This window comes from Diabrotica virgifera, chromosome 10, assembly GCF_917563875.1.
Source record: "Diabrotica virgifera virgifera chromosome 10, PGI_DIABVI_V3a".
Taxonomy (NCBI): Eukaryota; Metazoa; Arthropoda; class Insecta; order Coleoptera; family Chrysomelidae; genus Diabrotica; species Diabrotica virgifera.
Window position 1 is genome coordinate 124,204,280 of NC_065452.1, and position 1,153,433 is coordinate 125,357,712.

The 1,153,433-nt window shown below is 33.3% G+C and overlaps 1 protein-coding gene and 1 long non-coding RNA gene across 2 annotated transcripts; both read left to right on the forward strand.

Annotated features, from left to right (window-relative positions):
- Positions 1-253,784: 253,784 nt before the first annotated feature.
- On the forward strand, positions 253,785-254,336 carry LOC126893147 (uncharacterized). Its single transcript, XM_050663099.1, has one exon. It carries the CDS (start codon positions 253,785-253,787, stop codon positions 254,334-254,336), a length of 552 nt encoding a protein of 183 aa, XP_050519056.1.
- A 136,696-nt stretch (positions 254,337-391,032) lies between these two features.
- On the forward strand, positions 391,033-392,837 carry LOC126878613 (uncharacterized). Its single transcript, XR_007695711.1, has 2 exons — positions 391,033-391,423; positions 391,915-392,837. It is a non-coding gene; the product is annotated as an uncharacterized LOC126878613 (long non-coding RNA).
- The last annotated feature ends 760,596 nt before the right edge of the window (positions 392,838-1,153,433 follow it).

The window sequence follows — 1,153,433 nt, forward strand, 5'->3', positions numbered from 1 at the left end:
TGAGGATAGATACTTTTTTACTTTTCGCGCCCTACGCTTTTCTTTAACGAATGTGTTAGATTTTTTAAATTTTTTAACGAATGTGTGAGATTTTTGTATATTTAATCTGTCTAACAGTTTTTTTGGAATAATCTTTCGAGTTCAAATTTTTATTATTTTTTGCTTTTTAGTTGATTTTTTTATAATATTTTTAATTGTAGTCACTCGTAACTAAAGAAAAGCGTTTCTTAATTTTTTTTTTATATTTTTTTATTATTTATGTTTTCTATGTAGTTTGGATTTACTTTATGTATTTTGGTTGGTCTTCAACAACTTTTATGTATTTAGGTTGTTCACCACTGCTAAAAGATTTAAAGGCTATAGCGGGATAAGATAGTCAAAAATGCCCCCGCACCGATCAGCCCCGCTACTTATGTTTTCGATAAAGGATATAAAATTATGCTCCCATGCAAATTTTTAGCTTCCCAGAGGTCCTAGAACGTCTTAAATCGAGCAAAAAAGAATTTTTAGGTTTTATTTTTTTTGAGCGCCATTTTACTTTAAATAAATCTGAAAAAATTGAAAAGATTATATCTTTTGAATACAAAACAACCTGATTTTTTTCAGATTTTTGTATTAAAATATGAGCCCAGGAAAAATTTTTGAAATTTTCAAAAAATTTTTAGGTTATGATAATATGATATGGCCAACTCTTAAATAGTATTTTTTTGTGTACTTTTTGCCGTTCTTTTGAATGGCAGAGGCAGAAATTTTAATATCTGAGCGGAAAGAACGAAAAAATCGAAAAAACCGTTTTTGGCTGTCTCGAGATTCATCTCGGGACAGCCAATTTTAGGATTTAGGATCCTGAATACAACAACTGAAAAAAAACTAAAAGTGTGAATTTTGTCATAAAATTTGGTATGTGGGGTTATAACAATATTTGGAACGACTTGGCGAAGCGAAGCAAATCGAATCGCACATCGAAAATTCACCCTGTATGTATGTGGATTCGCAGTAGGTCGCGTTTAAAATTTTAGTTCGGTTAATTTTTTTTTAAATTGTGTACTATCAGCCTGTATGACTGTGCAAAATTTCAAATATGTATATATTTTGATAGCCGAAACATAGGGGTGTCTTTATCTTAAATGAAACACACTGTATCCAGAGCCTATTTTACTTCAAATTAGGCCCGCGGCACTACACAATTTTCGGGCCGCTAAATTTATAATAATAATAATAATAACTTTTTTTAATGAATTAGTTATAATAGAAGTATAGTTGCATCAGAAATTTAAATTTTTTTTACAATAAATAAAATTTAATTTAAACAATTAAACATTGTTTAAATAATCTGCGTCGTATTTAAGATGGAGACAGCTCTATATTTCGGCTATCAAAATAAATACAGATTTGAAGTTTTGCACAGTCATAATACAGGTTAAAGGTGCACATTTTTTAAGATACTTAACTGAAATTTAAATTTTAATCGCGGCTTACTGCAAATCCACAAGGTATAACACGGTAAATTTTCTATATCTTGCTTCGCGTTAGAGATATCGGAAAAAGTTATTTGAAAAAGTACTTCCAAATCTTAATTACATACCAAATTGCATGACAAAATTCGCATTTTGAGTTTTTTGACTACAAATAATAAAAAAACTAAAAGTTCGAATTTTGTTATGAAATTTGGTATGTGGGGTTAGAATAATATTTGGAACAACTTTTTCAAATAACTTTTCCAGGTATCTCTAACGCGAAGCAAAATATCGAAAATTTACCCTTTTTGTAGAGTCGCAGTAGGCTGCGTTTAAAATTTAAATTTTAGCTGAGTAGGTATCTTAAATATGTGAACATTCAACCTGTGTGACTGTGCAAAACTTTAAATCTGTATTTATTTTGATATCCAAAATATAGGGCTGTCTTCATCTTAAAGACGACCCACTGTATACCTATAGATCATTTCCTTTTATAAATAATTTTGTTGTTGAACCGTAAAAAGATAGACCGTTTTTGGACCAAAACTTAATGGTTGCTATTATTCGTTGAAGAACGTTTCTCCAAAGTTCCTTTTCCTCTTAATAACCTTTTTCCATTAATGTTAGGTACAATTTGTCCTGTTGTACTACTTATCTTGACTAACGTACATGAAATATATGTACACTAACCACGCGCGAAGAATTTTTCCCCATTATCTTTCATTTGATAAAAACGTTGATTGATACATAATATAATTTCCACCACTACCCCTATAAAATTTGTCAATCAACGGTAAAAAATCGCACTTTGCAAATGTCTGTTTTTATTATTATCCAGTTGTGTAACACATTTACTAACTTTATCAATATATTGATTCGGTCGATTATTTATAAAATATTGTTGAAATTCCAGATTAACATGTTTTGGCCAATTCCTGTTCTATTATTCCTGTTCATAAAATATAAGAATTTTTAAAATTTATTTTGTTATTGCCATAAAAATTGTTTGGTGATCTTTTCGGGCCCCATTAAAACACGGGCCCGAGGCAAGTGCCTCACGGGCCTAGTGGTAAAATAGGCCCTGACTGTATCTTATCAATGCGATAATTTATTGCAACTAATACATATAGTCGTATTTTTTATAGATTCAAAATACACAATCAAAATACTGACTAATTCACTAATTTTATCATAAAAAGTTCAAATTGATTGCATTGAAGTATTGAACCAATTTATGCGTATTAATATAATATTATTATAATAATTATAATATAATAGAGTTTTATGTATAGAAGCCCTCAAGTATCTCGGAAACGGATTGCACGAGTTTTATAGGTTTTGGTGGGTAGGGGTTTTCTAATGCAGCCGATATTACAGTGATAATTACATTGTTTTCAGATTTTCCGTTTTTCTGAAAATCTAATGAACTTTCTTATTTCAAATGGAACACCCTGTACATTTTTTGCTACATTTATAAAAAAAAAAAAAATTAAACAAATTATAATGTTTTCGGCCCGTGTAGACATTATTTTACGTTCTTTGGATCATTGGGAACAAAAAAGGTGTTTTGTAATTTTTCTCTAAAGTTAATCGTTTTCGAGTTATAAACAATTTAAAACTGAAAAGAAATCGAATAATGACGATTTTCAAGGTTCAAAAACACAAATAAAAAATATTATTTTTTAAACTGCGGAGTACCCAAATTCAAGCTAAAGCCTTCTTCCAGGGGCTCGCTATAAAATTTTTTGGCACGTTTTATTCTGAAACATTGCTTTTTAATAAATGTTAATAAAGCGCATAAATATGAGAGGACGGGCGCTGGGGCTGCATTAACAACTAAAAAACAATATTCTAGAATGAAACAAGCTCAAATTACTTATTGTTAACTGATAAAATAAGGCTTTACCTTGAATTTCTGTACTTCGCAGTTTCAAAAATAATATTTTTGATTTGTGTTTTTTAACCTTGAAAATCGTCATTATTCGATTTCTTTTCAGTTTTAAATTATTTATAACTCGAAAACGATTAACTTTAGAGAAAAATTATAAGAGAACTTCTTTGTTCCGAATGGTTCAAAGAACGTAAAATAATGTCTACCCGGGCCGAAAAAATTGATTTTTATAATTTGTTTAAAATTTTTTTTAAATAAATGTAGCACTAACTCCGAAATAATGGCCTTTTTGTATAGGGATTATAACATGTAAAATAATCAGTATTTCTTAAGGACTTCAGAACGCAAAAAATTTACAGGGTGTTCCATTTGAATAAGAAAGTTAATTAGATTTTCAGAAAAACGGAAGATCTGACAACAATATAAGTATTACTATAATATCGGCCACATTAGAAAACCCCTACACACCACAATCTATAAAAATCGTGCACGCCGTTTCCGAGATAATTGAGGGTCCATACATAAAACTCACTCTGTATAATATTATATTATTTACACATTAATTGGTTCAATACTTCAATGCAATCAATTTGAACTTTTTATGACAAAATTAGTAAATTAGTCAGTATTTTGATTGTATATTTTGAATTTATAAAAAATACGACTATATTAGTTGCAATAAATTATCAAATTAATAAGATACAGTGTGTAGCATTAAGGATGAAGACACCCCTATGTTTCGGGTATCAAAATATATACAGATTTGAAATTTTGCACAGTCATACAGGGTGATGGTTCAAAATTTTTAAAATAGTCAACTGAACTTTAAATTTTAAAAGCGGCCTACTGCGAATCCACAAACAGGGTGAATCTTCGATATGCGATTCGATTTGCTTCGCGTTAGAGATATCGAAAAAAGTTATTTGGAAAAGTTGTTTCAAATTTTATTATAACCCCACATACCAAATTTTATGACAAAATTCACACTTTTAGTATTTTTTCAGTTGTAGTCAGGATCCTAAATACTAAAATTGGCTGTCCCGAGATGCATCTCGACACAGCCAAAAACGGTTTCTTCGATTTTTTCGTTTTTTCCGCTCATATATTAACAATTGTGCCTCTGTCATTCAACCTCTTGAATTTTTTCAGATTTTTTAATGTAAAATTGCGGTCACAAAAAACAAAACCTAAAAATTCTTCTTTTCTCGATTTAAGACGTTCTAGGACCTCTGGGAAGCTAAAAATTTGCATGAGGGCATACTTTTATATGCTTTATCGAAAACATAAGTAGCGGGGCTGATCGGCGCGGGGGCATTTTTGACCATCTTATCCCGCTATAGCCTTTAAGCTAAATTTATTACAAGTTATCAAGGGAAAAGGATTTAAACAAAGGCTACAATTAATCAAAAAACGACGGTTTAACATATTTTATTGAAAAGTTACTATTTTTATTGTTTCTAAGACAAAAAATCCCTAAGACCACCGGAAATATATAGAGAGGAAGAGAGAAATTAGGGCTATTACATCGGAAGCAAAAAATGGACAATGGAAAAGGCCATGTAGAAGTATAAAGCAGAATATGGGACGAAGAAGTTCGAAAGCCTGAAAAATTGTGAAATCATTACGAACTAATAGGAAAGAGAAAACTTTTATGCAATACATACACGACGACGAGTTAGAAAACCTTTATAAAAACCAACTGATAGAACAAACACCAGAATTCAACATTGATGGGGACCAACAAAAAACAATGATCATAGAGGAGAAAAAATAGACATAACAGACAAAAGAGAAGAAACAAGCAATAAATTCCATGAATAAGAGTAAAGCTGGAGAATCAGGAGGAATTGTGGCGGAACTAATCAAATATGGAACACAGAAATTGAGAAGATTCATTGAAAAGACTGCGAAAACTACAGGGGAATAAGCGTCGTGGCTACAAAGGGAACACTGCATGGCAGGATCCTTAGGAATAAAATAGAGAAAATATAGAAGCTAAAACCGGTAAAGAGCAAGCCGGATTCACAGCTGGGAAATAATGTCTAAATCATATCTATAAAAGTTATTGTATAGAGTTATTGTAAAACAAAAGTTATTGTAAAATTATTAGTCAATTTTAATTCTGTTAGATCCATTCCAATCCACCACTGTGATGGCGTATACATTAAAAATGCTGAAAACAACAATTACTATTTTTAACATTGGAAACTTTTGTCATGTCTTTAAAAAGTGAATTATGATATTATACAGTGTGTTTGCTACCGAATGAGTTATAGCTTAACGTTAGATTCCTGAGCTTAAAATAGGTCGATTTAAGCTAACTTACCTTAGTACGAAAGTTGATAATAACCGAAATACAGGGTGTCAAAGTTAAACTTTTATTTTATTTATTTTTGAATATTTCCTGACAGGCACGGGATAACAACACGAATTTTGCTAAGCGGGGGTTTTTGGGGACGAAAAATCTAAATTCGGCACCAAAAATTATGTATTATCTAGAGAGAACCACATATGTTTTCAGCGCTCATTTAATAGGTTCAATTTTTTTTATCCCCTATTTTACACACTTTTTCGATCAAAAATTGTATTCCCTTAATATTTTTACTTAAAAATATATACTATGTACCGGGTGTCCCAATAAGAATGGCGCTCGGCCATATCTCAGGAACCGTTTATAGTACAGCTTTGGGAAAAAACAATTATAGCAAAAGTTACCTCGAGAAACACCTGGAAATTATTTTCATAATTGTAAGTCCACCGCTAGCGGGCGTAATTGAATATCAAAAATTAAAAAATCGAAATTTTACAAAATTTGCCTAATGAAATGGCACTGGAAATCCGATTATCGTATTCTTCATAAAATTCTGCGCATATTTTATTTCACAAGTTTAAGTCTACCTGTGCAAATAAGAGGTGGGTGTGAGTGGGAACCGTGTTATGAAAAAATCGCTGTACGTCCGGTTCTACTTAATCGATTTTTGCAAACTTGGTCTTTTTGAAAACAGCTCTTTTTCGTCAATGTAATAGTTATAATTTGGAAACAGCCTATTACGTAATATGCGGCTAGGAGGCGCTATTTATTTTCTTTTTAGAAATCTAGTTTTCTTTGGAAAATATTAAATACAAGTATGTATTTTTTTCCTGTATTACAAAATAAGACCAAATTAGCAACAGAATACCGAAAACCGCATGTCTATACCTTTTTTATATCTCGAGATATCTTAAGGAACGTGTAAATTTTAAACAATTGTTGCTGTCATATAAGTGGGAATATATAGAAGCAAGTAGTGTGCTATGGAAAAAAACAAAGAAACATTTTCCAAATGTCACCGTATATAATAAATCAAAACAAAATATGAAAAACTCTACTACTGGTGTGACGTCTTTGGGGATATTTCATTGCATATATTCTAGCCGCAACAGTTGCATTTCTCATGCATTCAAAGAATGTGGCTATCATGTCAAATGCTTCTTAGTTTGTAAGAATCATCTTGAATTCCACTCTGTATAAATTTTATATAAAATTTAATAGAACCAAAACCGCAAAAAACCATCAATGAACAAATTTTTATGTTTTACTGATTTGACACATAATTTAACACATGATGACTTTTTGAAGTTAATACTTCTAATAGTTCTATTTTTTTTCATAGCACACTACTTGTTTCCACTTTGACTTCCTTAACTTAGTTTACCGGTGACAATAACAGTTATGTATTTATCTTAGTTGGGAATAGGATAATTGATATTAAAATGTAATGAAATAAAAATTAAAAATTTGTGTAGAAAATCTGACGTTGTTACATTTTCTACGATTCATCGAGAGAAAAGCAAATGCGCGGAGGCAACAATTCATAAAAATTTACATATTAACGCTATTTTTTTGGTATTATTTTGAAGTATTAAAATTAGTTTAATATTTAAATAAAAATAAAAATTAAACTGTTTAAAATATATTTATTTCGTTAAAATCATAATAATAGAAATATAACTTCTTACTCGCGTACAAAGTACACACACTCTTTTTTTGTTATACCGGGTGTCCACTTATATTTCCCCCATTTCAACTGCCTATAACTTCTAAACGGCTCAAGATAGAAATATGCGGTTTTCACTTAAATGTTTTATTTTTGTAAAAGTTTTGTCTGAATGGATTGAATTTTTTATATCGCTTTCAAATACGAAAAAAAATGGCGGATTTTTGATAAAAACGTTGTTGACTTTTTTTTAATGGAACACCCAGTATATTTTTTCGTAAATTGAAAGAAAAGACATTCACCTCTCCAGCGATATAAAGTTTTTCAAAATTGGTTGTCAAATCACTGAGTAATTAATTTTTAAAATGAGGGGTGCAACGTGGATATCACATACCTAAATAACATAACTGAGCAAAATGATATATGTTATGTGATTTCCACATTGCATCTCTCATTTTAAAAATTAATTGCACAGTCATTTGGCAACCGATTTTAAAACATTTTATATCGCTGGATAGGTAGATCGTTTTTTCAAGATACAAGAAAATATACTGGGTGTTTCATTAAAAAAAAGTCAACAACGTTTTTTTTTAAAAATCCGCCATATTTTATTTCGTATTTGAAAGCGATATAAAAAATTCAATCCATTCAGACAAAACTTTTACTAAAATAAAACATTTCAGTGAAAACCGCGTATTTGTATCTTAAGCCGTTTAGAAGTTATAGGCAGTTAAAATGGGGGAAAATATAAGTGGACACCCGGAATTTTATAGTGTTATTTGTCTTATTGTTGTTTTGATTCATTATATACGGTTAAATCTAGACAACGTTCCTTGTTTTTTTTCATAGCACACTACGTGCTTCTATATATTTCCACTTATATGACAGCAACAGTTATGTTTAAAATTTACACGTATCTTAAGATATCTCGAGATAGAAAAAAGGTATCGACATGCGGTTTTCGGTATTCTGTTGCTAATTTGGTCTTATTTTGTAATAGAGGAAAAAAATACATACTTGTATTTAATATTTTCCAAAGAAAACCAGATATCTAAAAAAAATAGCGCCTTCTAGCCGGCATATTACGTAATAGGCTGTTTCCAAATTATAACTATTACATTGACGAAAAAGAGCTGTTTTCAATAAGACCAAGTTTGCGAAAATCGATTAAGCAGAACCGGACTTACAGTGATTTTTTCATAACAAGGTTCCCACTCACCCCCACCTCTTATTTGCACAGGTAGACTTAAACTTGTGAAATAAAATATGCACAGAATTGCATGAAGAATACGATGATTGGATTTCCAGTGCCTTTTCATTAGGCAAATTTTGTAAAATTTCGATTTTTTAATTTTTGATATTCAATTACGCCCTCTAGCGGTGGACTAACAATTATGAAAATAATTTCCAGGCTTTTCTCGGGGCAACTTTTGTTATAAATTTTTTTTTCCCAAAGCTGTAGTATAAACGGTTCCTGAGATATGGCCGAGAGCCATTCTTATTGGGACACCCGGTACATTCTTCTAGCTAAACATAACCAGTTTCGAAATAAAAGCGTTTTAGGTCTGCGATGCAACATAATTTTTTGCATAAAATCATTGTAGTTACACCCGAAAAATAAACTTGAAACCACAATAATTTTGAAAATTCTCATATTTATGTTATTACATCGCAAATTCCATTTAAACGAATTCGCAATACATTTTTGAAAATTATTATGGTTTTAAGTTTATTTTTCGGGTTTAACTACAATGATATGCAAATAGTTATTTATGTACCAAGTCAGTAAAGTGAATCTTTATCTAACGAGTCTGATATTACGAGAACAGCGACTGTAGCGAGCGTGGCGAGTAACAGACGAGTTCGATGAGGAGTCTTTACTGACGTGGTGCGTACAAAATTTTATCGCCAACATATATTTTTTAAATTTAATGTCGTCCTAACCACTGAGGTTATAAACGACAACAATGGAAAATACATATTAAAAATGAAAAGAGATTATAATATTAAGTAGATACATATCTACTAACAAAAAGTATACCTGAAAAATTTGTGATACAATTAAATGTCTTTTATTGCTATTTCCGTTAAAAACTGTATGATATTGTTGATATTTGTATTGTCTCTAATAAGCTCAGATATGTCCCTGGGAAGGTTGAGTTTACTTCTCGTTTGCTGGTATATTTGACAATCGGTTAAAATATGTTTTATTGATATAAAATAATATTTGCCAACATAATTTAATATTGGTTTAAACACTTACTTGCAACTTACAATTTAAGAACTTTTTAAATTTTAGACGTCATAATAATTTCATGGCAGTGATGACAGATAACTTGCAAGATGGCCGCTTTCGATTTTCAATCGATAGTTATCAATATTGAATAATTACTAAATCGGTAAAATCTTAGTTTATTTTATATGAATATAATTACAAAATACTACAGAATTTCATAAATTTAATTTATTGACATAAATTGACATTCTTGACATAAATTTAAATGATAATATCGCAAATTGCTTACAATATTTTTAATAATTAAAGTAAATAAATTTTAAGTCCACTCAAATACTCGCCATTCGATTACTGTTATCGACCACTTACATTCAATCTCGGTTAATTTGATTAATCGCGGCAGGTAAAGTGAAATTCTTCTTTCAGTACAATAAAGTGTTACTTTACTGCCGCAAATGAGGGCAAATGAGTAAAATAATGAATGATTTTAGTGACTGTTGGCGATAAAAGTTATTTTGCATCCCTGATTTAAAATGAACTTGTATACTTTCTAAGTAAAAATCTTCTTCTTTTTTATAAAGGGGAATAAAAGTTTTGACTCAAAAACTGAATGTAGAGTGGGTAATAAAAAAAAATAACTTATTAAATGAGCGCGTGAAAGACGTATGTGGCGCCCTCTGGGTAATACATAATTTTTGGTGGCGAATCTAGATTTTAATTCTCTTTAATTCCTAATTTACTCGTCCCAAAAAACCCCGCTTACCAAAGGACCCCGCAGAAACCTTATGGGAAATGGCTCTCTGTCAAATGATCTGAAATTTTGGGTTTTGGTAGTCCTTGATGTGTAGAACAAAAGACTCAATGGGCGCGTAGCTCCAAAAAATTATGTTTTTAAAATATAAGTCTCTGAAGTTATAGGTACAGTGAGAACGTTTGAGTTGGAATAAATTCATTTCCTCGAGAATGGACGACTCTGGAGATAAATTACAAATCAGGTCTATTTTTATTTTTAAATTATAATTTTTTGGTATATATATAATACTAGTGACGTCATCCATCTGGGCGTGATGACGCAATCGATGATTTTTTAAATAAGAATAGGGGTCGTGTGATAGTCCATTTGAAAGGTTATTAAATTCTTTATTCAATAATATAAACATTAACAATATTATTTATAAAGAGTGCCCAAAATTTTTTTTTTAATTAAATTAATTGGGACAGAAAGAAGAATGTATATAATTTATTTAATTCGAAATACATTTTACTGTTGTTCGAAACCAGGAAAAAATGTTTCATTAATAAATAAATATTGTTCTTCGCTTAAATTCAATATTAAAACTGCCACACACCTGCCTCTTAGCAGTTTGATTATTTAATTTAAGCGAAAGGGGTCGTGTGATAGCTCATTTGAAAGGTTATTTAATTCTCTATTTACTAATATAAACATTAACACAATTATTTATACAGGGTGCCCAAAATTTTTTTTGAATTAAATTAATTGAGACAAAAAGAAGAATGTATATAATTTATTTAATTCGAAATCCATTTTACTGCTAGCAGAAAACAGAAAAAATGTTAATTTCAAAAATAAACATTGCTTTTCGCTTAATTTAAATGTTCAAACTGCAATGAGGCAGGTGGGTGGCAGCTTTAATATTGAATTTAAGCGAAAAACAATATTTATTTATGAAATAAACATTTTTCCCTGTTTTCGGACAACAGTAAAATGTATTTCGAATTAAATAAATATACATTCTTCTTTTTGTCTCAATTAATTTAATGAAAAAAATTTTTTTGGGCACCCTGTATAAATAATTATGTTAATGTTTATATTATTGAATATAGAATTGAACAACCTTTCAAATGAGCTATCACACGACCCCTATTCTTATTTAAAAAAAATCATCGATTGAGCCATCAGGCCCAGTTGGGTGACGTGATATGATATACAGGGTGTCTGCGTAACTTGGAACCATATGGGAAACTTTTTTAATATCAATTTTACGAAAAAAAGTCATTCTTTATAAAGTGCTCTGCATAGTCTAAAACCTAAGATGCAATCATGAGATATCAAATTTTGTCAACAGTATACGAGGTATGTCAAAAAATATGAATTTCGCTCAAATGCAAACTACCTTTATATTTCAAAATATCAAAAAATTTTATTATGAAAAGTTATTTGTAATTAAAAACCATATTCAAATATGCAATAACAGCCTTCTACTTGAATAAAAAAATTTCTGAAATTTTCCTAAATTACCGATTCCGAACATCATTTTTATTTATTAGACATATATCTTTTATTAATAATTTTAGGAAAAAAACTTATTCTTCATAAAAATCTGTGCATGGTCTAAACCTCAAGATGCAACCATCAGTTATCCAAGTTTGTTAATTTTATACGAGGTGTGTCAAATAATATGAATTTAGAAAGCATTTAGAAATTCTTTCTAAATTCATATTATTTGACACACCTCGTATAAAATTAACAAACTTGGATAACTGATGGTTGCATCTTAAGGTTTAGACCATGCACAGATATTTATGAAGAATAAGTTTTTTCCCTAAAATTATTAATAAAAGAGATATTACATGTCAAATAAATAAAAATGATGTTCGGAATCGGTAATTTAGGAAAATTTCAGAATTTTTTTTCAAGTAGAAGGCTGTTATTGCATATTTGAATATGGTTTTTAATTTCAAATAACTTTTCATAATAAAAATTTTTGATATTTTGAAATATAAAGGTAGTTTGCTCTTGAGCGAAATTCATATTTTTTGACATACCTCGTATACTGTTGACAAAATTTGATATCTGATGATTGCACCTTAGGTTTTAGACTATGCAGAGCACTTTATAAAGAATGACTTTTTTTCGTAAAATTGATATTAAAAAAGTTTCCCATATGGTTCCAAGTTACGCAGACACCCTGTATATATGATATATATGCAAAAAAATTATAATTTTAAAATAAAACTCGACCTGATTTGTAATTTATCTCCAGAGTCGCCCATTATCGAGGAAATGAATTTATTCCAACTCAAACGTCCTCACTGTACCTATAACTTCAGAGGCTTATATCTTAAAAGCATGATTTTTGGAGCTATGCGCCAATTGAGTCTTTTGTTCTACACATCACGGACTACTAGAACCCAACGTTTCAGGGCATTTGACAGAGAGCCATTTCCCATAAGGTTTCTGCGGGATCCTTTCGTGTTATCCCATGCTGTCAGGAAATATTCAACAATAAAAAAAATAAAAGTTTAACTTTGACACCCTGTATTTCATTATCATCGTCATGTAGCGCTACAACCCTGGGTGGGCCCTGGCTGACTGTAAAACTTTTTTCCAATTTGTTCGGAGTTCCATCAACCTATGGTCAATAATCGAGTGTTCATTTTTCCGAGATCGGCTTGGATGTTATCTCTCCAACGCATTCTGGGACGTCCGAGTGGTCTTTTGCCTGCAGGGATCTCCTCCAATACCAGTCTTACAGGTCTCTCGTTATGAAGTCTGTGCACATGGCCTGCCCATCTTAGTCGCTGTGATTTAATTTCTTGGAAAATATCGGTGTCATTGTAGAGTGCTTTTAATTCGATGCTGGTTCTGATCCTATACTGGTTTGTGATAATGTCGTGGTGAGGTGCGAAAATGTTTCAAAGTATTTTTCGTTCAAAACGTCTGAATTTTTTTTCGTTTGGTTTGGTCATGGTCCACGTTTCGCATCCATATGTTAGTATAGGTCTGATGATGGATTTACAGATCTTGATATTGGAACTTCTTGTAACATTGTTTGGTTTTATAAACTTATCCAGTGCGAATATACTGCGATTTTCCGATTAAATTCTGTCTTTTATTTCTTCAGTAACATCGTTGTCAGCTGTGAATACTGCTCCCAGATACTTAAAACGTTTTACTCTTTCGAAATTGAAGGTGTTGACCGTCACATTTGATCCTATCCTGTCTTTTCGTGTCATTCTATTTATACACATATATTTCGTCTTCTCTTCATAAATCCTCAGCCCTTCGCTTGTTGCTCCTTCCACTGTTGAAAATGTCTTTTATGGATAGGATGGAGTCTCGAATGAGATCAATGTCATCTGCGTATGCTAGTAGTAGCTTGGGCCCTTGAACCGATAGCAGTTCTGTTTTTATTTTGGCCGACCTCATGACTTTGTCTAATACAAGGTTAAAAACTAGTGGAGATAACGCATCACCTTGTTTAAGTCCACTGCTGATTTCAAAGCTGTCAGACAGTATATTATTTACTCCTACTTTAGATATTCCACCCTCCATACAGACTTTGGTCATCCGAAAGAGTTTCTTTGGTATTAAGAACTCCCGTCATGACATTCCATACTTGGCTTCTTTCTACGCCATCATAAATGTCTATCGTAAGTATATGAAAAGATTGTGTATGGATCTGTTAATACTCACATCCCTTTTCTAGAAGCTGTCTCGGGGTGAATTTCGCCTTGTATTTCGGTTATTGTCAACTTTCTTACTAAAGTAAGTTAGCTTAAATCGACCTATTTTAAGCTAAGGAATATATGGTTAAGCTATGGCCCATTCGTTAGCAAGCACCCTGTATACGCTTTTCTAGTCTATATCATTCTAATTGTTGTTTTGTATATCCTAAGGCATAACAAAAATACGTTAATTTTTTTATATTCTAAGGGCAATTCTAAGATCTACCCAAATTGCGGTCCCATATGATTTTTCGCTGTGCTTTCTCTGTCATACGTTTTATACCGCCGCACTAAAGTAGAATTTTTATATTTTAGACCTAAATTATTTAAAATTCACGAAGATCGTATGACCTCGTTTAGGGGAATACGGGACTTGTCGTAAAATTTATTCCGCCATGAAAAATTAACTTTATTGTTTCCTCCACATTTGCCTTATTTTGACTGGAATTTCTCTGGATAAACAACTGACCTTTTTTTATTTAGACTTTATATGTCGTTGAAGTGGCGGCATAGGAAAATCTATAGCTACGTGAGAGGAACCTACACTATAAAAGCTACAGGGAATTTTAACCTAGCGTATGCTGTTGGAAATTATAGACTAGGAGCCGGTATAGGTGAAAAATTTGCTAATCATTTAAGGCGTGATAAGAGCCTATAACTTAAATAGTAGAACCTAAAACACTGTGCCGTCAATTTTTAGTGGGACATGCGTCGACAGTGGCGCATCTAACTTTCCACTTATGAACGGGATAAATAAATTAAAAGCTACCCTCTCTCACCCTTAAAATTTAATTTTTTTCATTTTTTAAAGTACTATGTGATTAAAAAATAAGACGTAGCATAATTTTAATCCACCAGCCCCTTCCGCCTGCACCCAGCATCAAAAACGTAATTTTTCGTTTTTGTTTTTTTTAGGTGGGATGCAATCAATTTTAAAAATTCAAAAAGTTCACAGGCGTAGTTGAGTGTAGGTTGATCCGTAGGTTGAGTGTACGTACATATCTCAAAAAAAAAAAATTTATTTTGAAAAAACCGTATAACTTTTCGTCAGCTGTGGCTGCAGGTTCAATTTTTTTTATTATTTTTGTGTATTTTGTCAAACACTATATTTTTAAATTTTTCCAGATTTTTCCGTAACGTTCGCCACCTTCAAAAATCCCAAAAAATGTTTTTTAAGCGGTGTTTGGAGGTGTGAAGGTGTTTATCCCATTTTTAAATATTTTAAAGGACTCATTTACTTCAGTTTACATATTACCTATAATAGACATTGATTTGATCAATTTTGAAACATATAAACTAGGGAAAATTTCAAAAAAAAAAACCCTAAAAAACAGTTTTTTGGAAATTTGAAGGCGGCGAACGTTACGGAAAATTCTGAAAAAAATTAAAAATATAGTGTTTGGTAAAATACATAAATAGAAAAAAAATTAGACATGTAGCCTTCTCCAAAAAGAAAGATGTACAGGGTTATTCACTATATTTTGACCCCCCTGTAAACTGCTTTATTTACAGAATTAGAAAAAAATGTAAAATACAAAAGTTAGTCGATTTTTAAATTATGATTTTTTGATATATATATCGTACTAGTGACGTCATCCATCTGGGCGTAATGACGTAATCGGCTATTTTTTTTAAATGAAAATAGGGGGCTTTTCATTCGAAAAGTTATTCAAATCCCTATTCAGTAATATAACCATGATTATTTATACAGGGTGTCCAAAATTTTTTTTTAATTCAAATAATTGACACAAAAAGAAGAATGTACCTATGTAATTTATTTAATTCAGAATAACTTTTACTGCTGTTAGAAAACAGAAATAAAATTTTATTGCACAGATAAACATCGATTTTTGCTTAAATTCAATGTTAAAACTGCCAAGAGGCAGATGGGTGGCAGCTTGAACATTGAATTTAAGCGAGAAGTAATGTTTATTTGTTCAATGAACATTTATTTCTGTTTTCTGACAGCAGTAGAATGTATTTTGAATTAAATAAATTACATACATTCTTCTTTTTGTGTCAATTATTTGAATTAAAAAAATGTTTGGACACCCAGTATAAATAATCATGTTAATGTTTATATTACTGAATAGGGAATTGAAAAACCTTTCAAATGAGCTAGCACACGACCACTATTCTCATTTAAAAAAATAGCCGATTACGTCATCACGAACGGTTGGATGACGTCACTAGCACGATATACATGTCACAAAATCATAATTTAAAAATCGAATAACTTTTGTATTTTACATTTTTTTCTAATTCTGCAAATAAAGCAGTTTACAGGGGGATAAAAATATAGTGAATAACCCTGTACCTACGCTTTTTTCAAAAAAAAATTGTTTGAGGTTAGACATATAGAGAATAGACAGAGGAATAGACATGTTTTGTAAAAGCCTCAGCTATGTCTGTGAATTTTTTGAAATTTTAAATTTGATTGCATCCCACCTAAAAAAAAACAAAAACGAAAAATGAAGTTCTTGATGGCGGGGGAACGGGGAAGGTGGTGGTGGATTAAAATTACGCTAAGTCTTATTTTTAATCACATAGAACTTATGAGAAAAATTGATTTCTGGTAGCGAGGGAGGGTAGCTTTTAATTTATTTATCCCGTCCGTAAGTAGAAAGTTTGATGCGCCACTGTCGACGTATGTCCCACTAAAAAGTGACGGCACAGTGTTCATACGTTTTCTTTTAGGTTCTACTATTTAAGTTATAGGCTCTTATCGTGCCTAAAATGATTAGCAAATTTCACCTATACCGGCTCCTAGTCTATTATCGATATAATATCACTATTTGCCGCAAAGAAATTTTGCAATAAAAAGAATAAAAAACTTTAATATCCAAGTAAAAAATTCTGTTGTAATTATTTGTAGAGTAGTATAGTATTTAATTAAATATTAAACTAAAAATAAAACTTGATTGCAATAGTGGTTGCATCTTCAGCGGAGTTTGGAGTATTTACACACAACCCAAAAGTCTAAGGGTATTTTAATAATTTGACAATACCAATGACAGAAATTTCATGACCATATAAATTTGCTTGTACTATAATTGTTGATACAGACACTCACTTCTTATCAAAAAAAAATTGTAAAACTGATAGCAGTACGTGTTTTAGAATGTTTTTTATAAGGGACAAAAAATCGACATTTTTATGTTTTGTTTATTTTTAATTTTAGTCACTTTATACCATTCTTGCTTAATAGGCGAGTTAAAGATATTGTCTTTTTACCACGCCACGACAACATTTAACGTTGGACGAAGTGAATAGAGCCGTGGGCCTCCTTCAAGCTGGTATGCGACAAACTCAACTTGCTCCTCAGCTGGATGTCTCCCAAAGCGTCGTAAGTCGTTTGTGGCGTCGGTTTAGAGACACTGGGACTCCAGCCGAGCAACATCCAGGACGTGGTCGCTCTATAACCGTCGGTCAAGACCGATATTTAATTTTAAATGCCAGAGGGCAGCCAACAATCACAGCACCCGAGCTGGTTAATGAATTACAGCTTGCACATAATGTAACAATTAGCCACAGTACTGTGAGGAATCGTCTCTATGAAGCCAATCTTCGTAGTCGGCGACCACTGAGATGTCCACCTCTATCTAGAGGCAATCGCGCTGCAAGATTAACCTGGTGTCAAGAGTTTCAGAATTGGACTGACAATGACTGGGCCACAGTTTTGTTTAGTGACGAGTCTAGATATGGATTTCATCCAGATTCTCGTCGGACAAGAGTTTGGAGACAACCCAGAAATGGAGAACGATTACATCTTCAAGAAATGTATGCATACAGAGGTGTTACATTAATGGTATGGGGCGGAATCATGATTGACGGAAGAACTGACCTCATTTTCCCACGTGGCTTTCTCAGAAGTCAGCAATATTTGGACACTATTCTTGAACCTGTTGTGCGCCCGTTTGCTGCTGCTGTTGGAGAAAATTTGCGTTGTGTGTATATATAAATAGGGTTGTCTACAGCTAGGGACGTTTCCCTTCCGTCAGCCAGAACTACCATTTTTCACAATCTTCCCAGTCTCCGTCTTCCAATCCTTTCTACGACATGGCTTCGTCGACTTCATTTTTCCATAATCTTCTCGGTCATCCTCTCCTGCTTGTTCCTCTTGTGCTCCATATTCTGCAACCTTGTTTATCCATGTATTTTCTCCCAGTCTTCTTTTATCTATCCTGCAGTGTATCTGTTTTCAGTCTCATTTTTCTCATTATCACTTTCTTTGATATCCTGTCTCTTCTGGTCAGGCCACAGCCTCTTCTCCAGTATTCCATTTCGGTCGCCAGAATAGTCCTTTGTTTTTTGTTTATGATCCAAATTTCTGCTGCATATGTCATGATACTTCGTACCATTGTTTGGTATACTACTTTTTGTTGTTTTTTATTTGATGTTTTTATTCCAGATTACACTATGAAGTTGTCTTAGACAAGCTTATTTGTCCCAATCTATTTTTTTATCTCTTCTTCTGCTGTTGTGTTTTTCGATATTATAAAACCCAAATTTATAAATTTATTCGTTCCTTTCATTTTTACGTGTTCTTCTATTTCCAAATTTCTGACGTCCTCTTCTGATATTGCTAAGTATTCCGTTTCTGTACTCATATTTTAGCTTTCTTACCATGGTCGTCTGCTAAACATAAAGTGTAGAGATAATCGTCCCTTATCGGTATTCCCAAACCCTACATTTTGACTTCCAAGATGTTAGTGCGTGTTCTAAGAATATTTTAAATAGTCTTAGTGACGGGCATTCCTGTAGTAGTTCTTTTGTTGTTTTGAAGTTGGTAACTATCTTGTTTCCGATTTTTAAACATTTCCCCAGTATATGTTTTTTGTTACTTGTGTTAGGTTAGCTGGTATCCCTATTTTTGTCATTGATTTGTATAGTTCTTTCCTTGGCACGGTGTCTTAGGTCTTCTGAAGGTCTACAAATGCCATGTGTACATTTCTGTTCTTAGCTCTTTTCTTCTCTATTGTTTGTTTTATTGAATAGAGATGATCTAAATATGATTTCCTGGCTGTGAATCCTGCTTGCTCTTCAGCGATTTTGCCTTGTATACTTTTCTCTACTTTGATCCTGAGGATCCTGCAATGCAGTGTTCCCTTTGTAGCCACGACGCTTATTCCCCTGTAGTTTTCGCATTCTTTTCTATTTCTTTTCTTATATATCGATGTTATATAGGCTTTCTTTCATTATTTAGGAATGTCCGCTTTTTTCATGATTTGGCGTATTATTCTTCTTAATTTCTTTGTTCCATATTTGATTAGCTCCGCCACAGTTCCTTCTGGTCCTCCAGCTTTATTGTTCTTCATGGAATTTATTGTTTGTTTCATCTCTTTGTCTGTTATGCCTATTTTTTCTCCTCTATGATCATTGTTTTTTAGTTAGTATAATAGTTTAACATATTATCATATGATATGGTAATATCGTATCATATTATAAAGATATGATAGAGTTAAAATGGATCAAGCAATGGAACATTTGATTATACCAAAAAAATTTATCAGACTAGTAAATATGACACCAAATAACTCTATGTTGGCAGGGTCACATTTCAAATCAATTTACTGTTGAAAAGGGGAAAGATAAAACGATCCTTTATCCACTACATTATTCAAATTAGTGTTAGAAATTGTAATCAGAAAATGCAGCATGAAGGTGAAAGAAACAATTATAAATAATGAACACTAGTTTTTGTCATTTACTGACGATCCACCGATTTTAGCAAAAACCTCGAACGAATTACGAAGAGTGGCAAAGATAATTGCTGAAGAAGCACAGAAATTCGGCTTAGAGCTAAATGAAGACAAAACCAAATATGATCATGGAAGGGACAGAAGAAAAAAAAAAGATTTTAGTGTGAGGTCTGTAAGCGGTAAAAGTTATAGTTTTAAAATTTTGAATACCTTGCAAACTCCGATAAGGTAAACTCAGAATAATATACAGGATGTTAGTAAAAAGGTATGAAAAACTTTAAGGGGAAATTCAACATGAAAAAATAATGACAGTTTGCTCTATAAACGTATGTTCGCAAATGCTTCGTTTCCGAGATACGGGGTGTTGAAATTTTTATTTCAAACTGAGAATGTTTTTATTTCTCTAAGACCGTTTGAGCTCTGGAAATTAAATTTGGTGGGTTTCAAGAGCACATTTTTTGATATACAAAAAACAATTTTGTATTCATCATTGGCGCGCCTACGGGTAATGGTATGAATTTTTTTAAAGAAAAAAAAAGTACGCCACTGAGATATTTCAAATTAAAAATTATTTTTGCATTCCACGTTTAATTTACGATAAAGAACTTTTCTTGTCATTTTTCATATGGTGCACCATTTTTATGCAAAAAAAAAATAAAATCTTTCATTTCTTAATACCTTATCAAGAACACTTCAATATAATAATACCAAACTAGAACAATAACAGAAAATATTTCTAAAAAGATTTCAACTATGTGCAAGGCTACAACAATTGTTCAAAATTACCTACTTTAAAGGTGACAGAGTAATTTTATATCCACCATTGACGCGCGTGCGGGTAATGGTCTGAATTTTTTAAAGAAAAGAATAGTACGCCACTGAGATATGTCAAATTAAAAATCATTTTTGACAATTCCTCTTTCAATTTACGACAAAAAATCTTTCTTGTCTTTTTTTCATATGATGCGCCTTTTTTATGCAAAATAAAATAAAACATCTTAACGTTTACAAAGTATTTGAAATACAAATTCACAAGGAAAAAGTTTTCCTGTGGTTGGCTGTATACCATGTAATACAAAAAAACAGTAAAATCATGTATAAAAGGTATATTTAAAACCCTCAAGAGGGCCACATCAAAATCGCAGCATAACTAGTTTTCGACTGGTTTACCAGTCATCATCAGTGCTTACCTAAAATGAATATAACCTGATAAAATAATACAAAGATATTGAAATTTTGACTACGGTTAAAAAAATTATCAGTTATACTCACGTGCAATGTACATGCTAACCACCAAGATAGTATTTAACAAAAATATGGGGGTCAAAGCCCAGTAAAAGAAGTCCGTCAAGGAAACATTGGTTTAAAAAGCTACATTAAATATGGATGTTTAAAATATTTAGCTAATCTGCTCTAAGTAACATCTGAGCTGTGGATTTGACTTGTTTACATGTTGAAAATCTGACAGCAAGTGACATTTTTATGCAAAAAAAAATAAAATATCTTTGATTTCTTAATACCTTATCAAGAACACTCCAATATATTAATACCAAACTAGAACAATAACAGAAAATAATTCTAAAAAGATTTTAACCATGTGCAAGGCTACAACAATTGTTCAAAATTACCTACTTTAAAGGCGACAGAGTAATTTTATATCCAGCATTGACGCGCGTGCGGAATATTTGAAATAAGTTTCTATGCACATGGAATCTACCTCGAAGAATTTGTAAGCGTTAAGATGTTTTATTTTTTATTAAATAAAAACGGCGCCGCATATGAAAAAAAGCAAGAATGATTTTTTGTCGTAAATTGAACGAGAAATTCAAATATGATTTTTAATTTTACGTATCTCGGTGTCGTACTATTTTTTTCTTTAAAAAAATTCAGAACAATACCTGTACGGGCGCCAATGGTGAATATAAAATTATTCTTTCACCTTTAAAGGAGGTAATTTTGAACATTTGTTGTAGCTTTGCACCTAGTTAAAATCTTTTTAGTTATATTTTCTGTTATTGTTCTACTTTGGTATTATTATATTGGAGAGTTCTTGAAAATGTATTAAGAAATGAAAATACGAGCGAAGATGTTTTATTTTTTAGCATAAAAACGGAGCACCATATGAAAAAAAGACAAGAAAGTTTCTTTTTCCTAAATTAAATGCGAAATACAAAAATAATTTTCAATTTGAAAAATCTCAGTGGCGTACCATTTTTTTCTTTAAAAAAATTCGGACCAGTACCCGTAGACGCGCCAATGATTAATACAAAATTGTTATTTGTTTGTCAAAAAATGCGCAATAACTACCTTTTAAAACCCACCAAATTTAATTTTCATAGCTCAACCGGTCTTAGGGCAATAAAAAAATTGGCAGTTTGAAATAAAAATTTTAACACCGCGTATCTCGGAAACGAAGCATTTGAGGACATACATTTATGAAGCAAACGGCCATTATTTTTTCATGTAAAATTACCCCTTAAAGTTTGTCATATTGATTTATCAACACCCTGTATAAAACATTAATTAGATCCACAGTAACATATGCCTGCGAAGAACGGACATTCAGTAAGAAAGAAAGGATACTCTGAAAAGATGGAACAGGAAAATATTGAGACGCGTAGTCGGAAGAAGGAAGGCAGAAGACGGGAGGGAGAGAAGAACCAAAAACGACTAGACGAATTTGTACAAAGAATCTACCATTGACAGATTCATCAAGTCACAAAGAATCAGATGGTTGAGACATGTAGAAGAATAGTAGTTAACATAATGCCTAAACTAATTATGACCAGAAAACTAATCGCTCCCAAAAGAAGAGGTAGACACAGAACGACATGGATTAATAAAGTGGAGGAAGACCTTAAATATGTGACGGTGAGGAACTGGAAAAGAAAAGCACAAAACAGAAGTAAATACAGAAATATTGTTTATCGCCAACCGTCACTAAACTCATTCATTATTGTACTCATTTGCCCTCATTTGCGGCAGTAAAGTAACACTTTATTGTACTGAAAGAAGAGTTTTACTTTACCTGCCGCGATTAATCGAGATTAAATATAAGTGGTCGATGGCAGTAATCGATTATTCATTTGAGTTAACTTACAATTTATGTACAGCTGGTTCCTAAAAAAACTGATAAGACTCTTAGTAAGATTTGAACATTTTGAGCAGTGTATTTGATTGATCTGACAGTATATTATATTTATTATGACAAATAATAAAATAAACAAACAAACAATTATTTAAAATTCCTGCATTTTATAAAGAGTATATTATAAATGATATTTTTTACATAAAATGGGTTGTTGTTGTTATTTTTATTATCATTAAGGAATAAAATAAGTCGTATTGGTTTATTGGTCTTCCAGAACCTTGCTTTCTTTCGAGAGTTTTTTGTTCTCTCCATCTTTTATTAATATTAAAAACTGTTGTTCTGCTTACGTTAAAATGGTTCGCTACGGCAGATGGTGACCAACCATCTTCTAATTTCGTGACAATTATTGTTTTTAGTTCTTTGCTAGCATGTGGAGCCATTTTTTGAGGTTGAACAGAAGTTATCTGACAAATTTTAAGATTTGGCGGTGGCAGTGACAGTATGTAAATAATAAATATTTATCCTTCAAAATACACTGCTCAATTTTCTACAAAATACGCTTTAAGAGTCGTATCAGTTTTTTTAGGAACCAGCTGTACTTTAATTATTAAAAATATTGTACAAAATTTACGCCATTGTTAATTAAATTTATGCCAAAAAGTGAAATTCTGTAGTATTTTGTAATTATATTCATATAACATAAATTAAAACTTGACCGATTTAGTAATTATTCAATATTGATAACTATCGATTAAAATTCGAAAGCGGCCATCATGCAAAAGTCATCAGTCATCACTGTCATAAAATTTTTATTACGTCTAAAATTTAAAAAATTCTTAAATTTTAAATTCTAAGTAAGTGTTAACCAATATCAAATTGTTGGCGATAAAATTTTGTATGCACCACGTCAGTAAATACTCTTTATCGGACTCGTCTGTTATTCGCCTCGCTCGCTAGGCTCGCTCTGCTCATAATATCAGACTCGTTCGATAAAGAGTAACTTTACTGACTTGTACATAAATAACTATTATCGCCAACCGTCACTAAAATCATTCTTTATTGTACTCATTTGCTGCCATTTGCCTCAGTAAAGTAACACTTTATTGTACTGAAAGAAGAATTTTACTTTACCTGCCGCAATAAATCAAATTAACTGAGATTGAAATGTAAGTGGTCGATGGCAGTAATCGATTATTTATTTGAGTGAACTTAAAATTTATTTACTTTAATTATTAAAAACATTGTACAAAATTTACGTTATTATTAATTAAATTTATGTCAGAAATTGAAATTCTGTAGTATTTTGCAATTATATTCATAAAACATAAATCAAAACTTTACAGATTTAGTAATTAGGTACTTATTCAATATTGATAACAACTATCGATTAAACATCGAAATCGGCCATCATGCAAAAGCTTTCTGTCATCGTCATTACTGTCACATGAAATTTTTATTTCGTCTAAAATTAATAAAATTCTTAAATATTTTAAGTTTTATATTAATGCAAATACAAATTTATGAATGATTTATGAAATGGTGTTTTTGTTAATTGAGTTATATGTATATAGGACGGTGACAGATATTAATGATAAGCTGTTAGCAAATATATTTATTTAGATTTTCTACTATTCGTCAAGGGAAAAGCAACTGCGCTACGGTAGGCTACACTTCATAAACATAACGTAACTATTAACGGTATTTTTAATTTTTGGTATTTTATTTTAAGTGTTAAAATTGGTTTATTATTTAAATAAAAATACGATTAAACTGTTTAAAATATATTTATTTCGTTGAAATCACAATAATAGAAATATAACGTATTACGTGCGTACCAAGTACACACACTCTTTTTTCAGTAGGATGTAATTAAGTAAGTGTTAATGTTTTTTATGATTGGCGATAATAGCTATTCGTATAACAAGGGAGGAAAGTGCTACTTTTCCTCCCGAGAATGAAGTTTACTGCCCGACGCGTAGCGGAGGGCAGTAATCATTCAAGGGAGGAAAAGGCACTTTACTCCCATGTTATACATATGGTTTTTCCACCTTTCTCAAATAACAAGTCATTTTTTCATTTTTACTTAATTTATTTATGTAACTAACCAACAAAATTTATTAGAACTAAAACTAACAAGAACAAGTCATAGAGGTATATATTAACATAGAGGGAGCCTACCTTCCGCGCTTCCTGACGACAAGATCTCATGGACTGGTTTGCTGCATCTCTTTCTAACACATTATATCGAAAATCTATGATGACATTCAGTGTGAATATAGGCACGGAAGAGGAGGACAACCGTAGCAGCTTTACTATGCGTAAGAGTGAAACAGTACTAATCCAAATAAAAAAGATGGTGTCGTCACTTCGCTCTGAATGACACTCTCTCTATGCTAATATATAACTCTATGGAACAAGTAGGTACAATATAACTGTCAACTGTCAAATATAAGTCAAATTATTAATGTAAACATTGTTAAATCAGAATAACAATTTACTGTTTTTTACCATTCTTTAAAATACAGAGTGTTTTTAAATATAAACGGTAAAATGCATAGATACTTACGTAATAGAAAATAGATATTGTACAGGGCGTCAATAAGTAATATTTCATGAATGAAATACCATGACGTCACTTTTACTTTTCCTCCCTAGGGAGGAAAAATATTTTCCTCCCTAGGGAGGAAAAGCACAACTTTGCTCCCTACAATCAGGTCCGGAAAAGTGTACTTTCGGTAGAGGTAGGTGGAAAAATTTTTTTATGCACCCGTCAGTAAAGAGTCTTTATCGAACTCGTCTGTTACTCGCCTCGCTCGCTACGCTCGCTCTTCTCGTAATAACAGACTCGTTCGATAAAGAGTCACTTTACTGACTTGGTACATAAATAACTATTATCAGGAACTTGAGAGTAGTTAAGAATTTTTTATATACTTAACTTTGAGTTTTGTTCAAAATAATTGTAATTGTTTAATTTTGTGATTGTTTTTTATAAAAAAGGTTTTTATTCCTGGGGTCTTAACGGCCTGTTTTACGTATCAATAAAATATAAATCGAACCATGAAAATAAATAATCTTTCATAGTAATCATCGAAAGCTTTTTCTCTCCTCTTTTCCAGTCCTGTTCATAAATTTAATTAATGTAATTGAAAATAATATAACAGTTCATTATAAGAACTTTACGACACTTAATGTATATATGTACTTAAAAATTTGACAATATATTTCTCACAATAGAAAATTTTATATTTCATTGTCGTTTTCCAGCTTTTTCAGAATGAAATTATTTTAGTCACGGGTTTTTATAAGCAACAAGAAGCTGAAATAATAAACCATAAAGTATAAAAGTTTTTTAACTTGAATGCCATTATCTTTATTTATTTTTCATCAAAATTTAAGTTCGTTTGTTAATTTTACTTTATTTGATATACATTATAATTTAGTACACTGCCTGTTTTTGGTTATGAAGTATACTGAATATTACTGAGTAGCTCAAACCCAAGGTCAGATAAAGATGAGGGACAGAGATAAACACCTTTAAAATATCAGGATTAATTTGACATATCTCAAAAAATACTGATACAAATATATAAAAAAAATTTAAGAAACGCTTTTCTTTAGTTACGAGTGACTAAAATTAAAAATATTATAAAAAAATCAACTAAAAAGCAAACAATAAAAAAAGTCAACCTCGAAGGATTGCTCGAAAAAAAAAACAAATTGCTAGACAGATTACGTAATATACAAAAATCTCACACATTCGTTAAAAAATTGAAACAATCTAACACATTCGTTAAATAAAAGCGTGGGGCGCGAAAAGTAAAAAGTATCTATCCTTAAACCGTTTATTCAATAAATATGCGCCCCACGCTTTTCTTTAACGAATGTGTTAGATTTTTTCAATTTTTTAAAGAATGTGTGAGATTTTTGTATATAGTCGAACCTGCTTATTGGAATAGCCCTCGTACGAAGCGAAAGTTTTTTTATAATATTTTTAATTTTAGTCACTCGTAACTAAAGAAAAGCGTTTCTTAAATTTTTTTTTCATATTTTCATATTTTTTACTTTTTAGTCTTGCACTTTTCAAACATTAAAATATATCGTCAGGTTTAAAAAAAGGATGTATGTGATAGACACATTTTTTTGCATTTATTTCAACATTTGATACAAACATTGCACATTTTGTGTAATTCCTTTATACATTTCTTAAATCAAAATCATTATTTACACCTATTACAGTTTTCGCAGTCTTTCCATCTCTTCTAATGCTTTACTATTGCACGGTGTAGACTCTGTTAATTTCTACTTCATCCATTAAGGGTTCATAACAAACTTTAAATTAATACGCCAAAACCAATTCTAATGTTAATTGTAGCACGAAACATCTCTACCGGTGGTTTTTCTAAGACTACGGTAAAAACACGAATTTTTTGAATTCGAGTTTTGGTTAAGTTTTGTTTCGTATCGTATTAAAGTTTGACACGAATAAGCGCCGATGTTTATATAAACAAAGATACAAACATGAAAAGTAGTCGGAATCGGCAAAAAATTTGAAACTTTATTGTTTATTCATGAATTATAACGTAAACAGTTAACGTAAAAAGTAAAATTATGTATAGTTCATATAATTAGCTACAATCTATAAAAGTTTCAAACTACATTGTAAAAACAAGAGAATTTAAGCAATTTCCTTTAAAATCATTTTTTTTATTTAAACAATTAATAAACAAAAAAAAATATTGACTATTTTTAATTGACTATTCGTGTACTGTTCCCGCGAATGCATATGTCTGCAAATTTTCATTCATTTGCATTGAAGAAAAAAGGCAGTCAAATTAACGTCTAAAGATTTGACCCAAACGATGGAACTAAAGAAAAGCGTTTAATAAAAGAAAACATTGTAAATGACGAATGAAAATAGAGAAGAATGGTTTATTAAAAACGTTTACGTATTATTTGATTGTTAATTAATTGATCAAAGACCATTTATATAGTGAGGCATGCGTCAAATTCCACTAGATCCTATCATGAAGATTTTTCGAAGAGTATTTCGAAGAATTATTAAACGATAAAGGCCAAACAGAAACAGAAAAGCAACAACAAAGACAAGAAATAGAACAACAACAAATACAAGAAACAGAACCACTACAAATACAAAACCCGACAGAAATTGAGATAATAGCAATAATAAAAGATCTAAAAAATAATAAAACTACCGAAGAAAGCGGAGTTCCAGCAGAAATATTAAAGGTAGGAGGAAATATGCTGCAGCAAAAGATAGCTCGACTAATAAAGAAAATATGGGAACACGAAAAAATGCCAGATCAATGGAACACAGTAATTATCTGCCCAATTCACAAGAAAGGTGATAAAACCATCTGTGAAAATTACAGAGGAATCGCACTGTTAGAAGTGGTATACAAGGTATTGGCAAAAATCATAAGAACCAGAATAAAAACCTATGAATCAGAAATAATAGCAGAATACCAGGCTGGTTTCAGACAGGGAAGAGCAACAACCGATCAAATTTTTATGCTAAAATTGCTACAAAACAATAGTTATGAACAAAATCTAGGCTTGCATATGCTCTTTATTGATTTTAAACAGGCTTACGATTCCATCTCACGAAACGGACTATATGAAGCAATGAGGTAACTAGGAATACCAGAGAAACTGATACGATTAGTTAAAATGACGCTAACCAATACAGTCAACAAAGTCATGATCGAAGGTAATCTTTCAAATCAGTTTAACGTCAATAGAGGATTAAAACAAGGAGATCCCCTGTCCACAGATTTATACAACCTAGTACTGGAAAAGGTAATTAGAGGAGCCAATATCCAGACAAGCGGTATGATTCTCAACAAAAGACAACAATGCATAGGTTTTGCAGATGACTTGGTGTTTCTGACACGTTCAAGAATAGAACTTCGAAAAATGTTCAAACAATTTGAAGAAGAAGCTAGAAAATATGGCCTGAATATTAACCAAGAAAAAACCAAGTATATGGAAATGAGAGGGAAAAATACAGAAGAAAATAAATGGATCACTCTAACGACAAATGACAGAGAATATAAATTTGAGAAGGTAACTGAATTTGAGTAACTTGGAGTAACCGTAACAAATAGAGGAGACGAAGAGAGAGAGAGAGATTTATAAACGGTTGTTGAAAGCTAGCAAAGCAGTAGGATAATTAAACGCACTGTTGAAGGCCAAAAACGTGTCCAGGGCAGCCAAAATTCGAACTTATGAGACAATAGTGAGACCAACGGTGATGACCATGTGAAACTTGGACTATGAATCAGAAACAAGAAAAAAAGCTAGAGATTTGGGAGAGGAAAATCTTGAGAAAAGTTTTTGGTGATATCAAGGAAGCTAACGGGGAATGGCGCAGAAGAACAAACCAGGAGCTAATGCAGATATATAAGAGACCCAAAATAACACAGAAAATCAGGGCGCAGAGAGTTAAATGGTTGGGACATGTTTCACGAATGCCACAAGAAAGAAACGTCCTAAGAGTTTTGTTAGCAGGAGAACAAGGGAAGAAAAGAAGAGAGAGACCACGAAGGAAGTGGTTGGATGCGGTCCGGACTGACATAGAAGAAACGGGTACAAGAGACTGGAGAGAACAAGTGAAGGACCGGAAAAAGTGGAAGAATATAGTCAAGACTATCGAAGCCAAGGGCCTCTAAGGCATGTAGCGCTGTTATATATATATATATATATATATATATATATATATATATATATATATATATATATATATATATATATAAAAACAAGAGAATTTAAACATTTTACAATAAAATCTTTTTTTTATTTAAACAATTAATAAACATAAAAAAAATTATTGACTATTTTTTATTGACTATTCGTGTATTGTTCCCGCGAATGCATATGTCTGCAAATTTTCGTTCATTTGCATTGAAGAAAAGAAAACATTGTAAATGACGAATGAAAATAGAGAAGAATGGTTTATTAAAAACGTTTACGTATTATTTGATTGTTAATTAATTGATCAAAGACCATTTATATAGTGAGGCATGCGTCAAATTCCACTAGATCCTATCATGAAGTTTTGTCACGCTTCCCACATTCACCAGCAACGCATGTAGGTCTGAAAAGAGATCGTATGTACTCCAGGAAAGACGTTTTTCGGTGTAAGTGACGGCGGGCGTCTTCTGACTTTAGTTGCAAAATTATTCCGTGAGATCAGCGGTGGTCTTTAAACTTTTCAGTGCGTATCATTTAGTAGTTCCAATGGGAAAATCATGGAAATCGATATCGGGCGAAAATTTAAATTTTTGCAGAAACGGATTCAAATTTTATTTCTTACTTGATATGTCTATGTGTTTTATGCTTTTCATTCTTTGATTTAATTTATTCGTGTCCTTTGCCATTGCGCTAGGGAAATAAGGCAAAAATATACCATGTTCGGGACACTTGAGCAGCCAGGTTGCAAATGGGTTTTTTGGGTACTATATGCCTACTATATTATAAATACAAAAATGCCCGTCACAGTTCGGACGAGAATTTTAGTTATTAACAAATAAGAGTAAAAAATGGCAGTTTTTTCGTTTAAATTGCTGCAGGTAAAAACGGGGTAAAATTAAATACCTTATTTATAGTATCGTACTTTTGGTAGATGAGCAAATGTTTAAAATGGCAGTTTTTGAATTTCGGTCCGAACATTTGTTGATTCGGAAATTGCAAAATAAAACTAAAATTTCGAAAATAAAAAATTTGCTATAACTTTTGCCAAAATGGCCGTAAGACTTTCATATTGCACGAAAGGCTGAGTCAAACAGTCCATACAATTTACAGAAAATTTTAAGACGTATCGTCAATTAGTTTAAATTTTATTCAATTTGTTTATCCCAAAGAGCTTTTTTTTCAATGTCATTGTTCAGAAAATAATAACGATATAGCAATTCTGTGGAAACTACATGAAAGAAGAATAGTTACATTTTCAAAGTATTTAAAAAAGTCATCAAAAAGTCATTTTTATCATTCCGAAAACATTTTACTAAAGTAGAATCATTTTTAGCTCATAAACAACTTGAATAACTTTGTTAATATTGACTGTAGACTAAATCTAGTTTGGGATTTGAAAAGTTGGTATTTTTAGACGAATTGTAAAAAGAAAACTTTTTGTCTAGGTTAATTACGGTCAAGGTTAGCCACTTTTTTTATTTAATTGGCAGCTACTTTGTTTATAAAAATTAAGCAACCTAGCTTGCTATTTTGTATTTCAAGATATATAGTATATATGTAAAAGTTTGAGTAAACTTTGAACTTCAACAGAGTGGTTAATAAAGCTTTAAAAATGACGTCTTAACGAAATCGATTCGTGGTTGGTGGAGGGGAAATATTAAAATCCGTGCACTCAAAAAATGAAATTGATTCTTCAAACATATGCTACGATTAAAATCTCCGAAGATTGTTGATGGATTTTGATCATAATTTTTTTAATTTGCCTGTACTCGTAGTCTTGTAGAGTACGTTATGTATACATATCCCCACCAAACATTACAAAATGTTACGGGGAACCTCCCTTAGCACTAAGGGATATAAAAAATAGATTACGACCCATTCGAAGACCTACCGAATATACATATATAATTTCATAAAAATCGGCCAAGCGGTCTCGGAGGAGTATGGCAACTAACAATGTAACAGGAGAATTTTATAGATGTAAATATATAGATGGCTATTAAAAAATAGTGGTTGGGGATAGAAGAGTGAAAATTAAGGGTTGTATGTATTTTCTAATGCTACATAAAATAAAATTAAGATAGAAAATTTTGTCAAAAAAAATAAAAAAAATGTCAGGGGGCAACCCCCCTTACAACTTATGGATCTCTATCTATTCTCAGTCCTACAGGATCTATGTGTAAAATTTCATAAAAATCAGTCAAGCCGTTTCGGAGGAGTATGCTAAGTAGCACTGTTACAGGAGAATTTTATGTATACAGAAGTAACTGTGAATTAAATAATAAAAGTGGCTAACTTTGACCGTAATTAACCAAGGCAAAAGTTTTTTTTTGAAAATTTGTGTAAAAATAGTAGATTTTGAAATCCTAAAGTAGTTTTATTTTACAGTCAATATTAACAAAGCTATTCAAATTGTTTAGAAGTCAAAAATGACTCTACTTTAGTAAAATGTTTTCGGAATGATAAAAATAACTTTTTATTGATTTTTTTTAAACATTTTAAATAAATAAGTATTCTTCTTTCATGTGGTTTCCACAGAATTGCTGTATCATTGTTATTTATTGAACAATAACATTGCAAAACAGCTCTTTGGGATAAACAAATTGAATAAAATTTAAACTAATCGTCGAATAATCTTGAAATTTTCTGGGCATTATACTTACTGATTGACTCAATTTTTCGTGAAATATCAAAGTCTTAAGTTCATTTTCGCAAAAGTTATAGCAAATTTTTTATTTTCGAAATTTTAGTCTTTCTTTGCAATTAGCGAAGCAACAAATGATTTCAATTCAAAACAAATGATTTCAATTCAACAATTGAAAAACTGCCATTTTATACCTTTGCTCCTCTACTAAAAGATGAATACTCTAAATGAGATATTTAGTAACCCTATTTTCACCTGTAGCGATTTAAACGAAAAAAACTGCCATTTTTGACCCTTGTTTGTTTATATCTAAATTTCTCGTTCGAACTGTGACGGGCATTTTTGTATTTATAATGTATTAGGTATATAGTACCCAAAAAACCCATTTGCAACCTGGCTGCTCAAGTGTCCTGACAAAAACCTTATTTCTCTGGACTACATAGCCAGGGTTTTGTTTTACCTTTTCCATATTATGTACTTATTTTTTTTCTACAAATTGTCTTCGTTTTTCCGACTTTATTTCTTTTTCTGCTATTCCTCGTTTTTTGCATCCCTATACTATTTAAAATGATTTGATTTTGTCATCTGTATTCCTCTCCGTCTACTATGATCTTTTAAAACCTACTTTTACCGTTTTACCATTCTCCTTGATTTCTTTACATTTTTCAGGTCTTTTCTCACTTCTCTTTCTTTGCCTGGTTTATTTACTTCGTTTGCGGTTATTAGTGTAAGTACTTAAAAGTTCATAACCAACAGAAAAAAGACTGTAGATATATTTACTTCAGGATAACTCTCGTTTTGATGAGAATATGAACAGTACATACGAACATAGAAGACAAAACATGGTGCAGATAGGTCTAGAAGCGCAAGGAAAAATAGAAAATACAAGAGATAAAAATTACAAATTGGAATTTCATGAAGACACCATAGAGAAAATAAAAGAAAAACTCTAATTGTCCCATAAATACCCAAGCACGAAAGATCCACAAGACCTCCGGATATACAGGGTGATCTATTAGTAGGGTAAAGCTCAATAGCTCCGCTATAGTAATAGATAGCAATAAAAGTTAATAACAAAAATTTTAGCCACCTTTGAGCTTCACATTACAAAATTAGAATGTTACAGGGTGTTCGATAAAACAGTGGCAGACCAAACTTATGTTTTTTTAAATGGAACACCCCATATTTTATTTTATATTCGAAATCCTGTTAACTTCTCCATCACAAAAATATAAAGGTTCGTAATGTTATACAGGGTATTTACAAAGTTATAACCAATTTTGTATGAAAATCGTAACAAGTTCAACTCCCTGTATAAATAAAAATAAGCACAACAGCAATGGTTTATTAATGCCATATTTTTATTGATTGTCAAAATTTTTAAGAATTATTGATATTGCTAATTTTCTTTATATCAAATACAGGGTGAGTCAAAACGCAAGTACATTATTTTCTCAGTAATGTTAAATGGAACACCCTGTATTTTATATCACTATTGAAAAGTAACATTAACGTACTTTAATTTTTATATAACATTCCCTATGCCCAAATTTATTAGTTTTCGAGATATTTTCATTTTTCAGAGCAAATTATTTTAGGTGCTTAAATTTATCTAAATTTTAAGTAATCCATGACTGAATTGACAATTAAAGATTACCGATTATCAATCCGGTAATCAGTGTAACACTGTAGCAAATAAAGAAATAAAAATAATGTATTAGTAATACATTTTACAAACAAAAACACAACCACTATATGCAACATTTTTGACACAATTAAAAACTATCTTTTTATGTAAATGTAAAAAATAAACAAAGAAAATTAGTAATAAATTTTACAAAAAAGCACACAAACACAAAATACAATATTTTGTGAAGACAATTAAACTCTACTTTTGTATGTAAATGTAACAATGTAACAAATAAAAAACGAAACATAATTTATCAGTAATACAGTTTGCAAAAAAACATGGTTGAAAAAATTAGAAGCTACTTTTAATAAAATATTTTTAATATTTAATTATACAAGGTGTTCAAAATTATCTCCTTACACATTTATGTACGCCTAAAAACGATCATTGAATGAGCTACTTACTCTACGGATCATTTGTAAATTAACACATCGAAATACACCTTGTATTCTATTTTTCATCTCATCCCTTGTTGTTGGAGGTATTTTTTTATAAACTTCATTATTAACGTAACCCCAAAAAAATCTGTCCAGTTTATTAAATTCTGGTGATTTGGGTGGCCACGCTACTGGTCCATTGAAAAATGAAAATATCTCGAAAACTAATAAATTTAGACATAGGGAATGTTATCTAAAAATTAAAGTACGGTAATGGTACTTTTCAATAGTGATATAAAATACAGGGTGTTCCATTTAAAATTACTCAGAAAATAATGTACTTGCGTTTTGACTCACCCTGTATTTGATATAAAGAAAATTAGCAATATCGACCATTCTTGAAAATTTTGACAATACGTTAAAAATATGGCATTAATAAACCATTGTTGTTTTGCTTATTTTTATTTATACAGGGAGTTGAACTTGTTACGATTTTCATATAAAATTGTAACAAACCTCTATATTTTTGTGATGGAGAAGTTAACAAGATTTCGAATTTAAAATAAAATATAGGGTGTTCCATTTAAAAAAACAAAAGTTTGGTCTGCCACTGTGTTATCGAACACCCTGTAACATTCTAACTAATTTTGTAATATGAAGCTCAAACGTGGCTAAAATTTTTGTTATTAACTTTTATTGCTATCTATTACTATAGCGGAGCTATTGAGCTTTACCCTACTAATCAATCACCCTGTATAGAGAGAAGAACAGAGAAATTAGGGCCATTAAAACGCAAGCAAAAAATAAACAATTAAAAAGGTCATGTAGAAATATAGAGTAGAATATGGCAGGAACAAGAAGCTCAGAAGCCTGGGAAATTGTGAAATCATTAAAAACAAATAGGAGAGAGAAAACTTTCAAACGATACATACAGGTCGATGAGTGAGAGACCAACTATAAAATCTACTGATAGAACAGAGACCAGAATTCAGCATTGATGGAGACGAATACTAAACCCAGGTATTCAAAATTTTAAAACTATAACTTTTACCGCTTACAGACCTCACACTAAAATCTTCTTTTTTCTTCTGTCCCTTCCATGATCATATTTGGTTCTGTCTTCTTGCTAAGATCGTTGGATCATCAGCAAATATCATGCACTAGTGTTCATTATTCATAATTGTTTCTTTCATCTTCATGCTGCATTTTCTGATTACAATTTCTAATACTAAGTTAAATAATGTAGTGGATAAAGGATCGTTCTGTCTTTCCCCTTTTCGACAGTAAATTGATTTGAAATGTGACCCTGCCAACGTAGAGTTATTTAGTGTCATATTTACTAGCCTGATCAATTTTTTAGTACACTCAAATGTTCCATGGCTTGATCCATTTTTACTCTATCCTATCATGATAATATGATCAATATGATCATATGATAAACTATTATACTAACTAAAAAACAATGATCATAGAGGTGCAAAAAATAGTCCTAACAGACAAAGAGATGAAACAAGCAAAAGTAAATTCCATGAAGAACAATAAAGCTGGAGGACCAGAAGGAATTGTGGCAGAGCTAATCAAATACGGAACAAAGAAATTAAGAAGAATGATGCGCCGAATCATGAAAAGAGCGGACATTCCTAAATAATGAAAGAAATCCTATATAACATCGTTATATAAGGAATGAAATAGAAAAGAATGCGAAAACTACAGGGAAATAAGCATCGTGGCTACAAAGGGAACACTGCATGGCAGGATCCTCAGGATCAAAATAGAGAAAACTATAGAAGGCAAAATCTGTGAAGAGCAAGCAGGATTCACAACCAGGAAATCATGTCTAGATCATATCTATTTAATACAACAAACAATAGAGAAGAAAAGAGCTAAGAACAGAAATGTACACATGGCATTTGTAGACCTTGGGAAAGCATACGACACCGTGTTAAGGAAAGAACTATAAAAAGCAATTGCAAAAATAGGGATAACAGCTAAAAACAGAGATATCAGCTAAATGATTTAAAAATCGGAAACAAAATAGTTAGGTACCAACTTCAATACAACAAAACGTCTACTACAGGGATGCACAACGCCACTAAGTCTATATTTAAAATATTCTTAGAAAACGCACTAACATCTTGGAAGCCAAAATGTAGGAGTATGGGGAATACCGATAAGCGACGATTATCTCTACACTTTATGTTTCGCAGACGACCATGGCACAGTATAAAGAGGGACAGTAGAACCACTCTCCGAAAAATTGGAAGTAAAATCTGTAGCCGCGCATGGCGACCGCGCAATGTTTGCAGTCGCTTTTTCCTCACTCTCGCATTGCTATTCGCATAGAAACGTACGGCTTTTAACAGGGAAAACCCGCATCCACCACTGGTGAATTACCAATTGCGTACTGTCGGTATTACTTCCTGAGATCAAAGCGCTGACAGAAGAGTGATTTTACTGTGGAACCTCTATATACTGTGACCATGGTAAGAAAGCTAAAAGATGAGTACAGAAAGGTGGGCCTGGAAATAAATATGAAGAAAATGGAATACTTAGCAATATCGGAAGAAAACGAAGAAAACGTCTAAAATTTGGAAAAGGAAGAACACGTAGAAATGAAAGGAACGAAGAAATATAAATATTTGGGTTTTATAATATCGAAAAACACAACAACACGAGAAGAGATAAAAATAAATTGGGACAATCCAGCTTGTCTAAGACAACTTCATAGTGTAATCTGGAATAAAAACATCAAAGAAAAAATAAAAAAAAAATGATATATCGAACAATAGTAAGAAGCATCATGACATATGCCGCAGAAATTTGGGTCATAAACAAAAAAAAAGGAGCATTCTGGCGACCGAAATGGAATACTGGAGAAGAGGCTGTGGCCTGACCAGAAGAGATATCAAATGAAGAGATAAGGAGAAAAATGAAGCTGGAAAAAGATACCCTGCATTATAGATAAAAGAAGACTGAAAGAAAATACATGGATAAACAAGTTTGCAGAATGGAGACATAATTTATTTTCCCGTTTATCGAACATCCTAGGTATTTAAAATGGTTAACTTTTGTAACAGGCTCATTGTTGACAATTTAAGACTCGGTTTCCTCGAAAGCGGCACCGACAAACTGCGAGCGTAACACTGCGATTAATGACGTCATAAAAAACTGTACCGCGCAAAATGATAGCGGTGGTTTCCAAGGATGCGTTGGAAGCCACCGCTTGCTGAGTTTGCACATTCCATTGCAGTGAAGACCCTTGAATTTTTCACCGTAATCTGACGTCATTCATCGCAGTGTTACGGTCGCAGTTTGTCGGTGCCGCTTTCGAGGAAACCCAGGCTTTAGTTGCATAGGGCCAACGTCTTGTTTACTAACCACAAGTAACTTTGTCTTCTATGTATTTATGCCAAATCCGTTATTGGATCATTCTCTAGTGATTCGAGCTATAAGGAATTGAAGAGCCATGATCGCTGTGTCTTCTACATATCTGATGTTGTTAATAGTTTCTCCCCCAATTCGAACTCCACATTGCCCTTCCAAGGTTTCGTTAAATATTGTTTCTACGAATGCGTTAAACAAAGTTGGGGATAAAACACAACCTTGTCTGATGCTTCTTTGAATGAAAATTTTGTCTGTTTCTTTGCCATCTACCTCTTAAGGTTGTATGAGAAATTTTTAAAATAAATTAATTTTCAAACATTAAATAAAATGAAAGTGATACATTTTAAAGCAGATTAATTTCCAAGGTAATAAACTTACATGCATAGAAATCTGCCCACTTAAAAATTTGGTCATTTTTGATTTCTCATATTTCCTAAACCTGTTGGCCGATTTAAGTGATTTTTTAAACATATTATAGCCTGATTCTTTAGCAATACTACTGTAAAAATATTGTTGCTAAACAGGTAAATTTTCATTGTACATGTACAGGGTGTACCAATCAAACTGTGTTTTTTTCTCAAAGTTCGCATCACCCTGTGGAATATTCTAGCATTTATAAAATATGTACTGAAATTAAAACGTAACTATAGCCTCAGGTTTTCGTAACATTCTGTTTTTAGATTTATTCGTTTGTGTTGGATAATAAAAAAGTTAGGTACTTTAACAACTAGATATGTTCTTCATCAATACACGGTGTTTTTAAATAAGTGCGACAAACTTTAAGGGGTCACTCTGCATGAAAAAATAATGACAGTTGGCTTTATAAACGTATGTCCGCAAATGTTTCGTTTCCGAGGTACGGGATGTTGAATCTTTTCTTACAAACTTGCAGCTTATTTTATTCCTTTAAATCCGATTGAGATATGCCAATGAAATTTGGTGGGTTTTAAGAAGTAGTTATTGCACATTTTTTGATATACAATTAAGAATTTAATATTCACCATGAGCGCGCATTTGCGGGCATACGTTTATAAAGCCAACAGCCATTATTTTTTCATGCAGAATTACTCCTTAAAGTTTGTCACACTTATTTAAAAACACCGTGTATTGATGAAGAATATGTCTAGATGTTAAAGTACCTAACTTTTATATTATCCAACATAAACGAATGAATAAAAACGCAGAATGTTAAGAAAATCTGAGGCTATTGTTGGGTTTTAATTGCAGTATTTTATATATGCTAGAATATTCCACAGGGTGATGCGAACTTAAACAAAAAACACAGTTTTATTGGTACACCCGATATACAATGAAAATTTACCTGTTTAGCAACAATATTATTACAGTGGTATTGCTAAAGAATCATGTTATAACATGTTCAAAAAATCACTTAAATCGGCCAAGAGGTTTAGGAAATATGAGACATCAAAAATGACCAAATTTTTAAGTGGGCCGATTTCTATGCACGTAAGTTTAAGTTTTAATTTTCCAAATGATTAAAGAACGCTTAGATCTTTCTTAAAATAGCTGATATTGAGTTGACAGCGACGTCGAACGGAAGTTGACGCAGTATTGATGAAAGTCAAAAGTAACAAGACAAATTCAGTGTCATAAACAAATAGGTCAATATAGATAATTAACGAGGATGATGGCGTTAAAGTTTGTGGTGTAGCATGAAAAAACATGTGGCATAATATAAACGGCAAAGCATTGAGCCCAACACGCAAGCTCCAAAAATGTGCGACAGGATCCCTAGACCAGGTAATGGCCTATAAATACCTCGGTTAGGAGATTCCCATAGGAAAAGATAACCAAACCGTTGAGCTTTTCCATCGTATAAGATTGACTTAAGCAGCCTTCGGCAAGTCGACCCTAGATGGTCAAATCTGCCGACTTAAGTCTATGTCTTAAAACAAAAAAACCTTTAATCAGTGTGTTTTGCCAATGTTGACTTATGGAGCTGAAACGTTGACCAAGATAATAAAGTGTAGGAAAGTGTAACCAAAAGAGTGTAAAATACCTATGTGGCTAAAAGGGCGATGGAGTGTTCTATGTTAAGAGTTTCAATGCGAGAGAAGACTCCAAACCGCTAGCTATGAAGAAGATCAGGAGTGGCTGATGCTTTATGTAGAGAAAATAGCAAGACTGAAGTCAATATGGACAGGTCACGTGGCTCGAATGGCAGAAAGAATGGTTTCAAATACCAGAATCTGCGAACATAATACATGCAGCACAAAACAGAGAATCCTATCGTTTGATGGTCGCCAACCTTCGGTAGAAGACGGCAGATAAGGAAGAAGAAGGACAAGTGATGATTGAACGATGATATAATTACAACAGGAGTCAACGTTTTTAACACTTTTTTCTATTTTCCCAAAGGTTATTATAAATGTAGCTGCTGTATTTTGGAGCAAGATCCTCAGTTTAAGTTGTATTAGAAGTTATTAAAATAAATTCATTCTCAAAATACTAAATAAAATGAAAGTGATAAATTTTAAAAAAAGATTAATAGCCAAGCTAATAAGTTCAAATTGTCCAAATCATTAAAGAAAGCTTAGAGCTTTCTTAAAATACGTGAGTGTGAAATGCAAGCGACGTCGAAAGGAAGTTGACACAGCATTGATGAAAGTCGTTAAAAAATAAAGTTAAAAGTAACAGGACAAATTCAGTGTTATAAACAAAAAAGTCAAGATAGATGATTAACGAGGATGATGGCGTTAAAGTTTGTGGTGTAGCATGAAAAAACATGTGACATGATATAAACGGTAAAGCATCGAGCCCAACGCAAGCTAGCTCCAAAAGTGTACGACAGGATCCGTTGACCAGGTAATGGCCTATAACTACCTTGGTCACGAGATTCCCATAGGAAGATATAACCAAACCGTTGAGCTTCTCCGTTGTATAAGACTGCCTTGAACAGCCTTCGGAAAGTCGAACTCACATTGTCAAATCGTCCGACATACCAACATGCCTTAAAAGAAAAACTTTTAGTCAGTGTGTTTTGCCAAGGTTGACTTATGGAGCGTTCTATGTTGGGCGTTTCAATGCGACAGAAGACTCCAAACCGCTAGCTACGAAGAAGATTAGAAGTGGCTGATGCTTTAGAGAAAATAGCAAGACTGAAGTCAACATGGGCAGATCACGTGGCTTGAATGGCAAACAACAGATAGACAAAGCGGATACTGAAATGGAGACCTAGAGAGGATACCTACCGAAACAGAGGTCGCTCACCAACAGGTTGGACTGACGAGCTAAAACGTTGCTATAGGAATTTGATGCACGAGGCACAAGATCGAAATAGATGGAAAATTATGAGGGGGATCTATTTCTAGCAGTGGACAAGCGATGATTGAACGATGATATAATTACAACACGAGTCAATGTTTTTAACACTTTGTTCTATTTTCCCAAAGGTTACTATAAATGTAGCTGACCTATTTTGGAGCAAGATCCTCAGTTTAGGTTGTATTAGAAGTTTTTAAAGTAAATTCATTCTCAAAATACTAAATAAAATGAAAGTGATAAATTTTAAAAGAAGATTAATAGCCAAGCTAATAAGTTGAAATTGTCCAAATCATTAAAGAAAGCTTAGAGCTTTCTTAAAATACGTGACAGTGAAATGCAAGCGACGTCGAACGGAAGTTGACACAGTATTGATGAAAGTCGTTAAAAAATAAAGTTAAAAGTAACAGGACAAATTCAGTGTCATAAACAAATAAGTCAAGATAGATGATTAACGAGGATGATGGCGTTAAAGTTTGTGGTGTAGCATGAAAAAACATGTGGCATGATATAAGCGGCAAAGCATCGAGCGCAAGGCAAGCTCCAAAAGTGTCTCGCGTTCAGTTTCATATTAGAGTTAGCGTACAGTTGCAGATTGACCCTTCTGTTGTAAAGTTGCCGTCAGGGGCTGATCGCTTCGCAAAAGCTCGAAAGCTCGTACGAACCGGAAAAGCTGAGCACGTGCTCCGTTCCTCAACGCGGTCGAGCACGATTTTGGGATTAGTGATACGTTAAGTGACTAGTGGAAGTTTTAAGTGTTAAAATGGTTAAAAGGAAACAACATAATCGCTGTCTCACTATCGGGGTTATTTATATAGCCACGATTATTAGTCAAGGTAACTGTTTCTTTGTTCACTTTGCCCTGTATATACTATGCAGACAGACAGAGAACGGGGCTCTAATTTATAATTTAATTCAGCTTTTCGAAGCCAACTTCGAATATAATAGAGTTAATTCGGGAAGCAGATTTAATCGTAACTATTCAGTTGAACAACTTGTGTCTTACTTTCGGAAAAACAGAAAATTTCAATACAATTTACGTAGGTAAAAATACAAAACTCTTACCTTAAAAAAACTCAGCTTAAACTGGAAAAGTGTATGCATTAAATTAAAATCAAAATGTATGAAGAAACAAAATATAATTGCACAAAACAATAATATTTAGATTAAAAAAGTTATATTAAATTTTGGACTTGAATAATTAAATAAAAAATTTGAATTGAACTGAAAAATTGAAATAAATTAAAGTATACTAAAAACTTGTACTAGGTTTGTTTGTTACACAATAAATATTATATACACTTTTTTATAATAATTATCAGTTAAAAAACAATATAAAATTTGATAAAATTCCTTATTTGAACATCGTGAATAATTAAAACAAATAAGTATACAACTATATCATTATTATTTAATATTTTTTATACGTTTAGGTTTTGTTACCTTATTAATTTATATTTAAATAAATAATTAATCAAAATAATAAAAAAAAAATATTAAGAAATTGCTAATTTTTCAGAATTTTCAATCTGGTTTTCATTTACTTTTTAAGTAAGTGATTGTAAGTAATTGTAAGTAATTAAAAACATAATTATAAAAAATTTAAAAATTAATTTTTTTTATAAACATCAAAAAAATAAGCGATAAGTTTTATATATCATAATTTTCTTTATTTCAGCTTTATTAACACCTTGAACAACTAGGTACCAGCATAATGTGGAAGTACATAAAAATTAGTAATTAATTCGTTAAATAAATAAAAAATATGAGAATAGTTGATTATTTTGAAACTATGTTAATTGATGCAATTATGTTATTTTATGTTGCCAAGTTTTAAAAATATTTGGTAATATTTTTACACTGTAAAAATTTTACAATTATAAAATATAACAAAAATGACCAATTTTTTGGGTTCATTGCTTTCATCCTGCAATTTGTGAAGTTAAGTCTTTTTAGATCATCTTCTACATCCATGTTCCACCTTGTTCAGGGTCTGCCTCGTCTCTGACGTCCTCCTATTGTACTTGACAGCAGTAGTATTTTCAGTAGTCTATCCTCTGGCATCCTTTGTTAGTGTCCTAGCCATCTTAGTCGTGGTTTTTATTACTCCTAGTATGCTAGAAAGAGCCAGAAGTGCATTCATGAAATACAGAAACGTCTTTACGAACTCTGACTTTGACCTAAACCTAAGACTAAGATTCACAAAATGCTACATATGGTCGGTGCTCCTATATGGCATGGAAGGATGGACTTTAAAAATAAACACAATAATAAGCTAGAGGCATTTGAGATGTGGATCTATCGACGAATCCTTAAAGTTCCCTGGACCGCAAGAATAACAAATGAAGAAATCCTGAGAAGAATTGGCACAGAACAACAACTGATGTGCACAATTAAACAGAGAGAAAAACGGCATACCTGGGGCACCTACTTCGAAATGAAAGATACCAGTTTCTGCAAACCTTAATTGAAGGAAAGATCGAAGGAAGAAGCGGAGTGGGCAGGAAGAAAATGTCATGGCTCCGTAATGTCAAACAATGGACAGGACTAAAAAACATACGAGACCTAATACATACTGCAAGGGATAGAGAAAAATGGTCAAACGTGATCGCGAACATCCATTAGTGGATTGCATAAGAAGAAGAAGAAGAAGAAGTATGCTGGGTCCCCATATAACCTTTTCAGATCTTAATTTTGTCCTTCTGATCCATACGCCCTTGTCCATTTTTCTTCCAAATATTTTCTTTAGTACTTCTCGTTCCCATATCTGCACAACCTGTTGTTTTTTTATGTGTCCATATAGTAGATGCATAAATTACTATAGGCCCAATAACCATTCTGTACATTCTTAGTTTGGCATCTCTCAATGTGCATTTACTTCTTAGTAACCAATTCAATGCATAAACACACTTGTTCGATTCTACTAGACTCTTTGGATTTCATCTTGTATATTTGGTTTTAATGTTATGATTGTTCCTAGATATTCAAACATTTTGACTTCATCAAATCTATATGTATTATTGCATCAAATCTATATGTATTATTGTTTGTTTGTATTGTTAAATACTTCCTCTTACAAATTCTTAGTCTGTGCATTACATGTATGTTGTTCTTATATCAATAATCCATTTTTATAGCTTTTCTTTTAATTCTTTAGTAATCCGTATCAGTTCTGTTTGCTTCTCGCTACTATTGCTATATCATCAGCTAACACCAGCTATTGATGCTTTTTATGATCTATAATTCGTTTTCTATTTATATTGGCTTCCCGCAGTACGTTTTCCAGGAGGAGACTTAAGAGAGTAGATAGTAATTCGTTCTGCCTTACTCCTTCATTCACTAAGAAATTGGCTGATATTTCATTATTTATTTTTACTTGGTTTTCTGTTCTTCGTATGATTAGTTGTATCATTATAATATTGTTTCTGCTTATTTCTAGTTCTTCAAGTGAATTAGATAGTTCCTTCCTTTTTACTTTATCAAATGCTTGTTTAAAGTCTATAAATAATATCATGGTCGGTTTTTGGTATTGACAGCTTTCCTCTAGTATCTCTTTAAACAAGAAAATCTGTTCTATTATGCTTCCTCCTTGTCTAAAACCCACTTGGTGTTCACCAATTATATCTATCATTCTTTTTTTTAGTATATTCTTCTTTGTCAATATTTTGTATGCGAAGTTTAGTAATGCTATGCCACTATACTTTTTGCACCCGATCTTATCTTATTTTTGAAGTTATACTTCTTTAAGCGCGTTGGGAGTAAATTTATATGTGCGCAAATTCATCAAAAGTCTTGGTCCTGGGCGCAGCTCAAACGTTATACGTGCTCTGATTGGGTAATTACAATCAGGCACGGTCCCAGGGGTGGGCGAACTGGGCGGCTGCCCAGGGCGGCAAAGTTAGAGGCGGCAAATTTTAGAGGACAGCCAATTTTTAAATTGAAGAAATAATAATCATAGATTAACAGATAACAGATCATAACAGATAACAGATCATAACAGATAACAGATCATAACAGATAACAGATCATAACAGATAACAGATCATAACAGATAACATATTATAGATTTACAACTAACTACTACAGTTATTAAATGTGCAATGGTGAAAATGTTTAGAGAAAGTCGTTAATTTATTCTGACAAACAATTCTGTGTATTGTTTTTTCTGTAAAATATTTTCTAATGTCAAAATTAAATTTACTGAAAATGGATATTTATTTTAAAACCTATGACTGAAGCTTTGTCCAGCCACGCTAAGTCTCCAGCTCATCTGCAGTCACAGCGACAGTGGGTAGAACAAACAATTAGACTAGAATCGGGCAAAACCATAGACGAAGAAACACAAAAAGTTCTAAATTCAGACACTCGTCATTGGAAAAATGTAATAAAACGACTTATATCAATAATACAGTTCTTAGCACAACAATGTCTTCCATTGAGGGGCGATTCTGATAAACTGTTTCATCAAAACAATGGTAAATTTTTAAAGCTTGTTGAGCTCTTTGGAAAAACTGATTATGTTTTACAAGAGCACGTTAGGAGAGCAACGAATGGTAGTAACAAGCAGCATTACTACTTGGGAAAACGTATTCAAAACGAATTTATTCAGCTCCTTCATAACCAAATCAAAAATAAAATTTTAAACTTTTTGAAATCAGAACAGTATTATAGCATAATTTTAGATTGTACACCTGATATTTCTGGGGTGGAACAGATGACTATTGTTGTACGTTTTATTAATTTAGGTTCCTGTTCACAAAGTGTTAAAATTGCAGAACATTTTCTTGCATTTGTGCCTGCACTGGAAACCACTGGCTTCGGATTACAGAAGTTATTTTGCAAAAACTGAATGAACTGGGAATGCGTTTGGAGGATATGAGAAAACAAGGGTATGATAATGGGGCAAACATGAAAGGGAAGAACTTAGGAGTTCAAAACAGAATTTTGAAAATGAATCCTAGAGCCTCCTTTATCCCATGTTCTAGCCATTCACTCAACTTAGTCGTGAACGATGCTGCTGAATCCTCACAGTTTGCAGTTTCTTTCTTTTCCTTAGTGACAAAAATTGACAACTTTTTGCAGCATCTATTCATCGTTGAAATCATATTTCTAGCCTTACATTGAAACCTTTGTGGTTTCAATGAAACTGCAAACTACGAAACTAGATGGAAAAGTAGAATTGATGCAATTACCCCCATCAGATACCAAATTGAAGAAATCTACGATGCTCTTGTAGAAATTACCGTCAATAAAAACAACGATAAAACAGTTGCTCATAAGGCAAGCTGTTTGGCAAATCAAATCCGCAATTTTATTTTTCTTTGCTCTGTGGTAATATGGCATCACATGAGTCTACCAAGGGAGGGGGGCGGTATTTGCCGTCTTACCCAGGGCGGCAAAATCCCTAGGGCCGGTCCTGATTACAATGACCTGTCAACAATTGTTCAATATGTCGGTTATGGGTAAACAAATGTTGTGTACATTAGTTTTTATTGGTGTAAGGACAGAGAAAAAAGCAAGTTTATAATTGTAGTGACTTTTAAATAGTTTTTAAAAGTAACAGGTACGTACATAATTGTAAATGTTTCAAAATTGTAATAAAAAATTACATAGGTACTTACCTATTACGAAAATGTACGTACCTACCTATCTAGTAGGTAATGCTTTGGTTTACATAATTTGATTACCAACAAAATTTCTACCAATTTTCATCTAATTATATTGTTTTCTTACTCTATGTTTTGTTGTATTTAAAAATTTTAAATCCACAAAAATCAAACTAACTTGATTAAATTCAGAACTGTCAAACAGTAAAACGTTCAGTTGGCCTATCTTCACATGACAGGTACGTGTAAGTGGTTAAATGAGTAGAGGCCTCGCATTCAAATCTTAAGCACGTTAATAAACGCGGCTTTTCGAATCCCAATGCAAGTTTTGATTTTTTTTTTTATTTTTTTTATACATTTTATGATTGTAAGTATATTTATTATATAATTTTTTTTCAGAAAATGCGTATTAAGTTAAAATGTTTGCCAACAGTGACATTTTTCAATGTTTGTGTGTGTTTTATTCTTTTATTTTTTTAATTTTTGGTATTGTTTTAATAACAATTGTTGGAAAGTAGTAAGTATTAAAATTAGTTTAATATTTAAATAAAATATAAATAAACTGTTTAAAGTAATTTCGTTGGAATCATATAATAGAAGTATAACTACTTACGTGCGTAGAAAGTACACACAAATTCTTTTTTTTATGAATGGGACATATTTCCACCATTCTTTTAGTAATTGATCTTCGTTCCATGTTTTTTGATAAATATCTGCATTTCTTCATACATGCGATTTCCATCACATTTGAACATCCTAGATGTTATTTCGTCGTGTCCTGTACCTACTTTTGTTATTTTTTAGGCTCTTTGCCTCTCTATATTATTTTTAACTTCTTTCGTAGTTGGAGGCATCTCGTCGATATGATTTAGATTTGACTCTGTACTTGGATATTCTCTCTCGTTATCCAAGTTTACTTCCAGATTTTCTTGTCCATTCAGTAAATGTTCCGAAATATCTCTTCCTTTGTTCTTTTCATTCATTAGATTTCTTTCATTTTGGTCTCTTATAAATAGATGTATAACACAATATTTTCTGACTCCCGAATTAGTATCTTTATTTTTGTAATTGTCCTCAATTTCCTACAAAAGTGTCATATTATATCTTCTTTTCTTTCCTTTAAATATTTTTTAGTTCTTTTTGTTGTTAAGGGTACCCATTTTCTGCATCTTTTATTCCTAATTTTAGCTTAATTTACTTTGCTCCTCTAATTCTCTTCTACTTGTCATCGAACCATGTTTTCTGCATTTTAAATTTCTTCTCTACTCTTTTGGCTGATTTTGCCATACCTATTAAATAATAAATAAAAAATAAAACGGAACTCACGACATTTAAAACAAGTAGAAAACAGTAAATATTATTATTAAATACTGTTTATTTTATAGTCTTTTTACTCATCTTTCTATCTATCTCAGTTTTATTCTCCCAATATTTGACATAACCCATTCCTAAATTTATTCTTTCCTCCATATTCTGGCTATATTTATCCACCTCTAGATTACTTTGAGGTTATCTACTTTTCATATTTCTGTTCTAGTTGTTACATCTTTCATTTTCATATCTGATGCCGTGTCCAGAGAATTAACATTTTGCAGTTGTTATTACTTCTTCGGCATCTTTTGTCTTGGGTTTCTTTCTAATCCTCGTATTGTCCTTAGAATTCTTGAGTTTTATGTTTAGTATTTGTCCTATCATAGCTCTTTGTGTTATCTTTATTATGCCAACGTTACCCTACAAAGTGTATTGTTTTAATTTGTTTATATTCATTGATTTTATGCCTGACTGTATTGTTTTATCTCACCCACTATTCATTCTCCTACTTTTATTTTTTATCTTAAGTACTACTAACCGTTAAAACAAATTAACACAATATTAAAACAAAATAAAACAAAAAAATATGTACACTAATCATCAAAATTAACGCACCACCTTAAAATGGAACATTTTTGATGTCTTGTATTTCCTAAACCTCTTATCCGATTCTAGTGATTTTTTAAATATTTTATAGCTTTATTCTTCAGGAATATCGTTGTAATAATATTGTTGCTAAACAGGCAAATGCCATTGTATACCGGGTGTAACAATGATAGTGTGTTTTTTCCTAAAAGTTTGGAACACCCTGTGGAATATCCTAGCGCATATAAAATATTGAAATTAAAATCATCTGTAGCCTTAGGCTTTCTTAACATTATGCTTTTTGATTCATCCGCTTGTGTTGGATAATAAAAAAGTTAGGTACTTTAACAACTAGCAACGTTCTTCATCAATACAGGGTGTTTCTAAATAAGTGCGACAAACTTTCTGGAGTAATTCTGCATAAAAAAATAATGACCGTTTGCATTATAAACATATGTCCGCAAATGCTTCGTTTCCAAAATACGGGATGTTGAAATTTTTCTTACAAACTGACGATTTATTTATTGAAACAAAATCAATGGGAAAGTCCCAGTAGCTGGCTGTATACCATAATTAAAAATCATACAGAACAAGTAAAAACTTCGTTTGTATAATGGTATAAAAAGTTTATTTAAAAACTATTAAAAAGTTATCCAAAAGGATTGGCAAAACGTTTTCAATCTAGATCAGATCATCTTCAGTGCGTTATGCTTAGTACATGAAACTAGCAACCTTGTAGAATAGGTGACATCGAAAAATATGATTTACATTTTTAAAAGATAATGTTAGTAGCGACTCATGTAATGTGTACTGTGGTACAACAAGTCGATGTTAAGCGATAAATTTAAGAGTGCTCAAACGGCAACATGATTCACTGCTCGATGGTAATGTGTGGTACTTGCCAGTTCGATGGACACAGACCAACCACCTGTTGTACCACAGTACACATTACATGAGTCGCTACTAACATTATCTTTTAAAAATGTAAATCATATTTTTCGATGTCACCTATTCTACAAGGTTGCTAGTTTCATGTACTAAGCAGAGCGCACTGAAGATGATCTGATCTAGATTGAAAACGTTTTGCGAATCCTTTTGGATGACTTTTTAACAGTTTTTCAATAAACTTTTTATACCATTATACAAACGAAGTTTTTACTTGTTCTGTATGATTTATTTATTGCTCTAGAACTGGTTGAGATATGCAAATGAAATTTGGTAGGTTTTAAGAGGTAGTTATTGCGCATTTTTTGGCATACAATTAAGAATTTTATATTCACCATTGGCGTGCATACGGGTAATATGACTAGTTGAGTTTTAATTTCAATATTTTATATACGCCAGAATATTCCACAGGGTGTTCCAAGATTTGAGGAAAATACACACTATCGTTGTTACACCCGATATACAATGACACTTATCTGTTTAGCAACAATATTATTACATTGACATTCTTGAAGAATAAAGCTATACTATATTAAAAAAATCACTAAAATCGGACAACAGGTTTAGGAAATACAAGACATCAAAAATGTCCCATTTTTAAGGTGGTGCGTTAATTTTGATGCTTAGTGTAATTTCTATCATATACTATAATGCTTTTTTAATAAGCTTAGGTCTTACCTACGTGTATGTACAATTATTAACTAAATATTTTTATTCTTTTATATTATTTTTCTTATCACAACACTTGTTAATCAAAACCTGTATCAAATAATTGCTAATAAACAGAATGGCAGAATAAGCGTTTTGTTGAATTATAGTTTTTAAACTGAAAAAAAGCTTTTAATGGGCTTTTGTCAATTCGAATATTTTTAGAACTTTATTTCATGATTTTTTTCCTCCCGTTTTGTATTAATCCGTTTGATAAAACTCGGACATTTTTCGGTTTTATTTTTTATTACAAATTTAGAGTTTAAAAAATACACAACTACAGCAAGCTACTAGCTGTTATTGTTATGTGTATTATTCAGCTCTAATGTGTTAACAAAAAAATATATAAAAAATATGTATTATTAATATGGATTTACTTTGACTGTCGTCATATATCTGTCTCCAATTGTTATAATCTGCTGTCATAATCCCTCTTGCAAATTCCTTGCAATTATTACATCTTCAATATTATCACGAAAACTTCTTCACGGTCTCTACTCTCTTTATTTTTAATGAAGAAATACATTCCAACATTTTCCAGAGTCAGCTGACTTTTGTTATTCTCTTTATATGTACTGTATCTGAATTTTTCTATCTCCTGTCTTATAGTTACTCGTATTGCAGACCGTTTTCATTTCCTTTTGTTTTTTTTTTATCTAAAATAGGAAAATATCTTTTTTCTTAGTTATAAAGGACACCGCAACACTCCTAATGGAAAAGTGGTCCCGGTCAAATTTAACGAAAGTTTGGTCAATATGTAGATTAAAAAAGTCCATGGCACCTGGGTCTGAATAACTACTATTCTCGAGCTACAGCCTTCTGAAGTTATTGGATTCGAGTGCTCTGTTTACGTTAAGTGCACCAATTCACGGTCAAGTGAACGAAAATATTTATTATTGGAAGACGGGAGACTCATTTTCTTCATGCATATGTACTTGCGTCTGGTATATGAATTCGTGGCCAAAAATAGATGCATCGTATTTTAGTCTTCAGAAAACCTCCGAAAATCCTCAGAAAACTGAAGAGGTGCGATATAAAATGTGCTACTAGAGCATATAGCTACGATATAAGAATTATCATGTTTTTATAAATTCTTCACAGTTATGCAATACCAGCAAAGCTGCAGTTCTGCCTTATCTTTAGAATACCACTGAACAGTGGCGGATCTAGGGAGGGAATGGGGGAATTCCTCCCGTAACACGGTCCAGAACTAAAGAAAAAGTTGCCGAAACATAAAAAATACAGTCGCTGACATGAAGCTTGTCCCGCATATCAGATATAAGAGAAGTAGAGAACATTGACTTAATCTCAATAAGAAAAAAACAATGTACCTGGTAGTTAGTAAACGCTAAACATTAATTACAATAATTGTCTACGGAAAAATCGGGTTTAAGTCATCTTTGACTATCTGTACGTTAAGATTTTGCTGATTTCGGTTAGATGCATCATATGTCGTGTTCACTAACGACCTATCAGGATAGTTAACATTGGGTTGATGTCTTGCAAAGCCTAAAAACCATAAAACATTGGTTATATGAGCACAAGTACTCACAGTTCATGCACCAGATTGTCAGGTACAGTAGTACCCGCTAATCGGTTCTTGTGCAGGCTCATCTTCATCAACCGTATACGAAATGAATATTTGGTGTTTTGTAGCTTGCCGAAACCTAGAAAATATTCGAACTCTTGTGAATCCTGCTCATCCATATTCTCATCAATTTGAAACTCTTCGTCATTGTCTCTAATTATTTTATCTTGTATGTAAGACGGTGCCAGTTTAATTTGATATATTTCAATCGATAATTTCAATGATAAGGTCTGTTAGGTATTCTAAGTCGAAAACAGGAAAGACAAGTCTTTTCACAAGAAAAACAAGAGAACACAAGTCTTGAAAAAACAAGTCTTCGCCTTGGTTTTCCAATTTCGTACTCTTAACACCCGTAACTCGTCTTCCACCTGGTCCTTAAATCGTACTATGGGCCCACGTATTTTCCTCACACCAGCCGGTCTTTGGTTATAAATGTGTTTTGACGGCTCCATCTCGTTCATTCTCGTTAAATGAAGAACATTCTTTTCTTTAATTCTTGAGCATGTTACGGGTGGAATTATCCCATTCTCCCATATATCCGCCACTGTTCAGTAGTGTTCTAAAAATAAGGCGGAACTGCAGCTTCGCTGGTATTGGATAACTGTGAAGCATTCATGAAAACATGATAATTCTTATATCGCTCTAGTAGCACATTTTATATCGTACTTCCTTAGTTTTCTGAAGACTAAAATACGATGGATCTATTTTTGACGACGAATTCATATACAATACGCAAGTATGCATGCATAAAATGAGTCTTTCTTTTTCCAATAATAAATATTTTCGTTCACTTGACCGTGAATCAGTGCACTTAACGTACCTACACAGAGCACTCGAATCAAATAACTTCAGAAGGCTGTAGCTCGAGAATAGTAGTTATTCAGTATCAGTATCATTGACCAAACTTTCGTTAAATTTGACCGGGACCACTTTTCCATTAGGAGTGTTGCGGGGTCCTTTGATTCTCTAACCATGACTGGTTACTCATTCTTCGAAGCAAAACAACACGCTCAGGAGAGAGATAATTGGAGAGAAATTATCATGATCATGGCATCTACACTCCTAGCGGAGTGATTTCTGCCCTTTTCGTTTTACAAAAAGAATGTAAGATTACTTTGTACGCACGTAAGAAGTTATACTTCTATTATATGATTTCAACGGAATTAATACACTTTAAACAGTTTATTTATATTTTATTTAAATATTAAACTAATTTATACTTACTACGTCCCAAAAATTGTTTAAAACAGTGCCAAAAATTAAAATAATAAAAGAATAAAGCACACACAAACACATTGAAAAATGCCACATATGTTTTCTGAACAATAATTGTGGGAAAATGTTTTAACTAAATACGTATTTTCTGAAAAAAAAATTTATATAATAAATATACTTACAATTATAAAATGTATAAAAAAATAAAAAAACAAATGTTTCTATTGGTGTTCGAACCCAGTAGTATTGAAATTCATTCACATTAAACTTTTACCCACGGAGAACACGCGTCATCATGTGCGAAGATCAACTAACTAAACGGATTAAACTTTTGACAGTTCTGAATTTAATCAAATTATTTTGATTTTGAATTGAAATTTTGAAATCATTTAGAATTATTGAAATATTAAAATACAACAAAACATAGAGTAAGAAAACAATATATTAGGTGAATATTGATAGAAATTTTGATGGTAATCAAATTATGTAAATCAAAGCATTACATACTATTTTTGGAGGTTCTTTTTAAATTTTTCAAATAGGTAGGTACCTATGAAATTTTTATTAGGATACTGAAACATTTACAATTATAAACTTGCTTTTTTCTCTGCCATCACAACAATAAAAATTAATATACACAAATTAATTTGTTTATCAAAAATCTCCATATTGATTATTGACAGATGATTTTAACACCCAATCAGATTCCGTATAACGTTTATACCATACTGTCGGTGTGCCCATGCGCCCAGTAAAATCAAAATTTACCCTCGTGCCTAAAGAAGTATAACTTCAATAAAATTGGTTGTGTGACTTGGCGTCTTCTACAATATTTCTCCATTCATTCCTGTTTTTGCTTAAGGTTTTCCATTCTCTAACTCCTATCTTCTTCGTCCGCAATTCTCTGGTTCTCCCATCTCGTTTTCGGTCTTTCTCGTGGTCTGCCTGATACTGATAACGGCATCTGAATTTCTCCTTTCTATATGTCCCATCCATCTGAGTCTCTGTGTCTTGATTAATCTGACGTTGTCTTTTCCTTTCAAAAGTTATCCTACTTCGCAGTTCAACAGTTTTGTAATTCATTATTATCTAAGTTTAGTGGACCTGCTATTATCAGAATGATTTTTCTGTCTAGGATCCTCAATCTTTCCTTTATCTTTCTGTGTCAAGCACAGGATGTGATTACTGGTCTAATTGCTGCTCTGTAAAATTTCAGTTTAGTATTCTGAGTATGCTTCGTATCTTTGAGGAAGTTGTTGTATTTCCAGTTGGTTTTGTTTCCTGCGATGATTCTTTCATTAATTACTATTACACCAGAGAAATAAGGCAAAAATATACCATGTTCGGGACACTTGAGCAGCCAGGTTGCAAATGAGTTTTTTGGGTACTATATACCTAATACATTATAAATACAAAAATGCCCGTCACAGTTTGGACGATAAATTTAGTTATTAACAAATAAGGGTCAAAAATGAGAGTTTTTTCGTCTAAATCGCTACAGGTAAAAATAGGGTAATTAAATGTCTTATTTATAATATTTTTCTTTTAGTAGATGAGCCAAGGTTTAAAATAGCGTTTTTTGAATTTTGGTCCGATTATATGTTGCTTCGAATATTGCAAAATAAAACTAAAATTTCGAAAATAAATAATTTGCTATAACTTTTGCAAAAATTAATTTAGGACTTTTATATTACACGAAAAGTTGAGTCAAACAGTCCGTAAAATGCACAAAAATTTTTAAGACGATGCGTCAATTAGTTTAAATTTTATTCAATTTGTTCATCCCAAAGAGCTTTTTTTCGCAATGTTACTGTTCAGAAAATAATAATGGTACAGCAATTCTGTGAAAACAATATGAAAGAAGAATAGTCATAATTTTAAAACATTAAAAAAAATCATTAAAAGTCATTTTTATCACTCAGAAAACATTTTACTAAAATAAAGTAATATTTGGCTTAAAAAAAATTTGAATAACTTTGTTAATATTGACTGTAGGCTAAAACTACAATGTAATTTAAAAAACTGGTATTTTTATACGAATTGTCAAAACAAAACTTTTCGTCTAGGAGAGTTACGGTCAAAATTAGTCACTTTTTTATTTAATTGACGGCTACTTTGTTTATAACAACTAAGCAAGCTAACTAGAGCCATTTTGAAGCTGAAGATATATAGGTTATGTGTAAAAGTTTGAGTAAACTTTGAACCTCAACAGAATTGTTAATAAAGTTTTAAAAATGGCGTCCGATCGGAAGTAATTCGTGGTCGATGGAGGGGAATTACTAAAGCACGTGCACTCAAAAAATGAAACTTATTCTGCAAACATATGCTGCGATTAATATCGTTGGAACTTGTTGATGGATTTTGATCATAATTTTTTAATTTGTATGCACTCGTAGTCTTATAGAGTACGTTATGTATACACAACCTCACCTAACATTACAAAATGTTAGGGGGAACTCCCCTTATCACTCAGGGATATGAAAAATAGATTACGACCGATTCTACCTACCGATTAAGACCTACCGAATATACATATATGATTTCATAAAAATCGGTCAAGCGGTCTCGGAGGAGTATGGAAACTAACACTGTGACAGGAGAATTTTATAGATGTAAATATATAGATGGCTATTAACAACTAGGGGTTGGTGATAGAAGAGTGAAAATTCAAGGTTGTATGTATTTTTTAATTCTACATCATATAAAATAAAGGTAGATAATTTTGTCCAAAAAAATAAAAAAAAATGTCAGGTGGGCAAACTCCTTTATAACTTATGGGTATAAAAAATAGATTAGAACCTCTTCAACGTCCTACAGGATAAACGTGTAAAATTTTATAAAAATCGGTCAAGCCGTTTCGGAGTAGTATGGTAACTAACACTGTTACAGGAGAATTTGATGTATATAGAAGTAACTGCGAATTAAATAATAAAAGTGGCTAACTTTGAACCTAATTAACCTAGGCAAAAAGTTTTTTTTCTGAAAATTCGTATAAAAATACCAGCTTTTGAAATCCTAAAGTAGATTTACTCTATAGTCAATATTAACGTATTTATTCAAATTGTTTATAAGCCAAAAATGACTCTATTTTACTAATTTTCGGAGAGATAAAAACGACTTTTTAATGACTTTTTCAATACTTTAAAAATATAACTATTATTCTTGCATGTGGTTTCCACAGAATTGCTATGTCATTATTAAAAGCTCTTTGTGATAAACAAGTTAAATAAAATTTCTTAAAAATCGTCTTAAAATTTTTTGTGCATTATATGGAATGTTTGACTCAACTTTTCATGCAATATGAAAGTCTTAAGGCCATTTTGGCAGAAGTTATAGCACATTTTTTATTTTTGAAATTTTAGTCTTATTTTGCACTTTCCGAAACAAAAAAGGATCGGACCAAAATTCAAAAAGTGCCATTTTAAACCTTGGCTCATCTATAAAAAGAAGAATATTATAAGTAAGATATATAATTGCCCTATTTTCACCCGTAGTGATTTAAACGAAAAAACTGCCATTTTTGACCCTTATTTGTTAATAACTAAGTTTCTCGTCCGAACTGTGACGGGCATTTTTGTATTTATAATATAATAGGTATATAGTACCCAAAAAATCCATTTGTAACCTGGCTGCTCAAGTGTCCCGACAAAAACCTTATTTCTCTGGACTATATGCTTCTATCATTAGTTCCATTAAGATATTTAAAGTGTTCTACCTTTTCAAACTCATATTGGCCAATATTAATTTCATTTTATTTCTTTCTTGACCATATTAGGTATTTTGTTTTATTTTGATTTATGGCAAAACCCCTCTTGAATGTTCTCTTGCACAAATTCAATAGAAATAGTTACACAAATTACATGACGCCACTACATCCTTACGAATGAGAAAAATTAGAGGAGGAGTACAAAAATATATTGATGATATGATTGAAGGTTGTAAAATTTGTGAAATATTCAGTACTTCAATCAAAAAAACAAACACTTATAGTCTAAGATACGATATAAGATTCTACCGTCACCTATCTGTTTATCGGATAAAAATTATATTGGATATTTAATTTAGCATGTTAAAAATTACAAAAAATAAAGGGTGCCCGATCTACTGTTGTTTTAACTATAATTAATTAATAATTAAAAATGACTTTTTTTATAAATTAAAAAAATTTGACCTGCACACATATTATTTCAGATTCTTTGGATCATTATAAACAAAAAAGTTCTTTTGTAAGTTTTCTCGAAAGTTAATTGATTTCGAGTTTAACAATTTAAAACAATTTAAAACAATCGAGATAAACAATTTAAAACTGAAAAAAGAACGAAATATGACATTTTTAAGGCTCAAAAACATCAGTAAAAATATCCTTTTTGAAATTACGAAGTACCTAAATTCAAGTGCAAACCTTATTCTATCAGTTCTTGATAAGTATTTTGGACTTATTTAATTTTGAAACATTGTGTTTTAGTTGTTAATGTCCCTCTCCTCATAAGAAACCTTCCTCAATAACAATTAAAAAAAATATGTTTTAGAATAAACCATGGCTAAAATTTCCACAAGGAAGAATTTCCTGTTGCTGGCTGTATGCCATTAATTACAAGTAAATTTAATGAAAAATTCGTCTTGGTAAAACGTATATTAATTTAAAAAGCCCCTAGAAGGGCTACAAAATATAAAAACAAAACGTTCAGTCATATTTCCCCTCTTTTAATGACCTAATTAATTGTTACCTAACAACCCACTTATCACGTGTGTTGGAGTCATATGTTGTCCTAAGGCCATATCTATAGGATTTATATCCATCCTTTGGATTATACTATGTTTACATTTATATAAGACTTTTAGTCTATTTTTAAAAGGTTTTTTTAACCTTTGTATTTTTGGGTGGCTCACCATGTTCTTATAGCACTGATGATGCTCTTGTTACAGAGCGAAAACGTTTTGTTTTTATATTTGTAGCTCTTCTAGGAGCTTTTTAAAAAATATACCTTTTACCAAGACGAATCTTTCATTAAATTTACTTATGGCTAAAATTCTTATCGGGACCTGATAGAAGAAGTTTTGAACTTACATTTAAGTACTTGATGATTACAAAATGATATGTTTTACTCGTTTTTTTTTGAGCCTTGAAAATCGTCATCTTTCGTTTGTCTCTTCAGTTTTAAATTGTTTATAACTCGAAAACCATCAACTTTAGAGAAAAATTTTAAAAGACCTTTTTTGTTTAGAATGATCCAAAAAATCTAAAATAATATATGCGGGGTGGAAAAACAACTTTTTCCACCTACCTCTACCGAAAGTATACTTTTCCGGACCTGATTGTAGGGAGCAAAGTTGTACTTTTCCTCCCTAGGGAGGAAAAGTATTTCTTCATGAAAATAATTTATTGACGCCCTGTACAATATCTATTTTCTATTATTTAAATATCTATACATTTTAACGTTTATTTAAAAACACTCTGTATTTTGCAGAATGGTAAAAAACAGTAAATTGTTATTTTGATTTAACAATGTTTACATTAATAATTTGACTTACATATATTTGACAGTTGACAGTTATATTGTACCTACTTGTTAGTTTTAGTTCTAATAAATTTTGTTGGTTAGTTACATAAATAAATTAAGTAAAAATGAAAAAATGACTTGTTATTTGAGGAAGGTGGAAAAACGATATGTATAACATGGGAGTAAAGTGCCTTTTCCTCCCTTGAATGATTACTGCCCTCCGCTACGCGTCGGGCAGTAAACTTCATTCTCGGGAGGAAAAGTAGCACTTTCCTTCCTTATTATACAAATATTTTTATTTATAAAAAAGTCATTTTTTAATTATTTATTAATTATTATAGTTAGAACAACATTTGATCGGGCACCCTTTGTTTTTGTAATGGTTAACATGCTAAAATACATATCCAATCAATTTTATCCGATACACAGATAGGTGAAGGTCGACCTTATATCGGATCCTCTACTAACTACTACTACCAGAGTTACCTTTTAAAAGTAGGTAATGCTGTAGAGTGTAGAGTGTAGAGTGTAGAGAGTACTACAACAATACTCTGTAAGCCAAGCCGCACACCAAAGAAACATGAAACGAAAAACATGAAACATGAAACGAAAAACATGTTTCATGACAAGAAAACACTGCTAAACAAATCTCAAAGTCCGCCTACCAATGAAACGAGTGTGATTCATGCTCATGACACATTTTTATTTTCGGAGAGTTTCATAAATGGCCGGACATATATTTGTTTAGCAGTGGTTTATTTCCATGAAACGTAATTTACGTTTCATGTTTCTTTGATGTGATGTTTCTGCCTTAAATGTAGGCATTATATGTTTGCAAAATTTTGGAATGTGTATAGAGTAATTTTAACATTTGTTTTCAATACAGATTTTACTCCTCTACAAATCGTTTCTTACAAATTTTAATGTAAAATAATAAGGGAATTCAATACAGTAGTTCAACAGTTTAGAATCTTCCATTGAGTTTCCTATGGTCCTCCCCTGGTATATCGCAGACTTAAATAAATAGACATCAAAAATCTGTCCCCGGTATATTTGTACTGCCCCCTAATTTTATGTCATCGATTTCCAAGAAATGTATTGTCAATTTTTTATAAAAAGTCATTCGATTTTTTAAACTTGTAAAACACACTTGTCTCAGTTGCCCTTTATTGTGTACATGTTCTCGATTGTAATTCACCCTTTTCTGTCATAAGGATACGATGTCTATAAATTATCCCTTCCGATATGGTGCTTTCTTTAGTTTTTTCATCAATCAACTCTACAGTGTGGACCATACTTAAATAAAATATAGAAATTTAGAATATATTTATTATAAATTTCATAAGAAAAATATTATACTAAAAAAAGTCAATAAAATTTTCTGTCAATATGGAACAGTCACTCAAGCATTTGGGTACCATTTTGTTATCGGATGGAACGGATTATAAGGGGTGGTTTTTAAGGGCTGCAACTTTTTAATTAGTGATAAGTTGTCTAATGAATAATGAAAGATATACAGGGTGAGTCATGAGGAACTGTACATACTCCTACCTCGTATAGAGGCTCCTATGGGGAATAACAAATGACCATTAAAAAGTGTCTGCTTCCATTGTTTAATAATATACAGGGCGAGTTTCGCATTTTGACAGAAATTTGTATTCGTCATAATTTTTGAACGGTCAGATCGATGTGTCTCTTATTTTGGCCAATCGTTACACTATTACCACCTAATCAACTAATTTATTCAAACTAGAAAAAAATCAGGTCCGGCTTTAAAAAAATTAGTTCGTTTGGGTCTTAGAAAAAATTTCACCCTGTATACGCTTTTTGAAAACTCTAATATGAATTTTACAAATTAGACAAATAGGCAATTAGAATGGCATCTTTATTTTTTTCCGCACACGATTACTTAATTTTTTATAAAAAAATCAAATTTCACTATGAATTAAATGTTTGGTAAAGTGAACCATAGATTTAAAAAAATAACTTTTATTACAAAAGTTAATTTTTTTTGCACAAATAAGTAATTTATGTTACCATCCAATCAACTGATTTATTCAAACTAGAGAAAAATCAGGTCCGGATTTAAAAAATTAGTTCGTTCTGGTCTTAGAAAAAATTTCACCCTGTATACCGTGTTGAAAACTCTAATATGATTTTTACAAATTAGACAAATACTCAATTAAAATGGCATATTTATTTTTTTCCCTCCACGATTACTTAATTTTTTATTAAAAAATCACAGTTGATTAAAAAATCAAAATGGAAAAACAAATGAACTCACGGTTTAACTCGCTACAACTCTGTTCCATTTTAATATTTTTTTTCTGAAATTTTTACAGCACATACCTCTTACCATTGTGAAGACTATGAAAATTGTTGTAGACTTTCAGTCTTCTTCTTGTAAAAGTTGCAAACTTGTAAATCGCAAAAATTAGGGGGGAAAATTTAAAATTTATCAATTTGATCACGTCTATGTTAAACTATAGAGTCCAAAAGAAGTGTTATGGGAAGTTTTAGATCTAGACGTGTTATAGAAAAAAAAAAAAAAAAAAAAATTGTAAAACTTTTAATTTTAAGAAAAACGTTGTTTTGTAAAAATAATTTTTGTAAAAAAAGTTAATTTTTTTAAATCTATGCAAAAACTTTGCCAAACTTTTTATGCATTTTGCCAAACTTTTTATGCATAGTCAAAATCGTGTGGGGAAAAATAAATATGCCATTTTAATTGCCTATTTGTCTTATTTGCAAAATTCATATTAGAGTTTTCAAAAAACTTATACAAGGTGAAATTTTTTCTAAGACCCAAACAAACAAATTTTTTAAATACGGGCCTGATTTTTTTCTAGTTTGAATAAATCAGTTGATTGTGTGATAACACAAATTAAATATGTGTTCAAAAAAAATTCATTTTAGTAATAAAAGTAATTTTTTTTAAATCTGTGGTTCACTTTACCATACTTTTAATTATTCGTAGTCAAATTTGATTTTTTTTATAAAAAATTAAGTAATCGTGTGGGGAAAAAAATAAATATGCCATTTTAATTGCCTATTTGTCTAATTTGTAAAAATCATATTAGAGTTTTCAAAAAGCGTATACAGGGTGAAATTTTTTCTAAGACCCAAACGAAGTTATTTTTTAAATCCGGGCCTCATTTTTTTCTTGTTTGAATAAATCAGTTGATTGGTGGTAACATAAATTAAATATTTGTTAAAAAAAATGAATTTTGGTAATAAAAGTTAATTTTGTTAAATCTATGGTTCACTGTACCAAACTTTTAATTCATAATCAAATTTGATTTTTTTATAAAAAATTAAGCAATCGTGTGCGGAAAAAAATAAATATGTTATTTTAGTTGCCTATTTGTCTAATTTGTAAAATTCATATTAGAGTTTTCAAAAAGCTTATACAGGGTGAAATTTTTTCTAAGACCCAAACGAACTAATTTTTTTAAAGCCGGACCTGATTTTTTTCTAGTTTGAATAAATCAGTTGATTAGGTGGCAATAGTGTAACGATTGACCAAAATAAGAGACACATCAATCTGACCTTTCAAAAATTATGACGAATACAAATTTCTGTCAAAATGCGAAACTCGCCCTGTATATTATTAAACAATGGGAGCAGACACTTTTTAATGGTCATTTGTTATTCCCCATAGGGGCCTCTATACGAGGTAGAAGTATGTACAGTTCCTCATGACTCACCCTGTATAAGAGATAGAATACATTGTACGTGGTGGTCTTAAAGTTCTTAGCCTCTCCGCTCGATGGCGCCACTGTCGCAAAAGAAATCTACCATCGTGTAGTACATTCATATTGACCAGGGGTGGGCAAACTTTTTTTAGTAAGGGCCACAAAATATTTTTGGTCTTTTACCGAGGGCCGCAATATTTGTTACCTTAACATGTTCGAATTTTTAACTTTTTACGAATTTTGTTTAAGGAGGGGGGGGGGCATGGTTTGAAATCAACATTTCCAGCATCTTTTCTTGAATTTTGTTTGAAATTATGGTAGAATTATTTTATTTTTAAATTAAATGAACATATTCAGTACAATTCAAAGATTATTCAAAAAAAAATCAAGACGAATGTCAACGGTGGCAAATAAGCCAACGGTGGCAAATTTTTACAGGAAGCTCCAAAAAAATGGATTTTGCAGTATAACTCGTCAATGAATCATATGAAACAAAAAATTCAAAAATATTTTATTAGCTTATGAGTTTCTCGAGGTAACGCTGTTGAGTTTTTTAGTTTTACAGATATTTGAGTTTTGATATCACTCAAAATACAAGTCAAAATAACGAAATTTTTGTAAAATAGGGTAAAAATCAACATAACATTTATTTTTGCTAACCAAAACATATCTCGACAGAGTTACCTCAACGAAATGTCTAAAGAAAATCTATGAAAAATTTCAGGTGGATCTGTCAAGTAGGTAGTTTTTGAGTTACTATGTCCACCGCCTTTGAAAAAAGCAGTTTTGAAAAAAAAAACGCGTTTGGTTTGACAACTTTTATTTCAATTTGTTTTTTGTCTGTCAAATCGTAAAGTGATGCACGCCGGAATATGTTTTTGAATCGCAGACTAATTTACAAAAGAGACGGGAACAGCTGTTGAACGTTTCTCATTACGCTCAAGCTACTGCAAAGCGAGTCGAAGGTAGGGATATTAAACATGCTTTGCTTCCGGTAACTTCACTCCGGTTAAGCTGAAAATTCTAGAGAGTATTCTTGAAGTTTATTTATTTTTGTACTTTCATTTAAAATAATAAAAAAAATCAAAAATTTAAAATTTTTTAAACCGTACCCATCCCCCCTAAACAGCATTCGCACTTAATTTAGCATGGTATTTCTCTCAAATATATGTGTATCTATATTTATTTATTTTTATTTTATCTATGAAACTATTTATTTTTTCCCTAATATTGTTCTGAAGTTATTTCCTTGTGACATCTTATGCAATAATTTACTATTTTATTTGGGAATAAGCCACAATTTAAGTTTGAAATTAAATTTATTTGACGTTTCGATTTCCACTTCGGAAATAGTTATCAAAATACAAAACATTAATAAATTAAGCATTTAATTAATTAGTTACTTAGTTTAATTTATTAATGTTTTGTATTTTGATAACGATTTCCGAAGTGGAAATGGAAACGTCAAATAAATTTAATTTCAAACTTAAACTGTGGCTTGAATAAAATAGTAAATTCTATTTTCACATTGCTATTAGTTATTTAAATATTTGCAGGGAAGTTCCTGCTTAAATAGATGAAAACACGCATCATACGTAATATGCACACGCGTCATTTAAATCAAAATAAACAAAGTTATAAATTTTGAAAAATCTTAGATTCCCTTCACTGTTTTTGTTTTCTTTGAAAGAATTGTGTGTGTGTGTTTTGTGTTTTATTGGCACTAGTTTTCACAACCAACTGGCCAGTCAATTTCATAATGATTTTTTAGACTATAACTAATCACTAACTCAGGGGGGTAATGTGTAGCGTGTGTGTTGAGTAAGTAATAATAATAATAATAATAATAAACCCCGAAGACCCTCCTCGAAAGCATAAAAAAGCTGGGTCTTAATGAACATCTTTATAAGACCATGCAGAAAGCAGTACTACTCGCAACGGCCAGATGTGTACGAAAATTTTTGGGAGATACACCTGCATACCAAGTCACCTAGGGCTCGATAACACGGAAAGAGTCCCACCAGAGCTCAATCCTTTTGATACCGTAGATATCTGGGATGAGTCAATTTTCCCCTTAGAGGGAGTGTGAGCCGTATGGCTAAATCTGGATAATAATAAACTCTTTATTACAGAGACAAAGTGTCTTGTTACTTTGCAAAGTCGACGTCATTGTCTTTGCAAAGAGACGCTAATTGTATCCGAACGTCTGCGGTTCCTCCGGTGATCCCACAAGGACAAAAACTATTTTCATTTATTAATTTATAATAAACGAAAAATTTCTGACCCTGGTGAGATTCGAACTCACGACCATTCAGACCTTTCGATCCAAAGGTAGGAGCTCTTACCACTGAGCCACAGAGGGGCTTTGAAAGAATTAAATAATATAAAAATATGCACGATTGTTTAATCCTATTGAACGAATAATTAACAATATTAGTTATATAATTGAAATGACGTTGGCGTTGACTAATTGCAAAATATTTTTGCACAATACCTGCTCATGGATATTTTTTTATTATTTAACGTCCTAATTTATTTACAATCTGTAAAACAAGTTACAATAAGTAAATGTTGTGACCACTAGTGTAGGTGACTTGGAGAAAATGATTCAATAATCATTTTCTTTACAAATATTTTACATAGATATAAAATTGTTTGTCTCTGGGAATTACGGCACATATAACTAAAATCGCGATGGTAAATCACTAGGTGTATTTCGTCTAAGTCTCCGTCTGACTGGTTGGCTCATCAGGTTTCTGGCTAGTACATTTGGATGTTGTGCCAGTCTGTCTTCGTATTTCTGTGCAAAGTTGGTAATTTCTTCTTTTACTGTTGAAATTTCTAGATCGCGTCTAATAATAATATTTGCAACATACCATGGGGCATTTGTGACTATTCGAAGAACCTTCGACTGGAACCTCTCCAAGATTTCGATATTGGAGTTTGATGCAGTACCCCAAAGTTGGATCCCGTAAGTCCATATTGGCTTCAAAATTGCTTTGTAGACAAGTACTTTATTTTTCATCGAAAGTGATGATTTGTGACCAATCAGCCAGTAAAGATTGTGTAATTTGAGACCAAGTTGTTTACGCTTCATAAAAATGTGTGTTCTCCAGTTTAATATTTGGTCTAGATGCATTCCAAGGTATTTGACTGTTGCTTGCTGTTTTAGTTGGTGGTTGTTGATATATACAGGCGGGCAGTGACCTTTACGGTTTGTGAAGGTAATATGAACCGACTTTGTTTCATTTGTTTGAAAACGCCACCGTTTTAACCAAGTTTGCATTTTGTTGAGGCTGGTTTGCAGAAGTTGAGAAGCTATCCGTGGGTCCTGATGTACTGACATCACTGCTGTGTCGTCTGCATATGTAGCTGTAGTGGTTTGAAAGTTTGTTGGTAAGTCTGCTGTGTACAATAGGTATAACACTGGCCCCAGAACACTGCCCTGTGGAACTCCAGATCCAACTGGAAATAGAGACGTGCACTCATCTCTATGTTGTACAAAAAAGTAACGGTTATGGAGGTAGGATTTTAAAATTAGGAAGTGAGTGAGAGGAAGCATATTTTTTAATTTGTATAGAAGGCCTGTGTGCCAGACTTTATCGAATGCTTGCGAGATGTCTAGAAAAGCGGCAGTGCAGTACATTTTGTCTTCCAATGCTTGATTAACAGTTCTGCATATCCGATGAACCTGTTCTATGGTTGCGTGTTGGGATCTGAATCCAAACTGGTGTGCAGGGATTAGTTCTCGATCTGATAGGAGTGGTTGAATTCTTGAGAGTATCAGTTTTTCTAGGATCTTTGACACTATCGGCAGTAAGCTTATGGGTCGATATGATTTGACATTTTCCAGCGGCTTTCCTGGTTTGGGAATTAGTATAATTTTTGCGACTTTCCAGAGGAGAGGGAAATATGCGGTTCTTAATACTGCATTGAATAATTGAGTGAGGTACACAATTCCTTTCCTGGGTAGTTGTTTAATAATTTTACTGGATATAAGATCGAAGCCTGGGGACTTTTTCGATTTAAGATTTTGTATTATTTTGATCACTTCATTTACCTTAAACTTTTCCGGTGGAAGTTCTAACTGGTATGGAAATTCTAAAAATTGTTGGATGGATGCTTCAAAGTTTTGATTATTCTCAGCAGGGAAAGGTTGAAAGACGTCTGTGAGATATTTTGCAAACACTTCTGATTTTTCTTTATTGCTTTTGGCCCATTCGCCGTTTTCTGCGCGAATAGGAGGGTTGCTTGATTGAGGTCGTTTAAATTTTTTCGTAGCCTTCCATAGAGAATAGTCTGTAATTTCTGTTGCTGATAGGTTGCTAAGATATTCTTTAATCCCATCGTTTTTGTAGTTATTTAGGAGAGTTTTAAGTTGAAGTGTAGCCTGGTTGAGTCTGGTTTTGTCCTGAGGCGCGTGCGTTCTTTGCCATGTTTTTCTTAAATATCGTTTTTCTTTGATTTTTTGTCTGATTATGTTTGGTAGCTCTTGTTTCATGAGCGTCGTGTTTTTTAGGGGTGTTGTTTGCCAGATTGCTTCCTGTATAATTACGTTAAAATTTTGTATGGCTTCATCTATTTCATAGTTTGTTTTTAAAGGTATGTTTAGGTTTAGGTTGTCATGGATTAAGCAGTGAAAAATAATAACTGATGTTCTGAAAATTGTTCAAGGACGTAATCTTTAAGTTTTCTCAACATTACAATATTTCCTCCTCTTAAATTTGGTGCTCCGTCAGTTGTTACACTTACTAGGTGGTTACAGCGTTAATTTTAAATTTTCCAAACAGTTCCAGACTGTTTGGAAAACCAGACTGTTTAAGTTTTTATCGAAACCTAAATAATTGCCCGCGTTATGTTGAAAATTTGCGGAAAAATCACCCGCTGCGAAAGCTTTAATTAATAGCTGCATTATCTATATTTATTTATTAATATTAGCAATAATTAAAAAAATCTTTAAATGAAAATAATTCACTTTTTTTAAGCGGGCCGCAAAAAATGTATAAAGGGTCGAAATTTGCCCACCCCTGATATAGACGGCTCATGGTACAATAAATAAATGAAACTTTATTGTACCATGTAGACGGCCTATGTGAAAATATCAGCCAAATCGGGCAGGTAGTTTTGTTTTGACTGCGTGTGTAAGCGGGCGTGTTTGGGCATTTTAGAAAAATGAAAAAAGAACAATATTAGTCGGTGACTCGACTCTTGTTTTTAGAAGGGAAATCCCGCAGCGAAATAAAAAAGCTCTTGAGTGCTGTAAACGGTGACCCTTCCCCTTCTACAGAAACCCTCAAAAATGGTTAAACGAGTTTCAACGTGGAGACATGTCGGTTTTTGATAAGTCACTCCCAGGTGCCCCGAAAACGGCTACCACTGAGGATAACTTGAAAGAAATCCACGATCTCGTATTGGTAGACCGCCGACTGAAGCTGTGTGAGATGGCTGAGACTGTAGGCATTTTAACAGCTGTGGTTTTTTCATATTCTGCCGGAATTTTTGGGCATAAAAAAGCTGTCGACGCGATGGCTGCCGCATTTTCAAACCTTGAACAAGAAACGCAACCATGAGACCACTTCAGAACAGTGTCTGATGCTGTTCAAGCGTAACTCAAATGAGTTTCTACGTTGTTTCATAACCCTCGACGAAACGTGGTTCCATTGGTATACACCGATGGCCAAGAAACAGTCGATACAGTACACACCCCGTAAATGTCCTCCGAGGAGGGCGATCCACCATTTTCTGGGATTTACAAGGTGTGATGTACATCCACTTCTTGGAAGAGGGCGAAACGATCACAGTGATTTACTATGCCAGTAGCCCGATTCGACGCCGACTTTCAGATAATCAGCCCCAATTGGGGATGAAAAAATACTCTTCCACCATGACAACTCTCCGGCTCAAACCTCCGCCATCAATGCCAAATTGGTATTGGGCTACAAACTGCCGTTCTATCCAACATATTGTCCTGGTTTGGACCTGTATGACTTCGTTTTGTTTCCAAACTTAAAAAAAGTAACTCGCCGGGCAGAAATTTAAGTCGAATAAAGAGTTCATCACCGCCACGGAAGCCTACTTTACAGACCTCGAGAAAAGGTATTTTGCAGACGGGCTAAAAAAGGTGAAGTCATCACTGGGTTAAGTGTATTGAGCTAAAAGGAGACTACGTTCAGAAATAAATCATCACTTTTCCAAAAGTTTCGTTTTTCTTTTGAAGGCTAAGTACTTATCGGACCGCCCTAGTAAATGCAGTTCATTTTAATCTGCTAAAAACTTTTTCTCTATTTTTTTTTTGGACACAAAAGGTATTTATAGGAATTTTAAGAGTAGACGAATTTCACAAATTATATTAAAAATTTAAAAGGAACGTTATCTAATATATTTTACCATTAATTAAATAAAATACGTAAACCTGGTCTTTTTGGAATTTTTGAAGTTATAATACTTTAGGCGCGTTGGGGGTAAATTTATATGTGCGAAAACTCATCAAAAGTTTTAGTTCTGAGCGCAGCTGAAACGTTAAACGTGCTCTGATTGGATAATTACACTGAATTGTCAATAAAATTGTTCAATATGTCGGTTATGAGTAAACAAATGTTGTGTATATTAGTTTTTATTGTTGTGAGGGCAGAGAAAAAGGCAAGATTAAAATTGAAGTGACTTTTTAAATATTTTTTAAAACCAACAGATACGTAATTCTAAATGTTTCAGTATCGTAATAAAAGATTACATAGTTACCTACCTATTTGGAAAATGTAAAATAAACCTACCTAGTATGTAATGCTTTGATTTACAAAATTTGATTACCAACAAAATTTCTACCAATATTCATATAATATTGTTTTCTTACTCTATGTTTTGTTGTATTTTAATATTTAAATTCCACAAAAATCAAACTAATTTGGTTAAATTCAGAACTGCCAAAAGTTTAAAACGTTCAGTTGGTCTATCTTCCAACACAATGCATATATCTCCGTAGCCAAAATCTGAAGATACTTGAATTTCAAAACTAACCGCGCCGATGGTCCGCGGGTTCAATCCCCAAGACAAACATTTATTTTTTTTATTTTTTTTGATACATTTTATGATTGTAAGTATATTATTATATTTTTTTTTCAGAAAATACGTATTTAGTTAAAATTTTCCCAACAATTATTGTTCAGAAATCATTTGTGGCATTTTTCAATGTGTTTGTGTGTGTTTAATTCTTTTATTTTTGTAATTTTTGGTATTGTTTTAATAAAAAATTTTGAAGAGTAGTAAATATTAAAATTAGTTTAATATTTAAGTAAAATATAAATAAACTGTTTAAAGTATATTAATTTCGTTGAAATCATAATAATAGAAGTATAATATCTTACGTGCGTACAAAGTACACACACATTCTTTTTTTTTTTCATACAAGGGTAGTTTTCCGCCAAATATAAAAAAAGCACACATGCGCGCAATATAATTTTTGAAGTGAAGGGTCGGGTGGTTGTACAAATGGATCATTTTCACCTTCAGAGACTATAGAGTAACGGTTGATCGGTCTCGAAATCAAATTTTTTGTGGTGGTTTTTCTGGTTATGTTCCTGTTGGCTTAACCCTTTTTGCAGATAATTTGTAAACTCATTTATATATAATATGAAGCAGTAAACTTAGTCTTTAGGAGGTGACTTCATGGGGTGGTTTATCTGGTTTGGGAATCATTACCTCTTCGGTCACTTTCCTTAGCCCCGTGCTTTAAAAAGAGAGCCGAATTTATTAAAATTAGTAAAATCTAAAGCACGTGCCTAAATATATCTAGGTATACTAAATAGCTTTTCTAGAATACGTAATTTGCTCATTTTTGGAATTTTAGAAAGTGACAAAGGAAATAAATGCACCCATCTTTGGTGTGCCAGTATTTTAGGATAATATTTCCTTGCATTCAGTTTTATTTGAGGTGATCCAAGTATTCTTCCAGTTAAGTTTGTTGTCAAACATAATTCCTAAAAATATAATGCGTTGGCTAAACTCAGTATCTTTCTTTCAAGGGATTTCCACCAGGATTCTCTTTTGGTGTTCTTTTGAGAATATCATGCATTAGGTTTTTCATTAAATTTTTACTTTTTCATTAGGCTTTTCATTAAAATACAAAAGTATCGCATATTTTTTGAAACCGAAAAAAAGTTTAAAAATAATTTTTAATTTTTAGCAGAATGGTATAATGCCCAGGCAACCAAATAACGTTAACAAAACGTTGAAAAGACGTTATAATTATCAGCAAACCACGTCACCTTGTCACATTTTTTCGACGTCGAAAGTTACGTGAATATGTCCCACCATAAATGACGTCATTTTTATCACGTTTTAAATAGATGATATAAAAAAACGTAGTTTTTATGTCGTTTTTTCAGATTATTTTTCATTTTATTGTTTAAAAAATAATCAAAAATAATTATTCGTATGGGTATATTGTTGGTATTGCAATTTTTCATTTAACTGTTTTAATTTTAGCTTATAGGCTAAGGTATACTTATGTGTCAAAACTGAAACAACATATAAACTAATAAATAATTTATTAACAATTTAATTTAATTAAACTCGATATCACATACGTAATTAGTTCATTAACAGAAAATATTCACAAAAACAAAACACATAACCTCAAACCGTTTTCAAGAACTATCACAAGAACTATTGCATTAAACTAACTCACAACTCACTTGAGAAAAACGAATAAAAATCTCTTAATTAACACGTTTCTTCAACTAAATATCTAAATGAAAAGTCCTTTTTTACCACACAAAGCACGTAAACAATAAATGAAAAATTTCTTATGACAATTTAAGCTTATAAACGTCAATAAGTCAATATACAACATTAACATTATAAGCATTAACCCGTTAAGCTACCCCATTTTTGTGACGTCAAAATTGGGCTGTCTGAAATACTCTGAAATGAAAACGTATTTTTAAACGTATTTTAACGTCATTAATCTTACGTATTTAAAGTCACCTACAAAAGACGTTTATACGACGTAATGCTCAAACACGTGTATATATTCAACCAAAAGCTGACGTTTCCTCGACGTTATTGACGTCACTTGGTTGCCTGGGTACTCGTCTATCGTCTTGTTTAGGTGTGTATAAACTCATTATATTTCCAGCTGAAGCGTGTTTTTGCAGAAATAAAGCAGTAAACAAAAGGTTTTTTTTTCTGCAAAAGCTTCAACGCTTCAACTTGAAATATTAGGTCTGTTCCAACTCTATACAAAACCGTTATTGAATTGTTACGCGCATGCGCAATAACGAATAATTATGCTCAGTAACGCATTTTCGTTACTGCGCATACTCGTAACCGTTCAAGAACGGTTATTGTGACGGGTTGGAACAAACCTATAATGGGTTTATAGACATCTAAAGAAGACGTTAGGCGAGTATGTATTATAACATTCTGCTAAAAATTAAAAATTATTTTTAAACTTTTTTTCGGTTTCAAAAATTATGCGATACTTTTTGTGATTAGTGGACTTTAAGTCCTGAATTCAAGACACGTTAAATGCTACTAGCAGCACTCCCAAATCATAATTAACAATGTATATACATATATTGTAAATCCCAAATCATTATTTCCAAAGATTATACATTGTAAATTATGATTCGGAAGTGCTTCTAGTAACATTTAACGTGTCTTGGGTTGTTTATTTCTACTGCATCTTGATTGTAAGTTTAGTATATGTTTTAGGAAGTTCTCTATGAATGCTACTATATTTCCGTTTATGTTCCATTCTATGTTTCAATATTCTTCTGTAACCATATTCAGTTATAAGCTTTTTCGAGATACACAGAAACATAGCTAATGATGTTTTAATTATTTGCAAACGCCTCGTGAATTTCTGATTCTAGATTAATAATGTAGCATTTTGCAGCTTTGTTCTTGCGAAAACCACTTTAAAAATTTGATGTTAGATTAAATTTTTCCAGATGCGATTTTAGTCGAACATTAATAATTTTTTCTAAGATTTTGCATATGGTAGATGTTAGAGATGTTAAGAAATTTGTCAAAAGAATAATCTAATCCACAACTTGTAATAAATTCAACCAAATTAGGACATTGAAATAAAGAATTTTGGACTTTTGTTTTCCTTTTGATAATAATAATAAAATCCAGAAAGTAATCCCAAGCTTATTCCTAATACTTTTCCAAAAGCTTTTCTTGTAAATTTATCCTTACAGTATCTTCAAAAGGGCCCTATTTAAACGTTTAACCCAACACTGGTTCTCTCGCATGCAATGCACAAAATAAATGAATAAAAGAAGCTAAAGGTAACGATAAAGAAAATATAAATAACCAAAACGGCTCTACTTTTTTTAAGGAAATTTATTTATCTAGGCTACTGGATAAGAAAAATGCATACCGGAAACTAACAAATTTTCAGACGTTGCAAATGCATGTAATTTGTTTTCACATTTAAGAGTGGTGCGGCCACTCATACAAACGGCGGGCACTAAAAATTGTTTCTCAGAAATACTCAGCAATTCTTGCAATAATTTACATCATGTACATTGCTCAAAAATGACGGAAATGGTTGTGTTTATACAAAATTGTCTATTAATGGATCAAATGATGTTGTTTTCATTAGATTTCAATGTAGAACGTTTTGGTGAGTTGAAAAACTGAAATTCGAAGCATACCAATAAAAGTAAAAGGCAAAAATATAGAAAAGGCTCTAAACGGCCCCGTTATCATGACAGGCGCTTAACGCGCGATTGGATAATGCGCGATTACAACTACATACATTTTACTTGAGACCGTTCACATGCCAACCAGCGTTTTAATGACCTAAAAGGTCTAAAGAGAACGGGCTCTAAAGATGTAAGTAATGGAGACAAATCAGACTTTTAGACAAAAGGGAAGGTAACCAGATAGAACATGCACTTATTTAAAAAAAACTTGCTTACTCTAACATAAGATGTCTGATCAGACAGGGGAGCAATCGTTGACTCAGATCATATTATTAGTCATAGAAAAGTTAAAAATGAAAATATAAGGACGTAGTCTCAACGAACTAAGAAAATAATCAGGAATCTTCATAAGCTAAAAACAGAATCAGTAAACAATAAAAACGCACAAGATATAACAAAAAAACTACCAATGGTCGAAACCGAAGGTATACAATGACTGAAATATATATCTACTCTGCTATGCTAAAGACAAGGGGAATCAAGACAGAAAACTACATTTTTAAGAGTTCAACAATGTAAATATTTGGAAGTAATTATAAATGGCAAAAATAAGAGAGGTGAACAATTAACGGAGCGAATACTAGCCGACAACAAAACATAATGAATATATCATAGGCTAATGAAGGACAAGAACTTATCCAGAAAAACACAAAACAGAAAATATACAGAGTTGCCATCTGACCAGTAGTTACATACGCAGCTGAGAAAATGTTCCTCACAGATAAAGATGAAGAAAAATTAAGAATGTCCGAAAGGAAAATCCTAAGAAGAAATATAGGTCCTATAACAATGGAAAACAGAGAAATGAGAAAAATAATTAACCATGAACTAAGGGACATAATGAAGAGAGAAGATATAGGTAGATTTATTAAAGCGCAGAGATGGCTAGGACACATAGAGAGAAGGAAAAACGACCTACCGATTAAGAAGATCACTAGATGGAAACCAGAAACTGAAACACCAAGGGGAAGACCAAGAGAAAGATGGGAGGGCCAGGTCATGAGGGACATCAAAATTCTGAAAGTGAGAAACTGGAGGGACCTATGCACATATCGAAATGAGCGGAAGAAAATTGTAATGAAAGCCAAGTTATACAACAAGCTTTGACAATGCACAAGAAGAATTCTGGGGAATTCACCGCAATTAGCAAATCAGAGAGCTCTAAGCAAAGTAAGAGCAGCATTCGATTCAGAATGATGATAATATCAATTTTTGAAGTTATACTTCTTTAGGCACGTTGGGAATAAATGTATATGTGCGCGAACTCATCAAAAGTCTTGGTCCTGGGCGCAGCTGAAACGTTATACATGCTCTGATTGGGTGTTAAAATGACATGCCAATAATTGTTCAATATGGAGGTTATGGGTAAACAAATGTTATGTATATTAGTTTTTATTGTTGTGGGGACAGAGACAAAATCAAGTTTATAATTGTAGTGACTTTTTAAATAGTTTTAAAAGCAACAGGTACGTAATTGTAAATGTTCAGTATTGTAATAAAAAATTACATACTTATTTGGAAAATGTATAATGTACCTACCTACCTAGTAGGTAATGCTTTGATTTACATACATAATTTGATTACCAATAAAATTTCTACCGATCATCTAATATATTGTTTTCTTGCTCTATGTTTTGTTGCATTTTAATATTTTTATTCCACAAAAATCAAACTATTAATTTGATTAAATGAGAATAAGCAACTGTCAAAAAGTTTAACATTTAGTTGGTGTATCTTCCCTTATGGCTCGTAAGTCTAAGTGGGTAAGTTCGAAGGTCCGTTGAATTTTAAAGCAAACAATCCTAATATACGCAGGCCCGATCCCCAATGCAAATTTTTATTTTTTTATTTTTTTTTATACATTTTATGATTCTAAGTATATTTATTATATAATTTTTTTCTCAGAAAATACGTATTTAGTTAAAATTTTTGACAACAATTATTGTTCAGAAATCATTTATTTGTTGCATTTTTCAATATGTTTGTGTGTGTTTTATTATTTTATTTTTTTAATTTTTGGTATTGTTTTAATAAAATTTTTTGGAAAGTAGTAAGTATTAAAATTAGTTTAATACTTATAAAATAAAATATAAATAAACTGCTTACAGTATGTTGATTTCGTTGAAATCATATAATAGAAGTATAACTTCTTACGTGCGTACAAAGTACACATACATTCTTTTCTTTTCCTAGTCGCGTACAGGCATTGGTCAATTTATTAAGTTACTTTATTTTCATCAAATTATCTGGATCATAAAAAAGATTACGCTTAATATAACGTATTATACTAGAAAATACGATTAAAATCTAAATTATGTAATTTATTACCCATAAAAATAGAATTTATACTCTTGTTTAATTAAATAACATAAAATACAACATTAATACTTAAACTAAAATTTATAATTTCCATTTAATTTTTATTGATAGTCTGTGATAGAAGTACTTATCAATTAATGGGTATTTAATATTTGTTTTTAATACATAGACAACCGAATAAAAAACATGCACAAAATAATACAAAGATAATGGTTCAGATTATAATACTATATAAATACTGAAAATAAAATATTGGTAAATGAAAAGAAAAATGGGTTCGATAACATAACCGAATCAAACGAAACTGGAATACAGATGGAAGAACTAGATTAAGCTTTGAGTAAAATTTTACAGCCAAATATATTCATTGATCACATTTCTTAATTTTCCCATCTTCTAAGTCGTGGTCATCTTCAAAATTTTCTCCTCCTATGTGAAGATATTGTGTTTTATGTACATTTACTTCGAGGTCCCATTTTTTGTAGTCTTCCATTAGTTTTCTAGCCATATACTCCAGGCCTTGTCTTGAGAAATAACTACATAGTCATCTGCATACTGCAACGTATATAACGTTTCATCCCCAATAGACAGCCCCATCCCTTTACACTTCTTTATCCAGTGCCTGAGTGCTTCATCGATATTTATGTTGAACAGTATGAGAGATAAACAACAACCTTGCTTCAGTCCTTTTGTTACCTGAAACCCAGTAGAAACCTTATTTCCTGTTTTCACTTTTGATATTGTGTTCTTATACAGATCTTTAATAGCGTCGATTAGTGTAACGCTGTTACTGGTTTTCTCCAATACTTCCCACAATTTCGCAACAGGCACGGTGTCATACGCTTTTGTTAAATCTATTAAAAGTAAATGCACTGCTCGAGATCTCAGTGTCCTTTTCTCGAGTATTTGGGATAAGCAGAAATTACCATCTCTGGTGGATGGCCCTGCTCTGAACCCGCTTTGTTCTTCTGATTAAAAAAGGACGGTATTAGTGATAGTCCAGGGTAATAAGGTTTTTTCCATGACACTTTAACAGCCAGGGTGCTGAAGCGTTTTTTCGATAGGTAATACCTATATGAACAAATTGTAACTATTTCCTGCGTAGGATCTGGCGGCCATTTTTATTTATAAACAATTTAGTGTTAAAAGACGGCTTTTTTCCTTTTATTTTTTCAAATAAATGGAAAACAGTAAAGCGTGATTTTTTCAGTACACACATTTTCGAGAGCATGGATAAAGCTTTAAAATGGCGTATTACAAAGTTTGATATACTCATTTATTGTTAATATAATTGCGAAAAAAGGTCGAAATTTCAATAGATCAGTGTACAGCTTTGAAATATTTGTCAATTCTTTGGTGCTTAATATGTGACAAAAATTTGAAAGCGATTCATTCAATTGTTTAAATTTTATTCAAACTGATTATCCCAGAGCGATTTTTTTTGCAATAACATAAGTGAGAAAAGAATGATGTTAGAACAATTCTACAGGTGTCAAATGAAAGAGCATGAGCCAAATTTTCAAATTGGTTTAAAAAAAGTGAATAAAAAAATGCACTTATTAGTAATAAATAATTATGCAAAAGCGTCGTCAATTGTTCCTTACAAACTTTTTATGTTTTTATACAGTACGTAAATCGTTCAGCTGGACATAGGGAATATACATGGAGAGAATTTTGGCAACTGCGCTAACCTGTGTTAGTTGAAGCTTCTGTTCGAATACGAGTTTTTGGTGCAATAGAGCTGTTAGAACGAATATAATTAGTGACTTTTGAAGCAAGGCTGTCCATAAATAAATCAAAAACAAAGCTTATGATTAATGAGTTAATAATTTTACTTTGATTTTTAAAATATTTTTTGTGTAGAAACTAATTTCAAAACTAAACAGTTTTCTCATTCCCTTAGGCCAAAAATATTCAGCTATTACATTCTCATATTTTGACGTTTATTTGTGTCAGTCGAAATGGGTTGTGAATTTTGAGGTTAATGTCCCTTAATGCTAATAACAAATACTATGGACTCTTAATAGTATTTGCTAATAACCATAATATTGTCATCGAGAGAGAGCTCAGTTACCACAAGTCCCGAACAGGGAGAAGTTGGTTTTTTGCGGTTTTCCAACTTCATTGCACAATTATACCTGTTCGTCCCAAGAAAATAGCCGCAACTATTTTCTCCACTCGAACGCTCACTGTCCACGCTACTCTCAAAAGCCACCTCCTGACCGCCCACGAGGGACGCAGGTTCGCCTGTCGTTGTACAATGGTTTCTAGGGAGACTGGTCGAGAGCAAAGCACGGACAGTACACGTAAATGTCTATGGAACCAACAACAATCCATCAAAACTTTCTTCTCTGTTGACTTTTAGCCTTCTGGACACCACCGTCCGGCATAACCAAGGAAAAACACCAGGATACTACACTTGCCCCAGTGTGTTTTCGGACTGTTTGCTTTTACTGCCACACAATACATTCACGACAAACCCTGAAGAGGACAAAATCCTAAACGGGGACGCACATTGAACGCATTTCTTCTTAGCAATTATCTAGACAAGCAAATCAAACAATGTTGGACTGCCACAAGTATCTCAATATAATACAATGTATGTATTTATGTATCTAAATATACACAATGTATGTTCCCTATGTCCAGCTGAACGATTTACGTACTGTATAATAAATTGTATATATTATTTATTACAATTTTGTATCAGTTATTATATACATAACACTACTAAGTAGTTTTGTACCTAAAACACGGTTAAAAATAGATTTTTTTGAAAAAAATTATTCAAAAAGTTTATAAAGAAAAATTGACGATACTTTTGCATAGTTATTTATTACTAATAAATGCATTTTTTTTACCTTTTTTTAAACCAATTTAAAAAGTTATCTCATATTCTTTCATTTGACACCTGTAGAATGGTTCTAACATCATTTTTTTCTGGCTTATGTTATTGAAAAAAAAAAAGCTCTCTGGGATAAACAATTTGAATAAAATTTAAACAATTGAATGAATCGCTTTGAAATTTTGTCACATATTAAGCACCAAAGAACCCTCATTTGACAAAAATTTCAAGGCTGTACACTAATTGTTACAATAGTTATTGCGAAATAAATTTTTTTGTAATTGCGACGTTTTTTCGCAATTAATATATTAACAATAAATGAGTATATCAAACTTTGCAATACGCCATTTCAAAGATTTTTTCATGCTCTCGAAGAAGTGTGTACTAGAAAAACCATAAGTTTCACAGTTCTCCATTTATTTGAAAACAAAAAGAAAAAAGGACGTTTTTTGACACTAAATTGTTTATAAATAAAAATGGCCGCCAGATCCTACGCAGGAAATAGTTACAATTTGTTCTTATAGGTACTATCTGTCGAAAAAACGCTTCAGTACCCTGGCTGTTGAAGTGTCACGAACAGGGTATATTTTTGCCTTAGTACCCTTAGTCCAGAGAAATAAGATTTTTCTTGTAACACATCCCCCTCTAGGCCGAAACCAAATTTTTTTAGTAGTATGGACATCTATAAAAATAACCTATATGTTTTCTGCAGCCGATGTTGTTGATAAACAAATGAAGATCAAAAAATGGTAAATTTTCGCTTTTTTCGTCTATTATTAAAAAGTTAGGGATTTTAAACAAATTTGAGAGTAAGAAACTCATAAATCACAGTATGAAAAACTTCAATATGGCTTTCGCCGAATATGTATATCCTTATTGGTTGCTTAGAAAATTGCAAAATAAATCATAAATTTTGAGTTTTTATGAATATTCATAACTTATGTAAAAATTAACTTAGAACCTTCTTATTACCCAAAATGGTGAGACTTCTGGTGCTTAAATCATACCCTAAATTTTAAAGCAATTGGTAAAATAGTTTAAAACCTATTTAATTTGTTTATCCCAAATTCATTTTTTTTTGCAACACTATAAGTCAGAAAATTATGAGGTTACAGTAATACTTCGGAGAGTTTATGAAAGAAGAACATTCATACTATTAACTTAATTAAAGAAAAAATGACAAAAAGTAATTTTAAACAGCGTAAAATTATTTTGCAAAAACATGTCGATTCTTTGCTTACTTAAAAACAGTTATAAACTTTTTTTAACCGTTACTCGTAGAAAAATTATTTTTTAATATTTAGAAAGACTGAATTTTTATACACATTTAGAAAGAAAAAGAATTGTCCTAGGACAATTAGGGACGAAGTTAGCCCCCTCCCCCCTTTTTTTAATTCACAGACATGTTCTTGCAAAATAATTTTGCAATATTTAAAAATATTTTTTGTCATTTTTTAATTAAATTAATAGTGTAAATCTTCTTCTTTCATAAACTATCCAAAGTATTACTGTAACTTCATCATTTTCTGACTTATAGTGTTGCAAAAAAATAAATTTGGGATAAACAAATTAAATAACTTTTAAACTATTTTACCAATTGCTTTGAAATTTAGGGTATGGTTTAAGCACCAAAAGTTTCAGCATTCCGTGTAATAAGAAGGTTCTAAGTTAATTTTTACATAAGTTATGAATATTTATAAAAACTCAAAATTTACGATATATTTTGCCATTTTGTAAGCAACCAATAAGGATAAACATATTCAGCGAACGATACATTGAAGTTTTTTTATACGATTTATGAGTTTCTTACTCTCAATTTGTTTAAAGTGCTTAACTTTTTGGTAATAGAGGAAAAAGGCGAGAATTTACCGTTTTTTGATCTTCATTTGTTTATAACTATGTACATCATCAAAATCGGCTGCAGGAAACATATAGGTAATTATTATAGATATCCATACTACTCAAAAAATTTGGTTTCGGCCTGGAGGAGGTTGTGCCATTAACAGGATAATTTTTTTCCTTATTTCTTTGAACTACCTGGCCTATGAAAGCATAAATTATAAGTGTCCCGAAATCGGTCGCCTCTTATCTAATAAAAAAATAATATTGTAAGTATCGCCAAATGCACTTAGCCAGTGGCCTGAAAATGCATTCTGCTTTGGCATAGGCCCCGTCCACTTCAAACGTCCACGGCGCAACCGAGAAAATGCATAAAAGCGCTATTGACGATATGAGTATTGCCCTTTTTTCATAAATCTGTATAAAAGTTTTATTTAAGAGACATCCTGTACATGTAAATAAAGTTAAAACTTGTTAGGTTTTATTTATTTTTTAAAGAAGTAGGTATATTCTGCAAGTTCCAAAGTTGGTGCCAATTTTCAAGTTCGAACTTTAGTCACAGAACGTTGGTTACACATTCTCCGTAATAATCGCGTCTCTTGCCGAATCTGATCTATTTCATTTGAATATTCACTAAACATCGTTCCGTTCCATAGTCCATTCAGCAGATTTTAGATGTTATTAGGTTATTGTTTGCTGGAGTTAAAAATTATCTAATGACTTCTTGCAGACGTTCTAATTGGTTTAACGCAAATACTATGTTTGCGAGTAGTATAAAAACATCGTCTAATTTGATCGAGAAATGACATAATCGAGAATATACCTCATATTATGTAAAAATATTACACTTTATTTGTTTGCAATTGACAGCTCATTACAAATACAGATCTTCTTCTTTATCTTTAAGTGCCGTTTGCTAATCAGACGTGGGATATCATCATCACTATCTTTACTCTATTCACTGCTGTTCTGAAGAGTTTTATGGAACTGCATTTAAACCAGTCCCTTAAATTCTTCAACCATTACCCTCGCCTTCTTCCTATACTTCTTCAGCCTTCCGCCTCTTATCTTTCCCTGTATTATCAGTCTTAGCATTTCATATCGCTGTTCCCTCATTACGTGTCCCAGATATTGTAACTTTCTTATTTTTATTGTGTTTATTATTTCGCATTCTTTGCCCATTTCTCGCAATACCTCCGTGTTCGTTTTCTTCTGTGTCCTTGTGTGCATGTTATTCTAAGCATCCTTCTGTTCTAAACACCACATTTTAAAAGATTGTATACACTGAACCAAAAAAGTACGTAAATATAATGAAAAAAACATCGATTCAAAAACGGGGAGCATTAATTTTCGTCCAAAGATCAGTATCATTAGCCCAATGTAAGTAGATACATTAACTAATGCCCAAAAACATTAATTTTTATGAATTAGTACGTTCATTCAATGAACTTTCTAGTTAAGAATCAATGTATCAGTACATTGAATCAATGTATCGGTACATTGAATCAATGGATCGGTACATTGAATGAATGGATCGGTACATTAATTCTTAACTAGAAAGTACATTGATCCAACGTACTAATTCATAAAAATTAATGTTTTTGAGCATTAGTTAATTACATTGGACCAACGATACTGATCATTGGACGAAAATTAATGCTCCCCGTTTTTGAATCAATGTTTTTTTCATTATATTTACGTACTTTTTTGGTTCAGTGAATGGCATCTTCATGTATATTTGTATATAATATACAAATAGTTAATAAGTAAACAATATGACGACTTAATATCTACATAAATATTTCAAATATAGGTTAAAGCAACGATTTTTTGCCGATTCTCAAACTAATGTTTTAAGTATTATCTATAAGTTTAAAAAAAAAAACATATATTTTTAATTAACACAAAAAACTTTTTATAATTAATGTAATTTGGAAAAAGCTGAATAACTAAATATAACAGAAGTTGATTCTTCTTATAAAATATATAAAAATATATATATTTATATTATATAACAAATGTATACCTGATATCGTGAAAATAAATACATCTACAATAACATCTCCATAAATACAACATCTCTCTGGGATTAATTATCACCTCCCATACAAAAAGCAAATGGTTGAATGGCATTTTTCTTTGATTTCAAAAATCTAATATGATCTTCGACTTCTTGCTGGGTCTTCCCGATGTAAGAATAATTACTGAAAATCTCTGATGGTATATTTTATTAGTTCGTACAAACTATCGATGTAGAACCCAAAGAATAACTGCATGTTAGCCATCTACAATTTATTATAATAATTATTATAAAAAAATAAATCTAAATAGTGAACATAGTTGTACTTATTTTTGGGTGTCACTTTTTTTTATAGAAATATTTTAATTTATCCTGAAAAAAATTGCTAGATTTTGAGATGTTTATTTTTACTTTGATAGATACTACCGACTGCAAGACAGAGTTAATAATATTTTTCAATTATTTACGGTTTAATCACCTAAAGATTTAATTTACTAATCTTTTATAAGATTACACCATTTAGAAATATTTTCAAATGGTTCCTATTTTCTTTTACCTATGTGTCGAATTAGCTTTTGAAAAAATTTACAGAGAACAAAAATTAATTAATACTGGATATGCAGGATTGAATAATGAAATAGGTACTTACATTCCGTAATGTCTTCAAAGGTAATCTTTTCAAATAAAAATTTATTTTTTGTTTTATCCTTGATATGACTTTCACACTGAAGAAAGGAGATAATTCTTTCGAAATTGCTGTCCCATCCATCAATAAGTTCATTTCCATTTCCAAATGCCACTCCAAAGTCCATATCAATCTGCAAAAGTTCAAATGGAAGTACAACTTTTTTTATGGAATCCAACAAAATAATTTATAAATACAGTTAAAAATATATGTAAATACATACCTTAGAAAAATCAACCAAATCACTAGTGCCAAACACCGCTCCTCAGAGTCTGCAGGGCGACTGTCTGCTAGGAGGCTGCAACTGTTGTCACGTGATTTTTTTACACCAATAAACACACTTTAGAGTTTTAAGAAATGTATCAGTTTATGTACAAGATCATTGCTACAATGAATTGATAATTGATTCAGGTATATTACATTAATACAATGATGGCGTTACATCAAAACAATGTATCGAATTATTTAATCAAAGTCGAAAACATTGATTTAATGTTACGAAAACATTGATTCAATAAACGAGTTCGTAATTTAAAGAACACTGTACATTAGTGCAACGTTTTATATTCATTAATTTAACCGCATAATCCTGATGTATAATTTCATATATACAGTGAACAAATTATTAGTATTATGAAAAAAGTCATTGAATGGATAAAAAGATTCATTGGATTAATGATTCTATTCATTATTTTTTAATGAATAGAATTACGTTGTATTAATGAATATGGTCATTACTTAATGACTACGTGTTTATAGTATTAACGAAATTTTCATTGAATCAATGTAAAAATAGTCAATGATTGGCGTTCATTGGTACTATGTACAATATTTTTTTCATGTTTATTTATGTATTCTTTGTATGTATTCTCCATCTTTTAAGTCCATATTGCAGTATCGAGAACACGTAGATCTCAAAGCTCTTACTCTCAGTTCTAATCCTCTTTGTTGCAGAGAATTGTTTTCATTTTTACAAACGCATTTCTTGCTATATCTATCCTGGTCCTTATTTCTGTTGTTTGATCATCTTTTTCTGAAATCCAGGTTCCTAGGTATTTGTATTTATCAAGCCTTTCTATCGGTACATTTCCCAAAAGTATGCTTGTTTGTATGTTTGTTTTCTTAGTTATTATCATGTATTTGGTCTTTTTATGTTCATTTTTAGTCCGTATTCTTCACAGAAACTGTTTGTCTTCTTTAGTAGTAATTGGAGTTGTTCAGCAAAGCTTTCCATAATCACGGTGTCATCTGCATATCTTCTGTTGTTAATAGATCTTCCGTTAATTATTATTCCTTCACGTTGAGTAAATGCTTCTTCAAAAATATCTTCACTATATACGTTAAAGAGTAATGGAGACAAAATACATACCTACCTAACTTCTCTCTCGATTTCAATTTCTGGACTGGGTTCGTTATCTATTAGAATTTGTGCTCTTTGATTTCAGTAAAAGTTTGTTATTATTCGTAAGTCCCTTTTGTCTATGTTTTTTGTCTTTAGAATTTGGACTAATTTTCATGTTCCACTTTGTCAAATGCTTTCTTAAAATCATCGTAACAAATATGCACATCCACAATTATATCCATGCCTCTTTCAGCTAACACATTAAAAGAAGATAACGCCTCTCTGGTTTCTAGTCTGTTTCTGAACCCAAACTGACTATCATCTATTCCTTCTTCCAGTTTTTTATTTATACGACCATGTATTATTTTTAATAGTAATTTGAGAATGTGACTTATTAATGATATTGTTCTGTATTCACTGCAATCATTAGCATTTGTATTTTTAGAGATAGCACAAAAGGTGGAGAGTAACCATTGTTTTGGTATGTTTCCTGTTTTGTACACTGTGTTAAACAAGTCTACGATAATGTCTAAAACAAATCTTCAGTAATCTGCAAACAGTGGATAAAGTGGTCAAACTGAAATCACTCAAAAGAATACCTTCTGTTGTTGAAATGGAGTTTTAGATATTATTTTTTAAAGAGTCTATCTACCCTGTTCACATAAAACTAACAATAAAAGCCATGTATACCTAACAGGTATGAAAATCGTTGAAGAATCAAAAAGGGACAGATTCATAGGTTAAATAAAATTAATGGGAAAGCTGATATAGTCGGCAATGGTGTATATTAAATTCCTAACTGTATATTAAAAAATGTGCAATAACTACCTCTTAAAACCAACCAAATTTCATTTGCGTATCTTAACCGGTTTTAGAGCAATGAATAAATCGTCAGTTTGTAAGAAAAATTTCAATACCATGTTCCTCGAAAACGAAGTATTTAAGGTCAACCATTTATAAAGCAAACTGTCATTATTTTTTCATGCAGAATTACACCGTAACGTTTGCCATACTTATTTAAAAACACCCTGTATTGACGAAAATCAAGGCTAGTTGTTAAAGTACCTTACTTTGTTATTATCCAACATAAGCGAATGAATAAAAAAACAGAATGTTAAGAAAACCTGAGGCAATATTGTTTTAATTTCAGTATTTTATAAATGATAGAATATTCCACAGGGTCACGCGAACTTTGAGAAAAAATCACAGTTTAATTGGTACACCTGGTATACAATGACAATTTACCTGTTTGGCGACAATATTATCACAACTATATTGTTAAAGAATAAGACTATAAGGTATTAAAAAAATCACTTAAATCGGACAACAGGTTTAGGAAATTCGAGACATTCGAGACAGAAAAACAACTTTAACGTTTTAATTTCATTAAACAAATCATTGGAGTCGATATCCTTGTTATCCTGATCCTGATCGTCAGTCGATCTTCAAGAACAGCAGCGGGATTACGAACACAGAAAAATCAAGAAACTACAATATCTGGATGATCCGCAATACCTGGATGATATACTAATAAAATTTTGCTTGTATCTATACCTAATTCTATTTATACCTAATTTTATTTAATTTCTCAACTCTTATTTTAAAATTAATTTATGTTTTTTGTTTTTTTTGAAATTTTTTTAAAATCTTTAGTGAATTTTGAAACGAACTCAAATAAACCATTCTCCGCTACCAATGTGTGTGATTATTAATCGTCGACCCCTTCCCGTGGGAGCATTTAAACCAGTAAAATATCCTTCTAAAAAGGCTTGTAGAGAACTTACCTTTTTTTAAAGAATATGAAAAATAAATTAATGCATAACTTGAAACTTTAAAAAAAATGTAAATACGGCAATGGTTTATGTCCTTGACGGTAACCCTTAACCTCTTAACCTCAGTTGTAAAAAAGACTAACATAAATCGCTGATTTATGTTAGAAATATCATATTGACAACAACCCCTCACAGCACAAACTAATAATTTCCAAAAATAGAATATACAACTTGGTTAAACTTGAATTGAATTTATATACTACGAAATAGAACAACGAAAACATTTCAGCTTCTAATTAAGTAAAATCAATAAGCTGTGTGTTCCTGTTACTTACTTTTGTAATTAAAACTTATCTGTATCTTTTTATATACCGGGTGTCCACTTATATTTTCCACCATTTTAACTGCCTATAACTTCTAAACGGCTTAAGATAGAAATATGCGGTTTCCTCTGAAATGTGTTTTATTTTAATAAAAGTCTTGTCTGAATTGATTGAATTTTTTATATCGCTTTCAAATACGAAAAAAAATGGCGGATTTTTGAAAAAAAAACGTTGTTGACTTTTTTTTAATGGAACACCCAGTATATTTTTTTGTAAATTTAAAGAAAGGTCATTCACCTATCCAGCGATATAAAGTTTTTCAAAATCGGTTGTCAAATCACTGAGTAATTAATTTTTAAAATGAGAGGTGCAACATGGATATCGCATACCTAAATAACATAACTAAGCAAATTGATATTATGTTATGTGATTTCCACATTGCATCTCTCATTTTAAAAATGAATTGCTCAGTCATTTGACAACCGATTTTAAAAAAAATTTATATCGCTGGATAGGTAAATGAACGTTTTTTCAAGTTTTTAGGTAAATTACCATTTTTTATATCGTTTTTAAATACAAAATGGCGGATTTTGAAAAAAAAACGTTGTTGACTTTTTTTATTAAAACACCCAGTATATTTTTTCGTAACTTGAAAAAATGGTCATTTACCTATCCAGCTATATAAAAATTTTTAAAATCGGTTATCAAAAGACTGAGCAATTAATTTTTAAATTGAGAGATGCAATGTGGAAATCACATAACATAATATCAATTTGCTTATAATGTTATTTAGGTATGTGATATCCACGTTGCACCTCTCATTTTAAAAATGAATTACTCAGTGATTTGACAACCGATTTTGAAAAACTTTATATCGCTGGATAGGCTAATGACCTTTCTTTCAATTTACAAAAAATACACTGGGTGTTCCATTAAAAAAAAGTCAACAAAGTTTTTTTCAAAAATCCGCCATTTTTTTTTCGTATTTGAAAGCGATATAAAAAATTCAATCAATTCAGACAAAACTTTTACTAAAATAAAACATTTCAGTGAAAACCTCATATTTCTATCTTGAACCGTTTAGAAGTTATAGGCAGTTAAAATGGGGGAAAGTATAAGTGGACACCCGGTATTGTAAAGGTTGTTGAAACAACTTGTAGTCACTGACATTAGACTTGTAATAATTTTAGTGTTTGACATTTTAGTACAGGCGGTATCTGTCGAAACGCAGGCATTTCCTAGTACCACCACAAAATTTCTAATGAAATAGTATAAACCCATCAATAATAATTAACAAAATATGTTGTTCATATTCTGGTACTATACAGGGTGTCCAGAAACTCTATCGACAAACGAAGATAGGAGATTCCTCAGATAATTTAGCCTAATTCACTTAGTCCGAAAATGCTTCTTACGGGAGCTAGAGCTATTTGAAGATGGCGTCTGGTAATTAGTTTTTCTTAAATATCTCCAGAACGGTTCTACTTAGAAAAACAAACATTGGTGCACATATTTGTCTTCCAGAGGTAAATAGATTCCATTCATTGTGAATTTCTAGTACCGTTCATAGGCGTCCGTTTTGTGTAGGGCTATGGTTATTTTATCGCATAACTTTTTTGTCTTTAGCTTTTAAGCATTTTCGACTCTACATTGTTAAATTCTGAGGTATTCTAGTACTAAAAGGTACTTTTGCTTTAAGTCAGTAGGACACACCGTTTTCTAGAAAAATCGATTTGAAAATTTTTCGTTTTTTAAATTTGAAAAAAATTTAAAAAATTAAAAAAAAAACGGTGTATTTCACTAACTTAAAGCAAGAGTAACTTTTAATACTACAATACCTCATAATTTAATAATTTAGTGTCAAAAATGCTTAAAAATTAAAGACAAAAAATTATGCGATAAAATATCCGTTGACCTACCCAAAAACGGACGCATATGGCCGGTATTAAAATTCGCGATTAAAGAAATCCATTAATCTCTGGAATGTAAATACACGTACCAGTTTTCGTTTTTCTAAATAGTTTTTTTTTTGAATTTTTTTTTTCAAATTCACAAAACAAAAAATTTTCAAATCGATTTTTCTAGAAAACGGTATATCCTATCGACTTAAAGCAAGAGTACCTTTTAGTACTGGAATACCTTACATATTAATAATTCAGACTCTTAAATGCTTAAAAATTATATAAAAAAAGTTATGCTATAAAATATCCTTTGCCCTACTCAAAACGGACGCCTATGACCGGTACTAGAAATTCGCAATGGATGGAATCGATTTATCTCTGGAAGATAAATATGTGTACCAATTTTCGTTTTTCTAAATAGAAGCGTTGTGGAGGTATGTATGAAAAACTAATTATAAGACGCCATCTTCAAATAGCTCTAGCTTCCTTAGTAACTTAGTAACATTTTCCTACTAAGTGAATTGGGTTAATTGTCTTAAAATTGTCTGTCTTCGTTTGTTGGTAGAGTTTCTGGACACCCTGAATAAATTCGTTATTTCATAAACTAGCGACTTTACGGAAAAATCTCGAAAGAAGTCGATTTTTTTTAAAATTATGATATTTTGGCATATATACATCAAACAAATGACGTCATCCATCTGGGCGTGATGACGTAATCGATGATTTTTTTAAATGAGAATAGGGGTTGAGTGCTAGCTCATATGAAAGCTTATTCAATTATCTATTCAGTAATATAAACCTTAACATCGTTATTTATACAGGGTGTCCAAAAACAATTTTTTTTATATTAAATTAATTGACAAAAAAAGAAGAATTTATTTAAACTTCATAAAAATAATAAACTTAAAGACAAAACCCATAACTAAATTAAAATTCATGGTGACGTTTCAATTATTACTTTAATCATCGTCAGAATAATAAGTATCTTGAGCGGATGCTTTAAAATAATTTTAAAGGAACAAACAATAATTAATGAAAACGTAAAAAATGACATTCACAATCATTGGGTTAAGTCAATAATTTCAAACACGCCATGTCTTGTTGCGTGTTTAAGGGTGACTTCAAAAGAAATATGGATAATGCCTCCTTGATGCTGAGTTCCGTTGAAGAACTTGCATGACCCGTGATTGAGAAGTCCTTACGACTAATAGGGTGGTCAGAATCAGTCATATGTTGGAATACCGCTGAATTTGGAACTGTTCTTGATCGTCTTCCTAGGTGAGGAGTGACACCTAAGTGTTCGCAACATCTGACATTAAAGTGACGTCGAGTCTTCCCGACGTACGTAGCTGCACAGCTACTACATTTGAATTGGTATATAATGTTAGATGCGAGATCACTAGGAATCATGTTTTTCACATGGAAACGAGATTCTATCCTTTCCAAAGTCGTGAAAGCAAATCTTAATTCTATAGAGGGAAATGCTTTTTTAATTGTTCTACGGATGTTGCGTCGGATTTGTAAGCTGTGGTAACCAGTATATGGAAGTTTGATATAGATCTTTTCTTTGATTTCTTCTACTTTGCTGTTTGGTTGGAATTTGTTATTGAAAAAACGTCTGATGTATCTTTCTGAGAAGTTCAACGAAAAACCATTTTTACTTAAGATCACCTTTATGTTTTCTAACTCTTCATGTAGGAATTGCCAGGTTGAACAGATAGTGAAAGCGCGGTGAACAAGTATATTGATTAAACTTGTTTTGTATTTGTTGGGAATGAAGCTATCTGCGTTTATATACAGGCCGGTGAAGGTTGGTTTTCTGTATATTGAAGTGGAAAAACCTGAAGGTGATCTGAAGATGTTAATTCCTAAGAAAGGTAGATTTCCATTGACTTCAATTTCACTAGTAAATTTCACATCTTCAAACATACCGATCACATTCAACATTTTTTAGATTATCTCAACCAGAAACACCACAATATGAAATTTACTAGTGAAATTGAAGTCAATGGAAATCTACCCTTCTTAGGAATTAACATCTTCAGATCACCTTCAGGTTTTTCCACTTCAATATACAGAAAACCAACCTTTACCGGCCTGTATATAAACGCAGATAGCTTCATTCCCAACAAATGCAAAACAAGTTTAATCAATATACTTGTTCACCGCGCTTTCACTATCTGTTCAACCTGGCAATTCCTACATGAAGAGTTAGAAAACATAAAGATGATCTTAAGTAAAAATGGTTTTTCGTTGAACTTCTTAGAAAGATACATCAGACATTTTTTCAATAACAAATTCCAACCAAAGAGCAAAGTAGAATAAATCAAAGAAAAGATCTATATCAAACTTCCATATACTGGTTACCACAGCTTACAAATCCGACGCAACATCCGTAGAACAATTAAAAAATCATTTCCCTCTATAGAATTAAGATTTGCTTTCACGACTTTGGAAAGGATAGGATCTCGTTTCCATGTGAAAGACATGATTCCTAGTGATCTCGCATCTAACATTATATACCAATTCAAATGTAGTAGTTGTGCAGCTACGTACGTCGGGAAGACTCGACGTCACTTTAATGTCAGATGTTGCGAACACTTAGGTGTCACTCCTCACTTAGGAAGTCGATCAAGAACAGTTCCAAACTCAGCGGTATTCCAACATATGACTGATTCTGACCACCCTATTAGTCGTAAAGACTTCTCAATCATGGGTCATGCAAGTTCTTCAACGGAACTCAGCATCAAGGAGGCATTATCCATATTTCTTTTGAAGCCACCCTTAAACACGCAAAAAGACATGGCGTGTTTGAAATTATTGACTTAACCCAATGATTGTGAATGTCATTTTTTACGTTTTCATTAATTATTGTTTGTTCCTTTAAAATTATTTTAAAGCATCCGCTTAAGAAACTTATTATTCTGACGATGATTAAAGTAATAATTGAAACGTCACCATGGATTTTAATTTAGTTATGGGTTTTATCTTTAAGTTTATTATTTTTATCAAGTTTAATGGTGTGTCCTTATCTACATGAATTTATTTAATTCAAAATACATTTACTACTCTCAGAAAATAGAAATAAAATGTTTATTCGAAAAACTAACATTGCTTTTCGCTTAAATTAATTGTTCAAACTTCCAAAACGCAGGTGCCTAGCGAAAGCTGGCTTGAACATTGAATTTAAGCGAAAAGCAATGCTTATTTTTGAAGTAAACATTTTTTTCTGTTTTCTGATAACAGTAAAAACTATTTTGTATTAAATAAATTATATACATTCTTCTTTTTTGGCGATTAATTTAATTTAAAAAATTGTTTTTGGACACCCTGTATAAATAATTATGTTAATGTTTACATTACTGAATAGAGAATTGAAAAACCTTTTAAAATGAGCTAGCACGCGACCCCTGTTCTCATTTAAAAAATTATCGATTACGTCATCACGCCCAGATAGATGACGGCATGCGTGTGATATACATATATGCTAAAATATCATAAACTAAAAATAAAAATCGATCTGTTTCGGGATTTTTCCTTAATGTCGCCGGTTTACGAATCAACGAATATATTCCTTTAATTTGCACCATATTGTATAATCACAAAAAGAGAAATGGGATCCGTTATAAAGATCACACTGTATGCAATATTTCAGTGGCGTATTGTGTCAGATAACATGCAAACAAAAATAAATATTTTCTGTCTTACTAAATGACAGCCGACATCAATTTTCCATATATGTTTTTCCGGAATTTATCCACCACCCTTCCGGATTAAGTTTGGCATCCTCCGCCTCTCTTCTGGCGTTCTTCGTTTGGCAACTTTCTAAAGTACCCATACCATCTTTGCTTTATTTCAATATCGATTAACTCTTTTCCATCCGTACTCTTACTCTGCCATACATGAGTCAAGTTTTTTGATGTCTTGCTCTTGTCTTTAGCAAAGCTGTAACCGATTCATCTCCTCGGGTGTTTCCAACTCTTCATACCGCTGTGCGGACGATCTTTCCTTAGCAGGAGCTAGAGCGCGCTTTGCTTCCCTTTTTGCTACCTTGTTTATCTTCTTATCTTCCTCTGTTTTAGGTCTGTCACTTTTATAGCCTCTTTCTCCTATCTAAACTTCTATTGAACTTTATCATTTGACCACTAAGTTTCTTTGTCCCTAGGAGGCCCTTTACCATATGTTGTTCCTACCTCTTCCTCTCTCACTCGTACCACAACTTTCCACCAGTCATTGGCCGTACCATTTTCCTCAAGTCCTTCCATCACTCTCCTCTTAAACACTCTTGCCAAATCCTTCTCCTTTAACTTCCACAATTTTACTTTATGGTTTACTCAAATGATGTCAAAAGGACCTAGTCGTGATTGTGAATTGTCCCAGCTATTTCCCTTTTAGCATTTTCTAGTACCACCACAAAATTTCTAATGAAATAATATAAACCCATCATAGTCTAGAACGCATCTGTTTTGAGATGGACGTTAAGAGGTGACTCATATTTTTTAGCAGAAATTGCTTGGAATTAACTCATAATAATAATTGAGTTATCCTCCCTCTCAGAAAGGTCCGGAACATTGTTTAAATAATCAAAATGTCAAAAAATGAAGGAAAAATTCGATTTTTTTCCTTCATAGTTGCACTAACATAAAAGTTGCGTAATTAAATTTCCTGCAATATAGGATTGGTAAATTCTTTTAAAAATTGTCACCCTTGTTACATAATAGCAGTAATTGCGAAAAACCATAAAAAACAAGTAGTCGCATTTTACGTTTTTCATCCATTTATGCTACACATAGGACCTTCATATTTTACACAAAAAAAAAACTTTATGATATAGTCAAACACTACTGTAAATTTGATTAAGATCGGTTTAAAATATTTTGCAAAATAAATTTTGCAATCCAGCTTTCGCAAAACAAAATTATTTTTCAATATGTAGGACTGAAAATAAATCAGATAGCAAGTTGACATTTTTTACATATAGAAGAATACTGTACCTTTCATTTGCGATTTGCAAAATTAAAATCGATTAACTACCACGGCGCTAGGAATTTTTTTAAATAAACATTAATTTTTGGTGCTACGCGCAGGACAGCGGTGTTCGATTCACACAAGTTGATTTCCACCAAAATTTCTTCGAATCTTTATCTAATATAATATTTTCTTACTCTATATTTTGTTGTATTTTAATATTTTATTTCCACAAAAATCAAACTAATTTGATTATTTTTTTGTGAAATATTTTTTAAACAATTGCATATGTTTAAAAATAATAAACTTTTATTCTATAAGTTAAAATATATGAACAAAGAAAGTTTTTACTAAAAAAGTGTTATTTCAAAGGGCAGAGTATGTGTTTTTATTTTGCAATAAACAAATTTATTTATTTATATCGAAATGTACTAAAAATTAAAATTTATCAGTCATTATCAAAGGTCATTGGAATGCCCAATCAGAGCAAACTATCCGCTGTCCTGCGCGTAGCACCAATAATTAATGTTTATTTAAAAAAATTCCTGACGCCGTGATAGTTAATCGATATTAATTTTGCAAATTGGCAATGAAAGGTACAGTACACTTCTATATGCAAAAATAATTTCAACTTGCTATCTGCTTTATTTTCAGTCCTGCAACATTTTGAAAAAATGAATTTTTTTTGCGAAAGCTGGATTGCAAAATTTATTAAACTGATCTTAATGAAATTCACAGTATTGTTTTATTATATTATAAAGTCTTTCTGGATAAAACATTAAGGTCCTAAGTGTGGCATAACTGGTTGAAAAACGTAAAATGCGTATACTTGTTTTATGTTTTTTTCGCAATTATTGCTATTTTGCAACAAGGGTGACAATTTTTAAAACAATTAGCTAATCCTTTATTGTAGAATATTTAATTACCCAACTTTTATGTCAGTGCAACTTTCCTCGAAAATGGATACTTTTAAAGTTATAATTAAAAACTTTGACTTTTTGATTAGTTAAACAATGTTCCGGACCTTTTTGAATGGGAGGATAACTCGCATATAATATGAGTTACTTTCAAGCAATTTCTGCAAAAAAATATGAGTCACCTCTCAACGTCCAAATGTACTACTTAATATTTTTACAGATGCGCCCTGGTCTATCAATAACTGACAAAATATGGTGTTCATATTCTGGTACTATATAAATAATAACTTTGTCCAATATATAATCACAAAAAGAGAAATGGGATCCGTTAGCCAGATTACACTGTATGCAATATTTTAGTGGCGCGTGTCAGATAACATACAAACAAAAATAAATATTTTCTGTCTTATTAAATGACAGCCGACATCAATTTTCCATATATGGAAGAGTGTCTTTTTTCGGCATTTACCCATCACCCTTCCGGGGTAAATTTGGCATCCTCTGCCTCTCTTCTGGTGTTCTTTGTTTAGCAACTTTCTAAAGCACTTACACCATCTTTGCTTTATTTCAACATCGATTAACTCTCTTCCATCCTTACTCTTACTCTGTCATACGTGAGTCGTCTTTTGATGATTTGCCCTTGTCTTTAGCAATGCTGTAACCCATTCATCTCCTCAGGTGTTTCCAACTCTTCATACCGCTGTGCGGACGATCTTCCCTTAGCAGTAGCTACAGCGCGCTTTGCTTCCCTTTTTGCTTCCTTGTATATCTTCTTATATTCTTTTATTTTAGATCTGTCGCCTTTTATAGCCTTTTTCTTCTCTCTAAACTTCTGTTACACTTTATCATTTGACCACTAAGTTTCTTTGTCCCTAGAAGACGCTTTACCAAATGTTGTTCCTACCACTTCCTTTCTCACTCGTACTACAACTTTGCTGTTAGCTTTCCACCAGTCATTGGCCGTATCATTTTTCTCAAGCTCTTCCATCACTCTCCTCTTAAACAATCTTGTCAAATCCTTTTCCTTTAACTTCCACAATTTTACTTTATGGTGTCCAAATGATGTCAAAAGAACCTGGTCTGGTCGTGATTTTAAATTGGTCCAAGAGTTATTTAGGTCTCACACACTTAAAACGTTTTTAAAGATCATTCATAAACGCATTTACCAAACGATATGGATATTGAAGTAACCCAATTTGGATTCCGTAGAGGCGTAGGTACCCGTGAATTTCTCTTTGCATTCAACGTACTAATCCAGTGAGGCTTTGTGAACCAAGATATGTACGTCTGTTTCATAGATAACAACAAGGCTTTCGATACAGTCAGCCACAAAGAGCTAATGAACGTCGTCAAAGCAAAATAATTACAATGACCTTGGAATTATAACAAATATATATTATAAACAGCAGGAACACATACGCATTCATGAACCAACAGAACAGTTAGAAATTAAAAGAGGAGTCCGACAGGGGTGTGTATATGGAAAAGAATATGGATTATCAATAAACATCAAGAAAACCAAACTTATGAAGATATCTTCTTCTTCTTCTTCTTCTTTCTCGAAACTGCTTATGCCCCTCAGGAGCGTCGGAGGTTTTATTCATCTTCTATCCATATCTTCCATTTCTTGCGGTCCTTTGCTAACTCTTTTATTTGTTGAAGTGTTTTTCCTTTTTCCTGTCCAATTTCTATAATCTGATCGATCCATCTCTTCCTTGGCCTCCCTTTCCTTCTTTTACCATATCTTTTTGATTCCATCACCTGCTTTGGTAGTTTTTCTTGATCCATTCTGTTAATGTATCCATAACATTTTAATTTTCTTTTTGGATCTTGGTTATTATCGATTCCTGTTCCAGTCTTTGTCTAATATCTTCATTTCTTATTCTGTCCAATTTCGTTTTTCCTGCTATTTTTCTCAGCTGCTTCATCTCCGATGCGTTTATTGTACTATCTATTTTTGCATTGTTTACCCATGTCTCACTTGCATATATTAAAGTTGGTACAGATATTGCATTGTATACCTTCAGTTTTATTTATTTATCTATTTCTTGCTTTCCAAATATTGTTTTATTCAGTGCACAGTAGATCTTATTTGCTTTTTTCGCCCTGTATGAGATTTCTTGATCTAGCTTTCCATCCTCTGATATTATTACTCCCAGATATTAAACGCCGAGACTGTTTCTATTATTTTGTTTTTGCACCTAAATATCGTTTGGTTTATTTCTTCTCTTTTCTTTTGGGCTACTATCACGGTCTTCGTTTTCTTTAGATTTACCTCCATTTTCAAATTTTCTATTTCTTTCACCCAGATATCGATTAATTTTTGCATTTTCTCTTTATTGTCTGCTATTATTACTAGGTCATCTGCATATAGTAATCCCTCCATTCTCACTGGTACTAAATTCCCTTATGAGGATATCAAAAACCGAAAATAGTGATGAACGCCTGACAGTTAACGGTAAAACTTTAGAACAAGTTGAAAACTACAATTAGCTTGGCACAGTAATTAATCACACAAACGATTATTCCAAAGAAATCAAAGTTCGAATAGAGAACGCACGAACAAACTTCAATAAAATGAGAAAGGTACTTTGTGCAAGAGAACTGAAATTAGACTTGAGAGTTAGGCTGGCAAGGTGTTATGTTTTGTCGACACTGCTTTACTGGATAGAAGCATGGACACGTCGACCGATAAAAAGTTGGAAGCATTTAAACTGTGGGTGTATAGAAGAATCCTGAAGATATCATGGACCAAGCATGTAACAAGCAACGCAGTCATGAGAAGAGTCAACTAAAGAATGTAAATATTGGAAACCATAAGACACGAAAGCTGCAATACCTGGGGCATGTTATGCGTAATAAGAGATACACCATACCTCAATTAATTATACAAGGGAAAATCCAAGGCAAGAGAAGTGTAGGAAAGAGAAGAATCACATGGTTGCGTAACTTGAGGGAAAGGTACGGATGCACATCAATCGAACTATTCAGAGCAGCAGCATCTAAGCTCAGAATATTCATGATGATTGCCAACCTCCGTCGCGGAGATGGCACGTAAAGAATAAGAAGAGCCATTTCCCTTTCAGTATTTTCTAGTACAACCACAAAACTCCTAATGACATAATATAAACCCATCGGTTGATAAAATATGTTGTTAATATTTTGGCACTATATAAATCATAACTGCGCCAATATAATGTATACATATTCACAAAAAGATAAATGTCGTACGTTAGACAGATCACACTGTATGCAATATTTCAGTGGCGCGTGTCAGATAACATGCAAACAAAAATAAACATTTTCTGTCTTATTAAATGACAGCCGACATCAATTTTCCATATATGGGAAAGTGTCTTTTTCCGGAATTTATCCACCACTCTTCCGGATTATGTTTGGCCGTAAAACTTCAATAATCGTAAATACTTTCTATAAGTGACAGGTAATTTAAATATTTCCGAAGCGACGTGAAATAAAACTGAAGCCCAATTTTTAATTCATGTAAGAAATCTGTATGTAGTGGTACATTATGTCCGAATTTTTTATAAAATTGATTTTTTGGTCCTATGTTTAACGTATGTCCTAAAAGTTTTGGCACAAAATTCATTGGCATTAATTTTAACAAAAACAAAATAATATCAAGTTGCCTTTGGAAACAAAAGCATGTTTACATTGTCTACTGTCAGCTAGAATTTATTTATTTTAAAGTTTTCGCTTTAAGATGTAGTATAAATTAGAAATAAGAAGAGGTATCTACAAGTTGGTTGGGCAATGGGCAGATACTCAAAGCTGAACTCTGTCGAATATTTCAGAATAAAAACAATTCACGCAGAGCCATTTATAGAACAATAACGGAGTGCGAGCAGGGAATACCATGGCTAAATCTACTAAAATGTGGAAAACCATGTGCCTTTACTGTCCAGAAGTCAGAGAGATTGGTGACAAGAGCAAAAAACCAGCTTGGAATGGAAACTAGAAGCTTGGTCAATACAGATCTTTAAGAGTACGATATCGTTGGAATTGAGGAGGAATGGTTTTAAATATCGAAAGAGACTTAAGTGCACCAAATACTCTTTAGTGCAACTCCTTCAGACCTACCATCATACTATTACTCAAGAGACATCCAAAACTGGCTTCTACAACACCAAATACCCTTTGTTCTCAAAAACAATAATCCTTTAAACTTACCGCTAGCTTGACCATTAGAGGATGTTTGGCTTTACTGTCTAGGAAAGTTTATCATGGAGGCTGGAAGCCCAAGATGAAGAACAATTATTAAAACGGCGAAGTTACAATCAACTAAGAGAAATTGATCTGAATTCCGCCCAGGATCTCGTGAAAGACATTCGAAGAAATTTGCGTCTTCCATAGTATATATAGTTTAGTTAACCATTGAGTTGTAATTTATGATTACTAGTTAGTGTTTAAATAAATTTCTTCATTAACAAAAAAATTCGATAAACATTTTGTGCCAAAACTTTTAGGACATACGTTATTACTAAAGTTTAACCATCAATATCACTCTTTTTCCTGTTTTGTGCACTTATTAACAAATAATGTTTATCAAATCTGATATATTTTTAGCTGAGACTCTCTTCTTTTTTCCCAGAACAAGTTTCTTTAGTTTAATATAATAATTCATTAATTCATTTATCAATCTCTAGGAAATCCCTAGCTAACGGCATAGCGTTAAAAATCCTATTCTTGGGTGAAGTGGATTATTCTTCTATGATATTTATAGCTTGCTGTGTGTTTTTGCTGCTATCGGGACTCTTTTTCATTTCATCCTGTCCTTGCACTGAACTTTCCAGTCTTTAATGTAATTGTTCTTACATCTTCTTTTACATCATCCAGCCGTCTTCTTCTAGGCCTTCCTCTATTTCTGGTCCATAGTGGTGTCTAGTTAGTTATCCTTCTCAGCATATCTGGGGCGCTGGATACATCCTATCCATTCTAAGCACAGAGATTTTATATATCTAACTATGTTTAGATAATGTAGGGGAAATGTAAGACGAGGAAAAAGTATAGGAAGAAGGAGAGTGTCATGGTTGAAGAATTTAAGGGGCTGGTGTAAATGCAGTTCTATAGAACTCTTCAGAGCAGTGGTAAATAGAGAAAAGATAGTGATGATGATATCCAACCTCCGCTTGAGGACGGCACGTAAAGAAGAAGACTATATTTTCTTCCTTTAATTCTTCTTTAATTTCTTCATTTGTTTTCAACCTTCATTGTCCCTCTCTTGTAACATTTGGGCCCAATATCATTGTCATTATTTTTCTGTCAAATTTTAGAAGACTATCTTTCTCTTTCTTTTTATTAGTCGTTGTTTCCATCTCATATGTAAGATAACAGGTCTTATTAAGGTTTTATATAGGTTCATCGTTGTTTTCTTACATAGTGTCTTGCTTCTCATCAGATTTCTATTTATTCCATATATTTTTGCCTTTCAGAATTCTTTCCTCTGTTATATCTTTTCTGGTTTTACCTGTTGTTACTTCTAAGTAGCTAAAGGTGGATACAGTTTCATATTTATTTTGCTGTATTATTAGATATTTCGCGGTTGTTGTGTCGTCTCCACTGTACATACTCTTCTTTTGTGATTTCTCATCTTTTTTCTAATCTTACTTCTTGTATCACGGAGATGTCTAATTGTATATTCTTACTTTGCTACGTCTTCAATCTTTCCAGTCCTTAATAATGTATTAATATTCCATATTGCTACTTTTAGTATATATTTTTTGCTTTTTTATTCCCTGATTTTTGGACGCTTTACTATCTGTTATTGGTTTTTCCTTTCTGTCATCATCAAATTTAATCTTGTTCTGATTCTTTGCCAAATTCTTTGCCGTTGTCTGAGTTCTAATTATGTTTTTGCTAGTTTTTTGGAATCATGTTCATCGTCTTCTTTCATTTCCATTTCTAAGTTTATGATCTTTCTGTTTCCACTTCCATACTGTCTTGTCTACTATCAGTTTCCTGTTTTTGATCGTTTACCTGCAGATCTAAAATTCTTTGCTTCTTGTCTAATTTTCATCTGATTTCGCTATCACTCTTATTCAATTCACTGTCGATATATTTATATTTGTTGATCTTTAATTTATTTCATCCTATATTTCTTTTTGAGGGGTTTAAAATTTTCTTCAAAGTTGTCCACTTCTATAATGCTCTTTTGTGAGTATTTGGCATCATATTTTTCTTTATTTTTACCCTCTACTTTCAGTATATATTAGAAGAAATTGGTCATCCCATCTTTTAGTATCTATTTATCTTCCAAATCTAGATCAAAGCCAGTTATTACTAGATTGTTCTTAATTTCTTCGTTCTCTAATTTCGCTACTCTGTTGCTTAAGTCCATATTTCTTCTTTTTTCTTTTCCATTTTGTACGTCGTCTACTCCATTTCGACCATTTTCTGTTTCAGTTTTGTATATCTTCGTTTTGTTCTCTTTGTTCTTTATTATAACTATTTTTTAATGTATATTTATCAAATCGGATACATTTTCAGCTGAGACTTTTTTCTATTTTCCAGAACACGAATCTATACTTTGATATGATAATTAGTTTAAATAATAAATCCACAAGGAAAAGAAAAAAAATTTGATGTAACTGGCTGTATACTCAATCCCACATTTTTTAAATGAAAAATACTTTGTAAATGGTATAATTTTTTTTTTAAAATACTCAAGCTGAAGCTCAGCTTGTGATCAACCAGTTCTTAACACTGATGATGATATTTTTAAATATCGAAAACGTTCTGCGATGTAGCCCGTAAAGGGATTTTAATAAAAAATTTTGTAAATAATAAATATAATTTGTACAACTTTATTTTGGAAATAAAAAGGTTTTTAAGAAGTTTTGAGAACTTGTTTAAAAAATATGTGAAATTCTAAATAGGTTATAAATATTTCTATAAATAATAAGCCCTTATGTCCCGGACGACACTGATTTGCTGCAGAAGGATTTATACATTTCGACTAACAATGAGGGAAAAAATGTTAAGAACCAAAGTTTTAGTCCTAATACATAAACATTGTCGATTTCGAAATTGTTGTCAATATTCCAATGTAAATAAACGGGGGATGGGAAATTTGGCTTAGAAATATATTGGTTTCCTAATTGCTTTGTAAATAAGGCTGTGGAAATCAGATTCTCGGAACAACACACCGGCATTAAACTCTAAGTCAAACGTTAACATTTCCATCCACAAGAAATTATTCTTTGTACCAGACTATACTTATCGACGAAGTGAATTTTGACTTTCGAAAACTTTTGCATACATTGTCTTCGAACTTTAAATTCGGGTCTTTTATCTATGGATTTTTCGAGTACTGAATAAAATTGGTCGTTCAATGGGTAGTTTCAAATATGCTTACGCTTATACGAGGGTAGAATGAAATTCACAATGTAAATATTATGTTTATACCGGATTACGATTTTTAAAGGTAATCCATACGAGAATTTACAAGCTATGTGAAAGTCAAATTTCGCCTAACCAGTTCGGGTTCATAAATGCTGTTGGTACGAGAGAGGCTTTGTTTTCAATACAAGTCTTATTCCAGAGATGCAGAGACGTCAATTGCGACGTATACACATGTCTGGTTGATTACGAGAAGGCGTTTGATCGAGTACAACACGCCAAGATGATGCAAATACTAAAAAAGCAGGAATTAACAACCAAGATCTGAAAATAATTAGAATCCTTTACTGAAATCAGACTGCAAACCTCAGAGTTGACGGTGAACACACCGAATATGTGAAAATCATGCGTGGAGTGAGGCAGGGCTGCATTTTGTCCCCCCTAATTTTTAGTCTTTACTCTGAAAGAATATTTATTATCGAAACTTTGAACGAAACTGAAAAAGGTATTCTACTAAACGGGTACCGGCTAAATAACATCAGGTATGCAGATGACATCATAGTATTTGCGGACCACCTAGAAGACCTACAAATCCTCATGAACAAAATCACGTATTATAGTCAACAATATGGACTCAATATAAACGTAAAGAAAACAAAGCTTATGATGGTCAGCAAGAAAAAGATAACAGAAGGTCAACTCAATATCAACCAAACCCCTGTAGAAAAAGTGAGGCACTACAACTACCTCGGCACCATAATAAATGAAGAATGGACCAACAACCAAGAGATAAGAGCGCGTATCGGAAAAGCTAGATCAATCTTCAACCGTATGGGCGCGTTTTTCCAGAGCCACAGCCTTTCTCTTGGTATAAAAGTAAGAATGTTGAGATGTTACGTCTTCTCTGTCCTTTTTTATGGTGTTGAATCATGGACCTTGAACGAGGATATGTACCGAAACTTGGAAGCATTTGAGATGTGGCTATATCGGAGAATTCTTAAAATCCCATGGACTGATCGGATCACAAATGAGGAGGTCTTTAGAGAATGGGGAAGAACCGAGAGGTACTGACCACCATCAAATCTCGAAAGTTGGAATACTTTTGAAATGAATCTAGATATGGCCTCCTACAAGCCATCCTGCAAGGAAAAATATTTGGAAAGCGAGGTCCAGGAAGAAGAAGAACATCCTGGTTAAAGAACCTCAGAACCTGGTTCAACACAACATCTGTACAGCTTTTCCGCGTTGCTTCAAATAAGGTGAAGATTGCCATGATGATCGCCAACATTCGTCACGGAGAGGCACATCCAGAAGAAGAAACCACGAATATTCCTCATTACGTAGCGCTACAACCCTGGGTGGCTCTTGGCTGACTATACAACTTTCTTCCAATTTGTTCGGTCTCTCATCAACCCAAGGTCAAATGGAATGTTCATTTTCCGGAGATCTGCTTGGATGTGCTACACTATTACGATTATTGGTTGTAATGAAAATTATATTTTGAACTAACTAATGTTTTATAAAAGATATATATTTAAAATCCCTAAAAAGGGCTACATCACAATCACATAACTAGTTTTCGACTGGTTTACCAGTCATCATCAGTGCTTACGTGAAGTTTACATGCTAACCACCAAGATATAGTTTAACAAAAATATGTGGGTCAAAGCCCTTTATAAGTGGTCCATTAAGGAAACATCGGTTAAAAATGCCAACTAAAGCATGGATGTTTAAAATATTTTAATATTATGCCCCAGGTAACATCTGAGCTGTGGCTTGACTTGATTACATGGTGAAAGTGTGGCAGCAAAAAAATTTTTTTTAAATTTATTTTTGCTGCCAGACTTTCACCATGTAATCAAGTCAAACCACAGCTCCTATGTTCCTGGGGCATAATATTAAAATATTTTAAACATCCATGCTTTAGTTGGCATTTTTAACCGATGTTTCCTTAATGGACCACTTATAAAGGGCTTTGACCCACATATTTTTGTTAAACTATATCTTGGTGGTTAGCATTTAAACTTCACGTAAGCACTGATGATGACTGGTAAACCAGTCCAAAACTAGTTATGTGATTGTGATGTAGCCCTTTCTAGGGATTTTAAATATATACCTTTTATAAAGGATTTATTATTTTTTTGTATTACATATTATACAGCCAACTACAGGAAAACTTTTTCCTTACGGATTTTTAACTAATGTTTGGCGTTTCGATTTCCACTAGGGATACAAAGGAACAAAGAAACCGCTGACAACTTCCAGGCAGACATGACAGCAAAACTACTTCAAATCGAAAAGTAAAGTGACATTAAAATTGATTTGGAAATAACAGAAGAAGCTATGAAGGATGCAGCTCAAAAGCAGCTAGGTCAAGTTAAGAAGGGGAGAGCTAAATAAACGCTTGAAGCCGATTGCAAGAAAAACCTTAACAAACGGAATGAATAAAACGTATTGATAAACCAAGTGATGAGAATTGAAATGAATATGGAGCGGAGAGAACAAACGCGAAAAAAGTGTGTAGGAAGAAGAAAAGGGAGCATATGGATAAAATGCTTCAAAAGGCGCATTAATAAAAGCTCATGAATAAAAGTGTAAGAAACTTCTACCAAGAGGCAAAAAGGAGCAGTGGCCAATGTGTAAGAAAACAGAATTACTACAAGAGTAAAGAAGGGCACCTAATAGAGGATAAGCAGGGGAAGCTAGATAGATGGCAGGAGTATTTTAAATTATAGGCCGCTGAATGGAGATGAATAACGAATACTAAATAGAAAGAAGAAAGAACATATTATAGGAATCCAGCTGAAAGTACTAGATAAGTACCTATAACACACAAATGGAAACGCGAAATTTCTACAACAAGGTTAACCAGAACAGAAAGGAATTCAAACATATATTATCAATGGTTTGAAACAGAGCAGGAAAGATCATTGGTGATCAGGATCAGATACTGGAAAGAGGGCCAAAAAGTTTTGAAGAGAGACTTGTAAGAAGTGAGATGAGATTGCAAGAAGCAGAAATGCAGCTCGAAGACATGGAAGACGAAAGAAAGAAAGATAACATTCCAACAGAGAATGAACGAGATGGAGCCATCGAGACACATTTATAACCAAATACCGGTTAAAGTGAGGAAAAGAGGCAGGCCCAGAGCACGATTTAAGGACCAGGTGGAAGACGACTTAAGAGTATTAAAAGTATTAAATTGGAAAACCAAGGCGAAGGATGGGAAGAAATTTGACCTGATCCTAGAACAGGTCAATACCCACTATATATTCTAGAGCCAATGATGATGATAATGATGATAACGATAATATCCATTATTAAAAATACGGCACCTTAGGCATATATTTTGTATTTAAATAAAAAAATATGAAATTTTTTTTAAGAAACGCTTGTCTTTAGTTACGAGTGATTAAAATTAAAAATATTATGCAAAAATCAACTAAAATGCAAAAAATAAAAAGAATTCAAACTCGAAGGATTACTAGTATCTAGAAAAAAAACTGTTAGACAGATTAAATATACAAAAATCTCACACATTCGTTAAAAAATTGAAAAAATTTAACACATTCTTTAAAGAAAAGCGTGGGCGCGTATTCATCGAATAAACGGTTTGAGGATAGATACTTTTTTACTTTTCGTGCCCCACGCTTTTCTTTAACCCGGGAGTAGTCGCGCTCACTTTAAATTTAAATACGAATTTAAGAAAATTCTATTTTATAATATATTTATTTACTTGCTATGTTAAAAATGCCTATTCATAACAATTTTAAATCTAATTCGTTCTCACCAAATACATAAATTACACAAAAAAAAATTTAAAAAAAAATAAAAAAAATTCCACGTATTATTATGATCCTCCTTGAGGCACTTACCAGTGGAAAGCAATGTTGCAAAAATGTTCATCAAGTTATCACGGAAAAGGATAAAATGTGAGATTTTTTCTCACGGCGCGACTGCTCCCGGGTTAACGAATGTGTTGGATTTTTTCAATTTTTTAACGAATGTGTGAGATTTTTGTATATTTAATCTGCCTAACAGTGTTTTTCTAATACTTTGGGTTTGAATTTTTTTTATTTTTTGTTTTTTAATTGATTTGGTTATATTTTTAATTTTAGTCACTCGTAACTAAAACAAGCGTTTCTTAAATTTTTTTTCATATTTTTTTATTTTTTACTTTTAGTCTTACACTTTTCGAACATTTAATATATCGGCATGTTAAAAAAAAGGATGGATATGATAGACACATTTTTTGCATTTATTTCAACATTTGATACATACATTGTACATTTTCTGTAATATCTTTATATATTTCTTAAATCAAAATCATTATTTACACCTATTACAGTTTTCGCAGTCTTTCCATCGCTTCTAATGCTTTACTATTGCACGGTGTAGACCCTGTTAATATCTCGCGAATTAAGAATTCTAATGTTAATTGTAGCACGAAACGTCTCTACCGGTGGTTTTTCTAAGACTACGTTAAAAACACGTATTTTTTGAATTCGAGTTTTGGTTGAAGTTTTGTTTCGTATCGTATTGAAATTTGACACGAATAAGCGCCGATGTTTATATAAACAAAGATATAAGCGTCCAAAATCCTCGCCGCTTAGGATGTTTATAAACATGATCTACAAACATGAAAAGTAGTCGGAATCGGCAAAAAATTTGAAACTTTATTGTTTATTTATGAAGCATACCGTAAACAATTAACGTAAAAAGTGAAATTATGTTTAGTTCATATAATTAGCTACAATCTGTAAAAGTTTTAAGTTTTTAAATTGTAAAACACAAGAGAATTTAAGCATTTTACATTAAAATCGAGTTTTTTTATTTTAACAATAATTAATAAACATAAAACAAATTTTTTTATTGACTATTTGTGTACTGTTCCCGCGAATGCATATGTCTGCAAATTTTCATTCATTTGCATTGAAGAAAGGCAGACAAATTAACGTCTAAAGTTTTGACCCAAACGATAGAACTAAAGAAAAGCGTTTAATATGTATCTTGCTTTCTGTTGGAAGAATTTGTAGTCCCCCTGTAAAAATCAGTTAGAAAGAAACATCATAAATTCAAACGGTTTTAAAACTGGATTTCAAACAAACACATGATGTATAATAATATATAAGATATTCGCTTTGTTTGATTAAAAGTTTTGTAAGACATATTGCGACCAACTAGAATTGTACAATTTGTCGATCTACGTCTACGCCAATTCTCTGAAATTTAAACTTTGAAGAGTTCCTGGCCTCATGAAATATTGATGGTTATAATTTTTCACTAAAGGGAATATATAATAGTTCTCGTGAGGCATCCTAGGTGACTCAAAACATAATATTATTCAACAAACTTGAAGTATTTTCCATAATGAACTGCTTCAATGAAAACTTTTCTCATGAGTAAAATGTATTATTTCACAAAGTTTTTATTGGCGCCAAGTTACAACTTATAACTGAAATACTCTTATATACTAACCTCATTTATAACTTTAAACGACATACAACGAGCTAACAAAACAGATTAGAAGAAAGGATAATATAAACATTTTATGCCGCGTTCGCAGCTTGAATACATTAATTTATCGAAAAATGATATCGTTATGAAGGTATTTTCCTCTTTATTGATTCTATCATAACTTCCGTCATAAACCGAATAAAAAGAAATCATTAAAATTTGAAATAGATTTTAAAAAATGGAGCAGTTTTTTACAAAGCCCGATATTAAAAACGTTTTACAGTACTTATATAACATTCGGAAAAATTAGATTATTCTTCTTCTTAGTTTTCTGTGTTCCTTAGGATATTATTTTTAGTCCCCTATCGTCCATGTTTGGACGTAGGCCTTTGTTCCTGCTATTCATTTTATGTCATCTACCCATTTCATCGGTGGTCTTGCTCTTGGTCGTTTACCTTTACGTAAGGTCTACATTCTACATGGTATTGAGGCGTTCCAATGTTTGTATTTTTGCCTAGCAGTGTGAACTACGAAACTCCATTTGGGTTTGGCAATTTTTTTTTGTTGTGATATCCTTAATGGAGATTAGGATATTAGCAACTAGAACAACTTTGATATTTTCTTCAATTATAACTTCTCTTTCTTTATACAGGGTGATTGATTAGTGTGAGAAAGCTCAGTAGATCTGTTATAGTAAAAATTACAAAAAAAAGTTATTGACAAAAATTTTAGGCAGCTTTAAGTTCCACATTTTGAAATTAGTTACAATCTTACAGGGTGTTCCATAAGATGGTGGCAGACCAAACTTATGCTTTTTCAATGGAACACCCTATATTTTATCTTAAATTTGAAATCTGATTCACTTCCACATCACAACAATGTAGAGTTTTATTATGTTATATCGGGTATTTAAAAAGTTATAACCAATATTACCTGAAAATCGTATCAAGTTTAACTCCCTGTACAATTAAAAAGGAGTATAGAAACATTGATCTATTGCAACCATAGTTTTTTAATAATTATTAAAAATTATAAAACATATTCGCTATCATAATATTCGTTAAATCAAATACAGGGTAAGTCAAAATGCAAGTACATTATTTTCTTGGTAATTTTAAATAGAACACCCTGTATTTTATATCACTATCGAAAAGTACTAATATCTTACTTCAAATTTTATGAAGTACTCCCTATACCTAAAGTTATCACTTTTCTACATATTTTTATTTTTCCATCAAAGTATTAATTTGGTAGATATTTTAAGGTTTACCAATAATTATTGTGAGTTGGCCATGATTGATTTGTCAGAAACTGACAGTTTGACATTATTGTTTATTAATTCAGTATTGGGATACACCGTAAATTAGCAACAATTATTATTTAGTAATTCAGTAATTAATTCAATTTAAATTAGCAATAATGAATTTTACTACTGATGAAATGGTAGATATGATCTCTATTTTGGGGGAATGCAATAAAAATTCATTACTATCAGCTAGAATTTATCAAAGAACGGTTTCCAGATACGCGGCAGCCTAGACAAGATACATTTGAAAAATTGAAAGATCGATTTAACCGCACTGGTTCAGTGAATTATGAAAAACATGAACGAACAAAAACTTAGTGTGACAGAGGAAAACGGAATGAGTGTGTTGATGGCAGTTACAGAAAACCCACACACAAGTATAAGGAGTATTTCCAATGAACAAGAACTTAGTTACTTCTTCTTCTTAACGTGCCCTATCAAGTCCCCTTGACGTTGGCGATTAACATGGCGAAAGAGTGTCTGTCTCGAGCTATTCTAAATAGGTGTTCTGCTTTCTTTATTCCTGCCCACTCCCGGATATTCTTCAACCAAGAGGCCTGCTTTCTACCAATTCCTCTGCGTCCTTCGATTTTACCCATCATAATAAGTTGAAGAATATTATACCGGTCTTCCCTTACTACGTGTCCAAAATAGGCCATCTTTCTATATTTGATATTATCAAGTAGCTCGTGGGTAGCATTTGCTCTCTTAAGGACTGCCACATTTGTTAGCATAGCCGTCCATGGTATTTTTAGTATACGTCTGTGCAACCACATTTCAAAGGCCTCCAAACGGTTAATGGTGGATATTTTTAATGTCCATGCTTCCACACCATACAAGAGGACTGACCAAATGTAGCATTTAATCATGCGCTTTCGAAGTTGAAGTTGCAAGGTATCATTAGAGAAGAATGACCTCATTTTTAAAAATGTCGTGCGGGCTATATCGATTCTACATTTTATCTCTTTATCGGGATCTAGTTGTTCAGTAATATGGCAACCAAGATATTTAAAACTGGGTACTCTTTGAATTATATGACCATAAACATATAACCGTGAATCTTGATGGGCCAAACGGCTAAATACCATGTATTTTGTTTTTGAACAGTTTATATTTAGGCCAAACTCTCTTCCCACTGTATCAATGGCATTTGAAAGGTGTTGTAATCCATTTATATCATCATTTAAAATAACTGTATCGTCTGCATATCTGATTGTATTTATCAGAATGGAACTTTCACACCCCATTCCAAATTATGCAGCGCTTCCTTAAATATTCTATCTGAATATAAATTGAATAACAGTGGGGACAGTATACAACCCTGTCTGACACCTCTTTGTATTTTGCATATTTCTGTTGATTTTCCATTTATGCAAGCTGTCGCTGTTTGACGCCAGTATAATTTTTCTATGATTCGTACATCTTGACTATCAACTCCTTTATCCTTTAATATTTTAATTAATTTGTGATGTTGTACTCGGTCAAAGGCCTTCTCATAGTCAATAAATAGAGCAAAGACGTCTTTCCTTTGATCTCGGCATTTCTGCAATAACACATTTAGTGCAAAGAGTGCGTCCCGGGTTCCCAGTCCATTTCTGAAGCCAAATTGTGTTTCATCCTGGTCCTCTTCACATTTATCTCTGATTCTACTGTGAATGATACGTAGAAAGATTTTCAAAGTGTGGCTCATAAGGCTTACCATTCTATAATCGCCACAGTTTTTTGGACGTTGTTTTTTGGTAGGGTTATTAATTCGGACTTTAACCAATCTTCAGGGATATCAAAAGTCGAATAAACATCATTGAAAAGTTTGACTAGTATTCCAATGTTTTCCTCATTTATGAGCTTTAACATTTCTGTAGGTATGTTGTCGGGACCAACGGCTTTCTTGTTTTTTGCCAATTTTATAGCATGTAGTATTTCTGATTTCAGCATTTCTGGTCCTTCACCTTCATCTAAAGTCTCCAGTTCTTCGGGTCTATCATCGTTATACAGTTCATTTATATAATTATACCAGGTAGTTCGAATTTCGTGTTCGTCTATTATCATTTTTCCCGACGAATCGGCTATAGTATGTGGAGTTTTCTTATGATAAAGACCAGCTACTTCTCTAACTTTTTTAAACATATTAAACGTATCACGTTTTTCATTCAACTTTTCTAATTCCTTGCATTTATCCTCCATCCATTTTTCTTTAGCTACCTTTATCTTTTGTTTAATTAGTTTCTGTTTTTCTTTGTATTCTGTTTTGTTATCTTTCAGTTTTCTTCTCTGCTTCATCAATTCCAGGATTTCATCAGTCATCCATTATTGTTTTTTGTGCCTCTGCATCGTTGTTGTATATTTTTCCATTACTTTCCAGGTAAGACCTTTAAACGTGTTCCATATTTCTGTATTGTTTTCATTTGTTGAATTCTTTAGCTGATTATTCAGGTCATTTTCTATTAGCGTTTTGTTGGATGCTGATATATGTAATTTTGGTGTTTTGGGGCTTTCTTCGACTTTTTTGAGCTTCACTTGGATGTCAGCTATTAGAGGGTTGATCTCTTGACACCATTCTTAAATCTCTTGTTTACTAGAATATCATCTATCTGATTTCTAATTAAATGAAGTGAGTTATCTCCTGGTCCCTTCCATGTATATAATCTTCTTTTGTGTAATTTGAACCATGTATTTGCGATTATCATGTCATGTTCTTGACAGAACTGGTATAATCTATCGCCTCTTTCATTGCTCTCCCCTAGTCCATATTCACCTATCAGGTCAGATCTTCGTCCTTGACCCATTTTCGCGTTAAAATCTCCAATAATATATGTGATTTCGTTCCTTTTTAGATGGTTAAATGTCTGTTTTAATTGACTATAGAATGATTTAACATCATTGTCATATTTCTTTTCTGAAGTAGGGGCATATATCTGGATAATATTGACATTAAATGGTTTACTATTTAATTGGAGTGACGACCGGGAAGGCCCTACAGTCTGGTGCGCACCCTTCCCTGTCGGATCTTGGTTTCCGAGATCCATGATCAGTAATACTATGATTATGTTTGGATTGCGCCATGTTAACTTTACTCGGGAGAAATAATTGGAGTGGTTTCCCGTTGCCTTCCCCAATGATTTTTATGGTGCATTAGGTTTACTCCTGCGGGAGTTAGTTACTTAGTTACTACTCTGTTCAAAACATTCAATCTAAAAACAAGATGCACCCTTATCTTATTCAAAAGCACCAAGAATTAAATAATGATGATTTTCAGAAACGAATAGTATTTTGTTAATGGGCCTTAGAAAAAATTAATGAACAGAGAGATTTTTTTGATTATGTCCTATTTGGTGATGAAGCTACATTCCATCGAAACGGTTCTGTTAATAGGCATAACTTTCACTACTATTCAACAAGTAATCCATACTACATAGTAACACATAGTCAAACAAGATGGTCTCTAAATGTGTGGGGAGGTATCGTCGGTATCCATGTAGTAGGACCATATTTTTTTGAAGATAACTTAAATGGTGAGATTTATTTAGATTTTATCGTAAATCAGTTACCGATATTAGAAGAGGTTCTACTTAATCTACGTGAACAAATGTGGTTTCTACATGATGGTGCTCCTACGCACCACAACGAATTAATACGTGGTGAACTTCATGATCAGTTTGGTGAAAGATGGATCGGAAGGGATGGACCGGCTTCCAAGGTCGCCAGATTTCAATAAAATGGACTCATTTTTTTGGGGTTACGTTAAAAACGAAGTATATAAAATACCTTCAACAACAAGGGATGATATGAAAAATAGAATCCGAATTGCATTTCAAAATATTTCTTTACAAATGCTTAGTAATGTAAGCAACTCTTTCAATGACCGCTTTCAAGTATGCATAGATGTTTTGGGAGGTCATTTTGAACACCTTACTTAAGTAAGATAAGTTAAAATGTTGATTTTTATTTTTCTATGTGTTGTTATTTTTTTTTTAATTTTCCGTCGGTTATTTTTTATAAATTTTATTTGAAATAAATTGTTTTCATTTCTGTGTCGTTATTTCGTTACTGAATTAATAAACAATAATATCAAACTGTCAGTTTCTGACAAATCAATCATGGCCAACTCACAATAATTATATTGGTAAACGTTAAAATATCTACCAAATTAATACTTTGATGGAAAAATAAAAATATCTAGAAAACTGATAACTTTAGGTATAGGGAGTACTTCATACAATTTGAAGTACGATATTAGTATTTTGAGATAGTGATATAAAATACAGGGTGTTCTATTTAAAATTACCAAGAAAATAATGTACTTGTATTTTGACTTACCCTCTATTTGATTTAACGAATATTATGAAAAGGAGTATGTTTTATAATTGTTAACAATTATTAAAAAACTATGGTTGCAATAGATCAATGTTCCTATACTCCTTTTTAATTATACAGGGAGTTAAACTTGATACGATTTTCAGGTAATATTGGTTATAACTTTTTAAATACCCGATATAACATAATATAACTTTACATTGTTGTGATGTGGAAGTGAAGCAGATTTCAAATTTAAAATAAAATACAGGGTGTTCTATTTAAAAAAAACATAAGTTTGGTCTGCCACCATCTTATGGAACACCCTGTAAGATTGTAACTAATTTTAAAATGTGGAGTTTAAAGCTGCCTACAATTTTTGTCAATAATTTTTTTTTGTAATTTTTACTATTACAGATCTGCTAAGCTTCCTCACACTAATCAATCACTCTGTATAAACCTTAGACCTGTTCTTGTGTGATCTTAAAGTTGTAGTCATATATTTGTGATGTTGACTGCCAGCCATATCTATCAGAGGGACATCCTGGTGATGGTGATCTGGTACGTCTTGGTCTTAACGACAGGTATCATGTCCTGGGCTGTGCGAATGACCTAGTAATCTTAGCTTACGGCAAATTGAATACCACATTCAGAGATTGAATGCAGCAGGCATGAAATTGACCAACAGGATAAATTTCGAGGGTTTGGGTGCTCATCCAAGTCTAAATGGTACACACTTAAATCTAGTAGGTGAAATAAAGTATCTATTTAAAGAACACTCTCAATTTCTTTACATGGCTTCTAATAATAGCTGAAAAATACCTAATTTTACCATAATATGTTAATAACAATTAAACGTGTAATATTTGGGCTTCCAGACCACTTCCATTGGATTCAGCGACTCAAAAAACCTATAATACCACCATCAAATCACTGCGAGCTAGAATTTCCCACGGGACCTCTTATGTAGCGACTAGACTAAGAATGGCGTCCGTTTATTTTGATATACGGCAGGAGAGAGAGAGAGAGAGAGAGAGAGAGAAAAAAGAAAACCGAATACTTGTGCATTGGAGGAGAACAAAAAGATCTCATATTAGATGGCATGGCCACGATAAAGCACAGCTAAGACTACAAATATCTAGGTATTATCAATTTTTCGCACGATAAAACATTAGAAAAAGCCATAAGAGAAAGAAATACGTTAGGTAGGAAATCTATCACAATGTTAAACAGTATTTTATGGGACCCATCCATCAGCAAAGAAAATAAAAAGATATGAGACTATTGTGAAAACTGTCACTCTATACAGCTGTGAGGTACGGCCAGTGAAAGAAAGAACAGTGGAAATGCTGAGAGCAACGGTAATTGATTTTTGGAGAAGAGCAGCAGGAAGATCTAGAAGAGAAAGGAATACCAACGAACGCTTTGTATATATCCATTCGGACATATGCAAAAAATGGATGGACAACGAATACCAAAGGAAATACTAAAATGTCAACCAGAAGGAAAGAGAAAACGAGGTAGACCGAGAAAAAGTTGGAGCGAAGGAATAGACAAAGAGCTGAGAGAAGGAAACATAAGAGGACCTATGGAACAAGCGGACGAAGTGGCGATCGGAAATCAGAATATTATAAACCGATATGTAGTAGTAGTAGTGCAGTAAAAAGAGTGTGTGTATTTTGTACGCACGTAAGAAGTTATACTTCTATTTTTATGATTTCAACGAAACAAGTATATTTTAAACATTTTAATTGTATATTTATTTAAATATTAAACTAATTTTAATACTTGATATAATAAAAAAAATTAAAAATAACGTTAATACGTCATTTTTTTTAACTGGAGCGTCCCCGCAATTGCTTTTTTCGTGAGGAATCATATAAACTCTAAAAGACGTCGTTTTCGATAAAAAATTTATACTATAATTTTTTCATAGGCTATTTTCAAGTTTCTGCTGTAATTTTCGTCAAATTTTAAAATGATTAAAAATGGTAAATTCTCGAAAAATAATGTTAATCCGTCATTTTTTGATGAACTGGAGCGTCTTAGCAATTGCTTTTACCTTGAGGAATTGTAGAAAACGTCAGATTTTCTACACAATTTTAATAGAAGTATAACTTCTAACGTGCGTACAAAGTACACACACATTTTTTTTTCTGTATTAGTAAGTCCAAAAATATGTATATATAAAGACTATTTAAAAAGTCAGTACAAATATAAACTCACTTTTGTCTCTGTTCTCACAACTTTTAAATCACAACTAAACAACCATAACCATAATAATAAAAATGACAACAACACATTCTGTAACCACAGCCGCCATATTGGATAATTTTTGATATTTCATTGGAGTACCCAATCAAAGCAAACGTATAACGCGTAGCATCTGCGCGTAGCATCAACAATTTTTGATGAATTAGCACACATTTACGTTCACTCCCAATCGCGCCTAAAGAAGTATAACGTCAAAAATATAATATTATTTTTTTGCATGTGAAAAATTGAACAGCAATTTACCAAGATTTGTACTGCATGGTTTACAAAAGTACCCCGTATAAAATAAGCCTAATGGTTTTGACTGAATTCTCTACAAGCGCTCGAGCTTCATTCTGTATCTCATATCGATCGTCATTGTTGCTTAAAGTATTGTGTAACGAAAATATAGTAGCAAATAATAAGTCTTTGTTCTAATGCAAATAATTATGTTAAACATATTAACGTGTATAATGAATGTTAGTTCAGTGTTAATTTGATTATGATTTTATGACAATAGGTTAATAGTGAAGCAGCTGTCAGAAACAGTAATGCAATAAAGTGAGTTTGGTTTGCTTAACCACACATCCGTGTATGCTTCTATTAAATCTTGTCATTCTCCAATGGTGCTTGTTGAAAATGTTAACCGCAGTGGTGGCCATCTCTTCCTGTACTGGACAAAAATTGAAATTGACACTTTGGTTAACTTTTGCGGGAGAGTTGTGCTGCACTTTTTGAAATTAAATGCCATCAGCCAATAAACTACAAGATTTTCTAGTTCGCTGCACAACAACAAATATCAAACTAAATCGTATACAGGGTCTCAAATATTAGAAAATAATAAAAAGAGAACAATATAAATTTTATAAATATCATACCAAAAAGTCAGAGACAATTAACTTCACAATAGTTGGAATATTTGAAGTTAGAGTTGATTTTCTTTGAAGTTAGGATTCAGTTTTTTTAAAAGCGTTGCGATTTTTTGTCTTTTTCTTCTTTAAAAAACGTACTATGAAGTAAAAACTTCTAAAAAAAATAGGAGCTTAAAAAAATAAAGTTGGAGCTCTTACCACGCTGAGCACATGAGATGTAAATTATATATTGTAAAATTCCCTCATCTTCTTATAGTCTTGGCATCCGTATGGCTTGTACTTTTTAGAAGTCTCGGAGGTTGTTAACAGAGAAGGCTCCCAATGTTTTCAATCTGATGGGATGAACATAAAAGAATGTGTGTGTACTTTGTACGCACGTAAGAAGTTATACTTCTATTATACGATTTCAACGAAATTAATATACTTTAAATAGTTTATTTATATTTTATTTAAATATTAAACTAATTTTATTACTTACTACTTTTCAAATTTTTTTATTAAAACAGTACCAAAAATTAAAAAAATAAAAGAATAAAACACACTACAAACACATTGAAAAATGTCACAAATGATTTCTGAACAATAATTATCCGAAACATTTTTAACTAAATACAGTAGAGCGTTGATAATCCGAACTAATTGGTACAGGGGTAGTTCGGATTATCAAATTGTTCGGATTATCCAACTTATGTTCAAAATACATACAAAGCTCATAAACATAGTACATGTACATACGTTTTAGTTACAAGGAATAAAACACCTGCATAATAAACAAATATATTGTATGTATTTCTGCATAAACAAAACAAAAATCCGCGGTCAGATTTTGCCGATATTGTCATATTAAATTCAAAAATTCGGTCCACGATCATATTTTTTAATTTTATAATTTTTTTGCGTTCGGGTTAGCGATCGTTCGGATTACTAGGGTTCGGATTATCGACGCTCTACTGTACGTATTTTCTGAAAAAAAAATTATGTAATAAATATACTTCCAATCATAAAATGTATGTAAAAAAAACCCGCTTATGTTTGTGCAGTTAGTATTGTAATTCATTCATCTTATACTTCTACCCACGGAGACACCTGCATCATGTGGGAAGATCGACGAACTAAACGGTTTAAACTTTTGACAGTTCTGAATTTAACCAAATTATTTTGATTTTTGCAGAATTTAAATAATAAAATACAACAAAACATAGAATAAGAAAACAATATATAAGGTGAATATTGACATAAATGTTGATGGTAATCAAATTATGTAAATCAAAGCATTATATGCTATTTTGATAGGTTTATTTTAGATTTTCTAAATAGGTAGGTACCTGCGTAATTTTTATTAGGATACTGAAACATTTACAATTATTACGTACCTGTCCCTTTTAAAGACTATTTAAAAATCACTACAATTATAAACTTGCTTTTTTCTTTGCCATCACAACAATAAAAACTAATATACACTTGTTTATCCGTAATCTCCATATTGAAAAATTATTGACAGATGATTTTAACACCCAATACGATCCCGTATAACGATTGAGCGACTAAATATACTGTCATATACTATAACGAGAGTTGACTAATATACTGTCGGTGTGCGCATGAGCCAGGGAATGTAAAAATTCACCCTCGTGCCAAAGGAAGTATAACTTTAATAATATTTTAATATTGTTTTATGTGTTATTAGATTGAAAACTTAGTCTTTTTCTTAGCAGATGTTGCCACGTCATACCAGCCATTTCGTTCGTTGCAATTCGAGACTGCACACGTCGGAGTATCCTAGTCCAGTAAGACAGAAGAGTATATGTGTCTACTGATGAGGGGCAAAAAAGTATCGAAACCGGTATAGACGCTTGCTGCACTTTCTAATTGAACTAGAATATAATGCTGCTGCGTTTTCGGGTTGCAATGAAATTTAAAATGTATATACATTTTTAATATGTACTTTATTTACTCTATTTGGAGTGAGTAGGAAACCTTCTCGTTGGAGCTTTTACCACGCTGAGCAGATGAGATGTGAATTATATGTTGTAAAGGTCCCACATCTTCTTATAATTTTGGCATCCGTATGGCTTGTATTTTTTAGAAGCCTCGGAGGTTGTTACCAGAGAAGGCTCCCAATGTTTTCAATCTGATGGGATGAAGAATAATATTTTAATATTGTTTTATGTATTATTAGATTGAAAACTTAGTCTTTTTCTTAGCAGATGTCGCTATGACATCCGAGTCGTTTCGTTAGTTGCAATCCGAGACTGCACAAGTCGGAGTATTCTGGTTCAGTCAGAGAGAAGAGCATAGTATATGTCTACTGACGAGGGGCAAAATAGTCTCGAAAGCGGTGTAGACGCTTGCTGCACTTTCTGATTGAACTAGAATATAATGCTGCTGCGTTTTGGGGCTGCAATGAAATTGAAAATGTATATACATTTTTAATGTTTATTTTATTTACTCTATTTGGAGTAAGTAGGAAACCTTCTCGTTGGAGCTTTTACCGCGCTGAGCTGATGAGATGTGAATTATATATGGTAAAATTCCCTCATCTTCATATAGTCTTGGCATCCGTATGGCTTGTATTTTTAGAAGTCTCGGAGGTTGTTACCAGAGAAGGCTCCCAATGTTTTATTACATTGAAAACTTAGTATTTTGCTTAGAAGATGTCGCTACGGCATCCTAGCCATTTCGTTTGTTGCAATCCGAGGCTGCACGTGTCTGAGTATCCTGGTTAAGTCGGAGAGTAGAGCATATGTGCCTACTGACGAGGGGCAAAAAGTCTCGAAACCGGTATAGACGCTTGCTGTACTCTCTGATTGCAATGAAATTGAAAATAATTATACATTTTAAATTTTTAAAAACTTCTAATGTAAAATGGTATAAATTTATTAAATTTTTTTAAAATATACCCAAAATGGATTTATAAAGGTTCAAAAACTTTTTAGTCTTATCGGACCATTCTCACTGAATAACGTCTGTACATCTAGTAATAGATACTAGCTACATAATTAAATTTATAACTTTTATAATTATTGTGACACTAGATCGATGTTAAATGATTAGATTTTTAAGGGCAACATACAGATACCCGCTCGAAAACATGGCTGCTCCAACGAGTGGTATCCCAACCAAATCAGTTGGTTGCCAGCTCTAGATCACAGTATATATTTTGCAACTGATGCTCTTCTGGACAGTGCATCAGCTCTTTCATTACCATAATATTATGACCTGGAACCCACACCAGTGTAACACTGTTATGTTCCGCCAGAGTGTCAAATTCGTGTCGGCATCACCACACTAGCCTAGATTCCTCCTTAGGGCTTATGACAGATGTTAATTTCTCTTGCATAGTAGTCCAGAGAAATAAGGTTTTTGTCGGGACACTTGAGCAGCCAGGTTGCAAATGGATTTTTTGGGTACTATATACCTAATACATTATAAATACAAAAATGCCCGTCACAGTTCGGACGAGAAACTTAGTTATTAACAAATAAGGGTCAAAAATGGCAGTTTTTTCGTTTAAATCGCTACAGATAAAAATAGGGTAATTAAATATCTTATTTAGAATATTCTTCTTTTTGTAGATAAGCCAAGGTTTAAAATGGCACTTTTTGAATTTTGGTCCCATCCTTTTTTGTTTCGGAAAGTGCAAAATAAAGCTAAAATTTCAAAAATAAAAATGTGCTATAACTTTTGCCAAAAAGGCCTTAAGACTTTCATGTTGCACGAAAAGTTGAGTAAAACATTCTATATAACGCACAACAAAATTTTCAGATGATTCGTCAATTAGTTTAAATTTATTCAATTTGTTTATCGCAAAGAGCTTTTTTTTCGCAATGTTATTGTCCAGAAAATAAACATGACATAGCAATTCTGTGGAAACCACATGCAAGAATAATAGTTCTATTTTTAAAGTATTGAAAAAAATCATTAAAAAGTCGTTTTTGTCACTCCGAAAAAAGTTTAGTAAAATAGAGTCATTTTTGGCTTATAAACAATTTGAATAACTTTTTTAATATGGACTATAGAGTAAATCTACCTTAGGATTTCAAAAGCTGATATTTAATTACGAATTTTCAGAAAAAAACTTTTTGCCTAGGTTAATTAGGTTTAAAGTTAGCCACTTTTATTATTTAATTCGCAGTTACTTCTATATACATCAAATTCTCCTGTAACAGTGTTAGTTACCATACTACTCCGAAACGGCTTGGCCGATTTTTATAAAATTTTACACGTTTATCCTGTAGGACGTTGAAGAGGTTTTAATCTATTTTTTATACCCATAAGTTATAAGGGGCGTTGCCCCCTTGAATTTTTTTTTATTTTTTTGGACAAAATTATCTACCTTAATTTTATATGATGTAGAATTAAAAAATACATACAACCCTTAATTTTCACTCTTCTATCACTAACCCCTATTTGTTAATAACCATCTATATATTTATATCTATAAAATTCTCCTGTCACAGTGTTAGATTTCATACTCCTCCGAGACCGCTTGACCGATTTTTATGAAATTATATATGTATATTCGGTAGGTCTCAGTATCGGTCGTAATCTATTTTTCATATCCCTGAGTGATAAGGGGAGTTCCCCCTAACATTTTGTAATGTTAGATGGGGTTGTGTGTACATAACGTACTCTATAAGACTACGAGTACATACAAATTAAAAAAATTGTGATCAAAATCCATCAACAAGTTCCAGCGATATTAATCGCAGCATATGTTTGCAGAATCAGTTTCATTTTTTGAGTGCACGTATTTTAGTAATTCCCCTCCACCGACCACGAATTAATTCCGTTCGGACGCCATTTTTAAAGCTTTATTAACCACTCGGTTGAAGTTAAAAGTTTACTCAAACTTTTACATATAACCTATATATCTTCAACTTCAAAATGGCTCTAGTTAGGTTGCTTAATTGTTATAAACAAAGTAGCCGTCAATTAAATAAAAAAAAGTTGCTAACTTTGACCATAATTAACCTAGGCTAAAAGTTTTTTTTTGAAAATTCGTATAAACATACCAGTTTTTCAAATTCTATTTTAGTTATAGTCTACAGTTAATATTAACAAAGTTATTCAAATTGATTTTAAGCCAAAAATGACTCTATTTTAATAAAATGTTTTCTGAGTGATAAAAATGACTTTTTAATGATTTTTTTAAATGCTTTGAAAATATGACTATTCTTCTTTCATGTTGTTTTCACAGAATTGCTGTATCATTATTATTTTCTGAACAATAACACTGCGAAAAAAAGCTCTTTGGGAAAATCAAATTGAATAAAATTTAAACTAATTTACGCATCGTCTTAAAATTTTTTGTGCATTGTATGGACTGCTTGACTCAACTTTTCATGCAATATGAAAGTCCTAAATTCATTTTCGCAAAAGTTATAGCAATTTTTTTAGTTTCGAAATTTTAGTCTTTCTTTGCAATTAGCGAAGCAACAAATGATTTCAATTCAAAACAAATGATTTCAATTCAACAATTCAAAAACTGCCATTTTATACCTTTGCTCCTCTACTAAAAGATGAATACTCTAAATGAGATATTTTTTAGTAACCCTATTTTCACCTGTAGCGATTTAAACGAAAAAACTCTCATTTTTGACCCTTATTTGTTAATAACTAAATTTCTCGTCCAAACTGTGACGGGCATTTTTGTATTTATAATGTATTAGGTATATAGTACCCAAAAACCCATTTGCAACCTGGCTGCTCAAGTGTCCCGAACATGGTATATTTTTGCCTTATTTCCCTGGTCTATAGTGCTAGATTCCAAAAATATCTGTCCGAAATTAGTCTAAGAGCTAGTGAACCCTCCGACTAACGGTCGTCCTGTAAGGCTAAAAATTTTTCTAGTGATAATTCATAGCACACCAAGGCTAAAAACCATGACCTGGCAGGCCTCAGTGGTGCACTTGTATCTACCAGGTGAATCGAAAAGTGCAAATTTAGGGGGTAAAATAAACTTTCTCCTGTAAGGTTTAAATTTAAGTATGTGTTTGAGTAAGTCATTCAGAAGAAATGTGTACAATGACAGGCGATTGTGAAGAGCATAAGACCTTGCCAGGCGAGGGGAAAGATTAGGGGTTTTTCCTAAAATATTCTTTTTGCATCGAACAATTTTTTTTTAGGTTTTTTGAATCATTCCAAACAGAAAACGTCTTTAGTGATTTTTCTCTTAAGTTAATAGTTTTTGTTATATAAGCGATTGAAAATTTTGAAAATTGCGAAATCGGCCATTTTTAACCCTAAATCGGACATTTATCTAAAAATTTCAATGTTGCCAAGATACGTAGATATTCTTTAAACATTGATTGATGAAATCCCGAAGAGTTTTTTGCAATAAAATATCGAAAACCCCTTTGTTTTTTTAATTGCTTATCAAGCAGGTGCGACACTGTAGTATAAGTGAGGACGTTTGAGTTTGCATAAATTCATTATCTTGAGAATGGGCAAACTTCAAGAGAAATCCTCAGACAGGTCGATTTTTATTTTTAAATTAGAACTTTTTGGCATATATATAATACTAGTGACGTCATCCATCTGAGCGTGATGACGTAATCGATGATTTTTTTAAATGAGAGTAGGGGTTGTGTGATAGCTCATTTGAAATGTTATTGAATTTTATATTCAGTAATATAAACCTTAACATAATTTTTTATACAGGGTGTACAAAAAATTCTTTTTTATTAAATTAACTTTGATTAAATTTGACAAATAGAAAAATTTTTTTTTGTACACCCTGTATAAATAATTATGTTATTGTTTATATTACTGAATAGAGAATTAAATAACCTTTCAAATGAGCTATCACACAACCCCTACTCTTATTTAAAAAAATCATCGATTACGTCATCACGCCCAGATGGATGACGTCACTAGTATTATATATATGCCAAAAAGTCCTAATTCAAAAATAAAAATCGACCTGTCTGAGGATTTCTCTTCAAATTTGCCCATCCTCGAGATAATGAATTTATGCAAACTCAAACGTCCTCACTTATACTACAGTGTCGCACACGCTTGATTAGCAATTAAAAAAACAAAGGGGTTTTCGATATTTTATTGCAAAGAACTCTTCGGGATTTCATCAATAAATGTTTAAAGAATATCTACGTACCTTGGCAACATTGAAATTTTTAGATAAATGTCCGATTTAGGGTTCAAAATGGCCGATTTCTCAATTTTCAAAATTCTCAATCGCTCATATACTTAACAAAAACGAGAAAAATCACTAAAGAGGTTTTCTGTTTGAAATGATTCAAAAAACTTAAAAAAAAATTGTTCGATGCAAAAAGAATAATTTTAGGAAAAACCCCTAATCTTTCCCCTCGCATGGCAAGGTCTTATGCTCTTCAGAATCGCCTGTCATTGTACACATTTCTTCTAAATGACTTACTCAAACACATACTTAAATTTAAACCTTACAGGAGAAAGTTTATTTTAGCCCCTAAATTTGCACTTTTCGATTCACCTGGTAGATACACGTGTACCGCTGAGGCCTGCCAGGTCATGGTTTTTAGCCTTGGTGTGCTATAAATTATCACTAGAAAAATTTTTAGCCTTACAGGACGACCGTTAGTCGGAGGGTTCACTAGCTCTTAGACTAAATATAGAGGCATATTCTCCTAGTGGAATGGAGATGTTTAAATTTACAACATTACCCAATATTCCTGCACCTGACCCTTCTAAAGTTTTAAACCCGCCTGTAGATCAGGTATAGTTTTTCAATCTGGAATGAGTCTTTCCGCTGCCTCATCCGTCTCGTGAGAAAATGTCCACTTCGAAGTGTACTTAAGGGTAAGAACAGAACAAGTGGGTCGCGGTGGTGGTGGAGGAGGAGGTCGCGGTCGATGTCGACATCCATGTAAAACAAACACATTGTACTGAATGAAAGAGAACAGAGCAGGTAAATCGCGGTGGAGGTTTAGCGCGATGCCATCCAGGAGGTTTACATCGATGATTTTGAAAATAAAAAGACTTTGTTTTACATGGATGTCTACTGCGCGGCCTACAAGGATGCTTCCTTGTGATTGGTCCGTTCGAACCAACTTGTCATTACCTGCTTTATCTGAGTTGATACTTTTTACATAATCCCTTTTTTGTATTCAGTTTATTTTTGAATTTCTAAAGTAATTAAATTCAGTAAATTTTTGAAATATGAAGGAGGATCTGATTATACACAGCTGACATTTCATCACTATCATCACTTGACTGACACAACATCGCAAAAGCACAGTCCTTTTGTCATTCAAATTTCATTAAACTATGTACTTCACTTGATAGTGGTTCTAGCTCGACTGACAGCGCAGGTGACCTCCTTGCTATGTGCTGTCGACATCGACCGCGACTTAAGTAGTAGCATCCATCGCGATCTACACCTCCACCTCGACCCACTTGTTCTGTTCTTACCTTAAGGGTAAGCACAGAACAAGTAAGTCGCGGTGGAGCTGTAGCTGTCGGTCGCGGTCGATGTCGACATCCATGTAAAACAAACACATTGTACTGAATGAATGAGAACAGAGTAGGTAAGTCGCGGTGGAGGTTTAGCGCGATGCCATCCAGGAGGTTTACATCGATGCTTCGATGCTTTTGAAAATCACTTTGTTTTAGGTACATACATGTCGTTCGAGGCCAAGTTGTCATTACCTGCGCTACCTGAGTTGCTACTTTTTATATAATTCTTTTTTCGTATTCAGTTTATTTTTGAATTTCTAAAGTATATAAATTCAGTAAGTTTTTGAAGTGCTTGAAGGAGATAGTAACTCAACTTGTATTGGAATGACAGGTAATTGATAAAAATGAGAATATAGTACATTCTTTCACGGTTTTTGCGGTAAATTTTAAAGAACCGTTTGGATTGACATTAAATTTGGCATAAGGATAGCTAACATATCAAAGAATAAAAGTGATATGGTGCCGATGTGTGCTTTTGTCCTGGGAATAGGTTTCACCCCATCTCGGGGGTGAAAAAATATATGTCCAAGATAAGTCCCGAAATGGATAAACTGACTAATTTTAGACAACTTTTGTTTTATAGAGTTTTTTCACCAAATCAATACTTTTCGAGTTATTTGCAAGTGAATATGTTCATTTTCCAACAAAATAACCACGTTTTTATACGGTTTTTCGCAAATAACTCAAAACGTAAGCATTTTGTCAAAAAAATATTCTTAGCAAAACTATAGCCTATAAAAAAAGTAAAAAAACGGTGTATACAGGGTGTAACAAAAATACAGGTCATAAATTAAATCACATATTCTGGGAATAAAAATAGTTCGAATGAACCTAACTTACCTTAGTACTAATATGCACATAAAAAAAGTTACAGCCCTTTGAAGTTACAAAATGAAAATCGATTTTTTCAACTATATCCAAAACTATGAGAGATTTTTTAATGAAAATGGACATGTGGCGATTTTATGGCAGGAACATCTTAAAGAAAAATTATAGTGAAGTTTGTGCACCCCATAAAAATTTTATGGGGGTTTTGTTCCCTTAAATCCCCCCAAACTTTTGTGTACGATCCAATTAAATTATTATTGTGGTACCTACCATTAGTTAAATTCAATATTTTTAAAACATTTTTGGCTCTTATTATTTTTTCGATCAGGCAGTTTTTATCGAATTGCGGCTTCTTTTTTAATATGTTTACATAAAAATTTTATGGGGGTGTTGTTCCTTTAAACCCCCCCAAATGTTTGTGTACGTTCCAATTAAACTATTACTGCGATACCATTAGTTAAACACAGTGTTTTTAAAATGTTTTTGCCTCTTTGTATTTTTACGATAAGGCACCTTTTATCGAGATGTGGCATCTTTTCTAATATGGTTCAAAATATACCTAAAAATGTAAATCATAAATAAATTTTCATATTATTACGAAGTCTCCATAATCGTACTTAACCATATACAAATATGTGGTGGATTTGACAAATATTCAAAATATCTCGATAAAAACTCGACTTTTCGAAAAAGTACTAAGAGGCAAAAAAGTTTTTAAAACATTGTGTTTAACTAATAGTACTACAAAAATAATTAAATTGGAACGTATACAAAAGTTTGGGGAGGTTTACAGGAACAAAACCCCCATAAAACTTTTATGGGGTGTCTAAAATTCACTATAATTTTTTCTTAAGATACTACTCCCATAAGAATGCCACATGTCCATTTTCAATATAATATCTCAAATAGTTTTCGATATATTGGAAAAAATCGATTTTTATTTTGTAACTTCAAAGGGCTGTAACTTTTTTTATGTGAACATTTGTACTAAGGTAAGTTAGGTTCGATCGACCTATTTTTGGTCCCAGAATATTTGATGAAATTTATGACCTGTATTTTTGATACACCCTGTATACTAGGTCTCTATACCTAGCAAAAGCAGAGTTGTAGCTAATGAAAAATAGCTTCATATTAGAAAAATTCCAAATAGAATAATTCAATGTGAAATATCCAAATAATGAAGCATTTTTGGGGATAACACATTACAACTTTTTTAAAGTGTTAAAAAAAGCTTTATTTCTGTTTAAAAAAAAATCAAAGTTGTGATGAGATACAGATCCATCCAAATAGGGAGTAGTTGTTTCCAATAAGTACGAGAATGTCTCAGGCGTCATCCTCATATACAAATAAAATCGTTCCGGGTCATTTTTCAGTTCGTGAAAAAGATGATATTCCCCTAAACTGCTTTTTTTCCAAATTATTGGATGCACTGAAAACCGTCTGTTGAATATATTATCTATCATCCACCATTTGGTTACAGCTGACATTTCATCACTATCATCACTAGATTGACACAGCATCGCAAAAGCACAACCTTTTTGTCATTCAAATTTCATTAAACTACTTCACTTGACAGTGGTTCTAGCTCGACTGACAGCGCAGGTGACCTCCTTGCTATGTGCTGTCGACATCGACCGCGACTTAACTAGTAGCATCCACCGCGACCTACACATCCACCGCGACTTACTTGTTCTGTGCTTACCCTAAGGCTTGTATCTGGGGATGCTTTATGGTCAGTATATATTACTGTTGTTCTGAAGCTATTTTCTTGTGGCATTTTTACAATTTTAACTATTTATAATGGGAAATAAGCCACAATATTATTAAAAAATGATTTTTATTAACGTTTCGACGTCCAAATCGGGTGCCGTTGTCAAAATACAAAATACTACTAACATAAACAAAAATGTTGTTGCTTAGTAAAAAAATTCTTCTAATAATTTATTTAATTTGACTCATTTATATCGGCAATTCAGATACATATGATACATTTTAAAGTAGAAGACTTTAAAATGATATTGCCAATATTTATGAGTTGAGTTCCTGGGACGACTTTACTTAATAAAAATCATTTTTTAATAATATTGTGGCTTATTTCCCACTATAAATAGTTAAAAGTATATATTACCTTATTCTCGCTTCCTCTCTTATTATCATCATCAACCCGTACGCGTCAACTGCTGGACATAGGTTTTCCTCAGCTCTTTCTATCTGTCTCTGTCTTATGCGGCTTGCATCCTGTTACTGATAACACGCTTCAGATCGTCGGTCCATCTGGATGGTGGACGTACTCTGCTCCGTAGTGCTTCTTCTCGTGGCCTCCACTCGATAATACGTTTTGTTTATCGGTTGTCTGGTAATTTGGCGACGTGTCCTGCTCAATTCCACTTTAGGAATGCGATTTTTTCTGTTTTTGTTCTACGGCGGCGCATTTCTTCGTTTGTAATTCAGTCTCTCAAGGAGACACCCAACATCTGGCGCTCCATAGCCCTCTGAGTTACGCGAATCTACTACGTTTTTATACTATCCTAAATACACTTCCTTTATTTGTGAGTGTTAATGTTTCCGTTCCAGGCAACACACACTGGTCAAAGATTTTCCTTTTCAGGCATATGGGTAAGTCCAATTTGAATACATAGTTTAGTTTACCAAGCGCTGCCCAGACTAATCCTATGCGACGTAGGAGCTCACATGTCTGGTTATTTCTGCCCAACCAAATTTCTTGTCCCAAGTACTTATAAGATGCAGTCTGCTTAATATCCCCTCCATCAACAACAATATAACAATTTAGCGCCAGATTAGTCATTATTTGCGTTTCTGTCTTTTATAATTATATCTAAAGAAGGAAGATACAGTAAGGCCTTCATAGCTGCTGTTGATGTGCCCCTCATAGTCCCTGTGATTCTGAGCCAGGCAAGTCTTTGCACCTTGCTTAGTTCGAGGATGGTACTTTTTTCCTGTACCTGGCCATCATACCACTGATACATATGTAATTGTGAGTTTTACCACCATGTTATAAATCCAATAAAATATGTCTTGATTTTCTTCTTCTTCTTAGGCTTTTACTGTTATATTGACCCATCCTATGCTATTATCTTTGGTCATTTTCAAAAAAGGGCGAATCGAAAACAACACTAGGCAACCAAATAAGTATGCGAAGGCTATGAAAGATGCCTATGAGGAAATAACAACTAGAATTGGAGAGAGTATAAATTTCACTTGAAAATATAATTTATTAAGGCTTACTTTTATATATTCTATTTAGTGTTTGTCTCATTAAAATCAGATATGGCAAATTCCAAGATGCAATTTTCTAATAGGTAATGCAAGCAGGCGATGTAGTGTTATAAATATTCTTTAGTCTCAGCATCCATTATGGCTTGCATTTTTAGAAGCCTCGGAGGTGTAATCTGAAAATGGTCCCAATAGTTTTGATCTGGTGGTATGTACGTAGTCTTTTTTCTAACAGTTGTCGCTAGGGCATACCTGCTATTTCGTTCGTTGCCATCCGAGACTGGACGCCGCGCCGGGGATTATTCTGGGTCGGTTAAAGAGAGCTGCATATGCACCTCCTGACGAGAGACTAATGAGTCTCGAAACCGGTAGGGTGCTTACAGCACTATCTGATTGAACTAAAATATAATACAGCTGTAATTTCATATTAAAACGAAACTAAAAACGTTTATTCATTTTTAATGTTAGAAATATATTTATAATCTTACTTAAATAACAAATACCCCAATAAATACCAATATATGTGAATTTACTTTAGAAACTAAAAAATAAAAAAAAAATATGAAAAAAAATTATGAAATAAAAATTTTAAGGAACGGTTTTCTTTAGTTACGAGTGACTAAAATTAAATATATAAAAAAATCAACTAAAAAGCAAAAAATAAAAAAAATTGAAAAAATAGTAACACATTCGTCAAAGAAAAGCGTCTTCATCGAATAAACGGTTTTCGCCCCAATCTTTTCTTTAACTAATGTTTTAGATTTTTTCAATTTTTTTTTATTTTTTGCTTTTTAGTTGATTTTTTATAATATTTTTTTTATTATTTACTTTTTAGTCTTACACTTTTCAAATATTATAAAATATATCGTCATGTTTATTAAAATATGTATAAAACATATTATGATGTACTAACATGAAAAGTAGTCGGAATCGCCAAAAAATTTGAAACTTTATTGTTTATTTATGAAGCATAACGTAAACAATTAACGTAAAAAGTGAAATTATTTATAGTTCATATCATTAGCTACACTCCGTAAGAGTTTCAAGTTTTTACATTGTAAAAAACAAGGGATTTTTAGCATTTTCCATTGAAATCGTTTTTTTTTTATTTAAACAATTAATAAACATAAAAATTTTTTTTATTGACTATTCGTGTATTGTTCCCACCAATGCCTATGTCTGTAAATTTTCATTCATTTGCATTGGAGAAAAGGCAGTCAAATTAACGTCCAAAGATTTGACGCAAACTATTGAACTAAATAAAAGCGTTTAATAAAAAAAATACATTCATTCTAGTGATGTACGTATTAAATTGTCGTCTTTAACAGCATCGTATCGAAGCATATAGTCACTTATCAACAAACCAACTACCCACTTTCGGGAATCCGCTTTCAATTTCAATTTCCATCATTTTTCCTTTTCTACGTTCAGTCGTCTGATAATCATTTTCTGAGTTTGTATCTCTAACTTTCGTTAAATTGTTCTAACTTTATAGGGCAAACCAGTTTTGATGCTATTGTCTTAAAACATCTTTCGTATTTACTCCCTTCTCCACATTTCAAATTCATTCAATATGGGGTAAATGGTTCCTAATTAACAATTTTGAGATAATTCTCTTAGAGAAGTACAGCTATGTCTTGTGAAAACATTTGTAAAAAAAAACAAATGTGTGTTTAATTTGAGCGGTTGTATTGGATTTGTTTTTCAATATCGTGATGCCGATGTTTTAAAACATAATCCAATAATTAAAAAAACTACTATAATAATATTTTCATTTTATACAGAACAAGTAAAAACTTCGTTTGTACAATGGTATAAAAAGTTTATTGAAAAACTATTAAAAAGTCATCTAAAACGATTCGCAAAACGTTTTCGATCTAGATCAGATCAACTTCAGTGCCTAGAATTTTCATTTTAGTTATTTGTTCTAGATATTGAGAGAGTTATTCACTTTAAATATCTGGGATGCCATATTAAAGACTAACTAGATCCAAGTAATATGAGTAGTAAAGCTAATAAGACTCATTCAAGCCACAATGGATGAAACTCAGGCATGTGTACGAATACAAAACCACCGGAGAGACTTTTTCAAAATTTCCTAGGAACTAAAGCAGGGAGATGGGCTGGCCCCAATATTGTTTAATTGTTTAACCTGGCACTGAAGTATGCATTTAGACAAATGCAAACTGGACGAGGAGACCTACTGACCAACCGAACGGTTCAACTGGCCGCTTATGCCGATGATATTAATATTATGAGTAGAACATCAACAGGTGCACAGGAAATATACGCACAGTTAAAAACACAAACAAAAATGCTAGGTCTGGAAATTAACACAGAAAAAAACAAAAATAATGACTCAGACGAGAAGAAATATAGTCCCACAAAACATTATACATGAAGATGACATTGAAACGGTTGGAAAGTTTACATACCTGGGAGTAGAAATATATGCCGACGGATCAGATGATGGAAAAATACGGAAGAGAATAACGTAGGCAAACAGAGCTTATTTTGCCCTCTCCCATATATTTCGGTCTAAAAGTGTCCACCGAAATACAAAGATGAGAATCTATAAAACTTTAATTCGACCAATAACATGCTATCGCAGTGAAGCCTGGGCCCTGAAAGAAACATCCAAAAACAAACTCGACACATTCGAGAGGAAAGTAGTGAGGAAAATACTAGCACCTGTGAGGGAAAACGGAATCTTCAGAAGTCGATACAACAACGAACTTTATCAACTTTATAAGGAAGCACCCCTGTCAGACTTCATTAGAATACAAAGATTGCAATGGGCCGGACATGTGATAAGAATGGGAGAGGATAGGCTACCAAAAAGAGCACTGACTGTTAGAATGCAGGGAAAGAGACCGGTTGGAAAGCTAAGAAAGCGCTGGGAAGAGACAGTAAACAGCGACGCACAAGCCCTTTTAGGAATCCGTGTATGAAGAAGAGCAGCCACAGCCAAGCAAGGGTGGAGGCAAAAAATAAAGGAGGCCAAGGCTCAATTTGGGCTCTAGTGCCGTAGAAGAAGAAGATCCAAGTAAAGAGATCAAATGCAGAATTGAAGCAGCTCACACAACGTTTCTAAAAATGAAATCATTCTACTATGACCACAGCTTAATCCTAAAATTACCTTAAAGAATGATCAAATGCTATATTTGGTCAGTATTGTTACATAGCACTGAGACCTGGACTCTGAAAGCTGATAGAATCAGTCGACTAGAGACTTTTGAGAAGGGTTTCGTAGAAAAGATTTTCGAGTGGTTTCGCAGAAGAGTGCCCCGAATACCCTTGACAGCGTTGCAGAAAAATTTCATACCTAAGGCATGTTCTTAGAGAAGACCGATACAAAATCCTTCAGTTCTTCTTTCTCATAATCCTTAGTGCTCTTCAGGGCGTCGGATGTCGGGTTCCGCCTTTTATCCATTTCTTCCAATCGCTTCTATTGGTGGCCAGGTTCTTCATATCCCTCAATCTTATGTGTCTCCTTTCACCTATATCCTGGATCTGGTTCATCCATGTCTTCCTCGGCCTTCCCTTTTCTTTTGTTTTCCGTTTTGGCTTCATGTACCTTCATTGTAAATATTATTTGCTCCATTCGTTGTATGTGTCCAAACCAGCTTAATTGTTTGTTTTCGATCTTCCTCATTATCGGTTCTTGTTCTAGTTCCCTTCTTATATCTTCATTTCTGAATCTATCAAACTTCGTAACTCCGGCTATTCTTCTCATGTATTTCATCTCGGTCGCGTTTATCATTGATTCATGTTTCTTTTGCACAATAAATGTTTCCGCCCCATATGTCATTATTGGATTTACTATGCTGTTATATACATACTCTGAGTTTAGCTTTGTCGTTTATTTCTGACTTTCCAAAAATTGTATTATTTAAAGAGTAATACACGTTAGTTGCCTTCTTCAGTTTATTACTTATTGCCAAGTCCGTTTTCCCATCATCTGTTAATATATTTCCCAAATATTCAAAAGTAGATATCTACGTGTTCTATTACTTGTTCCCTTACTATTATATTAGTATTCCTTTCCCTTTTCTCATCTTCATTTATTATCATAGGTTTTGTTTTGTTGAGATTCACTTTCATTTTTAATTTCTGTATCTCTTTTTGCCAAATATCTATTAGTTTCTGCATTTTCTCTACTGTGTCTGTGATTAAAACTATAGCATCAGCCTATAGAAGGGAGTTGACCTTTATTGCATTTAAGTTTTTATATTCTACTATGTATTGAAGATTTCTTGTTTGATCTTTGGTATTTTTGATTAAAGTATCCATGACTATTATAAACAAGGGGGCGGCTTAGTCCATCTCCTTGTTTAATTCCCTTATCCCATTTAAAAGTGCCTGATCTTTCTCGATTTATTTGTACTTGGCCTTCTACTTCCATATATATATATATATATATATATATATATATATATATATATATATATATATATATATATATATGTATATATATATAGATTTTATGACTTTTATCATATTTTTTGGTATATTATACCTTTCCAATATTTTCCACATTATTTCTCTGTATATCGGATCAAATGCCGCCTTCAGATCATCGAACATGAGAAATAGTTCATCCCCTTTACGGCATTTTCTCTATTATATTCCTTATAATATAGACGTTATCGTTTGTTTGACTGTTTGATATGAATGCAGCTTGTTCCTATTCCAATTCTTTCTCTATCACTGATCTTAAACGCTTCTCTATAATTCTCGGGTATACCTTGAAGGCGACCGATGACAAGCATATTGCTCTATAATTCTCGCATTCATTATGTTGTCCTTTTTTGTATATTGGTAGAACTATGTTTTTCTTCCAGTCATCTGGGATGTTCTCTGTACTCCATGCTCCTTTGCATGTCTGTAATAGCCAGTCCTCTCCTTTTTCACCCATCCATTTTATCATTTCTGGATCTATTTGGTCCTCTCCTGCCGCTTTTCCAAGTTTAATATTGTTTATAGCTTTTTCCAGTTCTTCCTTCCTTATACTTTCTGGTTCCTCTTCCGCTTCCAATTCTGGTCTATTTATTCCTGCTTCATTTCTTTCTACTTCTTTGTGTTTGAATTTATCTTCGTAGTATTGTTTCCATACTTCTAGTATTTCTGTAGTCTCTATTTTCAATTGGTTGTTTTATCTTTGATTCCGTACTGTTCCCTACCTTTTTACCTCTTAAACCCTTTATGCGCTTCAAGAATTTTCTGCTTATTCTTCAGCCTATCATGAAGGCTAATTTCGAGGGCCGCAGAGGAACTGAAAGCAACCAGATGTCATGGCCTAAGAATATTTGCGATTGGAAGGGAATACGCAGTACTGAACAATCCCACTAGCTGAAGACTGTGAACAAATATGGAACCGAAAGAAGAAGAAGTCCCAGATATTTTTATCTATTCAGGTTCTTATCGCTAAGACAATACAAGAGAAATGCTAGCACAAAAATCAAAAACTAAACCAAGCAGCCAAGTCTGGTAGAATGATGAAATAAAAGAACAAAAAATAAGCATTACCAAAAATGGTTAAGTACTGAAACTGACAAAGATAGGATGGAATAAAACAGAATAAAGCAAGCAGCGTGAACCACAGTTCAAAAGACATAGATTATTACCTATTAATATCCCATTATGCTATTAACATAGATTTATGGTAGTACAAATGTAAGGAATTAAACCCATATGTATCTAGGTGGCAGGCAGTACACAGAAGATTGCCGATATATAAATTCCGTGAAAAAATTCAAAAATTCAGTCAACCCACTGACATTAAACTCAATTCCAAATAAAGTCCTCTTCTAAGTTTACTCCTCTTACATTACCAACTCTATATTTTGTATATTCACTTCTACGAATCAATTAAGTTAAAGTTTTAGTGTGGCAAAGTTTATTTGTGGTTTTCTTAACATAGCTGGACAGCTGCTGCTATAATGAAATCGCCAGCAACGCAAAGTTAAAATGTCATTCATCGATTGACAAACGTTTATTACCCTATTCAATCAAAAGTAGCTTGAGGTTAAACCACAGTAGCAAAGGGATTAATTAATATGGTTTATGAAATTTAAAATAAATAGTTTAGGGCATAAATTATACAGGGCAATTCCAATCGAAAAGTAGGATGATCTTATACGAAAAAATAAACATCTAGTGCAGTTGGTGGAAGAGAGAGTCTTAATAAATGGAAAGGCTTCCCAAATAACAAATATGTAACACGATAGTAGGATAGTAAGAAATGTAATAACTACAGGGGTATTGTGTGTTAGCATCTATTGGTAGGCTATATGGGAAAATACTATAAGAAAAACTGGAAAAATCTATCCCAAATAAAATCAGATATGAGCAGGCAGGATTTACTGCAGGAAGCAGCTTATACAGCAGTTATACAGCTTATGCAGCATTTATATATACTCCAACATTGAATCGAGAAGAATAAAATGGACAGGTACACATAGTATTTATCGATCTGAAATAAATACTCGAACGAATTAAGAAGAAAAAAAGCTTACTGCAGGGATGCTCTACATCTCCGATGGTGTTTAACATATTATTGAAACAAATATTAAAGCCATGGAAAAGGAAATATAAAGCTACGTATATACCAATCTGAGACAACTTCTTGTACGCACTAAGTTTTGCAGATTGCCAAGTGGTAACGGATTAAGATGAAGAATATCTGTCATATATGCTCCGAAAATTAGAAAAGGCATACACAAAGAGGGACTGCAAGACATAACTAGAAGATTATCAGAGACAAGAACATGTATGAAACAAATGAACGGAGGAGTACTATAGGATAGACAGATTACCAGAGATACAACAAGAACATAACAATATTCTTTAATGGACGTAAACAGTAACATTAAGAAAGACATAAATAGTAACTTATATGCTTTCCTAACTAGCGTGTTTTTCTTAAAAATTTTCTTGAAACAATTTTTTCTTTAATTTTGGATCTTGTTAGGGGGTAAATTTCCCCATTTTCCTTCCCCGTAGATCCGGCAATGGAAAAGGAAATGTGAATGTATAGGAATACCAATCCGAGACGACTTCTTGTACACGACTTCTTCTAAAAGAGAAATACCTGTACAAAGAACGGACGGGAAATAAACCTAGAAACGACCAAATACTTAACAACAGAATAAGAACCAGTCAAAACCGTGGACATAGACGAAGATAAAGAAATTTACGGCACTGAAAAATTAAAATACTTAGGATTCATAAACTCAAAGAATGAAACCACTGAGCAAGAGTGGTATGGAACAACCAACAGATTAGTATAGACAAGAAGATGTATCAAACAAATGAACGGAGTACTATGGGATGGAAAAATTACAAGAAATACAAAGAAGAGAATTAACATCTTGGTGCGGTACTCAATTTAATGACTTCGGAGCAGAGAATTGGGTAATAAATAAACGAAACTGGTGCAAAATTACAGAAAACGAAATGGAGTTCATGACAAAAAACTTTAGAGTAACAAGACTGGATCGCATAAGGAGATAAAAAGAAGAATGGCAATAGAACAAGATATACCAAGCTACATTGAAGGAAAACGTTTAATTTGGTATGTACATGTGAGAAAAACATATTGGAGAACATATTGGATCCTAATAAGAAAGAGAAAAGAAGAAGCAAATGAAAATAATATATACAGGTATAAAAAGTACTTAGAATTACGCTGCAAGAACTTATAGAAGCAGCGTTGACATAAACGAGTAAAAAATCAACCGGAGCAGATGAAATAAATAGGGAAGTCTTAAACTGTTGAGATCTCTTACTACATTTAGGAATGCTACATCTCACAAATCAATGTTAATGTGTGAATATTCCTCAATATCATTTTAAAGCAAATTTTTTGTTTAAAATGTGTGTGGCCGCATTTACGTGAATATGTTCATCCAATGTCTTTGCATTAAACATGTCATTACCCTAGAAGATAAATATATTCTAAAAACTAAACTGTCCGTAGTTTGCATAAAAACTCACCAACAAAACAAGTTTAAAATTATCAGAACAACAATGAAACATTCCGTTTCCAGCTACGATTTTAATTTAAACTGGCTAAAGTGACCATACACTAAATAATAGAAGATTTCGAAATATCCTAAAAGAGTGACTAAAATTAAACATATTATAAAAAAATCAACTAAATAGCAAAAAATAAGAAAAATTGAAAAAATCGAAAAAATTTGAACAGATTCGTCAAAGAAAAGCGTGACGCGTCTTCATCTAATAAACGGTTTTCGCAAAACGCTTTTCTTTAACGAATGTGTTAGATTTTTTCAATTTTTTTTTTTTGCTTTTTAGTTGATTTTTTTTATATGTTTAATTTTAGTCACTCGTAACTAAAGAAAAGCGTTTCTTAAATTTTTTTTTTTATATTTTTTACTTTTTAGTCTTACACTTTACAAACATTAAAATATAATATCGTCATGTTTATTAAAATATGTACAAAACATATGATGTACAAACATGAAAATAATCGGAATCGGCAAAAAATTTGAAACTTTATTGTTTATTTATGAAGCATAACGTAAACAATCAACGTAAAAAGTGAAATTATGTATAGTTCATATAATTAGCTACAATCTGTAAAAGTTTCAAGTTTCTTCATTGTAAAAAACAAGAAAATTTAAGCATTTTCCAAAAATCGTTTTTTTTTTATTTAAGCAATTAATAAACATAAAAATTTTTTATTGACTATTCGTGTATTGTTCCCTTAAATGCATATGTCTGCAAATTTTTAGTCATTTACATTGAAGAAAAGGCAGTCAAATTAACTTCCAAAGATTTCACCCAAACGATTGAACTAAAGAAAAGCGTTTAATTAATTAATACGACAAAACGAATTCTAATGTTAATTATAGCACAAAGCGTCTCTACTGGTGCGGTGGTTTTCTAAGACTAAGATAAAAACACGAATTTTTTAAATTCGAGTTTTGTTTGAAGTTTTGTTTCGTATCGTATTGAAATTTGACACGAATAAACCCTGATTTGTATATAAACAAATATATGAGCGTTCAAAATTTGAAACTTCATTGTTTATTTATGAAGCATAACGTAAAAAATTAACGTAAAACTGAAATTATGTATAGTTCATATCATTAGCTACAATCCGTAAAAGTTTCAAGTTTCTACATTGTAAAAAACAACCGAATTTAAGCATTTTACATTAAAATCGTTTGTTTTATTTAAACAACTAATAAACATAAAAAAATATGTTATTGACTACTCGTGTATTGTTCCCGCAAATGCATATGTCTGCAAATTTTCATTAATTTGTATTGAAGAAAAGTCAGTCAAATTAACGTCTAAAGATTTGATGCAAACTATTGAAGTAAAGAAAAGCGTTTAATAATAAATACATGATTACTATATTTGCTGTTGTTCCAGCGGATCTTTGCACATTGTGACGATCGTATAATTTTATCGTCTAGGGTAGGTCTATGTATTAAGCAAAACGTGTTTTTATACCGTCTCTGACAGTATAAAAGACGGAACGGAAATCTATTTGATGATTCTCTGTGTGCTGAACAAAGAATAATCAACCAAGTATCCACCAACCGTGAGTTAAATGTATCCCGACTATATTCCGAAACCTTCCAAGCCCCATCGTCTTGGCGAGCTGAGCGAATTCGACGAGTCACAACCCCATCCTAAGCTACGCGAGCTGAGTGAAGCTATCCTTCCATTTTCTTACCTTCTGGCGAGATGAGCGAGATTTCCTCTCCTTATACATCTATTTTGCGTTAATAAATAAATCCGATTCCTAATCCACTCGTTCGTCGTTCAGTATCATTATTCATGTATCAAATATTGTCACATCGACCCGAGATTTACGAAAGTCCGATATGTAGATTGTAAATATATTTTGTTAACGAAATTAAGAAGTAATTAACGCTAATTATCTTATCTTTTGGATGCTTGGTTTTAAAATAAATGTCTTATAAAAACGAATTCTGTCTTCGAATGAGTTTGTTACTCAAGATCATCAGAATATTCATTAAAATTTAATTCGTGAATAATTTAATTATTCACGAATTACTTTTTACGAATTAAAGCTGCTTTTGATTCTATAAATAGAGAAGTAATATGGTCAGTAAGGGAAGACCTGCAAATTCCGCAAAAGATAGTAAGCGTCGTAAAAAGTACATATAGAAGCGTACTTGCTAAAGTACAAATAAACGGAAAAAGATCGCCAATAATAAACCTAAGGAGAGGAATAAAACAAGGGGACAGTCTCAGCCCATTTTTGTTTATATTAGTAATGGATATAGTAATGAAGAGCGCTAAGAGAATGTCAACGCAATTACAGTCAACAATAGGGTACAGGAATTTAGTATCAGTGAGATTGGAGGGATTACTATATGCAGATGACCTAGTAATAATACCAGACAATAAAGAGAAAATGCAAAAATTAATCGATATCTGGGTGGAAGAAATAGAAAATTTGAAAATGGAGCTAAATGTAAAGAAAACGAAGACCGTGATAGTAGCCCAAAAGAAAAGGGAAGAAATAAACCAAACGATATTTAGGTGCAAAAACGAAATAATAGAAACAGTCTCGACGTTTGAATACCTGGGAGTAATAATATAGGAGGATGGAAAGGTAGATCAATAAATCTCATACAGAGCGAAAAAAGCAAATAAGATCTACTATGCACTAAATAAAACAATATTTGGAAAGGAAGAAATAGATAAAGAAATAAAACTGAAGGTATACAATGCAATATATGTACCAACTTTAATATATGCAAGTGAGACATGGGTAAACAATGCAAAAATAGATAGTACAATAAACGCAGCGGAGATGAAGCAGCTGAGAAAAATAGCAGGAAAAACGAAATTGGACAGAATAAGAAATGAAGATATTAGACAAAACTGAAACAGGAATCGATAATAACCAAGGATCAAAAAATAAAATTAAAATGGTATGGACACATTAACAGAATGGACCAAGGAAGACTACCAAAGCAGGTGATGGAATCAAAAAGATATGGTAAAAGTAGGAAAGTGAGGCCAAGGAAGAGATGGATGGATCACATTATAGAAATTGGACAGGAAAAAGGAAAAACACTTCAACAAATAATGAAAGAGTTAGCAAAGGACCGCAAGAAATGGAAGATATGGATAGAGGATGAATAAAACCTCCGACGCCCCTGAGGGACATAAGGAGTTTCGAGAAAGAAGAAGAAGAAGAATTACTTTTTATACTAGGACTATTTTTTTACTCACAGAAACTGTTTTTTTCTTTATAGCATCGCAAAATTAATCAGCTTACCATAGTAAGCTGATCAGTCCATAACTTCAGTTATAACTAATCAGTCCATAGAAACCACAATAAGTTAACCAAGGTTAAGCGATACGGCATATCTTTGATACATTATTTTCTAAGAATTTTGACGTTTATCATTTTCAGTGACATTGGCGATTTTTTTGCGTTTAAAATAAATGATTTTCATATTAATTAAGCTGTTAGTCTTTCTTTGTACATTTCATAGTAATTTTTATTTCCAAACATAATTGTTGGAACGACTAATAATGGTATCTTATTTGATTACTTCGTTATACTATTTGAGTCTGACTATAGTTCCGTGGAACCCAAACGCTTATTTATTTATTTTTGAGATTACTGATTAACTTTTTATTGTTTTTTTAAATTCATTTGTTACCGTTCTATATTTAACTTTATATTAGTAATAGTCCGTATGCTGTTTAATGTTGAATCCATCAATCGCTTTAATAGTGAAAAAAGATCAAACACTTCAATAAAATAACTTTATAAAATACGTCCACCGGGATAATAGTCATCGTTTCACTTAATGTTTTGATTTTACTTGTTTGAAAATCAATCATTACGTTTGTGCAAAGATCCGTTGGAACAACTGTAATGGACTTCGACTAAGTATAAATTGAATTCAGTTGACACAATTTTCCTTCTTCTTCTTAAAGTGCCGTCTCCTCAATGGAGGTTGGTTACTACAATTGCAAACTCTTCTCTGTCTTCAGCTGTTCTTATTAACTGTTCAGAATTTAGCCCTGTCCATTGTCGGATGTTTCTGAGCCACGATAGTCTTTTTCTTTCTAGTCCTTTCTTTCCCTCGACATTTCCTTTCACTATAAGTTGAGCATATTGGTACTTATTATTTCTCAGTATGTATCCTAGGTATGATGTTTTTCTAACTTTCATTGTGTTGAGAAGTTCTCTTGCCTTGCTTATTCTATGCAGCACTTCTTCGTTTGAGATATGTGATGTCCATGAAATTTTGAGGATTCTCCGGTAGATCCACATTTCAAAGGCCTCCAATTTATTTACGGTTGATGTTTTAAGGGTCCATGTCTCAACTGCATAGAGAAGAGTCGACCAGATGTAGCATTTGGATAACCGTAGTCGGATTTAGAGTTTTATTCGAGAATCATAAAGAAGTTTTTTGATTTTTTCGAAAGATTTTCTGGCCTGTTCTATTCTCGATCTTATTTCTAGATCAGGATTTAGGCTGCTATCGATCCAACATCGCAAGTACTTAAATCTATTGACCTGTTCTAAAATATACCCATTTGTTGTGCAAGGTTGAGGTACATTTTCGGATTGACATCACGTGGTTTTTTTAATGTTTGTTTATATACCACATTGCTCACAGGTCGAGTTGGTCTTGTCTATGAGCCGTTGTAGACCCAAGTCGGAATCTGCAATCAATACCGTATCATCGGCGTATCTGATGCTGTTGATATTTACGCCATTCACCTTGACTCCATCCTAGGAATCCTCCAGTGCCCCTTTAAATAGAAACTCGGAGTAAATACTAAACAGCAGAGGCGACAGAACACATCCCTGTCTAACTCCCTTCTAATTTCCTACTTCTGCGGATGTGTAACCTTCGATTCTTATGCTGGCGTTTTGGTTCCAGTACAAGTTTTTGAAGTTATACTTCTTTACGGGCGTAATGACGTTGAATTTTTATATGGGAAAACCTAGCGACCGGGCTCATGCGCATTATAACTTTGTTCTGATTGGATGTTCAAATGACATGACAAAAATTATCCAATATGGCAGCTGTGGCACAGCTGTGTGTGGGACTGTGGTTTGGTTAAAATGTATGGTTGTTGCGTTTTAAAATTTGTAGGAAGAGAAACAACAAACAAAAAGTTAGTTAATGGTTATACTGCCTTTTTAAATAGTTTTCATATTATATTTTTGGACTTATTTACATAGAAGAGATGATTGTTGCATGCCAATGTGAAAGCCCATCAAACTGTGACTAGTATGTAGTGCCGCAGATCTCGCTTATTCAAAGCTAAAGAATCTTACACTGGTAAGTGTTTTATAAATAGTTGATCAAATTTTGTTATGATATTTGAACATAGCCACTTTGCACGATGCAAGTGATTGCGAAATTTATTAGTCGTTATACGGGCTCCGATATCTACCTATTTGAACCTGCCAAAATACATAAGTATGTAGTATGTAATACTTTTATTTACATAATTTGATTACCATCAAAATTTCTATCTAATATATTGTTTTCTTACTCTATGTTTTGTTGTATTTTTTCAATTCTAAATCATTTCAATTCAAAATCAAAATAATTTGATTTACATAAGTTAAAAATGTCAAAAGTTTAATCCGTTTAGTTAGTCGATCTTCGCACATAATGACAAGCTGTCTCTGTGGCGTAGTTTTAATGCGAGTGAACCCCAATACAACGCAAATACCAGCCGCGTGGTAAGTTGGTTCGAATCCCAATAGAAACTTTTATTTTTTTTATACATTTTATGATTGTAAGTATATTTATTATATAATTTTATTTTCAGAAAATACGTATTTAGTTAAAAAATTTTCCGACAATTAATGTTCAGAAATCATTTGTGGCATTTTTCACTTTGACATTAATAAACGTCAAATACGGTTGCATCTAAAATAGCTCCAGAAAAAATTAATTTTTTAGTAGTTTAACTTAAATTAATTTTATAGTGGTTTTAATTATCATTGATAAGAAGTTTCAGTCCTATGGGTTAAACAGCCTAGGCTTCTTTTCACGGTGTTTAACTTTTGTGTGAACAGTTTAAAATTTGGCCATGGTTAAACGTACCTAAATATTGACATTCAGCTCGCAGTTTTTGTGACAATTAAAACATTTAAATTTCATCGTGGGTAAAAACATTTACATATTGTAGAATAGTGATACAAAAGTGAAAATATTCTCCCCAGATGGGGGAGAATATAAAAAAGACGCCAGTGTGCGAACTAAATACTGCTGAAGTTATTAGTGATAGTAATCAAGACATGGATACAGGAACTATCACCACAAATTCTTCTGCTACAAGGGAGGTAAAACTTTTTAATATTAATTGTAATAGTTACGACTTTCAAAATTGTTGTGTTTATGTTGAGAAGACCAATGATCAGAATATTTCCCGTTTGCATCCAATGGTTGTTGCAGATATTTTACATCAAAAATTAAAGATTAATAATATTAAGCAAATTAAAAATATAGGAAGAAACCGTGCTAAAGTAATCCTCAAATCTATTTTGGATGCAAACAATTTAGTCAATAATAGTCACTTAAAGGACGATAATTTAAAAGCGTACATTCCAAATCACCTCTTGGAAATCAAAGGACTGATACGCGATGTTGATACCAAATATAATATTGACTATTTGAAAAAATATATGAGCTCTAGTTCACCAATTATTGATATTAAAAGAATGCACAGGAAAGTAGAAAAGGATGGAAATACAGAATACGTCCCTAGACGTAATGTTATAATTACTTTTGAAGGCAATTGTTTGCCAAACTATGTTGTGATAAATTATGTATTTTTCCAAGTGGAAAAATTGTTGGGTAAAGTGACGCAATGTTATAAATGCCTCAAATATAAACATATTTCTAGACAGTGTAAAGGTACACAGGAATACTGTATACAATGTGGACAAATTAAAAATGACATACATACATGTGATGAAACAAAAAAGTATTGCATACACTGTAAAACTGATAAGCATATATCGATCTCTAAAAACTGTCCTTTTTTCGAACATCAAAAAAAAAATAAAAAATATCATGATTGAACATAAAATCTCATATTTGGAGGCAAAACATTTGAGTGACTCATCATTTTCTGGTCTTATTCCTAATAACAGATTTGAAATATTGTCAAATTCAGACAAAGAATTTCCAAAATTAACTAACTCCTCTGAAGTTAGTACATCTCCTTATTTCAAGCCATTGAGGCCTCACCTACAGAAACCCAAAAGTTTTAGCCAACCAAGCTGTAGTACATCAAGCACTGAGTATAGTGCAAATAAAAAAAGAAAAGTATCATCTCCAACTTCCGAAGATCCTACACCATATCTCATCCCTTTCAGATTTGGACCGTCTCAACCTTTACCTCCCTTAAATAAGGAAAGTTTTCCTAATACCGACAATGATAAAAATAAGTTAGTAGATTCCTTAGTACTTCTTTTCTCAAGTTTTATTCAAAATATTAATTGTTTAGAAGAGGCAAAATCACTTGACATGAATTTGTTAGCCAAAGGTATTAATAATGTTCTAGATAATATTTTAAAAAATAACTCATCTAATGACGAACAAATCTAAACTCAAAATAATACAATGGAATGCTCGATCAGCTGTTGCTAACAAAAACAGCCTTATTAACTTTTTAATAACCGAAGATATTGACATAGCTTTAATAAGTGAAACTTGGTTTAAACGGGATGTTGTATATATTTATAGAGGTTATAATGTGATACGCGAAGATCGCGATGACGGCTATTCTGGAGTTGCTATTTTAATTAAAACTGGTATTCCTTTTGAGCGCATAACAATTAAAAAAAATTATATTCAAGACTTGCTTGCTTGTGGTATTAAAATCAACTATAAACAAAGTTATTTAAGTTTACTCTCTGTATATAGGTGCCCAAAAACTAAAACCAAAACCGAAGATTGGGATAAGTTATTTTCTCAACTAAAACACCCTTGTATCATTGGAGGAGATATGAATGCACATAATTCTTTGTGGGGCTCATATAAAAATGATAATATAGGCCATCAAATTGTGGAGACAATTCAGAATTTAGATTATGTAGTAATGAATAATGGACAACCAACTTGCCAAACGAGTCCAGGAAACTCAGATTCCATGATTGATGTCACGTTTGGCTCACCATCCCTTTTTGATAAAACTTCGTGGTCTGTAGATCTTGATACCTTGGGATCAAATCATTTCGTTATAAAGGTTGTGATCGATGTCTTGGGAACTAATGCTAATACCATTTATCCCAGTACTAAGTGGAACATTAAAAAAGCAAATTGGTCATTATACTCTCAGCTTGTTGATACCTTATTAAACGAAAAACCTCGCACATCCTTAAATATCCAAGAAAAATATAATTTCCTTATTGACTGTATTAATGAAGCTTCTAAACAATCTATTTCTGAATATAAACCATTTAAATGCAAACGGACTCCCCCTCCGTGGTGGGATTCGGAATGTGATCAATCCGTTGCAGAAAGAAAGAAGGCATTAATAAACTATAAAAACAATTCTTCTCCTGAAAATTTTTGTAAATGCAAAGAAGTAAATGCTCGTGTCAAAAAATTCCTGAAATTAAAGGCCAAACAAAGTTGGGTTGCATGGTGTTCAAAATTAAATAAACAAACTCCATCTAGTCTTATTTGGAATCAAGCAAGAAAAATGAATAGGAAAAAAGTTAATTTTTCATTACCTCTAAGTAATTCATGGGTAGACGATTTTTTCGATAAAATAGCTCCACCTTACGTAAATAACCAGTTAGATGTTATTAATTCTAAAACGCTTCCATCTGATCAGAATCATTTTCTCCTTACACCTTTTTCGAGAACTGAATTAGAATTTGCCCTTGATAATCGCGTTAGTACCTCACCAGGATACGATGCAATCAAATATCCTATGATACAACATTTACCAGATAACGCAAAACAATTACTTTTAAATATATTTGACCAGATAATTATTGAAGGCAACAGCATAATAGATTTTAAGCGTATTATAGTCGTTCCTATTCCCAAACCGGGGAAAGACCCTAAATTAGCTGAAGCTTACCGACCGATATCATTATTATCATGTATATTGAAGACTCTCGAACGGATGGTTAAGATTAGGTTGGATTGGTGGCTAAGGGATCAAAATCCTTTACCCGCTAACCAACATGGTTTTAAAAAAGGTTATGGAACTTTAGATTCCTTAACAACTCTTGTTGTAGACATTCAGAACAGTTTTTCCAGGAACAGTTATGTGCCCGCTTTATTTTTAGACATCGAAGGTGCTTATGACTCTGTCTCTCTTTCAATTCTCCAAGAAAAAATGATTACATTTTTTAATATTCCATCACAGTTTGCTTCTAACATTGTAAACCTGTATAAAAATAGAATAATTTATTTAAAAAATAATCATACTCTTATAGGCCCTAGACTTAATAATAAAGGATTACCTCAGGGCTCCGTTTTGAGCCCTATTTTATTTAACATTTACACAGCAGATCTACACAACATCACTATTAACAATATTGCATTTAATATTGTACAATATGCTGACGATTTCTGTTTGTACACAGAACACAAGAAATATCAGCAATCCATTGAAAACTTGAATAGTGTCTATGGTCTCCATAAAAAATGGTTTATTGAAAATGGCTTTGAATTATCATGCAGTAAATCACAAGTTTGTTTATTTACCAGACATAACTTTCCTAATATTAGCACAATCACCTTAGGTGGGCATAAATTTTCTTTTAAAAATAAAATTAAATATCTTGGAATGATACTCGACCAAAAATTGACCTGGAAGTTACATATTGACGACATGTTGAACAGGTGTAATAAGGGAATAAACTTTCATAAATCAATTAATAGAACTTGGTGGGGATCGGATGTTGAAGTAAGTTTATTATTTTATAAAGCTTACATACGATCTATTTTCGATTACGGCAGTGTTTTGTATGGATCAGCAAGTAATGCACTACTAAACAAAATCAACGTTTTACAGAATTCAGCCTTACGAATATGTCTAGGAGCTATGAGATCCACTCCAGTACAAGCTTTATATTTGGAAGCCTTGGAACCTCATTTAAATCTAAGACGAAGTTTTTTGTCCAAAAAATATTTAATGAAAGTATACTTAATTAACCCTCTTCTATACCAAAAAATAGTGACTTTAAGTTGCCATGATCTAACCAATAAATATTGGCAAAAAAAGAAATCTCCCTTACTGTGTGAAGCTTATAATCAAAATATAGTACTCTTAAAAAATATAGATAAAACGAACGACTTATTCAAAAACTACGCGTACTCTTCTTTCTTTTCTCCTACAGATATTATTGTACCAAATTATAGTGAAAACATGTATTTAAATAAAAATATTCTTTTATCCATAACGAATAGTTACAATGAGTCAATAGCTCTATATACAGATGCGTCTAAATCTGCAGATGGAACTGGATGCGCCTTTTTTATACCATCGGGACATATAGAAAAGAAATTCAAACTGAAACCGGAGACTTCGATTTATACAGCAGAGGCTATTGCAATATATGAAGCTTTACTATATGTAGCTGAATTTGATTTCGCCCATATTATAATTTTGTCTGACTCCTTAGCAGTATTGAAATCTCTTGGTAAATATGGACCCCCAAACATCCAAGACTGCCCATACATTTATAAAATTAAACATATTAAACAAAATCTTTTAACCAAAGGAATCAATGTACATTTCATCTGGATTAAAGCACACGCAGGATTTGAGCATAATGAGTATGTCGACTTATTAGCCAAAGAAAGCGTTTCATCCGATACCAGTATTCTACATAAAATAACACTGACTGATAGTATAATCTCTTTCAAGTCAACACTGCATCGGGAGTGGAGCTACCAGTGGAAGGAATACTCTTTTGTGAATCAAAATAGATACTCGTTAATTCAGCCCGATATTCCCAAATTTCCTTGGTACAAGTCTTGTAGAGATTCTAGAAAGTACATAACTTCTATTATTAGAGTACGATTCGGGCACGCATGTTATCCAAAGCATTTATTTAAAATACAGGTTTTGGATAATGATAAATGTGAGCATTGTGAAGAGGAAAGTGATTTAGATCATATATTTTTTGGTTGTTCTAAAAATACAATTTACTCATCTAAATTAATAAATGATTTATTAAAATGTAAAGTAGCAACTCCTTGGAATATACTATATTTATTATCACTTGGTTCTGTAGATGTATACAACTCTTTAATTAACTTTTTAAAAGACAGCAAATTATCATTATAATTCCCTTAAACATTTTTAATTAATACCTTTGGTAGTTAGTAGTTTTAGCTGTTAAGCTTAGTGTTACTTAATACCTTTTAGTTGTTATCTTTGTTTTAAACCTGTTTTGTATAACTTGATAACTTGTATTCCTTATGTGTCTGGCAGTATGACGGTAAGTCTAAGCCAAAATAAAAAAAAAAAAAAAAAAATTGTGGCATTTTTAATGTGTTTGTGTGTGTTTTATTCTTTTCATTTTTGGCACTGTTTTAATAAAAATGTTTGAGAAGTAGTAAGTATAAATTAGTTTAATATTTAAATAAAATATAAATAAAAAGTATATTAATTTCGTTTATAATCATATAATCATATAATAGAAGTATAACTTCTTACGTGCGTACAAAGTACACACACATTCTTTTTTTAGTAATTTGATGTCTTTCCATCTAAACCGACTTCTTGCAAACGTTCAATAGTAGGTCGTGTCTTACTCTTCCATACTCTTCCTTAATTTTCCAAAATCTAATAATATTTGTGTAAATTCACGAGGAAAATAAACTTCCTGTAGCTGGCTGTATACCATAAATCACAAAAATACCAAGTTTCTTGTAAAAGGTATATATTAAAATACCCTAAATAAGGGTCACAATACAAAACGTTTTCGGATTAAGGAATCCATCATCAGTGTTTAAAAGCCCTAAAATTAAGTATAACCTAATTAAATGAGATAAAAGTTAAAATTGACTGAGGTTTTCAAGAACAAGAGGTCATACTTAAAAAATTTGCATGCCTGAGCCACCAAAATGTATCGGGTAAAAACCCTTTAAATGTAAATAATAAGGATGTTTTTTTATATAAATATGTAAAACATCCTTATTATTTACATTTAAAGGGTTTTTACCCGATACATTTTGGTGGCTCAGGCATGCAAATTTTTAAGTATGACCTCTTGTTCTTGAAAACCTCAGTCAATTTTAACTTTTATCTCATTTAATTAGGTTATACTTAATTTTAGGGCTTTTAAACACTGATGATGGATTCCTTAATCCGAAAACGTTTTGTATTGTGACCCTTATTTAGGGTATTTTAATATATACCTTTTACAAGAAACTTGGTATATTTGTGTAAATAATATAGATTTTCCTTTTAAAAATCAGTTTATATGCCGCGGATTCACGTTTGATCAAATTCTCATTTAAATTTGCATATCGATTACATGATTGATAGATGTAACAAGGGACTAAATTTTTGAAGACGGTCACAACAACTTACTGGGCTGCGCATATTCAATCAAGCCTTTTTTGTTTAGAGTTTATTTTCGCTCTATAGTTGATTATGGAAGCATATTTTATGGCTCATCGCGCATTCTTTATGTAGACAAAGCAATATTTTGTGTGCAATGAAAACCTCTCCTATCAACTGATTGCACGGCGAAGCACGGAAACTTCTTAAGGAATTTCGAAGGCAATATTTAACTGAGAAACTCTTCATAAAAGTTTTTTCTTTCTTGTCTCATCCATCCTTCGCATATGTCTAAACCAGAATAATTTTAGTTTTTCTATTTTGTCATTTATTGCCTATTTAACATTAATTAGTCCTCTAATTCATTTATGTTTCACTGTGTTCATTAGTGTTAATCTGCAGCTTCTCCAAAACATAATTTCCATTGCATTTATTTTGTTTTCCTTTATTAAATTTGTCACTTAAGTCTCTGAGCAATACCGTCAGCAGCTTTCCAATATTATCTTAACGAATTGGTATTTATTTTTGCTTGTTATGTCGTCACTCCATAATCGAGTGTAATTGGGTTATTGTCTTTTCTTACTTTATTTTATTTATGATATCCTATTTTATTTGATTCTCTATCCCAGCTGCCAAATTTTTTTTCCAGCTTTTTTATCACGTAGACGATGTCGTCTTTGTCTTCTGCTAAAATTATTTTATCATTGGTAAACCAAAAGTTATCGATATAGCTGTAGCCAATTTTTATTCCCAACTGTCCACATTTCTTGTTCCAGTTTTTTAGTCTTCTATCTACAGCTAGTATGTCTCTGTAAGTTGTATCCATATGGAAAACTTTATTATTATTAATTTTACGAAAAAAAGTTATTCTTTATAAAAAGTTCCGCATGGTCCAAAATCCAAGATTCAACCATCAGATATCAAATTTTAAGAATGTTATACTAAGTATGTCAAAAAGTTTGAATTTCACTCAAGAGTGTAGCTTTATTTTTCACAATATTGAAAATTGCTATTATGAAAAGTTGTTTGGAATTAAAAACTATATTCTAATATGCAATTACATGCTTCTAACTGAAACATTTTTTTTTGAAAAATTATGGATAACTAACCTTATTTTCAGTTATTTCAATTCTGATAAATCTTTTATTATTAATTTTACGAAAAAAAGTGATTCTTAATAAAAAGTTCTGGATGGTCTAAAACCTAAAATATAACCATCTTATATCAAATTTGATCAATTTTATACGAGGTATGTCAAAAAAATAAATTTAGATCAAAAGTGTAAAGTACCTTTATAGTTCAGAATATTTCAATTAGAAGGATGTAATTACATACTGAAACATAGTTTTTAATTTTAAATAACTTTTCTTAATTACAATTTTCGATATTGTGAAAAATAAACGTATTTTACTCTTGAGCGAAATTCATATTTTTTGACATACCTCGTATAAAATTGATAAAATTTGACATAAGATGGTTGTATTTTAGGTTTTAGACCATGCAGAACCTCTTAATAAGAATCACTTTTTTTCGTAAAATTAATAATAAAAGAGTTATCAGAATTGAAATAACTAAAAATAATGTAGTTATCCACAATTTTTCAAATTTTTTTTTTCAATTAGAAGGATGTAATTGCATACTAGAATATAGTTTTTAAATCCAAACAATTTTTCATAATAGCAATTTTCAATATTGTGAAAAATAAAGCTACTTTACTCTTTAGTGAAATTCAAACTTTTTGACATACCTCGTATAATATTAAAAAAAATTGATATTTTATGGTTAAATCTTAGGTTTTGGACCATGCAGAGCTTTTTGTGAAGAATAACTTTTTTCGTAAAATTAATAATAAAAAAGGTTTCCATATGGATACAACTTACAGGGACATAATCTATATAAGTTTAAATAAAGTTAGTAATAGGCAGCACCTTGTCGAAGTCCTTTATCGACTTTAAATGGTTCTGAGTAGTCTTGTCTGACTGATATCCTACATTCATTGTATTTGTGTAAAGTGCTTTTACGGCATTTATGTACGACTGGAACACTACCGTAAGCCTTTCGGAGGCCGAAGAATCCAATGTGAAATTCGACGTTGAATGCTACTGTTTTTTCTATGAGCTGTTTTGTAAGGGACGAAAACCACTATGTTCTTCTTAAGTTCGCAGCTGTGCCTCCATCCTTTCTTTAACCCTAGAAGGACCAAGGAGGGTTAAAAAGTATCCACAACATTGCATTACATCCAATTTTCTAAATACCTTTGTTCCTAAAAATCTCAAATAATTAGTAGTTGTTAGCGTACTACTGTCCTATTAGATGGCATAATAATTAGCATTTCTATAGTTTAATTCATTTCCTCATACTTTTATAAAAACTTGACAGTGGACCATAAATAATCCCCTTGAATACCTTCAACACCATCCCAAAATGGAAAGGGACGATATCATTCATGTGTCAAATTAGCAAAATCTAAAAGAAAAAGGCCAATAAGTGGGCAAAAACAACCATAGTTTTGTTCAAAATGCAAGTATATATGCGGTAAGCATAGCAAGAAGTCAAAACGGTTTCTGTATCCTACGATGATGCCAATTCCACTGAAGCCGAAGAATCCGGGTAAATTATAAATTCGTATCTTTTAACTGTTCCATTAACATCTAGGAATAATATAAAAGTGTTATTTTTAATTAGTTTAAATAAAGAAGCACGTTTTTGATTAATTTATGTGTGGACATTTATTGACCCTCCTTGGTCCTCGCTGTTTCTACTAAAAGGCTGGTCCTGCGAGGGTTAATACTCCGGGAGGCGCGTTATCGGTACTTTATGCCGCCATTTTAGTAATTTCATTTCCTTAAACGTATTATTAGTTACTTTCAATTTTATTTCCGCTTATTCTCAAATGACTATATTAGATAACGTACGATGCACAATGCACATACCACTTCGGTTTATAATTTGTTTACTTGTCAATGGGACGAAGTAATAGGTGTTGAATTGGCAGCATTCCGTACCACAGCGCGCCCTACGATTTGAGGAAAATTAGACTTGAATTTTATTTGGTTTTAAATGTTTTTTTATGCAATTGGTATATAACGGGGTATGTGGCAAAAATACATGTTGTCTCCACTACTTTTTAATGTATGTATATTCAGAACAAGTGCGTCAAATAATCGTAGAAAATAATATTAACGCCATTTGGGAAGAACATAAAGAAGAAAGAAAGAAACAAGATCCAAGATAAATGTTTAATCAGTGGCGGCTTGTCAGGGTCAGCAGGGTCGGCAGTGCCAACCCACACATTTATGGACACATTATAGATTTTTTGAAATATATAAGTTAATCAGAGTTTATTATATTCATTTCTGTGAAATAAAAAAATATCTGTGAGATAATACAGACTAAATTTTATTCATTGTTTTTAAAAGAATTCGATCGATCCGATACGTTAAGTGATCCCTGTGCGCTGTGAGTAAGAGACTTTTCAAATTAATGATCCTAGCCATACACCCGATTGCGATTGTGTGAATTCAAGGCCCGCTTCGGCAAGCCGTCCCCAGATTGACCATTTGCTTATAATAAGAAGCTATGGAATATTAGCCGATAGGCAACCAATTATACATTCCCCATATTTATTTGAATGACAAGTACGGCAGATAAACAATCTGCCGAGCGGTGATCTGCAAACGGCAAAGACACGTACCTATAGACTAGGGCGCATCTGTAAAAATATTAGTAACATTAATTTGGACGTTGAGAGGTGACTTATATTTGTTTGCAGAAATTGCTTGAAAATAACTCATATAATAATATTTCAGTTATCCTCCTACTCAAAAAGGTCCGGAACATTGTTTAAATAAACAAAATGTCAAAAAATTAAGGAAAAATTCGTTTTTTTCTTCATTTGTTGATTATAACTTTAAAACTATTCACTTTCGAAAAAAGTTGCACTAACATAAGCGTTGTGTAATTAAATTTCCTACAATATAGGATTAGTTAAAAATTTTAAAAATTGTCACCCTTGTTACAAAATAGCAATAATTGCGAAAAAATCATAAAAAACAAGTATTCGCATTTTACGTTTTTCAACCGTTTATGCTACACTTAGGACCTTCATAATTTTATCCAGAAAAACTATATCATATAATAAAACAATACTGTGAATTTCATTAAGATCGGTTCAATAGATTTTGCAAGATAAATTTTGCAATCCAGCTTTCGCAAAAAAAATCATTTTTCAAAATGTTGCAGAACTGAAAATAAAGCAGACAGCAAGTTGAATTTATTTTTACGTATAGAATAATACTGTACCTTTCTTCTATATGTAAAAAAAATCAACTTGCTATCGGCTTTATTGTCAGTACTGCAACATTTTGAAAAAATTATTTTTTTTTGCAAAAGCTGGATTTCAAAATTTATTTTGCAAAATGTATTGAATAGATCTTAATAAAATTACAGTATTATTCTATTATATTATAAAGGTATTCTCATTAAAATATGAAGGTCGTAAGTGTAGCATAAATGGTTGAAAAACGTAAAATGCGAATACTTATTTTTTATGTTTAATTAAATTATTGCTGTTTTGCAACAAGGATGACACTTTTTAAAAATTTTAACCAATTCTATATTGTAGGAAATTTAATTACGTAACTTTTGTTACTTAACTATGTCAGTGTAACTTTTCTCAGAAGTGAATACTTTGAAAGGTAAAATCAAAAAACGAAGAAAAAAATCGAAGTTTTTCTTCATTTTTTGACATTTTGATTATTTAAACAATGTTCCGGACCTTTTTGGGTGGAAGGATAACTCAATTATTATTTCCAAAGAATTTTCAAAATATCCATTAGACAAGTTCAATAAAAAATATCCATCATTCTTTAATCAAATAAAATAAGAAAATGGATTAACAGTTTTATATGCTGATCTAAATATTTTCGGAAGGTGGGATAAGTTACAAAATATGTTTAATTTTATATATTGCAATTCATTAACTGTTCCCGAAATTAATAAATTATTGTGCTCAAATGTGGGCAAATTCTGCCTCAAATGAACGGGATTTCTCTTGTCTCAAAAGAGTCAAAACGTATTGTCGAAACACAATGAAACAAGAGAGAATGTCAAACTTGTCTCAAATGTCAATAGAAAAAAACTTAATACCTCTCCAAAACAATAATAAATTTTACGATGACGTTATAACCCATTTTGCTACTTCGAAACAACATAGACTAGAGTTAATTTATAAACAGGTTTAGGTTCTAAAATTATATGAAAAAACAAAAAAACAAAAAAATAAAATAAAAAAAAATAAAAAAAAACAAAAACCAAAAATGAAATTGAAGATTTTTAATTAGATGGCATACCTATCTGAGGAGACAAAACCTTGCCGACCCTGTCCCTAAAGCCACGAGCCGCCACTGTGTTTAATATAAAGAAGAGATCCGGATCACAGAACCTTTATCGGAATTGATATATTATATGCCCTAATAAGAATGTACCAAGATACAGAATAATAATTATCTAACATTGAAGCCAACTTTTTAACGCTTTTTAAACATTGGATGAAATTTTATTTAGTGATCTTCTGTATTCTACTAATTTTAACATACAGTAAGATCGTCACAGATCATCTGTTTGCCGCTAAAATACTTTATAGAGACAATATCTGGATCAATTTTCGAAGAAAGAAAATTTGCGGCATAATAATCGTATTTTTATTGAATACGATTCAGTGAAAGGGGTTTAGATGGAGCTTAAACACAGTCAGTTAAATTTAAAACAGGGGATTATATCTGCTCGTGGAAAGTTAGTTTGTCGTGTTTATTTTGCGTATAATAAACATTTAAATTTTACTGACATAATTTGCGGTGAGTTTCACAAGAAGACTTGTAAATTGTGTCGAAGCATTAACAAAAGTTTCTAGGAGGGTTGGTTTATTCAAGTTGTGGCGAAGATTCTAACGAGGAACTTGTCTTGGATTGTTACTTGCGTTTATAAGAGTAGGTCACAGTCTGTGAAAAATACCGCGGCCGTTTGCACAGAAGGCTGGGATTAAGACACTTGATATTAATTTCCCTTGTGTACAATACATTTTATTAGTTGTTTCTCTTTTCAGGCCTCCATTTTCTTACGCTTCTAATGCAGGTAATTGTTAAATGCATTAATATATCCACTTGCAAAATCAGCTTTATAAAATGAACGCTTATTTATACTTTACACAATACTGAAGTGGAGTTCTTGTAAAATGTTGCAGTTTCTTTACTACGCCATCTTTTCACAGTGTGTGAACAAGGTATACTCTACAGAATCTCTGTCATTATTGCTGAGACATGTAGAGAGAGACAGAGACTAGATTTAGTGCGTGAAACTTTTCTTTTTCTTCATAGTCTAGTCGCAAGATAGGGGGTCCCGTGGAAAATTCTAGCTCGCCGTGATTTGATGGTGGTATTATAGATTTTTTGGATCGCTGAATCCAATGGAAATGGTCCGGAAGCCTAAATATGGTGCGTTTAATTGTTATTAACAAATTATGGTAACATCAGGTATTTCTCAGGAATTATTAAAAGCCCATTGATAGTGTTAATGTCTTTTCTGGTGTACTTTTGGTCGCTGAATCGAATGAAACTAGTCGCGATTACTCAAAATATGTTCTTATTTTGTTAATAACATAATAATTGTTTATTCGACGAAAAGCTTAAAATAATGCGCTATTTAAAGCAAGTTTGTACTCTTTTTCATAGTATTTTTATATGCTAAATCGATTGCCACTAGCCGTGATAGCTTAAACCAGGTTCCGACTTTGTTATTAATAAGTTATTGCAAAAATAACGGTTTATAGTACGTTTACTCACGGTTTCTGCTCTAAATTTTAAAATACCACTTTAATTGATATGCAATTTGACATACACGTAGCTAACATGCCAAACAAAACAAGTGATATTGTGCCGATGTATGCTTTTACCCTGGGGGTGAGTTTCACCCCTTTTCGGGGGTGAAAAAAGAAACCTTTAAAATATGTCCGGAAGTAGATTAACTGATTAATTCTAAGCCACTTTTATTCTATACAGTGTTTTCACTAAGTCAATACTTTTCGAGTTATTTGCGAGTGCATATGTTCATTTTTCAACAAAAAACTCACTTTTTTAAACGGTTTTTTGCAAATAATTCAAAAGGTATGTATTTTTTCTAAAAAAAATTTTTTAGCAAAAATATCGACTATAAAAAAGTGAAAAAAAAATGGTGTATGTGTAAGGTCTGTAGACCCAGTAGAAGCGGAGTTGTAGCTAATGAACAACAGGTTCATATTGGTCAAATTCCAAATCGAATATTTCAACATAAAATAATTAAAAAATTAGGCATTTTTTGAGGTGCTCATTAAACTCATTACGACTTTTTAAAGCTTTAAAAAAATTTATTCCTGTTTTTTGAAAAAGTATCTAGTATCAAAAATAAGCAAGTTACGCTCTTAATAAAGTTGGTCCCTTTTTTTGGTAAAAAAAAAACCGGGAAAATCACCCCCCAATTAGCATCTCAAATGAAATTAATTGTTACCGCTTCACAAGTTACTTTACTTATGTTTTATTTATATGATCTGTAAGTTTCATCAGTTCGAAAGTGCTTATAAAACCACCAAAACCGCGTTTTTTGTTGAAAAATGAACACATTCACTCGCAAATAACTCGAAATGTATTGACTTAGTGAAAAAAAGAATGTGTGTGTACTTTGTACGCACGTAAGAAGATATTCTTCTATTATATAATAGGTAATTTAAACGAAGTAAATATACTTAAAAGGTTATTTGTACTTATTGTATTTAAAAATCAAACTAACTTTCTTATCTACCACTTTCAAAAAAGAAGAATATCTTCAAAAATTATATAATAATATACTTACAATCATAAAATCTATAAAAAAAAAAATAAAAAAATAATAACTTGCTTGGGGCTTGAACCCACTTCACGTCTACCGCGCCGTACGAAAGTTGACGCCATTTCAAACTGCACCAAACTCTCGTATACGTCATGTGGGAATATACACAAACTAAACGTTTACACCATAAATTTATATGAATTTAATAAAATTATTAGTTTGATTTTTGTCGAAATAAAATACAACAAAATATAGAGTAAGAAAACGATATATGAGATGAAGATTTGTAGAAAGTTTGTTCGTAATCAGATAATGTAAATTAAAGCATTGCCTACTAATAGGTAACTACATTATTTTGTTTACATTTTCCAAATAGATAGGTATTGAAACTATTAGGTATTTCCAACTGAAACATTTAGAATTACGTACCTGCGGCTTTTCAAAACTATTTAAAAAGTCACTATAATTATAAATTTGATTTTATTTCTGTCCACACATCAATAAAAACTAATATTATACAATATTTTTGTTTACCGATAACCTCCATATTGAACAATTACTGACAGATCATTTCAAAATTTCAACACCCAATCAGAGCCCGTATAACAACTAATACCATATTGTCGGTGGGCGCATGCGCGCGGATCAATCAAATTTTACCCTCAATCGATTCGCCGCTAAAGAAGAATATCTTCAAAAACTGTATAGAACAAAAGTTGCTTAGAATTAATCAGTTAATCCACCTCTCGACTTGTTTGAAAGGTTTCTTTTTTCACCCCCCAAAAGGGGTGAAACTCACCCCTAGGGTAAAAGCACACATCGGCACTATATGCCTTGTTTTGTTTGACATGTTAGTTACGCGTGTGCAAAATTTCATGTCAATCCAAGTGGTTTTTTAAAATCTAGAGCAAAAACCGTGAGTAAACGTACTATAAACCGTTATTTTTGCAATACTTTATTAATAACAAAGTCGGAACGTGGTTTAAACTATCACGACTAGTAGAAATCGATTTAGCGTATAAAAATACTATGAAAATGACTACAAACTTGCTATAAATAGCGCATTATTCCGAGCTTTTCGGCGAATAAACAATTATTTTGTTATTAACAAAATAAGAACACATTTTGAGTAATCACGACTAGTCTCATTCGATTCAGCGACCAAAAATACACCAGAGAAGACATTAACGCTATCAATTTATTTACAGGGCTTCTAATAATTCCTGAAAAATACCTAGTTTTACCATAATCTGTTAATAACAATTAAACGCACCATATCTGGGCTTCCAGATTCAGCGACCCAAAAAAACTTATAATACCTACCACCATCAAATCACGGCGAGCTAGAATTTCTCACGGGACCCCCTATGTTGCGACTAGACTATCACGTACCATAACAGAAATATCCGACGTAGTCGATCACCATTGCGAAGGCTTGTCGATCTTCAGCAACATGGAATAATTATTGTCCTGCATCTGATATCTGCGTCCTTTTCGAATGTTTTTTAACCAAGAAACTTATTTTTTTCCTACACTTCTGCGACCTTCTATTTTGCCTTTAAGGGTCAGTTGTAGTATTCTGTATCGATTTCCCCTCACTACATGTCCCAGTTAAAACATTTTCCGGTGTTAAACAGTCTTTAGTAGTTCTCTATATTTATTGATCCTCCTTAGTACTTCCTCATTAGCTATTCTACTTCCTCATTAGCAATGAATAGGTACTCGATACAATCTTTAGTTTTATCTACAGCACGCAGCCTGTTGCAATATAAAATACGTGCTAGAACAAGATCGTGTTTGCTCAAATTAGGTTTTAAAACTTCTTTATATTTTACTGCCATAAATCTTCTTCTTCTCCTTCTACGGTATTACAGCCCAAATTAAGCCTTGGCCTCCTTTATTTTTGCCTCCACCCTTGTTTGTCTGTGACTGTTCTTCTCCATTATTGGAGTTGCTGAGAATTATTATGCAAGGAAGGATCCAAGGAAGAAAAAGCATAGGAAGAAGACGCATCTCCTGGCTGAGGAACCTTAGATGTTTAACTGTAGTTCATTACAACTGTTCAGAGCAGCAGCCAACAAAGTGACCATAGCCATTATGATATCCCACCTCCGATAGGAGAGGGAACGGTAAGAAGAAGAAGAAGAAGCTCTTCTCCATACACGGACTCCTAAAAGGGCTTGTGCGTCGCTGTTTACTGTGTGTTCTTAGCGCTTTCTTGGCTTCCAACCAGTCTCTTTCCCTGCATTCTAGCATTCAGTGCTCTTTTTGGTAGCCTATCGTCTTCCATTCTTATCACATGTCCGGCCCATTGCAATCTCTGTATTCTAATGAAGTCTGACGAGAGGTGTTTCCTTATAAAGTTGATAAAGCTCATTGTTGTACCTACTTCTGAAGATTCCGTTTTCCCTCACAGGTCCTAGTATTCTCCTCAGTACTTTCCTTTCGAATGTGTCGAGTTTGTTTTTGGATGTTTCTTTCAGGACCCATGCTTCACTGCCATAGCATGCTATTGGTCGAATTAAGGTTTTATAAATTCTCATTTTTGTATTTCGGTGGACACTTTTAGACCGAAATATATGGGAGAGGGCAAAATAAGCTCTGTTTGCCTGCGTTTTTCTCTTCCGTATTTCTCCATCATCTGATCCGTCGGAATATATTTCTACTCCCATGTATGTAAACTTTCCAACCGTTTCAAGGCCACCTTTATGTATAATGTTTTGTGGGACTATATTTCTTCTCATCTGTATCATTATTTTTGTTTTTCTATGTGAATTTCCAGACATAGCATTTTTGTTTGCATTTTTCACTCTGCGTATGTTTCCGGTGCTCCTGTTGATGTTCTACTGATAATATTAATATCATCGCATAAGCGGCCAGTTGTACCGTTCGATTGGTCAGTAGGTTTCTTCCTCCAGTTTGCATTTGCCTAACCGCATACTCCAGTGCCAGGTTAAATAATGCCAGCCAGGGGCGTAACAGAGGGCCCCGCAGCATGAAGCTTGCGGGGGGCCCCAATCGCTTAAGGGCCCCATCTTGTCATCTGATATTATGTAAAAATCTGTTATTCTTATATTATTTTTACGTTGTCTGTTTAAATTTAAAAACGTAAAAATTTCTAACTAGACGTATTTGCCAAGTGAATCATCTCATAATATCTAGAAACTGAATCCCTTCCGGCCTACCGAAATTTTATGGCAGCGACAATAAACTATATAATGCTTTGTACGTGACTATTGAAAGATATTAGAATTGCAATTTGCCGAATTTAAGAACAATATTTTTAAATCTAAAAATGGGTTTTCTTTCTCTCTGTTCTTTACCTACTTTTAGTATTTCGATACAATATTATCGCCAATAATTTCATATTGGTTGTTTGCATTGAATGCTATTTATGTTGTGTTGTTTTACGGTTATAGTGGCATCAGTTTGGTACGCATTTATTTAACAATTATTGACGACTTTTCTTGTGTAATCATTGGACAATCTCTCAACAGATAAACGGTAAGATAAAGAAATTATAACACTTACGCTTTAGTTAGAGAAGTCAATGTAGAAAAACTTGCATAGTTTCGGAAAAAATCAAACAAGGTTATATTTTTCTAAAACATTTTTTATTAGTTTATATATCTTACCTTAAAGTGAAAAGTTCTACTCACAGATGCCTCTAATTGTTTATTCATTCTTTAAACAATAAAACTGCTTTATATTACTTAAATAATTTTAAAAGATATCGGTGAATTCATCATTTTACTTTGTTCAAAAATGTTTCTATTTGCTTTTTGATTATGATGAATTCGAATATGTCATTAAATCAGGGCCATAAGTAGGTACGATGTTGGGGGCACCGGGGCAAAAGTGATCTGGGACCCCCCTACCGGGGGTCTGGGGTTAATCACCCAGCAGAAGGAGTCCGGGAAAATTGATATTTAACCACTTGAAAACGCATTTTAATGTACTCCATGACTGAAGTTTCCTGTACCTACCTACATATTGCTATTTTAGTTGACCAACACAAAAAAAATTTGAAATCACATTATCTTAGGCTAAATATTTACCATCAATATAAAATTTTTCTGTTTTCATAAAAAATATACTACATATAATGTTACTTACATTTTTCGGCTATAATGTAGGTTTTTAATTGCGTTATATTGCCTATAGGCAATTACAATCGCGGGACCCTTTCGCCGGGGGCCCTGAGGCACTACCCCGGTTGCCCCAATGGTAGTTACGGCCCTGTCAGACATTACATATTGAAAATTCAAAATAAATTTTTTTGAGCACTTATACAGTATGTCTGCGTGGATTCGAACCATATGGGAAACATTTTTATTATCAATTTTACGAAAAAAGTTATTCTTCATGAAATGCTCTGTGGTCTTAAATCTGAGATACAATATAAGCCAGATAAACCATCAGATATCAAAGCTTATCAATTTTATACGAGGTAAGTCAAAGAATAGGAATTTAACTCAAGGATAAAGTACTTTTATATTTAACAATATACGATTTTAATTTTAATATGTAATTACATCCTTGTAAATAAAAAATTAATTTTTCCAAATATTTCTCAAATTACCGATAACCAACATATCATTTTATTACAATTATATTTAATAACTATTTTATTATTAATTTTTTAATTTTACGAAAAAATTCTTTATAAAATTCTTATCAGATTCTTTACAAAAAGCTCTGCATTATCTCAAAACGAAGATTCAATCGTAATATATCACATTTTACCAACTTTATACGAGGTATGTGGAAAAATATGAATTTCTCTCTTTAGTTAAGTTAAGTACCTTTAAAATTCACAATAATATTTCAACTGGAATGATATAATTGCATATATTTAAACAAAGTTTTTAATTGCGAACAACTTTTTATAATAAAATTTTTCAATATTGTAAAATATAAAGGTGGTATATGTACTATTGAGCGAAATTAATATTTTTTGATATACCTCGTATAAAATCAATAAAATTTAATATCTGATTATTGCAACTTAGGTTTTATACCATGCAGAGCATTTTATGAAGAATAACTTTTTTTCGTTATATAGATATGTCATAAAAAACTTTCCCATATTTTCCATGCTACGCAAACACACTGTATAAGAAATCAAGAAAGAATTGTTTTAACATTTACTGTTTTTAAAGCTGGTTATTAAATGTATTGTAGGTAAGTTGTACAGAAAACAAAAAAAGAAGTTGTTTATTTGGAATGGGTCTGTATACCAATAAAGATGAGAAATGTAAGTTGTTATAAACAGTGAATGATAACGCTAACACAAAAAAGTTTTTGTTAAATAAGTCGTATTTAGTAATAGGTCTGGATCCCGCGTATGAAAAAAAAGTTGATTATTAGCAAGCTAAAAATTTGTTGTTTAGGGCAGGGGTCACCAATTAGCGGACCGCGGTCCGCATCCGGACCGTGAGCTAGTTTTGTGCGGACCGTCAATAAATTCAGAATATACCTAGTGTTTGGCAATTTTGAAAATGTTTGGCCATGAAATTGTGTACTATGTTTGGCTCAACTTATGTTTGCGAAGCCGCTTTATCAACAATGAACTTTATTAAAAATCGGTAGAGATCTCACTTAACAGATGAATATCTCAACCCCCTAATGAGACTCAGTTGCACTAAACTCACTCCAAACTTCAGACACTTACAGTTGTACTTAAAAAATGTAATTTTTCTCTCTGATAATTTAATTTTGTAAAGAGTTTCCCCCTTATTTTTATACTTACTAATTATTAATTTTGAAATTAAGTAAGCTGTATTATAAAATTGCCATGTGCATTTTTTTATATTCATTTCCTCTCTACTATATTGTAGGAGTACTTTTCAGATGTACATTTAATTAAAGTAATTTTCAGATTTAATAAGTTTGCAACAAACACCTTGCATTAAAAGTAATGTAGAAAAGGTAACATGTTAATTAGCAGTTTATTTACTTTAAATTCATCATTTTCCTTTCTACAAAACTGAAGGTGTCTAAAAACTTAATTGGCATTCAAAATATAAATTCCTAACTTTTAAAGTATTCCCAGTAACAATATACAATACTGCTGTTTTCAAAATATACTGATAATAACATCAAAACAATACACCATGAATTTATATTTTATTTATTGTACCAGGAAAACTTACAGAAAAGTATACAGTAACCAAAAAACAATCAGATATTATTAGTTTTCCTTTCCATATTAGTCCATGTGTGAAGCCACTTTCGTATGAAAAATGTTTCTGACTCGATTTCTTTGCGGATTCCTGTTCAAAAATGTCCCCTTTAAACAAATCAGAAGGGTGCCGGTTGAAACAATTTTTTAGACAAATTCAAAATTACTTTTTTGCCTTGAAAAATGTATTTTAAGGTTTCTTGGGTAATTATAAACAATAAAGGTCTCTTGTCATATTTCTGAAAAGTTGATCGTTTTCGAGTTATAAGCGATTTAAAATCTGAAAAATGCGAAAATATGCATTTGCGATGCTTGAAAACTCTTAAGATTTAATAAAATGACAGATTTTTTTATTTAAGATGACCCAAAAATGCTAAAAACATATTTTCGCGGGCAAAAAATGGTATGTTTTGAATTTGTTAAAAGATATATTAAACAATTTCTGCCCAAAAATTTCGCCCGGCACCCTTCTAATTTGTTTATAGGGGATATTTTTTAAAAAGAATCCACAAAGAAATCGAATCAGAACAGTCAGACACAGGCCGCATAAATCCGGACCCCGGAAGTGTCATAGGTTTTCGAAACGGACCCTCAGGGAAACTAATTGGTGACCCCTGGTCTAGGGTGTCTAGTCGGACAAACTTTGATATATGGAAACACTGGAACAGGGGAAGTTTTAATTGTGGAACAGTTTAAAAATTTGGAACGGTCAGACCACGAAAACGGCACATGTATTTTGTCCGACAGAACAGACTTAAACTCTCCGAACAGAGATTAAACTCTCATGCAAAAATCAGACTGCTATTTATCACCAAATGGGCGTTTTAATGAGTGGAACATGTAGAATATGTCAAATGACAGGAATTATGACAGGTGATAAATAGCAGTCTGATATTTGCATGAGAGTTTAATCTCTGTTCGGAGAGTTTAAGTCTGTTCTGTCGGGCAAAATAAATGTGCCGTTTTCGTGGTCTGACCGTTCCAAATTTTTAACACAATTAAAACTGCCCCTGTTACAGTGTTCCCATATATCAAAGTTTATCCGACAAGACACGCTTAAGCTATTAACAAATTTTCAGCTTGCTATTAATCAATTTTTTTTCATACGCGGGATCTAGACCTATAATTGTTTAACGCGGGAGCAGTCGCGCTCACTTCTGTCACGTAAGCAGTCGCGCGTAGAACAAAATCTAACAATACGAATTTAAAACAAATTTCAATTTCATAATATTTTTGTTTGCTTGTTATGTTAAAAATATCTATTTCTAACAATTTTAAAACTAATTGGTTCCCACCAAAGCCATAAATTACACAAAAAAATAAAAATGAAATTAAGAAAAATTAAAAAAAATATCCTACGCATTACTACAATCTTCTTCGAGGCACTTACAAGTGGAAAGTTATGTTGCAAAATTTTTCATTAAGTTATCACGGAAAATGATAAAAAGTTGGATTTTTTCTAACGGCGCGACTGCTCCCGGGTTAAAAGGGGCCCCACTTCAAATTCTGCGGGGGGGCCCCGACGGAGTTTGTTACGCCACTGATGCCAGCACATCTCCCTGCTTCAGTCCCTGCGAAATTTTGAAAATATCTGTCCGGTGGTTTTGTATTCGTGCACATGCCTGAGTTTCATCAATTGTGGCTTTAATGAGTCTAATTAGCTTGTGTGGTATTGCCAATTCAACCAATATATGGTATAGTTTGTTCCTTTTGACTGAGTCGTATGCCTGTTTGAAGTCGACAAACACGTTCTGAACATCAATGTCGTGTTGCCATAATTTGCTCAAGATCTTCTTCTTCTTCAAGTCCGTCTCCTATCGGAGGTTGGAAATCATCACAGCTATTCTTATTTTACTGGCGGCTGCCCTAAATAGGTCGATGGAACTGCAGCCGAACCATTCCCTCAGATTTCTTAACCAAGATATTCTGCGCCTACCGATACTTCTCTTACCCCTGATTTTACCCTGAATGATCAGTCTCAGCAGCGAGTATTTGTCACCTCTCATAACATGGCCAAAGTATTCAAGCTTTCTTCTTTTAACAGTAAATACAACTTCACATCCTTTTCCGATCCTACGTAAAATTTCGGCATTCGTCACGTGGTCCACCCAAGATACACGTAGCATTCTACGGTAACACCACATCTCAAAAGCTTCAATGTTTTTAATGCTGCCCATCTTGATGGTCCATGACTCAACTCCGTATAATAAAGTGGAGAAGATATAACACCGCAGCATACGCACTCAAGATCTGCTTGACTGTAAATATTTGATCCAGTGTCGATCTTCCCCGTCGGAAGCCCGTTTGATACTCTCCAATAATATTTTCTGCTAGTGGTTGAAGCCGCTGGTTCATAATATACGTGAGGACTTTACATGCTGTACATAGTAGATCAATTCCACAATAGTTTTTGCACTGGAGTTTATCTCCTTTTTTATAGATCGGGCATACTATACTCTTCTTCCAGTCGTCGGGTATTTCCTCTGCTTGCCATATGTCTTTGATGAGCGCGTGGATGTAACTTGCTAGGTGGTCGCCACCTACCTACAGTGCTGCTGGTATTTCATCAACTTCCGGGGTTTTATTGTATTTCTGGGCCTTAATAGCTTCGAGAACTTCCTCTATCGTTGGAGCTTCTACTTCATTCTCTTCTACGTAGTTCGTGCCCATTTCTATTTTTTTATTGTGTTCCAAGTAAGGGCCTGAAAATAATGCTTCAAGGTTTCTGTGACTTTCTGTTGGTCACTGATTATTTGCCCACTTTCATCTTTTTATAGACTTGTTTGAGGTTTATACCCACTTTTATCTTTTTTAGGTATTCCTAAGCCCCTCTAATTTTGTTGTTTTTGAAATTTTTTTCCATTTTTTCTATCATCTAAACATAACATATTCGATGATCCTCTTATACCGTAAGGTGTCGAGGTGTCTTCTTTACTCGTTATTCTCTGCGAACTTATGCCACTTTTTCGGCCACTAGCTAATTCTTTGGCTTCCTGCCACGATTTTCCTCTATTCTGCAATATTTCCATTACACTGGTATTCTACGTTTTCCTTGGTCGGCCTCTCCTGTTTTTCCCTATCGGCTTCGCTTTCCATGTCATTTTAACCTGTCTGCCGTCGTTCATTCTAAATAAGTGCCCAGTCCATTTTAATTTCTTTTCATGAATTTTTTCCTTTGATGATTTTACTTTTAATTCTCTTCTAATATCTTCGCTACGTCTTTAATCGGTTCTCCTAACTCCCACGACTTTTCATAAATACCTCATTTCCGCGGCTTGCAATCTCTTTTCTTGTTTGTCGTTCAATACCCAATTCTCTGCTCCATATGTAGTGATAGGTACGTAAATTGTTTTAAATATTATCGTTTTGGTTTTCCTTGTTACTTTTGTTTTATTTAAGAAGTTTTTATACAGCGAATGATATGTTCTTGTGGCTGCTTTTATCCTATTTGCAATTTCGTCTTCTTGTGTTCCCTTCTTATTTAAAATTATTCCAAGGTATTTAAATGTATATACCTGTTCTATTTTTTTGCGTTGGATTTCAATATTTAGCTTAACATCTTTCTTGGATATTGCCATTACTTTTGTTTTTTCCATATTAATTATTAGATTGTGATTTTTTAATTCTGCCTCCCAGATTCTTATGTTCTCCTCCAGAGCTCCTTCAGTTCTTGCCACAATAACAATATCATCTGCAAATAAACAGGCTTCGATTTTTATTTGTTTTAGGTTTCTGTATCCTATGGTATATTTTTTTGTTTTTGGCCAGCACTTTTTAATTACTTCGTCTATTACACAGATAAATAGTAGGGGGTTTAATACCCCTCCTTGTCTGACTCCGTCATTATTCGTAAATTTGCTGGAAATAAGATTGCCTGTTCTTATCTGATTTATGGTATTGCAATACAAACTCTGGATTGTGGTTATCAGTTCCATATCCACTTCCTTATTTGTCAAGCTTTGCCATATTCCCTCTCTGCTAACCATGTCAAAAGCTTTTTTCATATCTATGAATCTCAAATATACCGTTTCATATTTTAGTATGGCTTTCTAGATGATCTGCTGTAAAGTGAAGATATGGTCCTGGACGCTATATGCTGGCCTAAACAAACTTTGAATATCTGCTAATGTCTGTTGTATGTCCCAATTCTTCCGCTGTAGTTTCTTGTAGGTTCCTGAGTCTTATCAACTTCGTTTCTGCTTATTTTAATTTTTCCTTCTAATAAATAGTGATCACTACTTATTTCGAAGCTTCTCTTTACTCTAACATCTTTAATTCTAGTTCTTGTTTTCCGCGAAACTATGATATAGTCTATTATTGATTTTTCCTTGCGTTGGGGAACCTTTCTGGTTATTTTATATATTTTTTTATGTTCGAAGAAAGTATTCGTGATGATTAGGTCATTATCAATGTAGAATTCTAATAATCTTCTCCCATTTGTATTTATTGTTGTTTCTCCATGTTTTCTTATAGTTTCTTGCCATTTTTTGTTTTCATTTCCCACTCTGGAATTAAAATCGACCAATATTATAAGTGATCCCTCATAATCCTCAATTGCTTGTTGCAGTTGGTCCCAAAATTTATTTTTATTTTCGACATTATCATTTTCGCTTGGTACGTATACTATAATTAATGTTACCACTTCATTTTTATTGCAGCTCATTGATACCTTCAGCAATCTTTCATTAATAAACTCCCAATTTTTTATCATTTTTATTTTGTTTTTGGGTATCAAACAAGCTACTCCTGCACAAGCCCATTCCGTTTCCTTTACTCCTCCAAAAATTAGCATATTACCATCTCCTATTATTTGAGTACCAGTGCCTTTTTTCTTTGTGTCTGTGATGGCTACTGCGCTGTAATCAGTGTTACAAAGATTTTCTATTAATTCCAATTCTTTACCGCTTATTCCTCTGATATTCCATGTTGCTATTTTCCATATATCTGATTTTTTTCATTACTTTTCTTATTTACGTTTTCTACATTTTTTAAGTTCATTTTCATTTCCTTTTTCGTTGCCAAATTTGTCTCCTTATCAGGTACCTTTTTTATCATTAGTTTTTGAATTTGTATCATTGCTTTCCTTTTTAATCGAACAGGTTACCTTATCCCATTTACATATTTCATCATTTACATTGATCTTTTGATATCTGACTTTTACGAATTTTCCTTGTCATCGTTGTTGTTTTGCAACTTCTCTTAATTGTCTTTGTACGTCCCTTTCTTAGGTTGTGTAGTCATCATCTATAAAAAATTTTGTTTCCTTAATATGTCATAGCAGTTTCTTGTTTTTTATTATTTCTGCCTTATCTTTGGATGAAAATAATTCCACTTTACACATTCTTTTGTTTAGCTTGGTTACTTCCTTTATCTCACATTTTGCGTTTAGCAGTGTTGTGATTTTATCCTCTACTTCTTCTTTCAGGAGTTTTATGTCTTTAGTAGTTTCCAAGCCAGTTATATTTATATTGCTTTGGTGTTCCCTCTTTTCCATGCTAAACATGATAAATTTAAACCAATCAGCAAAGTCTAATTTGTATTATAACTTCCCGATCTTTTTTATAATCTTCAAACAGTGTAGCTGTCGGCCTGTAAAATTCTCCGAGACGAGTTTCCGTTCTGCTCCTGGATATTATTAAACAGCCGTTCCAATGACTGTTCAGTTCAGTTTGTCCAAATCAATCCACAAGAAATGACATTATTTATCGAAACGGTTGTACAGGCCAATAAAGTGTCGAAGCGATGTATTTAATTGTTTCTTGTCGATTGATTTTGACGGATTGTTTAATAATAGAGGCCAAGGGTTACAGAAGGAAAGAAACAAAACGGAAATGGGAAAGCTTTTTATTTTATTGCAGATGGCGAGTTGATAATATCCTAAACAATTATTATAATAAACAGTTATTGGTGTCATCATTAGTGACAAAAAATCTAACAATAAAACACTGAAAAACTTTTGTTTTCAATACTTCCACAAAAGATGTTACAAGTTAATGTCACTACAGCTGTTTCGGCAGCGTGCCTTTCTTAAGTAATGTGTTTTTACAATGCGTCTGCACTTCAAAGTCTATAATTGGACAAGTTGAGGAGTAGGGAGCTGTTTGTCTCAAGTTGGTCATTCAGAAACTGTTCAATAAAAGAATTTTCACAACCTAGATATAATTCTAATATCTGAATCTCACTTAACATCAGAAAGTAGTTTTAGAATATCCAACTATTTAATGTACAATGCTGCCCATCCAGACGCAGCAAGAAGAGCCAGTGCTGGAGCAGCTATAATCATTAGAAAGGGTATAAAACACCATATTTTACAAAAGATTGAACAACCAGATCTACAAGCAGTCTCCATTGAAATAGAAGATTGGATCGGACCAATCTCGATAGCTGCTGTATACTGCTCACCAAATTATAGAGCTAACAAAAATTCTTTAAGTAATCTCTTTAACCAACTTGGTAACCGTTTCCTGGCAGGTGGAGACTATAACGCCAAACATACTAGTTGGGGTTCAAGACTGTGCGCTCCTGGAAGAGGCAGGGTACTACATCAAATCATATCAGAACAACACTTGGACCATTTGTATACGTATCAGCCTACATACTGGCCATCCGACCCGCAGAAAGTTCCCGACTGTTTAGATTTCTTTGTTACAAAAGGGTTCTCAAGGGGATATCTAAGTATCGAATCAAATTTCGATATAGAGTCTGATCATACTCCTGTAGTAGCAACTGTACATTCAGGAATTAAAGAAAAAGAGCCTCTGCCCAAGTTGCACAATTACAAAACCAACTGGCAAGCTTTCAGAGAAAGGGTTGAAGCAAATATTGAACTAAACGTATCACTAAAGTCACCAGAAGAACTAGAAAAAGAAATCCAAAATTACACAACAACGATTCAGGAAGCTGAATGGAAATCAAAACCTCCAACAACAAAAGCAAAAAAAAAAAATTTATTGTCCAATAAATGTCAGAGAAAAATTAATTGAAAAAAGGTATCTGAGTAGAACTTGGAAGCAAACTAGACATCCAGATGACAAGTTAAGGCTCAATAGAGCAGCACGACAATTGAAGGAACTACTAAAACAACTAAAAAATAACAGCGTTCAAGAATACCTAGAAAATTTAACGCCGTCAGATGCCAGCGATTATGTGCTATGGAAGGCTACAAAAAAATTAAAACAGCAACAGCGTCATATCCCACCAATTAGAAAATCCAACGAAACATGGGCCAGAACAAACAATGAAAAGGCAGAAACTTTCGGCAAATACCTAGAAGAAGTTTTCAAACTTATACCAGCTGCTGCAACAAATAACGATCAAGAAATCTACAATTTCCTACAGAACCAAACCCCGACAGGAGAAAACACACTACACGCTTCACCCAAAGAAGTTAAAAAAATAATCAACAATAATCTAATAAAAAAGAAAGCACCTAGCTATGACTTAATCACAGGTGAGGTAATTAAAAATCTACCTACCAAAGCAATCAAAATGCTAACTCAATTGTGTAATTCGGTACTAAGGCTAAAACACTTCCCAATCCAATGGAAAATTGCGGAAATTATCCTTATACAAAAATCAGGAAAACCTCCGAATGAGCCCACTTCATATCGACCAATTAGTTTAATGCCAGTAATGTCTAAGATCATGGAAAAAATAATAGAAAATAGACTTCTACAAATACTAACAGACAGAAATATGATACCCGACCACCAATTTGGCTTTAGGAAAGAGCATGGTACCGTCGAAAAATTTCACAGAGTGGTCAACGTTATAAATAAAACCTTTGAAGAAAAAAGTTACTCTTCAGCAGCATTCCTCGATGTTAGCCAGGCTTTTGATAAAGTTTGGCATCAAGGACTGTTGTATAAACTGAAAAAGAACTTACCAGAGGAACTATATACACTCCTTAAGTCGTATTTATCAGAAAGATACTTTCGAGTGAAGTTTGAGTCAGCCTATACAAAACTATATCCCATCAGATCAGGGGTACCGCAAGGAAGCGTTCTGGGACCACAACTGTATCTGATTTACACAGCCGACTTACCCACAAATCGTGATACAACGACCACCACCTTTGCAGACGATTCTGCAATCCTAGCAGTACACAAAAATCCCGTCGAAGCTGCTGCAAAACTCCAGAGAGTATTAAATCAAATAAATACTTGGGCACAAAATTGGAGAATTAAATTGAATGAACAAAAATCAAACCATATTGTTTCTACAAAATGTCACGGTGAATCACCTACAGTAACAATAAATAATAAGGTAATTCCCTCAGTTACCTCTGTAAAATATCTGGGCATGCACTTGGACAGGGGATTAACCTGGAGAACCCATATATGGAACAAACGGAAACAACTGGGCATAAAATTTAGTAAGCATTATTGGCTTCTAGGGCGTAAGTCTAAGCTCACGACAAGAAATAAACTGCTAGTCTACAACACAATATTCAAATCAGTATGGGCATATGGTCTGCAGCTCTGGGGAACAACATCCAAGTCGAATTTATCCATAATTGAGAGATTCCAGTCCAAGGTGTTACGTTCAATAATTGATGCTCCGTGATTTGTTACTAACAGGGATATTTACAATGATCTGGAAACGAAAACCGTCAGTGAAGTGATAGTGGAGTTAAGTGCAAAATACATCGTACGTCTTGAAAGCCACGCGAATGTGCTTGCAATTAATTTTTTAGACAACAGTCAGGAAACAAAACGGTTAAAGAGACAGAGACCATTAGATTTACCGCACAGACATTAAAATTGTTACAGTAGCTAAGTTAATATATTTATGTAATACAGTAATTTAATATTATCTCTATAGAGATGTGTGGCGCTGGTCACAATCTCTCTTCATGTCATTATTTCTCAAATAAAATGTGCCTATTGTTATATTATGTTATAACAGATTGCCTAATAAACATATAAAAAAAAATAAAATAAAAGAATTATTATGATCTAGAATCTAGAAAGTGAAGTGCGTACGTAGAATCTGTATTTCAATTATTGAGACTCTTTTATATTCTGCTATATGTTTGTTAAAGCATGTGCCAGTTTGACCGATGTAAGTTTTTGGACAGTCATTACTAGAGACTGGAAAATATGCACTAAAAAATGTCTAAAATATGCATGCAATATGCATTTTAAAACAAGCTGAATATGCACAATTAACATGCAAATATGCATTTATATATGCACTTATTTTTATATGAATAATTTTATGGTTTACGTTAAATACATAAATAAATAAAAAATAATAAAAATAAATAAATAGGTTTGAATTTAAACCAAATTGTATTATTATTTCTTAATATATTTTTTTAACTTCAGGTTTTGTGACAAATAAAACGGCAAAATATTTTATTTTGACCACAAGATAAATAAGAGTACAATAAAATAAATGTACATATTTTTATTGTTACAATATTGATTCATATTTTCTAAACTAATATTATAAAAAGAGTACAATAAAACAAATTTACATATTTTTATTGTTACAATAAATAATCATATATTGATTCATATTTTCTAAACTAATATTATGTCTTCTATCTGTTAATATTTGTTTATAGGCAGAAAAAGATCTCTCAACGTCACAAGATGTAATTGGGGCATATTTAAACTTTGCTATTAGAGACGGATCCATATTAATATTTTCATCGAAGTTTCCAAAATTGATTATATTATTTATTGAACGCAATAAAGTGAAACCCTCATTTTTGTTTAAAACGTCATCAAGTTTATCTTTAATTTTTACTCCAATTTCCCCATTCAGATTTGTTATTTTCTGTTTAACCGAATCAACAATAGACATACTATTGTGAAGACATAAATTTTGAGCCTCTAATTTTGTAATTGAACTTTCAATGATATCGAAATTCGATTTTATATACAACAATTGATTTTTAATAGACTTTTCTTTAAAAATATTTTGACAGTTATCAATAGCGGTACAAGTCGGATCAAAACTTGAAATAACGCTTTTGATGTCGTCGTAGTGTTCAGATAAAAATATAGCACTTTTAAGCCAAGTTCCCCATCTGGTTAATACTGGTTCTGGTGGTAAAGGAATATCGGGAAGCATCTCCCTATATACCTGTACACGTAGTGGTGCTTTCAGAAATACTTTTTTTACATTATTTATTAAGGTGTTTACATTGGGAAATTCAATTCTAACTTTCTCTGCAACTCTGTTTAGGCCGTGCGCCAAACATGTACAGTGAATTAAATTAGGGAAAAAGATTTTAAGATTGGATGCAGCTTTCATCATATATGAGGCGGCATCACTAAGCATTAATAATATTTTTTCAAATGGTACTTGATCAGGTAAAAAAAAATTTGTTAGGGATTCGTTAACAAATCTAGCTATTGTAGCATAGTTTGTTTTTTCCAAACATTTTACACTAATTAAGTATGAGTTTTTAAAATCGCCAGAGTCGTTAAGAACTCCAACAATTAGATTCGCAATTTGTCGACCCTTTGTATCCGTTGTTTCGTCGACGGAAATCCAAAGATATTCGGCTTTTAACTGATTTTTAATACTCGTCATCACATCTTTGTAACATGCACTGACATATTTTTTCCGAAGAGTTGAAGAACTTGGTATTTGAGCTGGTTTATCTTTAATCTTGCAATAAGTTTTTAAAAAGTTTTGACACGATTTATGTTCTAACTTGTGCAGAGGGATATTGCAGTTCAAAAAAAAATGGCATAAATCCTTTGCAAAGGTTTCTTGCCCAACTGACGTATTCTGAATCTGCAAACTGTTCTGTAGAATCTGCTGGCGAGGTTTATTATCATTTTTTGATAGCTTAGTTTGGTGAAGTGAAGTTTTTATGTGTTGAACTACTTGGAATTTCTTTTGACATGGAATCTGGAATATAATGATAATGATGTTTTAGATGTTTTCGTAAATAGATACCTACATTAAAATGATCAAACTTTTTAAACCTCCCCCAATTTTTTTTGTATTTCTCAAAGTGAAATTGAAATCGTAAAACAATAAATAAGCCAAACCGTTGCGAACTTTAAAAAACAGTTTTTGAAGAAATGGGACGGTTTGTCATTTTAGAATAGACAGACACATAGATGTGCAAAGAAGTTTGATAAGTTTAAAAATCTATTGAAGTGGAGAACTTACCTTTTTATCACAAATGGTGCAAAACATACTTTCACTGTCGATAACTTTTAGATGATTGTTACTTCCAATCCAACTTCTGAGAAGACTTGATTTTTCCCTTGCTACTTTAGGCATTTTCACAATAATAATAAAATGATTTTTTTACACAGTATAGTCAATAACTTGCAATCACAAAAGTTGAATAATCGGCGATTGATTTAAGACTAACCATTCATAAAATAAAATAATCTATCCTACCCTTAAAATGCTTAAAATTTCGTTTTGGTTGGTTTTCCCAGAATAATTCATAGTTGGCCGACACCAGCAGAAAGTACAGGTAATATTTGTAATGTTATTCAAAATATAATCGGTATTTACTTAGGTAATTTGTAAATTCTGAGAAGTCTATAAATCTTAAATATCCGGATAATGATACCTGCAGCTATAAATAACGCCCATTATGTTTATGGGTACAACAACAAAGGAGCTTAACAGCAAAATATTTACTTTCACATTTTATTTTAATGGATGTTGATGTTACTAATATATACCTTATTTTTAAATGGGGTAGAGTAAATTCCCATCAAAATATGCATTTATATGCTCTTAAATCTCCAAATATGCAAGGCATATGCATTTATGAAAAACATGAGAAATATGCAGCATATATATGCATATGCATTTTGCATATAATCCAGTCTTTAGTCATTACATGTCAGTTTGTATACACCACTCTGTAATTGCTCTTTCTATTGGCTCTTAAGTTGTTATTTGTTTTGAAAACCGGTATTATTCCTTTCTTTTTTGTGTATATATGTGATAGAGCATAAGCTACTGGACTTTTTCTCTGGTGGTGGGAAGACTAAGTTCAGAGCTTTCTTATGCAGTTTATGGTTTAAAATTTGGTTTATTGTTTGTTTGTTCTTCTTCTTCTTCCTCTTTATAAGCAACTCTGCTTGTTCATTGGCGGATTGATACCTCTATGGAATGTTGTCACTCCATCATTTGCGCGGTCGGCCGATACTTCTTCTGCCGATTGGTGATTTAACTCCGCCTAGAGTTTTGTTTGGTGGATCGAGTAGCTCGATAGAACTGTTGTCGGTCCCAAGCCCGGATAAAAGAGGAGGGAGTCTACAGCCAGGTTAGCACCCTACAGATAGATTTTAAAACCATACAGCTCATAGAAACAGGATTATGCCTCGGAACAGGAATGGTGTTTGTTTGTTGTACCTATTATTTACTGCTATTTGCTTAATTATATTCAATTCTCTCTCGAAGTTATTTTTTAATATGGGAATTTCTGTTAGCCTATGTAACATGCTATGGTAGGTTACTAATTTATGTTTTGTAGGGTGGGATGATCAATTTGTTTATAGTTGTGTCAGTATGAACAGGTTTATGAAATACCGAGAACTAATTTTGATTTCCAGTCTGATAATTTTTAAATCTAGAAAATTTATGGATGAATTCTGTTCTCTTTCTCCTGTAAATTCAATATTCCTATGGACTAAATTACTGTATGATTAGAATTGGTCAAGTTGCGTGTTAGTTCCTGAAAAACATACCAGTACCAGTATATCGTCCACGTATCTTCACCAATATAAGAACTGTTTGAATACAGGCTGTTTTGAAATCGTTGTTTCTAGAGGGTATAGGACGTTTCATCGCCGCCGTTTCGATGCCGCCAGTTCGATGCCGATGTCGGCCGATTCATCGCCAGTCAATTAGTGGCTATCTGATATATTTCCGAATTTTCGACAGTTACAATTATTAGTTATTTTTAGTATTAATTAGGAATTCTAGGAAATGCGAGATATGACAGCGATGAAATGGACTGGCGATGAACCGGCGGCATCGAAACGGCCGGCGATGAACCGGCGGCATCGAAACGTCCCATTCCGGTTTCTAGATGATCCATAAAAATATCTAATAGCAATGGGTTTAGAGGATTGCCCATGATAAATCCTGCACTCTTATTTGTATTTATTTGATTAATAAATTGAAAGTATTGAAGTCAAACACAAAATTATTTAGAAATTCTACATAGAATAAAGCATTAAGGAACATAACATAGTTGATGCTTCTTGGTAGAGTAGAAACGTCTGTCAACCTACAGACCTGGAAGTGGAAGAAGTCAATAAAATAATCAAGAAGATGACAGGTCATTATGAACAGCGACTACACATTGTAAAATAAAAAAAAAAACTGATGATTGATCAGTCATGATCAGATCTAAGAAGTATTAAAAACAGAAGAAAAAATTCTTAAAAAAATTTTATTTCGAAAAATACCTGTTTTAATATGTTTTTCCTGTGGGCATTTCCCGATACAATAACACCCGTGGAAAAAGATCTATGATAGATTATGTTGTAACCAATAGAGATACACATCCATCAAAAATAATCGACGTACGATGCCTGAACTCAGCAGATGTGGGTAACGAATATAGCCTAGTTTTATGTAAAATAGGAATCATTATGAAACACTTTACACCCAAGAGGGCAGCACCACCACAAACAAAAATTAGAGTCGAAGGACTAAATACGGAATCCACAGAATATTTATACAGAAAAAGAATATCAGAGAAGATTGTTAACAATGGAATATTAGAAAACGATAACATCAAGGAAAGCTGGCAAAACTCAAAGGTAACATAATCAACGCTGCAACTTGGAGAGAGGAAAGTAACGAATACTAATATATTAAAAAAGAAAACCCCGTGGTTCAGAGAGGAAGTGAAGATAAAATGTGAAGAAAAGAAGAAAGCCATTTTACAATACAGAACAAAACAAACACAACAGGCATATACAACCACTACAAATGGATCAGAAACGAAACGAAGACTTTAGTGAGACAAATAAAAAGGGAACACTGGCAGAGTTTCTCAATACAGATGGAACACGACTTCTACGGAACACAAAAAAGAAGTATGGAGAATGATCAGAGGACAAAGAAAGGAGATGAACGAATTAATAAAAATGAAACACATTCAGAAGGAAACATGGGCAGACTACTTTTGAACTCTGTTTGATAAAGGCGACGATAATGAACCACCAACACCTAAAGTTACGACAAACGAAGAAATAAACAACAAGGACCAAGGGGTTAAGCAAGGACTAAGAAATTTAAAAAAAGAAAATCTCCAGGAGAAAACAGAATATCGAACGAACTTCTAAAGTACGGAGGACAAGATCTAACTAAACAACTATTAGAACTAATACAAAAAATAATAGAACAAAACAGAATACCACAAGAATGGAGATCAAGCATGCTAAGACCTCTATTCAAAAAAGGAGACATATCGGACCCAGAGAATTACAGAGGAATTAACTTATTAAACACAACATTAAAAGTAACAACCAAAGTGATAACAAACAAACTGAATGAAATTATAACATTAGCAGAACAACAACAAGGTTTTAGGTCGGGAAGATCATGCACTGACGCTATATTTATAATGAGACAAGTTCAAGAGAAATCGTTAGACAAGCCGCACACCAACGAAACATGAAACGAAAAACAACGTAAAACAGGTTTCATAAAAATTAAACACGGCTAAACAAATCTTGAAGTCCGCCTACCAATGAAACGAGTGTGATTCATCCTCATAACACATTTTTATTTTCGGAAAGTTTCATAAATGGCCGGACGTCTATTTGTTTAACAGTGTTTTATTTCCATGAAACGTGATTTACGTTTCATGTTTCTTTGATGTGCGGCCTGCCTAAGAATACAGCAAACCGGCATATTTATGTTTCGTAGACCTTAACACAACAAACACACGTTGAAAATGCTGCATTAAATGAAATGTGTCTAAAGTATTCAAAAATTTTTAAGTGCTTTAACTTGTATAAAATGCAATAGTTTTTATCATCCTGGTTGTACAAAATCTTTAAATCATGTGAAATATATAAATAAAAGTGACATTGTTTGCTGTGAACCAGAGGCTATGTCTAACCTTAAATTGGATGTTGATTTCCTAAATGCTATTCAGCAGGTTTCGATTGACAATAAGGTAGATATAAAAATATTTAATTATATTATTAAACAAAAAGACCTTATTATTAATGGTCTGCATCAACAAATAAATGTATTAACAGACCAAATCAACTTTTTGTATCCCGATAAAAAAGGAAATCCCATGTTTATCAATAAAGATAAAAAACCTGAGGATAAACAAGTATTCACCCAAATCACCCAAAGCAACAAATTACAAAATATTCATACAGAAAACCATAATAGCGTTGCCAAAGGTTCTCAAAAATCTCAAATTACTATAAAACAAACTTCCAGTGCTATTTTAGAAGCTGAAATTGCTGCAAAATGTAACAAGTATATTAGTTTAAACCAATATATAATACCTGAGTCGGAAGAAAGTCATTGGCAAACTGTTTCTCGGAAAAAGTCCAGAAGAAAATTCACGATTGGAAATAATGAAGATATAAAAATAAATGGTGTACAATTTAAAGGTGTTCCTAAATATACGGACTTGCATGTTTATAGGCTAGACCCATCAATGTCTAATGAAAATTTATTGAAACTAATACAGAACCATTTTCCCGAGGCTATGAGTAGCCCTCTGAAGTCAAAGTTTCCAGAGCAGTATTCATCCTTTAAAGTGAGTATTTATAACCAACATTTTGAGAAAGCTATGGACTCTAGCATATGGCCCCAAGGTGCATATGTGCGGCGTTTTTTAGTGAAGAAGAAACCTTTACTTCAAATAGGATAAATCAATCTCAAAAGTTGACGGTTTGTCACTTAAATTTTAGAAGTTTGAGGTACAAAATTCAATATTTGGAGGAATTGACGGTGTCTCTAAATTACCCAGAAGTATTGTGTGTTAGTGAAGTGTGGTGTGATAAATATGAAATTTTAAATTTGTTCTTGGACTCTTATGTATTAAGGGATTTCTTCCATCGTTCAGACTCAGGTGGGGCAGGGGTCGCAATATTTGTAAATGTAAGTTGTGCATATACTATTAAAAACTGGTCGCTTTCTAAGATTGATAAAATATTTGAGTATGCCTTGATTGATTTGGAATATTAAAATAACTTTATAACTGTTGGCTGTTTTTACAGATCATCAAAAGATACACAAACTTTCATAAATCAAATGGACGAAATGTTATCAGACATATTAACAAAAATAATATTATTTTCATCTGTGGTGACTTCAATATAAATTTTGATCCAAAGGTGCTCAATATAGATGCATTAAGATTAAAAAATGTTTTTACCTCTTATGGTTTAAATCAATGTATTTTTAAATATACTAGAATACATAATGACTCTAGAACTGTGATTGATAATATTTTCTGCAATGTAAATATTAAGTTTTTATCTTGTTCTGTTGTTTATACCGATGTGAGTGATCATTTTTTACATAAAGTTGAATACAAACTAAATGCTTCTTTTTCGAGGGATAATATTGTTTATAAACGTGATTTTAATAGCACTCTTAATATTAATTATTTTAATCAATTGCTCTCTAGGGAATCTTGGTGCTTTCTAAACTCACATCTATCTTCGTATGACAAGTTTTGCATATTTTATGAAAAAAGTTTGGAACTATTCGATAAAGCATTTCATTTGCAATCGGTGGATACTAGACGATTTTCTAAACAGTCTAAAAATAAGAGCTGGTTGACTTCTAATTTAATAAATGAGGGAGATTTTATTAGAGACATTTTCAGATCTATAAAATATTCAGAAAGTTATGAGCTCAGAATACGGTATAACATTCTAAAAAAAATCATGAATAAAAAATTAAGTTAGCCAAGCAAATTTATTTTAATAATAAAATGATAAATGCGCAGAATAATACGGCTGAGGCTTGGTGCATCATAAATCGAAACACTGTCGGAGGTAAAAATCGAAACTCTTCTAAATACCCAAGTAAATTTAAAAATAATTTAGGAATTTCTGTGGATGACCCTCATGACATAGCAGAATCTTTCAGTCAACATTTTTCGAATTCCGTAAAAAATTGAATTAGTCAAACTTCACCTGACTATAATCCTAAGAATCTTTCTTCGCCTATACACTCCCTTTTCCTTTATCCTGTTAGTGATGAAGAAATAAAAAGTATAATTAAAGATATCTCAAAAAAATCCTCGGCTGGTCTGGATGAGATCCCGTATTCTATGTTAACACATGTATCTCATAACATATATAAACAATTAACATTTCTAATAAACCTTTAATTTCAGGAAGGGATTGTTCCTCAAATTCTAAATACTGCTTTAGTTGAGCCTATACATAAAAAGGTGACAAATCAAAATTTGATAAATACCGAGGCCTATCACTTTTATCTGTGTTTTCAAAAATATATGAGAAGGCATTTCACATTTCACACACGTCTCCTCTCGTATATTAACAAGCACATTATAGAAAAGTCTCAATTTGGTTTCCGTGAAGGTATAAGTGTGCAAAATGCACTACTAGCGCTGTGCAATCATATTTTATCGAACTTTGATAAGGGTAATAAAGTTATCTGTTTGTTTTCTGAGCTTTTGAAACTGTAAATCATCCAATACTGCTGGAAAAACTTTATCATAGTGGTGTTAGAGGAACTGCGTTAAAGTGGATCCACACCTTTTTATCGAAAAGTTTTCAAAAAATTAAGGTAAATGTGAATGGGAATATAATATTTTCTTCAGAAGAAAATGTTCTCTCCGGAATTCCGCAGGGAAGTATCATTGGCCCTCTTTTATTTTTGATTTTCGTCAATGATTTAAATCAACTGATAAACGATAGCTCAACGTGTTTGGTTCGGAATCTATTAGATAATTTTTCTGATGCAATAAGCGTTCGAGTAGAAAACGTGGAACAGCAATCAGGCTGTTATGTCACTCAATTTGCTGACGATACCACACTTGCACTAAATTTCAATAATTTTTTTAATGGAGTACAAAAAGCAAACTGTCTTGTAAAAATTATGACTCATTACTGTTTAAATAATGCCCTAATCTTAAATGGATCAAAGACCAATATGGTAACCTTTTCACCTTCTACTATGCAGATGAGTCCATTAGTAAAACTTGACAATGGGTCAGTGGTAAATAGCTACTCCACTAAGTTGTTAGGTGTTTACCTGAATTTTAATTTGTCTTGGAGCCCTCTCGTTGATTATGTAGTGGGAAGATTGTCTGTGCACTGTTATGTTCTATGGCAACTTAGGAATTTTGTCTCCCTAGATATCTTAAAACTTTACTATTTTGCTCATGTACAGTCAATTTTGCAGTATTGCTTGGTTTGTTGGGGAAATTGCTCGCGAATTTAGGTGCTTGTTCTTAAAAAAAAATTATTCGTAGCAAGACGTTTAGAAGGCGCTTGGATTAATGTAGACCAGTTTTTAAACAATTAAATATTTTAACTGGAATTTCACTGTATATTTTCAGTTGTCTGTTTATGTAAAGTCACATAGATGCAATTTTATTTGCAGAAATGATGTTTCCTTAATGAGTGGCTACAATTTTCGTTACAGAAATGATTTGGTGACCCCTGCCCGCCACTTGACCGTTGTGGGTAAGGGTCCTTACCCAACATGCGATCGTTTGTATAATAAATTACCTAATTATGTTAAAAAGAGTCAAATATTAATATGTATTTAAGAGAACAGTTAAGGACTTACTTCTGGCAAACACTTTCTATTCGTTAGAGGAATACTTGCAGGCATCTTTTTTACAATTTGTATGCTTTTGTGTATATTTTATATGTTTTTATGTTAACTGTTTTTACGTACTTAGAGTTACTTATGATCATAGATTGTATTTGACGCATTTCAATACTTGTAAAAGTCAGATGAAATAAAGAATATTGATTGATTTATTTACAACGTATGCTGCACCAATTTAACATAACCGCCAGAAAATTTAACATGTTGATTTCCCAAAAAAAAAAAAACAAAATGCATAATTATAACAGCAAATCCAATAGGATGCAAATTGGAGTTGGAGGGTCAGATAATAGAACAAGTGATGGAGTTCAAATAACTAGGCATCACACTATGTACCTATCTAGTTACGGAAGGCTCGAAACAGAAATGGAAGATCAAGTGAATAGAGCAAACAGAGCCGCAGGTTGCCTGAATGACACAATATGGAGAAACAAAAATATCGGAAAAGAAATGAAAGGCAGAATTTACAAAACACTTATCAGACCAATAATGACATTCGCGGCAGAAAGACGACTCGACACAGAAAGGACAAAAAAATTGCTCGAAACATCGGAGATGAAAACCCTTCGAAAAATCGATGGTAAGACACTGGGATAGAGCTAGAAGTGCAGATATACGACGGAGATGCAAGGTGGATAATATTAATAATTGGGTAAGAAACAGAAGAATAGAATGGAATGACCACATAAGCCGAATGACAACAAATAGGATAGTCAGGACAGCGAGAGACGGTTCCCCAATAGGAAGACGATCAGTGAGAAGACCACGAAAACGATGGAACGACAACTTACTGAAGGCACATTGGAAAAACAGATAGAGTCATGTCTATACAAAAAAGAAGAAGAAGGAGAATATATTTTTCACATATACTGTTTACAAAAAAGGTGCTGAAAATATTCGCTCTGTTTCATTTTCGGTGTGGCACCCTGTATTGTCTTAACGGTAAAATTGTGGTGTTTACTATTTTCTCTAAAATTGATATAATCTTCATACACGTGCGTATAAGAGCATTAAATTCTAATTATAACTTAATCTATTCAACACTTATGATCGCTGCTGTTAATTCCCTAAACAATATATCCGTCCTATTATTTAGAAACCTACTTTATTGCGTGTAATGCCAAAACCGATATATCCTCAACGTATTTTGTTAATGGATTCTACATGTTCCGAAGTTCAATGATACTTGTTCGACAATTTCTCTAAAGTCTAAATATTTCATCGAATCCAATGCAGTTTCAAGACATAGGGGTTGATCTTAATTGTCTATTAAAAATTCAAGACTTTTCGGCCATGGAACATCCCTTTATTGATATAGAATATGATCCTTTCCAGATTTTTGCACTAAAATAATTGCAAACTATCTATTACGAACATTACATCATGTTGGTTGAGATTTTGGATAGCTAAAAGGCAAACAATAAAAAAAAATTCAAACTCAAAGGATTATTCGAAAAAAAAACTGTTAGTAGTCCAGGGCGCATCTGTTTTGAGATGGACGTTGAGAGGTGGCTCATATTTTTTTGCAGAAATTGCTTGGAATTAACTCATATAATTATAATTGAGTTATCCTCCCACTAATAAGGTCCGGAACTTTGTTTAAATAATCAAAATGTTAAAAAATGAAGGAAAAATTCGATTTTTTTTCTTCATTTTTTGATTATAACTTTAAAAGTACCTATTTTCGAGAAAAGTTGCACTCACATAAAAGTTGCGTAATTAAATTTCCTACAATATAAGATTGGTTAAAAATTTTAAAAATTGTCACACTTGTTGCAAAATAGCAATAATTGCGAAAAAACATAAAAAAACATGTATTTGCATTTTACGTTTTTTAACCATTTATTTATTTAGAACCCTCATATTTTACATAGAAAAACTTTATTATATAATAAAACAATACTGCAAATTTCATTTAGATTCGTTCAAATAGATTTTACAAAATACATTTTGCAATCCAGCTTTCGCAAAAAAAATCCTTTTTTCAATATGATGCAAGACTGAAAATAAAGCAGATAGTAGGTTGAATTTTTTTTACATCTAGAAGAATGCTGTACCTTTTTTTTTGCAATTTGCAAAATTAAAATCGATTAACCACCACGGCGCGGCGTCATAATATTTTTTAAAATAAACATAAATTTTTGGTGCTACGCGCAGGACAGTGGTGTTCGATTCACATGAAATTGATTTCCACCAAAATTTCTTCTAATCTTTATCTAATATATTATTTTCTTACTCTATATTTTGTTGTATTTTAATATTTTAATTCCACAAAAATCAAACTAATTTGATTATTGTTTGTGAAATATTGTTTAAACAATTGCATATGTTTAAAAATAATAAACTTTTATTCTCTTTAAAAAGTTAAAATATGTGAACAAAAAAAGTTCTTGCTAAAAAGTGTTATTTCAAAGGACAGAGTATGTGTTTTTATTTTTCAATAAACAAATTTATTTATTTATATCGAAATTTACTAAAAATTAAACTTTGTCACTCATTATCAAAGATCATTGGAATGCCCAATCAGAGCAAACGTATCCGCTGTCCTGCGCGTAGCACCAAAAATTAATATTTATTTAAAAAATTCCTGACGCCGTGGTAGTTAACCGATTCTAATATTGGAAATTGAAAACGAAAGGTACAGTTTTCTTCTATACGTAAAAAAACTTGCTGTCTGCTTTGTTTTCAGTCCTGCAACATTTTGAAAAAATGAATTTTTTTTGCGAAAGCTGGATTGCAAAATTTATTTTGCAAAATCTATTGAACCGATCTGAATTAAATTTACAGTATTGTTTTATTTTCTGGGTAAAATATGAAGGTCCTAAGTGTAGCATAAATGATTGAAAAACGTAAAATACGAATACTGGTTTTTTATGGTTTTTTCGCAATCATTGCTATTTTGCAACAAGGGTGACAATTTTTAAAAATTTTAACCAGTCCAATATTGTAAAAAATTTAATTATGCAACTTTTATGCCATTGCAATTTTCTCGGAAATGAATACTTTTAAAGTTATAATCAAAAAACCAAGAAAAACATCGAATTTTTCGTTCGTTTTTTGACATTTTGATTATTTAAACAATGTTCCGGACATTTTTGAATGGGAGGATAACTCAAATATTATTATATGTTATTTTTAAGCAATTTCTGCAAAAAAATATGAGTCACCTCTCAACATCCAAATGTACTGATATTTTTACAGATGCGCCCTGATCTATAGTTAGATTAAATATAGAAAAATCTCACACATTCGTTAAAAAATTGAAAAATTCTAACACATTTTTTAAAGAAAAGCGTGGGGCGCAAAAAGTAAAAAAGTATCTATCCTCAAACCGTTTATTCGATTAAGATGTTTTTCTTTAACGAATGTGTTAGATTTTTCAATTTTTTAACGAATGTGTGAGATTTTTGTGTATTTAATCTGTCTAACAATTTTTTTCGAATAATTCTTCGAGTTTGAATTTTTTTTATGTTTTGCTTTTTAGTTGATTTTTTTATAATATTTTTAATTTTAGTCACTCGTAACTAAAGAAAAGCGTTTCTGAGAGTAGAGGGTACTGAGTAGAGAGGTAGCATGTCACTGACCCCCCAGGCCAATCTAGACGGGTGGGGGCGGTGGTACAAACAAAATAAGGGCGGTACAATGCGATACTAAGGCAGTACAAACGAACATACCCATCCCGGACTCCTAGATCGAAAAAGGGGGGGATAGCATGTCATTAGCCCCTCCAGAGAGATTTAAAAGGGTGGGGCCAGTACAAACGAATGAAGGGTGATTAAATCCAGTACTAACGCAGTACAAACGAAATAGCCTATTTTCGACGTTCAGATAGCAAAGAGTGTAGAGTAGAGGGGTAGCATGTCACTGGCCCCCCTAGGCCAATCTAAACCGGTAGGGGCGGTACAAACAAAATAAGGGCGGTACAATGCGATACTAACGTAGTGCAAACGATCATACCCATCCCGGACCTCCAGATCGAAAAAGGGGGGATAGCATGTCACCAGCCCCTCCAGAAAGATTTAAAAGGGTGAGGGCAGTACAAACTAATGAAGGGTACTCCAGTACTAACGCAATACAAACGAGTCAGCTTTTTTTCTACCCTCAAATCAAAAAAGGGGGGCTGGTGACATGGACCTTTAAATTAGTGCACTTCTTAACTGTTGTTTGATTATATCATCATAGCGAAATCGTATCAAACTGAAATTAGGATAAAATTCATTGCTGAATAATCAGGAATTCGAACGGTTTGTCACTTTTTGAGATCCAATCAAAATTGATGAATATATCGTCGCCTTAATACTATAACTTGATAACTCGAAATTAGTAGTTTTGAGATAAACGGGTTTAAATATTTTAAAGATATTTGTGCTGCTTCCATGATGTTGGTAAATACGGAATTCACTTTGCAGCTCTAAAATACTGTTCCTTAACTTTTTGGCTACTGATCACTGATCTATTTAGGAATACATACGTTGCAAATTTGTTTTCCAATATGGAAAATAACATGAAAAATTTAAGTTAATAACAATGTTAACATTTGGTAATGTCGCATGTCGTGCCAAGTTGCATCTAAGTGATCTTTTTAACAAAGCTAATATTTTAAGCATTATTTTGGTGAAAATTAGCCCTCTGCCATGGGGGTTGCCAGATCTGCTAACAATTCTCGAATTTTTGCATTAACATGAACGGAATAAACAGATAGCAATTACGTGGTAAGCTCAATGCTTTCAGAAAATCACGTGCTACAACTAGATAACTAGAGTTTGCTAGTTGTAGTATTCAGTGTATGTCGTATTCACGATTATTTCGATTAAACAATAGCTTGATAACTTATCTAGTCAAGTTTTAGCAATGCATATTAGGGGCATTTGAGTTTTATCAACTTTCGTCAATCATAAATAAATACTTAACCCGTTTGGAGCGAGTTATCAAGTTTTTACACAATATGGAGGCAAATAAAATACATTTTGTAAATTAGTTATCCCAAAAACGTCAATTTTGGAGTTATTAAGTCATAGTACTAAGGCGACGATATGACAAAAAAAACTTTGTGTTCCTTAGACATTTTTGATTTGTGTTTTTGACCGGCCCTCTTATCCAAACTTTGTAGAAAATATATTAGCGAGATAAACATTATATGTACAGACGATGGCGATGCCTAGCCCACATCCACAATCCATACGAATGCAATAATATATCAAATGAATTCAACGGAACGAATATTTTGACTGACCTGCAAAGAATGAATGCAATTCTGTAAGAAGAGAACCAAATACATTTATCAGGAAAAAAGGAAGGAGGTAGTATTTCTGAATTCGTTATCGAGAAGAGTGCTGTTTTTACTTTTATTAAACTGTACGTTGCGTTGCCAGTAAAATTCAATCCGACGTAATGGGCGAGGGAAACTTTATCTTCTTAGACTTTTTATTATATCGCAAAGCATTTCCATATTAAATAGACAATATCATTTTGGCACCTAGCGAAAAACAATATTATATTATGCGTTTAAGATATTCTACGCGAATAAAAGAATTTAAATACAAAAAATTCTTATCGTAACTATTTTAATTATAATCTTTGAGAATATTGGTAACTAGAGACTAGAGTAGACTATGCTTAAATTTCGTTCTTCTCTATATTTTTCTGTAATGGCTCTATATTTAATGCACTCAAGTTTACTACCTCTTTTATGCATCGGGCATATTATTCCCTTTAGCTACTCCTCTTCCTCCTGATTAAATATTGACAAAATAGAAACATCCATCATTCTCAAGTACTAGACATTAGATGTTTAAGTGCAGCTAATATCGGAAGTGATCACAACCTAGTACTTGCAAAAATCAGAATACAGCTACAAAGAAACAGGCAAAAAGACCCTATTGAATGTGAGACAAGAATAAAGGTAGAACAGCTACGAGACTTGTCAACACGAGTTCTATACCAGAGAAGACTGCAAAAAGTACTAAATGAAAACTACATAACACCGGATGAAGACATAGAAGAAAGTTGGAGGAAGATTAGAGATAATATCAAAATGGCAGCAACAAAAGCACTTGGAGAACGTAAGATAAGTAAACATATTATACCAAAGAAAAGGAGAACACCATGAATCTGTGAAGAAATAATAATAAAATTAGAATACAAATCCAAAAGAAGACAAACAGAATGAAGAATATAAAAGAATACCAAATGAGTTAAAGTCAATAGTAAGAAGGAAGAAAACGGAACATTGGGAAGCATTTTCAAAAGAGATGGAGTACGACTTCTACGGGATGCAAAAAGAAATGTGGAAAATGATAAGAGGTCAAAGAGAAGAGGTGAAGGAATTGATAGAAGTAAAACATATTGATACAAATACAAGGACAACTTACCTAAAAAACCTGTATCAAACAGCTAATCACGAAGAACTGGAAACACCAGGATTAGAATCGGATGAGAAAACAGAAATTAAAGAGGAACATATAAAAAACGCCTTAAAAAAGATGAAAAATCGAAAAGCACCTGGGAAAGATGAAATAGCTAATGAACTTTTAAAATACGGAGGAGAGAGACTTCACAAAGAACTGAATATCCTGATAAGTAAAATAATAAATATAGGAAGAATTACAGAAGAATGGAGAACCACTCAAATGATAGCGTTATTTAAGAAAGATGATAGGGCAAACCCCAGTAATTATAGAGAGATAAATTTACTGAGCACTATACTGAAACTCACAACAAAAATACTGATGGAGAAAATAATGGCATGCATAAATATATTGGATGAACAACAAGGATATAGAAGTGGAAGATCATGTAACGATGCAGTTTTTATGATAAAGCAAATAGCGAAGAAATTATTAGAATATAACAATCCAGCCATTTTTTGTTTCATAGACATAGAGAAAGCGTTTGATAAAATACAATTAAAAGATGTGATACACCTACTATATGACAAAAATTTACCACTGGATATCATAAAACTCATAGAAAACATATATATATTGATGTGATCTTGATTATTGATATGAGATAATATTCTTATATGTTACTTAATTTAATCAATGTATTAATACTAATCCAATTAATTAACCAGATCACATATCAATATGTTTTCAATCTCAGGGCGAATTATAAATTAATTACTTACTTCCGTGGCTTCTAAATATTTCTTAATGGTTCCTAATCGGGATAGAAAAGAAAAGAGTAAAAAAAAAATACACATATGGGTTACAATTATAATCAAAATATTTTTTATTTTATTTAAAAGGCAATCAATGCTTAATATTTGCTATTTCTTATTATTCTTAAACATAACATTTACAAATGGGAATCTTATTTCCTTTTGGTTTTCAATTGAAAGTTTTTATTAACATTTAACTATTAGGAGTTATTAGGAACAACTCTATTTAAGTTTGATGAAGCTTTTCTGATATTATTGATTATGTTATTCAATTTTTTATGTGGAATTTAATACGAAAAACCCATACATTCATGTCCAAACAAATGAGACTGACCTTTTCCTGGTGAACTGAAAATGTCCTCACACAAGACCCTTTCCTGCTATCCTTGGCTGCGATCAAACCTCGTCCTGGCTTCCAGTGATGTTCTCCTTTGAAAAACTAGCTCGAATAGCTCTCGTTCCTGCTTTTGTCGTGATGCTGTGTTCTACCTTTTTCGAAACTGCTATCATCTACCGGGACACTCTGGGCTCAAGGAGGTTCTTTTACTCTCGACCTGGCCTACTTCTCGTTCCACGATAGATACTCCACACTCACGGAACTACACCGGCTTTCTCACTCCTCGGACACTACCGTCTACTACTCGACTTCACTTCTCGACAGCTCAAAACATTCTGATCTCACTTTGTCATTCATTCCCCTACTTTCTAAATATCCCTTCCAGATTCACAAATCAATCTTCCACCACCAACTCTCATTCGTAATATTCCTCAAAACCAATTTTTAATCTTTCTAAATATGCTTAATGGATTTCAAAAGAAAATATTTAATTCCCATTCTAAAATACTTTCTAACTATTTACAAATTTTAATGACCTATTCTCTCTTTCAAATGAGTCTTATTTAGCATAGGCTAATGATCGAAACCTTCCGCGAAAAACGATAATGAACTATCATCTATTTCACTGAGTTTTATTTAGCATAGGCTAATGATCGACCTTCCGAGAAGAACGATAATGGTACGCGTCATTCACTTTGTTTATCTAAGCACATTGTTCCGAGTTTCGTACGCTTATTCTAATCACTTCTTAAAATTACATATAACAATTTGTTGTATACAGGTTGTTTTAAATTTATATGCCCGTGGTTGAGAAAATTGAAAATATTTTATATTAAATTGAATTTTGTTTATCATTATTAAATTTTAATTTTTATATCAAATAGAAATATAACAATATATATATATATATATATATATATATATATATATATATATATATATATTGATGTGATCTTGATTATTGATATGAGATAATATTCTTATATGTCACTTAATTTAATCAATGTATTAATACTAATCTAATTAATTAACCAGATCACATATCAATATGTTTTCAATCTCAGGGCGAATTATAAATTAATTACTTTTACTTTCGTGGCTTCTAAATATTTCTTAATGGTTCCTAATCGGGATAGAAAAGAAAAGAGTAAAAAAAATACACATATGGGTTACAATTATAATCAAAATATTTTTTATTTTATTTAAAAGGCAATCAATGCTTAATATTTGCTATTTCTTATTATTCTTAAACATAACATTTACAAATGGGAATCTTATTTCCTTTTGGTTTTCAATTGAAAGTTTTTATTAACATTTAACTATTAGGAGTTATTAGGAACAACTCTATTTAAGTTTGATGAAGCTTTTCTGATATTATTGATTATGTTATTCAATTTTTATGTGGAATTTAATACGAAAAACCCATACATTCATGTCCAAACAAATGAGACTGACCTTTTCCTGGTGAACTGAAAATGTCCTCACACAAGACCCGTTTCCTGCTATCCTTGGCTGCGATCAAACCTCGTCCTGGCTTCCAGTAATGTTCTCCTTTGAAAAACTAGCTCGTATAGCTCTCGTTCCTGCGTCTGTCGTGATGCTGTGTTCTACCTTTCTCGAAACTGCTATCAGCTACCGGGACACTCTTGGCTCAAGGAGGTTCTTTTACTCTCGACCTGGCCTACTTCTCGTTCCACGATAGATACTCCACACTCACGGAACTACATCGGCTTTCTCACTCTCCGTACACTACCGTCTACTACTCGACTTCACTTCTCGACAGCTCAAAACATTCTGATCTCACTTTCTCATCCAAGTAGTCGTCCAAACTTGATCGAGGACGGTTGTAGATAAAACAATTACTGTTATCAATTTACCATTTCAAGCTAATTATACCTTAATGGACTTGAAATATTAAAAATAAATCTGGTGTAGTGATACAAAACAGATTTTATATATTTAAATCAACCAAATTAATTATTTCAAAACAAATTAAATAATAAAAATAAAGTATATTAATATTAGTGCTGGCGATTGTGTCAAAAATGTGTTGTGAATATTATTTTTCGAATCAACCAATCAAGGTAACACCTTATACTAATATTAATATTTAAATCAAAATGTCGAACGGATATAATCAGTATCCATTTCCATACTCTCAATGTCCAACATCTAGCCAAATGAACCTCAGCGACCAAAACTTAACAGTTCAACAACTAGGATATTTTCCACAACAAATGCAAATGGGACCACATCCTGTATCACAAATTCAGCAAAATTTCGCTCCAAGCCAGCCAAACCAGCCAATGCAGTTATATCAACCTCAATACCAGTATTCAGTCCAAAGTACATTACCACAATATCAACCCCCATCCACATCCAAAGCAAATGATGAAGAATGGCAAATAGTTCCAAATAAAAAACGTGGGAGAACCAGTCCGGAACAACATTCCAAACTTAAACAAACCAAAATAGATAACTACTGGCTCAACACACCAACAGCAAATAAATTTAATGTATTAATTAATGAAGAGACACAAGAAGCAGATACTGAAGAGGAAAAAAAACAGGAAGAGAAGCCCCCACCAATATTTATTGCCGGTGTTAAAAACATCCAACCATTAAACGAACTACTAAACACTATAGCCAAAGATAAACATTTAATCAGAGTGTTGAATGAAGAACAAGTCAAGGTACAGGCCCAAACAATTGAAATATACGACAGTATAATAAAAGCACTTGATGAGAAAAAAACCGAATATCATACATATCGTAAGAAGCAAGATAAACCCTTTAGAGTAGTGATTCGCCATCTTCATCCTACAGTGAATATACAAGAAATCAAAAAAGAAATAGAGAGCCAAGGACATATAGTTCTACAAATAACGAATATACTACAAAGAATTACAAAAAAACCCCTACCACTATTTTTTGTGGACTTAAAAATGCAAGATAATAATAAAGAAATTTATAAGATGGAATATTTACTCAACGCAAAAATTGATGTCGAAGCCCCAAGGCTAAAAAGAGAATTAGTACAATGTACCAGATGTCAAAGATATGGTCACACAAAAAATTTCTGCTATCATCAATACAGGTGTGTAAAATGTGCTCTAAATCACAAAACAGCTGATTGCCCTAACAAAATTAGATCTGATCTAGTAAAGTGTGTACTTTGCGGTAATAACCACCCAGCGAATTACAGAGGATGCAGTGTACATAAACAACTGCAAGAAGCAAGATTTCCAACCTTAAGAAAGAAAGAGTCACCGAATCAACTACAAAACCAACAGCTACCAGTGGCTACAACAAATATAAGTACAACACAAAGACCTACATATGCTCAAATGGTAAATACCAACCAACAAGATATTACAATGGTCACTCAGGCAAATGACATGCAGGAGTTAAAGAATATGATGAAAGGGCTTATGGAACAAATGAGCACCATGCTAAACTTATTAACAACACTTGTCTCAAAAATGAACTAATGGCTAATACACTAAAATTTGCCATATGGAATGCTAATGGCTTGACACAACACAAACATGAGTTGTATGCATTTATAGCTAATCACCAATTAGACATAATACTGATTTCAGAAACACACTTCACGAAAAAAAGTTTCATAAAATTTCACAACTATAAAATATATCACACAACACATCCAGATGGAACTGCACATGGTGGGACAGCAATCATTATAAGAAACAACATCAAACATTACCAGACAACTCACTATCAAAAAGCACATATTCAGGCCACAAATGTAGTTGTAGAAGACTGGACAGGACCTATAACTTTTTCAGCTATATATTGTCCACCAAAACATTCAATTAAACAACCAGAATTTAAAACCTTTTTTGATACACTTGGACTTAGGTTTATTTGTGGCGGAGACTACAATTCAAAACATCTAATGTGGGGATCTAGACTTATTAATACCAAAGGCCGTGAACTACAAAAAGAAATACTAATAGATAATCTGAACATAGTAACCACAAGGGGGCCAACATACTGGCCTACAGACCCTGCGAAAATTCCAGATCTCCTCGATTTTGTTATAGTGAGAGGAATAAATGAAAAATACTTTAAACCAAAGTCTTGTTACGATTTATCCTCTGACCATTCACCTGTTATCATAACTGTAAGCAAAAACATAACAAAAATAGAAAGGAGCTGTATATTACACAACAACAAAACAAATTGGAGTTATTTTAGATATCAAGTAAATAATCAAATCAATTTAGACATCCCACTAAAGACCGATAAACAAATCGAACAAGCAGTAGAACATTTTAACACAGTTTTACAGGAAGCAGCATGGAACTCAACACCATTACCTACAAATCGACATATGAACAAACACTGTTCCAATACAATACATGAAAAAATAATTGAGAAAAGAAGACTCAGAAAACAATGGCAATTATCAAGATCACCTCAAAGTAAAACAAACCTCAATAAAGCACAAAAAGACCTAAAAAAATTGATAATAGCAGAAAAAAATGCAAGCTTTCAGGAATACCTACAAAAACTAGATGCAACTCAAGCTACTGACTACTCGTTATGGAAGGCTACAAGGACTCTACGAAGGCAGAACTATACAGTCCCACCACTAAGAACACAAACAGGACAATGGGCGAGAAGTCCTCTAGAAAAGGCCGAAACATTTGCGACACACCTTAAAAAAGTCTTTACATCAAATGAGGGAAGTTACTCACTACAAACTGAAGAAGAAATTATTTCGATACTCACAAAACCTTATCAACTAGAACTTCCTGAAAAAAGATTCACAAAAAATGAGGTAAAAAATATTATACAACACAACATCGATCCAAAAAAGGCTCCAGGATACGACCTGATTACAGGAAAAACTCTTCAGCAACTCCCAGAGAAAGGCTTCCAATTTCTGACACAGTTATTTAACTCTATAATGAGACTAGGTCATTTCCCATCACAGTGGAAACTAGCACAAATAACAATGATACCAAAGCCAGGAAAAGAACCAGAAAATGTACAGTCCTACCGTCCTATTAGTCTTCTTCCCGTGGTATCCAAAGTTTTTGAAAAGCTGACACTTACTAAGCTAATGCCTATACTAGAAAACAAAAAACTAATACCACCACACCAATTTGGGTTTATAAAACAACATTCAACAATACAACAGGTACATAGAATTGTAGAGAGAATCAACGAGGACTTTGAAAATAATAGGTACTGCTCGGCGGCATTTCTGGACGTAAGTCAGGCATTTGATAAAGTCTGGCATAAAGGCCTATTATGTAAACTAAAACAGAATTTACCTACAAATTACTATATACTCTTAAAGTCATATATCACCAACAGAAACTTCCAGGTAAAGTATGAGAATGAATACACAAACATACAACAAATTCTCGCTGGGATGTCCCAAGGAAGTGTACTAGGACCTATATTATACCTTATATTCACTGCTGACTTACCGACAGATACACATATCACTACAGCCACATTTGCGGATGATACGGCAATACTATCATCGAACAAAAATCCCAAAATAGCCTCAGAAATCTTACAAAATAATCTAAATAAAATTCAACAATGGATGACAAAATGGAGAGTCAAAATTAATGAAAACAAATCGCTACACCTAACATTTACCACGCGTAGGGAAACATGTCCGGCTGTATACTTAAACGATAAAGGAATCCCACAAGGGGATGAAGTCAAATATCTAGGTATGTACTTGGACAGAAGATTAAACTGGAGGAAGCATATATTTACTAAGCGAAAACAACTGGGTCATAAGTTAAGAACCATATATTGGCTGTTGGGCAAAAAATCAAAACTATCAACTGAAAATAAAATATTAATCTACAAATCCATCCTAAAACCAGTGTGGACTTATGGGATAGAATTATGGGGAACCGCCGCACATTCCAACATTGAAATCATACAAAGATTTCAGTCCAAAATATTGAGATCAATACTAGGAGTTCCATGGTTCATAACCAATGAAGCCATCCATCGGGACGCCGGACTACCATACGTCAAAGATGACATCAAAAAGTGCGCGAAAAAACATACAGAAAAACTTAAAGTGCATCCAAACGTGTTAGCAAAAAATTTAGTGAATAAACCGCGTACTGTTCGTAGGTTAAAACGAAAAGTTCCGTTAGAGTTAAGTGAACAATAGGTACTAAATTAATGTGTATAAGTTTATGTCAGAAATAGTCAGTGTTGTAGGCTAAGTTTTAAAAAAGGGGTGCATCACTGGATGCCTCCCTACATGTCATTCCTAATTATTGTCAGTCCTATTACTTATTGTCTGTTATCTACCTAAACATTTAGGTTTAGATTGTATAGATAGATTGTAATAAATGTGGGGTTAAAATAAAAAAAAAAAAAAAAAAAAAAAAAAACTTTCTCATCCATTCCCCTACTTTCTAAATATCCCTTCCAGATTCACAAATCAATCTTCCACCACCAACTCTCATTCGTAATATTCCTCAAAACCAATTTTTAATCTTTCTAAATATGCTTAATGGATTTCAAAAGAAAATATTTAATTCCCATTCTAAAATACTTTCTAACTATTTACAAATTTTAATGACCTATTCTCTCTTTCAAATGAGTCTTATTTAGCATAGGCTAATGATCGAAACCTTCCGCGAAAAACGATAATGAACTATCATCTATTTCACTGAGTTTTATTTAGCATAGGCTAATGATCGACCTTCCGAGAAGAACGATAATGGTACGCGTCATTCACTTTGTTTATCTAAGCACATTGTTCCGAGTTTCGTACGCTTATTCTAATCACTTCTTAAAATTAAATATAACAATTTGTTGTATACAGGTTGTTCTAAATTTATATGCCCGAGGTTGAGAAAATTAAAAATATTTTATATTAAAGTGAATTTTGTTTATAATTATCAAAATTTAATTTTCATATCAAATAGAAATATAACAAATCCCCGCCTTGTATTCGATAAAATTTATCTGCATTTTTAAATAAATTTTCTCGAGGCAAAACCAACTCCCTGTATATTTCCTTACTTTAATCTACGTCTTATATCCTAACTTACTATCTACTTCATGTAATTCTGTCTTTTATTCGTGATATTTGTATACATCGTGAATATTATAAATTCCTCGGATCTTTTCCGAGTTCCTGTGCCTCAACTCATAACTATTTATCCCATTTTCATTATTCACGATGTACGGGCCTTCGAAAACAGGCATCAACTTTGCGCAAATGCCCCCAGGAAGATTTGATACTCGTAATGCCCTCACGAGTACTTTTTCACCCTTTTGGAAAGTCACTGGTCTTCTTTTTCTATTTTGTTCCTGTCTTTGGATATATTTTTCGTTGCTTCGCCGTAATCTTCTCTGTACGGTTTCAATCACCTGTTGATATTCTTTTGGCTCTTGGTCTTCCCATGGCCTTATCGGCATTACACCCTTCATGATGTATTCTGGGGTCTCTTTTGTTACTGTGCTCGGAATTGTATTTAGATACCTTTCTATTTCCGCCATTTTCCTGTCCCAGTGGCGATGTTGACCATCTGTTGCAATGCGAAGAAATTTCGTCGCTTCCTGTATGAATCGTTCCGAAGGATTACTCTGTGGATGCCTGATGCTGACAAAATTTGTCTCTATTCCTCGTTCTCGAAGTTGTCCCTTGAAACGATCATTTCGGAAATACGTTGCATTGTCCAGTAGAATCTTTTTTGGTGTTCCTACTATGGCTATAAAATTGTCGATTTTTCTTAATATTTCCTGCCCCTTTGTGGTGCGGCAACTATATAATTTTACGTATTTTGAAAACACATCCACCATTACCAGAATATGTTTGTTCCTTTTAGTGGTCATAATTAGATCGCTTAACATATCTATTGCTACAATGTCTAGTTTGTTTCGGGCTTCAATATTTTTGGCAACATTTTCGTTTTTGAAATTCCGACTCTTATATTTTTGACATACATCGCACTTCTGGGTAATTTCCTTTGCAATGCGGTAATCCTGTCGGCTGATGTAATTTTCCCTAAAAACGAGCCAAACTTTTCTGCTACCGATATGCCCATTGTCCTCATGTAATTTCTTTATTATCTTTTCGGCCAATGTCTGTGTCACTAAATATAGTTCCTTTCCGTCTATTCTCTTAAAATATATGTCATTTTCTATTTCCGCTCTTCTTTTCTCTCTTTCCTCTAGGTCTTCTTGGTTTCTCCTTATCTCATTTAACGAATATATCCCTTCTTCTTGTATTAATCTATTTAGTCCCACCTGTAGAGTAATTGTTTCCTTTTTTCCGGTGTCCTCATCCCGTGTTAGAGCGTCGGCTATTATGTTGTCTTTTCCTTTTATATATCGGAACTCAAAATCATACTCCTGTAATAATAGAATGCCTCTATGTATTCTATTATTTACTAATCTATTCTTCATGATATGTACTAAAGCTGCATGGTCTGTTTCGATTGTGAATTTTGCTCCCAATAAGTAAAACCTCAATTTGTTTACGCAATATAGTACACTGGCAAACTCCAATTCTGTAACACTATATTTTCTCTCATGTGTTTTAGTCACTCGAGATATAAAACATATCGGCACTTCTTGGTCGTTTTGTATTTGAGACAGAACTCCTGCAAATTTTTGTATGGACGCATCAGTTCGGAGTATAAAAGGTAAATTGTAAATGGGGTGGTATATTTTCGTTCCTTTTGCGAATTCTCGTTTTAATGTTTCGAAAGCTTCCTCCTGTTCTTCTTTCCAATTCCATTTTATTCCTTTTTTAAGCAACTTTATCAGAGGGATTTCCTTTTGGCTCAAATCGGGAATCAGTTTTTTAAAATAATTAATCGTGCCAAGAAAACCTCTCAATGTTTTCAAATTTGTTGGTCTTGGGTATTCATCTATGAGCTTGACTCTGTCTTCGGATAATCTTACTGTTTTGGTGTCCAATTGAAAACCCAAATAAATGACTTCTTTTTGAAAAAATTGACATTTTTCAATGTTTAATTTCAATCCCGCTGTGTCCAATTCTTCCAGAATTATTTCTATGTGTTTCAGATGACTCTGAGTATCTTGTGAAAAAATTAATAAATCATCGATATAATGAACTATGAAATCTTCGTGGCGACTCAAAATGGTATGTAGAGCTCGGACGAGTGCAGCACAAGCACTCTGCAATCCAAACGGCACTACCTTAAACCGGTAGACAATACCATCAATAGAAAAAGCGGTGTAGTTTCTACACTTTTCAGCTAACGGTATCAACCAAAAACTGTGTTTTAAGTCAATTTTCGAAAATATGTGTGACCCGGTGATTCTTCCAAAAATGGCCTCGATGTTTAGAGGTGATTCATATTGTGATACTGTGTACTGGTTGATATTCCTGGCATCTAAACATAATCTCAATTCTCCACTGCTTTTCTTTACTATCACAATCGGGTTAACATACGGTGAATCACATCTTTCGATGATTTGATCTTCCAACATTTTATTTATTTCTTCTTTCACCTCTTGTCGATACTTGTATGGAATCGGGTAAGTCTTTGATCGAAAATTTCCCAAGTTTTTCACCTCAAATGAATGTTCGTACTTTTTAGCCACTCTGTTTTCCTCATTGATCAAATTTTCGTAGTTTCTTAACATCAACCGCAATTCTTTTTCTTTCCCTTCTCCACATATCAATTTTCTGTCTTTTTTCTCAGATTCTTCACACAAGTTTACCGTGCATTCTGCATCCTCGTTTGCATATACCTCCTCTTCAAATACCACTGTTTCAATCATATTCTTTTCACTTTCATTTTTTAGCTTTATTTCTTCTTCTCCTGAGCCCGTCTCTTCTTTTGAGGAATCCCAGGTTTCCTTTGTTTCTGATACTCTCAAATTTTCTTCTTCTGGGCTCAACTCTTCTTTTGAGGAGCCACAGGTTTCATTTTCTTTTATCTTTTTCTGACCTTTTCTCCTTTTCCTTCTTTGTCCTTGCTTCGCTGCCAAATTCATTTCCACTGTTTGTTCTTTACCTGATTCGTCCGTATTTTGTTTCTCATGTTCCTTGTCCTGTTCTTTTTCTTTTTCTTCTGTTAGTTTCATCGTATTATTTTTAAAATCTATCACTACATGTTTTTCTGCCAATTCGTCCACTCCTACTATCATGTCATGTGACATGTTTGGCATTATTACACATTGTAGTGCATACATATTCTTGCCCAGTCGTACCATTACTCGTATGCCTTCATTTATAGTTGCCAATGTCCGTTTGTTTGCGCCCACTAAATTTACCCTAGGTATTTTATAAATTAAATTTGTTAAGTTAACTTCTTCTATTAGTTTTCTGTTGACCAATGTTATTTCAGATCCAGTGTCTATCATAATTTTAATTGGTTTCTCGTTGATAAATCCATCCACAAATTTTAAATTAATTCCATTTTTCTTTTCGTTGTTTCCTGCCAATTTAATAAACTCCTTGGGGTGACAAAAGATTCCTGTTTGCTTTTTGGTTTTTAGTGAGCGCCGTCGTGAAAAGACGCCGGTTGCTCATCGTTGTTTATATTTTCGTCATAATGTCTCTCTCCGTCATATTCATCTGTCTGGGTATTATTTACTTCTCTTCTATTTTCTCTTGGTCTGTCGGATCTGTTTCGGTTTTCTCGATATACCTGTTCATTTTGTCTACCATTATTTCTGTTTTCTTGATTTGAGCGTGTGGTGTTTCTATTCTGGTATTCTCGATTTCTGTCCTCATTCCATTGCCTATTTCTTTGTTCATAATTTCCTCTTCCGTTGTCTCTATTTTCGTTTTCCCTTCTGGGATTAAAATCTCGTCTTGTATAGTCCATCCTATTTTGATTTCGATCTCTGTAATCTTGTGTTTCTCGGGGCCTGTAATCTTCTCGCGACCTTCTTGATTTTCTTTCTCTTAGACGTGATTCTCTTATTTGTAGGAATTGGCATAAACTATCTATGTCTTTGTAATTTTGCAATGTGATATGGTCTTCCAGCGTTTCCTCGAAATGTCTTGCAATCAGTTCGACTAATTGTTCCGATGAGTAATTATATTGTAAATGTTTTGCATTATTGTAAATTTGCAAAGCATATGTCCTTTCTGATACACCCATCCTATCATTGTATTTCCCATTTTGCAATTCCTTGTTAATTTCCAATTGTTGGACCTTTCCCCAGAAATAATTCAAAAATTTTTGTTCAAATTGTTGCCAATTGCCGAATTCTTCTTCTTTACTATCGAACCATAGGCTTGCTTCATATTTGAGATGGTTTCTGATAGTTTCTTTTGCTGTATCGAAATTTCCGATGTGTTGTATTTTCTTTTTCAGGCTATTTATGAACGGCACTGGGTGTAATCTTCTTACATCCCCGCCAAACCTTATCTTCACGTCATCTGTGCTATGTATAACCATTTCTCTTCTTTCTCCGACATTTTGTTGCGTCCGGTTTTCGGTGACTTGTTTTTCTATTTCTGTGATTCTTTTTTCCACTTCTTCTCTGTCTACTTGAATAGCATTTTCCAACTTATTTTCCAAATTTTCTAGTTCCTTTTTCTGGCCATTCGTTAACTCCTTTATTTTATCTTGAATTTTCATTTCATACTTTTCTATGCGTTCCTCCATTTTCTTGTTGTTCTCTTCTATGGCTTGTTTTGTTTCCTTCTGATTTTCTTGCATTATTCTTTTTGTTTCATCCATTTTTTGATCCAATTTTTGTTGTGTTTCATCCATTTTTCGTTGTGTTTCCTCCATTTTTTGATCCACTTTATCCATTTTCTTTGATGTTTCTTCCTGATTTTTCTCCATTGTTTGTTTTGTTTCTCTTTGATTGTCATCCAGTTTTTGTTGTGTTTCATCCATTTTCTGTTCCATTCTTTGTGACTGGAGTTGCATCATTTGTAATAATTTATCTATTCCTGATAATTCTTGCTGTTCTGATGCCATGATTGTCTTGTCTAAAATATCTTCTTGGTCTGAATTATTCTCTTGATTTGAATGTTCTTTTTGTTTTTTGTTGTCTTTGCTTTGGCTTCTTGTCACAGACATTTGTTTTCAAGAAGTACTGTCCCCGCCAAATATGAAATTTTACTAGTATGTTACCAAGACGACTTTTTCTCACCCAAATATTATAAATTGTCAATAAATATATCAAATGTAAATATCGTAAAATAAAATATTAAATCAGTTATGTAAAATTTGTACCTAAAGAGATCTAAAATTTTATGTTATCAAATGTAAGTATCTCACTTTTTACCACAGGCATATAAATTTTCAAATACCGGCTTTACTCTTTCTATCCTTCAAATTTGCCACTAGAAATACTTTACAATGCTTTCCACGTTGGACGACAGTTGATGTGATCTTGATTATTGATATGAGATAATATTCTTATATGTCACTTAATTTAATCAATGTATTAATACTAATCTAATTAATTAACCAGATCACATATCAATATGTTTTCAATCTCAGGGCGAATTATAAATTAATTACTTACTTTCGTGGCTTCTAAATATTTCTTAATGGTTCCTAATCGGGATAGAAAAGAAAAGAGTAAAAAAAATACACATATGGGTTACAATTATAATCAAAATATTTTTTATTTTATTTAAAAGGCAATCAATGCTTAATATTTGCTATTTCTTATTATTCTTAAACATAACATTTACAAATGGGAATCTTATTTCCTTTTGGTTTTCAATTGAAAGTTTTTATTAACATTTAACTATTAGGAGTTATTAGGAACAACTCTATTTAAGTTTGATGAAGCTTTTCTGATATTATTGATTATGTTATTCAATTTTTATGTGGAATTTAATACGAAAAACCCATACATTCATGTCCAAACAAATGAGACTGACCTTTTCCTGGTGAACTGAAAATGTCCTCACACAAGACCCGTTTCCTGCTATCCTTGGCTGCGATCAAACCTCGTCCTGGCTTCCAGTAATGTTCTCCTTTGAAAAACTAGCTCGTATAGCTCTCGTTCCTGCGTCTGTCGTGATGCTGTGTTCTACCTTTCTCGAAACTGCTATCAGCTACCGGGACACTCTTGGCTCAAGGAGGTTCTTTTACTCTCGACCTGGCCTACTTCTCGTTCCACGATAGATACTCCACACTCACGGAACTACATCGGCTTTCTCACTCTCCGTACACTACCGTCTACTACTCGACTTCACTTCTCGACAGCTCAAAACATTCTGATCTCACTTTCTCATCCATTCCCCTACTTTCTAAATATCCCTTCCAGATTCACAAATCAATCTTCCACCACCAACTCTCATTCGTAATATTCCTCAAAACCAATTTTTAATCTTTCTAAATATGCTTAATGGATTTCAAAAGAAAATATTTAATTCCCATTCTAAAATACTTTCTAACTATTTACAAATTTTAATGACCTATTCTCTCTTTCAAATGAGTCTTATTTAGCATAGGCTAATGATCGAAACCTTCCGCGAAAAACGATAATGAACTATCATCTATTTCACTGAGTTTTATTTAGCATAGGCTAATGATCGACCTTCCGAGAAGAACGATAATGGTACGCGTCATTCACTTTGTTTATCTAAGCACATTGTTCCGAGTTTCGTACGCTTATTCTAATCACTTCTTAAAATTAAATATAACAATTTGTTGTATACAGGTTGTTCTAAATTTATATGCCCGAGGTTGAGAAAATTAAAAATATTTTATATTAAAGTGAATTTTGTTTATAATTATCAAAATTTAATTTTCATATCAAATAGAAATATAACAATATATATAAGAAATAAAATAGAAATGACAGTCAATGGAATAATAACAGAATCCATAGAAGCAAACACCGGAATCAGGCAAGCGGGGAGATTCACTAAGCCCTCTACTGTTTACCATAATGTTGGATGCAATAATAAAATAAGTAAAGAAAAAAAGAGGGTACAAAATGGGCGATAGAGAGATAAAAATACTCTCTTACGCTGATGACACCATGTTAGTAGCAGAGTGCGAAGACGACCTACAAAGATTACTGCATGAATTCAAACATTAACGCAAAAGCAATGAATATAAAAATATCAGCCCAAAAAACAAAAACCTTAGTAATATCCAAAGATCCGATAAGATGCAAATTGGAGTTAGACAATCAAATTATACAACAATTAATGACTTTCAAATACCTGGGAATTAATCTATCAGCCGACAAAAATATCGAAGAAGAGGTAAAAGACCAAATAATTAAAGCCAGTAGAACGACCGGATGCCTAAACGACACCAGTTGGAAAAACAAACACCTAAGAGTGGAAATAAAGGCTCGAATATATGTATAAGTCAGTTATTAGACCAGTTATGACTAATACGGCTGAAACAAGACCAGATACAGCAAAACACAAAGACATCTGGAGACCAACGAAATGAAGATCTTAGAAGGATTGCTGGAAAAGGACTACAGGACAGGGTAAGAAGTGAAGAAATCAGACGCATATATGAGGTAGATGATATAAATACCTGGGTAAAGAACAGAAAAAAAGAGTGGAATCAACACATAAGCAGGATGTCTGAATCAAGGATTTTAAGAATAGCCAGGGACAAGTTACCGTTAGGTAGAAGAAGTATAGGACGCCCAAGGAAAAGATGGAATGACAATTTAGGGACAGAATGAAAGTCACCGTTGAAGAAAAATAGCCAGTACTGTCTATAGAAAAGAAAAAGAAGAAAAAAAAAGAGCTACTCCTCTGGTATCAATTCGTTTTGCCGCTTAAGTACTATCAGCTCATCGATTACTACCAGAAGATGATCATCACCTTCTTTACAGATTTCAGAGTGGATTTCGTCGATTCCTGGGACTTTATTATTTTTAAATTTTTGAATGACAGTTGACTCTTCTTTTTTGTTGGTGCTTCAATATGTACTTACTGATGTATACTTCTACATAATCTAAATTAAGCTGATCGTTGAAATGTTGTGTCCATCTGAACTGAGTGTAGTATGTAGAATTTCACGATTGGAAATCCAAACGTCAAAACAAATGTAAAATGTAATTCCATTGCAATAAATTGTGGTTTGATCCCATATAAATTAATATTATGGGCGAGTGTACGTCATTAAGAGAGTAAAAACTTAATTTACATTTAAATGCAAGTATTTTCTTCTTTTCCTTTAAACTCAATTTTAAAACTATTAGATTTATATTATGGCACATTGTTTGCATTATATTCAATCTTGATAGTGATTATGTTAATTGTTTGATTGAGCTTGCAATTACGTTAAATTGATTTGCATATTATTGTTATCTTGTGCGATAAATAAACTTGTGTGTTGTTCGGAAGCCATTTTGTACAGCTGTTATAACTGATTTATATTTTTAAATGATGCTGTATATATTTAACCTAAGTTTAAACCGTTTTAGAGCAAAACAGAAACAAATAGTAATCTAACAATAAAACACTGAAAACTTTTTTGTTTTAATACTTCCACAAAATTTGTTACAAATTACTGTCACTAAGTACAGCTGTTTCGGCAGAGTGCATTTCTCTATTGATGTGTTTTTTCTATTGGTCTACACTTTATAGTCTTTAGCTGAATAGGTTTAGGAGGGGTAATTGTTTGTCTCAAGTTGGTTATTAAGAATTATATCGGTATTTTTGTAATATACCAGTTTCCATAGATTCTAATAAGGATAGCTTAAGGCCTTTACTCTGAATAGAGAATTTGAAATTGGTCATTAAAAGAATGATTATGATCTAGAAGGTGAAGAAGGTACGTAGAATCTGTTTTTCTATTGTGGAAAACCCTTTTGTGTTCTGCTATATATTTATTAAAGTTTCTACCAGTTTGGCCGATATAAGTTTTTAGATAATCACTATTTGTAAAATTTTATACACCACTGTTAAGTGCGTTTTATTTTGGTTCTTTTTTTTATTTAAAAAGACAAAGTCGCATCCACCCAAAGGTTATTAGCGACATTCTTGTAATATTTGTAATAATATTAAATTTAATATTGTCACAATCAATCACTGTAACAATTAATTACAATTTGTGAACAATTGAACATTTGTTACATATAATTAAGTTAAATTTTGTGTAACATATTTATACATTTTAAGTAACCCAATAAATTGTCCGGAACTAAATTTTTGTTGAGGAGTGCTTTCAGGTTATTTGGCAAATTGTAAAACTGTTTTTGATTTGCATATTTATGACAGTCTATCAAGAAGTGCTTTATACCGTCTACTGTATTGCATGTTTTGCATTTTGGAGGTTCACTATTTGAGAAGAGATAGGCGTGAGTGTGAGCAGGGCCGCCACTAAGGTGTTGGCCGCCCGTGTGCAACTTAATATTTGCCGCCCCCGTTCCAACACTTTAGAAATATGTACATACTAGTATTTAAGAGGAAACAGTAGCGATCAACAGGTAGCAAAAACGCGTTCCAAGATTGCGGCTGTAATTTTGAATATTTTTTCGAGATATTTGGCACACGTATTCGTAATATAATAAAGAATGGCGGTACAGAGAAATACAAAGAATGGCCAAATTTAAAAAATATATTAATATGTAGAAATTACTCTGTAATTAAATACAATATTAAAAAGACGAGCCTGTACCGCCATTAAGAAGAATAAAAAATGCACTTTCTTCAAATAAACTTTTTTATCCGATGCCTAGATTTTGTATCATCTTGGAACTACTAAAATTTTTTATTTCATTAGTAGTTCCAAAATGACACAAAATGTAGGCATCGGATAAAAAAGTTTATTTGAAGAAAGTGTATTTTTCTGTTCTTCTTAATGGCGGGACAGGCTCGTTTTTTTAATATTGTATTTAATTATAGAGTAATTTCCACATATTAATATATTTTTCAAATTGGGCTCTGTACCGCCATTCTTTATTATGTTTATTATATTATGTAATATAATATATTAGTAAATAATACAATGTAAAGGAATGGGGTGCTTACTACCGTCTTCCTTACTATGGGGATGTAGATAATTAGTAACGGGAGTCTTATTTAAATTTTTATTATAATTTTCAAATACGTACAAATTTTTTCCTTCGATTTCGTGGTGCTGGTAGTTGGAAAATATGTATTGAAATAGTACACCAATATTTATATTTCTTTTTTGGTCTTGAACAAGCGCTAAATTTATAATTTATCGAGAGAATATTTTTTTTGATGTTTTTCGTGAAGTTAAATTTTTAGAATTCTCAGATTGTTTTTTTTTTCAATAATTTTAACATAGTAACGTGTAAAGTTACGTGTTTTAACAACGTGGCGATAATTTATAACGAATAACGAGTAATGTAACAGAAAAAGAAAATATCTGTTGGAAGTATTCCAACATTTTCCCCGCCGCGAAAAGAAGAATTAAAATAAAATCAAGAGATGAGTAGAAACAATAAACAAAGGTGAACTATTATTCTAACAAAATCAAGAGATGAGTAAAAACAATAAACAAAGTGAACTATTATTCTATGAACAAAGGCAGTAAATAAGCTAAACAAATATAGCCTTTTGCTATTGTAGGTTTTGGTTTAAAATTTTGTTAAATAAACGTATAGCAAAACAAAAAAGGGCTTGCAACAACATAAAAGTACCAGAACAATTTCAAATCCTCCATATTGAATATAAAGGTTTTAAGCTATCCTTATTAGAATCTATGGAAATTGTAAATTAAAAAATACTGATATAATTCTGAATTACCAACTTGAAATAACAGCACCTCCTTCCTGCACTTATTCAGTTAAAGACTCTAAAGTGTATGTAGACGCATGCTAAAGACACATCACTTGAGAAAGGCACTCTGCCGAAACAGCTATTGTGGAATTAATTTGTAATACATTTTGTGGAAGTATTGATAACAAAAGTTTTCAGTGTTTTATTGTTAGATAAAATAATGTTTATTCTTCTAGTTTATAGATTAGAACTCAACATTGTTTTTAGGAAAACTCTGTTTTTGGCTCATGTAAAAAGTTTACTGTTAAAAACACTGGAGTATACCTATGAATGGTTCAATCCATTTCTATATTTTTTATCCTTCCCTGGATATTTTAAAACCTTTTGCATGAGGTTAATGTCCCTACAGTATTTTTTATAAGAAGTCTACAGAATCCATTATTCATGGGTGTTTTCACGATGTCTTTGTCTTATCGATTTGCATTAGAATTGTACGTTATTGGATAGAAAATTGTATCAAAAACTCAAACAAAAATCATGACAGCTGTTTCATTTCTGTATTTTGTTTTATTCGCTCAGTAGTAACTGGTACTTGGTGATATTGAAATGAATAAATCAAAATAGTATTCATAATTATATCAGTGTAATCGTTTTTCGAATGTTTGGTCACAACTATATGTGGTAGAAGCTTGGACTCTGAAAGCCAAATCCGTAAAAAAATGGAGGCATTAGAAATGTGGCTATATTTTGAAAATTCCTTGAACTGCAAAACTCCCAAACGAAGAAGTGTTAAAACGAATTTAACATGGCAGAAAGCTTATGAACACAATTAAAATAAGAAAAACATATCTAGGCCACATACTTCGAAACGATAAATACCTTCCTGCTACACGTCATCATTCAAGGAAGAGTAGAGGGAAGAAAAAGCTTGGAAAGAAAGAAGAAATCTTGGTTGAGGAATATCAGAGGTTGGACTAACCTCAGTGTTAAACAGATATTTCACTTTGCAAAAGATAGGGAAGCGTTTAAAGAAATGATCGCCAACGTTCGTTAGAAGACGGGACAATAAGAAGAAGAATCATTTTTACGTATGTAAATTGACACAGAATAGGAATGTGGAATATAGAACAAATTGCAATGAAACAAAATGAAATACTCCATCTCTCTCTCTCTCTCTCTCTCTCTCTCTCTCTCCTCTCTCTCTCTCTCTCTCTCTCTCTCTCTCTCTCTCTCTCTCTCTCTCTCTCTCTCTCTCTTTCTCTCTTATGGCGCTACATTTCAACTCAACCTCCAGTATCCGCCTCCAAGTATCTTCGTCCGTGGCTGCTCTCCTCCAGTTATACACCCTCAATATTTCTTTGGTGTTATTTCTCACTTCGTCTATCTACTTCTTCGTCGGTCTTTGTACTGGCAAACGTTCCACGATAGTTCCACTAAGCTTTCTACTAGAACTTGTTCTACCATTGTTCTCCAATCTTCATTGTTCTTGTATGTGGAGAACCTTGTTCTCCAGATACCATTGTGACGGGTGGGTCCCAATATTCTTCACAATATCTTTTTTTTCAAAAGTATTAATAAGATTTATTGCCTTTTCTGTCATGATCCATGTTTCTACGCCATATTATGTTGGTATTGAAATACTCCTACACATATAATACCTACTCTTAAGTCATACAAAAAAAGAAGTCAAGGAGATAAAATTATAGGGAAATATATACACATATGGAGTGGGGTTTCGCAAACTTAAACGAGAAGCAAAAAGAGTATCAATATTAATAAAAAATAAATGGAGAAAACACATACAATATTACCAGCAAATACATGAACGAATAATGGAAATTAGGATGGACGTATCTGGACAACCAACAACAATTGTTGGAGTATATTATGCAATAAATGACACTGTGACCATAATGGAAAAGGAAGATATTTCAACGCACTAAAAGATGTGTTAGACCATAAAAAGAAAAAAAGAAGAAATTCTACTCATTGGAGATTTTAAAAGCCACATAGTAAAGGAAGATAAAGATATAGTGGGACGATTGGAAGAAGACGAAATTATGTCTGGTACATCATTAGACACGTATTTGGCTGAAGAATTCAGGCGTCCATGATTTTTTTTTGAGTAGCCCAAATGATGAATTTTACCATATTATATGTATTTCCTCTGATTTAAGTGATGGAAATTTATAAAACGGATAGTTTTATAGAGAGCGCCATATGAGCTAAAAGTCTTGAATGCCTATTATTTCTCATCAAAAGTATGTCTTCGTTGACATTGTTCGTTCATATTTCGGTCTCGCAGAAACTCATCAGGTAGTGGTAGAACAGTATATACACAATTAATAGTGGTTTTCGGGTTTATAGGTCATGCTGTGGAATTATTTCCTCCAGAAAATCCAAGTATGTAGTGACAACCTTCCATAGAGGTATTAATTCGCTAATGAATAAGCAGAATTGTTTATAAAGAGGAAGAAGAAGGAGTGATTGGAGGACAGCTAAGGCTGTTGCCGCATTTTCTTTAATAAAGTGTACCGCACTTACCGTAGTAAAAAATAATTTAAATCATGACACTATTCATTTGGACTACTTATTACAAAACACCTGAGATAAAACCTACACTTCTCTAAAAGTATCTCTCTCTCTTCTTCAAATATCTCTGTCTCTGCTGGTTATTTGTTTTAACTCATTCATAGGCCATTTGTATCTGTAATTTGTTATAATAGTCTATCCACTATCATGATCTACAATCAGGTGCAAATAAATCGATCCATGCGTATTTTTTGATGAAGAAAGAAAACGTTTGAAGATTTAACTTTTAAATCAGGTATAATATGTAAAGTATATGTTAAATTAAAAACATTTTTACAGAATATCCAAAAAAATTCATAAATTTATAGAAAAATATGCCAAAACTCGAAAATGAAATAATATTCAAAACTTTCTGAACAAAAAAAATATTGATAATAAATTAGTATCTAGTGTTTCCCCTTCGGGCTCTTATAACAGCCTGTAAACGTCTCGGCATTGAGGTAATTAACCTCAGGATATCAAATTGATCCAGTTGGTCCCATATTTGCTGAAGAGCCGGTCCAAGATCAGCCAAGTTGTTTTGACGAGGTTACTCATGCTCGAAGATGTTTTGCCATCATATCCTATAGATGGTCTATGAGATTGAGGTCAGGACTGCAAGCTGGCCAGTTCATACGGACAATTCCCACCTCCTCTATATATTGGTTGACGATTCCAGCACGATTAAGACGCACGTTGTCGTCCATAAAAATAAAATTAGGTCCAATGAAAGTAGCAAAAGGTACCAGGTGCTAATCTAAAATACTTGTTATGTATCTTGAAACCGCCATTGGACCTCTATCCACAATAACTAAATGAGTATGGGTTTCAGAACTTATACCAGCCCAAACCATAACGGAGCGCCTCCGATAAATTATTCTTTCAGCAATATTGCATTGAAAATATCGCTCTCTTTGTCTTCTCCAAATCCTCTCTCGGTCGTCTGGTAGCCTCAGACAAAATCTGGACTCATCTGAGCATAATACATTGCTCCAACCTGCAGAACTCCATTTTTAACTCTTGAAAAGGCAAGGCGAGCTCTGAAATGTTCTGTGGAGAGCAGTGGAGATAGGGTTGGCCTCCTGGATAATAAATTACCCTCTACAAGTAGTCGACGAACTGTCCATCTGCTTACATCCACATTTCTTTCTTCGCTCAGACGATTTGCTAGTTCAACTGAAGTTAGATGCCGATTTCTCAAACATGATGGGACCAGAAATCGATCATCTCGTTCGGATGTTGCCCTTTTGCGACTTGATCCTGCTCTTCTTGTGAAGTTACCGGTGTCATTAAAAAGTCGAACTACTCTTTGAACCGCAGATCGACTAACTCCTAACATTACAGCTGCATAATATTGGCTACGACCATCTTGAACTAAAGCCACTGCTCTTGCAGGATCTGTTAGAGTTAGAGACGTTTAGGAAGAATAATTAAATAAAAATATAATACGTTTTGAAAATAAAACCACTATGCTAGTATGGTTGTTGAACTAAAAACAACACTCAATAAATATCTTTTTGCTTATTACAGACAATTTTTGTAAAAAACCTGGAATAACAATTTGTTTTAAGAAATATAAAAGCAATATTAAATGTATTATTTTATTTCTTGTATACAAAAGTACATCTAAATTTACATACGTAATTTAATTTTTCTAAAATTTATATAACTTAAAATAAATAAGAAATAAGGAATGGATCGATTTTTTTTTACTTACTTGTATATTTTTGATAAGATCCTGCAGGCCACATATTTGCTTTTGTTTATTTGTTTTTATTTTTTATTTTTTGTTTTTCGGTAAGTTTCTCGATAAGTATATAAAATACCAATTTGTTAATCTTGTGTCTTGCTGCTAATCAATTTTTTGAAAGAAATCGGTCCTAAATAAAAAAGCGTTTCAAAAAAGATTATTTTTTTAAGGGTATCAAAATACACGCAATACAGATTTTCACGAAATCATTAATTCAATGTAAACTAGTTGCCAAGCAGGGCTTTTTGAGATACCGAGAAGAAAATATCGATTGGCTTTCAAATAAAAGAAAGTCTGGATTATACTAAATCTATACGTAATTTGATATCTTTGTCAAGAGATTAAGGGGCCAAACTTACAGCTTATAGATGGAATTTGTAAACGATACCCGTCAAGGAAGGAGCCTATAGGTTAAAACGTTTAGCAATTATCTTGCTAGAGTTAATTGTTGGAATTTGCGACAACGTTTAAGGAACGAGAAGACTGCTTTTCAAATAATATGACAATTTACATAAGTACAAATAGTTTCAAAACTCATGCATTACGCAAAATTATGCTTATTTTCATAGTTGACTTTTTCTGAATAGATGAACGGATTCTGTTAAGTTCTTTTAATATTTTAGATTTTTCTTTGATATTTACAAAGTTTGGCAAAGGTTTACTCAAACTTCTATTTTGAACTTATACCAGGTGTAAGAAAAGAAATGTTTTTCTTATCTTAACTTTGATACACTCTGTAGGGAGGACAAGGTATGAGGTATATACATTAAAATCGTATTGTAGTGCTATGTTTTGTGAATGTTGTTCTGAAGCTATTTTCTTGTGGAATTTTTACAATTTTAACTATTTATAATGGGAAATAAGCCACAATATTATTAAAAAATGATTTTTATTAACGTTTCGACGCCCAAATCGGGTGCCGTTGTCAAAATACGATTGTATTGTATTTTGACAACGGCACCCGATTTGGGCGTCGAAACGTTAATAAATAGCTATTTGTATAACAAGGGAGGAAAGTGCTACTTTTCCTCCCGAGAATGAAGTTTACTGCCCGACGCGTAGCGGAGGGCAGTAACCATTCAAGGGAGGAAAAGGCACTTTACTCCCATGTTAGACATATGATTTTTCCACCTTCCTCAAATAACAAGTCATTTTTTCATTTTTACTTAATTTATTTATGTAACTAACCAACAAAATTTATTAGAACTAATAATAACAAGTAGGTACAATATAACTGTCAACTGTCAAATATAAGACAAATTATTAATGTAAACATTGTTAAATCAAAATAACAATTTACTGTTTTTACCGTTGTGCAAAATACAGGGTGTATTATAAATAAACGTTAAAATGTATAGATACTTACGTAATAGAAAATAGATATTGTACAGGGCGTCAATAAGTTATATTTCATAAATGAAATACCATGACGTCACTTTTACTTTTCCTCCCTAGGGAGGAAGAATATTTTCCTCCCTAGGGAGGAAAAGTACAACTTTGCTCCCTACAATCAGGTCCGGAAAAGTATACTTTCGCTAGAGGTAGGTGGAAAAATAATTTTCTAATAATATTGTGGCTTATTTCCCATTATAAATAGTTAAAAATGTTTTGTGAACATTTTTTTTTGAATGCCCCTGATAATTTTAGAAACGAAGAAAATAGACGGTTTTATTCTGTAATATGACGTGTTTAACTGACACAAAACTAAATTAAGAGTAAAAAAAAACGGTTAACAAAACTTTAAAACACAATGGCACATCGTTAACAATTCTGGTCGACACCTTAAGAGTTATTTGTCGACCAAGTGAGCGGTATACACAGCGCAACATAAGAGAGACGAGGTTGTTTAATGGGGGCTCTGTGATGGTTTGGGGTGGGATTTCATTCAGAGTAAATACGTATTTGGTGTCTACATAGAGACTATTTAAATAGCGAGAGGTACATTGCACATATTTTCTTTCTTTGAACACTTTGTTCCTTTCGCACTATACAGGGTGAGTCATGAGGAACTGTACTTACTCCTACCTCGTATAGAGGTTCCTATGGGGAATAACAAATGACCATTAAAAAGTGTCTGCTCCCCTTGTTTAATAATATACAGGGCGAGTTTCGCATTTTGACAGAAATTTATATTCGTCATAATTTTTGAACGGTCAGATCGATGTGTCTCTTATTTTTGTCAATCGTTACACTATTACCACCTAATCAACTGATTTATTCAAACTAGAAAAAATCAGGTCCGGCTTTAAAAAATTAGTTTGTTTGGGTCTTAGAAAAAATTTCACCCTGTATACGCTTTTTGATAACTCTAATATGAATTTTACGAATGAGACAAATAGGCAATTAAAATGGCATATTTATTTTTTTCCCCACACGATTACTTAATTTTTTATAAAAAAATCAAATTTGACTATGAATTAAAAGTTTGGTAAAGTAAACCATAGATTTAAAAAAATTAACTTTTATTACAAAAATTAAATTGTTTTAACAAATATTTGGTTTATGTTACCACCCAATCAACTGATTTATTCAAACTAGAAAAAAATCAGGCCCGGCTTTAAAAAATTAGTTCGTTTGGGTATTAGAAAAAATTTCACCCTGTATACGCTTTTTGAAAACTCTAATATGAATTTTACAAATTAGACAAATAGGCAATTAAAATGGCATATTTATTTTTTCCCCACATGATTACTTAATTTTTTTATAAAAAAAAATCAAATTTGACTATGAATTAAAAGTTTGGTAAAGTAAACCATAGATTTAAAAAAATTTACTTTTATTACAAAAATGAATTTTTTTTGAACAAATATTTTATTTATGTTACCACCCAGTCAGCAGATTTATTCAAACTAGAAAAAAATCAGGCCCGGATTTAAAAAATTTTTTCGTTTTGGTCTTAGAAAAATTTTTACCCTGTATACGCTTTTTGAAAACTCTGATATGAATTTTACAAATTAGACAAATAGGCAATTAAAACGACTTATTTATTTTTTTCCCCACACGATTACTTAATTTTTTATTAAAAAATCAAATTTGTCAAAATCGGAATTTTAACCTAAAAATAAAAAAAAAGATGAAATCACGGTTTAACTCGCTACAACGTTCCATTTTATATTTTTTTTCTGAAATTTTTACAGCACATATCTCTTACCATTGTGAAGACTATGACAATTGTTGTAGACTTTCAGTCTTCTTCTCGTAAAAGTTATGAATTTTTAAAAATAAAAGGTGCAGCTTCGTGAATTGCAAAGTTAAATCGCAAAAATTAAGTGAAAAAATTTAAAATTTATCTATTTGATCACGTCTATGTTAAACTATAGAGTCCAAAGAGAAGTGTTATCTGGACGTGTTAAAAAAATGGTGAAACTTTTAATTTTAAGAAAAACATTGTTTAATTTGTTTTTATTTTTATGGTAAAATTGCTATTTTGACCGATTTGATTTTTTAATAAAAAATTAAGTAATCGTGTGGGGAAAAAATAAATATGCCATTTTAATTGCCTATTTGTCTAATTTGTAAAATTCATATTAGAGTTTTCAAGAAGCGTATACAGGGTGAAGTTTTTTCTAAGACCCAAACGAACTAATTTTTTAAAGCCGGACCTGATCCTTTGCTAGTTTGAATAAATCAGTTGATTGGGTGGTAACATAAATCAAAATATTTGTCTAAAAAAATTAATTTTTGTAATAAAAGTTATTTTTTTTTAAATCTTTGGTTTACTTTACCAAATTTTTAATTCATAGTCAAATTTGATTTTTTTATAAAAAATTAAGTAATCGTGTGGGGAAAAAAACAAATATGTCATTTTAATTGCCTATTTGTCTAATTTGTAAAATTAATATTAGAGTTTTCAAAAAGCGTATACCGGGTGAAATTTTTTCTAGGACTCAAACGAACTAATTTTTTAAAGCCGGACCTGATTTTTTTCTAGTTTGAATAAATCAGTTGATTAGGTGGTAATAGTTTAACGATTGACCAAAATAAGAGACACATCGATCTGACCGTTCAAAAATTATGACGAATATAAATTTCTGTCAAAATGCGAAACTCGCCCTGTATATTATTAAACAATGGGAGCAGACACTTTTTAATGGTCATTTGTTATTCCCCATAGCGCCCTCTATACGAGGTAGGAGTATGTACAGTTCCTCATGACTCACCCTGTATATAGGAAATGATTTCATCTTAGTGTATAATAAGACATGGCCTCTTCACGTATCGCGTGTTGTCCGTTAAAACACATACCAAAGATTAAAACCGTTAGTTTCTTTGTTATTACAGATATTAGAAAAACTAAAAAAAAAAAATAAAATGTTCACAAAATATGACACTACAACATAATTTCGATGTATACTACCCACCGTTGTACCATTTTCTCCCTATAGGGTGTCTCAAACTTTTGTTTCAGTTAAAACACGTGTTAAAGAATTAAACCGTCTATTTTCTTTGTTTTTAAAGATATCAGGGACATTGAAAAAACAAAATGTTCAAAAAACGTAAGAGTACAATACGATTTCGATGTATACTCATACTTGTTTTCAAAAAAACGGTGTATTTTACCACCTTAGAGCAAGAGTAACTTTTAGTACTAGAATATCTCTTAACTTGATAATCTAGGGTCAAAAATCCTTAAAAATTAAAGACAAAAATGTTATGCGATAAAATAACCGTTGACATACCCAAAACAGACGCATATGACACATACTAAAAATTCGCAATTAAAGAAATCGATTCATCTCTGAAATATAAATAAACGTACCAGCTTTCGGATTTCTAAATAGTTTTTTTTTTGAAATTTTTTTTTGGAATTTAAAAAAAAAAGAAAAATTTTCAAATCGATTTTTCTAGAAAACGGTGTATCCTATCGACTTAAAACAAGAGTACCTTTTAGTTGTACCATAGCCCACAATTTATTAATCCAGACTCAAAAATGCTTAAACATTAAAGATAAAAAAGTTATGCGATAAAATAACTGTTGCCCTACCCAAAACGGACGCCTATGGCCGGTACTAGAAATATGCAATGCATGGAATAACCTGATTATACAGGGTGTAACAAAAATACAGGTCATAAATTAAATCACATATTCTGGGACCAAAAATAGCTCGAATCAACCTAACTTACCTTAGTGCAAATATGCACATAAAATTAAGTTACAGCCCTTTGAAGTTACAAAATGAAAATAGATTTTTTCGAGTATATCGAAAACTGTTAGAGATTTTTTATTGAAAATGGACATGTGGCATTCTTATACAAAGAGCATCTTAAAGAAAAATGATAGTCAAATTTGTGCACCCCATAAAAATTTTATGAGGGTTTTCTTCCCTTAAACCCTCCCAAACTTTTGTGTACGTTCCAATTAAATTATTGTTGTGGTACCATTAATTAAATTCAATGTTTTTTAAACTTTTTTGCCTCTTAGTATTTTTTCGATAAGGCAGTTTTTATCGAGTTGCGAGTTCGTTTTTAATATGTTTACATAAAAATTGTATGGAGGTATTGTACCTTTAAACCCCCCAAATGTTTGTGTACGTTCCAATTAAACTATTACTGCGGTACCATTAATTAAACACAGTGTTTTTAAAACTTTTTTGCCTCTTTGTATTGTTTCGATAAGGCACCTTTTATCGAGATGTGGCTTCTTTTTTAATATGGTTCAAAATATACCTAAAAATGCAAATCATAAATAAATTTTCATGTTATTACCAAGTCTCCATAACCGTACTTAACCATATACAAATATGTGGTGGATTTGACAAATATTCAAAATATCTCGATAAAAACTGACTTTTCGAAAAAGTACTAAGAGGCAAAAAAGTTTTTAAAATATTGTGTTTAACTAATGGTACTACAATAATAATTAAATTGGAACAAAAGTTTGGGGGGATTTAAAGGAACAAAACCCCCATAAAATTTTATGGAGTGTCCAAATTTCACTATAATTTTTTCTTAAGATACTACTGCCATAAGAATGCTACGTGTTCATTTTCAATAAAAAATCTCTAATAGTTTCCGATATATTGGAAAAAATCGATTTTCATTTTGTAAGTTCAAAGGGCTGTAACTTTTTTTATGTGCACATTTGTACTAAGGTAAGTTAGGTTAAATCGAACTGTTTTTGTTCCCAGAATATGTGGTTAAATTTATGACCTGTATTTTTGTTACACCCTGTATATCTCCTATATTATATATATCTCTGTAGCCGATGCCGCACTGCAGGAAGTTTGGTAGGATGGTGGATGGTAGATCCACCAGGTCTGGCGACCATCCAGGTACTTATACCACGAATAACAAAACGACGGTAGCCGCATTGGTCTCACACTACCATCTAACCATCCGGTGGTTCGCCAGGCGTCTATCTACCCAAATCAGTCGTGTTTGATATTCCATCCGGGTAGCCTGGCTACGGAGGAAAATGTAATAAGTGCTGTGTATAAAAGAAGGGCAATTTGGGACCCAGCAGACCCACTATGTGACGAAACATGGCTTAAAATATCTGTTTTATTTATTCTTTGCAGTTGCGTTAAAAAATCCAATATTCAAATCAGGTGAATTTAAAAAAACAATTTTTACCTTTGAAGCGATATTTATCCACTTCTGAAAAGTGTAGTGAGTGAGTTTTACCTCTAATAGGACGATATGCTAAAAAACAAACCAAATGTAACGTAACAAATGAAACAAACGATTCCTCAGCAGTCAGTTAAATACTGACTTCTGACCTCATTTCACTCTTTCACTGCGTCCAGGATGCAGCGCCACTCCACCATCCACCTTTAAAATCCACCCTCCAAGCGACCATCTAGCATCCTGCAGTGCGGCATCGGCTTGTAAGATAAATATGTGTACCAATTTTCGTTTTCTTGATAGAAGCGTTCCGAAGTTATTTGAGAAAAACTAATTACAAGACACCATCTTCAAAGAGCTCTAGCTCCCTTAGGAAGCATTTTCGGACTAGGTGAATTGGTTAAAATATCTTAAAATTATCTGAGGAATCTCCTGTCCTCGTTTGTCGGTGAAGTTTCTGGATACCCTGTATATTGGATAATATTTTCAGCTAATTTAAGAATATAACTGTGATTATTTTGTCCATGTCTGTGTATCGCTTGTTTGTTCTCGTTCTTTATTTTTCCTGTCTCTGATATCTGGCACAATTGTTTCCCATTTAGTCTAGTATTCAGAGACGAAAATGCCACTGAATATCTTAAAATCATACGAAAAGCTGAGTTTTGCCGAGAATGTCAATTTGGGACCCCAAACAAGATGTAATAAAGTTTGCCACTGGACTACCTGGACTATTACCCCTGGACAAGACAAGGCAAACATGGAGATGGGCGGGACATGTTGCAAGAATGGAAGACGACAGATGGACAAAAAATTGCTTGAGTGGAGACCATGGGCAGACAAGCGAAGCCAAGGAAGACCACCAACGCGGTGGACCGACGACCTCAAAAGAATTGTGACCAATTGGATAGCAGAGGCGCAGAACAGAAGAAGATGGAAAAATCTAGAGAAGGACTATATCAATAATGGAGAAATCAGGGCTGATTAATGATTATGATCCCTGGACTTCTTCCTAAAACCCCCTCAAACTGGGGTGGGGGGACGGAAAACATCTATTTATTAAGAATCTAGAGAAAAAAAAACTAGAGCGTTAAAAAAAATGTTTTAAACGAGAAATGTAGTTGAGATATTTTTGAAGAAAAATGTTTATGAGTACTTTTTGCGTAGAATGAACCGTTTTCTCAGAATAAACGCTTGAACCGACAGGTGATTTTGAATGTGATATTCGCGCGCGAAATCAATTTTGTGTCAATGAAGTCAGTTTATAAAGCTGTCAAATAAATAAACGTTGCGCGATTTTTGTCACTTTTTTCGATTCTGTTTATCATTATCAAAATTTGATAATTTTGATAATGATCAACCAAATTTATCACTTTCATTGACCAGTCACTATGGAGCCTAATTGTTAGAGTCTATTCTTCAAAACCTATAACATAAAATTTCGATTTTTAATTTTAGAAATAAATATGAGGCATTTGAAATGTACTCAAAAAGCGCTAAACTTAAACTTTCACATTAATAACGATCTAAAATATTTAAAACTGCGTCTTTTTCATGGCAAAAGTATATTTTTCGAAAATATACAACTTTAGCTACAAATTCCACCCGCTGGCGCTGTCTTCGTGGAAGCATTTGTCGTGACTTGAGATTGTAATGTCTTCTCCTTCTTTCTTATATGTAGGCTTTAAAGGCTTTTTCTTCTTCAATATTAGCTTCCTAAATTGTTTAAATTATCGCATCATCTTTTTCTTGGTCTCCCAATATTTCTTCGTCCATTTGGTGACATAACTCGTGCTATTCGTACTATCCTATCCTCTGCCATTCTACTAATGTGTTCGTTCCACTCCTGTTTCCGTTTTGTCACCCATCCATTTATGTCTTCTACATTGCATGCTCTTCTTATGTTTTCGCTTCTCTCCCTATCCAACAGACTTTTCTCTGATATTCGTCGGAGTATTTTCATCTCTGTTGTTTCTAGTAGTCGTCTCGTTTTAGATGTGTCAGGTCTTGTCTCCGCCGTGTATGTCAATATAGGTCTAATTGCTGCTTTATAGATTCTTGATTTTGTGTCTTGTCTTAGGTGTTTGGTCTTCCAGATTGTGTCATTAAGAGATCTTGCCGCTTTACTTGCTTTTAAGCTTTGTTGTCGTACTTCTTCTTCAACATCTCCATAACTACTTATATCCATGCCCAGATATCTAAACCTTGCTTCCTGCTTTATTATTTTCCCATCAATTTCGATTTTACATCGTAGTGAGTATTTAGATGTTGTCATACATTTGGTTTTTTTCTACTGATATTATCATATTGTATTTCTTGGCTGTTGTATTGAATATGTGTGTTAATTTTTGGAGATCGTCTTCTATGTCGGCGATTAACGCGGCGTCATCTGCATAACATAATATTTGGATTTCTTTGTTCCCCATTCTGTAACCATGACCTTTACGGACTGCTTGTATTATTTCGTCCATTAATATATTAAAGAACAGTTGGCTTAACGAGCCACCTTGTCTGAATCCGCTTTGTACTGCGTTATAAACTGCGTTAGTTTACCATTATCGCCTTATAAGTTTAATGAGTCACACCCTTAAAGTATTCTTGCGTATTATCCATTCCAGAATACGAACAAAATTAGAACACAGCATAAGTAAAACCCAGTTCAGATTTAGATGCGGTTTTGGAACTCGAGAGCCCCTATTTGCAATACAAGTCTTGATACAAAAATGCCTGGATCAACAGAAAGATGTTTACGCCTGTTTTATTGACTATGAGAAAGTATTCGATACTATCAAACATGACAAACTCATAGAACTATTACATCTTTCAGGACTTGACACTAAGGACATCCAGATTATAAAAAATATATACTGGAATCAAACAGCCCACATAAAGAATGGACATATGGTGAGTGAAAACATAACCATTTCTAGAGGGGTTAGACAGGGCTGTATTCTTTCGCCACTGCTTTTCAACCTGTACACGGAACAAATATTTCTAGAGGCATTGGAAGGGTACAATGCGGGCATCAATATTAATGGCGTATCAATAAGTAATTTTCGATATGCATATGATACTGTTATACTGGCCGATAACATCGCAGATTTACAGATGATGCTAAATAGAGTAAATACAACTGGCAACCGATTTGGACTGAAGATCAATAGACAGAAAACTAAATTTATGGTGATCAGTAAAAAGAACATTCAATATATCGGCCTGAATATTGAAGCCGAACGTATTGAAATAGTACACCGATTTAAATATCTGAGATATACAGTAAATGATAAGTGGGACCCAGACGTAGAGATTAGGTTCAGAATTGAAATAGCAAGATCCAAATTCATAAAAATGAGAAAGCTCTTAAGCAACCGCAACCTAAGCGTTAACCTCCGATGGCGCGCCACGAAATGCTACGTACTCTCTACGCTACTTTACGGAGTAGAAGGGTGGACGTTAACAGCAGCAACTATAAAGAAGTTAGCGGCTCTAGAAATGTGGCTGTATCGACGCATACTGAGAATACCTTGGACAGATACAGTGACCAACACAGAGGTATTGAGACGAATGGGTAAAGAGGTGGAATTGTTAACAACTGTTAAAAGGAGGAAAGCGTCATACCTGGGCCATGTGTTCCGTAATAATAAGTACAGTCTGCTACAGCTTATCGTGGAAGGCAAGATTGAGGGTAGAAGAGGTTTGGGCAGAAAGGAGAAATCCTGGCTGAGAAACTTGAGAGAATGATTTCAAATACCAGAAGCTGCGAACATAATACATGCGGCACAAAACAGAGAAAGCTATCGTTTGATGGTAGCCAACTTTCGGTAGAAGACGGCACATAAAGAAAAAGAAGTTTACTATTTATTTTTGCCTGTATTCGATTATGGAAGTAGATGTTTCGATGGTTTGTATAATATTGATTGGTATGTTTCTTCTATACAGTAAGTGTAAGACATGTTCGACTTGGATGCGATCGAAAGCCTGCGATTTTCTGTAAGATTGTAATATGATAGTTTAAATTCAGTGTTTTTTAGGCATACTTTAAATGCCTCATATATATTACCAAAAACCTTAAAATCGGAATTTTGTGTTATAGGTTTTACAGATTAGGTTATAACAATGGAAATTTCGCGTTATAAGTTTTAAAGATTATATTGTAGCAATGGAAATTCCACAGCGCCCGGTCAATATAAGTAATATATTTTTGAATTACTGCACTGTGTAGGTGTTTCTATCCTATTTTGTTCTTGTCTTTATTACTTGGATGTGTTATATATTTCAATAATTTCTTTTTTTGCAGGTAAGCATAGTAGTAGCTGTAAGCGGCATATCATATTGTACTCTAAGGTAATTTAAATGTTTAAGTATTGTTTTGACGTTTTAACTGTTTGAATATTATATTTTGAGAAGAATAAAATCTAGTTAAAAGAGTAATTTCTACTCTCCTTCTGAGCCGTATCCGTTCCATATACATCCGTATCAAAACTGGTTTTTGGAAAGCCAAGAAACCCTGCATATTCTATCAAATGCCTGTTTAAAATCTATGAACACTTTGATAAAGCTCAAAATTTTTAATTTTTCCATTATCTGCTTTATTGTGAATATAATGCTCAGTAGTAAAGCGGCCCGATCTAAATCCGCATTGATAATTCCTAACGATTTTTTCTGTGTATGGTGTGGTTCTTTCTAGCAGGATGCTTGCAAGGCCTTTTGTAGGTGATATTTAGGAGCGTTATTTCCTGGTAGTTAACACATTGCTTCTTGTGTCCTTTTTTATGGATTGGTACAATAACCGCTTCTTTCCATTCATCTGGCATTGTTTCTTCTCTCCAAATGTCTTGAATTAGATAGAGGTGGTAAGATAAGTGGAAAATAATCTGACATATAGGGACAAATGAATGGAAGATATGACAACAGTGAAAACCCACCAAATATTGTGAAAAGTCTATATCTTCTGTATATATTTTTTATCCCTTTTTTCTATATTATATACATCGCTCTGTATATTATACATTATTCTGTAGCCTTACATATTGAGATATTCATTTTCCTTATTTGTCGTCTTATAATAATTGGAAAGACCAAAGAATAGTATATTCGTGAAAATGCACATTGCTCACTTGCAAATTTTGAATTATTAGCTCAAGATTAATTATTCTTACACAGTCTCTATTATACGGGTCCACAAGCTGAATAGATGATCATTAATTACGCAGAGACAATTGAGATAGATACGAGACACAAAACATAACACGAGTAAATTAAATGTTTTTGTTTTTACCTTTCAGCTTTGATTTTGTTAAGGTCATATAGGGCCATGCACTGTAAAAAATAAAATGGGTACAGCTGCTATAGCTGTTAAAATACATTGTTAGAAGATGACATTTTAAAGAGTTATATGCGAAGAAAAAACGCAGTGACGCATCTTTTAGCCCGATCAAAGAACAATCTGACCCAAAAAAAGGAAGGGTGAAAATTTGGGAATGGGTAGTTGAAATTGTTATTATTATATAAGAAAAAGTTTACAATTCTACATCCCCTCCAGTTTACAATAATTTTTTTGAACATTTGTTTTTGAAAAAAATTGGATTTAAAATAAAAATTTTTTTCTAATTTTGAAAAAAAAAATTTATTTTTTTACTTTTTTACTAATTTACTTTTAAAATATAAGTAATACCAAAAATATTAAAGAGTAATAAAATGTACGTTTTGCTTTTCTGAATATTTTGGATATTTTGTTTTCCTGGTAGACAAAAATTGGTTATGCTATGACTGTTTAAAATTTGCATACACTCGTGATTAGTGACTCATTCAAGCCATTTTAACTACAGCCTTTTCAAAAACAAGCACTTTGAACCGATGAAACTTACAGATCATATAAAGAATATACACTCACCGGCACAAAATTCCGCCACCCAAAATTTTTGATTAAGTTTGGCGATCTATAACTTTATTATTTCTCCGATTTTCAAGATTCTTGCATCAGTTTGTAGGTACATGTATTGATGTCGTTTTTTATTATTCCGGTAACAAAAAATTTTTGCTTAGATGGCATTATAACCCGGTCTATATAGACATTTGAAATAACAAAAATTGCCGGAGAGCCAAATTTTGGTGGAGAGCTAGGGTATACCATAAGAAATAAAGTTTTAAAAGTCCCCATCGATCCCATGTGTGCAACAAAAGTTATTCGGGGTCAAAGGTCAAAATTTGAGATTTTTTGGATTTTTTTCGAAAACGGTAAGTTTTATCAAAAAAGAACCTTAAACCAAAGTTGTAGATCTTAAAATTATCTACAAAAATAGTCCTTACTATTTTTTTCCTAAGAGTTGCCATTCCTGAGATATCGCGATCCTAAGAGTCACATTATACATGATATGCACACGTTTCCACACCACCTGTGAGGTAGTGTACTCGGCGCGTTTTTCTTACCGTGGTTTCCCCTGTAGGTTTGACAATTTTAGGATAATTTAAGGAAACAATACCGGTCAAGTTCTAGATATTACCTTATTATTGATATTGATTATTGATATTGCTATTGATTATTAGGTTAAGTAGTGTTTTGATTTCTTTAGATATTTTAATCAGATTCATATTCTTGAAAGTCTACTTCAACAGTTAAGTCTTCTTCGATTTCATCTTCTTCCTCTTCCTCTTGCTGGATATTCAAAAACTGTTCAAATGTGACTGAGTCATTGGTCTTTTCATTAAAATCACAGGAGTCTTTCTCTGTTGTACTAAACTGGACATTTGAGCAAGACTGACCTTGGCAGTTGGTATACGCTAGAGAACACAGTAACCCGACTTTTTTACATGCACATTTGGCACTACAAGCTTTTTGGCAATTGCAAAAAATAGTGTTAAGGAGTTTTTTGAAGCAGGTGGGAGTAAGGTTTTTATCGGATCCAGAGTATTATCTATTAATTTCCAACCCCAGTCTTCTGGATTCAGTTCATTGCCTAGTCATGTTTGAACTTGATAATATACTCGATACAAATGTTGAGAAACAGATGCTGATGTTGGAGGAAGACATGATAGTTGTACTTGTTTCGCGTATTTTTTACAAAAGTTAAGTATCGGTATTTATCAAGACAACTATTTTTTTTTGGATCTCCATAAACCGCAAGAAGAAAGCGAATTCCTTCCGTAATTATTGTTTGCGGTGTGGAATCAAGTTCTGTAAAAACTTTACAGCAGACAGTCAAATCTTGTTTTTTCGAATAATTTAAGTACTGACCTTTTGCCCCTTCTGTACATTGCTGACGTAGTGTCGCAGCCGGTTATTGCATGTAAAAATAAAATGTATTTTTGGCATTTGGGATAAGCCGATAAACTTTTCGAAGAATATATCTCTGTTTGCTGATGAGCCCTTCCAGGTTTCAGAAAATAAATAACTTTATCCACTGGAGTCCTTGCAGTAAGCAGTACCGCAGTACTAACAAATCAACATCTTCACCAACTACAATTGTTGTGTTTGTTGCCTTAAATTTTTCAATTGCTGTCTGAAATATAAGGACATCTGCGTCATTTTTAGCTTGTTTCACTTCAATATTCGCAGCTGTTAATGTGTCAGTTAACATGGAAATGAAACGAGATTTATTATTAGTGTTAGCGAAAAATTGTTGTTGATTCGCTGGAACTGTTATATTTTCATCAAAGATAATCTCGGAACCCGATGATGTTTTTGTAGTTCGACGACGTTGTTCTGCAGCTTTAATATTCTTTGTCGAGTCACTGTAGACTGTAGCCGTCAAATACCACTGTCACTGTAAGCCCGTAATGTCTGCTAAATGGTAGACGCTTGTAATAAGTACTTATATTCACTTGGACTGAACCTTTACTAAAAGAAACAGATAATATGAACAAGACCTACGGACAATACTGTAGCCATTGTTTACAATAGACAATCTGTTCTTTTTCAAACAATGGTATAATAGCCAAATGTTTTTCAAGGCCACGTGGATAGAGGAAATTCAGTTTGAGACTGATTATCTTTTGAAGAAATATTTTCGGAATAGTATAATATATTATATAAAAGAGACACAAATAGGCATTTACACTTGTCTTAAGTGCCACATTATGTATATACGTCATACGTGGCTTATATGTGCATATAATGTATAAAGTAACTTTTTAAATCGCGATATCTCAGGAATGGTACCTCTTAGGAAAAAAACTGTAAGGACTATTTTTGTAGAGAATGTTAAGATCTACAATTTTGGTTTAATGTTTCTTTTTGATTAAACTTACCGTTTTCGAGAAAAATCCAAAAAATCTCAAATTTTGACCTTTGACCCCGAATAACTTTTGTTGCACACATGCGATCGATGGGGACTTTTAAAACTTTATTTGTTATGGTAAACTCTAGCTCTCCACCAAAATTTGGCTCTCCGGCAATTTTTGTTTTTTGCCAACTATTTTGATGTCTAAGTTGACCGGATTATTATACGGGGGTGAATGGAAGCGTTGTATTTTCTCTTAACTTTAAAAAATTCTGTGGAAAAATTTTAAGGGCTGATTTTGTTTCATTCTCCTTTTGTATTATCCTGGAAGTATCACTAAGGTTTTGTTTTTTGAATTATCCAAATATCTCTTTTCTTGAAAGAGCTGTAAATAAAAACACTGCTTTGAAGGATTTTTTAATTAAAAATTTCAAACTCACTAAAATTAACAAAACAAAACAAAATCAACAACAAAACCAAACAATTCAATAGCGGGTATGTCCACCTCTTGCAGCAACGACTGCTCGAAATCTGTGTGGCATCGAATAAAGATGTGTTATCCTTGCCTCGGGAATAGTCCGATATTCCTCTACCAGGGCCCTAACTGTACCAAATTTTCTGGAGGCCTAGGATGACGGCGAATAGCTATTTTTAATTCAACCCATAAATACTCAATAGGATTGAGATCTGGGCTGCATGCGGGCCATTCTAATCTTATCAATCCAACCATTATTTTATGAGTCAATTAGTGTTTTTATTTACAAAAAATGGTACAGCTCTTACAAGAAAAGAGATATTCGGATAATTCAAAAAACAAAATTTTACTGATGCCTCCGGGATAATATGACAACAAAACCAGCACTTCTATTTTTCCACAGAATGTTTTAAAATTAGGAGGAAATACAACACTTCCATTCACCCCCGTATAATGCAATGTAAGCAAAATTTTTGTGTTACCGGAATAATACCAAACAATATCAATACATGTACCTACAAACTGATGCAAGAATCTTGAAAATCGGAGTACAAATAATAAAGTTATAAATTATCAAACTTAATCAAAAATTTTGGGTGGCGGAATTTTGTGCCGGTGAGTGTATAAGTAAAGTAACTTGTGAGTGGGCAACGATTAATTTTATTGGGGATTCTAATTAGGGGGTGATTTTAGAGATTTTTTTAACAAAAATAAAAGCGACCAACAATATTTTGAGCGTAAATCACTTACTTTTAATGTTTTTTAAGAAACAAACATAAACGTTTTAACGTTTTAAAAAAGTTGTAATCAGTTTTCCCCGAAAAGTGCTCTGTTTTTTGGTTATTTCACGTTGAAATATTCGATTTGAAATGTGACGAAGTAGAACCTAGCTACAACTCTGCTTCAACTGGGTCAACAGACTTCATGCATACACTATTTATTTCACTTTTTTATTAGATATATTTTCGCTAAAAATAGTTTTTTCTCTAAAATACTTCCTTTTTCAGTTATTTGCGAAAAGCCGTCCAAAAGCATGTTTTTTTTTTGTTAAAAATGAACATATTCACTCGCAAATAACTCGAAAAGTATTGACTTACTGAAAAAACTCTATAGAACAAAATTTGCTTAAAATTAGTCATTTTATCCAATTAGGCACTTATTTTGAATGTATATTTTCACCTCCGAGAAGAGGATATTTCTATAAAATACTTACTTTTTCAGTTATTTGCGAAAAACCGTCCAAAAGCATGTTTTTTTTTTGTTAAAAATGAACATATTCACTCGCAAATAACTCGAAAAGTATTGACTTACTGAAAAAACTCTATATAACAAAAGTTGCTTATAATTAGTCATTTTATCCAATTAGACACTTATTTTGAATGTATATTTTCACCTCCGAGAAGGGGATATTTCCCTCCATTTTTGTAAAATAGAGGGGATGTAGAATTGTAAACTTTTTCTGATATATGTAATAATAGACAATTTCAACTACCTATTCCCAAATTTTCATCCTTTATTCTTTTGGAGGTTTTCGTAAAGTTTTGTGTTCCTTGATCGGGCTATTTAAGGTATTCCGGCAGTTTTTTATTTTAAACAATGAGAATACATAAAATCTACAAATTTAATCAGCATTTTTTCTTTTACGTAATTTTCTTAAAAATTTTTGGATTATAGATGTCACCTGGTCCATCCTAACTTTTTTTTACATAAAATGCCCACATATTTGTTGTGGCTACACAGCACTGACTCTGCTTTTCACTAACTGCTCACGTCCTTGTTGTGGCTACAGTGCACAATACTAAAGAATACAGCTTCTCACATTACACAAGCTCGAACGGTTAAGTCCTATTGAGCATTCGCATCTGGGGTTGGTTGGGAAGAAACTGAAGTTCTTCATGGTTGGTATGCTTATGGAGCCTCTCTTCATGTCTACTGGTGACTTTCTTAATTTCATTTGGAATAGATTTGATTTTAAGGTCAGTAAAACCAAATCCATTCCGAAAATACCAAGGAGCACCTACAGTATTCCTTAGTATTGGGTTCTGGAGCGTTTCTAAATTTCTATAATTGCTTTTTTTGGCAACTTCCTAATTGTAGGCCATATATCTACACCGGTTTCAATATCTGTTTGTAAATCAGTACTTTGTTCTGGATGGAAATTTAAGAGTACCGACGTATCAGCCAACACATTTCTTTGTACTTTATCTTCAACTGTTCAGTTTTCTTTTTAACATGTCCCTTCCATTTGAGTTTGACGTCCAGATTTAGATCCAGGTATATCGATGTTACACCCAGACATACGACGGAGATGCAAGGTGGAGAACGTTAATAACTGGGTAAGAAACAGAAAAGTAGAATAAAATGACCACATAAATCGAAATATGTTGTCTATGACAACAAATAGAGTAGCAACGACAGCGAGAGACGGTACCCCAATAGGAAGATGATCAGTGGGAAGATCACGAAAACGATGGAATGAAAACTTACTGGAGGCACATTGAAAAAACAGACATGAGTCATGTCTATACAAAAAGAATAAAAAGAAGATCTTTCAGCCGTAAACAATTATGTTCCTTTATTTCCTCATATTCCGAGTCAATTTTATTCTGTATTTTTTGTCGTACAATCTCCCTATTGAACTGTGATGCTAATTCTTCTTCCACATTTCTAATCATTTCCACAAATCTTTTGGAGATCTTAAATCTGTCACATTTTTTGTAGATCGATCTTATGTATGATACGTTTTAGTCGGGATATTGTCGCACTTAATCAAGCAGTTATTAATTAAATCTGGTAATATTTCCGATACAATTTGTGGTTCATATTATACCAGATCAATGAGAATGTTTCCTGGATCCGAAGTCCAGTTCCGTCTAACATGGCTATTAAAACTTGGGTTAGGAACTTTGAAATTAGTGGTTCAATATCACAGAAAAGAGGTTCCAGTGTCAGAACTGTTCGCACACCACAGACTATTGAAGCGGTGCCAAATCCATTACATGCGAGTCGTCGCAGGGATCTTCGAGGACTCGCGTGTAATGAATTTGGCACCACTTCAATAATCTTAGGTGTGCGAGCAGTTCTGACACTGCCACCTCTTTTTTGTGACGTTGAACCACTACTTTCAAAGCTCCTAACCTAAGTTCTGTAACTTGGTCTTGTGAACGGGGCGGCAAATTATAGTGGAAACGAAATGCTCGTTGTACACGCAAAAAACTTTTACCATTTTTGTAATAAGCTTTCACAGTAAATACGCGTTGTTTACCAGACTACGTCTCCATGATAACTAACCTTCGCACTCTCTAGATTCACAACGTTTACGTAGCAAGCCTGCGGCTCCTCTATTTTCCGTTTCACTGAATCACCCTTTACTTTTAGTCAGAAAGAAATGAAACAGTCGTTAATAAATTCCGCTCTCTGAACTTTCAAAAATAGACTGGCCTAACGAATATTTAATTGATTAATGTCGAAAACGAGTTGGTATCTGTCAAGTACGAGTTCATCTCTTTATATATCTACAAATAAAGCATTAATCTTTCTATTATGACGTCTCGTATTTATTAAACGAATTATACTGAACTTGGAATGCAAAATTGATATTCTGGAAGGGTTCTAATTGCTATTAAACTTGTGTTAATAATTAGCAGTAATTAATAAGTCATGTCTGTATACAGGGGTTCCTTTTTATACTAGAGACAGTTGAGATATTTGAATAGATCAAAATTATGATCGATAATTGATGTTGGGGAAAGCACTTAATCGGATTAGCATTGCTTAAGAACACAAGAAGAATATATATGCTCAGAGTGTGAAACCGTTTGTTACTTTGTAACTGTACATGTTACTGTTATGATATTTCAAAGTACCTTTGTAAGTTTAATTCTTTAAATACGTACATAAACTTACGTTCATAGAAATCGGCCCACTTAAAAATTTGTTCATTTTTGATGTCTCGTATTTCCTAAACCTGTTGGCCTATTCAAGTGATTTTCTAATATGTTATAGCCTGATTCTTTAACAATATCGCTGTAATAATACTGTTGCTAAACAGGTAAATCTTTATCGTATACCGAGAGTACGAATCAAACTGTGTTTTTTTCTTAATGTTCGCATCACGCTGTGGAATATTCTAGGATTTATAAAATACTGAAATTAAAACCCAACTATAGCCTTAGGTTTTCTTAACCTTATGTTTTTTGAATCATTCGTTTATGTTGGATAATAAAAAAGTTAGATACTTTAACAACTTGACATGTTCTTCATCATTACCATCATTACACGGTGTTTCTCAATAAGTGCGACAAACTTTAAGGGGTAATAATTCTGCATGAAAAAATAATGACAGTTTGCTTTATAAACGTATGTTTGCAAATGTTTCGTTTTCGAAATACGGGAGGTTGAGTTTTTTCTTACAAACTGACGATTTATTTATTGCTCTAAAACCAGTCGAGATATGCAAATGAAATTTGTTAGGTTTTAAGAGATAGTTTTTCCCGATTTTATGACATACAATTAAGAATTTAATATTTACCATTAGCGCGCATATGGGTAATTCGTATTAACCGTATGAACACTAATGGTGAATATAAAATTCTTAATATTTTGTCAAAAAATCGGCAATAACTATCTCTTAAAACCTACCAAATTTGATGTGTGCATATCTCAACTGGTTTTAGAGCAATAAATAAATTCTCAGTTTGTAAGAAAAAATTCAATATCCCGTATCTCGGAAACGAAACATTTGCAAACATACATTTATAAAGCAAACTGTCATTATTTTTTCATGCAGAATTATCCCTTAAAGTTTGTCCCATTTATTTAGAAACACCGTGTAATGATGGTAATGATGAAGAACATGTCTAGTTGTTAAAGTACCTAACTTTTTTATTATCCAACATAAACGAATGAATCAAAACAGAATATTAAGAAAACCTGAAGCTGTAGTTGGGTTTTAATTTCAGTATTTTATAAATGCTAGAATATTCCATAAAGTGATGCGAACTTTGAGAAAAAAACACAGTTTGATTCGTACACCCGGTATACAATAAAAAATTACTTATTTAGTAACAATATTATTACAGCGATGTTGCTAAAGAATCAGGCTATGATATATTAAAAAATCACTTAAATCGGCCAACAGGTTTAGGAAATACGAGACATCAAAAATGACCAAATTTTTAAGCGGGCCGATTTCTATGCACGTAAGTTTATATATATATATATATATATATATATATATATATATATATATATATATATATATATATATATATATATATATATAAAAAACAAAAGATGTAGATTTTTGAAACACACTCAGTGATCAAAAGATCCACAGGTACTGGTTTAACGACCACTCGTGTGAGTTATTCTTAAGGGGATTTTTCCACATTCTCTATTTCATTTGTTTATATATATATATATATATATATATATATATATATATATATATATATATATATATATATATATCACAATAAAATAACGGAAGAATGGGGAACGAGCGAAATAACTATAGTACGTTCTTTAACGGTAAAATATTTCAAAACCTCTAAATTTCAAAGAACCGCTTGGATTGACATAAAATTTGGCATACACATAGCTAACAAGTCAAAGAAAAAAAGTGATATTGTGCCTATATGTGCTTTTGCCACGGGGGTGGTTTTCACCCCCTCCTGGGGGCGAAAAAATATTTGTCCAAAGAAAGTCCGGAAATAACTGACTAATTTTAAGTAACTTTTGTTCTATAGATTTTTTTCACTAAGTCAATACTTTTCCAGTTATTTGCCAGTGAATATGTTCATTTTTTCAACAAAATAACCATGCTTTTAGACGGTTTTTCGCAAATAACTCAAATAATAAGTATTTTGTCGAAAAAACATTTGTAGTAAAAATATAGCCTTTAAAAAATTTTAAAAAATGGTGTAACTACCAAGTTTCTGTACCTAGTAGAAGCAGAGCTGTAGCTAATTAAAAATTGGTTTATATTCGTCAAATTCCAAATGGAATATTTTAACGTGAAATAACCAAAAATGAAGCACATTTCGGGGAAAACTCATTACAACTTAATTAAAGTGTTTAAAAAAATCTTCATTTTTGTTTTATAAAAAAAACTGTAGCATCAAAAGTAAACAAGTTACGCGCAAAATAAAGTTAGTCCCTTTTTTTTTGGTAAAAAAATCGGGAAATTCACCCCCTAATTAGTATCTCAAATGAACTTAATCGTTATGACTTCACAAGTTTCTTGACGCGTGTATGTATTGTTTATAGGATCTGTAAGTTTTATCGGTTCAAAGTCGTTATTTTTGAAAGGGCTGTAGTTAAAAGGGGTTGAACGCGTCACTGATCACGAATGTATGCAAATTTAGAAACACCAAATCTTAATCAATTTTTGTCTAACAGAAAAACAAAAAAATATATGATATTCAGAAAAGCAATGCTGACTTTTTTTGTTTTTCGAGATTTTTGGTATCTCTAACAATTTTTAAGTTATTTAAAAAAAGCATATTTTTAAAATTAAAATTTTTGAAAATTTTATTTTAAAACCAAATTTTTTTAAAAATAAGCACTTTGAATCGATGAAACTTATAGATCATATAAATACAACATAAGTAAAATAATTTGTGGAGCGTTAACGATTAATTTCATTTAAGTTGCTAATTAGGGGGTGGTTTTCTCGATTTTTTTTTGCCAAAACAAAAGGGAACAACTTTATTTTGAGCGTAACTTGCTTAAATTTAATGCTAGAAACTTTTTATAAAAACAAAAATAAATATCTTTTTAAACACTTTAAAAAGGTTTTAATGAATTTTCCCCAAAAATTGCTTAATTTTTTGGATATTTCACTTCGAAATATTCTATTTGAAATTTGGTGAATATGAATCTATTTTTCATTGGCTATAACTCTGGTTCTACGAAGTCCAGAGACCTAACGCCTACACCATGTTTTTAAATTTTTTACATGCTATATTTTTGCTGAGAACGTTTTTTTCGATAACGTACTTACTTTTTGAGTTATTTGCGAAAAACCGTTTAAAAATGTAGTTATTTTGTTGAAAAATGAAAGTATTCACTCGCAAATAACTCGAAAAGTGTTGACTTGGCGAAAAAGCTCTATAGAACAAAAGTTACTTAAAATTAGTCAGTTTATCCATTTCCGGACTTATTTTGGACATATATTTTTTCTCCCCCAAGAGGGGGGTGAAAGTCACCCCCAGGGGAAAAGCACACATCGGCACAATATCACTTTTTTTCTTTGACATGTAAGCTATGCGTATGCCAAATTTCATGTCAATCCAAGCGGTTCTTTAAAATTTAGAGCAAAAACCGTGAAAGAGTGGACTATTATACTATTCAAAAAAGCAGATAAAACAGCCAGAAAAGTACAGAGGTTATTAACTTGTTAAATACTACCCTAAAACTTACAACTAAAATTTTAGAAGTTTAGTAGATGCACAACAGGGTTTTCATACTGGAAGATTGTATTTAGATGCGCTATAGATGTACTATAGATGCACTATTCGTCATAAAGAAAACTACTGGGAAATCACTAGAGTGTAATAGACCAGCATTTCTATATCTGATTAACTTAAAGAAAGCATTTGAAACAGTAAGGCTCAAAGATGTAATCTATCTTGTGTATAATAGAGAAGTTTCACTAAATACCATAAATACTATTGAAAACATCTACCAAAACAACAAAATGGAAGTCAGAACAGATGGACAACTTACAGACAACCTATAGATATAGACAGCGGAATAAGACAGGGAGACTCATTGAGTCCTATGCTCTTTAATTTAATCATGGATGAAATTATCAAAAGTGTCAAAAAAAGAAAGAGGACACAGAATGGGAAACAAAGAATAAAAATATTCTATTACGCAGACGCAGCACTAGTACTGATAGTCCAAGATGAAGATAGCCTGCAAAAAATGGTACACAGATTTAACATCCGAGCAAAAGAATTCAATATGACAATTTGATCTCAGAAAACTAAAGCAATGGTATTCAGTAAAGAACCAATTAAATGTCAAATAGAAATTGATGGCATCAATATTGAATAGATTCTGGAAATAAAATACTTGGAAATTCCATTATCCAGCTATGGAAACCTGGACAAAGAAGTGAGAAATCTAGTAAAATGCTTTAATAGTAATATATGGTGAAACACACATATTAACATAAAGTCAAGAATTTATAAAGCCAGTGTAAGACCAATAATGACATATGCATCACAAACAAGACCCAGTATAGTTACAATACAAACACTATTAGAAACAGCAGAGATGAGAGAACTGAGAGATTTACAGGAAATACGCTGACAGATCGAAAGTGAAGAAACTATAACTTACAATGTATAAACAATTGAACACTAAATAGAAAAAAAGAACATAAGCAGAATGGGAGACACCCGTGTGGTCAAAATATCAAGAGATAAATCACCAATCGGTAGAAGTATCGGTGGACCGCGCAAAATATGGAGTGACAACCTACCATAGTGGTATCAATACAAGCGAAAAATTTACAGGCAGAATTGCTTATAAAGAGGAAGAAGAATAAGAAGAAGATGAAGAAATACATAAATCATACCAGTAGCATGATTTGCAGCTAGTTCGCAGCAAATATACATACAGGGTGAGTCATGAGGAACTGTACATACTCCTACCTCGGATGGAGGCCCCTATGGGGAATAACAAATGACCATTAAAAAGTGTCTGCTCCCATTGTTTAATAATATACAGGGCGAGTTTCGCATTTTGACAGAAATTTGTATTCGTCATAATTTTTGAACAGTCAGATCGATGTGTCTCTTATTTTGGTCAATCGTTACACTATTACCACCTAATCAACTGATTTATTTAAACTAGAAAAAATCAGGTCCGGCTTTAAAAAAATTAGTTCGTTTGGGCCTTAGAAAAAATTTCACCCTGAATATGCTTTTTGGAAACTCTAATATGAATTTTACAAATTAGACAAATAGGCAATTAAAATGGCATATTTATTTCTTTCCGCACACGATTGCTTAATTTTTTTATAAACAAAACAAATTTGACTATGAATTAAAAGTTTGGTAAAGTGAACCATAGATTTAACAAAATTGACTTTTATTACCAAAATTAATTTTTTTTGAACAAATATTTAATTTATGTTACCACCCAATCAACTGATTTATTCAAACCAGAAAAAAATCAGGCCCGGATTTAAAAAATAAGTTCGTTTTGGTCTTACAAAAAATTTCACCCTGTATACGCTTTTTGAAAACTCTAATACGAATTTTACAAATTAGACAAATAGGCAATTAAAATGGCATATTTATTTTTTCCCCACACGATTACTTATTTTTTATTAAAAAAATAAAATTTGACTATGAATAATTAAAAGTTTGGTAAAGTGAACCATAGATTTAAAAAAACTTACTTTTATTACAAAAATGAATTTTTTTTGAACAAATATTTAATTTATGTTACCACCCAATCAACTGGTTTATTCAAATTTGAAAAAAAATCAGGCCCGGATTTAAAAAAATAGTTCGTTTGGGTCTTAGAAAAAATTTTACCCTGTATACGTTTTTTTAGAAACTCTAATATGCATTTTACAAATAGGACAAATAGACAATTAAAATGGCATACTTTTTTCCCCACACGATTACTTAATTTTTTATTAAAAAATCAAATTTGACTATGCATAAAAAGTATGGCAAAGTTTTTCCATAGATTCAAAAAAATTAACTTTTTTTACAAAAATTAATTTACAAAAACAACGTTTTTCTTAAAATTAAAAGTTTTAACATTTTTTTTCTATGACACGTCTAGATCTAAAACTCCCCATAATACTTCTTTTGGACTTTATAGTTTAACATTCATAGACGTGACCAAATAGATAAATTTTAAATTTTTTCAGTTAATTTTTGCGATTTAACTTTGCAATTCACGAATCTGCACCTTTTATTTTTAAAAATTCATAACTTTTACGAGAATAATACTGAAAGTCTACAACAATTTTCATAGTCTTCACAATGGTAAGAGATATGTGCTGTAAAAATTTCAGAAAAAAAAAATTAAAATGGAACAGAGTTGTAGCGAGTTAAACCGTGATTTAATTTTTTTTTCATTTTTAGGTTAAAATTCCGATTTTGACAAATTTGTTTTTTTAATAAAAAATTAAGTAATCGTGTGCGGAAAAAAACAAATATGCCATTTTAATTGCCTATTTGTCTAATTTGTAAAATTCATATTCGAGTTTTCAAAAAGCGTATACAGGGTGAAATTTTTTCTAAGACCAAAACGAACTAATTTTTTAAATCCGGGCCTGATTTTTTTCTAGTTTGAATAAATCAGTTGATTGGATGGTAACATAAATTAAGTATTTGTTCAAAAAAAATTAATTTTTGTAATAAAAGTTAATTTTTTTAAATCTATGGTTCACTTTACCAAACTTTTAATTCATAGTCAAATTTGATTTTTTTATAAAAAATTAAGGAATCGTGTGCGGAAAAAAATAAATATGCCATTTTAATTGCCCATTTGTCTAATTTGTAAAATTTATATTAGAGTTTTCAAAAAGCTTATACAGGGTGAAATTTTTTCTAAGACGCAAACGAACTAATTTTTTAAAGCCGGACCTGATTTTTTTCCAGTTTGAATAAATCAGTTGATTAGGTGGTAATAGTGTAACGATTGGCCAAAATAAGAGACACATCGATCTGACCGTTCAAAAATTATGACGAATACAAATTTATGTCAAAATGCGAAACTCGCCCTGTATATTATTAAACAATGGGAGCAGACACTTTTTAATGGTCATTTGTTATTCCCCATAGGAGCCTCTATACGAGGTAGGAGTATGTACAGTTCCTCATGACTCACCCTGTAATTTTTTCCATTTATATGTGTGGTTGTATACGGGTCATTCCATTTCAAATCACTCAATTTTGGAGCAAAAAAAATTTTGGACCTCCGATTTGTCTGAAAATTGGTATAGGTATAGCTTCTGCGGGAGTAAAATAAGATATTTAAGGTCAAAAAATCTTCTTCTTCTTTTTTTCTCAAAATGTTATTTTATGCGATTTTACAGTGATTTGGTGTTTATTTATACAAATTTGCATTTTCTATCGTAAAGTATCAATGGAAAACATAATATTTTAATAGAAGGGACTCAAAAATGACATTATATGGCATTATAACAAGTTACTTTGATTCAAAACAAGCTTTTGATCAAATTTTATAGTGTAGAAAACGTTAAAATACCGTTTATTACATTTTTCTCCATTCCCAAAATACGTCATAATCGATTTGGCTGAAAATTTTCCCACAGATAGACAAAACATAGGACTTTAAGTGGTGAGAAGGATTTGAATTATATTACAATACCAAAAAAGTTACATGCAATATTATAGTCAAAAATATAGGCGTCTACTGTAAGTACAATTAACTCGAAAATATGGACCTCACGACAAAAATTGTTAAAAAGAAATTGTAATAATTGTAAATACGATTTATTTGGAACAATTTCAGTTCCTACCATTTTTGTCGAAAAGTTAAAAATGGCGGAGATATTGAGCAAAACAGGTTCTCCTTTAAAATCAAGATGGCGGCTAACGTAACGGAGGAATTCATTCGTGATTTTAAATTTAGGCTACTATTGACTCCCTTAAAGATCAGAAAAATAAAATTTTGGGCAGCTCGGCATTCAGGGTCAAATGCTATCCCGACTGGACTTATATATACTTTTGAGTCTGATATTACTGCATGTAACTTTGTTGGTATTGTACTATAATTCAAACCCTTCTAACCACTTAAAGTCCTATCTTTTGGCTATCTGTGGGCAAATTTTCAGCCAAATCGATGATGATGTATTTTGGGAATGGAGGAAAATGTAAAAAACGGTATTTTAACGTTTTTTACATTATAAAATTGATCAAAAACTTGTTTTGATTCAAAATAACTTGTTATAATGCCATATAATGACATTTTTGAGTCCTTTCTATTAAAAAATTATGTTTTTCATTGATACTTTACGACAGAAAATGCAAATTTGTTTAAATAAACACCAAATCACTGTAAAATCGCATAAAACAACATTTTTAGAAAAAAAGAAGAAGAAGATTTTTTGACCTTAAATATCTTATTTTTACGTCCCGCAGAAGCTATATACCAATTTTCAGACAAATCGGAGATCCAAACTTTTTTGCCTGAGTGATTTGACATGGAATGTACCATACATATCGATATTCAATCTAAACTAGAAGTTTTTAAAAATTTTGAGAAAATTGAAATATTTGGAAAATACTTAGTTTTTGGTATAGGACATTGCGCACAAATTTGATCAAAAATTGAAGAAAAATCTTCTGTGTAAAAGGTATATTTATTTAAAATCCCAATAAAGAGCTACATTAAAAGACAGAACGTTTTCGCTCTAAAGAGAGCATCATCAGTATTCTAAGCAAGCTCTAAATGCTAAGCCACCAAAAATACATGGGTTAAAATCCTTAAAACGCCGACCAAAAGTCTTACATTGGCGTGTTATATATTAAACCCTGGCGATGGGTGAAATTTAAACAAGATATACCACAAAGCATCATATGACTATACCACGTGTATGTGGGTGGTTGAGTTGATTTCTCTGTCTTCACAGAGGTGAAGACAGAAGAAGGCGAAGACAGAGAAATCAACTCAACCACCCACATACACGTGGTATAGTCATATGATGCTTTGAGGTATATCTTGTTTAAATTTCACCCATCGCCAGGGTTTAATATATAACACGCCAATGTAAGACTTTTGGTCGGCGTTTTAAGGGTTTTAACCCATGTATTTTTGGTGGCTTAGCATGTAGAGCTTGCTTAGAACACTGATGATGCTCTCTTTAGAGCGAAAACGTTCTGTTTTTTAATGTAGCCCTTTATTGGGGTTTTAAATAAATATACCTATTACACAGAAGATTTTTCTTCAATTTTTGTAGTTAATGGTATACAGGGTGTCCGAGACTAATTTATCCACGCTATATCTCTTAAACGAATAGAGCTTTTCGAATGGGACAAAAAGTGTTCCATTCTACTTGTAATACACTTTAATATGGCGTAGAAAAAAATCATCCCCTAAATATTCATCCCTTAGTTACAACCCCTAATTTTAATTTTTTTAATAGCACCCTGTATATTTTTTTATAGTTTTGAATGTGGTCTTCTATCGTCTATTTAACACATTTTTTGAAAATAAAATCGGTTCGTAAATAACCAAGAAAATATCAGTTTAGTTTTGTTGATTAGTGTCCCAGACTAATTTATCAAGGCTATATTTCATAAACGAATAGATATTTTCGAATGGGACAAAAACTGATCTATTACATTTGTAATACACTTTAATATGGCGTAGAAAAAAATATCCCCTAACTATTCATCCCTTAGTTACAACCCCTAACTTTATTTATTTTTTAAATAGCACCCTGTAAGTTAGGGATGAATTTTTTCTACGACATATGAAAGTGTATTACAAATGGAATAAATTAGTTTTTGTGCCATTCGAAAATCTCTATTCGTTTAAGAAATATAGCCTGGATAAATTAGTCTGGGACACACAATTTAACAAAAATAAACTGATAGTTTCTAGGTTATTTACGAGCCGATTTTATTTTTTTTTTAAATTTGTTGAATAGACGATAAAAGACCACATCCAAAACTATAAAAAAATATACAGGGTGCTATTAAAAAAATTAAAGTTAGGGGTTGTAACTAAGGGGTGATTATTTAGGGGATGATTTTTTTGTACGCCTTATTAAAGTGTATTATAAGTAGAATATATCACCTTTTGTCCCATTCGAAAATCTCTATTCGTTTAAGAGTTATAGCGTGGGTAAATTAGTCTGGGACACCCTGTATAGCCAGTTACAGGAAATTTTTCCTTATGGATTTTGATCTAAAATGTTATGTAGAATTCGAAAATAAAATAAAAAATAAATTCTATTTAGAATAAAAAAGTTGCCCTCTACTTCCTTATAGTGCCACATTCAGGACAACATTATATTATATTTCTTCGTACAGCTTCGTAATTACAGATTTTTAACAAAACTGTCTCCGCCTTTACTTTTAATCAAAACTTGTAGCGTTACACCCTGTACAAATATAAAAGTAAATTATTAGAAGAATTTTTCGTATTAGCAAGTAAACAAACAAAATAAATTTGTTAAATTTTTGTATTTTGAGAACAATTTCAAATTGGAAATATCAAAATAATAAAACTGCAATTCTTGTTAATTCTCATTAAAAATAGTAAATAATTCTCTATTGTTGTCTCTGTAACTATTTATTTCACATAATAAACAAATAAAGTGTATTAAATTGGAATTTGCAGGTAAAACTGCGTGTTGTATTTTCATATTTTTTATTAAAAAATCTAACTAACTGACAAATGGAAAAAACATGTCTATCGGTTTAGGGACTCTGTAGCCGTTTTTCAAAAATAAAACGTACAAATGACATTGTAAATAATATGTAGAGTTATATCCAATACTTTATCCAACAAATACAAAAACAAACCAAAGCGTTGAATTACATGAACGGGGGCAAAAATTTGGAGTTTATTTATTTAAATTTAAGAAATGCTTGCAATGCCTCACACAACGAAATGGAAAAGACGTGGATATAAAAAGAAGAAGCGAGCGGTCGTGCCATTCGGCATTCAGGTAACTTTGAGAAATATTAATAGGAAGGCATTCTCCGTATATGTGGCCAACAAGACCACTCTTTCGAATATTTTCATGGAAAATCTTCGAAGACCCTCATAAACTTATCAAAATATTTTTCTAAAAATGTAAAGTAATATTAGTTTTATTATAAATAAATATACCTATTGTGTGGCGAAAAGGGTTATTTGAGTTATACGGAAATCGACGAGAAAAATTTGAAAATATTTTTGTAGGTGTATCTTTAAAAAATCCATTTCCAGATTTAGACCAAGGGAGATCTGTTTTGAGGTGGATGTGAGAGGTGGCATTCGGATTTTTTGCAGAAAAGGTTGTGTGACAACTTCAGTAATAATAATAATTAACTTAACATCTTTTGAAATTGAAATTATCTAATTGAAAAAAAAAACATCTTTTTTTCTGCTTTTCTTGCTTACAACTTTAAAACAGTTCATTTTGAAGCAAAGCCATAAGGAAATAATTGAATTTTCTAAAGACCCGACTAGTTAAAAAATATATTATTTTTTCTACGACCGTTTCATAATATATTCATTATTTTTGAATAGATAATAACACCCATTTTTTTTACCCGTGAGTAATATTTCCTTACTCACAGGCTGAAGTTACTCACGGGTCATTACTCACGGGTTGAAGTTAGATTAAAGTGGTGCATGGCTCTTTTAATATACTTATTATTAGCAAATAAAATTATTTAAACTTGTTTATTTAATAAAATAATCATTGTAATTTATATTAACAATTAACTTCGAAAAATGTTTAAAGAATTTTTAACTGTAACAATGGATCAGTAAAATTTTACGTTTAAATTTCAAAATTTGACTTGAGATTAATATAAACAGAGGGTACTAATTCCGTAAAAGGGTTTACGGATATCAAATTTATATCAATGTATTCTGTTTCACTTACTGTTGATTGTACAAGAGATTTTTATTGGGAACAAACGTTCTTTTTCATGTAATTACCTTAAAATATGTCGTATTTTTAAAAGCCACCGCCATTATATACCATGAAACTAATGACAACTATCTCATTACAGTGTTGCCATAGTTATATAAAATATGTTTTCTGATGAAAAATAAAATCTTTCGATTTTAAATAATGTTAGTAGTTGATAATAAACAAACAAAGATCAAAATTTTGTTTGTTTTGATTGTTGATCTAAAAAAGGCCTACGATAGCACCCCCCAAAATAAGTTATGGAACACTCTAAGACAAACGAACATCAACTCAAATCTCATAACAGCAGTGGAAAAACTATATGATAACGCCAAAGTTAAAATAGGAACGAATGTTTCCAAACGTTTTGTAGTAGACAAAGGACTGAATCAGGGATGCTGAATAGCGCCGACACTTTTCAAAATATATCTGGAGCAAGCATTGAAACTTTGGAAGCGGAAATGCAGCGGCATGGGTATACAATTAAATAATAACAACCTGTACATTCTATGTTTTGCTGGTGATCAAATTGTGATTGCTAAAGAAGATGACGATCTGGAATATATGACTCGAAAATTAATCGAAGAATACAAAAAATAGGGATTAGAAGTTAACATAGATAAAACAATGTACATGAACATCGGTGGCAACGAAAATAATCTAGTTTTAAACGACGGACAACACATTAAGTACAACAATAAGAATTCTTATTTGGGAATATCAAGGTAGAAGGGCCATATCTCAACTAAATAGTGTTATTTGGGATCAACATGCATAAAAAAAATAAACATCGAATATACAACACTATTATAAAGAGCATAGTAATGTATGGAAGTGACGTGTGGCAGTTAAAGACAACTACTGAAAGAACACTACAAGCTACGGAGATGGACTACTGGAGACGTGCCGCAGGAAAATCAAAACTCGAAAGAATTAATAACGAACGTATACGAGAGATTATAGGAGTCACACATACGATTATCGAAGATATAAGAGTACAACAACTAAAGTGGTATGGACATGTGCAGAGAATGCCAGAACACCGTCTGCCCAAACAGATTCTAGATTGATCACCACGTGGAAAGAGAAAAAGAGGCCGGCCCAGAAAGAACTGTAGAGAAGGAATAGACAGACAGATCCGAGAGAGAGGTTTAGACGAAGACCTTTGGGAAGATAGAGATGCATGGAGATTGGGCATCGGAAGACGTCGGAGGACGTTTTAAACCGATTATATATAGTAGTTGATAATTATATTTGTCTACTAATCCAAATAAAAAAGGTCGTAGAAAAAGTATATTATTCTAGTCGCATGTAATGACTATTACTCACTCATAAATTACGACACTCGCCTACGGCTCGTGTTGCAACCTTCATCATCGTGAGTAATAGCCATCATTACATGCTCGTTGAATAATGTACTATTCGTTCCCTTGCTGTAAAATAGCGATAAATGCAAAGAACACGGTAAAACAAGCCTTTTTTATTCAATATTTTCCAACCACTTAAGTTGGACTTAAGACCTTGAAAATTCTTTTAGAAAATCTTCATAATATAGTAAAAACTTTGCACTTTACTATAAAAATTTTGCAGTTTTTTTTTTTATTAAAATTCGTTAATCTGTCTTCCAATGTCGTATGTGTTGACATTGGATAAAATCTTGCACAACAAAAACTACTAAAAATAGAAATTTACCATTTTTTACATAGAGAGATTTGTCTTTTGCATTGTCCAAGAAATGCCTTATTAGGTTCACTTAAGTAATGATTTGAAATTAAGGTATGTAATTATAGGTTTTTCGCATGTGAAAAATAGAACACCGATACCGAAAATTTAAATATATTGGTTTCCAAATTGCATCACACCTTTTTTTGTTTAGAAAGTTACTTTACTTTTTTTGCCAGTAGTACTATAGTCTCTGAACCCAGTATTGAGCTATATCCAATGCTAGTTAGTTGCCTATCCATGAGTCATCGAGAGTGTATCTATGCGAGCAGCTTGGCAGGCTAGTACATTTTCCATGTTCTGTATTGGTCCGCACTTGTCATCATTTCTGTCCAGCGGGCCCAATTTGCTAATGTTTGACTTATCGTTTGGTGCTACTTCTTCTTCTCCTTCTTCTGGTAGCACTACAACCCGGGGTGGGTCTTGGCTGACTGCAAAACTCGCTTCCATCTCGAACGTTCCTCCATGATAGTTGGTTCAGTGGGTAGCCCCATTGTTCTTAGACTTAACGATATATTGTCTCTCCATCGCATTCGTGGGCATCCTAAGGGCCTTCTTCCTGTGAGGGCTTCCCTCCAGATCAGTTTAGTAAGGCGGTTATTAGGGAGTCTATGGACATTGCCAGCCCATCTTAGACGCTGAGATTTAATTCCTTGGACTATGTCCCTCTTCCTATATATCTGCTTGACCTCAGCATTTGTTCTCATTCGGTATTGGTTGCTATTAGGGTCGTGATAAGGTCCAAAGATTCTTCTGAGGATTTTTCTCTCAAAACATCTAAGTTTCCTTTCAATTGTTTGGTCAGAGTCCACGTCTCACACCCATACTTGAGCACCGGTCTAATCAGTGTTTTATATATTCTGATCTTTGATGCTCGTGTTAGGCTCTTAGATTTAATAGTATTGTGGAGGCTATACATACATCTGTTTGCTGCCTGAATTCTCCCTTTAATCTCTTCCGTGATATCGTTATCTGCAGTGATTGTTGCTCTGACGTATTTAAAACTCTCCACTCTTTCAAAGTTATATGGGTCTATCGTAACATTTTGCCCTATTTTATCTCGTCCCTTTTGTCTTGTGATGCACATGTATTTGGTTTTCTCTTCATTTACCCTTAAACCAGTTTCTTTGCCTCTACCTCCAATTTATTGAAAGTTTCCTTCACATTGCTGACTATGCTTCCCACAATGTCACTGTCATCCGCGTATGCTAGTACAGTAAAACCTGTCGGTAACGGCCACTAAAAATGAAAGAACAATTGGCCGATATAGAAAGGTGGCCGCTATTGCCAGTTTTTGTAGTCTACATGTAATTGGTTTGGGAAATTTTTAAACTGGCCGTTAGGACAGGTGGCTGATGTTGGCAGGTGGGCGTTAACACAGGTTTTACTGTAGTAATTTTGGTCCATTTACTGTCAGTAATTCTGTTCTAATTTGTGCTGTTCTTACTACTTTCTCCAGGATTATATTAAAAAGGAGAGGTGACAGCGCATCTCCTTGTTTCAGGCCACTGCTTATTTCGAAAGATTCTGAGAGTGTGTTACCTATCCGTACTCTGGATCTACAGACGTTTAGGCATAGCTGGATAAGTTTTTTTTTGGTGGTTTGGTGCTACGTCAGTTCTTAAATGGTTCAGTTTGCTCTATGTCAAACAGTCACTTAAAATACCGCTTTGTGGAGTTTGTGTTAGTGGAAAACATGAAATGAAAATCTTTCGGTGAATTCGTGAGCCGTCCTACTGTAGTCAGGATCCGACAGGTCTAAAGCTTTATAGAGTTTATCCAGAGCTGATAATGAATCTACACGTTTCGTGCAGGTTGGCGTTTACTATTTTGGCTTGCGCAGATCTTTTGCATACCAGACATGCATATTCCGCCGTTGACAAGCATAACGGCTACGCTGTTGATCTTAGCACTATGAGTCTGGTGCCCCATTTACTATTGCTAACTTTCCTTAAAAGCTTTTTCATCGCATCAGTCTTCTTTCAGGTTTTTTTCGGAATGGAACCTGAATATTTAGAAACAGTCTAATGTCTATCCAAACTTTGCGCTGGTTTTTCGGTGTGCTCTAGCGTAGTGTTTCTCAGGTGATGTTAAGCTTCTTTTTGGTCTGTTGGGATTTAAATCTAAAAGCACAGACCTGAGTTTTAATTAGATTTTGTCTTAACGATTCTGAATCTCAACAAAGGGGAGAACGATTTTTGGGGCAACCAAAAGCCATGTACACCATTAACACCCGCTCAAACTTACTGCTTGGTATACTTAAAAATTTAAAAACAGCTTATGTTTAATTGCGGTTCAGAGGTGATTCACCATCCCCATATATACGTTTCTGTCTCTCCAGATGTCTTCATTGGGGCTACATGAACACTTTTAAATCGAATTGAAACCAAGCTGCTTATTTAAGCAGAATTGTAAAAACAATTCTCCGTATCGGACGCTCTAACGGTAGCGACATCTATTATAGAGAAATGAGAAGTACTAGATCTAAACAATAAATCTGAAAATTATCTTGGAACCACTTTCTGGTAACATCCTTAATATCTGCTTTTTACAATTTATAAGGCAAGGAGACGACAAATGAAGAAGACGAAAGGAACTACAATTTCACTATCGCTAGAGTGTCCGATACGCAAAATTATTTTTACAATTCTGCTTAAATATGCAGTTTGGTTTCGTTTCGATTCAGAGGTGTTTATGTAGTCCCACTGAAGACACCTGGAGAGACAGAAACGTACCTATGGAGATGGTGGATCACCTCTGAACCGAAATGGAAAAACTTGTTTTTTAATTTTTAATTTTACTCATATTTTGAGTACATGGGATCAACTTTCGTTGGAATTTTTTCCTAGACGAACAGACGGAATGTGACTGCATATTGTAGAGTCCATTTCGTCTTCTTTATTCTCGTCTCATTGCCTTATAAATTGTAGAAGGCAGGGATTAAGGATGGTACCAGAAGTGGTTCTAAGATAATTTTCAAATTTATTGTTTAGATCTGGGACTTCTCATTTCTCTGCTTGGAATACTATTTACGTTGAAGGAATCATAGGGTCATTTTTTATTGAGAAGAAAAGCCGAGTCATCATTACCGACTTATTTCTCCCTGAATTGGTTGAATTGGGACTGGAGAACATGTGCTCAAGCCACACGGAGAAAAAAAAATTCTTGACATAAAGAAACTTTATTAATATTTAAGAAAGATCGACTTGGCATATTGCCATGTCTTTGTATGTAAGATAGAATTTTCTAAAATATTTCAAATAAATTTATTATACCCAAAGAAATATATCTTAAACATGATTGAACTATCACTTTCTTGCAAACTGCAACCCAATTTGTCAGAAAGAAATTATACTTGTAATAAGAATATATTTTCTTGGCATTACAAAACTCTTCTTTCTGAGCAATAATATTTCTTAGTAAGGAATATTGTTATCTTACCATTATTAATTAATATATTTATGCCAAAAAATATATTTCGCAGATATAATTGTATATTTAGAATTAAGTTACATTTCTTAAAAATAAAGTGATATTACATACGGCGAAATAAATCATCCTGTTAAGGTAAAATGATTCTTTATTAATAAAACCAGGATATAAAACGTTAGATATTAATACATACAAATAATTTCTCCACTAAAACCACTGAATTCTATGCAATAATAAAAGGATGGAGAGGTAAATCCAACTTCCTGAATTTTTCCTTGTTTTTGTTAATAGCACTTTGTATATCAGCAATTACCTAAAACAAAACCGTTATGTAGAAAGAGTAAACTTATTTTAATAAAAAAATTTTGTAAGGATATAAGTACCTACATACTTATTTTGACAAAAGGAAATAAAAAAAACAAATACACGGGCCCACATAAAAACTATTAATTTTTTGGTATAAGAACGGTACGTATCAGTAAAACAGTCTACAATCCGAAAATGTTTCTTGACATTTAAACAAATAATAATCAATCATATTTAGGTCAAACATGGCTTTATTTATCCTACCATCTTTGTTAATTTTTTTCTTTTTGTATACGAAATATTAATTATTTATCTGTATAATATCACACAATAGACATTGTTTAGCTAAAATAAGAAGAAAAATACAACCAATGTAAAACATTGAAGCAAACACATATTGTAATTTTATTTATTTATATAATCTAAAAGAGACAGAAACCTAATCATTAAAAAATTTTATTACAGGAAAGTATTATTAGTTTACATCTAAGTTATTTTATACCTATTAACTTATTCAGTTTTCGGCAATTAAAGTTCTTAACCGTTAAGATGTTTCTTTTAGACTAACTAATATTCCTTTATGACAAATAAAGTACACGCCATGTTTGATATAACGTTGAATTGTAGGATTGTGTATAGAATACGATACCTTCAAGAAACATATTATAGTTTATACATAAGTATACACATTTTTATAAAGGAACTTACCTGTATACAGTTCTACCATTTATGGATGCCCCTAGTTGGTTAATAGCTCCTTTCAATCTTGTTCTGAAGCTGTATATTATATTATTCTCTCCGAGGTGGAAGTCGAAACGTCAATAAAATCATTTTTTAATTTAAATTGTGGCTTATTTCCCAGTTAGAAAAAGATCCTTTCTTTCAGAGTTGTCCATCATTATAGATATCTAAAATGCATATAAAGATACTATTATGTTTCTTTTAGAACTACATATTCGGATATGCATCAATATTATTATTACATCTTAAATTAATCAATTTACTTGTATTTAATACCTATGTACATGTACGTAACTTCAAACTGTCCCTTAGATTTTAAAGAAAACCAACAAATCCAAAATCCATCTATGAAAATGAACTAATGCCACGCCATCTTGTCAAACACTGAGATTAAATCACAAATAGTGAATAATGGTTAATGCGCAATTCTTTTGTGGAAGAAAATCTCTTTTCAAGTAACATTTCGGCATTAATGATAAAGTTTTTATTTAATAAGCACAGTTACTACAGAGGGTATTTCTGAAGAATTATTTCTTGTGGTTTAAAATATTTATTTGATTGAAAGAAAATTTCTTGTTCACAAATATAAATATGGATTAACTTAACATATACAGGGTGCGCCAAACCTCTGGTCTTCTTTGATTACGGCTAAACTATGAGATATACAAAAAAATGTTAATAACAAAACTAATGTGTATCAAAGAGGTCTATAATTTAAAATTATTTTCAATTATACAGGGTGAGTCAGAACGACGGTATGAACCAAAGTTGTATTTTTTTAAATGGAACACCCTGTATATTAAATAATTTTTGAATATATTATTTAAAAATATGAAAAATTTGTATAAGGTCTTATAGGCCTAAAGTTAATAATTTTCGAAATATTTACATTTTTATTGAGAAAAATGGTAATATTTATAGGTTGTGGATTATGTTTCCAAGGAAATAAAAATTTAGGTGATAGGTCAAAGTTTTTAAAATATAGTGTCATTTTTAAATAATTTAATATTTTTTACTTTTAGCCATAAAATATACAGTGTGATCACTATTTGCAAATACAAAATTTTCTCATTTTTTTTAAATGGGACACCCTGTATATTAGTTTTGCGTTTTGTAGTAAATATTACAACCTTTCTTTTGGTATTAGGTTGTATGTACCTAGCTTGCTTCGTTTTGTAGATATTTTAAAAAAACTATAGATTTTACGTGTTTGCGGATTTTTTATTTAAACATTTTTTTGCAAAAAAAATAATTATAATCTGGTTTTAGAAACATACACCAAAATATAAAATATGAAAATAAAAACGTAATTAAAGATTAAAATAAATCGTATGCTAGTACAATTCAATTGAATTTAATAACTTTAAATTATTTTACAAAAAATATTTTACCATATTAATGAATGCATAAATTAGTTACTAAATTAAATCAACAACCAAATTTTAAATCAACCGTAGTAATTTTTCTACTACAGCAACTTTCCTGTACCAAATTAATTGTTAGTTAAATTGTATTTAGTTAAACTTTTAATTTAGCTTTTAAATTTACTTACATACATCTTGAGAATATAAAAATTATTATAAAGTATGCTTTGAAACAAATGAATGTTAAATGTATCATCCAAATTATTTATTAATATAAATAGTATTTACTGGTGTCACAAAAACTGGTAATACTTTTGTAGTTGAAATTTTTGTAACAATTTTTTATATTTTAAATTTTAATTTTTTAACCGAAAAATTTTTGGATATGACATTTGTTTTGGGCGAAACCATTAGAAATTATTACCAGCTTTTGTGACACGAGTAGGTACATAGATACTATTTACTTCTTAATATACTTCCATAACGTTCATTTGTTTCAAAGCATACTTTATACGTTCTCAAGATGTAGGTAAATTAAAAAGTTATTAACTGATCTTACTCGTAAATACAATATAACTAACAATTAATTTGGTACAGGAAAGTTGCTGCGGTAGAAGAATTACTACGATTGATTTAAAATTTGGTTGTTTTTTTAATTTAGTAACTAATTTATGTATTCATTAATAAGGTAAAATATTTTTTGTAAAATAATTTAAAGTTATTAAATTCAATTGAATTGTACTAGCATACGATTTATTTTAATCTTTAATTACGTTTTTATTTTCATATTTTATATTTTACTGTATGTTTCTAAAACCAGATTATAATTATTTTTTTTTGCAAAAAAATTTTTAAACAAAAAATCCGCAAAAACGTAAAATCTAAGTTTTTTTTAAATATCTACAAAACGAAACATGCTAGGTACATACAACCTTATACCAAAAGAAAGGTTGTAATATTTACTACCAAACGCAAAACTAATATACAGGGTGTCCCATTTAAAAAAAATGAGAAAATGTTGTATTTGCAAATAGTGATCACACTGTATATTTTATGGCTAAAAGTAAAAAATATTAAATTATTTGAAAATAACACTATATTTTAAAAACTTTAACCTGTCACCTAAATTTTTATTTCCTTGGAAACATAATCCACAACCCTATAAATATTACCATTTTTGTTAATAAAAATGTAAATATTTTGAAAATTATTAACTTTAGGCCTATAAGACCTTATACAAATTTTTCATATTTTTAAATAATATATTCAAAAATGATTTAATATACAGGGTGTTCCATTTAAAAAAATACAACTTTGGTTCATACCGTCGTTCTGACTCACCCTGTATAATTGAAAATAATTTTAAATTATAGACCTCTTTGATACACATTAGTTTTGTTATAAACATTTTTTTGTATATCTCATAATTTAGCCGTAATCAAAGAAGACCAGAGGTTTGGCGCACCCTGTATTTCTTATACTGCAAAATATTTGTAGTTTTTAATTTAAGAAACAAAAACTTTAGGATAAGAACATTGAAATGTAACCATTAATGCATTTCTTAGTATTGAAGAAATTATCTGTAAGAAATTATTGAGTTGTGTTTAAAAAACTCGTTTCTTTATATGTGAACCGGTATGTTTAAGTTAATATGATATGGTAACTTTTAAGAAAGATAGCTCAAAAAAATCAGTGTTTTAGGAGAAAAGAAATTGTTCTCTCGGTGCATAAACGATATTCTGAAGGAGGCAGTGCCGGGTTGCTTAATGTCTCGTTTTGGTGATTTGCAGTAGCTGGCTAGATCACCCGATTTAACCTTTCCAGACTTCTTTTGTGGGGTTTTTTAAAGTCGGGTGGTTACGTCAACAAGCCTCAGACTCTTGAAGCCCTTAAGGAGAATACTCGCCAGGAATGTGAGAACCGGTCGCCCGAAGTTCTGCCAAGAGTGATGAAAAATTCCATAAAGCGTACCCGCAAGGTCAGTAACTCTGGCGGCAGCCACTTGGCCAATATCATTTTCTCAACTTGTTGGAATAATGTATGATTAAATAAACACATTTTACAAGCAAAATCTCAACGTTTTACATAAAAAAAGCAGTAAAATAAATAGCAACACAACGTAACTGAATTTTCGCCACCTTGTATACTCGTATATCGGTTGTTTTCTTTTTATAATAAATGACCAAGCAATATCTCGGATCCCTCCTGCCTAACTTGCGTTATAGGATGAGTGTATTAATAATTCGAGAATAGGAACTGGTGTGAATGTATATGGATAAGGCACCCTCGTGAAGATTATCCACTGACACCATTAGTCTGAGAATAAAAACCGCGAAAATGCTTTATTTCGGCTGCCCCATAGATGAAAGCACGAAAGGGGAGGTAAAAGGCAAGTAAACTCTATTTGACGGCCGGCTAATTCACTAGGAGTGTAGAATCTGTAATGACGGAGGGTAAACTGAACGTACGGATTTCCTTTCAGAAGGGGGTCGAGTGTTCACAAATAAGGGACAGCATTGCTTTAAAGACTGGCTAATATTTAACTAAGGCCTAATTTAGGCAAATGTATACAGGGAATCTCAACTTACCCGCATCCATTACTTTTGTCTACTTTTCTAAAAGTCGGTTATTTTACATACAACAACTGTATAAAGTATTTAAATTGTTTTGTGTGGCATGTTTGTGTGTATTCTGTGCTATAGCACTACGATGATTTTTGGGAATTTTTTATTTACTTTCTTTTTCTGGTATAAATGAACTATCTGGAAAAAATATGTTCCTGCAATGACCCACTTCTTCAAATTTAAACCACAATGAAAATGGATACAGTTAACAAATTATAGAACAACTAGAAATAAAATAAGGTACATGCTGTTCACAGATAAGTCTATAAAAAAAAACGTAAGGAAGCAGAAGATCAGGATAAATACTATGATAGCTTTTTGGGTCCTGGCTTGTTCTAGGATTTTCTGCCATTCTGTTCTGTTCCTTGCTTTCTTTTTCCAGTTTGTAATCCTAAGTGTTTTTAGATCTTTTTCCACTTTTCCCTTGTATCTAAGTTTGAGTCTTCCCTTTGATCCCTACTGGTGTCTGTCTCATTATATTTTTTGGTGTTTCAGTCTCCAATATCCGTTCAACATGGCCGATCCAGCGCAGACGTCTGATCTTTATGGATGTCATGACGTCGGGTTCGTTGTATGCTGCGTATATTTCAAAATTATATCTTCTCCGCCATACGTCATTTTCTTTCACCCCCTAATATATGTGTCTAAGGATTTTTCGTTCAAACGTACCTAATAGGTTCTCATCGCTTTTCGATAGTGTCCATGTCTCTGATCCATATATAAGGACCGGTTTTATCAGGGTTTGGTTTTTCTTGTGACGTTGTTAGATCTTAGATATTTCATTAGTCCATTATATGTTTTATTAGGAATATGTATTCTTCTTCCACAAGGAAAAAGTTTTCCTGTGGTTCGCTGTATACCATGTGGTTTGCCTAATGAACTGGTAAGCCAACTAGCTTAATGAATTTTAAATGATAATTTTCACAATGGGGTGTGTTGTTACATCATTTCTAATTTTAACAAGCTGTACACCTTAGTCTTTAAATATGACAGATTAATTTTTAACTTCCTGTGGAACTGTCATTTCTGTCTTGTCATCGTTCGGAGCTCCTATCCATCTCATTGTCACTTGCCGTCATATTTTCAACATGTAAACAAGTCAAATCCACTGCTCAGATGTTACCTGGGGCACATTAGCTAAATATTTTAAACATCCACACTTAATGTAGCATTTTAAACCAATGTTTCCTTGGCGGACTTCTTTTACTGGGCTTTGACCCACATATTTTTGTTAAATAATATCTTGGTGGTTAGCATGTACACTGCATGTGAGTATAACTGATAATCTTTTAAACGTAGTCAAAATTTCAATATCTTTGCATTATTTTATCAGGTTATATTCATTTTAGGTAAGCACTGATGATGACTGGTAAACCAGTCGAAAACTAGTTATGTGATTTTGATGTGGCCCTTTTGAGGGTTTTTAAATATACCTTTTATAGAGGATTTTACTATTTTTTTATGTATTCTTCTCTTAACTTCTTCACTGACATTGTTATCTGCGGTCACTAGTGAACCTAGATATGTAAAAAATGTTCACGCTTTCGACGTTATAGTCTCCTATTGTCAGATTCTGCATGTTTCTTTCGCCTGCCGATTTGCTGGCCTTCATGTATTTGGTTTTAATTTCATTAATGTTTAGGCCACGGTTTTGTGCCGCTCTTTCTATCGAAATAAATGCTTTTATCATCTCTCTTTCGCTTCTAGCTATGATATCAACATCATCTGCAAATGCCAATATTTATACACTTTTTTATTATTGTTCTTCTGGTGTTAACTGGTATGATAGCTTTTATTTACACCAAAAATCAAAGTGACAGGTTTTAGAAAAAGTACAAAAAAGAATGTTCTTAAAGAGAAGAACTGCCATTAGAAAGAACAGATCATACCGGGATCAGCGAAGAAGTTACAGGATATGTAACCAAAGTATACAGAAAGCCAACCCACACCAAACAGATATTTAAAATTTCCACTCAAACCACAATGTAAATATCAAAAAGAATCATCAAATTAATATACGACAAAACACAAAAACCTGTTTTAACGAAAAGGCATTTTAAGAGGAAAAGAACCTGCTAACTAAGGTCTTAACGAAAAATGACTATGCAGTGTCCACAAGATAAAAGAAAGGAAACAACAAAACAACACAAGCAATCCAGCTACACCCAGAAAAGGGACTCCAGGTTGACAACAAAACCATATGTAAAGTGCTTATCAGAAAAATTAAAAAGGATAGAGAATAAGTACAACATATTATCAACATTTGAAACAACCAACACATCAACAATCCTGTCCAAAACCAAACCGAACAACACACAGGAGAGGTTAAACAACTGCAGCTACAAAATATCCTGTGAATGCCACAATTTCTGTGTGGGAGGAACTGCAACACCATTAAGCGTCAGAATCAACGAACATAAAACATACATCAAAAACAGGGATTTGGACAAATCACAGATATGCAAACATGCCTGGGACAATGAACACAGACCACGGTGGAAAGATGCATCAATATTCATGAAGGAAACAGACATGGAGAAGAGAAAAATCAAAGAGGCAGCCCTCATCCTATTGAATGAAGAAAAATGCGTAGCAAACCCATCAGCAGAATGCAGTAGACTTTGGTTGCCAATAAAAGAAGTAAAGTAAAGGGGAACGTGAACTACATAACTTACCCCAAAAACTCATTATTATGAACACTTACTAAAACTTATACACATAACACAGAATTATTGCAGAAATACATAAAATAATCAGAATTTGATGTATCACAGAGCATCAAAACATCCACTCTCATACCTTTCCACCCATAGGTGGCTGTTGCCTACAGCCACTAACGACAAAGTACAATTTGTTGTCGACAGGAATATGACATAACTTCAATAATTCACACCTTAGCAACAAATTAATATTCTTAATATATTTTCAAAACTACTCTTGTAAAATCTTTTCTTACTTATACTATACCATAAAACCGCTCGATCATGCTGTATATTTTAAAAATATCAAAACCAGAGAACAACAAACCGTTGTTTCTGATACATTTACAGGTACTACGGGATGTATCTAAAATATTTATACCCGTATGCACGCCAATGGTGAATATAAAATTCTTATTTGTATGTCAAAAAATGCGCAATAACCACCTCTTAAAACCTACCTTTCATTTGCATATCTCAACCGGTTTGAGAGCAACAAATAAACCGTGAAATTTTTAAGAAAAAATTCAACATCCTGTATCTTGGAAATGAAGCATTTGTGGACGTATGTTTATAAAGCAAACGGTCATTATTTTTTCATGCAGAATTACCCCTTTAAGTTTGTCGCACTTATTTAGAAACACCCTGTATTGATGAAGAACATGGCTAGTTGTTAAAGTACCTAACTTTTTTATTATCCAACATAAGGAAATGGATCAAAGAAGAAAATGTTAAGAGAGGCTAAGGCTACAATTGGGTTTTAATTTCAATATTTTATCTAAGCTATAATATTCTACAGAATGTTCCGAACTTTAAGGCAAAAACACAGTATGATTGTTACACCTGGTATAAAATGACATTTACCTGTCTAGCAACAATATTAATACATTGAGATTCTTAAATAATAAAGCTATAAGATACTAAAAAAATCACTCAAATCCGCCAATAGGTTTAGGAAATTCAAGGCATCAAACGTGTATAATTCCCCTAGTGACCTAAATTTTTTGCCCGCCAGTGTATTTTAATAAAACATATATTCAAAATCAAACAAAGAATGAATTACAAATTATACTGTTATGACACTTTCAAGATACTTAAAATTTTCCAAATTTTCAGTCTGCATGTTGTTAACAGTAACTAGTACCTACAGTCGGAAAAATGAAAGATTACCTATGAACGATCCTTATTTTGTATTTGCTGTCTTTTTCTATAACAAACGTTTGTTATTTACAAACGTTTTAAAAATTTTATTTATAAAAGTTTTATTTAATTTGTTTTTCTTTAGAAATTATTCATCTTTATTCCTTTCAGTACATTATTCTTATCTTAATATTTCCCTCCTTAGTTATCACTATCTACTTTGAGCTACCGTCTTCGACAGGCATGCAAATTGGCCGTATCCATATCCATCCTTGACTATCAAGTTGTCTTTCTCTTGCATCTCTTGCTAGCCCACTCCATTCAGTTTGCCTCTGTCTATCTATACTTCTATAATCAGTTCATCTTAATCCCCCTTTCTTCATCTTATCATTTTCACACATAATACTACCATCAACGTACTATTTTGTTACTTCGGCTTCTCAACGTTGAAGCTACAGATTTTGTGTTCCAGTAGAGAGTTTCTTTCTCTTCTACTTCTGTTGGAGTTTACCTTCTCTTTACTTCCACTCCAACAGAAGTTCTTCTTTTTTGTTACATTGGCCGTTTTGTTACAGTTTATTTAAAACTTAATGTTCAGTAAAAATTACAGATTACCCATGAACGATCACATCAATCACTTAATTTGTATTTGCTGTCTTTTTCTATAACAAACGTTTGTTATTTATAGAAAAAGACAGCAATTACAAAATAAGTGATTGATGTGATCGTTCATGGGTAATCTTTCATTTTTCTGTCTGTATGTATGTTGTTTCTTGCATTTATTCTCGTGGATTTGATTTCATTTATATTGATTTTCAAGGCTATTTTATCGACTTAGTGGAAAGTGTTTCCAATTGGATAGCCACATCTTGGAACCTTTGTCCTAGGAGGCAAATATGATCGGCGTATTCTAGATCGTTTAGGCGTGTGGTTAACATCCCATTATATACCTCTGTAGTCTAGTAAGTATTTTAAATTCATCACTGTTGATCCCATTGTGTGTCACGTTGTATTTTGTCTGAGTGTACAGTAACTTTACAATGGAAATTATTTTTTGCAGGATGTTTTTAGATGTACAATTTTCCATATAGCACCATGAGATAAGCTGTCAAAAGCATGTTCGAAATCGACAAAAACCATGTATAATAGTGTGTTTTATTCAACCGATGGTTCCAATAATACCATCATAGTATTCACATGGTCTATACAGGAGAATTCTGGTCTAAAGCCTGCTTCATTAGCTCGAAATTCAACTTTGTTTGTTAATCTTTTCAGTATAATGGTCGTGAAAATTTTGTTTATGGCGGTAAACAAGGATATTCCTATCCAACTTTTGCAAAGTGTGAGGTTGCTCTTTTTTGGATAATGATAAAGTTACCTTTTTTCCAGCCCACTGGAATGCGGTTTGTTCCCACACCTCTCCGATTATGGAGAGCAAAAGTTCAGAAGTTAGATTGATGTGGATTAATTTTTAGTACTTCTGCATATGAAAATCTATATTCTGTGGACAAGTACCATGAAATCGTTACATCTGTGTGGTAAAGTATGATTGGTGGTTGGGATACGGTGCCTTTGGTCCTTAATTAATTAATTGTAGAAACAAACTTCTTTAATCTGACTGCATCATACTTTATTTACTGGTATTTATACTACGAGTACAAACATCAACAATAGTAGCGACCTACGCCAACGGCCTGTCGCAATCACTTTTACATTCTTCTTCTTTAAGTTCCATCTTCTATCGAAGGTTGGAAATCATCATGGCAATGCGGACCCTGTTAACTGCTGCTCCAAATAGCTCTGCACTACTTCATTCGAACCATTCCCGTAAGTTCTTAAGCCAGGATGTTCTTCGTCTTCCCACATTTCGCTTTCCTCGGATTTTGCCTTGCATAATAAGTTGTAATAATGAGTATTTTTGCCCTCTCATCACATGTCCAAAGTACTCAAGTTTTCGTCTTTTGATAGTTAGTATTATTTCCGGTTGATTTCCTATCCTTCTAGTTACTTCCACGTTCGACATTCTTTGAATCCATGATATTCGTAGGATTCTTCTGTAACACCAAAATTCAAAGGCGGCCAACTTATTCAAATGGACTTGTTTCATTGTCTGCGCTTCCAAGCCATAAAGAAGAGTAGAGAACACGTAACATCGAAGCATCCTTAGGCTTAGTTCTAACCTTATATCCCGACAACAAAGAAACATTTTAAGTTTAATGAAAAAATTAGATGTAGGTATATAAAAGTGTTCTTTGTAAAATTGGAGCAGGATTGTGACTGGATACCTACCTAAACAAACCAGTAGAAAGCAGGAAGCACTCCTTTAGAACTTCCGCATAAATAATACAAACAATTCCAAAATGGTAAGATGGCGAATGGACATTGCCTCCGAAGCCAATAATGCTCAAACACACAAATACAAGTTTAATGAATGATGCACGTGCTATTTCAATACGTGTCTTAATTTCTTTGGTTTGGTCTACATTTGATGTTATCCATGTTCATAAGTATTTGTAGTTATCCACATTCTCAATCACAGTATCTTCAATAGTTAATTAGATGTTTGCGTCTGCTGATTTAGATATTATCATGCATTTAGTTTTCTTTAAATTTATCTTCAGTCCGTACTCATGACAGCGTTCATTAAGGCGTTGCATTACGTTCTGTAAATCATTGTTGTTATCCGTTATTATTGCTCTATCATCTGCAAAACGTAAGTTGTTCAAAACTTCTCCATTGATAAATATACCTTCTATTGAATCTGAGAGCGCTTATTGAAATACCGCTTCACTGTAGACATTGAAAAGTAGTGGAGACAGCACGCAACCATGACGGACTCCTCTCTGTATTTTGATATCTTGGGGGTCCTGGTTGTCAACTCTTACCTTGGCAGTTTGATTCGAATATAATTAGATATAATTTTCATGACACGACTGTCAATATTTTTGCTTTTTAATATATCTACAAGCTTTTTATGTTGAACTTTATCAAATTCCTTTTCAAAGTCTACAAAACATAAGTACATATCCTGTTTCATGTCCATGCATCTCTGGGCCAGCACATTCAAGCCGAACAAAGCATCTCGTGTGCTGATACCATTTCTAAAGCCAAATTGTGTGTCACTGATTTCATATTCGAGAGTTTTAACAATTCTGCTGTGCACTATTTTCAAAAATGTTTTAAGTGTGTGACTCATTAAAGATATTGTTCTGTGATCCGAGCAGGTTAATGCACTTGACTTTTTGGGAATTGCTACAAAGGTCGATTGCAGCCATTGTCTGGGGGATTGTGGCAGTCTGATATATTAGATTAAAGAGTTCAACCATTACATTAATACCATATTCATCAATAAGTTTTAATAATTCGATGGGCACATCATCTGGTCCAGTAGCTTTACCCTCTTTCGTGTTTTTAATGGCATAGATGATTTCTTCTCTTAATATTGGTGGTCCGGTATCCTCTGTGATTTCTAATGACAGTTCTCCTCTTTCATCATTGAAGAGTTGTTGGATGTAATTGGTCCAGTAACACAATCTCTCCTTCACGTCAGTAATAGTAGCTCCTTTATCATTTTTAAGGGTATTCGTTCTTGTGTTTTTTCTAGAACCTGTCATTTCTTTGATTTTTTTATCTAAATTAAAGCTGTCATACTTTTTATCCAGGTCTTCTATTTCTTTGCATCTCTCTTTTGCCTCTCGAATTTTCTTTCTGATGTTTCTCTGAATTTCTTTGTATTTATTTGTGTCTTTTGTTTTATGTTTTCTTCGTTCTTCCATAAGTTCAAGAATTTCTACTGGCATCCAAGATTTGGTTTTTTCTCCAAATGGTTTGAGGGTTTCTTTTCCAACTGACACTAAGGCATGTTGAATTTTTCCCGATTTTTTGTCAACAGTTAGAGTTTCCGCACTATCTTTTTTGACTTTCCTTAAGTTCTCGTTTATTTTAAATTTCGTTTCCGCATATGTGTTGTCTTGTTTGAGCCGCCTTTTATCCATGATTTTAGGCTCTTTACCTTCTTTAATTTCACTCTCACAGACAAAACAACAGGGTTGTGGTCGGAGGATGTGTCCGCTCCTGGATAAGTTTTAGATGATATTGTAGAATTTCTATATCTTCTGTTGACGATAATAGAATCTATTTGATTTCTCACTATTTTGTTGTTATTGTCAGCGTGTGACTTCCATGTATATAGTCTACATTTAGGAAGTTTTAACACGGTATTTGCAATTATGAGTTCCTCATTGATACAGAAATCGCCTATCGCCACGTTCATTTTTGTCCCCGAGTCCATATCGCCCCACACAATTCGCCACTTCTCCTTGACCGACTTTAGCGTTCCAAATCGCCTATTATAATATATGTCATGTCTTTTAGTTAGCTTTAAGACATTGCCAACTTGTTCATAGAAGGCCTCTATGGTGTCTTCATCCCTGTCTGAAGTGGGTGCATATACTTGGATTAATACTCGATCAGAATAGGGAACAAAGTAACAAACGGCTTTCCGAGAATTTTTATCAACTATAATTCCAACTCCCTGTTTGTGATTGGGGTCGTTGTTTCCGGAATAATAGTGTTCCATTTCTGGTGTTACATTTTCCTGATCCAGGCCATTGTATATCGCTAAGGCCCAGTATGTTAATCTTCATTCGGCACATTTCCGACACAGTGTTATGTAGTTTGCCTGATTGGTATAAACTTCTTACGTTTCATGTTCCAATTTTCAATGCTATAGAGATATTCTTATTTGTTTGACAGGGATTTACCTTGATGACGATCTGAGAGGCCCCGTCGTCTAAATCTTATTGTCCTCCCCTGCCGGATCTTGGATTCCGAGCTCCATGATCATTAAGTAAATTATCGATTAGTGGGTCCATGATGGTTGTTACTAAGGATATCCATGCGGATCTTTAATGTGGTAGTCATCCCGTGGCTTTCCACATCCCAATGCCGTTGACTAATTTAGCTCTTCCGCCTTCGGAGGTAATTTCTCGACTCCAGGGCAATGAAGTGCCCTACCACGTGTCGGTTCTTCCACCCGTAGCTGTTGACCAACAAGTGGGGGATTACTTATACCGGCAATCGTTCGGTTATTTTAACAGCTCTAGTATCCAATAATAGACCGATCCAGGATCATTTTCCTTACGCTCTATCTTGGTACTGATGCTGCTGTCTGACAGAGTAGGATATGGATAAGGGAGACTTTGGTAATAAGGTGGGAGAATGAGTTTAGGACATAATTTTTCGCAGGTACCAGGAGATTGGGAGATAATTATGGCTCGCGTGGGCAGGGTCGCATCCATGAAGTAGATCTATCTTCCACCGGGAACATAAGAGTATCTACCCGCTACCGCTTTTACATTAATAAATACTAACTATAATAATCTTTATCACGCGAGGTTTACTTATACACAGTTTAAACTATTGCTAAATCACGTACTACTTCGGTCACCATCAATCGAGTTTATATTTACTTCGATTATTGGCTTTGAGTGAGGTTTAAGCATATTTTATACAGCGTGTGCTAATATTAATATATCTGCTCCTGTTTAATAATATGCAAGTACTACAAAATCGTTACAATATGCTGTATATTTTACAAATATCAAAACCAGAGAACGACAAACCGTCTTATTTTAATAAAACATATATTCAAAATCAAACAAAGACTGAATTACAAATTATCTTGCGATTTAGAATATAATATCAGAGCAGATCCATACAACTACCGTATTGATACGTCTTTGAGGATATTCGCGTAAAAGTATTCCGTGAAACCCAAGCACTTAAGCATTCCTGCATGTAGTCATCTTGGGAGTACATTATCAAACTTTACCTCAGAATTTTTTCCTTTCTTTTCATTTGTTTTTTCGGGATTCGCCAGCTGCTCTCTCTCCAGCTCAAAATTGGAATTGTTGTTAAATATGTATGTTTGGATTTGGAAGCGACAGTGATATGTGTGAATAGGAAAGCAAGTTGTCTTTTGTAAACGAAAAACACACAAGGATCAGCTTTTATTTTACGCTGCGCAATCAACTTGACGAAAATTTTAAATCGGTTTTGCTTACACAGAAAATATGAGTAAATAAGACCCGCGGAAATAGTTACGTCATATCATTTTTATATATTATCATAAAAAGATACAAATATACGGGGTGCGCCAAAAAGAATATGTCAATTATTCCACGATTTCTAATGATAAGACGATGATATTATTTTTGATGCTGTGTAGATAGTAGAATACATAATACAAAGATAGAATTGAATAGAATAAATTAAATCAAATAATGAAAAGTAGCAAGCATTCAGCATGCCCAACCCAGGGCCGTAACTACGATGTTGGGTGCCCCGGGGCAAATGTGATCTAGGGGCTCCCTACCGGGAGGTCTGGGGAATTTACTCCCAGCGCAAGGGGGGGTCCGGAAAAATGTTTGATATTTAACCCCTTGAAAGCGCCTTTTCCCTCCTATGTGAACACCACACTCTCTTCTTTCTTTTTTTTTCAGCATGTCCTGCAATAACTATAAAATTAGCAGCGCTAATGATTACAGCTTGATCTGTATCTGACATTGCGGACGGATTATCAACGAATGCATTCGTTCGCTACAATGTAAATGGTCTTTCTTTGTACCGAACGAATAACGAAGCGAACACCTACGAATTCGTTCCTTCGTTCGTGTTCACTTTGATTTAAAAGCACCTTAAGATGCCTTAAGCTACTGCAGTGTGAGCCAAGCACACTCAGTGAAGCTGGTCAGTGTACTGATGGGACTGATCCTAATGTGCTCATTTTATCTTATGTACACCTTTCTTTTCAATATGTGGTTCCTTTCACGTACCAAGATGTGGTCTGGGGTAAATTGATTAAGACAAAGTAGCTGGGACCTGGGGTCCCTATCTCGGTTGCATTTTAGTTTTTATTTCGCCAAAATAACTAATTTCCTCAGTCACAATTTATATGTTTACGAAAGGTCTCGGAGGACCCAGCTTAGTCCGAGCCCACCCTTTCCAATGGCATTTTAGGTTTTATTACGCCGAAATAACTAATTTCTTAAGTAATAATTTAAATTTTTTTTGTTAAGGTCTCGGGGGCCCCAGCTTATCTCAGGCCTCAGGGGCCCCAGTTTAGCTCAGGTCTCAGGGGCCCTGTTTTGTTCCAATTGCATTTAGTCTAAAAGACTAATTTCCTCAGTGAAAAATTAAAACTATGTTTCGGTCTTTTTAAAATTGTGTTATTTGAAAATATTTCGTTGGGATCGGCTTTTAAAATACATATTTTTATTTTCCTCGTTAAAATCTATGCATGGGGCCCCCCTTGGTCGGGGGCCCCGGGGCACAGCCCCGATTGCCCCAATGGTAGTTACGGCCCTGGCCTAACCCTGTTTGGAGGTCTGACCAGTATATTACAAAGACAAAGATTTGAATATTCCAGTCAACTGTCATGTCTGTTCTACTCTACAGATGTGAAACCTACAAAAACCCTTACAGACAAATTGCAGGTCTTTGTTGACAAATGCTTTTTCTCATTCTTCATCTTTGTAAGCAATTCTGCTTGTTCATTGGCGGATTGATACCTCTATGGAAGGTGATACTTTTTACATACTTCTTCTACCGATTTGTGATTTATCTCTTGATATTTTGACCACACGTGTCTCCTCCATTCTACTTAGGTGGTTATTCCATTCTATTTTTCTATTTAGTGTTCATTTATTTATCACTGTACGTTACTAATGTCTTTACCCCTCTTTCGATCCCTCAGCGTTTCTCCTGTAATTTTTCTCCGTACTCTCATCTCTGCCATTTCCAGTAGTCTTTTTGTTGTGGTAGGGATAGCAACTGTTGACAAAACACCGGCTTTCGGTTAAACCGTTTTTTTTACTTACGGTTTAACCTGGTGGTTATAACCGGTCAAGAAAACCGGTTAGTTCATAAACCGGTGTTCGGTTGTTTTTAATAAATAGCCAATACCCATGAGCTTACAATGTTACATTTAAATTGCACTTTAGTCTGCGATACTCCATATCGAATATTTTCGATATCGATACTATTGAAAGAATATATCGATACCAAGATAATCAATCCATATATAAACGGTTCCGGATGGCTTGTAGCAGGCCATATCTGGATTCATTTCCAATAATGTGTCCCAAATATTGTAGATTTCGATGTTTGATCGTGGTCTCGATTATTCTTTATTTTTCTGAGGACCTTCTCATTTACGGCTCGTCAATCTACAAGAGTCTTACGAGTTCTCTTTCTCTCTTAAAGCATTAGTTGTAGCTGTAGTTTATCACTCTATTGGGGTTTTGTTGAAGTGGATTTGATGTTCTCTTATTTTTCTCTTGCTAATTATCATGAGCTTTGTGCTCTATATTTACAGTAATCTACAATTTTGGCACAGTGATGAAAAGACAGTCGATCTATACTAGTAAAATCCCTGTTTATCGTCCAGTCAATACTTGTTTTGAAGAATATTATATGTACTAGCTGTCGAGCTGTTAGATTCTATTAGGTATATGAGCTTATATATGTTTGTCTGTAAATGTATAAGGGTAGATTAATAAATTGAACCCCATAATATTAAAAAAAAAACTTCCCCATTTTGTCTGAATTAATTATTTCTTCCAGAGGTAACTTACCCGGTTTTTCACCGGTTATTATTTTAAAAAGAAAAAACTGTTTATAACCGGGACAAAAAAACAACCGAAAAAACTGATTATTACGAAGGAAAAAAACCGGTTTTAGGTTATAACCGGTAGGTTTTTCCCTTCCCTAGGTTGTGGCTGTATCGGGTCTGGTTTCTGATGCATATGTATTATTGGTCTTACACTGGCTTTATAAACTCTTGACTTCATCTCAGTGTTAATAAATCGGCTTCGGAATATAAGGTATCCTGCCAGTCTATTTGCTTTTTGTACTTGATTTCGCACTTCTCTGTTCAGGTTTCCATAGCTGGACAGTGTAATTTCAAGGTATTTTAATTCCATTATTTGTCCAATACTGATGCCATAAATTTCTATTTTACATCTGATTGGTTCTTTATTGATTATTACTGATTCTTTTGCTTGTATGTTAAATCTATGGACTAATATTTGCAGAGTATCTTTATCTGGGGCTAACAATATTGCGTCGTCTGTGTAACATTACTTCTTTGGTTCCCATTTTGTATTCTCTTCCTTTGTTGACGGTTTTGATGATTTCATCAATGATTACATTGAAGAGCATAGTGCTTAATGAGTATGCATATGTCTATGGGTTCTGTAAGTTGAACTCTATGTTCATTATCTCAGTGGAGAGATTCAAGTGTAGTCCTGAAAGAAACAGATAGTAAAAAGGGAAAAATCGAAGAAGCGGCTCTAATTATGCTAAATGAAACCAATTGTGACGCAAATTCTTCAGTAGAATGCAGTAGGATGTGGTTACCCATACTAAAAGAGGAAGTCAATAGAAAGAAAATACCACGATTAGTAAGTCAATAACATATCGAGTTAGTATCTACATATTTTATATTTTGGTATTATTTATATAATCTATGTATTATTAATATTATTTATAACTTAAAATAACATATACATATTAAAGTCAGAATTTGGTATTAGTTTTAAGAGTAAACTAAATGTAAGACCAAATACTTACGATGTCGGGCTAGTATCACAAGGTTTTTTTCCTGGGTTTCCCTCGTGATTTACTATGGAATCTCTAACACGAGAATTTTACTATCACCGTTGCATTTGGTTGTCTTTTTAAAGACAGATCACGTGCTATGATTTTTTTTGTGACGGATATTCTTGAGTTGGGGTTGATTAAATGTAATCGAATGAACTAATACGTTTATAACGATAATTTTCACTTCCACTAGTTTCATCTCTTTTTGTTTCGCAATGCATTATGTTTTCCATCTTTTGAGCTATTTTGCCGGTTATTAGCGCGCTCATCACTGTATATGCCAAAAAATCATAATTTAAAAATAAAAATCAACTTGTTTAGGGATTTATTTCCAAAATCGCCCATTTACGATAAAATGAACGTATTCCATCATTTTGCTCCTTTCTCTATATTATGTCCTAAGTAGTCAAACAGAGTAATACAAAAGTAATATAAAACGGATATAATAATTATTATTGCATATTTATCCCGCATGCTATTAGTGTATTTATTGTAATTTTTTACACCTTTATCCCAGATTATAATAAAATCCTGATGGTAAAAAGACCCTTGGAAATAGCTGAAACATAACAAGAATATCTGAACAATTGATCATCTAAAGTAAAAAAGGTACCGAAAATGTGGGCCCATATACTCTATAAAACGATCGGATTGTCACGGGAAGTGTCAATACTGAAATATTTCACAGGTCACCAATCCGACCCAACTGTAAGTGTGTGGTTGATTTTGATGGATGATGTAATCAGGAATAGGACTGGTTAATTTACCGTAGAAACAGCTTTTGAACAGAAACACATAATTCCGAATACAACAATCGACTCTGGTCAATCTTTTATCCTTGCGATGCTTCCTCAAATAAATAGATAAAATATTGCTTTCGATATAGAAAGATACAGACAAATGTTTCCCTTTGTTTCACTCAAACGAATGAAGTCTGGAGAATTCTTTATTATTTATCGTCCAGAAAGTTTTGGAATGAAATGCAGGGACTTTTTCTTTTCTACTTTCAGAAGTGATATCAAAAATCAATTGATAATTTACATTTTTCACGCAAGTACCCATCTTTCACATATATTAAGATATAATTAGGTACATGTACATAACAAATTTTGGAAGCGAGATTAATTATTGGCTTTCATCAAAGAAAAAAAAAGAAAAGATACAGACAGCGGCAAAATTAACCTTAAAAATGGGCATGCTAGATGTCTCGAATTTCCTAAACCTGTTGTCCCATTTGAGTAATTTTTTTAGTATATTATAATCTTATTATTTAAGAAATCGATGTAATAATATTGTTGCTAGACAGGTAAATGTCATTTTATACTGGGTGTAACAATCATACTGTGTTTTTTCCTTAACGTTCGGAAAACCCTGTGGAATATTCTAGCACATATAAAATATTGAAATTAAAACTCAGTTGTAGCCCCAGGCTTTATTAACATTTTCTTATTTGATTCATGTACCTATGTTGGAAAATAAAAAATTAGGTACGTTAACATCCAGCAATGTTTTTCATTAATAAATCCTCATTTTCTGCTTAGTTTAATAGACAAGCCTAAAGTAGCCTATAAGAAATTACCAATTTAATAGACGTCAAATTGTTAACAGTCAAAAAGTGTCTGGTTTGTTGTGAAAATTAGTAGATTTATTATGATTTAAACTTTCAATTAAGTCCGTATTTTTTTGTTGTTTGGTGGAAATGGAATACGCTACAAGGAATTTGACCCATTTTCAGTGTGTTCAAGCAGTGATTATACATAGCAAAGGACTTAGCTACCATTCAATCGGCTCTTTTTATTGGTAACAATTTTTTTTGCTAATGGACGAGAATGCTAATGGACGAGATGAACCTCACGTTCAACAACTGTAATCGAATATTAACAACAGGTAAAACCTTGAGACTTTGAATTGGCCATCGCATAATCCAGATCTTAACCCGATCGAATATTTGTGTGACATAATTAGCAGAAGACTACGACAGCGTTTCCCACCTCCTAGAACCTTACAAGAGGTAGAAACAGTAGCTTTCGAGATTTGGAATGATATTGATCAATACCAAATAGCATACATCATTATTTGTAATATAAAAGTACAAACCTATCTCTTGTATTATCGAACATAAGCGAATGAAATAAAAAACAAGATGTTAAGAAAGCCTAAGGCTACAATTGAGTTTTAATTTCAATATTTTATATATGCTAGAATATTCCACACTTTATTCCGAACTTTAAGGAAAACACACTGTATGATTTTTACACCCACACCCGGTATAAAATGACACTTATCTGTCTAGCAATAATATCATTACATCGATTTTCTTAAATAACAAGACTATAACATACTAAAAAATCACCCAAATCGGACAACATGTTTAGGAAATTCGAGAGATCTAACATGTCCCATTTTTAAGGTGTTCCGTTAATGTTGCCGCTGTATGTATACTTATAAAATGTTGTAAGACTTTGTCCCATACTGTTAAAATGATGAGTATTTATAAATAATTTTTGTCAGCCAATAGAAAAAGCAAACAGTAGCGCTGTTTCACATTACAGTGGAACCCCGATAAGTCGGCCCCCGATAACCCGGAAGTCCGGCTAACCCGGACCGATTTTCATCAGACAAAAATTTAACAAATAAACAATTTAACAATTTTATCAAATAAAAATGTATGTAGGTCAAATAATATTTGAGAGATAATGTGTATTTGTGTAATTTGAACACATATAAGTATGTACAACAGTAAAAATGATTCATGCACACGGCGGCAGGCAGAGCGACCGTCTCAGCTTATCGGAAAGAACAGGCACCTGTCTGTATTCCTTTTCCGTTATTTATGTCAAACTGTCTTAGCATTGTTTAAAATAGACGTGACTATTTAAAAATTCTTTTTTAAAACAATGGCCTTAGTCTGTTCTTAAATAAAAACATTGTTTTAATCACTTCCGTTCTGTAATCGTGCTTCAGATTGTGTTTGCCTGATTTTTGTCTACGTAATGGTAACAAAACTGTAATGTTAACAAAACGTAAATATGTTGTGACAATGGAAAAGAAACTAGAAACATTAGGTAGGATTGATAAAGGCGAATCTTTAAAATAAATTTATTGCAGCATCATAATATGATATTATGATACCATAGGTCTGGATCCCGCGTATGAAAAAAAAGTTGATTAATAGCAAGCTAAAAATTTGTTAATAGCTTAAGGGTGTCTAGTCGGATAAACTTTGATATATGAGAACACTGGAACAGTTTTTTTTTTTGAAATTTTTTTTTAGCTCTTATACAGTATGTCTGCGTAACTTAGATCCTATTGATAACTTTTTTATTATCAGTTTTACGAAAAAAAGTAATTCTTTATAAAATACTCTGCATCGTATATAATATAAGATGCAATCATCAAATATCAAATTTAATGAATTTTATACGAGGTATGTCAAAAAATATGAATTTCAATCAAGAGTAAAGTATCGTTAAATTTCACAATATCGAAAATTGTTATTAAGAAAAGTTGTCTGAAATTAAAAAAATTGTTTTAGTGTTCAATTACATCCTTATAATTAAAATATTGTGAATAATAAAGGCATTTAACTCTTAAGAAAAATTCATATTTTTTACATACCTCGTATAAAATTAAAAAAGTTTAATATCTGATGGTTGTATCTTAGATTTTAGACCAGGGAGAGCATCTCATGAAGAATAACTTTTTTTCATAAAAGTGATAATAAAATAGTTATCATAATTGTAATAAAATAATGATCAGTATCCGTAATTTGAGAAAAAATTGAAAAAAAAAATTTCGATTAGAATAATGTAATTGTATATTTAAACATAGTTTTTAATTTCAAACAACTTTTCATAATAGCATTTTTTGATATTCTGAAATATAAAGGTACTTTACTCTTTAACGAAATTCATATGTTTGACATGACTCGTATAAAATTGATAAAATTTGATATCTGATGGTTGAGTTTTAGATTTTTGACTATCCAGAGCATTTTATGAAGAATAAATTTTTTTCGTAAAATTGATAATAAAAAAGTTTTCCATGTGGTTCCTAGCTACGCAGACATACTGTATAAGAGCTTCTGTATAAGAATTTTTAAATTGCAATGCCATATTCGGATTCAGTATAATCAAAAACAAAATACAAACATATTTGGTCAAAGTAAAATGATGAATTTAACGATAGTTTCAAAATTATTAAAACATAACCATTGTTATTGTTTAAACAATTAATAAACAATTAGCGGCCAAATCCGCGAGTAGAACTTTTTACTTCAACATGTATATAAACTAACAAAAAAAGTTGTAGAAAAATATAAGCTTGTTTGAATTTTTCCGAAACAATGCATATTTTCGTTCTAATTGCACTCCCCTAGACCCCTATTCTCATTTAAAACAATTATCTAATACGTCAGCACGCCCAGATGGATGACGTCATTAGTATGTTATATACAGCGTGTCTACTTAGTTGGAAACATATGGGAAACTTTTTTGTTATTCATTTTACGAAAAAAAGTTATTCTTTATAAAAAGTTCTGCATGCTCTAAAACCTAAGATTCAATCATCAGATATCAAATTTTGTCAATATTATACGAGGTATGTCAAAAAATATGAACTTCGTTCAAGAGTAAAGTACCTTTATTTCTCTCAATATCGAAAATTCTTATTATGGAGTGTTGTTTGGAAATAAAAACTAAGATCAAATATGCAATTACACGCTTCTAATTGGAAAAAAATATTTTCCAAATTTTTCTCAAATTTATTGATACACTTAAATAAATAAAAACTTTTTTATTTATTACACATACGATAACTCTTTTATTATTACTTTTACGAAAAAAAGGTATTCTTTATAAAATGCTCTGTATGTCCTAACACCGAAGATGCAACTATCAGATATCACATTTTATTAATTTTATACGAGGTATGTCAAAAAATATGAATTTCACTTAAGAGTAAAGTACCTTTATTTTTCACAATGTTGAAAACGGTTATTAAAAAAGTTGTTTAGAATTAAAAAATATGTTTCAGTATGCAATTACACCCTTCTAATTGAAATATTGTGAAATATAAAGGTACTATAATCTTGAGCGAATTTCATATTTTTTTAGACACCTCGTATAAAATTAATAAAAGTTGATATATCATGGTCGTGTCTTAGATTTTAGACCATGTAAAGCTTTTTATGAAGAATAACTTTTTTTCGTAAAATGAATAATAAACGAGTTATCATCTTTCTAATAATTAAAAACGATGTTGGGTATCCATAATTGAAAATTTTTTTTTTTCAATTAGAAGCATGTAATTGCATATTTAATCTTAGTTTTTAATTCCAAACAACTTTTTATCATAAGAATTTTCGATATTGAGGGAAATAAAGGTACATACTTTACCCTTGATCGAAATTCATATTTTTTGATATAACTCGTATTATATTGAGAAAATTTGATATCTGATGATTCAATCTTAGGTTTTGGGTCATGCAGAACTTTTTATAAAGAATAACTTTTTTTCGTAAAATTAATAATAAAAAAGTTTCCCATATGTTTCCAACTTAAGTAGACACGCTGTGTTTGCCAAAAAATAAAAATTTTAATACAAAAATCTACCTGTTTCGGGATTTCCCTTCATAATTTTTATTCCATAATTTTTTTCCTCTCGTATATTATTTTTATTTCGCACGTTTAGGTTTCCGTACTCCAGAGATTTCTTTAATTTTTGTGTCCTATGTTATGGCCTCTATTTTCGGTTGAGTTGAATAATTGAATATCTTTTAACAATTCTTTCTTTTTTAAATAATTGATGGATTCGACCGTTACTTGATGGAAGTTCATTTTATCTAACAATAAAACACTGAAAACGTTTGTTTTCTATACTTCCACAAAATTTATTATATCTAAGTGACTACAGCTGTTTCGGCGGAGTGCCTTTCTCAAGTAATATAGTTTACAATGTGTTTGCCTTTTTAATCTTCAACTGAAGAGGTTGAGGAGTGGGGAGCTGTTTGTCTCGAGTTGGTCATTCAGAATTATATCAGTATTTTTCAGTTTATTAATTTCCATAGATTCTAAAAAAGATAGCTTAAGGCCTTTATTTTGAATATGTAGAATTTGAAACTCTTCATTGAAAGAATGATTATGATCTAGAAGGTGAAGTGCGTATGTAGAAGTGTCTTTTTTTCTATTGTTGAATGCCCTTTTGTGTTCTGCTATCCGTTTGTCAAAAGTTCTGCCAGTTTGACCGATGTACGTTTTCGGACAGTCACCACAAGTTAGTTTGTACACACCACTCTGTAGTTGCTTTCTCTTTCGGCTTTTATTGTTCTTAATATATTTGCTTAAGTTGTTGTTAGTTCTGAAAGCTGGTGTTATTCCTTTCTTTTTTATGTATCTGGCTATTGTTGTTGTTATCTTGCCAGTATATGTGAGAGAGCAGAAGGTACTGGGTTCTTTCTGTGGTGGTGGATACACTAATTTCAGGGCTTTCTTATGGAGTTTTTGGTTTAAAATTTTGTTAACTGTTTGTTCGTTATAGCCGTTGTTTACTGCTATTTGTTTAATGATGTTTAGTTCTATTTCGAAGTTATTTTTTGTCATGGGAATTTCTGTCAGTCTATGTATCATGCTATGGTAGGCTGCTAATTTGTGTTGTGTAGGATGGGATGATGAATTGTGTATAGTTGCGTCAGTATGGGTAGGTTTATGATATACGGAGAACTCATGTTTGTTGTGTAGTCTGGAAATCGTTACATCTAGAAAGTTTATAGAGTTATTCTGTTCTGTTTCTACTGTAAACTCAATATTATTATGAAGTGAATTAATATATGATAGAAATTGGTCAAGTTGTCTGTTAGTTCCTGTAAATATTGGTGGAGATACGTGGATGATATACTAGTATGCTTTACAGGAACTAACAGACAACTTGACCAATTTCTATCATATATTAATTCACTTCATAATAATATTGAGTTTACAGTAGAAACAGAACAGAATAACTCTATAAACTTTCTAGATGTAACGATTTCCAGACTACACAACAAACATGAGTTCTCCGTATATCATAAACCTACCCATACTGACGCAACTATACACAATTCATCATCCCATCCTACACAACACAAATTAGCAGCCTACCATAGCATGATACATAGACTGACAGAAATTCCCATGACAAAAAATAACTTCGAAATAGAACTAAACATCATTAAACAAATAGCAGTAAACAACGGCTATAACGAACAAACAGTTAACAAAATTTTAAACCAAAAACTCCATAAGAAAGCCCTGAAATTAGTGTATCCACCACCACAGAAAGAACCCAGTACCTTCTGCTCTCTCACATATACTGGCAAGATAACAACAACAATAGCCAGATACATAAAAAAGAAAGGAATAACACCAGCTTTCAGAACTAACAACAACTTAAGCAAATATATTAAGAACAATAAAAGCCGAAAGAGAAAGCAACTACAGAGTGGTGTGTACAAACTAACTTGTGGTGACTGTCCGAAAACGTACATCGGTCAAACTGGCAGAACTTTTGACAAACGGATAGCAGAACACAAAAGGGCATTCAACAATAGAAAAAAAGACACTTCTACATACGCACTTCACCTTCTAGATCATAATCATTCTTTCAATGAAGAGTTTCAAATTCTACATATTCAAAATAAAGGCCTTAAGCTATCTTTTTTAGAATCTATGGAAATTAATAAACTGAAAAATACTGATATAATTCTGAATGACCAACTCGAGACAAACAGCTCCCCACTCTTTCTTTTTTGTTAAGATTTTTTTGAAGTCAAGTATATAAATATACTTTAACAAATATTATACAGTTTACATAACTTTATAAATAATGAAGGATAACTTTGAACTGATTGTAACAATGAAGGAATATGTTTTTCCGTGTAAACCACCGACTACTAGTTTAATAACGCTTGATGACCGATGCTAGTTGCTAGTAATGTCACATCAATATCTTTCCAGTGGAAACCATTTCCTGAATATGTGTGTGTGCGGCGTATAAAACGACCTAATTCTCAAATTCTCATTGTGTGATAATTTCATTTATGAACTCCTGATGCATTAACAAATTTTCATTAAAAAAGGGTATCACATCAGAACCAGTAAACACGTAATTTAGAGCAAATGTTTCCACTGACATAATCTAAAGTGCAATATTACAATGTACTTGCTCTACCAACTACGATATGAATGGTGAGGTTTACTAAACACATTAGTCATAATTATGTTCATATTAATACCTATTTTGCAAGCGTTTGCCTCTAAAAATGCTAATTACCAGTTGAGAACTCTATAAAAGTTTAGTAAGACCGTAAACTTGGCGATACAAAGTGCTATCCATAGTTTTGAGATTATGATCCAGGGAGCAAGTGTTTTTAATGAGTAATTAATTAGAAAATGTCTGCAAAATTTATTTGGTTTTCCAATATAAATTCAACATATAGAGGTAGGAAACATCTTTTTCCACCTACCTCTACCGAAAGTATACTTTTCCGGACCTGATTGTAGGGAGCAAAATTGTACTTTTCCTCCCTAGGGAGGAAAATATTTTTCCTCCCTAGGGAGGAAAAGTAAAAGTGACGTCATTGTATTTAATTCATGAAATATAACTTATTGACGCCCTGTACAATATATATTTTCTATTACGTAAGTATCTATATATTTTAACGTTTATTTAAAAACACTCTGTATTTTGCAGAATGGTAAAAAACAGTAAATTGTTATTCTGATTTAACAATGTTTACATTAATAATTTGACTTATATTTGACAGTTGACAGTTATATTGTACCTACTTGTTACTTTTAGTTCTAATAAATTTTGTTGGTTAGTTACATAAATAAATTAAGTAAAAATGAAAAAAATACTTGTTATTTGAGGAAGGTGGAAAAACCATATGTATAACATGGGAGTAAAGTGCCTTTTCCTCCCTTGAATGATTACTGCCCTCCGCTACGCGTCGGGCAGTAAACTTCATTCTCGGGAGGAAAAGTAGCACTTTCCTCCCTTGTTATACAAATAGCTATTTTTTTAGATTATTACTGTTTATTTATTCATAAATGAACATGTAAGTAAGTGCACATAAGATGAAAATAAATAGTTATTTTTAAAACATGTCGGTTTGACGCTTAAATTTTGAAAAGGGAGTGACGTTTGATCTGCTCTGCCATACATCCCTTCCATCTTTTTCTGTATTCCGCTATCTCTTCTTACCATTGGAAGTTGATGGAAGATAACTTGAGAGAGAAACTATGGACTCTTATCGAAATTCGATACCAAATTAATGCAAATTCGTTACTCTGGAGTTTTTGGGGTTGTTTATCACGAATATCATGACGGCGATACGATGGAATTGAGATACCTGGTGCCAAGGATGGGCCTTGTCTCCTGAAGTTTGGCGTGGTGGACAAAGACGCACCAAGTGGGAGCAATAAGGCTGCTAGTAATACACAAAGGCTAGCATGCCTGTGCATTACGGGTCCATAAAAACCACTCCTACAGCAGCGCTGGAAGTCCTGCTGAATCTACCACCACTTCATATCTTTGTGCAGGGCGAAGCCAGATCAGTGATGCACTGATTAATCCATGGTCAGCCACATACAAGCCAGGTGCATGGTGCTGAAAATAGAAAGCTAATCGAGGAGCTAAAAGCCGATATTGTGATGGGGCAGCCTATCGATGCAACAGCAACGAGATATAGCTTTGACAATAAGTTCAAAATTAATATACCAGGCAGAGAAAACTGGAAGGAAGGTGTACACATAGAGGCCGTTGCTACATGGTACACTGATGGCTCAAAAATATCGGAAGGTGTGGGAGCGGGCATAGTAGAAACAAATCAAGGAATTCAGTTCCCGGTTAGTATATCAAAGGATGTCACAGTTTTCCAGGTAAAAATAACGGCAATCCATCACTGCGTGGAAGAAATAGAAAGGCAGAAAAGAATGTTCTGTTCAGTTGCCATCTTCATGGATAGGCAGGCAGCGCTTAAGGCACTAAATTCTGTAGAGGTCAATGCTAAGCTAGTATGGGATTGTGTGAGTGACCTAAATAAACTAGGAGATCGTAGCAAGGTTACAGTAGCCTGGGTACCGGGGCACGTGGGTCATAAGGGCAATGAAAAAGCAGATGCAATGGCCAAACAAGGCTCATCAATGTCATTCGTTCGACCGGAACCCTTCTGCGGCGTTGCAAAGGCAGTTACAAGAACCGCTACAAGAAAGTGGGTAGCTCACAAATCTTTGGAATGGTTGAGTAATTCGCCAGGTCAAAGACAGGCGAAACAGTTCATTACAGAACATTCGCCAAAATTTACGGCAGACCTAATAAGCAAATACAGGAAAACAGTCAAAGCCTTAGTAGGTCTGCTAACAGGGCACTGTAAGCTGAATAGGCACTTAAAGCTGATGGGATTTGCAGATGATGACCTGTGCAGATTCTGTCAACTGGAAGAAGAAACAGCAGAGCACATTTTATGTCATTGTGACAGTCTGGCAAATGTGCGGTTCTTTGCATTAGGAGAACAAAATCCAACGGCAAATAGCTACATGGAAGGTTCAGTCTCGAAGCTATTAGACTTTTTAAAAAGGGTCAGGCTAGAGAATGTTATCTAGGACTAGAGGACCACAATAGATCTACAAAGGTCGCCAGACTAAATAGGCCAGAAAGCCCCCTCTCTAAATCTATCTATCTATCCCCTGTTTTTTCTGTAAAATCAGTACAAACGTATAGGTCATCATAATCATATAGCCGTTATAGTCCACTGCTATACATAGGCGTCGTCTAAGTTTCTCGATGTCTCCCTGTCTTGAGCTACCATCATCCAGTTCCCGGCATCCAGTCCTCTTTACATCGTCACTCCAGCGCGTTGGTAGTCAACCTCTGCTTCGTTTGTCCGCCCGCGGATTATTATGCATAATATATTCATTCCAATAATCTTTTAGTCTACCTGTCGTGCGTTGTTCTTACCACATATGACCTGCCCATCTTCATATTTTTAGCTACATGTTCTAGTATGTCTTTGATTTCTGTTCTTTGCCTGATTATACACATAGTTTCAAAAGTTATGCAGCACCTCAAAAGTATGGTCATTGCCATAGTTGATTTTTTCGTGAACAGATTAACGCATTTCGCTAAGTTTTTTTTATTGTTTTAGGTTTTTTTTTGGTGTTTACACAGTTGGGCAAATGTCTACTCAAACTTCTTTTTGAACGTATACCGGGTGGAAGAAAAAAATGTTTTTCTTATGTTAAGTTTGAGACATACTGTAGGGATGACGAGGTATAAGTATGGGTATACATCGAAATGGTTTTCTGATCTGATGTTTTGTGAACATTTTGTTTTTTGAATGTCCCTATTATCTTCAGAAATAAAGAAAATATACGCTTTAATTATTTAACATGAGGTGTTTTAACTGAGACAAAAATAAGTTAACAATAAAAAAAAGTTAACAATTCTTTAAAAACCGAAAGGCATATAACGTTAACAGTTATGGCAGACACCTTAAGAGTTATTTGTCGACCAAGTGAGCGGTAAGCACAGCGCAACATAATAGAGACGAGATTATTTAATGGAGGCTCTGTGATATTTGGGGGGGGGGGGGGATTTCCTTCAGAGTAAGTACGGGTTTGGTGTCTACGTGGAGGCTCTATAAATAGCGAGATGTACATTGCCCAGATTCCCTTTCTTTAAACACTTTGTCCCTTTCGCACTATAATACATCAAATAATATTTCATCTTAGTGTATGATAATACATGGCCTCCTCACGTATTGCATGTCGTGAATCGTTAAAGATATCAGAGAAACTAAAAAAATAAAATGTTTACAAAATATGAGACAATGAGACTCCAACATTATTTTGATGTATCAATGTACCCACCTTTGTACCATTTCCTAACTACAGGGTGTCTCAAACTTTTGTTTCAGTTAAAGCACATGTTAAAGAATAAAATCGTATATTTTCTTTGTATCTAAAGATATCAGGAACATTCAAATAACAAAATGTTCACAAAATATAAAACTACAATACGATTTCGATGTATACTTACACCTGTACCTTGTCATCCATACAGGGTGTCTTAAACTTAACATAAGAAAAATATTCTTTTTCTTCCACCCGGTATAAGTACAAAAATTAATTTTGAGTAATCATTTGCCCAAGTGTGTAAATACCAAAGAAAAATCTAAAATAATACAAAAAATAGCAAAATCCGTTCATCTGTTCATGAAAAAATCTAAAAAAAACTATAGTATTTTTACTACAAAAGCGATATTACGTAGGTCAAAATTTTTGACGTAAGAGAACTGTCAAAACATTAGAATGTGACTTTTCATTGTTGCCATGTTTATAATAAGCATGGCAATAATGAAAAGTAACATTCTAATGTTTTGACAGTTCTCTTACGTCAAAAATTTTGACCTACGTAATATCGCTTTTGTAGTAAAAATACTATATAAAAATAAGCATAATTTTAGGGTGTCCCGAAAAGATTGGTCATAAATTATACCACAGATTCTGGGGTCAAAAATAGGTTGATTGAACCTCACTTACTTATATACAATAGTGCACACAAAAAAATACAGCCCTTTGAAGTTACAAAATGAAAATCATTTTTTTTTTCATATATCGAAAACTCTTAGAGATTTTTCATTGAAAATGGATATGTGACATTCTTATGGCAGCAGCATCTTAAATAAAAATTAAAATAAAATTTGTTTACCCCATAAAAATTTTATGGGGTTTTTGTTCCCTTAAACCTCCCCAAACTTTTGTGTACGTTCCAATTTAATTATTATTGTGGCACCATTAGTTAAACACGCTGTTTTAAAACATTTTTGCCTCTTAGGACTTTTTCGATAAGCCAGTGTTTATCGAGATATTTTGAATATTTATCGAATCCACCACATATTTGTAATGGTTAAGTACGATTATAGAGACCTGTTAATAATCTGAAAATGTATTTATAATTTACATTTTTAGGTATATTTTGAAAAAGAAGCCACATCTCGATAAAAGGTGACTTATCAAAAAAAGACGAAGAGGCCAAAAAGTTTTAAAAACACTGTGTTTAACTGATGGTAGCACAATAATAGTTTAATTGGAACGTACACAAACATTTGGGGAGTTTAAAGGAACAAAACTCCCATAAAAATTTTATGTAAATATATTAAAAAAGAGGCCGCATCTCGATAAAAACTCGTTTATCGAAAAAATACTAAGAGGCAAAAAAGTTTTAAAAACCTTGTGTTTAACTAATGGTACCACAATAATGAATTAATTGGAACGTACACAAAAGTTTGGGGGGGTTTAAAGGATCAAAACTCCCATAAAGTTTTTATGGGGTGGACAAATCTCACTATAATTTTGTTTTAAGATGACCGTGCCATAAGAATGATACATGTCCATTTTCAATAAAAATCTTTAATAGTTTTCGATATATTGAAAAAAATCGATTTTCATTTTGTAACTTCAAAGGGCTATAACTTTTTTTATGAGCACATTTGTACTAAGGTAAGTTAGGTTCAATCGAACTATTTGTGGCTCCAGAATGTGTGGTATAAATTATGACCAATCTTTTCGGGACACCCTGTATATAACTTATTATTTTATTTTACTATTTTATTATTTGGTATTCTGTCTCTCCTTGTGATTCCTAGCATGGCTGTGTCTAGAAGCATATAGATGTAAATCCTCCAATAAACAAGCAAGGAAACAGAATATTTGTCATCAACTGTACTATTACGAGAATTTAATCTGTTATTGAGCTGCGTTGCATAAATTCAACATAATTTTGATAATTGCATAAATAAGGTTTAGTATACAAATAGAATAAACTATTTTATTAATTACCGTACGCCCTAGGGATTCGATACATGAGTTAACAATAATTTCTAATAATTTCTATTCTCACACTAACCATTTCACCGATATTCTGATTAAAAGCTTTTCATGGAGATTTCTTTGAATTACAAATTAAAAATGTTACAAGCACTAAAATGCAATAAAAACGTTTTTAGGCAATTTTTACAACAACCGTGAATAAATTTAAATGCATAGACAATGGAATAATTTTATTCGTCTATGTATCCATCAAAGGTGCCGATAAAAAATCGAATATGAATTTCTGCTTCCATTGTTGTTAACTCAGTGTTTGTTTTACGTCAGTATGTTTAAATACATGCAGTTTAAAATAAAATCATCCATTCAGTACATAATTGTATTATTTTTGATTAAATTAAAGCCTAAATAGAACAAATAGAGTTAAAAGCATAATTATGGTAAATATATATGTATTTATGTTTTTCTTTTCGAAACATTTAGCAAAAAATAAGTGATGGGCATTGCAGATACGACAAAAACTAGAATTATGTAGTCAATAATTAAAATAAATGCCAGAAAATAGGAGTGCATTCATCAACATGGCCAAACTCTTTAAAAGCCACAACCTTAATCTGGAGTTAAAAGTAAGGCTCCTACGATGTTGTATCTTCTCAATATTATACTATGGAGTTTAATCGTGAACACTCACTGAAGCGATAAAGAAAAAACTTAAAGCCGTCGAGATGTGGCTATACAGGGTGTTTCATTAATAATTGTCCATATAGTAACTGGAGAAACCTTAGCAAAAAATACGAAAATTTAACCTAAAACACTTAAATAAAATGTGGTTCCTTACTGAGTTACAGGGTGTTTTATCTAAAAATTTAAAAACTATTTTTGCTCAGCATTTTAAAACTATTCGACGTATCATTTTCATACTTGGTAGAAAGGGCGACTACTATAATACACCCTATTAAATTATGACAACGTTTCTGGTTACTACCAAAGGCGTACGACAGGGGATAGTGAATGGTTGATCCTTCTCAAATTCTATGCCACTGGAGGAATCACTATTTTAGTGCCATTTTTAGATTCTCCAATACTTTCTACGTAAACAATATACTCTTCATTGGTAACGATAAAGTAATTAGTTTTCGAGATATTTGAAGTTAAATATGAAACGGCACAGTTATTTTAATTATTAATTTATGATGTGATTCATATGATTAAAATTTAAAAATTATTTGTACCTAGTACTTTAAAACTATTATACTTTAAAACTTATCACACTTGGCAGAAAGTGTAGGTACTGTACACTCTACTAAATTAAGATAAATAAACGTTTCTAGCTACTACCAGAGGCGTACGACAGGGGATAGTGGCTGGTAGACCCTTCCCAAATTCTACGCCACTGACGAAATTGCTATTTTAGTGTAATTTTTTGATTTTTCAATACTTTTTATGTAAATAATATACTCTTTATTCGATACAATGATTAGTTTTCGAGATATTTGAAATTAAAAATGAAGCGACACAATACATTAATCAAAATAACCGTGTCGTTTCATTTTTAACTTCAAAGATCTCGAAAACTAATGACTTTATCGTTACGAATGAAGAGTATTATATTTTCATAGAAAGTATTGGAGAATCCAAAAATTGAACTAAAATAGCAATTCCGCCAGTGGCGTAGAATTTGGAAAGGGTCAACCATTCACTTTCCCCCGTCGTACGCCTCTGATAATAGACAGAAACGTTTGTTTAACATAATTTAGTAGTTTGTATAGTACCTATACTTCCTGCTAAGTATGGAAAGGATAGGTCAAATAGTTTTAAAATGTTGAGCAAAAATAATTTTTAAATTTTTAGATAAAACATCTTGTAACTCAGTAAGGAACCATATTTTATTTAAGTGTGTGTTTTAGGTTAAATCTTCGTATTTTGTGCTAAGGTTTCTCCAGTTACTATATGGAGAATTAATAATGAAACACCCTGTATATGCGAATCTTGAGGATATTATGGACGGGCAAGATAACCAATGAGACCGTACTACGTAGGATGGGGAAAGAGAAGCGGTGTATATGATTAAAAGGAGAAAGTTAGAATATCTCGGACACATAATGAGAAACGGCACTGAATACAGATTACTGAAAATAATCCTTTAAGGCAAAGTATTTGGAAAACGAGGAATTGGGAGAAGAAGAATATCATGGTTAAAAAACTTGAGGAAATGGTTCTCCACAACAACTACTAACCTATTTAAAGCATCAGTTAATAAAATCGTTATAGCCAGACTGATCGCCATTATTCGAAACGAATAGGTACCAAAAGAAGAAGAAAGTGATTCGAATAGAAAACGTTCATGGAGGTTTTGGGATGTGAATAAGAAATCATGAAGTAAAAAGTGTGACGGACTTTGCAGCTGCGTGGGATTAGTCTGTGGTTAATACATTCTTTATGAAAACTGCAGACCAGTATGATACCTATTCGCTGTGAGCCGATGGGTAGAGAGGATTTGACAGTTTTCGCCAGCGCTGTTAATGGCAATTTTGTGCATTGAATTTGAACAATTTTATCAGAAAAGTACAAGTTTCAAACCGCGAGAGAGCGCTACCGACGAAACTCACAGCCAATAAAAGCAGAGGTAACCTCTAAATTTTACATAAACTTCTTCTTTTTCTCAATGGCCTCTTGCGTAGGCAGTCATTCAGTCGAACGAATTTATTTATTAAATATTAAAATTATAATGAATAAAATAAAAAAAAAAACATAATTACTTTTACTATTATTTCTGTGTATTCGTTCAATAATCAGGTTACAATAATATCTCAGTTCATAATTTGTGTTTTTCTAGATAAATATGTATTTTTCTAGTTTTGTATATTTCACATACACCAATTTTATCAGAAAAGTACAACTTTCAAACTGCGAGAGAGCGCTACCGTCAAAACTCACAGCCAATAGTAGCGGCGGAAGGGAAAGAGAGATACATTTTTTGCTGTGTCGAAGAAGTCAGCTAAAAGAGGTTACCAACTGTAAAGTGATAAAGGGTGAGTGTATAGTCTGTGAAAGCAAATACGACACCAGAAGTAAAGTGGTGGACATTAATGGATAAAGATTTGGCAAGGATGTTTAAAAGAGTAGAGTGCTGGAAGAGATTGAAGGAAAAGATACCAGCAATGACTGGTGGGAAGGTAATAGCAAAGTTGTGGTACAGGTGGGAGAGAAATTACTATGAAAAACATCTGGTAAAGGACCTCCTAGGGACAAAGAAACTTGGTGGTGTAATGATGAAGTGCAACAGCAGGTTTGAAACAAACAAGCTAGAAAAATATATGACAGGTCTAAAATAGAGGAAGATAAGGAGATATACAAGGTATCAAAGAAGCAAGCACGCTGTAGCTGCTGGTAAGGAAAGTTCGTCTGCACAGCTGTATGAAGAGTTGGGAACAACCAAAGAGACGAAAAGGTTAAACAGCATTACTAAAGCAAGGGACAACTCATCAAAGGACTTGACTCGTGTACGGTGTACGGCGGATTGAGAGTCTGGATGAGGTGTTAAAAACCGATGTTGAAATAAAGCAACGATGGTATAAATACTTTAAAAAGTTGCTAACCGGAGAACACCAGAGAAGAGACAGACGATGTGGGACTCCAATTTGAAAATGGACTTCCAAGAATGTATTCAGCGAGAGACGAGGTTTTCGAGGCCTTAAATAGGATGAATATTTAAAAAGTAAAGACCTGATGGAATACCTCTGGAGATTTGGAAGTCTCTAGGATATGGATGATACCCAATTTGCGTTCCGCAAAGGACTTGGAACAAGAAAGGCATTTTCTACGTTTAATGTCCTCTCTCAAAGATGCTTAGATATGAACCTGGAGATTTATTCTTGTTTCATCGACTTTGAAAAAGCGTTCGACAGGGTCCGAAATGAAAAACTAATATAATTATTGAAAAACAGAGATATAGACAGACGAGATTTACGAATTTTCATCAATCTGTATTGGAATCAAAAGTCCAATATAAAGATAGGAGAACAAGAATCCGAGAATATTGATATAAACAGAGGAGTTAGACAGGGTTGTGTTCTGTCGCCTCTATTGTTTAACCTGTACAATGAAGCCATATTTCAGGAAACGATAGCGAAGTTAAGTGATGTAATCTCTATAAACGGAAGAATAGTAAATAACATAAGATTCGCTGATGACACCGTTATAATGGCAGACACCCTGGAATCGCTACAAGAATTGCTAAATAGAATTAACGATTATTGTATTCGATACGGACTAAAAATAAACAAAAAAAAAACTAAATTTATGATTGTCTCAAAAACAGAACATGGAAATGAAAGGTTAATGATAGAGCAAACCCAAATAGAAAAAGTTAAGACATACAAATATCTGGGAACCTGGGTTGATTACAAAAATGACAAAAGCAAAGAAATTAAAGTCCGAATTGAAACTGCAAGGCAAGCATTTATAAAAATGAAGACACTGCTTACAAACAAAGACCTTCAGTTGCCTCTCAGATTGAGGGCTCTAAGATGCTACATAATTTCTATATTGCTATACGAAATGGAAGCTTGGACACTGAAGAGACAACACATAAGAAGAATAGAAGCGTTCGAAATGTGGTGTTACAGAAGAATATTGAAAATTGAGTGGGTTCAAAGGATTACCAATGTTGAAGTGCTACGACGTTTAAATAAGGAGTAAGAAATTACGAAAAGGATAAAAACTAGAAAACTGGAATATTTGGGTCACATTAGAGTTCTCCGAGGAGAAAAATACGAGTTGCTGAGAACTATTATGCAAGGAAGGATCCAAGGAAGAAGACATAGGAAGAAGACGCATCACCTGGCTGGGGAACCTTAGAGAATGGTTTAATTGTGGTTCATTACAACTATTAAGAGCAGCAGCTAACAAAGTAACCATAGTCATTATGATATCCAACCTCCGATAGAAGAGGGAACTTTAAGAAGGAGAAAGAAAGGAATGGGTTTATATTTTGTAGCAAATGATGACTGGGATATATGTCGAAGGAAGTATACCCAGTGGATGAAGAAAGAGTGTGATGGTATCATGATATAGAGATAAAGGGGGTATTCCGTACTATAAGAACTATAGAGGGATAAAGTTAATGTCGCACACAGTGAAAATTTTGGAGAGAACTGTAGAACGCAGGTTAAAGAAGAGATATCGATGGGAGAAGAACAGTTTATGCCAGGTATTTATAAATGTACAAAAGGTGTACGATACAGTTCCTACACAAGAGCTGTATGAGGGATGTATGAGAAAGAAATGGGTTCCTCAGAAGTACGTAAGGTTTGTGAAGGATATATGTGAGGGAGCGTACACCAAAATAAGGACTTTGGTCCTTAGTTTGGTCAGAATTCCCGGTTTTATTTCTCTGGAATTCTTCTATTTTTGCGCATTGTTCTTTTAACAATACTTCTTTTGCTTGCTTAATTTTGTATTTTATTTGTTTATCCACTATTTTTTATGTCTGATTTTCATTATTTTTATCTTGACCATCTATCTTCCATTAAATCTAAAATTTCCTCAATCGCCATTGTTTCATTTTCAATCTGGTTGGTGTCAGAATTTCTTTTTAACTTTAATTTATTTTTGTCTTTACTAATAACTTTTTTGTATCCGTTTCAGCATTTTGCAGAATTTGTACTTTGACATTCATTAATCGATTATTTATTTCAGCATATACATTCACCGGCACGAAAAACGGGCACCCCAAAAATAGGTCATTTTTGATGCCGCGCATCTTATAAGTCCGATTTAAATAATTGTTTTAAATATAATAGTCTTATTCTTTAACAATATCGCTGTAATAACATTGTTGCTAGACAGCTAAATTTTCATTGTATACCGGATGTACCAATCAAACTGGCTTTTTTTCTCAATTTTCACAACACCCTGTGGAATATTCGGTTTACTGTAAAGAGGTAGAAATCATTAGACCGAAAGCAGTAGACCGAACTCATTAGACTGGAAAGCATTAGGTACATAATATAGGGTGCTCAAACAGGATTGTAATCTGAGCAAGGGTAACATCAACCTCCCTTCACCTTTTATCCAGGCTTATAGGACTGGTAGCACAAAGTACTGGCGAGTTTAGAGGTTGTTTTTTGCTTTGTTTTTTGTTTATTTTTTGTTTTTATTTGTTTTTGGTTTATTTTTTATTCATTATGTACAATACTAAAAATTAAATACTAAAAAAAGTTTCAACGTTGTTTTTTTTCTTTGTTTTTTGTTTATTTTTTGTTTCTATTTGTTTCTGGTTTATTTTTTTAATTATTATGTACAATACTAAGAATTAAATACAATACTAAAAATTAAATTATTCTACCCTTAGTCACTAAGCCACTCTACCCTTAATTTATTTTTACCTGCACTAATTTGTTTAACGGATGGAAATTATTTTATATCAGACTGTACAGAGTAAAAATTTACACAGTAAATATATAAAATAATACAAAAAAAAAAATACAAAAAACGAAAAGACAGATATACAAACTCTTAGCATAATTTACTACATTCTTTTTTAATTTATGTACCATTTCGGTCTAATTCTGTTCGGTCTAGTAAGGTTTCGGTAAATTACTTTTCAGTCCAATGAGTTCGGTCTAATTGTCGTGTACCGGAATATTCTACCCTTTATAAAATTTGAAATTAAAACCTAACTATAACCCCAGGTTTTCTTAACATTCTGTTTTTTTATTCATTCGCTTATGTTGGACAATAAAAAAGTTAGGAACTTTAACAACTAGCCATGTTCTTTATCAATACATGGTATTTCTAAATAAGTGCGACAAACTTTAAGGGGTAATTCTGCATGAAAAAATAATGACAATTTGCTTGATAAACCCATGTCCGCAAATGCTTCGTTTCTGAGATACGGGATGTTGAATTTTTTTTACAAACTCACGATTTATTTATTGCTATACAGCCGGTTGAGATATGCAAATGAAAGTTGGTAGGTTTTAAGTGGCAGATATTGCTCATTTTTTGACATACAGAACACAGAATATTGACATACAGAATACAGACATACATATCGAATAATTTGACATACAGAATTTTGACATATATAGAATTTTATATTCACTATTGGCGTGGATACGGGTCATATTAGCCAATCATATTACCCGCATACACGTCAATGGTGAATATAAAATTTTTAATTGCATGTCAAAAAACGCACAATAACTACTTTTTAAAACCTACTAAATTTCATTTGCATATCTCAACCTGTTTTAGAGTAATAAATAAATTGTCAGTTTGTAAGAAAAAATTAAACATGCCTTATATCGGAAAAGAAGCATTTGCGGACATAGGTTTATCAAACAAACTGTCATTGGTTTTTCATGCACAATTACCCCTTAAAGTGTGTTGCACTTATTTAGAAACACCCTGTATTGATAAAGAACATAGCTAGGTGTTAAAGTCCCTAACTTTTATATTATCCAACATAAGCGAATGAATAAAAAAACAGAATGTTAAAAAAATCTGGGGCTATAGCTGGGTTTTAATTTCAATATCTTATAAAGGCTAGAATACTCCACAGGGTATTGTAAGAATTGAGAAAAAAACCCAGTTTGATTGGTACACCCGGCATACAATGACAATATACCTGTCTAGCAACAATATTGTTATAATACCTATGTATTGTTAAAGAAAAAGGCTATAATATGTTAAAAAATTACTTAAATCGAACAACAGGTTTAGGAGATACGAGACATCAAAAGTGACTCATTTTTTTGGGCTTCCCGTTTTTCGTGCCGGTCAGTGTATATCAGTATTTAAAAAGGATACTTAGTCTTTGGTTTCTCATATAGTTTTGCTAGTACTTTGTTTGTCTTTCTCCTTTCTATTTCCAGCAACCTTTTTTAAGTTAATTTTAATTGATATTTGGACTGTGATTTACTATACAAAAAGACGATGCATTTAAAAATGAATGTATACAAAAATACACCACTATAAAAGTATGTACAGTAGGAAAAATGAAAGAATACCCATGAACGATCACATCAATCACTTATTTTGTATTTGCTGTCTTTTTCAATAACAAACGTTTGTTATTTATAGAAAAAGACAGCAAATACAAAATAAGTGATTGATGTGATCGTTCATGGGTATTCTTTCATTTTTCCGACTGTACATGCACTTGATCATTGTTAGCTAAGTTAATTTTTCAAAGAAATAAGAAATACACCTACCTCTTAATCGAAACTTCGTAAGTCTATTAAGTCGATTAAATAATCCTTTAAAAAGTGTGTCAGCATTGATGTTCTAATCTTGTTATCGTTTCTTTATGGATTAGCTAAATAATTTAATTCATATAATTTCAAGTCTTCAAGTCGATACTTTTAAGGTATGAGAATACGATTTTAACACGATTACTGCAACACAAAAATGGAATCGCCATTATTACGTTTAGATGGTTAGGTTTGAATATTTGATTGGTTTTTCATATGGATATTGGCTCCGTGCGTCTCCCCTCAATTTACAGAAATTTACAGTCACGTGACACGCTGTCAGTTTTGTAAGGACGTTTGAGTATTGACTCTTATGGGATTATGTTGTTAAACTTGAATATTTTATTTTCTAGTGATAATAAACGAATACAAATTGTTAGAATTCATTAGTTATTCTTTTATAATGTCATTTATAGTTCAACAAAAATATTTTTTTTTTCGCTAATAAAGATTTATTGACATAATTTGCGATAGTGAGGTTATATAGGACATACCGTATCCGTACTTTTTGGAGTCAATTCGGATTTATCAGAGCTAAAAGGTGTATATACAAAACTTATAAAAACGTAAATAATATTATTATATCGTGTGTATATTGCCACATCCTTTATATATATATATATATATATATATATATATATATATATATATATATATATATATATATATATATATATATATATATATATATATATAAAAAGTTAACCTCACTTCATCCTTATAACAGCGTTAATTAATTTTATTCTTTGATCTATTTTTTTTTGGGAACGAGGAAAATAAAAGTATTTCAGTTTTCCATGTACTTTTACAGTGAACAACACAACAAATAACGTAATATAGTATTTTTTTAAATGTCCCATTTAAATATACAATAAAGCGTCCTTATAAAGATTCAAGCAAACGCCACCATGAGCAGGTCGGTCGATTTTGCTTTGACACTTTATTAACGCTCGGAGCGAATACACATCGCAAAAGTCTAGCGGGGTCAAAGTCCAGCCGAATGTCATCGAGGACATGAGCGCGCTACAACTTCAGCTCAAGACCGAATTTTAGTGTTAACCGCTAGAAGACAACCAACAATTACAGCACCGGAATTGGTTAGAGACTTACAGCGGTCATACCAGATAACCATATATAGGCCGTATAACTGTAAGAAACCGTCTCCATGATGTCAACCTCCACAGTCGAAGGCCATTGAGATGTCGACCTATCTCTCGAGGCAATCGTGCTGCAAGACTAGAGTGGTGTCAAGAATATCAAAACTGGGATGCAAATAATTGGGCTACAGTTTTATTTATATATACACTCTGGGCTAAAATTAACGGGCCACCTTAAAAATGGGTCATTTTTGATGTCTTATATCTCCTAAACCTGTTGTCCGATTTCAGTGATTTTTTTAATCCGTTATAGCCTAATTCCTTGACAATATCGTTATAATAATATTGTTGCTAGACATGTAAATTTTCATTGTATACCGGGTGTACAAATCAAACAGTGTTTTTTTCTTAAAGTTTGCATCACCCTGTGAAATATTCTAGCAATTATAAAATATTGAAATTAAAACCTAACTATAGCCCCATGTTTTCTCAGCATTCTGTTTTTTGATTCATTCGCTTATGTTGGATAATAAAAAAGTTAGGTAGTTTAACAACTAGTCATGTTTTTGATTAATACAGACGATTTAACTCACCAGCAAAATTAACCCCGCCACCTTTATTATTGTTTTGTTTACATTATCTGTGACAGTTTGTTTCCTAAATTTGTGTTATTGAAAGATTTTTGACATATAGCCGTTGTACGACATTGTTGCAAATCTGTTTCCGTGTTAACAACAATTCTTGAACAATCCCTGTAATTTCATATCATTGTGTGCGAATATTGTTTAAGTTAAAATTTTAGTGCTTATTTATTGTTTGTGATTTTAAAAATGCCACTCGCTCCAACAGATGCTGCTAGGCCTAGGGTAGTGGCTTTAGTTGATGCTGGTCACAGTCAACGTCATATCGCTCGTACGCTCGATTTATCCAGAACTTCGGTACAAAATGCCATCAGACGAATTCGGGAGACAGGATCGTACAACCGCAGGCCAGGTCAAGGCCGACAACGATGCACTTCAGTTCGAGATGACCGCTTCATTGCCACTACAGTATTGAGAAATCGCTTTTGCACCGCTCCTGAAGCTCGTAGGTCTCTTTTTGAGGTGAGAAACGTTAGTGTAAGTAGACAAACGATTAGAAGAAGACTGTCAGAAATAAACGTGAGGGCTTTCCGTCCAGCTCGCACACCACAACTGCTCCCACAACACCGTAGGGCTAGACTTCATTTTGCGCGAGAATATGCTAACTGGACTATGGCAGAATGGAAGAATATACTGTTCTCAGATGAGAGCAGAATAGCCCCAAAAGGTCCAGATGGACGCCAACGTGTCTCATCATCATCATTCTCTTTGCCTTATCCCTATGCGGGATCGGCTTCCCTAATTGCATTTCTCCACACAATTCTATCTTGGGTCATATCAATGTTAATCCCCTTTACCAACATGTCCTGCCTTATCGTCTCGGCCCAGGTCTTCTTTGGTCTTCCTCTCCTACTCCTACCAGGAATCTACACTTCAGCTATTCTTCGTATTGGGTGATTAACGTCTCGACGTTGAACAGGACCAAACCATCTTAACCTATGCTCTCTCATTTTGGCATCAATTGGTGCCACACCTAGACTTCCCCTAATATACTCATTTCTAATTCTATCCTTCTTTGTCACTCCACTCATCCATCTAAGCATTCTCATTTCCGCCACATGCATTCGTTGTTCCTCTTTCTTTTTCACTGCCCAACATTCAGTTCCGTGCATCATAGCCGGTCTTATGGCTGTTTTATAGAATTTTCCCTTCAGCTTCATTGGAATTTTTCTGTCACACAACACACCACTCGCTTCTTTCCACTTCATCCATCCAGCCCTAATCCTACTGCATGCATCTGCATCTATTTCTCCATTACTCTGTAATATCGATCCCAGGTACTTAAAACTATTGCTTTTCACAATCATTTCACCATCCAAAGATACCATTTTATTTGTAGTAACTCCATCTTTAAATGAACATTCCAAATACTCTGTTTTTGTCCTACTAAGTTTTAAACCTTTTTCCTCCAGGGCTTGTCTCCACTGTTCCAGTTTTTGTTCTAAGTCTCTTTCACTATTTCCTATCAACACTACATCATCAGAATACATTAGGCACCATGGAATACTACCCTGTAGTTTCGCTGTTATCTGGTCCAAAATTAATGAGAATAAATAAGGACTAAGCACCGAGCCTTGGTGCAATCCTACTTTCACCTGAAATTTATCAGTCTCTCCCACACCTGTTCTAACACTAGTCGTTACTCCCTCATACATATCTCTCACAATTTTTACATATTCGCCGGGGACTCCTTTCTTATTGAGTGCCCATCACAGCATCTCTCGAGGAACTCTATCATATGCTTTCTCAAGATCAATGAATACCATATGAGCGTTGGTCTCTTTATTCCTATATTTTTCCATCAGTTGCCAACGTGTCTATAGGCGTCAAAATGAAAGGTTTGCTCCATGCGCTATAACCGAAACAGTGGCTTACCGAGGAAGGTCAATAATGATTTGGGGAGGTATTTCTTACGAAGCGTGTACTGATCTTGTTGTGTTCGGTAGAGGCAGTGTGAATGCCCAAGTATACGTGCAAGAAGTTCTCCAAGACCATGTCATGCCTTTTGCACCATTCATTGGTGATAACTTCAGACTAATGCATGACAAATAAACTTTTATTCTCCAAGTTAAAATATATGAACAAAGAAAGTTTTTGCTAAAAAGTGTTATTTCAAAGGATAGTGTATGTGTTTTTATTTTGCAATAAACAAATTTATTTATTCATATCGAAATTTAATAAAAATTAAAATGTACCAATCATTATCAAAGGTCATTGGAATGCCCAATCAGAGCAAACTATCCGCTGTCCTGCGCGTAGCACCAATAATTAATGTTTATTTAAAAAAATTCCTGACGCCGTGGTAGTTAATTTATTTTAAATTTGAAAATTGCATATTAAAGGTACAGTACACTTCTATATGCAAAAAAAAAATTCAACTTGCTATCTGCTTTATTTTCAGTCCTGTAACATTTTGAAAAAATGAATTTTTTTGCAAAACCTGGATTGCAAAATTTATTTTGCAAAATCTATTGAACCAATCTTAATGAAATTTACATTTAGTCCAGAGAAATAAGGTTTTTGTCGGGACACTGGAGCAGCCAGGTTGCAAATGGATTTTTTGGGTACTATATACCTAATATATTATAAATACAAAAATGCCCGTCACAGTTCGGACGAGAAACTTAGTTATTAACAAATAAGGGTCAAAAATGGCAGTTTTTTAGTTTAAATCTCTACAGGTAAAAATAGGGTAATTAAATATCTTATTTATAATATTCTTTTTTTGTAGATGAGCCAAGGTTTAAAATGGCACTTTTTGAATTTTGGTCCGATCCTTTTTTGTTTCGGAAAGTGGAAAATAAGACTAAAATTTCAAAAATAAAAAATGTGCTATAACTTTTGCGAAAATGGCCTTAAGACTTTCATATTGCACGAAAAGTTGAGCTAAACATTCCATAAAATGCACAAAAAATTTTAAGACGATTCGTCAATTAGTTTAAATTTTATTCAATTTGATTTTCGCAAATAATAAGGACATAGAATTCTGTGGCAACCACATTAATTATGTTCAAAGTTAGCCACTTTTATTATTTAATTCGCAGTTACTTCTATATACATCAAATTCTCCTGTAACAGTGTTAGTTACCATACTACTCCGAAACGGCTTGGCCGATTTTTATAAAATTGTACACGTTTATCCTGTAGGGCGTTGAAGAGGTTTTAATCTATTTTTTATATCCATAAGTTATAAGGGGGTTTGCCCCCTCACCTTTTTTTAAATTTTTTTGGACAAAATTATCTACCTTAATTTTATATGATGTAGTATTAGAAAATACATACAACCCGTAATGTTCACTCTTCTATCACCAACCCCTATTTGTTAATAGCCATCTATATATTTACATCTATAAAATTCTCCTGTCACAGTGTTACTTTCCATACTCCTCCGAGACCGCTTGACCGATTTTTATGAAATTATATATGCATATTCGGTAGGTCTTAGAATCGGTCGTAATCTATTTTTCATATCCCTGAGTGATAAGGGAAGTTCCCCCTAACATTTTGTAATGTTAGGTGGGGTTGTGTGTACATAACGTACTCTATCAGACGACGAGTACATACAAATTAAAAAAATTATGATCAAAATTCATCAACAAGTTCCAGCGATATTTATCGCAGCATATGTTTGCAGAATCAGTTTCATTTCTTGAGTGCACGTATTTTAGTAATTCCCCTCCACCGACCACGAATTAATTCCGTTCGGACGCCAGTTTTAAAGCTTTATTAACCACTCTGTTGAGGTTCAAAATGGAGTCAAACTTTTACACGTAACCTATGTATCTTCAACTTCAAAAGAGCTCTAGTTAGGTTGCTTAATTGTTATAAACAAAGTAGCCGTCAATTAAATAAAAAAGTGGCTTTTTGCCAAAAACTGTGACCGTAATTAACCTAGACGGACAGTTTTTATTTGAAAATTCGTATAAAAATACCAGATTTTCAATTTTTTTAGTGAGAATCTTCAAAAAACCCTCTGGGAAGGTGTCCCAGGTGTGTCGGATTCAGTCCGGAACGCTTCACCGCGGGCCGAGGCCGCCTACCGACTAAACTCACCCCCTCTTTCTCCAGCCGACGGGTCTGGAACCGCACTTAGCGTGCATATCTGACCCGCCGACCTTACTCTTAACTCCCCTCCGGCACTCTTCGCGTGCATTCCATGAGTTTGGCGGCCTCCTAGCCTCCTCCCCGCAAGAGCCTCACGCCAGACCGGCCGGTGAAGCGACCGTCCAGCGCAACCCTCCCGCGGGTAGGGCGACCGGGATGCCCCCCTCACGATGGAACTAGCAAAACAGAACCAGTTGGTAATTACGAGCAACGCCAAACATTCTTACTTTCATCAATTCATTCATTCAATACACACATTCATTAAAAATCTCAGACTTAAAACAAGGAGGCAGTTGGCGTAGGTTGGATGTAAAAGGTCCTCCCCCGCCAGCTGCCCCAGGACGGACACGGGTAGAACAAGGAAAACATAAATCAAAACAGAAACAAAACGAGAAACACAAGAGGCACTCAGCCTGAGTAGAAGGTAAAAGTCCCCTACTGAATGCCGCTTGAGACATGCACCACAGTTAAATAAGATTAGAATAAAAACGGTAAATTATTATATAAATAAAATTGATAAATAAATAAATAGATCGATAAAACATAATAAATAATATAAAATAAGGGCAGTCAGCGTAGATTGGATGTAAAGGGTCCTCCCCCGCTGACTGCCTTGCATGACACAAACACGTTAAAAAAATGAATAAAAAAATAAATAATGACGATTGGTCATCCCGCTTGCAGACGCCTCTCTTTTTCCTCTTTGTGCTTGATTGTCTTGGTGACAAAAGCAATGATCAGGTCGAAGTCCTGTAGTTTTAGCCTACAGTCAATATTAACAAAGTTATTCAAATTGTTTTTAAGCCAAAAATGACTCTATTTTAGTAAAATGTTTTCTGAGTGATCAAAATGACTTTTTAATGATTTTTTTAAATACGTTGAAAACATGACTATTCTTCTTTCATGTTGTTTTCACAAAATTGCAATATCATTATTATTTTCTGAACAATAACATTGCGAAAAAAAGCTCTTTGGGAAAAACAAATTGAATAAAATTTAAACTAATTGACGCATCGTCTTAAAATTTTTTGTGCATTGTATGGACTGTTTGGCTCAACTTTTCGTGCAATATGAAAGTCCTAAATTTATTTTCGCAAAAGTTAAAGCAAATTTTTTATTTTCGAAATTTTAGTTTTATTTTGCAATATTCGAAGCAATTAATAATCGGACCAAAATTCAAAAAACGCTATTTTAAACCAGGGCTCGTCTACGAAAAGAAAAATGTTATAAATAAGACATTTAATTACCCTATTTTTACCTATAGCGATTTAAACGAAAAAACTCTCATTTTTGACCTTTATTTGTTAATAACTAAATTTCTCGTCCAAACTGTGACGGGCATTTTTGTATTTATAATGTTTTAGGTATATAGTACCCAAAAAAACTCATTTTCAACCTGGCTGCTCAAGTGTCTCGAACATGGTATATTTTTGCCTTACTTCCCTGGTGTAGTTATTGTTTTACTCTATCATAAAGTTTTTCTGGGTGAAATATGAAGGTCTTAAGTGTAGCATAAATGGTTGAAAAACGTAAAATGCCAATACTTGTTTTTGTATGGTTTTTTCGCAATTATTGCTATCTTGCAACAAAGGTGACTATTTTTTAAATTTTTTACCAATTCTATATTGTAGGAAATTTAATTGCGCAACTTTTATATCAGTACAAATTTTCTCGGAAATGAATACTTTTAAAGTTATAATCAAAAAACGGAGAAAAAAAATCGAATTTTTCCTTCGTTTTTGAAATTTTAATTATTTAAACAATGTCCCGGACCTTTTTGAGAGGGAGGATAACTCAAATATTATTATATGAGTTATTTCCAAGCATTTTCTGCAAAAAAATTTGAGTCACCTCTCAACGTCCAAATGTAATAATATTTTTACAGATGCGCCCTGGTCTATATTTATTTGTGTTCGAGAATTTGATCTGTGCACTATGTCTGCTTGAGTTTTCAATGAGGAGGTGGTTTCTTACAAAAAATGAGTAATATAAGGTCAGAACAAGTAGCCCAAATTGTAGGTCTAATTGGAGATGGACGATCGCAGCCAGATCTTGCTGATGTTATGGGAATTCACCAATCCAGCGTTTTAAAAGCTTTAGGAAGGTATAGAGAAACTGGAGGATACACAAGAAGACCAGTTCCAGGACTTCCCAGGTGCACGAACCCCGCAGATAAACGTTATTTACTTCTGCAGACTTTGCGTACACATCATCTTACAGCTAGACAAGTGCGAAATGACCATTCCACAGCCCATGGTCCGTAATACTCGGTTCATAAAGTGCCAATTCGGCTAGAAAGAGATTAAGGGAATTTGTAGTCAGAGCCAGATTGCCTGCTATTACTCCACTGTTAACGAGTGCACACTAATATTCTTTTTACTGATTAGTTAAGATTTGCATTTTATGGATCCGACAGACACTTTGCACTGTCGGATCCACAAAGTGAAAATTTTGACTTATCAAAAAAATATTATCCCAGTCGTTAATATCTCAATCGACATGTTCTGGTGCAAAATTTAAACGTGCCATACGGTGTGCCCTCGTTAACAGTGGAGCAGTGGATCTGTTTCTAGCCGAATTGGCACTTATTCGAACAGTACGGGCTGTGAAAAGATCATATCGCATTTGTTTAGCTGTAACATGATGGGAACGCAAAGTCTGCAGATGCAAATAACGTTCATCTGCGGAGTGTGTGCACGTGGGACGTCCTGGAACTGGTCTTCTTGTGTATCCTCCACTTTCTCTATACCTTCTTAAAGCTCTTGAAACGCTGGAATGGTGAATTCCCATAACATTAGCAAGATATTACTGCGATCATCCATCTCCAATTAAACTTGCAATTTGGGCTGTTTGTTCTGCTGATATTACTCATTTTTTTGTAAGAACGCACCTCCTCATTAAAAACTCAAGCATACATAGTGCACAGAGAAAATTTTCTAACACAATTATTCAAAATAAATATTCTCCTTTACCAAAGTTTTGTTTACTGTTTTTTTTTTCGGCAAAATCACGCGTCAACTTGAAATGTTATGGGTTTGCAGACACCTAAGACACCTAAAAATTATTTTTAAACTTTTTTTCTGTTTCAAAGATTATGCGATACTTTTTGTGATTAGTGTATATATTATGTATATATATTGTTATGCTCTGTATTTCTCTCTTTTATGAGATGGCTGAGCAAATTCTTAATTTAATTAATTACTCAATTATTTTAATTACTGCTTATGTAAAACAAAACCAAATTAAATTAAATTTTCTAATAAACTTTATTCTCAGGGCTATTTTATTGTTGATTCTTTACCTTTGGTTTGTGGTTTCTGGTATCTCTAGTTGCTTACTCCATCCAGGACAAAACAGGGAAATTAAACACACTCAATTTCATATAAATGTTAAAAAAAATTGTTTATTTATCCAATATACCATAAATATAGGATTTAGAAAATATGCTAAAATCTAAATTTGTTGCAACTATTTCTCATCTACTGAATTTAGCTTTAATTCTGATATCTCCTCTGTTTAAAAAATTATTTAAATAATTCGTTATTTATTTTTACAAAATTTAATAAAATTTACTCTTCTCTTTTTGAATTGATTACTTATTTCTTGTGTAAAATTTGGACTGACTAAATATGTTATAGAACTGTTCAGTACAGAAATTAAGCAAATATGGTGTGGATATAAACAAACCCTCTCCGTTTCACAAATGATTTGACTAACCTTTTTGTCTCTTCTCTACTTCTTTTCCTGGATTGCGTCGTCCTCGATTCTCCCACACGTACTCTCAGGATGTTGCGAAAGGTCCCTCTCGTCCAAACTGCTCCACAAACAAACAAACAGGACTCGCTCGAATTCTCGACTCAGTTTTCTCTCTGCTCGATATCTTGTGCAAATAGATACCAATCGGTTACTCGTTCTAGACAGAAACAGGAATCTTCCTCAGACACAGGAAAATTAACTCTCTAACTAGTCAACGATTTCGTTTCAACTTGATTCTCCTCGCAAATGCCAATTTCACCACTTTACACTGACTTCTCACTTTTCAAAAACTGGACTGCTGTCTCCAGATATTTTTTACACAGTGCCTATTTTCTCTCGTCAAAATCAGACTCAACACTCTCATCCCTTCTATCCATCATTTTCCACCAATCACAAAACATCCTTTCTACCCACTACCCCATATTATCATTTCTTAAGAACCAATTTAATTTGTATACAAACTTTCCAATTTGTTAAATTCTCGGAGATATCAAATTACTTTTCATTGTTTCAAAATGCTAAACAGAAAGCCTTACATTCTAAACTCAATAAATTTGTTTACCGGCTATCCTTCTAAGAAAAACTTATAAAATGTCTTATTGTCCATTGCAAAGCGAAATAAAATGTACTTTATAATCTGACCGCACCATTGTTTTAATTCCGTTCAAAACCCATTAACAAAACACCTAACGATTTCACCTTCCGCGAAAACACTGCTTACTAACTAAATTATCCTATTACAAATTTTGGCCATATACAGGGCGATGAAAATCTATAATTTCGTGGTCTCTGATATAAATTTATTTTCTAAATTTTTCCCAAAAAAATTTATACAACAATATACATTAGTGTATATTATATATGTTTGTTGCTTTCGTGAGATGTAGAATGTTGCATTGGTCGTGAAATTTAGGAGAGCTGTGTAACTTGTTTCGAAACGGAAAAGGTCTGGAAATCATTTATTATTTAAATCCAGTGAGATTTTTCCTAGTAGTATCGGGTGAGTCGTAAAGCAGAAAATATATTTTAATGGCTACTTCAGTCTGTGAGCTACGCAGGATTCAACATGATAAGATTACTTTTTAGTTTTCATTAAAAAATTGGAAAATTTGTACTATCAGTAAAAGCTGCTATAATTCTTTGCGTGATGGGAGAGTTTGGTATGTATTTTTTGTCGTCTAATTTACATAGTTTTGTTGTAGTGGTTTATACTTAGAGATAAAATAATATATTCTTAGTAATTTCGTTTTTGTCTGTGAAAATTTATAATACAGATAGTCCAATGGATATTCTTGCTATTTGTTATACTTTTTTGTAGCTCTAGAGTCATGAGCCTTGGCTTCCCTAAAAAGATCCTTCCAAATCTCTCTGCTCAGGTTCAGGTTTCTCCATATCCTTATTTCTGGTGTCCTGGAAGCGTTTTTAATTTATCGTACTACATACGTAGTATAGTACCGGGTGTCCACTTATATTTTCCCCCATTTTAAATGTCTATAACTTCTAAACGGCTCAAGATAGAAATATGCGGTTTTCGCTGAAATGTTTTATTTTAGTAAAAGTTTTGTCTGAATGGATTGAATTTTTTATATCGCTTTCAAATATGAAAATAAAAATGGCGGATTTTTGAAAAAAACTTTGTTGATTTTTTTTAATGGAACACCCAGTATATTTTTTTGTAAATTGAAAGAAATGTCATTCACCTATCCAGCGATATAAAGTTTTTCAAAATCAGTTGTCAAATCACTGAGTAATTAATTTTTAAAATGAGAGGTGCAACGTAACTTTAAAATATATTAATACAAAGATTAACTTACTGTGACAAATATTTTACAAGGATTACTCTGTATTTAGACCGCTATATATTTTCAATTATTATTAATAATTCAGAAAATAAGTGAGCCTAATTTATACACCACAATACACAAAAAAATGAAAAATAGATCTGAAAATGTAAAGACAATTCTGATTAATAAATCTTACGGCTTATTTATAAAATAGAGTAGTCCAATTTTAAATATTTAAGAATTTTTATATAACTCATTTTATGTATTTCTATACTTAGACGAGATTTAATAATTTGGTTGTAGAAGCTGATATAACCCTTCGCCTTAAATTAACGACATTCACGCTTTTAGAAAGCGCTATATTTGACTTGTATGTGTAAGAAACCTGATTAATAAATATTTTTTACAATGATATTGGTTGTTTATCTTCAAAAATAATGTCTTGTAATAGCAAAAAATATCTTAGAAGAAAGTTTATTGTGTCTCAATTCACTTTATATAAATTAAGCTCTTACCGGAATACCGGTATTTTTATTATAAATACCGGTATCGAATACCGGACCAAACTCGTCCGGGATCCCGGTATTCGGGATCCCGGAATTCCGGTATTGTAAGCCCTATGTGTCCCCGAAATATGGCATCGAACATTTTCTAAAATGCAGGAAATAATGAACCATAAAATATTTTCAAGTATACAAGGTGTTTCTAAAATATCAAAATAACGAGTAACTTTGTTACGATCGATACGATAAAGTTCTCAGGCGCCCCTTCCGTCCAGCGTTTTTTACTTTTTCATTATCTCTGTCCCATAGGTTTTTTGATATTTAATATGGTGTATTCAATTGCCCTTTTTTCCTCATTGTCTTTTCACCTCTTTCTAGACTCTAGAAGACTATTCACCTCTTTTAGACTGGTATGCATAATAGGGATATTACTTCTTCTTCTATTATTCTTCTTATTCACTGGTACCATTATTGCCTTTGACCATTCTATATGCAATATTTTTTCTTCCGTATTAGATTTAGGATGTATAATAATCGTTTCTTTGATTTTTCTCCTATTTCAACATTTCTACACTAACTTCATTGCTCCCATGAGCTTTACCAGTATTTTTCTTTCCGATTGCTTCATATAGTTCTTCTTCCTGTATAGCTTCTGTTTCCTCAGTGTTTTTTCGGATCCGCCAATTACGGTATTTTCATTTTTCTTTGCTTTTCCTTGCTCTTTGTTTGACAGCTGTTCGAAATATTTTCTCCATCTTTCCATTAATCCTTGTCATCGCTTAATATTGTTTCATTTGTGGTCATTATTTGTTTTAGCTTTATTTCTTTGTTGTTTCGTAGGTTTTTCAGTGTTCTATAAAACAATTTTACATTTTCTTTAGGTACTGTTTCTTTCCATTTGTTTCTCCGAACTGGTCCGCTTTCCTTTTTCTCATTTTTGACTATTTCTTTAACTTTTATTCTTGTATTTCATAACTTTCATATTATGTTTGTTGCGTTTTGTTTTATGCGTATCTCTTCCACAATTTCTTCCTTTCTTTTATTTTCCTAAGTCTTCTTGTACTATTTCTCCTTCTTTTTCCATCTCTTTCTCCAAATCCTACTTATTTCTGCTTTTGGCTGTTCCTTTGTTTATGAATTTTCATTTTTTCTTGTATAATATTAAACTATTAAAATAGTATTTTTATCGACACTTTAATTTCCATATTTCAATTTGCCTTTCCCGTTCTCTCTTTAGGCTTTTGTTGAGTTTGGAGATATTTTAAGTATTATATAGTGACTGTACACCCCGATGTGGGGCTAAGTCGCGAAAGCTTTCTAGATCCTATTTCTTGGGAGCATCAGTCCCTTTTGTTTATGTTGTCTTCTTAACGATTTCTCCCCATTTTTTCCTGCCTCTAGTTTTTCCCCGCCATTCTCTGACTCCTGCTTTTTTTAAGTCTTCTTCAACTTCTTGCAACAATTTTGATCTTGGTCTTCCTCTTTTCTTTCTTCCTCCTAGATTCTATTCTATCATAGCATATGTTACTGCTTCATCTCCTGCCCGGCAGATGTGACCTAGCCATATAACTCAGCATTGCTTTATTTTGGTCACGGTATCTTCTTTCAGTACTTTCCTAATCTCTGCATTTGTTGGGCTTCTATATTCATTTTGCTCTGTTCTGATTGGTCCCAGTATGGTTCTCATGATCTTTTTCTCTACTATTCTTAAGTTTTCTTTATCTTTTTTAGTCATCGTCATTTTTTTCTGCTGCGTATAATAATATTGGTCTAATTATGGTGTTATACATTCTCATCTTGGTTTTCGTAGTCAGTATTTTGCATTTTAAGTAGTGTTTTATTTGCAAAATACGCTTTGTTCGCTTCCAATATTTTTTCTTTTATTTCGGAATTCTTTCACCTGTTTTGCTTATTGTCACTCCCAGGTATTTGAAATGTTCTACATCTTCAAACTGTGAATTTCCTATTTTGGCTTTTTCTCTTATTACTGTTTTCCCTAGTCTTAATATTTTCCCCTTTCTTAATTAAATCTTATTCCCATTGTCTCCCCTTTCGCTTTTATTACTTCTAGAATTTTTTTCATTATTTTTCTATTCTTTGCAATAATAACAATGTCGTGTGAGTAGGCGATTATTTGTCCACCTCGTGTTCTTATGTTCCCTATGTTTATATTTCGTTGTACATATTCTAAAGCTAGATTAAACAGTGTTGTGGATAAGGCATATCCTTATTTCACTTCTTTATTTATATATGATAATAATGAATTCACCTGTCTCGCCTCGAATTTTGGTAGTTCTCATTGTCATATTTATTAATTTTCTGAGTTTATGTGGAATTTTTAATTTTTTTTTGGGGCAATCATTAGTTCTTTTCTCTTAATCGAATCAAATACCTGTTTGAAGTCGATGAATAGCATTTCTAATTCTAGTTTGTATTCATTTGCCTTTTCCATTATTTGTTTTATCGTGTGTATAGCATCTATTGTCGATCTTCCTTCTGTGAATCCACATTGGTATTGTCCTACTCTCTTTTTCGTGATCTTTAACAATCTTTTTCTTATTGTTCAAGTCAATATTTAATATGTTGGGCTTAGTAATGTTATTCCTCTATAATTTTGACAGATTTGTTGGTCTCCCTTTTTATGTATTGTTGTTACCTGCCCTATCTCCCAGTCTGCCGGCATCTTCTCTTTCTTCCATATATTTTTCAATAGTGATAGTATTTTCCATCAGTTCCTTTTCTCCATATTTTATGAGTTCCATGTTAATTTCGTCTTTTCCTGGAGCTTTTCCATTTTTGCTCCTCTGTATTACTTCCTTGATTCATTATTTTTCGCTCTTTTGAGACTTCAATCTGTATTTCGTCTGCTTCTTCGTCCGCCGTTTCCTCTTCCTCATGCATTTCTTCTCCATTGTATTCCTCCGTCAAGATTTCTCTGTAGTGATCTACCCATACCTGCGTATGTTCATTGTCTTCTATTATGACTATTCCCTCTTTATTTTTTGTTCCGTTTGTTTTACCTTTGTATTTTCAACGAGAACTTTTCGTTTATAAATTCGCAAAATCTGTGTGTTATTGCGTTGCCGCTCCTGCAATACTTAGAGCAGATTTATCGATGGATTCTTATGTAGTTTTGTCCTCTGAACCCAAATCTGAAAACGGCATTTCGATATCTCTAATCATCTTCGAGATAATCGACCTCAAAATCTAAAATGTGACGTCACAATCCTTTTAGTTTATTCCAACACACTAAACGTCAGCTGAAATCGTTGCTAGTAAGTAGGCTAGTTTTTTAATTTGAATTTGTTAATCAAAGCATATGTTATTTACATTATTTAAGTTTGACACTTCGTGAATGTCAAACTAAGTTTTAAATAAATAATAATAAAATATCAATGACATTTGATAGTGAATTTAATTATTATATAAAATAAATACGATGTTCAAAAATACAATTTATTAACAATTTTAAAAAGGTTTATACGAGTATACGGCCTCCCCTTTAATGGACTGGTCCATTTGTTATGAAATGAAAATTGTTATTATAGTCGGTTCGCTAAACAGACACAACTGGCTAGTGATTTTAGTAGGTAATTTTTTTGTTTAAGATTACTAATTATTTAGTAATTAATAACTATTTAGTAATTCAAAAATGGATAACAATTTTCAATTTCGTTGCAAAACGAAAATACAGCCGAACCATACTCTAGCCGGTTTCGAAACTTATTAGTCTCTCATCAGGAGGCACATATGCTGCTCTCCCTGATCCAACCAAAACAAACCCCAGCGTGCAGTCCCGGACTGCAACGAACGAAACGGCATAGATGCCCTAGCGGCAACTGCTAGCAAAAAGACTAAGTTTTCACTCTAATGGCATATAAAACAACATAATGCTATTCTACATCCCACCAAAATGAAAACAATGGGAACCTTCTCTGGTTACACCTCCGAGGCTTCTACAATTTGCACAAGCCATACGGATGCTGAGACTAAGGAAGATCAGGGAATTCTACAATTTACAATTCATTCACATACATCACTGAAAATGGTCATTCATTTTTGATTTACATTTACTCTGATTAGAGGACGAACGGATCCATTCGCGTTGGAACTTTACCGCGCTGAGCAGATGGGACGTGAATTGTAAATTGTAGAATTTCCTCATCTTCCTTAGTCTCAGCATCCGTATGGCTTGCAAATTGTAGAAGCCTCGGAGGTGTAACCAGAGGAGGTTCCCATTGTTTTCATTCTGGTGGGATGTAGAATAGCATTATGTTGTTTTATATGCCATTAGAGTGAAAACTTAGTCTATTTAGTAATTATTTTTTTTGCCAAATTGGTAAAATTACTGACCAAAATATCTAACCAGTTGTGTCTGAGTTTAGCGAACCGACTATATGAAATGTTGTTTGGACTAAAAAATTATGGTCTGATATGTGCAATTGCATCCTGCTAATGGAAAAAAATATTTGAAGAATTTTCTCAAATTATGGATACCAACAACATTTTCATTTATAACACTTTTATTTTTAATTTGACGAAGAAAAGTTATTCTTCATAAAAAGCTCTTCATGGTCTAAGATTTATGATGCAACCATCATATATCGAATTTAATTAATTTTATACGAGGTACATAAACAATATGAATTTCGATCAAGAGTAACGTACCTTTATAGTTCACAACATTTAAATTAGAATGATATAATTGCACAATAAAACATACTTTTTAATTCTAAATAACTTTTCATAATAGCAATTTTCCATATTATGAATTAAAATACGTAAATAAACAAAGTTTTCGTTATGAAAATGCTCGCATTTTCAGCTTGTTTGTTTTGTTCTTTAATATTTTTATAGAAATGTTTCGTGTTTCTATTTGTTCTTTCCTGTTCTAAGTATCGTGTTGCCTGTTCTTTCCTTTTAAGTATTACGACATAGAAAATGTTACGAGGTAATTCTGGCTGGGATGTTTTTCCAATAGTTAACGTGTCAGTACCTATACTTTTCTGGTATTTACCAAATATTTTGCCACGTTCTAATGCACTAAGTATGTTAAAAAATATAAACAATTTCAATTTGGTTATTTTTTACTACCACCGCTAGGACGTGTTTTAGGTATGAGCAACTTTTATTGTATATTTCATTTTGTACAATAAAGCCAATATTTAGTATATTTTCTATTTGATTTACGACTAACTAGCTGGCGTTTTTGCAATAACTGTATTTGCGAACGGTTTAAAAACACTAATCTGCTCAGGCAAATGCTTTCATTATATCTGTGATCGATACTTTCAAAAATAATAAATGCTTCTATATAAATTATATAAAACAGGTCTATTTAAATATGAAATTGGATTAAACACTTCAAATAAAAATAAATTGGTCATATTCTGATTAACTTTTTTGACAGTGAGAGTCTGTTTTATAACATATATGGTAGAACATTCATCTCGCTCCAGATCCTTCCTCCATTATCAATACTTATGACTGGAAATATTTATCAATACTTATGACTGGAAATATTTTTAATAAGATACCTGTCCATTACGGATGTTGGTGACTCACGTGTCTATTTCAAATTTATTTGATGCTGCTCTAAGTAGTGCAGTGGTAGATAGTGAAAATCACTTTTCAAGTTTAGTCTGTTCCTTCCATTGTAACAATAAGTCAAATGTATATCTATTAATTGTCATCTAGGGAGAACTTTCAAATAAATGTCCCTTTAACTATACATATTATAAGGGCAGAACATATGTAAGTATATAAGGTTCTTGAACTCCTAAGTGGCGTACAACATCCATGAAAGCGCGCATTCGGGTTCTATTTTGCGCCAAGATCTTAGCCCTGACCTCTTACATCGTCCATGATTGATCTTCTTCAAGTTTGTGCTGGGCGACTTCTTTTTCTTTTTCTTTTTCTTTTGGGATTCTCAGGTGTAGAAAATCTTCGGTTATGATGATGTAAGGCTAGAAAATACGAACCATCCTTCGTACGCATTAATTACCATGGATTGAATATAATCTAATTAGAGAGGCAATCCATAACACCAGACGAGACATCGACAAAATGAATGCAGAATCATTACAGCTGCATCTTAAACTAAGTAACACAATCCATCCAACATTATGGAATTTCTTTGAACAACTGACAAACTTTCGAGCAGAAACAGATGCTGATCTCACTAAGACCAAACAAATTAAAAAGTTTGAAAATTTGTTACTACAACAGCGGCCAAAAAAGAAAGAAAATCCACAAATAGAAACAAATAATTTAGTATATAACTTTTCAAATCTGACACTGGATGAAGCCACGAATTCTTGCAAAAGGTTTCAATTTTGCTGTTACATCTACATAAATTCCCGTAGAAAACATCATTACTAAGGTAGAGACTACAATTACTAATCTCCCAGCAGAAACAGCCGAGATCATACGCCAAGACGTATCAAAAATATTAAGAACAGCTAAACCACCAAAAAGAAATTTAACACGGGAAGAGAAAGAAGCCTAACATAATTTGAAGAACAACAAAGAAATCATCGTGCTTCCAGCTGACAAAGGCAATGCTACGGTAGTGACGAATATTCAAGACTACGAAACAAAAATAAACGACATCTTAAATGATACAACATATCAAAGCATCTCGTCAGACCCGACAACCCATCTAGAGAAAATAACAAAAGCCAAGATCAAAGCCTCAAATATCAATAAAGAACAACAGGTCCATCTCATACCTAGAGAGAAGTCATCAAGATACCCAAAATTTTACGGCCTACCGAAGGTACACAAGGCAAGATTACCACTGCGACCAATTGTGAGCTCCATTGGATCTCCCTTAAAACCGCTGGCAAAATTTCTGGCTTAACAGCTGCAACCATACGCGGAAGAAGCGGATTCTTACGTCAAGAACGCGAGCCACTTCATCGAGCGTATTAAAGGTGTGACTCTTGAGCCGGGACATTATTGCTAGGTAGCTTCGATGTAGTCTCACTTTTCACGAATGTTCCTATAGATGAATCACTGGACATCATAAGCAAAAAGTATCCAATATCACCGGATACACTAAACCTAACCAAACACTGTTTAAATAACACTTATTTCATCTATAAGGAACAAAGATATAAACAAGTTGAGGGAGCACCGATGGGTTCCCCACTGTCACCAGTAATAGCGAACTTGTTTATGAAGGAAATAGAACAGCGGGCAATAGAAACAGCTGAATACAAACCCAAACTGTGGCTTAGATACGTGGATGACACTTTTATCATCTGGACCCACGGAGAAGAAAAACTAAAGGCTTTTTTAGAACACATCAACAATATCCACCATAAAATTCAGTTTACCATGGAACTGGAAGAAAACGATCAAATTCCATTCTTAGATGTGTTAATAATAAAGAAACAAGACGGACACATAGGCCATACAGTGTATCGGAAACCGACACATACTGACAGATATCTAAATACTGCTTCACCACCATCCTGCACAATTGCATTCAGTCATCAAAACCTTGATTAAAAGATCCGAAAGACTGACAGACCAAGGACATCAAAATGAAGAAATACATAACGTGAAAACAGCGTTAAGAAAAAACGGCTTCTCAACATACAACATCGAAAAAGCTCAAAATGCTCGAAGAAGAGATAAGGACCCTACAAAAGACAATAAACCGATCGGCAAAACCATTCTGCCATATGTGAAGGGTACGACAGAGAAAATAGGGAGAGTGCTGAGAAAACACAACATAGAAACGATATTTAATACGGACAGAAAGATCTCAACTATTTTACCAACACCAAAAACCAAAATATCGTTAGAAAGTCAAGGTGTATACGAGATTCCGTGTGGGGATTGTGGAAAGTCGTACATTGGACAGACCAACCGAAGAATCCAGGTAAGGCGAGAAGAACACCGAAATGCTATCGAAAGGGGAGAAACCACGTCATCCCTGGCTCAATATATCTCAAATACAGGACACACAATAAACCTGAACCAAACAACGATGTTAGCTAACATCGAAGTAAAAAGAAAACGGGAAATCAAAGAATCGATAGAAATTGAAAGAAATCTCAACGGCTTAAACCAAAGAGATGATGCGCAACGGCTTCCTACAACATGGAAAACGGTACTGAAGAAATAGACCAAAATAAATCAGGCCGCAACATCCACCCGTAACATTTCTCCAGCGACTGCAACCTACACTGGACCGATAACAAGAGCCAGAGTTCGCTCAGGGCAAGCAGCAGCAGGATCAACTACATAAGTGACGGTGCCGAAACGTCGTCAAAATAATGGTTTTTCTCAAAACCAAAATTATTCAACGCGGAGTCAAACCCGGAAATCAACAGAAAGCATATATATGTATATATATATATATATATATATATATATATATATATATATATATATATATAATTATTTTTTGCATAAAATTGTATTTCCTCTTTGTTTAGCTTTTCATTTACCATTTCTCTCTTTACTAAACTCATTTTATGAAGATGAACTTAGAACTTAGAAGGCCTTAGACAAAGAAATTACGACCTTTACCCTAGTGTTGATTTTATCGCCAAACTATACCCTTAGTTTTTGAACAAGTAGGCGTAAACTCAAAAGACAGGTTCACCCCAATAATGTCACTAGAAAGATCACCAGATTCATCTTATTAAATATTATATTATACTAATACGTCGCTAAAGAGTTCTAAACAAAACTGTCTTTTATATAAATGCAAACTAAAAAAAAAATAAAAATTAAAGGAATAACTCAGAAAATACAAAAAATCTCCGATATAACTTAATTAACCTATACATATTAAATGCCAATAGTGTCAAAATTTCATAATTTACTGGAGTAAGCTTACCTGCAGTAGGACCGACTACAAACAACCATTAAGGAGTGGTAAATTTGAAATTACTCTTCCTAGTTTAAAAACGAGGTATAAATTTACTGAGCCAACTCATAAAATGGCAATTTTCATCTGTTTTGAAATTTTTTGTCAGTGAAATTAATTCAGACATTTCCTGTTACATGGATATAATCCCCTCCAGTGAAGATGGGTTATGTTTAGTAGTTGCCATTCGACATTAGACGCTGATACATATGTGTTGAAAATTAATTTTTATTTATTGACAAAAACTTTCAATTAAAACATTAAAGGCTTTGATCGAGGCTTTAAAACATTATCGATCAATTAAAATATTAAAGGCTTCAACCTTTTCACTGCGGGAACCGTACATATACGTAAAATAATTTCGTGCCCGTACAACGAGAACCGGATAAATACGCGTAACCTTTTCGGCAATCGCTGCGGCAACCGTATGAATCAGATATTGTTTGCGTATTGTATGTTGCCTATAGAAGAGAGTTAGGCATATTATTATCAAAATTTACAATACATTTAAAATTTTTATACTTTACTGCGGGAGCCGTACAAATCCGCACCTTTTTATATAGGCACGCACTCTGGAGAATTTACTTGTAAAATCTTAGGATTTCCCTTCGCCGTATTTATATAGGATAGTGTTTATCAGCTTATTTCATTTTAGTTTAAGAATTCAATTATGTGAATTACAGCTGCTAATAACCCGATTATTGACTTTGAAAAAAGTACAAGAGCGTTATGACCGGTAATTTCATAAATAATCTAATAAAAATAATAGTAAATAATCTGAGATTTTTGGGTTGCATTTTCAAGAATTTGTGTTTGTAGCATTTAGCCATCCAAATTATTGCAAATGAGGACCGCAAATTGAAAAACATGTATCCGGTTTTGCCACTCCTAATAAAAGTCGGAAAAATTTTCAAAAACAAAATTACAAACAGTTGAACAAGGTCTGTTACGTCGGCAAATTATTAATTTTCAAGAATCTAATAGCAACAAATGACAACAACAACAGTTACTTCTATAAGATTGCAATTACAGTCCTGAATACACTGTATTGATATACTGCGCGAACCGTATTTATTCGCCATAGTACTACATCGACTGACTGCGGCAACCGGATTGATCAGCACAGGCATGAAACAGCCGCAGCCGTACCAGAGACCATACTACTCTTATAACTAGCCGCAGTGATAAGGTTAAACATAGAAAACTAATATTTAACATTAATATCGATGCATCAGTCGCAACAAACTTGACATATTTTCTGTAAAATCCATACATATTCAGTTTATATATTATTTATTAGTCAATTATTATTGATTTATGTCATATCTTTCATATTTTGTATTAGAAAATAGAATAGGATTATATATTTATAACTAGATGATAATAATTGAATATTATTCGAAAACTGCCTTTACTTTAAGAAATTATTTTTTATTGATTGTCATACACATACATAAATGTCGTATATTATATTTAGCTGTTGCCATTTAAAAAGAATCAACAAAAAAGTTGTTTATTCAATAAAATTTGAAACCGAAATTGTGAAAATTGGAATCTTAGCTTTTATTCTTGCATTCAATTTTTTGTTCTTTTGTACTAAATTTTGTTACCTATCTATTGTTTTCCTAGTCAAAGTCAAAATATTATAAGAATTCAAGAACAGGAAACAAATCTCTTGCTAAACCCATTTACCATCGAAGAGCTCAAAAATGGCATGGACCTTATGAAAAATAGAAAATCTCCTTCGATGGACGAAATCCTAATAGAGAAGATAAAACACTTCGGACAAAAAGCGAGACAATGGGTGCTCGATCTATTTAACATCTTTCGCTCTACCTACCAGATTCCATGTGGCGTAAATCAAAAGTAGTAGCCCTTCTGAAACCTGGGAAAGACCCTGAACTACCGAGTAGCTACCGTTCGATATCTGTGCTATGCCATTTGTATAAATTTTATGAACGCCTCAATTTGAACCGCATCCAGAAAAAATTAGATGCAAAACTAATCCCACAACAAGCAGGCTTCAGGCCAGGTAAATCATGCACAGGCCAAGTGCTGAACCTAACAGAGTACATAAGGTGCGTTCGCGGGTACAGTTGACAAATTGTCGCCGACAATTTCTAACCTCATTTCATATAAATAATATCGTTAATAGATAAATAAACAAGGTATATTTACTTTTAATTAATATTAATAACTAATTATTAAATTATAATATTAAAATATACCTTGTATATTTATCTATTAACGATATTAATTATATCATTTTAAAGTGCGCATGCGTTTTGCTGCTAATTTGTCGCCGACTAGTCGTCGACAGGCTCCCGCGAACGCACCTATAGAGGTGGGATTTGAGCAGAGCGAGATAGTGGGAGTAGCCTTGATAATCCTCACAGCGGCCTATGATACGATAAACCCCAGAACCTTGCTAATTAAGATCTATAACACTGTGCCTGGTAAATATGATGACCTGGTAAATATCATTAGATCACTGTTGTGTAATAGACGCTTCTACGTTGTGCTTAATGGAAAGAAGAGCAGATGGAGAATCCAAAAAAATAGCCTACCTCAAGGAAGTGTTCTGGCGCCGTCCCTATTTAACGTCTACACCAACGACCAACCAATGCACCCCAGACAGAGTTTTGTTTACGCTGACGACTTTGGTATCGCCGAAAAGGGGAAAACACTCACACAAATAGAGTTGACAATGGAAGAGGCTTTAAACATGATGTCAACTTACTACAAACAAAACTCATTAAACACAAATATGTGCATTTAATCTCAACAACCATCTGGCGAATGTAAAACTGAATGTTTCTTGGGAGGGATAATGCTTGGAACATACTGATAGGCCCAATTATCTTGGAGTGATACTAGACTGGTCACTAAAATATAAATTCCACTGTCAGAGCACAAGACAGAAGGTTTCTACGAGAAACAACCTTCTTCGAAAACTTGTAGGAAGCAAGTGGGGTGCAAACCCCCAGGTATTAAAGTCAAGAGTTGAGGCCTTATGTTTCTCAACAGAGGAATACGCTTGACCCGTCTGGGGTAGAGCTAGACACGCCCAACAAGTCACTATGGCGTTAAATGAAACATGTAGAATAACTACCGGTTGCATGAAGCCTACCCCTCTAACCCCTACTGTACCGGGCAGCTGGATTCGCATCATCAGATGACCGTAGATGCGCCTCACAATATGTGGAGAATTTCAGACAATCTTTCGATGAAAGGCACCAATTATACGGGTTTGACGAACCGTCAGGAACCAGCCGACTTAAATCAAGGAAAAGGTTTATGAGAAATGTCAGCGTCGAGCCACCCGAACTCTTCCCCCTACATCCAGAACGACCTAATGTAGTGAACCTGGATTGAGAACCTGACGGACACTCAACCGCATACGCACGTGTTGCCCCTGTAAAACAGAACCTCATTAAATGGGGCATCAAGACAGATAACGACGCACTTTGTGAATGTGGGGAAATACAGAACGTGGAGTGCCTGAGAGTATGGAGATTTTGCCCATCACAGTGCACCCTCGATGATTTATGGCTCGCAAATACAAAGGGTGTAGACGTAGCCCGATATTGGGTGAAAAACTGTAGTAGAATCCAGACACGAAAAAGTAAAGTGAGTAGTCCTACTTCTTCGTTGTTTCATGGTCCAAAACTTCTCGTTTCTCTCACCTACTATTTTTGGACAGTTTTGGTCAAACCAGTTGTTTTTCGTTTGGCTTAGGGATGTTCCAAATATGCTTTCGGCTGCAAATTTCAAAAGCCTCCTTCCAGTCGGCGTAGGAAATTATTTCTCGAACATTGGCTCCTACCGTGAAGTGGACCGAGTCAATATTTGCACATCTGTAACTTCTGATGTCCCTTAGCATTGTAAAATATTTTCTGTCGATTATATGGTGGTCAATTTAGTTAGTGCTGTTTCCATTTGGTGACATCTAAGTTGCTTCATGGATATTAAACTGCTAGCTAATGATATACAGCTGCCATACTAATAAGTCTTAACCCATTTTCATTAGCAACATCTTGAAGGCTGTGTTTATCAATATAATCTTCACTCTTTTCCCACCTGGGCGTTTATTTCCCAATGATTCTTTTAATATCGTTTTTGGCACAGTCATCATAATCATAATACTCTTTACAGGTCTTCGTCGAATTGATCTTTCAATTCTTCGTCTTTTTCTTCGGTTGGCGTACGCGTGTTGATCAGCTATTCATTTAAAAATTATCCTTTGACGCGGAGAATACATAACCCATCATTTATGGTTCTAAAAGAAATACCATATTTTTTATATTTTCTTTGAAACTAAAATCGAGGTTCGGGGTATCTATAGGTTTATTCCATCTCGACCAATAACCGTCAGATTACCGTTTCGTTACTAGATAATTAACGTTCCATGGGTTCCATGGGAACGAATTTATAAGTTCCATGGTATTGCGCAGGACGGTGATCGTTCATGGACGGTTTCTGGGTCGTATTGGAACAAAGCTTATAAATGTAGTGTTGGACATTACTTGGAAATTATTGACAGCTTCACCAAGACTCTCATGTAACTCATTCACCCTCCTCCTTTCTCATCCGGGCTTGGGACCGACAATGGCGGGGTCGAATATTCGATCTGTGACCCTTTTTTCTCGGAAGCCCTTTATTATAAACCAGTTGTATAGCAGCCAGTTGGCTTATTGTCCTTTTTCCATTGGTTCATGATATTCAATTCAGTATTCTGGATCTGTGCAATAGTTTGTATAGGTCTATGCGTTTGGTAACAAATGTATATGGAGTCAGTTGGTAGGCCCCGTTGTATGCAAGTGTCTTTTGACTGGCACATGCCCAGTATGGAAGCCTGTTTTGATTCCGACCTAACTCCTGCTTGTTTTTCACGGCCTTGCAGCCCCTTTACCTCATATCAGTCTAATATACCTTTGGACATAATCATACTCCTCATTCCTTGAGCTCTTACCAGAGCGTGGTGATACTGTAAATACTATTAGCTTGCTGCATCCATTGGCTGCAGTCCTGTACCAGATGGACGACTTCATGTATGAATTTTCCCACCAGAGTCTTCACTTGAATTGCCCATTGTGTTGGAGATCCTCCTCTTGGTGTTTGGCCTTCTACCTTTCCTTCCAGGACTCGCATTCCGAACTATAGGTTCTTACTCTTACGAACTATAGGTTATAATCTTACTGCTATAGATTTTTTGTTTTAGTGTCCATGCTTCAGCGGCGTATGTAGCAATGGAAAAATAAATATAGTAGATATTTACAAAATAAGTATTATTTAGCTGATCCTTTTCTGGCAAGATTATGAGCTTTTTAAGTGCCGTGAATTAATTGATGGCCCGCATATGAGTATCAAATTGTTGTTTCGACAGTCTGTCAAGTTATAGACATTCCTACACTTGCCTATACTCAAGCCTAAAAGTATAGAGACACATGATCCCAGATCTAAACAATAAATCTGAAAATTCTTGTGGAACCACTTTCTGGTAACATCCGTAATCTCTGCATTTATTATTTATAAGGCAAAGAGATGACGAATAATGGAGATGAAAGGGACTTTACAATGTGCAGTAACATTCCGTCTATTCGTCTAGGAAAAATTCCAACGAAAGTTGATTCCGTGTACTCAAAATATGAGTAAAATGAAAAATGAAAAACAGCTTGTTCCATTTCGATTCAGAAATGATTCACCATCCCCATAAGTCCGTTTCGGTCTCTCCAGAAATGATGATCCACCATCCCCACGTAAGGGGATGGTGGATCATCTCTGAACCGAAATGAAACATAAGCTGTTTTTAATTTAAAAGTATAATTTATATTATAAGAACTTTACCAAGCTGCAGACGGGGGTTGTGAATTGCAACTTTTTAGAATTCCCTCTTGTCTGCACTGCAGCATTCATCTGGCTTGCAAATTTTAGAAACCATGGAGGTGTTACCAGGAAAATGGACCAATAAGTTTTCAATTTAAAAATCTTTTAGTAATATTTTTAACCGGGTAGGAATTCCATTGGATAGTCCTATCAGGGAAAATTAATCAATCCCTGCCCCCCGTAGATTCCAGGGGTTTCCTGACCCGAGAAACTAGTACCTGTTTAGGGTCCCTTGTCCAGGGTTACGGATGAAGACCACAACGGCAGCCATGGCGGAGAAGGACACCTTTGGTACGGTATGGATGGCGGAAGTGGCAACCCATTGATTTTAGGGTTTTTATGAAATCAACTAGCACGCAGCGTCTGACCCAGAGTGGACGGCAGCAAATAGCGTCTGTATCTGGATTGATTGGAGATTTCGGACTTGGAGTGCGGAACGACAGGGGAGAGAAACTGACCGAATTCTGCCAACAACACAACATGTTCGCGACAAATACGTGGTTTAAATTACATCCTCGCAGATTATACACTTGGACTTCACCACAACACAATGAAAACAGAATAATCCGTAACCAAATAGATTACATATTCGTCAACAAAAGATATCACAACGCTATCATCAATGCAAAAACATATCCTGGAGCTGACATCAATTTCGATCACAATCCTGTTGTTGTAAAAATGCGCGCAAGATGGAAAATAATAAAGAAACAAAAACCTCAACACAAACTAGACATCCGATTATTGAAAAACGACACTATTCAACACTCAGTAAATAAAGAATTGAATAAAAATTTAGGAAATATTGACCACCACAGAATTATCGAGTCCGATGACATAAACGTTCTTTGGAAAACTATTAAAGAGCAAATGAACAATGCGATAGAGAAACATCTAAAAGTATCATCCAGAAATAACAAACAGGAATGGATGACAGATGAGATTTTACAATTAATGGACAAACGAAGAGAATCTAAAGGAAAAGATGATCAGGATGGAGAATACAAAAGACTAAATAGAATAATTCGAAGAAAAATAACCGCAGCAAAAGAAAAGTGGCTGGAAACAAAATGCGTCGAAATAGAAGAACTGCAACAAAAGCACGATTTTTTTAATTTACATAAAAAGGTAAAAGAGTTTACATCAACTAACAAGTGAACAACTTTTCACACCATGCTGAACACGGATAGCAAACTGCTAGAATCAACGGAAGATAAACTGAAAGAGTGGGAAAAATATATTAAAATTCTTTTTCATGACATTCGAGAAGAACCAATATTGGAAAATAACAACGAAGGGCCAGCAATTCTGAAATCTGAAATTATAAATACAATTAACTAACTCAAAACAAATAAAAGCCCAGGTCCAGATGGAATATACCCAGAAACGTTGAAACTAATCAGTGAAGAAAATATCGAAATATTTGTCCTTTTATTCAATCGCATTTATAATACAGGTAAAATACCCCAAGACTGGCTAGAGTCAATATTCATCCCACTACCAAAAAAGCCAAACCCACAACACTGCAATGAGTTCCGTCTGATAAGCCTTATGAGTCATGCAGTAAAAGTCCTGTTAAAAGTCGTACATAATCGTATCTATAGAAAATGCGAAACAATCATCGGAGACGATCAGTTTGGATTCAGAGCCGGCATGGGAACGAGAGAAGCCCTCTTCAATTTACTAGTCGTAGTTCTCGCGCAAAAATGCTACGACCAACAGAAAGATATATTTATATGCTTTATAGACTTAGAAAAAGCATTTGATAGAGTAAGACACGACCTACTATTAGAACGTTTGCAAGAAGTCGGTTTAGATGGAAAAGACATCACTTTACTAAAGAACTTGTACTTGAACCAAAACGCCAGAGTTAGGATCGAGGGTTCCACATCCGCAGAGGTAGAAATCAGGAGGGGGGTTAGACAGGGATGTTTCCGAGTTTCTATTTAAAGAGGCACTGGAGGACTCCAAGGATGGAGTCAAGGTGAATGGCGTAAATATCAACAGCATCAGATACGCCGACGATACGGTGTTGATCGCGGATTCCGACTTGGGTCTACAACGACTCATCGACAAGACCAACTCGACCTGTGAGCAGTTTGGTATGAAAATAAACATTAAAAAAACCAAAGTGATGTCAATCCGAAAAAACCAAAACGTACCTCAAACTTGCACAATAAATGGGCATATTTTAGAACAAGTCAATAGATTTAACTACTTGGGATGTTGGATCGATAGCAGCTTAAATCCGGATCTAGAAATAAGATCGAGAATAGAACAGGCCAGAAAATCTTTCGAAAAAATAAAAAAACTGCTTTGTGATTCTCGAATGAATCTCGATCTATGCGACTACGTTTATCCAAATGTTACGTCTGGTCGACTCTTCTCTATGCAGTTGAGACATGGACCTTTAAAACATCAACCATAAATAAGTTAGAGGCCTTTGAAATGTGGATCTACCGGAGAATTCTCAAAATTTCGTGGACATCGCATACCTCAAACGAAGAAGTGATGCATAGAATAGGCAAGGCAAGAGAACTTTTCAACGCAGTGAAAGTTAGAAAAACATCATACCGGGGCACACATACTGAGAAATAATAAGTACCAATATGCTCAACTTATAGTGAAAGGAAAGATCGAGGGAAGGAGTGGACTAGGAAGGAAAAGACTATCGTGGCTCAGAAATATCCGAAAATGGACAGGGCTAAATTTTGAACAGCTAATAAGAACAGCTGAAGACAGAGAAGAGTTTGCAATTGTAGTAGCCAACCTCCATTGAGGAGACGGGAATTTAACAAGAAGAAGAATATTTGTAAAAATTTTTAATATTATTAATGTTGCTATTAGGATTGAAAACTACCTTTCAGTTGCCAGATGACGCTAGTTATCTACTCCATACACGTCAGTTGCAATGCGAGGATAAACTTTCATGGTTTGGTCACTTCGAGCAGAGAGCAGCAGGCCTACGCCTCTCCGATGATGACTTCAATAAGAGTCGAAAATCGTCGATTCAGAGTGCTGGACTGCGCTCCGTATTCTAAGTGAAAAATAAGATTGTTCTGCCTTCGCATTACAACTGAATAAAAATGGTATATATTTTTATTTTATTATTTATATCTTTGGATCTCGAAATTTCGGAGTAACTCAACTTCACAGATATTATGGTCGAGATATAATTATTTTATTGAGATCTCTTCAATATACTAACTCTACGTTTTAATTTAACTTCAAATTACTGTTATCAGTTTTTAACCCTGTATTCTCTAATCTTTTTCGAAACTTTTTTATAATGCCTTTATTTTATAATGCCTTATTATTTTTATCGACGCAGTAACTGGACACTTTAAAATTGTGGGAAAATACAGATGTAGCTGAAAGATCGCGGGAAAAATTTTGTGGTTACAAATACGAAATTAAGCTTATCTTTTTTAACAAAGCTGCAAAGATATATATCCAGATTAAGTGCTAAAATGTATAATATAGAACTGCACCGTATATAAAAATCTCTATTCAAAACTTGAAGTCATATAAAATATTTAAAATTCGGATTATTTTAACATTATTTGTAAAATGGTTGAAGTTGGATATCTAAACTAGGTCATTGATAATATAAAGTGTGTTAAAATGTTTTGATTTTGGATAGTTTATTAAAATATTACAGTTGTTTTTTTAAGTGAAAACTTATTTAGGGACGTTTCGCTTTTTTTGGATGGGGAAAAAGTATTAAATTAGCGACCGTCATAGCTTCGGCGAAATAAATTTCTGAAGTGAAAACTTTTTTAGGGACGTTGTGCACTTTTTGGATGGGGAAAAAGTAGTAAATTAGCGACCGTCATTGCGACCGTCATCGCTTCGGCGAAATAAATTTTTGAAGTGAAAACTTCTTTAGGGAAGTTGTGCACTTTTTGGATGGGGAAAAAGTATTAAATTAGTGACCGTCATCGCTTCGCAGAAATACATTTTTGAAGTGAAAACTTTTTTAGGGACGTTGTGCACTTTTTGGATGGGGAAAAAGTATTAAATTCGCGAATGTCATCGCTTCGACGAAATTAATTTTTGAAATGAAAACTTCTTTAGGGACGTTGTGCACTTTTTGGATGGGAAAAAAGTATTAAATTAGCGACCGTCATCGCTTCGACGAAACAAATTTTTGAGGTGAAAATTTCTTCAGGGACGTTGTGCACTTTTTGGATGGGAAAAAAGTATTAAATTAGTGACCGTCATCGCTTCGCAGAAATACATTTTTGAAGTGAAAACTTCTTTAGGGACGTTGTGCACTTTTTGGATGGGGGAAAAGTATTAAATTAGTGACCGTCATCGCTTCGGTGAAATAAATTTTTGAAGTGAAAACTTCTTTATAGGCATTGGGCACTTTTTGGATGGGGAAAAAGTATTAAATTAGCGACCTTCATCGCTTCGGCGAAATAAATTTTTGAAGTGAAAATTTCTTTAGGGACGTTGTGCACTTTTTGGATGGGGAAAAAGTTTTAAATTAGCGGCTGTCATTGCGACCGTCATCGCTTTGGCGAAATAAATTTTTGAAGTTAAAACTTGTTTATTGATGTTGTGCACTTTTTAGATGGGGAAAAACATTGAATTTGCGACCGTCATCACTTCGCCGAAATAAATTGTGTACGTATATAATATAATATTATGTGTATGTATACATAAATAGCATAGGACGTATGCAACGCGTATATAATTAGGTATAGCACTTCTTTTTGGATAGGGAAAAACCATTGAGCTCGCGACCGTCATCGCTACGGCGAGATATTGGTAATTTATATACTATAAGTTGAATTGCGTATAAATTCGATCGAAGTTATAAAGGTTGGAAGAGGGATGCGAGTGTGTACACGAAGGCGCTTGGTTCGCTAGAAGTTTTTACTTCTGTCGGCACTCCCACGAGTGCCTTAAATTGTTTTTTTCTGTCTCTGGTAATGGTCTGTTCTACACCGGTTTTCCACCGTACCATAGCCAATTGGATTATTGTATATATTTCATTAACTCTACAAATTCTCATGATTTCTGCAAATTTGCTATACATATACAGTATCGGTAACAATTTAATGTAGGTAGGAAGGTACATGGGAGGAATAGAGATTTAAAACAGCATAGGGGTATTAAGTGCCCGAAATATCTTGTCGAAACATTCTTCTTCTTTTTCGTTCTACTTTATAAATAGGATCAATGCCTGTTTTACTTCGGTTTTTAGCATCAATAATTGACATTGTCTGACCATCTTTTCCTCGGTCGTCCCAATGATCTTCTTCTATTTGGCGATTTGTCTCTTGCTATTCGTACTATTCTATTTGCTGTCATTCTTTCTATGTGTTGATTTCATTCTATTTTTCTTCTTTTGGTCCACATCTTTATTTCTTCTTTATTTCTTGTCGAAAAATTGATAGTGGCATCAATTCAAGAAGAGAAGTTCAACATTATTGTCCAACTTATTGTTTTCATTTCACCTGTCGTCATTTTTAGAGCATTTGAAAAATGTCATAAGACAATCAAATTTGTACGAATTGATTTAAGTGGCAGCTTACTATTATTGTTGGGTATAAGCCACATTTTTTTTAAAAATAAGTTTATTTTAACGTTCTGTTTTTCCCTTCGAAAATCGTTTTCAAAATAAAAAACATTAATAAATAGATTCTTCCACCTACCTCTATCCAAAGTATACATTTTCTGACCTCATTGTAGGGAGCAAAGTCTTACTTTTCCTCCCTAGGGAGACAAAGAACTTTTACTCCCTGGGGAATAAAAGTAAAAGTGACGTCATGGTATTTCATTGATGAAATATAACTTATTGATGCCCTGTACAATATATATTTTCTATTACATAAGTGTCTATACATTTTAACGTTTATTTATAGATCAGCCGTCATTTTACAGAATGGTAAAAAATAGTAAATTGCTATTTTGATTTAACAATGTTTACATTCAGAATTTGACTTATATTTGACAATTGACAGTTATACTGTACCTACTTGTTAGTTTTAGTTCTCTAATAAATTTTGTTAGTTAGTTACATAAATAAATTATGTATTTAAAAATGAAAAAATGACTTGTTAATTGAGGGAAAAACCATATGTATATCATGGGAGTAAAGTGCCTTTTCCTCCCTTGAATGATTACTGCCCTCCGCTGAGGAAAAGTAGCACTTTACTCCTTTGTTATACAAATAGCTATTATATATTGATGCGTTGTCTGGTGTTTACGTTTGACATAATATATCACTAGCATAAAGCTGTTCCTGTATCTACATCCCTAAATTTTTACCTGATATAAGGATTATTTCAATGCGGCCAATATAACTCTTGAACTTCAAACGAATGACTAACCACTCATCCCATATATTGTCCACCACGACATAATATGTGCAACAAAGGCTCTGGAGAAGACCCTGGAGAAAGCTCCCCCAGGACTGGCTAGCTTCCCTGCCTAAAAGAATTAAAGCAAGCAAATGTGAGGACCACAGAATGATAAGGCTGATGAGTCACGCTTCAAAAATCTTTTTGTGGTCAGAACCAGAACATCAGCATAGGTGAGCAAGAAATCGAAAAACCTAGGACATGAAACTATGATTGGCAGAGATAAACAGAAGCATGAACTTATGAGAAGAATGGGTCTTTGTTGGGCAGCATATAGAAAACTGAGAAACTTTGATGAATGAAATGAAGGAACGAAAGATGAACGATGAACAAAGAGGTTATCTGAATGGAAACCAAGGGTAGACTACAGAAGTGTCGCCGTCGGTTAACCATCTACACGATGGCCTAACGATTTGAGATGGCTAAATAAAAACTGGAAGAGAGCGGTGTAAGATAGATGGGGTTGGAAACACGAAGAAGAGACCTATGTTCATCAGTGGACTTTTGAGGTTGGATGATGATATCTTAGTAGACAACAGTATGGTTTTCGAAAAGGGACAGGCACTAAGGGAAGTTCTTCTGGGGTTGACGCTGTTAGCGGAAAGACAAGAAGGCATTACCATTAAAAAAATTTTAGAGCAGTGTAATTGTCTAGAAAAAGGTAAAATAAATTTTCTGCAACAATCAGCTTGCTATAAATCCTACCTAAAATGCTGGAAAAATATTGCTTGCGAGAATTGAGAAAATGTTTACAAACATAAATATAATAGCCGATCACCAGTGTAACTTCAGACAGTCACGTGGCAGTATAGAATAAATTGATGTTGGGTATATAAAAATAGGTGAGGAGTACAGCAAGGAGACACCATCTCATCAAAGCTATTTACAGCCCTTTTAGAACACACTTTTAAGAAGGCAGATTTAAACGAATATTGTATCAACATAAATGGAGAGAAGGTCAGTCAATTAAGATTCGCTGATGACAACGTCCTTATAGCCGATCGTATGGATGATGCAATAATAATGTTGAACAAATTATATCACGCTTCCTTAGAGGTCGGAGTAAAGATTAACATCAACAAGATCAAATAATGACTAATCTGGTGCGAAATCGTAATATTGTTGTTGATGGAATGGATATTGAGCAGGCTGCATCTTAAAAGTACTTGGAACATAATATCGGTTGGGAAGAGATATCCAAACGTGCGAGCTCCCATGTCGTATAGGAATAACCTGGACAGCGTTTGGTAATCTGAACTATGTATTTAAATCGGAATTACCCATATGCCTCAAAAAGAAAATCTTTGACCAGTGTGTGTTGCCTGTACTGACTTATAAAGGCTAAACATTAACACTTACAAAAAAGGTAGTGAACAAGATTCGCGTATCTAAGAGGGCTATGGAGCACCAGATGTTGGATGCCTCCCTGAGAGACCGAATCCCAAACGAAGAAATACGCCGTAGAACAAAAACAACAGACGCTGTCGAAAAAATCGCGCCGCTAAAGTAGAATTGGGCAAGAAACGTTGCCAGATTGTCAGACAACCGATGGACAAAACCGTCCACCTCACCATGTATTGTCGAGTGGAGACCACGAGAAGAAGTACTACGAAACACAGGACGCCCACCAACCAAATAGGGCGATGATCTGAAGCATGTTATTGGTATGGATGCAAGCCGCACAAAACAGAGACAGAGGGAAAGAGCTAAGGGAGACCTATGTCCAGCAGTGGACGTGTACGGGTTGATGATGATGACATAAAAATACAGAAATCACTAGAAAAGAGGAAGTACTTACATAATTATATTTTCTCACAAATTAAAAAAAAAGTTTAAGTAAAATCCTTTTAAAAGGTATATAATTTATTAAAATTCCCTAAAAAAGCTACATCACATATATGAAGGACTAGTTTTCGATGTGATTAGAGATCAACATCAGTGCTGAACAGGATGATCACATGCTAAGCCACCAAAATTGAAAATATTTGGGTAAAAACCTTTTAAAATTATACAGTCATGGAAACGTTGAATAGAATTGTTAAAAGTAACATGAATTTTCCAAATATCACATAATTAGGCCCCGGGCACCACTTGACCCTCACTTGAGTTGAATTCGTTCAGAGGCTCTGCTACCTCACATTTTGAACGGTCGATGGCAACTGACGATGCCAGAGCCGACGGTAGCAGAGCCTATGAACGTATTCGTTAACTGGCACATTTGGAATCGTGTTATTTGGAACATTCATGTTATTTATAACAATTCTAGTCAATGTTTCCATGACTGTATAATTTTAAAGGGTTTTTACCCAAATATTTTCTATTTTGGTAGCTAAGCATGTGAGCATTCTGTTCAGCACTGATGATGGTCTGTAATCAGATCGAAAGATAGTTCTGCATATATGTGATGTATCCCTTCTTAGGGAATTTTAATAAATTATATACCTTTTATAAAGCATTTTACTTAAATTTTTTGTGATATATGGTATACAGCCAGCTACAGGAAAGCCTTTCTCCTTGTGGATTTGTAAAAAAAGCAGTCATCCTAAGAACTTTTTGTTTACCGTAACATCAACTGTTTTGTTAATTTTAACAGAAACATATTGTGTATTAGCTCAGACGAAATCCGGTATTTTCTTTTGTTGTGACATATGCGATATATTGTCAGGAGAAACTAATTACTGAAGCTACAATAATCTGCCTTAAAATAGGCCAACGTCGCAGCAACCGCGTGAGTTCGAATGTCGAGAAATTGGCCAAAACATTCCACATCTCATCCAAACATGCTTCCCAAGAGCCTACAGCCACCGATGGTGATCTAAATAATTTCCTGTACGCAACTCCAGTACCGATCGAAGGCATTAAAAATTTATCCTCCGCTTGTGCTCTCCTTGTCATTTGCTCTATTTAAATTAGTTACTTTTATTACGTCTTTGAAACTGAATGGTAGAAATGTAATAAACATCAACTTTATTTGATCTACTTTAACAACATTTCATTATAGAAAACCAAAATGGTTCGACTTCATGACTGTAAAAATGAACTAATTTGTAAAAAATGAACTAACGTATATAGAAAAAAAATATAGAGGTAAAAAGTAGGATAATACAAGCAAATAGTACGAAAAAGATAATACAAGCAAAGAGTATAAAAGATAGAAAGACATTGACACATAAGTACGTATGAAGTGAAAAACTTATCAAACAAATACCTAGTCAAATTGTTTTGATTTATGTTTGGATACTTATTTCTACAGTAAGCAGTAAGCAGTATGATTACTGAGTTAGATGTCGCCTGCAAGGATGTTGGTTTAAACATAAATTTTGGAGAGACACAATACATGACAAACCTGGTACCAAGCGTCCAAAAAATTCCAAAATCCAAAAGTCGACGTCAACGAAATAGTATTGGTCCATAAATATAAATACTTAGGACATGAAATCCAAATTACCAGGGATAATCAAACTGCCGAATTACAAAGGAGGATCACCTAAGAATGGGCCACATATGAAGCTCTATCAGACATCTTCAAGAGCAACTTGCCAAATTATTTGAAAAAGAAGACTTTCGACCAATGTGTGCTTCCAGTCATGACTTACGGCGCCGAAATATTATCAATAACCCACGCCATAACAACCAAACTTAGAGTGGCCCAGAGAAGAATGGAACGGTCACTACTTGGACTGACTCTCAGAGACAGGGTCAGAAATGAAGAAATCAGAAGAGCGACAGGTGTCATAGATGTCATAGAGCTAGTAGCATGGCTGAAGTGGAATTGGGCGGGCCATGTAGCCAGAATGAAGGACGGGAGGTTGACCCAAAAAGTTACAGTGTGGAGAACAAGAGAAGACAAAAGAAGGAGAGGTAGATCATCTATACGATGGACAGACGACGTCAAAAATATTGCTGGGAATCGGTTACAGGATGCCCAAGATCGACAAAACTGGAATAAATCAGGGGAGGCCTATGTTCAACTTTGGATGCATGCAGAAAGCTGGATGATGATGATGATTTATTTCTACTAAGTTACCCATATGATACAGGCTGATTGGTTTAACAGGAGGCGAAGGAGTGGGGTACTCGTGATGGAAAAATTGGAGAAGGGCTGAAATGAAAGATTTACAAGAATATGGTGAAGCCTTCGTTGGTCTACGGTGGTGAAGTGTGGTCTCTAAAGAGGGTTCAGGAAAAGAAAATGGAGGTAACTAACCTGAAAATGTTATGATATATGTTGGGCAATATGGCCCTTGCAGAGATAGTGTGACAAACGAATGGAGGCGCAGAAACGCCTAAACCCAAAACGAGAGAGAGGAAAATCTAGTGAGAGATATAATGGCCAATATACTAATATGGACAGGACATGTGATATGCAGTACCAACAATCGCCTTAAAAACAATGTGTTTTAGGAACGGGCAGATGGAAGAATGTCTGTAGGACGCAGAGAGCATCTGGAGAAAATGGGAGTGAGACGAAGGGAAATAGTGGCACAGGACCGACAAACATGGAAGGCAATAGTAAGCGTAGAAGACTCACGAAGAGATGTAACGCCATTGATGATGATGATGATGATGAGATGTTGGGCAAGGCTAGAAGGGGCAAGATCAAGAACGATGTGATTAGGGAAAGAGCAGGGGCGACTACAGTCTCAAAAAAGACTCAAGAACAAAGATTGCAATGGTTTGATCACATTATACGTACAAATTAGAACTATGTGGGATGAAGGATAGAGCTGTAAGAAGTTGAGGGAAAGAGGGGTAGAGAAAGACCACCTTTGAAGAAAAGGTGAAAGGACTGTGTGCCAGAGAACTAGGGAGAGAAAGTTGTAAACGAAAAAGACACGATTAGGCATGAGTAGAGAAGACGAGTCAGGAGCAACGACCCCTAAAGAGGGAAAAGTTGAGAAAGAAGAAGAAGAAAATATGGGATAGAGTTATTGATAGATCCGATAATCAGTTTAGATTTATGCAAGGCAAACCACGAACAGATCCAATTTTTATTAAAAGGCAGTTCAAGGAAAAATATAGGTATTGAGAAAGAAATGCTCATATTTATGATGTTTATTGATCTTCAGAAAGCATATGATAGAGTTCCTCGAGAGTCGATGTCATGCACAAAAGCTACGTGCTTAGTCCTTTTATTCTCATTAGTTTTGGATCAGATAACAGCGAAACTAAACAGTAACATTCCTTGCTGCTTAATATGCTGATGATGTAGTGTTAGTAAAAAATAGTGAAAGCAAAACAAAAACTGGAACAGTGGAGATAGGCTTTTTAGGAATAAGGTTCATCGAGGATCTCTCGAAGAACTCTATGCTCTTCTTTCTAAAGATTAATTAATACCCTATGAGGTGCATTGTACCTTCGCAGTAAAACAATATCCAGCTGAACGGAGGGCTACACTTTTTGTTGAGAAATACAGAACTACTTTTTATTTTTCCTGTTTTCTGTGTAACTTTTGACACTTTTCCTGTATACCACTGCAATTAATTTAAATTTTTTTTTCTTAGATGGATAATAATTTTAAATTAACCTTATATCTTTATTAGATTTTACCGCAACCGTGTACTTATGAAATTTATCTTCGTCAATAGTAAGTCTAAAAAACTCGTAATATGTTTCACTTTTCGTTTTAATAAAAAACTGCCTTCACTGTCCAATATATTTAGAATGGGCATGAGAGATAGGAAACTTGGGAAAAATAAATTTTCCACTTTCAGTTTTTTGTTTTTAAACATTCCGCATTTCCTTGCTTGTTCCAAATGTGATGATATGAAGCCTGCACAATAATTAGAGTTAAAAATCTGTGTCATGATTTATAAATCCTCTGACCATTAAATATTTTATCTCCGAATCGATACAATATTTTTGTTTATTATGTTTTGTACTAGTGAAATATCTCGATAAAAATCACACCAATTTAACACCTAAAACACTTTATTTGTGTATTATGACTATTATTGGATTTCCGATTATAAAGAAAGGGGACACTACAAAATGCAACAACTATAGAGGAGTAACACTGTTAAACAGCTGCTACAAAATATTGACAGCACGAATCAGACAAAAACTCTCAAAATACATTTAAACTAAAATAGGAGACTACCTAGGGACTACTACCAGCACGGATTTAGAGAGGGAAGGTCAACAATAGACGAAGTTCACACAATCACACAGTCAATTATTGATAAATGTTACGAATATGATATCGACTCATATATCCTTTTCATAGTTTTCAAGCAAGCCTTTGACAGCTTAACAAGCCCCGAACTAATAGAAGACATGAAAAACCTAGATATGCCAATGAAACTTATTATATAAAACTTTCGAAAATGACAATGGAAGGATCGATTCCAGCAATAATTACAGATAACGGTATCACCAAAAATATAGAAATAGCAAGTGGAGTACGACAAGGTGACTCTCTATCAACGTCATTATTTAATGTCGCAATAGAAGGAACAATAAGAGCTACAAAAATAAAGGGTACAATTATAACATAGACGTCGCAACTTGTGGCGTATGCTGAAAACATAGCATTAATTAGCAGAAACCTGAACAGTTTAAAGGAAGAATTTAGGAAGTTATGCAAGGAAGCATCCAAAAGGGATTTAGAAATAAATCAAAACAAAACAAAATAACTAATATGATCAAGAAAAAATCCAGTTAATGTGACAAGTTTAAATATTGGTGACTATGAGTTTGAAAAGGTAGAATAGGAATATCTTGGTGTCTCAGTTAATGGAACTAATAATAGAAGCATCGTAACCAGTGAAAGAATCCAGGCAGGAAACAGAGCCTACTGGAAATACAATAACTTCCTCAAAGATCAGAAGCTTATTCAGAATACTAAACTGAAATTTTACAAAGCAGCAATTAAACCAGTAATCACATATCGTGCTGAAGTAATGTTCCTGCCCCAGAAAGAGGAAGAAAGATTGAGGATCCTAGAGAAGAAAATAATTCGGAGGATGGCAGGGCAGGTCCACTAAACTTAGGTAATAATGAATTAAGAAAACTCATGAACCACGAAGTAAGAGGACTTCTGAAAGGAGAAGACATCGTCAGATTTATCAAGGCACATAGACTCAGATCGATGGGACATAAAGAAAGGAGAAATCCAGAAGCCGCCTTCAAGAAAATTTCCAAATGGAGACCTGTATCGGGCAGACCACGAGGAAGACCCAAAACTAGATGGGAGAACCAGATAGTCAAGGACCTTAAGATGGGAGTCAGAGAATGGGTAACCATAAGCAAGAACAGGAACGAATGGAGAAAAATCGTAGAAGATGTCAAGTCACACAACCAATTGTAAAACCAAAATGTTAATGCGATTGATTCACCGCGACCAGCGAATCGGAAGAGCCCAAAGAGGGTGGCTAGGAGTGTGGATGCCATGGTGATGATGATTATTGGATTCATCTCTGATTAAGATTATTAAGTACCAACTTGCAGTTAAACTAATCCTCTACTTTACTGTCCTAGGTAGTCCCAATTATTTCATCTTAGAAATTAATGGTAATGCTCACGTATTTATTGTGGATAGGGTTCACTATTTTCTTCTTCTGGTGTCTCTCGTGTTGATATTTGGATATAAGATTGGGTCGTCTAACTTTATAGTGTCTAACACCTCTTCTAACTGATGCAACTGCAGCTCACTTAAAAAATAGTTATTAAAATACAGGAAAACATAGTAAATTGAATAGTTACTACTCTAAATGAGCAGCTCTGACGAACTCCCGACGAATTCCCATTTTTTGCTCAGTCTGTTTTCCATCAATTTAATCTTTGCTGTATAATTCTAGTATAGGAGTGATTTAAGAATATTCTTCTTCTTTTTTGTAGACACTCCTCTGTCCGTTTTTCAATATACCTTCAGTACGTTGTCTTCCCACTGATCGTCATCCTATTGGGGAACCGTCTCACTAATCCATTTGTTGTCATTCTCCTGATATGATCACTTTATTATACTCCGCTCCTTCTTGCCCAGTCCTGGATATTCTCTTCGCATCTCCTTCGTATATCTGTACTTCTAGCTCCGTAGTATGTCTGTCCCATCGATTTTTCTAAGGGTTTTCATCTCTGTTGTTTCTAGCATTCTTTTTGTTGTATCTGTATCGGGTCGTGTTTCTGCCTCGTATGACATTATTGGTCTGATGACTGTTTTGTAAATTCTGCCTTTGTAGCAAAATTTTTTGGTAGTAATATTAAATTGGTGCAGCATACATTGTAAAATATTTTCACTTTGAGAGATTAGTATTTCTCCGTCTGCATAGCAGATTATTTAAGTTGTGTTTCTCCCATTTGGTATCTGTTTTCCGTTCTTACTTAGGACGATTTATATTTTAGACAGTCTAAATTATAAAGGCGTTTTGTCAAGTACTTAATAAATAAAAATAAAAAATTAATTAGTTGCGTTTTTGTCTAAACAAATTAAAATAAGTGATAGCGGACTGTACAAAAATTAAAGACTAAAATATTAAAAAAATACAAACATTGATTGATATTGCACAAAATAGTTAAAAGTGTGCCACAGAATTTCACTTTAATTAACTTGATTTAAATTTTAAAATATGGGAACACTTTTTTTTGCTTTTTAGGATATCGATGAATTCGAATTGCACTTTAAACTAATTAGTTTTATAATGAGATGTAACAAAAGTATCCGTAGATTATTCTGATTAGTTTTTAGTGTTATGGACAAACCCCATGGGATGTTTATACAGGGTGTGTGAAAAGAAGCGGGACGGTGGAATATTTCGCAAAATTAACATCGGATCGATAAACTGAAAAACACGTGTTCAATGTTTTTTAAAAGATATATCGAATAATACTAAACATTTTTTTTATTAACCCCACATTTATTACAATCTATCTATACAATCTAAACCTAAATGTTTAGGTAGATAACAGACAATAAGTAATAGGACTGACAATAATTAGGAATGACATGTAGGGAGGCATCCAGTGATGCACCCCTTTTTTAATACTTAGCCTACAACACTGACTATTTCTGACATAAACTTATACACATTAATTTAGTACCTATTGTTCACTTAAACGGAACTTTTCGTTTTAACGTACGAACAGTGCGCGGTTTATTCACTAAATTTTTTGCTAACACGTTTGGATGCACTTTAAGTTTCTCTGTATGTTTTTTCGCGCACTTTTTGATGTCATCTTTGACGTATGGTAGTCCGGCGTCCCGATGGATGGCTTCATTGGTTATGAACCATGGAACTCCTAGTATTGATCTCAATATTTTGGACTGAAATCTTTGTATGATTTCAATGTTGGAATGTGCAGCGGTTCCCCATAATTCTATCCCATAAGTCCACACTGGTTTTAGGATGGATTTTTAGATTAATAGTTTATTTTCAGTTGATAGTTTTGATTTTTTGCCCAACAGCCAATATATGGTTCTAAACTTATGACCCAGTTGTTTTCGCTTAGTAAATATATGCTTCCGCCAGTTTAATCTTCTGTCCAAATACATACCTAGATATTTGACTTCATCCCCTTGTGGGATTCCTTTACCGTTTAAGTATACAGCCTGACATGTTTCCCTACGCGTGGCAAATGTTAGGTGTAGCGATTTGTTTTCATTAATTTTGACTCTCCATTTTGTCATCCATGGTTGAATTTTATTTAGATTATTTTGTAAGATTTCTGAGGCTATTTTGGGAATTTTTTTCGATGATAGTATTGCCGTATCATCCGCAAATGTGGCTGTAGTGATATGTGTATCTGTCGGTAAGTCAGCAGTGAATATAAGGTATAATATAGGTCCTAGTACACTTCCTTGTGGCACCCCAGCGAGAATTTGTTGTATGTTTGTGTATTCATTCTCATACTTTACCTGGAAGTTTCTGTTGGTGGTATATGACTTTAAGAGTATATAGTAATTTGTAGGTAAATTCTGTTTTAGTTTACATAATAGGCCTTTATACCAGACTTTATCAAATGCCTGACTTACGTCCAGAAATACCGCCGAGCAGTACCTATTATTTTCAAAGTCCTCGTTGATTCTCTCTACAATTATATGTACCTGTTGTATTGTTGAATGTTGTTTTATAAACCCAAATTGGTGTGGTGGTATTAGTTTTTTGTTTTCTAGTATAGGCAATAGCTTAGTAAGTGTCAGCTTTTCAAAAACTTTGGATACCACTGGAAGAAGACTAATAGGACGGTAGGACTGTACACTTTCTGGTTATTTTCCTGGCTTTAGTATCATTGTTATTTGTGCTAGTTTCCATTGTGATGGGAAATGACCTAGTCTAATTATAGAGTTAAATAACTGTGTCAGAAATTGGAAGCCTTTCTCTGGGAGTTGCTGAAGGGTTTTTCCTGTAATCAGGTCGTATCCTGGAGCCTTTTTTAGATCGATGTTGTGTTGTATAATATTTTTTACCTCATTGTTTGTGAATCTTTTTTCAGGAAGTTCTAGTTGATAAGGTTTTGTGAGTATCGAAATAATTTCTTCTTCAGTTTGTAGTGAGTAATTTCCCTCATGTGGTGTAAAGACTTTTTTAAGGTGTGTCGCAAGTGTTTCGGCCTTTTCTAGAGGACTTCTCGCCCATTGTCCTGTTTGTGATCTTAGTGGTGGCACTGTATAGTTCTGCCTTCGTAGAGTCCTTGTAGCCTTCCATAACGAGTAGTCAGTGGCTTGAGTTGCATCTAGTTTTTGTAGGTATTCCTGAAAGCTTGCATTTTTTTCTGCTATTATCAATTTTTTTAGGTCTTTTTGTGCTTTATTGAGGTTTGTTTTACTTTGAGGTGATCCTGATAATTGCCATTGTTTTCTGAGTCTTCTTTTCTCAATTATTTTTTCATGTATTGTATTGGAACAGTGTTTGTTCATATGTCGATTTGTAGGTAATGGTGTTGAGTTGCATGCTGCTTCCTGTAAAACTGTGTTAAAATGTTCTACTGCTTGTTCGATTTGTTTATCGGTCTTTAGTGGGATGTCTAAATCGATTTGATTATTTACTTGATATCTAAAATAACTCCAATTTGTTTTGTTGTTGTGTAATATACAGCTCCTTTCTATTTTTGTTATGTTCTTGCTTGCAGTTATGATAACAGGTGAATGGTCAGAGGATAAATCGTAACAAGACTTTGGTTTAAAGTATTTTTCATTTATTCCTCTCACTATAGCAAAATTGAGGAGATCTGGAATTTTCGTAGGGTCTGTAGGCCAGTATGTTGGCTCCCTTGTAGTTCACGGCCTTTGGTATTAATAAGTCTAGATCTCCACATTGGATGTTTTGAATTGTAGTCTCCGCCACAAATAAACCTAGGTCCAAGAGTATCAAAAAAGGTTTTAAATTCTGGTTGTTTAATTGAATGTTTTGGTGGACAGTATATAGCTGAAAAAGTTATAGGTCCTGTCCAGTCTTCTACAACTACATTTGTATAATATTTGAATTATACTAAACATGACCCCCCAACCATACCTCCAAGAGCGAGGTACGGTTGGGGCTACTTTTAAATAGGAATTTAAAACAATAGGAATTTTACAATAATAGGAAAAAAACGGTTTATATTTATTTAAAACGGTGTAATATCTCGAGAAATATACTTCCAAATGAAAAACCAAAAAACACGTGTTGAATATTTTTTCAATATCCACCGAATGGCACCAACCTCTACCCCGTACTCCCTGTGGGTGGGGCGGGGGACAACTTTGAAATCTTAAATAAAAACCACATTTTTCATTATACATTAGGATTCTACAATTTTCAGTAAACAAGTGAAAATATAAACAAGTTTTATTTGAACTTTTTTTCGAATCTTGAGATGGTACTGTAATCAGAGAAAAACATATTATAGATCCAAAGTCTGCAAACTAATTTTTATGGTACTGAGCAGTTTTTTAAGAATATTTTGTAGACTCAGAAATAGGGGTCCCTATTAAAGATTTTAAAGTTGTCAATCATCCACACCACCAGGGGATATGGTGGGGGTCGTGTTTGATGTCATTGGATAAATTTTTGAAAAATATTGACCACGTGTTTTTACTTTTTTTTTTTCATTTACAAGTGTATTTATCGAGATATTAGACATTTCCCATAATTTTCCTAGGGTATAAGAATAAATCGGTTTTTTTCGATTATCGTGCCATCTATCAATAATTCGGAAAATATTTCGAATAAAACTTACTTATTTTTGCATAAAGAATCCAAATATGCATAAAAAATGGGGCCCAACAAATGGGATGGAAAGTGGGGAGTCGTGTTTGATGTCACTCGATAGATCTTTAAAAAGTATTAAAGACGTATTTTCTAGTTTTTTGGTTTGATATTAGTTTCGCGAAATATGTCACAGTCCCGTTTCTTTTCACACACCCTATATAAAGAAGAAATAAAGTTTTTACGATAATAATAAAGTGAAATTTCCTCCGTGACATGGACCCGCTAAAAGAATGAGTTTTGACGTGACGTCTAATTATGCCAAACACAAACGGATTGTGAATAATTAATATGAAAATCGATGAAACGAACTTGTTTAGTCAAGTTCAGAAGTAAATACGTAAGGGAAAGCCCTCTTACTACGAACTAGTATCAAAATAATACGTCATTTAGAAAAAGACAGGAAACTAAGCAAAGCTGATCTCAACTTCAACTACATAGGGATTAAATTATTTAGTTAGTCTGAACTTGATACGCCACGTGCACAAAGAGTTTCTCGACATGTTTCATATTTAAGCACTGTACGACTTGGAAACAGTTACATGAATATGACATTACTTGAAGTAGAATTTGCATTATCTGTCATCAAAAGCATTTTTGGCGAAACAAAAGAAACATTGGTGTGGTAACAATAAGGATTTATGTATACATTCCTGTTAATACAACTTTTCTTCTTTCTAGTGGTGGTGAATTAAATTACTACGTTTGAAAAATCTTCATTGTCTAATTGTTTCATCGATTAGAACACCGAATTGAATCTGCAAGGCAAGCGTTTATAAAAATGAAGACACTGCTTACAAACAAAGACCTTCAGTTGTCTCTCAGATTGAGGGTTGCAAGATGCTACATATTTTCTATATCACTATACGGAACGGAAGCTTGGACATTGAAGAGACAACACATAAGAAAAATTGAAGCGTTCCAAAATGTGGTGTTACAGAAGAATATTGAAAATTCAGTGGGTTGAACGGATTACTAATTTTGAAGTGCTACGGCGTTTAAATAAGGAATTAGAAATTATGAACAGTATAAAAACAAGAAAAGTGGAATATTTGGGTCACATTACCAGAGTAGAAAAATATGAGTTGCTGAGAATTATTCTGCAAGAAAGGATCCAAGAAAGAAGAAGCATATGAAGAAGACGCATCTCCTGGCTGAGGAACCTTATAGAATGGTTTAACTGTAGTTCATTACAACTGTTCAGAGCAGCAGCCAACCAAAGTGACTATAGCAATTATGATATCCAACCTCCGGTAGGAGATGGAACTTTAAAAAGAAGAAGAACACTAAATATAAACCTTAAGCTAAGATTAACTTTAGTAGAAAAATTAATATCAAATTGACCTGGTTTCTGATTTGAACTGCATCGAATTTGAGTACATTAAGCTTTCGACTTCTTCTCTGAAGTCTTTATCATGACTTTCAGAATATTAACCTCTTTTTCCTCTTCTTGTAGTTCTTTCTCCTATAGGAGGTTGGCTATCATCACAGCTATCCGTACCTTATTGGCGGCTGCTCTGAAAAGATCTACTGAGCTGCAACTATACCACTCTTTTAAGTTTCTCAGCCAGGAAATTCTTCTACCTATGGATCTTTTCCCCTTAATTTTGCCCTGCATTATGAGCCTTAATATCTCATATTTTGAACCTTTAGTTATATGGCCCAAATATTCCAGCTTTCTTGTTTTAATGTTCTTTATCACCTCGCAATCCTCTTGTAGCCTTCTTTACACTTCTGCATTCGTAACTTGTTGGATCCATGGTATTTTCAAAATCCTTGTATAGAACCACATCTCAAATGCTTCCAGCTTCGTTATGTTGTCTACTTTTACTGTCCAGCTTTCCATTCCATACAACAAAGTCCAGAACAAGTAGCATCATAAGGATCTTATTCTAAGCTCCAGAGGAAGGTCTCGATTAACAAACATTTTGTTCAATTTTATAATTGATTTTCTTGCAATTTCGATGCTCGTCCTGAGTTCTCTACCTTGGTCATTGTTTTCATTTACCCAGGTTCCCAGATATTTGTAGTTATTCACTTTTTCTACTTGTTTTCCCTCGATATTTAGCCTTCCTACTGTGTGTTGCTTAGAAATAATCATGAACTTGGGTTCCTTAACGTTCATTTGTAGTCCACATTTTATACTCACTTGATGTAATCTATTTACTAATCGTTGCAGTGCTTCTAGAATGCCTGCAAAAATAGCGGTGTCATCTGCGAATCTTATGTTTGCTCAAGATTTTCCGCTTATTGATTTACCCCGTTCTTCCTCTGATATTGCTTCCTTAAAAATAGCTTCGCTGTGCAGATTGAATAACAATGGAGGCAACATGCAACTCTGTCTAACACCTGTTTTGATTTCTATGGTTTCCGTTTCGACATTTTTGATTTTAACCTTTGATTTTTGATTCCAGTACATATTGACAGTAACCCATATATCTCGACTGTCCACATTCTTTCTTTTAAAAGTTCTACGAGTTTCTGATATGGTACTCTATCAAAATCCTTTTGATAATAATCTATAAAGTAGACATAGAGATCCTGATTCATATCTAGTCGTCTTTGCGCGAGAACGTTAAAAGCGAACAGAGCCTCTCTCGTTCCTAGTTCTCCTCTGAATCCAAACTGGGTGTCATCTATATTTTCTCATATCTTTTTGTACAGTCTTCCGTGTATTATTTTGAGGAATATCTTAAGTGTGTGACTTGTTAAGGAAATTGTTCTATACTGGGGGCATTCTGTCGCATGTACTGACTTCGGTGTGTTACAAACGTGGACAGCAACAATCCTGGTATATTAACCTCGTGAGCCTCCAAATCACTTCACTTATACACTGTTTTCTGTTCATTGCACTACTAGTGCTTTGAGTTGTTTTTGTATGGATTGTAATAGTTGTATGTTTTTCTTGTTTGGATTTTCTGGGAGTCCTGTTTAGATGAATTTGTCGCCTGTGTTATGTTTTATGGATGGCGACACTAGTTTCTGGATGTTGGCCCTGGTGGTGTATTGATGGTGGTATGTTGATCTCCTGCGGAGTCTTCAGACTAAAAAAATGGCTTGGTAGCGGTTCTTTTCAGGATTTTGGTTGTGTTTCGTTATTGACTGAATTAAATGGATATGATTGAATGGGTTAATTTATAAATTTTGGCTCAAGTGTTCGCATTGAGGGCGTCTGTGGCTATAGCCACTCTGTGGACAGGTATAATTGTGCAATAGGATCAGGAAACCACAGGAAACTGATCCCCTTCTGTCAGTATTTAAAGCTCGAATTTCAGAGCTATTTATCTAGGTCTAAGGTAAAAAAGTAAAAAAGACAAATTTAATCATGCTAACTAGCCCTCTTTTTAATGGATCGTTTAAATGTGCAGCAAACCCTGCAGAAAAGAAATATATTCCTAGAATCTAACTTAAGTAATATATACCAGGATGCAGAGTAAAAGCCAAAATATTTACTTCTACAAATATAGTCCATAAACTTCTAGTTATAACTAATGGCTGCTTCTAAGAAAATTTGAAGTTCAAACATGAAGGACACGAAAAAGCCATGAAATCAATCCCAATACAATCACCTAGCACATAGTTGGCAAATCCAGAGGAACACACAATAGAAAATTTACAATTAATATAAAAAATGATATTAAGTATTTAAAAGGTTAATTAAAAAAAATTAAAATTTTTTATAAAAGGTATATACAGCGTGTCTACTTGAGTTGGAAACATATGGGAAACTTTTTTATTATTAATTTTAGAAAAAAAGTTATTCTTTATAAAAAGTTCTGCATACCCCAAAACCTAAGATTCAATTATCAGATATCAAATTTTCTCAATATTATACGAGGTATGTCAAAAAATATGAATTTCGGCTAAGGGTAAAGTACCTTTATTTCTCTCAATATCGAAAATTCTTATTATGAAAAGTTGTTTGGAAATAAAAACCAAGCTCAAATATGTAATTACATGCTTCTAATTGGAAAAAAATATTTTCCAAATTTTTCTCAAATTTATTGATACTAACTTCGTTTTTATTCATTACACATACGATAACTCTTTTATTATTACTTTTACGAAAAAAAGGTATTCTTTATAAAAATCTCTGTATGTCCTAAGACCGAAGATTCAACCAACAGATATGACATTTTATTAATTTTATACGAGTTATGTCAAAAAATATGAATTTTACTCAAGAGTAAAGTACCTTTATTTTTCACAATATTGAAAACGGTTATTAAAAAAGTTGTTTAGAATTAAAAACTATGTGTCAATATGCAATTACATCCTTCTAATTGAAATACTGTGAAATATAAAGGTGCTATAATATTGAGCGAATTTCATATTTTTTGACACACCTCGTATAAAATTAATAAAAGTTGATATATCATGGTTGTGTCTTAGATTTTAGACCATGCAAAGTTTTTTATGAAGAATAACTTTTTTTCGTAAAATGAATAATAAACGAGTTATGATATTTGTAATAATTAAAAACGATGTTGGGTATCCATAAATTTGAGAAAAATATTTTTTTTTCAATAAGAAGCATGTAATTGCATATTTCATCTTAGTTTTTAATTCCAAACAACTTTTTATCATAAGAATTTTCGATATTGAGAGAAATAAAGGTACTTTACCCTTAGCCGAAATTCATATTTTTTGACATACCTCGTATAATATTGAGAAAATTTGATATCTGATAATTGAATCTTAGGTTTTGGGGCATGCAGAACTTTTTATAAAGAATAACTTTTTTTCGTAAAATTAATAATAAAAAAATTTCCCATATGTTTCCAACTCAAGTAGACACGCTGTAGATTATTAAAATTCCCTTAATGGAGTAAATCACATATGAAAAACGTTTTCGATCTTAATACAGCTCATCATCAGTGCTGAACCTAAAATAAGTATAACCTATGAAGTTAAAGCAAAAATTTTAAATGTTGACTAAGGTTGAAAAAACAAGTTTAGGTTATACTTACAGGATGTTCACATGCTAAGACACCAAAATTGAAAATATACGGGTAAAGACCCTTTAAAATGTTACAGTCATGGAAACATTGACAAAAATTGTTTTAAATAACATGAATGTTATAAATAATACTAGATTAAGCACCGGGCACTATTTGACCCTCACATTAGTTGGACACGTCCTGAGGTTTAGCTACCTCACATCTTGAATGGTCGATGGCAACTGAATGGTAACGGAAATCTTGAAAGATATTAGAACTAAACTTTTAGTGCAACCGGAAGTACCAATGTGTACCTATTGTTTCTATAGCCAACAATATGAGACTTGATGAAGTTAAAACAACAGTAACAAACATCACTTTTTAAAAGGTATTTGCTCATTAGCATGAGAATTCGGTCTACCTTTCACCCTATAAAAAGTCTCAAATGCTACCAAAGACATTAAACCTCACAAGGTACGTGGCACGTTTGGTATAGCCCTGAGATTCCTGATCTACTGTGGGAACTCTGCAAACATCTCATTGGATCTATTAGTAGGTATTAGTTTCCCGGTACTGGAGACATCTGGCCAAGGGCAGGGATTCATTCACTTCCCCTGATAGGAATATCCAAAAGGAGTTCCTTTGGCTTGGAGTTCAGATCATTTGGCTAGTAAGTTAGCATTTCTATTTGGAGATGATACAAGTCCCTACAGTTTACTGTACTTGTATCATCGCCATATTTAGTATATAAATACTCTCATCACAATTTTCCTGAACCTACTAGCATTTTGTTCTTTAGTGGTCTGTACAGATAAATCTAGGTAAATCCTATGTGAAGAGAAAAGATGAGTATCACATTCTTCAATTATCATGCAAGATATATTTAAATAATGCAGAGGACTAAGTAAACGACCTAGTTCCTGGCTCTAAAAGATGTAAAACCTCACCAGAACTGTTTAGATCCACTGTATATAAATGTGTTCCTTCTACTCCTTTATCTTTTTTCTTCGTGTGAATGTAGTGTCGTCATGTAATTTTTGACTATTTCCGTCCAATCATCTCTCTCCTGTGCATGTTGATTTCATTCGGAGAATAAGTTAAGTGTCATGTCCTTTATTTGGTCCCAAAATCGTACTAGAGATCTTCCTTTGGATCTTTTGTCCCCTACGTTGTTTTCATTATCATTCGTTCCATGCCTTCTCTTCTTCTAGTGAACAGTTAAAAATATCTCAGTATATTATGGTCGATACTTGTGGTGAGTCTAGTTTTTATGTGAAGTCCTGATAGTATTGGAATTATTTGTGCGATGTGTGATCCATGGTGTGCGATGTAAATATGTATATAAGCCAGAATGGCCTCCAATATCCAATGTGATATGGTACTTAAAAAAGAAGAAGAGTATGCTAAATCATCTTTAAATCCAAATAAGCTTTTGAAAAACTAGTATAATTAGAGAGTTTATTTAACAAAAAAAAATCCATTTTCAAAGAAATTTTTGATGTGAAGATCAAAACTTCAAATAAATAATTCATTTGATAAATAATTGTGTAGTATTATAAAAATAAATATCTAATAACAACTCGGCCACTTATTTTAGTGTAGTTGAAGGTATGCACCCTATATTTAATCATAGTGTGCGAGCCATCCGTTACATTTTTATATGGATACCGTCATCGTGGAGAAGCTAAAGTAATCTTCTGCGATGTCCGTAAAATATAGAGATTAGTTACGAACGACTAATTTTTTGCACAATTTCTCTTGATATGGAGCACTGCTATAAATAATCAAAATTACCCCTAAACGTCAACATTACCCGTTAAACGTTTTAGGGAAAGCCTTCTACAAAGTGTGTATGAATTTTATTGTTACTATATTGTAATATAAAGATAATTTTTGGTTATTACATTTTAAAAAATAGCACGAGGGACTGAGAGGTTTGAAAGAAACGAGCGACTTAAAAGAAAAAATATTGGAAAGAAACGAACAATAAAGACTGTGTATCTGGAAAATTCGTGCATGTTCAAAAGAGTTTCAGAATTTACTTACATGGGTGTAAAAGTAGATGAAAAGGAACATGGGAAAGGAGAGATAAAAGCAAGACTAGAGAAGGAAAAAAAGAGTATGGAGCATTGCGATCATTAATGAAATCCAAATATGCCTCAAGAAAAACAAAAATTAAAATCTTCAAAAAAGTTATCAGGCCTACAGCTACATATGCATGTAAAACAAAGGTGCTTAAAAATTAGAAATATGGGAGAGGAAAATACAAAGGGGTGTAAAAAAATGGTCAATGTAGAAGAAGGAAACTTGAAGGAAACTATATGAAACTTGAAGAATTACATGTGAGAAGAGCAGATTGTACACGGTAGATATAAAAGATTTTGGATTGGAGCCCAATAGGAAAGAGAAGAAGAGGTAGACCCCAAAGATCATGAAGGGATGAACTGGACGAGGCCATGGAAAGACGAGACCTTAGAGACGGAGAATGGCAGAACAGAAACGACTGGAGACGTTGGCTGAAAGAAGGAAGAAACGACAGCTATAAAAATCCTTTTATAGATAGATGAACTATATAACGAACCAAAAATAACGATGGCAATCAAAGCACAGAGAATATGATATTTAGGACGCATTGAAAGAATGGGAAAGGAAATAATGCCAAAAATGGTACTATCACGAAAACCAATTTAAAAAATAAGAAAAGGTAGACCAAGAAGTAAATGGAAGGACAGCGTATATGAAGACATAAAAGAACGTAATGTTGAGAATTGGAAAGAAAACGCTTTAGACAGAAAACAATGGAAGAAAGTGGTCAAGAAATGTATGGAAAGACTATGAGAAATGTATGGTATTAAGTATTTTACATAAATAAATATAATATTGCATAGAAAAGACAAAAGTAATGCAAAATAAAATGAAGCTTAACCAGCTAAGGGACAAAATATATGTAAATGATGATCTAACAAAAGACGAACGGGAAATACAAGCCAAAATTAGAATAATGGCTAGAGAGCAGCGAAACAAAGGAAAAATCATAAAAATAGGGTACCAGAGATTAATATTCGACTATTAAATATGGAAATGGAACAAAGAAAGCCGGCAATTGGAAAAAATATAAGAAGACATCTCAAAAAACTTGAATCAGATGCATACGAAGATGAATCGACAAAGACGACACCGCAGGGAACACGGGCACGAAAAAAGGAAAGCAAAAAACAAATTAATAAAATATCAGAAGAAATGGTAAAAGTAGCAACTTGGAATATAAGAGGATCCTATCAGGAAGGAAAGCTGAAGCATTTAATAAACGAAGTTAGGAAATGTAAGTTTGATCTAGTAGCTCTACAAGAGACAAAACAATTGGGGCAGGGTAGCCAGGAAATAGACGACTATATATTTTTCAATAGCGGAGGCAGTAACAGATTGCTAGGTACAGGTTTTGTAATAAGTAAAAAATTGAAAAAAATTGTTTCAGTGTTTAAAGCAATTTCGGACAGGTTGCGAACTCTCAGATTAAAAGGTAAATACCAAAAAATAACATTTACTAATATAGATGCACCCTCGGAGGAAAAGGGAATAGATCTAAAAGAGCAATTTTATAGCAAATTAGATGAAGTATATGAGGCTATACCCAGGTATGATATGAAGATCATTCTAGGAGACGCTAATGCCAAAATAGGCAGAGAAGAAATATTAATGCCCAGTATAGGCAAGCACAGTTTACATCCAGAGACTAACGAAAATGGATATTTCCTGGTAGATTTTGCCAAGAAAAGGGACTTATAATAAAAAGTACGTACCCAACGAAAGTACATTTATAAGGGAACATGGAAATTTCCAGACGGCCGTACAGTCAACCAGATCGACCATGTTTTAATTGACAAAAACGAAGAACACTGCATAACAAAGGTGAGAACATATAGAGGACATATTATAGAGAGGTGAGAACATATATATGGACTCAGACCACTATTTGGTCGGAATATGGATGAAACAATTAGTACCAACTCTTCGAAACAAAAAGAGATTAAAATACGAAAAAAACAAACCAATCAGATTACAGAGAAAATGTGAGCAAACGTTGTATGTACAAATTATTAACAACAAACTAGAGAGCATAGTGGATGAAAGGAATGTAGAATGCATGTGGGGAACATTAAAAGATGTAATTAAAAAAGCCGCAAATATTTCCAGCACCAATGACAACACAAAGAAAAAAGAAAAAGAATGGTTTGATGAAGAATGTGAACAATGATTGGAAGAATGGGCCAAACTACGATTAAAAATGATAACTCAAGGAACAAGAGAAGCACAGGAAAATTACACTAAACAAAGAAATAAAATCAAAAAAATACTACGAGAAAAAAAGGAAACATTATGAAGCTAAACTGAAAAATATAGAGGAAAGCTACAAAAATAACCAAATTAGGAACCTGCACCAAGGGATAAAAAATAAGAAACGAGGGCACCAACCGAAAACTGTACATTATAAAGACAAAAATGGTGAAATGATTATGGGTGAACCAGAGATATTAGAACGCTGGAAGCAGTATTTTGATGAGCTTCTAAATGGACCTGAACAGGCAGACGATAATAACGAGGAGACAGAGGATCTAGTAAATGAAATACAAAATCAACAGAGTGAAGAGCAGGCTCCGACTATAAGCGAAATTTAGAATATCATCGATAAATTAAAAATGAACAAAAGCCCAGGAAGCGACTGCGTAACGCCTGAAATGATTAAATTTGGAGGAAATCAGTTAGTAGATAAAATCCATAAACTAATTAATAAATGGAAACAAGAAATACTACCTGAGGAATGGACAGAAGCAATACTGTGTCCTATTCACAAAAAAGGAAATATGGCTGATTGTCAGAATTATCGAGGCATAGCGCTGCTAAACATAACGTATTAAATATTGGCTATGCATATTAAAAACAGATTAAAAACGAAGGTTGATAAAAGCATAGGAGAATATCAATGTGGGTTCAGAAAAGGCAGAAGTACTGTGGATCAGGTCTTGACACTACGAGAAACACAGGCTGAAAGTTACGAATATAATAAAGACTCCATGGTTCTTTCACTGACTTTAAAAAGGCTTTCGATCGAGTGAAAAGAAGCGAATTATTCACAGCATTGCAAGACATGGACGTTTCTCCAAAGCTTATTATAATTATAAAATTAACTCTCCAAACAACAATGAATAAAGTCAAGATAAACAATACTATAACAGAAAGCTTTGAGGTCAAACATGGAGTGCGGCAGGGTGATCGATTATCGTCTATAATGTTTAGCATATTACTAGAAAAGGTTATACAGGAAGCAAACATTAATAGAACAGGTCTGATCCACCACAAAAAACATCAGTGCTTTGAATTCTCGGATGATTTGGTAATCTTGGCTAGGAGCAAAATAGAATTTATAGAAACAGTCATGAAACTCGAGGAGGGGGCAGCAACCAAAAGATTGTATATAATTGAAGCAAAAACAAAGTTTATGGAATGAACAAATAAGCAATTCATTCGAAGACAATACATAACAATGACAACAGCCAAGGGGACACAGTATAAATTCGAAGAAGTTGAAAGATTTGAGTACTTAGGAACTGTCTTCACAAGAGATCCTAACTGTGAAGAAGAAATACAAAAGAGAATTATGTCGGGAAACCGCCCTATATTTGCTCTTAAAGGGTTGTTAAGCAGTAAAAATATATCACGAAGAGCAAAACTAAGAACTTACAAGACCGTAATAAGGCCGATAGTAACGTATGCTTTTAAAACATGGGTCACAACAAAAAAACATCAAGAGTTTTTATTAGATTGGGAGAGGAAAATACTGCGCAAAATATTCGGTGGGAAAAATTTAAATGGACAATGGGTAAGAAGAACAAATAAGGAACTAACTGAGCTCTATCAAGATCCTAACATACTAGCAGTAATTAAGGCGCAAATACTTATATGGTTGGGCCATGCACAGAGGATGATTCCATCTAGAATTCCCAGAATGGCACTATCTAGTGCTAGTGCATTGACAGGGAAAGGGCGAAGAGGAAGACCGAGGTCACGATGGAGTAATGGAGAAGATATGAGAAGAATTAACGTAAGGAACTGGGAAAGAATAGCGACTGACAAAAGGGGGTGGAAAAGAATAGTACATCAAGCCATGGGCCTACTAGGCTCATAGTGCTTACATATTATTATATTATTGTATAGTATAGCAGTATGGGTTATAGTATTATGTAATAGTAATAATTGTAAGGAAAAATGAAATTCCACAAGGAAGAATTTCCTGTAGCTGGCTGTATACTATTAATTACAAAAATTTTGAAGAAAAATCCGCTGCATAAAAGGTATAATTATTTTAGAAAACCCTAAAAAAGGGCTACAAATACAACAGAACGTTTTCGCTGCAAAGCTAAATCGTTTGATGCTAAAGAGAGCATCATCAGTGTTCTTGCAAGCTCTACATGCTAAACCACCAAAATTACATCGGTAAAAACCGTTTAAATGTCGACTAAATGTCTTACATTAGAATATCTTACAACTCTGAGTTGACTTTTGACCTTTCTCAATGTGAAGTCAGAGAATTTTACTCAACAACCTACGTGCTTCATGGAAGGTTATACAGGGTGGTTCATCTTATTCGCCTCGGTGTCTGTACGGAAAACCACTTGATATTTTAAAAAAATTTCTTCACAGTAATATACAGGGCCATTAATACTACAATTTAAAAATAATGTGAATTATACAGGGTGCTCCAAAAAAGAGTGGTATATCAAAGTTATATTTTTTCTTATGGAATGCCCTATATCTGATAGCATTACTGAATTGACCTTAAAAAATAAGCTATACTTTTATAAGGGTTCCCTATACCTAAATATAGGGTGTTTTGATTTATTTCGATTTTTATGAAAATGTAAGGTTTTAGAAAAAAATAAATATGTACGAATCTAAGAACCAGTAACAAATTCCTTCTTGGATCTTAATAATAGACTATTTAGCATACTTAAACAGATGTTTACTGCAACAAAATTTCTTACAGGGTGGTCAAAATATGAGATTGTTCTATTAACAAATTCAAGCTGTAATAACTTACTTAATTTAAATAGAACACCCTGTATCTTACTGGTCTATCGCGTAGAAAATATACTTATCTTTTAATTTGTATTAGGGTTTCCTACACCTATCTTTTTACAGGGTGGCCAAAATATTAGATGGTTCTATTAACAAATTCAAGCTGCAATAACTTACTTATTTTAAATAGAACACCCTGTATCTTACTAGCCTATCGCGTAGACAATTTATTTAGCTTTCAATTCCTATTAGGGTTTCCTATACCTATCTCCCTTCATTTGTTAAATATTTAAAGATTTCCTAATTTGCAAGCTTTAAAAATTAGAATTAAGTAAATATGTCGTGGTTACATATTATGTACAACACATCACCAACACCGGTAATATACTTAGACATGATACTGTCAATAATAAAACTTTCATTGTTATCATGTAATCACACAGAGTGTTGTATTATTTTAGTTGATTTTGGCCTACATGTGACATTGAATAATATGTTTATATTAAACTGCATACCCTATATTAGATGCCGTATTCTGGAAGATACTTAAATTATATTTCGTTCCGTATAAGTATTTTTCATATCCTAAACCAATGGTTATTAAATACCACCACAAGAACACCACTTTTTGTTTGAATCTTTGAATCGCAATTATAGACAATTAAATGCAATGGCTACTATGACGAAAACGAGCCTATTGTACAAAAATATGTAAAAATTGGTATTTACAGAATAACATGGAAATTAACATTTACAGAATAACATGTGTATTGAGAATGTTTACATGGAATTGAAGAGATTTTAAATATCTTCCATTATAAAGAATAGAATATCGAGTATGTCATTTAAAATAAGAACACTCTGTGTGATTAAATGATAAAAATATGAATTTTATTAACGAAAGTATCTTGACTAAGATATTTAAGTATATTGCCGGTGTTGGTGATGTGTTGTACATAACCACGACATAGGTACAGTTATATTCAAAAAAAAAAGGGTACAAGTATTAGAAAGAGAAGTTAACGTCATCCTATTTGTGTAAAACCGGCTGGGATTTTTGGAGGTTATCAAATGTCACAGGTTATTAAAAATATAAATCATTGGCGTTGAGCATTAATTAGACGAAACCATTTATTCAACAATTATATAAAGAATAATTTTAATGACTGTTTGTACAAATAGAATTTAGTATTTGGTGATAGAACCGTCTGCTTCTATAACTTTATTTAGTCTATTTGGCATACTTTGAATTATATTAGATATCATATTTGGATCAAGATCTTCCCAGCACTCTAAGATTGTATCCCACAATTGATCTGAATTTTGTGGCATAAAATTTCTTTTATATATTTTTTTAACAATTATGCCCCAAATGTTTTCAATTGGATTTATATCTGGACTGTGCGCAGGCCATGGCAATACTTCCAGGTTTTGCGTTTGAAACCAATTCCTTACGGCATGGGCAGTGTGGACTGAACAATTATCTTGTTGATATATAAAAGTATTATTAGGATACAATCGCTCAATAGAAGGGAGCATTACGTGTTCCAAAACGTTAATGTAATTGTCGGCAGTAAATCTTCCCTCTAATCGCCAACAAACACCAGGTCCATGTATACTAATCCAACCCCATACATTTACAGAAAAACGTCCAGATTTATTATGAGAGTGAATATATCGTTCTTCAAACCTAGTATTGGCTTGACGATAAACACGGATTTGACCGTTATAGGTCGACTGAAAAGTCTTTTCATCAGTAAAAATGACGTTGTTCCAAAATTGTTGGTTGCGGTAAATATAGTTTAGTGCAAATGCTTGCCGATGTTCAACAGTTACTAATGGTTTTTTAGCAGCTGGTCGGTTTTTTAATTCAGATTCATTGATCCTTCTGCTTACAGTAGATTGGGCACCAGGAAATCCCGTATGAATCCTTGAATCCTTCGACGTCGCAAATGGATTATCTCGTAAGAATTGAACTAAAACAGCATCTTGTTGAGGAGTGGATACTTTGGAACGCCCTGAACCAACTTTTCTTTTTAATGATTGTTGTTGGACCCATCGTTGCTTAATTCTGAAGATTGTTTTCAAATTTCTATTATAGAAATTTGCTAGCGCACGAATTGACCATCCTTCTTCCATTTTCATAATTATTTGAGCCTTTTCAATCTCACTTAAATGACGAGGCATATTAATTTTTTATTGTACGTAACGTTAAACCTTCTATCAAATTAAACGTCTTTGACGTCTATGAGTTGCATTTTTGATCACTTATGACATTTGATAACCTCCAAAAATCCCAGCCGGTTGTACACAAATAGGATGACGTTAACTTCCTTTTCTAATACTTGTACCCTTTTTTTTTGAATATAACTGTACTTAATTCTAATTTTTAAAGCTTACAAATTAGGAAATCTTTAAATATTTCAAAAATGAAGGGAGATACGCATAGGTAACCCCAATAAGAATTGAAAGCAAAGTAAATTTTATACGCGATAGATTAGTAAGATACAGGGTGTTCCATTTAAAATAAGTAAGTTATTACAGCTTGAATTTGTTAATATAACAATCTAATATTTTGACCACCCTGTAAAAGATAGCTATAGGAAACTCTAATATAAATTGAAAGCTAAGTAAATTTTCTACGCGATAGACTAGTAAGATACAGGGTGTTCTATTTAAAATAAGTAAGTTATTACAGCTTGAATTTGTTAATAGAACAATCTCATATTTTGACCACCCTGTAAGAAATTTTGTTGCAGCAAGCATCTGTTTAAGTGTGCTAAATAGTTTATTATTAAGATCCAAGAAGGAATTTGTTACTTATTCTTAGATTCGTAGATATTTATTTTTTTCTAAAACCTTACATTTTCATAAAAATCGAAATAAATCAAAACGCCCTGTATTTAGGTATAGGGAACCCTTATAAAAGTATAGCTTATTTTTTAAGGTCAATTCAGTAATGTCATCAGATATAGTGCATTCCATAAGAAAAAATATAACTTTGATATACCACTCTTTTTTGGAGCACCCTGTATAATTCACATTATTTTTAGGTTATAGTATTAAAGGCCCTGTATATTTCTGTGAAGAAATTTTTTTTAAATATCAAGTGGTTTTCCGTACAGAGACCGAGGCGAATAAGGTGAACCACCCTGTATAATGCCTTAGGGTAGATCCTTAGGGATTTAATCCATCATTTGGATTTAATTAACTAGTTTTGATGGAAAATAAGCCACATATTTACTAAAAAATGATTTTATTAACGTTTCGACGCCCAAATCGGGTATCGTTGTCAAAATACAAAAAATATTAATGAATTAAACAAAAATGTTGTTGCTTAGTGAAAAAATTCTTCTAATAATTTATTTAATCTGACTCATTTATATCGGCAATTCAGACATATATTATACATTTTAAAGTAGAAGACTTCAAATGATATTGCCAATATTTATGAGTTGCGTTCCTGGGACGACTTTATTGAAAGATAGTTCATTCGATTACATGAAATCAACCCCAACTCAAGAATATCCGTCACAAAAAATCATAACATCTGTCTCTAAAAAGACAACCACATGCAATGGAAAACCAGGAAAAAATCTCGTGATACTATCCCGACATCGTAAGTATTTTAGGTCTTACTTTAGTTTACTCCCAAAGCTAATACCAAATTCTGACCTTAATAAATATGTACATATGTTATTTTAAATTAAAATAATATTAATAACACATAGATATATAAACAATACTAAAATATAAAATATGTACTAACTCGATATGTTATTGACTTCCTCTTTTAGTATGGGTAACCACATCCTACTGCATTCTACCGAGGAATTTGCGACACAATTGGTTTAATTTAGCATAATTAAAGCCGCTTCTTTGATTTTTCTCTTTTTACTATCTGTTTTTTTCAAGGACTATACTTGAATCTCTCCAGTGAACTCCATGTTCATTATCCCCATGCATGCTGACCTATTTTTAATATAAGACTGATGTTCACTTATTCTAACGTTTAATGGTCTTGATGTTTCACCTAAATAAAATTGTTCGCATTCACAAGGTATTTTATAAATACAATTCTTTGTTCTTTCTTGTTTACTGTTAGGTTTAGTTTTAGATAGAATAGAACTCAACGTGTTTGTTGTTTTGAATGTTGTTGAAATGTTGAATTTATTTCCTATTGTTTTAAGTTTCTTGGATAGTCCTTTTATATATAATGGTATTGATGTTTTCCTCGTATTATTTCTTGTGAATGCTATAGGATCCCGTCTTTCAATAAAGTCGTCCCAGGAACGCAACTCATAAATATTGGCAATATCATTTTAAAGTCTTCTACTTTAAAATGTATAATATATGTCTGAATTGCCGATATAAATGAGTCAGATTAAATAAATTATTAGAAGAATTTTTTTACTAAGCAACAACATTTTTGTTTAATTCATTAATATTCTTTGTATTTTGACAACGACACCCGATTTGGGCGTCAAAACGTAAATAAAACCATTTTTTAGTTAAATTGTGGCTTATTTCCCATCAAAACTAGTTAATTACAAAAATACCACAAGAAAATAGCTTCAGAACAATATTTGGATTTAACATTAAACATTCTAATGTTTTAATTTAGTCGACATTTAAATGGTTTTTATCGCCAACCGTCACTAAAGTCATTCATTATTGTACTCATTTGTCCTCATTTGCGGCAGTAAAGTAACACTTTATTGTACTGAAAGAAGAATTTTACTTCACCTGCCGCGATTAATCAAATTGAAAAGATTGAATGTAAGTGGTCGATGGCAGTAATCGAATGGCGAGTATTTTAGTGAACTTAAAATTTATTTAATTTAATTATTAAAAATATTGTACAGAATTTGCGATATTATCAATTAAATTTATGTCAAAAAGTGAAATTCTGTAGTATTATGTAATTATATTCATATAAAATAAATTAAAACTTTACCGATTTAGTAATTATTCAATATTGATAACTATCGATTAAAAATCGAAAGCGGTCATCTTGCAAAATTTATCTGTCATCACTGTCATGAAATTATTATGACGTCTAAAATTTAAAAAGTTCTTAAATTTTAAGTTAATTACAGGTAAGTCTTAAAACCAATATCAAATTATCGTAGAAAGTGAAATTGTAGATAAAATATATTTTGGCATTTTCTAAGCTGCCAAGCTTTCAGTACTTCATTCTTCAATTTTTCATTCAGGTATTATTAAAATTAAAGATGGTTAATTTTATAAAATAATGAAGATAATCAAATTAAAAAATGTGTAGTGTTATAATGAGATTTTAAAGAAGTTGAATAAACGGCAGATTTTTATTCAATTTTTTTATAAATTTTATATTATTTTTAAATAATTACTGAGCCCAAACTCTTATGTAGTCAACTTTAAGGTTTGAATTATCGGAATTCAAATTCCAAGTTGATTTACAATCAAATTATGTTGGCGATAAAATTTTGTATGCACCACGTCAGTAAAGACGCTTTATCGAACTCGTCTGTTACTCGCCTCGCTCGCTACACTCGCTCCTCTCGTAATATTAGACTTGTTCGATGATGCTCTTTTTAGAGCGAAAACATTCTGTTGTATTTGTAGCCCTTTTTAGAATTTTTTAAGATAAATATACCTTTTATGCAGAAGATTTTTCTTCAAAATGTTTGAAAAATTAAATCTTTCAGCCCTTGGTCTTTAAGGCCTGTTGAGCTTAATAAATAATGGCTCATGGTCTGGAAAAGGCTCAATCAAAAAACATTTTTGTGAACAATTTTACTTTCTATAGATATTTTTAAATAAACGGGGGTAAGCTAGCTCGAGTCTGTAGAAGAATTCTACACGTGCTCCATGAGTGACTGGTGGCCAAACTATCCCTAGATCTCTTGACCAATACTTAACAGCAAACATGTCAAGATATGGAAAACACAACCAAGAAACGGTTTTTTATTTCAACTAAATTATCGCTATCAATAGAGTGTTATAACGTTATTTCTGTATCCCTACGTCATCAGACACTCGGGATCATACAAATATACACACAGAATGGCCAGCTAATGTCTCCTGCTATATTTATTACTCCCTCTTTTTCAACACCAAATAAAGTTTAGCCATTATCTTCATTTCAGACAGTTATATTCGTAACTAAAAGTATACTTCCTTATTTTTAACCTGCTCAATTTGTCTTCTTAATCGTCGACTAGCATTTTCCAAAATAGTTAGTCTTCTCGTAACTTTATTGTACAAAAATATTTTCTACTATAAAGACATGTTGTGACATGAATACATTTTTTAAAATGACCTGTAAGCCTCCTGGCAGCCAATCTTGAAATATTTATTTTCCATAAATATTAAACCCTCGAACCATTTTTAAAGCACAATGCATCAACGGCTTTTGCCTAGAAATGTATTTAAGGAGATCGTGACACGTCAATCCGTAATATATGGCTTATCAGAGACAAGTGTAAAACACAAAAATGGCGGTGTGTGCTTCTGAGAATATTACACATTTCAACCATATATCACGCTCCTGACGGTAAAAGGCGATATCGACAAGATAGAACCCTGCAGAATATGAGACACACATACTCTAACACTTGGGATAAGATGCAGATATTACACTTAAATTAATTACAGATTCCCGATTAAATTATAAGCACCCGACTGAGTGGAAATAAATAGGAGAGTGGTCTTGGATCAAATCAGATTCTAGAGGATTATATTTCGTTGATTTTTCCACCAACACTAACTTACGTAAACACTGGAATTAACTATTTAGATGACTCTCATTTACGTTAAATAATTCATAAACCCACACGTTTTCGTCAAGGATAAACGACTTTAACTTTAAACATAATTGGCACTAACGATGAAAATATATTCTAGAATTTTATATGCTTTTCACTTATAGGAAAACCCGACTTCTTGTTTTTTAAGGTATCGCATATTTGTGAGTAGCCGTCCACCATACATTGTCTTGTCAGGTTCAAATGTTAGATAGTGAGGATTAAATTATTCTACTTTTCTGGCCTTTAACGTCCATGCTTCCAATTCGCATAAGAGAACAGGACAAACGTAACACTTTAGCATATTTTATCTCAGGTTGAAATCCAACTTGCCATCAGTCATAAATTTTCAAAAAGTATTTCTGGCTTGTTCTAGTCTGTTCTTTATTTCACTCTCAGGGTCTCAACTATATTTAACAGACAACTCAAATATTTAAACTACCTGATTTGCTCGATTCCTTCTCCAGAAATCTATGGATCTATCTCCTATTTTCGATGTAATATACCACTATCACTGTGTCATCATCTTACTAATGTTAATAAATAGTGCTGTCTAGTTTAATACCCTTCTTAGAATCAGCCACAGCTTCAGCGAATGCATTTTCTACGTATAAACAATATTGGAGAAAGTATACCGTATCTTCAATAAAGTATTTCCTTTAATTACAATTAAGTCAAAACATCACAAACCCTGGGCTACCAAGGGTGTCCGCATATCAGCCAAGAATGCGTTCACTACTGTACATCAAGAAATTTACTACCAACGTCTCTGTTACTGAATATATCACCAAGTACAGGGCAATCTATTTAAAACTTATAAAATCAGCTAAAAAATTGTACTACTTTTATCAAAATCGTCTGAGAAGCTCTAAAAGTGTTGCAAAAGAAACTTGGTCCATAATAAACGATCTTCGAAATAAATCTCACGCAGCTCAAACATTTTCCCGTCTAGACCCAGAAAATCTAAATGAATACTCTGATCCAAATAATCAATAGTATCAAAAGCATATATTCATGTAGTACTGATGGACTATCCATAAAAATTTTCTCAAATCTTCCAGAAAATGTGTTGGGATTTCTTTATCTCACTAATTCAGTGGTTCCCAACCTTTTATGTCTGGCGACCCACCTTCTGATGTTTTTTCATATTCGCGGCCCATCCCTCACCTCCTTCGGTGTAAGCCCGACACATTTGGACCAATTAGTTCCATTTTCGCGAATAAAACTATCCAATGAATCGAAAATGTCTTGGCCAGTTGTAGTGGTGTGTAGTGTGTGGCAAAATAACATATCTTTTTCAGCTGATCCATTGAAACTAAACCTTACTGTGCATAACAAATTAACTTTGTCAGCAATATATGTACTTTCGTCTAATTGTAAAGAATAAAAGTCCTTTTCTTTCATACCAGATATTAAACTTTCCTGTACGTTAACAGACATTTTCTTGATTCGACGTTTCACTGTAGTGTTGGATAGGGGTATTTCACATATCTGTTGATCTGCTTTTTCGTCAAACAGAAGTGGTGAAATTATTTCTGGTCCGGGAAAAATGAGGTTATCGCCTGCTGTGGGCGAAGTGCTATTTTTTGCTATTACCAAAGACAGCTGGTAAAAGGCCATGGTAATTTTATTTATTACTTTGTCCCGACGCCACATTCTCCATATTTCCGACTGAGTCGAAATCAGTTCTTTGAAAAAATATAAAGGTTTATTTGAGGTTTTTAGATGTTTAGTTGAAATGTAGTTGAAATGAAGTCATGAAGGCTTCAACTTTTGAAAGGTTTAGCTAAGGTTTCGAAACAAAGGGGTACATTTGTGTATAGGTTCTTCTTCCGTACCTATGAATGTGAAACCGTATTGAAGGTATTCAGGACAATATTTTCGTAACATTTTCTTCCTTTTCTTAACATTTGAAAATACTGGAGGTACTTTAGCGTCATTGCTAGAAGATGGACGAATAAGATCACCTTCGACAGTAGATTGCAGTTTTCTCTTAACACAAGACCCACTTTCAGCCAGTTTTCCATCGTTAAATAGCAAAAAAAGTAGTAAAAACTTTAAAAAACTACTTTTAAACGAAAACAATGCTAGAAAGAGTATTAAGCCACGGTCGTATGTTATTACTCGGGCAAATACTAGAGAGTCAGACTCAGACTGAGAACAAAAACCGAGTGTTTGGGTCCGAGGAAGAGAGCGCCTGGGAGAAAACCGTTATGTACGCTACTCAGCTACTGTAGGAGCTACGCCGCGACCCACCTGAAATCCGCCGACGACCCACTAGTGGGTCGCGACCCACCGGTTGGGAAACGCTGCACTAATTAATGATTCTTTTGAGAAAGGTTAATTTCCAGAGTGCCTAAAGACAGCCATCATTATTCCTCTTCATAAGGGTTGTGAAAAATCTAATGTCTGCAATTATAGATCTACTGCATTACTAACGGTACTCTCCAAATTATTTAGAGACTCATAAAAGCCCGACTTATGTCCTTTCTCGTTGAAAACAACATTTTATCACAAAATTACTTCGGATTTTTAAATAATAAATGTACCACTGATGCCATGTTTTATGTACCACATGAGGTTTATCAAGCACTAAACAATAATCTGAACACTGCCACTGTTTTTTGTGATTATGACAAAGCTTTTGATTGTGTAAATCACGATATTTTGATAAAAAAAAACTAAATTTCTACGAAATTCGAGGTATTTCTTTGAATTGGTTTCAATCTTACTTGGACATCAGGAAACAACTGGTTAGGGCAAATGATACAGACTCTAGTCTTAAAAATATTGTATGTGGGGTACCACAAAGTTGAGTATTGGGTCCTCTACTTTTCCTTATTTTTATTAATGACATCACTAGTTTAAAAATCGATGGAAAAATTTTTGTTTTTGCTGATGATACCAGTATCACTTGGAGCAACTCAAATATCGCAACTCTTCATGCTACTATAACTTCTGATCTACTCACAATAGAAACCTGGTCCGATTCTAATTTACTTTTTTTAACGTAGATAAAACAGTAGCATTATCCTATAAAGGAGCTCTTCAATCATTACGTCTTTATAACAGCCATATCAGTATCGTTGATTCTGTAAAATTTCTTCGTATTTTTTTAGATAGCAACTTTAAATGGTCCCTTCATATCGATGTGTTAAGCAAGAAACTATCATCAGCTTGCTATGCAATAAGATCTGTTTCCAAGGAAATCAATTTAGGCTCTTATATCCTTGGCATCCAATCAGAACACTTTTTGGGAGAGGTTTTATCATTAGTTCGTATTTTACGTTATCGAAGGCTTTCTAATATAATTGACGACACACAGAAATCATCCTTTTTTTGATCCTGACAGTTCTAAATTAATACTTACTTACTAAAGATCTCCTCTCGCGTGTCAGGTCCATTTTTGAAACCAAATTTACTCCAGACACTGATCTCTTCACAGTTCTTCAATAATCTTGTGTGCAGTATTTTCAAGAAAAGTTTTAAAAAGTGCTACATTAGGCTTGTTAGCTGGTCCACGCAGAATTTTGTACCTACATAGTGTTTTGGTTAGGGCCATAAATGTAGAACGAACCCAATATTTTGAAATGTGGCGAGTATCGTAGATATCCTTAAAGAGCTTCACAATATATGCCTATTTCTTCATGATGTAACTTGATGCAGGCTTTGTTACTTCTTAATTGGGCTAACTTGGGCCATTCAAATGGTCTCTCAGTTATGGTGGCTTGTGTTTTGTGATGGTTGAACAAATTAGTTTACAAATTTTTCAGGTATTAAGTATATCTCGAGGGTCCATTATTAGTTCATCTTTGTCACACGACTTCTTGTCTGATTGTTTATGTCTGACTAGTTATGTATGCCAGTAACTTTTTTGTTGTTGAATATTTCAGCAATTTTCTTCGTCTCCAGTTTCATTCGTTGTAAAGTGGAGTCATCCAGATTTCCTTTGCCGCTATAACTTCTTTAGGAATTTTACTGTGTATATTTCGGTACAATACTTGGTCCTGTCTGACCTTACACAGCCTGCATTGTTCCACCATCTCTAATATTTCTACTGTCATCCAGTCATTCTTGCTAGTTGGTTTATTTTGAAGGATAAAAGCGTTGTTCAATTTGTTCATATCATCAAATGATTATATTTTATGGTGATATGTACATGACTTTTCGATATCATCCACCGTTGCCATATCAGGGAATCTATTGTTTATCCCTTCTGTATATGCTTCTCCGTATCGTTGTTTCTGAGTTTTTTATGTTTAATGATGCGTTCTGGTACTTTCTTTAGACTGTAGTGGGACTCAGTTTAATATCTGCTAATATATGAACTCAAAAAACTAGCTACTATTTATTTACTAGTAAACTAAAAAATAATAAAATATAATAAAAATAAATAAACAAACACTTTAAAATTACCATTATTTCTAATATTTTTGAACAATAATTATTGAGATCGATGGTTGCCAAATATAGAGTCCGTTTCATAATGGCAAAAAATATTTTAATTTCCGTTAACAAAGGATGTTCAATAAAAGCGTGGTCGGGTTAAGAAATGCTTTGATGTAGAGCTTCTGTTTACTTAATTAGCATCAGGTTCAGTTGATTCTGTTGATTCTCATAAACAGTCTACCACCATAAGCAATTTTGTGTCACTATTTTATTAAAAGCATATAAAATACACTGTTAAAAATTATGAATTGTTAAGCACAACATTGATATTTGAAAGAAGAGATAACAAATAGTTTTCTTGGAATATTTTCCTGATTAAGAAATAGAATAGATTAAGAAAATAAATTAAGGAAATACAAAAGAACACAGCTGAATGAAATACTACAAGAAAAGAACGACATACGATACTGGAAGAAAACAAGCGATACCCCAGGCTGTGGGTGAAAAATAGGTCGATTTCAGGATATAGTTCAGAAATTTTTGAAACCTATCAGGTGTTGTAAAGGACGATGCCAGGAATAACTTCTACTAAAATGTAACCAAAAATATTTTGCGCTTTTTTTTATTGTGGTTTTCATTTGTTAAATTTGCAATTTTTAAAGATTTTTAATTTTGCAGCTTAGGATATTGATTTAAAAAAAAACTTTTTAACAGAAAGTTGTAGTAAATTAAAAAACCTACAATTTGAGCTATGGTAAGTTTAATTTCGTTTATTGGTTATTGCAAAACAGCCTGCGAAAAGTCCAAAATGGCCGTTTTTCACAATTGCATTACTTATTGTACAAATATTTTTTTTATTTTTTAAAGCTTTAAAATAAAGATCTTTCAATTCCAAACATAAAAAGAAATTGTAAAGCCAGATTAACGAATTTGTTGCTTAGATATTACAAATTGTTTATCCCAAAAGGTCAAATGTTGAAGGCTATAACTTTCTGAAAAAAAAATCGTAGAGAGTTGGTGAAACATCCAATCTCCTTGTAAAGAGTTATATTTTCATATTCTGATATAAATAAATGCGTAAAACATTTTTAAACCTCTAATTTTTGGGTTTGAAAATAAGGGGGCAAATTTCGTATAAACATTTAGAGCTGAAGCGACCCTGTACATCCTATGAGTTTCTAACTTACAGATTATTGTTGCTGAAGACGAAACGAAGATTTATAAAAAAATAAAAAAAATTTACAACCAACTCAAGCCGAGATAATTGTTTTTTTTTTCTTAAATCGTAGTGCCTTTATTTATACTAATTAAGAAATTATTCTACAGTCGTTGACTAAAGAAAGACTTATATTATCTTAAAATAAAAATTATTGTAAAATATAGTTACATTTAATTATTAAAAATTATTTTTAAAATCGGTGCTTTTGCGAGCGGCCGAATTTTGCAAATCGCCCGGCTCGCTTCAAATCCGCGCGCTCGGAAAATTTTTACGTACCTTGTATTAAATTTTGACAGAAAACAACTTAATAATATTACCATTATAATATACAGTCTATATAAAATCATTTTTTGGTAAAATTGTGGCTTATTTCCCATCAAAAATGCCACAAGCAAATAGCTTCAGAACAACATACAGTCTATTTACCACTGTATTTGTTTTTCTTGATAAAATTTTATATGTGAAATCTCATGTCTGAAGAAATAATATTACAAAAATGATACATATTGTTATGCTCTACTTTATCTATTTATTGAGATTGATTAGCAAATTCTTAATTTAATTGATTATTCAATTATTTTATTTACTGCCTATGTAAAAACAAAACTAAATTCAAATTAACTTTTCCAATCAATTTTATTCTCAGGGCTAATTTTTTATTTGATACAATACCTGTGATCTGTGGCTTCTAGTATTTCTAGTTGCTTACTTCTTCCAGGGTGGAAACAGGGAAATTGAAAGCACTCAAAATCATATAAAAGTAATCTATTGTTTTTATCAAATAAGCCGTGTACATATGATTCAAAACATACTAAAATTTAACTTTGTTGCAACAATTTCTAGCTTAATAAATTAAACTCTAACTCTGATATCTCCTTGTTTTGACAAAAAAAATTATTTAATTAATTTATTATTTACTCATACTAAAATTAATGAATTTTACTTTTATTATTTTGAATTGATTTCTCAAATTTGAAATGACTAACTGCGTTCAAAAAAATGTTCAATAAACAAATAAACAAATATGGTTTTGATATAAACTTATCATGTTAATGTTTATATTTCTAAGTAGAGAATTAAATAACCTTGCAAATGAGCTAGCACATGACCCATATTCTCATTTAAAAAGTCATAGATTACGTCATCACGTTTAGACGGATAACGTCACTAGTAAATAACAAATCCCAACACAAATCTTTCGCCAATTGTAAATTAATTGGAGATAATATGTCGCACAAGTAAGAAGTTTTTATATTACATAACTTTTATCTAGTTTCTGTTAATTTTAAGCAAGTCTAATAGACATTGGATCTCTGAAATTGAAAATACCCCTGTATGTAGTTGGAAACCTGTACCAGGAAATTGATTAAGTCTCTACCAAAATTAATAAGTAGTTTAGAAATGCCGCCGGTATCAATTACCACTACCAATTAAGTCTCGATAAGTCAAAGTATAGTTAGAATATCTCAAATTTCTTACAGATTAAATAAATCTGGACAAATCTGGTTAAATTAATAGCGATATAGGTATTAACAATAAAAATAATATAAATAAATATAAAACATTGAGAGATTGATATAAAAAACATGAATAACCGATAAAATCTATGTGTTTCTACCCTGGCCATAGAGTAATTAGTGCACAAAGATTTCTTGTCCAATCGTCTCCGACCAAGTCATCTTAGGTCTTCCTCTACCCATTGTTCCAGGGATTTGTCACTTGACAATTATTCTTCAATCGTCGGTCTTCAATATCTACAATCGTTGGTCTTGCCAGTCGTCTTCAAATGCACATTCGCCAGAATTATACCTGTCCATAGGGAATTTTCTCTCAACGCATTCACAAAATAAACATTTACCAACACTGTGTTCTCTGTGAAGATCTATCCTTATACACATAATCACGTACTACAGTCAACAATATGGACTCAATATAAACGCAAAGAAGACAAAGCTTATGATCATCAGCAAGAAAAGGATAACAGAAGGTTAACTCTACGTCAACCAAACAATGATGCACTACAACTATCTCGGCATCAAAATAAATGGAAAATAATGGACCAACAAGCAAAAGATTAGAACGCGCATCGCATAAGCTAGATCCACTTTCAACTGGATGGGGGCCTTCTTCAAAAGCTACAACCTCTCTCTTGGTATAAAAGTAAGAATGCTGTGTTGATACCTCTTCACTCTCCTTTTTTATGGTGTTGAAGCGTGGACCTTAAAAGAAGATATCTGTAGAAAATTTGAAGTATTTGAGATGTGGCTATATCGGAGAATATTTAAAATCTCGTGGACTGACCAGTCACAAATGAAGAGCTCAGAAGAACGAAGAAGAACCGATAGGTACTGACAACCATCAAATATTGAAAGATACATTACTTGGGACATATTATGCGAAATGAATCCAGATATGCCCTCCTACAAGCCATGCTGCAGGTCCGGGAAAAAGAATATCTTGGTTAAAGAACCTCAGAATCTAGTTCAACACAACATCTGTGTAGCTTTTCCGCTCTGTTGCAGATAAGATAAAGATTACTATGATGATCGCCAACATTCGTCACAGATAGGCACATCAAGAAGAATATGTTCGTTGTCCTCTGTTGTTTCTACCTCCTCCATTAGATACCAGACCAGACCAACCAATCTCCAATGGTAAGTAATATATTAGATCTGGTGCCTACTCCAGAATGATCATAAACATACACAAATTAGAATAAGATGCCATAACAGGATGCACCCGAGGAAAAACAAAAACTGAAACAAATCTTCTTCCACACTAGAAAGAAAACAAAGATCTGATTAGTCTAAACATTTATTAAATTAGATGAAGACAGTTTCTTCTTTGAAAAAAATAGATTCAAAAGAAACGAAGAGGTTGAAGAAGAATTTTCGGAAAAATGCTTTTGTAAATCCAAAATCTACATTGTAAATTTTTAGCGAAAGTAATATCTCATAAAATTAATAATATTGTAGTATTTATCAGAAGATAAGTTATAATTAGGTTGTTAAAAAAGTTTAATCTCGAACTAGAGCCAGGAATAACAAATGTAATGTTTTAACGTCTCTAAAATAACTACTCTGCAAAATTATTTCAAGCAACTTCTTAACAAACACAAAACTCAGAATTATACCTGGAGAAGTTTTGTTTCTCCGAAATGAGAGTAAAATGCAATGTTGTCAAATCGCTGCAAGAATTAAAGCAGAATCGAAAGACACTATTTTCTATGACACAAAAACGATGTCACATCGTTTAGTACATCGGAGGGCGAAAATCTAGAGAAGCCTGGAGATTTATAAAGAATTTAGGAACCAACAAAAGCAAAGAAACTGTGATAAACTTCATAACAACAACAAAACACCTGGAACATGACTAACAGAAGACAATTGCAATCTACAAGAAGTATGTGTATCTGGGAATAAAACAAACGAGTACAGGACGAAACGAAGAAAATATTCAAGGAAGGATAGTAAAGGTAACATAGGTGATAAAAGCCTGTATTCTGTAATGTGGTCAAAAGATATGAGAACAGAAAATAAAAAACGGATTTTGTAACACAATATTAAAACCAGTATAACCTATGGAGCAGGTTGCAGTCTGGCAACTAACCAAGAAGTTCAACGCTAAATTACTAGCCACCTATTAGATGGATGATATTTAAATGAGGTCAGCAAGAAGGTCTAGACCAGAACACATAAGAAACGACGACATAAGACATCAAATGGGGATAGAAAGAATAATAATAGAAGATATCGAATGACAACAGCTAGTATAGTACGGGCACGTAAGACGAATGGAGAGAAAGAGAATCCGCAAAAAGTGTTAGAATGGACCCCTACTTAAAAACCAAAACGAACGAGGAAGACCAGCAACCACGTGGATGAAGGACATCTCCAATGCCATGTCGGAAAGAAATTTAAGAAATGAAGATTGCCGCAATAGAAAGGAGTGGGATTAGGAACGGGAAGGCGTGTAAAGCTATAAAACCGGTTTAACATATTTATAATATCGGAGTTTGTGGTTGCTATGCCATGGATACCTCCAAATCAAACCACGTTATGGTTTTTGATGTACGTATTATTATTTTTCGCGCCACCTATAGAAGTTAAACAAACGTGTTATCAATATAATCAGCAAATTGTACAATGTTTTATCAAAACTGGGGCTGCGAACTGTTTTAAAGTAAGCTTTGATAAATAAACGTGGATCTATTGTTGGATGCAGCTTTGGCTCTATTTCAAAAGATTAACGACAATATTCCGCATAATTCGGCGCCGAATCAATAAAAGATAATTAATATTTCACAAAACTTTTCAAATTTTGACAATTTACTTTTCAAATCGAAAAATGTTAATATTTAATCTCTACGTAAATGAATATTTTGATTTAGTTACGGACAAAAATAAAAACATTATAATTAACAATATTATTTTCATTATGATAATGGACATTTAACTACGAACTTAATTATATTTAACTATATACCGCATCACAATTTAATCTATAATATAAATGATATAATAATGAGAAATTTAAATCCAACTTTTTCGGACACCTAGACGCTATAAATTGCCATATTTAAAATATACAGGGTTGTTCACCTTAGTCGACTCGGTCTCTGTGCGGAAAAAGACTTGATATTAAAAAAAATTCTTCACAGAAATATACAGGGCCGTTAGCACTACCATCTAAAAATAACGTGAATTATTCAGGGTGCTTCAAAAAATAGTGGTACCTATATAAAAGTTATACACACATCAAAATATTCTAGGGGACACAAACAAAATGCGAGATTACAGAATGTTTTCAAATAATTTATTTCAAATATTTAAATATAAACAAGGGTCCCTAATATAAAATAAACATTTTTTCTTAGAATTACCGTAATATATTTAAAAAAAAAATTAAGAGAGAACTCAATAAGTAAAAAAAATGGTAACATAAGAAAATAAAAAATTATTTGTTGCCCCTCAACTTCCAACAAAGTAGTCTTTAGGTTAAGTTAGTGTAGCGTATGACCTCCACGGTTTTTGATAACTACCCTATATCTGTTAGGCTAACTCATGATCAGATGGTCAGTGTCTTGCTGCGGTATTCTTCTCCACTCCATTGAAAGGCCATCAAACAGTTGTCTTGTACTGAACGCAATATTTTATTGTAAAATGCATCTGCCCAATATGTCCCATACATGTTCAATTGGGTTTAAATCTGGCGATTGTGCAGGCCATAATAAAACCTCAATTTCATTATCTTTTAGGAATGTTTGCAAGACCCTGGCAGTATGTGGACGCGCATTGTCGTGCGAAAATTGAAATTGGGAAACAGATTGTTTCGTAAAGGGTACAACAATAGGTTTGAGAATAATATCGCGGTAGTCTGTTGCATTTAGAAACCGTTCCAGACAAACGAGATTGGTTCTTCCACCAAGAGTGATGTCACCTCATACCATTATACTGCCGCCTTGCTGTCTATGAACCTCCTACACGATGATCAATTGTTCAGCAGTGCCAGATCGCCTCCAAATTCTTGTTCGTCTCGTATTTGGTGCAAATCCAAATCGGGACTCATCTGTGAACAAAGTAGAGGCCTACTCACGTCTAACCCAATTTTCGTGTTCTTGGGCTCACTGAAGTCAATGAGCGCGATTTCCTCTGGATAACACATGCGCTCTCACAGGTGGGGTAGTTATAGTGAGATCTCGCAAAGCGTGCAACCTAAGAAAACCGTCTTTAATCTGATTGGTTATCCTTGTCCTGCCTCTATGACGTTGAGCAACGTCACCAGTTTCATGAAACCTTAATCACAAACAAGTAATGACATTACTGATCGTATGGAGGACCTCAGCAACGTCTCTGTAACTTCCGCCAGGTGTAAGCATCCAGATAGCACGCCACTGCATTTAGCGATATAAGTGATGTCTCTCCATTATTGGCAATTGCAAAACTAAATAAAAATCCGGATAGACATGGAAAATCAAGTACCAATAAAGAAATATTACTTTTTATCTTATAGACAAAAACGCATATTGAAGTTTTGTTAAATTTTTTTATAGCCATTATTGTCAGTATTACCTTTCAAATTGGTACAATAATCGAAAAAACAATAAAAAGTACTAAATCATAAATTTATTTTTATATTTGCAGTTAATATTGACTTAACGCTGTTAATATAGGTGTCCTTTAGATTATTTTGATGTGTGTATTTTTCTTATGCAACACCATATAACTGGTGACATTTTTTAATTGCCCTTAGAAATAAGATATTGGCTCCGTGCGTCTCCCCTCTACTTACAGTCACGTGACACCCTGTCAGATTTTGTCAGGAAGTTTTAACATTGAGTCTTATGGGATTATTTTGTTAAACTTAAATATTTTATTTTGTAGTGATAATAGCCGAATATAATTGTTAGAATTCATTAGTTTTTAATTTATACTGTAATTTATAGTGCAACAAAAATATTTTCTTTTTCGTTAATAAAGATTTATTGACATAAACTGCGATAGTGAGGTTATGTATACAAAATCAAACTGATAATCAATATTGGAAATAGAAGAATTTATATCAGATTAAGTGCGTTTTTATTTTCTGTTTATATTAATACATAATTACACTAGCGGGACACGGCATTTTTTCTAAATGTCTCATTTAAACATACACAAAGCGTCCTGATAAAATTTCAAAAAACCGCCACCATGAGCAGGTCGGTCGGTTTTGCTTTGACACTTTGTTAACGCTCAGAGCGAATACTTTTATAAGAGGTTTCCTATACCTAAATACAGGGTGTTTTAATTTATTTCGATTTTTATAAAAATTTAAGGTTTTAGAAAAAATTAATATCTACGAATCTAAGAATCGTTGACAAATTTTGTCTTGAATCTAAACAATATACTATTTAGCATATTTAAACTGATGTTTATTGTAACAAAATTTTGTACAGTGTTGTCAAAATATTAGACTGTTCTATTAACAAATTCAAGCTGTAATAACATACTTATTTTAAACGAAACACCCTATATTTTATTAGTCTCTAGTGTGTGCAAAATTTACTTTCAATCTTATGAGGGTTCCGTATACCTATCTTTGTTAGGGCGGTCAAAATATTCTTCTTCGTTTAGCTTCTTATTAACTTCTTAATTTCCTTTATTTCTTTATTCTTATTAACAAATTCAAGCTGTAATAAATCATTCGAATGACAAAAGTTTGTATGGAGGGTGGAATATCTAAAGTACGTGTAAATAATAAACTGTCTGGCAGCTTTGAAATCAACAGTGGACTGAAACAGGGTGGTGCGTTATCTCCATTATTTTTAAACTTTTTTTAGAGAAAGCCATGAGGTCGGCCGAAATAAAAACAGATGTGCTGTCGGTTCAAGGTCCCAAGCTATTACTAGCATACGTAGATGACAAAGATCTCGTTGGAGACTCCATCCTCTCCATAAAAGATATTTTCAACATGTTGGAAGAAGCAACAAGTGAAGTAGGACCGAAAATTAATGAAGAGAAGACGACATATATGTGTGTAAATAGAACGACACGAAGAGACAGGATAGGACAAAATGTGACGGCCGATACCTTAGTACCTTCAATTTCGAAAGAGTACAATGTTTTAAGTATCTGGGGGCTGTAATCACAGCTGACAACGATGCTACTGAAGAAATAAAAGACAAAATCCAATCCGAAAATCGCTGTCTATTCGCACTGGATAAGCTTATAAAATCAAAAAATCTTACAAGAACTGCCAAGATCAAAATCTATAAATCCATCGTCAGATCTGTACTAACACATGGATACGAAACGTGGACCATGAAAAAAGCAAACGAAGAAAAGCTCAGACGTTTTGAACGAAAAATACTTAGAAAAATTTTCGGACCTCACCACGACATTAACACAAACCAGTATAGGATCAGAACCAATATCGAATTAAAATCACTCTTCAATGACACCGAGATTGTCCAAGAGATTAAATCACAGACACTAAGATGGGTAGGCCACGTGCACAGACTTCATAACGAGAGACTTGTAAAACTGGTATGGGAGGAGATTCCTACAGGCAAAAGACCACTCGGACGTCCCAGAATGCGATGGAGAGATAACATTATTTGATACAAATGAACATTCAATTTGACCCTAGGTTGATGGAAGACCGAACAATTTGGAAAAAAGTTGTATAGTCAGCCAGGACCCACCCAGGGTTGTAACGCTACGTGATGATGATCATGCTGTAATAATGCACTTATTTTACATAAAACACCCTGCATTTTATTGGTCAGTCGTGTGGAAAATTTGCTTAGGTTTTAATCTCTATCAGGGTTTCCTATACCTATCTCCTTTCATTTTTTAATTATTTAAAGATTTCCTAATTTGTCAGCTTTAACTCTTACCTCCTAAACCTAATTTGGCAGTTAAAACACCGCGTTTGCATTGCGTGTTGGTGAGTTTGTTTTCAGCCGCCCATTCTGGATCAGACGCTGTGTGCAGTCCATGTGGATCAGTCGCTGCATGTGTTCTAGTTTGGGTCCGCCAGGGGTATTTCATTTCTCCGGTATCACCCATATCATCGATAAGCCGTGAACTGAGGAGGAGCCTGATGGTGGAATATACCCCACACGGTCTGGTATAAAGTTATAAAAGTTGGTATACAGTTAAAGAATTTTGGAATGGGTATCAGGAATATATGGAAAATATACAAGAAGTTAATTGGCTTCAATAAAAAATAACTTAGGCGTCTAATATACAATTTTTGGAATAAAATTTAAAAATATACATTTATTTGAAGAACACATTTTTTTAGATTATTTGCAAAGGACCCCGCAACACTCCTTATGGAAAAGTGGTCCCTGTCAAATTTAACGAAACTTTGGTCAATGATAGTCCTCAGTGAGTAGATTAAAAAATTCCATGGCACCTAGGTCTGAAAAACTATTATTCTCGAGCAACAGCCTTCTGAAGTTCTTAAATTCAGGTACTCTGTTTACGTTAAGTTCACTAATTCACGGTTAAGTGAATGAAAATATCTATTACTGGAAACCGACAGAGTCATTTTCTTCATGCATATTTGCATGTTTCATATGAATTCGTGGTCAAAAGTAGATGCATCGTATTTTAGTTTTCAGAAAACTGAAAAAGTGCGATAGAAAATGTGCTGCTAGAGTGACATAACAATTATTATCATCTAAACTAAAAAGGGGTAGTTCCCTGGATTGGCTGTATACCTTATAGTTAAACAAACTGGAACATGAAGTAAAAACCACTTCTATGTAAAAGGTATATTTAATAAAAATTTTTAGAATCCCAATGGATTCAATAAAATGAGTTCATCAGAACGTTTTCAAACCTATCGGTCCATCATCAGTGATCTAAAATCAAATAAGTAATCCCACTATTAAAATTAAAAAGATGGTTGAAATTGTGAGAGTTAAAAAATGTGGTTATGATTACTTACTTGAATACTTGCAAAATAGCCCCAGAACCAAACAATGGTTGTGATTATAAATAAATCTACATTATGTTGAAATAAATTTAAAATGGCTAAACGCCGATGTTAAAGGATTAAACCTCTGGGAACATGGTGAAACTCTACCCGAGGACCCAATCAACCATCTTCGGTCAACGATGACTACTAAGTGTCAAAGCTATGTAAGGAAATGCTTGATGTGACATTGACAGTTAAGGAAGAAGATAGTCGATTTTCTAGGAATTTTAAAAACAAAGTCATGATCCAGAAGAAGATATGTTAAAGCTTTTAATATCTGAAATTGTCTGTTAATTAAATCTATTGTTGTTTAAAATTGTTGATACTTAGTAGTCATCGTTGACCGAAGATGGTTGATTGGGTCCTCGGGTAGAGTTTCACCATGTTCCCAGAGGTTTAATCCTTTAACATCGGCGTTTAGCCATTTTAAATTTATTTCAACATAATGTAGATTTATTTATAATCACAACCATTGTTTGGTTCTGGGGCTATTTTGCAAGTATTCAAGTAAGTAATCATAACCACATTTTTTAACTCTCACAATTTCAACCATCTTTTTAATTTTAATAGTGGGATTACTTATTTGATTTTAGATCACTGATGATGGACCGATAGGTTTGAAAACGTTCTGATGAACTCATTTTATTGAATCCATTGGGATTCTAAAAATTTTTATTAAATATACCTTTTACATAGAAGTGGTTTTTACTTCATGTTCCAGTTTGTTTAATTATTATTATATTTTCATGAATGCTTCACACTTATCCAATACCAGTATAGCTGCAGTTCCACCTTATCTTTAGAAAACTACTGAACAGTGGCGGATTTAGGACGGAATAAGGGTATTCCTCCCGTAGCCAGAATTAAAGAAAAAATTGTTGAAGCATGATTATTACACGTTCAAATACGTTAGCTTACATGCAACTTACTGCAGACAGAAAAATTCACCCCAAATAACTCGACAGTTAGGAAAATAAAGGTAACTTATTGCACATGTTATTACCTATGTCTTTTATGTAGTTTGGGTTTATCTATTTTATATTTTTTGGGGTTGGTGTTTTATTGGAAGTCGCCCCCCTCCCCCAAGGCAGATGTTTCGCCACTGCTACTGAAGTATCCTGATCGGTCGTTAGTTAACACCACATATTATGATGAATCTAACGGAAATCACCACAATATTAACGTACAGATCGTACAGATAGTCGAACATGACATAAACCCGATTTTTCCATAGAAGATTGTAATTAATATTTCGCGTTCACCTACTACCATGTATGTACTTTGTTTTTTCTTTTCGTATTGTGACTCCAGTATAAAGTATAAATTCCATTTTCTCCTACTAAAGTCTTTATACTCCGTATAAAGTCCATTTTCTCCACTCATATCTGATATGCTGGAGATTATTCTTTGCAAATCATCTAAGCTAAGCTATTTGCAAAAACTACTGCTTCGTCAGGATATCTAATGATTTTTTGAGACACTCTATTCTACATGCGTGAAAACATGAGGTGTCTTGTTCTGCTCTAGCAGCACTTATTGTGGTTGTACCTCAATTTTCTGATGGCACTTCAGTAGCAGTGGCGGAACATTTGACTTGGGAGAGGGAGCGACTTCCAATAAAACACCAACCCCTATATACATAAAATAGATAAACCCAAACTACAGGACATAGATAATAACATGTGCAATAAGTTCTCTTAATTTTCCTAACTGTCGAGTTAGTTGGGTTGAATTTGTCTGTCTGTAGTATAACGTTTACGTTTTCCCAGTGTAGATTTTGGTCTAGTCCCTTTCATTTCACGCTTTTATCTTAACTGATTAGATCCTAGAGTCCCTATCGGCGTTGTTTTTCTTAGAAACACATATGTGCTATCGATAGAGTCGAACATTAGACTTTAATAGCTTTCTGGTGAATGATATGGGCCTTGCATCCCATAACTCGTCTTAAGTATTAGGTTCGCTAAGCCCTTTTACGAGTGGTAAGGAAATCTGTTCTTGAATATCTTTCACAGTTTCCCATAATTTTGATTGGTTAAAACCCCACCACAAACAAAGGACGCCAAAGGTTCATAAAAACCACAAATTCTCAAAATTCTGCATCATTTGTGAGTTGAGTTAATATAGTCATTATGTGAGATCAAGTTTGTTCGTGTATTGTGGGCCCCGCCGATTAGGCAGGTAAGAGTATTAATGATTGTTTATTGGTATGTACAATAATTGTACAATTTCGTTTTCTATTTTTTTAAAGGGTCCACCTTTCACCTTCCACCTTCCACCTATGCATTACGTTGTCCAGCTGCTATTTTATGAACACTGTTAAATACTATTATTCTTTCGACTGTGTCGTAAAGTTGAATTTCTTCATGACCATCTTCCACACCTTGAGAGCCTGCCGGCTTACAAAGGGCCATCCTACCCTCTAACAGATGTTTTAAGTAAGTCACTCATCTTTTACTTATTGAAGAAATTAGTAGAGACGCCTTTGTTATGTCCAGGGCAAGGACAGTTTTGTGTTCTTTCGTGAAATAAGTTCAATGACCTAAAGTTTTCGCCCAGTTTGTGATAGTGACATTCTGAAAAGTAGGTCATACTTTTAGTATGAAGTTGATGATTATCTTTTTATTTTTAAATGGGTGATCATTTAAACTATAAACATTTACATTATGTAGATATTTTTCTGAGTATTATTAGAGTGTTATTAAGTATTGTTAGATAGGTATAAATATAAACAAAGAGCTCTTTCTTTTTTTGTTGTAAGTGAACGGTAAAATTTCTAGTTTTTATTTAGAGTATGGATTTTTTATTTTTTTGAGTAACTTCAGTTTATTTTTTTTTGAGTTAATAAGAGTTATATTCGTTCACTTACATTATAGGTACATCTCGTATTTTGTTAGTTTTGCGGTGTTGGTGAATACACCAACGTATATGCAATTTGTTAACCATTTTTAAATAATTATTGTGTAATTTTTGTTTTTGTGGTTGACGTTTTTACGTTTTATTTGCATATATTATGTGAGCATTAAGAGATTTCATTGAGTATTTTAATAAATGTTTTGTTAAAGTGTACGATGTCGTTTTTTATTTATTATTTACAGCTCAAGACTAAGAACAATGTTGTTTTGTCGTAGCATTCTTGCTAATTTGTTATTGTTGTGTTATGTTTCGTTAATTATTGTTCCTTTGAGTATTTTTTGGTCAAAATACCTGGCGCCCTATATTTTCGTTTGAGTATTAAGTATTTCCGTTTCCTTAGAGTCCAAGTGTCAAACCAGCAGTTAATGTTATCTATTTACCTTTTGTCTATCTTCGTTTCATTAGCTCTATTCGCATACCATTATTTATTCATTTAACATCTTTCATTGTAACAGAAGCCCAACCCAAAGAACCGCGCCCACATCTCTTCCGACTGAGCAACGTGGTCTTTGTTTCGTCAATGTAAACGATTGGACCTTTCCATCTTCGGTCATTCCTTATTCCATCCAAGGATAATATCGTCCTGATCCTTCTGGTTCAGCCTTCATGACCTCGTGTCCATCTGATCGTTATACAAATTGGCGCCCCTCTCGTGGAGCCTTATACAAATTACGTGGGACTTCTTCTGTTACCTATGGTTGCCTTATACATAATTTCGTAGAGCTTTGTCAATTGCCTTTTCACGGGCTATATATATTTTCTTGTCTATGCCTATGATTTTCTTTTTTATCATGTTCCTATTAGACCTGATTTTCTTTTTTTGTTCAAGTTTGGCTAATTTGCAGCTATTTTTATTGACAATATATTTTCGTGTTATTATTTGCTAATAGATAATAATAGTTTGACACATTTTAGTTTGTTTGTTTCCGCTTATTGTATTTAAATGTCAGTGTAGTACCTTACACTTTCATTTCTGCGTTTTCGAATTCTAGAGTATCATTTTTTGAAGTATATAGTATAGTATCGATCTTTTTTCTTTAGATATATTTTTAGTTGAGTAAATTTGAGCATTTTTATTACTTTTCCTTATGTCAAAGGAATACGTCTTTTGCTATGTATCTAATTAAGGTAAAGGTATCTAGATCTTGAGCTGTGTATTTTTTGTAGCAAATCACAAAGAAGTTGTAATTGTTTAACTTTTTGATTTTTACGTTTATTTTGTGCCGTACTTTGCAACTTTTGTGATTTATTGTAGTTTGCATTATATCAGTGTATGTATAGTGCATTTTACTTTTTATATTTTTTGTATATGTATTGTGTTGCGGTATATTTTTTGTACTGTATTGCGTTAATTTTATTGCATTTAGGTACCGTTTTTGAGTTATGAAATGCTTTTTAACTGTTTTTAGAGGTAGCAACTATCACTATTATTATTGCGTTGTCTTCTAAATTTTCGGGTACATGCTTCTTCGTCGTTCAACGATATTGTTCTGTCCGGTTTTATGACCAATCTTTTCTGACCTCGTAGAATAGTATTGTTGTAATGATTTCTGTGCAGTATATTTTTGGATTTTTATGTGGTTATGTATTTTTGATGATATCCTATTTGGTTGATATCGTATGTTTTTCAGTACCAGAATGTTTTGAGTGGTTTTAGAGAGTTTTTAGTCATGGCGTGGTGTTAGTCTGGAGAATGAAAGAGTCCTGCAGCTTTCCGTCATGCTATTGTTTTAGGTTTGTGATTTAAGTCTTAAATGAAAGAAGTTAAGCTGTCCATTCCAGAAATTGTTTTTTACAATTAGCTATTAGTCGCGAGTGAAAGACCTCGGCGCATGCTGTTGTGAAATATGTTTGAGAAATTATGTTTTACCATTCCAATATCAGCATTCTAAAATCCATTCGGTACAAAACTACTTCCAGTCCAGAAAATATTCCTTTTTTCAGTGTAGAGTCTTCGTTTACCGTTACGTAATCTTAATATTTTTCGACTAGCCTACGATAAGGTGGTTGACATTTCAAAATTCTTGTCCCACCCCCAATAACATCTGTCAGGGCTAGAGGTATTTAAGTGTGTCTTTTGACCCTAATTTCAGATAAAGAGGCGTAATGTTTTTATTAGCTTTTATTTAGCATATGTTGCAACCGCAAAAGCTTGTAGATACACTTATTTTGATAGTAGATATTTTTAAAGGGCTATGACCCTATTTTAGGTATTAATGAGATGTAAAAAGTAGCATCTTATTGCTTGTTTATATTTCACAAGTAGTTTGACTCGTGAATATAAATTTTCGATGTTTAGTTAGCAGATAATGCAAATATTTTTTGTTTCGAGTAAAAGAATTCGAGTAATTATTGTTAGTTCTGTCGATAGTTTGGGTGAATTAGGATAATGTCTTGGCAATTTTGTGTCGGCTAATAAAGGGTGAAATTTTTTTGTTAAATACAGGCACGTACTAGGCCCAGATGTATTTACAGAATCAATTTTATTCTTGCGGCTTTCATAAAATAGTATTTCGATAAAATGTCGTATCTATTTAGGACCTAAGTCCCTATTAAATTGTGACACTTCCCTACCTGTGAGCTACCTGTGATTTAACCTAACGATTTAAGTACCTTTATAATAATATATTATCATATATATTATAATAATAAGGCGTCTAGTATGCGTAATTACTTCCGGTCCTAATTAAAGGTAGATTTCGACAATTATCTGAACTTTCCTTTGTTCATTTCTTTCTATATTTCTTTGTTGAGAACTCCTTGGCATGTTTTACTAACTTCTCTATTCCTTTTGTTTGAGTTCGAATTTATTCGTTACGTGAGATAGTAATTGTGCTTTGGTAATTTTATATGTTACTCGTGTTTATTTGCTTTTGTATTCTGTTTGCTGTTTGAATTTGTTTAGGCTCTTCCGGTTCATGTTATCGGGATAGCAGTAAATATTTTTTTGAGTTAGTGTTCTGTGAACATTATACTTATTTTAAGAACGTTTGATTGCGAAATGCTTTGTCCTAGACCGGCAAAGTGAAATCAAATAAGCAAACCACTAGCAATAACTAGTGCGTCTGTTATTATTAAAGTCCCGAATGAAAGATTTCGTGGCAATTTTTGAGTGTAGCTCATAAAGTCCTGGATGAGAGACTCCAAGGCACCTATGCGTTTAGTCGAGTTTATTAGAGCTCGAGTTTATTTGTTGTTAGTGGACGCACTATGACAAATATTTTTGTGTTGAGTTTGCTTGTGCTAATTTTGCGTTTGGTTTTGAGTTAATTCCAATGGAGTTGACTTTATTTGAGTTGAGTAGATATTATTAAAGTTATTTATAATAATATCTTATAATGTATTCAGACATATCTTGTCCTGATTACATTCCTTGTTTTTCTGGGAGTTTCTCGATTGAAAATTTTCCGCCGTGGTTAACCCCAGAAGATTTTTACGGAACTTTTGGCCAACCTGTTTTTTCCCTGTCATAAAATTTCGACCAGCTGTTGGAATTTCGACACTTTTTTGCTTTGATCTTGCAGTCAAAATCTTAGCATTGCTTGACGCTTACCTAGTTACCGGTTGAGGGGACAACCATAACGAAGTTTGCCTACGTTACCTAGTTGGCCACTCGCCTTTGTTGAGCTGGAGCAACCCTTATTTTCGCGTCCAAAACTTCAACATTGGTATGTTCCACCTTTTTAGTTTGGCTAGAGCCATTTGTGTAGATATTTGCCATTGGTCGTTGTACTTGCGAGTCAACGAACCATACTTTGAGTCGACTTTCGAGTTGAATGTTTAGTTTTATGCTAAGGATTAAAGCAACACTGTAGGTGTTTGCTGACTTAGTCGTTTAGAATTAGAGTAGTCCTTGTATATATAGTTCCTAGTTTTTGTGTTTTATTTGAGTTTAGTCTATCATAGAGATAACCCTTTTTAGTTTGGTGTTTGAGTTTTATTGCTTATTAGCTTTTTCCGATTTGGTCACTTGTGTTCAAGCACCTCAAGTACCAAAACCTAGTTTAGTGTGTCTAGATCATTACCGACTATGTCAGGCTACTGCTTGATGGTCAGAATATGGTGTTTACTGCAGACTCCGATTGTAAACAGTGGTATTGCACCACGGTTTAAATCGTGGGGGGAAGCTGTATAACGTTTACGTTTTCCCAGTGTAGATTTTGGTCTAGTCCCTTTCATTTCACGCTTTTATCTTAACTGATTAGATCCTAGAGTCCCTATCGGCGTTGTTTTTCTTAGAAACACATATGTGCTATCGATAGAGTCGAACATTAGACTTTAATAGCTTTCTGGTGAATGATATGGGCCTTGCATCCCATAACTCGTCTTAAGTATTAGGTTCGCTAAGCCCTTTTACGAGTGGTAAGGAAATCTGTTCTTGAATATCTTTCACAGTTTCCCATAATTTTGATTGGTTAAAACCCCACCACAAACAAAGGACGCCAAAGGTTCATAAAAACCACAAATTCTCAAAATTCTGCATCATTTGTGAGTTGAGTTAATATAGTCATTATGTGAGATCAAGTTTGTTCGTGTATTGTGGGCCCCGCCGATTAGGCAGGTAAGAGTATTAATGATTGTTTATTGGTATGTACAATAATTGTACAATTTCGTTTTCTATTTTTTTAAAGGGTCCACCTTTCACCTTCCACCTTCCACCTATGCATTACGTTGTCCAGCTGCTATTTTATGAACACTGTTAAATACTATTATTCTTTCGACTGTGTCGTAAAGTTGAATTTCTTCATGACCATCTTCCACACCTTGAGAGCCTGCCGGCTTACAAAGGGCCATCCTACCCTCTAACAGATGTTTTAAGTAAGTCACTCATCTTTTACTTATTGAAGAAATTAGTAGAGACGCCTTTGTTATGTCCAGGGCAAGGACAGTTTTGTGTTCTTTCGTGAAATAAGTTCAATGACCTAAAGTTTTCGCCCAGTTTGTGATAGTGACATTCTGAAAAGTAGGTCATACTTTTAGTATGAAGTTGATGATTATCTTTTTATTTTTAAATGGGTGATCAGTGATCATAAACTATAAACATTTACATTATGTAGATATTTTTCTGAGTATTATTAGAGTGTTATTAAGTATTGTTAGATAGGTATAAATATAAACAAAGAGCTCTTTCTTTTTTTGTTGTAAGTGAACGGTAAAATTTCTAGTTTTTATTTAGAGTATGGATTTTTTATTTTTTTGAGTAACTTCAGTTTATTTTTTTTTTGAGTTAATAAGAGTTATATTCGTTCACTTACATTATAGGTACATCTCGTATTTTGTTAGTTTTGCGGTGTTGGTGAATACACCAACGTATATGCAATTTGTTAACCATTTTTAAATAATTATTGTGTAATTTTTGTTTTTGTGGTTGACGTTTTTACGTTTTATTTGCATATATTATGTGAGCATTAAGAGATTTCATTGAGTATTTTAATAAATGTTTTGTTAAAGTGTACGATGTCGTTTTTTATTTATTATTTACAGCTCAAGACTAAGAACAATGTTGTTTTGTCGTAGCATTCTTGCTAATTTGTTATTGTTGTGTTATGTTTCGTTAATTATTGTTCCTTTGAGTATTTTTTGGTCAAAATACCTGGCGCCCTATATTTTCGTTTGAGTATTAAGTATTTCCGTTTCCTTAGAGTCCAAGTGTCAAACCAGCAGTTAATGTTATCTATTTACCTTTTGTCTATCTTCGTTTCATTAGCTCTATTCGCATACCATTATTTATTCATTTAACATCTTTCATTGTAACAGAAGCCCAACCCAAAGAACCGCGCCCACATCTCTTCCGACTGAGCAACGTGGTCTTTGTTTCGTCAATGTAAACGATTGGACCTTTCCATCTTCGGTCATTCCTTATTCCATCCAAGGATAATATCGTCCTGATCCTTCTGGTTCAGCCTTCATGACCTCGTGTCCATCTGATCGTTATAGTAGTAAGTTGCATAATGTAAGCAAACGTATTTCAACGTGTAATAATCATGTTTCAACAATTTTTTCTCTAATTCTGGACCGTGTTACGGGGGGAATTCCCTTATTCTCCTCCCCTAAATCTGCCACTGTCCAGTAGTTTTCTAAAGATAAGTGGAACTGCAGCTATGCTGATATTGGATAAGTGTAAAGCATTCATGAAAATATGATAATTGTTATGTCATTCTAGCAGCACATTTTCTATCGCACTTCTTAAGTTTTCTGAGGAATTTTCGGAGGTTTTCTGAAAACTAAAATACGATGCATCTCTTTTTGACCACGAATTCATATGCAACACGCAAATATGCATGACAAAAATGAGTCTGTCTTCTTTCAGTAAGAGATATTTTCATTCACTTCACCGTGAATTAGTGGACTTAACGTAAACCGAGTACCTGAGTTTAAGAAATTCAGAAGGCTGTAGCTCGAGAATAATAGTTTTTCAGACCTAGGTGCCATGGACTTTTTTAATCTACTCACTAAGGACTATCATTGACCAAAGTTTCGTTAAATTTGACCGGGATCACTTTTCCATAAGGAGTGTTGCGGGGTCCTTTGTTCCTAAATTTTGTAACCGATAATACAGTACAACTACCACTCACCGTTTTACTCATTATTCCAAATTTTAAATAAAAAATAAAATGCCACAAGAAAACAGCTTCACAGCTTTATGCATCTTTTATTTTTAGATCATACGTACATTTAAGTGATATTTATAAAATTATCTAAAACAAAGGGATGATCGACAAGTCTTTATAAAGAAACCAGCTTACAAAATAAACCCCTATTCATGTTTTGGCCCAAATTCAAAAGATTAGTGGCTTGATTTGGAATAGCTTGCTGGCAGATCGATAAAAGTGCATTAATATTTTATAAAAGTTATGTAACCAAAGCTATTAAACCGTTATGTGGAATAAGAGCTTCATGAATATGATATCGAATGGTATTTAAGAAATAAATCATGAAATATTATGTTGAGTATTAGGATCTGAATTGACATGAGGATCGCGGGTGAATTTCGACCGCAAACAGACTAGCGAGCAACTCGTTTCAGTATTCTGTAGGCATAGGACATAAATAAGTAACTTGACCGGACTGTATATATTTGAAATGTGGAGTGGAATAGTGGAGTTTCCTTCCGACTCGGCTGGTTGGACGAGAGATGCTCTGGCTAGAACTACTAGTTCGCTATAAAGTACATTTGGTGTCGATTACATATTTATATTGCCAATATACTAAAAGGCATATACTTGAAAGATACTCTAGGATTTTAGGATTGGTAAGCATTTTCGGAAATAGGTTCAAATTTCTTTACACTCACATGACGTTAATCTTCTGGTAAGGTTTTCAGATATTTATACGAGATTTACGAAAAGTTTAGCGACACCGGCTTGAACGTCACTTGTTTATTTAGTCACGGATAATAGCCCGATCAATAAACACAACATTTTGACAAAACCAAAAAAAAATAAATCAAGAATGAAAATTTGGGAATAGGTAGATACAAGCGTCTATTATTAAATACAAGAAAAATTTTAATTCCTAAAATACTTTCATTTTTGAAAATAAAATAAAGTTTTTAAAAAATTTTTTTTAAACCTCCAATGTTTCTTACAATCTGTCTCATTACAAACAATAAGCAATATGTGTAATTTATGTGCAATAACATTGTGGGAAGCTGTCCAGTGGCGAGCAATTAGGTGACATAAATAGTATAAATTTGATCTATGACATCACAATTATTATAAGTCAATAAAATCCAGAAAAGTATTAAACAACATTATTAAGAACAAGTTTTGAAGAGAAGCGTACAAAAGAGAAAAATAGAAATTAACAAACTAAGAAACAGAACTGGAGAAGAAAATACAAACAGAGATCTATCAATAGTCGAAGAGTTCTATACAGAGTTATACGGATCAAGAAAAATAGATGACAATACGCAACCTCCAATTATAGTAAAAGCTGGGGTATTAAACCAAGGATCAGATTTAATTCACGATATAACAAAATCAGAAATCAAAGAGGCCCTGAAGAAAATGAAAAATATAATCGAACCCCAGGTGAAGATAGAATAGTGTCAGAAGCACTAAAAATTGGAGGAGATGTATTACTGGAAAAAATTGAACTACTTTTCAATATCTGCTTCACAACGCCAATATTCCAACAGACTGGAACAACGCTATTATGATTCTATTACACAAAGCAGGAGACAAAGCAAATTTAGAGAATTACAGACCGATTAGCCTCCTCAGCCATATACAGGGTGTTTGGTAAAGAATGGGCCATAGCTTAAACTCAGGTTCCTGAGGTTAAAATAGGCCGAGTTAAGCTAACTTACCTTAGTACAAAGTTTATAATAACCTAGTTACAGGGTGTCAAAGTTAAACTTTTTTTTATTTATTATTGAATATTTCCTGACAGGTATGAGACAGCAACATGAAATTTGCTATGTGGGGTTTTTTGGGTCGAGAAGACTAAATTCCCAACTAAAACTTATGTATTGCCCAGAGGGCCCACATACGCCTTTCAGCACTCATTTATTACGTTCAATTTTTTTATCCGTCACTCTGTATAATTTTAATATTAAAATTTTTATTCTCCTATTGTTTAGGCAATACGTAAAGTATCCTTAACAATAGTAACCTATACTTATTGTACGGTTATAGAGTATATTCCCATAGGTAAGCTGGTTAAGAGTAGATAACGATTTTTCATATGTAATTTAAAGTATTATCTGCATAAATGGCACAAAGAATATTTGCTACGAGAGGTATTTGGTTCAAAATGCATACAGTATCACGACTAATAAGTTATGTTCACATACATGTAGAGTACTTACAGTTTTATTCCTTGATGACGTGTCACATCAGAGCTCTGATTGAATTCCATAATCCATTTGGTTCATTTGTAAGGCACTCACTAATACGCTAAATAAATCATCGTCGATAATACTGAGCAGATTGAATTATCTGAGCGGTATAAAACGATAGCAAAAAAAAGCCGGTAAAATGCGGCCTTTTTACGAATAGCGGGAGCGTCGATAGATTAGAGATGATTCTCGTTAGGAAGCTTTTGACGATCTGCCCCGGCGAGGGGTTCAAATGCGAGTCTCAACAATAACCTGGAGTTTCCAGAAAGGTTACATAAATACTACTTGAATTTTAAGTAATCAGTAGTACAGGGGCGTAACTAATTATTTTAGTGAGCCGTGTATAATATATTTATTGTACATATTGCCGGGGGCGACAGGCGAGAGAGATGGCCTATATCACCTCGAAGAGAGGGGATTGGCAAAGATGTGCACAACGATAAGAAATGTTTGAAGAAATTAGAGTTTATATACACAAGGGGTAACAACGATAAAATGGAGGAAAACGATAAGTTTTCCCCCTAGGGATAGATTTTAATCTTCCAGGGGAATCACAGCGATTTTCGTAATACCACGAAGAAAATCACCGTGAGTAGTGTGAATCTTGACAGTACGAACTAGACCATCCTTACCAGGCAATACATCTATTACCCTGGCAGTTGGCCATAAGAGTGGAGGAGTACCATCCTCCTTCAACAGAACCAAATCCCCGATCTTGACAGGGTCAGTAGGGTCGGTCCATTTATTTCTTTGCTGCAGGAGGCAAAGATAGTCTTTTTTCCACAATTTCCAAAATTGCTGTTGAATTTTACTAATACGCTGAAAAAGATTCAACCTATTTTCAGGTATCTCTGAAACACTTGGTTCAGGGGGCGCGGTTAAACTTCTTTGAACTAAGAAGTGAGCTGGAGATAGGAAAGCGAAGTCATTGGCGTCAGACGACATCCTAGTGATGGGTCTCGAATTTAGAATAGCCTCGATTTGGCATAATACTGTGTTAAACACTTCAAAGGTGAAGTGGGAATTTCCTATAATTCGATAGAGGTGATACTTCACACTCTTTATTCCTACCTCATGGAGGCCGAATTGATGGGGGTTGCGGGGAACACCCATCTTGAAAGTTATGGAGTTTTGAGTACAGAATTCCTTAATCTGTTCCGAATTATTTTGATTTAAGAAAAAATCATAGAATTCGCGCATTTCATTTTTTGCCCCATGGAAATTTGTGGCATTGTCGCTCCAAATAATACTGGGCGTGGATCTTCTGGCAATAAACCTTTTCAGAGTAAGAATATAGGCTTCTGCGCTTAATCCTGTGACGAGTTCGATATGAACACATTTAGTGCTCATGCAAATGAAATAGGCTACGTATGCTTTGTAAAGCGGTGCCTTCCTCAAATGTGAGGACTTAATTAAGAAGAACCCCCCATAGTCCACTGAGACGACTTGGAAGGGTCTAGTGGGGAGTACACGATCGGGATGCATATCTGCCATCTGTTGAACAGAATTGGGTGTCATGAATCGGAAACAGTTTACACACTTACGAATTAAGCGTTTAATCTGTCTTAATCCGTCAATTGGCCAGTACTTCATTTTGACATACGAAAGTACTGTTTGCGCGCCTGAATGTAATAACTTATGATGAGCTTGAGTCAAGATTAGTTCTACAACTCGACATTTAGAAGGAAGTAGAATGGGGTGTTTTTGATTATACGATATGGGGGCGTGTCGGAGACGTCCTCCCACACGAATCAGCCCATCATTATGTTGTAGGAAGGGGTTGAGTTTACGAATGGCTTTATTGGTCACGAGTTTAGCATTTTTCAATTCAAGAATCTCTTTTTTAAAGTAGATACTTTGGATATACCTGATGATCGCGTGATCAGCGATCTCCATTTCGGGTGGCGTCAATATATCCGTATCTCGTGGAGAGTTATTTATTTTCTTTTTAATATTACTGATGAATCTAAAAAGATAAGCGACAATTCTTTGAATTTTACGAAAAGAAGAAGATTTAGCGAATAGATTTTCAAAGGTGTCGTTGAGTTCGTGATTTGTTGCTATGTTTGAGACAACTAACTTCCTTAATTCAGGAAGATCATCCTGAAAATGAGGAATTTGATGAAGAGAAAAATCGATGGGATTGTCTCTAATAAAGCTAGGTCCGCATAACCAGTCTTCGGTGGTCTGGGGATTATCAAAGACATTTATCCCTCTGGAAGCGGGGTCAGCGATGTTTTCGTGACTTCTGACGAAATGGAAATCACAAGGAAAAGTTTCCAACAAGGAATTGACCTTTTGAATTCTGTTTTGTACAAAAATGTTCCAAATGTGTTTTTTAGAAAGTATCCAAGACAAGGCAATTGTAGAGTCAGCAAAGAGATGAGATGAAGATATACTCAAATTTTTCTTGAAGATGTGAAAAAGTCTATGAGCCAGAGTGACTCCCAACACTATTCCACAAAGTTCCAATTTGGGGATGGTGAGTTTATTTTTTAGCGGAGAAATTTTGTTTTTAGAAGCGATAAGCCGCGACGATACAGAAAAGTCTGAGTATGTCGCTTTGAGATACACACAAGTGCTGTATATTTTTTCCGATGCGTCGGTGAAAATAATTAATTGAACATCAACAACTTTCTTTTGTAAAAGTAAGCATCGAGGTACCTTGACCTCTTCTATAGTTTTGAATGTCGATAAGAGGTTTTGCCAATTTTTCATAATGATGGGTGAGTCAATGGGTTGATCCCAGTCCAATTTCTGGGACCATATTTCCTGTATCAAGAGCTTAGCGTTCACAAGGACAGGGGATAACCATCCTAGCGGGTCATACAAAGTAGCAATGTAGGAGAGAATAGTACGTTTAGTAACAACATTAGCCAATTTGAAGATAGGAGTTTTAAACGAAAAGTGGTCGCGTTCTGAATCCCAGAATATGCCTAAGACTTTATCAGATCCCGTGAAGTTAAGACTGACTTCAGAGACGGGATTTAAATTGTGTTGAGACAGAAATTCTGAAGAACTGCAGTTCCACTTGTGGAGGAGGAAACCATGGGTTTCTAGCAAAGAAGTTAATTGTTCGAAAAGACAACTTAATTCATGAAGACTGTCAGCACCGCTGATCAGGTCATCCATATAGATAGATTCTTGCAGAACACTAGTAGCAAGTTCGTGGGTATGTTTGTTGTTGTCAGCGATGTGCTTGATAACTCTTTGAGCGATAAATGGGCTACTTGGGAGCCCGAAGGGTAATCTTTGAAATTGATAGCACCGTAAAGGCTGCTGAATATTGTCCCTAAAGAGAAAATTTAACAGAAATGTTTCAGTGGGACAAATGGCGATTTGTAGGAACATAGCCTTGATGTCGCCTACTAGTGCGAATTTAAACTGACGAAACTTAGCGAGAATGTCAAAAAGTTCATGTTGGACGACATAACCTTTGTCTATGACGTCACTGAGGGAGATTCCCGTAGACGATTTATTGTTTGGATCGAAAACTATACGAGTGGAAGTAGTAGAGTTGGATTTGAAAACGGGAAAGTGAGGGAGAAAGTAATTAGGTTTACCTGAGTCATTTAGCATTTTTAACGGCACTTGAATTATTTGTCCGTTATTGAGATATTCCGATATAATGTCCTGATATTTTTCCAATAAATCAGGGTTGAGTTGAAAACGTTTCTCGAGACTGAGAAAACGTCTTTTTGCCGAGAGAAACGAATTTCCCATGTCTATATCTTCGATAGGGAGTTTGAGATTGAGTGTGGACTCATATCGTCCATTGGGGAGAACATTAACATGTTTTACAAAATTAATTTCAGCGGGGTGATCATTAATGAGATCGGTGTTCTGAGGAGCGGCTTCTTCCAGCTCCCAGAATTTTTGTAAATGATCGGATAGTTCCTCGTTGGACACTACCGGCTCATTTACGGCGGAAGGAGTGTTATGAGAACAACAAGTAACGAGAGAGTTTGAATAAAATTCCAAAGCCTTTTTAGTATTTTTCGACTTAAGAGCAAAGTCTGGAACTGACCCTGATATCGTGTACCCGAGTAGAGTGCGTTGAAGAACGGGAAGACCTTTTCCCAAACGAATTATTTCAGGTTGAATGATATCGTTATACAGGTCTGCACCGAGCAGGATACCAATTGGGGATGTTACATGGAACATCGGATCACCTAATGGTATCTCTGAGGGTATGTTTAGTTTGCTCGCCGAAATAGAAATTTGAGGAAGCGGATTTGTTATCTTTGGGAGTACAGAGCACGAGATGTCAAAAGGAACGTCGTTAGCGACAGCGAAAATTGTTGTATCTACAATAGATTGAGACGAGGATGAGGTGGAGTTAATTCCATTGATCCGTAATTTTCCATCTCTAGTGGTGAGTGACAGTTCCTTTACGAGGTCAGCACTAATAAATGAAACCTGTGAGGCCGAGTCTAAAAGTGCCTTTGCGAAGACCCTCTTGCCGCTAGGAGCGACAAGATAGACCTGGAGTGTGCTTAATAACACCAAATGATTATCAAGCGAGGCTGCAGATAGAGCCATTGAATGTGGAGTCGAATTTTGAAGATTAACTTCCGTTTCAGGAGCTCTAACATGTGAGGGCCCCTGTTGTGAATTACCCTGTGTATGGGAGTTATTTGAGATAGCGGTTTTATTATGATTATTTGAGTTGTGTTGGCCAACAGCCGCGGAAGGGTTACTATGACCCGTTTTGTCGAAATGGAGCAACGTGTGATGACGAGATTTACAAACTATGCAAGAGAATTTGGATTTACACTGATCGAGCATGTGAGACCCAAGACAATTAATACAAAATTTATTTTGTTTGACAAAACTAAAACGTTCTTTAGAATTCAACTGCTTGAACTGAGGACAAGAGTAGATCGAGTGAGAGTCGTTGCAATAGGAACATTTCTTAGGACCTAAGCGAGGCGAAAGGTTACTGGTAGAAGTGTCTGAGGCTAGGTGTAAAGAGTGTCTGGAAGTAGTAGTCGATTTTGGTTTTGATTGAGATTGAATATTCTCAAGATGAACAACGCGTGTCTCGATTTCCCCTAGAAAATGGACAAAATCAGGGGTAGCTTGGCTACCACCGGATTGGAACTCAAGAGCCCTAATGGTAGGTGCGTCGAGTTTCTGAGTAGCGATATGTATGAGAAGTAAATGCAAGAGATCTGAAGGGGGCCTATTCAAGTTCAATAGGGCCTTGAAATTATTTGACATGACCGTATGAAAATTTCTTAATTGTGAGTGATTTGCGTTTCCAGAAATAGGAGGCGCATCAAGAATTTGAGAGATGAGAGTTTTGATAAGCGATTTAGAGTTGGCGTACCTTTGTGTCAGGTTATCCCGGGCTATTTTGTAATTGTCACCTGTGAGTGGGATATGCTCGAGAAGCGTCAAAGGCTCGGAAGTTAGAAAACTTTTGAGGTAAATGAGTTTTTCCAGATCACTTAATGTAGTATCAGATCCTATTATTGTATCAAAGGTCTCAATGAATGAATTGTATTCAGTAACTAAGCCACTAAATGGTTTTAACTGAATACGAGGGAGGTTTACTGTTCGTTGCCTAGCCATAGACTGTGAGGTTAGAGAAGAATTAGGGTCAAATTGGAGGGAGGGGGTAGCAGTCACATTAGAACTTTCAATGACCTCTAACCTTTCTTCCAATAGAGAAATTGTATCCAAATATTTATCAAAAACCACAGAGGAATCAGTAGAGGGGGTAGGTTCCTCGGGGATCGTCTCCAGCACATTTTGAGCATCGCGGAAAAGTCCGTAAGAATGTTTGAGTTGTGAAATTATTTCACGAATTTTATATTTGTTTAGAGAATTAAGAGTTGTGGGAACCGAATCAGCCAACTTGGTTATATCAAGTTTTGCGGTGAGCCTCTGTCGGTTATATTTTGATCGGTCAGCCATGTTGCGAGAATGTGAGATTAGATAGATTATTTGCAAATGTCTAAACCTATAAATCGATGCGAAAATGAGAGAATATGTACAACATATTATATATTACACGTTTAATAGTGTGAGATTGGCTTAATAGTATCACCCTGTATGAGCGCAGATTAGTATATGAAATGCAAAACTATAAAATTTCAAAATATATGCAATTTTCCAAAATGGGTATTTTTCAGCAAGTGTGAGACACCCTTAACAAGTATTTAAATTAATTAAATTGAAGGAAAAAACAATTATTTATTTTCTATAGTTTTCTAGAAGTGTAAAATGAGCTTAAGCGAAGCTAAATGTAGCAAAAACTTACAATTTATGCAAGAAAACAAAATTATTTTTAATAATTTTTGTAACCTGTGAACCAGGCTTAATCGGATTCAAAATTATAAATTTAATTTAAATCAAAAGGTTGAACAAACAATGTTAAAATTATAACACCCGTACTATCAGCCAAGAAATGAGTACACTTTTTGTATACTATAAACAGAAAAATATATTTACGAAAATAAAATAATGTAATATATGCAAATATTTTTTCATACAAACAAAACGACTCCTTTATTTGAACAAAGCAAGTAGTTTCTGAAATTGCACGTGTAGACCGGGCTTAACAACCTACCAGCTATTGTAGAGACGTGCTGGGTTAAATACTGAGAATTTGAGTGCAGAAAGAGAGGAATATTTTATTTTTGTGCCGGGGCGGCGTGGCTTGGAAATTTCCAAATGCAACAGAAAGACACTATAAATGAAAAACCGTTATTCTCAGAATAGAGATTATCAAAATATGCAAATACGAAGGACCTTGAGGATTTAATTAATAAATAATTAATATGATACGGCTCGATGGAACAGAAATGTTTAGGCAATACGTAAAGTATCCTTAACAATAGTAACCTATACTTATTGTACGGTTATAGAGTATATTCCCATAGGTAAGCTGGTTAAGAGTAGATAACGATTTTTCATATGTAATTTAAAGTATTATCTGCATAAATGGCACAAAGAATATTTGCTACGAGAGGTATTTGGTTCAAAATGCATACAGTATCACGACTAATAAGTTATGTTCACATACATGTAGAGTACTTACAGTTTTATTCCTTGATGACGTGTCACATCAGAGCTCTGATTGAATTCCATAATCCATTTGGTTCATTTGTAAGGCACTCACTAATACGCTAAATAAATCATCGTCGATAATACTGAGCAGATTGAATTATCTGAGCGGTATAAAACGATAGCAAAAAAAAGCCGGTAAAATGCGGCCTTTTTACGAATAGCGGGAGCGTCGATAGATTAGAGATGATTCTCGTTAGGAAGCTTTTGACGATCTGCCCCGGCGAGGGGTTCAAATGCGAGTCTCAACAATAACCTGGAGTTTCCAGAAAGGTTACATAAATACTACTTGAATTTTAAGTAATCAGTAGTACAGGGGCGTAACTAATTATTTTAGTGAGCCGTGTATAATATATTTATTGTACACCTATTAGTTTTACTTCTAACGATAGCCAAACTTAAACAAGAGCTGCCAAGAAACCCAAGAACAGCAAAAGAAAGATCAACATACAAGATAGAATTACTTAAAGAAGAAAAAACGGCAAACAGATTTGTGGCAGAGATAAATAAAAGACTTCGTTCCAAAGAATGGAAGAATATACAGATAGCGATGACAGAAGCAACGGAACTATGTCTAGGAAAAGTACAAGCAGAGAAACGAAGAGACTGGTTTAACGAGGGTTGTAAAATAGCATTGATAGGTAGAAATAAAGCAAAAATAGAAAAAGACAAAAATAATACACAGGATACTACAGAAAAATATGAAATGACAAGAAGAGAAGTAAAACAAATCTGCAGAAAAAAGAAAAGAGAACATCTTGACAAACAGTTGAAAACAATAGAAGAATCATAAATAAACAAGGAAATAAGAAATTTCTACCAAGAAGTAAAAAAATCACGAGGAATTACAAAGAGTAAAACAAGTTACTGTAGAGGTAAAGACGGTGTGCTTTTAGGAGAAACAACAGAAAAATTGAACAGATGGGCGGAGTATTTTGAAGAACTATTAAATGCAAATAAACAAGCAGAACCCCAGGAAATATAACAACATCAACAGGATAACACCGAACAACAACGTGAAGAAGAACGCACACTACAAGAAGTAAAAGAAGAAATATTGAAGCAAAAAAATAACAAAAGCGCAGGAGAAAGCGGAATTCCGCAGAGATCTTTAAATCAGGAGGAGAAAAGCTACAAGAAAAAATTTTCCGACTAATATTAACAGTCTGGCAAAAACAGGAAATGCCGCAACAATGGAACAATGCACTCATCTAGCCAATCTACAAAAAAGGTGATGAAACAAGTTGCGAAAATTATAGAGGAATATCGTTATTAGAAGTGGCCTATAAAATACTTGCAAAACTCATCCGAAATAGATTGCAAAAGGAGGTAAATAAGATCGTTGGAGAATACCAAGGAGGTTTTAGACCAGGAAGATCAACAACAGATCAAATATGTTTATTAAAACTAATACAGAACAACAGCTACGAACAAAATTTGGGACTACACATGTTGTTCATTGACTTTAAACAGGCTTACGACTCAGTAGACCGAGATATGCTATATGAAGCAATGAGATCCTTAGGTATTTCAAGAAAGCTGGTTAAATTAGTGAGAATGACGCTCAACAATACAAAAAACAGGATAACAATGGAAGGAAATTTTTCAAAACAATTCACAGTGAATAAAGGACTGAAACAGGGTGACCCTCTATCCACAGACTTATTTAACTTGGTACTAGAGCACATAGTAAGAAGGTAAAAATTAGTACAAGCGGTACCATATTTAACAACAGACAGCAGTTTATAGCTTACGCTGATGATCTAGTCATCCTAACAGGAACAAAGGAACATCTCCAAAAAATATTCCAAAAGTTCGAAGCGGAAGCAAAAAGCTATGGATTAAAAATCAACCAAGGAAAAACACAATACATGGTAATGAAAGGAAATATAAATAAAGAGGATAACTATATAAAATTGAAAGGAGAAGGAGGTGAATATAAATTTAAGGAAGTATCAGAATTCGAATACCTGGGAGTGACTGTAACCAATACTGAAAGGGAAGAAAGAGAAATAGATAAAACATTATTGAAGGGAAGTCGAGTTGTGGGTGCCGTAAACACGATATTAAAAGCAAAAAATATATCAATAAACGCGAAAATCAGAATGTATGAAACGATAATACGGCCCGCAGTGTTGTATGCGAGCGAAACGTAGGTAATGAATCAACAAGAGGAGAAGAAGATACAGATATGGAAAAGGAAGGTCCTAAGAAAGATATTTGGAGGTATACAGATAGCAGAGAAAACCTGGAGGAGACGAACAAATGAAGAAGTAATGAGGATGTATGGGAGACCAAAAATAATGACAAAAATAAGAGCCCAAAGAGTTAGATGGCTGGGACATATTACTCGAATGCCAGAAAGTAGAAACGTCAAACGAATATTGAATGACAGAGCACTGGGAAAAAGGAGACGAGGTCGCCCAAGGAAGAGATGGTTAGAGGCCGCAGAGAGGGATTTAGAAGAAACGGGGTGAAGGACTGGAGAAAGAGTGCACAGGACCGAAAAGAATGGAGAAATATTATCCAGAATTTAGAAGCCGTAGGCCTATAAGGCCTGTTAAAGCTGTTATATATATATATATATATATATATATATATATATATATATATATATATATATATATACAGGGTGATTAATTAGTGTGAGGAAGCTCAGTAGATCTGTTATAGTAAAAATTACAAAAAAAAGTTGTTGACAAAAATTGTAGGCATCTTTAAACTCCACATTTTAAAATTAGTTACAATCTTACAGGGTGTTCCATAAGATGGTGGCAGACCAAACTTATGTTTTTTTAACTGGAACACCCTGTATTTTATTTTAAATTTGAAATCTGCTTCACTTCCACATCACAACAATGTAAATTTTATTATGTTATACCGGGTATTTAAAAAGTTATAGCCAATATTACCTGAAAATCGTATCAAGTTTAACTCCCTGTATAATTAAAAAGGAGTATAAGAACATTGATTTATTGCAACTATAGTTTTTTAATAATTGTTAAAAATTATAAAACATATTCGTTTTCATAATATTCGTTAAATCAAATACAGGGTAAGTCAAAATGTAAGTACATTATTTTCTTGGTAATTTTAAATAGAACACCCTGTATTTTATATCACTATCAAAAAGTACTAATATCGTACTTCAAATTTTATGGAGTACTCCCTATACCTAAAGTTATCAGTTTTCTAGATATTTTTATTTTTCCATCAAAGTATTAATTTGGTAGATATTTTAACGTTTACCAATAATTATTGTGAGTTGGCCATGATTTATTTGTCAGAAACTGACAGTTTGACATTATTGTTTATTAATTCAGTAACGAAATAACGACAAAGAAAAGAAAACAATTTATTTTAAATAAAATTTATAAAAAATAACCGACGGAAAATTAAAAGAAAAATAACACAAAAAAATAAAAAACAACAGTAATTTTAACTTATCTTCTAGCATGCAAAATATCTATGCATACTTGAAAGCGGTCATTGAAAGGGTTGCTTACATTACTAAGCATTTGTAAAGAAATATTTTGAAATACAATTCGGATTCTATTTTTCATATCATCTCTTGTTGTGGAGGTATTTTATATACTTCGTTCTTAACGTAACCCCAAAAAAATGAGTCCATTTTATTGAACTCTGGTGACCTTAGGGGCCACCTTACCGGTCCATCCCTTCCGATCCATCTTTCACCAAACTGATCATTAAGTTCACCACGTACTAATTCGTTGTGGTGCGCAGGAGCACCGTCATGAGAGACCACATTTGTTCACGTATATAAGTGGAACCTCTTCTAATAATATCGGTAACTGATTTACGATAAAATCTAAATAAATCTAACCATTTAAATTATCTTCAAAAAAATATGGTCCTACTACATGATTACCGACGATACCTCCCCACACATTTAGAGACCATTTTGTTTGACTATGTGTTACTATGTGGTATAGATTACTTGTTGAATAGTAGTGAAGGTTATGCCTATTAATAGAACCGTTTCGATGTAGCTTCATCACCAAATAGGACATAATCAAAAAAATCTCTCTGCTCAATAATTTTTTCTAAGGCCCATTCACAAAATACTATTCGTTTCTGAAAATCATCATTATTTAATTCTTGGTGCTTTTGAATAGGATAAGGGTGCATCTTGTTTTTAGATAGTATGTTTTGAACAGAATAGTAACTAAGTTCTTGTTCATTGGAAATACTCCTTATACTTGTGTGTGGGTTTTCTGTAACTGCCATCAACACACTCATTTCGTTTTACTCGGTCACACTAGTTTTTGTTCGTTCATGTTTTTCATAATTCACTTAACCAGTGCGGTTAAATCGATCTTTCAATTTTTCAAATGTATCTTGTCTAGGTTGCCACCTATCTGGAAACCGTTCTTGATAAATTCTAGCTGATAGTAATGAATTTTTATTGCATTCCCCAAAAATCAAGATCATATCTACCATTTAATCAGTAGTAAAATTCATTATTGCTAATTTAAATTGAATTAATTACTAAATTACTAAATAATAATTGTTGCTAATTTACGGTGTACCCCAATACTGAATTAATAAACAATAATGTCAAACTGTCAGTTTCTGACAATTCAATCATGGCCAACTTACAATAATTATTGGTAAACGTTAAAATATTGTAACGTGACTATTGTAATTACTTATAATTACAATAAAACTAGCGGTTCGTATTTATATACGACTTTATTATTTATTTATACAAGTTTACTTTACAAACTTTAGCTTAAGACTAAACTGTATTTACAAATATGCCCGTATTTATACCCAGTTGTTATTCTGGAACAATCGACGCCCATCTCTAGCTATCAGCGTGTTCCGCCTACGGATCGTACGTTCGAGAAGTCCCTCCTCCTTTCCGCCGAGGCCTAGATCATTCGATGACGTCATTCTCGAGGTGTTTACTGTTATACGGCGGTCGTCCAAGATTTCTCTTTTGTTACACTGCTCCCCTCTTAAGATCTGAGCGTCCCGATCAGCAACTCTAGATGAAGGCCCAGGATGGCGGAATCTACACGACTCTCCATCTCTGCATACACCCTTCAAGAAGAAATAGCAGTCTACTGTCTTTGAAGGGTATGACATCTTCGGGTTCATGCAACACACAGTAATTCGTACGCCAGTTTCTCTGAAGATCACTTCAAGCATGCTTCTCACAATCTTCCAATCCAGACTTTCTACTACATGGCCTATTTTTGGTATAGCCAAATCTTTGATGTCATAATTACACACGATTTTCTTCAAATTAGTTAGAGCACGCCATATGTTCTCGTAGCTTGGCGTGTCCGTATAAGACTTCCTGGTCACTATATACAGCAAAGATCGAGGACCATCTTCCAATCGCAATACTCTTCCAATTTTAGGTTGTTGATTCCTTAACCTGTTCCGCTCCATCGTATCCACGTATGGATATTTTTAGGTATGGCGAACTTTACCACGATATCCACATACGGATATTCATATAGGGATATTACTGCACTCTGTAAAAGTGGTGTAGTGCTCTGTAGATTAATTTGGATCACGGTAGGACATGGATATCCATACGGCGATATCATGGTTAGCCAATTTTTTTTACACAATTCCCAGAATAATGTAAACAGCTCAAGGTCGACGTTCTGAATATAATTAAATTGTTCACTGTCTTTTTATATATGTTTTATTTTTATTTAGCCTGACTTTATAAATTAAATAATAGACATTGATACATTTTAATGGTATCCAGATGTGGATATTTTGGTAGTACAATCGATATACAAGGGTGGATATACTATTACTGTAACGGTCACGTTACTAACTTAACTCTTTAATTATTTTTATAATTATTTTCCTTCGCTCTCCCATTTAAATTCTCTAATTCCTCGTATAGGACCACTGACGTGACGTCATACCTCGGTGATGGAACATACTCCACCTATCGAGAATTATTTCGCGTTCGGTGAGTTTGACGTCGTACTCTTGGAAGGAGAGACGAATGTTCATCACTTGACCTGTGGCTGTAGGTGAAGTTGGTTGCTACCATAGAATATTAGAATGGCGGTTGGTTTTTTTTTATTTTATAACATCAGTGAAAAGAAAAAAAATTACCACAAATGGTTTTCTACAGTAGGGTGGCATGTGGGTAGAACAACCCCTCTTGGAATCGGAATAGAAATCACCGGTAATAAAACCTTTTTATAATAATTTTTTTGTTAGCCTTGAATATTAAAATATTAGTCCCATTGTTAAAATTTCTTAGTCAACTCATTATTTGGATTTTATGTAGATTCGATTATTGAGTATTCATTCAAAGAAAATTATACATTAATATATTTTTTTGGTTAGACATAACCAAACATATGCAGTCCTCAAATTAATATTGGAAATAAGTATCATTTCTCTGTAGGTTTTTGAATATCCAATATTTTATAAATTCAATATTTTTACAGATATTTCCTTAAATTAATCATATTCAAATTACAAATTCCATGTCATTTGTTCATGTATTCACACTCAAAATAGTTCAAGGTTACTTGAGATTGGTTTTTGTTACATTTTTAATGGTCGGTTTTTCTATACTATTGCTTCTAAAAAGTTCCTCAATTATTTCTTCTTCCCTTTACTTTTTGCTCATGTTTGAAATGAGAAATAAAACGGGGAATATTTTTTTAGCCATTTTGGAGTAACCACATGGTGAACTCATAGCCCTTTGACACCTAGGGAAACCACTACAGCCACAGTCAAGTCACCTTGGGAATATGTCTAATTGGGAGCAAGCTATGGGAGCGTTCCAGCTCAATTTTCGTCTTGGCACCTGGGCCTACAGGAGTCATGGGGTCGCACCATCCTGGTGCATCATTTTCTAGGATGCAACCGCAACCTCGTTTGGGAACATTTAGTGAGGTGTTTTAGTAACTATTGGTTTTTTTTATATTTCAGACTATCTGTTAAATACACTATGTTTTTTTCCAGATTTAGGTTACCTCTGGTTTTTTTGACATATTTGTATATTAGATTATTTGGTTCCCAAACTTTGTATCTACGGTAACTTCTTGTGCACAGGAATAAGCCTAGAGAAAATTAGGTTTTTAATACTTTATTATTGCTTTGATATTGGTTTATGTAATTCGGGTAAATTTATTTTTTAATATTACTAGCTTGTTTCCCAAATATTTTACTGTTATTCGCTTTATTCCATTTGTTCGGTTAATTTAGGTCATCGTCGGTATTTATCTCAACTTCATTTCTACTTTAGTCAATTGTATATTTAACTTTATTTATTCATTACTGTATTTTCCCTTAGTGAGGCTTGGGCCTATTTATTTGTAGTATTTTCATCTTTGTCAGTTTCCTTTAGTTGTACGTAGCAGGCGTACTATAACCATTTGGTAGAAGACTTATGTAATTTTGTACCCTATATGTTAGTGAAAGGTACTTATACCTGTAATTTTGTAACAGGTAACATTGTTGTTATCTTAGAGATGACTTTTTGTATAACTTATGTCATTTTAGAGTAACATGATATACACTTTGTGTAACTCAGAGATTGTCAAAAATCTAGTAGTTATTTTTAATAAATATGTATTTATTTTGTATATCAATTATTTTATTATTCCTTTATGTTCATTATTACAGGTTTGATATATTTAATATTTGACAGCAGTATAAGATACCTGGGAGAATGATCGAAGATCATTTTCATGGCGCCCATGATTAGTTAGTTTTATTTATTTTGTTCGTTTTTAGTCATTAGTCATCTCCATTCATTTTCAGTACATTATTCTTATTTTATTATTTCATCTTTTAGTCATCATTACTATCTATATAGAGCTACTGTTCTTCGACAGGCATGCAAACGAGCCGTATCCATCCTTGAGTGTCAAGTGGTTTTCTTGCATCTCTTGCTAGCCAACTCTATTCCGTTTGCCTCTGTCTCTTCCCACTCCTACTTCTATCCCTTCTAATCCCCCATTTCTTCAGTACTACTGCACTAAAGTAGTATTTTTTCCTATTGCGGCTTCTCAACGTAGACGCACTGCACCCTTTTCTTTACACACACCCCACATACACATTCTCTTCATTTTTATACCAGTTCTTTTCATTATTTTTTTTCTTTACTTCTGTTGGAGTATATCTTTCTTTTTACTTTCACTCCAACAGAAGTTTTCTTCTTTTTGTTACATTACACCCAAATATCCTTATGTGGATATTCTGGTAAACACTATAAATTGTTATATAAATTCAAATTGCTTCAAACATTTTTTTGGCCCCATAGGTGAATATCTCTTCTATTATACATCATAACTATCGTAAAATGTATTTTCATTAAAAAACTTTTGCTGGTATACAGCTCCCTATCTCAAAAAGTGGCCTGGAGCGGAAGGGGTTAACTCGTCCAGGCTGCCGAACTTTCTATTGAATACGGACGAGATTCCTTTAGTCATCTCGAGGTCTTGGGCAACACAGTGGGCTAGAGAGACGTTTTCTGGAACACCAAACAGATCTTGCTGAACTTCTGTGGTCACGCCGAATCTAGCACTCTTTCTTTCTGCGTAATTTGACATAAATTCCTTAAAACTTGGCTGTGGTGCATCTTTCATCTCCTGTTGGAGGACTCGGGCTTCCTCTGTTTCATTTGAGCCAGCATATGGTGCGAGACGATTTATGTGAATAACTTTTGGTTTACCGTTTGGCAACTTCTTAATTCTGTATATTACGTCATTTATTTTCTTCTTAACTTCATACGGACCTTCCCATTGTCTTTGTAGTTTAGGACACAAGCCGCGACGACGTTGTGGATTATAAAGCCAGACAAGATCACCTATTTCGAAGCTTTCAATCTTGCATCGAGAATCATATTGATCTTTCATTCTGTCACTGGCTATCTGGATGTGTTGTCGGGCAAGTTCATGAATGTTGTTCATTCGTAACTTAAGGCGGTCGACGTATTCTTCACCTGCAACATGTTCCTCGGAAGGTCCGCAACCAAACTCTAGGTCGCAGGGCAAACGAACTTCACGACCCAACATCAGGCAGGTTGGTGTTTGACCTGTAGTTTCATTTACGGCCGAGCGGTAGGCCATCAGGAATAAATGAATGTGTTGGTCCCAATCTCGCTGATTTTCAGATACAACTTTGGACAAGTGTTTACCCATCGTTCGGTTCATCCTCTCGACCATCCCATCTGATTGAGGATGCAGGGGTGTTGTTCTGGTCTTATTGACACCAATCAATTTACAAACGTTTTGGAAAAGAGCTGACTCAAAGTTTCGCCCTTGGTCGGAGTGGATCTCCAAGGGAACACCAAATCGGCTGAAGAATTCTTTAACAAGTACCTCTGCAACGGTAGCAGCTTCTTGATTTGGTAATGCATAGGCCTCGGTCCATTTCGTAAAATAATCCATGGCTACCAGGATGTATTTATTTCCAGCATCAGTTTCTGGAAATGGACCTGCAATGTCGATTGCTACTCTTTCCATAGGACTGCCAACATTGTACTGTCTCATGGGTGCTCTCTTTTTACCAACTGGACCATTACCGGATGCACACAGTTCACATTTCTGGCACCATCTTCTTACATCATCTTTACAGTTCACCCAATAGAACCGTTCTCGAACCTTTTGCAGAGTCTTCGTAATACCAAAGTGTCCACCTGATGTACCGTCATGCAACTGACGCAATACTTCTGACACTTTACTTTTAGGTACAATCAACTGAAGCTTAGATTCTGTACCATCATCGTTCTCAAAGGTTCTGTACAGAAGATCATCTTTTAGTATCAGGCAATTCCATTGGCTCCAGTAGGCCTTGACTTCCGGACTACATGCACTAATGTTTTGCCAACTAGGTCTCTCACCTCGACGCATCCAATCCAATACTCTTTTTATACATGGATCGTCTTCTTGGGCTTCTTGTAACTGTTGTGGCTGCCATTGCTCATTAACGACGGTAGTTCGTCTCACAGGGCAAAGCTGTTCATCTACTTTAAGCCGGTGATTACAACTTTCACTGCATGGCCGTATCGAGGAAGCATCTGTATTTGAACCAACTCTTCCAGCCCTCTTCATGCGTCTCTTCGGCATCGTGTCACGAATCACCCTCCGTACCATTTCCACCAAACGTTCATCTTTTCTCTTATCGCCTTTTTCCACGGTTATTACTCGATTGTTTCGTGAAGCTTGGCTAGCTGCTTCGTGTTCCAAGGCAATAGCAAGTGCTTCATCTAAAACTTTCGGTCTTGCTAGTCGTAAAGCTTTCTGTAGTTCATTATCTTTCAGCCCATTGACGAAGGTATCTACTGCAATTTCTTCTAAAACGCTGTCTGGCACCTCTGGATAAGCCAACCGCACCACACGAGCCACATCTGCTTCAAATTCTTGCAGATTCTCACTTGCTCGTTGACTTCTACTTCGCAGTTGTGCTTTGTATACTTGTTGTAGATGGGCATCTCCATAGCGTTTTTCTAGACGAGTGAACAAGGTCTGGTAACAATTTTCTTGACCCTTAGGAATTGATCTTAATATATCTGCAGCATCACCTCGCAAAGCAGCAGTCAAGGAAACAGCCTTTTCCTGTTCGGTCCAATGATTGGCGGTCGCAATAGCTTCAAATTGTCTAAGATATATGGACCAAGAGGACTTTCCATCGAATGGTGGTAATTTGAATCTCATATTATGCGACGTTTCGTCTCTCGGTAGTTCATCTTTCACTACAGGATCTAACGCTGCTGCATTAACTGATGGTTGTACTTTTGTATCGGTTATCATGCTCTCTAATTGTTTGATCTTTTCTTCTACGGTCTCTACACTTTTCTGCATCTTATCGAATGTTCTAGAAACTTCTTCAAATTTCTCGTCATTCTGTCTACAAACGTCTTTAATTACTTGAGAAACACTTTCAAATTTCTCGTCGCTTTTTCTAGAAGTTTCATCGATCTTTTGAGAAACACTTTCAAATTTCTCGTTGTTCTGTCTACTAACTTCTTTAATTACTTGAGAAGTCTCGTCAAATTTTTTAGCAACGTTTTCGAATTTCTCGTCGCTTTTTCTAGAAGTTTCATCGATCGTTTCAGAAACAGTTTTTAATTTCGATAAGATTGCTTGTTCTGCTGACTGGAAGTGGAACGTCTTTGGGTCTTCTCCGTTCTTCGTGAGGACATCCTCGAGTCGTGCTTGTAGGACTATCTTGAGCCCACTGCTGTCCAGATCCCGTTCCTCTAGCTGTTCACGGAGCTGTTTTACTGTAAGTTCTTGTAGCAACATCTTTGGTCGGCACACACGTACTTTCCAAAATGTCTTTTAACAGTCTTTCCGAATACCGAACAATCAACGCACTTTAACTATTCCCGACGAATAAAGTCCAAAAGTCTTTTAAAGTCTTTCCGAATACCGAACAATTAACGCACTCCGGTTATTCCCGACGAATAAAGTTCAAAAGTCTTTTAAAGTCTCTCTGTAATTCACTTATTTATATCGCACTAAATTACCCGAACACCGACACCAACTGTAACGTGACTATTGTAATTACTTATAATTACAATAAAACTAGCGGTTCGTATTTATATACGACTTTATTATTTATTTATACAAGTTTACTTTACAAACAAACTTTAGCTTAAGACTAAACTGTATTTACAAATATGCCCGTATTTATACCCAGTTGTTATTCTGGAACAATCGACGCCCATCTCTAGCTATCAGAGTGTTCCGCCTACGGATCGTACGTTCGAGAAGTCCCTCCTCCTTTCCGCCGAGGCCTAGATCATTCGATGACGTCATTCTCGAGGTGTTTACTGTTATACGGCGGTCGTCCAAGATTTCTCTTTTGTTACAATATCTACCAAATTAATACTTTGATGGAAAAATAAAAATCAACCCTGTGATGGATGACCGAAGTTATCGTTAACGTAAAGTTATCCTGTAGTTATGTTATAACCATCGAATTGTGTGATGTATCATACTTAACTTAACTATTTGCGTTATTTCTTGACAGTTCTTGAGTTATCTGGTCACTTTATAACGCGACGTTAAACCTCAAGTTATGAGATAACTCTGTAGTTATGCAAGGTTAGGTTCATCTTTTGACTTGTTTTTAGACAGAAATCAAGTGAATTTAGAAGGTAGTAATTTAATAATTAAGAATAGAAGGGTAATACAATTTTAAAAATTATACAAAAATCAAATCGAGCGATATAAGTTGAAATTTTATTTTAAGTACCTACTGGGCTTTCTATCCCGAGTTGCCAGATGATATTTTATAAATCCCCCACTTAGAAACTGAAATTCCCTGAAATTGAAGCTCAAATACCCCAAAGTCGCCAAATTCAAATTGTTGCCGCATTTTAATAAATTATTAGTCAAATGAAGAGAACAGTAAAGCAAAATTCATACTACAATATCAACGAGGGCCATGGAAATAATTCATAGTTTCTATCGTCTTCGATTATATGGGAGTATAATACAGTTCTATGTACATTCGCAAATTTAATTTACTATGACCCCTTAAAATCATCCATAATTTTCCGCCCCCAAAAAATCCCACTACAATTTCTGCTTGGAAAAATTTCAATAGACGCTTTCAAATTAACCCAAAATTTTGGGAAAATACACCAATCTGGCAACCCTGTTTCTATCTACCGTTTGAAAGCAACTTAGAAACACCAAGGAACCCAAACAGCTGTTTGCTGTTCGGTCATCGGCCGTAGCCGACGACGGGTATGTTCGGAACAATCTCTCGCGCTCACTCCAACTTGTACTATTTGTACATAAGGTTCTCTTTGTTACTTCAAAATTTGTTCCTCAAAACCTCTTTCTAATATAACGTTGATGATATAACTATCTCATAACTGCGAGCGATACATCACACCAAATTTTACCTATATAGTTATGGGCACGTTATTCCTGAGAGTTATCTTAACTTTAACTCAAACGTTAAACTTAACTTCGATCATCCATCACACGACTGAATATCTAGAAAACTGATAACTTTAGGTATAGGGAGTACTTTATAAAATTTGAAGTACGGTATTAGTACTTTTCGATAGTGATATAAAATACAGGGTGTTCTATTTAAAATTACCAAGAAAATAATGTACTTGTATTTTGACTTACCCTGTATTTGATTTAACGAATATTATCAAAACGAATATGTTTTATAATTTTCAAAAATTATTAAAAAACTATGGTTGCAATATATCAATGTTTCTATGCTCTTTTTTAATTATACAGGGAGTTAAACTTGATACGATTTTCAGGTAATATTGGTTATAACTTTTTAAATACCCGGTATAACATAATAAAACTTTACATTGTTGTGATGTGAAAGTGAAGCAGATTTCAAATTTAAAATAAAATACAGGGTGTTCCATTTAAAAAAACATAAGTTTGGTCTGCCACCATCTTATGGAACACCCTGTAAGATTGTAGCTAATTTTAAAATGTGGAGTTTAAAGCTGCCTACAATTTTTGTCAATAACTTTTTTTTGTAATTTTTACTATAACAGAGATACTGAGCTTCCTCACACTTATCAATCACCCTGTATACAGGGTGAGGAAGATAAAAGTCCTATTAGAAATATCTCGAGAAGTAAAGGAAACAGAATCATGAAAATTGGAATGAAGGGGTTTTGAAGAGTGATCTCTTTAATGAAAATATTTTCATCGATTTGCTACTTCCGGTTATACCGGAAGTGGCTTATAACTTCGTTTTTTTAAATAGAACATCCTGTACATTTTTACATTTTTGGATTCTCCTGGATGTCTTCTTTCTTAAAATATGAGGTTTTGTAATGTTATACAGGGTAGTTTAAAAGATAATGACGTTTTTTTTCTTAATTTCCTAGCAATATTCACACCCTGTAGAATTGTAGTAGTTTGACATCAAAAACTCTATTTATGTTCAAATGATTTTTAATATAGTCTACTATTGTTAAAAATTATTAGTATAGCTAAATGTTGAATTGTACTATACAGGGTTGGTCGAAACTCGGAAAGAGTATTTTCTGAGTTTTCTTAAATGGAACACCCTATATTTTATTATTGTAATGAAATGATATTTTATGCTACTTTTTTATTACTTAAGCATTTCCTATACCTAACTGCTTTAATTTGTGAGTTATTGGTGATTCAAGCCAAACATTAATTTCAACAAAAAATACGTGAAAACTTATTAGGTTGGCCGTGAAAATATTCAATCACAAATAATTTTTAGGAAATAAATACATATTAATCTAGACTGATCTTTAAAATTGCCAATAATAGTTGAGCTATCCAAATACCTATGTAGTTAACATATTTGGCGCGATTAACAATTAAGCACAAACTAAAGCATTTAGGTATAGGGAATGCTTAAGAAATAAAAAAGTACCATAAAATGTCTTTTCACTGCAATACTAAAATACAGGGTGTTCCATTTAAGAAAATTCAGAAAATCCTCATTCCGAGTTTTGACCAACCCTGTATACTAAAGTTTAATATTTAGCTATACTAATAATTTTTAATAATAGTAGACTATATTAAAAATCATTTTAACATAAATAGAGTTTTTGATATCCAACTACTACAATTCTACAGGGTGTGAAAGTTGCTACGAAATTAATAAAAAAACGTATTTAGCTTTTAAACTACCCTGTATAACATTACAAAACCGCATATTTTAAGAAAGTAGACATCGAGTAGAATCTAAAAATGTAAAAATATACAGGGTGTCCCTTAAAAAAACGAAGTTTTAAGTAACTTCCGGTATAACCGGAAGTGGCAAATTGATGAAAATATTTTCATTAAATAGATCACCCTTCAAGACCCCTTCATTCCAATTTTCATGATTCTATTGCCTTTAGTTCTCTAAATATTTTTAACAGGCCAGTTATCTGCCTCACCCTATATATATGAGCAATTCCAAATGATTTCGCCGAGTTTTGTGGACGAGGTCCTCAGATGTGTACTAAATTTTAGTATGTTATTGTACCTCATAAAAAAATATTTTCCTGAGAATTATAGCCCCCTAGGTCTCATAGGGCCTGAGATAGGGGCCCTGAAAAGGCCTAAAATTGACTTTTTAAATGTTTTGAGCGTTATTTTTAAAATACGATATCTCGAAACCTTTTGAAGGAAATTTAATTTTTCAAACTGAATTTTTTTTGTACCGACGTCTAGTATATACAAATAAATTTTTAAATTTCTAAATATTAAGCGTAATTTTGGGGAACTCATTAAGTGCGAAGCAAATTTTGAAAAATTGATATTTTCTTATCTTTTTCATTCTATTGCCAAATTGGAACGCGACGTCGAAGGATCTTTTGCAATATCTTATTTTTAAGGTATTAAGGAAAGGTTTAAAATAGTTATAGGTATATTTTTTTAAATTGAAAGGCAGCGAAGATATATGCATTTGAGCATGGCCCTTTTTGTGCAAAACAGCGTTTTTTGGAATTTTCAGCCTAGTGCAACTTTTTTCTTCCTATTTTTTTGGCCTGAAATTTTTTTTGGGAGTAGTTCTCTGTATGTGTAATAATCTCTAGGTACGGAATTTCTTGGCCCGGCCCTCTAAGTCTTCGTTTTAAATTCATGAAAATCAGGATTTTTTGTACTGAGTAACTCAAATTACCTAGTTTTTTAGGACTCAGTTTAATAGATTTGTATAATATTTCAGGCTGTATGCTCGCCCCCGTTAGGTAAATTCATCCGATTCGTTTTTTTTGCACAAACAGGATGCCAGGCGGTATGGCGGTTGGAAAATTATTTAAATAATTTTTTTTAACAAATTCAAAAAATAATTTTTTTTACTTCGGACAATTTTTTTAGTTTCTTTGATTCATTCTGAACAAAAAATATCTTTTTTGATTTTTCTCTAAAATTGATTGTCGAATTATACGCAATTTAAAATTTGAAAAACGCAAAAACCGGAATTTTCAAGGCTTAATAACTCGGTTAAAATTATTATTATGAAAGTCATAAAGTATCCAAATCACAGTTTAAAGCCCTCCCTAGAAGATTTTTAAGAAATTTTTGTCATTATTTTATTACGAAGCTGTTATTTTTAAAAAATAACAATGAGCGCTAAGCGTGTATCTCTCGAGCACTCACCACTCGCCTCCATACGCGCTCAACGCTCATTATTGATAATTAACAATAACAGCTTCGTAATAAAATAAAGACAAAAATTGCTTCAGGATTTTGTAGGGAGAGCTTTAAACTTTGATTTGATTACTTTCTGACTTTCATAATGATACTTTTAACCGAGTTATTAAGCCTTGAAAATTCCCATTTTCGCGTTTTTCAAATTCTAAATTGCGTATAACTCGACAACAATCAATTTTAGAGAAAAATCATAGGAAATCATTTTTGCTCAGAATGAATCAAAGAAACTAAAAAAAAAAATTGTCTAAAGTAAACAAATTAATTTTTTGAATTTGTTTCAAAAAAATTATTTAAACAATTTTCCGACCGCGATACCGCCTGGCATCCTGTTTGTGCAAAAAAACGAATCGGAAAAATTTACCTAACGGGTACGAGCATACAGCCTGGAATATTATTCGAATCTATTAAACTGAGTCCTAAAAAACTAGGTAATTTGAGTTACTCACTACAAAAAATCCTGATTTTTCATGGATTTAAAACGAAAAAAGATATTCAACCTCTTATCTTTACCGATGAGCCCAGAGAGGTTGAAGAGGGCGAAACACATTTCTAAGAACTGGTGTTTGGATCTTTGATTCTATTCGAAAAATTTTTCCCAGCCCGAAATGGTGGATGTGTGAATTGTTCGTAAGGGGATGTTTCCACATTCTCTATTTCATCTATTTGATTTCGTACGAGTGGTCGTTAAACCAATAACCTTGGATCTTTTGTTCACTGAGTGTGTTTCAAAGATCTTATGTTTTTAAACATTTATTTTATATAAATATATATATATATATATATATATATATATATATATATATATATATATATATATATATATAAATCAAACAAATGAAATAGAGAATGTGGAAAAATCCCCTTACGAATAACTCACACATCCACTATTTCTGGCTGGGAAAAAATTTTTCGAATAGAATCAAAGATCCAAACACCAGTTCTTAGAAATGTGTTTCGCCCTCTTCAACCTCCGTGGGCTCATCGGTAAAGATGAGAGGTTGAATATCTTTAGACACATTCCATCAAAAAACAACATCCGAGACATAGACATAACAGGAGCGTAAATCTGCGCCCAACCTGAAAATGACAGTCTCAAGTTTTAATTCCCTAATTACTTTAGAGTAAGTAAGATAATGTTTATGAAAAAACAAAAGATGTAGATCTTTGAAACACACTCAGTGATCAAAAGATCCACAGGTACTCGTTTAACGACCACTCGTACGAAATCAAACAAATGAAATAGAGAATGTGGAAAAATCCCCTTACGAATAACTCACACATCCACTATTTCTGGCTGGGAAAAAATTTTTCGAATAGAATCAAAGATCCAAACACCAGTTCTTAGAAATGTGTTTCGCCCTCTTCAACCTCCGTGGGCTCATCGGTAAAGATGAGAGGTTGAATATCTTTAGACACATTCCATCAAAAAACAACATCCGAGACATAGACATAACAGGAGCGTAAATCTGCGCCCAACCTGAAAATGACAGTCTCAAGTTTTAATTCCCTAATTACTTTAGAGTAAGTAAGATAATGTTTATGAAAAAACAAAAGATGTAGATCTTTGAAACACACTCAGTGATCAAAAGATCCACAGGTACTCGTTTAACGACCACTCGTACGAAATCAAACAAATGAAATAGAGAATGTGGAAAAATCCCCTTACGAATAACTCACACATCCACTATTTCTGGCTGGGAAAAAATTTTTCGAATAGAATCAAAGATCCAAACACCAGTTCTTAGAAATGTGTTTCGCCCTCTTCAACCTCCGTGGGCTCATCGGTAAAGATGAGAGGTTGAATATCTTTAGACACATTCCATCAAAAAACAACATCCGAGACATAGACATAACAGGAGCGTAAATCTGCGCCCAACCTGAAAATGACAGTCTCAAGTTTTAATTCCCTAATTACTTTAGAGTAAGTAAGATAATGTTTATGAAAAAACAAAAGATGTAGATCTTTGAAACACACTCAGTGATCAAAAGATCCACAGGTACTCGTTTAACGACCACTCGTACGAAATCAAACAAATGAAATAGAGAATGTGGAAAAATCCCCTTACGAATAAAATTTTTTCCCAGCCAGAAATAGTGGATGTGTGAGTTATTCGTAAGGGGATTTTTCCACATTCTCTATTTCATTTGTTTGATTTCGTACGAGTGGTCGTTAAACGAGTACCTGTGGATCTTTTGATCACTGAGTGTGTTTCAAAGATCTACATCTTTTGTTTTTTCATAAACATTATCTTACTTACTCTAAAGTAATTAGGGAATTAAAACTTGAGACTGTCATTTTCAGGTTGGGCGCAGATTTACGCTCCTGTTATGTCTATGTCTCGGATGTTGTTTTTTGATGGAATGTGTCTAAAGATATTCAACCTCTCATCTTTACCGATGAGCCCACGGAGGTTGAAGAGGGCGAAACACATTTCTAAGAACTGGTGTTTGGATCTTTGATTCTATTCCAAAAATTTTTTCCCAGCCAGAAATAGTGGATGTGTGAGTTATTCGTAAGGGGATTTTTCCACATTCTCTATTTCATTTGTTTTGATTTCGTACGAGTGGTCGTTAAACGAGTACCTGTGGATCTTTTGATCACTGAGTGTGTTTCAAAGATCTACATCTTTTGTTTTTTCATAAACATTATCTTACTTACTCTAAAGTAATTAGGGAATTAAAACTTGAGACTGTCATTTTCAGGTTGGGCGCAGATTTACGCTCCTGTTATGTCTATGTCTCGGATGTTGTTTTTTGATGGAATGTGTCTAAAGATATTCAACCTCTCATCTTTACCGATGAGCCCACGGAGGTTGAAGAGGGCGAAACACATTTCTAAGAACTGGTGTTTGGATCTTTGATTCTATTCGAAAAATTTTTTCCCAGCCAGAAATAGTGGATGTGTGAGTTATTCGTAAGGGGATTTTTCCACATTCTCTATTTCATTTGTTTGATTTCGTACGAGTGGTCGTTAAACGAGTACCTGTGGATCTTTTGATCACTGAGTGTGTTTCAAAGATCTACATCTTTTGTTTTTATATATATATATATATATATATATATATATATATATATTAGTTTTACTTAAAAAAATTATTCATTTTATATATATATATATATATATATATATATATATTAGTTTTACTTAAAAAAACGTATACTTCTTTCATCTCCCTAAACTCAACCGTTTTCGAGATAAACGCATTTTAAATCTGCGATACACCATCATTTTTAGCATAATATCATTGTAGTTACACCCGAAAAATAACTTAAAACCATAGTAATTGTGCCAGTTCTCAAATTTATGTCATTGCATCGCAAATTCCATTTGAAGAAATTTGCGATATATTTTTGGATAATTTTATGGTTTTAAGTTATTTTTCTGTCAGAAAACTTTTATACTTTAGACTCTAAATCCCTTGTGTCTTGGCTTACATGTACTTTAAAAACAATTATTTTGATATTACTTAGTTGTAAAGGCAAGACAGGCATGATGACTCGGTTTTCCTGGGTAAAGGTTCATTCCGATATAACGGGAAATGAAAATGTCCATACGGTTGCCTAAGAATTTTGCGGTATTTTCAGGAATATGAATATTGCACGAGCTACTCATAATATTGTAGGTAAATATACAGAGCGAGTTTTACGTATGGAAACACTCAATTATCTCATAAACAGCTTGCACGAATTGTATAAATTTTGGTGGGTAAGGGTTTTATAATGCGGCCGATATTATAGTTGTAATTACATTGTTGTCAGATCTTCCGTCTTTCTGGAAATTTAATGAACTTTCTTATTTCAAATGGAACACCCTGTATTTTTGTTGCGTATTTAAGTGCTTAAGAAATACTGATTATTTTTCATGTTATAGTCCCTATACCTAAATGCCACAATTTCGGAGTTATTGCTACATTTATTACAAAAAAAAAATTTTCAACAAATTATAAAATTCAATTTTTTCGTCCCGGGTAGACATTATTTTAAGTTCTTTGGATCATTAGGAACAAAAAAAATATTTTGTATTTTTTCTCTAAAGTTAATCGTTTCCGAGTTATAAACAATTTGAAACTTAAAAAAATCGAAAAATGACGATTTTTAAGGTTCAAAAACACAAAAGATACTAGTTTTGAAACTACGAAGTGCCTAAATTCAAGATCAAACCTTATTTTGTTAGCTACCGATAAGTTGTATGGCGGCACACATAGTGAAAGCGGTTTCCGCTAGCGGGCAAACCGCGCGGTTCTCGCGCGCGGGTATGGTAACACAGTGAAGACGGGTAAAAGCGAGAGATATCGTTCAAATCTGGCAGTTGCGTCTACTACTTGTAGCAAAATGTCGTCTTCCGATGATGATATAATTGCTTTAGATTCTGTTTTGACTAAACTGAAAAGAGAGTTGATGTACATCCTATTAATCGAGAAAGATTAATTTATGGAGAATATCATCATCTATTTCAAAAATTAAAAGATAATGAACGATTCTTCCAGTATATGAGAATGACTCAAGAGACTTTTAAATATATTTTGGAGAAAGTGGAGTATCGTTAAAAACAATATTAAACGCTCAACTTACAGTCAACCAACAGAATATCGAAAGAGTTGAGAATATACATATCTGGGTACGAATTTAAATAGCGAATGGGACTACTCAGAAATTAAACAGCGAATAATAAAAGCGAAAGCAGCATACTTTAGAATGAGACCCATTTTCAACAGTCGAGACATATCATTAAAAACAAAATACCGTCTGTTGAAATGCTATATATTCACAGTTCTGCTCTACGGAATGGAAGCTTGGACACTAACTGTTACATCTATGAATCGGCTCGAAGCTTTCGAAATGTGGTGTTATAGGAGCATCTTACGTATATCCTGCGTTGACCTAATTACTAACGTGGAATTCCTGCGTAGAATGGGGAAAGAATGTGAATTTCTCATAACCATCAAAACAAAAAAATTAGAATATCTAGGACATGTAATGAGAAATTAAGAACGTTACGGCCTTCTCCAACTGATTCTCCAAGGGAAGGTATGTAAATGGTAAAAGAGGACCGGGAAGAAGACGCATTTCCTGGCTTCAAAATTTACAAAAGTGGTATAATACCACTACCACTGAACTGTTCCGCGCTGCGGTAGACAAAGTCAAGATAGCCATGATGATCGCCAACATCCGGAACGGATAGGCACTTTAAGAAGAAGAAGGAGTATCGTTTAATTAAAAACTGGTGTAATTTACATAAGCAGGCTATCCTTCCGGAAGAAAGGCTTGTTATAACATTGAGGTAAGTAGTTTTGTTGTAAATTTATTTTTCAAGTACTGATTTAGTTAATAGTTAATACTGGAATGGTTTTAGAAATACCTAAGTCACACAAAATTACGGTTTCAATAAGATTGACTTTATTACTTTTGTTTATTATAATGTACAATTATTTATAAAATTAATCCATGGAGAACTATTAATTCTTATTATAAAAGAGCGAATAAACTAAATTATCATTGCAGTAAACATTAAAACCGCGCGGAAAAAACTAAATTCTCATTCTAGCAAAAGCGGTCAGGCAGGTTGAGGCGGTTGGCCCGCGCGGACCTGCTTTGACTATGTTCGTGTACATTTAAAGACGTGCATTCTTTTTGAAAACGTTTAAAAGCGGGTCCCGCTAGCGTTGCCCGCTAGCGGAAACCGCCTCCACTGTGTGCGCCGACTATGGGCTTATTTCATTTTAAAATATTGTTTTTTAGTTGTTAATGCAGCCTGATCTCCCGTCCTCTCATATGCGCTTCATTAACAATTAAAAAACAATGTTTTAGAATAAAATTTGTTTTAGAATACATGGAGCTGATAGAAGAAGGTTCGAGCTTGAATTTAGGTATTTCGTAGTTTCAAAAAGTATATTTTTTTACTTGTGTTTTTGATAACTCGAAAACGAAACTTTATAGAAAAATTACGAAAGACGTGTTTTTGTTCGCAATGATCCAAGTAACCCCATAAAATAATGTCTACCCGGGCCGACAAAATTGATTTTTATAATTTGTTTAAAATTTTCTTTTTAAATAAATGTAGCAATCACTCCGAAAATATGGCATTCATGAATAGGGAATGTAACATGAAAAATAATCAGTATTTTTTATGGACTTAAAAACGCAAAAATATACAGGGTATCCCATTTGAAATCAGAAAGTTCATTAGATTTCAGGAAAAACGGAAGATTTGGCAACAATGTAATTACCACTGTAAGATCGGCCGCGTTAGAAAACCCTGTAATCAGGTCGTTGCGTTGTTGTTGCTCCAGGTAACTATCAGTCGAAGAAAAAGGGTTCGCTTTTTAAAACATTTTTATTTGGATTCAAAATAAACAGAAGATAAGATAATTGGCCTTAATTACTCATTAAGTTTGTTAATAAAATATATTTATAATTTCTACGCATCGAGCTTACTGTTCGGGCCGATGTGACGATATTTTTGTACATGAATGAATGATTTTGACGATCGCGCGAAATAGGAATTGCTTTTATTTATACGACATGAATATATAAGGAAAGGGGAGAAAGGAGATCCCGCTCACCTCGCCGGATTGAAAAGACATATAAAGGGTATACGATCACCACTCATATAAGGATAGGTAAGAAGAAAACTCGGATTCGCTCAGCTCGCCAAAACGACAGCGGAAAATAATCGGGAAATACTACCTACATAAACTCACCTCTTGTACCTCGCTGTTGTCTATTAATTATTCTTCGATGAACGCTCCAAGAATAATCAACTAGGCTTTTCGATCCGATTTTTATATCGTTAGAAACAGTATAAAAACGTGTTTTACTTAATTCATTGGCGTACTCTAGATGATAAAATTATATTATCGTCACCCCCCTCTCCTAAAAAAAAATTTTGGAACAAAATTTTAGCTACTTAACTATGACTTACTACTATAACAAAAGAGAAAAAAAATACGTCTTTCTGAAAATTAAACTCACGAATAAACTTTAATGCACTAGCACTAGCACTAACCTCTGTATCGTTTCCTGGTATTGTTTCCATATTGTCCTGGCGTTTCGTCCTGGAGTGCGAACATCAAAGTGCGAAATCAAAGCGAACACGAACGAACGAACGAATTCGTTCGTTAACTCTCTTGTATTTGTACAGCGAATCGAGCACGACCGAACGAATTCGTTCGCATTCGCACATGTTCCAACCGATGTCGGTAAGTTAGCGAATCATCAAAGGAAATCGTTGTTCAATATGGACAGTGGATAGACGGTAGCGAACGAATTCGTTTAGAAGTACTGATTTAATTTATTTACAAACATAAGTTTGAGAGGGTTGTTTATTGTGTAGTCGTGAAAACATAATTTTGCAATATGGAATGGACAAATGAAAAGATACTTCAATTAATTGAGTTATATAGAAATGAAGAATGCCTATGAAACCCGAAATCGAAGCTATATAAAATAATAAACAGAAAAACTGATGTTGGTTTTAACATTTCTATAGGAATGGGTTGTGATGTCTCTGAACTAAAAAAAAAAAAAATTAATTAGCTTCTGGTATCATTTAGACGAGAAAGACAAAAAGAAAGTTCGAAGTGATTTGCTTTTAAAAGCCTAATGTTTTTATTAGATAAATTTCAACCCAGAAAGACTAATGAGTTAAGCAAATCAAATTAATTGCTAAAATGAATTAAAATCAAATTTATTTTGATACACCAATTTTACAATTTATTATTTGAACATAATATAGTCATAATACCAAAAGCAAGCAACTTTTTCGAGGAAGAATTTTAAGAAAGCTGGCTCTTTAATATATTATTCTCTATGCTACCTTTCTCTATTCTATTATACGCTCAAACAGCGTATAATACCTGCTACCTGGCTGCTGATACAGATTGCTTTCATTAGTTTGAATCACATTACAGGTGCCTACCTAAATATATTGAATTCAAAATTATTTTAAGAAGATAATTTTTTTTGTCATTACTTTGTCATTATTAGAAATATAAATACAAATATTTTGTCAGTAACTTACAGCGTGTCTACTTAAGTTGGAAACATATGGGAAACTTTTTTATTATTAATTTTACGAAAAAAAGTTATTCTTTATAAAAAGTTCTGCATGCCCCAAAACCTAAGATTCAATCATCAGATATAAAATTTTCTCAATATTATACGAGGTATGTCAAAAAATATGAATTTCGGTCAAGGGTAAAGTACATTTATTTCTCTTAATATCGAAAATTCTTATGATAAAAAGTTGTATGGAATTAAAACCAAGATCAAATATGCAATTACATGCTTCTAATTGAAAAAAAAAATTATTCTCAAATTTATGGATACCCAACATCGTTTTTAATTATTACAAATATGATAACTCGTTTATTATTCATTTTACGAAAAAAAGTTATTCTTCATAAAAAGCTTTGAATGGTCTAAAAGCTAAGACACAACCATGATATATCAACTTTTATTAATTTTATACGAGGTGTGTCAAAAAATATGAAATTCGCTCAAGATTATAGTACCTTTATATTTCACAATATTTCAATTAGAAGGATGTAATTGCATATTGAAACATAGTTTTTAATTCTGAACAACTTTTTTAATAACCGTTTTCAATAATGTGAAAAATAAAGGTACTTTATTCTTGAGTGAAATTCATATTTTTGGACATACCTCGTATAAAATTAATAAAATGTGATATCTGATGGTTGCATCTTCGGTCTTAGGACATACAAAGCTTTTTATAAAGGATACCTTTTTTTCGTAAAAGTAATAATAAAAGAGTTATCGTATGTGTAATAACAAAAACGAAGTTAGTATCAATAATCAAGTATATTCAAATTGGAAATAAACCTAAAAATGATTTTATTAACGTTTCGACGCCCAAGTCGGGTGTCGTTTAGATAGCTTTATTTATCAAAATAGCTTCAGAACAACATTAGTATCAATAAATTTGAGAAAAATTTGGAAAATATTTTTTTCCAATTAGAAGCATGTAATTGCATATTTGATCTTAGTTTTTATTTCCAAACAACTTTTCATAATAAGGATTTTCGATATTGAGAGAAATAAAGGTACTTTACTCTTGAACGAAGTTCATATTTTTTGACATACCTCGTATAATATTGACAAAATTTGATATCTGATGATTGAATCTTAGAAGTTCATATTTTTTGACATACCTCGTATAATATTGACAAAATTTGATATCTGATGATTGAATCTTAGGTTTTAGAGCATGCAGAACTTTTTATAAAGAATAACTTTTTTTCGTAAAATGAATAACAAAAAGTTTGCCATATGTTTCCAACTTAAGTAGACACGCTGTATATGCTAAAAAGTGTTAAGTTTGACCTGTGCTATTGTGCAGAATGGAAGCATGGACGTTAAAGGCCAGTTCCATTAACAAATTTGAAGTATTTGAAATGTGGTGCCTACGTCGATTGCTTAGAATATCATGGACGGACAGAGTCAGAAATTATTAAGTACAGTGGAACCCCGATAAGTCGGCCCCCGATAACCCGGAAGTCCGGCTAACCCGGACCGATTTTCATCAGATAAACATTTTGATTTTCAGTACATATTTTGTATTTTGACAACGACACCCGATCTGGGTGTCGAAATGTTAATAAAATTATTTTTTCAATTTAATTGTGGCTTATTTCCCATAAAAATAGTTAATTATCAGATAAACATTTCAACAATAAAAATGTATGTACCTATGTAATATAATATTTGAGAGATAATGTGTATTTGTGTAATTTGAACTAAGCGATAGTAAAAATGTCTCATGGCACACGCGGCCGGCAGAAACAACAGGCAGCTGTCTGTAGAATTCCTTTATTTTTTATTTCAAACTGTGTTAGCATTGTTTAAGAAAGACTATTTAAAAAATTCTTTTTTAATCAATGGTCTTAGTTTTCACTGTTCTTAATACAAAACATCGTTCCGATTGTGACTGTATGAATACAGTATTGTATTGTTCGCTTCCGTTTGCTTAGGTTTGTGTTTGTGTGTTTTTAGAAATTTAGATGTGTAGGTACATACTGTGAATATATTTCATGTTATTTCAATTCTAACGGAGTTTATCTGTAAGTATACCGTATTTTATTAATTTTTACCATATTCTCCGGCTAACCCGGATTTTCGATAACCCGGATCGGCCGCGGTCCCGATTAATCCGAGTTGTCGAGGTTCCACTGTATTAAGAAGAGCGGGTTTGCAGGATAGGGAACTTTTTAATTATGTTAAAAGTAAGAAGATTGCATACTTGGGGCACATATTACGAGGGGAACGCTAGTGGACAATAATCCACGGCTATAAAATGCTTTGCAATGCTGCTAAAAACAATAATATTTTATAAACAAGACAATGTACGGTGGACGCCTACGCAGAAATGCACGGCATCTTAAGAAGAAGAAGAAATATGAATTTATAATTCCTAGACATTTTTGGACGCTTTATTTATCTCAAACTTTAGTTGATAATGCCAGATTTAAATAAAATATTAATAAATAAAACATTTTATCAAAATTTTCAATAAAATAATAAAAAATACCTGGATAAATTATTTTTGAGTGTGGAAATAATTTTTATTTCATTTTAATAATTTAAATCAAATTTTTTAAATTAAATAATTATAAAATAGAGACAGGAAAAAATCTTATCAAAATTTATACTTATATTTATAAATATGACATATTTTTTTCCTTACAGAATACACATTGCATTTTACAAGCTTACAATAAGCTATTATTGTATTAAAATTTACCCAACAAGAACACGACAATAAACTTAAACACAATGTGTGACTGGCCCATCTTAAAAACACCTGCGGGCAATATGCACTCCCGATCATCAACGAATGCGAACGTTCGCTTTAACGTAAATGGCCCTACTTTGTAGCGAACAAATAGCCAAGCGAACACCTACGAATTCGTTCCTTCGTTCTTTCGTTCGTGTTCGCTTTGATTTAAATGTGCCTTTACAGGGCTGTTCTATAGCAGTCTCAACACTGCTGAGATCTCGATGATGACTTTAATTTTGATAAATGTATGTAACTCAGACGTGTCGTTGTATAACTGGTGTGAAGAATGTGAGTGTGTGGTTCGGGATTGGTTAAGGGAGAGGATGGAATCATGTACTATCGTCGTGAGCCGGTTTCATATCTTTGATGTGAACTTTGTTAACTGTTTTTCCCGTTGCGTCCTTTAACTGAAAAATTACTTTGGATAGTACTTTGTGAATAGTATATAGACCGGAGAATTTGGGTGCATGTTTTTGTAAATTTTTTCAATTTTTGTGTTTTGTCCATTTTGCCTACCTTCTGATTAGCGTTTGAAGCTCTAATAGAAAATCTTTAAACCGTTCGTTTGTTTTCTGCGTTCTCGTTCTGATTTGGTCTTCCAAATCGTCTAACCAGTTTGCTGATTTGAAAACAAGGCTAAAGATCCGTAAAATTGTTCCAGTTTTCCCAGGAGTCGACGTTGTTTCGGAACCATAGTATTGCTTTTCCCCTAAATACTTCTGGTAGTGCTTTCAATAAAGCATCGTCTCGAATCCGGTAACAGCTTTTAAGTTCGTATAGCCTTTCCAAAAATTCTGTGGGGTCTTTGGATCCGTCAAAATGTAAGCCCCATTTTCTAACTGTGTCCATTATTTGACTGTGTTCATTTTCCGTTTGTGTGTTGCCTGTTTTAGGATCCTCAATTTCGATATTGGTAACTGTGCCGGTCTTTTTTGAGCTTAAGCGTAAGACCATTCTTGATCGCAGATCGTCTAATTTACCTGTCGTATCTAAGTTAAATTCTGCCAAAACGTTGATTAATTCCTCTTTCTTTAATTTTTATACCCAGCCTACCGTCTCATCTGCTATTTCTAAACCCACCGTGCCGTCTGATTCCGCCATATTTTAATATAAATTCATACAATCCGTTTAAATGTCTTAAACCCTTTTAAAATATCTGCTCGAGCGCCAATGTAATGAGGTCGTTGCGTTGTTATTGCTCCAGATAACTATCAGTCGAAGAAAAAGGGTTCGCTTTTTAAAACATTTTTATTTGGAATCAAAATAAACAGAAGATAAGATAATTAGCCTTAATTACTCATTAAGTTCGTTAATAAAATATATTTATAATTTCTACGCATGAAGCTTACTGTTCGGGCCGATGTGACGATATTTTTGTACATGAATGAATGATTTTGACGATCGCGCGAAATAGGAATTGCTTTTATTTATACGACATGAATGTATAAGGAAAGGGGAGAAAGGAGATCCCGCTCACCTCGCCGGATTGAAAAGACATATAAAGGATATACGACCACCTCTCATATAAGGATAGGTAAGAAGAAAACTGTCGTATTCGCTCAGCTCGCCAAAACGACAGCGGAAAATAATCGGGAAATACTACCTACATAAACTCACTTCTTGTACCTCGCTGTTGTCTATTATATCAACGCTCTAAGAATAATCAACTAGGCTTTTCGATCCGATTTTTATATCGTTCGAAACAGTACAAAAACGTGTTTTACTTAATTCATTGGCGTACTCTAGACGATAAAATTATATTATAGTCACAAACCTTAGACAGAAAAACATATAAAAATCGTCCAAGCCGATTCCGAGATAATTGAGGGTTTCCATACATAAAACTCACTCTGTCTTTAGAAATACGACTGGAAAACAATGGGAAAGTTTTATTAAAATATTCCTAATAAATCAAGTAATCATCATTAATGTATCCATAAACGTATACTGTCACTGGTACGCTAACGTGATAGACATTTGTAAATCGGCTCAGATATTTAACTGGAACTGTCGGACAGTATCGAGTTAATTTTCCACAGATTGCGTTTTTAGTTTTTAGCGGATTATTGTGTGTGAGTTTAACATATATGTATATGAAAATTTGTGAATTTATTCGAGAATTTTTCCAAATATAAGGTTAATCTATACGATTTGTAATGCAATGTGGGAAACTTAATAGGAAAAAAACAATTGTTAGTAATTTAAAAAGAATATATAGATGACAAGTCTTAGTTAAGCTATTAGTTAAGACGGTTTTCCTTTTGCATCCACTCTTGGGCAAAGGCCTCCCATGAGATCTTCACTCTTCACCGTTTTGTGCTATTTGGTGCCAGTTTCTCCTCCACTTTGGCTTTGATGTCGTCTAGCCATCGTTTTTGTGATCTACAATGTTTCTCGTCTACCTTTCGTTGTTTTGCCGTGCCACGTGTCCTACCCAGTTTCATTTCATTTGCGCAATTCTTCCAATTACATCTTCCACCTTCGTCTTGCTTCGCACGTCCTCTATATGTTCTCTCAGAGATACGCTGTCCAGGTCACTCGCATTGTCTAGTTATCTCTGCCGTTTGATTCTGTTTGCCTAGTTGATGCAAATATATGTAGCAAAAGGCTTAACAACAAGCAAAATAACAACAAGAAGAGGTGTTAGACAGGGAGACACCATATCTCCAAAGTTATTTACTATTGCATTAGACTTACTTTACTTTTTCGTGTCTGGATCCAACTACAGTTTTTCTGCCCAATATCGGGCTACGTCTACACCCTTTGTATTTACTAGCCATAAATCATCGAGGGTGCACTCTAATGGACAAAGTCTGCATACTCTCAGGTGATCCACGTTATGACATGTATTTCCCCACATTCACAAAGTGCGTCGTTATCTGCCTTGATGCCCCATTTAATGACGCTCTGTTTTACATGGACAACACCGCTGTGTATGCGGTTGAGTGTCCGTCAGGTTCTCCAGCCGAGGTTCATTCCATTAGGTCGTTCTGGATGTAGGGGGAACAGTTCGGGTGGCTCGACGCTGACATTTCTTATAAACCTTTTCCTTCATTGTAGTCGGCTGGTTCCTGGCGGTTCTTCAAACCCGTATAATTGGTGCCTTTCATCGAAAGTTTGTCTGAACTTCTCCACATATTTTAAGGTGCATCTACGGTCGTCTGGTGATGCAAATCCAGCTCCTCGGTACAGTTGGCTCAGAGGGGTAGACCTCATACAACCGGTAATTATTATTCTACATGTTTAACGCCGTGGTGACTTGTTGGGCGTGTCTAGATCTACCCCAGACGGGACAAGTATATTCCCTTGTTAAGAAACATAAGGCCTCAGTTGTTGACTTTAAGACCTGGGGGTTTGCACCCCCTGGCTCCCTACAAGTTTCCGGAGAAGGTTGTTTCTCGTAGGAACCTTTTGCCTTGTGCTCTGACAGTGGAATTTATACGTCAGCGACCGGTCTAGTATCACTCCAAGATATTTGGGCCCATCAGTATGTTCCAAGTGTCACTCCCAAGAAACATTCAGTTTTACATACGCTAGATGCTTGTTAGATGGAATGCACATACTTAGGTTTTAGTAGGGTTTGGCTTTAATGAGTTTTGTTTGTAGTAAGTTGACATCATGTGTAAAGCCTCTTCCATTGTCGACTCTATTTGTGTTAGTGTTTTCCTCTTTACAATGATACCAAGTTAGTCAGCCTAAACAAAACTCTCAGTCTGAGGGTGGATTGGTTTTTCGCTGGTGTAGATGTTAAATAGGGACGGCGCACAGTGTTCAAAATTGAAGGAAACGTGATCGAAAGTCCAAAAAAAAAATAAATCTGAGAATGCCGAAATTAAGGGGTTTGTTTGTACTACTCATGATGCAACTTTTCAGCAAAAATTGATTTTTTAAGTTTGTTAGGGCCAGATGTATTAACGATCAAAAGTACAAAATTGAATATAATTTTATACATCAAATTTAAATCCTCAGAATATGCCTTTTACTTTGATTATTACTTCATTTCTGTGGATAGCTAATGTAAAAGTAATTATTGTAGATAAAAATACATACTTTAAAGATTAAAATGATATAGTTAGCTTCACGGAAAGGTGATTATAATTTTGATATAATCGGCTGTCTAAAAACCTATACAATTTTTGATAAAATTAATGTTTGACAGCTTATTACGTTTATTGTGCCATCTTGTGCCACGTTAAATCCTTCACTAGATGAAAGATTACAATGTAAGGAATAAAAAAATATATAACACAAACTGCGGAAAACTGCGCAACTGAGTACATGGCGCATTGCATCGAGCGCTGCGCGCGTTTAGTCTGAATTAATTGCATTCGTACGTATTGTTTACATGTATGTCAAACACATGATATTTGTTGGGGTTGCGAAAAGAGATTTTAGTTTTGATGAAGTAGTGTTTTTGCTTAGTAGAGAATATATTTTATTGTACATTAGTTTTATAAATAGCTATATTAACAATTTATTGAAGTTATATTTCTTTAGGCGCGATTGGGAAAAATGTTGGGATTTGGAGTAAATGTAAATGTGCGCGAATTCATCAAAAATTGTTAGCTCTACGCGCAGATACGTTATAGGGTTTTTCAACGCTTCTCATTTGTTTGGAGCTTCCGTCATAATCTGTCGCATAATCCGTGTATATTAATACACTAAGCAGCAAAATTAACGCACCACCTGTAAAATGGGACATTTTTGATGTCTCGAATTTCCTAAACCTCTTGTCCGATTTAAGTTATTTAATATGTTATAGCCTTATTCTTTAACAATATCTCCGTAATAATATTGTTGCTAGACGGGTAAGATGTCATTGTATACCGGGTGTACCAATAATAATGTGTTTTTTTTCTAAAAGTATTGAGTATTTCTTACCACTCATAACACTGTTAAAAATATATATACAGGGTGTTTCATTAAGAATGTCCAATGTCTGAGTTGTAGATTCTAGACCTCGAAATATTAAGATTTAACCAAAATTACTTAAATAAAATATGGCTCCTTACAGAGTTACAGAGTGTGTTATTTAAAAATTTAAAAACTATGCTCAGTATTTTAAAACTATTCTACGTATCCTTCTCATACTTGACAGACAGTGTAAGTGCTATACACCCTATAATAATTTTGTTAAATATTCGTTTCTAGTTAGTCCCAGAGACGTACGAGATAGGGGAGAGTGAGGGGTTGACCCTTTCCAATTCCTACTCCACTGGCGGAATTTCCAATTTAGCGCAATTTTTCGATTTTCCAATACTCGCTTTGTAAGTAACATGCTCCTCACACCTAACGATAAAATTATTCGTTTTCGAGATATTTGAACTTAAACAAATAACGGCACAGAGATTTTGAATAATGTATTGTGTCGCTTAATTTTAAAATATCTCGAAAACTTATGATTTTATCATTAATAATGAATAATATACTCTTCAGTCTTAACGATAAAATCATTGGTAATAGAGATACTTGAAGTTTAAAATTAAGCGGCACAGTACATTAATTAAATATCTGTGCCGTTACATGTTTAACTTCAAATATCTCGAAAACTGATGACTTCATCGTTGCGAATGAAGTGTATGTTATTTACATAGATAGTATTGTAGAATCGAAAAATTGTACTAAAATGGCATTTCCGCCAGTAGCGTAGAATTTGGGAAGGCTCAACCATTCACTGTCCCCTGTCGTACGCCTCTGGTAATAGGCAGAAACAATTGTTTAACATAATTTTATAGAGTGTACAGTACCCACACTTTTTGCCAAGTATGAAAAGGATACGTCAAATAGTTTTAAACCAATGAGCAAAAATATTTTTTAAATTTTTAAATAAAACACCCTGTAACTCTGTAACGAGCCAAATTTTATTTAAGTTATTTGGGTTAAATCCTAATATTTTGAGGTCTAGAATCTACAAATCAAATTGGACATTCTTAATGAAACACCCTGTATAACGATATTTTTTAAGTAATTCACCCCCTAATGAAGGGATGAAAACTAAAAATAAAACGACCCCTGTTATAATGTACTCGTTATACGGTATAATACCTCAAATATTCCAAGTTTTCAGCCGGATCACTTTTACAGTTTAAACAAATTTAGTTTCGATCACGTTTTGACCAATTTTGAACACTGTGCGGCGCCAGAACGGTTCCTTTGGATAGGCCATTTTTTTGGGTTCTCCATCTGCTCTTCTTTCCATTTAGCGCAACGTAATAGCGTCTATTATACAACAGTGATCTAATGATATTTACCATGTCATAGTCAAGCACAATGTTATAGATATTAGTTAGCAAGGGTTTGTGGTTTATCGCATCTTAGGCCGCTGTGAGGTCTATCAAGGCTACTCCCACTATCTCTTTCTGCTCAAATTCCTCCTCTGTATAATCGGTTAGATTCAGCACTTGGCCTGTACATGATTTACCTGGTCTGAAGCCTGCTTGTTGTGGGATCAGCTTTGCATCTAATTTTTCCTGGATGCGGTTCAAAATGAGGCGTTTATACAATTTATACAAATGGCATAGCAGAGATATCGAACGGTAGCTACTCGGTAGTTCAGGGTCTTTCCCAGGTTTCAGAAGGGCTACTACTTTTGCATGAGAAGATGTGTTCAAAAAGTTAAATTGGGAACAACGTGACATTAAAATCGATGGCAGATTTTTAAGTCACCTGAGATTTGCAGATGACATAGTACTCATAAGCAACAATACAGAGGAACTGATCTGAATGCTGAGAGAACTTAAGAGAAGTTTATTGAGAGAGAATTTACCGAGAATTTGAAAAAAATCGGTTTAAAAGTAAATTTAAATAAAACCAAATTTATGACAAACCAAATTACCACAATCGATTTAGACAGAAGTGAAATCGAAAATGTCGAAGAGTATATATATATATATATATATATATATATATATATATATATATATATATCTAGGTCACACGATCAAACTAGGCAAACAGAATCAAACGGCAGAGATAACTAGAAGAATCCGAATGACTTGGGCCTCAGTAGGAAGACTCAATGATGTGTTAAAAAACAAAAAGTTACCAATAAATCTAAAGAAAAGGATATTCAACAGTTGTATTCTACCAGTTACGACTTATGGAATGGAGACCATGACACTTACAGAGGTATCAGCCCATAGATTGAGAACGACACAGAGGGCGATCGAACGAGCTATATTAGGAGTATCTCTGAGGGTACATATACGAAATGTGGAAGTGCGAAGAAGGACAAAGGTGGAATATATAATTGTAAGAATTGCGCAAATGAGATGGAACTGGGCAGGACACGTGGCAGGGCAGAAACAACGACAGTTGGAAGAGAAACATTGTGCATTGGAGACCACGCGAACACAGTCGTAGTAGAGGACGACCACAAAAACGATGGCTAGACGACATCAAAACAAAAGTAGGGAAAAACTGGCACCAAATAGCACAAAACAGAGAAGAGTGGAGAGCTCATGGGGAGGCCTTTGTCCAGGAGTGGATGCAAACAGGCTGAAGAAAGAGAAGAAGAAGAAGTTTGATCGTGTGACTTAGGTATATACAGGGTGTCCAGAAACTCTACCAACAAACGAAGACAGGAGATTCCTCAGATAATTTTAAGACAATTAATTTAACCCAATTCAGGGCATATAGAGGATTAACTTGTGGTAGCGATCACCATTTCCTTGGTATAAAACTTATCTTTTCGTACAAATATAAAAAACAGACAGCAGAAGTGAAGCAATATGAAGAGGAAATTACACAAATAAGATACAACCTAAATAGTTTAGAACAAGAAAGTGTGAAAATTTTATACAAAAGAAGACTCGACCAAAAACTAAAAGATCTACAACACGCATCTATAGAAGAACAATATATCTACTTGAAAGGATGTATACACTCGGCCGCAGAAGAAGCCTTAGGACAGATAGAAAAGAACACAAAAAAAACCATATTGGTAGGACGAAGAAGTCGAATCAGAAATAGAAGAACAGCGAAGAAAATACCAGAAATACATGAGTACAAGAGATGTAGTAGACCAACTAGCTTATAAGGAAGCACAAGCAAACGTACGCAGAATGATTAGGCAGAGCAAGAACGAAAAATGGGAAAAGCAGTGTACACGAATCAATACATACATCGGAGGTAGGAAATCCACTGAGAGCTGGAAAATTCTTAGAAATCTACGCAAAGAGACAGGAAAAGAACTTGTAACTGCAATATCACCGAATGAGTGGAAGGAGTATTTCAGCGACCTACTGACAGAAAAAAGAAATGAATTTGAAACATTAGAACCATCCCAGGACACAGTAGGAGTAACATATACAAAAAAGGAGATCGAAAACAATGTGATAACTACAGAGGTATTTCCGTTACACCAACAATCAGCAAGATATACGGGAGGATCTTAAAAAACCGAATAGAAGACGAATGCAAGGAAATACAGGCAGAAGAACAAGCAGGATTAGAGCCGGAAGATCTACAATTGACCACATTTTTGCAATCACATGGAATGTCACATGGAAATCATGGAAAAGAAAACAGCGGTTAACCAAGAGATTCATTTCGTATATATTGATCTAAAAAAGCATACGACAGCGTCCCTTTAGTAAAGTTATGGGAGGCAATGAAGAATACAAATAAACATAGAAATCATAAAAATAACTAAAAATTTTTATAACAACACGACCACGAGAATTAAACAAGGAAGCAAACTCACCGAAGGATTTCTGACAAATAAAGGGCTCAAACAAGGATGCTGCCTCTCTCCAACACTTTTAAAATATATTTAGAATAAGCTCTTAAAAACTGGAAACGGAAATGCAAGAAGATGGGTCTCCCACTAAATGACCATACACTATATACTCTTTATGATTAATTATTTATATGGGAAATAAGCCACAATTAAAATGAAAAAAATAATTTTATTAACGTTTCGACGCCCAAATCGGGTGCCGTTGTCAAAATACAAAATATTACTAAAATAAACTAAAGTGTTGTTGCTAAGCAAAAAAAAAATTCTTCTAATAATTTATTTAATCTCACTCATTTATATTGGCAATTCAGACATATATTATACATTTTAAAGTAGAAGACTTTAAAATGATATTGCCAATATTTATGAGTTGCGTTCCTGGGACGACTTACTGAAAGATAGTTATTGTATAAATATATGTTATACACATAAAATTAAACTCATAAATATTGGCAATATCATTTTAAAGTCTTCTACTTTAAAATGTATAATATATGTCTGAATTGCCAATATAAATGAGTGAGATTAAATAAATTATTAGAAGAATTTTTTTTTTGCTTAGCAACAACACTTTAGTTTATTTTAGTAATATTTTGTATTTTGACAACGGCACCCGATTTGGGCGTCGAAACGTTAATAAAATTATTTTTTTCATTTTAATTGTGGCTTATTTCCCATATAAATAATTAATCATAAAAATGCCACAAGGAAATAACTTCAGAACAATATATACTCTTTGTTTCGCAGACGACCAAATACTAATAGCACAAGACTACGATGATATATGTTACATGACAAGAAATCTAATAGAGGAATAGAGGAAATGGGGACTAGAGATCAACATAAGAAAAACCAAATATATGAATATCGGTGGAATGCAGCAGGACTTGATACTAGAAGGAGGAGAAGCAATCAGTAAATGTAACGAATATAAATACCTGGGTATGAAAATCACGAATGATGGAACACTGGACGGAGCCACTAAAGAACGAATTACTCAGGGCAGGAAAGCAATTACGCTCCTAAAATCAGAACTCTGAGTAGTGAAAAGCATCATAACATACAGCTGCGAAGTATAGCCTATGAAGGAAAAATCAAAACGAATGCTAGAAGTCACCGAAATGCATTTCTGGAGAAGAGCTCTAGGAAGATCAAGAAGAGAACATGTCACCAATGAACGAATACGAGAAATAATGAAGGTCACACATACAATAAATGACGAAATCAATGAAATACAACTGCGATGGTTTGGTCACGTATAAAGAATGCACGAAGACAGAATCCCAAAACAAATACAAAACTGAAAACCGCAAGGTAGAAGAAGAAGAGGTAGACCGAGGAAAAGTTGGCAGGCAGGAATAAACAAAGCCATGGATGAAAGAGTTCTGCAAGTAGATCAATGTGCGGACAGAGAGGAATGGCGAACGGGTATCGGAAGACGTAGAACGTTGTAAACCGATAATCTATATATATATATATATATATATATATATATATATATAGTCCGAAAATGCCTCCTAAAGGAGCTAGAGCTATTTGAAGATGGCGTCTGGTAATTAGTTTTTCTTTATTATCTCCAGAAAGCTTCTATTTAGAAAAACAAGAATTGGTACACATATTTATCTTCCAGAGATAAATCGATTCCATCCATTGCAAATTTCTAGTACCGGTCATAGGCGTCCGTTTTGGGTAGGGCAACAGTTATATTATCGCATAACTTTTTTGTTTTTAATTTTTAAGCATTTTTGAGTCTGGATTATTAAAATGTAAGGTATTATAGTACTAAAAGGTACTCTTACTTTAAGTCGATAGGATACACTATTTTCTAGAAAAATCGATTTGAAAATTTTTCCTTTTTTGAATATCAAAAAAAAATTTCAAAAAAAACTATGTAGAAAAACGAAAACTGGTACGTTTATTTATATTCCAGAGATGAATCGATTTTATTAATTTCGAATTTCTGGTACCGGTCATATACGTCGGTTTTCGGTAGGTCAACGGCTATTTTATCGCATAACTATTTTGTCTTTAATTTTTAAGAATTTTTGACAGTAAATTATAAAATTATGAGGTATTCTAGCACTAAAATTTACTCTTGATTTAAGTTGGTAAAATACACCGTTTTTTTTTGAAAATTCTTTTCAATTTTTTTTCAAATTCAGGAAACGAAAAATTTTCTAATCGATTTTTCTAGAAAACGGTGTGTCCTACCGAGTTAAAGCAAGAATATCTTTTAGTACTAGAATACCTAATAATTTAATAATTCAATATCACAAATGCTTAAAAGTTACAGACAAAAAGTTATGCGATAAAATAACCGTTCCCCACACAAAACGGACGCCTATGACTGGTACTAGAAATTCACAATAGATGGAATCAATCTATCTCTGGAAGATAAATATATGTACCAATTTTCGTTTTTCTGACTAGAACCGTTCTGGAGGTATTTAAGAAAAACTAATTAGAAGACGCCATCTTCAAAGACCATAATACGACCAGAGAGATTCAAAAATTCAAAAAGAGAAGTGAATAAATTGCTGGTGTGGGAACGTAACATTTTTCGAATGATATATGGCCCTTGCCGAAACAGCGTGACAAACGAATGGAGGCGCAGATACAATAACGAGCTAGATTCTCTATTCGGAAAAGAAAATCTAGTCAGATATATAAGGCTAATAGACTCAGATGGGCAGGGCATGTGATACGCTGTAACGACGATCGCTTTATAAACAATGTGTTCTGGGAAAGGCCAGATGGAAGAAGGTCTGTTGGGCAGCCTAGGAAAAGGTGGAAAGATGCAGTCAAAGAAGATCTAAAGAAAATGGGAGTGCAACAATGGGAACTAATGGCATAGGACCGACAAACATGGAAGGCCATAGTAAACGCGGCAAAGACTCACGAAGAGTTGTAGCGCCATTGATGATGATGATGATCTTCAAAGAGCTTTAGCTCCCTTAGGAAGCATTTTCGGACTAGGTGAATTTGGTTAAATTGTCTTAAAATTATCTGAGGAATCTCCTGTCTTCGTTTGTCGGTAGAGTTTCTGGACACCCTGTATAGGTAGTATTCGACACTTTTTATCTTACTTCCATCTAAGTCGATTGTGATGTTTTAAGTTTTCATCATTTTGTTTTATTTAAATTCGTTTTTAAACCGATGTATAGGAATTTAGCATTTAGAGGTATGTAGTTTGGATGGTAAGAAGGTGATATTACTAAATCCTATTGTCAGAGTGATACATTGCTTTTCTTAGCCAAGAATATTGAACGCTCTTGCGTTTCTTAGCCAAAAGTGAACTGTTCTATTCCTTCGAAATTTTCTCAACAAGTATTTTCCATTCCCCTCTACTTCCCGCTCTCTGTTTGATTTCTCTCGAGTGCCTGTCTGTTCAATCCATTTCAATTTCCTTCTTTTAATCGTGAATGTTATTTTCTCTTGTTCTGTTCTTCTCCATAGTTCATTTTTTATTTTGTTAGGCAGGTATAATTTTAGGATTTTTCTAAATGATATACATATTTATAAATATTTTTTGTACATTTTGGTAGTTGTTTCTTCCTGTTGCCAGGATTATGTGTCCTATAATAATATACTCTTAGTACAGCTGTTAAATATTTTTATTTTGGTTAATAATTATGATATATCGCGTTTGTTCCAGACTTTTTTTAAATAGTTATAAGCATGTTGTGCCTTTACTATTCTTTTGTCTACATCTTATCTACTACCGCCTTTTTTCATGATTGATCCCAGATACGTCAAGTTATCTTCTTCCTCTATTTGGCTTTCATTTATTCTACTTTTAGTTTTTTGGCTGTTGTTTTTTAACAGTTAATTTTTTTTCTGTGTTTATCTTAAGACCCATTACATTGGAGTATTTTGTAATGTTGTCGATCTTCTTTTGTATGTGATAGCTATGTTCGGTTAGGAGACACACGTCTTCTGCAAACTCCAGGTCCTCTAACAGGTAGTGCAAATTCCACATAATACCTGTTTTTTATCACTTACTTTCTACACGATACCATTCGTTATGATTAGATGATTAGGAAAAGTGTCAGGGACAGTACACATCCTTGTTTAACTCCACTTTGTAAAGCCATACTTTCTATCATATCTTCCGCATGTTCTAGTTTGGCTCTGTTTCTCTTGTAGAATAATCTGATCAGGTTGATCTATTCTATTGGTAGTCTCAAAATCTTCCTCATTTGCTCTCTGTTTATAGATATTATCGAAGGCCTTTTCGAAATCTATAAACATTATCTTTATATTTATTTGCCATTCGTTAGCTTGTTCCAAGACAATTTTTATGCTACAAAAATGTGGTCTTTAGTGAAGTGTTTAGCGCGAAATCCTTCTTGGTTACATCTTGGTTTCTTGTCTAGCTCTGGCTTCAATGTGTTCAATATGGTCTTGGACATTATTTTGGATGTGGCGCTTAGTAGTGTTACTGCTCGTCAATTCTCGCATTTACATAGATCTCCCTTTTTTGGTATTTTAATAATTACAATCTCAGTCCATTCCTTTGGTAGCTCCTCGTTGGCCCATATCTTCTTGAAGAGTTTGTGTAAGATTTCTACTGATTCGTTTTCGTGGGCCTTTATTAAATCTTTGGATAGGTTGTCACCTCCAACGGCTTTGACATTTTTAGTTCTTTCAGTGAGTTTTGTTTTACTTATTGTAATTTCATCTTTACTTACTTTTAACTCCTGTATTTAATTTTCTTCGTCTATAGGTATCTGGTTTTGCCTCGTGTGTTTATTATATCATACAATATGTGTAATAAGAAAGAGCTAACCAAAATTGAATATAATATCTGTGTTGGCTCGTCTATTTTTTATATCTTACAATATGTGTAATAAAAAGAAAATACAAACTGATACAAAATAGAGGAGCTCCTCTTCTATCTGCCTGAGCGACAGCACATTCCTTACATAATTTGTTCGAACAATAGTCACACATAACCAGGGATAATATGTAACCAACAAAAGTTGAACTCCACTTTTATTTAACTGGCCTATTAATTCCTACGGACTACACAAAATAACCCATTAATATTGTTAGTTTTACTTCTTCTAAAGAAAACATTAAACGCACTATAATGGGTCTATTGAATAAAAAGAAGTATTTGCTTTTACTTCCTCGTATTTAAGTATTTACTTAATAGTAATTAAATAAAGCATTAAAGAAATGACTTTATTCAATTACTATTAAGTAAATACTTGTGTAAAAGCAAATACTTATTTTTTTTCAATAGACCCAATAGGTAGCAATTTTTTAGCTTAAAATCAACATAAAACAAAATAACAAACTAAAAGTTCAAACCACATGTTTTAAATAAAATTTAGAGCGCATTTAAACACAAAAATATACTGCCCGTCAAAAGTTAGGGATATAGAAAATTATGCTCATTTTCATAATTAATTTTTTCGTTAACAGGTTAACGGACTCCGCTAATTTTTTTTTTATTTTAGATTTTTCTTTAGTTTTTACACAGTTGTGCAAATTACTCAAACTTCTTTTTAGTACTTATACCGGTTAAAAGAAAAGGAATGTTTTTCTGATGTTAAGTTTGAGACAACCTGTAGTGAGGACGCGGTACAAATATGAGTATACATCGGAATCGTCATGTAGTCATATATTTTGTGAACATATTGCTTTTTGAAAAGCCTATATATCCCCGATATCTTTAGAAACGCGGAAAATTGACGGTTTTGTAGTTTAACATGTGTTTTAACCGAAACAAAAGTTTGAGACACCCTGTAGTGAGGAAAAGATATAAAGGTGGGTATACATCAATATTATGTTGTAGTTTCTTATTTTGTGAACATTTTATTTTTTAATTTCTCTGATGTCTTTAATAAAAAAGAAACTAGACAGTTTTACTCTTTAATATGTGTTTTAACTGACGACATGCGATACATGAGGAGGCCTAATCTTATTCCACTAAGTCCTTTATATAGAGCGGAAGGAACAGAGCGTTCAAAGAAAAAAATCTGTGTAATGTACCTCTCGCTATTTAAAGAGCCTACAGGTAGACACCAAGTCCGTACTTACTGTCGAGGTAATTCCACCCCAAAAACATCACGGAACCTCCATTAAACAATCTCGTCTCTCTTATGTTGCGCTGTGCATATCGCTTACCTGGTCGACAAAGAACTCTTGTGGGTGTCGATAAGAACTGTTTACGTTATGTGCCTTTCTGTTTTTAAAGTTTTGTTAACTGTTATTTTTTATTATCAATTTAGATTTGTTTCAGTTAAAAAACATGTTAAAGAGTAAATCACCTATTTTCTTTGTTAGTCTAGTCGCAACAAAGGGGGTCCCATGGGCACTTTTAGGTCGCCGAGATTTGATGGTGGTATTATAGGCTTTTTGGGTCGCTGAATCCAATGGAAGTGGTCTAGAAGACCAAATGTGGTGCGTTTAATTGTTATTAACAAATTATTGTAAAATTCGGTGTTTTGATAGTGTTAAGATCTTCTTTGGTGTATTTTTGGTCGCTGAATCGAGTACGACCGGTCGCGATTACTCAAAATATGTTCTTATTTTGTTAATAACAAAATAATTGTTTATTCGCCGAAAAGCTCGAAATGCACTATATACAGCAAGTTTGTAGTCGTTTTCATTTATTATTATACGCTATATCGATTGCCCCTAGTCGTGATAGCTTAAACCACGTTCCGACTTTGTTATTAATAAATTATTGCAAAAAAAACGGTGTATACTACGTTCATTCACGATTTTTGCTCTAGATTTAAAAAAACCACTTGGATTGATATGAAGTTTGGCATACACGTAGCTAACATGTCAAACAAAACAAGTGAAATTTTTTGGGTGATATTTTCACCCCCTTTTCGGGGATGGAAAAATAAACCTTTAAAATAAGCCCGGAAGTGGATAAATTAATTAATTATAAGCAACTTTTGTTATATACAGTTTTTTCACCATGTCAATATTTTTCGAGTTATTTGTGAGTGAATATGTTGATTTTTCAACAAAAAAACAAAAATAACTCGAAAAGTATTGACTTAGTGAAAAAACTGTATAGAACAAAAGTTGCTTTGAATTAATCAGTTTATCCAATTCCGGACTTATTTTAAAGGTTTCTTTTTTCACCCCCGAAAAGGGGTGAAAGTCATCCCCAGGGGAAAAGCAGACATCGGCACAATATCACTTGTTTTGTTTGACATGTTAGCTACGTGTATGCCAAATTTCATGTCAATCCAAGTGGTTTTTTAAAATCTAGAGCAAAAATCGTGAGTGAACGTACTATAAAGCGTTATTTTTGCAATAATTTATTAATAACAAAGTCGGAACGTGGTTTAACCTATCACGACTAGTGGCAATCGATTTGGCGTATAAAAATAATATGAAAAAGACTACAAATTTGTTGTAGATAGCGCATTTCGAGCTTTTCGGCGAATAAACAATTATTTCGTCATTAACAAAATAAGAACATATTTTGAGTAATTTCGACCGGTCGTATTCGATTCAGCGACCAAAAATACACAAGGGAAGACCTTAACACTATCAATTTATTTACAGCGCTTCTAATAATTCCTGAAAAACACCTAATTTTACCATAATTTGTTAATAGCAATTAAACGCACCACATTTGGTCTTCCAGACCACTTCCATTGGATTCAGCGACCCAAAAAACCTATAAAACCACCATCAAATCGCGGCGACCTAAAAGTGTCCACGGGACCCTCTATGTTGCGACTAGACAATGACTGCGTTCACCAGATGCAAACACGTTCACAAATGTTTGCGCTTTGATTCTTAAACTTGTTGACAGCGAGCTGAACGGTTGGTTGTTTAGGTTAAAATTTGACATTTTGCTTGCTTGGTTTGAACGTAACCTAAAATAAATTTTCTCAATAAAGTTTATGAAATTATTTTGTTTATTAAAGGAAAAACGAAAATTTATTTAATAGATAATAACGTAGCAGAATGTCTTCAGTAGCCATTATTTTATATATAAAACCCTTATAAATATATTCTACAATATATACAATTTAAATTCCCGCCATATTATTTCAATCTTCAACACGTTTGCAAAGTTCAACTTAAATATTTTATGTTTGCAAAAATGGCGACCGCTTTCCAAACATGTTTGACGTTAGTAAGTCGTTCAGAAGCATAAAGCGCAAACTGATTGCCAACGTTTGCATCTGGTGAACGCGCCCAATGTTTCGAAAGATATCAGGGAGATTCAAGTAACAAAATAATGTTCACAAAATATAAGACTACAATACGATTCCGATTCATATTCATATGTGTACCTCGTCCTCCCTACAGGGTGTCTCAAGCTCTACATAAGGAAAACATGACTTTTCTTCCACCCGGTATAAGTACAAAAAAAGAGTTTGAGTAAGTGTAAGTACTAAAGAAAAATCTAAAATAATAAAAAAACTTAGCGGGATCCGGTAATCTGTTCACGAAAAAATCAGCTATGAAAATGAGCATAATTTTCGATATCCTTAACTTATGCCTCGCAGTGTATGGTAATTTTGACACCTACACTTATTTCCTTTGGTTTGTTTACATCAGTTTCTATCAGTTACTATTTCGCACTGTAGGTAATGTTTAAAATATATTAAATCACTAGATTTGTGACATTTCCAAATACACATATCCACAACGGCATTGTTTATTTCCCTGTATATAACTATATGACGAGTTATACAAAGTGAGAGACGTAACAGCTTTCCATCCATTTTAAATTTCATTTGATAATCATCTATCCAATCAATCATTACGTACTTTTCCATGTCGATATCATTATCTGAAGCCAACAATGGTTATTATCCTCGCAATATCCCTTTATTGAACGCTGCATTCTAAATTAGGTATATTTCGGAAATGAGTGGAGAGTATTCAATTAATATTAACGTGGAAGAATACCTGGTGGGACTATTAATAGGGGTTAAAGTGATCTTTTGTAGTTAAATTTACCACGCGACTATTGTTGCAAATTAATTTTCATAACTATATAACATAAAATATGCAGATTGAAATCTATCGGGTCTACTGTATGGCGTCAATAACAGACCACCATAGATAAAGATAATATGTTCCGACACAAAAAAATAACGGTAATGGAAAAATTCGTATATACAGGGTGAGGCATATAAACGGTCTATTAGAAATATCTCTAGAGAACTAAAGGCAACAGAATCATGAAAATTGAAATGAAGGGGTTTTGAAGAGTGATCTATTAAATGAAAATATTTTCAGCTATTTGCTACTTCCGCTTATACCGGAAGTTGCTTATTACTTCGTTGTTCTTTAGATGGAACATCCTGTATATTTTTCCATTTCTGGATTCTCCTTGATGTCTCCTTACTTAAATTATGAGGTTTTGTAATGTTATACACGGTAGTTTAAAAGACAATTACTTTTTTTTTCTTAATTTCGTAGCAATATTCATACCCTGTAGATTTGTAGTATATTGACATCAAAAACTATATTTATGTTCAAATGATTTTTAATATAGTCTACTATTGTTGAGAATTGTTAGTATATCTAAATTTTTAATTGTAGTATACAGGGTTGTTCGAAATATGGAGTGAGTATTTTTTGAGTTTTCTTACATGGAACACCATGTATTTTAGTATTGTAATGAAATGATATTTTATGGTACTTTTTTATTTCTTAAGAATTCCCTATACCTAACTGCTTTAATTTATTGAGTTATTGGTGATTCAAGCCAAACAATAATTGCAAAAAAAATACGTGAAATTTTATTAGGCTGGCCTTTAAAATATCCAATCACAAATAATTTTTAGGAAATAAATACATATTTACATAAACTGATCCTTAAAATTACCAATAATGATTGAACTATCAGAATATCTACGTAGTTAAGATTGTTGGTGCGATTAACAATTAAGCACAAATTAAAGCAGTTAAGTATAGGGAGTACTTAAGGAATAAGAAAGTAACATAAAATACCATTTCATTACAATACTAAAATATAGGGTGTTTTTAATTCACAATTAAGTCACATTTAAGAAAACTAAGGGCCGGTATTTCCAACCTCACTTAAGCCAAAACTTACTTTAAGCCTGAGTTTAAGCTTACCTGCCTGTATTTCCACTTCAATTAGATGCTTAAGCATGGGCTTCAACCAAATAAATTTAAGCTCACGCGGGAGTTGGTTTAAGCCTTTGCTTAAAATTTGTTTTCTATTTTCTGACATTAAATTAACAATTATAGTTATTTTGAAAACAAACTTTTGGGTAAAATATAATAAATATATTGTTATTATGGATCCTTCGGATGAAGAAATCTAGGACGTAAATTTTGTTCTCTGGATAGGACGTCCTCGAAAATAACGTGTATATCGCAATCGCCTAGATCATTTTGTTGTGTGGGATGATAACGAATTCTACCAACGATTTCGCCTGTCCAAAAGAGCAAGCAATGTTTTATTAAACATGATTAGATTTCAAATCCAGGAGCCCAGTGACAGGTAAATTAATTTTTCCACCCACCTCTACCGAAAGTATACTTTTCCGGACCTGATTGTAGGGAGTAAATTTGTACCTTTCCTTCCTAGGGAGGAAAATATTTTTCCTCCCAAGGGAGGAAAAGTAAAAGTGACGTCATGGTATTTCATTCATGAAATATAACTTATTGACAATACAATATGTATTTTCTATTACGTACGTATCTATACATTTTAACGTTTATTTAAAAACACTCTGTATTTTGAAGAATGGTAAAAAAGAGTAAATTGTTATTTTGATTTAACAATGCTTACATTAATAATTTGACTTGTATTTGACAGTTGACAGTTATATTGTACCTACTTGTTAGTTTTAGTTCTAATAAATTTTGTTGGTTAGTTACATAAATAAATGAAGTAAAAATGAAAAAATAACTTGTTATTTGAGGAAGGTGGAAAAACCATATGTATAACATGGGAATAAAGTGCCTTTTCTTCCCTTGAATGATAACTGCCCTCCGCTACGCGTCGGGCAGTAAACTTCATTCTCGGGAGGAAAATAGCACTTTCCTCCCTTGTTATACAAATAGCTATTTTCATTGATTAGAAATATGTCTGTTTATAATCATACATCATACTGAAGAACCTATCTGTCCCAGGTCTTCTTTGGTCTTCCTCTCCTACTCCTTCCAGGAATCTGCATTTCAACTATTCTTCGTATTGGGTGATTAAAGTTCAACCTCAAGACGTTAATCACCCAATACTAAGAATAGCTGAAGTGCAGATTCCTGCTATTCCTGCAGCTATTCTTCGTATTGGGTGATTAACGTTCAACGTCGAGACCCTAATCACCCAATACGAAGAATTGCTGAAGTGCAAATTCCTGGAAGGAGTAGGAGAGGAAGACCAAAGAAGACCTGGGGGGAGACGATAAGGCAGGACATGTTGGTAAAGGGGATTGTTGTAAAGGGTAAAGTACAAATACGGATCTATTGCTTTTGTTTACGCAAAATAACAGAAACATATAACTAAAGAAAATAAGTACACTACTTTTATACTAACTAATAACACAAATATGTACTAACTAAAAATTTAAAAATCGCAAAGTAAATGACACAGATCTAGATGACAAGTTTAAATTAAATGTCAACAGTCTTGGTTTTTACCTCGGAACAGTTAATTTTGGCATTTTGACGTATTCAGAGGTATCAAACCAATTAACGTCACAATTGAGGACCAGTTTAGTTAAGGAAATGATGGAAATACGGCATCTAGCTTAAGCTTCTCCTTTTAACTTTTGACACAGGCTTAGCTAAGCACATGCTTAAGTATCTGTTGAAATACCGGCCCTTAGAAAATACTCATTTCGAGTTTCGACCAACCCTACTAAAATTCATCATTTACCTATAATAATAATTTTTACCAATAGTAGACTACATTAAAAATCATTTGAACGTAAATAGAGTTTTTTATGTCAAACTACTACAATTCTACAGGGTGTGAAATTTGCTACGAAATTAATAAAAAAAGTAATTATTTTTTAAATTACCCTATATAATAATGCAAAACCTCTTAACTTAAGAAAAAATAAAAAAGAGGAGAATCCAAAAATGTAAAAATATACCTTTAAAAAAACGAAGCACATAGATAAAAATATTTTCATTAAATAGATCGCTCCCTGCGATCCCTTTCATTCCAATTTTTATGATTCTGTTGCCTTTATTTGTCTATATATTTCTAATGAGCCGTTTATCTGCCTCACTCTATACAGCGTGATTGATTAGTGGGGTAAAGCTCCTTAGATCCGTTATAGTAATAGATAGCAATAAAAGTTAATTACAAAAATTTTAGCCAACTTTGAGCTTCACATTCACATTTCAAAATTAATTAGAATGTTACAGAGTGTTCGATAACATAGTGGCAGACCAAACTTATATATTTTTTTAAATAGAACATCCTGTATGTTATTTTATATTCGAAATCCTCTTAACTTCTCCATTACAAAAATATAAAGAAAAAATTGAAGAATCTCAGATGCAGAATCCACCAATTTAATAAATTAAAATGGTAGATAGTATTTTAAAACTCAGATTTTTCGTGTTTGAAAGTTCTTACTGGTACATCCTTAATCTGCGACTTTTTCAATTAATAAGACAGCAGACGACGAATATAGAAAACGAAAGGGAAACGATCACATTTCGCTTTCATTTGTCTAGGAAAAACGGACAGCAGAGGAACTTTCAGTACTCAAATCCGAGTAAAGGAAATAAAAATAATAAATGATGGTTTTGCTTGTTTCCGATTCAGAGGGTTGCACACCAGCTAGACAGGCACTGTTTCTACCCTTTCAGGCGTCATCAGTAGCTTTCGATGATGGAGCTGTTTTTCGGTTCAGAGGTGGGCACACTTTCGAAAGCTACTGATGACGCCTGAAAGGGTAGAAACAGTGCCTGTCTAGCTGGTGTGCAACCCTCTGAATCGAAAACAAGCAAAACCATCATTTATTATTTTTATTTCCTTTACTCGGATTTGAGTACTGAAAGTTCCTCTGCTGTCCGTTTTTCCTAGACGAATGAAAGCGAAATGTGATCGTTTCCCTTTCGTTTTCTATATTCGTCGTCTGCTGTCTTCTTAATTGAAAAAGTCGCATATTAAGGATGTACCAGTAAGAACTTTCAAACACGAAAAATCTCAGTTTTAAAATACTATCTACCATTTTAATTTATTAAATTGGTGGATTCTGCATCTGAGATTGGTGGATTCTGCATCTGAGATTCTTCAATTTTTTAGTAGATGTCGCTGTATCGCGTCTGATGGGAAATTTGAATTATTTTTCAGATTCCCTTTAAAATGATGGTGGAGCTGTTTTTCGGTTCAGAGGTGGGCACACTTTCGAAAGCTACTGATGACGCCTGAAAGGGTAGAAACAGTGCCTGTCTAGCTGGTGTGCAACCCTCTGAATCGAAAACAAGCAAACCCATCATTTATTATTTTTATTTCCTTTACTCGGATTTGAGTACTGAAAGTTCCTCTGCTGTCCGTTTTTCCTAGACGAATGAAAGCGAAATGTGATCGTTTCCCTTTCGTTTTCTATATTCGTCATCTGCTGTCTTATTAATTGAAAAAGTCGCAGATTAAGGATGTACCAGTAAGAACTTTCAAACACGAAAAATCTCAGTTTTAAAATACTATCTACCATTTTAATTTATTAAATTGGTGGATTCTGCATCTGAGATTCTTCAATTTTTTAGTAGATGTCGCTGTATCGCATCTGATGGGAAATTTGAATTATTTTTCAGATTCCCTTTAAAATGATGGTGGAGCTGTTTTTCGGTTCAGAGGTGGGCACACTTTCGAAAGCTACTGATGACGCCTGAAAGGGTAGAAACAGTGCCTGTCTAGCTGGTGTGCAACCCTCTGAATCGAAAACAAGCAAAATCATCATTTATTATTTTTAAAAATATAAAGGTTTGTTATGTTGTACATGGCATTTACAAAGTTATAACCAATTTTATATGAAAATCGTAACAAGTTCAACTCACTGTATAAATAAAAATAAGCACAAAAGCAATGGATTATTGATGCCATATTTTTCTATTTATTTTCAAAATTTGAATAGTTATATAGTAATTTTTAGAGGTCCTACAGCCTCTGCCGCATCCCGCATTTCGATCTCCACCTTTTTCGGTCGGTCCATTCCCCCTAATTTATGGCTTCATCTATCATTATTTCTCAGACTCCTTTTTTCAATTTTATTCATCTCCTTCTATTCTATGGAGTATTCTTAGCTTAAGGCTTGTTTTTGCCATCATTCGTCTTTCATTCACATTACAAGCTCGTACCATAAAAGTGGTTTGGTAACCGGTGAATAGCTCGAATGCAATTGTTCGAAATCAATTGCTCGAATTCAATTGCTGGATTAAAAACAAAATTATATATCTTAAATATTTATTCACAGTAATACAAAATATAGACATAAGAAAGATTCTTGAAATAGGACAAATTATGTGATATTCCCCGTATATAATCGTATATTAATTTATGCTGAAAAAGTATTTTTTATTACAAATCTAAAATATTTTTGAACTTTTAAAATAATAAGAAAAATAACGGTTTTGATTTTCTCTATGATAATTAGGGATTATAATAATTTCCAGGTATTAGGTCAAGATTAAAATCATTAAATACCCATTAACATGCTTACCCATTACCGATGTTTCTTTATTGGGTATGTATTATTATTATTTTGCATTATTGTGAATAAATATTTTAGATAATTGATGGATTCGACCGTTACTTGATTTGATGGAAGTTCATTTTATTTCACAATAAAACACTGAAAACTTTTGTTTTCTATACTTCCACAAAATTTATTATTTACAACTATGTGACTACAGCTGTTTCGGCAGAGTGCCTTTCTCAAGTGATATAATTTATAATGTGTTTGCCTTTTTAAGTCTCTAACTGAAGATGTTGAGGAGTGGGGAGCTGTTTGTCTCGAGTTGGTCATTTAGAATTATATCTGTATTTTTCAGTTTATTAATTTCTATAGATTCTAAAAAAGATAGCTTAAGGCCTTTATTTTGGATATGCAGAATTTGAAACTCTTCATTGAAAGAATGATTATGATCTAGAAGGTGAAATACGTATGTAGAAGTGTCTGTTTTTCTATTGTTGAAAGCCCTTTTGTGTTCTGCTATCCGTTTGTCAAAAGTTCTGCCAGTTTGACCAATGTACGTTTTCGGACAGTCACCACAAGTTAGTTTGTACACACCACTCTGTAGTTGTTTTCTCTTTCGGCTTTTATTGTTCTTAATATATTTGCTTAAGTTGTTGTTAATTCTGAAAGCTGGTATTATTCCTTTCTTTTTTATGTATCTGGCTATTTTTGTTGTTATCTTGCCAGTATATGTGAGAGAGCAAAAGAGACTAATAACAAAATAATAGAATTTTTAACTAACCAAAACAGTACACCACTAAACAAAGATCCCACAGAAAAATACCGAAAACAAATAAAACTAGCCACTGAAAATTCAAAATCAATACTAAATCCAACAGAACAGAAATACCTTAATATTATGAACCCACAACCTTCTAAATTATACTCTTTTATTAAACTACACAAACCTGACCACCCAATAAGGCCCGTAGTTTCTTTTTATACAGCTCCGTCATATAAACTTTCAAAAAAACTGTCAGATATTATTACAGAATACACTAACTTTTGAGCTAAATTCACCGTAAAAAATACACTAGAACTAGTTAATAAAATACAACATTTTCAATTGCCCAACAACTCCAGACTAATTTCATTTGACGTAAAAAATTTTTTCTAGTGTTCCTCCTGCAGAAACTTTTGTTTTAGTTAAAAATCTTTTATACCATAATAGTACAAATCCGATCATTGCATCTGAAATTTTACACCTCCTTGAAATTTATATAAATCAAGACTATTTTGAATTCAATAATCAAATATACACAAACAACAGTGCAGGACTTATTATGGGTAATCCTCTAAGCCCATTACTATCAGATATATTTATGAACCAACTTGAAACAACAATTTCTAAACATCCCGTATTTAAACAATTCTTATATTGGTGGAGATACGTGGATGGTATACTAGTATGCTTTACAGGAACTAACAGACAACTTGACCAATTTCTATCATACATTAATTCACTTCATAGTAATATTGAGTTTACAATAGAAACAGAACAGAAAAATTCCATAAACTTTCTAGATGTAACGATTACCAGACTACACAACAAACATGAGTTCTCCGTATATCATAAACCTACCCATACTGACACAACTATACACAATTCATCATCTCATCCTACACAACACAAATTAGCAGCCTACCATAGCATGATACATAGACTGACAGAAATTCCCATGACAAAAAATAACTTCGAGATAGAACTAAACATCATTAAACAAATAGCAGTAAACAACGGCTATAACGAACAAACAGTTAACAAAATTTTAAATCAAAAACTCCATAAGAAAGCCCTGAAATTAGTGTATCCACCACCACAGAAAGGACCCAGTACCTTCTGCTCTCTCACATATACTGGCAAGATAACAACAAAAATAGCCAGATACATAAAAAAGAAAGGAATAATACCAGCTTTCAGAACTAACAACAACTTAAGCAAATATATTAAGAACAATAAAAGCCGAAAGAGAAAGCAACTACAGAGTGGTGTGTACAAACTAACTTGTGGTGACTGTCCGAAAACGTACATCGGTCAAACTGGCAGAACTTTTGACAAACGGATAGTAGAACACAAAAGGGCTTTCAACAATAGCAAAACAGACACTTCTACATTAGGGTGGAGCGCAAATTTATTTTTTCGAATTTCATTTTCGCGGGGTGCGGAATTGATGTGTCTTCCATTTTCGAATGAAAAACTTAAATGACATTTTTTCGTATTTTCAGTCTAAAAAGTGCCCCACTGCGAGTGAAATTTTAGAATTTCTTAATTTTTTTTTTAATTTGATAGAGTCAACGATGATGTTTTTTATTCATTTATTAGAGCTATTAGAACTATAATATGAGGAAAAAAGAATAAATAGTAAATATAAAATAAAAAATATATATACTTACAAATTGAAGAATAACATTAAAATCGCTATGAACTATAGTCTCTCTTAGTATCAAACTTAGGCATCAAAAGGCATGATTTGAGCTTATTCTTAATGAATCCGTCTCTCCCCTGTGACCCACAGACGGCAGCACTTGCTTCTGTAACTAATTTGACACACCTTTCAGTGGATTGTGTGTGACACGGAATTTTTCTGATATTTCTCAGGATTTCATTTTCCACAAGCTGTGGCTCAATGATTGCCTGAGATATTATTTCGGTATTAATACTCTTCGTAAGTGGAGGTTCTGTCTTGGTTTTCCAATCTATCAGATCGATATAATCATCAGCATCCATATTTAAGGTAGATACCTGGAAAATACGGAAGACTCCGATCTCTGATATCTCTCTGATCTTCAATATTCGGCGGAGTGCCAGTTCTCTGACGTACTGTCTGTTGTCGGCTAACATTCCTAGCAGTATATTCTCTGAATGTCCAAAGAATGCATTTCTTTGTATAACTGGGTCAATAACATCCTTCAAATGGTTTGGCAAATAGCGCGACAGATTTATTGTATCATGTAAATGTTTGGCACCAAAAATACAAATTGGCTTAGTCTTGATCTTGAACCACATAGGAGCATACACCGTTAAAATAAATGTGCTTAATATGATTAGGTTTTCTGACGGACTTTGACTTGAGACGTATAATCTCAAAATCCGGTTCGCCATTGTCTACCATCTAGAGTGAACTAGTTTACCAGGATTTCTTTTAGCAAAACTTGCATCACAATGTCCACTATTGATATACTGACATATTTGCAGCAGATATAGTTGATCCGTGCTTAACTCTTGTGTCGATTTGGTAATATTGGGCAACGCACATTGAATTGCATCGAACGGAACAACTGGTAATACTCCAGAGTTAGTAACAGCCTTGCCAATGGGACCTATGAAACCTTTTGGTCCACTTGTTGTGCCATCTAGATGTTGAAAAAGATGACGCAACGTCAGTTCATTAGCGTGTAGTTGGCATATGAGCCATTGGAGTGGACGTTGAAACTTGATTTCCAATAAACGAATAACGCCACCTTTGATTCCTGTGTTAACAGCAGTCCCATCACATCCAATAGCCATTATTTGATTTGCATCGATGGATTTGGAGGAAAGGAATGTCAAAATAGAGTTACAAATCGTTTTGGCGTCACCAGTTTTCAAAGAAATATGGCCTAGGTATTCAGAGTCCGGTTCTTTCAATATGGTAATATGCTCCTCCTAAGTCACTCTTCTACGACCATCTTCGTGTATTAACGTTTTATCCTTTCTACCATCGTAAAATAATCCGATGGTGTCAGTATCAAAAATTGTAGGTTCATCTGAGATAGTAGCCCTAGCTTTAGAACGAGCTCTTCGAACTCTGCTTCGGTCTATAACCCGTGATGAATCGCTCTCTGTAATAAGACCAATGTCTTGGAATGCTGCAGAAATGATTGCAGCACCAGCACGATCTGAAACCCCATAACGATCTAATGTTCTGGCAACAACCGGAAATGTGACATCAGTCATTGTGAGTGAAGTAGTGGAAATAAGAGATTGCGATTGGAAGTCCTCAATTTCATCACTTTTCTTTAATGTATATCTCTCTGCTGAACATTCGATCGTGCCTTTGAAGTTGTAGGTGATTTAGAAGTACTAGGAATAGATTCCACCTCTATTTGCAAGCCTCTTTGTTTTTTACGTTGCTTTTGTTGATGTAATCTATGTAAATTCAACTCATTTTTTTTTGGTCGTTTCACGATCTAAACTACCAATCATCATTTTACGGTCAGTTCGTTGGTCGATTAAGAAATTTCGTCCTGGTAGTGGAATTTTTCGGTTTCTAGGACAGTTGCAATCTGTGAACTCTAAACATTTGCAAGTAGCAATATCAAATGATTTCTTGTTATCCTCACCAAACTTGAATAGCTTCGCTTTGTAACCGTCTTCGTCCTTCCTGTCTTTATAAGGTTTCAATAATGTTTTATACTTATCGTGGTAAGCTATAATTCTAGATAATATTGTTTTGTGTTCTACGATTGGTATTGAAGCTTTGCGCCACATCTCCTCTACTCTTTCCGTCACAATTTCACTGGTTTTCCGCACACAGTTTTTATACTGTCTTTTATAGTTTTGAGATATGAATATAAACAACTTCATTATATCTTTAAACGTAGGTAACACATTTTTAGGGAGCTCATTGCCAGAACCAAATATTGGACAAGATACTTCACTCCGGAGTAATGCCATAGTTGTTTACAACAACAGTAAACGAATTCACACAAAATTTGTCACAACACTAAACTTTGACGATTAAGCTTTGAAGCTACAGAAAACGGTACTAAACCAACCGATTATCGAAACAGTACTGAATACATAGTATAGTGAATAATTAATACCTACTTAGAATTGAACTGTAGTGGGAGAGTGAAGGTCCACTCGTGTGACAGGTTATAACTGTTTCTTTGCACCGTTAGGTCGGGGGTTGGCCTGAAAATTCAAAATAGACCAATTTCAGTAGCGCCGGGGCAGTTATTCTAATAGAAATAGAAAGAAGTGTTATTGAAGTTTTCGGTTCGTATCCTAAAAGCGAATTGATACCGCATGCCGCGTATGTAAAAAGGCAAAATTTTTTTTTTTATAATTTCAAAATTAAAATCACGTTGGGGCAGTTTTTAGAGTGAAAATATAAAAGAATGACAATTAACTTTTCGAATCCTTTCCCACAGTAGCATCGATTCCGCACCCCGCGTTTGTGAAAATTGTTATTTCATTTTTCCCCATATAACAGCGATCCTATTCTACATACGCACTTCACCTTCTAGATCATAATCCTTCTTTCAATGAAGAGTTTCAAATTCTGCATATCCAAAATAAAGGCCTTAAGCTATCTTTTATAGAATTTATGGAAATTAATAAACTGAAAAATACAGATATAATTCTGAATGACCAACTCGAGACAAACAGCCCCCCACTCCTCAACCTCTTCAGTTAGAGACTTAAAAAGGCAAACACATTGTAAATTATATCACTTGAGAAAGGCACTCTGCCGAAACAGCTGTAGTCACATAGTTGTAAATAATAAATTTTGTGGAAGGATAGAAAACAAAACATGTCAGTTTTTTATTATGAAATATTTTAGATATACAGCGTGTCTACTTGAGTTGGAAACATATGGGAAACTTTTTTATTATTAATTTTACGAAAAAAAGTTATTCTTTATAAAAAGTTCTGCATGCCCCAAAACCTAAGATTATCAGATATCAAATTTTCTCAATATTATACGAGGTATGTCAAAAAATATGAATTTCGGCTAAGGGTAAAGTACCTTTATTTCTCTCAATATCGAAAGTTCTTATGATAAAAAGTTGTTTGGAATTAAAAACTAAAATGAAATATGCAATTACATGCTTCTTATTGAAAAAAAAATATTTTTCTCAAATTTATGGATACCCAACATCGTTTTTAATTATTACAAATATCATAACTCGTTTATTATTCATTTTACGAAAAAAAGTTATTCTTCATAAAAAACTTTGCATGGTCTAAAATCTAAGACACAACCATGATATATCAACTTTTATTAATTTTATACGAGGTGTGTCCAAAAATATGAAATTCGCTCAATATTATAGCACCTTTATATTTCACAGTTTTTCAATTAGAAGGATGTAATTGCATATTGACACATAGTTTTTAATTCTAAACAACTTTTTTAATAACCGTTTTCAATATTGTAAAAAATAAAGGTACTTTACTCTTGAGTGAAATTCATATTTTTTGACATAACTCGTATAAAATTAATAAAATGTCATATCTGTTGGTTGAATCTTCGGTCTTAGGACATACAGAGATTTTTATGAAGAATACCTTTTTTTCGTAAAAGTAATAATAAAAGAGTTATCGTATGTGTAATGAATAAAAACGAAGTTAGTATCAATAAATTTGAGAAAAATTTGGAAAATATTTTTTTCCAATTAGAAGCATGTAATTACATATTTGAGCTTGGTTTTTATTTCCAAACAACTTTTCGTAATAAGAATTTTTGATATTGAGAGAAATAAAGGTACTTTACTCTTGAACGAAGTTCATATTTTTTGACATACCTCGTATAATATTGACAAAATTTGATATCTGATAATTGAATCTTAGGTTTTGGGGCATGCAGAACTTTTTATAAAGAATAACTTTTTTTCGTAAAATTAATAATAAAAAAGTTTCCCATATGTTTCCAACTCAAGTAGACACGCTGTATATATTTTTTTTATTCGAGCAATTGATTACGAGTAACTGAGTTCGAGAAATTGCATTCGAGCAATTGACCTAGAACCAAGTTGTTTGGAATCTATTGTATCTACGGTATTATAAATAATTCCTATTCTTCTTCTTATTTCTTTATTTGGGATGTGATCAAGTCTACATATCCGACACGATTTTCTTAGATAGTCCATTTCTTCCAGTTTTTTCTTGTGTTTCATGGTCATTTGACAACATTAAAATCCTTACCTCAAAATTGGTTCCACTACCGACTTGTAAATTTTTTCGTGAACTAATTTTAGGCGATCAAAGTAACGCGTTTTGTATTTGAACCACATTTTGGCCCTACTGTATTTTGTGCTGAATGTTCCATTTCGATGTTCCTTCCTTCGCTATCTAGGTATTTAAATTCTTCGCATTTTCAACGAAAACTTTTCGTTTATAAATTCGCAAAGTCTGTGTGTTATTGCGTTGCCGCTCCTGCAACACTCAGATCAGATTTATCGACGGATTCTTATGTAGTTTTTCTTCTGAATCGAAATCTGAAAACGGCATTTCGATATCTCTAACCGTCTTCGAGATAAACGACCTCAAAGTCTAAAATGTGACGTCACAATCCTTTTATTTTCCACCGACACACTAAACGTCAGCTGAAATTGTTGCTAGTAAGTAGTAGGCAAAGCATACATAGGTTATTTACATTTGTGTTTGACACTTCGTGAATGTAAAACTAAATTTTAAATTAAGTACAATAATAATAAAATGTCAATGATATTTGATAGTGAATTTAATTATTATATAAAATAAATAAGATGTTCAAAAATACAATTTTAGTATATTTTAAAAGCAATAATTTATTGACAGCTTTAAAAGGTTTATACGAGTATACGGCCTCCCCTTTAATGATAAATGGACTGTTCCATTTGTTATGAAATGAAAATTGTTATTATAGTCGGTTCGCTAAACTGGACACAACTGGCTAGTGATTTTAGTAGGTAATTTTTTTTGTTTCTTGCGAATTTTGCTAAAATTAGCAAAATTACTAATTATTTAGTAATTATTAACTAAGTTATTCTTCATAAAAAGCTCTTCATGTTCTAAGATTTATGATGCAACCATCATATATAAAATTTTATTAATTTTATACGAGGTATATAAAAAATATGAATTTCGATGTAAAGTACCTTTATAGTTCATAACATTTAAATTAGAATGATATAATTGCACATTAAAACATAATTATTAATTCTAAACAACTTTTCATAATAGCAATTTTCCATATTATGAATTAAAATACGTAAATAAACAAAGTTTTCGTTATGGTAATTCTCGCATTTTCAGCTTGTTTTATCTGTAATCGACAGTTGTTGATCTCTTTTTTCATCCTTTTTTCTAAGTTTTGAAAATGTTGATGGTGATTCCCAAATTTTAACTTTAGATTCATATAATCCATGTCTTCCTCATCGTTTACAATATACACTTAATCATCTGCGAAGAAAAGATTTGTTATAGGTACTTGTTTCCAAGTCTATTCCCATTCCTATCCATTTTCTCCTCTAGTTGTTTAATGATTCCTGAATATAGATTTTGAGTAAAGTTGGAGATAAAGAACATTTTTGCTTCAAACCATTTGGGACAAGAAATGCGTCTGAAGTTTTACTTTTCATTTAACGGAACTTTTTGAACGTATGTACCGAGTGTCCCAATAAGAATGGCTCTCGGCCATATCTCAGGCACCGTTTATACTAAAGCTTTGGGAAAAAAATTTAATAGTAAAAGTTGCCTCGGGAAAAGCCTGGAAATTATTTTCACAATTGTAAGTGCACCGCTAGAGGGCGTAACTGAAAATAAAAAATTTAAAAATCAAAATTTTACAAAATTTGCCCAATGAAAGGGCACTGGAAATCCAATCATCATATTCTTCATAAAATTCTCCGCATATTTGATTTCACAAATTTAAGTCTACCTTGGCAAATAAGAGATGGGGGTGAATGGGAACCTTCTTATGAAAAAATGGCTGTAAGTCCGGTTATGCTAAATCGAATTTTGCATACTTAGTCTTGTTGGAAACAGCTCTTTTTCGTCAATGTAAGAGTCTTATTTTCGAAATAGCCTAATAAGTAATATGTCAGCTAGTAGGGGAGACCGGGGCTAGTTGACTAAAGGGGTTAGTTGACTAATTGCCTCTAGTTCCTCTAATGTGTAACAGATGTCGCCTGTAGACACGATATCTGAACTGACCACTCTTGCGGCTTCATTTTACAATATCGCTGTTACGGTCGCTTGTGTTTTGTGCCAGTGAGAACGAGAAATCTAGAATCATCCTTGGTAAGTAATTAATTTCGTTATTAATATTTTCGTATTATTATCTATACAATTGTTCTACACCAATTTCACTGAATATTTTTGAGAAGTAACATATATTTATTATGATTTGACGAGATTTATTCGTATCTACGTTAATGCATGTCCATCATACGGCCTTCGGAATGATAAGGTGACACATGGGGCTTGTTGACTAAGCTATGCCGGGGTCTGTTGACTTAGTCGACAAACCCCGCTATGTACTCAAATTTCATAATTTTTGAACTAAGCTGGTATTTTACAATGGATTATTGATAGTGATATCGGCATTTGGAAACTATTAGCAACTGTTAAATTGCATATGTTTCTCCAAATGTAAATCTATCTGAAGCATTAATCGTCTTTATTTTGTTACAGCAGAACTATGAGAACCTACAAGAGGAAAAGTAGTAAGGACAAGAGAGCACCAGATATCATGCAACGGGCCGTTTCAACAGTTTTAAATGATGGCAGAAGTGTGCAAAAGACTTCTCAATACCACAAAAAACAGTTCATCGCTATGTAGTTAAAAGCAGATCAACTGGTGGGAATGTACAGCTAGAACATGTAGGTTATTTCAATGCGCGAAATAGTTTTTCTGAGGAGCAACAGACACTTCTAGCTAATTACCTAAAACAAGCTTCGTATATTTATTATGGTTTAACCCCCAAGGAGCTCAGAAAAATCGCCTTCCAGTATGCCAGTGCAAACCATCTCAGAGCTCCAGATAGCTGGACAAAAAATAAAATGGCAGGTCCAGATTGGTATACATCTTATATCAAGAGAAATAAAACATTATCCTTGAGGACACCACAAGCCACCAGTTTGTCAAGAGCCACTTCATTCAACAAATCAAATGTAGACATGTTTTCAACAATTTAAAAACGGTGTATAAGCGTCTGAATTTGCAAGCATCGGATATTTGGAACGTTGACGAGACGGGTATCACAACTGTTCAGAAGCCGGATAGAATAGTGGCACGACGTGGCTTCAAGCAAATAGTCAAACTCACGTTCACAGAAGAGGAACCCTTGTAACCCTTACCGTTGCAGTTTCAGCAAGTGGTAATACTGTTCCTCCGTTCTTCATTTTCCCGAGGGTCAACTACAGGGACCACTTTATTAGAGATGCACCTGTCGGAAGCCTAGGAGATGCAAATCCATCAGGATAGATGAAAGAACAACATTTTGTGAAATTTGTCAAGCATTTTGTGTTTCGCACAAGATGATCTAAGGAGCGCCCTATACTTTTGCTACTCGATAACCATGAATCCCACCTTTCTGTGGAGGCGTTAGGTATTTGTAAGGAAAACGGAGTAACAGTTTTATCTTTCCCTCCGCACTGCTCGCATAAATTACAGCCTCTAGAGAAGAGTGTTTACGGACACCTAAAAAATACTGCAATTCACCTATGGATTACTGGATGGTGAACAATCCAGGTAAGACATTTTCCATATATGATATTTCTGGAATTGTAAAATTGAGTCTGCCTCTAGCTGCTACGCCAACCAATATAATGTCTGGGTTCCGTAAAACAGGCAGATGTCCTCTGAATGAGGATGTCTTCACAGAGAGTGACTTCTTGCCATCATATGTGACAGACAGGCCTACACCAGCAAACGAAGAAGGAAACGCTACCGAAAAAAATATAAATATTTCAACAGTGGAACAAGTTGAAATCATGGAGAATCCAGCGACAATTTTAGAAAATTTCCCAGATGCCAACAACAATTTGTCTGCAAACACAGCCGCATCCACAAAAATAGAACCTGCAAGTTCGATTTTGCTTTCCCCTGAAGAAGTAAGGCCGTTTCCAAAAGCAAGTCCTCGGCAAAATTCGAGGAAACTACGGAAGAAGAGACGGACCGCTATTTTAACCGATACTTCGATAAAACATGCTCTCGCGGAAGAAAAACAGAATACGAAAGGAAAGAAAGGTCCACATAAAAGAAAAACCTGCAACCAAAAGAAAAACATCAACAGCACGAAAATTAGAGACAGCCGAAAATTTCTTTTTCGGGAAGAAAGCCCGATTCCATCTACGTCTGCAGCTCATCATGACCTTACATCTTCGGAATCTGAGGATGAAACTGAGTGCTTAGTATGTGAAGAACCCTATCGAAATAGCACTAGAGGGGATGACTGGGTGCAGTGCACCCATTGCAGCAGATGGGTCCACATCAAATGTACGAACAAAAATAATATCACTTTTTTCAGATGCATTAATTGTGATTCGGATGATGATTTGTGAATTTAGGTGTAATCTTAATGTCTGTAATAGTGTAATATTCAAAATAAACGTGAAATTTGAATCAGCATTTGTTTTTTGCTTGTGTCACTATTATTACTCTTATGATATCACTAAGAAAATATTGAGTCAACTAACCCCAGCCTGTTAGTCAACTAACCCCGCACCCGGGGTTAGTTGACTTATTTGACAAGGCAGTCAAAATTTGCTTAAAACTTTTTTCTACGGAAAATTCTAATAAATTGAAAATGTGTATATAATACCTGAATGAGTATTGAACGAGCTGACCTACTTCAATTTAACAATATTCAAAAAATAAATAAGTAAAAATTAATTATAAGAAAAATAAGTCAACAAACCCCGGTCTCCCCTACGCGTTATTTAATTTTTTTCAGAAATCTAGTTTTCTTTGGAAAATATTAAATACAAGTATGCATTTTTAATCCTGTATTATAAAATTAGACCAAATTAGTAACATAATACCGAAAGCCTCATGTCGCTACCTTTTTTCTATCTCGAGATATCTTAAGAAACGTGTAAGTTTTAAACAACTGTTAATGTCACCGGTAAACGAAGTTAAGGAGAAATATGGAAAAAACAAAGAAACATTTTCCAGATGTAAACGAATATAATTAATTAAAACAACAATTAGACAAACAACACTTTAAAATATAACAAAGAAATAAAAGCAACTATTTACTTAGTGACGACCTAAATGTTCCAATTGTTGCCCATCATTTTCGATGCAAGCATTTACTCTTTCAAGAGTAGATTGAACAGCAGTCTCAATGTCTGCTTTCGCAATTCTTTGAATGGCGTTTCGTATTCTCTAGATTCTAGATCATGTTTTCTCGAGTAGTGAGCCTGGCGAAAAAAAAAACAAGGTCTTTAATCCGTCCTCACAAATAAAAGTCTAAAACAGTTAAATATGTTGCTATTCAATCTACTCTTGAAAAAATAAATGCTTGCATCGAAAATGATGGGCAACAATTTGAACATTTAGGCAGTCACTAAGACTAAGTAAGTAGTTGCTTTTATTTCTTTGTTATATTTTATAGTGTTGTTTGTCTTATTGTTATTTTAATGAATTATATACGTTTATATCCGGAAAATGTTTATTTATTTTTTCTGTAGCACACTACTTTTCTTTAACCTCGTTTACCGGTGACAGTAATAGTTATGTTTAAAATTTACACATTTCTTAAGATATCTAGAGATACAAAAAAGGTATCGACATGCGGTTTTCGGTATTATGTTGATAATTTGGTCTTATTTTGTAATACAGGATTAAAAATGCATACTTTTATTTAATATTCCCAGAAAACTAGATTTCCGAAAATAATTAAATAACGCCTACTTGCTGGCATAGTACTTATTAGGCTATTTCGAAAATAAGACTATTACATTGACGAAAAAGATCTGTTTTTAACAAGACCAAGTATGTAAAAGTCGATTTACCAGAACCGGACTTACAGCCATTTTTTCATAAGAAGGTTCCCACTCACCCCCACCTCTTATTTGCAAAGGTAGACTTTAACTTGTGAATTCAAATATGCGCAGAATTTTATGAAGAATACGATGATTGGATTTCCAGTGCCCTTTCATTGATTAAATTTTGTAAAATGTTGATATTTTAATTTTTGATATTCAATTACGCCCTCTAGCGGTGGACCTACAATTATGAAAATAATTTCCAGGCTTCTCCCGAGGCAACTTTTGTCATAAATATTTTTTTCTCAAAGTTGTACTATAAACGGTTCCTGAGATATGGCCGAGAGCAATTCTTATTGGGACACCCGGTACATATTTGCAATAGTGTTGAGTTATGCATTACTTAGGCCTGCCTTCATTAGTATTTCAAGCAATCTTTTTTAGGGGTACTGTACATAGCATAGGCCTTCTTTATCTCATTAATGTAGATATATAACCCTCGCAGGACCAACTTTTTAGTAGAAACAGCGAGGACCAAGGAGGGTCAATAAATGTCCACACATAAATTAATTAAAAATGTTCTTCTTTATTTAAACTAATTTAAAAATAACACTCAGAAACAGTTTTGACTTCTTGCTGTGCTTATCGCATACATACATACTTGCATTTTGAACAAACTGTTGTTGTTTTTGCCCACTTATTGGCCTTTTTTCTGTTAGATTTTGCTAATTTGACACATGAATGATATCGTCCCTTTCCATTTTGGGATGGTGTTGAAGGTATTCAAGGGGATTATTTATAGTCTACTATTAAGTTTGTATAAAAGTATGAGGAAATGAATTAAATTTTAGAAATGCTCATTATGCCATCTAATAGAGCAGTAGTACGCCGACAACTATTAATTGTTTGAGATTTTTAGGAATAAAGGTATTTAGAAAATCGAATGTTATGCAATGTTGTGGATAATTTTTAACCCTCCTTGGTCCTTCTAGGGTTAAGCGGCCTATTTTCCTATGGATTATTCTTTTGCTGGGTCCCATAAATTCAGGCTACTGACACAGTTTAGCCAAAAATGTTAGATGTAATCTTTTGATCTGTATGATATCGCACCTCCGCTCAAACAATGTCGTAAGTCAAAAAAACACAGTATCGAGAAAACGACGTTTAACATTTTTTGTGCTAGAACTTTTCCGGGTTTAATTCAAAAACTGTTAAAATTAGTATAATAGCTATTTTAGTCAGTTACAAAGGTTTTTGAAGCTCTACAAAATAGTGTATTAATTCAGCTAAAAATAATAAAAAGAATATATTTTTTTTGTGTTGTGACACTATACAGATAAAAAAACGAAACATTTACGAAATTATTATTTATCATAAGTGGCTCCTGCATTACACAATATAATACATATCTGGTTAATAGACTTATACTTTTTAATTATGTAACTTTAAATACAAATAACAACATTAAACAAAAAACACTGCAAAAAGAAAGATAAATCAGTGACAAATGTGTCACTTTTCTTGAGCACATATATGCAGATTGTTTTGAATAAAGTAATCACATATACTGTCTTAACTCGAAAAACGATGATTTATACACAAGTTTTGCACAAGTCGATTTATGTTCGGTGCACCGTTGATTTTGGTTAATCATATCATGACTCTAGTGTCATCTAACGACAAATACTTGAACTATAAACGTAACAATTTTGGAGATAGGATTTTGTAGTTTTATTAAACTGTTGGTGCAATAAAACCGTTTTTATTTTTTTTTGAGTTGTGACACTATTTAAGCAAAGGTGCGATATTAAGATTCAGTAAAATCTTTGAGTTACTTTTATAATTTGATCTTCCATATACATATAATGCCACAAATATCCAATTAATCGTACCTACCTTGTCCGGAAAGTGATAAACAAATGAAAAATAAAAGAAACTAGACACCACTTACAATTAAATATTTTCATCTACAAACTTTCTAATTGCGGTTTTCAAATGGACCGTAAAATAAATTGGCTAACTTTAAATAAAAGCAGAGAAAAGTGATAAGACTGTTTAAAATTAAATTTTTATAATACCTACAATTTAGAACTTTTTACGCTATTGCTTGGAAAGAAAACTTTTATATTAAAATGTCTCAACCATTGTAAATATCTTTTATCGAATTTCGTTCATCTCACGACCGTTTTTTCTTTCTTAATATCATTTGTTTATGTTAATCGCTATAAATATTCGTTATACTTACTATCATTATATGTCTTTTTTGTTCTTAGAAGAATTAAGATTTGATTCCCCTTCCGTATTTTGCAATAATTAATTAGACAGTGAGGACGTTTAGGTTGGATTAAATTCATTTTCTCAAGAATGGACGATTTTGGAGATAAATCCCGAAACAGGTCGATTTTTATTCTTAAATTATAATTTTTTGGCATAAATACCATACTATATACAGGGTGTTTGGTAAAGAATGGGCCAAAGCTTAACCTTAGATTCCTGTGGTTAAAATAAGTCGATTTACGCTAACTTACCTTAGTACAAAAGTTGATAGTAACCGAAACAGAGGGTGTCAAAATTAAACTTTTATTTTATTTATTCTTGAATATTTCCTAACAGGCATGGGATAATAACACAAAATTTAGCATGCGGGGGTGTTTTGGGACAAGAAATCTAAATTCGCTACCAAAAATGCTGTCTTACCCAGAGGGCGCCACATACTGCTTTCATTGCTCATATAATAGGTTCAATTTTTTTTATTGCCCACTGTATATACTTTTTGCATCAAAACTTTTATTCTCTTAATATTTTTACTTAAAAAATGTATACTACATTCATCTCGCTAAACTCAACCGTTTTCCAGATAAACGCATTTTAAATCTGCGATGCAACATAAGTTTTAGCATAATATCATTGTAGTTACACCCGAAAAATAACTTAAAAGCATAATAATTGTGCCAGTTCTCAAATTTATGTCATTGCATCTCAAATTCGATTTGAAGAAATTTGCGACACATTTTTGAAAATTTTTCTGGTTTTAAGTTATTTTTCGGGTGTAAATACAATGATATTATGCTAAAAATTATGTTGCATCTCAGATTTAAAATGCGTTTATCTCGAAAACGGTTGAGTTTAGTGAGATGAATGTAGTATACCTTTTTTAAGTAAAAATATTAGTAGAATAAAAGTTTTGACTCAAAAAGTACATGCAATGGGTAATAAAAAAAATTGAACCTATTAAATGAGCGCTGAAAGGAGTACGTGGCGCCCTCTGGGTAAGACATCATTTTTGGTAGCGAATTTAGATTTCTTGTCCCAAAAAACCCCCACATGTTAAATTTGTGTTATTATCGTATGGCTGTTAGGAAATATTCAAGAATAAATAAAATAAAAGTTTAACTTTGACACCCTGTATTTCGGTTATTATCAACTTTTGTACTAAGGTAAGTTAGCTTAAATATACCTATTTTAAGCTCAGGAACCTAAGGTTAACCTATGGCCCATTCTTTACCAAACACCCTGTATAGGGTGAGGCAGATAACTGGCCTATTAGAAATATCTCGAGAGCTAAAGGCAACAGAATCATGAAAATTGGATTGAAGGAGTTTTGAAGGATGATCTATTAAATGAAAATATTTTCATCTCTTTGCAACTTCCGGTTATACCGGAAGTTGCTTATAACTTCGTTTTTTTAAATGGGATACCCTGTATATTTTTACATTTTGGATTCTACTCAATATCTTTTTTCTTAAAATATTAGTTTTTGTAATATTATCCAGGGTATTTTAAAAGATATTTAGGTTTTTTTATTAATTTCGTAGCAATATTCACACCCTGTAGAATTGTAATAGTTTGACATTACAAACTCTGCTTACGTTCAAGTGATTTTTAATATAGTCTACTATTGTTAAGAATCATTAGTATAGCTAATTTTGAAATTTTAATATACAGGGTTAGTCGAAACTCGAAATGAGTATTTTCTGAGTTTTCTTAAATGGAACACCCTGTATTTTAGTATTGTAATGAAATGATATTTCATGGTACTTTATTATTTTATAAGTATTCCCTATACCTAATTGCTTTAATTTGTGAGTTATTGGTGATTCAAGCTAAACATTAATTACAACAAAAATACGTAAAATTTTATTAGGTTGGCCGTGAAAAAATTCAATCACAAATAATTTTTTAGAAATAAATACATATTAATCCAGACTGATCCTTAAAATTACCAATAATGGTTTAGCTATCAAAATACCTACGTCGTTAAAATTGTTGGTGCGATTAACAATTAAGCACAAATTAAAGCAGTTAGGTATAGGGAATGCTTAAGAAATAAAAAAGTACCATAAAATATCATTTTATTACAATACTAAAATACAGGGTTTTCTATTTAAGAAAACTCAGAAAATATTCATTCCGAGTTTCGGCCAACCCTGTATACTAAAATTAAAAATTTAGCTATACTAATGATTCTTAACAATAGTAGACTATATTAAAAGTCATTTGAACGTAAGTAGAGTTTTAGATGTCAAACTACTACATTTCTACAAGGTGTGAATGTTGCTACGAAATTAATAAAAAAACGTAATTATCTTTTAAAATACCCTGTATAACATTACAAAACCTCATATTTTAAGAAAGAAGACATCGAAGAAAATCCAAAAATGTAAAAATATACAGGGTGTCCCATTTAAAAAACGAAGTTATAAGCAACTTCCGGTATAACCGGAAGTAGCAAATATATGAAAATATTTTCATTAAATATTTCTTAATTCAAATTTTTATGATTCTGTTGCTTTTAGTTCTCGAGATATTTCTAATAGGCCCTTTATTTGCCTCACCCTGTATAGTAACGTTATCTACCTATGAATGATGACGTAGTTTATGATTTTTTAAATGAAAATAGGGATCGTGTGCTAGCTCATTTTAAAGGTTATTCAATTCTCTATTCAATAATATAAACATTAACATAATTGTTTATACAGGATGCCAAAAAAATATATTTCGAATTAAATTAATTAACACAAAAAGAAAATATATGTAAATAATTTAATTTTATGTTTATCTGACAAATAAACATTGCTTTTCGCTTAAATTAAATATTCAATCTATTCCCACCTAGGTATTGGCAGTTTAGACATTTAATTTAAGCGAACAGCAATGTTTATTTGTGAAATAAACATGTTTTTCTATTTTCTGACAGCAATAAAATGTATTTTGAATTAAATAAATTCCATACATTCTTTTTTTGCGTCAATTAATTTAATTCATCCATTTATTAATTCACATCGTTCTGGGTCTACCTCTTCTTTTGGGGTCGATTAGTTTTCTGGTCATAACTAGTTTAGGCATTCTGTTCGCTGCCATTCTTTCTACATACCCAAACCATCTGATGCTTTCGCTATCTGATACCATAACCAGGTTCGACTTGACGAACCGGGTGATGGTAGGTTCTTTGTACAAAACCATAATTTGTTGCTGGTCCTTCTCTCCCGCCCGTCTTGTGTCTTCCTTTCTCCGAATACGTGTCTTAATATTTTCCTTTTCCATCTATCCAGAGTATCGTATACCTTCCTTCTTATTTAATGTCTATGCCTCGCAGGCATATATGTTACTGTGAGTCCAATTACTGTTTTATTCCTCACAGACAAAAATATTTCATATTTTATTTTTGAAGTATATCTTTTTCCTTTTAAAAATTTTTGTACTTTTCATTGCTAAATAAGTTGAGCTGAACTATCATTTATTGTTAAGTAACTTGCATATTGCAGAGTCACAACTAATTTGTAGAGAAATTAATGAAATAGTGTGAGTTTGCTTATAATATTTAATTAGAAAAAGAAACAATAACGACAATAGAACAATCTTTTACGGTAACATTGTAACAATTTCGTACCTAGTAATTCTTCCTCTAACTCTAATGATTGCCTGCATCCTTTTAGGCATGCTCCGCAGAATATCTTGGATGGTTTCTTGCGGAAGTCGATTCCATTCTTTCTGTGCTTCTTCTTCATGTACCATGTCCTTTCAGAATGTTGGTTACCATCATAGCTATCTTAACTTTATTCACTGCCACCCTAAATAGCATGCTGGTATCAACACTATACCAATCTCGCAAGTTCTTCAACCATGAGGTTCTTCTTCGTCCTGGACTGCGTTTGCCTGCTATTTTTCCTTGCATGATATTTTGTAGCAACCTATATTTGGGACCTCTCATTACATGTCCGAAATATTCCAGCTTTCTCTGCTTGATGCTGTGTATGATCTCAGTAATCTTGCTGAGACGTTCTAGTATTGTGGAGTTTCGAATCTTCTCCACCCAGGAAACTTTTAAAATTTTTCTATAGCACCACAAATTTCGAAAGCCTTAAGGCGATTTAGATCGATTTTATTTACAGTTCAGGACTCGGCACCATAAAGTAAGACCGAGAACACGTAGCGGCGAAGTAGGCGGATCCTCAATGCCAATTTTAGGTCTTTGTTACATAACACCTTGGACATCCTTCTAAAATCCGCTCTAGTTACAATTTAATTGCTGTCCAAGGTAAACGATTTTATCAACTTGCTCAAGTTTGGTATTATTTACATATATAGAAGCTTTTATATGCTGTTGTTTACTTATTACGAGTATTTTGGTTTTCCGTATGTTCAGATCCAGATCCAAGAGATCTGTGCAGCAATTCTTAATTCTGCAATTGAGTTTGGAGCTGGATTTCTTGCTTGTATACGTCTTTTTAGGATGTCCCATATATGTTCTATGCGATTTTCATCAGGGCTCATTGGTGGCCAGTCTAGAGCCTCAACCCCACCATACTCAAGATATTATATGACTATTCCTGCGGTATGTGCACGGGCATTATCATGCATTAGCACTGTTATCATACCCAATGAAGCCAGCATGAGAAAAAACATGTTCTTCAAGGATGTTATGTATGTATCAGTCAGCATTCATTCGCATATTCACCTAAATAAGCTCCATACGACTCTGCCAACTAATGTCACCCCATATAATTATGGCACTGCCACCAAAACTAATATTTTGTACAAGATTACATTTTACGAAACGTTCCCCAGATCTTCTGTATACTCGATCACGTCCATCTGGCTTCCATAATTGTATCTTCGTTTCATCTGTGAAAAGAACGTGGCCTTTTGCAAAGTGCAACCTTTGAGTTTTATGCCGTGGTAGAAGAAGTGGAACTCCGGCAGGCCATTTTGGATTCAAACCAACCTCTTTAAGTCTTCGAGTCACAGTTTTGATACTTACATTAACTCGTCTTGTGATCAGTAATTCATTTTTGAGATAAAGAGCTGTAAGTGTACGATTTCGCAAAGATTTAAGTCTTAAATATTGGTCATCCCTTGGCGTTGTACATCTTTTTCGTCCTTGACCAGGTCGCCGTTTATATTGCCCAGTCTAATTGTATCGCTTTACTATACGAGAAACAGTCGACTGATGGATATTCGCTATCCACGCAATAGCTTCTTGTCTGTTACCATTATTTCTTAAAGTAACAATTCTAGCACACACTAACTCGCTTAAATGTGGCATATCAGCAAGAGAACTGCAGAATCGAAAAATAAAACTCTCCAACTGACATATTCTAACTGACATTTCAACAAAACAAGAATTGTCAAGTCGCCAAAGCACACTTTCCATACTATGCAATGTTTGTTAATTTGTTACATTATTGCATATTGCATCAAATAAATAAATAAATCAAATAAATAGATAAATAAATAAACAAAAAGAATACTTAACATTTCAAAGATAAAAAATTAATAAATAATAACGATTGAAGATAAAATATGCAATATTTTTGTCCGTGAGTATATATTCGGACTTTTCCTTGTCTAGAAACGTATTTTAAATTCATTAGGGCTCTTAAAATATCTAATTTTTTATTCCCTTTAGCTATTCTGGCATCGTGCGTCTATTTCTCTTTTTTCATTTTCATCGAATACTATACCCAGGTATTCAAAATTGGCTACCCTATTAAAACTAGAGCTTTTATTACTTACAGACCTCATACTGAACTTCTTCTTTTTTTTTTCTTCTGTCCCATCCATAATCATATATTTGGTTTTATCTTTATTTAGCTCCAATAAACAATTTTTCATCTTGTAATCTTGTTCAAAATGTAAACAGTGACGTGTACATATGTATCCGCAAAAGACAAGCAGACAAGACATCATGGTTTTATTTAAGATAAACCAGCGCGTGCGAAAGCTGCATATATGACTATTATCGATGTGTGGGTGATATAACAGTCATATTGGTAAGCCGTTTTATCAACTTGATTATGCTATTAGGTGTATATCTCATTATTCTAATTCAATTAAACTACTCTTGAATAACTCTGAAATTATATTAATAATTTCGCATATGCAGATGCCTTAAATGTACAATAATAGTATTGGATTTTCTGGGAGTTTCCGATTTTTCCGAGAGGTGAATTTTTCCGAGAGGAGCAATACAATGTGCGAATATAAACAGTCACCATATACAGGGTGTTTCATTAATAATTGTCCATATAGTAACTGGAGAAACCTTAGCACAAAATACGAAGATTTAACCAAAAACACTTAAATAAAATGTGGTTCCTTACTGAGTTACAGGGTGTTTTATCTAAAAATTAAAAAATATTTTTGCTCAGCATTTTAAAACTATACAACGCATCCTTTTCATACTTGGCACTAATGTGCGACTACTATACACCCTACTAAATTATGATAAACAAACGTTTCTAGCTACTACCAGATGCGTACGACAGGGAGTAGAGAATGATTTAACCTTCTCAAATTCTACGCCTCTGGTGGAATTACCATTTTAGTGCTATTTTTAGATTCTCCAATACTTTCTACGTAAATAATATACTCCTTATTGGTAACGACAAAGTCATTAGTTTTCGAGATATTTGAAGTTAAATATGAAACGGCACAGTTATTTTGATTAATTTATGATATGATTCATATGATTAAAATTTAAAAATTATTTGTACCCAGTACTTTAAAACTGTATTTGGCGTATCCTTATCATACTTGGCAGAAACTGTAGGTAATGTAAACCCTACTAAATTAAGATAAATAAACGTTTATAGCTAGGTACTACCAGAGACGTACGACAGGGGATAGTGTCTGGTTGACCCTTCCCAAATTCTATGCCACTGACGAAATTGCTATTTTAGTGTAATTTTTTGATTTTTCAATACTTTTTATGTAAATAATTTACTCTTCATTCGTAACGATAAAATGATTAGTTTTTGAGATATTTGAAATTAAAAATGAAGCGACCCAATACATTAATCAAAATAACCGTGTCGTTTCATTTTTAACTTCAAAGATCTCGAAAACTAATGACTTTATCGTTACGAATGAAGAGTATATTATTTTTATAGAAAGTATTGGAGAATCCAAAAATTGAATTAAATAGCAATTTCGCCAGTGGCGTAGAATTTGGAAAGGGTCAACCATTCACGTCGTACGCCTCTGGTAATAAACAGAAACGTCTGTTTAACATAATTTAGTAGCTGTTCAGTACCTATACTTCCTGCCAAGTATGAGAAGGATACGTCGAATAGTTTTAAAATGCTGAGCAAAAATATTTTTTAAATTTTTAGATAAAACACCCTGTAACTCAGTAAGGAACCACATTTTATTTAAGTGTTTTAGGTTAAATCTTCGTATTTTGTGCTAAAGTTTCTCCAGTTACTATAGGGACAATTATTAATGAAACACCCTGTAGAATGATTACTTGTCAATAATTTATAATTCTTTGTTAATATCAAATGAAGTTTCATGTTTTTTTTACCGTATTTATACTGTATGATGATATTACTTTGTCAACAATTTTATTTATTTCAATACTTATGTGAAGCTTCGTATGTGCATTTCTTTTTATTTGTATAGTGATTTCAAGCTGGTAATATTGCTCTTGTCTCAATTTATCAACATCAGTCTGTATGTCCGCGTTAATTCTTTATTAAGGTATAAAACGGTACATCCATTTCGTGGTGTTTTCTCATTTTACCTCACAAAATTCTATATCTCTGTGGAAAATCCCCTGTGTTCTTTTCATTTTTTAAGGACGAAACCATTCTTTTTAACCCTCCAGACAGCTATGTGTGAGGCATTAATTTTAGGAGCGTCTGCCAGTATCCTTGCTGATAATGTATCGTCTCCAGCAATTGCATTGCAAATCATGATGTCCCTCAATTCGGTTTTCGTCTGTCGCAGGTTTCTGTTTTATTATGCATTTGTGTGGAACTTTTCTAACATTTTTAAAGCATTTTATGCAGCAGGGGAAAAGAAAGCAACATACGTTTTTCTCTTCTGTATTTGTAAATAAATGAATTCGTTTTGTTCGGAGATTTTTCGAAATTGCGTTATGCTTGTCAGTCTGCAATATCATTATATTGCTATTGAAAAGCATGTTGGGCATTTTTTATTTTTGCAGTTGTTCCAATAGGCTAATAAATGGATGTGTTCTAATGGTTCATCTTAGAATATCATAATTATTGTTGCACACTTCATTGTTGTGGATTTATTATTTTGACTATTTCTTTTTATTAGGTTTTAGACTCTTTGAAGGCAAGCATAGATATTTTCATTAGTAGTCTCATATCTCTAGGACCATAGGACCATACTGGTTTCAGCATTTGTTCCTAAACTAATAGCTTGTTTTTGGTTGAAAGTTGTGAGCTTCTATCTAGTAGCCAATATATCTTCTTGTATTTTAGCTTCAGTTCTTCAGTTTTCTTTCTGATATGTTCCTACCACATTAATTTTCTATCCAAATATAGAACTAGATATTTTACTGATTTGTTGTACGAAAAGATTTTATTGTTTAATCTAACTCAGTGATTATTTATTTTTGTGTAATTGAACTCGATTTGCTGTGAATGAAATGAAGTACTTATTGTGTTCACTGCTTTTTGATGGTGCTTACTTCTTTCTTTGGATGTTTCACCTTCTGTTAGTACTACAGCATCGTCTACAAATGTGGCCAGTTTAATATTTTTCGAAACAGGCCTGTTATAAATGTACTATAAATGTATTATGGGTTCCAGAACACTGGAATCAATAATAGATTATGTACTAATCAACAGAGACAATAGAAAAGAAATAACTGACGTGAAAGTTAATAGAGGCGCAGAAATCTACAGTGACCACTACTTATTAGTAGCAAAGTGGAAAATTGAGAATGATAACCATCAAGGAAAAACAAAAATGACAAGCCAGGATAAGAATTGGAACGAAGCAATCAGGTCCTATAATTTACAATACAAAAAGATTGCTGAACAATATAAAAAGACTACAGAAACACAAATCGAAAAGACAAGACCAAAAAGGCAAAATCTGAACCTAGAAGAACTATGGCTAGAATTTAAGGAGACCATCCTAAAGGCAGCAAAACAAACATGTGGTACAATAATAGCAGTAAATAAAAACATAAAACACACAATACGGTGGAACGAAGAAATTAAATATCAAGTGAAAAGAAAGAAAAGTCTACGGAAACAATACCTTGGAGACAGAACATACAATAATTACACGCTATATAAATAACAACGTACTTATGTCAAAGAAATAGTAACTCGAGCCAAACAGAGATCCTGGGAAGAATTTGGAACAAAATTAGGAGAAAATAGCCAAGGAAATCAGAAGTTATTCTACAGGGTATTGAAGAAAGCACGAAAAGACAAGCAACCAAACGTAAGACAGATCAAATCAAAAGACAATGTACTACTGACAGATGAAGACGAGATTATGAAAAGATGGAAGGAGCATTTCCAACAGCTACTAAATGTAAAAACCACCAGTAATGATACACATGAACAAACGACCACCTCCAACGTAGAGCACGACGACGAAGACGAAAATATAGAAAAGAATGAAGTAGGTACTGGAAGCCATCTCGCATCTAAGAGTAGGAAAATCAGCAGGCCATGATAAGATCACACCAGAAATGCTGAAAAATCTAGGGATGGCAGGGTTAGAGATGTTAACAGAAATTCTCAACAAAGCCTGACACTTGGGTACTGTACCAGAAAATTGGACAACTAGAATTATATTGTCCATTTTCAAGAAAGATGACACAAGAAATTGCGGCAACTACAGAGGTATTACGTTATTAAGGTTGGTGTCAAAATCATATGAATACATATTAAACATGAAACTTAGTTCAATAGTTGAACACAACCTAGCAGAACCACAAAGTGGGTTCAGACAAGACGAAGTACCCAAGACCACATCTTGACGATCAAGCAAGTTACAGAAAAAACCAGAACTACGAAAACTGAAGTATATTATGCAGAATTTATAGATATAGAAAATGAATTCGATAAAGTTTCACAGTATAAAGTATTATATGGGCAAGTCTCGAACGAAGAAATATTGAACCCAAACTGAGACAGGCTATACAAAGCTTATATAAACATAACAAATGCTACATCAGGAAAGATAATACCAATTCCGAAACGTTTGAGATAAGTGATCAAAACTAAAGCTTCATCATCATCATTCAGCCTATACTTGTCCACTGCTGAACGTAGGCCTCCCGCAGTTCACCCCACAAATCCCTGTCCTGAGCCGCTTGCATCCAATTTGGGCATATCCACTTCAGGTCATCTGTCCATCTTATTGGTGGTCATCTGGGTCTCCACTGGGATCTCCTGTCTGGGTCTCCACTCGAGAATACGTTTTGTCCATCTGCCGTCCTTCGTTCTCGCGAAGTGCCCTGCCCAGTTCCATTTTAAGATCAATATTATTTTGATTGAGTCAGTTATTCACGATCTACCGGGCAATTCTGTGTTGGTTATTTCGCCTCTTAGAATTAATCCCAACATGGACCATTCCATTGCCCTCTGTGTTATTCCAATTTTGTTTGCGGACGTTTTAGTGAGCGTCAGCGTTTTCGCAGCATAGACATTTCTTTTTAGGTAGATGGGAAGAGCTGCTTTGAAAACGTCTCTTAGCTTTCCATAATCCGTCCAAGTCAACATTATTCTACGTATTAGAGTATTAGTTCATTGGTCTGTTTATCTCTACTTAAAACTAAAATTTCTATCGTTGGAAAAAAATAAAAACAACGTACAAATAGAATGGATAAAAAACGACTCACTAAACAAATACTAAATACACACTGAAAGAAAGTAGGAGGATCTTTGAAAAGATGTATTACAGTTTAAAGCCAGAACAACGACAAATTCCGATCTAGTGTGTATAACTGTGCCGTTAAGGGTAATACTTGTTTTTTATACAGTACCAGTTGAAAAAGAATGGTATCAGCGACCAGCCTTGTCGAACTCCAAATGTCTCCCTATTTATATTAATACTTTTGCTTTCGGATGCCAGTAAGGATTTGCTATTACTTTTGTAACTATATGCTAACCTAGGTTTTATTTTCATTTATTCCTATAGGATAGTGTCAAATCTCCTCATCAGAAATATAAACTACGTGAACATATCCACAGGTATCCGTAACAGCAAAATATAGAACTCTCCAGGAAAAGCAGGAGTGAATTTTGATGCCAGGCAGCAAATGACTAAATTTTGGAATAAAGAAGAAGCGGAAGATACATTTTGTCCTTTAATAAACCATTCTTTTATGTATATTTCCTATACATAATATTTTCGATTTTTCACATTTCCTTGGCGTTTTGAGAGTGCTCATTTTTTTTTTCATTGCTGATTTCACGTTGTTCTTTTAGTGCTATCTATACTAAATCATTCATTGCATTGCACTGCATTACTATATAAGCCATAATGCTAGCTCATGCTACTTCGAACAATCGACCCTAATGCCAATCAATATTACTTTTAATTTGTTTACAAAACCTTCAATATAACCGTAATTTAGATTTACATACAAATCTACAATCCAATTTGCCAATACCTAATTTAATTTGATTGAGTTCTTCTTTGATATCAGACAAAAAATGAAATACGTTACCTCTTTGCTTAGATTAGTCCCGAGATAGATTAATTCGGATTTAATAGCCTTCTTATTACAAGGAAAGTATTTAGATGATTATTAAAATTTAGATATATTCTTTATTGCGTGTTACCAATCAATTAGGCGAACAACGGAGCAACCTCAATTTAAATCTAACATTTCATTCGAGAATATTTTTCGGAATACATAAATATTGATCACGGTATAAAAACAAGGGATGTTTCTGCTCTTCACTAATTTCTTTTAACCAATTAATTTTTTATTAAGAATTTGACAAAACATTTTCTAATCTTTACCAAGAAACTCATTTATGAAAATGAAATAATTATCTTGTAACAGAAGTTTTGATTGTCTACATTAAAATGCGCATGCTTAGATGTTACATATACAGTGATTTTCAGATAAAACTATCCACCTTAAATAACTTTTGAACCACTGATTTTTAGAAAAAACGCAAAAACACGTCAAATAATACTTGAAGGGGGAGACATTATCCCATATTTAAGCTTGCCGTGAAAGGCACCCTCTCACCCCCGCATCATCCCTTATTTTTTTTTAAATTACTTTCACCTTTTTTTATTTGATATTTGGAGTCTCTTCTTTGTATGTACTGATTTTAAAAATGTATACCACTTGATGCTTAAAGTGATTAGTTTATGAGAAAAATAAATACAAAAGCAAGAAAACTGGACTGAATAAAAATTATTTTTTTAACAATTTTATTACATACAAACATTTAGAATGAAAATTTTAGTACCAAAAATTTTAACAATAATTATTCAACATTTTGACATTAATTATTCAAAATTTCAAAAGTTATCTTGAATAATTATTATTGTCAAATTTTTGGCAGTGAATGTTCATTCTAAATGTTTGTATGTAATAAAATTGTTAAAAAAATAAATTTTTTCAATCCTGTTTTCTTGCTTTTGTATTTATTTTTCTCGTAAACTAATCACTTTAAGCATCATGTGTTATACATTTTTGAAATCAGTACAAAGAGTAGAATCCAAATATAAAATAAAAGAAGGTGGAAGTAATTTAAAAAAAATAAGGGATGATACCGGGGGTGAGAGGGTGCTTTTCCCGTCAACCTTAAATACGGCATAATGTCTCTCCCTTCAAGTATTATTTGACGTGTTTTTGCGTTTTGTCTAAAAATCAGTGGTTCAAAAGTTATTTAAGGTGGATAGTTTTATCTGAAAAGCACTGTATTTTAATATCCTCCTATTAATATAGAGGCAGTCACTCTGACTAAAATGATGAGAAAAGTGGAAACCATCGAGATGTTACTTTACAAAAGAATCCTGATGTATACGTAATCCTGAATTATACGTAAAGTTACAAATGAAGAAGTCCTGCGAAGACTTTCAAAAGAAACATGCTGGATAGTAAAATAAAGATCCGAAAAAGACAGTTTATGTTTCTTTTCGATTCAGAGGCGATGCAAAATCTGTAGACAGCTGTTTCTGTCTTACAGACTTCTTCAGTAGAGCTGTCTGCACACCTCACACCTCTAAAGCAAAACGAAACCAACTGTTCATTTTAAGTGGAATTTTAAAAATAGTTTAAAGTCCCCTTTTGGGAAGCTTCCTGCGGCATGTCTTATAGAAAAACGAAAAGTCTCAGATAAAAAATTAAAATACAAATTAAAATAGCAAATAATTTTTTAAATCTGAAAACTTTCCTTGTTGGGATTTCTTTCTGGTACATCATTAATCTCTGCCTTTTACAATTTATAAGAACAAGAGACGCCGAATAAAGAAAACGAAAAGAACTCTACAATATGCAGTCACATTCCACTTTCATTCGTCTAGGAAAAGGTCAGAAAAAAAGTTCCTAGTACTCAAATCTGAGTAAAGATAGAAATGAAAAAGACAGGTTATGTTTCTTTTCGATTCAGAGGCGATGCAAAATTTCTAGACAGCTGTTTCTGAAATAAAGATACTAAGACTACAATACCTTGGCCACGCGATGACAGGAACAACGCTTCTGCAGGTTCGCATTGTAATGCATGGAAAGATTTTAGCAAAGCGTAGTGTTGAAAGGGGACGAATGGATAATTTGAAAGAGTGGTATAATTGCTCGTCTAACCAGATTTGTAGAGCAGCAGTGATCAGCAGAGTTCAATCATGCTGATGGCCAACCTTCGAAAGAAGACGGTATCGTAAGAAGAAAGAAGATTTTACACAAGCTAAAGCCAAACTAAAACCGAACTAAGCGACATGGCGAGAAAGGGAGAGGTAGTAAAATGAAATCTCTCTTTTTGTTCACAGGGATCTACAAGACAAGAATTCTTGTCTTGATAAGAACTTCTCTCTTGAGAAAAATCAAGAAATTTAAAAAATCTTCACTTGACGTTTCCTTGATATCTAATATCTTGTCTTGACTCAAGAAATTTCAAGATCTTGAAATGGCTTGATTACCCGGTCCGGTGATTCCCCGGCGACCTTTTTATTCCGTTGCGTGCTAACACAGCCTAATAAATCCCAGATTGATCCACAGAATCCAATACCAGAGCCAGCACTTGGTCCTAAAAAAGAAGATAACGGATAATAATAACGGATAAAAAGAAGATAATAGATATTACGTATCTATTTAAGAAAGCTGATAATGATAACTTACAATCTAGGAAGTATGAAATTGAAAAATACTTAAATGAGCCTTGCTCAGAAGATTCTCAGATTGAATATAGTTGATTGGTGGAAAAGACACGAAAATTTCTACCCGTCATTATCGAAAATTTCCAAGGATTTTCTCGGAACGCAAGCAACATCGGTATCTGCGAAATGCTATTTTCAAGAGCAGCTTTAACAATAACAAAGCTAAGAAATCGGCTAGGCGTTAACTCAATATAAGAAATGTTGTCTGTCTTAATTCATGTCTTATCAATTCCGATTTAAAAATGTTCTAAATTTGTTTTAATAGAAAACTTAGTTTAGTTTGCAATTTTATTTTCAACAGGATTAGGTCAGTATCATTTATAATTTTTAATTTACATTTTTGTAAATCGTTTTAGCAAAAAATTGATCGATAAATAAAAATATGTTATAAGGGTCATATTACCCGTATGCGCGCCAATGTTGAATATTAAATTCATAATTGTATATCAAAAAATGCGCAATAACTACCTCTTAAAACCCACCAAATTTCATTTCCATATCTCAACCGGTTTTAGAGTAATAAATAAATCGTCAGGTTGTAAGAAAAATTTCAACACTCCCTATCTCGGAAACGAAGCATTTGCGGGCAATAAAGCAAACTGTCATTATTTTTTCATGAAAAACTTACCCTTTAAACTGTGCCATATTTATTTAAAAAACACCCTGTATTGACGAAAAACAAGGCTAGTTGTTAAAGTACCTAACTATTTTTTATCCAACATAATCGAATGAATTAAAAACAGAATGTTAAAAAAATATGAGGCTATAGATGGGTTTTAATATCAGTATTTTATAAACACTAGAATATTCCACAGGGTCACGTAAACTTTGAAAAAAAAATGATAGTTTGATTGGCACACCTGGTATAAAATAATTACAATTTACCTGTCTAGCAACAATATTATTACAGCGATATTATTAAAGAATAAATCTAAAACATGTTACAAAATCAGTTAAATCGGACAACAGGTTTAGAAAATTCAAGACATTAAAAATGACCAATTTTTAAGGTCGTGCGTTAATTTCTTGAAGAAGTGTAAATATAGAATATGATTAAAAAATAATAATGTTTAAATTTATAAGTTGTTTATAGTATATTGAAAATATCCCTACTTTGGCCGCTCAATTAATTGTTGGTGTTCAGAATCATCTAGTGAATGTTTACAAGAAACAACTTTTAACTAACTCGTATTTACCCAGACAATCGTTCTATATATCTAGCAAATCGCAATGACAAGGAGTTTAGGCAGACCGCTAATAGTATAGGCAAATAAAGATTTCTAATTAAATACAGCAACTGAGCCTTTTTGTGCTTGCCTAGCACTATGGGGGTTGTATTTGAGTTACTTTGCCAATTAGGGTGCGATGATGCTGAAACACAAAGCCTTTCTGCCTTTCTCATTCAAATTGATCAAATGGCGTCAAATATTCTACACCGATAAAGTTTTAAACGGCAGTGGATGGTGGATGGTGGATTTCTCATCAGGGCCCAGTGACAAATTGTTTTTAAACTTATTTTCAAGTTGACTTCCAACTTTTTCGCTTTTTTTCAGATAATCACCTTTGGATTATTGTGACTGCCAGTTTATTTCTCGGCTCGTTTCTCGATTTCTTTGCGTATAATGACAGTTGATGCCCTCAATAATAATTATGTTTATAAAAAGGATGCGAGCTATAGTAAAGTCGGACTCAAACGACTCGTGAACTTCGCAAGTACAAAATTAATCGCCTACTTTGCAAGTATACGAGTTTACGATTGCGATGGCAAGCAGGGCGCTCACACGATGTGTACAATAATTTACAAGTTACTCCAGGGAAATAAGCTAGAAATAGACCATGTTCGGGACACTTAAAGATCCAGGTAGCTGACCACTTTTTTAGTTATTGTAGATCTATAGGAAGAAAACCTACCTGTTTCCTGTCTAGAGTTCGCGTCCGTTTTTTAATTATTAACAATTTAGTGCAAAAATCGCGATTTTTTCGATTTTTTGCACCCCATTCAAAAGCTAAATAGTTGATATAAAATTACAAAATTTAATGTTTTAGAACATTGAAAAACCTTCAAAATGCCGATTTTTGAAAGTTAAAAAGTTAATTTGTTGCTACGCAAACTGGAAAATAAGCGAAAATCGTTATTTGTTAATAACTTTGACTAAAACTACCCTAAAACTTTAGTGTTTCACCCAAAGTTGGGTATTAACAAACCCTTAAAATTTGAGACCGATCCATTAATTAGTTTAAGAGTTATTCTATTTGTTTATCCCAGAGACCTTTATTTTGCAATAACATAAGACAAAAGATAATGAAAATAGGGCAACTCTGCTTATACCAAATGAAAGTAGAAAACTGATGCTATCAAAATGTACTAAAAAATATAAAAAAATTATCTAATATGTATAGTCAAAAATCCTAATACAAAATTTTTGAAATTTTTTATTTTATAAACAGTTAGAATAACTTTAAAAATATTGTCTGTAGAAAAAATCCTTTTAAATATTAGAATATTTTACACGAATTTTTAAAAATTTAGTTCAATTGGTGACTAGTGAAGGGGGGGGGGGCTGGGAGGCGACAAATGCACGAGTTCAAAAACTAAAAAAGGCAACTTAAAACTATTATCATTTTCTATATCTTGGGATCTACTGAATATATTTTGATCGTTCTTTTTTAATTTTCATGTAATATTTCTGTACATTACAAATATAAAATTTGTCTAGACATTTATTAATTAATAAACAGTCTAATTTGTTTAAACAATTTTTGAAAAAATAATTTTTCCCAAAAACCCATGATTTTAATCATACTACCATTATTAATCATAGAAAAAGTTAAGGTATATTTTAATAATTAAATTATCTTCCATAAATAATTATCTAATAAAAATAATTTATGTATTAAAGTGTACGTTGATTAAAAAATGATACTATGATTAAAAAATAGATTTTTGTAAAACAAATATTTTTTCTAGAATGGTTTAAACAAATTAGACTGTTTATTAATTAATAAATTTATAAACAAATTGCATATTTGTAATGTACGTAGAAATTACATACAAAAAAAAGAAAGATCAAAATCCATTGAGTTGATCCGGAGATACAGAAAATTGTATTAGTTTGAAATTGATTTTTCGTTATTTTAACTCGGTAGATTTGTAGGTTCCCCCTAGTAATCGTTTGAACTACATTTTTGAAAAATCGTAGAGGGTTTGTGCAAATTTGTGCAAATTTGTGCAATGTTTGTGCAAATTTTTAAAGAAAAAATACAAATCCTATTCTTTAACATGGCATTAATAAAATTTCTTACATTTTGATACTGTCACACTTCTACTTTCATTTGGTACACTCAGAATTGCCCTATCTTTATTATTTTCTATCTTACGTTATTGCAAAATAAAGGTCTCTGGGATAAACAAATAGAGTAGCTCTTAAACTAATCGATCGATCGGTCTCAAATTTTGAGGATTTGTTAAGTGCCCCAATACCCAACTTAGAACATTAAAGTTCTAAGGTAGTTTTAGTAAAAGATATTAACAAATAACGATTTTCATTTATTTTGCAGTTTGCGTAGCAACAAATTAACTTTTTAACTTTCAAAAATCGGCATTTTAAGGTGTCTCAATGTTCTAAAAAATTAAATTTTGTAATTTTATATCAACTATTTAGCTTTTAAATTGTCAATAATTAAAAACGGACACGAGCTCTAGGCAGAAAACAGGTAGGTTTACTTCCTATAGGTCTACAATAACTAAAAAAGTAGTCAGCTACCTGGATCTTTGATGTCCCGGAAAATCCTTATTTCTCTGGACTAAGTAAGCGAGTGTAAACATTTGGCTTAACGACCTTGACAAAGGAATTAGTGGTGTGATTACTAATAAATAGACCAGGAGATTTAGGAAAAATAAATCGATTTTTAAATACAGCACGTAGAAAGTTACAACTTTTTTCATTGTGTTCAGGATTCCAGGAAAAAATCTAAAATATAAAAATGGGTGAACATGCATACTTGCATTTTAAAGTGCATAATATGAATCCAAAATGCATAAACATGTCAAGGTAAGTGTATTAAGGCCAGATTCGTGTTCAGCAACACCAAAAACCTCCGTGTAATCCGTTTGCATTAATTTAGTACCAAAATCACTCGAAACTCCAGAAGCTGACGTCACTCTAGAGACCAGGTGCTCCGGGTGTCCGTTCTGGTGGCGTATTTGTTTTCAGCAACCCCAAAAAACCCCGAGTAATCAGTTTACATCAATTTAAGACCGAAAACTCTCGAAACTCCAGAAGATGACGTGCAATGACATTGGGCACCGGGTGCTCCGGGCAGAGCCTATTTTACTTCATATCAGGCCCGAGACACTACACAATTACCTATTTAATAGAAATATAGTTGCACCAGAAATTAAAATTTTTATTAACAATAAACAAAATTTATATCTATACAATTAAACATTGTATAATAATTATAACTCTTATTGTTATCATTTATTATTTATCATTTCCTGTTCGTAAAATGAAAGAATTTTGAAAATTAATTTTGTTAGGTATTGTAATAAATTTTTTTGATGACCTTTCCGGTCCCCGAGAAAAAAAATGCGGGCCCGAGGCAGATGCCTCACGGGCCTAGTGGTAAAATATGCCTTGGCTCTGAGGGTCGGTTCTGATGGCGTATTCGAATTCAGCGTCTCCACAAACCTCCTGGTAAACTGATTGCCTCAATTTACGTGCAGTAGCAGTGACTCTTGGCACCAGGTGCTCCAGGTGTAGGTTGTGACGGCCTAGTCATGTTCAGCGACCGAGCGACCCCAAAAACCACCCAAGTAACAAATGTTAGCCCTTAATATGCTTATTTTGACGTTTTATTCACTTTTGAATGCACTTTAAAATGCAATAATTATTAATTATGCATTTCCACCCATTTTTCAATTATAGACTTTTTTCCTGATATCATCCTGAACACAATGCAAAAAGTTTTACTAAATGCACTGGTCTAAATGAATAGTCGTCGCAGTATAAATGCCAATTATTTATACATTGCGTTTGAGCATGTTTGCAAGTATATACAAGTATGTACGTGGGAAGTGTTTGAATCATCGTAATCCCTTTGACACGGGTCATTTTTACCGACAACAGATGGAAAATGAACAAGTGGCAACGAGTGACAAATAATTGCACGAGTAACCCACTCACACGACATAGCAAATATACGCAAGCGACGATTATTCGCTAAGTACATGAGTCGTTTGAGTCCGGCTTAATATTCACTTGAAAAACTCACCCTTAGCCTTATTCTAAGGTTGGCGTTTAATAGCTTCGCACACACTTAAAACCGCACGTACAAAAGAAAGGGCCGCACTAGCTCTAGCATTATGCTTATCGTTGACTTATTGTCAAAAATGCAATTCCAAAATATTTAATTAAAGGCTTAGCATCTGTTAGCATTATCCAAAAGCTATGTACAGCTCTAATATAATTTGCTATATTTTACTAAAATTGTGAAAATCGTGAAAATGAAATCTACACAAGTTCGCTCTTGTTAGTGGCCAAACCGTTCAAACGTATTGCTGCTTTTTTGTTGCTAATAAAATAAAAAGTGTTTCTATCGCAAACGAGTGAGCACAGGTTAGAATTACACAACATAAGTATTGTCTGATCTATCTATCTATATATAAGCAAGGTTCCTACAGCCTCTGCCACTTCTGGCATTTCGACCGCCATCGTTTTCTGTCAATCCATTCGTCTTCTTTAATAGCTCTATCTCTCATGATGTGCCGTACATTTTCTTCACAGGCAACTGAAGGCCTTCCCCTTCTTGTTCTTTGTTGTGGTATGTAATTTAAAGCTTTCTTTGGCCATCTATCTTCATTCTTTCCTTTCATGTGACCATACTACACTAGTTGCCTCGTTTTAACTCTACACTGGAATATACAATATTTGTCCTTCTAATATCTTCATCCCTGATATAATCTTTTTTGGATATACCACACGCTCTCCTTAGATAATCCTTTTCTACTACTTCTATTATTTTTCTACCTTTTTTCGTAATCTGCCAAACTTCTGCTCCATAAGTCGTAATAGGCTCTACCAAGGTACGATAGATTGTCAATTTCGTTTTTTGTCTTATATCTTTAGACCATAGTTACTATGAATCTTAGTTACTTGAAGAGAGCTAAGAATCTTTACCCCTTTTTCACACTGCTGCGTTCTGTTTTCGATATCTCTTTCGGTAGTGCCTTCTTTAGATAATATAGATCCAAGATATTTAGTTTCTTTACATATGTTTGTATTTCTAATTTCTAAATCTGGATCTTCTTCATCATCCCCTATTCTAAGATACTCTGTCTTTGACGGATTCATATTGAAGCCCCATTTTTCATATATTTTTTAGTTTTGTAAACATGTAGCCCATGTCTTTCTCATCATTCGCTACGACTACCTGATCATCTTCGAAAAACAAAGTTGTTAGACATTTACCACCGCCTATGTCTATTCCCATTCCGGATACTTGTTTCCTCGACTGCTCTAGCGATGATTTAATATATATTTTAAATAAGATCGGAGACAGATAACATCCTTGTTTAAGCCCCTTTGTTATTGGAAATGATTCAGATATAAATTGTCTTCCTTTAACGACACCTCTTGCAGTTTTGTATAATATTTGCGATAGCATCCACATACTCTCTACTTAGATCTACTTTTGTCAATGTTTGAAACAGTTTTTTCAAAGGTACCGCATCGTATGCCTTCTCTAAATCTACATCTACATTGTTTGATGATCAAATAGATTGGTTACTAAAAACGTGAATTTTTAGGCAGTTGAAAAAAAATTTAAATCTCACAACTGGAGTCCTTTTAGCCGCTTGATTTGGATTTTCATTTCTTGTAATATCTACGTGCGATAGAGTCCAAATTATGTAAACCAATACGTTTTATCTTTTAACTGGTGGTATGCGTTGTGAATACCTTGAATTAATGGATTTTGGGAGTAAATATTCTTGATAGATACGATGGAGGATAGGGAGTAACTGCAGTTTGCAAGGGTTTTATTTCATTGGTTGGACAACTGAGTCTTATAATGAGAGCATATAATTCGTCTGTGTTGATGCTACAGTAATAGCTTTACAGCATGTAGCTGTAACTTCGTTGATGGTAGTGAGAGAAGAACCAATCTGATCTTCAACTTTAGAAGCGTCTGTGTAGATGATTGTGTCATACTGTTTGGTGTGGATGAGATCCAGGAAAGATGACTTTAGGACGGAACTAGGAGTTTCTTTTTTGTTATATGTTGAAAGACTGGTGTTTATAGTGGGCAATATTATCCATGGTGGAGTATTAGAATATGAGATTGGAGTAGAAGGATATTTTTTCTTATGGCTGCAGACACTCCCCTTTTTGTTCTTTAGTCTTTATTTTATTATATTCCAAAAATACAGATACAAAAATTATTAAACCGTTAATTTAGGATTGACCTATATAAAACATTTTTAAACTCACACTGTACAACTACAAATTCTATTAAAAACAAGGCTGAGATATAGATTTTACCCGAACATTTGACTCCATATAAATATTAATAATCAATCGAGATACCTAGTCCCTTAAGTTAGGATAAAACTTCAACCTTAAACTCATAAATTAAAGATTTCAAGTATTTTGACCCTCTCTTTTCGGTCGTATTTTAAGAAAAGAAGAGCATTCAGTGGCATCTTAGTTTATGTTCGATTTATTATAAAAGAAGTATGGATATTCTTTGTCGTACTGGTCGAGAATTTATGTCTTTACTCACTAAATCAAAAATACCATACCGTGCGAATTCCAGAGCCATTCTTATTCAAAACTTTCCAGATATTTTAAAAAACGTTTATTAAAAACGATTTTCTGCCTGCAATAAAGAACATAAAATGGTAATGTTAAAAATTAAAAGATATAGAAAACGCTAAAAACGTTTGATTTTTATTCCAAAGAAATATATTTTAACGATACAATTATTTGTTAAATAAAAAAATATAAAAAAAAATTTAGACAACGCTTTTCTTTAGTTACGTGTGACTAAAATTATAAATATTATAAAAAAAATCAACTAAAAAGCAAAAAATAAAAAAAAAATGAAAAAATCTAACACATTCGTCAAAGAAAAGCGTGGCGCATCTTCATCGAATAAACGGTTTTCGTCCCACGCTTTTCTTTAACGAATGAGTTAGATTTTTCAATTTTTTTTATTTTTTGCTTTTTAGTTGATCTTTATAATATTTTTAATTTTAGTCACTCATAACTAAAGAAAAGCGTTTCCTAAAATTTTTTTTATATTTTTTTATTTTTTACTTTTTAGTCTTACACTTTTCAAATATCAAAATATATCGTCATGTTTATTAAAATCTGTATAAAACATGATGTACTAACATGGAAAGTATTCGGAATCGGCAAAAAAAAATAGAAACTTTATTGTTTGTTTATGAAGCATAACGTAAACAATTAACGGAAAAATTGAAATAATGTATAAACCATTAGCTAAAATCCGTAAAAGTTTCAAGTTTCTACATTGTAAAAAACAAGAGAATTTAAGCATTTTTAATTAAAATCGTTTTTTTATTTAAACAATTAATAAACATAAAAAAAAAATTTTTTATTGATTATTCGTGTATTGTTCCCACGAATGTATGTCTGCAAACTTTCATTCATTTGCATTGGAAAAAAGGCAGTCAAATTAATGTCTAAAGATTTGACGCAAACTATTGAACTAAATAAAAGCGTTTAAAAACAGCTTATGTTTCAATTCGGTTCAGAGGTGATGCAACGTCCCCATACGTACGTTTCTGTCTCCCCAGACGTCTTCAGTGGGGCTACATGGACACCTCTGAATCGAAACGAAACCAAGATGCCTATTTAAGCATGAAAATAGTTCTATGAAAAAATAGTACTATGAAAATATACTATGAAAATATAAATGTACTATGAAAATATAAATAGTACTATGAAAATATAAATAGTACTATGAAAATAGTACTATGAAATAGTACTATGAAAATATAAATAGTACTATGAAAATAGTTCTGCGTAATCGGGCGCTCGGTAACGACATCTATAAGAAAAAAGAGAAGTCCCAGATAACAATAAATATGAAACTTCTCTCCTTTCGTTAAAATTTTCCTAGACGAATAGACGGAATGTGAGTGCATATTGTAGAGTTCCTTTCGTTTTCTTTATTCGTCGTCTTCTTGACTTATAAATTGTAACATGATTCCACGAGAAGTTTCAGATTTATTGTTTAGATCTGGGACTTTCATTTCTCCCACAATTATTTGCCATTAGTTAACTCACTCACTTTCAATTTCACACCCCCTAAATTTTAAACAAATAATGCATCATGTATGGCACATCATTAGAGAGCTACTTGAATGAACTATTTATGTATCTATGATTTTTCTTTGCATATTAACTAAATATTTGTGAAAAGTATTAAGTATAGTCGCAACATAGGGGTTCCCGTGGACACTTTTAGTTCGCCGCGATTTGATGGTATAATTATAGGTTTTTTGGGTCGCTGAATCCAATGGAAGTGGTCTGGAAGCCCAAATGTGGTGCGTTTAATTGTTATTAAAAAATTATGGTAAAATTACGTGTTTTTCAGGAATTATTAGAAGCCCTGTAAATAAATTGATAGTGTTAAGGTCTTTTCTGGTGTATTTTTTGGTCGCTGAATCGAAAGCGACTAGTCGCGATTACTCAAAATATGTTCTTAATTTGTTAATAACAAAATAATAGTTTATTCGTCGAAAAGCTCGCAATGCGCTATCTACAGCAAGTTTGTAGTCTTCTTCATAGTATTTTTATACGCTAAATCGATTGCCGCTAGTCGTGATAGTTTAAACCACGTTCCGACTTTGCTAAATAAATATTGCAAAAATACCGGTTTATAATACGTTCACTCACGGTTTTTGCTCTAAATTTTAAAAAACCACTTGGATTGACATGAAATTTGGCATACACGTAGTTAACACGTCAAACAAAACATGTGATATTGTGCCGATGTGTGTTTCTACCCTGGAGGTGACTGTCACCCCTTTTCGGTAGTGAACAAAGAAATCTTTAAAATAACTCCGGAAGTGGATAAACTGATTAATTCTAAGCAACTTTTGTTCCATACCGTTTTTTCACTAAGTCAATACTTTTCGAGTTATTTGCGAGTGAATATGTTCATTTTTAAACAAAAAAACCAAATAACTCGAAAAGTATTGACTTAGTGAAAAAACGGTATGGAACAAAAGTTGCTTAAAATTAATCAGTTTATCCACTTCCGGAGTTATTTTAAAGGTTTCCTTTTTCACCCCCGAAAAGGGGTGACACTCACCCCCAGGGTAAATGCACACATCGGCACAATATCACTTGTTTTGTTTGATATGTTAGCTACGTGTATGCTAAATTTCATGTCAAACCAAGTGGCTTTTTAAAATTTAGAACAAAAACCGTGAGTGAACGTACTATAAACCGTTATTTTTGCAATAATTTATTAATAACAAAGTCGGAACGTGGTTTAATCTATCACGATTAGCGGCAAACGATTGAGCGTATAAAAATACTATGAAGAAGACTACAAACTTGCTGTAGATAGCGCATTTCGAGCTTTTCGGCGAATAATCTATTATTTTGTTATTAACAAAATAAGAACATATTTTGAGTAATCGCGACTAGTCGCATTCGATTCAGCGAACAAAAATACACCAGAGAAGATCTTAACACTATCAATTTATTTACAGAGCTTCAAATAATTCCTGAAAAACACCTAATTTTACCATAATTTGTTAATAACAATAAAACGCACCACATTTGGGCTTCCAGACCACTTCCATTGGATTCAGCGACCCAAAAAACCTATAATTATACCAAATCGCGGCGAACTAAAAGTGTCCACGGGAACCTCTATGTTGCGACTTGACTAAAAGTGTAATATTTTGTAAAAAATTAAACAACGCTTGTTTCGCTATTGTGTCATATGTTTCATCATTAGTAACAGTAACTTACTTACTTTCCATATCCGGAACACCAACAACTTTAGATTTTGTACTTCCATTGGTTGGCCACATATATGGCCGTGTCATTTGCTAGGTCTTCTTTTATGCAGGCCTCTCTCATCTTTTGCCTGATAGTAGATGGTGATTATTCTGGAGGACGCCACAGTCGCAGGTATAGTTCCCAATTTTCAGGTTACTAGCACAAGTGAAACGCAAGTTCTTAGTCTGTTTAGGACTTTCCATATCGGATACCGTAAATTGTGTCCAGCAGCCATTTATTCCAAGAAGGAACATGTGTTTTCGGCGTGTCTCTGGCGTTTCGGTAATGAATCTTGATTTTATCAGAAAGCTTATCCGAGATCTCAGTCTACGTCTACAGTCTACTGAGTCTGCTGGTTATACAAGGGGTGTCTTCGATTTGTCTCCTGCTTCTTTCGTTCTACCTCTGACGTTTCCAGTCTTCTGATAATTGGTGTAGCGATTGCAACTATGGGGTAGACCTCTTCGATAAGTGCCGGTTTCAGGCAACCCGATATTATATGAATCGTTTCATTTCGAGCAGAAACGTAATCCTAAGGCAGAGGTGCGGAGAGTGTGTGGTTGTGCTCCTCACTTTGTATTAGTTACTTTGTGGACGATAATATTTCTGGCACTTACTTTTTTCTTGACATCTTGACAGTGGTATCGATAAGACAGAGGTCTATCCAGATTTATAGGTATTTTGTCGTCTCATTGTTTGCTAGCATCTGATCACGCCATTCCACTTCCAGATGAATTCGGACATGCTTGTTTCTAAGGTGGAAACAACACACCTGGATTTTGGGGGGGGGGGGTTGGCTTCAAATGGTTTTCATTGTAATATAGTGCTAAGTCTTCCAGGGTACCTGCAAGTTTCACTTCAACATTATTGAAGGATTTTTCCTGAGCTGCCACAGCTGTATCGTGAGCGTAAATAAATTTCCTTGTTTTTTGGTTTATGAGTTGGTCGTTGGAGTAGGTGTTGTAAAGAATGGGCGCGAGGACAATCCCCTCTGGGAGCCCATTTTTTTGGTCCCTCCACCGACTATTCTTGGAATGGAGCGTTACATAGAAACGTCTCTTCTGGAGGAGACATTTCACTAACCATGTAAGTCGGAAATTCTTTGTAGTTTCATAGAGTTTTGCCATCAGCCGTTGATGGCCAACTTTGTCATAGACGCCAGTTAGGTCTATGAACGCTACTCCTGTTATCTCTTTCTGTTCAAAACCATCTTCAATGTTTTAAGGGAGATTAAGGATTTGACTGCAGCAGCACTTGCCAGGTCTGAACCCTGCTTGTTCTGGAATTATCTTAGTCTCCATAGATTCAGCGATCCGGTTCAGCATCCTTCTTTTGAACAGTAACCATAAATATTGAAATATGGAGGTAACAGTAACAATAAATATGGAAACCCACTTTTTTCTATCTAAATATTTTACAGCATGAAAAACAAAAAATTTTACAGCTTATTCCGTATTTATTCTCATTAGTTTTGGACCAGATAACAGCGAAACTACAGGGTAACATTCCATGGTGCTTAATGTATGCTGATGATATCGTGTTAGTAGGAAATAGTGAAAGAGTAGGAAAAGATATTTTTTTGTATTCTCTAAGAGTTAGATATTAATATGTAAAAAGTTTTATGTTCATTTTTAATAAGAATTCTGAGAAAAAAAAATCTTGAAAAAATGTTTATTTTTGGCCTTCTAAAGTGTACTAGTACCTTAAAGATGGAGTTACTACAAATAAAATGGTATCTTTGGATGGTGAACTGATCGTAAAAAGAAATAGTTTTAACTACCTGGGCTCGGTATTACAGAGTAATGGAGAAATAGCTGGAGATACATGCAGTAGAATTAGGGCTGGACGGATGAAGTGGAAGGAAGCGAGTTGTGTGTTGAGTGACAGAAAAGTTCCAGTGAAGCTGAAAGGAAAATTCTATAAAACAGCCATAAGACCGGCTATGATGTACGGAACTGAATGTTGGGCAGTAAAAAATAAAGAGGAACAACGAATGCATGTGGCGGAGATGAGAATACTTAGATGGATGAGTGGAGTGACAAGAAAGGATAAAATTAAAAATGACTATATTAGGGGAAGTCTAGGTTTGGCACCAATTGATTCCAAAATGAGAGAGCATAGGTTGAGATGGTTTGGTCATGTTCAACGTCGAGACGTTAATCATCCAATACGAAGAGTAGCTGAAGTGCGGATTCCTGGAAGGAGTAGGAGAGGAAGACCAAAGAAGACGTGGGGGGAGACGATTAGGCAGGACATGTTGGTAAAGGGGATTAATATTGCTAAGACCCAGGATAGAATTGTGCGGAAAAATGCAATTAGGGAAGCCCACCCCGCATAGGGATAAGGCAAAGAGAATGATGACAGCATGAAAAACACAAATAAAGAAAGTTTGGATCTTTTATCTCGGCAACTAATTTTTATAACTCGCTTTTAATACCACATAAAGTGTACACAAATTATTTCTTTTTGAAATAATTCTCTGTGCAAAGATTTTCATGTTGGCAAAATTACCAATAAAGATGAAAATTACAAACTTTCAGAATTACTTAAGTATTTTAATGTGAAATATTGTAAAATTAATTATGATTGTGCAAGAATGATATCACGAATTTAAATTTGCCTTTGAAATGACCCAGTATACACACCATTCTGCTTAACTGCACTTACCACTTTATATTCTATACACGCTTTGGTCATTAAATTAGGAACTGAATCGGCGCAGTCACTTTGGGATAATTAATCTTTTTATTTTATTTTTCAATACAGCTTGACATTATTTAAGTAGCAAATTTAGTTCCGGGGGAAACGTAAATATTTCAGTCTAAGTGCATTATTTTGTTTTTTGATACCAATCAAATTTTCAAAGCAGTTGAGTTAGTTAGTTTTTGTAGACCTATAGGAAGAAAACCTAGCTGATTTCTACCTAGAGTTCGCGTCCTTTTTTTAATTATTAACATTTTAGTGCAAAAATCGCGATTTTTTCGCTTTTTTGCACCCCATTCAAAAGCTAAATGGTTGACATAAAACTACAAAATTTATTTTTTTGGAACATTGAAAAGGATAACTTTTACTAAATTTAACTTAGAATTTTAGAGATTCACTCAAAGTTGGGTATTTTGGTACTTAACAAACCCTCAAAATTTGAGACCGATCCATTAATAATTTTAATAGTTATTCTATTTGTTTATCCCAGATACCTTTATTTTGTAATAACACAAGACAGAAAATAATGAATATAGGGCAATTCTGAGTATGCCAAATGAAAGTAGAAGAGTGATAGTATCAAAATCTATTAAAAAAAATAAAAGAATGTATTAATGTAGTCAAAAATTCTAATACCAAATTTTTGAAATGTTGTAGTTTATAAACATTTAAAATAACTTTAAAAATATTGTCCGTAGAAACAATCTTTTTATATATTCATATATGTTTTAACACAAATTTTCAAATAATAAAATTCAGCCTGGGTTCATTTGGGACAAAGTTAGCTATGTGTTTTTTAATTCACTGCTAATTTGTTTATGCTAATTAAGGAATTTCATTGATGCCTTTTTAAAGAATGGGATTTGTATTTGTTGCTAAAAAAAATTTGCATGAATACTGTAACTTCACAGCACCCTCTATCAATTTTTAAAAATGTAGTTCAAACGGTTACTAGGGGGAACCTATAAATCCACCGAGTTAAAATACCGAAAAAGCAATTTCAAACTAAAACAATAATTTTCTGTATCTCCGGATCAACTCAATGGATTTTGATATTTCTTTTTCAATTTGTATCTAATTTCTGCGTACATTACAAATATTCAATTTGTTTATAAATTCATTAATTAATAAACAGTCTAATTTGTTTAAACAATTCTTGAAAAAATAATTTTTTTCCAAAAATCTATTTTTTTAATCATAGTATTATTAATAACCATAGAAAAATTAAAGGACACTTTAATAAATAAATTAATTTTATTTAACTTTTTCTATGATTAATAATGATAGTATCATAAAAATATGCATTTTTGGGAAAAAATTATCTTTTCAAAAATTGTTTAAACAAATTATACTGTTTATTAATTAATAAATGTCTAGACAAATTGCATATTTGTAATGTACAGAAAAATTACATATGAATTAAAACAAGAAAGATCAAAATCTATTCAGCAACTACCGAGATATGAAAAATGACAGTAGTTTTAAGTTGTTTTTTTAGTATTAGAACTTAGTTCTAATATTAATCTATTAGTTCCCTTGTTTCAAAATTCTTTCTTCAGCTTTTTTATCATGTTGTCCATGTCGTCTTTATCTTCTTCTAAAATTATTTGATCATCGTTAAACAAAAGGCTATGGATAAAATTGTCGTCAGTTTTACTCCCATCTGTCCATTTTCATTTGTTGTTTCAGTTTTTATTGTTTTATCTATATAAAGTTTAAATAAGGTTGGTGACAGGCAGCATCCTTGTCGAAGTTCTCTATTGACTTTAAAGGATTCTCAGTAGTTTTCTCTGACTTTTATCCTACAATAATTGTCTTCGTTGTAGACAATAATCTTGAAACGTCTGTTGCCCAGAGTAGAAAAGAGCTCTTATAACAAACCATCATGATGTAAAATTTTGTTTTACGTTAATAAGAAATTAAGTAAGTTTCTTAAAGAGGGAGATGTTGTGAACTAAAAACTTATGTATATCGATAGTTGTCACCAGTATGTCACTCTACACAATTGTCAGAATGTCATCAGACACACACTTCAATGTCCTTGTAGTAATGTGGTTGTTAATAAACGTTTAAAAACTACTGAATATTTACTATTCTAATTGGGAAATAATCCACAATTTAACTTGAAAAATGATTTTATTGACGATTCGACTTCCACTTCCGAGGTCGTTATTTAAATACAAAATATTAATAAATTAAAAAAATTTTGTTGCTTAGTAGAAAAATTCTTCTAATAATTAAATTTAATCTGACTCATTCATATCGGCAATTGAGGCATATATTATACATTTTAAAGTAGAACAGTTTAAAATGATACTACCAATATTTATGAGTTGCGTTCCTGGGACGACTTTATTGAAAGATAGTTCATTCGATTACATATGAAATCAACTTTAACTCAAAAATACCCGTCACAAAAAATCATAGCATGTGATCTGTTTTTAAAAAGACAACCACATATGTAATGGTGACACTAAAATTCTCGTATTAGTAATTAAATAGTAAATTACAGGAAAAAGCAGCAACAAACCTCATGATACTATCCCGACATTGTAAGTATTTGATCTTACATTCAGTTTACTCCCAAAACTAACACCAAATTCCGATTTTATATGTATCGTTTTTTAAATTATAAATAATTTTAATAGTACATAGATATATAAATAATACTAAAATATAAATTAAACAATGTAGAATGAAGTAAACACTTCTGTTGTATTTAGGTATATGAATTATTTTAAAAATTCCTTAAAATTTATCCACAAGGTAGTGGAAATTGCACAAAACGTTTTAGGTCAAAACTGACCATCATCAGTGTGAACGTCCAGTGTACGAATATTTGAAACTAGCCACTTCAATAGGTGTAAAAACCTATAAATTACATTACTACTACATTAAACATTAAAAAGTAGTCGACATTAAGTCGATGTATTAAGATTTGTGAAACAACATGTTGATATACTTCATCCTTGCTCGAAATTGCACATAGGTAATGCACAAGTGCGAGTTGGCCGTCAACCTGGACGTTCACACTGATGATGGTCAGTTTTGACCGGAAACGTTTTGTGCAATTTCCACTACCTTGTGGTTAAATTTTAGGGAAGTTTTTAATAAATTCATTTATCTAAATACAACAGAAGTGTTTATTTCATTCTACGTTATCTTACCTCAGGTATACTATACAGCCAACTACAGGGTTTACCCTTTTTAAAGTTTTAAAATAGAAATTATGTACTATCCTCGATATGTTATTGACTCACCAATCGTGGTATTTTCTTTCTATTGACTTCCTCTTTTAGTATGGGTAACCACATCATACTGCATTCTACCGAAGAATTCGCGACACAATTGGTTTCATTTAGCATAATTAGAGCCGCTTCTTTGATTTTTCTGTTTTTACGTTCCACTGAACTTTATCTTCATTGTCCCATGCGTGTTGACGTATTTGAGATGTATCAAATTTTAAAGACAGATCACATGATATGATTTTTTGTGACTGATATTCTTGAGTTAAAGTTGATTTCATGTGATCGAATGAATTATCTTTCAATAAAGTCGTCCCGGGAACGCACCTCATTAAATATTGGCAATATTATTTTAAAGTCTTCTACTTTAAAATGTCTAAATTGACGGTATGAATGAGTCAAATTAAATTAAATTATTAGAAGAATTTGTTTTACTAAGCAACAACATTTTTGTTTAATTTATTAATATCTTGTATATTTATAACGACATCCAAAGTGGAAGTTGAAACGTCAATAAAATAATTTTTCAAGTTAAATTGTGGCTTATTTTCCAATTAGAATAGTAAATTATTACATAAATTCCACAAAGAAATAGCTTCAGAACAATATATGTAAACTACTGAATATTTTAATAATCCAAACCCCAATAGAAAATACTAGATATTAACATCAATTTACGGAGCTAATTCCAAGTTAACTGATTTCTTTAATGTTCAGCAAAACAATTGTGTATTGATTTTATTTAAAATCTTTGTCAGCTATATTGGTATTGGATTGGACAGACAGTTTGCTAAAAAACAAATAAAAATTATCGTATCTGCGAAATGTATTTTTATGTGTGCAAACCTGACCCAAAATAAAAAGGAAACCTCCCGGCTGTTGCCGACATGCCTGTGCCTGTATAAAAGGGACAACTGAGCGAGTAGATAGAAAAGAATGAACCAACGAGAATAATAATCTCCACGTTAATTATGGCTGAATGTTGACCAGCAGTATTAAAACGGAATATAACAGGATAATATACTAATCTGTTTACTTAATATTGCAGAGTGCTAAGTCTCCAGATGCGGACACTGTATAATACATGTTGTTGATAGAAGTGCTAAGTGGTGCTTTCCTTACGCCGGGCACAGGGTTAGTAACGCCTCGGTGCATAAATTTAAGATGCTTAAAAGCTTTCAAATCGTTCAAAATAAATAGGTCAGTAATTAATAATAGCCAAGAAAGTTTCTAAGGTGCACGGCAATTGAAGAGTGTGTAGAATAGTCTTTAGATGAATGTGACGGAAGCTCTCGTGCTGCCAGAGACGGTATAGTTCATGAATGAAATATCACGTAATATCATGAAGTGATTAAACTACGTGTTATACAGTCAATGAAATTACAATTAATAGTGCAGAGGATTTTCGGACATTAAAGGGTACCTCTCGTTAAGAGAGGCAAAATGTTCTCACTCTCAGAGAAGCAAAGCTTTTATAGTTACGTTTTATAAATTTTTCACTATAGTAAAACAAAAAATCGTCACGACACATAGTGGTTATAAATGCTGAAAGGTTGGTCATGAGGTAAAATAAATAGGTCAGTTCCTATTTAGGGATTTTCATGTTTACAGTTGTTTTCTCATACTATCGTATAGTCGTAATACGTAGGTATAAAAATCAGACTGTATCTATTCTTATTCATAGCTCAGGGACAAGTGAGCCATGTACGACGTTATTTTGGCCGGCAGTGACAGTGGAAAAGAATCCGTATATTGAAAATGCTGTAAAACGATTTGTAGTTTATCAATTTTATCGCTGTAAATCAGATTCTTCTTTTCAAGTATGTATTAATGTAAGATAGAAGTTGACTAAAAATTTGATAACAATAAAATTTGTTAATGGATAAACAGTAAAAATATACTTGAAACAATCAAAATTTCGTAAAAATGCATTCAAAAAGTACATAATTCTGCATAACTCTAATTTATATAAAAATTAATTTTACTAATAATAAATAAATTAAAATTATTTATTTCTTAATATTTATTTATTTATATTTGTTTTTAAATTTAAATATATATTTAATTGTTAATATTAGAATTAAATATTATAAAATTTTTTAATAGAGAATATAATAATTTTATCCTACTAACTTAAGAAATATATTTAATAATTTTATATAAAATATACATCTGCGATTAATGTTTACTAATCTCAAAATATTCAGTAGGAAGATACAGAATCACATTAGTATGGCTGCCTTTAACTATCTTTGCTATGCTGGCAGATGTTTGAATACAAATGTGTAAAATGGCGCCTATTACATGATTCTGGGAATCGTTGCGTATGCATGGGCGGTTGTACATAAGTAATAGTACTTCAAGTTCTCAATATTGTACTTCAAAAAGAAAATGTATTGGTAATCAGCAATTTCAAAATCCCTTATAACACAGAATTTCAAGAAAATATGCGTTTAAAATAAAATTTTCGAATTGCTTTCGGCCATATTGGATCCACAATTTTATTTTTCAAAAAAGTTATGTTAGATTTGTAATCAGCGAACTTAAACAAGCAAATTTGAGAAAAAATTTGCATTTTGATTGATATTTTCAATTTCTTTCCGCCATGTTGGATCCGCCATATTTTTTATAAAAAATAATATCAGATTCGTAGTCAGTAATGCCAAAAACCCTTGAATACGACAGTAATTCCGCAGTGTATAAACAATATACGCTTTTAAAGGTTCGTCCAAGTTTTCAGCGTTTGGAGCCACAGGGCGACACGTTAAAATGATGGATTAGTCAATTTTTTTCAACAAGGAGAGTCCGTTATACAAATGTATAACACTTTAAACATTTCATTTTTTTCCATAATCATCGATGATGATTATAACAATTACTACAATCTGGTCATAAACGACCAATGAACAATTGCTATTTAACCTAAATTATTACTGTTGCTTAAAATCAAGAGCTTACCCTATGGCGTCTCTTATCTAAACTAACAAGATAATCAACTATTCTATCATCCACACGCGCACAAGCTTTTCACTATTTCTTAAATTAATTCAAAAGGTTTTGTCGTCTTCAATCTCCTAGGTTGCCTAACAGTTACGAGGAGCTGGATTGCCTTATTGTGCCTATGAAGTCGTTGCTCGTGACTTCCTGCCATCTTGTTGATGATTATATCTACATTTCCATTCCTATTTCTTACGGAGATCACTGTTTGTCACGTACCATGGAGCATCTAGAAAGTTTCTCAGTATTTTGATCTGAAAGCTTTGTGTTAATGATATATTGCTGAGTGCAGTACACCCCCATAGTGAGCATTCATAAGTCTATACAGCTCTCAATATTTGTTTGTACAGTAGTAACTTATTATAGATCGATAGAGTGGAGTTTTTTCCAACTAGCCAATCAATTTTTTATAGCTTATATTTAGTTCTTCCCTTTCTTTCTTGACGTGAGCCTTTTAGCATAGTTTGGCATCTATTGTTATACCAAAATACTTAGCAGTATTTGCATATGGTACACTCTCCAATTTGTGTCCATTTATGAATTTTGTTAATAGCTTTTTGGACCTTGTTGGTCTCCTCTTCACTAGTCATCCCTACTGCTTGGATAGACGTGTCATCAGCAAAAGTGGCAACTGTATTGTCTTCCATTACGGGTATACCACACGTGTATAGTAGGTATATGTCTGGAACCAACACACTGCCTTTTGAAACACTTGCTCTAATTTCTTTTTAAGTCTGAAAAATAGTCTTCTTGCTAAATTGTAAAGTGCCGTTTATTTATGTACGACTGTAAAGTTGTGAGTACAGTTTGGACAAAAAGCTTTTTAATTTACGAAAGAAATTGAGAAATTTTTAAGTTCTCGTTTTGAATCACCTTGCATTTTAAATATTATCTTATCCACAAACTATTTAACTTTTCATCAAAATAGACAATATTGAAAAATAAATAGATAAAGGGTGTCAAATCGGACATTGTTTCATAATAAAATTGTCCATATCTAGTAAAGTTCTGGATTAAGTACTACTCCGTATTAAGAAAATCCCTGAGTAAGTCAGTTCTATCGAAATGCGTAATAATATATGGGGTGTGAATTATGACAAGTTTCTCTAAAACGTACAATTGGAACTTCCAAATATATCAACCCGTATTCATATACATGCGTTCACTGTTAGAATTGGGTGTGTAAATTTTGTAACACCCTGTGTATATGACACAGTACAGCCATACTCAGACTCACACACCCTACACTGCAACTTTTTGTTTTGCTACTTCATATTTTAAATATTAATTAAAATATACCCTTGTATGTGATAGAAAATAGTTCAGTGCTGTATTAAAATGCCGTAACAGTCTCAGCATCTGAATACGATTAATTTTAAAATATTGCTATCCCGAAACTGTAATGTGTAGTTTTTAATCCTGCTTAGTTTCAGCTTCAATTAAAATTCGGTTTACAGTTTTTACTTTTTGTATGACTGAGACAGATGTTTGTTATATATGGAATTATAAAAACGATTATAGTTATCTATTTGGCTGTTAGTGTTTTGCTAAAACAAAGCTATAATTCCATAAGATAAGATAATTACAATTGCAAAACGATATAGGAATTAAATTTTTACTACTAGGCTGGCCAACTTGATCATTTGGTTTAGTAGAGGTATTCCTTAAAACTATATTATTATGCAGTTAATTTTTAAAAGTTAATACAAAATAAAATGTAATAGAAGAAGAAATTTAGTTCTTCAATGGACTCGAAATTTTCTGCTTGAGTGGTCCATTATTTACAGAAGTGATGTACCATTCCTTATTCTTCTTGATGTGATTATTATTAGTGACGAATGTTGGCGATCATCATGGCAATCTTCACTTTATCTGCATCAACGCGGAAAGGCTGCACAGATGTTTCATTGAACTAGGTTCTGTGGTTCTTTAACCAGGATGTTCTACTTCTTCGTGGACCTCTCTTTCCAAATATTTTTCCTTGCAGGATGGTTTGTAGGAGGGCATATCTGGATTCATTTCGCATAATGTGTCCAAAGTATTCTAACTTTCGAGACTTCATGGTGGTTAGTACTTCTCGGTTCTTCCCCAATCTTCTAAGGACCTCCTCATTTGTGACCCGATCAGTCCATGGGATTTTAAGAATTCTCCGGTATAGTAAATTCCTTATTCTGGTAGTATACCGGTCTAGTTAGACTCAAAAATAGGAGTGAGGTTACAATAATTACCATCAAGCTGAAAATTGGCTGGATTGTTCAAAATACCATTATAAATGAAATCTAAAAAGTCCTCATAAATCCGACCCGAGCTAAAAAATTTACGCGGGATCAAAGGTCACCAAATTTGGTTTTTAGCGATTTTCAGCGAAACGGTAAGTTTTATCATAAAATTAGTTCTAACTAGATTCAAAGAGTAGAAAGAGTTCTAATTGTCATATTTATGTATTAGTACACCACGTATATACATCACTGAAGCTGTAATACAAGTAAACAGAATATTCTATCGGTCAACTTAACTTATATTACACATAATAATATAAGATATTATAAGATAATGTTTCTACTATACAGCTTGCAGTCTAAAGAGGTATGCAATGTATAAGCTGTATTATGTTACAGTGCCAACAAAAAAATCTTTACAAAGTGAATGTAACGCGAAAATAATAAGAATTATTATTTTAATTTTACGGCTTATTCCCAACAAAAATAGTAAATTGATATGACAAAGTATTAACTTATAATAATTCTTCTTACTTATGCGTCTTACTCAATTTGTAAAGATGAGTTTTGTCAGAATAAACACGTTCTATCGGTAAGTCGGCTAATCTAATTTCCTACCTATTCTTTTCTCAGAAGGGTTTGAACATAATAATGAAAGCCAACTTTCTAGGCAAAATGTTTATTGCTAAGTACTAATAAACATTTCAATATACAATAAACTTTATGCAAATTAAGTTTGTTTACTATTATGCAAATTACACCTTTATCTTCCTGGGTGGCGAAATCCTTTAGGTAGATGACACCCTCGAGGTATTAATTAGTCTTGAGTACTACTCCGGAGTGAAATTACGTGTTAAACTTATATTACTTGAATGTGCTGAAGTTTCAAAAAAAACTAATTCAACTCCACAAGAAGTTATTTCCAACGGAATTAGCTTTCTTCTCTCTATGTATGTATGAAGCGGCTAAAAAAACTACGTGCTTAGATAAGTATCGATATGCATGTTTCTTTAAAAATACTCGAAATAAAAAACAAGTGCAATTATCTTGTCTTCCTCCAACCTCAGCGGCTGCTCATCAACATCTTTTTCGGGTATATTACCAAGTTCAAGTGTGGTTTGGTTATCAGCTAGATCCAAAATACTGGATCAAAATTAGTCGACAGTTCATTAGAACCAATTCAAATTTTACTCCCACCTGTGCCGTAAAAACTCCTGAACACAATTTTTTGCAACTGTAAAAAGGGATGTAGCGCTAAATGTGGTTGCAAAAAAGTTGGACTGTTTTGTTCGGTATCATGCACTAATTGTCAAAACCAGTCGTGCTCCAATGTTGAATCACCAACAATTGAGGATTCATTTGATTCTATCTAGGAGCCATGCGATGTGTCATTATTGGGGCAATTTACTTGCACCCAGGATGAACAAGACGAAGAAGAACAAGAAGAAGAAGAACTAGAAGGTGAAGAAGAAGAAGAACAAGGTGAAGAGGAAGCAGAAGTATTAGAAAATTATGAACCAGCTGGATAAATTTCCTTGGAACTTTTATCATTTTTAACTCTTGCAAATATCAATTATTCAATAGCTTCAAATTAAACAGAATCATAACAGATCCGTGAAATAGGCCTACTGGGGAAACCACGTTAAAAAAACGCGCTATGTAGACTACTTCAATGGTGGGGAGGAAACGTGTGCGCGTATATTATGACGATGAATCGTTGTATCTCAAAAACGATGGCTCTTAGGCAAGCCGCACACCAAAGAAACATGAAACGAAAAACATGAAACATGAAACGAAAAACATGTTTCATGAAAAGAAAACACTGCTAAACAAATCTCAAAGTCCGCCTATCAATGAAACGAGTGTGATTCATGCTAATGACACATTTTTATTTTCGGAGAGTCTTATAAATGGCCGGACGTATATTTGTTTAGCAGTGGTTTATTTCCATGAAACGTAATTTATGTTTCATGTTTCTTTGATGTGCGGCCTGGCTTAGGAAAAGAAAGTAATAAGACATTTTTGATAGATAATTATCTAGTCTATATTTTTTGTTAGAACTAATTTTATGATAAAACTTACCGTTTCGCTAAAAATCGCTAAAAACTATATTTGGTGACTTTTGACCCCGCGTAAATTTTTTAGCCAGGGTCGGATTTGTGGGGCTTTTTAGATTTCATCTATGATGGTATTTTGAACAATCCAGCCAATTTTCAGCTTGATGGTAATTTTTGTAACCTCGGGTGTGTAAGTTGACCGGAGTATAATATGTAATTAGAAAATAGTAAACTGATCTTGTGCTAGCTACGTAGAAGAACTATAGAACAACTGGAAACATAAGTGGGACAGCATACCTGGTGAATTAAGATCACCCTTCATAGATGGATCTATAAAGAACATAAACTAGTAACATTGACGGTAAGGAAGCCCTCTGAAAGGAAGCTGGATGTCCTGGGTAAAACGTCGGAAAGAGGAGTCGTCAGACACAATGTTTAATTGTCAAGGGTGGATCCACTCTCTTATAATAAATATCAATAATTGATATAAGGTAAATCCGGAATTAATATTGACTCCTCTATAAGATACTACGTCGTTAATATTTTTTTTGGTGCTTTTTATGGGGAAATGGCTGTTTTTTTTTGTCCCAGTTTCATGTAGGTAATTTTATGTATGTGCTGGTATTCATTCAGATACCACTTTTATCCATGTTAATGGCTACTGCTGAGTTGCATAATTTTTTTCCAGCGTGCTTCTTCTTTAAGTTGCCTCTTCAATTGAAGGTTGAAAATTATCAGGGCAATGCGGACTCTGTTGACTGCCGCTATAAATAGCTCTGCACTACTGCACTCGAACCACTAACTTACGTCCTTAAGCCAGGATGTTCTTCGTCTTCCCACATTTCGCTTTTCTCGAATTTTGCCTTGCATAATAAGTTGTAATAATGAGTATTTTTGCCCTCTCATAACATGTACCAGGTTCTCAAGTTTTTGTCTTTTGATAGTTAATATTATTTCCGCTTTATTTCCTATTCTTCTAGTTACTTCCACGTGTAACATTTTTTGAATCGATGATATTTGTAGGATTTTTCTGTAACACCAAAATTCAAAGGCGGCCAACTTATTCAGATGGACTTGTTTTAATATCCACGTTCCCACGCCATAAAGAAGAGTAGAGAACACGTAACACCGAAGCATCCTTAGTTAGGCGTAGTTCTAACCTTATATCGTGACAACAATGAAACTTTAAGTTTAATGAATGATGCACGTGCTATTTCAATACGTGTCTTAATTTCTTTGGTTTGGTCTACATCTGATGTTATACATGTTCCTAAGTATTTGTAGTTATCCACACTCTCACATTATCTTCAATAGTCAATTGGATGTTTGCGTGTGCTATTTAGTCATGATCATGCATTTAATTTTCTTTAAATCCATCTTCAGTCCGTACTCATGACAGCGTTCATTAATGTGTTGCATTACGTTCTGTAAATCATTGTTGTTACCCGTTATAATTACTGTATCGTCTGCAAAATGTAAGTTGTCCAGTGGTACATAACTTCAAATAAGGCAAATATAAATTTTTGGAGTCACAGAAATTTTTTCTAATTTTTTTTATATAATTCATAGATGTTTTTAATAAAAAGAAACAATAAGTAGATATAATACTGCTTCACATAAGTTAGTAGTCTCCATTGTCAAAAACCACATTAAAATGATACAATATTCTTTAACTTCTGCAGTAAAATATATTCTGAATCAACTTTATGCAAATAAATACTGTGGAGCATAACAAAATAAAATTTGATTTATGTAACCCTATAGTTAAATTCCCAGATGTGCGAAGAATAATAAACCAACAAAACCATCTCTCTAGTGACTCAACTTGTTGATGGGTTTGGTACATTTAATTTTTGAGCGGAAAAATAGAAACAACGGGTCTAGGATTGAGGGTAAATAATTAAAAATATGTGAGAGGAAAAGAGAATAGTATAATGGTGTAAGATTCACTCAGCAATTTAAAATATTCAGTTCAGCTCAGTAAGTGCTCATCAATTTTTGTTCATAAATCATTTTTATTTATGGAAAAATTTGGAAAAGCATAAGTTAGTTATAGAAGATTAATTCACATTATTCATAATTTTTTGGTATTGTTGACGTTATACATTGATGAGCGCGCTAATAAGCGACAGAATAACACAGAAGATGGAAAACATTATACATTGCGAAGTAAAGACAGATGAAATTAGTAGAGGTGAAAATTATAGATAAAAACGTATAAATTAACATTACATTACATAGTTTCCCACCTTTAGATGTATCAAATGAATATGACAACTGTCACTGTGACAGGAGAATTTTATAAAATACTCCCGTCACAGACGTCTAAAAGTGGGAAAGCATGTAATGTAATGTTAATTTATACGTTTATACCAAAAATTTCCACCTCTACTAGTTTCATCTCTCTTTACTTCGCAATGTATAATGCTTTTCCGTCTTTTGCGTTATTTTGCCGGTTATTAGCGCGCTCATCACTGTATATCACGAGTTAAAATAAAATTATGTTTTATAGTCTATTGGTTTTCTTGCTTGAACTATAGCTTCCATTTTTCGAGGAATTCCACCAATTTGGATTGGAATGTTCATTAGAATGTGCATATTATTCTATTGTTTTTTGGCCAATGTTGGCTAATTTAATTTTTCTATTCCAACTTTATGTATGTATTTCGAAACATATTTTCTAGCTCCCATCTACGTCATTTACTTTTCATTCCTTTTCCAAATTCGTACCTAAGTTTTGTTCTCTATTTTTTAACATTATATTTTATTTTATTATTTCATTTTTCTTACTGCTTCGTAGGTAGTTTTAATTTCATTATTAAAAAAAATAACATAATTAACGCAGCAACAGAATCAATTGTAGGGACGCAAGTAACGAACAATAACATCAAAAAAGAAAACCTCATGGTTTAGAGAGGAAGTAAAGACAAAATATGAACAAAAGAAGAAATTCTATTTAAAATACACAACTTACTTTACTTTATCGTGTCCGGACATGTCATTCAGCCCAGTATTGGGCTACGTCGGTTCCATCTTTGTTGGGGAGCCACAAATCTTCGAGGGTACACCGATGAGGACAGTTTCTGCATGTAAGAACATGTTCCATATTCTGTATCCCTCCACAGTCACAGTTCACATCATCTTGGTCTATTTTCCCCCATTTTGCCATGCTTGATTTTACTGGAGCGTCTCCCGTTCTTATCCTATTCATAGTTTTCCACTTTTCAAAGTCTAGAGGCGGGCCGGTCTAGTGAACCTGAGGAAGAGGAAAATACTGAGGCGGTTCATCCTGCACTGTTCCAAGAAAGCTTTTCCTGCATTTTAGTCGCTTTCGTAGTGTTCTTGCTTTGATTCTGCGTGTTGATTGTTCTGCAAAACCCGCTGCCTTATATAGATTTGAGAGTGACGTTGGTTTCATGCACCCCATTACTATCCTGCATGTCTCATTTAGCGCACTATCAACTTGTTTGGTGTGGGCAGATCTGCCCCAAACGGGGCACGCATTTTCAGCAGTTGAGCAACACAGTGACTGTGCCGTTGTTCTAAAAACGCCAGGACATGCACCTCATGTACCTTTAGTTAGCGTTCTGGGTATGCTGTTCCTAGTTGTTACGTTCCCTCTTGTTTTTATGCAATGTTGTCTGTAGGTGAGGGATTCAGAGTTACTCCAAGACATATAAGATATATAGGAAACATATCCCATATACAGAAGACAACAAACACAACAGGTACACAAAGATTATAAACAAATCGGAAAGGAAACGTGTTAAATGGAATACGACTTCTACGGAACACAAAAAGAAATATGGGGAATGACCAGAGGACAAAAAAAAGAAATGAAAGAACTCAAGCGAAGAAATAAAAAAACTTACACTACCCACAGCTGCTGGTCTCGTACCATCAGTTCTTGTGTTTTTTATCGTTCTACCTATGTAAGGTGGTCTTAACCCAACAGCTTTAATGTCACACTGCTGCATGGTTCCACTTCTTCTGTAGTTCCCAAGGCACCCAGCATCCCCACTATCTGCTATCTTATTTCTTCTCATTCTGGTATGACTTATATCCAGAGAAGATTGATCTTATTAAGCATTATCAATATTTTGAGTGCCTCTTTGCATTTCCAAATCAACTTTCAACTGAGTCTAAAAATTTGCATATGTTCTGTTGATTAGGTATCATTAATTTCGTTTTTGTAATGTTAATATTTAGACCATATTCTTCTCACACTGTTATTATATTATTTATTCTCTTGTAACTATTCTGCCAAGTTGTCTGCCATGATAAGGGTATTATCAGCTATCAGTTGGATCATCCCCCTATCATTTTCATCAATACTGCTCTTCCTTAACGCCTGTATTAACACGTCATACCTAATATTGTCAAAAGATTTTTGATAATCGATAAAACAAATAAAGGGATAACTGCATCCAGAAAAGTGCCTCTCGTATTCCTAGTTTATTTTATAAAAAAAATTCTGTATTGTGCTTTACAAAAGATTTTTAATTTTATATAGATAACTTAAGAATTCTTAAAATAATATTAAAATTAGAAAAAGCATAGCAGGTATATTATAATATTTAAATTCGAGAAATGTTATATTTTCATCTCTAGAAAATTAGATGCTTAAAACATGAATTAGAGTTAAACTTGTTTTTCCATTGTAAGGTTGATTCGTGTAATTTTTACCGTGTAGAAGTGTGTGTACTTAAAGTTTTCTTGCAAGTAAGAATTTTTGGAAAATCCTTCAGGCATAAGCAGTTACACGAACGAAAGTAGGTACCTATAATAATTATGATAGTGATGCATCATCAAAAAAGTTTTCGTAATCCTGGAGGCAGAAAAGTGAAACGAGCTATTTTCCCGTTTATTGTGTTCCTCATGAGTGCACATTTCTGTACCGGTGTGTGTGGTGGTCCTTTTCTTTGAAAGTTTGCATGAAACCCCTTACAATGTAAAGGCCTAGTCTAGTGGAATAAATAGGTAAATCTTTTTTGAGTGTTTGGAGAACAATGGATTTTGTTGAAAACAAACACTACCTATATGAGCAAAATTCAAAAGTCGATTTAAGGATAACATTCCTGTTTTGATTGCTTGGATTTGCTAGCAATTTTTATTGTGAAGACTACACGCAATTGGCTTTGTAGGCTAGTTTGAGACAGGAACTAGCGGATAATAATGTCACTATCAGGAAATTGTTCATTTCAGGGATTAGACGTATGTTATAATATGTGAGGCATAAATTATTTTTCACCTATTTATGGGCTGTCCTACTTTCCTTTTTGTTTTTAATTTGGTTTGGTTTTCCATTTTTCTTTTATTTTGTTCATTATCTTTGTTGTTTCTTTTTTTTCTGATGCCTATCCGTTAGGAATGTTGGCAATCATTCTGGCAATGATAATCTTATCTGCTGCCTTGAAAATCCCTGTAGTAGATGTCGAAAACCAGGTCCTCAAGTTCCTCAACCAAGATATTCTTCTTCCGACGCCGCATTTACCATTCACCTTTCCCTGCAAAATGTATGTTAATAGGTTACATAGTGTTTTATTTCTTGTGATGTGGCCAAAATATTAAAATTTTCTTCTTTTCGCCGTGCACATTATTTCCTTTTCTTTGTTAAGTTTTTGGAGTATTTTGGCATTTGATATTTTGTCCATTCATGATATCTTAAGAATTGAAGACACAAGTGCATGAAGGGTCTATGTTACAAATTTTTCAAAAAATGTTTTTTAAGTTAAAAGTAAGTTGTTCGAACCCAAAAATCTTTCAAACAAGCCAAACACGTTTTAAAGTTAATATTTTCTAAGTTACTAGAGTGTAAAGGATCTATGTACATAGTAAATTTTAAAATGTTATTGCATTAAGGATCTATGTACACATTTTTATATATATAAAATGTATAATAAATTTTTTTTTTGTTTTTTTAATAGTGTTAATAAATATATTTGTTTTACGGCTACCTATCCTGTCAATTTAGTATATTTAGATCTTATAGTAAAAAAGTTCTAGTATAAAAATTTTAACATCATTTTTCTCAATAACTGGCAAACGTCACATAGACCCTTCATGCACTTGTGTCTTCAATTCTTCTATATGTCCACATTTCGAACGTTTCCAGTCTCTTCGTTGTTGCTTCCGTTAGAGTCGAAGACTCTACTCCATAATATAATAAGATGGAGAATATATAACATCGGAGGAGTCTGAGTTTCAGTTCTAAATTAAAATTGTGTGATTTAAACATTTGGATGAACGCTGTCCTTGCTTTATCTATTCTAGCATTTTTTTCTTGGGAGTGGTCCCACTAATTTAGTGTAGTGCCAAGGTACGTGTATTTTGGCACACGTTCTACTACTTTTTGGATGATGGTAAACTGTACCTTCTCAATCTTTCTTTGCTGATTATCATGACTTTAGTTTTAGAAGTGTTTGTTGTTTAGAGATATAATAAATTATCTATTAGAGCGCTTTCAAGGATAATAAGTAATAAATAGACTAGAGTACTTCTTCTTCTTTAAGTACCGTGCCCAAATTTTTAGGCATGGGTAGCTTCCATGACAATTTGCCGATATCGTTCTCGATATTGTGCGGCATGTAACAATTGATCTGCTGATAAGCCAGCCCATTGACGAAGGTTTCGGAGCCATGAATATTTCTTTCGACCAATTCCTCTTTTTCCGTCGATCTTTAAATTGAGTATTAACTGCAGCATCCTGTATCTGCTACCTCTCATTATATGCCCCAGATATTCAAGTTTTCTCTTTTTTATCATCTTCATTAAGTCACCTTCGCCTTGACCTACTCTGTTTAAGACTTCTCTGTTTGAAATGCGTTGAACCCAAGATATTCTGAGCATTCTACCATACGACCACATCTCAAAGGCTTCTAATTTGTTCATCATGTTAACCTTCATGATCCAGGTTTCACATCCATATAGTAATACAAGATACACATAACATTTTAGGAACTTGATTCTTAGTTGTAAGTTCAGCTGAGAGTTGGTCAGAATAGATCTAAGTTTCATAAATGCTCCTCTTGCAATTTCAATACGAGTTTTAATTTCTTCATCCGGATTTAGTGTCTCGTTTATCCAACATCCTAGGTATTTAAAATGGTTAACTTTTGTTATTGATTCATCACTGACAATTAGTTGCATAGGGCCGACGTCTTGTTTACTAACCACAAGTAACTTTTGTCTTTGTTGCATTTATGTTAAGTCCGTTATTGGAGCATTCTCTAGTGACTCGATCTATAAGGAATTGAAGATCTTCGATATTTTCAGCCATGATCGCGGTGTCGTCTGCATATCTGATGTTGTTAATAGTTTCTCACCCAATTCTAACTCCACATTGTCCTTCCAAGGCTTCATTAAAAATTATTTCTTAGTATACGTTAAACAAAGTTGGGGATAACACACAACCCTGTCTGACACACAACCCTGTCCAGAGAAACACAACTAGAGTACTAGAGAAAGAAATAAAAGTCTAGACAATCCAATTAAGCAGGAAATAGAAGAAGAATGCACATAAAGGCACATCAAAACAGGTTTGGTGAAGAATGTAGGAATGTCGTGCCAAGAATAAACAGGGTAAAAGTACAAAGTGACAGATGAAATACCCAAAATACGATAGAAAAGTATGTGACTAGAAGAAGACAAACTAAACGAATTTTCAGACAGAAGAAACGAAGAAAATAGTTGAAAATCATTCGAAAAATAAAGAAGAAACCTACATGAAAAAAGAGATAAAAATAAGGAATCCAGAAACTAAAAATAATAATACAAGGTACTTTAGCAACAAGAAAGGTTTACTTCTAGGAGAAAATTCAGAAAGATTAAACATATGGGCGGAATACTTCGAAGATCTGTTAAATCCAGATCAACAAGAGGATACCCCTAAGTATGTTGGTGCCTTAAAGAATGGCAGATTAAATTTTCAAATCGTGTTTTAGTTTATCTACAATGTTCAACTGGAAACCACCAGATTATTCTTCTTTTTGACTGGCTTTGCAACTCGGGCCCTTGCCCTCCATCTTTTACGATCTTTTGCTTCAATTTCCCATTGTTGTACCCCAATCCTGGATAAATCGGCTTCCATCCTTTTGTGGGATGGCCTATTCATCTTCTACCGTTTGCTTTCTCAAAAAACACTGTCTTTAACATTCTATCTTCCTCTGATCTTACACATGACCTGTCCATCTTATCCGGTTAGCTTTGTGCCTTCTCGATTCTCCTGTCAATTCATCTCTTTGAGGGACAAATATAATTTTCAGGATCTTACAAATACCAGCAGCTTATGTATTTCCCGCTGATGTAGAGTTTATCTTTTTCTTCCATATGTAACAACTGGGCGATTAATTTACATATACAGTCTTAATATAGATTGACTATTTAGCAAGTAAGATCTTAATAATGATTATAGGGAGTATAGTGTTCTAGAGGGCGGTAATGGCAAATGGAAAGTGTCTCAGTGTACAACACTTGTAATTTTGTTAAGTACTAGCGTCATTACAAAGAGCCTCCTGAAGAATATCGGATTGGTGGGTCTTCGTAACCATCATTAGAAGACCATGCAAACAATGATACTAATGTGTGGTAGATATCCAGTATACCATGTTACCCGTAGAAATGTGGATAACATGGAAAGAGTACTTCAGAGCTCAAATCATTTGACACCCTGGTAACTGGAATGGCTTAAATGCGAATAAATAGTTAAAACTTTCTCTCACTTTTGTTTCCACTTCTCTATTATAGTAAATCTTTTCACCCTTACCTAAAATACACTCACTGACTAGGTAGTTGTGAATAAATGTTCTATCACATGAATATAACAACCATTTTTGATGAGCATGCACTACCTTTTGCGCCATTCATAGGGACCACTTTTATCTTTATGGACGAGAACGGGCGTTCCCTACGCCTTAGAATCGTCAGTGCATACTTATCCCTTTTTCGGGATTATCCGTACGAAGTGGCCAGCTTCTAGCCCAGACCTCGGTCCATTCGAACATATATGGGACATACTGGAAAACTAGTTCAAGTTCGACTACCCCTTTCAAACAACTTCTCTGCGCTTAGTGCGGCTCTTTAGAGAATATGGGACGAATTGGGATCAACTTCACCTTTTACATTTAATTACCACAATGCCAAGACGTATGCAGGCTGCTGTAAGGGTCCAAGGAGGAAATACTTGGTTTTAATAACAAATAATAACATAAGCAATATTTTCTTATAACTGTTTTAACCAACACAGATACTTTTCATTTTTTAATTTTTGAATAACGCCATGTTTTTATAAATAGACTAGTGATTTTGCATTTAATTTACGGGGATACAATTAATTGCTCCCTACAGTCACTTATTTTATCGTATTTCGCTCACAATTTTTTCTGAGTTCCTAAATTTTTTTCCGACCTTCTAATTTTTTCTGACTACTTCCTATTTTTCTGGCACCCTCCAATTTCTTTTGACACCCTCCAATTTTTTCTGGCTCCCTCAGATTTTTTCTGACTAGTTCTAATTTATTTTTATTATACATATTATACAGGGTGTTTCAAAAAGGTATGTCATAAATTAAATCACGCATTCCGGGGACCAAAATAAATTGATTGAATCCAACTTACCTTAGTACAAAAGTGTACAAAAATAAAGTTACAGCCCTTTGAAGTTACAAAATGAAAATCGATTTTTTTTTCATATATCGAAATCTCTTAGATATTTTTCATTGAAAATGGATATGTGGCATTCTTATGGCAGCAACAGCTTAAAAAAAATGTAAGTGAAATTTGTGCACCCCATAAAAATATTATGGGGGTTTTGCTCCCTTAAACCCCCCCAAACTTTTGTGTACGTTCCAATTAAATTACTATTGTGGCATCATTAGTTAAACACGCTGTTTTTAAAACTTTTTTGCCTCTTAGTACTTTTTCGATAAGCCAGTGTTTATCGAGATATTTTGAATATTTGTCGAATTCACCACATATTTTTATATGGTTAAGTACCTATAATATACCTGTTAATAATCTGAAAATTTATTTATAATTTACATGTTTAGGTATATTTTGAAGAAGAAGCCACATCTCGATAAAAGGTGACTTAACAAAATAAGACTAAGAGGCAAAAAAGTTTTAAAAACACTGTGTTTACCTAATGGTACCACAATAATAGTTTAATTGGAACGTACACGAACATTTGGGGGTTTTAAAGGAACAAAACCCCTATAGAATTTTTATGTAAAAATATTAAAAAATAAGCCACATCTCGATAAAAATTGGCTTATCGAAAAAATACTTGGAGGCAAAAAAGTTTTAAAAACATTGTGTTTAACTAATGGTACCACAATAATGAATTAATTGGGACGTACACAAAAGTTTGGGGGGTTTGAGGGAACAAAACCCCCATAAAATTTTTATGGGGTGGACAAATTTCATTATAATTTTGTTTTTAGATGTTCCTGCCATAAGAATCATACATGTCCATTTTCAATAAAAAATCTCCAATAGTTTTCGATATACAATTGAAAAAAATCGATTTTCATTTTGTAACTTCAAAGGGCTGTAACTTTTTTTGTGTACACTTTTGTACTAAGGTAAGTTGGATTAAATCAATTTATTTTTGTCCCCGGGATGCGTGATTTAATTTATGACATACCTTTTTGAAACAACCTGTATAAATATGTATTTCAAAAACGAAAGACAATAAATAACGGCACGTGGCATTTGCGACAGAAGTGACTACTTCTTACAGCGCAATATACTATTGAAATTTTATGTCTGTTTATCACTAAAGTATTGTCGTGCTATCATGCTATATTCAACAAAACTAGTTTCGTACGACCTTTCATTATATATCGCAAATCAGTTTGGCTGATTTTGTCTGCAGGTATATCGCACCCTCAGTGCAAGACTGCAGTAAGTCAAAATAAGTAAGTTTCGAGATAAAGACGATTTTGTTTATTTTCGTGCTAATATCGGTGAAATAAGACACAAATTTTAAGAAAAATTAACATTTAATTATGATTTTGCATGCTTTTCAGCCTATATTACATTAATCAAAAATAGAAATTTAAATAAAATAATATTAACGCAAAAAAAATTAGGAATTTCAAAGTTACAACACTTTTACACGGAAAAAATTGTTAATCACTACACATTTAGTATTAGAATTTCAAAGTTACAACAGTTTTGCACGGAGAAAATTGTAAAAAGCGTAGACACATTTACTTTTACAGTAAAACCTGTGTTACCGGCCACATGCCAAAAACGGCCACCTGTACTAACGGCCAGTTTAAAAATTACCCAAACCAATTATGTACAGTAAAACCTGTGTTAACGGCCACCTGTCAAAACCGGCCACCTGAACTAGCCGGCCAGCTTCAAAGTTCCCCAAACCAAAATTTTTGGACTACAAAACCTGGTATTAGCGGCCACCTTTTTATATCGTCCAATAGTTCTGTCATTTTTAGTGACCGTTATTGACAGGTTTTACTGTATATCTAGACTACAAAAACTGGCATTACCGGCCACCTTTCTATATCGGCCAATAGTTCTTTCATTTTTAGTGGCCGTTGCTGACAGGTCCTCTTCTCGTACATCATCTTGTGCCAAAATATTTTTATAAAAACTATGGTGGGCTTCTGGTATCATACCCGAATGGCATGAGTACACCAAATCTTTTTTTTGGCCATTTGAATTTTTGGCTCTTCTTTGGCAAGTTTTCTGAGAATAGATATTTTTGACCTCTCAGTATTGTCAATACACAAGTTTTAAGATAACTGTTCTTCCTTTTAAAATCTTATGGAAAATAAATATAATACAGTAAAACCTGTGTTAACGGCCACCTGTCAAAACCGGCCACCTGAACTAGCCGGCCAACTTCAAAGTTCCCCAAACCAAAATTTTTGGACTACAAAACCTGGTATTAGCGGCCACCTTTTTATATCGGCCAATAGTTCTGTCATTTTTAGTAACCGTCATTGACAGGTTTTACTGTATTACACAAAGGACATAAAATTTACATGAATAGAGTGGTCTCGAAAATCTTTGTTTATTGTCTCAGCCGTTAATGGATTACGTAGACGCTCTGTATATTAAAATTAAACACCACAGATATAGATATTAAAATAACAAATATCTTACTTTTTTCATTGCTTGTTATCGAATCCGTTGCAATTTTCCGTGCAAAACTGTTGTAACTCTGTTACATTAGAGTTACAACAGTTTTGCACGGAACTTATGTTCAAAAACGCAAAATAGTTAAACTGTTGTTGTAATATTTAGCCCTTTAAGCATTTGAAAGTTACTAAAGTTTTACAGGGGATAGATATGCATGCTTACAATCGAATTCCATGATTACTTCATTTTCATAAAATTTTGAGTTACTGCAGTCTTGCACTGAGGGTGCGATATGTTTGATAAATCCCTTTTGTGGGGCTGGATATATCTCTAGATAATTTTTTCGCATAAGTTGTGTTTATTTACATTTATTTTAATTTATCTCCTTAAATCCTGACCAATTTATAACTGGAATATCCAAAAATGTGTCTTCTTCTGTGTATTTCAAGCGGAGATAGAATTTTTTGCACCTGAATGTAGTATTTTTTCGAATTATTATACTACATTGTTTGCAGTTTATTAGAAAGTAGCAGTTGTTCCATCATTCTTATATTAAAAAGCACAAATTAAAGTACATGCGTAATAAAGTTCGAGTTTATAAAATTGCCGGTTAACGACTTCCGTTCCACAATGTAAATCTGCCACCGTTAAAACGAGAACTGCTAAAGAAATAACTTCACACCATACACATTGCGAGAACTAAGCAGCAGCAGCCGCAATAAAACAATTTCATTTTATTTTCAGCCATGACTGATGACCCACGATTTGCAGAACCAATTCCCAACGTAACAGTGGCTTTGGGGAGAGATGCCAGCTTGCCCTGCGTCGTGGAAAATCTCGGCACCTACAAGGTAAGATAGAACACAGCTTTTTTACTTTACCGACCCACGACCGAAATGTATAGCTTTACGACTTTAGCCGCTATAAATACATTAATGTACATATATAAATATATATTATGTAATAATAAAAACCTAGTATGTAAAAGGCTAAAGGATATTTATAAAGAAATAGAAGAATAAGAAATATTCTGACACTAAATTGACATAAATCTTGTTCTGTCAATTTTAAAATCTAATTTAATATTTCCTTACAACTGTGATAATTTTTATTGTTTAAATTTGGTAATGTATTACATATTTTGATATTGTTAATTTAAAGATTAGATAGTTAAAGACTTATAAAATCAATTTTCTTTAAGGTATGTAAATATTTTTTATAATTGTATACAGAATTAATTAATAATTTTTTTTTATTTATAATGTTGAAACTCTGGAAACTCGGGATACAGACTAAACACCGTTTTTCTCCTTAAAGAACAAAATTTATTAATTAATTATGTATAAAATCATAAAAAACATTTACATACCTTAAATAAATCGGTTTTATAAGTCTTTAACTATCTAATCTTTAAATTAACAATAACAAATAATACATTAACAAATTTAAACAATAAAAATTATCAGAGTTGTAAGGAAATATTAAATTAGATTTTAAAATTGACAGAACAAGATTTATGTCAATTTAGTGTCAAAATATTTATTATTCTTCTATTTCTTTATAAATATCCTTTAGCCTTTTACATAAGAGATTTTCATTATTACATAAATATATAGGTACTATATTTTTACCAAAGTTTCTTGGACTGCGGTTCATAAAAATTTTGTCTATGATTTTATGACATTTTTATTAATATATTGCCCGACGTTTCGGCAGGAAACCCATGCCTTTTTCAAGGATTGACTAAAAAAGTATTTATTGAATGATACAATACAATTTAAAAGAAAATCGACTTACCAAGCAATCTTAAATTTAGTTTTGAAACAAGTACACAAATAGACGTCACAATTAAAACAATGTTAAAATGTTAAAACATAGGAACAGATCCACTAAGTCATTGCCTTAGTAATGAACTATGTCAAAAATTACTATGGTGTTTATTGATATTTGATTTTATGTTAAAACAAATTAGTTGCCTTCGACTCATAGGCGTGTTGAATTATTATATAGTTAATTTTAGATTAAATTAAAATATACCTTATTAAGATTTTAACATCTCTCTTGTCATTCACGGCGTTGTTATTCTTTTTAATTTCTATGGACTCTAGGAGTTCCCTCTTCTTTTTGTTGGGTTCACTTTTTAGGAATTTAGTTTTGTCAAAATCAAATTTGTGTTTCTTTTCGTTTTCATGTTTTGTGAGGGCTGTAGTGTTATTTTTGTCATATTTGTGGGACCGAATTCTGGAGTTTAGTAGCTGGATAGTTTGTCCAATATATACCCAATCGCAATTTGGGCAAGGAATTTCATATTATACAACATGTGATTCTTTTGATTGCGTGGTTTTCGTTCTTAGTTTAGTAAAATTCTTTTTCAAGAGGTTATGCCCTTTGTGGGCAACTGTAATATTATGTTTTGATAGGTTGTTCTGATATCTTTTGTATGTAGGGCAGAGCTTCTTTACCTTATTATTTTTTGTTGTTCTTGTTATGGTAAAAGGTATGTAGTCGTGACTTGAAGGTGTTTTCAATGAGGTGATGTGGGTATAAATTAAGTGTTAGTGCTGTTTTTGCTTTTTTCATAGCCTGAGATCTATCGATGGGGTCGGACAATCTGATGGCTCTGTCGGCGGGGCCGATAACTACTGATTTCTTTTGAGACAGCGGATGATGAGAGTTGAAGTTAAGATATCTTGACGACCAGATTTTTTTGGTGTACCGTGGAGTAGTTATGATACTATTGTCTCGATGTAAGGTCAGGCCAGGTATATTGGACAAACTAGCCGTCTACTAAACTCCAGAATTCGGTCTCACAAATATGACAAAAATAACACTGCAGCCCTCAAAAATAATAACAAGTCCATTATAATACCTATACATAAAAACTGAGATAGAACTGAATCTGCAAATTACAGAGGAACAATATTGTTAGAGGTAATGTACAAAGTACTCGCCATACTGATAAAAAAACGACTAGAAATATATATGTGGAGAAAAATCTAGGAGAATAACAGGGAGGATTTCGCAAGGAAAAATCAATAACCGATCACATTGCAAGTACCAAAAAACAAAAGTAAAATTGGTGAAAATGACAATTAGAAAAACCATTTGTGCTGTGAAATGCAATAGTGCAGTCTCAGAGGAATTCGAAGCGAAAAAAGTGGTCACCAAGGAGACTCATTGTCTACCCTGCTATTCAACAAAAGTTCTAGAAAAAATTTTAAGGTATAGTCGAATAAATATATCCGGAACTATTTTCCCCAAAAGCACCAATGCTTAGTGTACTCTGATGATGGGGTTATCATCAAGTCTGATTCGGGAATGCTTTAAAATGGGACTGAAAGTTAATATTGACAAATCTAAGTACATGGAAATATCGAACAAAAAGGGAATAAACAACATAAACTCCTTTAAGTTATAGGTGGAGGATGGATCCGTTGTATAATTCAAAAAGGTGGACGAATATAATATACTTAGGTGCCCTTATTGATCAGACATGTGGAGAAGGAACTGAAATCAACCTGAGACTGACCATGAGCAACAGATGATACGGGTGCATGAAACAAATAATAAGGACAAAGATATATCTTGTAATACAAAAATAAGAGTCTACAAAACTATAACTATACCCACGATGCTAGATGCTGCCGAGACATGGCCTATGAACAAATCCATACAGAACAGATTGGAAGTATGGGAAAGAAAAGTACGTCACAAAATTTTTCGTGGACAGGTAGTAGAGGGAGAATGGAGAAGACGAACTTATGTAGAAATGTACCAATTTTATGCTAACCCTCCAATAACAAAAGTAGTGAAACAACGTAGGCTAGAATGGCTCGGATTTCTAGAAAGAATGCAAAAGTCAAGAATATTGGTTGGGGAGTACCCGAGAGCAAAAAAAGAGAGGAAGACCAAGAAAAAAATGGGGAGATGTAGTGATGGAAGATGTCAGAGAAAGATGGGAATCAGAGATTGAAAGGTGATAGCTAAGAACAGAAAATGATGGCAAATATTTATCCAGCAATGGGCCCCCTGTTAACGCTATACATCTAATACATACATACACAACACTGCCTGGACTTCTGATAGGTAAATAACATTATGTATAATGAAAAATTAGAATTGATCAAGTATAGAGATTACTAAAAATTAAATAAAAGCTTGTAGATACAACCAGGACACCCAAGACATCAAAATACAGAAGTCCGTTAGGGTTGCGTGCTGTCCCCACTTCTCCTCAATGTCTACAGTGAAGCGGTATTTCAAGAAACGCTCTCAGATTCAATCGAAGGTATATCTATCAATGGAGAAGGCTTGAACAACTTACGTTTTGCAGACGATACTAATAATAACGGATAACAACAATGATTTACAGAACGTAATGCAACGCCTTAATGAACGCTGTCATGAGTACGGACTGAAGATGAATTTAAAGAAAACTAAATGCATGATCATGACTAAATCAGCACATGCAAACATCCAATTGACTATTGAAGATACTGTAATTGAGAGTGTGGATAACTACAAATACTTAGGTATATGGATAACATCAAATGTAGACCAAACCAAAGAAATTAAGACACGTATTGAAATAGTACGTGCATAATTTATTAAACTTAAAAAGTTTCTTTGTTGTCGGGATATAAGGTTAGAACTACGCCTAAGGATGCTTCGGTGTTACGTGTTCTCCACTCTTCTTTATGACTTGGAAGCGTGGACATTAAAACAAGTCCACCTGAATAAGTTGGCCGCCTTTGAATTTTAGCGTTACAGAAGAATCCTACGAATATCATGGATTCAAAGAATCTCAAACGTAGAGGTAATTAGAAAGATGGGAAATAAACCAGAAATAATATTAACTATCACAAGACGAAAACTTGAGTACCTGGGACATGTGATAAGAGGGCAAAAATAATCATTATTACAACTTATTTTGCAAGGCAAAATCCGAGGAAAGCGAAACGTGGGAAGACGAAGAACATCCTGGCTTAAAAATTTGAGGGAATGGTTCGAATGCAGTAGTGCAGAGCAATTTAGAGCGGCAGTCAACAGGGTGCGCATTGCCATGATGATTTCCAACCTTTGATAGAAGATGTAACTTAAGAAGAAAAGATTATTAAGAGCCAATATTTGTCTCCGCCAATAATGTAGTGTTATTTTAAAAGAGTGTTCTGAACACGAGTAAAAGCTTTTATTTATACTAGCATTATTTTACAAACAGTTACTCCCAGTAGAGCCCATATTTTTCGTATTTTAATTAGCAATGGATAGACTATAGCAAATTATGAAAACGGCGTTAATATTCTCAAAGGAAAGTGTTCTATGAATTAATTTAAGGGTTTCCCCCTTCTACGGAATAAATCACGTTTATTGGAGTAGATCCTCTGAAGGGCCTTAGAAAATTTCCCCATACTCATAAATTGAAAGAGTAATGGCTTAAAAAAGAATCCTCTTATATAAACAATATATTCCAAGTATATAAAGTATTAGTGAGTAATATCCCAAAATAATTGCTGAATTAAACTGTCCTATTAAAATAAGTTATGTATGAACTAGGAAATTACAAAATCCCCTTAAATATATATAAGTAGTATCTCTCCATTAACAATGTGCTTCGGGGTTCTAATTTATGCATGCAATGTAAATATCTTAGATAAGCAGTGTCGTAGGAAAGGAAACATTGCAGTCGATTTCCAGTTTTTTTATTAATACAATGAACTTTAGTCTTTCGATAAGCTTTATGGTTTGGTAAGAGATGGCGCTATAAGATTTCATTTCCTTTTTTTTTGTAGATATGTCTGTTAGGATTTGGTTATGAATTATGAACTAACAAAATGCACATCCTTCCTTTATTACATTAGGCGCCCATAACTCTTTTTGTTGTCTGTTTTTTGTCACACAGTGGAGGAGAGAATATCCAGAATAAAAAATAAACTGATAGACCAGACTGTATCGTCGCCCCCGTTAGGTAAATTATTCCGATTCGTTTTTTGCACAAACTTACAAAAAAAGAGGTCCTTATAAAAAATCCACAGGACAAACTAAAAATTTTAGACTTACAAATTCAAAAAATTAATATTATCACTTCGGACAATTTTTTTAGATTCTTTGGGTCATTATGAGCAAAAAAGGTGTCTTGTGATTTTTCTCTAAAATTGATAGTTTTCGAGTTATATGCGATTTAAAATTTGAAAAACGCGAAAATGGCCATTTTCAAGACTTAATAACCGGTTAAAAATTATTATTATTAACCCTTAAGTACTAACATCTTAAATCAATGGCGTAAACACTAACTAACCGCCTGACAGACGGGTTTAACATTTTAGTGCTAATTTCTGTTTGTGTTAAACATTTTAATGCAAAAAATTATCTCGATGACTTACTGAAGGTATTGATTATCTAAAAAACACAGTAATTAATCTCGTTTTTCTGTATTTATTAAAATATAAGACATTATAACAAGAATGGAAGGATTGTTTGTGTAATTTTTTACTCCTGACAAAAAGTGTGATAAAAATTAAACAAATTAAAGAATCTTAATAAAAATTTATAATCGAGTTAAACAAATAGTAAGAAAAATGAAAATTATAAGGTTTTTAAAAAATGTTAAAACAAAAAAAAAACTGACAGGTACTACACTTAGTACAGTGTAGCAATGGTAGTCAGTGACAACATTTTCATCACAAATTGATTCCACTTCGCTTATGTCGTCTTCTACCCCATAAAACCCTTTCAAAAGAGTTTCCTCAGGGCATTTATTTCCTTATTTGATGTTTTTTGACGAACTGGGGCACATTATGTGTAATGACGAACTGGGCACAAACACTAACACCCCGTCTATTAGACGGAAATCACACTTTGAGCCTAAATATCTTTCGAATAAAAACCTGCAGCAACTTGCCGAATTCAGTACTACTAAAGCACAACCCAACTTGAAAAGTCATAAACGGGTGACCTTCAAAATTTTCTAGGAATAGAAATATCCCACTTTCGATAAGCGATGCCGTCTGAGAGACGGGGTGTTAGTACTTAAGGGTTAAAGTCAGAAAGTGACTAAACCAAAGTTTAAAGTGTCCCTACAAGATCCTGAAGAAATTTTTGTCCTTATTTTATTACTAAGCTGTTATTTTTAATAATTAGTAGTCAAAGTTATGCGCGTATTAGGGGGCCGTCAATGGTGAGTGCGAAAGAGATGGACCATTTCCGGCAGTACAATGATGAATCTTACTCACACTCACATTGACGGCCGCCTCAATACGCTCTTAGCGCTCATTGATAATAATAATTAAAAATAACAGATTAGTAATAAATTAATGACACAAACTTCTTCAGGATCTTGTAGGGAGACTTTAAACTTTGGTTTAGTCACTTTCTGACTTTCATAATAATTTTTAACCGAGTTATTAAGTCTTGGAAATGGCCATTTTCGCGTTTTTCAAATTTTAAATCGCATATAACTCGACAACAATCAATTCTAGAGAAAAATCACAAGAAACCTTTTTGTGATTTGGCGAACCAAAGAATCTAAAAAAAAAATGTGCGAAGTAAAAATATTGATTTTTTAAATTTGTTTAAAAAATCTGTTTAAACAATTTTCCGACCGCAGCACCTCCCGCCACCCTGTGGATTTGTTATAAGGACCTCTTTTTGAGTAAGTTTGTGCAAAAAAATCACATCGGAAAAATTTACCTAACGGGGGCGACCATACAGCCTGGTCTATAATGCATTGTACAGAGAAGAAGGAAAAGGGAGTCACTTACCTTTTTGTAAATAAAAGAAGAAAGTTAAGAAAACTTAGATCTTTAACAATAAATTACGTTCTGAAAACCAGAAATGTAAAAGATATGAAAGTTACAATTGTTGAGTAAATGTTACCAATACACTATAAATAAATATCAAATTATATTCGGTGGAAATAGATCGCATACTTACATAAAGCTTTTACAGCCAGATCTTTATTTCTGGTCTAAATATAATTTACTATAAAATTGTATGAATTTAATTTTCAATCAGGGGACTTGTTAGTAGAGTAAATAAATTCATTATTTCAGCAAATGGTTAAAAATACATCAAAATAAGAAAAATTAACCGAGTTTTACAATTCTCGAAATAAAAATAAATAAAATAAATATAATTACATGCAAAATTACCTTATTTGATCAGTACCAAAAGTACTTTATTTGATCAGTAATGAGGTGGTTACCGCTGTTATTAAAAATGAAATAAAACAAAAAATCTAATATTTACTGGATCAGGTCTTAATTTGAGTTAAGGGAAACTCTAAAACTAATAATAGAATTTAAATCTTATTCTATGACTGGCTAGCAATTGAAGATATTTGGACAATAGCTCGGAAATAAAAAAAGAATGTGTGTGTACTTTGTACGCACGTAAGAAGTTATACTTATAACAGAATAAAACACACACAAACACATAAAAATGCCATAAATGATTTCTGAACAATAATTGTTGGAAAAATTTTAATTAAATACGTATTTTCTAAAAAAAATTATATAACAATATACTTACAATCATAAAATGTATAAAAAAAAATAAAAAAATAAAAGTTTGTATTGGGGATTGCACCCACGTGCATTGTGTTCAAGTTCCAGCACCTTTGGATATCGGCTGCGGGGACATATGCATTATACTGGAAGATAGAGCAACTGAACAACTTGACACTTCCGAATTTAGCCACATTAGTTTGATGTCTACGGAATTCAAATATTACAACACAACAAAACAGAGCAAGAAAACAATATTAGATGAATATTTTTAGAAATTTGGTTGGTTAGGTAGGTAGGTATATTTTACATACATACTAGGTAGGTTTATTTTACATTTTCCAAATAGGTTATGTAATTTTTTATTGCGATACTGAAATATTTACAATTATTATTACGTAGGGGAGAGTTGGATAAAACGGGATAGTCGGATAAAACGGGATACCTAGCCTAGAGACCCAACTAGTGGTGCTATCAATCGAACAACGACGGAAACTTGTTATTAGTCGTCATTTTAACATTCTCAGTTCGTTTTACCTCGATGCCATTATTTGATGAAAAGTTTTTGTGTTTAGAATTGTTTGACTCTATTTTTTTGATACTTTGTACCTTTAAGTGCATTGTTTTCTACATTATACTGCCTGCATATATGAAAATATAATTCCGGTGACTATTACATTTAATTAAGCAGTCATTAACGAATATTCTCATGTATAGTCTACCTAATTTTACTTTCACATTTAGGCAGCCGCCATTTTTGTTTTGAAAAATGTCTGAGTTTGAGAAAACGGGACACTTATAAGTTGGATAAAATGGGATACAGTTTCTTATGTCCCGTTTTATCTACTTATTTATTTGTTGGCCTATTAATTTTTTAAATAGAGATATGAAGCGTTTTCTCATACAGCAGAGACGAACAACATATTTTTATGTGACTTTTGTTCTGATATACGTAACTAGTCCTAAATAAATGGTCTTATTTCCCATTTTGCCATAAAACATAAAAAACGCCTATTTTTAAGTTTCTCACTACTGAAGATATTATTCTTTCAAGGGTAAATTTTACTATACAGTTTAATGTCTACTTAATTTAGACATAAATTAAGTTTTAGATAATTTTATACAAAAAATTAAATATTATAAACCTATCCCGTTTTATCCAACCGTGGTTGGATAAAACGGGATGTGTAGGGCTTTAATAAATATTTTTTTTTACTATTTTCCAGTTAATAAAAATAGCTAAAGATATGTGTTTTGTGTGGTGCAATAAATGTTATACTTATAAAAAATAATATTATGATAATTTCTTTAACATGTTCTCCGTAGTAAAAGTAAACAAGAATGGTATCCCGTTTTATCCAACTCTCCCCTACCTGTTGCTTTTAAAAACTATTTAAAAAGTCACTACAATTATAAACTTTTTTGTTTCTGTCCTCGCAACAATAAAACTAATATATTATACATTTGTTTACCTCCATATCGAACAATTATTATTGACAGATCATTTCAACACCCAATCAGAGCCCGTATCACGACTATTACCATACTGTCGGTGTGCGCATGCGCGCAGATTAATAATAAATAATCAAACAAAACATTGCAAACAAAAAGGAAACCCCACTTTTTATCGAATTAAAATTAAATTAAATTTTGCACTGAATGTGTCAAAATGCAATGACTCTATACTAAATTTACATTCAAGATGCAGTAGAAATAAACAAACCAATACTCGTTAAACGCTACTAGGAGCACTCCCGGATTATAATTTACAATGTATAGACCTTGGAAATCATGATTTGAGATTTACAATGTATATACATTATAAATTATGATTCGGGAGTGCCCCTAGTAGCATTTAATGTGTTTTGGTTTGTTTATTTCTACTGCACCTTGATTGAAAATATATTATAGTAAAGTTCTGGTGCTTAATATTAGTCCAACAAGTGACAAAGGTGCTCTTGAATTGGCCAAAGATCCAGTAAGTGTCACGCTTATCCAGGTAATATAAAGGTGCAATATAATATAACTTAAAATTTTGAAAATGCCCTGCTTCTTAAAAATTTAAACACGGATTCTAAACTAATAAAAAATTCAACAAATAAACTCTACAAACAAATCTCAAGAGATTTATTGTGTTATTAAGAATAAATCTATATTTAAATTAGCGATTGATATGCTATTATTATTGCGATGTATTTCTCAATACAAGTATTTGCTGTAGTGAGATTACTGCACTTAATGAACTCAAATAAATCGCCAGAGAAAACGTGTCTCTTCCCCTAAACAACCCATGCAGAAGTGGCTCTTTTTGCCTTTTTTTTCAGAAAGATACCACCCAGAACACATGGTCAAACTTTCTAATACTGTCGAATCCCATTGGTTAAAAAAAGGGTGCTAAGATTTATTGGAGAAAGTATGTGTTTCAAATTTACCTCCAGCGGTTTAGAGCACAAAATTTCTATAATACTTATAAGCCTGGATCCCGTGTACCAAAAAAAAGTTTATTAATAGCAAGCTGAAAATTTGTTAATAGCTTAACGGTGTCTAGTCGGAAAAATTTTGATGTACAGGAACACTGGAACAGGGAAAGTTTTAATTGTGGAACAGGTTTCGAACGTCAGACTACGAAAACGTCCCATGTATTTTGTCGGACCGAACTTCCAACTGATTTGTTACCCTTTGAGACTGCTATTTACCAACAATATAATTCCTGTCATTTTACATGTTCTACGTGTCGGACTTATTAAAATGAACAACATATTTTTCGGACAAGCATTTTTCATATATTATATAAAGTTTGCTATTGAATAAACTTTGAAGCAACCTGCTAGTTTTCACACTCATAAACATGTCAGGATGACACGTTCCACAATTAAAATCACGTTCCACAATTGAAACTTTCCCTGTTCCAGTTTTCCCATACATCAAAGTTTGTCCCACTACACACCGTTAAGCTACTAACAAATTTTTAGGATGCTATTATTCATTTTTTTGGTACGCGGGATCCAGGACTATTATTTCGGGATGAAAATTCAAGCTACTATTTTATAACTTATCAAAGGCAGTTTAAAAATTGCAGAGCGCATGGATACTCAGTAGCGCCATATGATAAAAAAAATAAAAATTAAAAAAATGTTACAAAATATTTTTGGAAGTACTGCTTGAGCAATTAAAAAACACTAAGAAGTGACGTAATATGTTACAAAATAATATATCTAAATTATTGAATGTGCTTACTTATATTGTGTAAAATAACAGTTATACGGATAGTATTAATTGCTCAATTTAATTTATATGTTTGTCAATGACTATAACTAATTGTAAATCATTTTAGTATGCTAATAGAGACCGTAAAATAAATATTGTGCTCACAGATACATTTTCCGTACACGTGATAAATTTACATAATTACAAAGTATAAATTTATTTATTTTATTAATATATCAACCAATTTCATATTCAATTGCCTACAGTTCACATTGACAGCTATATTATTAACTGCCTAATTGTCGCTGTATCCCAACTGTCACACTAGAAACAAATGAAATGCATTACCAGGGGTGTTGTAAATTAATTTTGTTTTAAAACCTATCAAAACATAAAACACTATTATTTTTTACGAAATTATATTACTTCCGGTTCGGTTTGGGTATGACGTCACTAATATTGTAAAAAAATTGACACATACACAATCAAATTAAAAAGAAGTTGATCATTTTCCATATTTTATAGTTTATTTGGTATTGAGAGAGAATTATATATTAATATATAGCTCAAACATAATACTTCCAATTTTGTAAAATATTGAAGTAGTAGTTATAATAAAAAAAAATATCATAAATTCATAAATATAGAATTGAATATATGTCAATGAGCGTATAATTAGAGTAGACTGATGTAGGAATGGGCACAAAGGAAACAATTAAAACCTAATTATATACTCTGGACCTGATGAAGATGCAAAAAAGAGAAGAATGAGTTCTGGGACAAACTGTAAGAAATAATAAATTATTGTAGAGCGAAAATAGTAAATACAGAAGATATGAATGCTAGATTGGGAAAACAAGTAGAAAAAATTAAACGGAAAACTGAAGCACAATTAAAAAAAATGGAACTTAGGAACAAAAAAATACGATCTAAATGTAAATAAAGAGAAGAATGGATCAAAATAACAAAGAAAAGACAAGGATGACCTTATCGAAGTGGTGATAAATCAACAAAAAAGAATGTGTGTGTACTTTGTACGCACGTAAGAAGTTATACTTCTATTATATGATTTCAACGAAATTAATATACTATAAACAGTTTATTTATATTTTATTTAAATATTAAACTAATTTTAATACTTACTACTGCTCAAAAATTTTTATTAAAACAGTGCCAAAAATTAAAATAATAAAAGAATAAAACACACACAAACAAACACATTGAAAAATGCCACAAATGATTTCTGAACAATGTAGGAAAAATTTTTAACTAAATACGTATTTTCTGAAAAAAAAAATATATAATAAACTTACAATCATAAAATGTATAAAAAAAAAATAAAAGTTTCCATTGGGGTTCGAACCCGCTTATCAGCGCAGTTAGTACTGAAATTCATTCACCTAAAACTTTTACCCACGGAGACCATGTGTCATCATGTGCGAAGATCAACTAACTAAACGGATTAAACTTTTGACGGTTCTGAATTTAACCAAATAATTTTGAGTTTGAATTGAAATTGTTTAGAATTGAAAGAAATATTAGATTACAACAAAACATAGAGTAACAAAACAATATGTTAGGTGAATATTGATAGAAATTTTGATGGTAATCAAATTATGTAAATCAAAGCATTACACACTATTTTAGTAGGTTCTTTTTAAATTTTCCAAATAGGTAGGTCCTACTTATGAATTTTTTTATTAGGATACTGAAACATTTACAATTATTACGTACCTGTCGCTTTTAAAAACTATTTAAAAAGTCACTACAATATTATAAACTTTCATTTTTCTCTGCCATCACAATAATAAAAACTAATATACACAACATTAATTTGTTTATCCAAAATCTATATATTGAACAATTATTGACAGATAATTTTAACCCCCCATAAGGTCCCGTATAAATTTATACCATACTGTCTGTGTGCGCATGCGCGCAGAATTATGAAGTTTTACTCTCAATCGCGCCTGAACAAGTATAACTTCAAAAAAAGCAAACAAACATACATAATATACAAGTACCTGGGAACTGTAATAAATAAGAGAGGAAGAATAGAGGATTTTAAATAGACGATTCGTCAACAACAAAGAAATATCAAGAAAAACAAAGATGACATTATATGAACCAATATACAGTATGTCCCTGTAAGTTGTATCCATATGGAAAACTTTTTTATTATTAATTTTACGAAAAAAAGTTATTCCTTATAAAATGTTCTGCATGGTCCAAAATCGAAGATTGAACCATAAGATATCAAATTTTAAGAATGTTATACGAGGTATCTCAAAAAGTTTGAATTTCACTCAAGAGTGAAGTAGCTTTATTGTTCACAATATTGAAAATTGCTTTTATGAAAAGTTGTTTGGAATTAAAAACTATATTCTAATATGCAATTACATCCTTCTAATTGAAAAAAAAAATTTTTTTTGAAAAATTTTGGATAACTAACATTATTTTCAGTTATTTTAAGCCTGATAACTCTTTTATTATTAACTTTATGAAAAAAAGTGATTCTTAATAAAATGTTCTGGATGGCCTAAGATCTCAAATACAACCATCTTATATCAAATTTTATCAATTTTATACGAGGTATGTCAAAAAAATAAATTTAGATCAAAAGTAAAGTACTTTTATAATTCAGAATATTTCAATTAGAAGAATGTAATTACATACTGAAACATCGTTTTTAATTCTAAATAACTTTTCATAATAACAATTTTCGATATTGTGAAAAATAAACGTATTTTACTCTTGAGCGAAATTCATATTTTTTGACATACCTCATATATAAATGATAAAAACGTATAAAATTGATAAAATTTTACATAAGATGGTTGTATTTTAGGTTTCAGACCATGCAGAACTTTCTATTAAGAATCACTTTTTTCGTAAAATTAATAATAAAAGATTTATCTGAATTGAAATAACTGAAAATAATGATAGTTATCCATAATTTTTCAAAAAAAAAATTTCAATTAGAAGGATGTAATTGCATACTAGAACATAGTTTTTAATTACAAACAACTTGTCATAATAACAATTTTCAATATTGTGAAAAATAAGGCTACTTTACTTTTGAGTGAAATTCAAACTTTTTGACATACCTTGTATAATATTAAAAAAAATTGATATTTGATGGTTAAATCTTAGGTTCTGGACCATGGAGAGTTTTTTATGAAGAATAACTTTTTTTCGTAAAATTAATAATAAAAAAGTTTTCCATATGGATACAACTTACATGGACATATTGTATAAGCCAACGTTGACATAAGGAGCAGAAAACTGGATCTTAAACAGAAGACACCAGAGTAGGAAACAAGCGGCAGAGATGACATACCTCAGAAGAACGACAGGGCAAGAAGAAGAGACAGGCTCAAAAATGAAGAAATTACAAACATATTTAAAAATAAAACGGTTACTTAAACACAATAAATTAGACACAATTAGCGTGGTTCGGCCATATAACACGAATGGACAGTAATAGGCAAGTGAAAAGACTATGGGAAGCTAAACCAATAGGGAAAACGGAAGAAGTAGCCAAATAACAGATTGGAACAATGACGTATCTCTCTGATATTACAAAATAATGGCAAATCTTGGCAAGAAGCAACACAAATCGAGGAGAACAAATAAGAATTGAGAAAATCAACAAAAGCTAGACGGCCCTCGACACCTAACGGTAGAAGAGGACTAACTATGCATGTATGAGTACATAATGCTTACCAAATGCACAAAATGTGTGTTACCAAATTTCTATAAAAAATCTAACCTGTTTGATTGCCGGAGCAAGACTTTCAATTTGCTGTCAAAACTTGCAACGTATTTGGTAACCTCTTGAAATAGAATCCTGGATACCATTTTAACGAGTTCAACAAAATTTTCATAATTTTCTGGTATTGGTTTCAGTTTAAGGTTGATCAATTCTTCGTACATCTCTTCGAAGAAATTGCCCAGTTTATTTTTGGATTGAAATTAAATATTGTCTAAAAGAAACTCCTTCAGCAATCATGGGAAAATGTTAATAGTAAATTTTTTTATAATGATTTATTTGAGGGACAAATAATAGTGTTCTTGGATTATAGATTACATACAGGGTGTCCGGAAACTCTACCGACAAACGAAGATAAGAGATTCCTCAGATAATTTTAAGACATTTTAACCCAATTCACCTAGTCAGAAAATGCTTTCTAAGGAAGCTAAAACTCTTTCAAAATGTAATAAGTGTCCTGTAATAAGTTTTTCTTCAATACCTCTAGAACGCTTTTATTTAGAAAAACTAAAACTAGTACACATATTTGTCTTCCAGAGATTAATCGATTCCATCCATTGCGAATTTCTAGTACCGGTCATAGGCGTCCGTTTTGGGTAGGGCAAGGGTTATTTTATCGCATAACTTTTTTGTCTTTAAGTTTTAAGCACTTTTGACTCTGGATTTGTAAATTATGAGGTACTCTAGTAGTAAAAGGTACTCTTGCTTTAAGTCGATAGGATACACCGTTTTCTAGAAAAATCGATTTGAAAATTTTTCGTTTTTTGAATTTCCAAAAAGAAATTAAAAAAAGAACTATTTAAGAAATTAAAAAAAGAAATCTAAAACTGGTACGTGTATTTATATTCCAGAGATGAATCGATTTCATTAATTGCGAATTTCTAGTACCGGTCATATGCGTCCGTTTTTGGTAGGTCAAAGGTTATGCTGTCGCATAACTTTTTTGTCTTTAATTTTAAGCATTTTTTACTCTAGATTATTAAATTATGAGGTAATCTAGTACTAAAAGTAACTCTTGCTTTAAGTTGGTAAAATACACCGTTTTATTTTGAAAAATTTAAAAATTTTTTTCAAATTTACAAAACGAAAAATTTTCAAATCTATTTTTCTAGAAAACGGTGTTTCCTACTGACTTAAAGCAAGAGTACCTTTTAGTACTAAAATACCTCACAATTTAATAATCCAAGATCAAAAATGCTTAAAAGTTAAAGAAAAAAATTTATGCGATAAAATAACCGTTGCCCTACCCAAAACGGACCCCTATGACCGGTACTAGAAATTTTCAATGGGTGGGATTGATTTATCTCTTGAAAATAAATAAGCATACCAATTTTAGTTCCTCTAAATAGAAGCGTTTTGGTGGTATTTAAGAAAAACTAATTACAAGACGCCATCTTCAAAGAGCTCTAGCTCCCTTAGGAAGCATTTTTGGACTAGGTGAATTGGGTTAAATTACCTTAAAACTATCTGAGGAATGTCCTATCTTCGTTTGTCGGTAGAGTTTCTGGACACCCTGTATATTATTGTTTTGGTATTCTGATAACAGAATTTATCTCGTTTCTAGAATCTGTCAGCTTTCCTAAAAAAAAATATGTAATAGCTCCTCAAAATAGTCTCCCGCTAATTTTATAAATATATAGTATGTTACCGGCCAAACCCGATTTCAGGACAAACTAGTTTGGCCTAGGCCAAACTAGTTTATCCTGATATTAATACGGACACTGCAGGATAAACTAGTACGGCCTAGTATAAACTTTATAGTAGGACATACAAAGACAAAATAAATAAACTGAATAAAATACTCTGAAATTGGGTGTAAATTAATCATTTTTTTTAAATGATAATGATTCGGCATAAACTAATGGATAATTGAAAATACAAACAATCCTACAAAAAATATTTATTGTTTTTTGATAAAAACAATAATTATACCTCAATTATAAAAATTATTATATGTTTTTTTATGGAGTGTTTTGGTGACACTTAGAATAATTGCGGGCTATGATTGTCTTCTTGCACTTGCATCTATTTATGGAACAGTCTTTGTGGCAGGTGTATTTGAAAAATAAAAATTGTTCCGATTCGAAGCTTTCGTAGCTGCAACCATTAACGATATTTTAGAGCCTTGGTGTAGGACTTTCGACTTCATCTTTGCAGCAAGAAATCATAAATGACATTCAGAATGAAGATAGGTTAAGGAAGATAATATAGGAAGACAGTGATGCTTACAGGCAAAGGTGATCTCAGAAACATCATTGAAGTGATTCTTCAGACAAATGACGAAGGATTTTACAAAGTTTGCACCAAACTTGGTGTCCTTCAGATACCATATTCTAGATTTATTTTTCTACTTAACACATTCACGGATACGACTTCATATGCAGGCAATCACGTTCCTTTGTAAGTGTCTGCATATGCAGTCGTATCCACGAATGTGTTAATAAGCTACGATAAATTCAGTTGGTTCAGGACAAGGTCTTGTCAATTACAGCTGCAACAAAACTGCTCCACAAACAGATCCAAATGCAAGAAGGCATGATACTATGCACCAAAGCACTCGATAGAAAAATAAATAATAATTTTTATAATTGAGGTTTTTTAATATGATTGTTTGTATTACCAATTCTCCATTAGTTTTAACGCCTAATTATTATCGTTTTAATAAAAACAATCACCTTACAGCCCGTTAAAGATAGACGGGACTAGGCCGTCGCCCCCGTTAGCGAAATTATTTCGATTCGATTTTTTACACAAACTTACTCAAAAAGAGCTCCTTATAAAAAATCCACAGAGTGCCAGGCGTTACTGTGGTCGAAAAACGTTTAACCAAATTCACAAAAAAAAAATTTCATTTCAAACATTTTTTTTAGATAACTTGGGTCATTCTGAGGAGAAAAGGTATCTTGTCATTTTTCTCTAAAATTGATTGTTGTCGAGTTATACGCGATTTAAACTTTGAAAAATGAAAAAATGGCCATTTTCAAGGTTTAGTAACTCGATTAAAAATTATATTATGAAAGTCAGAAAGTAATCAATCAAAGTATAAAATCCTATGTTTAAGATCCTGAAGAAATTGTTGTCATTATTTTATTACAAAACTGTTATTTTTAATTATTAACAATTAGCGCTATTTTCCAAGCTCTATCGTCGCCCCCGTTAGGTAAATTATTCCGATTCGTTTTTTTTTTGCACAAATTTACTTAAAAATAGGCCCTTATAACAAATCCACAGGATGCCAGGCGGTGCCGTGGTCGAAAACTTTTTTAAACAATTTTTTTTAAACAAATTGACAAAAAAAATATTTTCATTTCGAATTTTTTTTTAGATTACATGGGTCATTCTGAGCAAAAAAGGTATCTTGTGATTTTTGTCTAAAGTTGATTGTTGTCGAGTTACACGCGATTTAAAATTTGAAAAATGCGAAAATGGCCATATTCAAGGCTTAATAAATCGATTAATAATTATTATTATGAAAGTCAGAAAGTGAACAAATCAAAAATTTGAAACCTTTCCTTCAAGATGATGAAGAAATTTTTGTCATTATTTTATTACAAAGCTGTTATTTCTAATTACTAACAATTAGCGCTTTATAATAATAATTTTTAATCTAGTTATTAAGCCTTGAAAATGGCCATTTTCGCATTTTTCAAATTTTAAATCGCGTAAAAATCGATAACAATCAATTTTAGGAAAAATAAAAAGTGAAAAAATTATTTTTGTAAATTTGTTTAAAAAAATTGTTTAAACAATTTATCGACCAAGGTATCGCATGGAACACTGTATATTTTTTATAAGGACCTCTTTTTGAGTAAGTTTGTGCAAAAAAATCTAATCGAAGTAATTTTGCTAACGGGGGCGACGATACAGCTTAGACTATAGCGCTAATTGTTAATAATTAAAATTAACAGCTTCGTAATAAAATAATGACAAAAATACTACAGCATCTTGAAGGAGGGGTTTCAATCTTTTATTTGGTCACTTTTTGACTTTCATAATAACAATAATTTTTAATCGAGTTATTAAGCCTTGAAAATGGCCATTTTCACAATTTTCAAATTTTAAATCGCATATACTCGACAAGAATCAATTTTATAGAAAAATGACCAGAGACCTTTTTTCCAAGAATGACCCAAGTTGTCTAAAAAAAAATTAAGGAAAAAATTATTTTTGTGAATTTGTTAAAATAAATGATTTAAACAATTTTTCGACCACGGCACCGCCTGTCACCCTATGGATTTGTTATAAGGCCTCTTTTTTAGTAAGTTTGTGCAAAAAAATAGAATCGGAATAATTTTGCTAACGGGGGCGACGGTACAGGCCCGTCTAAGAGTATTTTATTCAGTTCATCTATTTATTTTGGCTTTGTAGGTATACTTAGTGTGACCAACTAGCCCGAAAAATTCGGGACATGGCCCGAATTACTAAGTCATGTCCCGGTATGCCGGATAAGGCTTCCAGACCATCCGAATTTTCAACGTTTTTGGTTAAATTGTATTTTGAACTTTTGAATACACATCAAATTGAATTGGTAGGTCGACAATTTCTAGAATGCAATACTAATTATTTTTCTTCTTACTACAGCCCAAATTGAGCCTTGGCCTCCTTTATTTTTTGCCTCCACCCTTGTCTGTCTGTGGCTGCTCTTCTCCATACACGGACTCCTAAAAGTGCTTGTGCGTCGCTTTATACTGTGTCTTCCCAGCGCTTTCTTGGCTTTCCAACCGGTCTTTTTCCCAGCATTCTAGCGTTAAGTGCTATTTGTAATACTAGTACCACATCAAAAATTTCCTTTTTTGGGAACGATTTCCGGATTGGGAGTCGAGACGTCAAAAACTATGAAAAATGTAGTTATCATTACAACCAATGGTCCCAACAAAAATATCATTGTCAACATAAAAATGTTAAATAATCAATAACATGATGATATTATAGTTCTATATTAAAAAAAATGGCCCGATTTTTATTGAAAAATCCCGGATTTCATGTATTTTTTCAGCTTTGTCCCGAGTTTGACTGAATTGGAGTTGGTCACACTGTATACTATAATGTATATAGTAGGCGGTACTAGTTTATCCTGCAGTATCCATATTAATACCAGGATAAACTAGTTTGGCCTAGGCCAAACCACAGTAGAACTCCGCAAATCCGAACCCCGCTAATCCGAACGTTCGGTAAATCCGGACCAACGAACAGTGAAAGAAATTAAAAAATTTAAGACAAAAACTTAAAAGCATATTTATTATATAGAGAAATAACCAGAAAATTGAACAATATAGGATTAATAGGACTTTGACATTTAAAATTTGTTAAAAATAAAGACGTACTTTAACATGTAGTGCTTATAAAGGTTAAACATAAACTTACTTCGATTCTCCCGTAGTCAAATTGAGTCCAAAAATATTGTCCACAGTCTTACGAGAACGTTTTGCGTTCAACAAGAAAACAAAGAAAGCTTTGAATTCCTTAGTTAGGCTAACTTTCGGATAATCCTAACTTTTTGGAATCCGAACAGGCTGTCCCCCAATTAGTTAGGATTTTCGTGGTTCTACTGTAGTTTATCCTTACGCGTTCAGGACAAACTAGTTTGGGCCAAACTAGTTTGTCCTGAAATCGGGTTTGGCCGATAACATATACATTGTTCCGTTAGGCTATTTTCACAGTGACGACTTTGATTCCAAAAAAAAAAGGCATCGCATGAGGATATAAAAATAGTAATCCCATTCTAAATTTATAACAGTCAGTCGTGATGTTCATCGACACATTCGTATTAATTTAATCAATGGCCCTTACGTGCTTACCAATTCCAAACGTCAGCACGATATTCGTAATGGATAATTTAATATGTGCAAGCAAGTTGTGTTCCGTTTAAATTAATTTTGATACCTTGGAATGTTTTATGCTCAATCTACAAATTGAGTTCAATTCACATACATATATGAGCATATTATGTAATAGACTGTTGCTCTGACATATGACATCAATTTGGAAATTAGAAAAACTCACTCGTAACATTCTAAGTAACAACTTTTATCTTTTTCGTCTTCTTGTTTTCAATGCATCGCTGCCAATTTATCGTTCTTCTCTGCTATATGGAGATTATATTGAATAACTTAGATATAAAAAAAGGAAAACAAAGAACTGAAACACACCATGAACGAAATGAAGGATGGATAAACTAGAAAAATAAAAGAAAATATATTATGGACTTAAGCCACAGAGTTGCGAAATTAGGGAAAATGAAAGAATTAGGAAAGAATTAAGAACAATCTGGTAATATCTGGCTTTGATCTGCATCTGGAAAATAAAAAATACTAAAAGATGTAGTGACCCAATTCTTCCAACATAAATTGAAACTGGAGGGCAAGATAAATAAATAAGAAAAATGGGAACAAAAAGGGCATTATAGAGATGGAAAAGTTTGAATAAAAATTAATAATCCCCAAAAACAAATCTAGGTTGAAAGAAGTTAAAGATCAAAAAGTACATATCGGCTGTGAATTGAATAAGAGTGGCAGGGAAATCCAGGTGAAAAATAGACAAGAAGCAAACAATTTCAGATCCACAGACCAACAAATAAATATAAACGAAAGATGGCAAGAATTAAAATCCAAAATAAATGAAATAACCAATGAAGTTGTAGGAACGAAAAAAATATCAAAACGAATTAAAGATTGGTACGATCAAGTCTGCGAAACAGAGAGAACACTAAAAAACTCCGTCAAAATGAAGTGGATCAACAACCCGTCAGAACAAAACACGGAAGAATACAAAATAGCGATAAACAAAGCCACCTCAGCACATAATAAGAATAAAAATTACTGGTTAACTGAAAAACTAAAGGATGTTGGTAAAGACAGATAAAATTATAAAATAGAATACAATAGAATTACAATAGAATAGAATTTTACAAAATCAGAGCAACAGAAAATACGCCCAGCATTAAAACAGGAGGACAAAAAGAACCAAAAAGGAGAAACTGTATTTGTAGATAAACAGAGCAGCAGGGTATGGAAAAAATATTACGAAGAAATGTAATAAATAGTGTGATGTTACTGCCTTCTAGGTCGTAATTAATTAAAACTCTCTTCTTAGTTCAAATACATTATATTATTTACTTTTAACTCCGTCTACGATTAACCATAACAATGGGTTTACATATCACAGTACCGACCTACCGTCACATTGCTCAATTACTATAACTACTATAAATAATTATAACGATAACGCTGCTCCGTATCATCGGGCGTTCACTTATATACATGATGAACTCTCGCGACCTCACGCTCGGCCTTGGTCAAGGGCGAACGATGAATGATATATGTTTTTCTTTGAATAACACATCTTTTGTACAGGGTGATATTATAATACCACACCTCCCCGTTTTGTTAAAATTACATATTTTTAAAATGTGATGCTCCTCTTTCCCTTTTACAAAAATGTTTATGGTTACCTAATACTATTTTGAAAAATTAAATTTCCTAACTATGCTAACTAACTGTAACATGGTACATTTCAGATCAATCAATTTTTCCCTAAACATGTATATTCTTTTTCCTATTTTACACAAAAGTTCATATTTTCCCTATACTAAAACTGGTATTTTATAACCTATTACTAGTTCACGTACTTTCACGTCGTGTCTTTTCGTCCTTTTTTTTTTCGTTCACTAATTCACTTCATCAAAACAGTGTCCACAGTGAATGAAATTGATCCTAACTTTTAAATAGTCTTTTAGTGCCTATAAGCCGTAACTAATCTAATTGTAATAAAATCTCGACTTTAATACTTCCTAAGCTAAGCTAAATATTACCTAAACTTCTATTAAATGGTATATAAAAAAAGAATTTAACGTTACTTTACTATTTCATCTTATTATTTCAGTCTTATTTTGATTTATTTATATACGCCTTACTAACTTTAAAATATTGTACCTATAATAGAAATGTAATCTCTCTAAAAACTTCTAATATGTCTCTATAAAACTTTCAATAACTCTCTTGTACCTATAATAAAGATTTAATCTATGTTGCTGAATGTCTAAAAATTTCACTTTCTGTGTCCCTTTGCTTACTATCTACTAACACTTATTGTAAGATATTGTCTATCCTTAATTCAAACACTTCCATTTTCCGCGAAAATTTAACCTGAATTCATTATATGCATTTAAAAATAAGTTATTTATAATTTACGTTACTTTAGAAAAAAAATTACAACTTTAATTCTTAGACAAAAATTCAATGATTAGCTACTTATTTGATATTATTCTTAATTTTGCTTCTTTTCTTGCAATTTTTATGTGTCTTCTTTCATTTTTCCCACATATTTTAATAAAAAAATTATCTTTTTTTCTCTTCTTCTTCTTGTCTGGTACTACAACTATATTTCTTCATTTTCTCCACATAATAACACTTCTACAGTGTACGTAATTCATCTTCATATACATATTTCATATAACAATCATATATCATTTATCTCATATATCATTTCATATAACATCATAATCATCACTTCATATACTAGCTCCGGTACCTTCGTTTTACCTTAATAAAAGAGGTTTCACTCGGATGTCTTAGTTCTCCGCCAATATTAACCCGAATTTTCGCCCTGATCTGTACGCACCATTAAGGTGGTATAGTTAACTCAAAACACGAAATAGGTATTTTATGCGGTTCAAATTCTTCCAAAAATATCACAACCTCAATCCCTTGCTTTGAGGCCGTTGTTTATTCACGAATAATGATGAATAAAATAGGTACTCTCAAAACACAGAGTGGGTCTCTAATAAGCTTTCAAGCTTCTATAAATCACTTAGTACCTTCCCAATTTGACAAGAGCAGTGGGTTTCTTATTGTCTCAAGTTGTCTCATAATATTTAGCTTATACTATTGTTAGTTCTTCTTCTTATCTATATAGTTCTTCTCCAAATTCCTTATCTCGACTCTTCAGGTCGGTTCGTTAAAAATATATCTCTTGCTTATAGCAATGTTTGTCTTAAAGCTCTTATATCAACGTATGTCATCACTAATCATTATTCTTTAAAAAAAATATCATTTATTACTCAAAAAAATATTAATTCAGGTTCATATCATACAAAATTTAACACAAAATTGATTAAAATGTATCTATAGAATCAATAAATATCAATAATAAAAACAACTGGCTAATAAAAATTCAATAGTAGTATACATATTCGAAAAAAATTCAATAAAAATTCAAAAATAGTATATGCAAAAGTTATAAAAATATTCAAAATCAGTTCATATCTCAGGATTCGATAGAAATTTTTGGAAAAAATTCGATATTCAAAAATAACCTTACTAAAAATCGAAATCGGATAGATTTTTCAAATAAATTCAATAAAAATTCAAAATTCAATAAAAATTCAAGAATAGCATATATAATAAACTTCTATAAAAATATTCAATTCAAAAATCACTTCATATTTCAAAATTTATAGATATTCTTAAAAAAAATCGATACTTCATAAATTATTCAAAAATCAGCAAAGATAAATATTCAATGTTCAATAATAATATAAAAACGAGGGAAGCATTTTTAATAAAGATAGACATTCTTACTTACATTTTATCACTTTGTCTTTGTTCCCTGGGTTCTCTGCATCTTCGTCCTGGTCCATCTTCGCCGTCTCCGTTTCCAATTTTTGTCGCCCATTTTCAGAAGATTCTCCCAATTAATTTACAGGAGCGCCATGTAATAAATAGTGTGATGTTACTGCCTTCTAGGTCGTAATTAATTAAAACTCTCTTCTTAGTTCAAATACATTATATTATTTACTTTTAACTCCGTCTACGATTAACCATAACAATGGGTTTACATATCACAGTACCGACCTACCGTCACATTGCTCAATTACTATAACTACTATAAATAATTATAACGATAACGCTGCTCCGTATCATCGGGCGTTCACTTATATACATGATGAACTCTCGCGACCTCACGCTCGGCCTTGGTCAAGGGCGAACGATGAATGATATATGTTTTTCTTTGAATAACACATCTTTTGTACAGGGTGATATTATAATACCACACTATCTACTACGGAGGAAACATACTGCGATGAAGCAGTAAGACCAACAGTAGGTACAAGATAACGACGAAGCAGAACTTGTCACAGAAGAATAAGTACAAAAAGAAATTAAAAACCTTTGAAATGAAAAAGCAAAAGGGGAACATAAAATAGCAGTGTAACTAATAAAATTCAAGAAAAATAGTTAAATTCCTTTGTAAAAGGTCCCTAAAAAGGGTTACATTAAAGAACGTTTTCGAAATAATAATTCCATCATCAGTGCTTATTACAGGTTAAAGTACTGCTTGAGGCACCAAGACATTTGGGTAAAAACCCTTTTAATATCATAAAGTTTTTAAATTGTTTACATTATGTTGTTAAATAGATGTGATGTTTAAAATATTTCTGGATTTAACTTCAGGCATCACAGGACTCTCCCCATGCAGGTTGTAATGTCCAGAGGGCTGAACCTCACATAACGTACCCTAAATGGCAACTGGCAAACTAAAAACTCGCAACTGGCAAAAGTTGCCATTTAGAGTCCGTTATGTGAAGTTGTATCCTCTGGACATAGCGTAGGGAGAGTCCTGTGATTTCTGATGTCAAATCCAGGAATATTTTAAACACATCATCTATTTAATAACATAATGTAAACAATTTAAAAACTTTATAATATTTTAAGGGTTTTTACACAAATGTCTTGGTGCCTCAGGCATGAACTTGCCCCTGTAATAAGCACTGATAATGGAATTATCATTCCGAAACCGTTCCGTGATGTAGAGATTTTTAGGGATTTTTTTATAAAATACCTTTTACAAAGGAATTTAACTATTTATGGTATCCAGCCAGCTACAGGAACTTATTTTCCCAGTGGATTTGTTTAAAAAAATTACACAAATAAATAAAAAGCTAATACAACAAATATGGACACAAAACATTACCAGATGATTGGAACAGAGGTATTATATGTAGTAACTGTCTATAAAAAAGGAAATCGGGAGGAGTGCGAACTTGCAGAGCGATTAAAATCTGTATATATTTATAAAATTCTACTTCCTGTATCCTACTTCTAGCAAGGACTCCACGTAGGACAGACTGGATTGGGAAGGAGAGATTGTATATAGCAGGTCGTGGGGGCATGTATGTATTTTAATGAGAAATGTACAATAAACCATTTAGCTGTAGTATGACCTGTGTAGAACATGCGGATCTCAAAGGAACCCAAGAACCTACATTTAATAGAAGAGAAAGAAACAAAATCTTGTTCAATGGGTACATTAAAAATTTAATTTCTTGTTACCTCTATTATTTCCTCATATATATTTTAGTATCCAAGCAATTCTAAACCCATTTAGCTGATTGCTCTTATTCCCTACACTATTTTCGGAGCCAAATCTCGTATTTTTTATTACATGTCCTTCTTAAGGAAAAAACATGGAAATCAGGAGTTATTATGTTACAGCCGCAATGTTTTGCAAGTGTTCTCTAAAAATGACGTCATAGGGTGACGAACCTTACTATGTAATTTAGTAACTAATATTCTATTCCCATGTGTAGGAATCGTAAGACAAGCAATTCATTCCAACTGTCACGAATAAAGGACCCACGTATAAATAAGAAATAAAAAGGTTTTACTGCTTTCGGAGAGAAACCGCTATATATGGCATTTTCTACGCGTATATACACTACCGTGAAAAATGTTTTGAGCCTGACAAATGTATCAGCACCGGTTGTTCAAATATAAGAGGTCAGTGATGCAGAAGAAATAGGCAACTTTTCATACAGAAGACACTTTCACGGCTGCTTTAAAACGGAAGATTACTTTGTACGTATAAAAAACAATTTACAAATTTTTATGTTAGAAAAGAAACACTCAGCTAAGTTAAATATATTGTATAAAATAGTTTCATAAAAATTTCAAACTAAAGAGGAGAAACTAACAGGATATAAAAACAATATGAAATATTTATGCTTTTAAGTATATTTTATTATTCGATGTTCATTCATTCATTCATTAAGATTTACTATGTATTTCTAGGGAGAATAGTTAACGCTATGTCGTTCATAAGTCCAGTCTTTCACATTCATTGTTCTTATATATTCTTCTACATTATTCAGCCATCATCTTCTACGCCTTCCTCTACACCTGGGCTATATAGTGGTATCCAGTTAGTTATCCTTCTCAGTATCTCTCAGAGTGTGAACGTCTCTGTGTATATCGTATCCATTCTAGTAAAGAGCTTTTATTGAGCTGACTATATTTTCTCCCTTTAATTCTTCTTTAATTTCGGCATGTTTTCATTCTTGTTTCTCTCTTTGTTTCCATCCCATATGTAACAAGAGGTCTTACTAATATGCGAATCAATAAAGCACTAAAATCGGCCTTACCTCCGAAAAAGTAACGACAAGACGTATCTTAATAATTTTTTGTTGAATTCGATTCGTGAATGCGCCAGGAAACTTTGTGACCCCTAGTCATGATATAATAGTGAAAAACTGCATACAAAAAATGCATTCTTATAGTGCATCTCAAACAGACAATTAAAAAATTCAGAACTCGTCAATTATCGGCGGAAATGAGTTCAATTTTGTTACTCTGGGATTTTTGGGGTCGCTGAAAACGAATATCACGTCGTAAGTGATCTCCAGAATACCTGGTGCCCACGGTGCCTACTGTTTACCTCGTCTAGTGGAGTTTTCCTCAAATTCATTAAAAAATTAGTCAAAAATCATTACTCGGGTGTTTTGGGGTCGCTAACGACGAATATGTCATCGGAAGTGATCTCCGGAGTACCTGGTACCCAGGGTACCTACTGTTTACCTCATCTTGTGGAGTTTTCGGCAAAAAATTTATTAAAAAATTAGTCAAAGGTAATTACTCGGGGTGTTTTTGGGGTCGCTGACGACGAATATGACATCGGAAGTGATCTGTGGAGTTCCTGGTGCCCAGGGTACCTACTGTTTACCTCGTCTTCTGGAGATTTTGGCAAATTCATTAAAAAATTAGAGAAAAATTATTACTGGTTGGTTTTTTGTCGCTGACGACGAATATGAAATCCGAAATGATCTACGGAGTACCTGGTACCCAGGGTACCTACTGTTTGCCTCGTTTTTTGGAGTTTTCGGCAAATATATTAAAAATTTAGTCAAAATTCAGTACTCGGGGGTTTTGGGTTCTCTGATAACGATATCACATCGGAAGTGATCTCAGTACGTGGTGCCCAGGGTACATACTATTTAGCTCGTCTTCTCGAGTTTTCAGCAAATTCATTAAAAAAATTAGTCAAAATCATAAGTCACGAGTAAAACAGTAGGTACCCTGGGCACCAGGTACCCCGGAGATCACTTCCGATGTCATATTCGTCGTCAGCAACCCTAAAAACACCCTGAGTAATGATTTTTGACAAATTTTTTAATGAATTAGCCAAACACTTCAGAAGACGAGGTAAACAGTAGGTACCCTGGGTACCAGGTGTTCCGGAGATCACTTCCGATGTCATATTCGTCATTAGCGACTCCAAAAACCCCCCGAGTAATGATTTTTGATTAGGTTTTTAATGAATTTTTTGCCGAAAACTCCACAAGACGAGGTGAACAGTAGGTACCCTGGGCACCAGGTACTCCTGAGATCACTTCTGATATCACATTCGTCGTTAGCGACGTCAAATACCCCAAGTAATGATTTTTGACTATATTTTTAATGAATTTCAGGAAAACTCCACAAGACGTGGTAAACAGTAGGTACCCTGGGCCCCAGGTACTTCGGATATCACTTACGACGTCATATTCGTTTTCAGCGACCCCAAAAACCTCCGAGTAAGAAAATTGAACTCATTTCCGCCTATAATTGACGAGTTCTGAATTTTTTTTATTGTCTGTTTGAGATGCACTTTAAGAATGCATTGTTTGTATGTAGTTTTTCAATATTATATCATGGCTAAGGGTCACAAAGTTTCCTGGCGCATGCACGAATCGAATGCAAAAAAAATTATTAAGTTCCGTCTTGTCGGTTTTTTTTTTCGGAGGTTCAGTGCTTTATTGCTTCGACTATAAGGCCTTATATAGATTTATCTTATTCTCTTACTTAGAGTGTTACTTCTCAGCAGATTTCTATTCGTTCCATATGTTTTTTGTCTTTCAGAGCTCTTTCGCCTGTTCTTTCTTTTCCGGTTTTCCCTATTGTTACTCTTAAGTAGCTAAAGGTGGATATAGTTTCAAATTTATGGTCCTGTGTTATTAGATATTTCTGAGTTGTTGTGTTGTCCTTCCATATCGTCATTAATTTGTTTTGTGCTAGTTTATCCCTATTCCTATTATCTTTTCTTCCCTATCTAATTTTTAATTGCTGTTATAAGTGTTATCTTCGTCTTTGCTATAATAACTAGATCATCTGTATATGACTATTACTTGAAGTTGATCTGTAATACCGTTTTATGTTTTATATCACTTTCCTCTATTATTTCCCGTTGCTTCTTAATGGGTACTGCGTCGCATGTTTTCGTTAAATCCACCATTTGTAAATGTAATTCTTGTGCTCCTAAAATCTTTTACCCAATGTTATCCTGCAGCTTGTACTCTTTAATTTTTCAAGTGTATTTTGTACTTCAGACTTCATGCTTGCTTATGTGAACTTCTTCGTTTATGGTACTTCTACTTTTTGTGGTTCCAACGGCATTTGTTCTTCCTTTGTATTTAGTCAATCCATGTGTTTTTTCGATCTATTAAGGCCTTCATCTCTGCTCGTTGACCTCTTAGAAAGCGCCATATTGCTTTTGTAAACCATAAAAATCATGCTGCAGTTCTTTTCAGAAGCGTTCCCAGTGCTTGTTTTTAATTCTTCTTATAAGTGCATGTGTTTCACATTTGATTCTCTTCTAATCTTCGTCTTGTTTTGTTTTGTTTGGCATGTAGGTACTTCAGATATGCATTTTTCTTTTCCAATATTTCTTCTTCTTCTTCTTCTTCCTCTTTATAAGCAATTCTGCTTGTTCATTGGTGGATTGATACCTCTATGGAAGGTTGTCACTCCATCTTTTGCGCGGTCGGCCGATACTTCTTTTACCGATTAGTGATTTATCTCGTGGTATTTTGACCACACGTCTCTCCCCCATTCTGGTTATGTGGTTGTTTCATTCTTTTTTTTTTCTATTTAGTTTCCATTCGTTTATACACTGTACGTTACATTGTCTTCTAATATCTTCGCTCCTCTTTCGATCTCTCAGTTTATTTCCTGTAAGTCTTCTCAGTACTCTCATCTCTGCCGTTTCCAGTAGTCTTTGTGTTGTGGCTGTATCGGGTCTTGTTTCTGATGCATATGTCATTATTGGTCTTACACTGGCTTTATAAATTCTTGACTTCATCTCAGTGTTAATATGTCGGTTTCGCCATATAGTGCTATTAAGGCATCCTGCCAATCTATTTGCTTTTTGTACTTGATTTCTTACTCCTTTGTCTAGGTCTCCGTAACTTGACAATGTAATTCCAAGGTATTTTACTTCCATTACTTTTTCAATACTGATACCATCAATTTCTATTTTGCATCTGATTGGTTCTTTACTGATTACTATTGTTTTGGTTTTCTGAGATGAAATTGTCATATGGAATTCTTTTGCTGTTATGTTAAATCTGTGGACTAATCTTTGCAGACTATCTTCATCTTGGACTTTGTTTCCCATTCTATATCCTTGAAAAGCATAGGACTCAATGAGTCTCCCTGTCTTATTCCGCTGCCTATATCTATAGTTTCTGTAAGTTGTCCATCCATTCTGACTTCCATTTTGTTGTTTTGGTAGATGTTCTCAATAGTTTCTATGATATCTAGAGGGACTTTTCTATTATACCGAAGATGGATTTTACATCTTTGAGTCTTACTCTGTCAAATGCTTTCTTTAAGTTAATCAGACACAGAAATGCTGTGATATAGCATACTAGTGAGATACCCTAGTGATTTCTCAGTAATTTGCTTTATGACGAATATTGCATCTGTACACGATCTTCCATGCAGTACGAAAACCCTGTTGTTCATCTGCTAAAGTTATTCTCTGATTCATTACGTCTTGTAAGATTTTAGTTGTAAGTTTTAGGGTAGTATTTAACAAGTTGATACCTCTGTAGTTTTCTGGCTGCTTTTTATCTCCTTTTTTGAATAGTAGAATTAGTTAGCTCGTTCTCCATTTTTCCGGTATTTTATTGTGTTGTATGATTTTGTTAATTAATGTTGATAATTATTCTGTTATTGCTGCTCCACAATATTTCAGTAATTCGTTTGGTGTTCCATCCTTACCTGCAGCTTTTCGAGTGTTTTTCGTACTTCCTGTGCACTTATAGTTGTGTTTCCGGTTATAGCATCATTTGTTCTTCCTCTGCATAGAGCTTTTTTAGATAGTCAATCCATGTATCATTTTCTATGTGTTTTGGTTCTATTAGTTTCTTTACCTCCATTCTTTGACCTCTTATAAAGCGCCATATTTCCTTTTGGATACCATAAAAATCATGTTCCATTTCTTTCGAAAAACGTTCCCAGTGATCATTTTTTATTCTTCTTACTACTGAATGTGTTTCGTTTCCTATAGTCTTATAATTATCGTATGCCTCTTGTGTTTTAGTTGACATGTATTTTAGGTAAACTTTTTTCTTCTCTTTACATTTTCCTTCACTTCTGTACAAAACCATAGAGTTCTTCGTCTTGGAAGCGATTTATTTTTATTAATGTTTCTTTCACCAAGAACTTCCTTGGCTGAGGCTAAGATATTAGACTTAATTTTTGCCCAGCTTTCTTCGACTCCGTCACTTTCTGTGAAATACATAAATATACATGTTGCTGCTTTTTTCGCTAGTCTTTCTTGGAATAGGTATCTTGTGGAGTCCTGTAAGCTTTCGACTTTAATCTTGGTAGTGTATTCTGCTGTTTTGTTATCACATATATGTGTTTACCAATATTTGTAGTATCTAATTAAATATTTGCACTATATTAATATGACACTTGGTAATGGTCGCAACCCGGCATTGGTCGCTAGGTAAATTATTACTCGAGTGGTCGAGCGTGAGATTTTCTCTCACATATCCAAATTTTGCCTTTTTTAATTTTTAAAAATAAAATTTTTAAAACAGCTTTTAAACTTTTTTTATTAACTAATAATGAGAATATAATAATATAACATAATATAGATAATAATATGATAAAATTCAAAAATATAATCGGAATTAAACCAATAGTAATCAATCTCCGTATCTTCACAATTTACAGCACACCACACAAGTATAACAAGAATCATCTGGACAAATTGGTTGATGAAAATAATTATAATTTTTTTTACATTATTTACAGAGAATAAAATTTATTTTACAGAGTCTACTAGATTGTCGAGAAAGGATAGATAGGAGACTAGAAGGAACCTCAGCGCGTAGAATTTCCCAGAAAAAAAGTTGTGCGCAATTTTCTGAAACCGTGAGAAAAAATCTCATATCCCACTGCCGGGTTTAAGAAGATGTGGCAGAGTGCAGAAGTATGAGAGACATGGTGCAGTGTTTAAAAGACTTGCGGACGCGGCAAGTGAATTAAGACTTGTGGTAAACGAGGCAAAACAAATATATGTTGAACTAAAAAGGGGTAGTTCCCTGGGTTGGCTGTATACCTTATAGTTAAACAAACTGGAACATGAAGTAAAAACCACTTCTATGTAAAAGGTATATTTACTAAAAATTTTTAGAATCCCAATGGATTCAATAAAATGAGTTCATCAGAACGTTTTCAAACCTATCGATCCATCATCAGTGAATTTGAATACTTGCAAAATAGCCCCAGAACCAAACAATGGTTGTGATTATAAATAAATCTATATTATGTTAAAATAAATTTAAAATGGCTAAACGCCGATGTTCAGGGATTAAACCTCTGGGAACATGGTGAAACTCTAACCGAGGATCCAATCAACCATCTTCGGTGAGTAGTCATCGTTGACCGAAGATGGTTGATTGGGTCCTCGGGTAGAGTTTCACCATGTTCCCAGATGTTTAATCCCTGAACATCGGCGTTTAGCCATTTTAAATTTATTTTAACATAATGTAGATTTATTTAAAATCACAACCATTGTTTGGTTCTGGGGCTATTTTGCAAGTATTCACATTCACTGATGATGGATCGATAGGTTTGAAAACGTCCTGATGAACTCATTTTATTGAATCCATTGGGATTCTAAAAATTTTTAGTAAATATACCTTTTACATAGAAGTGGTTTTTACTTCATGTTCCAGTTTGTTTAAATATATGTTGGTTTCTAAAAACTCCCTAAAGATCGAACAGAAAATTCAAATTAACAACCATTCCTTTGAGCAAGTCAAGGAATTCACATATCTTGGATCGCTTGTAAACTCAATAAACACGACAAGCGACGAAATAAAAAGACGCATAGCAATAACAAACAGTTAACAAACAAAAAAATAAAAATATAAAACGTGCAGTAAAGCTCAATACATACAAGACCTTAATAAGACCGGTTTTGATATTATATTGGGCTAAAACGTGAACCTTATCTCAAAATAACGAAAGACTTCTTAGAAATATTTTTGGGGCCGTAAATGAAAATGGGCTATGATGTCGAAGATACAAAATTGAACAATATCAGTTATAGACCGATCCAGATATTGTGAAATTCGTTAAAGTTTAAAGACTTAGATGGGCTGGACACATTGCTAGGATGTCAGATCACGAATACGTGAAAATATGAACATTGTCCAAACCAGAGGGCACAAGAAGCAGAGGACGACAACGAAGAAGATGGATTGATGATGTGGAAGAAGACCTAGATATTCTAAGGGTCAGAAGATGGAGAGAAATTGCCAGGAATCGACAGGAGTGGCGACTTCTTTGCGAGCAGGCCAAGATCCACAATGGATTGTGGAGCCACTTATGATGATGGCTTAAAGAAGATTTCTATCACATAATATATATTAGTATAGGCGCCAGGGGGGTCACCGTGTCCTTTTCAATTCTGATGGACAAACTCAACGATTTCTTGTGGATTTTTGACTGCTGATTACGAATTTCGAGGGAGGATTTCGATCCGAGTGGTCAAAAAATTGTTATAAAACAATTTAATTGTTTATAAATTGTTTATAAGTCTCTGGCTCATAAACTAAAAGAGATAAAAAAGAATATTTTAAATAAAATTTGTTCGTTATTAAAAAACGAAGGAAAAGACGTTTACTAAACTTAAATCCAACAAATATAACTCAAGAAATTGTAAAATTAGTGCACAATGCAAATTGCAAATTGCAAAATAAGTATTTTTCGAAGCTTTATTGATCGTAACTCGGCTTCTACGCATGTAAATGAGCCATAGATGATTTCATTTTAAAGCTTAATTAATAGGCTTCCCCACAAAGTTGATTAAATTAATTTATCTTCATTTGTTTTAAAGTTATATCCGTTTGAAATTATAATTTTCTTAAAAATACTGTACATTAATTTGTTTATAAGGGTTTCAAGTAAATTTGAGCTGTAAACATTTATATTTTAATTAACAATAATGATAGAAGAACTCAAAAGGAATAATTTGAGCTTAAGAAAATGTTCGTAATTTTATTTTTGGTCAAGATATCGATATTTTAATGGCGCGCTATGAGGCGCAACATCGGCTCACAGTCAAGTATTTTTCGATGCTTTATCGATCGTAACTCAGCTTCTACGCATGGAAATGAGCCAATATGTGATATCTATATAAAAATGGATCGAGTTATTTTGAAACATCATCACTGCATATAAAACGAGCATTTATATTGTGGCGGCATACACACAACTGACGTGCCTTGATGATGCTGAAAAATAACTAGATCCACTTTATATGGATACTATCCACTATCCACTGGATAGCTATATGGTATAGATTATATCTATCACATATACATAATTAGACTCTGAAGCCCCAGAAAGTTTTAGTTTTACTGCCTACATGAACAGACTTAGTACTACCATGTAACTGTAAAAATTGCTTTAAGAACTTATGCAGACGTAAAAAAGCTGAGATTCCCTGTATATCTCGATTCAGATGCATGAAACAAAAGGTTTGTAAAAATAGTATTAATAAATAATATCAACTTACTTTTTAGTTCTACTTCTGAAATATTAGTTTTTAATGTTTTTTTCTCATTTAGTACAAAAAATAGAAGACAAAGTATATAGAATGAAAGGTCATAGGAACTACAGTATGATGATTTAATTATAAGAATTGTAGGATAAAATTTTATTAGGATCTTCAAAAATGAAAAATGACGATAACGCATATATACATAGAAATTATAATTTTCATCGAGAAGTTAGCGCGTCAACCTTTACGCGGTGAGCCGATCTTGCGCCTCAGAGCGCACCATTAAAATATCGATATCTTGGCGAAATATAAACTTACAAACATTTTCGTAAGCTCAAAATTTTCCTTTTGAGTTCTTCTATCATGATTGTTAATTAAAGTATAAATGTTTATAGCTTAAATTTGCTTGAAACCCTTATAAACAAATTAATGTACAATTTTTTAAAAAAATTATTAACTCTGTTTGGAAGCCTATTAACGAAGCTTTAAAATGAGCTCTTCTAAGGCTAATTTGCATGCATAGAAGCCGAGTTACGATCGATAAAGCTTCGAAAAATATTTATTGTGCAATTTGCAATTTGCATTGTGCACTAATTTTACAATATCTTGAGTTCTAATTGTTGGATTTAAGTTTAGTAAACCTTTTTTTCTTTGTTTTTTTTTAACGAACAAATTTTATTTGAAACATTCTTTTTTATCTATTTTAGTTTATGAGCCAGAGCCTTATAAACAATTTATAAACAATTAAATTGTTTATAACAATTCTTTGACCATTTGGATCGAAATCAACCCTCGAAATTCGTACTAAGCTGCTAAAAATCCATAAGAAACCGTTGAGTTTGTCCATCAGAATTTAAAAGCACACGGTGACCTCTATTTGTCGCCTAGACTATAAGGAAATTGACAATTTTTCAAAATTGTCATTCTCTAAATATATTATACAATACAGTGCTTTATTTTCTTATTAAAATATTATTAAAAGTTCTTCCTTAAAGGAAAATAGTGAAATTAAATATAAAACCCCGTAGATTTCTCATTATTTTTCATATCATACCGTAGGAACGGACGTTAGCAAGAATGTCGCAATGGCCCAATTGTTTTGTTGAGACGAAACTTTTCCACTAAGGTACAATATTTCCCTTGTAAACCTTTTCTTTCCTAAATTTCGTCGTGTTTGTTATGTACACACATATCCCTTATTCTTGACAGCGAAAATGAATTGTCTGTCTCCCAATTTGTACGTTAAGAAACACAATATAAGTTACTAAATTACTTGGAATTTATCACCAGTAACGTCATTATTGCAAGATGGGTCCATTTTAGACGGTTTTATTGAAGCTGTGAGTAAAAAAAGTAGGCTTTTAATTATTTTTTGCTTAATTTGTTCTTGAGAAACCCTTATGAAGTACGAAGAAAGTATCCGTGGGAAGTTTTTGTTTACATTATTAGTGTTCTATGGAAATATAAAGCTGTGGCGTTATGGCAAAAGTTGATATGTCCAAATTATTGCTATTTGTTGGCAAATGATAAAAAGAACTTGTCCTGTTAATATTAAATCGTTCCACTCGAATATGTGAACCAAATGATATTAGACAAAAATATATGGACAGCATTTTATAAAGTTTATACTTTCAAATACAATTTATTACATAGGAGGGAGAAAATCGGAGGGGTAAAACATAATATCAACTTTTGCCATATTTTTTTTTATTTGAAAAAACAACTTGTCCTGTTAATATAAAATTGTTGCACTCGAATATGTGAACCAAATGGTACCTATTAGACAAAAATATATGGACAGCATTATTTCAATTTTATACTTTCAAATACAATTTTTTTACATATACAGGGTGAGTCACCTCTAACGGGACGGAACATAACAGCGAAATGGTAAAAGATTTGAAAAAAATTTTAAATTAGTAGTTTGTAAGTTGATAAAATCTACATTCTAAAATTATTTTGAAATATACAGGGTGTCCTAATAAATGGCACCGTATCAAAGTTATATTTTTTCTTATGGAACGCCCTGTATTTTATTGCATTTTTAATTGTCCCCAAAAAATAAGGTATAGTTTCATAAGACTTCCCTATACCTATGTACAGAGTGTTCTGAGTTATGGTGACTTTTCTAAAAATGTAAAGTTTTAAAATAAGGCTTATTTTCAAGGTATTTAAGAAATTATGAAAAAAATACTTTTACATCTAAATAGTTGGATATTGGTTGAATGTATTCCATGATTAATTATTACACAATTATTTATAGGGTGTTCAAATTTACAGTTTCATTATTGGATTATTCAATGTGTCATATGATGCTTATTTTAAATGGAACATCATGTATATTAATACACCATTATACTAAACGGAGTTACCGCTTTCGAATGGTATATGGATGTCCTATACCTAGCTCTAATAGTTTTTACGTAATTTACAATTATTTAAATTCTTAATCTGTAAATCAAGTTTAAAACAAAAGATGTATCTCATTGTATGACATCGTCATTTTATGACAGAACGGTCTGGTAATTATCCAAAATATAAACATCTGTGTATGATATTCAAATTTAATTGTTCATAAAAATGAATAATCACGTTATCTACAAAAGAGTAGACATGGTACTTTGCATTGGGTAGTGTTTGCAAAATTGTATCTTACCTTCTTAAGTTTACGCTCAAAAGTATCCTGATAGAAGACATAAAAAAACGTTTTTGAGAGATTTCAATAGTGTCCGTGCTACTTACTGGTAATGTGGCATACGGAAAGTTAAATAAAAATAAACCAGTTATTTGTGATGACGTCAAGGAGCTTGATGTCCTGCTTTCTGTTACGGAAAACCCAAATACTAGTAAAGAAAAAATTTCGGGTAAATTGTAAATCAGTCAAACGACTGTTAGAATACTTAAGAAAAACCACTATTATCCGTATAAAACTCAACTACACCAGTATTAGACCAAACAGGATTATGATAAATATTTAACTTATCGTTTATGGACTTTAGACTTTATAGAAGATCCTGATTTTTCTGGAATGTATTGTATACAGATAATGGTCTAGTAAATAAACAGAATTTTCATTTCATTATGATACAGTACACAAACATTTATTTCGTACTGTTTAAAAATCGAGAGTGACAATAAATATTATTTTTAAAATCAATTTACCGTTTAAGAAAATTGTAAATTACGCAAAAACTATGACTCCTAGTTATAGAACATCCCTATATTATTCGAAAGAGGAACCTGTGTTTAGTATAATAATTTATTAATATATATAGTGTTCCATTAAAAATAAGTATCATATGACACATTAAATAATCCAATAATGAAACTGTAAATTTTGAACACCCTGTAAATTACCAGACCGTACTGTCATAACCTGACAATGTCATACAATGCCATTAATTAACTACATCTTTTGTTTTAAAATCGATTTACAGATTAGGAATTTAAATAATTGTAAATTACGCAAAAACTATGAGACCTAGTTATAGAACATCCATATACCATTCGAAAGAGATAAAATTGTTTAGTATAATGATTTGTTAATATACATGGTGTTCTATTTAAAATAAGCATCATATGACACATTGAATAATCCAATAATTAAACTGTAAATGTTGAACACCCTGTAAATAAATGTGTAATAATCAATCATGGAATACATTCAGCCAATATCCAACTATTTAGATGTAAAAGTATTTTTTTTTCATAATTTCTTGAATAACTTGAAAATAAGCCTTCTTTTAAAACTTTACATTTTAAGAAAAGTCACCATAACTCAGAACACTCTGTACATAGGTATAGGGAAGTCTTCTGAAACTATACCTTATTTTTTGCAGACAATTAAAAAATGCAATAAAATACAGGGTGTTCCATAAGAAAAAATATAATTTTGATGCACAGCCATTTATTGGGACACCCTGTATATTTCCAAATAATTTTAAAATGTAGATTTTATCAACTTACAAACTACTAATTTAAAGTTGTTTTCAAATCTTTAACCATTTCGCTGTAATCTTCCGTCCCGTTAGTGGTGACTCACCCTGTATAATTTTCTTGAACTCCTAAGTAAAGCATAGAGCTTCAGTGAAAACGCGCCATCGGCTTCTATTTTACGCTAGGGCCTTCACCTCATTCCAAGACTTTCCTTGACTTCTTATCTCGTCCATGATGGATCTTCTCCAAGTTTATGCTGGGCGACCTCTTTTTCTTTTTCCTTGGGGATTCCACTCTAGGGCAGCTTTTGCAATACTGGAACTATCTTTTCGGAGTGTGTAACCTATCCACCCCCACTTTATGGATTTTATTTCATTTTCTAGCCTCTTTTGTTGGGTCAGGTGTAGCAGATCTTCGTTTCTGATGGTGTTTGGTCAGAAAATACGGACAATTCTTCGTAGACATTGTTTAACAAAGACCTGCAATTTGTCTGTAAGGCATTTTTCAGGTCACTTTCCAGGTTTCACATCCATAGAGTAGAACTGACATAACATTTGACTGGAATATTCGGTCCTTGTAGTATATTCCCCAGACCTCCAAACAAGGTTAAGCATGCTGAATGCTTGTTGAGCTTTTCGTATCCTCATACCAATATCGTTTTCTGTATCTCCGCGCTCTGTTATGACACTTCCAAGGTACGTGAAGTTTTCCACATTTTCAATCTCCATGTTGTCGATATTAAATAGCGTGTTGTTCCTTGCGTTTATTCTCATGGATTTGGTTTTACTAATATTGATTTTTAAACCTATTTTATTGGCCTCAGTGGATAGTGTTTCCAATTGGTCGTCCAGATCCTGGAACCTTTGTCCTAACAGGCAGATATAGTCGGCGTATTCTAGATCACTTAGGCGTGTGGTTAACGTCCATTGTATCCCTTTTGTGCCGAAGTCTAGTTTGGAGAGAACATAGTCTAGAGTTATGTTAAACAGAAACGGAGAAAGCACACATCCCTGTCGGACTCCAGTAAGTACGTCAAATTCGTCACTGTTGATCCCATTGTGTGTCACGCTGCACGTCGCCTCAGTGTACACTGACTTTATAATGGAAATTATTTTATGAGGAATGTTTCTTAACTCTAAAATTTTCCATATAGCAGCATGAGATAGGCTGTCAAAGGCACGTTCGAAATCAACAAAAACCATGTATAGAGGTGTATTCCATTCAACCGATTGTTCCATTATTACTCTTACAGTATTAATGTGATCTATGCAGGAAGATTCTGGTCTAAAACCTGCTTGATTTGCTCGAAATTCAACCTTGTTTGTTAATTTTTTATGCATGATGGTCGTGAAACTTTTATTTAGGACGGTAAGCAAGGTTATTCCTCTCCAATTTTTGCCCAGTGTGAGGTTGCCCTTTTTTAGAATCTTAATAATGTTACATTTTTTCCAGCCTGCTGGAATGCGGTTTGTTTCCCACATCTCTCGGATTATGGGGAGCAAAAGTTCAGCGGTCGGTTAGATGCGGGTCAGTTTTAAGTAGTTCGGCAGCAATGTTATCAATTCCCGGGGACCTGTTATTTCTCAGAGATTTGATAGCTATTATTATCTCCGTTTTGGAAGGGGACTCGCAAGATATATGCAAGTCTATATTCTTTGGGTGTTCAGCAATTTCATCTGTGTTATCCCTGGGCGTGCCTAGCATCTCCTGAAAGTGCTGTTTCCATCTCTCTACTTGGTCATCCGTTGTAGTAAGTAATTCACCTGTCTTGGATCTTACAATGTTCGAACAGTTGGGTCCATTTTTTGTTAATCGTGTAGTAATTTGGTACAGCTCTCAAGTCCTGTTGTGTTCTGCAGCTGTTTCTGCTTGTTTTGCCAGTTCTTCAGCCCACCTTCTTTTGTCTCTTCTTGCATTCCTTCTGCTTTATTTAGTGTTTCATATTCTTGTTGTCGGTTCGTTCTTCCTTCTACAGTTCTTGCTTGCAAGATATCTTTTTTGTTTTCTTTCCTCGATAAGATTCCAAGTTTCATCTGATATTGATTCCTTTCTAACTTTCTCTTTTTTACCCAGTTTGTCGTCAGCTATTTTTTGTCAGAATATTTGCCAAATCTTCCCAGCTATTTACTTCACGTTCTCTTGTTTTTACTTGAAGCTTCTACCTAAACATATGTTTTCCTGGGAACGTTTTTAATTTGTTATAGAATAGAATAGAATAGAATAGAATAGAAATATGCTTTATTGCCACTGAAAATTTTTACAATTTTATGGACAAAGCTTACATACAGTCAAAAGAAAAACATAATATAAATAACAAATAACAACTACAATTTACTAAAATTAGATAAATCGTCAACAATGTACAGTATAAGATATAAAAGCCAAGACAAAAACAATTTATTGCAAAACATATATAAATTGCAAATTGAACATACAACAAATAAAATAAAATAGGTACAACATAAGGAACTGACAAGTTTATGCTACTGCGCATGGAACCCAATTTTCTTAGTTATTCATTAAGAAATTCTTCTATTGAATAATATGGTCTTTTGGATAGATAGGCTTTTGTCATTTTTCGGAACTTAGGGAAAGATGTTGCAGATTTAAGTTGTAACGGAAGATGATTGTACAGTTTCTTTGCGGAATATAATATAGATTTCTTTACTAACTCAGTGGATGGAATCGGTAAATAAATATCAAAGATTGAATTTCTGGTGGAGTAAAGATGATTGGGCCTAGATGGAAAGACATGAAGGTGTTTACGAATTAAACAAACCGTTTCTAGAATATATAAAGATGGAAGTGTTAAAATTTCGTGATCTCTGAAGTAACTTCTGCAATGTGTAGATCTTCTGAGGCCAAACAAATATCTTATTGCTCTTTTTTGCAATCTAAAAATGACATCAAATTGAGCAGCTGTACTAGAACCCCAAAAAGGAAGACCATATCGAAGATGAGACTCGAACAACGAAAAATATGTTATTTTAGAAGATGCTAAATTGAGTTCCCTAGAGACAGATCGTATTGCATAGCAAGCTGAGGCGAGTTTCCTACTTAACGAATCGATATGAAGGGACCATTTGAGGTTGCTGTCTAAAAAAATACCAAGAAATTTTACAGAATCGGTACTGATCTGGCTGTTATGAAGTGGCAAAGGTTGAAGAGCTCCTTTATAGGATAATGCTACTGTTTTATTTACGTTAAAAGAGAGTAAATTAGAGTCAGACCAGGTCTTTATCGTCAGTAGATCCGAAGTTATAGTTTCATGAAGAGATGCAATAGTTGAGTTGCTCCAAGTGATACTGGTATCATCAGCAAAAAGAAAAATTTTCCCATTGATTTTTAAATTAGTAATGTCATTTATAAAGATAAGGAACAGTATAGGACCCAATACTGAACCTTGTGGTACTCCACAGACGATGTTTTTGAGACTAGAGTCAGTATCATTTGCTCTAACTAGTTGTTTCCGATTATTCAAGTAGGATTGGAACCAATTCAAAGAAATACCTCGAATTCCATAGAAATTTAGTTTTGTAATCAAGATGTCGTGATTTACACAATCAAAAGCTTTGGCATAGTCGCAGAAAACAGTGGCAGTATAAAGATTATTGTTTAGTGCTTGGTAAACCTCATGTAGTACAGAAAACATGGCATCAGTGGTACATTTATTTGTTAAAAAGCCGAACTGATTTTGTGATAAAATGTTGTTATCAACGATAAAGGACATAAGTCGAGTTTTAATGAGTCTCTCAATAATTTTGGAGAGTACCGGTAGTAAGGCAATAGGTCTATAGTTGCAGGCATCAGATTTTTCGCCACCCTTATGAAGAGGAATAATAATGGCTGTCTTTAGGCACTCTGGAAATTTACCTTTTTCGAAGGAATCATTAATTAGTGAGAGGAGGATTTCCAACACATTTTCTGTGAGATTAGAGAAAATTTTTATAGATAGTCCATCAGTACTACAGGATGATTTGCTTTTGATACAATTGATTGTTTGGATAAGTTCAGAGTTATCGACTGGTCGTAAAAAGAATGAATTCGAGACCTGTCTTGAATTAGGAAGATAGGAAATAGGATCTTGTTGCGGCAAAATTGTTGATGTTATATTTTTACTCACATTAACGAAGTAGTCGTTTAGACTTTCAGGATTTGGAAGGGAAAATGATTGAGCTGTGTGAGTTTTATTTCGAAGATCGTTTATTATAGACCAAGTCTCTTTTGCAACACTTTTAGAGCTTCTCAGACGATTTTGATAATAGGCTTTTTTAGCTGACCTGACAAGTTTTAGATATGTTGTCCTGTACTTCATGATATATTCAGTGACAGCAACATTGGTAGTAAATTTCTTGATGTATAGTAGTGAACGCATATTCTTAGCTGATATGCGAATACCTTTCGTAACCCAAGGTTTCCGATGTTTTGGCTTAATAGGAATTAAAGGAAATGCCTTATTGAAGATGTGGAGAAGCTTATCTAGAAAAACACTGAAATTATAGTCCACGTCTATAGAAGGAAATTGCCACTCAGAAGTTAAGCATAAATTTTGGAATTTACGAAAATTCCGGGCGGAAAAAATCCTACCTAAACGTCGGGTTTTTGAGGAGGGTTTGCTGAAGATGTTAAACTTCGTATACACTGCTTCATGATCAGATAGTCCCGCATTAATAACTGTAGAGCAGACATCAAGGGGTGAGAAATCTGAGACAATATAATCGATTATGGTAGATGTAGTTTTTGTTATCCTTGTAGGAGAATCAACGTGCATTGAGAGACCATACGATTCAAATATGTTTGCCAGGGACACTTGGGTAGCACTAGCAGCAGCATAATTAATGTTAAAATCACCGCATAGAATTTTTCTGCTTTTATGAGGCAGGTCATCTAACAAATTTAGCAGGTTCTGAAAAAATAGTTCCACGGTAGAATCAGGTGATCTATAAATGCAAATAATGTAAAGATTAAGATTTTTATTATAAACTAAGGAAAACTCAAAGAAGGATTCACTTAACAAAAAGTCATATTGTGTTACCAGAGAAAAATCATTATTTCTAGAGAGAATCAGGGTGCCTCCATGAGCCGAACTTGGACGATCATACCTGGCAATTGTGGTATATTTTTCTACAAAAAAAGGCTCGTTAACTTCAAGCCAGTGCTCTGTAACCGCAACTATCGGAGGAAATCCTAATTCCTCCAGAAACAAAAATAATTCATCAGTTTTATTTCTTATAGAACGAATATTAATCAGAACCATGCCAAAGTTGTCATCACTAAAATAATTAGAGGTTTCTAGTCCCTCAGAACACGTCGTGTTGTTTAAAAATTTCGCTTTGGAGAGCCAGTGGAATAATAACTTCGGTGACATTCCCTTGACTTTTGTAGGTGTATAATTCGTTCCGAAGTTAGATAGGACCTATAAGCGGCAAGATCAGCTTCCACTTCAGCTGGACCAATTCCATAGGCATGGTTAAATTCTAGAAGAACTTTTCGTAGTTCTTCAGTCTTAGTAGGTAATCCTTCGGAAGCCAAAAAGAGTTTCACGCTGGTGTTGGTATATCCGTCATAAAATACAGAAGCAGGCTGATCGTGAAGAAAAGCAAGATGTAGTTTAATTGCCTTTAAGATGTCTGGTTCCCTTAATCTTGCAAGAAGATATCGACTGTTCGAGTTATTAGTTAGTCTAACTCTTGGTGGTGTTAAAGGATCCAAATTTATGGATGGTTCCAAAGTATCTTTCTTAACAAAATTGATATGGGAACGGAAAGGCTCTTGAGATTTGCAAATTGTGATGGCCTGCTTGTCTGTAAATATATTGGTGTCTTCAACTTCATTTTTGTTGTTGCTTGGAATGGTAATTGGGTTTTCCAAGCTAACTTGGCTTCTGATGTACTTCGGATTCATATTTTCTTCAGATGAAGTCTTTGGTTCAGAGTGTGGTGATTCTATAGACCATTTAATGTTGACACCAGGTGGCCAAATTTCCTTATTAAATAATAAGTCGATAGATGGTTTGGATTTTATGCCTATTTTGAATGAGGAACCAGTTGCTGTGTTGGCGTCTTTAGGGAGAGCGTAACATCTAATATAATCCTTGATACCTAGCCTCTCTTTAATGTAGTGTACTATTTGTATAGGGGTGTATGCTGCTGTTAAGTTACTGATAACAACAAAATGACACTTATCTTCTGAAACTTTTGACTTTCTTTCTGGACAGGTTTGGAAATGTTGAGGGCCTTCAGTTTGGGTGCTTGAAGTGACATACACTATCTTTTTTTTAGGTACCTCTTTTTCAGTTTGTATAGCAGGTAGTTTGCTGGAAAGATTACTTATCTGATTAGATATTTCGCTGATGTTTTCAGATAGCCTTTGTAATCCCAATTTTATCTCGGATGAATTTGAGTCTTCAACTTGAACCTTAATAACTAGTATCATCGGAACAGCCGAAAAAAACTGACGATATATTGAAGATATCTTGTTGCATTTGCCGTACCGATTTTAAAAGATGTTCAGGATTCATTAGGCTATTTAATTTCTGGATCTCGTCAATTTTTTTTGTAAGGTAATCCAATTTGCCATCTTTTTTTGTTAATAAATCGTATGTCTCTATAAAAACGGGCAAATTATCAGTCAATTTTTTAGTTAGTTGAATTAAGGCATTAAAGTTCTCATGAGGTATCTGATTTTTTGATAGATTTGTTATTTTTTCATTTAAATATCTGAGGCTAGGCGAATCACATAGTTTGCAGAAAAATCTTAGATTTGAATTTTTTGGGTCCAGGAGAGTTTTGGTGATGGTCTTGTTGTATCCAGAACAGTGCATACAGAAATTTCGCTGACATTCTCCAAAACAACTTGTTGAGATTATATGTGGATCTGTTGGTGTTTCTTGTGATTTTGTTTTTTGCCATCTTGATTTTAATGGTACCAATTAACAGATGGTGGTCACTTGCGATGTCTGCTCCTCTTTTATTTCGTACATCAAGAAGAGATGATCTCCATCTTTTTGATATGGCGATGTATTCTATTTGATTTTCTCTTGTATAACCAGGTGCAGTTCATGTTACCTTGTGAATATTTTTTTGTGGGAAGATGGTTCCACCAATAACTAAACGATGACTGGAGCAGAAATTTGTAAAGCGCTCTCCATTTTCATTCATCACTCCCAGGCCATGTTTGCCCATTACGGTTTCTAAATTAATATTGTCTTCTCCAACTTTAATCCTGATAATTTGGTATATTATGTACATATGAAAAAAGAAGAAGAAGAAGATACATAATGGAAAATGTGGTGAGCAACTTGGACAGTCCATAGCGGCCAGCTTTTGAACTGAGTAGAGAGCTGTAGAAGAGTTTGCTATGGAACTCTAAGGACCTCATTGCCTTCCTTATGTATGAACAGAAAACAAAAAAAAAAGTTGTGACTGGCTAAATGATACCCAAGTCAATGCCATAAAAAACAAAAAAAAAAAAAAAAAAAAAAAAAACTTTAGCGTTCATATCGCCCACTACTATTAGGTTATCGCCTTTACTTGTTGGGTCGTTTGTTCTAGTTGTTCGTAGAAAATGTCTTTATCTTCGTGGAGAGATGTGTTCGTAGGAGCATAGCACTGAATAACTGTTATCTTACGGTATCTGGTATACAATCTGGCAGTCATAATTCTGTCATTAATGGGTTTCCATAAAATGAGGCTTTTTTTGGCTTGTCTACTGAGTAGAAGACCCACTCCGCTCTCGTGACTTCCATTTTCTTTACCACTATATAGTAGAAGTTCTCCTGTTTGGGTATGGTGTTCACCATTGCCCAACCATCTTACTTTCGATAGACCAACAAAGCTTAATTTATATCTGTTTAATTCTTTTACTGCTTGAGCCAGTTTAGAAATCTCATAAAGAGTTTTAACATTACAGCAACCAAATCGTGTCCGTGTTTTCGGTGATGCCAAAGTCGTCAACATTTGATCCGTCCGGTTTTTTTCTACCAAAGTTTCAGTAATAATATAAAATTTAAGATGGGTAGGTTATTAGCCTTCCGCACCCGAGTCTGGTGCCGGGGATGCCGACTGTAGCTTCCAGACAAGCCTCAGGGGGTAGTGGTCCTGGAGGTGGCAACCACATTTCCTTCGTGCGAGTGCGTGTTTATTAAAAGGAGTGCGTGTCTGGTTTGGACGTTCTGCACGTAGTTTGATAGGTTGCGTGACATATACATGCCCCGCTTCCCCCGCGCCCAGACGGCCCTTGCCATTCACCCACGGACAAAAGGACTCCAATCTCACGCGGGGTGAGTTGGAGGTGGGTATCGAGGTTTGGTCGTTGAGGGTTAGGTGTCGACAGGATTTCAAGAAAGAAGACAGCGGAATGCTGCTCCTATTAGTCGCCTTTTACGATTAAGTCAGGAGATACTGTGGGTGAATTCTACTTGGCGGCCCGCATCCCACACGGGTCAATTTATTACATAGGAGCAAAACTTATTTGCAAACTTAAGAAAACAAATATGTACCTATTGCATTGGTACATAGTAAGTAAACAGTATAAAAGACAAAACTAATTAGTATCAATATTTACAAATTATTCATTATTACTATCATCAGAAAAATTCTCTATTTCGGCGGCTTGGTTAGACGTTCCAAGACTTTGATAAAACTGGTAACAATCTTCATGCATCAGCGGTAACAAATTTAACAAATGGGCTTTATTCTTAGGGTTAATTGGCAATGGATTGTCGTAACATCTTAGTAGATTTAAATTGTTAACATTTTCTGGCCTTCCTCTTTTACCACTTCTTAAATCCAAGGTGTTGAATTCTTCATTTTCATCTAGAGTAAATTTAATTTTAAGAACTCCAAATGGTTCTTCGTATCTAATCCATCTTATTTTTAACCAATTGATTTTAATCCCTTCATTACTTGTAGTTTTTTTTAATTAAAATATCATTTAAAAACTTAGACGATGAAAAAAAATCGGTTTGATTTATTTCATGAACTCGAAACGACTAGCTACCATGAACTGTTCTTACAAATTGATACCAGTTACGAGGAATCATTATGGGAATATCTCTTAGTTTTTTTGATCTTTCTATTTTAGCGTGACTCTAAAATACCTTCATGCCACATAAAACAATCGGTTATGTCTGCACTGCAATCCCTAACTGTTAAGTTATAAGTCGACAATAAACGTTTATAGAAAGGCACGTTTGCTGTCAAAAATGGTGTGTTTAATACTTGCTGGAACTCGAACACAAGAACTCGTTTTTCAGATGATATTGCAGCAGCAGCTTTATCATTTCTGTTACTTGAGTAACCCAAATTAGCGGCTTCTTTGTGTTGACTATACTCTACCTCTACAGCAATTTTCTCATCTTTTTTTTTACATTGCTTCAATTTCATAGTAAAAACATATTCATCGAACATTTTTTTAATGTTGAGATTACTAGGAAGGTATAATTTTGAGGTATTTCGTCTTGAATAATGGCTCTCATATTTTGGATATTGTTCTATATGAATTTTCATTATTTCTCGTTCACCCTTCAATTTATTTGCAGGCTCGTGATGCCCACGACTCTCTTCTGGTGGAAACCCATTAAGACATTTTCTAATTTTTTTAAGTAAAATATCAGTTTTGCCTCTGCTCGTCTGTCCCAAGTAGAAACACTGTAAGCGCCAATCCAAAAAATGTCCACCAGAGTAGAAAACGTAAAGGACTCAACTTTTCAAATTTCTATTTTACTTGAAATAAAAGTGAACATACATTGATTTAGTAAAAAATACTCCTGTTTTTCAGTAAATATTTTTATGTCTGAATTTTATTTCCTGACTAGGTTTTGAACGCATAGGGTGTTTTTATTTGAGAAAGCTGAAAATATAGTATCAAATTTCCCACTTTTTAAAGGCATTAAGTACCACAAATGATACTTTATTCAAGTTCCTTTAACAAATATATAACAAATTGCAACTATTTAATGGTCAGTGTCTGGGTCATGTAATTGCTGTCATCCAGGGTTATGGAAAAGCTTGTCCACTAATGTCTCTGAGACTGACCAAGTACGCCAAAACGATCATCCGTTTTCAGGCATCAAAGAAATAAATTCCTCTATTATTTCTGTATAGGTGCATATTTATACAAATTATATTAAATTTTCTATATAAACAAATTATATTATGCAGTTTTTAATAAAAAATTTCCGTTTATTGTTATAACTTTGTATATATAATATTTATATTAAGGTTTAGTTTTACAGCTTGTAGATTTTTTATTAATTTGGGCTATTATAAAGTTATCTTACTCAAAATTCAGCCGACTTACAAGTGAAAAATCAACTAAATTCTGTAATTTTGCAATGTTTTTGCAGCATCTATGTTTCTAATTCCATATTGGTCAAGGTTTACCAAACATTATTTTGTAGATTTTTTTAAGAACAACATTCATTTTGTAAAGACTATTTATATTTGTTAGTTTACGAATTATAATAACTTAAACAATTATATTGTTTGTAATAAATTCTAGTCACTTCCGGCGCAAAAGAAAATTATAAATTCGAGTTCAGCAGGTCAAAATATTATTCAATTTTTATTCATATTTGATAATTAATAGGTAACACACAGTTTAATTTTAAAAATATATTTTAAATAATTAATACAATAAACTTAAATATTTTATTGTCGTTATTATATAACGACAAATTTCTACTGCACTATCACAATAACCATCAATAACTAACAAACAACTAAAAATTGCCTTGGAAATATCAATGGTCTTGGCGAATGTAAAATGTAAATCATGCAATTGCCACGGTTAATCACTGCAAATTAATAAAAACCAAATAAAAACACTGTATATCCCATATTTACAGTGTTTATACTTGGGGATATGGATATAATGTGTTTTAAATTGGTGAAGTGAAGATGGAATGTGATATAATGTGTTTCATAGCAATGTTAAATTGTGGTTCTACTAATTTTTTATTTTTTTCTTGCTTGGTAATTGGTAGATAACAACACCCTAAGTCCAAAATGCAATAAAAGTGATTTTGAAAAAAATGGATATACAGTGTTTCTACTTGGGGCAGCCGTGCTTTTTCCGTAAACAGCCTGATACAGTTTTTTGCATACTCGTTTATTTTCTTGATCAATTTTTAGATGGCAGTTAGCTGTAATTTCACGAGAATGATGTGCTGTAGATTTACCCCTTCCTTTTAGTTCTTCCTTTTTTTATTATTAATATTCCGACACATAAAATTTGTTCTTGTTCTTCAAGAGAATTTTATAAAAATTTTCGAAAATTTGTGTTTGAACATTAGGTGAACAGAAGGAAGTAAATTTGTTACGACAACAATTATCTGTAACGATTTTTTGTTTTTTTTTACAAGGATATTTTTTACCTTTCCGGTTTGTATATTGCAATCCTTGATTCTTGTTGGACTTTCAAATTTTCATTTTCCTTTTATACAAACATTGGGCTCTTCCTGGTCTATTTCTTTTCCAATATTTGAATATAAGTTTGATTGCCCTCATTTAAAGGATCCGATTGTAAAACCTTACAGCAACTACTAATAGTAGGAGGCAAGGCATAATCTCTCTTTCCGTTTTCCATTACTCCTGTATTACAGGTTTCCAGAGTAGTTTCTAGAGTATCCTCGGTTTTAGAATTTGTAGTGTTCTTGCCCACTTCTGGTTCATAGGGTGATTCTTTTGTAACTGGGTTGCTTATTTTCTGGCTTGTCTACATATCATCTTTTACTAACGTCTGACTTTTACCATTACATTTTTGAAGTTATACTTCTTTAGGCACGAGGGTGAATTTTTTATTTTACTGGGCGCATGCGCACACCGACATTAGGATATTAGAGCTCAAACGTTATACGGGATCTGATTGGGTGTTAAAATCATCTGTCAATAATAATAATTGTTCAATATGAAGGTTATGGATAAGCAAATGTTGTGTATAAGTATTAGTTTTTATTGTTGTGATGGCAGAGAAAAAAGCAAGTTTTTAAATTGTTTTTAAAAGCGACAGGTACGTAATAATTGTACTAAACTAATTTGAATAAATTCATAATATAGTAATAAACAACTGTCAAAAAGTTTATAGTGTACACGTTCAGTTGGCTTATATTCCCACATGAAATATATTCAAAGGTGGCGCAATGGGAAAGCGCTTTGACTCTCGACGGCAGGATCGACGGGACGCGGGTTCAATCCCCATGCAAGTTACTATTTTTATAAGTTTTTTCAGAAAATACGTATTAATTAAAATTTTTGGCAACAATTATTGTTCAGAAATCATTTCTTTGTGGCATTTTTCAATGTGTTTGTGTGTGTTTTATTCTTTTATTTTTTTAATTTTTGGTATTGTTTTAATAAAAATATTTGGAAAGTAGGTACATAGTAAGTATTAAAACTAGTTCAATATTTAAATTAAATATAAATAAACTGTTTAAAGTATTTTGATTTCGTTGAAATCATATAATAGAAGTATAACTTCTTACGTGCGTACAAAGTACACACATATTCTTTTTTATGTGTGGGCAATACTTGATATGTAACATATCATGTTCTGGCTACTTAAACTTTTCTTAATTTTGACATATCAACTTATGCCACTGCATATAACACCTTCATTTTTCACTTAGACACATATCTACTTATGCCACCTTGTTAAACATCCTTTTTAGAGTACATATCAATTGAAAACCAAAAACACGATTTTTTGGACATATCAACTTCTGCCATAAAACCACAAGAATACATGTTGTATACAATCGAAACTATTGTTTGCTTTTTAACCAAGAGGAGGGATTCAAATTTATCGCCCTCTATTGCTTGTTTGTAATTGGTCCAACCGCATTCAAGTTTACTCCACTGTTATAAAATTTTGACACTAATGACATTTATCAAATTTTGACACTAGTAAACATTTCATAGGTTAATTAAGTTATATCGGCGATTTTTGTGTTTTCTGTGTTATTCCTTTAATTTTTAGATTGTTATTCTGCTTTTATATCAAAAGGAGTTATTTTTGGAACTCTTTAGCGACGTATTAATTTAATATAATATTTATGGATTACCGTTGAGGGTCGACTAGATCAACCAAAAAAGAAGATGTATTTGGTTATTATTCTAGTGACTTTCTTGGGTGTGAATCTGTCTTTTTAGTTTACTCCTCCTGGTTAAAAAATAAACATTAATACATAAAATGAAAAAACTGCTATATTTTTCAAAGTTTATTTTATATAAGTTTAAATCAAATTAATTGGTGTTATTACGGGGTACAGACAATAATTTTAACTTGGACATTCTTCAAAGATCTCAAAATGAAGGTTTGCGAATGTAGTAAATGATCCATGGTACGTGCCCAATGAAGTGATAAGAAGAGACCTACTATCAAGGAAAAATATCTGATAAAGGGCCTCCTTCCCTCTCTTCGAAAGCCACAACATATTCCTATATACAAAATGAGGCATTTGAGATGTTATGTTTTCTCTATATTATTTTACGGAGCGGAGGCGTGGATGCCTACTGATACCACTATTAAAAAACTTGAAGCATTTAAGATGTAGCTTTATAGATTATAGAGGAATGCTGAGAATATCATGGACAGCAGGGATCACGAAAAAGAAAGTTCTAGGAAGAATGAAGAAGCAACTGGGGATTGTGTTTACCATCAAACGCATAAAATTGCAGTGTCTAGGACAGGTTATGAGAAATCAGCATCTTTATCCCCTGCTGCAGTCCATATTGCAAGGTAATGTCAAAGGTAAGCGAGAACCCGGTAGAAGGAGAATATCATGGCTGCGGAATTTGAGAATATGGTTTAGGAAAACCTCAACGGAACTGTTTCGAGCCGCAGCAAGCAAGGTTATGATTTCCAATATCCGAAACGGATAGGAACCAGAAGAAGAAGAACGGGCCTCCTAGGGACAAAAAAACTTGGTGGTTGAAAGATGAGGTGCAACAGAAGAGTATAGAGAAGGAAGAGGCTAAAAAGGGTATGGCAGATCTAAAACAGAGGAATATAAGGAGATATACAAGGTAGCAAAGAGGGAAGTAAATCACGCTGTAGCTACTGCTAAGGAAAGATCGTCCGCACAGCGGTATGAAGAGTTGTAAACAACCGAGAGAATGAAAAAGTTATACAGCATTGCTTAAACAAGGGACAAGTCATCAAAGGACTTGACTCATGTACAACAGATTAAGAGTGCGGAAGGAAGAGTGTTAAGAATCGATGTCGAAATAAAGCAAAGATGGTATGGGTACATTAGAAAGTTGCTAAACGAAGAACATCAGAAGAGAGACAGAGGAAGCGGGATCCCAACTGAGAATGTAAGACTGATCTGATGGAATAATACCTGTGAAGGTTCCTGAAGGCTTTAGGAAAGAAAGGGGTTGATATTTTGTGCAAACGATAGTAGGATATGTGAGCAAGGAAAGATATCCGATACATGGAGAGAGAGTGTGATGTATCGTTTTATGAAGGTAAAGGGGACATTTAGGATGGTAAGAACGATAGAGGAATGATGGTCTCATGCCCAACTATGCCAGATCAGGATAGATGACAAGTTAATGTTGTACACAATGAAAGTTTGGAAGAGAAATGTAGAGCAAAGGTTAAGGCGAGAGACATAGATAGGAGAAGAACAATTTGGGTTTATGCGAGGAAGGAGGACGACAGATTTCCTGTTTGTTCTAATAGATAAATACAGCGAGAAGGAAAGAGAGCTACATTTAGTATAAACAGATCTTGAGAAGGCGTACGATACCGTCTCTAGAGATAAGCTATGGATATGTATGAGAGAAAAATGGGTTTATAAGGCTCGTAAAAAATATGTATGATGAAGCGTTCACCAAAGTATGGTCTTGTGTCGGATTAACTGAAAGGTTTCCAGTGGTTTGCATCAAGGCTCTTCAATGAGTCCTTACTTGTTTAATCTTGTTATAGATGTATTGACAGAGAAGGCAAGCGAGGAGCCTCCTTGGTCAATACTCTTTGCTGATGATATCGTGTTAACACAGGAGAGCAAAGAAATGTTAAAGAGAGTTTAAGAATAACTATTGAAGAGGGAGCAGGTCGAATACGGAGTATATACGGTTGGAAGGAACAGTAATAATGGGGATATAATATATAATTGCTTTTAGAAAAGTTAGGACAAGTAGAAAAATTTATATGTATGAATATAAATGACTTTTTCTTCTTCAACCTTAAGTAATCCAACTTTGGACATAGGTCTTACTTAAGTCAATCCAGTGTTTTGAATTCTGCACCACTTGCTTCCAGTTGTGTCCTCCAATCTTCTTAATGTCATCAGCCAATCTCATTTGTGGCCTTCCTCTGCTTCTCCTTCCTAACGATGGTCTCCATTGTTGTATTTCGTGGTTCCATCTTTTATCCTTCAGTCTGTCATTGTGTCCTGCGAACTCCATTTTAATTTGGCAGAATGTTCTCCTATGTCTTTTACTTTGGTTTTGCTTCAAATCCATTTTTTTGTTTTTTTTTGTCGTATAAGTCTCACCCCGAGCATTGATCTTTCCATCGTTCTTTGTGCCTTTACTAGTTTGTCCATATTGTCTTGGTGAGTGTCCACGTCTGTGAACCATACAGGATAGGGAGGATACACTGATCGTAAAATCTGATTTTCGAATATTGATCTGTTTTAGTGTTTTCAAAATCCAACTCAGTTTTCCAAATCTTGCCCACGCTAACCTTATTCTTCTGGTAATTTCGGCACTTTGATTTTCTTCTTCTTCTTCTTTTTGTTTTTGGTCTCGCTGCAAGGCGATTACCAGCACGATTTATAGGCGATCTTGATGTAGTCTGGCTTTAAGCCATACCAAAATCGCTGACTATGTTCTTGTAAGAAGCTTTTGATGAGGTGTGAAATAATTAAAAGAGATTAACTAGGTCAGGTTAGGTATGATTAAAACATAAATTAAATGACAAATAGCAACATATAACACGAATGCATATAAACAGTTGAGCCTTGCAATTTATAAGCTTATTTTGTTAATTTTATCAAAATTAGGAATCACATTAATCGGGCATTCAAAAAAGACGTGGTTTAGATCCTCGAGACCACCACATTGACAAAAAGGATTATCTTTTATATTTATTTTATACAGATGTTGTTTTCTTAAACAATGGCCTGTGCGCATTCTAATGATGGTGGTATTGTGTCTTCTATTTCTATATGGAAAATTTGAATACCAAGGTTTTGTGGGAAAGAAGTCTTGAATTGTTTTGTATTGCGAAGTCTTCTTCTGGACTAAAGATTTCCATTTTTCTTGTTACTCTTTTGTAATTTTTCATCTGATGGCTGATAGGGCATCCTGGGAATCCAGTTGTACTTCCATTGGTACATTCAGGTCTCTTCGATTTTCTTGGTTGACTTTCATTATCTGTCGCAGGTAGATATATTTGCTTACTGTTTCTAAATTTATGTCGAATATAATTGACGAGTGTGTAATATATGAATTTATATGTAGGAGCTTGGCTCCTACATAGCGGGATACTGTATGTTTGGTGGAGAAGTGTGCCCTATAAAGAAGATTCAGGAAAAGAATGGAGATAGCTGAAATGAAAATGTTACGGTGCATGCTAGAAGGAACAGTAGTTAAACATAAACTTTATTGTAAATTTTCCCTACATGACCATTATGTCATTATGTAATAAACATGCATTTGTACTGTTTTTTTTTTCGTACTTTTTTGTACCCTATTATCGAACGTTGCCGATTATACTGGCAAGAGTAATTTTGTTTACGGAAGCTCGAAACAGATTAGTGGATGTCTCTTGATACCACTCTAGGGGATTTCGGAGCAAAGATGTTTTTTTTCGGCCTGGACCCCTTCTTCTGGCGATCTTGCCCTGAATTATAAGGTTTGGAAGGTTATCCCTCTCCGCATTCTCAGTACATGGTCAAAATATTTTAACTTTTGAAATTATTTTTTTATTGCCCTTTGTCATTCGATGTAAAACTATTTTATTTTTCATTGAATCAAACCAACTTATCCCTAATATTAATAGGTAAATCCACATTTCATTAGTGTCTTTGTAAGGGTCCAGCTTTTCATTACATACAGCAATATCGAGAATATGCAGCAGCATATTAATCTGATTTTAAGGCTTAATGAAACGAACATAATATATTGTTAAAAAAATGGGGTAAACGTCAAATAAAAAAAATTGATTTGTAGTTTATTTATTTGTTACCTGTATATTCTGAAGATGTAAATTTTTTGCAAATTTACCTTATAACCTTGGGTATCAAATAAAAAATCAGATCCACTGGAAAATTCAATTTGTCGAAAGAACCTTTACTATTTATAAAGTCTTACAAAGTTTTCAATTCATATTTATAACACTGATTATAGAATTGGGATACGTTAAAAAAGGAATTTTTTTCAAGCCAGTGCGGTCGAGCCTGTAAAGGAAGGTAGAGCTAAAATTGCCTTCGCTGATCAAAAAATGTCATCGCCATTTTAGCTCAGACCTCGATCCGGTTGATTTTGTGATTTTCGACTAAATATTTTTTCAGTAATTGGTAAGATATAAAAGGCAAAACTTCATCAGCTGTATGATCACGTTGAAATGTCATTAAGGTAGGGTGGGATACAATATGGGTAGTAGAAGGGGACAGGAGATATAGAAAGTATGAGGTAAACCTCTCAAAGGAGATTACAGAATCGATTTCGCTCGGGAGCGAGGAAAAAGGCAGTCCTTTTCCACTTTATGTGCTTGTTATTCTATCCTTCATATTTCAAGTGACCACTTAATGCGTTTTATCAGACCAATATCAGATTGCTTTCTATAAACATTAAACATGTTTTTGCTATATTTACACGTCATCTCTCCTAATAAGATATTGCATTTATTTTTTGTTCTCTTTTAAAATATGATATAAAATAAATATTTGCAATATAAAGATACATTTTTCTTTTAAAATAGGTATTACTAAAAATATACAAGGTGATTTTTCTTACACTACTCAACACACTATCTTTTATAAGTTATACATAAAAAATACAGACATTCGCATTTTGTATGTTTTTTTTTTATTTTGTCAGTGTATAATGGTTGTAATGAAGGGAAGATAAACATTTATAAATAAAAAAAGTTCATTCATGATAAAACGGTTCTGTTATAGTCCAGGCTGTATCGTCGCCACCGTTAGGTAAATTATTCCGATTCGATTTATTTGCACAAACTTACTCAATCTTATTACAAATCATTATAACAAATCCACTGGATGACAGGCGGTACTGTGGCCGAAAAATTGTTTAAACAATTTTTTAAACAAATTCACAAAAATATTTTTTCAATTCAAACAATTTTTTTTTAGATTATTTGGGTCATTCTGAGCAAGAGAAGGTGTCTTGTAACAAATATTACGCGATTTAAAATTTTAAAAATGTGAAAATAGCCCTTTTCAAGGCTCAATAACTCGGTTAAAAATAATTAGTATGAAAGTCAGAAAGTGACCAAATTAAAGCTTAAAGCCCCCTCTACAAGCTCCTGAATAAATCTTTGTCGTTATTTTATTACTAAGCGGTTATTTTTAATTATTAACAATGAACGCTAAGCACATATTAGGCGGCCGTCAATGGTAAGTGCGAAAGAGATGCACCATTCCGGCTGTCCAATGGAGCGTCTCACTCGCACTCACATTGACCGCCGCCTTATCACACGCTTAGCGCTCATTGTTGATAATTAAAAATAACATCTTGGTAATAAAACAATGACAAAAATTTCTTCAGGATCTTGTAGAGGGGGCTTTAGTCTTTGATTTGGTCAGTTTCTGACTTTCATAATAATTATTTTTAATCGAGTTATTAAACCTTGTGTGTGTGTAGTTTTATTTTTTATGACTAGGGACATAATCCATTAGCCTATTCTGTTTTGATAAATAATTCAAGTTTTTTTTTAACAACTGTTATAGAGAGAACCCGTAACAACAATATAGATCTAATCTTATCTTGACTTATACATATATTTTTTATCTAGTACATAGCTACTTATATTTATTTATTTTTTATTTATCATATTCTATTTATTATTTTTTTTTTCATTTATTTTTTTTATTATTTTTTTTTAATTTTTTTTAATTTTTTTTTTTCTATTTTTTTTAATTATCTTTTTTTTTCACGGGAAAGAAAAGGATAGCATAAGGTTGGGTTATTACATACGCCTAGGGGTCCATCAAGGCGACTTGCACAAAACAAAATTAGACCACGGATAGAAAGGGTAACAACTGGGTTAAAACAAAGGACATATCACTAACGTTTTAAAATTTAAATAAATCTTTCCATTTACAAATTCAATTTCATTTCACGTATGTGGCGAAAAATTATTTCATATATATGCAAGTTGTTGGATTTTATTAAATTTAATAAATTAAAAGGTAGCATAATAGGAATATTTTCACTATTGATATACTCATATATTTTTTTTACAAATTGGTTTATACAACGTGTATTTAATGAGCAATTTAAGACTAAATGCTCAATTGAGCCTTCTTCGCCACATTCGCAAAGTGGAGTTTCAGCTAAATTAATTTTAAATTTATGTAACGGAGACAGAGCATGGTTGAATCTTATTCTAGATAGTATTCTAATCATGTCTTTATTGAAATTTGAGTTTTTAAACCACGTAGAGGACTGTATTCTTGGTTTCACGCCTTTATAATATAATCCCTTGTTGGACAAATTGTACATTGTTTGCCATGAATTGATCATTTTTTTCCTTAAATGAGAAATTAGATCCTCAATTACACATTTATATTCTGATTCTTTAGATGGTTCATTATATTTGGCAATTTTGTCTACTATTTCATTGTTTATTAATCCACAATGAGCTTTTATCCAACAAAATATTATATTAGATCCTCTTAATTTTAGTGTACCCACTTATATTAAACCTTGAAAATGGATATTTTCCCATTTTTCAAATTTTAAATCGCATATAACTCGACAACAATCACTGTTAGAGAAAAATCACAAGAGACGTTTTTTGTTCAGAATGACCCAAATAATCTAAAAAAAAGTCTCACCTTACATCGTAACCGTTCCATACACATCCGTATCAGACTGACCAGTTTTTTGAAAAGCCAAGTTCCTGCATGGCTGTCCACAGTCTAGCCCTGCATACTCTTTCAAAAGCTTGTTTAAAATCTATGAACATTTGATGAAGCTCACGATCAAGCTCTCAACATTTTTCCATTATTTGTTTTATTATGAATATCTGGTCAATAGTAGATCAGCCCAGTCTAAATCCGCATTTATAATCCCCAACGATTTCTTCTGTGTATATTTTGATTCTTTCTAGCAGGATGTTTTCAAGGATTTTGTTGGTAGTATTTAGAAGTGTTATTCCCCGGTAGTTAGTACATTGCTTTTTTGTTTCCTTTTTTGTGGATTGGTACAATAACCCCTTCTTTCCATTCATCTGGCTTTGTTTCTTCTCGCCAAATGTCTTGAATTAACTGTATGTAAATACTGTTTGACATGTATATATTATTAGGGTAATAACCGATTTTGTTTTTGTTTTATATTATTCATTCTTCCACCACACGGATCATGTTTCCTAAAAAGCTATTGACTGCTGCACTAGAGTATACAGTATGGCGCAAATATCTGGAATAAATTCGATATTTTAAAAACCGGCGATTTTAAGGAAAAATCTCGAAACAGGTCGATTTTTATTTTTAAATTACGATATTTTGGCATATATTTCATATGAGTGACGTCATCTATATGGACGTGATCACGTAATCGATGATTTTTTTAATAAGACTAGGTATCGTCTGATAGCCCATTTGAAAGGGTATTCAATTCTGTATTGAGTAATATAAATATTAACATAATTGTTTATACACAGTGTCAAAAATTTTTTTTTAAATAAATTAATTGACAAAAAAAGAAGAATGCATGTAATTTATTTAATTTGAGCTACATTTTACTGCTGTCAGAAAACAGAAAAAAAATGTTTATTTGCAAAATAAGCATTGCTTGTCGCTTAAATTAAATGTTCAAATTCCAAGAGATAGGTGGTTGGAGGGAGATGGTTTAATTATTGAATTTAAGCGAAAAACAAAGCTTATTTGTCAAATAAACATTTTTTCTGTTCTCTGACAATAGTAAAATATATTTTGAATTAACTGAATTACATACATTCTTCTTTTTTTGTCAATTAATTTTATTTCAAAAAATTTTTTTTTGGACACTGTGTACAAAAAATATGTTAATATTTAAATTACTGAATACATAGTTGAATACCCTTTCAAATGAGCTATCACACGATCCCTAGTCTCATTTAAAAAATCATCGATTACGTCATCACGTCCATATTGATGACGTCACTCGTATGAAATATATGCCAAAATATCGTAATTTAAAAATAAAAATCGACCTGTTTCGGAATTTTTCCTTAAAGTCGCCAGTTTACGAAATATCGAATTTATTCCAGACATTTGCACCATACTGTATAGAATCTTCGATGTGCATTAAATGAAACTTTTTATGAAAAATTTAAAATTATATTGTAGAATTGCGGTTTAAAAATCTAATAAATCTCCACTTGGCATATAGTTTTACAAATGGAAACAGTCATAAAATACATGTAGATGACAGCTGGTGGCAGAGTATCTGTTGTTATGGATCGAAATCTACTAAAAAGAAATTTGAATAAAATAGTAGCAACATAAAACATTTTATAAAATAAGAACTTTACTGTATAAGCTCTTTTGGGTTATCTGCAACAATGCAACGCAGAAATGAAAATATAAAATCGATCAGAATGCATGTGCTTCTATATAAATCCACCTTCATTATATAGCCCGATCAAAGAATAATCTGACCAAAAAAATAAAGGAAGGATGAAAATTTGGGAATAGGTAGTTGAAATTGTCTATTATTATATAAGAAAAAGTTTACAATTCGACATCCCCTTCATTTTACAAAAATGGAAGGGAATACCCCTTGTCGGGGGTGAAAATTATACATTCAAAATAAGTCCGGGATTGCATGAAATGACTAATTCTAAAAAACTTTTGTTCCATAGAGTTTTTTCATTAAGTCAATACTTTTTGAGTTATTTGCGAGTGAATATGTTCATTTTTACAAAAAAAAACATGTTTTTGGACGGTTTTTCGCAAATAACTCAAAAAGTAAGTATAATCGAAACAAGTATTCTTAATAAAAATATAGCTCATAAAAATAGAAAAGAATGGTGTACGCATGAAATCTGTATACTTAGTAGAAGCGGATCGGTAGATAATGGAAAATATTTTCTTATTCGTCAAATTCCAAATGGAATATTTCAAAGTAAAATAACCAAAAAACGGAGCACTTTCCGGGGAAAACTCATTTCAACTTTTTTAAAGTAATTAAAAAAAGGTTTATTTTTGTTTTTTAGCAAAACTTCTGACATTAAAAGTAAGTGAGTTACGCTCAAAATATTGTTGCTCCCTTTTATATTTTGGTAAAAAGGATCGTAAAAATCACCCCTAATTAGCATCCGAAATAAAATTAATCCTTACTGCTTCACAAGTTACTCTGCTTATGTATTCTTTATAATAATCTATAAGTTTCATTGGTTCAAACTCTTCAGGTTTGAAAAAAATTGGTTTTAAAATTAAAAATGTTTTCTACTTTTGAAATAAATTCCATTTTCTTTTCAAAATAAGTTAAAAATTGTTAGTAATACCAAAAATCTCAAAGAGAAATAAAATGTACGTTTTGCTTTTCTGAATATTTTGGATTTTTTTTTGTTTTCCTGGTAGACAAAAATTGGTTATGCTGTGGCTGGTCAAAATTTGCATACACTCGTGATCAGTGACACGTTCAAGCCATTTTAACTACAGCCTTCTCAAATACAAGCACTTTGAACCGATGAATAATTTTATTTGGGAGGCTAATTAGGGGTGATTTTCACGATTTTTTTACCAAAAAATAAAAGCAACCAACAATATTTTGAGCGTAACTCACTTACTTTTAATGTTAGAAGTTAAAAAATACAAAAATAAACTTTTCTAAACAGTTTAAAAAAGATGTAATGATTTTTTCCTGAAAAGTGCTTCGTTTTTTGGTTATTTCAAGGTGAAATATTCGATTTTAAATTTGACGAAGAAAAACCTACTTCTCATTAGTTACAACTCTGCTTCTGCTGAGTCAACAGACTGCATGCATTTACTCTTTGTGTTACCTTTTTACAAGCTACATTTTTGCTAAGAATACTTTTTTCGGTAAAATACTTACTTTTAGAGTTATTTGCAAAAAACCGTCCAAAAACATGTTTTTTCTTGGTAAAAATGAACTTATTCACTCGCAAATAACTGAAAAAGTATTGACTTAGTGAAAAAACTCTATAGAACAAAAGTTGCTTAGAATTAGTCATTTTATTGAATTCCAGACTTATTTTGAATAAATATTTTCACCTCTGAGAAGGGGGTATTATGGAGCGGATGTAGAATAGTAAACTTTTTTTTTTATATAATAATAGAAAATTTCAATTACTTATTCCCAAATTTTCACCCTTTCTTTATTTTTTTGGAGGTTTTCGTAAAGTTTTGTGTTCCTTGATTGGGCTAATATACAAAACAAACGCTCCTTATTTATTTACAGTTGCAAAACGAAGTTTGGAGAGAAGTTTCAAAACAAGAAGTTATGTCTGTTTAATAATTCTAAATAAGAATTTTTGTGTCTATTGGCAAATCCGTATCGATAGCGTATGCTCATAAATTCAGTTTTGGTGCACACATTTTTTATTAGTGGTTGTTATATATTTTTATTGCTATTATCTTCTACTTTCCTACTTTTAAAACAACTGCTTTAAGGAGTTGTTTTGAGCTAAAACTAATCATTCTCTTAGGTTTTTTGACAAATATTTTTAATCTTTAAATTAAAAAGCTTTAAGGGCACCCGAAGTCCCATTTAACGACAATGTTAACATTATGTCACATAGTTCTGTAACCAAAGCACTTAGAGACCTTTTTTTATTTTGAAACTAGATGTATGGTTTAGTTTAGCGTATTATCCGCGTATAGACCCACTTATGTATTGTTAAGTTAGAGTGAGCAAAACATTTATTTTAAAAATTTTTAAAATACTTTAAAAACAGTGACGCCCAAAATCCCGACAGCCAAAATCCCGACGGCCAAAACACCGACACGCCAGAATCCCGACGCGTCAGAATCCCGACAGTCCAAAACCCCGACATGCAACAATCCTCGCATAAGTAAAAATTCCGACCTAATAGGTACGTGTACTAATTATTATGTATCTATTTTAAAAGAACAAATTATTTAAACACTTCATTTTATAATATAAAAGCTATATTTACTGGAATAGAAGGTTGTGACATGATAATATCTATTATATGAAAGTAAACTTGAATTCAGGATTTGTTTATACATATATTATTGGACTATATTGGCAAAAAAAATAATTTAATTCATATACCCATGTTAGAAATTTTATTTAGAATATTAGTTCATATTAAATGGTAAATACTTTTGTTATAGTATTAATATATTATATTAATTAATATTAATTATAGTTATAATATTAGTAACAAAAAATAAAATACAGATGAACATAAACAAAAAACAAGAAATAAATGTAATTATAATGTTAAAAAGAAACTTATCAAACCTGTCGGGATTCTGGCCTGTAGGGATTTTGGCCTGTCGGAATTCTGGCGTGTCGGGATTTTGGGCGTCGGGATTGTGGCTCTCGGGATTTTGAGGTAGATCCCTTTAAAAAAACCCAAAAAAGTTTGGATTTTATTTTTTTTTATTTGTTTTTGCACATTTTCAATAAAATTTTACCAGGAACTTGGTATTATCTATCTTCAACTACTGTAAAAATTTGGATCTTTTGTCATCTAAGGATCCAGAGATATTTGACATCAGAAAGTTAAAAAACCTAGTATTCAGGAAATCGCAAAAATATAAAACACTCTAACAGGCTATAAAGAAACGAGGGGGCGTTTTGGGATTTATAACCCCCCACTTGGGGTGTACTTTGAGCTTAAATTGATGCTATTCCATACCCCCCGGTAGTTGAAACCACCCTTAGGATCATCCTGGTTACGCCGTTGGCCGGTATACGGTAAGTTGAGTGCAGACGTTAAAAAAAATAATTATGTAACCATGGCTATTTTCTACTATAATGTGTGATATTATATCGTTGGATAAAGAAGATTTCAGAGAACAATTTTCAATCATAATCCAAAAAAATTTCAATTTTCGGACTATGGTTGCCCTTAATGTTAAGCCATTTTTATAGGTTATCAAGCAAGGACATTCTTCTTCTGGACCTCATTTTCCATGAAGTTAACCCTGAAGTATAGTCCGAACTAGCCCATTACGCATTATATAACCCAGGTATTCCAGTTTGCGACGTTTTATGGTTAATACTACATTTCTCCAAGAAATTAACGCACCACCTTAAACATGGGCCATTTTTGATGTCTCGAATTTCCTAAACCTGTTGTCCGATTTAAGTGATTTTTTAGTATGTTATAGCTTTGTTTTTTAAAAATATCGCTGTGTTGCGACACAGGTAAATTGTTATTGTATACCGGGTGTACCAATCAAATTGTCATATTTTCTCAAAGTTCCCTGTGGAATATTCTAGCATTTATAAAATACTGAAATTAATACCCTATAGCCTCATGGTTTCTTAACATTTTGTTTTTTGATTCATTCGAAGGAGTAACATTCATGAATCGACGGAATAATCTAAATAACTGAATTAATCCTCTTAATGATTCAAATATTGATTCGATACATTCGCCAAGCTTTTAAAAATCAATAAGATATAATATTTAATAAATTACATTAACCAATAGGGGTCATTTACCAAACAGTTAAAAATTGAAAGGAGGGACAAAAAATTAATAATTCCCATCAGGAATACAAAATTTATCCGGCACCTTCGTCAGACTTTCAAAATTTTAGTTTTTTTTGAAAGTTTGGCGAAGGTACCGGACAATTTTGTATTCTTAATCTTTATTAAAGTTGTTTAAAAAAATAACTAACTTTTTTATTATCCAACATAAGCGAATGAGTCAAAAAACAGACTGTTAAGAAAACATGATGCTATGTTGGTTTTTATTTTCAGTACTTCAGTACATAAATGCTAGAATATTCTACAGGGTGATTCATTCGAATAAAACTTTGAGAAAAAATCACAGTTTGATTGATACATTAGGTATACAATGACAATTTACCTGTCTCGTAGGGATGGCGATTGTTGACAAAACACCGGTTTTAGGTTATATCGGTTTTTTTACCTACGGTTTAACCTGTTGGTTATAACCGGTCAAAAAAACCGGTTATTCCAAAAACCGGTGTTCGGTTCTTTTAGTCATAGCCAATACCCAATATTTTACATTTACATTGCGCTTTAGTTTGCGACACTTCATTCGAATCCATATCTGTATAGAAATCAGTCATCAGTGTTATGAAATTGGTTTCAGTCAGCTTAAAATTTCTCATTTAGGAGCGGGGGCGAAAAATTTTCCCATTTTTTTCTCTGAATTCAGTATTTTTTTCGCTAATCCGGTTTTTCACCGGTTATTATTTTATAAAGAAAAAACCGGTTATAACCGGGATAAAAAACAACCGGAAAAACTGATTATTACAGAGGAAAAAAACCGGTTTTAGGTTATAACCGGTAGGTTTTATCCCATCCCTACTGTCTCGCAACAATATTGTTACAGCGATATTGTTAAATAAGAGTTAAATTAGTGATAAAAAAATCACTGAATCGTACAAGAGGTTTAGGAAATTCGAGACATTAAAAGTGACCAATGTTTAAGGTGGTGCGTTAATTTCTTGGCGAAGTGTAGTTAGCTTCCTTTACCCATTCTGTGCAGAACTTCTTCGTTGGTAAGTATGTAAATCCAGGAAACTTACAAAATGCATTTATAGCACAATATTTCATATGCTTCAAATCTCTCCATTTATAGACTTAGATCATAAATTTTTTAATTGTAAGAAGTACACATATCAGTCGGACATTCTTACAAAAAATTTAAGAAGTTTAAACGTTTACGGTCCCTATAATGTTATGTATCTTTTGGCTCTGAGTGGTAAACGTATTTTTGATTTTATTTTGTTTTTCCCATATGACTGTAAAATTAAGTTAAATAAGACTAGATTAGGCTTGTAACCTTTAAATGTCTTTCCTTTTGATTTCCTACGTGCCTGGCTTATCGTGTGGGGTGGGTATGTAGGTAATCAATAATTAAAAAAAAAATGATAAGAGAAACCCTTGGGGAGAAAAGTGTGACCCTTGTCCTTATCCCAAAATGTTTATTAAGATTAATTTAACAAAAATTCACTTTGAAAAAAAAAGTTTAATAATAATATATCTATTCTTAACAAAAAATCGGTCAGACTTAGATAACCTTAACTTAGATTATTATTTAGATAATTTAGATATATTATGTTTATTTATGTTTTGTTTATATTATGTATGTAATAATGTTTTTAACCATCAAACTTTTGGTGAATAAAAATCTCAATTGTGTTTCTCTCTGTAAGAAAAAGGAACTTTATTATTTTATGTACAATATTAACGATTTACAAAAATGTTATCTGTAAGAAAAAGAAACAACATTTAAAGCTTATATTCTAGATTTTAGTTTATAATGCTCAGCAGGTAACAAATATTTCAATCATCGAAATTAATTAATTGTCACTGTCAAAACACCTCACACGTCATAAGTCATAAGTCAACATAAAAATAAAAAGAAGAACTTAATGTTTTGACAGTGGCTTAACAAAATGAGAATATAAATAAATATTAAAAGAAAAGCTATTAAAGAAAAATAAACAATAGTTTTTCTTTACATCTCCCCCCTTGGAGAAGTTTCAAAACAAAAATTGAACTTTCACTAAATATTTTCTTTCAATACTGGAGTAAGTTTACTTATATGGAAGAGGTTTGATTCTGTTTTCCTATGCCCAGTATCAACTTCGTAAATTGAATTGGAAATCTTCTTTAGTATTTTGTATGGTCCAATCCTTAATTCGTCTAACTTTTTTCTATTTAGACGGTTACCGTTCTCCACATATACTAAATCCCCAATGTTCAAATCAATTTCCTTCCTATGTCGATCGAACTGCTTTTTATTATAATTATGTGATTTTTTTGTATTTTTCAAGGCAACTGTTCTATCTACTTCGAGATCTTCATCTGTGACTTTAGGTTTTAGTTCGTTTGGTAGGATGCTTACACTTTCTCCCTCTACTAAATATTTTGGTGAAAATTTTGTGATGGTATGTTCAGTTTCATTATATTTTTCTATACATTTTTGAGCAATTGTTGTCCATGCTGTTTTCCTGCCACCTTCATTTATTTTGCATCTGATTTTATTAACCAATGTTTGGTTTAACCTTTCATTGATACCATTTGAAAATGGTGCATCAACGGCAGTAAATATCATTTTTATGTTATTGACCTTTAGGAAATCTTTGAATGGTTTTGAGTTAATGCCAGGATATTGATCAGTCATCACAGTTTTAATTTTGTGATCTTCTGTTACCTCTTTAATTAACTTTATGAAGTCATCAGAGTTTTGTGTTTTTGATGTCAAAAAATAGGCATTTCTTGAGAAATGGTCTACTAGGAGATGAAGATATTTTTTTGTTGAACGAGATCCTCCAAAACCACCAATGGTGTCAATCGAGACAATTTCAAATGGATATGTCGCTGGTCCTAATTGTGACATTAAACCATAGTCAGGTTTCCTTCTTGATTTATTTTTAATGCAGATATCACAGTTCTCACATATTTTCTTAATGTTGGTAGTCATATTGTTGGCTGTATAAAATGGTGATATTTTATTTAACATCTGGTTTGTTCCTAAATGACAGTAAGTATTGTGTACACTTTTTATCAATGTTTTACTTAAATCTTCAGATAAAATAATTTTGTCTTTTGTGTTTGACTTTTTATAATAAATATCATTCTTGAAACTGTATTTAGTCTTATTATTTTGTAGATCAATATTTGAGAGTTGGTCAATTTTTATATCTTCCAGATTAATCAAGTTTACTACTTTTAATACCTCATAGGTATTTTCTTGAGATTCTAAAACTGGATTTCTGCTTAAACTGTCTGCTTCCTGGTTATATTTTCCTGGATTATACTTTACTTTAAAATTATATTGAGATAAGTAAAATGTCAGGTCTCCCAATTCTTCATCTGTTCTAGCTTTTATGTTTAAATTTTCTAAAGGTTTGTGATCTGAATATACTATAAACTCTTTTCCAATGAGCAGATGTTGCCAATATTTTATAGCTTCCTTTATCGCTAGACATTCTAAATATATTGCCTTCTTTTTCTTTTGACTTTCCATTAATTTTTTGGAAAAATATGCCACAGGCTTGCTACATCCGTTTTTATCAATTTGTTTTAATACAGCTCCTACTCCTTTTATGCTGGCATCTGTATATATATTAATTGGCAAATCAGGGTTGAAAATACTTAATATTGGTTCCGAAAAAAGTATTGACTTTATTATTTTATCGAAAGATTCTTGACATTCCTTAGACCAAATAAAGTCAACATCTTTTCTCAATAAGTTGTGCAGCGGGTCTAAAATGATTGCAATATCTTCGACAAACTTATGATAATAATTGATTTTTCTCAAAAATTGACGTACATTCTTTCTAGTTTGTGGAACAGGGAAATTTTTCACAGCAATCAAGTAGTCTTTTACAGGTCTTATGGAATTATTTTCTATTATGTGTCCTAAATATTTTACTGATTTTTCTGCAAAGGTACATTTCGAAAATTTTGGTCTAAAACCTTCATTTAATATTGCATCAAATAACTTGAACAAGTGTAATATATGTTCGTCAAAGGTTTTTGAAAAAATTAGGATATCATCTATATAATTGACTGTGAAATCTGAAAGTTTATATTTTCTTATAATGCTGCTTAAAATACGTTAAAAAATTGCTGGAACCGTTTTCAAACCAAATGGGAGGCAAGTCCACTGGAAATGGCCTTCTTGTGTCACAAATGCTGTTTTTTCTTTATCTTGTACTCTCATTGGAATTGACCAGAATGCTCAATTTATGTCTAAAGTAGAAAAGTTCTTACAATTGCTAGTTTTTACCATTAAGTCCTCGATCAATGGAAAAGGTTGCGATTGGGGAACAACGATTTTATTTAGTTCCCTAAAATCTATGCAGAGTCTGGTCTTTCTGTCCTCTCCTTTTTTGAATGCAAGTGTCACTGGAGCCGCAAATGGACTATATGACTCTTCAATTAAATTATTCTTCAAAAGTTCTGCTATCTGACTTTCTATCTCTTTTCTATCTTCAATGGTACATCTATATGGACGTTTGGAGCAGTATTTATCTACAACTAAGTCAATATGAGCTTCATACTCTCTTATAGTACCTACATCATATTTGTCTTTAGCAAATGCTGATTTATATTTATTAATCAATAGTTCAATTTCTGATTGATGATTTAAACCTAAATGATTAATTTCTATTTCAAAATTGTCAGTATTTATACTCTCATTAAAATTTATTTCATATTTGAATATATCATTAATTTTTTCTTTAGATGCATTTAAATACATGTTACCTGGAAACTCAGGAATGCTTACTTTATCAATAGTTGACACATTTTCAATTTCTTTAGAGCTGTTGCATTGTGTGATCCTTAGATCCTCATTTTGAATTAATCTAAAACTTTTAATACAATCTAACCCAATTAAAAAATCATAATTGAAATTTTCATCATCTACAATAAATACATCCATTTTTTTTTCAATGTCATAGATTTTTATCTTAAGTGTTAGTATACCATTTGTTTTTTTCACACCATTAATTGTCCTCAAGTTTAATATTTGAAGGTCACCTCTATTATGTGCCTATATCTGTAATAAGTTTGCATTAATCAATGATATATTTGATCCTGAGTCATATACTCCATAGATCTCTAAAGTGTCATTTAATAGTAACTTGATTCTAATTAGTGGTGGAATTAACAGTTTTTTGGATTTGTTTCGTTTAATTCTAATTCTAGTTTATGGTTGTTGACAGTTCTTACCTCTTGATTTTTCGGGACTTCACTTTTGCTTCTGTACCAGTAACTTGATTCCAGATGATAACGTAAACCTTTTCCTTCTTTTTCACAAATTTTGCAGGCTTGTTTTTTCTTAAAGTATGGTATTTCTTTTTTTTTCTGAAGTCTTCATTTTTATTAAGTGTTCTAGACCTCTAATTTCATTGAAGAGATCTTCCGTTTCTTTCAAAGTGTCTCTATCAATTCTATCAGCAATATAATTTGGGAGTCCAATAGCTATCAAATCAATCATAATTTTTTTATTCAATGACTTGTTTATTTGTAGTAAGAGTCTTTCCTTTTTAAGAGCATATTCTAATAAAGAACCATTCATGTATTTGAACTCAAACGCATACCTCACTGGAGTCCACCCTTTTTCTGCATAGGTATCACAAAATTTGTTTTTCCATTCATCCCAATCAGAATTTATTGAATATTTTATAAGCATTGACCTGTACCAATCCACACATGATCCTTCTAAAAATAGTCTTAGAATTTCAATTTTTTCAGTATTTTGATCTATTTGCAATCTTGTGCACTCATTTTCAAATGTTTCCATCCATTGTAAAACATTCACATTTTTGCCTGTAAATTTTTCTATCACAAATTGTTCTGATACTTTTTTTTTATTAAAGTATTCAATACATTGGGTTTCATTTGACTTTGATACTCTCTAAGATCTGTTCTAACGTCTCTAGTGAGATACCAGGTGTGGATGTTAAAGATTCTCTCCCTTGAATGTTTTGTTGTTCTAAGAGAAAATCATTGAATTGTATATTCCCATATTCGTCCATATAAACTTTCAAAATATCTTCATCTGCGATCCAAACTTTTCTTGTAGTGCCCCGTTTTGTTAGAACCCGTTTTACTTTCTGAAAAGCTGCTGTCGTCTGGATTTTTTCATGATAGGAAATATTTTGCATATCATTAGGTATTGAAAAAATTTCATTTTCCTCAGGCTCAATTGAGGTGATCGTGATGATATTTGTTTTTGTATCAGTCTGCAATGATTTAACGGTAAATTCAAATCTCGCGTTTTGCCGTTTTATAATGGAAAATTATTGATTTTAAGGGATAGGAATGTTGTTAATATGAACCTGTGGACAGTCGATCCTTCTTGTTGTGAACGTAATTTGTGAAGACTTTTCACCGTTTATTTTAATCTTCCATTTTGTTAAACATGTTTGAAGTGAACTTAAATAGTTTTGCAGTTTGTTATTTTCGTAAACTAAATTTTATTTCCAAACAATACTTTATGCTATTTCCTGTATCTATATGTTCCGTAAGGTGTCCATCTAATCTGACTTCCATCGTATCTTTTTGATACACGTTTGCAACTGTTTGTTTTATATCTAGTTCTTCTTCTTCTTCAGGTGCCATTATCGCTACGGAGGTTGAAAATCATCATAGCTCTTTTAATTTTTGAGGCAGTAGCTCTAAATAGTTTTTTTGAGCTGCATCTAAACCATTCTCTTAGGTTCTTCAGCCATAAAATTCGTCTTCTTCCGATGCTTCTTCTGCCATCAATCCTTCCTTGCATTATGTTTCGCAGGATGCCATAGGGGAAGTCGGGGCAAAGTGAACCAGTTAAGATTTGTCAAATAATATGACTTATACGAATATAATAATTACGACTATTTTTTGTTCATACGATAGCAGAACCATTTGGCTACATATTCCAATATCTAATAACTAAAAAACAGTTTTATGTAATATGCTGTAGACATATTTCCCAAAAGTCGCAAAAAGTTCACTTTGCCCCACAGGCGGGGCAAAGTGAACTTTGTGTTTGGGGCAAAGTAAAACATATCAGATCAACTAAACGTTTTATCAGGAAATACAATTAAACAAACTGAAAACATAAAAGACTCTATATAAACTGGATTTTTCCATATCTGAGTCTTTTATGACGAAGCTTTCCCATGATTTGAGATGCAGTTATTACCGAGATATCATCTACCTCTGGAAATACGAAGATGTTCCAGTTTCCTCTATACTGTCTCATAAATTTTACTTCATACCCATTTTTTAATGGATCTTTAACTTGGGCAACAAATTCTTTTTTTATTTTATCATTAGGTAGTTGAACTAATATAAAGTCTTCGACAAATACATTTTTCGTTGGAACTGCATTAAGCTGGTTTGTTTGCAAAATTTCAACGTCTTCATCACTGAAGGTTTCCGTGTCACTGGAATCTTCGCACAAGTGGGCGTCATCAACATCATGGTCTTCGGAGTCAGAAGATTCTGGAACAGCAATTTTTCGTTTTACTGCAACTTTTTTTTCTTTTTTCACTATTGTTGCCTTCTGTTGTTCTTTTTCAGCTTTCAGGTCAGCAAGGTAAGGGGAAGATGTTATTACCGTTGTAGATCCTTTTTTTCTCTCCTTTCTCAGAGCAGTTTTAGGAGCTACTTTAGGGACAGACATTATATCTCTTGGGGATATAGCTTGGCTAAAATTGGACGAGCTTGTGGTATGGAGTTCGTTAGCTACCGAAATATTTTGCAGTTGACAATGTGACAAGATAGAAGGTTTATGGATAGGCGATACATCTCTTGATGGCACCAAGTTGTCTAAAATGTTTGAATTTTTGACAGCGCCTTGAACTTCATCAGATGTTGAACGAGTTTGTTTTATTTGTGAAGTATGACCATAAAATTTTTAGTGGACAGTGGTGGTAGATTTTTATTTGTTCTGCTTTTCTTACTAACCGTACTGGAACTTTCAGCCCAAACATAATCATTTTTGGGTGCATTACAGCGGTCGGCAACATCTGCAGTATCACGAGTGATATTTTCTACACGGCTATTGTCATAATTTTGAGTTAAAAGAGGACGGTCAGTAACCTCTGCAGCCGCAAATGCCATATCTGGGAAAATTTTGTTATCATAAGGACAAATTCCCGTTTTTTTTTTAACCGGATAAAGCATTTTCAAGTGTTGCAGCCCTCATATATGCTTGACCAAATATTTCGCTCACATCATGTATCGTCACGACTTTACCAGGATTATTTCTTAGCCAATTCTGAACACCCTGGCTATAATATGAACTCAACGGAAACATAAACGCAACATCAAGAGGCTGCAAAGATGAGACGTGTGTGGGCGATTTATAATAATGTGAACGTTACTTTTTCTTGCCATTAAAATCAAATTAAAATTTTTAACATGTGTTGAATGACCGTCACAAATAAGTAACACTGGGTCTTCTTCTGTTGGCTTAGCATATTTTATAAAATGTGTGAACCATGTTGGTGCAAAAATATCACTTTGCATCCAACCTGAAGGATGAGGAACTACTATACTTTCAGGTGGTAGACTCCTTGAGAAGTTGGGATTATTTTTTACACGAGGGAATATCAGCAGAGGTGGTATATACTGACCTGCTGCATTAAAACAAATTTCTGCAGTGATGAGTGTACCTCGCTCTGCAGATGAGAGGCTACCGACCTGTTTTTTTCCTTTAAGAGATAACACTTTGGATTGTCTATTTGGAACTGTACTAATTCCGGATTCGTCACAGTTATAAATTTTACTGGGAGAAAATTTGTAAGTGTCCATAAGATGTTTTAAAAGATCAAAAAACTTATTGACATTTACTTTATTAAATGCAGATGCTCGGGCTGCAGATGATGACTCCGGTGTTCGAAGAGAAAAGTTATGGTGTCTTTGCATAAATTTGGAAACCCAGTCTCTTCCTTCTAGTTGTTTTTCTTGAGAAAAAGTGTGCGGAATATTATTTCTTTCGGCATATTGATAGGCAAGGTGCCTAAAATTCTGAATCGGTAAACCAAACAAATGTCGTTCCATGCCAAGTACATGCTCATTTAATTCATTTTCCTGTTCTGGCGTAAATATTGTTCTAAATCTACCCAGCACTTTCTTTGCTGCCAGGTCAGATGTTCTATTTAATTTCAGTCTTCCGAATAACGTTGCTGGTGGCACATTAAACTGTGTAGCAGTTGCTTTATATTTTAATGTTCCCTCCCGAACAGCATCAATAGCATTTTTCATCGATTCCTCTGACCAAGACTGTTGATTGCTTTTACGAACATACGTTCTAACCATTTTACCTTAAAGAGAAAATTCTCAACATTAAAAGTGTACTCACTCCAGCAAACAACTAATTTATAATATATCTATATGTCTGTATATTATCTATATAATATGTCTTTTTATCCGGTTTAATTTTAGGCGATACAAGAATTAGTAAATTAATCTCGGATAATTATTAAACCGAGATTTACAAATCCCGACTAAATATAGTTTCTAACCTCCAACCTTCAATAAATATATTCTACAAATCTACCTACTACAAAACAATAGTGGGGGCAAAGTGAACCTAGGATCACTTTGCCCCTTGTGAAAAACTTCACTTTACCCCACACTGGTACTTTTTTGACATTTGACATGTAATGTGAAACTGTCATTACATATCATCTTCGTTTTCTTGCAAAACTATCTCTAATTAGATGCCTAACATAATAGATTAACAACGTTTGAATGTAATAATAACTAGTTGAGTTATACATTAGATTACACACTTACCAGATTAGAATTTTAACACAAATAAAAATTTCATCCACAACTTAGCAGCTTTCGTCAAACGTGTTCTCGTCGTAAGCACAATGTTACCAACTTAAATATATTCAATTTACGTTTGAAACTGTTTAACTGGCGCGAATAATTTACAATTTAAAAAGATAGTTCACTTTGCCCCAACGGTTCACTTTGCCCCGACTTCCCTACTTCTCGCTTCGCATCACGTGTCCGAGATACTGTAGTTTTTTTTCTTTAATTGTAAGTTCAACTTTCTTCTCTTTACCTATTCTTCTCAGTACTTTACTATTCGTAACTATGTCTACCCAGGAAACCCTCATAATTCTTCTATAGGTCCACATTTTAAAGGCGTTAAGTCATTTCATTGTCTCTATATTTAACGTCCATGATTGCACTCTATAGTATAGTACACTGTATACGTAACATTTTATTAGGCGTACTTTAAGAGCTAATGTTAAATATTTGCTACATAGGACCTTTTTATACCTTATATCTAGTGGAATCTCTTTATTATACAATAGATGTATTACATATTTAAGTGTCAAGTGTCAAAGTGTCAAATGCCCTCTTCAAATCAATCAAAGATAGGCATGTGAGTCTAATGTATCCTAATGTTTCCAGTACGCTGATTTATTCGGTATGCAAAATTTTGGTACTACGTCTCAGGGTAGCATTTAGCAAATTCTCTAGTTTTTTATCATTGCTGCTCCAAAAAATCATGCTTCAATTCTTTTGAGAAATGATCCCAGTGCTCATTTTCTTTCTTCCCTAATGTGTTTCATTTCTTATTCTCTTGTAATATTTGCACGCTTATTGCGTCTTATTTGATATTAATTTTTGGTAAGCTTAAAGAAAAACGCTTACCAAAAGTGCATTTAAAAGTCCATACCTTACATTTTTCCTTCGCCTCTGTACAGACTCACAGAGTTTTTCGCTTTGTGAGAGACTTGTTATTTATCTTTCTTTAGCTCAGAGCTTCTATAGCTGACTCTAAGATCTTTGGTGCAATTTTTGCCCAGCTTTGAATCAAAAAAGAAATATAAAGCTAATTTTTATCGAACAATATCCAATCTAGTAGGTATATATTTCTTTTTCTTCTTTTGGCATCATAACCCTGGATGGGTCTTTGCCTGTCTGGCTATGCCCTTTCATTCAGATCTCTCTTGTGCCCTTCTCCTCCATTGTTTTATATTCATGTTTTTCAGGTCGTCTTCCACGTCATCCAACCATCTTTTCCAGAGTCTTCCTTTTTTTTTGCCTTCCTACCGGCTTGTAATGTAATACCTTCTTTGTTTCTTTGTCTTTTTTGTACCTTTTTGTCTCTGAACATGTCGCAACGATGACAGTCTTTGACTTTTCACAAATCTTACAATATCATACCTTTCATTCAGTTCATTAACCTCGTCGTTTCTCCTGATTCTCCATGTGCCGTCTTCCTCTTGCACCGGGCCATATACTTTTCTCAGTATCTTTCTCTCGAATGTCCTGAGTTGGGCTTCATCTTTTTTCGTCAATATTCAGGTTTCACAACCATAGGTTACTACGGGTCTAATCAAGATTCGGTAGGTAGTCAGTTAGGTTCTTTTGTTTAATAGGTAAATAATTAGATGTATACCTAGGGAAGGGAAATTGGAAAATAACAAAAAATGCATCAGCAACACCTACTCATTAGAATGGTGACTTTAGAGTGTCTTCAGTACTAAAGCATCGTCCCATAATTGCTGTAAAATTATTGACAAGAAATATTAGTATTTAGTGAACAAGCTGCTAAATAAAGGAAAGAGGAAAGTCCTAGATACAGAATCCAGTATTAATAATAATGTATAGTTATTTAAATCTGAAACTTTCCTTATTAGAACCTCTTTCTGTTAACATCTCAAATCTCTGCCTTTTACAATTTAAAAGACATAGAGACGACGAATATAGAAAGCGAAAAGGATTCTACAATACGCAATCAAATTCCGCTTTCATTCGTCTAGGGAAAGGTACGAAAAAAGGTTCTTAGTACTCACAATCTGAGTAAAGATAGAAGTGAAGTGAAAGACAATTTATGTTTAATTTCGATTCAGAGGCGATGCGCAATCTACAGAGAGCGCTGTTTCTGTTTACAACGTCATAAATGTAGCTGCGTGCTCGTCTCTGAATCAAAACGAAACGAAATTGTTTTTTAAGGGGTTTTTCAAAAATAGATTAAAATCCACCAATAGTACGCTGCTGCATCATCTCTTAAAGAAAAGAGGAAAGTCCCAGATACAGAATCCTTTATTAATAATAATACACTACTGGCCAAAAAAATCGGGACACCTTAAAAATGGGTCATTTTTGATATCTCGAATCTCCTAAACCTGTTGTCCGATTTTAGTATTTTTTTTAATATTTTATAGCTTTATTCTCTAAGAGTATGGATGTAGTAACAGTGTTGCTGTGTATACTGGGTGTAACAATAATACTGTGTTTTTTCCTGAAAGTTCATAACACCCTGTGGAATATTCTAGCATTTAAAAAATTATGAAATTAAAACTCAATTGTAGCCTTAGCTTTTCTTAACATTCACTCATTTGACTCATTCACATATGTTGGATAATGAAAAAGTTAGGTACTTTGACAACTAGCCATGTCCTTCATCAATACAAGGTGTTTCTAAATAAGTGCGACAAACTTAAAGGGTTAATTCTGCATGAAAAATAATAACAGTTTGCTTTATAAACATAATATATCCGCAAATGCTTCGTTTCCGAGATACGGGATGTTGAATTGTTTCTTACAAACTGACGATTTATTTATTGCTCTAAAATCGGTTTAGATATGCAAATGAAATTTGGTAGGTTTTAAGAGGTAGTTATTTCACTTTTTTGACATACAATTAAAAATTTTATATTCACCATTGGCGTGCATACAGGTAATATGACCCGTATGCACGCCAATGGTGAATATAAAATACATAATTGTATGTCAAAAAATGCGCAATAACTGCCTCTTGAAACTCCCCAAATTTCATTTGCATATATCAACCGGTTTTAGAGCAATAAATAAATCGTCTGTGTAAGAAAAAAATTAACATCCGGTGTCTCGTAAACGAAGCATTTGCAGACATATATGTTTATAAATCAAACGGTCATTATTTTTTCATGCAGAATAACCCCTTAAAGGTTGTCGCACTTATTTAGAAACACCCTGTATTGATGAAGAACATGGCTAGTTGTCAAAGTACCTAACTTTTCCATCATCCAACATAGGTGAATGAGTCAAAAAGCAGAATGTTAAGAAATGCTAAGGCTACAATAGAGTTTTAATTTCAATATTTTTTAAACGCTTGAATATTCCACAGGATGTTACGAACTTTCAGGAAAAAACAGTATTATTGTTACACCCGGTATACAATGACAGTTACCTCTTCAGCAACACTATTACCACATTCATATTCCTAGAGAATAAAGCTAGAACATACTAAAAAATCTCTAAAATTTGACAACAGGTTTAGGAGATTATAGACATCAAAAACGACCCATTTTTAAGGTGTCCCGATTTTTTTTTGGCCAGGAGTGTATTATTATTAATAATGGATTCTGTATTTGGAACTTTCTTCTTTTATTTAAGAGATGACGCGGCAGCGTCCTAATGGAGGATTTTAATATATTTTTGAAAATCCCCTTAAAAACAATTTCGTTTCGTTTTGATTCAGAGACGAGCACGCAGCTACACTGATGACGTTGTAAACAGAAACAGCGCTGTCTGTAGATTGTGCATCGCCTCTGAATCGAAATGAAACATAAATTGTCTTTTACTTCAAAGCTGCTAAATCTTTAAAACCCATACTAAAACATTAGTTTTTATGGAATACAATAAGTCATATTAGATTTCGCAAGTCAAATTATTTTGGTCGTTTAAATTGTAGTTTATCATAAAAACTGAGACTTATTTAGCCTTGGTTTTCAAGCGTTAGAAAATGAATATTACATAGTTTTTATCTACGTCTCTGTATTATTATTCTGGCGAAATACAGTAGTATCATACAGGTAATATTTCTAATTCCTCTCGACCTTTCTTTAATGACGAAGTTCAACACGAATATCCATTGATCTTTACTAAGTTTTGGCGATAAAAGAGAATAACCCATAAAATATTGATAAAAGGTCATCCATACACTACTTTTTATATTAAGGCTGTTTTATAGATATAGTATCGTAAAGAAATACGTTAGATGCGATCTTACATTTATTGGGGATTTCATGGTTTCCCTTTTTTTGAAATCAGCTTTTACGTATGTATGTAAGAGTCAGGATGACATTCCTCGAAATTGTGATAGCTAAAGTGGTGTGATTTTCGAGTAAAGGATTCAATTTTGCCACCGAATGGACGGAGATACTACAACTATTTTAAAAGTTAAAAGTAGACCAGAAAAAATAATGCAGAGCACTAACCAATATAAAGAAAAAAATGGTAGTATAATTTAAAAAAAATCCTTTAAATTATAAACAATTTTAATAATGTTATGAAGCTATTTTCTTGTGGCATAAAAATACAATTTTCTATTTTTACTGAGAATAACAAAATAAAAGACAATTAAAAACGAAACATAATAATATTCTCTTGTATGAAGATTCAAAACTAGTCACTGGGAATGAGAAGAAAAATTTATAAAATTAACGAATAGGAATTAGTTAATAGGAATTTTAAAAATTACTGAGAAATCACAAGAGCATTTATATGTCTGATTGACTTAAAGAAAGCATTTGGCATAGAGGGACTCCAAGATGTAATCCATCCTCTGTATAATAGAGAAGTTCCCCCACATATCATAAAAACTATCGAAAATATTTACCAAACCAATGAAATGGAAGTCAGGATAGATGGACAATTTACATTATAAGTGGGGAATATACAGTGGGATTCATTGAGCTCTATTCTGTTCGATTTAATCATGAATGATATAATTAAAAGTGTCAACAAAAAAAGAGGATGCAGAATGGGAAACAAAGAAGTAAAAATACTCTTACGCAGACGACGCAATATTGACAGCCCAAGATGAAAATATTCTGCCAAGACTAGTCCACAGATTTAACATAAGAGAAAAAATAATTTATTACGACAATCTCCTCTCAGAAAACTAAAACAATAGTAATTAGAAACGAACTAATCAGATGTAAAATACAAAATGGAACATGATAACCCAAACTTTGTTTACATTTCAGTCCCGAAAAATCATCTTTTTCAAAGTAATCTATATCCAAATAAACTTGAATATGCGCAATAAGTGATAGTATATAGTGCAGCTACGTTACGGAATAAAATAGTGAGTTATTCTTATTTTATCTAGTCAGTGAAGCAAGTAATCGGAGAGGCCTTAAAATAAACATTTCAAATACAAAGTGAATGGCAGTTGGAAAGATTAATATAGATCAAGGTCAGCTTTCTCTTGATGAAGAGAAGTTAGAACGGATAAATCATTTCAAGTACATTGGTAGCTGGTTAAATGTAAATTGTGACTCTGATGAAGGGATAATAACTAGGATCGAAATATCACAGAAGGCTTTTATGACCTGGAAACCAGTTTTATGTAACAGAAACCTGTCGATGAATATTCGAAAGAAGGTGCTGAAATGTTATGTGTGGTCTATCCTATTGTATGGTTGTGAGACATGGACTTTAAAAACCACAATGCTAAACAAAATAGAAGCATTCGAATTGTGGTGCTATCGACGAATCCTAAAGATATCGTGGGTTTCGCACACTTTCAATGAAGATGTTCTTCAAATGCTGAATTCAGAACGTCTGCTCATAAGCATCATAAAGAGGAGAAAAACAGAGTACTTCGGTCATATAATTAGAGGACCTAAAGATCATCTCCTTCGCCTTATAATACAAGGAAAAGTGGAGGGAAAGAGATATATTGGTCGAAAGAAACTTTCATGGCTGCATAATATTAGATAACGGTGTGGCTGCACAGTAGAAGAATTATTTCGCGCAGCAGCCGATAGAGAGGGATTTCAGGAAATTGTAAACATGATGACGGCCAACGTCTGAATACAGACACGGCACCTAAAAAAGAAGAAGGAACCTCACAAATTTGTCAACAACGATGACTGACGGTCAAGAATCCCAAAACAAAACATCATACTCCGCTGTGCTTAATAACACTTCAATTCAGTTTCCATCTAAGCATAATGCAATTTTATTTAATGCGCTGCCTGATACTAAAATAGAGGAGTATTTAATAGCACTTGGTGAAGTTGTTCATCCACGGAATATTTTATTTTCATCAAGACTATCAAATAATAGAATATGTATTTATCTCTCCAGCGAATCTTTGGTTGAAAAATTTATGTCCATTACAGCAGAAATAACAATTAAAGGCGAAAATCTAAAAGCACGAAAATTGATTACCCCGAACGAAAAACTGTTACTATCAAATGTTTGCCCTTCTATTCCACATATTCTAATAGAGAATGAGCTAATTAGATTAGATCTTAAATTAATGTCACCTTTAACTTTCCTTAGAATTGTTAGTCAACTTCCAGAATTCCAGTTTTAGAAGACAAACTTACATTCAACCACTTGTAGATATAGACCTACCTTCTTCATTCTTAATTGCATATAAACAAACTTCGTATCGCACATTTTTAAGTTTAGATAAACATGTTTTATCTGTAAAAAAATAGATCATATTGCAGCAAATTGTTGAAGTCATATTCTACAAAATGATTCCACGCTTATCCACCACCAACCGCAACAAAGAGCAACCACAAGAATCCTGCCAGCCTAAACCACCACTCTTAGAAATGGAACCGGATCTTTCAGTCAGTAATTCTATTGCCGAACTTTCAGTTACCCAACAAACCGATACTAATTTAATACCTCCCCTACTTATGGAAACTAATTGTATATCTAACGATCAGTCAACGACCAACAAGAGAACAATTTCCGAAATTAATACTACTTCATCTCACACTGAAGAATTAAATAAAGAATTTGAAATACCAAAACGAACAAAAAAAAAAACAAAAAAGCAACCTGAAGCTATCACTTCAATTCATGAAATAATGATGCCAACAAAAACAATATTTTAAAATATGTCAAATAATTTTAACTTAACATATGAACAAACTCTTGACTTTTTGAAAATTATACTAGCTCGACTGACCCCTTGAGTTTACTACAAACATACACAACGGATATACCCAATTTTCTTAGCATGATAACAACAATTAAGCCGTATCTTACAAAAAAAAAGCATAAGAATTAATTGCACTAAATTATTAAACAAAATCCATAAAATGCTAGATGGTGCCCAGAATCAAGGAAGTGATGGTACAACATATTCAACTGAAGAAATAAACTAAAATCTTTGATCCGATATTTCAATGGAATGTTAACGGTTTCTATCCCTGTTTAGGAAGATGTCTCTCTCCATAATATTCAATTCCCAAAATTGTGTGATCAGACGAATACAGTCACTCCTCCTTCCTGGACCTTTCCTCCTACAATATGTGATCTAACACTTTCTGAATACAATAAGCTAGATACCACCCATGCAACAATTATTCAATCGTTTCTCAACATGCTTCTGTTAAAGATCATTGTCATATTTATACAGATTCATCCAAAATTTCCAAAATCTGTCATAATTACAAACTCTCTCAGTGCATTACGTACGATAGAACAGTTATATACAAATAATCCTATAGGCATTTTAATAAAAGAACAGTTATATTTTCTAAAGAACATGAGGCAGCAAGTAGGCTTTATATGGGTTACATTTCACATTGGACTTCAAGGAAACGAAAAAGCAGATTTTCATACCAGAGAAGCAATACACAGTACGTGTTCAGTGTTAGTGAACTTAGTGTTTGTTTCTGACTACAAATCGTTCCTTAAAGAAAAAGTGATAAAGAAATGGGGAAACACTCAATACCTAACAGTATAAAAGCAGTCTTAGGACCACACTGTAAGCTTACAAATTATTTGAAAGACATTAATGATTTAAAAAAACTGTAACCACTATTAACATTTTGTAAATCCCATTTTTAATTTGTAGATTATGATATTGTACTTAACTGTGAACATAATGTAATAATCTAAAATACTATTAGATTTAAGTAATCATGTATCAATTATAGTACAGTTAATAACTCAAAGTGGTTGATGCTGTTATCAATAAAATAAAAAATACAAATTAATGATATCAGTATGGAAGAAGCATTGTTAATAAAATACATTGGAATTACAGTGTCCAGCTATGGAGAGCTGGACCAAGAAGTGAGAGATCAAGTGCCAAAAGCAAATCGACTGGAAAAATGCATTAATAATACTATATGGCACAACTGACACAACACCGAGATTAAGTCAAGATTTTAAAAAGCCAGTGTAAGACCCATAATTACATACGCATCAGAGAAAATACCCGACACAGTCACAACATAAAGACTCCTGGAAACGGCGGAGAAAAGACTACTGAGAAGATTGCAGGAAATACGCTGAGAAATCGAAAGAGTAGTGAAGATATTAGAAGAAAACAATCTTGGCATATCAGCCAAGAATATGCGTTCACTACTATACATCAAGAAATTTACTACCAATATTTCTGTCACTGCATATATCACAAAGTACAAGACAATATATCTAAAACTTATCAAATTAGGTAAAAAAGCCTATTATCAAAATCGTCTGAGAAGCTCTAAAAGTGTTGCAAAAGAAACTTGGTCTACAATAAACGATCTTCGAAATCAAACTCACACAGCTCAATCATTTTCCCTTCCAAATCCTGAAAGTCTAAACGATTATGTACTTCGTTAATGTGAGTAAAAATATAACATCAACTATTTCGCCGCAACAAGATCCCATTTCCTCTCTCCCTAATTCAAAAAAGGTCTCGAATTCATTCTTTTTAAGACCAGTCGATAACTCTGAACTGGTCCAAACAAAAAATAGTATCAAAAGCAAATCATCCTGCAGTACTGATGTAGACTATCTATAAAATTTTTTTCTAATCTCACAAAAAATGTGTTGGAAATCCTCGTCTCGCTAATTAATAATTCCATCGAAAAAGGTAAATTTCCAGAGTGCCTAAAGACAGCCATTATTATTCCTCTTCATAAGGGTGGTGGAAAATCTAATGCCCGCAACTATAGCCCTATTGCCTTACTACCGGTACTCTCCAAAATTATTGAGAGACTCATTAAAACTCGACTTAAGTCCTTTATCGTTGATAACAACATTTTATCACAAAATAAGTTCGGCTTTTTAACTAATAAATGTACCACTGATGCCATGTTTTCCGTACTACATGAGGTTTACCAAGCACTAAACAATAATCGTTATACTGCCACTGTTTTCTGTGACTATGCCACAGCTTTTGATTGTGTTAATCGCGACATCTTGATTAAAAAACTAAATTTCTATGGAATTCGAGGTATTTGTTTGAATTGGTTTCAATCGTACTTGAATAATAGGACACAACTAGTTAGAGCAAATGATACTGACTCTAGTCTCAAAAACATTGTATGTGGAGTACCACAAGGTTCAGTATTGGGTCCTCTTCTTTTCCTTATCTTTATAAATGACAACACTAATTTAAAAATCGTTGGGAATTTTTTTCTTTTTGTTGATGATACCAGTATCACTTGGAGCAACTCAAATATTGCATCTCTTTATGAAACTATAACTTCGGATCTACTGACGATAAAGACCTGGTCTGACTCTAATTTACTCTCTTTTAACATAGATAAAACAGCAGTATTATCCTAAAATGGAGCTCTTCAACCTTTGCCTCTTAATAACAGCCAGATCAGTACCGTTGATTCTGTAAAATTTCTTGGTATTTTTTTAGACAGCAACCTCAAATGGTCCCTTCATATAGATTAGTTAAGTAAGAAACTCGCCTCAGCGTGCTATGAAATAAGATCTGTCTCGAGAGAACTCAATTTAGCATCTTCTAAAATAACATATTTTTCGTTCTTCGAATCTCATCTTCGATATGGTCTTCCTTTTTGGGGTTCTAGTACAGCTGCCCAATTTGATGTTATTTTTAAATCGAAAAAAGAGCAATAAGATATCTGTTTGGCCTCAGCAGATCTACACATTGCAGAAGTTACTTCAGAGATCACGGAATTTTAACACTTTTATCTTTATGTATTCTAGAAACGGTTTGTTTAATTCGTAAACACCATCATGTCTTTCCAGCAAGGCCCAATCATCTTTACTCCACCAGAAATTCAATCTTTGATATTTATTTACGGATCTCATCCACTGAGTTAGTAAAGAAGTCTATACTATATTCCGCAAAAAAACTTTAAAACCATCTCCCTTTACAACTTAAATCTCTAACATCTTTCCCAAAGTTCCGTAAAATGACAAAAGCCTATCTATCTAAAAGACCATACTATTCAATAGAAGAATGTCTTAACGAATAACTAAGAAAATTGGGTTTCATACGCAGTGGCTTAAACTTGTTAGTTCCTAATCTTGTATTTTATTTATTTATTTATTTATTTATTTATTTATTTATTTATTTATTTATTTATTTATTTATTTATTTATTTATTTATTTATTTATTTATTTATTTATTTATTTATTTATTTATTTATTTATTTATCCATCTAAGCGTGATGACGTAATAAATTATTTTTTTAAATGAGAATAGAGGTCGTGTAATAGCTCATTTGAAAGGTTATTCAATTTTCTATTCAGTATCATAAACATTTACATAATCAAAAATGAATAACCATTTTCAATTTCAAAAATGAATAACCATTTTGAATTTCGTTGCAAAACGAAAACACAGCCGAACCATACTCTAGTCCAATCAGAGAGTGCTGCAAGCACCCCTACCGGTTTCGAAACTTATTACTCTCATCAGGAGGCACATATGCTGCTCTCCCCGATCCATCCAAAACAAACCCCAGCGTGCAGTCCCGGATTGCAACGAACGAAATGGCATAGATGCCCTAGCGGCAACTGCTAGCAAAAAGACTAAGTTTTCACTCTAATGGCATATAAAACAACATAATGCTATTCTACATCCCACCAGAATGAAAACAATGGGAACCTTCTCTGGTTACACCTCCGAGGCTTCTACAATTTGCAAGCCATACGGATGCTGAGACTAAGGAAGATGAGGGAATTCTACAATTTACAATTCACGTACCATCTGCTCAGCGCGGTAAAGTTCCAACGAGAATGGTTCCCTTCATACTCCACACAGAGTAAATGTAAATCAAAAATGAATAACCATTTTCAATTTCGTTGCAAAACGAAAACACAGCCGAACCATATTCTAGTCCAATCAGAGAGTGCTGCAAGCACCCCTACCGGTTTCGAAACTTATTAGTCTCTCATCAGGAGGCACATATGCTGCTCTCCCCGATCCAACCAAAACAAACCCCAGCGTGCAGTCCCGGATTGCAACGAACGAGTCTATTTACATAATCATTTATACAAAGTGTCCAAAATTTTTTTTTCAAATAAATTATTTTACAAAAAAAAAGAAGAATGCATGTAATTTATTTAATTCAAAATACATTTTACTGCTGTCACAAATCAGAAAAAAATATTTATTCATAAATAAATCCTGCTGTTCGCTTAAATTAAATGTTCAAACTTCGAAGAGGCATGTGGCTGGCGGGAGCTGGCTTTAACATTGAATTCAATCGAAAAGCAATGTTTATTTGTAAAATAAACATGTTTTTCTGTTTTCGGGTAGCAGTAAAATGTATTTTGAATTAAATAAATTACATACATTCTTCGTTTTTTTTTGTCAAATAATTTAATTAAAAATTTTTTTTGAACATCCTGTACAAATAATTATATACACGCTTATATTACTGAGTAGAGAATTGAATAGCCTTTCAAATGAGCTAGCATACAACCCATATTCCTATTTAAAAAAAATCATCGATTACGTCATCACGCCCAAATGGATGACGTCACTAGTATGACACATACATCAAAATATCATAAGTTAAAAATAAAAACTGACCTATTTCGGGATTTTTCCCTAACCCGCCAGTGGTCGCTATATGAGATTTTCTCTCACGGTTTCAGAAAATTGCGCACAACTTTTTTTCTGGGAAATTATACGCGCTGTAGTTCCTTCTAGTCTCCTAACTATCCTCCCTCGGCAATCTAATAGACTCGTCCGCTCAGATAGTGACTCAGTTTACTTAGTATCACCATATTGTTGAGTCAGTGCGCTTCATGTGAGAGATTCTCTCATCATGCGACCACCCGCGCCACCAACTGGGTATAAAAATTAATTTTATTTTTCCCCTTAAAACCTAAAATAATATCCTTTTATGATGTAATAAAAGGCGCCGTGGATGTGTTCGATGATATGAAAATCCTATATTCTGTTTCACAGGTTAGTTGTAGATGGTCACTTACCATATATTTTTCAATGTTAAATATTGGCGGCATCAATAGTCACATTTTATATAAAGATAATAATAATAAAACAGAAAAACGTCGTGTCTTTTTAAAGCAAATGGCTTTATCGTTGATGAAACCTCAGCTTTTTTGTAAAATTTTGTAAGGAAAGGCAAAAGTTGGATATGTGAGAGAAAATCTCACGCGCGACCACTCGTGTAACAACCTACCTATCGACCAATGCCGGGTTAAAGTCGCTGGTTTACGAAAAAACGAATTTATTCCTTTCATTTGCACCATACTGTATATTATAATATAATACAATATTATTATACTCCAAAAAATATAACTGTTTTCAACATGGCAAGAGAATACACTTGCGTGCTTCAAATAAATTGTACAGGTGATACAGATACTGCTGTGAAATTAATTAGTGAAAAAACATTAAAAACTGCAAAAGAAAAATTAAATATTATTAAAAATTAAAATTAAAATTTAATTATTAAATTATTCTAACTTCATTCCCGAAATTCCTTTGAAAATTATTCTGTTAACTAATTTCAAAATAAATATATAAATAGCGATGCTTTAATTTTCACTTTTTCCTAAAAAATTCGAAAGGGTTCTCTTATTTTTATCATCACTTGCTTAGCTTTGATGTTATCAACTTCATCTGGAGCTCAATTGATAGGTATTTTTGAGTACTTTGACAAGTGTTTAGTAAGTATGTATATTTTATAAAATACATCCTTTTCCCGTTATTTAAGCTTGAATACTCGTACTTAGATTTGAGTACTAGCCGAACAAAATATATATTCAATCAACTATAACTCACTTTTAATTAATTCTAAAAGGTCTTTCACGTAAAGAATCTATTCGATTTTTTATTATCTTCAATTTTGGTAATCATAACTATTTTGTTAACACTTACAGTTTTTGAATTATATTTATGAAAAACCGCTTTACACCATGCATTTGTTTCACGAAAAATTCAAATCTTTGATCTTTAATAACTGAAAAAGTATTGATTTATTTTAATAAATTGATATAAAAAATTTTGCTTAAAAGTTGTTCCTTTATTGATTTGTGGGGTTATTTGTAATAAAATAGTTTTCACCCACGAGAAGCGGTGGTATCCACCCTCAGGGTCAAAGTGCAAGTTGGCACCAAATCAGTTTTGTTTCTTGAGGTATGCTCTAACTAGTCACCAATTTTAATGCAAATCGATGGAGGTTGAACAAAATAGGAGGTGAAAACCTTTAATGACTGAACTAACTTCTTTCATCCCTTATTGCTACTTCCTGTATCCACTGAGGTGTCAGCCTGAAAGGGGTGATAACTGTCAATATACAATGGACACATTTCACAAGAAAAACTGCATATTACTTATGACGATGACTTTTCGGCTCTAGCTCTCCGTCTATTTTCTATTAGTTTTATCTCCTACGTAGCAAAATCTCTTTGTCGCGTTCTTTGCAGAGATTAATTCAAATGCGGACCTGTGTGCTAAGGCATAGTAAATGCAGTATTTGCATGTTCTTCTTGTTTGTTTTGCAATTTAATGTTCAAATATTTTTAGTGTAAATACTCCTCATTGTTCATGAAGTGTAAGTATATATTTACCTGTGGTTATACAGTATCAAAAGTTCTTTGCTCAATAAATAAACTTACATTTAACCCAAACAAAATTGTTTCATTTAGCTGCGTAGGTATGGAAAATTCCCGGGATTGGTTGGAGGTTTGCGTTTCTACTTTGAACATAATGAGTTAGTTTTCTGTTTATGGCAATTTCGCAGTAATGTATTTGCCCTCGATATAGCTTCTCTTGTAATTACCATCGATGCATAATTTGGAGAAAATTAATTAGAAATTTATTTATGTATTGAATCAAAAAACCGCTGACATATTCAAAAAATATATTTCTTCCTGTAACAAAAAAGAAAACTTCTGTTGCGAGTATGTGTAAAGGGATAGAAAAGGAAAAATAAACTAAAACAGAAGTAGAATAAACAGACTAGGTAAGATAGCAAAAATGTGACAAAAATTAAGGGTGGCTTCTACGTTGAAAGCCGATGTAACAAAATACTATTTTTGCAATAGTATTTGTATAGGGAAATAAAAGATGAAGAGGGTAAGTTAAACTACAAACAGAAGTAGGGACAGGAAGAGATGGAACTGAATGCAGTTCAACTAGTAGGTATGCCCGAGAATGGCCACTTGACACTCAAGGAAGAATTCGGCCAATTTGCATGCCCACCAAAGACAGTAAATTAAAGGAAATAACAAGGATAGCTAGGAAAGGAAATATTAAGATAATAGACGCTCAGAAAATAGATAGAATAAATATAATAATATAATAAAAATAGAATAAATTACGGTTGCAAGAAGAGGGTATCCACCACTCTTCCAGGTATCCTACACTGCTGTAAAATATATTAAATCAGTAAATTCAAATAGGAAGGAATAATAATAAATTGATATACAAAGGCAAGTAAATATTTCTTAAATATAACAACTTAAATTTTTGAAAATCTCTGAGTTAAATAAAGTGAATATTAAGTGACTCTAACATGACCAAAGTTATAATTTAACATATCATAATATACAATATAACAACAATACTGTTATATGTTGGAAAATTAATTTCCTCTGACTAATGTAACGGGTACACTGGTGTTACTCTAGCATATATATAATTTTCAACGAAAACTTTTTGTTTATAAATTTGCAAGTGTGTGTTATTGCGTTGCCGCTCCTGCAATACTTAAAGCAGATGTATCGATGGATTCTTATGCAGTTTTGTCTTCTGAATCCAAATCTGAAAACGGCATTTCGATATCTCTAACCGTCTTCGAGATAATCGATCTCAAAATCTAAAATGTGACGTCACAATCGGGTTATTTCCTACCAGGCACTAAACGTCAGCTGAAATCTTTGATTAGGAAGTAGGCTACTTTTTTAATCTGAATTTGTTAAGCAAAGCAAATGTTATTATTTACAAATTGAAGAATCTCAGATGCAGAATCCACCAATTTAATAAATTAAAATGATAGATAGTATTTTAAATCTGAGATTTTTCGTGTTTGAAAGTTCTTACTGGTACATCCTTAATCTGCGACTTTTTCAATTAATAAGACAGCAGACGACGAATATAGAAAACGAAAGGGAAACGATCACATTTCGCTTTCATTCGTCTAGGAAAAACGGACAGCAGAGGAACTTTCAGTACTCAAATCCGAGTAAAGGAAATAAAAATAATAAATGACGGTTTTGCTTGTTTTCGATTCAGAGGGTTGCACACCAGCTAGACAGGCACTGTTTCTACCCTTTCAGGCGTCATCAGTAGCTTTCGATAGTGTGCCCACCTCTGAACCGAAAAACAGCTCCACCATCATTTTAAAGGGAATCTGAAAAATAATTCAAATTTACCATCAGACGCGATACAGCGATATCTACTAACAAATTGAAGAATCTCAGATGCAGAATCCACCAATTTAATACATTAAAATGGTAGATAGTATTTTAAAACTGAGATTTTTCGTGTTTGAAAGTTCTTACTGGTACATCCTTAATCTGCGACCAGGAGATACCAGAGATACCGAGGGATACCAGGAGGACGATACCTAGACTGTGGCGCGGTGCAGACCAGCCGGCATCTACTATCATGCACAGAGATGAGAGAGACCTGCACAGAAGAAGACTTAATTATAGCAAATGACAGGGCCATATACCTGGTTAATCATTGAAAGTACAGAATTAAAATTGTTTGTATTCCGGACACGTAAAGTAAGTAAGTACCCTATCAAGTACATACTTCAATATTGCTGATCTTCTCTACCCATAATATTCGTAGCATTCTTCGATAACACCAATGCTCAAAAGCTTCCAATTTCTTAATTTCTATTTACTTCAATGTCCAGGCCTCAAATCCGTAAAACAACTGTTGTAAAATTATAGCAGCGCAACAGCCTTATCCATACATCCATTCTTAGGTCTCTACTACATAATATATGTGTCATTTTCACAAATTTTTCCCTTGCTGTTTCTATAGGCTTATAATCTCTTGTATTTGTTCTGTGTTTTGACTTACCAATGTTCCTAGATATTTATATTTGTCTACCCTTTCTATCTGGATATTATTAATATGGCGTGTCTCGTTGTTTTTTGGATGTTTTGTATTGACCGTGAATTTTGTTTTCTTTAAAGTCATTTTAATATCACTTACGGTACACTTTTCGTTCCAGTAAATTTGCCAGACTTTGTAGAGTTAAAATAAATATGACACTCTCATCGGTATATCTTATATTATTAAGGATTTTACCTTTTATGATCATCCCATGATTACACTCTCCTCTAGCTTCTTGGAAGACGCCTTCGCTTTAGTAATAAACAGCAGTGGTGACAATACACAGCCTTGTCTTACACCGCGAAGAATTTCTATTTTTTCCAACATTTGATCCTCAATTCTTATTTTGACTCCAGTAGAGGTTTGAAATTACTGTGATGTCGCGGCTGTTAATGTTTTTCAATTTTAGGTTATTCATTAGTTTATAGTGTTGATCATATAAAAACTTAACTAAGTCTAAAACATATTTTGTTCCATTTGTAAATGTTTTGCATGCATAACTGAATTGATTAACATTTTATCGACAGCTTATCGTATTTTTTTTATATTTTCTCGCATTCCGTATTGCTCAATACTGCTGTAATATCGGAGTGCAAATTTTACAATATCTGAACATCAGTGACATTTTAATAGTAACCTTTCAAAAAGCAATCTATTTTTCAATATAATTATAGATAGCTAGTTCATAGCTTTAATTTTGCAGGCGATATTAATACTTTACTCCTTATAATCACGAATTCTCCAAGGTGGATGAAATTTTTTGTTCTTTTCTTCAGCCAGCGTAAACGGAAGCATTTCAGACAGTCTAGTTATTTGACGTTCCATTTGAGTAAGTGTCCCTAGCTCTCAGTCTTTTAAGTTTTCAATAAACTACACTCCCATCCATCTTTCTTTAAACTTCATTTGATGTAAATGTGAAAATTTTTATGAAACTAACTTTTAGTTGGTTTCCGTGGAATACTAATATCTACTTTTCTTAAACTGTAGTTGATATAAGTAATGATTTAGAAAATATTCTACTATATCCTGCCATCGCAAAGTTTAAATATATTATATCTATATTATATATTTATATATATATATACAGAGTGGATCAAAAGTTAGAAATACCTAATTATCTCTTAAATATATGGTCCAAATTTTACAAAAACCAGGATACACCTATTCTGTAAAATGGAGATTTTAAATTTGATGTTTATAATGTTGCCAGATTTACCATTTTTCTGATATTATTAGTCACATTGGGTTTTTAAATACAACACTCTGTATATTGTATTATTATTGGAATTCTAACTTCACTACGAGTTCAAGAATATGTAACACTTGTTTGTTTTAGTCGTGAAGGTCTTAAATAAATAAAACTGCTCATTACAAAACAAAACAATAGCTTGATGTTTATTTCGATACCGCTGAGATGATCTAAACATTAGAAAATATATAGGGTGTCCTATTAAAAACAACTGTATGGTTGCTTTACCACGTAGATATTAATGGCTCTGTAGAATTTGACATATTCTCCACGCCTGGAGAATATCATTATCTACATTTTTTCTAAATAACTATTTTGGATATTCCGTATCTAAAACTGTAAACTCTCTCTCTCTCTCTCTCTATCTCTCTCTCTCTGTCTCTCTCTCTCTCTCTGTCTCTCTCTCGTCGTTTTCCCATTACTGAGGATCGTGATTTCTTCCAATATTCCTAACAATTTTTTTTCATTGGTCTCTATCTTCAGCTGCTCTAAGAGCTTTGCAGAATGAGTTTCCAGCTGAATTCTTAATTTGGTCGGACCACCTAATTGGTGATGGTCCTCTTGATCTTCTCCCCGGAACGTTTCCAGAAACAATTATTCTCTCCAAACTATCGTCACATCTGCGAACCACGTGACTGAAGAATTGCAGAATTCGTTGCAGACATATTGTGGACAGCCGTTTTTTCACCTCGAGTTAGTTTAGAACGGAAACGTTTGTCCTATGTAGTCCAAAGCTGTCCAATATATGCGCAGCATTCTTCTCCAGCACGACATCTCAAAGGCATAAATTTTTTGGTGCTCGCGTGCGTTAAGTGTCCAAGTCTTTGCCCTGTATAGAAATGTTGAGAATACAAGGCATTCACCAGTCTCATCTTGATATTTTGATAGATAAATCTGTCTTTCCAAACTTTAGTTAGGCGACTCATCGCATTTTTGCCATACCAATACGCCTCCAGACTTCTGCTTCACAGTTACAATCGTTAGTTATACTAGACCCGAGATAGAGAAAGCTGTTTACTATCTGGTATTCCTGTAACATGTTTGTCAGTTGAATAGTGTGGAATCTATCGACCACCATTATTTTTGTCGTATCTTTATTGATTTTCAGACCAACTTTATTGTTTTCATACTCAACTGTTCGCAGGAGATCGAACATTTCTTGCTCATTTGCTGCTATAAGTGTAGTGCCATCAGCAAGTCTTAAATTGGAGATTTTCCTACCAGCTACTGTTACTCCACCGGCCCTTTTTTCTAAAGCCATCCTCATGACATGTTCACCATGACTGTTGAATAAGTCAGATGACAACACGAATCCTTGTCCAACACCTCGCTCGGTCTTAAATTGGTTTGAGAACTTCTGATCTAGCCGTACTGTTGCTATATTGGACTGGTACAGATTTTTAATAAGTGTCACCAGGTGCATCGGTGTGCCCATGTCTATTAAAATGGAGCACAAATTTATCCAGCTTACAAAGTCAAATGCGCCTTCCTAGTCAACGAAGCATATAATCATAGGTACTTGATTTTCTCTAGAGTTTTCAGTAAGTTATCTCAGGTTCAGGATTTGCTCCCGTGTACCTTCACCCTTTACAAACCCCTCTTGATTCTGAGGTATATGCCACAAGATTTTACTAGCATGTGTTATTAGTAACAGTGTGCTGTAGTTTTTACATCTGGTAGTAGTTTATTTTTTGTGTAGCGGGATATAAATTGAGGTACACCAATTAGATGGCCATTTTCCTGAATTCCAAACACCGACACAGATAGAATGGATGATATTTTATCCTTTGTCACCTTGTAACTGTATTATTTCACCTGGTATTAAGTCAATGCCTGGGGATATATTTCTCTTTAGCGATTTAATTGCATCTTTGACTTCAGCGAGTAAGAGAGTAGGTTCTCTAGGGTAGTCAGAGGGCCACTGATTTCCTGCTGGTACTTCGTTATTTTTATACAGGGTGTTTCATTAATAATTGTCCATATAATAACTGGAGAGAACTTAGCACAAAATACGAAGATTTAACCTAAAACACTTAAATAAAATATGGTTCCTTACTGAGTTACAAGGTGTTTTATCTAAAAATTTAAAAACTATTTTTGCTCAGCATTTTAAAACTATTTGACGTATCCTTTTCATATTTGGTAGGTAGTATAGGTACTGTACAAGCTACTAAATTATGTTAAACAAAGGTTTCTGGCTATTACCAGAGGCGTACGACCGGGGAAAGTGAATGGTTGACCCTTTCCAAATTCTACGCCACTGGCGAAATTTCTATTTTAGTTCAATTTTTGGTTTCTCCAATACTTTCTATGAAAATAATATACTCTTCATTCGTAACGATAAAGTCATTAGTTTTCGAGATCTTTGAAGTTAAAAATGAAACGACATGGTTATTTTGATTAATGTATTGTGTCGCTTCATTTTTAATTTCAAATATCTCGAAAACTAATCATTTTATCGTTACGAATGAAGTGTATAATATTTACATAAAAAGTATTGCAAAATCAAAAAATTACACTAAAATAGAAATTTCGTCAGTGGCGTAGAATTTGGGAAGGGTCAACCAGCCACTAGCTAGAAACGTTAATTTATCTTAATTTAGTAGGGTGTACAGTACCTACACTTTCTGCCAAGTATGATAAGGATACGCCAAATAGTTTTAACATACTGGGTACAAATAATTTTTAAATTTTAATCATATGAATCGTATCATAAATTAATCAAAATAACTGTGCCGATTCATATTAAACTTCAAATATCTCGAAAACTAATGACTTGATCGTTACCAATGAAGAGTATATTATTTACGTAAAACGTATTGGAGAATCTAAAAATGGCACTAAAATAGTAATTACTCCAGTGGCGTAGAATTTGAGAAGGGTCAACCATCCACCATCCCCTGTCGTACGCCTCTGGTAGCAGCTAGAAACGTTTGTTTATCATAATTTAGTAGGGTATCTAGTGGTCGCACTTTCTGCCAAGTATGAAAAGGATACGTCGAATAGTTTTAAAATGCCGAGCCAAAATAATTTTTAAATTTTTAGATAAAACACCCTGTAACTCAATAAGGAACCACATTTTATTTAAGTGTTTTAGGTTAAATCTTCGTATTTTGTGCTAAGGTTTCTCCAGTTACTATATGGACACTTATTAATGAAACACCCTGTATAGCTCGCCACAGTAGTTTCGCCATGTTTCCAATAAATCGTCAGTATCGGTCTTTAGATTACCTTCCTTACCTATTACAGACCACGTTTGAGATACAGAACTGTAATAGATAAGCTAATTAGATAAAATAGTCTTAAACACGTTTAAACTGTTTTGGTTACCTTTGTAACGTATGTAGGAGAGTTATGTGTTTGTAATGTGATAAAATTCATAAACAAGGCCATTTAAAGTCAAATTAAATTTGACTGGCTGAAGCACTATCTAACAGCATTTACAAGAACAAACTGAACAAATTCACTACAGAAGGAATAAAATGTATTATGGGTAGACACATGTTAGCTTGTAGTTATAAAAACAAAATCTAAGCATACTCTAGTTTTCCATGATTTTCAAAGGTCTAAAAATATTGATATAAAATTATGCTCGTAATGTTTTGCAGAATACAAAATTGTGTGGGGTATTCAAGATTCTATTTGTTCTCCATTTAATTCTCAATTCTCTTAATGGACCACTAATTTTGTCGCTATATTTGGATATGATACAATTAAAGCCCTTTTAGATGTAAACACGAAACATCACAAATCCCACCAAACGCTATAAATATCTTACAGCAAGTATATCATAATTTTAATGCATGTGTAAGGGAGAATAATTTTGGTCAGGATTTCCCGCTTGGATTATTTGAGAATCAGAGCGTATTTCACGAAATGTATATCTCTGTTAGGCCCTAACCGTTTCCCTAAAATTAGAGCTGTATCTGTTATTGTCATTCAGAAATTTCATAAAACGCTGTAATTGTGTGGAAACTCTATTAGGAAAAAGGGAAATGTTAGCATTAGATCAAACAATACATATGAATACGGTTTAAAAGTTATTTCATATTCGTTAAATTGATAAAATATATATTTATGTATATGTTGAATGCGTCATATTACATATAAATTCTACTTTTCAAGTATCCTAAATAAAAATAATCTTTAGGTTTCTAATTGGGTGAACGAGGAGATCATTCAATACCAATCCATCGTCCGGAAAAAGTCTGATCTAAATAGAGATGGCCCAATTAACTGAGTAGCCACATACCCGACCATACATTTAACTTTTGTTATCTTGTATGATTTTCACGTATCCAGTGTGGATTTACCTCACTCCAATAATACAGTATGCGGCAAAATAACCAGTACTGGAATGAATATTGAATAATGAAATGTGTATTTATACATTCAGTAAACGTGATATAACCTTGCAAACATTATTCACGACGATACACGTTTCCGGTAAAACAGATGTTAATAAGATGCCCTTTGGCCAGTCGGGGATCTACGGGGTGGGAAAATACGGAAATTTCTCCCTCTCCTAACAAGGTCCAAAATTAAAGAAAAAAATTGTTCAAACATAAAAATATATTAGCTCTCATGAAACCGAAACCACAGACAGACAAATTCAACCCAATAAACACGCTAGTTAGGAAAATTAAGGGAACTTAATGCGTGTAAGTTATTATTTATGGCTTTTATGTAATCTAAGTTTATCTGTTTTACGCCTTTTGGTTGGTTTTTCATTGGAAGTTCCCCTAAGGCAAATTTCCCCTCCCAAGGCAAATTTCTAGATCCGCCACTCCTCTGACACGAAAAATCTTTAATTCTAGTCCGAAATTCCGAAATGGCAGACGGTGGATCTGTCTGACTCCTTCAGCATTCCCCATATGTACGCATCTGGTGGCGTTAGTCCTGGTGAGTGGCAACTCCAAAAATGATCGCGCAGTATTCGAAGAGACTCCCTGGCAGTGTGACAAGTTATCCCGTCCTGCTTAAACCATTGTTGATTTTAAGCTTGGACCGTTTTCGTGACTTTTTCCGTATGACCAAAAATAACACTCCACCATAAAAAAATTTTCTGCAAAACTGAGAACCAATCTGAAGTACCTAAAATTATCACGACATTTACATACCGTATAACGAAGTTCGGAAACCACTCAGTACATTCAGTACTGTTTATTTTGCTGCATACCGTACCTCGATATCGCTATGAAAGGTAAACCCTGTATATATAAAGAAGGAATACATAAATAAATTATTTATTTTATATAATATGGTAAACAATAGGTTTTAGTTTTTAAAAGTTTAACAAAAAACATTGACTAATATTCGTATACAGGGTGAACTACAAAAGGAAATTACGATATTCTTATATTTTTTAAAAGCACAACCCTATGTTTTAGTGTTTCAAAATATTTTATTTATGATTTTTTTTAATTTTTATAGAGCATTCTCTATACCCAAACTCGTTACTTTACGAGATATTTTTAGTTTTCTTCAAATAAATTATTTAGTCTTGTGTAATTATAACTGACTGGCGTAATAGACTTGGAAAGGTCGAGGCTCTTTCATAGGGCTGTAGCACCATTGATGATGATGATGATGAATTATGACAAAATTATTTTTGATTCAATAAATAACTAAAACAAAATATAATTAATGTAACAATTAATGGATTATTAAGGAAATTAGTCTAAAGTAAAAGTTCAAAATGTCCACCCCCCAACGTTCCATTGTTTGACATACCTAGTGATCGCGGTGGCCAAAACAGTTAGTACTCTTCTGCCTATCCATCTCGCAGGAAAGATATTATTTAGATTTAAATCATCGTGAATTAGACCAGTCCGAACTGGAGAAACCTCGTGTAAAAACCACATTGACAAAAAGCTAAATATAGTATAAAGGGATTTACACTATTAACCTTCCGTTACTCGACCCAATTTTTTGTTATCCAATACTCGCGCACGGTGCAAAAGACCGGGTCCAAAAATATGGGTCAGCAATATTTAAAAAAAATATTTTTTGCAAAATTGTGTGCAAGCATATTATTTAATGAATTATTATCATATAATTTTGTAGATATTCGTTTGTATCAACATTATATTACTTTAATAAAAAATAACTTTGTTCATCATCATCTTCATACGTTTCCTCGTCAGCCGATACTCAGCCGATACTTCCTCAAATAATTTTAATAATCTTTGGTTCTCCTTCTAGTAATCCATATCTAATACCTTACTAATTAAAACTATTGACGTCTGATTTAGACACAAAAATTTGTGCACAAATACTCACACATGGTGTACCGCACCGTGTTGCCTAATAATACAAGTTTTTTTTTGAAACGTTTATTCAGCAATCTGTTAGTTATAAAAAATTCTAACAATAAGCGTCTTTGGGGTTTGAAGTAAAAAAAAATTTACAAACATGGCATTCCGATAATATGCTACATATAAACATACATTTTACATTTACAAATAATACATATATCTGAAACATAAACCCAATTACGGTGAGTTATAAAACTTAATAATAAATAAAGTTCAGTGGATTTTTACGTTTTATTCTGTGAATTTGTTCACTATTATCAAGCAAGTTTATTTCCAGGATATTTGGATGGCTTTCTAGGCATTTTATGTACCGAACACTGCACTGAACTATCACTTCACTGATCGTAGGTACTTCTAGATCACAATAAATGTCTTTGTTTGACACGAACCATGGGGCGTCTGTTATAGAGCGTAACACTTTGTATTGTAATATTTCCCTTATGGATATGTTGGATTTTGCTGCTGTACCCCATAGCTGGATCCCATAGGTCCAGACCGGTTTGAGTATTGTCTTGTACACAAACAGTTTGTTCCGTATAGACAACTTCGATGTTCTGTCCAGTATCCAATAATGTTTACGAAATTTTAAATTTAACTGTTGGCGCTTTTTCCATATATGTGTTCTCCATGTCAAAGTTTTGTCCAGGTGCATACCAAGGTATTTAACGCTTTCGGCTTGTGGAATTGCTTTGTTATTTATTTCTGTATTGGGCGATATTTTGCGACATTTTGTAAATATGATATGTTGTGATTTTGATTCATTGATCTTTATTCTCCATTTCTTTATCCACTTTTCAATATTCCTAATATGCCTTTGAAGAGATTCGGTAGCTGTTGCGGGGTTTTCATCTGTGACTAACATAGCTGTGTCGTCTGCGAATGTTGTAGTCGTTACATTTTCGTTTGTTGGTATGTCGTGTGTAAATATTAGATATAATATAGGACCCAGAACACTACCTTGAGGGACTCCAGATCGTATAGGGTAGATTTAATAATAAAAGTACAATACTCTTTTTCACACTGCACGTGGACTTCACCCAGAGTTGACTGATGACTGAAGAGGTATATGCAGCAGCAATTCAAAATATCTACTATAATCAGAGTTATTTGAAGTTACTTAGAGGGCCGGTCTCATACACCGTGTGAGAGTAACGGAGGGTTAAATAATGCATACATACATACACTACAAGCAGATGATCATGTTTTGACGCAAGACAAGGGCATGACGAGGAGGAAGAATAGTAAAAACTACCACCGATACTGAACTAAAACGGAATAAAATATGTACATAAAGACAGGAAATAAAGCCAAAGGGAATATCATTAGGAAGAAGAGCAATAACCATGTAAAACAAAAATGTAAAAAATGTAATCAAATAAAGAAAAATAAAAGTTTACAATACAATTAGACAGAATGTCATACTCTACAGCGTTGAAAATTGGAGATATATAAAATACGACAAAAAAGGTTGGTCACTTAGGAAATCGACAGGTAACGAAGGTCATATAGAATGTTTAAACGGGAGAGCTTGAGAACCGAATAATTTGAAACTCAATAATGGAAAACAAATTAGATATTGGGATCCAAAAGACAATTATAGAGGAATTGGAAAATAAGAGCTGAAATAGTGTGACATATATGATAGAAGTTCGAGGAGTAATATCACCCTGAATTAGGTTTGTTTCATTCATAATTTTCAAATTATAATTTCATATCTTCTTCTTCCTTCTTGTATGTAGGTTTTAAAGCCTGTTTCTTCTTTAATATTAGCCTTCTAAATTGTTTAAATTATTGCACCATTTTTTCTTGGTTTGTCAATACTTCTTCGTCCATTTGGTGACTTATCTCGTGATATTCGTACTATCCTATCTTCTGCCAATCTACTGATGTGTTCGTTCCACTCCTGTTTCCGTTTTGTCACCTATCAATTTATGTCTTCTACATTGCATGATCTTCTTATGTTTTCGCTTTTCTCCCTATCCAACAGACTTTTCCCTGATATTTCACGTCGAAGTATTTTTATCTCTGTTGTTTCAAGTAGTCGTCTCATTTTAGCACAAAATGGATTGCTTGGAATTCTGGTTGAGTAATTAGAGGAGTAAATAGTTCTTCGAGGTACTAACAGTCTGGTGTTAGGACCAAGTAACCCCCATTCTTACTCTCATCTTACATCGGTATAGAAGCTCTGTTTGTCTTCTTCTTCTTCTTCCTTCTTGTATGTAGGCTTTAAAGCCTGTTTCTTCTTCAATATTAGCCTCCTAAATTATTTAAGTTATCGCAACATCTTTTTCTTGGTCTGCCAATACTTCTTCGTCCATTTGGTGACATCTCGTGCTATTCGTAGGTACTATCCTATCCTTTGCCATTCTACTAATGTGTTGTTTCCACTCCTGTTTTCGTTTTGTCTCCCTATCCAACAGACTTTTCCCTGATATTCGTCGGAGTATTTTCATCTCTGTTCTTTCTAGTAGTCGTCTCGTTTTAGATGTGTCAGGTCTTGTCTCCGCCGTGTATGTCAATATAGGTCTAATTGCTGTTTAATAGATTCTTGCTTTTGTGTTTTGTTTTAGGTGTTTGTTCTTCCAGATTGTGTCATTAAGAGATCCGCCGCTTTAAGTTGCTTTTCTTTTAAGCTTTGTTGTCGTACTTCCTCTTCAAAATCTCCGTAACTGATTATATGTATTCCCAGATATCTAAACCTTACTTCCTGCCTTATTATTTTCCCATAAATTTCGATTTTACATAGTAGTGGGTATTTAGATGTTATCATACATTTATTTTTTTCTGCTGATATTATATTATTGTATTTCTTAGCTGTTGTATTGGATATGTGTGTGTGTGTGTTAATCTTTGGAAATCGTCTTCTGTCTCGGCGATTAATGCAGCGTCGTCTGCATAACATAATATTTGGATTTATTTGATATAATTACATATATTATATGTAATTCCGGTGTCGGAAAGTTGGTCGAGAACACTTCGTCGACGGTAAATTAGTCGACAACATTTGGTCGACAAACAGTTGGTCGAATGCACAATTCATCGAATGTTCAATTCGTCGAAGAACATTTGATCGAATGGATTTTTCGTCGACAAAGACCCAAAGGGAATAATGGTGACCAATGAAGGATTATTGATTTTTATTTTTTTTTTCAAGATTTTGTTTAAATTTTCTGCTGTAGTCTAAAATGTTGATAAGTATCAATTGTCCGGTAATGCTCCATTCGCAAGTGCGCTGACACCAAAAAGAAGAACAGTACAACATCACTAATTAAAATATCGGTTTATCTTTGCTGTCTACTCTCCCACCGCAGCCAATTTTTTAAATTAAATTAAAAAATAATTAATATTTAGAAAAAAAAGTTAACAAAACCCCAAAAAATAAATAAATTCAGATATGTATAATACAATATTCCAGTTAACAAAATAAAAACCAATAATCTGTCGTTTGTCACCATTAATCCCTTTATCCTTAAGATAAATAACAGTTTGTCGACGAAAAATCCATTCGTACAAATGTTCGTCGACGAATTGTACATTCGATGAATTATGTATTCGAACGACTGTTTGTCGACCAAAAATGTTGTCCAATTAATTTTCCGTCGACGAAGTGTTGTCGACCAACTTTCCTAGACCCATGTAATTCTATATTTTATTTAAAACCTCTTTTAAAAACAGATTTTTGTAAAATTTATACAGCATTTAATATTTCCTAATTTGTTAACATTAGTAAAAAGATACAATAAGATTATTCTAATTTTTTTTTCAAATTTCGAAGAAAAATGAGATTTAATGTCCCCGGGCGAGATATAAAAAATATTAACAAAGTTCTTTTTAGGGGAGGTTAGGGAATCAAAAGGTAGCGGCTTTTATAGTTATTTTTTTGTGCCTTAAAACTTTTTATTCATTTTACAATATAGAAATATACTTCTGAGTTTTAAATATTTACACAGTAGGTATAATAATTTTATGAATTTTTTATTTTGTACAAAAGTTTATAATTCACCTATAAGCTGTCAGTACATTGTATTTCACTTTAGAAAGGTCCGGTTATATAGTAGCCTTTCTGTTAAGTTTATTAATCTATGTATTATTCAGCTGTTTTGTAAATGAATTCAATATAGGTCATCGATTTTATGTATTAGGAATATTTACCACTTTTGAGTAATAAATAACGTTCTAGTTACGAAAAGTAAAAGGAAAAGTGAAGTACTATGTGAAGTGAAGTACCTATGTGTAATCATTTTTTTATGGCGTCGCTCGTACGCTATGCAGCGTGTAGGCATTCATTCTGCTTATTCTCTTCTTATTATGGTATTGGTATCAGGCATGTCGCACCAGTTTCTTATGTCTCTGAACCATGACTGTAGTTTTCTACCTGGTCCGCTCCGACCTTTACTTTTGCCGACTAAAATGATTTTTAAAATATTATAATTATCGTCTCTTAAAATGTGGCCTTAAAAATTTAGTATACAAGTGCTATTTCAACGATGTAGAGACGTAAATTGCGATATTTATGCATGTTTTATTGATTACCATAAAGCATTCGATACTGTAAAGCACGACAAGTTGATGGAGATACTAAAAAATATTGGAATAAACGCCTGTGATTTAAGGATTATCAGCAATCTGTACTGGAATCAAACATCATCTATCCGGACAGACGCAGGAGAATCCGATGATATCAAAATCAAACGTGGGGTCCGTCAGAAATGTATACTGTATACGATCACCACTGCTGTTTAACATCTACTCTGAGGAAATCTTTCAAGAAGCAGTGGAGGATGTTGAAACCGGAATTCGAATTAACGGAGAATGTATCAATAACATAAGATACGCAGACGACACAGTGGTATTCGCTGACAGTACTGAAGCACTCCAAGAGATAATGAACATAATCGCAGGCGTCAGTCAGAGGTACGGTCTTTCGTTAAACACTAAGAAAACAAAATGCATGATGATCTCTAAGAAGGAACAGCAATTTGGACGAATCAGTGTGAACGGTCAAAAAATATAAAGAGTAAGAACATACACCTACCCTGGTACGAACGTCAATGAAAATTGTGACAATTCCACATTCCATAGAAATCAAATGCATGATAGAGATAGCACGATTTGCATTTAAAAATATGGCAAAGCTATTCAAATGTCATGACTTTCCGATACCCATAAAAATCTTATATCTTTCCTATACTGTTGTACGGAGTTGAGTCGTGAACTCTCACAGAGGTCACCTGCAAGAAAATTAAGGCGTTTGAAATGTGGCTTTATCGTTGAATTCTAAAGATATCTTATACCGACCACATTACTAATCAGGGTGTTTTGCTGAGAATGCAAAAAGAAAAAGAGGTGTTAATCACAATAAAAACAGCCAAAATCGAATACCTTGGTGATACCACATCATGAGGAACAGTGAAAGATATGGACTGCTGCAACTAATCTTGCAAGGAAAAGTAGAAGGAAAGCGAGAACCAGGAAGGCGAAGGATTTCCTGGCTGAAAAATCTACGTACGTAGTTTAACACAACAACCACAAATCTTCAGCAGTGTGCAAAGTACAGATTGCCATAATGGTCGCTAACATCCGAAACGGATAGGCACTACAACAAGAAGAAGAAAATGTGGCCTAAAGTCAGAGAACGAAATAGTTGTCTGTTATTAATTTCGAAGGTCGTGGATTATTACGGAATTTGAGGAGAAAGAGGAGGAACTTCAGTTGCGTGTAAGATTATACTATAAGTTTACGTGTATAATTATATTATTTTATAATATTGTACTATTATTTTAGTAAGCAAGTAACATTTCATGCAACAATTTCCTGCCAAATATTTCGTTCTTTGAGTATAGATATTAGACCTATCGCTGTCTAACTATGTTTTAAAGTTCTCTTTAAGTATTAGATCTTCTTAAGATGTATGTAATACCCAAACAATCATCTTATTAATATGATCGACCCATGGCATTTTAAGCAATCTTCTGAGACACCAGAATAGAAGGAGGACGCCTATATTCAATACTGGGCGAATAAAGGGCTATAAATAGATAGAAAGCCATCAAATAAATGTAAACATCTAAAACGTAAATATCTAAAACTACTGCAAGCCCTAACTTTCGTTTGGAATGCACGCACTCAGAGATGTCATGATCTATGTGTAGACATGTACTGTTCTTTTACTGACTTACAAAAGGCATTTGATCGTGTTAAGCACTCTATATTAATCGAAGTTCTAAGAGATGCTGGCAGATACGTTCGCATAATTGGAAATTTTTGTTGGAATCAAACAACATCAGTTGTAGTAGACGGTTTGTAATCACAGTCTCTTAATGTTAAAAGAGGAGTACGGTAGATATGCCCCTTGTCGCCCCTGTTTTTAACGTTAGCTCCGAAAGGATTTTCAAAAATGAACCTACTAAAAAACAAAAAGGGAATAATTATGAGCGGTGAAGTCAATAACTTGCGATATGCAGACGAAAAAGTACTCCTAGGTTCTACTCAAGAAGATACAAAAGTGACAGTGTCCAGTGTCGTTGAGAGCTGTACGAAAGCAGGTCTGGATATGAGCATACGAAAAACCAAAATACTCGTAACAAGTAAACAACAGAATATAAAACAGTACATACATGTAAATAGTACCAAACTTGAGCAAGTTCATCAATTTCCTTATTTTGGATATCAGTTAAATTGTAACGTAGAGAGTCAGGGTGACATTAGATTCAAAATTGAGCAAACCAGATCCGCTTTTAGAAGGATGTACAAGGTATTATTTAAAGAAAACCAAAAATTGGCATTGCGGATTCGCCTGTTTCGCTGCAACGTGTTCTCGGTCTTACTTACTGGTGTAAAGTCTTAGACTGTGAATAAAAGTGATCTAAATCTCCTTGAGGCTTTCGAAATTTGGTGCTAGAGAAGAACTTTAAAAATTTTTTGGCTGGAAAAGATTCGAAAATCAACTCTACTAGAACGTCTCAGCAAGAGTACTGAGATTATAAAAAACATCAAGTAGAGAACGCTGGAGTACTTCGGACATAAGAGGTTTGGAATAAGAGGTACCAAATATAGGGTGTTACAAAATATTACGCAAGGGAAAATAGCAGGCAAACACAGTCCACGACAAAGACTTCAAGACTTCAAAAAGACTTCATGGTTGAAGAACTTGCGAGATTGGTATTGTATATATACGAGCATGCTATTGAGGGTGGCAGTGAATAAAATTAAGACAGCTGTGGTGGCAACCAACGAAACGGTCTGAAAGGATGGTACATGAAGAAAAAGAACCCTTAACTAAATAATTAACTATTTTTATTGGAAAATAAGCAACAACAACATTTATATCGGCAATTCAAACATACGCATTTTAAAGTAGAAGACTTTAAAATGATATTGCCAATATTTATGAGTTGCGTGTCTGGGACGACTTTATTGAAAGATAGTTTATTCGATTACAGGAAATCAACGCCAACTCAAGAATATCTGTCACAAAAAAATCATAGCATATCTTAAAGGCGCGTTTACATGTATCCAGTAACTGGCGCCAGTCGCACTGGAACGACAGTGCTGGCATCATGTAAACGCTTTTTTGTTCCAGTCCAGCGCTGTCTGCCAGCGCTGTCTCGAATAGAAGGCTGGTCTATTTTTCGTGCCAGTGGCACTCGTCCGCGTCCCCTCTAACCCCGTGCCAGTGGTTGTAGACACGTGTAAACACAGCGTTCCAGTCGCTGGCGCTGTCGTACCTGTAGTTTCAGTGGCCGTATTAGGATTTTTAATAAGAATGCCAGTGAGATTGGCGCCAGTTACTGGATACGTGTAAACGAACCTATCCAGCGCTGTCTTAGTCAAGCACTCGCATTCCAGTGAGACTGGCGCCAGTTACTGGATAAGTGTAAACGTTACTTTAGTCTTTAAAAAGACAACCACATGCAACGGTGAGAGTAAAATTCTCGCGTTAGAGATTCTATAGTAAACCACAAGGATTAAATAAATTGTTAGAAGAATTTTTTACTAAGCAACAACATTTTTGTTTAATTCATTAATATTTTTTATATTTTGACAACTGCATCCGATTTGGACGTCAAAATGTTAATAAAATCATTTTTTTAGTAAAATTGTGGCTTATTTTCCATTAAAAGTAGTGAATTACAAAAATGCCACAAGAAAATAGCTTCAAAACAACCTTAACTAAATATAAATAAATAAAAATGAATAACCATTTTCAATTTCGTTGCAAAACGAAAATACAGCCGAACCATATTCTAGTCCAATCAGAGAGCGCACCAAGCACCTCTACCGGTTTCGAAACTTATTAGTCTCTCATCAGGAGGCACATATGCTGCTCTCCTCGTTCCAACCAAAACAAACCCCAGCGTGCAGTCCCGGATCGCAACGAACGAAATGGCATAGATACCCTAGCGGCAACTGCTAGCAAAAAGACTAAGTTTTCACTCTAATGGCATATAAAACAACATAATGCTATTCTACATCCCACCAGAATGAAAACAATGGGAACCTTCTCTGGTTACACCTCCGAGGCTTCTACAATTTGCAAGCCATACGGATGCTGAGACTAAGGAAGATGAGGGAATTCTACAATTTACAATTCACGTCACATCTGCTCAGCGCGGTAAAGTTCCAACGAGAACATGAAAACTTAGTCCTTTTATAAATAATTAATTTTGTTTTCCATAATTGAAGTAATTTTATTATGGTTTTTATAAATGGCGCATGCGTATTTTAGATACAGAAAGACTCTTCATAAAGAAAAAATGACTGTTTAGACAAACACTTAGGAACGTTGTGGATTTCCCAACTTTTAACAATGGGGACTCTTTTTATAAATAATTAATTTTGTTATCCATAATTGAAGTAATTTTATTATGGTTTTTATAAATGGCGCATGCGTATTTTAGATACAGAAAGACTCTTCATAAAGAAAAAATGACTGTTTAAGACAAACACTTAGGAACGTTGTGGATTTCCCAACTTTTAACAATGGGGACTCTAAACCATCACAAATATTTTAGCACAATTTAAATTGTTTTCGTTTAACAAAGAAAGAAATGTAATTGGATACCTTGGAAACATATAAAATTTACTTTGAAAATCAACTAAATTCATCCGCAAAAGCCCGTTAAAGTATTTAACTCTTAACATCTCGTTAGAACGATAATAAATTGCAGGGGATAATTAAAATAGTTATCAGATACTTCTGTGAGCCTCTTTATTAGTTTAAGATGAAACGAGATTCCCTCCAACTTTAAAGATCGTGGACAAAAGTGTGAAAGTGGGATCCGGTGAGTCGGTTTTATATAAGAGACGCTGAAGCTCAGAGTAATTGGGCAATGAGGTGACTGTTGGCTGCTGCGGAACTGTCGTCCATGGATGCCGCAAGCTACACTGAAAAAACTCCGTAGAATAATATTGTTCAACCGCGGGAAGTTTACTTTGTGGCCTTTGTATTAGCCAGACAAAAACTTTTGAATGCGAACCTCGAATATTTACTACAATTTTAAAATATTCATTAGTTTTCCTTTGATTTGCTTAACCTATATAAAATAAATATAGAAAAATGTACGAGGGGTACAAAATAGGCATATGCACATTTTTAAAATCAGTGTATTTGTTTAGCGTATGGTGTACATGGACAATATTATTATGCATGATTATAACTATAGAGGAATAGCGTTGTCCAATACAACATACAAAATTATATCCATAATATTGTTTCGAAGACTAAGTGCTGTTTCACATTATAAGAATTTAAACGTGCGAGGGTTAGAACGCACGACGACATTCCAATGGTGGCACTTGTAATCATATGGAGCCTTTCTCACTAGACGGTGGTTGGTACGTTCGGTGAAGTCGCCGTGTTTATGCCGTCCCTCGCTTACAACAACAGATGGCAGCCAGTAGCATCTAAAATCTTAGCAGTTTTCACGCACCCAGTAGCATCTAAGATCAGAATAGCCATGATGATTGCCAACCTCCGTCGCGGAGATGGCACATTAAGAAGAAGAAGCATAGGGGACTTAATGCATCATTTCATATGATACTGTCGTTCAGTCGCACGAAGGTAGTTTCTTTGGTTGTTTGGTACATTATTTTCATTTACACTTTGTGGCTGTTTGAAGTAGGTGCATATATTTTATATTATGATGTCTCAGATTGATAGTGAAATATTAATAACATTAATTGAAGCGAGACCTGTTCATTGGGACAAAACAATAGAAATATATAAAGATAGAAACTTGACGAGAAATGCTGGGAATGGTGTATGCCGTGCACTTAGCAGTGCACAAATTAATTTGAATTAATTAATTTGACGAATTAGGTGATAAAGAAAAAACACGTCTTGTGTGAAATTATCTAAAAACAACATTTAAAACGAGGGGAACAACATTTAAAAATGAATGGATGACAGAGGGTCTTTTAAATTCTGTACATGAAAAACATAGATTGTAATGTTGTTCTGAAGCTGTTTTCTTGTGGAATTTTTATAATAAACTAGTCTAAATGGGAAATAAGCCACAATTTAACTAAAAAATAATTTAATTGACGTTTCGACGCCCAAATCGGATGTCGAAACGTTAATAAAATCATTTTTTTAGTTCAATTGTGGCTTATTTCCTATTTAGAATAGTTTATTATATAGATTGTATTAGATAATTAGATGAGCTAATCCAACAGCCCACAAATAACTTGGTAGAACAACGATTACAAAAACAAATTAAGGCCTTTAATTAAAAACATAAGAAATACGAACCAGTGCCGGATTTAGGGTGCTTGCGGCCCTAGCCCAAATTACCCCGGGCGGCCCCCGATAACTTCACGACTATGTAATTAAAGCATAAAGCACATTTCATATTAATTCACAACGTTTATTTTAATTTTACTTTTTAAAATTGGCACAACATACAAAGCATAACATAAATGAATAGAAATGCCACTAATGTTCTATTTAAATACGGTACATAAATAGGTTAAAATGTTGTATTCACTAATTAAATAATCTTGGTTTACAAATTTGGCTAAAACCCCGAAGCAGCTCTAACAAAAACTTCTATATTTATAAAAATATATAATTCAAAAAGTTAGCAAACTGCAGTTATTTGTAAAATTAATAATACTGCTAAAATTATTTTATTATAAATAATTAGTATTGCAGTTATTAATTAAATACCATTTGTTTTTGTTTGGGGGGAAAGTACTGGTGACAACAAAAGACTAAAAACAGACTAGTTGAAACATTATAAGTAAAAGAACAAGCAAAATAATATGAACTGTAATAGTGAAAAGCTACGGTACTGAAAAATAAAAATATTCAGAATACTACAAATAAAATTCTAGATCGTTCAATTCTCACATTATCCTCTTATACTGAAAAACGTCAATGCCATATTCTTAATTTAGATAAAGTTGGATTAGTGATTACCACTGACACTCACTCCACTCCATACTCGTAATAAATCTCATATCTAAACACCAAACAATCAATTTTCTAGCGTTTTTGGCTGTAAAATATTTATTCAAATCGTTAAAGTCTAAGGCTTGAACTTGAAAAGGCTCAGCATTTGAAACAAAACTAGCCAACTAGACAATCTAGAATCTTTGTCAGAAATCGTGGCCCTTGCCAGTGCGGGTTACATCAATAATTCACCACATTCCTAGAACTATCCACAATCCACCTGCAATCTGTAGCCTCCTATACCCTGGCAAGCGTTAATAGTGATTTTTGATATAAACGTTGGTTATTTTAACTAGATTGTACTGTTTATATACAAAAGTAATATACTCGATTCACAGTAGTCGTAATTACTAATTATAAATTTAAAAAATAAAAATTCAATTTTTTTACAATTTTTTTTTTATTTTTAAAGAACGCTGCGGCCCCCTTTTACTTGCGGCACTAGGCCACGGCCTACTCGGCCTAGTGGTAAATCCGGCACTGATAGTAACTAACAAAATCGAAATTGCAAATGAATTAAATACGCATTACAGTACATTATGACAAAAGTATGGACAAAAAATACCCATTTGTAATGATACATCGTAATGATACATATCCGACATCGTATCATGTACCTACCTCAGCCACAAAGTGTAAATAAAAATAATATACCACACAACACAGCAAAATATCTTCGTGCAACTCAATTCTTATTGTGTGAAAAGGATTGGTGCGTCAAAACTATCGCACTAGAAAACCCTCGCACGTTCAAAATTCTTATAATGTGAAACAGCACTAACTCCATACGCAGAGGAAATAAGATAAGATAGGCGACTACTAAAACGGATTCAGACCGGGAAGGTCGACCATCGACCAGATCTTCGTCCTACGCCAGGTATTGGAAAAAAACTGGGAATTCAACCGCGATGTACACCAAATCTTCGTGGACTTTAAACAAGCTTACGATTCTGTTAACAGAGAAGCATTGTGGGAGACCTTGGTAAAAATAGGAGTACCTGGAAAGCTGGTACGATTAGTACAGGTGAGAACGGAAAACGCTTCCGCACGGATCAGAATTGGCACACCACGTCAGAGGAATTCCTCACTGACACCGGGCTTAGACAAAGACATCCTCTCGCCCCCCTGCTGTTTAACTTCGCACTGGAACATGCAGTAAGGAAAGCTCAGCCACAACTGACAAACGGGTTTTCCGCCCACGGATCAAAAATACTATTGGCCCTTGCGGATGACGTGGACACAATTGCAAAATCCACCAGAGATGCAAAAGAAGTTTTCACCCTATTCGAGAACTGAGCCAAGGAAGTTGGTCCTAAGGTCAACGAGGACAAGACCAAGTACATGGTGGTTACGAAGAACCCAAGACCAAGGGTTAGACAAAATCCAACAATTAATGAATACATCTTTGAAGTCGTCAAAGAATTCAAGTACCTGGGAGCGATCATAACATCTGAAAATAAATATGAAAAGGACGTGGCAGTCAGGATCATTGCAGAAAACAGGGCATATTACTCAATTAATGACCGTACTTAAATCAAAAATACTCTCAAGACCAGCAAAATTAAGAGTATATAAGACAATAATTCGTCCCGCAATAACGTATGGAAGCGACACATGGACTCTGAACCAGCGGGAAACGAAAAAATAACTGGTACTTGAAAGAAAGATACTGCGGACTATCTATGGGCCTTGCAGAGAAGAGACAGCAGGAGAATGGAGAAGAAGACACAATAATGAACTCCAGACAGTAGATGGAGATGAAAATATAGTACGCTACATTAAAGCAAACCGAATAAGATGGGCGGGCCACATACTAAAATCGAGTGACGAAAAACTTCTGAAAGCCACATTCTGGGAAAAGCCCGATGGTAAAAGGTCAGTTGGTCGCCCAGGAAAGAGATGGAAGGACGCAGTAGCCAGTGATCTACGCAAAATGGGAGTACCAATGAGAAGTAGCTCCTCAGGACCGACAACGATGGAGGGAAAGCGTAAACGCGGCCAAGACTCACATATAGTTGTAGAGTCAAATAATGATGATGATAATAGCTTAATAATTAAGAAAAATATAGAGTAGAAAAGACATGATATTTGACTGGAATACTGGCCAGATCTCCAAACAGAAACTCGTCTTCTACCCTCCGATTTCTGTTATTCTACCCTCCAACACTTTCAAGAGACGTACAGTTTTCCACATTTTCAATCAGCATGTTGTTAATAAATAATAGTACGTTGTTTCCTGCATTTATTCTCATGGATTTGGTTTTATTAATATTGATTTTCAAACACGTTTTATACGGAAAGTGTTTCCAATTGGCCAGCCACATCTTGGAACCTTTGTTCTAAGAGGCAGGTATCGTTGGCGTATTTTAGATCGCTTAGGTGTGTGGTTAACATCCATTGTATTCCTCTTGTGTCTGAGTTTAGTTTGGAGAGAACATAGTCTATAGCTATGTTAAACGGAGAAAGCACGCATCCCTGTCTGACTCCAGTAAGTATGTTAAATTCGTCACTGTTGATCCCATTGTGTGTCACGCTGCATGTCGCCTCAGTGCACAGTTACTTAATAAAGAAAATTATTTTTTGTGAGATGTTTTTAACTATAAAATTTTCCCTATAGCCGCATAAAATGTGCTGTCAAAGGCACGACCGAAATCGACAGAAACCATGTTATAAGGGCGTGTTTCATTCAACCGACTGTTCCATTACCTACAGTATTGATGTGATCTGTGCAGGAGGATTCTGGTCTAGCCTGCTTGATTAACTTGAAATTCAGCTTATTTGTCAATCTTTTCAGTATGATGGTAGTGAAAATTTTATTTACGGGGGTAAGCAAGGTTATTCCTCTCCAATTTTTGCACTGTGTAAGTTTCCCCATTTTTAGAAGCATGATAATGTTAACTTTTTGCCAGCATGCTGGCATGCAATTTGTTTCCTACATTTTTCGGATTATGGAGAACAAGAGTTCAGGAGTTAGATACGGATCATTTTTTAGTATTTCGGCAACAATATTGTCCATTCCCAGGGACCTGTTGTTTTTCAGATATTTGATAGCTATTATTTTCTTCGTTTTGAAAGGGGTCTCGTAAGATATATGCAATTCTATATTCTACTGGTTTTCGACAATTCGATCTGGGTTATCCCTGGGCATACCTAGCATCTCCGGAAAATCCTCTTTCCATCACTCTACTTGGCTTCCGTTGTAGTAAGTAATTCACCTGTCTTGGCTCTTACAATGTTCGAACTGTTGGGCCCATTTTTTGTTAGTAGCCTAATAATTTGGTACAGCTCTCTAGATCTCTTGTGTTGTGCAGATTTTTCTGCTTATTCTGCCAGTTCTTCATCCTCCCTTCTTTTGTCTCTTCTTGCATTCCATTTAATTGCTTTTATTTATTGTTTCATATTCTTGTTGGCTATTCGCTCTTTCTTCTACAGTTTTCTTTGGCCAATGAGGTGACTGCTGGTTGCCGCGGAACTATTTATAAATTATTATAACATTTCTAGTTTCATTAAGAAAAATATTGCAGCAAGAGGTGTTATTCTACCAGTGACTAGTGGCTCAAGCAATCCTATGGTACCTGTCTCATTACATGGTGACTTCACCGAAGGTACCAACCGCCGTGTAATTAGAAATATACCATAGGATTGCTCGACCCACTATGTAAGTTTTAATTGGAATATCATCGTGCGTTCTAACCCTCGCACGTTCAAATTTTTAGCGTGTGAAATGAGTGTTATAGTTTTATGTTTAATCAACTCCAGTAGTTCATCTATGGTATGGCAAAAGTTGACTATATTAATAAGTCAAGGAAAATTTGGTTCCCACTTAAAAAGAAAGTTCTTCCTACTTACTTGATTATATCTGGGTCAGTCCCAATTTGTATTTGATCTCATTGTTAGTACATATTTCTCTTATTATCATAGATACTCAAACCATCCTCTTATAGTGCCATTAAAAGTGGCGAAGATTTAAATTTAAGCCCTTTTGGTGCAATGTCTGGGATATCTTTATTTCTATTATCTCTATTTATTTCAGTCCATCATATCTTCTCTCCAATATCGTATTATTATGATATTTTAATCTTTTAAGATGTTTTTTCTTTATATCAGTCTGGATCTATTTAAGTCTCTTGCCGACTGGGTTCTTTTCCACATCCGTTTGGTAAGCCGTCATGGACTCTCTGTACATCCTTTTCAAACTGGAGCTTCCAGGTTTTTATCTATTTGATCAGATTCTTTTTCGGCCTATTTGCCTCCACTTTTGGCCCAAAGCCTCCCCATGAGTTCTCCACTTTTCTCGGTTTTGTGCTACTTGGTGCCAGTTTCTCCTAAATTTTGCTTTAGTGTTCTCTAGCCATCGTTTTTGTGGTCTTCTTCTACTACGACTGTGTTCGCGTGGTTTTTAATGTACAATATTTCTCGTCCATCTTTCGTTTGTCTTGTCGTACCACCTGTCCTATTCAGCTCCATTTCGTATATGTTCCCTTAGAGAAACTGCTAACATAGCTCGTTCGATGGCCCTCTGTACTGTTCTTAATCTATTGGTTGATAACTCGGTAAGTTTCACGGTTTCCATTTCATAGGTTCTAACTGATAAAATACAACTGTTGAATACCCTCTTCTTTATATTTCTTAGTATCGTTTTGTTTCAACACAACACTAAGTCTTTCTACTGTTGCCAAGTCATTCGTATTCTTATAGTTATCTCTGCCGTTTGATTTTGTTTATCTAGTTTTATCGCATGACCTAGGTATATATGCTCTTCAACACTTTCGATCTCATTTCCATCTAAGTTTATTCTAATATTTCGATTTGTCATCACTTTTGTTTGATTTAAATCCATTTTTAGACTGATTTTCGTAGATACTTCCTTAAGCTTCTTTAGTATGCAGAGTAGTTCCTCTGTATTGGTGTTTATAAGTACTATGTCATCCACAAATATTAGACGACTTGAAAATCTACCACTGATTTTAATTCCGCGATGTTCCCAATTTAATTTTTTGAACACATCTCCCTATGCAATAGTAAAAAATTTTGGAGAGACAGTGTCTCCCTATGTAATTGCCCTTTCCCTTCTTAGTTTGCTTGTTAGAACTTTCGTACGTTCATTTGCATTGTTGCTTTGTCGTATATAGTTTAGGAGTATTCTATATCTGGAATCAATCCTTGCTTTATTTATTCCTTCTAATAATGACCAGGGCTATATGAAGTCGAATGCCTTATTGTAATCCATAAACGCCAAATGAAGGGGTGAATTGTGTTCGTACGAAAGACAAACAAGATGAAATGACAAGTAGGCAGAACTACACGAAATGCTCATTTACGGTGATATCAATGGAGGAACTTATGATTACCAAATCATTGGAGACCATTAGCTAGCAGGAGAGCAACCAACACAGAACAGATGGTAAGTAAAACTAATCCCTCTCTATCAGCTCACAGAAGAAAGGAGAGCTGAGACAAAGAAGATGGAAAACTGCTAACACAGAGACTGTCTAGATAATGCTTCACGAAGCTAGGAAATAAGCCGCAACCAACCGAACAGGTTGAGCAGCAAATGCAAGAAAATGTGATTAGCAAACAGAGTAGACAGTAAAGAGAAACACAGGCAATGGAAAATGCTGCTAGAATATTTTCAGGTGAAAAATGAACAAAAAAATATCTTGGTGAATAGTCCAAAGTTGCCTAAAATTCCTCAAAGAGGTCCTTATGCTGAGAATAGGGGGATTGGTGGATAAGCACTCAAATGTACGTATGTGTGTGTATATGCGCACAACCACAGACAGTATAATACACCGCGCATCGCAAGAACAAGTAATTGTTTACGTCTCTAGGACAGAACACGACAGATTCCTTGCAATTCAGAATTAATACCTCTCTTACCCGTGTACGTTACTTCGCAGAACGAAACATTTAATCCCCCATTGTAATTAACATTTTTTGAGCTATTGCGAAAAAACGCAGACGCTTAAAAACCCTCTTAACGCGGAGTTAAATATTTTTAAGTGTAGACAGTATAAATGTTAACGTTTCAACTTGTTGATTACGAAAAGGGTCGGCTCTATCTTCTATCAGCCAATTAGCCACTAATCTGGAATCTTTTTGAAACGAAAGTGAGTTATTATTTGGCGGGGTTGCAGTATAGTTGCCGTTAGCCAAGAATCTTTTTGAAGGACGCTTTATTAAAGCGGTTTGTTTGTTTTAAACTAGAGATGAGCTGTTCCGTGATTTTTGTGGATCATTGATTCGTTACTATCAATTTTCAGGAAGTAGAGAACTTTCATATATGCATACTAAAAAATGAAACTAGAGAAATCTACAGGAAATATCTCTATGAAAAAAAAAACATAAAAAGGTTAAGACGTTGCAGAGTCAAAAATATGCCAAGAATTCGGTCTCTTTCTTGTACTTTTGGTGCTGATCATCCATTCCTGATATTGATGAGCATCTTAGCTATATTTACGTTATTTGCCTCAGTGCTATATTATTTTGTCATTTAGCTATCCTTGGAGACTGAATCGGAAAGGGCCAAAACGTTTTTGATATCACATTATACGTTTCAGCTATTCTAACATTTTAGTTTTAATCGTCATTAGAATTTCACATTCCTCTTCCATTCTATTCAAGACTTTTGCTTTGGTGACTTAGTAAACTTAGTGTATAGAACAGATGCAGAGAAATCTGTGCATATTTCAGTAGACGGCATTTTGTTTTTCATGATATATCAGGATTTCAAAAATGGGTCTAATCCTAACGAATGTAGCTTTTGTTTTTATTATTTTTTGTTTAATTTATATTGAGTGGACCACAGAAAAAAACCACTCCATAAATGTGCTAGATTTAAAAATTATGAGACTTGAAAGCAAACATAAGTTGACTGTATTTCATCAACTTATTTTCAACTAAAGTTATATGGAATCATCTGATATTGTTTACTATTTTAAGCGAATTCATGCTAAATTAAATTTTCTTCCATCGCATCTCTCAAGAGCCTAACTACAGATTATAGGAACAAATCAACATACCTGCAAGCTATTAAAGTTGATTGGATGAAAATTAAAGGATTTTTTGCCGATCATAATTCCTCCCCAGAATATGACCCTTCCTCTTTTATATTTATGAACAAAACTGGCAGTTTCTGTTCTTACTTGTACTCCTCGCTCTCTACGTACACGAATTCGTTAATCATCTGATTTTACACATCCTACTTTCGTTTGAAAATAGCACACTTTTCCAATTTCCAATGTTCCAGTTTTGGTGTTGAAGACAACAATTTACGTGATCATTCTTATGCTGCCTGGTTAACTCGGGATCCCGTAACTTCCTCCTGCTATATAGTCCTTGGGTACGGCAACTCTTCTTATCGTTTCAACTCAAATATTTACACCTATAGCTTCCAAAAGCTGCAGCTTTCAAATAAATAATGATTCCATATAAGTTTGGTTGGGTATACAGAGTGTCTGCGTAACTTGGAACCATATGGGATACTTTTTTAATATCAATTTTACGAAAAAAAGTTATTCTTTATAAAATGCTCTGCATAGCCTAAAACCTAAGATGCAATCATCAGATATCAAATTTTATTACAGTATACAGTATACGAGGTATGTCAAAAATATGAATTTCGCTCAAGAGTAAAGTGCCTTTATATTTCAAAATATCGAAAATTGTCATTGAGAAAAATTGTTTGTAATTAAAAATTATGTTATAATCTGCATTTACACTCCTCTAAGTGAAAAATTTTTTTTTGAAAATTTTCCCACAGACCCTCAACATTACTTTATTTAGGATAGCTCCTTTATTATTGATTTTACAAAAAAAATGTATTCTTCATAAAACGTTCTGCATACTCTAACAACTAAGATAAAATTATAGGATATTAAATTTTGTGAATTTTATACGAGGTATGTCAAAAAATATGAATTTCGCTGAAGAGTAAAGTCCCTTTATTTTTCACAATATTAAAATTTGTTATTATAAAAAGTTTTTCAGAATTAAAAACGATGTTTCAATATGCAATTGAATTCTTCTAGTTTTAATATTGTGAAGTATAAAGGTATTTTACTCTTGAGCAAAATTCATATTTTTTGACATACCTCGTATAAACTTAAAAAAAATTGATATCTTATGATTGCGTCTTAGTTTTTTGACTATTCAGAAATTTTTATAAAGAATAACTTTTCTTCGCAAAATTAATAATTACGGAGTTATCATAAAATAAAAATGATGTTGGGTATCCGTAATTTGATTAAAATTTTCAAAAAAAAAATTTTCAATTAAGAGTGTAAATGCATATTATAACATAATTTTTAATTACAAACAACTTTTTTTAATAACAATTTTTGATATTGTGAAATATAAATGCACATTGCTCTTGAGCAAAATTCATAATTTTGGACACACCTCGTATATTATTGATAAAATGTGATATCTGATGACTGCATCTTAGGTTTTAGACTATGCAGAGCACTTTATGAAGAATAACTGTTTTTTCGTAAAATTGATATTAAAAAAGTTTCCCATATGGTTCCAAGTTACGCAGACACCCTGTATATATATAATCCATCATCCCATCCTTCACCAAAGTAAATAAATGAGTAGTCTACCATAGCATGTTATATTTGTAACAGAAATTCCCGTGTCAAAAAATAACTCAACGATAGAATTGAATATCATAAAGCAAATAACAGTCAACAATTATTGGTACAACGAACAAACAATTAACAACATTTTAAACCAAAAACTGCATAAAAAACCCTAAAAATAGTCTTATCACCTCCAGAGGAAACCCCAGTACCTTTTGTTCGATTACATACAGGCAAGATATCAACAAAAATAGCTAAAAATAAAAAAAGTGGTAACACCAGCTTTCAAAACAAACAATGACCCAAGCTATATTAAGAACAACAAGAGCCAAAAGAAAAATCATTTACACAGTGGTGTATACAAACTTGAATGTGGTGACTGCCCAAAAAATCTGTCGGTCATACTGGTAGAAATTTTAACAAATGTATACAAGACCAAAAAAGGGCTTTCAATCATAGAAAAATAGATTCTACGTATGTACTTCATCTTCTAGATCATCATCATTCTTTTAAAGCCCAACTTTAAATTCTTCACATTCAAAATAAAAAACTTAGGCTACCTTTATTAGAATCTAGGGAAATTAATAAATGAAAAAATATAGATAATTCTCAATGACCAACTTAAGGGGGTTTCTCTTACTGATGATCTAGAAAGAATGACCATATCGATATCGCCACACCAAAAACCTGAAGAATCCTTCCTTACATAGAATCTTCAACCAAACGCTACGAAAGCAACAAATACCGCCGTGTAAGAAGAGATCAGCCTCACGATCGCATGAACCCGAGAATGGAATAACCATCATCTCAAAAACCACCAGGCTTCGATCTAGCAAGCAGCACGTGGTCTATGCTGAACAAAATAAAAACCCAATACGGCAGATGTGGCTACATGATGCATAATTGGTGTAAACGACTATCCCCACTCGACTGCGACAACTACAAACATATCACAGAACAGAACAGAAGATAATATATTAGTAGGTGTGAGGACTTAGTAACATCTACCTGAGAATTGATAGTCTATATTCTATATAAACAATTTGGGGTAGAGAGTCTCATGATAGACTGTTTGAGTGTCTAAAAATAATTTTGGAATATATGAATTTGCATTTAATCAAGAAGCTTCTGTTCTAGTAGACGGCAAATACACTCGGATGCAAAATTAACCGGACACCTTAAAAATGGGTAATTTTTGATGTCTCGCAATTCCTAAACCTGTTGTCCGATTTAAGTGATTTTTTAACATGTTATAGCCTTATTCTTTAACAATACCGTGTTAATAATATTGTTGCTAAACAGGTAAATTTTCATTGTATACGAGGTGTACAAATGAAACTGTGTTTTTTTCTTAAACTTCGCATCACCCTGTGGAATATTCTAGCGTTCATAAAATACTGAAATTGAAATCTAACTACAGCCTCATGTTTTCTAAACATTTTGCTTTTTGGTTCATTCGCGTACATTGGACCATAAAAAAGTTAGGTAATTTAACAACTAGCCATGTTTTTCATCAATACAGGGTCTTTTTAAATAAGTATGGCAACCTTTAAAGGGTAATTCTGCATGAAAAAATAATGACAGTTTGCTTTATAAACGGTATGTCCGCAAATGCTTCGTTTCTGAGATAGGGGGGTGTTGAAATTTTTCTTACAAACTGATGATTTATTTATTGCTTTAAAACCGGTTGAGATATGCAAATGAAATTTGGTGGGTTTTAAGACGTAGTTATTGCACATTTTTTGACATTCAACTAAGAATTTAATATTCACCATTGGCGCGCATACGGATAATATGACAGCTCATATTACCCGTATGCGCGCCAATGGTGAATATTAAATTCTAAATTGTATGTCAAAAGTTGTATAATAACTACGTCTTAAAATCCACCAAATTTCATTTGCATATCTCAACCGGTTTTAAAGAAATAAATATATCGTCAGTTTATAAGAAAAATTTCAACACCCTCTATCTTAGAAATAAAGCATTTGCGGACATAGGTTTATAAAGCAAACTGTCATTATTTTTTCATGTAGAATAACTCCATAAAGTTTGCCATGCTTATTTAAAAACATAATGTTTTGATAAAAAACATGGCTAATTGTTAAAGTACCTAACTTTTTAACGGTCCAACATAAGCGAATGACTCAAAAAACAGAATGTTGAGAAAACATGAGGCTATGTTTGGGTTTAAATTTGAGTATTTTGTAAATGTTAGAATACTCCACAGGGCGATGCGAAGTTTGGGAAAAAACACAGTTTCATTGGTACACCCGGTATACAATGAAAATTTACCTGTTTAGCAACAATATTATTGGAACGATATTGTTGAAAAATAAAGCTATAACATATTAAAAAATCACTCAAATCGGACAACAGGTTTAGTAATTGAGAGACATCAAAAATTACCCATTTTTAAGGTGTCCGGTTAATTTTGCACCCGAGTGTAAATAGACAAAATTCGCATTCAAAGAGGTGTCACACAATGCGGTATTATCTTCAAAATTGTTTACCGTGTACTCGGAAACAATATTTACCGAAGCCTTGAAAGGGCAGTGTGGAGTTCGAGTTAGGGGAGAAACTATTAACATCATATATGCAGACGACACAGCGTGGCTGAAAGTAATAAAGATCTTCAATTCTTTACAAGTCGAATCACTAGAGAATGCTCCAATTAAAATAGATCAAAGACAAAATTACTTGTCGTTAGAAAACAAAACGTTGGCCCTATGCAACGAATTTTTCGCAATAAACCGATTAAAAAAGTTAACCATTTTACACACCTAGGATATTTGAGAAGAGAGACACTAAATCCTGATGAAGAAATTAAAACTCTTATAGATATTTCAAGAGGAACTTGTGAAACTTAGATCTGTACTGTGCAATTCTCAGCTGAGTTAACAACTACGAATCAAGTTCCTAAAATGTTATATGTGTCATGTCAAAATCGAGAGCAAAAATGGAATTGATAGGAAGAAATATTCATGGCTCCGAAACCTTCGTCAATAGACTGACTTATCAGCAGGTGAATTGCTACATGCCGCGCAATATCGAGAACAATATAGGCAAATTGTTCTGGAAGCTACTCAAGCCTAAAATTTGGGAACGTAACTCAAAGAATTGTCGATCAGATTAGCCTAGCGGACTGAGGCGCACGATTGACAAATCTATAGTGGATATGCTATGCGGTCGAAGCGATCGAGGTTCGTGCCCCAGCCCGGTGAATAGAAAAATAAAAAGGCTGACGTCGTAGTCTAAAATTCTAAAAAGAATCTACGACTTGGTCTGGAATAAGCTGGTGTCTGATCGGCCTATGGAGGAGCAGTACGGCAAGGGATAAGGGCTTGCGGCTCGGTGACACTCCTCCATAGATCCCTACCGGAAGGGCGTTGACGCCTAAAAACGGTGTATATATATATATAACTCAAAGAAGAAGATAAATAATTTAGATGTACGTTGGTGAACTTGTAATATGTGTATTACATTCTATAGTATGTATGTATATGTGTGACGATGGCCACACGAGAAACAAAAATATTCTAGAAAATAAATAAATCAATTTTTCCTGTTGTTTGCTGCTGAATATATATGCTTTGTTTCCTTTTTCTCTCCAAATTTTCGCCATTTAAAAGACACCATTTTATGATACGATATTATTACGTGTAATACTACAATTTACTGAGGATTAAGAATAGCTGTGATTTGTGATTTTTCGACATGAGTGAAAAAATTGTAAGTCGTGAAATGTTCATCTCTATTCTTTAATAAACCATTTCGTGTGTTTAAACAGAAAATACAGTGATCACGGTTTTTGGCACAGATGGTGGATTTCATTGTTCCACGCTGGAGAGTATATTTGTACAGGATTTTTGCAGATAATTGAATTTTACTTAAAAAATAAATGCGAATGACTTATTTTTAGTTTGAACGTTAATAAATTTATAAATAATGACTAAAGAAGCTATTCAAGAAAAATAAGAGACGTGAATAAAAACTTTTTCAGCCAGAAAGCAGGTCCTTAGCGAAAAGTCTTAGATTTACAATATTGTTTATTATTTTTATTTCAATTATTTTAATTGTTTAATTGTAGTAAACTTTGTATCTAGGACTTTTCGTCTTTCTCGTTTTATGAGAGATGTCGCTGAATTGCGTCTCAAAAGTGGAATTATTGCATGCGCGGCAGTTTCCCTTAAATAAGGCAGGCTGTTGATATTTGGTTTAGAGTTGTGACTGCATAGCTCCACCGATGACGCCTGAGAGGCAGAAATAGCTATCTGGAGATAGTGGTCCAACTCTGAATCAAATAAAAACAAAATCTGCCTTTTCCATTTTCCAAAAACTTTCTTATTCAAATGACTCTTCAAAAAGAAAGATACAAAAAAGCAATGAAAATAACATACTAATAACATACTAACCCATTTTATTCAGCACTATTTAAGTACAGTATGCGGCGAAATAAACAGTACTGAAATGTGTATGCCTCAAATTTGTATGTGTCAGGCGCCGAAACGTACTGAGTGGTTTCAGAACATCGTTATAACGTATGTGAATGTAGTGTTAACGTTAAGTGCTACAGGATGGTTCTCAGTTTTGCAAAAAAAAAATTTATCATGGAGTGCTATTTTCGGTCATACGGAAAAGGTCGTCAAAAAGATCAAAACTTATAATAAACAATGGTTTCAGCAGGACGGGGCAACCTGTCATACGACCAGAGAGTCTCTTCAAATACTGCGCGATCATTTTGAGAGATCGCCACTCATGAACCTCAAGTTCATGTACCTCAAGTTCATAGTATAATAAATGAAAGTTTATCACGCATTTCTCTCAAAGTATCATTGAACTAGTTTACATTTTTTTCTGGATTATTTTTGTTTAACAATTTCAGACATGCAAAGATACAAATTTTGGAACGGTCTCCAAAAATTTATCCTCATTCGTCATCCCCAACCACTCATCTCTCTTAATTTCATGTCTCTTAGTTTCTTCTAAATTTGGTATGTATGTATTAAACATTTTTTTGTTTGTTTACAGTATCGTGGATGTCGTGGCTAACATATTTCCTATTAAATACATAATGTCTATTATTGTTCACAATTAGATTATTAACTACTGTTTCAAATTGCCTAATCAAGGAATACAAAATCTATCTAACCAGAACAAATGAACATAAAACTGTTTAGATAATATGGATTTTTTCTCCTACACTTGGTCGTAAAATAGTCCATAAACTTATAATGCGATGTATTGTAAACATTCACAACTTATTATTTACAAAACTCAACAGGCTTGACGGCCTACGGATAAAAATACAATTATAATAATACAATAATAATATATTATAATTATACTTATATATTACAAGACTTGTATCAAGTGGGGTGGCTTCTTGTAGAATCATACTTCTTGTCTACTAAGTTGACTTACTATTCTGCTCCATTCATCCCTGTTTATTGCTCTTTCTTCCCAACAAATAATTCCCTCATTTCTGAGACCATTCTGTACGCTGTCAAACCATCTTTGTCTGGATATTCCTTTCCTTCTTTTCGTGATTGGGCCCCATTTTTGGATCGCCTTTGGCATCCTCTTCCTTTTCATTCTCATCACGTCTCCCATCGATCTCACCCTTTGTACCTTTATGAATCGACTGATGCCTGATTTGTTATACAGTTCCTCTAACTCCCTATTTGTTTGTCGCAACAAACCTTTTACCGTGTTTTGCCTCCATATAGGTATAGCTCTGAGCATGCATTTTCCTGTCCCATATTTCCAATTTCTCCTTATTTGCTTTTTCATTGTCCATACTTCGCTACCAGACGTCACTGTGGGCCTTAAAACCGTTTTATATAACCTTAGTTTTGTTTTTCTCGATACATATTCGGATTTCATCAGTGGTTTTAGGCTTCCCTTCTTTCTATTCCCCTTTGCCAATGTGGCATTCAGTTTTCATTCTTCCTGACCTTTCTCGGCTATAGTAACCTCTAGATACGTAAAATGGACCACTTTCTCGAAATTATATTCCCTTGCTTCATTAGGTATGAAAGTAAACCGTCCCTCTTATTTTTGCTCTGTATTTCCGAGAACATAGTTTGACTTTTCCTGGTTTATTTCTAGGTCAAAATATTTTGCCTTCTTTTCTAACCTCTTCATTGACAATTAACTAAAATAATATGAAAAAAGCGTTAAACCACAAAATGGTTTATCTTAAAAGTTCATATTTTCTCCTTCTTTGTATATAAATAGAAACATCACAAGAAATCAATATCGATTGAGAACGACACTTTTGAGCTTGGGTTTCAGTTGTATTTACTTACGATATCGTTCTAGTTTTTTTTTTAAATTCGTTTAATATGATATAGGTTTATGTTATTTCACCTTTTAATAGACTTCTTATAGGTACCTAAATTATATACTCCATATACACATACCCAAACTTATATGGAATCACCATGTATTTCAAAATAATATTTATTTCTTGTGAAAAAACTTGTTATTGTTGGGAAGAATAAAGGTTTTTATTGAAAATAAACAAACATATAAGACAATCGGATAGTACAGCTCGGTACGGTATAGGTTATTTGCTTGAGTTGCAAATTGAACGAAAATAAATAAACTAACTTCTGCGTCCAAAAACGAAAATATGCCTCATGCGGGCTTATAGTCCAGCGTAATGAGGATTTTCTCGGGACACTCAAAGATCCAGGTAGCTATTACCTTTAATAGTTATTTTAGACCTATAGAAAGAAAACCTACCTGTTTCCTGCCTAGAGTTCGCGTCCGTTTTTTAATTATTAACAATTTCGTGCCAAAATCGCGATTTTTTCGATTTTTTGCACCCCATTCAAAAGCTAAACAGTTGATATAAAACTACAAAATTTAATTTCTCAGAACATATAAAAACCTTCAAAATGTCGATTATTTAAAGTTAAAAAGTTAATTTGTTGCTACTCAAACTGCAAAATAAGTGAAAATCGTTATTTATTGATAACTTTTACTAAAACTACCTTAGACCTTTAGTATTTCACCCAATATTGGGTACTGGGGTACTTAAAAAACCTCAAAATTTGAGGCCGATGCATTAATTCGCTTAAGAGTTATTCTATTTGTTTATCCCGGAGACTTTTATTTTGCAATAACATAAGACAGAAAATAATGAAGATAGGACAATTTATAGTATGCTAAATGAAAGTAGAAGAATGTTAGTATCAAAATTTATCAAAAAAGATAAAAAATTAATTAATATAGTCAAAAATCCTAAAGCCAAATTTTTGAAATTTTGTAGTTCATAAACATTTAGAAAAACTTTGAAAATGTTGTCCGTATAAACAATCATTTTATACATTCAAAAAGCTAGTATTTTAACACAAATTTTCAAATAAAAAAATTTAGCCTGGGCTCACTTGGGACAAAGTTAGCCATATGTTCTTTTTTAATTCACAGCTAATTTGTTTATAATAATTCAGGAATCCAGTTAATGCCATTTTAAAGAATGGGATTTGTATTTTTGCATAAAAAATTTGTACAAACATTGTACTTTCACAGCACTCTCTACGATTTTTCAAAAATTTAGTTCAAACGATTACTAGGGGGAACCTACAAATCCATCGAGTTAAAATACCAAAAAATCAATTTGAAACTAATACAACCTTCTGTATCTCCGGATCAACTCAATGGATTTAATCTTTCTTTTTTTAATTTGTATGTAATTTCTACGTACACTACAAACATGCAATTTGTTTATAAATTTATTAATTAATAATCAGTCTAATTTGTTTAAAATATCTTGAAAAAATATTTTTTTTTACGAAAATCTATTTTTTTAAACATAATATCATTAATGATCGTAGAAAAAGTTAAAGTACACTTTAATAAATAAATTATTTTTATTACATAATTATTTATAGAAGATAATTTTTTATTAAAGTATACCTTAACTTTTTCTGTGATTAATAATGATAGTATGATTAAAATCATGGATTTTTGGGAAGCAAAATTTTTTTTCCAAAAATGTTTAAACAAATTTGTTTAAATAAAACTGTTTATTAATTAATAAATGTCTAGACAAATTGCATATTTGTAATTTACAGCAAAATTACATGCAAATTAAAAAAAGAACGGTCAAAATATATTCAGTAGATCACGAGATATAGAAAATGATAGTAGTTTTAAGTTGCTTTTTTTAGTTTTGGAACTCGTGCATTTGTCGGCTCCCAGCTCTCCCTTTACTTACCACGAGTACTCATCAATTAAACTACATTTTTAGAAATTCGTGCAAAATACCAGCTGTTCTAATATGTAAAATGATTTTTTCTACGGACAATATTTTTAAAGTCATTCTAAATGTATATAAACTGCAAAATTTAAAAAATTTGGCATTAATATTTTTAACTGTACTAGATAATTTTTTATCTTTTTTTAGTAAATTTTGATAGCATAAGTTTTCTACATCCATTTGACATACGCAGAATTGCCCTATCTTCATTATTTTGTGTCTTATGTTATTGCAAAATAAAGGTCTCTGGGATAAACAAATAGAATAACTCTTAAACTAATTAATGAATTGGTCTCAAATTTTGAGTTTGCTAAGTACCCCAATGCCCAACTTTGGGTAAAACACTAAAGTTCTAAGTTAGTTTTAGTAAAAGTTATTAACAAATAACAATTTTCAATTATTTTGCAGTTTGCGTACCAACAAATTAACTTTTTACCTTTCAAAAATCGGAATTCTGAAGGTTTTTCAACGTTCCAAAAAATGGAATTTTGTAATTTTATGTCAACTATTTAACTTTTGAATGGGGTGCAAACAATCGAAAAAATCGCGATTTTTGCACTGAATTGTTAATAATTAAAAAACGGACGCGAACTCTAGGCAGGAAACAGTTAGGTTTTCTTTCTATAGGTCTACAATAACTAAAAAAGTAGTCAGCTACCTGGATCTTTGAGTGTCCCGAACATGGTCTATTTCTAGCTTATTACCCTGGTCTATTATAGAACTTACAACGAGGAAAGTTTATTGGTCTTGTGGAAGAAGTAATGTTCTCAGAGGGATATAGCTGTAGAGCTAGGCGTAATACAGGGCGTTCTGTTCAAAATCTATGCTAGGTAAAGAAACTAGGAAAGCTCCAAAATAAACCAAGGGAAAGTCGCCAAAAGTAATAACGGCTCTCCAAGATCGTTTAATTGTCCAATCAGCTGGAAGACACCATTTCTCACCTGCAGCTCCAAAGGCAGCTTTTGGAAGCTAGAGGTGTAACTGTTTCAGTTGAAACGATAAGAAGAAGAGTTCGTACCAAGAAGTATACAGCAGGTGACAGTTATGGGTTCCCAAGTTATCCAGGCAGCACAAGATTGATCGCCTAAATTGGTGTCTTCACCACCAAAAATTGAACATTGGGAATTGACAAAATATGCTATTTTCAAAAACAGTCAGGATTTGTGTAAAATCAGACGACCCATTAAATCGTCTACTTAGAGGTCGAGGAAGACAAGCAAGAACGAAAACTATCAGATCTGTTTACAAATATACAAGGGGAAGTGTAATGTTCTGGAGAGGAATTGTGATCCGTAAAAAACCTCCTTTAGTTTTCATTCAATCAACTTTAATTGCTCACAGGTATGTTGATAACCTGCAGTCAGGCTCTGGAGAGGTGCAACAGGAAAAAATGTTATTTTATTGCATGACAATGGACCTCTACATACCATTAGAGTGACTTCAGACATCATTGAAGCAGAAGGTATCCCTTGTTTGGAGTGGTCTGCTTGCTCACCCGAGCTTAATCCTATAGAGTATTTGTGGAATATGCTTAAAATAAAAATTAGAGCTCGCTGGGATAATCCACAAAACACCGCACGGCTAGTACAAGCTGCTCTTAAAGGATGGAGCAACCTACCAAAACAAAATGTTGATAATTTGATTAGAAGCGTGCCTACGCAAACTGAAGCTTGCATAAGTACTAGAGGTTTTAACACTGACTACCACAAAACACAAAAAAAAATTATAAAAACAATTTAAACATTATTCGTTTTACATTGAAATTTTGTATGCTGTTGACTTTAAAACAACTACTTTTAATTTGTTTGTTAAATACTTTATTGTTTTATTTGATTGTTATGTATTTATTATTAAATTCCTTTAAAATAAATATTGTTTGATTTCGTGTTTTTGTTTTTTTAAATTCTCACGAAATAGTAAGAAATATCAGATGATTCCATATAAATTTGGGTGTGTGTACTTCAATCTTACGTCAATTTATCTTATGATATAATTTAATTACAGTAGAGTCTCTGTTATATCCGAAATAAAGGTGGTGGAGAAATGTATGAATAGTGGGGGAGGAAATTATTATTAAAATTAATAAAATCTACACTGTAAAGTTTAAAAAACATGAAGATAATGAAGTAAAAATATAATTTTAAGTTACAAAACATACTTTCAGTAACACTTAATGTATCTATTTATAAATGTAGTTACAATCTTCTTCTTTGAGTACCGCGCTCATACTTAGGCGTTGGTAGCTTCCATGATAATTTTCACATATTTTCTTGATCTTGTGTGGCATGTAATACTTGATATATAAGCTAGTCCACTGTTGTAAGTTTCGGAGCCACGAATATATCTTCTTACAAATTTCTTGCTTATGCTATATCTTTCCATCGAGTAATAGCAGTATCTATTATTCGTTGGTATCTCTACTGGTATCTCTGGTATTTGCCATGCATTCAAGTTTCCTTTTTTTTTATTATTTTCAGTAAGTCATATACTATTTAAGTTTTACAAATAAATGGCAATTGAGCATAGTTCTGTATTAAAATTTTGCCCAAGGACTTTTGCTCTCAGAACATCTCCAAGGGTATTTCGTTAAAGAAAAATGGTAGGCTGTCCAGTATATCTAGAAATATCATTAACTTTCAAATACCACTTTACAAAAAATATAGAGCAGACAAAATGACACATGGTTTAAAATTAATATTTTGGAGGCTAATGATGGGCAATGGTCAGTCTATCCCAATTAACAAGCATAACTGCTTATATAATGGACGAAGAACAATATTGAACAGTAATAGCCACAGTACTATCCCCGTCGTTTTTGTCTTATAGGATTACATAATTGATCGTACTGATCTTTTAACTTTAAACAGGGTTTTATCTCATTATTAACCATTTTTAAACCATTAGACCATTAAAGTGTGTAAAGGAGTGAATTCCGAACACGTGCTTTTGTAGAAGAGGGGGAATTAAATGGCCTGCGAGATCACCGGATGTAAGTCCTTAAGACTTATTTTTTCCAGGTGTCCTAAATCTGTTGTTTATAAAATATCGCATTACCATATCGACGAGATTAAAACGCGAATACAGCAGTATGCGGTTTGGTTTCAGCTAAACTTTTCCAGATTGTTAAAGAGGGGTTCGTAATCTTATTATGGTGGACAATATTTTGAACATTGATAGTGCGAAGTAGGTATTTTATTTTTTATAAAATAGAGTGTATTAATCCCTAGCGACGCTATTTAAATCAAAATTCCTGTCAAATGCAGCGTATGGAAGTGATACTTGGACACTAAACCAGCGTGAAATAAAAAATTATCAGGTCTAGAATGGAAGATCCTCCGAACGGTCTTTCGACTTTGTAGAGACTAGATAAGAGGAGCGTGGAGACGAAGACACAACCAGGAGCTTCAAGTATTCGATGGAGACGCAAACACAGTACAATACATCAAGGCAAATTTTATAAGATGGGCAAATGTATTGTTGAGAGCGAATGATAAAAGACTACTAAATACAATCTTCTGGTAAAGGCGTAAACTGCACAAGGTCAGTTGGTAGCTCAAGTAAATAATGGAAGGATACAGTAACGAATGATCTATGTACAAGGGGGCACAACAATGTGATATTATGGCGCAAGACCGGCAAGATTAGAGAAAAATAGGTAACGAGGTCAAGACTCAGGATTGTTGAACAAAGAAAGAAAAAGAGGATTACCTTATACCACTAGTTGGTCATGAAGATTATCAACCCTACTTTAAAAAATGTAACATAGACCTTCTGCGTACTTCTATCTTCAATTGTTTTTGACCGTATAATATAACTTGTGGTTAGCTCGTAAGAAAAACTTTTCCTGTAGAACGGACTTTTATTGTAAATTGGAAAAAATTAAATCCCCAAAAGTGAACAACCGAATTTGACTTAATATTTGTTTTATCGTTATATTCGGGAAAATATTACATGATTTGAATTAACGCCGTGGTAGTACGAAGAAGATTTATACGCGCATAGAGGGTTCCTTAATTAATTAACTTTCAGTCGTTATACATTTATTTTACTACCATCTTGATGTTACCCAGTATTTTAAATAGTCGAAGAGCCAGCTACATCACCGTGGCCTTTTCAATTATGAAAAGTTCTTGGGTTCACCCAAGTTATTTTTAATGTATTTTTGGCTGCTGCTTACGAATTTCGATGGTGGATTTCGATCCGTTTGGTCAAGAAATTGTTAAAAAATATATAATTGTTTATAAGCTACTATCTCGTAAACTAAAAGAGATAAATAAAAATGTTTTCAAATAAAATTGGTTCCTTGAAAAAAAAAATAACAAAGAAAATGGTGTTTACTAAACTTTAATTTAACATGTTGATCTCGAAATATTATAAAATTAGGGTTAAAGGGAAGTATTTTTTGAAGTTTTTTCGATTGTAACTCAGCTTTTACGCATGCAAATGACTCTTTTTTTTTATTTAGAAAAAACCGCATTAACCACGGTCATTAGCGGGGTAACGAGAATACAATATTAATAGGTGTACAAAGTATGAAATTAGTTACAATATATCTTACTTGCTAAGTTATGTTTGTAAAGGAATTGGTAAAGAGGTTTACAGTTCGCTTTGATGGATTAAGAATATCTTTTATATTGTTTGAATAACCAGATATCGATTGTTTGCAAGAGTCAAATTTATCACATTCTATTAGCACAAGTGTTATTAATATTAGTATATTACACTTTCTCATGAGTAAGTGTAGTAGTGTTGTAACCGAAGATGAGATAGGATCACTTAATGCGATTTGTTGAGTGAATGTGAATTCCATTGACCAGTATCTTCTTTTATCTCTCTTAATTTGCTTGTAGACGTTTCCCATTTTTGTATTGAGTCGAGTGTATTTATTAGGTCTCTTGAGATAGGCTTGAGATGTCAGATTGGGCTTCTCTTAATTCTTCTTGAAATTGATCTAATAATTTGTTTTTAAGCTTTGTGACACGAGTTTTTAGCTTTTTACTGTTAGCGTGGGAACGTAGTTCTTCTAACATTTCTATTAATTTTGGAATATCTTCTGTGAAGTCTTCAGCAAGATTAAGAACATCCCTTGCTCTGCGTGTATTTTCTAGGAGCTGTTTGAACTGATGGCTGTTGATTATGAGAGGAGGAGAGTGGGAGTCGATATAGTTTATAAGGGGTTCAGTGAGTTCTATTTCTTGATCTGATTTATTAGATTTGGGCTTTTTGTTTTTACGAAGGACTGTTGTGGGAAGAGAGGAGGTAGAAGTATTGGGTGGCGCTTGTTCTTCTGGAGTAGCTGGAGACATATCTTCAGCTGTTCGTTTTGTTGCGGAGAAGGTTGTTGAATTAGAAGTTTTATCCGCGGTTGGGATATTTGCAGATTGAACAGTGCAATCTGGATATATTGCCAGGGTTGAATTTGTTGAATTAGAAGTTTTATCGCCGGTTGGGGCATTTGCAGATTGAACAGTGCTATCTGGATTTGTTGCCAGAGTGGGTGTGATTAAAGTAATATTGGCGTTATTTGGACAAATTTCTACTAATAAGGAATTTTCGGGTAGAATATTATTTATTGTAGAGTCATTAGAATATGTTTCGGCAGGTTGAGATTTTGGCGAGATCTGAATATTTTGTGTGGGTTGTGGTGATTGTTGGATATTTGGGTTAATATTGCCGGAATGGCATTGGGATTCAAAATGTCCCGACAGTTGGCAAGTGAAGCAGCGTTGACTGTCTAGGAATAAAAAGATTCGATATGATAGATTCTCATGCGTTATTTCCAAGGATTTGGTTATGATGGTATCTGGGAAGAAGCAATATACACCTGTCTTCTAAAGCTAAGTATATGTTGATATTCCGGATTTGATGCCCCTATTCTAAGAAAGTTTATTGGAGACACTAATTTTAATCCAATATTTTTCAGTAAGGTTACAAGAGATTCATGTGGGATCGTTGGGTCTACATTCGATAGTACAAGTCTGTCCGCTGGTGAAATTAGACGTCTTCCTTTGATAATTTCATTATTTACAACAATTTCACCATGTTTAGTTAAGAACTCATCAACTAGTGATTTATTTGTTAGATAAATACATATTCTGTTGTGTGAGATTCTGCTACAGAAAATAATATTATTTGGTTTGACCAGAGATCCCAATTGGAGAAGATAATCTTGAAGTTTTGCACCCTGGATAGAGCTGAAGATAAGTGCTTGATCCTTGTGTGGATATTTGTAGATATTTTGGGAGACAGTGCTTGCATAAGATGCGTTGGAGGTACTCATATTATTCAAATTGGAATGATCAGTATTCTCTTGAAGGTGGATGTTAGTGAAAGAAGGTTGGTTTTTAGATGTTGGCTGTGACATTATATTTGTAATAGTAAAATTTGTTAAGTTATTCTGTTCTATATAATTAGTGCCCAAGACATATTTCTAAGGCCAACCCTGCCTTTTTGTTGAAGTTCACTAATCACCGATCCAGTTTTTTACGTAAGGTAATTAAACATTTAGCAGAGTGGATTTGATTTTTAACCTCAAACTCGGAATAATAATGGTCCCTTAGATGCAGTAATTATTAAAAATTTTATTCACAGAATAATTCTTGATATTTTGTATCACTAAACTTTTAAAACTTAACTATTAAACGGCTTTAATTTAGCGATACTTTGGCTTAAGTCTTTGGTAAATTGTATACGTGTGTTTACAAACAGCCAAATTACTCTTTGTAAAGCTTAATATATAAACTTTCAAACAATATTTGTTAAATTACTATATCTTTTATTTGTATTAAATACTCGTTTAAAGTTTTAATTTTCTTTAAAAAATTGTACATTAATTTGTTTTATACATTAATTAATTGTACATTAGTTTTATACATTAATTAATTGTCAGAGTTTCAAGCACATTTGTGCAATAAACATTTATACTTGAATTAACAGTAATTATAAAGAACTAAAAAGGAACATTTTGAGATTCGTAAATGTTCGTAGGTTTACTTTTGGCCAAGATATCTATATTTTGATAGCGCGCTCTGACGCACAAGATCGACTCGTAGCGAAAAGGCACACGCGCGAAACGTTCGATACAAATTATAGTTAATATAGGTACGTTATCTACATTTTTAAAGAACCAATGAGTATAACTTTAATACAAATAAAGATACATTAATTTAACAAACTTTTTTAACGTCTAAGTTAAGCATTCAAATAAGAATTTGCAAAGCTCATTTGCATGCGTAGAAGCCGAATTACGATCGTAACCGCTTATTTTGGAACCTCTCGCTCTCTCCTATGGCGAAATCGGGCCCTGGCCTCCACCAGAATCCGCCACCAAGTGTATCCGTCCCTGGCTACTCTCTTCCAGTTATCCATCCTTAATATCTCTTTTTTTATCGGGTCCCACTTTGTCTATTCACCTCTTTCTTGGTCTTTCTACTTAGAAACGTCCCACCATAGTTTCGCTAAACGTTCTACTAGGTGTTCTGTCATGACCCATTCTTATAAGGTGGCCTGTCCAACGCAATCTCTGTATTTTCACATAATTTTCTATGGAGGGTTCTTTGTGATATTGGTATAACTCGTGGTCGAACCTTATTCTCCATATACCATTGTCGCAAATGGGTCCCAATGTTCTCTTTAATGTCTCTTTCAAAAATATTAATAAGTTTAGCAACATTTTACTCTAATTTTACAATATCTCGAGTTCAAATTATTGAATCAAAGTTAGGTAAACGCCATTTCCTTTTGTTTTTTTCTTCAAGGAATAATTTTTTTTGAGATTTTTTTATCTATTTTAGTTTATGAACTAGAGGCCTATAAACAACTAAATTGTTTATAACAATTGCTTGATCACTCTGATCGAAATACACCCTTCAAGTTCGTACTAAACAGCAAAAAATACAAAAAAAAAAAAGAATGTGTGTGTACTTTGTACGCACGTAAGAAGTTATACTTTTTTTTTGGCTTTGAGGTAAAACCCACACAGCCAGATACAAATTTTGTAAAAGAGAGTACAAGGATTTAACACAAGGATTACACTCTTCGCGCCCAGGGGCCGATCAGGGCATTTTATAAACGATCAAATGTAGGCCTCGATAGATAAGGTATATATGTATACATTAAGGAAAGACATAAAGTAGCAGCAAAAGGTATTGTTAAACTTGTATTTTTGTTATTCTGACGAAATATAACAAACAATCGTAAATCTCTTTTCTGTTTAAAGCAAGAAACATACTTATACATTATGTTATATGGGCTTTCAATGTTCAATTGTAGAAGTTTTCTGAACAGCTCATTGGATTGAGCCCTATATTTTTGGCAATCAAAAAGATGTAGTTCAGGTCACCAATTTTATTACAAACTTCACAAAGATCATTCATAAGTATTTCGATTTTATGTAAGTGTGCTGGATAACATGCGTGACCAAACTTCATTCTACTAATAGTGGTTATGCTCTTGCGATTGTAATTGTACTGATTGTACCAAGGTTTTTTCCTCAATTTGGTTTCTAGTCTGGTGTAACGTGTTGGATTTGTGAAGGTGTATTCTTGCCACAAGTAGGACCATTTCCTCATAATTTTATGTATTGATATGTTTATTTGTTCATCCGTAGTTAATTCGCAATTTATCTGTTCCCCCATTTCTATGCTTTCTTTGGCAATTTTATCTGCAATTTCATTGTTTGTTATTCCTACGTGTGCTTTAACCCAAAAGAATTTTATGAATTTATTTTGATCTTTTAATTTTTTAATAATTGTTTGGATGTTAAAGATAATGTCATTTGTTGTGTTTGAGTTGGATTTTAAAATTTTTAGAACTGAAAGTGAATCGGAGAAGCTAATGGAATTCTGTTCCTCTTCCTGTTGTACATATTCTAGTGCTTTTAGAATTGCTATTGCCTCGGCTGTGAAGATAGATATGTTTTTATGTAGCTTATAGTGTTTTTGTATACGTTTAGGTATTACGAAGGCACAACCTGTGCCGTCAGTGTTTTTTGATCCATCAGTGTATATTGTGACATAGTTTGGATGTTAGTCTAAAATTTGATTAATAACTATGTTATTAGATGATACTAATTCAGAGTAATGGGGTATATTTACATCACATACAACAAAGTGAACAAAGTAATCGATCTCTACCTTTGTTTGTGGTTGTAGGGTCACGTTTCTTAATGCTTCACAAATAGGAGGAGAGTTCTTATGTATCCAAAAAGGCTTAGTTAAGTCGTATTCGTTTAACTTGTATGTGCTACTAATGAATGATGAATTTTTCTTTAGTGATTTAATAATCATTTTTTCTGCTAAAAATGATCTTCTCAGTTCTAATGGAGGTTCGATTGCTTCAGCTCTTAACGGTTCAACTTGTGTAGATTTCATTGCTCCCAGACATATTCTAAGTGCTTTGTTTTGTATAATGTCCATCTTACGTAGACTGGTTTTATTTGCCGTTCCATAAATTGTACAACCATAATAAATTATTGATCTTATGTAAGCTCTATAGAAAAGTAGTGGTGTTTGAGGTTCCGCTCCCCACCAAGTTCGCATGATGGATTTTAAGAAGTTTAGTCCTTTGTTACATTTTATCTCTATTTGTTCAATATATGGTTTCCAGGTCAGTTTTCTGTCTAATATAACTCCTATGTATTTGGTATTGGCATCTACTGGAAATTCTATTTTATTTATACGACTTTGGATTTTTCAGCGGAGATTTTTTAGTCCTAAATCATTTATTGATCTTAAGAAGATTGCTATATCTGGAGTTGCAAAAGTTAAATCCATGACTGAATTATTTCGATTATTTGTGAACCTTGTGGGGGCTCCGGTATTTAAAATTACTAATTCTGTGTTGTCTGAAACGGTTATTATTTGCGTGCCTTTGCTGTTATTTTTGTAAGATCCCCATGTTTGATGATGCGCATTGAAATCTCCTCCAAAAATGCTATTAGACTTGGTACAATTAAGAATTGCCTCCCAGTCTGCAACTGTTGTTCGTATATCTGGTGGGCAATATATCGAGAAACATGTTAGCGTTATTTCACTGTTGTTCAATATCTGTATTCCATACATCAAAATATTGTTATTAAAATTTTTTATAATTAAAATTTCTTCAATACGAAATACATTCCTGACAAGTATTGCCACACCAGCATAACCATCATGGCGATCTTTACGTATAATTTTGTAGCCTTTGAAATTGTATTGTTTATTTGGCTTAAACCATGTCTCTGAAATTAAGGCAATATCAATTATATTTTCATTTAAACATTTAACTAAACTCACCTTATTAGCTACAGCCGATTGCGCATTCTTATTTTTTATTTTATTAGCCATTAATTAAATTTATTATATTTAATAATTTTATCATATATGTATCTAATCTATGCTCTATCTAATCTTTCTAAATCGTTAAAAGAATCAAACTCTTTGAGTACACTTTTAAAAAATTTTTAAAAAATATTAATAAATTCATCTGTGTAATTAGGATCAGGATCAGAACTGTGTAAAATATTTGGTGGCAGAGGGTTTTTTGGACCAAACTGAAAAGGGAACATTTCTTCAGCTAAAGGAGATTGAGCTTTTCTGGAGATTGGAGCTAAAGAAATTTCAGGTTGACTTGGAATTACTGTTTGTGTTTGTTGTTGGATACTGGATGTAGATGGTTTAGAAGTGTTATGTCTGACGTTGTTTTGCCTTGGAAGAGGTGGAAAACTTTCACTATTTATCATACCTAATGCTTCAAACTCATTCCTTGTAGTAACAGCCGATGTATAAGATCTTTTTAGACTTTCCTTTGCTTCCAAAAAAGTTAAATTGTTTTCTGCCATGTGACTTTTAATTTCGTCTTTTTCTTTAAATTTTGGCCGCTGTTTGGATATGTCTTTGTGCTCAAAGTTTTTACAGTGTATACAATAGCTGTCTTGTGGGTCTCTACAGTTATGATCATCATTTTTTTCTTGTGAGCAGTTAATGCATCTCGTTTTTGTACTGTTGCAATTACGAAATATGCGTCCATGTTGCAAGCATTTGAAGCATTGGACAACTCTATGCACATACGGTTCTACGGAACAGGCCACGCTGTTTATATATACATATCTAGGTAAAATGTTACCTTCAGTAATACCATTTGTCTAGGTACATATGCTTTTTCTTCATTTATATCGGCTTTCCTTTTAAGTCGAGTGACTTGTGTTACTGTGTTACTAATATATTGGATATTATATTTTCGAGAAGATATTCATCACTGAAAGCAATGTCAACGTTTCTGATGATTGCTTTTCTTTGAAGCAGGTTATTTGGAATGTATACTTTTAGTTGTTCCTCTTTTAGAATCTCATTCTTAACTAGATAATTTGCATCTTTGGGGCTTTCAAGTTGTACTCTTACCCTATTTTTTCCTACTCTGTCAATGCTAAGAATATTCTTAATTCCTAATTTTCTATGAAAAAGGTGACCTACTTTCATGGGGTGAATATTTCCAATCTGCTCCGTACTTATTTTTCAATGAACACATATACCTTATCCGTATAGAGATACCCTTTTTGTAGATTGAACAGCTTGATTTCTTTTTGTGATTCCTTGGTCTTTTCGTTTTCTTCCTCCTGGTCCATGCTTTGTGTTCCCCCTTTATCATGGGGAGAGTTTTCACCCATTATTGTAAACTACCACCATATAAACACAAAACAAAAACAATAAACACTTCACAACACTGGGTATTTTTATTAATTTAGCCCGGTATGAAATTAGTTTATTATTAATTGTCACAAAATATTTGTCTTAATCACTATTTAAGCACCTGTAATTATACGTGTACTCGGTATGAATGATCGTACAATACTGGATTTATACTTCTATTATATGATTTCAACGAAATTAATATAAGTGCTTTAAACAGTTTATTTATATTTAATTTAAATATTAAACTAATTTTAATACTTACTACTTTTTTAAAATGTTTTATTAAAACAATACCAAAAGTTAAAAAAATAAAAGAATTAAACACACACAAACATATTGAAAAATGCAAAGAAATGATTTCTGAACAATAATTGTTGGCAAAAATTTTAACTAAATACGTATTTTCTGAAAAAAAAATTATATAATAAAGATACTTACAATCATAAAATGTATAAAAAAATAAAAATTTTCATTGGGGATAGAACCCGAGTATATTAGGGTGTTTAGGTTTGACATCAAAGCACCTTAGAGTTTAACCACTTAGACATAGCCATCATGTGGGAAGTTAGACCAACTGAACGTTTTAAACTTTTTGACAGCTCTGAATTTAATTAAATTAGTTTGATTTTTGTGGAATTAAAATAATAAAATACAACAAAACATATAGTAAGAAAACAATATATTAGATGAAAATTGGTAGAAATTTTGTTGGTAATCAAATTATGTAAATCAATGCATTACCTACTAGGTAGGTACATTTTACATTTTTCAAATAGGTACCTATGTCATTTTTTATTACAATACTGAAACATTTACAATTACGTACCTGTTGCTTTTAAAAACTATTTAAAAAGTCACTACAATTATAAACTTGCCTTTTCTCTGTCCTCACAACAATACAAACTAATATACACAACATTTGTTTGCCCATAACCGACATATTGAACAATTATTGACAGGTCATTGTAATTACCCAATCAGAGCACGTATAACGTTTCAGCTGCGCCCAGGACCAACAGTTTTAATGAATTTGCGCACATATACATTTACTCCCAAACGCGCCTAAAGAAGTATAACTTCAAAAAAATTGGGTTGCCCATCAGAATTTTAAACACCACGGTGACTGGCCCTTAGGCTATTTATTTTACCACCATCTTGATGTTACCAGTATTGTAAAGGCAAGCAGGGAAAGATAATTTATAGGTGTTTCTATTCTCATCTTTAAGGGTTGGAAAAATTGTTAATTAATTTTATTTCCGCCATCATGAATGAAATCTGAATTTGAATTTCCAGCTCCACATCCACATTTCTACATACGTTTATCAACACAACGGCTTGCCCTTTGTGTTTTTAACAGATGACTCTATTATTTCTGTTTCACAGCGTAATATTTAAGGAAACCGGTGGTTTATTAAAATTTTAATTTTTTCAATGGTGGAAATACAAAGAAAATGGTCAACTGTATTTTCTCCGGTTCCCCACGAATTTGCATAATAGTTTCATTTTAAATCTACGTAGAAAACAAAAATATATACAGACGTAATGCAAGGTTGTATAGAGTATGCCAATTTTAAAATTTTAGAATGTTATATTCATTTCCATAACTTATATCCAACAGTGGAAATAGGTTGATTTTGATTTTGACTTTATGAGAAGACTTTCAGGAAATCCTGTTAGTAGTCAGGGTTCAAATCTTATCAAGGGTAAATATTACCCTTAGATTTTATGTTATTTTCATTGGTAACCTTTTTAGGAAAGTACACAAATGAAATTGATTACTTTGGGTAGGAGCGGATACAAAAGAGAGAGCAAAAAAAAGAAGTCGGGATAATAATTGCACCGAATAGACTATAACACGTTATAGTAGAAACATATATTAACCACAGAATATTATCGGTGAAAATGAAACTGATGGACGAAATAAAAGCAGCCTACGGAGTAAATGAAGATGCAAGAAAGGAAGAGAAAGATAAAATTTTCGAGAAGCTTCAAATGCAAATTGATAATGGGGAAGAAAACATAATTGTAATTGGAGATCTAAACGGTAGAGTCGGAAACAACAACAGCGGTATTGAGGAGTGCATGGGAAAAGAAGGAGAAGAAATACTATACACAAATGGTGAAAGAAAAATAGAAATATGTATGGAGAACAAACTAGTTATAACAAATACAAAATTTAAACATAAAGGAGTACACAAATACACGAGAGTACAAGACAGCAGAAACGAAAAATCAATCATAGTTTACTTTTTGGTGAGCAGCAAAAAATGGAAAAGAGTACAGAATACGAAAGTGAAAAGAGGCTCAGAGATTGGCAGTGACCACTATCTAGTAATAATGAGAATGATAACAACAGAGGAAAAAGAAGAAAAGAGAAGAAAGGTAGTGAACAACAAAATAAAAAGTTACAAATTAAAAGAGGAAAGATATAAGAAGAAATTCGAAGAAAAATTAGATAATACTCTGAAAGGTAGGGCAAAAAATACAAATATAGAAGAAAAATGAGAATATCTAAAAACCAGCATAATCAAAGCAGCTGAGGAAACTTGCGGGAAAGCAAAAATAGCAAATACTAACATGAGGAGAACAGAATGGTGTACGGAAGAAATACGAGAGAATATAAGGAACAAAAAAGAAAATTGGAAGAGATACCTAGTTTTATACAAACTAGGTAAGGTGAATGAACCATGGTGCAGAAAGTGCGAAATGGAAGAAGAAACTACCATACACATACTATGCTATTGCAGTGTGCTAGGTGATGTAAGGCAGAACTTCACTGGTCAAATGAGGTTTGAACCAGAAGAGATCTTAAAACTACCAATAAGAAAACTGTTGGCCTTCGTTGAGGCCACAGGGCTTATTAAAGTTTAAGGAGAAGAACAGGGTTTGGTACAAAGGTCTTATGACCAAGTGCCAGAGACTAACGAGTCTCGCCTGAGTTAAGAAGAAGAAGAAGAAGAAGAAGAAGAGAAGAGATACCTAAGCACAAAACACCCGGAAGATTACGAGGCTATAAATAAAAAAGGAAACAGGTTAAACTAGCGGTGAAAGCAGGAAAGGAAAGTTCATGGGAGAGATTTGGACAAAAATGACAAAAAATTATAGGGAAAACCAAAAACTCTTCTACGGCGACAGCGCATTAACGCAACTCAGACAAAAGAAAGAGCACTCGATGCCGAATATAAAAGACAAGAATGGAAACGTACTAACAGAAGAAAAATAAATAATGGAAAGTTGGAGAGAACATTTCAAAGAGCTAACTCATGCAGACACGGACAACATAGGGGAGATACAAGAAAGGAATGAAGAACAACAAGTGGAATCCATTACAAGAGAGGAATTAGAGAAAGCAATAGAAAGAGTAAAATTGGACAAAGCACCAGGCAAGAATCATATCACCCCGGAAATGATAAAATTCATGAGGACAAAGGGAATGGATAGCAAGAATGAGAAAACTAACATTAGGATACTGGCAAATGAAACGGACTCAACTATCGGAGCCACTATTTGCAGACGACATGGTATTGATAGCAGAAAACAGAGAAGACTTACAGAACAATCTTGAAATCCTAGAAGAAGAACTATCAAACATAAATATGAAAATTAATGCAGAGAAAACAAAAACAATGATAATTTCAAATACGAGGAAGACACACGCAATATAATTAGACGGGAAATAACTAGAGCAAGTGGAATATTTTAAGTACCTAGGAGTAATAAACGAATCAAATGGTAAACAAGACATGGAAATAAACGAGAGAATGGGACGAACAGGAAGCTTATTTAATGCTATGAAAACAACATTTTTGGGGAAAAAAGAGATACCGGAGACAGTAAAAACGGCAGTCGTTAAATCAGTAGTTAGACCAAAAATCATGTATAGCAGCGAGACATGGATATTGACGGGGAGACAAAAATTGACGGGGAGTCAATGCTATGGAAATGAGGTTCCTGAGGAAAATAGCAAACACAAAGAGGACAGACAAAATACGAAACGAAACAATTAGACAAAACAGGGCGATGAAACAAATTATACAGGGCGATGAAAATCTATGATCTCGTGGTCTCTGATATAAATCTATTTTTTAAATTTTTCTCATAAAAATTATACAACAGTATATATCAATGAAACAGAAAGAACGAATTCATTCAAAGAACGAAAATTCAAAAAGTATTGAATCAACCTATGCAAGTATTGAAAACAAAGGTTTTTCAGTGTTTTAATGTTAAATAAATAAAATAAACCAAATCTCCGTGCCTATAACCTGCATGATATAATAAAAGTTTTTCTGTGTAAATTCATATGGAGCTCCCGTACATTCTTGATAATTTGCTTATATGTCGGCAGTCACAATGGAAAAATGCTTTTGTTTTCCGACCGTCCAATTGAGATCGTGAAAACAGATGGGCCGGCGCCGATGTAGCGCGACTGTAATCAAGTTTTACCGAGGGCTTTCGACCGCATACACTAACCTGTTAAATAGAAATATATGTTATTTTGTACTTAATGAACTTTCACTCTGTAGCTTCAAACACGATTAATCTTAATTATTGGAAACAGAAAATAAAGGGGGTGTTTAGAAATTATTGATACGGTGTTATAATATGAGTAGTCTGTCGAAACAGAAGGGCTTTATATCATTCGCCCGTTATGTTCCTTTAAAGATTAGTCTACTGGTTTTGAATTTATGGAGTTTCAAACAGATCAAAACGCTATGGACTTTTTTCCAGTTATCGAAAATTTGTGTTATAAGGTTGTTTCAATACTTTTTGAACTTTTTATTAATATTTTATTTCATTGATATATACAGATATGAAAAGCGCCAAATTTCCTATTATTATTAAGACAATATTCCTAGAACAAATATTAAAACTATGGAAAAGGAAATGTAAAGGGATGGGAATTCCAATCCGGGACAACTTCTTGTACACATTAAGTTTTGCAGTTGACCAAGTGGTAACGGCTCAAGATGAAGATATGTCCTATATGCTCCGAAAATTAGAAGAGGAATACACAACAAATGAACTGGAAATAAACCTAGAGAATATCGAATACTTAAGAAGAGAACAAGAACCAGTGAGAAACTTGGAAATGGACGATGATAGGGAAATTAACGGCAGTGAAAAATTCAAATACTTAGGATTCATATTCTCAAAGAACGGAACCACCGAGCAAGAGATAACCAGCAGACTAGTACAGACAAGAACATATATATTAAACAAATGAACGGGGTATTGTGGGATAAACACATTGCCAGAAATACAAAGAAGATAATATATAACACCTTGGTACGTAGTGACCTATGGAGCAGAGAATTGGGTAATAAACAAACGAAACAGGTCCGAAAATACAGCAAGTGAAATGGAGTTTGTGAGAAAAAGCTGCAGAGTAACACGAATAAATCGCGTTAGAAATGTGGAGATAAAACGAAGAATGTCACTAGAACAAGACATCCTCAGCTGCTACATCGAAGAAAAACGTTTAATTTGGTATGGACATATGAGAAGAGCAGATCGTACACGTGGATAGCAAAGATTTCGGATTGGAGCCCAATAGGAAAGAGAAGAAGAGATAGACCCCGAAGATAATGGAGGGATGAAGTGGACGAGGCCTTGGAAAGACGAGACCTTAGAGACGACGAATGGCAGAACAGAAACGACTGGAGACGTTGGTTGAAAGAAGGAAGGCGGCGGCAGCTGTAAAAATCCTTACATAGATACATAATAAGATAAATTATAATTTCTATGAAGAGATTAAACATATTAAGATGGAGGAATCCACGGTCTGGAGAAAGATAGCTTGAATATTTATAACAGAATTACTATACGAAAAATGATCCACTGGTATAGAAACCAACCAACTCATCATAGTTTTGTTGACTTCTATATATGTAGTTCTCTATAAAAATCTTCTACTACTCTTAGTAATTCATCTCTATTGGTGATAATATTTCCATCTTTCTCCTTTAATTTCGTTATTGAAGTTACTTCTAAAGGCGCGATTGGGAGTGAATGTAAATGTGCGCGAATTCATCAAAATTGTTGGTTCCACGCGTGGATACATTATAAGTTGGGTATTCCAATACGATGGTTGGGTATTCCAATGACATGTCAAAAATTATTCACTATGGAGGCTGTGGTTAAAGATTGTGTTGTCATTTTTATTATTATGGTTATGGTTGTTAAGTTGCGTTTTTAAAAGTTTTGAGAACAGAGACCAAATTGAGTTTATAATTGTACTGACTCTTTAAATAGATTTTATATACTAATATTTTTGGATTTATTAACATAGAAAAAAAAAAGAATGTGTGTGTACTTTGTGCGCACGTTAGAAGTTATACTTCTATTAAAATTGTGTAGAAAATCTGATGTTTTTTCGGTTTTATACGCTTCCTCAAGGAAAAAGCAATTGCTGGGAGGCTCCAGTTCGTTGGCTATTTTTAATGATTTTAAAATTTGACGAAAATACAGCAGAAAGTCGAAAGGCTTACATGAAAAAATTATAGTATATATTTTTTGTCGAAGAACGACGTTTTTTAGAGTTTATACGATCCCTCACGAGAAAAGCATTTGCGGAGATGACGCTCCAGTTCATAAAAAATGACGTAGTATTATCTTTATTTTTAATCTTTGTTATTATTTTAAGTATTAATATTAGTTTAATATTTATATAAAAATACAAATTAAATGTTTAAAATATATTTGTTTCGTTGAAATCATAAAAATAGAAGTATAACTTCTTAAGTGCGTACAAAGTAAAAACACTCTTTCGTTGCCCGTTATAACAGATTTTTGTCTTCTTTTACTTATGTATCTATATAAGTATTTCACTATACTTCTAGTAAAGGAATACATTCTATACTAGGTACAAAGAAGGAAAAATATTAAGAGGTAAAAATAAAATAATAAAGAGGTGAAGCGAATATTTTCACGATCTGTTATATGTATAAGATGAAGAGCGATATAAAACAAAAAAAAATGAAAAAATAATAGAAGATACTACTAATGGAAGGATACACACGAGTATATTATATACATAGGTACGTGTTTGATTTCTTATTGTTTTTTTTGCTTATTAAATTATAAAACTAAAATAACTAACCTAAAAAGCTTACTTACTTACTTACTTAATCCTAAGCCTTTCTACCTTTAGGTGCAAGGCTGATGGAGTTGAGTTTGGCATTGTAGTCTCCATGCTTTACGATCCTGCGTTAAGTTTCTTGCACTTTCCAATGTCTATCCCTTCTTCTCGACTTCTTTCCTGATTTCATCTACCCACATAACTCTTGGTCTTCCTCTTTTGTTTTTCCCCTGCACTCTCGTTTGGAACACTCGTTTTGTTAGCCTTTCGTTCGACATTCTACACACGTGCCCGAACCATCTAAGTTGTCCCTCCACTATTTTTTCATTGATTGGTTCTAGTTTTAGGTTTTGTCTAATTGTTTCGTTTCGTATTTTGTCTGTCCTCTTTCTGTTTGCTATTTTCCTCAGGAACCTCATTTCCATAGCATTGACTCCCCGTCAATTTTTGCCTCCCCGTCAATATCCATGTCTCGCTGCTATACATGATTGTTGGTCTAACTACTGATTTAACGACTGCCGTTTTTACTGTCTCCGGTATCTCTTTTTTCCCCAAAAATGTTGTTTTCATAGCATTAAATAAGCTTCCTGTTCGTCCCATTCTCTCGTTTATTTCCATGTCTTGTTTACCATTTGATTCGATTATTACTCCTAGGTACTTAAAACATTCCACTTGCTCTAGTTATTTCCCGTCTAATTATATTGCGTGTGTCTTCCTCGTATTTGAAATTATCATTGTTTTTGTTTTCTCTGCATTAATTTTCATATTTATGTTTGATAGTTCTTCTTCTAGGATTTCAAGATTGTTCTGTAAGTCTTCTCTGTTTTCTGCTATCAATACCATGTCGTCTGCAAATAGTGGCTCCGATAGTTGAGTCCATTTCATTTGCCAGTATCCTAATGTTAGTTTTCTCATTCTTCTCTTGGCTTTCTTTATCGCTTCATCCAGTATCACTGAGAATAGCAGTGGACTCAGCACACGTCCCTGTTTGACGCCTTGACTCATAGTAAATTCTCTGGATTCCTCGTTATTGGTTCTTACTGTATTTGTATTATTTTTGTACATATCCTTTATTACTTCTATTATGTGTCTGTCGACTCCCCTGTCTTTTAGTGTCTTCCATACGTTTTTTCTTTGGATTCCGTTAAACGCCTTTTCCAGGTCAATGAAGCACATATGTATCTCTCTATTCTTCTTGATTGCCTTCTCACTTACTTGTCTTAATGTGAATATTAAGTCTTGCGTGCTTCTGTCCTTCCTGAATCCACACTGTATGTCTTCCATAGTTGTTTCTGTTTGGATTTTTATTCTTATCTCTATTATTCTTGCGAATACCTTCCCAGGGATACTTGATATGGTGATACCTCGGTAATTATTACAGTTTCTCTTGTCTCCCTTTTTGTGTATTGGTAATATAACGTCTTTCTTCCAGTCCTTTGGTAATTCTGCTCTATTTATGATATCATTAATAACTTCTTTCATGCTATCCATTCCCTTTGTCCTCATGAATTTTATCATTTCCGGGGTGATATGATCCTTGTCCAATTTTACTCTTTCTATTGCTTTCTCTAATTCCTCTCTTGTAATGGATTCCACTTGTTGTTCTTCATTCCTTTCTTGTATCTCCCCTATGTTGTCCGTGTCTGCATGAGTTAGCTCTTTGAAATGTTCTCTCCATCTTTCCATTATTTATTTTTCTTCTGTTAGTACGTTTCCATTCTTGTCTTTTATATTCGGCATCGAGTGCTCTTTCTTTTGTCTGAGTTGCGTTAATGCGCTGTCGCCGTAGAAGAGTTTTTGGTTATCCCTATAATTTTTTGTCATTTTTGTCCAAATCTCTCCCATGACCTTTCCTTTCCTGCTTTCACCGCTAGTTTAACCTCTTTCCTTTTATCTTTATATGCCTCGTAATCTTCCTGGTGTTTTGTGCTTAGGTATCTCTTCTAATTTTCTTTTTTGTTCTTTATATTCTCTCGTATTTCTTCCGTCCACTATTCCGTTCTCGTCATGTTAGTATTTGCTATTTTTGCTTTCTCGCAAGTTTCCTCAGCTGCTTTGATTATGCTGGTTTTTAGATATTCTCATTTTTCTTCTATATTTGTATTTTTTGCCCTACATTTCAGAGTATTATCTAATTTTTCTTGGAATTTCTTCTTATATCTTTCATCTTTTAATTTGTAACTTTTTATTTTGTTGTTCACTACCTTTCTTCTCTTTTCTTCTTTTTCCTCTGTTGTTCTCATTCTCATTATTACTAGATAGTGGTCACTGCCAATCTCTGAGCCTCTTTTCACTTTCGTATTCTGTACTCTTTTCCATTTTTTGCTGCTCACCAAAAAGTAAACTATGATTGATTTTTCGTTTCTGCTGTCTTGTACTCTCGTGTATTTGTGTACTTCTTTATGTTTAAATTTTGTATTTGTTATAACTAGTTTGTTCTCCATACATATTTCTATTTTTTTTTTCACCATTTCTGTATAGTATTTCTTCTCCTTCTTTTCCCATGCACTCCTCAATTCCGCTGTTGTTGTTTCCGACTCTACCGTTTAGATCTCCAATTACAATTATGTTTTCTTCCCCATTATCAATTTGCATTTGGAGCTTCTCGAAAATTTTATCTTTCTCTTCCTTTCTTGCATCTTCATTTACTCCGTAGGCTGCTTTTATTGTCCATATTTATTCGTCCATCAGTTTCATTTTCACCGGTAATATTCTCTGGTTAATATATGTTTCTTCTATAACGTGTTATAGTCTATTCGGTGCAATTATTATCCCGACTTCTTTTTTTTGCTCTCTCTTTTGTATCCGCTCCTACCCAAAGTAATCAATTTCATTTGTGTACTTTCCTAAAAAGGTTACCAATGAAAATAACATAAAATCTAAGGGTAATATTTACCCTTGATAAGATTTGAACCCTGACTACTAACAGGATTTCCTGAAAGTCTTCTCATAAAATCAAAATCAACCTTTTTCCACTGTTTGATATAATTTATGGAAATGAATATAACATTCTAAAATTTTAAAATTGGCATACTCTATACAACCTTGCATTACGTCTGTATATATTTTTGTTTTCTACGTAGATTTAAAATGAAACTATTATGCAAATTCGTGGGGAACCGGAGAAAATACAGTTGACCATTTTCTTTGTTTTTCAACCATTGAAAAAATTAAAATTTTCATAAACCACCGGTTTCCTTAAATATTACGCTGTGAAACAGAAATAATGGAGTCATCTGTTAAAAACACAAAGGGCAAGCCGTTGTGTTGATAAACGTATGTAGAAATGTGGATGTGGAGCTGGAAATTCAAATTCAGATTTCATTCATGATGGCGGAAATAAAATTAATTAACAATTTTTCCAACCCTTAAAGATGAGAATAGAAACACCTATAAATTATCTTTCCCTGCTTGCCTTTACAATACTGGTAACATCAAGATGGTGGTAAAATAAATAGCCTAAGGGCCAGTCACCGTGGTGTTTAAAATTCTGATGGGCAACCCAATTTTTTTGAAGTTATACTTCTTTAGGCGCGTTTGGGAGTAAATGTATATGTGCGCAAATTCATTAAAACTGTTGGTCCTGGGCGCAGCTGAAACGTTATACGTGCTCTGATTGGGTAATTACAATGACCTGTCAATAATTGTTCAATATGTCGGTTATGGGCAAACAAATGTTGTGTATATTAGTTTGTATTGTTATGAGGACAGAGAAAAAGCAAGTTTATAATTGTAGTGACTTTTTAAATAGTTTTTAAAAGCAACAGGTACGTAATTGTAAATGTTTCAGTATTGTAATAAAAAATGACATAGGTACCTATTTGGAAAATGTAAAATGTACCTACCTAGTAGGTAATGCATTGATTTACATAATTTGATTACCAACAAAATTTCTACCAATTTTCATCTAATATATTGTTTTCTTACTATATGTTTTGTTGTATTTTATTATTTTAATTCCACAAAAATCAAACTAATTTTCATAAATTCAGAGCTGTCAAAAAGTTTAAAACACAAAAAAGTTTTACACCTTATTGAATATTCTCCGTTCAGCACACCGAGAATAATCAAATGGCTTTACGTTCCGTCTTTTATACTATCAGAGACGGTATAAAAACACGTTTTGCTTAATACATTGGCATAATCAAGATGATAAACTTATCGTCACAGTCATGACGAAGAAAAATAAGGATATCATAAGTATCAAAAAATTAAACACTTTATTAAAAATCTTATAATTTACCAGTACACCAGTATTGTGGTAATACAAGAATAATACAGCAGAAAACTATGTACAATTCGAGGCCATTTATTATAAAGTGATACAATAACAAGTATTTAAATAGTGACAAAAAACATTGTAGATTTTACAACACCTTTGGTTCAGAAAACCTTTACTTTGACGCATATCGGTGTGTTACAGTTTATCCAAAATAAAAAGAATTATCGAAGGCGAATAGTTTTCTATCAAATGGCAAGATTTACCGCAGCTTTGCAAACAGTAAGCAAATGCTAAACTTTGAATATTGGTCCCCCACGATCACCATTTGTATTTGATACAATTCAATTATATTTGTGCCTGTATAACACGGAAAAAATACAAATCTTTCGAAGTTATTCTAGTGTCGATGTCGGTATATTACCACTTTTGTAAAATCAAATATGTTTACTTAAATTTTCAAACTGTTTATTCGAGTTTTCTATTGTTTTGATAGCAACAACAGAAGCCAAGATCAATAGCTGCAGGAAATTTGGAGAATAAAATAACATCGAATAGGTTTGAAGTAGAATCTTAGAAGCATCGTAGACGTAATGCTTGGAATAGGTACATTAAAAAAATAAAATAAATTAAACATATCTTCATCGTGTTCTATTCTGTATATCATTCTTCCAATCTTTATAATTATTATTTAATTTTTGTCATGATCACGCTTTTCTTCCCCTTCTGTACTCATTTTATATATACAGGGTGTTTGGTAAAGAATGGGCCATACCTTAACCTTAGATTGCGGAGGTGAAAATAGGTCGATTTAAGCTAACTTACCTTAGTACAAAAGTCGATAGTAACAGAAATACAGGGTGTCAAAGTTAAACTTTTATTTTATTTATTTTTGAATATTTCCTGACAGGCATGGGACAACAACACTAAATTGAGTAAGTGGTGCTGGAACTGTACACTGTGTACACCCTACTAAATTATGTTAAACAAACATTTCTGGCTACTACGAGAGGAGTACGACGGGGGAACGTGAATGGTTGACCCTTCCCAAATTCTACGCCACTGGCGGAATTGCTATTTTACTGAAATTTTTTTATTCTCCAATACTTTATAAGTAAATAACATACTCTTCATTCGTAACGATAAAGCTATTAGTTTTCGAGATATTTGAAGCTAAAAACGACGGAACATAATACATTAATCAAAATAAGTGTACCTTTTCATATTTAACTTCAAATATCTCGAAAACTAATGACTTTATATTTACGAATGAAGAGTATATTATTTGTATAGAAAGTATTGGAGAACCTAAAATAGCAGTTTCATCAGTGGCGTAGAATTTGGGAAGGGTAAACCATTCACTTTCCCTTGTCGTACGCCTCTGGTAGTAGACAGAAACGATTATTTAACATAATTTCGTAGGGTGTACAGTGACTACACTTTCTGCCAAGTATGACACGGATATGTCAAATTATTTTAAAGTATTCTTTTTTTTAAATAATTTATTCTTTATCTAAAACTTTAAGAATTATGCGTGCCCGATACTATAAAACTATTTGACATATCCTTATGATAATTGGCAGAAAGTGTAGGTAGTGTACACCTTACTAAATTATTTTAAATAATCGTTTCTGGTTAATACCAGAGGCGTACGACAGGGGAAAGTGAATGGTTGACCCTTCCCAAATTCTACGCCACTGAGGAAACTGCTACTTTAGCATAATTTTTATCTTCTCCAATACTTTCGATGCAAATAATATACTCTTCATTCCTAACGATAAAGTCATTAGTTTTCGAGATATTTGAAGTTAAAAATGAAAAGGCACACTTATTTTGATTATTGTATTATGCTCCTTCGTTTTTAACTTCAAATATCCCGAAAACTAATGGCTTTATCGTTACGAATCAAGAGTACGTTATTTACATAGAAAGTATTGGAGAATCTAAAAATTGCACTAAAGTAGAAATTTCGCCAGTGGCGTAGAATTTGGGAAGGGTCAACCTTTCACGTTCCCCCGTCGTACGCCTCTGGTAGTAGCCAGAAACGTTTGTTTAACATAATTTAGTAGGGTGTACAGTACCAGCACCACATACCAAATTTCGTGTTGTTGTCCCATGCCTGTCAGGAAATATTCAAATATAAATAAAATAAAAGTTTAATTTTGACACCCTGTATTTTGGTTATTATCAATTTTTGTACTAAGGTAAGTTAGCTTAAATCGACCTATTTTAACCTCAGAGATCTAAGGTTAAGCTATGGCCCATTCTTTACCAAACACCCTGTATAGGTATAAATAAGCCATAGTTATTATTACATAATACTATGTATGAATAATTTGAAATTATTTTACTTTTCATTTTTTTTATGTATCCTAAGGCAAGCCGCACACCAAAGAAACATGAAACGAAAAACATGAAACATGAAACGAAAAACATGTTTCATGAAAAGAAAACACTGCTAAACAAATCTCAAAGTCCGCCTACCAATGAAACGAGTGTGATTCATGCTCATGACACATTTTTATTTTCGGAGAGTTTCATAAATGGCCGGACGTATATTTGTTTAGCAGTGGTTTATTTCCATGAGACGTAATTTAAGTTTCATGTTTCTTTGATGTGCGGCCTGGCTTACGAATATGTGCTTCGTGAAAAGTTTGTTATTTTCACACCAATGCAGCCAATTTCTATGCGTTTGTTCTTCTTTGTCACAATTCTTTGTTTCGTCTCATAAAGTCCAATTCAACTAGGGATGGCGGTTTTTGACAAAACACCGGTTTTCGGTTATACCGGTTTTTTTTGCTTACGGTTTAACCTGGCGGTTATAACCCGCCAAATAACTGGTTTTTCCAAAAACCGGTTTTCGTTTTTTTTAATCCAATAGGTTACAATGTTACATTTACAATGCACTTTAGTTTGCGATACTCCACTCGACTCGATACTCGATATCAATATGATCAAAATAATTAGCACTATCGAAAGAACATCAATATCAATATAAATAAAACACAATTTTTAATAAAACCATTTTATTCTATTAATTATTATATTTATTTATTATTTTATTATTATTATATATTTATTGATTATTATTAAATAATATAGCGTAAGATTAATAAATATATTATACATATTGCAATAAAATACAAATTAACCCAACCATTTCAACTTATAAAAAATTTCCCATACTCTTTCAAATGGGATTTAAAAAAAATAATATCAACATAAATATTTTACTTAAAAATAAATTGGATAATGCAATATATCTTTTATTTTTACTACCATCAAAAAAAATTTAGCATGTATTTCTTTTAACACGTTTGTATAATATTTGTATAGTAGGTACATTTTAACTCATTTAATACTTCCTGTATGGGTGTATCGTTTTGAAAACGTAGGGATATCCTTGGAGATTCGTATTCGTAATCAGTAATTCGATATTCATAGTCAGAACATTATTTTTGGTAATCAGAAAAAGTCATTCACCCACTTTCAATGTCAAGAGTCAAGTGTGAAAAATAGATGATGTTTGAGTCTACTTCAACCAGATCACTTCTTATGTAAATATTATGATGACAAATAACTTTTCAACGAAATATTATAATAAAGCTTAATTGTTTCTGGCTGATGTGAGTTTGCACTTTCAGTTTGCTTCTGTATATATAAAATGATATTTAAATTATGGTTTTGTTTGGAATAATTACTTGAGATAATAATTATGATTGGGATCCAAAATAATACCTAATCTAATCCTAATCACCGTAAAAACCTAAAAACCGGTTTTTACTTAAACGGTAAAGAAAAACCGGTTATAACCGGGACAAAAAAACAACCGGTAAAACCGGTTTTTGCGAAGTGAAAAAACCGGTTTTAGGTTAAAACCAGCAGGTTTTTCCCATCCCTAAATTCAACTGTTATTATTTTATTTCGTATTTCTCTTCTCATTGGCCATATTCCGCTCCATATCGGGTAACATTCAGTAATATACAGGGTGTCCCGAAAAGATTGGTCATAAATTATACCACAGATTCTGGGGTCAAAAATAGGTTGATTGAACCTCACTTACCTATATACAATTAATAGTGCACACAAAAAGTTACAGCCGTTTGAAATTACAAAATGAAAATCAATTTTTTTTCATATATCGAAAACTCTTAGAGATTTTTCATTGAAAATGGACATGTGGCATTCTTATGGCAGCAGCATCTTAAATAAAAATTAAGTAAAATTTGTGTAGACACCCCATAAAAATTTTATGGGGGTTTTGTTCCCTTAAACCCGCCCAAACTTTTGTGTACGTTCCAATTTAATTATTAGTGTGACACCACTAGTTAAACACACTGTTTTTAAAACATTTTTGCCTCTTAGGACTTTTTCGATAAGCCAGTGTTTATCGAGATATTTTGAATATTTATCGAATCCACCACATATTTGTATATGGTTGTACGATTAATATAGAGACCTGTTAAAATCTGAAAATGTATTTTTATAATTTACATTTTAGGTATATTTTGAAAAAGAAGCCACATCTCGATAAAAGGTGACTTATCAAAAAAAAAGAAGCCAAAAACACTGTGTTTAACTAATGGTACCACAATAATAGATTAATTGGAACGTACACAAATATTTGGGGGGTTTAAAGGAAAAAACTCTCATAAAATTTGTATATAAATATATATTTGTATATAAATATTTTTTTGTTACACGAATGACCAAGGGGGGGGGAATGACCCCAGGTCAAAAATGTCAAAAATGACAATTAACAAAAAAATTAAGTTTTTTTTATTTTTTATTTTTTTTATGGCATGGACTTTATGTCATTCAGCCAGTCACAACATGAGTATTAGTGTCATGTGTAGTGTGTATGTTGAGAAAGTGTCTTATTACTTTGCAAAGTCGACGTCATTAGCGTAAAACTATTTGGAATTACACATAATACACTGTATTTTGCTAAACATCAACTTCAGAATATATTTTTTATTCGTAAAATATAGGGAATTTTTTTTATTTCAAAATATGAGGATATCTAGAATGATATTAAAGTCAAATAAAAAAATAATGAGTTAAAAATTGAAAATACTTTTGAATTTAATAAAGAAAAACATACGCTGGGGTCACAATTTCCCCCGCTTGGTCATCCGAAGGTTAAAAAAGAAGCGCATCTCGATAAAAACTCGCTTATCGAAAAAATAATAAGAGGCAAAAAAGTTTTAAATACGATGTGTTTAACTAATGGTACCACAATAATGAATTAATTGGAATGTACACAAAAGTTTGGGGGGTTTAAGGGATCAAAACCCCCATAAAATTTTTATGGGGTGGACAAATCTCACTATAATTTTGTTTTAAGATTACTATGCTATAAGAATGATACATGTCTATTTTCAATAAAAAATCTTTAAAAGTTTTCGATATATTGAAAAAAATCGATTTTTATTTTGTAACTTCAAAGGGCTGTAACTTTTTTTATGAGCACATTTGTACTAAGGTAAGTTAGGTTCAATCGAACTATTTTTCACCCCAGAATGTGTGGTATAATTTATGACCAATCTTTTCGGGACACTCCTGAAAAATCCTTTTTTGTTTGTTTTTTTTTGGTTAGGGTGTTGTTCCATATCATTATATGAAGTGCTTTCGTGGCTTGTTTTTACCGTGCTCTTTTAATTTCTATATCTTTCATGCAAGTACCATCTTGGCTTTTTATTGATCCTAAATACTTAAAAGTCTTATGACTCTTAATAGTTTCTTCTAACGTTAAGTTCAAATCTGTAACCTCGGATCCAATACATAAGTATTCGGTCTTACACATATTTATCTTGAGTCTCCATATCTCATAATCTTCCTTTAATTTTCTAATTGTATATAGTATATTCTATGTCCTCCCTGTCTTGCGCAGGATAACTTCGTCAAGTAGTGAACTATTATATTCTCTTGTATTGGTATGGCCATTGTTCAACATTTTTATACCATCTTTTCAATGCCTGGTCTACGTATATATGTTAAAAAGTGTAAGTGACCACATCCCTGTTTGTGGCCTTTTGTTACGATGGTTGTTTTTGTTATTGCCTAACTTTATTTGCATCGTGTTTGTGTCTCTTTATACTGTATTTGTGTTATGTTCTCCCATTTTTCTGTAACGTGCATTCTTCTTATTGCCTCCCACAGTTGTCTCCTGGGCACGCTATCGTATGCTTTCTCTCAACTCGATAAAGATCATAAATATGTGTTTCAATATATTTCTCTTTGTTCTTTTATACCACTTGTCTTATGATAAATATATTATCTAGACATAATATGTAAAACAAATGAGTCTGTTTGGTTTCACACTGACGCACTGACCCAATCACATCCGGTCGAGTCAAGACTCTTCATGATTCGACAGGTTGAATTTTTTACACCAGTCTTGTTCAGTCACTTCACGGTTTTCACAATTAAAATCTGAAAATCTTCTGATAAATCAGGATAGGAAACATATGACTGAATGAACCAAAAACAGATCTTCTAGTGTTTATGGAATGAACCCAAAATAGTTTTCCTCATTGGCTCATTCTCTTTCTTCGAAGGCGACGTATTGTTACTGTTTGAACAACTACGACCATTTTTAACCGCATTATGTATCTCCACACTGATGATTCCACAAGACGCATTCAGTGTAAAAGCTCATGACTTACTTGATTTGACTGCACTTGACTCGCTTAGTGCGAAATAAGCCTTAGTGGAGTGTGCAAAATAAATACAGTGGAACCCCGATAAGTCGGCCCCCGATAACCCGAAAGTCCGGCTAACCCGGACCGATTTTTATCAGACAAACATTTTAACAATAAAAATGTACTATCCGTTGCAAGATAATTCGGATGGAATTCCCCAGATTATTTTGTGCTTGATATCGGCCCAGTCTCTTAATCTGGGGAATTCCATCCGAATTATCTTGCAAGGGATAGTATGTAATATAATATTTGAGAGATAATGTGTATTTGTGTAATTTGAACTATGTATACGATAGTAAAAATGACTCATGGCATACGGCAGCGGCGCGGCGGCAGAGCGACGGTCACTGTCTCTGAATTATCGGAAACAACAGGCACCTGTTATTCCTTTATTTATTTCAAACTGTCTTAGCATTGTTTAAAAAATACTAAAAGACTATTTAAAAAATTAAAAAATCCACAAGGAAAAGAAAAAGTTTTCCTGTAGTTGGCTGTATGCCATCAATCACAAAATTGGAAAGAAATCCTTTGTAAAAGGTATAAAAATTTTTTTTATTAAAAATCCCTTAAAAGGGCTACATCGCAACAAAACGTTTTCGATTTTTATAAAAAATCATCATCAGTGTTCGATAAACTGGATGCTAGCTGAGCCAGAAAAGAAAAATATCTGGGTAAAAACCCTTTACATAAAATATAGATGACTGACCATTCTGGCCAATCTGAGTTGCCATTAAGTCATTGAAATGTGATCAACTCAATTTGGATCCCACGTGTTCGGAAACCTGTATATTTTACCTTAGGGGATTATCCTGTTTGCCATGTGACCATCACAGGCCTTTTTATTGAAGTATGCACTTTTAAGGCATCTATATTTTATGTAAAGGGTTTTTACCCAGATATTTTTCTTTTGTGGCTCAGCTAGCATCCAGTTTATCGAACACTGATGATGATTTTTTATAAAAATCGAAAACGTTTTGTTGTGATGTAGCCCTTTTATGGGATTTTTAATAAAAAAAATTTTTATACCTTTTACAAAGAATTTCTTTCCAATTTAAAAAATTATTTTTTAAACAATGGTCTTAGGTTTCACTGTTCATAAAATTGTTCCGATTGTGACTGTATTGCGTGTAGTACAGTCTTGTATTGTATGCTTCTGTTTGCTTAGGTTTGTGTTTGCGTGTTTTAATAATTTAGATGTGTAGGTACTGTGCATATTTATATATAGGTATTTCATGTTATTTCAATTATAACGGAGTTTATCTGTAAGTAAACGGCTAACCAGGATTTTCGATAACCCGGATCGGCCGCGGTCCCAATTAATCTGAGTTATCGAGGTTCCACTGTAATTATGTTTCTAAGGTGAACCGTGGCGAATACTTAGGACAACATCGTAGCTTCTTCTTAAAGTTCCATCTCCTAGCGGAGGTTGGATATCATAATGGCTATGGTCACTTTGTTGGCTGCTGCTCTGAACAGTTGTAATGAACTACAGTTAAACCATTCTCTAAGGTTCCTCAGCCAGGGGATTCGTCTTCTTCCTCTGCTTCTTCTTCCTTGGATCCTTCCTTGTATAATAACTCTCAGCAGCTCATATTTCTCTCCTCTGGTAATATGACCCAAATATTCTAGTTTTCTTGTTTTTATACTGTTCAAAATTTCTAACTCCTTATTTAAACGTCGTAGCACTTCAACATTGGTAATCCTTTGAACCCACTGAATTTTCAACATTCTTCTGTAACACCACATTTCGAACGCTTCTATTTTTCTTATGTATTGCCTTTTCAGTGTCGAAGCTTCCATTCCGTATAGTAATATAGAAAATATGTAGCATCTTAGAGCCCTCAATCTGAGAGGCAACTGAAGGTCTTTGTTTGTAAGCAGTGTCTTCATTTTTATAAATGCTTGCCTTGCAGTTTCAATTCGGACTTTAATTTCTTTGCTTTGGTCATTTTTGTCATCAACCCAGGTTCCCAGATATTTGTATGTCTTTACTTTTTCTATTTGGGTTTGCTCTAGTATTAACCTTTCATTTCGATGTTGTGTTTTTGAGACAATCATAAATTTAGTTTTTTCTTGTTTATTTTGAGTCCATATCGAATGCAATAATCGTTAATTCTATTTAACAATTCTTGTAGCGACTCCAGGGTGTCTGCCATTATAACGGTGTCATCAGCGAATCTTATGTTATTTACTATTCTTCCGTTTATAGAGATTCCATCACTTAGTTCCGCTATCGCTTCCTGGAATATGGCTTCACTGTACACGTTAAACAGTAGTGGCGACAGTAGTACACAACCCTGTCTTACCCCTCTCTTTATATCAATATTCTCGGACTCTTGTTCGTCTATCTTTATATTGGCCTCTTGATTCCAATACAGATTGTTGATAATTCGTAAGTCTCGTCTGTCTATATCTCTGTTTTTCAATAATTCTATTAGTTTTTCATGTCGGAGTCTGTCGAACGCTTTTTCGAAGTCGATGAAACAAGAATAAATATTCAGGTTCATATCTAAGCATCTTTGAGAGAGACCTCTCTTGTTCCAAGTCCTTTGCGGAATCCAAATTGGGTATCATCCATATCATTGTCTAGCCTTCTGTATAATCTTCCATGAATCACCTTTAGAAATATTTTGAGGGTACGGCTTATTAGTGATATTGTCCTCTAGTCTGAACAATCTTTGGCCATATATTGTTTTAGGTATTGTTACAAAGGTGGACACCAACCATTCCTGAGGTATTTTTCCGGTTTTATATACTTCATTAAACAGATCCAGTAGTACAGGTAGAGTTTCATCGTCTAGGCATTTCAGTAATTCTGCAGGTATTTCGTCTGGACCTACAGTTTTTCCGTTTTTTGCGTTTCGTATTGCTTGTTCGATTTCCTCCATTATGATCTCTGGTCCCGTTTCACTATCGATTTCTTCCGGTTCTTGTCTATTATTTTCAAACAGATCTGTTATGTACGCCTTCCACTTTTTAATTTCTCTTTGACTTCTATAATAACTTTTCCATTTATGTCTTTAAGAAGGCCATCTTTCTTTTTTCGCTGTGTATTTGTGATTTTCTTTATTTTCTTATGCATATTAAAGCTATCATGCGTTTAGAATATTCTTCTATTTCACTGCATTGATTTGTCAGCCAGGTGGATTTGGCCTCTTTTATTTTCTTTATTATTAACCTCTGTATTTCTTTGTATTTTGTCTTATTCCTGCCTTTATGTTTCCTTCTTTCCTCCATTAACTCTAGGATTTCTGAAGTCATCCATCTCTGTTTTTTCCTTATTTTTGTCTGTAATATTTTCTTTCCTGCCTCTACTAACGTTTCTTGTATCATGTTCCATTTGTCATTAACATCTGTTGTCTTTATCACGTCTTGTTTGATTTTCTTTAAGTTATCATTTATTTCTTGTTTTAAACTCTGACGTATAGGTTCTTCTTTTATCTTTGAGCCATCGAATCGTGGTATATTTATTTGTTTTTGGATCTTTTTTAATTTTATCTTCATTACGCCTACTAGTGGATTATGGTCTGAATTTATGTCAGCTCCGGGGTATGTTCTCACAGACTTTATAGTGTTTTTATATCTAGATTTGATTAAAATGTAATCTATCTGGTTTCTTACAATGTGATCTTCCGAATCCGCCGGTGATTTCCAGGTATATCCATTGTAGCAGATTAGGTTAAATATTATTAGGCATTATTTTCTTTCAATAAAAAAATAGTAGACGAAAGAGACGATAAAGATATAGTTATCGCGGAATTTTTTTCCATGAAACTGAATTGACAGTCTTTTTGCCATATTATTATTTTTAAAATATGAGAAGGTCTTTCTTAGAGAACGGATTTAACTGGAATTGAGTTTAGTTGAAAGTCCGCTCTAATTGTAGCGGGGTAGGTGTCGTGGTAATGGTGGCGCACAGCAGCGCGAGGTTTCCCGTTCCCATTCCCCATTCCCGTTCTCTTTGCTGTTTCATATTCTTCTTGAAGTTGTATAGTGTAGAGTTGGCAGCGAGGCAGCGGAATGCAGCGCAAGCACTTTGGAGGAACCGCAGCAGTAATGACGTAGTGTGTAAAATGGAGTAGAGGCGGGAACTTTAATACAGAGAAGGCAAAATAAGAAGAGTGCGAATTACCATATTTAGGGTAGCTCGCAGTGCTCGCACATATTCTTCTTGTTTTCGCTCTGATTTTCTTACAACTTGCGAATAAGCTGTTGTTCTCGTAGGGATTTAGTTATTCTAATAAGTTTTGTCAAGTAATAATAATAATTTATTTTTTACAAGACTTCATCTTAATCTTTGCGCAAAACTTTCTTGACTTCAGTTTCCTCGAGGTAAAATACGGAAATAACAGGGTGGATAGATAAAATCTGAAATTCATGGACTTTTCTTAGATTATATGGAGCTCTGGGAAAACTATTTTCACATCTTTGCAACTTTAAGTGTGTGGTTAGGGCATGAAAATAAAGAGAGTAATAATGTGCTTTAAATTTTCCTCGAAAATCGATTTTTCTGGGGTGAACACAGGAAAACTTTTTATACTTTAATAATAATATTGAAATATTGATAGATTTATTGGAAAATAGAAAATGGAATAAAAAATTAAAGTCATTTTTGTATTATAACAGAGCACCTAACTATACTTTTAGAACAAGAAAAATTAGCAAACAAAAAGCCTTTCCGTGACACTCTTTCCTACAGATAGCTACAAATGTTTTTGAAAAATTTGGAGATAACGATATGTAATAAACAAAGTGTATACAAAATAAAACGTCATTTTTACTTATAAATAATATATAGTGAGGGCCAAAATTATGGAATAAAATCATTTTCTCTAGAATGGGTAATTTTGGAGATAAATCCCGAAACAGGTCGATTTTGTTTTTATATTATAATTTTTTGGCATATATATCACACTAGTGACGTCACCCATCTGATGTACGTGACGTTACACTAGTGACGTAATAAATGATTTTGTAAATGGGAATAGGGGTTGTGTGGTAGCTCATTTGAAAGATAGTTAAGTTCTCCATTCAGTAATATAACTATTACCATTATTATTTATACAGGGTGGGAAAACAATTTTTTTAAATAAATTACTTACTTACTTAGTCCTAAGCCTTTCTACCTTTAGGTGTAAGGCTATTAAGGAGTTCGAGATTGGCAGGCGAAACGAGAAGTTATGCGGCCGGTGCGTTGGCAATAAGGTAATTTCGGAATCGACACCTATCACAATAAAAACACCGGTTTTTAAAAGACCTATCGTTATCGATAATCGTTAAATGAATTAGTTGATGCAAAAACAATAATGTATTTAATTTATTTAACTCAAAATACATTTTACTGCTGGCAGAAAAGAATATTTGTTTTACAAATAAACATTGTTTTTTGCTTAAATTAAATATCAAACAGCTTCCCACCTGCCATTTGGCAGTTTGAACCTTTAATTTAAGCGAAAAGCAATGTTTATTTTGCAAATAAACATTTTTCTATTTCCTGACAGCTGTAAAATGTATTTTGAGTTAAATAAATTACATACATTCTTCTTTTTGCTTCAAAAATTATTTTTGCCTCCACCCTGTATAAATAATGATGTTAATAAAAATAAAATAAAAATTCCATTTTTATTCAGTTGCAATGTGAGGGCAAACCGTCTTATTTTTCACTTAGAATCGGGAGCGCAGATCAGCACTCTAAATCGACGATTTTCGACTCTTTTTGGACTCATCATCAGAGAGGCGTAGTAGGTTTGCTGTTCTCTGCCTGAAGTGACAAAACTACGAAAGCTTCTCCCCGCATTGCAACTGACGTTTATGGAGTAGGTGACTAGCGTCATCTGGCAACTGAAAGGTAAAGTTTTCAACCTAATAGAAACATTAATAATATTGAAAAATATTAAAAATATTACTAAAAGATTTTTAATTGAAAACTTATTGGTCCATTTCCCTGGTAACAAAATGATGTTAATGTTTATGTTACCGAATAGAGTATTAAACAGCATTTCAAATGAGCTACCACATGGCCCCTATTCTCATTTAAAAAAACATCGATTACGTGATAACGCCCAGATGGATGACGTCACTAGTATGATATATATGGCCAAAAATTATAATTTATAAATAAAAATAGTCCTGTATTGGAATTTATCTCCAAAATCGTCCATTTTAGAGAAAATCAATTTATTCCATAATTTTGCCCCTCTCTGTATAAACTATATTAAGATCGTTGTTTGATTTTTAAATATTAAGGTGTAAACCTGTAAATACTCAGAAGCATTAACAGGTAGGAAATTTTTTTCGAAATGTCATTTTTACTCGAAATAAAAAAATGTCCTACAACACTTTAGTTAGCCCTTTTTTCATTTCTTGATTATATGTACTATTTCAAAAACTGATTTGATCACTTCAAATTTATAAAAATCGCAATGTTTCCGGTTCTATTCAACGAAAAATGATGTTTTTTTTTTAATTCGGGGTACTTTGTTGCATATATTAAAAAAATTAATTAGTAAATTTGTGAATTGTTTCTTTGACCAAGTAATTTGTTTCAACAATTAAAAAAATATTTATTTTGCAAAATTTTACTTTTTTATTATTAGTAATACATGAAAAATGATGAGGTAACTTAAATATGGGTGTATTATCTATACGTGTTAATTTTTCTTGAATTATGCTTATTATTTTTACCATTAAGCATTGTAGCAAGAGGGAAAAATAATTTGCCTCATTGAGAGGGATTTTTAATGGGTAATTTCTTTTTTCACAGCCCTAAAAAGTGACTTGCGAAAACGTTTGGCATTTTATTTGATACACATTGACCCTATTTGCATATACATGGTGCGCCAAACCTCTAGATTCCTTTTGTTACGGCTAAAGTATTAAGTACATATACTTATATTAAAAAAATATTAATAAAAATCTGATACAGGGTCAGCCAGAACAACGTAATGAATCAAAGAAGCAATAATATTAAAAATAAAATACCATATATATTAAATTAAACATTTTTGAATGTTTTTTTTTAATATGAGGTGTTATTAATATCTATAATATCTACAAAAACATAAAATCTATCTATAATATTATTCGGTCAATATTTTACAAAACTAAACGTGCTAGGTTCATATTACCTGATACTACAAGTTAGGTTGTAATATGTTCTACAAAATACAATAGTACCATACAGGGTGTTCCATTAAAAAAATTGTCACACAGTATAATGGTTACATGTCAAAAACATTAAATTATTTAAACATGCTAACATACTAGAACATCTTGACATATCATTTATATGTTTAATCGAAACCTAATCCACAGCCCTTTAAATATTACCATTTTTCTCTATAAAAGTGTAAGTATTTCGAAAATTATTAACTTTAGACCTATAAAACCTTAGACAACTATTTCATATTAAAAAATAATATATTCAAATATGCTTTAATACAATTATATATTTAATATAATTAATAAAATAAATTAAATGTTTTGCCTGCGCCTGAATGCTTAGAATATCATGAACAGACAGAGTCCGAAATGAAAAAGTATTAAGAAGAGATGGTTTTCAGGATTAGGGACTTTTTGATTATGTAAAAAGTAAGAAGACTGCATAGTTATGGCACATATTACGAGGACAGCGGTACACTTTTCAGCAACTGGTACTCGAAGGAAAGATAGAGCGTAAGATAGGTCGAGGACGTAAAAATATGTCATGGCTGCGTACTATTCACCAATTGACAGGAACCCACAGCTATGAAATGCTTCAAAATTCTGCTAAAACCGGAATAATTTAATCCTGGCTATCTAACATCTCACCTGACAAGACAATGTACGGTGGGTGTCTATGCAGAAATGCACGACATCTTAAGAAGAAGAATGCTTTAATATACTGGGTGTTCCACTAAAAAGAAACTCAACTTTTGTTTATTTCGTTGTTCTGACTGACCCTGTATAATTGAAAATAATTTCAAATTGTATAAGTCTTTGATATGCACATCAATGTTGACATTTTTTAAATAGTCCATAGTGTAGCTGTAACAAAATAACCCCAGAGGTTTAGCGTACCCTGTTCCCATGTTCTCTTTAGTGCATTTTGTCAATTTTTATTCATTGGCTTCGCTTCTGCGATTTTATCTAAATTCATACTGGTAATAGTGGCTTCAGTTTACTTTAACACGATTGCGGGAAGATTTTACGAGAGTTGAGCATTCAATTTAAGTAATCCGGTTAAAGCGTGAATAGGTAAATTCGTTTGACCCTCACGGTCACAGCTCTTCAGCAAGTTCTTTCAATTACCACTAGGTTGTGCTGTTTTCCGATGCATTTCCAATACTTTCCTGATTGTTGTGCTGTTTTTCGATCCATTCCCAATACTTTTCTGATTTTTTTTATTTCATAAAACTCCAACAGGAATCATATGATTATTGCTCTCTGATCAGTCAATGATCTATCAGCAAGTTATATAAGTTATAAGCAGTATATCTACAATATTAAAAAAACTTATCTAAGGTCATATTCAGCAATAATCCTTAGGCTCTAATACATAATAGTACTACTATATAGCTAACGTGTACACTTTAGCCGCACTTTGCTCTGCTTTTTCACTTAACGCACTAATTTAACTTATAGCACTAACTCAAACGGCTTCGTTTTCTTAAGTCTTTTTATCTGGTTGGCGTTGTCTAGGAGTTTGATGGCCTCGATATTCACATGGTTGGAGAGCCTTTGTGCATGACTGTCGGCAAACTTACTTATTGTCTGACTAACCGTATTCATCTGAAGGTATCGATGAAAATCACAGTTTCTGAAGTACCATGGAGAGTTGACGATGTTTCGTAACTTTTTATTCTGATATCGTTGTATAATTTGGATGGTACTTTCTGTTGTACAGAAATAGATAGCTGTATCCTATAATGCCCATGTTGGTTTAAGGACTTGCTTATATAATAACAATTTGTTATAAGAAGACAGAGTGGATTTTTCCCCATTAACCAGTACATATTTCTGAACTTAATTTCTAATTCTTCCTATTTTTTTCTTAATATGCACTTTCCAACGTAGCTTTGAATCTAATGTTATACCCAAATATTTTGCCGTATTTGCATAAGGTATTTGGTTTCTTTTTTTTTTTATTTACACTAATATACCCGAATCAACCACTAAGGGTTATTAGCGGGGGGACATACACAAACAGTAAGATACATATTATTATATAAAAATGCTTTACAATCTGGTGTATTGTTTAGTCATTTTGAGATAATTTAATAAGGAGTTTAGGTTTGAAGTCAGTACACTTTTAATATTGTCACTAAGAGCACACGCGATCCTTTCTTTCTGGTACACTGGACACTCGATAATTATATGTTTCACTGTCAGTTGCGTGTTGCAATTGGTACACATCGGAGCGGCCTCCTTGTTGAAGATATGCTTGTGTGTTAGTAACGTATGTCCTATTCGGAGTCGGTTGATGATGACTTGGTCTTTTCTATTTCTTGGTAACATGAGTTTAGTTCCTACTTGACTTAGGCATTCTTTTAGTTTGTTGTTAGCCTGATCCCAAGTAGTTTGCCACGTTCTGTGGACATGACCTTTGATATTTACTTTGTGATCAGTCCAAGGTATTTGATCTGTGATAGAAATACTTTGGTCGGTAGTTGCATTGCTTGCTAGAGAGTCCACTTCCTCGTTGCCAATTATTCCCATATGGGAAGGTACCCAGATGAAGAGAATATCTTTCTGTTGATTCTGTAGATAAGATAATTCTTCTTTGATTTTGAGAAGAATAGCGTGAGTTGTATATAGCTGTTTTATCCCAAGTAATGCGCTCATTGAATCGGTGATAATCACAAATTTGCTTTCATGGATAGAACCACATTTTTTCATTGCCTGGTGAATTGCTGTAAGTTCTCCGGTATATATACAACAATTTGTTGGGATTCGTACGGTAGACTTGATGTTTCCGCAGATATAAGCTGCAGCATGTCCTTCATCACATTTGGAAGCATCAGTGAAGATTCGATGAGTTGTTGGGTATTTGGAAATTAAATTTTTAAAAGCTTGCTGGATAAGGAAAGGATGTGTGGAATGTTTAGGGAGATCTTTTAGAGACATATCTATTTTTGGAGGTTTGATCATCCAGGGAGGAAAATTTACATGAATGGGTATAGTGAGACTGAACTGTTCTAAATTAAAACCAATACGTTTTGTTCGCTCAGGAAATGGTAGCATATTTCTTGCAATGTCTTCGTAATGATCAGAAGATATATTTGTTCTGTAGAATATTGTTGAGTAGGTTACGTTGCTTTTGTTTGCTGAAATTCTGGCAACGTAATTCAGTGATAGAAGTTGCCTTCGTTGGCTTAAAGGGAGTTCATTAGCCAGAACTTGTAAACTACTTACTGGACTAGTTCTTGTGGCACCTAAAACCAATCTCAAGCACGTATTTTGAATGTAGTCAAGTTTTTTTAAAGATGTTTTGTTAGCAGTATCGTAGCATAAACAGCCGTAATCTAATTTACTTCTTATTAATGATCTATATAGATTAAGTAAAGTTGTTGTATCAGCCCCCCAAGAGGTATTTGACAGCATTTTTAGTAGGTTAATTCTGGATTGGCAAGAACGTTGCAGATTCGCTACGTGGTTTTTCCATTTTAAGTCACGTTCAAAAGAAAGTCCTAAGAAATTTATTTCTTCTGACTGCTTCAGCATAACTCCGTTAAGTGTTAATTGAATATTAGGATAGTCTTTCCTTTTGCTAAAAATTAAATAACGTGTCTTTTCGCCAGAAAATATAAAACCCGTGTTTTGCGACCAGTTTTCAATTGTATGTAAGGCCGTTTGCAATATATGTGATCCCAGAGTTACATTATTTGTTTTTAGATAAATGACTAAGTCGTCTGCATATAGGCTAGTAAATACAGGCAGCTTTATTTGATGTATAATACTATTTATTGCAATCAGAAAGAGTGTAGGACTTAGAGTAGATCCTTGTGGAGTGCCATTTTGCAGTACTCGTCTGGAAGATGTGAATCCATTGGCTCTAACTCGAAAAGTTCGTGTTTCTAGAAAATTTTTAATAAACGACAACATATGCCCTTGGACATTCCATTCTTGAAGTGTTTTTAGTATAAGATGTCTCCATGTTGTGTCAAAAGCTTTTCTTATGTCAAAAAATACGGCAATAAGTTTTTGATTGTGCAGAAAAGATTCATGTACAGCTGATTCAAGGGTTATTAGATTGTCTGTTGTGGATCTACCCGTACGAAATCCACTTTGTCTGATACTTATTAGGTTATTGTTTTCGAGATACCATTTAAGACGATAATTAAGGATTTTTTCTAAAAGTTTGCAGGTACAGCAAGTAAGTGAGATTGGACGATAGGAATTTGGATCGTCTTTTGGTTTATTATATTTAAGGATTGGAATTATAGTTGCTTGCGACCATAGATCAGGAAAGTCGTGCTGAATGAAAATATTATTAAAAATATCAACTAATATTAGTTTTGCATTTAGAGGAAGATTTCGTAAGAAAAGAGGGTGGATATCATCAGGTCCTGGCGTCGAATTTTTTGCGCTTAAACAAAATTCTAATTCTTGAAGACTTATGGGTTTGTTTATTGGATTGTCGCTCTCGGTGATTTGTATATTTGACGATTCCATTAGATTTTTATATTCTAAAAAAGATATGCTATAGTTGGAATCACTAGAATTAAGTTCATATATATCTGCTAGTATTTCTGGAATAGCTACCTTGTTTGAATGCATTTGGTTATTGTATGATAGCGTATCTATGCCTCGGAAGTATTTTGTTCCTTTTATTCTGCGTACTTTGTTCCATATGTCGCCTATGGGAGTGGAAGGATTTATTGAAGCCACATACTTTTTCCAACTGTCTCGTTTTCCTTTCTTGATCAATTGTCTGCTTTTTGCTGTGAGATTTTTAAAAATTATAAGGTTATCGATAGTTTTATGTTTCTTATAAACGTTGAAAGCGTGTTTAGACAAAGTAAGTGCTTGCGCAATTTCGTTATTCCACCAAGGAACTGGCTGCCTTTTACTAGATTTTGTTTTTCCCACTGCGATTGTTGCTGCAGAAATAATAATATTATTAAATAGTTCCAGATTTTCGTTTGCGGTATTGGTTAAATTAAAGTTGTTTGTTTGTCCTTCTATAGTGTTCGATACAAATCCCAGTCAGCTGACTTTATTTTCCATTTTTGGTGAATTGGAAAAGTCAATATATCATTAGTATCTATGTTTATTGTGATAGGGAAATGATCACTATCATACAAATACCCCAATGTGTCCCAGTATAATAAAGTAGCTAGCGACGGACTGCATAAAGAGAAATCTATAGCTGAAAATGTACCATTGTATGAATTGAATCTAGTAGATTTGCCAGTGTTCAGTAACACTAAATTTAAATTGTCGATGAGATTGTTTAAGAGATTACCACATTTGTCGGTTTTGTTACTTCCCCAGGTACTGTTGTGACAGTTAAAATCGCCTAATATTATTTTTGGGTGTGGAATTTGGTTTAAAACATTGCTTAGTTCAGTTATATCTAAATCAGTAGGATGAGGTAAGTATACGTTGCAAATATTGATTTTCATTTTGTGGGTGACTGACACTGCAACTATTTCCAGGTTTGTTTGCAGTTGTATTTCGGTTGACTCTATGTCATCCCTTACGAAAATTGCTGTTCCGCCGCTTGAATGATCTGTAACTCGGTTTCTTAGAAAAGGAACATAATTTTTTAATGTTACATTTTGATGTTTGAAATGGGTTTCTTCTATGCATATGACTAAAGGAAGATAATCGTTTATAAGAAGCTTGATGGATTCTATATGGGTAAAATAACCATTGAGGTTCCACTGTAATATGAATGTATTATTGGCCATTTTAACTATTTACTTGAGAACTTGATTCGTAGTCCGTTTCGTCAGTAGAAGAAAGACTGCTTAGAAGTAGTTTCTTCTTCAATCTGGTAATATTGTTTTTTAAACTTTTATTTTGTGTTTGAGAATATATAAAGTTTAGAATTTCTTTGATTTCATCGCTTTCATTTGAATAATTTTTAGCAATAAGTTCAGGATGTTTTGAGTGAAGGGAATTTGACAGAAAATCACATATTTCATGAAAAGAAAGTGTGAAGGAAGGGATTCTATTTTCAATTTTTTCTTTAATTTCATTGAGAATATCTGGAATAGAATCTTGAGTTTTAGGCTTTTTATTTTTTTGTTTTTCAGTAGTGGGAGGAGGTAGGTCATTTTCAAGGATTTCGGGAGAAGTGGAAATTTGTCTTTTAGTAACATGAATAGCTTCAGAGATTTTTCTATCGCTTTCAATTACTGAATCTTGGGATATTTGTGGTTGTGACGAAATCTGTAGTTCTTTGTTTGTTTGTAAGGAAGTGGTTTGGTCATTTGTGGCTGATGTTAATTCGTGATTTTTTGTGATGTTAAGTTTCGGTTCCTTTAATGTCTGGGTACCTTCTTCGTGTTCTTTCCGTGGTTGTTCTTCTGGCTGGCTATATTCTTTATTGGCAGAGTTGAGTACGTTCACTTGATGGTCAGTTTCCGTTTGATTAATTGGACTACTTAATGATGATAAAGAAGGACAGTCAGAATCTTGATGTCCGACCGTCTTGCATCTGGAGCAGTTTAAACCGTCTATGGAAATGTATATTCTATATGATGTATTGTCGAATGAAATTAAGAATGAGTCAGGAATCGATGCATTTTCTAAAGGATTTATGAAGATTTGCCTTCTAAAGCTAAGCACGTGGCTGTATTCCGGGTCTTGCATGCCTACTCGTAGAAACGTCATGTTGGAGACGGATTTTATACCCATAGTTTTTAGATGGTCTTCAATTATGCTATTAGGTATAGTAGGACATACACTTGATATGATTAATCTCTGGGCAGGAGTTATTAATCTTCTTACTTCAATTTGGTTGCCGTCAATAATTACATGTTTGTGGGAGCTAAGAAATTGGTCAACTATATATTTAGACGAGAGGTAGATGCAGATGCGGTTGTTTGCGATTCTGGATGCCCAAATAACGTTTTTGGGCTGTACTATTGATCCAACAGCTTTTACATATTCGAAAACTTGTATTCCTTGTATGGTTGAAAGTATGATACCTTGGTCTTTTGAAGGATGTTTAAAACTGTTTAATGCATGAGAGTAAGAGATATGTGACGTAGTCGGTGTATTTCGTGAAGTAGTAGCTAATTCCGGTTCAGCCATCGTCCCGTTGAAAATTTACATGCATTGGAACAGCGGATCTGAAGCCGGACCTGGCCTCTTAACAAAATTAGACGGCAGCCTAATTACTTGAATCAGCAAAAAGTTGTTGTCGATAATCGATAATTTGGATTGAAATCGATAAAATATTGCCTTTTAACTTCTGATTTTATGGTTAGATATAAATAATGCAATTTTGTACTCACAGAATCGTTGGTTTTTTAACACACTGTCACATTTAAACTTTATCTTGCAAACAATGTAAAAATTAAATTATATTTCAACTTTTAACTACTTGAATTTATAAATTTGTCAGGACCGATATAAAGCTGTAAGATTTGCTTGCTATCAGGACCGGACTCAAGTATTTGGTTTCTATTTATACTGACTGGGATATGTTGTTCTCTCTTGTTAGTAGAATTGACATCAACATATTTTGTTTCATTTAATTTGATACGCCATGGTCTGTTGCAGATGTTATTTTGTTCAACAGAGTTTTGTAGCATATTCCTCGTGGTTTTCTCCGACTGCTAGAATGCATGTGTAGTCTGCAAATGTCGCCATTGTGTTACTTTCTAATGATGGGATATCGCTGGTATAGAGCAGGTATAGCACTGGCCCTAGTACACTTCCTTGTGGAACTCCAGCTTTAACTTCTCTTAATTCTAAATATGCTTCCTCATTTTTAACTCGGAAGTATCTCTCGGATATATATATATATATATATATATATATATATATATATATATAAATGATGTTGGATAATCGAGTACAAATATAAAAATAAATAAGCAAAATCATTGGCTAATACTCGTAAAGTGAATGTGAATTTAGTTGGAAATATATAAAATGATGAAGGGTCATCATTATATATATATATATATATATATATATATATATATATATATATATATATATATATTACGATTATATGAGTTCAGAATACTGTTTTGGTAAGTAGCATTTCATTTTATGATATAATCCGTCATGCCCTATTTTGTCAAAAGCCTGCGCTACATCGAGAAAAATTGCAGAACAGAGTTTACCTTCTTCTAGAGCTGTTTTTACCATATCTATTATTTTATGCACCTGACCTATCATTGAGTGGCTTTCTCTAAACCCAAACTGTTGATTAAGAATTAGATTTTTTTGCTGTATCTTTTTAGTCTCTTCAAGAGTAATTTTTCATGTAATTTTGAAATGACAGGCAACAGTGAAATAGGTCTATATGAAGAAGCTTCTTGTGGAGGTTTTCCTGGTTTTAGTGTCATTATAATCTCTGCCACCTTCTATAGCTTTGGTACGTACGTCAGCCTAAATGAAGCATTTATAATATGTGTTAATTTTATTATAGCTCTCCCTGGAAGTTTCTTGAACAGTTCTCCAGTGATGAGATCAAATCCTGGAGCTTTCTTTTGGTTTATATTTTCTTTTATTTCCATATATGCTTCTTTTGGAGTTACAGGGCTAATCTCCATTTCATCTTGATCAGGGATCCCATAGTTTATTATTTCGTGTTCTTTATTTGGTTGCAGTGTGTTTTCTAGGTGATCACCAAACCTGTTAGCCTTTTGAAGCCAAACCTGTTAGCCATCCGAAGATGGAATAGGCGCGAGCCTAGTAAAGAAGGAGGAAGAAGAACAAGAAGAAGAAATGTTTCATATTTGCTACTTTTCAGGATATCATTTGTTACTCTTCTTTTACGGTTGATTGTTTTGAATACCTATACGTTGGTATATAACGTCTTTAAAATATTTTCAAACATTAACATAATATAAGTTTATAACAGTTTTAGTTTAGTTAAGTTTTCGATTTTTAATGTACACGTAATACAGACATAAAACAACTCAGAATATATATATTATAATATTATATCCATTATCATAGCAATAACGGTAAACTGAGCTTATTGTGCTCCTGGTTATTCTCTGCTATGAGAAGGGTAGTTGTATATATTAAATCCAATTATTTTGAGGCAGTCCTGTAATGACTAGGGCTATAACATTTATATAAAGCAGAGACGATGTGAATATTTATAAAAAGAGTCTATATCTTTGTTAAAACGATTATACAGTTTAACCTTAATCAAACTTTTATTATTAAATCTTGACTATGGTCGTTTTCAAATTAATGTAGAGTTAAGTTTACCTACAAGAAAGTTCCATTAACATAATATAAACATTATTAGAAAAAAATTCACACCAATGTGAATCTATGGAGCAGTATTACCAAGCCGCAAGCCCTTATCCCTTGCCGTACCGCTCCTCAATAGGCCGATCAGACACCACTTTATTCCAGAACAAGTCGTAGATTCTATTGAATTTTACACTACGACGTTGGCCTTTTTATTAATTTCAAATGACCGGGCTGGGGCTCGAACCTCGATTGCAAATCCACTAAACTTGTCGATCGACTGCGCCTAGATGGCTAATCTGAGCCGTCTGACCGACTTCTTCTTCTTCTTCTTTCTTGTATGTACGCTTTAAAGCCTGTTTCTTCTTCAATATTAGCCTCCTAAATTGTTTAAGTTATCGCACTATGTTTTTCTTGGTCTGCCAGTACTTCTTCGTCCATTTGGTGACTTATCTCGTGCTATTCGTACTATCCTATCCTCTGTCATTTTACTAATGTGTTCGTTCCACTCCTGTTTCTTTTTTGTCACCCATCCATTTATGTCTTCTATATTGCATTATCTTCTTTGTTTTCGCTTCTCTCTAAGGATAGTAATGTGCTTACGAACAAAGAGGATATCTTGTTACTATGAGTAGAGACTTGGAGAGTTCTTGGAAAGGGAAGCTACTAACCATATAGAATTGGAGTACCAAAATAAGGAATTTGTGGAACCTCTCGATAGAGGAAGTTAGAATGTCTATAAAAAAACTAAAATACCACAAATCTCCGGCAGCGCTGGTATCCGAGCAAAGTTATTTAAACACAGTAAAGAGCAGACTGCCAATATCCTGCAAAAAATAGCTTAAAAATTTAATTTAAAGAGCAAATGCCTGACAAATGAAGCCTAGGATTAATATAATTGTTGTACAAAAAAAATCACCATCTTGTAAGAGATATTGAGGTCTTATACCGAAGCGTTCCTAGTAGAATATAAGACAGATTTCAGGCTTGCACGTTCAAGTATTAACCAGATGTTTACACTACGCTAAATTATTATTATCAGTTCGTACACATTCATATTAAACTTCTTCTTCTAACCTTCTATCATCCATTTTTAGACATAGGCTTTTCCCAACTCCTTCCCTCGATCTGTACTCTGAGCAAAATCCTTCCAATTTGTTCCGGCTACTTTTTATGTTCATCATCTCATCTGTGGTTTTCCTCTTATTGCTCTACGTTTGTAAGGTATCCAATGTTGTATTGTGGAGTTCCAACGTTGGTGTTTTTGTCTATCGGTGGGACCTGCGAAGCTCTATTTCAGTTGGGCAATTTTTGTTGTGAAATAAAGTAAAAACAGTCGAATTGGACGAACGGTGGGAAAAATTGAAAAAAGAAAATAAAAAAGAATCTGTCTTCGGGAAAGGAACAGATTAAGAACTGGGGAAATAAGTAACCGGTTGGAAGTAGAATGCTCAATAACAAAGAAACTTGAAAACAGAACACTTTAATTATACGTCACGTTCAAATATTGCCAAGCCGTAGGTGGGCAAAACGAGTAATGGAATAGGAACCTCCAGGAAAAAAGTTGGGAGGAAGACCTGCTATGAGATGGAAAACATATATAGAGAGATGATAGAGAGAGAAAGTGACTGGGAGGATAAAAAGATGTGGAGGGTAAAAGGGCGAACTCATAATGGGAAAATGCCGATGAAGAATAAATAATCTTCTAATTTGAACTAAATATTTCCAAAATAGTTTTAACATAGATTTTTATTTTCAAATGTTCTAGATATAGATACATAATTAAAATATTTTAAAATAAGGTGTCAACTATTCTGCTACCATTCCTTTTTGAAATTTTTGACATGAGGAGTGATTTGTTTTATATATACAAATGCCGTTAAAATGTCAGACATATTATATCAGAAATAACCACAAAAGAAGAAGTTTGAATACTCTGTTATGCAGAAGACACAATATTGAGAGCCCAAGACAAAAGTAGTCAATTTATAAAACCAGATATACATATAACCAGAATTTTTATAAAGAATAAGAAGAAATGTTCTCTCTAAAGGTTAAATAAAAACAAATAGGTTGCTGTCAAGACTAACAAAAAAGTATAACCTATCCTTTAAGAAAGAAATAAAAGTTACTCTGGTTTAAACAAAGATCTTCCAATAATTTACATGTTTGTAATGTGAATTCTTAGTGATTTTAATTAGGTACCTATTGTATAAAAATTAGTACATATTTATGCACTTATTTATACTCGTATAAGTGTAGATATGACCTTGAAGTGTGCTGTTGAAAACCAATGAAACAAACTTTTTGTCGAAGGCACTGATTCATTATCAGTATTATTATGCTTCATAACAATTTGAAAGTCACCAACAACAGCAATGTATTCATATTAAACATTTTTCCACGGTTACTAACATTATCAGCTGCATGATATGAGCTTAAATTCGTATGGGTTAAGGAATTTTCAGACCTGTTAAGTAACAGTGTTGCTGATTCCATAGGTAAAAATCATTTGGATAGGTAAAAGCATAAATCCATTTGGATCATTTTTAAAATTTAAATATATCAACTACAAACAAATAATTTATGAATTTGACCGTTACTAAATCCTCCCTGGTATCCTCCGATCACTTTTTTATCATATTTCATTAATCTTTTCCTAATAATTTTGCAAGTATTTTTAAAACTACTTCTAATTGTGCTATATTATCCTTTTGTCGCCTTTTTATAGACAGAACAAATAAGAACTCTATTCCAATGTTTTGGCATTTTTTTCCTTTTGCCAAACTGCCTGTCAAGCGGGATATTCTTTCTTTCAGTTTTTCGTGCACTTCCTTAAAAATCTCAGCTGAGATACCAATTTCTCCTGCCCTTTTGCTATTTGTTAGGTCTTTTATTATTTCTTTGACTTCATTGCAAGTTAGTTCCTCACAAGTCCCTTCTTTATCTTCTTGCCAATTCTCATTTACCTCAAGTTCATCTTCTTGGTCTGTATTTAAGAGATCTTCGAAGTATTCCGCTAATCTGTTCAATTTTTCTGTTGCTTTTCCTAGAAGTAACGCTTTGTTTCTGCAATACTTTGTAATATTTTGCATTGTTTTTACCTCTTTGTTTATGTATGATCCTTCTATGTTTTTCAATTGCTTTCCAGCTGTACTCTTTTTTCTCTGCAAATGCTTTTAACATTAGCCACTTTAACTATTAACTTTTAGCCACCTAAGTTTTGATCGTTTTTTGGTATTTTCTCGGTATCTTTGTAGTTGTTCCCTGTTTATTTTTGCCAAAATATTATTCATTCATTCTTCACCAAACCAGTCATCTTTACACTTAACACTTTTCTACTGCCTCCAACATGGCTATCCGTATGGTCTGCCATGCTTCTGCTATATCCTGCTTGACTGGATTTTTTAGTCTTTTATTTATTTCTTCCTTTAGTCTGTTTAGTACCTGTTTCTCTTGTAGTTAATATAATTGGTAATTTAACCTGCCTCTAACAAGTTTTAGACTTGTTAGAGACCGGTTACATATGTGATTGGGTTTTCATCTAATCTCAAATCCAGTTAATATTTACGAGAATTTTTATTTTTGGAATTGGACACCTTAACCTTAAATGTAAAAAATAAAAATGTATACCATTTTTATTCAGTTGCAATGCGAGGCCAAAAATGTCTTAATTTTTACTTAGATTAGAGAGCGCAACCAGCACTCTTATCGACGATTTCACCTCTTGTTAGGGGCTCTTCAGAGAATGCATAGGTTGCTTTCTCGTTATCTTTAAAACTTATCTTTTATCTTTTAAATGTAAAACTATAAATCTCATAGCAAATATTGGAATGAATGTCAAATAATACTTACTTTTTCGAGTCTGGATCCGACTACAGTTTTTCTGCCCAGTATCGGGCTACGTATACACCCTTTGCATTTGCGAGCCATAAAGCATGGAGGGTGCACTGTGATGGGCAAAATCTGCATACTCTCAGGTGCTCCACATTCTGTAGTTCCCCACATTCACAAAGTGCGTCGTTATCTGTCTTGATGCCCCATTTAATGAGGTTCTGTTTTACATGGACACCACCGGTGTGTATGCGATTGAGTGTCCGTCAGGTTCTCTAGCCGAGGGTCGTTCCATTAGGTCGTTCTGGATGTAGGGCGAACAGTTCAGGTGGTTTGACGCTGACATTATTCATAAACCTTCTCCTTGATTTATATCGGCTGATTCCTGGCGGTTTGTCAAACCTATATAATTGGTGCCTTTCATCGAAAGTTTGCCTGAACTTTTTTTTTTTTTTTTTTTTTTTTTTTTTTTTTTATTGACATCCCAATTTATTACAATCTGCCGTTTTTTACAAAGTAATAAGCATTAAATAATATTTATGTCGGCTAAACTATTGACATGTGGCGAACATACCCATTAGTATGCCGCTCTTAATGTTAGTCTACTAAACTATTATTGGTTCTGGGAAAACATAAATAAGTACTACACTTTTTTTTTAGCTCACACTAAATCACTGGTCACTTTACGTTTTAACCTGCGCACTGCACACATCTGCATCAAGTTCCTTGCTAGGTGGTTTGGGTGTTCCCGCAATCGGTCCTTGTATTTTTTTATTCGATATGTAATTTCTTCCTTTACATAAGTTACCTCTGCATCTCGATGTACGGCGTTGTTGGTGATGTACCAAGGTATATTTAAAATCATCCTTAGTATTTTGGATTGGAACCTTTGTATTATTTCAATATTAGAATTTGCGGCTGTTCCCCACAGTTCTACCCCATAGGTCCAAATTGGCTTCAACACCGCTTTGTATAGGAGTAATTTATTTTGTGTTGATAACTGGGATTGTTTTCCTATTAGCCAGTATATGTCTCTCACTTTATGGCCCAATTGTTTTCGTTTGGAAAATATGTGTTTTTTCCAGGTCAGTTTTCTATCCAGGTGAATCCCAAGGTACTTTACATCGTCTTTCTGTGGTATTTGTTTGCGGTTAATACATACAGGTGGACAGGTTCCTCTACGGGTTGTAAATGTTACATGTATTGACTTTTGCTCATTTGGTTTAATTCTCCATTTTTGTAACCATTTTTCGACTTCAGTTATGTTATTTTGTAATAGTTCTGATGCGATGTTTGGATTCTTGTTGGAGCATAAGATCGCAGTATCATCTGCAAATGTAGCTGTTGTTGTGGCAGGTGATGTTGGAAGGTCGGCAGTATAGAGTAGGTACAGGACAGGACCCAGAACACTTCCCTGGGGGACACCCGCTGTTATGGGTTGAAGTTCTGATATTTCATTGTCGTATTTGACTCTAAAGCGTCTATTTGTAAGGTATGACTTTAGTAGTGTGTAATAATTTAGAGGCAAACAACTCCTCAGCTTATAGAGCAACCCCTGGTGCCATACCTTGTCAAACGCTTGTCCTATGTCTATGAATAGGGCGGAGCAATATCTGGATGCTTCGAGGTCTTTATGGATTCTGTTTACTAGTCGATGTACTTGTTGAATGGTAGAATGTTTCTGCCTGAATCCAAATTGGTGAGTTGGAATTATTCCCTCGTCTTCTAGGAGAGGTGTTAGTCTTGTTAATAAAAGTTTTTCGAACACTTTGGATAGCACGGGTAGTAGACTGATGGGCCGGTATGATTCTACCCTTTCAGGTGGTTTGCCTCGTTTTAAAATGGGTGTTATTTCGGCAACTTTCCATTGTGGCGGGAAATAGCTGATTTTCATGATTGAATTGAATAATTGTGTTAAATATGTATATCCTATTTCCGGCAGTTCTTGTAATATTTGTCCTGTGATTAGGTCGTACCCTGGAGCTTTTTTAGGGTTGGTATTGAATCTTATTGTGGCCTTTATTTCACTTTTTTTGAATCTTTTTTCTGGTAATTCTAGCTGGTATGATTCTTCAAGTGCTTGGTTTATTGTTTCCTCTTGGTTGGGGTCAGTTGTTTCATTGGGAATGAACACAGTTCTTAGGTGGTTTGCAAATGTCTCTGCTTTTTCCTTTGGTGTTTTTAACCATCCGCCCTGCTCTTTTTTTAATGGTGGTATATTGTATTGGGGTCTTTTTAATTTTCTAGTAGCCTTCCATAGGGAGTAGTTTGTTTGTTCAGTTGTATCTAGTTGTTTTATGTGTTCACTGAATTGAAGATTCTTTTCTGTTGCTATCATTTCTTTTAGCTCCTTAACAGCATTGTTCAACTGCGTTTTTGTTTGTGGCGCTCTAGTTGCTTGCCACTGTTTTCTGAGTTTTCTTTTCTGGACTATTTTCTCTCTTATTGATAATGAAGTGTATTCATTCTTCATTTCATTGTTGCTGGGTGTTGTTGAGTCCCAGGCAGCTTGTTGTATAACTAAATTTAGGTGTTCTACTGCATATTCGATCTCCTCATTGGTCTTTAGGGAAATATTTAGTTGAAGTCGCTCCTCGACCAGTTGTTTAAAGATGTTCCAGTTTGTTTTTCGATTATGCAATACACATGGTTTTTCCCTGTGGAGAATTTTTTTATTTAGTGTTATAACAACTGGCGAATGATCGGAAGAAAGTTCATAACATGACTCCGCATGCATATAGTTCCTGTTAATTTGTTTAGTTATGCTGAAGTCCAGAAGATCGGGTGTTTTATTTAAGTCGGTTGGCCAGTACGTTGGTTCTCGTGTTGTTACTACTTCTAGATTATCGTTGTTTATTGCTTTGTATAGCTCTCTTCCTCGGGTCGTATCTAGTCTAGAACCCCAACTCTGATGCTTGGCATTATAGTCACCGCCACAAATAAATCGGTTGCCTAGTTCGTCGAAGAACACTTTAAAGTCTTCTTTTGTTATTTTGTGCTTTGGAGGGCAATAAACCGCAGAGAAAGTAATGGGGCCTGTCCAGTCTTCTACAACTATGTTTGTGGCTTGTATGTATTCTTTTGCAAGACAAGTTGCGAGGTGATGTTTGATTGTGTTTTTAATAATGATTGCCGTGCCACCGTGGGCGGTTCCATCAGGATGCATGGTATGGTGAACTGTATAATATGGAATTTTTAAGACATTCTTTTTTGTGAAGTGCGTTTCTGATATTAATATTAGATCAATTTTATGATTTGTCAAGTATAAACTAAGTTCATGTTTGTGTTGGGCTAATCCATTCGCATTCCAGATCACAAATTTTAGTTTGTCTGCCATCACTTCATCTTTGCTACGACGGTGGTAAGAAGGTTGAGCATGGTGCTCATCTGCTCCATGAGACCCTTCATCATTTGTTTTAACTCTTGTATATCAGATGGTTGTGTAGTAATTTGATTCAGTTGTTGATTATTATTTGCGACTTGGCTGTATGTAACACCTGGTACTATGTAATTTTGGTATACTCTCCTTGCACTTTCTTCGGACTCCTTCTTCCTCAGCGGTGGCTATCTTTCTTTCTGCAATTGCTTGTATACAGTGCACCCTCTGTAGTTGGCAGGGTGATTACCATTACATAAGACACATATGACATTTTCTGTTCGATGTTTCTGTGTGCATTCTTTTGTCGGGTGGTTTAACGCACATTTTACACATCTGGGTTGCCTGACACAGAAGTTCTTCGTATGTCCATATCTCTGACATCTTTGGCATTGTGCTAGATCCCTTACAGGCCTTGGTGGTTCAAATTTTACTCTTGCATTTTGTAGTGAGTCTATATTATATATATCTTTGTTGTTAGAGCTTGATTTAAGATTTACAAAAAATAATGGAAGTGGGTTTTTTGTTATTCTATGTCGTATGTTAGTGATCTGGTTCACAATATGCCCTCGGCTCTCCAGTTCCGCCTTTACCTCTTCTAGGTTGGTTGTTGGATGTAGATGTCTTAGAACGACTCTGAATGATCTATCTCCTTTTTTTTGGTATGTGTGGTATTCAGTTTTCTTTTCATCTAATGCTTTTATAATGATATTATATATTTCAATCGTTTTGGCTTGAACTTTTACTTGGTCATCGTTTAGAACCTTGATAGTGTGGTTTTCTTTTGCTATGCTATTTAGTAGGAGGTTTAGTGGTTTTATATCTTTGACACCTGCAATAAATATTGGAGGAGGTTTTGGTATTGTACCATTTTCTTGTGTCTCTTCGTCGCCATCGGATTCTTCATTTAAAAGATTAAACCGGTTTGACGTTGACGTAGGAGGATTGAGCCAGTAGTTGTCTATTTTCATCTGTTTTAATTTGTTTTGGTAATTTTCGGGACTATTTCTGTTACGTTTTCTATTTTCTGCAATTTTCCATTCTTCATCTTGTCTGGAAGTGCTAGGTAATGTTTGGTACTTTGGTGGATAAAATTGTTGATTTCCCTCTGGTTGTACTTGTTGAGCAGTGTATACTTGTGGGTATTGTATAACTGGTGGTGGTATTTGTTGTATTGTTTGCGGTGTCATAAATGAATTAATTTGTCCTGTTTGTACGTATTGGGTGTTTGGATCGACCCAATTTATTTGACTGTTTTGCTGCATGTGCATATTAGAGGAATTATATCCACTTGCCATTTTCTGTTTGTTATTTATATGGATATAAAGAACATCTAATTATTTTTAGCATGGTGATTAAAATTTAATTACTATATCTTGCTAATATGTTTTAAACTTACTGATTTGTCGTTATCGGGCCAGGAACTGGTTTTCGATTCACAGCGAACGATGTTCTCACTTCGACTACTAGATAACGACTCTGCCTGAACTACTGCACATATTGTGAGGCGCATCTACGGTCGTCTGGTGATGCGAATCCAGCTGCCCGGTACAGTAGGGAAGAGGGGTAGGCTTCATACAACCGGTAGTTATTCTACATGTTTCATTTAATGCCGTGGTGAGTTGTTGGGCGTGTCTAGATCTACCCCAGACAGAACAAGCATATTCCCCTGTTGAGAAACATAGGGCCTTAGTTGTTGACTTTAAACCTGGGGGTTTGCACCCCTCTTTCTCTCTACAAGTTTCAGGAGAAGGTTGTTTCTCGTAGAAACTTTTGGTCTTGTACTCTGACAGTGGAATTCATAATATGTTAGTAACCGATCCACTATCACTCCAAGATATTTGGGCCTATTGTTCCAAACGTTCTCCCTCTCAAGGTACATTCAGTTTTACATGCGCCAAATGGTTGTTGAGATGGAATGTACATACTTGAGTTTTAGTAGGGTTTGGTTTTAACCCTTAAACGCCCAACCTTTTTTAGGTTCCATGTACGCCCAAGGGTGGGTAAAAAAGTCACCTCGAAAGTAGCTAATATATTTATTGAGAGTTGTTGAAAATGGATTAAACTTAAGAATCTTATGCTTAATAAACAGAGCATCTTATAAAATATTAATATAAACAATTTATAAACCTTACAACAAAATTACAATGTACATCAAAATTAACATACCAGTAATTCAGATTTGTCGATTTTCTCCATATTCTTTCTTTCAGCCTCCTCATTGGCAGATAATTATGTAGATTATGTAATTATACATCGATAATTATATGGATTATCTTCCTACCAACGAGAAATTATATAGAAACCCTTAGTAACAAGTTTTGTTAAGGGTGTACTTTTTATGCCCATCCATATTTAACTCAAGATGTTGCTTTTATTTTCAAAAATATTGGTAGAACCAAATTAACATTTGATAATGGGCTGTCTTTTTAGCAATAAATAATTTTTTAAATAAAGTTAAACACGTAATAAATATGTTACAAGGGAATACGCATTAGGTGGACATTTTTTACCCACCCTTGGGCGTTTAAGGGTTAATGAGTTTTGTTTGTAGTAAGTTGATATAATGTTTAAAGTCTTTCAAATAATTATATATGTTTATTGTAAGTTGTAAGCAATTCTTGTTTATTATAACTCAGCTAAATTCAACTTTAAAATGGCATATTTGTTGTTTGTTTGGGTTTATATGACTGCGGACAATAAATCCATTCGCCAATTTTACTATTTTTTATTTTATTAGCCTTTTTGTCGTATCTTATCCTAAAACTAATACTAATATTAATCTCTAATAAACAATTCTACTAATAAATACTTATTTTTGTATTTTTTTTAATAATTTTTATAATATCTTTTTTTATTTATTTTTTTCTAAATGATGCTCTCAGAGTTCCACAGCAAAAACTGCAACATTCTTCTTTAGCCCTCTACTTAATTCGAAAGCTTATTACTATTTGGCATATTTATTCTAATAAATAATATATTAAAATTGCAAAATTGAGCCAATCTGCAAGATATAATTCTCACCAGTAACAAACAAATTTAAAATTGAGAACAAAATGTTTAGATGTTCGGCAATTATTTTGAACTCTTTTCCAATTTTCCTTATCGTAATAATCAGTCCCTCACGTATATTTTAGCAATAAATTAAAGCTATACTTACTTTTGATTAGAATCGAAGTGGAGATAATCTTCCAATATATGACCCTGCTATAAATACTTCTCACCTTTTCCTTCGTAATAGCTCCTAATGGTTTCTCGACTCGTTTAATTTATTACGCCAGAATAATACTCTTAATCCACAGATTCGATAGATTCCTTCAGATAAACATACAATAAACTTTGCTTTTTTGAGTTTCTTTTTGTTCATATATCAACCGGTTTTAGTTCCGGATTTTTTTGTCAATGTTTATGTACAAACAATCAACAAACAGTAAAAGATCGAACTATGGCTCTTAATTATGCTGAGAAAGACGGAAAAAATAAACTCCAGATTCACAATTACTTATTTATTGTCCTTTCATTAGTAATAAAAAATGGCCACAGATTTACTTATAAAAGAAAGGCAATTTATGTTTTATTTCGATTCACAGGCAAGGTATAATCTGCAGACAGCGCTGTTTCTGGTATCACAGTCGTCATTACAGATGCATACCCGCCTCTGAATCAACACAAAACAGAATTGCCTATTTAAGAGGAATTTCAAAGATAAATCGAAACCCCCTTTGAAGACGCTGCAGCGACATCTATTAAATAAAATAGAAAGTAGGAATGTCCCAGATACAGAATACTTACTTACTTTACTTTACTCCTCTTGATTCCATTTGGAACATAGGGTCTTTGCAATCCCCCTCCATTCATCTCTGTTTCTGGCCAGGGCTTTCACCTCTTTCCATGTTAACCCTTTGTCTTCTAGCTCTCTGGTAATATTTATTTTCTAGGATGTCATTGGTCTGCCTTGTTTTCTTTTTCCAGTTGGTTGGTAATCCAGGGCTTGTTTGGTTATATCATCTTCATATTTCCTTAATATGTGTCCAATAAACTTTCATTTGCGTCTATTTATCGTTTTGGCTATCGGCTCTTGATTAGTTTTTCTCCAAAGTTCCTTGTTACTTATCCGATTTGGCCAATATATTTGCAATATTCGTCCAAGGCATCTATTTACAAATATTTCAACCTTTGTTATAATATATTTCCCTATTTTCCAAGTTTCTGCTGCATATAGCAAAGTGCCCTTTACATTTGTATTAAATATCCTGGTTTTGGTTTTGGTTGTTAATTTATTGGCCTCCCATGTTTTCTTCAGCATATAGAACGCATTTTGGGCTTAAGTTATCTTTCCATTAATTTCCTCTTCTTTTCCACCGCTAGCGTCAATTATGCTTCCCAGATAGCAAAACTTCTGTACATTTTCTACTTCTTCTCCTTCAATGAATATACCCATTTCTCTTTCTGTATTTATCTTCGTAAGTATGGTTTTTCTTGTGTTAATCTCTAATCCTATTTTTCTTGCTTCTTTTGTTACCTTTTCTGTTTTTTTCTGCATTTGTTGTCTTTTTTCGGATACCAGACATATATCATCCGCAAAGTCTAAATCTTCAAGCTGACCGAAAGCATTCCATCTAATTCTTGTTTTATTTTTCGTTGCCTTCTTCATGACCCAGTCGATTAAGATCAAAAATATGGTTGGAGATAGAATACACCCCTGTCTGACTCCACTGTCTATGTTGATTGGTTCTGTGAGTCTCTCATTGTGCATGATTTGTGCGGTATAGTTTTCATAGAACATTTTGATAATTCTTATGTATTTTAATGGAGTTCCATATCTCTTTAATATTTCCCACATTTTTTTCTCTGTTAATCCGGTCAAAGGCTTGTCTAAAGTCAATGAAATTTATATAGATTTTGCTCTGCCATTCTATTGTTTTTTCTACAATGTTTCTGTGTTAATATGATCTGTGCATGCTTTATTATTTCTAAAGCCCGCTTGGTTTGGTCTTAACAACTGGTCTATAGTTTCTTTCATTCTTTCTAGTATCATCCTTGTCATGACTTTACTCACTGTAGAAAGTAGTGTTATTGCTCGCCAATTGTTGCAATTCGTTTGATCTCCCTTCTTGGGTATCTTTACAATTATACCTTTTTTCCAATCATTAGGTATTCTCTCCTCCTGCCATATTTTGTTTATTAGTACATACAGGATTTTTTCCGATGTTTCTCTATCTGCTTTCAGTAGTTCTGTGGTAATGTTTTATCTATTCCAGCTCATTTCCCTCTTTTCAGCTGTTGTATGGCTTTACTTCTTTTTTTTTAATTCCGATTCGGTGAAGTTTAGTTCTTCCTTTATTTCTTCATTTAGAATACATTTACAGAATACATTATTATTAAAAATAATATAATATCCTCCTCTATCTTTTCTCCTTCGTAAGGATGTAGTGGCGTCATGTAAGTCGTTTGACTATTTCTGTCCAGTTCTTTCTCTCCTGCGCGTGCTGTTTTGCTTCGGAGAATGAGTAACCAGTCATGTCCTTGATTTGGTCCGACCATCGTAATGGAGATCTTCCTCTGGATCTTCTGCCCTCTACGTTGCCTTCAACTATCATTCGTTCCATGCCTTCTCTTCTTCTAGTTATACAGGGTGTTAGTAAATAAGTATGAAAAACTTTAAGGGGTAATTATACATGAAAAATAATGACAGTTTGCTCTATAGACGTATGTTCGCAAATGTTTCGTTTCCAAGATACGGGGTGTTGAAATTTTTTTTCAAACTACGAATTTTTTTATTTACTAAGACTGGGGTTTTTTATGGTATTTCCACTATTATCTTTGATGATCTGTGTCTGTGGTTTGAATTCTCTCGCTAAATATTTGACTTTTGAGAAACGGTCTCTAGATTCTTGGCGGTCGGCATGTTCCTCTAGTTCTAGTTGTTCACATATGTTTTTTATATAATTATTTTTGTCCCTTCTGCACAAATGTTTTATAGTTGTATTTATGGTGCTTTTATCTATTTCTTTTCGTATTGAATTTGATGTGCCGTTTCTAAGTTTTCGTCTTTCTTCTACAAGGTTGAGGGTTTCTTCATTCATCCAATGTTTTTTCTTATCTATTTTTTCTTTGGGATTTGTGTTGTTGATTGCTTTACTGATCAACTTCTTTGTGTATTCCCACGTTTTGTCAGGGTCTTCGGTAGTTACTGGTAGGTCAGCTTTGCTAGTGCTTCTCTAAACTTTTCCGGGTGTTTTGTAACTAATTTTTGTCTTTTATTTGCAATTGTTTTACTGTGCAACTTGATGCAAAATTCTGCTTGTAGCATTTTCTGGTCCGAACCACAGTCTGCAGCTGGTTTTGTCTTCACATTGGTTACAGAGCTCTTCCATCGTTTAGTGATAAGAATATAATCTATTTGGTTCTTGTATCGTCCTCCAGGCGAAGACCATGTTGATAATTTTCGCGGATGATGTTTAAACATTGTGTTTACTATACTGAGGTCCATATAGGTGGAAAATTAAAGGAGCCGTTCACCTCTGTCATTTCGCTCGCCTAAGCCATGCTCACCTATCGTTGCTTTCAAATGTTCGTCTACTTTAGTTCTTCCTATTTTTGTGTTCCAATCTCGTAGTATCATCATTATAATATATACTAATTTAAATCTAGAAACCTTCCTTAATTAGAACCATTCTTTGTTAACATCTTGCATCTCTGCCTTCTACTATTTACAAGGCAAAGATACGATGAAATAGAAAACTAAAAGGATTCTACAATATTCATATAGCAAAAGGTACAAGAAATGGTTCTTAGTACTCACAATCTGAGTAAAGATAGAAATCAAAGAAAGACAATTTATGTTTTATTTCGATGTAGATGCAAGGTTCTGTTTTGTGTTGATTCAGAGGCGGGTAGGCATCTGTACTGACGACGGTGATACCAGAAACAGCACTGTCTGCAGATTACACCTTGCCTCTGAATCGAAAAAAAAACATAAATTGCCTTTCTTTTATTTCTATCTTTACTCAGATTGTGAGCACTAAGAACCATTTCTTGTACCTTTTCCTATATGAAGGAAAACGGGATGTGATTGAATATTGTGGATTCCTTGCCGTTGTCTATTTCGTCGCCTCTTTGCATTATAAATAGTAGAAGGCAGGGATGCAGGATTTTAACAAAGAATGGTTCTAATTAAGCAATGTTTCTAGATTTAAATTAGTATAGTTATAGTCAAAGCCCGAATTTCAGGCATTTCAAGGCTTGACTAGGCAATCCTCAGGTCTGACTGACGGTCTAAGTCAAAGCCCGAAATAAATTACAATTTCGGTCTTTGACTAGTCAAATCTAGGAGAGACTAAGATGGTCAGGCAAAGGTCGAATTTTAATTTTATGAAATCGGGGTTTGACTGGTCAAACCCCGATCAGCTAAAAAAATATCGTAATTTTGTTAGATGTTAAATGTTTATATTGCCTTAATTAAAATAAAACGTGTGTGTTTTGTGTTTTATTGGCACTGGTTTTCACAACCAACTGGCCAGTCAATTTCATAATGATTTTGTAGATTTTAATTTATCACTAACTCAGGGGAGTAATGTGTAATGTGTGTTAAGTAAGTGTCTTGTCACTTTGCAATGTCGACGTCATTGTCTTTGTAAAGAGACGCTAATTATATCCGAACGTCTGCGGTCCCTCCGGTGAGTACCGATCCCACAAGGACAGAAACTATTTTTCATTTATTAATTTATAATAAACGAAAAATTTCTGATCCTGGTGAGGTTCGAACTCACGACCATTCGGATATTTTGATCCAAAGGTAGGCGCTCTTACCACTGAGCCACAGAGGGGGTAAAATAAAATAATTAGTGTTTATTCTCACATGATAAGGCATTATGGCATTTATAGTTGCCCAATACGTTAGACCTTTTACACTTTCATAATTTTGAAGAACGTTTCTTATTGAAGTAGCATTTTATAAAGCTTTGTCCTCCAAATTTAGAATATTTTGTACTAATTTCTCCTAGAGACAGTTTAACGTCTGGAACATCTTCGAAGTTAAGAAAATTCTCTCCATTCTCTTATTTGATTTACTGAAAAGTGTGTTTATTGTTCCGTATTTCTTGCCAACTCTATATAAATCGTCAATTGTTCTATCTTGTATAAAACCCAAAATATTTCGAGCATCTCCTTTGGCTCTATCAAAGTATTATTACAATTTTTCCGAAAGAAATTGGAGGTTTGTGGTTTGTTGTACCTACTTGCCACAAAGATAGCTCATACGTGCATAATTTGTAATCAGTTGGTATATGTTGTGTGTGCTGACAGCACACTTGGTGCATACTATGATCATTTTGAAAGAAAAGTTACATGCATGCGTTGTGCACCGAGAGAAACGATTAAAATAAATAAAGGAAAGGTGATTGAAGATCATCATACTCAGGCTAATGCTATAAAACAGTTAAATAAGTGAAAAAAATTTCCTCTAATTTCGATCGGAAAAACTTTAACAAAACCTATCCCCAGCTATGGTCCAGCCAAAGCAGATGCTCGAAATATTTTGGGTATCATACAAGATAAAACAATTGACGGTTTATATAGAGTTGGTACGAAATACGGAACAATAAACACACTTTTTCAAGAAATCAAATTAAGAGAATGCAACGCGAATTTTTTATTTATTTAGAAGATGTTCCAGGCCTTAAGCTGTCTCTAAGAGAAATTAGTACAAAAGATTCTAAATTTGGAGGACAAGGCTTTATGAAATGCTACTGCAATAAGAAATGTTTTTCAAAATTATGTAAATGTCAAAGGTCTAACGTATTTTGCAACTCGAAATGCCATAGTGCCTCAACATGTGAGCATAAACACTACTTAATTGTTTTATTTTAATTACGACAATATAAAAATAATAAACATTTAAATTAAAAAATGACGTTTTATTAAACCTAATCTAACAAATTACGACATTTTAATAGTTGATCGAGGTTTGACTAGTCAAACTCCGATTTCATAAAATTAATTTTCGACCTTTGCTGACCAACTTAGTCTCTTCTAGGTTTGACTAGTCAAAGGCCGAAACTCTAATTTATTTCGGGCTTTGACTAAGACCGTCAATCAGACCTGAGGATTGCCTAGTCAAACCTAGGAGTGCCTGAAATTCGGGCTTTGACTATAACATATATATTATTTTTAATAATAATATATTCTGTATTTGAGACCTTCCTATTTTCTATGTTATTTTAAATTTATTTATCTTCATTAACATTATTAATCTATCCCCATTTCTATAGGTATACCTATTATGCTTCATAAGGACATTTCTGAAACAATCAGATGTCGATACCTAGTTCGAAAAGCCACACCGAAGGAAATAGAAGGCACATTTAAACCATTAAAATTTAACTTCTGCCTTGATTTAGCTTGTATACGTCAAATGAAAGTATTGAAAATGAAACAGAAAAAATTGAAATACAGGTTTTGAACATTGAGTTTCAGAAATCACCGAAATGTTAGTCTTACATAGAATGATACAAATCCTACCTAATATTTTTTAAAGTGAGTTAAGTTTAAGTTGTTCATAAAGCTGTATGCATATGGTCATGATCTTAAAGTCTCCTCATTTCTTTTACAGCCTTTCCGTCAAAACGGCCTTACCGTCGAAACGGCCTTTCCGTTTTGTCGAATTTTCCCATCTAGAAAAAGCTTTTCACATTCCAAGTAACAATTTTTAAGGCTGTTATTTTCTTATATCCATTAAAATAATTTCTCGAATCGAATAATGGGAAATCATGGAAGAGTTAAAAAACTGATCAGCTTCAAGTGCCTATTCAGCTTCCAATGTCCTGTTAACAGATGTTCTATCTTCTAAAACTATCGAAATAATGTGTATTGGCTTTCATGACGTACCGGATCGTAACAAAACAAATGGTAAATAAAATAGGTGCCCAAAGACTAATGGAGAAAAAATTTGTAGCTATTACTCTGAGAGACAATATTAGAAATAAGCAAATTAGAGAGATAACGAAAAGTAACTGATCTGACGGAAAGATTTAAAAACCAAAATGGGACTACGCCAGATACATTTAAAGAATGAAAGGCGAAAGATGGAATGGAAAAATCATGAAATGTAGCCGATATAGAAAAAGAGAAATACTCATAATAAGATAGCGAAATAGCATTATGACGTCTATTTAAAAAAAATAGCAAGCAGAATGTCGCTATGAACAGCAACCAAAAGACAGGAATGAAACCGGTTAAAGGACGCCTATATTCAATTTTGGACACAAATAAGCTAAAGAATAAGAAGACGAGCAACAAAGTCTTGTATTCTGTAATATTCTTCCTCTTTCGTATCTTATTATTCGATTTTCATGATTAGTAGTACAATCTTTGTCATTTCTCTAAGGATGATATAACTAGGGGTACTCTTCTTCTTCTCCTTCTTCTTCTCCTTCTTCTTTGCTTTTGGGGTCTTTGCCTATCTGACTATATCATACCATTCAGAGCCCTCTTGTGCCTTCTACTCCATTGTCTTACGATCATAGTTTTAGGTTGTCTTCCATGTCCTTCTGGGCCTTCCTTTCTCTCGTATTCCTGTCTGCTTCCATTGTAAGATAAGTTTCTTTGTGTTTCTTATCTTTTGGTTTCTGGACATGTCTCAAGCACGATAGTCTCTGACTTTTTACAAATCGTCCAATATCGTGTCCTTCAGTCAATTCTTTTATCTCGTAATCTCCTAATTCTCCAAGTACCGCCCTCGTCTTGCACCGGGGATCATATATTACATTTAGAAATTTAATTGTCCTATAATACTAGCATTCTAGTACTAGGGGTATTCTATGAGTCTTTTGCGGTGGTTTCTTGTTCACTTCTGCCTCTTTATGACGTTTGTTGATATTTGTTGATTTCTATTTCTTGACCCCATGGCAAAGGAAGGCTCTGTCACTTTCTATATCTATAAAGCTACGTATCCATACGTTATGCTTCGTGCTCCGTGTACTGCTCAAAAGGATACGGCATGCGCTCCCCTATATATTTATAAACCGCAAACCGGTTGAATCGAAGAGGGTGAGCACCGAGCGGCGAGCACCAACGTATCCACTATGTGGAGCTGCTACACGGAGCACGAAGCACCAACGTATGTATACGTACCTTAACACACCCTTATACTTTTTCGGTTATAGTACGTCGAGTATGCGTTATTTAGATATCAGTTAGCGCTCCTCAAATAAGCTAAATAGTTTGTTTCCTTGACTAATTAAGAAAGCCACTAATTTTATTTTTAAAATACACATACAATTTTCTAAGCTCCTCGTTGTAATATTTATCAACATTAAAAAATATAATAGCTTAAAGAAAATCATGTTGAGCAACTAGCCCTATTACTAAAGAAACTTTTAAAAATCTCCATTAAAAGACGATTGTGTTCTTTCACAACGGCTTCATATCAGTTCGAAGTTTTAAAGTTCCATTAAAAGTTGTCGCTGTTGCTAATCTTTTTTTAATAGTGTGGAAATATTCCAATAAAACCCGAACTCATGAAAATTATATTTCGAAGCAAGCAATTATCTCCACCTAAAGTAAATATCCCACAAAAATGTTTTACCTTCTAATCACTACGATTTCCGTAACAATTAAATTTATTATTTGGATGGGGAGTACACTCATTATATGAAGACACAAGTGCATGAAGGGTCTATGTGACAAATTGTTCAAAACATGTTTTAATGTTAAAAGTAAGTTGTTCGAACCTAGAAATCTGTCAAATAAGCCAAACACCTTTTAAAAATAATATTTTCTAAGTTACTAGAGTGTAAAGGATCTATGTACACTTTTTATATATAAAAATATATAATAAATATTTTTTTCATAGTGTTAATAAATATATTAGTTTTAGGACTACCTATCCTATAAATTTAGTCTATTTAGATTTATAGTAAAAACGTTCTAGTATAAAATCTTTAACTTCATTTTTCTCAATAACTTGCAAATGTCACATAGACCCTTCATGCACTGTTTCTTCATATGTATGCATTTACAAAACTCTACAGGCCTAGAATACCTAGAGCTAAGGCTGTTCGTCCATTGCAACCGTAGTCGCGCGACTCGCAGGTAGCGCTTATACGCCCGTATAGAAGCGACTAATCCTAACAAATAAAATGTAACTAAACAATGTCCACTGCAAACGACTTTAAGCGACCGGGCTCGGCCAAACCACAAGCGACTGGCGACCGATCCCCCTAGAATGGGATTAGTCGCTGGTAATCGCATGTTGATGCTACACTGGTTTGCAATAAATATCTGTGCAGGTATTTTTGATATTGTATTAATTTTCGATAATTGTGTTATTTTCGATATGGAAATTGATAACGAAAAACTGATTAGTGCCGTTTAAAAAAAGTCTCCGTTGTGGAACATGAAAGACAAGATATATCATTCACGTGATGTTCAAAGGAAATTGTGGTCGAAAGTTGCAGAAGAAGTTGGTGCTAGTGATAAGAGTTTTTAAATATTATTATTTTAGAATATATAATTACAATGTAAACGAAAAATAAAAAAAATTGAGCGTGGCACTTGCAGAGTGCCGACAGAAGTGAATACTTCTTATAGTTTTAGGATTAACAAATTTTCGAAAGAATTTTTATTTGAAATTTTTAAAATAATAAACGTCTACATCTAAACCAAGTAAATATAAAGTTACATAAATCTTTAAATTATTTTGATTAACAAATGACTTAATGTTTTTTTTTCAATTTGGCGAAAAATATAATTAAACACTGATAAACTATAGTAAATATTTCGTGTAAATTTGAATCGCTAACAATATATGGAAGAGTTGTTTCTCGTTAAAGGGGAGGCCATTGTACAAAGGTACCAACCTTTTTAAAGTTGGTAATAAATAACATACATATTTGTGTAATAAATTATTCCTTTGCAAACTATGCTTTCTATGTATATTTTACACGCTATTTACAAAAATACACTTTCTTTTGATGATGACAGTAAGTTTGACACTCGCAAACTAAATAGTATACAGTCGCCTGCGGTGGATGATACCAGTCGCTCACTCGCATGATCGCACATACTCGGACGTATACGCGCTACCTATAAGTCGCGCGACTACGCTTCCAATGAACGACCTGTCTACGTCCGTGTATGTGCGATCATGAGACTGACCAACTGGTATCATCCACTGCAGGCGAATATATACTACTTAGTTCGCGACTGCTATCAATAAAAGAAAGTGTGCTTTGTGAATAGCGTATAAAATTGATTTAAAAGACATGTACCTTTTGGAGCAACCTTATATAATAAGACGTTTGCGAGCTCGTCATGATAAGAAAAGACGTTTGTGCTGGATAAATAAAATACTTTGTACAAGGAATTTACTGGGAGGAATCCATCACCTGCCTGTCGATTTACTAAATAATCCGCAAAAATTCTTTGATTATTATTGGATGAGTCAAAAGTAACAAAGGTAACCCATCTATCATGAAAAGGAAATAGAAAAGTAATTAATCAATAGTTCAGAGGACATGCAAACTTTTTGTTAATTACGCCATATTGGTATTAGCCTACATAACAGTGTTACTGGGTACCTTAAAAGTTCCCGAAATTTTGTGGCAAACCAGGGTTAATACCTATCACCTAAAGGTGAGTTAGACGTTTCAGTTGTCCATAAGGGTCCACTTGTTTTGCTGGTCCAACTCGACGGTGCCGGTGTTGTGTAGAGTTGGGCTATGCGAGGATAAGTTGTGCAGCTCTTCTTCATTAATAAGAACTTTCTGAAGTTTATGTCTTACAAATAAAAATGTATACCATTTTTATTCATTCAGTTGCGGTGCGAAACCAAAACTGTCTTAATTTTTACTCAGATCAGAGAGTGCAGCCAGCACTCTTATCGACGATTTCACCTCTTTTTAGAGGTTCATCAGAGACTGCATAGGCTGCTTTTCTCTGGCCCAGGTAAAAATCTTCGACATATCCATCTCCCACCGCAACTGACGAGATGGTAGTAGGTGCCTAGCGGCATCTGCTAAATAAAAGACTAAGTTTTTCAACCTAATAAAAATATTTGTAAATTAAATATTTTTAAAAGATTTTTAATTGAAAAACTTTATTGGCCCATTTCCTGGTGACAACCTCCAAGGCTTCTACAATATGCAAGCACATGGATGCTGCAGTGAAGACTAAGGGGAAGGAATTCTACACTATGCAATTCACAACCCCCGTCTGCAGCGTGGTAAAGTTCCAGCGGAAAATGGACCTAGTTACTCTATAGGAGTAATACTAATAAAAATAAAAATGTATACCATTTTTATTCATTCAGTTGCGGTGCGAAACCAAAACTGTCTTAATTTTTACTCAGATCAGAGAGTGCAGCCAGCACTCTTGTCGACGATTTCACCTCTTTTTAGAGGTTCATCAGAGACTGCATAGGCTGCTTTTCTCTGGCCCAGGTAAAAATCTTCGACATATCCATCTCCCACCGCAACTGACGAGATGGTAGTAGGTGCCTAGCGGCATCTGCTAAATAAAAGACTAAGTTTTTCAACCTAATAAAAATATTTGTAAATTAAATATTTTTAAAAGATTTTTAATTGAAAAACTTTATTGGCCCATTTCCTGGTGACAACCTCCAAGGCTTCTACAATATGCAAGCACATGGATGCTGCAGTGAAGACTAAGGGGAAGGAATTCTACACTATGCAATTCACAACCCCCGTCTGCAGCGTGGTAAAGTTCCAGCGGAAAATGGACCTAGTTATTCTATAGGAGTAATACTAATAAAAATAAAAATGTATACCATTTTTATTCATTCAGTTGCGGTGCGAAACCAAAACTGTCTTAATTTTTACTCAGATCAGAGAGTGCAGCCAGCACTCTTATCGACGATTTCACCTCTTTTTAGAGGTTCATCAGAGACTGCATAGGCTGCTTTTCTCTGGAGATGGATATGTCGAAGATTTTTACCTGGGCCAGAGAAAAGCAGCCTATGCAGTCTCTTATGAACCTCTAAAAAGAGGTGAAATCGTCGATAAGAGTGCTGGCTGCACTCTCTGATCTGAGTAAAAATTAAGACAGTTTTGATTTCGCACCGCAACTGAATGAATAAAAATGGTATACATTTTTATTTTTATTAGTATTACTCCTATAGAGTAACTAGGTCCATTTTCCGCTGGAACTTTACCACGCTGCAGACGGGGGTTGTGAATTGCATAGTGTAGAATTCCTTCCCCTTAGTCTTCACTGCAGCATCCATGTGCTTGCATATTGTAGAAGCCTTGGAGGTTGTCACCAGGAAATGGGCCAATAAAGTTTTTCAATTAAAAATCTTTTAAAAATATTTAATTTACAAATATTTTTATTAGGTTGAAAAACTTAGTCTTTTATTTAGCAGATGCTGCTAGGCACCTACTATCATCTCGTCAGTTGTGGTGGGAGATGGATATGTCGAAGGTTTTTACCTGGGCCAGAGAAAAGCAGCCTATGCAGTCTCTGATGAACCTCTAAAAAGAGGTGAAATCGTCCATAAGAGTGCTGGCTGCACTCTCTGATCTGAGTAAAAATTAAGACAGTTTTGGTTTCGCACCGCAACTGAATGAATAAAAATGGTATACATTTTTTTTTATTAGTATTACTCCTATAGAGTAACTAGGTCCATTTTCCGCTGGAACTTTACCACGCTGCAGACGGGGGTTGTGAATTGCATAGTGTAGAATTCCTTCCCCTTAGTCTTCACTGCAGCATCCATGTGCTTGCATATTGTAGAAGCCTTGGAGGTTGTCACCAGGAAATGGGCCAATAAAGTTTTTCAATTAAAAATCTTTTAAAAATATTTAATTTACAAATATTTTTATTAGGTTGAAAAACTTAGTCTTTTATGTCTTACATTCAGCTTTCAGTGTTCTGGAATTTTTTTAGGTATGGAAGGAAGCTAACCAAAAACTGGTAGTCGCAGTCTCATCTGTTAACATAAAGTTCGATAAATAACTGTAACTTAGCCCTCTCGATTTATAGAAATTTACCATCAACCGTGATGTCTGCTGGTTTACTTTTTTTACGTTTAGAATTGCTAGTTGTAACTGTTAGAAGACCAACAGGACGAGCATCAGTATTTTCTGATTGTGTATTTGGTTAACACATTGGTGGTAGTAAATAAAAACAGTGATTTAATAAAGTTCATCCAGTTCAACGTTTGATTCTACAAAAGCTGTAAGTAAACAAAGTTTGTTTACATATATTTAAACAATTATTGTCGAAACCATTATTTCTCAACCTTGATAAGTTGAGGTATTAAGTTCTTCAAGGGACAGGACCGTACTTGTCCAATACCTGTGGATTTTAAATAATGGTTAACGAAAAATAAGGTGACTGTGTCCCTAATTCCCATCTGACTCTTTCCATACCACACCCAACCCAACAAAATTCCCAATCATATGCATTAATTACAACAAAAAAATCAAAGATCATCAAAATTCCCTGACAAACAACAAGGCGTCTTATTTACTTCCATTGACGACGTAAAAATGGAAGACTATCTAATAGCCTTGGGCAGTATTGTAAATCCTAAAGATATCATCTTCGCTTCATGAATTTGGCAAAATAGAGTATGCATTTACTTCTCCTCCAAATAACTTGTAGACAACTTTTTAAAAAATTATGGTTCAATTAAAATCAACAATCAAACCCTCACTGCCCGCAAACTAATCACTCCAAGTCAGATAACTGTTTTATCTGGTGTGTGCCCTAGCATACCACATTATATTTTAGAAGCCGAGCTGATAAAGCTAGGTCTAAATCTGTATTCTCCTATCAACTTTCTTAAAATAAATGCCTCTCGTCCAGAATTTAGTCATATTCTTAGTTTTCACCGACAAACCTATATTACTCCATTAGAAAATATTGCAACATTGCCAGCTTCTTTTCTCATAAATTTTGACAATACATCATACAAAATTTTCCTAGCAACCGACAATCTCGAATGTTTTTCCTGTAAAAAACCAAGTCACTTAGCTGCAGTATGCCCACTTCTACCACATACCGAGCCAACTACCAACACTATAGGGTCTAATGATGAATCTCACCAAAATATAAGCACAACTTCAGTCAATCAAGATGTCAGTGTACATTCCGAAAAGCAAAACGAAGAGAATACGGAATCCATGAAATCATTTGAAACGGTAGCCCAAGAAACTCCAACGGTTTCCGTTAAACGAAAAATGTCAGAATCCACACCGCCGCACGAAGACCTCGAAAAACAACCCACATTTCAAAAACCCAAAGCAAAGAAAATAAAACCGGACAAATCCATTCACGATGAAATGCAACCATTACAACGAATGTTTGAAGACAACAAAAACAATCTTACACTGAACTTTAATCAGACTATAAATTTCTTTGAAGCAGCTCCACAAAATGCAAACTTACTGGATCTTCTTAAAACATATATAGACAATGTACCAGGTTTCCTTAATGATCTTGACACTATATACCCTCAATGCTCAAAAAAGTTGAAAACAAAAATCACAAACATTAAAAGGAAATTACACCATCAAATTTATCAACCCGATAAACCGACACCAATGAACAACGAACTCTCATCCTCACAAGAATCCTTAAATACTTAACATTCACATCTATAATACAATGGAACCTTAATGGGTACCATACCCGTTGCGAAATGTTACAAAAGCTAATTGCTCAACAAAAACCGTCAGTTATTTGCCTCCAAGAAACTCATTTCAAAGATTCTTACCATGCTAGGTTAAAAGGTTTTAAATACTTTTACAAAAACAGGACCAATAGAGATAAAGCAAGTGGTGGAGTAGCAATATATATCAACCAAATTTACGAAACAGAACCAATACATTTAAATAAATCATTAGAAGCTGTTGCAGCCACTATTAGTAGTGGTACAAAAATCTCAATATGCAACATTTAATCCCACCAAGTGAAAATTTTTCAACGACCGTAATTGAGGAACTACTTCAGCAGATCCCATCTCCCCGTATACTCTTAGGGAGATTTTAATAGTCATAGCCAGTACTGGGGGTCCAAATTTCGATCATCAAAAGGAAAAACACTAGAACAATTACTTGCCAGTAAGAACCTAAACATCTTGAATAGAGGGGAACCCACAAGATTCAATACACAAACAGGAGAACATTCAGTTATCGACCTGAGCATGTGCGATCCCATCCTACAAACATCTTTAAATTGGGAAGTCCACCCCTACTTGTACGGTAGTGATCACTTTCTTCTCCTTATAACCCGTCTTTTCCAAACCGCAACAACAAACCCTCTCTCAAAATGGAAATTAAACCAGGCCAATTGAACACTCTTCTCAGATAAAGTAGACCAAAAACTGTCATACCTTCCTGACCCTAGTGCCTCGGATATAGCTCTAACTTATGTACAATTTTCCGAGGTACTATTGGAAGCAGGGTACAAAGCAGTGGGAAAAACCAAAACTCTAAAAATTCACACACCAGTACCGTGGTGGAGTAATGAGTGTGACAAAGCCATCAAAAAATACAAGAGGGTTTTTAACAAATTCAGACGATGTCCAACTACACAAAATCAAATAATATAAAAAGCTAAGAGCTGCATCGCGGAATAAGATTAAGCAAACAAAAAAACAAAACTGGAAATCTTTTGTGGCATCCATCAATACCTCCACCCCCCCCCCTTTCTACATTTTGGGGAAAAATTCGTCAACTATCTGGAAAACAGCAAAACGCTCAAATTAGTTTTTTAAAACATGATGGCAAGTTAATTACCTCAACGGAAGAAATCACAGAAATTTTTGCTGACCTTTATGAACAAAATTCCAGCACTAGCAACTACTCTCCGAGTTTTCTTCAATACAAATCTAGAAATGAAAAGGAGATGATCGTCGCAGAGAACACGAATGACTACATGAACTCTCCAATTTCACCAGAAGAACTGGACGATGCTTGCTTGGCATGAAAAACTCTTCTCCAAGATCGGATGATATACCAATAATGTTTCTCCAAAAACCAAACACAAACAGTAGATCATACCTTCTTAATGTTTTAAATCAAATGTGGATACAACACTACTTTCCAAAATCTTGGTCAGAATCATATATTATACCAATCCCCAAACCTCAAAAACCTAAAACAGATCCCCAATCATATAGACCAATATCCCTAATCCAATCAACTTGTAAGCTACTCCGAAAAAGTTATAAACCGGTGCCTTACATGGTTCTTAGAAAACAAAAAACTGCTAATCCCGGAGCAGAATGGCTTTCGTCAAAATAGATCAACCACCGATAACCTAGTTGATCTTGAATCTGAAGTTCACGAAGCACTCATTAACAAACAACACCGCCTAGCTATTTTCTGCGATATAACAAAAGCTTACGATTGCACATGGAGATATGGTATAATAAAAAAGCTTCACTCCTGGGGTATTACTGCACAATTTCTAAAATTTATTCAAAATTTTCTTCAACTCAGAACATTTAAGGTAAGAGCAAATGAAACACTCTCATCAACTCGAATCCAGGAAAACGGAATCTCTCAGGGCTCGGTGTTCAGTGTAACTTTATTTCTTGTTGCAATCAACGATATTTTGGAACAATGTCAACAGCCAGTTAAAGGTAGACTGTATGCGGACGACCTGGTTCTACTACTAAGAGGAACAAATCTAGAATCCACCCAAAGAATCCTTCAAAGCACATTAAATAATCTACACAAATGGTCCGATAAAACAGGACTCAACTTTTCTAGCGAAAAAACAAAATGCCTACTTTTCTCAAAAAAGCGAAAAGAGGATAATCCAGTTTTAACGTTGAATGGTAAGAATCTTATCTTTGTAAAAGAAATAAAATTTCTCGGTCTTACATTTGACAAAACATTGGTTTGGAAAAGTCACATTAAAAATTTGAAAGGTACTTGCCAACAAAGTATTAATATTTTGAAGACACTATCGAGCATCTCCTGGGGCAGCGATACATCAACTCTTCTACGATTTTTTTAATCCTTAGTTCGATCAAAAGTTGACTACGGCTCAGTGGTATATAACTCATCTAAGAAATCTGTTCTTAAAGAACTAGATGGCATTCAAAATAGGGGATTCCGAGTCGCTTTGGACGCTTTTCGAACAAGTCCCACACTAAGTATATGTAGTGAGTCAGGGCAAATTCCCCTAGAATTTAGACGAGATTTTTTGAGTTTGTCGTTTGTTTGTAAAGTTCTATCCTCTCCAGATAACCCAGTTTATCATAATGTGCATACAAATCGTCTTAATCAGTACTTCTCATCTCATCCTTAATGCAATCCGCCTTTCTATGAACGAATCAACCGATTACTGCAAACATATCATATAACATTCCCGACCATATACCATCCTGCCGAAAACCCTCCTCCTCCATGGACTGTAAATAAACCACGAATTATTACTGATCTGTCAAGATTTAATAAACATGAATCCCATCCAACCATAATATTTCAAAGAGATTATGGATAGATTTAGCAACTACCAACAGATATACACAGATGCATCAAAATCAGCGGACGGAGTGGGGGCAGCAATTTTTTCCAATACTCATAATGCTAAATTTAAGCTGCATAACAACTGGACTATTTCCAATGCAGAGCTGTATTTAATCCTTGAAGCTTTAAAATTCATTAACAAATCGAACCAGAGAAATTACACAATCATAACGGACTCTATGAACGCCCTCGGTGACGTTCAAAACATATATTCCTGCAACCTTATTCATAAAGACATTTATCAAGAACTTCAACATGCTGCAAAGGAAAACAAACACGTGATATTAATCTGGGTTCCATCCCATATTGGAGTACACGGTAACGAGGTTTTGGACCACCTAGCTCACGAAGCAGCATCAAGTGATTAAGTTCATCTAAATAAAATTGTGCCAGGTGATGTCAAATTGTGTCTTAAAGACGTAGTTTTAAAGGCAACGCTGTACAAAAACAGGCCTTTTCTTTACCTAGGAAAAACCAAGTTATCTTCACTCGGCTCCGACTTGGTCACACCCGTCATACACATATATTATCCGACTGTCAAAAATACTAGCAAACGAGAAGTAAACTAAACCTTCCCAGAGACATATCTGAGCTTCATGGAGACGATAAAAATATCAACAACATCATCAAGTTTTTAACGGATATAGGAATAAAGGACATTTAATTGTACCACAAATTTTCCAGGTTTCCTTTTTGTTAGTTCATATGTATGTACTTAATATTGTAATAATAACCCCAGTGGTTCAGATGACATTAAATCAAAATAAATAAAAAAAATATTGGTCAAATGTTTTACGTTTTAAAGAAATTGGTATATCGCTTTTAAAGATGTCTTTGAGTTTTCCATAGGCTGCCCATGCTAAGTTTATTCTTCTTCGTAGTTCACATGTTTGGTTGTCTCTTGTGATCTTTATTTCGTGTCCAAGGTATATGTATTTTTTCACTAGCTCTACTTCGTTGTCTCCAATATTGATATTTCTGCTAGGTACTAGGTTTGTCATGAATTTTGTTTTGGAGATGTTTATTTTAAGACCTACACTGGCACACACTAACTGAAGTTCATGTAGCATTGTACATATCTCCTTGAGTTTGCCAGAGAATAAAACTTTGCCGTCTGCGAATTTAAAATTTGTTAATCTTTTACCGTCAATATTCAGGCCTCGCTCTTCCCAGTTAAGTTTTTTACAAGCATATTCTAGTACTGCGGTAAACAGTTTAGACGATAAGGTATCGCCCTGTCGGACTCCTCTGCCAATTGGGATACGGTCCGTGTTTTTATGTAGTTTCACCGACATAGTTCTTGTAAGTATGTATTGTAAATTAACCTTGTGTATCGGTAGTCAATGCGGCATGCTTGTAGTGCTTCGAGAATTTTGTCAAATTCTACCGTTTCAAAGGCTTTATAGAAATCTACAAAAGCCAAAACGAGTGGTCGATTGTATTCGATAGTCTTTTCTATTAGCGTTTTAATGCTCTGTATGTGATCATTTGTTCCAAGTCCGAACGAAATCCCGTCTGCTCCATTGGCTTGTAGAAATCAAGTTTTTTCTCAAGACGATTCGTTACTATTCTTGTAAGGAATTTGTATAAGTGAGACCTCTGTTGACTTCAAATTCATCCGATGAGAATACGCTCCATACTACATGTTTTCATGTGTTATTCAAAGTCATTCTTACTAACCTAATGAGTTTTGAGGGTCTGTCCGAAGAGCTCAGTGCTTCATACATTTTATTCTTTCATATCCTATCATACGGTTGTTTAAAATCTAGAAATAACGGATTAAGGGATGCCTTCTGTTCGAACTTTTAAAGTTCCATTAAAAGTTGTCCCTGCTGCTAATATTTTTAATAGTGTGGAAATATTCCAATAAAACACAAACTCATGAAAATTATATTTCCAAGCAAGCAATTATATCCACAAAAGTGTGTTACCTTCTAATCACAACGATTTCAATAATAATTAAATTTATTATTTGGATGGGGAGTACACTCAAGGATATGTATAGCGTAGTTAAACGGAATTAGGCTGGTATCATTAAGAATGCCGGATGTTGGAAGAGGACGAAGACCAAGTATAGGACAGGGAATAACATCTGAAGGGGAATATAAAATGTAATTCTCGTGGGATCGGGTAGAATAAAAATTGTTTCGGTACGATTTCAATAATCATAAATATTCTGAAGAACCCATTTTCGTTGCAAGTAGAATTTTAAAACAGAAATAGAATAAATTAATGATACATTCACGCAATAGTTCAGTTCTATATAGTGTAGCAACAAAAGCTTGAGAACATATAGCAAAAATAGTCAGTGGCAAGTCTTTTTCTGCTTACGGTGATGCTTTGTATAGAATAATTGTGATTAAGCTGGTAATTTTGAAAATAGTTTTTACGTCCAAACCATTTAATTCAATAGTCTCAAGTCACGGTATTTTCTACGCCCTATTCCACGTTTACTTGTATTTGTTCTCACAATTTTTCTGGTGTGCCATTAAGATATGTCCTATCTTCTATGAATTGCCCACTCATTGCTCTCGTGTTCATGATATTTTAAACATTCTACTAAATATCACCTTTAATACATTTATTCATCACTGAAATCTGCAGTGTTCATGAGTGGCTCCTATATAACAGCAAGGAGAGAGTATTCAGTATTATTATCCACTTGGAGCTGTTCCATATCTGTCATAATCATATTTTCTTGAATTCTTACAATTGGTTCTACTGTGTGCTGCAACAAATCTGGTACAGAAACTTCCGCATCAATATCTGTTACCTACTCTTATTCCGAACTGTTCTAATTTTCCTTCTTCGGTCCATCTTTGGACATAGGCCTCCCCAATCCTTTTTCATTCTTCTCTGTCTGTCGCTACAGTTATCCACCTAGAGCCCACGTGCTTCTTGACATCATCTGCCCATCTCATTTGTGGCCATCTTCTGCTTTGTTTATATTCCCACGGTCTCCAATTTATGAGAATTTTGTTCCATCGGTCTTCTTTGTGTCTTATAGTGTGTTCGGCAAATCTCCATTTCAACTTATATTGCCTATTAGGTCTGTACATCTGTGGTCAATTCTGCTATTAATCAAGGTACTTTTCACTGCCCAATGTTCGACACTGTCAAAAGCCTTTTCGAAATCTATAAACGCTATATATAGAGGGACGTGGTATTCATTTGCTAATTTTCATACTTAATAAATGGTCACTTGTGCTAAATCCCTTTCTAAAACCAGCTTGTTTTTTCGACTGGTAGCCGTCGAATTTTGTCGTCAATTTTTTTTTTAATTTTTGTTAAGAGTTTATACATTACATTGAGGAGTGTTATAGGACGGTAGTTTTTTATATCTGCTTTGTCCCCTTTCTTGTGTAGGATAATGGTTACGGGTTCCTTCCAGTTGTTTGGGATTCTTCTTTTATTTAAGATTTTGTTAAAAAGGGAATGGAGAGTATTAATTACCACTTTTCCAACCATATTTCAGCATATCTGCAGTTATTCCGTCTTTTCCAGGCGATTTGTTGTTTTTCATTTCATTCAATGCCTTCTTTATTTCTGATTTGCTTATTTCTGGCTGTAATTCGGAGTTGACATTTTTTATTTTCGACGTAAGTTGGGTTTTAATTTCTTCTGATGGTTCCTTTTCTGTTTTATATAACTCTGAGTAGAAATGTTGGATTATATTTATGATGTCGTCTTTAATGTTTGTTTCTACTCCGTTTACGTCTTTTATTTTGTTGATTTCAAATCTGCCGACTTTCGGTCTTAAGCATTTCGTATTATTGTTGTTCTGTATTACTTATTTTATTTTTATTTTTTGTTCTTTTATCTTAGTTTCTTTTATCATTTTGCTTATTGTTTTATTGACTTCTACATATCCTATAGATTTCCTTTTGCCTTTTTCGATCAGCTTTCTTCTTTTATCCATAAGCTCCTTTGTTTCTTCTGATACATAGTTGTCCTTTTTTACATCCTTTTTTACTACTTCTTTTCCTGATGTAACCATCGTTGCTGTAAGTATGTTTTCTATTTGTCTATATCTTTATCATCACTGTCTAATTTTTCGGTAAGTTTTTCTTTTAACAGGTCTTTGTATTTCTCTTTATATTGCCCTAGTTTTTTTCTATCCACTAGATCCGAGTTTCTTATTATTTTTCTTTTCCTCTCATAGTTACCGTCGATTCTAATTTTTGCTCTGACCATCCTGTGATTGCTACCTGTTGTGAATTTGTTAAGAACTGTTACATCTTTAATGATATATCGTTCCGTGGACAGTATGTAGTCGATCTCATTTTTTGTGGACCCATTAGGGCTGATCCATATCCATTTTTATTGGGGTTTTTTTTGTAGAAGTTCATTGCGTATAGATGCTTTTCTTCTAGGTAGTTCATCAAAGTAGCACCTCTATCATTTCTCTGGCCGTATCCGAAACCTCCTATTTTAATTTCTTCTTTGTTTAGTTTCCTACCCAGTTTAGGATTGAAATCTCCAATTACTAGTGTGAGACGATTTTTATGTTTTTCCATAGCCCCTGAAATTTCGTACTGTTATACCTATTTAAACTCGTTATGGATGAGAAAGTACCGAAAGAGGCTCCGTGGTCAATGCTCTTTGTTGATGATATCGTGTGTAGTAGAGCAAACAAAGAATTGTTAAAAGATCGAGTTGGAGGTTGGGAGAAGGGCTATTGAAGATGGAGGACTTATGGTTAGAATTTCGAAAATGGAGTATATGTGGTTGGGAGGAACAGGAATGGTTGGAGACATAGAATAGCTTGAAACAAAATTAGGAATACTAGGAGAATTTAAATACCTTGGCCCATACATAATGAAAAAAGTGACTCTACATCGAGAAATTGCCCACAGGATCCAGGCTGGTTGGTTTATCTGGAATAAGCGGGATAATCTACGATAGAATAATTAAGGAAGAACTGAATGGAAGGATATGCAAGAGTGTGGTGAGACCTACGTTGGTATACTGCGGTTAAGTGTGGCCTATAAAGAAGATTCAGGAAAAGAAGATGGAGGTAGCCGAAATGAAAATGTTAAGATGGATGCTGGGTAAGTATAGAAGGGGCAGGATCAGGAAAGACTTAATTAAGGAAAGAGGCAAGGTGGTAATATGTTAATATGGTTGTGGTAATATGTTGTGGTAAATATGTGGAACGTGGAAAGAAGGATAGAGCTGTTAAAAGTTGATGGCAAGAGAGGTAGAGGAACACCGAGGAGGCGATGGAAGGACTGTGTGATAGGGGAATTAAGAGAGAAAGGAAAGGTTTACGTGAATAAAACACGATGGACAGAAATGAGTGGAGAATAAAAGTAAGGAACACAGACTTCTGAAAAAAGTAAAGCTTTTTTATCTTTAAAGAGGGGGGGGGGGGGTTTGGAATCTTCAAAAGACTCTTTAGGATTCATTCTTTGTAGCCCCAGCGATAGTTCTCGAGATACTTTAAAACGCCCTCCCGTCGCCGAGGCAATGCCGAATGCCTACCTGCTAAACCAGACCCTCCTCTGTCATCCAGCTCTCCGAAAGCGGAATGGCCGTTGTAAGGTCGACATCGCTTCCGAAGCACTTTACCTTCATTTATCCACATACTCTCAGCAAGGAAGCCCTTCCGTTTTCCCCGTTTCCCCCTTTTTCCCTTTTTTTAGTCCCAAAATTGGGTTGCTTTTTTTATTCCTTCTACCTTTTACTTACAATATAGTTTTCTCGCACCCCTATCGTTGTTACAGCTGTTTTTCCTCCTCTTCTTTCTTATTGATCACTACACGGATATAGTTGTGTATACTAGTCCAACCATATTTATTTTCAATCATTCTCTCAATCATTTCTCGCACTGTCACAAAATTCACATTTTCTCTCTTTCCAGTCTGTTCCTTTCTACTATCGATCTGTTGCACTCTAGCATCGTATGTGTAACAGTGTCCGGTTTCCAAATAAAACACCCGTGTCCTGTGAGCACTTGCGTTAGTAAATAATCCAGTCGCCTGTGACCACAGTCCACCTAATCTTTTAGGTTCAGGAGCAGCATCTTTGTCCACTGTGCCACATGCTCCGTGTTGTTCCATTCTTCCTGCCATCTTTCATTCTGAAAGATCACCCTGAAAGGTGAAAAAAGTAAAGCTGAGGAAGAAAAATGTTCCTTATGTCGTCTTTATTATTAAACGCTTTTATTTACATAGTTCAATCGTTTGCGTCAAATCTTTAGACGTTAATTTGACTGCATTTTCTTCAATGCAAATTAATGAAATTTTGCAGACTAATGCATTCGCGGGAACAATACACGAATAGTCGATCAAAAAATTGTTTTTGTGTTTATGAATTGTTTAAATAAAAAAAAATTTTAATGGAAAAAGCTTAAATTCTCCTGTTTTTTTACAATGCAGAAACTTAAAACTTTTACAGATTGTAGCTAATTATATGAACTATACATAATTTCACTTTTTACGTTAATTTTTTACGTTATGCTTCATACGTAAACAATAAAGTTTCAAATTTATCCAGTTTCTGTCCGATTTCTATCCAGTTTTCAGCGAAAAAAAGTTATGGCACCGCAGAGAGACGACTGCTGCCCTTAGTATTGTCGTGGGCTTCAACTGTCCATAAAACGCAAGGTTTGACTGTTGACTACGCTGTCGTGAACGTGGGCCCGAAAGTGTTTGCGTAAGGACAGGCTTAAAAGCCTGCATTGTGCCTGCAAAGCTTACGTTGCACTGAGCCGAGTGCGATCATTAAGCTACGTATCCATACAAGGGCGAACCCCGCTCGGTGTAGCTACTCAAACGGATACGGCATGCGCTCCCCTACATATAAACCGCAAACCGGTTGAATCGAAGAGGGTAAGCGCCGAGCGGCGATCACCGACGTATCCACTATGTGGAGCTACTACACCGAGCGAGGTTTACCCTTGTATGGATACGTACGTTTAGACGGCTTACGCATCGAAGAACTGCATTGCGAGAAATTAACAGCGTCTACACCGTGCAATAGAAAAGTATTATAAGAGATGGAAAGACTGCGAAAACTGTAATAGGTGTAAATAATGATTTTGATTCAAGAAATATAATATGAAGAAATTACAGAAAATGTACAATTTCATCAAAAGTTGAAATAAATGCAAAAATGTATCTGTCATACACTTACATCCTTTTCTAAACATGACGATATATTTTAATGTTTGAAAAGTGTAAGACTAAAAAGTAAAAAATAAAAAAATATGAAAAAAAATTTAAGAAACGCTTTTTTTAGTTATGAGTGACTAACATTTAAAATATAAAAAAATTAACCAAAAAGCAAAAAATAAAAAAATTAAACTCGAAGGATTATTTGAAAAAACGTTCGTTAAAAAAATGAAAAAATCTAACATATTCGTTAATGCGTGGGGAGCGTCTTCATCGAATAAACGGTTTGAGGATAGCGCCCCACGCTTTTCTTTAACGAATGTGTTAGATTTTTTCATTTTTTTAACGAAAGTTTTTTCGAATAATCCTTCGAATTTGATTTTTAAATTTTTTGCTTTTTGGTTAATTTTTTTATAATATTTTAAATTTTAGTCACTCATAACTAAAGAAAAGCTTTTCTTAAAATTTTTTTTTCATATTTTTTTATTAAATGATTACAACAAACATTTTGAATTACATATTTACATATTTTGATTACTGATCCAAACTAAGTTTTGATGCCATAATAATCATATTCATAATGAGAAATAGAATATACATTTCTCATAGATCGGCGTCAGCATCTGGCCAAAAAGCTGTAGTATTTTAAATAAAGATAACCGCCAGTAGATTCCATTGTACGAGTAGTAAAATACGAGTTCACAATTTTATTTCGGGATAAAGAAATAATTTATTAAGAGCAGATTCTGTATTGCAATATTCTATATGCTTATTCATATATCTTAAAATACGAGTGTCTCCAATTCGGCTCTGCACAATATCCATATTTTCCGCAACGCAGAAGAAAACTGTACGCTTTTTTATCTCGTATAACTTGTCTGTGGCTTAAAATATCAAGAAATAAATAATAAATGGCTAAAAGGAAAGGCACTACATTTGGATGTTACCGAAATACAGAATAGTATCTTTTATCACTGTAAAAACCACAATAATCGCTGAAAATAACATATAGCGAGGAGCTCCTCCTTCTCTGTTAGCAGTTCTGCCTGCTTCATTGGCGTAGATATATCGACCACTCTATTTTTTCTGGAAATTACAAAAATATAGACGTCATGGTACTGTTTATGAGATACTTGGGTATTGGAATTTTCTACAACCAAATCTGCTATCTAATACCTAATAAAAAGACATAAAAACATTGGTAAAAAATATATTTAAAAAATCCTTTTTCACAACTAAGGACTCGAGAATAGATAATAATCAGACTTTTATACGCTCCAAATGCAGGTATTCTACTTTTTCAGATGTGTATTCCTACCCCTCTTTCCCCTACGGCGCTATAACCCAAGTAGAGCCCTGATCTGCCTCAGCATCCGCTTCGAAGCGTCCTTGGCTGCCCTTCTCCAGTTATCCACTATCAATATCTCTTCAGTATCGGTTCTCACCTCGTCTATCCACCTCTCCTTTGGTCTTCCTACTGGCAAACGCCCTACCATAGTTCCGCTGAGCGGTCTACTGGTGTTAAGGTCTACTAAGGTGTCATTACTACTACTACATGTCGGTTTATAACGTTCTCCGCCGTTTTCCGACTTCCAATCGCCACTTTGTCTGGTTGTTCCATAGGTCCTCTTCTATGGCCCTTTCTCTCAGCTCTTTATTTATTCCTTCGCTCCAACTTTTTCTCAGTCTACCTCGTTTCCCTTTCCTTCTGGTTGCCATTTTAATATTTCCTTTGGTATTCGGTGTTCATCCATTCTTTGTATATGTCCGAACCAGATAAGTTGTTTTGTTGTTAGGCCATCCGTGATTGTTCGTTTAATTCCCATTATTTCTCTAATGCGTTCGTTGGCAATCCTTTCTCTTGTAGATCTTTCTGCGGTTCTTCTCCAAAAATACATTTCCGTTGCTCTCAGCGTTGCTATAGTATTATTTCTTTCAGTGGCCATACCTCACAGCTGTATAAAGTGATACTTTTTACTATAGTCTAATATATCCTCTTTTTATTTTTTTGCTGATGGATTGGTCCCATAAAATGCTGTTTAACATTGTGATGACTTTTCTCCCTGACGTATTTCCCTCTCTTATGGCTTTGTCTAATGTTCCATCTTACGAAATAGTGATACCTATGTAGATACTTGTAGTCACAGCAGTGCTTTATCGTGGTGTTATCGTCTAATATGAGATCTTTTTTTCTCCAATGCACAAGTATTCGGTTTTCTTTTTGTTCACTTCTAGGTCCCATATAATATCATACTCTTCAATTAATTTTCGTGCAATATAGTTTAAATAGTCATAATCTTGAGCCATTATTACTTTATCGTCTGGAAAGTTGAGCGTATATACCACAGTGTTGGTGAGTGGTATTCTCATTGTTCTACATTTTTATTTCCATCTTTTTAAAGCACGTTCTGTCATTATCCATTCTTAAAAAGTGACCTGGCAAGCGCAATCTTTGTATTCTTGCATAATTTTATAATATTGATATAACTTGTGATTGAGTCTTATTCTCCACATACCATTACCGCAGATGGGTCCCAATATTCGTTCCTATCTTTCTTTCAAAAGTATCTTGTCTTTTCTGTCATGATCTATGTTTCTTCGTAATATGCTGCTATTGGCCACATGATAGTAGGGATGGCGGTTTTTGACAAAACACCGGTTTTCGGTTATATCGGTTTTTTTGCTTACGGTTTAACCTGGCGGTTATAACCGGCCAAAAAAACCGGTTTTCGGAAAAACCGGTTTTCGGTTTTTTTAATCCAATAAGTTACAAAGTTACATTTACAATACATTTTAGTTTGCGATACTCCATTCGACTCGATATCAATATGATCAAAATAAGTACTATCGAAAGAACATGTACCTACCTATTACTTTTAACATGTTTGTATATTTGTAGAATAGGTACATTTCAACTCATTTAATACTTCCTGTATGAGTGTATCGTTTTGACAACTTAGCGAAATTCTTAGAGATTCATATTCGTAATCAGTAATTCGATATTCATAGTAAGAGCATTATTTTTGGTAATCAGAAAAAGTCATTCATCCACTTTCAGTGTCAAGAGTTAAGTGTGAAAAATAGATGATATTTGCGTCTCATTCAACCAGATCACTTCTTATGTAAATATTATGTTTACAAATACCTTTTCAAGGAAATATTATAATAAAACTTAATAATTGTTTCTGGCTGATGTGAGATTGCACTTTCAGTTTGCTTCTGTATTTTATAAAATAAAATAAAATTTGATTTATGGTTTTGTTTGGAATAATTACGTGAGAATAATAATTATTATAATTGGGATCCAAAATAATATCTAACCTAATCCTAATCACCGTAAAAACCTAAAAACCGGTTTTTACTTTAAAAATAAAAAAACGGTTATAACCGGGACAAAAAAACAACCGGTAAAACCGGTTATTGTGAAGTAAAAAAACCGGTTTTAGGTTTAAACCGGTAGGTTTTTCCCATCCCTACATGATAGTCTTATATACCTTGAACTTAACTTCCTTATGGATATTTTTAGATCCAAATACCTGCGACAGAGAGAAGTACGCTTTGTTAACCAGCATTTTCTATTTCCGTATTTCGTCCTCCTCTCTGCCGTCCTCAGTAATCTATACGACCAAATATGTGAACTGTTTTACTACTACAATACTAGCGTCGTCTATTGTCAAATTCTGCAAGTTTAGTTATTTCCTTGCTTGTATTAGGGCTTTAGCTTTATCTACGTTGACGGCTATCCATCACGCTCCACATAAAGTTCTGTTGTGTCTTGTGCCTCTTGCTTCGTTGATGGTTCGTTCCATCAAGTTTACATCATCTGCGTACATCACAATCTGCTTAAACTTATTAATTTATGGGTTTACGGACATTTTTCTTATACATATTCCATACATATATTAAACAGAGTTGGAGGCAGCCCATCTTCCCGTTTTAACCCATCAGTTATTTGGAAGAGATCTGTAAATTAATTTTGAACTCCTAATTGGGTTTCTGTGAGTCATTGTCAACTAATTTTACCAATTACCTTGGTGTACAAAGTTAATGTATAATTAAGTATACTATATCTCTGTTTGTGTTATCATAGTCTTGGCGAAAATGTACAAAGATTTGGTAGATATCTATGTCCTGCTCCCAGGTTTTAGCTAATATTTGTTTTACGTTGAATAGCTGGTCGCGGCGGGTGTATTTTCCTCACCAAAATAATCTTTTACCTGGGTTTGGAAGGGTATGTGATAATCCCATAGGTATTTTCCTCACCAAAACCGAAATGTGTTATTTCAGGTAGATTTTACTAAAAGGCATTACCTATAAATAATAATTAATTAATTAATGATAATATTTTATTTTTGTAATAATTGGAATTTTGACAAAAATAGACAAAATTGATAGAAAGTAATCGGTAAACCTTTACTGGTATTTCCATAAAAGATAATTGATGACTTTATCACGCCCAGATGGATGACATCACTAGTATGAAATATAGGTCCAAAAATTGTAATTTGAAACTAAAAATCAATCTGATATTCATGAGTTAAAGTTGATTGCAAGTAATCGAATGAACTATCTTTCAATAAAGTCGTCCCAGGAACGCAAATCATAAAATATTGGCAATATCATTTTAAAGTCTTCTACTTTAAAATGTATAATATACAGGGTGTCCAGAAACTCTACCGACAAACGAAAACAGAAGATTCCTCAGATAATTTTAAGACAATTGAACCAAATTCACCTAGTCCGAAAATGCTTCCTAAGGGAGCTAGAGCTCTTTGAAGATGGCGTCTTGTAATTAGTTTTTATTAAATACCTCGAGAACGCTCCCAGGTAGAAAAACGAAAATTGGTGCACGTATTTATCTTCTAGAGATAAATCGATTTCATCCATTGTGAATTTCTAGTACCAGTCATAGGCGTCCGTTTTGGGTGGGGCAACGGTTATTTGATCGCATAACCTTTTTGTCTTTAAGTTTTAAGCATTTTTGATGCTGGATTTTTAAATTGTGAGGTATTCTAGTACTAAAAGGTACTCTTGTTTTAAGTCAGTAGGACACACCGTTTTCTAGGAAAATCGATTTGAAAAATTTTCGTTTCCCGAATTTGAGAAAAAATTGAAAAAAATTGAAAAAAAACAACGGTGTATTCTACCAACTTAAAGAAAGAGTACCCTTTAGTACTAGAATACCTCATAATTTAATAATCTAGTGTCAAAAATTCTTAAAAATTAAAGACAAAAAGTTAGGCGATAAAATAACCGTTGACCTACCCAAAACGGACGCATATGACCGGTACTAGAAATTCGCCATTAATGAAATCGATTTATCTCTAGAATATAAATGAACGTACAAGTTTTCGTTTTTCTAAATAGTTTTTTTTTGAAATTTTTTTTGATATTCAAAAACGAAAAATTTTCAAATCGATTTTTCTAGAAAACGGTGTATCCTATCAACTTAAAGTAAGAATACCTTTTAGTACGATAATACCTTACATTTTAATTTAATAATCCAGACTCAAAAATTCTTAGAAACTAAAAACAAAAAGTTATGCGATAATAATAACTGTTGCCCTACCCAAAACGGACGCCTATGACCGGTAATAGAAATTTGCAATGAATAGAATCGATTTAACTCTGTAAAATAATTATGTGTACCAAGTTTCGTTTTTCTGAATAGAAGCGTTCGGGAGATATTTAAGAAAAAATTACCAGACGTCATCTTCAAATAGCTCTAGCTCCTTAAGGAAGCGTTTTCGGACTAGATGAATTGGGCTAAGTTGTCTTAAAATTATCTGAGCAATCTCCTGTCTTCGTTTGTCGGTAGAGTTTCTGGACACCCTGTATGTCTGAATTGCCGATATAAATTAGAATTATAAATATAAATTATTAGAAGAATTTTTTACTAAGCAACAACATTTTTGTTTAATTTATTAATATTTTGTATTTTGACAACGACGTCCGATGTGGATATCAAAACGTTATAAAATCATGTTTTTAGTGCAATTGTGGCTTATTTCCCATTTATAAGGTTTAATTAACATCAGAATATACAAATGATTCTGAAGTAGACAAGTAGCTCTAACATACTTTTGGCCTTACATAAATATATAAAACCAGAAGACGTATCAGATTGTTTTGTGTTTGACTTAATGTCATGCTAACCAGGAAATGAAATTTTAGATAGATATGTTGATTATTTAGTTAAAACTTATTAGACGAAAATGCCATCCCCATATTTTTAGGCAAAGACAAATTCTTCTGTCATTCCTACTACAAATGCTTGCGAATCTTTTCATTCACATTTTAATTCATCGTTTTATAATAAGCATCCATCCATAAAATATATACATATTTTCTTAGAAAAAATTAAAAAAATTTCAGATAGATACGTACGTAACGTGAAAGAACTGAAATTGAAAAATGAATATAGAAAAATTATTAAGATATCAGTCTAATCAAATGACTAGAATGGATATTGTAAAGTGTGTCTCTTATTAGATGTAAAAATTAAATAATAGTTTATACGTTTTGCATATTAGGTATCTATATTATAAACTATTATAATGTAAGTAATGTCTTTTTTTCGGATTTCGGATGCTTTCATAATAATCATTCATTACATCTATATTTTTATTTTATTACCTGAGTGAGTTGGTGAGGAAAATACCTACCTTATTAATACGAACCCTTAAATTCGGTGAGGAAAATACCTGTCGGATTATATATGGTTTTCCTGGTTGGTGAGGAATTTACCTCCGCCCGCTGGTCGATAGTAGACCGTCCTGGTCTAAATCCGGCTTGGTATTCTCCAATGATTTGTTGTGTGAAGTGACGTAATCTCCGGTTTATGATCCACGTAAACACCTCGTAAGTCATAGAGAGTAAGGAGATGCTTCTATAGTTTATATAGCTGAGTTTGTCTCCCTTCTTGTGGATTGGGTATACAGTGATGAGCACGCTAATAAGCGGCAAAATAGCTCAAAAGATGGAAAACGTAATACATTGCGAAACAAAAAGAGATGAAACTAGTGGAGGTGGAAATTATCGTTATAATCTTATTAATTAACATTACATTACATAGTTTCCCACCTTTAGACGTCTGTGACAGGAGTATTTTATAAAATTCTACTGTCACAGTGACAGTTTTCATAGTCCTCTGATACCTCTAAAGGTGGGAAACTATGTAATGTAATGTTATTTTAGACGTTTATAACGATAATTTCCACCTCCACTAGTTTCATCTCTTTTTGTTTCGCAATGTATTATGTTTTCCATCTTTTGAGCTATTTTGCCGGTAATTAGCATGCTCATCACTGTATACATAATTGCTTTCTTCCAGTCTCCTGAAATTTCTCTCACTTTCTGGAGAAAGCCTGACAGGCTATTTCCAGAAAGGGCTTCACCCATATGAAAGTACAACATAGACTTGGTAATTTTTAATTGACAAAATTGCCAAAATTGAAATTCTAATATATACCTGTTCTACCATAAAAAGGTAATTTCTCGATAAATTTTGAAACAAACTACACGGAACTTAAAATATATCGCCAATGGTTCTCACAGGCCTCACCCGACGGAACGTGTAATTTTTGTTGAATAATTTTATGCGCCTTATATTATTATATGTATATTGTTTTATTATATGTATATTGTTTCTTATAGAAAATTACCTCTGTAGTTCTCAAAATTTGATAGGCTATGTTACATCATACATTTAGCATTTAGTTGCGAGGTTGAATAGGAGTGTGTAACATTTAATTGTTTATATTTAATTTAATTTTTTATAGCACAAAAACCTGTTAGGTACGGGTGCATATTATTAATTTTTCATTTAGTACAAATGTGTACATCTGTTTTATTACTTTCTCTGACAGCTAACAATAAATTTTATTTTAAGAAAGTAGTAAGATCATATAACCGGGAATTAATAGATTAAAATAGAATATTTATTTTTGGGTTACCTTTTCTCATTTCATTATAAACTAAATTAAAATCAAAATTCGAACAATGTTGAGAATTTTTATATGCTTGTTTATGTCTAAAATATCTTGAATATTGCAATTATGTAGATTGAAACTGAGACAGTTAGAACGCTACATGTATTATAAAAATACATACCGTAGAAAGATTTTTACGTCAAATGAAATTAATCTGGAGTTGTTTGGTAATTGAAAAGGTTATTTATATGTTATGTATTTTATTAACTAGTTCTAGCGTCTTTTCTACGGTAAATATAGGTGAAAATTTAGTGTATTCTAAAATAATAACTAACAGATTTTTTTGAAATTTTTTGTTGCGGAGGTGTATGAAAAGAAACTACTGGTCTTATTGGGTGGTCAGGAAGCAGACCTCATAATATGAGGATATTATATTGAATGGAAGCATGGACGTTAAAGACCAGATCTAGTAATAATCTTGTAGTTTGTGAAATGTAGTGCCTGCGCTGAATGCTTAGAATGTCATAAAAGGACAGAGTCAGAAATGAGGAATTATTAAGAAGAGTGGGTCTCCAGGATGGAGAACTTTTTGATTATGTAAAAAGTAGGAATACTGCATATTTAGGGCGCATGTTACTAGGAGAACGATATACATTTCAGCAACTAGTACTAGAAGGAAAAATAGTTGGTAAGAGGTATTAGATGTAATAATGTAATAATGTAATAATGTAATAATGTAATAATATTAGGTAATAGATGGTATTGCTCGATTTTTTAAACATGCATATGACTCTATACACCAAAGAATGCTGTATGAGTTCATGATAACAATAATACCAGAATATTCTTTCTGTTAGTCTTTCGTTACCTTCCTTAAAAAACTCAGCTGGGATACCACTTTCTCCTGTCCTTTTGTTATTTTTTAGGTCTCTTATTATTTCTTTAACTTCATTCATATTTAATTCCTCGCACATTCCTTCTTCATCTTTCTGTCAACTCTTATTTTCCTTTTGAAACATGAAGACATGGCCATTCTTTCCAATTAAAGACATAGCTGTCTGTATGGTCTGCCTTCATTTTATAGATTTCTTCCAGTTATTTTGTTTCTTGTAAGACAAGGATATCTATAAATTTCCATCCTTATATTTCCATTATTTAACCTAAGCTTATAAAAGGTTTCTGCTCATAAATATTTCTTATATTCCACGTCTCAATTTTTATTATTTCCTCGGATTGCTGCTTTTCTTCTGTGCTTATTTTTCCGTTTTTCATAGTCATATTTCTTTCCCTTGACGTTTCGGTATAATACCTTCTTAGTTACTATCCTTCTGCTAGTTTTTTTGGCAATTTGACTTTGTTATTTTATTTTACTTGCAGTTGTTCTTCATCTCAAATCCATTCCTTCCCGTTCAGAATCACCTTATTTTTGTCTGTTTTCCTTCACTTTTTTCTTCTTTTGCTATTTTAGAAACATAATATACATAGAGAAAAAACTAATCTGGTATACAGTGATGAGCGCGCTAATAACCGACAAAATAACGCAAAAGATGGAAAACATAATACATTGTGAAATAAAAAGAGATGAAACTATTAGAGGTGGAAATTATCGATATAAATGTGTAAATTAACATTACCTTACATAGTTTCCCACCTTTAGACGTCTGTGACAGGAGTATTTTATAAAATTCTCCTGTCATAGTGACGGTTGTCATACTCCACCGATACTTCTAAAGGTGGGAAACTATGTAATGTAATATTAATTTATACGTTTATATCCATAATTTTTACCTCTACTAGTTTTTATTATGTTTTCCATCTTTTTTGCCTTATTTTGCCGGTTATTAGCACGCTCATCACCGTATATAAGATCATGAATCGTATCGTATCGAATGCTTAAAACCAGGAACCTCATATACAGATGGGAACTCAAAATAGGTAATCATCTACCGATCTATCTAAAATGATTAATCAAATAAGCAAATTAATATCTTATGACTCCGTATATGACGGTAGTGAACTTAAACCAATACGTGATAGTAATCAACAAATACATTCAAATCATTTCTCAAATATTTCAAGATTTAAACAAACTCATTTACTCCCTAAAATAGAGTGTCGAATAAATAGCTTAGTTTTAGTTGTGTGCGTTATACACACATAGGTCTCCTGAGAATTTATTTAGGGCTAGTTCCTGCGGGAGGTTTATGTGTATCCGCCTATGTCGTTTTTAGTAACCCAGGGAAGTTCCAGAGCAGCGGTTGGGCTTTAATTTACCGTCTTCGATTCGGATCCTATACCTGCCGCTGCTGTGTTCTTGTGGCGCACCGTTAGAGTACATGAATGCAAACTTCACGCAAATTGTTTTTGTTTTTGGAGTTGCCCCTAAAGTGGCCTACACACGGGTAATAACTCCTCCGACTCCTTTAGGTGTCTTCTCCTCGTCAATGTCTTGCAAGCATCAAAGTATTCGGAGTTTAGACAGCTCGCTTTGTATGTTGTTGTTTCTATATTGATATTAAGTTTGAGGTCAGTGAAATGGACTTGGATCCTTGGAAGTCTAACAAATTAGAGTATGCACATAGTGCATGAAAAACTGTAAATTGTTCCGAAATTAAAAAAAAGCGAAATTATTCCGATTCGATTTTTGCGCAAACTTACTCAAAAAGAGGTCCTTATAACAAATCCACAGAGTGCCGGGAGATGCCGCGGTCGGAAATTGTTTAAACAAGTTTTTTTAATCAAATTCAAAGAATCAAAATTTTCATTTCTAACAAAATTTTTTTAGATAATTTAGGTCTCTTGTAATTTTTTCCTAAAATTAATTGTTGTCGAGTTATACGCGATTTAAAATTTGAAAAATGAGAAAATGGCCATTTTCAAGGCTTAATAACTCGATTAAAAATTATGAAAGTCAGAAAGTGATCAAAGCAAAGTTTAAAAGCCCTCCTTTATATCCTGAAGAAATTTTTTTCATTATTTTATTACAAAGCTGTTATTTTTAATTATTAACAAGTAGCGCTATAGTCTAGGCTATATCGTCGCCCCCGTTAGCGAAATTATTTCGATTAGAGTTTTTTGCACAAAGTTACTCAAAAAGAGGTCCTTATAACAAATCCACAGGGTGCCAGGTGGTGCCGTGATCGAAAACTTGTTTAAACAATTTTTTTAAACAAATTCACAAATAGTTATGTATGTACAAGTCAGTAAAGTTACTCTTTATCGAACAAGTCTGATATTATGAGCAGAGCGAGCATAGAGAGCGAGGCGAATAACAGACGAGCTCGATAAAGAGTCTTTACTGACGTGGTGCATACAAAATTTTATCGCCAACAATTTGATATTGGTGTTAACACTTACTTAGAATTTACAATTTAAGATTTTTTAAATTTTAGGCGTAATAAAAATTTCATGACAGTGATGACAGATGACTTTTGTATGATGGCCGCTTGCGATTTTTAATCGATAATTATCAATATTGAATAATTACTAAATCGATAAAGTTTTGATTTATTTTATATGAATATAATTACAAAATATTACAGAATTTCACTTTTTGGCATAAGTTTAATTAACAATGTCGTAAATTTTGTACAATATTTTTAATAGTTAAAGTAAATAAATTGTAAGTTAACCCAAATAAATAAATCGATTACTGCCATCGACCACTTACATTTAATCTCGATTAACGCGGCAGGTAAAGAAAAATTCTTCTTTCAGTACAATAAAGTGTTACTTTACTGCCGCCAATGAGTACAATAATGAATGACTTTAGTGAAGGTTGGCGATAAAATAATTTACTTCGAACAATTTTTTTTTAATAATTTGGGTCATTCTGAGCAAAAGAGATCTGTGATTCTTCTCTAAAATTTATTGTTGTCGAGTTATACGCAATAGGCTTATTTATTAAGCCTTGAAAATGGCTATTTTCTCATTTTTCAAATTTTAAATCGCGTATAACTTGACAACAATCAATTTTAGAGAAAAATCACAAGAGATTTTTTTGCTCAGAATGACACAAATTATGTAAAAGAGAATTGTTCGAAATGAAAAAATTATTTTTGTGAATTTGTTTAAAAAAAATGCTTAAACAATTTTTCGACGAAGGTACCGCCTGGCAACCTGTGGACCTCTTTTTGAGTAAGTTTGTACAAAAAAATCGAATCGGAAAAATTTCGCTAACGAGGACGAGGATACAGCCCGCTCTAAAAATAAATTAAGTCGAGCTAGTTCATTTTCCAGTGTTAATTCGGCCATCTTAGTGTTCTGAAATATAAACTTTAGAGTTTAAAGTGGTGGAAAATTATGCTTAATGCAATTTCTAATGGAATTTTCTTTTAAAATGTTTTTGTGGGGCCTCAAATGTAATAACAATATATATTTACATCCTACAGACACTAAGACCCTACTTCTTTTCTACAAAATGTCAACTGATTTTCCCTTCGTATAGTAACCTTACATAGTTTTGTTGCTACACTTAATAGGGCTGTGGCTCTCTAGTTCTGGCATGCTCTTGTGTTTTCATTCTTGTGCACTAGTACAAATATTTCACTTGAACTTTTTCTAGGCAATAGTTTTATCTTTAATAATATATTATATTTTGTACGTGTAATAACCTTTTCTTGGTTTTTCTACTACATATTTCAACATCTCTGGACTAATTTCATCGCTACCGCTTCCTATAGCTTCTGTTTCATCCGTGTTTTCTTCTGATCCACCAATTATGTTGTAGTTTTTAGTTTCCTTTGCTTTTCCTTGCAATTCTTTCAACAGTTGTTCGAATTATTCTCACCATCTTTCCATTATATCCTCACGATTTTGGTCATTGTTTGATTAAGTTTTATTTTTTTTGTTGATTCATATTATGTTTTTCAGTGTTCTGTATAACAATTTTACATTTTCTTTACGGTTTTATTCCACTCTTTCTCCGAACTTTTCCCAGCTTTCCTTTTTCGCATTTTTGCCTAATTTTCAAACTTTTATTTCCTGTATTTTGTGTCTTTCATATTTTTGTTGCATATTGTCTTGTTTGTAGGTATTTTTTCCATAATTTCTTCTTTTCTTTTATTTTAATTTTTACCTCCTTTTTCCACCATTGTGTCTAATTCTCTCTCCTATTATTTTTTTAACTACCACCTACAAGTTTTGCTGTATTTATCATGGTGTTTCTAAATTTTCCCCTATTTTCTTCTTTTACTATTTTTGTTATTTCTCCCTGTTTGACCATTTCTTTCCCTAATTTCTCCTTATATCTGTTTTTCGTAGTTTCCTCCCTTAGTTTATTGATTGTATTTATTTACTTGTACTTGTGATTCGTGCCTTCTGTAATTTTTGTCTCTATTTCTTTACTGTTAAATGTAGTTTCCAGTAGGTAGTGATCACCGGTTATTTAATAACTTCTTGTTACCCTTACGTCTCTTATCCAACTCTTCTCTGTTTTTTGCACTACAGTATAGTCAATAATTGAGTGTTAATTATAGATTTGGAGATTTGCGTCCGACCTATTTTCTTACCACTGTTTGTATAGTTTCCTCTTTTATATATTTTTGTTATTATAAAACTTATGTCTAAAAGTTTTTCTAAGTATTTCATTGGCAGTATCTCCAATAATAATCCACCACTTAATTAAGCCTTTATTATATCAATATATTCCTGGTCTTTGGTCAGTAATTCTCTGTAGTATCCATTTTTTCGTTTTTATTATCTGTAAGGCTGTTTCTTCTTTGTGTGATTTTTGAACAGAATTTATAAATCTCCAAGGTCTTATATATATCTTTGTATCTCTAAAGGCCCATGGCTTGGAATTTCTCCACGATTTTCCTCCATTTTCTCCTGCGTATGCCGCAGTTCTTCAATTTGTTATCCCGATTGTTTCCAGATCTTCTTGACACGCTTCTAGCCACTTCTTTCTTGGTCGTCCTCTTCTCCTCTTTCCTTCACCTCTCATCAGCGAGTCATTTGCCACCTTCCATCCGCCATTGACCTAACCAACTAAGTCTTTTTGTTCTGACGATCTGGCTTATTTCTGGTTTCCTGTACAGCTCTCTGATCTCTGCATTTGTTTGTCTCCTCAAAACGTCTTCATCGTCTTTTACTCCCCCGAATATCTTTCTTAGGACACTCCGCTCCCAGATATCTTCTTATGATTTTTGTTCATTACCCCTGTTTCGCTTCCGTAAAGGACTGTGGGCTGAATCACTGTTCGGTATAGTCTCAATTTTGCCTTTCTGGAAATATTTTTTGCTTTTAGTAGTTTGTGTAGTACTCCGACAATCTTCCTTCCTCTCGAAATTATCTTCTCAATTTATTGGCTTTCTTCCCCTATAGCCAAACTAGAACATTCAGGTGAAGTAACAGAAGAAATATCCATAGAAAGTGGAGTCAAACAGGGTTGTGTATTATCCCCTACCCTATTCCTTAATATGATAGATTGGGTAATGAGGAAAGTAATCGACGATCGAACAAGCGTCAGGTGGAACCTATTCAAACAGTTAGAAGATCTCGAATTTGCAGATGACATCTGCCTGATAACAACACCGAAATAATATGCAAGCAAAAATTGACAAATTGGCACAGTACTCCGACACGATCGGACTTCGAATAAACACAGAGAAAACTAAACTTCTAAAAAATAATAACCATCCAAATGATAAAATAATGATAAACAGTAAAGAAGTAGAAGATGTAGACAAGTTCACATATCTGGGATCTGTCATGGAAAGGAGCGGGGGTGTAAAAAGGATATACAGACGAGAATAACAAAGGCTCAACACGCATTCAACGCTTTAAATAGAACTTGGTAAACAAACGAAATATCGGAAACAACAAAAATTAAAATCTTTAATAGTTGCATTAAAAGTATACTGCTCTATAGGCAAATCAAAATAAGCGGTACGCTACCTGGTGAGCATAGGAGTAACTAAAGATATTGACATTGTTCTTCCATTTTGCTTTTAGTTTGTGTGTTTGTATAAAAATATTTACGTCTTAAAAGTAATTTGATAAAAATGAGTCGTTCAAATCGGTTTTGTTTTCAAATAGGCTTATAGGTATTGCTTCAAATAGCGAATTGAATATTGCTTTTCATTATAAAATATTAAAACATAGCCTAAAAATTTGTGGTTACATAATGGAAATGTTCCATAAGTCTCGTATCATAATATGTATCACAACAAAAATATACTGAGTGGATATATCAATCATTGTTACAGTCAATGAAAAAATAATCTTAATGGAACAATAAAGCGCACAAAAGGGGCGAGCATGTTACTTTAGAAAAAGCAGAAAAATGAAACCAATTGTACTGGATGTCGTTGTTGAATCACTAATAATAAAGCCTAATAAAGCCGACTACTCACGACACTGAAGTGTCGTTCGACAAAATCGTCGATGATATCAAAATTCTGAAGTACTGCAGCATAGAAACCAGTTTCTCTGTGGTAAAATTGTAAGGATTTTGTTGGATGCACGGTCACACACGATCAAAATTTCTTTACCGGCGATAGAGGGTGATTTTTTTTATATGTTAAAACCTATCAGCCCGGCGCATGCGCATTATAACTTTGTTCTGATTGGATGTTCAAATGACATGTCAAAAATTATCCGATATGGCAGCTGTGGTTTGGAGGTAAAGGTAAAGGTAAACAAATGTATAATATATTAGTTTTATTGTTGTGAGGACAGAAACAAAAAAGTTTATAATATTGTAGTGACTTTTAAATAGTTTTTAGAAGCAACAGGTACGTAATAATTGTTAATGTATTATGGGTATAAACCTACCTATTTGATCTGCCAAAATACATAGTATGTAATACTTTTATTTATATAATTTGATTACCATCAAAATTTCTATCAATATTCACTTAATATATTGTTTTTTTACTCTATGTTTTGTTGTATTTTTTCAATTCTAAATCATTTCAATTCAAAATTAAAATAATTTGATCAATTTTCAAAATATCACAAGTTTAATCCGTTTAGTTAGTCGATCTTCGTAAATAATGACACATAGTGTCCGTGGCTAAGCGGAGAAGGCGAATGAATTCCAATACCAACCGCTCTTATCAGCGCTGGTTCGAGTTTCGATTCAGCGAAACTTTCCTTTTTGTTTTTTTTTAATACATTTTATGATTGTAAGTATATTTATTATATAATTGTATTTTCAGAAAATACGTATTCGGTTAAAAAAATTTTTGACAATTAATGTTCAGACATCATTTGTGGCTTGTTTAATGTGTTTGTGTGTGTTTTATTCTTTTATTATTTTAATTTTTGGCACTGTTCTAATAAAAATGTTTGAGAAGTAGTAAGTATAAATTAGTTTAATATTTAAACAAAATATAAATAAAAAGTATATTAATTTCGTTTAAATCATATAATAGAAGTATAACTTCTTACGTGCGTACAAAGTACACACACATTCTTTTTGTCAATTAGTCGAATTCGACAAAATTAAACCACGCCTCAGTATCGTGAGTGGCCGGATTAGTATGAACACTGTCAATTCTGCTGCAGAAATCAAGGTTATGTTCAAGGTTGGCAGGCTTAAACCACATGCTTGAAACCTCGGTTTAAACCAACTGGTTTTTTAAGAAAAAACCTTTGGGCTAGTGTAGTTGAAACTTCGAAACGCAATTCAAATCGGCTTATTACTATTAAAAACTTATTACTATTAAACTATTAAATTTATTACCAACGAATTATTTCTATTAAAAATTATTTCAACATTCAACAAATACAAAACTCATGCAAAACCATTGCAAAACTCCAATGACCAGTGTCAATATTTATAGTTCTACAAATGCTCACTTTGGCGCTGCATTCTTATTTTCGGTTGCCTATGGAGCAGAAACATGGAAACAGGACGAAAAGACAACTAAAAAACTACAAACATTTGTAAACAAATCTCTAAGAAAAATCCTGAAAATACACTGACCAAACAAAATAACTAATACAGAACTATGGGAAAGGACAAAGCAAACTAACATATCTACTACAGTCAAGGAAAAAAATGGAAATGGATCGGCCACGCTTTGAGGAAAGAACAAAGCAGCATAGCAAGACAAGCACCTGAATACCAACCAGAGGGGAAAAGAAAGAGAGGCAGACCAGACAACAGCTGGAAAAGAACAACAACAAGAGAACACGAAAAAATTGGACTAAGATGGGGCAAAGTCAAAAAGAGAGCAAAAGATAGAATAGAGTGGAGGGAATTAGTTCACAATTTATCCAGAGAATAAAAACAAAAGAAGATGCGCTGTCCCGGCCAGACAGAAATCTTACAGTTTTGGCGCCCAATACTCCACAAGGAGGGATGGAACGAGAGAGACTAGTTTGTGTAGTGCTCCGACAATCTTCCTTCCTCTCGAAATTATCTTCTCAATTTCTTGGCTTTCTTCCCCTATAGATTTTCGAACAGAATTTATAAATTTCCAATGTCTTATCCACCAAATATTTTTTCATTCATCCGATATCAATAAGTATATTATTCTAAAGTTCTTTTTTCTTGAGTATATTATAAATTGCAATAAATAAATTGTAACAGAAACGATCTTGCATAGTTTAATAAGCATAATATGTTGCCTAACCGAAGAATTGTTTTAAAACCCCGTTAAGATAAAAACCAAGTGTTATCTACGAGCTGGATAGTTCTCATATATTATCAACCAGTATAATATTTCATTGTATTCTCATTTGAATGTAGTTCAAGCAGAATATCTCCAGTATATCATTCATACAGTAAAAATTTTACAATGAAGCTTGCGTGTGTAACAGTTGAAGTAAAATTTACGTAGCAGATACAATCAGAGATATTCCTTCACAAATCACTTCCCATTGTACCGGATAATCAAGCTATTTATAATACTTTTGTTCTAGTATATTTGTAAATGGCACATTCATCAAATAATGTTATTTGTTTAATGGGAACGACTTATCGGTCCACCTCAAATAAAACAGTCGATCGTGGGGATGCGATTCCGCCGCATTTTGAGGGGTAGAAATGAAAATAAAGTGTTGCACGGGACAAAGGATTGATTTTGATGAACGCGCGAGTATTTTTTGAATTTCTGCAGAAACAACAGCTGAATACACAACGCTAGAAATTAAATTAATCCTCCACTCCACACACAGGTTATGAAAAACATTTCTTATACTTATATTAATAAAATTGATTAGTGAAATAAAAGAAAAATTAGGTTTTTATAATAGAAAACGCCAACCAGAAAAACCATTTTTACAACACCAACCAGATACAAAAAGAAAAACAATGGATGACGGAGGAAATCTTAGATTTAATGGAATAAAGACGTCAGCATAAAAACAAAGCTAATCAGATGTACAAAAATGTGGATAAACAAATAAAATCCAAAATTGAGCAGGCAAAAGAACAATGGTTAAAAGAACAATGCGCAGAAATAGTAGAACACCAGAAAAGCCATAATGGTTTTAAAACACTTAAAAAAATTAAAGAATTAACTCAGAAGAGAACAATAGAAAAAGAAAACCGGGAATACTCAAAGATACAAATGGGAAACTTGTATTGGGTACTGAGTATGAGTACTAACGAAAAATTAAAGAGATGGATAGAATACATAAACGAATTGCTCAAAGACAGTAGAACAGAGCAGATGGAAGTCGAAGTAGAAGATGATATGACAGAAAAATGGTAAAGCAGTAGGTCCAGACCAAATTCCAGTAGAAAGCTTAAAATGCATACATAATGAAACCTTAGACATTATCGTAGACTTGTTTAACACAGTGTACAAAAGAGGAAACATACCCAAACAATGGTTACTCTCCCCTTTTGCGCTATCCCTACAAATACAAACGCTAAAAATTGCAGTGAATACAGAACAATATCATTAATAAGTCACATTCTCAAATTATTCTTGAAAATAATACATGGTCATATAAATAAAAAACTAATGTTGTTCTGAAACTATTTTCTTGTGGCATTTTTACAATTTTAACTATTTATAATGGGAAATAAGCTTCAATATTATTAAAAAATGATTTTTATTAACGTTTCGACGCCCAAATCGGGTGCCGTTGTCAAAATACAAAATACTACTAACAGAAACAAAAATGTTGTTGCTTAGTAAAAAAATTCTTCTAATAATTTATTTAATTTGACTCATTTATATCGGCAATTCATATATCATAAACAATTTCAGTAAAGTCGTCCCAGGAACGCAACTCATAAATATTGGCAATATAATTTTAAAGTCTTCTACTTTAAAATGTTTCATATGTATCTGAATTGCCGATATAAATGGGTCAAATTAAATAAATTATTAGAAGAATTTTTTTTACTAAGCAACAACATTTTTGTTTCTGTTAGTAGTATTTTGTATTTTGACAACGGCACCCGATTTGGGCGTCGAAACGTTAATAAAAATTATTTTTTAATAATACTGTGGCTTATTTCCCATTATAAATAGTTAAAATAAAAAACTGGAATAACGAATAGATGATAGATACTTTTATTATGTTAGCTCAAAGATGCATGGATATGAATGTGAATGTGCATGTGCATGTTTGTTACGTTGATTTTGAAAAAGCATTTGACAAAGTAAGACATGAAAAATTAGTCCACTGGAATCAAAGAGCACAAATTGTAATAGATAACGAACCTAGTCCAGAAATTAAAATCAGGAGATGAGTTAGGCAGGGATGTATTATGTCTCCATTACTCTTTAATGCATATAGTGAAGCCATTTTTGAAGAAGCATTACTATCCAAAGTGAAGGAATAATAATTAACGGAAGATCTATTAACAACATGAGATATGCAGATGACACCGTGATTATGGCAAGCTCTGCTTAACCATCCAATTACTACTAAACAAAACAAACAGTTTCCTGTTTAGAATATGGACTAAAAATGAATATGAAAAAGACCAAACACATGATAATAACGAAGAAAACAAACATACAAACAAGCATACATTTGGAAAATGTACCGATATAAGTGGTTGATAAATATAAATATCTAGGAACCTGGATTTCAGAGAAAAATGATCAAACAACAGAGATAAGAACCAGAATAGAAATAGTAAGAAATGCGTTTGTAAAAATGAAAACAATTCTCTGCGATAAAGACCTTAGCTTAGAATTGCGAGTAAGAGCTTTGAGATGCTACGTGTTCTCGATACTGCAATATGGACTTGAAAGCTGGACATTGAAACAAGAACACATAAATAAGCTACAGTCATTTGAAATGTACTGAAGGATGCTTAGAATAGCATGGGCATAGAAGAAAACGAACACGGAAGTATTGCGAGAAATGGGCAAAGAATGCGAAATAATAAACACAACAAAAACAAGAAAGTTACAATATCTGGGACACGTAATGAGGGGACAGCGATATGAAATACTAAGACTGATAATACAGGGAAAGATAAGAGGCGTAAGGAGTATAGGAAGAAGAGTGTCATGGTTGAAGAATTTAAGGGACTGGTTTAAATGCAGTTCTATAGAACTCTTCAGAGCAGTGGTAGATAGAGTAAAGATAGTGTTGATGATATCCAACCTCCGATTAGCAGACGGCACTTAAAGAAGAAGAACAGAAAACGTTTTTAATATTTCTTGAACGTTTTCGAATGCTGGTTTAAGACGAATTAAGACGAGATAGTGATCAAAGGCAGTTAAAAAAAATAAATAAGAAGAGGAAACTATACAAACAGTGACAAGTAAATAGGTCGGACGCAAAACTTTAAATCTATAATGAACAAAAAATTATTCACTATACTATAGTGCAAAAAACAGAGAGGAGCTGGATAACAGATGTAAGGGTGAGAAGAAGCTATGAAAGAGGCATCAGTACAATCAGTAGGTTTCAAGACCTACTTGAAACTACATTTAACACGAGAGACAAAAATAATAAATACAAGAAAATAAGTAAAATGAATCAACCAAGGCAAGAAACAACGAAAACCAGATATAAAAGGAGTTAGAGAAGGAAATGTATAAACAAGGAGAAATGTAAAATAAGAATGGGAAAATTTAGAAACGCTATGATAAATACAGCAAAACTAGTATGTGGAACCTAAAAAGGGTATCAGGAAAGAGAAACCTACTTCATAGTGGAATAAGAAGGTAAAAATTGAATTTCGTTGAACATTTTCACGGTCAATCTACTAAAAATTCACGAAATTTTTGTTGAAAATAATGTTTGCATTAAAGAATCACGAATAACTCACAAATTAAAGCACTTAGGTAGGTATAGGGTATGTTCAAGAAATATTAAACTACTATAACATATCATTTCATTACAATACTAAAATAAAGGGTGTTCCATTTATGAAAACTAAAAAAATACTAGCAAGATCTACATTTCAAAAAATGGCTAAGCTATTCAAATGTCAATACCCTTATCAATACCCATAAAAATCAGGGTACTACGGGGTTATATCTTTTCTATAATATTGTACGGAGTTGAGTCGTGGACTCTCACAGGCGCCACCTGCAAGAAAATTGAGGCTTTAGAAATGTGGCTTTATCGTAGAATCCTGAAGATATATCGATATTTTTTTATTAAGAATACAAAAAGAGAAAAAGCTTTTAACCACAATAAAAGCAGCCCAAATTGACCTTACACCGGTAAGACCTAACGCATATGACATTGCACTAATTGCAGACACCAGATGAAAGATTTAATAATTGATAAATATACGGGTGAGAGAATTAGAAAATCAAAGATTGGAAATAAACTTCAAGAAAACAAAAAGTATAATAGTTAAACAAAAGAAAGTTGATGGTCGAAACCCGTGACACGTCAAAATAGCCCGGTCAAAACAGCCCCGTCAAAAAAGCCTCGTCAAAATAGCCCAAACACAAAATAGCCTCGACAAAATAGCCCGCAAACAAAATAGCCCCGACAAAATAGATCGCACACAAAATAGCCCCGGTCAAAACAGCCCCTGCTAAAATAGCCCCGACTAAAACACCCTCTTATACACAATTACATAATTATTTATACAAGGTGTCCAAAAACTTTTTTTTAATTTAAATTATTTGACAAAAAGCAAGAATGTATTTAGTATATTTAATTTAAAATGCATTTTACTGTTCCCCGAAAACAGAAAAAAATGTTTATAATATCATAAATTAACATTGATTTTCGCTTAACTTAAATGTTCAAACTTCCAAGAGGCAGGAAAAACAGGACTCGAGTTCTCTGAAAAGACAATTTTTATTTAATGTGGTTAAGATAAACATCTGAATAGAGGATAATTCCATTTCCGAAAAAATGTATTTTTAAGGAATTATTTCATGATGAATTCTGAAGGGATCTATTTTTTCGGGGCTATTTTGTCGGGGCTATTTTGTCGGCGGGCTATTATTCCGCGGCTATTTTGTCTGCAGGCTATTTTGTCGGAGCTATTTTGTGTGCGGGATATTATGTCGGGGCTATTTTGTCGGAGCATTTTTGACGGGGCTATTTTGACGGGGTACCGTCGAAACCATTTTCCACTTTACTGTAAGGAAAACAAAGTTGAGACAGTATTAACTTTTGAACAGACGTAGAGATATCAGAAGACGAAAAATCGATCTTCTTCTTCTTTACGTACCATCTACGCGACGAAGGTTGGCAATCATCATTGCTATTCTCACTTTTGACACTACAGCCCGAAAGAGTTCAATTGAGCTGCATCCAAACCATTCTCTGAGATTTCTCAGCCAGGACATTTTGCTCCTACCTATGCTGAGCCTTCCTTGAATCTTTCCCTGCATAATTAATTTTAGGAGTTCATATCTGTCACCACGTGTTATATGACTCACGTATTGAAGTTTTCTTATTTTGATGGAATACAGTATCTCCGTTCTGTTCTGTATTCTCCTTAGAACTTCCTCATTGGTTATTCTGTCTGTCCAGAACATTCTTCGATACGTCCACATCTCAAATGCTTCCAATATATTGAGGCATTGTTTATTGAGAGTCCATGTCTGCACACCATACAAAAGAACAGAAAATACATAACATTTTAGTAGGTACTCGGTTTCTAAGATTTAGGCTGAGGTCTCTACTACATATATTATTTGTTTCATATTAGTGAATGCACTTCTAACCTTTTCTATTCTAATTCGGATTTCTTTGGTATAATCGTTTGTTTCACTAATGTTTGTCCCTAATTAGTTATAATTCTGAATTCGTTCTATCGTCTTTTTATTTACGTGTAGATTTATGTTTCTAATATTTTTCTTTGATATAACCATGAATTTCGTTTTCTTTATGTTTAGTGACAGACCAAATTCTTCACTCGTTGCAACAACCTTATCTAAAATTCTTTGTAGATCTGTACTAGTTTCTGCTATTAGTATTGTATCATCGGCGTATCTAATTTCACATATGGGTAGGGCATTTATTTTTATGCCTGCTACTTCATCTTCTAATGCTTTTTTGAATAATTCTTCTAAGTATGCATTAAACAGTGATGGCGACAAGACACAGCCCTGTCTAACGCCTCTTTTGATTTCTATTTTATTGGTGTTTAAGTTATTTATTCTTATGACAGTTTCTTGTTCATAATACAGATTATTTATTATTCTCATATCCCGTGTGTCGATATTCTTTGTTCTCAGTAATTTTATTAACGGATTATGTTTCACCGTATCGAATGCCTTTTTATAATCTAGGAAGCAGACATAGATGTCCTGGTTTACATCTAAACATCTCTGTATTAGCACATTTACTGCAAATAATGCTTCTCTGGTTCATTTCTAAATCCGAACTGAGTTTGTCCAATGTCTTGTTCTAACTTTTTGTATATTCTACGATGAATAATCTTTAGAAATACTTTGAGTACATTAGACTGATGGTACGGTGTTCGCAATATTGCCTGACGTTTCTCTTTTTCGGTATAGTCACGAATGTTGATAGAAGCCATTCTTTAGGTAATAAACCTGTTCTGTATATGATATTAAATAATTCGACAATTACATGTATATTGCAGTCGGCTATAAGTTGCAATATTTCTGTCGGTATTTCGTCCGGTCCTACAGCTTTCCCAGTTTACAGTTCTTTAATGGTGTGTTTTACTTCACTTTCTGTTATTTCTGGTCCAGTCTCTTCAACGAAATATTCGTTATCTATTGTGTCTCTGTTGTCGTTAAACAGCTGTTCTATATAGTTTGCCCATATCATCAATTTGTTTTCTGTATCCATTACTGTCTCCCTTTTCATCAGCTAGTATATTTTGTTTGTAATCTGGTTTTCTAGTTAATTCTTTTATTTTCCTGTGTTCATTAAAGCTGTCTTGTTTATGTTGTAGCGTTTCTATTTCATCACATTTTTCTTTCAATTTTCTTTTGCTATGCGAATTTGTCGCCGTATTTCGTTTTGTGTTTGCTGGTGTAACGATTTATTTTTCTCCTTATATACTCTTATTTTGTTCATTAAGTTTAGTATTTCGTCTGTCATCCAATCTTTTTTCTTTTCTTTGGGTTTGCATAGACACTTTTTTAAAGGTTCTAGTAAGTCAGCTTTTATTTTTTCCCAGTTTTTGTTGATATTTTCTTCATTGTATTCCCCTTCAATCTATACGGTGTTTAGACGTTCGTTAATTCTTTCTTAGATATTTTATCTGATTTCTGGATTTCTTTTTGCACTTATATCAGTTCTTTCTTCTTTTGGTGCTTTCTCTATTCTTTTCATTTTAATTTTCATGTGAGCTACTAAGAGATTATGATTAGATGATATATCTACTCCAGGTTGTGTTTTGACTGCTGTAATACTATTCCGATATCTTTCTTTGCTCATTATGTAATCTATTTGATTTCTCATTATCTGATATTCATTATCTCTTGGCGATTTCCACGTGCACAAACCTCTATTAGGTAATTCAAAGAACGTGTTTGTAATAATCATATTATTATCTTGGCAGAATTGTATCAATCTATCTCCTCTTTGATTTCTATCACCTAATCCAAAATTTCCCACTAAGTTACTTGTGCTACCCTTTCCAATTTTGGCGTTTAGATCACCCATTATTACTGTGACGTCACGTGCTTTGGTAGTTCTCAATACCTCTTGAATTTGTTCATAGATAGAACGATTCCACCTCTTCGTCATCTTTTTCGGCCGTTGGGACATAGACTTAAATTAGGTTTATTGTTCTGTCTGTCGTTTTTAGTTGTAGTAGCATAACTTTTTCGGAAAAAGGTAGAAAATTCTGGACGTGTTGTGAGACTCCATTGTTCAGTATTATTGCTACGCCATGTCGATGTTGTGTGTCATTATTACCAGAATAGTAGTAGTAATACCAGAATAGAAAAATCGATCAGGAGATATCAAACAGAGTAAAGAAAGCAAACAAAATTTATTATGCACTGGACAACACTATATTTGGAAAACTAGAAATAGAAAGAGAAGTTAGGCTCAAGGTGTATAACGCAGTAACAATGTTGTATATAAGCCAGACATGGGTGAATGATACCAAAGTTGACAGCGCGGTGAACGCAGCGTAAACGAAGCAACCAAGAAAAATAGCTGGTGTCACAAAAATGGATCATATCAGAAATGATTACATAAGAAATGAACTGAAGCAGGGACCGATAGGATCTAAAATAAAAAGAAGAAAACTTAACTGGTTTGGACACATTATTATGATGGAACAGAGCAGTTAAGGAAGAAGAGTAATTGAATCCAAGAGATACGGGACGAGAACAAAGGGAAGACCAAGGATGAGATGGTTGGAACAATCACTGAAAATAGGCAGAGAAAAAGGAAAATCATTGCAACAAATGAAAGAACTGGCTAGGGACCGGAACGGATGGACAAAGTGGGTACCTACAAGGAATATGAAAATATCACTCTGACGCCCAAAGGAGTTCCCGAGAAAGAAAAACATCACCAATATTATTCCGCTAAAAATAGAGGGAGAGATAATTCCTATTAGAGAATCAATTAAATATTTAGGGACAATATTCAATAATCGACTTAACTGGATTGAAAATATTAAACGTATCGAAACACAAGCTCAAAAAGGTTTGAATATAATGAGGGCAATATGTGGAACCTGGTGGAGAGCAAACCCCGATACACTCTCATTAATTTATAAAGGAATCGTAAAACCCCATTTGGATTATTCATGTGCAATATTAAAACCCTGTAGTAAGCCCCACTCTTAATATTAGATAAAATTCAGTTTAAAGCTTTACGAATCATCACGGGCTGTATGAGATCTACTCCCACTAATGCTTTGTTAGCAGAAAGTGGAGAAATTTCATTAGATGCAAGAAGAAAAAGACTTTGCGCTAAGTTCTATCTGAAAATCCTAGCTGATCTGAAAAATCCACTAAACGACATCCTGTCAGAGTTGGGAACCAAAGTAAATTATAAAATAGGATTTTGGAAATCACAAGAGCCACCATATCTGATTGAAATCAAAAATAATTTTGACAAATACCTTATTAATCTATATAAAGAGAACATTAAATCCTGCTTTCAGATCGAACTGAATTATCTTACGGGAACATTTCAAACAATTTTCTCAACCCACAAAAAAATGGAAATCTATACTCTAATCAGGAATTTCTTAATGAATTTTCAGCTTCATATGGAAATTATACATGGGTATTTACAGATGGGTCTTTAGATCCCGAGTCGGGGACAGTAGGTTTTGGGGTACACATACCTTCAATCAATTATAAAAATGCATCCAGATTACATAAGCACACTCAAATATGCACTGCAGAAATTATTGCAATTAACAAGGCAGTATCTGTTTGTATTGAAAAAAATATTAAAGAAGCAATAATTTTTTCAGATGCTAAAAGTGCTATCCAAAAATTACATAACACCACCTGGGGGACAAACAACCATATTGTAAACCTAACTAAAAGACTCATTATTGAGTCAATGGAAGCAGGATTTAATATAATCTTAGCTTGGATCCCAGGCCATACTGGAGTAAAGGGGAATACAGAGGCTGATAAATTGGTAAATATAGGCAAGACTTTAAATGTTCCTGCAGACATTAAAATAGATAAATTAGACTTTTTGCCTTTTATTAGACAAAAAATTGTAAACGAGTTTAAAGTTGAATGGATAAAGCAGTTTAAAACTAAAGGGAAATGGTATCAACTATGCCAAAGTGATTTTTCTATAAACCCTTGGTTCCACAAATCACATTTGTGGATCGAAGGCACTTGAATTATTAGACTGCGAACGGGCCATTGACTGCGTTCACCAGATGCAAACACATTCACAAATGTTTGCGCTTTGATTCTAAACTTGTTGACAGCGAACTGAACGGTTGGTTGTTTAGGTTAAAATTTGACATTTTGCTTGCTTGGTTTGAAGGTAACCTAAAGTAAATTTTCTCAATAAATACGTTTTTGAATTTATCTTTTTTATTAAAGGAAAAAAGAAAATTTATTTAATAGATAATAACGTAGCAGAATGTCTTCAGTAGCCTTTATTTTATATATAAAACCCTTATCAATATATTTTACAATATATACAATTTAAATTCCCGCCATATTTCAACACGTTTGCAAAGTTCAACTTAAATATCTTATGTTTGCAAAAATGGCGACCGCTTTCCAAACATGTTTTTCGTTAGCAAGTCGTTCAGAACCATAAAGCGCAAACTGATTGCCAACGTTTGCATCTGGTGAACGCGCCCATTGTCACACACCAGACCATTTGCTTAAAATTAATTGTAGTGATACTCCTTTTTGTGAATGTGGACAAATAGGAAGTATAACTCATATCTCACAATAAAACAGTGAAAAACGTTTGTTTTTCTATACTTCCACAAAATTTATTACAACTATGTTATTACTACAGCTGTTTCGGCAAAGTGCCTTTCTCAAGTGATATATTTAACAATGTGTTTGCCTTTTTAAGTCTTTAACTAAAGAGGTTGAGGAGTGGGGAGCTGTTTGTCTCGAGTTGGTCATTCAGAATTATATCTGTATTTTTCAATTTATTAATTTCCATTGATTCTAAAAGTGATAGCTTAAGGCCTTTATTTTGAATATGTAGAATTTGAAACCCTTCATTGAAAGAATGATTATGATCTAGAAGGTGAAGTGCGTATGTAGAAGTGTCTGTTTTTCTATTGTTGAAAGCCCTTTTGTGTTCTGCTATCCGTTTGTCAAAAGTTCTGCCAGTTTGACCGATGTAAGTTTTCGGACAGTCACCACAAGTTAGTTTGTACACACCACTCTGTAGTTGCTTTCTCTTTCGGCTTTTATTGTTTTTAATATGTTTGCTTAAGTTGTTGTTAGTTCTGAAAGCTAGTGTTATTCCTTTCTTTTTTATGTATCTGGCTATTTTTGTTGTTATTTTGCCAGTATATGTGAGAGAGCAGAAGGTACTGGGTTCTTTCTGTGGTGGTGGATACACTAATTTCAAGGCTTTCTTATGGAGTTTTTGGTTTAAAATAAGAAAGCCTTGAAATTAGTGTATCCACCACCACAGAAAGAACCCAGTACCTTCTGCTCTCTCACATATACTGGTAAAATAACAACAAAAATAGCCAGATACATAAAAAAGAAAGGAATAACACCAGTTTTCAGAACTAACAACAACTTAAGCAAACATATTAAAAACAATAAAAGCCGAAAGAGAAAGCAACTACAGAGTGGTGTGTACAAACTAACTTGTGGTGACTGTCCGAAAACTTACATCGGTCAAACTGGCAGAACTTTTGACAAACGGATAGCAGAACACAAAAGGGCTTTCAACAATAGAAAAACAGACACTTCTACATACGCACTTCACCTTCTAGATCATAATCATTCTTTCAATGAAGAGTTTCAAATTCTACATATTCAAAATAAAGGCCTTAAGCTATCATTTTAGAATCAATGGAAATTAATAAATTGAAAAATACAGATATAATTCTGAATGACCAACTCGAGACAAACAGCTCCCCACTCCTCAACCTCTTCAGTTAAAGACTTAAAAAAGCAAACACATTGTTAAATATATCACTTGAGAAAGGCACTTTGCCGAAACAGCTGTAGTAATAACATAGTTGTAATAAATTTTGTGGAAGTATAGAAAAACAAACGTTTTTCAGTGTTTTATTGTGAGATAAAATGAACTTCCATCAAGTAACGGTCGAATCCATCAATTATAAGTCATATGTTACTTGAATGCTCAATTAACAAAACAAATAAATTTGACTTGTATCAGGAACTTGTTAATATAGGAAGTCCAACCCCCATTTCAATACAAAATCTCCTACATAATAATAATGACCAAACCTTAAGAAAGATCAATAAATTTTTAACAATATTTTGAATTAAAATATAAAATAAAAATAGTTATTTGAAAATCATATCACAACGAATTTAAAGAAGGGAATATGGAAAAATCCAGACCCTTTGAAAAGAGGATTCCCTTCCAGTTAGTCTAAATACGAGGACTGGCCAAGTACCTAAGAGGTGGAGGCCATGAAACTACAAGAAGAAGAAGAACGAGATGTCAGATTTCTAGAATTCTACAGGGTGTGAATATTGCTACGAAATTAATAAAAAACGTAGGTAATTATCTTTTAAACTAATCTTTTTAAACTATCTTTTAAACCTATAACATTGTTGTTCCCGTATTGACACCCTGTCAATACGGGTGGCCCTGTATATTTGAGAATATTTTTAAGTGCTAGTCCTATCTATGCCCCAAATTTTACCTAAATAACTCTTTTTCGTATCTCTTACGACTATAGCGACACGCTTCATTTATTATTTTTCTCAATTGCTAATTTTAAATAATAACTTTCTTTTCTAAACAAAAATAATATGGGTCATTTAAAATTCACAATTATTTCTTTACGAAACCAGATGGTAATGGTCTGTTCAGTCTCAGTTTAAAAATTCCCCATTAAATAGTTACCTTATCAGACCTTATGTCAATGAATCACTTTTTGAATGCATTCTGCGAGGACTCTTCTTTACAGAAATGTTTTCAGCTTTTAAAACATCAGATAAAAGGGCCAGCCTCTTTATGTCGATAAATTAGTCTTCAACGTAAAACCACAGACATGTGTTTTTTTCAGATAGTCACCCGGCGCGGACACACCACCACACTCGCAAAGAATAAAAAACCCTCTTTCGAGAAATAATATTCACGCTATTTTACCTACACAAATAAATATATTATTGACAAGTTATTGTTTTTACACTTATTTTAATTTAAGTTAATTGATTCCGTTAACCACCAACGGAACACGACAAACGAGTAATTGTACTTATGCCGCACCCTGTATATGGTCACAATTTTTCGTTTTCGCTAGGTAAGCACCTTCGTTTGTTTCATTGAGAGTCGCTAGTAGCAACGCCACTAGCTTATAAATAGAGCGGAAAAGCAAGTATGACTTATTTTAATCTTTATCCGCGAAAATCCAACTTCTATAATGTTTACGACTGAAAGTTTACCGGTGAGCAATCGACATCAGATGAAGTTGATACTTGCCCTGTTTTGGATAACCTTCATTGGCTTAACCATATGCATCACTGGTTTGTGCTACTGCCTGTCTCGTGGTATGCCAGCTGTTATTCTGCAAGTTGGACCATGGATTTCCCCAGACAACCAGACCTTGGCCTTCGGGGACCGTCAGGAAGTGTGATGATACGACAGTGAGCATTTTTATCCATGTTTGTAACCTACAGTTATTGGAATAATAATAATAATCACAATATATAACGACACTAAAATACGTGCTACAATATTTGGGGTAATAAATATCCAAGTCTGTAAGTTGGACCAATGATTTCCTAAGACAACCAAACCTTAGCCATCGCTGGCCGTGGGGAAGTTTGATGGTATTACAGTGTTTGGAATTTGGATAACAATATAATATAACGATATTACAATGTGTGCTACAATTTTTGTGGTAATAAAAATTATTTAAAATATTTATGTTTTAATTTTCTACAATACATCGTGGTGTATTTTGAAAAGTACTGCAAGATATATTTTACAGGGTAAGTACTAAGATAACTGTAACACATTTTTTATTAGTTTACTTCTTCTTTATGTGTCAATATTATCAGGTAAAATAATTCAGTCATTTTAAGGTTTTATTTTCAATATTTCATTTTGTCCCTTTCTAAAATACTAAAATAAGAACATCAATATAACTTTTAAATAAAAAGACTAAGTTTTCAATCTAATGGCATATAAAACAACATAATGTTACTCTACATCCCACCAGACTGAAAACAATGGGAACCTTCTCTGGTTACACTTCCGAGGCTTCTACAATTTGCAAACGATAACGGATGCTGAGACTAAGGAAGATGAGGGAATTTTACAATTTATAATTCACGTCCCATCTGCTCAGCGCGGTAAAGTTCCAACGAGAATGGTTCCCTTCGTACTCCAATCAGAGTAAACATGTTAATCAAAAATGAATAAAGATTTTCAATTTCGTTGCAACACGAAACTACAGCAGCATCATTATTCCAGTTCAATCAGAGAGTGCTGCAAGCACCTCTACCGGTTTCGAAACTTATTAGTCTCTCATCAGGAGACACATATGCTGCTCTCTCTGATCCAACCAAAACATAAAGCATATGTGCCTCCTGATGAGAGACTAATAAGTTTCGAAACCGGTAGAGGTGCTTGCTGCACTCTCTGATTGGACTAGAATATGGTGCGGCTGTATTTCGTTTTGCAACAAAATTGAAAATGGTTATTCATTTTTTATTTACATGTTTACTCCGATTGGAGTACGAAGGGAACCATTCTCGTTGGATCTTTACCGCGCTGAGCAGATGGGACGTGAATTATAAATTGTAAAATTCCCTCATCTTCCTTAGTCTCAGCATCCGTTATGGCTTGCAAATTGTAGAAGCCTCGGAGGTGTAACCAGAGAAGGTTCGCATTTTTTTCAGTCTGGTGGGATGTATAGTAACATTATGTTGTTTTATATGCCATTAGATTGATAACTTAGTCTTTTAATAGCAATTGCCGCTAGGGCATCTACGCCATTTCGTTCGTTGCAATCCGTGACTGCATGCCGGGGTTTGTTTTGGTTGGATCAGAGAGAGCAGCATATGTGCCTCATGATGAGAGACTAATAAGTTTCGAAACCGGTAGAGGTGCTTGCTGCACTCTCTGATTGGACTAGAATATGGTGCGGCTGTATTTTCGTTTTGCAACGAAATTAAAAATGGTTATTCATTTTTAACTTTTAAATACTTTGAAATTTTAAAAAACTCAATTGTGTTATAAAATAAATTTTGTCAGCTTTTTTTTAAATAGCTAGTGTTATATCTATTTTGAAAAGTACTGCTAGGTAATATTTTACAGGGTAAATATTGATTGTAGAAGGCAATCCTAAGCAAAGTGTATATTATCAACACCATAGCGGCCATATACATAAATGCAAAAAGTGCCGTTAAAATGGAGAATAAAATTTCAAACGCATTTCCTGTCACAAAAGGCTTGAGACAACGATGTGCTGTATCCGAACTATTCAAAATCTATATTTAGGAATCATTAAACAAGTGAATGTAAAAGGATGGGCATAGAACATGGGAACAAGTACATAAAAAATCTTTTCGATCAAATGATTATGGCGAACGATGAGAAGATCATGGATTACATGATTCGAAAATTAACCGAAGAATACGAAAATTGAGGACTCATCAACATTAACAAAACGGAAGATGTTAGAATAAAGGACGAAGAAGAAGACCCACAACAAGAAGAGATGAAATAAATAACATAGAGGTTTAAACACAGCGGAGACAAGGCCTGACACATCTAAAACGAGACGACTACTAGAAACAACAGAGATGAAAATACTCCGACGAATATCAGGGAAAAGGCTGTTGGATAGGGAGAGAAGCGAAAACATAAGAGCGAAGCGAAGATCATGAAATATAGAAGACATAAATGGATGGGTGACAAAACGGAAACAGGAGTGGAACGAACACATTAGTAGAATGGCAGAGGATAGGATAGTACGAATAGCACGAGATAAGTCACCAAATGGACGAAGAAGTATTGGCAGACCAAGAAAAAGATGGTGCGATAACTTAAACAATTTAGGAGGCTAATATTGAAGAAGAAACAGGCTTTAAAGCCTACATACAAAAAGGAAGAAGAAGAAGAAAAGAGTTAGAAAACAATGGTAATTCACTCAGATAAAATAGACTAGATCGAACTAAAATAGACTGTTCGTGACTCTAACAGCCAGGGTACTGAACCGGTTTTTCGACAGATAATACCTATAAGAACAAATTGTAACTATTTCCTGCGTAGGAACTGGCGGCCATTTTTATTTATAAACAATTTAGTGTCAAAAACGGCCTTTTTTCCTTTTCTTCAAATCAATGGAAAACGTTAAGACTTTTCTTAGTACAAACCTCTTCGAGATAACGGAAAAAGCTTTAAAATAGCGTACTACAAAGTTTTATATACTCATTTATTGTTAATATAATTACGATAAAAGTCGAAATTGAAAAAAAATTAATTTCGCAATAACTCTTGTAAAAATAAGTGTACAGCTTTGAATTTTTTGTCAAATGAGGGTTCTTTGGTGCTTAATACATATGTGATAAAAATTTCAAAGAGGTTCATTCATTTGTTTAATTTTTTTTTAATTGTTTATCCCAGAGAGCTTTTTTTACAATAACATAAGTCAGAAAAAAATGGATTTAGAACCATTCTACAGGTGTCAAATTAAAGAGCATAAGCTAAACTTTCAAATTGGTTTAAAAAAGTGAATAAAAATGTATTTATTAGTAATAAACAATTATGCAAAATATCGTAAATTTTTCGTTATAAACTTTTTGAATAATTTTTTTCAAAAAAAAAACTGAAAACGTTTGTTTTCTATACTTTCACAAAATTTATTACAAGTATGTGACTATAGCTGTTTCGCCAGAGTGCCTTTCTCAAGTGATTTAGATTACTATGGGTTTGTCTTTTTAAAGTCTTTAACTGAAGAGGTTGAGGAGTGGGGAGCTGTTTGTCTCGAGTTGGTCATTCAGAATTATATCTGTATTTTTCAATTTATTAATTTCCATAGATCCTAATAAAGATAGCTTAAGGCCTTTATTTTGAATATGCAGAATTTGAAACTGTTCATTAAAAGAATGATTATGATCTAGAAGGTGAAATGCTTATGTAGAAGTGTCTGTTTTTCTATTGTTGAAAGCCCGTTTGTGTTCTGCTATCCGTTTGTCAAAGGTTCTGCCAGTTTTACCGATGTAAGTTTTCGGACAGTCACCACAAGTTAGTTTGTAAACACCACTCTGTAGTTGTTTTCTCTTTCTGCTCTTATTGTTCTTAATATATTTGCTTAAGTTGTTGTTAGTTCTGAAAGCTGGTGTTATTTCTTTCTTTTTTATGTATCTGGCTATTTTTGTTGTTATCTTGCCAGTATATGTGATAGAGCAGAAAGTACTGAGTTCTTTCTGTGGTGGTGGATAGACTAATTTTAGGGCTTTCTTATGAAGTTTTTGGTTTAAAATTTTGTTAATTTTTTGTTCGTTATAGCAATTGTTTACTGCTATTAATAAAATTTTAAACCAAAAACTCCATAAGAAAGCCCTGAAATTAGTCTATCCACCACCAGAGAAAGAACCCAGTACCTTCTGCTCTATCACACATACCGGCAAGATAACAACAAAAATAGTCAGATACATAAAAAAGAAAGGAATAACACCAGCTTTCAGAACTAACAACAACTTAAGCAAATATATTAAGAACAATAAGAGCCGAAAGAGAAAACAACTACAGAGTGGTGTTTACAAACTAACTTGTGGTGACTGTCCGAAAACTTACATCGGTCAAACTGGCAGAACCTTTGACAAACAGATAGCAGAACACAAAACGGCTTTCAACAATAGAAAAACAGACACTTCAACATACGCACTTTACCTTCTAGATCATAATCATTCTTTTAATGAACAGTTTCAAATTCTGCATATTCAAAATAAAGCCCTTAAACTATCTGTATTAGAATCTATGGAAATTAATAAATTGAAAAATACAGATATAATTCTGAATGACCAACTCGAGACAAACAGCTCCCCACTCCTCAACCTCTTCAGTTAAAGACTTTAAAAAGACAACCCCATGGTAATCTAAATCACTTGAGAAAGGCACTCTGCCGAAACAGCTGTACTCACATAGTTGTAATAAATTTTGTGGAAGTATAGAAAAAAAAAACGTTTTCAGTGTTTTGTTGTTAGATAAAATGAACTTCCATCAAGTAACGGTCTAGTCCATCAATTACAAAAAAAAAAACTGTTTTTTACCGCGTTAAAAATGTGCAAAAGGTGCAAAACTACCAATGTTATGTATATAATAATTGATGAAAAATTTTAATAAATATGTATAATTTATTATATAAAAAAATAAAAAGTTTATGAGGAGAAATTGACCATATTTTTGCATAATTATTTATTACTAATAAATGCATCTTTTTTCACTTTTTTTAAACCAATTTGAATATCTAGCTCATGCTCTTTCATTTGACATCTGTAGAATGGTTCTAGCATTATTTTTTTCTGACTTATTGCAAAAAGAGCTGTGGGAAAAACATTTTGAATAAAATTTAAATAATTGAATACATCGCTTTGAAATTTTTGTCACATATTAAGCACCAAAGAACCCTCATTTGACAAAAATTTCAAAGCTGTACACTTATTCTTACAATAGTAATTGGGAAATTAATATTTTTGAAATGTCGACCTTTTTGAGAAATTATATTAACGGTAAATGAGTATATTAAACTTTGTAATACGCAATTTTAAAGCTTTTTCCATTCTCTCGAAGATGTTTTTACTAAGAACACCATAGGTCTTACTGTTTTCCATTAATTTGAAAAAAAAAGGAAAAAAGCCCGTTTTTGGCAGTAAATTTTTTATAAATAAAAATGGCCGCCAGATCCTACGCAGGAAATAGTTACAATTTGTTCTTATAGGTATGATCTGTCGAAAAAACGCTTCAGTACCCTGGCCGTTGTTAAAGTGTCATGAAAAAAACCTTATTACCCTGGACTACTGGTACGGGCATGTCAGAAGAGCAGACCAAAATCGTTGAACAAATAGAATAACAGAGTGGAGCCCGATAGGAAGAAGGAAGAGAGGCAGACACCGGAGATCTTTCAGAGATGAAGTGGACGTAGCAATGAAAAGAAGAAATCTGAAGGAATGGGATTGTCAAAACAGAAATAACTTGAGAGAACGGTTGAGTGAAGGAATACAGTGAAACTATATTAAAGTGAAACTGTGGAAATCCTTACTATATAGAGTGTGGCAGATAAACGGCCTATTAGAAATATTTCGAGAACTAAACGCACCAGAATCATGAAATTTGGAATGAAGGGGTTTGGAACTTGGAAAGGTGATCTATTTAATGAAAATATTTTCATCTATTGACTACTTGCGGTTATACCGGAAGTTGTTTATAACTTCGTTTTTTTAAATAAGACACCCTATATATTTTTACGTTTTTGGAGTCACCCTATATATTTTTACGTCTTCTTTCTTAAAATACGGTATTTTGTAATATTACATAGGGTATTTTAAAAGATAATTACGTTTTTTTATTAATTACGTAAGAACTTTCGCACAACTCTATTTATGTTCAAATTATTTTTAATATAGTCTACTATTGTTAAAAATTATTAGTATAGCTAAATGTTGAATTTTAGTATACCGGTTTGGTCGAAACTCAGAATGAGTATTTTCTGAGTTTTCTTAAATAGAACACCCTGTATTTTAGTATTGTAATCAAATTATTTTTATGGTACTTTTTTATTTCTTAAGCATTCCCTATGCTTAACTGCTTTAATTTGTGCTTAATTGTTAATCGCATCAACAATCTTAACTGCGTAGATATTTTGATAGCTCAACCATTATTGTGATTTTAAGGATCAGTCTAGATTAATATGTATTTATTTCCGAAAAAATATTTGTGATTGAATATTTTCACAGCCAACTAAATAAAATTTCACGTATTTTTGTTGCAATTAATGTTTGGGTTAAATCACCAATAACTCACAAATTAAAACAGTTAGGTATGGGGAATGCTGAAGACCATATAATATCATTAAATTACAATACTAAAATACAGCGTGTTCCATTTAAGAAAACTAAGAAAATACTCATTTCAAATTTCGACCTACCCTGTATATAAAAAATTAAAAATTTAGCTATACTAACAGTTTTTAGCAATACTATAAATATTAAAAATTATTTAAACATAAATAGAGTTTTTGATCTCAAACTACTACAATTCTACAGGGTGTAAATGTTGCTACGGAATTAAGAAAAAAACTGAATTATCTTTTAAACAACCCTGTATGACACTACAAAACCTTATATTTTAAGAAAGAAGACATCGAGGAAAATCCAAAAATGTAAAAATATACGGGGTGTCTGATTTAAAAAACGTAGTTATAAGCAACTTCCGGTATAACCGGAAGTAGCAAATAGATAGAAATATTTTCATTAAATTATTCACTCTTCAAAATACGTTCATTCTAATTTTCATGATTTTGTTGCCTTTAGTTCTCGTGATATTTCTAATAGGCCGTTTATCTGCATCACCCTGTATATATAAAAAGGTACCCCTGTATATATCTGAAGAAAAAATGCAGCTATTTTGACGAAAGTAAAACGACAAAAAACCTGTAATTTGAAAACTATTTTTTTCAAGATATATTATAGATAGACGCGATCTTTGATTCCGAAACATTAGCGACCAAACTTTTACCATATTTATATGGCCATACATAATATTTCTCAGTTTTATGCGTATACTGAGCAATATTTTCACGATGTGTAAGTAGGTGACTAATTTCGTGTGTTTCATCGAATGTTTATATAGTCTAAGAGCTAGAGCCCGAAAATTATCGTCATAAGTAATATGGAGTTTAGCATGTGAAATGTGTCTATTGTATATTGATAATTATGACCCCTTTCAAGCTGACACCTCAGTGGATACAGGAAGTAGCAATAACGGATGAAAGGGGAAAGTTAGTGTAGTCATTAAAGGTTTTCACCTCCTATTTTGTTAAACCTCCATCGATTTGCATGAAAATTGGTGACTAGTTAGAGCATACCTCAAGAAATAAAATTTATTTGGTGCCAACTTGCACTTTTACCCTGGGGGTGGATACCACCCCTTCTAGGGGGTGAAAACTATTTTATTAAAAATAACCCCACAAATCGATAGAGGGACAAATTTTAAGTAAAATTTGTTATATCATGTTATTAAAATAAATCAATACTTTTTGAGTTATTAAAGATAAAAGATTTGTCTGTTTAAGAGTACATGCGTGAAGTTACGGATGATAAAAAGAACATATTAATTAATTATATGTTACTAAAATATTATTTTTATTATTTCGATATTATAAATTTAACAAAAGCGAATTTGTCAAATATACCCATTATTGGACACCCCCAGTTTCTAAACATTTTCAGTTTATGTTGATAGAAAAAATTCAATTAAAGATCGAAATAATATAAAAATAATATTTTACTAACATACAATTAATTAATATGTTCTTTTTATCATCCGTAACTTCACGCATGTGCTCTTAAATAGACAAATCTTTGATTTTTAATAACTCAAAAAGTATTGATTTATTTTAATAACATGATATAACAAATTTTACTTAAAATTTGTCCCTCTATCGATTTGTGGGGTTATTTTTAATAAAATAGTTTTCACCCCTGAGAAGGGGTGGTATCCAGCCCCAGGGTAAAAGTGCAAGTTGGCACCAAATCAGTTTTATTTCTTGAGGTATGCTCTAACTAGTCACCAATTTTCATGCAAATCGATGGAGGTTTAACAAAATAGGAGGTGAAAACCTTTAATGACTACACTAACTTTCCCCTTTCATCCCTTATTGCTACTTCCTGTATCCACTGAGGTGTCAGCCTGAAAGGGGTCATAATTATCAATATAGGTACAATAGACACATTTCACATGCCAAACTCCATATTACTTATGACGATGATTTTTAGCTTATAGCTCTCCGTCTAATAGTAGGGTGTCGCAGTAGCAGGGAGTAGCTTATAAATAGAAAACAAAAGCAAATGTGTATTATTTTAATGTACTATATCAGCGAAAATACAAGTTCTATAATCAAAATGTTTAGAACTGAAAGTGAATTTAATGTGGCACCTGTGAACAACCGGGATGAGTTAAAGTGGTTAGTTCTCCTGTGTTGGATATCCTTAATTGGTTCAACCATATTTTTTGCTGCTTTGATATGCTTAGTGGGTCATGTCCTGCCATATGTAGGAGAATGGTTTTTAAAATTGGAGCATACCTATATCACCGGTGATCCTGTGGAAATGTTGTGATGATACTACAGTGATAACTTTTATCCATATTTTTAACCTACAGTTATTGGAATACTGATTATAATCACAATATATTATAACGAAACTACAAATACTACAATGTGTGCTATAATTTTTGGGGCAATAAATATGTGATTCTGCAAGTTGGACCATGGATTTCCCAAGACAACCAGACCTCAACCACCGCTGAATGTGAGGAAGTGTGATGATACTACAGTGGTCATTTTTATCCATGTTTGTAACCTACAGTTTTTGGAATAATAATTATAATATGTAGCAATATATAACTATAGTAAAATATATTATTCTACAAAATTTGGGGTAATAAAAATTATTTCAAATATTTATATTTTAATTTTCTAAAATACCTAGTGTTACATTTATTTTGAAAAGTGCTGCATGATAAATATTACATGGTAAGTAGATACTAAGATAACTTTTACACATTTTTTTATTAGGTTACTTAATTTTTTTATGTTAATATTAACAGGAATATTTCGCTTATTTTAAGGTTTAATTTAATATATTTTTTTAAATTTTAATTTAAATTTGAAAAAACGCAAATGTGTAATAAAATAAATTTTGCCATTTTTTCTAAAATGCCTAGTGTTACCGTTATTATGAAATTATTGCAGGATACGTTGTACAGGGTAAGTACTAAGTTACCTTTTACACATTTTTTTATTAATTTACTTCATCTTTTTAAATCAATATTGTCAGCTAAAATACTTTAATATTTTAAGATTTTATTTTGAAAAATTTCATTAATTAATAATAATAATAATAATTTAAATCTATTCAAATCAATATTTTTACAATAATTTCCAATTTTAGTTTACTTACATCTTTATAATAATCGTAAAAAAAGTCTTAAAAGCATAAACAGGCTTTTAATTTTTAATTTTAAATTTCATTGAGCCCCTTTCTAAACTACTAAAATAAGAACATCACAATTTAAATACTTTAAACTTTAAAAATCTTAATTATGAAATAAAATACATTTTGTCCATTTTTTCCTTCATCAGCACTTGTCAGATTCCTTGCGTCGGTCCATGTTGCTCCTCTCACTTATATTCTATATAGCGTTGTCCCATTTCTGCCTTGGTTTTCCTATCTTCTTTCTTTTTTATCCTCGTTTGGCATATCTGTTTTACTTGTCTGGAGTCGTTCATTCTCTGCAGATGACCTCAATAATTTAGTTGTTATTTTAAGCTCGTCCTGTATAACTGTTTTTCCTATTAAGGGACAATGATCCACATTTAAGAATTTGTATCGGTCTATTTTTGCTTTCTTTTTTATGTGTTCACTAATAATTTTTGAAATTGTTCCTTTGGATTTTTACTGAATATATACTTTATATTTTTCGGGATGCATGTACAAAGATTGGAATTAAAATTACATGTCTTTTATTCTCTTCCCTTTAGCCCTTTTTTTAGACATTCGCCGGGGCTTTGTTTTTAAATTTTAAGAAAATTAAAAAGCACCTTAAGCATTTTAAGTGCACAAAATAATATAAAATAAAAGAGGTCAAGTAAACAAATTATCTGTAGAGATAACACTATAAAGGCTTATTTTAAATGGATTTTTTAATCTTGTTTATTATTGAGGTTCATATGTAGATTATTTGAAGTTTAAAAATCGAGTTGCTAGAAAAGGGTAATTATCATTAATTTAGTAGAAGCATATGCTAAATAATTAATTTGACATGATAGATAGCATGGATACACTATGAGCATTAAACTAAGAGATTCATTATACCGATTAAAGACTCAGAAATATGTACATCGCTCGTCGATATCAATTAAGGTATCACTTAACAAGATTATTATTCAACCAATGTTTCAAATATGTTATCAAAAATAAATAAGAATTCGGTAATAAGAATTATTCTGATTTTATAAAAAAAGGTAAACACCGTTTTCCATTTTCCCCCAAATATGTTACTTAGTACTTGTCGTTCCCATTAATCCACCATTTCTGGTTGTTTTTTTATTTAATGTCCATATCTCTGACGTATAAGATACTATAGGTCTAATAACCGTTCTGTATATTCTTAATGTGGCACTTCCTGAAATACATTTATTTCTTAGTAACCTATTTAATGCATAAACACACTTATTCGCTTTCTTTTGTTCTATATTGGATTTCTTCTTCTTTGGTTTAATAATTGTTCCTAGATATTTGACCCTCTGAACTTCCTCAAATCTATATTTATTATTATTTGTTTGTACTGTTAAATACTTTCCCTCTATACAGGGGGTTTGGTAAAAAGTAGGCCATAGCTTAACCTTAGATTCCTGGGCTTAAAATAGGTCTATTTAAGCTAATTTACTTTTGTACAAAAGTTGATAATAACCGAAATACAGGGCGTCAAAGTTAAACTTTTATTTTATTTATTCTTGAATATTTCCTGACAGGCAAGGGATAATAACACGAAATTTGGTAAGCGGGGTTTTTTAGGACGAGAAATCTAAATTTATCAACAAAAATGATGTACAGTCGAACCCGCTTATTAGAATACCGAATAACTGTTAAAGGAATATCCCGCGTTAAGGAATAGAAATTTGAGGTCCCGAAACGTTTCTACTAGCAACCAATGATGGAATATTAGAATTATAGGAATATTTTTGATTGGCACGAAGGCTATTCCAATAAGCGGGTTTGACTGTACTACCCAGGGGGCACCACATACATCTCTCAACGCTCATTTGATACGTTGAATTTTTTTATCCCCCACCCTATATACTTTTACAACCCAAACTTTTATTCTCTCGATATTTTGACTTAAAAAAAATACTTCATTCATCTCCCTAAACTGAACCGTTTTTCAAAAAAAGGCATTTTAAGTCTGCGATGCAACACAATTTTTTGCATAATACCATTTTAGAACACCAGAAGAAAAAAACTTAAAACCACAGTAATTTCCAAAAATGTATCGGAAATTCCTTCAAATGGAATTTGCGATGCAATGACATATACATGAGAACTGGCACAATTATTATGGTTTCAAGTTTATTTTTTGGGTGTAACTACAATTATATAATGCAAAAAAGTATGTTGCATTGCAGATTTAAAATGCGTTTATGTATTTCGAAATCGGTTAAGTTTAGCGAGATGAATATCTTTTTTAAGTAAAATTATTAAAAGAATAAAAGTTTTGATTCAAAAAGTATGTAGAGTGGGGAATAAATAAAATTGAACGTATTTAATGAGCGCTGAGTGTATGTGGCGCCCTCTGGGTAATACATAATTTTTGGTCAAATTTAGATTTCTAGTCCTAAAAACCCCCGCTTACCAAATTTTGTATTGTTATTCCATGCCTGTCAGGAAATATTCAAGAATAAATAGAATAAAAGTTTAACTTTGACTGTATTTCGGTTATTATCAACTTCTCTACTAAAGTAAGTTAGCTTAAATCGACTTATTTTAATCTCAGGAATCTAAGGTTAAGCTATTGCCCATTCTTTACGAAACACCCTGTATATTCTTGGTCTATTGGTCTGTTCGTTCCATTTTGTTTAATGTCATTTTTATATATAGTCCTTTTTATGTCTTTTTCTTCTAATTCTTTAGTTACCCATAGACTTAGGCAAATATGCAAATAAAAAGGTATTAAATATGCGCATAAATATGCAGAGTTTTACTTAAAAATATGTAAGGGTATCTAGAAAATAAGTATGTCTGTAATAAAAAATATTTACAATATTTTTTAATTTACAAAAAAACAAATAAATGATATTATTTCGAATTGTAGTACAAAAATTTTTTATCTGAGTACACAGAAAAACTTCTTTCGACATCAACTGATGTAACTGGGGCAATTTTCAAATTCACCATAATAGTTGGCTAGTATGTACTTGAACCAAAAATGTCCCAGCTAGTACTTGAACCTCTTCAGAAAGAACCTGGTAACCACTATTTTTTCCATGGTTGTTTAAATTTTTGGAAAGTTTACGTTCCAATATGTATTACTTTTAACGTTTTGACACAATGATTCAAATTATTTTATTAAAAATGTACTGTCTAACAATGATAATTTGGAGGAATCCAGTTGGGTAATAGTTTTCTGAACAAAGCTGTAGTATGATTTTGTGAATGACACTGTACTGATTATTTTCGGCGTTTTCAAAGCACAACAATTACCAAGACAGGTTTTCACGGCTTATTTTAAAACAAAAGTTAAAAGGACCGTCAAAATAACAATTTTTACCTAGAGATGAACTGAATGAACTGGCAAATTTAGAATCCTCGTAGGACAAAAAGTGGCAAACAGAGCCTATTTTACTTCAAATTGGGCCCGAGGCACTACACAATTTTCGGGCCCCTAAATATAATTTAATAATAATAATAACTTTTTTAAATGTATTAATTATTTAATAGAAATATAGTTGCACAAGAAAATAAAATTTTGTTTCTGCAACATTGCATGTGGAACATTGTTTAAGGGGATAGGTGCAAATTTTCGGCTTCAATGCTATTTAAATGCATTCATCTTTTTCGGAGCCTGAGAAAACCAATAACTATGTATTTTTGAAAAATTTAAACGCAGAATGAAAGATTACATTACGATACTACAGAGGGCCGAAAGTCCCAGAAATCTTCGATAATGTTTATTTTAATAAGTTACAGGGGTGAAAAAAATAGAAAATTGAGTGTGATTTTTAATTTTAAATACATATCTTATTCAAAAGAAACTTTTTATTTATTCTAAGGGACATTTGGCCCTCGGTAATAATGTAATCTTTCATTCTGCGTCTAAATTTTTTTAAAATATTTATTAGTTATTTGAGGATTCGAAAAAATGAATTCATTTAAAGAGTATTGAAGCCGAAAGTTTGCACCTATCCACTTAATTATAACTCTTATGGTTATCATTTATCATTGCCTGTCCGTAAAATGAAAGAATTTTGAAAATTTGTTTTGTTATTGTAATAAACATGTTTTGTTTAGTGATATTTCTGTGCCCCATTAAAATACGGGTCCGACGCAGGTGTCTCACGGGTCTAGTGGTAAAATAGGCCCTGGTGGCAAAACTATGTATAAGCCGCTCTCTTTTATTAGTAACGATACCAAAAATTTGAATACCAAGAGATTATAAAACAAAATAAATGTTGACATTTTCAAGCTATTTGGTACATGAATATAAAAATACATATTATAGAACCAAAATTTCAAATTATATGCGCTTTATGCACATTTATATAAAAATATACAAAATTGAATATTTTTGCGTTTTTTATGCATAATATGCAAAATATGCAATTTGTATATTTGCCTAAGTCTAGGTTATCCATATCACTTCCTGGTTGCTTCTCGCTACTATTGCCATATCATCAGCGAACACCAGACATTTTTTCCTTTTTACTTTATCAAATGCTTGTTTCTCTATAAATAATATCCTTGCCGGGTTTTGGTATGAATCCTCAGCAGAAAAATCTGTTCTGTTGTGCTTCTTCCTTGTCTAAAACTCGCCTGGTATTCACAAATTATACCTTCCATTCTTTTTTTAGTATATTCTTTATAAGTATTGCCAATACTTTGTATTCGACATTTAGCAATGATATGCCCTTGCAATTTTTGCATTCGCTTTTATCTCCTTTTCTGTGAATGGGGCATATTCTTGCGTCTGACCATTTTTTTGGTAATTATTCTTCATGCAGGGAATTTCCTCCATATTTGAACATCTCGGATATAATTTGGTCATTTTCTGGACTTTAACTATTTTTTAGGCTCTCTATAATATTTTTAACTTCTTTCCTAGTGGGGGGCACCTCGTCGATATGATTTGGATTTGATAGTGTACTTAGATAGTCTTCCTCATTATCTAAATTTTTGTCCAGAGTTTTGTGTTCATTCAGCAAATGTTGGAAATATTCCTTCTACCTGTTTTCAACATCTTTTTCATTCATTAAACTTTTTCCATTTTGATCTCTCATAAATAGAGGTCTGACATTCTGGTGTCGTTTGGTGATATAAATAGAGGTCGTTCTGAATACCCTTTCGTTTTAGTTTTTGTCCCCCGAGATAGATCTATTTAATAACAACTCCCAACTGTTCAGAATTGTTCTAAATTTCTTGGTGCAATTCTTAACATTTATTATAACTCTAATGATAAAATTAATATTTTTAATAAAAACTGTTGACGTTATTTTAGGCTAGTAGATATTTACTGTTAGCGATATATTAAAAATTTTCTTTTAATTTACGTAATGTCGTTTTATTACTGGTATATTTGAAATTTTAATATTCCGTAAGTGGTGTATCTGGGGAACAATATTTCATGAGAGCACCATCAAAACTCTTGAAAGAGAAGAGTAATATGATAACATATATCAGAGTTTAAATGAGAAGAAAATTTATAAATGTAGATAGTTTGAAGTTTTTTACTCCTTTAAGCGCTAGATATTTTAACTATTTGCTTTCGCTTAAATCTATGACATATACGGGGTATCAGTAGATAAGCGCGACGAATTCTGCAAGAAAAAAAAATACGAGTTTGCTAAATAAATGTATGTCCTCAAATGATTCGTTTCTGAAATACCGGGTGTTTATTTAATTTTATTCCACAAACTGACAATTTATTTATTGCTCTGATACTGGTTGAGATATGCATATTAAATTTGGCAAGTCTTAAAATGTAATAGTCTAAATTTTTTAAATAAAAAAACGATACGCCAGTGATCTTTCAAATTAAAAATTATTATTTTTAAGCTCCCCGTTTAATTTTTGACAAAAATTATTTCTTGCGCTTTTTCAAATGATTCAGCGGTTTTATGCAAAATGATAAAACATCTTAGCGAGTATTTTTCATTTGTTTTATACAGGGTGTTTCATTAATAATTGTCCATATAGTAACTGGAGAAACCTTAGCACAAAATACGAAGATTTAGCCTAAAACAATTAAATAAAATGTGGTTCCTTACTGAGTTACAGGGTGTTTCATCTAAAAATTTAAAAACTAATTTTGCTCAACATTTCAAAACTATTCGACCTATCCTTTTCATACTTAGCAGAAAGTGCGACTACTATACACCCTATCAAATTATTATAAACAAACGTTTCTAGCTACTACCAGAGGCGTACGACAGGGGATAGTGAATGGTTGACCCTTCTCAAATTCTACGCCACTGGAGGAATTCTCCAATACTTTTTACGTAAATAATATACTATTCATTGGTAACGATAAAGTTATTAGTTTTTAGTTTAGAGATTTGAAGTTAAATATGAAACGGCACAGTTATTTTGATTAATTTATGATAATGATTGATATGATTAAAATTAAAAAATTATTTGTACCCAGTACTTTAAAACTATTAGGCGTATCCTTATCTACTTGGCAGAAAGTGTAAGTACTGCACACCCTACTAAATTAAGATAAATAAACATTTCTAGCTACTAACAGAGGCGTACGACAGGGGATAGTGGCTGGTTGACCATTCCCAAATTCCACGCCATGACGAAATTGCTATTTTAGTTTAATTTTTTGATTTTCTAATACTTTTTATGTAAATAATATTCTCTTCATTCATAACGATAAAATGATTAGTTTTCGAGATATTTCAAATTAAAAATGAATCGACACAATACATTAATCAAAATAACCGTATCGTTTCATTTTCATAGAACTTCAAAGATCTCGAAAACCAATGACTTTATCGTTACGAATGAAGAGTATATTATTTTCATAGAAAGTACTGGAGAATCCAAAAACTGAACTAAAATAGCAATTCCGCCAGTGGCGTAGAATTTTGAAAGGGTCAACCATTCACTTTCCCCCGTCGTACGCCTCTGGTAATATGCAGAAACGTTTGTTTAACATAATTTAGTAGTTTGTACAGTACCTATACTTCCTACCAAGTATGAAAGGGATATGGTGAATAGTTTTCAAATGCTGAACAAAAATAATTTTTAAATTTTTCGTTAAATTACCCTGTAACTCAGTAAGGAACCACATTTTATTTAAGTGTTTTAGGGTATCTTTGTATTTTGTGCTAAAGTTTCTCCAGTTACTAGATGGACAATTATTAATGAAACACCCTGTATAGGTACTGTCTAGTACCTATAAATATCTATCTAATATTAAATACGAAATGTTACATTAGCGTTTCTTCATTATTAAGCTTTTATTTATAATTTTATATCATTATTGTTATAACATTATTGTTAGTGATTAATTAATATTTCTTTTATCGAAAATGATGAAAAAATTTACAAACGCTGAATTGTAAAATTGTAAAATAAAAATGAGCAGCTCTCATCCTACTTAATGAAGAAAAATATGTAGCAAATCAATCAGCAGAGTATAGCTGGCTCTAGTTGCTAATCCTAAAAGAAGAAGTCAGCAACAAGAATATACCAATATTAACGGAATACTAGAAATAAGGACACACCATCTATAATTATATATAATACATATATACAAGACACAATACATAAGCATGTAATACATAAACACATAATAATACACTAACAAAAAAAGACAAAATGCATGGTTTAAACAGAAAATCTACTAAGATGTAAATTAGAGCTGAAGGGTCAGATAATAGAACAAGAGATGGAGTTTAAATATCTAGGCATCACACTATCTAGCTACGGAAAGCTCGAACCACAAATGGAAGATGAAGTAAATCAAGCAAACAGCCGCAGGTTGCCTGAAAGAAACAATATGGAAAAATAAAAATATCGGAAGAGAAATGAAAGGCAGAATTTTCAAAACAGTCACTACTACTACTATTAAATGTCGGTTTATAATGTTCTCCGCAATTTCCGACATCCAATCGCCAATTCGTCCGATTGTTCCATACGTTTTCTTCTATGTTTCTTTCTCTCTCAGCTCTGTGTGTTTTCCTTCGCTACAACTTTTTCTTGGTCTATCTGGTTTTCTCTTTCCTTCTGGTTGCCATTTTAGTATTCCGTTTGGTCTTCGTTGTTCATCCATTTTTTGTAAATGTCCGAACCAGATAAGTTGTTTTGTTGATAAGTGATTGTTCGTTTGATTTCCATTATTTCTCCAATACGTTCGTTGGTAATCCTTTGTCTTCTAGATCAACCTGCTGCTCTTCTCCAAAAATCCAGTTCCGTTGCTCTCAGCGTTGCCAATGTTCTCTGTTTCAGTGGCCATATTTCACAGCTGTATAGAGTGATACTTTTCACTATAGTCCCATAGCTAACGACAACTTACTGGATGCACATACATAGACAGTAATGTTGACACAAAGAAGAAGAAGAATAATAATAATACACTAACGCATAATACACAAACAAATAATATACAAAACAATCACAATTTGATATCATCTTGAGGATAGAACCCACTCTCAAAATTATCAACTAAAAGTGTGGATATTTGCCTACAAGATTGCGGCCAAAATACGGTATGCGGCAAAATAAACGTACTGAACGGTACTGAAATTCGTATGCCTCAAATTTGTATGAGTCATGTGCCGAAACGTATTGAGTGGTTTCTGAACGCTGTTATACCGTTTGTCAATATCATGTTAATGTTAGATACTTCAAGATGGTTTTCAGTTCAACAGAAATTTTTGAAGTTATACTTCTTTAGGCACGAGGGTAAATTTTGATTTTACTGGGCGCATGCGCACACCGACAGTATGGTATAAACCTTATACGGGATCTGATTGGGTGTTAAAATCATCTGTCAATAATCAATATGGAGATTTTGGATAAACAAATTAATGTTGTGTATATTAGTTTTTATTGTTGTAATGGCAGAGAAAAAGGTTTATAATTGTAGTGACTTTTTAAATAGTTTTTAAAAGCGACAAGTACGTTGTAATAATTGTAAATGTTTCAGTATCCTAATAAAAAATTTCATAGGTACCTACCTACCTATTTGGAAAATCTAAAAAGAACCTACCAAAATAGTATGTAATGCTTTGATTTACATAATTTGATTACCACCAAAGTTTCTATCAATATTCACCTAATATATTGTTTTCTTACTCTATGTTTTGTTGTATTTTAATATTTCAATTCTAAACGATTTCAATTCAAAATCAAAATAATTTGATTAAATTCAGAACTGTCAAAAGTTTAATCCGTTTAGCTAGTTGATCTTCGCACATGATGACGCATGGTCTCCGTGAGTAAAAGTTTAAGGTGAATGAATTTCAATATTAACTGCGCGGATAAGCGGGTTCGAACCCCAGTAGAAACTTTTGCTTTTTTATTTTTTATCACGATTCATAAAAAAGGAGATCAACAGATGTGCAGTAACTACAGAGGACTGACGCTATTAAACACACCATATAAAATCATGTCCGCCTTAATACAACGAAGACTGACCGAAGCTACCACGAATATCATAGGACACTATCAATGCGGATTTGTTAAGGGAAAGTCTACAACAGATGCCATACATACGATTAAACAAATTATGGAAAAAGCACATGGATATAAAATAGAAATTGAACTGCTTTTTATAGATTGTCAGCAAGCATTTGATACAATAAAAAGATCAAAATTAATGGTAGCTCTGAAAGAAATGGGAATACAAAATAAATTAAGAAGATTAATACAAATGACAATGAGTAGAACTGTAGTTAGCATAAAAACTCAAGTAGGCGACACAGAAGAATTTGTCATCAATAAAGGCGTGAGACAAGGAGATTCGTTATCAGCAACTCTGTTTAATCTTGCCCTAGAATACATCGTCAGGAAGATCAACAAAGGCACCCTCCGAACGAGAGAAGGACAAATAATAGCATACGCTGATGATATTGTTCTAATAACAAAAAATAGAAAAACAATGGAACGAATGTTAAACGAATTGGTAACAGAAGGAAAAGTAATGGGATTAAAAATAAACCAAGAAAAAACCAAAATAATGAGATTTGACAAAAACTTTGAAAAGAGAAAGGTTAGAGTAGGAGAATACACTTTTGAAGAAGTCGAAAAATTTAAATACTTAGGAATATTAATAACAAACAATGGAGAAAGAGAAACCGAAATCAAAGAAAGGATTATTACAGCAAATAAGAGCTTCTAAGCAAATAAAAAATTACTTAAAAATAAGTTATTGAGTAAGAAATCAAAAATGAAAGTATACAGAACAATAATTCGACCGACGATGATGTATGCAGCAGAAACTCTTAGCATGACAAAAAAACAAGAGGAAAACCTTAGAATACAAGAAAGAAAAATACTAAGAGCAATACTAGGACCAATAAAAATAAGTGACAATGAATTTAGACAAAGAACGAACCTTGAGCTACTGGATGAAATTAAAGAAGATATAGTGTGTAAAATAAAACAGCAAAGAGCAAAATGGCTAGGACACATATGGAGATCCGGATCAACTACGACGATATTCTCAATATTGGAATGGACACCAGCTGGCAAGAGAAGACGTGGAAGACCAAGATCTACATGGTTACAAGAAGTAGTAAGTGATCTCAACAAGGCGGGCATACGACATTGGAAAGAAAAAACCAGAGACAGGAAAGAGTGGAGAAAAATAACCGAGAAAATTAAATAACGAACATGAGGACTGATCTACCTCAAACCATAGATCTAGAGAGCGTAAGCGGCGTAACCCCTAAAGGGGTGTTAAGCCACTATATATATTTTTTTAATACATTTTATGATTGTAAGTATATTTATTATATAATTTTTTTTTCAGAAAATACGTATTTAGTTAATTTTTTTTCCGACAATTAATGTTCAGAAAACGTTTGTGGCATTTTTCAATGTGTTTGTGTGTGTTTTATTCCTTTAATATTTTAATTTTTGGCACTGTTTTAAAAATTCTTTGAGGAGTAGTGAGTATAAATTAGTTTAATATTTAAATAAAATATAAATGAACTGTTTAAAATATAATAATTTCGTTGAAATCATATAATAGAAGTATAACTTCTTACGTGCGTACAAAGTACACACACATTCTTTTTTTTATACTGGAGTACTATTTTCGGCCATACGGGAAAGGTGACGAAAACGGTCCAAGCTTAAAATCAACAATGGCTTCAGCAGGACGGGATAACTTGTCACACTGCCAGGGAGTCTCTTCAAATACTGTGCGATCATTTTTGGAGCTGCCACTCACCAGAACTAACGCCATCAGATGCGTACATATGGGGAATGCTGAAGGGGTCACCGTCTGCCATTTCGGAATTGAGGACTAGAATTAAACATTTTTTCGTGCCAGAGGCAGTGGCGGATCTAGAAATTTGCCTTGGGAGGGGAAATTTGCCTTAGGGGGGAACTTCCAATTAAAAACCAACCAAAAGACATAAAAAATATAAACTTAGATTACATAAAAGACATAAATAATAACTTATAGGCCATAAGTTCCCTTAATTTTCCTAACTAACCTGTTTATTGGGTTGAGTTTATCTTTCTGTGGTTTCGGTTTCATGTGAGCCAATATATTTTTGTTTCAACATTTTTTTTCTTTAACTTTGAACCTTGTTAGGGTGGGCATTTCCTTATTTTCCCTTCACGTAGATCCGCCACTGGCCAGAGTTAATCTTTAACATCTGTTTTATCGGAAACGTGCCTCGTTGTGAATGATGTTTGCAAGGCTATAGCATGTATTATAGATATACAGGGTGTTTCATTGGGAAACGGAAATACTTTAATAGTGAATAGAGGTCACCGAGGCCGTTCTAGGTATACTAAATTTTTTGCACTGCCGACTTTTATATCCGAGTTACAGGGTGTTTTATCGATTTTGCTCATTTCTTTCCAAAGCCATAACTTTAGAACCACCCTGTATGTTTTTAATATTCGGTACACATATGTCTCATTCAAAACCCAAACGACCGACATACTAATCACAAGAAAAATCCAGGTCCGGATTAACAAAAAATTATAAAAGTAATTGTGACCTTAAAACAACACCCTGTATATTGAAATTTTGAAAATCTGTTTGCATATTTAAAAAGAGCACAAAAAACTAAGTCTAATGGTGTGCTTCGATTTTTCGGCCAGACAATTTTTTGACTTTAATTTTGAAATTATATTGAATTTTTTAAGAACTCAACATTAAAAAGCAGATATTATTAACTTATAATTATAAATTATTAAAGTTATTAAATAAATACTCATTTTAAAATGAATCAATACTTATTTAGCACATTAGAAAGACCCAATTATTAATCACAAGAAAAATCCAGGACCGGATTAACAAAAAAAAACATAAAGTAATTGTGATCTTGAAACAACATTGACATTTTCAAAATTTGTTTGCACATTTGAAAAGACCACAAAAATCCGAGTTTATCGGTTCACTTTGATTTTTTGTGCAAAAATTTATTAACTTTAATTTTGAAATTAAATGTATTCAAATTTTTAAGCACCCTGAAATTAATAAGCAGGTTTTAACACTTTTAATAATAAATCGTTCAAGTTAATGAAGAAATCCTAATTTTAAAAATAATCAGTTATTATTTACTGCGTTATAAAGACTCACTTACTTATCACAAGAAAAATACAGGTCCGTATTAACAACAAAATACAAAGTAATTTTGACCTTGAAAAAACACCATGTATATTGAAATTTTTAAAATACGTTTGCACACCTGAAGAGAGCACGAAAAACTAAGTTTAATGTCCCTCTTTAATTTTTTGTGCAGACAATTTAATGACATTACTTTTAAAATTATATCGAAATTTTTATTATGAGTTCCCAGAGTTCTTAAAAATTTCGACATAATTTCAAAATTAAATTCATTAAATTGTCTGGCCAAAAAATTGAAGCGAACGATTAACCCTTAACTGGTCCGGCGTCGTCTAACAGACGATTCAATAATTTTGATTATTTTTTATTGGAAATTGGCACCGCCCACAGGCAAGTCGTTCTATCTAATCCTTAAACTATTGGAACTTGACAAGTGGGTGTATTTGAGATAAGTTTCTCTCAGTTTCTAAAAAGTTATTGCAACAGTTAGGTTGAGAGTAGTTTCTCAGACGACGCCGGACCGTTTGTGTCACTTTTTTGTGTTCATACTTGGAGCTCAAGAAGAACAAGAGGATGTTCTTATTTTAGAAAAACGCAAGATTTGCAGTTTATGTCCTTGTAGAAAGCACAAGATGACAAAATACCTGTGCTTACGTTGCAAAAAGGCTGTTTGTTTGGGATGTACAAAACCACTACCTATGTAAAAATTGCATATAAAATTAATAAAGTTTGACTGACGCTGGAAACAAACATTTTTGATCGATTTTTATTTTGTCTAGTTTTTTGTTTAGTGTGCAGTTTGAACATTTATCCTAGAAATACTTTTTTTTTCATGTTGTTTTTTATATTTTTTTTATTTACTTTACAAAAGTATCTAATTTTTCAAAAATATTTGTGCGGGTTTCAGTTTTATTTTAATATTTCTTTCCTAACCCAAATAACGCCCAAATCTAATACCTTCACTTTTATATAAATATATCAGGGTATGTTTGTAACATTTATTCTTAATAAAAAAATTATTTTTGAGTGTTGTTTTGCTTTCTTGAAAACAGTAGTTTCGCAGACGACGCCGGACCAGTTACGCTACTACTACAGTACCGGACCAGTTAAGGGTTAAACTTAGTTTTTGTGCTCTTTTCATACCTATGTGCAAACGGATTTTGAAAATTTCAATATACAGGGTTTGTTTCAAGGTAACAATTACTTTATATTATTTTGTTAATCCGGACCTGGATTTTTGTTGTGATTTGTATGTGTCGTTCGAATGTCGTAAATAAGTATTGATTATTTTTAAAATGGGTATTTATTTAATAACTTTAAGAATTTATTGTTAAAAGTGTTTTAAATCTGCTTTTTAATTTCAGTGTTCTTAAAAGTATCAATATATTTAATTTCAAAATTAAAGTCATTAAATTTCCTTCAAAAAAATTAAAGCAAATTGATAAACTCAGATTTTTGTTGTCTTTTCAAGTGTGCAAACAAATTTTGAAAATTTCAATATACAGGGTGTTGTTTCAAGATCACAATTATTTTATGTTTTTTTGGTAATCGGGACCTGGATTTTTTTTGTGATTAATAATTGGGTCGTTCCAATGTGGTAAGTATTGATAAATTTTTAAATTGGTATTTATTCAATAGCTTTAATAACTTATAATTAACAGTTAATAATACCCGCTTTTTAATGTCAGAGTTCTTAAAAAATTCAATATAATTTCAAAATTAAAGTCATAAAATTGTCTGGCCGAAAAATTGAAGCGAACGATTATACTTAGTTTTTTGTGCTCTTTTCAAATATGCAAATTGGGTTTTGGATGATACACATGTGTACCAAATAACAAAAAAATATACAGGGTGGTTCTAAAGTTATGGCTTAGGAAAGAAATTGGCAAAATCGATAAAACACCCTGTACTCGGTTATAAAAGTCGGTAGGGCAAAAACTGTAGTATACCTAGAACCGTCTCGGTGAACTCTATTCACAATTAAAGTACTTCCGTTTCCCAATGAAACACCCTGTATAAATAATCATAACCATCTAAATATTCATTTCACTACTGTTTATTTTGCCGCATACTGTAAATCAGTCATCAGTTTTTTTTTTTCATAACGGCTATACAACTTTTTGTGTATAAAAACGTCCTACTATTTTTTAAAATAATTTTTTTGCAAATGATTTCCGGATTGTAAATCGAAACACCAAACAATCTATTTACACGTATAATTTTCAAATAATTTAATTTTGTGTTCATATTAACTAAATTTTAAAATATTGTACACATATTGTAAGTTTATTCGGAAAATTTATCCTCCAAAGCAGCATCCTCGCCTTGTTTTTCTTTCTAGGGTATTGATATTCAGATGATGAAGTTTTTACTTGTAGTCTCTCTTGAGATCTGAGATGCTTGTTAAGCCCTAAAAGCTCTCAACAACTTGTTCACTGAAGGGTCAGCTAGTTATTCATATTAGGTGTACGGCGGTAAATGTTACAGTGTTGAAAAACTACCCTCTTCGTCCCTTTTCGGACGAAGAGGGTAGTTTTTTTTTTAATTTATCAAAGAGAAGCTAACAAAATTAAATATCGAAAGACTTAAATTGAAAATAGAAAATATGTATAAGTAACAACATAATGTATTAACTAATATATATATATATATATATATATATATATATATATATATATATATATATATATATATTGTTAAGATATGTAAAATTTGAATTAATATGGTTTCGATCTTAATATTTTAGAAAAGTTAAAACATATAATAAAAATATACCAAAATTCATTTCGAAGAAATGAAAGTCAATTATCTTTGGATGGCCGTAGGTAAACAAAATTTAAATAGGGATTAAGTATTTTCTTTGTACAGTTAGTATGATAAGACAGTGGTTATGTGTTTGGACAATGAGACCGGGTTTCCCAAATGGACTTTTGCGGCGAGGGAATAATTGTATTTAGAAATTTAAATGAATGTAATCTTTGTTTAGATATTAAGAAAGGAAAAAAAAAACCGATTGGCATGTAATTAGTTTTAGGAAATTTCTAATGGTAGGGAAAATTGGTGTTTGTTATCTGAAAGGTAGATGGGGATAAAATTGAGGAACTCGGATTGGTGAAGAAGGAAAAAGGAGGGGCTAGGTATGAAGAATGGGAGTTTAGCGAAATGTTAGAGGGTGGAAGAAGAGTCAGTTGTTAAATGATCGTTAAGTCGACTAGTGGTGATCTCTAAGAGTCTCCTGAAGTAGTAAGGCAGATAAGTGAATAGTTGTGAGTTTGTTGAAATAAGTGTCCTGACGGAAGCTCATCACGTAAAGCATTGTAAGTTATATTGTTCTACTTATATTCCAAGAGTCACCGTTGCATGCCGGAACGAGAAATAGATTCAGTTTATCGAGAGGAGAAAAGGCTAGCATTGTTTTTTGAAAGATACGTGCATCTGTAGGGGGTCATTAATGACAATAGGCTTGCAATAATTTGTTGCGAGATTGCTGACTACATAGGGGGCTGCTAAGAGTAAATTGTAGGCGACCAGAGACAAGAATTTGGACAACTCATCATCCGAGAGACAGTTTTATTTTTTTTGTAGAATTATTCATAACGCAAATTTCAATAAGTACTTTAGATAGTGGTAGGGTTATTTCAATAATCAGAGTAGGAGATATTATTTTTAGAGGATATTTTGAGGGTGAATTTATTTCAATAGATGCGTTTGTACCATATATGTGTTTTATTCCGTTAATCTTTGACCTTATTTATCATATGTAAAGCAAAGGAGATATTGAAGCACGAGAATATAAAACCCTGAGATTAGAGCATTAAATAGTGTGATTAAATCATAAGTGCATCATTAAAATTAAATTTAATTAATTAGTTAATTATCTAATCAAGTGCTTTGAGCACACCGATCTTTGAATATCACATTAACTGGAGCCCAGAACGTGGTGGCTTAAAAATATCGCAGCTTTGCATTTGATGGTAGGGAAAGAGATAAGGAATAACTACAGGTGATCCAGAGATAATTTGACAATTTTTCCAGGTGTAAAAATAATTTTGATTTATGGATTGATCGTAGGTATTGGATATTTACTGCCATTGAATTATTTGATTTTTTTTTACCAATCGTACATTTGATATTTATTTTGAAATTTACTGATTGCATATTTGATATTTGTGGCGAAAATTTATTAAATTTGGGGAGAAATATTTGTCGTGTTCTGCAACTTATAGAGTGTTGTAAAATTTCACATTTGGCGGGGACAAAGAAAACAGTAACGAAAAGAAACAACATGTCGACCACAAGGAGGCAAAGCAAAATGCAAGAAAACAGAGAAGAGGAAAAAATTGTTGAAGAAGGATTGGATAATGAAGGAGATACAACGATTATGGAGAGAAAAGAACAGGAATTAACAGGAATAGAGAAACTATTGCAACTGATGCAACTCCAGTCACAAGAAATGGATAGAAATCAACAGGAAACAAAAAGGACAATGCAAGAAAATCAACAGGAATCAAAACGAGCCATGGAAGAAACACAAAGAGAAATATCACAGAGAATAGAACAGAAATTGGAAGAGAATGATGGCAAATTGAAAAAGCGTTTGGAAAAATATGAAAATGAAATGAAAGCCTGTTTAGAAAAAGTTAGAGAAGAAACAGAAAGGAAACTGGAGATGCAACGAGAAGAAATAGAAACTAAAATGAAGGATATTAAGAATGTGCAGAAGATGGAATTAGAACAGTTAGAAAGCAAATTTGAAAATGCAATACAAGAAGACAGGCGAGAAATAGAAGAAAAATTTAAGCAAAACGAAAAACAAATTGCGGAACTCAAGAATCAACAGAATTGTGGAGAAAGAAGGGAAATGATTATCCATGGTACAAGCGACGCGAAAATACAATTTGGCGGGGATATTAGAAAAACACACCCAGTACCATTTGTTAAAAATTTGAGAACCAAATTGCAACATATTAGATATTTTGACGACTGCAAAGAAACAATTAGAAACCATCTGAAAGAAGGAGCAGCGTTATGGTATGAAAGTAAAGAAGATGAGTTTGAAAATTGGACAGATTTCGAAAATAAATTTCTCAACTATTTCTGGGGGAAAGTTAAACAGAGGGAAATCAACCAAGAGCTACAGAATGGAAGATATCACGAGAAAATGGGAATATCGGAGGAAAGATATGCTTTGCAGATATATAACAATTCCAAATATCTAGACTACAAATACTCTACCGAACAACTGGTAGAAATGATAAACAGACATTTCGAAGAAACGCTGGAGGACCACAAAACTCTCCACGTTGGCATGAACATAATGAGAGAAGAAGCAGGCTTATTTTCTTTGGCTCAGATCAGGGAAAATCAGGAACAACTGGATGAAAGAGAAAAGCAAAGGGCCGAACAAGAAGATAACTTATATTTTAAGAGGGTCGATGGTAAAGAACTATATGTAATCACGGAACAGATGGCAAAAGAAGTTTTAGCAAAATTACACTGTGACAACGGACACATTGGAAGCAGGAAGGTGTGGCTTATGTTCAGGGAGAACTACATTTGTCGACAGGACTATACAATAGCCAAAGAGATGACTCGAAATTGCGAGACATGCCAAAAGTGTAAAAGTAAGAATTTCAAAAACGAAAACATCACAAAAAACGTCATAGCTCGGAAGAAACTGGATATTGTCGCCATTGATATGTTGAGCGATTTAATAACAACAACACAGAGGAATAAACACATATTAGTTATGGTGGATGTTTTCTCAAAGTATTTAAAACTGTACCCATGTAGAACCACGAAAGAAGCTGAAATACTTCGGAAGATAGACGATTTTATCGAAACAGTGGGAAGACCAGACAATATTTTGTTGGACAATGCGACATACTTTAGGAATGACCGTTTTAAAGGGGAATTAAGAGAGAGAGGCATAAATACAAAATTTGTAAGCATCCGACATCCACAGAGCAACCCATCAGAGCGTTTTATACAAGAAGTCACAAAATTTCTAAGAATTGCTGCGGAAGAACATCATCGACATTGGGACAGAAAAGTGTTTGAAATAGAGACGTATTTGAACTGTGCACCAAATACGGTTACCAAGGAGACGCCTTTATATGTAATGAAAGGAACAATGCCTACGAGACCGTGGGAAGACACCGCCCCCAGACAATACGAAGAAGTGATCGAGGTGGTTCAACGAAGATTGAGACGAAGTGGAGAGAAATATCTCCAAAGGCAAGAGAGGACCCGAAGAAGAAGGCCGGTTACATTCCAGAAAGGGGATAAAGTTTTAGTGAGGGCACTGAGGGTGTCCAATTTACAAAATGGTATTTGTGCTAAATTGATGCCGGTATTTGAAGGTCCATATAGGGTCAATACGGAAAATGGGGTAAATAGTTATGAATTAGCGCATATAGAGACAGGCAAGATACGGGGTATTTTTAACATTCACGACATTTATAAGTATCATGAGTAGAGTTTGGTAACATAATGGAATAATTTGATCCTAAAAAAAAACTTGTGTCATTTAAATAAATAACAGAATTTTTTCGGCAAATCAAATGGCGGGGAGTTGTTAAGATATGTAAAATTTGAATTAATATGGTTTCGATCTTAATATTTTAGAAAAGTTAAAACATATAATAAAAATATACCAAAATTCATTTCGAAGAAATGAAAGTCAATTATCTTTGGATGGCCGTAGGTAAACAAAATTTAAATAGGGATTAAGTATTTTCTTTGTACAGTTAGTATGATAAGACAGTGGTTATGTGTTTGGACAATGAGACCGGGTTTCCCAAATGGACTTTTGCGGCGAGGGAATAATTGTATTTAGAAATTTAAATGAATGTAATCTTTGTTTAGATATTAAGAAAGGAAAAAAAAAAACCGATTGGCATGTAATTAGTTTTAGGAAATTTCTAATGGTAGGGAAAATTGGTGTTTGTTATCTGAAAGGTAGATGGGGATAAAATTGAGGAACTCGGATTGGTGAAGAAGGAAAAAGGAGGGGCTAGGTATGAAGAATGGGAGTTTAGCGAAATGTTAGAGGGTGGAAGAAGAGTCAGTTGTTAAATGATCGTTAAGTCGACTAGTGGTGATCTCTAAGAGTCTCCTGAAGTAGTAAGGCAGATAAGTGAATAGTTGTGAGTTTGTTGAAATAAGTGTCCTGACGGAAGCTCATCACGTAAAGCATTGTAAGTTATATTGTTCTACTTATATTCCAAGAGTCACCGTTGCATGCCGGAACGAGAAATAGATTCAGTTTATCGAGAGGAGAAAAGGCTAGCATTGTTTTTTGACAGATACGTGCATCTGTAGGGGGTCATTAATGACAATAGGCTTGCAATAATTTGTTGCGAGATTGCTGACTACATAGGGGGCTGCTAAGAGTAAATTGTAGGCGACCAGAGACAAGAATTTGGACAACTCATCATCCGAGAGACAGTTTTATTTTTTTTGTAGAATTATTCATAACGCAAATTTCAATAAGTACTTTAGATAGTGGTAGGGTTATTTCAATAATCAGAATAGGAGATATTATTTTTAGAGGATATTTTGAGGGTGAATTTATTTCAATAGATGCTTTTGTACCATATATGTGTTTTATTCCGTTAATCTTTGACCTTATTTATCATATGTAAAGCAAAGGAGATATTGAAGCACGAGAATATAAAACCCTGAGATTAGAGCATTAAATAGTGTGATTAAATCATAAGTGCATCATTAAAATTAAATTTAATTAATTAGTTAATTATCTAATCAAGTGCTTTGAGCACACCGATCTTTGAATATCACATTAATATATATATATATATATATATATATATATATATATATATATATATATATATATATATAGTTTGAATATGATTCTTGAACCTTAATATATTTTTTAATTTGGGTTTCTTGGGCTTAGGTTCACAAAGAAAAAGAGATGGCTATGATGTTATGTCATATCATTTAATCGACGTTTCGACAGGAATATCCTTGCCTTTTTCAAGATCATTACGTGACCTGCATGTAAAGTTGGCAGTGAACAATAACAATAATAGACGTCACAAAATAAAACAATGTTAAAAACATAGGGACAGACCCACTAGTAGATACGTTTAAAATTTAGGTACTGTGTCGAATTATTGTGATGTTATCAAACATGATGTTATCATAACATCACAATAATTCGACACAGTACCTAAATTTTAAACGTATCTACTAGTGGGTCTGTCCCTATGTTTTTAACATTGTTTTATTTTGTGACGTCTATTATTGTTATTGTTCACTGCCAACTTTACATGCAGGTCACGTAATGATCTTGAAAAAGGCAAGGATATTCCTGTCGAAACGTCGATTAAATGATATGACATAACATCATAGCCATCTCTTTTTCTTTGTGAACCTAAGCCCAAGAAACCCAAATTGAAAATATATATATATATATATATATACATCCCGCTATCATTATGTCATCTTTTCATGTTGCAGTCATTTGGCATCACCAAGAAATACTATCATTTTCGAATTTTAATTCGTGTATGTTTGTTGAGCGCATTTTTTAACGCCCTGTATCGTTCTCAGTTTTCTAAAATTTTAATTTTAAAAATTTAAATTATATACAAAAATTTTTACACTTCATAACCATTTTGACTTCCACCACATAAAAATGTGTATTTCCCATCATTTTGCCGCTTTTCGACGTTGCCACGAGTTAAAAATACCGATCTTTTGAGGACAGGTAGAAAAGGTCTATTGTAAACTTAGAGGATGGAATATTTTGGTAAAATATTCCATCCTCTCAGATTATAAACTACATAAAAGGTAGGTTCTTTACCTGTTCAGCTGGATTACCAAGCAAGGGTCTAAATATTTTACGAGTTGAATTGTGTTTATTTGATTTCATCTGTTAAATTAAAATTTCTCATACCGACTTAAAATATTTGTTTGAAAAATTCATTTTATATTTTCGTTTAATTTACTTAGGGTTTTTGGTCAGAATTTTGAAGAAACGCTTGGTTTGACATAAAATTTGGGACACGTACCTATAGCTAATATGTTAAAGAAAAAAAGTGATATTGTGCCGATATGTGCTTTTGATCTGGAGGTGAGTTTCGTCGGTTATAGGGTATGAAAACAAATACGTTCAAATAAGTCCGGAATTGGATAAACTGACTAATTCTAAGCAACTTCTATTTTATAGCGTTTTTCACTAAGTCAATACTTTTAGAGATATTTGCGAGTGAATATGTTCATTTTTCAACAAAAAAAAAACGTTTTTATACGGTTTTTCGCAAATAACTCAAAAAGTAGGTACTTTATTGAAAAAAAAATTAGCAAATAGTAAATATAGCTTATAAAAAAGTGAAAAAATGGTATATGTGTCAGGTCTGTAGACCCAGTAGAAGCAGAGTTATTGCTAAGCTTTGTTTTAAAACCAAGAGGAGTAGGTAAACTAAATGGCAGATTCACACCCAAGAAAGTCACTAGAAATATCATCAGATAAATCTTCTTTTTTGGTTGATCATATCGGCCTTTGACGGTAATCTTGACTAAAAATCTAAAAATAAAAGGAAGAACGCAGAAAATACAAAAATTGCTGATAAAATAAATAAACTAACCTATGAAATGCCAATAGTGTCAAAATTTGATATGAGTAAAATTGCCTGAGGTTGTACCAATTACAAACAAGGTGTACGGCGCGGGAAATTTGAATGACTCCTCTTGTTTAAAAACAGACTATAGTGAAAAATAAGCTCTTATATCTCAAATTCCAAATCGAATATTTTAACGTGAAATAAAAAAAATGAAACACTTTTCTGGGAAAACTTATTACAACTTTCTTAAAGTGTTTAAGAAAACGTTTATTTTTATTTTTTTTTTTAAGTTTCCAGCAGCAAGAGTAAGCAGGTTACGCTCAAAATACAGTTGTTCCTTTTTTTTTTGGTTAAAAATATTCTAAAAACTCCCTCTAATTAACAGCCCAAATGGAATTAATCGTTACCACTTCACAAGTAACTTTATGTATTGTTTGTGTTTGTAAGTTTCATCAGTTCAAAGTGCTTATTTGTGGAAAAATTTGGTTTTAAAGTAAATTTTTTTAAATCTTTAATTTTGAAAAAAAGACTTTTGTCAAAATAACTTAAAAATTATTATTGATACCAAATATCTTAAAGAGTAAAAAATGTAGGTGTTGCTTTTTTAAATATTTGGAATTTTTTGATTTTCTGGAAGACAAAAATTGGTTAAGATATGGCTGTTTAAAATTTGCATATACATACTCGTGACTAGTGATTCGTTCGAGGCCTTTCAACAAAACCCCTTTCAAAAATAATCATTTTGAACCAATGCAACTTACAGATCATATACAGGGTTTCCCCGAAAATAGTGCGTTCCTTAAAGGTATAGATAGAAAGCACAATGTAGAGCAAAAAAGTCTTATAACATTTTATTCTAAATTCAGCCGTTTGACCAAAAAACGAAAATACATTTTGATATGCAAATTGATACTCAATTAGTAAATAAACAAGGGGTCCCATTAGATTAAATTTCACAGTCACAGGTTCTTCTACGCCATGTTGCCAGGTCATATAAATTTATGAAAATAAAAATTTACTCTTATGGAGAACAACGTAATTTTTGTTGAAACGGTTAACTTTAGGAAAAAATGTTACAACACCTTTTTGTTCTAAATTGTGTATTATATCCACACCTTAAAGGAACGCACTATTTTCGGAGGCACCCTGTATAAACAATACATTTATCTAAAGTAACGTGTGAAGCGGTAACAATTAATTTTCATGACTTTCTTTTGCCAAAAAAAAGGGAACGATTTTATTTTCAGCGTAACTTGCTTACTTTTCACGCTAGAAACTGTTTTAAAAACACCAAAAAAAATTTTTTTTTAAACACTTTAAAAGAGTTATGATGAGTGTTTCCCGAAAAGTGCTTTATTTTTTTGGTTATTTTACGTTGAAATATTCGATTTGGTATTTGACGAATAAGAACCTATTTTTCATTAGCTGCAACCCTGCTTCTACTGGGTCTACAGACCTTATACTGACACCTCTTTTTCATAAGCTATATTATTGCTAGGAATATTTTCTTCGATAAAATATGTACATACTTACTTTTTGAGTTATTTGCGAAAATCCGTCCAAAACGTGTTTTTCTATGAAAAATAAACATATTCACTCGCACATACCTCGAAAAGTATTGACCTAAAACTTTTATAGAACAAAATTTGCTTAGAATTAGAATTAGTCAGTTTATCCACTTCCGGACTTATTTTGCACGTATGTTTTTTCACCTCCAAGAAGGGGTGAAAGTCACATCCAGGACAAGAGAACATATCGGCATAATCTCACTTTTTTCTTTGGCATTTTAGCTACGTGTGTGCCAAATTTTATGTCAATCCAAGCGGTTCTTTAAAATCTGGAGGTTTTGCGATATTTTATCGTGAGTGAATGGAATAATAATTATTACAACGGCAATTATTGCCGTTGTCACTTTTAGATAAGAAGTCATTATCACAATGATATAGTCAGGTTAACTGAATTGTATAATTATTGTTTTTATCATTAAATGTGAAAACCTAGAATTATCCATGTCTGTCCGTCAATAAACACAACTCGTCTATTAGTAGGACAGAAAGAATGACAAATAAGGTGTCAAATGAAAGCCTATAACCAAAATATGATATTACATGTGAGAAGTTTGACCTCGGACTGCCTGTTCCAGAGTTGCAACCGAAAGTACTGTTTTAAATTCGTCGAAATAGTACAAACTATTGGTCAACACGACTAAGAAAGACCAGAACAAATACATACTTCCGGTTTCATGCCTGTCTGTTCGTCCATATCTGTAGGTGAACAAAATTCATCCGTCATATCAGCTGACAAAAAGTTACACGAAGGGTTCAAATATCGACTGCCGGTTCAACTTCCGGTCACTTTTTGTGAAAAATTAGAACTTACGATGTCCAATTGCTTGTTACAATTTTTTTTATAAGTGTTCTACTCTATCTATTCTGACTTTTCATTAACTTACTTAGATCACATATAATTTAATACAGTTTTGATGTCAGGGTCTTCAAAATTTATGTGGTGAGTTCCGGTATGTGATGAATGAAAAACGACTCCATAAGCAGAAGAAAAAGTGTTCTCAAGACCTAAGACAATACATCGACTCACAAGAGCGTTGTGACAGTAGCAAAAATTCGAGTTGGGGTTCTAATTACTTTCTCATGCGGCTTACTCTCCTGACTTGGCCCCCTCCGATTATTAAGTGTTCCCAAATCTGAAGAAATGATGGGCGAGTCACAAAGTTTCACAAAAAAGCGAATATTTCGCGAAATGAACGTCAGCTCGAAAAACTAAAAAATGCGTGTTCAATATTTTTCAAAAGTCTATCGAATGATACCAAAAACGAACCCCCGCGGAAAGGGGTGAGGAGTAAATTAAAAATTTTAATTACGAACCCTGCGATATTTCGCGAAATGAACATCAGAGTGCCAGTGTGTGCTTTTTTTCTGGGGATGAGTACCACCCCCTTCTCGAGTGTGAAAAAAATATAGGTCCAAATAAGTCCGTAAGTGGATAAACTAATTAAATTCCTTGTAACTTTTGTTTTTAGATGGTTTTTCGCAAATAAATCAAAAAGTAAGTATTTGATCGAAAAACTATTCCTAGCAAATATAAAGCTTATAAAACAGTAAAAAAAAATGATGTATGTATGAAGTCTGGACACACAATAAAAACAGAGTTGGAGCTAATCAAAAGTTGGTTCTTATTCGTCAAATTCCAAATCGACTAGTTCAACGTAAAATGTCCAAAAAATAACGCACTTTTCGGGGAAAACCCGCCACAAATTTTTTAAAGAGTTTAAAAAAAGTTTTATTTTTGTTATATAAAAAGTATCTATTCTATCACCATCAGCATCAAAAGTAGACCGGGCAGTATCGTCGCCCCCGCTAGCGAAATTATTCCGATTCGATTTTTTTGCACAAACTTACTCAAAAAGAGGTCCTTATAACATATCCAAAGGGTGCCGGGCGGTGCATTGGTCGAAAAATTGTTTAAAAAATTTTTTTGAAACAAATTCACAAAAACAATTTTTTCATTTCGAACAATTTTTTTAGATAACTTGTGTCATTCTGGGCAAAAAAGGTGTCTTGCCATTTTTGTTTAAAATTGATTGTTGTCGAGTTATATGCGATTAAAAATTTGAAAAATGCGAAAATGGCCATTTTTAAGTCTTAATAACTCGATTAAAAGTTATTATTATGAAATTAAAAAGTGAGCAGATCAAGTTTCAAACCCTTGCTTCAAGGTCCTTAAGAGATTTTTGTCATTATTTTATTACAAAGCTGTTATTTTTAATTATTAATAATTAGCGCTATAGTCCCGGATTTATCGTCGCCCCTGTTAGTGAAATTATTCCGATTCGATTTTTTTGCACAAACTTACTCAAAAAGAGGTCCTTATAACATATTCACAAGGTGCCGTGGTCGAAAAATCGTTTAAACAATTTTTTAAACAAATCCACAAAAATAATTTTTTCACTTTGAACAATTTTTTTTTAGATAATTTTGGACATTCTGAACAAAAAAGGTCTCTTGTCAATTTTCTCTAAAATTGATTGTTGTCGAGTTATACGCGATTTAAAACCTGAAAAATGCGAAAATGGCCATATAACTCGACAAAAATCAATTTTAGAGAAAAATCTCAAGATACCTTTTTTGCTCAGAATAACCCAACTTATCTAAAAAATCGTTCGTAATGAAAAAATTATTTTTGTGAATTTGTTTAAAAAATTGTTTAAGGTGATACAGTAGCGATCAACAGGTAGCCAAAACGCGTTCCAAGATTGCGGCTGTAATTTTGAATATTTTTTCAAGATATTTGGCACACGTATCCGTAATATAATAAAGAATGGCGGTACAGAGCCCAATTTGAAAAATATATTAGGTAATATTTGAAAATTATTCTGTAATTAAATACAATATTAAAAAAACGAGCCTGTACCGCCATTAAGAAGAACAAAAAAATACACTTTCTTCAAATAAACTTTTTTATCCGATGCCTAGATTTTGTGTCATTTTGGAACTACTAAAATGTTTTATTTCATTAGTCCAAAACAAAATTTAAATTTTTTAATTCGACAAAATATTTCCACGCACAGGCTGTGGTCTGTATTAATTCGAGAACCAAGAGAGACAGCTCATTAACCGCCTTTCATTTTTTCTTAGAAAATAAACGATCTTTACACAAAGTACTTATAGGATAATACGCCGCCGTTATGAAATGATTGTAGGATGTTAAAATGACGAAGGATGTTTTACCCGGAAATCCGAATTTTATATACTTTTGTTATATTTAATACCCTAATAGCACACGACGTCCTTTGGACGTCCAAAATAGGTCAATTTTTGGTCCTAACGTCCATGGACCATAAACGGACGTCCTTTGGACGTCCGACGCTGGACGTACTTCGGGTGTACTAAATATGTACGTCCTTTGGAAGTCCGGCGTTGGACGTCCGGCGTTGGACGTCCTTCAGGTGGACTAAATATGTACGTCCTTTGGACGTCCGGCGTTGGACGTCCTTCGGGTGGACTAAATATGTACGTCCTTCGGACGTCCGGTGTTGGACGTCCTTCGGGTGGAATAAATATGAACGTCCTTTGGACGTCCGTACTCGGACGAAATACGGACCTTTTCCAATCGTCCATATTGGACATATTCTACCAATAAGGGGATTAAACAGCAAAATTATTTAATAAAATATTAACTTAATTATGTTAATAAAATAGTTTAAATGGAAAAGATTGTAAATCATATTTAATTCAAAACTGTATATGTAGTTTAATATATAATACATGTTTTTGTTTTTATGTAAAGTGTGAAAATCTGATCGGTAAATTAATCGTTATGTCCACTCTACATCAACAATAAATTGAACAAGAAATTGACTAAGTTATTCAAGGCCAAATTTGACGAGTACAAAATGTATGATTTGTAAAAGAAAATGAAGGAATTTGATGAAATAGAACAATTGGATATGTTTTATTTTGTCAAATTTCTTTATTTTCTGTTTATTCACGGCAAAATTGGAAGTAGAATTGTGTTTTGTATAAGCCAAATTTGACCTTGAATAACTTGTCGTCAATTTCTTGTTCAATTATTGTTGATGTAAAGTGGACTTTATAATGTTTTATTATTCCCGTTACCAAGATGATAGAAGTTTGGTGGTTAATTCTAATAAGCAAAAATATAATTTTTATCAATGTATCCTTACTACAGATGAATATTGAGAGCATCTTTTTGAAGTTGAGCGTACGTGTGCCCAAAATAGGTCCAGTTTTAGTCCTAATGCGGATGGACTATAAATGAACGTCCTTCGGACGTCCGACGTTGGACGTACTTACGTGTTGAATAAATATGAACGTCCTTTGGACGTCCATTGGACGTCCGTGCTCGGACGTCCGTTGGACATTGACATCGATCCGTGAGCGTCATCTGCAAAGAAGAAAATCACAAGCCAGGACAACCAATCCAAATAGTGAGTGTTTCAAACTTTTGTGTTGTGTTGTCAAAAGTTTATTTAATTATTTATGTTTTTCCTTACATACTTACATATTTTTTCAAGCTTTTTGGTATATTTTTCATATTTTTTACTATATTTCGATAAAAAAATTCTTCGCAGTTTTATCCTAATCAACATCATCATCATTCTATCCAAAAAGGCAAATCGCCAAAATCGCAATTTTATCATAATATGATATGTATATTTGCATTTTACCACATTTTTTCGATGTTTTGAAACATTTTTGTATATCTTTTATGTATCTATCTATATTTTGTATATCACCCCTCCTCGGGGTGAAAGTCACCCCCCAAATTCACATACTAATTTGTAAGTACACATACTTTGTAAGTATGGAATAAAGGTTGCTTAATATTAATCAGTTTATCGAAGTCCGGACTTATTTTGAACGTTTTTCACCCCAGAGAAAGAGTGAAACTCACCCCAGGGCAATAGCACACATTGGCACAATATCACTTTTTTTCTTTGGCATGTTAGCTATGCGTATGCCAAATTTCATGTCAATCCTTTAAAATTTACAGCAAAAACCATCAAAGAATGTAGTAATACTTGTTTTCATGAAGTCGGTGATAGAGTTTGACAAATCTTTATGGTTGTTAAATATCTTTTAATTTGTGTATTCGATTTTTAAAGGTAGGTACTATATACGTCCATTTGGCACAATAAAAAATAACCTTCGACCGGTACATATTGCTTGTATCGATGCTCGGTGCATTGTTCAGTCATAAATTTTACCTGTCCCTATAGCGTCGGCCGTCGGGTCCTATTGTAAATTATTATAATAATAGTCCGTCTCGGTATTTTATTATTTCTGTCATAAGTATCTCTGTGGAAATGCAAATGCTGCTTGTAACATCCCAAAAACCAGCTCTACTATTAATTGTACTCGTATAAATAAGTGTATAATATGTACCTACCTACTTATTTATTGTATTCATTTATAGACCTGGATCCCACGTAATAAAAAAAGTTGATTAACAGCAAGCTGAAAATTTGTTAATAGCTTCACGGTGTCTAGTCGGACAAACTTTGATGTACGGGAATACTGGAACCGGGGAAGTTTTAATTGTGGAACAGGTTAAAAACTTGGAACATCAGACTACCGAAAACGTTCCATGTATTTTGTCGGACAGAACTTCCAATTGATTTGTTACCATTTCATTAAACTCTTATGCAAAAATCAGACTGCGTACCAGTCTACTTTTATTCTCTTAATATTTTTACTTAAAAAAAGTGTACTACAATCATCTCGCTAAACTTAATATAACTGTTTTCGAGATAAACCCATTTTAAATCTGCGATATAACATAATTTTTTGCATAATATTGTAGTTAAATCCGAAAAATCAACTTAAAACCATAATAATAATTGTGCCAATTCTCATTTATGTCATTTATATTTTTGGAGATTTTTATGGTTTATAAGTTATTTTTCGAGTTTAGCGAGACGAATGTAGTATATATTTTTTAAGTAATAATATTAAGAGAATAAAAGTTTTGATTCGAAAAGTATATGTAATGTAGAGTTCCCTCAGCGATGTGATATAATATTATTACAGTATAGCTCCCCGTGCATGACAAGCTTATGGAGGTAGCCCATATAGCCTAGGCTATAATATTATTAAAAAAATCACTTAGATGGGACAATGGCTTTAGGAAATTCGAGACATCAAAAATGGCCCATTTTTAAGATGGTGCGTTAATTTCTTGGAGAAATGTAATTATAATTTAATGTAAATAATCTAATATCCAATAATTGTAAATTAATATAAGATGTAATATAAGTTCCTTAAAAAATATATTTTTTATTTCCCACAATACATTCTCCACAGGTATAAATATCGTCTCTAGACGTCCACCGAACGTCCTCCCAGGACGTTAGATGGATGATCGGCAGCAATACATTGGACCAAACTGGGACGTCCTATGAAGGCCCAATTGACGTCCACCGAACGTCCCTTCGGACGTTAGGTGGACCTCCATTGGGCGTTTGGCAACGTGGAATTTGGACCAAAATTGGACGTCCTGTTAAGGTCCAATTCACGTCCCCTAAGACGTCCGATTAAGATCCAATTTACTCCGATTAAGGTCCAATTTACGTCCAATTAAGGTCCCATTTACGTCCGATTAAGGTCCAATTTACGTCCGATTAAAGTCCAATTTACGTCCGATTAAGGTTCAATTTACGTCCGATTAAGGTCCAATTTACGTCCGATTAAGGTTCAATTTACGTCCGATTAAGGTCCAATTTACGTCCGATTAGGGTCCAATTTACGTCCCCTAGGACGTCCGATTAAGGTCCAATTTACGTCCGATTAAGATCCAATATATGTCCCCTCGGACATTAGATGGACGTCCAATGGACGTTCGGTAGCGCGACATTTGGACCAAAATAGGACGTATAAAGGACGTTCCTCGGACGAAAACGGACGTCCAATGGACGTCCCTAAAGTCCGTGAAGGACGTCCTTGTGCTATTAGGGTAGGTACCTACCTATAATTCTGGTGATTTTTTAAATCCTCTATTGTTAAGAGAATTTACACCTTTAGCCAAAGTTTTACGATTTTCTAACGGAAATTAACAAGTTATTTTAAATACGCACCAATTATCGATGTTGAAAGGAGTTTTTCAAGTTATAAAAATATTTTGTCTGATCAAAGAATATGTTTCCTCGTAAAGAATTTGGAAAAACACATTGTAGTGAATTATAATCGAAGATATATTTATAGTGATATTGTTGTTTTATTTTAAATAGGTAACTATTGGTAGCAGTTTTTGTAAAAACTGTGAATAAATTGCATATATAAAAAATGATTTTATTTGAAAAATAATAAATAAGATTACTAAATAAGACAGAAAATTTGTGGTTTCCCGAAATGCGCATTTTTTGAATTTTTGTGCATATCTTGCGCATATTTCGTAATTTTTTACCGCATATATATGCGAATATTTCATCAAAATTGATCGCATATAAATCCGCTCCCTAGTCATTGTATTCTGTTGGCTGATTCCAATGATTTGAGCCGCCGTACGACACGTTGGGACCAATGGGAGTGAAGATACGTAACTAATACCTATCAAGAGGTTTACTCAAACTTCTTTTCTGTACTTATACCTACCACTCGGTATAAGTACAAAAAAGAAGTTTGTGTAAACCTTTGCACAACTGTGTAAATACTAAAGAAAAATCTAAAATATTAAAAAAAAATAGTGGAATCCGTTAATCTGTTCTCGAAAAAATTAGCTATGAAAATGAGCATAATTTTCTATATCCCTAACTTTTGACGAGCAGTTTAGCTTAAATGGGGAAAAGCGGTAAGCTTAGACCAAACACCAGTAGGAGGCATTCAATTAATTGAGGAAAAAAATTAAATGGATAACAATATTCATTTCAGTTATAGAAAAGGCATTGCCCCGCTAGAATGGTTGAAATCACAAGTAACAATTAATAGTCCTACAAAAAAGACAGGCGCTTGAAAGTGATAAGACCATTGAACAATAAGCCTGCGAACTGCCTTTTAAACACATTCTTAAAAATAATCCATAACACAATTAAAAAAAGGTTTGTTAAGAAATTCTTTTATAGACTTCAGAAATTCAACAACTTCTCCTGATTATGTTTAAAAAACGTACGGAATGCACTAAATGAAAAAAAGAAGAAAAAGATTTATCATACCGTTATACTCTAATATATTCTTACGTTGAATATTTGATGCTTCCCTGTAGAGTATAAAACGGACAGTTGTGTTTTTCCCGTGAGCTGCCTTGTTTAGTCTTCTTTGTCGTTCTATTCGTTAAATCCTATCCTCTCAAGTCACAGCGTCAGAAAGCAGTGGGTATATGCAGTGAACGGGAGGCCTATGTCGAGCAGTGAACGTTGGGGCCCTTTCGCGTTTATCATATGTAGAGAAGTCGCTTGTCAAAAACTGGACGTATGTAATCGTATTCTATTTGTTAAATACTCTCACCTAATATGTCATACCATGTGTGTTAATCCATTTTATTTCTACAATTTTAAAGTGTTATTACATGCCGTCATTTTCATTTGTCTACACCATCTTATTCTGCCAGTTAAATCCCATCATTTCAGACGCTGTACGTCACGATTGAACCAATAGAACCGTAGATACAACACTAAGGCCCTTTTGACATGATGCTGTAATTGATTTTCATACGTCATTGTATTATATTAGTCAAATCCAGTTATTTTAGGTGCTGTACGCCACGATTGGACCAATAGGAGCGAAGATACGTAAATAAGGCCCTTTTGACATATTGCTGTATTTGATTTTTCTGTGTCATTGTATTCTGTTCATTAAACCCTACCATTTGAGCTGCTGTACGTCACAATTGGACCAATAGGACTAGATATACATAACTAGGGCCCTTTTGACTTGTTGCTGTATTTGATTTTTCTGTGTCATTGTATTTTATTTGTCAAGTCCTATTATTTGAGATGCCGTACGTCACGATTGGTCTTATAGGACCGAAGATACGCGACTAAGGCCCTTTTGACATGAGGTTGTATTTGATTTTTCTCTCATTGTATTCTGTTTGTCAAATCCTATCATTTGAGGTGCTATACATCACGATTGGACCAACAGGACCGAAGATACATAACTAAGGCCCTTTTGACATATTGCTTGTTTGATTTTTCTGTGTCATTGTCTTCTATGATGTCTAAGGCATATCTCTGATATGCCCTATTTTTAAATTGGACTTCGTAAGTCCTAGGTTTTCACCCACAAGCTTTTATTTGACACCTCATTTGTCATTCTACCCGGTATAATGGCGGAGGAGTTATATTGGCGGTCGTACGGACCGACAGAAAGAGTACCCAGCTCAAATATCTCACCTTTAGTACCATCCTTGGATTATAAGCTTTCATTTGACACCTCATTTATTATTATAGCTGGTATAATGATAGAGGAGTTACATTCGCGGTCGGACGGACCCACCGACAGACCGCCTAGGTCAAATATCTCACCTTTAGTACCATCCTTGTATTACCAGCTTACATTTGACACCTTATTTGTCATTCTACCTGGTATAATGACGGAGAAGTTATATTCGCGGTCGTACGGACCGACAGAAAGATTGTCTAGGCCAAATATCTCACTTTTAGTACCATCCTTGGATTATAAGCTTTCATTTGACACCTTATTTATCATTCTACTTGGTATAAAGACGCAGAAGTTATAGTCGCGGTCGTACGGACCGGCGGAAAGACAGCTTAGGTCAAATCGCTCACCTGTAGTACCATCATTGGATTATCAGCTTTCATTTGACACCTCATTTGTCATTCTACTTGGTATAAAGACTCAGAAGTTATAGTCGCGGTCGTACGGACCGGCGGAAAGACAGCCTAGGTCAAATCGCTCACCTGTAGTACTATCATTGGATTATCAGCTTTCATTTGACACCTCATTTGTCATTCTACCTGGTATAACGACGGAGGGGTTATATGCGCGGTCGTACGGACCGACGGAAAGACAGCCTGGGTCAAATATCTCACCTTTAGTACCATCCTTGGAATATAAGCTTTCATTTGACACCTCATTTATCATTCTACCTGGTATAATGATTGAGGAGTTATACTCGCGGTCGGACGGACCGACGGACAGACCATGTAGGTCAAATATCTCACCTTTAGTACCATCCTTGGATTATAAGCTTTCATTTGACACCTCATTTATCATTCTACCTGGTATAATGATTGAGGAGTTATACTCGCGGTCGGAAGGACCGACGGACAGACCATGTAGGTCAAATATCTCACCTTTAGTACCATCCTTGGAATATCAGCCTTCATTTGACACCTCATTTCTCATTCTACATGGTATAATGACGGAGGAGTTATATTCCCGGTCGTACGGACCGTCGGAAAGACAGCCTAGGTCAAATATCTCACCTTTATTACCATCCTTGGAATATAAGCTTTCATTTGACACCTCATTTGTCATTCTACCTGGTATAATGATGGAGGAGTTATATTGGCGGTCGGAGGGACCGGCGCACAGATCGCCTAAGTTAAATATCTCACCTTTAGTACCATCCTTGTATTATAAGCTTTCTTTTGACACCTCATTTGTCATTCTACCTGGTATAATGACGGAGGAGTTATATTCGCGGTCGGAGGGACCGACGGAAAGACAGCCTAGGTCAAATATCTCACCTTTAGTACCATCCTAGGATTATCAGCTTTCATTTGACACCTCATTTGTCATTCTACCTGGTATAATGACGGATAAGTTATATTCGCGGTCGGAGGGACCGAGTCACAGACCGCCTAAGTCAAATATCTCACTTTTAGTACCATCCTTGTATTATAAGCTTTCTTTTGACACCTCATTTGTCATTCTACCTGGTATAATGACGGAGGAGTTATATTTGCGGTCGGAGGGACCGACGGAAAGACAGCCTAGGTCAAATATCTCACCGTTAGTACCATCCTTGGATTATATGCTTTCATTTGACACCTCATTTGTCATTCTACCTGGTATAATGATGGAGGAGTTATATTCGCGGTCGTAAAGACCGACGGACAGACCGCCAAGGTCAAATATCTCACCTTTAGTACCATCCTTGGATTATCAGCTTTCATTTGATACCTCATTTGTCATTCTAGCTGGTATATTGACGGAGGAGTTGTGGTTACAGACAGACGGACAGACGGACGTGGATAATACAAAGTTTTCACATTTTTTCAAAATTGGGTGAAAACAATAAAAGCATGATGCCAGACTGATTTCTTTATGAAAATAATATATACATTCTCAAATTGTCTATTTTTCGTTGTGAATAATATTGTATTCAACAGTGATGCCAAATTTCTGATGCCAAAATGATTGATAATGAAAGTGGGATATACGTTTTCATGTATATAACGGCAGCGACAAAACGGTAAAACACTGAACTAAATGTATATAATATTTTCACTGAACGATCATTTTGGACTCAAACATTTTATGGAATAAACTTATATAACTTAGTAAGAGGTAAACAAGGAAAGCTGATATATTAAAGTAACATCAAGGAATCAAATCTCTAACTACCGAGCTGATTAGACTTCTGGTAGCAAGTACAGGAATAAAGTTATTAAGGTAGTGTAAAGTGGCATCGATATACAGATGCCACTTTGCAAGACGATGCCAAATCGATGGTAAATGCATAATGTATCGATGCCAAATTGATAGTAGGATGTATATATATATATATATATACATATATATATATATATATATATATATATATATATATATATATATATATATATATATATATTGTGTTTAATAATACTGATATGGACGGATAAGTACGTGGCTTGTGATAAACAAGGAGGAACAAGTCTTCATAATAATTAAATTACTCAAAGCAGAAAACCTTGAAAGAAAAGTTTTTAAGACCATGTGGCTTTTAAAACAAATAGAAAACCAACAGGCTACATCTACATATTCAGAGGAACAATTAAACGGCTAGAATATCTGCAGCAAGACATTAACAGACTCACTGAGAATGCCAAAAAACAGGAAAATGTCATCATAAACCTATTACAAATGGGCAACTTAGGCCATATTACCCATATGTGTAGTGGGTATCCCTTTGTGGGTAAGTAACCAGGAGATACAGAGTAAGTCAAAGATGGATGATATTCTCTAGGAGATGGGAGGGACATATAGTACAATTGCAAGATGGAAGATGGACATAAGGAAGATTATTCTGGAAAGAAGGAGGTCAAGGAGTGATAAACGCAGCCAAGGCAGACCTCGACGAAATGGGTTGCAACAGCACAGGATAGAAATAAATGAAAACACATTTTGGGTGCCTATGGTAACAATGGGAACTATTTATGACGACATAGAGGCATAGAAAGTCAGCAACGACATGTATGACGTCCTGTACAATCTATGAGGATCACCTGTTCGTTTTAGCTCACGGCAAATTTAATGGCATAATCAGAGATATAATGCAACAGGCTTTGACTGTAGTGACAGAATGGACTTCAAATTTAGGACTTAACATAAGCTTCCAAAAGCACTATTAGATTCGAGGTTTACTGTAATTCACGATATAATATAACGAATAACCAAGAGAGATTTAACTACATCAATGGTAGCCAGATGCGCTGATGGAAAAATAAATATAGGGTTTAAACCCAGACATGTTATAGTGAATTTATAATATGTTGGTAAAACTAACAACTACGTATGCATCCATGGTATGTTGGTCCCAAGTGCAGCAAAAAAGTGCCATACTCAAACTAAGCAAGGTACAGAGACTTACTTGCCTAAGAATCAGAGGCAAACTATCGGTAGCTATGGATGCCCTACTGGACCTTCATCTTTTACATATAATTATAAAGGACGTATAAGTTAGATCGGGACATAGTAACATCATAAATGAAATTAGATGATTGGGATGATGATTTATGATCATATATTACTCAGATTGGAATAAAGTACCTTTCCAAGTTAATATTTGCCCAGGAGAGGAACGGGACAGAAGAAACTTTCGATCAAGACTGCAGCATTTTACCTATACACAGATATATCTAAAACTGTATTGTCGGGTAATATTTTAGGCAAAGACTTCGGAAATCTTCAGTGTGTACGAAAAATTAACATTTTTCGTAATATGAGAGATGTCGCTAGATTGCGTCTCAAAAGGCGGAGCCATTGTATCGCGATGGTTTCTCTTAAGTAGACAGATTGTTGATATTTCTTTCAGAGTTGTGACTGCATAGCTTCACTGAGGATGCATGAGGATGCTGAAATAGCTATATGGAGATGGCGGTCCAACTCTGAATCAAATATAAACAAAAACTGCCATTATATCTTTAACATGAAGTAATTCGAACTAAAGTGGATCCTAAGCCGTATGGTGAACTGTAGATTAAGCTAGGAATGCCGAGGTGAACTTGACAGACTGGTGTATGAGTTTCAGGTTACCTGGGAATATATGCCTATAAAAGACCTGATGTACTTGCTAGAAGAGCTACAAAATACTTCGGTCCAGATCTGGCCATAAGAGTGACAAAAATCATCGTCTCTGACAACAAAAAAACCTGTCAACGTAACTCTCACGGGGAAAATATACCCCGTGAAATGTATGGTAAAATGTATATTGGATGGATATGCGCTAATATGGCTGAAGTACTGAGGAAATTATCGCATTGGAGACCACGCGAACACAGTCGTAGTAGAGAAAGGACACAAAAACGATGACTAGACACATTAAAGCAAAAGTAAGAAGAAACTGGCATCAAATAGCACAAAACAGAAAAAATTGCAGAACTCATGGGTAGGCCCTTGGTGCAAGAGTGGATGCAAACATGCTGAAGAGGAAGACTGAGGGGACTGTTTCGTATTAAGCTGCAGACTGTAGAAGAGAACTTGAAAGAGTTAACTAGATCTTGCATGACTGCGAGCATTAAATTGCAGATGGCCAACACTTTTTGGAGACTAACAGGTGGCCCCAAAAATATAAAATATGGTACTCATCCACTAGACCTATATAAGCTGGTACAGGGTTCCAGAATCCTGGAGTGGATAGCATGGAGAAATGAAAAATTAAATAAGCGAACTGGCTGCAGTAGAACCGGTTTATAGCAGATAGCTTCTACGGAAAAATAACGGAATATAGGTAATATTATGAACAAAAAAGCAATTCAGACTGATATTTGCACGTGCGCAGAATGGATCAGGGAATGCTTAAAGTCCAAGCGATAATGGCTTGGAATGAAAAGGATAAATGGACCAGTTAAAAAAATAAATAAGCAGATGATTAAATAATTCTCTAAAAAGTGGATGAATTGGAATAAATAAATGATAAAGGAACAATATAGGAAGTTTCTAGAACAGAAGAAAAATAATTGATTCTGTCTTTTTAACTGTGTGTATATTTATATTATCTGTCTCCAAAATAGTAGACCTTTTTTACAGTAACAAGTTATATTATACTACTCGAATGATATAACTTTGTGTTTTCTAAAATATTGGCAACAATATTCCTGCCACATTGCCACAACGACAGTATTTAAATTATGGTATCTACCAACAACTTTTACCTAAAACCATATCAAGTATCGTTGTTGAAAATTCTGAATGTATGCACGTACTGACATGGAATATTTATAAGGGAGGACTTAAAAAACTTACTTCGTATAGAGGGAGATTTTTATGGATGAACTTTACTACAATTTCGTGACTCACAAATCGGATATTCTCCCTGGTCAGAACCAAACATAAAAATGTCGTTAAATTATATATATTTTATATATTTGACTCTTTTCTCCTGCGAACAAATTAGATCGACGTCCATATATTATTCCAAGATAACATAAGGTTACGGAATATTTAGACTGTCTAATATAATTAACGAAATTTTTGGACGTTTTTTCTATAAAAATTTTAAAATAAAATTGTGTACCATTTTTATTCGGTTGCGATGCGAAGGCAAACCAATCTTACTTTTTAATTAGAATACGGAGTGCAGTCCAGTTCCTTTAACCGCGATTTTCTGCTCTTATTGGAGCTTCATCAGAAGAAACGCAGGCACTGTTCTCCATAATCCAACTAAATTGCATCGAGAAGTTTTCCCACACATCGCAACCAAATGGATGATAATAGGTGGCTAGCGCCATCTGGCAATTGAAAGACGAAGCAAGTTTTCAATCCTAATAGCAAATTAATAATATTGAAAAATATTAAAAATCACTAAAAGATTTTTAAATTGAAAACTTATTGGTACATTTTCATGGTAACACCTCCAAGACTTCTATAATTTGCAAGTCATATGGATGCTGCACTGAAGACGAGAGGGAAGGAATTCTACACTTTGCAATTCACATCCCCCGTCTGCATCCGGCCAAATTCCAACTGAAAGATGCATATTATTAATTTGCTATTAGGATTGAAAACTTGCTTCGTCTTTCAATTGCCAGATGGCGCTAGCCACCTATTATCATCCATTTGGTTGCAATGTGTGGGAAAACTTCTCGATGCAATTTAGTTGGATTATGGAGAACAGTGCCTACGTTTCTTCTGATGAAGCTCCAATAAGAGCAGAAAATCGCGGTTAAAGGAACTGGACTGCACTCCGTATTCTAATTAAAAAGTAAGATTGGTTTGCCTTCGCATCGCAACCGAATAAAAATGGTACACATTTTTATTTTTATTTTATTTTCGTATTACTCCGTAGAGTAACCAGGTGCATCTTTCAGTTGGAATTTGGCCGGCTGCAGACGGGGGATGTGAATTGCAAAGTGTAGAATTCCTTCCCTCTCGTCTACACTGCAGCATCCATATGACTTGCAAATTATAGAAGTCTTGGAGGTGTTACCATGAAAATGTACCAATAAGTTTTAAATTTAAAAATCTTTTAGTGATTTTTAATATTTTTCAATATTATTAATTTGCTATTAGGATTGAAAACTTGCTTCGTCTTACAAATTTTAAACTTTATCGAAGAATATCAGTCCAGAGAAATAAGAATTTTCTCAGGACACTGAAATATCCGGGTAGCTGATTATTTTCTTAGTTATTGTAGACTTATAGGAAGAAAACTAACCTGATTCCTGCCAATAGTTTGCATGCGTTTTTTATTATTAACAATTTAGTGCAAAAAACCTAATTTTTTTCGATTTTTTTGCACCCCATTAAAAAGCTAAATAGTTGACATAAAATTACATAATTAGATTTTTTAGAACATTGAAAAAGCTTCAAAATGCCGATTTTTAAATGTTACAAAATCAATTTGTTACTTCGCAAATTGCAAAATAAATGAAAATTTATATTTGTTAATAACTTTTACTAAATTTAACTTAGAACTTTAGGGTTTCACATAAAGTTGGGTATTAAGGTACTTAATAAAAACTCAAAATTTGATACCGGTTCATTAATTAGTTTAAAAGTTATTCTATTTGTTTATCCCAGAGACCTTTGTTTTGCAATAATATAAGACAAAAAATAATGAAGATAGGACAACTCTGCTTATGCCAAATGAAAGTAGAAAAGTCATACTATCAAGATGTATTAAAAAAAGAAAAATATATTTAATATAGTCAAAGATCCTAATGAAAAATTTTTGAAATTTTGTAGTTTATAAACATTTAAAATAACTTTAAAAATATTTTCAGTAGAAAAAATTTCTTTATACAATTAAAGAGCTAGTACTTTAACATGCATTTTCAAATAAAAAAGATTAGCCTAGGTTCACTTGGGCCAAAGTTTGCTATGTGTTTTCTTTTTAATTCACAGCTAATTTGTTTACACTAATTAAGGAATCTCATTGGCCAAAGTTTGCTATGTGTTTCCTTTTTAATTCACAGCTAATTTGTTTATAATAATTAAGGAATCTCATTGATGCCATTTTAAAAAATGGCATTCGTATTTTTTGTTAAAAAGTTTGCACAAACAATATTACTTAACATTGCCCTCTACGAATTTTCAAAAATGCAGTTCAAATGGTTACTAGGGGGAACCTACAAATTCTCCTAGTTCAAATACCAAAAAAGCAATTTCAAACTAATACAATTTTCTGTATCTCCAGACCTATGTACTCAATGGATTTTGATATTCCTTTTTTTTAATTTGTATGTAATTTCTACATATATTACAAATTAATATGCAATTTTTTTATAAATTTATTAATTAATAAACAGTCTAATTTATTTAAACATTTATTGAATAAATTTTTTTTTTGAAAAATCTATTTTTTAATCATAGTATCATCAATGATCATAGAAAAAGTTAAAGTAGATTTTAATAAATAAATTGCTTTTATTAAATAAATATTTTTTGAAGATAATTTATTTATTAAAGTATACCTTAACTTTTTTTATGATTAATAATGATAGTACGATTAAAAAAATGGATTTTTGGGAAAAAAATATTTTTAAAAAAATTGTTTAAACAAATTACACTGTTTATTAATTAGTAAATGTGTAGAGAAATTACATAATATGTTATGTACACGAAAAGTACATACAAATTAAAAAAAAAAGAAAGATCAAAACCCATTGTGTAGATCACGAGATATAGAAAACGATAGTAGTTTTAAGTTGCTTTTTTAGTTTTTGAACTCGTGCATTTGTTGGGACCAACACTCAAAAAAAAAATGCAAAAAAATTTGGCACTACTATCTTTGGGCTTAACTCCTAAAACCACCCTTCTAGTTAGGGGGGTAAACGGAAAACATCGATTTGCTAAGAATCTGTACCCATAGAAAAAAATATCCCGAGTAAGAAATGTAAATGAGATAATTTTGAACAAAAATGTTTATTAGCAATTTTTGCGTAGAATTAACCGTTCTCTAAGAAACAACGTTTGAAGCGACCGGCGATTTTGAGTGTCAGTTACGCCCGCGAAATAAATATTTTAAGTAACATTTGTATCAAATCGTTGATTAAAATTCGATATATTTTGAACATCGACAAAAATTAAAAAAGATTTTAAAGGTGAAGACAGCAGTTTTCGTATGCAATTTTTTTACGCAAACGAAGTCAATTTCTATAAAGCTGTTAAATAAATACATGTTGCGCGATTTTTACCATGTTCTACGATTCCCATGAGATTAATAAAATCTATAAATTCTATTGACTGGTCGCTATGGAATTTCGATTATTAAAGCCCTAATCTTTAAAACCAATAACATGAAGATTCGATTTTTAGTTTTGGTAAAAATATGAGACATTTAACGCTGAAAAACGCTGAATTTAATCTTTCAAATTACAAACAATTTCACGTCACGGGAAATGCTTCTTTGAAGACGTCATTTTAGTGGAGTTTGTAACTTAAGTTGTGTAGTTTCGAAAAACGTACTATAGAATCAAAAAGAATACAGTTTTAAAAATTTTTAGTGTGGAAGTTTATATTCAGCGTTTGTTAGGCACATTTGGAATGCCTCATATTTCTGCTAAAATTCCAGATCGAAATTTAATATGGTAGGTTTTGAAGATTTATCCAAGCCTGGAGACTATTATTATCTACAATTCTTCTAAATAACTTTTTTGGATATAATATATAGACTGGACATCGAAAAAAGATGTTTTATTTAATTTGTGAATGAAAAGTTGTTTGTTATCGTCTTTGGCGATCCGAGAATACTTTATATAATACAAAGTTCTGTTTATTGAAGTGAATAAAATATTTTTTAAATACCTAGAAATTTTATTGAACGGTGACGGAATGCAGAACAAAATAGGCGACAAAGAATGTGAGGTTTTGTAGGCGCTATATTTCTGACCGTGAAGAATTTTGAATGCATAGTTTGGTAGCTATGCGTCAAGTTATATCATTTCTTGATAAGTTATCTACTTTTTAAACATTTAAAAGACGTAAATGGCAAAACTGTTAACCTTTGCAGTTTTTTACAGCTGAAGTGTGTCAGGAAATGTACAATTCCTTCATTCTATCTGTATCTACAGCCCGTTATTTGTTGATTCATTATAACGCCAATCCATGACATTTTTCGTTTAAACAAACATTTTATGAAAACTCGTTAAGATATTATTTTATCTGTTTCCTTAGTTATGTTAGCAATTCAATTTCTTCTATTTATTTTCTTTCTCTTCGACGGAAAAAAGAAAAGAGGAAGGAGAAGGAGAAAACAACCATGTTTGTCTTACAATTGGTCGTTCAGTTCCTGTTATAATAAACTCAATGGTCTAAAATTCCTTCAACTTGTACTTACTACATATATTCATTTAGTTCGTCTATGGATTCTCCCCTTTTGTTTGTAATTAAAATTGATTTCCTTTCTATCAATACTACTGAATGATAAGGACAAACCAATAGAGATCTATACAAGATTCGAAGCTATATTTTATGATTATAGTTATTCTCCTACGCCGTTGAATAATAAAGAATATTTTAGCATGGGAATTTTCTATTCTTGAACTTATAGTCTCCTTAATCTTTATAGTCTTTCCTGTTTTTCTATTTCATATTTCTTCTAGGATCTTCCAACACTTATTTCGGTTTCTCAAGGATACTTACTGTACTTGACATGTCCCGTTTACACAATTAATCTTGTTCATCAACAAAAGAGGGGCTTGAATAGCCGAGGCAGTTACATGCGTAAGATCGTGTTGAGTTAAAGGTTTTTTTAAACAGAGAACAGAGATATATTAACAAAGATATTGCCCGATAGCTTTTGGGGATCTTTTCCAGGTGTAAGTAAGCCAATAATTTTGATGTGACTCCAGATTTCGAGTATCTGCATAGATTGAACACAGCTGTTCACCATGTGGAGAGGTCATTGTAGTGTTTTTAGTTGAAATTTTTTTATTTGCTCTGTGAGAAGGTCGTCGATGCCTGAAGTCTCATTATTTTTCATTATGTAGATGGCGGATCTAAGCTCAGCATCGTTAGAAGGTTCCCTCAGCTGACTGGTTTCGTCCTCTTCCATATTGAGTTATTCCTTGCCTCTTTTTCCAGGGGCTCTGCCATTTTCAAGGAGTTGTAAGGTCACTTGGTTTACTGTGACATTGGGGAAATTGTTTATTCTTTCACTAGGGCTCTGACTACAATTCTTCAGTAGTTTCCACGCAGATCTACTATTCTGTGTCATATTCATTTTTTTCTATGCGATTGTACCATTTGGATTTGTGTTGGTTTGAGATGGTAGTAAATAATTCTACGGTACCCCGTCAAAATAGCCCCGTCAAAAAAAGCTCCGACAAAATAGCCTCGACATAATATTCCGCACACAAAACAGCTCCGACAAAATAGCCTGCAGACAAAATAACCGCGGAACAATAGCTCGCCCACAAAATAGCTCCGACAAAATAGTCCCGACAAAAAAGCTCCCTTCAGAATTCATCATCCCTTAAAAATATATTTTTTCGGAAATGGTAATTATCCTCTATTCAGATGTTTATCTTAACCACATTAAATAAAAATGGTCTTTTCAGAGAACTCGAACCCTGTGTCTTCTGTTAGGAAAAACCAGGAAAAAAATTCCTGCTTTTTTCTCGTGATTTACTCGCACGATAATTTTACTGTCACTATTGCGTGTGGTTGTCTTTTTAAAGACGGATCACATGCTATGATTTTTTGTGACGGATATTCTTAAGTTAAAGTTGATTTCATGTAATCCAATGAACTATCTTTCAGTAAAGTCGTCCCACGAACGTAACTGATAAATATTGGCAATATAATTTTAAAGTCTTCTACTTTAAAATGTATAATATATGTCTGAATTGCCGATATGAATGAGTCAAATTAAATTATATTATTAGAAGGATTTTTTTACTAAGCAACAACATTTTTATTTAATTTATTATTTTGTATTTCGGCAAGGACGTTTGAAGTGGAGGTCGAAACGTTAATAAAATATTTTTTTTAGTTAAATTGTGGCTTATTTCCCAATTAGAATAGTGATTTAAAATAAATGGTACTCCGTTAACAGGTAAAACTTTTTATTGTGGGTGTTTTCGCCGGGGCTCCTTTAGCAGGGACTGTTTTATCCTGGGCTGTCTTGACCGGGGCTATTTTGTGTGCGATCTATTTTGTTTACGGACTATTTTGTCGAGGATATTTTGTATCCGAGCTATTTTGACGGGGCTTTTTTGACGGGGCTGTTTTGACCGGGCCATTTTGACGTGTCACGAATTCTACAGCTCGGTGAGTATCAGAGCTGAAAGGGTATTGATCACATAGTTTTTGATACCGGTTGAGCAATAAGGCTGGAGCCTGGAGCCTGGAGTTAGTCCCTGATCATAGCGAGTCCGGCATACTCATGGAATAAAAGATTGTTTACAATGTTGATAAATTTTTCATTTTTTTTTTTTTTGTCTTATTACAGCCCTCATAGTACAAACGAGATTATCTGCGATATGAAGAATATATTTAATTTAAATAATATATCATAGTCATTTTTGACAGACTACATTCGTAATAAAACCCATTGGGAAATAGCTGTATGACTGTCACATATTTAATGATTTCGCACTGAGACACTATTTTTGTTCCAGGTGGCATGGATACATATAGACCGTCAAATGATATTAACAATCCACAGGCACGTTATATCGAGAGTACCTCGATTTAGTGTTTCTCATGACAATGCCAAAACATGGTTACTCCATGTCAGTAGTGTTCAAAAAGAAGACAGGGGGTACTACATGTGCCAAGTCAATACCAACCCAATGATTAGCCAAGTAGGATATCTCCAAGTAGTTGGTGAGTACGCTCTTTAAATTTGATATAAAATAATATTTATTAACTAATAATCTGGTATGTAATATATTTTCCTAGATTTTCTGTTATTCCTTGTATACTAAACAAATTTTCTAATATGTAGTATATCATAATTAACATAAACATACAGAAAATTCTAGAATTTTCATTAACCTGGTAATATGTAGGTCACCGTTGAGAGAAGTAGGAGCATCCATATATAGAAACAATCAATGGCTTAAATTTAATATACCCATATTGATCGAAATCACTCAAGTTCATCTAAAATGAAGTAAACACCGCAGCTTACATTTGTAATCAAACAGCAATTTGTAATAGTTATTTTTAATGGGGTTGAAAGCCGTCTCCCTTATTTACGGAAAGCTTTCTTCAAATTAACTAAAAATATTATGACGAATGAAAGTTTTACTTTTAGTATTAACAACATCAAAAATAAAACTTTATTAGAATTAATATTTTGGTTACACCATTCGTGGCTTCTAAAATTTGTCAGCCAACGAATTGCTGGAGCTAAGAAGGCCGAGGGAGATCTATCAGGTTGCATCTCACTACCCGCCTGTCCAGCACAGTAAAATTTCAACAAAGATTAGTTCCCAATACTCAGATTAGAAGTAGAACTAATAAAAATAATAAATAATCATTTCGTTGTAAACCGAAACAAGAGCCGTCTTATTTTAGTTAGTTCAGAGAGCGCCAAAAGCACTCGTAACTAGTTTCAACTCTTGTTAGAGCAGTGTTGCCAATCGGCGTAAAATTATCCGATTTGCGTATCTTTTTGAGCGTTGTCGTATCTTCTTCGTATCTTTAAATAAATCGGATATTTGCGTATATTTTTCAGTGTATCGACCAATCTATTACAACAGACTAATAACAAAAATAAACTTAAAAAAATCCGCTTGTCATTCATATATTCCCTACAATACATTAATTTTCTTTGGTTCCACCCAAATTTCTATAAATAGCCTATAATTGGATGAATGTTAGCGACATCCGATAATTTTCATGGTAATTATCTAAGATAAGAAGGGACAAAAGGGGCCTGTGCGAATTGTTTTGTTTAGAATTTGAAGGCACAAAGGTTTCCACTAAGGCATATTGATCCAATTCAAATTTCAAAAACAGGGATTTTATTTATTGGTTTTTAGTCTTTGGTAGCTACTGCACGATTTAGTTTTATTTTTATTTTATGTAGTGCAATGCTTAAGTAAACGTCTGTTGAAATAGGTTTTGGTTTGTGAAAATACTTTTTTATAATGGATAAATGGTAAAATTTAAAAATGTAGCTAATATATATTTTTCCTAATTTAAAAAAAGTATTTTCATTGCTATTCGTTCTACCATGTTCGAACGCTAGTGTAGAGTGTACAAAAGGTTTTCACTAATGTATTCAATAAAAAAAAAGAGAAAAGAAACCAGGATGATACTAAAGGGGGGGGGTTCCAACTACTGGACGGTCTTTGGGTGGGGTCGCCCCCAATATCGCTACTGTCATTAACAAGCCTAACTTCACGCGCAATTTTGATACGAGAAGTATAAAAAAAATATGCATTGAAATCCAGATCCTGTACCTTTGAGCAATATAAAGTGAGTATAAAGACATACAAATTTTTTTTAATTCCATATTCAATTTACGCTGCACTTCTCGTAGACTATTGTCGACAAGGTAGATTTGTCACTATTTTGGGTCGCGCCCCTCTGAGAGGTATGGAATAGTAATGGTGTTAAGCGTAGAGAGCTCGAAGTACATCCAAATGGGGGTGGGGGTTATAATCCCCAACCCACCTGGTTACGCCTATCTGATCAAATCTGATCTTTTTCGAGCGATCATCGGATAATCTAGAGAAATGCTGTTGGCAACACTGTGTTAGAGTCTCTTCAGAGAGCGAATATTTGATTCTCTCTGAACCACTAAAATTCTGGCCGCTAGCCTCGATCCACAAACGAAAGATCATGATGACATGGATGCCGTGGCGGCATCTGCTAAAGACGAACGAAAGTTTTACTTTTAATATTAACCACATAAAAAATAAAACTTTATTATAACTAATCTTTTTATTACACCATTCGTGGCTTCTAAAGTTTGCAAGTCAAAGAATTGCGGGAGCTAAGACGGCCGAGAGAGATCTATCAGGTTGCATCTCACTACCCACCTGTCCAGCACGGTAAACTTCCAACAAAGATTAGTGCTGGATTCCAACAAAGATACTAGATTTTACCGTGCTGGACAGGCGGGTAGTGAGATGCAACCTGATAGATCTCCCTCGGCCTTCTTAGCTCCGGAAATTCGTTGGCTTGCAAATTTTGGAAGCCACGGATGGTGTAACCAGAAGATTAGTTCTAATAAAGTTTTGTTTTTGATATTGTTAATATTAAAAGTAAAACTTTCGTTCGTTCTTAGCAGATGTCGCCACGGCATCCATGTCATCATGATCTTTCATTTGTGGATCGAGGCTGGTGGGCAGAATTTTAGTGGTTCGGAGAGAATCAGATATGCACTCTCTGAAGAAACTCTAACAAGAGTTGGAAATAGTTTTGGCGCTCTCTGAACTAACTAAAATAAGACGGTTTTGTTTCGGTTCACAACGAATTGGTTTAAAAATTAATCGAAAATTGATAAATACACAATATCAATCACAATGTCTTTTAAAGTACTGTTATGCTCTATTTTATCTCTTTTATTAGATTGATTAGCAAATTCTTAATTTAATTAATAACTCAATTAATTTAATTGCTGCCTATGTAAACAAAACCAAATTCAAATTAAATTTACTAATAAACTTTAATCTCAGGGCTAATTTTGTATTCGATGCAATACCTTTAATTCGTGGCTTCCAGTATCTCTAGTTGCTTACTCCTTCCAGGATAAGACAGGGAAATTAAACACATTCCATATGATATAAATATAATCTATTATTTATTTATCCAATATGCCGTATAGGGCTTTTCATCGATTGTCATTTGTTTCGAGCTTCTGTCATATGTTGTATAATCTGTGTATAATATTAATATACACGGATTATACGAGATATGACAGAAGCTCGAAACAAATGACTGTGAATGAAAAGCCCTATAAATAAGATTTAAACAAAAATACTCAAATCTAAATTTGTTGCAACAATTTCTTACTTAACCCGCGAGTAGTCGCGCGGTGAGATAGAATCTCAATTTTTATCGTTTTTCGCGATAACTTAATGAATAATTTTGTAATTTTGAAAAAATTTCGTGAGTGCCTCACACCGTGGGTGTAGTAATGCGTAGGAATTTTTTTTCTTCTTCTTTTTGTGGAATTTATGGGTTTGGGGGAGCCAATTCATCCTTTTTCGTAATATGTACAGTAAAATTTGTCAGTAACGGCCACTAAAAATGAAAGAACTATTGGCCGATATAGAAAGGTGGACGGTATTGCCAGTTTTTGTAGTCTACATATAATTGGTTTGGGAAATTTTTAAACTGGCCGTTAGGACAGGGGGCCGATGTTGGCAGGTGGCCGTTAACAGAGGTTTTTTTAATAAAATTGTTAGAAATATATATTTTCGATATAAAAAGTAGATAAAAATAGTACAAAATAAAAATTTGTTTTAATTTCGTATTTTGAGATAGAATCTCACACGCGACTATCGACGTTACAGAAGTGAGCGCGACTACTCCCGGGTTAATAAATCAAGTTTTAAAAATTCACAAGCAAAAAGTTTTCCTGTGGTTGGCTGTATACCATGTAATACAAAAAACAGTAAAATCTTGTATAAAAGGTATATTTAAAAACCCTCAAAAGGGCCACATCAAAATCACATAACTAGTTTTCGACTGGTTTACCAGTCATCATCAGTGCTTACGTGCAATGTACATGCTAACCACCAAGATAGCATTTAACAAAAATATTAGGGTCAAAGCCCAGTAAAAGAAGTCCGTCAAGGAAACATTGGTTTAAAAAGCTACATAAAGTATGGATGTTTAAAATATTTAGCTAATCTGCCCCAGGTAACATCTGAGATGTGGATTTGACTTGTTTACATGTTGAATGTATGAATGTATGAATGTATGACTTGCCGTCATACATTCAACATGTAAACAAGTCAAATTAATATCTCAGATATTACCTGGGGCAGATTAGCTAAATATTTTAAACATCCATAGTTTATGTAGCTTTTTAAACCAATGTTTCCTTGACGGACTTCTTTTACTGGGCTTTGACCCTAATATCTTTGTTAAATACTATCTTGGTGGTTAGCATGTACATTGCACGTAAGCACTGATAATGACTGGTAAACCAGTCGAAAACTAGTTATGTGATTTTGATGTGACCCTTTTGAGGGTTTTTAAATATACCTTTTATACAGGACATCAAGTTTTAATTCTGATGTCTCCTTGTTTTAACAAAAAAGAACTATTTCAAAAAATTTCATTTATTCATGCTAAATTTAATAACATTTACTTTTTTCTTTTTGAATTGATTACTTAAAGTTGGAATGACTAACTGAGTTATAGAACTGTTCAATACAAAAAGTAATAGCATACATGGTGTGGATAAAAACAAACTCTCTCAGTTTCAACAAATGATTTGACTAACCTTTTTGTTTCTTCACTCCTTCTTCTCCCAGATTGCGTTGTCCTTGATTCTTCCTCACGTACTCTTTGGATGTTGCGACAAAGTCCCTCTCGTCCAAACTGCTTCAAAAACCTACAAAACCAGGACTCGCTCGAATTCTCCTCAGTTTCTCCTTGCTCGATATCTTGTGCAAATAGATACCAATCAGCTACTCGTTCTAGACAGAACAAAGGAATCTCCCTCGGACACAGGAAAATGTTACTTGTAAACCGGTCAACAATTTCATTTCAACTTGATTCTGCTCGCAAAGGCCGATTTCACTACTTTACACTGACTTCTCACTTTTCAAAAAACTGGACTGCTCTCTCCCGATATTAGTCACACAGTGACCAACTTTTCTCTCTCAAATTCCGACTCCCGTTCCATTCTCAACCCTTCCATCGATCTTTCTCTGCACAAAACATACATACTTTCCTTTCCTAAGAAACCAACTTAATGTGTATCCAACTTTCCACTTTGTTAACATTCTAAGAGACATCAAATTACTATCGTTTTTTCAAAGAACTAAACAAGAAGCCTTACATTCTAAACTCCATAAAATTTGTTTATCCTTTTAAACTTTCTACGAATTATTTGCACTTTCCAATACATATTTTCGAACCATTGTCTGTAAATCCTTTCAAAAAACCCATTAACGAAAACCACATTAACGATTTCACCTTCCGAGAAAAAGCACTGTTTATTAACTAAATTAGACTCTATACAATTTTTGGTCATCTATAGGGTGAATAAAATCTATGATCTCGTGGTCTATGATATAAATTTATTTTCTGAATTTTTCCAAAAAACAATTCTACAACAGTACATTAATTGGGTAGGAGGAGAGATCGAACTAAAAATTAATTGTTCTAAAATAAAATACATGGTATCCTTAATGTTGCAGCCGAGATAGCATATTTTATGTACTCTCTCTAGGGGTGTATTGTTTACGGTAATTTGGGCATTTATGTTGGTGTTTTTACTAATGATCATTATTATTGTCTTGTTACAGTTTAGTTTGAGGACGTATTTGTTACATGAGTCTACAACATTATCCATGATCCTTTGGAGCCCCTGCGCACTATATGCCAGCAATACTGTATCGTCTGCATATCTAGTATTATTTATAAGTGGTCCATTTACTACAATACCATCTTCTAATTCGTTTAAGGCCTCTCTAAAGATGTTTTCAGAGTATATGTTAAACAATGCTGGTAACAGTATGCAACCCTGTCTAACTCCTTTTTCGATTATGAAATTTTGGACAGTTCATTTTCGAATCGAACTGTTGCTTTTTGTTGGAGATATAAGTTTGAGATGAGTCTTATATCCTTACCATCGAGTCCTGATGTTTTTAAGATATCGATTAGTTTTCCATGTGGGACTTTATCAAATGCCTTCTCGAAATCTATGAAACATGCATATACATCGCAGTTGACACCCCTGGCTCTCTGTATTAGAGCTTGCAAGCTGAAAAGTGCTTCCCTCGTTCCGAGTCTTGCTCTGAATCCAAATTGAACTTCACTCAGCTGTTGTTCTAATTTGGTGTATATGCGCAAGTGAATGATAGTAAGGAGTACTTTAAGTACATGGCTGATCAAACTAATTAGTCTATGTTCTTCATATTTTCTAGCGTTGGCTTTTTAGGGAAGTGGAATGAATATTGATAGTAGCCAGTCTTTTGGTAAGTAACCAGTCTCGTATATGTTGTTGAATAAATTCGTAAGAGCTGTAATTTGGTGTGCCTCTAATAGCTTTAAAATTTCACCATGACCTCATCAGGTCCTGGTATATATATATATATATATATATATATATATATATAAAATGATGTTGGATAATCGAGTACAAATATAAAAATAAATAAGCAAAATCATTGGCTAATACTCGTAAAGTGAATGCGAATTTAGTTGGAAATATATAATTTTTTTTTTCTTTTTTAAAGGCTTTTCATTTCCTCAGGTAGCTTTACCTCCTTGGCAAAGTTAGTTGTAGCCTTGCGACTGCGGGTCTTCTAACAACCTGACCAAAATTGGTAACCTTGCTCCTGTAGTAATCCTTTTACAAGTTAACAAACAACTTTTTTAACTTGCTACACTATACTGACGAAGCCCAAATAGGCCGAAACACCGGTGTATATAGTTGCACAGAAATGTATGGAATGATGACCTTTCATCATTTTATATATTTCCAACTAAATTCGCATTCACTTTACGAGTATTAGCCAATGATTTTGCTTATTTATATATATATATATATATATATATATATATATATATATATATATATATATATATATATATATATATATATATATATATATATGAAAGAACGGCGATTGCATTTTATTACACTTCGACCACCACCGGTATTCTACACGACGTGTTTCGCAGGTTATGTCAACCGCTCGTCAGGAACACCTGCGAAACACGTCGTGTAGAATACCGGTGGTGGTCGAAGTGTAATAAAATGCAATCGCCGTTCTTTCATATTATCACGGTTTCTCCGTTATTGAGGAATGCGTAGCGAATAACGTGGGTTTGTAGACAAATCTGTGATACAAAGAGGTATCTTTTGTCGTTTCATAGTCTTTTATCAAGACTTTGAATTCACATGGTCACGGCCGCTACGGAAAGGATTTCTTCTGTACACCAGAGAAATCCTTTCGTTTATTTCATATATATATATATATATATATATATATATATATATATATATATATATATATATATATCTATATATATATATATATCTATATATATTGTTAAATGATCGTTAAGTCGACTAGTGGTGATCTCTAAGAGTCTCCTGAAGTAGTAAGGCAGATAAGTGAATAGTTGTGAGTTTGTTGAAATAAGTGTCCTGACGGAAGCTCATCACGTAAAGCATTGTAAGTTATATTGTTCTACTTATATTCCAAGAGTCACCGTTGCATGCCGGAACGAGAAATAGATTCAGTTTATCGAGAGGAGAAAAGGCTAGCATTGTTTTTTGAAAGATACGTGCATCTGTAGGGGGTCATTAATGACAATAGGCTTGCAATAATTTGTTGCGAGATTGCTGACTACATAGGGGGCTGCTAAGAGTAAATTGTAGGCGACCAGAGACAAGAATTTGGACAACTCATCATCCGAGAGACAGTTTTATTTTTTTTGTAGAATTATTCATAACGAAAATTTCAATAAGTACTTTAGATAGTGGTAGGGTTATTTCAATAATCAGAATAGGAGATATTATTTTTAGAGGATATTTTGAGGGTGAATTTATTTCAATAGATGCTTTTGTACCATATATGTGTTTTATTCCGTAATCTTTGACCTTATTTATCATATGTAAAGCAAAGGAGATATTGAAGCACGAGAATATAAAACCCTGAGATTAGAGCATTAAATAGTGTGATTAAATCATAAGTGCATCATTAAAATTAAATTTAATTAATTAGTTAATTATCTAATCAATTGCTTTGAGCACACCGATCTTTGAATATCACAATAACTGGAGCCCAGAACGTGGTGGCTTAAAAATATCGCGGCTTTGCATTTGATGGTAGGGAAAGAGATAAGGAATAACTACAGGTGATCCAGAGATAATTTGACAATTTTTCCAGGTGTAAAAATAATTTTGATTTATGGATTGATCGTAGGTATTTGATATTTACTGCCATTGAATTATTTGATTTTTTTTACCAATCGTACATTTGATATTTATTTTGAAATTTACTGATTGCATATTTGATATTTGTGGCGAAAATTTATTAAATTTGGGGAGAAATATTTGTCGTGTTCTGCAACTTATAGAGTGTTGTAAAATTTCACATTTGGCGGGGACAAAGAAAACAGTAACGAAAAGAAACAACATGTCGACCACAAGGAGGCAAAGCAAAATGCAAGAAAACAGAGAAGAGGAAAAAATTGTTGAAGAAGGATTGGATAATGAAGGAGATACAACGATTATGGAGAGAAAAGAACAGGAATTAACAGGAATAGAGAAACTATTGCAACTGATGCAACTCCAGTCACAACAAATGGATAGAAATCAACAGGAAACAAAAAGGACAATGCAAGAAAATCAACAGGAATCAAAACGAGCCATGGAAGAAACACAAAGAGAAATATTACAGAGAATAGAACAGAAATTGGAAGAGAATGATGGCAAATTGGAAAAGCGTTTGGAAAAATATGAAAATGAAATGAAAGCCTGTTTAGAAAAAGTTAGAGAAGAAACAGAAAGGAAACTGGAGATGCAACGAGAAGAAATAGAAACTAAAATGAAGGATATTAAGAATGTGCAGAAGATGGAATTAGAACAGTTAGAAAGCAAATTTGAAAATGCAATACAAGAAGACAGGCGAGAAATAGAAGAAAAATTTAAGCAAAACGAAAAACAAATTGCGGAACTCAAGAATCAACAGAATTGTGGAGAAAGAAGGGAAATGATTATCCATGGTACAAGCGACGCGAAAATACAATTTGGCGGGGATATTAGAAAAACACACCCAGTACCATTTGTTAAAAATTTGAGAACCAAATTGCAACATATTAGATATTTTGACGACTGCAAAGAAACAATTAGAAACCATCTGAAAGAAGGAGCAGCGTTATGGTATGAAAGTAAAGAAGATGAGTTTGAAAATTGGACAGATTTCGAAAATAAATTTCTCAACTATTTCTGGGGGAAAGCTAAACAGAGGGAAATCAACCAAGAGCTACAGAATGGAAGATATCACGAGAAAATGGGAATATCGGAGGAAAGATATGCTTTGCAGATATATAACAATTCCAAATATCTAGACTACAAATACTCTACCGAACAACTGGTAGAAATGATAAGCAGACATTTCGAAGAAACGCTGGAGGACCACGTGATTTTGAGAAACTATCAAGATATTGATAGTTTGTGCCAATTCCTTCAAGTAAGGGAAGCAAAACGAAGAGAAATGCGAAACAGAAGACAACATGAACAATATAATGGACCGGCAAGAAGGTATCAATCAAATTATGACCAGAGAAACCGACATGCCCAATCAACAAACGAAGATAGGCCGAGAGAATACCAAAATTACAATAGACAACAAAATTATGATAACAGGAATCACGCAAAAAATAGAACATATGAAAATCACAACAGAAACAGAGATGCACAAAATCCTCCGACTAGGAATACGAACGAACAAAGGGACGGTAGAAACAATCAGAATTTCCAACGACAAAATAGAAGGGAGATGAATCATGTAACAATAGAAAACGAGGAAGAAGATATATGCAATGAATCCAGAGAGGATTTTCAATAAAGCATCCACTGAACAAACATAAACAACTCTCCGGTATATTTTGTCATCCGAGAGAGTTTATACAGTTGGCGGGAAATGAAAGACAAAGTTCTAATTCCAATTTAATATTCTTAGATGCATTTATAAAACATAAAGCGATTAAGATTTTGATTGATTCTGGATCGGAGATATCGTTAATCAATAAGAAACTAGTAAAAGAATTAAATTTGGACAGATTTGTGTACAAAATTCCTAGGGTTGTTTTAGTGGGTGCAAACAACAAAAAATTGACGACAGTAAATGAAGGTTTGGGAGTACGGTTACCAAGGAGACGCCTTTATATGTAATGAAAGGAACAATGCCTACGAGACCGTGGGAAGACACCGCCCCCAGACAATACGAAGAAGTGATCGAGGTGGTTCAACGAAGATTGAGACGAAGTGGAGAGAAATATCTCCAAAGGCAAGAGAGGACCCGAAGAAGAAGGCCGGTTACATTCCAGAAAGGGGATAAAGTTTTAGTGAGGGCACTGAGGGTGTCCAATTTACAAAATGGTATTTGTGCTAAATTGATGCCGGTATTTGAAGGTCCATATAGGGTCAATACGGAAAATGGGGTAAATAGTTATGAATTAGCGCATATAGAGACAGGCAAGATACGGGGTATTTTTAACATTCACGACATTTATAAGTATCATGAGTAGAGTTTGGTAACATAATGGAATAATTTGATCCTAAAAAAAACTTGTGTCATTTAAATAAATAACAGAATTTTTTCGGCAAATCAAATGGCGGGGAGTTGTTAAATGATCGTTAAGTCGACTAGTGGTGATCTCTAAGAGTCTCCTGAAGTAGTAAGGCAGATAAGTGAATAGTTGTGAGTTTGTTGAAATAAGTGTCCTGACGGAAGCTCATCACGTAAAGCATTGTAAGTTATATTGTTCTACTTATATTCCAAGAGTCACCGTTGCATGCCGGAACGAGAAATAGATTCAGTTTATCGAGAGGAGAAAAGGCTAGCATTGTTTTTTGAAAGATACGTGCATCTGTAGGGGGTCATTAATGACAATAGGCTTGCAATAATTTGTTGCGAGATTGCTGACTACATAGGGGGCTGCTAAGAGTAAATTGTAGGCGACCAGAGACAAGAATTTGGACAACTCATCATCCGAGAGACAGTTTTATTTTTTTTGTAGAATTATTCATAACGAAAATTTCAATAAGTACTTTAGATAGTGGTAGGGTTATTTCAATAATCAGAATAGGAGATATTATTTTTAGAGGATATTTTGAGGGTGAATTTATTTCAATAGGTGCTTTTGTACCATATATGTGTTTTATTCCGTAATCTTTGACCTTATTTATCATATGTAAAGCAAAGGAGATATTGAAGCACGAGAATATAAAACCCTGAGATTAGAGCATTAAATAGTGTGATTAAATCATAAGTGCATCATTAAAATTAAATTTAATTAATTAGTTAATTATCTAATCAATTGCTTTGATCACACCGATCTTTGAATATCACAATAATATATATATATATATATATATATATATATATATATATATATATATATATATATATATATATATATATATATATATATATACATATATATATATATATTCCGCTTCCATACAAAGTCAGTCCAGTAATAGGTAAATGAATGAACAATGTCAGACCAGTGAAACAATGTCAGACCATATACGTGGCTCCGGATTGTTTCTCGCAGTTTTCTACATCAACTTGCATATTTTATTGACTATAGCGGAAGAAAATGAAAGAATATGGCATTATCTACTGCAAATGATACCAACATGCCTATATTTGAGCCACATATAGTCAAAAAGTGCAAGGCAAAACTGAAGTCAAGTGGCTCCACATTGTACGAAGGATTGTTTTGTTAGTTCCAACTAATTCTGCCTAAAATTATATACAAGCGCTGTTGCATCTATTTGTATATATGTCTTAAAATTAGCAATTCCGAACCAACAGAAGTGGCAACAGCGTTGGTTGTAACTATCAATACAGTATATCGTTTCGTGTCACCTCAAGTAAAAAGAGGATATTATTGAAACGGTGGACCCGACGGAGTGACACAATACAATGATAAATTTGTCGTTCTTAAATTTAAATGGATTCTGGTTATTTGGAATACATAACAGATTTTCATAAAATGTATATTTATTGTAAGTTATAGTAGAAAGAACAATATTCTTTAATTGAGTTCCAAATTTTAAAGAGAACAAAATTAACAAACTAATGTAGAGATATTTTAAGATATTTTTATTTTGTTTTATAATGTCGTATAAGGTATATTTTCTTTTGTTTTTTGTCACTTTTTTACAGACAAATTGGCTGTCTTAACTTTAACGTAGATTATAGTTTGGAAAAGTAATTAATTCTTGTAAAATGTTGAGAATGTGGCGATACAATGCTCTCGTCTCTTGTCATGTCCGACCGATCTTTGTGACTTTATTATTTTAACTATATCTGGTTAGTCATATAAGTGCTGGTAGGTTCCCACTTTGTACAGTTCTCTGGTGTCATCTTTAACTGCTCCATATATTCCTGTAAGAATTCTTCTTTCTGTGATTTTTAAGCAGTTCTCGTATTGTTTTGTCATTGTCCATGTTTCACAGCCATACGTCATTACAGGCCCGAACGGTAGATTCTTATTTTGTACAGCTGGATACATTTTTGGATTTTATTATTTTTTGTAACGCAAACCAGCAACGATTTGCACTTTGTATCTTGTCTTTAATATCTGTTTATGAGTAATGATGTTGACAGAGCTGATCGTAGCTCCCAAATGTTTAAACTAATGAACCCTTTTAAAGTTGTACTGGTCCATTGTAACGTTTTACTCTAATATTCTGTCTAACTGTTCCGTTCGTATTATAGCCATAAATTTTGTATTATTCTTATTTATTCGGAGGCCTATTTGTTTTGCGGTATTTTACAGTCTAATAAAGTCTTCCTTGATACCTATCGTTGTATTTTCTACTATCGGCCAAAACCAGTATAGTGTGAAGCCCTTGTGTTATAATATGTAATGTGAAGATAGTGTAATATTATGCTGTGAGTGTTTCTGTGCTCGTTTTGTACACAATACTCTCCAATACGGCATTTGCTCTAACCCTTCAACGCCCAACCTTTTTTAGGTTCCATGTATGCCCAAGGGTGGGTAAAAAATGTTCACCTCGAAAATAGCTAATATATTTATTGAGAGTTGTTGCAAATGGATTAAACTTAAGAATCTTATGTTATGCTTAATTAACACACCATCTTCTAAAGTATTAATATAAACAATTTACAAACCTTACAACAAAATTACAATGTACATCAAAATTAAAATACGAGTAAAAGCCAGTAATTCAGATTTGTCGTTTTTCTCCACATTTTTCTTTTCAGCCTCCTCATTGGCGGATAATTATGTCGATTATGTAATTATACGTAGATAATTATATGGATTATGTTTCTTCTTCTTCTTTTAGTGCCTATTCGTTTCGAATATTGGCGATCATTCTGGCTATAATTATTTTATTAACTGATGCTTTAAATAGATTAGTTGTTGTTGTGGAGAACCATTTCCTCAGGTTCTTTAACCATGATATTCTTCTTCTCCCAATTTCTCGCTTTCCGAATACTTTACCTTGAAGGATTACCTTCAGTAATCTGTATTTGGTGCCCTTTCTCATTATGTGTCCGAGATATTCTAACTTTCTCCTTTTAATGGTATACATCAACTCTCTTTCTTTGCCCACTCTTCGTAATACGGTCTCGTTGGTTATTTTGTCAGTCCATGATATCCTTAGGATTCGCCTGTATAGCCACATCTCGAAGGCTTCAAGTTTTATGTTCCTACCAACGAGAAATTATATAGAGACCTTTAGTAGCAAGTTTTATCAAGGGTGTATTTTTTGTGCCCACCCATATTTAACTCAAGATATTACTTTTACTTTCAAAAATGTCGGTAAAACCAAATTAACATTCGATAAAGGGCTGTCTTTTTAAAAATAATAATCTAAAATCAATAATCTAATAATGACTAAGAATCAGAGAGGTGTTATTTGCTTTTAATGTGTTAGCTCAAAGATGTATAGATATGAATGTGGATGTGCATGTTTGTTACGTTGATTTGGAGAAAGCATTTGAAAAAGTAAGACATGAACAATTAGTACAAATTATTAAGACAAAAAACATAGACCAAAGGGACTTCCGAATAGTAACAAACCTTTACAGGAATCAAAGAGCATAAATTGTAATAGATACAAACCCGGTCCAGAAATTGAAATCAGGAGAGAAGTTAAGCAGGGATGCGTTATGTCTCCATTACTCTTTAATGTATATAGTGAAGCCATTTTTGAAAAAGCATTACTTTCTCATAGTGAAGGGATAATACCAAACGGAAGATCTATTAACAACATAAGATATGCAGATGATACTGTAATTATCATAGCAAGCTCTGCTGAACAACTCCAACTACTACTAAACAAAACAAACAGTTTCTGTGAAGAAAATGGGCTAAAAATGAATACAAAAAAGACAAAATACATGATACTAACTAAGAAAACATACAACCAAACATTCATTTGGGATATGCACCGATAGAAATGGTCGATACATACAAATACCTAGGAACCTGGATTTTAAAGAATAATGACAAAACAACAAACAACAGAAATAAGGACCAGGATAGAAATAGCAAGAAGTGCGTTTGTAAAAATGAAAACAGTTTTCTGCAACAAAGACCTTGGATTGGAACTGAGAGTAGGAGCTTTGAGATGCTACGTGTTCTCGATACAGCAATATGGACTTGAAAGTTGAACATTAAAGCAAGAACATATAAATAAGCTACAGTCATTTGAAATGTGGTGTTAGTGAAGGATGCCTAGAATATCATGGACACAGAAGAAAACGAACACGGAAGTATTGCGAGAATTTGGCAAATAATGCGAAATAATGTACACAATAAAAATAAGAAATTTATAATATCTGGGACACGTAATGAAGAGACAGCGATATGAAATGCTAAGACTGATATTACAGGAAAAGATAAGAGGCAGAATGAGTATTGGAAGAACGAAAGTGTCATGGTTGAAGAATTTTTAAGGAACTGGTTTAAATGCAGTTCTGTAGAACTCTTCAGCGCAGCGGTAGATAGAGTAAAGAGAATGATGATGATATCAAAACCACCGCACCGATTGGTAGACGGCACTTAAAGAAGAGGAAGAAGCAAAATCGCAGAATAAAGTTAAAACATTTAAAAGTACCTTTTGACGATAATGGGAGATATTTATTGGACAAAACTATATTTAGTCACATTATATTACATTTTTTAGAAGTTATTGAATGACTTATTCAGATATTCATGGTTGTATTTTATGTATTCTTATACTAACATTATTTAACATAAGAAATGCTGATCTTTTGTTTATTATTCCAATTGTAAAAACAAACTATTTAGGTACAAAATAACACAATATGTATAATAATTCCAACTATGAAATTATTAAAGGACTAAACTAAAGGAAGTGTTTCATAGGATAGGTACCGATATTTTTTATGGCTAAGTCGGGATCGTAAACATGGGTAATAATACCTATTGTAAAATTTTAAGTGAATGCAGTCCGACAAATCCCATTGTGAAAATGTGAATAAGCAAATAACTGTAGGTAGGAGGTAAATATCTTATTTACAATTCACAAAAATTTATTGAAACAGTTATTATTACGTTTCATAATTTCCGAGATGTTTAAATATCCACAATGTTAGACTTTCTTGTATTTGTTTATATTTAAATAAATTTTTAGGCCTGGATCCCGCGTGCCAAAAAAGTTGATTAATAACATGCTGAACATTTGTTAATAGCTTAACGGTGTTTAGTCGGACAAACTTTGATGTATGGGAACACTGGAACAGGGGAAGTTTTAATTGTGGAACTTATCATCCTGACAAGTTTATGGTTGTGAAAACTAGCAGGGTGTTTTTTAAGTTTATTAAGTAGGTAGCAAACTTTACATAATATATGAAAAAAAATTTTCCCTCAACCTTTACCGAAAGTATACTTTTTCTGACCTGATTCTAGGGAGCAAAGTCGTACTTTTCCTGCAAAAAGTAAGAAAACCATGTATTTAAACGAATATAGATGTATGCTTCACAAAATCAGTATGGTACATTCCATGTCAAATCACTCAGGCAAAAAATTTTGGATCTCCAATTTGTCTGAAAATTGGTATATAGCTTCTGCGGGACGTAAACATAAGATATTTAAGGTCAAAAAATCTTCTTCTTCTTTTTTCTCAAAATGTTATTTTATGCGATTTTACAGTGATTTGGTGTTTATTTAAACAAATTTGCATTTTCCGTCGTAAAGTGTCAATGAAAAACATAATATTTTGATAGAAAGGACTCAAAAATGTCATTATATGGCATTATAACAAGTTATTTTGAATCAAAACAAGTTTTTGATCAAATTTTATAGTGTAAAAAACGTTAAAATACCGGTTTTTACATTTTCCTCCATTCCCAAAATACATCATCATCGATTTGGCTGAAAATTTGCCCACGGATAGCCAAAAGATAGGACTTTAAGTGGTTAGAAGGATTTGAATTATATTACAATACCAAAAAAGTTACATGCAGTAATATCAGATTCAAAAGTATATATTAGTCCAGTCGGGATAGCATTTGACCTTGAATGCCGAGCTTCCCAAAATTCTATTTTTCTGATCTTTAGGGGAGTCAATAGTAGCCTAAATTTAAATCACGAATGAATTCTTCTGTTACGTTAGCCGCCATCTTGATTTTAAAGGAGAACCTGTTTTGCTCAATATCTCCGCCATTTTTAACTTTTCGACAAAAATGGGAGGACCTGAAATTGTTCCAAATAAATCGTATTTACAATTATTACAATTTCTTTTTAATAATTTTTGTCGTGAGGTCGATATTTTTGAGTTAATTGTACTTACAGTAGAAGCCTATATTTTTGACTATAATATTGTATGTGACTTTTTTGGTATTGTAATATAATTCAAATCCTTCTCATCACTTAAAGTTTCATGCTTTGTCTATCTGTTGGCAAATTTTCAGCCAAATCGATTATGATGTATTTTGGGAATGGATAAAAATGTAAAAAACAGTATTTTAACGTTTTCTACGCTATAAAATTTGATCAAAAGCTTGTTTTGAATCAAAGTTACTTGTTATAAAGCCATATAATGACATTTTTGAGTCCCTTCTATTAAAATATTATGTTTTCCATTGATACTTTACGATAAAAAATGCAAATTTGTATAAATTAACACCAAATCACTGTAAAATCGCATAAAATAACATTTTGAGAAAAAAAGAAGAAGATTTTTTGACCTTAAATATCTTATTTTTACGTCCCGCAGAAGCTATATACCAATTTTCAGACAAATCGGAGGTCCAAAATTTTTTTTGCTCCAAAATTGAGTGATTTGAAATGGAATGACCCGTATATAAAAGTAAATTTCTAATTTAAATCTCATAACTCGAACAAGTTCTAATTTAAATCTCGTAACTTTTACTTCCCATTTCAACTAAATACGTTGTATTTAAAATTTCTAGGCGTGAAATTTGTAGACGAGACTGTGAAGTTGATTTTGTAGACGAAAACGGCCAAATGTAAAATGATCTAAAAGTCTGCACTTTTTACGCGTTTTAATATTACGGCAACACTGCCTGGCTCGGGAATTACCGTATGGATACCTATTGGAGTATAAAGATGGACTGGCTTTGTATGAATCTGCTATCGGCTCAGGATTGTTAGAAATTTTTAGGTGATATATTTTTTTTCTACAAATCTTTAATTTGCAAACTATGTCAAGTATATATTTCATAATTCATTACGTCACATATCACCTAAGTTTAAATTTGAAAGATATACTCCTCTAACTCTATCAGAAATCGATGGCTCGGGATAACTGTTTTGTCTAATGGACTGACTTTGTACGAAGGATGTATATATATATATATATATATATATATATATATATATATATTTATGCACAGATATCAAAGTGAGGTCCTGACATTACGCGCACTTAGTGAGGACCGGTAGAAAACGTAGACATAATCGTTTCAACTCTTCATAGTGACCTTGACAAGTAAATAGCAATTAAAAAATGACGAGTATACACAAAAAAAATTACGTATATGTGCCCCGTATTGTTCAAGTATATTGCCACCCAAGTGAGGCCATTATACGCAGCTATTAAAGTGAGACTGTATATACTTTTTCGTTATGCGCACAAAGTGAGGACAACTTTACGTGTATATTTCCTTACAGCTCATCAAGTGAGGACCATACAGTGTTGTCGATAAATATGAGATTAATCGTTTCTACTGCTTTTTCTGTATAACACAGTAAGAATTATTATTGTTTCGATGTTTCAGTCACTTGTAGTTATAAGAAGATGTGGACTCTTTGTTCTTGCTCGTACTGTTTGTTAATTTTATAACATTTTAGTACCTCAGCATTAAATCACGGTAGCCTTATCGGAGACTAGCGTTAATAAAGAAATAGTTTTATATTTTTTAATAATTTACGTTAAAGATGGATAGGAAAGCAAGAATTTTGAAAATAGCGTTAGTTGAGAACAATAATAATCAAAATGGAGGACACAGTGATAGTTCAGTTATGTGAAATTTATATTGAACTTAACATATAAATATAAAAGCCCGACTTTTGATCTAAGGGAAACACAGTTTTTACGGTACATACATATCTGTCATTTGTCAACCCCCTCCCTTCCATTTCCCCCACCCCTTATTTTTAAATAGGGAAGAGGGGCGTGTGCTAGCTCATTTGAAAGATATTCAATTCTCTATCCAGTATTATTAACATTGACATAATTATCTATACAGAGTGTATTTTAGTATAGGTACTGTTGCCCCTGTCGATTTTCATTTTGAAATGAAAATTTTAGAACCTTAATTTTAGTATACAAGATGATTTACTTAATTTAATTAAACTTAATGTACCTTTTTTACTGACTTAATTTTACAGTTATTCCACTAGATGGCAAATACAGTGAATATTTGCATATGTTTTATTTCGAATAATCATTTTAAAATAGTTTTAGTTTTCTATTTTCTCTGAAAATTGTTGCAAGCTTCTTGTTCTTATACTTAAAATCATGTCACTACAAATTTATACGAGACTACATATTAAGAGTATAGAAAGTATTATAATATATGACATACAGTCGGAAAAATGAAAGAATACCCATGAACGAACATATAAAACACGCTGTATTTTCCTGTCACCGTGTCACAAAGAAAATTGTCCAGTGCACGTACATGTAACAATAATTATTGCATGTACTTGCGCTGGCCAATTTTTTGTGTGACACGGTGACAGGAAAATACAGCGAGTTTTATATGCTCGTTCATGGGTATTCTTTCATTTTTCCTGCTGTACATGCTTTTTTCCATTTATTGAAGATATTTCACCTTATCCTGAAACAATGCAATGTGACCAAGTGTCCTCAACTAAAAAAATATATCCCACTATTTTGATATTAAATGTATATTTTGTACTATAAACCGTATTGAAATAGATTGCAACATGTGTGCGTGGTTGGGATATTGACTGCGAAACCTAAGGCTTCATTCGCCTAATCATATTTACCTTTGATTCTTATAACAATAAATAAAATTGATTAACATTTTATATCAATATTATTAGTGTTTTTAAACAATATCAGTATGATATATCAGTATGATAAAGTCAAGATAAACAATACTATAACAGAAAGCTTTGAGGTCAAACAAGGACTGCGACAGGGTGATCCATTATCGCCTATAATCTTTAGCATATTACTAGAAAAGGTTATACAGGAATCAAACATTAATAGAACAGGTCTGATCTACCACAAAAAACATCAGTGCTTGGCATTCGCAGACGATTTGGTAATGTTGGCTAGGAGCAAAATAGAACTTATAGAAACACTCATGAAACTCGAGGAGAGGGCAGCAACCAAAGGATTGTATATAAATGAAGCAAAAACAAAGTATATGGAATGGACAAATAAGCAATTCGTTCGGGGGCAATACATAACAATGACAACAGCGAAGGGAACACAGTATAAATTCGAAGAAGTTGAGAGATTTGAGTACTTAAGAACTGCCTTCACAAGAGATCCTAACTGTGAAGAAAAAATACAAAAGAGAATTATGTCGGACAACCGCGCTATATTTGCTTTTAATGGGTTGTTAAGAAGTAAACATATATCACGAAGAGCAAAACTAAGAACTTACAAGACCGTAATAAGGCCGATAGTAACGTATGCTTCTGAAACATGGGTCACAACAAAAAACATCAAGAGTTGTTATTAGTTTGGGAGAGGAAAATGCTGCGCAAAATCTTCGGTGGGAAAAACTTAAATGGACAATGGGTAAGAAGAACAAATAAGGAACTAACTGAGCTCTATCAAGATCCTAACATACTAGCAGTAATTAAGGCGCAAAGACTTAGATGGTTGGGCCATGTGCAGAGGATGATTCCATCTAGAATTCCCAGAATGGTACTATCTAGTGCATTGGCAGAGAAAAGACGAAGAGGAAGACCGAGGTCACGATGGAGTAATGGAGTTAGAGAAGATATGAGAAGAATTAACTTAAGGAACTGGGAAACAAAAGCGACTGACAAAAGGGAGTGGAAAAGAATAGTACATCAAGCCATGGGCCTACTAGGCTCGTAGTGCTTACATATTATAATATCAGTTTTCTAATATTATCCAGTTCCATATCCAGTTCCGAATCCAGTGGTTATATTTCTTCCGTATTGTTTAGTTTCGCTTCCAGTGATTGTATTTTTTTCTTGTTTTTTTTTTGAAATATTTATTTATTATTTTATTACTATATTTGTTTATTGTGCTCATAATAGATTGCAACATTGTCTACAGACATGAATGCAGTAACAATAAATAAAAAAATCGGAGATCCACACCCCGGATTTGAAATCGAAACCTCTGCTTTACGAATCCGAGATCCGAGGTCTACCCACTAGGTCACTAGGCTATCGCTCTTAGACAATATTTTTTCCTGAAACGGGGAACTTTTAAAGCCGGGTCTAGACTATGTAACAAAACATGCTAATAACAAAGTTGTACAACAAATTTGTTGTACAACTTTGTTATGTAACTTGTTAATAGCATGAGTATCCAGACTATATAACAAAAAACAAAACAACAACATGAGCATAAAGTTTGCAGCATTTTAGATGGATAGCTGGTGGGTTACGTAGTATATAAAATTGCGTCATATAAGTATGGAGGATCTCTTCATAGCAACAGCAGCTTGTGTAATATTGTGGAGGCGACACCGGCGTGTTAAATTAATATTTTGGATGTGTCCTTCATTAGCAGCTCGAGCAAAATATAGGTAGTGGTACAGCTCTTTTAGCTGATCTGGAAAGAGATAACATAGACCCATCGACAGGAGACATTAAATGTGATGGCAGTTTTAAAAACTTCTTAAGAATAGAAAGTTCTGATTTTGAATTTCTTATAAATGAAATCGGCCATAAAATAGGCAGGAAAGACATTTCGAGATGCAATTCCAGTAAGAGAAAGATTAACAGTTATATTATTAGCAAAGTATATGAGGCGTTCTTTGCAAAAACCCCAGTTGTCCTTTTTTTTCGGAAATGGACTTATGGCTTCTATGGATTGAAGGACTAATTACCTACGTTCCTTGCGTAAGAAACTTGCATTAAAATTACAGTAGTTCAAAATATAAGCGACAAAAATATAGGCGATTCCGCCTAAACCCCATATGTCAAGCGCAATTCCCTTCAAAACCATAGTTGTTATTGGTGTTTTTGCGGGAAACTTTATCGCTTGGCTGTCAGAACCGTGGGCTGTCAGTAGGTTTTTATAGGTTAAATATCCTTCGAATAGTTGTGTTGCGTGATATTATAAGTAAACACCATTTTTCGTTCATTTTTTATTTTGGTTTATTACTATAAATATCGTTTTTCCTATAAATTAATGAAAAATTCCTGCAAAAACCCCATATGTCAAATGAATAAATGTCCTTCATAAATAAACAAAAGGAAAAAATAATGTTATTTATATTGTAGACTGTGTGTAATCATCAAAATAATAAATCACTAATTTGAGAATTTCCGTAAACTTAATAGGGTTCAATTAAATAACTTTTTTTTAAATATCTCCGATGTTGTAAAAAGTGACATATGGGGTTTTTGCAAAGAACGCCTCATATTTTTTAAACTTTTTACTCATTGTTTCAGAGAGGAAGTATAACATTTCTGTAGAATTTAATTCCTCAGTATTATCGTCTTCACCTGTTCATGATTGAGTGTCACTGTCTGTTTGAATTGGTGTAGCTGGAGAAGTAGCGGATGTAGGTGTAGTGGACGGAATAGAAAGGCTCAGATATATTGTATGATTGAGTGCCTGTTTGAGTAGCTGATGAAGCAGTCTGCATCTGTGTAGCGAATGAAGTGAATGTTACAGGTTTTATGTCTGAACACTCTGCTCTGTAGAGAATAGTATTTATGTCAAATTTAGAGTTGATTTGCACCGATTTGCTGTTAAGGTTCCGCGTACTGCTTTTCTTTTGTTGGCTTGAGTTATAGGCGTACGTGCATTGCATTAGTTTTAACTACAGTTTCTGTATCTATTTTCACTTCTATTTCAGTCTATTCATCGTGTTTTTTATTTGTTTTTTAAATCAATAAATGTAGCTCATCCCATAGCAATCCCATAATACTCGTTACTTACGAAATAGCTCAATTAAATGAGTAGTCAGTTCTTTCGACAATTTCATCGCGTAAATAACCCTACGTGAACAGAGCAAAGAAAAATCTAGCACAATCACTCCAGAATGAACAAGGCGATATGACTCCAACGGTTGCTGCTCGCGTAGGTACTATGCCAGAGAAATGTTTCAATAACATGTTTTTAGGTGTAGATCAGTCGCGGTGCGGTTTTATAACTTTCTTTGATGTTTACCGACATCTGTTGGATAACATAAAACATGCTATATAACCAGAAAAATGTTATACAACACTGTGTTTTAAAACTTGTTTATTTAAAATTTTGTAACAAGTTACAAAACTTTGTTATTTAACATGTTTTGTTACATAGTCTGGACCCGGCTTAACGGTAACTTCTTATAGGTAATACACTACAATTTCTGAATATTTTTTCTGAAATCTATCGAATGGTACCAAACACGACCCCACGGAGGTGGGGTTACTTTAAAATCTTAAACTTTTTTTTTTATTTCAGATTTGGATTCTTTGCGTAAAAATAAGCAACTTTTATTCGAAACGTTTTTTCTAATTACGGATAGGTGGCGCTATAATCGGAGAAAACGGGTGTTGGAAATGGAAAATTAAATTAAAATATGGAAAGTCCCCACTAAAATGGAAAATTTTACTTAACTTTTTTGGTTTTAGAACCTAATAATCACAACCCAATAGGTCCCCAAAGCGCTCGAGTGACTGCACATTTAGCATACTTTGCTCCCCTACTATATATGTATTATAAATAATATGCGAAGTAATTATTAACCCAAACAACCATAATTCAACTTTTATTTACTAATAAAGAACTGGACGAAAGTGTCACATCAGCTTTTATGAAACACATGAATATTTACATAAAAAGGTAAGTGATCTGCTTGAAATCGATATTCCCAAAATCATCTAAAAATTGTTTATACTTGAGTACTTTGAGACTCTTGTATGAAATGTGAATACCGAAATACGATTAGGAATCTCCATTATGTAATTTTTAAATAATACATAATTCTTAAGAAATGAAAGGTATTATACAAATGTGTTAAAAAATACTACCTACTGAAATTTTTTGATGGCAATAAATGATGAATTGGTTTATCGAATTTATTTTTAAGGTGATACAGTAGCGATCAACAGGTAGCCAAAACGCGTTCCAAGATTGAGGCTGTAATTTTGAATATTTTTTCGAGATATTTGGCACACGTATTTGTAATATAATAAAGAATGGCGGTACAGAGCCCAATTTGAAAAATATATTAATATGTGGAAATTACTCTGTAAATAAATACAATATTAAAAAAACGAGTCTGTACCGCCATTAAGAAGAACAAAAAAATACACTTTCTTCAAATAAACTTTTTTATCAGATGCCTAGATTTTGTGTCATTTTGGAACTACTAATGAAATAAAAAATTTTAGTAGTTCCAAAATGACACAAAATCTAGGCATCGGATAAAAAAGTTTATTTGAAGAAAATGTATTTTTTTGTTCTTCTTAGTGGCGGTACAGGCTCGTTTTTTTAATATTGTATTTAATTACAGAGTAATTTCCACATATTAATATATTTTTTAAATTGGGCTCTGTACCGCCATTCTTTATTATATTACGAATACGTGTGCCACATATCTCGAAAAAATATTCAAAATTACAGCCGCAATCTTGGAACGCGTTTTCGCTACCTGTTGATCGCTACTGTTTCCTCTTAAGTAAAATATGTCATTTGGATATTTTTTTAAACTCGATAGATCCTAGGGACATGTCGGTAGATCGGTAGGATCATCACTTTTGGGAGTTTTGGGAATATCCCAATTGACAACGCAATATACACCGACGCCGTCTACAACGAGCGACGAATCAGAGATGCCAGATTGGGGTAATTTCGCCCATTTTTAGGGTAATTTGAAAGCACATGGGAAAATTTTTATAGGTTGAATTGGTTGGGGAATTTTTCGGGAGGAAAATTGAGCAAACTGAATTGCAATATAAATGTATTGTTATGATCTGCTTTTTATTAATTATATATTAATTATTATTTATCTGATTAATTATTTAATTGTCGCAAATCATACATAAAAATGAATAAAAAATCTCAGGGTGCCTTTTTATACTATAAAAAAAATCTAAATTATCTCACGTTATACTTATCTTCTCTCGTGGGTTCAGTATCTCTTAATTGATCCTAATCGGGATAAAATAGGGAAAAGAAATAAAGCAAAATATTAAAATAAACATACAGAATTGTCTTTTATTTGTCAAAATCAATACTCTAAACTCTATCAAATCTAAAACCTGTGGACACAGATGTCTGAATGAAATCTTTACCACTTAAATTTATTATAGTTAAAAAAAAACAATTTATCTGTTTGTTCCCGATGACTTTGGTAAAACAAACTAAACAAAACAAATTTATGTATTCGCAAGATTAGCTATACTTCCTATTTACTTTTAGAAATATTGGAATTTTAATTCATATGCCTTTTACTCAAAATTTTAGTTTCCGAACATAAAAATATCTTTCACATAAGTTGACTGACCTTTTGCTTCACTCACTCTGATGTCTTCTCGTGACCCAAAACAGCTCTCCCTCGTTGACTATGTTAAAGGCTACTCATCAAAGCCCTCTCCGTTCTCCAGCTTCAAAACTATCAGCATACCAGCACCAATTCTCCAACAAGCCGGGCCTCTTTTGACACGTACTCGATTCAAACAAAACTCCAAAAATTCTCTGCTCTCCTTCTCACAATAATACAGAATCAAAGAGGTATTTCGTCTCAATTTGATCTGTCTCTCGTTCCACTTTTCAACACTATTCTCCACTATCAAACAGCCACTGGTATCTGCTAACTATCTATCCACTAAAACGTCGAACCGGTCCTCAGCGATGCCAAAAACATAATGACTTCCCCTTCAAACTCTCTTAATCATTCAAACTACTTTTCCCCTTCCACGTTGCCAAGAATCTGAAACATCGACTTTTCCATTCGACAAACAAAACAGTCACCCTCAAAACCATTCCGACCATCCTAATTACCTTCTGAGAACTATACAACATTTACTCGTGTTGAAACAAAGATACTAAAATTCCAAACTTTCTCCTAAAACCACTTTTCTAGAAATTGATAATTACCTCTACCCTAAACAATCTTTTCCCATTTTAAATCAAAATACATCGTTATTTTCACTTTAATTATTCACAAAAGTCTTTAATGGTTCATCGGAAAGCTCATTAAAAAAAGAAATCCACTTACATCCAAACTAAATTCTAATAAATATTTACAGATCAATATACAGGATGTATCAAATTTATGTGCCCGCGTTATTAAAAAAAAAATTAATTTAATTTTTATTTTGCCTTTGATTGATAAAATTGAAAACACAATATTATGTAACACATAACATTATATTAACATTATAACCTATCGAGTATTTGCTTCTGATTAAAAAAACCGAAAAATGGTTTTTGGAACAACCGCTTTTTTTGACCAGTTATAACCGCCAGGTTAAACCGTAAGTAAAAAACCGGTATAACCGAAAACCGGTTTTTTGTTCAACAACCGCCATCCCTACCTTGGTTGTTACAAATACAGTTCGCTGGAATAAGTTTTACACCCCTTATTAACTTATTTATTTTTAGCACATAAGAAAAACGCTCGGATAGGTCGATTTTTAAAATAATCATAGTATATTATAGCGTAAATGTTTCGAACTTTACGCGATCCCTCTTCTTCAGGTGACAGGCACAACGTTGATTTTTTTAAATAGGAAAGTAAGTACATCATGTGACACCTCATTTAAAGGCTTTTTTCTACAACCGTGTTAAAAATGCAATTTTTAGAACTCCATACGTGCGTTAAAAATGCTACTTTAAGGCAGGGCCGGTTTTAGCGTTCTGAGCGCCCCTGGCAAAATAAAATTTGGCGCCCCTTCATATAAGAATATACAAATTTACTGCAAATATAAAAAAAAATAGGAAAAAATCAAAATTTTACCATAAAGAACTATGTAAAAATATATTTATTTAAAAAATAGTAGGATAGTTATTACTTACAACTTATCCAACATAGGGCATAGCATAGCGAGCACATTTTAAGTTCAAGCGACGAAGAAGCGAGGTAAAAGATAAATGCACATTATCAACAACCAGTAAAAAATGTGTATAAATAACTATTTAGATGGAAAATAAGCCACAATTAAATTGAAAAAAATAATTTTATTATCGTTTCGACGCCCAAATCGGGTGTCGTTGTCAAAATACTACTAAATTAAACAAAAATGTTGTTGCTTAGTAAAAAATTCGTCTAATAATTTATTTAATCTGACTCATTTATATCATTTAGTGTGTATAAATCTTCTACAAGACCAAAAAACATGTTGATTGTGCGCAAGATATAGCTGCATCCCCAATAACTAAATTGAGGGAGTGGCATCCACTTAGCATAAAATAACATGCGGATATTCTTTGCAAACGCGAGCTTGTACATCTTTATTTTTTCTCTTCCTTTTAGAGCCGTTGTGATATCCTTGGCCTTACAATCATCTATGCAAATTCAAATAAAATCATTCATTATTTTTTTTTATTATCTCATGAGCTTTTTATTATCTCTATGACTCGATACCTATAGAACCAAGCTATGGTTTTAGGTATCGAGTTACTAGGACAAACAATATGCTGCATACTAAAATTAAACCCGGTACTGTGGGATAAGAACATCAGTATAAAAACAAAAAGAAGAATATAATATAACACCATGACAAAAAGTATTCTGAATAATGGGTGTGAAAATTGAATAAAAAATACGAAAACCAAATGCAAAATAAGAGCAACAGAGATCGAATACCTAAGTAGAAGCTGTAGAAGGGATAGAATAAATAACATAGAGATTAAGAAAATAATGGTAATGAATTCAAGGGATAATAGACAACATAGAACAAAAGAGATTAACCTGGTACGGACATGGCAGAAGAGCAGACCAAAATCGTTGATAAACAGAATAACAGATTGGAGCCCGATAGGAAGAAGGAAGAGAGACAGACCCCGAAAATCTTTTAGAGATAAAATGGACGAAGCAATATTAGAAAAGAAACCTGCAGGACTGGAAAAACAGAAAGAACTGAAAATAACGGTCAAGTGAAATAATACAGGAAAAACTATGGAAATCCAGGGTGGTCAAGAAAAAACAGGATGTTTCTAAATAAATGCAACAAACTTTAAAGGGTAATTCTATATGAAAAAATAATGACAGTTTGCTCTATAAGCGTATGTCAGCAAATACTTCGTTTCCGAGATATGGGGTTTGACATTTTTCTTACAAACTGACGATTTCTTTATTGTTCTAAAACCGGTTCAGATATGCAAATGAAATTTGATGTGTTTTAAGAGGTAATTATTGCGCATTTTTTGACATAAAATTAATAATTTTATATCTACTGTTGAAATGGTGTGAATTTTTTTAAAGAAAAAAAGCTTTGCCTTCTCTTGCCTTTGGAGATATTTCTCTCCACTTCGTCTCAATCTTCGTTGAACCACCTCGATCACTTCTTCGTATTGTCTGGGGGCGGTGTCTTCCCACGGTCTCGTAGGCATTGTTCCTTTCATTACATATAAAGGCGTCTCCTTGGTAACCGTATTTGGTGCACAGTTCAAATACGTCTCTATTTCAAACACTTTTCTGTCCCAATGTCGATGATGTTCTTCCGCAGCAATTCTTAGAAATTTTGTGACTTCCTGTATAAAACGCTCTGATGGGTTGCTCTGTGGATGTCGGATGCTTACAAATTTTATATTTATGCCTCTCTCTCTTAATTCCCCTTTAAAACGGTCATTCCTAAAGTATGTCGCATTGTCCAACAAAATATTGTCTGGTCTTCCCACTGTTTCGATAAAATCGTCTATCTTCCGAAGTATTTCAGCTCCTTTCGTGGTTCTACATGGGTACAGTTTTAAATACTTTGAGAAAACATCCACCATAACTAATATGTGTTTATTCCTCTGTGTTGTTGTTATTAAATCGCTCAACATATCAATGGCGACAATATCCAGTTTCTTCCGAGCTATGACGTTTTTTGTGATGTTTTCGTTTTTGAAATTCTTACTTTTACACTTTTGGCATGTCTCGCAATTTCGAGTCATCTCTTTGGCTATTGTATAGTCCTGTCGACAAATGTAGTTCTCCCTGAACATAAGCCACACCTTCCTGCTTCCAATGTGTCCGTTGTCACAGTGTAATTTTGCTAAAACTTCTTTTGCCATCTGTTCCGTGATTACATATAGTTTTTTACCATCGACCCTCTTAAAATATAAGTTATCTTCTTGTTCGGCCCTTTGCTTTTCTGTTTCATCCAGTTGTTCCTGATTTTCCCTGATCTGAGCCAAAGAAAATAAGCCTGCTTCTTCTCTCATTATGTTCATGCCAACGTGGAGAGTTTTGTGGTCCTCTTTGCGGAATTGTTCATCTCTCGTCAACGCATCAGCCAAGATATTGTCAGTTCCTTTGATATATTTAAATTCAAAATCATACTCTTGAAGTAAAAGAATGCCCCTATGAATTCTATTATTTACCAGCCTATTTTTCATTATATGTACCAAAGCTGCATGGTCTGTTTCAACGGTGAATTTTGCCCCTAGTAGGTAAAACCGTAATTTATTTACACAAAATAACACACTGGCGAACTCTAATTCAGTAACGCTGTACTTTCTCTCATATGTTTTGGTTACACGGGAGACAAAACAGATTGGCACCTCTACATCGTCTTGGATCTGTGATAACACCCCTGCGAATTTTGTTATGGAAGCATCGGTCCGGAGAATGAAAGGTTGATCATATCTTGGGTGGTGTACTCTTACAGCTGTGGAGAAAGCTCCTTTTAAATTTTTGAAAGCCATTTCTTGTTCCGTTCCCCATTTCCACCTAACATTTTTCTTAAGTAATGCTATCAACGGTATTTCTTTTGTGCTGATGTCTGGTATTAGTTTTTTGAAATAGTTTACCATTCCCAAAAATCCCCGCAATGTTTTTAAATTGGTTGGCCTAGCGTAGTTATTTATAATTTCGATTCTATCTTCTGCAAGACTAATCCCTTTTGTGTCTAATTTGAATCCTAAATACAGTATTTCCTTTTGGAAAAACTGACACTTTTGAATATTTAATTTCAATCCCGCTTGATCCAGTTCTTCTAGCACAGTGTGAATATGTCGTAGATGGCTTGTTATATCCGGTGAGAAAATTAATAAATCATCTATGTAATGTACAACAAATTCTTCATGCCTATTTAAGATTGTGTTCAATGCGCGAACCAAAGCAGCGCATGCACTCTGTAGGCCAAATGGTACCACCCTAAATCGGTATACCACTCCGTCGATCGAAAAAGCGGTATAATTTCGACATTTCTCTGCCAAAGGTATTAACCAAAAACTATGTTTCAAATCGATTTTGGAAAAAATGTGTGACCCTGTGATTCGTCCAAATATGGCTTCGATGTTCAAAGGCGCTTCGTATTGCGCGATTGTGTGTGAATTAATGTTTCTTGCATCTAAACATAATCGCAAATCACCACTCGATTTTTTAACGCATACTATCGGGTTGATATATGGAGAGTCACATCTTTCTATCACCTTGTCTTCGATCATTTTTTCAATTTCCTGTCCGACGCTTTGCCTGTATTTATACGGGATTGGATATGTCTTGGATTTAAAATTTTCTAAGTTTTTAACTTTAAAAGAATGTTCATAACTTTTAGCCACTCGGCTTTCTTCATTAATCAAATCTCCATAATTTTCTAGAATCTTCTCTACTTCCTTTTCCATGTTTTCTCCACATTTTAATTTTCTTTCATCCTCATTTTGTTCGCATGTGTTCACTGTCCATAATATTTCTTCATAAAATTCTGGATTCTCGTCCATTATTGCCATTTCTTCTCTGTCCTCATCCTTTATTTCTTCTTCTGTTTTTTTTTATCTTCAATTTCCATTTGGTATCCCGAGCACCATGTTTCAACTGCTTTCATTTCTCTTATGAGAACTTCCTTTTCTTCCTGCTTCCTTTCTGTTTTATCGTCGATTGCCGACAATTCTTCCGTATCTTCGATTTCCTGTCTTTCTCTTGTATCCACCGTGTTTTCCTTCTTTCTTTTTGAACTCTTCTTCTTTTTCTTCCTTCTTTTTTTTTTCTGGTTGATTTTTTTCTTGTACTTTCGGTTTTTCCTCTACAGTCATATTGATTTCTTTATGTTTTTCCTGTTCATTTATCTTTTCAACAATTATTTTCCTCTCTATTTCCGTTTCTTCTTCTATGTTGTCTGGTTCTGCTCTGATTTCCAGTTTATTCTCCGAAAAATTTATGGTGATGTGTTTTTCACTCAATTCATCAATTCCCGCTATCATATCATGGTTTAAATCTTCGATCACCACACATTGCATAATATAGTATTTGTCTCCCACTCTGATCCGCACTCCCAAACCTTCATTTACTGTCGTCAATTTTTTGTTGTTTGCACCCACTAAAACAACCCTAGGAATTTTGTACACAAATCTGTCCAAATTTAATTCTTTTACTAGTTTCTTATTGATTAACGATATCTCCGATCCAGAATCAATCAAAATTTTAATCGCTTTATGTTTTATAAATGCATCTAAGAATATTAAATTTGAATTAGAACTTTGTCTTTCATTTCCCGCCAACTGTATAAACTCTCTCGGATGACAAAATATACCGGAGAGTTGTTTATGTTTATTCAGTGGATGCTTTATTGAAAATCCTGTCTGGATTCATTGCATATATCTTCTTCCTCGTTTTCTATTGTTACATGATTCATCTCCCTTCTATTTTGTCGTTGGAAATTCTGATTGTTTCTACCGTCCCTTTGTTCGTTCGTATTCCTAGTCGGAGGATTTTGTGCATCTCTGTTTCTGTTGTGATTTTCATATGTTCTATTTTTTGCGTGATTCCTGTTATCATAATTTTGTTGTCTATTGTAATTTTGGTATTCTCTCGGCCTATCTTCGTTTGTTGATTGGGCATGTCGGTTTCTCTGGTCATAATTTGATTGATACCTTCTTGCCGGTCCATTATATTGTTCATGTTGTCTTCTGTTTCGCATTTCTCTTCGTTTTGCTTCCCTTACTTGAAGGAATTGGCACAAACTATCAATATCTTGATAGTTTCTCAAAATCACGTGGTCCTCCAGCGTTTCTTCGAAATGTCTGCTTATCATTTCTACCAGTTGTTCGGTAGAGTATTTGTAGTCTAGATATTTGGAATTGTTATATATCTGCAAAGCATATCTTTCCTCCGATATTCCCATTTTCTCGTGATATCTTCCATTCTGTAGCTCTTGGTTGATTTCCCTCTGTTTAACTTTCCCCCAGAAATAGTTGAGAAATTTATTTTCGAAATCTGTCCAATTTTCAAACTCATCTTCTTTACTTTCATACCATAACGCTGCTCCTTCTTTCAGATGGTTTCTAATTGTTTCTTTGCAGTCGTCAAAATATCTAATATGTTGCAATTTGGTTCTCAAATTTTTAACAAATGGTACTGGGTGTGTTTTTCTAATATCCCCGCCAAATTGTATTTTCGCGTCGCTTGTACCATGGATAATCATTTCCCTTCTTTCTCCACAATTCTGTTGATTCTTGAGTTCCGCAATTTGTTTTTCGTTTTGCTTAAATTTTTCTTCTATTTCTCGCCTGTCTTCTTGTATTGCATTTTCAAATTTGCTTTCTAACTGTTCTAATTCCATCTTCTGCACATTCTTAATATCCTTCATTTTAGTTTCTATTTCTTCTCGTTGCATCTCCAGTTTCCTTTCTGTTTCTTCTCTAACTTTTTCTAAACAGGCTTTCATTTAATTTTCATATTTTTCCAAACGCTTTTTCAATTTGCTATCATTCTCTTCCAATTTCTGTTCTATTCTCTGTGATATTTCTCTTTGTGTTTCTTCCATGGCTCGTTTTGATTCCTGTTGATTTTCTTGCATTGTCCTTTTTGTTTCCTGTTGATTTCTATCCATTTGTTGTGACTGGAGTTGCATCAGTTGCAATAGTTTCTCTATTCCTGTTAATTCCTGTTCTTTTCTCTCCATAATCGTTGTATCTCCTTCATTATCCAATCCTTCTTCAACAATTTTTTCCTCTTCTCTGTTTTCTTGCATTTTGCTTTGCCTCCTTGTGGTCGACATGTTGTTTCTTTTCGTTACTGTTTTCTTTGTCCCCGCCAAATGTGAAATTTTACAACACTCTATAAGTTGCAGAACACGACAAATATTTCTCCCCAAATTTAATAAATTTTCGCCACAAATATCTCAAATATGCAATCAGTAAATTTCAAAATAAATATCAAATGTACGATTGGTAAAAAAAAATCAAATAATTCAATGGCAGTAAATATCCAATACCTACGATCAATCCATAAATCAAAATTATTTTTACACCTGGAAAAATTGTCAAATTATCTCTGGATCACCTGTAGTTATTCCTTATCTCTTTCCCTACCATCAAATGCAAAGCTGCGATATTTTTAAGCCACCACGTTCTGGGCTCCAGTTAATGTGATATTCAAAGATCGGTGTGCTCAAAGCACTTGATTAGATAATTAACTAATTAATTAAATTTAATTTTAATGATGCACTTATGATTTAATCACACTATTTAATGCTCTAATCTCAGGGTTTTATATTCTCGTGCTTCAATATCTCCTTTGCTTTACATATGATAAATAAGGTCAAAGATTAACGGAATAAAACACATATATGGTACAAAAGCATCTATTGAAATAAATTCACCCTCAAAATATCCTCTAAAAATAATATCTCCTATTCTGATTATTGAAATAACCCTACCACTATCTAAAGTACTTATTGAAATTTGCGTTATGAATAATTCTACAAAAAAAATAAAACTGTCTCTCGGATGATGAGTTGTCCAAATTCTTGTCTCTGGTCGCCTACAATTTACTCTTAGCAGCCCCCTATGTAGTCAGCAATCTCGCAACAAATTATTGCAAGCCTATTGTCATTAATGACCCCCTACAGATGCACGTATCTTTCAAAAAACAATGCTAGCCTTTTCTCCTCTCGATAAACTGAATCTATTTCTCGTTCCGGCATGCAACGGTGACTCTTGGAATATAAGTAGAACAATATAACTTACAATGCTTTACGTGATGAGCTTCCGTCAGGACACTTATTTCAACAAACTCACAACTATTCACTTATCTGCCTTACTACTTCAGGAGACTCTTAGAGATCACCACTAGTCGACTTAACGATCATTTAACAACTGACTCTTCTTCCACCCTCTAACATTTCGCTAAACTCCCATTCTTCATACCTAGCCCCTCCTTTTTCCTTCTTCACCAATCCGAGTTCCTCAATTTTATCCCCATCTACCTTTCAGATAACAAACACCAATTTTCCCTACCATTAGAAATTTCCTAAAACTAATTACATGCCAATCGGTTTTTTTTTCCTTTCTTAATATCTAAACAAAGATTACATTCATTTAAATTTCTAAATACAATTATTCCCTCGCCGCAAAAGTCCATTTGGGAAACCCGGTCTCATTGTCCAAACACATAACCACTTTCTTATCATACTAACTGTACAAAGAAAATACTTAATCCCTATTTAAATTTTGTTTACCTACGGCCATCCAAAGATAATTGACTTTCATTTCTTCGAAATGAATTTTGGTATATTTTTATTATATGTTTTAACTTTTCTAAAATATTAAGATCGAAACCATATTAATTCAAATTTTACATATCTTAACAATATATATATATATATATATATATATATATATATATATATATATATATATATATATATATATATATATATATATATATATATACTAGAAATGATCACAGCTGATTAGTAATTATCAATTTACAAATTATTGGGTTAACAGCTGAAATGGAAGGCTCAGTGTACTCTTTTCTACAATTCCAATATTTCGTTAACAGTCGTTAACATCATCAGGGACGCTGAAATAATATTAAAGGTATAATAGTGAAACTGGGTATTAAAAAATAACTCACCAGTTTGAGATTTTAGTCAACGACGTTATAAATGTGTAAAAAAGCGGCATTAACAAAAAGAATGGAACTATAATATAAATAACTATGCTAAAAACCACTAATTATTAAAATCTTTTAAATTCGTCGCACAGAAAGGTATTAGAGACAATTATGTCAATATACTGTCAATTATGACAGAAATAGGTAGTATATTATGAACTAGAATCTAAACTAAAATCTTTATTGACATTTAAGTTTTTATCAAGTTCAAGAAGGAAAGAGTAGATCTCTGTTAGTTGCTTAATATCTGTTCTTTTATTAATTGTCTGTTCATTCTGATAAATAAATGCCATTTCAAGAAAAGTTCTTTTGTGATAGTTCTTTTCATTTGTTAAAATTTTGACAGATTCAAAGTCCATATTATGGCTTTCATTTTCAAAGATCGTATGACAAGTCATAAAAGTGATTGTAGATTATATCCAGACAGGTGCTCTTTAGCTACACATGTTGTAAATGAAAGCCATAATATGGACTTTGAATCTGTAAAAATTTTAACAAATGAAAAGGACTATCACAAAAGAACTTTTCTTGAAATGGCATTTATTTATCAATTAGTAAAAGAACAGATATTAAGCAATTAACAGAGATCTACTCTTTCCTTCTTGAACTTGATAAAAACTTAAATGTCAATAAAGATTTTAGTTTAGATTCTAGTTCATACTATACTACCTATTTCTGTCATAATTGACAGTATATTGACATAATTGTCTCTAATACCTTTCTGTGCGACGAATTTAAAAGATTTTAATAATCAGTGGTTTTTAGCATAGTTATTTATATTATAGTTCCATTTTTTATCTTTTTTATTTGTTATATTTTTAATTTTTAATAACATTCACTGCAATTCTTTTTGTTAATGCCGCTTTTTTACACATTTATAACATCGTTGACTAAAATCTCAAACTGGTGAGTTATTTTTTAATACCCAGTTTCACTATTATACCTTTAATATTATTTCAGCGTCCCTGATGATGTTAACGACTGTTAACGAAATATTGGAATCGTAGAAAAGAGTACATTGAGTCTTCCATTTCAGCTGTTAACCCAATAATTTGTAAATTGATATATATATATATATATATATATATATATATATATATATATATATATATATATATATATATATTCGTTAACAAACCTCAATGTTTACGTTATTTATATTTATCTTTATATTTATTCTTTCATTTGATTTTGTCGTGATTTTTGTTTTACTCATGTTCATTTTTAATCTTATCTTCTCTGATGCTTGTACTAGTTAAGTGAGCATTGTAGCTAGGTCTTCTTGGTTGGTTGCAATAAGAACAACATCATCGTAGTATATGAGGTGATTGAGTTTCTTTCCGTTTATGTTGATACCCATGTCTTCCCATTATAGTTCTTTAAAGACGTCTTCCAGAGCTAAGGTGAAGAGTTTTGGGATATTTCATCTCCTTGTCTTACGCCTCTATGGATTTCTATGGGATTAGTTTTGCTTTTTTTTATTTTCTCATTCGACTGTCATAGTTGCTGTTTTATAAATGTTATGTAAGAGTGCTCTAGGCCTAAAAGGCCTGTAAAAAAGCTAAATATATATGTAAGAGTTGCCTGTACCTAGAGTGTATTCTGCTGTTATTTAGAACTTTTTCTATCGCCCATATCTCGACACTATCGAACGCTTTTTCATAGTCAACAAAAACTAAACATAAATCTAGGTTGTATTCGTTTGCCTTCTCTATCAGTATTTTCATAGTGAGGAGATGATATAATATGGTAATAAACCCTTTTCTGAAAACTACTTGTTCAACTGGCTGATAACTGTCCATTTTATTTGTTGATCTGTTAAACAAGCCCCGTAGTTGAGGAAATTCAGAGAATGGACCGGCATACAGACAGTTGAACAACTACTGTTCAGAATAACTCAAGGAAAAAAGAGCATTACTATGTTAATCGTCAACGCCAAGGGAACTTTAAAAAGCACATCAAGAAGAAGAATAAATCTACAAAAAATTGTATTGTCAATAGTTATTATGCTGCTTTTTATATTGACGGAGTACTAAGTAGTTGCGCATTTTTCATTTAAAAATCGACCGGTTTGCAGTCGTACAATAAATACAATTGAGGCCGTTAAGTTGTCATACTTTTAGAAGAGTAAACAGTATAATATAAACGACCTATAACCAAACATCAATAAATCACGAAGTTATTTACTCGTCACAGTTATAGAATATAACACGTAAAACGCACAAATGATATTTTATGACAGCAATTTTCTCGACAAAACGTTCTGCTTTATATATGTAGATAATAACTACTAGAACACCCTGTATTTAGGAAAAGTTAATTGGCAATTAAGCGATGGAGAAACAACAGACACCTGCGCTTCTAATGTTCATATTGTAAATAAACGCATGGAAAAGGTAACAATTTAGAAACTGACGATTAAACGATACTTGCGATGAAATATCGCAAGCTCCTTTAATTTGAACCCTTATACGAAAATTACGAGGTAGATAAAGTCTTTTTGGAAAACGATTTCTCTGCAAAATTGTTCAGACATTGTTTACGCTAAAAAATATGGCCTGGTTATAAAAACTTTTATCTTTTAATTAAGGAAACATTATCACTCTATTTAACAAAAAAAACTTTTTAATCGATCCTTATTTACCTCTTAAAGAACACTGCAAACTAATATATCCCAAATTGAAACATTTATTTGGAAGTATTTCATTTTAAAATTGTTGATGAACAGTTAGTACCATCGTTCTTTACCGAGAGTCATCAATCATCATCATCCAACCAATTTACGTCCACTGCTGGACATAGGTCTCCCCCAATTGTTTCCAAACTTCACGGTTTTGTGCTGATTGTTGCCAGTTTTTACTAATCCGCCTGATATCATCTGTCCATCGTGTAGGCGGCCTTCCTCTACTGCAGTTTATCTTCCCTTGGTCTCCATTCCATTAGCTTTCGTGTCCATCTTGAATCCTTCAGCCTGGCGACATGTCCTTCCCAGTTCCATTTGAGCTTGGTGACAAATTATAAATCATCTGTGGTACCGGTTCTTTGTCTGAGATCTTCATTTCTTATTTTATCGCGTAGGGTTACGCCCAGCATGGATCTTTCCATACGCCTTTGAGCCACCCTCATTTTCGACGCTGTTGCCGTGGTTAGAGTCAGTGTCTCTGCTCCATATGTCATTACCGGCAGCAAATATTGATCAAACTCTTTTTAAACTGATCGGTATACTGCTCCTAAATATGTCTCTCAGCGCTCGGTAGGCTACCCAAGCAAGAGTTAACCTTCTTTTTATTTAGCACGTTTGGTTATCTCTGTCAATTCTGATTTCATGACCTAAGTAAATGTACTTTTCCACTAGTTCTACTTCTTGTACACGTATAATCAGCAGTCCGCTAGGAATCTGATTAGGCACAAATTTAGTTTTAGTAAAGTTAATATTCAGACCCATTTTCCAGCAGATAGCGTCTAACTCATTTAGCATTTCCTTTACTTCTCCTAGGCAGTGGCGTAGCTGACAGGCCCGCAGGGCCCGCAAGGCGGGGGGCCCCGACGTTAGGAGGGGCCCCTTAAAGCCTTCAAGCTTAATACTTCTACTTTCTTTAAATTGGGAACCAAAACATATTTTATTGATTTTATTCAATAATTCTTGATACCACTCAAGATATTTCAAAATACGATCAGCTGAGGTTTATTTTCCGGTATGTAAAAATAACTTGCGATGAAAATAATTTACGTTCCAAAGCAGAAGTTGTTGAACGTGTTTTGGGATTTATTCGCATATTAGACCAAATTGCAGAAAGTCTTGTAAATTAAATTTGAGAATTTATACAAGCAAAGCACCTTTCCGTACACAACTGCAGGGGAAAGGGTGATGATGGGACGTTATGAGTGGTGTATATTCAGACAAACAAAGGTGCATAACTGACATTGAAAAACAGCTTTCTATGCTCATTGTGCATCCCATAATCTGAACCTAGTGTTAAATGATGCCTTTGATGGTGTACATGAGTTGTTTTTTTAGGATATACCTAATTAAACGATTAGGTTTTTTTTAAGGCAAGTATTAAAATATGATAATATGTACTATGTACTATTATGACTTTGGATTCATCGCTTTTGCCAACACTTAAAAGGTGAAACCCGGTGGTCATCCAGACATGATGCTATTATGGCTTTGCGTCGAGCTTCTCGACAAGTGATGAAATATTTAACGAAAATTTCATTGCTATCTAAAAAACGATGAAAAATTAGAAGCTAATGCATTATTAGAGCATATGAATAATTTTGAATTTGTCGTTAATATTACTATTCAATCTAAAATACTTAACTTTATTAATCTAACATCAAGACTTTTGCAATCTGAAATGGCAGAGTAATGGGGTATTACATCAAAATTTAAAAATAAACGGATAAAACGTATAAAAAATTTTACGATGAGCTCAGCTGAGACATCAAGATATGAAGTTAATGTTTTGAATGTACCCCCCCCCCCCATCTTAACTTATTTATTTTTAGCACATAATCAAAACGGTCGGAGAGGTCGATTTTTAAAATAATCATAGTCTATTATAGCATCAATGTTTCGAACTTTACGCGATCCCTCTGCAGGTGAGAGATATAACTTTGATTTTTTAAATGGGAAAGTAGGTACATCATGTGACACCTCTTTTAAAATCTTTTGAAAAATTCTGATTACAAAAATGTATAATACTTGAGCAAAATTTCGGTCCAATGCTTTTTAAATGCTTTAATTTTTTTTAATCCTGAGAAAACTAATAGGAATTTTTGAAAAAAATAAACGCAGAATAAAATATTACATTTTTATCGAGGGCCGTAAGTCCATAAAGACTTCTATAATGTTTATTTTAATAAGTTACAGGGGTGAAAACGAAAGAAAATTTAGTATGATTTTTAATTTCAAATCACTCAAAAGAAATTTTTGTTTATTCTAAGGGACTGCTGACACTCGGTAATAATGTAATCTTTCATTCTGTGTTTAAATTTTAAAAAAATACTCAGTGTTCTACTAGTTTTCTCAGTGTTCGAAAAAAATTAATGCATTTAAAAAGCATATTTGACCAAAATTTTGGCCAAGTATTATACATTTTTGTAATCAGTATTTCAAAAGCTTTTAAATGAGGTATCACATGATGTACTTTCCTATTCAAAAAAATCAAAAGTATGAGTCTTACCTGAAGAAGGATCGCGTAAAGTTCGAAACTTTGATGCTATAATACACTATGATTATTTTAAAAATCGACCTGTCCGAGCGTGTTTGTCGGATTAACATGTATAATAATAAGTTTTCATGTCTATTCCCAAAAAAATCTAAGTATTAACACTAACTGATGAAGGTCAAATATTGTCATTTACACATTTTAGTATTATACTGTTATTAGTTGTCGTTATGTTTATAATACGGGGGCCCACAAAAATTTTCGCGGGGGGCCCTCAATCTTCAGCTACGCCACTGCTCCTAGGTCATAAGTTATAATGATTATGTCATCTGCAAAACGAAGATGATTTAGCTTTTCTCTATATATTGTGATCCCTTTATTGTACCACTTGAGCATCTTAAAGGCATATTCCAGAAATAACAGTTATGAATAGTTTTGGCGAGAGTGTGTCGCCTTGTGTTACGCCGCGTTCTATGCTTATTTGTTTGGCTTTATTATGTATCTTAACACTCATTGTTGCCGCTTAGTAAATATTATAGATTATTGTGCTATAACGATAGTCAATGCGGCATTCATTTAGAGCTTCTAAAATGCTTCCAGCTCTATCTTGTCAAAGGCTTTATAAAAATCCACGAATGATAGGACAAGGGGCTTATTATATGCTCATCATCAATACCTACGCGAAATAAATGACGAGATGTAACATAAATTTCTTTGAAATGACTAACCTAATTAACGTTTGCTTCTTCTTATAGCAGCATTTTTTATATTGCCTTGGTGGTCAAAAATCAATAATATACGGTATGCGGCAAAATAAACAGTACTGAAATTCCTATACCTCAAATTTGTATGTGTCTGACGCCGAAAAGTACTGAGTGGTTTCCTAACGTGTTTACCGTATGTGAATGTCGTGATAACGTTAGGTGCTTCGGAATGATTCTGAGTTTTGTAGAAAAAAATTTTATGATGGAGTACTATTTTCGGTCATACGGAAAAGGTCACGCTAACGGTCCAAGCTTAAAATCAACAATGTTTTCAGCAGGACGGGACAATGCTTTCACACTGCCAGGGAGTCTCTTCGAATACTGCGCGATCATGGAAAAAGCCACTCACTAGAACTAACGCGACCAGATGCGTACATATGGAGAATTCTGAAGGATTCAGACAGATCCACCGTCTGCCACTTCGGAATTGCGGACTAGAATTAATGATTTTTGCATGCCAGAGGCAGTGGTGGATCTAGAAATTTGCCTTGGGAGAGAAAATTTGCCCTGCGGGAATTTCCAATGGAAAGCCAACCTAAAAACATGAAAAAGATAAACTCAGATTACATAAAAGACATAAATAATAACTCATAGGCATTAAGTTCCCTCAATTTTCCTAACTAGCGTGTTTATTGGGTTGAATTTGTCTTTCTATGGTTTCGGTTTAATGTCAGTTAATATATTTTTATGTTTGAACAATTTTTTTCTTTAATTTTGTACCTTTTTAGGGGGTAAATTTCCTCATCTTCCTCCCGTAGATCCGCTACTGACCAGAGGGCATTAATGTAAAAAGTTTACCTAAAGTTTACCACGGAAACCTGCTTATTCATAACAATTATTCAAAAAATTTCATTTATATTTGAAACCAAATAATTATTCTTTCGTTTAAGCAGGTTCGCCTAGTAAACTTTGGGTAATTTTTTTACTGTAATATTGCAGCATCATATTGTTTCCTTCTTCTTCTTAAGGTGCCGAGACCACTTGCTGATCGTTGGCTCTCATGTTGCCCAGCATATTAACAATCATTGTTTTATTTACAGCCGCACGAAATAGTTCAGTGCTAGTTTTTCCAAACCATTGGCGTAGGTTTTTAAGCCTAGAAGTTATACGGCTGCCACACTTGTTTTCCCATTATCTTACCTTACATGACAAGGTGAAGTATGTCATATTTTTCTGAGTGACGCATTATATGACCAAAGCATTCCAATTTACGCCTTTTAACCGTGTTCACTACTTCACAACTTTTATTCAAACGTTGCAAAACCCTTTCGTTCGTGACTCTTTCTACCCAACTGATCTTCAGAATATGGCGGTAGGCTCACATATTGTTTCCACTAAAATAATATTCAGATTGTGGGTAAGAAATAAACAATGTGTTTTGAAAGTTAAGGTTCAACAGACGTTCGTCAAGTCTATACAGTAACCGCCTTCCTACTAGACACATAGGAACATTGAGCTATTACAGTCCTGGACCTTTCACTTGTTCCGATGTTTATTTTTATGTCTAGTGACGTTTATAACGTCACAAAATGTATCGATACTAAATATTAACATAGAAAGTTGACAACAAAGTAATATATCAGCAGTATTTGACGCTTATAGTTATCATTTTGTTAAAGTTGTAAAAGTATTAAAAAGTATTGTAATATTCTTGCTGTTTGAATAACGTTATTTTAAAGCAGAGTAACAATACTATTAATTGATGTATTTTTGGTATGGAAAAATAATTATTTTGAATAGTTTCTTGACAGTAACATGACAGAGATAAATGTCACATCTGAGAACGGACCGGATTAGCCAATAAGCATAGTAACTAGGTACCTACTTATGTATCTAGTAGCGTGGCGCTTAGTGTATATCCTGAAACGCAGCGATATATTAATTTATTTATGGATATTTTAAACTGACTTCTGCAATATAAAATCAAAAGAGAATTGTGTATTTTGAAACTACTTGACTAAAGCTTTCATCTCATATTTTTTAATACATATATTTATTATTTAAAAAAAATTGCAGAGCTTGGATTATAGCAGCGATATGAGACGCGGAATCAAATTGTAATTTCGAATTTTGTGTTTCGAAGTTCAGACATTTATATCCCGTAAGAAGGGCTGCGAGATGATGTAAGTTGAAGCATCCCGTATATTGATTAAGGACCATCTGTTATAGAATCTACATAAACTTAATTAGAGCTTAGACGATTTTAGTTGGTAAATTTTGTTTACCTTTGTTTCATAATGTATTTAGAGAAAATAATTTTTGGGTGTTATCTATTGATCGTCGAGAATTATTATTCCGGCTTGGTTTTAAATAAGGAAATGTTGGTGTAACAGGAATACCAAATCGAACGGCTTTATGAATAATTAAATACAAATATACGGTATGCACAAGCGCCGGAAACATATTTCCTAAAACGTATAAAAATGGAATAGGAAGATTATATTGGAATTTGTAGCCTGTGATTGGAATATTTTCAAAAGAGTTACATGAAATTTCATTCCGGATTTTCTACTAACATGACCGATCGCGAATTTACATCATTTTTTATCCCACTCTACATATTACTAATAGATCGAACATTTTCACGCGCTCTTGAAAATTGCGAGACTTCCGAATTTTATTGTTATTATATGTTACGTTAAAATCCGTGGCGGAAGGGCCAAAAAATACTGAAAAGTCCGATATTCCAGCTGAACGCATACTAATATTTTTTTATTAGAAATAATTCCACAGATTGTTATTTATATTTGTCGTTATGTGGGGTTCTTCTTCTTCTTTTTGTGTAAACATTGTAACACACAGATGTGTAACACAAGCGAACGAGGCTGCGTTGCTCAGAATTAGAAGAAATGTGGGGGTGGTGGTGCTAGTTGAGAAACAAAAATACTGGGTGTCCACTTATATTTCCCCCATTTTAACTGCCTATAACTTCTAAACGGCTCAAGATAGAAATATGCGGTTTTCGCTGAAATGTTTTATTTTTGTAAAAATTTTGTCTGAATGGATTGAGTTTTTTTTTATATCGCTTTCAATTACGAAAAAAATGACGGATTTTTGACAAAAACTTTGTTGACTTTTTTTTAATGGAACACCCAGTATTTTTTTTGAAAATTGAAAGAACGGGCATTCACCTATCCAACGATATAAAGTTTTTTTTTAAATCGGTTGTCAAATGACTGAGTAATTAATTTTTAAAATGAGAGGTACAACGTGTAATTACATAACTAAATAACATAACTAAGCAAATTGATATTAGGTTTGTTCTAGTATCAGTTTCAAATGGTTTGAAAACATCAGAGAATAGTCGACTAGCGCGAGTAGATGGAATAGCACTGGTGACTGTATTATGTTTTCTCACTGACCAACTGTTTGCTGAGTGTTTCTGACTAGTTTGACTGTTTGCTAGAACAAACCTATTATTTGTCATTTGACAACCGATTTTAAAAAACTTTATATCTCTGGATAGGAAAATGATCGTTCTTTCAATTTACAAAAAAATGTACCGGGTACTTTAATAAAAAAAGTCAACAACGTTTTTTTTTCAAAAATCCTCCATTTTATTATTTAAAAGCGATATAAAAAATTCAACGGATTAAAAGAAAACTTTTACTAAAATAAAACATTTCAGCGAAAACCGCATATTTCTATCTTGAGTCGTTTAGAAGTTATAGGCAGTTAAAATGGGGGAAAATATAAGTGGACACCTGGTATAATTTGGAAAAAAAAAGAATTCAGGATTCAATACAGATGTATTGGATAAATTAAAGGAATAAAACAAGTTAAAATAAGTTACCAAAAAGAGTGACGCTTTGTCTTGGCGAGACAAAGAAATCTCTTAAAACCAAAATGCATATCTAGCTGAATAACAAGAAACAACGGAACAAATAGGTTTAGTACGTTCCTAAAATATTCAAAAAATAAATAATCATACTTAAATTATTTAGTCTTAATTAAATTTTATTAGAATTGTATTTTTCTTGTCAAAGAGAAAAAAGAGAAAAGAAGATTGTAAGAGAAATTAAACAATACAAATTTGTTAATACGGATTATGTTCATTATTTGCTGAAACAGATTTAGTTGGACATAATCATTTTACATCTTATAAATCGAAATGTTCCTTATAATTTAATACCTTTAATTTAGTGTACATAAAAACCATGGCGTTACACAAACAAAATTTCTGGGATATACCCAAAAAAACTGTAGCACTGCACTACACTAGGTACAAATGAAATAAAATAAAAGTAATAACAGATATTTATTCACTAGCAGGATAAAAAAATAAAAAAATTAGTGTGAATTTCACTATATTTGCTTAGACTGTACGAACAAATTTGCAACGAACAAATTGATGAATTATGGAGGGTTTAACCTCCACCCCCGTAAATAGGCAGGTGGAAAGGGAAACTATAGTCGGTTTCTCAAAAAAAAAAAACTCAAAAAAATTCATTCTTCTTCTTCTTCTAGTGCCGCCTCCACTAATGTAGGGTGGCTATAACCATCGTAAATTCGTGTCTATTTTCTGCTTTTCTTAAAAGCGACTCTATGTTTAGCCTGATCCAGTCGCGAATGTTTTTGAGCCAGGATATTTACCCCTTTTTTCTTCGATTTTACCCTTCGTAATCAGCTACAACAACTCGTACTTATCATTTCTAAGTATGTGCCCCAAAATATGCTGTCTTTATTCACCTTTTAATGGTGGTCAAAAGTTCTCTGTCTCTTCCGATTCTGTGCAACACCATTTCGATCGTAGTATAATCGGTATACGGTATTTTCAAAATTCTCCTAAAAAGCCACATCTCAAAAGCATCCATCTTTTTCATTAAAGGATTATCAAGCCAATTATTATAACGATGGTGGTGACAGACGCCATAAAGCATGTGTTTGATCTATTTTATGAAGTCGATTCCGTCACCTCTTCATTTTCTCTCTGAGTTCGTCTGATTTTTGGTTTTATTGGGGTCCAGTTATTGATTATTTTAATTATTATTTCTTGTGGAGATCTCACAATATTTCATGTACGTTCTATGATTTAGTGTATTTTGCCATGTTTTCTGAATTCAAAGCTTCTTTTATTTGTTTATTTTGCTCTGCTTTCACCCTTGCTAGTTATGTTTGGTGCGATTGTAAATTCCATACTAGTTCCATTTCATGCTTACTAGTACTTTAAGATTCATCTCTTCCTTCTTGTTGATTGTGTTTTTTTTCTGTCGCATATAATTATTTTATCCCAGACAATAATACAGCGAAAATAAATTATGAAAAATAACCACAAATACTGAAATTATAAATTGAGATGGCGATAAAAAAGGTAAAAAATTATTTTATTAACTGATGCTTTAAATAGATTAGTTGTTGTGGAGAACCATTCTTCAGATTCTTCTCTTCATCTTCAGATTCTTTAAACATGATATTCTTCTTCTCCCAATTCCTCGCTTTCCGAATATTTTGCCTTGAAGGATCACCATCACCTTTCTTTCTTTCCCCATTCTTCGCAGTACGGTCTCATTGGTTATTTGTCCGTCCATGATATCCTTGGGATTCGCCTGTATTCAAAATTATACCTTGTTCGAGCACAGTAGCGTACTGATAGATCCGCGGGCCCTGGTTCCAGTTGAGATGCGGGCCCCCGCCCAATAAAAACACACTTTGTATATCAAAAGTTTTTAATAAACATTAAATATAAATCATCATATATTTATAAAAACTCAAACTAAGTTAAAACAATTAATTGGCCAACTAAGTTGGCCACTGGAGTTCAATATGTGAGGTTTTAATCCTCAAATTCCAACCACGTGGGAAGAAGCTTTTTTTCCCCGGGGTAATATCCAGGTATAGTATTTTTACTACAAAAACGTTATTACGTAGGTCAAAATTTTTGACGTAAGAGAACTGTCAAAACATTAGAATGTGACTTTTCATTATTGCTATGTTTATTATAAACACGGCAATAATGAAAAGTCACATTCTAATGTTTTGACAGTTCTCTTACGTCAAAAATTTTGACCTACGTAATAACGTTTTTGTAGTAAAAATACTATATATCTGCAACATCATTGAGTATTTTTATTAATATGTAGTATAACACAACAACTGTAAACATTTAAAGGGTTTTCACCCAAAACATTTTGGTGGCTCAGGCATGCTATTTATTTGTATGTAGGTCTTGTACAAGCAAAATAATTAAAACATTTTGCTGGTGCATAAATTTGTGCTTGAAATAAAGTAATTCGTATAAATTAATTAAACAATGTCTTTTTTTAGTAGGTATTAACTCAATATAAGCTTTTTTCAAGTAAACAAGAATGCAAAAACAGCTGGCGATAGAAAATTTTAATAACCGTCATTTTGACCGCTCTGGTGCTTTTAGGTATGCAAAAATGCTGGTGCTTCTAGTGTTAAGTCAACATTAACCGTCCAGGCTTCGACACCATAAATAAGAATAGAGTGGATATAACATTTTACCATCCGATATCGGATTTGCAGATTGAGTCTTTGGTTACTCAGAAATTTCCTCATTTTCAAAAAGGCTGCTCTTTTTTCATTGATCCAGAATTTTATATTCACCACTAGCGTGCATACGGGTAATATGATCGGTCATATTACTCGTATGCACGAAAATGGTGAATACTAAACTCTTAATTGTATGTCAAAAAATGTGCAATAACTACGTCTTGAAACCCACCAAATTTCATTTGCATATCTCGACCAACCAATAAATAAATCGTCAGTTTGTAAGAAGAATTTCGACATCCCCTATCTCGGAAACGAAGCATTTGTGGACATATGATTATAAAGCAAATTGTCATTATTTTTTCATGCAGAATTACCTCTTAAAGTTTGTCGTACTTATTTAGAAACAGCCTGTACTGATGAAGAACATGGCTAGTTGTTAAACTACATAATTTTTTTATTATCCAACATAAGCGAATGAATAAAAAATAGAATGTTGAGAAAACATGATGATATTCGCAATGTGCAAGTACTTGGAGGGGATACGAGAAACGATTGCGCGCGAATAGCGGAGAAATATTGCAACTTTCTTAAATAATTCATATTGTCAATTGAAATTATCAAATTGACGTATATATACCTACTGTCATTGAAGAAGAAAAAATATGTTACTCCACAATATTGAGATGATATGCAATTATTGTATAAAATTAAATTTAATTAATTGTATTTTGCTTGCAGTACTGCATTTTAATAATTAATTTGAATTAGTACATACAATTGTTTACCTTTTAATAACATAATCTCAGTCTTATTTTTTCTCTTTATAATTTTTTTGGGCTATGGGCTTGACAATTATCCAGCAACCAGGAATAATATAATTGGCCAATATAATTTAAAGTGCTACAAATGTTGCTGAGCTATGAAACCAGGTGTCGCTTTTCCGAACTTGCACGGTCCCAATAGTTTGGGTTTTAATTTCAGTATTTTATAAATGCTAGAATATTCCACATGATGATGCGAGAAAGAAACACAGTTTGATTCGTACACCCTGTATACAATAAAAACTTACCTGTTTAGCAACAACATTATTACAGCGGTATTATTAAAAAACAAGGCTATGGCTAGAACATATTAAAAAATAATGTGTGTGTACTTTGTACGCACTTAAGAAGATATTCTTCTATTATATAGGTAATTTCAACAAAGTAAATATACTTAACAGGTTATTTGTATTTTATTTAAAAATTAAATTAACTTTCTTATCTACCACTTTCAACCACATGGAAAGAGAAAAAGAGGCCGACCCAGAAAGAGCTGGAGAGAAGGAATAGACAGAGACATCCGAGAGAGAGGTTTAGACGAATACCTTTGGGAAGATAGAGATGCATGGAGATTGGGCATCGGAAGACGTCGGAGGATGTTTTAAACCGATTATAATATATATATATATATATATATATGTATATATATATATATATATATATATATATATATATATATATATTTGTATTTTTTGTATTTGTACAAATATTATCGACTGTACTGTGTTAAATAGTAATGTTTGAATAACGGCAATTCGGTCAGTTGAAAGAAAACTCTATTTGTTTTAAGTTTCAATATTTCGTCACTATTTGGTGACTTCTTCAGGAGAAAACTGCAAATTTATTAATATTAGACATGGACAAACCTAAATATTTCGATACTTACAACTATAAGAGTAAAAATTTAAATTTCTTAACATTATTTTGAAAATTGATTTAGAAAATGACAGATTTTATTTTGACTTATTGGGGAGTTATGGTAACTGCAATATATTTTAAGAATGTTATCTGATTTATACAATTTGATTTTATACAATTTTTAGTGAATAGGTCAAAGTAAAAAAGGAAATTATACATTTACGAAATTTTAAGGTGGATATATAATATATATACATATTTACCACTTTCAAAAAATTTTTATTAAACAACCAAAAATAAAAAAAAATATATGAATCGCCCAGGATTTGAAATCGCGTCATTCCAATCACGGAGCTAACGCCCTACCAACTACACCAGCGAGGTCCTTCTAATTGACAGGTAAGTTTCGGATATAATTCCACAACACGGCGACATGTAGTGTAAAAATGTTATGTAGTGTAAAATAATTATTTTACTATAGAGAAACACAAATCCAAAAACACAAGAATTATAATAAATAATACATTTACTAAAAACACTAATATAATCTTTTAATGACTTATTTGCACGGATACAGATACATAAATACCTATCTTGAAAGATTAGCAAGGAACTACATACTGTCTGTGTCCGCAGGCGTGCAGATTTATGTACAATTTTACCCTCAATCGAATCGCGCCTAAAGAAGAATATCTTCAAAAATCACTTAAATCGGACAAAAGTTTTAGGAAATTCGAGACGTCAAAAATGACCAAATTTTTAAGTAGGCCGATTTCTATGCAAGTTTTGTATACATTTTATTTGTATACATTTCTATGACTTGGAAGTTGGAAGTTTTTGAAAAAATAGAAAAATTTTATAAATAAGCTTGAAATAAAAGACTGCGCTGATATTTCTTTATGTCATGCTTTAGCTTGATATGAAAGACCTATCGCTTATCAATCATTGAGACGAAGACACGCATATGCGTGTCAATAACAATAAATTTATGAATCCATTTCTCTTGAATTCGGACCTCCTACAGGATAAGGAAGGGAAATAAAAAAGTTTGGTATTGCATTGAAGACAGAGTTCTAAAACTGTTGACTTGTGGCACGTTTGGATTAAACATTGTGTTTATATGGGATTGCCCAGAGTTAAGTTCTAGTGACAATTATATATTTTTACCTGAAATACTTAACGTTTCGATTTCCACTCCGTAAATCGTTGTCAAAAGTTATTAATAAAAATTAATTTGTTAATTAGATGTGTGCAACCACAACCTCCAAATTTTTGTTATTGTTAAGGTTATATCACACTACTGTCGATAAAAGATTGCACTTTGCCAGGCAAAGGTTTAATTTTCAATAACTTTTTTGTTTATAAAAATTCGTTAATTTAAAAATTTTATTTTAAAGAGAAAGTATTTTCAAGAAAGTCGTCTCCGTTGAACGTTTCCATCTACAATGCTTAGTTTTTTTACAATACTGAAATTAATGAAAAAAGTCGTTTTTTTAAGAAGAAAGGTCCCAGACACAAAATTCATTATTAAAGTAAAATTAAAATAACAAATAATGATTTCAATCTAAAAACTTTCTTTGAACTCAGTGGCGACGCGTGACTTTCTCTGAAGTGTTACCAAAACCAGATGCAAAAAATCTTATTTAAAAAAATGAAGATATGGCTAAATGTATATATACACTCACCGGCACAAAATTCCGCCACCAAAAATTTTTGATGAAATTTGACACACTATAACTTTATTATTTGTACTTCGATTTTAAAGATTCTTGCACGAGTTTGTAGGTACATGTATTGATGTCAATTGCTATTATTCCGGTAACAAAAAATTTTTGCTTAGATAGCATTATACGGGGGTGAATATAAGCGTTGTTTTTTCTCCTAACTTTAAAAAATTCTGTGGAAAAATTGGAGGGCTGATTTTGTTTCATACTCCATTTGTAATATCCTGGAGGTATCACTAAGGTGTTGTTTTTGAATTATCTGAATATCTCTTTTCTTGTAAGAGCTGTAATTAAAAACACTGCTTTAAAGGTTTATTTAATTAAAAATATCAAACGCACTAAAATTAACAAAACAAAACAATTTAACAACAAAACAAAACAACTCAATAGCGGTTACGTCCACCTCTTGCAGCAACGACTGCTCGCAATCTGTTTAGCATCTAATAAAGATGTGTTTTCCTTGCTTGGGGAATAGCCCGATATTCCTCTACAAGGGCCATAAATGTACCAACTTTTCTGGAGGCCTAGGATGACGGCAGATAGCTTTTTTTATTCATCCCATAAATGCTCAATATGATTGAGATCTGGGCTGCATGCGGGCCATTCTAATCTTATCAATCCAACCTCAATTGTATGAGTCAATCAGTGTTTTTATTTACAAAAAATGTTACAGCTCTTACAAAAAAAAAAGATATTCGGATAATTCAAAAAACAAAATGTTGGTGATGCCTCCGGGAAAATATGACAGGACTATGAAACAAAATCAGCTACTACATTTTTCCACAGAATTTTTCAAACTTAGGAGAAAATACAACACTTCCTTTCACCCCTGTACAATGACATGCGAGCAAATTTTTTTGTTACCGGAATAATACCAAACAGTATAAATACATGTACCTACAAACTGGTGTAAGAATCTTCAAAATCGGAGCACAAATAATAAAGTTATAAATCGTCAAACTTAATCAAAAATTTTGGGTGGCGGAATTTTGTGCCGGTGAGTGTAGCTTCAATAATATCATGTTGTGTATCACTTGAAACTCTCGAAAAACAGATGTTTCTAGATGTTGACAAAATTTTTGATCTTTTTTGGCAATTAATGTTAACAATTCCCTGTAATCGCCTGGATTGTCAGAGTCGTCGCACTCAAAATGACCACGAAAGGCTAGTTCTTGTTTGGCCCAAAAACATACAGTATCTATTATAAGTGTGCTAAGGATATCCCTATCTATTTTTTTAACAAACTCATTATGTTTAGCAATATTTGCTTTAAAAGCTTGGTTAAGAGAACTTTTGATTTTTGTTTTGCCAAACTGAATTAAATTGGGTATACATCTTACATGTATTTAACGGAGAAATTTCATGTCTCCTTTTTAAAAATCTAACACTATTTAAATCGTGAACCTAGTCCACCCATTTTTCTGTAGAAACCAGAAGACATGGCCAACAATACAGTATATTTTTCTTGCAACTATAATACAACCAAGGATTTTCACTGTATCAACTAAATTTAAAATATTGAACTACTTTTGTTAATTCCTTTTTTAAATTGTTTAAAATAGGTCTTTCATTTTTAATCTCATTTTTTCTTCAAAATTATACAAGGAGAATTACTTTTCAAGTAGTTGATCGATTAAGAAGCGACACTCATCCATGGTTCACTGCACGCACGCTTTGTATAGGTACTGTCACCAATTTTAAATCTGGTAACAGCGCTACTGATACACAGAGCGCTTATGCCGTCGCTTCTTTAAAATTTTCAGTCACTAGACGGTCCCGAGCGACAGCGTGGGTATATAACCATTGTAACCAGAAATGAGTCTGGTAACAGAGTATAATAAAGTGCAACTGGGTCATATTTACTCGATAATATTTTCGTGTCTACGAGTAGTTGGCTATTTACTGAGTTACGTACTATTATAGCCCGGTTATAGATAAATGAGAAATTTAAAGAGATAGACCAATTGGTGTACAAGTGGTAATACCATTTGTACACCAATTGGTCTATCTCTTTAAATTTCTCATTTATCTATAACCGGGCTATACCACATAATATAATAATATATTTCTATTGGTAAATATGTAGAATTATTCATCGTCATAAAATATTTATTTGCAAGATTTTTAACAGTTACCGATGGTAACAGTGGTTACATGGACGCTTCGCCAGTGTTTGAACTACTTTCTGGTAACATCCTTTATCTCTGACTTTTGCAATTTATAAGCCAAGAGACAACGAATAAAGAAAGCGAAAAGGATTCTACAATATGCAATCACATCTCGTCTTACTCGTCTAGGAAAAGATCTGAACGATAGTTCCAATACTCAAAATCTGAGTAAAGATAAAGATAAAAGATAAAAGTGAACGACATTTTATGTTTCCTTTCGATTCAGAGGATATTTACCATCTCTAGACAGCTTTTTCTGTCTCTAGAGGTCTTCAGTAGGGCTACGTGAACACCTCTGAACTAGAGGTGTAACCAGGATGATCCAAAGGGGGGTTTACAACTACTTGATGGTCTCTGGGAGGTATGGAATAGTAATGGTCTTAAGCGTATAGAGCTCAAAGTACATCCAAATGGGGGGTTACAACCCCCAAACCCCCCTGGTTTTTCAGTTTCACTGAATTTCAAAAATAGAAAAAAAATCCACTTTTAAGACGCTGTAGCGACATATATTAGAGAAAAGAAAAAAGGCCCCAGATAAAAAATTCATTATTAAAATAAAATTAGAATAACAAAATGTTAAAATGTTAATAAAAATCCATGACGCAGTAAAAATTTAGATGCCGACGAGATGGTACGCCTTTTCTATTGACATCCCCCAGCTATTCCAGTTAAAAAATAGCGCTTAGAATTTTTCAAGTGCGTTCTCGGCTTCGTTTCCTAGGATAGCATGCTTCTGTTTTAGTAACAAATATTTTAGGTAGGTATAAGCATTTGCTTTTCTTAAAAATTTTCCTTTAGTGCTTCACATTGGGAGTAATTTGGCTTTATTTATTTTTCTTTCGTCAAAAGAGTCACCAATCACATTCTGCTACCTCATCACGTTATAAGATATATGTTCTGCTTCTTCTTATTAACCCCTTTCGGTAATTAGGACTTTTTGGTAATTGCGAACTGTGATATAATATTCAAATAAGAGAAAATTCTATAAATAGAAAGGTATAATTATAATCATTTTGAGCAAAATATTCACAAAAATTTTTGTATATTTAATGGGCTCATTCTAACTGTATTCTGGGAATAGTTTAAATGGTGGGTCTGGAAGTTTACTATGCAACGTTAAAACTGTAAATAAAAATGAATTTTTCATAAAAAGACTGAGAGCAGGAGAATATGTAGAGTTCCATGTTGAAATTCACATAAGTAATTAACCATCTGGTTTACACGAAACTCCACTTTCGAAGATATAAAAACAGTTTTTCTATCGCTGCCTGGATACCAGGCCAGCGAGTTTACATAAAAGATACATTTAGAATTTGTAACAATTTTCTACGGCCATTTATTACGGCACATCTTTGACTTTCAAATGTCTAGCGAAAATGAGAAATTTCGAAGCTGAATTATGTTCTTTCGAACTAACGCAACTTCCCTACACAATTGCTTATACATTTCAACTCCCACCTTGGAGGGTTCAGTTAATTAATGCACTGTGGTAACTGCTTGCTACTAACTTGGTTAAATTTATATGGCCAACAACATCAACAATATGCAAGGTAGTTAAGATAGATAGTTAAGAAGTTATATGTGACCGTGTAATTCATATCGGCTGTACTATAAAATATTAACCTGGCTCCACAGTCAAACATAATTTTAATTCCCCGATAATATGAGTAATTATGTGCTTCCCTTCGATAATGAAATGTTTTGTTGTGAAGTGTAGTCGACGTTTATTACTGTTTTTGTTGACTAATTGATTTTCTTATTAGTAGAAACTCCTCGAAATTCTATTGGATAGAGAAATTGAGTCAATACTCGCAATCTTAAAGTTTGTATTTTTAATAGTTGTTACAAAATCATGGGGCAACCGGTTTCGAGGCTTACAATTTCTGCCTCATCATCCCAGTACATAAAGTCTTCACAATTACAAACTTCAAGCTAAAAATGGCAAAAAGACAAAAATGTACACATATATTAAAACAACTATGCTTTGATTTAACTTAAAATACATACAATAAAGCAAAACAACTGTAGAGTATTTAATTTAGTAGTCTATAGGATGTATATTGAGACATTTTGCCATTGGGAGTGACCAATCTGATAAGAATTGCTTGGTATAATATAATATAATACTACCATCAATCCTGAAGTGGTTAAGGGTTGATAGAGTCTTAACAAAGTGGTACATGATCAAAATACACATAAAGTTATTATTAATAGGTATGTACGTACATATCAGTGACGAATCTGTTCTACAGCTAAAGATATTCATGAATGTCACCAGCCCCATCAAACAGCAGACTAGTTTAGTAGCTCTTAATATGTGGATAATTTGTTATATTGTGAAATATAGATTTGTTTTTTATTTATGTGTTCTCAAATGATATTTGTTTTTTATATAGTTACAGTTGTTTTTTGTTACTGTAACTATATAATATAAAAGAAAAAACAGCATTTAAGAACACACAATTAAAAAATAAATCTATATTTCACAATATAACAAATAATCCACATACTAAGAGCTACTAAACTAGTTTGCTGTTTGATGGGGCTGGTGACATTCATGAATATCTTTAGCTGTAGAACAGTTTCGTCACGGATATGTAAGTACATACATACCTATTATTAATATCTTTATGTGTATTTTGATCATATACCATCTTGTTAAGACTCCATCAATCCATAACCACTTAAGGATTGATGGTAGTATATATTAGATTATATACCAAGTAATTCTCATCAGATTGGTCACTCCTAATGGCAAAATTTCTCAATATACATTCTATAGAGCAGAGGTCGGCAACGTTTTTAATGTAAAGAGTGAAATACTAAATTAAAAATTCATGGCGGGCGCCAACTATTTTTTGACCTAACAAATATATAAATATAAACGTATAAAAAATATACGTTTTGAATTTTTTGTCTAAATTTACAATAGTTTAAGGGCGCACTAAAATTTATTGAAGGGCGCAGTGGCGCCCGCGGGCGCCGCGTTGCCGACCTCTGCTATAGACTACTAAATTCAATACTCTCTATTCGTTAGGGATACACCGGTCACGGATTAATAAAGAAACAAACGAATCGGCAGGTCGATTGTAATATTTTAGGTATACCAGTAACATATGCGTAGACCTCGGGTGCGTAGAGGGCCAATATCTATTGAATTATTGAATTTTTAGTAATTTTTTGATTAAAATTTAATAAACAGGATAATTTAAGGAAAAATAATAAGATAAATAATAAAATACAATGCACCCTTGTTAGAAATACCTTTCTTAGCAAAAACTTAATACTAACTTAGGAGTAAGATTATGCAAAACACCTGACTAGACATTTTCCCGAGCAGATGCGAAGAGACTTCCTTGACTAAAAGAACAATTAGGATTTACCCGCAAGTAATATTTTAAATACGAAAAAATATATAGATTAGTGCCGATTCGATATGCGGTCTACCATCCAATATGCGGTCTACCGCAGAGTAACTAATTCGTTATGTGGTCTATCACAGAGTAGTTATTTCGATATGCGGCCACCACTAAATAATGTTAATGCATTCAGTAAATTTTGCAACTACTCGTATATACAGTATGGTGCAAATGAAAGGAATAAATTCTTTATTTCGTAAACCGATGACATTAGGGAAAATCCCGAAACAGGTCGATTTTTGTTTTTAAATGATGATATTTTGAATGAAGTAAAAGACAGACGTACTCTCAATCATGTATTGTAACTTCCGACGACCGGTTTCGCTCTCTAAAGTATGCAGAGCATCTTCAGGTCAACGGTTACAAGTCACTAAATGATTCGGTTACAAGGAGGTGCTACCTCAGTATTCATTAACATGATATATCTGCTTAAGTTATGCTAACGGGATATGGTGGAATAGACGGAGAATGTTGCAAAGGTAAACAAGTTTATGGAATTTGGGAATTTTTGAGGGTGAAGAGATAGTTGGTGAAAGACAACCAACAAATCTATGCCTGTTATTTTGTTTGTGAAGTAGACTAAAGTGAATGTCATATATACAATTTTTTTAAAATGTGATGGTTTTAAAGATTTTTATTTCTATTTATTAAAAGATTTTTGTTTTTATTTATATTTATTAAAGACTTCTATTTATTAGTGTATGTGTTAGTGTAAGACTAACAACGTTTGGATCAAAACGGGTCGATATCTAATATGTATGTTAGATGTGGACGTGCAGCTGTAACCTAAATTGTTAAAGTCAATACTCCTTGATGTTTTAATGAGAGGAGTAGTGGTCGTAAAAAGGATGAAAAATCTGAAAGCTTAAAAATTGTAGCTAAAAGATTATATTAGCAGTCATATAGTAATAACAGTAATAAATATGAATTGATAGACAACAATGTAGGTACATGAAATTGAGATATAAATTAAAGGGTGAGAATTAGAGTAGAAAAGAAAAGAAAGGAAGGGATTAAAATTCAGTTGAAAGTAATTGATTGTAAATGGAGACTATGTTTTAATGATATAAGCAGTGGAATTGAAGCAGTATTGAAACAGATAAAAGAAAGGAATAGTAATAAAATATGTTTTGAGGGTATACCTACATTGTGTTTTAAAATCTGTCAATAAACCCATTCAACATATGATATTTTGGCATATATATCACACTAGTGTCGTCATCCATCTGGGCGTGATGACGTAATCGATGATTTTTTTAAATGAGAATAGGGGTCGAGTGCTAGCTCATTTGAAAGGTCATTAAATTCACTATTTAGTCATATAAACATTTACACAATTATTTGTACAGGGCGTGCAAAAAAAATTTTAATTAAATTATTTGACAAAAAAAGAAAAATGTATGTAGTTTATTTAATTCAAAATACATTTTACTGTTGCCCAGAAACAGAAAAAATGTTTATTTCAAAAATAAACATTGCTTTTCGATTAAATTCAATGTTCAAGCCAGCTCCCGCCAGCCACCTGTTTTTTAGGAAGTTTGAACATTTAATTTTAGCGAAAAACAATGTTTATTTGTGATATAAACATGTTTTACTGATTTTTAACAGCAATAAAATGTATTTTGAATTAAATAAATTATATAAATTCTTCTTTTTTTGTCAAATAATTTAAATTAAAAAATTTTTTGGGCACCCTGTATAAACAATTATGTAAATGTTTATATTAATAAATAGAGAATTGAATGATCTTCCAAATGAGCTAGCACACAACCCCTATTCTCATTTAAAAAAATCATCGATTACTTCATCACGCCCATATGGATGACGTTACTAGTATGACATTTATGGCAAAATATAATAATTTAAAAATAAAAATCGACCTATTTCAGGATTTTTCCTTAAAGTCGCCGGTTTACGAAATAACGAATTTATTCCTTTCATTTGCACCATACTGTATAGTATCAAAATAAAGCTAATTTTTTGACCTATTTTAATTAGGGTAACTGTCTTGGCATTTTACTTATTCAAGTGAAATTACTTAATTACCCAAATAGGTGCAAAATCAAATTAGAGAAAGTATGACAAACTAATGCAATTTTAATAGGTAATTTAACTAAATGGGTCGACAAACAAATCAGGAATGCTATAAGAAACTATAAGGACATTTGTTATCTTCCAGTTGAGGAATGTAGATAAGATTAAAGAATGGCTAACAAATGAACGCATATCTATTCCACAGCATATATTAAAGTCTGAGTTGTTACGTTTGGCAAAAGAACATGCAAAACCAAAAATCTTTGTGGTGGATCAGGTTATTGAAAGTTACGGGCATCAAGTTTTACGTCTTTCACCATACCACTGCCAGTTTAATCCCATAGAATATATATGGGGAATAGCAAAACAATATTACGACAACCATATTGGGCCTAATGGGTATACAGACGAAGCGGTTTGGGAAACTTGGCGAGAAGCACTTTCAATTGCAACTCCAGAAGTATGGCGGAACTGTATATACAAGTGCGAAAAATTAATTGAGGATTGGTGGATTCGTGAAAATAATTAACGAAATAAGCCCAATCATAATAACAATTAACGGTGACGACAGCGATGACGATGACAGCGATGGCGATGATAGTGTGAACAATAACGACTAAATCATTTTAGTAAAAAAAATTGGTACGTATATTGACTTAACAATATTTAGCATTTTACTTAAATATTTGATGTTTACATAATGCCCTGCTGTAGGATTTCCGGATCCTTTTCAAGGCGTGATCATTTTAGTAGGTGTGATTTGTTTGAAATCGAAACTATTTGTAGATATTGTAGGTACATACGTAATATTATAATATTGTTTTTAATAATTTTTATTTACGGGAAAAATACCCCATTATACATATAAACTATAAAATATACATAACTAACATAGAAAACATGCGATCTGATAAAAGAATAAAACAAGCTAAAATTAGTTTACAATGTCATATAAATGCTTTTTACACGCGTCAATTGACTTTAATTTAAAAACATCCAACGTCAATATATCACTTAAATTGATTGTGACTTTATAGAAAACCATTTTAGAGATTAAATTAAAACATCAACAATACAGCAACGTTTAGCCTTCTACCTTTTATAAGTTATAATTTGTTTTATTTTTATTATATTGATATTCATGCAACAATTAATATTAGGTATATTGATTTTTGCCTACGGATAATGAACTGTTATAAAGAATAATGAAATTATGTCGTTTAGGCTTCTGAGGCTATACAAACACCTAAAATTTAAAATTATTTGATTTATATAAGAACCCCCTCAAATAAAAAATTACTGCGCCCATGTGTAAATAGTCAAACTACAGCGGACCAGTAAATTCGTTCATTTCTTTCTTAATCCATGACCGGTGTAAGTCTAGCGAATAGACACTACTCTACAGTTGTTTTGCTTTATTGTATGTATTTTAAGTTAAATCAAGACATAGTTGTTTTTATATATGTGTACATATTTGTCTTTTTGTTATTTTTAGCTTGTATTTTCTAATTGTGAAGACTTTATGTAGTGGGCCTGATGATGAGACAGAAATTGTAAGCCTCCAAACCGGCTGCCCCATGATTTTGTACAACTATTAAAAATACAAACTTTAAGATTGCGAGTATTGACGCAATTTCTATATCCAATAGTATAATGGACTCGCATTGGCAACCCTTTCATCATTCTCGAAATGCTTTGATATTATTGATAACAACAGAAAATTTAAGTACTCAAAAATTCCAAGCTACAATAATTGTTAAATTTTTTACATCATCATCATTACCATCAATCATCCCTGATTTGTCCATTGTTCAACATAGGGCTCTTCCAGATATTTCCATCTATTTCTGTTCTGCGCCTCTGCTATCCAATTGGTCACAATTCTTTTGAGGTCGTCGGTCCATCGCATTGGGGGTCCTTCCCAGCTTCGTTTTTGCCTTTGGTCTCCATCCAAGTAATTTTTTGTCCAGCTGTCTTCTTTCATTCTTGCCGCATATCCCGACAATCTCCATTTTTGCCTTGTAATACGTTCAATAATGTCTTCCACTTCATTCGTTTATGAACTTTCTCGTTTCTCGTCTATTTCTTAAGCTCATGCCAAGCAGTGATCTCTTCCTGTTACTTTGTGTTCTTCTCAATTTTTTTGCTGGTGTTTTTTTGATAGTAAAGTTTTATATGTTGTAGTGTCAGACCCTGTCCATAATCTACCCGGACTGAGCAACGGAGCCTTCGTGTATATTGTGTACCGCTGTTCTACCAATCTTCATCTTTCCTTCACAATCTAGATCATTTTAGCACGGTACAATATGAGGGCTGGTAGAATGCACTGGTTGAAGTATTTCCATTTTAACTGCTAACTGGTGTAGCTGGTACTATCCAGTAAAGAATATTGGCAACTCTTGCTGAAATTATCCAAGTATATGTTAACTTAGATGTAAGATATTTCAAAGAACAGCAAGAAAATAGTTGAGCACATGTTATTCTCTTCTGGAGATGTCTCTGGAGATAAAATTTGTTATGAGATGTATTTGGTCTGCTGTTGAGTATTTGTTACGAAATCTAAACTGGTGGGAAGGAATAATGGCTTTGTCGTCGAGTGTAGGTTGATTCTTATTAGTAATATCTCCTTAAAATTTGGATATAACTGGTAGCAACTGGTAGCTACTTTATTTACTGGTTTCCCTAGTTTGGAAATATGTTTTGGGTTTATGGCTTTCTCTGGTTAGTTCAGGTATTTTCCAAGTTATTGTTACACGTTATTACCTGAATACTACATTTATAAGGTTTGTGCTAACGATGACTTTCTTAGGTAAGTGTCTTAGTATTTCTACTGTTAAGTCTGTACTCTCATTATAATCCTCATCGACACCAAACCAGTGGCATAACGCAGAAATTATCCTACTTCATAAAAAAAGTGATGCTGCCGACCTCAGAAATTACAGGCCCATAAGTCTACTTTCCCATATTTATAAACTATTTACAAAAATACTTACGAAACCATTAGAAAATAAATTAGAATTTTATCAGCCCATAGAACAGGCGGTAACCAAAGTAAAAGACGCAGGAGAACATGCTGCCAAATTAAAATGAAGCTTCGCAGGACACAATTCCCGACTGAAGGATAAAAGATGGAATCATGAAATACAACAATGGAGACCGTGGTTAGGAAGTAGAAGCAGAGGAAGGCCACAAATGAGATGGGCTGATGACATAAATAAGTTTGGAGGACACAACTGAAAACAAGTGGCGCAAAATAGACAATACTGGATTGAATTGGGGGAGGCCTATGTTCAAAGTTGGATTACTGAAGGCTAAAGAAGAAGAAAAAAATTTCTATAGAAAGGTAAGACAACATAAGAGAGGCTCGTACATTAAGGACACCCAACTTCGTAAAAGATAAAAATGGAGAAATGCTGGCTGCCGAAAACAAAATAATAGAAAAATGGGCTGAATATTTTGAAGAGCTCCTGAATATCCAAAATTTCACTGCTGAAAACAATGAAAATGGTGGAAACAACGGAGAACATGAGTATCAAACGGCCGAATTAGAAATACCCCCACCAAGCATGGAAGAAATTACGCATGCCATAAAAACGCTTAAAAACGATAAATCCCCTGGTCTGGACAATATTGATGCCGAGCTCATTAAAACAGGCGGTCATGAATTCATAAGTAAAATCATCAATTAATAGAAAAGGCCTGGCAACAAGAAATATTTATTCCTGTTTCATCGACTTCGAAAAAGCGTTCGACAGAGTCCGACATGAAAAACTAATAGAATTATTGAAAAACAGAGATATAGACAGACGAGACTTACGAATTATCATCAATCTGTATTGGAATCAAAAGGCCAATATAAAGATAGACGAACAAGAGTCCGAGAATATTGATATAAAGAGAGGGGTAAGACAGGGTTGTGTACTGTCGCCGCTACTGTTTAACGTGTACAGTGAAGCCATATTTCAGGAAGCGATAGCGGAACTAAGTGATGGAATCTCTATAAACGGAAGAACAGTAAATAACATAAGATTCACTGATGACACCGTTATAATGGCAGACACCCTTGAGTCGCTACAAGAATTGTTAAATAGAATTAACGATTATTGCATTCGATATGGACTCAAAATAAACAAGAAAAAAACTAAATTTATGGTTGTCTCAAAAACACAACATGGAAATGAAAGGTTAATACTAGAGCAAACACAAATAGTAAAAGTAAAGACATACAAATATCTGGGAACCTGGGTTGATGACAAAAATGACCAAAGCAAAGAAATTAAAGTCCGAATTGAAACTGCAAGGCAAGCATTTATAAAAATGAAGACACTGCTTACAAACAAAGACCTTCAGGTGCCTCTCAGATTGAGGGCTCTAAGATGCTACATATTTTCTATACTACTATACGGAATGGAAGCTTGGACATTGAAAAGGCAACATATAAGAAAAATAGTAGCGTTCGAAATGTGGTGTTACAGAAGAATGTTGAAAATTCAGTGGGTTCAAAGGATTACCAATGTTGAAGTGCTACGACGTTTACATAAGGAGTTAGAAATTATGAACAGTATAAAAACAAGAAAACTAGAATATTTGGGTCACATTACCAGAGGAGAGAAATATGAGCTGCTGAGAGTTAATATGCAAGGAAGGATCCAAGGAAAAAGAAGCATAGGAAGAAGACGCATCTCCTGGCTGAGGAACCTTAGAGAATGGTTTAACTGTAGTTCATTACAACTGTTCAGAGCAGCAGCCAACAAAGTGACCATAGCGATTATGATATCCAACCTCCGCTAGGAGATGGAACTTTAAGAGGAAGAACAAGAAATAATGCCGAAAGAATGGTGTGGTAGTATTATCGTACCTATACACAAGAAAGGAAAAAGGAATCATGCATGAATTACAGAGGAATCCAACTAAAATAAAATATTGGCTTCGATATTATTAAAAAGATTAGTACCATACGCTGAAGAAATAGTTTGTGACTACCAGTGTGGTTTCAGGCCTGGCAGATCGACTATTGATCAAATATTTACAATAAGACAAATGCTTGAAAAGTATTGGAAATATAATCAGGACGTGCATCAGATCTTTATAGACTTCAAACAGGCTTATGATTCAATTAATCGTGCAAAATTATGGAAGGCAATGATCGAGCTCGGCGTACGCAAGAAAGTAGCTGCGGTAACACAAATGTGTGTAAGTGGCCCCTTTGTACAAATTAGAATTGGGGGAAAAATATCAAACGCTTTCTGCGAAATTCTGGACTGAGACAGGGAGATCCGTTGTCCCCATTGTTGTTTAACCTGGCCTTAGAATATGTCATGCGGAAAATATATGACAAAATCAAACCAGATATAACTGCTCAGGGAGCAAAAATCATACTCGCCTTTGCCAATAACGTAGACGCAGTAGCACAATTAACGTTAGGAATTAAGGATATTTTCTCGAGCTTTGAAGAAGCTGCCTTAAACATCGGTCTCAAAATAAATGAAGACAAAACGAAATACATGGTCGTCTCAAAACAAAAACCACGGCGAATAAGGCAAAACATTACTATAAACGATCACAACTTCGAAGTGGTTAAAGAATTTAAATATCTAGGAGCAACAATCACAAATGACAAAAAATTATAGCGAGAAGTTGAAACGAGAATAATGGCAGGAAACAGATCTTTCTTTGCAATGCAACATCTAATGAAGTCAAAACTTCTTTCACGAGGTGCAAAAATCCAGATATATAAGACCATAATACGACCAGCAGTCGCCTATGGAAGCGAAACATGGACGCTAATAAAAAGGGAAGTTAATAAATTGCTGGTGTGGGAACGTAAAGTCCTTCGAATGATATATGGCCCTTGCAGAGACAGCGTGACAAACGAATGGAGGCGCAGATACAATAACGAGCTAGAGTCTCTATTCGGAAAAGAAATCCTAATCAGATATATAAGGCCTATAGGCTAAGATGGGCAGGGCATGTGATACGCAGTAACGACAATCGCCTTATAAACAATGTGTTCTGGGAAAGGCCAGATGGAAGAAGGTCTGTAGGGCGGCCTAGAAAAAGGTGGAAAGATGCTGTCACAGAAGATCTAGAGAAAATGGGAGTGCGACAATGGGAATTAGTGACACAGGACCGACAAACATGGAAGGCAATAGTAAACGCGGCAAAGACTCACGAAGAGTTGTAGCGCCATTGATGATGAAGAAGAAGAAGAACAGGCGGGTTTTAGAATAGGCTACGGAACCAATTGGCAATAAAAACTCTTATAGAAAAATGTACTGAATATAATACACAACTAGCTTTAATATTTGTGGACTATGAAAAGTCCTTTGACACCATATATCAACAAAATATGTTGGAAGTCTTGACAGAATGCCGAATTGACTATCGGTATATAAATATAATTAACCTTTAACTACACGCGCTGGCGTATTTTGTACGCCAGATATAAGAATTCTAGTGAAAATTTATTTAAAAATTTTATTTTTTGACCTTGTGCTGGAATGTGCTTTAGAATTTAGTTTTAGTTTCGTTATAATCGGCGTTCTCGGAAGATCGTAATTTACAGTTTAGTATTTGTTGTTTCCGGTGGTGGACAATATACGGCACGATTATATTAAGATAAGTAGTAATATAAGTTCATAATTCAATTGTTTTTTAGTCATTATGGCACAAAACATATTTTTCTTTATAAACAATACTTTTTCTCCTGTAAAAAAATCACATTTCAAAAAATTTTTTATTGGTAATTTTATTTATCATGGAATCCAGTTATTCCATGATTTGAGTTATAAATCCCAATTGGCTTACTGAGAAGGAACTCCAAGTAGTCACTGATGCTGAATAAGGTATATAACAAACAACTAAGTGTATTTTTTCAAAAAAAAATTTAAGAAATCTGCTGTTTTTAAGTGTATTTTTTTGTGGCGTATTAAGTACGCCACGCGTGTAGTTATGTTATAACTTGATGCGCGGGTAGTTAAAGGTTAAACACATTTACCGAAACGCAACAACTAGTAAATGTTAAAGTGGGTGATCGTCAAACCCAGAAATTCCCGATACAACGTGGCGTACGTCAGGGGGACACCATATCACCGAAACTGTTCACTACGCTTTTGGAATATATATGTAAAAGGGCAAAACCGTCTGACAAGGGCATCAACCTCAACGGAGAGAAGCTTAGCCATCTGAGGTTTGCAGATGGGATTGTGCTAATATCTGATAGGATAGATCAGGCCAAAGAACTTTTGAATCAGCTCTACCTTTCCTCGCTAGAAGGGCGATTGACAATAAATATATCTAAAACCCAGATGACGACAAATCTTGTGGTCAGCAAAGATATATGCGTAGGAACAACATCCAAAGACCAGATAATGGTTTATAAATACCTAGGTCATGAGATTCGCATAGGAAAAGATAACCAAACCGTTGAGCTTCTCCGTCGTACAAGACTGACTTAAGCAGCCTTCGGTAAGCCAAACCATAATTTTAAATCGTCTGACATACCAATATGTCTTAAAAGAAAAACCTTTAATTAATGTGTTTTGCCAGTGTTGACTTACTGAGCGGAAACGTTGACTATGAGAAAGAGAACAGTGCAAAAGGTCAGTGTGTCCTAAAGGGCAATGGAACGTGTTATGTTGGACGTTCCACTGCGAGACAAGATCCCAAGTCGCCAGCTACGACAAATATCAGGAGTGGCTGATGCAGTAGAGAGAATAGCAACACTAAAATTGGAACTGGGAGGTCACGTAGCTTGAATGACAGATAACAAAGATGGAGAAAGCGGATACTGGAACTGAGACCAAGAGGTGATGCCTACCGAAGCAGAGGTCGTTCACCAACACGTTAGACTGATGATCTAAACCATTGCCATAGGAATTGGATGCCAGAGGCACAAGATCGAAATACATGGAAAATTATGAGGTAGATGTGCAGCAATGGACACGCGAAGATTGAATGATGATGAACTCAAACACCGCAGTGTCTGTCTCACTAAATATTTTAAACTAATGTTCCAAACATTTTGTTCTACTTATCTCATTAGCTCGTATTTCTACATCATTTATCGGTGATTTTATTGTGTTATTTGGTGGTTATAGTCCCAGCTACTAGAAACGCCTTTGGTATATGAAACTGATAAAAATGAAACATCCATTTTTTAGTAAATTTATCTACCCTCCGCGCTAAGTATAAGCAAGCCAATGATGTAATATAAGACATACTTAGGGGTTATACGATGCTAGCAAATTGCCTCCAATTCACTTTAACGTATTTGCAGGGGATAAAATTACATGACTTTAAACTTGGCGATACCTTAAAAGAATATTATATATACTTACATATTTATGGTATTGTAATGTCTAAGAGGTTCCTGTTTTGTTTTTTAGTAATAAACAAATTAAGTTTTGAGAACTTTTTTATTTGAGATCAAAAAATGTTGATTTAAAGCCGCGTTCTCACTGGTAAATTTTTACGTGCGTATTGAACTTTTGGTTCATTGCCAGAATTTGTGTCGCAAATTTAACTGCTCGGCCATCGAAAATTTGTTTATTGTTCGTTGTGTGGAAATACACACTGTACCAAAAAAGCTTCCACACTGCAAACCGTATGCGACGCAAATCCTTTGATCTTCGCTCAAAAACCGACAACCGATGGAGCGTGTGCGTTGTGTGCGTCGAAAATTCTTGCGTTCGATTTATGCGACGAACACGTCCACATTAGCACAATTTACCTCGAGCACGCAAATATTTGCGACGAACAGCTGATTCGTCGCAAACTTTTACCAGTGAGGACGCGGCTTAATGCTCAGTGTGTCGAATTAGTCAGAATATGCCATAGATTTTTTATATCTTTTAAATATTTTACGTACGTAGTAAATAAATAATTACAATACTAAGTAGAAGCTACTCGCGTATAATTAACCACTTCAGGTAGGAAATTCGCAGAAGACATTCGTTGTCTGTAAATAACTTGTGCTATGAAATCCAAATTGTCAGGAATAACTAGATCACTGAACTGCAAAGAAGAATTACTTTAGCATCGACCGCCTATGGAGTTCTATCAGACATCTTTAAGAGCAATGGTGGAATATTTTTCTGGAATCGCCCATGTTTATACTGGGTAAACAGTTTACTTGAATCGTTATCGACAATCACTTCATCTTTTCTCATTAGAGGTGCGTTTGGATTCAATTCAGTCTTCTTGCGAAGCCTCTTTGATAACGGGTAAACCTAGAAACGCATGTCAGAAGATGGTAAGAGACTCGGCTTGAATCAAAACGAAAAACCGTCTAATTTTTATTTTTTTTTATTTTGTTGTTCTGCCCTGCATAAAGCCAAATTGAATATTTCGATTTCTTCACATATCCGTCTATCAATTACTCTCCCATATTTTCATGGTATGACTAAGTAGTTTTATGGTCTTGTAGTTTGCGCATTGTTGTATATCTCCCTTGTTCTTGTAAACAGATACTAATTTACTGCCTCTCCATTCGTCTGGTATTTGTCCAACTTATATAATTGTATTAAATATGCCTGTTAGTCAACTTGCTTCTGTTTCTTCTAGTGCTCGCCACACTTTCACAGGAACATCATATGGTCCAACTGCCTTTCCTTTCTTTATTTTTTGAAGTGCTTGAACCACTTCATCATTTGTTATTTTGGTAACCATTACTGTTACTATCTTCGTTACTCAACTGGTTTCTGTCAAATTCTTCATTTAATAGACTGTCGAAAGTACTTTTTTCAACTCGTCTTGACATCCTTTTCGTGAATTAGTATATTATTAAACAAGAATTAGACAAGGCGACAGTTTAAGCCCCTTTTTGTTTAACCTACTCATGGGCAAAATTATAAACAAAGTAACATCTCTTAATCTCGGATATAGAATGGGCAACCAAAGAATTGGTATGGTGTGTTACGCAGATGATGCAGAAATTATTGCCGATCAGAAGATGATCTTTAGAGACAACTTTTTCAGTTGTTTCAAATAAGCCGCCAACTAAATATGAACATTTCTACCAACAAAACTAAATGTATGACAATAGCAAAAGATCCGCTCAGATGTAAGTTAGTTGTTGAGAACAAGCCCATAGAACAGGTGATGCAATTATTCAGATATCAGGGCATAGATATATCAAGCACCCACGAACCAGTAAAGGACCTGAGGAGTTACATCAACTAAGCATCTGCATTGTCAGGATATCTGCGGGACATAGTCTGGTCAAATCCGTATATGCGCACAGATAGTAAAATTAGAATCTACAAAACTTGCATACGACCGATCATATCATGCCATACGGCACAGAAGTGCACGAAGACACCAACAAATCGAAACAGATGCTAAGGTTTGCCGAAATGAAGACCCTGAGAACAATAGTGGGGAAAACAAGAAGAGGCAGGGTGAGAAATACAAACATTAGAGAGCAATACAAAATTCAAGATATTGTAAGATGGGGAAGGCAGTGCAGGAGGATGTGGTACAACTATGTAAGACGAATGGATGAGAATAGACTCCCAAAAATTGCCCTAGAAAACAACCCGCCCGGTTCAAGCCCCCGGAAGACCACCTAAAAAATGGAGGGATAGTTGGCAATCTACCTCCCAGGAAATTAACCAGAGGCAGCTTCAGAATTCAACAGATCGAAAGATCTCTAGGAAGTAAAAGAAGAAGAAAAAGAAGAAGTATTTTATTATTTTCATCCCGGAAACATTTAATTTAATTAAAATATTTTGCCTTCTGTGCTCTCTGTTGGGCCATTTTCTACATATTTGTTTCCTCTTCCCCGGTATCAATTTCATCGTATAGATTTGTAATGTAACGTTCAATACATATATAGTGCGTCCATAAAGTAACGCATAAATTCGTTATTTCGTAAACCGGCGACTTTAAGGAAAAATCCCTAAACAGGTCGATTTTTATTTTTAAATTACGATTTTTTGGCATATATGTCATACTAGTGACGTGATCCATCTGGGCGTGATGACGTAATCGATGATTTTTTTTAATGGGAATAGGGATCATGTGATAGCTCATTTGAAAGGGTATTCAATTCTCTATCTAATAATATAAACCTTAACATAATTATTTATACACGGTGTTAAAAAACATTTTTTTAATTAAAATAAGTGAGACAAAAAGAAGAATATATATGTAATTTATTTAATTCAAAACACATTTTACTACTGTCAGTAAACAGAACAAAATTTATTTGACAAATAAAAATTGATTTTCGTTTAAACGAAATGTTCAAACTGCCAAGAGACAGGTGGGTGGCAGCTTTAACATTGAATTTAAGCGAAAAACAATATTTATTTGTCGAATAAACATTTTTTCCTGTTTTATGAGAACAGTAAAACGTATTTTGAATTAAATAAATTACATACATTGTTCTTTCTGTCTCAATTATTTTAAATAAAAAAATGTTTTTTTGACACCTTGTATAAATAAATATGTTATTGTTTATATTAGTGAATAGAGAATTGAATACCCTTTCAAATAAGCTATCACATTACCCCTATTCTTATTTAACAAAATCGTCGATTACGTCATTATGCCCAGATGGATGACGTCACTAGTATGATATATATGCCAAAAAATCGGAATTTAAAAATAAAAATCGACCTGTTTCGGGATTTTTCCTTAATATCGCCGGTTTACGAAATAATGAATTTATGCGTTACTTTATGGACGCACTGTATAGCAATTTATGTCCATTTAAAAACTAAAATTAACTTGTTTTGAGATTTTTCCTAAAGTCGTTTGTTTCTGAAATAATGAATTTATGCCATACTTTTGCATCATACTGTATACTATAACAGTGTGGATTTAACGTATAGTAGCCAGCGAGTAATCTAAAATAAAGCCCCAGTGTTAAAAAAACAATTTAGCTCTCCGTAAAAGGGAAAGGAGTAGACCAGACGTGGAAAGTTAATTCGAAAGCTGATAAGGATCCTCGGGAGTGCAGTTTTAGTGGAAAGGAATTCGCCTGGAGAATGTCAACATGTTGGTGGCACATAAATCTAAAATGGTTTACGAAAGCCGCGATTTAATTGAATTGTTTAATATTGACAACACGTGGAAATTCGATACGAACAAGTAATTCCGTGATACGCTCCCCAATGCTCCCCAATTCCGATTCTCTGGCGCAACCCTCAAAGAATTAATTGAATGAGTGGATGCTCTAGAATTTACACATTATCTGCTCACCATGTTCGGCCGTTTGCTGGCTTTAATACTAAATATAGCAAAAGATACTTTACTGAAAGGGCTGGCGTCTTGAGACTGCAACTCACGTGTTTCATTATTTATCTATGAATTTAAGGGTGCGATATGACCAATTGTATCTAAAAATTATTTCTATTAAGAAAAATTTTAAGACGGCGTATAACAAACCGGTAGGATCAGATTAATCTTTCTAATTGGCCTTCTTTTCCAGGAGTCCAATCCTTTTCCATTTTTCTCTCTGTCGCTCCAGTTATCCACCTAGAGCCGACGTGCTTCTTGATATCATCTGGTCCTGTTATTTGGGACCTTCCTTTGCTTCGTTTATATACCCACGGTCTCCAATTTATAAGAATTTTGTTCCATCGCTCTTCTTTTTGTCTTATATTGTGTCCGGCAAATCTCTATTTAAATTTTGCAACTTCCTGTCTAACATTCCTAATTTTGGTTTTCTCTCTTATCCACTCATTTCTCTTTTTATTCATTAATCTTATGTGCAACATTTGCCTTTCCATTGCTCTTTGCGTATTTATGATTTGTCCATGTTTACTTTTGTAAACGTCCACGTTTGGGAACCATAAGTGAGAACAGGGAGTATGCATTGATTGTATACCTTGGTCCTAAGATGTTGTGGATATCTTTTATTTTTAACGATGTAGCTTAGTTTGCCAAATGCCGCCCATGCCAGTCTAACTCGTCTTTTGATCTCTGCTGTTTCGTTTTTCTTGTTATGTTTTATAATTTGACCCAGATATATATAATCGTGAACTTTTTCTATTTCATCTTGTCCGATCCTCATCTGTATTTGTTATGATTTTGGTCTTGCTGTAATTCATATTAAGGCCTGTCTTTCCAGCTTCTACGTCCAGTTCTTTCATCATTTCAAACAATTCTTCTTTTTTATCGGTTATAAATACGATGTTATCAGCGTACCTTATTTGGTTCAAGCGTTGTCCACAAATCAGACCACAAATTGGATCAGAGTAATAATTGTTATGTCATCACTTTCCATCCACTAATCATGGTCAAGGCTTTTCATTGCGGATGGACTGTTTGCCGCTCTAAAGGTACGTCAAAGGTTCACACTGGTTTTTGGAGTCAGCGCCGAGTCCGTGTGCGAACAGGTCCGGCCCCAGGGGTGGGCGAACTGGACGGCTGCCCAGGGCGGCAAATTTTAGAGGGCAGCCAATTTTTGTAATTGAAGGAATGATAAACTATGTTTTTAATATTATAAAAAATCAATATTATGAACAAGGGCGGCAAAACTAACGACAGTCACCTAGGACTATCATCAGCATCCACATTTGCTGCCGTCCCCTCTCAGTCCAACGCCCCCTCAGCATCTACGTCAGCTACTGTCACAGGTAACAATGTTATTATTTATTATGATCCAGCAATGTGGCCCAATAAAATTAATGATTGTGTTAGAACAACTTTAGTAACAAGAGGCCCCCGCCAAAATTATCCGTTGCAGACGCGTAGTTGTGCCCGAAAGATAATTCAGATTTCTAGATAGATGCCCGTAGATTTACAACTAACTACTACAGTTACAAAATGTGCAATGGTGAAACTCTTGAGAGAAAGTGGTTAATTTATTCTAAGACAAATATTTTCTGTGTATTGGTTTTTCGGTAAAAGATTTTCCAATGTCAAAATTAAATTTAGTGAAAATGGATAAGAATTGGAAACATATGGCTGACTTTGTCCAGCCACGTTAAGTCTCCAGCTCATCGACAGCCACAGCAACAGTGGGTAGAATTAGCAATTAGACAAGAATCGGACAAAACCATAGACGAAGAAACACAAAAAGTTATGTAGAACGACTTATATCAATAATACAGTTCCTAGCACAACATTGTCTTCCATTGAGAAGCGATTCTAATAAACTTTTTTATCACAACAATAGTAATTTTTTAAGGGTTGTTGAGCTCTTTTTCTAACCCTTTTTCATGCTCCATTTGCCAGGCTTGTTACTGCTTCGGTTAATATTTCCTTGTCTCTACTCCTATTTGTGTTGAGGAGTGAGTTTTAGTTCCTTTAATTCCGCTGGTCTTGAGTGTTCCTTCTACTGCTATGTTGAATAGTGTGGTTGACTGTGAATTACCTTGTCGCACTCTTGACTCTATTGCAATTGATTTTGTACTACCTACTTCTGTTGTTACTTTAGCTCGAGATCCATTCATAGTCTTTTTTGTTAATTTGATTAGCGTTTCCGGGATGTCTAGATTTATTATTTCAATAAAAATATTTTATTTCTTCCAATACAGTCAAATGCTTGTCTGAAGTCTACAAGAGGGTGTGGAGTATTTATGTGGATCACATCTGCAGTTGATCTGCAATATCTGAATACTTGTTGGTAGTTCCCAATTTTTTTCTGTATGAATTGAATAACACTATTTTTATAATTTACATAGATGAGATAATTAAAGAATGTAACATCAAAGTGAAAAAAATGCATTTGGGTTATAGAAATTTAGGAAGAGACGTCGTCATATTGGCCAAAAATGAGAACCAGAACTACAAATTAATATAGAAATATGGAATGACGCTTAATGAAAATGAAACAAAAGTTATGGTCATGGGAGAAAATGAAGAAGAAGAAAAGATAAACATAAAAATCGAAGAAGTAAATATAGAACAAGCACGAACTTTCCAATACTTAGGAGTAGAATTAGACGAAAAAGGAGGACAGGAAACATAAATTAATAATAGAATTCAAAAAACGATGAACCTATACTATGCAATAAATTCATAAATTAAAAAAATAATAGGAAAAACAAAAATGAATGTGTTCAAAACAAAATATAGGCCTGTATCGTGTTCTAAGTCGTGGCTTTTAACAGAAGAATAAAATTTATTTTATTTTAAAACTAAATTTTTTAAAATTTAAATTATAATTTAAACAAAGGAAAATTTTTAAAAATTATTGAAAATAAGATCTTAACGACGTTCTACACCTTCGTTGCGGGGTATGCCTCTCAGAGGTAGGGGGAAACTTATATGCAAACGAAAGTTGGTAACAATGCATTTATAGCAGAATATTCAAATGATATGTTTCAGTATTGAATACTTTATAAAAATAAATTATAATAAATTACGGAAATTACGGAATAAATTACGGAATTAATTATAATAAATAAATTAAAAATAAATGGTACGGTAAACAATCTTCATTTTTTAATATGTTATTCCTTACAAAAAAACCTTTAATTTAAGCACAAATAATTAAAAATCGTAAATTTGGGTCAAAAGTTATTAACTTTTTAAGAATTCCCATAAGAGCCCATGTTAAAACTTAACTTTGACCCTTAATAATAATTAAACTGCACGGTAAAACAATTTTTAAAAAATCAAGTCTTAGTTTTTTTAACTAAACTATAACATACTAAAATTTCATGCAAATCTTTAATTCTTTGCCGAAGGTGTAGAACGTCGTTAATATGACTGAAATATTTTTTCAGTCATGTGTTTTACACATTTTCAAAAAAGTGTGTAAAAGTTATCTCAGTACTTATCCTATAAACTATATCGTGCAGTACTTTTCAAAATAAATTTAACACTTGGTATTTTCGAAAAAATTGACAAAAAATTTGTTTTGTTTCACTATTGAGATTTTAAAATTTAAAATAAAATAAAAAAAATTAAATTGTGGAAATAATGAACTTAAGGTGACTGAAATATTTTACCTGAAAATATTGACATAAAAATAAAGTAAACTAATAAAGAAATGTGTAAAAGTTATCTTAGTACTTACCTGTGAGCTATATCTTGCAGTATTTTTCAAAATAAATGTAACACTAAGTATTTTAGAAAAAATTAACAAAATCTATTTTGTTTCATTACTGAAATTTTAAAATTTGAATCAAAATTAAAATAAAAAAACATAATTATTGAAAATATGACCTCAAGGTGACTAAAATGTTTTACCTGATAATATTGACATAAAAAAAAATAAACTAATGAAAAACGCCTAAAAGTTATCTTAGCACGTACCCTGTAAACTATATCTTACAGTATATTTCAAAATAACTGTAACGCTAGATATTTTAAAAACAATTGAAAAAAATGATTTTGTTTCACTAACGAGTTTTTAAAATTCAAATTAAAATAAAAAAAAATTTAATTATTGAAAATATGACCTTAAGGTGACTGAAATATTTTACATGATAATATTGACATAAAAAATACAGTAAACTAATAAAGAAATGTATAAAAGTTATCTTGGTACTTACCCTGTAAATTATATCTTGCAGTATTTTTCAAAATAAATGTAACACATATTTTAGAAAAAATTTACAAAATTTGTTGTTTCACTACAGAACTTTTAAAATTTTAATTAAAATCATAATAAAAAAAATCTAATTATTGAAAATATGAACTTAAGGTGACTAAAATATTTTACCTGATAATATTGACATCAAAAATAAAGTAAACTAACAAAAAATGTATAAAAGTTATCTTAGTAGGTACTAACCCTGTAAACTATATCTTACAGTACTTTTCAAAATAAATGTAACGCTAGGTACTATAGAAAAAAATGACAAAAATTGATTTTGTTTCACCATTTACTTCTTAAAATTTAAAATGAAATAAAAAAAGATTAAATTTTTTGACAATTGAAAAAATTGACAATTAAAAATTTAAAAATTAAAATAGCCAAATAGCTGAATTAAAATAAAAAAAATAATTATTGAAAATATGACTTTATGCTGATTAAAATATTTTACCTGATTATATATTGACATAAAAAATGAAGCAGATTAATAAAACAATCTGTAAAAGTTATCTGAATACTTACCCTGTAAAGCATATATTGCAGTACTTTTTAAAATAAATATAACACTAGAAATTTTAGAAAATTAAAACATAAATATTTTAAATAATTTTTATTACCATAAAAATTGTAACACACGTGGCATTATATTGATTTCCAAAATCCAAACACTGTTATATCATTACAATTTCTCACGTTCAGCAATGGCTAATGTCTGGTTATCTTGGAAAATCCATGGTCCAACTTGCAGAATTAGATATTTATTGCACCAAAAAATGTAGCACAAATTGTAGTATTCGTATAGGTATATTTTGATTATGATTGTTACTTTAATAACTGTAGGTTAAAAAATATGCATAAAAATGATCACTCTAGTATCACAACCCTTCCTCACGATCACTTGGCCCAGGCTTGTTGGCTTGTTGAAACCTGGCCCAGGCTTGATGGAATTGGGAAATCCATTTTCTAACTTGCTTAACTACACGTGGCATACAATGATGACAGCACCAGATCAGCACAGTAAAAAACACGACTAAACTCAAGGCGACTGTCCAAAACAGGATCATTAACCACTTTTCTAAATCTGGGTTGGGTAACCGTACCACTTTAAATTCACTTTCGTTTTTGTACATTTCGATTATAGAACTTGTTGTGTTTTCCATGATAGAATACATTATAATTAGTCACAATTTGCTTTTTTGCTCTATTTATAAGCTACTCCCTGCAACTACCGACACCCTACTTTAAAAATTCGATGAAACAAACGAACTTAGTCACCTATTCACAAATCATGAAAATATTTTTCCATATACGCATAAAACTGATGTACATATTGTGACCATATACAGGGTGTAACGGAAAGGTAGATCATAAATCACATATTCTGCTACCAAGAATCGTTCGATTGAACCTAACTTAACTTAGTACAAATGTTCACATAAAAAAATAGTCAGGGATTCCAGGCCTATTTTCACTATTTACTACTAACAAGCTAATTTTTTTAAGAGCAGCTTCATTTTGACGAGACGCCCAACTTTTTTCTTTATAACAATTTCCGTATGTGGTAGATAACAAAGATAGCAGGGATATTACAGTCGGGTTAGACAAATAAGAGGCCTAACCTTGCAGGCCAAGCGTCCCCAAATTTTATTTTTGTAATCTTTAGGGAGGGTCAATAGTAGTGTAAATTTAAAATCTCGACTGAATTCCACCGTTGCGTTAGCCGTCAGTTTGATTTTAAATGGGAACCGTTTTTGCTCAATATCTCCGCCATTTTCAACTTCTCGACAAAAAGTATAAGAAATAAAATTGTTGAAAATGTGATTTTCTATAATTCCTTTCATTACAATTTTTTTCGTGCGGTCGATATGTTCAGAGTTACGGGGAAAATAATAACTGTCCTTTTAATGAAAATGAAAATATCGACCGCGCGAAAAAAAAATGGTAATGAAAGAAATTATAGAAAATCACATTTTCAACAATTTTAGTTCCTATACCTTTTGTCGAGAAGTTGAAAATGGCGTAAGTATTGAGCAAAAACGATCCCCGTTTAAAATCAAAATGACGGCTAACGCAACGACGGAATTCATTCGAGATTTTAAATTTATACTAAGTACTATTCTAAAAGATTAGAAAAATAAAATTTGGGGCAGCTTGGCATGCATGGTTAGGCCTGTTATTGGTCTAACCCGACTGGACTATCCCTGCTTTCTTTGTTATCTACTATACACGGAAATTGTTGTAAGGAAAAAAGTTGGGCGTCTCGTCAAAATGAAGCTACTCACGAAAAATTAGCTTGTTAGTAATAACTGGTGAAAATAAGCCTGGGATCCCTGAATAAAAGTTCAGCCCTTTGAAGTTACAAAATGAAAATCGATTTTTTCCAATATATCGAAGACTGATAGAGATTTTTTTATTGAAAATGGACATGTGGCATCCATATGGCAGGAACATCTTAAAAAAAGTAATATTAATGATGTGTTTGGTACATAGTCAAGTAGAGTTTAGATAGGTCTATATAGACCAGGGCGCATCTGTAAAAATATTAGTACATTTGGACGTTGAGAGGTGACTCAATTTTTTTTTTGTAGAAATTGCTTGAAAATAAATCAAATAATAATATTTGAGTTATCCACCCTCTCAAAAAGGTCCGGAACATTGTTTAAATAATCAAAATGTCAAAAAATTAAGGAAAAATTCGATTTTTTTCTGCGTTTTTTGATTATAACTGTAAAAGAATTTATTTCCAAGAAAAGTTGTACTGATATAAAAGTTGCGTAATTAAATTTCCAACGATATAGAATTGGTTAAAAATTTAAAAAAGAGTCACCCTTGTTGCAAAATAGCAATAATTGCGAAAAAACCATACAAAAACAAGTACATATTCGCATTTTACGTTTTTCAACCATTTAAGCTACACTTAGGACCTTCATATTTCACCCAGAAAAACTTTATGATACAGTAAAACAATACTGTAAAGTTCATTAAGATCGGTTCAATAAATTTTGCAAAATAAATTTTGCAATCCAGCTTTCGCAAAAAAATCATTTTTTCAAAATGTTACAGGACTGAAAATAAAGCAGATAGCAAGTTGAAATTTTTTTTGCGTATAGAAATGTACTGTGCCTTTTATATGCAATTTTGTAAAATTAAAATCGATCAACAGGACGGCGTCAGGAATTTTTTTAAATAAACATTAATTATTGGTGCTACGCGCAGGACAGCGGATAGTTTGCTCTGATTGGGCATTCCAATGACCTTTGATAATGATTTATACATTTTAATTTTTATTACATTTCGATATAAATAAATAAATTTGTTTATTGCAAAATAAAAACACATACTCTATCCTTTGAAATAACACTTTTATTAGCAAAAACTTTCTTTGTTCATATATTTTAACTTAGAAAATAAAAGTTTATTATTTTTAAACATATGCAACTGTTTAAACAATATTTCACAAACAATAATAAAATTAGTTTGATTTTTGTGGAATTAAAATATTAAAATAGAACAAAATATAGAGTAAGAAAATATTATATTAGATAGAGATTGGAAGACATTTTGGTGGAAATCAATTTGTGTGAATCGAACACCGCTGTCCTGCGCGTAGCACCAAAAATTATTGTTTATTTAAAAAATTTCCTGACACCGTGGTAATTAATCGATTTTAACTTTGTAAATTGCAACTGAAAGATACAGTACACTTCTATAAGCAAAAAAAAATTTAACTTGCTATCTGCTTTATTTTCAGTCCTGTAACATTTTGAAAAAATGAATTTTTTTGCGAAAGCTGGATTGCAAAATTTATTTTGCAAAATCTATTGAACCGATCTTAACTAAATTTACATTATTGTTTTACTATACCGTAAAGTTTTTCTGGGTGAAACATGAAGGTCCTAAGTGTAGCATAAATGGTTGAAAAACGTAAAATGCGAATACTTGTTTTTGTATGGTTTTTTCGCAATTATTGCTATTTTGCAACTAGGGTGACTATTTGCTAAATTTTTAAACAATTCTATATTGTAGGAAATTTAATTACGCAACTTTTCTCGAAAAGGAATACTTTTAAAGTTATAATCAAAAAACTAAGAAAGAAATCGAATTTTTCCTTAATTTTTTGACATTTTCATTATTTAAACAATGTTCCGGACCTTTTTGAGAGGGAGGATAACTCAAATATTATTATTTTATTTATTTTCAAGCAATTTCTGAAAAAAAATTTGAGTCACCTCTCAACGTCCATCTCAAAACAGATGCGCCCTGGACTAATACTTTAATAAATATTTTTTAGAAATATTAAGAAAAAATAATGATGTTCAACAAAATAAATTATTGCCGAATATTACTTTTATAAAGATCTAAAATTACGGAAAAGACGAAATAGTGAATAAAGTAATCTCTATTATGTCTAGGAAATATTATTTTTTACTAAAGAAGACTTAATAATCCTTGATTTTTTATTTAACTTTTAAAAACTGAGAACTACTATAATATTAGAGATTCACAGGCCAGCTTAAAATTAATAATAAATGCAGACCTTTCGATTTATTACTAAATATTCAGAAACCGCAAAGATTTTATTAGTTTTGCAAAATTAACGTTTAGTCTTTGTATTTTTCATTTTTTAAATGTCATGTAAAAGGAGTGCGTCAAAGCTTATTGTTTACTTCTTAATGTGTTACCATTAAGGTTAGATTAGATAACAAGAAAAGTACAGGGTAACATTCTTTGGTAACACTCCTTAATTTTTGCTTGCAGATCGTGTGGTATTATTAGAAAAAAAAATGAAAGGGATTTAAATCAAAGACTAAAACTCTTGAATCTATACATTAGAATCTTCCTATGTCGTACCAATCTTGGTACATTATGGCAATGCCAAGTGGCATGTAGTAGTTATCTTTTTGGGGTGTATTTTTCCTTTTTAAGTTATTAATTTCTCATAGTTCTCCATGTGTCTTTGCAGCATTCGTTAAGTGTTTTCAATACTTTCTGTTTTTGTGTTTTTTCTTCCAGTCTCTTATTTTTTTATTTTCATGGCCTTCTCCATTTCATCCCACAATCTTTACCTGGCTAATGTATACTACCTTTTCTAGCATTCTTCTTCTTCTTCTCCTTCTTCTTCTTCTTCTTCTTCTTCTTCTTCTTCTTCTTCTTCTTTTTCTTCTTCTTCTTCTTCTTTTTATATAGACATGCCTCTTTCTGTTTTTTCAATTTGCCTCTAGTAAGTTGTCGTTCCATCGTTTTCGTGATCTTCCCACTGATCGTCTTCCTATTGGGGAACCGTCTCTCGCTGTCCTTACTAGTCTATTTGTTGTCATTCGGCTTATATGGTCCTTCAATTCTACTCTTCTCTTTCCGCCGCGTATGTAATAATTGGTCTGATGACTGTTTTGTAAATTCTGCCTTTCGTTTCTTTTTAGTCGTCTTGTTTTTATATATTCTATTATGGTACATAGAATAAATATTCGCTGAAGCAGTGAGAGACTCCAGTATGGATCTTAAAGTAAACGGCACATTTTAACAACATTAGTTAGGTCTATGACACACTGATAATGGCAGATAACATGGAATATATTCAATGTCTTTTAAATGATCGAGCTCTGGCAATTGAAGCTTTGGATTTGAAAATAAATATCAAGAAGACAAAAACAAAGATTTTAGGTCAAATAATTAGCCAGATAAAAATATTTATCTGGATGAAGAAGAAATTGAGCAAGTCAAACAATTTAAATATTTAAGTTATCTGCTAAGCGATAGTTGGGACCCTCAGCTTGAAAGAAAGAGCAGATTAGAATAAGCCAGAAATGCATTTTTATAACTTAAGTCAGAAAATAAATTTCTGACTTGTCGTAAGTGGGATTTCAACCTGAGATGCTAGATGCTGTGTTACGTTTGGTCTGTTCTCTTATACGGAATGGAAGCATGGATGTTAAAGGCCCGACCCATTAACAAACTTGAAGTTTTCGAAGTGTGGTTCATGCGTCGAATACTTAAAATATCATGGAAGGACAGAGACAGACAGAGACTCTGTCCTTCTTTCCAGAGTCCTTATCATGGAAGGACAGAGTCCTTCCATGATATTCCTGACAGAAATGAGGAAGTATTAAGGACAGCTCCAGGATATGATACTTTTTGATTATGTAAAAAGTAAAAAGGCTGCCTATTTAGGACAAATATTACGAGGAGAACAATATACTCTTCAGCATCTAGAACTATGAGGACAGATAGAAGGTAAGATAGGTCTAGGACGTAAAAAGATGTCTGCGACTATTCTGCAATAGATGGAAATCCACGGTTATGAACTGCTTCGCAAAGCTGCTAAAAATATAACAGTCATAAGTCTATTACACCTTAGCTGCATTTATGAACATTCCCATCCGAACGTTGTCTTTCTCATAACTAATACATCTGTCTCTGTTTCACATCACACATCTGCCTTCAGGATCCATTTCAATTCACTGTGTTTTGAAATACGAAGCATGTCCGCTTACCCAGACCCTCGCCTAGCTATCCTATTAGCATAATCTGGACGTTTAAAAATGTTATCGATGAACTTACAAAGCATCCCTTGTAACAGCATGTAAGTAGATCAAAATTATATAATTTTTTAAAAAAATTTAAAATTTTAAAATTTAACTTAATTTAAAAAATAGTCACAAACCGCATGCATCTATGTGCGTAGGCGTGCTTATGAGTACCTGTTTCTCATATGTGTGCATGTGCCTACGTATGTATCAGTTTGTTGTTCTGAAATGTCAACAGTTACATATATATACTAAGGATTTCCACAGTTTTCACTGTATTCCTTCACTCAACCGTTCTCTCCAGCTCTTTCTGTCTTGCAAGTCCCCTTCCTGTAGATTTCTTCTCTCCATTGCTTCATCTACTTCATCTCTGAAGGATCTTCGGGGTCTGCCTCTCTTCCTTTTTCCTATCGGGCTCCACTCTGTTATTCGGTTTATCCACCGATTTTGGTCTGCTTTTCTGACATGTCCGTACCAGGTTAATCTCTTCTGTTCGATGTAGTCTATTATGTCTGAGTTCACTCCCATTCTTCTCTTAATCGCTATGTTATTTATTCTATCTCTCCTTGTTACCCTGCAGCTTCTCCTTAGTAATTCCATCTCTGTCGCTCTTATTTTATTTTTGGTTTTCTTGTCCAATTTTCACACCCATAAGTGAGGATACTTCTTGTCATGGTATTATATATTCTTCTTTTTGTTTTTATGCTGATGTTCTTATCCCACAGTATCGGGTTCAATTTTCGTATGCAGTCTCTTGTTTGTCCTAGTCTATTTTTTATATCTTCCTCAGTTGTTCCTTTGTTTGATATTATAAAACCTAAATACTTGTACTTATCTGTTCCTCTGGTTTGTTTACCTTCGTCTATTTCCAGTTGTTTTATTTCTGTATTCTCCGTTGTTAGGTATTCAGTTTTCTTTAGGTTTATTTCCATCCCATTCTTTGTATATTCCTGTTCCAGTTTCCTCATCATAAAACTGAGGTCATCTACGTCTTGTGCGATCACTATTTGTTCGTCAGCAAAACTTAGGGTATATAGATATTCATTCCTTACTGGTATACCCATTCCTTCGCACTTTCTTTTCCATGGTTTCAGGGTCTTTTCCAGGATACTTCCATTTTGAATAGGGTAGGGGATGTGGAGCAGCCCTTTGTCGTCTTAAATGGACTGCATATTCGATTGCCCATTTTGATAGCTACTGTGTTATTTTTGTAGAGTACCTTTACTGCTTTTATTAATCTTCGTGGGATTTCGATGTCTTCCATTGCTTCCCATAGCTTGGTTCTAGGTATCGAGTCATACGCCTTCTTAAGGTCTACAAATGCCAGATGGACTGATCTATTTTTGGCCATTCGTTTTTCTATTAGTTGTTCGACCCTATAGATGTGATCCAAGCATGCTTTCCCCGCTGTGAATCATGCCTGGTCTTCTCCGATTTTATCCTGTATATATATATATATATATATATATATATATATATATATATATTTCTAATTTTTCCTTTATGGTCTTTCCATACAGTCTGCCTATAGATGATATTATGGTGATTCCTCGATAGTTTTCGCAGTTTGTTCTATTTCCTTTCTTATATATTGATGTCATATAATATGCTTGAGTCCATCCTGTTGGTAAGTCTTCTCCGTTCAGTGCTCTCTCAAACATTTTGTGTTTCATGCGGAATAGCTTTTCCGATCCGTTCTTTATCAATTCATTTGGTATTCCGCCGGGGCCTTCTGCTTTTTTGTTCTTTAGTGTTTTGATCGTTCTTTTTACCTCAGCTAGGCTTAATTCGATGTGGTCATGTGTATAGATTTCTATTCCGTCTCTTTCTAGTTCTTTGAATTGGGGGCGACTTTCGGTTAGCAAATTTTTTATAGTATTCTTGCTACTCGTTTTCTTTGATTTTACCGATCTTGACCTTCTCTGTCTTATTTCTTTGGAGTGACTTTAAGATACGCCATGACTCTGAATTTCTCGTGCCTCCTATGTGTTGTTCTATTTATGTGCATGTTTTTTGCCATCTTTCATTTTTTATTTTGCTACTTTTCTTTTTACTTCTTTATTTTTTTCCCTGTAGAGTTCCAAGTCCTCATAGTTTTTTGTGTTCAGGTATTTTATATGGAGTTCTTTCTTCTCTTTTATGCATTTCAGTGTGTCTTCGTTTAACTTTGTATTTTGATGGGTGTATTTTTGGTTTTTTTCTCCAAGAGCTTCTAGGGCTGCTCTCTTTATGCAGGTTTTTATGTCTTCGTAATTCTACTCCAATGATTCATACCTAAACTTTTCTAGCTTTTGGTCCAATCTTCGTTTGTATAAGTCTTTTATGGAGTCTTCTTCTAATAAGTTTATGTTGAATTTATTTTCTTTTATTGAGCAGACATTGACAGGTATTGCCGGAGTCGTAGATTCGTCAGTATCTCCCAAGGTCGGTTTCTGTTGGGTCCATATAAAGGGGAATTCCATCCGAGCGATTACTAGTTTGTGATCTGTGCCGCATTCTGCGCCTCGTTTTACCCTCACATCCTTTATTTTTATAGAGCTTTCTTGGTTTACTATAACATAATCAATAATAGACCTCAATTTTCTTGTTTCTTGTGTCCACGTGTATTTGTGTATGTCTTTATGTTTATAGAGATAGAATCCGTTTATGATCTTTAAATGGTTTATTTCGCATAGTTCAATCACTCTCTCTCCATTATCGTTTATTACATCTTCTCCAAATCTACCTACTTTTCTGTCGTTTCTTTTCTTCCCGTTCTTTCATTCAGGTCACCGGCAATAATTATTTCTTGATTCTTCTTTCTCTTTTCGATTTTTTCTTGCAGTTTTTCTATGAATTGTTCTTTTTCTTGAATTGAGCTGTCTTCTGTTGGACCGTATACCGCTAGTAAGATAACTTCTCTTCCGTATATTTTTATGTTAAGTTTGGCTATTCTTTCATTTATTGGTTCCCAGTTTTCGATGGCATGTTTCCAGTTCTTCTTTAGTATAATTGCAACCCCTGCTTTTGCCCTTTCTTGCTTGTCTATTCCGCTCCAACAGTGAATGACTTCTCCTATTTGCTTGGTACCGTTTCCTTTCTTTTTCGTCTCGGTCGTTATCATTATATCCAGATTCATTCTTTGGAACTCCGCTATTACCTCTCTATCCCTTGTTCGCCATCCATGTGCCTAGTGCGAGTTTCCTCTGGCTTTTTTTTCTTGTTGTTTGGTTGAGTTTTGAAGCTGGGCTTCTATCGCCTAAAGCAAAACTGCCCCTCCCCCCGTATCCAATGGGGCTCCCTCCTTCAGAGGTGTGGGTTACCACCCGGGGATTAATCTTAATTTTTTTCATTTTGCCTTTTGTTTTTTCAGCCCTTGAGGTTTTTATGTGTGCCCGGTTGCTAACGCCTGACGCCACAACCCCCTTTTGGAGGACCTAATATTCAGCCGCCCACTCTGGGTCAGACGCTGTTCGTAGCCATCCACTCTGGATCCGCCGCTACTGTTGCTAGGTTTGGTCCTCTCCGAGTATTTCATTTCCTCGGTACCACCCATATCTGGGAGGCATTTCCCTATCCTCCACCTGGTACGCGCCTGGTAAGGGACTAGCAACCCCCTCAAGTTACAACAGTTACATACCTTTCAAAATTTTTGGCTTTCTATTTGCATTTTGATACAACCAGACAATGTTCTAACTCTGGTGTTTCTTTAATTGTAGCATTTAACTACTTGTAACGCCGACCTGAAGATGATCTGTATATTGTAGAGATCGAAACCGGTGGTCGAAGTAAATTAAATAATTGTGAGTAAGTCTGTGTTTCTTTACTTCATTTAAAAATATAACAATTTACCCCTGAGTATCTAACATTTCACGTGACAGGACAAATATACGGTGGACGTCAGAAATGCACGCTTTAAGGAGAAGAAATAGTGAAAAGATATGTCCAAACTGGCATTATTATTATGAAGAAAGTACTTCTTCTTCTTTTAGTTTCTTGGCTTCAACCTCTTAGGTACTTGGCCAGTTCTCGTATTTAGACTAGTTGGAAGGGAATCCTCTTTTCAAAGAGTCTGGATTTTTTCATATTCCCTTCGTTAAATTAATTGCATGATGATTGTCAAATAACTATTTTATATTTTAATTTGAAATGTTTTTATAAATTGATTGATCTTTCTTAAGGTTTGGTCATTAATATTATGTAGGAGATTTGGTATTGAAATGGGGGTTGGACTTCCTAAATTAACAAGTTCCTGATACAAGTCAAATTGATTTGTTTTGTTAATTGGGCATTCAAGTAACATATCTGAGTTTTACTTCCTATAATTTGTCCACATTCACAAAAAGGAATATCACTACAACTGATTTTAAACAAATGGTCTGGTGTGAAGCAATGACCCGTTCACATCCTAATAATTGATGTCAAGTGCCTTCGATCCACAAATGTGAATTTGTGGAACCAAATGTTTGTATAAAAATCACTTTGGCATTGTTGGTGCCATTTCCCTTTAGTTTTGAACTGTTTTGTCCATTCAACTTTAAAGTCAGTTACGCAATTTTTTGTTTAATAAAAGGTAAAAAGTCACATTTATCTATTGTGATGTCTACAGGAACATTTAAAGTCTTGCCTATATTTGCCAATCTATTAGCCTCTGTATTCCGCTTTACTCCAGTATGGCCTGGAATTCAAGCTAAGATTACATTAATTCCTGCTTCCATTGACCCAATAATGAGTTTTTAATTAGGTATACAATATGGTTGTTTGTCCCCCAGGTGGTGTTATGTATATTTTGGATAGCACTTTTAGCATCTGAAAAAATTATTGCTTCTTTAATTTCTTTCAGTACAAACAGATACTACCTTGTTAATTGAAATAATTTCTGCAGTGCATATTTGATTATGCTCATATAATCTGGATGCATAGTTGTAATTGATTGAATGTATGTGTACTCCAAAACCTACTGTCCTCGACTCGGGATCCAAAGAACCATCTGTAAATACTTGATATATGTAGCTAAAAATTCGTTAAGAAATTCCTCATGACTATACGTTTCCATTTTTTGTGGGTTTAGAAAATTGTCTGAATTGTTCCCTTAAGACACTTCAGTTCGATCTGAAAGCAGGATTTAATGTTCTCTTTATATAGATTAGTGAGATATTTGTCAAAATTGTTTTTGATTTCAATTAGATATAGTGGCTCTTGTGATTTCCAAAATCCTATTTTATTAAACGCTTTTCTTTCGTTCGATCGTTTGTGTCAAATCTTTAGACGTTAATTTGACTAGAAAAGACGTTTGATTAGAAAATTTGCAGACATATGTATTCGCGGGAACAATACACGAATAGTCAATAAAAATTTTTTATGTTTATTAACATTTTAAATAAAAAAAAACGATTTTAATAGAAAATGCATAAACTCTCTTGTTTTTTACAATTTAGAAACTTGAAACTTTTACAGATTGCAGCTAATTATATGAACTATACATAATTTCACTTTTTACATTAATTGTTTACGTTATGCTTCATAAATAAACAATAAAGTTTTTTTTTGCCGATTCCGATTACTTTTCATGTTTGTACATTATGTACATCTTTTCATCTGTATATCTTTTCATGTTTGTACAAGCTCATATCTTTGTTTATATAATCATCGACGCTTATTCGTGTCAAATTTCAATACGATACGAAATAAAACTTCAACCAAAACTCAAATTAAAAAAATTCGTGTTTTGTAGTCTTAGAAAAACCACTGGTAGAGACATTTCGTGCTACAATTAACATTAGAATTCGTAATTCGCGAGAAATTAACAGGGTCTACATCATGCAATAGTAAAGCATTAGAAGAGATGGGAAAACTGCGAAAACTGTAATAGGTGTAAATAATGATTTTGATTTAAGAAATGTATGACGAAATTACGGAAAATATACAATGTATGTATTAAATGTTGAAATAAATGCAAAGAATATGTCTGTCATATACATCCTTTTTTTAAACAATGTTTGAAAAGTGTAAGACTAAAAAGTAAAAAATAAAAAAAAATTGTAAGAAACGCTTTCCTTTAGTTACGAGTGACGAGTGACTAAAATGAAAAATATTATAAAAAAATCAACTAAAAAGCAAAAAATAAAAAAAAATTCAAAATTGAAAAATCTAACATATTCGTTAAAGAAAAACGTGGGGAGCGTCATCATCGAATAAACAGTTTTCGCCCCACGCTTTTCTTTAACGAATGTGTTAGATTTTTTAAATTTTAAATTTTTTTTATTTTTTGCTTTTTAGTTGATTTTTTACAATATTTTTTATCAATAGATTACTATTTAATTAATTAATTAAATTAATAGATTACTGTTAATTTTAAAAAGTAGAGTTATATATGTTACAGTTCAAGTTGATTCTCAGTTGACTATTCCTAGTTCGAGTCAACTCCAAATAAAACGAGCAGTAAGAGTTAATTTGAAAATTTTAATTCAACTTTTACTAGTTGAAGTAGACTCTTCCTATCCCTTGTTAGTAAAATAGATTGAGGGAAAAATAGAATCAACTCTTACTACACTCACCGGCAGAGAAAACGGGCACACCAAAAAATGGGTCATTTTTAATGTCTTGTATTTCCTAAACCTGATGTCCGATTTAAGTAATTTTTTTAATATATTATAGCCTTGTTCTTTATCAATATCGCTGTAATAATATTGTTGCTAGACAGGTACATTGTCATTGTATACAGGGTGTACGAATCAAACTGTGTTTTTTTCTCAAATTTTGGAACACCCTGTGGAATGTTCTAGCTTTTATAAAATACTGAAATTATAACCAAACTATAGCCGCAGGTTTTATTAATATTCTGTTTTTCGATTCATTCGCTTATGTTGGATAATAAAAAAGTTAAGCACTTTAACAACTACCCCTGTTTTTCGTTAATACAGGGTGTTTTTAAATAAGTACGGCAAACATTAAGGGGTAATTCTGCATGATAAAATAATGACAGTTTGCTTTATAAACGTATGCCCGCAAATGCTTCGTTTCCGAGATAGGGGATGTTGAAATTGTTCTTACAAACTGACGATTTATTTATTTCTCTAAAACGGTTTGTGATATGCAAATAAAATTTGGTAAATTTTAAGAGGTAGTTATTGCGCATTTTTTGGCATACAATTAAGAATTTTATATTCACCATTGGCGTGCATACGGGTATAAATATTTTAGATATATCCCGTATGCACGCCAATGGTGAATATAAAATTCTCAATTGTATGCCAAAAAATGCGCAATAACTAGCTCTTAAAATCTACCAAATTTGATTTGCATATCACAAACCGTTTTAGAGCAATAAATAAATCGTCAGTTTGTAAGAACAATTTCAACACCCCCTATCTCAGAAACGAAGTATTTGCGGGCATAAGTTGATAAAGCAAACTGTCATTATTTTATCATGCAGAATTATCCCTTAAAGCTTGCCGTACTTATTGAAAAACACCCTTTATTGACGAAAAACAGGGGTAGTTGTTAAAGTACTTAACTTTTTTATTATCCAACATAAGCGAATGAATAAAAAACAAAATGTTAAGAAAATCTGTGGCTATAGTTGGGTTTTAATTTTAGTATTTTATAAAAGCTAGAACATTCCACAGGGTGTTCCAAAGTTTGAGAAAAAAATACAGTTTGATTCGTACACCCTGTATACAATGACAATGTACCTGTCTAGCAACAATATTATTACAGCGATATTGATAAAGAATAAGGCTATAAAATATTAAAAAAATTACTTAAACCGGACATCAGGTTTAGGAAATACAAGACATTAAAAATGACCCATTTTTTGGTGTGCCCGTTTTCTCTGCCGGTGAGTGTATTTGGAGTTGACTATGCCTGGATCGATTCAGTAAATGTAGATTATACGAGTATAATCTCAAGTGCTTTTTTGGTGAGTGCGTGTCTCTTTGTTTTGACAGTTTCAACTAATTATCACGATTTGAACATAATATACAGTAACACTTAATTTCTAGAACCGGTTGTTTGTGTGAATCAACTCTTACTAAATGACATTGGGAAGAGTATACTTTTTCTAGTTGGAGTCTACTTTGACTAGTAAATGTTGAATAAAAATCTCATTTTATATTTATAATTATTTTTCACTAAAACCAGCTGTTTGAGTTTACTCGAACTAGGAATAGTCAACTCCAACTGGATAATCAACTTAAACTGTAACATATATACCGATTCGGAAAAAGTTTATGGTTAGTATTACAAAATTAGCTAGATGTCTAATAATAATATTACATTAAGTACGTTTTCATTAATTTAATAGGCAAATATCATAATCGCATTTCCACTAGTCCTCCTTCCACATTGTGCATGAAGCTCATCAGTTACCCCGAACCGATAAAGCTGATTATTTCTGATCCAATTATACCCTTTAAAGTAATATCTGTCTATCTATTTATTATTTTATTTCATTTTTATAGCACTAATTTTATATTCACACCTACTACTTTCAAAAAAATTTAGAATATGGTTTCAAAGATATTATTCGGAAAATAGCAAATAATATCGTATTTTAAAACGCTTTTCTTTAGTTCAATCGTTTGTATGAAATTTTTAGACGTTAATTTGACTGCCTTTTCTTCAATGCAAATGAATGAAAATTTGCAGATATATGCATTTGCGGGAACAATACGCGAATAGTCTATAATTTTTTTTTATGTTTATCAATTGTTTAAATAAAAAAAAACGATTTTAATGGAACATGCTTAAATTCTCTTGTTTTTTTATAATGAAGGTAGTTGAAACTTTTACAGCTTGTAGCTAATTATATGAACTAGACATAATTTTTTTACGTTAATTGTTTACGGTATGCTTCAGAAATAAACAATAAAGTTTAAAATTTTTTGCCGATTCCGACTACTTTTCATGTTTGTATATCATATTTTATGTTTTATACATGTATTTTAATAAACATGACGATATATTTTATTGTTTGAAAAGTGTAAGACTAAAAAGTAAAAAATAAAAAAATATGAAAAAAATTTTTTTAAGAAACTCTTTTCTTTAGTTACGAGTGACTAAAATTAAAAATATTATAAAAAATCAACTAAAAAGCAAAAAATAAAAAAATTCAAATTCGAAAGCTTATTCGAAAAAAACTGTTAGACAGATTAAATCATTTAAATATACAAAAATCTCACACACTCGTTAAAAAATTGAGAAAATCTAACACATTCGTTAAAAGCGTGGGTCGCGTCTCGCGTCTTCATCGAATAAACGGTTTGAGGATAGATACTTTTTAAAAATCCACAAGGAAGAATTTCCTGTATATATGTAATATAATGGCTGTATACCATTAATTACAAGTAAAATTTAATAAAAAAATTTGGTCTTGGTAAAAGGTATATTATTTTAAAAAGCCCTATAGGGCTACAAACATCGAACAAAACGTTTTCGCTCTAAAAAGAGCATCATCAGTGTTGCCTAAAATAAGTATAACCATATTAATTATCAAAATGTTAAACTTAAAATGATGACCAAGGTAGAAGCAAAGTTTGGTTATACTTACAAGAACATGGTGAGCCAACCAAAAAATACGAAGGTCAAAGCCTTTCAAAAGTGGACTAAAAGTCTTATATAGATGCAAACATGGTAAAATCCAAAGGATGGATAAAATTCCTATGGCTACGGCCCTAGGATAACATATGACTCCCACACGTTGTAAGTGGGTCAAAGGTAACAAATTAGGTCATTATGTTACAAGAGCTGACAGGCAACTAAGATGTGAGATATCAAAAGAGAATCTGTCTGATGTCAAGACAACAATTGTCAATGGAACTTGAAGTATCATGAAAAGTTGGTTACACAGCTACTAAATTTATAGTTGTTTATAGTACAAGCAATGATAAGAGCTAACATCAGTGTGTTGGAATTATAAAAATAAAGAGTTAGTGAGAATAGATTATCTAGATGTAAAATAGAAGGGGGGAATTTGAGTACCCACAATCATCAATGAAGTGTACGTAAATTGATGAAGAAAGGTAGGCAAAACAACATACAGAGAATGTAATGTATGGTTTGTGTTTTGAAATTAGATAATTTATATTTGTGAACCAACATAAATGATGGCTGAGAGACTGGCTGAAAAATTAGAGACAAAATAGGGGTCGTGATATCAAATGCTGAAAAAGTTGTAAATGCAAAATCTTATTTATCAGTTAATAAAATATAGATGGGTTACTCAACACAAATTTACAAGACTGAAAAGGTTGTATTACAAGCTTAGTCCAAATTTCTTTATTATGTCCTTTTATGTTAAATAACATCTAGGGCAAAGAAAAATTAATAACTTGGATAAAAGTGTCTAAGCTACCACTAAAGTGGGGTCAGATGAAGAAAAGTGTTGAGTAAGATTATTGAGTATATGAAAAAATTAAAAAATTGTGTTTATTTAATTAAATTAGTAGATAAAACAGAATAAAAAGGTGGATAGATAGATGAGTTTGTGGTATAAAAAGTAAATTTGACATCACTATTGAGACTAATGAACATTATTGAGAGACTGGGGACTCCAGAGACCAGGCAACCAAACAAACCAAATGATGAATGAAAGGTTGGCTGAATGGAATAACTACTAGATGTGTGAAACTTGAAAGATTTTTAGTTTAGAATGAAATAGTTATGATTGGACACTAAACGAAAAACGGTTTGAAAAAGATGATGTGGAGAGAATGGGATAGATATTGAATAGATATAGTTGTGTACAAGTTGTGAAAAATGGATGTTGTGGATATAGTTGAAATTGCTTTGTTTGGGAGAAGAAAAAAATTTTTTTGAAGAAAAGATTACATGATTATCGAAAATTGAGTGAACATATGGATGTGAATAAGAAGAGAAAAGAAAGAAATAGAAACAATATTAGTACATGCGAATAATTAGGAGAAATAAAGGTAATATAAGAAACAGATTTATAATGTAATTTATGAGAAAATTTGACGATGTAACGGTTGAAAGTCACGATTGAGAGACACATGGCGATTAACACAATTTGGACTTCTCTGTTTCTCTTTGATTATTTCAAGGTCCTCGTAGAGGTCCAATCTCAGAAAGTTTTTATCGGGAATGTTATGTATTAGGGATACGTTATCAGGGATATTGAGAGTATGGTTGTTTTGTTTAAGATGTTGAGAGAAGGTTGATGTATCCTCTCTTTTAGTATGTTCAAGTGAACGGGAGGCAAGTGACCTACAAGTTCTCCCTATATATGTGGCATCAAAATCAGAGCATTGCAATTTATAGACACCGCTACGATTCATGTAGTTAATAGGGTCTTTGGAGTTGGAAAGGCACTGTCCTAAATTACTTGATACCTTAAATGAAATTTGAATGTTATCAACTGATCTTTTAATAATATCTCTAATATCTCCAGACAAACGTTCATGATGATATGGTAAGGAAGTGTAAATGGGTTTGGTGGTCAAATCTCTGGGGAACGCAGCCTCTCCCAAGACTCTCAGTTGTCTCTTATGGATAAGCTTGTCTATGATGTTAGGTTCGTAACCATTATTGAAGGCTATTTGTTTGAGAATGTTCAATTCTTTGTTGTAATTGGATTGTGATAGAGGGGTAGTTTCTAAACGGTGTATGAAACTGTGAAATGCTGAATATTTGTGTGAAATGGGGTGATTAGATGATAGGGGTATGACATGGTCCGTCTGTGTTGGTTTCCTATAGATACTGTAATCGAAATGGTCATTTAATCTGGTGATAGTGAGGTCAAGAAAATTAATGGATTGGGATGATTCTAGTTCCATGGTGAACTTAATATTAGGATGGATTTGGTTGATTTTAGAAAGAAGTGAATCAACTGAATTATAATTCCCGGCTATGAATAACAAACATGTGAGAGTCTTGAGAGAGGCTGCGTTCCCCAGAGATTTGACCACCAAACCCATTTACACTTCCTTACCATATCATCATGAACGTTTGTCTGGAGATATTAGAGATATTATTAAAAGATCAGTTGATAACATAGCGTTGTCTATAAATTGCAATGCTCTGATTGTGATGCCACATATATAGGGAGAACTTGTAGGTCACTTGCCTCCCGTTCACTTGAACATACTAAAAGAGAGAATACATCAACCTTCTCTCAACATCTTAACAAAACAACCATACTCTCAATATCCCTGATAACGTATCCCTAATACATAACATTCCCGATAAAAACTTTCTGAGATTGGACCTCTACGAGGACCTTGAAATAGTCAAAGAGAAACAGAGAAGTCCAAATTGTGTTAATCGCCATGTGTCTTTCAATCGTGACTTTCAACCGTTACATCGTCAACTTTTCTCATAAATTACATTATAAATCTGTTTCTTATATTATCTTTATTTCTCCTAATTATTCGCATCTACTAATATTGTTTCTATTTCTTTCTTTTCTCTTCTTATTCACATCCACATGTTCACTCAATTTTCGATAATCATCTAATCCTTTCTTCAAAAAAATTTTTTTCTTCTCCCAAACAAAGCAATTTCAACTATATCCACAACATCCATTTGTCACAACTTGTACACAACTATATCTATTCAATATATATTCCATATTTTCCACATCATCTTTTTCAAACCGTTTTTCGTTTAGTGTCCAATCATAACTATTTCATTCTAAACTAAATCAACCAATAATATTGTACAATAAATCTTTCGTTTCACACATCTAGTGTCTATTCGCTAGACTTACACCGGTCATGGATTAAGAAAGAAATGAACGAATTTACTGGTCCGCTGTAGTTTGACTATTTACACATGGGCGCAGTAATTTTTTATTTGAGGGGGTTCTTATATAAATCAAATAATTTTAAATTTTAGGTGTTTGTATAGCCTCAGAAGCCTAAACGACATAATTTCATTATTCTTTATAACAGTTCATTATCCGTAGGCAAAAATCAATATACCTAATATTAATTGTTGCATGAATATCAATATAATAAAAATAAAACAAATTATAACTTATAAAAGGTAGAAGGCTAAACGTTGCTGTATTGTTGATGTTTTAATTTAATCTCTAAAATGGTTTTCTATAAAGTCACAATCAATTTAAGTGATATATTGACGTTGGATGTTTTTAAATTAAAGTCAATTGACGCGTGTAAAAAGCATTTATATGACATTGTAAACTAATTTTAGCTTGTTTTATTCTTTTATCAGATCGCATGTTTTCTATGTTAGTTATGTACATTTTATAGTTTATATGTATAATGGGGTATTTTTCCCGTAAATAAAAATTATTAAAAACAATATTATAATATTACGTATGTACCTACAATATCTACAAATAGTTTCGATTTCAAACAAATCACACCTACTAAAATGATCACGCCTTGAAAAGGATCCGGAAATCCTACAGCAGGGCATTATGTAAACATCAAATATTTAAGTAAAATGCTAAATATTGTTAAGTCAATATACGTACCAATTTTTTTTACTAAAATGATTTAGTCGTTATTGTTCACACTATCATCGCCATCGCTGTCATCGTCATCGCTGTCGTCACCGTTAATTGTTATTATGATTGGGCTTATTTCGTTAATTATTTTCACGAATCCACCAATCCTCAATTAATTTTTCGCACTTGTATATACAGTTCCGCCATACTTCTGGAGTTGCAATTGAAAGTGCTTCTCGCCAAGTTTCCCAAACCGCTTCGTCTGTATACCCATTAGGCCCAATATGGTTGTCGTAATATTGTTTTGCTATTCCCCATATATATTCTATGGGATTAAACTGGCAGTGGTATGGTGAAAGACGTAAAACTTGATGCCCGTAACTTTCAATAACCTGATCCACCACAAAGATTTTTGGTTTTGCATGTTCTTTTGCCAAACGTAACAACTCAGACTTTAATATATGCTGTGGAATAGATATGCGTTCATTTGTTAGCCATTCTTTAATCTTATCTACATTCCTCAACTGGAAGATAACAAATGTCCTTATAGTTTCTTATAGCATTCCTGATTTGTTTGTCGACCCATTTAGTTAAATTACCTATTAAAATTGCATTAGTTTGTCATACTTTCTCTAATTTGATTTTGCACCTATTTGGGTAATTAAGTAATTTCACTTGAATAAGTAAAATGCCAAGACAGTTACCCTAATTAAAATAGGTCAAAAAATTAGCTTTATTTTGATACTATACAGTATGGTGCAAATGAAAGGAATAAATTCGTTATTTCGTAAACCGGCGACTTTAAGGAAAAATCCTGAAATAGGTCGATTTTTATTTTTAAATTATTATATTTTGCCATAAATGTCATACTAGTAACGTCATCCATATGGGCGTGATGAAGTAATCGATGATTTTTTTAAATGAGAATAGGGGTTGTGTGCTAGCTCATTTGGAAGATCATTCAATTCTCTATTTATTAATATAAACATTTACATAATTGTTTATACAGGGTGCCCAAAAAATTTTTTAATTTAAATTATTTGACAAAAAAAGAAGAATTTATATAATTTATTTAATTCAAAATACATTTTATTGCTGTTAAAAATCAGTAAAACATGTTTATATCACAAATAAACATTGTTTTTCGCTAAAATTAAATGTTCAAACTTCCTAAAAAACAGGTGGCTGGCGGGAGCTGGCTTGAACATTGAATTTAATCGAAAAGCAATGTTTATTTTTGAAATAAACATTTTTTCTGTTTCTGGGCAACAGTAAAATGTATTTTGAATTAAATAAACTACATACATTTTTCTTTTTTTGTCAAATAATTTAATTAAAATTTTTTTTGCACGCCCTGTACAAATAATTGTGTAAATGTTTATATGACTAAATAGTGAATTTAATGACCTTTCAAATGAGCTAGCACTCGACCCCTATTCTCATTTAAAAAAATCATCGATTACGTCATCACGCCCAGATGGATGACGACACTAGTGTGATATATATGCCAAAATATCATATGTTGAATGGGTTTATTGACAGATTTTAAAACACAATGTAGGTATACCCTCAAAACATATTTTATTACTATTCCTTTCTTTTATCTGTTTCAATACTGCTTCAATTCCACTGCTTATATCATTAAAACATAGTCTCAATTTACAATCAATTACTTTCAACTGAATTTTAATCCCTTCCTTTCTTTTCTTTTCTACTCTAATTCTCACCCTTTAATTTATATCTCAATTTCATGTACCTACATTGTTGTCTATCAATTCATATTTATTACTGTTATTACTATATGACTGCTAATATAATCTTTTAGCTACAATTTTTAAGCTTTCAGATTTTTCATCCTTTTTACGACCACTACTCCTCTCATTAAAACATCAAGGAGTATTGACTTTAACAATTTAGGTTACAGCTGCACGTCCACATCTAACATACATATTAGATATCGACCCGTTTTGATCCAAACGTTGTTAGTCTTACACTAACACATACACTAATAAATAGAAGTCTTTAATAAATATAAATAAAAACAAAAATCTTTTAATAAATAGAAATAAAAATCTTTAAAACCATCACATTTTAAAAAAATTGTATATATGACATTCACTTTAGTCTACTTCACAAACAAAATAACAGGCATAGATTTGTTGGTTGTCTTTCACCAACTATCTCTTCACCCTCAAAAATTCCCAAATTCCATAAACTTGTTTACCTTTGCAACATTCTCCGTCTATTCCACCATATCCCGTTAGCATAACTTAAGCAGATATATCATGTTAATGAATACTGAGGTAGCACCTCCTTGTAACCGAATCATTTAGTGACTTGTAACCGTTGACCTGAAGATGCTCTGCATACTTTAGAGAGCGAAACCGGTCGTCGGAAGTTACAATACATGATTGAGAGTACGTCTGTCTTTTACTTCATTCAAAATATCATCATTTAAAAACAAAAATCGACCTGTTTCGGGATTTTCCCTAATGTCATCGGTTTACGAAATAAAGAATTTATTCCTTTCATTTGCACCATACTGTATATACGAGTAGTTGCAAAATTTACTGAATGCATTAACATTATTTAGTGGTGGCCGCATATCGAAATAACTACTCTGTGATAGACCACATAACGAATTAGTTACTCTGCGGTAGACCGCATATTGGATGGTAGACCGCATATCGAATCGGCACTAATCTATATATTTTTTCGTATTTAAAATATTACTTGCGGGTAAATCCTAATTGTTCTTTTAGTCAAGGAAGTCTCTTCGCATCTGCTCGGGAAAATGTCTAGTCAGGTGTTTTGCATAATCTTACTCCTAAGTTAGTATTAAGTTTTTGCTAAGAAAGGTATTTCTAACAAGGGTGCATTGTATTTTATTATTTATCTTATTATTTTTCCTTAAATTATCCTGTTTATTAAATTTTAATCAAAAAATTACTAAAAATTCAATAATTCAATAGATATTGGCCCTCTACGCACCCGAGGTCTACGCATATGTTACTGGTATACCTAAAATATTACAATCGACCTGCCGATTCGTTTGTTTCTTTATTAATCCGTGACCGGTGTATCCCTAACGAATAGAGAGTAGTAGTTATTCCATTCAGCCAACCTTTCATTCATCATTTGGTTTGTTTGGTTGCCTGGTCTCTGGAGTCCCCAGTCTCTCAATAATGTTCATTAGTCTCAATAGTCAAATTTACTTTTTATACCACAAACTCATCTATCTATCCACCTTTTTATTCTGTTTTATCTACTAATTTAATTAAATAAACACAATTTTTTAATTTTCCCATATACTCAATAATCTTACTCAACACTTTTCTTCATCTGACCCGACTTTAGTTGTAGCTTAGACACTTTTATCCAAGTTATTAATTTTTCTTTGCCCTAGATGTTATTTAACATAAAAGGACATAATAAAGAAATTTGGACTAAGCTTTTAATACAACCTTTTCAGTCTTGTAAATTTGTGTTGATGAACCCATCTATATTTTATTAGCTGATAAATAAGATTTTGCATTTACAACTTTTTCAGCATTTGATATCACGACCCCTATTTTGTCTCTAATTTTTCAGCCAGTCTCTCAGCCATCATTTGTGTTGGTTCACAAATATAAATTATCTAATTTCAAAACAAAAACCATACATTACATTCTCTGTATGTTGTTTTGCCTACCTTTCTTCATCAATTTACGTACACTTCATTGATGATCGTGGGTACTCAAATTCCCCCCTTCTATTTTACATCTAGATAATATATTCTCACTAACTCTTTATTTTTATAATTCCACCACATTGATGTTAGCTGTTATCATTGCTTGTACTATAAACAACTATAAATTTAGTAGCTGTGTAACCAACTTTTCATGATACTTCAAGTTCCATTGACAATTGTTGTCTTGACATCAGACAGATTCGCATTTGATATCTCACATCTTAGTTGCCTGTCAGCTCTTGTAACATAATGACCTAATTTGTTACCTTTGACCCACTTACAACGTGTGGGAGTCATATGTTATCCTAGGGCCGTATCCTTAGGGATTATATCCATCCTTTGGAATTTGCTATGTTAGCATTTTGATGTGACTTTTAGTCCATTTTTGAAAGGCTTTGACCTTCGTATTTTTTGGTTGGCTCACCATGTTCTTGTAAGTATAACCAAACTTTGCTTCTACCTTGGTCATCATTTTAAGTTTAACATTTTGATAATTAATATGGTTATACTTATTTTAGGCAACACTGATGATGCTCTTTTTAGAGCGAAAACGTTCTGTTCGATGTTTGTAGCCCTATAGGGCTTTTTAAAATAATATACCTTTTACCAAGACCAAAATTTTTTATTAAATTTTACTTAGATGCTTTTTACTTCTCGCGCCCCACGCTTTTCTTTAACGAATATGTTAGATTATTTCAATTTTTTAACGAAGGTGTGAGATTTTTCTATCTTTAATGTGTCTAACAGATTTTTTAGAATAATCCTTCGAGTTTGAATTTTTTTATTATTGTTTGCTTTTTAGTTGATTTTTTTATAATATTTTTAATTTTAGTCATTAGTAACTAAATAAAAGCATTTCTTAATTTTTTTTATATTTTAATTTACTTTGGTTCCCAACTCTGACAGGATGTCATTCAGTGGATTTCAGATGAAGAAAGTATTAGATTATGGATCAGTTATTGGTTTAATGGTTTATTATTTTTATTATTTAAACGCAGCAAAGCCAAATTTGCCTTAAGGTCTGACATCGAATAGGTGAAATTTTCATGAAAACATTCAAGAACGTTTTCACGGTATTTTTGTTTGTGTTAATTCTCAAGCATCTTCTTTATTAAAGCTTCTTCAGGTGATAAATAATGTAAATCTTGAAGTTCTATAAAAGAATCAAATACAAATACTTTCGGGACAACCACTTGACAATCCCAATTATGACCGTATTAATTGCGAACACTCCTCTTATTTTCCGAACGACTGTTTGCCCGATCAATTTCGTACACTGGCACTGGCACTGGCACAGGGGTTAGAAACGAAACTAAATAGACGGTGCGGTGGTAACATTTATTTGTATGAGAATGATTAGAAGGAGAGCAGATTCTCTCTCGAAAATCTGCACCCTCCGAACAGGGGTGAATTTCATTCGACAGATGACGATTGTTCTTCTACAATAACGATTTAAGGAAGATTTTATAGCACAGGTCCAAAAAATGCCTATTTCGTGTAGTTTGGTGGATTTGTTTCCTGAAATAAGGCGGATAAAATGTGTAATTCAGTGGCAGACTGTGCTCACATCGAAAATAATAGTGATAAAAAGATACAACAAAATATACGACTTTTTTATAGGTGCAGAAAATCTCAGAAATCTAAAATAAATACAGATAATATTTTTATCTGTAAATTAATATTCTTGTTATATTCCAAGTCAGTTTTTTTAAGACGTATATAGAGGGCTGATAAAATATAGAATACATAATGCTTTATTATCGTCTAACAGTTCATCTTCCCTTCTTATTTTTGGTCTTCCTTTTGGTCTATTTTTTACTGATTTCCCGTTTTTATTCCTGATTAGTTCTTCTACCTCGTCTATTTGTGTGTGCCCAAACCATCTGCATTACTATATCTTCTCCTTCATTTCATTCCTTTATTATTTCATGGTTCATCGGTTTTCTCTATTCCCCTGTTTCTCTCTTTACTGGGCCATGTATTCTTCTCATAATTTTTCTCTCAATTATTCTTCACTTTTCGTCGTCTTTTTTCGTAAGACACATTACCTCTGCTCCATAGGCTATCACTGGTCTAATTGCTGCTGTATATATTTTTGATTTTGTTTTTTTTTTCTCAGGTTTTTGCTCTTAAGTAGTCGGTGATATTTCCAACATACTCTATTACCTGCTTTAATTACTATACTCCTTCCATTTTTGCCGTCCACCAATCCCCTAAAACAAGTATAAACAAGTTATATTTTATTGATTTCATCTAGTAAACGAAAAAGCTACATTGCATCCTGTATTATTATCTTGTTGATAGAAAACTGTTGTAAATGACGATCAAAGTTGACATTTTATAAAAATCGCTAGACTACACAAACATAATCATATTTTCTAAAATCCCTTTTCTTTTTAACGATCAACTGAAATTATTGAAAGAAAAATATTGAGTCCGTTGCGAACCCTCTTACCCAGTTTGCCCGCTATAATATTGTAACTTATTAGTGTTATGTAATTTCATTGCGATATTTTTCGTCTCAAAGCGTTCCTATTGTTTTCGAATGGGACTCTACAGTCTACAAGTTACGGGATTGAAGCAGTAGCGCCGAGGGTATTTTTATAGTAGGGTTTAGATTAAACTAAAACATACAACAATATTGAGGTTTCTTACGGTAAATAATATAATGTTTTAATATATCGTGTTATTTAGAGTTGTAGGTAAAAATAACGATCAAAACTCTAAACAACAAAAAAGCAGAAGGCCCCAGCGGCCTTCTGCTGCTGGGGCCTTCAACAATACCAAATGAATTGATAAAAAACGGATCAGAAAAGCTATTCCGCATGATACACAAAATGTTTGAGAGAGCACTGAATGGAGAAGACTTACAGGCAGAATGGACTCAGGCATATATCTGTATGCCGGAGGTAAAGGGCACTATGTCACAAATTTGTAATTTTACAGGAGAAACGATTTAAGTTTATTTTTGTGTTTCTTTATTCACAGGATGTATGTTAATACACATTATGTCACAATCCCTTGTCTAATTTATTCTTCAGATTATTAACTTTCAAAATTGTATTGTTTAAAACACATATTGTGATAATAAACTTGATTTATTTTTAATAAAAAAAAAATGTATGTGTACTTTGTACGCACGTAAGAAGTTATACTTCTATTATATAATTTCAACGAAATAAATATACTTAACAGTTACAACACCAAAAATTAACAATAATTACCAAAAATTAACCAAAACGTAACAGTACCAAAAATTAAAAAAAAAATAAATGAATATGAATCGTCCGGGATTTAAACCTGCGATCTTTCGATTTCTGGTCCAATGCTATACCAACCGGGGCTATCAAGCCCCATGCTATTGACGTGCCGGATATAATTACACATCACGGTGACAAATAGATCAAAGTGAAGTATAAAAATTGATATTTTATTATCTTACGCCCGAGGAAGACAAATCCAAAGACACAAAAATTATAATAAATAATGCATTTACTAAGAACGCTATCTAATATATCCTTTTAATGACTTATTTGCGCTGATACATACATAATTTGAAAGATTAGCAACGAACTACATACTGTCTGTCTGCGCATGCGCCAGGGAATTATAAAATTTCACCCTCGATCGTAAAGAAGTATAACTTCAAAAAATTAAAACACAATGTAGTGGACATAGTGCTGTTTACCTCTTCAAGATCTTTTGGGTCATGGTACTAGATGTTTACTAAAAATGTATTATATGTACAATGTTAAACTTTAATTTGTTTCTCCTTCCTGACAAACATTACAGGGTAAAGTGTAATACTTTACCCTGCTTACTAAATACTGGATTTATAAAGCAATGTACACAGAGGTATAGGGTCATGTCCACATGGTGCCCTCTGCCTCTAAACAAAATGTGAAAAGATACTTTTTATAAAGTGCTTATCTTTGTTATTTCATAAAGTAGGACATAGTGCTCTATAGCTATACCTCTGTGTGGAGAATTAAAAGCTCATTATAACTGCAGTATAATCCAAATATTCACAAAAATGGACATAGTGCCCTTTACCTCCGGCATACAGATATGACATCAATAAATAAGAAAGGAAATAGAAAAAAGTCCGAAAACTATCGAGGAATCAGTAGTATATCATCTATAGGCAGACTCTATGGAAAGACCATAAAGGAAAAATTAGAAATATAATATACAGGATAAAATCGGAGAAGACCAGGCAGGATTCACAGCGGGGAAAGAATGCTTAGATCACATAAACACGATCGAACAACTAATATAAAAAAGAATGGAAAAAATAGATCCGTCCATTTGGCTTTCGTAGATCTTAGGAAGGCGTATGACTCTACCTATGACTATGATACCTAGAACCAATCTATGGGAAGCAATGGAAGACATTGAAGTCGCACGAAGATTAATAACAGCAGTAAAAAAGCACTCTACAAGAATAACAAAGCAGCTCTTAAAATGGGCAATAGAATATGCAGTCCATTAAAAGACGACTACTACAGGGCTGCTCCATATCCCCTATCCTGTCCATAACATTCCTGGAAAGAAACCTGAAACCATGGAAAATAAAGTGCGAAGGAATTAGTATACCAGTAGGAACGAATATCTGTATAAGTTTTACTGACGACCAAATAGTGATCGCACAAGAGACCTTTTTTTTATGGTAAGGAAACTGGAACAAGGAATATACAAAGAATGGATGGAAATAATGAAACTAAAGAAAACTGAATACGTAACAACGGAGAATACAGAAATAAAACAACTGGAAATGGACGAATGTAAACAACTCAGAGGAATAGATAAATACAAGTATTTAGGTTTTATAATATCACACAAAGGAACAACTGAGGAAGATATAAAAAACAGACTAGGACAAACAAGAGACTAAATACGAAAATTAAAGCCGATACTGTGGGATAAGAACGTCAGCATAAAAACAAAAATAATATTATACCATGACAAGAAGTATCCTCACTTATGTGTATGAAAATTGGACAATAAATAAGAAAACCAAAAATAAAAATAAAAATAAAACAAGGAGAGATATAATAACTCACATAGAGATTAAGAGAAGAATGGGAGTGAACTCAGATATAATATATTACATCGAACACAAGAGATTAACCTAGTACGGACATGTCAGAAGAGCAGACCAAAATCGTTGGATAAACCGAATAACAGAGTGGAGCCCGATAGGAAAAAGGAAGAGAGGCAGACCCGAAGTTCCTTCAGAGATGAAGTGGACGAAGCAATGGAGAGAGTAAATCTACAGGAAGGGGACTGGCAAGACATAAAAAGCTGGAGAGAACGGTTGAGTGAAGGAATACAGTGAAAACTATGGAAATCCTTAGTATATATAAAGGGTGTAACAAAAATACAGGTCATAAATTAAATCACATATTCTGGGACCAAAAAATAGTTCGAGTGAACCTGACTTACCTTAGTACAAATATGCACTTACCACAAAAAAGGTACAGCCCTTTGAAGTTACAAAATGAAAATCGATTTTTTTGAATATATCGAAAACTATTAGAGATTTTTTATTGAAAACGGAATTGTGATATTCTTATGGCAGGAACATTTTAAAGAAAAATTATAGTGAAATTTGTGCACCCCATAAAATGTTATGGGGGTTTTATTCCCTTAAATTCCCCAAACTTTTGTATACGTTCCAATTAAATTATTATCATTGTGGTACCATTAGTTAAACTCAATATTTTTAAAACTTTTTTGCCTATTAGTATTTTTTTGATAAGGCAGTTTTTATCGAGTTGTGGCTTCTTTTTTAATATGTTGACATAAACCTTTTATGGGGGCTTTGTTCCTTTAATCCCCCCAAATGTTTGTGTACGTTCCAATTAAACTATTACTGTAGTTCAATTAGTTAAACACAGTGTTTTTAAAACTTTTTTGCTTCCTTGTATTTTTTCGATAAGGCACCATTTATCGAGATGTGGCTTCTTTTTTAATATGGTTCAAAATATACACAATATTATAAAAATGCAAATCATAAATAAATTTTCATATTATGTATTACCAAGTCTCCATAATCGTATTTAACCATATACAAATAAATGGTGGATTTGACAAATATTCAAAATATCTCGATAAAAACTGACTTTTCGAAAAAGTACTAAGAGGCAAAAAAGGGTTTTGAAATACTGTGTTTAACTAACGGTACTACAATAGTAATTAAATTGGGACGTACACAAAAGTTTAGGGGGGGGGGGAGGTTTAAAGGAACAAAACCCCCATAAAATTTTTATGGGGTGTTCAAATTTCACTATAATTTTTTCTTTATGTGCTACTGCCATAATAATGCCACATGTCCATTTTCAATTTAAAATATCTAATAATTTTCGATATATTGGAAAAAATCGATTTTTATGTTGTAATTTCAAAGTGCTGTAACTTTTTTCATGTGCACATTTGTACTAAGGTAAGTTAGGTTCAGTCGAACTGTTTTTGGTCCTCGAGTATGTGATTAAATTTATGACCTGTATTTTTGTTACACCCTGTATATTCATGCATAATAAATATATACGTGTAAGGTTTCATTTATTTCTCAATAAACAATTTTTTTCCATTTTTCGCAGTTTCGTATCAACATCTTTGCGTCTGTCCATGACACTCCTCTTCTCTTCAATATCTTTCCGATTAGTTCATCCCATTTCTATCTTGGTCTTCCTCTTTTTCCTTTTCCGTGTTTTTTAATATTTTTTCTTCCCACACTCTTCTCACTGGTATGGTATCTTTTATCCCGTGTAAGTGATCATACCAACTCAGCTGTCTCTGTTCTATAAACTCCAATAAAGACTTTCAGTTCGTTCGGTATATCGGTGATCCTGATTCATTCTATTTCGATAGCAATTTTAACACTTCTTAACAACTTCATATCTACCTATAGCCTTTTTTCTCTTTTGCCGTTCTGTTAATACCCATGAGTCGCTGCCAAAATCAGAACAGGTCTATAAACTGTTTACAAACTTTCATTTTTGTATTCCGTGGTATTTCTTTTCTCCAAATAATTTTTTGTTTATTGTGTGATACAGTTGTAGTGTTTTCTCGACTCTGCTATTGATTTAGGCTTATATAAATTCGTTTTCTTCTATCCTAAGTATGTTCTATTTTTGTTCCTTCAATTTCTATATTAAGTTCTTCTCCTTTTTATCCTATCTGCATAGCTTTTGTTTTATTAATATTTATCTTCATTACGTTTTCAGTGAGTAGTTCTTTTTCACTTTTTGCAATTAGCATCAAATCGTCAGCAAATACTCCTTCCGAGATTTCTATACCCTACATGCAGCTTTTTACACCTTATTGTGCATTAATTAATAATTTCGTCCATAAATATTAGAAATAGTGTTATTCCAAGTGCTTTCCTGTCTTAAACCTCCATTTATTGTAAACGTATCTGATGTTGAATTATTACTTGTTGTTCTCATTGTATATTTTTGTATCATTCTTAGAAACTAGTTGTCTATTCCTTTTTCTCTGCGTATTTTTCATTTGTCTTGATATTTTATCGAATGCTTTTTCTAGGTAAAGAAATGACAGTATATTTTGTTTTTCCCTTGCAGTGATTTTTGTATTATCTATTTTAAAGTAAATATATTTTATGATTCTGTATACTCCTACCATTTCTAAATCCAGTTTGTGCTTCGGTTAATTTGTGTTCTGTCATTTTTATTAATCTTTTGTTTATTTTTTCGAAGAGCTTCATGTACTTACCAACGTCAATCCCCGCTAGTTATTACATCCTCTTCTACCTCCTTTTTTGTATATGGGTAGTATTAATGACACTTTCCAAACTCCCGGAATATTTTAATTTTTCCATATTTTATTTATTACTTTTAGTAATATTTGTTCTCCAATTTTTCCATGTTTTTTATAATTTCTGCTGTATTTTTATAGTTTCTTCTAGTACTTTCTCGTTTATTGAGTTTTCTGTGATATCGTCCACTATATTATTTTGTTCTTCATTAATGTCGTCTTGGTTTATATCTGCTAATAATTATTCAAAGTGTTGTTATCATCTTCTATTTGTTATGTTTATATTATTAATTCTCCATTTTTATCTTTAAGGCTGTATATGTCATATTTTTGTGTTGTTGTCGTTTTCAGGGTTCTGGAGAATAGTTTTAGGTTAAACAAATAATGGAAAGATGGAGGGAACATTTCAAAGAGCTAACTCATGCAGACACGGACAACATAGGGGAGATACAAGAAAGGAATGAAGAACAACAAGTGGAATCCATAACAAGAGAGGAATTAGAGAAAGCAATAGAAAGAGTAAAATTTGGCAAAGCACCAGGCAAGGATCAGATCAGCCCGGAAATGATAAAATTCATGGGGACAGAGGGAATGGATAGCATGAAATAACTAATGAATGATATCATAAATAGAGCAGAGTTACCAAAGGACTGGAAGAAAGACATTATATTACCACTACACAAAAAGGGAGACAAGAGAAACTGTAGTAATTACCGAGGTATCACCATATCAAGTATCCCTGGGAAGGTATTCGCAAGAATAATAGAGAGAAGAATAAAATCCCAAAGAGAAACAACTATGGAAGACATATAGCGTGGATTCAGGAAGGACAGAAGCAGGCAAGACCTAATATTCACAATAAGACAAGTAAGTTAGAAGGTAATCAAGAAGAATAGAGAGATACATATGTGCTTCATTGACCTGGAAAAGCCGTTTGAGAGAATTCGAAGAAAGGGCGTATGGAAGACACTAAAAGAAAGGGGAGTCGACAGACACATAATAAAAGTAATAAAGGATATGTACAAAAATAATACAAATACAGTAAGAACCAATAACGAGGAATCCAGAGAATTTACTACAAGTCAAGGCGTCAAACAGGGATGCGTGCTGAGTCCACTGCTATTCTCAGTGGTACTGGATGAAGCGATAAAGAAAGCCGAGAGAAGAATGAGAAAACTAACATTAGGATACTGGCAAATGAAACGGACTCAATTATCGGAGCTACTATTTGCAGACGACATGGTATTGATAGCAGAAAACAGAGAAGACTTACAAAACAATCTTAAAATCCTAGAAGAAGAACTATCAAACATAAATATGAAAATGAATACAGAGAAAACAAAAACAATGATAATTTCAAATACGAGGAAGACACAGGCAATAGAATTAGACGGGAAACAACTAGAGCAAGTGGAATATTTTAAATACCTAGGAGTAATAATCGAATCAAACAGTAAGCAAGACATGGAAATAAACGAGAGAATGGGACGAACAGGAAGCTTATTTAACACTATGAAAACAACATTTTTGGGAAAAAAGATATACTGGAGAAAGTAAAAGCGGCAGTCGTTAAATCAGTAGTTAGACCAAAAATCATGTATAGCAGCGAGACATGGACATTGACGGGAGACAAAAATTAAGAGTCAATGCTATGGAAATGAGGTTCCTGAAGAAAACAGCAAACAGAAAGAGGACAGACAAAATACGAAACGAAACAATTAGACAAAACCTAAAACTAGAACCAATCAATGAAAAAATAGTGGAGGGACAACTTAGATGGTTCGGGTACGTGTGTAGAATGTCGAACAAGAGGCTAACAAAACAAGTGTTCGAAACGAGAGTGCAGGGGCAAAACAAAAAAGGAAGACCAATAATTGCGTGGGTAGATGAAATCAGGAAAGAAGTCGAGAAGAAGGGATTAACATTGGAAAGTGCAAGAAACCTAACGCAAGATCAGAAAGCATGGAGACTGCAAAGCCAAACTCAACTCCACCAGCCTTACACCTAAAAGTAGAAAGGCTTACGACTAAGTAACTAAGTAAGTTTTAGGTTAGTTTTGCTATCTTCTTCCATTTTATCTCCGATTTTTTCCCAATTGTCTCTCTTTGCTGCTGTTACTAATATTTTCACCTTTTTCTTTTATCTTTATAATTATTATTATTCTCGTTTGTTTCATCTTTCACATATTATTTCCATACTATTTTTTTCACACTTTTCCTTCCTTTTTTTTTTCTTCTGGCCATTACGCTGTCTGATACAACCCTTTATAAGTTGCTTTTATATCTTTAAAGGTACTATAGACTAACTCTACGGCTCCACGGGCTGGAAATTGACGCTAGCAGTAGCCGCAAAACGAACTTAAGGTTCCACGGAACGGAATAAGAATAGCCGAACTGAACCGACTACGCACAAGTCCTGTAGTCGGTACAGTTCGGCTATTCCTATTGCGTTCTGCGGAACCTTAAGTTCGTTTTGCGGCTACTGCTAGCGTCAATTTCCAGCCCGTGGAGCCGTAGCCTAAGGATGCGACGGATGCAAGACTTAGTGAAGGATTTGTAACATGTCTTTTCACGAAAAACGTTCTTTCCATATTTTATAAACACAAGACGGAGGTATCTAGTCCAAAAATTAGTTTTCTGGATTAGAGCTTAATAAACAAAAACTCATTAGTTGGTTAGGAAGTTGATTTATGCTAGAATCTTGATTAAACTATGGTTGCTTATTTTTTCGGTTCCTGTATTGGTACGCCTATGAAACTGATCGTTCTGTACCTAAGGGAAAATTAGTTTAAGATTATTTTCTTCCTTCTTGTTTGGCTTTTTGTACACAGACTGTCCAGTTTGGATTAAATTATTTTTTTAAAAAATAAGTCTGCTTTGGAGCTACACGGTTAGATTTTTTCAGCTATAATCGAAAAGACCTTTTACTGAGTTTCCTTAACAAATACGATATAAATATAGGTACAAAAACTGAATATAGTACAATAGATAATCTTGCATCATTGCTAGGTAATACACTGGCACATTAATTTTATAGTTCTGTTATTCTTGTTTCATCAAGATATCTTTATTTTCGAGATATTTTTTTAGTTATGTGTATTTGTTCCTTCTGTTGGTCTAGGAATTCTTTGCCATCTAGGTCTTAATTTTATTAACACGTTGACGGACAGTGCGTCAAATGTATAAGCAAGTATTGTGACACTATACAATAGGGAAATTGCTGAGTTTCTTTTAGCGCTTTTAGTATATGAAAACAATGCGTTTTTTAACATTCTTTGTAAACATGGACGACAACCATGTACCTATGTCGTGTCATATTTCATATGCATCTATAGATGTATTTTGTAGATGCACAACTCGTTATTTTATAAATGTCGTCTATAGACGTTGTGTCACATTACATCAATGGAAATTGGACGTCTGTAGACGTTCTGTCCGTCAACGTGTTAATTTTGATTGCTGGGTTTTCTAGTTTCATTTTTACTGCATAAAAATTTCTGCAGTCATTCTTTTCATAAAAACCAAAGTATATATGTGTTCTCGTCTTACTAGGGCGCGTCGAATAATATATCGCTTCTTCTATTTCGGCGAGTTTACAACAGTACTCCCTGTTGCAACTCTAAAACCCAAAGTCCTTGGTAAATTTTCTTAACTCTAATACCATATTTGGGTTATAAGCTTTCATTCGACATCTCATTTGTCATATATATATATATATATATAAAAGAGACCAGAAGGGAAGTCTTTGCTGACAATGTTAGATAATAAGGTTGTATTATTGGGGAATTCAGCAAATTTTATGTGAAAAGAAAACACTTTTTACTTGATCCAAGCTTTCGTAAACTTTAATTAATTGTTTACATCATCAGGGTATACTGCAATAAAAAACAAAAAAAAATATATATATATATATATATATATATATATATATATATATATATATTGATGTGATCTTGATTATTGATATGAGATAATATTTTTATATGTCATTTAATTTAATCAATGCATTAATAATAATCTAATTAATTTACCAGATCACATATCAATATGTTTTCAATCTCAGGGCTTTTTATAAAATTAATTACTTACTTACGTGGCTTCTAAGTATTTCTCAATGGTTCCTAATCGGGATAGGAAAGAAAAGAGTAAAATAATAACACATATGGGTTACAATTGTAATCAAAATATTGTTTATTTTATTTAAATGGCAATCACTGCTTAATATTTGCTATATCTTATTATTCTTAAACATAACATTTACACATGGGAATCTTATTTCCTTTTGGTTTCCAATTGAAAGTTTTTATTAACATTTAACTATTATGATTTATTAGCAACAATTCTATTTAAGTTTGATGAAGCTTTTCTGATATTATTGATTATGTTTCTTCAATTTTAAATGTGGTATTTAATACGAAAAACCCATACATTCATGTCCAAACAAATGAGACTGACCTTTTTCTGGTGAACTGAGAATGTCTTCACACAAGACCCGTTTCCTGCTATCCTTGGCTGCAATCAAAACCTCGTCCTGGCTTCCAGTAATGTTCTCCTTTGAAACTAGCTCGTATAGCTCTCGTTTCCTGCTTCTGTCGTGATGCTGTGTTCTACCTTTTTCGAAACTGCAATCAGCTACCGGGAACTCTTGGCTCAAGGAGGTTCTTTTACTCTCAACCTGGCCTACCTCTCGTTCCACGATAGATACTCCACACTCACGGAACTACACCGGCTTTCTCACTCTCCGTACACTACCGTCTACTACTGGACTTCACTTCTCGACAGCTCAAAACATTCTGATCTCTATTTGTCATTCATTCCCCTACTTTCTAAATATCCCTTCCAGATTCACAAATCAAACTTCCACCACCAACTCTCATTCGCAGTATTCCTCAAAACCAATTTTTAATCTTTCTAAATATGCTTAATGGATTTCAAAAGAAAAATAGTTAATTCCCATTCTAAAATTACTTTCTACTAATTACAAAATTTAATGATCTATTATCTACTTCAACTGAGTCTTATTTAGCATAAGCTAATGATCGAACCTTCCGCGAACAACGATAATGGTACGCGCCATTCACTTTGTTTGTTCTAAGCGCATTGTCAAGAGTTTCTTTTAATCACTTCTTAAAATTAAATATAACAATTTGTTGTGTACAGGTTGTTCTAAATTTATATGCCCGTGGTTGAGAAAATTGAAAATATTTTATATTAAATTGAATTTTGTTTATAATTATTAAAATTTAATTTTCATATCAAATAGAAATATAACAAATCCCCGCCTTGTATTCGATAAAATTTATCTGCATTTTTAAATAAATTTTCTCGAGGCAAAACCAACTCCCTGTATATTTCCTTACTTTAATCTACGTCTTATACCCCTTCTTCTTGTATTACTCTAATTAGTCCCACCTGTAGAGTAATTGTTTCCTTATTTTCAGTGTCCTCATCCTGTGTTAGAGTGTCGGCTATTATGTTGTTTTTCCCTTTTTCCCTTATTAATCTTCTGTCTTTTTCCTCAGATTTTTCACATACTTTTACCGTGTATTCTGCATCCTCGTTTTCATATGCCTCCTCTTCAAATGCCACTGTTTCGATCATATCTTTTTCGCTTTCATTTGTTAGCTTTATTTCTTCTTCTCCTGAGCTCATCTCTTCTTTTGAGGAATCCCAGTTTTCTTTTGCTTTTGATACTCTCAATTTTTCTTCTTCTGGGCTCAACTCTTCTTTTGAGGAGCCACAGGTTTCATTTTCTTTTGTCTTTTTCTGACATTTTCTCCCTTTTCTTCTTTGTCCTTGCTTCGTTGCCAAATTCATTTCCACTGTTTGTTCTTTACCTGATTGGTCCGTATTTTGTTTCTCCTGTTCCTTGTCCTGTTCTTCTTCTTTTTCTTCTGTTATATTCATCGTATTATTTTTAAAATCTATCACTACATGTTTTTCTGCCAATTCGTCAACTCCTACTATCATGTCATGTGACATGTTTGGCATTATTACACATTGTAGTGCATACATCTTCTTACCCAGTCGTACCATTACTAGTATGCCTTCATTTATAGTTTCCAATGTCCGTTTGTTTGCGCCCTAGGTATTTATGTTTTACCCTAGGTATTTTGTAAATTAAATTTGTTAAGTTAACTTCTTCTATTAGTTTTCTGTTGACCAATGTTATTTCAGATCTAGTGTCTATCATAATTTTAATTGGTTTCTCGTTGATAAATCCATCCACAAATTTTAAATTAACTCCATTTTTCTTTTCGTTGTTTCTTGCCAATTTAATAAACTCCTTGGGGTTACAAAAGATTCCTGTTTGATTTTTGGTTTTTAGTGAGCGCCGTCGTGAAAAAACGCCGGTTGCTCATCGTTGTTTATATTTTCGTCATAATGTCTCTCTCCGTCATATTCATCTGTCTGGGTATTATTTACTTCTCTTCTATTTTCTCTTGGTCTGTCGGATCTGTTTCGGTTTTCTCGATATCCCTGTTCATTTTGTCTACCATTATTTCTGTTTTCTTGTTTTGAGCGTGTGGTGTTTCTATTCTGGTATTCTCGATTTCGGTTCTCATTCCATTGCCTATTTCTTTGTTCATAATTTCCTCTTCCGTTATCTCTATTTTCGTTTTCCCTTCTGGGATTAAAATCTCGTCTTGTATAGTCCCTCCTATTTTGATTTCTATCTCTGTAATCCTGTGTTTCTCGGGGCCTGTAATCTTCTCGCGACCTTCTTGATTTTCTTTCCCTTAAACGTGATTCTCTTATTTGTAGGAATTGGCATAAACTATCTATGTCTTTGTAGTTTTGCAATGTGATATGGTCTTCCAGCGTTTCTTCGAAATGTCTTGCAATCAGTTCGACTAATTGTTCCGATGAGTAATTATATTGTAAATGTTGTGCGTTATAGTAAATTTGTAATGCATATGTCCTTTCTGATATACCCATCCTATCATTGTATTTCCCATTTTGCAATTCCTTGTTAATTTCCAATTGTTGGACTTTTCCCCAGAAATAATTCAAAAATTTTTGTTCAAATTGTTGCCAACTGTCAAATTCTTCTTCTTTGCAATCGAACCATAGGCTTGCTTCATATTTTAGATGGTTTCTGATAGTTTCTTTTGCTGTTTCGAAATTTCCGATGTGTTGTATTTTCTTTTTCAGGCTATTTATGAACGGCACTGGGTGTAATCTTCTTACATCCCCGCCAAACCTTATCTTCACGTCATCTGTGCTATGTATAACCATTTCTCTTCTTTCTCCGACATTCTGTTGCGTCCTGTTTTCGGTGACTTGTTTTTCTATTTCTGTGATTCTTTTTTCCACTTCTTCTCTGTCTACTTGAATAGCATTTTCTAACTTATTTTCCAAATTTTCTAGTTCCTTTTTCTGGCCATTCGTTAACTCCTCCATTTTGTTTTGAATTATCATTTCTTGTTCTTTCATGTGGTCCTTCATTCTAATTTCTTGTTCTTGCATGTGATCTTTAATTTTCATTTCTTGCTGTTCTATCTCGTTTTTCATTGTTGTCAAACATCCTTTTATTTCCTTTTCATACTTTTCTATGGGTTCCTCTATTTTCTTATTGTTCTCTTCTATTGCTTGTTTTGTTTCCTTTTGATTGTCATCCATTTTTTGATCCACTTTATCCATTTTCTTTGATGTTTCTTCCTGATTTTTATCCATTGTCCTTTTTGCTTCATCCATTTTTTGTGACTGGAGTTGCATCAGTTGTAATAGTTTATCTATTCCTGATAATTCTTGCTGTTCTGATGCCATGATTGTCGTGTCTAAAATATCTTCTTGGTCTGAATGTTCTTTTTGTTTTTTGTTGTCTTTGCTTTGGCTTCTTGTCACAGACATTTGTTTTCAAGAAGTACGATTCCCGCCAAATATGAAATTTTACTAGTATGTTACCAAGACGACTTTTTCTCACCCAAATATTATAAATTGTCAATAAATATATCAAATGTAAGTATCGTAAGAATAAAATATTAAATCAGTTATGTAAAATTTGTACCTAAAGAGATCTAAAATTTTATGTTATCAAATGTAAGTATCTCACTTTTTACCACAGGCATATAAATTTTCAAATACCGGCTTTACTCTTTCTATCCTTCAAATTTGCCACTAGAAATACTTTACAATGCTTTCCACGTTGGACGACAGTTGATGTGATCTTGATTATTGATATGAGATAATATTTTTATATGTCATTTAATTTAATCAATGCATTAATAATAATCTAATTAATTTACCAGATCACATATCAATATGTTTTCAATCTCAGGGCTTTTTATAAAATTAATTACTTACTTACGTGGCTTCTAAGTATTTCTCAATGGTTCCTAATCGGGATAGGAAAGAAAAGAGTAAAATAATAACACATATGGGTTACAATTGTAATCAAAATATTGTTTATTTTATTTAAATGGCAATCACTGCTTAATATTTGCTATATCTTATTATTCTTAAACATAACATTTACACATGGGAATCTTATTTCCTTTTGGTTTCCAATTGAAAATTTTTATTAACATTTAACTATTATGATTTATTAGCAACAATTCTATTTAAGTTTGATGAAGCTTTTCTGATATTATTGATTATGTTTCTTCAATTTTAAATGTGGTATTTAATACGAAAAACCCATACATTCATGTCCAAACAAATGAGACTGACCTTTTTCTGGTGAACTGAGAATGTCTTCACACAAGACCCGTTTCCTGCTATCCTTGGCTGCAATCAAAACCTCGTCCTGGCTTCCAGTAATGTTCTCCTTTGAAACTAGCTCGTATAGCTCTCGTTTCCTGCTTCTGTCGTGATGCTGTGTTCTACCTTTTTCGAAACTGCAATCAGCTACCGGGAACTCTTGGCTCAAGGAGGTTCTTTTACTCTCAACCTGGCCTACCTCTCGTTCCACGATAGATACTCCACACTCACGGAACTACACCGGCTTTCTCACTCTCCGTACACTACCGTCTACTACTGGACTTCACTTCTCGACAGCTCAAAACATTCTGATCTCTATTTGTCATTCATTCCCCTACTTTCTAAATATCCCTTCCAGATTCACAAATCAAACTTCCACCACCAACTCTCATTCGCAGTATTCCTCAAAACCAATTTTTAATCTTTCTAAATATGCTTAATGGATTTCAAAAGAAAAATAGTTAATTCCCATTCTAAAATTACTTTCTACTAATTACAAAATTTAATGATCTATTATCTACTTCAACTGAGTCTTATTTAGCATAAGCTAATGATCGAACCTTCCGCGAACTACGATAATGACCTATTATCGATTTCACTTGAGTTTTATTTAGCATAGGCTAATGATCGAACCTTCCGCGAACAACGATAATGGTACGCGCCATTCACTTTGTTTGTTCTAAGCGCATTGTCCCGAGTTTCTTTTAATCACTTCTTAAAATTAAATATAACAATTTGTTGTATACAGGTTGTTCTAAATTTATATGCCCGTGGTTGAGAAAATTGAAAATATTTTATATTAAATTGAATTTTGTTTATAATTATTAAAATTTAATTTTCATATCAAATAGAAATATAACAATATATATATATATATATATATATATATATATATATATATATATATATATATATATATATTGTTATATTTCTATTTGATATAAAAATTAAAATTTGATAATTATAAACAAAATTCACTTTAATATAAAATATTTTTAATTTTCTCAACCTCGGGCATATAAATTTAGAACAACCTGTATACAACAAATTGTTATATTTAATTTTAAGAAGTGATTAGAATAAGCGTACGAAACTCGGAACAATGTGCTTAGATAAACAAAGTGAATGACGCGTACCATTATCGTTCTTCTCGGAAGGTCGATCATTAGCCTATGCTAAATAAAACTCAGTGAAATAGATGATAGTTCATTATCGTTTTTCGCGGAAGGTTTCGATCATTAGCCGATGCTAAATAAGACTTAGTAGAAATAGAGAATAGGTCATTAAAATTTTGTAATTAGTAGAAAGTAATTTTAGAATGGGAATTAACTATTTTTCTTTTGAAATCCATTAAGCATATTTAGAAAGTTTAAAAATTGGTTTTGAGGAATACTGCGAATGAGAGTTGGTGGTGGAAGTTTGATTTGTGAATCTGGAAGGGATACTTAGAAAGTAGGGGAATGAATGACAAATAGAGATCAGAATGTTTTGAGCTGTCGAGAAGTGAAGTCGAGTAGTAGACGGTAGTGTTCGAGGAGTGAGATAGCCGGTGTAGTTCCGTGAGTGTGGAGTATCTATCGTGGAACGAGAAGTAGGCCAGGTCGAGAGTAAAAGAACCTCCTTGAGCCCAGAGTGTCCCGGTAGCTGATAGCAGTTTCGAAAAAGGTAGAACACAGCATCACGACAAAAGCAGGAACGAGAGCTATTCGAGCTAGTTTTTCAAAGGAGAACATCACTGGAAGCCAGGACGAGGTTTGATCGCAGCCAAGGATAGCAGGAAAGGGTTTTGTGTGAGGACATTTTCAGTTCACCAGGAAAAGGTCAGTCTCATTTGTTTGGACATGAATGTATGGGTTTTTCGTATTAAATTCCACATAAAAAATTGAATAACATAATCAATAATATCAGAAAAGCTTCATCAAACTTAAATAGAGTTGTTCCTAATAACTCCTAATAGTTAAATGTTAATAAAAACTTTCAATTGAAAACCAAAAGGAAATAAGATTCCCATTTGTAAATGTTATGTTTAAGAATAATAAGAAATAGCAAATATCAGGCATTGATTGCCTTTTAAATAAAATAAAAAATATTTTGATTATAATTGTAACCCATATGTGTATTTTTTTTTACTCTTTTCTTTTCTATCCCGATTAGGAACCATTAAGAAATATTTAGAAGCCACGGAAGTAAGTAATTAATTTATAATTCGCCCTGAGATTGAAAACATATTGATATGTGATCTGGTTAATTAATTGGATTAGTATTAACACATTGATTAAATTAAGTAACATATAAGAATATTATCTCATATCAATAATCAAGATCACATCAACTGTCGTCCAACGTGGAAAGCATTGTAAAGTATTTCTAGTGGCAAATTTGAAGGATAGAAAGAGTAAAGCCGGTATTTGAAAATTTATATGCCTGTGGTATAAAGTGAGATACTTACATTTGATAACATAAAATTTTAGATCTCTTTAGGTACAAATTTTACATAACTGATTTAATATTTTATTTTTACGATATTTACATTTGATATATTTATTGACAATTTATAATATTTGGGTAAAAAAAAAAAAAGTCGTATTGGTAACATACTAGTAAAATTTCATATTTGGCGGGGATAATACTTCTTGAAAACAAATGTCTGTGACAAGAAGCCAAAGCAAGGATAACAAAAAACAAAAAGAACATTCAGACCAAGAAGATATTTTAGACACGACAATCATGGCATCAGAACAGCAAGAATTATCAGGAATAGATAAACTATTACAACTGATGCAACTCCAGTCACAAAAACTGGATGACAATCAAAGAGAAACAAAACAAGCAATGGATGAAGCAAAAAGGACGATGGATGAAAATCAACGTGAAACGAAACAAGCCATGGCAGAAACATCAAAGAAAATGGATAAAGTGGATCAAAAAATGGATGAAACACAGCAAAAAATGGATGACAATCAAAAAGAAACAAAACAAGCAATAGAAGAGAACAATAAGAAAATAGAGGAACGCATAGAAAAGTATGAAAAGGAAATAAAAGGATGTTTGACAACAATGAAAAACGAGATAGAACAGCAAGAAATGAAAATTAAAGATCACATGCAAGAACAAGAAATAAAAATGAAGGAGTTAACGAATTGCCAGAAAAAAGAAATGGAAAGTTTGGAAAACAAGTTGGAAAATGCTATTCAAGTAGACAGAGATGAAGTGGAAAAAAGAATCACAGAAATAGAAAAACAAGTCACGGAAAACAGGACGCAACAGAATGTCGGAGAAAGAAGAGAAATGGTTATACATAGCACAGATGACGTGAAGATAAGGTTTGGCGGGGATGTGAGAAGATTACACCCAGTGCCGTTCATAAATAGCCTGAAAAAGAAAATACAGCACATCGGAAATTTCGAAACAGCAAAAGAAACTATCAGAAACCATCTCAAAAATGAAGCAAGCCTATGGTTCGATTGCAAAGAAGAAGAATTTGACAGTTGGCAACAATTTGAACAAAAATTTTTGAATTATTTCTGGGGAAAAGTCCAACAATTGGAAATTAACAAGGAATTGCAAAATGGGAAATACAATGATAGGATGGGTATATCAGAAAGGACATATGCATTACAAATTTACTTTAACGCAAAACATTTACAATATAATTACTCATCGGAACAATTAGTCGAACTGATTGCAAGACATTTCGAAGAAACGCTGGAAGACCATATCACATTGCAAAACTACAAAGACATAGATAGTTTATGCCAATTCCTACAAATAAGAGAATTACGTGTAAGAGAAACAAAATCAAGAAGGTCGCGAGAAGATTACAGGCCCCGAGAAACACAGGATTACAGAGATAGAAATCAAAATAGGAGGGACTATACAAGACGAGATTTTAATCCCAGAAGGGAAAACGAAAACAGAGACAACGGAAGAGGAAATTATGAACAAAGAAATAGGCAATGGAATGAGGACAGAAATCGAGAATACCAGAATAGAAACACCACACGCTCAAATCAAGAAAACAGAAATAATGGTAGACAAAATGAACAGGGATATCAAGAAAACCGAAACAGATCCGACAGACCAAGAGAAAATAGAAGAGAAGTAAATAATACCCAGACAGATGGATATGACGGAGAGAGACATTATGACGAAAATATAAACAACGATGAGCAACCGGCGTTTTTTCACGACGGCGCTCACTAAAAACCAAAAATCAAACAGGAATCTTTTGTAACCCCAAGGAGTTTATTAAATTGGCAAGAAACAACAAAAAGAAAAATGGAGTTAATTTAAAATTTGTGGATGGATTTATCAACGAGAAACCAATTAAAATTATGATAGACACTGGATCTGAAATAACATTGGTCAACAGAAAACTAATAGAAGAAGTTAACTTAACAAATTTAATTTACAAAATACCTAGGGTAAATTTAGTGGGCGCAAACAAACGGACATTGGCAACTATAAATGAAGGCATACGAGTAATGGTACGACTGGGTAAGAAGATGTATGCACTACAATGTGTAATAATGCCAAACATGTCACATGACATGATAGTAGGAGTTGACGAATTGGCAGAAAAACATGTAGTGATAGATTTTAAAAATAATACGATGAATCTAACAGAAGAAAAAGAAGAAGAACAGGACAAGGAACAGGAGAAACAAAATACGGACGAATCAGGTAAAGAACAAACAGTGGAAATGAATTTGGCAACGAAGCAAGGACAAAGAAGAAAAGGGAGAAAAAGTCAGAAAAAGACAAAAGAAAATGAAACCTGTGGCTCCTCAAAAGAAGAGTTGAGCCCAGAAGAAGGAAATTTGAGAGTATCAGAAACAAAGGAAACCTGGGATTCCTCAAAAGAAGAGACGAGCTCAGGAGAAGAAGAAATAAAGCAAAAAAATGAAAGCGAAAAAGATATGATCGAAACAGTGGCATTTGAAGAGGAGGCATATGAAAACGAGGATGCAGAATACACGATAAAAGTATGTGAAAAATCTGAGGAAAAAGACAGAAGATTAATATGGGAAAAAGGGAAAGACAACATAATAGCCGACACTCTAACACAGGATGAGGACACTGAAAATAAGGAAACAATTACTCTACAGGTGGGACTAATTAGAGTAATACAAGAAGAAGGGGTATAAGACGTAGATTAAAGTAAAGAAATATACAGGGAGTTGGTTTTGCCTCGAGAAAATTTATTTAAAAATGCAGATAAATTTTATCGAATACAAGGCGGGGATTTGTTATATTTCTATTTGATATAAAAATTAAAATTTGATAATTATAAACAAAATTCACTTTAATATAAAATATTTTTAATTTTCTCAACCTCGGGCATATAAATTTAGAACAACCTGTATACAACAAATTGTTATATTTAATTTTAAGAAGTGATTAGAATAAGCGTACGAAACTCGGAACAATGTGCTTAGATAAACAAAGTGAATGACGCGTACCATTATCGTTCTTCTCGGAAGGTCGATCATTAGCCTATGCTAAATAAAACTCAGTGAAATAGATGATAGTTGATTATCGTTTTTCGCGGAAGGTTTCGATCATTAGCCGATGCTAAATAAGACTTAGTAGAAATAGAGAATAGGTCATTAAAATTTTGTAATTAGTAGAAAGTAATTTTAGAATGGGAATTAACTATTTTTCTTTTGAAATCCATTAAGCATATTTAGAAAGTTTAAAAATTGGTTTTGAGGAATACTGCGAATGAGAGTTGGTGGTGGAAGTTTGATTTGTGAATCTGGAAGGGATATTTAGAAAGTAGGGGAATGAATGACAAATAGAGATCAGAATGTTTTGAGCTGTCGAGAAGTGAAGTCGAGTAGTAGACGGTAGTGTTCGAGGAGTGAGATAGCCGGTGTAGTTCCGTGAGTGTGGAGTATCTATCGTGGAACGAGAAGTAGGCCAGGTCGAGAGTAAAAGAACCTCCTTGAGCCCAGAGTGTCCCGGTAGCTGATAGCAGTTTCGAAAAAGGTAGAACACAGCATCACGACAAAAGCAGGAACGAGAGCTATTCGAGCTAGTTTTTCAAAGGAGAACATCACTGGAAGCCAGGACGAGGTTTGATCGCAGCCAAGGATAGCAGGAAAGGGTTTTGTGTGAGGACATTTTCAGTTCACCAGGAAAAGGTCAGTCTCATTTGTTTGGACATGAATGTATGGGTTTTTCGTATTAAATTCCACATAAAAAATTGAATAACATAATCAATAATATCAGAAAAGCTTCATCAAACTTAAATAGAGTTGTTCCTAATAACTCCTAATAGTTAAATGTTAATAAAAACTTTCAATTGAAAACCAAAAGGAAATAAGATTCCCATTTGTAAATGTTATGTTTAAGAATAATAAGAAATAGCAAATATCAAGCATTGATTGCCTTTTAAATAAAATAAAAAATATTTTGATTATAATTGTAACCCATATGTGTATTTTTTTTACTCTTTTCTTTTCTATCCCGATTAGGAACCATTAAGAAATATTTAGAAGCCACGGAAGTAAGTAATTAATTTATAATTCGCCCTGAGATTGAAAACATATTGATATGTGATCTGGTTAATTAATTGGATTAGTATTAACACATTGATTAAATTAAGTAACATATAAGAATATTATCTCATATCAATAATCAAGATCACATCAATATATATATATATATATATATATATATATATATATATATATATATATATATATATATATATATATATATATATTCTAATAACGGAGGAATTGTGATTACTGACGGACTGAGCTTGGTTTCATAGGGGTGGCCACGGGTGCTGTAGATGTTTTAGGGTGAATTTTAAATATTATTTAGTTTTACTTGATCATCCATGAGAGGATTTGCTGAAATTAGATTAAAATGATCGAAGAAATAAGCCTTTTTATTAAAAATACGATATTATTTGCTATTTTTCAAATAATATCTTTAAAACCATATTCGTATTTCATTTTTTTGGAAGTAGTAGGTGTGAATATGAAATTAGTGCTTTAAAAATGAAATAAAATAATAAATAGATAGACAGATATTACTTTGAAGGGTATAATTGGATCAGAAACAATGGGCTTTATCCGTTCAGAGTAACTGATGAGCTTCATGCACAATGTGGAAGGAGGACTAGGGGAAATATGATTGTGATATTTGCCTATTAAATTAATTAAAACTTACTTAATGCTAATACTATTGTTAGATATCTCGCTAATTTTGTAATACTAACCATAAACTTTTTCCGAATCGGTATATATGTTACGGTTGATGCGAAAAATCCGGTCTGTATTAATAATTACCAGTAAATATTAATAGTAACCGTAGCAGCTGGTCAATGTGATTAATAATGATTTTATAATTAGATTTACCGTCTATTATTAATACTTTTCTAAGAATCCTGGTTAATGTAATAAAAACGCATTTTGGACTTCAGTATTGTTGTAATTTGATGATAAAGTTTAACATTTAAACAGAATTTAGCAATCAAAAATAATCAACTAGACACCTTATAAATAAAAACAAACTTATACACACGCATTAGGCTTTAAGTTGCTAGATTATAATTACTTGTTTTAATAGGAAAGACCCTTGTGGTACTTTACACAGTATCACTCTTGGCAGAATTACAAAGAAAGCACTCACTAAAACTTATCACAGTATTAGGTGCTTCATTGACTGAAATAAGTGTTTCCTTGCAGGTGGTAAGTTCATTTCTTGCATGAAGTTGTTTTAAAATGCCATGCTTATTGCCTAGCTTGTATAACTTTTCTTCTATAACAGAAATAATAATGGCAATAATGTTTCGGTTATCGGCCTTAGCTCTATCAACTTCTGGAACTCGCACTCTAACACTTTGACCTACTTTTTCAATAGGCAATCTATCATTACAATGCTTTAACATTCTGTCAGATTCTTTTACAAGTGACCGTTTAGCAAGATTTCGAGTCTCCTGAATTTTCGTTTGAAATTTTGTCAATTGTAGTGCAATCTTTTTCCTCTCCCTCATTTTCTTTAACGCCAATACTTTCATTGTCTTCCTCATTGGGCGCGTTCACCAGATGCAAACGTTGGCAGTCAGTTTGCGCTTTATGGTTCTGAACGACTTGCTAACGTCAAACATGTTTGGAAAGCGGTCGCCATTTTTGCAAACATAAGATATTTAAGTTGAACTTTGCAAACGTGTTGAATATTGAAAAAATATGGCGGGAATTTAAATTGTATATATTGTAGAATATTTTGATAAGGGTTTTATATATAAAATAAAGGCTACTGAAGACATTCTGCTACGTTTTTATCTATTAAATAAATTTTCTTTTTTCCTTTAATAAAAAAAATAAATTCAAAAACGGATTTACTGAGAAAATTTATTTTAGGTTACGTTCAAACTAAGCAAGCAAAATGTCAAATTTTAATCTAAACAACCACCCGTTCAGCTCGCTGTCAACAAGTTTAGATTCAAAGCGCAAACATTTGTGAACGTGTTTGCATCTGGTGAACGCAGTCATTGCCAGCAATTATCGCAAACGCATTATGTAAGTTTGAGCTGTTAGTGTTACCTGTATTTTCAATATTTGCTAACTGTGAATCCTCGGTTGTACTGTTGAGTTCCATATCACCACGGTGCTTTGCTCCATCATCAGTGTCATCAGAATGATCTGCTATTATCGCTTCTAAACCTTCTTCTGATTCCGTTTAAAGTACCAGGAGGTAAAGTTGTTTCTAATCTTACTTTAGACTTATGTATTTAATACTTTAAATAGTGTATTACACAGTGGCCGCTTCCGACTACAGATTGACTAACACTGTGGTATGGTAAGCAGTTTGCGCCGTATTTAGCTCTGGAATGTCGCAATGACTAAGAAAAATAAACCTTCCTACACTCCGCAAGCTTCTACGCACTTAGCGCTATTGAAATTTATCACATTTACCGTTTTAATCCGGGATTTATTAATAAGGGTCTAGGACGTTTCATCGCCGCCAGTTCATCGCCAGCCGATTCATCGCCGGCCGATTCATCGCCGGCCGATTCATCGCCAGGTAATTAATCCCTAACTGATTTATTTCCGAATTTCCGACCAAGTCTCTACTGCTACATTTATTATTTATTTTTAATACTACTTAGAAATTCTAGGAAATGACCTAACCTAACCTAACCTGACACTACATAAATTTGAACATATGTATTTCTACAAAGGCCATTTAACACTACAAATTTAATATATTTAGTATTAAATTTAGGGGAAGTAGAAATAGAACAGTAAATTAATATAATAATATTTTTTATCTTTTTAATTGACATAGGTTTTGAACTGAATTTAACGTCGTGTCGTGTCATCTCCCATAATACAAAATCAACTGAATAACTGGCGATGAAACGGACGGCGATGAAACGGACGGCGATGAAATGGACTGGCGATGAACTGGCGGCGATGAACCGGTGGCGATGAACCGGCGGCGATGAAACGTCCCATTCCGATTAATAACTACCGGTCGATGTGATTAATTCTGGCATATTTTTTACTTTTACCTAGCTATTCGGTTTGTGTTAATAGTATCCGGTAATTATTAATAATTTCCAATTAATCATACTTACCGTAACATATATGTTACAGTTCAAGTTGATTATCCAGTTGGAGTTGACTACTCGTATTCCTAGTTCGAGTCAATTCAAACGGTTGGTTTTAGTAAAAGTTGATAATAAATATAAAATGAGATTTTTATTCAACATTTACTAGTCAAAGTAGACTCCAACTAGAAAAAGTATACTCTTCCCAATGCCATTTAGTAAAAGTTCATTCACACAAACAACCGATTCTAGAAATTAAATGTTACTGGATATGTTAAAATCGTGATAAATAGTTGCAACTGTCAAAACAAAGAGACGCACACTCATCAAAAAATCACGTGAGATTATGCTCGTATAATCTACATTTTTAATTGAATCGATCCAGGCATAGTCAACTCCAACTAGTAAGGGTTGATTCTATTTTTCCCGCAATCTACTTTTACTAACAAGGGTTAGGAAGAGTCTACTTCAACCACAAGTAAAAGTTGAATTAAATTTTTCAAGTCAACTCTTGCTGCTCGTTTTGGTTGGAGTCGACTCCAACTAGGAATATTCAACTCTAACTGAGAATCAACTTGAACTGTAACATATTATAACTCTACTTTTTAAAATTAAGTAAAAGTAATTTAAGACTCTTTGAATATGTCATCTGTTCTGATATACATATTTCCATTTTTACTCGTACATAGTTTTCCTGCGGCGTAAACTATCTTTGAAGGAATTCATATCTTGGATTTAATTTATAAAATGACAACATTGTTTTAATTCTGAAATTTAAAAGTGTAGTAAAATGAAACTTTAGACATGTTATGAAGTTTCCCACCGAGATTCTTCAAATAACTTTTGAGAGTGTTTGGGACTAAACGGAACTTGCGATAATATGGTTTATAACTGTTTAAATTTCGCAAAATATTACATGAGACTAACTTTTTTAAATCAGTTTTTTTTTAAGTTTCAGATTTGATTAGCTGTTGATATATCAACAGCGATGATAATAAATATATAAGTTTGCGTAACTATGTCCTACTCCGTTTCTTTCCAGCTTACCTCCTTTTTTATTTTCTTCTTCTTCCAGTACCTATTCGCTACCAAAAGTAATGTTATTTATTATTACTCTGAATATTGTTATTTTGTTATGAATGTGGTAAACCAGGTTCTTAGGTTCCTAGAAGAGATATTTGTCTTTTGCCGGCGAGTCTCTTGCCACGTACTTTTACTTAAATTATGAAATTTTCTACTTTTTACTGGGTACAATATAAATTTTTCTTCATTAAGTCTTTAAAGTACTTAAGTCTTTTATATTTTGGGCATTAAGAATATTTTTTATGTCCAAGCTACCAGTCTTTTTGTTGATGCCTGTGTCATGTTCCAAGATTTTATCTATTGTTCTGAAGCTATTTATTTGTGGAATTTTTGTAATTAACTATTCTAATTGGGAAATAAGCCACAATTTAACTTGAAAACATAATTTGATTAACGTTTCGACTTCCACTTCGGACGACTTTTTGTCAAAATACAAAATATTAATAAATTAAACAAAAATATAATGATACAAAATAATTAATACAAATAATTGATACAAATAATTAAACAAAAATAAAAAAAAATGCTTAGTAAAATATTCTTCTAATAATTTAATTTAATCTGACTCATTTATATCTACAATTCAGACATATTTTATAAGGTAGAACACTTTAAAATGATATTGACAATATTTATGAGTTACATTCCTGGGACGACTTTTTTGACAGATAGTTATTTCGATTACATGAAATCAACTTTAACTAAAGAATATCCGTCAGAAAAAAATCATAGCATGTGATCTGTCTTTAAAAAGACAACCACATGCAACGGTGAGAGTAAAATTCTCGTGTCAGTGTTTCCATAGTAAATCACGAGGAAAACCCAGGAAAAACCTCGTGATACTATCCCGACATTGTAAGTATTTGATCTTACATTTAGTTTACTCTCAAAACTAACACCAAACTCTGACTTTATATGTATGTTATTTTAATTTATATATAATACTAATAATACATAGATATATAAATAATACTAAAATATAAATTATGTACTATCCTCGATATGTTATTTACTTATTAATCGTGGTATTTTCTTTCTATTGACTTCCTCTTTTAGTATGGGTATCCACATCCTACTGCATTCTACCTAGGAATTTGCGACACTATTGGTTTCATTTAGCATAATTAGAGCTGCTTCTTTGATTTTTCTCTTTTTGGTATTAAATAAATATGTCAATATGCATGGGATAATGAACATAGAGTTCAGTGGAGAGATTCAAGTAGAGTCCTGAAAGGAACAGATAGTAAAAATGAAAAAATCAAATAATCGGCTCTAATTATGCTAAATGAAACCAATTGTGTCGCAAATTCCTCGGTAGAATTCAGTAGTATGTAGATACCCATAATAAAAGAGGAAGTCAATAGAAAGAAAATACCACGATTAATAAGTCAATAGCATATCGAGGATAGTACATATTTCTGTATTATTTATACAGGGTGTCCAGAAATTCTACCGACAAACGAAGGCATGAGGTCCCTCAGATAATTTTAAGACAATTTAACCAAATTCACCTAGTCCGAAAATGCTTCCTAAGGGAGCTAGAGCTCTTTGAAAATAGCGTCTGGTAATTAGTTTTTTTTAAATATCTCCAGACCGCTTCTAGTTAGAAAAACGAAATGTGGTACACATATTTATCTTCCAGAGATAAATCGATTTCATCCATTGTGAATTTTTAGTACCAGTCATAGGCGTCCGTTTTGGGAGGGGCAACGGTTATTTTATCGCATAACTTTTTTGTCTTTAACTTTTAAGCATTTTTGATACTAGATTCTTAAATTGTGAGGTATTCTAGTACTAAAGGGTTCTCTTGCTTTAAGTCCGTAGGACACACCGTTTTCTAGAAAAATCAATTCGAAAACTTTTCGTACTCTGAATTTGAAAAAAAAATTGAAAAAAAATTAAAAAAAAATTTAGTACTAGAATACCTCATAATTTAATAATGTAGTGTCAAAAATTCTTAAAAATTAAAGACAAAAAAGGTATGCAATAAAATAACCGTTGACCTACCCAAAACGAACGCTTATGACCTGTACTAGAAATTCGCAATTAATGAAATCGATTCATCTCTGAAAAATATAAATAAACGTACCCGTTTTCGTTTTTCTAAATCGTTTTTTTTTTAATTTTTTTTTTTTGATATTCGACAAACGAAAAATTTTCAGAATCGATTTTTCTAAAAAACGGTGTATCATATCGACTTAAAGTAAGAGTAACTTTTAGTACTACAAAACCTTACATTTTAATAATCCATACTCAAAAATGCTTAAAAATTAAAAACAAAAAATTATGCGATTTGTTGCCCTTCCCAAAACGGACGCCTATGACCGGTACTAGAAACTGGCAATGGATGGAATCGATTTATCTCTGAAAGACAAATATGTGTATTCATTTTCTTTTTTTTTAATGGAAGCGTTCTGGAGATATTTAAGAAAAACTAATTACCAGACGCCATCTTCAAATAGCTCTAGCTCCTTTGGGAAGCATTTTTGGACTAGGTGGATTGGGTTAAATTGTCTTGAAATTACCTGAGGAATCTCCTGTCTTCGTTTGTCGGTAGAGTTTCTGGACACCCTGTATATCTATGTGTTATTAATATTATTTATAATTTAAAATAACATACGTATAATGTCAGAATTTGGTGTTAGTTTTGAGAGTAAACTAAATGTAAGACCAAATACTTAAAATGTCGAGATAGTATCACGAGGTTTTTCCCTGGGTTTTCCTCGTGATTTACTATGGAATCACTAACACAAGAATTTTACTGTCACCGTTGCATGTGGTTGTCTTTTTAAAGCCAGATCACATGCTATGATTTTTTTGTGACGGATATTCTTGAGTTAAAGTTGACTTCATCTAATCGAATGAATTATCTTTCAATAAAGTCGTTCCAGGAATGCAACTCATAAATGTTGGCAATATCATTTTAAAGTCTTCTACTTTAAAATGTATAATATATGTCTGAATTGCCGATATAAATGGGTCAGATTAAATTAAATTATTAGAAGAATATTTTACTAAGCAACAACATTTTTGTTTAATTTATTAATATTTTGTATTTTGACAACGAAGTCCGAAGTGAAAGTCGAAACGATAATAAATTATTTTTTCAAGATAAATTGTGGCTTATTTTCCAATTAGAATAGTGAATTATTTTATCCAAATAACAAAATTTAGAATATAAATAGCATGGGACGAGTTTTTGAAGTTATACTTCTCTAGGCGCGATTGGGGGTGAATTTTCATTGTTCTGCGCGCATGCGCACACAGACAGTATGGTGTTAGTTAATAAATCAAGTTATGTATAATTATATCAGGGCAAAAATAGGTTCGAAAAGAATATATTAGTGTTTTTAGTAAATATATTTATTATAATTTTTGTGTCTTTGGATTAGTCTTCCTCGGGAGTAAGATAAGTATTATTAAAACATTTATATTTATTATACTTCACTTCGTCTGTTTGTCATTATGTGAATTGTCCGAGACTACAAAAACAGAGACCTCGTAGTGTTATTGGTATAACATTCGGAGAGATCGAGAGGTCTTGGGCTCAAATCCGGACCATTCCTATCCTTTTTTTATTTTTGGAAAGTGGTTAGCATTAAAAGTAGTTTAATATTTAAATAAAATTAAAATAAACTGTTTAAAGTATATTTATTTCGTTGAAATCATATAATAGAAGTATAACTTCTTACGTTCGTGCAAAGTACACACACATCCTTTTTTAAATTTAAATTGGTTGGGCATTTCGAGGAAAGCTGGTCTTGATTTTTAACTACTATTTATATTTCCTACGAATGATCCCTCTCATATTCATATTTCCCTTTTACTGCACGGTTTTACAAATTTATTATTGTATTTTTCGCATTCAAACCCTAGAATTCGGTCATACTCCATCCATTTGCCTTTACTAATATTGGTTTTACTATCATTGGTGTCATCCTGTCTTCGGATCCACTCTCTCATCTAGTCTCAGACAGTGATTCTTTGCATTCCTAAACCCGGCTTTCGGTCAAAGTATTTTGTAGATATAAAAGACTTTTTAGAAAGCGTATTATTTTTGGATAGTAGTAGGAGAGACCTACGTTCAGGAGTGGGTGGAGAAAATTTGGTAAAGACAAAAAGGAGAGATGCTCTTGACGATTAAGCAGCAGTGTGGCTGGAGAAGTATAACATAATGATGGAGTAATCAGTTAAAAGAATTGTTACCAACTTATTAAGAACCACTAAAGTTTATCAGATCTACCATTGCGCTTATCAACACACGTTATACATGTCTCTCGTGTTTTTGTTGAAAAATTATCGACAATTCTTGAATTTTATAAATGACTAAATGATGAAAATATTGATTTTTTAGTTTATTAAATATTTAAAGAAAAAGTGAACCAATTCATTTAAATAATTTTGTTTCTAAACAGATTTTTGTAAAAATTTTTGTTTATTAAAATTGGAATATAAAAAATCACGGCCTTGCAAATTTATTATGCGTCCCTAATCGGTGATTCAATGGATTTTAACCTAAAAATCCCATTACGTGCGATTTAGTACAAAATTACTTCCTTATCAGCAATTCAGTCATTATAAGACCAATTCCAGAGTAGTAAAATTTTAATTTTGTAAAACAAATAAATAAGCCGATAATGTTTAACCGTAACATCTACGTATTACCTCATAATGCGTCACAATTGCCTTCATTAGGGTCAAGCCCGGAGTGGACCGTTGTAACTGGGGGGCTACAATAGGGAACTTGCATAAAATTTTAAATTCGAAAAAAATGTTATAAATCACAACGGAACATAATTTAAAACATGTATCAAAGATAAAGAAGTTGATTTTGTGTTCCGTTTGGCCCCTAAAGACGATTCTAAATTCAAATTATTGCATCTAGCCCAAAACGCGTCGTGACTTCATCCGGTTATATGTTTACATTCTGCACCAACAAAGTAAACAAAATTGTATATCATTTTAAATTAGACATTATAAAAGTCAGTAGAAACTACGTTTGATCGTTTGAACTATTTGAAATCCATAGAAAACTTGTACTTTTAGAAAATGCCACTAAACAACACTTATGGTGTTTTCTTTTATTTTCCATAGTAAACTTCTTTCCTTTCCTTCAAAAACTGTATCAAACTCCAATCTCAACATACTATAAATGCCATTAGAATATAAATATTTTTCCCTTATTCCGCGATGATGAGCTGGCCAAATACCCAAGTAGGTGGAGGCCAATAAACTAAATAAGGAGAAAAGAATACACCTAAATATAATCATAAATATAAATATAACCGTAAAGTTAAACTATGTGACGTCACGGGTCGTTTGAACTATTTTAAAATACAGAAGACTTTAAACTTGTACTTCTAAGTTATTATGAGATTTTAAAGCGTGAAATTTTGGAAATCTCATTTTTAAACAAAACTGAACAACATTATGTAACAAAAAAATGTGCAAGTTCCCTATTGGTCAGTACTCCCAAAGCGTAGTGAACAAAATAAATACAAAAAAATTGTTGAAAATACATGAGTAAAAACCCTTTAAATGTTGGACGTTGTGTGCAACCATTTTTTACTGATTACTTTTATTTTTCTTTTTAATAAATAATAGTCACATACCTATGATATTTGTTAGATTATGTAAGACTATTCATGACTCTCATTATTTTGTTTATCATGGACCAATTTGCTGTATTTAAAGTATTTTTAATATCTACTAGGCTTGTTCAATTGAACCGTATCTTGATCCAGAAAAATTTATCGGTAAACATTCTTCATCATCATCATTCAGCCTTCTGCATCCAAAGATGAACATAAGACTCCCCTAATTTGGTCTTGTGCCTCCTGCAACCAATTCCCAGCAACCCTTTTGACATCGTCTGTCCATCGTGTTGGTGGTCTACCTCTATTTTGTCTCTCTGCTCGTGGTCTCCACACTTTAATTTTCTGGGTCCACCTCTCGTCCTTTATTCTGGCTACATGACTCGCCCAATTCCACTTCAGCCATGTTATTCGCTCTATGACATCTGTGATGCCTGTCCTTCCGATTTCCTCGTTTCTAATGCCTCTCTACCGTGACCAGTCAAAATGGCCCAGATACAAAATAGCCTCGACAAAATAGCCTCGACGAAATAGCCCGTAAACAAAATAGCCCCGACAAAATAGATCGCACACAAAAAAAACCCGGTCAAGAGAGCCCCGGTTAAAACAGCCCCGGCGAAAACACCCCCAATAAAAAGTTTTACCTTTTAACGGAGTACCATTTATTTTAAATTACTATTCTAATTGGAAAATAAGCCACAATTTAACTTAAAAAAATTATTTTATTAAGGTTTCGACTTGCATTTCGGACGTCGGTCGTTGCCAAAATACAAAATATTAATAAATTAAACAAAAACTAATGTTGTTGCTTCTTAAAAAAATTCTTCTAATAATTTAATTTAATCTGACTCATTCATATCAACAAAAAGTATGGTGCAAATGAAAGGAATAAATTCGTTATTTCGAAAACACGCCACGGAAAAATCCTGAAACTGGCCGATTTTTATTTTTAAATTACGATATTTTGGTATATTATATGTCATACTAGTGACTTCATCCATCTGGGCGTGCTCACGTAATCGATGATTTTTTTTAATGAGAAGAGGGGTCGCGTTCTAGCTCATTTGAAAGGTTATTTAATTCTCTATTTAGTAAGATAAACATTTACATAATTATACAGGGTGTCCCGAAAAGATTGGTCATAAAGTATACTACACATTTGGGGTCAAAAATAGTTCGATAGAACCTAACTTACCTTAGTACAAATGTGCACATAAAAAAAGTTACAGCCCTTTGAAGTTACAAAATGAAAATCGATTTTTTTCAATATATCGAAATCTATTAGAGATTTTTTATTGAAAATAGACATGTATTATTCATATGGTAGGAACACCTTAAAACAAAATTATAGTGAAGTTTGACAACCCCATAAAAATTTTATGGAGGATTTGTTCCCTTAAACCCCCCCAAACTTTTTTGTACGTTCCAATTAATTCAATATTGGAATACCATTAGTTAAACACAGCGTTTTTAAGACTTTTTTGCCTCTTAGTATTTTTTTGATAAGCCAATTTTTATCGAGATGCGGCTTCTTTTTTAATATATTTACATAAAAATTTTATGGGGGTTTTGTTCCTTTAAACCCCCCAAATGTTTGTGTACGTTCCAGTTAAACTTTTATTGTGGTACCATTAGTTAAACACAGTATTTTTAAAACTTTTTTGCCTCTTCGTCTTTTTTTGACAAGTCAGCTTTTATCGAGATGTGGCTTCTTTTTGAAAATATACCTAAAAATGTAAAATATAAATAAATTTTCAGATTATTAACAGGTCTCTATACTTAACCATATACAAATATGTGGTGAATTCGACAAATATTCAAAATATGTTGATAAGCACTGGTTTATCGAAAAAGCACTAAGAAGCAAAAAAGTTTTAAAAACATTGTGTTTAACTAATGGTGCCACAATAATAATGTAATTGGAACGTACACAATAATTTGGGGGGTTTAAAGGAACAAAACTCCCATAAAATTTTTATGTGGTGCACAAATTCCACTTTAATTTTTTTTTAATATGTTACTGCCATAAGAATGCCACATGCCCATTTTAAATAAAAAATCTCTAAGAGTTTTCGATATATGAAAAAAAATCCATTTTTCAAACTTCAAAGGGCTATAACTTTTTTTATGTGCACATTTGTATTAAGGTAAGTTAGGTTCAATCGAACTATTTTTGACCCCAGAATATGTGGTATAATTTATGACCAATCTTTTCGGGAGACGCTGTATATACAAGGTGCCCAAAAACTTTTTTTTAATTAAAATTATTTGAAAAAAAATAGAAGAATGTAAGTAATTTATTTAATTCAAAATACATTTTACTGCTGTAAGAAAAGAGAAAAAAATGTTTATATCACAAATAAACATTGCTTTCTGCTTAAATAAAATGTTCAATCTTCCAAGAGGCAAGTGGCTGGCGGGAGCTGACTTGAACATTGAATTTAATCGAAAATCAGAAAACATTTAATCGAAACAAAGAGAGGGTTCGAGTTCTCTGAAAAGACCATTTTTTAATGTGGTTAAGATGAACATTTGAATAGAGGATAAAATTCCGAAAAAATGAATTTTTAATTTTTTTAATTTCATGATGAATTCTGAAGGGAGCTTTGTTGTCGGGACTATTGTGTCGGGGCTATTTTGTGGACGAGCTATTATTCCGCGGCTGTTTTGTCTGCAGGCTATTTTGCCGGAGGTATTTTGTGTGCGGGATATTATGTCGGGGCAATTTTGTCGGAGCTTTTTTGACAGGGCTATTTTGACGGGGTACCCTTCTCTACACAGAGGGCAGACGCGTTCGTGGACGACATCTGCCGACGGCATGTCACGTCGTCAGACGCATCTGCAACACATCCGATAGCCGTAGGTTTTTCCAGCACAGATCGAAGGATTTCAGTGCCACAGACTGAACGACCTACAGATGTATGGTCAGCTTGTTATGATACATCCGTAGACGCGTATGCCAATAGGAGGCGTTACCCTGTCTCTGAGAGTCAGCCAAGTAGTGACCGTTCCATTCTTCTTTGGGCCACTTTAAGTTTGGTTGAAGTAGGGTGGGTTAACGATAGTGTTTCGCCGCCGTAAGTCATGACTGGAAGCACACGTTGGTTAAACGTCTTCTTCGGTAAACATAATCTACACATAATTACTACTATATTTAAGGCACACATTCCATTGTTACACCAACCGATGCTGTTTAAAGAATTTTTGAGGCTGTAGATCGAAGAATTCTTTAACTGCATTTTGTATTTCTTCGTCCATCTGAAAACGATCACCTTGTAACACCATTTTCAGTGGCCTAATTATGTGAAAATCGTAGAGCGATAAATCGGAACTATTAGACGAAGCAACGCAGCACTAAAAAGCCCAAAACCTAGGAATTTTGTGCAGTAAGATGAATCGTCATCTAACTTTTTGCATTCAATTCGAGAGAGTGTCAGGTAATTTTTGTGAACTAAATTGATCTCCGGCAAAAAATTTTGTGCATGAGAAAATGCATTTTCAAAGTGCATCTCGAAGAGATGGAAAATGAAAAACTTAGAAGTCGGGAAATATTGACGGAAATGAGTTCATTTTTATATTTGGGGGTTTTTGAGGTCAGTGAATACAAATTTCATGACGGCGATGGTCTCTGAGGTACCTGGTGCCCAGGGTAAGGGTAGAGTTCGTCGCCTGGGACGATCGAATAATTCGCGAAATGAAGATTGGATCGAAAAACTGAAAAATACGTGAATAATAAAAATATTTAATATTTTTTAAAAATCTATCGAATGGCACTAAAGACGACCCCCCACTCCATCTCCTGGAGGTGAGGTGGGGGTAACTTTAAAATCTTAAACGGAAACGCCCATTTGTTATTACAAATTTGGATTCCTTACGTAAAAATAAGCAACTTTTATTCGAGAAATTTTTTTTGAATTGTGGATAGATGGCGCTATAATCGGAAAAAACCATTTATCGTAATACCATAGGTAAATTATAGAAACGGTCTAATATCTCGAGAAATCGAGATAATATCTCGGTCTAATTTCTCGAGAAACACTTCCAAATAAAAGACCAAAAAATACGTATTTAATATTTTTCAAGAACCTATCGAATAACATCAAACACGAAGATTCTCCACTCCACCCCCTGGAGGTGGGGTGGGGGTTAACTTTAAAATCTTAAATAGGAATCCCCATGTTTTATTGCAGATTTGGAGTCCTCATGAAAAAAATAAGTAATATTTATTCGAAACATTTTTTAGAATTGTTAATAGATGGCGCTAATAAATAGTGTTTTTACGTAAGGAATCCAAATCTGCAGTAAAAAATGTGGGCTCCTATTTAAGATTTTAAAGTTACACCCAACCCCACATCCAGGGGGTGGAATGGAGGGTCGTGTTTTATGTTATTCGATAGATTCTTAAAAAAATATAAAAGACGTATTTTTTGGTTTTTTATTTGGAAGTGTATTTCTCGAGATATTAGACCGTTTCGATCGATTTTTCCGATTATAGCGCCCGATTATAGCACAATTCTAAAAAATGTCTCGAATGAGAGTTGCTTACTTTTACGTAAGCAATCCAAATCTGCAATAATTAATGGGGTTTCTATTTAACATTTTTAAGTTACCCCCAGCTCACCTCCAGGGGGTGCCGTGGGGTGGTCGTGTTTAGTGTCATTCGATAGATTTTTGAAAAATATTGAACACGCATTTTTCAATTTTTCGATCCAATCTTCATTTCGTGAATTATTCGATCGTCCCGCTAATTATTCGGTCATCCCAAGCGACGAGTTCCACTCTGGGCACCAGGTACCTCGGAGACCAGCGCCGTCATGAAATTCGTGTTCAGTGAACTCCAAAACCCCCAAGTATAAAAATTGAACTCATTTCTGTCAATATTTCCTGTTTGCTAAATTTTTTATTTTCCATCTCTTCGAGATGCACTTTAAAGATGCTTTTTCTCATGCACAAAATTTTTTGCCGGAGTTCAATTTAGTTCACAAAATTGCCTAACACTCTCACAAATCGAATGCAAAAAGTTGCATGACGATTCATCTTACTGCGCAAAATTCCTAGGTTTAATGTGTAACGGGTAGTTCTTTTAAGGACGACAGACTCAGTAAAACACAAGTTAAAAATAAAGCAAATAAGTTAAAGATAATTATATACAGTTTAAAACAAATAAAATAAAATATAATTCCATCTTCTGCAAAGGAAAAACAATATTAAACTTTATTACAGCCATCCGATCATATCAGAAACATTAAAATAATACGATAAACCACATATACAATAACAATATTGCTACGTTAAATCAACATAGCCTGGAGACCGCATTTCACTACAATGCAGTCACTCGCTCCTCGCTACTACCACCTACTGCGATAACGATTGCGGCAAGACTCCACGTCACTACGGTGGCGTCTACCTAGGCATAGTCCCACCTCACAAACGGTGCATCTTTGCCAAGCCAGCTAAAGCTCGTTCAATACGCGAGCATCAGCTGTTGAGCCATAGTTAGTTCAATACGCTAACCATGACTGATTTTCTCATTCTCCTAGCTCGCCTTAAATATGCTCTCGATGCCCTCTCCTTCGGTTTCCCCCAGCGGTGCTATGAAGAAGGAATACGCAAACACGAACACTCCATCGGTCGTCTCTGGTAATAGCAGCTCATCGCTTGCCGAGGTATCATATCGTTACACCCCCTTCTCTTTGGAAAACAAAAAAAATGTAGCATACATTTTTTTGTGCCGTGTGTGCAACACGGCTTGGACTCATCATCGGTGTGGTCTTGGTCGGTTCTTCCTTATTTCGTAAACTGGTCCTGGATGGCTGTCAAGAAGATGCTTCCCTCTGTAGATCTTGGGCATGGTCCCCTCATATCCATTGGGGCAGTGTGCCAAGGCTTTTCTACAGCAAATGGTCACATTCTTCCTGCTGGCTGCATCTGCGACGGTTTACTCTTAAGGCATGTACTTTATGTCGGTTTTCTTTTCACAAACTGGTCTGGGATGATTGTCAAGAAGATGTTTCCTTCTGTAGATCTTGCTCGTGGTCCCCTCAAATCCATTGGGACAGTTTGTCAAGGTTTTTCTACAGCAAATAGTCACATTTTTCTTGCTGGTTTCATCTTCGACGGTTCCATCAACAAAGTCGTCTTTTCCGGTGATTCGTAAATTGGTCTCGGATGACTGGCTAGAAGGTGCTCCCTTCTGTAGATCTTGGGCGTGATCCCCTCAACTCCATTGGGACAGTATGCCAAGGCTTTTCTACAGCGAACGGTCGCATCTCTTCCTGCTCGTTGCATCGGCGATGTTCATTTTCGGATCATTCTCGATTTGGTTCATTTTCGGTTCCTTAATAATCTGAAAACAAAGAAGCTTAGTCATCTTTGAACGGGTTTTATTTATATATCCACGACGTGGACCTGTTACTGAGTCTGTGTCTTTATCTGTCGGCATTTTTGGTATTTGCCCGGTGTCGAATAACGACGTTTACTTGCGTATATTTCTAATTTTTGCTCGGGCGCCATTTTGTAACGGGTAGTTCTTTTAAGGACGACAGACTCAGTAAAACACAAGTTAAAAATAAAGCAAATATATTAAAGATAATTATATACAGTTTAAAACAAATAAAATAAAATATAATTCCATCTTCTGCAAAGGAAAAACAATATTAAACTTTATTACAGCCATCCGATCATATCAGAAACATTAAAATAATACGATAAACCACATATACAATAACAATATTGCTACGTTAAATCAACATAGCCTGGAGACCGCATTTCACTACAATGCAGTCACTCGCTCCTCGCTACTACCACCTACTGCGATAACGATTGCGGCAAGACTCCACGTCACTACGGTGGCGTCTACCTAGGCATAGTCCCACCTCACAAACGGTGCATCTTTGCCAAGCCAGCTAAAGCTCGTTCAATACGCGAGTATCAGCTGTTGAGCCATAGTTAGTTCAATACGCTAACCATGACTGATTTTCTCATTCTCCTAGCTCGCCTTAAATATGCTCTCGATGCCCTCTCCTTCGGTTTCCCCCAGCGGTGCTATGAAGAAGGAATGCGCAAACACGGACACTCCATCGGTCGTCTCTGGTAATAGCAGCTCATCGCTTGCCGAGGTATCATATCGTTACAAATGCCTCGCTGCCTCGTGTATATAGCGTAGATACTCTAATATCCTCTATTTATTTCGTTGTAGATTTTCTCATTCTTCGGCGATCATTGTCGTGTAGAAAAATGACAAGCTTTTCTGGACGTTTTGGTTATATGGCTTGATAAACCTTGTTTAAAGTTTCCCTATAAAGATTTTGTTAATATGCACTCTAGGTTCCGAAAACTCCATGAGCAAGGGTCATTCATGGTTGAAAAAACGTGTTAATATGACTTTGCCCGCAGAAGGTTGAAATTGGATGGCCGCACGCTGATTATATTTGGACGGATTGGTAACAGCAAACGCCATTTGGAAGTCACTATACTTCAAAATAGTAAATAAATCGTTGAGAAAAATCCTAAAAATATACTGGCTGGACAAAATAACAAACGTAGATTTATGGAGAAGAACAAAGCAAGAGAAAAAAACAGTCACGATTAAAAGAAGGAAATGGAAATTGATTAGACATACTCTAAGGAAGGACCAAAATAATATAATCAGACAAGCACTCGAATAACAACCAGACGGAAGAAAAAGAAGAGCAAGACCCGATAATAGCCGGAGAAGAACTGTAACAGGAGATCATGAAAGAATTGGTCAAAGATGGAGAGAACTCAAATAGAGAGCAAGAAACCGAGAGGAATGGAAAAGACTTGTAGAGGCAATTTCGAAAGAATAAAACAGAAGAGGATGCACTTATCCAGCCAATCAGCCATCTTTCACTTTTGGCTAGGAAAAGCAAGAGCGCCCAATACTCCAGAAGGAAGGAAGGCAATAGAGAGAGAGAGAGAGAAAGAGAGAGAGAGAGAGATAGAGAGAGAGATACTTAAAATAGTAGTCAAATACAAATTATAGGAACTGATCAGTGAGAGGTGTACAAACATAACTAACATTTCAGAACGTCAGCTGAGTGAAATTGTTTCCAAGGCTAACTTGACCAAAGATATGTTTCAATTGAACAAGCTTATAGCATTGCTATAACTATTCATTTTCGTTTGCTGATGTTAACTTGTTCTGTTACTTATTTAATTCGTCACCTGCTGATTTTCCTTTTTGGAATCTAAATTGTTGTCTTTGTCTAATGCCTTTTGTAATCTGTTTTTTATAAGTATTTCATATGTTTTCCCCAGCGTGTCCAGCAAACATCTCAGTAAAAAGTATTTTATTTTATTTAGAACAGTTTTTTCTCAAAATGCATATAAGAACAAACTTAGGAATAATAGCCAGGAAACACTAAATACTAAATAATACTATAGTGGTAATTGAAGAGATGAAATGGTTTATGTGAATGTTTCGTTTTCTTTTTAGTTCCGTCGAACATAATTGATACCGAGAGAAAAATGGCTAGTACATAATGTGGATCATATCAGGATCATTTTCGTCAATATTCTTAATATTGGAATGGATACCAGCTGGAAAAAGAAGACCAATATTTAATGGTTACAAGAAATAATAAAGGACCTCAACAGGGCGGGTATATGACAATGAATAGAAAAAACCAGAGATAAGAAACAGTGGAGAAAAATAACTGAGAAAATTAAAAAAAGGAAATTAGGACTGATCTACGTCATAACATAGATCTAGAGAGCTTAAGCGGCATAACACCTAAAGGGGTGTTTAGTCACTCTATATATTATATGCGTTTGAATGACAATATTTATTTGTTATCAGTAAAAAATATATTATTTTAAAAGCCAAAAGAGGTTCGTTAGATTTTTTTTTGATTTTAATAGATGTCGCTGCTGCGTGTTTTGCAAATAATTTCTTAATAATTTGCTTACATGGCAGTTATATTAGATTATGACAGTTTTGGCAGTTTTGAGGATTCCAAAAGGATGAAATATTCAGGGTGAGGCAGATAAACGGCCTATTAGAAATATATCGAGAACTAAAAACAACAGAATCAAGAAAATTGCAATAAAGGGGTTTTGAAGAATGATTTATTTAATGAAAATATTTTCATCTATTTGCTGCTTCCGGTTTACCGGAAGTTGCTTATAACTTCATCTTTTTAAATGGTACACCCTGTATAGTTTTACACTTTTGGATCCTTCTCGATGTCTTCTTTCTTAAAATATGAAATTTTGTAATGTTATACATGGCAGTTTGAAAGATAATTACGATTTTTTTTTCTTAATTTCGTAGCAACATTCACACCCTGTAGAATCATAGTAGAATCATAGTAGTTTGACATTTAAAACTCTATTTATGTTCAAATTATTTTTTATGTAGTCTACTATTGTTAAGAATTGTTAGAATAGCTGAATTTTTAATTTTAAATAACAGAGTTGGTGGAAACTCGGAATGAGCATTTTCTGAGTTTTATTAAATAGAACACCCGAACACCCTGTATTTAAGTATTGTAATGAAATGATATTTTATGGTACTTTTTTATTTCTTAAGCATTCCCTATATCTCTCTGCTTTAATTTGTGAGTTATTGGTGATTCAAGCCAAACATATAATTTCAACATAAAATACGTGAAATTTTATTAGGTTGGCCGTGAACATATTCAATCACAAATAATTTTTCGGACCGAAAAATTATTCTAGATCAGATTCTAGATTATTAATCTAGACTGATCCTTAAAATTACCAATAATGGTTGAGCTATCAAAATACCTACATAGTTAAGATTGTTGGTGCGATTAACAATTAAATACAAATTAAAGCAGTTAGGTATAGGGAATGCTTAAGAAATAAAAAAAGTATCATAAAATACCCATACAGGGTGTTCTATTTAAGAAAACTAAGAAAATACTCATTCCGAGTTTCGACCAACCCTGTATACTAAAGTTCAACATTTAGCTATTCTCATAATTTTTAACAATAGTAGACTATATTAAAAATCATTTGAACATAAATATAGTTGATGTCAAACTACTACAATTCTATAGGGTGTGAAAGATGGTACGAAATTAATAAAAAAAACGTAATTATCTTATAAACTACCTTGTATCACATTAGAAAACCTCATACTTTATGAAAGAAGACTTCGAGGAGAATCCAAAAATGTAAAAATATACAAGGTGTCCCATTTAAAAAAAAACAAGTTAAAAGCAACTTCCGGTATAACCGGAAATAACAAATATAGATCACTCTTCCAAACCTCTTCATTCCAGTTTCATGATTCTGGTGCCTTTAGTTCTCGAGATGTTTCTCATAAGCATTTTATCTGCCTCACCCTATACATAAATATATGGTGGTGCTGTCTGAACCGAAATTAAAATTGTTAAACTGGCCTTCATTATTTTAATTTATTTAGGTTTTTTGAATTAATACATAAATTTCTAGTAGATAGTTTTTTTTTTCGAAACAAACTTAAGGAATAATAGCCAGGAAACACTAAGTGCTAAATAATACAATAGCGATAATTTAAGAGATGAAAGGGTTCAACTAAGTGAACGGTTCGTTTTCTTTTCAGTTCCACCGAACATAATTGATACCGAGAGCACGCAATCGACGGTGGCAGTCCGGGAAAACCAGAATATTAGCTTGACGTGCAAAGCGGATGGATTTCCCACGCCAAAAATCATGTGGCGAAGAGAGGATGGCCAGGCGATATCCGTCGAACGCAGAAAGAAAGGTGAGTCTCAGATTTTTCAGGGTCTAATTTATCATTCCTTAGAATACTTTATGTAAGAAAAAAATATGTAGTTTTTTCCTGTGGATTTCTACGGCTTATAAAGTTAATTAAATTCGGGACAGTTTTCTTTTAGGATTTAATTTTAACATTAAGGTTTTTTAATAGCTTTTTTACTGATAATGTGATTGATTACTGTTTTTAGTGGCTAATTTTTTCTACTTTAATTACTGAGAAATCTGTGGTAAGGGGATTATTTTAAAATCATACAGAACAAGTAAAAACTTCGTTTGGTATAAAAAGTTTATTGAAAAACTATTAAAAAGTCATCCAAAAGGATTCGCAAAACGTTTACAATCTAGATCAGATCATCTTCAGTGCCTAGAACGAAGTATTTCCATGTCAGAATTAATGCAAAAAGTTAAAATTATGAGTAGTTAAACAAAAACGTGCATAATACTTACGTTCTGCTTAGTAGATGAAACTAGCAACCTTATAAAATAGGTGACATCGAGAAATATGATTTACATGTTGATAATCTGATGTTAGTAGCGACTCGTAGTAGTAGCGATATTTCTCGATGTCACCTATATTATAAGGTTGCTAGTTTCATCTACTAAGCAGAACGTAAGTATTATCCACGTTTTTCTTTAACTAGTCATAATTTTAACTTTTGCATTCATTCTAACGTGGAAATACTTCGTTCTAGGCACTGAAGATGATCTGATATAGATCGAAAACGTTTTGCGAATCCTTTTGGATGACTTTTTAATGGTTTTTCAATAAACTTTTTACACCATTGTACAAACGAAGTTTTTACTTGTTCTGTATGATTTTTAATTATGGTATACAGCCAGCTACTGGGATTTTCCCATTGATTTTGGGATTATTTTAATTTTTAACTGCGCTATACAATACGTCGCCATGCGACGGATGATCCTATCAATTGCCATCTACAGTCACTACACTCAGTTTTTTTCGTCTTCCTTTATCTCCCCTCCAATTTTTTTTGGCTCTTCTCCAATTTTACTGACTCTCCCCTATTTTATCATGTCTCTCTCTAATATTCACGGGAGTAAACCCATTCGCATACATTCACAGAAGCAAACCCATTCACGGGAGTAAAACCATTCACAGGAGTAAACCCACTCACAAGAGAAAGTTTGTTGTATGTATTTTGGATGTAGCGTGGAGTAAAATGCAGATCATATGCGAGAAAACAGACACAGAAAATAAAAAGTACCTAAATTCATTGATTTATTCATTCTTGACAACTTTTTTAAAATATTGTTAAAAAATAATTTAGTAAAAACTGTATTGCTCCCTTGGATTAATATTCCTTGCGACGGTGTATGCGCAACCTTGACACTTAGTACATTTCACTTTCTTTTCACCCGTGCAAGATACCTTTACGCTGGTAGTTCAGATATATTTCTTAGGTGGCGCCAGAAGTTATCGTTCCGGACAAACTGCGTTTCAGCTTGACGTGTCGTCCTAGAGTTTTGTTACAAGAGCTTCCTCGTGGATGCCTTCCACAGAATCAAAGGTTTATATATAACAAAATCCGTTGATTAGGATCATAAAGAGATAAGTCTGGACGGAGAGAGATTGCAACACCTGAGTTAGGCTGATGACACAATTTTCATAGGAATTGACCTAAGCGAAATCAACATCATGTTAGAAGAACTGAAGAAAACCGAAGAGTAACAATGTAAAAATTCAGAAAGACGAATAAGAACTTAATGATAAATACATATAAGACAGACTAAGTTTTCAATCTAATGGCATATAAAACAACATAATGTTACTCTACATCCCACCAGAATGAAAACAATAAGAACCTTCTCTGGCTACACCTCCGAGGCTTCTACAATTTGCAAGCCATAACGGATGCTGAGCCTAAGGAAGATTTTTGAATTATACAATTTATAATTTACGTCCCATCTGCTCAGCGCGGTAAAGTTCCAACGAGAATGGTTTCCTTCGTACTTCAATTAGAGTAAACATGTAAATCGAAAATGAATAACAATTTTCAATTTTGTTGGAAAACGAAAATACAGCCGCATCATATTCTAGTCCAATCAGAGAGTGCAGCAAGCACCTCTACCGGTTTCGAAACTTATTAGTCTCTCATCAGGATGCACAATGCATATATGCTGCTCTCTCTGATCCAACCAAAACAAACCCCGGCGTACAGTTACGGATTGCAACGAACGAAATGGCATAGATGCCCTAGCAACAACTGCTGCCAAAAGACTAAGTTTTCAATCTAATGGTATTTAAAACAACATAATGTTACTCTACATCCCACCAGAATGAAAACAATAAGAACCTTCTCTGGTTACACCTCCGAGGCTTCTACAATTTGCAAGCCATAACGGATGCTGAGCCTAAGGAAGATGAGTGAATTATACAATTTATAATTCACATCCCATCTGCTCAGCGCGGTAAAGTTCCAACGAGAATGGTTCCCTTCGTACTCCAATTAGAGTAAACATGTAAATCGAAAATGAATTTTCAATTTTGTTGCAAAACGAAAATACAGCCGCATCATATTCTAGTCCAACCAGAGAGTGCAGCAAGCACCTCTACCGGTTTCGAAACTTATTAGTCTCTCATCAGGATGCACAATGCACATATGCTGCTCTCTCTGATCCAACCAAAACAAACCCCGGCGTGCAGTCACGGATTGCAACAAACGAAATGGCATAGATGCCCTAGCGACAACTGCTGGCAAAAGACTAAGTTTTCAATCTAATGGCATATAAAACAACATAATGTTACTCTACATCCCACCAGATTGAAAACAATGGGAACCTTCTCTGGTTACACCTCCGAGGCTTTTACAATTTGCAAGCCATAACGGATGCTGAGACTAAGGAAGATGAGTGAATTTTACAAATTATAATTCACGTCCCATCTGATCAGCGCAGTAAAGTTTCAACGAGAATGGTTCCCTTCGTACTCCAATTAGAGTAAACATGTAAATCGAAAATGAATAACCATTTTCAATTTTGTTGCAAAACGAAAATACAGCCGCATCATATTCTAGTCCAATCAGAGAGTGCAGCAAGCACCTCTACCGGTTTCGAAACTTATTAGTCTCTCATCAGGATGCACAATGCACATATGCTGCTCTCTCTGATCCAACCAAAACAAACCCCGGCGTGCAGTCACGGATTGCGACGAACAAGATGGCATAGATGCCTTAGCGATAACTGCTGGCAAAAGACTAAGTTTTCAATCTAATGGCATATAAAACAACATAATGTTACTCTACATCCCACCAGATTGAAAACAATGGAAATCTTCTCTGGTTACACCTCCGAGGCTTCTACAATTTGCAAGCCATAACGGATGCTGAGACTAAGGAAGATGAGTGAATTTTACAATTTATAATTCACGTCCCATCTGATCAGCGCGGTAAAGTTCCAACGAGAATGGTCCCCTTCGTACTGAAAATGGTTATTCATTTTTGAAATACATATATGTAGCTTGGACACGAAAGGCGAGGACAACCAAACAGATGAGGAATCAAGGAGAAAAATACATGGATGGGCAGCATATGCAGCTCTTCAAAGTGTATTTAAAGATAGCAAAATACCGATTAATCTGAAGCTGAAAGTCCTTGATCAGTGTGTTCTGCCAATAATAACCTACGGTGCGAAAACACTGACCCTAACAAAAAACAATGATTAAAATTAGAGTAGCACAAAGGAGAATTAAGCAATCAATGATAAGAGTAACATTAAATGATAACATTACAAACGAATACCTACGAAACAGAACCAGAATTACAGATATTGTAGATAGAGCTTACAGACTGGAGATGGGCTGGACACGTGGCAAGGATAAAGGATGTAAAGTGGATACGCAAGGTAACTGAATGGAGACCAATATCAGATAAACAAGATACAGGAAGACCACCTACACGATGAAAAGGTGATCTACGAAAGATGAGGAAAAATTGCATCCATACTGCATAAGACCTGGAAGACCTATAGGTAAGGAAAAGCCTTGCTAAGGAAGACCTATATCCTGCAGTGGACTTAGACGATGATACCAAAAATAAATTATGTAGGATATATGTTATTAAATGATGATCTGATCTTTGCTAGCCGTGGTTTTATCTCCGCAGAATATTATTTACATAGGGACCCAGATTTATATCTCTATATTTTTTGAATTTCTTTCTTTACTAACTTTTTAACTAAATACTGTTTATATAGTATTGGTTGCTTACTGACGATCGTGTATTTGGTCTTTTTAATATTTTGGTCTAGCCGGTATATCTAATCCAGAAAAGGAAGTTCTCTAAATGAGTTTGGATATTTTAGTAAAAATATCCAAAATTTTTGGGTTAAAAAACTTATATCAAAATTTTCCAATAACGTGAATAATTATAAGGGTTTTAAATTTCGAAAGGGATGAGCAGAGTGCACCCTTCATGAAACTTTTCTTTAGATTGTAATAAAGGTTAAATTGAATATTTCAACGAATTCATGTCTAAATGTCGAATTGAACGAAAAACCAAATTTCCCCTTAGCTTTATTTCCCATTTAAAATTAAAATTCACTTTTAAGGATGCATAAATCACAAATTAGCAATTTTACATTAGATGAATTTATCTTTCTGTCGCCCTTTACCGGATATTGTCTGACCATTCTCCTTCTATCTGATTTTCGCCCATTAAATTTTTTAAATTTAAATTAACAATCGAAATTAATATTATGATAGAATCGTTTAGTAACTGTATTTGATATTAAATACTCTTTAAGATACTTTTATTTGTGATTGTTTATTAAAAGTGTTTACAAAATAAACGGAACTTTATAAAAGTGATGGAAGTTACTTGATGGAAATTCATTTTATCTAAAACTAAAACACTGAAATCTTTTCGTTTCAATACTTCGACAAAATTTATTACAAATTAACGTCACTACAGGTGTTTCGGCAGAGTGCCTTTCTCAAGTGATGTACTTTACTATGTGTCTTTATTATTTGTACTTATTTATATATTATTTGTACTTATATGTTGATTAGTGGGGAGCTATTTGTCTCAAGTTAGTCATTCAGAATTATATCTGTGTACTTTAATCTATTAATTTCCATCGATTCTAATAAAGAATATGGAGAATTTAAAATTTTTCATTAAAAGAATGATTATGATGTAGAAGGTGAAGTGCGTACATAGAATCTGTTATTCTATTATTGAAAGCCCTTTTGTGTTCTAATCTTGTGTAATCGTGGGCTGAACAAAACAACCTGGCACTGCTGCGTGACCCAAAACTGCCATATTCATTCCATAGCAAAATATGGAAGAAAGGTTACAACCCTGATCTCACCTTCATCAGCATGTCTTTAGAGGACCGTTGCGTCAGAAAGATATATAAGCCTATACCAAAGAACAAGATAGGCCCGCGGGAATATCCGTATACAGCGCTATAAAAGCTCCCAAAATCCCTTTCAAACGAAGGTTTAATTTCAAAAAAGCGAACTGGGAAAAATATACTGATGAATTGGAAACACAAGTGAAAAATATATTCCCGATCCCCAAAAACTATGATGCGTTCATCAAACTTGTAAAACGAACCTCATGTAAACACATACCCATAGGATGTCAACAACATTACATATCTGGTCTGAACGATGAAGCAGAAGACATTATGACAAAGTACACCGAAGAATATAGTAAAGACCCATTTAGCGAAGTTACGGCAGAGATAGGGGAGAGACTGCAGCAAATACTAAGCGCCTCCAGACAAGAACGGTGGAGCGAGACTTTAAGTAAAATGGATATGACGCACAGTAGTAAGCAGGCTTGGAATATGATCAAAAAACTTAATGGTGATCCCACAGAGGTGAAAGAGCCATGTGCAATAACGCCAAATCAGATAGCCCACCAACTGCTTCTGAATGGCATAACAAACAATCGTTGCAAAACGCCAAAGATTATAAGAACTCAAGACCAGGAAACAACTCTCTTGCGAAACCCATTTACCATCGAAGAGCTTAAAAATGGTATTGACTGTGAGAAAAATGGAAAATCTCCTGGAGTGGACGAAATTCTAACAGAGCAGATAAAACACTTCGCGCAAAAAGCGAGGCAATGGGTGCTCGATCTATTTAACATCTGTCGCTCTACCTACTAGATTCCACAAATGTGGCGTAAATCAAAAGTAGTAGCCCTTCTGAAACCTGGTAAAGACCCTGAACTACCGAGTAGCTACCGTCCGATATCTCTTCTATGTCGTTTATATAAATTGTATGAACGCCTCATTTTGAACCGCATCCAGGAGACATTAGATGCAAAACTAATCCCACAACAAGCAGGCTTCGGACCAGGTAAATCATGCACAGGACAAGTGCTGAACCTAACAGAGCACATAGAGGAGGGATTTGAGCAGAGGGAGATAGTGGGAGTAGCCTTGATAGACCTCACAGCGGCCTACGATACGATAAACCACAGGACCTTGCTAACTAAGATCTATAACACTGTGCTTGACTGTGACCTGGTAAATATCATTAGATCACTGTTGTGTAATAGACGCTTCTACGTTGTGCAAAATGGAAAGAAGAGCAGATGGAGAACCCAAAAAAATGGCCTACCTCAAGGAAGCGTTCTGGCGCCGTCCCTATTTAACATCTACACCAATGACTAACCAATGCACCCTCAGACTGAGAGTTTTGTGTACGCTGACGACCTTGGTATCGTCGTAAAGGGGAAAACACTCACACAAGTAGAGTCGACAATGGAAGAGGCTTTAAACATAATGTCAACTTACTACAAACAAAACTCATTAAAGCCAAACCCTACTAAAACCCAAGTATGTGCATTCCACCTCAACAACCATCTGGCGCATGTAAAACTGAATGTTTCCTGGGAGGGACAACGCTTGGAACATACTGATAGGCCCAAATATCTTGGAGTGATACTAGACCGTTCATTAACGTATAAATTCCACTGTCAGAGCACAAAACAAAAGGTTTCTACGAGAAACAACCTTCTCCGGAAACTCTTAGGGAGCAAGTGGGGTGCAAACCCCCAGGTCTTAAAGACAACAGCTGAGGCCTTATGTTTCTCAACAGGGGAATATGCTTGTCCCGTCTGGGGTAGATCTAGACACGCCCAGCAAGTCACCACGGCGTTAAATGAAACATGTAGAATAATTACCGGTTGTATGAAGCCTACCCCTCTACCATTACTGTACCGGGCAGCTGGATTCGCATCACCAGACGACCGTAGATGCGCCTCACAATATGTGGAGAAGTTCAGGCAAACTTTCGATGAAAGGCACCAATTATACGGGTTTGATGAACCGCCAGAAATCAGCCGACTTAAATCAAGGAAAAGGTTTATGAGAAATGTCAGCGTCGAACCACCCGAACTGTTTCCCCTACATCCAGAACGACCTAATGGAATGAACCTGGACTGGAGAACCTGGCGGACACTCAACCGAATACGCACAGGTGTTGCCCCTGTAAAACAGAACCTTATTAAATGGGTCATCAAGACAGATAACGACGCACTTTGTGAGTGTGGGGAAATACAGAGCGTGGAGCATCTGAGAGTATGCAGACTTTGCCCATCACAGTGTACCCTCGATGATTTATGGCTCGCAAATACAAAGGGTGTAGACGTAGCCCGATATTGGGCAGAAAAATTGTAGTCGGATCCAGACACGAAAAAGTAAGTAAGTGTGTTCTAATATACGTTTGTTAAAGGCAGTGCCAGTTTGATCAACGTTTTAATAAATTAAAAAATGCAGATATAATTTTGTTCTTAAACTATTTCTTTGTGGCATTTATGTAATTAACTATTCTAATTAGAAAATAAGCCATTTTTTATCAAAATAAGTATTTTGATAACGACGTCCGAGGTTGAGGTCGAAACGTCAATGAAATCATTTTTTCAAGTTAAATAATTGTGGATTATTTCCGAATTAGAATGGTTAATTACAGATAAAATTCTTAATGACCAACTTGAGTCAAACAGCTCCCCACGCCTCAATCGATTTTGTTAAAGTCTATATAGTGTAGACACAGTAAAATACATCACCTGAGAAAGGCGTTCTGAGAAAACAGCTATAGGGACATTAATAATGTCCCCATAATAAGAGGAGCTATGTTCTGTAACCTCTTCTCTTCAAACTTTGTTCTAAAGAAGTGTTCCAAAGCGCACTAGAAGAAAAAATCGCATGCCTGGGACAACGAGTAGAGAGACAGTGGAAAGATGCATCAATAATCACGAAGGAAATAGACATGAAAAAGAAACAAATCCAAGAAGCAGCTCCCATCCTACTAAACGAACAAAAAAGTGTAGCAAACCCATCAGCAGAATGCAGCAGGCTTTGTTTACTTAATACTTAAAGAAGAAGTCAACAACAATAATATACCAACAATAGCGGAGTAAAGGAACTCGGAGAAAAAGTTATCTACAATATGGGACACAATATACAGGGTGTAACAAAAATTCAGGTCATAAATTAAATCATATATTCTAGGACTAAAAATAGTTCGATTGAACCTAACTTACCTTAGTACAAATATGCACATAAAAAAAGTTACAGCCCTTTGAAGTTACAAAATAAAAATCGATTTTTTTCAATATATCGAAAACTATTAGAGATTTTTTATTGAAATCGGACATGTAATATTCTTATGGTAGGGCCATCTCAAAAAAATAATTGCAGTGAAATTTGTGTACCCCATAAAAATTTTATGGGGTTTTGTTCCCTTAACCCCCCCCCAAATTTTTTTGTACGTTCCAATTAAATTATTACTACGGTACCATTAGTTGAACACGATGTTTTTAAAACTTTTTTGCCTCTTGATATTTTTTCGATTAGCCAGTTTTTATTGAGATGCGGCTTCTTTTTTAATAGTTAACATAAAAATTTTATGGGGGTTTTGTTCCTTTAAACGCTCCAAATGTTTGCTTACGCTTCATTTAAATTATTATTGTGGTATCATTAGTTAGACACAATGTTTTGCCTCTTAGTATTTTTTAGATAAACGATTTTTTATCGAGATATTAATATTTTTTTAAAATATATCTAAAAAATGTAAATTCACAATAATTTCATATTATTACCAGGTCTCTATAATCTTGCCATATAAAAATTTGTGTTGGATTTTACAAATGTTCAAAATATCTCGAAACACTGACTTATCGAAAAATTACGAAGAGACAAAAAAGTTTTAAAAATATTTTAAAAATATTTTGTTTACCTAATGGTAGCACAATAATAATTTAATTGGCACGTACACAAATATTTGGGGGGGGGGGGTTTAAGGGAACAAAATCCCCATAAAATTTTTATGGGGGGCACAAATTTCGAATTTGTGAATCGAGGGGAAAAAATCGAATTTTATTTTGTAACTTCAAGGGGCTATAACTTTTTTTATGTGCACATTTGTACTAAGGTAAGTTAGGTCCAATCGAACTATTTTTACTCCCAGAATATGTGGTTTAATTTATAACCTGTATTTTTGTTACACCCTGTATATGCGACACACAATACATGAATCCAAATCTATGTTAGAAAATTAACAAACTTAAGATACCGTGACCAGACATCTTGTAACGCGACAGTTCGTAACCGGACAATTGGTAACCGACAACTCGTAACAGCGACAGTTCGTAACTATACAAATTCCTAACGGACAATTCGTAACGTCCAATTTGAATTATTCTCTTTATTTTTCTTAACGTCGAAACTAACTGTTATTACAGTTACAATTGAAATTATGTTCATCAATTTAACGAAGTAGTAGGTACCTGGATAAATATATTTAACACATTTTATATATCGTGTTTCAGAATATATTCAAAGTCTTTAAACACATACAAACTTTAAATATTTAAATATATACAAACTTTTAACAATATGTATTTTTAAAAGTTTATCCCTCTTGTTCCTCAAATTTGCATATACTTATTTAGACAAAGGAATTATGAAGTAATTCGTGAAATCTTTAAGCCGACAACCGTCTTTAGACATTTCTAACTTTCTAAGTAAACATTTTTCTAAGTAAAGTATTTAGTTTAAATCATTTTTATTTGCGTGTTTAAATACTTTTATTATAATCTGAAACACAAAATACAAAATGCTTTAAAATGTTTATCCTGATGCTGATTCGTCAAATTGATGAACATAATTTCATTTATAACTGTAATAACAGTAGTTTCCACGTTAACAAAAATAAACAGAATAATTCAATTTTGACGTTACGAATTATCCGTTACGAACTTGTATAGTTACCAACTGTCGCCGTTACGAAGTGTCGCCGTTACGAACTGCCGCTGTTACGAGTTGTCCGTTGCCAATTGTCCGGTTACGAACTGACGCGCTACGAATGTCACGGAACCTAAGATACACAATCACATCTACATTCACAAAAACTTTCAGAATTTGATATCCCTTGTTTCCTTAATAGGTTCGTGCCTGTTACATCTTCGGATGCCTCCTCATCAGATATTCAGGTTGTCACTCCATCCCCTCCTTGGCCTTCCTATACTCCTTCTGCCGTTTGGTGATCTGTCTCGTGCTATCTTTACCAGTTTTCCTTCTCCCATTCTGCTTATATGGTCATACCATTATTTTTTGTCTTTTCAGTGTCCAGTCATTTATGTTCTCCATATTACAGCTTTGCCTGAGGTATGTGCTACGATCTCTTTCACATAATAATTTTCCTGTGATATCTCGGACTATTTTCACTTCTCTCGTCTCCCTCGGTCTTTGTGTCGGTATGGTGTCAGGTCTTGTTTCCGCAGTGTAGGTCATAATTGGCCTAACTACTCTCCTATAAATCTTGGCCTTTGTTTTTGTCCGTAGATGTGTGTTGCGCCAGATAGTGTATTATTTTAGACATCCTGTTGTTCTGTTGATTTTGTTTATTTGTTGGGCAACTTTCGCTTCTTTTAACTTCCGCAACTTTATTGCTGTTATAATAAATTGATATCAAAATCTCGAAAGGTCACATAAACTCTCTGCAATAAGTATGGCATCATCTGCATAGCATACTATAAAGATAATTTCTTCACCCATTTTGTACCCTATACTCAGGTTTTTGACTTTATGAATAATTTCGTCCATGATTAGATTAAACAGCAGAGGGTTCAATGAGCCTCCTTGACGTATGCCTCTTTCCACTGGAGTCGGCTCTATTAGTTTGTTATTAATTCTGGCCTGTATATGTAGCCCGATCAAAGAACAATCTGACCCCAAAAAAAATAAAGGAAGGATGAACATTTGGGAATAGGTAGTTGAAATTGTCTATTATTATATAAGAAAAAAAAAAGAAAAAGACTAAGTTTTCACTCTAATGGCATATAAAACAACATAATGCTAATCTACATCCCACCAGAATGAAAACAATGGGAACCTTCTCTGGTTACACCTCCGAGGCTTCTACAATTTGCAAGCCATACGGATGCTGAGACTAAGGAAGATGAGGGAATTCTACAATTTACAATTCACGTCCCATCTTCTCAGCGCGGTAAAGTTCCAACGAGAATGGTTCCCTTCATACTCCACACAGAGTAAATGTAAATCAAAAACGAATAACCCTTTTCAATTTCGTTGCAAAACGAAAATACAGCCGAGCCGTATTCTAGTCCAATCAGAGAGTGCCGCAAGCACCTCTACCGGTTTCGAAACTTATTAGTCTCTCATCAGGATGCACAATGCATATATGCTGCTCTCTCTGATCCAACCAAAACAAACCCCGGCGTACAGTTACGGATTGCAACGAACGAAATAACATAGATGCCCTAGCGACAACTGCTGGCAAAAGACTAAGTTTTCACTCTAATGGCATATAAAACAACATAATGCTATTCTACATCCCACTAGAATGAAAACAATGGGAACCTTCTCTGGTTACACCTCCGAGGCTTCTACAATTTGCAAGTGGGATGTAGAATAGCGTTATGTTGTTTTATATGGCATTAGAGTGAAAACTTAGTCTTTTTGGTAGCAGTTGCCGCTAGGGCATCTATGCCATTTCGTTCGTTGCAATCCGGGACTGCACGCTGGGGTTTGTTTTGGTTGGATCAGGGAGAGCAGCATATGTGCCTCCTGATGAGAGACTAATAAGTTTCGAAACCGGTAGAGGTGCTTGCGGCACTCTCTGATTGGACTAGAATATGGTTCGGCTGTATTTTCGTTTTGCAACGAAATTGAAAATGGTTATTCGTTTTTGATATAAGAAAAAGTTTACAATTCTACATCCCCTCCATTTTCAAAAATGGAGGGGAATACCACTTCTCGGGGGTGACATTCAAAATAATCCGGAATTGGATTAAATGACTAATTCTAAGCAACTTTTGTTCTATAGTGTTGTTACCATAAGTCAATACTTTTCGAGGTATTTGCAAGTGAATATGTTAATTTTTAACAGAAAAAAACATGTTTTTGGACGGGTTTTCGGAGATAACTCAAAAAATAAGTATTTCAGCGAAAAAAATAGTCTTAGCAAAAATATAGCATATAAAAAGCATAAGAAAATGGTGTATGTCTGAGGTCTATCGACCCAATAGAAGCAGAGTTGTAGGTAATGAGAAGTAGGTTCTTCTTCATCAAATTCCAAATCGAATATCTCAATGTGAAATAACCCAAAACGGAACACTTTTCGGGAAAAATTCATTTTAACTTTTTTAAAGTATTTAAAAAATGTTTATTTTCGTTTTTAAAAAAAACCGGTAACATTAAAAGTAAGTGAGTTACGCTCAAAATATTGTTGGTCCTTTTTATTTTTTGGTAAAAAATCGCGAAAATCACCCCCTGATTAGCATCACATATAAATTTGATCATTACCAGTTCACAAGTTACTTTGCGAATGTATTATTTATATGATCTGTAAGTTTCATCGGTTCAAAGTGCTTACTTTTAAAAAAGCTGTAGTTAAAATGGCTTGAACGAGTAACTAATCATGAGTTTAGGCAAATTTTGAACAGCCATAGCATAACCAATTTTTGTCTGACCAGAAAACAAAAAAGCAAAAATATTCAGAAAAGCAAAACGTACATTTTACAATTCTTTAAGATTTTTGGTATTACTAATAATTTTAAGTTAATTCCATGAACAATTCCATTTTTTTTTTAATTAAAACAATGTTTTATTTTAATCCCAATTTTTTTCCAAAAATGAGCAATTTGAACCAATGAAACTTATAGATAATATAAACAATACATAAGTTGTGAAGCGGTAACGATTAATTTTGTTTACGTACAATACGAACAATATTTTGAGCGTAACTCACGTATTTATAATGTTAGAAGTTTTTTTAAAAAACAAAAATAAACCTTTTTTTAAACACTTTAAAAAAGTTGTAATGAATTTTACCCGAAAAGTGCTCTGTTTTTTGGTTATTTCACATTGAAATATTCGATTTGGAATTTGACGAAGAAGAACGTACTTTTCATTAGCTACAACTCTGCTTCTACTGGGTCTGCAGACCTCAGGCGTAAGCTCTATCTCTACTAGGAATATTTTTTCGCTAGAATACTTACTTTTTGAGTTATCTGCGAAAAACCGTCCAAAAACATGTTTTTTTGTTAAGGTACTAGTACTCTTTAGAAGACCAAAAATAATCATTCTTTTCAAGATGTTTTTTGTCTCAGAACCTATATTAAAAATGAACATAAAACTTTTTACACATTAATATATAACTCTTAGACAGTACAAAAAATATTATTTTTTTTTCATTTATGCACGTACATTAATATTGTAGGGAGCGCAAAAGTCGAGGCGTCGAAAAATGATGGCGGACAGTTAATCTCAGGATTGGGATATCTGAAACAAAAAAATCGTACTGCATTTGAAAAAGAAAGGTTTCTTACGTGAAAATTTACCACAATTTGACCAAAAAATAAAAATAAATATTTTTTCACCATGAAAAACTGAAGAAAAAGGGGCGATTTTTTCACAAAATTTTTTCAAATTTCCGTAAAATCTTTTTTTTGCGGAATTTTTCACTAACGGTGGTAAATTGTCACGTCCGCCATCGGAACTACTTTTTTTCGAGACCTCGACTTTGGCACCCTCTCCAATATTAGTGTATCGGCATAAATGAAAAAAGATATATTTTTTGTATTCCATAAGTAACATATGTTACATAAGTACATATTAATATGTAAAAAGTTTTATGTTCATTTTTAATAAAGGTTCTGAGAATAAAAATTTAAAAAAATGCTAATTTTTGGTCTTCTAAAGTGTATTAGTACCTTAAAAATGAACATATTCACTCGCAAATAACTCGAAAAGTATTGACTTGGTGAAAAAACTCTATAGAACAAAAGTTGCTTAGAATTAGTCATTTTATCCAATTCCGAGCCTATTTTGAACGTATATTTTTTCACTCCCGAGACAATATTTTTCATCCCTTATTTCCCAATTTTTGTAAAATGGAGGGGATGTAGAATTGTAAACTTTTTCTTATATAATAATAGACAATTTCAACTACCTATTTCCAAATTTTCATTCTTCCTTTATTTTTTTGGAAGTTTTCGTAAAATTTTGTGTTCCCTGATCAGGCTAATGTTTTCGATAGTCTTGATAATATGTGATGGTATGTTTCATGTTTCGTTTATATAACAGTCACAGTCAAGCCAGTATATAACAGCGAAGTATGTCAATTTTTGAAAATACATATTATAAGCTAATAAAATTATAGCATACATCTTTCCAGAATTTGTGAAAATAATTTTTTTGTGAACGATTTCTGGAGTGGAAATCGAAATGTCAGACATTAGTTAATTAAAAATATAATTTTCATTACACCAATAATTTTTACTTAATCCCATATAAACATAATACTTAAATGATTAATTTGCGTCAGGTAGATAGCTTGATCTTAAAGGGTAAACTTTCCTTGTGAATTTAATTGGGTTATTATTGTATTTAACTTATTAGGACATCTTCGTAAAATACTTCTAACGAGAGAAGAAACGTTTTTACGGCTACGATAAAGGATTTACCAGGGAAAAATGATTTGGTAGTAATTTGTGAGACATGTAGCAGTTTTCTTTAAAAAATAACTTCAGAATGAATATTTTTCACATTGTAACGTTTTCTTTGTCTGGCATTCTTTTGCGCTTTCAGGCATGAGGTAACTATGTACTTAAAACTTAAAATAAGTCGTAAAAGAGTCATTTTTATCTTGCAATCTGAAAATATGAAATTGTTAAAAATTTTAGCTGTCCATTTAATTAAAGAAGAGTTAAAAGTATAATGTGTTCTTTAATATTTTATTAACTGAAAATCTCAGAGTGTATTCAACTGCAAGTTAAGTATTTAACTGTACCTTTACTCCTTTATTCTCAGAATTCCTTGACAGCATAAAAGAATACTGGGAGTAATTACTGTAATGATATCGTATAACTTTGCTGACACGGTTTCGTGATATTAATTCAATTTGTCTTTGTAGAAAACGTTTATTTCGTCTTTCGCATGAGAAACAAATGTATATGTCAAAAATATTCTCCTATGAACAAGCAGATTTTAGAAACATTTTACTATCAAAATTAGAATACACTTTTTTATTTTTATTCATATAAGTGGGTAGGAGTTTTCTGATTATCCCCAATAAAAAAGGATGAGATACAAAAAGTATTATTGAAGTTATACTTCTTTAGGCGCGTTGGGAGTAAATTTATATGTGTGCGAATTCATTAAAAGTCTTGGTCCTGAGCGCAGCTGACACGTTAAACGTGCTCTGATTGGATAATTACAATGAACTGTCAATAATTGTTCAATGTGTTACGTCAATGGTTATGGGTAAACAAATGTTGTGTATATTAGTTTTTATTATTGTGATGACACAGACAAAAGCAAGTTTATAATTGTAGTGACTTTTTAAATAGTTTTTAAAAGCAACAGGTACGTAATAATTGCAAATGTTTCAGTATTATAATAAAAAATTACATAGGTACTTACCTACTTGGAAAATGAAAAATAGTTAGTACCTACCTAGTAAGTAATGCTTTAATTTACATAATTTGATTACCAACAAAATTTCTACCAATCTTCATCTAATATATTGTTTTCTTACTCTATGTTTGGTTGTATTTTAATATTTTAATTCCACAAAAATCAAACTAGTTTAATTAAATTAAGAACTGTCAAACAGTAAAACGTTCAGTTCGCCTATCGTCCCACATGACGGATATGTGTATATGGGTAAATGAGTAGAGGCTTCGATTACAAATCTAAGCACGCTAATATTCGCGGGTTCAAATCCCAATGCGAGTTTTTATTTTTTTATTTTTTTTATACATTTTATGATTGAAAGTACATTTCTTATATAATTTTTTTTTCAGAAAATGCGTCATCATTCTCTCTTTGCCTTATCCCTATGCGGGGTCGGCTTCCCTAATTGCATTTCTCCACACAATTCTATCTTGGGTCATATCAATGTTAATCCCCTTTACCAACATGTCCTGCCTTATCGTCTCCCACCAGGTCTTCTTTGGTCTTCCTCTCCTACTCCTTCCAGGAATCTGCACTTCAGCGATTCTTCGTATTGGGTGATTAACGTCTCGACGTTGAACATGACCAAACCATCTTAACCTATGCTCTATCATTTTGGCATCAATTGGTGCCACACCTAGACTTCCCCTAATATACTCATTTCTAATTTTATCCTTCTTTGTCACTCCACTCATCCATCTAAGCATTCTCATTTCCGCCACATGCATTCGTTGTTCCTCTTTCTTTCTCACTGCTTAACATTCAATTCCGTGCATCAAATTTTCCCTTCAGCTTCATTGGAATTTTTCTGTCACAAACACACCACTTGCTTCTTTCCACTTCATCCATCCAGCCCTAGTTCTACTGCATGCATCTCCATCTATTTCTCCATTACTCTGTAAGACCGATCTCAGGTGCTTAACACTATTGCTTTTTAAAATCAATTCACCATCCAAAGATACCATGTTATTTGTAGTAACTCTATCTTTAAATGTACATTCCAAATACTCTGTTTTTGTCCTACTAAGTTTTAAACCTTTTTCCTCCAGAGCTTGTCTCCGCTGTTCCAGTTTTTGTTCTAAGTCTCTTTCACTATTTCCTATTAACACTACATCATCAGCATACATTAGGCACCATGGAATACTACCCTGTAGTTTCGCTGTTATCTGGTCCAAAACTAATTAGAATAAATAAGGACTAAGCACCGAGCCTTGGTGCAATTCTACTTTCACCTGAAATTTATCAGTCTCTCCCCCACCTGTTCTAACACTAGTCGTTACTTCCTCATACATATCTCTCACAATCTTTACATATTCGCCAGGGACTCCTTTCTTATTGAGTGCCCACCACAGAATCTCTCGAGGAACTCTCTCATATGCTTTCTCAAGATCAATGAATACCATATTATGAGCGTTGGTCTCTTTATTCCTGTATTTTTCCACCAGTTTCCTTACAATGAAAATTGCATCAGTTGTTGATCTGCCCTGCATAAAGCCAAATTGATTATCGGATATATCGGTTTCTTTACGTATCCGTCTATCAATTACTCTCTCCCATATTTTCATGGTGTGGCTAAGTAGTTTTATAGCCCTGTAGTTTGTGCACTGTTGTACGTCTTCCTTGTTTTTGTAGACAGGTACTAATATACTGCTTCTCCATTCGTCTGGCATTTGTCCAACTTCCATAATTCTATTAAATAGACCTGCTAGCCAACTTATTCCTGTCTCTCCCAATGCTCTCCATACTTCCCCAGGAATATCATCTGGTCCGACTGCTTTTCCTTTCTTTATTTTTTGAAGCGCTTGAGCCACTTCCTCGTTTGTTATTCTGGTAACCATTGCTGTTACTGTCTCCGTTAACTCCACAGGCTGTCTGTCAAATTCTTCATTTAATAAACTGTCAAAATACTTTCTCCATCCCTTTTTGACATCCTTTTCGTGAATTAGTATTTTATTATTTTCATCTCTGATACATGTAATCTGATTAAAATCTCTTGTTTTCTTTGCTCTCTGTTTGGCTATTTTATATATCTTTGCTTCGCCTTCCCTGGTATCAAGTTGATCGTATAGGTTTGAATACACTTCTGCTTTAGCTTTTGCTACTGCTACTTTCGCTTCCTTTTTGGCCACCATATAGTTTTGAAGATCTATGTCCGATCTGGTTTCTTGCCAGTTTTTATATAATTTTCTCTTCTCTTTTATTTTTCCTTGTACTTCATTTGACCACCACCAAGTCTCTTTATCCTCAAACTCCTTTCCTGACGTTTTCCCAAGTATTTCAATAGCCGTCTCTCTAATAATATTGGCCATTTTTCTCCAAATTGTGTTAGGGCTTCTTTTCATGCTCCAACATATTTTTCTACTATTCTTTCCCTGAATAGACCTTCCTTCTCATCTTTTAGCATTCACTACTTGATTTTTTGTGGTCCTCTCCGATATTTTTGTTTAGTTTCGCTTTTTACTTCGATGTCCAGAACAAGCAGCTTATGTTGTTGGCTTACTCTCTCACTAACTATTACCTTGCATTCACGTATGTCTTCTTTCCTTATCATGAAGTAGTCTATTTGGGATTGATGTTGTCCACTTTTGTAGGTAATAAGTTGAGTTTCTCTCTTCTTTCAGAAAATGCGTATTTAGTTAAAATTTTTACCAAAAATTATTGCTCAGAAATCAGTTCTTGTGGCATTTTTCAACGTGTTTGTGTGTGTTTTATTCTTTTTTCTACGACCGTTTAGTAATGTGCTCATTATTCGCTATTTTTGAATAAATAATAACACCTATTACTTTACCCGTGAGTAATAGTTCATTACTCACGGGCTGAAGTTAGGTTTAAGTGGCGAATATCATTTTTAATATTAGTCGTATATAAACTGCAAATAAAATTACGTACAGTAAAATTACTTGTTTATTTAACAAAATAATTATTGTAATTATTTATATCAATAATTAACTTCCGACAAATTTTTAAAGGATTTTTAACTGGAACAATGCGTCCGTATATTTTTTACTTTTATACTTTATTTACTATTATGAATTTTGACATTTACCATTTTCAATTACAGTGATGTTAGCGTATTTGCTGTGTTTATTGGAATTTAAAACTTATATTGTGTTTATTTTATAAAGTTATCTTGTGATATATATTTTAAATATAACATATTATATATAGTAATATTCTTATATTATATATACGTTAAATATAAATGTGCATTATAACTTTTTAAATACATCCACCGACAATAGCCATTTCCTGTTTATTACAATGACAGGAGGTACAAATTTATACTCATAATTTTTCGGAAATGAATATAACTTGAATTGACTATTTATTTCTTGTTGTGTCTTTTACAATAGGTACATAATTAAGACAGCATTGCTAATTAATAGTAAGCAACCAATTAGGTATTCAGCCGTGTACTATTGGTAAATAAAATTTATCTTTGTAAATTATAATTTTAATCTCGAGTAGATGATAATTATATTCTTTTACTAATTAAAATAAAAAAGGTCGTAGAAAAAGTGTAGTATTCTACTTGCATGTAATGGCTATTAGGCGAGTGTCGTAATTCATCAGAGTGAGTAATAGCCATCATTACATGCTCGTTGAATAATATACTATTATTTATTCAAATTTTTTGTATTGTTTTAATAACAATTTTTTGAAAGTAGTAAGTATTAAAATTAGTTTAATATTTAAATAAAATATAAATGAACTGTTTAGAGTACATACGTATATCAATTTTGTTGAAATCACATAATAGAAGTATAACTTCTTACGTGCGTATAAAGTACACACACATTCTTCTTTGCTTTTGATTCGTTGTCCATTATTTTGAGTACTTGTGCTTGTATAATATTGCTGGTTTGCTATCTTGTAGCTGTGCTACTGCATAATATTCTTGCTGTAATATTCTGCTGTAATATTCTTGGTCCATCACTTACGTCTTCTTCTAGCTCAAAGGTGTTATCTCTTTGGGCTTCAAGGTCGATAACAACAAGTTTCTTCTTCTTCTTCTGATGCAAATCCACTAATGGATGTTAGCGATCATATTTTCCATTAACTCTCTGTTTCTTGCAATGTGTATCAGATAGTGTATATCATTAATCCCTGTTCATTGCCTTATGTTTCGGAGCCAGGACATTTTCTTGCGTCCTATTCCTCTCTTGCCTTCAATTTTACCCTCGATTATAAGCTGAAGGAACTGGTATTTTTCGTTTCTTATAATGTAACCCAGATACGCCGTTTTCCTTTTCTTGATGGTCTCGAAAAGTTGGCGTTCTTGGTTGATTCTCTTCTTCTTCTTCAGGTGCCGTCCTCGTTCCGAAGTTTGGCTATCATCAAGGCTATGCGTATTTTTGATACCGTAGATCTAAATAATTGGCAGCTGCTGCACTTGTACCAATCTCTTAAATTCTTCAACCATGAATGTTTTCTTCTGCCAATGGATCTTTTACCTATTATTTTTCCCTGAATAATTAATTGTAGTAGCTGGTACTTTTGTCCCCTCATTATATGTCCCAAGTATTGCAGTTTGCGCTTTTTAATAGTAAGCGCAAGTTCTTTTTCTTTCTGCATCCTTCGCAACACTTCCATGTTTGTCACTCTCTCTGTCCACGATATTCTCAGTATCCTGCGGTACATCCACATCTCGAATGCTTCTATTTTCCTTGTATCGATCTTTTTCAGTGTCCAAGCTTCCATTCCATAGAAAAGAACTGACAGCACGTAACATCTCATCAGGCGAATTTTAAGATTTAAACTTAGCTCTCTTCCGCATAAAACTGTTTTCATTTTGGTAAAAGTAGCTCTAGCTTTTGCTATTCTGATCTTGATTTCTTCAGAGTTGTCGTTGTTTTCATTAATCACAGTTCCCAGGTAATTATATTTTCTAACACGCTCAATTCTTTGATCATGTACGGTTATGTCAGAAAAATTTTGTGGAGATTTCGACACCATCATTATTTTTGTTTTTTTGATGTTAAGTGATAAACCGAACTTTTCGCTGCACTCTACTATTCTGTTTATCAGTGTTTGGAGATCTTCCGGGGTTTCTGCTATTAATACTGCGTATCTCAAATTGTTTATTAAAGTGCCATTTATTTTAACTCCTATATCTTGGTCAGCAAGGGCTCTGTTTATAATGATTTGATTTGATTCTCTTAAGGACATCTAACTTTACATAATCTTTAAGGACGTTTAAGACAGTTTGATTCTCTTAAGGACATCTATATTTGTGACTTTCGTCGTCCATGGTTTCTTTAGGATACGACAATAAAGCCACATTTTGAAGGCTTCTAATCTGTTTATATCCCTCGTTTTGAGTGTCCAGTGCTCTACGTCATATAGCAGCACTGATTAAACGTAGCACTTAGTAAACCTTAGTCTCAGTTGAAGATCGAACTATAAACAGGTGAATGCTTTTCTGAATTTTATGAAAGCTTTTCGAACTTGCTCAATGCGACATTTTACTTCCCTATCCGATGCCCAGTCTTCAAAAAGCCACGTTCCCAGGTATTTAAATTTGCTCACTATTTCAATGGACTTAGTACTCAGGGTTATGGTGGAGTTTTCAAGTGCATCCAAGTTTCTGGAGATGATTATTAAATATGAATTTGGTCTTTTTGGAATTCATCTCTAATCGCCATTCGCTTACTGTATTCTCCGATTAGAGTGACAAATTTTTGAAGATCGACCATGCTGTCACAAATTAAGACACCATCATCAGCATATCGTATGTTGTTGATCAATACTCCATTCACTTTCATTCCCATCTCTGCATCTTCCAAAGCCTCTTGAAATATGGCTTCCGAATAAATGTTAAATAGAATAGGGGAAAGCACACATCCCTGTCGAACACCCCTTTTTATATGTATGAGTTTGGATATATTTATTTGTGCCGTTTGATACCAGTACAAGTTTACATACTTGTTTTTATCGACGATAATGCCCGTCCCAGCTGCACGAGAATTGTAAGTAAATAGATAGGTCATGGAATTATAAGAATGGAGAGGCATCCGTGTTCTACGGATACTAATTGTATGGAAGACATTTGGAAGGAAATGTCCAGACATTTAACCCTTAAACGCCCAAGGGTGGGTAAAAAATGTCCACCTAATGCTTATTCCCTTGTAACATATTTATTACGTGTTTAAAAATTTTTGAAAATTTATTTATTGTTAAAAGTACAGCCCTTTATCGAATGTTATTTTGGTTTTACCGATATTATTGAAAATAAAAGTAATATCTTGAGTTAAATATGGGTGGGCATAAAAAGTACACCCTTGGTAAAACTTGTTACTAATGGTTTCTCTATAATTTCTCGTTGGTAGGAACATAATCCATATAATTATCGATGTTTAATTACATTATCGACATAATTACCCGCCAATGACGAGGCTGAACGGAAGAATGTGGAGAAAATCGACAAATCTGAATTAATGACTTTTACTGTTATGTTAATTTTGATGTACATTGTAATTTTGTTGTAAGGTTTGTAAATTGTTTATATTAATATTTTAGAAGATGCTGTGTTTATTAAGCATAATATTCTCAAGTTTAATCCATTTCCAACAACTCTCAATAAATATATTAGCTATTTTCGAGGTGGACATTTTTTACCCACCCTTGGGCGTACATGGAACCTAAAAAAGGTTGGGCGTTTAAGGGTTAATCGGACTCCTACAGCCACCTCAAACTTTATAATAATCAGCTAATGAATTGCAAGCAATGTGGGAAGCGATACCTCTATATTTTATTGATAATTTAATAATGACATTCTCCAACAAAATAGTAGCATTAAAAAGAGCGAAGTGTGGCCTTAAAATCTACAACATTGTTTATAAACGTGGCAATACAACACTTTTGATATTAGGAGCTTTCTTAAAATTTTCAATGATTGAGTATAATTTATCTATTTTATTCAAAAGTATTGCTTGGCTTCTTTTAACTGTCAAACATGGTCTATGTATGTATAAAGCATGTGTTTACCATATCCTTTTTGTTGAGCAGTGTATATTATACATAAGTTCTGTATACTACTTTCAGAAACAAATATTCTTGCCATTCCCTTTTCATACACACACATACACCCACACAGATACACATAAACAGAAACTCTAAATTATTCCGATTCGATTTTTTGCAAAAACTTACTCAAAAAGAGGTCCTTATAACACATCCACAGGGTGCCGGGCGGTGCCGTGGTCGAAAAATTGTTTAAACAATTTTTTTTAAATAAATTCAAAAAATCAATTTTTTAACTCCGCACAATTTTTTTTAGATTTTTTGAGTCATTTTGAGCAAAAAAGGCTTGTGTGCTTTTTCTCAAAAATTAATTGTTGTCGAGTTATATGCAATTTAAAATTTGAAAAACGCGAAAATAACCATTTTCAATGCTTAATAACTCGGTTAAAAATAATGCTCGGTCTACATGATCCTGAAGAAATTTGTGTCGTTAATGTATTACTAAGCTGTTATTTCGAATTATTATCAATGAGCGTTAAGAGCGTATTGAGGCGGCCTTCAATGTGAGTGCGAGTATGAAGCACCATTGGACTGCCGGAATGATGCATCCCTTTCGCACTCGCCATTGACGGCCGACTAATACGTGCGTAGCGCTGACTGTTAATTATTAAAAATAATAACTTAGTAATAAACTAATGACAAAAATTTCTTCAGGATCTTGTATGGGGGTTTTAAACTTTGATTTAGTCACTTTCTGACTTTTATAATAATAATTTTTAACCGAGTTATGAAAATAGCTATTTTCGCGTTTTTCAAATTTTAAATCGCATATATGTAACTCGACAAAAACTATCAATTTTAGAGAAAAATCACAAGAGACCTTTTTTGCTCAAGAGAAAATATTGATTGTGTGAATTTATTTAAAAAAAATTGTTTAAACAATTTTCCGACCGCGGCACCCTGTGATTTGTTATAAGGATCTCTTTTTGAGTAAGCTGGTGAAAAAAAAGCGAATCGGAATAATTTACCTAAGGGGGGTGACGATACAGCCTGGTCTAGTATCTACTGAAAATAGAAAAAGTATCTAATTTCAATTGATTTTTATGGTCACATAAATACGATATTATTTTTCTAAGCAAAACAGTCCAGGTTATATCAAATTCATCGAATTCTTATAGATATTTACATTGAATAATCAGTTTGAGCAAGTTGTTAAAGTTTTTAAATCCACAAAAATAAACGTAACCAACTTGTTGAATACCCTATTTATGGAGATATCGAATTTGGCAAACTCACAACTCGTGTCTTCCATAAAAAATGTTTCATTGCCGAATTTAATTACAAACTTTATGATGACGGTGAAGTATCAACTCGGGCATTTCTACCAGAATTGTCACAGCGAAGAAAATTATTAAAAACATTCTGCTTTAACCGACTTTATGACCTCAAACTGACTAATGTGAAACGCTTGTGTCGCAGAGTGGCTTGGAAATGAAAAACGTGGACAATGAAACTGCTTTTCAGATATTATTTTCCACGGGGTTTTCATTATATTATTAAAAAACATAATATACACAATTGATTGAATATGGAAAAGGTAATCGATGAAGCAGATTGGTCACTGAGAACTTTTTTTAAAATTTTGCTCAAAGAAATGCCTGCCACCTGCATTTATTAAAACGCTAGTACCTCGGTTTAAAGGATATTTGATAAAAACTTATAACATGCTTTTATCCAGAAACATATTTCCAAAATTGTGGAAAAATTAAATAATATAATAATGTGAGAGAAATTGCCAGGCAACCAAGTGTCAGGAAAAATGAGCATGAAACATATATCAAATACTGAATTCGAATAATCCCTAATATGCAAAGACAACGAGCACAGTATAGTTTAGCAAAATGTGTAGCAAACCCATCAGAAGCATGCAGAAGGCTTCGGTTGTCAATACTAAAAGAAGAAGTCAATAACAAAAATATACCAGCAATAGCGGAGTAATAGGAATTCGAAGAAGTATCACCTACAACATTATACACAATACATATGCAACACACAATATACAAAAACAAAACCACACAGAGTTTACGTTATACAAAAACCACTACAATACAGATTACACAAATATGCAAAGAAACACGCAATATATTATAACTTGTTTATACCTACATTTTCGCAAATTTTTTAAAATAATCTTTTTTGAGAACGATCTCTGGAGTCGAAATCGAAACGTCAAACACTAGTGAGTTAATATATATGTTACCGGCGAAACCCGACAAACTAGTTTGGCCTAGGCCAAACTAGTTTTTCCTAAACGCGATAGGATAAACTAGTACGGCCTAATATAAATATTATAGTATACCTATAAAGCCAAAATAAATAGATAAACTGAATAAAACACTCTATAATTGGATGCAAGATAATAATTTTTATTAAAACGATAATGATTCGTCGTTAAAACTAATGGACAATGGGTAATACAATCATATTATAAAAAACGTCTATTATAAAAATTATTATTTATTTATTTTTCTATCGAGTGTTTTAGTCACACTTATAATTGCATAGTATCATTGTCTTCTTGCACTTGCATTTGTTTGTGGAACAGTTTTTGTTACAGTTGCAATTGACAAGACCTTGTTCTGATCCAACTGGATTTCTCGTAGGTTATTAACACATTCGTGGACACGATTGCATATGCAGACACTTACAATGAGACATGACTGTCTGCATATGAAGTCGTATCCGTGAATGTGTTAAGGTAGAAAAAAATAAAACCTAGAATATAGTTTCTGAAGAACACCAAGTTTGGTGCCAACTTTTTAAAATCCTTTGTCATTTGTCTGAAGAATAACTCCAATGATGTTTCTGAGGTCACCTTTGCCTGTTAGTACCACTGTCCTCTCTTAGATCAACATTGCAATAATTCTTGTCTATTATCTTCTTTAAGTTATCTTCATCCTGAATTTCTATTATGATTTCCTGCTGCAAAAATGAATTCGAAATTCCTAAACCAACGCTCTGAAATATCGTTAAGGGTTGCAGCTACGAGAGATTCAGTTAAATCAGAACAAGGTTTTGTCAAATACACCTGCAACAAAAACTGGTTCCATAAACAGATGCAAGAGCAAGAAGACAATGATGTTCCGCAATTCTCAGCAAAGTACTCCATGAAAAAACAAATAACATTTTTTGTAATTGAGGTATAATCATTCTTTTTATAAAAAAAACTGATTATTTTTTATATGATTGTTTGTATTTCCAATTGTCCATTCGTTTATGCCAAATCATTATCCTTTTAATAAAAATGGTTGTCTTACATCCAATTACAGAGCATTTTATAATAATATAACACCGGTTTATAGCGTCCTGCGCCTCCCGGTTCCTATTCTTCAGCCGCGTCGATCTGTCCAATCTCCTGGTCGGAGATCTCTCTCAGACATGGCTTTCTGGATTCCACTTATCCAGGTTGTTTTTGGTCTGCCCCTTTTCCTTCTTTCCGGGGGTTGCCATTCCATTATTAGCTTTGGGAGTCGATGTTCTTCCATTCTTTGTACATGGCCATACCAACAAAGTTGTTTTTGTTGGACTTCTTCAATTATGTTTGTTTTTCTATTCACAACATCTCGTACCCGTTCATTCGTTATATGTGAGCGTCTGGAGGTGCAGGGAGATCTTCGCCAGAAGTCCATTTAAAGTGCGAGCAATTTTCATTTATTGTCTTTTTCAGGTGGGATGTTAAATAGTCAGGATTAAATTATTATGTTTTTAGCCGTATTTCGAAGCATTGCATAGCTGTGGATTCCTGTCTATTGGCGAATATTACACAGCCATGACATATTTTTACGTCTAGACCTCTCGTGCCCTAAGTATGCAGTCTTCTTACTTTTTACATAATCAAAAACTTCCCTGTCTTAAAACCCCTCTCTTACCCTCTAATATTTTCTCATTTCTGACTGTCCGTCCATGATATTCTAAGCATTCAGTGCGGCACCACATTCCAAGGAGTTCAAGTTTGTTAATGGAGCTGGCCTTTAAAGTCCATTTTTCCATTCCGTATAAGAGAACAGGGCAAACATAATATTTTAGCATCTTGTATCTTAGGCTGAAATACAACTTGCTATCGGTCACAAATTTACGAAGCATTTAAAAAGCATTTCTGGCTTGTTCTATAGATACTGAACACTAAGCAGATAATATAAAAATCGAGGGAATACAATTTACTGCCCTGTTTCGTAGATTAGACAAAGAGTTTTCGTTCAGTAAAATGTATAATGGTCAATATGAAAAACCACTTCTTAACCTAATAAGAACTCAACCATATGTAAGATAATTATGTAAGATAAAAACTCAACCAAAGGTCTCATAACAAAGTCGAACCATCGAAGTTTTTAATTTATTTTCCCTAAATATGGAAAGGCCTATAAGAAAAAATCTCTAAATAACAGCAGAATAGACTCCAGGTACAGGCAACTCCTACATAACATCTATAAAACAGCAGCTATGACAAATGGGAAAATAAAACAAACAAAACTAATCTCATAGCAATCCGTAGAGGTGTAAGACAAGGAGATGTAATATCCCCCAAACCCTTCACCTTAGCTCTGGAAGAGGTCTTTAAAAAACTAGAATTAGAAGACATGGGTATCAACATAAACAAAAAGAATGTTATTCTTATTACAACCAACCACGAAGAACTAGCCACAATGCTGACTCAACTAGCACAAGCATCAGACAAGATAGAATGAAAAATGCACGTGAGTAAAACAAAATAGCAGATGTATAGGGCGAGTGACATAGTCCAAGAAATTAAATCTCAGCGTGTAAGATCCATGTCCATAGATTCCCTAATAAGTGCCTTACCAAACTGATCTGGGAGGAAGCCTCCACAGGACGAAGGCTCTTAGGACGCCCACGAATGCGACGGAGAGACAATATATGGTCAGATTTAAGAACAATGGGCTACCCACTGACCCAACTCTCATAGACGACCGTTCGAGATGGAAGCGAGTTGTGCAGTCAGCCAAGACCCACCCCGGGTTGTAGTACTACCAGAAGAAGATGAAAAAGAAAACAAATATCATGACAAATACAAATGACAGAATTAATATAAATATAAATAACGTAAATATTAAAGTTGTTGACGAATGTATATATACCTGGGTCAAATAATCAAAGCTAATACAGAGAACCAAACAATTGAAGTACAAAGAAGAATCAGATTGGCGTTGGCAGCGTTTGGAAAGTTAAGATGGATACTACAAAGCACAAAAATACATCAGTACCTAAAAACCCGTATATTTGATCAGTGGATTCTTCCTGTTTTGACGTATGGCTCAGAAACATGGACATTCACAAAGGCCAACATAAACAAAATAGAAATAACTCAAAGAAACATGGAAAAATCCTTGTTGTGAATAAAACTGCAATACATAAAATCAAACAAATGGATAAGAGAGAAAACAAAAGTAAAAAATACAGAACATAATAGGGTTAAAGTGAAGATTTGCGGGCCACAATGCCAGACAAGAAGATAAATGGTGAAATTCTGAAATACAAACCTGGAGACCGTGGACAGGAAGAAGAGGAAGAAGAAGACCTCAGATACAATGGAAGGACGATATTCTAAAAGCTGCAGGAACTCACTGGAAAAGCGCAGCCAACAACAGACAGAATTGGAGGGATTTGGGGAAGACCTATGTGCAAAGTTGGATAGAAATGGGCTAAAGAAGACAAATGGAAAGACCGAACAATAACAAGGAATACTAAGCTCAGGTTAGGTAAGGGTAATTAGGAAATAGCACGTGCATCATTCATTAAACTTAAAAGGTTTCTTTGTTGTCGGGATATAAGGTTAGGGTTAGCAATACGCCTAAGGATGCTTCGGTGTTACGTGTTCTCTACTCTTCTTTATGACTTGGAAGCGTGGTCATTAAATCAAGTCCATCTGAATAAGTTGGCCGCCTTTGAGTTTTGGTGTTACAGAAGAATCCTATGAATATCATGGATTCAAAGAATGTTAAACATGGAAGTAACTAGAAGGATAAGAATTGGAGAGGAAATAATATTGACTATCAAATGACGAAAACTTGAGTACTTAGGGCATGTGATGAGAGGTCAAAAATACACATTATTACAACTTATTATGCATGGCAAAATCCTAGGAAAGACAAATGTGGAAGAAGAATATCATGGCTTAAGAACTTAAGGGAATGGTTCGAATGTAGTTGTGCAGAGCTATTTAGAGCGGCAGTCAACAGGGTCCGCATACCCATGATGATTTCCAATCTTCGATAGAAGATGGAACTAAAAGAAGAAGAAGATGCAATAAATAAATCATTGTTTTTGAAAATATGTCATTGGAACGAGTTAACCCCGTATCTATACTATTCTCTGTTTTAATTAAATTGGTACAAAGAAACATTCCCGGCGTTAATAAGAACATAGTGGCAAAACTAGCCTACTTTCATGTAATAATATTAGCCGTGATGATTCACCCCAATGTTTCGGTGGTAAGATTCACGAGTATTTTATTAAACGTTTCATTATTTTATCGTAGCTACAGGAATTTCGGCGTAAGTTAAAGTTATCGGAGAAGAACAAGGGAATGAAAGAACGCCCTGTCAGGTAATATTAAGCAATTCGATTAAATCGTAGCCCTGGAAAACCGTTTGAGATTTATGTGGCTTGGAGGAAGTTGACGTTCTCACCGCGGACACTTTTCGAACAAAAGTGCACTCTCGAGAGCCCTTATCAGCCTGACCCTGTATCACTAGTGTCTTTACAGCAGGTCGATTTTTGGTCGTTTTTCAAATACACCTTTCCTGCTTTTCTAGTAAACAACTGCACCTTATTTTAAATTCATCGAATTCTTTGTGGGGAGTGACATCCAACATTCAATTTAAGATCTTTTGATTATGATTAGATTTTTTTTACTTTTCATCCCTGAATACTAATATTCTACTAGATATTATTCTACTTACATAACATAAAAACATTTTTAAAATCTCGCAGACAATCAACCATAACAAGAACCGATATTAAGAAGGAAATTGACGAACAGCAGAAAAGAAATTATCAGACTCAAGGGAAAAAATGGCAAACTGACGTCCAATAGAGAGGAAATGCTAGAGATAGTGGAAGACTTCTATAAAACACTATATACAAATAAACTTGACTTAAATCCGACAGAACATACAGAACAAAAAATTATGAATCAATGTTCAGAGGATATTCCCGAGATAACAACAGCTAAAATCTATTATGCTTTAAAGAAAATGAAAAATAACAAAGCACCAGAAGAGGACGGAGTAGTGGCAGACGCGCTAAAAATCAGAGGCTCTGCTCTCATCAGGGCAATCAAACACCTTTTCCATATATGCTTAGAAAACCAAGCCATACCAGCTGAATGGAATATGTAATTCTATAACGCTCCTCATACATAAAAAAGGAGATGAAACAGACCTCGAAAACTATAGGCCAATTAGTCTGTTAAACCACCTGTATAAATTGTTTGCTCGAATAATCACTGCCAGAATTGAGAACAAACTGGAGGCATGCCAACCGAGAGAGCAGGCAGGTTTCCGCCCTGGGTATGGTACAAATGACCATCTGACTTGTCTAAAGGCCCTGATCTCAAAAACTGTGGAGTACAACCGGCCGCTAGTTCTGGTATTTGTTGACTACAAATAAGCCTTTGACACTATTGAAATGGTAGCCATCTTAAGAGCTTTGAGAGATTGTAGAATCGCCTACCGATATTCCAACATTATTCAACATATATATGGAAATGCCACAACAGCAATAAACCTTCATACCCAAACTCAAAAAATAAAACTAAAAAGAGGAGTTAGACAAGGAGACCACATGTCACCAAAACTTTTCAATGACGTAATGCAGCATGCAATCCAGACGTTAGAATGGGAAAACAGAGGTTTAAATGTCGATGGCGAAAGGCTGAACCACCTACGATTTTCAGATGATATGGTTCTAATAACCGACGACTTAAAGGAAGCCCACGAAATGCTGCAAAAATTACAACGAGTTTCTCAAAAAGTAGGGTTGGAAATATACTTTAAGAAAACTGAAATGATGACCAATTTAATACCTATCGGACCATTGAAACTGGAGGACTGCCATATCGAAACAGTTGACAAATACATCTATCTGGGCCACGAAATACAAATAAGTAGAGACAACCAAACATGCAAATTATCTGGAAGAATAGGTTTAGAATGGGCAGCGTATGCCAAACTAAGAGACTTGTTCAAGGAAAACATCCCAATAAAGCTAAAAAGAAAAGCATTTAACCAGTGCGTACTTCCGGTGCTTACTTATGGAGCTGAAACACTGACATTGACTAGAACATTACATAGGACAAAAAAGTTAGGCGATAAAATAACCGTTGCCCTACCCAAAACGGACGCCTATGAGTTGTACTAGAAATTCGCAATGGATGGAATCGATTTATTTCTCGAAAGTAAATATGTATACCAATTTTCGTTTTTCTAAATTGAAGCGTTCTGGAGGTATTTAAGAAAAACTAATTACATGACGCCATCTTCAAAGAGCTCTAGCTCCCTTAGGAAGTATTTTAGGACTAGGTGAATTGGGTTAAATTATCTTAAAATTATCTGAGGAATCTCCTGTCTTCGTTTGTCGGTAGAGTTTCTGGACACTCTGTATATTTCTTAGGGGTTCTATCCCCTGTTTGTCGTGGTCTAGCTTTCTTCTTTCTTCTTTGCGTTGTTGTCTGCCAAATTTCTTTCACCCGTTTTGCATTTTCCATTCTCTGAAGATGAGCCCACCAACTGAGTTGCCTTTTTTCTATATATTCTATGTTCACTCTATTTGCAAATCTTCTCTAATTTGAGTGTTCCATAGGCTATCATAGAGGGTAGGAGAAGCGTAGGAAGGAGACGCGTCTCCTGATTGAAGAACCTAAGCGAATGATTTGGTTGCAGCTCAAGGCAACTGTTCACAGCAGCTGCATTGAAGTTCAAAGAAGAAGATAGGGTATCTCTTTTGCTAACTCCTTTAACTCGTCTCAGATATTTCATTTCTACTCTCTGTATTTTACTCTTTTGTGGTTCTGTTAGGACCCACAACTCGCAACCAAAGGTTAATACAGGCCTATATATTGACTTGAAGATATTACCTAATTTTTGTTTTTTGTGTTGTTATTTCATTCCCATTTATGAATTTATTTTTCATTGTGTAGTCTAGGAGTCTAGGTTAATCGTTTTTTAAATTCAATTATTAATATCTGTTTCCTATCTTCCATTGTCATCTAATTCTACTCCTAAGTATTGGAAAGTTCGTGCTTGTTCTATATTTACTTCCTCTAATTTTTTGTCTTTATCTTTTCTTCTTCTTCATTTTCTCCTATCATCGTAGCCTTTCTTTTATTTTTATTAATTGTTATTCCATAATTTTTTAGTACTTTATTCCAGTATTTTGAAAATAAGGAGAGGGTCTTGGACTCTTGGAAGTCTTACAGGTAAAGTTATTAGATGCGCTTAAAAGAAGAGTACAAATTGTTTGCAGTAAAGAGACTAAATGAAAAGAACAAAGAAAGAACTAGGTGAAGAATAGATACACAATGTGGTATGTACCTAGGGAAAAGTAACACTTGAAATCGAAATAAGAAGTCTCAGATGTAAACAATAAATCTAAAACCTCTCGTGGAACCAATTTCTGGGTACATCCTTAATCTCTGCCCTTTACAATAATTTATAAGGTAAGGAGATGACGAATAAAGGAGACGAAAGAGACTCTACAATATGCAGATACATTCTGTCTATTCGTGTAGGAAAAATTCCAACGAAAGTTGGTTCCGTGTACTCAAAATATGAGTAAAATGAAAAATAAAAGACAGCTTAAGGCACGTATCCACTATGTTCGCGAACCTCTTGCGCTCCGCGCTCCCTGTAACTGCTGCAATGGATACGGCATGCGCTCCTCTACATATAAACCGCCACCGATTGGAGGCAGAGCGCGCACTGTTGCACGGTCCGGGTGCGCTATTGTATCCACTATGTGGAGCAGTGCAGGAGCGCGGAGCACAGGAGGAGCGCAAACATAGTGGATACGTGCCTTTTTGTTTCATATCGGTTCAGGGATGATCCATCATCCCCATACGTACGTTTCGGTCTCTCCAGAACTCCTCAGTGGGGCTACCTCTAGAAATTGAGTTGATATAATTGCTAATAGTGAAATGAAAGATAAGATAGTAGAAGTTGTATGAACGGAAGATAGAAAAATGTCACGGAAATTTGTACTTGATAAAAAAATATTGATTGATGTGTATTTGTACGCTCCTCAAACAGGTTTGGGTGAGAATGAAAGAAAAGCTTTCTATGATCAATTAACTAACTGATATTCCTTCAGAGGAGAAAAGCATAATAGGAGGACTAAACTTAAACAACTGAAAGAAATACAACAGTATCAGTGAATAGTACATACAGAAGAAAGAATAGGAAGTAGAGTGTGAATCAAGCACGGAAAATAGAGCAGAAGGTTCTAAGAAAAATTTGAATGTGAGAAAGTATCCAAACGGGTAAAGATTTACTTAGACTTATAAAAGAAAAAAAGAGGAAGAAGTTATCAAAAGAAAAAGAGGAGAAAGTTAAAGTCAAGCAAAAAAATTATCAAAAAAATTATTTAATTTTTTTATTTTTTAACAGTTTACTTTGAACTCGTAGTTTAGTAGGGCTAAATACGATACTCACCTAACAAGTAAAATAAGGGAAGGAAAGCGCTTTATAATATGCCTTGTGGTCTTTTTTGAATCCAATAATAGTATATTAGACGGAGAGCTAGAGCCGAAAAATCATCGTCATAAGTAATATGAAGTCTTTTTAGGCTGACACCTCAGTGGATACAGGAAGTAGCAATAAGGGATAAAAGGGGAAAGTTAGTGCAGTCATTAAAGGTTTTCACCTCCTATTTTTTTAAACCTTCATTGATTTGAACGAAAATTGGTGACTGGTTAGAGCATACCTAAAGAAACAAAAATGATTTGGTGCCAACTTGCACTATTACCCTGGTGGTTGATACCACCCCTTCACGGGGTGAAAACCATGTATTTTATTAAAAATAACTCCACAAATCGATAGAGGGACAAATTTTAAGTAAAATTTGTTATATCATGTTATTAAAATAAATTAATGCTTTTTGAGTTATTAAAGATCAAAGATTTGTCTTTTTCAGAGCACATGCGTGAAGTTACGGATGATAAAAAGAACATATATTAATTAATTGTATGTTAGTAAAATATTATTTTTATATTATTTCCATATTTAATTGAATTTTTTCTATCAATATAAACTGAATATGTCCAGAAACTGGGGGTGTCCAATATGGGTACATTTGACATATTCGAATACATTTTTGCTAAATTTATAATATTGAAATAATATAAAAATAATATTTTCCACCTACCTCTACCGTAAGTATACTTTTCCGGACCTGATTGTAGGGTGCAAAGTTGTACTTTTCCTCCCTAGGGAGGAAAAGTAAAAGTGACGTCATGGTATTTAATTCATGAAATATAACTTATTGACGCCCTTTACAATATCTATTTTCTATTACGTAAGTATCTATAAATTTTAACGTTTTTTTTATAAAACACCCTGTATTTTGCAGAATGGTAAAAAACAGTAAATTGTTCTTTTGGTTTAACAATGTTTACATTAATAATTTGACTTATATTTAGTTGACAGTTAGATTGTATGTACCTACTTGTTAGTTTTAGTTTTAATAAATTTTGGTGTTTAGTTACATTAAGTAAAAATGAAAAAATGACTTGTTATTTGAGGAAGGTGGAAAAACTATATGTATAACATGGTAGTAAAGTGCCTTTTCTTCCCTTAAATGATTACTGCCCTCCGCTCGGCGTCCGGCAGTAAACTTCATTCTCGGGAGGAAAAGTAGCACTTTCCTCCCTTGTTATACAAATAGCTATTTACTAACATACAATTAATTAATATGTTCTTTTTATCATCCGTCATTTCACGCATGTGCTCTTAAATTGAGAAATCTTTGATTTTTAATAACTCAAAAATTATTGATTTATTTTAATAACATGATACAACAAATTTTACTTAAAATTTGTCGCTCTATCTATCGATTTGTGAGGTTATTTTTAATAAAACAGTTTTCACCACCGAGAACGGGTGGTATCCGCTCCCAGGGTAAAAGTGCAAGTTGGCACCAAATCAGTTTTATTTTTTGAGATATGCTCTAACTAGTACCAATTTTCATGCAAATCGATGGAGGTTTAACAAAATAGGAGGTTAAAACCTTTAATGACTACACTAACTTTCCCCTTTCATCCCTTATTGCTACTTCCTGTATCCACTGAGGTGTCAGCCTGAAAGGGGCCATAATTATCAATATACAATAGACACATTTTACATGCCAAACTCCATGTTATTTATGACGATGGTTTTTCGGCTCTAGCTCTTAGACTATATCGAGTAGTCGTTAGGAACTTTAAACCACCAGAAATATTATTAAAAGCTAAATCAATATTTCTGCGAATTCAGAATAAGTCGAATGAAAAATTATTTAATTAAAGTTTATGTTTCTAAAATAACGTTGGTAAACCATAAAATCCTCACAAATGCATGTATGAACACGAAGATTTAACATGGAAAAGAAAATTCAATTTAAAATAGAGGAAAATTTAAATGCAGCAGTAATCGCAAAAGAACATTTAATGCGGCTTTTATTAAAATAGTCCTTTACTCGGTGATATCGGCAGAAAAACTGAAACGTGAGAAAACCATTTACTAATAATATTTGGTAGCGTTAATAACTAAGAATAGAGGGTTCACAAATATAGTGCCTTCATTTTCCTCACTTCCTCTTAAAAATTGTATTAAAGTAATAATAATAACAATCCCTCTGCACATGAAACTCAACAGAAAGCAACTATACAAGTAGAATTTGATGATCAACACGATCGAATGCTTTACTGAAATCGGTATATATTATAGCATCTACCTATTTTCGACTCTCGATTTGCTTCGTAAGCTTAGACAGATAGCAAACTAAATTAGTAGCTGTAGATTTTGTTGCTGTATCGTGTGCCCACGATACAGCGGTAGACAGGCTCGAGAGGAGAAGCCTAAAATGGTTCGGTCACGTACTTAGAATGGACGACCAACGATGGCCAAAGAAACTCCTGAAATGGAAACCCCCAGGTAGGAAGAAAAGGGGAAGACCAAGACTATCCTGGAATGACACGATAAGAAAAGCCATGGAACACCGAGATTTGGAAGAGGAAGATGCCCAGGATAGAAATAGATGGCGGATAGGTGTGGGGATGCGGCGTCAGCCGATATGTATATATATATATATATATATATATATATATATATATATATATATATATATATATAAGAAATACTGGATATTAGTGACTGTCAATATCAACAAACAAGTGGTTTATTAGGGTTGCAGTCAGAAGTTTGGCCAGGATATCAAAGAAACACTCTTTTGACTTTTTGTCTAGCTTTCGGGGTTGTTTGACCCCTTTATCAAGACTCTGTAATATAAAACAAAAATGTAAGTATTTTAAAATATTACATTGTTTTAGTAAACCTACTAGTCGTTGAGATTATTAAAGAGAAGCTTGATGATGCTCAACATTTCAAATTAACACAAATATTGAAAAAAGAAAACAAAGGACACAATACATTTTAAAATTTTTGAATAATTAGCAGAAATACAATAATTATTCTGTCATGTTAACCTACTGATAATGTAAGTCAAAAACTCTGACACATAGAGAACAGAAAGAAGAAACAATCAAATTAAAAAGTATCAAATAAAAAAGTAATTAAGTGTTATGATTATTGTGGTTCTTTTTAAAACATCAGAGGCCCATACAAGGTGTGTTCAAATTCACTAACTGTACTTAAGAGTATGCAACTCATTATACGTCCATGTGTGTTTTGTAAAACAAACAAGTATTTTTATGTTTTGGTTTTTAGTGTTGCGCAAGTAGATAACAATATATGTTGCTAAGTTTTTCTATATCTGATTTTTTATTTATACATGAGTTGCTAGATTTTATGCAACACATTTCCACAAAAACGCGTTTACAGTGGTTTGTTTCCCTTGCCAAAATACAGGAACCCTCGAAATTGAACTCATGTTTCAATGTTATAGCATGTTCTGTTAGTGCACATGCATTTATTTTGTTAACTTTTATGTCACTACGGTGACTGATGGCTCTACTATGGAAATTACGAGATGTTTCGCCAATGTACACGTTGTTACAATTGAAACAAGGTATAGAATATACAACATTCGAAGATTCCTGCATAGTGAAGGGATCCTTAGTTTTTGTGTATAACATAGACACCGTTTTCACATTCCTTGTTGCGATTTTTAAGCCATTCACATTTTTGAAAATGTTGAATAGCTTCGGTGTCAGATCAGGAATGTAGGGCAAGGAACCAAAAGTTATTTTGGGTGGTACTACTGATGTGTTGCCTGTCAGTTGTCGGACTTCATTATTATGACAATTTCGTCCGTCAGCTGATTGACAAGAAGGAGAACCAAAAATAAGTTTGTTTAGAAGCCCTATGGGATAAGAATTTTCTAATAATATGGATCTCAGCTTTTTTAGTCCCCTATCCCTAAATTCCAGGTGCGACAATTTAGTGACTCTACTTTTTAAGGCCAAAACCAAGTTTGTTTTCATCTTAGATGGGTGTTGGGAATGAAAATTTATGAAACGGTTACTAAAACAAGGCTTGCGATACCACTCAGTCTTCAGAATGCCATCCCTGCCACGATGAATGAGCATGTCTAAAAAAGGAATCATATTATCCGCCTCCCTCTCAACCGTAAACTTAAGGTGTTCACATTGGTTATTAAAAGTGTTTAAAACATCAGTTACTTTGTTCTCTGGAACCGATAAAATCAAGTCATCTACATATCGTTTAATAAAAGGTATGTGAAAAGGTATCCTTTCTTTACACGTTGTTATAAGTTCATCCAAAACAAAATTACATAGGATGGGAGATATTTTACTGCCCATGGGAGTGCCAAATATTTGTTTAAAATAAGTACCATTAAACAAGAAGACATTGGAGTCAAATATGAATGTTAGAATTCTAATGAAATCATCTAAATTAATCTTGGTATGTGGAGCAATGTTATTCCAGTTATTTTTGATGCTGTTGAGAATAGCATCTAACGGTAAGTTTGTAAAAAGTGACACAACAGGAATGTGAAAACGGTGTCTATGTTATACACAAAAACTAAGGATCCCTTCACTATGCAGGAATCTTCGAATGTTGTATATTCTATACCTTGTTTCAATTGTAACAACGTGTACATTGGCGAAACATCTCGTAATTTCCATAGTAGAGCCATCAGTCACCGTAGTGACATAAAAGTTAACAAAATAAATGCATGTGCACTAACAGAACATGCTATAACATTGAAACATGAGTTCAATTTCGAGGGTTCCTGTATTTTGGCAAGGGAAACAAACCACTGTAAACGCGTTTTTGTGGAAATGTGTTGCATAAAATCTAGCAACTCATGTATAAATAAAAAATCAGATATAGAAAAACTTAGCAACATATATTGTTATCTACTTGCGCAACACTAAAAACCAAAACATAAAAATACTTGTTTGTTTTACAAAACACACATGGACGTATAATGAGTTGCATACTCTTAAGTACAGTTAGTGAATTTGAACACACCTTGTATGGGCCTCTGATGTTTTAAAAAGAACCACAATAATCATAACACTTAATTACTTTTTTATTTGATACTTTTTAATTTGATTGTTTCTTCTTTCTGTTCTCTATGTGTCAGAGTTTTTGACTTACATTATCAGTAGGTTAACATGACAGAATAATTATTGTATTTCTGCTAATTATTCAAAAATTTTAAAATGTATTGTGTCCTTTGTTTTCTTTTTTCAATATTTGTGTTAATTTGAAATGTTGAGCATCATCAAGCTTCTCTTTAATAATCTCAACGACTAGTAGGTTTACTAAAACAATGTAATATTTTAAAATACTTACATTTTTGTTTTATATTACAGAGTCTTGATAAAGGGGTCAAACAACCCCGAAAGCTAGACAAAAAGTCAAAAGAGTGTTTCTTTGATATCCTGGCCAAACTTCTGACTGCAACCCTAATAAACCACTTGTTTGTTATATATATATATATATATATATATATATATATATATATATATATATATATATATATATATATATATATAAATCTGTAGGAAATATCAGGTATGTGGTCTATAATAAAAAATCTTTATTTTTTCTAAAAACTCAATATTTTGCACATTTTTTTGATGGCTTCTTCAGGAGTATACTGTAACAACAATTTTAACAACTTACAAAGACGTACAAACTAGATTTTAAAATACTTACAGAAAGTTAAAAGATTTCACAAATAAATAACATTGACATTAAAATAAAAATTGTTACTGTCATATATTAAAATGCATCTTAAAATTAATATAAGGAAAGGTCTGAAACACGTTCGTTACAGTAATAAGACAAAACACATAAAATGACTCAAACGCAAAAAATAACAACAAAAGAACAATTAGAGGAATACTATTACCTTAATTATTAAGGTTAGTTGTTTATTAAGGCGAGTGTTAACTTAATGATTACTGTAAATTTTATTCAATATATTACAATATATGTTACTTAACTGTCCAGTGTCTGTTTTGTAATTTAAAGTTTTTTTATTTTTGTTAATGTGATACATCTCCCGAAATAATCTACTTTTATAGTTATCAGACTGTGCCAAAATACGAGTATTATTATAGTCCAGCATATGACCGGTGTTTTCATAATGCTCAACTACTGCACACGTATTTTTTCTTAAGCGGCAATCACTTTTATGTTGTGTGATTCTTTGCTTTAACCATTGTGATGTTTGGCCAATGTAACTATTCTGACATCCTAGACATGGTATTTCATAAACAACATTATTTCTATACAAGGTTGGTACTGGGTCTTTAATTTTTGAGAATAATTGTTTGCTGTTCATAGTATTGTATTTGGCTATATTGATATTGGGAACATCTTTAAATATGGATATGACTGAATGTGTTAGACCATTAATAAAGGGGAGTTTTTTATATATAATTGACTTATTGTTGGAATCATGGACGGGACCATCGTAGAAATTACTGCTGTAAATAAGTTTTTTTAAAATATGTTTAGGATATCCATTGTTGCGAAAGATTTTGTATAATATGTCTAGATTTTTTTGTAAAAAAGTGTCATCAACAATGGACGTTATTCTGTTTTTCATGCCTAATACGGTATTGTATTTTTGGCGAGTGGTATGATTTGAAAAATAATTAATATACCTGCCTGATGCTGTCGGCTTTTGGTACCAATCCAATATTAAAATATTATTCTCAGTTCTTATTACCCTTGTATCTAAAAATGGTACACCAAGATCTGTCTCAGTTTCTATTGTAAACTGAAGATGTTTATTAAATGAATTAAAAATATTTAATGTAGTGTTGATGTGATACGATGGAACTGCACATATGATGTCATCGACATATTTATATAAAAACGGTAACTCAAACGGTAACTGTGTAATCACATTGTCTAAGAGATGATCAGTTACAATAGTCGCAAGGATTGCACTAATGGGGGAACCCATCGGTGTTCCAAAAATTTGGGAGTAAAATTTTCCATTAAAACTGAAGTAAGTGTTATTAAAAATAAATCTAAGAATTTTTAAAAAATTATCTTTCGATAATGTCGTGTGGTCTTTTATAAGGTTCCAATTTGATTCTATGATGTCCGTGACCATATTTAGTGGAATGTTTGTAAATAATGACACCACATCCAAAGAAACCAACACATAATCCTTTGGTAACTGCATTCCCCTAACAGCATTGACAAAAGTAAATGTGTCTTTAGAATTATAATTATTGTGATATTCAAAGGCATCATTTAATGTATCAGCAAGCAATTTTGAAATGTTGTAGGTAGTGGACTTTAAAGAACTTACAGTAGGCCTTAGAGGAACATCCAATTTATGGATTTTAGGCAGACAATAAAGTTTAGGAGAATATGAATCAAAAATTGACAGTTTTTTTGCAACCTGTTCAGTAAGTTGATGTTGGTTTTTTAAGGTTTTTATTAAGTCATTATAGTTCTTCTGTATTACTGTAGTAGGATCTTTGTCTAAACTAATATATGTAGATTTGTCGTTTAACAACGTTAATGTTTTTTCGATATAATCATGTTTATTCATAGCTACCGTACATCCACCTTTGTCAGATTGTAAAATATATACGTCGGAATGTAACTTCAAATATTTTTTTGCATCTTTGAACATTTTGTTTATTGTTGTGGGGTGTTTAGAGGTTGAATTATGCAGGTAATTAGTTACTACATTTGTTACTTGTGCCCTAACTAGATCTTTAGATTCAACTGTCACTTCATCGATGATATTCTCTACATCTGCTAAAAACATATCTAACTTAAAATCTGGAGGTGTACACTCAACACTGAATTTTGGACCAAGAGGGAGAAAATCAGACACTTCTTTTGGAAAGTCAACGTTAGACAAGTTTTTGAACCATTTGTCATTGTTTAAAAATAAGTGGTTGGAAAATAAATTATTAGTTAGCTGTTCAAATTTATTTATGTTAGTAAGTTTCACTCTATTGAAAACATTTGAAAAACTATTTTTTAACCTTAGTTCATATTCAATTAATATGTTAGTAGGAACAATATGTTGCAACTCACACTTAATTTTATTAATATTATTATTCGCATTTGAAACATTCACACAAGTTATTTTTATTTCTAAATTCAATGTTTTTTTATGGATCTCATTAATGAATTTATCTACTTTAATATTTAAAACATTGTCATTACCTGTGTCTAATAAACTGCGTAGATTAAAAAGACTGTTTCGAACGTGCTCAGGCAAAACATTAGATGTTCTACACCGCAATAAAAATATTTTTCTGTTGTTCAATCTTGCTATCTTTATGTTTAACTTCGCCCATTGTTTCATTAAAATTGTAGTGTTTGTTCCATATATTCGGCTGATATCTTGATAAAAACCCATCATTAAATATTCAAAGTGATTATTTCGACCAAAAACAATAAATAAATCTGTAGGAAATATCAGGTATGTGGTCTATAATAAAAAATCTTTATTTTTTCTAAAAACTCAATATTTCGCACATTTTTTTGATGGCTTCTTCAGCAGTATACTGTAACAACAATTTTAACAACTTACAAAGACGTACAAACTAGATTTTAAAATACTTACAGAAAGTTAAAAGATTTCACAAATAAATAACATTGACATTAAAATAAAAATTGTTACTCTCGTATATTAAAATGCATCTTAAAATTAATATAAGGAAAGGTCTGAAACACGTTCGTTACAGTAATAAGACAAAACACATAAAATGACTCAAACGCAAAAAATAACAACAAAAGAACAATTAGAGGAATACTATTACCTTAATTATTAAGGTTAGTTGTTTATTAAGGCGAGTGTTAACTTAATGATTACTGTAAATTTTATTCAATATATTACAATATATGTTACTTAACTGTCCAGTGTCTGTTTTGTAATTTAAAGTTTTTTAATTTTGTTAATGTGATACATCTCCAGAAATAATCTACTTTTATAGTTATCAGACTGTGCCAAAATACGAGTATTATTATAGTCCAGCATATGACCGGTGTTTTCATAATGCTCAACTACTGCACACGTATTTTTTCTTAAGCGGCAATCACTTTTATGTTGTGTGATTCTTTGCTTTAACCATTGTGATGTTTGGCCAATGTAACTATTCTGACATCCTAGATATGGTATTTCATAAACAACATTACTTCTATACAAGGTTGGTACTGGGTCTTTAATTTTTGAGAATAATTGTTTGCTGTTCATAGTATTGTATTTGGCTATATTGATATTGGGAACATCTTTAAATATGGATATGACTGAATGACTGAATGTGTTAGACCATTAATAAAGGGGAGTTTTTTTATATATAATTGACTTATTGTTGGAATCATGGACGGGACCATCGTAGAAATTACTGCTGTAAATAAGTTTTTTTAAAATATGTTTAGGATATCCATTGTTGCGAAAGATTTTGTATAATATGTTAGATTTTTTTGTAAAAAAGTGTCATCAACAATGGACGTTATTCTGTTTTTCATGCCTAATACGGTATTGTATTTTGGCACAGTCTGATAACTATAAAAGTAGATTATTTCTGGAGATGTATCACATTAACAAAAATAAAAAAACTTTAAATTACAAAACAGACACTGGACAGTTAAGTAACATATATTGTAATATATTGAATAAAATTTACAGTAATCATTAAGTTAACACTCGCCTTAATAAACAACTAACCTTAATAATTAAGGTAATAGTATTCCTCTAATTGTTCTTTTGTTGTTATTTTTTGCGTTTGAGTCATTTTATGTGTTTTGTCTTATTACTGTAACGAACATGTTTCAGACCTTTCCTTATATTAATTTTAAGATGCATTTTAATATATGACAGTAACAATTTTTATTTTAATGTCAATGTTATTTATTTGTGAAATCTTTTAACTTTCTGTAAGTATTTTAAAATCTAGTTTGTACGTCTTTGTAAGTTGTTAAAATTGTTGTTACAGTATACTCCTGAAGAAGCCATCAAAAAAATGTGCGAAATATTGAGTTTTTAGAAAAAATAAAGATTTTTTATTATAGACCACATACCTGATATTTCCTACAGATTTATTTATTGTTTTTGGTCGAAATAATCACTTTGAATATTTAATGATGGGTTTTTATCAAGATATCAGCCGAATATATGGAACAAACACTACAATTTTAATGAAACAATGGGCGAAGTTAAACATAAAGATAGCAAGATTGAACAACAGAAAAATATTTTTATTGCGGTGTAGAACATCTAATGTTTTGCCTGAGCACGTTCGAAACAGTCTTTTTAATCTACGCAGTTTATTAGACACAGGTAATAACAATGTTTTAAATATTAAAGTAGATAAATTCATTAATGAGATCCATAAAAAAACATTGAATTTAGAAATAAAAATAACTTGTGTGAATGTTTCAAATGCGAATAATAATATTAATAAAATTAAGTGTGAGTTGCAACATATTGTTCCTACTAACATATTAATTGAATATGAACTAAGGTTAAAAAATAGTTTTTCAAATGTTTTCAATAGAGTGAAACTTACTAACATAAATAAATTTGAACAGCTAACTAATAATTTATTTTCCAACCACTTATTTTTAAACAATGACAAATGGTTCAAAAACTTGTCTAACGTTGTCTTTCCAAAAGAAGTGTCTGATTTTCTCTCTCTTGGTCCAAAATTCAGTGTTGAGTGTACACCTCCAGATTTTAAGTTAGATATGTTTTTAGCAGATGTAGAGAATATCATCGATGAAGTGACAGTTGAATCTAAAGATCTAGTTAGGGCACAAGTAACAAATGTAGTAACTAATTACCTGCATAATTCAACCTCTAAACACCCCACAACAATAAACAAAATGTTCAAAGATGCAAAAAAATATTTGAAGTTACATTCCGACGTATATATTTTACAATCTGACAAAGGTGGATGTACGGTAGCTATGAATAAACATGATTATATCGAAAAAACATTAACGTTGTTAAACGACAAATCTACATATATTAGTTTAGACAAAGATCCTACTACAGTAATACAGAAGAACTATAATGACCTAATAAAAACCTTAAAAAACCAACATCAACTTACTGAACAGGTTGCAAAAAAACTGTCAATTTTTGATTCATATTCTCCTAAACTTTATTGTCTGCCTAAAATCCATAAATTGGATGTTCCTCTAAGGCCTACTGTAAGTTCTTTAAAGTCCACTACCTACAACATTTCAAAATTGCTTGCTGATACATTAAATGATGCCTTTGAATATCACAATAATTATAATTCTAAAGACACATTTACTTTTGTCAATGCTGTTAGGGGAATGCAGTTACCAAAGGATTATGTGTTGATTTCTTTGGATGTGGTGTCATTATTTACAAACATTCCACTAAATATGGTCACGGACATCATAGAATCAAATTGGAACCTTATAAAAGACCACACGACATTATCGAAAGATAATTTTTTAAAAATTCTTAGATTTATTTTTAATAACACTTACTTCAGTTTTAATGGAAAATTTTACTCCCAAATTTTTGGAACACCGATGGGTTCCCCCATTAGTCCAATCCTTGCGACTATTGTAACTGATCATCTCTTAGACAATGTGATTACACAGTTACCGTTTGAGTTACCGTTTTTATATAAATATGTCGATGACATCATATGTGCAGTTCCATCGTATCACATCAACACTACATTAAATATTTTTAATTCATTTAATAAACATCTTCAGTTTACAATAGAAATTGAGACAGATCTTGGTGTACCATTTTTAGATACAAGGGTAATAAGAACTGAGAATAATATTTTAATATTGGATTGGTACCAAAAGCCGACAGCATCAGGCAGGTATATTAATTATTTTTCAAATCATACCACTCGCCAAAAATACAATACCGTATTAGGCATGAAAAACAGAATAACGTCCATTGTTGATGACACTTTTTTACAAAAAAATCTAGACATATTATACAAAATCTTTCGCAACAATGGATATCCTAAACATATTTTAAAAAAACTTATTTACAGCAGTAATTTCTACGATGGTCCCGTCCATGATTCCAACAATAAGTCAATTATATATAAAAAACTCCCCTTTATTAATGGTCTAACACATTCAGTCATATCCATATTTAAAGATGTTCCCAATATCAATATAGCCAAATACAATACTATGAACAGCAAACAATTATTCTCAAAAATTAAAGACCCAGTACCAACCTTGTATAGAAGTAATGTTGTTTATGAAATACCATGTCTAGGATGTCAGAATAGTTACATTGGCCAAACATCACAATGGTTAAAGCAAAGAATCACACAACATAAAAGTGATTGCCGCTTAAGAAAAAATACGTGTGCAGTAGTTGAGCATTATGAAAACACCGGTCATATGCTGGACTATAATAATACTCGTATTTTGGCACAGTCTGATAACTATAAAAGTAGATTATTTCTGGAGATGTATCACATTAACAAAAATAAAAAAACTTTAAATTACAAAACAGACACTGGACAGTTAAGTAACATATATTGTAATATATTGAATAAAATTTACAGTAATCATTAAGTTAACACTCGCCTTAATAAACAACTAACCTTAATAATTAAGGTAATAGTATTCCTCTAATTGTTCTTTTGTTGTTATTTTTTGCGTTTGAGTCATTTTATGTGTTTTGTCTTATTACTGTAACGAACGTGTTTCAGACCTTTCCTTATATTAATTTTAAGATGCATTTTAATATATGACAGTAACAATTTTTATTTTAATGTCAATGTTATTTATTTGTGAAATCTTTTAACTTTCTGTAAGTATTTTAAAATCTAGTTTGTACGTCTTTGTAAGTTGTTAAAATTGTTGTTACAGTATACTCCTGAAGAAGCCATCAAAAAAATGTGCAAAATATTGAGTTTTTAGAAAAAATAAAGATTTTTTATTATAGACCACATACCTGATATTTCCTACAGATTTATTTATTGTTTTTGGTCGAAATAATCACTTTGAATATATATATATATATATATATATATATATATATATATATATATATATATTTATATAAAAAATGAATAGTATATATATATATATATATATAAACAGATGAAATAGAGAATGTGGAAAAATCCCCTTACGAACAATTCACACATCCACCATTTCGGGTTGGGAAAAATTTTTCGAATAGAATCAAAGATCCAAACACCAGTTCTTAGAAATGTGTTTCGCCCTCTTCAGCCTCTCTGGGCTTATCAATAAAGATGAGAGGTTGAATATCTTTAGACACATTCCAATCAAAAAACAACATTCGAGACCTAGACATAGAAGGTGCGTAAATCTACGGCAAGTCCGACAATGACAGTCTCAAGTTTTAATTCCCTAATTACTTAAAGTAAGTAAAATCTATGTTTAAAAACATGAGATGTAGATCCTTGAAACACACTCAGTGATCAAAAGATACAAGGTTAATGGTTTGACGACCACTCGTACGAAATCAAACAGATGAAATAGAGAATGTGGAAAAATCCCCTTACGAACAATTCACACATCCACCATTTCGGGTTGGGAAAATTTTTTCGAATAGAATCAAAGATCCAAACACCAGTTCTTAGAAATGTGTTTCGCCCTCTTCAGCCTCTCTGGGCTTATCAATAAAGATGAGAGGTTGAATATCTTTAGACACATTCCAATCAAAAAACAACATTCGAGACCTAGACATAGAAGGTGCGTAAATCTACGGCAAGTCCGACAATGACAGTCTCATGTTTTAATTCCCTAATTACTTAAAGTAAGTAAAATCTATGTTTAAAAACATGAGATGTAGATCCTTGAAACACACTCAGTGATCAAAAGATACAAGGTTAATGGTTTGACGACCACTCGTACGAAATCAAACAGATGAAATAGAGAATGTGGAAAAATCCCCTTACGAACAATTCACACATCCACCATTTCGGGTTGGGAAAAATTTTTCGAATAGAATCAAAGATCCAAACACCAGTTCTTAGAAATGTGTTTCGCCCTCTTCAGCCTCTCTGGGCTTATCAATAAAGATGAGAGGTTGAATATCTTTAGACACATTCCAATCAAAAAACAACATTCGAGACCTAGACATAGAAGGTGCGTAAATCTACGGCAAGTCCGACAATGACAGTCTCAAGTTTTAATTCCCTAATTACTTAAAGTAAGTAAAATCTATGTTTAAAAACATGAGATGTAGATCCTTGAAACACACTCAGTGATCAAAAGATACAAGGTTAATGGTTTGACGACCACTCGTACGAAATCAAACAGATGAAATAGAGAATGTGGAAAAATCCCCTTACGAACAATTCACACATCCACCATTTCGGGTTGGGAAAAATTTTTCGAATAGAATCAAAGATCCAAACACCAGTTCTTAGAAATGTGTTTCGCCCTCTTCAGCCTCTCTGGGCTTATCAATAAAGATGAGAGGTTGAATATCTTTAGACACATTCCAATCAAAAAACAACATTCGAGACCTAGACATAGAAGGTGCGTAAATCTACGGCAAGTCCGACAATGACAGTCTCAAGTTTTAATTCCCTAATTACTTAAAGTAAGTAAAATCTATGTTTAAAAACATGAGATGTAGATCCTTGAAACACACTCAGTGATCAAAAGATACAAGGTTAATGGTTTGACGACCACTCGTACGAAATCAAACAGATGAAATAGAGAATGTGGAAAAATCCCCTTACGAACAATTCACACATCCACCATTTCGGGTTGGGAAAAATTTTTTTTTCCCTTTATTGATAAGCCCAGAGAGGCTGAAGAGGGCGAAACACATTTCTAAGAACTGGTGTTTGGATCTTTGATTCTATTCGAAAAATTTTTCCCAACCCGAAATGGTGGATGTGTGAATTGTTCGTAAGGGGATTTTTCCACATTCTCTATTTCATCTGTTTGATTTCGTACGAGTGGTCGTCAAACCATTAACCTTGTATCTTTTGATCACTGAGTGTGTTTCAAGGATCTACATCTCATGTTTTTAAACATAGATTTTACTTACTTTAAGTAATTAGGGAATTAAAACTTGAGACTGTCATTGTCGGACTTGCCGTAGATTTACGCACCTTCTATGTCTAGGTCTCGAATGTTGTTTTTTGATTGGAATGTGTCTAAAGATATTCAACCTCTCATCTTTATTGATAAGCCCAGAGAGGCTGAAGAGGGCGAAACACATTTCTAAGAACTGGTGTTTGGATCTTTGATTCTATTCGAAAAATTTTTCCCAACCCGAAATGGTGGATGTGTGAATTGTTCGTAAGGGGATTTTTCCACATTCTCTATTTCATCTGTTTGATTTCGTACGAGTGGTCGTCAAACCATTAACCTTGTATCTTTTGATCACTGAGTGTGTTTCAAGGATCTACATCTCATGTTTTTAAACATAGATTTTACTTACTTTAAGTAATTAGGGAATTAAAACTTGAGACTGTCATTGTCGGACTTGCCGTAGATTTACGCACCTTCTATGTCTAGGTCTCGAATGTTGTTTTTTGATTGGAATGTGTCTAAAGATATTCAACCTCTCATCTTTATTGATAAGCCCAGAGAGGCTGAAGAGGGCGAAACACATTTCTAAGAACTGGTGTTTGGATCTTTGATTCTATTCGAAAAATTTTTCCCAACCCGAAATGGTGGATGTGTGAATTGTTCGTAAGGGGATTTTTCCACATTCTCTATCTCATCTGTTTGATTTCGTACGAGTGGTCGTCAAACCATTAACCTTGTATCTTTTGATCACTGAGTGTGTTTCAAGGATCTACATCTCATGTTTTTAAACATAGATTTTACTTACTTTAAGTAATTAGGGAATTAAAACTTGAGACTGTCATTGTCGGACTTGCCGTAGATTTACGCACCTTCTATGTCTAGGTCTCGAATGTTGTTTTTTGATTGGAATGTGTCTAAAGATATTCAACCTCTCATCTTTATTGATAAGCCCAGAGAGGCTGAAGAGGGCGAAACACATTTCTAAGAACTGGTGTTTGGATCTTTGATTCTATTCGAAAAAATTTTTCCCAACCCGAAATGGTGGATGTGTGAATTGTTCGTAAGGGGATTTTTCCACATTCTCTATTTCATCTGTTTGATTTCGTACGAGTGGTCGTCAAACCATTAACCTTGTATCTTTTGATCACTGAGTGTGTTTCAAGGATCTACATCTCATGTTTTTAAACATAGATTTTACTTACTTTAAGTAATTAGGGAATTAAAACTTGAGACTGTCATTGTCGGACTTGCCGTAGATTTACGCACCTTCTATGTCTAGGTCTCGAATGTTGTTTTTTGATTGGAATGTGTCTAAAGATATTCAACCTCTCATCTTTATTGATAAGCCCAGAGAGGCTGAAGAGGGCGAAACACATTTCTAAGAACTGGTGTTTGGATCTTTGATTCTATTCGAAAAATTTTTCCCAACCCGAAATGGTGGATGTGTGAATTGTTCGTAAGGGGATTTTTCCACATTCTCTATTTCATCTGTTTGATTTCGTACGAGTGGTCGTCAAACCATTAACCTTGTATCTTTTGATCACTGAGTGTGTTTCAAGGATCTACATCTCATGTTTTTAAACATAGATTTTACTTACTTTAAGTAATTAGGGAATTAAAACTTGAGACTGTCATTGTCGGACTTGCCGTAGATTTACGCACCTTCTATGTCTAGGTCTCGAATGTTGTTTTTTGATTGGAATGTGTCTAAAGATATTCAACCTCTCATCTTTATTGATAAGCCCAGAGAGGCTGAAGAGGGCGAAACACATTTCTAAGAACTGGTGTTTGGATCTTTGATTCTATTCGAAAAATTTTTCCCAACCCGAAATGGTGGATGTGTGAATTGTTCGTAAGGGGATTTTTCCACATTCTCTATTTCATCTGTTTGATTTCGTACGAGTGGTCGTCAAACCATTAACCTTGTATCTTTTGATCACTGAGTGTGTTTCAAGGATCTACATCTCATGTTTTTAAACATAGATTTTACTTACTTTAAGTAATTAGGGAATTAAAACTTGAGACTGTCATTGTCGGACTTGCCGTAGATTTACGCACCTTCTATGTCTAGGTCTCGAATGTTGTTTTTTGATTGGAATGTGTCTAAAGATATTCAACCTCTCATCTTTATTGATAAGCCCAGAGAGGCTGAAGAGGGCGAAACACATTTCTAAGAACTGGTGTTTGGATCTTTGATTCTATTCGAAAAATTTTTCCCAACCCGAAATGGTGGATGTGTGAATTGTTCGTAAGGGGATTTTTCCACATTCTCTATTTCATCTGTTTGATTTCGTACGAGTGGTCGTCAAACCATTAACCTTGTATCTTTTGATCACTGAGTGTGTTTCAAGGATCTACATCTCATGTTTTTATATATATATATATATATATATATATATATATATATTATTTTGTTGCACGAAAGACATACTGAGACTCTAAAGGCACATATACATTAAGTTGGTGCTCCGTGCTCCGTATAGCTGCTCCAATAGATATGGCATGCGCTCCTCTGCATATAAACCGATTGAATTTTCGAGGGTGAGCCAGAGACATGTTAACCATAGACGAGGCTGGTCATGTGCTACTCAATGTATCGGGGTGTAACGCCAATATTAAGTACGGTGGTCTAGCTATCTTTGTCGTGCGAGTATAAGCGTATCTACCAAGAGGTGGGAGCAATGGAATGACACAACCACAGAGGCGGCGGTCATCATATGCTAGAGAGAGAAAGCTAAGCGCCGGTAGAGAGAGATAGATAGACCACCGACCCGAACTGCTCCGCGTTACACTATTTTTCGGGCCTTGCCTAATCTATGTGTATAATATATTTGGGGTATGCCCCGCCCCGGGAGTAGCAACGTATCCACTACGTGGAGCAGTTACACGGAGCACGGAGTAATGGATACGCGCCTTAAGATAAGCCCTCAAACCTAAGTCTTGCTATCAAACTATCAAAAAATTTAGGCATTGCAGACTGAATACATCGTCTTCTTTAAGTGTCGTCTCCCAATCAGAGGTTGGATATCACCATCACTAACTTTACTCTATCTACCGCTGCTCTGAAGGGTTCTATGGAACTGCATGCAAACCAGTTCCTTAAGTTTTTCAATCATGACACTCTCCTTCTTCCTACACTCATTCCTCCTCTTATATTTCCTTGTATTATCGGTCTTGCTTTCGGTCTTATTTGTATCCCGAATAAAGTACGTGCCGCCTAGTGGCAGAATACGGGCAACAATACATTGGCTTATAGGGCAGTCCTTACAGTAGGGATCCTGGCCTATACAGACAAATGCACGCGGGTGTGGGGTAATACTGCACTTTGGTTGCATTGGTGGTGTATTGGCTAAACGTGCAGGGCAGGGTATGGTGCTGACAGAAAAGGCATTCAGGCATCAAATATCCAAACAAAATATTTACAGGCCATAAAAATGAAAAGACCTTCTCCAAAGATATAAAAACTTATACTGAAATGATGGCACCTACTGAGGTAAAATATACCGGAAATAAAATGTGCCTCCGTTCGGATTTCCGGGTGAGGACTATCTCAGGGGGAACACCATTGCAGATTAGAAAAATCAGGAAAGGGTCGTGGAATCTTGGTAGTCTTACAGGTAAGAGTCTGGACTTAGTGGATGCGCTCAAACGAAGGAGAGTTCCAATTGCTTGCATTCAAGAAACTAGGTGGAAAGGTCAAAGGGCGAAAGAACTAGGTGACGGTTACAAATTGTGGTATGCAGGGAGTAGTAACCTAGAAATGGAGTTGGTATAATTGCTGATAGTGAAATGAAAGATAACGTAGTGGAATTTGTAAGAACGAGTGATAGAATGATGTCAGTGAAATTTGTAATTGATAAAGAGGTATAGAATGTTGTGTGTATACCCCTCAAACAGGTCTGGGTGAGAATGAAAGAAGAGCTTTCTATGATCAATTAGGAGACGTCCTGAGTGATATTCCGTCAGAGGAGAAAGTTATAATAGGAGGTGATTTCAGTGCACATGTGAGCCAAGCCAAGGCAGGATACGAAGCAATATATGGGGGATTAGGCTTTGGAACTAGAAATGAAGCTGGAGATGACATGCTTGAATTAGCAAAAGTATTGGATATGTCGATTGTTAACACATTCTTTAAAAAGAGAGAGACTCAACGTATTACCTACAAAAGTGGACAACATCAATCCCAAATAGACTACTTCATGATAAGGAAAGAAGACGTACGTGAATGCAAGGACTGCAAGGTAATAGGTAGTGAGACAGTAAGCCAACAACATAAGCTGCTAGATCTGGACATCGAAGTATAAAGCGAAACTGAACAAAAATATCGGAGAGGACCACAAAAATCAAGTGGTGGATGCTAAAAGATGAGAAAGAAGGTCTATTCAGGAGAAGAATAGTAGAAAAAATATGTTGGAACATGAAAGGAAGCCCTAATACAATTTGGAGAAAAATGGCCAGTAGCATTAGTGAGACTGCTATTGAAATACTTGGGAAAACGTCAGGAAAAAAGTTTGAGGATAAAGAGACTTGGTGGTGGTCAAACGAAGTACAAGGAAAAATAAAAGAGAAGAGAAAATTATATAAAAAGTGGCAAGAAACCAGATCCGACACAGATCTTTAAAACTATATGGTGGCGAAAAAGGAAGCGAAAGTAGCAGTAGCAAAAGCCAAAGCAGAAGCGTATTCAAACCTATACGATCAACTTGATACCAGGGAAGGCGAAACGAAGATATATAAAATAGCCAAACAGAGAGCAAAGAAAGCAAAAGATTTTAATCAGATTAGATATGTCCGAGATGAAAATAATAAAATACTAGTTCACGAAAGGGATGTCAAAAAGAGATGGAGAAAGTAGGTTTACAGCTTATTAAATGAAGAATTTGACAGACAGCCTGTAGAGTCAACGGAGACACAACGGAGTAGCAGCAATGGTCACCAAAATAACAAACAAGGAAGTGGCTCAAGCGCTTCAAAAAATAAAGAAAGGAAAAGCGGTAGGACTAGACGATATTCCTGGCATAGGCGTAACCAAGATGATCCTAAGGGGGGGTTACAACTACTGGAAAGTCTCTGAGGGGTATGGTGTTAAGCGTATAGAGCTCAAAGTCCATCACAATGGGGGGGGTTACAACCCCCAAAACCCCCCTGGTTACGCCTATGATTCCTGGGGAAGTATGGAGAGCATTGGGATAGGAGAGACAGGAACATGGTAACTAGCAGTTCTATTTAATAGAATTATGGAAGTTAGACAAATACCAGACGAATGGAGCAGCAGTATACTGGTACCTGTTTACAAAAACAAGGGAGATATACAACAATGTACAAACTACAAGGCTATAAATCTGCTTAGTCAAACCATGAAATATGGGAAAGAGTAGAGGGATGAAGTGGAAAAAAGCGAGTGGTGTGTTGTGTGACAGAAGAATTCCAATGAAGCTGAAGGGAAAATTCTATAAAACAGCCATAAGACCGGCTATGATGTACGGAACTGAATTTTGGGCAGTGAAAAAGAGAGAGTAACAACGAATGCATGTGGCGGAAACGAGAATGCTTAGATGGATGAGTGGAGGGACAAAGAAGGATAAAATTAGAAATCAGTATATAAGGGGAAGTCTAGGTGTGGCACCAATTGATGCCAAAATGAGAGAGCATTGGTTAAGATGGTTTGGTCATGTTCAACGTCGAGACGTTAATCACCCAATACGAAGAATAGCTGAAGTGCAGATTCCTGGAAGGAGCAGGAGAGGAAGACCAAAGAAGACCTGGGGGGAGACGATAAGGCGGCAGGACATGTTGGTAAAGGGGATTAACATTGATATCACCCAAGATAGAATTGTGCGGAGAAATGCAATTAGGGAAGCCGACCCCGCATAGGGATAAGGCAAAGAGAATGATGATGACTATCGGTCTTGCATTTCATATCACTCTTCCCTCATTACGCGTCCCAGATATTGTAACTTTCTTATTTTTATTTTGCTTATTCTTTCGTATTCTTTGTCCATTTCTAGCAATACTTTTGTGTTCGTTTTCTTCCTTATCCATGCTATTCTAAGCATCCTTTTGTACAAGAAAACTTTCTGTCCAAACATCAGAAAATACAGATGATTTAAGTGTTAAATACCAAACCGATAAGCCTGTTAAAAATATTATTATAGCGCTTAGAATCTAATAAAGCCCTTAAATTATTTAAATATAAACATTGTAACTACCACTTATGTTATGATTTACCATTTTCTGTTACATTATCAGAAAGCAACTTAATTTAAATCTTAAATAAAGTCTAAAACGTCAGACCCTTATCAATGATGTGAACTGTTCCCTTTATTTCTACTGCCAGTCACTGATTCTGCTTTCACTCTTATTACATAGAACCTATTTACAGTCTAGACTAGGGTACATTTACGAGATGGTTTAGTGTTGGAGTTCTAAATTGAATTTTTCATCCGAAGTATTTGTTAGTGATTTAATTTATTTAATTAAATTTAACATATAAGCATGTCGTCCTCAAATACGGTTTTTGCACAAAAACTTTTGGTCAGTTTAATGATTTAAAATATAACGCCCCAAATATTCAATTATCTTAAGAATAAAAAGGAGTATTTAACCCTTAAATAGATTTGAGGTTGTTCTATTAATCAATTTTTAAAATTTTTTAACTTAACTAAAGATAAAATATAAAATCAAATAGCGTGGATAGGGTGAATACTTCTTTAAGATTTAGGCTTAGAATAGATTTCTTCAGGAATATTAAACCAGCTCACGCTAGCTCATGGATATCCTCAACTACCCGGCTCCGGGAAAACCATGCCCAAATCCAAAGTATTCCCATCTGCATCCTTCCTCTACATCCAAACCAACTCGCCAACACGCATTAGACAAGCGTGGTGTTTTAATGGCTGTAACCCTTCAAAGGACCATTTCTAAAATGGACATTTTTCCATAGAAGCATTATTCTCGCCGAGATGAATCAAATTCTGAATAGCTACATTCAACCCAACAGATCGTGCTAATTACACAGCAATCTTAGTCAAAAAAGGCATTAACCACAATAGAATGCACACTCCAAATAGATTGTAAACAATGGAAGCAACAATGGTCCAAATAGAAATAGAGAAGGAAGAACCATCAAAATAGTATCAGCCTACGTGATACCATATGTTCCAATCCAAAACGAAGATGTAAATGCTCTCCTGGACACAGAAGATCCCACAATAGTAATATGTAATAGGTGAACTAAACGCAAAATACCAAAATTGGCACGACAGAACAACAAACAGGAACGGAAGAATACTAATTGACTACCTAGAAAATAAAGGCAACACAATAGTAATCGGACCTGAAAAACACGGTATATTGTGATTGCGCGCAGCGGTCAAATACCTCCTGGGGTACTCTACACTCTAATACCCGAAAGTTAGGTTTGGACCGAAGGGTTAGGTCTTCCTCCTTTGAAAATTGTACTGTATAATATATATAATATATTAATTTTTTAATTAATTAATTTTTTAAAATTAGCAAAATTTCCGTTCAAGACGAATAAGAAGTAAATAAAACTTAGAAACCCTGTTGAGAACCCTGACCGCTGCGCGCAATTGCAATCTGCCCGAAAAACAGACTTAATTCTCCGAGCTAGACGTACCTCCAACACATCTGGACATAACAATTCTGCAGAACTCAGAAATTCTGTATGATATGCAATCAGTACAGAAACAAATGGAAACTACAACCCAATCATATATTAATAGTCTCTCTTTGTATTTTCTGCTGAAGTTGTAAATTGCTTCCTCGATACTAGGAACTTTTGGGTCTGTTCCTTTCACTTTATTGGGCATATATCAGGGAGTATTTACTATCATTCGTAATACTTTATTTCGAAATCTTTGAAAACTTTCCAAGCTAGAATTACTGGTTATACCTCATTATCGTATCCCATAAGTCCACACGGGTTTATGAAAATTTTTAACATATTTATTCGTTCACGAAAAAAAATTTTTTTTTAAACCTTTCCCTATATCCACAAATTTTTCTTTTGCGATATCAATACGATTAGTTATCATTCATTTACACATTTTAAATACTTAAAAATTGTAGTAATCGATTTTTGTATCGGACATTTAATTTTCATATACATTTTACATAAAGTTTAAAATCAAATTGATATTTTGTCCACTCGGTATAAGAATATTGAAAAGAGTTTCTATCCAAACGTATAAAAAACACCCTGGGAGTCATCCCTAAAAACTTTTACCAATAAGTTAAAAACAAAAGTTAGTTGAGCCAACGAAAGAACTGAGTTGGAAACAGAAATGAAAATAAATATAAACGGGAACTAGGAATTCAATTCTTGAAACATCCAAACCCAAGAAATAGATAATGTTGGAAGGTAATTATTTGTTAGAATTAATCCAACGAAGAAGTGTCGAAAATAGGAAGGTGTGGATCAGTAAGGGAGATAATATTTTATTGTCATTAAGATAAATAAATTATAAAAAAGATTATATAATGTTTATTTATTTACATTTCACCTTTTCAACTTTAACTGTTACAGCACAGTGTAGTTACATAAAAAGTCGTTTTCAATTTTATTCCTAATAGTACTTAGTGAAAAATAAAATTTTCATTATCATTATCTTTGCCTTATCCCTATGCGGAGTCGGCTTCCCTAATTGCATTTCTCCACACAATTCTAACTTGGGTCATATTATCAATATGGATCCCCTGTACCAACATGTCCTGCCTAATCGACTCCCCCAGGTCTTTTTTGGTCTTCCTCTCCTACTCCTTCCAGGTATCTGCACTTCAGTAATTCTTCGTATTGGTTGATTAACGTCTCGACGTTGAACATGACCAAAAAATCTTAACCTATGCTCTCTCATTTTGGCATCAATTTGTGCCACACCTAGACTTCCCCTAATATACTCATTTTTAATTTTATCCTTTTTTGTCACTCCACTCATCCATTTAAGCGTTCTCATTTTTTCCGCATGCATTCGTAGTTCCTCTTCTTTTTTCACTGCCCAACATTCAGTTCCGTACATCATAGCCGGTCTTATTGTTGTTTTATAGAATTTTCCCTTCAGCTTCATTGCAATTTTTCTGTCACACAACACACCACTCGCTTCCTTCCACTTCATCCATCCAGCCCTAATTCTACTGCATGCATCTCCATCTATTTCTCCATTAGTCTGTAATACCGATCATAGGTACTGAAAACTATTACTTTTCACAATCATTTCACCATTCAAAAATACCATTTTATTTTTAGTAACTCCATCTTTAAATGAACCTTTTTCCTCCAGAGCTTGTCTCCACTGTTCCAGTTTCTGCTCTAAGTCTCTTTCACTATTTCCTACTAACACTAGGAAACATTAAGATTAACATCATCAGCATGCATTAAGCACCATGTTACCAGTACCAGTTACCCTATAGTTTTGCTGTTATCTGGTCCAAAACTAATGAGAATAAGTACGGACGCACCAAGCCTTGGTGCAATCCAACGTTCGCATGAAATTTATAAGTCTCTCCCACACCTGTCCTAACACTAGTCGTTACTGCCTCATACATATCTCTCACACTCTTTACATATTCACCAGGGACTCCTTTCTTATTGAGTGCAGATCACAGAATCTCTCTAGGAACTCTATCATATGTTTTCTCAAGATCAATGAATACCATATGAGCGTTTGTTTCTTTGTTCCTGTATTTTTCCATTAATTGCCTTATAATGAAAATTGCATCTGTTCTTGATCTGTCCTGCATAAAGCCAAATTGATTATCGGATCTTTCGGTTTCTTCACTTATCTGTCTATCAATTACTCTCTCCCATATTTTCATGGTGTGTCTCAGTACTTCATAGCCCTGTAGTTTGTACATTGTTGAAATATCTCCCTTATTTTTGTAAACTGGTACTAATGTACTGCTTCTCCATTCGTCTGGCATTTGCCCAACTTTCATAATTCTATTAAAGATGATCTTGCTAGCCAACTTGTTCCTGTCTCTCCCACTGCTCTCCATACTTCCCCAGGAATAGTATCCGGTCCGACTGCTTTTCCTTTCTTTATTTGTTGAAGCGCTTGAGCCACTTCCACGTTTGTTATTTTGGTGACCTTTGCTGTTATTGTCTCCGTTAACTCCACAGGCTGTCTATCAAATTCTTCATTTAATAAACTGTGAAAGTACTTTCTCCATCTCTTTTTGATATCCTTTCCGCGAATTAGTATTTTATTATTTTCATCTCGGATAAGTCTTATCTGATTAAAATCTTTTGATTTCTTTGCTCTCTGTTTGGCTATTTTATATTATCTTTGTTAGTTAAAAATAAAGCAAACCCTTAATATTAAATTTATTTCTACACATTCTCTGTATGTGTTTATTTGCAATATAAAGTTCGGTAATGGTTCTGGTGTCTCTACAGAGAGTACGGAAGTAAACCTTTTTCAAAAAAACACTAGCATCAATGCTTTCTTGTATTCATTTATAAATAAAGGCTTTATCTAATAATTAATTTTTTCGAGAATAGGCCACTTTGGAGAAAATTCCCGAACAGGTCGATTTTCATTTTTAAATTATAATTTTTGAAGTTATACATCTTAAGGCGCGATTGAGAGTAAAATTTCATAATACTGCGCGCATGCGCACACAGACAGTATAGCGTTTAGTTGCTAAATCTTTGTAGTTATGTATAAATATATCAGTGCAAGAAAAGGTGTGAAAAGAATATTATTAGTGTTTTTAGTAAATATATTTTTTTATAATTTTTGTGTCTTTGGATTTGTCTTCCTCAGGAGTAAAATGAGTATTATTAAAACATTTTATTGTATATTTATTATAATCTTATCCGTCTTATCCAGTAAGAAATTCGATTACACTCAGTAATACACAAGCTAGAACTAACCTTATGTTGAATTCTCCTCTATTCGTCATGTGCAGCTATTATAATGCCTTAAGTATTTACTGCGATATATTTAACTGCAGTTTAAAGCAACTTATTTCTATGGCCAAGATCTACCTAGCTGATTAATAATTTATTTCTTTACGTTTAATACACGTTCAATAGTATACGTTGTTCGTTGCTAATCTTTCAAATTATGTCTCAGCGCAAATAAGCCATTAAAATAATATATTAGTGTTTTTTAGTAAATGTATTATTTATTATAATTTTTGTGTCTTTGAATTTGTCTTCCTTGGGCGTAAAATATTAAAAAATATCTATTTTTATATTTCACTTGTCACCGTGATGTGTAATTATGTATATGCGAAAGGTCAATAACAGGCGCCTTGATAGCCTGGTTGGTAGGGCATTGGACCAGAGATCGAGAGATCGCGAGATCGCGGGTTCAAATCCCGTACGATTCATATTCTTTTTTTTTTAATTTTTGGCATTATTAACTTTTGGTTAATTTTTGGTAATTATTGTTAATTTTTTGTATTGTAACTGTTAAGTATATTTATTTCGTTGGAATTATATAATAGAAGTATAACTTCTTACGTGCGTACAAAGTACATACACATTCTTTTTTGACCTATATGCCATAATAGTGACGTCATCCATTTGGGCGTGATGACGTAATCGATGATTTTTTAAATGGGAATAGGGGTCATGTGGTATCTCATTTGAACGATTAATCAATTATCTATTCAGTAATATAAACATTAACATCATTATTTATACAGGGTGGCCAAAAAAATATTTTTTAATAAAATTAATTGACGCAAAAAGAAGAATTTATTTTGTTGATTTAACTCAGAATACATTTTACTGCTCTCAGAAAATAGAAAAAAAATGTTTATTTCACATATTATAAACATTGCTTATCTCTTAAATTAAATGCTCAATTTTTCAGGGGGCAGGTGGGTGGCTGTTTGACATTTAATTTAAGCAAAAAGCAATGTTTATTTATTAAAAAACAGCTTTTTCATATTTTCTGACAGCAGTCAAATGTACTTTGAGTTAAATAAATTACATATATTTTTCTTTTTGCGACAATTTAATAACCTTTCAAATGAGCTACCACACGATCCCTATTCCCATTTAAAAATCATCTCTTACGTAATGACGCCAAAATGTATGACATCACTATTGTGGCATACATGTCAAAAAACATAATTAAAAAATAAAAATCGACCTGTCTCAGGATTTTTCTTAAAAGTGGACTATTTTCGAAAAATTAAATTTATTCCATAATTTTGAACCTCTCTATATATTACTAGCAACATAGGTGAATCTAAAAAATTTACCAAAGAAATTTGCTATATTTTGGGCATTGTCAGAAGTTATATTCTCATATTTCGTTGTGTTTGGCAAATCAAATGATTTTCGTTTTCCATAATTCTAAAATATTTTTTATCATACATAGCAGTTTGCAGTTTATAAATTATTTAATTGAATCTGATGTTTTGTAATATTCCCTAAATTCTTGACGCCAATCCGAAAAAAGCTCATAATCCTTCTTAGATCATGTAATTTTTTATTGTGCATGAGCAATCTTCTTTTGAAATAATAAAGGTTTTAAATTTATTATGAAATATTGAAATAATTATTATTGAATCTTTTGCGATTATTTTGTTTTTGTTTTTCGTGTTAATTACAAGACACTGCTGGTTCTAGTTTTGAATCGTTAAAATTACTAACTATAAAATAATGTCATAAGTATTTCAAATTTTGTATGTGGTCTGATTTATTGTAATCACAATTTTACTGCATTTAACCGTCAAGGTATTGCAAATTTATCTTTAGTTGTTAATCGCTGAGTCAATTATTATTCAGCTAATTATCTCATTACGTATGATTTAGTCTACATACCTTACTCTTTTATCAGTGCGTTACTTATTGTAAGACGAATGGCAAAAGTCGTAAAATTTTTGTTTTTAAAAAAACATCAGCCGATTGTTTTTAGCCATAAAATCTATAAGTATGCTTCATATGCTTGATAAAATTGTTCAGGAAAATTCCAAAATTAAATAGAAGGGAAATAAAATAAATTCAAGAATATTACAGCCTTGACTCGTAAAAAGTTTTTGATTTATCTCGGTTGTGCTATTTTCTTCGTCTATCATACTCCGTTTTAACACATGTCACCTTTTTCTTCTTTTTTTTTCTTTTTCCACCTTATTATTAGGCAATTCCTTAAATCCCATAAATAAACATAATATTTAACTAGCGATTCTTTCTATTTTGTTTCGTTAATTCTTCTTGTTCTTCTTCTTCTTTCTAGCACGGTCGATCATGCTAGTACGCTACTGCCTGTTCATTGCCATCAAGTCTTCCCCGGACGGTGAGGTCCAGCATTTTTGCCATCGTTTTGGTGGTTTACCCTGTGGTCTTTTATCTACTGGGTTATTCGTTTTTGCGCTTTTAACGAGTCTGCTGTCTTTAAATGTTTTTTCCACAGTTTTGTCTGATGTCTTCACTTCTTATTCTGTCGCGTAGAGTTTTGCTTTGTATACTTCATAGTGTTCTCACTTCAACTGTACTCATCATTTGTAACGTTTCATTTGTATCTGGTCTTGTTTCTGCTGCATATGTTATAATAGGTCTTATTGTTGTCTTATATATTTTGACTTTGCTTTCAATATTTAGATATTTGTTCTTCCATACGATTTCTTTTAGGAATCCCGAGATTCTAACTGCTTTAAATGTTTGTTCTCTGACCTCGTTTGAGAGATTTCCATAGCTTGTCATTTCCGCTCCAAGATATTTAAAGTGATTTACCTGTTCCACAGTTTTGGAGTCACTTTCTAATTTGCATTTTATCGGTTCTTTGGAAATTACTAGGCACTTAGTCTTCTCGGTGTTGATGAGCATATTTAGTTCTTTAGCTTTAGTATTAAATGCATGCAGTAGTTTTGGAGATTGTCTTCAGAATCGGCGATAAAGACAGCATCGTCAGCGTAGCAAACGACTCTAAAAAACATATTACCCATCTGTTCACATCACATCACCTAAATCTAGCTGTACTGGAAAGATTTTCTATTATTTTGTCCATTATTAAATTAAATATGAAAGGGCTCAGTGAATCGCCTTGACGTATTCCTGTGTTTATAACTATGTCTTCTGTTGTCAAATGTCCTACTCTTATTTTTGTTTTACATTGTGTGTTAATATCGTGGACTAGGTTAATTAGCCTGTGATTAGGCCCTTTTTCTCCCATTATTTCTAACACGTCCTTTAATCGCACTTTGTCAAAAGCCCTGGTCATATCGACGAAACACATATATGCAGGTTTATTAAATTCTATGGATTTTTCCGCTATCTGCCTGAATTGAAACTTAATTTCGTTAATTAATTTGGTTTAAACATGTGCGGTTAGTTTTTTCAGCATGGTGTTAACTAAATACATTTCTCTATAGGTTCCCGATTGTTTTGGTCGCCTTTTTTAAACATTAAGATTAGTACGCTTATTGCTTTTCTTTATGTACTTTTTTGTATTATAATATTTTGAAGATGAGCTATGCTAATTATTGATTTTTCATCATTGTTCCGAAGTATTTTAATAGTTCTTTTACTCTTCCGTCCTTGCGTGCAGCTTTTCTGTTCTTAAATTTTCTTTGCGTTTCCTCCACTTCCCCAGTGCTTATTCTGGTTTGTCCATCAGTTGTAATTTCTGGTGTTTCTGGTTCTACTGGTACCGGTTGGGCTATCCAAGTGTTTGTCTGTATGCCTTTAATTTCTGCAATTTGTGTTCTCTTCATATTTCTTTTTGTTATCCATAGAAGTAAGTCATGTTACAGACCTTTTGAAAATCATTTCCAATGGTTATTTTTGGTTGTTCTAACAAGCCTATGTGTCTCATATGAATTCTTATGAATTCTCTTATATTCTTCATATGAAGGTGGTGAATTGTTCATGTATTCCAAATATGTTTTTTTCTTGTCTAGGCATTTTGCGAACATGGTTTGGGATTTTCCCGTTTTTCTTTTGTATCTTGGATAACACATACATATATCTGTGCATCAGTGAGTTCATTTGAGTTCCTGTTCTCTTGTGTTCAGGGATTTGAGGTTACAAGTGGATACCCTTAACATATTTTTTTTTCATTGGTGCGTCCTTCGGTTACTTGCATTGGTATACTTCAGTATAACTATTATGTTTATTCCAGGCACACACAAGATTCTTTGTTGCACTGCTGCATTTATAGTTCTCAGGAGAAGCAGTAACATGTAATGAACTACTCAATTCACCCACCAACAGCTCTAGGTAAACTTCTTAAGATCTTTTAATAACCTCGTCTACTTTATTTTTCTTCTCATATGTCTTCTAGGTAGACTTTCCATTCTAAGCTTTTAACTCCATATGCAAGTACTTCTTTTATCCAGCTACTCTAGCTGAATTTTCTTACACGTAACAGTTTTTGCATTAGCTGAATACTTAGCTCAAATATATGTAAACTTAAAAAATGATTTTGTGGTAAAAAAATCATAAAATCATATTCAAGCTCTAATTTTCTGATCTTACGGATGAACTAGCAAAAACAAAAACTTTTTACAATAAAAATAATACCGTTCTGAAGCTATGTCCTTGTGTCATTTTTATGATTAACTATTCATATGGGAAATAAGCCACAATTAAATTGAAAAAAATAATTTTATTAACGTTTCGACGGGTGTCGAAACGTTAATAAATTTATTTTTTTCAGTTTAATTGTGGCTTATTTCCCATATAAATAGTTAATCAGAAAAGTAATACCGGCGTTACAAATAATCTAGTAGCCACATAGGTGGCCCCGTGAAAAATTCTAGCTCGCCTTGATTTGATGGTGGTATTATAGATTTTTTCGCTGAATCCAATGGAGGTTGTCTGGAAGCCCAAATATGGTGCGTTTCATTGTTATTAACAAATTAGGGTAAAATTACGTATTTTCAGGAATTATTAGAAGACCTATAAATAAATTGATAGTGTTAAGGTCTTCTCTGGTGTATTTTTGGTCGCTGAATTGAATGCGACTAGTCGTGATTACCCAAAATATGTTCTTATTTTGTTAATAACAAAATAATTGTTTATTCGCCGAAAATCTCGAAATAATGAGCTACAGCGACCCAAAAAACCTCTAATACAACCATCAAATCACGGCGAGCTAGAATTTCCCACGGTACCTCCTATGTTGCGACTAGACTAAAAAAATTACGATGTATATAAAAACTTTTACAAATCACTCACTATCAAACATTTTAGAAAACTTTTGAATACATTTTGAAAACAGATGGGGTTTGTAGGTATTTCTAAATATGCCTCTTTTTCATTATTTTTGAACGAATAAATAAATATTTTATTGGAATTCTAGAATGTTATTACTTTCATAATTAATTCTAGAGATTACGTAAGTACTTCTCTTGTCAGACAACCTGAATTAAAAGCAAAATTTTACGCCGAAATATGTATTTCTTGTAAAAATACAAGAACAGTATTGAGATAAGAATCAAAAACACACAAAGTTTGAATTAGGAACTAATTAAGGAATATTTCGTGAAGAAATAACCTGTTATTTGTTTTACTTGACCTGGAAGTGACAGGTGATATATGGATCGTAACAATAATACGGAAAGCGAACTCAAACCTAATACCTGGTATAACTACATTCTAGCTTTATATGGGTGATAAAGTTCGATGATTATATTAGCAACTGTACAAGGAAATATCAACAAGCATAATCTCATATACATATCACACTAATCTAGTTTGACAAACTTGGCCGTGCTTCCGCTGTCATTTAATTTAGAAACTCGAAAATCGACGATAAATAATCACGTCACAGATTTTCGACAGTGTACACTGACCCTTTGATTGTATGTACACACAAATTATTGAAACGTCATTACGATGAGTTAAACCAATTTGAATTGATGGATATAGAAGGGCCTGAACATTAATAAACCGTTTTGTTTACAATTTTGTCGTTGAACTTGTTATAAAAACATGTTGACTCTTTTTCTAACTCTTTTTTTCGATGATCTGTTCATATAGACCATCGATGTGTTATTGTGACAATTTGTATTTTTACCTAAATATTGAAACGTAATTGGAGGTTGAGAACTAGGGTCAGTGCCCCTGCTCACATAAAAAAATGTATAAGCTAAAATTACTAGTAAACAGAAGATACAGGATGGACTAAATAGAAGAAGATTTGACAAACAAAAAAGGACTATGAATTGCCGTATCTGGAATATTATAGTGTTACGTATGAAACAGAATTAGATTATAGATGATCCAAGACGCTTCCCAATGAACATTTTACAACAGTTCTTCTTCTTAAGGCTCCATCTCATCTCGAAGGTTGGATATCAACATGGCAATTCTGATATTAATTACAGCAGCTCTAAATAGTTGGCTAGAGCTCAGTCTAACAATTCCCTTAGATTTTGTAACCAGTATGTTCGTTTTTTTTTTCTATATAGATGGAGAGCTAGAGCCGAAAAATCATCGTCATAAGTAATATGGAGTTTTTCCTGTGAAATGAATCCATTGTATATTGACAATTATGACCTCTTTCAGGCTGACACCTCAGTGGATACAGGAAGTAGCAATAAGGGGCGAAATGGGAAAGTTAGTGCAGTCATTAAAGGTTTTCACCTCCTATTTTGTTAAACCTCCATCGATTTGCATGAAAATTGGTGACTAGTTAGAGCATACCTCAAGAAATAAAACTGATTTGGTGCCAACTTGCACTTTTAGCCTGGTGGTGAATACCACCCCTTCCCGTGGGTGAAAACAATTTTATTAAAAATAACCTCACAAATCGATAGAGGGACAAATTTTAAGTAAAATTTGTTTTATCATGTTATTAAAATAAATCAATACTTTTTGAGTTTTTGATTAAAGATCAAAGATTTGTCTATTTAAGAGCATATGCGTGAAGTTACGGATGATAAAAAAGAACATATTAATTAATTGTATGTTAGTAAAATATTATTTTTATATTATTTCGATATTTAATTGAATTTTTTCTATCAATATAAACTGAATATATGCAGAAACTGGGGGTGTCCAATAATGGGTACATTTGACATATTCGAATACAGTTTTGCTAAATTTATAATATCGAAATAATATAAAAATAATATTTTAGTAACATAAAATTAATTAATATGTTCTTTTTATCATCCGCAACTTCACGCATGTGCTCTTAAACAGACAAATCTTTGATCTTTCATAACTCAAAAAGTATTGATTTGATTTAATAACATGATATAACAAATTTTACTTATAATTTGTGCCTCTATCAATTTGTGGGGTTATTTTTAATAAAATAGTTTTCAATCCTGAGAAGGGGTGGTATCCACCTCCAGGGTAAAAGTGCAAGTTGGCACCAAATCATTTTTATTTCTTGGGGTATGCTCTAACTAGTCACCAATTTTCATGTAAATCGATGGAGGTTTAACAAAATATGAGGTGAAAACCTTTAAAGACTACACTAACTTTCCGCTTTCATGCCTTATTGCTACTTCCTGTATCCACTGAGATGTCAGCCTGAAAGAGGTCATAATTATCAATATACAACAGACACATTTCACATGCCAAACTCCATATTACTTATGACGATGATTTTTCGGCTTTATCTCTTGGGCTAATATATTCCTTTACATTTTATTTTGCCCTCTATAATCAAACGCAGAAGACTATAAAGAGGACCTCTTACTATAATATGACTAATTTTCTGTATAATTTGTATTACTAATTGTCTGTATTGCTAATTTTGTCTACCCATGATATCCGTAGCATTCTTCGATAACACCAACGCTCAACAGTTCTTACTGAATCGAAAAAGAAAAGCAAGGGAAGATAATATATTTATAGATAAATATATACACTACTCCAATAAATTATGCACCACCTTAAAAATGGGTCATTTTGGTGTCTTGAATTTCCTAAACCTATTGTCCGATTTAATTGATTTTTTAATAATATATTATAGCCTTATTCTTTAACAATATCGCTGTAATAAAATTGTTGTTAGACAGGTAAATTGTCACTGTATACCGGGCGTACCAATCAAACTGTGTTTTATTCTCAAAGTTCACCGCCCCCTGTTCAATATTCCAGCATTTATAAATACTAAAAATAAAACCTAACTATAGCCTCAGGTTTTCTTAACATTCTGTTTTTTGATTCATTCGCTTATGTTGCATAATCAAACAGTTAGGTACTTTAACAACTAGCCATGTTTTTCATCAATACAGGGTGTGCGACAAACTTTAAAGGGTAATTGTACATGAAAAAGACATAACAGATTGCTTTATAAACTTATGTCCGCAAATGTTTCGTGTCTGATCTACGGGGTGTTGAGATTTTTCTTACAAACTGACGATTTATTTATTGTTCTAAAACCGGTTGAAATATGCAAATCAAATTTGGTCCGTTTTAAGAGGTAGTTATTGCGCATTTTTTGGCACACAATTAAGAATTTTATATTCACCATTATCATATAATCTTACTCTTGACTGTTGACAAGTCCTTACATTACTCCATAACGTGAGGTCATATCGTCCGAACTTGAGCAACCCACGTGCTGTGTGACGAGTCCTGTGACGCCTGGTGCTATATCCAGGACAACTTTATCCATCACTTTTAATTAAGCATAACAATGTAAATTTTTTATAATTGTACAACTTTTAAAGGGTTTTCAGCCATATCTTTTGGTGGCTCAAGCGTGTTAAAAACCTGTTGACAGTACTGATGATGAACTTTTTAGTTCGAAAACGTTCTGTCATTATGACGTAGCCCTTTAAGGGGATTTTAATAAATGTATACCTTTTATAAAGGATTTTACTAAATAATTTTTATTTAAAGGGGTCTCTTTTTTGAAATAATGAATATATTCCATACTTTTGCATCATACTGCATATTTTTTTCAATTTTTTTGCACTTATACCTATGTTCCTAACGAATGGAAACATACTTGAATGGTGATATACAGGGTGATTGATTAGTGGGGTAAAGCTCTATAGATCCGTTATAGTAATAGAAAGCGATTAAATTTAATAACAAAAATTGTAGCCAACTTTGAGCCTCATATTACAAAATTAGTTAAAATGTTACAGGATGTTCGACAACATAGTGGCAGACCAAACTTATGTTTTTTAAATGGAATACCCTGTATTTTATTTTATATTCAAAATTTTTTTAACTTTTCCATTACAAAAATATAAAGGTTTGGTATGTTATACAGGGTATTTACAAAGTTATAACCAATTTTATATGAAAATCGTAACAAGTAACTGTATAAATAAAAGTAAGCATAACGGCAATGGTTTATTGATACCATATTTTTTATTTATTTTCAAAATTTTCATAAATGATTGATATTGCTAATTTTCTTTATATTGAATACAGGGTGAGTCAAAACGCATATACATTATTTTCTCAGTAATTTTAAATAGAATACCTGTATTGTATATCACTATCGAAAAGTACCATTACCGTACTTTAATTGAGGCCATGAGAGCCAGAGTGGCCTAACTGATTTTAACATTACTTTACATAATCAAAGAAAATGAGTAGAAGCTATCAATATCCGATTGTTTTAGTAATTGTATGTTGACCAATAATGATTCGTGGCCAACATAAAACTACTAAAACAATCGGACATTGATAGCTTCTACTCATTTTCTTTGATTATGCAAAGTAACGTTAAAATCAGTTAGGCCACTCTGACTCTCACGGCCTCAATTTGTATACAACATTCTCTATGTCTAAATTTATGATTTTTCGAGATATTTTGATTTTTCAAAGGAAATTATAAATTACAGGTCTAAATCTTTCCAAATTTTAAGTAAGCCATGACTGAATTGTCTAAAACTGACAATTTACGATTACTGATTATCAATCTGGTAATAAATGTAACAATGTAACAAACAAAGAAAGAAAACTAATTTATTAGTACTAAATTTTGCAAAAAAAAACACAACCAAAACATACAACATTTTTAAAACAATTAAAAACTACTTTTGTATGTAAGTGTAACAAATAAAGAAAGAAAAATAATTTATTAGTTATAAATTTTACAAAAAAAAACACAAACAGAAAATACAACATTTTGTGAAACAATTAAAAACTACTTTTGTATGTAAATGTAACAATGTAATAAATAAATAACGAAAAATAATTTATCAGTAAAAAATTAAAAAAAAAAACATGAACACAAAATACAACATTTTTGAAAAAATTAAAATCTACTTTTAAAAAATATTTTAAATATTTAATTACACAAGTTGTTCAAAATGAACTCCTAACACATTTATGCATGTCTAAAAACTGTCATTAAATGAGTTACTTACACTACGAAGTATTTGTAAATTAACACTTCGAAATACACTTAGTATTCTATTTTTGATCTCATCTCTTGTTGTTGGAGGTATTTTATAACCTTCACTCTTAAAGTAACCCCAAAAAAATCAAACCAGTTTATTTAATTCTGGTAATCTGGGTGGCCACGCTAGTGGTCCATTCAAAAATGAAAATATCTCGAAAACTATTAAATTTAGGCATAGGGAATGTTGTATACAAATTAAAGTACGGTAATGGTAATTTTCAATAGTGATATAAAGTACAAGGTGTTCCATTTAAAATTACTGAGAAAATACATAATGTCCTTGCGTTTCAACTCAGCCTGTATTAGATATAAAGAAAATTAGCAATATGAATATCATTTTTAAAAATTTTGACAATAAATAAAAATATGAGATCAATAAACCATTGCCGTGTGCTTATTTTTATTTATACAGGGAGTTGAACTTCTTACGATTTTCATATAAAATTGGTTATAACTTTGTAAATACCCTGTATAACATACCAAACGTTTATATTTTTGTAATGGAGAAGTTAACAGGATCTCAAATATAAAGTAAAATACAGAGTGTTCTATTTAAAAAAAAACATAAGTTTGATCTGCCACTATGTTATCGAACACCCTGTAACATTTTAACTAATTTTGTAGCTCAACGTTGGCTACAATTTTTTTTATTATCTTTTGTCGCTATCTATTACTATAACGGATCTACGGAGCTTTACTTCACTAATAAATCACCCTGTAGTAAATATATCAGTCGGCCCAATTTCTATAATTGTGTGGTAACGTGTGCAAGTAATAGTTATAGCTTAATATAATATTTAATCGCTGGTGTGTTACCTAGAACTTCATTGGAACTGAATTCCCTAATTCCTTGTTGTTTGCCATCTCAAGCGGAATGCTTTAATTCATCTCAACACTAGTATCAACTTCACAACTATCATGATGCCTTCGTCTTGTTAGGATCCGTTATTATTATGCTAGTGAGAAGGAAAATTTAAATGTGCTAACGTATACAGGAATTTGGTCTTGTGTGCTTTATCAAACAACTATATACTCACTTATAAACGTCTCTTTTGATTTTTTTTAAGACATTAATTTTTGGCAATTTTGCAAAACTGTCAAGTATATTCAGATAAAATTATGACTACACTCACAGACAAACATATCGCATATTGAACGTTGAGTCGGTTTTTGAATTAGATGTTTTTTTTGCTGTTAAAAATTTTTAGATTTTATTGCTAAATAAGTTCTACTAGAATATTATGTGTATATTTATTTTAAATAGAGCAGGACATTTAGCACAAAATAAATCGATTTTTAAATAAAGCACCTAGAGACTTGCAACACTTTTTGAATTGTGTTCAGGATGATGTCAGAAAAAAAGTATACTATGGAAAAATGGGTAGAAAAGCATAGTTGCATTTTAAAGTGCATTAAATGCATCCAGAATTGCAGAAACATGTCAAAATAAGTGTATTAAGGTCCAGATTTTGTTACTCTGGTGTTTTCGAAGTCGCTGAAGACGAATACACCATCAGAACCTACCATCGGACCATCTGGTGCCCAGGTTTACTGCTAAGGCACGTCATCTGAAGTTTCGAGGGTTTTCGGCACTAAATTGATGAAAACAGATGACTCGGGGGTTTTTGGGGATCACTGAATAAGAATACTACATCATTAGAACCGACCCCCTGTGTACCTGGTGCCCAAAAACCCTCCACACTCCAGAAGATAACATGCCTTAGCAGTGACCTTGGGCATCAGGTGGTTCTGTGGTCGGTTGGTGATCAGCGACCCCAGAAACCGCCTAGTAACCTATTTTTATTCAAAGGTCGAAAACCTTTGAAACTCCAGGAGATGACGTGCCTTAGCAGTGACCGTGGGCACCAGGTGCTTCAGTGGTCAGTTCTGGTGGCGTATTCGTATTTAGTAACCCCAAAAATACCTCGGTTAATGTGTTTGTATCAATTTAGTGCCGAAATCTCTTAAAACTCCAGAATATTACCTTACCCTAGACACCAGGTGCTCCGGAGATCGGTTTTTGATGGCGTAATCGTGCTCAGCAACCCCTAAAACCCTCGAGTAACAAAATCTGCCCCTTACTAGGCTTCTTTTAACATGTTTGTTCACTTTTGGATGCACTTTAAAATGGAATTATGAATTTCCACCCATTTTTGGATAGTAGACTTTTTTACTGGCATCATACTAAATACAATACAAAAAGCTTCAAGTTTCTAGGTGCTGTATTTAAAAATTATTCCTATGTTTTTAGTGCTAAATGCCCGGTCTAAAAGTGACTTTATTAAAAAGCTACAAAAACTTTGTGCAGAAATTAATGACATAGTCTGATTTTGCTTATATGTAGCACTTAATTAGAATGAGAAAAAATACCGGCAATAGAACACTTTGTTACGGCAACATTATAACAATTTAGTACTTAATTTTTCCTTCTCTAGCTCTAGTGATAGCCTGTAGCTTTTTAGGCATGCTTCTTATAATGTATTGGATGGTTTCTTGCGGAGGTCGAAGAACTCTTCTCCATTGATGTTCGTTCCAGTTAACGTGGGCTCTTGCAAATTGAAACCGTTAGGTTTTTTACTGTGAAAAAAGTCGTGAAGCTCTGGCAGGCCGTTTTGGATTTAAACCAACTTCCTTAAGTCTTCTTATCACTGTTTTGAAAATTACATTAGCTTCTCTTATGATTCACTATCGTCATAAGTGGTTCGACAATCCGATGTGGATCTTGGCTTCCTCGCAAGGAAATCGCCACTCCTGTCGATTCCTGGCAACTTCCCTCCATCTTCTGACTCCTAGAATCTTTAGGCCTTCTTCCTCATCATCAATCCATTTTCTTCGTGGTCGTCCTCTACTTCTTGTGCCCTCTGGTTTCGAAAAAGTTAATTTCTTAGTGTATTCGTGATCTGGCATCCTAGCAATGTGTCCAGCCCATCTAAGGATCTACACTTTAACGAATTTCACAATATCTGGATCGGTGTATAACTGATAAAGTTCAAAGTTGTACCTTCGACGCCATAGCCCATTTTCATTTACGGCCCCAAAAATCTTTCTAAGAATTTTTCTCTCAAAAACACCCAGAAGTCTCTCATCATTTTGAGATAAGGTCCACGTTTCAGCCCCATATATTAAAACCCGTCTTATTAAGGTCTTGTATTTATTGAGCTTTACTGCACGTGGTATCCTGCTTCTACTTCTCCGAGTTATTTTTATTTTAACTTGAACTCGGTATTTAGTTATTCATCGAAATATTATTTTTCCTGTTATAGACTATTTCCTGTTTTATTTTTAAGCATTATTGGTTTTTGTTGATATTCTCATTTCTGGCACCTTGTAAAGGATTTTTATTTCTTTAGTTCTGTAGTTATTCTCTATTTCTCTTAGTTTATTTTCTACGTACTTTCTCTCATGTCTATTAAGCTAGAATGACCATTTCATAAGAGAGCCATGAAACTCACCCCATATTTTTTTGTTATTTTATTGCTAATTTATTACGCAAATTAAAAATTTATTGCTTCATCCCCTTCAGAGAAACAGGTGGCTATTCCAGCTTAATATTAAGCTAGAATGGCGAACATTAATATTTCCGGAACGAAAGTAGATAGAGGGTAGCATCCGGGGGCATATTTTATTGCTAATTAATTGCTGAAACATTGGGTATACAAGAATTTACAAGCTCACCCCCTTCAACCCCTACCGTTATCATCATTCCCCGGAATCCACAAAAAGTGAAAATAACCAGTTTAAAGACCTAAAATCAAGTGGGTATTTTTTGCTTATTAATTGCTACAGGTCTAAGCCAAAAACGAATGTTTCGCTTCATCCCCTAACGAGCCACAGTGGCTACTGCGGTTTAATACTTAAGGCTACAATACCCAACACTCCTATTTCAGGAAAGAAAGCAGATAGGGGGTTACTTCTGGCGGCATATTTTATTTTTAATTAATTGCTGAAAGATGGGATATACCAGAATTTACAAACTCACCCCCTTCATCCCCTACCGTTATCATCGTTCCACGGATTTCACAAAGAGTAAAAATAACCAGTTTAAAAACTTAAAACCAAGTGGGTATTTTTCGAATTAACTGCTGCAGGTCTACGCCAAAAACGAATTTTTTGCTTCATCCCCTAACGAGAAACAATGGCTACTGCGGTTTAATTCTTAAGCTACAATACCCAACACTCCTATTTCAGGAACGAAAGCAGATAAAGGGTCGGTTCCAGCGGCATATTTTATTGCTAATTAATTTCTGAAAGATATGCTATACAACAATTTACAATCTCATCCCTTCCAACCACTACCGTTATCATCGTTCCCCGGATTTCACAAAGAGTGAAAATAACCAGTTTAGAGACTTAAAACCAAGAGAGTATTTTTTGCCATGTTATTGCTGCAAGTCTACGCTAAAAACGATTGTTTTGCTTCATCCCCTTACGAGAAACAATGGCTACTGCAGTTTAATACTTAAGCTACAATACCCCACTCTCTTATTTCAGGAACGAAAGAAGATAGACGGTCGCTTCCAGCGGCATATTTTATTGCTAGTTAATTGCTGAAAGATAGGATATACAACAATTTACAAACTCACCCCCTTCAACCCTACCGTTATCATCATTCCCCGGATTTCACAAAAGGTGAAAATAACAACACCAAGTGGGTATTTTCTTGCTAAGTAATTGCTGCAGGTCTACGCCAAAAGCAAATTTTTTGCTTCATCCCTTAACGAGCAACAATGGCTATTGCTGTTGAATACTGAAGCTACAATACTCAACACCTCTAATTCAGGAACGAGATCGCGAACGAGGGGTATATAGAGGGTCGCTGCTTCTAGCGGCATATTTTATTGCTTATTAATTGCTTAAAGATGAGGTATAGCAGAATTTACAAACTCACCTCCTCCAACACCTACCGTTATTTTTGTCCCCTGCTTTTCAGAAAAAGTGAAAATAACCAGTTTAAATACCTAATACCACGTGGGTATTGTTGGCTAATTAATTGCTGCAGGTCTACGCCAAAAATGAATTTTTTGCTTCATCCCCTAACGAGCAACAATGGCTACTACGTTTTAATGCTTAAGCTACAATACCCAAGACTCATATTTCAGGAAGAAAAATAAAGGGTTGCTTCTGGAGGTACGTTTTATTGGTAATTAATTGCTGAAATATGGGGTATACAAGAATTTACAAACTCACCCTCTCCAACCCCTACCGTTATCATCATTCCCTGCATTTCACAAAAAGTGAAAATAACCAGTTTAAAGACCTAAAAAGGATATTCTTTTGCTAATATATTGCTGCAGGTCTACGCCAAACATAAATTTTTTGCTTCACCCCCCAACGAGCAACAATGGCCACTGCGGTTTAATACTTAAGCTACAGTATCCAACAGTTTAATATTCATATTTCAGGATATAAAATCAAGTGGATATTTTTTTGCCAATTTATTGCTACTGTATACATATGTACACAATGTTGCTGAATGTATACAAAAATTTTCTTATCCACCTTCATAGTTATTTTAATAATCGACCTACTTGGTCTTAGGTTTTTAAACTGGCAACTTTCACTTTCTGTGAAATCCGTCGAATGATGATAATGGTGGGGTTGAAGGGGGTTAAATTGTTGTATACCCTATCTTTCAGCAATTAACTAGCAATAAAATATGCCGCTGGAAGCGACCCTCTATCTGCTTTCGTTCCTGAAATAGGAGTGTTGGGTATTGTAGCTTAAGTATTAAACTGCAGTAGCCATTGTTTCTCGTTAGGGGATAAAGCAAAAAAAAATCGTTTTTGGCGTAGACCTGCAGCAATAAATTGGCAAAAAATACCCACTTGGTTTTAAGTCTTTAAACTGGTTATTTTCACTCTTTGTGAAATCCGGGGAACGATGATAACGGTAGGGGTTGTAGGGGCGAGTTTGTAAATTCTGGTATACCCCATCTTTCAGCAATTAATTAGAAATAAAATATGCCGCCAGAAGCGACCCTCTATGTCCTTTTTTTCCTGAAATACGACTGTTGGGTATTGTAACCTTAAGTATTAAACCGCAGTAGCCATTGTGGCTCGCTAGGGGATGAAGCAAAACATTCATTTTTGGTTTAGACCTGTAGCAATTGATAAGCAAAAAATACCCACTTGGTTTTAGGTCTTTAAACTGGATATTTTCACGTCTCGTGGATTTCGGGGAATGATGATAACGGTAGGGGTTGAAGGGGGTGAGTTTGTAAATTCTTGTATGCTCATTCTTTCAGCAATTAATTGGCAATAAAATAGGCCGCGCCGGAAGCGACCCTCTATCTGCTTTCGTTACTGAAAAAAGAGAATTGAGTGTTGTAGCTTAAGTATTCAAACGCAGTAGCCATTGTTGCTCGTTAGGGGATGAAGAAATAAGATCGTTTTTGGCGTAGACCTGCATCAGTTGCTTAGGAAAAAAATACCCACCTGGTCTTAGGTTTTTAAATTGGTAATTTTAACTTTCTGTGAAATCCGGGGAATGCTGATAATGGTGAGGGTTGGAGGGGATGAGTTTGTAAGTTCTTGTATACCATATCTTTCAGAAATTAATTAGCAATAAAATATGCCGCTGGAAGCGACCCTCTATCTGCTTTAGTTCCTTAAATAGGAGTGTTGGGTATTGTAGCTTAAGAATTAAACCACAGTAGCCATTATTTCTGGTTAGGGGATGAAGCAAAAATTCGTTTCGGGGCGTAGACCTGCAGCAGTAAAATTAGAAAAAATACCCACTTGTTTTTAAGTTTTTAAACTGGTCATTTTCACTGTTTGTGAAATCCTTGGAACGATGATATCGGTAGGGGTTGGAGGGGGTGAGTTTGTAAATTCTGGTAATCCCGTCTTTCAGCAATTAATTAAAAATAAAATATGCCGCTGGAAGCGACCGTCTATCTTCTTTCGTTCCTGAAATAGGAGTGTTGGTATTGTAGCCTTAGGTATTAAACTGCAGTAGCCATTTTGGCTCGTTAGGGGATGAAGCAAAACATTCATTTTTGGCTTAGACCTGTAGCAATTAATAAGCAAAAAATACCCACTTGGTTTTAGGTCTTTTAACTGGTTATTTTCACTTTTTGTGGATTCCGGGGAATGATGATAACGGTAGGTGTTGAAGGGGGTGAGTTTGTAAATTCTTGTATACCCAATCTTTCATCAATTAATTAGCAATAACATACGCCGCTGGAAGCTAACCTCTATCTACTTTCGTTCCGGAAATATGAATGTTGGCTATTCTAGCTTAATATTAAGCTGGAATAGCTACCTCTTTCTCTGAAGGGGTTGAAGCAATAAATTGTTGTTTTGCGTAATAAATTAGCAATTAATTAGCAATAAAATAGGCCACCGGAAGCAACTCTCTACCTACGTTCGTTCCGGTTATATGAATGTTGGCTATTCCAGCTTAATATTAAGCTGGAATGGTCACCTGTTTCTCTGAAGAGGATGAAGCAATAAATTTTTATTTTGCGCAATAAATTAGCAATTAATTAGCAATAAAATAGGCCACCGGAAGCAACTCTCTATCTACTTTCGTTCCGGATATATGAATGTTGGCTATTCCAGCTTAATATTAAGCTGGACTGGCCATCTGTTTCTCTGAAGGGGATGAAGCAATAAATTTTTATTTTGCGTAGTAAATTAGCAATTAATTAGCAATAAAATAGGCCACCGGAAGCAACTCTCTATCTACTTTCGTTCCGGATATATGAATGTTGGCTATTCCAGCTTAATATTAAGCTGGACTGGCCATCTGTTTCTCTGAAGGGGATGAAGCAATAAATTTTTATTTTGCGTAGTAAATTAGCAATTCATTAGCAATAAAATAGGCCACCGGAAGCAACTCTCTATCTACTTTCGTTCCGGATATATGAATGTTGGCTATTCTAGCTTAATATTAAGCTGGAATGGTCACCTGTTTCTCTGAAGGGGATGAAGCAATAAATTTTTAATTTGCGTAATAAATTAGCAATAAAATAGCAAAAAAATATAGGGTAAGTTTCATGGCCCCCTTATGAAATGGTCATTCTTGCTTAATAGACATCTTTCTCTCCCTTTGTCCTAATATCCTATTTACTTTTTTACTTTTTTCTATATAAATATCTATTCTTTGTCTCTGCTGTTTGTTTTGTGACCATTTTCATCCTACATAGATATACTTCTTTTTGCTATATTTATTTTTGGCACTCATGGACGATCCACTTTTTACTCTTTATACTTTTATGTTTGTTATTTTCTTTTGCTGCTTTATTCATTTCCTGCTTTATGTGCCACCAGATCTTCTTTGTTTGTTCCTGTATTTGTATCTTCTCTAATTATTTTTGTATCATTTCTCAGTATGCTTCCTGTCCGTCCTTTTTTGATAAGAAAATTGGTTTATGAATACTCTTTTTTACTCTCATTTTGTTTTTATTTTCTGGCATCAGTTGTTTCATTTTGATGCTTATCATAATAATGATCCTCCATGTTCTTATTTTCTTTATACCGCCCTGCTCTTTCTTTTCGATCAAAACGTGGTATATTTGGCATCTAGTATTTGCTTTTCTCTTCCATTTTTTCTTTCTGATTTTGTAATTCGATTAAACGTGTTTTCCGACGAGTTTATGAGCAATTCTTATCTTAACTTCTACTGCATTATGTTTATTCATGCAATATCTGATTGTTTTTTAACACTGGTCCCTTAACTCCTATGGGTCGCTTTTTAGTCCTTGCATAAATTTGTTATTTTTTCTTCTGTATTTTCTCTTAATTTCAATGTTTTCTTTTATTTCGTTGAGTTCTTCGTTTATCAACTGTCTGTTATCCATAGAAATTTTCTATTGTGTCTTTGCTTTCTTTTTGGACTTTTTAATTACCTGAAAGGCCTCTGCAAATGTTTTCGTATGTTTTTTCTTTTTTGCCTTGACTTTTTGTAAGTGTTCTTGGGATCTTCCTACTCTTTCCGAATATTGTAGGGTTATCCTAGGTATCTTTATATCCCACCTTCCTTCTTGACCCCCCTTCTGACTACACGTCATCGCTGTCTATATACCCCTTATTTTCCAAATATTTTTCCTGTGCCAAACAATACTATTCGCCTTAAAGGTTCAGAAAAGACAGTGTTTACCGTATTTCTTTTATGCGCGAATTCTCTTTCGTTCCTTTCTTGTTCTGCTCACAACGGCAACTTTGCACTATTTGACTGATATTAGAGGTTTTCCTATCACTGTCCCTAATTTGTTGACTTAATTTGGTCATTGTACACTTCACATAAATATTTTGCGTTGCAACTCTCGAAAATCCAGTTTGTCACAGACAGAAAAATAAAATACGTCATATCTCCTTTTTGTCAGTGATAGTGCAGTTAGTCTGTAAAAATAAAAATAAATATCCCGGTACGCCACGTTCGAGAATACTATTTCCGCGAAATATTACTCCTTCTTTCATGATAGACGATAGGGTTCACAAATTATTGAAAGAGCTTTATATTGTTTCGAGAATTACAAAGTTTTGCGGTGGTAATGTTAATTTTTTTTATTTTTGTAATTTATGTACAATCTTTCCTTAACTCAGAACAATAAGTAACTTATTTGACCTGTAGATGGAAACCCATTGATAACTCTCTTTACATAGATTAAATTAAAACAAGCTAAAACACATTTAAACCGGATGGAGTGAGAAGAAGAGGCAGGCCCAGAGCAAGATTCACGGGCCTGGTGGAAGACGACTTGCGAGTGTTAGGAGTGTGAAATTGGAAAACCAAGGCGAAGGAAAAGAAGGAATGGAAGCTGATTCTGGAACAGGCCAAGACCCACCATGGGTTCTAGTAGTCCAGAGAAATAAGGTTTTTGTCGGAACACTTGAGCAGCCAGGTTGCAAATGGATTTTTTGGGTACTATATACCTAATACATTATAAATACAAAAATGCCCGTCACAGTTCGGACGGGAAACTTAGTTATTAACAAATAAGGGTCAGAAATGGCAGTTTTTTCGTTTAAATCGCTACAGGTAAAAATGGGGTAATTAAATATTTCATTTATAATATTCCTCTTTTTGTAGATGAGCCAAGGTTTAAAATGGCACTTTTTGAATTTTGATCCGATCCTTTTTTGCTTCGGAAAGTACAAAATAGGACTACAATTTCAATAATAAAAAATGTGCTATAACTTTTGCGAAAATGGCCTTAAGACTTTCATGTTGCACGAAAAGTTGAGTCAAACATTCCATATAATGCGTAAAATTTTTTAAGACGATTCGTTAATTAGTTTAAATTTTATTCAATTTGTTTATCGCAAAGAGCTTTTTTTTTCGCAATGTTATTGTTAAGAAAATAATAATGACATAGCAATGCTGTGGAAACTACATCCAAGAATAATAGTTAAATTTTTTTTAAGGTATTGAAAAAAATCATTAAAAACTCGTTTTTATCACACCGAAAAAAGTTTAGAAAAAAAGAGTCATTTTTGGCTTCTAAACAATTTGAATAACTTTGTTAATATTGACTATAGAGTAAATTTATTTTAAGATTTCAAAAGCTGGTACTTTTATACTAATTTTCAGGAAAAAACTTTGTGCCTAGGTTAATTAGGTTCAAAGTTAGCCACTTTTATTATTTAATTCGCAGTTACTTTTATATACATCAAATTCTCCTGTAACAGTGTTAGTTACCATACTACTCCGAAACGGCTTGGCCGATTTTTATAAAATTTTACACGTTTATCCTGTAGGACGTTGAAGAGGTTTTAATCTCTTTTTCATACCCATAAGTTATAAGGGGGGTTGCCCCCTGACATTTTTTAAAATTTTTTTGGACAAAATCATCTAGTTTAATTTTATATGATGTAGAATTAAAAAGTACATACAACCATTAATTTTCACTCTTCTATCACCAACCCCTATTTGTTAATAGCGATGTATATATTTACATCTATAAAATTATCCTGTCACAGTGTTTGTTTCCATACTCCTCCGAGACCGCTTGACCGATTTTTATGAAATTATGTATGTATATTCGGTAGGTCTTAGAATCGGTCGTAATCTATTTTTCATATCCCTGAGTGATAAGGGGAGTTCCCCCTAACATTTTGTAATGTTAGGTGGGGTTGTGTTTACATAACGTACTCTATAAGACTACAAGTACATACAAATTAAAAAAATTATGGTCAAAATTCATCAACAGGTTCCAGCGATATTAATCGCAGCATATGTTTGCAGAATCAGTTTAATTTTTTGAGTGCACGTATTCTAGTAATTCCCCTCCACCGACCACGAATTAATTCCGTTCGGACGCCATTTTTAAAGCTTTATTAACCACTCTGTTGAGGTTCAAACTTTACTCAAACTTTTACACATAACCTATATATCTTCAACTTCAAAATGGCTCTAGTTAGGTTGCTTAATTGTTATAAACAAGGAAGTGCCTAACTTTGACCGTAATTAACCTAGGCGAAAAGTTTTTCTTTGAAAATTCGTATAAAACTACAACTTTTTCAAATTCCATTGTAGTTTTAGCCTACAGTCAATATTAGAAAAGTTATTCAAATTGTTTATAAGCCAAAAATGACTCTATTTTGGTAAAATGTTTTCTCAGTGATAAAAATGACTTTTTAATGATTTTTTTAAATGCGTTGAAAACATGACTATTCTTCTTTCATGTTGTTTTCACAGAATTGCTGTATCATTATTATTTTTTGAACAATATTATTGCAAAAAAAAAGCTCTTTGAGATAAACAAATTTAAACTAATTTAAACATTGTATGGACTATTTGACTCAACTTTTCGTGCAATACGAAAGTCCTAAATTCATTTTCGCAAAAGTTATAGCAAATTTTTTATTTTCGAAATTTTAGTTTATTTTGCAATATCCGAAGCAACAAATAATCGGACCAAAATTCAAAAAACGCTATTTTAAACCTTGGCTCATCTACTAAAAGGAAAATATTATAAATAAGACACTATTTTCCCTATTTTTACCTGTAGCGATTTAAACTAAAAAACACTTATTTTTGACCCTTATTTGTTAATAACTAAATTTCTCGTCCAAACTGTGACTGGCATTTTTGTATTTATAATGTATATAGTACCCAACCCATTTGCAACCTGGCTGTTCAAGTGTCCCGAACATGGTATATTTTTGCCTTATTTCCCTGGTGTATAGAGCCATTGGTAATGAAATAGCTATTTGTATAACAAGGGAGGAAAGTGCTACTTTTCCTCCCGAGAATGAAGTTTACTGTAATTTCAAGGGAGGGAAAAGACACTTTACTCCCATGTTATACATATGGTTTTTCCACCTTCCTCAAATTAACAACAAGTCATTTTTCATTTTTTACTTAATTTATTTATGTAACTAACCAACAAAATTTATTAAAACTAAAATTAACAAGTAGGTACAATATAACTGTCAACTGTCAAATATAAGTAAAATTATTAATGTAAACATTGTTAAATCAAAATAACAATTTACTGTTTTTTACCATTCTGCAATAGCTATTTGTATAACAAGGAAGGAAAGTGCTACTTTTCCTCCCGAGAATGAAGTTTACTGCCCGACGCGTAGCGGAGGGCAGTAATCATTCAAGGGAGGAAAAGGCACTTTACTCCCATGTTATACATATGGTTTTTCCACCTTCCTCAAATAACAAGTCATTTTTTCATTTTTACTTAATTTATTTATGTAACTAACCAACAAAATTTATTAGAACTAAAACTAACAAGTAGGTACAATATAACTGTCAACTGTCAAATATAAGTCAAATTATTAATGTAAAAATTGTTAAATCAGAATAACAATTTACTGGTTTTTACCATTCTGCAAAATAGGGAGTGATTTTAAATAAACGTTAAAATGTATAGATACTTACGTAATAGAAAATAGATATTGTACAGGGCGTCAATAAGTTATATTTCATGAATGAAATGCCATGACGTCAGTTTTACTTTTCCTCCCTAGGGAGGAAAAGTACAACTTTGCTCCCTACAATCAGGTCCGGAAAAGTATACTTTCGGTAGAGGTAGGTGGAAAAATACGTTTTATAAATAAACGTTAAAATGTATAGATACTTACGTAATAGAAAATAGATATTGTACAGGGCGTCAATAAATTGTATTTCATGAATGAAATACTACGACGTCACTTTTACTTTTCCTCCCTAGGAAGGAAAAATATTTTCCTCCCTAGGGAGGAAAAGTAAAACTTTGCTCCCTACAATCAGGTCCGGAAAAGTGTACTTTCGGTAGAGGTAGGTGGAAAACACGTTTAATCAGTATAAGTTATCCGAATCTTCTTGCTAGGTCCACTATTTTGAATCTCTTCAGGCGTCGTACATCATTATGATCATCACCTTTAGTAAGGTTGCTTGCTAACTCATTTGGATGAGATTCTAGTCTCTTGGAATATTTTATTCTCTTATTACTCTTATTATGGATGGCACATTGAGGTCTTGCTCTATTACATAATATGGCACATACCAAGGCTCATTCAGCATTGTTATAAGGACTTTGTTCTGGAATTTCTGCAGTATTTCTAGGTTTGTTTGACTAGCTGTCCCTCATAGTTGAATACCGCAGGGCTACACTAGTTCTAATATGGTTCTATATTATTACATAGTTTGTTTTCAAGAGACAGTTGAAATTTACGATCGATGATCCAGTGTATATCTCGGAATTTTATTCCTATTTTAGTTATTTTTTTTTACTACATCCTAATAAAGCACAGATATCGAAACTCAATTCAGGCAGTAAAGGCATATCCAGGAGTGGACGTATCTTCTGATCACAGTCTTCTTATTGCTAGGTTTTCAACTTCAACTAAAAAAGACGCAAAAAAGCCGCAACAACAATAAACTTAACATACAGAAACTAAAGTCAGAAGAAACAAAAGAAAATCTGAAACACGAAATCAACACATATCTAGACAGAAACCCAGGAAATAATTGCAACGCAGAACAGCAGTGGCAATTCTTCAAAACCTCTATATTAGAGCCAAGTAAGAAAGTACTTAAAACAACCAAATGTAAGAAAGAAGAATGGATGACGGAAGAAATTCTAGAGTTGATGAATGAAAGAAAAAAAAAACAAAACCATCAAAAAGACCCGCTATAAACAGCTTCAAAACCAAATAAGAAGAAAAATTAGGGAGTCTAAAGAAACCTGTAAAATGTAAAGAAATAGAAGAGCTGAAAAACAGATATGGCAACTTCAATCCACATAAAAAAGTCAAAGAACTAGCCGGAATAGGAAATAGAAGAACCTCAAATATATTGCTCGATAAAAATGGAAATATTACAATGGAGACAGAATGAAAACTTCGACGATGGAAAGAGTACATCGAGGAACTATTTCTTGAGCAGAGAGAAGCTAGTACATCCGTAGATAGCCAAACCGGAGATGTGGGCCCAGAGATAACCAAATCAGAGGTTAGACAGGCAATAGACTCTATGAAAACCAATAAATCTGATGGTCCAGAAGAATTACCTAGTGATCTGATAAAATTGGTCAACGAGAAAAACCTGGACATAATAATAAAATGGTTCAACGCCATCTATACTACCTAGGAATGTTCACATCAGCATTTGTGTGTTTGCCAAAGAAAGTGAATGCCAAAGAATGCAGTAACTACCAAACCATAAGGTTAATGTCACATACCTTGAAAATTCTGCTGAAAATTATTTACGCCAGAATACACTCTAAACTGGAGCTGGATATTAGTGACACTCAATATGGGTTCCGCAATGGTATGGGTACCAGAGAGGCATTATTCTCCTTTATCGTGCTGACACAGAGATGTTTGGATGTTAACCGTCCTCTTTACGTCTGTTTTATAGACTACAATAAAGCGTTTGTAAAGAAAATCATGACTCATGAAAATTCCGAAAACTAAAAACCTAGATGAAATAGATTTAAGACTAACAACACACCTCTATTACAATCAGGGAGCAATAGTAAAAATTGAAAAAGAAACATCTGAAGAAATGGAAATAAAGAGAGGAGTCCGGCAAGGCTGCATACTATCACCTCAATTATTTAACGCTTATTCTGAAGAGGTAATGAGAGAAACTCTGAAAGATGAAACAGTCGACATAAGAGTAAATGGCGTCTTAGTTAACAACATCAGATATGCAGATGATACAGTAATAATAGCCGATAGTTTACAAGACCTGCAAAGACTCATGAGTAAAATAGTAAGGTGTAGTAGGGAGTACGGACTCTCTCTCAATATCAAAAAGACGAGGTTTATGAAAATTAGTAAAAACAACCATAATACTAAAAAAATCTTGATAGTAGAGGGCCGGCAGATCGAAATAGTAAAAAAGTACACTTACCTAGGAACACTTATAGCAGAAAATAATGACTAAACTGCAGAAATCAAAGTCAGAATCGAAAAAGCACGTTCTAATTTTATGAAAATGAAAAAGGTCCTATGTAGCAAAGATTTAACATTAGCTCTTAAAGTACGTCTAACAAAATGTTGCGTATATAGTGTACTATACTACGGAGTGGAATCATGGACGTTAAATGTGGAGAAAATGAGACGACTTAACGCCTTTGAAATGTGGATCTATAGAAGAATTATGAGGGTTTCCTGGGTAGATAGAGTTACGAACAATAAAGTACTGAGAAGAATAGGTAAAGAGAAGAAAGTTGAACTTATAATTAAAGAAAGAAAACTACAGTCTCTCGGACATATGATGCGGGGCGAGAAGTATGGCATCCTGCGACTCATAATGCAAGGAAAGATAGATGGCAGAAGAAGCATCGGCAGAAGACAAATTTCATGGCTGAGGAACCTGCGAGAATGGTTTGGATGCAGCTCAAAACAACTATTTAGAGCTACTGCCTCAAAAATTAAAATAGCTATGATGATTGCCAACCTCCGTAGAGGAGATGGCACCTCAAGAAGAAGAAGTTATTTTCTTTTTGGGAAAATGTGCGTTTGCCCAGTTAATCTCCTATCAAGGTACTATCCTATAGGTACTTGAGAGTATCGGTTTGTGGGAGCTGTCTTTCGTTTAGAGTTACTGTTCTACATGTTTTTTTTTTTCAAGGTGAAAGTTATATGGGTGGATTTGCTCTCATTCTCCTTTATCTTTCATTTTTTAAGTCACCTGCGGATACTGTAAAGGTCTTTTTAAAGGGTTCTGTACGCAGTAATTGGAGCGTGGTGAGAGGCTAGTACATCGGTGTCATCAGAAAAAGTTACACACTTTTTTGTGTTACTTGTCGATAGGTCAGCAGAGTAAAGCAAGTACAAAATTGGTCCAGAACACTTCCTTGTGGTACTCCGGATTTTATTGGTGTTTGGCTTGTGTATTCATATCTAGTATTCATTGAATAGAAAATGTCGGTTGAAAATATAGCTTTTTAGGATATGGCAGAAAGGGTAAAAAAGGTTTTTCTTTATCTTAAATAGGAGACCAGCATGCCGTACATTGTCGAAGGCCTGACCAATATCCAGGAATGCAACAGAACAATACCTTTTATTTTGATCACTTGTAAAGTGTTTTATCAGTATATTTATTGTTCTACTGTTCCGTGTTGTGTTCTGAACCCAAACTGGTATTAAGGTATTAGTTTTCTTTCTACCATGCCTGGGGATAATTGCTTAAGGTAAAGTTTTTATAAGATTTTTGATGATAAAACCGGTAGCAGGCTTATTGGTCTGTATGAAGTCACCTGAGTCTTATTTTTCCCTGTCTTAAGTATGAGAATAATTGAGCAGCTTTCCATTGTTGTGGGTAGTAACCTCACCAGAATATTGCATTAAATACTTGCGCATCATTTTCAGAGCTTTGCATGTTAGTTGCTGCAGTACTTTCCCAGTGATAAGGTCATACCTTGGAGCTTTTTTCATTGATTTTATGCTGGATAATATTTCTAACTTCTTTAGTGGTGATTTTTTTCATAGGTAAGTCCATCTGATAGGAGGATTCCAGGAAGTCATTTATTTCTTCCTCTGTATCACCATCTTCCATGGGATGTGGCTGGAAGTGAGGTGGTAGTGACGTGATTTGAAAATGCATCGGCAGTTTCCGGATTATTTCTACACCATTTTCCCCCTTTGTCCATTATTGGTGATATTTGTTTTTGCGGATATTTGATTTTTCTCGTGTCCTTCCAGAGGGAGTAGACACTATCTTGTTTTACTCATAAGCCTGTAAAATATTGTTGTATTTTATTATTTTTGATAATATGCAATTGTAATTTAATTTCGTGATAATTTTAATTGGTGATTTTATTTAATTTCGTCTTGTTCTCAGGTGTTCTTTGTCTTCTCCATTCCTTCTTTATTTTTCTCTTTCTAGCAATAAGTATTTCCTTTATTATAGTTGACAGACGAAAAATAAAATACGTCTCAAGCAAGCCTCTGCCTTTTTGTTAATGATAGTGCAGTTAGTGTGTAAAAATAAAAAATAAATATCCCGGCACACCACGTTCGAGAATACTATTTCCTCGAATTATTACTCCTTCTTTCGTGATAGACGACAGAGTTCACAAATTATTGAAACAGCTTTATATTGTTTCGAGAATTACAAAGTTTTCCGGTGGTAGTGTTCATCTAAGCAGAAAGTTTGTAGTGATTTTTTAACCGTATAATTCGTTGTTCCTTTTGTTTAACAACTTCAAATGGATCGTTTTGTTTCCTATTAGCTTTTGAGTAGTTGGGCGCGAAGAAACAGTTTTATTGATAATGCTATTTCTTTGTTTCGGTATAAAGTGTGGTATTAGATGGTCTGTTAACGCTTCCACCATCACACAGGCAAGTTACAAAGTTTGTAGGAAAGTTGAATTTCTACTTATTGAATTGAAAAGTTTTTAAGTTTTATTTTGGCAATGTAGAATTTAGACGGATAAAATATATTGAACTGAAACTTGAATGTACATTTGCTGGACACGATACAACTCTTAGGTAACACTTTGAGTGGAACAACTAACTAACAGACAAATCTCTATATCGAAACTTTATATTGAACTCTTAGTGGACAGATAAAAGTATCGCAAAATTTCTCATAATTTATATTAAATAAATCAATTTCAACAATATTTTTGATAATTTATGTTATCTTTACATAGTTTACCTATACCTAACAGATACGATAACAGAAATACGATAGTATTTCTACTAGAAATATATAGTATATCATAGTAATAACTTTTCAGTTTCATTATTAAATACATCTATAAAAAAAGGTACTACATATTTTAATCATTCATACCTTCCAATGTGAATTTTTAGGGCCGGTTTTTCGAACGCTAATCAAAAATGATCATTATCAAATATTTAATTACTGTCACAACTGTCAGTGTCAACTTTGATTGGGTTGCTGAAAACATAATTATTGATTACAATTATGAAATTAGTTAATCAATTATGTTAATAATTGTTATGTTAAAATTGATTAACTAATCTCATAATTATAATAAATTATGTTTTCAGTAACCCAACCAAAGTTGACATTGACAGTTGTGACAGTAATTAAATATTTGATAGTGATCATTGTTGATTAGCGTTCGAACAACCGGCTCTTAAAGTGGTTAGTGGTTAATACAGCAAAGCTTTATTATTTATATGCCCATTTCGCCGATTCAAGTTCATATAGGCAACCCAAATTACACGGCACAAAGTAGTGGGTCAGACGCTAGAGTTAAGTTAAAGAACAAGACGAGTTGCTTATCAACAAGTTGAAATATCGCACTAGACTGATAACGAAAAGGATAGGAATGTTATTGCCGGGATCTACAAACGCTGTACCCAACCTACGGCATTTATTGGTGACCAAAGCCGATTAGGGACACGATTTAAGGAGTTTGTTGATAATCATGTCCTATGTTTTATATGGGCTGTAATGCATAAAGGCTGCATGTAACGTCTGGCTTGTCGCTGTACGTATATCTGCCTTATATTGCTCACCTAAACATGCCGTTAAAAAAGAACATTTCCTAGAATATTTCAACACTCTAGGGAACCAATTCATTGCAGGTGGAGATTATAATCCATATATACAAAATATCCGATGTGGGGCACTAGACTAACAACACCAAGAGGCAGAGAATTAGCTAAAGCAATGTTAGAAAATAACCTGCAACAGATCTCTACTGGCGAACCAACTTATTGGCCGTCTGACTAAAACACAATACCTGATGCCGTTGATTCTGCATGACAAAAGGCATCGATACCAAAAAATGTAAAGCTGAATCATGCTTCGATTTATCATCAGACCACTCACCGTTTATAATAACAATCTTCGAAAAAATCTTAAACAAAGTACATCAACCAACTTTGCATAACACCAAGACTAACTGGTCCCAATTTAGAGAAAAGCTTGACAGCCTGATCTCACTAAATCTGTCCTTGAAACATGAACTCCAACTAGAATCAGCTGTAGATAACCTAACAAAAAGCATACAAATTGCTGCATGGTATGCGACTCCCAGCTACGAATCATCTCCAAACAGAAATAATGTGTCTCCCACAATTAAACAAAAAAATTCCAGAAAAACGACAATTACGTAAAAATTGGCAACAGTCAAGAACGGCAGAAAATAAGAAAAAACTTAACAAAGCAACAAACGAATTAAAGGAATTAATCCATGAAGAAGAAAACCATGGAATTCAAGAATATTTAGAAAATTTAACACTGACTGAAGCTACAGATTACTCACTCTGGAAAGCCACGAAAAAACTCAAATGGCCCCAACAGCATAACCCACCAATCAAAGATGAGGCAAACACCTGGGCTAAGAACGACAATGAAAAAGCTGATCTTTTTGGCAAGTACCTTCAAAAAGTATTCACGCCATACCCTTCTACAGTATCTACAGAACTAACCAGATTCCTAACAGCACCGTTTCAAATGGATCTGCCCTACACAAAATTTACAGTCAACCAAGTAAAACAAACAATAAATAAAGTCAACATCCAAAAAGCCCCTGGATTTGACCTAATCTCTGGCAAGATTCTAAAAGAAGTCTCGGATAAGTGCATAAAATTAATAACCTTTATATTTAATGCAATCCTGCGCCTAAACTACTTCCCTAGTTCATGGAAAGTGGCACAAATCCTAATGATTCTTAAACCGGGAAAAAGACCGGAAAATGCATCTTCATACCGGCCTATATAATCCCAGAACATCAATTCGGTTCCGAGACAAACACGGAACCATAGAACAAGTGCATAGGCTAGTCAACCAAATAAACAATGATTTTAACGCCAAAAGATACTGTTCTGCTGCTTTTCTTGACATATTTTAGGCTTTTGGCAAGGTATGGCACATAGGACTACAAATAAAATTAAAGAAGCTCCTACCCTATCCTCACTTCCAGCTCTTAAAATTCTACATAGAAAATAGACAATTCCTGGTGAAGCACGGTACCGATCACACTAAGATAGGTATATCCTAGGTATAGGATAGGTATATATATCACAATACCCAATTCTACGGCCCAATTCTACGTCTACGGGACGTCTTTGAAGTGCGTAGACTAAAACGGCAATTATTGCCGTCCGACTTGTCCTACTGAACATAATAAGTGTATTCAAACTAATAAAATTTTAATTTTAGAATTGTAAAGATGTTACTCACTGGAGTAACTCTCTACATGTCTGTATTTTTTATCATAACAAATGCTTAATGCCCAATGGGCAGATGGTTGTACTCAATGGCGTTAATAAAAAAATGTTTTCTATTGACTACGTGAAGTTGCCAGTGCCTGACAAAGGCTGTATACAACGTCTGGCTTAACGCTGTACGTAACCTACGGCGTTTATTAGAAACTACAGCCTTATATAATAAATAATGGATGCAGTCTCGTAATGTACACGCAGCGTGTGACTACTGTACAGACGTGACGTACGACGTAACGCTATACGCGACATATGGCGTTTTTTGGAGACCACCGCCTAACGAAACTGTATTTTGGAGCTTTATTTGATTTTATAATAGAATCATGAACATAGCAGCAAATTCACCGTTCTCTCAGTACCGAAAGTGTCTCAGATATTAAAAAAATTAATTGTTTAATAAAGGAAGGTGATTGGCAAATTTATCTGTTTGATGTAAATGAACCGAGCATTGAATAAATCCAATCAATAGTGAAATTCGACTATAAAATTTCCGTGCTATTTATTGGACTATATTATTTAGAGGCAATCAAGTTTCCTATCAAATTGAATAGCCAAAGGGCATTCCTGTGATAAACAATTTACATATCGATTTTAAATTTTAAGCACTTTTGACCGTACTCATAGCAACCCCTTAAACTACGTTTCTAGTTACTAGACTATTGATTTTAGAGCGGAATTGTAAATAGAACCTTATAATTGGACTAAGAAGAAAAGTAATACATGAAATATTCATATCTACAATTTATATCCGTATCAGAAAAAGAGGCAACTTGAACAAACATAATGATGTTACTTGTTTTCTATATAGATCCCTTTTTTGTCTAAAAAAACGATAATAGTTCCTAGTTTTAATTTCCTACAACGTAACAAATTACTATGATTTTCAAGTCCGTAGAACTTTTTATCTTCAAACAAAGGATTATTGATAGGATTCTTTATTCTCCACTATAGACTGTGCGATGGAATAGGTGTAACCTCTTCTACTGCTATCTTTTTTTTAACACCAAAGAAAAAAAGCTTAGACATCTATTTTTAAATGTCGAAGTTACGAATTTTGCATGACTTATCTTCAGGTGACACTCATAACTATACACGGCAGAAGAAAATAAGGATATACAGAGTTATGCTCGAAGTGAAGCAAAAAGGGTGTCAGGGCAAAGGCATAAATAATCAGTGGAAAGGTTTATACTTTTTTAACCACAGATTCTCATAATGTTGCATATATTGTTTTTTAATCGCTTAATATCAGGTTAGGTTAGGTTGGACCTTTAAAGTAGGCCTCAATGACGGAATGGTTTAGTTTACTTCATCACAGAAAACCTAAAAAATATCAATAAACACACACGTTTTTTATATACCTGCATAAATACCTCATTAAAAAAACTTATTGAAAAATCCTTCATAAAAGTTATATTTATTAGAAAACCCTCAAAGGGCCACATATATCACAGAACATTTTCGATCTACATGGATCATCATCAGTGCAGTTAAAACGCAAATCCCATGCTGAGCCATCAAAAATACATGGGTAAAAACCCTTTATAAATGTTAACAAAATATGTTACAGTTACATTATTATTATGCCCCTTACATTATATAATAAAAAAAACCAAAAAACCAATTGGGATGAATACAGAAACAATTTAGATAACCTAATATCACTAAATATACCACTTAAAACAGAAAATGATACAGACGTCGCGACAGAAGACCTAACGACAAAAATTCAACAAGCTGCATGGAACGCAACTCCAATAATATACCGAGAAGGAGAAGCAAACGAACTACCCCAATCAATTAAAGAGAAAATAAATATTAAGAGAAAACTGAGAAAACAATGTATGAAAAACAGAACACTAGAAAATAGAAGAAAATATAACAGAGCTACCACAGAATTAAAACAGACATTATCGAACAGTAAAAATGAAAACATTAAGAATTATGTAGAATCTCTAACCCCAACGGAAGCCTCAGACTACGCACTATGGAGGGCTACAAAAAAGCTTAAACAAACTCAACAGTTTAATCCTCCAATTAGAAACGGAAATAAATGGGCAAGAAATGACAAAGAAAAATCAGAAGTCTTTACTGAACACTTAAAAAAAGTATTCCATCCATACGATCCAGAGCAGCATTCAGAAGATAAAGAAATAGACGAAACACTTAATGCACCCTTCCAAATGGATCTGCCTGTAAAAAAAATTCTAGTAAGTGAAACCAGAAATATAATAATGAATTAACTTGATATTTTGACATTAAAAAAGCACCAGGATATGATCTTATCACAGAAAAAGTGCTTCAGGAATCAACACCCAAATGCTTTAAATTACTAACATATATCTTCAATGCCGTCCTCAAACTAGGGTACTACCCAAAGATCTGGAAAGTAGCACAAATAATAATGATCCCTATACCAGGCAAAAAATTAGAAGAAGTTACCTCTTATCGACCTATTAGCTTGCTACCAACTATCTCCAAAATTTTCGAGAAAATATACGTCAAAAAGCTGAAGTCGATAACAGAAATGATGCACTTAATTCCAGACTACCAATTTGGATTCCGAAACAAACATGGCACTATCGAAAAAGTACATAGAATAGTTAACAAGATTAACGATGACTTCCAACAAAAACGTTATTGTTCTGCTGCATTTATTGATATGTCACAAGCATTCGATAAAGTTTGGCATATTGGACTCTTCTACAAAATTAAGAAGCTACTTCCATATCTCTACTTCCTGTTACTAAAATCATACCTAACCAATAGACACTTCCTTGTCAGACAAAACCAAGAATACTCTTCTCTGAACGCCATAAAATCAGGGGTACCACAGGGCAGTGTACTCGGACCTATCCTGTATTTGTTGTACATAAGTGATCTTCCTACTACACCGATCGTTACAATAGCCACATTTGCGGACGATACAGCTGCTCTTTCTTCACACGAAGACCCAAAGATGGCATCAAGACAACTTCAAATCTGCCTTAACAAGATACAAAAATGGCTGTCGAAATGGCGCATGAAAGCTAACGAACTAAAATCTACACATGTAACATTTACACTCCGTAAAGAAACTTGCCCACCAGTACAACATAACAACAATTTACCTCAAGCCGAAGATGTAAAGTACTTGGGAATCCACCTAGACAGAAGACTAACATTGCGAAAACATATTTTCACTAAACGCAAACAATTAGGACTAAAACTAAGCCGTCTATATTGGATTATCGGCAGAAACTCGAAGTTGTCTGTAGAAAACAAACTACTGGTCTACAAAGCCATTATAAAGCCCATTTGGACCTACGGTATCCAGCTCTGGGGAGCAGCTCCTAATAGCAACCTAAATATAATACAGAGGTTCCAAAACAAGACGATAAGGCTGATTCTTGATGCTCCATACTACGTACCCAACTACGTGATCCAACGAGACTTAGCAGTTCCAACAGTGCAAGAGGTGATAAGTGAATATAGTGCAACATATCGCGAAAGAGTGTCTGAACATCCTAACGAGTTAGCCAAGCGGTTGTTTGAAGACTTACATGAACATGAAGAAAGAAGATTAGAAAAATTCAAACCAAGAGACTTAATTAATAGGTTTAAGTAATTAGTAATGTACATATCTTTGTAAATAATAACATATTGTAAATATTAGAGGTAATGTCACAAAGTTAGCAATAGCTACATTATAAAACAGGGTGCTTAATGGAGCATCTTGTACATGTCATAATCATTTATCAACAAAGACGCTTATTGTCATCACTGATAGATTGCAGAATAAAGGAGTTAAAAAAAAATTATTATTACGAAATCCAAGTGATGGATCAAAATCCGTAAGGATATCCCCTTTGGCGTCCTATCACTCCCCACAAGGTACGTGGGTTGCTTGTTTGAAAGTATGTATTTACATTAAGGACGGTGAATAGCAACTATTATTATTACAATACCTCATTCTCTTAGGTTGAGTCTGTTTTCCATTTGTTAAGTACGACCTAAACAAATCAGGAACAGGGTGACCCCACAAATGGGAGCCATTTGTGTAGCCAGCCTAGATACGTTCAATTAAATAAACAAAAAAAATATATTCAAACAGTGTAGTTATGTAGCAATCCTAAACAGGTTCAAAATTTATGTAGGTCATAGGCATGATGTTCTTGGTGCTACTTTTCGGGATGCCCCGGTAAGCTACGGTCTTCAGATATTGAAAGGGGTGGGTTTTTAAAATTAAATTTACAACTAAAAGATATTATTGGGCGCCATTAATAAATCAAACTAAAAATACTACAATGCGCCTATCCAAAATTAAAGAAAGTTACTAGCAATGTCATTTCATCTGATATAGGTTGGTACTTACCATTGCGGTCGTAAATTGTCTGTACTCCTCTCCAACAATAAGGATAAGAGATGTAGTGTGCAAGAGAAAAATGCGGATAAAAGTTGTAACACAATAGTCGTTCATTTATAAAAAATTAAAAAGGCAAAAATGAATTGAAATGAATAAAAACCATTAAGTCCTTTACGAGTATGATTGCTCAAAAAAAAAAATAAACAGTTTATTACGAGTAGTGACCTGGGACTGCATGTTGACTAGAGCTAACGTAGATCTGGATGGTATAGCTCAGCTGGAACTCTTGTTACCATACACTTTTCACTGAACACTTTACATTTGTTTGATCTAACGTTCTATTTCACAAAATTATGATATCAGAATAGAATTCCAAAGGTTTTGTTTTATTTTTACAAAAAAGTAACTGCTAGTTATTGATTGTTAATGGAACATTCCAACATTGGAATGATGTAAATACTGTTCATTTAAACATAGCAAAATTTTGTTTTAAAAAAATTAGTTTTTTATTTTATAAAAAAAAGTTGGGGAAGTCGCTCCTCGAACTTATATTAATTTCTTCTTAAAAACAAAAACACAACAAAATTGTTCCTTCTAATACATGAAACTAGACACAAAACATACTATCGTGGTATTCACTGTAACCAACATTTGTTTTCTCATTAAGAAAACAGACTAAAAAGATTGTAGTTCACTCCATCTAGTAACTTAACTTGTCTTACAGACAAAAACCAAAACTATCCCGTGGACTAGACCAATAGGTCCGCGACTCTACTCTGTAGTAGCTAGATCATGACTGATTTCTCCCGTCCCACTCTAAGAAAAGATTCCTTTCAAACACAAAAATTACTCTCCCAATCACCAGATAGTTATCCAATTAAAAGAAACCAAATATTTCTTCTACCAATAAAATAGCCAGGGTATGTTACTAAGTCACAGCCCACTAAACTCGTAAATCTTCTTTTGACAAATCCAAATCATAGAGCCACATCAGCTAAGGCTCTCCTGATTCCCACAGAAGTGCAATCATTGCACATCACCAGCTGCAGTAATCTGATCTTAATAAGTACCTCTTATCAACAAAAACTCAAAATGTAATCTCGAAAAATCATTAAACCTTTTTGATAATTCCCCAAAGGTAAACAAATTCTCTACTTGACTGAGCAACGAGAAAAACATCGTTGTGGGAAAAAGAAATACGCGATACTCTTACTTCTAATTTATTCGTCACACAGAGTCGGACCTGATATATATTGATACGACGATAAAAATATATTTATTTGTTTTACTTGGGACCGTTACAACAGCACTAGAAGATAATAGACCAGCATTTCTGTGTCTGATGGATTTGAAGAAAGCATTTGACAGAGTAAAACTCAAAGACTCAAAAATCCATCTTCTTTTATCAGAAAAGTTTCTGTAAATATCATAAAAGCTGTTGAAACCATTTCCCAAAATAACAAAATGGAAGTCAGACTAGATGGACAACTTACAGAGCCTATAGACATAGGCAGCGGAATAAGACAGGAGACTCAATGTGCCCTATGCTTTTCAATTTAATCATGCATAAAAAATTAACAGTGTCAATAAAATAAGAGGATTGAGGATACAGAATCGGAAACAAAGAAGTAAAGATACTGTGTTACGCAGATATCGCAATATCAATAGCCCAAGATGAAGATAGTCTGCAAAGACTAGTCCACGGATTTAACGTAAGAGCAAACGAATTTAATATGACAGTCTAATCAGTCTTAATCAGATGTAAAATAGAAATTTATAGCATCAGTATTAAATAAATAATGGAAATAAAATATCTTGGAATAACACTGTCCAGCAATAGAGCAAGCACAAAAAGCCAATAGACCGGCAGGATGCCTTAATAGCACTATATGGCCAAACCGATAAATTAACACTGAGATGAAGTCAGGAATTTATAAAGTCAGTGTAAGAACAATAACGACATATGCATCAGAAACAAAACCCAACACAGCCACAGCACAAAAACTACTGGAAATAGAGGAAGAAGAAGAAGAATATTAATTTATGACGATCTGACTAACACGAGGTATATTTTCAGATTTTTTTCAGGGTTTTGAAGAAAACTGCGCTTAAGACAGATCTTTCTTTAAGATAAAACTGGACTTTTATCAATTAAATAAATCTTTTGTTTTGAATTTTAGTTTTTCATTTAATTATTGTGGGTGAGGTCGAAAGTGAACATCGTTAAAAGAAAAAAACATAACTTCAAAACCTCTAGTAATTTTAAAAGAAAAATAACCAAAAAATGTTTAAAAGTACGGCATAAATTTCTTGAAAATATTGCTCAGATACGGTTACGGTGGTGGTGTCTCGTGAAATTCTAATATAATAATGAATGTTGCATGAAGCCTGGCGTATATCACCATTAAGTGTGTAAAATTACTTATAGTGCCTGATACAAAGGGTGAAATGTTCGATAAAATATATTTCCTACGTTTGACTTTTAGATTTAGCTATTTTTTTAAAGCTCAGTGATTTATTATTTGCCGTTGATATAACCCTTCTGCAGATCTATTTAATCTAATATTTATCTTCGCTTTAATAAATTTTACTCTGTTCTAATCAGCAAGAAAAGTTTTTTAGAGGAATAATATTGTCAGTGCAAAAACACTTAACTCATAATACTTATTGCAAGAAAGTTAAAGAATACTTACACTGATATTCTCTAAACAATAAAAAACTAGTTATCAACAACGAAAAATATACACAATATACACATTTATATAGTTTAAAAAGTTATGCATCAACTAAAATTATGCTCATTTTCATAGAACAGTTTTCGTGAACAGATTAACGGATTCCACTATTTTTTTTATTATTTTAGATTTTTCTTTGGTATTTACATAGTTGGGCAAAGGTTTACCCAAGCTTCTTTTTTAACTTATACCGGGCGGATGAAAAGAAATGTTTTTCTTGTATTAAGTTTGAGACACCCCGTAGGGAGGACAAGGTACAGTATGGATATACATCGAAATGGTATTGTAGTCTATGTTTTGTGAACATTTTGTTTTTTGAATGTCCCTGATATTTTTTAAATGTTTCTTCTTCTTCTTGTAGTTCCTTCTCCCATCGAAAGTTGGCTATCATCATAGCTGTCCGTACATTATTTGCGGCTGCTCTGAAAAAATCTACTGAGCTGCAACTATACCACTCTCTTAGGTTTCTCAGCCAGGAAATTTTTCGCCTTCCTATGGATATTTTACCTTTAATTTTACCTTGCATTATGAGCCTTAATATCTCATATTTCGAACCTCGGGTAATGTGGCCTAAATATACCAGCTTTCTTTTTTTGATGTGTTTTTTATAACTTCGCAATCCTTTTGCGGCCTCCTTAACACGTTTGCATTTGTAACTCGTTGGATTCATGGTATTTTCATACAACACCACATCTCAAGTGATTCCAATTTGTTTATATTATCCACTTTTAGTGTCCAGCTTTCCATTCCATACAACAAAGTCAAAAACACGTAGTATCTTAATGCTCTTATCCTCAGCTTCAGAGGCAGGTCTCGATTAATAAACATTTTTTCATTTTTATAAATGTTTCGTCGCCTTAAAGCAACAGTAGGATATGTGGACGTAGTTAAGCAGAATAAATTCAACCCCCAAATAGCAATTGTTGAGAAATTGAATTTAAGTATTACTACTAGCGTACCCCACTAAAACGCAATTGTTTTGATTACTGTGACAATGACTATAATACTTGATATTAATTGTATGAAGATTTTATTTAGGTAATTTTTCAAAAGCGTAATTTTTAAAAAAGATAATATTCAAAATTACGGGTTGGACGTATTCTGCTAAAATAGTCATAAGTCATGGGTATGTCGGTTGGAATGTTTTAGATAAATAAAAAATGCTAGTTTTTGGATAAAGCATTATAATAACTTGAAATTAACAAAACATGTTACTCATTTATATTACCAAGATCCGTTTCAAAATCTAAGCCCGGAACATTGCATCAACATCTTCTATCAAATTGACAGCACCAACAAAATGATTGTAAAACAGTTTAGCGTCATCTGGAATAAGGTGCATATAACTTTCGATGTCTTTCACTTTTGCATCTGCTAACCGTTTACCTTTGGTCCAGAGCTGTACAAGTAATGTCAAATTTTTTTCTATATTTGACCTTCCACGTCCAAACAATATACATTCATCATTAAAATTAGGCATCATATAGATATAATATGGGTTTTCTTTCTTTAACACTATTCCTCTGGTGTTTAATCAGTTGATTTTTCTTTGTTAACCTTTAACTACACGCGCTGGCTTACTTTGTACGCCAGATATAAGAATTCTACTGGAAATATATTTAAAAATTTAATTTTTGACCTTTCTTTTTTTTTCTAACCTATCACTTTATCACTCTGTCTTCACAAAGAGAAATCAACTCAACCACCCACATACACGTGGTAGAGTCATATAATGCTGTGAGGTATATCTTTTTCATTTTCACCCATCGCCAGGGTTTAACATAATACACGCCAATGTAAGACTTTTGGTCGGCGTTTTAAGGGTTTTAACCTATGTATTTTTGGTGGCTTAGCATGTAGAGCTTGCTTAGAACACTGATGATGCTCTCTTTAGAGCGAAAACGTTCTGTCTTTTAATGTATCCCTTTATTGGGGTTTTAATAAATATACCTTTTACACAGAAGTCTTTCTTCAATTGTTTTTTTATTTATTATTGAATATTTCCTGATACGTATGAGACAACAACATGAAATTTGCTATGTGGGGGTTTTTTGGGTCGAGAAAACTAAATTCCCTACCAAAAATTATGTATTGTCCAAAGGGCGCCACATACGCCTTTCAGCACTCATTTATTACGTTCAATTTTTTTTATCCCTCACTCTGTATAATTTTGACATTAAAATTTTTATTCTCCTATTATTTCTACTTAAAAAAGGTATACTTTTTTCATCTCCCTAAACTCAACCGTTTTCGAGATAAACGCATTTTAAATCTGCGATCCACCATCATTTTTGGCATAATGTCATTGTAGTTACACCCGAAAAATAACTTAAAACCATAAAATTATCCAAAAATGTATCGCAAATTTCTTCAAATGGAATTTGCGATGCAATGACATAAATTTGAGAACTGGCACAATTATTATGGTTTTAAGTTATTTTTCGGGTGGAACTACAATGATATTATGCTAAAAATGATGGTGTATCGCAGATTTAAAATGCGTTTATCTCGAAAACGGTTGAGTTTAGTGAGACGAAAGAAGTATACCTTTTTTAAGTAAAACTGATAGGAGAATAAAAATTTTAATGTCAAAATTATACAGAGTGAGGGATAAAAAAATTGAACGTAATAAATAAGTGTTGAAAAGCGTATGTGGCGCCCTATTGGCAATACATAATTTTTGGTAGGGAATTTAGTTTTTTCGGCCCAAAAAACCCCCACATACCAAATTTCATGTTGTTATCTCATACCTGTCAGGAAATATTCAATAATAAATAAAAAAAGTTTAACTTTGACACCCTGTATCTCGGTTATTATAAACTTTGTACTAAGGTAAGTTAGCTTAAATCGGCCTATTTTAACCTCAGGAACCTGAGGTTAAGCTATGGCCCATTCTTTACCAAACACCCTGTATATTATCCCTGTGTTGGTGAAAAGTATAAACTAAAAAGATTGTCACTCAACTTTTTGAAGTAAACATGAAACTAACGAAATCTGACGACAAAATGTTTAAAAATGAACAACTCCTCTTTTAATTTGTTAAAACAGTTTGAATAAAACACATTATTATTTAAATACTTCAAAGATGACACAGTAAAATTTTCAAAAGGAAATATTTACAGCGACCAAAGATACAGCGAGGTAAATTCGAAAAATCATTAAAATTGATTTTTCGCATTTTTGCATAAAATTTCATTTTTTAACATGTACCACCAAGTCTAGATAAAAATAAACTTCATATTCAGATTCAACGGTATCTAAAATATAAAGAATCACCAAAATTGGTCATTCATCTTAAAGTTGATTTTCGTGGTCGGTATAACGTAATTTTAGGAGTTGCTACCGTTCTCCTAAAAATGGAACAGTCTATTTATCATTAAAGGGGAGGCCGTATACTCGTAAAAACCTTTGTTGTTAATACATTATTGCTTTCAAAATATAGGTACTCAAATTGTATTTTTAAACATCTTATTTATTTTATATAATAATTAAATTGACTATAAAATGTCATTTATATTATATTAATAGCTAATTTAAAATTTAGTTTGACATTCACGAAGTGTCAAACTTAAATGTAAATACCAAATATCCTATGCTTTGTTTAACAAATTCAGATTAAAACTAACCTACTTACTAACAACGATCTCAGCTGAACGTTAGTGTGTCGGCAGAAAATAAAATAATTGTGATATCACATTTTAGATTTTGAAGTCGATTATCTCGAAGACGGTTAGAGATATCGAAATACCGTTTTCAGATTTGGATTCAAAAGACAAAACTACATAAGACACCATCGATAAATGTGCTCTAAGTATTGCAGGAGCGGCAACGCAATAACATACACTCTTTGCGAATTTATAAACGAAAAGTTTTCGTTGAAAATAGCCTTTAAAAAAGTCTTTTTTAAATAGAAATCTATAAATATATAAATAAAAAGGCAAATAGAAAAAGATACGTCTAAAATCAGATGTCAAGCTCAAGGCTTTCACAAGTTAACGTAGTTCTTAGAGTTAATAACATATCTTCCTCATTTTATCAAAGTCGTAGATGGCAAGTCGTGTAGAGTAGAGGATCGGTTTATCCGGGCTGCAATCTTTGAATAGCTCTTTATTATGGAGATTCAGTGGTAATCTTATAGGATGCTGGTGTTTATTACACCAGTTAAGACTGCTTGTTAGCGTAGTAAATCGACGAACTATTTCCAGAAAATCACTGAAAAAGTTTTTAAATTAAGTGTATGTTTGTACGTTCATACAGTTATGTTAGATTTTTCAATGCGTTTATTATAAGTGGTTATTAGAGAAATTTTTAATAGTAGATAATGCCTTTTCTATATGAACAAAATAAAATCATATATGATCATATTACACACACACCCAAACTTATATGGAATCATCTGATATTCCTTACTATTCCGTGCGAATTTAAAAAAAAAAACGAACACACGAAGTCACACAATATTTATTTTAAAGCAATTTAATAACAAATACATAACAATTACATAAAACAATAAAGTATTTAACAAACAAATTGAAAGTAGTTGTTTTAAAGTCAATTGCATAAAAAATTTCAATGTAAAACGAATAATGTTTAACTTGTTTTTATTTTTTTTTGTATTTTGTGGTAGTCAGTGTTATCACCTCTAGTCCTTATGCAAGCTTCAGTTTGCGTGAGCACGCTCCTAATCAAATTATCAACATTTTGTTGTGGTAGGTTGCCCCATCCTATAAAAGCAGCTTGTACTAGCCGTGCGGTGTTTTGTGGATTATCCCGGCGAGCTCTAATTTTTCTGTTAAGCATATCCCACAAATACTCTATAGGATTAAGCTCGGGTGAGCAGGCGGGCCACTCCAAACAAGGGATACCTTCTGCTTCAATGATGTCTGTAATCACTCTAATGGTATATAGAGGTCCATTATCATGCAATAAAATTAAATTTTCTCCTGTTTCACCTCTCCAGAGCCTGACTACAAGTTATCAACATACCTGTGAGCAGTTAAAGTTGATTGTATGAAAATTAAAGGAGTTCTTTTACGGATCACAATTCGTCTCCAGAACATTACACTTCCCCTTGTATATTTGTGAACAGATCTGACAGTTTTCGTTCTTGCTTGTCTTCCACGACCTCTAAGTACACGATTTAGTGGGTCATCTGATTTTCCATCTGATTACATTAAATCCTGACTGTTTTTGAAAATAGCACATTTTGTCAATTCCCAATGTTCCAGTTTTGGTGGTGAAGACACCAATTTAGGCGATCAATCTTGTGCTGCCTGGATAACTCGGGAACCCATAACTGTCACCTGCTGTATACTTCTTGGTACGAACTCTTCTTCTTATCGTTTCAACTGAAACAGTTACACCTGTAGCTTCCAAAAGCTGCCTTTGGAGCTGCAGGTGAGAAATGGTTAGGTGTCTTCCAGCTGATTGGACAATTAAACGATAGTTCCAGTTACCTAGCATATGTTTTGGACAGAAAGTCCTGTATTACGCCTAGCTCTGCAGCTATGTCCATGTGAGAATATTACTTTCTCCACAAAACCAATAATCTTTCCTCGTTGTAATTTCTATAACCCCACATGAGGCATACTTTCGTTTTTGGACGCAAAAGTTAGTTTATTTATTTTCGTTCAACTTGCAACTCAAGCAAATAATCTATACCGTACCGGGCTGTACTATCCGATTGTCTTATATATTTGTTTATTTTCAATAAAAACCTTTAATCTTCGCAATAATAACAAGTTTTTTCAAAAGAAATAAATATTACTTTGAAATACATGATGATTCCATATAAGTTTGGGTGTGAGTATTTCAATATTTTGAGCTCCAATATCGTATAAACCGTCATATATTATATATTGGTAAACAATTCAATTATTATATTTTCTCAACCAATTTTTGTGAAGAATGTTTTATTCTATTCAATTTTTGTTACTTTCTGTAAAGTTTTTATAAAGTAGCATATAAGTTGTGTGTGATGAAAAACTCAAAAATAAAGTTAAAATTTGTCTTGTTTAATTTGTTTTTCGGCCCGCCTCGATTTGTTCTCTTATCTCGTCCTTGTACAAAACTTGTATCAAGTGGAGTGGCTTCTTGTCTAATCATGCTCCTTGCCTATACTAAATTGACTTACTAATCTCCTTAATTCATCCCTGTTTGTTGATCTTTTTTTCCAACCATCTTGCAACTTGCACTAAAAATTTTTTTTGCACAAAATTGTTAATTTATGTTTTAAAATGTTATATTCAAAATATTACATCTTAACAATGAATAGTGTACGTACAACATCTAATCAAAGTTCCGCGCCTAAAATTTCCGTTTTAAACAACTTCAAAAGCGAGACCTGTGGTCTGACGTCACAGGCCACTCGTATCGTTTGTCCGTTCGGGGTGGGCCATTGCATTTAATGCAGTTTGCCCATAGATAAATAATATAGTTGAAATATCTTGTTTTACTCTGTGGCAAAAATGATTTTTTCTGTGACAGGCAAAATATTAACATTTTATCTCTGTTGACATGTATCAAAAAGTTATTTTTTATGAAATTACTTTGTTCGTTTCTTGTGTTGAAGAACAAAGAAGAAACAAGTAACTTAAAAATAAACAAAACTTTTAGTAATAAAAGTAAGAGTAACTAAAAAGTATTGGTGCTACTATAGTATGCGGTCTACAGTCGGGTTTCTACTATAGCTTGCGGTCTACCGAGGGATGCGGTGTAAGTATAAGCTGAAATGATAAAGATATTAACTTGTAAAATTACAATAATGATTCTTCTTATTTATGCGTATTATTAACTTTGTAAAGAAGGATTTTGTTGCTGCTAATCACCATAATCTTTTCTCAGAAGGCTTTGAACACAATAATGAAAGGCTCCAGTAGGTACTAATAAATATTACAATAAAATATAATCTTTATTATAATGCAAATTACACCGTAATCTTTTCCAGGATATACGAAATCCTTCGATTAGAGGTAGGTAGATCAAACCCACGGGGTAAACTGTATAAGTACTATAATATAATGGTACCAAACTATTGTTATAAACGGTTTAAACATGCTTATTAATAACTCTTATTTATTTGCCTTGACACCTCGCATTTCTCCAATAGAATAGCTTTTACTACTTTTTATAAAAGTTGTCACGATGAAGACATTAACGGTAGGTAAGTTAGTCAGATTGACCTTTTGAAAAACCCTCGTCCGTCATATTATACGTTTTAAACTCTTTACAAGGTAGCACTCAACTTTATCAATTTCAGTTTAAAACTAAGCTGATTGGGGAACTACTTATTACAATATATAAAATGAACATAAATAGTACCTAGGAATTTTTCATTAAAAACGATTAAAATGTAATATACCCGTGATACCTACCTTAATCGCGTTGTTTCCGCCGGTTCACCGTGGCCGGTGACGTCGAACCATTAGAAGGACGTTCAAGAGCCTCCTAAGATATTTGAATTTTATAGCATTTTCAACACGTCGTAATTAGCGTACGGGTTAAAAATATTTGTTTTTTTCGCATGCAAGCGTTTTAAGATCATGTTACCTTAGGTTTTTTAATATCATTTTAATATTTAAAAATTTTTGCAAGTTCCCTATTCCCTCTTTTTTGAAATATTCCTGTTTTGTGACCCCACGAATGGGAGCCATTTGTGTAGCCGGTCTAAACACGTTAAATTAAATAAACAAAAAAATATATTCAAACTGTGTAGTTATTTAGCAATCCTAAACAGGTGAAAAATTTATGTAGGTCATAGGCGTGATGTTCTTGGTGCTACTTTTTGGGATGCCCCGGTAAGCTACGGTCTTCAGAGTTTAAAGGGGTGGGTTTTTAAAATAACAATTATTATTAAAAGATATTAGGTATTGGGCGCCATTAATAAGTCAAAATAAAATGACTGCATTGTGCTTATCCAAAATTAAAGAAAGTTACTTGTAATGTCCTTCCATCTGATGTAAGTTGGTACTTACCATTGCGGTCGTAAATTGTATGTAGTCCACTCCAACAATAAGGATAAGAGATGTAGTGTGCAAAAGAAAAATACGGATACAAGTTATGACATAATAGTCGTTTATTTATAAAAAATTAAAAAGGCAAAAAGGAATTGAAATGTATAAAAAAATTAAGTCCTTCGCGAGTATGATTGTCCAAAAGAAAGAATAAACAGTTTATTACGAGTACCTGGTGACCTGGGACTGCATTGATGACTAGAGCTAACGTGGATCTGGCATAGCTCAGCTGGAACTATTGTTACCAAACACTTTTCACTTAACACTTTGCATTTGTTTGATGTAAAGTCTATTTCATAAAAATTTTATGATATGAGATTAAAATTCCAAAGTTTTGGTTTTATTTTTACAAAACGGTAACTGCTAATTATTGATTGTTATTGGAACATTCCAACATTGAAACGATGTAAATACTGTTCACTTGAACATAGCAAAATTTTGTTTAAAAAAAATGAGTTTTTTATTTTATTATACAGTTGGGAAACTCGCTCTGCGAACTTGTATTAATTTCTTTTTAAGAACAACATAACGAAACTGTTCCTTCTAATACACGGAACATTTGTTTTGCCACTAAGGAAACAGACTAAATATATTGGAGTTTCCTCCATCTGGTAACTCAACTTGTCTTACAGACAATAAACCAAAATTGTCTCGTGGACTAGACCAAATCGGTCCGCGACTATACACTGTTGTAGCTAGATCTTGACTCCTCGTTCTTGTCCTAATTCAATACAAGATTCCTTTCAAACACAGACATTACACTCCCATTCTGGCAATCACCAGATAGTTATCAAATTGAAAGAAACCAAATATTTCTTCTACCAATAAAATAGCCAGGATATGTTAGTAACTAAGTCACAGCCCACTAAATTCGTAAATCTTCTTTTGACGAATCCAAATCATAGAGCCACATCAGCTAAGGCTCTCCTGATTTCCACAGAAGTGCGATCATCGCACATCACCAGATGAAGTAATATGATATTAATGAATACCTGTTATCAACAAAAACTCAGACTTTAGTCTCGAAAAATTATTGAATATTTTTGATAATTCGCCGAAGATAAACAAATTCTCTAATTGATACTTGAACAGGCAACGAAAAGAATTACGCAATATCATATGTCTAATTTATTCATCACACAGGGTCGGACCTGATATATTTATACGACTATAAAAACATATACATTGGTACCGTTACAGTACGTTATTAATCCATCTATGTATGGGCCATCATCTCCATCTTTCTACTTCCCTTTGCCAATATGTCATTCAGTTCCCATTCTTCCTGACCTTTCTCTACTATGATAACCCCCAGTTACTTAAAATGGACCACTCTCTCGAAATTAATTTTCCTTGATTCGTTAGATATGAAAGTAAACTACCCCTCTTCTGTTTGCTAGATATTTTCGAGTATCATGTACTTTGACTTTTTCTGGTTTATTTCTAAGTGAAAATGTTTTGCCTCCTCTAATCTTTCTATAACATTGCCTAATTATTTTCTTGTTTTCGTTGGAACAGGAATCATCAGCGAAAGAGAAACATTGATGCTCATTGTTGAAAATGGATATGGTCATTTTAATTCGGCTGTTTCTGATTATTGTTTACAATACCAAATTAAAAAGCACCATGGATAACGGATCTCCTTGTGTAGGAACTGTTCACTTCAAATTCAAGCGATGAGAATCCTCTCCATACTACATGACTTCGTGTGCTATTCAGAGCCATTTTTATTATATATACCTATTATATATCCCGTTCATAGTGTAATACGCCTTTGGGTTCCCGTTCGCCAATCCTGTCTATTCTGATAGTCTTCTTCAGATAGATTTCTTGCTGACATTGCTTTTGAGATTCCTTGGATCCATGTTGTTGGTGGTCGTGCTCGTTTTCTTTTCTCTGTTAGTACCCATTCTAATATCTTTGTGGGTAGTCTTTCTTCCCCCATACGTCTAGCATGTCCGTACCATATTAATTGTTGTTTTTCGGTGTCTTGTATAATTGATCTTTGTACTTTCATTTGTCTCCTTATGCTCTCCTTATGTCTCTCTTATATGTTCTAATCTAGACTTTCCCGCTGCTCTCCTCCAAAAATCCATTTCAACTGCCAATAGGTTATTTAAATTTTTGTGAAAACTGCCACACTTCTGAGCCATAGCCGTTTTAATATTTTTAATGTGGTATTATATATTCTTTTTTTCGTTTCCGGTCTTATATTTTTTTTGCCATAATACTGAATTCAACTCACAATTTAACTTTTGATATTGTGTTCTTATATCCCAAAAGTAGTGGAACGGTCGAATATTTCGCGAACTAAACATCGGATCGAAAAACTGAAAAATACGTGTTCAATCATTTTCAAAAATCTATCCAATGACTTTAAACACCAACCCCCACTACACCCTCTGGAGGTAGGGTGGGGGGTAACTTTAAAATCTCAAATGGAAACACAGTTTTTCTTGCAGATTTGGATTCGTTACGTAAAAGTAAGCAACTTTTATTCAAGATATTCTTTCGAACTGTGGATAGATGGAGCTATAATTGGGAAAAACGATTTATCCTGATGCCATAGGTAAAGTATAGAAACGGTCTAATATCTCGAGAAATATACTTCCAAATGAGAAACCAAAAAACAGGTTTTTAATATTTTTCGAAGATCTATCGATAAACACAAAAATAACCCTCTAACCCACCCCCTGGGGACGGGGTGGGGGGTGAATTTAAAATCTTAAATAGCAACCCCCACTTTTTATTGCAGATTCGAATTCGTCATGAAAAATTAAGCAACATTTATTCGAAACATTTTTTAAAATTAAAGCGCCATCTATCAACAATTCTAAAAAATGTTTCGAATAAATGTTGCTTAATTTTTCATGACGAATCCGAATCTGTAATAAAAAGTGGGGGTTGCTATTTAAGATTTTAAAGTTACCCCCACCCCACCTCCAGGGGGTAGGTTGGAGGGTCATGTTTAATGTTATTCGATAGGTTTTCGAAAAGTATTAAAAACCTTTTTTTTGGTTTCTCATTTGGAAGTGTATTTCTCGAAATATTAGACCGTTTCTATAATTTACCTATGGTATCAGGATAAATCGTTTTTCCCAATTATACCGCCATCTATCCACAGTTCGAAAAAATGTCTTGAATAAAAGTTACTTACTTTTACGTAACGAATCCAAACCTGCAAGAAAAACTAGGGGTTTCCATTTGAGATTTTAAAGTTACCCTCCACCCCACCTCCAGGGGGTGTAGTGGGGGTTGGTGTTTGGTGTCATTGGATAGATTTTTGAAAATGATTGAACACGTATTTTTCAGTTTTTCGATCCGATGTTTAGTTCGCGAAATATTCGACCGTTCCACTACTTTTGGGACACCCTGTATAACTCTTTAATAGAGTCGATTAGTCATTTTTATTAACCAATAGTTCATATATTTTATTCCTTCTTATTCTATCATACGCTTGAAGAACAACGCATGAAGGGTTTATCGTATGTTTATAGCAAGTAGTCGATTTCTTTTAGTATACGAATCTGATCTGTCACTGATCTATTTTACCCTAAATCCGGCCTGATACTCATCTAGTTTATCTTCAGCAAATTTGTTGAGTCTCTCTCTTATCATCGTGGCTAATACCTTGTAACACCTATCCAACAGAATAATACCTCTGTAATTTGCATATTATGCCAATCTATCCATCTTTTTATTTGTGGGACATAATAAAGCTTTGGTCTAATTTTTGGGCATATTTTCCTTCTCCCATATCCTCTTGATAAGTCTGTACATTATTTTTTGCAGTCATTTTCCTCCATTCTTTAGCATTTTCACATGTACTTCGTTTTCTTCCAGTCTTTTGTTATTTTTTGGTCCCATTGTTTATAGTTTTCATCTCTCTTTGACTAGGCAGTTCAATTATTATGTCATCATCCTCTATAGAAATTTTCATTCTCATGTTTATTTTGCCCATTCACTGATTCACTAAAATATCTCTCCCATATACCCATCACCGATTCTTTCTCACTCGTGAGTATTCCATCTTCTTTTTTCATGTATAAATTTTAATTCTGGTATCCCCTCCAAGTTTTTTTAAATGCTTAATAAAACGACCGTATTTTTTTGTCTGAAATCTTTCCTCAATTTCTTGTATTATTTTTAGGTTATATTCTCTTTTCTTTCGAAAGATCATACTGTACACAATTCACTACAAATCAAATAAAGTAAACAGAAGGAAAAAAACAAATTACATTACAGTCTATGTAATTTTTTTTTGGACAGTACTTTTCTATTTTTCACTGATATACATTAATCACAAAAAGTATCGCATAATTTTTGAAACAGAAAAAATAATTTTTAAATTTTTAGAAAAATGTTGTAATACTCGTCTATCGTCTTCTTTAGGTGTCTATAAATCAATAACATTTCAAATTGAAGTACAGAATATTTATTTTGGACATTTGTGTTCGAGAATTTGATCTGTGGACTATGTCTGCTTGAGTTTTCAATAAGGAGGTGCGTTATTACAAATAATGAGTAATATATTATCAGAAAAAGCAGCACAACTTGTAGCTTTAATTTGAGTTGGACGATCGCATGGTACAATAAATTCCGCCAGGTATGGCACGTAATGTTCCAAAATCGGTCGCTTTCGCGCATGGCGTAGTAAAGATCCTTCTTCACGCAATATTTGAATGTAGTTTTATACGAAAGACTTCTTAATTTTAAATTTTTAATATAATTTGGCTAATTTAATTATAGTAATTATAAAGAAATGATAAAGTTGTGTTTATTATACATATAGGTTCATTAAGTGGTACTCCAGAGTTCGATATTTCGGTTGGTTAAAGATACAAAAAAAGTAATATCCACATAAAAATGGGTCGAGTATAGCTACATATTTTAAAATTATTTTTAAATATACAGGGTACCCTACTTCTTAATTTGTTAATGATCACTTTGTAATTTAGGTACTCAAAATTTGTAACTATATACTGAACTAAACACAAAATCAAAATAAATAATTATAAAGTATACTTTATTTAGATCGGATGAGCTAGCTGGCAATCGAATATGAGCACAGCGAGGCCACGCAATATTACACAATGTTTTATATGAAATCTTTTATAATTTTCACACGTAAAATTATCTTGGTTTTGTTTAAATATGCTTTAGTAGGAAAATTAAAAACTAGAAAGGTAGATTTATTTATTTAAATTTCTACATTATTACATTCGTTCAAACATATTATAATACAACTATATAAAAATAAATAAAAATGAATAGATAGTAAAATTTCCATTCATTATTCAACTAACATTCCTCTATCAATCATAGAGAATTACAACTCAATTGTATACAACTGTATTGTTATGTATATATATATATATATATATATATATATATATATATATATATATATATATATATATATAATGTTAGAACTCTTATATCGGACCAGAAGATGATGGAACTGGAGGAAGAACTGAAAACAATAAAATGGGACATCATCGGCCTCAGTGAAATCAGACGAAGAGGAGAAGCTCAAATTACCCTTAGATCGGGGCACTTATTTAATTTTAGAGGAGAAGAAGACACTTCAAATGGTGGAGTAGGATTCATTATACATAGAAAGCACGCCCAAAATATAACTAAAATTAACAGCATAAGTCCCAGGATTGTGTACCTCATCTTCAAACTAAATGCAAGATATAACCTTAAGATAATCCAGACATATGCTCCAACGACTAGCCACTCGGATGAAGAAACTGAAATATTTTATGACGACCTACAAACAGCATTACATACTACACCAGCATACTACACAATAGTTATGGGTGACTTTAACGCGAAAATGGGCTTTAAACAAGATGATGCAGAAGTAGCAATGGGCAAGTATGGCTACGGCGAAAGAAATGAACGAGGGCAAAGACTGCTTAACTTCTTACACCAGGAAAATTTATCTGTGATGAACTCTTTTTTCTATAAAAAGCCTCAGCGTAAATGGACATGGATAAGCTCAGATGGCAGTGTCAAAAATGAGATAGATTTTATCATAACGAACAGAAAAGAAATAATTAAAGATATTGAAGTACTTAACAAATTTTCGATAGGAAGCGACCACAGATTAATCCGAGCAAGGATAGAATTAAATGTCAACTTGGAAAGAACAAAGATGATCTTCAAAACACGAAAGAAGAAATGGATTCCCCCAGAAAACAACGACCTCTATGAAGATATACTAACCAGACGTATACAAGACTTAGAAAACGAAATAGAAGACATCGAACTAGCAAATAATCTCATAACGCAGGCACTTAAAGAAATCGAAAGGGAGTGCTGCCCGACGGTCGTGACCCATAAAGAGAAATTAAGCCAAAATACCAAAGAGTTAATAAGTAAAAGAAGACAACTGACGGAAAAATACGACTCCAACTACACAACACTGAAGAAATTAAATAAAGATATCCACCGGTCAATCCGAAAAGACATAAGAGAAAACAATACAAGAGAAATAACTCAAATACTTCAAGAAAACAAAAGTTTAAAAGTTTTGCGGCGAAATACGAATAACATTGGCAACAAAAATATGTACAGAATAAGAAATAAAGACAACAGCATTGCTACGGATAGAGCCGAAATCCTTAAGGTTGTCGAATCGTTTTATCGCGAAATGTATGAGAGCACCAACGCAAGGCAAGATCAGCTCCTGTCCAAAATCACAAACCAGGGATCAGAATTAATACCAGAAGTAACACCATACGAAGTTAAAAAGACACTTTCAGAAATGAAAAATAATAAATCCCCTGGCGATGACGGAGTAGTGATCGAGGCAATCAAACAAGGTGGAAATAAAATTATCCAGGTTTTGGCCAAACTTTTCACCGAATGCATTTACCAAGGAAAAACGCCTTCTCAATGGAACAATGCAGTCATTGTTTTATTGCACAAGAAAGGTGACATAACAGATCTAAAAAACTACCGTCCTATCAGTCTGCTATCACACATATATAAACTTTTCACAAAAATTATCAAAAAGTGACTGGAGGCTAAGTTAGACTTCTATCAGCCTAGAGAACAAGCTGGCTTCAGATCCGGATACAGCACTAACGACCACTTACTGGTAATAAAAAACTTGATCGAGAAGTCTGCGGAATACAACAAACCATTGGCACTGATATTCGTGGACTACGAGAAAGCGTTCGATACCATAAACCAGCAGAAAATGTTAAAAGCATTGACAGAATGCCGAATAGATTATCGCTATACTAACATGATAAAATATATCTACCACAACGCAACGGCTAGCGTAAGACTATCTGATCAACAAACAAATAAATTCTGTATATAGCGAGGAGTACGGCAAGGAGACACCATCTCACCAAAGCTGTTCACAACCCTTTTAGAACACAGTTTTAAGAAGGCAGATCTGAACGAATATGGTATCAACATAAATGGAGAGAAGCTCAGTCATTTGAGATTCGCAGATGACATCGTCCTTATAGCCGATCGTATGGATGATGCAATAATAATGTTGAACAAGTTATATCACGCTTCCTTAGAGGTCGGACTAAAGATTAACATCAACAAGACGCAAATAATGACTAATCTGGTGCTAAATCGTAATATGTTCTTGATGGAATGAATATTGGGCAGACTGCATCTTATAAGTACTTGGGACATGAAATTCGATTGGGAAGAGATAACCAGACGTGCGAGCTCCCACGTCGCATAGGATTAGCCTGGGCAGCGTTTGGTAAACTGAGCTATGTATTTAAATCGGACTTACCCATATGCCTGAAAAGGAAAATCTTTGACCAGTGTGTATTGCCTGTACTCACTTATGGAGCGGAAACATTAACACTCACAAAAAAGGTAGTGAACAAGATTCGCATAACTCAAAGGGCTATGGAGCGCCAGATGTTGGGTGTCTCCCTGAGGGACCGAATCCCAAACGAAGAACTACGTCGTAGAACAAAAACATCGGACGCCGTCGAAAGAATCGCGTCGCTCAAGTGGAATTGGGCAGGACACGTCGCCAGATTGTCAGACAACCGATGGACAAAACGTATTGTCGAGTGGAGGCCACGAGAAGAAGCACTACGGAGCAGAGGACGACCACCAACCAGATGGGCTGACGATCTGAAACGTATTTTCGGCAACTGGATGCAAGCCGCACAAAACAGAGAAAGATGGAAAGAGCTGAGGGAGACCTATGTCCAGCAGTGGACGCGTACGGGTTGATGATGATGATGATCTGTATTGTCACTATTGCAACAAGCAACTACTGCACAGCGCATTTTGCAATAGATACAAACACCAAACACAAAAACAAATAAATACACGAAAGCAAATAAAACTAAACACTAACGAGCAAATGTTCTTAAAATAGTCTATACAAACTATAACACATAGGTATGTAATATCCAAAAAACGAAAAAAAAATCGATAAAAACGAATTAATTATAAGAGTTCTGCAAAATAATCCACTATAATAGTAACTACCATTACAAATAATGGTTCACAGGGATCTTTGCTACGTCACACGCTTGACCTCAGCTGTCAAATATGCGCAAAATTGTACCATGAAACTTTATTGTACCATGGGACGATCGCAACATTATCTTGGTGATGCTATGGGAATCCACCAATCCAGCGTTTCAAGTGCTTTAAGTGCGTATAGAGAAAGTGGAGGATACACAAGAAGACCAGTTCCAGGACTTCCCAGGTACACGAACCCCGCAGATGAACGTTATTTACATCTGCAGACTTTGCGTACACATCATGTTACAGCTAAACAACTGCGAAATGATATTTCCATAGCCGGTGCCCCGTAATTTTCGGTTCGTAAAGTACCAATTCGGTTAGAACCAGATTAAGGAAAATTGAAGAGCCAGAATGCGTGCTACTGCTCCACTATTAACGAGTGCACACCGTATAGCACGTTTAAGTTTTCACCAGAACATTAGTGCAGTTATTGAAGCGTAAAATAGGTGTTTACCTACGAAATTTTTTATTATGAACCGATTTACATGAGATTTTTGAATTAGGCTTATCTTACACTTAACTTCAAAAGTGATATCGACCCGAACTCCGTTTTTTATTTTTAAGGAGTGAAAACAACCCCTTAATGGAAAAATTGACATTGAGCCATTTTATCGCCAGAAAACGTCTTTAATAATAAAGAGTGAGATTGTGAAGTGGTTTCTAACACAATAACCTCATGAAACTCATTTTCATCCTCTTGAAAACGGTAAACCCTTGCAAGCAACCTTTAAATTGAAAAAATTTACAAAAAATTAATTTAGTATGACATAGAAAGATTTAAATATAGAGTAAAAATGATATTTTACGTTCTCTGTCTTAATTATCATATTGTTAACCCCCTTTCAACCCTTAAAAACAACTTCTAAATGGAAAAAATTTACAAAAAATTAATTTCTTTTGACAAGAAGCCTTAAATATAGAGTAAATAATATTTTACGTTCTCTATCTTAATTATTGAATTGTTAACCCCTTTCAACCCTTAAAATCAACCCCTCGATTAAAAATTTTATAAAAAATTTCTTTTGATAAACTAAAAAGGATTTAAATATCGTTCCACGTTCTCGAAAAAGCTATGCTGGAAAATCATATGCTCAAGTTCTTTAACCCTTAAAACTACCCCTAAATTAAAACATTGAATATGTATGATTTAGTTTTTGGGCCATAAATACTTCAATTTTGAAGCTATCACAACTTATAAAAAACCATTTTGAAGGTAATTAAAAGGGCTACAACTTTTTTTTATAATGTGTAGCGAAAAACCTTTTATTTTGAAACGGTGAAGGGTCAAAGGGCTCCAGAGAGACTGTAGTTGCGCTACCGCGCGCTCTTTAATCAATCATTTCTTCGTCAATTTTTGTGTGAGAGGAAAAACAAACAAACCAAAATTTTTGTCAAAAAAACCTATTTTTTTATTATTACACTTTTTTTATCTTTCATTACTTTTGAGATATTATGAAAAGAAAGTGTTTTTTTTTAAATTCGAAAAAATTTTTTTCCTTAAAATCGTGATTTTTTTAAAAAAATATGTGCTCCAAACCAGCGAAACTCCTAGAATCCATCAAACTCTTTATATTAAAGTGGATTCTAGACGGAATACCATTAATTTTAATTTTGGTGGAAATGGCACTTATAAAATCCATTGATTTAAAAAAAAAACATTAGATGTTCATCTTTTTTCATTACGGCTCACTCATTTTACGTACAAAAGACTTTTAACAGTGCTCATTTTAAAGCTTAGTTTAAGCACTATAAAATCCTTTCTAATTAGCATGCATACTATTTATTCGCTCTTCGCTAGATGGCATTGAATACATCGATTAAATTTCACACAAAATAAAAAACGGCTTTGATCTTCAATATATTGTTTAGTATTGTTTAGTATAGTAAAAAAACAAGTTGTTCATTTTTTTACCTGCTAAAATTGTGTTCAGTATAATATTATCCTTAAAATGCATATGTTTGGAGATCTTTGCAAAAAACTGTTGAAAATCGTGAGAAAATTCCGAATTTTCAATTGCCAATAACTTGAAAAGTATTGGGATTTTGAAACAACTTTATACAAGATTTGTTGCTTAAAATTAGGTCTTCTATCTATATCTGAGATTATTTAAAAAAATTCCACCACCGAAAAGGGTTGGCAACCACCCCCAGGGTGAAAACGGAGTTCGGGTCAATATCACTTTTGAAATTAAGGGTAGGATAAGCCTAATTCCAAAATTTCATGTAAATCGGTTCATAGTAAAAAATTTCTGAGCTAAAAAGCTTCAATGACTGCACTACATGTCGATTGGGATATTAACGACTGAACTAATATTCTTTTTACTGATGAGTCAAGATGTGCACTTCGTGGGTCCGACAGAAACTTTGCACTGTCGGATCCACAAAGTGCAAATCTTGACTCATCAGTAAAAATAACATTAGTGCAGTCGTTAATATCCCAATTTACATGTTCTGGTGAAAATTTAAACGTGCTATACAGTGTAACGAGTGCACTCTGATTTCCAAATTCTCTTAAACTGTTTCTAGCCGAATTGGCACTTATTGGAACATAACGGGTTGTGAAAAGATCATTTCGCCGTTGCCTAGCTGTAACATGATGTGTACCCAAAGTCTGCAGATGTAAATAACGTTCATCTGCGGCATTTGTGCACATGGGAGGTCCCGGAGCTGGTCTTCTTTTGTATCCTCCACTTTCTCTATACCTTCTTAAAGGTCTTGAAACACTGGATTGGTGGATTCCCATAACATCGGCAAGAAATTGCTGCGATCGACCATCTCCAATTAAACCTACAATTTGGGCTGCTTGTTCTGACCTTATGTTACTCATTTTTTGTAAGAACGCACCTCCTCATTGGAAACTCAAGCAGGCATAGCGCACAGATCAAATTATCGTACACAAATGTCCAAAATAAATATTCTCTTTTAACAACGTTTTGTTTACTGTTTTTTTTTCTGCAAAAATAAGCTTCAACTTAAAATATTATGCATTTATAGGCACCTAAAGAAGACGATAGACGAGTATTATAACATTCTGCTAAAAATTAAAAATTATTTCTAAACTTTTTTCTGTTTCAAAAATTATGTGATACTTATTGTGACTAGTGTATTTTTCTTTTGTAAGTGATATTGTTAGTTGTTATATTTTATTCAAATTTTTGTCGACCACTCTAATGGATCAAACATCAGTTGAGATGGCGTGAATATAATGTGCCTTAGTTGGCGCAAAAAAAGTAATGTACGTTTTGCAGATGCATTAATTTTGTCCGAGTCTGTATGAATGTTTCACAAAGTTTTACTCACAGTGGATGTTTTAAAAACACGAGTGAGATTCGTGAAGTATTCAAAATGCCATTTCAGTAATGCACCCGTGTCAGTTTTATAATAATATTTACGGCCATAGAGCCACGAATACATATGTACTCGTCGTTGTAGTATTTTAATTTTTCTTTATATGAAAATGTTGGCGCTAGCAAAGAAGTTTCGTTATTAGGGCGAGAGCAGTTATAAGGGGATGCTAGTGAAAAATAAAACAGCAGCATCTTTTGGCACGTTATCTGCATAACTGATAGAGCACAGAGAATGCCGATTGTGCGCTTGCTCACGATCCACAACCCCCGTGCTAGATTAGCTGTTGCAATATTTAACAGGCAAGTGGGGTTGTAAGCCACACTACCCCCTGTCGACAAAAGCAGAGACACCTGATATCACTCCGTTCTCCTTCTAACACAGACACCAGTGGTCTCGTAAAAAATTACCCGATCCAGAAGTTGACAACTCAGATATTTTTACGCAAACACCAAACTAAATTATTTTCTTTCCAGTGTGAAACTTCCTATTCTGTATTTTGTTTGTTGGACTCACAATTTTTATCCTGGAACGAAATAATTCTCGCTATTTGTCTTATATGTCATGATACCCTTATTTTATACGAAATGGAACAGAATTGCACGGCACTAGGTGCACTTCACATTCGTCAAGCTCACAAGCAACGTAAATTATAGATATTTGAGTAGATTGAAAACGTACGCTTATTTTAAACCCATTTTTATATAACGCTATATTTATTAAGCTGATTCTAATCAAATAAATTTTTTTACATAGGCTGTTCAGAAAGGAATTGATTTATAAATTTTAAACGATATCTCTAAGATTTAATGGAAAAATAATTAAGTAATGATTTTTTATAAGTTGATAGCAATCGAATGGGAGAAAAGTCATAAAGGCTAAAAAAGAAAATCAGGACGATAATTATCCTTACTTGGACCAAGGGTGAATTAAGATTGTAATGATCCGATCTTATTAACGTTCATACAAATAATGCCTTCATTATCCTAACGGCCTCTTAAAAATGATGGTAAAGTAATAAAAATAGTTCCCTTGTATAAATCTTCTATTGTTGAACATTTGTAAATTATCAGGACCGCTTAATATCCTCATTAAATAATCTTCTTAGCTCCCGCTGTGTTTATTGCTTGGTTTACCGCCTACCAAAATTATGCATTAGTCAAAGCACTATAGTCGTGGATGTACATTACAAGAAAGATACTTAAGGCCTCGTTGCTCAGAATCAGGAGCGAATATCATTAATAGAAAGATACATTACAGATAGATAATAATTAGATAACAGTTTGATAAAAGATAAGCACGAAAAGATACTAAATTCTAGGAACTGCAGAATCATTGGGTGTCAATAAGTCTTGACCTGAGTCTTATAAAGGACTGTAAATCTTAGATAAACATATCAGAAGATTAAATAAGTAACACTTTTATGTTTTCGTATTTGTTGTATGGAATATCATTGTTGTTTATGGAAGATATTTGGAAGGAGTAGGCAGAAGAGGGGGCAAAAACATGGTATGACGAGGAATGTCGGAAACAGCTGGAAAAAAGACAAATAGTAAGGAAGACATAGATACAACTACAAACAGACAAAAGTAAAAAGGAATACGACTACTGCCGAAAAGAAACAAGAAAAATAATACGCACAAAGAAAAGAAACTATGAACGACAAAAATATCAAGCTATGGAGAGAGACCGACCCAAACCAGGTTCCAGAGAATTCTATAAAGCAATTTGTACTGAGAAAAGAGGACATATAACCAATTCTATCCCTACACTGAGAGACAATCAAGACCATATATTATGATAATCGACGATAAAGAACTAACTGACTAACTGAAGAATGGAAAGGGTATTTCAGGGACCTTATAAACATCATACAGGAAGAACAGCACAAAGAAGAGATCCTTATAACGGCGGACATGCCCGTCAAAAATCCCTCTTTTGAAGAAACCCAAAAGGCCTTAAATAAGCTGAAAAATCACAAAGCGCCGGGTACGGACGAGATACTAGCAGAATTTCTGTAATATAGGGGAGACGCACTACATCGCCAAATCCACCAGTTAATAACGCATATATGGTTAGAAGAAGGGATACCAGCAAGATGGAAGGAAAACATCATAATGCTCCTCCACAAAAAAGCGGACAAGACAAAATCCGTGAATTATAGGGAAATTCCACTCCTAAACACGGCATATAAAATCCTATCAAACATCATTCTTAGATCCTTTGTAGACTAACCCCATATGCTGAAAATGAAAAGGGGAATATCAAGCCGGTTTTAGGACAAACAGATCAACAATAGATCAACTATTCACGGTGAGACAGCTTCTAGGAAAGGGATGGGAGTATAACAATCACTTCATAGACTTTCGACAGGCATATGATAGCATAGAAAGTATGGAATGTCATGGCCGAATTCTAAATACCAAAGAAACTCATTTGGATAACCAAAGTCTGTAGGAGGGTGGAATATCTAAAGTGCGTGTAAATAATAAACTGTCTGGCAGCTTTGAAATAAACAGTGGACTCAAACAGGGTGATGCGTTATCTCCACTATTTTTAAACCTTGTATTAGAGAAAGTCATGATGTCGGCCGGAATAAAAACAGAATTGCTACCAGTTCAAGGTCCCAAGTTATTACTAGCATACGCAGATGGCATTTATCTCGGTGGAGACGTTGGAGACTGGAGTGAAATAGGGCTGAAGATTAATGAAGAGATGACGAAATATATGTGTATAAATAGAACGATACGAAGAGACAGGATAGGAGAAAATGTAATTGTCAACACCTTCAATTTGAAAAGAGTACAACGTTTTAAGTATTTAGGGGCCGTAATCACAGCTGATAACGACGTTACTGAAGAAATAAAAGACAGAACCTAATCAGAAAATCGCTGTCTATTGGCACTGAATAAGCTTATAAAATCAAAAAAACTTACAAGAAGTTCCAAGATCAAAATCTATAAATCCATCGTCAGACCTGTACTAATATCTGGATGCGAAACGCGGACCAGGACCAAAGCCAACGAAGAAAAGCTCAGATGTCAGAAATTAAATCACAGCGACTAAGATGGGCAGGCCACGTGCACAGGCTTCATAATGAGAGACTTGTAAGACTGGTATGTCCAAAAAGTTTCAATTTCACTCAAGAGTAAAGTAGCTTTATTTTTAACAATATTGAAAATTGCTATTATCAAAAATTGTTTGGAATTAAAAACTATATTCTAGTATGCAATTACATCCTCCTTATTCAAAAAAAATTTTTTTTTTTTGAAAAATTATGGATAACTAACATTATTTTCAGTTATTTCAATTCAGATAACTGTTTTATTATTAATTTTAAGAGAAAAAGTTATTCCTAATAAAAAGTTCTGCATGGTCTAAAACCTAAAATACAACCATCTTATGTCAAGTTTTATCAATTTTATACGAGGTATGTCAAAAAATATGAATTTCGCTCAGGAGTAAAATATGTTTATTTTTCACAATATCGAAAATTGTTATTATGAAAAGTTATTTAGAATTAAAAACTATGTTTCAGTATGTAATTACATCCTTCTAATTGAAATATTCTGAACTATAAAGGTACTTTACTTTTAATTTAAATTTATCTTTTTTGACATACCTCGTATAAAATTGATAAAATTTAATATAATATGGTTGTATTTTAGGTTTAAGACCATCCAGAACTTTTTGTTAAGAATCACTTTTTTCGTAAAATTAATAATAAAAGAATTATCAGAATTGAAATAACTGAAAATAATGTTAGCTATCCATAATTTTTCAAAAAAACATTTTCAATTAGAAGGACGTAATTGCATATTAGAATATAGTTTTTAATTCCAAACAACTCTTTATAATAGCAATTTTCAATATTGTGAAATATAAAGCTACTTTACTCTTGAGTGAAATTAAAACTTTTTAACATACCTCGTATAACATTCATAAAATTTGATATCTATGGTTGAATCTTGGATTTTGGATCATAAACAACTTTTTATAAATAAGAACTTTTTTCGTAAAATTAATAATATAAAAGTTTTCCACGGATACAACTTACAGGGATATACTGTATATACAGGGTGTCCCGAAAAGATTGGTCATAAATTATACCACAGATTCTGAGGTCAAAAATAGATTGATTGAACCCCACTTACCTATATACAATAGTGCACACAAAAAAAGTTACAGCCCTTTGAAGTTACAAAATGAAAATCGTTTTTTTTGCATATATCGAAAACTCTCAGAGATTTTTTATTGAAAATGAACATGTGGAATTTTTATGACAGCAACATCTTAAAAAAAAATTAAAGTGAAATTTGTGCACCCCATAGAAATTCCCCCTCCCCCCCCCCAAACTTTTGTGTACGTTCCGATTGAATTTTATTTTTGTGGCCCCATTAGTTAAACACAATTTTTCTAAAACTTTTTTGCCTCTTATTACTTTTTCGATAAGTCAGTGTTTATCGAGATATTTTGAATATTTGTCGAATCCACCACATATTTGTATATGGTTAAGTACGGTTATAGAGACCTGTTAATAATCTGAAAATTTATTTATAATTTACATTTTTAGGTATATTTTGAAAAAGAAACTTCATCTCGATAAAAGGTGACATAAAAAAAAGACTAAGAGCCAAAAGTCTTAAAAACACGGTGTTTAACTAATGGTACCACAATAATAGTTTAATTGGAACGTACACAAAAGATTGGGGGGGTTTAAGGGAACAAAATCCTTATAACTTTTTTATGGGGCGGACAAATTTCACCATAATTTTATTTTAATATGTTCCTGCCATAAGAATGATACATGTCCATTTTCAATAAAAAATCTCTAATAGTTTTCGATATATTGAAAACAATCGATTTTCATTTTGTAACTTCAAAGGGCTGTAACTTTTTGTATGAGCAAATTTGTACTAAGGTAAGTTAGGTTCAATCGAACTATTTTGACCCCAGAATGTGTGGTATAATTTATGACCAATCTTTTCGGGACACCCTGTATATACATGCATATAGATAAGCAAAATTATTGGCTGAAACTCGTAAAGTGAATGTGAATATGAAAGGAAATATATAAAATGATGAAGGTCATCATTCCATCCATTTCTGGGCAACTATGTACATGTGTTTCGGCCTGTTTGGGCCTGATCAGTATAGTGTAGCAAGTTAAAAAATTGTATGTTAACTTGGGAAAGGATCGCACGTATATATAGTTGCCCAGAAATATATGGACTGATGACCCTTCATCATTTTATATATTTCCTTTTATATTGACATTCACTTTACTAGTTTTAGTCAATAATTTTGCTTATCTACATTTATATTTGTACTCGATTATTCAACATCATTATAATAATGTATATTATGTTTATGTAGGTAAGTTGGCAAGATTTCAATGAACTTCCAACTTGTCTAAGATCCCATAATTCCTGCTAATAATAGACACGCTGCTAAATTGTATGGAAACGGATTTGGGCGTTGTCATATTAACTAATTCTCCAGAATTATTATCTGGCAAAGGTGGTCAACTATTTATTGTTATAAAAGAAACACGTCCCACCACTTATATCTTCATTCCCGTAAATAATATGAAAAATCGACAAGACAGGACAATTTTGTTTTTTAGGAATTTTTTACAACATAGAAGGGTAAATGGTAATCTTATAATTTTAAATGGAAACGAGGCAGTACGTCATTATCAGTGGTGTTGAATTTTCACTACGGCGACAGCCTAATTTAATGTTTTTTGCTCAGCAATTATTACGAAAAAATCTCATTCGAAATTTACAGAAATAATTAGACATTACGCACACGGAAATTTATTATTGTACAGTTTTTATGTAATCAAAAAATATTTTATTTAGGCTTCTTTCAGTTGAAAATATTAGACGATTAATTGTCACGTTGAATATCAGTAAAAATGCGCTATACAGTTGTAATACTTTCATAACTTGGCAAGCAAAAGACAATAAAAACACGTACTTAATTTTTTTCAATTTAGTTTATTGAATATTGTATTTCAGCTACCAGATTATTGACACTGGGCCAATTCTATTATGTACTATAAATTTTACTATAGGTTATAATTTACAATAAAAAAACCATCAGTAAGTAACAGCTAACTGCAAGACTGACATATCGAATGCATCGAACAGCATAATACTACCGATTAGTTTATTCATAAAGATTTTGACCAATAGAAACTTATAAAAATTAAAATTTCAGCGATAATTTTGTTTGATAATTTCCTGTCGTCAAGTAGCGCGTCAGATGTCCTTTGTTATTATACAAATATAAACATTCAGTAACATTAATGACAATTAATGTTTTACAACTTGTCAAAGAGAACATCATGAGCAGGTTTAGAAAATTTTCAGGCAAAGATATCAATAAAATATTTAGTTAAAATGATTTAAAAATACAATATTATTCATAAAATAACCAAATTACCGAATTACATTCATGCTCCTCTTAAAAATTTCCGAATTGTATTGCCCTCGTGACAATTTGACATAATTCAAACTGTCAAATTGTCGCTCGGGATACAAATCGGTAATTTTAGAGCTCTTGTGTAATTACAAGTGATAACTACATTATGCACTTCTCACAAGGGCATACAGAAGTCATAGCAACAAAACGAAGATACAAGCAGCACGCAACAACTGCCTAAGAGAATGAAAATGTGCCCAGATACGTCGCTGAATCAGTCACTGACGTACTTTCCGATAACTATCAAATCTTCTGTCAGTATGTTGCTTGCACCTTCTATTGTATTGTGGAAGGCGGCTATTGCCAAGTCATCAGTATATGCATATTTCTTGGTCATCATTGGAGGGATATCATATACCTATATACAGATTGAAGAGGAATGGGGCAAGCACCAATTCTTGAGGAAGCGCATTTTGCAATTTTCTTATCTCTTACTACCACCAATTATTATTAGAATCGCACAATGTACTGTTTAGAAGGATAGCAGCCGAGTTAAAAAATTAAAAATTGAGAAATTTAAAGATGCCAGTCTCTCCATACGCACACATTCCCTTGTGAGGAACATCGTCATCAATCAGCCCTGATTTGTCCATTGTTGAAGATGGGCCTCCTCCAGATATTTCCACTTTCTTCTGTTTTGCGCCTGTGCTATCTAATTGGTCACAATTCTATTGAGGTCGTCAGTCCATCACGTTGGAGAGTCTTCCCCTGCTTTGCTGCTCTACTCGTGGTCTTCGTTCAAGGAATCTTTTTGTCTACCTGCCGTCTGTTATTTTGACAACAGGTCATGCCCATCTCCATGGTCGCCTTGTAATTCGTTCAATAACGTCTTCTACTCCTGTTCGTCTATGAACTTCCTCGTTTCTGAGTCTATTTCTTAAGCTTATTCCAAGCATTGATCTCTTCATTTTATGTAAGTTCTCAATTTTTCGCTGATATCCTTGTGAAAGTGAAGATTTCTGGGATTGGAACATTTGTTTTAGATACGTCCCTCATTTTCCCGAATGAAACCTTATCTGAAAACCTCCTGTTGTGAGGACGTTAGAGTAGAACTTACTTAGCCACATTCTTGCACACCTCCCACAATGTTTAAGGAATTTTGTATGGATTCCGTCAAATCCTGATGTTATTACAGATTTGGTATTCTTCGATGCCTTGAATTAAAGAAGACTACAATGACCTCAGGATCATTTAATTTATACTATAAGCAGGCAGCAAAAGTACGTGTTAACGAACAGCTGTCAGAGGAAATTTAAATTAGACGGGGCGTGAGACAGGGATGCGTATTGTCGCCAGGTCTCTTTAATATCTACTCGGAAGAGATCCTAAAAATCCTCTTGAGGGTGAAACAGCTGGAATAAAGATGAACGGAGTTCCCATTAACAACATTAAATATGCGGATGAAACTGTCGTCTTAGCCGAAAATATTGAAGATCTTCAGAGACTGGTTAACAGAATAGCAATATATAGCCAAGAATACGGTCTAACAATAAACATCAAGAAGACAAAATTTATGAGAATATCTAAAACTCAAAGACATAACGAGAATCTCCCCATAAACGTCGAACGACTAGATAGTTAATGTTGAACGAGTAGACCAATATGCATATTTGGAACACTGATCAACTCCGCAAATGATTACTTCCAGGAGATTAAAATCAGAATAGAAAAGGCTAGAGCGAGTTTTAACAAAATGAGAAAAGTGCTCTGCACAAGAGATCTAAGGTTAAAGCTAAGAGTAAAGTTGGCTAGGTGCTACGTTTTCTCGACTCTGTTTTTCGGAATGAAAGCTTGGACCTTGAATGTGGAATCAATGAAAAAATTGGAATTATTCGAATTCTGGGTATAAAGAAGAATTCTAAAAGAATCATGGACAGAACACGTCACAAACAAAGAGGTTCTGAGAAATATGAATAAAGAAATGGAAGTCTTAAATACAATCAAAACCAGAAAATTTGAATACCTCGGACATATTACACGTGGAGAGAGATACAACTTACTCCAACTCATTATGCAGGGAAAGATTCAAGGAAAAATAAGCATAAGGAGACGCAGAGTATCGTGGCTGCGCAACCTGAGAGAATGGTACGGATGTACATCGAACGAAATTTGCAGAGCAGCCGTCTCAAAAGTCCGAATAGCTATGATGATTGCCAACCTCCGTCGCGGAGATGGCACTTAAAGAAGAAGAATGCCTCACTCACATCCTCCATTTCAGGGTTTGGAATGTTCAGGGTGGGCTTCTATTGTTCGCCGAAGATTGCTAAGTTCTATTTTAATTGCTGTGTTCGTTAACTTCTGGAGAGCTTTACAATCCGTACAGCTATTTGGTCGTCTGTAACTTTTTGGTGCTCACGATTCGGAGGGTTGGAGCTACTTAATTTTTAGGAGATTTCATGCTGTCTTATTTGATTTTTTGAAGTCTGTACCTCTCGTCGTTTCTTCCCATTTCTTGCAGCGGTCAACGTCTCCTAATAAGAAGTTCATTCGCAATTTCAAGATCACCACTCTCTCGGAATTCTTGGTAGAGTTTCTCTAGGTTGTGACTCCACCTCTTGGGTTTAAACAATGTATGTAATTATTTTTGACTATAATCAAATCCTCTAGTTATCCACCCTCGATATTTCTTTAGTATTATTTTTCACTTAAGTATAGAGTATTCTATAGAGAGTTCTTTGTAATTATTGTTCTCACAATAATAGAAAAATGTTGACTGTAAGACAAAATAAAGTTAATTATTTCATTAAAAATCTTTGTTTACTCTAAACAAGATTCCTGTGCAAAAAAACTTATTTCGTTGTAGTGCTTGCTAGTTGAAAGTTTGTTTTTTAAGAGTTCGTTACTTTTGTATGCGAAAAGAGTAAGTGACTTAAAATAAGTGACTAATGAGAGGGTAGCTTTGTGAATAAAAACATCACAAACTCATCACAGTCTACAAGTACCGTAATTAGACAGCATTTTCTCCTTTTTAAATTAAGTGAAACAATTAGTTTGAATAAGGATTACTGTAGTTGACTTATTCAAATAAAAGTATTATCTAATTGTGTTTATTGTGCAGTAAATTCTCTCCCGCTTTTTGGATCTTGAGAAATAAAAACAAATAACTAAAGAGGGTTTTATTGGCGTATTCCGGGAAGATTCCGAGGCAATTTCAGGCTACTGCTGTTGACCAATTAGCACAAAATAAAATGGGTTTTCAAATCGTTTATTCACATTGTTTTATTAAAACTTCATATTATAGGCGAAGCAACGAAGCACTAAAAAGCCCAAAACCTAGGAATTTTGTGCAGTAATATGAATCGTTATGCAACTTCTTGCATTCGATTTAGGAGAGTATCAGGAAAGTTTGTGAACTAAATTGATCTCCGGCAGATGAAAATTTCCATAAGAAAAATGCATTCAAAATACATCTCGAAGAGATGGAAAATGAAAAATTTATAACTCGAGAAATACTGACGGAAATGAGTTCAATTTTTATACTCGGGGGTTTTGGAGGTAATTGAAAGCGAAATTTCATCTCAGCGATGGACTCCAATGTACGTGGTGCCCAGGGTGGAACTCGTCACCTGGAATTTTATAATCAAAATCAGTCAAAAATAATTATTTGAGGGGTTTTGCTGGTCGCTGAGCACAAATTCCAAGACGGCGATGGTCTCCGAGGTACTTGATGTCCATGGTGGAACTCGTCGCCTGGAGTTTTATGTTATAACCATTCAAAATCCATTACTCGCGGGGGTTTTGGGTGTCGCTGAGCACTAATTTTATGTCGGCGATGATCTTCAATTTACCTGGTGCCCAGGATGGAACTCGTTTCCTTGAGTTTTATGTTATAATTATTCCAAATCAGGTAATAACTATTACTCGTTGGGTTTTGGTGGCCGCTGAGCACGAATTTCATGACGGCGATGGTCTCCGAGGTACCTGATGCACAGGGTGGAACTTGTCGCCTATAGTTTTATGTTATAATCATTCAAAATCACTCAATAACCATTATTCAGGAGTTTTGCTGGTCGCTGAGCACGAATTTCATGACGACGATGGTCTCCGAGGTACATGGTTTACTAATGAAAAATTCATATTCAGCGACCAACAAAACCCCCCGAGTAATGGTTATTGACTAATTTTAAATGATTATAACATAAAACTCCAGACGATGAGTTCCACCCTGGGCATCAGGTACCTTAAAAGACAATGGCCGACATGAAGTTCGTGCTCAGCGGCCCCCGAAACCCCCGAGTAATGGTTATTGACTGATTTTAAATGATTGTAACAAAACTTTAGGCAACGAGTTCCACCATGGGCACCAGGTACCTCGAAAAGCATCTCTGTCATGGAATTCATGCTCAGCGTCCCACAAAACACCCGAGTAATGGTTATTGACTTATTTTGATTATAACATAACACTCCAGGCGACGAGTTCCACCATAGGCACCAGATACCTCTGAGATCATCGCCGACATGAAATTCATTCTTAGCGATCCCCAAAATCCCCGAGTAATGGTTATGGACACCAGGTACTTTTGGAGTCCATCGCCGAGATGAATTTCGTGTTCAACGACCTCCAAAACCCCAGAGTAAAAAATTGAACTAATTTCCGTCAGTATTTCCCGAGTTTTAAATTTTTCATTTTCCATCTCTTCGATATGCACTTTGAATGCATTTTTCTTATGGAAACTTTACTCTGCCAGAGCTCAATTTAGTTCTGAAACTTTCCTGGCACTCTCCTGAATCGAATACAAAAAGTTGCATGACGATTTATCTTACTGCACAAAATTCCTAGGTGTAATGCTTTGTTTCCTCGCCTAATATTACATACGTAAAAAAAAGGTAGGTTTATATATTTGCTTAAGTAAAACTAAAATATTTTTACACAAAAAACATGTGTATGTTTTTGTTTATATAAATACAAATATAAATGTATGAGCAATAGTTTAACTTTTAGACCATTTTTGTAGGGGGGAGGTCCGCGGATTTTTACCAAATTTTAGTATTTTATTATACCTCAAAAAAAAAAAAGAATATGTGTGTACTTTGTACGCACATAAGAAGTTATACTTCTATTATATGATTCCAACGAAATTCATATATGTACTTTAAACAGTTTATTTATATTTTATTTAAATAATAAACTAATTTTAATACCTACTACTTTCCAAACATTTTTATTAAAACAATACAAAAATTAAAAAAATAAAAGAATAAAACACACACAAACACATTGAAAAATGCCACAAAGGAATGATTTCTGAACAATAATTATTGTTGGCAAAAATTTTAACTAAATACGCATTTTCTGAAAAAAATTATATTCACAATCATAAAATGTATAAAAAAAATAAAAAAATAAAAACTTGCATTGGGATTCGAACCCGCGTGCTTAGATTTGAAATCCACTTACACACACCTGTCACCGGACTTAACCACTTACACGTACTTGTCATGTGGAAAGATAGGCTAACTGAACGTTTTACTGTTTGACAGTTTTGAATTTAATCAAATTAGTTTGATTTGTGTGTGTGTGTGTGTGTGTGTGTGTGTGTGTGTGTGTGTGTGTGTGTGTGTGTGTGTGTGTGTGTGTGTGTGTGTGTGTGTGTGTGTGTGTGTGTGTGTGTGTGTGTGTGTGTGTGTGTGTGTGTGTGTGTGTGTGTGTGTGTGTGTGTGTTCACAAAGGGAATTAAAATATTAAAATACAACAAAACATAGAGTAAGAAAACAATTGTTATATTAGATGAAAAGTGGTAGAAATTTTGTTGCTAATCAAATTATGTAAATCAAAGCATTATCTACTAGATAGGTACATACATTTTCCAAGTAGGTAAGTACCTATGTAATTTTTTATTACAATACTGAAACATTTACAGTTAAGTACGTACCGGTTGCTTTTAAAAACTATTTAAAAAGTTACTACAATTAAAAATCTTGCTTTTGTCTGTGTCCTCACGACAATAAAAACTAATATACCTATACAATATTTATTAGTTTATCCATAACCTCCATATTGAACAATTATTGTCATGTCATTTGAACACCCAATCAGAGCAAAGGTATAATGCGTCTGCGTCGGGGACTAAGGTTTTTGATGAATTCGCGCATATTAAATTTCACTCCCATCGCATCTAAAGAAGTATAACTTCAAAAATTAGCATTCAGCTATTCTTTAGCCCTCTATATGCCCCTAGACTTGAAATTGTCTCTCGAAAGGGGTGTCAAAAATATCCTTTTCTACCATATATTTGAAGAACCATATCTCTGAGCCCAGTGGACCGATTTTAGCGACCAATTTCTCATTTTTCTTGGTACAATATCCATTTTTTGATAAAATGATTTGTAATACCGCAAAATATGCGTTTTATTTTATATATTAAGAAGAAGGAAAAGAAAACCTACACAATTTTATGATTTTCAACTAATTGTCAAAATTTTACTTAACCAGGAAAAAACAGAAACTGATGAAAAGGTTTTTAAATGCATTTCAAACGAACATTTGTAAATTAAAATCCATCTCTTATTTTCGAAGGTACCTATACAGCCGTTTAAAAATAGCCAGTTTTTCGGAAATCGCATAGTACTTTTATATGACAATATAAATTTTCCTAAAAATTTAGGTGAAAGTAGTTACATGTATATGTACCTATACAATATCTACTTATTGGATTTCTTGGCCCAAGCCTTTAACAAGTTTTTAACCGCCTAAAAATTGAGCCTTTTGCTTCATCATTAATCCGAGATACGTTGTCGTTAATGATTTTTCTCGTGTGTTTGATTATTCTGCAATATTAGAACTCAACAAATTATTAAAATTCAGAATAAAATCTAAGTTTTAAACGTTTAAGAAAGCCTTTCGACGATCGAGAACCAAAGTTATGGCAGCTTTAATTTTAACTTGAGTCTGACGTCTCAGAAGTCAGTTATACAGTGATGCAGAGTTTGTCGCTTGTATTGCCAGCAGTACTAGCATTCACGTATTTGAAATTTAGTAGAAGTCTCGCCAAACAGCAGAGATTAAAAGACGAGTTTGACTGGCATAGGCGACATTTGGCAAACTAAGCTACATCCTTAAAAACATGTAACGATATGATACCTCGGCAAGCGATGAGCTGCTATTACCAGAGACGACCGATGGAGTGTCCGTGTTTGCGCATTCCTTCTTCATAGCACCGCTGGGGGAAACCGAAGGAGAGGGCATCGAGAGCATATTTAAGGCGAGCTAGGAGAATGAGAAAAGCAGTCATGGTTAGCGTATTGAACTAACTATGTCTCAACAGCTGATGCTCGCGTATTGAACGAGCTATAGCTGGCTTGGCAAAGATACACCGTTTGTGAGGTGGGACTATGCCTAGGTAGACGCCACCGTAGTGACGTGGAGTCTTGCCGCAATCGTTATCGAAGTAGGCGGTAGGAGCAAGTGACTGCATTGTAGTGAAATGCGGTCTCCAGGCTATGTTGATTTAACGTAGCAATATTGTTATTGTACATATGGTTTATCGTATTATTTTAATGTTGCTGATATGATCGGATGGATGTAATAAAGTTTAATATTGTTTTTCCTTTGCAGAAGATGGAATTATATTTTATTTTTTGTTTTAAACTGTATATAATTATCTTTAATATATTTGCTTTATTTTTAACTTGTGTTTTACTGAGTCTGTCGTCCTTAAAAGAACTACCCGTTACAAATGGCGCCCGAGAAAAAATTAGAAATATACGCAAGTAAACGTCGTTATTCGACACCCGGAAAATACCAAAAATGCCGACAGATAAAGACACAGACTCAGTAACAGGTCCACGTCGTGGATATATAAATAAAACCCGTTCAAAGATGATTAAGCTTGTTTGTTTTCAGATTATTAAGGAACCGAAAAAGAACCAAATCGAGAATGATCCGAAAATAAACGTCGCCGTTGCAACGTGCAGAAAGGGATGCGACCGTTCGCTGTAGAAAAGCCTTGGCATACTGTCCCAATGGAGTTGAGGGGATCACGCCCAAGATCTACAGAAGGAAGCACCTTCTAACCAGTCATCCGAGACCAATTTACGAATCACCGAAAAAGACGACATTGTTGATGGAACCGTCGAAGATGAAACCAGCAAGAAAAATGTGACCATTTGCTGTAGAAAAACCTTGACAAACTGTCCCAATGGATTTGAGGGGACCACGAGCAAGATCTACAGAAGGAAACATCTTTTTGACAATCATCCCAGACAAGTTTGTGAAAAGAAAACCGACATAAAGTACATGCCTTAAGAGTAAACCGTCGCAGATGCAGCCAGCAGGAATAATGTGACCATTTGCTGTAGAAAAGCCTTGGCACACTGCCCCAATGGATATGAGGGGACCATGCCCAAGATCTGCAGAGGGAAGCATCTTCTTGACAGCCATCCAGGACCAATTTACGAAATAAGGAAGAACCGACCAAGACCACACCGATGATGAGTCCAAGCCGTGTTGCACACACGACACAAAAAAAATGTATGCTACATTTTTTTTGTTTTCCAAAGAGAAGGGGGTGTAACGATATGATACCTCGGCAAGCGATGAGCTGCTATTACCAGAGACGACCGATGGAGTGTCCGTGTCTGCGCATTCCTTCTTCATAGCACCGCTGGGGGAATCCGAAGGAGAGGGCATCGAGAGCATATTTAAGGCGAGCTAGGAGAATGAGAAAAGCAGTCATGGTTAGCGTATTGAACTAACTATGTCTCAACAGCTGATGCTCGCGTATTGAACGAGCTTTAGCTGGCTTGGTAAAGATACACCGTTTGTGAGGTGGGACTATGCCTAGGTAGACGCCACCGTAGTGACGTGGAGTCTTGCCGCAATCGTTATCGCAGTAGGCGGTAGTAGCAAGGAGCAAGTGACTGCATTGTAGTGAAATGCGGTCTCCAGGCTATGTTGATTTAACGTAGCAATATTGTTATTGTACATATGGTTTATCGTATTATTTTAATGTTGCTGATATGATCGGATGGATGTAATAAAGTTTAATATTGTTTTTCCTGTGCAGAAGATGGAATTATATTTTATTTTATTTGTTTTAAACTGTATATAATTATCTTTAATACATTTGCTTTATTTTTAACTTGTGTTTTACTGAGTCTGTCGTCCTTAAAAGAACTACCCGTTACAAACAAAAGATATTCACAACATCTCAAGACTAACATATACAATCAATGCGTACTCCTTGTTCGCACTTATGGTTCTCAAACGTGGACGTTTACAAAAGCAAACATGGACAAAATCATAAAAACGCAAAGAGCAATGGAGAGACAAATGTTGCACATAAGACTAATGGATAAAAAGAGAAACGAGTGGATCATAGAGAAAACAAAAGTTAGGAATGTTACACAAGAAGATGCAAAATTGAAATGGAGATTTGCCGGACATAATATAAGACAAAAAGAAGACCGATGGAATAAAATTGTTATAAATTGGAGACCGTGGGAATATAAACGAAGCAGAGGAAGGCCACAAATGAGATGGACAGATGATATCAAGAAGCACGTGGACTCTATGTGGATAACTGTAGCGACAGACAGAGAAGAATGGAAAAGGATTGGGGAGGCCTATGTCCAAAGATGGACCGAAGACGGCTAATTAGATAGATAGAGGAGTCTCTCAAATTATTTTGTATATCTATAAATCAACGCCAGAGTGCTTTTAAGTTTAGTTTTGTCTGTATTTTAAATTGAACCGTGCATTTATCTTTATTCTGCTTTTATCTTTATTTTAACTGCTACTTGATTATTTATGAGCTCTCCTCTTGTTCTTCTTTTTGTTGTATTACAACATATGTAAACGGAATTAATATTTTATTTTCACCACCCGATAATATATCCTTATCTGGTGAATTTTCACCCTGTTTAATATCAGCAGTATTTTACTACCACTTTTAACGGTACGTTTCAGAGTACAAATCTATTCTACGTTTTTATTTTGAGCTTTAAAAATAAACAGGTGATTAGGAGTGCTAAAAGTTTTCCATATGCAGATTGCCATATGTGGAAATTCAGGAAAGCGAATTTTAATGAGCACGATGATGAATCACTCTAAACAGATTGGCCATTTTTGTATTTTATTGACACTAGGGATGCACTTGGCCAACTTTAATTTTATTCAGATTTAAAGTTTTAATTAACAAGTATTCTACTAAATGAACTATTTGGCTAAAGAAGGATTAGGCCTACAGGGTGTTTCGTGAAATATGAAACAACAAAATCTCAATTATCTCAAATAATTCCTTATTAGAGAAATTTATAAAATCACGATATTATGCTGTGCCGATGATATAGTACTAATTGTTAATAACGAGAATGACCTACAAAAGCAGCTCCACACCTTCAATAGCACAGCAAACAAACTTAATATGAGAATATCAGTAGTAAAAAACTAAATCTATAGTGATTAGTAAAAAGCCGCGTAGATGCAAATTAGAAATAGGGCAAAATTGTAGAGCAAGTAATGAAATTCAATTACCTAGGAGTAGAGACTTCTAGTGACAGGTATAAAAGAACAGAGACCACAAGCCAAGCAGAAAAAGCAGCAAGAATAAGTGGTTGCCTCCGAAAAACCATATGGAGAAACAAATATCGGACAACGGAAAGCAAAATAAAAGTATACAAGACAACAGTAAGCCCAATCCTAACATATGCAGCAGAGACAAGGACCGAAAGACGAAACAACAAATCAACAATATCGAAACCAAAGTATTAGATCATTAACGGGCATGTCATTAAGAGAGACCCAAGTAGCACAATAAAAACATTTTAGATTTATTTAAGGTTTATAAAGGTTTTATTATGGTAAATAAGAAGACAATGGTTTTAAAATTACCTTGTAGATATACTGCCAGAACTTTAAAACTGTTACGCATTTGTCACTAGTTTTAAAGTATCTAATATGAGTACCAAATAAGACTAATTAATCTTAATAGATAATTTGTCTTATTGTAGTTTAGAAATGGTTTATTCTCAGTTCACTTTAAAACTAGTCAGTTTTATGAAGAACTTCCTGACTGTTTGGTTTTATTACATTCTCGTTTGTGATCTTTTAGTTTTATTGCAGTTTTAAAGATTGGTTCTCCTAATATGACTAATAAAACCTATTATTAAAACTACTTGATTTCAAGACTATTATGTCAGTAAAACATATGCCTTAAAACTATTTTTTTGATTTTCTTTAAAGTTACTTTCTTAAAAGCAATTAGTAGGCTATATTAAAACCAAACGCTCTTAACTGAATCAATGGGTTTACCGTAAAGACTAAACTATGCTTCTTGTTAGAAACAATAAAACTAAACTCATCCCCTCTTCTTTCATGTCCAAAATGGTCGGCCATTTATTTTAAAGCGAAACAGTGGTGTAGTGTGTTGTAAAGTGTGGAAGTACAGTTAGTATGGGAGAAATAAGTAGCAAGTACTTAAAATATAAATGAACTAGTCATTTTAAAAGAAAAATACAACACACAGCACTACGACGTCTCGATTTTAGGTTAGATTCACATTAAAACCGAGTGGCATTATTGAAGGCAGCATTAAAACTAAACGGTTATAATTCCAAGACAACCTTGCTTTTATGTAGGATATAATATGCTCTTGGAAAGGTATAAAATAAAACCATTTGATCTTAACAATTCTCTGTCGATAGATCAAATAGTTTTATTTGGATTTCGGCCATATTGCTTTCTGGAGATGCTAAAATCCATGATAGATTACAATATAAGGCTTGCATAAAAATTGTAAATAAGCGCCTTAAAGACATCAATTCGATTTATTTTAACATTAAAACATTAAAATTGTAGATAAATTATTTTTGTTTTAAATTAATATTCGGATTTAAATTGTTTTATTATTTTCATTTTTTAATCGCCAAAAGTCAGAAATTTTAGGGAGCGTGAGTTATTTAGACCTATTTTTGTTAACATTATCAATAAAGTTAGGTGCGCAAGTGTTTTTCTACCTTGAAAGTCAGAAATAACCAAGTACTTTTTATTATTTTATGGTTACAAATACGTATCTACCTATCATAACACATGGAAAATTGTGTTGGCCTATATGGAGTATATGGGTTTAAAGAATCATTTAATATGGTAAATTGTCTTTAAAAGTCTCCATTTAAGAAACCTTTTTAAGTTTGCTATAAAACTGCCTGCACTTAAAATGTCTTTTAACATGGTTTTAAAAGCACCTTCACAGTAGCTTTAAAACCAGTTGCTTAAGAAAACAAAGTTTTAGGAAAGTTTTTATTTTTAGTTTTATTGAACCCTTTCAGAGTGAGCCCTTTTATGCTTATGCTGAAAGCGGTTTTATTGCAACCTTAAGGTTTACTTAAAAACCAAATGGTTTTAATTTTAGTTTTATTCTACAGTTTTGAAGCATCCTTTACAGACTTGATAAACCCGTTCGGTGCTACCTGGGGAGACAAAGCAACAAAAGTATATGCGAACAATGCAAAATTCAAAATATTAACAGGTGGATAAAAACAAGGAAAAACAATTGAACGAAGTTGTAAACCGAATGGGACCAGATAGATTAGCGAACATCTGTACTATGTACAATCTACATGTACATAGATGTATGAACATCTATGTAAGTCTTAGTAGAAGATGAATACCCGTGTAGGAAGGCAGCCGAAAAGGTGGAAAGACAGAAAGAATGTACAGTCAACAACAACTGAAACAGAATAAAAGGCAGACAAAGAGGAGTAATCCTAGTCGTACGAAGAAGAACAAGAAGAAAAAGAGAAATTTATAGCAATTGGAATCAATTTTATTTATCCATAACTATAATCCACTATATTAACAGTCTGGCAAAAAGAAGAAATGCCGCAACAATGGAACAATGCACTTATCTGTCCAATCTACAGAAAAGGTGATGAAACAAATTGCGAAAATTATAGAGGAATATCGCTATTAGAAGTGGCGTATGAACTACTTGCAAAAATCATCTAAAATAGATTGCAAAAGGAGGTAAACAAGATCATTGGAGAACACCAAGGAAGTTTTAGACCAGGAAGATCAACAACAGATCAAATGTGTTTATTAAAACTAACACAAAACAACAGCTACGAACAACATTTGGGACTACACATGTTGTTCATTGACTTTAATCAGACTTACGACTCTGTAGACTGAGATATGCTATATGAAGCAAAGAGATCTTTAGGTATTTCAGGAAAGATGATTAAATTAGAGAGAATGACGCTCATCAATACAAAAAACAAGATACCAATGGAAGGAAATTTTTCCAAACAAGTCACAGTGAACAAAGGACTGAAACAGGGTGATCTTCTATCCACAGACTTATTTAACTTGGTACTAGAACACATAGTAAGAAGAATAAAAAATTAGTACAAGCGGTACTATCTTTAATAACATACAGCAGTTTATAGCTTACGCTGATGATCTATACTAAATTTACAATCAAGATGCAGTAGAAATAAACAAACCAAGACACATTAAATGCTACTAGGAGTACTCCCGAGTCATAATTTACAATGTATATATATTGTAAATTCCAAATCATGATTTAAAAACTTTATACATTGTAAGTTATGATTCGGGAGTGCTCCTAGTAGCATTTAACGTGTCTTCGTTTGTTTGTTTCTACTGCATCTTGACTGTAAATTTAGTATAGTCATCCTAACAAGAACGAAGGAACACCTACAAAACCTCTTCCGAAAATTCGAAGCGGAAACAAAAGGTTTGGATTAAGAATCAACCAAGGAAAAACTCAATACATGGTAATGAAAGGAAATATAAAGAAAGAGGATAACTATATAAAAATGAAAGGAGAAGAGGATGAATATAAATTTAAGGATGTATCAGAATTAGAATACCTGGGAGTGACTGTAACTAATACTGGAAGAGAAGAAAAAGAAATAGATAAAAGATTATTGAAGGCAAGTCGAGTTGGGGGTTCGTTAAACACGATATTAAAAGCAAAAAATGTATCAAAAACGCGAAAATCAGAATATATGAAACGATAATACGACCCACAGTATTGTATGCAAGCGAAACGTGTGTAATAAATCCGCAAGACGAGAAAAAGTTACACATATGGGAAAGGAAGGTCCTGAGAAAGATTTTTGGAGGTATACAGATAGCGGAGAAAACCTGGAGGAAACAAACAAATGAATAAGTAATGAAGATGTATGAGAAACCAAAACTAACGGCAAAAATACGAACACAAAACGCTAGATGGCTGGGACATATTACTCGAATGCCAGAAAGTAGAAACGTCAAACGAATATTGAATGGTAGAGAATTGGAAAAAAGGAGACGAGGACGCCCAAGGAAGATATGGTTAGAGGCTACAGAGAGGGATCTAGAAGAAATCGGGGTGAAAGACTGGCGACCAAAAAGAATGTATTGTTATGCTCTATTATATCTATTTATTTAGATTAATTAGCAAATTCTTAATTTAATTGATTATTCAATTATTTTATTTCTTGCCTATGTAAAATACACAACTAAATTCCAATTAAATTTTCCAATCAATTTTATTCTCAGAGCTAATCTTGTATTTGATACAATACCTGTGATCTGTGGCTTCTAGTATTTCTGGTTGCTTACTTCTTCTAGGGTAGAAACAGGGAAATTGAAAACACTCAAAATCATATAAATGTAATCTATTGTTTTTATCAAATAAGCCGTGCACACAAGATTCAAAATATACTAAAATTTAACTTTGTTGCAACAATCTCTAACTTAATAAATTAAACTCTAACTCTGATATCTCGTTGTTTTGACAAAATATTTATTTGATTAATTTCTTATTTACTTATACTAAATTGAATGAATTTTACTTTTCTTCTTTTGAATTCATTTCTCAAATTTGAAATGACTAACTGCGTTAAAAAAATTGTTCAATAAACAAATAAACAAATATGGTTTTGATATAAATAAATTTTCTCAATTCCGACAATTGATTTGACTAAACTTTTATTCTTCACTCCCTCGATTTCTGGATTGCGCCGTCTTTGATTCTCCCAACACGTACTCTCAGGATGTTGCGAAAAAGTCCCTCTCGTCCAAACTGCTTCCAAGAAAAACACACAGGACTTGCTCGAATATCTTGTGCACAAACGGATAATAATCAGCTACTCGTTCTAGACAAAACAAAGGAATCTCCCTCGGACCAGGAAAATTAACTCTTCAACCGGTCGACGATTTGGTTTCAACTTGATTCTGCTCGCAAAGGCCGATCACACCACTCTACATTGATTCTACACTTTATAAAAAATTGGAATGCTCTCTTCCGATGTCAATTACACAGTGTGTTTATTTTTCTCTCAAATCCATACCTTCACATTCATTATCCCTTCTCCTGATATTTTCCATCCAATAAACAACAACCTCTCTCAAACCATTTATTTCTTAAGAAACCAAATATTTTTCCAACAACTTTTACAATTAGTCAAATTTCAAAGAATATCATAATTAGTTCTTTACTACTTTCTACTTTTAAAACTAAAAGCTAATACAGTTTGTTTACCACAATAAAATACCTTCCCGGAAAGATCTTAAAAACGTCTTTGTTTTCGTCAACGATGTCCAACTCTCTGATCACCGAATTTGTTTGTTCATGTCCCGTGCATTTCTTCGAATCACTTATTAGTCGTTTCACTTTTTCCCGAAATACTTGCTTAATAGCAAAATTAAATTCTAAACAATTTTGGTGATATACAGGGTGATGAAAAACTATGATTTTATGGTCGTTGATATAAATTTAATTTTTTTGAATTTCTTTAAAAAAAACAATTCTACAACAGTATATATACATATATGTATATATAAAACTGATGTAACAGGTTTATAGCCTGTAAGACCTTTTCGTCATGAGCCGTGTCACCATACGCTCTCAGTCTTCGCTCAATCAGCTCTTTGATCATAATATCACCCGAGTCGAAATTGACATATTTTTGGCTGCCTAGCTTGTTAATTCAACGAATCATCGAGAAACCTGAGTGAGTAGATTCTAAAGAACAGGAGAAGATGGTATTGTGGTTGAAAGTATTCAAGCAGGAGAGAAAAAATATTAATCTACACTCTTAAGTTCTATTTAATCGATAGAATCTGAAAAAACCCCAAAGTTATGGAACAATTTATTCATACGTAAGAATGGCGACCCTACAGATCTTAGAATCTGCTGTCCAGCCAGTCTACTTTTTCCAGATGAATAAACTATGGACACCTATTGATAATGATACTAACAAGGCGATGAAGTATCAAACTATAGTGTATTTTAAAAATAAAGTAGAATAAATTCTCAGAACACTACAAAAAACAAAAAATGTACTGGCCAAACCTTTAAAATCCTCATGTCCAATAAATTCTTGGTGAATCAGATGGTTACACCTTGTGTACAGAATGTGTCAAATCAATACAAATCTAGAATTAAAAAGGAAGTACCTACTTAAAAATCAATTAGTAACAAACCAGTTTTGCCTTCTTTAACTAACGAATTAAAATAACAGCAGGGTACTCCTGGTGGGATGATAGATACTATTAGTACCGCCTTTCTTATTCATTTCGTCTATTATAATACCACCTTGATAGAAATAGAGAACTGACATGATTTTATGATCTTACAGAAACACTTCAGCATTTACATTGTGATAGACAAAGTTGTGAATTGTAAATATTTTACTGTTTTAGATATTAATTCGACTTTCTGGTGCGTCACTCTTAAAATTGAAGATTGTTAAAAATATCTTTTTTGTAATAAAATATGGAACATTTATGTTTAAAGTCCTTCCGTTGGGTTTAAAAAAATGCACCAGCAATATTTCGAAGCATATTAGTTAATATAATTCGTCGAAATAAGTTAGATGAATTTTGTATGAGATACAGTAGCGCCATAGGAGAGAAAAACATCTATCTTTGCAATAATAAGCCATTTACCGAAGCAGAATTCCTAATGTCATCAATGACTGACTAGCATATTCCATCTGCACAAGCTACTGGTACTTCTTTCCCAGCAGAACAAGAATATCTTGTAAATTCTCCATATTTTGAAAAACCGTCAACTGCTGAAGAATCTAACGTCACTCAATAACCTATAATGCCAATGAAAATCCTGATTACACCTGAGCAAATCCGATAATTTTCTACAGCTGTACAATGCAAAGAAGCTCAAAGAGGAAGAAAGAGAGGCAGAAGTCGTATTTTAACTAGTACCCCAGAGAAAGCAGAGGCAGATAGATTACCTCTCGAGAGAGAAAGGAAGAAACCTGGTAAATCAACTGCAGCCATCCACAATCTATCTAATAAGAAGAAATCTTGTGAAGATTCTGAGTCTTCTTCCGAGGAAGTCCAAATTACATATCAAGATTCAGATGATGACTTAGAAATATCTCCGAGTTCTGAAAAGGATGAAATGGAAGAAATAGATTGGAATAATACACTCAGGTGCAAAAAAATTGATCCACTGAAAATTTGGTCATTTTTGATGTCTCGAATTTTCTAAACCTGTTGTCCAATTTAAGTTATTTCTTTACCATGGTATAGCCTTATTCATTAACAATATCGCTGTAATAATATTGTTGCTAGACAGGTAAACTGTCATTGTACACCGGGTGTATGAATCAAACTGTGTTTTTTTCTCAACGTTCGCATCACCCTGTGGACTATTCTAGCATTTATAAAATACTGAAATTAAAACTCAACTATAGCCATAGGGTTCCTTAACATTATGTTTTTATATTCATTCGCTTATGTTGGATAATAAAAAAATTTAAAGCACTGATGGGAGTGCCGACAGAAGTAAAAACTTCTTATAGTATATAAATTACGAGCTCAATGCTTTTACCCCATCCTAAAAGAAGTGCTATACCTATATCATATACGATATACGCGATGCGTATGCCCTAACTACATTGTTTTGATTTGCTTGTCTTGATAATGTTAAGAAGAAATGCATACAATGTGATTCCCCGTTTAGGATTTTGTCCTCTTCAGGGTTTGTGGTGAATGTTTAGTGTTGGCAGCAAAAGCAAACAGTCCGAAAAACACACTGGGGCAAGCACCGTGTCCTGGTGTTCTTGGATCCTTGGTTATGCCGGACGGTGGTGTCCAGAGGGCTAAGAAGACAACAGAGAAGAAAGTTTGATGGATTGTTGTTGGTTCCATTGACATTTACGTGTACTGTCCGTGCTTTGCTCTCGACAAGTCTCCCTAGAAACCATTGTACAACGACAGGCGAACCTGCGTCCCTCGTCGGCGGTCAGGAGGTGGCTTTGAGCGCAGCGTGGACAGTGAGCGTTCGAGTGGAGAAAATAGTTGCGGCTATTTTCTTGGGACGAACAGGTATAATTGTGCAATGAAGTTGGGAAACCGCAAAAAACCAACTTCTCCCTGTTCGGGGTAGGGAAGAGGAAATGTTAGAGGTGGGTACGGTAGGCTAACGGGGTAGCCTCAAGGATGTTTTCGTACTCTACCGGGAGTTCGTCAATGCATGTTTGCATTAGAGCGGACGGTACGTGAATCTTTTTGCGTTTGGGCTTTCGGTAGAGTACGTGGCCGGAAGATGAACAGGAACATTTGAGAGATTCTTGTGTGTCGGAAGGGGGGCCGTTGATTACTTTGATTGTGAAGTTCCTGTTCAGAGAGTTTATTCTCTCGGTGATTTTGGGGATGTTCGAGATGTTATGGATTTCGTTTGAGGGATATCGCCAGTGCTCATAGTTACATCTACGCAAGACTCTGCGCTCTGTCCTCAACAACCTCTCTTGTTTTTGTCTAGAGCAAAGAGAGTAGATACATGACTTGTACTCCATGACGGGTCGAATAAAGGTCTTGTAAGTGTGAATGAGAGTCTTCTTGTGTGTCTTGCCAATTTTTCCAGAGAGAGCGTTGAGAAGTCTGGCCCTGTTCCTTACCCTGTCTAAAGTTACCTTTAGATCTGCGTCCCAGTTGAGAGTCCTGGTAAACAGAACTCCCAAATAGTTCACAGTCGGGCTAACGACAAGCCTTTCTCCCAACAGTCTCAGAGGATATTGGTCGTCTTCATTGCGAATGATTCTATGTGACACAGAAGGGGCGCGAAACACAATTGTTGTTGTTTTGTTCGCGTTGAGCGTGACTCTCCACTTACAACACCATTCGCCGACGCCGTCCAACAGAGCCTGGGCTCTTCTGAAGAGGAGTCTTGGGTTGTATCGAGAGGTAGTTGAGAGCAGAGTCGTGTCGTCCGCATAGAGAAACAGCCGAGTACCTGGGATATTTTGGTTAGTGATATCGCTGTTGTAGATGATGTACAACAGCGGCGCTAGGACTGAACCCTGGGGAACTCCAGCTCCAGCCTGGGGAACTCCAGCGTATGCCCCATGCTATTTATGTATATATACACATAATTTATATATGTACAAAATTTATTTCAGCGAAGTGATGACGGTCGCAAATTCAATACTTTTTCTCCATCCAATAAGTGCACAGCGTCCCTAAAGAAATTTTCAATTCAAAAATTTATTTCATCGAAGTGATAACGGTCGCTAATTTACTACTTTTTCCCCATCCAAAAAGTGCACAACGTCCCTCAAGAAGTTTTTACTTCAAAAATTTATTTCGTCGAAGCGATGAAGGTTCGCTAATATAATATATTTTCCCCATCCAAAAAGTGCACAACGTCCCTCAAGAAGTTTCCACTTCAAAAATTTATTTTATCGAAGCTATGACGGTCGCTAATTTAATACTTTTTTACATCGAAAAAGTGCACAGCGTCCCTAAATAAGTTTCACTTCAAATATTTATTTCTTCGAAGCGATGACGGTCGCTAATTTAATAATTTTTCCCCGTCCAAAAAGTGCACAACGTCCCTAAAGAAATTTTAACTTCAAAAATGTATTTCGTCGAAGTGATGACAGTCGCTAATTTAATCATTTTTCCCCATCCAAAAAGTGCACAACGTCCCTAAAGAAGTTTTCACTTTAAAAATGTATTTCGTCGAAGTGATGACGGTCGCTAATTTAATAATTTTTTCCCATCCAAAAAGTGCACAACGTTCCTAAAGAAATTTTTAATTCAAAAATTTTTTCGTCGAAGCGATAACGGTCGCTAATTTACTACCTTTTCCCCATGCAAAAAATGCACAACGTCCCTCAAGAAGTTTTCACTTCAAAAATTTATTTCGTCGAAACGATGAAGGTTCGCTAATATAATATTTTCCCCATCCAAAAAGTGCACAACGTCCCTCAAGAAGTTTCCACTTCAAAAATTGATTTCATCGAAGCGATGACGGTTGCTAATTTAATACTTTTTTACATCTAAGAAGTACACAACGTCTCTAAATAAGTTTCACTTCAAATACTTATTTCGTCGAAGCGATGATGGTCCCTAATTCAATACTTTTCCACCATCCAAAAAGTGCACAACGTTCCTAAAAAAGTTTTCACTTCAAAAATGTATTTCGTCGAAGTGATGACGGTCGCTAATTCAATAATTTTTCCCCATCTAAAAAGTGCACAACGACCCTCAAGGAGTTTCCACTTCAAAAATTTATTTCTTGGAAGCGATGACGGTCGCCAATTTAATACTTTTTCCCATCCAAAAAGTGCACAACGTCCCTAAAGAAGTTTTCACTTCAATACATACACGTACAAAATTTATTTCGACGAAGAGATAACGGTCGCGAAATAAATCCTTTTTCCCTGTCGAAAAATAGGTTTTAGATTTATTTTAAATTTAAATACTTCTATACAATTTATGTATAGATAACGTACATAATAACGTACATAATAATATCGTACATAATATAGATACGTACAAAATTTATTTCGTCGAAGAAATGACGGTCGGTATGACGGTCGCGAAATAAATCTGTTTTCCCCATCCTAAAATAGGTTTTTCATTTTTAAATACTTCTATACAATTTATATATACATACAAATAATATATAGCATAAGCGATGACGGTCGCGATGACGGTCGCGATGACGGTCGCAATGACGGTCGCGAATTCAATGCTTTTTCCCCTATCCAAAAATCGCACAACGTCCTTAAAGAAGTTTTCACTTCAAAAATTTACATACTTTAACAACTGGCCATGTTCGTCATCAGTACAGGGTGTTTCTAAATAAGTGCGACAAATTTTAAGGGGTAATTTAACATGAGAAAATAATGACAGTTTGCTTTATAATTATATGTCCTCAAACGCTTCGTTTCCGAGATACGGGATGTTCAATTTTTTTACAAACTAACGATTTGTTTCGTGCTTTAAAACCAGTTAAGATATGCAAATCAAATTTGGTGGGTTTTAAGACGTAGTTATTGCACATTTTTTGACATAAAATTAAGAATTTTATATTCACCATTGGCGTGCATACGGGTAATACGATCGGTCATAATACCCGTTTGCGCGCTAATGGTGAATATTAAATTCTTAATTGTATGTCAAAAAATGTGCAATAACTACGTCTAAAAACCCACCAAATTTTATTTGCATATCCCAACTGGTTTTCAAGCAACAAATAAATCGTCAGTTTGTAAAAAAAAATGAACATCCGGTATCTTGGAAACGAAGCGTTTTCGGACATATGATCATAAAGCAAACTCTCATTATTTTCACGTGTAAAATTACCCCTGAAAGTTTGCCGCACTTATTTCGAAACACCCTGTACTGATGTCGAACCTGGCCAGTTGTTAAAGTACCTAACTTTTTTTATTATCCAACATAAGCGAATGAATCTAAAACCAGAATGTTAAGGAAACCTGAGGCTATAGTAGATTTTTAATTTCAGTATTTAATAAAGGTTAAAATAGTCCACAGTGTGATCCTAACTTTGAGAAAAAAGCACAGTTTAATTCGTACATCCGGTAAACAATGATAGTTTACCTTCTAGCAACAATATTATTACAGCGATATTGTTAATGAATAAGGCTATAACATGGTAAAAAAGTTACTTAAATCGGACAACAGGTTTAGGAAATTCGAGACATCAAAAATGACCAAATTTTCAGTGGATCGATTTTTTTGCACCCGAGTGTAGTTCTGTGAATCTTAAGATTAATGATTTTATTTTTGTTAAATGTTGCACTAAAAAGTCTCATGTTTGTTATGTTGGGAGAGTATTGAAGTGTAATGCAATTTATTAAGTTGAAGTTCAATTTATGCGTAAAAAAGGAGATGGAAGGAGCTTAATATTTCTAAGATTGGACACTGAAAATTCCAACCGGTTTTGCCACTCAGAAACTGAGTTATCGTAACACTTGATCTTGAAACATCATATAGTTATCATATATTTCACCATCATAGAGTCAGCTGAGTTGACTGCTTCACGCGCACACTTATCTGCTCCTTCATTACCATAAAGAATACTTAACCATTCTAATAAATAATCAGCCATTTTTTTTTAAATTTATGTAGGACAAAAATCTTTTTAACATATCCTAGCATTATTATTTTACGATGAGCAAATAAATAATTTTTAAAAAATATTAAATTTACAAGTTACAAAATACAAACAGAAATTAAAAATAAATAATCCTGTAAATTTTTGGTATTTCTTTATTTTCCTATTTATTGGCATAACTATTTTGATGTCTAGAAATTTTTATTTATTTACTTATTTTCCTATTATTTCTTTGATTTGGATGGCATATTTTGACACAGCGCTGTATAAATATATACATAGGAATCATTTCACGAATTTCATTGGGGTGGCAAAACCTACCGCGGGGTTCGGGGGAAAATTTTGTAAATTTTGATCCAAAATAGAAGGGTTTCAGGCAATTTATATACTATTTTTTTATAACTATACACACTGGCTCTACACATCCTGATTCTCGATTTTTTACAATATCTGCCCCAACCTTGTTTATCAACCCAGGATTCTACTGGATACAGATCTAAATCTTATAAATTCAATACAATAATTCAAATCTTTAATAGGCTTTTATTTACAATAGAATTTTAGTAAAATAAGAGAAACAATGTGTGTTTTAGAGGTGATGGATTCAAATTTAACTTAAATGAAGTGTCCTTTTTCGGATATTAAATACATCAATGACACTTTCAATATCGACTGGGATTTTCTTTTCAATGGCTAAAATCCCCAATGCAGACATTCTTTCTTGGCCGCAAGCGTTTTTGGTGTAGGTTTTTAATCTTCTCAGGCATGAAAAGGTCCTTTCACACCCAACTAAGTTTAGTGGTATCGTGAAAAATAGCCTGAATATTTCAAACGTCATGGGCAAGATATTTTTTAGAGCCTTTTTCACAAAAACTGACGATTTTTCTTCAACTGTTTTGTTTCTCATTTCTTTCATGTTATGAAATTTCTTTATTTCGCAGAAAAGTAACTCCTTATCCAAAGAGTAGTATTTTAAAACAAATTTCATGCTTTCCTCCACTACTTCATGTCTTCCCAACAATTGGCTCAGGTGGGTAAGTACATCCAAATTGTTTTCATGTGGCCTATTTTCAATTTCCTGTTCCAAAGTGTCAAGGAGTGGGAAAAAAACGGTAGCTTTTAGGTGCTCTTTAACCGCTTCAAATGGAGCTTAAGTTTAGCTGGGATTTTTCCTCTCCTTGGGAGCTCCGCTGGACGAATCCCGCCTTTTCAGTAATTTTAGAGCAGTAATCAAACAGTTTGTCGAAGTATTGATCTGCCCTAAAATTTTGTAGTATCTCAATTGTGCTGTTCTTGACTGATTTCAGAACGTCAAAGGTCAAGCTGACTGATAGTAGTGTGTTTGACAGTATGTCACATTGTGGTAAGACCTGTTTCAAGAGAAGAAGATTGAAGACGAAGTTGAAGTATTCCATGCTTTTTTAGCAAAGCGCTGGCTTGACCACCAGCGTCTGGGTCAGCGTTTTCGATTTCTTGTAGAGTCGAAATTGTAGCTTCGAAGTTGTCCAGCAATGAACGTACAGCTTCGACTCGGCAGACTCACCTCGTGTCACTTAACGACTTTAAAGTCATTGTCCTTCCAGCAAAACCTTTTGAGCTGGCTTGAATTTTTTCGAAAATAGCGTGACGTTTTGTTGGTCTTTCAATAAAGTTGTAAATACTTTGAAGTACAAAAAATGTATTCCTTATGGAGGTTATGATCGAACAACAGCTGACTATGCACAGATTCAAAATATGAGCCTTACAATGAATGTACATTGCTGTTGGACTCTCTTCGAGAATTCTCACGGCAACTCCCTTGTAAGGATCTCTCATATTTGAGGCTCCATCCTAACATTGAGCACGTAACTTCCTAATGTTCAAGTCAAGAGAGGTCAACACCATCTTAATGAGATTTGTATAAGTAGTTTTTCCACCACAGATCACAGCACCGATACCGCAGAGACTGACGACGCAAACTAATGGTTGCCACTGTTTCGGTACAATCGAGTATATCACGCCAATATTGTCTAATGTTTATTTTTAATATCACATTTTTTACGTTAATTTTTTGAATAAAAAATAACTCTACCACTACAGCAAAAAGCCTGAAACTTTGATTTTTATACATAATTTATTTATAAAATTTATGCCTATGAATATACAGAATTTGTTGACACGCTGGTCTTTGTGTGGATCTTTAATTACACAAAGAGATAGAAATGACACAAAATGCATACTAAAATCAATTTTGTTTCAGTAAACGTGTACGAAGGAGACCAACTAAATCTCACCCGCATCAGCCGAACGGAAATGGGTGCCTATTTTTGCATGACCACATATATGGCCTTCATAGACCTGAAAAAGACATTCAACAGGGTAAAACGGCAAACTATGTGGGACAGCTTGATAAGAAGTGGTGTTGAGGACAAATTAGTTGAAATTATCAAAAGTCTATATAAGAGAAATAGGAACTACACAATATATAAAAACTTAAAATCAACAGAATTCGAATCAACCGAAGGATTTAGGCAAGGAGGTCTCATGAGCCCAACCCTCTTCAACATTTTTATGGATGAAATCATAAAAGATGTATACCAAAACTAAAGAATTTGCATATATGTATTACATAGGGTACAGAAATCTCCAAATTTCGGTATAATATATGCATTCACAGATGACGTAATTGTTGTGTCAGGAAAAGAAGAAGACTTGCAAAATAACTTGCAGACGTGGAATAATACATACATTGTGCAAAAATTGGATAAATATCAATACATATAAAACAAAGACTATGGTAATTTCGACAGAACAACTCGTAATAAATATACAAATCTCTGGAGAGAAAATAGAACAAGTAACCCATTTTCAATACTTAGGCATTACAATTGAAAATAATGGAAGGAAGGACAAAGATATTGAAGGAATAATTAGTGAAACATCAAAACTATTCCCTGAAATAAAAAATTACTTCTTAAACAAGAAAGCAATTACAAGGAAAACCAAATTAACTGTGTTTAAAACCATAATATATAAACCAGTACTGACATACGGCTGCGAATCATGCATACTAACAAGAAAACTAAAGAGAAAAAACACAAGCCCTAGAGATGAAATATTTAGGAAGAGTTCGAGGAGTGACAATGAGAGACGGAATAAGAAACACAGATATACGGACAGACCTTAAGACGAAATCAGTAGGTACTTGAGTATATTGAAGAAAAATAACTGAGCTGGTGGGGAAACATGAAAAGAATGAAAGACAATATACCGGTGAAGAAAATATCGTAAGCCAGGATACAAAAGAATAGAAATAGAGGAAGACCTAGAGAATATTGGAATATACCAGTCGCGAAAATCATTCAAAGAAAGGGAAATACAATAGCAGAAGCAAATAGATTAGCAGCATATAACAAGCAGCAATGGTAAACATTTATATACACGTGAAAAGACGTGTCAGTCCCGAAACTGAAAAGAAAAGGGACTCAAAAGACTTTTTGTCTAATTTTTTTCTAACAAATATTCGCTAACATACAATTTTTATGTATAACACACTAAAACAACTGTATTATCTATGTCTGGCATGCATTTATTTGTGTTCCTAATATTTCTTTGATTTGGATAGCATATATTGACGCAGCTGTATAAATATGTAGACTTTGTTGACACGCTGGTCTCAATGTGGATCTTTAATTACACAAAGAGATAGGAATGACACAAAATGCATACTAAAATCAATTTTGTTTCAGTAAACGTGTACGAAGGAGACCAACTAAATCTCACCCGCATCAGCCGAACGGAAATGGGTGCCTATCTTTGCATAGCCACAAACGGCGTCCCCCCATCTGTTAGCAAACGTATCATCGTCGACGTTGAATGTAAGTAAATGTTGCATATTTCCTCAATAATTCACGATTTCTAGTTATCATCTTCCATTTACTTTCTTTGACAAACAGGAAACCGCTACGCCTTTGGAATAAATCGAGGGGAACTTACCTTTACCTGTGGGCATTAATATACCATTTACTCTTTATTTAATCTATAGCTCGATTAAAAGTCTTATTTCTAGTTAGCTAGAGCTATTTAGCAATGTTATCAATTAACAACATTAAATTAGTGAAAGTCATATAGTCGTGATGAGAGATTATACGCCAGACACCTCCAAAACATATATTATTGTATAAAAACAACAAATAATTTATAAATACTTAGTCAATTATTTTTTTCAGTACACTTTTTGGTTTTGTTTCCCTTAGTGATTTAGTTTTCTTGACTTATTCACTGCTTGACTTAGGGCTCAATATCATGTTAGCAAATATCTATAGCTATCGTCTCACGGTGCCTTATGGTCATTACATTTGCCCATTTAAATTTGCAGCCGCCCTGAATAGTTCTATGGATGTCATATTCGTCCATAATACAACAAGAATAGAATAGATTATTGACACCAGCAATGCAAGAACGAAACAGAAGAGAATAGATTATTGGCAGAAAGTCAAGAAAATGCTGTACAGAAGATAAAAGAAGACAATAAACAACAAAATGAAAATTTTGTACAGAACTTCTTCTTCTTTTCCATAATCCTTAGTGCCCTTCAGGGCATCGGATCTACAGAACTTAAAAGAAGAAAATAAACAACAAAATGAGATAATGATGAAGCAACAAGAAGAAAATTTCTTTAAACTTCAAAACAAAATGAAGATAATAATATAAAGAGTTATCTAGATAAAGGGTTATCAAGAAGAGTTAAACCAGACTTTTGACGAAACTGAGAAGAAATAGTGGAAACACAAGAAAGGGATACAGGAAAACAGAAAGAGATATGAAAGAAAATTCATAAAGAAGAAGGAGAGATAGAACCTGAAATATCATTAATTGAAGGAAATTTGCATTTCGATGAAGAATTGTACCATAAGATTTACATATGTGAGCAATCGGAAGAAGAAAAGAGAAAATAATCGACGGAGAACGAATGGAGAAAGAAATATCATAGGAGGGGATTTTTTATTTTTAAAGGTGCTGTAAATTTTTGGAAAATCAAATCATTTACATATCTAGTATAATGAGTAATGAGTAAATTAAATAGAATATTTGCTATAAAATATTTTTTGAATTGGGCAACAATAGGTTGTTGTAAATATGTTTGAATTTAGCCTAGTAGAAATACTTAGACCTATTGACGGTCTAAATTACCTCTAAAAATACCTCACTTTATCCTAACTGAAAAACTTATGTAATTTAAAGTTTACATTATTAAACTGAAAGCAATTATTATTATTAAATAGTAAAACCGAAATAAATAAAACTAATTTGTAAAAGATGGCTTCGTTGGTTGTCGACATCTTAGAAAATTTACTTCCAAGTGTACGCATTTAATAATACAATATTTCATAAGGAAACCCAGTTTTTCAAAGTTACCAGGCTTCAACAAAAACAAATTAGTTATGTTAGTATTTTAACGCAAAAACAATTTATTTCTGGAAGTGCTTCACTAAATTTCCTGGATTATATATCTTCCTGCACAGCAAAGAAAACAAATTAAGTATAACATGTTCTGAAAGATAATTTTGTCTTTTTTCAATTTTATAGATTGTGCCCGTAGGAAATTGCGGGAAAAAGGCACAGAGATAAAAATTTCAAACATCAAAACACATTCACACAAGTAGTTTCATTTACTAATTGCTACACTTGGAATTTTACTGTTTCAATTGTGTATAACCACAAGATATATTTTACCAACATTTACACTTTTTATAAAAAGTGTATTTAATTAGTATCAAGCTACCAGTTGCAGCAATTATTATATTGAAAAAAGAATTCTTCCAAGAATGGAAATTATCGTATAGTATAATATGTCAGCAATATACAAAAAAAGGAGATCGAAAACAATGTGATAACTACAGGGGTATTTCCGTTACACCAACAATCAGCAAAATATACGGAAGGATCTTAAAAAACCGAATAGAAGACGAATACAAGGAAATGGAGACAGAAGAACAAGCAGGATTTAGAGCCGGAATATCTACAATTGATCATCTTTTTGCAATCACACAAGCCATGGAAAAGATAAAAGCTGTTAACCAAGAGATTTATTTCGTATATATTGATTTGAAAAAGGCATATGACCGTGTACCTTTGGTAAAGTTATGGGAGGCAATGGAGAATACAAATATAAACATAGAAATCATAAAAATTATTAAAATTTTTTATAAAAACACGACCACGAAAATTAAACAAGGAAACAAACTCACCGAAGGATTTCTGACAAATAAAGGGCTCAAATAAAGATGCTGCCTCTCTCCAACACTTTTTAAAATATATTTGGAACAAGCTCTTAAATTGGAAACGGAAATGCAAGAACATGGGACTCCCCCTAAATGACCATACACTATATACTCTTTGTTTCGCAGACGACCAAATACTAATAGCACAAGACTACGATGATATCTGTTACATGACAAGAAAGCTAATAGAGGAGCACAGGAAATGGGGACTAGAGATCAACATAGGAAAAACCAAATTATGAATATCGGAGGAACGCAGCCGGACTTGATACTAGAAGGAAGAGAAACAATCAGTAAATGTAACGAATATAAATACCTGGGTATGAAAGTCACGAATGATGGAACACTGGACGGAGCCATTAAAGAACGAAATACTCAGGGCAGGAAAGCAATTGCCTTGTCAACTCAGTAGGTACTCCGAGACAAGCAGATAAAAAACCAAAACAAGAAAAAGATCTATAACGCCGCAGTGAAAAGCATTATAACATACAGCTGCGAAGTATGGCCTATAAAGGAAAAACCAAAACGTATGTTAGAGGTCACCGAAATGGATTTCTGGAGAACAGCTGCAGGAAGATCAAAAAGAAAACATGCCACCAATGAAAGAATACGAGAAATAATGAAGGTCACACATACAATAAATGACGAAATCAACGAAATACAAATACGATGGTTTGGTCACGTACAAAGAATCCATGAAGACAGAATCGCAAAACAAGTACAAAACTAGAAACTGCAAGGTAGAAGAAGAAGAGGTAGACCGAGGAAAAGTTGGCAGGCAGGAATAAACAAAGCCATGGATGAAAGAGTTCTGCAAGTAGATCACTGTGCGGACAGAGAGGAATGGCGAATGGGTATCGGAAGACGGAAAACGTTGTAAACCGATAGTACATATAAAAGGAATTTTTAAAAGAACATAGTAATAATTATTTGTAATAAATAATTCACTTCTTATTTGCTTTTTCTGGTCTATGGTCTCATAGTTGCTTTTTAACAACATGCCAAATTCTTCCATTGATATTTTTAAGCTTGTTTCGTAGACTCTTATCACAGATATTCTTCTTCTTCTTAAGGTGCCTATCCGTTCCGGATGTTGGCGATCAGCATGGCTACCCTAACTTTGCTTTCTGCTATTCTGAATAGTCCGATTGTCGATGTATTAAACCACGTTCTCAGGTTTTGAAGTCAAGATATTCTTCTTCTCCCTGGTCCGCTCTTTCCAAATACCTTGCCTTGAAGATTAAGTTGCAACAAGCCATATCTCTGTTCATTCCTCATAACATGGACAAGATATTCTAGTTTGCGCTCTTTGATTGTGTTAATAATCTCGCATTCCTTGCCTATTCTACGTAGAACCTCAACATTAGTCACACGATCCACCCACGAAATTCTCAAAATGCGTCTGTAACACTACATCTCGAATGCCTCGAGTTTTCTCAAAGAAGCCTGGGAAAGTGTCCAGGCCTCTACTCCATATAATAACGTAGAAAATACATAGCATCTGACGATGGAGATTTTGGTAGCAAGAGGTAAATCGTGGCTTCTGAAAAGAGACTTCATCATTATGCACGCTGATCTCGCTTTTCCTATGCGTTGTTTTATTTCACTTGAGTGGTCCCACTGGCTGTTTATGTTGGTACCAAGGTATGTGTAGCTGTCGAACCTGTCAATTAGTTGTTGGTTAACCAAAAGCTGTGTATTTAATATTTCGCGCTTACTGACTACCATGTACTTTGTTTTATTCGTATTGAGATCAAGTCCGCATTCTCTTCTTATATCTGATATGTGCGACATTATTCTTTGCAAACCATCTAGACTCTCTGCAAAAACTACAGCGTCGGCATATCTAATGTTGTTCAGACGCACTCCATTGACTAATACGCCTTCCTGTAGTTCTCCCAGGGCTTTTTCGAAGATACATTCAAAGTATATATTAAACAGCACCGAGGACCGGATGCATCCTTGCCTCACTCCTCTACCTATGGAGACTGCCTCTGTCAATTGGTCATCCATTTTAATATCGGCAGTTTGGTTGTAATAGAAATTAAATATGATTCTCAAGTCTCTATCATCTACTCCCGCTTCTTTCAAGATGTTTATGAGTTATCATGTTTTACTCTATCAAACGCCTTTTTGTAGTCGATAAAACAAATATACACGTCACAGCCAACATCCCTGCATCTTTGCATAAGTACTTTGACAGCGAATAGAGCCTCTCGGGTGCCTAAGGCATCGCGGAACCCAAACTGCATTCATGATACCTGTTCTTCGCATTTTTTATATATTCTGCCGTGTATCACTTTCAGAAACGTTTTGAGTAAGTGGTTCATTAGGCTAATTGTTCTGTAGTCTTCACATGTGTTGGCATTTGCTTTTTTGGGTAAAGGTACCAAGGTCGACTTTAACCAGCTTTGGGGTATTTTTCCAGTTACGTATATTTTGTTGAATACAGTTTTTATCCATTTTATTCCTTGTGCATCCATAATTTTAGAAATTCTACATAAAACTGGTCAGGCCCTACAGCTTTACCAGATTTAGTTGTTTTAATAGCTGACGTGACTTCTTCAATGGTAATCAGGGGTCCTGCTTGGCATTCAGTGTCTTCAATGGTATTCTGCCTTTCATCTGCAAAAGTTACTTCCACATATTTCTTTCACGTGTCTAGTTTTTTTCCACACTTAACAGTGGTTTGCCTTGGTTATCTGCCAAACACCCAACTCTTCTAGGTTTGTATAAGCCTGCAGCTTCTTTAACTTTTTTGTGCATATTGAATGAATGTGTTTATGTTGCAATTGCTGGATTTCCGCACACTGTTCTCTTAGTCGTGTATCCTTAGCTATTCTAATTGCTTTTTTGATCTCTTTATCTATTCTTTTGTATAATGACATGTCCTAATCTTTGAACTTTCGCCTCTCTTCCATCATATCTAAAATCTCGTTTGTCATCCACGATTTCTTCTTTATTTTTGGTGGTTTGAGGAATTTCTCACGTATGTCTTGTGAAACTGTATACAACTTTTCTATCTCCTGGTCCATTACATCCGATTGAATAACGGTATTCAAGTTGTTCTGTATATACCGTTTTACACTCTGTTCTGTGTTTCGGTCTTTTAATAGCCTAATGTCGAATTTTGGATTGACACAACATCACAGATATTGAGTTAATCATATTTACGTAGTAAGAACTTTTTACACTGTCTTGTATTCTTTATGATTATGTTTTTAATGCTTCCTCTTCGTCGTTCTTTATAAATATAAGCAATTTTGCTTGCTCCCTTGCGATGTTGGTTGCTATTGTTGGTTGCTATTGTTGGTTGCTATACGGAATCGTTGCGTTGAGGTCTTTCTATACCTTGATCTCAGGTCTTGTTTATCCTGGGGCCCTTTTTTCTTCAATTTTACCTTGCAAAATGCATTGGAGTAGCTCGTATCTGCCTTGATTTCTCATTAAGTTTGTTCCAACCCGTCAGATTACCGTTCTTGAATGGTTACGAGTATGCGCAGTAACGAAAAATGTATTACTGTTCATAATTTTTCGTTATTGCGCATGCGCGTAACGATTCAAGAACTGTAATGTGACGGGTTGGAACAAAGATATTATATGTCCCAAGTACTGCAGCTTACGGCCCTTCACGATGTTGACCAAACCTGCTATTGTGTTCATCCTCCGTAGCACTTCCTAATTGGTGACTTTGTCTGTCCATGCTATCTTCAGTATCCTTCTGTACAACCGTAACTCAAAGCCTGAAGTTTTGATAGAGTTTCCGCCTTCAATGTACATGTTTCTACTCCGTATAGAAGCATTTCGTATAGAAGCATAAAGCATTATTTTTGTTTTTAGGGTAAGTTCATGGCTCTTGAATACAGAGCTCATGGTCAAGAATGCACTTTTCGCCTTTCCGATGCGAAATCTAATCTCTTGGGTATTGCCCCACGACTATGTAACATGGTCACTCCACCTCCTGCGCGGTTGACCAACACTACATCTACTACTTGGTGATCTGTCCCTTGCTAGTTAACGACTCTTGTGTCCGCCATTTTACTGATGTGATTGTTCCAATCGTAAGAATTGAAGATAGGGTTGATATTTCCTATGGTAAAGAAAGGTGACGACACCACAAAATGCAAGACTATAGATGAGTAACATTGTTAAACAGCTGCTAGAAAACATTGGCATCATTAACCAAACAAAGATTCTCAAAATCGATTGAAACTGAAATAGGAGACTACCAACAGGGATTTAAAGAGGGAAAGTCAACAATAGACGCAATACACATAAGAACACAGTCAAGTGAGAAGTGTTACTAACATGATATCGTTACGAGAATGACAATGGAATGATCGACGGCAGCAACAATAGTAAATCACGGCATCACCAAAAATATAGAGTGCAACTGGAGTAAGACAGTGAAACTCTATCAACGTCACTATATAATGTCGCTATAGCAGGAATAATAAGAGCTACCTAAAGAAAAGGAAAAAGAAAAAGTATAACATCGACGTTCGAACTTGTGGAGTATGATGATGACATAATATTGGTTAACAGAGACCCAAAACAGTTTAAAGGAAGAATTTGCAAAGCTGTGCAAGGAAGCATCTAACAGGGGTTTGGCAATAAATCAAAATAAACCAAAATACCTAATATGCTCAAGAAAAAATACAGTTAATATGACAAGGTTAATTAGTGGGGAATATGTCTGAAAAGGTAGAACAAGGTGGGAGAGACAGGAACAAGGTGGCTAGCAGGGTTATTTAATAGAATTATGGAAGTTGGACAAATGCCAGACGAATGGAGAAGCAGTATACTAGTACCTGTCTACAAAAACAAGGGAGATATACAACAATGTATAAACTACAGGGCTATAAAACTGCTTAGTCACACCATGAAAATATGGGAAAGAGTAATTGATAGACGGATACGTGAAGAGACTGAAGTATCCGAAAATCAATTTGGCTTTATGCAGGGCAGATCAACAACAGATGCAATTTTCATTATAAGGCAGTTGATAGAAAAATACAGGAGTAAAGAAACAAACGCTCATATGGTATTCATTGATCTTGAGAAAGCATATGATAGAGTTCCTCGAGAGAGGAACTGTGGTGGGCACTACCATCTGAAAGGAGTCCCTGGTGAATATGTAAAGATTGTGAGGGATATGTATGAGGGATTAACGACTAGTGTTAGGACAGGTGTGGAAGAGGCTGATAAATTTCATGTGGAAGTAGGATTGCACCAAGGCTCGGTGCTTAGTCAGTATTTATTCTCATTAGTTTTGGACCAGATAACAGCGAAACTACAGGGTAACATTCCATGGTGCTTAATGTATGCTGATGATGTCGTGTTAGTAGTAAATACTGAAAGATACTTAGAACAAAAACTGGAACAATGAAGATAAGCTCTCGAGGAAAAAGGTTTAAAACTTAGTAGGACAAAGACAGAGTATTTGGAATGCTCATTTAAAGATGGAGTTACTACAAATAAAATGGTACCTTTGGATGGTGAACTGATTGTAAAAAGCAATAGTTTTAGGTACTTGGGATCGGTATTACAGAGTACTGGAGAAATAGATGGAGTTGCATGCAGTAGAATTAGGGCTGGATGGATGAAGTGGACGGAAGCGAGTGGTGTGCTGTGTGACAGCAAAATTCCAATGAAGTTGAAGGGAAAATTCTATAAAACAGTCATAAGACCAGCTATGATGTACGGAACTGAATGTTGGGCAGTGAAAAAGAATGAGGAACAACGAATGCATGTGGTGGAAATGAGAACGCTTAGATGTATGAGTGGAGTGACAAAAAAGGATAAAATTAAAAATAAATATATTAGGGGAAGTCTAGGTGTGCACCAATTGATGCTAAAATGAGACAGCATAGGTTGAGATGGCTTGGTCATGTTCAATGTCGAGACGTTAATTACCCAATACGAAGAATTACTGAAGTGCAGATACCTGGAAAGAGTAGGAGAGGAAGACCAAAGAAGACGTGGGGGAGACGATTAGGCAGGACATGTTTGGTAAAGGGGATTAATATTGATGACCCAAGATAGAATTGTATGGAGAAATCCAATTAGGGAAGCCGACCCCGCGTAGGGATAAGGCAAAGAGAATGATGATGGTGTTTGAAAAGGTAGAACCCTTTGAATATCTTCAGGTCTCAGTTAATGAATCTAACGATGGAAGCATAGTACCTAATCAATAAAACGATCCTGACAGGACACAGAATCTATTGGAGACACAACAACTTTCTCAAAGATAAGAAGCTTACTCAGAATACTAAACTGAAAATGTATAGAGCAACAATTAGACCAGTAGTCACATACGGTGCTGAAGTAATGTGTCTGACACAGATGAAGAAATATTTTAGGATCTTACAGAGAAAAATAATTCGCAGAATTAATAATTAGCAGGCCCATTAAAATTATCAATTTTGAAATTATACTAATTATGAATTTGGAAAACAGATTAACTACGAAGTAAGAGAACTTTTTCAAGGAAAAGACATCGTTAGATTTATCAATGCATAGAAACTCAGATGTAAAATACATATAAAACTGAGAAATCTAGAAACAATTATCAAGAAGATTACCAAATTGAGACCAATATCAGGCAAACCACAAGAAATATCCAAAAACAGATGGGAGAACATCCAAAATAAGATTAGAGTTAGAGAATGGGTAATCATAAGCCAAAACAGGAATAGATGGAGAGATATTGTATGATATGAGTCACATAACCAATTGGTAAGCCAAAATGTTAATGGAAACTGATTACCCGTGAAAAATGAATAGGAAGAGCCCAAAAAGGGCGAAAATTACTACGCTAGGAGTGTAGATGCTATGATGATGATAATATTATCTTATAAAAGTTAAAATAGTTTAATTATCACCATTTGAATCTTCCTGATCCGGTATTTTGTGACTTGTAGGGGTGCAACTACAATATTTATCATTAAAATATATTTTGAAATACTAATTTAAATTAATGTTATATAATTGGCGCAGTCTAAAAAACTGTTGTTGATTTCCATTTAAAAGGCAATTAACTACTTAATGAATATCGCTGTAGCTGTCCGACGGAATTCAAACGGCGAATAACGCTTTTCTTTCAATTTTAATAAAGCTATTCTTTCTGTCTTTATTTTCTTATTTTTTATTTCATTATTGAGACAAAAGTCAACATTAGATTGTGCCCTTTTTAGTAGCAACATTATTTCTTCTATCAACTTGAAAATTACGAGAATTGTTTGCGCATTTTAGTTAAGTCAACAAAGATGTTTGGATTGTTTTGTATTAATTTCTAGAAAAAGCTGCTTTGAATGCTCTTTATTTAAGCTGTTTTATGAGTTAACGAGAAAAACATGTTACCGTTACCTCTTTAGAATCAAAGCTGCACAAACACTCTAGATGGAAAATTTATATTAAAATATTCTTGTAAAAAACAGTCTGCCAAACTGTGAGTTTCTTTTTTCAGCAATAAGTATACTCTATATTATAATATAAAGTAGAAAACTACGTAGGTTATATACAGTGTGGATCAAAAGTCTGGAGACTCCTAATTATCTATTACATGGATAGTCCTAATTATACAAAAACCTGGATACTCCTATTCTGCAATGTCGAGATTTCAAATTTGCTATTTGAAATGTTGCCAGATTTATCATTTTTCTGCCAAACAAAACTAAATCCAGATCTAGAAATCGAGAGTAGAATAGGCCATACAATGTTTGGAAAAAAATCAAAGGACTCCTATGTGATTCTCGAATAAAACTCAATACTGCTGTATGTAGTTGAAAAGAGAGCCACAAAATTTTGGCTCGAGAACCCATTTAAAGGAATAGAAAACCTAAAAAAACACGACAGTTTTAATTTAGACACGATTCTTAAATATACCTCCGGAACTAGAAAACCGAAAAATGCTCAAGTACCCGGGTGGATTGATATAAAACTAGCCTTTGATAGAAAAAACAAGTTTTTTGAGATTAAATCGATTTATTTCTCAACATAGTCCCCTTTTAGCTCCATACACTTAGTAAGACGCTGTTCCAATTTTTTTATCCCATCCGAATAGTACGTTTGCTCGAGCTCTTCAAAAGAGGCTGACGTTTCAGCGACGACTTCATCGTTTGTTGCGAAACGGCATCCTCTGAGCCATTTTTTTAGATTTCGAAACAGAAAAAAGTCGCTGGCGGCAAGATCTGGGGAATATGGTGGGTTCTCAACCAATTCATAGCCCAATTCGTGTAATTTTGCCATAGCGACGGTCGCTCGGTGAGCCGGTGCGTCTTGTTGAAAGAGTACTTTTTGACAAACCGGGGCGTTTTCGACGTAATGCGGCATCGAATCGACCCAATCATGTTGCGTAGTACTCACCATTGATTGCTTTACCTTTTTCCAAGTAATCATGTGGATGATGCCCTTCGTATCCCAGAAAATAGTCGCCATCACTTTGCCAACCGAATGTGCACTTTTTGTCTGCCCCGCGTTTGCGCCACTGTTTCGACTGTTCTTTGGTTTCTGGTGTGTAATAATGCACCCAGGTTTCATCAACGGTGATAAATTGGTGAAAAAAATCCTTGGGATCGCGCCGTATCATAGCCAAAAACGTCTCGGAAGTGGTCACACGTTTTCGCATTTGGTCAATTGTCAGGAAATGCAGCACCCATCGTACGGATAGATTTTTCATGTCCAAATGATGGTAAATGATGTTTTGTACGCATTGGTAGGAAATGTATAGGGCCTCTACTAACTCGCAAATCTTGATTCAACGATCTGCCATAATCATGGCATGGACTTTGTTGATCATTTCCGGCGTGGTGACTTCATTTGGCCTCCCGGGACGCTCATCATCAAAAACACTCGTACGACCACGAACATATTCAGCTTTCCAAAATTTTACTGTTGCTAACGAAGGTGCAGCCTCACCGTATAGTTCGTCCAAGTCGGCTTTGATTTGCACATTCGTTTTCCCCTTTTTGTGGAGGAACTTATTCACCGAACGATACTCGATTGTTTCATTTTGCCGAAAACACAAAAGCTCTTTGCTTCTGACGGCTGTAAAAACCAAACTAATAGTTTTTGTGACTTAAAATTTTGACAGACGTTTACCATGAATGGCAAATGTCCAAACCGAGAGTAATTCGCTATCAAGTAACGACATATATCAAAAGCTAGTTTTATACGTATCAATCTATTCAAGGCATCTATCAAAAGCTAGTTTTATACCTATACTTAAAAAAGCAGAAGGAAACTTTTTTCTCACTAGCAATAGTGCAAAGAATTGGAGAGATATATCAGTGACCTTTTTGACGATGGATCTCGAGAAAATGCTACACATACTACTACTAATTAGACAGAGGTCCGACCATACGGAAATTATAAGTCAACAAATCAATAAAGCAAGCCAAAAATAATAAATCATCCGGACCAGATCAGATCCCTGCTGCGCTACTTAATTTTTTAGATGAGGAAACAATATCGACTTAACCAGATGATTAGCTGAAGTCACTGTTTCTTATATTACCAAAGAAAAGCAGGCCCAAAAATGTAGCGATTTTAGACTAATTAGTTTAATGAGCCACACGCTTAGATACTTTTATAAATTGTACAAAATCGATTATTCATTATGTGCAAAATTAGAATGGGTAACAAGCAGTTTGGATTTAGAAATTGTCTCGTAACTAGAGAGGCAATATTTTGTATGCTCGTTCTCTTACAAAAAACTAGAGAAATCCGGATGAACGTTTATGTTTGTTTCATCGACTTCGAGAAGGTATTCGGAAGAGTACAACACAAAGAACTTTTCGGATTAGCTGCGAGCAGCAGGACTTGACTACTATGATATAAGATAGCTAAAACAATCACATTAAATCAATTAACCTCTATCCAATTTAGAGATTGTAGTAATGAAAACCTATCCAGCAAACGTGGAATACGACAGTGTTGTGTTTTATCACCCAGTCTTTTTAATCTATCATCATCATCTTGATGCTACAGCCCTTAGATGGCCTCGACCAGCTTTCTACGCCATTCTGTTCTGTCCCTTGCTTGCATTTTCCAGTTGCCGACTCCGATCTTCTCGGCACCTTGTGTTACCCCGTCCATCCACCTCAACTTTGGTCTACCCCGTCTTCTCATTCCCACGGGTTGAACTGTTAGAATCTTTTTTATCATGTTCGATTCAGGGGCCCGGGCTACATGTTCTGCCCACTGTAGGCGGTTTCGCTTAATTACAGTGATAATATCTTTTCCACCAAACGTATGCTTGTAGATATTCTGCAGTTCAAAGTTATAATAGTATCGTTCGCGGTACCTGTTCCGTACTTGTCCAGGATTGCTTCGCATGCGCACTTTAAAAATCGCATGCGCACTTTAATAAAAAGAACGCTCTTTTTTAAAGTGCGCATGCGAAGTAATCCTGGACAAGTACGGAACAGGTACCGCGAACGATACTAATATATACGCCTCCATATTCCGTTCTCACAGACTGCTCCGAATATCTTGCGTAGCACTTTTCTTTCAAAAATCGATAGAGCGGATTCATCTGTTTTAGTTAGCGTCCATGCCTCTGATCCATATGTGAGAACGGGAACTATAAATGTTCTATACAGCCTTATACGAGTTATTTGAGACAGATGTTTGTTAGATAAGTACTTCGATAGACCATGATAACACATCTTTGCAATTATTATTCGTCTTTTTATTTCCTCAGATAATGTGTTATTATTGTGGTTAACCGATGTCTCTTGTTATATGAACTCTTTGACCGCTTCGAAGTTTTGGTCATTGATGATTACATCTGCGTCAACTTTTTAATCTATACTCTGAAGAAATCTTTAGAAAGACTTTGGATTTCAGACAAGAGGAACGTAGATTAGGCGGAGAAGTAATCAACAGTATCAGATACCCTGACGACACAGCCATTCTTGCAGAAAATTTACAAGATCTGCGCACACTAGTAAATCTAATCAGTGAATAAATTATTAAATACCTTAAAATTAACATTTCAAAAACAAAGTACATGGCAATTGGAAAGATTAATGTAGATCAAGGTGTGCTTTCTCTTAATGGAGAGAAGATAAAACGTGTAAACTATTTTAAAAACGACATTCATTTCATTTTAAATACCTTGCCAGCTGGTTAAAAGTAAATTTTGGCTCTGATGAAGAGATAAGAACCCGGATCAAAATATCACGTAAGGTTTTTGTGACCTGAAAACTTGTTTTATGTAACAGAAATAGGGATGGACTCGAGCCGAACCGAGCCGAGCTTTTGACAAACTTGAGCTCGGCTTGAACTTCAAGCTACTAGTTGAGCTCGTGGCTCGTGTCGGCTCGACTGAAATTTATTCCATATTTTACGGACACACTGTATATTGAAAATACATATTTGTAGTCTGAATTACTTATTCTCAAACAAAAGTATCAGTCGTTGCAGAAATAAATGAATTAGAAAAAGTATTAGATCCTTAGTTAAAATATTAACAAGCTCGTTAAAGAAAGCTCGGCTCGTTTCGAATTCAGCTCGGCTCTGCTCGAAAAAACTTTGATTCGGCTCGAAGCTCGGCTCGCAAGAAAAAAATCGGCTTAAGCTCGAAGCTCGGCTCGTCAAACGAGCCGAGCCTCGAGCCTCGAGCCGAGCTAAGCAGCTTGTGACCATTCCTAAACAAAAACTTGTCGATGTATATTCGCAAGAAAGTCGTGAAATGCGTGGTGTGGTATTATACACCGTGGGCCGAAATAAAGGAGTACATTTTTTAGTTGAAAATAACTTTTTTGTTTTTTGGGCGATTTAATTTCTTTTTGCAGAGCTAATAGCCTAAAATGTCTTCAATATGACTGCAAATTTGGAAGCAAAAATTGCAAATTAAAACTGTCTTAACTAAAATTGAACTATAATTATACTCTTTTGGTAGGTTAACTATCCAGAACACTTCAGTAAAAAGGAAATTTTTCAAAATTATCGGATTAGCAAATTATCATTTTTTAATTAAATTGGGAAAATATAACATTTTAACAAATAACACATTTATGAAAACAGTTTAATAATTTTAAAACTTAGACTAAAATATTATGAATGTGGCCACCATTATTGTTTACCACTTCTTGAAGTCGTCTGCGCCATAAATTGATAGCCCCATTTACTACACCCTGTTCAAAATTGTTCGAAAAAACTGCATTCTTTCTTTGAGCTGTTCCATGGTTTCAAATTGTTGTCCGTCATACAAATATTGTTCGAAAATTCCCCAAATAAAATAGTCAACCGGATTTAATTCTGGGCTGTTAGGTGGCCATATCTCTAGCTCAATATAGTCCGGGCAATTTTCACTCAAGAATACTCCTTGTATTGTGGGAAGTGTGCGAAGGAGCACCATCTGGAAAGTGTAATCATCACATACTTCTTCAATTTCAGGTAATAGGTGCTGCAAGATTTGTTCTTGATATGTTTCTGAATTAACTTTTACCCTGGCATCAACAAAAAGCAGACGAGATTTTCCCAACATGGATACTGCAACAGAGACCATTACACCTTTTGAGAAATGACTTTTTTCAATTAAAAGATGCTCTAGTGGAATTTCTCTCTTAAATTGTACGTCAGAATACACCCTATTATTTTGGGTATTTTTAGGAAGCCGTAAATAAAACATTTTTTTCATCTGAAAACCATATTTTTCTAATGTCTTCATGAAAGCGGAATCTTCTTAGTAGCAAATTACATCTTTCCAGTCGATTTTCTCTTACATTGGCAGTAAGTCTTCGACAGTAAACTTTTTTAAATACTTTAAGATGGCAATTTTCTTTAATGATTCTTCGAATTGATGTGCGGGAAATCCTAGTCTCTTTTGCGATTTTCCTTGTTCCAACAGATTTGCCAGATAGAGACAGGTTTTAGGAAATTGTAAACATGATGACGGCGAATGTCTAAATACGGATACAGCACCTAAAAAAGAAGAAGCTACACATTTGGCTGCACTATATAATCTTACACAATTAAATTTTAAAACAAGCAAGAGAATTATTACGTACTTTATACGCCACAAGAAAATAGGTACACTTAAAAACAGCGGATTTGTTTTTTTTAAATACACTTAGTTGTTTGTTATAAACCTTATTCGGCATCAGCGAATACTTGGAGTTCCTTCTCAGTAAGCCAATTGGGATTTATAACTGGAATCTGATTCCATGATAAATAAAATTACTAATAAAACTTTTTTTGAAATGTGATTTTTTTAAATGAGAAAAAGTATTGTTTATAAAGAAAAATATATTTTGTGTCATAATGACTAAAAAACAATTGAAATATGTACTTATATTACTACTTATATATTACTTATAATCGTGGCGTATATTGTCCACCACCGGAAACAACAAATAATAAACTGTAAATTACGATCGTCCCAGAACGCCGATTATAACGAAACTAAAACCAATTGTAAAGCACATTCCAGTGATAGGTTAGATAGATAAACAAAGTCAAAAATAAAATTTTTAAATATATTTGCAGTAGAATTCTTATATCTGTCGTATAAAATAAGCCAGCGCGTGTAGTTAAAGGTTAAAACAATCTTATTAAAATTATTTAATAAAGAAATAGTACGGAAAAAATATCAGGAAATGAATGCATTTTATTCAAAGCCGATCGCCAGCAACTGCATCTCTTAATTGTAGTGCCATCGACTTCAGTAAACATGTTGAATAGTTAAAAGACCTTATAATCAGACTTCGAAGAGTTGTTTGTTGTTTTTTATTGCGAATCTCAGGAATAAATTTAAAAATGTAGTCGAAAGCAACAACTGAAAATTCCGCGACCTGTTTATAGCCGACAAATTTGTAATTCAATTTTTCTTAAGCTATTACAGAAAAATTAGAAAAATCAGAATTGGGTCTTGGAATCTTTGAAGTATTTAAAGTAAGAATATGGAGTTGGTAGTGTTTAAAAGAAAAAGGGACAAGTTGTTTTCTTCATAAGACAAAGTATACACAACCAGACGTAATATGGAATCACCATGTACCTACATATTCCAAACCAATATTTATCTCTTTTGAAACAACTTACTATTGTTGTGAGGAATAAAGTTTTTGATTGAAAATAAGCAAACTGATAAACCAATCAGATGACACAGCTCACTATGTTATAGATTATTATTGCTTTAGTTGTAAATTGAACGAAAATAAGTAAACTAACTTTTGCGTTCAAAAACGAAAATATGCCTTTTGTGGAGTTAACGGACGTGCAAAGGAGAAAGATTATTGTCTTGTAGAGCAAGGAATGTCTCAGGGGTACATAGATGCAGTGGTAGGTATAACACAGGACGTTGTATTAAAAACCTATGCTAGGTATCAGGAAGAAAACCTATCGAGGTCTTATAACATTAGCAGAAGAACAACAAGGTTTTAGATCGGGAAGATCATGCACCAACGCTATATTTATAATGAGGCAAGTTCAAGAGAAATCGTTAGAATATAACAAACCGGCATGTTTATGTTTCGTGGATCTTATCCACGTGGATCTTAGGAAAGCATTTGACAGGGTAAAATTAAAGGACGTTATCCATTTGTTATACTCAAGAGAGGTACCTCTAGGAATAATTAAAACGATCGAAAACATCTACCAGAAAAACACAACAAAATTAAAAGTATATAGAAGATGAACTAACTGACCCAATTGAAGCTGGTAATGGGATAAAACAGGGACACTCCTTGAGTCCTTTATTGTTCAACCTGATCATGGATGAAATAATAAAAAAAAATAAGAATTAAAAAAGGATACCAAATGGGAGAAAAACAACTTAAAATAATCTGCTATGCAGGAGATGTAATACTAATCTCTCAAAGTGAAGATGACTTACAACGTATGCTGCAGCAATTTAATTTAACCGCCAGAAAATTTAACATGTTAATTTCACCAAAAAAGACAAAATGCAGGGTTATAACAGCAAATTCAAAGGGTTCTGGATGGTCAGATAATAGAACAAGTGATGGAGTTTAAATATATAGGAATCACACTATCCAGTTACGGAAAGTTCGACACCGACATGGAAGATCAAGTGAATAGAGCAAACAGAACCTCAAGTTGCCTAAACTACACAATATGGAGAAATAAAAATATCGGAAAAGAAATGAAAGGTAGAATGTACGAAACAGTCATCAGACCAATAATGGCATATGCGGCAGAAACACGACCTGACACAGAGAGGGCAAAAATATTGCTCGAAATAACGGAGATGAAAACACTTCGAAAAATCGATGGTAAGATGGGAGAGAGCGAGAAGCTAGAAGTTCAGATATACGACGGAGATACAAGGTGGAAAACATTAATAACTGGGTAAGAGACAGAAGAGTAGAATGGAATGACCACATAAGTCGAATGACATCAAATGGAGCAGTAAGGACAGCGAGAGACGGTTCCCCAATAGGAAGACGATCAGTGGAAAGACCACGAAAACGATGGAACGACAACTTAGAGGAGGCACATTAAAAAACAGCCAGAGTAATATCTATACAAAGAGAAGAAGAAGAGGAAGTATCAGGAATTAGGAAAGGTTAAAAATAAACCAAGACAAAGTTGCCAAGAGGTAGCAACAAATGCTCGCCACGGTCATTTCATTGTCCAAGCAACTAGAAGAGACCAAACAATTTCTCACCTGCAGCTCCAAAGACAGCTTGTGGACAACAAATAACAAATTAATTTAATTAAATATAGTGAATGCTTAGAAAATAAACTGCTCGTCAAAAGTTAGGGATATAGAAAATTCTGCTGAATTTTTATAGTAAATTTTTTCGTGAACAGATTAACGGATTCCGCTAATTTTTTTTATTATTTTAGACTTTCCTTTAGTATTTACACAGTAATGCAAAGGTTTACTCAAACTTTTTTTTGTACTTATACCGGGTGGAAGATAAGAAATGCTTTTCTCATGTTAAGTTTGAGACGCCCTGTAGGGAGGACGAGGTACAAATGGAAGTATATATCGAAATTGTATTGTAGTCTTATGTTTTGTGAACATTTTGTTTTTTGAATGTCCCTGATATCTTTAGAAATAAAAAAATAGACGGTTTTGTAATTTAACATGTGTTTTAACCGAAACAAAAGTTTGAGACACCATGTAGGGAGAAAAAGGCACAAAGGTGAGTATACCTCGATATTTTGTTGTAGTCTCACATTTTTTGAAAATTTTTTTGTTTTTTTAATTTCTCTGATATCTTTAATAACAAAGAAACTAGACGATATTACTCTTTAACATGTGTTTTAACTGACAACATGCGTCACATCACACATGTGAAACATAGAAAAACGTTTTTAAAAAGTAATACCGTCTAGTTTCTTTGTTATTAAAGATATCAGAGAAATTAAAAAAACAAAATTATCAAAAAATATGAGACTACAACATGATATCGGGGTATACTCACCTTTGTGCCTTTTTCTCCCTACAAGGTGTCTCAAACTTTTGTTTCGGTTGAAACACATGTTAAATTACAAAATGGTCTATTTTTTTGTTTTTAAAGATATCAGGGACATTCAAACAACAAAATGTTTAAAAAACATAAGACTACAATATTATTCTGATGTATACTCACATTTGTACCTCGTTCTCCCTACAGGGTGTCTCAAACTTAACGCAAGAAAACATATTTTTTTCTTACACCCGGTATAAGTACAAAAAATAAGTTTGAGTAAACTTTTGCACAGCTGTGTAAATACTAAAGAAAAGGCTAAAATGAAAAAAAGCCGAATCCGTCTGTTCGCGAAAAAATCAACTATGAAAATCAGCATAATTTTCTATATCCCTAAATTTTGACGAGCAGTTTAATAAAGTATTATAAAATACTTTCATTATATTACTAAAGTACAGGGTGTTCCATTCAAGATAACTCGGAAAATACTGATTTCAACGCTATTACCTTAGGGTAAGAACAGAACAAGTGGGTCGAGGTGGAGGTGTAGATAGGTTGCGGTGGATGCTACTAGTTAAAACGCGGTCGATGTCGACAGCACATAGCAAGGAGGTCACCTGCGCTGTCAGTCAAACTAGAACCACTATCAAGTGAAGTAGTTTAATGAAATTTGAAAGACAAAAAACTGTGCTTTTGCGATGTCAGTCAAGTGATGAGAGTGATGAAATGTCAGCTGTAAATAATCAGATCCTCCGTAATATTTCAAAAATTTACTGAATTTAATTACTTTAGAAATTCAAAAATAAACTGAATACAAAAAAGGGATTATATAAAAAGTATCAACTCAGATAGTGCAAGTAATTAATGACAACTTGGTTTGGAACGGACCAATCACAGGGAAGCATCCTTGTAGGCCGCGCAGTAGATATCCATGTAAAACAAACTCATTTTATTTTCAAAAGCAGCGATATAAACCTCCTGGATGGCATCGCGCTAAACCTCCACCGCGACTTACCTGCTCTGTTCTCTTCCATTCACTACAATGTGTTTGTTTTACATGGATATCGACATCGACCGCGACCCACTTGTTCTGTTCTTATCCTACAATTGCTTCATTGATTGCACTTTTAAAGTTTTTACTTTCATATGTTGTAGGTGAAAATACTAATCAGATATCTTACTCTGTATTAGCTAACATTTTGCTTTATTAAACAATCCTTTCTACTATGCATAAAGATACCTTTTTCATTCACCCGTAGTTTAAAACTGTTTAAATTATATTCAGGAAACGTCTACATTCTATTTAATCGCCTTTTAAACACTATGAATTCCGATACATATCAACTTAATTTCTCTACTAGTATATTTAACACTATAAAAAAAAATCTATTTTTTTTGCTCGCGTTTTTCTTTATGAGCCTCAAAAACATTGAGCACGTCCCCCAAAAGACAAAAGTACAATATAATTAAACAACATTCCAACTAAAATTATGCAAATTAAGTACATTGTACCCATTTATCGCTTCATATCCCCATTTGAATTGACCTACATTAAAATTACCTTCAATTACAGCGTTTCGTAGGGTGGAGTTTCTCTTTGGATGCCTCCTAAATAAATGGATTTGAGATGAATATAATAAAATATTAGGCACAAGAAGCATATAACAAATAAATGGAAGAAATCTTTTGATCACTTATTCAACGGCAAAGATAGAGAAGAAATAGAACCAACGGATTAAGATACAACCAAAATACCAAATTAGAAAAAGATTTGAGTACTACAAGAAGTAACAAATATAAATCAAGTAGACCAGATATATAGACTAGTCCATCCTGATATTTAGCCTTAATTATAAATATTATATATAGATTGGTTCTACAACCCTTAGTGATGTATGGTTGCGAAACGTGGACCATAACAAAGACAAACGAAGAGAGAATACGTGTTTGGGAAAGAAAAATCCTAAGGAAGATCTTTCGGTCTGTGCTTGATGAATCAGTAGGAAAATATAGGATAAAAACTAACAGAGAGCTCGAAACAGAATTACAGAAGACTCCAATGGACATGACACCTTTGAATACCTTCTGACGGAAGAGTAGTAAGGCTGGTATGGAAAGAAGTCCCAACAGGAGACATTAAATCTATGGGCGTGGAGAAGTGGATGGAGATTGCTCAAGACTGAGAAGAATGTAGCCATCCCAAGTAGCACAATAAAAACATTTTAGTTTTATTTAAGGTTTTAATGGTTTTAAAGTTGCCTTGTAGATATACTGCCAGAACTTTAAAACTGTTAAGCATTTGTCACTAGTTTTAAAGTATCTAATAAGAGCACTAAATAAGACTAATTAATCTTAATAGATTATTTGTCGTATTGTAGTTTTAAAATGGTTTATTCTCAGTTCACTTTAAAACTAATCAGTTTTATGAAGAACTTCCGGTCTGTTTGGTTTTATTAGATTCTAGTTTGTTACCTTTAATTTTATTGCAGTTTTAAAGATTCTCCTAATATTACTAATAAAACCTATTATTAAAACTACTTGATCTTAACATTATTATGTTAGTAAAACATATGCCATAAAACTGTTTTTTTAGTTTCCTTTAAAGTTGTTTTCTTAAAAGCAATTAGTAGGCTATATTAAAAACAAACGCTCTTAACTGAATCACTGTGGTTATCGTAATGACTAAACTATATATCTTGTTAGAAACAATAAAACTAAACTTATCCCCTCTTCTTTGATGTCCAAAATGGTCGGCCATTTGTTTTAGAGCGAAACAGTGGTGTAGTGTGCTATAAAAGGTGGAAGTACAGTTAGTATGGAAAAAATAAGTCGCAAGTACTTAAAATATAAACGAACTGGTCATTTTAAAAGAAAAATACAACACACACAGCACTACGACGCCTCGATTTTAGGTTAGATTCACATTAAAACCGAGTGGAATTATTGACAGCAGCATTAGAACTAAACGGTTTTAATTCTAAGGCAACCTTGCTTTTATGTAGGATATATATGCTCTTGGAAAGATATAAAATAAAACCATTTGATCTTAACAATTCTCTGTCTATAGACCAAATAGTTTTATTTGAATTTCGGCCATATTGCTTTCTGGAGATGCTGAAAGCCATGATATATTACAATATAAGGCTTACATTAAAATTATAAATATGCGACTTAAAAACATAAATTCGATTTATTTTAACATTAAAACATTAAAATTGTAGATAAACGTATTTTTCTTTCAAATTAATATTTTTCAGATATAAATTTTTTTATTATTTTTATTTTTTAATCACCAAATGTCAGAAATTTTAGGGCGCATGAGTTATTTAGACCTATTTTTGTTAACATTATCAGTAAAGTTTGGTGCGCATGTGTTTTTCTACCTTTACAGTCCGAAATAACCAAGTACTTTTTATTATTTTATGGGTACAAATACATATCTTTCTATCATATCACATGTAAAAATTTGTTGGCCTATATGAAGTATATGGGTTTAAAGAATCATTTAATATGGTAAATTGTCTTTAAAAGTCTCCATTTAAGAAACCTTTTTAAGTTTGCTATAAAACTGCCTGCACTTAAAGTGTCTTTTAACATGGTTTTAAAAGCACTTTCACAGCAGCTTTAAAACCAGTTGCTTAACCTTCCGATGACCAACCTTTTTTTGTTACACGGATGACCAACGGGGGTCAAAAATTAACCCAGTCAAAAATGATAATTGGCAAAAAAATTAAGTTGTTTTAAGAAATAAAATAATGTATTCGTAATTTTAATGTTACTATTGTATCAATAAATGATAAATAAACATTAGTACAACATATTTTTAATTACAATTGAACAAAAACAGGAATCATCGTTCTGAACTTAGAAATAAAGAAATTTGAAAATATACTAATTTACATCGCCACAGGTTTAACACACATTTTTTTTTTCAATTTTTGGAATGTTTCTTACATACAATTCCACATAATAGACGGTATTTACTTAATATAAAATTGGAACATGAAGGGCCAAGGGAGATCGTCTTTGACCTCAAATTCAGAAAAAAAATGTTTCGTAAAATATAGGGAATTTTTTTTATTACAAAATATGAGGTTATCTAGAATGATATTAAAGTCAAATAAAAAAAATTAAAATTAAATATATTTCTAAAAATTCACAAGGAAAAAGTTTTCCTGTGGTTGGCTGTATACCATGTAATACAAAAAACAGTAACATTCTATATAAAAGGTATATTTAAAATTTTTACCTTTAAAATATCTTTAAATATACCTTTTATACAGTATTTTACTGTTTTTTAAATATATTTCTGAATTTATTACATAAAAACATGCATTGGGGTCAAAATTTACCCCTTGGCCATCCGAAAGTTAAGAAAACAAAGTTTTAAGAAGGTTTTTATTTTTGGTTTTATTGACCTCTTTCAGAGTGGGCCGTGTTATGCTGAAAGCGGTTTTATTGCAACCTTAAGGTTTACTTAAAAACCTTGAAACCCTATTTCTTTTGAAAAACCTTGTTATCGAAAATAAACAAATCGATAAGACAATCAGATAATACAGCTCGGTACGGTATAGGTTATTTGCTTCAGTTGCAAATTGAACGAAAATAAACAAACTAACTTTGGCTTCCAAAAACAAAAATATGCCTCATATGGGGTTATAGAACTTAAAACGGGGAGAGATTATTGGTTTTGTGGAGCTAGTAATGTTCTCAGAGGGACATAGCTGTAGAGCTAGATGTAACACAGGGCGTTCTGTCCAAAACCTATGTTAGGTATCAGGAACTAGGAAAGCTCAAAAATAAAGCAAGGGAAAGCCGCCAAAAAGTAATAATGGCTCGCCACGATCGTTTAAGTGTCCAATCAGCTGAAATACACCCAACCATTTCTCACCTGCAGCTCCAAAGGCAGCTTTTGGAAGCTACAGGTGTAACTTTTTCAGTTAAAACGATAAGAAGTAGAGTTCGTGCCAAGAAGTATACATAAGGAGACAGTTATAAGTTCCCGAGTTATCCAGGCAGCACAAGATTGATCGCCTAAATTGGTGTCTTCACCACCAAAACTGGAACAATGGGAATTGACAAAATGTGCTATTTTCAGAAAAAGTGCTATTTTCAAAAGGATTGGTGTAAAATCCGATGACTTAGACTTAGAGGTCGTACCTAGAGGTCGAAGAAGACAATCATGAACGAAAACTGTCAGATCTGTTCACAAATACACAAGGGGAAGTATAATATTCTGGAGAAGAATTGTGATCCCTAGAAAAACTCCTTTAATTTTCATCCAATCAACTTGAACTGCTCACAGGTATGTTGATTACCTGTACTTAGGCTCTGGAGAGATGCAACAGAGATTAGAGTGACTAGAGACATCATTGAAGCAGAAGGTATCCCTTGTTTGTAGTGGACTGCTTGCTCACCCGAGCTTACCACTGTAGAGTATTTGTGGGATATGCTTAAAAGAAAAATTAGAGCTTACCGAAATAATCCACAAAACACCGCACAGCTAGTGTAAGCTGCTCTTGAAGAATGGAGCAACCTACCACAACAAAATGTTGAAATTTGATTAGGAGCGTGCCCACGCAAACTGAAGCTTACATAGGACTAGAGGTAATACCACTGACTACCAAAAATAAATAAAAAAAATAAAAACAATTTAAACATTATTAGTTTTACATTGAAATTTTTTATTCTATCTACTTTAATACAACTAGTTTCAATTTGTTTGTTAAATACTTTATTGTTTTATTGAATTGTTACGTATTTGTTATTAAATTGCTTTAAAATAAATTATGTTTGAATTCGTGTGTTCGTTTTTTTTTTAATTCGCACGAAATAATAAGAAATATCAGATGATTCCTTATAAGTTTGGTTGTGTGTATTATGTGTCAATTGTCTTAATAATAATAAAACACAACTATTTTCACGCAGTATCTACTATTCGATATAAAGTGCGTCGCATCTCTACAAGACTCATTTGCTTCAATATCTATGGAAATTTTTGTCACAGAAAATATAAATATTTTATATTACGTCTAGTAGTAAGTACCTATTTGTTTTGATTTCAAAATTTTCTGAGAATACAAACAACAATGTTTTCCGAAAAATTGTATAACGTATAAGTATGTATAACGATATAATATGTTGTGGTGCTTATGCTCTTACTTTATCAACTTATTTTGATAATAAAATGACAAGTTTATAATATAGTTATAACAATAGTTATGAATCTTCTCTTCATACTTCACATTTATATTTATAACTACACCCAGCGGCAAAATTAACAAAACACCTTAAAAATGGGACATGTTAGATGTCTCGAATTTCCAAAACCTGTTGTCCGATTTGGGTGATTTTTTACTATGTTTTAGCGTTATTATTTAAGAAAATCGATGTAATGGTATTGTTGCTAGAGAGTTAAGTGTCATTTTATACCGGGTGTAATAATCATACTGTGTTCTTTCCTTAAAGTTCGGAACAGAGTGTGGAATATTCTAGCATATATAAAATATTGAAATTAAAACTCAATCATAGCCTTAGGCTTTTTTAACATTTTGGTTTTTAATTCAGTCGCTTATGTTCGATAATACAGGAGGTATGTACTTTTATATTACAAATGAGGTATGCTATTTGGTCTTGATCAATATCATTCCAAATCTCGAGAGCTACTGTTTCAACCTCTTGTAAGGTTCTGCCAATTATGTCGCACAAATGTTCGATGGGGTTAAGGTCTGGACTATGCGATGGCCAATTCATAGTCCGAAGATTTTCCTGTTGTAAATATTCGATTACAGTTTGTGAACGTGAGGTCTTGCATTATCGTGCATTAGCAAAAAATTGTTACCAATATAAGGAGACAATAGCATGGTAGGTAAATCCTTCGCTATCTAAGATCACTGCTTGAATACACTCATCGCGGGTCAAATTCCTTGTAGCGCGTTCCATTTCCACCAAAGAACAACAAAAAATGCGGACTTAATTGAAACTTTAAATAATAAATCTACTAATTTTCACAACAAACCAGACACTTTTTACTGTTAACAGTTTGACATATATTAAATTAGTAATTTCTCATAGCCTACTTTAGGCTTGTCTATTACACTAAGCATAAAATAAATATTTTATTAATAAAATAAAAATTTTATTTTAATTCAGTTGCAATGCGAAGGCAAAACAATCTTACTTTTCAATTAGAATACGGAGCGCAGTCCAGTCCCTTGAATCCCGATTTTCGGCTCTTATTGGAGCCTCATCGGAAAGAACGTAGGCTTGTTCTCCTTATCCCAATTGATCCGCACTGAGAGGTTTTCCCACCCATTGCAACCGAAGTGAAAATATTAGGTGACTAGCGTCATCTGGCAATTAAAAGATGAAGTTTTCGATCCTAATAGCATTATTAATAATATTTAGAAAATATTAGAATATTACTAAAAGATTTTTAAATCGAAAACTTATTGGTCCATTTCCTTGGTAACACCTCCAAGGCTTCTAAAATTTGCAAGCCAAATGGATGCTGAAGCGAAGAAGACAAGAGGGAATTCAAAAAACTTACAATTCACGACCCCGTCTGTTCAGCTGGTAAATTCCAACAGAAAATGGACCTAGTTACTCGAAGGAGTAAATACCCATATAAAAATAAAATAAAAATTTTATTTTTAATTCAGTTGCAATGCGAAGGCAAAACAATCTTACTTTTCAATTAGAATACGGAGTGCAGTCCAGTGTAAATATTTTATTGATAAAAAACATGGCTAGTTGTTAATGTACCTAACTTTTTTATTATCCTATTTTTTATCTATAAAAGAAGGGAAATTCACAGCATTGCAAGACATGGATGTTTGTCCAAAGCTTATTAGAATTATAATATTAACTCTCCAAAGAACAGTAAATAAATTCAAGATAAAAAAAATAGTATAACAAAAAACTTTTAGGTCAAATAATGAGTGCTGCGGGGTGATCCATTATCATCTATAACGTTTAGCATAATACTAGAAAAAGTCACAGGTAGAAAAAGGTACAGGTACTCGAGAAGCTCTCTTCGGTTTGAGTATTCTTACACAAAGATGCCTAGACGTTAATCAAGAAGTACATGCAGACATGCATGCTTTATCGATTTTGAAAAAGCGTTTGACAGAGTACGCTACGATAAGATAAGAGACATTCTTGAAAGAAAAGACATAGATAATAAAGATCTGCGAATAATTCTTAATTTATATTGGAATCAGAAAGCTTACATCAAAATAGAAAATGAGACATCACAAGCAATAGAAATACGTAGAGGAGTACGACAGGGATGCATTTTGTCACCACTGCTATTTAATGTCTATAGTAAAAGCATCTGCCAGGAAGCCCTTGTGCAAGCAACCGAAGGAATCGTAATCAATGGAGAGAAGTTGTAAATAATATTCGATACGTGGACGACACTGTACTAGTTGCAAGAACAGTAGAAGAATTACAACGATTACTACAAACATAAATATTGCTTGCAACAATTATGGCATAAACATCAATATCAAAAAAACCAAGTATATGGTCTTCAGTAAAAACATGACACAACCAGCACAATATTAGTATAAAAGGCATTCAAATTGAAAAAGTATCAAGTTACAAATACTTAAGACTTTAATAAACGAAACTGGAGACCAAAACAATGAAATAAAAAGACGTATCGAAATTGCCAGGGCCACTTTCACAAAGATGAAAAATTCTTCTGCAGCAGAAATATAAGCATCCCTCTACGATTAAGAATGGTAAGAGTAAGAATAAGAATACGGTGTAGTGTAGAGGCTTGGACTCTCAAACAGAACAACATAAAAAATATTGAAAGTTTCGAGATGTGGTGCTACCGTCGAATGATGAAGATAAGTTGGGTTGAAAGAGTCACAAACCTTGAAGTAATACGAAGGACAGGAAAAGATCCAGAAATTTTGTTAACGATAAAACGAAGAAAACTCGAATATCTGGGTCACCTGATGAGAGGACATAAATACGAATTATGTACCTAAAAACATAATGAAACTAAAAATAGAAGGAAACTGGAATTTAGGCCGTAGAATAATGTCATGGTTGCGGAATTTGAGAGAGTGGTTTGGCTGCACCACTAATGAAATTTTTAGGTCAGCTGTAAACAAGGCCAAGACTACCTTGATGATTTTCAATCTCCGATAGGAGTGGCACAAGAAGAAGAAGAAGAAAAAGTTATACAGGAAGCAAACATTAATAAATCAAGTCTGATCTACCACAAAAAACATTAGTGCTTAGCATTCGCGGACGATTTGGTAATCTTGGCTAGGAGCAAAGTAGAACTGATGGAAACTGAAGACAGTCATGAAACTCGAAGAGAGGACAGCAAACAAAGGATTGTATATAAATGAAGCAAAACAAAGTATATGGAATGGACAAATAAGCAATTCGTTCGGAGGTAATACATAACAATGACAACAACGGAGGGAACACAATATAAATTCGAAGAAGTTGAAAGATACTTAGGAACTGTCTTCATAAAAGATCCTAACTGTGAATAAGAAATACAAAAAAGAATCTTGTGGGTCAACCGCGCTATATATGCTCTCAATAGGTTGTTGGGAAGCAAAAATATATATCTCGAAGAGAAAAACTAAGAACCTACAAGACCGTAATAAGGCCGATAGTGGCGTATGCTTCTGAAACATGGGTCGCAACAAAAAAATACCAAGAGTTGGTATCAATTTGGGAGAGAAAAATACTGCGTAAAATCTTCGGTGGGAAAAACTTAAATGGAAAATGGATTAGAATAACAAAAATAACGAACTAACTGAGCTCTATCAAGATCCTAACATATTAGCAATAATTAAGGCGAAAACAGTTAGATGGTTGGGCCATGTGCAGAGAATGATTCCATTTAGAATTTCTAGAATGGTACTATCTAGTGGATTGGTAGGGAAAAGGCGAAGAGGAAGACCGAGGTCACGATGGAGTAATGGAGTTAAGAAGATATGAGATGGCTTAACATAAGGAACTGAGACTACTAGGCTCGTAGTGCTTACATAGTATTATTAATCACAAAGATATTTAGTTTTCCCCTCGTATTATATGTATTACAAATTATAATTCCTATCGCATGGAAAACAATATAGTATTTAATATACATTAATTACAACATAAACTATTTTAATACATTAATCTAATCATTCCATTGCATTACAGACGAATTTGGAAACATGCTGATACCCAGTATACCTTAATTAATGACCTTACTTATGAACATTGTTAATATTTACTCATTTTAGCTAAGTACTTTAGAAGCACAATTAGATTAAACCAGTCAACAAGTACACACAACCAAACTAATATGGAATCATCTGATATTTCATATTATTTCGTGCGAATTTAAAAAAACGAACACAAGAAGTCAAACAATATTTATTTTAAAGCAATTTAATCACAAATACATAACAATTAAATAAAACAATAAAGTATTTAACAAACAAATTGAAACTAGTTGTTTTAAAGTCAGTAGCATAAAAAATTTCAATGCAAAACGAATAATGTTTAAATTGTTTTTATTTATTCTTTTTTTATTTCTTATGCAAGCGTCAGTTTGCGTGGACACGCTCCTAATCAAATTATCAACATTTTGTTATGGTAGGTTGCTTCATTCTTCAAGAGCAGCTTGTACTAGCCGTGCGGTGTTTTGTGGATTATCCCCGCGAGCTCTAATTTTTGTTTTAATCATCTCCCACAAATACTCTATAAGGTTAAGCTCGTATGAACAAGCAGGCCACTCCAAATAAGGGATATCTTCTACTTCAATGATGACTGTTGTCACTCTAATCGTAAGTAGAGGTCCATTATCATTGTTGCACCTCTCCAGAGCCTAACTACAGGTTATCAACATACCTGTGAGCAGTTAAATTGCTTTATTTATTTTATTTTTAAGCCCTTGCTTTATTTTTATGCTTTCACAGTTCCTGTTACCTAGCATAGGTTGTGGACAGAACGCCCTGTGTTACGCATAGCTCTACAGGTATGTCCCTCTGAGAACATTACTTTCTCTACAAGCCCAATATCTTTCCCCGTTGTAAGTTCTATAACCCCGCATGAGGCATATTTTCGTTTTTGGACGCAAAAGTTAGTTTATTTATTTTCGTTCGATTTGCAACTCGAGCAGATAACCTATACTGTACCGAGCTGTACTATCTGATTGTCTTATCGATTTGTTTATTTTCAATAAAAACCTTTATTCTTCGCAACAATAACAAGTTTTCAAAAGAAATAAATATTGCTTTGAAATACATGGTGATTCCATATAAGTTTGGTTGTGTGTATATAATAGTTCAATTGATTCCTGCTCTATAACATATTAAACGTGGTTTTAAGCCGCTATTGAATATAAATTACATTTATGCCAATTGCAATATAAACGATTGTTGTAAACAGAAGAGAAACTGCTTGTCATATTTAATTATTATTCTTCTTCTTCTTCAGATGCAAATCCACTAATCGATGTTAGCGATCACATTTTCCATTAACTCTTTGTTTATTGCAATATCTATCAGACTGTATGTCGTTAATCCCTGTCCATTGCCTTATGTTTCGGAGCCAGGACATTTTCTTGCGTCTTTTTCCTCTCTTGCCTTCAATTTTACCCTCGATTATAAGTTGAAGGAACTGGTATTTTTCGTTTCGCATGATGTGACCAAGATATGCCGTTTTTCTTTTCTTGATAATTTCGAAAAGTTGGCGTTCTCGGTTGATTCTCTTAAGGACATCTACATTTGTAACTTTTGCCGTCTATGGTATCTTGAGGTTACGCCGAGAAAGCCACATTTCGAAGGCTTATAATCTGTTTATATCCCTCGTTTTGAGTGTCCAGCCCTCTACGCCATATAGCAACACCGACCATACGTAGCTCTTAGTAAACCTTAGTCTCAGTTGCAGATCGAACTCTGAACAGGTCAATACCTTCCGGAATTTTACGAATTTATTATTAATTGTAAAAAAATTATTTTGCCTTAATACCTTTGTCTTGCATTTCTTAATTACTTACTTAATTTTTTTCACTACTCTTCTGAATCATTTCCTCAACAAGCTTTGGAATAAACATTCCTCCTTTTAGATGGTTACATAACCTAACTTAAAACTCGTTCAAATTCCTCGAAAAATACACATAAATTAATAAATATTTAACTCCATCAGTACTTGACTACATTCAAGGGGTCTTTATGCCAAATATTTCAATTTAATTTTTTTACACGAAATAATATTAAGAAAAAAACAGAGATTTAAATATTTCCAAAAACAGGTGCATGTTGTGGAAATACTATATTTTCCATTTCACAAAAAATCGATCATCAGTTCAGTGTTGCGTCCAACATACCTACTCATGTTCCTAACAAACAACTAAAAACAAAAAGTACAAAAACACAATGGAATGATATACTGGGTGGTAAAATTCTAGTAATATTAATTTGATGTGCAGCAATTTTACCTTTATATTACATCAGGTCTTCAGTGACATTTTATTGACGAACACATTTAGTCATTTATTTATTTATTAGTTTATTAGTTGATTTATTAAAAATATAAATGGTTTATACATTAAAAAACTTACAATCAAGTAAAATCTTCGGATGTAGAATGGTATTTCTATTGAATGACTAAGACAGTCCTTAAAAGTAATGCAGAAAGGGAAAAAATATATTTCTCTGGACAAGAGCCAAATATTTATTGCAATTGTCAGAAAATGTTAAATCTATGAAAGTTTTAATCTATTACTACTGTAATAAAATTATTACAGCAGTAATCCTTTACCAAGCATATATCTTTCGAATTTAATTCTATTACATCATCATCATTCCCTTTGCCTTATCCCAATGCGGGGCCGGCTTTCCTAATTGCATTTCTCGATACAATAATTCTATCTTGAGTCATATCAATATTAATCCCCTTTACCAACATGTCCTGCCCAATCGTCTCCCCCCACGTCTTTGGTCTTCCTCTCCTACTCCTTCCAGGAATCTGCACTTCAGCAATTCTTCGTATTGGGTGATTAGCGTCTCGACGTTGAACATGACCAAACCATCTCAACCTATGCTCTCTCATTTTGGCATCAATTGGTGCCACACCTAGACTTCCCCTAATATACTCATTTTTAATTTTATCCTTTTTTGTCACTCCTCTTATCCATCTAAGCATTCTCATTTCCGCCACATGCATTCGTTGTTCCTCTTTCTTTTTCACTGCCCAACATTTAGTTCCGTACATCATAGCCGGTCTTATCGCTGTTTTATAGAATTTTCCCTTCAACTTCATTGGAATTTTCCTGTCACACAGCACACCACTCGCTTCCTTCCACTTCATCCATCCAGCCCTAGTTCTACTGCATGCATCTCCATCTATTTCTCCATTACTCTGTAAGACCGATCTCAGGAACTTAACACTATTGCTTTTTAAAATCAATTCACCATCCAAAGATACCATGTTATTTGTAGTAACTCCATCTTTAAATGAACATTGCAAATACTCTGTCTTTGTCCAACTAAGTTTTAAACCTCTTTCCTCCAGAGCTTGTCTCCACTGTTCCAGTTTTTGTTCTCTTTCAATATTTCGTACTAACAGGACATCATCAGCATACATTAAGCACCATGGAATGTTACCCTGTAGTTTCGCTGTTATCTGGTCCAAAACTAATGAGAATAAATACGGACTAAGCACCGAACCCTGGTGTAATCCTACTTTCACATGAAATTTATCAGTCTCTCCCACACCTGTCCTAACACTAGTCGTTACTCCCTCATACATATCCCTCACAATCTTTACATATTCACCAGGGACTCCTTTCTTATTGAGTGCCCACCACAGAAACTCTCGAGGAACTCTATCATATGCTTTCTCAAGATCAATGAATACCATATGAGCGTTTGTTTCTTTACTCCTGTATTTTTCCATCAACTGCCTTATAATAAAAATTACATCTGTTGTTGATCTGCCCTGCATAAAGCCAAACTGATTCTCGGAAATTTTGGTCTCTTCAGGTATCCGTCTCTCAATTACCCTTTCCCATATTTTCATGGTGTGGCTAAGCAGTTTTATAGCCCTGTAGTTTGTACATTGTTGTATATCTTCCTTGTTTTTGTAGACAGGTACTAGAATACTGCTTCTCCATTCGTCTGGCATTTGTCCAACTTCCATAATTCTATTAAATATACCTGCTAGCCACCTTGTTCCTGTCTCTCCTAATTTAATTCTATTACATCCCTAATATATATTATATAACCTTGTTAATTTTTGGGAAATTCAGTCAATATTTGGTAGGCTAATTAGTGAAACACTTTAAACTGTTGTTGAGTTTTCGAAAAATTTAATTTTTGTTTTCAAGACAATCTAAAAATGAAGATATATAAATTTAGATAACATTTAAAAAAACAACTTAAAAATATTATCTAAATTTATATATCTTCATTTTTAGATTGTCTTAAAAAATAAAATAAAATTTTTCGAAAGCTCGACAACAGTTCAAAGTATTTCACGAATTAGTCTACCAAATATTGACTCAATTCCCCAAAAATTAACAAATTTATATAATTTAACAGTCACAACATATTATACAGGGTGTAACAAAAATACAGGTCATAAATTAAATCACATATTCTGGGACCAAAAATAGATCGATTGGACCTAACTTACCTTAATACAAATGTGCACACAAAAAAAGTTATAGCCCTTTGAAGTTATAAAATGAAAATCGATTTTTTCAAATATATCGAAAACTGTTCGAGATTTTTTATTGAAAATGGACGTGTGGCATTCTTATGGTACGAACATCTTAAAGAAAAATTATAGTAAAATTTGTGCACCCCATAAAAATGTTATGGGGGTTTTGTTCCCTTAAACCTCCCAAACTTTTGTGAACGTTCCAATTAAATTATTATTGTGGTACCATTAGTTAAACTTACTATTTTTAAAACTTTTTTGCCTCTTAGTATTTTTTCGATAAGGCAGTTTTTATCGAGTTGCGGCTTCTTTTTTAATATGTTTACATAAAAATCTTATGGGGGCTTTGTTCCTTTAAACCCCCCAAATGTTTGTGTACGTTAAAATTAAACTATTACTGCGGTACCATTAGTTAAACACAATGTTTCTAAAACTTTTCTGTCTCTTAGTATTTTTTTCGATAAGGCACCTTTTATCAAGATGTGGCTTCTTTTTAATATGGTTCAAAATATGCCTAAAAATGTAAATTATAAATAAATTTTCATACGATTACCAAGTCTCCATAATCGTACTTAACCATTTAGAAATATGTGGTGGATTTGACTAATATTCAAAATATCTCAATAAAAACTGACTTTTCGAAAAAGTACTAAGAGGCAAAAAAGTTTTAAAAACATTGTGTTTAACTAATGGTACCACAATAATAATTTGATTGGAACGTACACAAAAGTTTGGGGGGTTTAAAGGAACAAAACCCCCATAAAATTTTTATGGGGTGTCAAAATTTTACTATAATTTTTTTGTAAGATGCATCTGCCATAAAAGTACCACATGTCCAGTTTCAATAAAAAATCTCTAGGAATTTTCGACATATTGGAAAAAATCGATTTTCATTTTGTAACTTCAAAGGGCTGTAACTTTTTTTATGTGCATATTTATACTAAGGTAAGTTAGGTTCAATCGAACTATTTTTGGCCCCAGAATATACGATTAAATTTATGACCTGTAGTTTCGTTACACCCTGTATTATGTATAGTACGTCCAATGTCGTGAAACTGTAAATAGTCCTTTATATTGTGGACTTGTACCTCTGCATGATATATTACTAGAATTCTTATATCTTTCCAAGTTTCGAAGTTTAATATCCTCAAAAATAAACAGTTGACGCTGAAGCCAACTTTTAAACTAGATGTCATTCACTTTAGATTTTATGCTGCAGAAACAAAAAGGTTTTTATTTATTTCTGAAGAAATTATTATCAGTACTTTTTGTATGAGTATATCATTAATTAAAATAGGTTATTTGTAGTTTTTAGTTGCCATTTGAATGGATAAATAAATAAGGGAATACTCATATTGGATTAATATTAAAACTGTTAAAAATATGCATCCGAATATAACAGGTAGTGTTAGGATCGAAAAAAGCTTTCTGAAGAATTTTCAATTATTACTAAGAGGTTAAGACAAAGTTTCGCAATGGCTCCAATCTAATTTAAACAAAGTTTAATTCAGAAATACCACGATGGAGACCTATTATAAAATTTCTGACTTTGCTGATGACAACGTCATATTATGTGATTATAAGGATGATATAAGGTATATGAAGAGAAAGTCAGATGAAGAATGGCTTGAAGATAAATATACAAAAGACTAAATATCTAAATCAATGGGAAAATCCCAGTAGCTGGCTGTATACCATAATTAAGAATCATACAGAAGTAAAAATTTTGTTTGTACAATGGTATAAAAAGTTTATTAAAAAACTATTAAAAAGTCATCCAAAAGGATTCAAGCAGAGGCCCTTTGGGCACTTTTAACAAATTTAATCTTTTAACATCGACTTGGAGTCGCTACAAATATCACATTCTTCTTCTTCAGGTGCCACCTCCGCTACGGAGGTTGGCAATCATCATAGCTATTTTAATTTTTGAGGCAGTAGCTCTAAATAGTTGTTTTGAGCTGCAGCCAAACCATTCTCTGAGGTTCTTCAGCCATGAAATTCGTCTTCTGCCGATGCTTCTTCTGCCATCTATCTTTCCCTGCATTATGAGTCGCAGGATGCCATACTTCTCGCCCCGCATCACATGTCCGATATACTGCAGTTTTCTTTCTTTAATTGTAAGTTCAACTTCCTTCTCTTTACCTATTCTTCTCAGTACTTCATTGTTCGTAAATTTATCTACCCAGGAAACCCTCATAATTCTTCTATAGGTCCACAGTTCTAAGGCGTAAAGTCGTCTCATTGTCTCTACATTTAACGTCCATGATTCCAGTCCATATTATAGTACACTATATACGTAACATTTTGTTAGGCGTACTTTAAGAGCTAATGTTAAATTTTTGCTACATAGGACCTTTTTCATTTTCATAAAATTAGAACGTAGTTTCTCGATTCTGACTTTGATTTCTGCAGAGTAGTCATTATTTTCGGTTATAAGTGTTCCTAGGTAAGTGTACTTTTTTACTCTTTCGATCTGCTGGCCATCTACTATCAAGATTTCGTTAGTATTATGGTTGCTTTTACTAATTTTCATAAACTTCGTCTTTTTGATATTGAGAGAGAGTCCGTACTCCCTACTACACCTTACTATTTTACTCATGAGTATTTGCAAGTCTTGTAATCTATCGGCTATTATTACTGTATCATCTGCATATCTGATGTTGTTAACTAAGACTCCATTTACTCTTATGCCGACTGTTTCATTTTCCAGAGTTTCTCGCATGACCTCTTCAGAATAAGCGTTAAATAATAGAGGTGATAGTATGCAGCCTTGCCTGACTCCTCTCTTTATTTCCATTTCTTCAGATGTTTCTTTTTCTATTCTTACTATTGCTCGCTGATTGTAATAGAGATGTGTTATTAGTCTTAAATCTCTTTCATCTAGGTTTTTAGTTTTTAGAATTTCCATGAGTCGGTCATGTTTTACTTTATCAAACGCTTTATTGTAGTCTATAAAAGAGACGTAAAGAGAACGGTTAACATACAAACATCTCTGTGTCAGCACGTTGAAGGAGAATAATGCCTCTCTGGTGCCCATACTATTGCGGAACCCATATTGAGTGTCACTAATATCCAGCTCCAGTTTAGAGTGTATTTTGGCGTGGATAATTTTCAGCAGAATTTTCAAGGTATGTGACATTAAGCTTATGGTTCGGTAGTCACTGCGTTCTTTGGCATTCACTTTTTTTGGCAAACACACAAATGCTGATGTCAACATTTCTGTAGGGATGATTCCCGTAGTATAGATAGCGTTGAACAGTTCTACTATTATGTCCAGGTTTTTCTCGTTGACCAACTTTATCAGCTCGCTAGGTAATTCATCTGGACCAGCAGATTTATTAGTTTTCATAGAGTTTATTGCCTGACTAACCTCTGATTTGGTTATCTCTGGGCCTACGTCTCCGGTTTGGCTATCTACGGATGTACTAGCTTCTCTCTGGTCATGAAATAGTTCCTCGATGTACTCTTTCCATCGTCGTAGTTTTCGTTCTGTCTCCATTATAATATTTCCGTTTTTGTCGAGCAATATATTTGAGGTTCTTCTATTTCCTATTCCGGCTAGTTCTTTGACTTTTTTATGTAGGTTGAAGTTGTCATATCTGTTTTGAAGTTCTTCTATTTCTTTACATTTTTCAGAGAAGTAGGTTTCTTTAGCCTCCCTAATTTTTCTTCTTATTTGGTTTTCAAGCTGTTTATAGCGGGTCTTATTATTTGTTTTGTTTTTTCTTGTTTCATTTATCAACTCTAGAATTTCCTCCGTCATCCATTCTTCTTTCTTACATTTGGTTGTTGTAAGTATTTTCTTACTTGGCTCTAATATAGAGGTTTTGAAGAATTGCCAATGCTGTTCTACGTTGCAATTATTTCCTGGGTTTCTATCTAGATTTGTGTTGATTTCATGTTTCAAATTTTCTTTTGTTTCTTCTAACTTAAGTTTCTGTATGTTAAGTTTATTGTTGTTGCGGCTTTTTGGCGTCTTTTTTAGTTGAAGTTGAAACCTAGCAATAAGAAGACTGTGATCAGAAGATACTCGGCTCCTGGATATGCCTTTACTGCCTGAATTGAATTTCGATATCTGTGCTTTATTAGGATGTAGTCAATTTGATTTCTGACGATTTTGTTGTCTTTGTCAGCTGGCGATTTCCATGTATAAAGGCGTCGTTTAGGTAATTTAAAGAATGTATTTGCGACTATAACATTATGCTCCTGGCAAAATTCACATTATTATCACATTATTAACATGTAAACCATATTTCTCGATGTTACCAATTTTATAAAGTTGTTAGTTTCATCTACTAAGCAGAACGCACTGAAGATGATCTGATCTAGATCGAAAACGTTTTGAGAATCCTTTTGGATGACTTTTTAATAGTTTTTTAATAAACTTTTTATACCATTGTACAAACGAAGTTTTTATAATATCTAGTTATTGGAAAATTAGATCGAAATTTCAGAATTTCTAGTTATTGGTGTACCACACACCAGACACGGAAAGCATTAGTCAGAGTGCCACCAATCATCCAATCCTGCAATAATTTTATAAGACAATAGTAAATTTAGCGGATAGTAGCGGATTTACAAATTATGTTAAAGTTAAGTAAAAAATAAAATCAAAGGACAGGAATTATAGATAACTACGTCTAATTGACAATAAGTGGTACTTCTACAAGTACTAATAGCATTCTAACGTAATATTCACTTTCCAGAGTACACCGTAATCCGGACTGCCAGTTTGTTTTTTATTAATTTTTGTGTTCGTTTTCATTATTTATTTTCCAATAGAGAATTAATCAAATTAGTGCGCGTAAATTAAACGTATAAATAGGCGGTTGCGAGAAAAAACCTGACGGCGTCGTTAATCAAATTGGTTTTGTATATTAATTGTATTCAATTAAAACACATTATAGAACAACAATATTGTATTTGTAAATGTTTTACGTTTTTAACATAATTCACAATATCGACCTTAACAAGCAAACTAATAAAATGACTCGCGTCAGCTTTTTATTGAAGTTTATTTAATTAAAATATGAAAAATCCGGTGTTTGTATTATTTGCAATTAATGTGTATCACATGGACCATATTATTATACTTTTCTTTATTTTCTGTTTAATGAATAAACTTTTCGTTTCCTAAATTAATGGGTTCTAGTTGACTTTAAAATGAGAAAATCATTTCGTTCTGTTTTATATTGTCAGTTGTACGGTGTAATTCATGAAGTGTTTAAAAAAGTGTATGTGATTTTTAGATCTTAGTTTCATTTGGATTCACTTATTGTTCCTAATTCTTCAGCATTTTAAAGGGACTACAAACATATTCTGCTTGTAAGCGTAATATTTTCTATAATATTGTTAATTAATAAATCCATTTTAAAGTCGTTTGAATGCTTCTACAATAACAATCCATGAAATTCATTTAACTGCGACGTATACGCATGCTTGATCGACTATGAAAAGGCATTTGACAGAGTTCAACACCAAAAGATGATTAACATTTTAAAAGAAGCAGACTTTGATGACAAAGACCTCAGGACCGTGGAACCCAGGTACTTAGACAATAAATTCAAAAAGAAAATACAACAGTATTAATTTTTACTAGTATTTTTTATGATAAGTAAGCACCGGCTACTACACTATAACTCTTTATTAAAATTTTACCGTGTAAAGTCCCAGTGTTCTAGTGAATAAAGCTGGATACACACATACCTGTAAGTTAGGAAACTAGCTGGCATGCTAGTTGTTAGCATAAGCCAGTACTTTCAGAACTCTATCGGAATCAGACCGCATATATGAAAATTAACGGAGAAGAAAAAGATCACAAAAAAATACTACCTGGAGTTAGACAGGGATGTATCCTATCGCCGTTGATATTTAATATGTACTCAGAGAGAATTTTTAACGAGGTTTTAAACGGAGTAGACGAAGGCATCCTTTTAAATGGAGAAAGAGTAAACAATATTAAGGTAGACTTCCGCACCAAGCGACCGAGACAGGAGACCGCGACAGGCGACAGATAGGCGAGGTCTCCCCACGACTGCTCTCAATGCAATTATATCAGGGTAGTTCTGCAGCCCGCGACCGAGACCAGCGACCAACTATCGTCTAATCGCGACCTATCTGTCGCCTGTCGCGGTCTCCTGTCTCGGTCGCTTGGTGCGGAAGTCTACCTTTTAGATATGACGACGACACCATGGTGATAGAAGATATTTTAGAGGGACTTCAGAGGCTAATGGACAGAATCAACGAGTACAGTCAACAGTACGGACTAAACAATAATACCCAAAAAACCAACCAAATGATTATCAAAGGAGAATATAAACGGGGCTCATCTATACACTATAATGGAACGCAAATAGGGTGCGTAAAACAGCATTGCTACCTGGGAACCATTATAAATAAGCAGTGGAGCAATGTACAGGAAATAAACTGCCACATAGGAAAGGCAAGAACGGTCTTTAACAAAATGAGCGCCATCTTCAAAAGCCACAACATATCCCTATATACAAAAATGAGACATATCTTATGTTTTCTCTATATTATTGTACAGATTGTACGGAGCGGAGGCATGGACACTTACAGACACCACTAATAAAAAACTTGAAGCATTTGAGATGTGGCTTTATAGAAGAATGCTGAGAATATCCTGGACAGCAAGGATCACGAACAAGGAAGTTCTAGGAAGAATGAAGAAGGAACCGGATATTGTGTACCATCAAACGCATAAGACTGCAGTATCTGGGACACTTTATGAGAAATCAGCACCGTTACTCCCTGTTGCAGTCCTTATTACATGGTAAAGTCAAAGGTAAGCGAGGATCCGGTAGAAGGAGAATATCCTGGCTGCGGAATTTGAGAACATGGTTTAAGAAAACCTCAACGGAACTGTTTCAAGCCACAGCGACCAAGGTTATGATTGCCAATATAATTTTCAAGATTCGAAACGGATAGGAACCAGAAGAAGAAGACAAATACATATATTTTTATTCAGTTAAGAATTTCGCCAATTAAATGCCCTTACGTCATATTTGTTCTTAGTTTGTTTATTATTTATTTAATGTTATTTATTTAGTGTTTATTTATTTGTTTTTCTTTTACTTATCTGACCAATTCTACATAGACTATGTTTGTCAACAAGAAAATACAGTATTTATTTATTTATTTACTAATTAATTAGCGTAGTAAAAAAATTTCAACGGATGAAACAACATACATAAATTTTTCATTAGTATGAAATCTAAGTCCTGTATTATAAAATTCAAAAGAATCACATTTAAGTTTTAAAGTTTTTGGCGACGAAGTAAAAAGCTTTATTTCGATGGGTATTAAAGTTGAAAGAATATAAAAATTCCAGCATGTTAAAATATCACGCAGATGCACAAACTTCACATTATAAAAGTAGGGATATTAAAAAGTGCAACTTTGAATACGCTTTATAAGAATAATATGGTATTAAAAAAGTGCAAAAGGGAAACACGTCTGTAGCTACATTATTAAAGGAGGTTTAAATAGTTTTTGTATATTCTTTTTAAATGTAAATAAAATAATTCAGGGATGCTTTTATAACTGAGATGTGCATTATTTTTAATTTTTTTAGGAGCTATTTATACACTTGTTTAGGGTTTTTTATTTCTAGAAGATGAATCTTCTAGAAAGTTGTCAAATCAAACCTGTAGTTTAAATTTTTTTAGTTAAATGCCTTTTATCTATATTTATGATTTTCCATACCATTGTCTTAGATGTTTTACTCATTATGTTTTTCGTCTAATCGGTCAGATAAGACGCCAAGCGTGACAGGCGATTGACCTTATTTCGTTTCACTGCAGAAATGCTCTAGTGGAAGTGTGTTCGAATCCTGACCCGGTATACAGAAAAATATAAAGGCTAACGCAGCAGTTTAAAATCCTAAAATTAATTTGCGGCAGAGACTGAAATACGCTGGTATCAGATCAACCTGTGGGGAGCAGTAAGACAAGGAATAAAGGCTTACAGCTCGGCTTCTCTATAGATCCCTACCGGATCTTATCCCAAATGATGAGGTGAAAGATATAACAATGTGTCATAAGAATGCAAAGATGAATACTAAGATCGTGGCTAAAAAGTTCGGTTTAAGTACTACTGTTGAATGTTTATCACGGGATCCCAATTTATGGAAAGAATTCATTTGGATATTATTAGTAGAGGAAAGTAACCAAATATGGAATAGTGCCCTAATATGGAATTCCTTGATTTCTCCTAAAATATAAGTTGGAATCGCACTACAGGACCATCCTCTATTTCAGTCGCTCTCTTTATTATCGTATTCACACCTCTGTGTCAGATGCGCGAACGATACGTGTCTGCCAGGTGTGTTTTGTTTTATCGTCTTGCAGAAAATTTCAAAGATAAATATATTCAACGAATATTATTGGTTATTATGCATGAATACAGATTTGTTATGAAATTGCGTATATCAATAGTATCTTTATTTTGATATTTTATGACCTTCTGCAATTAAAATATTACGACTTGTGTTGATACTAGTTTGAACTAATGTACAAATCCAAATATGGACAGTCGTTGGTGCCTAATTATGGAATAGTGGATTAAGTGAAAGTGGGCTCATTATGATTGTGCTGGTCCAGAGTTTTATGCATGGGTCTGTGATGTCTGCAAGTGAATTAAGCTACTTCTTTAATTTTTCACAATTTTCTTATTTAAATTTATTTGATCTCAGATGTTTATGTATATTTTTGTTATTGATATGTTGGTTTATGCCTATATTCCATATATGGTTACCTATTCCATATTTGGTTACTTATTTGGAATTTTGTTTTTTTGTTAGTTTTTTGTTTGGTAATTAAGATATTTAATAGAAGGCTTTTAATTACTACATAAAAATGTATGACTGATGTGTCATAGCATTAAATTGTTTTCATTTCTATAAAGGTATTATTTTATATGCCCAAAACAAAATGGTATTCCATAATTGGCGACGCTACTCTAGTAACGAGTTGAAAAACAAAAAGATACCAAAAAATCTAAGAAAAGGGTATTCAACAGTTGTATTCTACCAGTTATGACCTATGGAATGGAGACGATGACACTTACAGAGGTATCAGCCAGTAGATTGAGAACGACACAGAGGGCGATCGAACGAGCTATGTTAGAAGTATCTCTGAGGGAACATATACGAAATGAGGTCATGTGAAGCAGGACGAAGGTGGAAGATGTAATTGGAAGAATTGCGCAAATTAAATGGAACTGGGTATGACACGTGGCACGACAAAATATCGAAAGGTGGATCAGAAACATTGTACGTTGGAGACCATGCGAGCACAGTCGTAGTAGAGAAAGACCACAAAAACGATGGCTAGACGGCATTAGAGTAAAAATGGGAAGAAACTGGCACCAAATAGCACAAAACAGAGAAGAATGGAGAGCTCATCGGAAGGTCTTTGGCCAGGAGTGGATGCAAACAGGCTGAAGAAGAAGAAGAAGTAGAAACGATATTGGTCTGCACGATTCTGCTTTCTAAACTGGTTTCCATGGTTTGGTAATCATGATTAGTTCAGCTTTTTTCCATGTTGTTTGTACATATTGCAACCTAAATACTGCATTTATAAGGTTTGCCAGATTTATGATGACCTTCTTAGATAATTATGGTAGTATATCGCCTGTTATTAAGTCAAAATTCTGAGCATGTTTGTGATTGATATCGAGGACGTGAGACTAGGATTTGTTGGCGAAGAAGAGTTCTATTTTTAGAACTTCCAACGTATTTGTTGGGGTCCAGTGGGCAGTTGGAACCAAGGTACTTAGACAATAAATTCAAAAATAAAATACAAAAATATTAATTTTTACTGGTATTTTTTATGATAAGTAAGTACAGACTACTACACTATAACTCTTTATTAAAATTTTACCCTGTAAAGTCCCAGTGTTCTAGTGAACACTGGGTAAAGCTGGATACACACATACCTATAAATTATGAAAGTAGCTGGTATGCTAGTTGCTAGCATAAGCCAGTAACTGGCATGCACAAAACATATTTGCGAGTAATTGGCATGCCAGCAGCTTGCAAGCATGTACTAGCAAGGCAAAAACAATACCGGTAGATATTACACGTACCAGTAATTAGACTTATTTCCACGTGAAAAGTACTAAAAAGTAATTTTTTTAAGTTTTTGAATTTCAAAACAAAAAAGGAAATTATTTAGATTGAATCAGACAAAAACTTCAAAAGAAATTAAAACTTCAAAATCTACTGGCATACCAGTAGCTGTCACGTGCGTTCACATATGCCTCTGCACTCTCCACGCATGCGTATTGCTTGCGATTAGCTAGCATGGCGGAAACTAGCATGCTAGTAAACGTTCACACTTGCCAGTTTGGGTACATTACCTGGCGCTTGCTAGTTACTGGTATGCCATTGTGCTAGTAACAGGCATGTGTATCTCCGGCTTAAAGATAAGGAATTAGTGTACTATTAATTTTTTTTTATATTTTATTATTTAGATATTCGTCATCATTATCATGGCGTCTACCATCTGGTTGTGTGATAATACTTTTCCATTGGTTCCTGTTTTTGCTTATGTGTATCCACTTTCTAACTCCAATCTTCCTAAGGTCCGCAATTCTCGTTTTCGGTATTTCTCGTGGTCTGCCTGATACTAGTCTCCATTTGGTGATTTTCTGAATAAATACTTCTGGATTTCTCCTTTATATATTTTCCATCCATCTGAATCTCTGTGCCTTGATAAATCCGACGGTGTATTCTCCTTTCAACGGTTCCCTGATTTTAGATCATCAGTTTTCTTAATTCATTATTTCCTAAGTTTAGTGGACCTGCGACCCTCTGAGTTATTTTTCTCTCTAGGATTTTTTTCTTTATCTTTCTGTGTCAGGTACATTACTTGCTGCTCTTTAAATTTTCCGTTTAATATTCTGAGTAAGCTTCTTATCTTTGAGGAAGTTGTATTACCAGTAATTTCCATTTCATTGACTGGGACCCCAAGATAATTGAAGAGTTATCCCTTTTCAAACTCATATTCGTCAATATTTAACCTTATCACATTAACTGTATTTTTTCTTAAGCATATTAGGTATTTTGTTTTATTTTGATTTATTGCCAAACCCCTCTTGAATGCTTCCTTGCACAGCTTCGCAAATTCTTCCTTTTAACTGTTTAGGCTTGGGCTAATCAATGCTATGTCATCAGCGTATGCCACAACTTGCGACGTCGATATTCGAACAATTCCTTAGAATAATTATAACAGTAATACAATTATTGTACCTTTTATTTAGATTGCTCTTATTGTTCCTTCTATAACGACATTAAAATAGTACCGTTGATAAAGAGTCGCATAGTTGCCATTTCCATATTTTTGGTGAATTTTGGTGAAACACTGAAAAATAATAAAGCCTCTGGTTCGGATAATCTCCATGCCGAACTTTTCAAAAACGGCGGCGACACCCTCCTGAACCACATGCATAAACTGATAACTGCAATCTGGCAACAGAAAGAAACACCCTCAGACTGGAAGTTAGGTGTACTGTGTCCTCTACACAAAAAGGGAGACATGATGGTGTGTGATAATTATAGAGGCATCACTCTACTCAATATGGCATATAAAGAGTTGTCCAACGTATTGTACAAAAGACTCCTCCCCTACGCCCAAAAAAAATAGTGCTAATTCCGTCCTAATAAATCAACAACGGACCAGATATTTACAGTGAGGCAGATCCTTGAAAAAACCCTAGAGTTCGGCATCGACACCCATCACATATTCGTGGATTTCAAAGCCGCATACGACTCAGTTAAGAGAGTCTTGTCCAATTAACTGAACTGACACTCACATGAGCAGAGAGCATGTTAAAAATCCAATACGATCTCTTAAGACCCTTCCATTGCAAAAATGGACCAAGACAGGGTGATGGACTATCGTGTCTCTTATTTAACCTGGCATTAGAAAAAATTATTCGAGTGTCCCAGATTATTACGAATGCTACTATTTTTAACAAATCAGTACAAATTGTCGGATACGCAGATCACATAGACATCATAGGTAGGCCCACAGAATTTTTGAATTAAGCATTTCGGTCGTTAACAGCATCTGCACAGAGAATGGGACTAAATATAAATGTTCAAAAGACCAAATGTATGTGTTGCAGTAGGTCAAGCAACCCAATCCCTACAAGAATAATAATTGATGACCTAGAACTGGAAGGTGTCGACACCTTCATATACTTAGGCTCGCTGCTAACTAACGATAACAATGTCAGTGAAGAAATTAAGTGAAGAATGGTGTTCGCCAATAACTGTTACTATGGCTTAAGAAGACAGATGGCCTCAAAAATACCTAGAAAAATTAGATTGACTGTATCCAAAACACTAATAAAATCAGTGCCAACATATGGTTCAGAAACTTGGTCACTTACACAGAATGACCAAGAACTGCTCAAACGTTTTGAGTGAAAAATCCTAACACGAATAAATGGAGGCATAAAAGAACAAGGTTTGTGGCGCAGGCGTTACAACTTTGAATTGTATAGAAGTTTTGGAGAACCTGACGTTGTAAAATTCATTAAGGTAGCAAGCCTTAGATGAATAGGTCATGTAATCAGACGAGAGGAAGATGCCATAGACAGAAGAGTTTTTGACCGAAGAGGGCGATAGGACAACGAGCAAGAGGAAGACCGAGACTTAGGTACCAAGACAACCTAAAAAATGATCTGAAATCTATTGGAATTAGAGCATGGAGAAGAGTTGCCAGAGACAGAGGCGAATGGAGGATTGTTCTGAAGAAGGCTTTGGCTCATAAAGAACTGTAACGCCACTGATGATGATGATAGTGACACTAAAATAGTAAAATTGGTAGAGTCGTCCTGTCGCATTCCAGTTGCCATATCTATATTTTTGGTAAATTTTGGTATCTTCAAAAATCCAAAAAAAATATTTAGATGTTAATGAAACTAATTAACTAAAATACTTAACTGATTTAGTGATTCTTCACATAAATTATTTAGCTATTTTAGTTTCTACGTCGACAAAATAAAAAAATAAAAATACGGCGATCACTTAAGGTAAAAACCACACACAAAGAAAAACAATTATAATTTAGTATAGGGGAACGTACGGACTGAGCTACTTATACAAAATGAATCAACTAGCACAGAAAATCTATTCGGCTTTCAATTCTGGAGGTAAATTAGTTTCTCCGTTTTCCTTTTTTGCTCTTCTCAAAAGGATTCGTGACATAAACATAGTAGAAACATCAAGGGTTATTTTATATATCGAGTTGGTTCTTCATCAGAGACCCCGTATCATAAAATATGCATTGGCTGTGGATTTATTCGATCAATGCTCAACATTGGTGGAGAAAAGTTTATTAATTTTAATGTAATCATCGTAACTTAAAGGATATTTATATCTCGTAAATTTCCAAGGGTGTGATAGGTATACACGAACTCGAAAACTTTTTGCCAAGACTAACGTGAATTAAACGTGAAGCGGTTTCAGAAATTACCAACATTACTTCTCATTTACTCAAGACCAACTTTAGTATTGAGCCTTCTTCGACTACATGATAGCCAGGACTAACTCGCCTTTTAAAATATGTAACATCACATTTGGGTGTAAAATATATTGACTTTTGAAAAAATCTGAAGACCACCAAAGTCCCATTATGATGGAATTTTCTATTTGTAGGTCGTTCTGTATTAGCTTTAGAAATAAGTAATAATAATACTAATTACAAAAAGTATCGCATAGTTTTTGAAACAGAAAAAAAGTTTAAAAATAATTTTTAATTTTTAGGAGAATATTATAATACGCGTATATATTATCGTCTTCTTTAGGTGTCTAGAAAACCCATAGCATTTCAAGTTGAAGCGTGTTTTTGCAGAAAAAAAAATCAAGGCACTCGTGGGAGTACCGCCAGAAGTGAAAACTTCTTACGAAGCAAGCCCCTTTGAGTACACACTCTATCCCTACTCCAACCATTATAACTTCGGTCGAACTTATACGCAATTCAACCTAGAGTATATAAATTACTAATATCTGCCATGTCGATAACGATCGCGAGTTCAATGCTTTTTCCCCATCCAAAGAGAAGTGATATACCTACATCATATACCCATTGGGTGCATCCTATACTATTTATATATACATACACATAATACATAAACGTACAGAATTTATTTTGCTTTTTCCTTATCCAGAAAGTGCACAAAATCGCTACAGAAGTTTTCACTTCAAAAATACTTTAAACTCTAGTCACTTATAATGATTGGAGTAGGGACCGTATGGCCCCTTATGCGCTTGCTTCGCAAGCTCCTTCGGGTGCACACTCTATCCCTCCTCCAACCATTATAACTTTGTTTGGACTTATACATACGCAATTCAACCTATACTATATAAATTACTAATATCTCGCCGTAGCGATGACGGTTGCGATTTCAATGCTTTGTCTCAATCTAAAAAGAAGTTCTATACCTATATTACACACGCGTTGCGTGCGTCCTACACTATTTATATATACATTCACGCATACACCTAATATGTAGGTACCAAAAATGCGAAAATTTCAAACCAATAAGATTGTTGCCACATCCGTACAGAATGCTTACCAAAATAATTACTAAACAAGCTATCAAATAAATTCGATAGTTACCAGCCTGTTGACATAGTACCATAGAACACCTACAGACAATAACGACACTTATCGAAAAGTGCAACGAAGACAATGAACGTCTTCATTTGATATTTGTGGATTACAATAAGACATTCGATTCCATAGAACTTTGGGTCGTATTAGAAGGAATGGTTCTAGATACAGAGTACTCCTCAAATACATATACGACAATGCAACTATGCAAATAAATGTATCATAAGGTCTAACAACAAACAAAATAAGAAAGGAGAGAGAAGTTATACAGAGGACAAAAACAAATAAAACAAAAGTGATGAGAAATCGATATGTCACAATCGACTTAGATGGAAGTTATATAGAAAGTGTCGAAAAGTATATATACTTAGGTCACACGATCAAACTAGGCAATCAGAATCAAACGTCAGAAATAACTGGAAGAATCCGAATGACTTGTGCAGCAGTAGCAAGACTCAGTGATGTGTTCAAGAACAAAAAGGTACTAATAAATCTAAAGAAAAGGGTATTCAACAGTTGTATTCTAACAATTATGACGTATAGAATGCAGACGATGACACTTACAGAGGTATCAGCCAATAAATTGAGAACGACACAGAGGGCGATCAAACGAGCTATGTTAGGGGTATTTCTGAGGGAACATATACAAAATGAGGACGTATGAAGCAGAACGAAAGTGGAATATGTAATTGGAAGAATTGAAATGCAAATGAAACGGACCTGGGTAGAACACGTCGTACGACAAAACATCGAAACGTGGACGAAAAACATTGTACATTGGAGACCACGCGAGCACAGTTGTAGTAGAGGAAGACCACAAAAACGATGGCTAGACGACATCAAAGCAAAAATGGGGAGAAATTGGAATTAAATAGCACAAAACAGAGAAGGATGGAGAACTCATGGGGAGGCCTTTGTTCAGGAGTGGATGCAAACAGGCTGAAGAAGAAGATAATATATATAGATACAAAATTTATTTCGACTAAACGAGGACGGTCGCGAAATCAATTCTTTATCCCATCCAAAAATAGGTGTTATTCCAATATTATATACGCGTTGCGTGCCTTCTACACTATTTATATATACATACACATAATAATATAGGTATACGTACAAAATTTATTTCGTCGAATCGATGACGGTCGCGATGACAGTCGCGAGATCAATGCTTTCTCCTCATCCTAAAATAGATTTTACGTTTATTTTAAATTTAAATACTTCGACACAATTTATATATACATACATACACATAATATATATCATAAGCGACGACGGTCCCAATGACGGTAGCGATGACGGCCGTAAATTCAATGCTTCCTCCCCTATCCAAAAAGTGCACAACGTCTAAAAGAAGTTTTCACTTCAAAAAAAAACAGTAAACCAAACGTTGTTAAAACAGGATATTTATTTTGGACTTGTGTGTTCGATAATTTGATCTATGCATTATGTCTGCTGGAGTTTTCAATGAGGAGGTGCGTTCTTACAAAAATGAGTAATATAACGTCAGAACAAGTAGCCCAAATTTTAGCTTTAATTGGAGATGGATGATCGCAGCAATATCTTGCTGACGTTATGGGAATCCACCAATCCAGCGTTTCAAGTGCTTTAAGAAGGTATAGAGAAAGTGGAGGATACACAAGAAGACCAGTTTCTGGACTTCCCAGGTGCACGAACCCCGCAGATGAACGTTATTTATATCAGCAAACTTTGTGTACACATCATGTTACAGCTAGACAACTCATCATTCTCTTTGCCTTAGCTCTATGCGGGGTCAGCTTCCCTAATTGCATTTCTCCACACAATTCTATCTTGGGTCATATCAATGTCAATCCCCTTTACCAACATGTCCTGCCTTATCGTCTCCCCCAGGTCTTCTTTGGTCTTCCTCTCCTACTCCTTCCAGGAATCTGCACTTCAGCTATTCTTCGTATTGAGTGATTAACGTCTCGACGTTGAACATGACCAAACCATCTTAACCTATGCTCTCTCATTTTGGCATGAGTTGTTCCCACACTTGGTGCCACACATTGATGCCAATTGGCATCAATTGGTGCTACAGCTAGACAACTGCGAAATGATATTTTCATGATCCACGTCCCGTGGCCCGTAATGTTCGATTCGTAAAGTGTAAACTCTGTTAGAAACAGATTTAGGTAATTTGGGATCGGAGCCAGAATGCCTGCTACTGGTCCCCTGTTAACGAGTGCATACTGTTTAGCACGTTTAAGTTTTGCACCAGAACATGTCGACTGGGATACTAACGACTGGACTAACATTCTTTTTACTGATGAGTCAAGATTTGCACTTTGTGGATCCGACAGACACTTTTCACTTTCGGATCCACAAAGTGGAAATCTTGACTCATCAATAAAAATAATATTTGCCCAGTCGTTAATATATCAATCAACATGTTCTGATGCAAAACTAAAACGTGTCATATGATGTGCCCTCTTTAACGGTGGAACAGTAGCACGCATTCTGACTCTGATTCTAAATTCCCTTAATCGGTTTCTAACCAAATTGGTACTTATTCTAATATTATAGTCTGTGGAATAGCTTTTTGTATAACAAGGGAGGAAAGTGCTACTTTTCCTCCCGAGACGCGTCGGGCAGTAATCATTTAAGGGAGGCAAAGGCACTTTACTCCCATGTTATACATATGATTTTTCCACCTTCCTCAAATAACAAGTCATTTTTTCATTTTTACTTAATTTATTTATGTAACTAACCAACAAAATTTATTACAACTAAAACTAACAAGTAGGTATAATATAACTGTAAACTGTCAAAAATAAGTCAAATTATTAATGTAAACATTGTTAAATCAAAATAACAATTTACTGTTTTTTACCATTCTGCAAAATACAAGGGAGTTTTATAAATAAACGTTAAAATGTATAGATACTTACGTAATAGAGAATAGATATTTTACACGTCGTCAATAAGTTATATTTCATGAATAAAATACCATGACGTCACTTTTACTTTTGCTCCCTATGGAGGAAAAATATTTTCCTACCTAGGGAGGAAAAGTACAACTTTTCTCCCTACAATCAGGTCCGGAAAAGTATACTTTCGGTAGAGGTAGGTGGAAAAAATCATTTCGCAGTTGTCTTGCTGTTACATGATGTGTACGCAAAGTCTGCAGATGTAAATAACGTTAATCTGCGGGGTTCGTGCACCTGGGACGTCCTGGGACTGGACTTCTTGTGTAAGCTCTATTATTTCTATACCCTCTTAAAGCTCTTAATACGCTGGATTAGTGGATTCCCATAACATCAGCAAGATATTGGTGCGATCTTACATCTACAATTAAACCTACAATTTGGGCTGCTTGTCCTGACGTTATATTACTCATATTTTGTAAGAACGCATCTCCTCATTGAAAACTCAAAAAGTCATAGTGCACAGATCAAATTCTCGAACACAAAAGTCCAAAATAAATATTCTCCTTTAACATTGTTTTGTTTAGTTTGTTTTTTGGGCAAAAACACGCTTCAACTTGAAATGTTATGGGTTTGTAGACGCCTAAAGAAAAGGACATACCAGTAATTATAACATTCTGTTAAAAATTAAAAATAATTTTTAAATTCTTTGTTGTTTCAAAAATTATGCGATACATTTTGCGATTAGTGTAGTTTAGGAAAATGTCAGCATCATTCTCTTTGCCTTATCCCTATGCGGGGTCGGCTTCCCTAATTGCATTTCTCCACACAATTCTATCTTGGGTTATATCAATGTTAATCCTCTTTACCAACATGTCCTGCCTTATCGTCTCCCCCCAGGTCTTCTTTGGTCTTCATCTTCTACTCCTTCCAGGAATCTGCACTTCAGCTATTCTTCGTATTGGGTGATTAACGTCTCGACGTTGAACATGACCAAACCATCTTAACTTATGCTCTCTCATTTTGGCATCAATTGGTGCCACACCTAAACTTCCCCTAATATGTATACTCTAATATATAATACTCCTAATATAATACCCCTAATATAATTTCTAATTTTATCCTTCTTTGTCACTCCACTCATCCGTCTAAGCATTCTCATTTCCGCCACATGCATTCGTTCTTCTTCTTTCTTTTTCACTGCCCAGCATTCACACACAGCCGACACAGCCGGTCATAGCCAGTCTTATGGCTGTTTTATAGAATGTTCCCTTTAGCTTCATTAGAATTTTTCTGTCACACAACACACCACTCACTTTTTTCCACTTCATCTATCCAGCCCTAATTCTACTGCATGCATCTCCATCTATTTCTCCATTACTCTGTAATACCGGTCCTAGTTACTTAAAACTATTGCTTTTCACAATCATTTCACCTTCCAAAGATACCATTTTATTTGTAGTAACTCCATCTTTAAATGAATATTCCAAATACTCTGTTTTTGTCCTACTAAGTTTTAAACCTTTTTCTCCACTACTGGCGTGCAATAGCGCAATAGTGGCGTGCCCTCTGAATGGAAAAACTCCGTAACTACCCCTATATACAAAAATGGTGGTAGAAAAAATTGTAATAATTACAGAGGCATTAGTGTGACCAGCTCACTTGGAAGACTGTATGGACGAATAATAAAGAAACGGATAGAAAAGGAGTGGCAAGATTCCGAAGAACAAAGTGGATTTACAGCAGGTAGATCATGCACAGATAACATTTTCTGCATAAGGCAACTACTAGAAAAGCGTTCTGTTAGAAATCTAGAAACTCACATGGTATTTGTAGACTTAAAAAAAAGCATAAGATACCGTTCCCAGAGAAAAAATGTTTGAGGTATTACAACAAACCTCTTTAAATTGAAAATTCATCCAAACAATAAACGATCTCTATGCTAATGCAACAACAGCAATTAAAATTGGAACGAAACTTTCAAATGCCTTTGAAACATCGAAAGGCCTTTTGCAGGGATGCTGTCTGTCGCCCACTTTATTTAAAATTTACCTTACACATGTGTTAAAATATTGGACTAGGAAATGCCAAACATTGGGGATACCAGTAGGAGATTCTTATTTGTATACATTGCTATTTGCTGACGTCCAAGTTGTGATTGCTGCTGATAAAGATGACGCCAGTTACATGATTAGAGGAATTGAAAAAGGAGTACCGAAAATGGGGTTTGGAAATGAGCATGGAGAAAACTGAATACCTTGTAGTCGGAGGTGATACTTAGAGACTTAGAATTAGAAGGGGAATACATAAAAGGATGTGATGAATTTAAATATCTAGGTTCTATTTTTGACAAAAACGCCACATGGGATCAAGATATAGAATATCGAATAAGGCAAGGAAGAAAAGCTATAAAACAGCTGAGTGGCATTTGGTGGAGTACAGGACTGCAAAATCAGACAAAGAAAAAAATCTACCAAACTAGGTGATACTTAGAGACTTAGAATTAGAAGGGGAATACATAAAAGGATGTGATGAATTTAAATATCTAGGTTCTATTTTTGACAAAAACGCCACATGCGATCAAGATATAGAATATCGAATAAGGCAAGGAAGAAAAGCTATAAAACAGCTGAATGGAGTACAGAACTGCAAAATCAGACAAAGAAAAAATCTACCAAACTATCGTGGAAGGGATTGTCCTGTACAACTCGGAAGTGTGGGAAGTAAAAGACCGACAAAATAAAAGACTACAAGCTTTAGAAATGGACGCGCTTAGAAGAAGCTGCAGAATATCTAAACTGCAGCATATCCAAAACGAAGAAATAAAAGAAAGAATGGAAGTAGAAAAAGATATTATAGACAGAATAGAACAAAAAATATTAATATGGTACGGGCACGTCCAGAAAATGGGACCAACAAGATGGCCCAAGGAAATGATCCAGTATGCACCACTCGAGAGAAGAAAAAGTGGCAGATCGAAGAGAACATGGATACAAAATATAGAGAAAGTAATGAACAGTAGACAACTCAACGAGGAAGATATTCGTGACCGAAAAGCATGGCGAATAGGATGCGGGAAACGGCGAATGCTGTAGAACATCTCATATATATATATATATATATATATATATATATATATATATATATATATATATATATATATATATAGCTTGTCTCCACTGTTCTGGTTTTTGTTCTAAGTCTCTTTCACTATTTCCTATTAACACTACATTATCAGCATACATTAGGTACCATGAAATACTACCCTGTAGTTTCGCTGTTATCTGGTCCAAAGCTAATGAGAATAAATAAGGACTAAGCAGCGAGCCCTGGTGCAATCCTACTTTCACCGTAAATTTATCAGTCTGTCCCACACCCGTCCTAACACTAGTCGTTACTCCCTTATACATATCTCTCACAATCTTTACATATTCGCCAGGGACTCCTTTCTTATTGAGTGCCCACCACAGAATCTCTCGAGGAACTATATCATATGCTTTCTCAAGATCAATGAATACCATATGAGCGTTGGTCTCTTTATTCCTGTATTTTTCCATCAGTTGCCTTACAATGAAAATTGCATCTGTTGTTGATCTGCCCTGCATAAAGCCAAATTGATTATCGGATATTTCGGTTTCTTCACGTATCCGTCTATTAATTACTCTCTCCCATATTTTCATGGTGTGGCTAAGTAGTTTTATAGCCCTGTAGTTTGTACATTGTTTTGTGCCTCCCTTTTTGAAGTTATACTTCTTTACGCGCGATATGAGGGTGAATTTTTATATGTTAAAACCTACGATCCCGGCGCATGCGCATTAAACCTTTGTTCTGATTGGATGTTCAAATGACATGTCAAAAATTATCCAATATGGCAGCTGTAGCGCTGTTGTGGTTTGGACGGTTGATGGTTTGGTTATGTATGGTTGTTGCGTTTTAAAATTTGTGAGAAGAGAAACAACACAGGTTAGTTAATAGTTATACTGCCTTTTTAAATAGTTTTCATATTATATTTTTGAAGTTATACTTCAAAATGTTTTAATTTATGTATGTATCAGTCCAGAAAAGGTGTGGAAAGAATATATTAGTGTTTTTAAATATATTTTTCTACAAACGTGTTAAAAATGCAATTTTTAGGACTCCATAGGAGCATTAAAAATGCTACTTTAAGGCACTAGTGCTTTAAAATTTTTAAGGCACTGCAGTTAAAAGTGAATTGTCAAATTGTGAAACGTCAAAATATTTATATTTCATTTATTAACATTAATATTAATAATACAACTTGCGCAATTTGAAAAAGGTGGTTTAAAAGGTTTTTTATTATAATTTTGTGTCTTTGGATTTGTCTTCTTTGGGCGTAAAATAATAAAATATCTATTTTTATATTTCACTTGTCACTGTGATGTATAATTATGTATATCTGAAAGGTAAATTGCATGCGGCTTGATGGCCTTGTTGGTAGAGCATTGGACCAGAGATCAAAAAATCGCGAGATTGAGGGTTCAAATCCCGGACGATTCATATTTTTTTCTTTTTTTTTTTAATATTTGGCATTGTTAAGTTTTGGTTCATTTTTGGTAATTATTGTTAATTTTTTGTATTGTAACTGTTAAGTAGGTATATTTATTTCGTTGAAATTATATTATAATAGAAGTATAACTTCTAACGTGCGTACAAAGTACACACACATTCTTTTTTTTTGTAGACAGGTACTAATATACTGCTTCTCCATTCGTCTGGCATTTGTCCAACTTCCATAATTCTATTAAATAGACCTGCTAGCCAACTTATTCCTGTCTCTCCCAATGCTCTCCATACTTCCCCAGGAATATCATCTGGCCCGACTGCTTTTTTTTATTTTTTGAAGCGCTTGAGCCACTTCCTCGTTTGTTATTCTGGTAACCATTGCTGTTACTGTCTCCGTTAACTACACAGGCTGTCTGTCAAATTCTTCTTTTAATTTGTAGTTTAGGAAAATGCAGTTTGAAATATTTCTTTGTTTGAGAAATTTTTTTGGTTCTAATTAACTTTAATTTTTTTTTGTGGTTTCTGTTATTTATTTTTCCCGATATTGGTAATCATCATGGCAATGTAACCTTTATCGGAAAGTGTTCGAAACTGCTCTGCGCATGCCATATGGTTCTTAGGTTATTGAGTGAATTTTACCTTAGTGTCATCATCCAACTTTCTGCGTCCAAAGTTGAATATAGGCTAGGGTGGTTCGAAAATTTTTTTTTTATTTCAGATCGCTATAGTGCGCAAAAGTTGCCATTGGTATAGACTTAAAAAAAGCACTAATTATTATTTTTTTATTAATTTGTCTTCCGGTCGCGCAATGCCATCGAAGTTAGCAAAAATTGTGAAAAACCTTGATTTTTCATATATTTTTTTAACAGGCCAGATGGTTTTAATTGCGTTCCTATACCATGAATTAACTACTAAAAGTATGTAAAATCAATATAAATGCACTTATTATACATTTGTTTCATATCTTCCGGTCGCGCAACATAATACAAAATAAGTAAAATTAGTAGTTTTTGCAAAATTTCAAAGTTTGACTGTTTGGTACAATTTAGTCATACGACTTTTAGAGATGGTCTAGTTTAATTCAATTACAATAATATATTTAAAATCCAAGCATATAAGATACATTTTGATATTCAAGTGGAATTCGGTCGCGCAGCTTCGTCAAAAACAGCAGACTACCGAGATGCGAGGCGAAAGTGACGAATGCCAGCGATGCGCGCGCAGCCACAAATAAAGATACATGTGGGAATACCTCTACAATGGAGTATTTGTCTTCTCCATTACAACGAACTGCCATTCCACCACCTTTTCCAACACTTAGATGAAAATGCAACAGGCCCAATAGTATATTCCGGACCAATTGGAATGGCCCTACCTGATTGTGAAAGACTACCACTTATTGATTTTAATCCTATTGATTGTGAGATTCCAAAAGTTGACAAGCGTATTCTTAGCAAGCACCAATAATTTTACTTGCTTGAGATATCAGAAGTCATCAAGTCAGGACATTGTTCAGAAGACTTTGTAGTGGGTACGTGATCCTAGCCCAACGTCACATTCAAGATGGCTTACTACTGCAAACCGAGTTTTGCGTTTCTACATCAGTGTGTCCAACCCTTCGGAAAATCTGAGAGAGATTGTCACATTCATTCTCAAATGTTGTAATATGCCTATGTGGTTTGCCACAAAAATAAACCACAAATTCACAGATGGGCCTAGACATGATTACAAAATCATGGAGTCTTCAAGTTGCTTACCAGAAGAGCTTCTTTAAGTTGTTGATCCCGTTTTACAACGAAATGCTTACTTTGCCCATCCCGAAAATTTACTTTTGGCTATGGTAACTGATGACAGACCATATCCGAGAGCTGGGCTTTAGACGTATCATGAAGGAAAAGCAAGCAATAGCTGAAAGTCACTCTATCAGAATCTTTAAACCACCAAACTTAAACTTTGAAGCTAAATAGTATTACGAAATTATCAAATGGAACAACAGTACACTGACTCCCCTCTACTGCTAAGAATATTGACTAATGAAGAGATAAAACAGTATGTGAGCAATGACTTCAAGCCTGTTATGAGTATAGATGTTTTGCCATGCCATACACAGGCAGTTGAAAGATGCGTTAAGCTAGTGACCGAAGCTTCAAGTAAAGTGTGGGGACACAGTTCCAGAGAATGCTATATCAGAACCACATTATTGCACCGCTCAGCGATGCCAATGATTAAAATCAATAACAACTGGTAGTCTTTCACAATCATGTAGGGCCTAAACAATCGGTCCGGATATCCTATATTGCCTGTTGTATTTCCATCTAAGTGTTGGAAAAGGTGGCGGAATGGCAGTTCGTTGTAATGGAGAAGACAAATACTCCATTGTAGAGGTCTTTCCACATGTATCTCTATTTGTGGTTGCGCGAGTTTCGCTGGCATTCATCACTTTTGCCTCGCCTCTCGGTAGTCTGCTGTTTTTGACGAAGCTGCGCGACCGAATTCCACTTGAATATCAAAATGTATCTTATATGCTTGGATTTTAAATATATTATTGTAATTGAATTAAACTATAGCATCTCTAAAAGTCGTATGATTAAATTGTACTAAACAGTCAAACTTTGAAATTTTGCAAAAACTACTAATTTTACTGATTTTGTATTATGTTGCGCGACCGGAAGATATGAAACAAATGTATAATAAGTGCATTTATATTGATTTTAGATACTTTTAGTCGTTAATTCATGGTATAGGAACGCAATTAAAACAATCTGGCCTGTTTAAAAAAATTGTGAAAAATTAAGGTTTTTCTCAATTTTTGCTAACTTCGATGGCATTGCGCGACCGGAAGACAAATTAATAAAAAAAATAATAATTAATGCTTTTTCAAGTCTATACCAATGGCAACTTTTGAGCCCTATAGCGATCTGAAATAAAACAAAAATTTTTTTCGAAGCACCCTAATATAGGCCTTCCCTAATTTCTTCCAATTTTGCCGGTCTTGAGCTTCCCACAACCAATTTTCGACGATTCCTTTGACATCATCTACCAATCGTGTAGGAGGTCTACCTCTGTTTCTCATATCTGATCTTGGTCTCGACACTGTAGTTTTTTATTCCACCGTCTATCATTTATTGTGGCTACATGGCCCACCCAGTTCCACTTCAGCCATGCTATGTGCTACCTTTCTGACTCCTGTTCTTATTTTCTTGTTTTTAACCGTCCGTCTGAGAGTGAGTCCAACGACCATTCTATTCTTCCTTGGGTTACCCTAAGTTTGGTTGCTGTGGTCTGGATTAAGCAAAGTGTTTCGACGAGCCAAGTATGACTGGAAATTCATGACTGCAAAGTCATGACTGGAAGCAAACATTTGTTGAACGTCTTCCGTTTTAAATAATTTGGCATTTTGCTCTTGAAGATGTCTGATAGGGCTCCATATGCGGCCCATATTGGAGTAATTCCTCTGTGTAGTTTAGCGCTTTGGTTGTCTCTGGTGATTTTGATTTCATGGCCTAAGTATTTATACATGTGAAGTATACTATTTTCTTGTAATTTTGTACTACCCTTAGTGATTCATCTTTGTTGGTGATGATATTTTAATCTCTTATCCCAATTTCGTTATTTATTTTTTCTTCTTCTTTAAGTGCCACCTCCGCGACGAAGTCTGGCAATCATCATGGATATTTTGACCTTCGAGACAGCTGCTCTGAACAATTGCCTTGAGCTGCAACCAAAACATTCTCTCAAGTTATTCAACCAGGAAACGCGTCTCCTTCCTACGCTTCTCCTATCGTCTACTTTTTCTTGAATTATGACTCTCACGATGTCTTTCGCCTCTCATCACATGTCGGAGATATTGCAATTTCCTTTCTTTTGTTGTTTTCAATTTCCCTTTCTGTGCCTATTCTCCTTAACACTTCTATACTCGTTACTCTATCTAACCATGAAATCCTTAGCACTCTTCTAAATGTCGACATTTAAAACTTGTTAAGTCGATTTATTGCATTTCGATTTAATGTCCATGATTCAACTCCATAGTAAAGCGTACTGTGTACATAACATTTAATTAATCTTATTCTGAGGGACAATGTCAAATCTTTGCTACATATTTTTTGAAGTTATACTTCTTTAGGCGCGATTGGGAGTGAATTTGCATTATTCTGCGCGCACGCGCACACAGACAGTATGGCGTTAGTGGCTAAATCTTTCAAGTTATATAAATATGTCAGAGCAAAAAAGGTGTGAAAAATGTATTAGTGTTTTTAGTAAATATATTTATTATAATTTTTGTGTCTTTGGATTTGTCTTCCTCAATAGTAAGATAAGTATTATTTATTAGTATTTAAACCAAAATATTACATCCTGAATTTTTTCCTCATTTGGATACCCCCCACCAATACTATAGACATCCAAATACTTATTATTGTTAATTATCTGTAATAATGACGAAAGTACGCAACTGTTACTACATCCTAACAGAAGCAGATTTTGACATTGACTTAACCTCACTCTCAGTGACATTGGAGCCTCCATAAAAACTTAGAAACATTTTTCCTATTCTGAAAATCGGAAATAAATAAGATGTAGTGCTCAGTTTGCTTTCCTCATCAAAATTTCCAAACTCCTGTTATTTACATCTCCTATGTGTTATTTATCGACTTTAAAACAAAAAAATTTTTATTATCACAAAGAAACCATTCAATGCAACTCAATCAGGTGTTTTCAAAAATTTAAATTAATTTTAAACTTACTCAACTATTTATTAAATTCAATAGATATTAACATAAATGAAAAAATATTTTTTCATTTTCATTTATTATTTTTTCATACATTACCTTTTCAAACTTTTTAGTTGTATTCCATAAAGTTTCATTGCACTACAGATAATTATAACACTACAGATAATTATTAACAATAAAAATTTTAATTTTACCTACTGCATTACCTATACACTTGACTTTAATTCTGAATTAGTTATTAATGATTTTATTGTTTGACACTTTTAATATTTTTAATATAAATTTTTCTTAGCAAATTAGTATTGTTCAATTTCAATTTTAATTTTTAAACAAATTTCACAGTCAGATCACAACTATTGCACAACCGACCAATCTTGTCAAAAAATCGCACACCCAATTTTTACATTTATAAATTCTTGAACATCCTGAACAACGTCTAACAATCCTATATAAATAAAATCTACACTATTAATTAAAAATAACATCACTTTATATATAACTAACAATTTTTAGTTCCTCGGTTTAATGTCGTGTATCTTACTAATGCCCTCAAGATCCTGCCAATGTTTTGTTAATATATTACATTCAAATCTATTCCTTTACTAACCATCCCTTTGGCAAAGTGCAGAAGAAAAAGTATGACATTGAATACTACTACATAATATATTCTTCCCTTATACCGGAAAGTAAGTATATATCTTATACTTGACATACTTTTGGTTGCCACTGCATATGAATGCGTGCATGTATGTGAGTATGAGGATTGTACACCATGCGTATGCACATGTGGGTATTCATGTGCATGCCTAAATATATGTACTTTGAGATTGGCTTGATCATTAACTTTTGATTTAAACCAGACCACTTAACTAGCTCTGGTTTTTTGTTGTTTATAGCATTTAATTTTACTTTAACAGGAACCTGAAGATGCTGTGAATATTGTAGATAGCGAAACCGGTCGTCAGTTGTAAAATAAATTGTTTGTGAGAACGTCTCTCTTTTCTTTACTACAATAGTATGGACTCACACATGCAACCCATTCATTATTTTTATTATTAAAACCTTCATATTTTTATTATACTTCACTTCGTCTGTTTGTTACCGTGAATTGTCATTATGTTCGAGACGACATACACAGAGACTTCGTAGCTTGATTGGTATAGCATTGGCTAGAGATCGAGAGGTCTTCGGTTCAAATCCAGACCATTCCTATTCTTTTTTTTTATTTTTGGAAAGTGATAAGCATTAAAACTAGTTTAGTATTTAAATAAAATTAAAATAAACTGTTTAAAGTATATTTATTTCGTTGAAATCATATAATAGAAGTATAACTTCTTACGTGCGTACAAATTACACACACATTTTTTTTTTCATTTTCACGAAGTTGGTACGTGCTTTCCTTTTTTGCCATTAGTTAATTTTCTCCTTAGAGATTTGAGGCTCCTGTTATTTTCAATCGTTTATTGGCTCAATTTGTGCTGTGGGTTATCCGTCTTAATAGATTTTTGTACTTGTTTACTTATCTCGTTAAATTCATGGTATTCTTTGCTTCTTCTGCTTTGCATTTTTATTCTCTTTTCCATTAACCCTAGAAAGACCAAGGAGGGTTAAAAAGTATCCACAACATTGCATTACATCCGATTTTCTAAATACCTTTGTTCCTAAAAATCTCAAATAATTAGTAGTTGTCAGCGTACTACTGCTCTATTAGATGGCATAATTAGCATTTCTATAATTTAATTCATTTCCTCATACTTTTATACAAACTTAATAGTAGACTATAAATAATCCCCTTGAATACCTTCAACACCATCTCAAAATGGAAAGGGACGATATCATTTATGTGACAAATTAGCAAAATCTAAAAGAAAAAAGGCCAATAAGTGGGCAAAAACAACCATAGTTTGTTCAAAATGCAAGTATATATGCGGTAAGCATAGCAAGAAGTCAAAAAGGTTTCTGTATCCTACGATGATGCCAATTCCACTGAAGCCGAAGACTCCGGGTAAATTATAAATTCGTATCTTTTAACTGTTCCATTAACGCCTAGGAATAATATAAAAGTGTTATTTTTAAATTAGTTTAAATAAAGAAGCCCGTTTTTGATTATTTATGTGTGGACATTTATTGACCCTCCTTGGTACTCGCTGTTTCTATTAAAAGGTTGGTCCTGCGAGGGATAATTCTTGTGTTTGGGGACTCGTTCTTTCATTAATATGATTTCTTTTGGCAGTCTATCTTCTGGCTTTCCTCTATAGCTTCTATTATAATGTCATTTAGGGTGTTGATATTCAGGTCTGTATTTTTACTGCTTTCGAGGATGCTGTTGATGTGATCTTCAAATTCATGTATATTATCACGCTCTGGCTAAGTAGGTGAAGACTTCTTCTTGACACTGCAATATCTCTCCTTTCCAATGTTTATGTCTATCGAGGCTTTTACCATTATGTGGTCGCTACCTGTTGAAAACTGGTTTAGGACTGTAACATCTTTAAATATATACCCCTTAAAGATGTAACTACCCGAATATTTAACATGGTGATTTACCCAAAAAGACAAAATGCATGGTTATAACAGCAGATCTACTAAGATGTAAAATGGAACTGGAGGATCAGATAATAGAACAAGTGATGGAGTTTTATCTAGGTATCACACTCTCAGATACGCAAATCTCGAAACAGAAGTGGAAGATGAAGTGAATAGAGCAAACCGAGCCGCAGGATGCCAGAATGAAACAATATGAAGATATAAAAATATGGGCAAAACAATGAAAGGCAGACTATACAAAACATAATTAGTCCGGTAATGGCATACGCGGCAGCAACACGACCTGACTAACAGAGAAGAAACAAAAAGAATGCTAGAGACAGTAGATATGAAATCTCTTAGAAGAATCGATGGTAAGATACTATGAGACAGAGCTAGAAGTACAAATATACGACGGAGATATAAATTGGAGAACATCACGGAATGGTAAGAAAGAGAAGAGCTGAATAAATAGATCATATAAGCTGAATTACAACAAATAGAATAGTAAATATGGCGAGAGACAGTTCCCCAATAGGAAGACAATCAGTTAACAGACCACGAAAAAGGATGGAATGACTACTTACTGGAGGCACACCGAGAAAAGAAAATTCTTGACATAAAGAAACTTTATTAATATTTAAGAAAGATCGACTTGGCATATTGCCTAAGAAATATATCTTTGTATATAAGATGTAGTTTTCTAAAATATTTCAAATAAATTTTAATATACCCAAAGAAATATTTCTTAAACATGATTGAACTATCACTTTCTTGCAAACTGCAAACCCATTTGTCAGAAAGAAATTATATTTGTGGTAAGAATATATTTTCTTGGCATTACAAATCTCTTCTTTCTGAGCAATAATATTTCTTAGTAAGGAATATTGTTGTCTTACCATTATTAATTAATGTATTTAATGTTAAGAAATATATTTCGCAGATATAATTGTATATTTAGAATTAAGTTACATTTCTTAAAAATAAAGTGATATTACATACGGCGAAATAAATCATTCTGTTAAGGTAAAATTATTCTTTATTAGATAATAAAAACAGGATATAAAACGTTAGATACATACAAATAATTTCTCCACTCTTAAACCACTGGCTTCTATACAATAATAAAAGGATGGAGAAGCAAATCCAACTTCCTTAGTTTTTCCTTTTACTGTTAATAGCATTTTGTATATCAGCAATTACCTAAAACAAAACCGTGATGGAGAAAGAGTAAACTTATTTTAATAAAAGAAATTTTATAAGGATATAAGTACATACTTATTTTGACAAAAGGAAATACAAAAAAAAAACAAATACACGGGCCCACATAAAAACTATTCATTTTTTGGTATAACAACGGTAGGTATCAGTAAAACAGTATACAATCCAAAAAAATTTCGTGGCGTTTCAACAAATAATAATCAATCGTATTTAGTTCAAACATGGCTTTATTTGTCCTACCATCTTTGTTAATTTTTTTCTTTTTGTATAATTTATCTGTATAATATCACACAATAGACATTGTTTAGCTAAAATAAGAAGAAAAATACTAACAATGTAAAACATTGAAGCAGACATATATTGTAATTTTATTTATTTATATAATCTAAAAGAGACAGCAAACCTAATCATTAAGAAATTTTATTACAGGAAAGTATTATTAGTTTACACCTTAAGTTATTTTATACCTATTAACTTATTCAGTTTTCGGCAATTAAATTTCTTAATCGTTAAGATGTTTCTTTTAGACTAACTAATATTTCTTTATGACAAATAAAGCACACGCCATTTTTGATATAACGTTGAATTGTGGAATTGTATATAGAAGACGATACATTCAAAAAACATATTATAGTTTATACATAAGTATACACATTTTTATAAAGGAACTTACCTGTATACAGTTCTACCATTTATGGAAGACCCTAGTTGGTTAATAGCTCCTTTCAATATTGTTCTGAAGCTTTATATTAGATATATTTTTCTTTCCGAGGTGGAAGTCGAAACGTCAATAAAATCATTGTTTAAGTTAAATTTTGGCTTATTTCCCAGTTAGAATAAGATCTTTTCTTTCAGAGTTGTCCATCAATATAGATATCTAAAATGCATATAAAGATACTATTATATTTCTTTTAGAACTACATATTCAGATATGCAACAATATTATTATTACATCTTAAATTAATCAATTTACTTTTATTTAATACCTATGTACATGTACGTACCTACAAACTATCCCTTAGATTTTAAAGAATACCAACAAATCCAAATTCCATCTATGAAAATGAACTAATGCCACGCCATCTTGTTAAACACTGAGATTAAATCACAAATAGTGAATAATGGTTACTGCGCAATTCTTTTGTGGAAGAAAATCTATTTGCAAGTAATATTTTGGCATTAATGATAAAGTTTCTATTTAATAACCACAGTTACTACAGAGGGTATTTCTGAAGAATTATTTCTTTTGGTTTAAAATATTTATTTGATTGCAAGAAAAGTTCTTGTTAACAAATATAAATATTGATTAACTTAACATATTATATTTCTTATACTGCAAAATATTTGTAGTTTTCAATTTAGAAAACAAAAACTTTCGGATAAGAAAATTAAAATGTAACCATTAATGCATTTTTTAGTATTGAAAAAATTATCTATAAGAAATTATTGAGTTCTGTTTAAAAAACTCGTTTCGTTTTAGGAGAAAAGAAATTGTTCTCTCGGTGCACATTGGAAAAAAGACGGATTCATGCCTACACAAAAAGAAGAAAGAGAACAATAATCTAGTTACCTTACTTTACCAATTTTCATTCTCACCGTCAAAATAACAATAATGAAAATAAAAGAAATAATAATTGTTTTCATAAAAAACGACTAAAAATAAATAATTAAAAGAATATTCGCTTCAATTTCAAATATTCTCATGACAATGGCGCTTCACTATTTTATATAATCTACCTTTTTAAATAAACTTCTTCTCTCTTCCGTCATATGTCACTGAACGTTCTACGATTTAACTATTATGTCTTTAATTAAACGTTATCAATATAGCAGCTTCCTGCGGTCCATATATGAAAATGAATACATTAACAGGGCTAAATTCCAGTGAAACCCCTACTTCACGATAAGACCTTGAACTGACTACACTTTCCCTTTAATTCGTAACAATGGAGGTGTGCTCCTGTAATATGTGGCTCCTATACCGTACATTGGATAATTTGGTACAAAATTTATGTTATTGTTAGAGAAAATGTGCTTAAGATCCCCCCTTACTGTTTAATGTGAGTGAAATAAATTTGATCCTCTTAAAGTGATAACGTAACACCTTTTTATTTCCTAATGTTTGGTAGATATTGTAGGGGCCTTTCACACGATAAACGGTCTCTTAATATTCTCCATAAGGAATAAATTTGCCTTGTTTACGTTACCATTTCGTATATTGCTAGATATTCACAAGGGAATAAAATTATTCCGAATATTTTTCCTGCATTTATTTTTTAATGAAATATATCTTTT

Coding starts and splice junctions, on each gene's coding strand:
- LOC126893147 (XM_050663099.1), top strand. CDS start 253,785: ATGACTATGCAGTGTCCACAAGATAAAAGAAAGGAAACAACAAAACAA.